The 1,153,433-nt window shown below is 46.1% G+C and overlaps 13 protein-coding genes, 8 long non-coding RNA genes, 1 other non-coding gene and 1 pseudogene across 43 annotated transcripts in view; 12 read left to right on the top strand and 11 right to left on the bottom strand.

Annotated features, from left to right (window-relative positions):
* Positions 1 to 20,502, top strand: part of LOC119162968 (STING ER exit protein) — a 169,168-nt gene extending 148,666 nt beyond the window's left edge. For 2 of the 3 annotated variants that reach the window (XM_075884529.1, XM_037414854.2), the window contains 2 exons: positions 18,556 to 18,648; positions 20,366 to 20,502. In XM_075884529.1, coding sequence (XP_075740644.1) covers positions 18,556 to 18,648; positions 20,366 to 20,431 — 159 coding nt within the window. In that variant the 3' untranslated portion in view covers positions 20,432 to 20,502. Of the gene's footprint in view, positions 1 to 18,555; positions 18,649 to 19,712; positions 19,803 to 20,365 lie in introns of those variants that run through there. The other variant, XM_037414855.2, reaches the window with a different exon arrangement.
* A 1,536-nt stretch (positions 20,503 to 22,038) lies between these two features.
* Positions 22,039 to 41,995, top strand: LOC142786858 (uncharacterized). The gene is made up of 3 exons (XR_012889189.1): positions 22,039 to 22,251; positions 22,359 to 22,544; positions 40,925 to 41,995. It is a non-coding gene; the product is annotated as an uncharacterized LOC142786858 (long non-coding RNA).
* LOC119162970 (uncharacterized) lies at positions 39,120 to 45,347 on the bottom strand. Its single transcript, XM_075884557.1, has 7 exons — positions 42,804 to 45,347; positions 41,800 to 41,916; positions 41,364 to 41,525; positions 41,151 to 41,255; positions 40,933 to 41,037; positions 39,967 to 40,032; positions 39,120 to 39,461 (listed from the first exon to the last, which is right to left on the bottom strand). Exons 1-7 carry the CDS (start codon positions 42,849 to 42,851, stop codon positions 39,120 to 39,122), a joined length of 945 nt encoding a protein of 314 aa, XP_075740672.1. The 5' UTR covers positions 42,852 to 45,347.
* Positions 45,348 to 50,454: 5,107 nt separating this feature from the next.
* LOC119162971 (uncharacterized) lies at positions 50,455 to 56,901 on the bottom strand. Its single transcript, XM_075884556.1, has one exon. The coding sequence runs from the start codon at positions 56,557 to 56,559 to the stop codon at positions 55,519 to 55,521; it is 1,041 nt and encodes a 346-aa protein (XP_075740671.1). The 5' UTR covers positions 56,560 to 56,901; the 3' UTR covers positions 50,455 to 55,518.
* Positions 56,902 to 176,016: 119,115 nt separating this feature from the next.
* LOC142786844 (uncharacterized) lies at positions 176,017 to 189,439 on the top strand. 2 transcript variants are annotated; one of them, XM_075884534.1, is made up of 4 exons: positions 176,028 to 176,233; positions 176,414 to 176,470; positions 176,534 to 176,716; positions 187,884 to 189,439. In XM_075884534.1, exons 2-4 carry the CDS (start codon positions 176,456 to 176,458, stop codon positions 188,013 to 188,015), a joined length of 330 nt encoding a protein of 109 aa, XP_075740649.1. In that variant the 5' UTR covers positions 176,028 to 176,233; positions 176,414 to 176,455; the 3' UTR covers positions 188,016 to 189,439. The 2 variants fall into 2 exon arrangements, with proteins under 2 accessions (XP_075740648.1, XP_075740649.1); XM_075884533.1 differs by having other exon boundaries at positions 176,017 to 176,470.
* Positions 176,731 to 185,068, top strand: LOC142786845 (uncharacterized). Its single transcript, XR_012889179.1, has 2 exons — positions 176,731 to 181,027; positions 184,895 to 185,068. It is a non-coding gene; the product is annotated as an uncharacterized LOC142786845 (long non-coding RNA).
* LOC142786843 (uncharacterized) lies at positions 181,060 to 185,068 on the top strand. Its single transcript, XM_075884532.1, has one exon. The coding sequence runs from the start codon at positions 181,996 to 181,998 to the stop codon at positions 184,756 to 184,758; it is 2,763 nt and encodes a 920-aa protein (XP_075740647.1). The 5' UTR covers positions 181,060 to 181,995; the 3' UTR covers positions 184,759 to 185,068.
* Positions 189,440 to 283,009: 93,570 nt separating the features above from the next.
* LOC119162974 (THAP domain-containing protein 2-like) lies at positions 283,010 to 470,686 on the top strand. Of its 8 annotated transcripts, none has more exons than XM_075884550.1 (4): positions 283,010 to 283,341; positions 283,620 to 283,652; positions 291,661 to 291,746; positions 470,229 to 470,686. In XM_075884550.1, exons 1-3 carry the CDS (start codon positions 283,189 to 283,191, stop codon positions 291,700 to 291,702), a joined length of 228 nt encoding a protein of 75 aa, XP_075740665.1. In that variant the 5' UTR covers positions 283,010 to 283,188; the 3' UTR covers positions 291,703 to 291,746; positions 470,229 to 470,686. The 8 variants fall into 8 exon arrangements, with proteins under 8 accessions (XP_075740665.1, XP_075740667.1, XP_075740666.1 ...); XM_075884552.1 differs by lacking the exon at positions 470,229 to 470,686 and adding an exon at positions 314,631 to 315,505; XM_075884551.1 differs by lacking the exon at positions 470,229 to 470,686 and adding an exon at positions 298,093 to 302,666.
* On the bottom strand, positions 304,438 to 1,011,866 carry Sply (Sphingosine-1-phosphate lyase). 10 transcript variants are annotated; one of them, XM_075884537.1, is made up of 15 exons: positions 1,011,480 to 1,011,850; positions 926,412 to 926,439; positions 925,711 to 925,879; positions 852,941 to 853,116; positions 806,670 to 806,921; positions 718,525 to 718,616; positions 678,666 to 678,702; positions 618,788 to 618,895; positions 529,208 to 529,270; positions 479,044 to 479,190; positions 434,777 to 435,298; positions 398,626 to 398,746; positions 358,749 to 358,866; positions 324,874 to 325,141; positions 304,438 to 312,042 (listed from the first exon to the last, which is right to left on the bottom strand). In XM_075884537.1, the coding sequence occupies exons 3-15, from the start codon at positions 925,817 to 925,819 to the stop codon at positions 311,929 to 311,931; spliced, it is 2,127 nt and encodes a 708-aa protein (XP_075740652.1). In that variant the 5' UTR covers positions 925,820 to 925,879; positions 926,412 to 926,439; positions 1,011,480 to 1,011,850; the 3' UTR covers positions 304,438 to 311,928. The 10 variants fall into 10 exon arrangements, with proteins under 10 accessions (XP_075740652.1, XP_075740653.1, XP_075740650.1 ...); XM_075884538.1 differs by lacking the exon at positions 926,412 to 926,439 and having other exon boundaries at positions 434,777 to 435,037; positions 435,125 to 435,298; positions 1,011,480 to 1,011,848; XM_075884535.1 differs by lacking the exon at positions 926,412 to 926,439 and having other exon boundaries at positions 1,011,480 to 1,011,849.
* On the top strand, positions 452,358 to 452,430 carry TRNAT-GGU (transfer RNA threonine (anticodon GGU)). Its single transcript has one exon. It is a non-coding gene; the product is annotated as a tRNA-Thr (tRNA).
* LOC142786857 (uncharacterized) lies at positions 471,423 to 473,268 on the bottom strand. The gene is made up of 2 exons (XR_012889188.1): positions 472,428 to 473,268; positions 471,423 to 471,593 (listed from the first exon to the last, which is right to left on the bottom strand). It is a non-coding gene; the product is annotated as an uncharacterized LOC142786857 (long non-coding RNA).
* LOC119165913 (uncharacterized) lies at positions 498,595 to 500,316 on the top strand. Its single transcript, XM_037417907.2, has one exon. The coding sequence runs from the start codon at positions 498,889 to 498,891 to the stop codon at positions 500,314 to 500,316; it is 1,428 nt and encodes a 475-aa protein (XP_037273804.2). The 5' UTR covers positions 498,595 to 498,888.
* On the top strand, positions 573,122 to 593,730 carry LOC142786856 (uncharacterized). Of its 3 annotated transcripts, none has more exons than XR_012889187.1 (3): positions 573,122 to 577,018; positions 590,255 to 590,408; positions 590,656 to 593,730. It is a non-coding gene; the product is annotated as an uncharacterized LOC142786856 (long non-coding RNA). The 3 variants fall into 3 exon arrangements; XR_012889186.1 differs by having other exon boundaries at positions 590,524 to 593,730; XR_012889185.1 differs by having other exon boundaries at positions 590,255 to 593,730.
* LOC142786853 (uncharacterized) lies at positions 597,684 to 602,947 on the bottom strand (annotated as a pseudogene).
* LOC142786842 (uncharacterized) lies at positions 872,119 to 872,991 on the bottom strand. Its single transcript, XM_075884531.1, has one exon. The coding sequence runs from the start codon at positions 872,620 to 872,622 to the stop codon at positions 872,119 to 872,121; it is 504 nt and encodes a 167-aa protein (XP_075740646.1). The 5' UTR covers positions 872,623 to 872,991.
* LOC142786852 (uncharacterized) lies at positions 936,343 to 983,361 on the bottom strand. The gene is made up of 2 exons (XM_075884553.1): positions 962,588 to 983,361; positions 936,343 to 943,338 (listed from the first exon to the last, which is right to left on the bottom strand). Exon 2 carries the CDS (start codon positions 941,071 to 941,073, stop codon positions 939,133 to 939,135), a length of 1,941 nt encoding a protein of 646 aa, XP_075740668.1. The 5' UTR covers positions 941,074 to 943,338; positions 962,588 to 983,361; the 3' UTR covers positions 936,343 to 939,132.
* A 5,647-nt stretch (positions 1,011,867 to 1,017,513) lies between the features above and the next one.
* On the bottom strand, positions 1,017,514 to 1,018,751 carry LOC142786855 (uncharacterized). Its single transcript, XM_075884554.1, has one exon. The coding sequence runs from the start codon at positions 1,018,585 to 1,018,587 to the stop codon at positions 1,017,646 to 1,017,648; it is 942 nt and encodes a 313-aa protein (XP_075740669.1). The 5' UTR covers positions 1,018,588 to 1,018,751; the 3' UTR covers positions 1,017,514 to 1,017,645.
* Positions 1,018,752 to 1,018,809: 58 nt separating this feature from the next.
* On the top strand, positions 1,018,810 to 1,021,673 carry LOC142786850 (uncharacterized). Its single transcript, XR_012889183.1, has 3 exons — positions 1,018,810 to 1,019,159; positions 1,019,632 to 1,019,737; positions 1,019,862 to 1,021,673. It is a non-coding gene; the product is annotated as an uncharacterized LOC142786850 (long non-coding RNA).
* On the bottom strand, positions 1,021,454 to 1,022,546 carry LOC142786849 (uncharacterized). The gene is made up of 3 exons (XR_012889182.1): positions 1,022,388 to 1,022,546; positions 1,021,667 to 1,021,774; positions 1,021,454 to 1,021,565 (listed from the first exon to the last, which is right to left on the bottom strand). It is a non-coding gene; the product is annotated as an uncharacterized LOC142786849 (long non-coding RNA).
* Positions 1,022,547 to 1,050,721: 28,175 nt separating this feature from the next.
* On the top strand, positions 1,050,722 to 1,056,246 carry LOC119185801 (uncharacterized). The gene is made up of 3 exons (XM_037434674.2): positions 1,050,722 to 1,052,592; positions 1,053,495 to 1,054,188; positions 1,055,356 to 1,056,246. Exons 1-3 carry the CDS (start codon positions 1,052,387 to 1,052,389, stop codon positions 1,056,034 to 1,056,036), a joined length of 1,581 nt encoding a protein of 526 aa, XP_037290571.2. The 5' UTR covers positions 1,050,722 to 1,052,386; the 3' UTR covers positions 1,056,037 to 1,056,246.
* A 104-nt stretch (positions 1,056,247 to 1,056,350) lies between these two features.
* Positions 1,056,351 to 1,069,029, bottom strand: LOC142786830 (uncharacterized). Its single transcript, XM_075884505.1, has one exon. It carries the CDS (start codon positions 1,059,816 to 1,059,818, stop codon positions 1,058,331 to 1,058,333), a length of 1,488 nt encoding a protein of 495 aa, XP_075740620.1. The 5' UTR covers positions 1,059,819 to 1,069,029; the 3' UTR covers positions 1,056,351 to 1,058,330.
* Positions 1,069,030 to 1,069,406: 377 nt separating this feature from the next.
* LOC142786847 (uncharacterized) lies at positions 1,069,407 to 1,083,064 on the top strand. Its single transcript, XR_012889181.1, has 2 exons — positions 1,069,407 to 1,077,521; positions 1,082,945 to 1,083,064. It is a non-coding gene; the product is annotated as an uncharacterized LOC142786847 (long non-coding RNA).
* On the bottom strand, positions 1,081,054 to 1,086,032 carry LOC142786846 (uncharacterized). The gene is made up of 2 exons (XR_012889180.1): positions 1,085,736 to 1,086,032; positions 1,081,054 to 1,084,812 (listed from the first exon to the last, which is right to left on the bottom strand). It is a non-coding gene; the product is annotated as an uncharacterized LOC142786846 (long non-coding RNA).
* Between the last annotated feature and the right edge of the window lie 67,401 nt (positions 1,086,033 to 1,153,433).

Raw genomic sequence — 1,153,433 nt, 5'->3', positions numbered from 1 at the left:
ATGTGCGGAAAATCAGCAGGGCGAGCGGAATGCCCGACCTGCTGACGGATGCCTACAAAATCATCGTACAACCCCGGAACGGCTTTTACGTATCACAGTTCTAGAAGGACCACATCCACTGCTGCATACGCAATGTGGCAGGGGTGGGACGCGAAGAAGTCGAGGAGGACAGCATTTGTCTGAATGAGCGCCAAAACTTGATTGTGGTAAGCACGCCGTCAGAAGATCGCGCAAAACGGTACGGTGGCATTTGCAAGCTGTGTATCGGGGACCGCGAGTTTGAAGCAAATGCCTACAGAGCGGCGCCAAAGAACACATGCAAAGGCGTCATCAAGGGTATATTGACGAAAAGCCAGTGGACGTGGTGCGAAGTCTCGTGAACCACCGTAACCCGAACATCCTGCATGCCAAGCACATGGGAAACACGACGAACGTTATCATCCTATTCGAAAGTATACTACGTGCCTTGTTACGAGAACTACGGAAGAATGGTGCTAAGAATGGTGCGCGCCTCAGTGGGCAGTGGAACGGAGCGGCCGCCACCATGGTTTCATCCAACCACTTTTTGCTTTTCGTACAGGTTGGTCCCTCCCAAGATTATAGCGCTAAGCGATCTAGCAACTATTGTCTGCTGCTCCTTCCATGCCCACATGTGTTGCTTGATATAGTTGCAGAGTGTTTTGTCGTTATAAAGGAACTTCTTTTTTGCGGGGATATTGAACAGAATCCTGGTCCGAATAGTGAAGTATTAGCCGCCATCAGCAAACTAACCGCACACTTGGATGAGCGTCATGACAACTTGCAGAAGACTATTAACGAAGTTAAAGAAAACCAGTTGCTACTTGATTCCAAAGTAACAGATTTAACCACCCGACTAACTGTACTTGAACAGAAGGTTATTTCCCTCGAGAGCGTTCCAGACAATGCACAGATGCAAGGTCTTGTAACGCCTGCCGTGCGACACGAAAGTGTCGCTCTCAGTTCACGGCTTGATGACTTCGAGGATCGCTCTCGTAGGGAGAACCTAATTTTTTATGGAATATTGGATTCTGCTTCAGAAACCTGGGCTGAGTAGGAGCTAAAAATTCGTTAAATCCTGTCTGCATCCCTTAAACTGGAACTTCCTAATGAAGCCATCTCCCGTGCACACAGGCTTGGAACATATGTACAGAACAAATGTCGACCTGTTATTGTTCGCTTCAGTTCGTTCAAAACAAGAGAAAGTGTCTTTACTAAGAAATGGATGCTTCGCAGCACCCCTGTGTCAGTTAGCGAAGATTTCTGCGAGGCCACGTGCCACATCCAGAAAAAGCTTTTAAATTTCGCGAAAAGCACTGGGCAGCCATATTACTTGAAGTATAACAAGATACTAATCAACAAGAAAGCCTACGTTTATTGTCTGGTCACCGATCGTGTAACTGAGGCAGGACCTATTTATGATAACCCCGTCCACGTTGCTCCCGAAGTAAGCAATGCAGAATGCGCAGGGGCCAGCACTCCTCCTTCACATCGATAGCTAGATAAGCATTTTCGAGCTCACGAATTTTCTTTTTTGCTATGTAATTCTCGAAGTGTTACTAACAAGCATGATGCCCTATCTGCGCTAATAGATACATGTCTAGCTGATGTCGTCGTAGTAACTGAAACTTGGCTGTCCGCGGAAATTGAAAATAACGAAATATTTAACTGTTCAAAAAAGTTTAAATTCTACCGCTGTGACCGGGGTACGAGGTGCGGGGGCGGCGTATTGATTGCCATTAGCGACGAGAGTAGCTCGTTCAGCGTGCCTGTTGTTTCACCGCTTCAAATTGTTGTCGCGTGTGTACGCATTAACCACAAAGATATCGTTGTTTGTGGCTGCTACCGGCCTCCTAACCTTACTACCGGTTTCGCAAATGAATTACACGATGTACTAAATAAGTTGCAAGTAAGGTTTCCGGCTGCGCCTATGTTTCTCCTAGGTGACTTTAACTTTCCTAATGTTTCGTGGTCTCCCCCTTTCCCAATAATTTTATCAACTTCTGCTGACAGTGCTGCCTTTCTTGATGTGTGTTCAGACTTTAACCTTACCCAGCTGGTTAACGCTCCAACCCGCATTTCCTTGTCCACCTCCTCAGTTCTAGACTTGGTGCTGACCACGCATCCCGACCTAAATAAATCCCTATCAGTTATTCCGGGCGTAAGTGACCATCTAGCTATTCATTTTAATATGACTAAAACAACTAAAAGAAATGATAGCTCAAAAGTTTTTAGGGACTACAAAAGAGCCGACTATGTGTCAATTAATAATGAGCTTCAGCTTTTCCTAAACGATTACCTTTCGCAATTTCTGGAAAGGTCCGTGCAACAAAACTGGAATTTGTTTAAGCAGAAGGTAGCAGAACTTACCAATCGTTTTATTCGACTCCGCAGAATTAGGCAAAACGCAAAGTCCCCTTGGTTCACGCTTACACTAAAACGACTACTGAATAAAAAGAAACGAATTTTTCGAAGGGCAAAGCTAACTAACAATGCGGAAAGGTGGTCCGCTTATCATCACGCAGCTGACGAGTACACTCACGCATTATCCGTTGCAAAAGAAAATTATTATCAACAAACGCTTCCCTCCCTGCTTGCAACTAACCTACTGAAATTTTGGCAGATGATTAGGGGAAATGAAAAAAAGGCGATAGAATTAATCCATAATGTTAACAGCCGTGTACCAAAAGAAGAGTGTAGTGTCATTTTAAGCTCTGTGTTTTCATTGTGCTTTGTTAAACCTACAGCACTTTCCTTTCCCGATACCCCCACCCACAACTTTGTTCCCATGAAACCCCTTTTATTTGACTGTGTCGGCATACAAAAATTGATAGAAAACATGAAATTAGCCAGTGCTCCAGGTGAAGACGGTATCTGTGCAAAGTTTTTGCATAATACCTCTGTTTACTCATTTGTCATTTTATGTAAGCTTTTCACACAGTCTTTGGAATGTCATTGCCTCCCGGGCGACTGGAAAGCGGGAAAGGTGGTTCCTCTTCACAAATCAGGTGACGTTCATAACCCCCGCAATTACAGGCCCATATCGTTAACAAGTATACCGTGTAAGCTCATGGAACACGTCATCTACTCCCACATAATCACTTTTTTAGAAAACAACTCGTTCCTTAGTGATCACCAGCATGGATTCTGGAAACAGTACTCGTGTGAGACCCAACTTCTCTGCTTTACTAATGACCTTTTTCTTGCCATTGACGCTTCCTCCCTTGTTGACTGTATTTTTCTCGACTTTGCTAAAGCTTTTGACAATGTATGCCATAAACTGCTACTGCTAAAACTAAGCAAACTTAATCTTGATGCTAACATATTAAAATGGATTGAATGCTTTCTAATAGACCGCTCCCAATTTGTAACTGCGAATGAATCCAACTCCCCCCTCTCACCCGTAACCTCTGGCGTCCCCCAAGGATCCGTTCTTGGCCCACTACTCTTCCTGATTTACATTAACGATTTGCCACATAACATCTCTTCTTCTATTAAACTTTTCGCCGATGATTGTGTTATTTACCGCGAAATTAAAACCCCTTCTAACCACCTTGCCCTTTAGTGTGACTTAGACAATGTTTCATCTTGGTGCGATACTTGGCTAATGAACCTTAATGTTACTACATGCAAGGTAATGAGAGTTTCACGTCAAACATGTAATATTTCTACTTACTACGTACTTAATAATTCTCCCCTTACTAAAGTTAGCTCTTGCAAGTACCTTGGCGTTACAATTTCTGACAACCTTTCCTGGCAGTCTCACATTGACCTGGTGTAAGCTAAACAAATTACAGTTCAATCCTCAAAAAACCCAATTCATTCTCTTTTCATCACATCAGCGATCGCTAGTAACGGATCCCTCAATTAGTATCCCAAATCATTTGATCCACGCTAGTAATGATTGTGTTTACTTGGGCGTCAAACTAGATAGAAACTTAAAATTCCACTCTCATATTTTAGATGTCAAGAAAAAGCTGTCTTATGGTATACGCATCCTCATTCGGTCTCGCGCTTTTTTTTCACGTTCCATTCTCTTGTCACTATACTACGCATTTATTCATTCTCACATCAACTACTGTATAACTACCTGGGGCACTACCTACAACACTCACCTCGCACCGTTACAGACTGTTCAAAACAAAGCAATTAAAATAGTCACTTCTAGTTCACATTACACCGATTCAAAACAACTATTCTACAGTTACAACATCCTTACAGTGCGCGATATGGTTAAGTATAATCTTGTCATATGTTTATCCAAGCATATCAATGAGCTATTTCCCATTTCCATCATCCCATCCTCCTCACTTCTCAATACCAACAACACTAGATTTGCTTACCACAAAAACTTCATCTTACCGAAAGCCCGGACTAACTATGGCAAACAAACCGCTCATTTTAGCTCACTTTCCTTATGGAATTCACTTCCATCCATCTTAAAAGTAATGAATCCTCACTCGTTTGTAAAAGAATTAAAAAAGCTCTTTGTCAACCAATACAACACGTAGCACTTCATTCTCATAGCCCCTAAAGCATGCTCTCACACATGTATGTATGTGTGTATATATATATGTGTATATGTATGTGTGTATATATGTATGTGTGTATATATGTGTGTATATATTTATATATATATTTTTTCTTTTTTCTCTTTACATCTCGTGTTTACATGGTTTCTTTATATTATGAAATGTGCTTGATCACCCATATCATTATGATTATTGAAATTTTGCCCTTCCTGTCGAAGCTATGTTTTATTTGTCTTTATGTTCATCATGCACAGGAGGTCCCAATTCAGTCTCCGACTACGGGACCTCCTTCTGTATACTGTCTGTAATGACTTTACTTCACAGTAACAATAAAATCTGATTCTGATTCTGATTCTGATTAAAAACAATGCTAACCGCACACTTGGTTATTTACGCCGTAACTTCTCCCTTGCCCCGATGCAACTGAAACTTCTGCTCTATAAAACATTAGTCCGACCAAAGCTAGAATATTCATCATCTGTATGGGATCCCCACGTAAACATTCATATCAGTAGCATCGAAGCAATTCAAAATCGCGCCGCTCGTTTCGTTTTGTCGAACTATTCCCGTACAGCAAGCGTAACCCATATGAAGTCAACCTTAAATCTACCTAGCCTATCATTTCGCCGCAAAATCTCGCGCTTGTGCCTCTTCCACAAGTTGTACCATACCATGCACTCACTGAATAACTCGCTTTTTTTGCCGCCATCCTACATTTCATCCTGCAGCGATCACCACTTCAAAGTTGGAATTACAAGCAGCCGTACAAACCTCCATTTTAATTCATTCGTGCCCAAAACAAGCACGGACTGGAATCACCTTCCCGCTTCCATCGCATCCATCACTGACCCGGCCAACTTCAAGAGTACCATAAACGCATACCCTTTTTAAACATGCTCCATTTGTTTGTGCAGATTGTTACTTGTTTTTCCACCACTCCTCTCTGTAACGCCTTGTGCATTGAGAGAAAAAAAATGAAATTAAATGAAAAGGTGCACTCTGTAAAAAAAAAACATTTCCACGTGTTCTACGAGTGTGGTCATCTGGGACATAGGGCCGACCTGTGCCCCCAACTCAAACGACAAGAAGTGCCGTGTGTGTGGATGCGGCAACCCACCCAACAATCATCGTTGCGAGCCCGTATGCCTGCTGTGCGGAAAGGATCGCCTCTCCAAAGACTGCAAGTGCAAAGCCAAGTACAAAACACCCTACCTTGTCAAGCGACTACAATGGGAACGCAAAGTGAGGAGGATGAGGCCATCTATAGCAGCAGCAGCACCGTCAACGACAGAAGGGAGGGCTCCGCCAAAGCCACGCATCAAGATGACGTAGCGGCAACAGGCGATTGGCCTCAAGAGAGAGCCGCACGTGGAGCCACCATCTCTCTAGTACTCGTTCTTGGGCACATTCCCGCAGCGTCTCCTGACCCCGTTCAGCGAGGACTGGCAACAAGTCGACGACCCAAGCCACCTACGCCGCTGCATTCAAAAGCGGAACAGTATTCGACCCCCATAACGTCAGGTGGGTGGACGTTGCCTCCGGTCGCGCGTCTCGCGCACCGCAAACGCGAATCGAGGCTGCCATTATTAGAAACCCCGACGTAGACCGACGCAATCGTTCTGCTAACAGTACCAACAGTGAACCAGAACGCTCAATACAGAAACAACTAGATGAATTCGAGTCCTCAATCAAAAAACTACGCCAGGAAAATTATGATAAAAAGCGAAACTGTCACGTTGAAGGAAGAGAACACTACAGTCTCTTTACCTTCCCCTCTTCCTAAACCCGTCACTGCCAACGCTGCCGCTAATATCCTCCAGAGTGCACAAGAAGCTATGGACACGCAAGATGCGCACCCCACACCTCCTAAACGTAAGGCGCTAGACCCAGAGCAAGCTGAGCTCGTCAAATCACAGAAACACGAGGAGAAACTCTGCGAGCTAGTCGACAGACTCGACGACAACGTAGACTCGATAATGGCCCAACAAGTGTAGCAAACCATGCAACTTAACAGTGCAATAGCTCAACAAACCGCGCAAACTGAGCAGTTGAGTATCTTGGCTCACACAGATGCTCGCGACGCTGCAAGCACGCATGGACAATATCGAAATGTGTCTTCCAGGTGGAGTGGGTCGCTCCTTGCATTTACCCGGAAACCTTACTTTAGGCTGTTACCTGACATCGAGGCGCAAGATCACTTGGACGGCAAGTAAAAACATGTACAGTCACCATGGGTCCACACGAAACCACACAAACACAATGCTCACGACATCATAACACACGGAACACGCTCACGATCTGGCAGTGGAACTGCAGGGGGTTCAGGAGAAAATGAGCTCATCTCCAACAATTTCTACGAATCTGGGAACAACCAGATGTAATGCTTTTGCTGGAAACAAACAACCTGGTCAAACTGGCGGGGTACAAATCTATAGGTGAGGCTGTGAACGCGAGAGCACCGCTGATCGCTGCAATCCTAGTGCGACGCAACCTTACCGTGGTGCAACGCGAACTTACAAACGTCATCCTACCACACGTAATTATAGAGCTCATTCCAACAAAAAGGCATGGCTCTGGCATATTTATATTGAACGCATATAGCCGACCCAAAGCCAAACATTGCTTTAGCATGTTACTGCGAAAGGCGCACGAAGCAGCTGGCGACGGGCCTTTGCTCATCGCAGGTGACTTCAACGCGCCCCGCGCGACTTGGGGGTGTGGATATGAAACACCAAAGGGTAAGCGCCTTTGGGGCAGTGTGCAGAATGAGGGGCTCAAGCTTATAACAGACCCTTCTGCACCTACGCGCAGGGACAACAGAGTATGTGCGGATACTTCACTTGACCTGCCGTTTATTAAGAACATCGCTAGCATGCAATCGCAAAATACGCAGGAGAACCTGGGTAGTGGTCACTCAGTGATCGAGATCCAGGTTGACGTTGGACCTGACCACCACCTTCATCGGTACGACCCCGAGGGCAAGCATCACCGGCTAGTAGATTGGGACGTGTTTCGCAAAGCCTGGAAAGAGCAGAAATGTGGCAGCGCGGCTATCGAGGATATCGAGAACTGGACCAGCGACGCTCAGGGGCGATGTAAAAATGGCAACGCCGGAAGTTCCGCTGGAAGCAAAACTAAAAGTAATAGACAGCAAACTCCTACACATGTGGGAAGCCAAACTCAGCCTGCAAGACAGGTGGAGCGTCAATGCCACAATAGAATGCTACGCAGAAGCATTGCACGGCTAAGCAGGGGTACAGAAGAGCATGCCTTACAATTATGCAGAGCGCAATTGAAGGAGACGTGTAACAGGATGGAGAACCATCTGGGCTTGGGCAAGACTTGGCATCTTCTTCGGCATCTCTTGGGTCCGGAGGAGACCAAAACAGCACACACACGTAAGCTTAACAAATTACTGCACGAATACGAAGGCACATTCGCGGATTTTTCGGATGACGTGCATAGCCGTTACTTCACGTCCTCAAGCCCCATCGCGCACCCGGCATACGGACAGGATAGTGAGAATGACGTGGAGCTAGACGAGGACTTCAGTGTGGCAGAGGTGAGGGCTGTACTGCACAAGCTCAACACGAAATGGGCACCAGGCCCGGACGGCATAACAAACTAAATACTGCATAACTTGAACGATGACTCGATAGATAAATTGACACCTTACATGAACGAGTGCCGGAGAGTGGGTGCTATACCGAGCTAGTGGGAAACTGCGCATAATTATGATCCCCAAACCGGGCAAATGGGTAGAGATTGACAATCTTTGATCGATATCTCTGACTTCCTGCGTTGGTAAGGTAATGGAACATGTGGTTCTCGCACGTCTTACCAACTACCTCGATGACCGAGACATGCTCCCGCACATGATGCTGGGGTTGCGCGTAACCTTTCCATGCAAGATGTTATGCTTCAACTCAAACATGATATCGTAGACGATACCACGCGATCTACAAAAGCAATACTCGGGCTCGACCTCAAGAAAGCGTTTGACAGCGTTAAACCGCAATACTTGAAAGCATACGAGTGCTGTGACTGGGCGAAAGAACGTACCACTACGTACGGGATTTCCTTACAGGTTACCGGGCCTGCTTAGCGATCGGCGGACTAGAATCGCAAGATATAGACATGAGTTGCACAGGCACGCCGCAGGGCTCCGTAATTTCGCCCATGCTCTTTAACCTCGTCCTTGTCGGGTTACCACGAAAATTGACTGAGATGAAGGCCTGCACCACAGCTTATACGCCGATGATATCACCCTCTGGGTTGCCGAGAAGAATGATGGACATATCGACCAAACGTTGCAGGAGGCAGTCGACGTGGTACAGGACTACCTTCGGGACACGGGCCTCGAATGTTCCGCGGCTAAGTCGGAGCTCTTTCTCTACAGACCCACATGCAGGGGCTGTAAACTTGAACGCCGATTCTTGACGGCGCCGACATCCCGCATGTTAACAACATTCGAGTACTGGGCTTGCACTTGTCGGCCAATGGCCACAACGGTGAAACCATAAGCAGAGTAGACGGTGCTGTCAATGGAACACTCTGGCTACTGCAACGAATAACAAATTGCCATAGCAAAATGAAAGAAAGCAATATCATTCATCTGGTACATGGTTTCGTAATGAGCCACGTAACGTACGTCGCCTCCTACCTTAAGTGGCAGGCGACTGAACGAACCAAGCTATACCGTCTCATCCACAAGGCGTACAAACGTGCAACAGGCTTACCAATAAATACTAGCATGGAAAAATTCCTCGAGCTGGGTTTGCACAATACCCTATATAAACTAATCGAAGCGCACAACATCGCCCAGTACGAAGTTTTAGCGAGGACCAGAACAGGTCAACACATCCTTGAGAGAGTGGGCATAAACTACCATTAGCAGCGTGGCGAAAAGGTCGGAATACCAAGACATATTCGCGAGCGCATCGTCATTCTGCCGTTGCCCAAGAATATGCATCCCACTCATCATATGCATCCCACTCATATTGTCGGCGCAACAGATGCGCGCAAGATCTGGAAAAGAAATACGGCAACAGTAAAGACACCATTTACATAGACACAGCCCGAAACGAGCGGCAACGGGGTTTCGTCGTAGTGATCACGAATTGCGCAGGAACTTGCATCGCGAGCGCTGCAATGCGCACGAAGGAAACGGAGATGGCCAAAGAAGCGGCGATAGCCCTCGCGATAGCTACCAAGGACGCCGAAGTGATAATACGTGACTCTCAGGCGACCCTACGCAACTACGCCAGTGGCCGGATTTCCCACAAAGCAGCACACATTCTCAAAATTCACGAAGGCAATAATTGCCACAAAAATGACAGTTTCCTCGTATGGACCCTCGCCCACACAGATCCTCCACTCGCGGGCAATGCGACTGCCCACGCCGCGGCTCAAGGCCTTGCACGCCCAGCTGTGGCACCTTCCGACAGCCCCAATGTCTCGCAGACCCAATGTCGCAGCCCCAATGTCTCGCAGAGAACAGTGCAGGAGTGGACGTGGGGAAATCGTATGACAACTTTCAGAGACATCACCCAACACTACAGACTGAACAGATGCAAATATCCACCACTACACGAAAAACTGAACAAGAAACAGGAGGTTGCCTGGAGACTATTACAGATTCACACGTACCCGAACCCAGTGATCCTGTGCCTTTGTTAACCAGACATTTACACATCCGACGACTGTAAACCGTGTGGAGCAAGAGCGACGCTGCAGCACATGCTGTGGGAGTGCACTGGGAGCGTGCAGCACTCCCCTATGAACCGGGTAGATATGGCAGTACCGAACAGCGAGGCGCAATGGGAGGTGGCTCTGCTCAGCCACGACCTCGCTGATTAACTGCAGGCAGTCCAGCATGCCCAGGAAGCCGTCCGTGCCCAAGAACTTGAGGCCGTCACCTAGGCTGGGGTGCTTGTAGCCCCACCCCCCTAAATACCCCCGGACAATGTCAATAAAGTTTTTAATCACTCACTCGAATGCTTAATACTAGCTGAGCCTACGAATATACGATAGTAAGAATGACCTCGGGACTTGCAATTTCTGTGTCTTGCAATGTAAAAATAACAAAAACACTACCTCTATCGGCCAATCAACTATTTCTAAACAGACATGCAGTTCGTAAAGGTGGCAGATTGGGCTGGATGGTGAAACAACTAGCACAATCACACAAGGAAAGCCTTTCTACAAAGCCGATAGCAAAAAAAAAAAGAAGCGATTGACAATACCTGTCACGGGACACCACAACAACCATATGCTTAATAACAAACATGGATTTGTCCAGTATTGCATTTCAATTCAAATATTCTCATAATGTGTTCATTTATGTGTGTGCTCTGTGTTATCAATTTCAATTCATTCAATCGTTGCCTCATTCGGAAGTTAGAAGTGTGGCAGCTTGGACTAGTTGGTATGGCATGACGATAGTTATAGCGCGAGAACAAAACGACGACACAGAGACAAGAAGGACACGCTAACTTCCAACAGTTGGAAGTTAGCGCTCGTGTCTTTCGTGTCCTTCTTGTTTCTGTGTCGTCGTTTTGTTCTCGCGCTATAACTAACCTCATTCGGAAAGTTTTGTTAGTCTCAAGTATACGTACACATGATCATGATTCCGCCAATCAGGTTAGTAAACAGGCGAAAAGAAGAGAGAAGCAGGTAAAGATGGCAGTGAGAAATTTGAACTTTCCTGATGAACATTTCCCTTCACTTGACGTAGATAAAAAGCAAAATTGATGCGTATCTCGTTACTTTGTTGAAAAGGCTGCAGAAGTATATTTATTATGAGTGACTTACAAATATATATGCATGTATGTATGTATGTATGTATCTATATATCTATAGTTACGTGGTTTCGTCTGACAGTAACAGGGCATAGTATAGTGGAATATACCCTGGAACGCACCTCGGATTTGAAGTGAAGGTGTTGACATTGGGTGTTAGCTGTGCTGTGGTTACAAGCCGACTGCTGATATTTCCTCGTAACATTTCGAGGGAGATGCTGGGTACTGTTTTTTTTTTTTTTTTTGACGCTGAAGCTCCACAGTGCATGCCGCCTTAAGTCTGCTACTATTTATTTATTTATTTATCTATTTTATTTATTTATTTATTGTACCCTCAAGGCCCAAGGGCATTACAGAGGGGAGTGGTGAACAGAAAATTATACAAACTTGGGTAGTAAATAACAGAACAAGAACGTAATACAACAGTGCAATAAAACAACGGACTAGAAATAGCAGTACATACAATGTAACAAGGAAATGCTTTGCAATAATATTAAAAACAAACAAAGTAACATGACATTAATTCCTGTTTATGCAACTTGACAACAATAATAAGGTGCCATGAATTCCAAGTTAAACAATGTTAGCTATAGCTTTTCGAAAAAGTTTATTATCAATGATGGTGACTATGTCATTCGGAAGGTGGTTTCATTGTTCAGATGTTCTAGGGAAAAATGAATGATTAAAGGTGTTGGTGTTTCCTGCTTGAATTCCGACTTTGAAGTGATGGTCTACACGGTGCGATAAGTAATGTGGCTGTGAAATGAAGTTATTATTAAGAAATGGGTGATGGTATATCTTATGAAACAGAGTTAAGCGAGCTATTTTTCTCCATGATGCTAGTGATGGAAGACATAGGTTAGCTTTCATTGAAGATATGCTGGAAGTGCGGTTATAATTGGAAAAAATGAAACGAACAGAATTGTTTTGAAGGAGTTCTAGAGAGAAGATGAGATTTTCGTTGTGTGGGTCCCACACTGCTGCGGCATATTCTAGTTTCGGGCGCACTAATGACTGATAAAGTAGTAATTTCAAAGATGACGGGGCGTTAAAAAATTTGTGACGTAAGTAGCCAAGCGTGCTGTTAGCTCTAATGGTTATGTATTCAATATGAAGAGACCAGGTTAGGTTTGAAGTTATATGAACGCCTAAGTATTTATATGAATTCACAGGATCTAAGCGGATATTATTCATATGGTAGAATGGAAGGGTGGTAGAATTTCTATGAACATGTAAAATTTTACATTTGTTAATATTTGGTTGCATTTGCCAGGTATTACACCAATCACTTATAAGGTTTAGATCTGATTGAAGAGCATTATAATCGTCAGTACTGATTATTTCAGGGTAAATTATGTAATCATCAGCAAATAAGTGAACATGAGATGTCAATGTAGATGGCATGTCGTTAATATAGATTAGAAAAAGAAGTTGTCCTAGTACTGATCCTTGAGGCACGCCAGAACGAACTTCAGTTACAGGTGAGTCATGATTATTAGCAGAAACGAACTGATTGCGGTTACAAAGAAAATATTCAATCCATTTCAGTATGTTATTATCGAGGTTCAAAAGACTTAGTTTGAAAAGAAGTAGTTGATGCGAAACTTTGACGAATGCTTTACTAAAATCTAAAAACACACAGTCAGCAGATGAGGCGCGATCTAAAATACAGTTTTGTCCATGAGTAAATTATATTAATTGCGTTTCGCATGAGTAATTTTTACGGAAACCGTGTTGAACTGTGGTGAAAAATGAGTTGGAGTTGAGGAAGTTAACCAGGTTGGTGAAAATTACATGTTCAAGAAGTTTGCAACAGGTGCTAGTCAGTGAGATTGGGCGGTAATTCAAGGGTGAGTTTTTGCTGCCGGACTTGTGTAGAGGAACCACCTTCCCTATTTTCCATTGCGAAGGAAGAGTAGATGAGTCTATGAATTGTTGAAAGATTTTGGTCGATATGATGGAGCTGAAGACGCTAGTGCTTTTTAAAAATTTGCTGTTGATGCTGTCAAAGCCTGGAGTTGAGTTAAAGGGTAATTTATCAATAAGTTTAGCAATGCCAGATGAATGTACTGTTACAAGATTCATGATAAGATAGTTGCATGCACTGGTGTCCAGTAGGTGAATGTTGCTTGGAACCGAGAAATTATTGCAAAATGCATCATTAAGAGTGATCGCGCAAGCGTTACTTGGGATTATGTTGCCTTCTGTGTCTTTTAGAATGATAGTGCTATCGCAAGGGGGGTTAATGACGCGCCAGAACTTGCGAATGTCTGTTTTGATCATGTCTGGTAGTGTGTGGGTTAGGTAATAATTTTTAGCTTCCTTTAGGGCAGATATATATGTCTGATTAGCAGTTTCATAAGATTCCCAGCGTGCTTGGTTAGAAGATGATTTAGCCGAACGATAGAGCCGTTTCTTTTTGTTAGATAGGCGCTTGATGTATGAGTTATGCCAAGGGGCATGTGTGTTGGAAGTGATGGTACGATTAGGAATGTATTTTTCTGTCAACAGACGTACCTGATCGGCAAAAATACACCAGCTAATCTTGACAGAACGCGTATCAAAGTTAATCAAATAACTGTCGACAAATGAGCCCAATGCATTGTTAATTGCCTCAAAATTAGCTTTCTTATAATCACGAATAATTTTCTTAACCTTAGTTGTTTTAGGAGCGCTACCGTTAATAGCAAAACTTATTAAAGAATGATCGCTAATACTAGGCAGAAAAGTTATAGGGGAAGCTAGATCTGTACGATTAGTTAAGACTAAGTCAAGCGTGCTCGCAGTGGTGGAAGTGATTCTGGTCGGCTGGGTAACGAGTTGGGACAGGAAAACACGAAACAAAGTTGGCGAAATTCTCTCGCCTGAGTTGAAAAGGCTGTTATACCAGGCGGTTTTGTGCTCCATAACAGATTGGGAAAATTAAAATCACCGAGTAAAAACAAGGGTGATGAGGAAAACCGAGATGAAACGAGGTTAATAGCATCATGTAAATTGTCGATGAAGGTGCAGATGATGAAGGTGAGCGATAGCATACACCAATGATTATCTTTGTATGACTGAGTGTTAAGCAAGCCCATGTGCATTCAAGCTCGGTTTTAAGGTCTATATGAAACGACGGAACATCTTTAGAAATGGCGAGAAGAACACCCCCTTCTCGGCGCTCAGTGTGCTCACATCGGTAGACGGTGAAATTAAAAGGGCCATGAAATATATCACAATCAAGCACATGTGCAGGAAGCCAGGATTCGGTAAGGGCGACAATTTTAGCGCTGCACGTGTCGATTGCTGATGACAACGAAAAGTATTTGTTTACAACACTTCTTGCATTTGTAAAAATAATGGGCAGGAAAAATGTGTCTGCATGAGGCAATCGGCCACTTTCCTCGTTGTTTTACTATTGTGCCGGAAACCGTGCATTCGCGCGATTTAGTCCAGTACTTGTTGCATACTGAATCAAATCATGTACAGAATTGTTGGTAGCGTCGTACACGTAGCATTTATTGTCCAAAAATAATTTATTGTAACGAAGCTTGAAGTTGGAAGAGCCAGGCTGGGTGGTACCAAATTGAAAGAGTTTTTTGCGGGCGGACTCTGAGTAAAGACACGTTTTCGCCACCTATCTCGGCTACTCCAACGACAGCAACCCGGCACGTCACTTTAACGCAACGCTGTGATCTCGTTACCTTTACTGGAGAGAATAGCGCGAATGTAGACAAGTAGCTCAGAGCTCAGTATGTACGAACTTGTCCGCAAACAGTATGGCTGGGACCCAACTGTTATGCTCACGAATGTTGTGTTCTATCTCGACAAGACTCTTCGTGTCTGGTTCAAGAGTCACGAGCATGTAGTCATAAGCTGGGAAATGTTTGAACAGTTCCGCAACCTTTTTTGGCAACCCATTAGGTCAACAGCTTAATGGTTGGAAACAATTGGTTTTATGTACACAGATGTCAGTTGAGCCTTATTTGAGCTATATTCAAGACTTGTTAGCCTTGTGTCAAAAGGCCAATCCCAACATGGTCGAGGCTGACAAGGTCTCACACATTTTCAAAAGTATCGCCGACAATGCGTTCGCTGCTTGTCTTTACAAACATAATCACCATTGATGCTGTAATGAAGGAGCGTCGCCGTCTCAAGCAGGCGAAGAGTCAACGCATTTCACACCAGTTCCACCACCTACCCAACACCGCTATAATGTTGTCTTGCGAAACCACCTCTTGTCAGCCGTTCACAATTAAAGACTTGATGCCTCTTTGTCCAACGTGAACTTGAGCCCACAAACCTGTTTGCAAACAAACCGACTTGGTCCGACACCTCGACGCCAGCTGTCTTCTTGATCCAGGCTATTGTCCGCCAGGAATTCTCTAACCTGGATTTCTTGTTCACTGTATGCGCCATGAACAATACTGATGCCTCAATAGCTTCTGTGAAAATTAATCACCACTGTTTATACTCCCTTCTGATCAGGAACCCGTCTAAATGACTAACAGCTGATGATAACCCTAAAAAGTTCTGGAGAACGATTTCCCTAAATAGCGTGGTAATGACGTTTCCTTACACCACAATAACCTAACACAACTTTCTGCTCAAGGGTGTGCATCTGAACTCAATAATTTCTTTTCATCTGTTTTCACTCGAGAGTATTATTTCAACGTGCCAGCTGTTCCTGGTACTGACTTTCGCTTCATGGAACCAATCGAAATTTCGCTGGATGGCATAATGTGTCAGATTTCTAACCTTAAACTATCATCATCGTGTGGTATTGATAAGATCAATTCTTAAGTACTTATACATACCTGCTTGATTTTGGGTCAGATATTAGTTCACATATTCAAGCAGTCACTATCATCAGGATGATTAACGGCAGATTGGAAAATTGCTAAAATTATTCCCGTTTTAAAAATGGCAGTCGTGAGGCAGCTGAAACTTATCGTCCCATTTCATTGACATGTATCAGCTGTAAAATTTTAAAACACATTATTTTATCACATCTATACAGCCACCTCGAGTCCAATAAACTTTTTTTCAGTAATTGGCATGGTTTTCGCAGAATCTTATCATGTGAAACACAAATACTTGAATTAACCACCGATCTACATTCTAACATGGATGATATAATGTTCAAACTGATGGCATTTTTCTCGACTACTCCAAAGCGTTTGATCACGTAGCACATTGTTATCTCATTGCATTAGAATCGACAGCTCAACATGTCATGGATTCGAAATTTTTTATCTTGTCGCCTTCAATTCACAGTTGCAAATAACTACTCTTCTTCTCTCACCAACGTAATATCCAGTGTACCACAGGGTTGTGTCCTGGACCCTTTACTGTTCTTAATTTTCATCAATGACATTAGTACTAACATCAGTTTCATTAGTGTTGAAGATTGGGCGAGTTGGTTCGTCGTACTTGAACTGGCATTTATAGCTGAAAAGCTATTAAAAACAGATAAAGAAAAGCTGCAACTCCGAGTCTCAGCCGGAATCTAACGACCGAAAAAGACCCGTAGTTTTACCCTACGTGCATAACATTTCCCACCGGCTAAAAAAGATAGGGGAGAAATGCAGCGTCAAAGTGGTGTTTTCAGGGCCGGATAAGTTACAGCGGCTTGGCAAAGCAGTCAATCCTCTCAAATCACGTATTACTGGTTGCGCAACCAAGCACAAAACTCGGTTTGTGCCGTGTGTAGCGGGGGTTGTTTACGCGATTCCATTCTCATGTGGTAAGTGGTATTTCGGCCAAACGGGGCGCTGCCTTAATGAAAGGCTAAAAGAGCACCATTATAATGCTCACAAAGCAACCCAGGGCCACATTGGAATTCACTGCCGCGATTGTGGATGTTCCCCCATGTTTGATCAATGTGAAGTGGTAAAAAAGCACCCGTCACAATTAACTCGGGAAACTATAGAAGCACATTGTATAGCAAGAGCTGGCAGCACGTGTATTAGCGCCCCTTCTTTGGTTTTATCTGAACATGAAGTGGCCTTCCTTAATCAGGATAAGCGCCTATGAATCTGTGATATGTGACGGTGCGATGTTGTGTGTAATCTTGTCGTTGCGTTAGGGTGGTTTTGTATGCTTGCGCCGGTCTACATTTTTGATGCAGTTTGACAATAAAGCTCAGTTGGAAGTTAGCACTCTGTCCTCTTGTGTCGGCCTGCTCGGCCGTTTCTTCTTCCCCGTAATGTGCTATACCAGTTCAAATCAGTTCCATTGTAAGGCTTTTTGCTGATGACTGTGTTGTTTATCAGGTTATAAAATCTGCTGGTGACCATCATATCTTTCAACGTGATCTTAACGCAATAAACTGCTGGTGTGATAAATGGCTCATGACCCTTAACTCATCTAAGAGGAAAGGTAGTGTCATTCAGTCGAAAGCACTCTACATGTAACTTTCCTTATTCTATAAACAGTACAGAACTGCCTCGTGCTTCATCATACACTTATCAAGGAATAAATTTAACTTCCACCCTCTCTTGGAAAGAGCATATAACTTCAGTGTGTGCAGAGGCATCCAAAACACTTGGGTATATGCACCGTAACATGCGTCATACTAACCCTAGTTTACATAAAATAGCTTATCAGACCTTCGTTTGCATACTTAGATGACGAAGATTTTGAGCTGGTGCCAGCCACGAAATCGCAAGGTGTCCTTTACAACGGAGCTGTGTCCCAGCGAGGTGACTCGTGGCAAACGAACAGGAATGTCTTAAACAGTTGAGCAGTAATTCACTGCTTCAGCAGACATAGAGCGTTTCGGCCACACAGTCTTGTGCCTGACCGTTATGGGGTAAGAGAGGGAGATGTGTGGCACGGTGCCTCACTTACTGGAACATGCCCACTCTGCGTAGTGTAAGCGATGGGCAGCCCAGTGCGCCCTCCAGGTGTGTGGATCGGACTACACTCCGAGGGCTGGCGCATCCGTGCGCCTGTTAAATAAAGGCTTTTTGTTACCAGCGAGATCTCCGGAGAGTCGCCTCTGTTTCGCGTTCCTCAAGTTCACGACAGAAGTGTCTAGGCATCATTTCCTTTACTTTTGCATCCTCTTTTGTCTGTTTATTGTTTTCATAGAACATTTGTGTCCGCTTTTCTCTGAGGAGGGCTTACTGTCTTCTTGTTAAAAAACACTCCATTGTTGGGTAAACGTGAGGTTGTGTGAAAGTCTTCGGCATTTTGATGATTCGTCACTCTTGATGCAGAGAGAAGTGGCCGACTCTTATGCCAACAATGCCCGGATCATCGAAAAGCAGCTGGAACGCAAAGGAATGAATAAGCGCAAGTTGATTGAACAGGTGAGTGATTGAGTCAAAAACAGCTTTAGCCAATTTCACTTGAAGGAGCGTGAAACTTATGTTAATAACCTCAAGCGCTCTCTTGGCAGCTTTTCTTAGATTAAAGTGTACTTGCAAAGTCTCAAGCAACTGTCATTTTGTGGCCATAGCACATTTGCTGACCTGGTCTTCAATAAGGAAACTCGTCTCATAGTTCTGCTCATTTGTGAGGAACTTTCGTGAAAGAGTGATGTAAAGTGTGCAGGAGAAAATTAATGCGAAGGTGGGAAGGAAAACGTAGCCAACATTTTTTTTTCTTTTTTAGTTTATGCATGAAATAAGTGCTGAGGCAACTACTGGCGTGTCGCGTTGTGTACTGTATGTGTAGTGTCCGTTAACTGCAGTTTCATTCTGCTGCAGTTCTTGTTATATTGTTGCCTATTTGTTTTTTTCTTGTGTGTAATTTACAATCGTGATATGGCAGCTATCATATTTGCTTGCGGAGATAATGACCTGAATTTCGTCACCAGATTCTTTTTCTTGTTTCGCATTTTATCATTCCACCCTAAATTTACTGTGGCATCGTACTGTCACTGTGGCGAGTCCACGTGTTTTGCAGTTATTGCGAGGCAGCCACTACGCAGAACAGTGACACGTTGCTTTATGCCGTTTCTCCATGAATTTGGTCGAGCATTGTATCACACAATTTATCTCATGGTGACATTAAAAACGAGGAATAGTCCTGTGGCTACAAAGAGGGTTGTGGGAACAATGCATCGTCGACATTCTTCACGCGTGCATTGCCCCACGTAGTGCAACATTTTATTCCTGACATGTTACAGGATTGCACAATGTGTTCAACTTGGTTGGTCCAAAGGCTGCCTTACAGACGGCATCTGTTACCATGTGACTGTCTGATAAAGGCTGCGTATATATGACTTTCTAAAACTAGTATCACTGTTTACAGTCAAAAGTTTCGGATGAAGAAGCAGTTGATTTGCGATGTTTTCAAAACAGGCCCTGTAGCAACAATCTATCTGCGATATCGCAAATTTTGTACTGCCTTTATCTCTTTTTTCTTACAGAGCCTTTCTTTGCAAGGAGAGTGAAAAGCCAAAGCTCTTTATCTTTTAGTGATCGTCTGCAGCAATAAAGACAAGAGAGATCCTCGAGAACTTTGCTGTTTGGCACAATTTTGGGTTCCTTTCCGGTTGCCTGCAGTGACTTTGTAAAGTAGCAACCAAAATTTATTGTACCTGTTTTCTTTAGTGCTGCAGAAAACTCACTGGGCATAATGTCTTAACATGGCTCCCCTTGTTTCGATGCTACTAGATGCTATTGAAATCACCGCAAAAGTGTGTGTGGATGTGCAAATATCAGACATTTCAACTACATTATATCCAGATTGTGGTTGGGCATCTGTTTCTCACTGATCACAACCACTTGAGTGAGCACCGTGTCTAGACAGAATTACATTCCTGCATCAATTATTGTAAATAGGATTTCTCTTTACCCAGCAAGCTTCTTGCAGGTTTTCTATTTTGCCGTGCATAGAAATGCCAAAATGTTTGTTGTTTGTTTTGATATTGAAGATAATTTTCACATGCAGTTAAGAAATCCTCTGAAGTTAATAGCAGAATGCTTGGAGTTCCTAACATGACTGTAGGTGTTACTGCTGTGGGTTGCCTCCCCACAGCAGTTTTGATGTGACCTAGCATTTTTGTTCTGTTCTTTACAGATTCCTCAGGGGGAGCTAGATGTGAAGAAAAAACTGGTCAGAGGCACTCTTATTGATAAGCAATGACATATCAGTATGCACTGCTTGCTGAGTCTAGACCAGTCGCATTTATTATGAATAAAACATTTTCCAATGTACTTATTATCTTTCAAACTTTTTTGTTCAAATTTGAGAATGAGTAGAGCCATGTTGATAACGCAGTCCAGGTTCGTTACAATGTCATATCTGATGCTAATTGCTTCATGTTTGGAAATGCCAGTGCATGAACGTAGCAAAAAAATTCGGCAGATCCAATGTACCTTGGGAATCGATGTTATGCGAAGCATGTGGAGGGAAGGTGACCATGTTGTTCTTTTTATTGAGTGAGCCGTTATGAAATGACGCTAAATATATCTACACATGTTGCCATACAGACATGTGTTTAATGCTCGCACTTGTTTATATAACCAGTTGTTAGCACTTGTGCAATGATGCCAACAGCAACATGAGTGTTAGCAACACCAGAAGTGATCAGCTGATATGAAGCGCTGGTGCTCATGAGAATTGTAGCCCTGAACAGTGCGACATAAATCAACTTCAGCAGATAGTACCTAACTACAATTAACGTTAAGCCGATGTAATGGCTGTATCACAGGAGTACATATCTAATGTTTATAAAATTGGACAGCACACACTGATGCCACAAATGACGTTTTAAAAACATTAGGGTCTATTCAAAAAGTAGTTTTGAGGCCTGGCGTGACTGTGTGGTACAATACTTGATTGCCACGCAGAATGCTGGGGTTCAATTCCTGCTGGGACCCTGACATTTATTCTTTGCTTTCATCAGGTGAACACTGCCGACGTCAGGTTTTTCTTAATGCTCACGCGTTAAAATTGCCCGTGTGTGTTCTTGTCATTCCTGGGTAGATACTAAGTGTCAATCACATGTGGCACATACCCGCATATGAGAGGCACATGCCAACCCATGGGTATGTGCCATTGTCTGGTGGAAAGTGTTTGACAACGCAAGCAACAAGACTGCAACATTATTCATATCTTGACCAGGGCGTCATATTCGTCAAACAATCTTACTCTCCTGTACGAATTTTGGTTCTGGCCAAATTAAGAACGTGATCATGAAAGCACCCATACGTAAGTGGCTCGAGAGGTAGGTAGTATCGTAAAAATTGGAATGTAAGTCTGACCAGAATATAGATCGACCCCCAAACTTTGAATCTCCGAAAAAGAAATTTTAAAAAATCGCAAAGTATCGCGGCACGCCCATACTTTGATAAATACACGATACAAACAGCTGCACTGTGGTGACATTTCTTTTTATTTTGACACTAACCTTATGTAGTTAAACGCCAGAAGGCCACAAAACGCTGTCACTCAGGCTCGTCCGAACTTGAGTCTGACGACGTCTGTTTTTCACTAGTACGTCTCACTCATTCTAGGGAGGGGGGGCGGTCGCCTGAAGTAACACCTGTGTGGTCATGACTTTTTTTTTACTTGGAGAAAAATCCCTTCATAGCATAAATACTGTTCACATGTGTTCACAGTGGTTTGACTCATTTATAAATATTGGTAATAGTAGCTGGACTACGAGCACTAATGTAAAGGGGGGGGGTGCTGACACAGACCTACAGACCTTGGGGAGGGCGATCGTCCCTACTGCCCCCCCCCCCCCCCCTGGATCCGCCATTGTAGTGCATCGTCTTCCATTCCATCTAATGCGTGTTACTGATGCAGCATTTGCAGAAAGACGGAAGTACGTCGACTCAGCGCAAAGCTCGTCTGTTTCATAAATCGGCGCACCCACATTGGCGATCCCTTGAATTGCACCCTCGTAAGCCCATAGTCGGGCTTGAGAGCTTTCACGTGGATACTCTCCGCTGTTACAGGTAGGAAACTTACACGCAGCTCCTGGACGAATACAGCGAGTAGCGTTTCTTGTTCGGGGTGCACTGCAGTTCGGCCACAAAACAATGTTTTCTTTTGGTTGTTGCAGGATGTGATGAGCTGCTTTTGGGTTCTCAAGTATGGGACACTTTTCTCCGATCTACCGAATTCCCATTGTGCCACCAGGTTGCCGTGCGCTACGACATACTCAGTAACTTTTTTTAAAGCCTATCGTAAACTGTCATCGACTACCACTCATTTCTGAAGGGAAACGAAAGCAGCAGACTGGCAGCAGGTAACTGGGGCAAAATAGCATTGCTAGAATACTGTAGCTCTTCCCTAGCCTTGCCCAGTGGTGCCGCTGCTGATGCTCTAAATGGCAATGGAAGCTTTGACTTCAGCTGCTCATTGTTGCGAGACTTCCACATTTTTTTTGCCAGTGATTGATACATAAGATGAGGGTCGACTTTAGGTAGTCGGTCGGTCCTAAAAAACCGCTACTTAAAGTCGACCCTCATCTTATGTCCAATCATTGGCAAAAAAATGTGGAAGTCGGTGCCAAAAGTGTTTGCAGCACGCAAAGAAATGCTTCACACTTAAAATGGGACAGCAAGAAAAGAGCGCTACTTCGGTGCTCTTTTCTACTCTTTCCCATATTTTCCTATGTTGGAGCACTGTGAAATTTGCCACCATGAACCCAGACCATATAATTGATTTTTTTTCTGTCTCATTGCTAGGTGGTGGCCTCTCGACTTGGCCACAGCTAAAATATTTAGATTGAGTTGCTCGAAAACATCTACGGGGTTCAGAGGGCAGTCATCTTTATGGCCTTGCTAGCTCAAATTAGCCGAGTTTACGTTATTTGTCACATGCTTGCACAGGTGCATAAACTCTTAAAATTTCAAGTGTTCCTTATGTACACATGCTACATATGGCTCAATAAGTTACTTTTCGAGTGAAACCATAACTTTCAGCAATGATGCCCTTGTGCAGGCACTTTTGGTGCAACAGTGATTGTGCAAGTAATATAGTTAATCAATGCATATTTGCCTGGCAAGGAAAAAGATTTTGTGGCTACTTCTTCGTAGCAAAGGGTGATGTCCTGGTGTCTAAACACTCCTGTAATGTTTGGCATCTACAGAACCTGCCTTTCACTCAAAAAAAAAGAAAAAAGATTGAGTAAAAGGGGTGTATTTTTGTCCTACAACAGTAATAGTCATCTGGCTTGCTTGAGCTTCCTTTCTTGAAGGGTCGGCGCTGGCCACTTTCCTACCCAGACCGCTATAGATGTCAGACTTTTCCTAGGCGGCCCTGCGAAAAACGCTGCCACCAACGCCCTTATCACAGCACAACCATAACTGGGTAGTGCAAAAAGCCACGCGCAAGGGAGCATGAAAGGCCCTCCCCTTTCATTGGTGTTGAGGCCTGGCAAGCTTCTTCTGTCTATCCAACCTCGCTTCAGAAAAGTGCTAGTAAGCTCATCAAAGCTAACTGTGGCTACAATGCAAAAGATGTTTCAGTTATTTCGGTGTGCAGCAACTAACAATTTAGGTGCAAACGAGCATTGCATGACATCAAGTTCAAGGCAAGCACTTCCGTGCACGTTCTGTAATGCCTAAGTGCGTTAAATTTGGGCATGCACATGATGCCAAAGCGATGAAGTGCATACACATGCAATGTATTTTATGATCAGTGGTATGAAGCTCGCTTTATCTGGCAGGAATGGCCCCGTGGCAATTTTAGTCTTCGCAGTTGCATTCTCGACCTATCTATCTCTTCCTGTGCTTATAGGTGTCTTATTATGCATCCTAGAATGTTCTGTTGATAGTTGTCTTCTGTTTGTATACACTGCAAATGAGGATACATGTGTGTCTATTTTCACGGTGTACAGTGAAAGGTAAACCAATGCCTTCGAGATAGCTCTGGCAATCGCGAAGACCATCGGCAAGAAAAACCAGATTGTGGTCAGGAACAACATTTTGTGATTTATCTGTATGGCATACTTGTTCGCATTTACTAGTTCAGACCGGAACTAGAGCCTTCAAAGCCTACATGCACGATGCTGTGGGGTGGCGACCACTTCAGGTTATCCGTGGTCACGGCATGTGCGAAGTTTATTGCGCTTGTCACCGGTCTACTGTTGCACGTTGTGCACTGCGGTCAGAGTCTCTGTTGAGCTTCATAACCAAAGTTATTACTGTTCCCTGTCAAGGCTACTCAAAAGAATAATAGGAGACCTACATTATCAACGCAACATTCGCAACGGCTCCTGCATCCAGCGCTCTCGCCGTTCTGCATCGTGAAAGATATGGAAATCGATAAACTGAAGTCCTTTACGCCTGTGGCAATTCCTTACCCAAAGGTGCCGTCGACTGAGGTCTTCCTTCGTAGAGCGCACTGCTGTTGCCTCAGCTCTTGTTCTCGCCGCTGTTCTGGCGAGTGATTCAGCAAGCACTACTTTGGCGGTTCGGTGACGCGCTTGACTAGCGAAGAGAAATTCGTAGCCCTGCTTCTGAGTGTTCAATTTGTCAACACATGTAATATTTAGCTCTATCATTGTTTCGCACATGCTAGTTCCACCTGGTGCAGGCGAGTCGGGCTTTGCACTACCCAAAACTGCGCCGACAGGTAGCATTACGTATCTGCCAAACCCCAGAGTCTGACGTCTATGCCATGCTGATAACGTGCTTGTCATCCGTGGTTTTCCGGGCGCGTGGCGATAATGCGAGGAAAGGAACACAAGATACATAACGATTTTGTAGTGGGATGTCATTTTTACTCGATTTTTTTGTGGAGCGCTGGCCTTTTTACATTAAACAGGTGAGGATGCTGTACAGCAATGTACAATATGGTACTTCTCAAATGATTTCTGTCTGCGCCACCACATCTTGTATATGTTCTTACAGAGAAATAGAATAGTTTGAGAAAGCAGTGCATGTTTTGAATAACAACCTGCCATGTCGCATTTGGGTAGTCATGTACCACGTCCCAAAACATTAGAATGGCTTTCATTTGAGCTAGTAGCTGATATTGCAGCTAAATTCTAATACACAAAGGGAAGAAACAGGGATAGCTAGTGTTGACTTGAGTGTATTTCTTTTCTTTGTCCCGGTGCTTTTAAATTTAGCTGCTACCGCTCGACATCCTAAGCCATGATGTGATTATAAGAGTCTCCAGAAATCTTGAACATTTGGTGTTCTCTAATGTACACTCGCATCGCGCACTACATGGGCCTTAAGCATTTCGCCACAGCTAGGATTGAACCCGCAGCCTTTGGGTCAGCAGCCGAAAACTAGCAACCACTACACCACCACAATACAGTACCACAAAAAGAGCAAGAAATTGTGAGCTATTTGTAGATATTTTATGCTGATTTCAAATATATAATTAGTTTTTTTGCAAGTTGCATGCTTTTTGTTCTGAACCATGGCAAAAGTGTAAAGCCTAGGCCTTGTGTGTCCACTTTTTTCGGTCTTCAAACTTCTATAGTTTTTACCGATGATTGCTCATATTGCTCCTATTAAACTGTAGAGTGTAGAAAACTAACCAGAAAGTGCATACAAGATATTTACTAGACATAAAAAAATTTAAACATCGCAAGTCCATATTACCGGCCCGAGTAAATGCGTACTTTGAAATTTTTAATAAACTTAATTAATATTAACATTCAGATGAGATAACTGCACTTCTCACACTTCAGATAAAATGTGTGCAAAATTTGATGCAGTTCCGAGCACGGGAAGTACAAAAAACAAGGGGGGCAAGCTGAAAAAGTTGCCAAAAAGTGTGCTTTGGGAAAGACGAAGTTTAAAGATAAAATTGAATGTTTATTTATGAAAGAGATTGTTAAATACAATTAAAATTGCAAGAGGTAAACTGTTTTTCTAGTAACCACTACCCCTAAAACGAGCCAGCACCATAAGTTTCTTCGTCACAGCTCTTTCAAGCAGACTGCTAGATGAGATCAAAATGTTTACTGGAAAAAAATTCGGCTGATCCCATGTGCCTTGGGTATCGATGTAATGCAAAGCATATGGTGACTGTTGTAATTTTTTTATTGAATTAAACATTGCAAAGTGACGCAAAAGATATGTACAAATGCGTGCACAGACATACGTTAAATAGCCGCACATGTGTGCCGTATAACCAGTTGTTTACAGTTGCCTAACGATGCCAACAGAAACTTGGATCACTAGAAGCAGTAACACCAGCAACACCAAGAGCGGTAAGCTGATATCAAGCACTGTTACTCGCGAGGATAATAGCCCTGGATACTGCTTCATAAATCCACTTCAGTAGATGGCACCCAACTACAATTGACGTTAACCTGACGTGACGGCTGTATAACAGGAGTACATATGTGTTTGAAAAGTAGTTCCGAAACCTGGCATGGTTCTGTCATAGAATATTTGATTGTCACGAAGAATGCTTGGGTTTGATTTCTGCTGGAACCCTGACATTTAGCCTTTGCACTTGTCAGGTGAATGCTGCAGATGTCAGCTTTTTCTTAATGCTCATGCGTTAAAACTACCCATGTCTATTCTCGCTCTTCCTCGGTAGATATGAACCGTCTGTCACCTGTGGCCATAGGTCGGCAAAAGTTGTGGAGCTCACTCAGACTCGCTCATGAAATATATTTTGTGCTGAAGGCTCACTCGGACTCGGCTCACAAAAAAATTTGCGGAGTCAGACTCGCCCGGAATCACACTCACGAAAATTTTCTTCAGCCGAACTCGCTCAGACTCAAACTCACCAAAATATTACTCTCCTGGACTCTTTCAGGCTCTCAGCTCGATCTGAGTCTGAATGAGAACCCAGTCATGGTATACAAGTGCCACACGTGTCTGACAGAAAGGGTTTGACGATGTACGCGATGGGATTGTCACATTATTTATGTACATTCTAGTTTTTATTGCGAGAACACCTAGGCATAGGTGGATAGACAGATGGTGTCGTGTCCTGACTTCCACATGCACTTTTGTTCCCAAGCGAGCCTCAATCGTTCAAAGGCCAAACCAAAGTGGTATATATAGGTGTTCTCTGGCCAAACCGCGGTACATCCGCATGCCCGGTTTTGCTGCGTTTTTTCTGTTTGGGCGTGGTTTTAGACCGATCCAGAGGCAGCGACAAATTTATGCCTTAAATCGGAGAAAATGGACCCACATGCTGATTGGCTGAAAAAAAAAAAACGGTGTATGAATGAATCGGTGCAATTATGGATATGGCTGTACCCTTTAGATGGAACTATGGAAATACAAAAAGAAACACATCATCTTACCATACGCATGACCACTGCTTCTTTCGTTTGCCCCAAATGCGTGGCACAGCTAAGCAGATTTAAGAGCTGGCGTCTGAGGACGTAGAGATGCTCAAAATAAAAAATTCTTCATGCTTAAAACAAGTCACTGTAATTAAACGTTCAATAAATATTCTTTGCATGTACTTACAAACAAGTGCAAGTATGCAATATTAATTTGACTGCATCACTGAAATGCCTAAACGTGAATTATTTATTTTTTCTTCAAATTATAATCTCAGTCCCAAACAGTTTACAAATTAGAGTGGTTAATAAATTTACGTTATGAATTGCTATGCAACACAGCTTGAAAAGAATAATGATCTGAGTTCTTGGAGACTGAGCGGAGAAGGCGGCTTTATAGGTGAGGTGTACATTCATAAATGCTCATGGAATGCATGCGGTCTGCACTGGTTTCAGGTTCAATGGCTCTCCGTCCGTCTGCTGCGTCATTCCTTGGGTATCGGTGTGCTCGCTTTTTTCATGGCAATCCAACGTGTATTCTGTGAATTTCTAGCACACGTTAGCATAGACGCACCTATGGCTGACCACGATTGATTGATTGATTTGTGGGGTTTCACGTCCCAAAACCACCATATAATTATGAGAGGCGCCGTAGTGGAGGGCTCCGGAAATTTTGACCACCTGGAGTTCTTTAAAGTGCACCCAAATCTGAGTACAAGGGCCTACAACATTTCCGCCTCCATCGGAAATGCAGCCGCCACAGCCGGGATTTGATCCCGCGACCTGCGGGTCAGCAGCCGAGTACCTTAGCCACTAGACCACCGTGGCGGGGTTTATGGCTGACCACGAAAGAAAAGCATGTGGTGTCATTGGGAACTAATATTTTCATTTCAAATGGCAAACAATGGACTGTTCGTGCTATCACGTGTCTGAGTTTCTTCGGAATAATAAGTGGCGCGGCCTTGGTTGTCACGCCTTTCAACTATTTTACACTTTCATATTAATTCATGTTGCCCACTAACTTGCTTATTTTTACGTGTTTCTATCTGTGGGGGTGCTCAGCTGTTTTTGCAATCGTAGTTTCACTGCAGCGTTCAGTGTTTGAAAGAAGCATCCCATATTACTAAATCTACGGGTTCAGCTGCCACGGCCTGGCAAACTGTTAAATCATTCATTCGTGATGATCTCGACTATAATGCAGCGCTGATAAAGTTTTAAATAGCTTAATATGTCGATTGCATAGAGATTCATGCCATAATACCTAGAGAGGAATCTGGCGCTGCAATCGTGTACCCTCATGCACGGAGGAAGGAAAAAGGTAAGGAGAGGGCATGCCCACTCGGCGCAGGGCGTAAAAAATGTGGCGGATATTACGTCACGCGCGGCCATATTCAGTAGGCACTATGGCGGCGTTTTGTTTTTATTGATGTAGTGTGGTGCGGAACCGTTCAGGCTGGGTCAGGCGGTCCAGTGGCGGTGTGCGCGTTTTCATGGGCCTCGCACCTAACTGTGGCGTACTGCAGGTGTTCGACAGAATCCATTCCTTGTGCCGCATTGCTAGCTACGCGATTTTCCCCCGGTGGTGGTTGTAACCAGGTGTCTGAACTAGAAACCACGGAACGAGCGCGCGTATACGTACTCCGAATTTGCAGCGTCCGTCAAAATTATGCTGAAAAGCCATCATAGAAGATAACGACTGAGCTGAAGAATTCGTTCAATGAATGCCTTGCAGGTTAGTGACAGTTATGCGGTGTTGCTTCTTATGACAACAAACGATGCATTTGCGGTCCACAGGCCCTTATTTAGACTGTAATCTAATCTGGCTTTTCATGTTCCTGTACAGTTACCACATGCTTCTGCGCAATAAAGTTCCTGTTCTGCTTCGCTTGAGATGCTCCCTCTTCGCAATATTGTCTCGCTCTCCGCAATATTGTCTGTGTTATAGCAAAACTCGTTAAAATGTCTACACTCACCTGCACAAGGTAAACAGGTGCACCTCACTAGATGCGCGTGCTTGTGCATTCAGAAGCTGACAAAGCCGTTCGGACGATGTTGACCAAGTGATTTGAGAACTCAAATATAACGAGTAAAACACGTTTTAATGACACTTATGACAATAGCAAGTATGGGGTAAAATTGTGAAGTACACAAGGAGCAGTATATGAACAATTCAATGACGAAATATTTTATATAAACAGAAATATTTCACCGCAAATATTTGTGGCTACAGCAACAACAAAAAAATCTGTCGCGTTGTTTGTGTAAAAAATAAGACAGAAAAACTTTTGTCTATGAGCATTACCAGCATGTATTTCAAGTCTTCTTTGGGGAGAGTCTAGGTGTGCCATTCAAATGCAAATCAGATACTAAACAATACAGATGTAAGAAACATAAGTCAGCAAAACTTGTGCAGCCCACTCAAACTGACTTATTAAATATATTTTGCGCTTAGGGCTCACTCGGAATCACACTCGCGAAACTTTTCTTGAACCCAATTGAATTCACCTTAACAGCCTCATCTGATTTAGAGTGAGTTGTTTCGTGAGTTCGTCAGCCTAGAATGAGCTTTTTCAACCATGCTGTCGCTGCTCTTTGACATCAATATATCACATAATTGGTTCTCTTCTTGGCACCTATTGATATAGTACCTTCGAATACGAGTTGTGAGTGCTCGCAAACTAGTACGGTAATTTTTCTTGAAAGCATGGCAACATAAGATATCTTTATCAAGAACTTCCCTAGAAGAATTGGAGAGGTGGTTAAGTAAAGGCATGTCCATCTGTAATTCGCGCCTCCGATCAATAAACAGTGCAATGGGGCATGAACGCCGCTGCTTTGGAATACGTTTAATAAACAGTGCAATGGGGTATGAACGACACTGCTTTGGAATACCTTTGAGAATACATGAGTTTAAACGTGAATTCAGGTGATGCTGATAGTAATGCTGAAGATTAGTTGATAGCTTGGTAAAAACAGTAGAACTCACTTAAAAAATGTATCTTGCGCTTTTTGTACTCAATCAGACTCGGACTATTTTTTCTGAACCTACCTCACTCAGACTCACACTCACAAAATTTTTTATATTACTCCCACCGACTTACTCAGACCATAGACGACTTACTCAGACCACCTATGGTAGTAAGTTGAATGAGTTCAAGAAAGGGGTGTGCAATATAATTACCAATACAATTGCGAGTACACGCAAGTGTTAGACTTATGTGTATGCTTAATTCTGAGAGAAGCATTGAAGGGCACATAATCATCTCAGTGTAATGAACATAAAGGGTACCAAAAACACAGTTTTCGTTCATTTCACCCATTTAGGTATGGGATAGTAGTCATTTTATCCAGTTATAAACTTATTCATTGATTTACTGAGCACTCAAATGAGAGGCAAACACAGAATGCAGCAGAACAAAGTGGGTGTGTGCAAATTTGCTTGTATAAATCACATAGATACATAAGACATTTCAACCGGCACGTTGTGGACAATATCATCGAAGCAGCAGATAAATAAGAGTCAAACACAGAACATCTGAGTATACTCAGCAGCATTTACGCATTAGGGCAAAAACTTGCAACGTCACACATAAGGAACATTGATCTGGACTACAAGAGCATATTGTCACGGGGTCGTGACGTGGCCAAAGACAGGAAACTTCGTGTTGGGATTTAAATGTTTATTTGGGCGAACCTGTGCCCGGTAAAGGGAAAGTCTAATTACAGCAGCACTCTTGCACAGATAGCAGTCTCGGACTGATAGCGGCGAACGCAGCGTCGGCCTTCGATCAACAACTGACAAGCGGCGAAGCGCGTCGGCATTTATACCCTTGCCGTCGAATGTTCCAGCGTTATCGCTGGCAGTGGCGTAGGTTCCAGAACAATCTGTACCGTTCGCACAGTGGGCGTGATCTTATTGAAATGATCTACTACAGTCCGGAACCTTCTAGAAACCTGCAGGCGCGGTTTGCGCCGAGAATCATGTGGTGTTTCGGAACGATAACAAAAACTTGTGAAACGGAACGTGGCATTGCCCCCCTCTGAAAAAAGGCATCATCCCGATGCTTTAACTAAAGATGAAGGTACAATAATAATGCAAGAAAGTACAATGAATAAATTACAATACAAGAATAATACAAAAAACACTGTTTCAGTTTGTTAACGTGCATGAAACGGCTTGAGGCGCGCGACATGGACGACTTCAGGTCGCGATCGGCGTCGTTGAGAGTTCGTGATGCCGTCGGGGACAACCTCGTAATCAAGTGGGCCGAGACGTCGAACCACCTTGTACGGTCCGAAGTACCGTCGCAGAAGCTTTTGACTTAGTCCACGTCGGCGTATCGGCGTCCACACCCAAACACGTTCACCGGGCTAGTATTCCACGAAGCGTCGTCAAAGGTTGTAATGGTGGCTGTCGGTCGTCTGTTGATTCTTGATACGGAGACGCGCGAGTTGTCGGGCTTCTTCGGCGCGTTGAAGGTACTCGCTCACATCGAGGTTTTCTTCGTTGGTGACGTTGGGTAACATGGCATCGAGCGTCGTTGCCGGGCTCCTTCCGTAGACCAATTTGTATGGAGATATCTGCGTAGTCTCCTGCACCGCCGTGTTGTATGCGAAGGTCACATACGGAAGAATGGCGTCCCACGTCTTGTGTTCGACATCGACGTACATTGACAGCATGTCGGCAATCGTCTTGTTAAGCCGCTCGGTGAGGCCGTTGGTCTGTGGGTGGTACGCTGTCGTCCGGCGGTGGTTTGTTTGGCTGTATGCCAAGATCGCTTGAGTTAAGTCGGCAGTGAATGCCGTTCCTCTGTCGGTGATAAGGACCTCCGGGGCACCGTGACGTAGGACGATATTTTCGACGAAGAACTTAGCTACCTCGGATGCACTGCCTTTTGGCAGGGCTTTTGTCTCGGCGTAGCGGGTGAGGTAGTCGGTAGCTACCACGATCAACTTGTTTCCGAAAGCCGACGTCGGGAACGGCCCCAGTAGGTCCATACCAATCTGCTGGAAAGGTCGGCAAGGTGGATCAATTGGCTGCAGAAGTCCCGCTGGCCTTGTCGGCGGTGTCTTCCGTCGCTGACAGTCCCGGCATGTCCTCACATAACGAGTGACGTCGGTGGTAAGACGTGGCCAGTAGTACTTTTCTTGTATCCTCGCGAGCGTGCGGGAAACACCGAGGTGCCCTGCCGTCGGATCGTCGTGCAGGGCCTGCAGGAGTTCTGGTCGCAGAGCTGAAGGCACCACAAGGAGGTACTTAGCTCGAAGCGGTGAAAAGTTTTTCTTTTGTAGAAGACCGTTTCGTAGAAAGAACGACGCAAGTGCGCGCTTGAATACCTTCGGGACTTCGGCGGTCCTGCCTTCGAGGTATTCTATTAGGGCTTTAAGTTCCGGGTCGGCCCGCTGTCGTTCAGCTAAGTCTTCGGTAGTTATCGTTCCCAAGAAGTAGTCGTCATCCAAGTCGTCGTGTAGCAGTTGGTCGACAGGCGCACGAGAGAGACAGTCAGCGTCGGAGTGTTTTTTGCCGGACTTGTAAATGACAGTAATGTCATATTCTTGAAATCTCAGGCTCCATCGTGCGAGGCGACCTGAAGGGTCCTTCAGGGTGGCTAGCCAACACAAGGCGTGGAGGTCGCTCACAACTTTGAAGGGCCTGCCGTAGAGGTAGGGGCGAAATTTCGACGTAGCCCAGATGATGGCGAGGCACTCCTTTTCTGTTGTGGAATAATTTGCTTCTGCTTTGGATAGCGATCGGCTGGCGTAACTAATAACCCTTTCAAGTCCGTCAGCCCTCTGCACAAGAACGGCGCCAAGACCTACGCTGCTTGCGTCAGTATGTATTTCTGTCTCGGCGAATTCGTCGAAATGGGCAAGTAACGGAGGCGTCTGAAGGCGATGTTTAAGCTCCTGGAAAGCGTGTTCCTGTGGCGTTTCCCACTTGAACTCCGAGTCGGCCTTGGTAAGGTTAGTGAGAGGATCGGCGATGCGGGCGAAGTTTTTCACGAACCGCCTATAATAGGCGCACAGGCCCAGAAATCGGCGCACGGCCTTCTTGTCAGTGGGCGGCGGGAAGTCGGCGATGGCGGCTGTTTTCCATGGATCGGGACGAACTCCAGACTTGCTGATAACGTGCCCCAGAAACAAGGGCTCCTCATACGCAAATCTGCACTTTTCTGGCTTCAGTGTGAGTCCGGAAGTCTTGATGGCTTGAAGTACAGCTTCAAGGCGCCGAAGATGCTTGTCGAAACTCGAGGAAAACACGACGACGTCGTCCAAGTACACAAGGCAAGTTTGTCGCTTCAATCCTGCCAGTACTGTATCCATAACGCGTTGAAAAGTTGCAGGCGCTGAGCAAAGGCCGAAGGGCATCACCTCAAACTCGAAGAGGCCGTCCGGTGTTATAAACGCCGTCTTCTCTCGGTCTCTTTCGTCAACTTCGATTTGCCAATAGCCAGTCTTGAGGTCCATTGACGAGAAGTACTTGGCGTTATGGAGCCGATCAAGTGCGTCGTCTATTCGTGGGAGAGGATACACGTCCTTTCTTGTGATTTTGTTCAGGCGGCGATAATCGACGCAGAAACGTAAGGTCCCATCCTTTTTCTTCACTAACACCACGGGGGATGCCCACGGACTCTTGGACGGCTGGATAATGTCATCTCGCAGCATTTCATCAACTTGTCTCTTCATTGCCTCACGTTCTCGCGTCGAAACCCTGTACGGACTCTGACGGAGTGGTCTGGCATTTTCTTCGGTGATGATTCGATGTTTCGTGATTGGGGTCTGCCGAATTTTCGATGACGACGAAAAGCAATCTTCGTATTGCAGGAGCAGGGCCTTGAGCTGTTCTTGCTTATCGTTCGGAAGTCTGGGATTGACGTCGAAAGCTATGGGAGGGGCTTGGTTCCTTTGAGCAGGTTCCGCAGAATCGGCGAGGGCGAAAGCACTGGTGGCTTCGACAATTTCTTCGATGTATGCGACCGTTGTTCCTTTGTTCACATGTTTGTACTCATTGCTGAAATTCGTAAGCATAACCGTTGCTTTGCCTTCCCGCAGCTCTGCAATTCCTCTTGCGACGCAAATATTTCGGGTGACCAACAGATGCTGACTGCCTTCAACGACGCCTTCCAAGTCAGGTGATTTAGGAGCGCCGACTGAAATAATGACGCTTGAGCGAGGCGGAATGGTGACTTGTTCTTCCAGCACATTCAAGGCATGGTGTCCTGACCGCGTGCGCGGCGGTAGTGCTTCTTCTGTGGATAACGTTATCGACTTTGTTTTTAGATTGATGACAGCACCATGGAGGCATAAGAAGTCCATGCCAAGGATGACATCTCTCGAGCAACGCTGTAGGACTACGAAGTCTGTAGGATAAATACGGCCGTTAATGGTGACTCTCGCTGTGCAGATTCCTGCAGGCGTTACGAGATGACCTCCGGCTGTGCGGATTTCAGGGCCTTTCCAAGCTGTCCTAACTTTCTTTAACTTCGCGGCGAACGACCCACTGATGACAGAATAGTCGGCTCCAGTATCGACGAGAGCAGTCACACTGTGGCCGTCGATAAGAACGTCGAGGTCGCTAGTTCGCCGTCTCGCATTACAGTTAGGGCGTGGCGTCGGGTCACGGCTGCGTCGGCTTGTTCCGCTGCTTCCATGTTGCGTCGTCCGGCCACCTTCGGTAAGTGAGCTTTTGCCTTCAGGGCTTTGCCTGGTTGGTGTTGTGTTCAAAAAGCTCCGTCGCGTCGGCGTCGTCGTCGGAGGATCTTCGGTAGTTCGTCGCACAGCAACCGCACCTCCATCGGTTGCTGCCCTTAGTTTCCCGGATATGGGCTAGGAGACCGGCCCCGCGTTGGGCCAGAGTACTGCCGGGGGTGCGGTGACATGCGGCGGCTGGGCGACGGCGAACGGGAAGGACTTCGTGGTGTCCATTGAGTTCCTGCCAGGTAGTCGGCGATGTCACGTGGCCGATCTTCTGGCTGCGGACGCGGTGCATTGACGGCGAAGCCACGCAGTCCCATCTGTCGGTACTGGCAACGGCGGTATGTGTGCCCGGCCTCGCCGCAGTGGTAGCAGAGCGGGCGGTTGTCAGGTGCACGCCAAACGTCCGTTTTCCTCGGTGCACTGCGCTGGCCCGCTGGGGAACGGTAGGACGTCGGTTGGGGTGGTGGCGGCGGTGGCGTCTGGCGACGGAAGTGTGACGGGGCGGCGTTTTGGCGTGGACGGGGAGGAGCGTTGTGGCGCACTGCAGCGGCGTAGCTCATAGTTTCTGGCTCAGGCGGCGGTGTTTCGGGAATTCGAAGCGATTGCCGGACTTCTTCTCGCACAATGTCGGCGATCGAATCCACTTGAGGCTGCGCCAAAGGCAACAGTTTGCGCAGCTCTTCCCGCACGATCGCTCGGATCGTTTCACGCAGGTCGTCGGAGTCACTGGCTTGAGCAGCAGCGCATTCTGAAGTCAGGCGACGATTATACTGTCTGGTGCGCATGTCCAGCGTTTTTTCGATGGTGGTCGCCTCGGATACAAATTCTTGGACGGTGTTCGGTGGATTCCTCATTAGTCCCGCGAAGAGCTCCTGTTTGACCCCTCACATGAGAAAACGAACTTTCTTCTCCTCAGGCATGTCTGGGTCAGCGTGATGAAATAGGCGGGTCATCTCCTCTGTGAAAATTCCAACCTTCTCATTTGGTAGCTGAACCCGTGTCTCTAGTTGAGCAGCGGCCCTTTCTTTGCGAGCGACGCTCGCGAACGTTTGCAGAAATGCGCCGCAGAAGACATCCCACGCTCGGAGCGTGGACTCCCGATTCTCTAGCCAGGTCCTTGCGGTGTCTTCCAGGTAGAAGTACACACGACGGAGCTTTTCTTCGTTGTCCCAGTGGTTGAGGGCGGCCACACGGTCGTATGTTTCCAGCCAGGTTTCCGGGTCTTCAAAGGATGAGCCGTGGAACGTTGGTGGTTCCCTGGGTTGATGAATTACGATCGCGGGCTGGGACGCTCCGGTTGTCATTGTCGCTGCAGTCGAGGTCATGGTCTTGGTCTTCCGCGCCTTGTCTTGTAGAAGGCCGTACTCCGGTGGGAGACCTTGCTGTCGGCGGCTCGTTCGCTGTTCTTGGTTGGCGTCGGTGTCTTCTCCGCGACGGGGGCTGGGTTCACGGCTTGACGGGGGCGTCCGGTACATGAACGAAGCAGCACCTCCACCAGATGTCACGGGGTCGTGACGTGGCCAAAGACAGGAAACTGCGTGTTGGGATTTAAATGTTTATTTGGGCGAACCTGTGCCCGGTAAAGGGAAAGTCTAATTACAGCAGCAGCCTTGCACAGATAGCAGTCTCGGACTGATAGCGGCGAACGCAGCGTCGGCCTTCGATCAACAACTGACAAGCGGCGAAGCGCGTCGGCATTTATACCCTTGCCGTCGAATGTTCCAGCGTTATCGCTGGCGGTGGCGTAGGTTCCAGAACAATCTGTACCGTTCGCACAGTGGGCGTGATCTTATTGAAATGATCTACTACAGTCCGGAACCTTCTAGAAACCTGCAGGCGTGGTTTGCGCCGAGAATCGTGTGGTGTTTCGGAACGATAACAAAAACTTGTGAAACGGAACGTGGCAATATAGCAAAGACATTGTGAAGATTGTTACCATGCAAAGTAAATGTTCATATGGAGTGCTATTGCCCTTTAAACTGGGTCGATTTCGTGAACATTTGGCGCACCTGACTGCTATGGAAACTTTCTGTTGTCTGCTTACCAACATGATATAGGCGCACATTAAGGTAATACTCAGCGACACTTCTTAAAAGATGGACATAGTGATTCTCCAGTGGAGAATTATCAAACATGTGTGAGTGCAGTTCTGCAAACAGTTCTTTATGCTGCAGTGATTCAAGGACTTGTAGCACAAGATCCTGCAATAGTGATTTTGATGCTAATTTATTCATGTGCACAGCCCATCGAAGAAGAGATTCTGATTTCTTGCAAATTTCGAGGACACTTTTAGATGGGTAGTGAAGCCCCCCCTCTTGCTTTTCCTTTGAATGAATGCAGTGTCTGCTGCTCTGGATGTGCCAAACAATGCTTCAGTACAATGGGCACACATCAACTTTGAGCCCAGCTTGTGAGCCACATAGCCAGCAATGTAGGTAACAGCACGACTACCGAAATCACTGATGTGTTCGAGTGATGCACAGTAATCATGTTCGCTGACTACATGGCTCTGCTCAATACACTCTTCAGACAAGAGCTGCCTTCTCTGAACAGTGGCATTCAGCACTTCTGTTGCTGAATGCCTCCTGGTTGAGCTACATGACAGTATAGTAATGTGGTCCAGCACTTGACAATTTCCAGAAACAGCATCAGACAGTTCATTTTGGACTATCACTTTTTTAAATGCTGCTTGAAATTGTTGGGCTGTCGGGTTGTCATTGTGCCCTCCATGTGCTCTAATTAAGCCAAAAAATAATTCCAAATGATCCTGGCTAATTTTATACCCAGGAATATATTTTAGTATCTTCTTTTTACAAATGAGAAAATCGTACATGGCTAACAGACTCTTCATGCATATTATGAAGCCCAAAAAGCCAGTTTTCCGAGCTGTTCCTATCAAATGTTTCATACTTGCAGGCTCTTTCAGGAGGGAAAGATATCGAATTGTGCTGTCAAACAATGTTTTGATATCATTTACATTCTGTTCATTGACTGGTTTCTTCCACCCTCCCTGATGCATGCTACGGGAATTGAGTATGTCGAAGAGGTTATTACTAATTAATAAAAATTCCTCAGTTGGCTCAGAATTTATAAATCCTCTCAAGCACATCACCCTACATTCAGCGATAGCTGTTGCCACAGACAGGCTCATCACCTGCGCTGCCAGGCGAACCTTCATTGGTTGTTTTTGCCACTCAATGTGAGTCCTTCGCAACTTATTTGCCAAATGTAATCCCTCTTTATCTTGCAAGTCATGAAGTGCTTCGATGTGTGCCCATGATACAACTTTTCCCTCCTGATTGATAAAATATTTGTGGTGTGCAAAGGCATTTCTCACCAGCTTCAGCATGTGGCAGGGATCAAAAAATGCGGCTATCGGTTCGTTAGTTGCTGGGTGCTTGAAGGTTGTTTGAAGGTTCTCAATATTTGTGAAATTGCAACCTAATTCGTGAAACATTGCAATGTTAGCAGGCGCACCATCGCATGTAACTGAAACAATCATGGCCCCTGCCTCATGAGCTGTCAGCAAGCTCTGCCTAACTAAGTTCGCTCGCTGCTCACCTACTATCCCGTCAACCAGAAAGTAGCCAAGAGGAACTTTCCAATGGCCATTAATGGCTACAACCATTATCACGAAGGCGGCTTTTGCCTGTGGCAAGCAGTCACCTTCGGTTCCTGTGCCCATGTCTACATAGCCTTCAAAGTGACCACTTTGCCACTGTACCTGCTGTCTAATTGACATCTCATCAATTATGAGGCTGCACACAGCTTGATGTCCTCGATTGCACGTGTCTAAGCACTTCAACTTTAATGCAGTCACAGCCTCTTTGGAAAACCCAGCTTTTCCATCAACACTCTCGTACCATTTTCTTAATGTTCGAGGATGTGGCAGACATGTGTCAAAGACTTGCCTTACATATTGATATGCTCGAGGAGAGTAAAAAAGTTCAAGGTAAGAGCAAAAGTCCTTAGCTCAGGTGAATACTTTTTCAGGTGTTGTCCTGTCTGTTTTGCTATCTGTCGTTTTAAAAGATGCTGATTTGCTGCACCCAGGGTGTCAAGCACTGAAACTTGCTCTCTGAGCAAAATGTTTTCCTTGGTTAGTGTTTTCAAAACTGATTTCAATTCAGCATTTTGTTTTTTAAGGCGCCTCTTAAACTGCTGAAGTTTTTTTATTGCTTTCCTTGATCTCTGCTGCTCCGAGGCAAGTCTTGCTGTGCGAGCTCGCAGAAAAGCCTTCTCTGGGGTGTCGACCTACAAAGCAAAACCACATAGAACAAAACACTCTCATTTGTCAGGTGGTAAGGTGTGTCACTTGTAAAAGGCTGAACCACTTCTAATAACAATGTGACTAAGCCAAGTAACTTGGACATTTAGTCATAATTTTTCCTTATTCCTGCTTCTTCTGTTCACACTGCCACTTATGGTATTTAAGTTTCATATTTAGGACAACCTCGTACTAGTATATTTTGGTCAGCTCTATGAAGACCCCATTGATACTAGCCAACCATTTCCTGTAACTTGGAGCACAGCTCAAATTTCATTTAACATTGCAGTTATTAATTGATTTGTATATCATGCTGATAAACACAGCATGTATGATTTACATGGATTGCTTTGATTGCACTTTGACTTCAACACCCTTTCTTGTCTTGTTTTATTATTTACTGAAATAAATATTAGGACTGATTGTGTTACCCTTGGTGTATACAGGTGCATTGCTTTGATCTGATAGCTTGCATTTGTTGATCTTTTTTACCTTTGCCTGCTTTCTTCTTCTTGGGGTTGCAAATGTTGCCAGCATGTCTTGTGGCCTTGGTAATTCCTGTGGAAGTAGATCATAGTATCATAATAAAAAAACAGTTATTTGTAATTTTCACAATGCTGAAATTCGCATGGGCTCGCCTAGCCAGCAGTCTTAAGAGGAACTGCTGCACACTTAACAGCATTTTGACTAACTCACAAGTGTCTGGGACTGAACAAGGCAGTTGTGTGTACATATTCCAATTATACATGCTGGTACATTTTAAAAAATGCTCAAAGCTAATAAATCACATTGTAAATACCAGCATTATTCCCATTTGCCCAATAAATGCACAGCTCTAGTCATAAACCAAACCACACACATGCATCCCTAAGGCTAGTACCCCCAAATTAAGTGTGCAGATAAGTATTTTGTAAACATTAAATTACAATATTAGGTTTCAAACTCTGTTAACCCTGAAAGACATGATGGATTTAAAATGAACACTGCATTTCGTGTATATAGTCTTTCTAAATTAGGCAGTAGCAGTAAAACAGAGGCAGAAAGCAATTAGAGATTTAAGATACCTCTGTAAGCTCGTTGGTATGCTATTGCAGCAGTCTCAAATTCACCCACTTAAAAATGCTTTATTTACTGAGTTTCTCAGAAATAGGATCAATTATTTTTATTCCAATAAGCATTTGCTTTATTTAAATTTAAGTAAGATGTGTTTGTTACACATTTGTGCTGCCTTCATTTACTTTGTGATTACAACCAAGCCAAAGTCACAATGTAAAACAACAATTATTTTAACTGTACTGTTTTTCGAAAAATTAAGGTGGGCTAGTACATGCATTGCTTCCCATCAGGACATTACAACAAAAATAAAGAGAAAGTGCATATTATGTTAGTACAGGCTCAACTAGAGAAGATATAACTTGGTATAATGTTCAACACTTATGTCGCATGGAAGTGGTTTACCTGCTCATGGACCGGCTCCCATTGAATACCAGCAGCGTGGCCGGATGGACCTGGTGTCGCGATGCTGGCCTGTGCTTCACTCTTCTCACCAATATCCATGGGAGGCTTTTAAAAAGAGCACATGTTAGGAATTCTTACTTTTACACCAACTGCAACAGTAGTTTACCTATAACAGAGGACAAGCATGCTTAATGAGTAGAAGAGAGGTAAATTTTCACCTGTACAAATGCTGACACATTGAAATGACTGGCACTTAGGTTGGAGGGAGCTGGGTCAGGTAAACTGATTGGATTTGCACTTTCAGGCTCTATACCCATGGCTTCCTGAAAGCAAGAATACCTATGCTATTCAGTGATTTGCTCTTCAGCTAGGTATTCAAAGCAGTAAGCTAATGAGGTGGATAAAAATGACAGGGGAAAAGAGATGTGCACCTCTTGGAGTGTGGACTGCTCGTGGAGGCCTGCAGCTAAGTCAGGCCATTCAGGTGTGTAGAGGCTAGCTTGGAGGCCTTCATGAGAAGTTGCAGCAACCTGCTCAGGCGATTCAGGTGTGGAGAGACTAGCTTCGAGGCCTTCATGAGAAGTTGCAGCAATCTGATAGTAATATATGACTGCTAGTTAAAAATGCCTTTGTGAAAAACTGTTCAAAACAATACAGATAAAACGAGGCATTGAAACTGAAGGGTTGAGTCAATATAACTGTATTCATTCCCTCAGTTTCTGCATATTGCTTTACTTGTGTTGCATTGTACAAATACACATTAAATTCTAATATGCCAAGTGTGACCAGATTATTTTATTGTCAAGTGCATTCTTCAAGCACAACTCGACCTGTAAGCATAATATGATGATCAGGTAAAATGTTTACCTGTGCAAGCAGCAGCAAGCCTTCAGCACCACCTTGCATGAGCTGAGGGGAATCAAAGGATGATTCGGTGCTTGCTGAATCAGGTACTCTATCACCTTGTTGTACTGGATGTGGTAGCTGGGGGATTGAAGACTTTCAATATTACTATTGCAAATTGGATGAAAAAAGTAGAACAATAAACGAAATAACAATGGCACAGGTGTTGCGTCACTTCATACCAACATAAATTAAGCATTATGCATGATAGAAGAGGCACTTACAAAACTTTTGCTTTTAATTACCACATTTATATCTAAATTTTCATATGCAAGTTATGGGCTACCTTAAGTGTTTTTGCATTGCACCAATTCGTGCACAAACTACTAAGAGGTATGAATTGGTGCTGTTAATTTTTAACATGAGAATATAATTTTTGGTGACGTCAAAAAAAGGAAGCATGGATGAATACAACTGGTGCATGACAATTTGATTATTTATTTATTTATTTGGTTATTTATTTATTTTGCAGTATAACATTTATTGTACGCGTCCATTCTTTTTAAAATTATTTGCCACTATAACGCTAGCGACATACATGTATCAAAAGCATATACCAGAAAGAGAAGAGCATAAATCAAAAATTTGATCGAAGATAAGGGAAATTGGTTCCAAAGTTCATTCGTTCTCACCAAAAGAGTATGAACTGCATGCTCTCGTAGGCGGACTTTGAACGCGGACGTGCGATCAAAATGCTCCTCTAAGAAATGCTTCGAACAAACATGAGCCTTCCTTGCAGGTTCCCGGCGAATATGCGGTGGCCAAATTGCTTCTATTCACTTTGTCCGACGAACGGCGTCTTTGGGAAACCTGATGATGAATGATTGCATATGTGTTGCACAGTATACACGCAGCGTAACTAACATGTTAATTTATAAATGTACAGAAGAATTGCCACTATGCGCATCATATACATTACATTTTGGCGTCTACTCTACCGCATGCACCGAATAAGTAAATTTACTTACAAGTGGTAGGAGGTGGCTGGTACTTCTTGCGACCCGCGTGACTTGCATTCTGGCACACAACAGCTGGGCATTGTGGCTGTGACCGCGCACACAGCGAAGTGTGCAGTGGAGCTTTGAGGGACAGTACGAACGCAGCAAGACGTGCCGCTAATACTACTCGAAATCCTCCAGTGTGGTATACGCAATCATATCTTGCTTTCGTGGAGAAAGGAGGAATGCTGTGTGTCCTTACGGGCGCTTTTGGGACCGGGCGGGCATCCTTGAAGGGTCTGTTTGCGCGTGAATCACCCCTTACACACCACGCAAGGCGCTTAGCCGCCTCCCCGATAATGGAAACAGAAACAAACGCCTCTCTTTCATACAACCGATTATCCCGAACTCCTTTTCCATCGCCTTCCGCCGGATGGCCGTACCCGCCATCCTTGGCGGTTGGCGCTGAGCTGTGTTCCAGATAAGGAAGACAGAAACGAGCGCCTTCTCTTTATTTTCCTCTAATGACTATCCACTTATCCCGGAGTTATCTTCCCTCGCATTTGGCTGGCTTTCCCTGCAGTCCTTGACGGCTGTGTCGACGCCTGAAGCTTCCCGCAGACCTTTTCTCACGCATTCCTTCGGCTAACTTCCCACCTTTCGCCCTAACGCGATCCTGGTTTCCGTTCTCCGTAGCTACTAGTGCGTGTGAATCACACTGGAAAGTGATCTGAAAGAAGCTGTACAAATTTCGGTGCCTGGTTCGTCGCGCGGCAATGCCCGAAATATCATCTTTATTTTCACAAAGAACACATCAAATAAAAAAAAAGCTTAACGTGCAACTTGCCGTGTTTATCGTAAAAGCCGGCAGTGCAAGAGTACAACAGCCATACGCAGAGATTTTGTCGAACGTATCGCGGCAAGACAGCGTGTTGAAATCCGTTCCGTTGGTTTCGGATAGCACCGGCGCACGCGGCGCGCAGGCCACGTGCTTTTTGAGACAGAGGGGGAGTCGCGCCTTCTGCTTCGCATTCGTATGTAAACAAGAGAGGAGAATTTGCCTACTCAATATGGCCGACTTCCGGCTTCATCGCGGCTTCACAACGAGTGACGTCGGGGCCTCTCCTTACCTTTTCTTTCCTCCGTGCCCTCATGGAAGTTACGAGAAGTACAGGCTTCGGATTGGATCGCGTTAGCCAGTGAACTGTCTACGAATCTTTTCCTGCAACTTCAGTTTTGTTCTTCGCGTAGAGTGTGTAGTGGGATGGGTGCAAAGGACTTAAGCTGCGCCTTTATTGTTCAAAGAAGATAAAAACTGCTAGGCTTCTCAATTTACTGCAACGCTGGAGCTGCATAAGTCGTGTTTGATAGTTTAAGCGAAGCGTCGTCTACTCACCGCTGCGCATAGATGTAGCGTCCCATGCCTGTGCAAGATATTACACCGAGATCACGTTTAATGTTAGTGCGTCTTGCCAAAACTCGTTGAAATCAACTGAAAAACGAGTGTGACGCGAAGTAGACGCACTGCCACCACGCTCTTCTGACTCGATTTCACAACAAAACGAGAGGTGCGTTGGGAGCAGACCACTTGAACGACGCACCTGGCATCGCAGCAGACAAAACGTTCAGTGTTCCTCACTTAATACTGTGCTATTATTTTCATAAATAGATATTGCGTACTTTCGAGGGCAAACCAAGAATGTTTGTTTTCAAATGTTGTAAAGAATAATTCATTACATTTTGATGCCAAATCTGGAATGCAACTACAGAGTAATGCACACTCTGATGGTTAAATATGTCGAGGTTTCACTTCTACTAGTCACAAGAACCGTTTGCAATAAAGTTTGTGTACAAAAAAAAATGAAGCTTCAATTTTAATTTTTTTTCTCAAAGTTTCAATTTGATGCAAGGTGTAGGAAAAAGTAGAGGTGTGCACCGACTGGTCGGCGCGCCGCCGCCGAGAGTTTTCGCCGCCGCCGCCGACGCGAACTGATCGGCGCGCCGCCCCCGCCACCGCCGACGTTTTTCATCAGCGCAATCGGCGCGCCATTTATGCGCCAGTACTGACTTTTCACAGACTTGTCTTTTTCTTTTTCTTCTTGATTTATAGCTTCGTTTCACGTTTATGTAGCCAGTAAAAAACAGGCTTCTTAGTTATCTTCCTCCAGCTTCAGAGACCGAGAGTACCACTATGAACAGCGGCACAAGTTCAGCGGCCGCTGCATGAAATGGCATATTGGGCAAATTGACAAAAAATAAATGTAATATTGTGTAGTTCTTCACCTAACGCGCTGCATTCGTGCTGCACTGCTACCACTTCATTTCTTCTGTGTATACGCCTTGTTTCGGGCACTATCATAGGCTGCTATCTTGGACTGATAATGATGCCGTTTTACATCCATATGAATATAATATATACGTTGAGGGTAGCATCATGGGAGCTTCTGAGAGCTGGTTCAGAGCATCTCGGTGCTCGCGCTTTACGCTCTGGTCCTCCAAAAAATTCTCTGCAGGAGAAAACAATAGACGGTTTGCAATAATCTGCTAGGCAGCTTTTCTGTAAGGTTAGTTTTTCAACCAAAAACTCTCGTTTACAGGCTGCTTTTTCTGACTCATTTCGTTTTTGCCATTCCTTTTTTTTTTTGAGATCTTTTTGTGCTCGCGTGCCTTCGCTGGAATTTGGAGAGGTGACATTTTGTTGTACTCGCGTGCTCAAAATGAGAAATAAAAGCAGTCTGTGAACGAGAGTTTTTGGTTGGAAAACAAACCTTACAGAAAAGCCGCCTTGCAGATCACTGTAAACTGACAGACTGCATGTTAATTCAGTTCAGGGCAGTCCGAAGAAATTGTCGTCTTCATCTCTGTCCGCCAAATGGGGGGTGGGGAGGGTAGTGGTTAAAAGAAGGAGCCTAATTTCTGCAGCCCATCAGGGAGCGTAGGGCGCAGAGAATAAGGGTTAAAAAATCGAGAGAGGGAGAAAGAGCGAGAAAGTCAAACACTGCCTTTTTTTCAACCCAGGAAAGAGAGAAGGTGCACGTTCAATTCGTCACACGACGAGAGAGAAACATAACGTAGGTCGCAGAGCAATAATACGCACAACACATCACAGTGCAATAACATTGCATCGCATGCACAGAATAGGGTCTGCAGCGCTAGGCAGGCTAGGGCTTGTGAGAATGGAAGACTTGCAAGCACCACAGAGTGTGGGAAACATACCTGACGAGGGATCCCAAGCTCTCGGCTAATTGTTCAGCGCGTCTCGTGGTATGTCGAACAAATCAAGCAGCCTCGATTTCAAACAGCTTTTCCTAGGCCGTCAGTCAGTCAGGTGTGTCCAAACAGTTTTTGACGAGGGTAGCCAACAGCCCTAAAGAATTCGAAGCATGACTTTCGTGTTGTCGCCGCGTTTGGCGCACCTCGAGAGCGTTGATCCGGAACAAATCAGGGTAGGCTTAGCTGCAATCGTCCCCCGTGTCCAAGCGGCGCCCAGCCAGGGAGGCCGATCTTAACATCTTTTACAGACACACGCACATAAGCACGTACAGTTTCACTCCAAGAGGGAATTGGTAGTGGTCGCTTTGACGTACGTAACGTGCATCTACTATAAAAAGGCGTGCATTGTATGCGATAGCTTTTTTTTTTCGAAAGTCTTGCAATTCTAGTATATTTTCATTATATAGCCGAGGTATGAGGTGGTTGTTAGTCGCATATATTTGGGTTAAAGTACTACAAATATTTATTCGCCGCGCATGACTTCTAGAAAAGATACTCCGAGAAAAAAGAAATCGCTCCAACATTTTCAAAACTAAGTTTGCTCGTGGGAGTACTTGTTCTCTGCGCTTTTCCATGGTTCATGAGTGTTAAGCCCCGCTGCCGCTTCTATAGAATGGTGTACAATAAGCCGTATCAACGCAGTTACAGGAATTTCTACAGACTACCAAGCATACGATCACCAGGCATTTTCCCTCCAGCATATTTTTATTAAAAGAAGCGACATATTTTTGCTCAAAACCCGATTTATGCACTGGGGCCCGGTGCACAGATGTTGCATGTTGCAACTCTTGATAATGGCGAGTGGGAAGACGGCAAGTAAGAGCCTCTATGCCATTGTCTGTGCGTCCGGTGTAACTAAAACCTCTAGTCTTGAGAGTGTTAGGTTAAACCATGCACTTTGCCCATTGCTATTTTTCATCATGGCGTTTCTGAATAAAATTTTTGAGTGGTGCTATGTGGAGCACGCGGCAGTAGTGCCGATGTGCTATTTGGTGCTGGTACAGAGAAAACTAGCTTGTATCTCTTCTTCAATGAGTCCTTCAATTAACCCTATTCTAGGGGGCTGCATAGAAGACTATACGCCTGACACACTTAGAAAAGTAAAACACATTATAAGAGACCACTTCTGCTAATTGAAGGACTTATAGACTGAAACGAACACGCCAGGGCCGTGGCTGGGCCAAGACAAAAGCTTTATTGCGATAGCGCGGGTTAATGTAGCGTTGTGCGAGAGAGGTTAAGGGGAAGGGAAGGAGAAGAAGCAGTGGGGATAACGGCGGCTTCGGCTGGCGTGACGTCACGGATACATCATTCCGCTCCCCCTACGGTGAGTAACGGTCTGGGGGTTTGCGTTGCCGGCCCGAGCGACGCAACACCGGAGTTGAGGGGCTCCCGGCGATCTCGCTCCTTGTTGGCGCTCGCCTCGGTGTTCCTCCTGCTAGGGCCCCGCCGGCAGTTTCGAGGCACCGAGAGTCACCGACTTCTCCCTGGTCATGCTCCAACTCCCGTGGCTTCACCTGGTCGCTGTGGCGCCTAATGGTTTCCCCCTCCGGACCATCGGCATTCACCAGGCGGGCTCCGTCTGTCGATGTAATGCTGGCTGGAGTCCACGGCTCGCCTCGCCCGAAGTTCCTCACCCAGACTGGCTCCCCGGGCTGCCACCCATCGAGGGGGGGACGGTCAACTGGTGAGGGCGGAATGGACACTGCGTTGTCCAGCCTGGAGCGAAGATCGTAGCCCATTAGGAGTTGCGCTGGTGTCCGGCCCCCGGCCTGCGGCGTCCTGCGGTACCTGTGCAAAATCCTAGCCAGGCGGGTTTTCAGTGACCCTTGTACATTCTTCTTCAATGAATACTTCACCGTACGAACCGCCCGCTCCGCGAGCCCATTGGACTGGGGGTGATACGGTGCTGTTCGGAGGTGTACTATGTTATTCAGCTTCGTGAAGGTGTTAAATTCCCAACTCGTAAACTGTGGGCCATTATCGGATACCAGCGTCCGGGGCAACCCGAATGTACTGAACAAGGTGCGCAGAGCCTCTATGGTGGCGTGTGTGGTGGAACTCTTCATGGGTATCGCTTCTATCCACTTACTATGTGAATCCACCACAATCAGTAGCATGTGACCATCGATCGGCCCCGCAAAATCGATATGCAGCCTCGACCAACGCTCATCCGTTTCTGGCCACGCAACAGGGGGTTTCTTTGGGGGCATAGGGGCAGCTTGGATGCAACTGGTGCAGGACTTAACCATGTGCTCAATGTCATTATCGATCCGGGGGTACCACATCAAGGAGCGCCCTAGCCGCTTCATTGAGCAAATCCCTTGATGAGTATCATGCAGCAGACGTAACATCACTGCTCGGGCACTCTTAGGGACGATCACTCGATGGCCCCAGTATAGAAGCCCATAACTCCCCGTTATCTCAGCTTTCCGGTTGAAGTATGGCATCAAGTGCTGGTCCTTAGGCCCCAAATTTCTTGGCCATCCCTCCTGCACCCATTTTTGCACCTTTGCTAAATCGTCATCAAGCTCCGTGAGAGTGCCCAGTTGCTTCGCAGACATGACACCATCATTGAGGGTCTCCGTGAGCAGGACATACTCACCGTCCACAGTTTCTTCCTGCGTCTCTGGCTGGGAAGTTGCTGACGTGGGGAGTCGGCTGAGGGCATCGGCTGGAATGTTGTCTTTCCCGGGCTGGTGTTTGATGACGTAATCGTAGGCGCTCAGCAGCAGGGCCCACCGCTGGATTCGCGCAGCGGCCATCACGGGCACTGGCCTGTCTGGGTGAAAAAGTGCAACAAGCGGCTTATGGTCCGTCATCAATGTGAAAGTATTGCCGAGCAAGTATTGTCGGAATTTCGACGCACCAAACACAAGTGCCAAGGCTTCACGCTCCAGCTGCGAGTAATTTTTCTCAGCTCCAGTCAATAACCGAGAGCGGAACCCTATGGGCCGAAGTACTCCGCCCCCGACATCGTGTGAAAGCACTGCGCCTATTCCGTCCGGGGAGGCATCGCATTCCAGGACTAGCGGCTTGTGTGGGTCAAAATGCGCCAGAAAGTCTGCGGATTTCAGAAGGTCTTTCACACTGCTGAATGACTGCTGTTGAGCGGTATCCCACTTCCACTTAGCTTCCTTCCGGAGTAGTTGATATAGGGGTGCCATGGCGGTCGATGCATTGGGAAGAAACTTGTGGTAGTACGTTACCATGCCGAGGTAGGACCTTAATTCTGCGGAATTCCGTGGTGCCTGAACCTTAAGGATGGCGTCTATGTTTTCCGTCTTTGGTTGAAGACCTCGAGCGCTGATTCGATGCCCCAAAAAATCCACCTCTAGTTGGCGGAACTTGCACTTGTCTGCGTTCAGGCGCACGCCGTATTCCCGGAAACGCTTGAATACATCGTGCAGGGTGGTGCAGTCATTGCGTTTCTCTGCCACGATGACGTCGTCTAGGTAGACCTGAACACCCGGAAGTCCCTGCAAAATGGTCTCCATACGCCGTTGGAACACGGCCGGCGCGGACGCCACTCCAAAAGGCAGGCGAGTAAAGCTGAACAGTCCCTTATGCGTGTTTATGGTCGTGAGGTGCATGGCTTCCTCATCCAACGGAAGCTGGTTGTATGCCTCCCGCAAGTCTATCGTGGTAAAAACTTCACCGCCATTTAATGTAGCCAGGATATCCTCCCCCCGTGGCAACGGATATTGCTCAGTGCGACAGGCTTTGTTGACCGTTAGCTTAAAATCGCCGCAAAGGCGGATGCAGCCATTCCGTTTCACTACCGGTACCACTGGCGCCGCCCACTCCGCATGAGGCACCGGTACAATAATACCCGCGCCCGAAAGGCGGTCCAGTTCCGCGTCGACCTTTGGCCGAAAAGCATACGGAACTTCGCGTGCTTTCCAAAACTTCGGCACCACGTTTTCTCGCGTCTCGAAGTGTACCGGTGGCCCTTTTATGAGCCCTAAACCTGGCGCGAACACATCAGCGAATTCTGCTAGCAACCGGTCCACGTTAACGTCGTCAGCACCGAGTAACGGCAGTTGCTCACCTGACGTGTTCACGTTCATTACCGGTGCCTCGAGCATGTGGAACGCTTGAATCAGGTCGCGTCCGTAGAGGTTTGGGCCGGAGCAACCAAGGACTTGCAAAGATCCAGCCGTCGACTTGTTTCCGCACGAAACCTTGAGCTGAAGTTGTCCCCGCACTGGAAGCCGTCCCAGGAAGCAGGTGAGTTTCAATGGCGAACCACGCAGCTTCGGCCACACTGTTTTGTTCCGCTCATATGTGGGCCACGTTGTAGCGAAACGTCGGGGTTGTTCAAGTTAGGCGCATCGGACGACCAGGGAGACGAATAAGTGTGGTTGAAACTCCGCGGAGGCAATCGATGAGACGTCAACACGATGAATTCGGGGAGCCCTCAATGGGGGTTTATTTAGCTAACACAACTTCAAGTTACAAAATGCACTGGGTTACAAAGACAAAACATAGAAAATGGTGGCATACCCCTCGGCCCGCATAGCTGGTCTCCGGTGGTGAGATCCGCCGTTGACCCCGACTCCGCTCTGCTCACTTTTCAAGTTCAAACATCCTCTTTTTAACCCTTGGTCGAACAAAGAGTCTTCACAAAAACCAATCACATGTTCGGACTCGCAGCATCTCAACCAATCACAGAAACACTTTCATAAAAGGCACTACATTTGTAAAAACCTCCTTACCAAAATGAAACACGCAAAGGGAAAGGTCCTCCGCACGTGACACTCTCTCCCATACCAGGCCGTGCTGCTTCCTTCGGTCGACTACCGTCGGCGGCCGTTCCCACGCTCGGACCCCGTAAGTTCTTCCATTAACTGTTGCTTTCTAGAAGCGTCCTTAAGGGCGATGGGTACACCATTGCTTACCAGGTGGACATGCGACAGCGAGGCGCCCCGACATCCTAACAACAGCGCGAGAGAATATGGTCGTTTACCTGCCGCCACTATGTCTCGGTCAGGCTAAGTGGTCGCGTTCCCATGTCATTCTCAATGACACGCGTGCCTGTTAACAATGGCTTAGACTCAGACGGTGGCGCCGGACCTGCCTCTCGCTAGACGCTTTTCCTAGTAAGCTTTCCCCTTCTAATCCCGAACGGGGCGGCCTTGACTGCTCCGTTGGTAAGCCGTAAATGCAGCGTGTAGGCGCCTGTCCCAGGCTGGAAAACACGATTTATCCCACATTCCATTAAAGTCAAAAGCCAAAGCTCTGTAATGGCCAGAGAAACAAACCCAAAGCTAGAAGAGTACAAAGAAAGACTTAAAAAAGAAGCAGAGGAGTTGGTTTTGCACAAATTTCCTGAGGAGATACTGGAGCTGGAAACCTTGCTCTCGCGACACCTCCCCCCTACGAAAAAGAGTGCCCCACTCGTTTTATCTGCAAAACACGACAATAAATAGACTAATTATACAAAAAGGTTTTGCATTCAACAAGTGTGTGAGATGTTTTTAAAAAATTACATAAAACAACAGATGAAAAACAAAACAAAATCATTGGACACAGAAATATATGGGTTCACTCATCGGTACTGCAATACAATTCAGTGTCCGTTTCGTAAGCACTGACATTCTGTTGTGCGTTGTTATTACTTGAAAATGTCTTCCAGTCCGAGTAAAGTTCAGTGTCCGTGTCGTAGCTTTCGCACTGCTGTACTGGAACACTGGTCTGTGTCCCGCGCGCACAATGTTGCAAACGGAGTTCCTGACCCACTCGCGAACCGCACTCGCGCACATCACCATTGGAGCCGCACTCGCGCACAACACTTTGATGCAATCCGTGGTCATCTCTCCTTGCACTGCACTCGCGCACAACACTTCGATGCAATCCGTGGTCATCTCTCCTTGCACTGCACTCGCGCACAACACCACCGAGATCGCGCACCTCGCGATTATCATCAGACTCATCGTCCGCGTCGTTGGCATCGGAGCCCAATCGAACGTGGCAGGGCTTTAAACGCGCCACATTCACAACGTCACGTTTTTTTCCAGTTTGGTCTACCACCTCCCAGTTGTTCTCGGCTACCTGGCGCACAAGACGGAAAGGTCCGTGATATTTGTGAAGAAGCTTTGTCGTCTTCCCTTTCGCCCGGGAGGGAGTCCACAAGTACACCAAGTCGCCCTGATGATAAACAACACTTCGTCGCCTAGCATCATAGCTGCGCTTGTTCTTCTCCTGCTGACGCTTCTCCCGTTCATTTACTATTTTTCGAGCCTGCCGCAGCCTGCGGGCCACTTTCATTGCATCCAGGGTGTAGTCGAATCCGCGTTGCGCGCCCGACCCTACGTCCACCGGTAGTGTCGGTTCATGTCCGTGAAAAAGAAAGAAGGGAGTGAATCCAGTCGTCTCGTGGGTGGAAGAATTGTATGCAAATAGAACGTACGGTAGGAATTCATCCCAGTCGCGGTGGTGTGAGGAAACATACATGCTGAGCATGTCAGCCAACGTGCGGTTAAAACGCTCGCACAAGCCGTTGGCCTGTGGGTGGTATGCTGTTGTGGTGGCATGCTCGCTACCCACGAGCCGGAATACTTCTTCGGTCAAGTTGGCGACAAAGTGCTGCCCACGATCGCTTATTACTTTCTCCGGGGCACCATGACGTAGGACGATTTGTTCGACGAAAGCTCTGGCTGCTTCTGCGGCAGTGGCCGCTGGACACGCGACAGCCTCGACCCATTTCGTATGGTAGTCGGTAATCACGACGATGTAGCGGTTCCCTGCTTTGGATTTAGTGAAAGGCCCAATGAAGTCCATGCCCACCTGCTGAAAAGGTCGACCTGCAGGTGGGATCGGTTGGAGGAAACCGACCGGCCTCCCCGGTGGTTGCTTTCGTGTCTGGCAGTCGGGGCAGGAGAGAACGTACTTGCTTACGTACGAGAACATCTTCGGCCAGAAATATCGGCAACGAACTTTCTCCCATGTGCGCTTGACACCTAAGTGGCCTGCCGTGGTGGCGTCATGGCAGTACCTTAAAATCTCAGATCTCAAGCACTTGGGGACAACGAGCGCAGCACGATCCTCCTGAAACCCTTTCGCCCTTCGATACAGTACACCGTCGATCAACCGAAAGCTCCGTGCCGTTCTCTTAGTTTTCCTGACAACGGGCGCATCCGGGTGCTCGAGGTGCTGCATAATTTCTTTCATCCATGGGTCTGCCCTCTGCTTTTTTCCAACATCCACCTGATCCAGAACCAGCAACGGTAAGGGGTTTTCTTCGCTTATAGGCACGGGATCATGAGGAAGGCGGGAAAGCGTGTCGGCATTTCTATTCTTGAGGCCAGGGCGGTGTTGCAACGTTTCTGTACCGTTGGCTCGTGTAGGGACTGTGAGAAGCTGACCTTCCGACAATGTGCCGATGGGGCGGCCGGGCTGGCCCCCTAGGCCCGGCCGTTCTCGTTTCCCGAAGGATTAGGCTGCACATTCTGATTGCCTTGGAGCTCCGCCTGATCGTTCCTGCCATCTCGGAACCGCTGCCAGCACTGTTGTGCTATGTGACCTATGCGGCTGCAAATCTGGCATCGGGGACGCCCGTCGTTGGCACGGCAAGTTCTCTGAGGCCAAGGCATTGGGGGGCGACGCACCTCGTCTTCGATGCTTTTTAGCCGGTCAGACAGCAGGGCAACCGAGTCCGCAATCGTTTTCAGGTGTCTCTCGCGGTCGGCAACCTCCCGCGGGCAACGCAATTCGGCCGCGGCGCAAGTGGCGACACACGTAGGAGGAGGGTGCCCTGTCGCTGCGGCGGGTGCGAACCCTACGGGATGCGCGATGTTTTGCATCCACGACTGCGATCCGGTGGAATACTGGATGCCAATTGGTTGTAGCCCCGACACACGGCTCATCAAAGCTGCCAGATTTATGCGTTGCAAAATTTGGAGGAATGCAGTGCAGCTCTCCGGGTTTGCGATTATCATTTTCTCCTGAACATCCGGACGTAACCCGCGTATAAGGTGCCGCAACCGATCATCTTCCGTCATAGACGGGTTCACTCTTGCACACAGCTGTACTACGTCATAGTAGTACTGCTCGGGGGTTTCGGACGGCAATTGAGTGCGGTTTTGTAGCCGCAAATAGGCGATCTCGACTGAGTGGCGACTCGTAAAGGACGTTTTTAGTAGCGTCGCCCATTCTTCCCATGTATTAGGGGCACCGGTTAGAATTTGAGTATTGTGCCACTTTTTCGTATCTCCGTCTAAGGCCAGATATAGAAATTTCACTTTCGTGGCTTGGTCCCAATTATTAAGTGATGCTACATGTTCGTAGCAAAGTAGCCACTCGGAAATAGATTCCTCCGGCGCACCTCTAAAGACTGGTGGTCCGATGAATGGTTTAGCTTGGGGGGTAGACATAGCAGAGAAGAAGGTATGGGGTTCCGTCATAGTGGAGCTGTCAGAGGTAGGTTCCTTATATTTGTTGTTGAGTCGGGGCATAATTTCGGAGCGGGACTATCGTTACCGAGCAACCTCCACCACTTTGTAGCGAAACGTCGGGGTTGTTCAAGTTAGGCGCATCGGACGACCAGGGAGACGAATAAGTGTGGTTGAAACTCCGCGGAGGCAATCGATGAGACGTCAACACGATGAATTCGGGGAGCACTCATTGGGGGTTTATTTAGCTAACACAACTTCAAGTTACAAAATGCACTGGGTTACAAAGACAAAACATAGAAAATGGTGGCATACCCCTCGGCCCGCATAGCTGGTCTCCGGTGGTGAGATCCGCCGTTGACCCCGACTCCGCTCTGCTCACTTTTCAAGTTCAAACATCCTCTTTTTAACCCTTGGTCGAACAAAGAGTCTTCACAAAAACCAATCACATGTTCGGACTCGCAGCATCTCAACCAATCACAGAAACACTTTCATAAAAGGCACTATATTTGTAAAAACCTCCTTACCAAAATGAAACACGCAAAGGAAAAGGTCCTCCGCACGTGACACTCTCTCCCATACCAGGCCGTGCTGCTTCCTTCGGTCGACTACCGTCGGCGGCCGTTCCCACGCTCGGACCCCGTAAGTTCTTCCATTAACTGTTGCTTTCTAGAAGCGTCCTTAAGGGCGATGGGTACACCATTGCTTACCAGGTGGACATGCGACAGCGAGGCGCCCCGACATCCTAACAACAGCGCGAGAGAATATGGTCGTTTACCTGCCGCCACTATGTCTCGGTCAGGCTAAGTGGTCGCGTCCCCATGTCATTCTCAATGACACGCGTGCCTGTTAACAATGGCTTAGACTCAGACGGTGGCGCCGGACCTGCCTCTCGCTAGACGCTTTTCCTAGTAAGCTTTCCCCTTCTAATCCCGAACGGGGCGGCCTTGACTGCTCCGTTGGTAAGCCGTAAATGCAGCGTGTAGGCGCCTGTCCCAGGCTGGAAAACACGATTTATCCCACATTCCATTAAAGTCAAAAGCCAAAGCTCTGTAATGGCCAGAGAAACAAACCCAAAGCTAGAAGAGTACAAAGAAAGACTTAAAAAAGAAGCAGAGGAGTTGGTTTTGCACAAATTTCCTGAGGAGATACTGGAGCTGGAAACCTTGCTCTCGCGACAACGTGATGACCGAAACCGGCGAGCCTGTGTCGACCTGCATGTTCACTGGAACCCCACCACAATCCAAGGTGCGCACGATGGGTTGCGTAATGCCGACGTGGCCGATGTGACTGTCCGCTGCCTCCAGCGCGAACATACCGTCCGTGCCAGTGTCTTCCTCCCGCGACAAGGCGTGTACTTGGCGTTCTGGTGGTACCACCCCGAACCCACTCTCACGGCGGCAACAGGCTCGAGCGATATGACCTCGTTGTTTACACTTGAAGCATGACGCCGAGCGGAAGCGGCAATCCTCGGGTCCGTGCCCTTTTGCTCCGCAGCGGTAGCACCCAACAATCTGTGGCCGGCTTCGTGGGCGATAGGACTGGCCTCCCAGCGCATGCACACTTGCCTCAGCGGTGGGGCTTACTATCTCTTGCGCGTTGGCCTCGGCCATTTCGGTAGATATCGCAATTTCTTCCGCTTCGCTCCTCGTCAGCTGTGGTTTCGCGAGTAGCTGCCGACGCACTCCGACGTTGTGCAGACCACACACGATGCGATCTCGTAGCATTCTGTCCAACGAAGCACCAAAATTGCAGGTGTCCGCTATCTGTCGAATCGCCACGACAAAATCCTTGACCGGTTCGCCGGGCAGCTGATTGCGGGTGAAGAACTTATAAGACTGTGCTATCTCGTTCGGTTGCGGCGAGAAGTGCTGCTTAAGCAAGGCTATCACTTGTGGGTACGAAAGTTCATTCACCTTATCCGGAGCACAACGTCCGCTCAGTACGTCGACGGTGTGGGTGGACAGTGCAGTCACCAGCAGGGCCCGCTTCTTGTTGTCTTCCGTGATGCCATTTCCCTCAAAGAAGGCTTCCAGCCGAACCTGGTACGCGGGCCACTTGTCGCTCGCCTCGTCGAACTGCGGCGGGCTGGCGTATCCTCCCGTGGGTGCGGCGGTCATGACGGACGGAGTTGCCGCACCGCTTTTATCCCATCCTCGTCGCCACTGAAACGAACACGCCAGGGCCGTGGCTGGGCCAAGACGAAAGCTTTATTGCGATAGCGCGGGTTAATGTAGCGTTGTGCGAGAGGGGTTAAGGGGAAGGGAAGGAGAAGAAGCAGTGGTGATAACGGCGGCTTCGGCTGGCGTGACGTCACGGATACATCGTAGACCGTCACCATCTAGACTGTGGTGTTCTGCAGAAAGATGTTGAGCCAATGACGCGCTGCATTAGGTTCTAAATTTAACATTGATGTATCCAGACAGAAATATACTCAGCGCATTTGCTAGCAGCCTGCCCTGTGTACCGACTGTAAGTTTTTTTAAAAAAAGCTTTTTTTTGTTTTTAGTGAGTTAAATAATTTTGAATTGGCGTTCTACTGATCCCAGTCCTCGCATGTGTTTAAATGAAGGTGGTTGGTTTATACCTTAAGCAATGCGTCCTAGTATTAAGTGCAAGCTCAGCAGATGCAAGAAACATCTAGGCAGCATATCCAGCTCTCTAAGTACTTATTCAAATTATTTCCGTGCAAGTATTAGCTTTAGTCAACGAGGAATTCGAATACCTTTAGAGTGCACGACGTGGACATCTTGTGACACTCTGAAAGGATACCGACGTGTCAAGCTCCTCGTTAATTAGACCCGAAGATTTATAAATTGGTACAGCACAACGATCATGCAAAGAATCCGCGAAAATAAAAAAAAGGTATGCTTCGCGGTGGATAAGTTGCAATTATAAACCAACACATGATTACTGGTTCCTCAAATACTATTCAGTTAGTTCATAACTGTGACTTCTCTGTCATGCAACATTTTTTTTAATTTTATGGATTTTTTGCATTTGTCACACAGGTTGGTATCACTTTCCGGTAAGCGGAGAACTGCACTTGGTTTAAATGCACCTGGGTAGGGTTCACATTTATTGTTGACTAAAGCTATAATAATGTGGCACTCGAAATGCCGAAAATTAAAATGACGAACTTTTGGAATGCCGAAATTTAGAACACCGAAAAATCAGAAAGCCGATTATACAAGATACCGAAAGTGTAAAATGTCAAAAAAAAAATCAAAACACCTAACTATCCCAACACCGAAATATCAAAATGTCTGCATCACCTAGCTATACTGGAAGATGAAGTATCTAGCTAAATTAGAGGTTACGCCAGCACACTCGTTTACCCTCATTTCCAGTTGTCCCTTTACATTTATCTCAAGCCTTCATAAAAATAGCAAACTATAAATTTTTCCACCTCCAATCGCACATCAGAGTGATTTATTGCTTATCGCAAACAGTTTGCTCTGTAAGCAGTGGGGTTGTCGCTCCCTTGACGATGCCTTCAAGTCTGGCTTGCTTCCTCTTCATGGTAGCAATAAACCGAAATTGCATGGCTGTTGTAGATCACTTTCATCGAGATTGTCATGCGAGTACCTTCTACAGGAAGGTCGGTAGTCACTCTGGCGTTGCAGTCTCTTCACTTCTCGCACCTCCAATAGTGCCTAGAATACACCTTCTTGTCAACAACATAACCACAACTGCAACAAAGTATTGGTTTTACTTTTTGGTAACACACCCCGCCACATCTTCGTCCATTTCCCTCCGAATCGGGGGTATTCGCGTGCATGGTTCAAGGGATTTTCGGCGATACGTCTTTTCATCATTTTGATTTTCCAGCATTCGTTGTTTTAAGTTTTTCGATTCTATGGCATTTAAATTTTTCAGCTTTTTGACATTCGACCTTTTAATAAATCGGCTTCTTGATTTTCGACATTTTGATAGGGACCCAAGCTAATGCTCCCTAATAAATCACTTCAATTAGTCTGAACAAAGCTTAATATGTTCTATAAATGCTCCTCGCTTCCACACAGCTTGTATTTTATGCTGGGATCCATTGTTACAAGGTATGAACACGTGCAAGCACACAGATAACTTAGATAAGCCGAAGATAACTAGCGAATAATTTTCTCACATAAAACAAAAAGTAAACAAAAAATTTCAGTCAGTACGCAATGAAAATCACTACTAAATCGACTGTTCAGTATATTTTACCTGGAACACGTCAATGTTAAACTTACGACCACTTATGAGCAAAAAAAAAAAGCTTTTTTTAGCAAAATTTGACGCCAGTTGGCCACACTATTTTGCATTACGTACGTTTAAAATTATTTTTCGCCTACAGGAAAACTACTTGCCAATTCGTTAGTACAATCTATTTCATGTCACTATTATCTGTCTATGGAAAAAATCTCCAATATGGGCCATATTTCTCTTCCTTAAGGCAGCAATAAACACCCATGAAAGGTAAAAATTATTTCAAGTTAAAAGGACACCCGTGTTCAATTGGACAAACTTTTCTTTATTTTAATATTGGAGTGAGTTACTGAAAATATTGAGAATGTACAACAAATATTTTGGCAATACATTTTACGAGTCAAGCTTCAAGCTTTCCAAAAACAATTCGCATGCGTCTTACCGTGCTGAAAAATGTATGTCAAGAAACATTTCAGGGGAAAATCCCTTGCTCTATAAATAGATGATCCTCAATTTTTTAAAGCTAATCTCTAATGGTCGAGCGCCAAGGTTTAAAGAGATGGCGTGGAATAGCTCAGTGACAACACTTGACACATAAATCTGTTTGTTTGCTCTAGATTGAGGTATAAAGTTAATTTTCACTTGGAGCCCCATGTGGTGTAAATTTCGTCTCAATGTGGACCCAAATTACGATTTTATTAGGCCCGTATTTTTTTCTCATAAAAAAAAAACAACTTTTGTCTCCTAAAAATATAGGCATAATATACTCTCCCCAGAGCAAGCATTTTCTTACTGGGGTATTTATGCAACAACACAAAGAAATAAATCAGGGGCAGCGTCAGGATTATTTTACTGGTGGGGCACTCATGATAAGTGAGTTCCTTAAGGGTGAATGAAGGCAGGGAACTTAGCCATTGTGTTGTGACTATGTTGTCTCTGGGGGGGGGGGGGGGCAGTGGGGGGCGAGTGAAAATTGAGGGGGGGGGGTAGCTCCAGCTCCCCCGTGCCCACCCCTTGCGCCGCTACTTGGAAAAAATGCAAACAGAACATTTCGGCAAGATTTCTGGATGCTTGTATGACAGAAAAATAGGAGCAATATTGTACAGATTTTAACACCTGGCACAAACAATTTCGCTTAACATGAAAACCGAATTCGCCATTCAAACGAGCAAGGTTATAGTAAATTTCGCAAACAACACTCAGACTACACTCTGCGAAATACGGAAAGATCCCACGTACGGCATAGGTTGGCAAAATAAATAGAACTCGGTTAGACTAACTCAATAACCATATATAAAAATATTTTGCTTTGGACTCACTCGGACTGAGACTAACGAAATTTCTCTCTATTTAAACTCACTCAGATTCACCGATGTTTTTGCCAGCCGGATCCACTAATATTTTCCTCAAATATACCCACTCATACTCAGACTGATCAAAACGTTCCTCCAGCGGACTTACTCGGACTCATAGACTCGCCAAATGTTTCTAAAACAGACGCACTTGGACTGAAAATGAGCGATATTCGACTTGGTCCAGCTCATACGATAAACGTTGAAGGAGCACCATTAAAAAACACATGTGAAAGAATAGGAATTGCCAAGCAACCTAAATATATATATATATATATATATATATATATATATATATATATATATATATATATATATATATATATATATATATACCATGCTTTTTTCTGACTGACTCGTACGTGTACACTGTCCTTTCTGTCTTTTTTTTTCCACATGCACATACAATGTGTTTACGTTCGCCTACCACTTCATGACCATTGAAGGGAAACGGACGAAGATTAAAGGTAAATAGCCGACCGACCCATTAACGAGAAACCTTTCCTTTACACACACCGCCCGCCGCCCGCCGAACGACCAATTACGGGGAAACCCCTTTCTTTAGGCACGCCGTCCCGGACCGTCCCGGCACCGCGGCGACAATCTTGGTTGGCCCGACACACGCCAAGAACTGAACAGCACGTGATATGAACCGTAGGTGGATGTAGACGGACAGTTGGCTTCGTTCTCAGTGTTGACAGTGGTTCTTCCTCTTTTTTACTTTCTTTCTTTTCCTTCTTTTTTGGTCTTTTTTCTTCCCTTTTTTGTTTTTTTCCTTTTTTTTCCTTTTTCCAGTTCCCTCTCACTCTCGCAAACGTCTTTCAAGGCGAGAGGGACGCGGCAGCAAGGAAGTTTGGAAGCTCATGTCAGTATAACTCATCCCCTGATGAAGGGAGGTCCCCTCCCGAAACTGTTGGGAAATAAATATATTTATCCTTGTTGACAACGCTCCCGTTGTGCCATATCCCATACCTTCACGAAGACTAACTGGCCCATTGAATTATTACTCCCACTATATATATATATATATATATATATATATATATATATATATATATATATATATATATATATATATATATATATATATATATATATATATATATATATAGTTCAGTAGATCCTCCGTGAGCGGTCACAACGTGGTTTATTTCGACGTTTCGGCCTAGAGTCTGGCCTTCATCAGGATTAAAGATACAGTTTGTTGGTGCTCAGCTTTATACAATCTCAAATCAGAGGGCAAGGAAAGAGGAAAAAAAGAAAAAAAAAGAAAAAAAGAAAAAGGAAAGGAAAAAAAAGAAAAAAGAGAAGAAGAGAAAAATAATATACGGTGGACGCCCCTCGGGTGCCCCCCCTTCCACTCTTCCTTCCACTTCCCCCTTCATCTCTCTCCCCCATTTCTCCTTCACCTTTCCGATGTCAGCGGTCTGTGTATGTTTCCGTTCACTAACGCATTCCTCCCGATCAGACGGGCCCTCCTGGCACTGGCGGTTCGGTGTGGGGCAAAAAAGAGCTTTTCAGCAAGTCCTAAGCCTTTAACTACTCGGTGTCCCGTAAACAATTTGTCGTAGAAGGAGGGGTGCCGCGTGTTGTGGCAGAGGCTGGTAAGCAGGCATTTTGGGAAGTTCTAAGCCTTTAACTACTCCGCTCCCTGTCAACATTTCGTCGTAAAAATAGGGGTGCCCCGTGTTGCGGTAGGCTGTGCAAGCGGGTGCAATGCGAATTCCTTGCACGCTTCTAAATTACGCGTGTAGTGGGGGCCTCCCGGCTGTGCACAGGGTTGCTGTTGGGCATGTCGTGCATGGCACAATTGATTGGGTAGTAAAATAAAACAGAAAACAGACGACAGCTGCACTTAGGAAGAGTAGTTACACTTGGAATTGTTTTGGGTTGTCCAGTGCCTTTCGCAGCTGCAGTGCCGTGAACTCAGTTACTATTTTCATTGTTGCCGTTATTGTTTTCTAATGCTTTAATTGCTGCAAGTGTACCAGGATTCTCATTTATTCCTCTATCGAGGGTGTTAAATCGGTGGATAAGGTATGACTCTCGTTGTTCACGTTCTCGATTTGATTTAAATCCCATCTCTAAGGGCGTTACTGATAGTTTGTCGAATGCATGGTCGGGAAGTTTGAGATGTTTTGATGGAGGTAGACTTGGGGCTGATTTCGCATGGGCTCTGTGATTATTGAAGCGAATCCTAAATGGTGTTTCTGTTTGTCCGATGTACTGCATACCACATATGGTGCATTCGAGTAGGTACACCACATTAGAGGAATCGCATGTTGGGTTAAATTTCCTCGTATGTTAATCGAAAACTTGGATTGCGCGCTGGTTGCTTTGTCTGTTTCTCGCATCGCCTTACATACAAGACATCGTGGCTTTAAGCAAGGGCGGCATGAATTATTGGGGGGTGATGTGTTAATTTGGGAGTGGACAAGGGTGTCTTTGAGGTTACGTGGTCATCGGTAAACGACGCCTGGAGCGGATGGGAATGCGCGTTTTAGACGTTCACTTTGTTCCAGAATGTTGTAATGTCGTTTAAGGATTTTGTTTACATTGGGGAAGTTTGTGCTGTAAGTCAAGCAGAGGTTTGTTCGTTGTGGGTCTTCTCGTGGTGGTCGCTTCATAAGTAAGTCTTCACGCTTTAGTTTTCTCGCTTTTTGAACAGCGTCATTAATTACATGTGGGGGGTATTTTTGTTTCTCGAGCATAAGTTTTAGCCTCTGTGAGCTCGTGTCAAAGTCAGCGTCTCTAGAGCAGATTCGCTTAAACCGGTGAGCCTGGCTGTATGAAATACCATTTTTACAGTGGCGTGGGTGATCGCTTTGGTAATGGAGGTATTGTCGATCCGTTGGTTTGCGATATAAAGTTGTAGAGAGCTTCTCTTCTTCTATCGTTATGGTAACATCAAGAAAATTTACGGTAACTTGCGAGTACGTCTGTGTGAAGTGTATGTTCGGATGTACAGCATTGTAAGTGTCTATAAAGCTGAGAAGTTCGTCTTCGCTGTGGGTCCAAATAAGAAAGATGTCGTCTATGTATCTTCTGTATAACATTGGTTTCAAGGAACTTTGTGCAAGAAATTCAGATTCTAGCTTTCCCATAAATATGTTGGCATAATTAGGTGCCATTTTGGTGCCCATAGCGGTCCCGCTGATTTGTCGAAAATACTCTTGGTTAAACTCGAATGAATTTAATTCGAGGACCATCCTCGTTAAAGTTGCAATGGCAGAGAAATCTGGGGTGTTAGATTGTCTATGGTTTGTGTACATGTTTTGTAATGCAGGTATGCCGTCATCGTGAGGAATATTTGTATATAATGAAGAGACATCAAGAGTAACCAAGTACGAGTTTTTCGGCACACAGATACCCGCAATGTCTCAAAGAAAATGTGTGGTGTCTTTTATGTACGACGCGAGGGTGCATCGAATGTGGCTTATTAGTTTGTCCACGTACCGTGATATGGGTTCAGTTATTGTACCGATGCCTGATATGATTTGTCGACCTGGGTTACCGGGTTTATGAATTTTTGGGAGGATGTAGAAGCGACCTGGACGAGGGTATGCTGCTTGCATCAGTTTGTGGTCAGTATTGGTTATTGTCATAGCCAACTCGCGGAGAGCAGCTGACGTAAGAACAGCACACTTGATACCGTGGAAAAACACTGGCCTTTATTTCCTACGCACTCATCTTTTATAGCAACCTGGTGCTGACGTAACACGATGCATATCACATATCACACATCACATATCAGCACGTGTTGCGGTGGCTATTATGTTACACTCCTCCCCACCAACAAACAAAACAACGATAGTTTAGCGGCCTTCGTGGTCAGAAACGCACAACTGTTTTTTTTTTGTCCTCGTGCTCCTTCGCAGCATTGGCGTACTGTCATGGCTAGTAGGCACAACCAGATCGCGTGTTGCGGTCCCACTTTCACTGCATGATTCAGGACACGGCTCAGCAACTGGACTCGATTGCTCCGACTCACACTTCCTGGGTAGCGGAACTAGTTTCTCAGCCGGTTGCACACCCGCTCGTTCCGACACGCACTCCGTGGTTGACGTAGCTTGTTGCACAGGCGGTAATACTGGCGTCGGTGAAGAAGTCTGTCGCTCAGGCGGCAGTCCAGGAGGCGCACTAACTGGGGCGAAGTTCGGCCGCAGGTGTTCTTGATGGCGCCGCCAACACCTACCGTCTGACAAAACGACATCAGCGATGTTATCGGTTGCTCTGTCAGTCACTCTTGCGGGCATCCAGGTTGGCCTCGAACGGAAATTCCGTGCGTAGATGAAGTCTCTGGGTCTTGCGGGTGGTGTGATTCGAGCTCCACCATCATGGACAATCTTCTGCTTGAGCTGCTTCAGCAAGACCTTAGCTTTCATGTCTGGATGCAACAACGTTAGAGCAGTTTTTAACTTACGGCCCATGATCAGCTCCGCTGGTGAGCACCCGGTAGTTTCGTGGGGAGTAATCCTGTAATGGAAAAGAATACGGGCAAGTTGGCATGAAAAATTCCCTCCAGCCTATTTCTTTAGCTTTGACTTGATGCACTGAACTGCCCGTTCTGCAGCCCCGTTTGACGCTGGATGGTATGGGGGTGTCAATACTTGTTTGATGCCATTTCGATGCAGGAACAGTTTGAATTCCTCGCTCACGAACGCTGGTCCGTTGTCGGACACCACTACGTCTGGCAATCCGTGAGTAGCAAACATAACCCTCAGGCATGGGATAGTTGCCTCTGCCGATGGTGTGGATATAGGAACGGCCTCTATCCACTTTGAAAATGCATCGGTAACGATCAGCAAGTAGCGGTTCTTCAAAGGTCCGGCAAAGTCAATATGAAGGCGAGACCATGGTCTGTCCGGAAACGGCCATGGCGTCATCGCTACCGGCCACGCAACCCTCTGGTGTTCTTGATCTGACACTGGCGAACTGCAGCGGTAATGTCCTCGTCCAACGAAGACCACCAGACGTGACTCCTGGCGATAGCCTTCATCTTGGTCATTCCAGGGTGCCCCTCATGAAGGAGTCGCAACACTTCTTGCTGTAATGCACTTGGGATGACCATTCGCGATCCGAGAAGTATACAGTCTTCTTGCACGCTCATCTGAAGTTTTCGATCTGCGCAGAACCTGAACTCGGGGTCACGTAGCTCAGCTCCAGACCATAAGGCCCCTCGTAGCTTCGCTAAGGTTGGGTCCATGGAAGTAGCTTCCGCGACTACAGTCGACCGTAGCACCCGAGGATAAGCAGCCTCCAGCATGAAAACTTCCGCTGGCCTTTCTACAGGTTGAGCGTACCCTGGTAGTGGTAGGCGACTCAAACCATCCGCGTTGGCAATGCTTGCTCCCGGCTGGTACATGAGCTTGTAGTTATACGCACCAAGCATCAGAGCCCAACGCATGATACGCGGTGAGCACATCTCAGGCACGCGCTTGTCGGGAGAAAGCAAGCCCAGTAATGGTTTATGGTCCGTAATAGCCTCGAACTCGTGTCCCCAGAGGTATTGTCGGAACTTGGTTACGCCAAACATGAGCGCAAGAGCCTCCTTGTCGATGTGACCGTAATTTCGCTCGGCTGGCGCGAGACTTCGTGATGCAAATGCGATTGGTCGTTCAGCCCCCGAGTCTTCTCTATGGGCCAGGACGGCGCCAACGCCGTACGGTGACGCATCGCATACGAGAACCACGGGTTTCTTGGGGTCATAATGCGCCAGCACTGCTGCTGAAACAAGTAGCTCCTTGCTCCTTTGGAAAGCACGTTCATGATCCTCACGCCAGTCCCACGACACCTTGGCCACAAGCAGCTCGTTCAAGGGATGCAACACACTAGACAGCTCTGGCAGAAACTTGCGGTAGAAGTTGACTAGACCTAGATAACTCCGTAATGTCTTGACATCTTCGGGTCTAGGCGCCTTCAGCACAGCCTTTACCTTTTCAGGGTTGGGTTGAAACCCCGCAGCCGTGACAGCTTGACCCAGGTATTCAACTTGTCGTTCCAGGAAGGTACACTTGTCAAGCTTCAATTTTAGCCCAGCTTGCTTCAGTCGGCTTAGGACTAGGCCCAGGTTTGTTAGATGGTCCTGGTCGTCGCGTCCAGTCACAAGAACATCGTCGAAGTACACCACAGCGTGTCCGAGCCCTTGTAGCAGGTTTTCCATCTCCCGCTGGAAAATTGAAGGAGCAGATGTGACGCCGAAAGGCAAACGCGTGTATTGGTACAGTACTTTTGGTGTGTTGATTGTCACCAGCTTGCGGGATGCCTCGTCCAGTTCAACTTGCAAATACGCATCCTTCAAGTCCGATTTGCTGAACTTCTCGCCACCGCTAAGACGGCAAAACAGGTCTTCAACGCGTGGTATCGGGTATTTTTCAGGCACTGTCACGGGATTAACAGTGACCTTGAAGTCGCCACATATCCGAATCTGGCCACTCCGCTTCAAGATAGGCACGATAGGCGCAGCCCATTCCGAAGTCTTAACTGGACGCAGCACTCCAACACGTTCCATGCGCATCAGTTCCTCGTTGACGCGGTCGATCATTGCGAACGGAACAGGGCGAGCCTTGAAGAACCGCGGCTTCGCGTTGTCTTCGATGGTTATTTTCGCGGACACTCCCTTGAATGTTCCCAAGGCGTCGTCGAAAACACTCGCATACTCAGTGACGAGTCCCTCAACCGACGTGATAGCCTTAACGTCCATCACACTGCGCAGCTCGATTCCGAGGCCTTTTATCCAGCCACGCCCCATAAGGGACGGGCAGCGTCCTGGGACGACGTACAACACGTCCCGGCACTCATGGTTTCCCAGTCGTACAGTCGCAGGCAGGCTGCCTTGCACCGCGGACAGCTCACCGGTGTAACCTTTCAGCATGACGCTTGACGGTTCCAGACGACAAGACGGAAATATGCGGCGAAAGGTCTCTTCCGACACGACAGACACACTTGCTCCCGTGTCAATTTCCGTAATGAGTGAAGTTCCATTCACGGACACCTCAACCCGGTACGGGCTGCCGTCGTGATCCGGTGCGCGCACTTGCCACATTTCGTAGACTTGCGGTGCCGGTGTCTCAGAACGGCATTCTTCGTCGTCTACGGTGTGGATTGACTGATGCTTCCGGGACAAAAATGCTGAACCACCTGCGCTCGTAACTGTAACTGCCTTACCCTTGCATACTCGCGCCAGGTGCCCCTTGCTTCGACACTTGTGACAGACGCTACTTGCATGTCGACACTGCGTCGCCAGATGCTCGCCTCCGCAGCGGAAACATGAAACTGGTTTATGCTTCTGCTTTCCTGTATCACGTGACACGGCATTCATCGGCGCAACAGTCATTGGCATGGCTGTTGACAGCGCGCGAGAATCTTTGTTCGCCGCTTCCATCGCGATAACTGTCTTCTTTGCGGTATCAAGGGTCAAATCTGGCGACTCCAACAGTCGTCGCTGCATTGTCTCGTCGTTGATGCCTGCCACGATGCGGTCACGAAGCATTATGTCTCGAAACGAGCCGAAAGCACAATCGTCAGCAAGTTTGTTCAGGCTAGCGAAGAAATCCCCAGCCGTTTCACCAGAATGACGTATTCTTGAATTAAACTTGAACGTTGCAACCACTTCCGATGGTCTCGGCGAAAAATGCTTCTTCAGTACGTCAAGGATCGTGGACAGGCTTGTTTCTGACGGCTTCGACGGTGACAGCAGGTTCCGCAGTAATGAATACGTGGCCAGTCCCAATGAGGAAAGAAGTACTGCTCGCTTTTTTTTTTCATCTTCGACGTCGTTGGCTATGAAAAATTGTTCTACCCGCTCTTGATACTCATCCCAGCTGGTTGTTCCCACGTCGAACGGCTCAAGCTTGCCGACACCAGGCAATCTACACACGGTAGAGAACACAGCCTTACAGGGAAGTTCCAGGCGGCACCAGCAGATCACAATCCCATCTTCGTCGCCATTGTCATAGCCAACTCACGGAGAGCAGCTGACGTAAGAACAGCACACTTGATACCGTGGAAAAACACTGGCCTTTATTTCCTACGCACTCATCTTTTATAGCAACCTGGTGCTGACGTAACACGATGCATATCACACATCACATATCAGCACGTGTTGCGGTGGCTATTATGTTACAGTTATCTTTTCTGCATCCAACAGTTTCTTTAGTTCTGTTGATACGATACGTTTGTATTCGTCTGTCGGATCACCTGGGAGGCGTTCGTAAAATCTTGAGTCGTCTAGTTGGCGGTATGCTTCTTGTAAGTAGTTGGTTGTATTAAGGACTACAATTGCTCCTCCTTTGTCAGCGGGTTTTATTGTTATGTCTGTCCTAGATGCCAAATTTTTCATACTTATTTTTTCAGATTTGGTCAAGTTTTCTCGGTTTCCTTTCTGTCTGTGGTATTCGTGTACTACATCTTTCTGTACTGCGGTGATATAAAGGTCCAAGCACTTGTCTCGATTACTGTTCGGTGTCCAATCATTTGATTTACGACGGTGAATTTTTTCGTGGTTAGAAGGCCTGTCCAAGAAATATTCGCGCAACCTTAAGCTTCGAGCGAAGTTGTCGAGGTCTCGGAGCAAGTGGAATTGATCGAAAAATTTTGTGGTCGGGCAGAAGCTTAGTTCCTTAGATAGCAGTTTTTCTTCGTCAGGTGACAAGCTCGTGTCCGATAAGTTTACAACCACAGTGTCACAGGGTGTGTTCCTAGATGGGGGCTCGTTTGTACCATTAGTGATTTCCTGGGTGGTGGTGTTGTAATGATAAGGAACTTTATCAGGGAACGCGGGTTTGGGCACATGGTCTCTTTTGAGTTTATGAATTTTTGTGGTCATGATGGCTTGGTATTTATTCTGCTCAAATTCTGTTAATCGCGTGATTTCTTCGTTCGATAAAGTGTTGTGGCGGAGAATGGTGTTGGTCATAGCGACCAGTTTCTTTACCTGCTTATCACTGTGATTAAGAGCGATTTCTGTTAATTTAAGAGATGCCTCAAGGAGGACGTTTTTCCATGTTATTTGGTCGTGTTCATCTAGATTTGTAGCGGCTGGTGTGAGGGAGAGTGTCATACCCTTGGGGGCTATTCTAGCACGAAGGTGCACTTGCAATGTTGATTTATGCATTTCATGTCTAATTCGTTTGTCAGCAAGTTTTCGTACTTTAAGGAAAGTGGCACTGCAACTCGGAAGCGATGAGCTGGACTTACATTTCAGAAGTCAATCTTCTTTTGGGTGCGGGGATGGCACTGATGAGGTGCGCAGGTTGTAGTTATGTCCGGCAGGCCTTCGTCGTTGTGGGGAGGATTTCGGCGTTGGGCTCCCGGCGAACGTGTTCCTTGGCAGTTCCGGGGTCCGCAATAGGGGGACGCGGTTTCGTAGTTCGGCAGGCTTCCCTTTGAGGAGTGGTGTAGTGGTGCTGTCGTGTAGTGCTTTTGGTCTCGACATCCGCAATGGAGGGACGCGTGTTGGCTGTTCTGCAGACTTCCCCCCTAGTAGTGGTGCGCTGTTGATGATGGTGAGGGGGTGCTTGTGGCTCGCGGGAGTCACAGTTTCGCTGATCGTCGGGAACTCATCTGTGGTCTTGGGTGGGTGTGGGGCTCCTGGTGTATGTTGATATGCAGAAGTCTTCTCGTGGGTGTCTTGTTGTGTTGAACGTATATTCACGGGAGCTGCTGGTTGAGTCGACCACCCCGTGGTAGCTTCGAAATCTCCACAGCCGAGTGCTTTCTTGAGGGTTTCGGCAATCAAAGCCACACCCATAAAACTCGGATGAAGCCCATCCGCAGCAAGAAAGCGTCTTGGTGGCAACTGCTCGAATTGGTAGTCAATGTATGACATCTTGCTGGGTCTTCGGCAGTAGGCCTTGACTGTCTCGTTGAATTGACGAGCGTCCCGGTTGAAGCGGTGCACGAATTGTTCGTTCGATCGTTCCAGGTGTAGGTTGAGGTACCGGGGAAGCACGCATGAAACAACGAGCCTTTCGAGTTCCTGGCGTGTCCGAAGCGTGTTGTTCACTAGGCGGCGAAGGCGGCGTAGCGATTCCTCTAGTCCGTACGACGCCAGCTCGCTCGTACCGACGTGAAAAACGAGCGTGGTCACAGATCGTGGTATGCCAGCAAGCTCTTTCTCGATGTCGAATGTAGAGGCTCCGCGGATGGAAATGATTACAGGTGTCGTCTTCTCATGTGGGTTGAAATGCCGATGTAGATACCTTGTTTGCGAGTTTCCGATGATGGCTGTAGTTGGTGCATGTTTAGGGAAATTCCGTGAGACCTGCTCGACTGGAGGTGCGCCTGTGGCCGGTCTTGTGTAGGCAGGCTATTTTTACGACGAAATGTTGACAGGGAGCGGAGTAGTTAAAGGCTTAGAACTTCCCAAAATGCCTGCTTACCAGCCTCTGCCACAATACGCGGCACCCCTCCTTCTACGACGAATTGTTTACGGGACCCCGAGTAGTTAAAGGCTTATAGGACTTCCTGAAAAGCTCTTCTTTGCCCCACACCGAACCGCCAGTGGCAGGAGGGCCCGTCTGATCGGGAGGAATGCGTTAGTGAACGGAAACATACACAGACCGCTGACATCAGAAAGGTGAAGGGGAGATGGGGGAGAGAGATGAAGGGGGAAGTTGAAGGAAGAGTGGAAGGGGGGCACCTGAGGGGCGTCCACCGTATATTATTTTTCTCTTCTTCTCTTTTTTCTTTTTTTCCTTTTTCTTTTTTTCTTTTTTTTCTTTTTTTTCTCTTTCCTTGCCCTCTGATTTGAGATTGCATAAAGCTGAGCACCAACAAACTGTATCTTTAATCCTGATGAAGGCCAGACTCTAGGCCGAAACGTCGAAATAAACTACGTTGTGACCGCTCACGGAGGATCTACTGGACTATATGCAACGCTACGGCCACTCAACCACCATGCCTGCCTATTTATATATATATATATATATATATATATATATATATATATATATATATATATATATATATATATATATATATATATGTGACGTATGAAGCGATGGTTGGCAGAAGCAGAGGAGGAAGAAGCAGAATGGAATAAACATGGGGTATGAGCCACGCCACGTCTCCCATTCATCATAGCGTCACACAAGTCGACAGGATGAAGACCTGGCCACCACTCATCAACCTCACATCATTCACGAAGCCACCTGCAGTACGCCTCAACTGAATATCGACCACAGAAGAGGTGATCTCAGACGCATTCAGTTACCGGCACCATGACAGAACCATCGACTGAGCTCGACATCCCCAAGTACACCGGATCAGCGGACGACGGACCCGTACAGGACTGGTTCAACCTATTCGAGGTCCACGCCGCCGCTGCATCCTGGTCGGAACGGGAGATGATCATCAACTTCACTGACTACATCTCCGGTGAGGCATTCAAGTTTTACCTGACACACATATTCGAAAACGACGAATCATGGCAAAAGATCAGGGAAGAGATGATTACCCGTTTCAAAGAATACGACGAAGACATGTTTATACTTCATCAGCGGAAGGCTTTTCAACTCGCCCATCACAGTTACGCGAAGTGTTCCCGCAGTAAGCCTATTTTCCAAACGAGACCACAGAGAAAATATACCACCATTGTACCATCATATGACTCCTCCGAAAAAACGTCACGCATTAGAACGCCGACTGGTGACTTGCACGTCGCAACAGACAAGGTAAAGCCTCTGTATACCGAAAGGAATCTAGACTATTTTGCCAAAAGACAAAACCTAAAGCCGGCTTTCCCAAGAGCAATAAAATCGGCATTTTCAACGTGTTTACTGCACCACAACACTTCACATTTTACTGAACCACCCAAATCTCTTGATGCTTCGTGTCACACACAAGGCCCAAACGGTTCCGAAGGTGCGACGGAATTTACGTGTGACGAGCTGGTGAATCCTCGCAATACCAGCCCACACCCTGACATTCCCGACCAGGGTCGTTCGACAGACATTCTCAGCCCAATCACGCTGCAAAAAGAAAAACATATGCCATCAGAACCACCTGAAGCCATGTCTGTTGTGCTCTCATCGTCAAGTGATGACACACATGTGAGTCAAAGCACTGCAGGAATTTCAAATCCACCAACGCCAGCGCATTGGGAACTGACAGAAACATTTACAATCAAGGACGACTCACAACCATCTTGGGAACTTTCTCACCAGCCTGTCACGCTGATTTCATCGCAAGACCAGCCCAGCAGTACAGTATCGACAACCGACAATCTAATGATCACATCACCATCTAAAGAAAAGCAGACTGATGTTCCTGAAAGAGGCCCATCTGACGAACTTTCACAACAAGACGAGCTATTTCAACAAAGGCAACTCCATGAACTCCAGGAACTACAACGGCTACTCGAACAAGAACAACAATCAAGTGAAACCTCCTCACGAGTACACTTGTGGCCTAAAGGTCATCGGAGACAACAGCAATTAAAGAAGCAAAGACAAAGTCATTGCCTAAGCCATATTCGCAGAAGGCTACCAAAGAGATATGCAGCTACAACGTGTACAACGAAAGAACACAGGCATCGTATCATCAGCTTCGGTTCTCGCACATGCAAGCTGCAAGCACTCGTTCTGTCTCAACCACGACACAGAAAGCAGCGTCTACGACGGAGAACTCGGTGCCTACGACATCCGGCCCTCAAATGCTACAGGCACTCCCAACCTTGTCCGTTCTTCACAAAAAGTCAACCGATGTCATCATCAGTTCAGATTTCCAGGGTGTGGTTATGCTATCCAGGGCACAACAGCCAACCTCGCCCACCTGAGGTCACCTAGATATCACCGGACTGCCTTTCCTGTGAACATTTTGTGCAAGTGCATGGAACCGCCGTGTGGCATAGAACTACTGCATTTTCTGGCATTATTTTTTTATTATAAGACTCCATTTGTTCATGCCTTCTAGGTTGCAGCTCGCGCATTCTTTCGGGGGGAGGGGGAATCGTGTGACGTATGAAGCGATGGTTGGCAGAAGCAGAGGAGGAAGAAGCAGAATGGAATAAACATGGGGTATGAGCCACGCCACGTCTCCCATTCATCATAGCGTCACATATATATATATATATATATATATATATATATATATATATATATATATATATATATATATATATATATATATATATATATATATATATATATATATTGCCACGTTCTATTTCCCAAGTTTTTGTTATCGTCCCAAAACACCAACACCACACGATGCTCAGCGCCAACCGCGCCTGCAGGTTTCGAGAAGGTTCCGGACTGTAGTAGATCATTTCGATAAGATCACGCCCACTGTGCGAACGGTACAGATTGTTCTGGAACCTACGCCACCGCCAGCGATAACGCTAGAACATTCGACAGCAAAACTATAAATGCCGACGCGCTTTGCCGCTTGCCAGTTGTTGATCGAAGGCCGACGCTCCGTTCGCCGCTATCAGTCCGAGACTGCTATCTGTGCGAGACTGCTGCTGTAATTGGACTTTCCGTTTACCGGGCACAGGTTCGCCCAAATAAACAGTTAAATCCCAACACGAAGTCTCCTGTCTTCGGCCACGTCACGACCCCGTGACATCTGGTGGAGGTGCTGCTTCGTTCATGTACCGGACGCCCCCGTCAAGCCGTGAACCCAGCCCCCGTCGCGGAGAAGACAACGACGCCACCAACCAAGAGCAGCGAACGAGCCGCCGACAGCGAGGTCTCCCACCGGAGTACGGCCTTCTAGAAGACCAAGACCATGACCTCGACTGCAGCGACAATGACAACCGGAGCGTCCCAGCCCGCGATCGTCATTCATCAACCCAGGGAACCACCAACGTTCCATGGGTCATCGTTCGAAGACCCGGAGTCCTGGCTAGAAACATACGACCGTGTGGCCGCCCTCAACCACTGGGACAACAAAGAAAAGCTCCGTCGTGTGTACTTCTACCTGGAAGACACCGCAAGGACCTGGCTAGAGAATCGTGAGTCCACGCTCCGAGCGTGGGATGTCTTCTGCGGCGCATTTCTGCAAACGTTCGCGAGCGTCGCTCGCAAAGAAAGGGCCGCTGCTCAACTAGAGACCCGGGTTCAGCTACCAAATGAGAAGTTTGGAATTTTCACAGAGGAGATGACCCGCCTATTTCATCACGCTGACCCAGACATGCCTGAGAAGAAGAAAGTTCGTTTCCTCATGCGAGGGGTCAAACAGGAGCTCTTCGCGGGACTAATGAGGAATCCACCGAACACCGTCCAAGAATTTGTATCCGAGGCGACCACCATCGAAAAAACCCTTGACATGCGCACCAGACAGTATAATCGTCGCCTGACTCCAGAATGCGCTGCTGCTCAAACCAGTGACTCCGAAAACCTGCGTGAAACGATCCGAGCGATCATGCGGGAAGAGCTGCGCAAACTGTTGCCTACGGCGCACCCTCAAGTGGATTCGATCGCCGACATTGTGCGAGAAGAAGTTCGGCAATCACTTCGAATTCCCCAAACACCGCTGCCCGAGCCAGAAACTATGAGCTACGCCGCTGCAGTGCGCCACAACGCTCCTCCCCGTCCACGCCAAAACGCCGCCCCGTCGCACTTCCGTCGCCGGACACCACCGCCGCCACCACCCCCAACGACGACCTACCGTTCACCAGCGGGCCAGCGCAGTGCGCCGAGGAAAACCGACGTTTGGCGCACCCCTGACCACCGCCCACTGTGCTACCACTGCGGCGAGGCCGGGCACACTTACCGCCATTGCCAGTACCGACAGATGGGACTGCGTGGCTTCGCCGTCGATGCACCACGTCCGCAGCCAGGGGAACGGCCACGTGACATCGCCGACTATCTGACAGGAACTCAATGGACACCCCGAAGTCCTTCCCGTTCACCGTCGCCCAGCCGCCACATGTCACCGCACCCCCGGCAGTACTCCGGCCCAACGCGGGGCCGGTCTCCTAGCCCGTATCCAGGAAACTAAGGGCAGCAACCGGTGGAGGTGCGGTTGCTGTGCGACGAACTACCGAAGATCCTCCGACGACGACGACGCCGCGACGGAGCTTTCCGAACACAATGCCAACCAGGCAAAGCCCTGACAGCGAAAGCTCACTTACCGGAGGTGGCCTGACGACGCAACATGGAAGCAGCGGATCAAGCCGACGCAGCCGTGACCCGACGCCACGCCCTAACTGTAATGCGAGGCAGCGAACTAGCGACATCGACGTTCTTATTGACGGCCACAGTGTGACCGCTCTCGTCGATACGGGAGCCGACTATTCTGTCATCAGTGGGTCGTTCGCCGCGAAGTTAAAGAAAGTTAGGACAGCTTGGAAAGGCCCTGAAATCCACACAGCCGGAGGTCATCTTGTAACGCCTGCAGGAATCTGCACAGCGAGCGTCACCATTAACAGCCGTACTTATCCTACAGACTTCGTAGTCCTACAGCGTTGCTCGAGAGATGTCATCCTTGGCATGGACTTCTTATGCCTCCATGGTGCTGTCATCAACCTAAAAAAAAGTCGATAACGTTATCCACAGAAGAAGCACTACCACCGCGCACGCCGTCAGGACACCATGCCTTGAATGTGCTGGAAGAACAAGTCACCATTCCGCCTCGCTCAAGCGTCATTATTTCAGTCGGCGCTCCTAAATCACCTGACTTAGAAGGCGTCGTTGAAGGCAGTCAGCATCTGTTGGTCACCCGAAATATTTGCGTCGCAAGAGGAATCGCAGAGCTGCGGGGAGGCAAAGCAATGGTTATGCTCACGAATTTCAGCAATGAGTACAAACATGTGAACAAAGGAACAACGGTCGCATACATCGAAAAAATTGTCGAAGCCACCAGTGCTTTCGCCCTCGCCGATTCTGCGGAACCTGCTCAGAGGAACCAAGTTCCTCCCATAGCTTTCGACGTCAATCCCAGACTACCAAACTATAAGCAAGAACAGCTCAAGGCCCTGCTCCTGCAATACGAAGATTGCTTTTCGTCGTCATCGAAAATTCGGCAGACCCCAATCACGAAACATCGCATCATAACCAAAGAAAATGCCAGACCACTCCGTCAGAGTCCGTACAGGGTTTCGACGCGAGAACGTGAGGCCATGAAGAGACAAGTTGATGAAATGCTGCGGTATGACATTAGCCAGCCGTCCAAGAGTCCATGGGCATCCCCCGTGGTGTTAGTGAAGAAAAAGGATGGGACCCTACGTTTCTGCGTCGATTATCACCGCCTGAACAAAATCACAAGAAAGGACGTGTATCCTCTCCCACGAATAGACGACGCACTTGATCGGCTCCATAACGCCAAGTACTTTTCGTCAATGGACCTCAAGACTGGCTATTGGCAAATCGAAGTCGACGAAAGAGACCGAAAGAAGACGGCGTTTATAACACCGGACGGCCTCTTCGAGTTTAAGGTGATGCCCTTCGGCCTTTGCTCAGCGCCTGCAACTTTTCAACGCGTTATGGATACAGTACTGGCAGGACTGAAGTGGCAAACTTGCCTTGTGTACTTGGACGACGTCGTCGTGTTTTCTTCGAGTTTCGACGAGCATCTTCGGCGCCTTGAAGCTGTACTTCAAGCCATCAAGACGTCCGGACTCACATAGAAGCCAGAAAAGCGCATATTTGCGTATGAGGAGCTCTTGTTTCTGGGACACGTAATCAGCAAGTCTGGAGTTCGTCCCGATCCACGGAAAACAGCCGCCATCACCGACATCCCGCCGCCCACTGACAAGAAGGCCGTGCGCCGATTTCTGGGCCTGTGCGCCTATTATAAGTGGTTCGTGAAAAACTTCGCCCGCATCGCCGATCCTCTCAGTAACCTTACAAAGGCCGACGTGGAGTTCAAGTGGGAAACGCCACAGGAACACGCTTTCCAGGAGCTTAAACATCGCCTCCAGACACCTCCGTTACTTGCCCATTTCGACGAATTCGCCGATACAGAAATACATACTGACGCAAGCAGCGTAGGTCTTGGCGCCGTTCTTGTGCAGAGGGCTGACGGACTTGAAAGTGTTATTAGTTACGCCAGCCGATCGCTATCCAAAGCAGAAGCAAATTATTCCACAACAGAAAAGGAGTGCCTCGCCATCATCTGGGCTACGTCGAAATTTCGCCCCTACCTCTACGGCAGGCCCTTCAAAGTTGTGAGCGACCACCACGCCTTGTGTTGGCTAGCCACCCTGAAGGACCCTTCAGGTCGCCTCGCACGATGGAGCCTGAGACTTCAAGAGTATGACATTATTGTCAGTTACAAGTCCGGCAAAAAACACTCTGACGCCGACTGTCTCTCTCGTGCGCCTGTCCACCAACCGCTACCCGACGACCCGGATGACGAGTACTTCTTGGGAACGATAACTACCGACGACTTCGCTGAACGACAGCGGGCCGACCCGGAACTTAAGGCCCTAATAGAATACCTCGAAGGCAGGACCGCCGAAGTCCCGAAGGTATTCAAGCGCGCACTTGCGTCGTTCTTTCTACGAAACGGTCTTCTACAAAAGAAAAACTTTTCACGCTTCGAGCTAAGTACCTCCTTGTGGTGCCTTCAGCTCTGCGACCAGAACTCCTGCTGGCCCTGCACGACGATCCGACGGCAGGGCACCTCGGTGTTTCTCGCACGCTCGCGAGGATTCAAGAAAGGTACTACTGGCCACGTCTTACCACCGACGTCACTCGTTATGTGAGGACATGCCGGGACTGTCAGCGACGCAAGACACCGCCGACAAGGCCAGCGGGACTTCTGCAGCCAATTGATCCACCTTGCCGACCTTTCCAGGAGATTGGTATGGACCTACTGGGGCCGTTCCCGACGTCGACTTTCGGAAACAAGTGGATCGTGGTAGCTACCGACTACCTCACCCGCTACGCCGAGACAAAAGCCCTGCCAAAAGGCAGTGCATCCGAGGTAGCTAAGTTCTTCGTCGAAAATATCGTCCTACGTCACGGCACCCCGGAGGTCCTTATCACCGACAGAGGAACGGCATTCACTGCCGACTTAACTCAAGCGATCTTGGCATACAGCCAAACAAACCACCGCCGGACGACAGCGTACCACCTGTCAGCGGCACTCGAGTTCGCAGAGCTGAATTCTCCGGCAGCGTCTCATTCTCCGGCAGTGCCACCTTCTCCGGCAGCGTCTCCGTGCTTGCTCGGGAAACGCTGCACTGCCTTAACGTGGACTCCGAGCCCTGAGCGCGTCCACTCGACGCGGTTGCCCATTGGTTCAACGAACATTCAAAAAATAAAAAAGTGAGCCTTCGAGCCGGGACCGCATAGCAACGCATCGCCAGAAAGAGGAGAACGAGCCTAGATTCGAGCCGGGACCGGAGAGCAACGCATCGCAGAGAGCGAGCCGAGACGCGAGTGGCGTCGGACGCATCCCTTTGAGCTCCTGCACCGAGTCCAGTTTCCTTATACATGTAACCACTGCCGATTCACCTGTAACTTAGCACAATACAGTTTTTCTTAAAATTTGAACCTTGCCTTGACTACAATCATTCGGACATCGCTGACATGGCGCAGCCGACAGGATGTGAATCGACCGAGCTGCATGCGGAGGAGGAAACGACGCCACGAGAAGGAGCGACGCCACGCCGTACATCGTCTCGGGACTCCGAAACGACCATCGTCGAAAGCGTGTTCACGACCCTCGACCACAGCACGATGGCCAATGCAACGAAAAAGCAACTCGTCGACGAGCTGAGAGCACGAGGTCTACGGTGCTCTGGACGAAAGGACGAGCTCATTGCAAGAATCATCCGCGACAACATCACTCGCCAAGCCCTAGAGCCGACGGACTCGTCAACGAAGGACCAGGCTGCCTACGACGACGACAAGCAGGCGCACCTGGAGACGCTGTCCGCCGACAACGCGAGCCTTTGCGCTGAACTGAGCAGCCTGAAAGCCCAGCTTAACCGTGCGATGACGAGTGAACGTGAGACATTGCACGAAGCCCATCAGAACGCTTCACTGCCAACGGAACGGGTGACGACTCCAACCCTCGGGCTGCACCATTCCGTCCCTTCTGACATAACGATGTCCTCGCGTTCGACGCGGCCACTGTCACTGAACGACGGCACCAACCAAGACGCGGCACGCCCCGCCGCGCCAACCGTTTCAACGCACGAGGGAGAACCTTCCATGGCCCAGATCCTCGCCGCGCTCGTGAACACACAAGCCCTGCTCGCCAACACGCTGTCGAGAGGTCCACCGACGACGAGCCCGATCCAGATTCATTCCACAAGCGACACGTCATCCTCAATCCCCTTGTTCGATGGGACGCCGCAACAAAGTACTCACGAATGGATTACGCAAGTGGAGAGAATCGCAGCGCTCGCTCACTGGACGCCATCGCTGACGTTGGTGACAGCAGCAAGCCGCTTGACGGGATCTGCCAAGGATTGGCACAGCGCCTACGGCTCACAGCATGACACCTGGGAGCAATGGAAGGAAGCGCTCATTCTCCGATTCAAACGAAAGCTGACAATGCAGGAGTTCCTCGAACTGCAGACGAAGCGACGCCTTCAGAGCCACGAGACCATCGTCGAGTACATGTACTCGAAGAACGCCATTCTGAACAAGGCGCCGTACCGTTTAGCAGAGGAAGAACGTATTTCCCTCATTCTCAGCGGCATCGAGGACGACACATGTGCCAACCCACTCGCAGCGCAGCTGTGTGGCACAGTAACCGAACTCATTGACAGAGCGGCTTTGCTCGACGCGAGGCGTCGCACGACCGTGTGTGCCGAGAACGACAAGAAACCGTCATCGTCTACAGCAAGCCGTGGTCAGGGTTCGAACCAGCGGGTGCCAGCCAGCAGCTCTGCCAACTTGCCGAAGGCCAACCCGCGCAGCGATTTCTCGGGAGCTCCACACCCGCGGCCCATCTCTGCTCGTTCGTGCTTCAACTGCGGCGACATCGGTCACCTGTCCCGTGATTGCAGAAAGCCGAAAATGCCAGCAACGATCAGAGTGGACGAGAAACGAGCGACGAGGGACAATAGCAGCCACGAAACAGGGACTACGTCACCTAGGCGAGCGAACTGTTTTTTGCATTCAACGGGCGGCACATTACCAATAGTGTCCAGTACTGCTAACAACCGACCCGTCCGCGTGTGCATTGACAGTGGCGCCAACTTATCCATCATGAGTGCCAATGCCTTGACGGACGACATTCCCACGCACGCATGGGTATCGCGCGAGAACATTGAAGTTCTCAACCGCAGCATATGCCCAACTCTCGCTGCAACGCTTGATGTGACACTGGGCACCACGAATGTGCGACTCGAAGACGTCATGGTAACGGAACTGCCCAGCGGCGTCGACCTGATTCTGGGATCAGACTGGCGACGAGTCGTAAACGTCGACGTAACGTTTCACACGTCAAACGATGTGACTATCGTTCCAGTCGAGCCCTCCCGAAAATTTTCATCGTCCGAAGTGCCACCCCCAAAACAAGGCACACCACACCGCACCGGGGAAACGCTTATTGCGACGTTCTGCCGGCAATCGGGCGAGAGTGTTTCCAAAGACGAAGGGTACGTGCATCTCAACACGAAATGTCCCGCACCCGACGAAGACTTCATGAGTCTAGTCGAAGACGCCACACGGAAGATAACGAAGGATGCCACCGAGGCAGAGAGGGAACAACTTCACGCCATTCTGTTAAGGCATCACCAAGCGCTCACTTCCAAGGGCGACACTTTGGGCGTGTGTCCTCACACCGAGCACAGCATCGAACTCGGAGACAATATACCAGTGTCATCGAGGCCGTACAGGTGCTCACCGGCTGATCGCAAGTTCATTCGAGAACAGGTGAATGACTACCTCTCCAAGGGCATCATAAGGCCGAGCGAAAGCGAGTACGGTGCTCCAACGATAGTCGTCGACCAACCGCACCACCCGACGACTCCACGAAGAATGGTACACGACTATCGCAAGCTCAACGAGAAAACCATCAACCCTTCTTATCCAATGCCCGTCATGGAAGACGTTATTGACGATGTCATGCGCGACGGATCGGCTTACTTCACTGTGTTGGACGTGAAGACGGCATTTCTGACTATACGAATGAAGCCGGACGACGTACACAAGACCGCATTCGTCACTCCTGACGGAAAGTACGAATGCCTTCGAATGGCCTTTGGGTTTTGCACGGCCCCTCAGACCATGCAAAGAGTCATGCGTCGCACGTTCGATGGCTTACCTAGGACAGCTACGTACATGGACGATGTCGGGCAGGGAGCCACAACAGTGAGGGAGGCTTTGGATTTGCTGAACGAAGCACTTAGGAGAGTCGTGATCAACAGCTTGAAGATGGATCTCCGGAAATGCCAGTTGATTCAAGACAAAGTATCTTTCCTGGGTTACGTGATCTTCGCCGAAGGACGAACACTGGACGAAGCCAGAGTTGCCACTGTCGAGAAGTTCGAGCCGCATCGCAACGCAAAGAAGCTGTACTCCTTCCTGCAGTTCGCTAACCACTACCGAAAGTTCATACCGGAGTTTGCAAAGGTCACGCACAAGCTACGGCATCTTCTGGCGAAGGACGTTCCTTTCGTATGGACTGGCGCTCATGAAGCAACCGTCAACGCCATAAAACACGCTTTGAAGAACCCGCCGATTTTGGCGAGCTTCCGCCCAGACTGCCCGACTAACGTTCACGTCGACGCTTCGCAAACCGGGCTGGGTGCAGTGCTTTCTCAAACTCAAGACGGAAAGGAGCGAATCATAGAGTACGCAAGCAGATCACTAAACGAGCACGATCGTGGTCTACACTCTAATATGCTCGAGTGCATGGCGCTCCACTGGGCGATCACGGAGAAGTTTTCGGTCTACCTGAGAGGAGGCTCTCGTTTTACAGTGTTCACGGACAACTTCAGCTTGTCATACCTCGTCCAGAAGGGAGCCAGCAACCGCAGATTTGCGAGGTGGATGCTCGACTTAGCAGAGTACACCTTCGACGTCAAGCACAAGCCAGGACGCCAGAACTCCGCTGCTGACGCACTCTCGAGGCAGTCGGAATCTGCAGAGGCTTTCGACCAGGGCATTTCGAGCCGAGATCTTCACTGCTACGCAGTAGTGGTCGGCAAACACAGTCGCCTACGCGAGTTTCAGGAGAGGGATACTGACTGCAAAAGATTTCGGGAGGAGGCCAAGCACAAATCTTCAGGCTACGAGATCGAAAACGACATACTGGTGAAGAAATCTCTCGAGGGGGGACGGGTCCGTCGGAGGGTGTTCATTCCCGCTGCCCTCCGAAGCAGTGTGATGATCGTTTTCCACGACAACAACGGCCACCTAGGCGTCGAGAAGACAAGAGACCTGATCCAGCGAAAGTACTGGTGGCCATCAATGAGAAAAGACATACGCGAGTATGTTGACTCCTGCCACACGTGCCAGACTATCAACGCCCGCACGACACGGAATGAAGGTTGCCTCATCCCACGCGATATTCCTACTGAGCCAAACGCGGTGATATCCCTGGATCACATGGGTCCGCTAAACGAGAAGGGAGACCACATCCTCGTGTGTATCGACCACGCCACGAGATACATGGACGCCGTGACCGTACCGAGCACTTCGTCGACGCACTACCTTGACTTCATGACAAACCGGTGGATTCCGCGATTTGGAGTTCCCAGCGTCATTATTATGGACCAAGCCAAAGGATTCATGAACAAGAAAACCAACCAATTCCATCGCAGACTGGGAATTGCTCATCAGAACTCCCCACCGTACTGGCCACAATCAAACGGACTGATCGAGCAAATGGTAGGAACATTGAAACAGGTGCTACACAAAATGCTAAACAACAAGGACAAATGGCAGAAGGAACCACCCCGAGCAACGCTAGCAATCAACGCCACGAAGCATCGTCACAGTGGCCACAGCCCATTTCGACTCATGCACGGCTACGACCCAAAACTGCCAGGAGAACTCAACCTCGCTTCAGTCGAGGGAGACATCGACGTGTCTCATAGACTACACGACTTGGCAAGGGGACGCGCGGAGACAAGAGAGAGGCTACTGCAGAGTCAGCGCAAAACAACGGTCCGATACGACAAGAAGCGGCGAACTCCGAGGTTCATAACGGTGGACCTCGTCCTGCTTGAGTTGAGCGCTCGAGGCACATTAGACCCTCGCAATGAAGGTCCGTTCGAAATAACGGCCCTCGTCGGAGGAAACAGGGCCGAGATCCAAAAAGTACCCCACACACCGGGCATGACCAACCAAAAAATCGTCAACGTGGAGCAGCTTCGTAGATATAAGGAGCCGCTCCTAGAAGTTACGGAACCATCGCCATCTAACGACACGCACGCCTGAGGACAGGCGCAATTTTAGGGAGGGCCGTGTCAGCGGCACTCGAGTTTGCAGAGCTGAATTCTCCGGCAGCGTCTCATTTTCCGGTAGTGCCTCCTTCTCCGGCAGCGTCTCCGTGCTTGCTCGGGAAACGCTGCACTGCCTTAACGTTGACTCCGAGCCCTGAGCGCGTCCACTCGACGCGGTTGCCCATTGGTTCAACGAACATTCAAAAAAACAAAAAAGTGAGCCTTCGAGCCGGGACCGCATAGCAACGCATCGCCAGAAAGAGGAGAACGAGCCTAGATTCGAGCCGGGACCGGAGAGCAACGCATCGCAGAGAGCGAGCCGAGACGCGAGTGGCGTCGGACGTATCCGATTGAGCTCCTGCACCGAGTCCAGTTTCCTTATACATGTAACCACTGCCGATTCACCTGTAACTTAGCACAATACAGTTTTTCTTAAAATTTGAACCTTGCCTTGACTACATTCATTCGGACATCGCTGACACCACCCACAGACCAACGGCCTCACCGAGCGGCTTAACAAGACGATCACCGACATGCTGTCAATGTACGTCGATGTCGAACACAAGACGTGGGACGCCATTCTTCCGTATGTGACCTTCGCATACAGCACGGCGGTGCAGGAGACGACGCAGATATCTCCATACAAATTGGTCTACGAAAGGAGCCCGGCAACGACGCTCAATGCCATGTTACCCAACGTCACCGAAGAAGAAAACCTCGATGTGAGCGAGTACCTTCAACGCGCCGAAGAAGCCCGACAACTTGCGCGTCTCCGTATCAAGAATCAACAGACGACCGACAGCCACCGTTACAACCTTCGACGACGCTTCGTGGAATACCAGCCCGGTGAACGTGTTTGGGTGTGGACGCTGATACGCCGACGTGGACTAAGTGAAAAGCTTCTGCGACGGTACTTCGGACCGTACAGGGTGGTTCGACGTCTCGGCCCACTTGATTACGAGGTTGTCCCCGACGGCATCACGAACTCTCAACGACGCCGATCGCGACCTGAAGTCACACATGTCGCGCGCCTCAAGCCGTTTCATGCGCGTTAACAAACTGAAACAGTGTTTCTTTTTTGTATCGTAATTTATTCATTGTACTTTCTTGCATTATTATTGTACCTTAATCTTTAGTTAAAGCATCGGGACGATGCCTTTTTTTCAGAGGGGGGCAATGCCACGTTCCATTTCCCAAGTTTTTGTTATCGTCCCAAAACACCACACGATTCTCAGCGCCAACCGCGCCTGCAGTTTTCGAGAAGGTTCCGGACTGTAGTAGATCATTTCGATAAGATCACGCCCACTCTGCGAACGGTACAGATTGTTCTGGAACCTACGCCACCGCCAGCGATAACGCTAGAACATTCGACAGCAAGAGTATAAATGCCGACGCGCTTCGCCGCTTGCCAGTTGTTGATCGAAGGCCGACGGTCCGTTCGCCGCTATCCGTCCGAGACTGCCATCTGTGCGAGACTGCTGCTGTAATTGGACTTTCCGTTTACCGGGCACAGGTTCGCCCAAATAAACAGTTAAATCCCAACACGAAGTCTCCTGTCTTCCGCCACGTCACGACCCCGTGACAATATATATATATATATATATATATATATATATATATATATATATATATATATATATATATAATAACTTTCAACATACAAAAACAAGTTATTTCCACTGCCTCTAAATATTAATATTAAACAGAAACTTGACATTACAAGCAATTTCCCCGACAGGAATATGCGCGCTGATAGCGCTAAATACAATAAGTATCATATGAATTGGCTGTTGTAAATACCTGTGCTATTTTGAAATTTGGTGGTACTATGCTGGTATGTACATTCGCCCACGCTTGTAATTTGGTCATTGTGCGGAATGCTGTAATATAAAATTTTTGTCAGCAGAAAATCTGAGAACCATGACGACAGGGTCGCGTTCTTTAAAAAGTCTGTTGTTCCAAGTTTCGTATCAGGTAAGGTGCATTCATGGTTCATTATTCGTCAAGTCTTCCTGCAAAACACTACAAGAAAAACTTGTCTTCATTGGATGCACTGGTGTTAGTGCACATGTACGCGTTATCCTACATAAGCTGAGTCTCTCAACAATAACTCATCAGTTGCAATACAACACCTGTGTTTGCGTCTTTTTAGGTATACATGATTGTGTTGTATGCCGCTTCCTCAAAAGGAAAATAATGACTAGGTTGTTTGCTAACTGCTGCAATAAATAAAAAAAACAAGATGTAACATTTTTATTTGTTCAGTACTCCTCTTTCTACCCCCCCCCCCCCGCACACACACGCACACCAGAGCTATAAGCGCCCAAGAAGGAAGAGGGGCTGTTTACGGTTGCGCACCTGTCATTGCTTCTCTAAATGTTTCAGTGTGAGGGGGTTTGTCGGAACAGCGAGGATATAATGTACGACAGGAATCTAAGGTGAACATTCGACATAAGCCTGTCTGTTTTGGATAGAAACTAAAGTAATGAGAACTCCAACCAAAATATATTTAAGGAGAAAAAAAACCCAATGTTTCGAAGCTGGTCCGGCTTCTTCTTCAGGGGTGAGATATTGACTTCAAAACGTCGTTTTTTTACTATGTTTTGGTTGGACTTTTCTCATTACTTCAATGTACGAATAGAAGTGGGGATGATGGTAAAGGAAAGGGTTGCCGCAGTGGCTTTCGCAATACTTCATCAGGCAAAATATCTTCTCTTTTCATCTTGCTGTGTAATCTAGCCTTCTCATGACTCTCGGCTAAGTTCTGTATTGTGCTCGGTAGCTCAAGGTGAGGTGAGTTTCTGCGAACCTTACCTGCCTCGCCGGGAGAACAGATATCTATTCTCCCGGCAACCGGGATAATTGTTCAAAAAAATTTCTCCCGGCAGTAGCCTCCCATTGGCTCTCATATGTCACGTGACTAACTGCCGGGGAGTACCAACACCTCCTAAAATATTTAGGAGTGTTGGGAGAACACCCCACCACCCGTTCTGTGACCACCCGAGACCGGACAGACGAAGCCTTGCGTGCGTGACGAGCCCATTCGTACACCTGTCTCCGCTCGCAACACGTGCAACGTGTGTTGCTGCTTCGTTGCCGTATATCTTTTGCTCGTGGTGTCTGTTATTTATTACGAGACATCAGACCATCGAGTGTTTTACTAATGCAAGAGGCTGAGGACGGCATAGTGCAGCTTGCGGTCGGTGATCGCTTCAGCACTTTTGAAGACCTCGAAGCGTGTATCTCCCGCTTCAGTGCAGAAACCTGCGTGCAGTTATGGAAACGGGACGCAAGGACCATTGCGGCAGAGAAAAACCGCGTGGGGAAACTGGCCAGCAAGATGTCGGAGTCACTGAAGTATTACCAGCTTCGATACTGCTGTATCCGTGGCGGCGCGAAGTTTATCAGCACCAACAAAGGCGCGCGGAAATCATCGTAAGTACTTTTATGCGGCTATGCGTGTGCTATTTATTTGCATTTTGGGTTGAGTTACTTAACTGTGCTGCACTAGTAGGTGGTTCACCTTTTTCTGCACCTTCTACGCCGATGGTGCCGGCATGGTGCAGCCGCACGTGCCGCTGAGCAGACGAGGTAGCACTTAGGCGTAAGCACCTTAACCGCCTCTACTTACGCAGTGTGTTTTGCCCCGATATTTGCACCTCATAATCTGTGCACATGTACAGTTTGCCATCGGTTGGTGTTAGTTGAATGGTATAATTAAGCAAACAAAAATAAGGCCTGCACCGTCTCGGCACCTTGTCATTCGTTTGGGGTGACGCATTGTGCCTGCACCACTGAACTCGCGTTGCACATTTTCTCAACTTCTCGTGCACAGCTGTGAAGCGGTTCCGATCGCTGCAGGTGATTCGAACGGACCTCCAGTGTTTGCGAACCGTCTACCACTTAAAAGAATAGCCTTGAAGGCCAAACCTCGTATACGCAAAAATGCACGCGACGCGACGTAGATCGCCTTCGCGCAAGCGCTCGCTTGCATGCGCAAATGGCAAGCCCAGCGAGTCATCACTGTTACTGGCATGAGAGCGTCTTCCCGTAACAAAAGTGGCGCGTCGTTAAATTGTTAAACTTGCCTATTCATGGGCTGCTATTGGAATTTCGCCCTTGTAATGCATATGCTATTTCTACTTTCTTTCCCCCATTCTTTTTAGGACATTCCAACGGGACTGCAGCTTCAATATCTACATTGCTGCCGAGAAGGAAGGAAAATTCCTGGAAGTGAGGTCACTCGACTTGACACACAATCATCCCGTTCACCAGGAACTCTTTCGGCATTTACCTCAACAGAGAAGGTTGGCACCAGAGCTTCAAAACAAGGCTCGTGAGCTGATGAAAATGAAGGCCAACAAGATGATGGTGAGAGAACAAATGGAGAAGGAGAGTGGTAGTGCTGTTCTTCTCAAGGACTTGTCGAATATTGCAGCCAAACATAAACTGTAGCAACCAAGGAATGATTTGCCCGAAGTTGTACGCATGCTTCAAGAGAAGCACATTGCAACAGTGCGTTTGCTTACAGATAAAAACCGTGAGCTCAAGGCTGTCTACTTTCAAGATCATGTGATGAAGAAATCATTTCAGTGTTGGCCTAAAGTCATCTTCATCGACACTACATACAAGTTGTTAGAGACAAGAATGTCTTGCTTTCTTGTCATCATTGAAAATGGTAATGGAGAAAGTGAAATTGTCGTTGTTGGGTTGTTTTCGACTGAAAATGCCGACACGCTTCGCTGGTTTTTCAAAGAGTTTAAAGATTTGAATTCCAGTTGGAACACTGTGAGGGTGACCATGGCGGACAAAGATGTGAAGGAACGACATGTAATAAGAGAACTATTTTTATCCTCGGCACTCCATATATGTGCTTTTCATGTTCTGCAAGCATTCCGCAGAGAAGTAAGCGTGCAGAAATTGGGAATTACAAAAGCTGAACAAGAGACTGCTCTGGACCTATTGCAGCAAATGGTCTATGCAAAAAATGAAGACCAATATGATGAGCTTTTTGCCTTGCTGCAGCAAACAGCAGCAAAGGGAGTAGTGGAATATTTCGCTACAAACTGGCATGCCATTCATACAGAATGGACAATGGTATCAAAGTGGTTGTGCGGAAACTTATTCAACTCCACTAACAATCAAGCAGATCTCGAGTGCTTAAACTCTAAGCTAAAGTAGATTGTAGAGCGCTTTAGTTCTCTCGAATTGTTTGTTGAGCGATTCTTTGCCTTGATCAACACTCAGCGAAATGAGAAAGCTCACAAAGCAGATGTTGCAAAAGAAGATGGTAATACCAAATGGCGATGAAGCAGCCAAATTGTACGCCACCCTGCTGACTCCCTATGCATTTCATCATTTAAATGAAGAGCTACAAGCTTCCATGGCTGCGACAGAAAAAATCAATTCTGCTGTTACTGATGGCAAGATATGTACAACTGAAGATTGTTCGTGTGCCTTCAGAAAATCAATGCTGTTGCCCTGCCGACACATTTTCGTTGTACGAACGGCATCTAACATACCCGAGTACGATAAAGGACTATGTGCTTAGCACTGGTTTTTAGGTACTTATGTAGCCAATAGCCAGCTAAGAAAAAGTGATATATGCAGTGACGTAGAGCATGTGCAAGTAAGCACTCGCAGCAATGAAAAAAAAATTGTCAGCACATCAAAAGTTCAAAAAGCAGCTGGCGTTGCATCGAAGCTTGCAAGTATGGCATTGGAATGCTCCACGGAAATGTTCAAGGAGAGGCTGCCTCTCTTAGAGACAATTCTCGACCATTAGAGAAATGGCTCTAAAGTTCATGTTGCTGCACATGAGCCTGCACACCACTTGACAGCTGCAGTTGCAGCTGAAAGTGCCAACTTGAAAGGTTTTCTAGGGTCTGTTGTGGATGCACAGAACAATGCTGATCAGAATTTACTGTGCAGAGCCTCGGAAGAGGCGAAGTTTATCACCAGGAGCTTTCGGAAGCAAGCACTAAAGTCAGCGAGCATTCAAGCAGCCAACACTGCAATAGACAAGATGAAGCCAGCACAGATGAGAATTCTTTGTCGCAGCCTTTTGACCTTCAAAATATCAAAGTGCCAGTTGCTATGAGAAAATGTGGTCGTCCTAAAGGTCATGTGCTAACAGTTATTAGCCTTCCTAAAAAAACGCAAGAGAACAGCAAGTCTGGGACCATTCTCTGAGCTTACAATGAGAGAGAAAAAACTAGCCGTGCTCAGTTGGCTGGTGGGGAAGCGGCAAGCATCAGATGCTATCAAAGGCAAACTACTTGACGAAGAATCTGTGGAAGGAAGGCCTGAAGACATACACGACGGCATTCGAGTTGAAATGGTTGACATTAACTTAGTACGGCGTTTTTTCACAGATGATGCTTGGAAAGCTGTGCTATTGGTCATTAGCGTAAAAAAGGACGAGGAGTGGAAGTGCACAAAATGCAAAACAAAACTAGATAACCATGATGCAGTATCGTGTGACTGGTGCTTATTATGGTACCACCTTCTATGTGTTGGTGTAAAACAGAAACCCAAGACAAAACTGTGGAAATGTGGCTCGTGTACAACCACTGCTACAGCGCAGTAGCACGTTGCCTTTGTGAAAAAAGCAGCACCTCCATATACAGGGTGTCCCACATAACTTGAGCCAAGAATTTGAAAGTGAAAGGCACTTAGGAGGCGAATTGAACCAAACGCGTACTACTCGCACTAGCCTGTAGGGACTCGGGCTAGTTTTTTTTCCCCATACTGATTAATTAATAAATGTTAATTATTTATTTTATTAATTATATGCTGGAAACCCAAAACATGAACACTGAGATGTAGATGACTTTCAGAAACCACCGACTAAATTGTTTCATGTAGGTTATGTTTCGCGCTGTTATTGTTTCCACGTCGTGAAGAAAGCCCGTGAAATGTGAAAAGGAGCCATGTGACGGACTGCGAGCGCACTGCTTTAGTGCTGCTATAGGCTTTCTTTACAACATAGAAAAAATAACAGCGCTAGACGTTTCGTACAGGAAACAATTTAGTCGGTGGTTTCTGAAAGCGCTATACATGTCAGTGTTCATATTTTGGGTTTCCAGCCCATAATTATTAAAATAAATCATTAACAATAATTAATTATTTAGTATGGGGAGAAAAAAACTAGCCCGAGTCCCTACAGGCTAGTACGAGTAGTACGCGTTTGGTTCAATTCGTGTTTGGATCAGCCGTGCTTATAAAAAATTATGCCGTTTCTATTTCATATAAAAGTGCCACAAGAAAGTTATATCTACAGCAGCCGAAACTAGGTACCGACTCATTAACACAGTCTCAGTGCAATTTAATGGTTCACTGTGGCAATATATCCGCTGTTAGAAAGTAATAGTTTCTGAGATTTAATGTGTCAAAATCACAATACTAATATGAGACATGCCGTAATGAGGGACTCTGCATCAATTTTGACCATCTGGTTAATTTTTTTTTAAATACCTTACAGGCTCTATTACGGAGCATAGAGTAAGGGGGGTACATAGGAAAGAATGCTAGTGGGTGATACTTCTGCCACAATACAAAGCAACTACAAAGCAAAGCAACTACAGAGCAACTAATAACTAATAAAAATACAAAGCAAGTAATAACATTGGAACTAATAACAGTGGTTGCACAAATGACAAAGAGGGGCTTCAAGCAACAACTGCTTGTCATATTTATCTGCTTGTCATATTAGTTTATTATAATTGTGTATTACAATGCGTGCAGCACTTGCTTATGATTCCTTAACTTGAACCTCTTCATTGTGATAATAGCTGAATGATGCTTAGATATCTCTGTTGCGCAACTTTTTTTTTATCCAGGGATATCTAATGCATCGCGCAACTGACCTTTTATTTTTTTATGTTACCAGCCCACTGCACGTGTAATTACTGCCTTGCGCAAGCGCTGCGAGAATTCCCGGGAGCAGTCCAGATTATTTCGCGATCAACTGTTGGGCTTGAGTGCCCCAAATGCAACAGTTAAGTTTCACTGCTCGAATAAATGCGGCCACCAGCAATAATGCCCAGGTCGCGGGTACGTATCCCAGCGACGGCGGCTGCATTTCCCATGGAGGCGGAAATGTTGTAGGCCCGTGTGCTCAGATTTGGGTGCACGGTAAAGAACCCCCGGTGGTCGAAATTTTCGGAGCCTTCCACTACGGCGTCTCTCATATTCAAATGGTGGTTTTGGGACGTTAAATCCCACATATCAATCCGTTTAAAGATGAAACGTTGAGACGATTCGTCTTATAAATAATACAATGTGTTACTTATTATTTTAACTTGCATAGTTCATGGCCGGATGGCAAAAATTTAAAAGCAACATCAGTTACTACCTATTTCATTCCAATTACTGGGTACTAATGCAGGTAGTAAACAAGTAGTAAAAAGTTAGTAACGGTTGCAGCTAGTAACTGTTTACTAGCGTACGTAGTAAACAGGTTGCAAAAGGTTAGTAATGCTTCAAGAAAAGTAGTAAACTTTGCAGTTACTGCTTATTTTGCTTGCAGTCGCTACCTTTTTACCAACTTTTTTAATAGTGTATGGGGAGTTCATGTTCGGCTGCCGTTAGAATGCTGACAAATTTTACGCTGCCCGGAGAACTGCCAGGAGATTTGTCTTGGCAGTTACTCACCTGGCATATGAAAGCCAATGGGAGGCGACTGCCGGGTGAAATTTTTTTGAACATTTATCCCGGTTGCCGGGAGAATAGACACACCCTATAAACGGCGATGAGGTTCGTGTACCACGTAATAGACTAGAGCTAACGCCTGACGCCGTGCCGATATTACGGCCTAACGCTCCAAGGTACTTATCGAAGAAAGCGCCGCATCCAAGACCTCCGAGAAAGCGGAAGAACTCGGCGCTCGAATCTACCGTCTCAAAAAAAAAAAAAATTGCAGCACCCTGTGTTGACGGTGAGACCACTGATTCAGGTTCATCTATGGACCTTCCTGCTGACTACGAACCCGAGGTGGCGAACACTACAGGGACTGCAGCTTCGCTGAAACGCTTACTCAAGCTTTGTTTACCTTGAATTTATATGAGCTCGATCGCACCGCATCTCGCGTCAAAGGGAGCGGTAATTTACGTGATGTCACGACTTCATTTTTTTGTGAAGGGTATCAACCAGTCTCGAGAGGCAAAAAAAAGCTGCACGTGAAATTCAGTCGGTGTTAAGATGCCACCGTGATGAAGTGATCGTGAACTGATAATTCCACGGAATGGCAACGAATTTAATTGGTGTTACTGCTCACTGCAGTATGCGCGCTCGTAAATAAAGGGTTTCTTCTTGCAGTCTCACTGTAGTGTCAAGTGATGTTTCCTTTTGACTGTACAGTGCAGTATCCCGGCCACAGCACCAGTATTTCGGCGGGCGCGTAATCGTTTAAAGACCCAAGATTGTCAAAGATATTCCCAAATCTTCAGCTACGGCGTGCTTCTAAATCAAATGGCAGTTTTGCCACCTTAGCGACATTATTGAAATTGCATGATGCGACTATCGACAAGAACGGTGCCGCGCGCATAACGAAGAAAGTCGAAGCTGTCGCAGTGTGCAGACTACGACTCGATATAGCAGCAGTATAACAAGAAACTTTCGGGTTTATAGATGCTCCATCGATACCTCAATCTTCCTAATTTTTTATTCGTTCACCAACCGAGCTTTAAAAACTGCAGGCAGTTTCCCCAGGGATGACTGCTTCGCCGTCGTTTGTTAATACCTGCATTTGGACCGTGTGTTGCGGCTTTGACATTTCGTTTTGTTTTGAATGCAGTACAAACAAACCCATTAGAAAGCTTTTCGCGGACGTGTCAGCAGTTACGTACACAAGCGCATATCACGGGATCGAATGCCGGCCACGGCGGCTGCATTTTCAGTGGAGACGCAGATACTGAGGTACGTGTACCTAGATTTAGGTGCACGTTAAAGCACCCCAGGTCGTCGAATTTCAGAAGCACTCCTCTACGGCGTCTCTCATAATTGTATGGTGGTTTTGGGACGGTGCACCCCTGCTATTACTAATATCAAAGCACGGACTTGCATAAAAATCAAAGCGTAAAAAGACTGGACAGGTGGATGGATGGATGGATGGATGGATGGATGGATGGATGGATGGATGGATGGATGGATGGATGGATGGATGTGGCTGTACCCTTTCGATCGGGCGGTGGCTAACGCCACCTAGCCGTAATACTTAGTGAACGAACCACTAGATTTATCTTTTTTTCCCTTTAAATAGAAAAGTTGGATGGGTACTTTGCTGTGAAGTGTTTATGTTCACCCGTGCCTTGACTTTAGCCACCAATCAGATAACCTCCTTCTAGTTAAGTCTACCCGCTTAAAGTCTATTTTGCCCTCCCTGTCCCTAACCCCAGTGCTTTGAAAAACTCTGCGCCATCATCCTGAACTCTTTACAGAACATATCAAGTGTTCGGCTGTTTCTTCTTCTTCTTCACACGCACTGCATACTGTGTCTACCCCTTCGTATTTGGCCCGATATGTCTTGGTTCGCAATGCTCCCGTCCTGGCCTCAAACAGTAGAGAGCTACCCCGAGTATTACCATAGATCCTTTCCTTGGTAATTTCCTGCTTAAAAGTTCGATAGATCTCTAGTGCGGACTTCTTAGTCATGCCAATTCTCCACATGTAAGTCTCCGTTTCCTTCACTTTCTTCTTAACCGATAGTTCTTTTTGGTTTGGCCACCAGCTGTTTTCTAAGTATTTACCAGTCAATTTCCTGGTTCGCTTCCTCCATTTTGTATCGACATTCTTCTTGTACAAGTAGCTAAAAACCGTCCTAGCCCAACGCTCCTCCCCCATTTCTCTCAATCGCTTCTCAAATTTTATCTTGCTGCTAGCTTCCCTGCCCTCAAATGACGTCCATCCCATATCACCTTGTACTCCCTGTTTGGTGTATTCCCGTGAGCTCCTAAGGCAAGCCTACCTATTCCACGTTGCTTAATTTCTAATTTTGCTTGAACTTCTGATCTCATGCACAAGACTGCATTGCCGAACGTCAGCCCAGGAACCATATGACCCCTTTCCATATTCATCTCACAACATCATACCTATTGTAATTCCGCAGCGCCCTGTTTTTCATTACCGCTGCATTCTGTTACCTTCAGTCATCACGTATATTTCGTGTTCCCTCAGGTACTCGGTCCCATTGCTTATCCATACGCCCAGATATTTGTATTTATCTGTTATCTCTAGCGGGACTTCCCGTATTCTAAGCTCACTGCCTTCGTTACCATTAAAAATTATGATTGCTGATTTTTCCGTACCGAATCTAAAATCTAACCTATCTCTCTCATTACCGCAGATGTCCATCAATCTCTGCAAATCTTTCTTGTTGTCCACCATTAGCACTATATCATCTGCGTACATTAATTCTGGTAGTGCCTGATCAATGAGTTTTCCTTGTTTGACTAAAGTAAGGTTAGAGCCAAGTCCACTTCTCTCTAATTTGGCCTCTAATCCTTGTAAGCACATCATGAATAATAAGGGTGACAGGGGACACCCCTGCCTAAGCCCCCGTTTTACCCCTGCAGGCTTGGATACCTGTTTTTCCCACTTTATAACTGCCCCGCCGGGATGGTCTAGTGGCTAATGTACTCGGCTGCATTTCCGATGGAGGCGCAAATGTTGTAGGCCCGTGTGCTCAAATTTGGGCGCACGTTAAAGAACCCCAGGTGGTCGAAATTTCCGGAGCCCTCCACTACAGCGTCTCTCATAATCATATAGTGGTTTTGGGACGTTAAACCCCACGAATCAATCACTTTATAACTACCTTGTTACCTTTATAAATATCCTTTAAAAGATTAGGGACTACATCTTCCACGCCTAGTGTGTCCAGTATTCCCCACAATTCCTCTTGAACTACGCCATCGTACGCTCCCTTGATATCCAAAAATGTTAGCCACAGGGGCCTGTGTTCCTTTTCTGCTATTTCGATGCACTGCGTCAGAGAGAACAGATTGTCTTCCAACCTCCTGTGTTTCCGAAACACATGCGGCAGTTCCCCCAGCACCCCCTCATCCTCTATCCATGCCTGCAGTCTTTCCTTTATAATCTGCATCGCCAGCCTGTAGATCACTGATGTCACTGTTATAGGACGGTAGTTGTTTATGTCAGCTTTGTCCCCCTTTCCTTTATAGATCATGCTCATCCTGCTAAGTTTTCATCCATCGGGGACTTCTCCATCGATTATTATTTTGGTCACTGCCTCTTTCAAAGTCTGTTTAGACTTCGGACCCAATGTCTTTATCAGCATAATTGGAATGCCATCAGGGCCTGTTGATGTACTACTTGGAACCTTCTTCTTAGCCCTTTCCCACTCTCGTTGTGAAAATGGAGCCATTGCGCCACTTGATTAATCCTTGTCAATTGTGGTGCATAAAGCACCTCTTTGTTGAAACTTTTCTGTCACCCTTGTTCTTATATATTCAATAGCTTCGTCCCCTTCTAGCATAGCACCTTGAGCTGTAGTTATAAACATCTGCTTAAGGCTCGTCTCTTTTTTTAGGGAGTTTAGATGGTTCCAAAATTTCGCAGCTGCTTTTCTATCTTTTTTATGTACAAAGCCTAGGCTGGCCAGCGCCACCTTTCATTAAATAGTAAAGAACTATCTAAACGATTGACAGCAGAACGTAGTGCTTAACGGATCAAAATCATCTGTGGTAACCGTTACGTCCGGTGTACCACAGGGAAGCGTATTAGGACATTTGCTTTTCCTGATTTATATTAATAGCATAGTCGATGGTATTACCTCTCACATTAAGTTATTCGCAGATGATTGTGTAGTGTTTAGAGTGATTAAATCGCACAAGGATGCTGAAATTCTGCAGCATGATCTGTACCGAATATCAACGTGGTGCCAAAAATGGAAAATGAGTCTAAACGTCCGTAAATGTTGCTGTGTATCATTCACCAACCGGATTAGTAAACTAGACACAACATGCGAAATAAATAATTCAATAATTAGGAATGAATTCTATTATAAGTACCTGGGCGTCAATTTTTCCGACAATTTCAAGTGGAATAAACACATTGACATAACTGTGACCAATGCAGGCCGGATTCTATACTTCATACGCAGAAATTTAAGGCAAGCTTCACAGACCGTGAAACAAACCCTTTATCTCATGTATGTAAGACCTATTTTAGAGTATGCTTGCGTAATCTGGGATCCCCATCAGCAATACTTGATTGACGCATTGGAAAAAGTTCAAAACCAAGCAGCCAGATTTGTTAGCAACAACTATAATTCCTTTGCAAGCATCACAGAAATGAAACGAGCATTGAAATGGGAGACACTGATGGTAAGGAGGCAGAAACTCAGGCTTAAATTTCTTCATTGTATATATTATAATGAAAATGCCATTAACCCTCTTGATTATCTGTTCACACCAACGTACGTCTCTAATCGTCAGGGCCATTCAGAAAAATATTAGAATACCGTTACAAAACACACTCTTTCGGTAGTTCTTTTTTCGTAAAAACAATACAGGAATGGAAGCGTCTACCGGATGATCTCGTCAATGAAACTGATAATGAATCCTTTTTTTCTTCATTGTAACAACTCCTACAATATCACTGCCACTAAGAATGGTTTGCTGTCTCGAAGCGTGTGCGTGTTTTCAAATGCATGACTGTGACGTTGTTTTCACTCACCAATATTCGAGTGTTTTTTTTTCTCTTAAAATATTTTGAGTGCTGTTTTATTTGTTGAATCTATTGTTTTGATTGAAAACTATGTAGTTAAATTATTATGTGTACCTCCCCTACGTAATGCCTCAAGGCGATGTAGGTGAAATGTAAATAAATAAACAAATAAGTTCTAAGCACAAATATTATAGTGAATAGCCACTATACAAATATTATGGCACAAAGGCACCAAATCTCGGACAGCATGGATCGGCCGCCTTGTTAGGTCCACCTTGTGGGAATCGAGAGCGCCCTCCTACCCGGCGCCTCATTCCCCAGCTGCCGCACGCGCGCCACCAGCGTACCCCGGGCGCGCATAAGCACCGGCATCCGCCAAGATGGCTGCCAGGGCGCCTCTTGGTCTGGGCCAAGGAGAATACATAAAACTTGCTGGAGTGGAAGGGGCGCTGTGCGAGTGAAGCCAGCCGCCGCCATCTTGCCAGTGGCAAAAAGCGTGCTCAGCGCCATGGCGAGCTGCTGATTTCGTCCGTTCTGGTCTCACCTTGTCGGCATGTAAAGACAAATGGTTTACAATAGTTGCCTCTTGCGTCGTTTACGGATGTGCCAAAAGGTTAAAAAATGTTGTGGCCTCACATTCCACCTGTACGTACACGAAAACGTCTTCGACATAGCCATTCCGTGCTCGTTACTAAAGGGAGCTATAGCTGACGCGATCTAAGCGTGCAGAACATAATAGTCCGGATTTGTTTTACAGGTTTCCTAAAGATCCCGTAACGCGGAGCCTCTGGGAGTGGGCCGTTCGCCGTGAGAAGTAGAATGCGAAAGATTGAGATCACTTCGCTCTGTGCACTTCGCGCCAGAGTGCTTTGACCACCTCTTTGACATTGAAGGGAAGCATGTGAAATGGGGTGATGAAGCGGCATTAAAGGCACTTCAACGTGAAGAAGGGTTGTGGCTCGGAAACAAACTTACGAAAGTCCACGTCCAATGGGAAAAGCAAGAAAATGAAAGTATGATATGCTGTACAACTGATAGAGTGCCTTAGTTGCCGACGCTTCGGACTTCTGCGAACAAAAGCTTAAGCTGCCGCAATTCAAGGGTGCCAGCACAAGATCTACGTTTATTAGAACTTTTGATCTCTTGTTTGACATCTTAAACTCCAGGAACCCGCTGGCAAGGTCGTACAAAGCGCCCCTTCGGCAGGGGAACGAAGCATTCTGGAAGTCGTTTTTTGCGCAGACTCGAGCGTACATAAATGGGCTGAGAGATCCGACAGTGACAGAAGGACTGAAAAAAAAACGGATTCATTGGTTTTTGGATACGCATGGTGAGCACGGAAAGAATGTTTGACAGACTTGTCAGCCAGGGTCAGCTGAAATGCTTACTGACACACAAACTCAGTCAAGACTATGCCGAAAACTTCTTTGAATCAATACGTGTATGAGGCGGCCATAACAACTACCCAACAGCTTCGCAGTTTATGGCTGCATACAAGCGTCTATTGGTTCAGACGGAAGTCACGTCTTCAAGTTCTGGACACTGCTCCCAAGATGTTCTCTCCGTATTGAATGCAACGACTCCTGCAGCCATGGTAGATCCAAGAAGCAATCTCACTGACATGCGCAAGGCCCCAGTCCTGCAGCCCGATGACCACGACAATACGCATCGCATTGACTAGCCCGAAAGCTTTTCTGCTTTTGTCGGTTCCGTGGTGCCATACATAGCAAGCTTCATTGTTCGAAAGGTCGAACTGCAACTACCTGTGAAGAGTGCATAGCAGCCATGCACTCAGATGAGCTGACACCTTTAATTAAATGTAGGAGGCGAGGTGGTCTTGTTTCACCGTCGCGAGATGCCATTAGCCTCTGTAAAGAAGTCGAGGACTGAGGCGGCTACAGGCTGAATGTGATTCCATCACAACGGTGAAGTCAAGAGCAAAACACCTCATCCTGAAAGTTCTATGAGCTTCCTCCGAGAAAAACTGGTTCCATAAACTAGAGAAGAACGTCCTAGACTTGGATACGCTTGATAATCAGGTTTACAGATTGTGCAGGCAAATCGCCGAACAATACGTAAAAGTGAGGATACAACACATGACGAAGCAAAAAAAAAACGAGAATCAGTCAAAAGTAAGGTGGGACCACTTTTGACAAAGGCAATAATTTTCAACCACCAGTAGGGCACCTATGTGTTCGATGATGTGTTTGCTTTAGGCATCGCTATTTGATGCATATGCACTTTAATTGAGTTCTCTACATGCCACTTGGCTGCGTACAAGTCGTAATAAACATTTACAACTAGAGTTACTTGTTTTCGTTGCTTTATAAACACACGAGTCACTTCACCCGCAGCACGATGAAGCATGAATTCGCAGCGCTCGGCTCTTTTCTGCCACTGGCAACATGGCCGCCGGACGCTCGGCGTGGCTTAACTCTCTCCCGTAGCGGCGCATAGGCAGCTTCCACTCCAGCAAGTTTTATGTATCCTCCTTGGTCTGAGCCAGTCAACCGTCGGCTTCTTCACGCGCTTGCATGTCCGGGCACGCTACGCTGGTGTGCTGCGCGGGCCTACGTCACAACGCAGCGCCATTTCCCATTGGGCACACGTGACATGCTCCTCTCCTACGAGCTGTGTTGCGCCCGACGATTCGCTCGTCACGGTAGATGCTCTCAGGCCTCCACGAGAGGTTGACGCACTGCTTAGCAGGCGGCTTCTCGTTCGTGCGTTCGACTTCGGCCCTTGTGCGGGAGTCGTAGCGCCCTAGGCAAGCGTACTTGCTCGGTCTTGCGGAGTTCCCTATACGGCCTGCAAGCCCGTGAGTGCCGCACTGTGCTGCATCTTGGGTTAATAAACTCGTTGTTGTTGTTATCCTGCCTCGTGCGTGGTTTCTGCGCCGTGCTGGAGAAAACGACGAACCCGGCCGCAACGATGACGCGGCGTTTCAGCGCGCGCGTGAGACGCATGTCACGTCGGCTCCGTCGGAAATCGACGAATGTTGTGGACTTTTGGCCAATATCCACCAGAAACCGGGTTCAGCGTTTCGGCGAAGCCATCAGGAACCTCTGGATACCTATTTTATCCAGATAGGCCCATTTTCCGCCAATCTACGACTGGTTCAACACCACGCGACGCCCGAGCCCGGCTAAGCCTAACGCCGACGAGGCTTACGCCCGGGTTCCCCAGCCATGGCAGCGTCCACGAAGACAGGCTACGACCCCAGCACGATGCAGTGGGTTGACATCGAGGTGGCAGAAACGCGGGAAGACCCCATACCAGGTGAAGACGAATATCTTCAGATCATGGTTCGCCAAATGCAAGAGAAGCTCGCTAAAATGAAGCCCCGAGGCTCGACGGCTGCCGCCCAGCCACAGGCTCGCAAAACAGGATCAACACCCGCAGCTTGCGTTGAGTCCCCGCGGCAGCTGGCGACGTCGAAGCCAACACACACGCCTCGAATCCGGTCGGACGAGTTGGTTCTTGTGCTTAAACCAAAAATAACCCTGGATCTGCACGCTGCGTTCGGCCCAGGCGGGATCGGCACAGCAGTGCAACGCTTCACCGGCAGCACCACGAACGCTGGTATCTCCGTGTGGCCGGTGTGGGACCAAAACATCGTTGTTGTAGGTGTGAAAACGGAAAGCCTGGCCTCGAAGCTCATCGGAGATATCACGCTGACGATCGGGGACCGCCAGGTACCATTTCAAGGACATTCGAAATCAGCCGGAGAAACCTGCAAGGGTGTCGTCACCGTCGCAGACAATGAAACTTCGGAATCCCTTCGACGCAAGCTCGAGTGGATCGACGGCGAAATTTTGTATGTGCGAAAACTCGGAACATCCAACGTTGCAGTGGTGACCTTCAAAGGACGCCGCGTTCCAAGATTCATTCACTACTGCTCTGAAAATGTGCCAGTGCGCTACTACAAGAAAACGGTTCCGGCATGTTACCGGTGTGGAACGGTGGGCCACAGACCGGATGCGTGCCCCAATTCGGACAATCAGCGGTGCATTCACTGTGGTGCGAAGGTGGAACTCACTCCGGAGGGCCCAGCGAAGCACGACTGTCAGCCCGAGTGCCTTATATGCGGTGAAAACCATTTCACCGGCTCAGCGCAGTGCGTCGCAAAATTCCGGAAGGCATGGAAGCCCGCTCTAACACAGCGGCAACATGGACTAAAAAACAAGCAAGAAGAGCCCTCAGCCCCTCTCAGGACTGACGAAAAAGCGAAGCCCATGCATAACAAGCCCAAGCCGATCAAAGCCCCAGCCGGACAGAAGTCGAGGCCGCCTACCTTCGGCGCCGAGGATTTCCCGTCACTGGCAAACCCGCCCAAACAGGTGAGCAATTGGGTAGGGGTCTCCTCTCAGTCTCTCACCACCACCACTGCCTCCCCCTCCAATTCTGGAATTTTAAAACAATTGGAAGCCATGAAAAAGCGCATTGAAACTCTGGAACGCGAAAATCGGGCGCTGATGGCGTCGCAGGCTGCTACTCCTCCACCACCGTCGGAACCGGTGGCTATGCACACCTCCGACTGCTCGGACGATGAGCAGGACACTCAGTCAGACGTATCGGGTAACACTAGTGTGTCTAAAACTGTAGTAGGTGCTTCGAACGACATAGAAGGTCGACTAAGCAGACTAGAGGCTAAGCTTGAGGAGCAGAGCAAAATGATCCTAGAACAAACCAAGCTTACAGTACAAGACATTATTCCGCAGCAGCTGAACCTATCAGTTCAAGCCGCTATGCTAGACCTCAAGCAAAGCATTTTGCCAATTCTCACAGCCAGTGTACAACAAACCGTTCAAAATTGGCTCACACCCCAATTGGACCAACTCAAAACTACCATTAAGACAACAGAACAACCCCGACGCAAAATTGTTCATCGTAACCTGGCAAATTCTGAATCCGAGAACAACATAGCCCAGTCGTTAACCAACCAAACTGAGTCTCCCACGCCTCTCCAGGCTCCCACGCTGGATGCAGTGGCGAAAATGACACCTCCTCAATAATAAATTCATGATGGCAGGCAATTCTAAACATAATAATAAAAGCTCCAAACAACAGAAACTCGATATTTTCCAGTGGAACTGCAGGGGGTTTAAAGATAGGAAAAAGAGGGCCACTCTTAACCTTTTCCTGCAGAATCAACATTTCACCCCTGCAGTTTTGGCGCTACAAGAAACCGGCTTACAGGCGAAATTGCCTGGTTACAACTCATTTCAGGGAAGTGCGTCCACCTGTGTTCTCGTACACAAGGAGTATACCGCTTGTCAGATAGACCTTGATCTGTCAGAGGCGCATGAATACACAATGGTCAAAATCCTTCCCAATAAAAGACGAGATCCTACCTTGTACATTCTAAATGTATACAGTTCTCCAAAATCTAGGCAATGTGTCTTCAACGAAATGTTTTATAAAGCGATTAAGGAAGCAGATAAGAACCCACTAGTGATTTTGGGCGACTTTAACGCCCCCAGCTATCATTGGGGTTACATCCGCGAAGTCCCCAAGGGACGGAAATTGGCAGAACTCATATCCAGTCTTCGTCTATCGCTTCTCACAGATCCAATGAAACCCACTAGAATCGGGAATTCTGTAAACCGAGATACTTCATCATCATCATCATTTATTTTACCCTTAAGGGCCTCTCTCGGGGCATTACATAAGGGGGTGGGGAACAATCCAAGTACAAATTTCAATGAAAATGCAGTTCATGGTTACAGTTTTTGAATTACTAAAACATACAGGTAGCAACAAAAAACAAAAAGAAAACAGAGCATGTCAAACGAAATATTCAACAGTCAATTCGCGGTCCAAAATATACAGGCGGCAGAGAACAAACAACAAAGAAAGACAAACAGCGATTAAGAGTCAAGGGTAGCTAGTAATAAATCTCTAAATTTAAAAGCAACTTTTTCGCTGACAATAGCATCCGTCAAACCGTTCCACTCATCGATAGCCGTAGGAAGAAATGATTTATTAAAAGCGTTAGTAGAACCAAACAGACATTGGATACTCAGGGAATTAAATAGGCGACGAGATGTTCGGACAGGCGGAAATAAAAGTGAGCCATGTAGGTGAGGAAAGCTGTAGTAAAGTTTGTGAAAGAGACAGAGACGTGAAATTTTGCGTCGAGCTGACAAAACAGGGAGACCGAAGGATGATTTGATTTGACTGATGCTTGCTCGTTTGTCGTAATTTGCGGAGATGAATCTGGCGGCGCGATTTTGGACGGATTCAAGGTTAATTGAAGAAATTCAAGGAATGTTAATTAGGTATATCTGATGAGGGCTCCAAATTGCAGATGCGTATTCCATTTTAGTACGAACAAAAGTTTCAAAGGCCAATTTGCGAAGGCTTGCAGGTGATAATGACAATGATCTCCTAAGATAGCCAAGAGTTTTTGAAGCATCGGCAGCTAGTTTGGTAATATGCTCGGTCCAGGTTAGTCTGCTTGTAATTATAACGCCCAGGTATCGGTAAGAATCCACTTGGGATAACACTGTTGAGTTTAATGAATACGGGTGGATGACGTTAGTGTGTTTTCGTGAGACAGGCATGAACTTACATTTGGAAGTATTCGGCCTCCTCATCCACTGGGCGCACCAGTTATCAATGATGTGTAAATCTTGCTGTAGTATTAGCTGATCTTCGGGAGTTGATATACGATGGTAGATGACGCAATCGTCAGCAAAAAGCCGAACCGTTGATGAAATGCCGGAAGAAAGGTCAATTACGTAGATTAAAAAGAGGAGCGGGCCGAGAACCGAGCCCTGAGGGACGCCAGAGATTACTGGAGTACAGAATGGGCACCACCGATAACAGTGAATTGCGACCGGTGGGTTAGGAAGCACTTAATCCATGATAAGGTCAGGGGATCGAGGGAAAGTGAAGAAAGTTTGTTGATTAGTCGTTGGTGAGGGACGAGATCGAAGGCTTTTGAAAAGTCGACAAAAATAACATCAGTCTGAAATGACGAATCAAGGTTGAGATGAAGATCAGTCGTAAATTCAAAAAAGTTAAGTTTCACATGAGAGCCCTGAACGAAAACCATGCTGCTTATGAAAAAAAAAAGAGTGATCATCGAGGTGACGAGCAACATGTGAATATATTATGTGTTCCATAAGTTTGCAAGCGATGCGAGTTAGTGAAATGGGGCGATAATTAGATGGGTCAGATCGCTTGCCAGACTTGAAAACTGGTACAACCTTCCCAAGTTTCCAATCATCTGGGATGAAACCTTCAGAAGTGGACTGTTTAAAAATTATCGCCAAAAATTTGCTAGAAATGCTATTAGTAGCCTTTAAAACTTTGGCAGGAATATTGTCAGGTCCGGGGGAGCTGGATATTTTTAATTTCTTTATCAGATTGCTGATGCCTTCAGAGGTAATGTCAATGGGCGGCATTTGTGAAAAATTAGATCTCGGCATGACTGGAATACTATGAAGTGGTTCAGAAGTGAAGACTGAAGTGAGGTAAGTATTCATAACGTCCGCCCGCTGTGGGAGAGGAACGTGAGAACCAACGGAGTTGGTTAAGGATATATTGTGCGTGTTATTTTTAGGGTTGAGAAGTTTCCAAAACTTCTTTGGATTAGTTTGGGCAATGTTAAGCAGGTCATCATGAAAAAATTTCTTTTTGGAGCGCTTCAACAAGTGAGTGTATTCACGAAGGCATGCGAAATATCTGTTCCATTTTGATATTGACTCAAAGTTTTTAGCAGCGCGAAAAAAACGCTTTTTCTTTTGAGATAGTTTCTTTAGGAGATTAGAATACCAGGGTCGCTGAGCATCGCCTGGAACACGAATAAGGGGGACGTGGTTATCGATAAGGGTTAATAATTTCCGCTTGAACAACAACCAGTTTTGGTCAACTGTTCGGGTAGAAGCAGACAGGGTGAAGGAGACCAAAAATGTGTTAAGTTCTGAGTTAATCGTCGAGAATTTGGCGTTGTTAAAGTCGCGTATTAATTTTTTCGAAGGTCTTCGCGAAGGTAAGGCAATGGACAAAGAAAACAATACAACATTATGGTCACTCAGACCGGGAATGCATGACACTGACTGAATTAAATCTGGGTTGGAGACAAGAACAAGATCAAAAGTGGGTGTGCCACGAGTTGGCATTGTGACTGATTGCGATAAGTTAAAAAGGAGACACAGTTCGAGGAAATCTCTGGATTGTCGTGAATTAGCACACAAGTTGTCCCAGTCAATATCAGGGTAATTAAAGTCCCCGCAAAGCAAGAAGTTTGCGTGAGGAAACCGGGATGTCAGATCAAAAAGAACATTTTGAAGGTCATCTGTGAAAGAGTGGTCGCAGTCGGGTGCGCGGTAACAGGCTATAAGAATGTTTTTGCACGTGGGAAGGATTATTTCAACGCAAAGAATTTCAAAATTCGTACTGATTGTCACAGTTTGGGAGGGTAGGCTGTCTTTCACGAAAACTAAAATACCACCCCCTCTGCGTCTGTTCCTATCAAGTCTGTAAGACGTGAAATGGGTGTTGCTGTGACGTAATTCATTGTCGTGAATATCAGGGGTTAGCCATGACTCAGTTAGGATTGCGATGTCGGTGCTGGTGTCCTCAAGGAGAGTTTGCACAGCTTCCTTTTTGGGCATATAGCTACGGATATTCGTAAGCAGGATAGATGTAGTTTGATAGACTGGAGGAGCGATTCTAGTTGGAATGGACTCGAAAGGAGGGGAGGACGGAACCCTGGAAGCACACAGTGAACGCTATGCTTTCAATTCTATAACTCTGTCCGATTCAGCATCATAAACGAAAGGCTTTTTGTCAACGATAAGCTTGTCGAAACGGATTTTGAAGGACACGAATTTGCTTTCCTGCGCATACAAGAAAAGCTTCTTCCTTGCCAATCTTACACGCGCTGAATAATCCTCGCGTACAGAGAATAACGAGTCCTTCAGTTTCGGGCCAGCGGAAAGTATTCTAGCCTTATCCTTAAATCTAGACAGGGTGACCATAATCGGGCGGTTTTTATTGGCCAGAAAGCGGCCTAGTCTGTGTGCTCTTTCAATTGTACGTAACAATATCTACGGAAGTAATTGGAACTTCAAGTTTTTCGGAGCAAAACGAGATTATACGCGATTCTGATTCGGCCCATGTTTCGTTAATGACGTCGGGTATTTCAAAAAATAGCAGGTTGCACCGGCGGAGGCGATTCTCTGAGTCATCGCATTTTTCGGCTAGCGTTTTAATGCTGGAAGAAAGGTTAGATAGGGTATTACCATTCTCGGTAGTGGGATCAGCGGCACGGGCTGCGTTAATTTGCTCAAGAGCGTCAACACGGGAGGAGAGGCGATCGACCAAGCCTTCCATGTTTGATTGTGTTGCTCGGATAAGGGCCAATTGAGAGAGTACTGTGTCTTGCGATTTTTCAACGCGAGTGATGGCTTCAGCAATACTTTCAAGTTTGGGGGAAGGACCAGGGTTAGATTCAATGTCTCCCGCGAGCTTGAGCAGAAGGCAAACTAAATGGGCGTTCACGGCGAAAGAACACAATGATTGACACAATGATCTACGCCACCTACGCCAGCAATCAAGGATGTCAGGGGGGCACGACACCGCAAGTAGAAAGGAATCACTTGATCAAAAGGAATTAGCGTGTTGCAAGTAACTGACCTGCATTAGGAAGGGCATTTTCATGATCGCGTTCGATGCGGTGGCATGCCCCAACTGGCATCCGGGCGAAGGCGGCTTTTGTAGGGCTGCGGCGCTAGTAGATGTCCGAAGTTGCCAGGCGATGAAGTGGTCGGCGACTGAAGGTGGCGGATCTGGTTCGGCTTGACATTTATCGTTCTCGTCGGTGAACAAAAGTGGCGGCTTGTTGGTGAGGTAGGCAGGAGGTAATCCGGGAGGACTTTCGGGCAGCCGGAAAACGCAGGATGTAGTCTAGATGAACCCGAGTAGAACAACCTGCATTAGGAAGGGCATTTTCATGATCGCGTTTGATGCGGGGGCATGCCCCAACTGGCATCCGGGCGAAGGCGGCTTTTGTAGGGCTGCGGCGCTAGTAGATGTCCGAAGTTGCCAGGCGATGAAGTGGTCGGCGACTGAAGGTGGCGGATCCGGTTCGGCTTGACATTTATCGTTCTCGTCGGTGAACAAAAGTGGCAGCTTGTTGGTGAGGTAGGCAGGAGATAATCCGGGAGGACTTTCGGGCAGCCGGAAAACGCAGGATGTAGTCGAGATGAACCCGAGTAGAACAACCTGCATTAGGAAGCGCATTTTCATAATCGCGTTCGATGCGGTGGCATGCCCCCGCATCGAACGCGATCTATCTTGCCCGGATCTATCACTGACTAAGAACATTTCCTACGAAACATGGGAAAACTTAGAAGAAACGCTCGGCAGTGATCACTGTCTCCTCAGAATCACACTCTCCAGCAACATAGGCCGTAGAAAATGGAGCCAAGCTAAGCTGACAGATTGGACAGCCTTCCGCTCACAGGTGATCCCCTCTGTGCCAGGGGCGGGAGGATATACGGGATGGGCAAAACAGCTCCTTGCAGCCAATTCCAAGTGTCTTAAAACTATAAAGACAACGGAAGACACCCCCGCCGTCGATAAGTACTTGCTCCACCCTTGGGACGCCCGCAGAAGCTTAACTAAACGTTGGCGGAAAAACAAATTCAACCGCAAGCTTAAACTTAAAATAGCCAAGTTGAGTAAGCAAGCGGATGAATATGCTGCACAACTGAACGAATCCAACTGGATAGAACGGTGCAATGTTGTAGCTAAAGAAATGAATACAAAGAAAGCATGGCGCCTTTTTCGAACTCTCGTGGACCCCGCCCAAACCCGAGGAGAAGCGCAAAAGCAGCTCCGTCGAGCCCTGCACAGTTTTCAGGGAACCAACTCCCAGCTGGCTGATGATTTGTGTGCTAGATACCTATGTCGCACCACGGATCCCAACAGGAACGCACATGAATACGCAGGTAGAGAAAACAGTCAGCTCGATGCCCCTTTTGAAATGTGCGATCTGAAAGCAGCACTGAAAAACATGCGCAGGGGCACTGCCCCGGGCCGAGACCTGATCACGGTAAAACTGTTAGCAAATCTGTCAGACGATTCTTATCGGCATCTATTGCAATACATTAACGCGATCTGGGATGGTCAACCACCAACTGAATGGAAAACAGCAGTTGTCACATTCATCCCCAAACCAGGCAAGCAAATCAGCACGGACAACCTCAGACCTATATCATTAACTTCATGTGCCGGCAAATTGATGGAAACAATGGTTAGAGACCGTCTCGCCACGTACCTCGAGAGCAAGGGGCATTTCGCAGATTCCATGTTTGGCTTTAGGCCCCACCTGTCTGCGCAAGATATCCTCTTGCAACTAAACGAGACATTATCCAACCCATTCCCTCGACGCACAACGACAGAGCAATCCTTGCACTCGACCTTAAAGGCGCATTTGACAACGTTAAACATGAAAGCATCCTGAAGAACTTGAGTAGTGTCCATTGCGGTAAGAAAGTATTTGCCTACATGAGAGACTTCCTCTCTGAAAGACTGGCGTTCATTCGCATAGATAACGAGGAAAATGGACCATTCAAAATGGGGACGCGGGGAACCCCGCAAGAAGCTGTCCTGTCTCCGCTGCTATTCAACATTGCCATGATGAAGCTCCCGCAAGCATTGGCAGTAGTGGAAGGAATATATCATGCAATATACGCCGATGATATAACAATCTGGACGAATCGGGGCAGTTTAGGAGAAATTGAAGACCGCCTGCAGCAGGCCGCCTCCATTGTGGAGGACTATGCGGCCCAGTGTGGGTTGCAGTGCGCTCCAACCATATCTGAATTCCTGCATATCAGAGAAAACATTAAAGATAGGACCACCCTGAACTTGATGGTATCAGGATCAACAATACGAGAGGTTTCAGAACTACGAATCCTTGGCCTTCTGATTCACAACAGAACAAAAAATAGCACCACGCTAGACAAGCTACGGAAAATTGGAGAACAGGTAGGGCACATGATCCGCTGAGTGTCAAACAAGCGCGGGGGCTACGAGGAAGGGACGCGATTCGGCTCGCCAATGCTTTTGTAACTAGCAGGATTCCATATTCAATACCGTACTTACGAATGACTAAACACGAAGAGAACAGAGTCGATGCTATTCTTAGGAAAGTAATTAAGCGCGCACTTGATTTACCCATCAGCACTTCAAATCAGAAACTCTCTGCATTGGGAGTCTTTAACTCTATACAAGAGCTCCAAGAAGCCCACCTCACAAATCAATATACGCGTCTTACGCAGACGCCCCCCCCCCCCCCCGGGCGGTGCCTACTGGACCGCCTCTTGATCCGGCACGAATGCGAAATCGAAAACGCGGAGCGTATTACTGAACTTTGGAGAACAAAACTCTGAGTGTCCCCACTTCCCCGCAATATGACCAGGGAGGCGCACCAGGGTAGAAGGCAAGCGCGCGCTGAGGCACTTGAACAACGGCTTGGCTCCCGTAATGGGCTCTATTACGTCGATGTGGCCGGGCCGTCACCTAGGGGATACTACACGGCGGCGGTAATACATCAAAGAACGAAGGTGGACGGCCTCACTTTCAAAGCCACAAGCTCAAGTAAGGCGGAGGAGGTGGCCATTGCACTGGCAGTATCCCATCTAAACTCAAAACAAATAGTTACAGACTCTCGAAGAGCCTGCGAGAGCTATCTTGCAGGAGAAATCTCTCCATTGGCTAATAGACTTTTATCAGGAACCGCGATCCTACCCCAAAACGTCTTATATGGACTCCGGGACATCAGGGTCTACAGGGTAACGAGGCTGCACATGCAGCGGCCCGCGTGCTTACTTCCCGGGAAACTCCCCGTTCCCCTGATAGACCTGAACGTCCCACAACTTTAACACGGTTTCGAGAAATCAAAGAATACTACATTGAGCAACGCCGCTTGTATCCCGCACCAGCGAAGGGACTCTCGAAAACGGAGGAGTGCATCCTGCGGCGCCTACAGACAAATACGCTGCTCTGTCCAGCCATGCTAAAATATTATGACCCTAAAATAAGTGGGCAGTGCCAGTACTGTGGGGAAGTGGCCAACACTTACCATATGGTCTGGGCCTGCCAAATGAACCCAAAATTAACCCCCTTTCCCAACCCTACCAAAGAGGACTGGGAGACGACCCTACTCAATAGCTCCACACTAGAGGAACAGCGAACTCTAGTGCAGCGGGCTCGGGTGGCGGCCTCGACTTATGACGTCCCGGACTAGGGATGTCAACCAGCCCGGTGGGGATAAGGGCTATCTGGCACAGCCAGCATCAATAAAGGTTTTTTCCTCCTCCTCCTCCGGCCGCAACATCTTCGCACGCAGCGGCAGTGGAGGACGTCGCATCCCTACACGGTTGCGCATAGTAGGTAGGCCTTGTGCAAACCTATCTCCACATAACTGGCGCCCAACTTGGTTTCGCCATGGCTTCAGAGCAGACCCCTTCGAGGCGCTCGTTCCTGTTCGATCCTGTGGCGACGGACTTGATCTCGTTCGAGGCGGACGGCTGCAACAGCACGGGGTACGGCCCTCTCGGCGACCCTCTGCTTTCGTTCACCGGGAGAGATCCCTTTTTCGGGGCCCCCTACGGTGATGCGAGTCGCTTGAACGAGGACCACAGTCCTAGCCAAGCCAGTAACGGGCTGTATTAGCTGTTCGAGACTCACGCGCTTACGGGCCCGTCCCCGGCGCAGTCTCCGCTCGCTAACCTTTCCCCGTCAGCAGCCCGGCTGACAGCTCAAATAGCCGCACCCACTCCTTCCTACCGGGGGCACTCAGGTGTTGGCGGGAACGCGCTTACTGACCCGTCGTGGTCGCGAGCGCAAAGGATTGACGATGTCGTTTGCGAGCCTGCTCGTTTAACCGACAACGTCGCCGCGTTCACCGACGCTCGCTGGCCTGAGACTCGCGTGGGCGACGCTTTCGATGGACGTGGGTCACCGTGCTCCGCTAACGACCCGTTTTCCAGTCGCGTGAGCCCTCAAGCACAAGTCGGAGCGCAAACCATACCCTCCTTCCTGCCGTGTACTGGCCCTTTTCGGTCGGACGCTCATGTTGGGGAAGAGGCGCGCGCACCTGTCACGGCCGCACCAGCGTCGGAGCAGTCACCGCTGCACGCAACTGCGGCGCAGCTCCTAAACGTTCTGTTGGAAGCGGTGCGCTCGCAGCCTTGTGCTTTGAAGGGAGACCCCGACTCCCCTCAGCAAAGCGTTCCGAGTAGTTTAAGGGTACTTCTGTCTGAGTACAGCGGTTATTAGGACCGCATCAGTGCCACAGAGTACCTCAAGGCCAGGGCCGTACCCAGGAATTTTTTTCGGGGGGGGGGGGGGGGGGGTTGCGTGTACAACGGCTGCCATTTTTTAAGATTTATACTGGCTTATTTTCGTGAATAAAACAAGTACATCGCTTACTTGTAATAATTCGATGGTACTTTTCAATTATTTGTACCCAAATAAAGAAATTGGTATGTCAACCTCAAATTCTGGTGAAAGCAAGAAATAGGTTTGGACAATAGCACCACCAAAGCCGGGGACACCGCGACCAACGGCTCCTGATGAAGTAACACAATGTAACCGCGGTACAAAAGCGGTATGTATGTGTTACAAGCTGCCACTCTAGCGTCGCCAGCGCGAAGTCGGTGACGGGAATGGCAGCATGTGAGGTCGTTCCGTACGTAAGCAGAGACAGGGAAGAGATCAGAGACGTATGTGGGGAAAAACAAAACTCTAGTGATATTGCAGCACTGCAGAGGAATCTAGTACAACACTTAATACCAACTAACAAAATACATATAAAATCAATAAATCAGCTCACAAGAGAGAATTATTACAAACTACACAAAAGTAACCAACAATAAAACTACAGATGAGAAAGTCCGAAGGTATAAACAGGTGAAGGGATACCTGTGATGACCGACAGCGTTGAGTCCACGACGATCGGATGCAAGAAGTCCGAGAGAGTTCTGGCACAACTGCGATGTCGGCGGTGTTGCAGCGCTGGTGTTTCCGGGAGGCTAGTGCTTGAAGCCGATCTCGGGCCGGTTGAGCTTACTCGAGATTCAAGTACCGATGCCTACGTTACAGACGTTAATTTCGCGTCACAACTAGACGAATGGCTAAGCTTAGGTGGCCAGCCGACACGGAGCCACTACCACTTAAGGGATACTTCTTGATCTCCTTCTACACCATGTTGGTCAACAACTACACTGCTTAGCAAGGCGAAATCCTGCTCTTAATTCGATCTCTGTGTCCCCTGATTCTCGTCCTAAGGGAAAAGAGACCTCTACATGGGTCCAATCATGCACGTTTCATTGCTAGAAACTCAACCCTAAAAATATATTGACCACGTCCCTTTTTAATTAGGAGAGGGTCCTCAACTGAGCGAGAGTGACAACCTGTCGGGGTTCTCTCATACGGTTTGTCCACAAGCAGTTTTGCCCGTGGGAATGGTCAGTTTCCTTGGTTTCGGCCGGTGCGTCTTGCAGTCTACATCTACTTCGGGGTGCATCGCGGCCTTTGACGACCCTGCCGACGCCGCCGTAGGTACAAAGGATCAAACATCGGCGACTAACGTTTGAAGAAGAACACCCCATTCAGTACTTCCCTGCACTAAAGGCCAGTCTTTTCATGAGCGAACGGTTCCACCGGTCAGCGGGGGAGTGCGGCGCCCGTTAATTTGCCGTTACGCCGGGTCGCAAAAATGGCAGTCCGTGACAGCACGTATGCAAGCAAACAAACAAGTCGCCCGACATTCCGATCTTCTTGTTACCGCTCGCACATTCTGCTTGCTGGATAGTTTCCTCGTAATTGCGAAAGCATAGAAGGGTTGAAGCTTGTGCTAGCTGGGTTTAGCTTTTAATCGACTCTTGAAACATAGAGGGAAGTTTAAACGAGGAAGATTTTCCTTCTCGGCAACTTGCGAAATTCTGTGAGGACTTGTTCTGGGGTCACTTGAAGTTCTCGATGGATGCTGAGCAGTGCTAGTCCGGTCAATCTGTCGTTGTTCATATTATTTCGCAGGTAGCTCTTCAGCCTTCTCAGTGTAGAAAAAGTCCGTTCCGGGGTCGACGTCGACACGGGTAAAGTCGCCAGGATAGAAAGTAGGCTGTGGATGTTCGAAAAAAAGTTGCGGTTGCACATCTCTAAGGCCTGTATGACTGTTTTGTAGACCTGCTACCTCATTGTGGGGACGTTGAGTCGAACCCTGGCCCCACAGAAGCTATGTTTCAGTATATTTTAGATGAAATTCGTCTACTCAAGAAAGTTCAGGTACCGCCACACAACGCTTGAGTGAAACTTGTGATAAGCTCGCAGCAATTGAGAGAAAGCTAGATGAACTATCTGGCACCGTAACAAGTTACACCACTAAAGTAGACAAACTACAACAACAAGTGGACAGCCTCGTTTATAAAATCGACGACTTGGAAAACCGCAGTCGGAGGGGTAATTTGATAGTGTACGGTATCAAAGAGATGAAGGATGAAAAGGTGGAGTTGCAAGAGCAGATAGTATCGAACGACATTCTTGGTGAAATACTAAATGTGAAGAACGTCGGAATAGAATGTACTCACAAGATAGGTAGAAAAAAGGAAAAGAAATGTAGACCAGTAATTTTCAAGCTGGTGGACGGTAGAGACAAGGCGAGGATACTAAAAAACTGTAAAAACTTGAAAGACACGGAATATTGCATATCAGAAGACTTTTCGTCTCGCGTCCGGGCTGTCCGGAAAAAACTTTGGGATAGCACTGCTGAACTAAGAAAGAAGGGGATAAAAGTGACGCAGTCGTTCGACAAGATCAAAGTCGATGGTAAGCTTTTTGTGTGGGACGACACTCTTGGAGCGAGAGTCCCTTTCGCTCCGCAGTGACGATTGCCACCAAACCACGACCGAGCTGATAGCAAGGGAAAGAGCGACTCTGATGTGCCTTCGCTCACGAATTGCAAACCCTTTTCTGTTTTGAATATAAATGCACGAAGTATTTTAAACAAGTCTGATGATCTGGAAAGCGTTCTCACCGTATACGATCCCGACGTCACGGCTGTAACAGAAACGTGGCTAAGTGATGAAATTCCAGACTCGGTAGCGATACCGAGCTCCCACGAAATCTATCGCTGTGACCGGGCTTCAAAAGGTGGGGGTGTGGCACTAATAATAAAAAAAAGGCCTGGACTATACCCCCCTTCCCCAACACAAAAACATTGAAATGGCTTGCATTGTTCTTCACCATCCGCAACTCAACATCTTTATCGGTGTATTTTACAGACCACCAAATTCCAACATTACAGTACTTGAAGCATTTGCAGATCATGTAGGCGTGTATGCCAAGCGTTACACGCATATGGTACTCTGCGGTGATTTTAATCTGCCCCGAATTGACTGGGATTCGATGCGTGCTGTTCCTACCTGCAATCATTCCGAACTGCTGCTTGATGTTGTTTTTTCTTGTAAATTAGGCCAAATTGTGCATGAACCTACTCGTGTTTCGACAAACTCAAGGTCACTACTTGACCTTGTCTTTCTTTCTGAATCCGTTCAACGGCTCGGTTTTGATGTCAATGTTCTGCCCGGGATTTCAGATCACGAAATAGTACAGTTTAAAAGTCATATGTTGCCCTCAACTTCGCGGGCAATCATTAAGCCATTTATAGATTTTAACGGTGCTGATGATGAAAGTATTTTGGACTTCCTCGAACTAGATTTCGACACCTTTAAGAGCAAATACAATAACGGGTATCTCGACGTAAACGGATTATGGTTGCACTTCAAGACGGCCGTGCATACTTGTATTAACAAATATGTCCCACAAAAACAAAGAAAGATTAACCGCCAAAGCCCGTGGATTACGCGTGACATAATTCACTTAAAACGTCGTGTTAAGCGTCTCTCCCGAGCGCCCAAAACGCCTAACGTGTTACCTTCCCTAAGGGCTGACCTACGGAAAAAAATCAAAGAATCAAAGTATCACTTTTTTAATGTTAAGATGCACGGCTTTCTTGTCACCAACCCTAAGAAGTTCTGGACTCACATCACCCAAAAGAAAGACCCAGTCGGCAAAATTACAATAAACGACAAGGAAGTGTCCGATGCCTGCTCGATAGCAAGGGCTTTTAATGCTTTTTTCTCGTCTGTATTTGTACGTGCAACCCAGTGCTGCACTAATTTCAATATTCCTGGCTTTGACATTCCCGATATAACTATTACTGAGCCGGGAATATTTTCGGCTTTGCTCAACCTTGACCCTAAAAAGTCCGCAGGTCCCGACAGAATACCAAATGCATTCCTTTACCGGTATGCGGAGTGGTGCTCGAAATACCTTTACATTATATTTAGCGAAAGTCTACTCAGCGGTGTGGTTCCAGACGATTGGAAAACTGCAAAAGTTACTCCTGTGCATAAATCCGGCGATAAACTTTCTGTAAAAAACTACCGCCCCATATCCCTTTTGTGTACAGCCGGTAAAGTTTTGGAGCACTTTATATTTAAACACCTAGTAACGTATCTTGAGAGCAACATGTTTTTTACGAGCAATCAACATGGTTTTCGGCGTGGATTTTCCACGGTTGCACAACTAATACACACGACTAACGACATCTCAAAAGTTTTAGATAAGGGGGGCAAATTGACGCTATATTCTTGGATTTCGAAAAAGCTTTCGATCGAGTACCCCATAGCAACCTGATGTTAAAAATTCGAATCTTGGTCAAAAATGAGAAAATAACTCAGTGGTTGGACTCCTACTTATCAAGCCGGTATCAGTACGTTCAGATAGGTGACTGTGCCTCTCACTTGTCATCAGTTGTTTCTGGAGTCCCACAGGGCTCCGTCTTAGGTCCGTTGCTTTTCATTATCTATTTAAACGATTTACAGTTCGACTGTCTGGTGCGTTTCCGTTTCTTTGCCGATGACTGCGTTGTTTATCTCCCTATTGAATCGGTAAATGACCAGAAAGTTCTCAACAAATACTTAACAGCTGTTAGTAATTGGTGTGCCGATTGGAACATGAGCCTCAACACAACAAAGTGCCGCCAAATGACAATAACGCACAAAAAGTTTCCATTTCAATATGCTTATCAAATTAACAATGTTGAATTAGAGGTTGTTAACGAGTACAAATATTTGGGTGTAACCATGACATCAAACCTCACCTGGAACAAACACATACAAAATATTACATCATCAGCACTGCGCAGACTTTGGCTTCTAAGACACCGACTTCAGCACTGTACAAGCAGAACGAAGACCGTTGCGTACACTACGCTGGTCCGCCCCTTGCTCGAATATGCAGACGTTGTTTGGGACCCACACACAAAGACGGATTCAGCGATGCTCGAACGGGTACAAAAGAAAGCGCTGCGATTTATTCACAACGCATACAGCAGGCGAGTATCCGTGACAGAACTGCGCAAGCGTTCTGACCTACCAACACTAGAGTCCCGCCGTAAATTACATCGACTTAAAACATTACACAGTATAGTCTATGGTTATTCAAAGCTTGACTTCAATACTTATCTCGAATTCAATATGTCACGCCCCAACCGGAACAAGCACAACAAAACAATCCTAATGCCTTTCACGAGAACAAACGCTCACCGTCTATCCTTTTTCCCGAGAACGATAGGAGAATGGAACACTTTGACACGCGACGTTACTAACTTAACTAATCAAAACGCTTTTTCAACGGCTATTCAAAATTGTGTATGATTGGAAGTGCTGGTCTTGTTCCCCTGTCCTATTGAACTAAAGTATTTCACGTGTTATCTTGCTACCATGCCACAACGTACACTGCTTTTTTTTTCTTTTTTTTTTTACTTACTTACTGCATTATTGCTTCCCTGTGTACCGCGGACCGTGTTACTGGTCGCGTGTAAACTTTGTGTTTGTAAACTTTGCGTGTAAACTTTGTGCACTGTACCACTCCTGCCCTGGCTGCCAAAGGGTGGCTGGCAGTATTGAATAAACAAACAAAAATAAACAAACAAGCTGGGCGATTTTTTTCTTCGATCTGGCAGCATTTGTTCACCCACAGTGTGAACTCTGCTTCGATGACGTTAGCCGAAGGAATGTCGCCAAGGTAAAACTGCACTGCATCATCAATATCAGAAAGGCTAGCCGATGCGCAGAATTTTGGCAGCAGCATGTTAAGGCCAACCACGACCTTCTTATGGGCATCGAATCGGTCTCTTAATTGATTTTCGAAGACAGCCAGCAAAGGCAAATACACATTCCTCTGGTAGTGATGCGTGGTAGGGCCATCTCAACATTTGTGATCTTCAGCAAAGAGAGCGACTTCAGAAAAATCTTATGAAATTCCGTTTCAGCATTAGACCTTTTTGTGGAAAGAACGTCTATAACAATCTTTATGTGATCGCACGCTTGAGCCAAGTCACAGTCAATTTTTTGAAGAAACTTGTAAAGTGGCAGTGTCAAAGAGAAGAGGTCGCTACAGATCTGAGGCGAAACGACAAACTCGGGCTTCGTAATGGCATTGAGCAATTGAGAAGCTTTTGATGAAGTATCAGATGACACGGCCTCTTCTTCCAAATATTCGAGGAATTGTACAATAGGCTCGTACAGTTCAAGGAAACGCTGAAGTGCATCGTGACTCTCTACCCACCTTGTTTGGCAAAAGGAGAGAACTGATTTTCTTTTTTCTTGTGTTAAATCTACTTTGTCTCGCAGTTGGTTCGTCCTCTGTGGCGAAGCTCTCACAAACGTACAGGTTTAGGATACAGTTCCCAAACAGTTACGGATGCTGGGGAGTTTGCATGCGTGAAGCAGAGCAAGGTTCAACGAGTGGGCGCTACAATGCACGTACAACGCTTTGGGCGCTGTTTGACGAATGAAGGCTTGAACACCGTTAAGGTGGCCGCTCATTGAGGCCGCGCCGTCGTATCCTTGCCCGCAAAGTAGGTTCAGGTCAAAGCCATGACCTCTAAGGCTGTTCAGGATTGTGCTCGCCAGTGCCTTGCCAGTGAGATCGTACACGGGAACGAAATCTACGAAATCTTCTTTAAGAATGGGCACTCCCGACGTGTCGTGTCCAACGTACCTTACACATAGGGAAATGTGGGCGGTGCGAGATATATCAGTGACCTCGTCAGCTAGAACTGAAAAACACGAACCTGAGTTGTTGTTTTCCACTATATTTCTTTGTATGATTTTACCACAGAGGCTGATCAACTCATTTTGAATTTTTGGGCTCGTGTGCAGCACATTCGCCGGAGATGTTTCCATGTGAGCTCTCAAGGCGGCATCTCCACATTTTGCTCTCATCCTACACTCTAAGCCGAAAAAGACTAAAGTGGGGTATGCCATTGGTCCTTTAGGGGCTTAAATGCGCTGCCACAGATTTTGAACCAATTTTGGACTAACTGCGGGAGTAACTGCAAGGGCTCAACTGTTACCCCAAGCACTTACTCCGCTTGGTTTAAATGTTGACCCCAGTAGAATGCTCCAGCGGGACTAACAGTTGAACCGTCTGGACCAATGGCAAAAAAATGGCGACACTGCGTTTGTGCAGTATATTTTATGTTTATTCCAATTTAATGAGCACTGAAGATCATAGTATGTTATTCATGCAACACACACACACACACACACACATACATGCGCACTATTATTTCAAAGTAAAACACTGCAAACACTGACTGCCCGCGCTGTACTACAGAGAACAGACTCTCGGGTATATATAGCACAGTATTTTGACCTCCCATCTAGTGCCAGCGGGCGACTTTTACTCGGCTTAAGAAAACAATAAATATTGACACCGTAACGCGAAAATTTACATGGGCTTATTCGTAGCACCGATGCGCATCGATCTTTTAATATGGATCCATCTAATCTTCAACATGCCTCCAGCCCGAGAATACGAATTATCAGCTGGTATTCGATCATGTCGGCCGAACCAGCGTTCGCAGTGCTGGCGCACGAGTCCGCAAACACAAACATAGCAGCGGCGCTTATGCGGGAAAGCCGGCGAAGCAGCGAGGCGCCCCGCCGATGCCATACCGTGTCGGCTTGCCGACGGCGTCGCTAGGCTTGCGACGAGTACGGCTGAACGACCGCCGGCGATCGCAACATGCGGCTCGCGTGAAATTTTCGTCGTCGTTATTGTATAGTCACAAATGAACAATAGGTAAGTGCCCCATGTTCGCTGTGTCTTACGGAGTGATGTAGATATCCGTATACTTACAGCGACGAGACCGTTCGCAGGCACGGTTCTTTCATCGTGCTGGTAAGGCACAACCTGTGTACCGCTGGCCGCACGATTAGTCGTATCCGCGATCGCCTACACGTTGGATTTTTGATAACGATTGTCGGATGGATAAAAAGACATAAGTTTGCCTGAGCTACTATTTTTGTGAACTTGTACGCGACGCTTCCTTCGCTTGTGCCGGCAATGCACTCACACCGGCAGCCCGCTTCATACCGATGACGTACGAAGCCTACTTTTCCTATATATCGCTTTGAACTTGTGGTCACTGTGTGGGTACACGACCGCTGATGCACAGCTTACCTTTATTAGCATTGTCAGTGTTCACCGTTGTTCGAACTTATTCAGCACATTAAAGCGAGTTCTCGGCATTGCCCGTGTTTGCGGAGACTTTCACTTGGCTTCGGCTCGCCCGTGCCGGCATGGTGGAAACGCGAGGGCACTTGCTGTGTGCACTGACAGCGTGTTGTACTACTTTCCTCTCATAACATCTTCTATTCGTTTCATAGTGCTTCACTTTCACAGTGGCGTATAGCCTATTTAACTTGTTTTCATGATCGCCGACCACGCCGAGCATTGCAGTGCAGCATCGACAGGAGGCGATCGTGGCGCAGTTGCCCTCCCCGTTGGTCCCTTCATTGCCGGGCGTTTGCGCAAGACACGCATTGTCACACATTTAGTCCCTGTTGGACGAACCGTTCGTCCATTGGTTTAACGACTGCAGTTAGTCCAACTTTGCTGAATTTCGGCTTAGAGTGTAAGCAGCGCGCGGAAATTTCCATCATTTTTGAATGGCAGCACTTCAGACATATTTATCGGACCAGAGTCGTCTGTGCCGCGAAGCGGTACTTCTTGCCTGCCACAGAAAAGGATTGTTTCTATTATTGGCAGCAAGTTCTTGCGGTTTTCTTCCGCCTGCTTTTTAAGGCCGTGGTCAAGTTGTGTTAAGATGTCATGCTGTGAGCGGGACCGGACTGCTAAAAAGTTCTCCGATAGCCTTGTTGACATGGCGTGATAACTGCTGGATGAGTGGCTCTTAAAGGCGTCCATGACTTTCTTGTAATTGGTGAACTCCTTAGTTACAAAACAGCCCAAGCGCTGGTGCTCCCCTTTTCCTGCACACTCGCCTGCGGAGACTACGCAATATTTGCCTAATGGTCTTTGAAGCTTCTCTGAATAAACAAGCCATGGGTAACGATCTACCCAGTGAGGTTGGAACTTCAGATTCCTTTTCCCTGTGGCTGTATCATCATAGTTAGCCGGAGGGGTCCACGGATTGAGCAGCAGCTTCTCCATCGTCGCTGGATCATTTACATTATTGCTTTTCGAGACAAACAGTCCCAAGTCGAAAATATTCGCACTCGTCGCACAGAGGGAAGGCGAACCAGAATGTGTAGGTGCCATGCCACTCACCTTCCTTGGGCATTGCCCAGTGGTAAAGGCGTCACTTTGCCCAGCGTTGACTGTAGAACAAAGATCACTTGGAGTTGCACTGCGGCCACCATCATTTCCCGGCGGCGCATGGGTGTCCTGCTTGTGTTCGTTCTCAGTTGATTCATATAAACCGGTGCATTCTCCTGAGTCGCTACAGAAGTTCGGACGCGCTTGGCTTTCCACCAGTGCTGAGGAGGGCGAAGTTTTATCCTTTGAAGGAGGCGGTTCTTCTCCGTCCGCTTCATCGGTTCGAACTTTCTTGAAGTAAGACGCAAGACTCCTTTGCTTCGTTGTTGCAGAGTGTCTTTTCATTTTGCTGCCGCAATCCTGTGCACACACACAGAAGTGGCTAGTGGCTCCAAAAAGAAATTTGCGACTGTTTCGACTGCCTGGCATGAACGGCGGGCGATGTTTTCTTCCTCTCTTATCCACTTTACAGTGGCTAGAATGTAGAAGTGTGATGAACGCGCCGGCTCCCGCGTGGCACATGTGTTTTCTGAACGCCGCTACAGCTGGTGTGCATGCAGGCCCATTATTGTACTCCAGCTGCAGCAAACTGGATTAACGTTACTTAAAGACCTTTTCACAGAAGACTCCATGGGCCCAGCATATTCCCCTTAATATACGTGAACCCCCAAGAATGCACAGCCGAGACATTTGCACTTCCGTGGTACAGTCCAGAAAGGAGGTGTTGCTTCATTCCTGTGAAAAAGTCAGCAATTCACAGACGGCTCCCTGGGCGCCTGCATAATTCTCTCTGGGCTGCGCTAATTAAATAGCCGTGACCCCCCCCAAAATGCACTTTGTGGGCTGTGACCTCAGCCTCTGTACTCCCGCGCACAGCCCAGCTTGGCGGCGTTTCTTTTTTCTCCTGTGAAAGTTGACCGCTGGTGCCGGATTGTGTGCCGGCTGTATCCTCGCTTTGTGCGCTTTGTAGGGAGGCGCATATACCTTCTGTGTACAGAAGAGGTAGATTTCCTTGCGTGTGGTTAAGGTTGTTCGAAGTTGCTCGGGTATGCCAGTCTTTCAGTAGATGTCATCTTCGATGATTCGTTTCGGTGGCGAGGACTACAGTTTGAGAAAAGTTTGCCCTGCAGCCTGCGTCCTCGGAATGCGCCACTGAGTTTTTCTGCTTAGGGGTTTCGTTCCCTGGCAAATTTGCGCACGTCGTGTTGGTGTTGCCGTTGCTGTCGAACTGTTTACCTTCACAGAAGTAGACGCGCTTTTCGTAGGTACCCAAAGCCAACACGTGCCGTCTGCACAGTCGGATAACTTCTCCAGCGGCAATGCACAAGGAAAGCATCTGGAATCAATAAAGAAGCTGCTAGGGTGTGAAAGACGAAAAAAAAAAAGACCCGCAGGAACGTGAGGGCGAAGTGCAAAGCTGTACAAATAGGGCAGGTGGGAGTGCGGGGGAGGGAGCGCTGAGGCGTTCTGGTAAAAGGGTAGGTTTGAAGAAAGGGAGAAGAGGGAAGCAATGCCAGGAAAGTTGCAGTGTAACTTTGGCAGCTGGTGGTCGCTGTGAAGGTGTGTAAATATTTTAGTATCGCCCGTAAAGTTAAAGCATCAAAAAAATTTCGGGGGGGGGGGGGTCAGAACCCCCTCAACCCCCCTAGTTACGGGCCTGCTCGAGGCGCTGCACCGCTATCAGCAGGCTACGCGGCTGAGCGACAGCGTTATGCTAGGCTCTGTTTTGCCCGTGTCGCTGACAGCCCAAGCAGCGAGGTGGTACCGGCTCGTCGGCCACCAAGCTCGCTCGATGGAGGAGTTTAGGGCGCTCTTTCGTAGCGAATTCCTTCCTCCTGAATACGAGCGTCGCATGCGTCGCGAGTTAGAGCTTCTCACACAGCATCCCGACGAATCTCTTCTCGGGTACGTTTGGGCTTTGCAGGAGCTCTACCTCATTGCCGATCCTACGGCATCAGACGCCGAGAAGGAGGAGCGAGTCATACGCCAGGCTCATCCAACCTTCGCTGCTTACCTTCGGAGCGCCCGTTATGGTGACCTAAACGAGCTGGCATCCGATGCGAAGCGTATTCAGGGCGACATTCTGGCGGCGCGAGCCTATCGCCCGCTGCCACCGCCGTCCGCGTCTCTCGAGCCTCGTTGCGCGTGGGCTGGTCGTGACTCGTCACACTGGTGCTCCCCGAACCATGAGGCGGCCTCTGCCGCGAGAGACCGAGACGCGCTCGACGTGTCGCACCGCGCTCTGGACCCGTACTCGTACGGCCAGGCGGCCACCGTTGCCCGAAAGCGTGAACAAGAACGGAAACACCGTGCTCCAGCGCACGAGGGGATGTTCGATCGCGGAGCCCCCACTGCGGCTAGCGAACGGACACCTCGTAGCTCGAAAGGATCGCCAAAATCCCCCCTGTTGGAGGAAAAGGCGTGGTCTGCTTTCGTTGCCGTGAGCGTGGTCACACCGCGCGAGTGTGCAACGCGCCCCAACCGACACAAGGGCCTCCTCGCCCGTCGGGAAACGGGGTGAGCCGTCGGTGAGCTCCCCCTTGCCGGCGGCTGCAGCAGTAAGAGAGCACGGGAGTGTAACACAACCTCTGGCACCGATGGCGTGTCGCGCTGGACATGACATTCCAGCCATGCCGGTGCCGTTCATCGCCCTTACATCGCTGGTCGAGAGTTTGCGGCGTTGCTGGATAGTGGGGCCTCTATCTCGCTGTTTGGCGAAGAGGTTAGGGCTCATTTGCGCGACCGCTCTGTCCGCATTCGAGCTTGCCTTCCACCTCGCCAGTGGTACCGCCACCTCGTGCGGCGCTGCGAGGTTGGTTGTGCGTTGGGAGAATCGCGCACGCCGACAGTGCTTTGTGCATTTCCCTAGTCTTTCCGTGCCTGTGATTCTCGGTCGCGACTTTCTCGCACGCACAGGTATTGTGGATGACGTCGCAAGCGGAGGCTACAGGGACGGCTGTTCCGGTGCCCTACGGTCTTTCGCTGCACCTCCCGTGGTCTTGGCTGCCAGTAAGTCGCCGGACACCACGCGGAAGAAGGAGGAAAGGAGACCAAGCGCTGCCCCCGCGGCCCGCGTCTCCCCCTCCAACGCCAAGACTAGTCCTTTGGCCGGTGCGGCGGAAAACGGTCCGTGCGTACAGCTTTCCCTCGAGCATAATGCTGCCACGGTGAACGAGGTCTCGGCTATGCCGGTGACTCCCCCGCTAAGCAGCAATTCGAATGGCTCGCTGCCGCCTATGCCGGACAGCTTGTCGAAACGTGAGAAAGCACGCCTGTCGTCGCTGTTGACACGTTTCGGCGATACGTTCACGGAACGCCGGGTTGCACCTTTCTGGTGAGGCACCGGATTGACACAGGTGACGCACAACCGTGGAAATGCAATCTTCGCCCCGTTAGTGCGGCAAAGAGGAAAGCAATTGACCAGGCACTGGATGAGTTGATTGAGACCGGAGTTGTCCAACGCTCAAACTGTCCTTGGAGTCCACCGGTGGTAATGGTCCCCAAAAGAGACGGCTCTCATCGGCTCTGTGTGGACTATACCGCCGGCTGAATGAGGTCACGAGGAAGGATGCTTATCCTATGCCTAACGTTGACTCGATCGTGGCTGCTCTAGGCGGTGCTTGCTACTTCAGCACCTTGCATGCTAGCCGCGGTTACCTACAGGTTCAGATGGAGCCGGCTGACGCGGAGAAAACTGCGTTCACCTCTCACAGAGGTTTGTACGAGTTTACCTGCATGCCGTTTGGCTGTTCTGGAGCTGCAGCTACGTTCCAGAGATTGATAGACCGCGTTCTAGGGACGCTAAATGGCAACACGCCATGGCGTACCCCGATGACATCGTCATATTCTCTCGAACGTTCGAGGAACACCTTCACCACTTGGAGGATGTCCTCGGGAGGTTGCGTGCCACCGGGTTGACTTTGAACCCGAAGAAAGCTCAAATAGCTGAGACTCGCATCTCACTATTAGGCTTTACCATTCAGAGCGGTCGTGTTCTGCCGTGCGAGGAGAAGGTACGTGCCATTGTGGAGTACCCGACGCCGGCAAACATTCAGGGCCTGAGCCGATTTTTGGGCATGGTGAACTACTATCGACAGTTCATCCCAAACTGTGCAGCCCTCCAAGCGCCCTTGACTGCACTCTTGAAAAAGTCGGCACGATGGAGCTGGGGGTCAGAACAAGAGTGAGCCTTCAAGGCGCTTTCCGAAGCTCTAGTGGCCACAGACGAGTTAAAGCTGCCCGACCTGAACAGAGAGTTCGTTGTCCAAGCGGACACGAGCGACCTGGGTCTCGGCGCGGTACTCCTTCAGGAGCACGACTGCGTCCTCCGGCCAGTCGCCTTTGCGAGCCGGTCACTTAACGCCGCCGAGCGTAACTATAGCGTCACAGAAAGGGAATGTCTTGCTATAGTTTTTGCTCTCCGAAAGTTTGACTGCTATGTCGACGGCGTGCCATTCGTGGTGGAAACGGACCACATGACACTCACCTGGCTTAAGCGCTTGCGCGAGCCCTCGGGCCGCCTCGCGCGCTGAGCGTTGACCTTGCAATGGTACAACTTTGTTGTGCGCTACCGAAAAGGGAGTTCGAACGTCTTGGCTGACGCCTGGTCGCGTGCCCCGTTTCGGCGTCCGACACTTGTGTCCGCCACTCCCGAGAGCAATCGCATGAAGTAGACCCCGGGCCCTCTGGCTCCGAATGGTCGAAAGGTGCGAACTCCGATGGCGAAGTGACTTTCGAGTCGACATCCTCGGGTGAGGACGCATACCTGGTAGACCCTGTCACGTCCGCCGGTATCGTCTTTAGCAGAGAGGAGCTGCTCAAGGCACAGAAAGACGATCCGTTTTGTCAACACATCGTTGACGAGCTCAAAGAGCTGAGCTTCCAAGCGGAGCGGGGCGGTCAAGCCGCCGGGCGCGAACAGATAGCTGGTATTGCTGTCGGCGCCGAGTGCCGTACGCAGGCTGGTATTGCTGCGGGCACGTTGGACACGTACCTGCTTGATGCCGACGGCGTTCTCCTGCGCTACGTCCCATATGAAGCAGCTCCCCAGGAGTCTTTCAAGGTGGTGATACCCCGCAGTCTAAGGAGAGCCACCCTAAAGTATTTCCACGACTCGCGGTTGGCCGGACACGCGAGTGGCCTTAAGACTTTTCAAAAGTTGTGCCGCTCCGCAACCTGGCCTGGCATGAAGCGCGACGCCCTTCACTACGCCCGCTCATGCCGCGTGTGCCAATACGTGAAGCCTCGCGGGGGCAAGCCTCCTGGGCTCATGCAGCCGATCGACAGTCAACAGCCTTGGCAGGTCGCGCGCGGCCTGTGACATTATGGGACTTTTCCCAAGAAGCCAGAGAGGCCATGTTTTTCTCCTGGCTGTCACAGATCACTTCACGAAGTGGGTCGAACTTTTTCCCCTTCGGAAGTTAATGGCACGCGTAATCTGGGACATGGTGACCGAGGTCTTTACCCGCTTTGGCTTTCCGGCGGAGTTTATCACGGACAATGCGTCCTATTTCACGGCCAAGGTGTTTGTGGATGCGTGTGCTGCCTTTGGCATTAAGCACCATGAAACAACCACGTATCACCCACAGGCCAACCCGACCGAGCGGATCAACCGGAATCTCAAGCCCTTGCTGACAGCCTTTGCGCAGCAACACAGGGACTGGGATGCTTGTCTTAACGAGATCGGCTTCTCCTTGTGGTCTACGGTCAATCGCTCGACAGGGTACACGCCCGCTTTCCTCAACTTTGGGAAAGAGCTGCCTAACCCCATGGACCGCGTCCTAAGGGGCGGAGGCGGGGCAAGCGCCGCGAAGGTCAGCCCGTCTGCCTACGTGGCTGAACTGCGCTTACGGATGGACGTGGCCCTCGACCTGGCGCGTTCCAACCTGGCAAAAGCGTGAGCTGGTCAGAAGGCTCAATACGACCGGTCCCATCGGGATGTCCGTTACGATGTCGGTGATCTCGTCCTCAGGTGATATCCTGTCTTGAGTGACGCCGCCAAAGGCATCTCGGGCTCCCTTTCGGCCAAGTGGTTGGGCCCATACCGAGTGCACACCAAATTGTCGCCCCTGGTATACAAGCTGGCTGACTTCCAAGGGAGACCAGTCGGTGGTCCAGTTAACGTCTCCGACCTCAAACTTTTCGTTGCCCACAGCAACGACTTCGGGGAGGGGAAGGCGGTCACCGGACCGCAGGGAAACCGGGATAAGGCTGGTTCCAAACCACGCCACTGGTACAACCTGCGAAAACGTACTTAGGCTGATTTTCGCCCCTGGCATGTAGCCGGACGTTATCCCCTCCATGTAAGGGAGCGGAGATTTATAGCTGTTGTGCGAGAGCCTATCCAGCAGCAACAGTAACGGCTACCTGGCGAGCTTTCTCCCCTGGAACACCATTACACGCGCTGCGCGCGGAATATCCACCAAGTTCCCAGCACTCCCGGCTGCTCAAAAGAAAAAAGGCCTTCCCCCGGTGGCTCACTCTCTCACTGGGTATCTTCCGCGTAGTCGGCGGGAGAAGGGAAGCGTGCACCCTTTTGGCTCACGCAACCTTCAATCCGACGAAGTAGGTTCTCTTTATTGGGCCAGCCTGTCGCGCCTCTGGGGCCACACCTTCAGTGCGTTTCTGCTTTTCACCGACACCTCAGCATTCGTTATGTCCTCCTCGATGACCCGTTCTTCCAAGAAAAAGCCCGGGTGACCAGCCGCGTGCTCGGTCGTTCCGCAGGCACCGGCCGCGTCCATGCCGCCTCCGTCGAATGCTCCCCCGGCCGCGCATTTGTAATCTGCAGTAGGCTCAACGCATGGCAACCGCAGCGGCGCCCTATTGGTCACATTCTCGCAGGGACGCCGCCGCGACGTGTGCCTAGCAACGGCCTCCGCGCCGTACTCTCGTTGCCAGGTTGCGCCCGCGAAACACGCCGGCCACAGCCGGCCTCAGTGCGCGCCGACTGCGCATTTTTACGTGCGGCATGTTCGGCGCCTGCGCGTTGTCGCCACTTCAAGGAAGCCAATATGGGAAACACGACGCTCCGTGCACCTTTGTTTCTGGTTGGAGCAGTTCGGAAAGAGTTGCAAGTTTAGTTTGACTGTGATGCTACTAAGGTACTGTACCACCGAACATTAGGGCTTATGGTCCGCCTGCCCGTCGAGATGTGTAAGCGCTTTTAAACTCCATCGAGGAACGACGAGGTACCGCACATCACAAAGTGGAAGTATTGTAGGAAAATTAAAAAGCAATACTGTGTTGTGGGCGCCTTCCGCAGGCAAACTTCTGTTTGTCGTGAGCACTTGTGTTTCGCGTACGTGCTCGTCAACAACAAGCTACCGCATGCGAGTGCCCACGCGATCTGCAGAAACTCGCATTTATCTGGTGAGATCAAGCTACGTCTGGGTAACCCGATTGCGCTCTCTTGCCGTGCACTTTTTTTTGTAATAAACGCCCGGCGTGATAATCCAGGCCAGCGTTCTTTTCTTCTCTAGGAATTAACTTTTCTTATGTATGCGCTGGTGTGAAGCCAACAAAACAAGCGCGAGAGAGGCGGCAAGCCGCTTGAAGAGCTCCTTTCAAAGGATCCTTCTCAGGATGGCCGACATTCTCCTCGCCATGAGTCTATCTTACAGAACGACTGTCCGGTGAATTAAGGATGGTAGGTGCGCAAGTATTCTTTTTCAAAAACAATTTGTGCCCCAGAAAGTTTTGTACTAAAAGTGTATTACTGCATGTATGCATAAAGTGCATGCATGAACTGAAACTCCTTCCACCGAAAGCTTTAAATTTTAAGCGATTTGTAGCCATGAAGGCAATTCTTCAACATCTGTATTAGAAGATTAAGCAAAAATCTTAATCCTATAAGATTCAAAATAACATCACTTTTAATAAAACTTCCGAAACTATGTAAGCACAGCTTAGCCATTTGCTTCAGGATATGCTGGGCATCCTTCTATGTTCCTTCTTACTCAGACTTTTAAAGATCGTGCGTTTTGCGAAATACACCCATTGGTTTTAGCAAGTGGTTTTCAGCAATAAGCGTCCTAATAGACAACAGTTTTGGCAGCTTAAAGGAAAGAATATGCCAGCGTGTTTGCCTTAAGCTCCACACCGTATTGTGGCTGTTTTCTATTGCCTCTGATGCTTCATAACTTATGCATTAATTTGGGTGACTTGGAGTGCACACAGGTGGAATGTTAATAGCACACTAAAAATGGAGACACAAAGAAAGCACACACACGCACACTTTTGGAGTAGGAAGACCTAGATAATGGTGGTTCAGCACGGGGTGCCCAGTGGAACCAATAATCTTGTACCAGTGATATGCCTAGCAATGTTGAAGATTTTATGAGCCGGTTGGGAGAAATAGAGCAGAAAGGAAGCTAACACTGATGAAAATAACAGATGTAATTAGAATAAATACTTTCACTTGTAACTGGCTATTTCTTTATATATGGTGCATATTTATTCACTTCAAACAGTAAACATCATTGACAATAAGCAAAACAGTGTGCCACAAACAGATATTTCTTCATATACAAAACCTGTGCTTTTAGTAACTCACTCAATGCATCTTCCAGTCTCTCAGATGTTTGATTGCTTTTTGCCCACCTTGGGTGAGTCAGTGGCATGCTTGAGCAGTTTCTTATTTATGTTAGAAAGCTTTTTGAAAGCAAAGCATTTTTTAAAGAACAAAGGCACTTTGAGCACGTATATCTATCTAGAGGCCTGCATCTGGGTGCTATCGAGCTCACCTCCTTAACTTGGTATGAACTGAAAAAGGCACAGCAGAGAATGACAATATGACGAACATGACTGTCTGGTTATGAAATGTATACAATGAGTGTCCTGTTATGTACGTCATGAAACCCTTTTTTCCAGTCACAGGCAGCATATGTCGTACACTGTGGTATGCGTCGCACGTGATGGCAGTTTATAAATATTGGCAATTTAAATAAAATCTGGCACTGGCAGCACTGACCAAAATAATACAAAGAATAACATTCGGTAATTCTGCACAGCAGTCAAGTATTTTACCACAGAGCCACGGCATGTCTTGAAACAGCTTATTGAAAAAAGATTCTATGCAGGCATCATATCAGTGTAATGTTAACTATGGCTGCAGGGCCGGCACTGTAGTCTGATTAAAAGGTAGTAAACTTGACATATGTGTACTTAAAATACAGCTGTCATGTTGGGTTAATGCCAATTGTGGTTCCAGGGTGGCCTTTACTTTTGTAAGTCATAATAAACATTTCATATGACTCGACAAGCTACATTCAAGTGTTGCTCGACCACGTAGGAATATGCTAATGAACAATCTTCACATTGTCGTACCATAGCATGTACTTTGTTGTGATGAAACTGGCAGCTGTGCTGTAAGATTAGTGCCGATGTGTCAGACCATAAGTTACCCTCTGAACTCCTGTGTAGTTAACGTTTTTGGTAAGTCCTTGATGAGCGCGAAACTGCTAGATTTATCAAAACACATTCATTCATGCAATGACACTTAGCTCAATGCCAAATATTACATCATAGGCATCATCATTATGGACTACTTTGCATGAAATAGATTCCCACAATGTGTGAAATCTCCTTAATTTTCCTTCCTGAGTTCTTTTCCGTATTTTTTTCTTCGTGTTTAACTACCTCTGTTTCTCATGTGCAGTTTTTGATTATTTTTTTAACTTTCGAAAGAGCTCCAGTCAACGAAAAACAATCTCATTTTATTGTACTCTTACAATTGATACAGTGTTGGCTTTAACAGCTAGTCAAAGAAAACAACAACCTTGTGATATACATTGCTATATCTTTCACTACACTAGCCTGTTCATTGTTAGTGTTTTCTCATCATTGCAGACAAAAGACATCAGTAAAAGAAGGCATATTTAAGACAACGCATAGCACTGTGATGTCTTGAATGTGGCTTCTTTTGTTGATGTCCTTTGCTTGCGCTACCATCAATTGTTATGCTACCATACCAACTAGCCCAAATCACCATCCTCACAAATCATAGTATATGCATAGTGAACCACAATTCCCATTTCAGAACACTTGAAATAATGTAGCACAAGATTTATCAAAGCACTCGCTGCATGTGTATGCGCTTCATTTAGATGTAGAGTGCATCAGATCTTGTACTGGCATCAATGTCTTTTCTTGTCACCTGCAATATCATCCCTCTCGTTTGGGCCGGCCTAATATGCTCCACGAAGGAGGGCACTTTATGCTAATGAGCTCCAACTTCTTAGCACTACCTTGCTTTGTGCATTGTTTCAAGTCATGGATTTAATATAACAGGGTAGCAACAATCACAACTGTGCATATTTTTGATAGTTGACAGTACTCATAACAAACAATCAGAACCCTCAAAAGCTTTTACCTTACGAGTTACAAATTTGTGAGGAGGGAATGCAACTAGCACTTCCAATATCGCATTAATAATGGTACTAATGACAACAAATGAAGAAAACAAAGCACGAAGCCATCAAAAGTGTTTACAAGATTCATATTACCTCCTTTAAAAAATTAACCATGAAATAATGCGGCAACTTGGCTTGCTATTGTGCTGCTATCATTTGGGAATCTCATACTGGCACTCTTTGACAGGAATATACACATTTCTGTGGAAACATTCCTACGTCAATGACCTGAATTTCACGCTTCATAAATTGCTCATGATTTTAAAGGAAAAGTTATGAGATCATGATAACAGCTGATATTTTTTGCATAGCTGTCTACCGCTGGCATGCACAATAAGGAAAGAAATGTTTAAGATTGTGTGGGATTTTAATCTGGGCAATCCACGTGGCAGTCAAGTGTTTTACCACAGGGCCACGCTTGTGCTTGAAGCTACTTTTCAAAAATATCCAAATCAGGTGTCGTATAAGGTAAGGAACCACATCAACACAGGTTATATAGTGTGCTAGAAGAATAATACAACAAGGTGCCATACATGGCAAGTTACTTAACAAGTGGGTGATTAAAGCTGCCCAACCATTACAAATGGCTCAGCCATAATTTTGTCATCAGCTAGAGCATCAACAAAGTGAATATAATGCCTCTTCAGTGTGTATTGTACCTCGCTTCTCCTTAAAAATCATTACATAGAACGTATTTCTTACGTTGCAAAACACAGATTTGTTGCATGCGTTTTTCTGTTTCTTGATGACTAATAAAAGTGGACAATTTAGTAATTAAGAATAAATGTTCATTCTACCAGATGCCATAATTTCTAGTATGAAACCAGATACTCAAGATCAAATCATCTGCCCGAGTCTTGGCCAATTCTCCTGGGTGGCTTGGTTCCAATCATCTAAGGTGCATAATTGTCAAGATTAACATATGTATTATTTCAAGTACCACATATTTTGCTACACGCTTGCAACTCCTTGCCACAGTCACATTTTTCTGAACCAAGTGCGTCAGAAAATTGGGAAATTTCAACTCGTTTTTCTGACCCAAGGTAGCTGCCATTTTGTTTATCCCCACATGTGTACAAACACTCATGAAACTTGAAACAACTCCCACAAGTTGCATGCATATACGAAATGTGTTAAAAAAAATAATGTTTTTCGCTAACACCTTCACTGATTGTGGTACAACATTTTAAGCATTGCTTCCCTCAAACTATTCCCCTCTACTGGCAATACAGTGTTTCAATGGTTTCTTCTATTTTTGGAAAGCTTCCTGGAACGCACTAATTGCCTGCAAGTATCTTCTTGTATTGTCCAGGACCTTCTGTATGGTTTGGAAATGGCATCTGTTAATGTAGTTTATGTTTGGAATCAAGAAAATAAAATGAAATTTTATGACATTAACCTGTTATAACACCCACTTCGTCAGCGATTTCTCCAGCAGTCAATAGAGATATCCTCAAATCACTGCAGGAACTCTCAACGTGGTCATTATCTGTTCATGTACAAGGTCGTCCAGGCTTGGCATCGTTATCGATCTACATTATGTCATTATCAGAATGCTTGAACCACTCGTAGCACCGAGTACAACTCCTATAACGCTCCCCCGTATGCTTGATGAAGCAACCAAATCTTTATGCGAAAGTTTTCCCAAATTTTAGCTGTACTTCACACACACACACATTGTTCTACCAGCTCTTTGCCATTTGGGCACTAATTCAAAGAAAAGCTAGTTTATGTGCTCACTTTAGTGGCTGTAGCGTGCAAACCAAAGGTCAGAGTGAAACAGGGCTGATGACAGTTTTGGTTGAAACCTACCACTATGTGGAATTAGTAGCTGCAGCCCGCTCCTTCTGGTAGTTGGCGAGCTATCAGGAAAGTTCAATACTTTTTACAGCGAAAGCTGTTATGTCATCACAACTCGGGTCACGTGCAGTTGTCCGCCATCGCCGCCGGTGTCCTCAACCACATCGCTCGAAATTAAACCTAGCACCAATGACACAGTGGGGCTCGAACCCGGGTCCGCTGGGTGCCAGCCCAGTATTCAACCACTGAGCCACACCGGTGCTTGGGACTTGTTGGCAAACTTGCCTTAGGCAGGCTTAATGTCAAAAAAGCAATCGCGTTAATATGACTTACAAAGCGTTTTAAAACAGCAAAAGAACAACCAGTCGCCGCACAATGCGAATAGTGTAACGAGTGGGTAATCCAATACTCCAACCAATTACAAAAGTTTGTTCTTGTTCCCCTATTAACTGTGGCACATACCCACATCAGCCATTATTCCTCATCGTCCTCAGCCACTGCATGAACAATTGGCTCAAAATACCTTGCAAGTGTTTAGAGGATACACGCTTCTCAGAAAAATGATGAAAAATAGCATAGTGAATGTCGGCCTACTACCAAAGAAATTTTATTATTAGTACCCTAGTGGGTATCATGCATCTTTGCTTGCAGTAGTTACCCAATGAGCGTTTTGAAAGGCTCTGAAAGGCCGCTCTTCTAGTTTTTGCTGTGACTGTGCTCCGTCTTCTGCGCAGGCCTGGCATTTTTTTAACACAATTTATACGTCCTGTTGTATCCCTTTATATTAGCATTAGATACCAGCAAATCATCACCATTCATCATTTTTGAGTTATTATTTTATGTTCACACTAGGTCAAAGGCTTCTGCCAATAATATGCAACTAACCCTATTCTGTGGGATCTGGTTTCACTTTATGTGAGTGAACTTTCAAATTTTGTGATTTTATCAACCCGCCGCCATCCTTGCCTATGGCATTCATCCCTTGGTACCTATACTATAGCTCTAACTGACCTGTGGTTATCTGTCCTGCACAATGTTGAACACAAAGACCTTCTCAAGTGCAGTTGGATTAGCAGAGTTATTTCAAGATTTGAAAAACTTCGAGTGGAATATAATTGACCTTAGAGATATTATAACTGGAAAGGCACATACAGCACTAATGGGCACACTGCTACAGAGGGCTTTCCGATAAAACAGTGCGGCATAGGGTTTCTAGTTCACAAAAACATTGCCGGAAACATTCAAGAATTGCATATTGTCTGTGAAGGGCCAGCAACCCTAGTCATTCAGCTAAATAAGATATAAACTTAAAGTGGTGCAGGCGTTTGCTCCTCTGTTTGGCCTTTACTATGAAGAAGCAGTAATAGGCAAGTATATTGAATATGCAATGCAAGAGAACTATACTCAGTACACCATAGTCATGAAAGACTTCAGTGTGAAGATAGGAAACAGAAAGGTGAGGTGATGAGCTACAATATTAACATTAAGGTTGATACTAGGACTTAATCTTGGATCAAGTAGTGCCATATAGTGGCCAAAAATATCAAATCGAATACTAAAGGTTTTATTGACAATTAAAAGAAAATCAAATTCGCTCATGCCCTCGAACACACAGCACGGTAAGAAACTGCAGTCGCACACATTGTCATGAAAAAACAAAAGTCATGCCTCATTACAAGTCTTCAGGCTCTCGTCCTGATCTCATAGTGTTTCCAGCAGCCAAAAACCTGCGATCGCTGGCCACCTCAGCAGATGCGAACGCATCAGAAAGCAATTTTTGTAATACCTGTATAAAGTGCAGTTCAAAGCTCTTTCCAGTATTTCACGCCTTTCTTTTGTTCACAAGCTCAGTGAAATAATTTTCAGTTTCTTGACTAGAAGATCTGACTTTTTTTTTGCTTGCAATACAACAGTCTTCCAGTATGTTCCCTGCCTTTTTTTGCTGGAGCCACGACATGCAGGAATGGCATAATCTCATTGAAGGAAAACATGTGCTGGCTTTCAAACCAGGGTATCAGTGAAAGTTTTAAAGCCTACTTAATGACTTTTGCATTAGTTTTAGGGACACCACCCTAACAGAGTTGCGCAATTAGCCTGTGTTTAGACATTTTAGATATTTTTCTGTTGAAAATTGAATCAAAGCACTCAATTCTAATTCTAAACATGAATATTCACACACCCTGAAATAATATACATGCTAGAAGAATGAAATGAACTCTGCCTAATGAACACCTTTTTCTGAAATTATATAAATAGGAAGAGAATATGGAAAGCCCTCACAGAGAAACGGAGTCGTAGATTTTATATAATCCTGGGACCCAGGCAATGCACATGAGAGAAGTTTGGGGCAAGGTAGAATGTAATTATCATAAGCTTGTGAGGGTAGCCCTCAATGTGAGAAGACCAAGAGCCAGTTTATTTATTTATTCAAAATACCTTACATGCCGATAGGAGGACATCAGTAACTAAAAGAGAGATAAAAAATACAAGGAAAGAACAGTAAAACAAAGACTACAAATGGCAAGGGGCAACAATGTTACACAATACTAACATGTAATGAAATCAGATTATCACTGAAAGTCTACTGAAAGTTTTACAATTACAGTTAGACGCAATGCGATTCAAAAGACTGTGATTTGAATATGCAATCACCTAGGTTGTAATGACGGCTTAAATGCCTGCGTGTAACCATGAGTGCACATGAAACTAAGTGTTCTATGAATGTGCCAAGACGTGTACACAGGAGGATAAAGCAGCACTGAAATTCATCACAATACTCTACCAGTGAAAGAGACATATAAAGAGCAGTGATGTGGCTGGGCCATGTCATGCATAGTTTACTAAAATTAACTAGAGGGGACTCTGACACTGTGATCACTCAGCGACCCTGGGAATGATAGGTTGTACACAGATTTGCCTACTCTTCGTACTTGCGGGTGGCGAACCCCATTTGGGCTTCATTAATTGCTGGTTTCGGTTTTGTTTCAAAGAAAAAACAAACTTTTTTGAACTTCATGACCTGATTTGAAATGGTAAGCCTAGAAGAATAAGGTGATGAAGTGCCATCACTGAATATTTGCTGCTTTTTGTTTTGTGAGAACACAGCTCCAAGCCACACGAATCCAGAAGTATGAAGATTAGACGAATCCGTGTACTACGCATAATTCCTTGCTCGCTGATCCGCCATGCATGGTAGTTGCCATAGACACTATCGCCAGAGTTCCCTCTAGTGTATATTTAGGAAACTCTATGGTGTCATGTCAATGTCATGTTTTATTGTAGGTGAATCTGCCTGCCCTATTTGTAATGGCTTCCAGGATATGAACTAGTTAATCTCGTTATGGTGACCATGTAGATGAAGCATACTCTAAATGTGGGTAAAGATAAGATATAATAATGTATATACATTAGAAGATGCATTGCACAAGTTTCTGTGGAGGTAACCTGCAGATTGAGAAGCTTTTGCTGAGATAGCTGCTACACACCGTAGTATAGGATAAATCTGATGAAAGGTAAACACAAAGATATTTATTTTTATAAAGGGGCAGCTGAAATAATGGTATAGTTAATCGTACAATGAGTGAGTTCTGCCGAGTTGCACTCTGCCTGAACATCAGGTTAAGGTCATTTGAGAAATGAAATAATCATCAAAAAAGAGAAAGAAAAACTAGCCCATAAATTAATACTGCAATAGGTGATAGACTTGTTGTCATGTAACTAAATCAAGGATGAAAGGTCGGCGGGTACGTCCTTAAAGGGACCCTGCAACACTTTTTTTAGCATTGTCTGAAAACACTGCTGATCGGTAGTCGCAGCTCCCAAAAGCACATAAGCCAAACATTAGAGCGCAGCATGCAGTCTAAAATTCACAAATAATTCTCAAAGTCAGCCAGTAATTGCTCCCTCGTCCATCTACAGGTGATGCCTTATACCTGGATTACTGTGTCATACCCGAGTCCACAGCCATTGACTGATTTGAGCATCATAGGCTATGCAAATACTGTGGCCACTGCAACTGCTGCCATGTGCCAGCGCTTGTGCTCACCCTGAAAGTAGCCATGCGTTCTGAGAAAAAAGGAAAGTGCTCAAGGTCATGACGCGCGCTGACAAAAGGGTGCATCTTTTTGCCCCCTTGTGTCCCTACCCACGTTGCCTTCAGTGCACTCGCTTGTACGGAAAGAGAAACCGCTTGAAGTATTCAGCAAATTCCTTGAAGTATTCAGCAACACACGAAGTTGACAAAATGAATGCATAAAATAAAATTTGTTGAGCTAACAACGTTAGTCATTAAGAAAAAGAGAGTTACATACCCACAATGCAAAAATGGCAGAAGCAGCAGCAAAAAAGAAAAAAAAAACATGGCAGCATCAAAGCAGCTAGAAGAAAAATGTTAAGTCAGAACCAAAATGCACGCGTAAAATATACGCTGGGCAGTGACAGTGAAAGTGGCTGAAGACATACTCCACTGAGCTGCAGACGGCCTGACTACAGTAACCTGATTGAGCCGTTATTTCGCAGGACGTCTGTATCAATGCTAGAGCCTTTTCGCCGTTAGTCGTGGCCGAGCGAGAAAACACAAGTTGTCAATGGCAGTAGGCGCCATAGACATTACGAAAGACGGAGGTCTGTAAAACAAGCAACCACGCACTGCGAACGCACGGTTTCAAGGCGCCCATGTTGTTTTTGGGTTGATTTATCTTGACTCGGATTTTGTCTCCAAAGCTTGTGCAAGTGTAAAAAACAAAAATTTTTTTTATGTTACGTATACATTTTTGAAATGCTACACAAAATTATGAACAGTAGTAAGTAATAAAATAAAACGTTTTATAATTTTAAAGATTATTGTGAACGTTAGCAGGTAAAAGTTAAAGTCTGAAAATAAAAGCATTGGCATCATCATCGACATCAACAGCAAAGTGCAGAAAATGATGGCAGTATGTAAATACCAACGTTTATAGATATATATATAAACGTTGGTAAATACGGCATCTGCGTACACTCGCGGAAGACTCGTGTGGCGTTTGTACATACAAATTTGCAGTCTTCGTGATTTATGGTGCAGAAATACGCTTCTAATAACTAGGTAATGTTTAGCATGAGTGTGAAAATAAACAAGTGTTTGTACAAACTAAGTTTTGGAGGATGGAGCATCTTATACAAGTTGTACTAAAAGGAACGGCCATTAGGGATTCCTTCAGGGCGCACTCTGAGAACGAGAGTATTTCGTCATGAGGTACGTGCGGCGGCCGTTGCTAGGTGCACGTCGCGGCGGCGTCCATGCGAGAGTGTGACCAATAGGGCGCCGCTGCGGTTGCCATGCGTTGAGCCTACTGCAGATTACAAATGCGCCGGATCGCCCCCCGGCCCCGGCTAACAAGACACTGCCTCGTCGTGAAGTCGCTACGTGGACGTTCCAACATGGTACTGAGGAGAAGGGACGCCTTCGTCGCTTTCGTGTCGACTCGTCGCTGGTCCAAGCAACGCAAAGTCTGGGTGGTGTTATACCCCGAGTCCGTCCCGCATCCTTTCCGCGGACGCACCCTTTCGGACCTGCTTGACGCTTCCGGAGGTGCCTCGATGCCGCCTGTTCCTGAGGCCTCCTACTACGACGCTTCTGCTGGTGCACCAGGCTACCCACCTGCGTTCGAGGGTTCACCGAGCCAAGTCCGGCGGTGCCCCTGCGGTCCTGTCCACTTCGGCGGTGCCGCCAGGCCCGGGCTTTCAACCTGGCCAGTCGACCGACTCCCTTCAGGCGGTCGTGGCAGCGCTCGTCACAGACTCTTCATTCAAGTCGGCCATCGCTGCTGCGGTGTCCGCCGCCCTCCCGCGGCCCCAGGCTCCTGCTGAGACGCCGCCAAACGAAGACACCGGGGCGCCCGACGACCTTGTGGGTGGCATGGACCTGGACCTCAGTTTTTTTGGTGTCGGTGAATGCTGTTATTACGGCGTCTTTAGGGTGGCCTCGGTCTTAGGAGGGGGGGATGTGGGAATCGAGAGCGCCCTTCCACCAGGCGCCTCATTCTCCAGCTGCCGTACGCGTGCCACCAGCGTAGCCCGGGCGCGCATAAGCACCGGCATCCGCCAAGATGGCTGCGAGGGCACCTCTTGGTCTGGCCCAGTCAACCGTCGGCTTCTTCTCGCGCTGGCATGTCCGGGCACGCTACGATGCGCGGGCCTACGTCACAACGCAGCGCCATTTCCCATTGGGCACGCGTGACATCCTCTTCTCCTACGAGCTGTGTTGCGCCCGACGATTCGCTAGTCGCAGTAGATGCTCTCAGGCCTCCACGAGAGGTTGACGCGCTGCTTAGCAGGCGGCTTCTCGTTCGTGCGTTTGACTTCGGCCCTTGTGCGGGAGTCGCAGTGCCCTAGGCAAGCGTACTTGCTCGGTCTTGCGGAGTTCCCTATACGGCCTGCAAGCCCGTGAGTGTCGCACTGTGCTGCATCTTAGATTAATAAACTCGTTGTTGTTGTTATCCTGCCTCGTGCGTGGTTTCTGCGCCGTGCCGGAGAAAACGACGAATTCGGCCGCAACGTCTTCGCACGCAGCGGCAGTAGAGGGCTCCGGGGCTCCGGAAATTTCAACCCCCTGGGGTTATTTAACGTGCACCGACATCTGAACACACGGGCCTACAACATTTCCGCCTCCATGGGAAATGCAGCCGCCGCTGCCGGAATTCAATCCCGCGACCTGCGGGTCAGCAGCCGAGTACCTTAGCCACTTGACCACCGCGGCGGGGCCGTAAGGTGAGCCAACGCCTCCTCTAGAAAGATGCCTGCCGCATGAGAAGAAAAACAGCTGCCACATCCTTACCCGCCCTCAATTTAAAAAGGATGGATGGATGTATGTGGCTGTACTCTTTAGATCGGGCGGCGGCTAACGCCACCTAGCCATAATACTTAGTAAACTAGCCACAAGATTTATCTTCTTTTTTCTTTATATAGTAAATTCGGATGGGTACTTTGCAGTGAAGGGCTTAATTTTCACTCGTGCCTTTACTTTAGCCACCAATCAGATAACCTCCTTCTAGTTAATTCTACCCGCTTAAAGTCTATTTTGCCCTCTCTGTCCCTAAACCCCAGTGCTTTGAAGAACTCTGCGCCATCATCCTGAACTATAGCGTGTATCCATTTACAAAACATTATAAAGTGTTCGGCAGTTTCTTCTTTCTCTCCACACGCACTGCATACCGTGTTTACCCCTTCGTATTTGGTCCGATATGTCTTGGTTCGCAATACTCCCACCCTGGTCTCAGACATTAGACTACTACCCCGAGTATTATCATAGATCCTTTCCTTGGTGATTTCCTGCTTAAAAAGTTCGATAGATGTCTAGTGTGGACTTCTCAATCATGCCAATGCTTCTCATGTCGGTCTCAGCTTCCTTCACCTTCTTCTTAACCGATAATTCTTTTTGGTTTGGTGCCCTGCTGTTTTTAAGTATTTAGCAGTCAATTTTCTGGTTCGCTTAACCCATTTTGTATCGACATTTTTTATGTACAGTAGCTGAACACCTTCTTAGCCCAACGCTCCTCCCCCAATTCTCTCAATCGCTTCTCAAATTTTATCTTGCTGCTAGCTTCCCTGCCCTCAAATGATGTCCATCCCATATCACCTTGTACTCCCCGATTTGTTGTATTCCCGTGAGCTCCTAGAGCAAGCCTACCTATTCCACGTTGCTTAATTTCTAATGTTGCTTGAAATTCTGATCTCATACACAAGACCGCATTGCCGAACGTCAGCCCAGGAACCATGGCCCCTTTCCATATTCCTCTCACAACGTTATACCTATTGTGATTCCACAGTGCCCTATTTTTCATCACTGCTGCATTCCTGTTACCTTTAGTCGTCACGTATATTTCGTGTTCCCTTAGGTACTCGGTCCCATTGCTTAGCCAAACGCCCAGATATTTGTATTTATCTGTAATCTCTAGCGTGACCTCCTGTATTCTAAGCTCAATGCCTTCGTTATCATTAAAAATCATGACTGCTGATTTTTCTTTACTGAATCTAAAATCTAACCTATTTCCCTATTACCACAGATCTCTGCAAATCTTCCTTGTTGTTGGCCATTAGCACTATATCATCTGCGTACATTAATGCTGGTATTGCCTGATCAATGCGTTTTCCTTGTTTGACTAAAGAAAGGTTAAAGCGAAGTCCACTTTTCTCTAATTTGGCCTCTAATTCTTGTAAGTACATCATGAATAATAAGGGGGATAGGGGACACCCCTGCCTAAGCCTCCATTTTACCTCTGCAGGCTTGAATACCTGTTTGTCCCATTTTATAACTACCTTGTTACCTTTAGAGTTATTCTTTAAAAGATTAGTGACTACATCTTCCACGCCTAGTGTGTCCAGTATTCCCTACAATTCCTCTTGCACCACGCCATCGTACGTTCCCTTGATATCCAAAAATGTTAGCCACGGGGGCCTGTGTTCCTTTTCTGCTATTTCGATGCACTGCGTCAGTGAGAACAGATTATCTTCCAACTTCCTGTGTTTCCGAAACCCATTCTGCAGTTCCCCCAGCACCCCCTTCCCTCTATCCATGCCTGCAGTCTTTCCTTTATAATCTGCGTCACCAGCATGTAGATCACTGATGCCACTGTTATAGGACGGTGGTTGGTTATGTCAGCTTTGTCCCCCTTTCCTTTATAGATCATGCTCATCCTGCTAAGTTTTCATCTATCGGGGACTTCTCCGTCGATTATCATTTTGGTCACTGCCGCTCTCAAAGTCTGTTTAAACTTCGGACCCAATGTCTTTATCAGCATAATTGGAATGCCATCAGGGCCTGTTGGTGTACTACTTGGAACCCTCTTCTTAGCCCTTTCCAACTCTCGTTGTGAAAATGGAGATATTGCGCCACTTGATTCATCCTTGTCAATTGTGGTTCATAAAGCACCTCTTTGTTGAAACTTTTCTGTCACCCTTGTTCTTATATAATCAATAGATTCGTCCCCTTCTAGCATAGCACCTTGAGCTGTAGTTATAAACCTCTGCTCTAGGCCCGTCTCTTTTTATAGGGAGTTTAGATGGTTCCAAAATTTCGCAGCTGCCTTTCTATCTTTTTTATGTACAAAGCCTAGGCTGGCCAGCGCCACCTTTCTTAAGTTCTAAGCACAAATATTATAGTGGATAGCCACTATACAAATATTATGGCACAAAGACACCAAATCTCGGACAGCATGGATTGGCCGCCTTGTAAGGTCCACCTTCGCAGGAACTCACGGTATCCGCACTGCGGATACTCTAGCCGTCGAGTTAAAATAGGCTAAAGTGCGAGCACCAATAGCGATTAGATTGTTTCAGCCCACGGAAGAAGGAAAGGTAGGAGAGGCCCTGACGTCACTTGTTCGAAACCTCGATGAAGCCAAAAGTCGGCCATATTGACTGGGGCAAATTCTCCTCTCTTGTTTACTTATGAATGCGAAGCTGAAGGCGCGACTCCCTCTCTGTCTCAAAAAGCACGTGGCCTGCGCGCCGCGTGCGGAGGTGCTATCCGAAACCAACGGATTGGATTTCAACGCGCTGTCCTGCCGCGATACGGTTGACAAAATTTCTGCGTATGGGTGTTGTACTCTTGCACTGCCGGCGTTTACGATAAACACGGCAAGTTGCACGTTAAGCTTTTTTATGTGATGTGTTCTTTGTGAAAATAAAGATGATATTTTGGACATTGTCGCACGATGAACCAGGCACCGAAATTTGTACAACTTCTTTCAGATCATTTTTCCTCCTTTTGCGCTTCTTTTCAGGTTTATGAAATTTGCGGTCAAGCTTTGGGCTAGACACAACGATAAAAAAAAAGTGTCTACACTGCAGTAAACCTGGAGGTCCGTAATTATGCCAGTAATGTCGGCGTCGGTGGAGCTTGCATGCGTGGCAGCCCGTTGAGTTTGCACCGGCCCGTTTGTTTTGGCCCCTCTTTTGCCCGACGCGCACTGGTTCCTACGGATATCCCAAAGGCCATGATATCATTAGGATGAAAGCAGCGAAGACCATTCGAAAGTGCGTGGGAAGACGTCTCCAGTGTCATTCACGCGCACTAGCAGCTACGGAGAACGCAGCCCAGGATCGTGTTAGGCCGAAAAGTGGAGAAATTAGCCGAAGGAATGCGTGAGAAAAGGTCTGCGGGAAGCTTCACGCGTCGACACAGCCGCCAAGGACAGCAGGGAAAGCCAGTCAAATGCGAGGTAAGATGTCTCCGGGATAAGTGTCTAGTCATTAGAGGAAAATAAAGAAAAGGCGCTTGTTTCTTTCTTCCTTATATGGAACATAGCTCAGCGCCAACCGCCAGAAATGGCGTTCCATGGTTTTTAAATCAGACACCTGGTTATAACCTCCACCGGAGAAAATTGCGTAGCTGACAATGCGGCACAAAGAATGGATGCTGTCGAACACCTGCAGCTCGCCACGGTTAGGTGCAAGGCCCATGAAAACGCGCACACCGCCGCTGGACCGCCTGAACGGTGCCACACGGCACTACATCTACAATAACAAAACGCCGCCATTGTGCCCAGTGAATATGGCCGCTGTGACGTAGTTTCCGCCACATTTTATACGCCCTTCTCCAGCTGGGCATGCCTTCTCCTACCTTTCCTTCCTCTGTGTTTCAGCCAGATTACCAAAGCTAGACTGGCCTGGAACATAGAAACTAAAAATATACCAGCCCCCCCCCCCCCCCCCCTCCTACCAGCTGATCAGGTGGTGTCATGTAGCGCGGCCGTAGCGAACCAGACAATCACAACATTGTTATTGCAGAAACATTGTGCATTGTACGTCTGGTGCAAAAACCGCGCAGGGGCGTTATTACAAATTAGTAAACTTTTAATTCATTTTCACCTCAAAAACATTACACGTAAGCCAACATGTTCATGGTTGTGGTTGCACAAAATGTAAAAGATGTCGACGCTATTGTTACAGCCACCTTCTATATTTCTTTTTTTTTTAATAAAAAAGTATCGTGACTTGACGCAACTGTGATTCATTCCTATGCAAGTTAAATGCAGTTTAAATGCAGTTAGCATCACCATTTATGGTCTGCGAAAACGTAAAGGCATAATGTTTGCGTATGATGAGCTCAATTGATATGTGGGGTTTAACGTCCCAAAACCACCATATGATTATGAGAAACGCCGTAGTGGGGGGCTCCGAAAATTTCGACCACCTGGGGTTCTTTAAAGTGCACCGACATCTGAGCACACGGGCCTACAACATTTCCGCCTCCATCGGAAATGCAGCCGCCGCAGCCGGAATTCGATCCCGCGACCTGCGGGTCAGCAGCCGAGTGCATTAGCCACTTGACCACCGCGGCGGGGCCGTAAGGTGAGCCAACGCCTCCTCTAGAAAAATGCCTGCCGCATGAGAAGAAAAACAGCTGCCACATCCTTTCCCGCCCTCAATTTAAAATGAATGGATGGATGTATGTGGCTGTACCCTTTAGATCGGACGGCGGCTAACGACACCCAGCCTTAATACTTAGTGAACTAACCACTAGATTTATCTTCTTTTTTCTTTAAATAGTAAATTTGGATGGGTACTTTGCAGTGAAGGGCTTAATTTTCACTCGTGCCTTTACTTTAGCCACCAATCAGATAACCTCCTTCTAGTTAATTCTACCCGCTTAAAGTCTATTTTGCCCTCCCTGTCCCTAAACCCCAGTGCTTTGAAGACTCTGCGCCATCATCCTGAACTATTTGCGTGAATCCCTTTACAGAACATTATCAAGTGTTCGGCAGTTTCTTCTTTCTCTCCACACGCACTGCATACCGTGTCTACCCCTCCGTATTTGGCCCGATATGTCTTGGTTCGCAATACTCCCTGGCCTAAAACAGTAAAGAACTACCCCGAGTATTATGATAGATCCTTTCCTTGGCAATTTCCTGCTTAAAAGTTCGATAGATCTCTAGTGCGGACTTCTTAATCACGCCTATTCTCCACATGTCAGTCTCCGCTTCCCCCACCTTCTTCTTAACCGATAATTCTTTTTGTTTTGGCCCCCTGCTGTTTTCTAAGTATTTACCAGTCACTTTTCTGGTTCGCTTCCCCCCTTTTGTATCGACATTCTTCATGTGCATGTAACTGAAAACCTTCCTTGCCTAACGCTCCTCCCCCATTTCTCACAATCGCTTCTCAAATTTTATCTTGCTGCTAGCTTCCCTGCCCTCAAATGATGTCCATCCCATATCACCTTGTACTCCCTGATTTGGTGTATTCCTGTGATCTCCTAAGGCAAGCCTACCTATTTCACGTTGCTTAATTTCTAATCTTGCTTGAACTTCTGGTCCCATGCACAAGACTGCATTGCGGAACGTCAGACCAGAAACCAAGGCCCCTTTCCATATTCGTCTCACAACATCATACCTATTGTAATTCCACAGCGCCCTGTTTTTCATTACCGCTGCATTCCTGTTACCTTTAGTCGTAACGTATTTTCCCTTAGGTACTAGGCCCCATTGCTTATCCATACGCCCAGATACTTGTATTTATCTGTTATCTCTAGCGTGACCTCCTGTATTCTAAGCTCACTACCTTCATTGGCATTAAAAATCATGACTGCTGATTTTTCCTTACTGAATCTGATATCTAACCTATCTCCCTCATCACCACAGGTCTCCGCAAATCTTCCTTCTTGTCGGCCATTAGCATTATATCATCTGCGTACATTATTGCTGGTAGTGCCTGATCAATGAGTTTTCCTTGTTTGACTAAAGAAAGGTTAAAGCCAAGTCCACTTCCCTCTAATTTGGCCTCTAATTCTTGTAAGTACATCATGAATAATAAGGGTTACAGGGGACACCCCTACCTAAGCCTCCGTTTTACCTCTGCACGCTGGGATACCTGTTTTTTCCATTTTATACCTGTTTTTCTGTGTTTCTGTGGATACCTGTTTTTCCCGCCTTGTTACCTTTAGAGTTATCCTTTAAAAGAATAGTGATTACATCTTCCACGCCTAGTGTGTCCAGTATTCCCCACAATTCCTCTTGAACCACGCTATCATACGCTCCCTTGATATCCAAAAATGCTAGTCACGGGGGCCTGTGTTCCTTTTCTGCTATTTCGATGCACTGCGTCAGTGAGAACAGAATGTCTTCCAACCTCCTGTGTTTCCGAAACCCATTCTGCAGTTCCCCCAGTACCCCCTCATCCTCTATTCATGCCTGCAGTCTTTCCTTTATAATCTGCATCGCCAGCCTGTAGATCACTGATGTCACTGTTATAGGACGGTAGTTGTTTATATCAGCTTTGTCCCCCTTTCCTTTATAGATCATGCTCATCCTGCTAAGTTTCCATTCATCGGGGACTTTGCTGTATTGGGGCTGGCTGGTCCCGACGAAGCAGAAGAAGCAAAAGACGGCCGACGGAGACGTACGCGGCCGGCGGGGACACCAACCAGCCCGAACACGCGGGTTGGCGCGAAACGCCGAAAGAAAGCACAACAACCGCACTCCACGGTTACCCAACACACACTGTTTATTTTATACTCGCCTTAAAATCCTCGATGCCAGAGCGGCGCCCCCTGGCATCCTCACATGTCAATCAGAAACCGAAACCGAAAACCCAGAACACAACAATCATCCCCTCCTCGAAAAAAGCACACCTATACACTGTTTATATATATACATGCTCGATAACAACATATTTTACAAGGTATGAACATTAGAACACATGAACATTCAGAGCACGGCACACTGAACTCACACACTACAAGTCCTGAAAATGCACTGACAAACCAAAAAAATATACACAACTCTTCAGAAAAAGAGTTCTACATCACATAGTCTTCAAACCGACGGGGCTTCTGCCGCTTCCGCTTAGGGCGGGCCCTTTTGGGTGTAGAATCAGGTGTCTTTGCACCTTGGCCACTTCTGCTCTGATGTGACACATCAAGAGCAGTGGAAGATTGTGAAGGTTCTGAACGAGCGTTAAAATTTGCGGTCTCATTAGAGCTCGCAGCAAAAGCTTCGGAAGAATTTTGCGGACCGAAGTCCGGTTCAACGGTCTCAGCCGTATTTGAAGGTTCGAAGTGAACCGTATTACTTGGTGTACTTGAACCAGCGACACCGCCTGGTAACTCCTCCCCCCTTGAAGAAGAAATGCCTGTACATAGAGGCCACATGTAATAATCTGATGGATAGTTGAAAGGCGCGGACGGAACGTGATGGGGAAGACTTTTAGGTGTTGAAGGCGAATCCGTATGAAAAATAACAAGGCGCGAAGTATTCCAGATGTTACCATCACTTAAGCGAAACGAAGTGGGGCTAACCTGGCCCAAGACTTTGTAAGGATCCCGATACTTGGGGCGCTTGCCTGGCACACGAACCTTGACTAGATCGCCAGTGCGAACTTTGGACTGCGTTGCACCTCGACAGGTGTCGACATACTTTTTCATTGCTTGTTGACGAGAAAAAACCCTGGTACGAATGTGATCAGGAGAAGACACTGCTATGTTACGAGGCAAAGAGACTATGTCGAGAGCAACTCGCGGTTGCCTACCGTGGAGAAGTTGAGCAGGAGACACTCCAGTGGTGCCTTGTGATGTGAACCTGTACGAAGCTAAACATTCAGTCAAGACTTGCTTGAGGGGACGGCTCTCTAATTTGGCGATCTGGATATGTTCCTTCAGAACACGATTAAAGCGCTCGATTTGCCCATTTGATTGGGGATAGAAAACTGATAACCTCAAGTGCTGAATTCCTCGTTGTGAAAGAAAAGCCTCGAAATGTTGAGATTGAAACTGTGGACCATTGTCCGTAACTATGGCATAAGGAAAACCTTCCCGGCTGAAGATTGAAGACAGAAACTCAATGATGACCTCAGAAGTAACCGTATGTGTGAAACAAATTTCTGGCCATTTGGAATGGTAGTCGACGAGAGAAACAATGAACCGGGCATTTTGCGGAACATTATGCAAAGGACCGATGATGTCCATGCCGAGTTTCTGCCAAGGCCGATCAGGCCACTGGACTGGGTGCGACGGAGAAAATGCAGGTTTGGCAGACTTGTCAGCTGCCTGACATATATGGCAGTTGTAAACTGCATGCTCGACCTGCTTGTCTAAGGCTGGCCACCAGTACCTGTCTCGGAGATTGTTTGGTGCGGACATTGCCTGGATGGGTCTCATGGGCAAGCTGTATTAGCTTGTTACGGAAAGAAGCAGGGGGTATCACGCGTTCATCGCGGAAAAGCAAGTCCTCGACACAAGACAGTTCCTGTCGAACTACGAAGTAAGGCAAGAATTCAGAAGCAAGAGCACCTTTGGAAGGCCATCCTTCACGTAAATATTTGAGAACTTGAGACAAAGTGGAATCTGCAGCTGTAGCTGCCTGAAGCTCAGCTTTAGTAATGCAGGAAGTAACTAATGAAACAACTTCCTCATCCCGCTCTTCAGTAACCGGTATCTGAAGAGGAAGGCGCGACAGTGCATCAGCAACCACGTTATTAGATTCCTTACAATAATGAACACTGAAATTATAATACATGAGTTTGGCACACCAACGGGAAATGCGAATGGGACGGCGGCCTTCGGATCCTGCAGAAAGAAGAGCAACTAGTTCTTGGTGATCTGTACGTAATGTGAAGTGCCGGCCCCACTAGTAAACATGCCACTTCTCACAGGCAAAAAGACAAGCGAGAGCTTCATGCTCTCCTACTGAATATCTGCGTTCAGCAGGGGTCAATGTACGAGATGCAAAAGCAATAGTGATCAGCTGATCATCTCTGAGTTGTTGAAACACTGCTCCCAGTCCAACATCGGACGCATCCGTCGTGATGACGATGGGAAGCTTCTCATTGAAAATACTAACAGCTGGCTTTGAGGCCAGTATTGACTTAATTCGAATAAAGCTCTGCTCAGCTTCAGCTGACCAGTTAAAAGGCTGCGCTTGACGAAGTAGAGTACGCAGTGGTTCAACAACATCAGCATAGTGAGGAACAAACTTGGCATAATAACCAACAAGACCTAAAAAAGATTGCAAAGTTTTAACATCAGTAGGCCGTGGGGCATTGACAATAACCTTAACTTTAGATTCAACAGGTGTCAAGCCGCGGGAACTGACATTATGTCCTAGAAATTGTAACTCATTCACAGAAAAAATGCACTTGTTATTAAGTTTCATACCACATTCACTGATGCGGTTGAGAAGAGTATGCAAGTTAGCATCATGCTCTTCGCGAGTACGTCCCCACACTAAAATGTCATCCAAATAACAAAGGGCGCCAGTACAACCCTTAAGAAAAATTGACATAATTTTCTAAAACACTGCAGGGGCAGATGCAAGCCCGAAACACACGCGGCGAAACCGAAACAAGCCGTCGTGCGATACAAATGTGGTTAAGTCTCTACTGCACTCAGAAAGTTCAACTTGGTGATAAGCAGACGCGAGGTCCAGCTTGGAGAAACATACCGCTCCGGAGAGCTGATGAAGCAGTTCTTCAATGTGAGGAAGTGGAAACCCGTCTACGACGATCGCCTTGTTCGGTTCTCGTAAGTCGACGCATAGTCGAAGGGATCCATCTTTTTTTCTTGATGACGACCAGTGGAGAAACCCAGTCGGAAGCAGAGACAGGCTCGATGATTCGCTGGCTTGAAGGCGAGACAGTTCCACAGAGACTTGCTCAAGGAGAAGAAGAGGAATACGGCGCAGCTTGGCACGCACAGGGCACACACCTGGTCGACGCATCACTTTATGCACAAAACCACGCACCCAACCCAGTTCACGGGTGAACAGGTGGTGGAATTCAGAAGGCGCGTTGGCCGGAAGATCATCTTGGACGTCGACTTGAGCACACGTCATAGTCGCACCGACGATGTTGATGGACAAAGCCCTGATGCCATCACGTCCCAAAAGTGAGCTGCCATTGGCTTTTACATAAAAAGTAATGGAAGCAGTGGGACTGCGATAGGAGACCTGAGCTGTAAATTGACCTAAATTATCAATCGTTCCCTTGGAATATGTTTGTAAAACGACGTGTGAAGGTAAAAGCCGAATGTTGGAAAAATGACTGTGAAAGTCAGCGGCACTGATTAAAGAGAATGAGGCACCAGTGTCCACGAGAAATGACAAGGGCACATGGCCAACTGAAACTGCGATGCTGGGCTCGGACGTAGTGTGGAGGCCATCCACATTTAAAACAGTGACCGTATTGGTTTGTGCAGTGCTTGAAGGAGCGGACGAAGAAACTGGTTCCGGAAGATTTGCATACGGACTGAAAATGTCCAATTTTTCCGCACGCAAGACGAGTGCCGTTTCTCGCGGGACACTGCGCAAAATTGGCGAAATGCCGAGCCGATCCACAACGAAAGCAATGCGCGGTTGCGCTTGAAGAAGAAAACTGCGAACACGAATTAGGAGCTCGGTGCTGTTCCTGAAAACCAGAATTTGGCGGAATGGGGTAACCATATTGTCGGCTTCCTCGCCCCCGTGACGCAGAGGGGCCGCCATGTTGGCCGCCGTGCCGAGACGAAGATGAAGGGCCGCCATGTTGACGCGTCCCGTGAAACGAAGAGCCGCCGCCTTGGCCCCCCGCACAGAAAGTTGCTGCACTGAATGCGGAGCGAATTGCTCCAACTAGGAGCGAATAAGCTCGTCCTCTCGCGCAATCGAGAAGGCTTCGGATAATGAAATTGAGGAGCCCTTTTGAAGCATGCGGCAGCGGACGTTTTGCGAGGCTACCCCGTTGAAAAGCTGATGGCAGATCATATCGTCCTCGAGCGCGCCGAAGCCGCACGACGCGGCGAGCGTTCGAAGAGAAGTAGTGAACTCGGCGACTGGCTCACCAGGCAATTGTCGCCTTTCTTAGAATTTCACGCGTGCGAGATACTCGCACGAAACATCTTTAAAATGCTCATCGAAAAGAGCAACAGCATTCTTGAACGCATCTCCCGACGCTGGCGTCGGCGACGCGTTGGTGGCTTCCAAAGTATAGAAGAGCTTTAACCCGGCAGGGCCCAACGCGTTGAGCAGCAGGGCCTTGCGTCGCTCGGGCTTGCTGGCGTCCTCCCCGACCGCGTCTGCGTAGGCCTGAAACACCAATTTCCAGTCCGCCCACGGAAGTGCCGGGTCTCCGGGCGAATGAAGAAATAGGGGAGGTGGAATAGGAGACGCCATTTCAAGTAAGAAGAATGGAGACGTGCAGTCGAGAAGAAAATGACGCCAGTTCACTTAGAAGTGTGGCAGCTTGGGCTAGTTGGTATGGCATGACGATAGTTATAGCGCGACAACAAAACGACGACACAGAGACAAGAAGGACACGAAAGACACGAGCGCTAACTTCCAACTGAGTTTATTGCGCAGAGCACGAAAATATATAGAAGAGACAGTGACCATGTGATCAAAACCATATGGCACAAGAGAAGAACATGAGTAAGAAAAACAAAAACAAACAACACAAAAACAAAGGCACTGAAAAACAGCAAAGAAAAACCTAGAAGAAAACGAAACAGAAAGGTAAAGATAAAATAACTACAGCCCGCACCGAAACCTTCGAGGAACCTGCGTTCCTTCTCGGACAAAGCCACGGAGGGCTTGCTAATACAAGGCACCTGTTCGCGTGCCATCTGCGCTGCCTCGACAATGACCCGGGTGCTTTCATCTCTGTGTTTGTACAGCGTCGCTGTGTCCCTGAAGAGGGGAACACAATTGCACTCAGTGCAGTGCTGGGCAAGAAAACCATCTTTCCCGTTTCTAACATTGTTCGCGTTCTCTCTCAGCCGATCGTTCAGACACCTTCCGGACGTTCCGACATAACAAGCACTTTACCTCTTTACCTTTTACATCTTTACCTTTCTGTTTCGATTACCTCTCTGTGTCATCGTTTTGTTCTCGCGCTATAACTATCGTCATGGCTGTTCACTGTTTGAAGAAGACGACAGAGGCGGCGTAGCTGAATGAAGAAGGAATGAAGCGACGCAGCACGCAGGAGCCACCTTGCTGGGAACAAAGAGCGTCTAGGGTTATCAGAGTAGGTCCGTTAGAAGCGCGAAACAGACGAACACGGAAAACGAAATGGGTTCTTACAGGTCCTCGTCGCCATTGCTGTATTGGGGGCTGGCTGGTCCCGACGAAGCAGAAGAAGAAGAAGACGGCCGACGGAGACGTACGCGGCCGGCGGGGACGCCGACCAGCCCGAACACGCTGGTTGGCGGGAAGCGCCGAAAGAAAGCACAACAACCGCACTCCACGGTTACCCAACACACACTGTTTATTTTACTGTCGCCTTGAAATCCTCGATGCCAGAGCGGCGCCCCCTGGCATCCTCACATGTTAATCCGAAACCGAAACCAAAAACCCAGAACACAACAGACTTCTCCATCGATTATTATTTTGGTCACTGCCTCTCTCAAAGCCATCAGACTTCGGACCTAATGTCTTTATCAGCATAATTGGAATGCCATCAGGGCCTGTTGGTGTACTACTTGGAACCCTCTTCTTAGCCCTTTCCAACTCTCGTTGTGAAAATGGAGCCATTGCGCCACTTGATTCATCCTTGTCAATTGTGGTTCATAAAGCACCTCTTTGTTGAAACTTTTCTGTCACCCTTGTTCTTATATAATCAATAGATTCGTCCCCTTCTAGCATAGCACCTTGAGCTGTAGTTATAAACCTCTGCTCTGGGCCCGTCTCTTTTTATAGGGAGTTTAGATGGTTCCAAAATTTCGCAGCTGCCTTTCTATCTTTTTTATGTACAAAGCCTAGGCTGGCCAGCGCCACCTTTCTTAAGTTCTAAGCACAAATATTATAGTGGATAGCCACTATACAAATATTATGGCACAAAGACACCAAATCTCGGACAGCATGGATTGGCCGCCTTGTAAGGTCCACCTTCGCAGGAACTCACGGTATCCGCACTGCGGATACTCTAGCCGTCGAGTTAAAATAGGCTAAAGTGCGAGCACCAATAGCGATTAGATTGTTTCAGCCCACGGAAGAAGGAAAGGTAGGAGAGGCCCTGACGTCACTTGTTCGAAACCTCGATGAAGCCAAAAGTCAGCCATATTGACTGGGGCAAATTCTCCTCTCTTGTTTACTTATGAATGCGAAGCTGAAGGCGCGACTCCCTCTCTGTCTCAAAAAGCACGTGGCCTGCACGCCGCGTGTGCAGGTGCTATCCGAAACCAACGGATTGGATTTCAACGCGCTGTCCTGCCACGATACGGTTGACAAACTTTCTGCGTATAGGGATTGTACTCTTGCACTGCCGGCGTTTACGATAAACGAGGCAAGTTGCACGTTAAGCTTTTTTTATGTGATGTGTTCTTTGTGAAAATAAATATGATATTTTGGACATTGTCGCACGACGAACCAGGCCCCGAAATTTGTACATCTTCTTTCAGATCACTTTTTCCTCCTTTTCCGCTTCTTTTCAGGTTTATGAAATTTTCGGTCAAGCTTTGGACTAGACACAACGATAAAAAAAGTGTCTACACTGCAGTAAACCTGGAGGTCCGTAATTATGCCAGTAAAGTCGGCGTCGGTGGAGCATGCATGCGTGGCAGCCCGTTGAGTTTGCGCCGGCCTATTTGTTTTCGCCCCTCTTTTGCCCGACGCGCACTGGTTCCTACGGATATCCCAAAGTATATCCCAATATACGTCGCATTTGGCTGGCTTTTTCTGCTGTCCTTGGCGGCTGTGTCGACGCGTGAAGCTTCCCGCAGACCTTTTCTCACGCATTCCTTCGGCTAATTTCCCCACCTTTCGGCCTAACGCGATCCTGGTCTTCGTTCTCCGTAGCTGCTAGTGCGCGTGAATCACACTGGAGACGTCTTCCCACGCACTTTCGGATGGTCTTCGCTGCTTTCGTCCGAATGAAACTGGGATATCCGTAGGAAAAGGTCTGCGGGAAGCTTCACGCGTCAACACAGCCGCCAAGGACAGCAGGGAAAGCCAGACAAATGCGAGGGAAGATGTCTCCGGGATAAGTGTCTAGTCATTGGAGGAGATTAAAGAGAAGGCGCTTTTTTCTGTCTTCCTTATATGGAACACAGCTCAGCGCCAACTGACAGAAATGGCGTTCCGTGGTTTATAGTTCAGACACCTGGTTACAACCTCCACCGGAGGAAAATTGCGTAGCTAACAATACGGCACAAAGAATAGATGCTGTCGAACACCTGCAGTACGCCACGGTTAGGTGCGAGGCCCATGAAAACGCGCACACAGCCGCTGGACCGCCTGAACGGTGCCGCACCGCACTACCTCAACAATAACAAAACGCCGCTATTATGCCCAGTGAATATGGCCGCTGTGACGTAGCTTACGCCACATTTTATACGCCCTTCTGCGGCTGGGCATGCCCTCTCCTACATTTTCTTCCTCTGTGTTTCAGCCAAAATACCAAAGCTAGAATGGCCTGGAACATAGAAACTAAAAATATACCAGCACGCCCTCCCCCCCCCCCCCCGACACCAGCTGATCAGGTGGCGTCATCTAGCGCGGCGGTAGACAACCAGACAATCACAACATTCTTGTTGCAGGAACATTGTGCATTGTACGTCTGGTGCAAAAACCGCGCAGTGGCGTTATTATAAATTAGTAACCTTTTTATTCATTTTCACCTCAAAAACAATACACGTAAGCCAGGGCCGTACCCAGGAATTTTTTTCAGGGGGGGGGGGGGGTGCGTGTAGAACGGCCGCCATTTTTTAAGATTTATACTGGCTTATTTTCGTGAATAAAAGAAGTACATCGCTTACTTGTAATAATTCGATGGTACTTTTCAATTATTTGTACCCAAATAAAGAAATTGGTATGTCAGCCTCAAATTCTGGTTTAAGCAAGAAATAAGTTTGAACAATAGCACCACCAAAGCCGGGGACACCGCGACCAACGGCTCCTATTAAGTAACACAATGCAACCGCGGTACAAAAACGGTATGTATGGGTTGCAAGCTGCCACTCTAGCGTCGCCAGCGCGAAGTCGGTGACGGGAATGGCAGCAGGTTAGGTCGTTCCGTACGTAAGCAGAGACAGTGAAGAGATCAGAGACGTATGTGGGGAAAAACAAAACTCTAGTGATATTGCAGCACTGCAGAGGAATCTAGGATTATTGCCGAGGAATATAGTACAACACTTAATACCAACTAACAAATACATATGAAATCAATAAATCAGCTTACAAGAGAGAATATTACAAACTACACAAAACTAACCACCAATAAAACTACAGATGGGAAAGTCCGAAGGTATAAAAAGGTGAAGGGATACCTGTGATGACCGGCAGCGTTGAGTCCACGACGATCGGATGCGAGAAGTCAGAGAGAGTTCTGGCACAACTGTGATGTCGGCGGTGTTGCAGCGCTGGTGTTTCCGGGAGGCTAGTGCTTGAAGCCGATCTCGGGCAGGTTGAGCTTACTCGAGATTCAAGTACCGATGCCTACGTTACAGACATTAATTTCGCGTCACAACTAGACGAATGGCTAAGTTTAGGTGGCCAGCCGACACGGAGCCACAACCACTTAAGGGATACTTCTTGATCTCCTTCTACACCATGTTGGTCAGCAACTAGACTGCTTAGCAAGGCGAAATCCTGCTCTTAAATCGACCTCCGGGTCCCCTGATTCTCGTCCTCGGGAAAAAGTGACCTCTACATGGGTCCAATCATGCACGTTTCATTGTTAGAAACTCCACCCTAAAAATATGTTGACCACGTCCCTTTTTAATTAGGAGAGGGTCCTCAACTGAGCGAGAGAGACAACCTGTCGGGGTTTTCTCATACGGTTTGTCCACAAGCAGTTTTGCCCGTGGGAATGGTCAGTTTCCTTGGTTTCAGCCGGTGCGTCTTGCAGTCTACAGCTAGTTCGGGGTGCATCGCGGCCTTTGACGACCCTGCCGACGCCGCCGTAGGTTCAAGAATAAAGATCGGCGAATAACGTTTGAAGAAGAACACCCCATTCAGTACTTCCCTGCACTAAAGGCCAGTCGTTTCATGAGCGAACGGTTCCACCGGTCAGCGGGGGAGTGCGGCGCCCGTTAATTTGCCGTTACGCCGGGTCGCAAAAATGGCAGTCCGTGACAGCACGTATGCAAGCAAACAAACAAGTCGCCCGACATTCCGATCTTCTTGTTACCGCTCGCACATTCTGCTTGCTGGATAGTTTCCTCGTAATTGCGAAAGGATAGAAGGATTGAAGCTTGTGCTAGCTGGGCTTAGCTTTTCATCGACTCTTGAAACATAGAGGGAAGTTTAAACGAGGAAGTTTTTCCTTTTCGGACTTGCAAAATTCTGTGAGGACTTGTTCTGAAGTCACTTGAAGTTCTCGATGGATGCTGAGCAGTGCTAGTCCGGTCAATCTGTCGTTGTTCATATTGTCACGGGGTCGTGACGTGGCCGAAGACAGGATACTTCGTGTTGGGATTTAACTGTTTATTTGGGCGAACCTGTGCCCGGTAAACGGAAAGTCCGATTACAGCAGCAGTCTCGCACAGATAGCAGTCTCGGACTGATAGCGGCGAACGGAGCGTCGGCCTTCGATCAACAACTGACAAGCGGCGAAGCGCGTCGGCATTTATACTCTTGCCGTCGAATGTTCTAGCGTTATTGCTGGTGATGGCGTAGGTTCCAGAACAATCTGTACTGTTCGCACAGTGGGCGTGATCTTATCGAAATGATCTACTACAGTCCGGAACCTTCTCGAAAACTGCAGGCGCGGTTCGCGCTTAGAATGGTGTGGTGTTTTGGGACGATAACAAAAACTTGGGAAATGGAACGTGGCATTGCCCCCCTCTGAAAAAAAGGCATCGTCCCGATGCTTTAACCAAAGATGAAGGTACAATAATAATGCTAGAAAGTACAATGAATAAATTACGATACAAAAAAGAAACACTTTTTCAGTTTGTTAACGCGCATGAAACGGCTTGAGGCGCGCGACATGTGCGACTTCAGGTCGCGATCGGCGTCGTTGAGAGTTCGTGATGCCGTCGGGGACAACCTCGTAATCAAGTGGGCCGAGACGTCGAACCACCCTGTACGGTCCGAAGTACCGTCGCAGAAGCTTTTCACTTAGTCCACGTCGGCGTATCGGCGTCCACACCCAAACACGTTCACCGGGCTGGTATTCCACGAAGCGTCGTCGAAGGTTGTAACGGTGGCTGTCGGTCGTCTGTTGATTCTTGATACGGAGACGCGCAAGTTGTCGGGCTTCCTCGGCGCGTTGAAGGTACTCGCTCACATCGAGGTTTTCTTCGTCGGTGACGTTGGGTAACATGGCATCGAGCGTCGTTGCCGGGCTCCTTCCGTAGAAAACTTCTAGGCGCGTAAAACTTCAGACAACTAACATAAGAGACAAGGACGAGCGCAATCCCACACTTTACTTAAGTCCTTCCGTAGACCAATTTGTATGGAGATATCTGCGTCGTCTCCTGCACCGCCGTGCTGTATGCGAAGGTCACATACGGAAGAATGGCGTCCCACGTCTTGTGTTCGACATCGACGTACATTGACAGCATGTCGGTGATCGTCTTGTTAAGCCGCTCGGTGAGGCCGTTGGTCTGTGGGTGGTACGCTGTCGTCCGGCGGTGGTTTGTTCGGCTGTATGCCAAGATCGCTTGAGTTAAGTCGGCAGTGAATGCCGTTCCTCTGTCGGTGATAAGGACCTCCGGGGCGCCGTGACGTAGGACGATATTTTCGACGAAGAACTTAGCTACCTCGGATGCACTGCCTTTTGGCAGGGCTTTTGTCTCGGCGTAGCGGGTGAGGTAGTCGGTAGCTACCACGATCCACTTGTTTCCGAAAGTCGACGTCGGGAACGGCCCCAGTAGGTCCATATCAATCTGCTGGAAAGGTCGGCAAGGTGGATCAATTGGCTTCAGAAGTCCCGCTGGCCTTGTCGGTGGTGTCTTGCGTCGCTGACAGTCCCGGCATGTCCTCACATAACGAGTGACGTCGGTGGTAAGACGTGGCCAGTAGTACCTTTCTTGTATCCTCGCGAGCGTGCGAGAAACACCGAGGTGCCCTGCCGTCGGATCGTCGTGCAGGGCCTGCAGGAGTTCTGGTCGCAGAGCTGAAGGCACCACAAGGAGGTACTTAGCTCGAAGCGGTGAATAGTTTTTCTTTTGTAGAAGACCGTTTCGTAGAAAAAACGACGCAAGTGCGCGCTTGAATACCTTCGGGACTTCGGCGGTCCTGCCTTCGAGGTATTCTATTAGGGCCTTAAGTTCCGGGTCGGCCCGCTGTCGTTCAGCGTAGTCGTCGGTAGTTATCGTTCCCAAGAAGTACTTGTCATCCGGGTCGTCGGGTAGCGGTTGGTCGACAGGCGCACGATAGAGACAGTCGGCGTCAGAGTGTTTTTTGCCGGACTTGTAAATGACAATAATGTCATACTCTTGAAGTCTCAGGCTCAATCGTGCGAGGCGACCTGAAGGGTCCTTCAAGGTGGCTAGCCAACACAAGACGTGGTGGTCGCTCACAACTTTGAAGGGCCTGCCGTAGAGGTAGGGGCGAAATTTTGACGTAGCCCAGATGATGGCGAGGCACTCCTTTTCTGTTGTGGAATAATTTGTTTCTGCTTTGGATAGCGATCGGCTGGCGTAACTAATAACCCTTTCAAGTCCGTCAGCCCTCTGCACGAGAACGGCGCCAAGACCTACGCTGCTTGCGTCAGTATGTATTTCTGTCTCGGCGAATTCGTCGAAATGGGCAAGTAATGGAGGCGTCTGAAGGCGATGTTTAAGCTCCTGGAAAGCGTCTTCCTGTGGCGTTTCCCACTTGAACTCCACGTCGGCCTTGGTAAGGTTAGTGAGAGGATCGGCGATGCGGGCGAAGTTTTTCACGAACCGCCTATAATAGGCGCACAGGCCCAGAAATCGGCGCACGGCCTTCTTGTCAGTGGGCGGCGCGAAGTCGGCGAGGGCGGCTGTTTTCCGTGGATCGGGACGAACTCCCGACTTGCTGATAACGTGTCCCAGAAACAAGAGCTCCTCATACGCAAATCTGCACTTTTCTGGCTTCAGTGTGAGTCCGGACGTCTTGATGGCTTGAAGTACAGCTTCAAGGCGCCGAAGATGCTCGTCGAAACTCAAAGAAAACACGACGACGTCGTCCAAGTACACAAGGCAAGTTTGTCACTTCAATCCTGCCAGTACTGTATCCATAACGCGTTGAAACGTTGCAGGCGCTGAGCAAAGGCCGAAGGGCATCACCTTAAACTCGAAGAGGCCGTCCGGTGTTATAAACGCCGTCTTCTCTCGGTCTCTTTCGTCGACTTCGATTTGCCAATAGCCAGTCTTGAGGTCAATTGACGAAAAGTACTTGGCGTTATGGAGCCGATCAAGTGCGTCGTCTATTCGTGGGAGAGGATACACGTCCTTTTTTGTGATTTTGTTCAGGCGGCGATAATCGACGCAGAAACGTAGGGTCCCATCTTTTTTCTTCACTAACACCACGGGGGATGCCCATGGACTCTTGGACGGCTGGATAATGTCATCCCGCAGCATTTCATCAACTTGTCTCTTCATGGCCTCACGTTCTCGCGTCGAAACCCTGTACGGACTCAGACGGAGTGGTATGGCATTTTCTTCGGTTATGATGCGATGTTTCGTGATTGGGGTCTGCCGAATTTTCGATGACGACGAAAAGCAATCTTCGTATTGCAGGAGCAGGGCCTTGAGTTGTTCTTGCTTATCGTTCGGTAGTCTGGGATTGACGTCGAAAGCTATGGGAATGGCTTGGTTCCTCTGAGGAGGTTCCGCAGAATCGGCGAGGGCGAAAGCACTGGTGGCTTCGACAATTTCTTCGATGTATGCGACCGTTGTTCCTTTGTTCACATGTTTGTACTCATTGCTGAAATTCGTGAGCATAACCGTTGTTTGCCTCCCCGAAGCTCTGCTATTCCTCTTGCGACGCAAATATTTCGGGTGACCAGCAGATGCTGACGGCTTGCAACGACGCCTTCCAAGTCAGGTGATTTAGGAGCGCCGACTGAAATAATGACGCTTGAGCGAGGCGGAATGGTGACTTGTTCTTCCAGCACATTCAAGGCATGGTGTCCTGACGGCGTGCGCGGTGGTAGTGCTTCTTCTGTGGATAACGTTATCGACTTTGTTTTTAGGTTGATGACAGCACCATGGAGGCATAAGAAGTCCATGCCAAGGATGACATCTCTCGAGCAACTCTGTAGGACTACGAAGTCTGTAGGATAAATACGGCCGTTAATGGTGACTCTCGCTGTGCAGATTCCTGAAGACGTTACAAGATGACCTCCGGCTGTGCGGATTTCAGGGCCTTTCCAAGCTGTCCTAACTTTCTTTAACTTCGCCGCGAACGACCCACTGATGACAGAATAGTCGGCTCCAGTATCGACGAGAGCGGTCACACTGTGGCCGTCGATAAGAACGTCGATGTCGCTAGTTCGCCGTCTCGCATTACAGTTAGGGCGTGGCGTCGGGTCACGGCTGCGTCGGCTTGATCCGCTGCTTCCATGTTGCGTCGTCAGGCCACCTCCGGTAAGTGAGCTTTCGCCGTCAGGGCTTTGCCTGGTTGGCATTGTGTTCGGAAAGCTCCGTCGCGGCGTCGTCGTCGTCGGAGGATCTTCGGTAGTTCGTCGCACAGCAACCGCACCTCCACTGGTTGCTGCCCTTAGTTTCCCGGATACGGGCTAGGAGACCGGCCCCGCGTTGGGCCGGAGTACTGCCGGGGGTGCGGTGACATGCGGCGGCTGGGCGACGGCGAACGGGAAGGACTTCGGGGTGTCCATTGAGTTCCTGTCAGAAAGTCGGCGATGTCACGTGGCCGTTCCCCTGGCTGCGGACGTGGTGCATCCACGGCGAAGCCACGCAGTCCCATCTGTCGGTACTGGCAACGGCGGTAAGTGTGCCCGGCCTCGCCGCAGTGGTAGCACAGTGGGCGGTGGTCAGGGGTGCGCCAAACGTCGGTTTTCCTCGGCGCACTGCGCTGGCCCGCTGGTGAACGGTAGGTCGTCGGTGGGGGTGGTGGCGGCGGTGGTGTCCGGCGACGGAAGTGCGACGGGGCGGCGTTTTGGCGTGGACGGGGAGGAGCGTTGTGGCGCACTGCAGCGGCGTAGCTCATAGTTTCTGGCTCGGGCAGCGGTGTTTGGGGAATTCGAAGTGATTGCCGAACTTCTTCTCGCACAATGTCGGCTATCGAATCCACTTGAGGGTGCGCCGTAGGCAACAGTTTGCGCATCTCTTCCCGCACGATCGCTCGGATTGTTTCACGCAGGTTTTCGGAGTCACTGGTTTGAGCAGCAGCGCATTCTGGAGTCAGGCGACGATTATACTGTCTGGTGCGCATGTCAAGGGTTTTTTCGATGGTGGTCGCCTCAGATACAAATTCTTGGACAGTGTTCGGTGGATTCCTCATTAGTCCCGCGAAGAGCTCCTGTTTGACCCCTCGCATGAGGAAATGAACTTTCTTCTCCTCAGGCATGTCTGGGTCAGCGTGATGAAATAGGCGGGTCATCTCCTCTGTGAAAATTCCAACCTTCTCATTTGGTAGCTGAACCCGGGTCTCTAGTTGAGCAGCGGCCCTTTCTTTGCGAGCGACGCTCGCGAACGTTTGCAGAAATGTGCCGCAGAAGACATCCCACGTTCGGAGCCTGGACTCACGATTCTCTAGCCAGGTCCTTGCGGTGTCTTCCAGGTAGAAGTACACATGACGGAGCTTTTCTTCGTTGTCCCAGTGGTTGAGGGCGGCCACACGGTCGTATGTTTCTAGCCAGGACTCTGGGTCTTCGAACGATGACCCATGGAAAATTGGTGGTTCCCTGGGTTGATGCATGACCATCGTGGGCTGGGATGCGGCGGTTGTCATTGTCACTGCAGTCGCGGTCATGGCCTTGGTCTTCCGCCCCTTGTCTTCTAGAATCCCGTACTCCGGTGGTAGCCCTTGCTGTCGGCGGCTTGTTCGCTGCTCCTGGTTGGCGTCGGTGTCTTCTCCGCGACGTGGCCTGGGTTCACGGCTTCACGGGGGCGTCCGGTACATGAATGAAGCAGCACCTCCACCAGATGTCACGGGGTCGTGACGTGGCCGAAGACAGGAGACTTCGTGTTGGGATTTAACTGTTTATTTGGGCGAACCTGTGGCCGGTAAACGGGAAGTCCAATTACAGCAGCAGTCTCGCACAGATAGCAGTCTCGGACTGATAGCGGCGAACGGAGCGTCGGCCTTCGATAGACAACTGACAAGCGGCGAAGCGCGTCGGCATTTATACTTTTGCTGTCGAATGTTCTAGCGTTATCGCTGGCGGCGGCGTAGGTTCCAGAACAATCTGTACTGTTCGCACAGTGGGCGTGATCTTATCGAAATGATCTACTACAGTCCGGAACCTTCTCGAAAACTGCAGGCGCGGTTCGCGCTTAGAATGGTGTGGTGTTTTGGGACGATAACAAAAACTTGGGAAATGGAACGTGGCAATATGATTTTGAAGGTAGCTCTTCAGCCTTCTCAGTGTGGAAAAAGTCCGTTCCGGGGTCGACGTCGACACGGGTAAAGTCGCCAGGATAGAAAGTAGGCTGTGAATGTTCGAAAAAACGTTGCGGTTGCACATCTTTAAGGCCTGTAAAGCACAAGCTGGGCGATTTTCTTCTTCGATCTGGCAGCATTTGTTCACCCACAGTGTGAACTCTGCTTCGATGACATTAGCCGAAGGAATGTCGCCAAGGTAAAACTGCACTGCATCATCAATATCAGAAAGGCTAGCCGATGCGCAGAATTTCGGCAGCAGCATGTTAAGGCCAACCACGACCTTCTTATGGGCATCGAACCGGTCTCTTAATTGATTCTCGAAAACAGCCAGCAAAGCCAAATACACATTCCTCTGGTAGTACTCTTCGGGAGTAGCAGAAGGTACGTTGCTTCTTTGCATCTGCCTTCCAGTGATGCGTGGTAGGGCCATTTCAACATTTGTGATCTTCAGCAAAGAGAGCGACTTCAAAAAAATCTTATGAAATTCCGTTTCCGCATTAGACCTTTTTGTGGAAAGAACGTCTATAACATTCTTTATTTGATCGCACGCTTGAGCCAAGTTACAGTCAATTTTTTGAAGAAACTTGCAAAGTGGCAGTGTCAAAGAGAAGAGGTCGCTACAGATCTGAGGCGAAACGACAAACTCGGGCTTCGTAATGGCATTGAGCAGTTGAGAAGCTTTTGATGAAGTATCAGATGACACGGCCTCTTCTTCCAAATATTCGAGGAATTGTACAATAGGCTCGTACAGTTCAAGGAAACGCTGAAGTGCATCGTGACTCTCTACCCACCTTGTTTGGCAAAAGGAGAGAACTGATTTTCTTTTTTCTTGTGTTAAATCTTCTACTTTGTCTCGCAGTTGGTTCGTCCTCTGTGGCGAAGCTCTCACAAACGTACAGGTTTAGGATACAGTTCCCAAACAGTTACGGATGCTGGGGAGTTTGCATGCGTGAAGCAGAGCAAGGTTCAACGAGTGGGCGCTACAATGCACGTACAACGCTTTGGGCGCTGTTTGACGAATGAAGGCTTGAACACCGTTAAGGTGGCCGCTCATTGAGGCCGCGCCGTCGTATCCTTGCCCGCAAAGTAGGTTCAGGTCAAAGCCATGACCTCTAAGGCTGTTCAGGATTGTGCTCGCCAGTGCCTTGCCAGTGAGATCGTACACGGGAACGAAATCTACGAAATCTTCTTTAAGAATGGGCACTCCCGACGTGTCGTGTCCAACGTACCTTACACATAGGGAAATGTGGGCGGTGCGAGATATATCAGTGGCCTCGTCAGCTAGAACTGAAAAACACCAACCTGAGTTGACGTTTTCCACTATCTTTCTTTGTATGATTTTACCACAGAGGGTGATGAACTCATTTTGAATTTTTGGGCTCATGTACAGCGCCTACGCCAGAGATGTTTCCATGTGAGCTCTCAAGGTGGCATCTTCACATTTTGCTCTCATCCTAAGCAGTGCGTGGAAATTTCCATCATTTTTGAATGGCAGCACTTCAGACATATTTATCGGACCAGAGTCGTCTGTGCCGCGAAGCGGTACTTCTTGCCTGCCACAGAAAAGGATTGTTTCTGTTATTGGCAGCAAGTTCTTGCGGTTTTCTTCCGCCTGCTTTTTAAGGCCGTGGTCAAGTTGTGTTAAGATGTCATGGTGTGAGCGGGACCGGACTGCTAAAAAGTTCTCCGATAGCCTTGTTGACATGGCGTGATAACTCCTGGATGCGTGGCTCTTAAAGGCGTCCATGACTTTCTTGTAATTGGTGAACTCCTTAGTTACAAAACAGCCCAAGCGCTGGTGCTCCCCTTTTCCTGCACACTCGCTTGCGGAGACTACGCAATATTTGCCTAATGCTCTTTGAAGCTTCTCTGAATAAACAAGCCATGGGTAACGATCTACCCAGTGAGGTTGGAACTTCAGATTCCTTTTCCCTGTGGCTGTATCATCATAGTTAGCCGGAGGGGTCCACGGATTGAGCAGCAGCTTCTCCATCGTCGCTGGATCATTTACATTATTGCTTTTCGAGACAAACAGTCCCAAGTCGAAAATATTCGCACTCGTCGCACAGAGGGAAGGCGAACCAGAATGTGTAGGTGCCATGCCACTCACCTTCCTTGGGCATTGCCCAGTGGTAAAGGCGTCACTTTGCCCAGCGTTGACTGTAGAACAAAGATCACTTGGAGTTGCACTGCGGCCACCATCATTTCCCGGCGGCGCATGGGTGTCCTGCTTGTGTTCGTTCTCAGTTGATTCATATAAACCGGTGCATTCTCCTGAGTCGCTTCAGAAGTTCGGACGCGCTTGGCTTTCCACCAGTGCTGAGGAGGGCGAAGTTTTATCCTTGGAAGGAGGCGGTTCTTCTCCGTCCGCTTCATCGGTTCGAACTTTCTTGAAGTAAGACGCAAGACTCCTTTGCTTCGTTGTTGCAGAGTGTCTTTTCATTTTGCTGCCGCAATCCTGTGCACACACACAGAAGTGGCTAGTGGCTCCAAAAAGAAATTTGCGACTGCTTCGACTGCCTGGCGTGAACGGCGGGCGATGTTTTCTTCCTCTCTTATCCACTTTACAGTGGCTAGAATGTAGAAGTGTGATGAACGCGCCGGCTCCCGCGTGGCGCATGTGTTTTCTGAACGCCGCTACAGCTGGTGTGCATGCAGGCCCATTATTGTACTCCAGCTGCAGCAAACTGGATTAACGCTACTTAAAGACCTTTTCACAGAAGACTCCATGGGCCCAGCATATTCCCCTTAATATACGTGAACCCCCAAGAATGCACAGCCGAGACATTTGCACTCCCGTGGTCCAGTCCAGAAAGGAGGTGTTGCTTCATTCCTGTGAAAAAGTCAGCAATTCACAGACGGCTCCCTGGGCGCCTGCATAATTCTCTCTGGGTTGCGCTAACTAAATAGCCGTGACCCCCCGAAAATGCACTTTGTAGGCTGTGACGTCAGCCTCTGTACTCCCGCGCGCAGCCCAGCTTGGCGGCGTTTTTTTTCTCCTGTGAAAGTTGACCGCTGGTGCCGGATTGTGTGCCGGCTGTATCCTCGCTTTGTGCGCTTTGCAGGGAGGCGCATATACCTTCTGTGTACAGAAGAGGTAGATTTCCTTGCGTGTGGTTAAGTTTGTTCGAAGTTGCTCGGATATGCCAGTCTTTCAGTAGATGTCATCTTCGATGATTCGTTTCGGTGGCGAGGACTAGACTTTGAGAAAAGTTTGCCCTGCAGCCTGCGTCCTCGGAATGAGCCGCTGAGTTTTTCCGCTTAGGGGTTTCGTTCCCTGGCAAATTTGCGCACGTCGTGTTGTTGTTGCCGTTGCTGTCGAACTGTTTACCTTCTAAGAAGTAGACGCGCTTTTCGTAGGAACCCAAAGCCGACACGTGCGGTCCGCACAGACGGATAACTTCTCCAGCGGCAATACACAAGGAAAGCATCTGGAATCAATAAAGGAGCTGCTACGGTGTGAAAGACGAAAAAAAAAAGACTCCAAGGAACGCGAGGGCGAAGTGTGAACCTGTACAAATAGGGCAGGTGCGCGTGCGGGGGAGGGAGCGCTGAGGTGTTCTGGTAAAAGGGTAGGTTTGAAGAAAGGAAGAAGAGGGACGCAATGCCAGGAAAGTTGCAGTGTAACTTTGGCAGATGGTGGTCGCTGTGAAGGCGTGTAAATACTTTAGTATCACCCGAAAAGTTAAAGCATCAAAAAAATTTCGGGGGGGGGGGGTCAGAACCACCTCAACTCCCCCTATAGTTACGGGCCTGACGTAAGCCAACATGTTCATGACTGTGGTTGCACAAAATGTCACAAGATGTCGACGCTATCGTTACAGCAACCTTCTATTTTTCTTTTTTTTTCGATGAAAAAGTCTCGTGACTGACGCAACGGTGATTCATTCCTATGGAAGTTAAGGGCAGTTTAAATGGAGTTAGCATCATTAATTATGGTTTGCGAAAACGTAAAGGCATAATGTTTGCGTATGATGAGCTCGATTGATATGTGAGATTTAACGTCCCAAAACCACCATATGATTATGAGAGACGCCGTAGTGGAGGGCTCCGGAAATTTAGACCACCTGGGGTTCTTTAACGTGCACCCAAATCTGAGTACACGGTCCTACAACATTTCCGCCTCCATCGGAAATGCAGCCGTGGCAGCCGGGATTCGATCCCGCGACGTGCGGGTTAGCAGCCGAGTACCTTAGCCACTAGACCACCGCGGCGGGGCCGTAAGATGACCCAACGCCTCTCTTAGAAAGATGCCTGCCGCATGAGAACCAAAACAGCTGCCACATCCTTTCCCTCCCTCAGTTTAAAATAGATGGATGGATGTAAGTGGCTGTACCCTTTAGATCGGGCGGCGGCTTCCGCCATCTAGCCTTAATACTTAGTGAACTAACCACTAGATGTATCTTTTTTTCCTTTAAATAGTAAAGTTAGACGGGTACTTTGCAGTGAAGGGCTTAATTTTCACTCGTGCCTTGACTTTAGCCACCAATCAGATAACCTCCTTCTAGTTAAGTCTACCCGCTTAAAGTCTATTTTGCCCTCCCTGTCCCTAAACCCCAGTGCTTTGAAAAACTCTGCGCCATCATCCTGAACTATAGGGTGAAGCCCTTTACAGAACATTATCAAGTGTTCAGCAGTTTCTTCTTCCTATCCACACGCACTGCATACTGTGTCTGCCCCTTCGTATTTGGGCCGATATGTCTTGGTTCGCAATACTCCCGTCCTGGCCTCAAACAGTAGAGAACTACCCCGAGTATTATCATAGATCCTTTCCTTGGCAATTTCCTGCTTAAAAGTTCGATAGATCTCTAGTGCGGACTTCTTAATCATGCCAATTCTCCACATGTCAGTTTCTTTTTCTTTCACTTTCTTCTTAACCGATAGGTCTCATTGGTTTGGCCACCTGCTGTTTTCTAAGTATTTACCAGTTAATTTCCTGGTTCGCTTCCTTCAATTTTTATCGACATTCTTCATGTACAAGTAGCTGAAAATCTTCCCAGCCCAACGCTCCTCCCCCATTTCTCTCAATAACTTCTCAAATTTTATCTTGCTGCTAGCCTCCCTGCCCTCAAATGATGTCCATCCCATATCACCTTGTACTCCCTGATTTGGTGTATTCCCGTGAGCTCCTAATGCAAGCCTACCTATTCCACGTTGCTTAATTTCTAATGTTGCTTGAAATTCTGATCTCATGCACAAGACCGCATTGCCGAACGTCAGCCCAGGAACCATGGCCCCTTTCCATATTCCTCTCACAACGTTATACCTATTGTGATTCCACAGTGCCCTATTTTTCATCACTGCTGCATTCCTGTTACCTTTAGTCGTCACGTATATTTCGTGTTCCCTCAGGTACTCGGTCCCATTGCTTATCCATACGCCCAGATATTTGTATTTATCTGTTATCTCTAGCGTGACTTCCCGTATTCTAAGCTCACCGCCTTCGTTATCATTAAAAATTATGATTGCTGATTTTTCCGTACTGAATCTAAAATCTAACCTATCTCCCTCATTACCGCAGATGTCCATCAATCTCTGCAAATCTTTATTGTTGTCCACCATTAGCGCTATATCATCTGTGTACATTAATGCTGGTAGTGCCTGATCAATGACTTTTCCTTGTTTGACTAAAGAGAGGTTGAAGCCAAGTCCACTTCCCTCTAATTTGGCCTCTAATCTTTGTAGGTACATCATGAATTACAAGGGTGATTGTGGACACCCCTGCATAAGTCCCCGTTTCTCGTCTGTGGGCTTGGATAACTGTTTTTCTCACTTTATAACTACCTTGTTACTTTTATAAATTTGCTTTAATATATTAGTGACTCCATCTTCCATACCCAGTGTGTCTACCCGCAGGTCGCGGGTTCGTATCCCGGCTGCGGCGGCTGCATTTCTGATGGAGGCGGAAATCTTGTAGGCCCGTGTGCTCAGATTTGCGTGCACGTTAAAGAGCCCCAGGTGGTCGAAATTTCCAGAGCCCTCTACTACGGCGTCATTCATAATCATGTGGTGGTTTTGGGACCTTAAACCCCACAAATCAAATCAATCAACACCCAGTGTGTCCAGTATTCCCCACAATTCCTCTTGAACCACGCCATCGTACGCTCCCTTGATATTCAAAAATGCTAGCCACAAGGGCCTGAGTTCCTTTTCTGCTATTTTGATGCACTGCGTCAGTGAGAACAGATTGTCTTCCAACCTCTTGTGTTTCCGAAACCCATTCTGCAGTTCCCCCAGCACCCCCTCATCCTGTATTCATGCCTGCAGTCTTTCCTTTATAATCTGCGTCGCCAGACCACTGTTATAGGACGGTAGTTGTTTATGTCAGTTTTGTCCCGCTTTCCTTTATAGATCATGCTCATCCGGCTAAGTTTCCATTCATCAGGGACTTCACCATCGATTATAGTTCTGCTCGCTACCTCTCTCAAAGTCTGTTTAGACTTCGGACCCAATGTCTTTATCAGCATAATTGGAATGCCATCTGGGCCTGCTGATGTACTACTTGGAACCCTCTTCTCAGTCCTTTCCCACTCTCGGTTGAAAATGGAGCCATTGTGCCACTTAATCCATCCCTGTCTATTGTGGTGCATAAGGCACTTCTTTGTTGAAAAGTTTCTGTCACCCTTGTTCTTATATATTCAATAGCTTCGTCGCCTTCTAGCCTAGCACCTTGGGCTGTAGTTATAAAACTCTGCTCTAGGCTCGTCTCATTTCTTAGGGAGTTTAGATGGTTCCAAAATTTCGCAGCTGCCTTTCTATCTTTTTTATGTACTTCTGCCAGCCACTGAGCTCCCTTCCTTCTAATCTTTTCATTGATCAGAAGGGATGCATCCCTTCTACAGCTTAGAAAGGTTGCCCATTTTCTTTCAACATCATCTGTCGGTTCACCCCGTTGTTTAGCATGTCTGTGTTCCCTAGAGGCTTCCTGACGTTTAGCTATGGCTCTCTTAACTTCGTCATTCTACCAACTTTTGGGCTTGTGCCTTCTTTTCCGGATTGACTTGTCACGTGCCTTAGCAAGCTCTAGCATAAACAGTCTAATTAGATTTGTGTATGTCCACAGATTTTTATTATCCTTATTGATTACTTTCTCAAATTGTTTAGTAGCAATTTCTATTTGCTTTTCTGAATGAAATTTTTCCTGTAGTTGCTGATCTTGTCTCCTTAGCACTTTCGCTGCTCTTCCAAAACTTAGCTTAATACGTTTGTGATCATTACCCAGACTTTCGGAGCCACCTTCATTTATGTGCATTCCCCTGAGCTTATCATACATCCTATGTGACTTCAGTGCGTAATCTATCGTTGACTGCAGCCTTCCTACCTCCCATGTTATTTGCCCTTCACACTTCTCGGTACTGTTGCAAATGATCAAATCATGTCTTCACACAAATCCATGATCATTTTGCCTGTTGAGTCAGTATACCCATCTATATGTTCTATGTGTGCATTAATATCTCCTAGTATAATTATCTCGCACTCTCTTCCTAACCCCTGAATGTCATTTGATATACACTCTACCATTGCCTCGTTTTCTACTCTGGCCTTCGCTCCCGTCCACAAGTACACGAAACCAAGGAGTGTAATTTGCCCTGCCACTTTCCCTTTTAGCCATAAATGCTCCTTGCATCCCTGCTTGACTCTTTGCCAACCCATTCTCTTATGTATAAATGCACCAATTCCACCCCCCTTTTTGCTGCCTTCTGTTCTATTGGAATATTCCCATATGTAGTCTGGATTGCAGGGTGGTTGCTCCAGCTCCCGAAGATGTGTCTCCACAACCCCATATACCATCAGCTCCTCCTGCCTCAACTGCTCTTCTAACTCTTCCCACTTTAACCTATTCCTGCCACCCTGCATGTCAATATAGCCTATGTCTGACTTAGCTCAGCCCTTGTGCTTACGTAGATTTCTTTTCTCACGGACTTCGTGTGGCTTGAAAATTTGTGCCCCTTTAGGTCCGTCTTTAGCTACACTGTTGGCCTCAGGGTCCCCCTAAAAAAGCTATGGCTTGGCGATCCAGTCTGCTACCGACCGTCCTGCCAGTCGCACCACTGTAGTGAATGCCATCCTGTGCAAAGGGGCGAGCGCCGGGCTCGTACACGTCTTGGTTAACTTCCATTACGCTGTATCCGTGTTACCGGCTCAAACCCTTGATTATACAATTGCCCTCCACTACCCTCCTTTCAATCCCACGAGGCTGCCTCCAGACTTCTGGAACTGTGCATATAGTCACATGCACACTCCCAGAGGTTTCTCGGAGCTTACGCATCCCATCCTCTAACTTTCTCTGAAGGTTCTGATCTTTTCCCTTCAACACATCATTGAGCCCAACATGAATAATGACTAGATTTTCGCCCTCCATGCTGTTTTCTACAATCTCCTGAGCTTTGGCCAGTGCATCCACCATGATCTTCCCTGACTGTGCCTCCACCCTGACTGTCCTATCTTCCTTCACTGTCTTGAAGACGCCATCCCTAACCCTGGCCACGTTAGAGTCCCCCACCACTAGGACCCTTCTACGCTCCAATCGCTGGCGTCCTGTTTGTGATGGCGCCCCTGTTTGCTTCACCTGTTTCTCTCTCTGCCGTCTGTCCTGTGCTTCTGCCCTGCTTGAAGCGCCACCGAGCTGTATGCTCTCGGAGCCTCCGTGCTGTGGCCAGACACTGTGGCCCCCTGACCTCCCTTCTCGCCTGTTCTTTCCCGCCTGTCGCCTCTCCGCTACCCACGCCTTCCGTCTCACACCGCTCGGGGCCGGGGCAAAGCGCCATTAGTTCCTTTACCCGCTGCTCTAGCTCGGTCCGCCCTTCCCGTTCTTTTCGAAGGTCACCATTCATGTGCTCTAATAGGCTGGCGGTAGCCTGCTCTCGCTCCCGCGACACTCCGAGCTGTTTTTGGAGTTCTATCCTCTGCTCCCGTTCCGCCCATAGCTCCCCCTGAAGCGCCTCCACAGAACACCTACCAGTTTAGAGAACGGAAACTGTACCTTTGGGCTGTTGTATCAAACTAACATGCAAATACGTAGCGGCGGCGTACTGAACTGCAATAACGCGAGGCGAGATAGCGCTAAAAGTACTATCATCATCAATAAACAGACGCGTTTTTTTTTTTTGCTGCAAGTGGGGGGTTTGCGGCTGGTTCGCGCTGCTCACTTCCTCTGGTTTTATTTTCGTTGCCCAATCGCTTTTCGCGTCTGTAATTATCGCCAGGGGACCTAGCTGGCCTCGACTGGCAAAAACAACGTCAATCAAGTAAGGTTTGCATCATTTATTGCGAGTGTCCAAGCTGGTACAATCAATGTATACGGTCGGGTCCGAACAAAACAAGTCACTCATACATATCAAAAGCTTTCAACCCATGTGTAAAGACTCTTGAAAGCTAACAAGCATATGAATATAACTGAACATCGAAATCGCTGAATGAACGTCGCTCTCATTGTGTTGCGGCGCTCGAGTTTAATAGCGTGGCTTGAGTACAAGGGTCCGATTCTGCCGTCAGATGCGGCGCTTGCCCCGTAGTGTTGATCTTTAAGTGAATGCATGATGTGGAATCGGAAAGGAAACTTGTACATTGCCGATAGATAGCTCGCGCAGTTAGAGCAATTTAGTTTTGCTAAATTTGTTAAATAAGCAATTGCGGATGCGTGCATTTCTGAATCTTTCTCGCTCTGCTATGCTACATTGAGTAATTCACAATTCTGCAATGTCACGTCGTGTCGAGAGCGTAGGCACTAGTTTTAATAATCAGCCGTGAGCCCATAATATAGGTATTATATATTTAGGGGATGGGCTTAAAAAAATTTCAGGCTTGTTACATTTATTGTTAGAGTTAAGTTACAAAGTTACCAGAGCTAGAATTTCTCGTCGCAGGTAATGACCAGTCTGCTGAGTATGCAGCGAACATGTATGCTAAAGGGACATTTATGAGGTGTGTGCTTACAGATCGAAAAGGCCCAATTCTAAGAAAATAAGCTTCAGGTATGCATTGTACAATTTTGTTATCTGTACATCTTTGTAAGTATTCTTACATCACACTATCTGCTCAGCCCTAAGCACAATCTCTTTTTTTGCATAGACATATCCATAGAACTTCACTACTCTCTTACAAGCAAGCACTCCTGAAATCAATCGGTGGTACATGATGTGAATGTGTCCGAATACTGCATCAATAAAGGTCACATTTATTACACACTTTTATTGTGTTTACTTTTACAGTATATTTGTGGTTGAAAATGAAGTTGTTTTCTCCCTGCTACTTTTAGAGGTTAGGTCTTGAAATACGTACTATCTTGCAGTGTGGCTATAGATAAGTGAACATCATGTATGTTTCAACTACCTGTGCAATTTCCAAGATTTTTTTTTCATGACCGTAGTGCACAGAATTTCACTTCGTAGTGGTGGACATTATAGTTATGACAACTTAATTTAAACAGAAGCAGATGTGCACAAAAAATATGGAACGTTTTTCTGCCAAAAAAAAAAAAAACAGTACCACATGCAATGAACACAATCTTGCTCTTCATGACAGCAGTCACGTCTTTGAGGAAGCTGTGCTGCAACTGCTCATCACCTTTACGATTTATTATTTTAGGAGCCCATTGAACATATGTGCAAAGCTAAAGCAATTGAGTGCAGTCTTATGAGCTTTAGTACATCTTTTTGTAAACTTGTATGAGCTAAACACAGTTAATTAAGACAAAACAGCTCTGGGTGTTGTTGGTAAACTGTCACAAGGCACAACTAAATGTCGGAAAGCCTGTTAATGCCCATCACTGTGGGTGTGTTCATTATGTAGTGCAATTAATAATTCCCGACAATTCACATGCCAACTATGAAGTGATCGTGAGTCGTACAGTAGTGGGCAAATGAGGTTGATTGTGGCTTCCAGGCGTTCAAACAAATGACATTGTAGGCTCACAGGAGACAAGACTGCTTGTCGAAACATTTGCTTTGACCCCTTATGTTAACATATTTTTCATATTTTCCTTTTTTAAGGGTCAGTTTAGTTCATCTGCACCAATCCGAACTGGTTCACAGCTGTGCACGAGAAGTTCAGAACTTGTGCGGCAGGAGTTCAGCGGTGTGGCATCACAAGTGAATTACAAGGTGCCGACAAGGTGGAATCCTTATTTTTGTTCGCTTAATTTAATAACCTGCAAACATCTTGGCAAAACACGCCGCATTTATAGGGGTGGGTACAGCACCTACGTCTAATGCTATGTTGTTTGTTAAGCTGTGCGAGCGGCTGCACCAAACCAGTGCCGTCAGAGCAGAAGGTACCGGAAAGTCATGAAATAGTTTTGGTGCTGTACCTCTCCTGCGCTTTTTTAAATGAATGACAAGATTTAGAAGATGCCATTGCTGCGCAGGCTGAAACGAATGGTGAGGTGCAGCACTTTGTAAAATGGATCATGTGGTGCAGGCGAATTGAACAAACCCTTAAGCACACAAGCGTCTTAGCGTTTCACCCCTATCGAAATATGGCTACAGTGGCTGGGATCAAACAGTGTGTTGTTGAGCTCAGCGGCGCCACACAATCTAACTAATAGTGAAACAGTTTCAACATTATTGAAGTGTAGATTCCATGCCACGGTAGGCAGGCAATGCTTGTAGCCAATCTAAAGCTTCTCTCCACGATATGCACGGTAAAACATTCACAAATACAGCATTACATGTGTGAGGTTAGAGATGACCTGTTGTAGTGGACATTCAGATGTTTCAACGTGATTGCAGAGTGGACATTCGGGGGTAGTCATCCTGTCTTTACATGGCAGTCTGGAAAAACAAGTAACATAACCAGATATCAATGCATGAAATCAATACATAATCAATGCATGAAATTTTTCAAAGTAAACAAATAAACTCAGTTAATTAGTAAACAGCAGTATTTTATACATATCTGTAGTGGTACCTCATAACACGTATATCACTCAGGGCTGCTTCTTCACAAGGCATGTCACGTAGCAGGTTCCTTGCCCATTGTACACATTTGCTTCCATGTCAGGTGGGCCAGGAGGCTGTGGCAGAAAAAGAAGTATTTCTCATTTATGTGACGCTTCCTCTGTCACACTATAGCAAAACCAGACCCATAATTATGTGATATTTCTCAAACGCGACTGCAGTAAATTATTAACTAGTAGGTTTTTCGCATAGTATATGGGCTAGCTAAGAAGACACATGTGAGGTGACAGTGATTTATTTGCCTTCTTTTATCGCAATGGCCTGGTTGGTGTACCTGGTGATAGAATTTCAGAATTAACTATTGAGTTAGCGACTCGTTCCTACGTGAAGCCATGCACGCCGCAAGTAACGCACGTTTTTTCCAGTTACAGATTGAGACGTTCAACAATTTTAAAATTTAATACTTCAATGCGCTGCCACCGTGTGACGCCTACGCAGTCATTGGCAAAAAAAAACTACATATGTTGAAATGAACCAACTAGCTCCGCAAGCAACCATCCTTAAAAACTGAAGTGGTTTCTACTCACCAGCCCGGGCTTGCAACGGGTGTTCATCCGATGAAAGCTTCAACGGTCGCTTCGTTCCCCGAAAGTCACTCGAATTCCCTTCGCGAAAGCATTTGAACGAGTAAAATAAACAGAATGAGAAAGAATGTGCCGGTCGGCAGAGGCTCGAAATATTTACAGCGAAACGAAACTGTCCGAGACGCATCCGAACGTACCGCGAGCCGTTACCTGCCGTCGCAACCGTTGGCCGCCGCAAACTTTGAAATGAGGATAATGATGTCGATAGGCTGCTACTGACATTGAGTCAGCTGGAGCAAAAACTATTAAAAAAAGTTAATGACGCAGCACATGTTTAAGAAAAACTACTTGCTAAAAGAACAAAATGTTTTTTATGTGTAGCGGTACACAAACATGTAGCGTTTGATCATTTTAAAATAAAACTTGGCCTCGACGAAGGCGCCTCTACAAGAAAGTGCAATAGCGTGAGTGGCGAGAGAGATTAGTAGATGCACTCTAGGTGTTTGAAGCAGAAACGCGCCGCGGTTGATTTTTTTGCCCCCTACAGGTGAGCACTTGAACTTGAGAGTTTCCGAGGCCTGGCCCCACGATGCTAGCCTCCATGCGCTGCACGGCCGCGTTCAGTGGCTCGCACAGCCTGCACACGAAGCTCGCCTTCTGCGCGTCGGCCAAACTCGAGAATTCTGTCTCATCTAAGTAGCACCAGCGCTTGCATTCTTCGTACTGCACCAGCTCAGTCTCGCTCGTGGTTTTCCTAGCCTCCTTAGCCATCGCCCGCCCGGCCATCGGACCGAGTGCCCGACAGGCCTACGTTCAACCCTAATCCCGCTATCCAGCCGCCTCCGCTAACTCTCCTACCTCAACAACTGTTTGAAGCTGCCGCCTAAACCGCACACATACGTGTTCAATTTCGCTAGTAGCCTCTCACTAGGTCCCCTTCGTGTTCGGCTGTAGCTCTTTAACAACTAACGGGGCACCCCGACCTTCTTCAAAACAGCCGCCTAGCCCGTTCACGTGGTCAACGTCACTACAACCTTGCCCGTGTCCCACACCTACGGTACTCGCAACGCTAGTTATTGATTAGGAGCGAAAAAAAATAATAATGGTGTTCACAAACACAAAAAATGAAGAGAAATGAGAAATGAAGAGAAACTTATCTCTCGTTGTGCGCTGCTTCTGCGCCAAGCGACCTTGCACAACCTTGCACGACCTTGAATCCGTCGAAATGTTCTTGGTCGCTAGCGTCACCTGTGGCGGACGGTGCAACAACACAATACTTTGCATAGCCTCCGAAACAGTGATGCACAGTTGCAGGTCTCGAACAACTCTCGACTGACGCGCCCCTATGGGCCGCAGATGAAAAACGCTCAGCTGGTACCATAGAGTTTCCCACGGAGAAAGGAAGAAAGCGTATGCCCGGAGTCGGGACTCTCCCGGTTTGGCGCAAACCCGGATTTGATGTTGCCATAGGGAGGTACTCCCTGCCCCTAGACAGGTACTGTTGTAGCTAAGGAGAAATCCGACGATTCCTCGGCCTTTTCCCCAGCCCAGAGAACACATACCAGTTCCCAGCCTGCCAGTCATTTCGTCGGCCTTGTCTTTGCATGTGGAGCTAGCTATGGCTTCTTTGCGCGGCGTGGTGATTGGCTCACAGCCAAGTGAAATTTATGTGCAGGAGTCGCCTTCTCTTGAACGTCACCGTGGAGCCTCAGGAGATATGCGACAATATTGGGTACGTATTATTATCTTATTCTTGGCGTGAGTTGCTCAAGGTTGCATTTTCTTTACATTTCAGAAGTTAGTTTTACAACTGCAGCACGACGTGGCCCCTATTGTCTACGTCTTCAAGGTGCTCCCACGCTGCTTCAACCCCGAAGACGCCGATGCGGAGCGCAACAAAAAGAAAGCGCGCTTGCTGAACCGCACACTGACGGCTACGCTAAAGCGCTGGTCATGGGTTCGCATCTTGAACGCCGAGGTAAGCTTGCGCCGGCATGAAAATGCCGTACCATCGTGGTCAACACGCAGCTTTTTAAAAACACTATTTAGCCACGCTAGTCGCTCATTGTTTGCGGCAAAATGATGTAAGAGGGGTTTTTAGGATTAAAATGCCGACATGCGGATCACGACCGGCACTGCCAACAGACCCGAATAAAGCAGAATGTAAAATAGCGAAATGAAGGTACTGGTACTAAGCACGTCAAACCCTGAAGACAATGGTAACAACATTGGCCATGCTCTTAGCCAGAGTCTCATCTATACGCGTCTGCTGTTGGGAGAGCCGGTTTGTGCTATTTGTGTTGCACGGAAACCAAAGCATTCTAGTGCAAATCGCATAACTAAGGTAATTCATTTTACTTTTGTTGAAGTGAATTCATGTCTTCAGTCTCCAAAACGAAGGTAGGTCAGTAGTTGTGTAATGATTGGCTCAGCAGAGAAGTCTTTTCCAACGGATTCAAGACTGCTGGCAATATCTATAATGTTAGCTGGTTTTCACCTTTGTTTGAGAGGTTCCATTTAACAGTGCAGCATGTATCAATCTGTGGAGAGTTTATTGCAGATGGTTTTATTCACACGTTTTTACTTGCATGGCACTGCTCTTGGGTCACATAAACAAAGCAGCTTTTACCAGTTGTCTGTGAAAGCCCACCACCTGTGGCAGCTTAATATTTACAAGGTGGTCAAACTGGGCATCAGAAGTATTGGCTTTCAAGAATTTCTTGGACATCTAAAAGTAGACTGAGCTTGCGTTTTACTAGAATTGCCTTCATATTACTTATTTTTGGAAAGCGTCAGTTGAAGAGCTTTACTTCGATGCTGTCAGGTGGGCTTCGAGAAAGTTTCGTTCGTAAGCTCCATAGTTTCATGACAACAAGGACTTTGTAGAATCTTTGCCATGTAATTGAGATTACAGAGATCGCCTTCCCTTCATCAAGCTGAAAAAGGCCATTGAAAGCAGTAACTTTGAGTGTACTTTAGCTACAGCTCGTTAGCATGTTTAACTAACACTACAAACTTGACCACTATGTAAGAACTTGTTTTTGGAAAAGTTGGTGGCAACTTATCATGATTTTAGCGCTAAGTAGATGAACTTATGTAAGAGTAAGCGCATGTGCTTTTTAGTGCTAAAATCGCAATGTTGAGTTGATCACTGTGCTTGCATATACTGCAATCTAAAAAAATATAGAGTAAAAAGCGTCTTTTTGTCCCACAACAATAATCGTCATCCGGCTTGCTTGCGTTTCATTTCTTAAAAAGACCTGTGATTGTAATGGCACTCGGCTTAATGCATCGGTGTTCTGATGGTTCTTGCCATGCCTGTAGATTATGCTGTAGTCATAATAGGGACCGAACATCAGACTTGCACGGTCAACACTTGCGTGAATCGGATGTGCATTGCTTCCCCTTTACAGATTTTTTGCCCATTTTGTGCATCTCCGCTGAGTCTGGCTACAGCCATGTCTTTCACATCTTACAGTCCAAGAGCCTTGCTGATTGCACTGGCCATTGTGCATCTGTTCGAAGCATTTACTCTGTTAACGTTGATCAAAACAACCTGATTCTCTCTCTTTTTACTGCAGTAGCACTGGAGTGTGTCGATAGAAATTACGGTAATACCTGGGACTCGTGACACTCGCGTGCTATCAATGTGGATTTTCACCTTGTCCTTGTCAAAAGCACCTTTTAGGTATTACCCGAAGTCGTCCTCATGGCATGGTTTTCGTGGCCTTATAGTATTTGTGTGTGAGGTCTCCTAAAGAGAGAGAGAAATAACTTTTATTTATACATCCGGCGTCTAGGAAGTCCCTGGCTTTACAGGGCGAGGATCTTCCCTATCTTAAGATTACGGCTATTAGAGTCCGATAATCTTAGAGCCTAGACCTCGAGGATGTTGTGCTTCGACTAGGCGACAGTTGCTTGGGTGCTTCCGCGCCCGTTAGACGGCTCGTCGGCTCCTTTTCTCCGTTGCTTCGGAAAAGCCTCCTCAAGCCGCTGGATGCTCATTCATTTGTTACATGCCAATGTACGCTAGAGCACGAACAAGGTTGTGGATTATTCCGTCTGCTTCAGCTTCATTCTCATGTGGCCTACAGGATGCAGTAAATGACGTCTTCTGAGATGTCTTTGCTTCTCATCCTCAAAGGTGTTGACATCTTGGGCTTGACAGGATGACACTAAATACTCACAAATTAGGCCATAAAGCGTCTTTGCTCGATCGGAGACCATCTCAGTGTTGCAATATTTGCGCTATGAACTATGGCTGTGTTTCACTGTGGCCTAGAGACTGTCATTCTCATTCCACCAGTTCCCGGGTGTCTTTAGTTTTCTTGTCTCCAATGCAGAATTTTTTTTGTGCTTCTTTCTGAGCCCCAGTTTGAGATGAATGTTCGGCACAGCTAATACAAAGGGGAAGCCGGTATCAGCCCTTAGGTATTCTTTCGCAACTAACTGTTCGTCCGGCCATGCTGTGTTCAGCCAACCACTTTTTAGCTCTTGTAAAGCATTACTACAGCCTTGTAAGCCTTACTCGCTGCTGGCAGCCACCTCATATGCCCACTCAACTCTTTCTGTACTGCATCCACAGGGCTTTGATAGCTCACTATCGAAAGTTTGAATTGCTCCATTCGAGACATCTCGTGTCTTTCGCGGACATACTGCACCATCCATCATGAAGGAGAAAATCTGTCATTCAATTTATGTCGTTTTTTCCCCCTGTATGGCCTTGGTTTTTGAATGAGCTTCGAAGTTGCGCAATCGTCTAGTGGCAAGCGGATATGGTCACAGTGAGGTTCGTGTGCCCTTTTGTCTGGTGTGAACCGAGAATGCTGGCCCTCGTATGTCGCTGATGAGGGGACTTAGACTGGGTAAATTTAGTTCGTTTATTCGTGATGCGCACCCGGCGCATTTTGAAATCAGTCTCTCCCGGACCCTCCCCTCGCGTCTGTTAAAAACACTGCTGCACGGGGTCTTTTCCAGTTCATTCACGAAGGTCTCGTGTGAGGGTCACGGTCCCAGCATGGTGCCTCTTCATGCCTCTGTTAAAAACACTGCTGCACGGGGGTCTTCACAAGTTCATTCGCAGAGGTCTCGTGCGAGGGTCACTCTATCATGGTGCTTTCCCTTAGCATTCTCCCACTGCTCACTTTTTTTATCCAAGTCGCAGGCACCGCGTCGTTCAACCGGACAACTTTGCTGCAGTATTGGGCAGTAACTAGTTGCTTGTAACGTGTTACCGGTAACTAGTTACTTTTTCCAGTATTTTCCAATGGTAACTAGTTACTTTTAAGTTAGAGGAACATGTAACTGTATGTAACACTGTTACTTTTTTTTACGCAGTAACAGTAGGGGAATGTACCGTTAGTTACTTTTTTTAATTTTGTAAAAAGTTATTTAGTAGCAACACTCGTTAGAGGCCAATGTTAAGTGCTTTTGACTTTTTCGAGCTTTCTTCCCTACATTTTCTCCAGGTTTTAGCTTTCCACATGAGGGCTCACTCATGGTTAAGAAGTCACTGAGAGGAATATTCATTCTACAAAAAACGGGGCGTGCGACAAGGACACAAGAAGGAAGAGCAGACGCCACAAACGCCGACTAGCATCTGAGGAAGCGCACAAAACACGAAAAAGAAAGAAGACATGAAAAACTTGCCTGTGCATGCCCATGTGCAAGGCTACACTATCAATCCGGCACACGCGGCAAACTACGTGAAAGATAATTGTTGAGACATTTTATTTCCTCTTTTTGCAATTGACGGTTTGCTTACGTATGCGCTACCACTTATCTCTCATGTGCTACCACTAATTGGCACGCTGAGCAAGCGACTAACTGTTCCATGCTATTGATTTGTGCTGCATAGGGCTGCTGACATCACACCAGGAAGCTGTGGCCGTGGACGCGTGCGCAAGCACACTGTGTCATCTACGCCTACGAGAGAGGTCAGCACCAGCAGCATCGTGACGCCACCTGCTACCGAAACTACAAAAAGACCCCTTCATCGGATCGGCCGTCCAGTCGGCGGTGGCACGCTGAGCAAGCGACTAACTGTTCCATGCTATTGATTTGTGCTGCATAGGGCTGCTGACATCACACCAGGAAGCTGTGGCCGTGGACGCGTGCGCAAGCACACTGTGTCATCTACGCCTACGAGAGAGGTCAGCACCAGCAGCATCGTGACGCCACCTGCTACCGAAACTACAAAAAGACCCCTTCATCGGATCGGCCGTCCAGTCGGCGGTGGCACGCTGAGCAAGCGACTAACTGTTCCATGCTATTGATTTGTGCTGCATAGGTGAGTGCACCAGTACATAGGTGTACACCACCCTTTTTTTTTTTTTTTTTTTTTTTTTTTTTTTGCCACTGCCGACTGAGTGTTTGTATTGCAATTTAGTTTCACCATGCCTCCCGCGATTGATGTTGTAAAGGCTATTGAAGACTTCAAGCGCGAAATGCGCGCTGAAATCCGAACGATGAATCAGAGCATAACATTTTGTTCTAGCACAGCTGATGATTTCAAAAGTGCTCTAGCGGAACTGAAAACTCTGACTGCTGAGGTCAAGAGGACAAGAGAGGATTGTGCCATTTTAAGGCAAGAAAACAAGGACCTAACCGAAAGGCTAGATAAAGCTGAAAGCAAAATCCTAGAACTAGAGCAATACAGCAGGCTCAATAATGTAGAAATAAAGGGCTTGCCACTCACGGTTAAAGACAGAGCCGCGGAGATGGCCTTGAAGATTGCGCAAACTATCAAGATTCCTCTCGACCTAGCAGACATTGACATTGCCCATAGCGTCAAGACCAAAAATAGTAACGATGCTAATCTTATTATCAGATTCACGACCCGAACCAAACGAAACCATTTTCTTGAGGCAGCAAAGAAAGCAAACCTGTCAACTTCTGATATTGACTTCACGGGGCCCAAACAGCGGATCTACGTCAATGAACATTTGACACCACACAACAAACGCCTTCTTGGCGCAGCTATCGCGAAGAAAAGGGAAACGTTTTGGAAATACGTGTGGACAAAGAACGGCAGCATACTAGCACGCAAAACGGAGACCTCCGATGTCATTCGGATCAACTGCCAAGCTGATTTGTCGAGAATGACTTAGTTCGATGCCATAACTACTCATACATGACCTGTTTGCTCTTTTCTCGCCTCTGGAAAATTGCCCGGGTACCACACCTCTTTTCACGCCTTCACAGCTTTATACACATGCTGCCACAGACAAAAACAAGTTGAAAATAATACATTTCAACATGCAATCTGCTGTGAACAAAGCTGATCAACTGACCCATTTTTTGGCAGGCTTAACAAACTCGTTTGACGTCATCTGTTTAACTGAAACGTGGTACCGTCATGAAACGGATGTTTTGCGCATGCCTGGCTATAATTCTTTTTATGTTAACCGTACAGCGAAGCGTGGGGGAGGTGTTGCGCTACTAGTGAAAAACACCTATGTCTGTGAACTGCTATCTGAACACTGCTTTTGTAACGAGGACATAGAAATGCTAACTGTGAAGTCGGCCTGTCAAACATTCTCAGTCCTTTATCGCCGCCCTCAGGGAAATTTATCCACATTTTTTTATTACTTTGAACGCGAGATATTCTTTTTCAATTCAGAAAAATTCTCTTCTTGTATAGCTGGAGACTTCAACATAGATATGAGCACTCCCAGCCCCGCGCAGCAACAGTTGTCATCAATCATCCAGGCTGCCGGTTTTCACAGTGTAATTAGTAGTCCTACACGAATCACTGCTACTTGCTCTTCACTGCTGGACCTTATAATTACTAATAGCAGTAGTGCGTTCCTTTCCGGCCGCATAGCAGTCGATATAAGTGACCACTTGCCTATTTTCTTGTTTCTGCAAAAACAAATCGATTCAAAAGCAAATACAAAAACTCAGCGGCAACTTTTGTCTCAAGAGAGGCTCGAACAATTCAGGAGCCGCATTGCTTTAGTGGATTGGGCTCCAGTATACAAAGAAAATACAGCTGACGGTGCTTACAGCAAATTCCTAGAAATGTTTCTTTTGTTATACAACGCGTGTTTTCCCATTGTTACTATAAATGCATCTAAGAATGCCCGTAAACCCTGGATGACCAGTCAGCTTACACGACAAGTTAAAAAGAAACACAAGATGTTTGCGGTGTTCATTAAAACGAGAGACACCGACGTACTAGCACAGTACAAATCACTGCGCAACCGCTTGAATAGAGAAATTAGAGTAGCGAGAACTGCTTATTACAATAACTTATTCGACAAAAATCTTTCTAAAAAGCCAAAAGAAAAATGGAGATGCTTAAACATGCTTTTAAATAGAAACACGATCGGCAGAAATATAACAAGTTTAGTAATTGAAGGCAACGAAACGTCCGGCTCGCATCTCGCTAACACTTTTAATAAATTTTTCTCTGAGGTAGGTCACAGTGATTTCAATGCTGGAATCTCTAGTTTTCTAGGCGGCAAACTAGGACCATCCTTATTTTTTGCACCAACAGATGAAACGGAAGTTTTTTCTATATGCAGAAAGTTAAAAGATACCTCTAGTCTTGATACGCACAATATTCAAAGTCGGCCAGTGAAGTATGTTCTTGATATAATTACGCCTTGTCTAACACACATTTATAACACCGCGCTTACAACAGCTCATTTTCCTGCTGATATGCAACTAGCCAGGGTGACCGTGATTTATAAGAAAGGAGACGCCAACGTTTTGGGAAACTACAGGCCAGTGTCTATTCTTCCGTATTTCTCTAAGGGGTTAGAACAACTAATCCGCGTTCGACTCAACGGCTTTCTTCTTAAACATTCCGTAATAACTGACTGTCAATATGGCTTTACGCAAAACAGATCTACGGAACATGCGCTACTTGTTCAAAAAGAATATATATTAAAAAATTTTGAGACACAGCTCTTAACTCTTGGTATTTTTGTTGATTTCAGCAAAGCCTTCGACTGCTTAAATCATGATATTCTTTTTGCAAAATTAGAGCACTACGGTGTACGTGGACACGCCCTTAACCTATTGAAGTCATACCTGGGCTCACGGTCTCAATACGTAGTCATTAACAATTGCGCTTCACAGACTCTAAGTATTTCAAATGGCGTCCCTCAGGGTAGCATTTTGGGGCCGCTGCTATTTAATGTATATATAAATGATATTCCTAATATCAGCACTCATGCGAAATACATTATATATGCAGATGACACCAGCCTATTTTTTTCCTCTAATGACATAGGACACTTAGAAAAAATTGCAAACGATGCGCTCTCATCACTTGCTATGTGGTCTTCAGTTAACTCTTTGAAAATAAACAAACAGAAAACGAAAGCAGTACTTTTCCTACCTAAAAGAAAACAAGTGTTTCTACCTCCCTGCTTATACCTAGGTGATACTGTGATCGAGTGCGTGGACACCTTTAAATCATTAGGAATAACATTCAGCAATACAATGTCATGGGATGCACATGTTAATAATCTTTCCTCAACACTCTCTAGAATAATTGGAATCACTTCTCGTAACAGATATATTTTTCCAACCAAAACAAAACTTACTTTGTACTATGCATTTTTCTATTCCCATATAAACTATTGCCTACTAGTCTGGGGCAATACAACGGTGTCAAATATAATAAAACTACAAGCCCTACAAAAGAAAATGCTCCGCGCAATTGTGAATGGCTCCTACGATTCGCCCACTAAACATATCTTCCTACAATATAATATTGTACCAGTCAACAAATTATTCGACTACAGATTTGCATGTTTTTATAAAAGAATAATAAGGAAAAATGACCCCTTTTTTTCTAAAATTGCTCCACTTACGTTTCGCCACTCATCATATGATACTAGAGCCCAAAGTAGTTATGTATTACCAAAGTGTAGAACAAATTATGGTTTTTCTATGTTGAGTTATATTGTGCCAAATTTCTTGAACACATCATTTTATGACTGCCTGAATACTATGTCTCTTTCTGCCATTCGCAAGAGCATTATTCGGCAATATGTATCATTGTAATATCAAATGTACTCATGTCTTCATATGTTGTACCAATTCTATGTTATTGCTTTATAGTGAAATTACTGTTGTCAATTAAGATACATAGGTATCATAATTGACATTTTTTTTTTTTTTTTTTTCCGCTACCTACAAGACCTGGTTGTTTTACTTACAAGACCTGGAACAGTGGTTGTTTCTGCTTAGTGCCCTACTGCTGACATGTGGGGATGGCCAGGCTCGTCAAGCGGCGTAAAATTCGCTGCTTTTTTCTCGCCATCCCTAGTTTGTATGTTTGTATGTGCAAACTGAAATAAAGATTTTGATTTGATTTTTGATTAATTTGTTGCAAGCATTTTGTGCGCTTCCTCAGTTAATAGTAGACATTTGTGATGTCTACTCTTTCTTCTTGTGTCCTTGTCGTACGCCCTGTTTTTTGTTTGTAGAATGAATACGTACCAACTAGCTCAGCTTTCTGTTATTGTAAGAGTGGAATATGTTCTCTGCAGAAGACCGTATTTGGAATTTACTTGTCAACTACATGTCGTACATCAATAATGTTGAAACTGAACAGCTTGCCAAGTTCACGTTCCACTTTTTAGAAGGTAAGGGAGGCATATATATTCTTTTTGACTCTTGAGCTGCTAGCTCTCTTGTTGTGCCAGGGGAGCCTCCTTACGAGGCTTCGAGCTAATCGTGTTTGACAGACAGGTGGCTAGAAAATGGCAGCTTGAAACGACTGAAAGTCTGGTGTGCCATGAACTAGTGAATAAACAAAAGAAGAATTTTAAAGGCTCTTTTTTTGTTAGACAGATAATTAATTACAACAAACAGATAAGCCAAGAAAAATATAGGGAATGTTATTTGTAGTCAATATAATTAAAATGACAAGAAAGTAAAAAAAAAAGGGCGAAGAGATAACTTGCCGCTGGCAGAGAACGAACTTGCACTTTTCAAATAACGCGTCAATGCTCTACCAACTGAGGTACTGTGGTTTTAATTTTTTTTTCAGCTTCTTTGTAGCTGACTGTAAAGGTCTACTCCGACTTAATACAACAATTCAGAAATTCAGAAATTGACAGATGTTCCGCCTCCTATGCAGGTGGCATCTTCAGTATACACTGGCAACGAAAACAAGAGAGGAAAAATTAGCGGACTTCAATCAGTTCATCAGTCACTCATCTCCTTGCAAACATCCGGCAAGGGGCCGCGGTTGCTATTGCAAGCCGATTCGTTGTGGGCAATGAATGACTTTTTCAGAAGTTCCCCTCCCTAACTTATGCTCATGAGCCAGTGTCATCGCATTGTTTAGGTGAAAGCTACATACACCCTGTCCAACAGTGTTCAACAAGCTCCATCTAAGAACGCGTTGCATGGTCGACTTTACCAACCTTTTCTTTCCTGGTACTTTCCTGGTCCTTCCCTGATCCTTTGCTGCCCGTTTTATCGATGTAATTATGTCGCTTTGCGATCCCCGCGTCGTACTGGTAGATGATTCTGTACTGATCGTTTCCAGGTGTGCGGTCTTTGGCTTTCGTGAACACGTGTCCAAAGTTATGGCGGGGCTTAAAAGCGGTTTGTATGCCCAGCGGACGCAAAGCTGTCTGAACAGCGTCTGACACACAGTGAACAACATAGAGAATAGACTTGATTGATGTCGGCTCCACTCGTTACGCACTCCCCGTTCCTCTTAATATGTTTTATTAAATATATTCTATAATTTCGTATGCAAGCAATTACTTATTTTACGTGATAATGAAAAAGTAACGACGTTACTTTTTCACTGTAACTAACTGTAACATTGTTACTTTCTACTGGTAGCGTGTCCATGACTGCTCTGCCGTCACTGTGTTGCATAAACGTCTCGTGATGCAACTGACCCATGTCCGACGTCCGCATTTGTTGCTTCCTGTAGAGGCTGAATAATGCACTTGATTCACAGAGGGAGTGCAAAGTAGGGATGTGCCACTCACTAAAAGCGCTCTTTCCTATCTGCGTGCTAAGAAAGTATATTTCTTTTAAAATGCAATACCAACCACTCCAAGTAGCTACTTTTTTGCAGAAAAAAAAACCTAAAAGCCCACAGTACCATGACCAGTATAATTCCTATCCATGCATTCATATTCTACCCCAACGAGTGCGGGCTTGCCAGCCGAGACAATGCGTCCACATTCACATTAAGTCTACCCCTTCTGTGCATTATTGTGACACTATACTTCTGTGGTGCCAGTGCCCAGCACGTCAGCCATGCACTCTAAGCAGACGTCAGTGAGGAACTTTGGAGGATTATGGTCAATCACCACTGTGACATTTGCATCAAAAAGCCACGTCTCAAGACACTGTAATGGCATATGACAGCATAAGCTTCTCTCTCTGTCGTGGCCCAAAGGGTTTCGGTTGGTGTTAGCTTCTTGCTGAGAAAAGCCAATGGCAATTTCCTGCCATTTTCATCAGTTTTAGCAATACATCCTCTTAAAGCTACGTCGGATGCATCTGTTGCCAGTATGTAACCCTTGCTTATGCCAGCAGCATGAAGTGTCGGCACCCTTAATAACTGTTCCTTAATGGCTTCAAATGCTTTTTGCGCGGCATTGCTCCACGGTATTTGCAGTGGGACCCGGCGCCCTGTAAAATTGTTTAGTGGTAGCACTAACGTAGAGTAAATAGACACGTAGTCATGGTAATGATTACATAGCCCGATAAAGCTCCGTTCACGTTACTTCTGCGACCGAGTATAGTAGCATCATGTTGCCAAATTTCTCCCTTATATTGACTAACAGCACAAAAAAGACGAGAAGGAAACATAGACAAGCGCTGTGCTAGTCCTTTCTTGCGCTGTTAGGCAATTTAATGGACCACCAACTTGCCAAAGTTTTGCATTCTCCCTTATCTTATGAAACTATGCTGTGGCCCCATGTTCACTACCTTGTGTGTGTGTGTGTGTGTGTGTGTGTGTGTGTGTGTGTGTGTGTGTGTGTGTGTGTGTGTGTGTGTGTGTGTGTGTGTGTGTGTGTGTGTGTGTGTGTGGGTGTGCGTGCGTGCGTGCGTGCGTGCGTGTGCACATCAACATAAGTTGACCTATGATTTCTTTTTTTGTCTTAATGCATCAAATTTTTCCTAATCACAGTAATTTTTCGCTCCCACAGCATCGCTTTCTCAACAATTCAAGAGAGCCACGACGTGCACACTTCGCATTTGACGGCTACCATGTAGACAGAGCCCGGGGCATCAATCAGCTCGCCAAAATCATCGTGACTTCTCTTGTTCGAGACTTTTGACTCGGAATCCAGTCGCATGGGTGCAGCAAGCCAGGTGCCCGCTACAGGGTGCTGAAGTGCAGCCACTGTAACACTAAAGGCCACAAATCCTGGGAATGGTCCGAATTCCTTCGCCTGCCCTCTCGTCATGGTCCAAGACAGCTTTAGACTATCTTAACGTGTGAAGCAGCGCACAGAAACCAGACACGTAAGGGAGAATATGATTCGACAGGCCTGCCCACTGTACTTGCAACTAGGTTATTTTGAAAGGGAAAAGGGAAGTGGCAACACTCACATGCACAAGTGCACCACATGCAACAACTTTATGCATCGTTATGAGCAAAGCTCTTCGTTGCAAGTGGTGTACTTGTGCATATGTGTATTACCTCCACCTTTTTTTTTTTCCTTCAAAATAAGCTGGATGCAAGTGCAGTGATTGGCCTGTCAAATCATATTCTTCTTTACATGTCTGGTTTCTGTGTGCATCTTCACAGGTTAAGATGCTCTGTCATCAATTTGCCCAGCCCATCTTTCAACCTCACTGAACTCTGACCAAACGGCCCTTTTCAGGGCCACCCATGTGTTGTCCGGCGGGTCCGAATGTTTCCAACTGTTACCCTCTCTAGAGATTTCCTGGTCGGTTTGCCTGGCTAGGGATAGTTTTCTGTCAAGGTAAGGATGTATAGTGTGTATAATGTAAGCATTTCACATTCTCTCGCCATCCCTAGTTTCCTTGCAATAGCCTTATTATATGCCTCTTTTTTTCCAGAAAGTTCAGTAAGCATTGTAGTGTTCCTATTTAAAAGAATGGAACAGCATTGTAGCTTCAGTATGAAACTGGCGTCCATCTTAATCTGCTTTATATTTAACTTCATCCTTCTCTTTTTTCCTGCCCCGGCTCTCGTGCTTCTTATTCTCCTGTTCCAAGGCTCATACCGCTTCAAGTGTATAACTATCAACAGCTACTGCAGCTACAAGATGCGGGAAAGTTCGTATAAGCATACACAGTAGTGGCTGCATAGATCAAAACACCATTGTTGGAAAATGTATCCTTAGGAATGTCTAATTTGTTTTGGTATAATCGTTGCACTTGCCAAAGCTTTCATTACGTTTCAACAAAAGTTTTTCTATACAATAGAATTTTATGGGCAATACTGATAGTTGGGCTAGTTGGTGATACATAGAATTTTAGTCATGAGTTCGCATAAATCTGTTAAAATTGCACACTGGATGCGAATAGTCCATCTACATTGAGTGATTACGCAGCCACCAGCGATAATGCTGGAAGCTTCGATGGTTCACTTATAAAAGCAGATGCGCGTTACCGCTTGCCGGTTTATTTACGGAAGCTGCTCTGTTCGCTGCCATCAGAGTACAGCGAGCATTGCTGTAGTGTGATTTTTGTTTCTTGGCACAAGTTCGCCAAATAAAACATTTGTTCTCAACCTGCCGACTGCTGCCTTCGTACACGTCACGGCCACATGACAATATTGTTTGATATTTATATGGCAGTTTTATTTAAAAGCTGTTGCCAAGGTGCCACCTTGTAGCTACTGCAGTATTCCAACATGCAGTTACAAAATATTTCTATAGCTTTAGTTGCGGCTGTATACTTCTTTGCCTCACTTTACATAGCTTTCGTATGTTTTATCGCCTATAAGTAAACATAATCTTTCTCTGTGAATAATTGTGTCGAGTTAAATGTCGAATTCTTAGGCTATTTAGCAAATGGTTATAATAACCACTCTAGTGCTGCTTCAAAAACAGTCGCCTTGGCCCGCCGGGGTGGTCTAGTGGCTAAGGTACTCGGCTGCTGACCCGCAGGTCACGGGATCAAATCCCGGCTGCGGCGGCTGCATTTCTGATGTAGGCGGAAAGTCTTAGGCCCGTATGCTCAGATTTGGGTGCACGTAAAAGAACCCAGGTGGTTGAAATTTTCGGAGCCCTCCACTACGGCTTCTCTCAAAGTCATATGGTGGTTTTGGGACGTTAAACCCCACATATCAATAAAAAACAGTCGCCTCACTTCTCAAAAACTACTCAAATGGCATTTGATTTACATTTGTATTCCATTTGGTTCTAAAATTTACTATTCATGCACCCCTTGCTTTGTGCAACACGTGCACAACTTTACTTGATGCCAGATGCATGTATGAAGTGGGTAGATGCTAGACATCCTTTTCACTGTCGTCATTATTGGGTCATCAATAGAAAAATGCCTCTATGTTTTAGAAGTTGCTGTGCCAGCAAGGTCTATCAAAATATTAACATTTAATACTTTATCTAACGATATTAGATTTGACAAAGTTCTTGATCTAACAAAGAAATTTTCCTTCTCTGGCACCTGCCCATACCATTCGATATTTCATTCACCCTCATTAAAGGACCCCTAAACTGCCTTCGATAATTTTTTACATTTCAAGTAAGCGGGCATCGCATTCAGGATGCCATTGCGGTTAACAATGCCAAATGTGACGGCACTAAGAGCGATGAGCACTCTGCAAATTTTCAGAAATAGTCCCTTCTCTTCTACAAGCCTTTTGGTGATCCTGAGCATTTATTGTGACATCAACATTCTTGTCTGCTCATGTAATTCACGGGAAAAACTTGTTTGCTCGCAGGTAAGTGTGCTCACTGTTCTTCGTCCTCGCATGGTAAAGAAGAGACAAGTCGATAAAACAAAGCATAGCGAAGGAAAAAAGCGAAACTTGAAAAAGATTCTTTTAAATCATCAAATGCATTGAAGAAGAATGGCGATTTGGGCTAATTGGTTTGAATTCATGATAATAAGGGTTGAAGTGCAAGCACGAATGTGCTAGAAGAAACAGACGAAAGTCGAGGCATGGAAGGCAAAGAGGACAACACGTCTGTTTCTTCTGTTTCTTCTGTGTCGTCTGTTTCTTCTAGCACATTCGTGCTCGCGCTGCAACCCTTATTATCATCAAATGCATCTAGCGCTATTGTCACGGAACACATTTGAAAAACTCTCATGGCTTCGTGTTCTTTGCAGACTCCTGTGCAACTAAATTTCAACATCTAGATGGTTTAGGAGTACTGACAAGTTGTTAGGGTGCCCCAGTAGGGACATTTTTTTTTTGTTTCCATGGTGAACACAGTCAGCGTTCTCCACACACCGGAGCAAGACAACATGTATAACATATTTAACTCTGGTTTTAAAGTTAGCATTCCTCAGCATCTGCAAGCCAGCCTGATTTCAAGAGACATTATCACGACAAGTCAACACAGATTGTGGTGCACGTCAAGGTCCGCCAGCGACCAGGCTGTCATGCAAGACAAGACAGCATGTCCGAATGAACGCTTCTTCTTTAATGGATTATCGAATGAATTAGAACAGATGACTTCATGCCCTCGAGCGATCGGAGCTCGAGAAGCGGGATGATGACAGACGTCTGCTAGACTGATGAAGTTCACAGGTCACTGTGTTGGCAAAATCTGTGTTCGGTGTGCAGCCTAAATTGCAGCAATCATTGTCTGAGCTCTGGACGACCAGTCACTCGGCATCGTTTACGTGAACACGTGGCGTTGACAGCCGTTTCTGGTATTTGCGAGTTTGAGTTTCTCGCGATGTCAGACTTGTTTTTATACATCACTGTGAAGCCACCTTCGATACAGTAAAAGCACTACGACACTCTTTTTAAGGTTCCCAACAGTTTTCTTTATTTAAAACAAGGGTCGGTGATCTGCGGCCCGTGAGGCAGTATTATGCGGCTTCAGACACGTCAGCGTCGTACCCCCCCCCTCCCACCTATAATTAGACTAAGCACCTCCCAAGTAACCAATGAGCAACTTTACAACTTTCTGCTTCTGTTTGGTGAGCACCTTTGGCTTATATAGTTTCAACTTGATTTCCATTCAGGGTTTGTAGATCATTATTGTTAATCCGCCTATTTCCCATTTGACTGCAAATTCAACTCCCCTCCAGTTTGCCATACAAGCTCCCGCAGTGTCACTTCGTGCCACTTGGCCCTCCACTTCAAAAGGTTACTGACCTCCGATGCAAAGCAACAACCCAAAGATATTCGAAATTGGCGTCATTACTTTTCAAAGAAAAACTGACTTTGTACCAAATGTCATTTGGGACGATGTCTCAACCCCACAAGTGCAATTTTTTCTGGTGAACAATGTCTAGTTGAGCTAACTATAACACAAGAAGGCATTCTGGATCTGCTCCCTAAAGTAGATGAGAAAAAAATGCCCAGGACCTGATCAAATTACCAACGCCTTTCTAAGGCGATATGCCGAGTGGTGTTCATTTTTCTTTTGGACATATTTACGAAGTCACTTCACTCCGGTCATGTTCCAACAGATTGGAGGTGTGCCAAGGTGATACCAATTCACAAACAAGGTTCGGAAAATAACGTTGCAAACTACCAAGTACTTGTAAAACTCTGGAGCACACTTTGACTACTCACCTCATGTTCCTTATGTTCCAAGAAATTTTTCTCATTTTTTGTATTTCATGCAATTGTGGCTACGCGCGGTGGCGGCCAAAGCCCTACTGTCACTGCAGTTGTGAGCTGTTAACAGCTTTTGCTGTAAAAAAAAGCGCACTTCGTGAACCCGCCGTGAGGTAGTACTAGCACTGCCGTTCGAGTCTGTTGCACCACTTGTGTCCGACGCACCATCTGAGTCGCCACTCTCAGTATCCCAGAGGAGATCATCCTTGGTGACTTCTGAGATGACCTAATGGCAATGTCGACCTTAATCCGCTTCCATGTGTCTGAAATACATGTTGTAGGAATGTTCTGATCACTGTCGCAAACACTGCACGGGTAATCTCCATTATTCACATAATCTCCATTGCTTTCGTCTGGATGGCTTTGGCAAGGACAGTGAAGTTTCTGTTTTGTTCGCTGCAAACAAACTAGCAGACTTCCTGTCCAAGATCGGGGTGCCAACCCTTGCGTGCAAGAGCGTAGCCAGAAATTTTTTTCGGGAGCGATTTCACCATACTTTTTGCATGTTTGTGCATCCCTCTGTATGTGTGGGCATATATACACATGCAAAACTAAAAAAAAAATTTGGTTCACAGGACTATGCAAGCAGGGGCGTAGCCCCTGCTTGCGTAGTCCCGTGAACTTCTTGCAGGGGTGTAGCCGGGTGGGGAGAGAGGGGACATGGGCGGTTCAAACACTCCTCCAAATTTTTTAGTTTTGCATGTCTATACACACGCACACATACAAAGGCACACACGAACATGCAAAAAGTATGGTTGACCCCCCCCCCCCCCCCCCAAAAAAAATTTTTTTTTTGGCTACGCTACTGACTTCTCGCATGTTGCAGCGCCCTTTAAAATCTCCTACTGCTGCTTCCTCCACTTCATGATGCAGGCTCGGTCCATGCCGAACTCTGCTACAGCACTATGGTTTAGTGCTTGGATTTGCAAGCGAACTTTTTTTCCCAATTTGGTTTAGCAGAAACAGGGGGCGTACTTAAAATAACGAAACTATGGTATTACTTTTCTATAATTAACATTGTGCCCCTGGGTATTTCAATCGAAAAGAATACATGTAGCATGACTTTGAATTACTTTTCTTTCATTGATGCTAAGCACTACTCCAAAAATCGTGAACTTTTCTGTATTGCAGTAAGTAAATGTAGAAATTATATATAACCACACCTTTAATGCACAAATAATTGCATTGCCCCGCCACGGTGGTCTAGTGGCTAAGGTACTCGGCTGCTGACCCGCAGGGCGCGGGTTCGAATCCCGGCTGCGGCGGCTGCATTTTCGATGGAGGCGGAAATGTTGTAGGCCCGTGTGCTCAGATTTGGGTGCACGTTAAAGAACCCCAGGTGGTCTAAATTTCCGGAGCCCTCCACTACGGCGTCTCTCATAATCATATAGTGGTTTTGGGACGTTAAACCCCACATATCAATCAATCAACAAATAATTGCATTTATTGCACATTCATCAAGCTAGTGACTGTCTATACAGGACACTATCTCTGCATGCTCAGGTGTGTATGTGCAGGCCTTGTAGTTATGGCCTTGCTATCTCTGCAAGCACTCTGTTCCATTGCTATTTGTGAATTTGCCAAGCAGGTAGGTCTGAACACATTTTAGAGTGCAATGTGGGCTAGTTGGTACTGCTTCATTAGGTTACACCATGATGAAAGAAGCCAAGGTATGCCGTGCTGTGTCCCATTGTTTGATTCTCTTGGCTTTTCTCCCATTCTTGGAGCGCTGTAACAATGGACATTTGAGGGCATTCACTTGGAGCTCCTGTTATAACATTTGGCGGCATGCTCCAAGCCTAGCTCATCTAGACATGATTAACCCCTCAAGCACTTATGACGACCTGTGCTCGTCGTGGCTCTTCAACAATGTTTCAAGGAGCTCACTGAAATGTTTTCCTGTTTAAAACATTGACGGCAGCACAGGTTTCACGTCTCCCGCTTTTATTGAGTCTGCCCACTAAAAGGGCGGTGCGTGCCTTGGTTATAAACGAACATGACCTCATCTGTGAGGCGATCTCACATGGAATATCTTTCTCCTTTAGATGATGAAAGGGTTAGTGATGCGAATGTTGGCGATGAATTATTTTAGTCATGTTTGAATTTTATTTGAGATTACACTTCAAGTGCCTCAGGAATGAGGTGTTGCATGACTGTGCAAAAAAGTATGAATAATGCATTACCTGATGCAGAGTGTTGTTGTGAGTATTTTTCTGTTTTGAACACGTCACCGAAGCATTTCACGTCGTAGAAAAATCTTCATTCTTTAAAGGTATAACTGCACTAAGCAGACAAGGACATAGAAAAGCACAGTTATATACCTTTGAAGAATGAATATCAACCAACTAGCCCAATTTGGGGCTGTCTTGCTATATAAAAAATGGCAAATTTCGAACGATTTTTTGTGATTTATTGGCACTTAAGGGGTTAAAGACATCACAGTTGCGCTCACATACATTATCTGCGTAGAGAACAAACTATTTTGAATTGAAAATTGGCCATTTACCTGTTCTAGCACAAAGCTACCACGAAATACATACCGATTTCTCGGAAAGAAAGAAAAAAATGTTGTGCTCCTAGGCTTAAGCTTAGAACCAGCACCTTTCGGGGGTTGTTACTCTACAGATATAACTAGGAGGCTAACAATGTGTTGTGCAAGTGCCAATAAGCCAAGAAGTCTGAGCACGTACATTGACTGTGGCAAGAAACCTGCGGAAACATGCTGCTGCTTTTAGCACGTGATTCTTCTTTACCATATATTTATGAAAATCAAACTTCAAAAGATTACCTGCAGCTGGTTATCAGTGTCCATGCACTTTGAGTTAATTCACCCTCGCATTGTGATTGCTGGCAGCACATTGGTTAGCTTAAACGGTACAGAGATCATCGCGAAAACGCGTCGGTCACGGTTTCAAAATGCACGCTATATCAAATTTTTTTATCAAATAAAATGCTGTTCTTCCCGACAAATCTATATAGACTTATGTGCAGTTTTGTGCAACCAACAGTAGTGGATGGCCATTTTCATATACATTACCCTCCTCCGTTCTGTAAAACTGAGCTGTTATAAACGAGTTATTGTCTTGCAGCTGACAGCACATCACAGTGTTTCTAAAGCTGGACAGTTTACCAACATACCCTACTGAAAACTGCGCAGCTGCATTGTGGGGCTAAAGCATATGGGCAGTTTGTGCCATCGAGCAAGCTTTTGTTATTGTTGTGAGGTCCACCAGCACATAGTCCTGGGATTGTTGACATAGTTCTTAGAAGGCAGTATGGGTTAACATAGGCACTGCTGAAGTTGAGGCATCTCCGTTATGGTGCAGACGAAAAATGGCTGCAGACATTTCATGTTACTGAGAGAAAGCAATGGAAGGCATGGCAACAAGACACCATACCATTTACGAGTTTGCAAGGCATACAATCTTGGCAGGTCAACTGCACCAAGGCGGATGAACTGTAAACAAGAGAGCCACAAGGTGCTTCTAAGTGTCAGGCTGTACGTCACGAAAATTGAGCTCAAGAAAGTGAGCGCATAGTGTGCACTGTAGGTCACTGCATCTGTTTGTATATCACAGCAAGGTCGACAGCTGGGCTAGTTGGTAGAGTTCCATTTTGATTATAGCAATGCCACGCCTTGAGTATCGGCTGCCACCGAACAATGTATTTCGCCTTTCTTATATAGTTACACCTGTATATCCACAAGCTGACCTCCCAGACAAATAGGTATTGTATGGGTGGTATACTGTCAATTTTGATCACGAAGGAGTCTGACCAGATAGAATTTCTCTGCCGTGATTACTGCAAGTCAGTTGCAGAAAGGAGTCGGCCACTATTAAGAAATTTGATCCTGGTTAGGCTTAACTGCAATAAACAGTGCATTATGCACTACCGGTATCATCTGACTGGGCGCTGGGCAGCCATTGATGCCCATCAGCAAAGCAATATTTATTCGCGCCAATACTTAATACACTTGAATGGGACACGATCGTCAACGTGCATGCACGCGTGGACACCGCACCACAATCATGGGAAATGAATTTTTAGAGTTCGACACATCTAGCGCAAGTGATCGATCAAACAGCTCGTACTTTTCGAAAGTAGAGCGCGTGAAAATTGTACAAAGCACTAAGATGAATTGGAAGTTGCTTAATAGCGCGTACCTTACTCACCTGTCGTAGTGGCCGAGTACGAATACCCAAGAGTGAAGAAGTATCACACCTTCACATGTGACAAAACATACGCCAGCTTCATAACAAATGCAAACATTAATGCGTATAACACAAGAAAGTCGCGAAAGAATAATTTGTATCGCGCGAAATTTGCATCCATGTTTGCAAGTATACAATCCGCCATTGCAGACGATGTCAATGTCGATCGAGCTTTTTGTAAATTTGGTATGAAACGCAAAGTAGCGTAAAAAACGTACAAATACCGCAGCAATAATAATAATAATCTAAGCAATCTAAAACTAATGCTTTAAACTGATTTAGACTCCTCCGTAAACTTCAATTGACGCGCCATGCACCTAATCCACGTGGCTTGAAATGTAACTGCCTTGCATCACCGTTATGAAAGTAGTGCAGACACCGCGTTCATGCATTATCTGCACAGGAAGACAACCAGGTCACGTTTTCACAATAAGCTTTTAGTATAATGCTGTTCGTTGTAAGTGCTAGGCCTTCATTCTGAAAGAACATAAAACTTTGGCCATGCTTTTGATATCTTGGTTTTTCCAGAGCTTTGGAAAATCTACAAAATCTGATATGATAAATAGTCGGTGAGTAATTGCAGGTCAGAAAATTCACTAACTAAACACTACGCAATAAGTTAAATAATTAAGCTGTTGTATCAGATAGAGCACATGAGAGGCTAAAATTTCATTATTAGTGGAAGCCTCAGTCCAGTTCCAATGTCAACACAATGCACTTGTCATCAGTGTACCTGTTCAGGCAGTGGTCATCATCGGCAATTGTAGTTTTTGTGATTTTACGTGCCCAAACAATGATATGATAAGGCACGCCGTAGTGGAGGGCTCCGTAAATTTTGACCATCTGGTATTGTTTAGCGTGCACTGACATTGCACGTACTACAGTTCCCTACAAACATTTGTCAGAATTACGCCATCAAATCGACGATACCATTCACAAGAACACGTGCGTCCTGTCCAACACCAAAAAGGGGCATGTGGGCTTAGAGAGAAAAGCAATAAGTGACGCAAGCCGCAGTACTTCCAGTGCAATCGCGAGCGGCAATTAGCCCTTCTGTGCATTCTTTTATTTTTCACGCGACAAGCACACGAAAATTACCTAGCTGGCTCAGTTAACACACGTGCAAGCGATCATGTGCTGTACAGCCACACCATAAAAGATGATAATAATGCACTAGAATTGCTTTTCCTAACAACTATCAACTGGTTAAAGCATGGGTCACTCACCTTAATCGTTGAGGAACGTGCGCTGCACGTACTGGGCGACGAATTCATGCGTTGCGATGTGGCGCCTCACATACTGTTCCAGTGAAGACAGGCCAACGCCACAAACGTCACATTTCACGCGCGTATTGACTTCTGGAATTACTTTATGGACGTCCCTGACATGCCGAAGCATGTTTTTCCTCTTCGTGAACAACATACCGCAAATCTCGCAACGACGGCTTGCGTCGTCAGTGACAACTCGATCACAGTTGACCTGCGCTATTCCAAAGTGGAGTGAACAAGAACGGACATAGTTGCGAGGACAAGGTTCCTTTTGGCGTCGCATAAGTGGTTGCCAGACTGGGAGGGTCAGTGTTGCCAGACTGCCGCTAAATTTCACTGCAAATTTTTTTTCTGTAGTTGTGGCTTCTCCGTGAGAATTTGGTGCCATTCGCGTTGCATTTCGCGAACGAGCGACGCTGGCCGTTTTAATTAACGGAATGAACCGCGCCTAGCTGTAGTCGAGCGTGGCGCTGCCGTGCAATTAAGAGGCCGTTTCAATTAACAAATGAACCGCGCCTAGCAGAAGTCGAGCGCGGTTCGATAAAGCAGCTTGATAAAGCAGCCTTCCAGGCATACATAGCTGTAGCATATCCGACGTACCCCGATTAACCAGCCTTTGAACGCTTATTCATCACATGTATATACGAGTCCGAACAATATGTCTCGTGCTGACACAGCTAGGGGAAGCGCAGCGTCCCCCGTCGTAGCGCGCGATCAACGCGACACGATCAGCTGAGAGAAAAAAAAAGTAAGGGGGAGGGGAGCAGCGCATCACCTCCTGCGAATCTATTCAGTTTTTCCCGTCATCCCTAATACTGAGACGCGATATCTTAATTGCACAGCTTCGCACACAGCAAGAGAACGCGCCCCAATTTCTGCTAGACGCGGTTCATTCTGTTAATTCAAACGGCCTCTTAATTGCACAGCAGCGCCGCGCTCGACTTCTGCTAGGCGCCGTTTATTCCGTTAATTAAAACGGCCAGCGTGTCTCATGCACTCGCGAAATGCACCACAGATGGCACTAAACTCTTACGGAGAAGCCACAACTACAGGAAAAAAAATTTCAACCAAATTTAGCGGCAGTTGGGCAACAACCACCCCAAAGTCTGGCAACTGACTAATGCAACGTCAAAAGGAACCTTGCCGTTGCGAGCACCTGTATTTGTAGATTTTCGTGCGGCATTGTAATCATATTACCCACGGCATGCCATAGTTGTCCCGTGAGTAGTGAAGATGACACTAGGGACGAAATTCATCAAGCACGTGACATACTAGGCACTCCGTGGCGATACGGGGAAAAGTCAAAACTAACTTAGAAAAAAATCTTCAAATGACGTCACATGTGAGTGACGTAGCAGTGACGTCATCTATTGTTCGCGACAAAGTCCAGATTCCGGCGAAAAGCATGTGGAAGGAAAGGTAAGGAGAGGCCCTGACGTCACTCGTTTTGAAGCCGCGATGAAGCCGGAAGTCAGCCATATTGACTGGGCAAATTCTCTTGTCTTGTTTACATACGAATGCGAAGCACAAGGCGCGACTCCCTCTCTGTCTGAAAAAGCACGTGGCCTGCGCGCCGCGTGTGGCGGTGCTATCCGAAATAGGCACTGCGCCGTGCTCCCGACCGGGTTGCAGAAATTAGGTGCCTTTTCTCATCTTCTAACCACTACCACCACCTATCCGAAACCAACGGAACGGATTTCAACTCGCTGTCCCGCCGCGATACGGTCGACAAAATTTCTGCGTATGGGTGTTGTACTCTTGCACTGCCGGCGTTTACGATAAACACGGCAAGTTGCACGTTAAGCTTTTTTTTATTTGATGTGATCTTTGTGAAAATAAAAGATGATATTTCGGACATTGCCGCGCGACTATCCAGGCACCGAAATTTGTACAGTTTCTTTCAGATCACTTTTCCCCCCTTTTGCGCTACTCTTTAGGCTTTATGAAATTTGCGGTCAGGCTGTGGGCTAGACACAACAATAAATGAAGAAAAGAATGTCTTCCCTGCAATAAACCCGGAGGTCCGTAATTACGCCAGTAAAGTCGGCGTCGGTGGAGCTTGTGTTCGTGGCAGCCCGTTGAGTTTGCGCCGGCCTCTGTTTTCTCCCCTCTTTTGTCCGACGCGCACTGGTTCCTACGGATATCCCGAAGGCCATGATATCATTAGGATGAAAGCAGCGAAGACCATTCGAAAGTGCGTGGAAACACGTCTCCAGTGTGATTCACGCGCACTAGTAGCTACGGAGAACGGAGAGCAGGATCGCGTTAGGGCGAAAGGTGGGAAAATTAGCCGAAGGAATGCGTGAGAAAATGTCAACATCACTAGGTCAACATCGTTCGAACGGCTTTGTCAGCTTCTGAATGCACAAGCACGTACATCTGATGAGGTGCACCTGGTTACCTTGTGCAGGTGCGTGTAGACATTTTAATAAGTTTTGCTACAATACAGATAATAATGCGGACAGCGAGACAATATTGCGAAGAGGGAGCATTTTAAGCTAAGCAGAACAGGCACTTTAACGTGCAGAAGCATGTGGTAACTGTACAAGAACATGAAAAGCAAGATTAGATTACAGCCTTAATAAGGGTCTGTGGACCGCAAATGCATCGTCCGTTGTCATAAGAAGCAACACCGAATAACTGTCACTAACCTGCAAGGCATTCATTGAACGAAGTCTTGAGCACAGTCGTTATCTTCTATGATGACTTTTCAGCAAAATTTTGACGGACGCTGCAAATTCGAAGTACGATGGATGGATGGATGGATGGATGGATGGATGGATGGATGGATGGATGTGGCTGTACCCTTTAGATCGGGCGGCGGCTAACGCCACCTAGCCGTAATACTTAGTGAACTAACCATTACATTTATCTTTTTTTCCCTTTAAATAATGAAGTTGAGGATTCGTACTTCGCAGTGAAGGATTTAATTTTCACTCGTGCCTTGACTTTAGCCACCAATCAGCTAACCTCCTTCTAGTTAAGTCTACCCGCTTAAAGTCTATTTTGCCCTCGCTGTCCCTAAATCCCAGTGCTTTGAAAACCTCTGCGCCATCATCCTGAACTATAGGGTGAAGCCCTTTACAGAACATTATCAACTGTTCGGCAGTTTCTTCTTCCTCTCCACACGCACTGCATACTGTGTCTACCCCTTCGTATTTGGCCCGATATGTCTTGGTTCGCAGTACTCCCGTCCTGGCCTCAAACAGTAGAGAACTACCCCGAGTATTATCATAGATCCTTTCCTTGGCAATTTCCTGCTTAAAAGTTCGATAGATCTCTAGTGCGGACTTCTTAATCATGCCCATTCTCCACATGTCAGTCTCCGTTTCCTTCACTTTCTTCTTAACCGATAGTTCTTTTTGGTTTGGCCACCTCCTGTTTTCTAAGTATTTACCAGTCAACTTCCTGGTTCGCTTCCTCCATTTTGTATCGACATTCTTCATGTACAAGTAGCTGAAAACCTTCCTAGCCCAACGCTCTTCCCCCATTTCTCTCAATCGCTTCTGAAATTTTATCTTGCTGCTAGCTTCCCTGCCCTCAAATGATGTCCATCCCATATCACCTTGTACTCCCTGATTTGGTGTATTCCCGTGAGCTCCTAAAGCAAGCCTACCTATTCCACGTTGCTTAATTTCTAATTTTGCTTGAGCTTCTGATCTCATGCACAAGACCGCATTGCCGAACGTCAGCCCACGAACCATGACCCCTTTCCATATTCCTCTCACAACATCATACCTATTGTAATTCCACAGTGCCCTATTTTTCATGACTGCTGCATTCCTGTTACCTTTAGTCGTCACGTATATTTCGTGTTCCCTCAGATACTCGGTCCCATTGCTTATCCATACGCCCAGATATTTGTATTTATCTGTTATCTCTAGCGCGACCTCCTGTATTCTAAGCTCACTACTTTCGTTGTCATTGAAAATCATGACAGCTGATTTTTCCTTACTGAATGTAAAATCTAACCTATCTCCCTCATTACCGCAGATGTCCATCAATCTCTGCAAATCTTCCTTGTTGTTGGCCATTAGCACTATATCATCTGCGTACATTAATGCTGGTAGTGCCTGATCAATAAATTTTCCTTGTTTGACTAAAGCGAGGTTGAAGCCCAGTCCACTTCCCTCCAATTTTGCCTCTAATCCTTGTAGGTACATCATGAATAATAAGGGTGACAGAAGGCACCCCTGCCTAAGCCCCCGTTTTACCTCTGCAGGCTTGGATACCTGTTTTTCCCACTTTATAACTACCTTGTTACCTTTATAGATACCCTTTAAAAGATTAGTGACTACATGTTCCACGCCTAGTGTGTCCAGTATTCCCCACAATTCCTCTTGAACCACGCTATCGTACGCTCCCTTGATATCCAAAAATGCTAGCCACAGGAGCCTGTGTTCCTTTTCTGCTATTTTGATGCACTGTGTCAGTGAGAACAGATTGTCTTCCAACCTCCTGTGTTTCCGAAACCCATTCTGCAGTTCCCCCAGCACCCCCTCATCCTCTATCCACGCCTGCAGTCTTTCCTTTATAATCTGCATCGCCAGCCTGTAGACCACTGATGTCACTGTTATAGGACGGTAGTTGTTTATGTCAGCTTTGTCCCCCTTTCCTTTATAGATAATGCTCATCCTGCTAAGTTTCCATTCATCGGGAACTTCACCATCGATTATTATTGTGCTCACTGCCTCTCTCAAAGCCTGCTTAGACTTCGGACCTAATGTCTTTATCAGCCTAATTGGAATGCCATCTGGGCCTGTTGATGTACTACTAGGAACCCTTTTCTCAGCCCTTTCCCACTCTTGTTGTGAAAATGGAGCCATTGCACCACTTGATTCGTTTTTGTCTATTGTGGTGCATAAAGTACTTCTTTGTTGAAATTTTTCTGTCACTCTTGTTCTTATATATTCAATAGCTTCGTCCCCTTCTAGCCTAGCACCTTGGGCTGTAGTTATAAAACTCTGCTCTAGGCTCGTCTCATTTCTTAGGGAGTTTAGATGGTTCCAAAATTTCGCAGCTGCCTTTCTATCCTTTTTATGTACTTCTGCCAGCCACTGAGCTCCCTTCCTTCTAATCTTTTCATTGATCAGAAGGGATGCATCCCTTCTACAGCTTAGAAAGGTTGCCCATTTTCTTTCAACATCATCTGTCGGTTCACCCCGCTGCTTAGCATGTCTGTGTTCCCTAGAGGCTTCCTGGCGTTTTGCTATGGCTCTCTTAACTTCCTCATCCCACCAACTTTTGGGTTTGTGTCTTCTTTTCCGGGGTGACTTGCCACGCGTCTTAGCAAGCTCTAGCTCAAAGAGTCTAATTAGATTCGTGTATGTCCACACTGTCTTATTATCCTCCGTGATTACTTTATCAATTTGTTTAGTGGCTATTTCAATTTGCCTTTCTGGATAAAAATTTTCCTGTAGTTGCTCATCTTGTCTCCTTCCCACTTTCACTGCTCTTCCAAAACTTAGCTTGATACGTTTGTGATCGCTACCCAGACTTCTGGAGCCACCTTCATCTATGTGCATTCCCCTGAGCTTATCATACATCCTATGTGACATCAGTGCATAATCTATCGTCGACTGAAGTCTTCCTACCTCCCATGTTATTTGCCCTTCACACTTCTCGGTACTGTTGCAATTGATCAAATTAAGCCTTTCACACATATCCATGATCATTTTGCCTGTCGGATCGGTATACCCATCTATATCTTCTATGTGCGCATTCATGTCTCCTAGTATAATTATCTCGCACTCTCTTCCTAACTCCTGAATGTCCTTTGATATACACTCTACCATTGCCTGGTTTTCCTCTCTGGCCTTTGCTCCCGTCCACAAGTACACGAAACCAAGGAGTGTCATTTGACCTGCCACTTTCCCTTTTAGCCATAAATGTTCCTTGCACTCCTGCTTGACCCTTTACCAGTCTGTACTTTTATGAATGAATGCCCCAATACCACCTCCCATTCTGCTGCCTTCTGTTCTATTACAATATTCCCACGCGTAATCCGGATTGTTCGGAGGTTGTTCCATGTCCCTGAGATGTGTTTCTACAAAACCGTATACCATCGGCCTCTCTTCCCTTAGCTGTTCTTCTATCTCTTCCCACTTCAGCCTGTTCCTACCACCCTGCATGTTAATATACCCTATGTCTGAATTGGCTCGGCGCTTGTGGCTACGTCTATTTATGCCCCGGACTCTACCTATCTTAGATATTGGTGCCACTTTGGAATCGTATCTGTCCATACTACCTGTCGAAGAGTCTCCCTGGTTGTTTTCCCCGTTACTAGCTATCCTGCACCCCGAAGGGCTCGCTTGCCCCCCAAAAAAGCTACTGCGCGTCCTGCAAGTCGCCAACCCACCTCATGACCTAGCCGCCCATCGAAGTGAATTCTGTCTCGTTGAAAACCCCCCCACCTATGCACCTCTCTGTTTATTTCCACCACCTCAAAGCCTTTCTCTCGACTCATCCGCCATATCTCTTGGTTTGCGTTGACCACCGCTCTTTGCAGGTTGTTATCACGCACCGGTACCTCCGGTATCGTGCATATCACTACCTGTACCTTAGGAGAAGTGGCGCGCATGTCATCGACGCCTTTCGCCAGTGTGGCTGCTAGTCCTGCTGCATCTTCATTTAGGACATCGTTTAAACCGCCTGAAATTATCACGAGGTTTCGTCTATCAGCTGTCGTTTTGAGCTTTGCGCTCGCTTGCTTCATGACTGCTTCCAGCTTGCGCCCTGGGAACGCCCCTACTGCAACCCTCTTGTCACCTCTTACCCTCTCTTTGATGGCTTCTGTGCATCGATTTAAATTTGAGTCTCCGGCGATTATCACATGCTGGGACTTTTCCGGTGGAGCGTTCTGCACCTGGGGGCTACTTGCACCTGTGACGCCGGCTGCTTTGTTCCTTCCCTGCCCCACCACTACCTCGCTGAAGCTGGGCCTTGCGACAGTTGAACCGGCTAAACCTGTTTTTTCGAAGCTTGCTTGCTTTTCCTTCTCCACCGTTCTGGTTGCCGGTTCCCTACTGTTCTCTCGGTAGGTCGCTTCTTTGTTCAGCTTCGCTAGCGCTTCCTCGGCGGACTTAAGTCTTTCTCCCATTGCCCTCGTTTTCTCTTGCTCTGTCGCCAACGCAGACTCGAGCTCGGCGATTCTCATCAGCAGTTCACTCTGGGCAACCATCATTTTCTCCATTTTTTCCTCGACCTCACATTGCCTACATTTCGTGTCATCCTCTTCTCCATCCGCTTCTACGCTTGGGTCCACTTTCAAACCCACTCCACATCCTGAACACTTTACGGTCTTTTTAACCATGCTTTTCTGACACCAATTGTCTCTATACTCGATAATTACTAAACTCGAGCCCTGCACTACGAGAAAAAAAAAGAAAGTCTAAGCTCTACTACAAAAATTTGCGTGTTCAATGTACGCGCACCTCCCTCACGGGGTGGCAAAAGAAAAAAAACAGCAACAAAAAAATTCAAACACACACACCCACACTAACTAATAAATACCTGGTGACTGGCCCCCGAAAAAGCCGTACCATAAAATAAGTGCTACGAAGATTTCAACCGCTGCCTTATAATTATAAAGACAAGCTCAAAACATGCAAAAGCACTTATCTGCGCAGTCGATCCGGAGCGCTCAAAAAACACGTCCATCCACCTTGACAGCCCGAACGAGAGAGCGATGGATGGATGGATGGATGCTATGAGCGTCCCCTTTATAACGGGGTGGTGACAAGTATGCCACCAGGCTCGAAAAAAAAAAACCTTTTTTTTCTTTTTTTATGTTGGCCTAATGCCTCTACTTCGATAAATTCTATCTTAATGGAAAAAAAGGTAAATTTTCAGCTTAAGTTCTCTGCCATTTACGGCACACTGTCCATATTTTATTTTTCCAATATTTATTTTTGTCCTTTCTCTCTAATTTTCTGCCACCAATACTCTAACCGTCTCTTACTTATTTCAATCGCGGGTGTGTTCAGCTTTCCATTGTTGTCCCTAAAACCCAAGGCTTCCTGTAGGCTCGTGCCCAAACGTACATTCGTACATATCTCCACATTCAATCAGAACATGCTCCGCCGTTTCCTTATCTTTCCCGCAGCATGTGCATTGTTCTTCTTCTTTACTGAATCTTGCTTTATAACTACGCGTTCTAAGGCAACCCAATCTCGCTTCAAACAGTAAAGCGCTTCCCCTTGAATTATCGTAAAATGCCTCCCTCCTTATTTCATTTTTGCCCTTTCGGTAGTTACTCAAAGCCGGTTTTTTCTCCATAGCTGCCATCCAGTAAATCCTCTCCGCCTCCCTGACTTTTCCCTTAACGCTCTTTGTTGACATATGGCTTACAATACCAGCCGTATACTTACTAGTGAGTCTTCTAGTTCTTTTTCTCCACTGTGTGTCCACGCTCTTCCTATACAAATAACGGAACACCTTCTCTGCCCATCTACTCTCCTTCATATTTCTTAGCCTTTCTTCGAACCTTATTTTGCTCTGCGCTTCCCTCGCCTCAAAACCTGCCCACCCATATCGCCCTTTACAGCCTCGTTTGTCGTCTTCCCGTGAGCACCCAACGCGAGGCGTCCCACAGTCCTTTGATTTACATCCATTCCCGATTGCACCTCTGCCCTCATGCACACCACTGAGTTCCCAAAAGTAAGCCCTGGAACCATTACACCCTTCCACAGACCTCGAAGCACCTCATACCTATTGTATCCCCACAACGCTCTGTGCTTCATTATTGCCGCATTCCTCTTTCCTTTTGCTGCCGAGGCTTTTTCCTGTACCTCCATGTATCTATCACTCTCATTTACCCATACTCCAAGGTACTTGTATTCACTTACCCTCGGTATTTCTTGGCCTTGTATGGACACCGTCTGATCACAGGGATCATTGAATACCATCAATCCACACTTCGTTACACTGAATCCTAGTCCAAGAGCTTCACCTTCCCTTCCGCATATATTCGCCAGCTGCTGTATATCGTCTCGACTGTCCGCAAATAAGACGATATCGTCCGCATAAAATAAACCTGGAAGCTTCTGCTCAATCATCATGCCGCCCTGTTTGTGTGACAGATTAAAACCAATGTTGCTACCTTCTAGCGCTTTTTCCATACTCACCATGTACGCTTGGTCCAGCGATGGATGGATGGATGGATGGATGCTATGAGCGTCCCCTTTATAACGGGGTGGTGACAGGTATGCCACCAGGCTCGACAAAAAAACATTTTTTCTTTTTTTTATGTTGGCCTAATGCCTCTACTTCGATAAATTCTATCTTAATGGAAAAAAAGGTAAATTTTCAGCTTAAGTTCTCTGCCATTTACGGCACACTGTCCATATTTTATTTTTCCAATATTTATTTTTGTCCTTTCTCTCTAATTTTCTGCCACCAATACTCTAACCGTCTCTTACTTATTTCAATCGCGGGTGTGTTCAGCTTTCCATTGTTGTCCCTAAAACCCAAGGCTTCCTGTAGGCTCGTGCCCAAACGTACACCTGGGTGGATATCTCCACATTCAATCAGAACATGCTCCGCCGTTTCCTTATCTTTCCCGCAGCATGTGCATTGTTCTTCTTCTTTACTGAATCTTGCTTTATAACTACGCGTTCTAAGGCAACCCGATCTCGCTTCAAACAGTAAAGCGCTTCCCCTTGAATTATCGTAAAATGCCTCCCTCCTTATTTCATTTTTGCCCTTTCGGTAGTTACTCAAAGCCGGTTTTTTCTCCATAGCTGCCATCCAGTAAATCCTCTCCGCCTCCCTGACTTTTCCCTTAACGCTCTTTGTTGACATATGGCTTACAATACCAGCCGTATACTTACTAGTGAGTCTTCTAGTTCTTTTTCTCCACTGTGTGTCCACGCTCTTCCTATACAAATAACGGAACCCCTTCTCTGCCCATCTACTCTCCTTCATATTTCTTAGCCTTTCTTCGAACCTTATTTTGCTCTGCGCTTCCCTCGCCTCAAAACCTGCCCACCCCATATCGCCCTTTACAGCCTCGTTTGTCGTCTTCCCGTGAGCACCCAACGCGAGGCGTCCCACAGTCCTTTGATTTACATCCATTCCCGCTTGCACCTCTGCCCTCATGCACACCACTGAGTTCCCAAAAGTAAGCCCTGGAACCATTACACCCTTCCACAGACCTCGAAGCACCTCATACCTATTGTATCCCCACAACGCTCTGTGCTTCATTATTGCCGCACTCCTCTTTCCTTTTGCTGCCGAGGCTTTTTCCTGTACCTCCATGTATCTATCACTCTCATTTACCCATACTCCAAGGTACTTGTATTCACTTACCCTCGGTATTTCTTGGCCTTGTATGGACACCGTCTGATCACAGGGATCATTGAATACCATCAATCCACACTTCGTTACACTGAATCCTAGTCCAAGAGCTTCACCTTCCCTTCCGCATATATTCGCCAGCTGCTGTATATCATCTCGACTGTCCGCAAATAAGACGATATCGTCCGCATAAAATAAACCTGGAAGCTTCTGCTCAATCATCATGCCGCCCTGTTTGTGTGACAGATTAAAACCAATGTTGCTACCTTCTAGCGCTTTTTCCATACTCACCATGTACAGCATGAATAACAGCGGGGACAAAGGACATCCCTGTCTCAGACCCCTGCTAACCTCAACGTTCTCTTTGCTACGCATTCCTTCCCACTCTATGCAAACTGTATTTTCTCGGTATATCTCCCTCAAAAGCTGTATACAGTCGTCGCCCATGCCCATTCCTTTCAATATATTCCACAAAATTTCCTGATTAACGTTGTCGTATGCCCCAGTGATGTCTAGAAAAGCCACGTACAAGGGCCTATTCTCTATTTTAGATATTTCTATACACTGAGTGAGAACAAACAGGTTATCGTCTAACCGCCTGTCGACTCGAAATCCGTTCTGAAGTTCTCCCAAAATATTGTTATGTTCGGCCCATGTTTCTATTTTCATTTTTACTGCTTGCATCGCCATCCTGTATAGTACCGATGTAATGGTTAGTGGTCTATACGAGCGAATCTTGTCCTTTTCTCCCTTGCCTTTATAGATTAAGTTCATTCTACTTTGTCGCCAACTGTCCGGTATTTGTCCGTCCTTTAAGCTTTTTTCTACTGCTTTTAACAATGCTTCTTTAGTGTTATGTCCTAGTTCGTTAATGAGGCTAACGGGAATCCCATCTAAACCCGCGGCAGTGCGCTTTGGAATTTTTCCTTCAGCCTTTTTCCAGTTGAAATTATCAAGTACTAGCTCTTCCTCTGTTGCTTTCTCCGCCACACTTTTACTCACCGGGGAGATCCCCTGGACGCTCTTTTGAAACGAATCGGCTGTTACCTTTTGGATGTAACCTAGCGCTTCGTACCCTTCCAATTGATTTCCTCTTTCATCTAGAATATGTTGTTGCGTTGTGACAGACTTCCTACCTAGCGCCTTTATGTGGCTCCAAAAAATCCTAGGCGCGGCCTCCTTTTTTTCGTGTATCTCTGTCATCCAGCGTTCACTTTCACCTTTAATTTTTGCCTCTACCAATTTCTGTACAAGGGATTTTTTCTCTAAATATATTTCCCATATTTTTTTTACTTCGTCCTGCGGCCGCTTTTCCTTTTTTGCCTTTCTATGCTCCCGTGATGCTTCGCGTCGCTTCTCGATCGCCTCCCGGATTTCCTTGTTCCACCAACTTTTTGGCTTCCTTTTTCCTTTCCAGCAAACAGTTTTCTTCTCTTTCCCTATCTCCTTCGTCATTAGATGTAACAGCTCACTATACTCCCAGTCCTTGCCTGGTATTTCGCCTACTTCTTCCTCGACTCTTGCGGCTATATTTATTATTTGTTTGTCATTTAAATACGAGCTGCCAGACTTTGATTCCATGCTCATATTTTTAGTTTCGTATCCCATTTGTAATGTTATTCGTTTATGATCACTACCCAAGCTGTTAATGCCTTCCTCGTCTATCCTCATTTCTGTCAGTTTGTGGTAAATTCCTTCAGTCATGAGACAATAATCAATACTTGATTGCTTGTTTCCGACTTCCCATGTGATCTGGCCGTCACATTTAGGCCCCGTGTTAACTATCTCCAGACTATGTTGCTCGCAAAGATCTAGTAATAACTTCCCATTGGTGTCTGAATATCCGTCAAGGTCATGTATGTGGGCATTCATGTCCCCTAGAAGGATGATTTCGGCCCCATTACCAAATTCCTTAATATCCGCACTCATGCAATCCACTATCTCCTGATTCTTTTCTCTGCAGTTATTCCCCGTCCACAAGTAGGCTACCCCTAGCCACGTTTCCTTTCCACCTACTGTGCCCCGAACCCAGAGGTGCTCTGAACACGTCTGTTTCACTCTAACCCATTTGGCTCCGCGGTGAATTAGCATTCCTACACCCCCACCTTTCCTTTCCGATATGGTCCTGTTACACCCTTCCCAAACATAATTTTTAATATGTGGTGGCTCTTCCAAGTCTCTAAGGTGTGTTTCTGTAACCGCATACACGCCTATCTGTTCTTTGTTTAACTGCTCCTCAATCTCTAACCATTTTGCCTTCTTTCTGCCACCCTGCATGTTTATGTAACTAATTGCAACACGCGCCTTTTTCCTTTTTCTTTTACCTTTTTTCTGGTTTTTCGCAATTCTACCTGTCAAAGCGTCCTCCTGGTTGTTTTCCCTGTTACGAGCTACCCCGGACACCGAAGGGCCCGTGAGCCCCCCAAAAAAGCTATTGCGCGTCCTGCCAGTCGCCAGCCCACCTCGTGTCCAAGCCTCTTATCGAAATGAATCTTGTCTCTTTGGAATCCACCCCACCTGTGCACTTCCCTGTTTAAATCCACTACCTCGAAACCCTTCTCTCGACTAATTCGCCATATCTCTTTGTTTGCGTCGACAACCGCTCTTTGCAGGTTGATGTTGCGTACTGGTACTTCCGGTACTGTGCATACTACAATTTGCACCTGGGGGGACACGGTGCGCATGTCATCCACCCCTTTCGCCAAGGTCGTCGCTAGTCCTGACGATTCTTTTTTCAGGACGTCATTTAACCCTCCCGCAATTACAACGAGGTTACGATTGTTAGCTTTAGCTGCGAGTTGTTCACCCGCTTGACTCATTACTGTCCCCAGCGTTTGTCCTGGGAACGTCCCTATCGCAACTCTCTTGTCGCCTTTCACCCTTTCTTTGATTGCCGCTGCGCATCGGACTAAATTTGAGTCACCGGCGATGATGACCTGTTCAGACATTCCTTCTGAAACCTGCACCTGGCTGCTGACTAGGTGACTAGCATGAGTCACGGCTGCTGGTTTGCTCCCTCCCTCCCTCAAAACTACTTCCCGGTAGCTGGGCCCTGTGGCCAATGTATCTGCCTTTGTCATGCCTGTTTCATTCATCTCTCCCGCACGGGGGGTCGTCGCCATAATGCTTCCGCCGTCACCTGCGTCTTCGTTCCCTTTCACGACCTTCGATAGGCCCTTCTCGGCTGCCCGGAGCCTTTCTTCCATGGCTGACGTTTTCTCTCGCTCCTTCGCCAATGCATTCTCCAGCTCTGCGATTTTCTCCATGAGCCCACTCTGGACCGCCATCATATTTTTCATTTTCTCCTCGAACTCGCACTGTCTACACTTGGCGTCATCTTCTGCTTTCTCCTCCGCACTAATTTCCACCTTCCGCCCTACCCCGCACTCGGAACACTTTACGGTCTTTTTGACCATGGCTAGCTCAGTTTACCGATGCCCACGTGTTAGAAAACTGTACTAAAATACACTGGTCTAAGCCAAAAAGAACCACAATAATAAATAAATACGCTACACTTCACAGCACCTGCGCATGCACGTGGTCGGTCTACGCGCAGGCTTCAGCCACGTGGTGGCTGGAGAAAAAAAAGACACAGTACAAAATACTAATAAAAAAAAACCGTACACCGTACTAGACCTAATCAAGCCTTACGCTAGCGCCTTACGTTCTCATAACGCTACATATAGAGGCAAGCTGGAAACATGCAAAACCACTTATCTGTAGCTGTCATTCCGGAGCTCTCCAAAAACACGTCCGACCTCTACCACTCCCGATAGTGTCGGTCGCGAGCGCCACCGCGCGGAGCTTGTTTAAAACTGAAGGCAGGCCAACTCCGCTGGGAGCGCGAGCCATTCCTCAGGCATCTTTCTAGAGGAGGCGTTGGATGAGCTCAAAACGTTGGAAGAGGCACGTTCCAGTAGGACGGTAAACGCAAACTGGCATCCGGTAACATTTTATCGTAAAGAAGTATACGTACAAGCTAAAAGTTACACAGAGTTACACGTTACACTGGTGCTCTGTCGTCGCGCTTGTCGGACTACGACCGGCCGTCTAGATTGCTTGGCATCGACGGTTGGGTATTGGGTACGCAACGCCGCGCGCCCCCAAGCCCGCAACGCCCCAAGAGCTTGCGTACCCAGCTCTCAAACTCCCTACTTAGTTAGCCAACCACTATATTTATTTATTTTTTACTGGTAGGGCCACGGCAAGCCATGGCGCGAACTAATAAGAGTAACCTCCCGCTAGGTGCTTTTCTCATGACCGCGTGCTGCCTAGGTACCAAAGTGCGCGAACATCCCTAGGCACTTTAGTCCTTAGTGGTGAGCCCACGCTGGCTGGAGTGATGCGGTATGTAAAGGCGCAGGCACTGCGCCGTGTCGCCTGTAGGCAGACAGAAAATAGGTGCCTTCTTCCTTTTCCTCACGAACCACTAACAACAACAACAACAACAAAGGCGCCGCTGGCTGTGCTATGCGTGTGTCAGCGCTTCCTCTTTTTCGGTGTTGTGCGGTGGTTTGTATAATTGTGATATTATTTCTTGCAAATCTAGTGATGCGTGAGTGCTGACTGTTCTCTCTGGACGTTAGTTCTGAATGCGCGGTGTGCTCTGACGCGCTTTAATGAACGCTGTCACACGGGTACTTGTTGCATTTGGACGCGCTGCACTGTGTTTGCTGCGCACCGTGCAGCGATGACTAATACCGGTTTCCCTCGAGAAATTTTTATCGCGCGTAACAACTTTGTCGCTGCTGCGCTGTACCGCATCGAGTGTGGCGCAGATGCCCTGACCGCGATCACAAGTGTCTTTATGACACCGGCAGTATGAATGTCGCATTATTTCCACTACTCGCACAGGTAGTCCAAGTAGCATAGAGAAAAAAAAGTTGTGACTGCGATATCCCCTGTCGGTGATCACACGTGAATGCATATACCATTTGTGGCCTCTAATTCTCTGAGTGTTGCTTACAAGACAATGCGAGAAAAAATCAGTCTAATTATTACATCAAAATTACGCATGAACGTGGCATCATACTTAGGCAAGTCTCTAGAAAAGATAAAACGTCTGCAAAGAAACCCATGTACATATTCGGTCTTGCAAACAAGCTTATTGCTCACGCTTTTGGCAAATATTGTTGTTAGGGTTCTGCTGACATGAGCCGCTCTGGACCCCAACATTATACATATATTGTATGATTGGTGTGTTAAGTGGTCACCTGTAAATGGCGATCTGCATAAAAAGCAAGTGCTTTGCCTTCACCACAACTTTGGCATGCTCACTTTTTGCTTACCACCTAAATCTAAACCTCGTCGTACATTGAAGGTCTCATCATCATCAGCCTGACTACACCCACTGCTGGGCAAAGGCATCTCCCATGATCTGCCAATCAACCACATCTTGTGCTTCTCGTTGCCATGTTACACCTGCAAACTTTTTAATCTCATTGACCCACCCAACTTTCTGTCTTCCCTTCGTGCGTTTGCCTTCTCTGGGAATCTAGTCAGTTACTCTTAATGACTAGTGGTTATCCTGCCTACGTGCAATGTGCCCGGCCCATGTCCAATTCTTCTTCTTGATTACAACTCTGATATCCTGAACCCTGGTTTGTTCACTGACCCACTCTGCTCTCTTCTTGTCTTTTAAAGTTACACCTATAATTTTTCTTTCCTTTGCTCACTTGGTCATCCTCAATATAAGCTCTACCCTCTTTGTAAGCCTCCAGGTTTCTGCTCCGTAGGTAAATACTGGCAAGATGCAGTTGTTATATACCTTCCTCTTGAGGGTTAGTGGCAGATTAGCATTCATGACTGAAGATTGTTTGCTGAATGTCATCAACCCCATCTTTATTCTTCTAGTTACTTCACTCTCATGGTTCGACTTCGCAGTAGACATATTCCTTTACAACTTCCAGCGTCTCTCTTTTTATCGCAAAGTGCTGTTTTCTGTCGAGACTGTAGCACATTACTTTAGTTTTGTGCACATTGATTTTCATACCTACTTTTCTGCTTTCCATGTTCAGTTCTGTAATCGTGAGCTGTAATTTATCTCCTGAGCTACTCATCGAGACAATGTCATCAGTGAATCGCAGGTTACTAAGATAATTTCCGTTAACTCTTATTCCTAACTCTTCCCAAACTAGGGTCCTGAAAACCTTCTGTAAACAAGAGATGAATAGCACTAGAGAGAATGTATCTCCCTGCCTTACAACCTTTTTTATTCGAATTCCGCAGCTTTCTTTATGGTGGCTGTGTATCCAGTGTACATTTCTTTTAGTATCTTCCAGTATGTAGCGTTTTTCGATGCCCTGATTCAGTAGTGCCTGCATTACTGCTGATGTCTGGACTGAGTCAAACACCTTCTAGTACTCTATGAAGGTTATGTATAGGTATTGATTGTATGTGAAGGTGTTGTTTGATATGTTTATGGCACGCGATAGCGTTAAGATTATGGTACATTCCACAGTGCAGTCAAGAGTGACGTATTTCGGTCGGTGCATCTTTTAATGATCGAGCAGTAATTTATTTTGGGCAAGAAACATCAGTTATGGTCTTGTTGCTTTTTCCCACTTCATAATGCAAATTATTTAATAAAATATCACATCTCATATATTAATAAAAGGACCAGGGCAGTGGAGGGCCTTCACACTTTGATCATGCACTACTATATTGCAATTTTCAACTGCAAATCAAAGACCACTGTTTGGCGTATTTAATGCATAATAAATTATATTGTTTCAACATTTGTCTGTGTAAACTTTTGGTCGTGAAAACATGTTTAGACGACCGACAACAACTGGTCCATTCGTTTTTAAAAAGCATCCAAATGGTACTCCATGCCTACTGATTATAGCACAGCGTAATAGTATATGTCTAAAATATGTGGACAATAGCTACGAAACAACAGCTGCAGCACTTTAAGCAAGTTATTTGCAGTTAAAAGCTGGGAGCACTTGATCACAACACTATTCAAAGTCTGTCACAATGTACAGATCTATTGTACTTGCATAAGTTTCTGCAATTGCAGGCTCATGCACAGCCGAGCAGAAGGAACCTAAGTTGCTCTCCATTAAAAGCATGATAAAAAAATTCGATTCACCTGTTGCAGCCATACATTTCAACTAGGAAGTTTGTCTGGCTAGAGTTAGTTAAGGAGGTAAAAGTACTTATGATCTTTAGGTGCTATAACACTCCCTGAGGAGGCTTTGGTGGTCAAAAAGAAAATGCTTTCTTAGCCGAAAAACCAAGGCAAGGCTTCTCTTGATTGTGAATAAAAAAAGCCTTTGCCTCTGGCAATAGAGTTTTAACGCCCTTCGCTAACACTAAAGAAAGTCAACTGTTTTTTCTAGGTCTAAGCTCTTTTGCTGGCATCCGAACAATGTTCGGAGCTCTATTTGGAGCTCTAAGCTCTATTTTTACTCTTTATATAGCTTCTTGCCTATCCTTTTATAACAAACTATTAATATCTGGACATTAAATTTCTAGAAATTCAAATACTTCTGAAGTCAATATTGTCACAAATTATTCGGATTTTCTTTAGCGTGTCAGCATGATGACATAAAATATTGAAATTGACTGTAATGAATAGAGTGGTTTCGCTCTGATTTAACAGGTTCTGTTTCAATTGCCATGCATATGCACAGATTGTCAGACATATCACAAATAATCTAATAACAAATGCCTTAACTTAGTAAACAGAAAACTTGTATAACTTAAATGTGGTGTTTTATTGCATTTCATGAAGAGGGTAACATCATTTAGTAAAAGCATTGCTGGTGATCTCCATGGTCATAGAACTAATTGAATTTAAATAATTAGTTTTGAGGTTTCACTTTGTTGCATGTACATATAGTAGCACTATATTTATCCTCTTCTTTATGCCTGTGCATTTCATTATAGACATTTGAACAACCCGGAAGTCACATTAATATTGCCTGTCTTTGTCATCATATTTCACTCCAACTTAGCATAGTGTTTGATGCTAGACGCCAAAAGAGATTAATATGTCACATCTCCCATTCACCACGAAGAGGTTTCTTTTTAAGCTATTGTTTAAGACTGACGTTGTTCAGCATTCTGCTGCAGAGCATATGAGCAATACTGTTTGTTTGCACAGGACGCTATACCATCGGTCGCATATACATGCTTTTTTGGTCTACACATGTAGCTTTAAAAATCATCAATGTAAATGCAGCTGTCTTTATTCAATTATGAAGTGGTGCATTAAAAGAAAGAAAGTCTGTATCTCTATTCTGACTCTATGGTAAAGGGAAATGGTGCCGTGCAGTCAGGGGTGGATCCCGCCAATCATTTTAGGAAGGGGGGGATTGCTTAACGTAACACTGGAGAGAGGGGCGTGGTCATTACTTTTTTGTTTTTTTTACTAGTCCAAAAACTCTATCATTGCATAAATACTATTAATGTGTGCTTAAAGGTATCCCACTCATTTGTCCTAATTGGTGATAACAGGTGGACGGCAAGCACTGAAGAGAGGGGGAGGGGGTACTGACAGGCTTTGGGGGGGGGGGGGGGCGATCGCCTCTAGTGCCTCCCTTCTGGATCTGCCACTGAGTGCAGTTCTGGGTAAACTGGTGTGCGCACAAAAAAACAGACAAACGACAGCAGAGAAGAGACAGGGACAAGCGCAGTCCCTGCGCTTGTCCCTGTCTTACCCAGTATTATGAACCAACTCGCCCAGCTACAAGTTTTATTGAGTGCAGTTCTGCGTGAGATCACAGGATTGATTCCAAACATCAGGAGTCACATTATAATAGTTGTAATATGCACTAGTGCCCTATTTCCGTGCACTCAGAGATATTATGAGGTCAAAATAATTAAGCTTTCACTTGAAACAGTTCACCTCATAACCAGATTTTAGTTTTGCGACATGAAACCGTCAAACCTAATTTTATCAATTTTTCTCTAAACCAGCATAGATGTACAGTGCTTGCAAAATTCTGCTCCCAGTTTTTTTTTTTCATGTGAACGTGCGGTTCATCACAGAATTTATGGAATTAATTCAAGACCTTCCTTGATTTTTCAAGGCCTTCCGTGATTTTTCAAGGCCTTCCCTATTGCCATGACCCTTTTTTTCACATTTGTTCATACCAGAAGACAAGTTCACCAGGGAACATCTACTGCGTGGCAGGATGTTTGAAACAGTTGGCCCATACACACGCCTTTTGCAAATCAACAAAATTTCTTCATCTTCATTAGGCAAACTAATTCTATGTACTTGTGCAACAGTCATGTAGCTATAATGTCACAAAAATAATGTTGAGGACAAATAGAAATATTTAATAAAAGTTACTGGCAAGAAAATGTAAAGTTGGGCGTCTTTCATAATCATATGGTGGTTTTGGGACATTAAACCCCACATATAATCGAAAATGATAAGGTAACTTTGCCTGAAAAAGTTGATTGTTATGCACTACACACCTCAAGGACCAACATGAATTCTCTGTAATTAGAGACAAGTGCAAATCTAGAAAAAAGTGCATCTTAAAGCCAAACGAGGGAGCAGATAAACATTAATGCCACTGAGAACTTTTACTAAATATCCTATCCAAGATTGCAGCAAAAAGAGCACCTGCAAACATATGTGATAGTGATAACAACAGAATGCTCAGCTTGAGGTTTTTGATGCAGGAAAAATAAAAGAATTATGAAAACGACCACATGTTGGATGATAAAGCCAAGACAATGCTTTATTAGCAGTTTTTAAAATGCTTATCTTGTGGTTCGTTTCAATAATGTTCCTGACTTAGCTCGTTGCGCACTTGGCTGGAGTGCAGATTCATTTCCACAACTGTCACTTACCTTCCTTTGAGGTCCTTGGCAGCAAGTACACCTACCTGTAACAGACATGGCAAATTACCCCTCCTCCTCCTTTATTTTCCTGTACAATTCAAACAGCAGCCTATCTTTTCACTCCCAAATAAAGGTGGCGGTGAGTAAGCTGTGCATGCATGAACTTCACTGCATGACTCAGGCTGCAATTCAAAGCATAAACCCTCATAAGAAACTGTAATAAGTGTCCACTTTGTTCCGACTGCAGATATTTAAGCAAAATTGGTTGAAACACAAAAATATGGAAAAAGGTGTGCATCTTTACTGTAAAGTATAGCACAGTAAAAATAGTATGAAGAGAACACTCGCAGATAGAGCAGCTAAATTTGTGGCAAGCGTTCCTTGGTTGTACGGGTAGTCACATTCAATGGGCCTCTTGTGCAGCTCTGGCAATGCTATGAAAAAAGCACATACTAGTGCTTCCATTTCTACTTCAGTCGCGAGTGGGCACTGTAAAATACAGAGCAAGCCCCCCTTTTTATTTTACAGGAGATTTCGAATATGTACCAATGACTGAGCAAGCGCCCGCTCCCCTCTCGCAATTATTTTTCAACCTGTTCTCCACTATGCAATTTTGCAGCAGCAGTTCTTTGGAACCAAAGTTTTGAGAGTCCTTATATATGCGCAAGATTTTTTTAACACTTCTACACTGTGATGCCTCGAGGCTGCATTCTGAGTTGTCACAAATTGTCTGAACATTTGTAAAACATCTTTTCCGCCTTGTCATAACACCTGAAATTTCACACAAGGATTGTCCTAGGGTCTGGAAAACAGTATATGTGTGTGTATTCAATACAGCATTTCAATAAAAACACAGGTGTGCATTTTTCTGAAAGGCACTTCTATATTAAATTAGTGTCCGAGACCAAGCAAGGGCCCCCTTCCTGATCATATTTCAACGTCGAGGGGCTGATTTCTCGGGATTTTACAGTAGTATGAAGTTAGAGGTAGTGCTTGGGCCAGTGTGCACCTCTCACTTTGAAGTACCAATAACCTAGACAGCTTGTACCCTTCGCAAAAAGAAGAAACACAGCATACCAAATACAGTTGCACTGGTTCAAGTTTTAGTTCACCATGATGAAACTCGCATGTCCATCAAACAAGTTGTGTAAATGAGGGCAATTTTCAGCCATGTGTAGCCTTTGAGCTTGGGAGGACACACTTTTCACCTTACCAGTCATAGTCAGCACAGCTATACACTGTCGTCGTTTATGAAAGGGAAAACGTGAGCGCGTGGCCTGCGCTGAGCGGTGACTGGCTACAGTACCATCAACCTACAGCTGAAGAAAGCGTGCCTGCTTTTGTTTTTATTATCAAACGGCCATAATTCATTCTTTTGTTTGCCAATAGATGCCTTCAAAAGGCGATGTGCTTTGTTTAGCGGTCGTTTTGGTTGTTCCAATTCAGTTAGTAAATATTAGTAAGAAAGTACCAACACAAAATCTGGACGTGTCATTTCTTCTGTTGCAATGAGTCGATAGTGACCTAGTTATCTTGACTGCAAACCTTTTTTAATGGAACGCACAACAGCTAAATTGTTTAAACACATTTTCATAGTGCCCTGATCGGGCGTATTAACGTAGCCTCACAAGGTACCACAGTGCTGCAGACTTGTGAGACTGCATATTTTGTTTGCTTGTTTGAGAAAAGCAGTGCACGGGCTCGTTTAAATGTACAAGTAATGTGTGTCTGTTGTAATAAATTGTCCTCTGTTTCACGTTTCCTTCCTCCATCCTCGAAGGATTATACGCATTGAGATGTGATACACCTAACATTACAACTACACTGACTTTCATTTCTCTTTGGGCCGGGTAAATGAGCTCGTCAGGTACTCTACATCATTATTGTTAGTTTTTTTCTTTGGGTGTTGAAGGGACACTAAACAGCAAAATACCTTTTTGCATACTATTGAAGTATGATTTCACAACACCACTCTTACCACGACACGACGTTTAGCAAGTGCGAAACGGCGCAAAGAAAATGTATCACCAAACACCATGACATCATTAATTTTGATAGCATGTACTGGTTATTTGCTGGGTATAACATAGTTTATAATCGATAAAAATGAAGGACATTGTCATATGTGGGTGTCATAGACTTAGCATGTGAAGTTTCAGAAAATATCACCAAGCCAATTGCAATATTATGAAAAATACATTTTAAAACTTTTGACCTCACGCATAGACATTTCGGCACAAATTTCAGTAGTGAAACTTCAACCTTAACTTTCTCCGCTAATAATGAACTTGGGATAGTGGAACATATGGCATTGGCATTAGAGTTCTCAGAGTGCAGTTTGTCAATCTAAACAAGGTCACTGTTTCTCTTCAGTATCTTTGTAATGCTTTTGTAAAATACACACGAGAAGCTTGTGAATCAAGTGCAAAGCTGCACAGCAAACTGGTGTTGGGAGTATGGAGTTTGTACAATGTGATTTCACCCATGTCGCATTGCTGCAGTGAAGGGAACCAAACTGCTCGAGACTACAGCAGCAGAGGCCTATAAATACTTCCAGAGTTTCCTTCCACAGTTTCAACCACGTGGGTTCAATACTGGCAGAACATGACATTTATTTCACTTATTCTTTACAACTCTATCATAAACAGAGACTAACACATGCATTTTTCTTGGTTTAAATGTTGCTTTTTGATCTCTAAGTGGATAAGCTGTCTTGAGGTAACAATGGTATTATTGAAAATAGAATCATTTTAAAGAATAAATTCAATAGCTCTGCTGCTAGCCTCCCTTTTGACATGCATTCATAATAATCACAGTCATTGGCACTTGTAAGAAGTATGACCCTAGCAGTAAATTTAGCATGCCTCAATGTTTCAGCAAAATTAACTTCCTGAATATGACGGCATCTACCGAAACATTTTTTATTGTGAGGTTTAAAAAAAGACAAGTGCTCCGCCCACACCATAATCATATATCAGACAATGCCAATCATAAAAGAAAAATGAACAGGGCAGAGCCAAGTAAAATTTTGAAGAGGAAGAATGTGCAGGAGCAATAGACTCCACCCCCAGTCGAACCAAACAAAAAAAAAAAAGATCTTGGTTTGGTGTACAATGTTGTTCTTTCTGCTAACATGTTTGGCCAAATTTAGTCTTCAGTGGTGAATTCTTGTGATGCCCATCTTAATGGGGCTGTCTTGGAGTTCTTTCTTTCACAGAGAAGTCAAAGGTTACGCTCTACATAATGCCAACGAATAGCCAACTATAATATATAGACTACACAAGCCATCATCTATGACACGGCAAAGAAATATTATTCGTCAGACAGGCAAAGCGTTTAAGAAGCGTCTGTAGCGACAACAATCTCTATGCTCAGCAATTAAGCAGGCTAAAGGAGACGTTTGGTAAAATGACCTGCATAACACTCTGAACAAAATCCAAAATGAAGCTTGAAAATTAGGAAACCACCACTAGCTGAACATGTCCCATAGCACAGCCTAACCAGCCTCTAGCCTTTGAAATCAAATACTGAAACGCACTTCCAAACTCAAATAATACCCTTCGCAAGGAATACCTCGACATTAACAAGCAATGAGCCGCTTCGGAAAACGTTCCCCCGAAATGTTAGTGCATGCAAAATTAAACCCGCATTTTTTCGTACACATAATACCTAGTTGTCATCCAAGATTTAAGACCTGCAAACATCTTTAAAATGATATGTTAGAATTAAAAGCGCTAGAAGTGATGCATAGTAGAACCCATGCATAGTATAAAATCTAGTTTTACCTACACTAGTTTAAACATTATCAACATGATTAAATATACATATTGTCACAAACAGGACAACATTTTAACATGGTGTAGTAGCACACCTTCAACAGGGACACAGAGTACAAGAAAACACGACACTTGCTTTTGTTGTCCTCTGTGTCCCCGTCGAAGTTGCGCTACTACACCACATGTTAAAATGATATCTCACCCACTAGCCCAGCTCTCAACCCTACTGGACAAACAGAACAGCCTGTTATCGTTTCATTAAATAGGCATCAAGCAAGCATGACAAAGATTGAAAAGTTGGGTGACAGGTGTGTTAGTATGCCTTCTATCGCGCTAACGAAGAAGGAATTTGATTTCCCTGGTGTCCGTTATGATGCGTAGTAATGTTGCGGTTACTTCTGCACAGGAGTTGTGCTCATCGTTGAGCCCTGTAATTAGTGTTGTGATCACAAAAAATAAACTGTTCAAAGTAAGCGCTATGTGTGTGTGTGTGTGTGTGTGTGTGTGTGTGTGTGTGTGTGTGTGTGTGTGTGTGTGTGTGTGTCCTTTCTTTCTGTATTCGTATTCAGTGCGCTCTTACCCTTCTTAAACATAGAATACCAACATGCCCATCTTTCCACCTTGGTGAACTCCTCACAGGAAACAGACGCAGTACCAACCAACGTTTCTAGAACTAGGTAAGTTGCAAAACTCCCCGCGACAGAATACCCGTCACGCGGCGCAAGGGCAGCTTCTGGTTTGGTGGCGCTGGCGATGCAACAAGCTTCCGCTAGCAGACAAAAACGCGTAGTCGTGGCAAGACGCCGTGGCGGCCGTTCTGAAAAAGCTTTGCCAACAGTATATTATCGGGATTTGCTGTTGTGCTGCCACAGAAACTTATTACTGTGCAATATTTAGCGGCATAAGGCAAATACAGTACAATTATGGCTTTCTGAACTGCCCACGATAAATGATGCTTCATATATGTTTATTGCATAACATTAAAAGTCTTTCCATTAGTTGCTAGTTGGGTTACGTTCGCGATTGATTTTTAGGCGCAAAAAGCCAAATTACAATGTATTGTATCCTCTCTTGAGACTGTGTTTTTCATGCCATAAAATAAATTACAACTATTTGGCGCAATCCCGCGGCTTTTGTCTGGTTCTGTAGCCAGACTTTTTTTTTTTTCATGTCAGTCACATTCTTTAGCAACTTAAACCGTCGAACAGCTGCGCCTGCGGCCCTTTTCTTGAACATGTTTTTTATCTGCAACTTCTTGAGTTCCTCTAATGAAACCTGTTAACACAGCTGAAGCCAAAGCTGCGAGCAGGGACCGCACTTTGGGCTATTGGTGAGCACTTCGTAGTCATTACTCACGAGGCTGCTTGCTGACGCACTAGGACAACATGAACACATTTTCAGCTTTTGTATGTCCTCCAGAAGTTAGGCCAATTGGGTGATGGTATCTGCATACCTGGCCGACATGGCTAAGCGATGGTGACGGCTGCTAAGGGTGACTGTCATGTCTTCTGCAATAACTACGCATTTCTCTTCAAATAGCGCTTTTTTTTTCTTCTTTGGACGCTAGAAACACCTCAAGACGTCTTGTCTCGCCATTCTCAACAACGTTCCGCCAGCATGCAGCATGCAAACAAACGTTCGAGATGTCTTGAAGCGAACGGACGCCACTCGTTGACGGCATGTCGGGACTTATTTCACTGTCTTCGAGCTCAGTGATCGGCGATAGTTTATTCTTTTTCGCCGATGATATTCTGGAAAGTACCCCACTTCTACCCGACAGCTTTCGCATCTTTGTCGTGGGTTTTGATAGGTAAGCGGGCAAATTCGGGAATATGCGTGGAACCCATCCTGCGACGAGGTCCCACTTTCCTCAGGTGATTTGTACCGTCTTTCCACTGATGACGTGAATGAAAGTATTCAAAATGTCCTCCTCATGAAAGTGTACGTCACACACGCGTGATGTGCGGGGCAGTTTCTTATCCGCACGAGGAATAGCGTGGTCCCATGGCTTTCGCTGCTCAGGTACACACGGGGCACAAAAGCAATGCCGTGGTACATGCATGTCTCTCATTTCCTGTAGCTACTCGTACAGCTGGGAACGCAACGTGTGGGCATGATTAAAACACGCAACACATACAAAGCAGAACAGGGCTCGCTGAAGCACAATACTGTTCACGCAGAAAGAAGCCTCCACGGATAGCGACGCACTGCAAAATGCACAACCGACGCAGGTTACGGGAGTGACACGAGCGAGCATGCAGTGAGTGAATCCAGATGCGACAGCAGCGCCACATTTGTCTCTGGCAGCGGCGGCGCCGCGCAAATGACTTAGTTTTGCAACTTACCTAGTTCTAGAAACGTTGGTGCCAACGAGCCGACGTAAGCATAAGTTGTTGCGAGCAAAATTCAACGGAGCTACCACCTCAAATACAGCTGCGATGACCGGCGATTTGTGCTTAATACGTTTCTGTTTTTAATCTTTCATTTTATATGTTTGATGAAAACGATCTCTTCACATGCTTGAATTCCATAGTTATCATCATCAGTAAGCCCGCCAAAATTGAATGCGGAACTTGAAGGCACCCAAAAATGTCATTTTATTATTACTGTTATTATTATAGCTTGCAGAGATATTGCAAGGCTCCTCTGAAAATGGAGCAGAGCCACAGTCACGTGCATTCTCAGCACTGCCTTCGAACACTCGTACGCGAGGCCTTAAAACAAGAAAAAAATTATGACATAGATGAAATGAACAAAACCATAACAACATTGATTCCTAAAACGCAACTGCAGTTAGGTTAAAGCACTAGGGCAAGAAGTAAGCAAACTTTCCTAAATCACAGAAAAAACGAAAAAAAGAAACACCAATTTACAAAAGCTACCCATTCAAGATATAATCGAATTACAGAGCTAAAAAAGCTGATTAACAAAAAGAAAATTGCCGACATGGGGATTTATAGCACCAAAGAATTAGATTAATTCAAGGAAAGGACAGAGCATGACAACAGGAAACTACTTACGAATGCACACCCCAACAAATAGAGCAACATAATCAGCAGACTCAACATCTATAGTAAGGTGGCAGAAGACTTTTACTACAGCTCACGAATAAGCACCTAAGAGAGAAAGAAGCCAAAGTTCAACAAAACACTTAAACTCCATGAGTAAATATAAACAAAGTTAGAAAGAAACATAAAATCAGAAGCCTAACCAGGCACGAATCTCCTTAGATACCCTACCCTGAGAGAATGGAGTAGAGCCCTACAAAACATGACCAACGAAAAATCATGCAGCGAAATTGTTGGCCCGATCAAAGATGGAGATCTCGTGTTTAACAAGATTGTGACACTTTCTGCACAATGCCTCACGTACTGGGAATCAAATGTACAACCGAACTGTAAAAATGCGAATACGAAACAAATACAGAAAAAAAACAGATGAAAGATTCGAAGAATTATACACAGATCAACAGATGTCCCACTGTGGATCATAGTCATGCGTTGTCAAACTAAAAAAATCCATGAAACGGGACACATCCATTTACTTAGCTTGCAGAGACTAATAAAAGGCATTTGATTCGGCAGAGATACCAGCAGTCTTAGAGTAGCTAGTGCATAATGCATGCATGAATACCCTAGCCAACATCTCGAGAGTCCACAGCAGACAAACAGACAGACAATGAACTTTATTAACGTACAAGAGTGGAAACTTGGGCTAGTTGGTGCGTAGTCATATTTTCAAGATGTTTCAGCACGCGAACAAAGGAAAAAAGACAGGGTAGACAGAAAGAGCGCTGACTTCCAACTAACTTTATTTCACAGAGTGGCAAGAATATATACTGCTAAAAAGGATGATAACAGAGCATGAAGGTAGAATGCACGCCTAATCTGCACACCAGTAACAAAACACGTGTGACAGGTCCTCTATTGCCTCAAAGCCCAGCTAGGTAATCACGTTCAGCCCGTGATAACGCAATCGATGATGTGCTTACACATTTATCTCCTAGCAAGTGTATTTTTTCGGCTTCAATGATTTCTCGGGTAAGCTGGTCCCTGTGCCTTGCCATTATTGAGCACTGATCAAAGAGAGGGGTGCACCCACAATCTCGGCAATGAATGCCAAGATGCCCTTGTACCACATTGTGCACATTGTTTCGGTGTTCTCGGAGGCGGTCATTTATGCACCTGCCGGTTTGCCCGACATAGATGCACCCACACGTCAGTGGAATCAAGTAAACGACTCCCACTGCGCATGGGACGTAGCGTATCCTGTGCGCTACAGAGCACGAGGCAGAATTTGCACGAGGTGCATTGACCCGTTTGCAAAGCCGCTGCAATTTTTCCGGGGCAGAAAAAAACACAAAAACGTTGGCGTCTCGAGCAACCTTTTTTAGCCTGTGTGATACGTCGTGCACGTAAGGCAGTACGACAGGCCGGCTCTTTCTGACACTGTTTCGCTTATCCGGTTTGTCGCCTCGCTTCAAGACAGTGACCAGCTTTTCCGCCACCGAAACGAGAACATGCGCGGGGTAACCAGCTTTGGTAAGCCGCTCTACTTGTAGAGCAAAGCTGTGGTGTACCATGTGGGGGCATGACTTCTTTAAGGCATTGACAAGGCAGAGGTTAGCGATGCCCCGCTTGACCAATTTAGAGTGAGCTGAGCTGAAAGGCAGAAGAGGCTTGCCGCTTCTTGGTTCATACATCCAGCAAACATGTCGGGAGTCTAACAAAAGCTAGCTTCAAATCTAGAAACTTCAGGTTGTTATCAGTGGGCGATTCATGGGTTAGAACTAGTGGTTTCAGGCACTCTCGGAAAACAGTCAACACGTCAGAAGAAACGGTCTGAAAATTTTGAATTGAATGTGATAGATGTGTTGCCCAAGACGTGCAGGTGCTCTCGAGATGTAAGCCTTCGAACAAAGTTGTCAATACAGGAAGCACTGTCGCGTACCTAAAGGCACATTCCTTGTCACTTCTACCGGCTGACAAGGAGGGTGGTTTCGCGGTTCTTCCTTGTTCAATGTTTAAGGTGAAAGCTATGCAGGCAATGCAGTCTCTTTTTAACGAGAATGATGAGATTGGTCTGGATAAACTTAAGAAGCGTGCAAAAACTCTTACCGGGGCCCTGGGGTTTCAAAAGCTTTCGAAGGCGATAGATAGTTGCAAAAAGCTTAGCCTTGACCTGTTCTTTTCTGCGAAAACTCACAAAATTGACTGCCCATTGCGGGTCATTGCAACAGAAAGGGGTACCTGGCAAAAGTCTGTAGCACTTTTCTTGCAGGAAAAGCTAAAACATATAACAATAGACGATCCTTTTTTGGTCAAGAACTCTGACGCTGTTATTGACATTATTGGACGAACTAACACAGGACTCCAGGCAATGTCTGTGGATATTAAGGACTTGTTTTACTCTTTGCCGCATGACCAACTACTTAAATGGGTAGAGGAATCCATAGACAGTTTAGAATCATCAGCGTTTCAAACGCGTACTGGAATTCACAACAGCAGCTTATTAGAATTACTCAGTTTTTATTTGAAGGCCACTTTTGTATCATGGGAGGACAAAAACTACTTACAAAAAAGTGGAATATGTATTGATTCATGCTTGGCACCCATTCTTAGTGACATATTTCTAGCACATCAGGATCGTGTCTTGTGAAACAAACTTGATGACTCTGTGGTTTTTAAAGTCTGCCGTTTTGTTGATGATTACTTAGTGTTGTTGAAATGCGATAGTCAAAATTTTCAGACCGTTTCCTCTGACGCGTTGACTGTTTTCCGAGAGTGCCTGAAACCACTAGTTCTAACCCATGAATCACCCACTGATAACAACCTGAAGTTTCTAGATTTGAAGCTTTTGTTAGACTCCCGACATGTTTGCTGGATGTATGAACCAAGAAGCGGCAAGCCTCTTCTGCCTTTCAGCTCAGCTCACTCTAAATTGGTCAAGCGGGGTATCGCTAACCTCTGCCTTAAAGAAGTCATGCCCGCCCCGCCGCGGTGGTCTAGTGGCTAAGGTACTCGGCTGCTGACCCGCAGGTCGCGGGTTCGAATCCCGGCTGCGGCGGCTGCATTTCCGATGGAGGCGGAAATGTCGAGGCCCGTGTGCTCAGATTTGGGTGCACGTTAAAGAACCCCAGGTGGTCAAAATTTCCGGAGCCCTCCACTACGGCGTCTCTCATAATCATATGGTGGTTTTGGGACGTTAAACCCCACAAATCAATCAATCAATCAAAGAAGTCATGCCCCCACGTGGTACACCACAGCTTTGCTCTACAAGTAGAGCGGCTTACCAAAGCTGGTTACCCCGCGCATGTTCTCGTTTCGGTGGCGGAAAAGCTGGTCACTGTCTTGAAGCGAGGCGACAAACCGGATAAGCGAAACAGTGTCAGAAAGAGCCGGCCTGTCGTACTGCCTTACGTGCACGACGTATCACACAGGCTAAAAAAGGTTGCTCGAGACGCCAACGTTTTGTGTTTTTTTCTGCCCCGGAAAAATTGCAGCGGCTTTGCAAAGGGGTCAATGCACCTCGTGCAAATTCTGCCTCGTGCTCTGTCGCGCACAGGACACGCTACGTCCCATGCGCAGTGGGAGTCGTTTCCTTGATTCCACTGACGTGTGGGTGCATCTATGTCGGGCAAACCGGCAGGTGCATAAATGACCGCCTCCGAGAACACCGAAACAATGTGCACAATGTGGTACAAGGGCATCTTGGCATTCATTGCCGAGATTGTGGGTGCACCCCTCTCTTTGATCAGTGCTCAATATTGGCAAGGCACAGGGACCAGCTTACCCGAGAAATCATTGAAGCCGAAAAAATACACTTGCTAGGAGATAAATGTGTAAGCACATCATCGATTGCGTTATCACGGGCTGAACGTGATTACCTAGCTGGGCTTTGAGGCAATAGAGGACCTGTCACACGTGTTTTGTTACTGATGTGCAGATTAGGCGTGCATTTTACCTTCATGCTCTGTTATCATCCTTTTTAGCAGTATATATTCTTGCCACTCTGTGAAACAAAGTTAGTTGGAAGTCAGCGCTCTTTCTGTCTACCCTGTCCTTTTTCCTTTGTTCGCGTGCTGAAACATCTTGCAAATATGATTTCTTAATGTCTTGAGGGGTGACTAGACAAGTCCCTTAGAGAGGAGCTGTCGCAGAGCAGAAAAATTTTATTCGTGAAGTAGATCGGGCAAGGAGACGAAATCTGAGCAATATTTACAGCATGCTTAGCAGAAGTAGTTGAGCCACCATGTTGATAAGAAACACGAATAAACATTTGCAAATATCTCAGTACTCACGCTTTGCAAATGACATCTTGCTTTTCAGCAGTGGTGTCGTTGAACTACAATGAACTGAGGGTCTAAACCGAGAAAGTGTTCAAGTAGGGTTACAGATAAATAGGTAAAAGACAAGAATCTAATGTTAGGAGGCCAAACAAGAGAGCGAGAGTTCGCGATGGCACAGTAGAATCCTTACAATATATATGTATTTAAGTCAGTTATTCACAGGAAACACTATTCACGAAAAGAAAATTCAGCAAACAATATGGATGGGCTAAAGCTTTAATGGCAGACATTCTCAATCATAAAAGGCAATTTACAACTGTCCCTAAAGCAGAAAGTGGTCAGCTATTGTATGCTGCGAGTACTAACATATGGTGTATAAACTTGAATGACAGTAAAAAAAAGAAGAAAAGAAAAAGTCCAGAACAGACCAAGAACTATGCAAAATAGAAACAGAAAATGGTTCGAGATATTAAAAAAGCAGAGCTCGATAGAGAACAAACAGAACTAGATGACATTAGGAAAAAAAAAGTGGACCTGGGTAGGTCATGCAATGTGAGGGAGAGACAAGTTACCAGTTAGAGAGATTATCCCATTAGTGCCCCTTGTTGCATATCTGCAACACCCAGTTCCGTGCCCTGCCGATTGCAAGGATCCTAATGCACTGGTAAAAGTTCTCCATACTATGCTATTTCGAGGGTCCTTCGTTCCACCCAGTACCAGTTTAAGCCGCTTGGGGGCCACATTCATCGTATCTGCAGTTTGCAAAATGGCAGCATCCACGTCGTCGTCGAGCTCTGCAATCAAGGTACTGTAAATATTTTTTATGAGCCCTCAAGTTAAGCTGCGTTGCTTTTTTCACTGAATGTGTGTTCGAAACACTCTTGACAGTAATCTAGAACCCAACAGTTAGTTTTTTGCTTGCTCTGTTCGAGAAAATATTTTTTGCACGTGGTGTGTTGCACATATGCAACAGTGGGCACTAAATGCCACAATTTTCATTGTTGCAGATATGCAACATTGCTTTTCTGCTTGAAACGCGTCTTACATATCGTGACACGCATTCATGTGGAGTGTGTGAACGGATGTCTGTTTGCTAATTTTGCTGTTTTAACGATTTTTCAGGGACATACTGCAATTTCAACCTCAACATTCTATTCTGTTCCAAAAGAGAGGCCGAAGCGTTTTGTTCATGCAAACCTGCTGGATGTTATCAACCCTAATGAGAGCGATTTTTCCGCTGAAGAAAAAAGTGGCGAAAAAGTGTCTGGAGACAGCAGTGATGAAGGAGATGCCATCCAAACTGAGGTAGAAGAAGCTGAGGAAGAGGTTGCTACCTCGACAGATGCGCCTCCGGTAGATCGGATACTGCAGAACATGAAAAGGCGGTACACATGGGTGAAGAAGGATTTTGATATCGAGGCAGGTAGTTTCGAGAACAACTTTCCGCTGCCACCTGCAGAGCTGCTGAGTGCAGTGGAATACTTTGACATGTTTGTTTCTCGATCCATGCTAAAGGCTGTCGTCGATGAAAGCAATAAGTACTACTTTCAAAAACATGGAGCCACTCTAAACCTCACCGTGAAAGAACTTACATCTGTTCTGGGCATGCTTTTCAGGATGGGACTCGTAAACATGCACAGGGTTCGTGCTTATTGGGAAAATGGAAGTACATATGAATTAGTAGCCCAGGTAATGTCCCGTAACAGATTTGAAAAGATCACAAGCCACCTGCATTTTTTCGATAATGAAGCGGCCAATGACAAAGTAAAAGAAGACGAATGCTGGAAAGTGCGCCCATGGCTCAGTTCCTTGAGCAGCAACATGGTTGTCTTGCCCCAAGAAAAAAAATCTGCAGTGGACGAAATCTTGATCCCTTTCTGTGGGCGGTGTTACATTCGTCAGTACATGCCTAATAAACTAAAAAGTAAATGGGGTCTAAAACTTTGGGCACGTTCTGGGGAATCAGGTCTGTGTTATGATTTCGATGTCTACCAGCGCTGCAACAAAGGTTTTTATGGCAGCCAGGGTGGCTACCAGCTTGGGTTGGGAGCTGGTGTCGTGCTCCAACTGTGTTCCAGCCTACCGAAGCGAGACGACAACCTAGTTGTCGCTGATAACTTCTTCACAGGCCCTCAGCTTGTAGAGGAGCTTTCAAGAATGGGAATTTCCTATATTGGTACGGTTCGTGAAAACAGACTCAGCTGCAGCAAGTTGATGGATGAGAAATCGAAAAAGCGAGGTCGGGACACCTGTGATACTTCAGTCACTTCATGTGACCAAAAGACAATGGTGGCAGTGAAGTGGCATGACAACCGCACTGTTACTCTTCTTTCGAACTGCATTGGTGCTGACCCGCTTACATCAGTCAAAAGGTGGGACAGCAAGGAGAAAAAGCATATTTTTGTCGATTGTCCAGCGATCATTTCTTCCTACAACAGATCAATGGGTGGCGTGAATCTTCTAGACAAAATGTGCTTCTCCTATCGCTTTTCTATCAGGTCTAAATGCTGGTATATGTAATTGTTTTGGCCCACGCTCAAAATAGCAGCTGTTAATGCATGGTTCATGCACAAGAGAATTCTCCAGCAGCACAAACTGCCGCCTACACCCTTGAGAGAATTCCTCTCTGAGCTCGCAACGAGTCTGATCTTGCTCAACAAATGACCACCAGGGCGCCCTTCGATTCAGAATGTCACACCATTCAAGAAAGTGTGCCTAAATGTCCCCCGGGATGTCAGAAGAGACAGCAACGAGCACTGGCCCACATGGAATGCAAAACTGAACCGCTGCAAGGCATGCCCAGGAGGGTACACCTATGTTTCGTGTGCCAAGTGTAAGGTGATGTGTTTCAACAAAGACCGTAACTGTTTTGTTAGTTTTCACCAATAGGCGCCAAACAGCTATGCTTGTATTGTGCTTTCTTCAATTTGAAAATTCGCCAAAATTATTGGTAGCAATAAAAAGTTTCTTTCACTTGGATTGGCCTTCATTTTATACACTACTGCCCATTGTTGCACATATGCAACATCCCATTATTAATTCGCAGACTATATCTTCATGTTTTTTATTGAAAACTTGCACTCCTAGTGACTCTAAGGACATGGCCAAGAAATATTTTGAAGTTTGGAAAAATGTTTCTCATACTGGGAATTAATGGGTTATGTGGCTACGAAAAGATGGGAAATATAGCTGAGAAAGGCAGAAAGCTAAACGCGATTGGCACGCATAAGATCGAATAAGCTTGCACAGGGTTGGGAAAATTATAGGTAATTGCGAGAAGCCTTTGTCTAGCATTGGACATAAAGGCTGATATGCAAGAAGAGCATGTGTTATCGAGCTGTTGCACATCACAGGTTGGTTTCAATACCAACAGGTTATTCAACTCGTATCGCAGTGCTACTGCTTACGCATTGTATTTGTACTGCCAACTGCTTTTCGACAGATGTCTCCAACTCTGTATAGTGCATCTGCAGCCAGGCTTAATCCATGGTACCTTGCGGAAGTTGTGGGCTCCGACCCGGTGTGCCCCGGAGCACGCGTGACCTAATAAACATGCTGGGTTGCTTTGCACAAGAGTGACCATGTTGAAAGGTGTGCCTGTTTAACCGTAGATGCATGGTTCCTCAGGACGCTTTCAGTGCGTGAATTCTGAAAGATGACGCGTTTCGACTGATAACACATGCCTGACTAGGCACTTGTTATTGTGCCTCGTCAAGTATGATATGGTTAGCATTTCAAAACTTGTTTAGCACCAACCACTCCAGTTCCATACTAAAGCACATTGCATGAAGGAGGTAAAAAAATAAGCGCGCCTGCCACCACAAAACGCGCCTGCCACCAAAATTTTACATATTTGCTAACACAACCAAATAAAGGCATGACGTCCCCGAAAGGCCATGTTCTACAAGAAGTGAGTGCTCTTTTTGGGGAAGTCACACCTTCATTTGGTCATGTTACGAAAGTATGTGAAATCGTAATTTGTGGCAGCAGGTGTGCTTTCTTTACCTGCTTCATGCACATTGCTTCAGTTTAGACCTGGAGTGGCTGGCACTGAAGAAGTTTCGCGATGCCAAGCGTTCAGCAGCCAACATCACTGAGGCAAACTGGAACCTGAAAGTGAGGCATGCCCGCTGTTTCATACTGAAGAAGCCTGCTCGCACAACCTGGGAAGGCCTCACTGGGCTGGGAAATGTTCACATTGCAGAAAGTGTACGCTACGTTTTCAACAAAGGCCCAAAATTTAGCCACAAACCTCTGTTGCTGGCTCACTAATTACTGGTTTTGCACCGACAATTGGCGGGAAAAGTCGATCTCGCAGTTAGGGACTATTGCTTACAAGACAGTGTCTAAGCTCTAGAAAGAACAGGGGAAAACCCTCTTTGTCAGGAGGATACGTGGGTGGGTGTTGTCATTCTTCAAATGCAACATTTTGTGCCCATTTCAAGTGGATAAAAATAGTGGCTCCGTAGCAATGGATGTAGATTTGTGTAACTTCAAGGCAAGACAAGTAGTCTACATCAACTTTGTCAAGTTAAAAGTAATAAAAACAAGAGTTTTGAAAAGCAAGGCAGTGGCTCTGAGTAAGAACTTGGAACTTGCACAACTAGCAGAGTCTATTGCATACTGCAGCTAGCAAAAAGTCCTTTCTGTGTTTTTTACGGCCAAGAAACATAAGCCAGGTGTTTCATTCAGGACAATTGTGAGTGAATGAGGTATCTGGCAGAACGTGATTAGTCAGTTTTTAATGAAGCGGCTCGACTCGGTTGTCATAAGAGACCCTTTTTAAACTGAGAATTGCCCATGCATCATCCACTTTCTTCAAAGAATTCTTCGATGGGTACTTGTTCTTTATTGATGTTGAGGACCTATTTTATTTTGTCATTCACGGTGAATTATTTTTTTACATAAGAAGTTGCACAGATGAGAGTGGTGTGGTTGTCTTCAGAAATGCCGCGGGCTTGGCAGTATGAGATTTTATGGCCCTTCTCAAGTTTTATGTTAAAGTCAACTTCATTAGCAATTTTATATTCAAAGACGAGGCATTTTTGTAGGCTTGTATGTTGCTCCTGTGTTGTGCAATTTCTTATGTTTGACCATAACCACTTCTTTTACTACGTTCCACCAACTTTTTCATTAGTGGGAGGTTTTGGAAGTTCTTACGTATCATGCTTATTTATGATTTAAATTTAATTATGATCTTACGTATGATGATTCTTTATTATTTTAAAACAACTAACCACCGTCAGATATGGGCCCATTGTTAAAAATGTTCTAGCAGGCTTTCGCAGACTGAAAAAGGATTGGTGTTTACATATGAGTTGAAAACTTGTAACTTTTTGCAGTTTTAGGCTTAGTGCATTACTTTGAAAGGTCGTCACGGCTGTTGGCTTTTTTGTCTAGGTGTGCTTAAAAATTGCTTCCATACGAGTTGACACATTGCAAAACTGTGAAAAGGGTCATAGCTGAACAATGCCCAGAGTATGCATGTGCAGAGTCGTGCTCACACGTTATGCAGCAGACTTTTCAAAACCAATTGGACAGGTTGTCTGTGGTTGGTTTCGTTCGCATGCTCCTTAACGCTGTAGCTGAGTTGCTTCATCAGGCTATAAAGACAGAACACTATGGTACTGGGGTAGAGCAAGAGCGCAGAACAGCGAGACCTGCGGTTGTACCTAGTATGCACCGAACTGCACACGACCTAAAGATGGCTGCAGAGATGGCATGCCGATTATTTTTTCTGCACCACGAAAATCATCGCAGCTTTCTCATGTATACAATCTAATGGAAGCAACAAAAGTGGGAACGGCAAGAGGCAAAGAGGCACGTCAGAGCGGTCCTGGCAGAGCGGTCGTGGCAACCATACTTCACGTCTGCTAAACCGTTGATTTGCGTCATTTCAGGCAACTTTGGACGAGCCCTAGTTGAACGAGTGTCCGTCTCTTCCTGGATGCTACTCAGTGAAGCGAATATTACTTCGAGGGTCGGCACGAGCCAGCAGGCCTTCATCGGATGCATGCGCATCCTGGCAGACACCATACTCAACGAACAAGCAAGAATACGTCACCGTTCCGGAGTTCATCGAGGGGCGGCATCTCTGTTGCCAATATAAGAAACCACGCAGCTGGATTGTGCACTTCAGAGCAGTCCTGGCAGCCGTACTTCACGTCTGCTAAACCATTGATTTGCGTCATTTCAGGTAGGCTAGTACGCATTTACCCTAATTATTAATTTCTCAAATTTTGTAGCTGCAGGACCGCTCTCAAATACACATTTGTTCACTGTCTTTGTTGTGCAACCATGTCGTGTGCAACGGCTGATTTTTCTGACTTTGCAAAGTCCCTAGCCGACAAACCCCCGGCAGCATCAAGGAAGTCACAAAGGTTTTGATGGAAATGACTGCGCAGTTTGTTAAGGCTATGTCTGACCTTACTGCTAGAATTAAGAATCAGGAGCAATCCATCAAAGCTATGAAGGCCGAATTGATAGCTGTCACAAAGTCAATGGGGCTCATAAATGAGTGCTTTGAAGACTTTAGAAACGAAATGAAAAGCATGCGTTCGGCACTTTCGGAGGCAAAGACACGCAGCATAGAGTGTCAAAAGGAAATTTCAATGCTAAATAAGGAATTGAAGGAAACTAAGAAGCAACTAATTGAGCTTAAACAGTACAGTCGAAAGGAAAATATTGAACTGAAGGGAATCCCACAGGTACCTAATGAGGACCTATCTCTGACTATCAACAAAATTGCGTTGTCGGTGGGTGTAAGGCTTGATGAGAACGCACTTGATGCTGTTAATGGTGTTCCAACGCGTGGTAGTGGCCCTCCAAACGTGGTGGGGAAGTTTTTGTCTAGGTCGACACGAGACAGGATCTTGAAGGCAGCCAAAAAACACAGACTGAACAGATCGACCCTTGGTTTCAAGGGAAATGAGCTGGTGTTCGTAAACGAACATCTGTGCCCCGAGTACAAGGTTCTGCTTGGGAAGGCAATACAACTAAAGCAAGGAAAAAACTGGAAGTTTGTGTGGGTGGTTGACGGCAAGATCCTGATGTGTAAAAATGAAAATTCGCGCGTGTTTCAAGTGACATGTGAAGACGACCTTGGCAGCGTGGCATAAGTGGTTCTCTTGTGCCTATACCCTGTGCACGTACCCAGTTCAAACAAAATGTCTCGCCTAAATCAACAGACAATTGCACTCGCAGATGCATGTCGATATTTCACAGCAACATTAGCAGCATAAGAAAAAATCTTCATCAGCTTCTTGCATTTATTGCCCAGCAGCCACAACGCCCTGACGTAATCGCTGTCACTGAAACTTGGCTAAAAAGGAATGAAAACATTGTTATTCCTAATTACACAATGCTATCGCAGCCACGTGACTCTCGTTCTCGAGGGGGCAGTGTTATTCTCTTTGTAAAAAATGAGCATTCATATACAATTCTTCCTTCACTATCATGCAGCACACGTGCCATTGAATCATTATTCATCAGGTTGGAATCTTCAGTTACAGTGGGCGTAGTTTATCGTCCCCCCTACGCGTGTTTTCTCTCGTTTCTTGAAAAGCTTGAAATGATCCTGAGTCAACTAACAAACAACGTCAAACAATCTGCTGTTATTTTTGGTGATATGAACATTGATACCTGTTGTCCAGTGAACAACGATTACATCTACTTGCTAAAATCGTATCACTTTCGCAACCTCATCACTACACCAACTCGAATAACAGCAACATCTGCTACATTGATCGATCATGCACTGACAAATTCCGAGAAATATATGAGTGCCAGAGTGTATGACAATCCTATCACAGATCATTTTCCAATATTTGTCTCTGTTGATTGCCTAAAGAATAAAAAAACGTGACGGGCCGAGGTTTGTAACAAAAATAGACTACTTGGCTTTAAGAAATATTCTTCTTGGATTTAGCGTTGATCAAATATACCATTATGACGTTAATATCGAATTTTCGAACTTGATTACTCTTCTTAAAAACGCGATCAAAGGAAGCAGCAGAAAAGTTTCGGTTCATTCACGGGAAACGCCAATACGTCCCTGGATGAATCAAGAAATCTTGAAAATCTTAAGTAGCAAAGATTACTGGCATGACAAATGGAAACGGCGCAAGCATAACGAGTTTTATTTGCGCCAGTTTAAAACAATGCGTAATAAATCAGTTGCCTTGATGAGGATGAGTAAAAAGGATTATTATGCACGACAAATAGAACAGGCGAATGGTAATTCGGTAAAGCTTTGGCAAATCGTAAATGACGTTGTCGGAAACCCTCCCGCTTCTAAGGTGCTTCCTGATGTCAACGACTCATACGGTTGAATCGTTTAACACTTATTTTGCCTCCATTGGTCCAACACTAGCTAAAAAATTCAAGGAACCCAACCAAGAACATGGTCTCGCAGATTCCAATCCCAACTCTTTTGTCATGTATGACATCGACATTGAGGAAATCATATAAATTGTGTCAGGAATGCCAATGAATAAATCGACAGGCCTAGATGAGATAACTGTAAGGCTTCTCAAAGAAACTTTAGACGTCCTCGAACTGGTTTTATGTCGACTATTTAACCATTCCGTGAGAGCAGCCGTGTACCCTTCTTGTTTAAAAATTGCAAAAGTTATTCCGATGCATAAAAGTAACGCTCACTCTCAACCGTCAAACTACTGACCAATCTCAATTTTGAGCATAATTAACAATATCTTCGAAAAAATTCTTGCCAACCGTTGCTATAAATTCATTGCGAAATATAACTTGCTCTCCCATCAACAACATAGATTTAGACCAAATTATTCTACCTCCACCGCCGTTATGACCCTAACTCAAGCAATAAACACTACATTGAATGAAAATAAATTAGTAACAGTTATCTTTCTGGACCTCAAAAAAGCCTTTGACACCGTAGACCACAAAATACTGCTAAATAAATTACCACATCATGGTTTCCGTGGGACCATATTTCAACTTCTTTCATATTACCTGAAAGATCGTCAACAGGCTGCATTAATTAAAAATTTCATGTATTCTATGAGACACTTGAGTACTGGTGTTCCCCTGGGCTCGGTGCTGGGACCATTGCTCTTCTCCTTGTATATTAATGACCTTCCGCAGATATTACAGCCTTCTAACATACGGATGTATGCTGACGATACTCGTGTCATAGTAACAGATAAAAATCTAACTGATCTTGAATCGAAGTCCAATATGAAACTGGAAAAGGTCGCTCATTGGTTATCGAATAATAAACTATCTATAAATACCGATAAGACTAAATTCATCACATTTCGCTCTCAGTTAAGATTCATTATTGCTAATGGCATACACATAAAAATTGACAATTTCGTGATCGAGCAAGTAACCACAATTAAATATCTGGGTGTCACTATAGATAACAACTTACATTGGCAGATGCAGATTCAAAATGTGTGTTCCAAATTAGCCTCAGGGTGTCATGCACTTACTCAGGCTCGTCAATATTTTAATACCACTACTCTACGAATGCTTTATTGTGCTTTCATTCATTGTCATATCTCATATTGCATTTAGTCTTGGGGCGGCACGTACACAACTTACCTGGACCCGGTTAGACGACTTCAAAAACGGGCTGTAAGAATCATTACTCATTCCAAGTATAACGACCCCAGCAAACCTTTGTTTTCCAGATTACTTATTTTGCTCTTCGACAAGCTATGGAAATTAAAACTAGCCAGATGCGAACACACAGTTATTAATTACAACCACCCTTTACATGTGTCGATGTTTTCCGCCCCTCCTCGTTCTACTAGACAACTAACCTTTGGTAAATGGAATAGTCCACGAACTAACAACGTATATGGTGAACGGCTTTTACAGTTTGTTGGTATTAAAATCTGGAATGTTATTTCTTTTGAAATAAAAATGTGTTCAGATTTCACTAAGGCACTAGAAAAACACTATTTTGAAGAATGTACTGATTTAATAATGTCCTGTCATAATTAGTCTGATGACTGTCTTGATTTCAATATGTAAGTAGGTGTTTATTCCGTTTTCGTTCTCTTGTGCATTGTAACGGTTTAGTGCGGTTATTTCATGCACTGTAATGTTTCTTTGCCGATTCTTTATTACATTAGATTGTAAAAACTTTAGTTATTCTTTATTGATATTGTATAACTTTTCTAGTTACACTTTTCCGAAGTGCCTTTATAAAATCTTTCTTTTTTGGACCCAAACTAGCCTATGGCTATGGGTCCACGCAGTGTATGCAAATTTTTTGTAAAAAGTGTGACAAATAAAATTCAATTCACTTCAATTCAATCATACACAAAACGTGTCATAGGGGTCGTTTATAAATTTCCACTATCCTACGGCAAAAGATGAATGTTGGCCGGGCAAGAATATGCGTGAATGAGCATGCACAGAACCATGAGCTTTCGTTAAAAGATAAAGATGGGGCACATTTGCTGACGCATTGCGATTCTCATAAGTGTGAGCCGTACCTGGAAAAGGTTTGTATTATTGGCAGAAACAGCGACACAACTACTCGAGAATGCATGGATGCATTCTGTATAAAATCACGAGGTTCATTAGGTATCAGTGATACTTTGTCTTTCTGGTAAGTAGAGAACAAGTTCACAGATCGTGATTAGTTAGTATGCTCTCAATGTGAGCTTAGCTTACTCCATACATGTGTGCCTATATTTTCGATGCAGCTAGGATATGATGAATAAGCTGTCAAAATTTTGAGCTCCCCTAAACCCCTTTTCTCATTACTTTGTCATTAAAAACAGCCATATCTTTGTGGCTTCTACAAGAACATGTACCGATTAGAATAGCAAAGAGTACTTCTAGCCTGACCTTTGTGTCTTAAAAATATCTAGGGGAAAATTTGACATAGAAGAGGGACACCATGTCTGGGTGGTGCAGACCAGGGAGACATGAGGCTATGACAAGTTACGGATATGCATTGACGAGGAGAATGAATGCAGTGATTGTGCGAGCATTTCAAGCTAGAAAAAGGCTAGGAGTGACCAGTGCCTTCTGTCGCATAAGCCATGAAATAACAAAAGCATCCACCGTCAAGTCACCTCTACCACCATCTAGAACGTAAGCGCACTACCAAAGGCTGCATTCATTGTTTTTCAGCACAGGCTTACGGCATGCAGCTCTATAAAAGTAAAGAAAGGGCACATAAATACTTCAATGTGGTAGTGTCAGAGTGCATGCTCAAATCTATTGCGGCAAAATTATAAAAAAAAACACTTTTTTACCTAGTCGTTTTAAAAAAACTTTAAATTGGTGCGAACACAACGTTACATTCTACAAACTTTTGCTGGTGAATGGAAATTCTTTGTTAGATTAGAAACTTTGTAATATGGTTTTACTAGATACAGTTTTATTAGTATTTATTACTAAAATTAACCAATTGGGGAGCCATGAAAATTTTGTAAATGGGGGGATGGGTGCTGGAGACGACGTTTTGACAAGTGGACTTGTCTTTTACAAAGCTCAACAAAATTTTGAGAAATTTCGTTCAATGCAAGAACCATATTACTTTATCATTGTGCCTATCCCAAGAAATGAAGTTATTTATAATATAGAGGAGCCGAGAAATGTAACTTGATGCTATTTAATATTGCGCACACGCACCAACGAAGACCAAAAGCTTGTATCGTGCATTGAATACTTAGCGGGGACAAATGTGCTAATCTGAGAGTGAAGTAAGCATCAGATCCTTTTTATGAAAAAATAACATGCAAGAAAACTAGTAATAAGACACCAAATGACATTGTACTTCCAAAATAATGAAAACTCTTTCAATTTTTCATGTGATACTTGATTTAGCAAGACCGAACACATACATGTGCTTGAACGTATTGTAACACAGGGCAGGACTACACGGACACTAGAGAAGGAACAAATTGCTCTTGTGCCCGCATAGTCGTGCGCTGTGTTAATTTTGCCTGCCGGTTACAGTTAAATAACTAGATCAGAAAGAACTCCAGGCCTGCACGGAAGGCGCAGCACAGTCACAGCGAGAGCTGGAAGAGTGGCATTTCAGAACCTTTTCTAAACAGTCATTACATAACTGCTGCAAGCGCACTTGCTTGATACCCACTACGGCATTAATAATAAAAATATTATAGTAGTAGGCCAGCATTCACTCTGCTATTTTTCATAATTTTTCTGAGAGGCGTGGTATCCGCTAAACACTTGCAAAGAATTTTGTGCCGATTCTTCATGCAGGGGCTGACAATGATGAGGAATTATGCCTGAAGTGGGTATGCACCACAGTTAATGGCTGAACAAGAACAATCTTTTGTAATCGGTTGGAGCATTGGATGACCCACACGCTACGATATTCACATTGTGCGACGACTGGTTAATTGTTCTTTCGCTGTTTTAAAATGCTTTATAAGTCGTATCAACGCGATTGCTTTCCTGACATCAACCTTGCCTAAGGCAAGCTTGCCAACAAGTCCGAAGCATTGGTGTGGCTCAGTGGTAAACTACTGGACAGACACCCAGCAGACCCGGGTTCGAGCCCCACTGTGTCATTAATGCGGATAAAACACTAAGTACGTAATGTCTTGTGTTTCCTTCGCTTGTTCATGCACTCGTCGACAATCAAGCCAAGTAATCTGCGCCTTACTTCACCAGTGTTCTTTCTTCAACTAAATTAGGCTAACTAAATCTAGATGCCAATTTTTCTCAACAGTGTTTGAAACAGTACATCACTAACGCAGCTTGCTGTGAGAGTTGCTTCATAATAATTGGAAGAGGAATCCAACGAAAGACACGAAGACAACAAAAGAGAACAACCACAGAGAGCAAGCATTGGACTTTGAACACAATGTTTATTGCAGAAAGCCCAGCCACACAACCCAGCAATGCGTGCATAAATTATGCTATTCGAGTCATTTGAAAATTGCACACCTAACAGTGCACAGGTGTTAAGGTGTTACAAACAGCACATTTTCGTGAAACACTATAGAGTTGATGCTACCATGCAATCACTATGTAGGAACGCGAATTCTTCATCTGTAAGGAAGACTGATGGATGATTTACACATAACGTTTTGCCATGTTTTATTTATTTTGAAGGCTTTAAATACTTTACGTTCAAGCTTATTTTTTATTCCTTTACACTTATTGATTTGAAATCAGGGACGTAGAGCCATTGCAGTGTAGCGGTGAGTTTCCACCAGTACCTGAAGGGAGTAGAATGCGGTGTTCACGCAGTCTGTCATTGAAGCTGATTGGTTCTTCTGACCTTTCAAGACATGTCCACATGACAAGGAAATTTCGAAACTCACGTACGTCTGCGCTGCAAAGGCTTGAGCTGCTCGCCTTTAATTTCAAATTAGGGTGCCATAAAAAAAAGGAATTGAGAAATAACATTTAATTTGAAAGTTGCGAAGCCTATCAATATCATAAAAAAGGCAACATGACATATGTGATGCGAACCCTCAGTTTTTAGTCAACAGGCGCACGTGGCGTTGATATTTTAGCTTTGTGGAAATGCGCTCTTTGCGAGACCTTGACATGCTTAATTCTTGGCTTTGTATTGTTAAATGCGCAACATACTAGGCTCTGATAGCCCATTTACGCATGCGCTGATGGTTCATGCGTGTGGGGAATTTTTTAAATAAATATTTAGTTGTTAGTCCAGCACTTGTCCTGCCTGGTTCCTTCGCTGTTTTCGTGCTTTCTGATGGTTTCTCATAAAGTATAGTTCGCTAAAGATCGTCACTTTTATCGTCATGTGAGTGACGTAACAACTGTGCTCACACCCTTCTGCTAGGCTCGGTTACTTCTGCTAGGCTCACAGACTTCTGCTAGGCTCGGTTCATTCCGTTAATTAAAACGAATTCTGTAATGCGTGGTTCATTCCGTTAATTAAAACGCCTCTTAATTGCGCAGCAGTGCCGCGCTCGACTTCTGATAGGCGCGGTTCATTCCGTTAATTAAAACGGCCTCTTGATTGCGCAGCAGCGCCGCGCTCGACTTCTGCTAGGCTCGCTTCATTCCGTTAATTAAAACGGCCAGCGTCGCTCATGCACTCGCGAAATGCACCGCGGTTAGCACCATGTTCTTACGGAGAAGCGACAACTACAGAAGAAAAATTTTCAGCCAAGAAATGCACCGCGGATAGCACCAAACTTTTACGGAGTAGCCACAACTACAGGAGAAAACTTTTCAGCCAAGAAATGCACCGCGGATAGCACCAAATTCTTACGAAAAAGCCACAACCACAGAAAAAAACGTTTTAGCCAAATTTAGCAGCAGTCTGGCAACATCCACCCCAAAGTCTGGCAACAGATTTATGCAACGCCAAAAGGAACCTTGGCACATGTGCAACATGGCATATAAATAAAATATTCCAAAACCCTGCATGCGAATCAAACAAGGATCACTTTTTCTTAAATTCTAAGCAACATCAGCTCCCTGTCGGAAAGACTGAATTAGTTATTTCAAAAATAAACATACCCGGTCAGCGGAGCTCACGTGCGGCCACGGAGAAAGGAAAGGTAAGGAGAGGGCATGCCCAGCCGGCGCAGGGCGTAAAAAAATGTGGCGGAAATTACGTCACGCGCGGCCATATACACTAAGCACAATGGTGGCGTTTTGTTATTATTGATGTACTGCGGTGCGGCGCCGTTGAGGCGGTCCAGTGGCGGTGTGCACGTTTTCATGGGCCTCGCACCTAACTGTGGCGTACTGCAGGTGTTCGACAGCATCCATTCTTTGTGCCGCATTGTTAGCTTCGCGATTTTCCCCCGGTGGTGGTTGCAACCAGGTGTCTGAACTAGAAACCACGAAACGAGCGCGCGTATACGTACTCCGAATTTGCAGCGTCCGTCAAAATTATGCTGAAAATTCATCATAGAAAATAATGACTGTGCTCAAGAATTCGTTAAATGAATGACTTGCAGGTTAGTGACAGTTATGCGGTGTTGCTTCTTATGACAACGGACGATGCATTAGCGGTCCACAGGCCCTTATTAAGACTGTAATCTAATATTGCTTTTCATGTTCCTGTACAGTTACCGGCTGGCGGTTGGCGCTGAGCTCTGTTCCAGATAAGGAAGACAGACACAAGCGCCTTCTCTTTATTTTCCTCTAACGACTAGCCACTTATTCCGGAGACATCTTCCCTCGCATTTGGCTGGCTTTCCCTGCCGTTCTTGGCGGCTGTGTCGACGCCAGACCTTTTCTCACGCATTTCTTTGGTTAACTTTCCCACCTTTCGCCCTAACGCGATCCTGGTCTCCGTTCTCCGTAGCTACTAGTGCGCGTGAATCACACTGGAGACGTGTTCCCGCGCACTTTCGGGTGGTCTTTGCTGCTTTCGTTCTAATGAAATCATGGCCTTTGGGATATCCGTAGGAACCAGTGCGCGTCGGACAAAAGAGGGGCGAAAACAAAGAGGCCGGCGCAAACTCAACGGGCTGCCACGCACACAAGCTCCACCGACGCCGACTTTACTAGCATAATTACGGACCTCCGGGTTTATTGCAGGGAAGACATTTTTTTCTTTATTTATTGTTGTGTCTAGCCCACAGCCTGACCGCAAATTTCATAAAGCCTAAAGAGTAGCGCAAAAGGGGGAAAAAGTGATCTGAAAGAAGCTGTACAAATTTTGGTGCCTGGTTCGTCGCGCGGCAATGTCCGAAATATAATCTTTATTTTCACAAAGAACACATCAAATAAAAAAAGCTTAACGTGCAGCTTGCCGTGTTTATCGTTAACGCCGGCAGTGTAAGAGTACAACAGCCATACGCAGAGATTTCGTCAACCGTATCGCGGCAAGACAGCGTGTTGAAATCCGTTCCGTTGGTTTCGGATAGCACCGACGCACGCGGCGTGCAGGCACGTGCTTTTTGAGACAGAGAGGGAATCGCGCCTTCTGCTTCGCATTTACATGTAAACAAGAGAGGAGAATTTGCCTAGTCAATATGGCCGACTTCTGGCTTCATCGCGGCTTCACAACGAGTGACGTCAGGGCCTCTCCTTACCTTTCCTTCCTCCGTGCGTGCGGCATGGAAAAGGCCATCTTGTAAGAAGCTGGATAGATGGATGAATGAATATGGCGGTGGCTAGCGCCACCAAGCCGTAATACTTAATGAACTAAAAACTAAATTTATTTTTTTTCTTTAAAAAGTGAGTTTGAGGATTCCTACTTTGCAGTGAAGAGTTTAATTTTCACTCGTGCCTTGACTTTAGCCAACAATCAGATAACCTCCTTCTAGTTAAGTCTACCCGCTTAAAGTCTATTTTGCCCTAAACCCCAGTGCTTTGAAAAACTCTGCGCCATCATCCTGAACTATAGGGTGAAGCCCTTTACAGAACATTATCAAGTGTTCGGCAGTTTTTTCTTTCTCTCCACACGCACTGCATACCGTGTCTACCCCTTCGTATTTGGCCCGATATGTCTTGGTTCGCAGTACTCCCGTCCTGGCCTCCAACGGTAGAGAACTACCCCGAGTATTATCATAGATCCTTTCCTTGGCAATTTCCTGCTTAAAAGTTCGATAGATCTCTAGTGCGGGCTTCTTAATCATGCCCATTCTCCACATGTCAGTTTCCGTTTCCTTCACTTTCTTCTTAACCGATAGTTCTTTTTGGTTTGGCCACCTGCTGTTTTCTAAGTATTTACCAGTCGATTTCCTGGTTCGCTTCCTTCATTTTGTATCGACATTCTTCATGTACAAGTAGCTGAAAACCTTCCTAGCCCAACGCTCCTCCCCCATTTCTCTCAATCGCTTCTCAAATTTTATCTCGCTGCTAGCTTCCCTGCTCTCAAATGATGTCCATCCCATATCACCTTGTACTCCCTGATTTGGTGTATTCCCGTGAGCTCCTAAAGCAAGCCTACCTGTTCCACGTTGCTTAATTTCTAATCTTGCTTGAACTTCTGATCTCATGCACAAGACCGCATTGCCGAACGTCAGCCCAGGAACCATATGACCCCTTTCCATATTCCTCTCACAACATCATACCTATTGTAATTCCACAGTGCCCTATTTTTCATCACTGCTGCATTCCTGTTACCTTTAGTCGTCACGTATATTTCGTGTTCCCTCAGGTACTCGGTCCCATTGCTTATCCATACGCCTAGATATTTGTATTTATCTGTTATCTCTAGCGTGACCTCCTGTATTCTAAGCTCACTACCTTCGTTGTCATTGGAAATCATGACTGCTGACTTTTCCTTACTGAATCTAAAATCTAACCTATCTTCCTCATTACCGCAAATGTCCATCAATCTCTGCAAATCTTCCTTGTTGTTGGCCATTAGCACCATATCATCTGCGTACATTAATGCTGGTAGTGCCTGATCAATAAGTTTTCCTTGTTTGACTAAAGAGAGGTTGAAGCCAAGTCCACTTACCTCTAATTTGGCCTCTAATCCTTGTAGGTACATCATGAATAATAAGGGTGACAGGGGACACCCCTGCCTAAGCCCCCGTTTTACCTCTGCAGGCTTGGATACCTGTTTTTCCCACTTTATAACTACCTTGTTGCCTTTATAGATATTCTTTAAAAGATTAGTGACTGCATGTTCCACGCCTAGTGTGTCCAGTATTCCCCACAATTCCTCTTGAACCACGCTATCGTACGCTCCCTTGATATCCGAAAATGCTAGCCACAGGGGCCTGTGTTCCTTTTGTGCTATTTCGATGCACTGCGTCAGTGAGAACAGATTGTCTTCCAACCTCATGTGTTTCCGAAACCCATTCTGCAGTTCCCCCAGCACCCCATCATCCTCTATCCATGCCTGCAGTCTTTCCTTTATAATCTGCATCGCCAGCCTGTAGACCCCTGATGTCACTGTTATAGGACGGTAGTTGTTTATGTCAGCTTTGTCTTCCTTTCCTTTATGGATCATGCTCATCCTGCTAAGTTTCCATCCATCGGGAACTTCACCATCGATTATTATTTTGCTCACTGCCTCTCTCAAAGCCTCCTTAGACTTCGGACCTAATGTCTTTATCAGCATAACTGGAATGCCATCTGGGCCTGTTGATGTACTACTAGGAACCCTTTTCTCAGCCCTTTCCCACTCTCGTTGTGAAAATGGAGCCATTGCACCACTTGATTCGTCCTTGTCTATTGTGGTGCATAAAGTACTTCTTTGTTGAAATTTTTCTGTCAGCCTTGTTCTTATATATTCAATAGCTTCGTCCCCTTCTAGCCTAGCACCTTGGGCTGTAGTTATGAAACTCTGCTCTAGGCTCGTCTCATTTCTTAGGGAGTTTAGATGGTTCCAAAATTTCGCAGCTGCCTTTCTATCTTTTTTATGTACTTCTGCCAATCACTGAGCTCCTTTTCTTCTAATCTTTTCATTGACCAGATGGGATGCATCCCTTCTACAGCTTAGCAGCTGGATGGATGGATGGATGGATGGATGGATGGATGGATGGATGGATGGATGGATGTGGCCGTACCCTTTAGATCGGGCGCCGGCTAACGCCACCTAGCCGTGATACTTAGTGAACTAACCATTACATTTATCTTTTTTTTCCTTTAAATAATGAAGTTGAGAATTCGTACTTCGCAGTGAAGGGTTTAATTTTTACTCGTGCCTTGACTTTAGCCACCAATCAGATAACCTCCTTCTAGTTAAGTCTACCCGCTTAAAGTCTATTTTGCCCTCGCTGTCCCTAAATCCCAGTGCTTTGAAAAACTCTGCGCCATCATCCTGAACTATAGGGTGAAGCCCTTTACAGAACATTATCAAGTGTTCGGCAGTTTCTTCTTCCTCTCCACACGCACTGCATTGCGGGCGCAACGCTGCCCCTAGTGGAGAAATTGTGAACTGCTGAAATAGAAATTCTACTAATTAAAAGAGTAGCATCAACTTTTTTCCGGACCATGTCCATCTGCGCCATTTGTAGGTTGGTAAACTGCGCGTTGCATATATGCAACAGCGGGCAGTAGTGGGCTTTGTCCCCCTTTATTTCATAGATCATGCTCATACTGCTAAATTTCCATCCATCAGGGACTTCACCATCGATTATTGTTTTGTTCACTGCCTCTCTCAAAGTCTGCTTAGACTTCGGACCCAATGTCTTTATCAGCAAAACTGTCTGCATCAGACTGCGACACCTAGATTTAGGAAGAAAATTATGTTAGAAGAATTTTCTTTGCCATCCATAATAAACACATTGGAATTTCAACACCTAGATCGTCGTTGGAACAGTAAATTATGTTACACGCGTGCAGTTGAAGCCGGAATTACAAGGCCGAGGTGTCATACTCCATATCTGATTTTTTATTTACACAGAGCTGATCTGGCTGTTTCCCCTAATTGTTGGTTTTGTGGAGTCCCTGAGACATCAGAACATCTGATATATTCTAAAGAATACGCTGCATTGCGCAAAATCACATTATATGCCATCTTCCGTCTTGTAGGATTGGAGTTGACCACTCTAAATGTACTTTCTTTGGGGGCTTTGTCCCTGGGTTCACTGACGGGAAAGCTGCCGATGCCTTGCAGGAGTTTATTAAAGCTTCAAAAACATTCAGACAGTAGAACCTATTATTACTCCTATATTACATTTTTCATATTGCTTTATTCTTTCATTTACTTATTGTTGTTGGTGAAACCATCGTTAATTTTCTGTATTCATTATTTCTAATTGTATATTTCTCATTTAACTTTTGCCTTTTTTCTATAGATTAAAAACCGTGAGCTAACAAACTAACAGTATTTAGTCAGAACTACCCAGTTCTAGGCCAATCCCCCAGCGTGGGCTTGTGCCATAGTTTCCAGGCACTTCTTTCCTTCCTACCTCAACAGTAGCTCACGAGGGATGGGGGTGAAGGGGGGATCAAAATGTAAAGAGATAGAGAGAGGAAGGAGAGAGCGAGCCGCAGGGACGGCAAACGACCGGAAACGATGGAAGTAAAGAGGAAATAGGAAAAATGTCATGTTATGGGAGAGCATTTAATCAGACCTGCATTCTACACACTGCTGTACCAAGGAACGAACATGTCGGTTGTTTCTCATGCTAATACATATTGGGCGACAGGAAGGCCATGGGATAAATTTGTAAGCAACTATTCAGTCGAGCTGACGTCCCCAAAGCCCAGAAACGGATCATGCATTGTGGTACCACTTGCCGATGCCTTGCGGGAGTTTATTAAAGCTTCAAAAACAGCATATCCTTACGCTGATATGCTGGAATGACGAAACTAAATTGTGCTTCGCGTTGTCCATTCGGAATTGAGAGAACACTGGTGTAATTGTAATGACCCCACATGTATGCTTTTCCGCAGCGCACAAACACGGCGGTGAAACTGAACATGCCAGTGTTTTCACCGTGTGCTTCTCCGCAGTGCACGTACGTGACAGTGAAGCCAAATTTGTTTATGCATGCATCGTTTGTTTTACTTGCAAGCATAGAGATTAGCGTTCTAAGTTCAAATCGGCACATATTTTCCTTTACGTTTATCTATCGACTTTTTTTTTTTTTAGTTATGGGGATGCATATGTCATGGACTTGCCTCCAAAATCCTAAGCTGTCATACTATGTAAGAACATTTAATCAAGCCTGCCTTCTACACACTGCTGTACCAAGGAATGAACATGTTGGCTGTTTCTCATGCTAATACATATTGGGCGACAACAAGGCCATGGGATAAATTTGTAAGCAAGTATTCAGTCGAGCTGACGTCCCCAAAGCCCAGAGATGAATCATGCATTGTGGCACCGCTGCAGACTACCACATACCCTAAAAATTCCCCAGTATACTGAGACGAGCACCCCTAAAGTTTAGCGGTGCGAACACTGACACATATTATGTACGAGTATCCTTCATGTACCTGTGAGGTGAATTCATTACAGGCCAACACAATACCCCATCGGTCTTGGGAAATGTATCTCTTTGAGAAGGCCTTGAAAAGCCTAGCGATTGACTTGGAGCTAGCTCACTTTGCTGGTAGTCGATGAAGCCCTAAAAGCCCCACCAACCTTAGTTCTGAAAAACACTTCAGCTATATAGAAGTTTGCTTTATTCTTGCTACAGCAGCCCAACGTATGCAAGCTTCGTCAGACTACTCTCTTTGCTAACATCTGTGACATCCCCTCCTGGTCCTTTTACAGCGAAGCCTGCAAGAGACACTAGCAAGCTTTTGCTTCTCAAGTTTTATTTACTTTCCGCTTGAATCTGATTTTTCAATATAATCTACTCAGTAAAGCTATTTAAGTAAGCTGTTATAATGGATTGAAAATATAGCATCTCATTTCATTTAAGAAAGTTGCAAGCAAGAAGCAAATAGAACAGCTACTGCAATATAGCCTTTCACTATTAAAGTGACGAGTTGGGCTTGTCGGTAGACTATTCTGGTGCTCTACAGTGCATCTTTATGTACTGAAACATGTTTTGCAGTCAGAATCATGCTTTTTTTTAGTCTGAGCGGTTTATTTAGCCGCCGTCTGTTGCTAAGGTATGCAGAGTGTGGTACCCCAGTGATAGCGCACACAATCACAAAGCAAGATGCGAAAATTCGAATGTACCAGAGTTCCGAAAACTTCAATGTTTCACTAATGCATAATAGTAATAATAATAATAAAATAAAGGCATAAAACTTACTAGACTGGTCAGTAAGGTTAAGAGCTGGGCTAGTTTGTGACTGATCATTACACCGTATGGTGAAGTAGTACACTTTTGACATAGACAAAGGGGACAAGAATGTTTTGTCTTTCTAGTGCCCTTTGTCTATGTCAAAAGTGTGCTATTTCACCATATGGTACAATGATTAGACTTCTTGGCCTCATTATTGTGCAAAGTATTTATAAAAATAATTTCCAATAAAATAAGAGGCACACACTTGACTTGAAAAGGGCGTTGAAACTGTGTCTGAAATCCTGTAAGAATTTGGGCTACCTCATCATTCAATAAGTTGCACCACTAATCAAGCCACATACTGTGTATCAAGACAGCTACAAGAAATTACACCCTCCTTCTTGACACTGCTTTGCCTCTTCAATTTGTCAAACCGCCAGCCATTGTTGGTAACTGCAGGGCACTCGACGGGTCAGGCTCCATTGAGTGCGCCATCGGGCGAGAGGGACCAAACACATAGAGTGGTTCAGATCTGCTCCGCCACACTACCAGTAGTTATTATTCTTTTATCTTGAATGGCTACACTTTCCGAAGGCAGGCGGACAAAGAGTGTTTGAGAACAATTGACAGGAACTCGTGCAATGTAGTTGTCTCTTGAGGAGTGACGCTACAGCTGCACAAGCATGGATCTTGCTGGTGTTGAGTGGTTAGTGAGAGCCTTACACTAACTGCAGCTGAGCTGACACAGTGCTGAAGCGTTACAGGTCACCACTTGTTAGATTTGTGGCACATAACTCAGCTAGGAGAATCAGTGGTGTCAGAGAAAAGGAAATTTGGCGAAAGCACACTCAAGCACCCCCGGTCAACATAAAGAACATCGGAATAAGCACATCTTTAAGGAATAAAAGTGAAAAGTGAAAGTGAAAACAAACACATGATGCCTGCCCTGAATAGGAGGTTCAGTGACTACTGTTACAAGCAAATCGGTTATTCCAGGACCAGTAGCAGTTACCCATACGTTGTATTATAGACTGCTGTACCCAATCTCCATAAGCATTTTCATTCCATATGTTTAGGCAGCAAATTTATTTTAGCAACTTCACTGTTGTCTGCCTAGCACAGATATTTCAAGATATCAGCAGATAGTCATGCGACGAATATGAAGCTGCACATAGTCGTAATCTTGTTGCGTGCAGACTACAGCAACTTGAAAATATTTGCCTCAGTAGGTTTCTCTAAACTTATCTTACTTTAGGTACAAGCAGTTTATTACCAGCATGACAAATAAAGCAAGCGCTTATAGTGGACAGAAAAAATGGAATAAATGAACAGCCAGGCACTCTGTCAGCGTTACGGTCACTAAAAGACGCAAACGCCCCTCTCTAGTCAGTACTCTGCCCCTAGCCTCCCATTACAACAATAATATTACCACCTAACAAATATTTTAGCGTATACATCTGACAATAGAGAAATGGTTTGCTGCTTCAAGCACAGCTGGAACGCACAGATAAGTGGTCCCGGATGTCGTACAGTTCCCCTCTTTTTTTCTTTCTTTTTCCTTTTTCTCTTTTTTTTCTTCTTCATCTTTTCCTTCACTGACAGGAGCCAACGCATATAATGAATATTGATAGCGGTGCCACAATTACCGGCTCTTTCATATCTTCCGACTGCACCAACATGCACTTGAAGCGCTTAAGCTCTCCCCACCGATTTCTTGTAAACTTCAAAGGGGAGCAAGCGCCAGCGGATTGCACCGAAAGGTGAAATACAAAAACGGTGGTCAAAATGTCCACTTGGGGGAAGGGTGGGTGCTTGTTTATTTTATTTATTTATTTAGTACCTGCTCCACCATAAGGCATTACAGCAGGGAGGGTACAGTACATATGATCAAACACAAAAAAAAACATTCATAAAGAATGGAAAAATCATCACTTGAATCAATAGGGACTATTTCCGGTGGCAGAGTGTCCATTCTCTTGTAGTGCGGACAAAGAAAGCGTAGTGAAAAGCGTCACTCCCACAAGGAATCTCACGCATTTTTAAGTGATGATCGCGTCTTTGAGAAAAATAGTTGGGTGGTTGAAAATACAATTGCCTGATGATCCCTGTTCTCGAATGATAAATGCTATGAAAAAATTTTAATCTGAGGTTTCAACGACGGTTTTCTAGAAGAACCCCTTTTAATGTTTTTCTGCTCCCTGTCACACTAAGCATGGTGTCGTAATTTCTAAGAACAAATCAAATTGCTCTATTCTGCACTTTTTCAAGTTTATCTGTAAGTTCCTTAGTATATGGATCCCAGCAGACGCACGCATACTCCAGTATACTTTGGACATGTGTAAAATAGAGCTGCTCTCCAAGTTTTTGTGGTAAACTACTGAAGTTACGTTTCAGAAAACTTAATGTTCCTTCCGCCTTGTTCCTAACGTAAGTGACATGTTTATTCCATCTCAAATCAGCAGTGAAAAATACGCCTAGATATTTATATTCCGTGACATGAAGAATAACGTTATTAATCGTGTAATGGTTTCTGCAGTGCGAGAGTTTCCTGGTAAAGGTGGCATAGCTCGCTTAATTTGGCCTTATTCTGTTGATTTCCTGTTCCTTCCTAACCCCGCCATGTTCCTCTTGCTTCTTTCGAACAGTTCTTCCTCCTTTTTTTCTCTTTTTTTCTCTTTTTTGTTGTTGTTAATATTTTTTTTCTGTCCCCTTCCCTCCTGTCTTGAGAAGCTATAAGAAGACACGAAAATGTGTAAATAATATTATGCCCCGAAAAAGACGGGGCTCCTGTCGAAACGGAAACGTCGGCTTATTAAACAAGTTGTTATGTGAAAGCGCATCTACTTTTATACTTTTGACCTTGTGGCAGCCGAAGTTATTCGTGTGTGCGTGTGTAATATATATATATATATATATATATATATATATATATATATATATATATATATATATATATATATATATATATATATATATATATATATATATATATAGCGAAGAATAAAGGAGCACACTTACGAAAATTTGATAATTGTTTACTCTACGTTTCGGCCGTGGCACGGCCTTCGTCAGGATTCAAGATATATATATATATATATATATATATATATATATATATATATATATATATATATATATATATATATGCGGAATGAAAAGCAAAGCTTAAGTGACGAAGCTGCCCGCAAACGTGTGGCCAATGTTTGGGGATATTCGTTACTGCAAACTGAGCAAAAAAAAAGGAACTTTTAATCTCAGAGTCACGAAATGCGTTTATTGCCGAGGCCAAAGCAACACGCACACAATGCACATGTTCAACCACTTTACAACAGGTGAGCTTTCTTGGTGGCGATAGCAACTTTCTCGCGGGTTTGAAGGCATCACTTGACATCCCTGGAGTAAAAATGCATTCGTGTCACGATGAAAAATACAGGAACTGACACGTGAACGTAGCCGTGTGCTGATCGCAACCCAGGCTCATCAGATTGCACTCATTCAACTCGTCCAAAACCTTCCAAAACAGAACCCCTGATGATGCAATTGAGTACTTTTCAGCAGGGCATCCCTGGCGCAGTTTAAGATTTTCAATGTACCGAATCAAACAATTCCAGTCATCAAACGAGTTCATTTCAATGCTCGGCTCCTCGGCATAGACGCTGCGAGGCAAGATTCGACCATTTGCGCAGACAGTTACTTCGAGGTTGTCCGACAGCGCCACTGATGTTTCCACGCAGGGAATGTTACTTCTTATGCTAAACTTGTACAGTAGTGCCGTTTCTTCAATGACGCCAAGGAACCAACCTTCTGTCGCCCTTCGGCCAAGCGAGTTAGCATGTCAAACAAAGGTTCACTACTATCCGTCGTCCCAATGTTTTCTGCTTCATAGTTGCTGAAACCAACTCCTCACCTTGTCCTTTTCGAAGCTTACTTTTTGCCAGGGAGAGTCTGTGAGCAGGAGCTTTGCGTTTCTGTGTCAGTTTCGAAAGGTAGATCTGGCAATTCGCAAACAGCTGAGGCATGGCGTCGTCATTCAGTGCCCATTTGTTATGTGGCATAGTTACCAACTCACCACAAATGTTGTGCTTGAAGACTTTCACAATGTCCCCATCGCGGAAATGAAGGTCACAAACAGAACACGTGCTTAAAAGTTTTTTTGTCCTGTCTGGGTACTGCTCACTGCCATAGTGCAATGCGTTTGGCGTCTTAGGAGGCCTGAAAAAAATATATCTTCTCCCCGAAGGTGAAATGGAATTGTACCCGCTTTTACAACCGGACACGAAACAGCGTGGCATCGTGCATACATTTGTCAGAACGGTCCACAAACATCTGCAGGTACTTGCGCAAACGTTACCAAGCACAAAGGCTGTTTACAACGGTTGTCCGGCCGTCCGTGTCTGTTGTGCCTTGCCGCAACTTGCCGGGCAAGCTCCGTTGCGCGTGCCCTCACGCGGAGCACAATGAAACAGCGTCAGGCAGAGCTACGCAGTTTGAGAACTGGCAGGATCTAGTAATGTTGCCTCTCACTATGTCGACTAAGGTTGCACGGCGGGCTTGTTGATTATTCATGTTGTTCGAGGTATAGCGCATCGATATCATTATCATTGAAAGAAATGCATTATTTGGATGTCTCATGAGCTGCAGTAGATCACAATTTTCTGGTTCTAGCACGTGGTTGTGACGTGCCATGTTTGGGTATAAGTATTGCTGTGTCTCGGATTAAACCGCATTGTTGAAAGTTAGCGCCGTGTATGCGTTCTGTGTCTTCTTTTCTGTCCCGTCCTGGATGCGCTATAGCTCGAACAAGATCTCCCTACGTCCATTTCGTGTTCGGTTCTAGCTGTTTAACAACTAACCGGGTGCACCAAACTTCTTCAAAACAGCCGCCTACCCTGTTTGCGTGGTCAACGTCACTGCAACGTTGCTTGTGTCCCACACCCACAGTACTCGAAATGCAAGTTATTGATTACGAGAGAAAAAAAAGTAATGGTGTCCACAAACACAATCAAATAAAGGAAAACATAATCTCTTGTTGCGCGCAGCTCCTCCACCTGCTTCGACCTGCTTGACCTTGCACCTGCTTGTAGCAGCCTGCGCTTCCACAGCACCACTGGTACCGCTGTGACACTTCTCAGAAATGCTCCGCTGGGAACTGCTCCACTGCAACGTAATGGTGCCACCATCGAACATTCCGAGACCGAAAAATCCCCAGAAAGCCTCTTACTAGGTAAGATTTTGTACGACAAAAAAATGGCAGTGGCTTAGCTCAGCTATGCCAAGATATACGTAGCGTTAGCAAAGGTTCAGCTGATTATTCTTAGCTGTCCAGAGTGTCTAGGATTAGCTTGATTATCATGCTTACTGCTGCTGCAATGACACACACACGGCATACTTATTATGTGGCACATGTATATTTTCTGCTGAACGTCCAGGTAGCTTCTCTATTGCCACAAAGATGGCTCGGTGGTCAGTGAAGTAACACGCTGCCGTCTCTATGGCCCCAACACGGTATTTAGAATTGTCTGTCTTTCTGTGATAGCATAGCAGCGCCCGCGCTGGCGCCAATATGTCTGTCAAGGTCATGACGTCACTCCCCTGGAAAGCTTTCCTGATTGTCTAGAATTAGGTTGATTATCATGCTTACAGCTGTTGCAATGACACACACACGGTATACGTATTATTTGGCAGATGTATATTTATTTTGCCGGGCAACTACTTCGGGATACAATGAGTTAAGCTTCTCCGCTCTACTGCACCGTTGAGCAGCATTTGCACTCTCCTTCTCCATGGCTATACCACAGTGGCAAACACCAGTCAGGGCGCTATCAAGCGGCTCCAGCGCAGTGTCAGATGGCGACTGCACAGGGAAGGCGCGCGCGTCGGCGTCCATATGTCTACCAAGGCTATGACGGCACTCCTCTGGAAAGCGCCCACCGGCGGCGACGAGTCGCGCGTGGCCGCGGCCGAGTACGCGGGAGGTGCCGGCTCCGGTGCATGACACCACTGATCGTCTGCGCAGCGCATATTGCACGCACACCGGCGCCGAGCCGCGCGCGGCGGCGGCGGAGTATCATTGCGCATGCGCTGACCAGTGCCACGTGAAATTGGCTCAGCGAGGCCAGTGTAGCTAACGCTACAATAGACATTTGTGTGTACTATAAGGGGGCAGCGGATTGAAAGAGGCGGCCCCGCCGCATCTCGGCTGATTCTCTGGCGGGTGACAGTAGTGGCGGCGCTGCAGTCTCATAGTACTGAAGATCTCAGGAGCGTCTGCATTGGGAGCGTGTGCGGCGTAGCCTGTAAAAGCGTGTAATTGCTCATTTTAAGCACGTTTAATGCGTTTTTGAGCCTTTATCAGTGTATGCCACCTGCTAAGCGCCATGGTGCACGAGTGAATATGAAAGCATGCCGAAATTGCGTCGAAACATTCACTGCATGTTTCCAGAGCCTGCCGACCCACACACACACACAAAAAAAAAAGAATGTCAATTGGTATTTGAACGCATCCGCGTAGCCTCTCACACATGCAGCGTTTTGAGCTGTGCTACATTATAAGTGGCTACTGGCGAACTACATAGAGAGGAGAAGTATCGAAACCGCGATTAAATGATACGCTCATTTTGTCGGCCGTTTCTACATTATCGGCAGTCTCTACAGTGTTCCTCATATGCGCTCGATTATTTCACGAGAAACCCTAGCATCAGTAACGTTGTCTCAACATTTATATCGGTGACGACTCGGTTTCATTATGCCAGTTTTACGGAAGATAATAATGATTGCTTTTTGGAAAGCTTATTACATATTAAACATATTAAAAACAATGCACAGACATGTTAAAAAGTGCCAATTGTATATATAGCCTATCTGCTTATCTGCGTAAATTCATTGTAACCAGTTCTCATTCAGTATCGAAAGCCTAAATTGGGCTGCTTTCCAAAAATGATATTGGCGTAACGCCATTGGAAGCCAGCAAATTTATGACGATGTTTTCTATCATAAGCGTAGTTCTATTATCAAGTGTCAAAAGTGTAGGCAGACAGTGGTGCATCTTGTTTTGAGAGATTTAACTTGTATATGTACATAGTAAACGCGCGCGCGCGCACACACACACACACACACACACACACACACACACACACACACACATATATACATACATATATATATACATACATATATATATACATACATATATATATATATATACATATATATATATATATATATATATACATATATATATACACAAAAAAACAAAAGTGATGCTGGGTCCGGGAAATATTATTCGTATAGGAAAGAAGACGCACGTACGAAGTTATTTTATTGACATTGACGTTTCGGCCGTGCGTCCGGCCTTCATCAGAATACAGTTTATGGCACGAGTGCTGTTTATATACATGTGCATATCAGTAAGATACAAATGTCAAAACCGACATGAAAGGCTATATATGGGCATATATTTATATATGCAAGTCACACAATATAAAGAGCACCTGATCTACGAGTAAAAAGATATTGCTTCCATGCGCGAGCACGTTGTTTACAAATAAAAGATGAAACGCATAAAAGATAAAGCACATAACATGAAGAGTAGTCCGACCGGTAAAAGCAAGAGAAGAAAAAAACTATAAAATACTAATAAAAATGACAAAGACGTTACAAAGCTTCTACGTAATCAACGGATACAGACAATGTAGTGCGACTTGCTGAGCAAGGTTGAAAAAAGTTGGACAGGGTGATACAAGTTACGCAGATAGGCAACTAAGTTTTCCTACGTTTTCATCCAGACCAGATGCGACGGCGTTGAACTTATAGATGAGGAATGATTCACGGGCTTCTCTATCATAATTTGTGCGGAAACCAGATTCTAGTAATGTGACTTGTAGGTTTTCAAAAGAGTGGCAAGGGAGGTGCACTTGTCTTGAAATGGGCAAGTGGGGCAAGGTGTTAGCATGAGATTTATGGTTGTTAAAACGCAGTCTAAAAGGCCCTTCTGTTTGACCAATGTACTGTATTTCACATAGCGCACATTCTATCATGTATATCACGTTCTTAGAATCGCAGTCAAGATTGCCTTTGATTTTTAAGGAAAAGTTGGAACCAGTACTGGTGACCTGTTGGCATGTGTGCATGTAAGGGCATACTTTGCATCGCGGTTTTTGGCAAGGATGGCACCCGATCGTGTCAGGACTGTTTGCTTTCGATGATGATGACGATGAGAGTATGTCTCGAATAGTTTTAGCTTTGCGATACACTGCTTTAGGTGGTTCGGTGAAAATGTTTCTTAAGCGTTCACTTTGCATTAGAATATTGTGGTGCTTTCTCAGCACATTCGAAACACGCGGAACTGACGCAGAATGGGTAAGGACTAAGTTTGTCTGCGGTGAGGGAGTCGAGTTTTTAGCAGCGCACAACAGCGTTCTACGATTATGCATGTCGGCACGTTTTATTGCGTCATCAATTAATTGCGGCGGATATTTTTGATTGACTAGAGCATCCTTTAGGGTTCTGCAATTTTTTTGAAACTCTGATTGCTCTGAGCAGATTCTTTTAAAGCGTAAGGCCTGACTGTAAGGGATGCTAGTTTTGCAATGTTTCACGTGGCTACTGTCAAAGTGCAAATACTGTTGCCGGTCTGTAGGCTTCCTGTATAGAGCAGTGGATAGCTTATCATTTACAATCGAAATGCTTACATCAAGAAAACCAAGAGTTGATGTGGAATAGGTGTGAGAAAATGATATTGATGGATGGGCATCATTATAGTCAGATATGAAGGAAAGCAACTCCTGTTCACTATGCGGCCAAATAAGGAAAATGTCATCAATGTAACGTTTATAATAAAAAGGTTTATAATAAAAAGGTGAATCAACGGACAAAAAGGAATGATCAAGTTCAATCCATACTGACTCACACTGCGCAATAGGTATACTAATGTCGCGCCTTCTAGTGTAGGGGATTTTATCGGAAATAAATATAGCTGATCCTCCATGACAATCATTTGAGCGGTACAGTATTCTGATCGATAAGACGGAAATCCAAACATGTTAGTATCAGCTTGACAAAGCCAGGTTTCGGTTATGCATATGAAAGAAAATGGAACAGAAAGGGAAGTAAGAAAGCTACTAATATTATCGTGATTACGCCGAAGGCTTCTTGCGTCCAAGTGAACGAGGCAAGAATTGTTGTCAGATATCAAAGATCGTACATTAGTGGGCGACAGAGAAGCCATGTTTCCCATATATGTTGCATTTCATGGTCATAGTCAGAAAAGAAGGAAATCTATGTGAAAATGCGCAGATCTGAGTCTGCGAGAATGCGAAACACTCTGCTGTCGTTAGTCTTTCGCGCCTTTATCTGGCAGTTTTCTGTCCACAGAAAGGACCACCTTTTTTCTTTCTTCAACGCAAGAGCCCTAGAAAACAACTTTTTGTTCTCGAGAGTCAAGTGATCGTTTACATACACGGCCCGATCAGTCGCATTACCGAAGCCGATCTGGGATGTGTGAATCCGAGCTTTTCGCGCCTTCTTAATAAATTCATTTTTCTTCTCGCGACAAACAAAACGTGCAATGATATTTTTTTCGCCAGATTTTGCAGCAACACGGTGAACACAATCAATGTCATCAGTCGAGACAGGACAGCCTATTGCTTGCCCAACCTGCTCAAGAATGGCTGCGCATTCTTCTCCTTGAGTACTTGGGACGCCCTTTATTTCAACGTTGTTCATTCTGGAATACTGATCAAGGTCTGCCAGTTTTTTTCGGAGGGCTTCATTTTCATTAGCAAGGGCTTTGTTTGCAGCAATAAGCTCGTCCTGTCTTGCACGTATTGCATCATATTCCTTACTTAGAAATTCCACTGTATCGCAAAGCGAACCATGTTCGTCGATAGAACGGTTCTTGATTTTTTCTAGTAGCCTTCCTGTTAGGTCATTCACGAGGTCCTCCAACTTGTTTTCAAACTTTGTCTCGAGCGATTCGAGCCTTTTCGCGAGTTCAACATTTGATGGCATTCTAGTTTACGACAAGACAACAAACCAAAATGCACAATGGCTCAGCAGCAGCCGCGGTGAAGCTATTTTACAGAAAACCTTACCTTAAAATGGAGCGCAACCAACCTGCAAATACAAGAAGAGGCGTTTACGGGATGTTGACTTTGCCGCGGACTGCTGCTGAATGTGGCGACGACGCTGTTCGCAGAGTCTTTTATAGCCCTTGTGGAGCGGCTAGCTTACTGCGCAGGTCCAGATTGCCGCCAACAGAGGCTTGTCAGTCGATTCGAACGTCCTTCTGTCCACGTGGAAACTGATACGGTGATCGTCAATGCTACACCCTGCAGATACAAGAAGAGGCGTTTACGGGATGTTGACTTTGCCGCGGACTGCTGCTGAATGTGGCGAGGACGCTGTTCGCAGAGTCTTTTATAGCCCTTGTGGAGCGGCTAGCTTACTGCGCAGGTCCAGAGTGCCGCCAACAGAGGCTTGTCAGTCGATTCGAACGTCCTTCTGTCCACGTGGAAACTGATACAGTGATCGTCAATGCTACACCCTGCAGATACAAGAAGAGGCGTTTACGGGATGTTGACTTTGCCGCGGACTGCTGCTGAATGTACTATATTCATCCATATCTTCTATATGCACATTCATATCTCCTAATATAATTATCTCGCACCCTTCTCCTAGTTCGTCAATGTCATTTTCTATGCACTGCCCCATTTTTAGGTTTTCCTCTCTGGCTTTTGCCCCTGTCCACAAATATACAAAACCCAGGAGCGTCATTTGCCCTGCCGATTTCCCTTTTAGCCATAAATGTTCCTTGTACTACTGCTTGACCCTTCGCCAGTCTGTACTTTTATGAATGAATGCCCCAATACCACCCTCCTTTCTGCTGCCTTATGCTATATTATAATGTTTCCACGCGTAGTCTGGATTGTTAGGTGGTTCTTTCATGTCCCTAAAATGTGTTTCTAAAAAGTCATATATCATTGGCCTCTCCTCCCTTAGCTGTTCTTCTATCTCTTTCCACTTCAGCCTATTCCTGCCACGCTACATGATAATATACCCTACGTCTGAATCAACTCGGCCCTCGTGACTACGTCGATTTCTGCCCCAGACTCTACGTGTCTTAGATATTGGTGCCACTTTGGCATCGTATTTGTCTATACCACCTGTCAGAGAGTCCCCCTGGTTGCTTTCCTCGTTACTAGCTATCTGGACCCCAAAGGGCCTTCGTGCCCCCTAAAAAAGCTACTGCGGGTCCGGCACGACAGCGCCGAGGTGCGAGAGTTCACCGCAAAAGGCCCTCACTCCTTTCGTGTATTTGCACGACGCTTTGGACACTACCCGTATTGTAGATCACTCTAGCCATGATGGCCCAGAGCAGAAATAGAGTGGCTAGGATGAGCAAGTGTGAAAACTGATCCCCAAAGCCTGCCAATTATGCTTGGCGTGCTGTACGCACTGGCACGGTGCCCCTGTGGCTGGCATTTATAGATATCAAGGGAGTTTACGATAGTGTGATTCAAGAAGACTTGAGGGGAATACTGGACACACTAAATGTTGAAGATGGAATAACTAATCTTCTAAAGGATATCTATAAAAGTAACAAGGTACTAGTTATAAAATGGCAAGAACAGGTGTCCGAAACTATAGAGAGACAGTGCGAGCTTTGACAGGGATGTCCCTTGTCACGTTTGTTATTTATGCTGTATCTACAGGAACTAGAAGCCAAATTAGAGGGGAGTAGACTCGGCTTCAGCCTCTTTTTTGCCGAGAAAGGAAAACACATTGAACAGTCATTACCAGCAATGATGCATGCAGATGTTATAGTATCAGCAGCCGACAACAAAGAAGATCTGCAGGAATCGAGAGACATGTGCAATAATGAGGGAGATAGGTGAAGTTTGAAGTTCAGCTGGGAAAAATCAGCAATCATGATTTTTAATTACGCTAAATAGTGCATAAATACATATATTTGGGTGTTCGGATAAACAACAGGGCTGAGTACCTCAGGGAGCATGACTATGGGTAACAGTAATGCTGCTGTAATGAAAAATTGGGCATTGTGGAACTACAATAGGTATGACGTTGTGAGAGGGATTTGTAAAGGTGTCACGGTGTCAAGTTTGACGTTCGACAATGTGGTCATGTGCATGAAGTCAGAGGTCCGAGCAAGAGTGGAAATTAAACAATGTGGCATACGTAGACTTGCTTCGAGAGCACGCGAGAATACCCCAAATCAGAGGGTACAGGTTGACATCGGATGGATATTGTTCGAGTGCAGAAAGCTAGCAGCAAGATAGAATTTGAGGAGCGATTAAGAAAAACTGGAAGAAACATCGGTTAAGAAGAAGGGGAAGGAAACAAAGGGACACGTGGAAGAATGTAATGCTTACAAAATCATCAGGGGAGACCTACCGAAGTTTCAAGCAGGAAATTACAAAAAATCATTTTGTTATGTTCGAGGCCAGAACGGGAGTATTGCGGACTAAGACATACCGAGGCAAATACGAAGGCACAGACACATTATGTAATGTGTGTGGAGAGGAGGAAGAAATGACTGAACATTTAATAATGTTCTGTAAAGGGCTCCACGCTCTAGTCAAAGATAATGGTGTGGAATTATTCAAAGCATTGCGGTTTAGGGACAGTGAAAGCAAAATAGACTTTAAATGGGTAAAAATAACCAGGACGAGGCTAACTGATTGGCGGCTACAATCAAGGCGCAAGTGAAATTCAATCCTTTATCACATATAGTGATAGTATTCAACTTTATGACTAAGGGACGTGAGCCGCCGCCCGATCTAAGGGGCACAGCTGGATACATCTATCCATCGATTCAGTAGAGTTACCGAATGCCTAAAGATAGCATATACACTCTATGGCACGGGTACCCTCGCACAGGCTACATACGAGTGCTTCTCGCATAAAACGCTTCCACTTACGCCAAGTGGTGGTAAACCGTTCTTCGTGAAATCTTATTGATTCAAAAAGTCCATGGCAGTACATGGCACCTATATAAGCCATTTAAAATCTGAAAAACCATTCTCGAAAAGACATACGAGCCAAACTCGACCGCAACTTTTGTGGACCTATTGATACTGCGGTTGTTCGCGGAGGAGCTACAGGTGTATTGAGAAACGTTAAACTGCTGGAAGGCTTCATTTTAATATTAACAGGCTAAATTTATTCAACCACGAGTGTAAACCTTGGTACCAGAGCCCCGTTTCGCTGTTCTGAACGCATAGTGTTGTGCAAGTAGCAACTTGAATATTCAGTAAGCGTTCAATTGTAGGTTTCTGAACGTAGCAGTTTTAGCGGCCTAGAGTTAGTGATTAACTTGTATGAGCGCAATAACCATGTCCCTTTCAGTAGACATTGAGCCGGCAGTTTTATACAAAAAAAATGGCAGTGGCTTAGCTCAGCTATGCCAGGATATAAGCAGCGTTAGCAAAGGTTCAGCTGATTATGCTTAGCTTTCCAGAGTGTCTAGGATTAGCTTGATTATCATGCTTACTGCTGCTCCAATGACACACACACGGCATACGTATTATGTGGCACATGTATATTTTCTGCTGAACGTCCAGGTAGCTTCTCTATTGCCACAAAGATGGCTCGGTGGTCAGTGAAGTAACACGCTGCCGTCTCTATGGCCCCAACACGGTATTTGGAATTGTCCGTTTTTCTGTGATAGCACAGCAGCGCCCGCGCTGGCGCCAATGTCTGTCAACGCCATGACGTCGCTCCTCTGGAAACCTTTCCTGATAGTCTAGAATTAGCTCGATTATCATGCTTACAGCTGTTCCAATGACACACACACACGGTATACGTATTATGTGGCACATGTAGATTCATTTTGCCGGGCAACTACTTCGGGATCCGATGAGTTAAGCTTCTCCGCTCTACTGCACCGTTGAGCAGCATTTGCACTCTCCTTCTCCATGGCTATACTACAGTGGCAAACGCCAGTCAGAGGCGCTATCAAGTGGCTTCAAGTGTCACATGACGACTGCACAGGGAAGGCGCGCGCGTCGGCGTCCATATGTCTACCAAGGCCATGACGGCACTCCTCTGGAAAGCGCACACCGGCGGCGGCGAGTCGCGCGCGGCCGCAGCCGAGTGCGAGGGAGGTGCCGGCTCCGGTGCGTGGCACTACTGATCGTCTGCACAGTGCATCGAATTGCGCGCACACCGGCGGCGGCGGCGGAGTATTATTGCGCATGCGCAGACCAGTGCCACGCGAAATTGGCTCAGCGAGGCCAGTGTACCTAACGCTACAAAACTTCAATTTCATGTATGCCAGGTATTCATGCGTTACAGCACTGTCTGTTGGCAGCCAGTTGAGCTGTACTTGGGGCCAGCTACTAAGTAGAACCACTTTCAACTGGGACCAACTTTTCCCAGTTGATTGCCAGCTGAAACCAGTTGGCCTGCAACTGTGACCAGCTGATCCCAGTTAATGACAGTTGAAACCAGTTGGATTCCCAGTTACACATTTTCACCTGGGTTCATAGCTTTACTCTTCGACCTTCATGTTTGTCTTATGTTTGGTTCATCTCTTTCAAAAAAGAAGTGAACTCGAGTGAGCGAGTAATATCAAACAACACTTTTGATAAAAGCAGAAGCATGCTTTGCACAGCAAATTTGTTGTGTCTCGCTTATCTCCTTCAGCATTTTTATAGCCAATTTAGCTTGAATATTTGACAGGCTCAAGAAATGAGTGATATTTTGTTCAAATGGCTCTGGATGAGGCTATATTCGAGCGATACGAAATTCTGTTGACATAGCACTGCTGTCTTTGCTGGCGCAATTACTTCAGAAACAAGCAGTCCTGTATCAATTACCGAAAAAAAGCAAACTAATACATTACTCATTATGCTAACAAAAAAGAATCGGATTACCACCCTGTATTACCTACAGAAAAGTGACGCGTTACCTAAAGAAAACTAACGCACATTACTCGAGGATTACTCCAAGCTCAGTAGTTTGAATCAGTGGGCCCTTGCTGCATAAGCCAGAATAGCAGTTTAATACACGTCTATTTATATATCGCATAAAGCCTCTTTCCAAACAACTATTTGGGGGGAATTAATGATATAACTAGAAAACTTAGCAGAAAATGTCAGACCTATAATGTATGCAGTGGCATAATGTTTACCGGAGGGTTTCACATGATGGCTCATAACGTCATGGCACATGTGAAATCCATTTCTCATGGTCACAGCAAACAGAACTAAAGATTTCATCAACTCTCTACGAAAAAAAAAACATCACTGATCTCTAAAGAAATGCACAGTAATTCTGGCAGCGTGTATCTTCCAGCAGACAAGACGTAAATGCCGGTATTGTCGGAATGAAAAAATCCCTAAAATATTTAGTCCCACAGAAAACGATACTTGCAGCACAAATAATTATTTCCCTTTACTGTAGGTGCCGGGAAAATTGCCACTGTTTATGCAAAGGCGTTCAAGGCAAGTCTCGTTATCCGAAGTAATCAACAACTTTACCGTGATATGCAGAAAGCCACAGAAGCAAATTTTATTTTGAAAATAGCACTACCGTATTGATAGGACGACTTCCTGGCTACTACAACTTGCAGATATATGGCAACAGCTCTATGGTAACGATTGAGTACTTTAGCTACTAAATTATCAAAATAAAAGTAATGTGCTTATGATGTTACTCGAAACGTGTTACCGCAAACACTGAAAACAAGACAAGCGTTTTGTAGTCATCACGATTATTACTAAGTACAGTCAAATCTCATTAATTCGAACACAATTAATTCGAACTTCCGGTTATTTAGCACCACGATGCAAGAATACTTTAGATGAGCGAACGCCGGGACTATCCGATGCCCGATAATGTTCTGCGTCACTAGGAGCCTAAAAGATGGCGCTACAAACTTTGTCCCAGCTCCCCCCCCCCCCCTCTCGTGGTAGGAAAGCCCCGTGATGTAGCGGTGCTCATTTATTGTTGCTATAACAGCCTAGCCGCACCGTCCACCTCCTCCCTTATCAGCCCCTCTTTCGCTGCGCCGCTCTATGCCTGTCACGTGGTTGATATCACGCGATTACCCGGTTTTCTGATTTGGAAACTATCGCTCACGTGCCGGATGTGCTTTGCGGAATTTGCCAGCAGCCCGCCACCGTCCTTAGTCCGGCAAGCCATCTATCGGCACACCGCAAACGAGAACATGATCAGTCCCTCGCCGGCAAGCGCTCGCTTCGCGCCGTTTGCTCACCTAAAGTATTCTTGAACCGTGATTAGAACTCGCGCTGAGGTGCCGTCAAAGTTACAACGGACAAAAATGCTCTGTAATTCGAATGGGTGAGCACTTGCGACGGTTGATTCGAACATACCATGCTTCGAAAATGCTCTCAGCACCACACCCGATCCCGCGGCGGCACCTCCGACACCTCAACGCTGAGCGCGAAGGAAAAGAAAAGGCTTTGGTGGAATGTTTGCGCTCTCTCGAATGCCCATCTGCGACGCGCCTGTGCCACGTTTCTCTCTTTGCCACGTGAAGACCCTTCAACTCTGGCCGACCGGCTTGCCCTCCGCCATCTCTTGACGCCGTGAAGCTCTCGCTGAGTGGTATTCCGTCCTCGGACTCCTTCGACCGTGTCCCCATCTTTCTCTATTTTATCTTCACTTCTCACTCCATCCCTTTTAATCCCTCCTTATCACCTGTTACGAATAAATATAGCACCTGGTACTACATAAACTCTTTATTTAGGGCGAACTTGTGCCCGTAAACTCAAAGCTAAAAATGGTCAGCCAAAAAAAAAAAAAAATGTCTGTCCTCGCTGACTCCAACTTCGTCGGACTCTTCCTCTGCCCCTCGAGTCTCGTGCCGGTCCGATGGCGTAGCATCGTGGCGCGTGCAGGACGGCGTTACATGGCGCGGCTTTCTTGCTACTTGCTTGACGGCTTTTACGAACGCGAATTGTGGTACGCGTCTTCTGCGATGGTCGAGCTGTGGCATTAGTCCCCCTCCTAGCACGCATCACCCCGATGCGTAGAGCCGGCTGACAGTTTCTAAACAATAGGACTTGTCCTTGTGTTAGACGACGTGAGTCAGTTCACTTGTTCAGTTCCTGTCGTAGTACGGTTTCATACGTACTACGTGTACAACTTCCGGGAGATTCCTGCGTCGTGTTGTGCATACTTGACCTTCAGGGATCACTTCGTAGTTTAATGAGCCTTAGTGACGAAGAACCCTGTAAGGGCCAAAATAGCGCCGCATAAGCTTTTCTGATAGGCCACGTGCACGTACAGGCGTCCAGACCCACACTTGGTCTCCAGGGGAGTACTGAACGTCCCTTCATCTTAGAATTGTAACGGTGCGCGTCGACGTCCTGCCGTTGAATGATGCGGTTCCGTGCTAGTTGTCGTGCCTCTTCTGCCCTTTCTACATATTTGCTTATGTCAGGGTCCTCTTCATCCATGCTGTTGACAGGCAGCATCGCGTCTAATGTCGTTATTACTGTCCGACCATAAACAAGTTGAAATGGCGTGAAGTGGGTTGTCTCTTGTACTGCGGTATTGTATGCAAATGTAGCATACGGTAATATGGTGTCCCAAGTCCGATGCTCGACGTCCACATACATCGCGATCATGTCAGCAAGCGTCCTGTTCAGCCTTTCAGTTAACCCGTTAGTTTTCGGATGGTATGCGGTAGTTCTTCTGTGGTCGGTGTGCGTTAGTTTCATGACAGACTGTACTAGCCTGGCAGTGAACGCAGTTGCTTTGTCAGTTATAAGAACTTTAGGTGCGCCATGTCGCAGCACTATCTGGGTCACAAAAAACTGAGTCACTTCATTTGCCGTTCCTTTTGTGAGAGATGACGTCTCGGCATACCGGGTCATGTAGTCGGTTGCTACAACTATCCAGCGCTTCCTAAACGATGACATAGGAAATGTTCTTAGCAAATCCATTCCAACCTGCTCAAACGGGACTTTCGGTGGCTCTATCGGTTTCAAAAGACCTGCTGGTTTTAGGGGTGGTACTTTGCGTCTTTGGCATTCTCGACATGATTTCACGTAATGCTGTACTGAATCCTTCAATTTTGGCCAGTAATATCTCCGGCGGATTCTTGCCAAAATTCTACTAATGCCCAAGTGACCTGCCGATGGGTCATCATGACACGCTTCTAAAATTTCCGCTCGCAGTGATGATGGTATCAGCAGTAGGAACGTTTCACCGGTGTGTTGAAAGTTTCTCTTGTAGAGAACGTTGTTGCGGAGGACGTAGGAACGTAGTCCACGGACGAAAACTCGCGGTACTTCGACTTGCTTCCCCTTTAAGTATTGAATGAGCAGAAGTAATTCTGGGTCCATTCGTTGATCATGAGCCATCTCTGACACATTCACAGTTCCAAGAAATGCGGAGTCTTGTTCATGCTGAGGAGACGAGTTCTGGATTGGTGCTCGTGACAAGCAATCCGCGTCATTGTGCTTGTGGCCAGACTTGTAGACTACGGTGATGTCATATTGTCACGGCTAAAGGCCGAACAGAAGACAGAGGACGATGAAGTGATGAGCGTGGACAGCACCCACGGTTCCTCCGAGGAAGAAGAAGTCGAAGCGGCTGCTCTTTTGTTCTGTTAATACAGACCTCGTTTTTTCTGGTTGCACCGTCGTCCTGTATTCTGTTATTTTCACCTAGCGACATTGGTGGAGGTGCTGGACTTCTCCAACTGATGCCTGGGACACCTCCGCGCCCTAGCACATCGAGTCCACCACCGCAATCCGTTCCTGCAGTGGATACTCCTGTCCACCGCTACAGTCGCCGACAGCGAAGCCTTAGTCCCGAGGCGATCCCGCTCGAACTTCTCCAGCAACACACCGTACCGGGAGAAATGGCTACCGGAGGGCCTTCACAGCTTACTGTTGATCAGCCTCTAATTCCTGAGACCTTCCACGGTGAGGTTTATGAAGACGTCGAGGACTTGTTAGCCCAGTATGAGCGAGTCGCCAAAGCCAACCGCTGGTCCACTGAGCAAAAGCTATCGCGCGTCTACTTTGCTTTGGCAGACAGCGCTCGTACGTGGTACGAGAACCACGAGTCAACGCTGTCTTCGTGGGAGGAATTTCGGCAGCAAATTCTCGGGACATTCGCAAACACTGACCGCCGTGATTCTGCTTTGCAGCTCATCGAGGCACGCATACAGAAACCAAACGAGAGCGTCGCCTTGTTTGCGGAAGACATGACCCACCTATTTCACCGGGCCGACCCCGAGATGCTTGAAGGTAAAAAACTCCGACATTTGATGAGGGGCGTCAAGGAAGAGCTGTTTGCCGGTCTCCTACGCAACCCACCAACAAGCGTAGCCGAATTTGTCAAAGAGGCTACAACAATCGAGCGAGCACTGCAGCAACGGCGCCGATACCATGACCAACCAATCAAAACATCTCCCAGTCTCTCTGCTTTGAGTGCCGGTAGTGAGTGTTCTCTGCGCGAACTCATTCGTGAGGTCGTTCGGGAGGAGATCCGAAACCTCCTTGTGACTCCGCAAGAAAATACCATGGCTTGCGTTGCAGAAGTTGTGCGGCAAGAGCTCCGCCAGGCATTTTCGTTGCCCGAATCGCCCTCAGACCAGCGGTCTGTGAGCTACGCATGAGCTGTCCGTCGACACACTCCAGTGTCCTACAACTCGTCACCACTGGCTTATCGTGACGTGAGCCAAGGGCCTTAAAACGAGCCGTGGGCCCCAGCTCCCAGTCCGCCGCAGCCGTATCCACAGTCCAACGTGCCTATGCAAACGGCGCCAATGTACACTCCGCCGACATCTGCATCTTGGTCGCAAGGTATGCCCACCAGTCGACCATTCATCCGTAAGACGGACTTGTGGCGCACCGTCGACCGTCGACCACTTTGCTTTCATTGCGGAAAAACCGGCCATATTTTCCGCAATTGCCCGTATACCGTGACAGTAGACATCATAACTTTCTACAAACCTCCCCTCGTGCCTATTTCGATAACCGCCGTGACAGCAGTGCAGGCCCGCAAGCACAGCAACCCGAAGTGCCGTATCGTCGACCCCGCTCTCCTTCACCTGCACCGAACTCGCCGCCGCAGCGCAGTTACTCCGAGGTGGTCCGGGGCAGATCTCCTAGCCCTCGTCGGGGAAACTAACAGCTGCGACCTTTGGGGGGAAGGTGAATACGGAGCCATTATCAACATTCCTAAGAGATCGGTTACGTTTTGGACGGCCCCAGATCAAGTTTCGGATGTGCCCTGTACAGACCAGCGACGTCAGCCTTTGCGTGTCTTCGAAGACAACGTGACCATCCTACCGCGGTCGAGTGCACTCGTGGCTGTGACATGTGACACGTCGAGCGATTCTGAAAACATCGCCGAGCAAATTCCAACACTGCTATTCAGCCATGGTTTATCTATCGCAAGAGGCGTCGTAAGCATAAAAAGCGGAGACACGCACGTCCTTGTTACGAACTTCAGCTCTGAACGCCGACATCTAACGAGGGGCATGGCAGTCGCGTACGTGGAAGAGCTCGCCGAGATGACAGACTGCCTAACTCTTGAAAAAAAATAATTCAACTGATCTGACCCCTGTACCTCTATCTGTTGATATTGGCCCAAGTTTGCTGCCGGCGCAGAAGCAAAGTATCATGCAGCTTATTAACAAGTTTGAAGATTGTTTCTCTTCGATTTCCAGGGTCCGTCAAACGCCGCTGACAAAACATCGAATTATAACGGACGACATGACCAGACCCATCAGGCAAAACCCGTACCGGGTAGCTCCGCGAGAACGAGAAGCTATCGAAAAGCAGGTGCGACAGATGCTTGAAGACGACGTTATTCAGCCGTCGAAAAGCCCTTGGGCTTCGCCGGTTGTATTAGTGAAGAAAAAAGACGGCACCTTACGTTTCTGCGTGGATAACCGCAAACTGAATCAGGTGACAAAAAAAGACGTCTACCCACGTCCACGTATCGACGATTCACTCGATCGACTACGGCACGCGCGTTATTTCTCGTCGATGGATCTAAGGAGTGGGTATTGGCAGATAGAAGTCGATGAAAGAGACCGTGAGAAAACAGCTTTCGTGACACCTGATGGCCTTTTTGAATTTAAGGTACTTCAATTAGGCTTGTGCTCAGCACCGGCAACGTTTCAGCGGCTAATGGACACCGTACTATCAGGCCTCAAGTGGCAGACGTGCTTAGTGTATTTAGATGACGTCATCGTATTTTCTGCCACATTCGACGAACACGTCAGGCGACTGCACTGAGTATTTCAAGCTATCCGTTCCGCCGGACTAACACTTATTCGTTTTTATTCTTTATTCGAAGTATACCTGCAGCGCCCAAAGGCATTATAGCAGGGGGGTTACAGATTCGAAAAAAACAAATTTTCATTTACAGCAGACAATTGTACACTTGTGAGCCCATTTCACTCATGTATTGTTCTGACAAAAAAAGAATTTGCAAAAGTTCCAGTCCTGGGACGGTATTCCCTCAGTTTAAGAGGATGATCAATTCGATTTGACAAATAATACGGCGTCTGTAAATACATATCCTTATTGATTCCAGTTTTATTATTAAATAATAAATATAAAAGTTTTAATCACAATTTTCTTCTACGCGATGAAAGCAGCTCCCGATTTAATTCTTGTTTCATAGAGGTAGAGCTTTCCCGCCATTGATACCGTCCCAAGACGAACCTTGCCGCCCTGTTCTGTATTTTTTCTATCTTATCACTAAGATGTACCTGCGCCGGATCCCACACAGCGCAGGCGTACTCTAAGACTGGTCGTACACACGTCAAATACGCACATTCTTTAAGTCGCTGATCAGAACATCGTAAGTTACGCTGAATAAAGTTTAACACCCTCGCAGCTTTCGCGACAACATAATCCACATGTACATTCCATGAACAGTCAGAAGAAAAGAACACACCCAGGTATTTGTAAGTTGTCTTTGTGGTAACTGGCCCACTATTTATACAATATCTAAATTCGATCTTCTTTGTCTTCTTTGAAAAACAAAGGTTAATGCACTTATTAAAATTTAAAGACATTTTCCACGTTGTACACCAGTCATGAATACGCACCAAGTCATTTTGAAGTTGGGAGGAATCCTGCTCACTCTTAATTTTCTGGTAGACTATACAGTCATCGGCAAAAAGCCGGATAGACGATGAGATACCAACCGAAATATCATTGATATAAATTAAAAACAACAAAGGACCCAAAACAGAGCCCTGTGGCACACCTGACGTCACGTCAACATAACTGGATGCTTTTCCATTCAAAACAACACATTGGCGACGATGCTTTAAATAATTTTCTGTCCAGATTATCACATTTAGGTCTAAATTAAATAACTTAAGTTTTTGCAAAAGGAGCGCATGCGAAACCGAATCAAAAGCTTTTTGGAAATCAAGAAAAATACAGTCAATTTGCCCATTTTCGTCAATACTAGAGGATAAATCATTAGAAAATTCAACCAGCTGCGTGGTACAAGATAGTCCTTTACGGAATCCATGCTGATTTTCTATTAACAATTTGTGGTGCATTATATGTCGCATTATTTCCTTGTACAAGATGTGCTCAAGTACTTTGCAGGCAATTGATGTTAATGAAATTGGTCTATAGTTGACAGCTTCCTTTTTGGGTCCACCTTTGTGCACAACCTGGGCCATCTTCCAGTCATCTGGTAAGACACCAGTAGAAGAGTAGATAAAGAAGCACAATGTTTGTAAACACGCAGAGGAATGCCGTGAGGACCATTCGCTTTTGTTTCATCGAGATTACTGAGAAAGGCTTGAATGCCGTCCACGCTAAGCTCAATAGGCTGCATTAAGGGTACGGGATATACACATGGGATATCACAGTATTCATCAGTCTGGCGAAAATACAGAGCGAAAATATTCATTAAGGCAGTTCGCCTTGTCTATATCTTCCGAGAACACTTGATTATTATATTGGATTTCGTTAATACCGGTAGCATCCGACCCGCAACGTTTTAAGTACCGCCAGAACATTTTGGAATTTGTTTTCATTTCTTCGTTTAGCCTATTTAAGTAGCCCGCCTTCGCGTTTTTTGCCATAACTTTGTATTCACGCGTTAGGGCGCTTAACCTGTCAAAGTGTTTTTTTGCCTTCGTTCTTTTGAAGCTACGGTATACTCGCTGCCTGTTTTTAATTATTTTTAATAACTCTGAGGTAACCCAAGGCTTCTTGTGGCTATTCATTCCACGAGAATGCACACTTGGTATGTAAATATCTATGAGTTCCATTACTTTACTTTTAAAAGCACACCACAATTCTTGTGTGGTAGAATATTCAGCAAGGCATTCGAAAACAGGCAAATGATTTGAAAGCGCATGTGACATCGCTGAGTAGTCACCTTTACAAAAAGAAATGCCTTCCTTGTAGGTTGCTTCTTTGGCTTGTTCTTTTCAAACCTAATACCCGCAACGACCACAGTGTGATCACTTATACTCGGAACGTTATCCACAGAAGTTACAATAGTGGGGACATTACAAAACATCAAGTCTAGAATGTTGCCATTTCGGGTTGGCTGATGCACATACTGGTAGAGCCCAAAAACATTAACGATTTTCTTCATCTCGCTGTTAACACGGCTACCAGTTTTGCACGTGCATGTGCTGTCATCCCAAAGCAGATCTGGTAAATTAAAGTCTCCAGCAAGAAGAAAGATTTCGCCAGAAATATTGGAAATAGTTTCATGTAAAAGTTGTAATGAACTAATGTCGGAGGCAGGTGGTCGATAAAACGCCCCGACGGCAAAAAAAGAATTATCTTCTAATCTGACGGAGCACCAAACTGATTCCAATTTCTCATGGCCAATATCAAGCGCTGATGAATGCAGTGAGCAGTGAACAAGTACAAAGACTCCCCCGTCTAAGCTAGGCCTGTCCTTCCGATAAGCTATAAAATCATCTGGGAAGACTTCACTATCACGAATAGACGGGTTCAACCAAGACTCTGTGCCAAATACAATGTCAGCTTTGAAAGAATGGATTAATCCGGCAAATTCTTCGACTTTATTTACCAGGCTCCTTCAATTGATTACAATAGCGAAGAGGTCGCGACAGGCACCGCTTTTGACAACTACTTGTCACTGTTTGCGCACTTTCACAACTTCTTCTTTTTCCTTATCCCAAACGAATGCTTGGCCGTTGATGCCAACCCGGTCACTCTTAAGCTTTACTTCTTTATCGGTCCGTTTTGCTTTCGCGAATTCCCACTATCGCTTACGTATGTCCCGGGTCTCGGGAGAATAGTCTTGATCGACGCTGTAAGGCGAGCCCTTAAACTTTTTTGCCTCAGTTAGTAGGCTTTGTTTTTCTTTGTATGAAGAGAAATGGACAACAATAGGTCTTTTTCCACTTTCAGTATACCGGCCCACGCGGTGGGCCTTCTGTATGGAATGCAAATCGATCTGAAGTTATTCTTTACAAATACTTGTCATCAAGTTTTCCGATTGGTCCCAAGTCTCGGCTCAGTTGTTGTCATCGACACCGTAAAACACAAGATTTTGCTGTCGGCTGCGATTTTCTAATCTGTTATTTCTACTTTGCAAGTCTTTAACACGCTGTGTCAAACTAGTGATCGCATTCGCCTGCTCCGATGCTGATTTGTTTAGTCCTTCAATCTCTTGTGTAGTTTTGCCTAGCTTTTCATTGATTTCTTTATTCATTGCTTCATGCTTAGAACAGCTCGCATCGATAGATTTCAGCTTGTTAATTATTTCTGCTTGGCCATCCTGGAGGCTTTTCAGTAAGGCCAATTCGTCTTTTGTAAGAGGGCCTGGATTAAGTTCCACATCCCCAGAAACCAGCAGAAGCAAAAATAGGTAAAGAACTCTATTAGCAAAAAGGCGGAACCGTTTGCGGGAGCATTTCCGACCGACATGCTTGTAACAATGCCGGGCAACACAAAACTTTGTGGGAGGAGCCGGCAGAGCACATAACAGCCTAGAACAAGTAACAGTACTAAAATGACCAACCTGCATGAACAAAAGTGACGTGAGCTGCATGTCGGCAAGAGTGCCGGCTCCGAATCCCACGAAGCCAAAGTGCTGCGCGCTTAAGTAGTCCCCGGTGTGGTCACGTGGTCCTTGTGGCCCAAAGATTGATGGCTGGTCCTCAACTGTTATCTTTTCGGCTGAAAGCTTCACAGGCTTGATATCGTTGAAGGCAACAACGAGGCTCATGCTGGTGGCCGTAGTCGAGCGAAATGCAAGCGGTGTTAGCGAATATGTTCCGCACCGAAAATCTACGCTCCCTTCCCCTGCGCCGGAGCATACTTCTATTCCAAGAGCGGCCAAAACCTGCATGAACAAAAGTGACGTGAGCTGCATGTCGGCAAGAGTGCCGGCTCCGAATCCACAACTTAAGCCGGAAAATGCCATTTCGGCTTCGAAGAGCTTCTGTTCCTGGGGCATCTTGTCAGTAGTGAAGGTGTGCGGCCTGACCCTGAAAAAATAGCTGCCGTTACGAATTTTCCAGCGCCAACTGACAAAAAGGCCGTCAGACGGTTTTTAGGACTGTGTGCTTACTACCGACGCTTCCTTGAGAACTTCTCGCGCATTGCCTCGCCGTTGACCCGCCTTACAAGAGAAGACGTCGCATTCGTATGGAATGAAGAGCAGCAAAAATCATTCGACGAGCTGCGGCAACGCCTTCAAAAGCCACCAGTCCTCGCACACTTTAATGATGACGCACCGACAACAGTGCACACCGACGCTAGCAATGTCGGCTTAGGAGCTGTACTCGTGCAGTGGCAGGATGGCGCCGAACGAGTAATTGCTTACGCGAGCAGACCTCTTTCACGTGCGGAAGAAAATTATTCCACTACGGAAAAAGAGTGCCTTGCGGTGGTGTGGGCGGTTATAAAATTCCGCCCGTACCTGTATGGTCGTCCTTTTAATGTTGTCAGCGACCATCACTCCCTCTGCTGGCTGACGAATTTAAGAGACCCTTTAGGACGGTTGGCGCGCTGGAGCTTGAAGCTTCAAGAATTTGACATGACGGTGGTCTACAGATCGGGGAAGCGACATTCAGACGCTGATTGCCTTTCTCGTGCGCCATACGAACCTGCGACGGCAGAAGATGACGATACCGCCTTTGTCGGAGTTGTAAACACTGCAACTATCGCACAGCTGCAACGAGACGACCCCGAACTAGAACCCATAATACGTTTTTTTAGAGGGTCGCACTTCAGCTGTACCTAGACTGTTTGCGAGAGGGCTTTCGTCGTTTTGCTTGCGCAACGACGTCCTGTATAAGATTAACTTCACGCCACACGGAAATGACTACTTACTCGTCGCCCCAACATCTCTAAGGAGCGAAGTATTACAGGCATGCCACGATGAACCAACATCCGGCCACCTGGGTTACACGCGTACGTTGTGCAGAGTGAGGCAGAAATACTACTGGCCAAGACTGACGGCGACCGTTCAACACTATGTTCGGACGTGCCTTGATTGCCAGCGCAGAAAAGTTCCACCCGTCAGCAGGCCTCCTCCATCCTATTGACGTGCCTGTTACTCCATTCGCTCAAGTCGAAATGGATCTTTTGGGCCCATTTCCAACCTCATCAGCAGGTCGCAGATGGATTATAGTAGCCACCGACTACCTCACTCGTTACGCCGAAACCAAGGCTTTGGAGAGGGGCCTGGCAAGTGAAGCAGCCCGATTTTTCGTAGAGAATGTGGTGCTGAGGCATGGTGCTCCATCAGTGGTAATAACTGACAGGGGAACTGCATTCGCAGCCGAACTATTACAGACAGTTTTAAGACTTAGTGGCACATCCCACCGGCGAACAACGGCGTATCATCCGCAAGCGAATGGTCTTACGGAGCGTCTCAACAAGACACTAGCAGATATGCTCTGCATGTACGTCGATGTGGAGCATAAAAACTGGGATGAGATCTTGCCGTATGTCACGTTCGCCTATAACACGGCTTATCAAGAAACAACAAGAACAACGCCATTCCGCCTTCTTTATGGTCGTGAAGTCACCACTATGCTGGATGCTATGCTGCCGCACGAGTGCGAAGACGCTGCAGAAACGGATGCTGATTATATCACTCAGCTGGCCGAAGAAGCCCGACAACTTGCACGCCTACGTATTAGTCGCCAGCAGGACTACGATTAAAGACGGTACAACCTTCGTCACCGACCAGTCTCCTACGAGCCAGGAGAGAAAGTTTGGATATGGACACCTATTCGGCGCTGTGGCCTCTCAGAAAAACTGTTAAGACGGTACTTCGGTCCCTATAAAGCTCTGCGACGTCTCAGTGACATTAATTATGAGGTTGTTCCTGATACTGCGCACTCTTCAAGGCACCGAAGGTATGCTCCAGAAGTTGTGCACATGGTACGCATGAAGCCTTATTTCTCCGAATGAACTCATGCGTTTCCAACGAGTACAAACCGCTTTGATTATAAAGCATCGGGACGATGCTTTCTTGAACGGGAGGCTAATGTCATGGCTAAAGGCCGAACAGAAGACAGAGGACGATGAAGTGATGAGCGTGGACAGCACCTACGGTTCCTCCGAGGAAGAAGAAGTCGAAGCGGCTGCTCTTTGTTCTGTTAATACATACCTCGTTTTTTCTGGTCGCACCGTCGTTCTGTATTCTGTTATTTTCACCTAGCGACAATATTCTTGTAAACGCAGGCTCCATCTAGCAAGTCTTCCGGAAGGATCCTTGAGGTTCGCAAGCCAGCACAATGAATGATGGTCAATGATGGCTCGGAATGGTCTACCGTATAAATATGGACGGAATTTACTGATGGCCCATATAACTGCGAGACATTCCTTTTCCGTAGCTGAATAATTATACTCAGCTTTCGACAGAGTGCGGCTTGCATAAGCAATAACTTTTTCTTCCCCGTTCTGCCATTTAACAAGAATAGCACCGAGGCCAACGTTGCTGGCGTCCGTATGAATGTCTGTTTTGGCATCTTCGTCAAAATGAGCGAGTATGGGAGGTGACTGCAAACGCCGTCGTAACTCAGAGAAGGCGTCTTCTTGCTCTTGGCGCCAGATGAATGGCACACCTTCCTTCGTAAGCCATGTCAGTGGTTCCGCAATCTTGGAGAAATTTTGAAAGAAGCGCCTATAGTAGGCACAAAGCCCCAGGAAACGTCGCATAGCTTTCTTGTCTCTTGGCCTTGGGAAATTTTCAACCGCAGTGATCTTATCCGGATCTGGGCGGACACCGTGAGAACTGACAATGTGCCCGAGGAACCGAAGCTCCCGGAACCCAAAGTGGCACTTTTCGGGTTTGATCGTAAGTGCAGCCATACGAATAGCGTCCAGTACCGTTCTCAATCTCTGTACGTGCTGCTCGAACGTAGTGAAAAAAATTACTACGTCATCCAGATAGACAAGACATGACTGCCATTTGAGGCCGGAGAGCACAGTGTCCATCATCCTCTGGAAGGTAGCGGGAGCAGAACACAAACCAAATGGGAGTACTTCGAACTCGTAGAGTCCGTCGGGTGTCACAAACGCCGCCTTTTCACGATCTCGTTCGTCGACTTCTATTTGCCAGTACCTGCTCTTTAGATCCAACGATGAAAAAAAGTGAGCATTGCGCAGTTTATCCAACGTATCGTCGACTCGTGGGAGTGGGTACACGTCTCGCTTCGTGACGAGGTTGAGTTTTGTGTAATCAACACAGAACCGCATGGTGTTGTCCTTCTTCTTCACCAGTACTACCGGCGATGCCCATGGGCTTTTGGAGGGCTGTATGACATCGTCGTCAAGCATCTCCTGTACCTGCTTCTTTATCGCCTCCCTTTTTTTGGAGCTACTCGGTATGGATGCTGACATACTGGTCTAACATGCCCTTCGATTACAACGCGGTGCTTTGCTACAGGCGTACGTCCGACTTTCGAAGAAGAGGAAAAACACTCTGCGAATTCCTTAATCAACTCCACAATCTGGTCTTTCTGCAGAGATGAAAGCTCTCGGTCAATATCTATTTTCTCGAGGACACTGTCTACTGTTGAGGGCGTTGCAGGTACTTTTTCTATTGTGCAAACATCTGAGACTTGTACGTAGTCATGAAGTGATGCTATGGCTGCTCCCTTCACCACATGCTGTACCTCGTTGGTAAAGTTAGTCAATAGCACATCAGTATATCCGTTCCGCAAGTTCACTAGACCTCTCGCCACGCGTATCCCCTTTGTGAGCGGCAGTTCGATATTTCCATCAGCTAGTCCAGCATATTCACGAAAAACGTTGCTTTTCACAGAAACTGTCACGCTGCTACGTGGTGGCACTGTCACACCTTCATCCACAATACGAAGAGACGAAACAATTGGTTGCTCCGCATGACACACGGCAACAGCGTTTTCTGTAGAGAAAGAAACTTGGGATTTCTGCAAGTCGATGATGGCACTGTTTGCTTGCAGAAAGTCCACGCCCAGAATTGCCTCACGGGAACATTCAGGGAGAACAATAAAACAGCAGACGTACACATGGCCTCTTATTCCCACTCTCGCTGTGCACAATCCTATGGGGCTGACTAAATGCCCGCCGGCGGTGCGTATCTGCGGTCTGGTCCAATGAGTGAGCACTTTCTTCAGCTTCTTTGCGAGCATGCTACTTATTACTGAGTAGTCTGCACCTGTGTCTATTAACGCTATGGTTTCGACGTCGTCTATTCTGACTTGTAGCTCTGATGTCACGTCACCACTACTGCGCTTGTCCGTCGTTGTGTCAGTGTCGTCGTCTGACCCGGTTAGCGATGGAGGGTTTTCAGTTTTCCGAAAATCAGTGGCCCTGCCTCCACAGGTCGCTGGTTCTAGTTTTCCCGTCGCGGGCTTGGTGAACGACGCCGCGGGAAAGTAGATGATGGGTGTGGACTCGGCGACCTATTGCGCATTGGTGCAATCGACCGCGATTCATGTCGCTGAGTGTTTGGATAGGCATAGCGCGAAGATAAATATTCTTCAATTTCGTAAGGGCGCTCACCGTTACGAGGGCAGGGTGAATTCACTGGGAAGCCACGTAGCCCGACCCGACGGTAGTGGCATGTCCGATAAAGATGACCTGCCTCCCCACAGTGGTAGCAGAGGGGCCGCCGGTCTGCCGTGCGCCATACATCACTTTTGCGGGGTCTCGCTTCTGGCATCGGCGGTGGCGTACTGCGAGGAAAGGTCGGTGGCATAACGGGAGCTTGTGCAAAGCTCGGGCGTGTCATGTCTTGCCGTACGACTTGCGCGTACGACAGCTGTGGCTGAGGTTCCGGTTGCAAGTGGTGTGGCACCTGAGGCTGCGGTTGAATAATTGCTTGCCGCACTTCTTCACGTACAACGTCCGCTATTGAGGGCATCGCTGGAGGACTTTGGGGGAGTTGCAGTTTCTGGAGCTCCTCCTTAACAATAGCCCTCACCATTTCCCGGAGGACGTCAACGTTGGTGGGGAGGGTTTTGACTCCGCCCTGACTGAAGAGACGCTGAAGTCTCTGTTGTACAGTCGCGCACGTTGTTGTAGTGTCCTTTCCATGGTCGTTGCCTCGGACCGGAACTCTGCCACAGTTCGCGGTGGATTACGCACCAGGCCTGCAAAAATTTCTTCCTTTACTCCGCGCATTAGGTGCCGCAACTTCTTCTTCTCGGCCATGTTTTGGTCGGCTCGGTGGAAGAGCCGTGACATGTCTTCTATGTACATGGCCACGCTCTAGTTATTCCGTTGGTTCCTCGCCTGAAGAGCAGCCTCTGCCTTCTCATTGCGGTCCGTGTTCGGATAGGTTGCGATTAGCTCTCGTCGGAAGTCGTCCCACGACAGCAAGGACGCTTCGTGGTTCTCAAACCACGTACATGCCGAATCTTGCAGGGCGACGTAAACGTAACGAAGTTTTCGGGCTTCGTCCCAACCATTCAAACGTGCAACGCGCTCGAAGCCTTCAAGCCAGTCCTCGGCGTCTTCAAAGGTCTCACCGTGGAAGACCTCTGGTGTACGTGGCGAATCCACAATGAGGTGAGATGGAGATGGCATCGACTGGGTGGCCATCGCAGTGACGCTTGTGCTTGAGGTCTCGACAGGTCTTGAAGAGTCAATTAGGGGGCCAAACTTGGGCTGCTCATTACGTAGTCGGCGACTCGTGCGTTGGTGCACAGGTGTCAATTCTGCTGGCTCCAATCTTCTGGGATCTGGGCTTCTCTCCCTTGCCTGTGGTGGGCTTGGAATCATACCCAGCACCTCCACCAGATTGTTACGAATAAATATAGCACCTGGTACTATATAAACTATTTATTTAGGGCGAACTTGTGCCCGTAAACTCAAAGCTAAAAATGGTCAGCCAAAAAAAAAAAAAATGTCTCTCCTCGCTGACTCCAACTTCGTCGGACTCTTCCTCTGCCCCTCGAGTCTCTTGCTGGTCCGATGGCGTAGCATCGTGGCGCGTGCAGGACGGCGTTCCATGGCGCGGCTTTCTTGCTACTTGCTTGACGGCTTTTACGAATGCGAATTGTGGTACGCGTCTTCTGCGATGGTCGAGCTGTGGCACCCCTTCCCTCGTGAGCCACTGTTGAGGTGTCGCACATAGATGCATACTGTTAGGGGGCTCATCTTATCTTCTTTTCTGTAATTTAAGAATCCCCCCCCCCTCCCTTTTTTTTTAACGCCACACGCAAGAGAGAGAGAAAAAAGAAATAAAGCTGTCGCGGAGTGTTGACTTTCTCTCACGTGCCGATGCCACGCTTCCCCTTTTCTCGTCCGTGCCAGGTAGACCCTTCTCTTTTCAACAACGCGCGCAAAGAGAGCAAAAAAATAAAAACAAAAAGCTGCCATGGAGTGTTGCTTCTCTCTAAAATGTCGATCTGCTTCTCTCTGCGTGGAGGCGCTCCTCCTTTCTCGTCACGTGCTGGCCACGCTGCGGCTGCATAGCGTTGGAGCAACACCCTCTAGAATAGCTACAAGGCTAGGGCACTCTAGCTAAGGCCTCTGCACTTCCTCCTCTTAGCGCCTACGTCACCACCCTACGACGGAGCTGCTTCGCCGTCTCTCGACCCGCTTTCGGGAAGCTCCCCTTCCGAAGCAACCCGTCTCCATCGTTCCGCCCCGCTCCGACCGGTTTTGTGGTATTTGCGCTACTGCGCACGCACGAAATAAAACAAGCCGCAGTGCCGAATTTCAGAAAACCCTCTGTAGCGCTTTTCTTTAAAATTTGACCTCAAAATTAATTCATTATTGCGTGAAACACGTGCGTATCAGTAAACGTAGTTTTTTGAACGTTAAAGTTGGGTTTTACGCCACGTTTTGTTTCTATTTTTGACATTTTAGCGCAATGCTAAAGGGGGTGAAGGCATCCGCATGACCATAAACATCAGTGGACACGCGGTTCATGTGGCGTTGGGCTGATTTTTCGAGCTGTTCCGTTGTAAAACTGTGTTTGTGTGTTTCCGTGCTCTGTGCATCGGCGAGAGTGTTGGTATATTGCCTTAGTAACGATGGCATGAGTGAGTCTAACCAAGAGTGTGTGCGTCGAGTGGGCAAACTGTGATAATGCCTGGGCATTGCTGTGTACCGCGGTGCCGCGGGAACTATGACGGTGGAGAATCTGTGCGTGTGTTCACGTTCCCCTCGGACCCTACAAGAAGAACTCAGTGGATTAAGGCTATTCACCGTGCGGACTTCACACCAGGAAAGCGATCAGTGGTAAGGCTAACTTTCCTATTAAGTGCCGTTTTCTACACTTCCTGTGCATTGAATAACACCACGGGGATATTGATGTGAGAGATAACGAGGACGCCCACTCTAGATTAAAAAGAATGTTTGCGTGGCAAATATGAGGGAGTGATCTTGTATAGATGACATTCGGCACCACGGGTATCTTGAGAAATATTCGAAGTGTCCATTACTTTGCTGCCATGAAGATGAGCTACTGCTTCTTAACTTAAAATTCTATGTTGTTCTGTCTTTTTTTATTATCCTAGGTCTGCGAGCGCCTCTTCGGACCATCCGACATGGTAAACACAACAAGCTATGTGGATACAAAGAGAGGCAGAGTAATTGAAGCAAAGCTGAGGCTTACCCGTCTTCGATCTGACGCAGTTCCAAGCAAGAAACTCGTGACTGCAATGAAGGATCATGAAAAAACTGTGGTACTCATGATAGATGAAATCCATATACAACCGTATTTGGATTACAAAGGTGGCACAATCGTCGGCGTTGCCAGTAACACTTCGAATGCAGCCAAGACAGCACATGTATTTATGATGCAAAACCTTCTTTCAGCTCAAAAAAGTGTTCTTCATATTTTGCCAGTTGATAAAATCAACGCTGAACAGCTTCACACTGTCTTCCGGAGCATCATAAGTGAGCTTGAAAAAGTTGGTCTTCGCATCATTGCTGTTATCACGGATAACAATTCTATAAACCGCAGAACAATGTCTCTTTTTGGAAATTCATCAAAAGTCAGCAGCTCCTACCCGCACCCATCAAATCCGACACGTCCTCTTGTTTTTGTTGTTGATCCCGTTCACCTGTTAAAATGTGTTCGTAACAATTGGATTAATCAAAAGAACAGTGGCACATGCATGTTTTTTCCTTCTCTTCTGGATCTGCATGGCAGCCCGAAAATTTTCACAGCATCTTTCAAGACCCTCCGGGATCTTCACTCAAAGGAACAAGATCAACTTGTGAAGGCTGCTCCAATGCTCTCAATAAAAGCTCTCAATCCTTCTAGCATGGAGAGGCAGAATGTTAAACTTGCTCTGAAACTGTTTAATACATCCACGACAGCTGCTTTAGAAACATATGACCAGCGCTATGACTGGCAGCACGCACCTGGAACTGCAGAGTTCATAAGGATTGTAGAAACGTGGTGGAAGATTAGTAATGTTAAGTCTCCCAACAAAGGACGACGGCTTCGCGATGTGCTGCAGACTCCCATCACGCAAACATTGTGCCCACAAGTGGAATTCCTTCGAAGCATCATGCAGTGGCTTGACGTGTGGGGACAGTTGAAGTTAGATATCGGAATTCTCACACGGGAGACCCACAGTGCTTTTCGACTCACTACAGAGACATTGATCAAGCTTGTCGCATATTGCCTCGAAGATCTTGAATTTGACTATGTACTCCTGGGCAAGTTCCAGACAGACTGTTTGGAGGAAAGATTTGGCAAGTATCGACAACTTTCCGGGTCTCAATACCATGTCTGCATTAGGCAGATATATGAATCCGAACGCAAGCTTCGTCTACAGAGTGTCCTGAAGTTGCCAGAGATGGATGCGGAAATGCCTCCAATCAAATTTGAAGAGGCCATTTTGCAGAAATTCAAAATTGAAGTAAATGCTAAGGACATTGAAATGAAGGCCCCTAATCTTCCTGCCATAACATACGTCGCAGGCTATTGTGCCCATGCGGCACTTAAGAAGCTGTCATGCACTACGTGCAGAACAAACTTAGTGGAAGAAGAGGACATCGTGTTGGAAAACGCAGAAGTAATAGAGAGCATGAGTCGTGGAGGACTTAAGTTTCCCCAACCTGCAGTGATGAATGCTGTTATGACCGCCGAAATAGTGTTGGACAAACTACGAAGTAACAAGTATTCTACGGTCTTTCATGCACTCCTCAATCAAAAGCAAGTCCTTTTTTCGCTGACGTGCAACCTCTTGATGGAGGGCGGCCATTTGGAGGAATGTCATAGCGGTCACAGCCCAGGATTAGTGCTACAACACCTACTTAGTGCTGCAACCGACATTCTGCTGAAAAACTATTGTAAACTTAAAAACGATCAACTTGTCCAAAAGAAAGTGGCCGAAAAGCGGAAGCTGAACACCTTAAAACCTTGACGGTTCAGTACTTTCACTTGTCTGTAAAACGTCATGTGCACTTGACCATTTATATATTTTAATAAACATTTTTGTTACACCCAACATAGTTCATTTGTGTATTGTTGAGTGAAGTAAATATATATAGATTATGAAGAGTTTGGCTTTGGTTGCCGTAAAACAAATAGAAAAGACGCATACGCTTCTAAAAGACTGTTGATTCTACAATATATATATATATATATATATTATTACGACGTGTATGTGCCGGATTGATAAGAGGGAATAGAAGTGTGGACTTGGGAAGAAGAAGATCTCTCGGCAGTTTTATCCGGTGCGGCCTCGCCATCCCAGCTTCCGTTCAATAAACCCCCGTACCCCTACTTCAGGCGTAACAGAGTGGTGGAAGGTGCTGGGTACAGTATACGTCGACGAACCACGGAGCCACAGCTGTTCGAACTTCGCCGGAGCCGTCGTATTGCCGGTCTGCCACCGACACCAACTGCCATGGCCGAGAGCGAAGGTCACGCCTTCTCAACCACACAAAGGTCAGTGCCAGCTGCACCTCGATATCACTATATGGAACCCCGCCCGTTCGCGGGAAGAGCAGGAGAAGATGTGGATGCGTGGCTGACACAGTACAAAAGGGTGAGCCGGTACAACTGCTGGGATGCCACCGACCAACTGGGAAATGTCGCGCTGTTTCTCACGGAAACAGCTCTGATGTGGTACGAAAACCACGAAGATTCCTTAACAACGTGGGATCGTTTCACTGAAGAGCTCAAGAAATGCTTCGGCGACTCTGATTCAAAAAAGAAGAGCGCGGAGCGCACGTTGGCTCAAAGAGCTCAGACTCCTGGAGAAACGTGTACCACCTACATAGAGGAGGTCCTGATGCTCTGCAAGATCATAGACCCGTACATGACTGAAGAGGACATGGTCGGCCACCTTCTGAAGGGTATAGCAGAGGACGTCTACAACTTTTTGATAGGCAGGGAAGACCTCACTTCCGTCTCCGCCGTCCAACGTCACTGCCGTACTTTTGAGAAGCTAAAGACCCGTCGTATTGCCCCGAAATTTGGTAGGCTGGCAAATGTAACAACGGTCGCCAGCGTCGACGTGAGCCCGCCCGCCGACCTTGCCGCTACTATCCGGACAATAGTGCGGGAAGAACTACAGCGACAAGACACACTGTTCCACGACACCATCCGCCATACGCCTACCTGTTCATCCTACTACCCGGCCCCGTTCGCTCCTCTGCCACCATCAGTATGTGTGACAGACGTTCGCGAAGCTAGGGCTTCGTGGCCACGCCGAGACTCATTCGCGTCTGACCAGCGGTATGACCAACGTCTTCGTCCCGGCCCCGCCCCACAGAGGCGCGCAGCTCCCGTTCAGCAATCTGCTCCACCCCGTTCGGTTAGGCGACCCTACACAGCCCAGCGCTCTCAGCAGTGGTTCGGCGAACGACCCCTACCCATCTGCTACAACTGTGGCGTCGAAGGCCACATTGCCAGGTACTGTAACTACCGGCAGCCGCCGAGGTACGACTGGCCACCGAGATCCCACCTGTCCGACTTTGCACAAGCACCAACGTTCCCTGGAAGCGCATCTTACGAGACACCAAGGCCGCTGCGAAACCGTTCTCCAGCCTCTGACCGCAGTCTGACACCCCCGCCAGCCCCTCGCTCCAATCGGTCGCCGTCTCCTAGGCGCCGCTACCCTTCGCCGCCTCCGGAAAACTAGGCAGCGCGGCCGCTGGGGGTGAGGTCGCTGGTGATTCGCTGCAAGAAGAGATACCTCCACCGGTGCTTATGTTTAAAAACAAAGTGCAAGTTTTTGTTGATGGTGTACATACGATGGCTTTGGTGGACACTGGAGCCGCCGTGTCGATCATGAGTGCTGCGTTCAAAGCTCGTTTGGGAAGAAAGGTGACCTTTTTGTTGGAGAAAGCGATAACGTTCTGTGGCGTGGGCGGCAACTCGTTGTGTCCGATTGGTGTTTGTACCGCGGCAGTGTTACTGAGTGATCAAGTGTTTGTGACAGAATTCACGGTTCTTCCGCGGAGCACTCATGACATCATTCTAGGCATAGATTTCTTGCGAATGTGCGGAGCCACTGTAGACTGTCGAAATGGCGAAGTTATCATAAGTGACGCTGTTCCTCATGGACTTATCGAGAATTCGGGTACGGAAAGCGGTGCGCTCCGAGTCTATGAAGATACCGTTATCCCGGCCTTCTGTGCTGTGCGCGTTCCAGTAGCTTCTTCGCATATTAACGACAATAAGACCAGTTTCGATGCGCTAGTGGAGCCTTTCCATCTAAGTTGTATAAAGAAGAACACGTTGGTACCCCACAGCATAGTTTCAGTGAGTGAAGGTCGTTCAGACCTTTGGACAACGAATTATTCAAACGAACCGGTGCTGCTACCAGGAGGACTTAAGCTAGCGTCGTTTAAAGAATACTCGCCAACAACAGTAGCTGTCCTCAGTGACGTTCGACGGGATGAACAAGTGACCGCCTGCTCAGACAGTTCGAAAGTTTTACCTATGGTTGATAAGGCGCTGACTGCCGACAAGCGCAGAATGCTTGTGGACGTTTTGTTAAAGTACTTGCAAGTTTTTGATTTCTCCCAGAGTGACCATACGCCTTCCATTCCTCCATTTCGTATACGCCATAGGATAAATACACAAACAGCACAGCCAATCCGACAAAAACCGTACCGAGTATCGCCGTCCGAGCGCAAGATAATAGACAATCAAGTGCGTGAAATGCTCCAAAAGGGCATCATTCAAGAATCATCGAGCCCTTGGGCAGCTCCTGTGATCCTTGTGAAAAAGAAAGACGGTACCTGGAGATTTTGTGTCGACTATCGCCGTTTGAACTCCATCACGAAGAAAGATGTTTATCCTCTTCCACGAATTGATGACGCCTTGGACTGTCTCCATTCGGCGTCATACTTCTCGTCTATCGATTTACGTTCAGGCTACTGGCAGATTCCCATGCATCCAGCGGACAAGGAAAAGACTGCTTTCATAACTCCAGACGGACTTTATGAATTTAACGTGATGCCGTTTGGATTATGTAATGCTCCTGCCACATTCGAAAGGTTCATGGATACCATTCTGCGTGGCCTAAAATGGAACGTCTGTATGTGCTACCTAGATGACATCGTGATCTTTGGGCGCACATTTCGTGAGCACAACGAACGCGTGGACATTGTTCTGGAATGCATTAGAAACGCTGGCCTTGTTCTTAATTCGAAGAAGTGTCATTTCGGCGAGCGACAAACCTTAGTACTTGGGCACCTTGTGAACAAAGATGGGATCAGGCCTGACCCGAGCAAGACAGCAGCTGTGAAAGCGTGCAAACCACCTCGCTCAACGAAAGAGCTTCGCAGCTTCCTAGGCCTGTGCTCGTACTTTCGCCGATTTATTCCCGCATTCGCCGACGTTGCCTTCCCCTTGACCAGTCTGCTACGTCAAGGTACTAGCTTTGAATGGACACATGACTGTGAGACGTCTTTCAACCAACTCAAGTTCTTACTCACATCGCAGCCCATTCTCCGACACTTCGACCCTTCGGCGCCGACCGAAGTTCATACTGACGCCAGTGGCATTGGCATAGGTGCAGTTCTAGTACAACGACACAGTGGAAAGGAACATGTCATTGCGTATGCCAGCAGAACTTTAAGTAAACCAGAACGGAATTACACAGTGACTGAGCAAGAATGTTTGGCACTCGTCTTCGCTGTACAGCGATTCCGTTCATACCTGTACGGTCGTCCCTTCCAAGTGGTCACAGACCATCATTCCTTGTGCTGGCTTGTAAGCCTCCGAGACCCATCTGGCCGCCTGGCACGCTGGGCCCTCCGCTTGCAAGAGTATGACTTCACGGTGTCATACAAGAGTGGCAGGAAGCACGCTGACGCTGACTGCCTTTCGCGGATGCCGCTTACTACAACACTTTGCGATGCCGACAATTTCGATCACCTAATTGCGTCAGTGACTCCAGTATTCCCGGACAAGACCACCTTTGAAAATGAACAGCGGAAGGATGTCAGCTTGGAGCCATTATTTGCTGAAGCACGAGCGTCCACTATGGCTGGACGCTTTTGCGTTCGTGAAGGATTACTTTACAAGAGGACCTTCTCGGCCACGGGTTCCCGCTTCTTGCTGGTGGTGCCGCACACACTCCGTTCCTCCATTCTGCGCGCCATGCACGACGACGCAACTTCGGGTCACCTGGGAATGACGCGAACACTCCTTCGTACACAGGAGCGATTTTACTGGCCACGCATGCGCCAGTCAGTTGAGCAGTACGTGGCCAGTTGCACTCAATGCCAGACGCACAAATCAGTCACGACTGCTCCGGCTGGACTTCTACAGCCTGTGACGCCTCCCAGCACTCCCTTTGAGCAAGTTGGCATTGACCTCGTGGGCCCTTTTCCACGCTCGGCAAAAGGCAACCGTTGGATTGTAGTGTGCGCCGATTACCTGACCCGCTACTGCAAAACGGCCGCCCTGCCATCTGCGACTGCTGGCGAAGTATCCTCCTTTCTCCTGCACTCTATCATACTGCGCCACGGACCTCCTCGCGTCATAATAAGCGACCGCGGCCGTCAGTTTACGGCAGACGTTGTTGAGGAACTGCTCCGTATGTGTGGCTCGGAACTTCGTCATTCGACACCTTACCATCCACAGACGAATGGCCTTACTGAACGAACGAACCGGACACTGGTGAATATGCTTTCAATGTACGTGGCGTCCAATCACAAGAACTGGGACGACGTCTTACCGTTCATCACGTATGCCTTCAACACTGCCCAACACGAAACCACCGGCCACAGCCCTTTCTTCCTTCTTTACGTTCGACCCCCTCGTTATACCCTGGACACTATCTTTTCGTTTTATGACAATGACGATCCTTCATTAGCTGAAACACTATGCCTTGCAGAAGAAACTCGGCGTCTTGCCCGCCTGCGTACTATAGCATCGCAAGACCGCTCAAAGCTCCGCTACGACAGCAAGCACCGCCACGTCACATATGAACCGGGAGACCTTGTAATGGTGTGGAAGCCTATCCGCAAGCGTGGCTTGTCCACAAAACTTCTCGCCCACTACACTGGCCCATTCGTTGTCCTTGAGCGCCTCAGTGCAGTAGATTATAAAATAGCACGACTGACAGCTAGTGGGAGACGATCAACCAAGACCGAGGTTACCCATGTGGCTCGCCTCAAAGCTTTTAGACTGCGGGACGATGCATGAAACGCGCGGTGCGCTTCGTCTGCGAAGGGGGAAATATTACGACGTGTATGTGCCGGATTGATAAGAGGGAATAGAAGTGTGGACTTGGGAAGAAGAAGATCTCTCGGCAGTTTTATCCGGTGCGGCCTCGCCATCCCAGCTTCCGTTCAATAAACCCCCGTACCCCTACTTCAGGCGTAACAATATATATATATATATATATATATATATATATATATATATATATATATGTATGTATGTATGTATATACGAGAACAAATGGAGAGCTTGCAACGCGCCATAAGTACGCGAACGAGCGGCGCAAGCAATGCGTCTTTCTGAAAACGCGTCCTCCGCGCCCGTTGTGGTGTGGTGACGTAACCGAGGAGTGGAGAGGCCTTAGCTAGTCTAGAGGGTGTTGAGCGGAGACGCAGTCGTTGTCTTCTTTAGAGTGTCGGCGCTGGACAATGCCGCGCGCAACTTCTTTTGCCAGGAGAATGCTGAAGCCGCAGTAGAAATGCTTTGCAAGCTGCGTGCGAAGTTGACTCGCTGCAAAGCCAACGTGTGCAGATGGGCATCACCGATTACTTCAATTAATGACGAATGTCCTGTAATTTGTGAATAAATGTAAGTCTTCTGAAACTCCCCGCTCGTGTGTTAGCTCAATGCACATGCCCCACTGCATGGTGAGACCTCCATTCATTTAGCTTTTATTAATTTGAACTTCTTTCAATTTGAACAAATTTTTGGGCCCCTTTAAGTTCGAATTATAGAGATTCGACTGTATAAGCTTTCTCGCAACATAACCTACCACATAACATATAAGGCGACTGTAGCTCGGCCACTCAGCGGTGTACAATGCATGAGCTATAGACTCTTCTGGTGCATCAGATAGAAGTCTTTCATTGTCTTCCTTGTCATAGTCCATCTTATATGCCATATTTGTTTTATAGGCAGAAGAGACTGCACCACTGGCAGCTACGTTGCACCCTTGAGAGACTCTACCAGGCTGAGCTGAGGCATCAAATGTTGCACCCAGGTACATTCAGTGTTGTATCCGTTACCGAAAAAAAGTAACTAAATACGTTACTCATTACACCAACAAAAAGGAACGCGTTACCATTCTACATTGCCCACAAAAAATGTAACGCGTTGCCGTTACCGTAAAAAAGTAACGAACGTTACCTCTGCCGTTACTCAGCAATAATAAATAATAATTATTTTGTTTTTGTTGCAGGAACCCTTCGTAAAGATATTTTAAAGCTCTCACTTATTTTTTACACAAAACTTCCAAGCCAAACGACTATTTTACCCAAAATGTTAACTAGGATTGTTTTTACAAGTGCACTGAACCTTACCAATGTCATAGAGCTTATAGTTAGCTAGTTGCCTCTATAGTTGCATGCAATGGTTTCAGACTGTAGCACATAGTGGAGCTATTTGTTTCAACGTCGCATCATACACAACACGATATTCAATGATCAACGTCTTTACATGAATTCCCATAAACTAGCCCAGTTATTTGTTCGCGTAAGGATAAATGCTCTCCGCTAAGGACGCACCACTGGACTCTCAACAAATTTACGACAATCCTTTCAGCGTGATTCTGCTGGCAAAAAAAAAAAAAAAATGTGCAAAATTTGTAGAAGTAAAGAATTGTTTTACTGACCTAGTCGCCTGGGAATATATTTGTGCATAAACATCTCTTGTTCAATTGAACCGGTTTACTTACCGCAAAAATTAGGAATATTTATGTGAAAGTGTTCAAGATCAGCTTTGCTCGCTCAGGAGCTTTTTATTAGAAACGTAGCTTCACTTGCAGAGAGAAAAAAATAAAATTCATTTTCAAAATAAAGTTGATTAGACACATTTCCTGTACAACTTTCCAATAACTACAACTTGACCAATTAAGCAATACCTGTATTTCAAAGTTGTCATCAGACAGCTTGCCTCGCTTTTTAGTAAATACGTCTGCACCTACACTGAATATCCGCTCGACAGACTCTCTAGATGGAACTCCTCTGTTCACTTTTAGAAAGAGCTGATGAATGCATAGAAAGTTTTCCTCGAGTCTACTCAGCACGAAGCCACAAGGTGCTAAAAGGTACAGAGACAGTTCTTCGTTAGCTGACGTCGTACAGCCACTATCAAAGAAGTCTTTTTCCGTCGAGCTGGAACACAGGCGGGTCGCTGTGTGCAGTTTTGTTGTCTGCAAGCCGAGAAAGTCTCGACAGCTCGTTTTGGGGTGCTCGAGGCATCGCGCATGCGCAGTAACGTCGCCCCAACCTCCTGGGTACACAGGCAGCCTGCGTACCCAGCAATAAAACTCTCTAGTGAAGCTGAGGGCTTGCTCACGCAGGGGCGACCCTCACGTTTCATGTGAGCAGCTTGTATACAATGAGTCAATGATGCAAGTTCTTTCGTTTCTGTGCCGGTGCAGCATTGTGGTGCTGTCGAGGGCAGGGCGGCAGCCGCAGTGATCACAATGAATATCCAGAAAACTGTCGCGTTCCGAACGTTATTGTCATGTTTTCGGAGATAGTTATTGAGGCACCTGCCTGTCTGCCCGATGTATCATGCTCTACCCTCCCCCCAAATTCCTCAAACTGAATTCCGTCCACGTTTCCTTTGTCAATGTTTGGTAGGCGACAGTGGTCCGACGCTGCAACAAAGGAATTCATCGGGGCGAGTTCTGGGAATGTGGCACCTTCAGAATGAAATGAGTAACGAGTAACGTGGCACCTCACGTTACCAAAAAATATTAACGGAAGTATGTTACCCGTTACAGTCCTGAAATTTTAATGAGTACGTTACTAAGTTACCAAAAAAAGTAACTCGTTACCGGTAATGACGTTACTTTTAACGTGTTACCGCCAACACTGGGTACAGTGCACCGACGCTGGGTCTTTTTTTGCTGTTGACATCTTCATGCATTTCAGGGAAACCCAGCGCAAGCACCAATTGACAAAATACTTGTAAAGCAACGAATGCCTGTGCAAAAAAAATTAACGAGCAGCTGCCGAAAACCGAGCGCACTTAAGTGCGCCGCTTACTACTTGCACCGACTAGGATGGATGGATGCTATGAGCGTCCCTTTTATAAAAGGGCGGTGACGTGTGTCACCAGGCTCGCAAGAAAAAAAAAAAAACGAAAAGAAATCTTTCTTTTTATGATGGCCTAATGCCTTATACTACTTCGATTAAATCAATCTTATTAAAACAAAGAAAGCTTATAAATTTGTGTTCCATCTTTTTGCCTCTTCAGGCAGAATGACCTCATTTTCCCACTATTTCTTTCCTTTACTTACTTTTCTGCCACCACAACTTTAACCATGTGTTACTTGCTTCTATCGCTTGTGTTCTGTTTTATGTTTGTCCCTGAAACCCAAAGCCTCATGTAGGCTTGTACCCACTTGTTTACCTGGGTGGACATCGCCACATTAAATCAGAACATGTTTGATCATTTACTCAACTCCTCTACAGCACGTATATTGTTCTTTTCCCTGAATCTCGCTTCATGACTATGTGTTATAAGGAGACCTGACCTTGCTTTGAACAGTAACGGGCTTTCCCCAGAATTATCAAAAAACCTCTCCCGCCTTATTCCATTCTTGCCCTTTTGGTAGTCACTGAGGGCCGGCTTCTTTTCCATTGCGATCATTCAATAAATCCTCTTGACCTCTCTAACCTTTCGCTTATTGCTTTTTGTTGCCTTGTCACCTACACTTTCAGCCATATATTTACTGATGAGCCTCCTCGTTCTTTTTCTCCACTTTGTTCCCACACTCTTCCTGTACAAATACCTAAACACTTTCCCTACCCATCTACTCTTCATTTTCCTGAACCTCTCTTCACATCTCATTTTGCGCAGAGATTCCCTTACTTCAAATCCTGTCCATCCCCTATCCCCCTTTACAGCCCTATTCGTCGTCTTTCCGTGAGCGCCCGATACGAGATGTCCCACAGTCTTTTGATTTACCCATACATTCCTGATTGCACCTCTGACTTTATACATACCATCAAGTTCCCAAATGTGAGCCCTGGAACTATTACATCTTTCCACAGACCTTGAAGCACTTTGTACCTGTTACAGCCCCATAACACTCTGTGCTTCATTATTGCAGCGTTTCTCTTTCCCTTTGCGGCCGATGTTTTTTCCCGTACCTCCATACATCTCGCTCGTTTATTCATACTCCGAGGTATTTGTGCACTCTTACCCTTGGCATAATGACAGGTAGAATGCCACTATCCCTCAAGAGGAAGGTATATAACAGCTGTATCTTGCCGGTACTTAGCTACGGAGCAGAAACCTGGAGACTTACAAAGAAGGTTCAGCTTAAATTGAGGATTACGCAGCGAGCAATGGAAAGAAAAATGGTAGGTGTAACCTTAAGAGACAAGAAGAGAGCAGAGTGGATTAGGGAACAAACGGGGGTTAAGGATATCATAGCTGAAATCAAGAAGAAGAAATGGACATGGGCCGGGCATGTGGCGCGTAGACAGGATAACCGCTGGTCGTTAAGGGTAACTGACTGGATACCCAGAGAAGGCAAGCGGGTTAGGGGGAGACAGAAGGTTAGGTGGGCAGATGAGATTAAGAAGTTTGCGGGTATAAATTGGCAGCAGCAGGCACAGGACCGGGTTAACTGGCGGAACATGGGAGAGGCCTTTGTCCTGCAGTGGACGTAGTCAGGCTGATGATGATGATGACCCTTGGCATTTCTTTGCCCTGTATTCAGACCACCTGGTCTCCGTGATCATTGAATACTATCAATCCACATTTTGTTGCACTAAATCCTAGTCCTAGATCCTCGCCTTCCCTTCCGCATACATCTACCAGCTGCTGTACATTGTCTTGACTGTTGGCAAATAGGACAGTATCACCTGCACAAAATAGACCTGGACGCTTCTGCTCAACCATCGCGCCAGCCTCTTTGTGTGATAGCTTAAACGAAATGCTGCTACCTTCCAGCACTTTTTCCATCATCATCACGTACACAACGAATAACAGTGGGAACAAAGGACATCCCTGTACCAGCCCTTTGTTAATTTCAACAATGTCATTGCTACCTATTCTTTCTCATTCTATACAAACTGTATTTTCTCATTATATTTCTCTTAAAAGCTGTATACAGGCATCACCCCTGCCCACTTCTTTTAATATGTCTCCCAAAATTTCCTGATTAACGTTGTCGTACATGCCAGTGATGTCCAGATAAGCAACGTATAAGGGCCTCTTTATTTTAGATATTGCTATGCAGTGAGTAAGAATGAACAGGTTATCGTCTAACCGCCTGTCGATTTGGAATCCATTCTGAAGTTCTCCCACAATATCATTTGGGTCTACCTGCACCACCGGCATCAGCACCCCTAGCAGCATCGGCGCGGCAAAGGACCCTCTCCGCCAAGCAACAAGCGCCATGCTCATCACACCTCCCTAATCTAGAAACCCTAATAGGGCAGTGAGCCCACTGCCCCCTTCAAGTACATTGTATTACAAAGCAATCCACCAATCATTGGCAGTCGGCCAAGGTTGCTTCAGTTGGTGGTGAACAGGGTCAAGCATCTTTAAGGCGGATGGTGTAACAGATTGATCAGCTTATGATCCAGATGCATTCGTAGGAAGCTCTTATAAAAGTTTACCAGTCAGTTCTTGTCAGCACCCAAGTAGTGCGTGTTAAGACTTAGAGAATATTTATGGTTTTTAAACACTTGTTTTTTAAGAACTTGATATGTGGTATAAATGTGAGCTTGGTGTCCAATATTAGGTTTAAAAATTTATGTTTTAGTCTTTACCAATTGTCGCTGACAATGCAATTCAATGTCAAGTTCGGAATGAATGCCTCTCTTTCTGGAGAATATTATGCAGGTGCTTTTTTTTTACTCATTCAGAACCCCTTTTTGTCTTCCCATTTGGAAAGGTGTAGTAAAACATATTGGCAAGGATGGTCAGGTACAGCAAATTCATTTTGATGCCTGCGGCACCCGTCTAAACTTTCTGGACAGCTCAGTGCCTACTAGAACACGGAATGTCTGATTAGACAGGTAACTTTGAATTGTGCTCAGCATTCTACCCTGTATACCTAAATCTGAGAAGAATCGCAGTATGCCAAATAGTCATGTGGTGTCATACACCTCTTCCATATCGAGAATCACTGAAAAGAAAAAGTGCTTATGAATGAAAGTGTCTCGGATCTTTGCCTCGATATGCACCAGGTGGTCAATGGTGGATCAACCTTCTGGAAAACCGCATTGGTAAGGATCAAGTAGACTGTTTCAAGGAAGTGTACAAGTCAGCAATTTATTATTTTATTGAAGAGTTTATATAAGCAGCTTGTCAGTGCGATGGGCCAGTAACTCGTGACGAAGAATGAGTCCTTGCCTTGTTTAAAATAGGTATGACAATGGCTTTTTTCCAAGAGGAAGGAATGTCGCCATAGAATCAGATTGCATAGTACAGAGTAAAGTTTTTTGCATTTTGAGTGGTAGTTTTTTCATACATTTCATATACTACTCAGTCAGATCCCGGGGCGGAATTGTTGCAGCAGTTTAGAGATGTCTGTAGTTCAGCTAAGCAGAATGATTAGTTGTACGCCTCATATTTTGTACATCTGGCCTCTAGTTTATTTCTCCACACTTGTCTTATATCGTTGGAAGTCTCAAAAGTATTGCGACGAGCTGGACATTTGCTCAAAGTGTGCCCCCAAATAGTTCGCCTGGTCTTCCAAGCTGTCGCCTTGCGTGTTTACCTACTAGAGAGGGCAAATATGGGCAAATATGCTTGTTTTCCTTTCCACCCATTTCACCCTGTTGCAGACTTTACCCTCTTGTGTATATAAAGTAATGCTTGATAGACATTTAAGCCAAGATTCTCTTCTTGCCCGTCGGCGCATCCTCCTGGCTTGAGACTTTTTGATCTTAAAGTTTATAACATTATTGGCTGTCGGTGAGCCTCGAAGAAACTTTTATGCCCTATTTTGTTTTTTGCACACATCACAGCATTCATTATTCCACCATGGGACTCTTCGTTTGCCTGATGGTCCACATGTTTGTTGAATCTATTTGGTTGCAGCATCAATAAAAAAAAGCTGTAAAGTAGTTCGCAGCAGCCTCTATGCTTAACACCCTCATGTCAGTCCGAGTTAAAACGGTCACTTTTTGAAACTGTTCCCGATTGGATTTGTCGGTGAGCCACTTGGGAACCCGTGGTGAACATTCATTTGCCATTAATGTGCTGCAAACTATAGCAAATGGTCACTTCTGTATAAATTATTATTGACTTCCCATTTAAGTAGAAGCAGGAGTGATGAATATGCTATGCTGAGGTCTATTGATGAGTAGGAACTGTTCCCAATGCAATAATATATTGGCTCTTTTCGGTTCAAGAGGCACGTGCTAGAAGAAAGGAACTTGCGCCGCGAAACAGTGCTTCTGTGCGCGAGTGTCAAGAGCGCAGCAAGCACGAAGATCACGTGACTTTTCTTTGTGCACTTCAAGGAAAATAAAGTTGAGTTGTTCTTTGGGACACGTGTGGTTCATTTCGTTTGCCCGACCTGCTTGCCCAGCTCAGCCTCGCAGTGCATTCCAACATTTGGTGAGCCGGAATTGTGGTGCGGCCACCGGGGTTGGGCATCAACGTCGCTATGACTTCGACGACAGAATCCGCGACTATGACTTCGATGTCTACAACGGATGCTACGCCGACAGTCTCTTCAGTCGACGGTAAGCTGCCACCCTTTTGGACCGCGGACCCCGCACTCTGGTTTATTCAAGTAGAAGCCCAGTTTGCAGCGCGACACATCACACCAGACTTGACCAAACACCACTACGTCGTAAGTAGCCTCCCGCCTCCCATAGCCAGTGAAATACGGGATCTTTTACTCGACCCACCTGCCGAAAAAGCATACGTAACGCTAAAGGAAATTGTCATCCCCCGAATCGCAGCGCCTACATCAATTGTTTCACGACACGAACCTCGGCGACCGTACTCCTAGTCAGCTGTTGCGGCACATTCAACTATTACGCGGCGAAACAACAAACAGCGTAGACGGAGCATTGTTTCGAGAGCTCTTTTTATAAAAGCTGCCGTCAAGTGTTCGTGTGGTTGTCGAGGCATCAGAGCAGAAAGACCTACCTGCGGTCGCTAAGCTTGCTGCTCGGCTCGTGGTGATCACCACGCCCACATCACTGACTGCCGTGAAAGAACAACGGGCTCAGGACGATCTCCAGCAAATGCGTGCAGATATTTCTCGACTCGCCGAGACAATATCAGCTTTGCGTACAAGCAGGACAGCACAAGGTGCAAGTAAGCCAAACACGTCAATATTACAGCCGCAGCGGAAAAATATATGCTGGTATCATTGGCGGTTCGGAAATTCTGCGCGTAACTGTGTTCCACTCTGTGCGCGCTCGGGAAACGACCGCGGCAAGCACTGAGGGTGACCGGTGTTGCTACGTTGCCTTTGAGTCGTCCCTCGGTATTTTTTGTCACTGACCGCAACCACGAGGCTCGTATCTTAGTCGACACAGGCGCCGAGGTGAGAGTGATACCCGCGTCACAAACCGAAAGGAAGGACCCTACTACATCACCACTCCAAGCCGTCAACAACACGGTGATACGAACATACGAAAATTGTTCACTCACACTGGACTTTGGTTTCAACAGAACGTTCAAATGGGTGTTCATAGCCGCCAATGTCAAATTGGCTATATTGGACGCTGACTTTCTGCAATACTTTAGTCTGTAGGTTGATGTTCGAAACAAACGGCTTAAGGATCCTGTATGTCATGCAGCGGTTCAAGGTAAGCCGTGCTTGCGTCCTCCGCTCAGCCTGACCTTACTCTGTCCATCAGGAGAATCATGCTTCACCGCCATAGTTCAAGTGTTCCCAGAGCTGACACAACAGAAACAGGCATTCGTCGAAGTAAGACATGATGTTCAGCATCACATAGAAACCACCAAACCACCGGTCTACGCACGCCCACGGCGGCTTTCACCCGAGAAGCTACAGCTAGCCCGGCAGGTTTTCTCGCATATGATGAAACTCTGCATAGTACGCCCTTCATCCAGCCTGTATGCGTCACCTCTTCACATGGTCCCCAAATCAACAGGTGGTGATTGGCGTCCTTGCAGGCATTATAGGGCACTAAACCGTGTGACAGTGCCGGACCATTACAAAGTGCCGCACATCCAGGACCTGACCTCCTGCCTGCATGACACCAACATCTTCTCAAAAATAGATCTGGTGAGAGCATACCATCGGATTCCCGTAGCACCAGAGAATGTTCCCAAGACCGCGATAACAACCCTATTTGAAATGTTTGAATTTATACAAATGCCTTTCGGCTTACGGAATGCTGGCCAAACTTTCCAACGGTCATGGATGGCGTTGTCTGGGGCTTCGACTTCTGCAAGGTTTACCTGGATGACCTGCTGATCATTAGCCGCATGCCCGAAGAGCACGAGAGCCATCTACGCTGCGTGCTAGAGTGACTGGCAGAACATGGCATCGTTATCAACATGGCCAAGTGCGTGTTCAGGGTACTGTCGCTACCATTTTTGGGCCACAGCATTTCAAGCGCGGGAGTGCAAGCACAGCCAGACAAGGTCGAAGCAGTACGGTGGTTTCTATAGCCAAAAACCATCCGCCAGCTTCGAAATGTCCTAGGACTCGTAGACTTTTACCGGAGGTCCATTTCGAAGCGCACCCACATCCTTAACCTGCTGCACAGCCTACTAGCAGCTCCAAGAACTAAGGCGAGCGACATTAAGTGAAACGACCAAGCGGTAGAGGCGTTTCGGCATATTAACGAGTCTCTCGCGAATGCCGCCCTGCTCGCATACCCACAACCTGGTGTATCGCAATGCGTAATGGTGAACGCCTCAGACGCAGCTATTGGAGCCGTACTGCAGCAAAAGTCAAGCGGAAGGTGGAACCCTATTTCTTTCTTCTCCAGAAAATTGAGCCCGGCCAAACGCCGATACAGCACCTTTGGTAGGAAGCTCCTGGTCATATATGCGGCTATATGACACTTCCGCCACTATGTAGAAGGTCGAGAATTTTTCGTGCTCACAGATCACAAGCCGCTGACTTACGCATTGCACATGGTCAACTCAGATACGTGTGCACACGTGGCATGAGAGCTCCGCCAAATGTTTTACATCGCAGAATTTACAACGGGTATATGCCATGTCAGCGGGAAGGACAATGCAGTGGCAGACGCCCTTTCGCGCAGTCCAGTAAACGTCGTCAGCCTACCAAGCGGCGTTGACTAGCCTGACGGCAAATTCAAGTCGCAGTTGGGTCTAGGCTCTACCTCTGGTTTTATTGGGAATTAAGACGGCTCTGAAAGCGGACATTGGCTACTGCTCGGCTGAACTCATATACGGCACAGCACTTTGCCTTCCAAGGGAGTTCGTCGCCGACAGTAAAAACGCAAACGCTCAGGCCAACAGCGAGTACGCCTTGCGAATGCGGGACATTATGAGTAAGCTGTGCCCTGTCCCTCCACGTCTGCCAGCAGCATGGCCTGTCCACGTCCCCAGTGATTTCTCCTCCTGTTCTCACGTGTTCGTGAAGCATGACGCTGTACAGCGTCCACTCCAGCCCCCTTTTGATGGGCCATTCAAGGTGGTTAAACGAGAAAAAAAACAGCACGATCGACAGAGGTGACCGTCATGATGTGGTTTTGCTTGACCGCGTAAAACCAGCGCACATGGACAGCAACAGCGAAGCACGTGCACCATCTTGAGTTACACAGCCAGAAAGGCTACTAGCGGACCAGAATGAACCAGCCCAACCATTCGTCGAAAGGTTCACGTGGAGTGGACGACGCACAAGACTTCTGGTACGGCTGAACTTATGAACCACAACTTGGTGTTGACCCATTTACTAGGGGTGGAGTATTGTAGCGCCGCGAAACGGTGCTTCTGTGCGCGAGTGTCAAGAGCCCAAGCACGAATAATCACGTGACTTTTCTTCATGCACTTCAAGGGAAATGAAAATTGAGTTGTTTGGAACGCGTGTGCTTCATTTCACATGCGCGATCTGCTCGCCCAGCTCAGCCTCGCAGTGCGTTCCAACACACTGTTCAATCAGGCGACCATGCCCATCACAGCGAGAGTCACCCCAGAGGCTATGTGCATTAAACTCCCCTACGACAAGATATGGTTCTGGAAGTTCATCTACTAAGGACTAAAATTCATGTGTTTCAAGATGGTGGTGCGGAGGTATATAGAGGGAGCAGATGGTGACAAGCTTATTCAAAAGAACTTAGCTTGTATTAGCATGGCACATATGAAAAGGAAAAGACCACACAGATGTCAAGAAAGATGGGTGCTAAACTTCCCACTATTTATTTCATGCCCTTCACATCCATCTTATACATGCGTAAAAACACAACTCATCTTGCACGTGGTCTCATTCCAAGATACGTCATTTCTTTATTCTTCAGAGCAATCGATGGCGAACTTGCACACGAGTTTCCCATATCTGCTATAACTTCGGCTTCTTTAATTTCACCTGTCAGCTGATTCCAAGACGGGCCAATACTGATAGCTGTACAAATCAGGGGAGCACCCACAGCCTTTGCAGTGCGCTGGTAGGAACCCTCCCGCTGAAAGTTTATTTCTTGTGTTGTAGTCCTCTCCCCGTCGTTATTCAAAAGAACTGCTCAAACAGCCTCGCCTCAAGGGATGTTTGTAGTCGTAGGGGTGTACATGCAATGCTTTGATTGACTATAATGGCAATAACACCGGTGATGCAACAGCATCATCTTGATCCTTTTTTGAAATAACAGAATGACATAGGAAATTAGTGCTCTTGAATTTTAAGTATGTGTTTTGAACACACAGCACATTTGGAGAATGTTTATGTAAAAGTCATGCGTAAGAGTCAAAAGCCTGTACATCATCCAGATGAGTCCTCGGGTGTTCCACAATAAAATGTGTTTCTCCATTTTGATGTAGTTTGGTGCTGTGTGTACAAAAGGGTTGCCTGAGGTTACAGGGCCTTTTGGGGGCCCTGTAATGCGAGGTTTCTCTTTTTTTGGTGCGCTCCAAAGGGCTGCGCCTGTCCTTTGGCGTATCAGGAACTGAAAGAGTGCGACTTGTGTCCATCACCTCTTCTCAGATGGTGGATGATGCCTGCTCGGCCGCCACTTTGACAAAGGTTTCGGACCTAACTTGTTGTTGTCTCGTCTAGTCACTATTTTTTTTACTTTGACAATGTTCTCGTCCTGCCATTCTTCAAGGAGTTCACTCTCACTTGAGTTCAAGGAGGTCATTGCAAGAGATGATACAATGCACAATATTCATGGTTCTATGGGGCCCACTGACACCAGGGTGTTGCCAAAAGCTACAGGTTTTTACAGTCTCTAGTGCTGCTTGTCACGAACCTCCAGAAGAACATTGCCGCTTCTCGTCTTTATTACTTTGAAGTCTGGGCCTTCGTGAGGGATTTTGACAAGACGAATGGTGAAATTGGTAAGACACTTTTGCTTTGGTGTTGACTACGTATAACGTAGTATTTATGAAATGATTCTCTAGCTGAGACAAAGGTGAAATTTTGATCGGTGCACCATCTTTTCAGGCGGCAATCAGGAAGTGGAGGAAAGAGGTTTGCTATAACAAGTATTAGAGTTCGGCAGCAACGGTGGCCGCCTACCAACGAAACCAACAAGGGGATGCAACAAAGTAAAATTCCTTAGTTACCAGCCATAAATTGCCGCTATAATCAAATATACCTATCCAAGGTTGGGCAACTACATTACCCTTGCAGCCAGGAAAGTTAGAAATAAGTGAAATGAACTGAGGACAGGAAAAATTGAAAGTAGTAGAGAAAGATGAAAATGTGGGGAGATAAGAGATAAGAAAAGGCGACTGCAGATTTTTGCTGGGTAGGTCAGCCCAGGGGTGCCGCACGTGAAGCCGGAGCCAAATGGGTGTAAATAGCCACTGCCGGCAGCCTTACAGGTCCAATTAACCGGCGTTGGCTCAACCCCCAGGATTTTCTTTTCATTGGACATGACTCGGCCATACATAAGAGGGTATCACCCCCCCCCCCCCCCCCCCCGTTAGCTACTACATAGCACTCATCTACTGCGATGACCACACTAGAAATTACAGGGGTAGCCAAATTTTGGTCACGTTTTTCTCAGAAAGAACACAAAAATGGTGTCTTGGTGCATGCTTAGTGGAAATAATAAAATTTTTGTCAAGATGTAGCAGCACGTAGCAGGCTCCAGCTCTTACACAGCTGTTACATCACTGCTCTTTGCCAATATCAATGTTCTCTTTTCTGCTCATTCCTTACCATTCTGTGCAAACTACCTCTCTTGGTTTATCTCTCTCTAAAGCAGTACTATACAGTTTTTATCTGTGTCAATTACTTTCAATATATCCCACAATATTTCCTGATAGGCATTGTCGTACACCCCAGTTATGTCTAGAAAAGGCCTGTACAAGGGCCTGTTTTATATTTTGTAGTTGTAGCAAATCATCTTACTGCCTATTGACTCGAAATTCCTTCCGATGTTCTCCCAAAATATGTCCTGTCCACACAGGCGCACATTACACTTCTCTTGCTGGGACATGGGATGTATGGAGAGAAATGTCGGAGGCCATGGGCAGACAACGTTGCTCTCAAAGTGGAGTCTTGCATGCCAGTCCTCATGCAACTTGATGTTTCTCACCTACGAGATTACTTGCATAAAAATATAAAGATACTTACATGCATTGGTAATGATTGTTTATTCGAAAGTTGTTCACATTAAACAAAACGTATCTACATGTTGACACTGCACAAAATAAGAGACTGCATAGCACTACTCCCCCGGTAGAGAGGAGCCTTTCAAGAAACTCTCCTAACATAACATTAGTCATGTCCTATCATTGATAAATTTATTCCAAATCTATTGGAGGTAATAAATCAAAAACTGATGGTAATGTGCTTAGCTCCATCCTGCCTTTGAGGCAGCCACAGTTTCACATTCAACTCAAGCTTAGCACACTGCTTCTAGGTGGGCATGCATAGCAAACAATAGACACAGGTGTTCTTCAAAGTGATGCAGTGAAATGCAGCACTCTCAGACTAGCAGAGCAGATGCAAACTGTCCTAGTAATCTTGTATATCATGGTACAAGATTGTCTGACAACTAAATTTGTATATAAGGTGAGGTACAATAAAACCGATTAGACACCCCCAAAGTCACATTAACCTTTCTGATATGCCGAGTTTGATGCCATAAAACAAAGGTTTTTTTCATGCATGGGAGATAGCGCGAAGCTTGCACCACTTCTTCAGAAATTTAAGAGCGATGCTTCTGTTGTCAACAATTACCAAGTATCTGCTAAATATGAGCTATTCATTGTAAAAATTTGTCTACTTCGAATTGCCCTCAACTGTTTTGTTCTCTATATATGTTGTACATGTGTAATCTCGATGACCGAATCGACTGCGCCTGCGTCCCTTGCCGTGGTCGACGTCATGGATGGGCTATAAAGCCAGTCCATCGAAAGAAAGCCGGCATTTTGTTCGGAGCAGTCCAGGCAGCCGCTGGGTCGCGCAACAACTAATCGTCTCTTCTGTATCTGCAGGTGCGTACAAGCTACGTTTGTTTCACGCCTAAAACCTAAGAATTAGTGTTGCCTGGACTGCTCCGCGAGAGTTTTTTTTTTTTTCTCTCTCTTTTTTTTTTTTTTTTTTTGCTGCCAGAGATATGAGTAGCAAAACTCCCACAACCATCAAGGAACTTAACGTAGCACTAGCGGACTTGAGTGCTCGACTTGATGCTAAAAATGACCAACTGAAGGAAGATTTAAAGGCAATAATTGAAGTAGAGATACAACCGATAAGACAGTCAATTGAGCATAAGCATGCTGCACTAAAGAAAGAGCTGCCTAAGCTAATTGAAAAAGAGCTCAAACCCCTCAAAGAAGCAATGGAATTCATTAATAAGCAATTTGAGGAATTTAAATCGGAAATCGGTGACTTGAAAAATGAAATTGCAATCGTCAGAACGGAAAACAGGGCAATCAAGAATGACTTCAGCAGGCTCACGACTGAGCTAAAGGAAACAAGAAAAGAGCTAACAGAGCTACAACAGTACAGCCGACGTAACAATGTGGAAATTAAAGGTGTCCCCGTGCAAGAAAAAGAGAACCTTGTAGCAGTGATCAAGAGCATATCAACCTATTTGAAAGTGGATATAAATGAATCTGATCTCGAGGTTGTACATCGTGTTCCAACCAGGGAAAAGTCACAATCGAACATCATTGCTAAGTTCATCTCCCGCATCCCCAGAGATAAGTTCATGAATGCCACGAAGAAGCAAAGATTGACCACTACAATCATAGGCTTTGAAGGTTCCACCCCGCTCTATATTAATGACCACCTATGTCCAGCTAACAAGGTACTGCTGGGCAAGGCATTAAAGGCGAAGCGCGAAAATAACTGGAAATTCACTTGGGTATCCGGCGGAAAAATTCTCATGAGAAAGACAGAAAATTCGCGAGTATTGCACATAACTTGCGCAGAAGATCTATCGCAAATTTCCTGAGCAATGATGTTTGATTTTTCAAGTATCGACCAAGCTTGGCATGAGTACGAAAACTTGTCTGTTGTTCATTGCAATATTCGAAGTGCGCGAAGAAACTTAGACCAATTCTGCGCTCATTTGTCGCGTCATTCATTTGTATACGACGTTATCGCTCTTACTGAAACCTGGTTGAAAGATGGAGAATCTGCGCATGTTCCAGGATACACATTATTATCGCTACCTAGGAAGAGCAGTTCGCGAGGTGGGGGCGTTGCTCTGTTCCTTAAAAAAAGCATCGATTACCAGTGCATGCCTAACCACTCTACTAGCCAACCTGAATGTGAAGCCTTGTTTGTGCATTTGAAATGTGGCGTTATACTCGGAGCTGTTTATCGTCCACCTAGCTCGTCTGTAGCAGCATTCATTTCTACTATGGAAACTGTCTTAGACTCATTGATAGCCTACAACCGCCCACTGGTTATATGTGGTGATTTTAACGTCGATCTACTTAAAGATGAATACCCTGACTATGTATTGATGCTCCAGTCATATAATCTAATGAACGTTATTAATGCCCCTACACGAATAAGTGATAACTGTTCCTCATTTATTGATCATATTATTTGTGGAACTGATATGAGTGTTTTCGCCGGAGTGTATGACGTTACTATTGCTGATCACTGCCCCACTTTTCTGTTTGTGCCTAATGCTAATTTAGGACCTCCATGCCATAACTCAAAACGAGTTAAGCAGACAAACTACGCTGTAGTGCGCAAATTACTTGAGCGTACGAATTTTGAAGCCTTGTACCACAGTAATGTTCACACTGAATGGGAAAACTTTATTTGCCATATAATGGAGGCAATTAGCCAATCAACCCAAGAATACACAGACCGAAGACACAAGGAAGCAATATGTCCTTGGGTGACGCGGGACATACTGAATGTTATAAAGAAAAAAGATACATACTTCACTAGATGGAAACAAAACAAAACAAATGAATACTATGAAAAGCAGTTTAAACACTTCAGAAACAAATCAGTCGGGATGTTAAGGAAAGCCAAGAAGCAGTATTACAGTGCTAAAATAGTTCAACAGAGCGGTGACATCAAGCAGGTATGGAAGCTAGTGCGTGAAGTTACGGGAATAGGCGAAAAAAAAACGCATTGCTCCGGATAATCCTACAACTAATACCGCTGATAACTTCAATAATTTTTTTACCAATGTTGGTAACAACTTTCCTGCTCAATCTCAAGCAGATCCTCTACATTCTTGCCAAAACAAAATATTTGAGGAAGACTTTCAGCTTGCAAGCGTAACCACTGAGGAAATTAGGTCAGAAATCCTAAAACTCCCATGCAATAAAGCCGTTGGTCATGATGGGATTACTACAAAACTACTGAAGGTAAATGTAGACCTTCTTTCGGAGCCTCTTTCCCGCATCATGAATAACTGCCTGCAAAATGGAACTTACCCAAATATCCTAAAGATAGCGAGAGTCGTACCTATTTACAAATCCGGGGATCGAGAAAATCCGAGCAGTTACCGTCCCATCTCGGTGCTCAGCATTGTTAAAACGCTTTTTGAAAAGGTAATTAGGTCCCGTCTCTGTCGATCTAAGCTCAAACGACATAATCTGCCCTGAACAACATGGTTTCATCACAAATAGGTCAACGAGCACAGCTGTTTTTACACTAGCACAGTTCGTCAACTCAGTACTTCATGATAACGAAATTGCCGTCAGCGTTTTCTTGGATATAAAAAAAGCATTCGATACTGTTTCGCATTCCATTTTATTAAAGAAATTAGAATCTTATTATGGCTTCACCGAGAGGACACTTCGGTTATTTTCTAGTTATCTGGCAGATAGAAAACAATGCGTCGTGTTTGACCGTATATCTTCAGGATTTAGAAAAATAACATGTGGAATACCCCAGGGAACCGTGCTAGGTCCTATGTTGTTTTCACTATACATAAATGACCTACCATCTGCTCTTTCACGCAAAACCATAATGTACGCTGATGACACTGCATTGCTTTTTCGAGGTAACTCTCTGTGCACGCTAAAAGAAGAAATCACGGCAGAGTTGGCACAGATTTCGGCATGGTTCGCCCGCAACAAGCTCGCATTAAATGTAGCCAAAACTAAATATATCATATTTCATTCCAGAAGAAAAAACCTCGATTATAGTCAGCTGGACTTAGAAATTAACGACGCGCCCATTGAGCGCGTTTCCGCGTTTAAATACTTAGGGGTTCTAATAGATGAAAACCTGAATTGGAAAGATGAGGTTAATTACATATCCAAAAAGCTTGCTTTCGCATGCTTCACGCTCATTAAAGCCAAATGTTACTTTCCATATAACGTGCTACGATCATTATACTTCTCTATATTTCACTCTCAACTCAGTTATTGTAGCGAAATATGGGGCTTTACTTATCTAACGTATATAGCACCGATCATACGATTGCAAAAACGCGCCTTAAGAATTATTACGGCATCGTCCTCTTGTTGCCCAAGCTCAGATTTGTTTTCATCTACTCAGATACTGCCTTTCACGTCTCAGCGAAATTATAAAACTGCGGTGTTGATAAATTCTATCATTAACACCAATTTTCCACTACCTGTGAGTGCGTTTTCTACACCGACCCGTAACACAAGGCATGCAGGCAACGGCAACTTCAACCTCCCTACTTGTAGGAATGTATATGGCGAACGGTTAATACAACTCACTGGTGCTAAAATCTGGAACACAATTCCACTTGAAATTAAACTTGCCCGCAACTTTAAATTCACTTGTAAAATGCATTTTGTAAGTTTTTCATGTTCTTAACCAAAGTTAAGCTCACGTCCACACTTTTTTACGACTCATCTGGCATAGTTCTTTTTCTTTCCTTCTTTTTGTTTCTAGTTCTGAAGTGAGTTCGATGGTATTGATTCTTCAACGCAGTTAATTTTGTGCACAAATTGTGCTAAATATTTTGTGGTATCACTATCTTCTGTATTGTTACAATGTATGCCTTTAGTTCTTTATCACTTGGGTACTAAAAGTATTTGCAGCAATTTAGCATTTATTGTCATGTGTATTTAATTCGATAAAATATACCTTAAAAGCTACCCTGTCATTGAATTTGTGTATAGATTCATAATCATATTAACTGCACCTCTGCTCCTGACATGTAATAAAATAATCATGTAATAGATTGGACCACTGACTAGCCACACAGGTTAATGGTCCAAATACTTTTGTAACCATGTTTTTGTATTACGTTGATTGAATAAACACTGATTGATTGATTGATCTTCACTGACAGAAATAAAAATTAGCGTGTCCTACGCATAATAAAGATTGAAGTGTATTGCACACTATTTGATCCAAGCATAATGCTTCAAGAACATTCCAACAAAATGTAAAGTATAAAGCAGCTGTTTGATTAGGACTGAATTTTTCAAACCTATGGCATATCACAAAGCACAGTATATGTAGAAAAGGAAGGGTCAATTAAAAACTAGGGCTGCTAAGCATTGCTTACACCTTTAAGCATAGCACAATAACAAAGCCACTATGAACACTTTAATGCATCTGTTATTGCAACAGTTCAACAAGAGTAGGTGCACATACTTCACACTTCCCAGTGCATTGCCATTTTATGAGCAAAGTGAGTCAGAACTACTCACCTAAAGAAGCCATGATCCTATGGCCTTTTCATAAATACACGCAAGTTCCATATGCAGTTAAACCTGGATATAACAAAATTTATGAATTCCCCAAAAAATTCGTTATGAAGGGGTTTCGTTATACGAAAGTTCAGTACGAAAATTCAGAAAATAAATGCACAAATTAAACAAAAGGAAAACTGAAGGCAGAGTTGACCCGAAACACTTATTTAGCAGTAAAAACTGAGTTACTATTGCAATAGCAACTACACTCTCAACAGGTTTTTGCAGTTCCCGCTATGTTCTGTAACAAGTATAAATTGATAACATGCCCCAAGCATCGTAACTTTTACGAGCGGATAAAAGCATGCGAGTGCTGGTGAAGCAGAAATCAAATGAGTCAGCCCATCTCTATCGCCTGAAAGGCGCATAAGATAACATCCCCCATGTGCTAGAACTGACGTCGAATGCTCAAACAGAGGAAACCACCTGTCTTGAACGAGCAGGAAGAAAAAAATGGGTGGGGGGGGGGAAGAATCACTCGAGTAGCAACAATGAACTTTGATTATAAGGGCGATTGCGATCACTGGTGCACTTGCTATCTCGGCAAGCATGAGTGTGATTTCAACGTGACGAAACTGTGTGAAAAGAGCACTTCTCCCTGGAGCGACCGTGTTTGCTGACATCAGCGTTTTGTAGGAGTTCCACAATATAGAATCCAAAACAGTTGGCCGACAGCTTTACTTTGTATAACATTACAACTTTTTGCTATCGCGTTCATCGCATTGGATTCACTGCACTGTCATGTTGTTGCCAGCACTAATTGGCTAATCGCGAAAGCTACGAGCCTGCAAACTCGCGGCGCAGCGCAAGACGAAAGTGCATGATGAGTCGACCTCTGAAGATCTGTCGTCACCTTGGTCTCAGAGAGTTTCCATTAGCGCCTGTTCTGACGTCCCCTCGGTGGTGGTGACACGGTTGTGCACATTAAAAAAAATAAAAAAAAGTAAAGCTGAATGTCCTCGGGGGTGACACCTTGCACATACAGTGAAACCATGCACGTGCACGCAGCATCGAAAATGATGAGCGAACGACACGAATACCGCGGAAAACTATTCAGTAAAACGCCCTCTATGTGCAGCCTGGCCCCAAATATGTGATACTAACTAAAAGCGTTAGACTGCGAGTGCAAAAAGTAGCTTTCTTTATTTATTTTTGGTTTGGACCGCATGCACTCACGGCAGCTAAAACAGCGGCAACGCAGGATAGTGGGGCGCAGGCCCACCTATCTGCCTTGCGCTCACCCGTGATTGCACTCGCTCTCGCCTGCTGTGTCGTGCGTGCTGTCGCCACTTTGCGCTTTAGTGGCGAAGGGGCATCCAAGGAAGATGCATGCTCATAGCAAAATCCGGGGCAAAACTCGTAGATCGTCCGTGGGGAAAATTCGTTATATCAAGGTTGTCTCTCTCTGTTACTTGGTTACATACAGGTCCCTAATACGTGTGCTTCTATGCAGCAATGATGAGCAATGGAAAAACTTAGTTATATCGGGGAATTCATTTTAAGGAGGTTCGTTATAAGCAGGTTTAACTGTAGCTTTATTATAGTTTCAGCTGAAATATGAACAGTGCTGCAAAGCCCTGAGAAATTGGGCATACAAACAGAGCCACAAATTAAACGCAGGCCGATACATAGCAGCTTTCCCCAAAACAAATAAACAATTCAAATCAGTACTTGCTAACCAACGATACTACTATACGAAGTATTCAACATTTACACAACTTCACTCAAAAAGTCAAGTAAAATTTGGTCATGACAGAGCAAGATATGCAAAATGATTCTCAATGAGCAAGTGCAAAAAGCAAGTCCTCAGCTCTGTCCTAAACTTAACCCACAATTTAAAGAGGCCGGGCACGAATTCTTTTGCAGCCTGAAGTTTGACAATTTTAGACATCACAAGAAAAGTGAAAATTACATCTCCTATTATTAGAAAACTATTATGATCATTCCTATCAGTCATCTACTGGTTAACTCGGAGGGGGAAGGTAACGGGTGCTGTAGCAGGCATCAATGTAGGCATGTGCCAGCTCTTCGATCACGGAGCGATCAGGAATGCTTTGAGCCATGCCGTAGATAGCAGCCTGCAATAAAAGCAAAGAGAAATGCTTTGGTCATGTTCGAGAAATTCCATTCAAGTATTTCTAGAATGCATTTAGATGATACCCACGCATTTCGGATGCCCATGCATCTACTACAACTGCTGCGGGACAAGCCATTCACTCAAGGTGACAATGTAGAGTTTTAAAAAGGCATTGCTACTTACAGCTCCAGGCTGCTGTAAACAATGTGCAAAAGAAAAACACAGAACACTCACTTTATTACAAGAATATAACCATACTTGACCTGCTAAGTAATCCTAAAGTGAACATGGGGGTCTCACAAGTTGTTACCAACAAATAAAATGATACCTGAAAAAAACTTTTAGGCTATCATAACAGCATACTGTTCCACTAGCCAGCTGACAAAATAAATGAGTCATTTAATTGGAAGTACGGATTTTCTTGACACCTCAGAGATTGATCATCTCTGATATGCTTAGGTTATTTTATGACAATGGTGTAGCTAGGGAAAGGTTCAAATGACCTCCCCCCCCCCCCCCCCCCCTAATTCTCAATGTTGTATGTGAGTATATACACATACAAAAGCACACACAAACAAACATGAAGCATGGTTGTGCCCCCTTCACCTCCCCTTACAGCCAAAGGAAATGTCTGGCTACACTACTGTTTTCTCAAATATTTTTCTTCAGAAACATGGTTCATACTCGTAAGCCAAACCATGGCTTCACAATTATGTAATAAGGCAATAAAACATACATTATAAAAGGTGCTTCTGAAACATTGGTTTGACTAAGGTACTTGGCTGCTGACCTGCAGGTAGCGGCATCGAATCCTGGCTGCTAGATAGATATGTGGGGTTTAACGTCCTAAAACCATCATATGATTATGAGAGACGCCGTAGTAGAGCGCTCCAGAAATTTCGACCACCTGGGGTTCTTTAACACGCGCCCAAATCTGAGCACACGGGCCTGCAACATTTCCGCCTCTATCGGAAATGCAGCCGCCACAGCTGGGATTCGATCCCGCGACTGCGGGTCAGCAGCCGAGTACCTTAGCCACTAGACCACCGCGGCGAGGCAATCATGGCTGCGGCGGCTGTATTTTCGATAGAGGCGAAAATGCTGTAGGCCCATGTGCTCAGATTTGGGTTGTGGGGGTGCTGACACCCCCCTCCTGTAAAGTTGTCTGTGCCGCGTGGCGCATGTGTCTCGCCCCAAGGCTTTATTTCGGTGGTGACCACCGCCGGGCGATAGATGGCGTCATGTTCGCTTTGAGTACCACTGTTGGTAGAGTGGTAGCGCCGGCGGTGGCCCCTGGCAGAAGGCAGGCCTTGGTGGTGGGCGAGAGTTGAGCGAGCCTCTTGTGCGCGTGGCGGCTGCCGCGAACGGTTGTCTGTAGCGTGTGTCCCCGGTGCTCGGCACCGCGGGCTTCGCGCCGGGGTCCCACGTGGAAAGTCAGGCGTTGGCGACGCCGCCTTGGGTATGTGTTAGTGTGTTGGGTGTGTTAGTGTGTGTTTAGTGTGTCACTGCGATATGTTGTTTGTATGGTAGCGTGTTAATTAAAATTGATGTATCATTCGGCGGACGATATCGTCGTCTAAATTAGTTAATAAATGTATGTATGTTGTGTGCTTTGTATCGACCGCGTCGTCTACTGTGTCCGTTCACTCCAAGAGCGTGGCGTGGCGCGGCGCTCGTTCGCCTCGCCGAGACCCCACACTGGCGCCCAACGTGGGGCTCTTGGAGTATCGGACGACAGTTTTTGCGGTTCAATACAGGGATTTTGTTAGAGCCGGAGTAGAGTAGGCCTGGGGGGACTTTGCTATAGTCGGTGTTGTGCTTTGTTGAGAAGCGAGGAGATTTGTTTTGTAACGTGTTTGAATTTGTCGGCAGGTTGACTTTCTATTTATTTTTTTTGTCTCACAAGTGTTGTTATTTTTTGTTCTTGTTAGTTTTCAAAAACGTTGTTGAATTAGGACGAGAGCCATGCGGTCCGCATCGTGGGGTGAGCAAGGCCTAGAGCACGTGGTTTGTAGGCCAGGCCCAAAGCGAGTGAGTACGGAAGCCTCGTGGGTGGTCCGATTTTCTGTAAATAGCTTCTTCTATATCTTTGGGCTCAGGGAGCCCAGCGTCGTTGCTGTCTGGTATTGCGGCTCGACGCCGAGGCGTCGTGACACCGCCCGGGGCGGTGGACGCCGATCGTTCGGTAAGCTGCTGTGTGCGGCGAGCGATAGGGTCACCTCACAGAGTGAATGTCTCCTCGCGGCTGCCTCTTCTGCGCCTAGGCTGGGTGCTGGGTGGATGCCGGTTGTTGCCGAGAGACTCATTAGGCCTAAGGCTCTGCGCAGCCACCTGTCGCACGTGGCACAACTAGGTGGATCGTGGCGTTGAGGTGTTGCGCTCTGCTTCCCTCACTTTTTTTTCTTGTGAGCACGAGTTAGGAAAAGTGATTTTTGTTTTATTTTGACGGGCGTCTCGGCCGCCACCAATGTATTAGCTAGCAGTACTGACCAACGTACCACGAGGACGAAAAGCTCGAAGCTCCCTTCCCTTGGACCTGCTCAATTGTTTTCTTTCAAGTTTTTTTGTTGTTGTTATTGATGTATTCAGTGGGAGGGATGTCATCCACGGCCGGCTGTCTTGCACATCGTCAGCGTCGCTGGCCAGGATTGCGGTCGTGAGGTCGGGCGATGGAGATGCCTGGGACCTGCGCAACTGCCTGCAGTTCGGCGCCCTCGCGAGTGCTGGTCGCAACTCGAAGACGTGTCGGCGCTAGCGACGGATCGTCGCGCCGACGATAACGTTGCTATTGCGGGGCCGGTATTGAGGTGAAGTCTAGCCGGACAGTGTAGCAGTGTCGACCAGTAGCGGTGTCCTGGTGCAAGGACATTATGGTCGTGCGATATCATTTTTTTTTGTTAAAGCTTGTGTAGCTAATTTTTGATTTCGGGATATGGTTTGATTTAAGGTTGAGGAAATGTGGGAGTGCTGACACCCTCCCCCTGTAAAGTTGCCTACGCCGCGTGGCGCACGTGTCTCGCCCCAAGACTTTATTTTGGTGGTGACCACCGCCGGGCGATAGATGGCGTCGTGTTCGCTTTGAGTACCACTGTTGGTAGAGTGGTAGCGCCGGCGGTGGCCCCTGGCGGAAGGCAGGCCTTGGTGATGGGCGAGAGTTGAGCGAGCCTCTTCTGTGCGTGGTGGCTGCCGCGAACGGTTGTCTGTAGCGTGGGTCCCCGGTGCTCGGCACCGCGGGCTTTGCGCCGGGGTCCCACGTGGAAAGTCAGGCATTGGCGACGCCGCCTTGGGTATGTGTTAGTGTGTTGGGTGTGTTAGTGTGTGTTTATCATGTTATTGTGTGTTTAGTGTGTCACTGCGTTATGTTGTTTGTATGGTAGCGTGTTAATTAAAATTGATGTATCATTCGGCGGACGATGTTGTCGTCTAAATTAGTTAATAAATGTATGTATGTTGTGTGCTTTGTACCAACCGCGTCTACTGTGTCCGTTCACTCCAAGAGCGTGGCGTGGCGCTCGTTCCCCTCGCCGAGACCCCACAGGGTGCACATTAAAAAAACCCCAGGCGGTCAAAATTTCTGTAGTCCTCCACTACGACGTCTCTCATAATCATATGGTAGTTTTGGGGCGTTAAACCCCACATATCTATTGGTTTGATCTGCAGACTTATAAATTTGCTTTTGTTACTAATATAAGCAAAAGCCTTCCTAACTGTAGATGGTGTGTCAATTCTAAAACCAGTATAATGGCAAAGCTAATCCCTATATATAATATGACATAGAATTCACGGAAAAAATGTTAACACTGCACATCTCCTTATAACATGCACAATACACGGTCTGTGCCTATACATTACCTGAATGCTATTTCCATTGACTTCAACTGTCATGGTCAGATACATTGTGCATTATATTTTCTCAGTTTATTGTTGTGTGGTGCAGCTGCTATAGTCACATGCTATGGTGAGTAGCACTGAAAGCAGTACATTACTCGAATCTAACGCGCACCTTTTTTCCGGTTAAGCGAGTTCATAAATCGCATGCGCGTTAGAATCGAGTACGAACAAAAAAATTACGGTCAATCTATTGCCATCGCAAATCCAAAATGGCCGCCCCCTACGTGCGTTGGCATGGTGTGTCGGCTATTTCTGCCTATGTGTTTACCATGTGCGGCACTTCGTACGTGTGCTGAGAAGTTCGTCATCTAGTAGTGCATTAGCATCGACGACTTGGAAGGGCCGACTCCAAAAACTCGAGTGCACCACGATGCCGCTTTTAAAAGAAAAGTCATCGCGTGTGCAGAAACGGACGGAAATCGGGCCGCATCGTGGTCCTTCTCGAAACGTACGTGCGGGACCGGCGGAAACAAAAGCAGAAGATTGTCGACAGCAAAGCTTCACGCAAAGGCTTCAGTGAACCACAGCAGGGTCGGTTTCCGCAAATTGAAGAGCTGCTCCGCGAGTATGTGCTTGAGGAGCGAGTGGCACAGCGGCCCATGACGACAGAACTGCTCCAAGTGCGGGCTATGCAATTAGTCTTAGAAAAAAGTCTAATGCGGAGCCTGTTTAAAGCGAGCAGTTGCTGGCTAATTAACTATATGAAGAGGAAAGGCTCTTCCCTCCGAAGGGGAACATGCATATGCGAAAACTTTTGCGGAGAAGTACGATGAAAAGCTTTGCAGTTTTCAGAGGTTCGTCCTAAACTTGCGGCGCAACAACGGCTACCTGCTTGGGCAAATCTGGAATGCCGATCAGACGCCTCTTTACTTCGACATGCCTGGCACCACAACTGTCGAGAAGAAGGGGGCGAAGCAAGTTCGCGGGCTGACATCGGTCCACGGTAAAACTACAGTGACGGCAATGCTCTGTTACACGTCAGATGGGCACAAGCTTCGCCCGTACCTCATATTTAAATGGAAGACAATCCCGAAAGGAATCGTTTTTACGAGTGGTGTGATCGTGCGGGCCAGCAAAAAAAAAAAAAATGGGTGCGCGTTGCAATCGATGTCTTACGTTTTTTTTTTTTTTTCGCGGTGGAAATCGGGTGCGCGTTACAATCGAGGGCGCGGTAGAATCGAGTAAATACGGTACATTTTACATAGAGGCACTCATACATGTGGTCTCAATTTTCCAGCAGAAAGCTTGGCTCACTAAAAAGCACGGGTGCCCAGGCTTTAGTCAGAAATTTTTGTTGTTGTGCTGGGTTGGATGTTTTGCAGAGACAGTCAGCGGACAATTGATTGATATGTGGGGTTTAACGTCCCAAAACCACCATATGATTATGAGAGACGCAGTCAGCGGACAATGTACACAAACTCCTTGTGTGCTTCTTGCAATGCCCATACCTGGTCAGAAGCCCTTCAAGGGGGGACACGGGTCTTAGAAGGCCAAAAATCGCAAAAAAAATAGTCTTTTTGAAGCTGACATTTCCGGAATCTGTACATATATTCGCACCTATCTGAGGAGTTTCTAGCTTCTCGCGTCATTATTTCTGGCCCAAAATCAATTTATAACATCCCTGTGAGATGAATGTGAGTGCAAATTGATGCTAAAATCGTGCTTTTTCCGCGCCGAACTTTTGCCGTTACGCACGAGCTATCGTGTTCATCTTGGTTTCGTTTGGAAGGGTCGTTCTTCAACTTCAATTTCTTGCCACCGCTGGCACACCTTGCTCATTGATTTTTCAACAAAAACACGTCATCGAGGAGCACTAGCGTGCAATTCTATTTGCTGCTTAGGGCATATGACAAAACCTAGGCGTCCGATTGGCCAAGTGGCCTTTCCCGGCGTCTGCTTCACCATAGTGACGCGTACGGACATGCGCCATTTTTTCATGGTGCTACTGACTGCCTGCGGCAGTAAAGAAGTTCCGTGCTAAAGTAATTTGTGAAGCGAGTGTGGTGATCCTTCGTTCGCTGTGAGCTTCAGAATGAGCCCTGCTATGGCTCAGGACAACGAGGATAACGAACTCGCCGCGGTCAACAGCAGTCGCTGAGTCACTGGTGTAGGCCTAACTCACGTACAAGCCCGTTGGTTGCTGACTGACAACGTTACTGTTTTGCAGCCTCATCAGTTAGAGGACGACAAGTAAAAAGAAGTGAAGCTACAAGAGATATCAATCTTTGTAGTGACGGAACGGAAGCGCGTCTCATCGCTAAACGTACCAATGCCGCGGTTCCCCCCGCCTGACGAAAGGACCTTGATCTGCATGACGAGTCGTCAGCGTGCAGTACACCGCATGTCGACGAACAACAGAAAGTCAATCCGTTCGCGGTGAACGTGCTCGCCGCCCGTGCAATGGAGGCTTCTGGCAACAGGTAGACTGCTTTTAACGACGTAATCGCAACCTCGTGGTTTCCGCTCGAAGATGTGGCAGTCTTACGTGAAAAAATTGGCACCGTATCAGCATGTTACTTGCAAATGTCGTCGAAAGACAATAATCTTGCATGTTGAGAGAGTGAACAAAACACTTATTTGATGTTCTGCACAAGAAATCGGTGAATGGTATTCTGGAGTCGCTGCGTTAGAGTGCCTTGAGCATGCAGCGAAGGCGAACAAGTACATCAACTCACGTCACACGAGAGACATGAGCACTATCTGGCCGTTTTCTTGGAAAACATAGCGCGTGGCTCTGAAACAGGCGTGCGCGCCCGTCTCAGAGGTGATAAGGTGTAGAACGCAAGGTAATGGGTAGGTGCTACCACCGTCTCGTCTTAGCAAAGTGTTGAAAGTACTGGCCTTTTCGTGCAAGTGTTGCATCGTGCGCGCAGTGTGATAAGCGCTACGGTCCTTAGAAATACTTATGTATGCCTTTTCTAGTAAAAGACGCACCTACAGAATATACACGCGTTGTTATGATGCCTCAGATATGTGCATTAATTGCTTTTTAATTGACAATCGCACAAGTATGAACGCTAAATCATGAGCAACATTGGTGGGTGCTGCAGATGGGGTCGGCCGTTAAGAGTATCGGCTGGTCCAATAAACGTACCCGGTACAGTTAAGCGTGGACAGACAAATGTACAGACAGACCAAATTTTTTGCGTCGAAGGTCCCCAAGAAAAACTATCGTCTTTAAAAGGAAACTAACACCTCGGCACTTGTGTAGCCTCGAAATTGATGAGCGAGGGAGCAAGTTTGGTTCGCGACATTTACGGGTAACTCATTCTGGACAAGCTGGAAAACATTGCTGTGTTATTCGAGGGACCGCGAATGACGCACCTTCGTCGCAAATCGCCGTGAGTACAGTCACCGAACTGATAAGCGGCCTTGCGGCAGACGAGCACACAGCTACAACTTGCTACAGGACTAGAAGGAACGACACGCTCGTGCAAACAATCAGTCCTATTACATTCCTGGTGCATATTAACTGACTTAGAGTATGTGTGCCATGATACTTTTCACTCGGAATGGCGAAATAAAGTTTTAACAGCATTATTCTCAAAGCACAGATTTTGACCACTTTCTTTTCTTTGTTCGGTAAAAGTGGACCTAGGACAACTAGAGCTGTAATTGTTTGCACAATGTAGCTAAATGTGCACAAAAAAATGATGCTGAGAGCCTATTTTTAATGGGCAGCTCCATTTTTTTCATTTTATTATAAAAATTTTTGTTTTTGGTTACATGCAATGAACTTGATTGTACTGTAATTCGAGAAGCACTCATTCAATTATCAATCAGCTTGCAGCGTTGCACTCCTTAGGCTTTCTAGTATCCATATATATATTAATGACTATGTAATTCTAAATACATACATTTTTACAGTTAAAAATGTTAGAATTCTTTGTTTTCTTGATTTTCTGAAAATGGCAACTTTGTACACCCTGCATGAAAATTCCTGCAATATATCGGAAACTATTACAGATAGGAGAATAATTTTTTTGCAGCATGAAGCTATATGTTTGGAGCACACAACATAGGAAGCAGACTTTGATTTCTCTTGATGCAAGTTTTTTAAATTAGTCTTTTGTGTGACCACAAAATGGCCACATTCAGAGCTATGAAGTTTAGTGTACTGTAAAGTAAAAAATAATGACCCAATAAAAAAAGCGCTTTTTATGCTGTGTAGCTTGTGCTTTCTAGTGTTCATCCCTATGCTATTTGTAAATTTCGGACTAGTGGTTATTACTGTGGTAGAAATAATAGATATTGTTATCATAATAAATAATGAACTAATAATGCTATAAAAAATAACTACATATTTAGAATCTCGAGAACAAACTGAATAAGCATACCAACTTTTGTCACATTTGGTTCAAAAATAAATGAGAGAGCTCTAAGACCCATGTCCCCCCTTAAAGAAAGATGCGATTCGAAAAGAAAGTTTTGTCAGTCTGTAGCCTGGGGCAATGAAATTTTTCGCTGTATATCTAGGCTTTTATGCTGATTTCAAACACGTGATTAGTTTCATGGTAAGTTGAACAGTTTTTGTTTTGTGCCATAACAATACATGAGGTATAATTCATTTTGGACAAACTTTTTATGTCACTGAACTTTTATGGTTCTCAGCCATTAATAATGGCTCATAATAGTACATATTGCTCCACACTAATTGTAGAATGCAAATAACTAATAATAAAGTGCTTATTAAACATTTTAATGGGCATCAATCTTGATGCCCTTTAATGATTTGGCAATCAGAAGTATCAAAAATGAAATACCTAAACTCAAAAAGTTGCCCAAACTGGATCTTGAGAAAAATGCATTTTAAAGATATAAGTCAAAGTTCATCAATGTGGCAAAGGCAAGTCTGTTTAAATGATTTCTTCCATCATTAAATTATTATTTTGAGCATGCGGAACTCCTCATGCGAAATGCAATAGCAAGCAGCCAGGGGACAATTTCCAAAACACTAGCCAAGGAGCTCTATTTAGTAGGCTTGTGCGAATAAGGCAGTGTTCAAATTCACTTCGAATCGAATTTCAAAAAAAACAGTTTCCCCCAAAGTGCGAAGCATTGAGTGCGATAGCAACATATTAGAATATTTTACGAAGTAAGGCTACCATCTTTAGGCGCAATATCAACTGTATTAAACATGTGCTTGCTAAGTAACCAAGTTTCCTGCCACGTGACCACAGTAAATGACCACAAGGATTGTGCGTAATGACAGCGTTGATGAGAAGCGCTTCCTGTGGGCAGCGCATGCTGATACTACGGGCTATACGTGGTGTGTCACCGCTGGTGGCAGTTTCTTATGTGTAGAGTGCATTTATATGAGGGGAGGCCCTCCCTCGTGTGTGTGCTGGGAACGATAGTAACGCAAGACCCACATGGCGAACCAAATTCTGTATTTAATGACGTGTATGAATTAAAGGCAGTAAATATAGTATTTCGATAGAAACACTAGTGAATATAAATGAAACACAGTTCAGTCGATGACGGCGAAAACCACCTTTTAGTCACTGAAGTATGTTGGCAATGGCACACAGTGCACTCGTGATGCAACTCTCTTTCCGAACACAACATTTAGATACCTACGTGTTGTTGCGTGTAGTTGGCTGTGTGATGTCAGACAGGAGGTGAAGTCCAAGTTCGGCACCGAGAAATGCCACAAGCCATTCAATTTCACATCAAAGTACATTCACGCTGAAGTCTCCTATGAAAATCACTGGCACAGCCTTTTAGCCCACCCCACTGAAGTTGTGGAGCAAAAACTTAATGATGTTGTTCCGCGATGTTCCCGGCGAGATGTAGACTGCTGCAACGATGAAGCCATGTAATGTTTTGACGACACATGCATCACCACAAGTCACCTGGGACAGCAAGTTGAGTTACATCGATTGTTACTAAAGCAGAGAGGAACGCGCCGCCCGTTTTCAGAGACCAGGCAGGAACTAGGTCAGTAAGGGGGGGGGGGGGGGGAGGTGTTATATACTCTCTGACTTTAAAGGTGTAATCGTTGGCCCGCTCACTATATCGGACGGCATTAAACACAGCTGGTACACTCCTCTATCTTGTACTCTCAACGCTAAGTGACTGGGCGAAAGTGCTTTGCTTTCAGGAGCGGCCATATAGGGGTCCGCACAGAGCCTCGATCACAAGGTGGTCACACCACAGTTAGGCCATTTTGGAGGTCCATTCATACAAGCCGTTATAAAATCACACACTTATTTAAAGCAGCAGAACGCGTGCCTGCCGACAGTGTTGTTGGCCGTGGCGGCTTCTATCTCAGGTTAGCTACAAGCTTGCATTGATGATTATAGCACAATGAGAAAAACATTACACACAGCATGACCATCTTTGGTATCATTATGGCATCTCTCGTTAAATATTTCTGAAAACAACAACAAAAAAAGTACAGCAGCTGAAGCAGCTGGCTGGGTACTCTAGACAAGTCTGATTTTATCTGTAGGTGCGTCGCCGTGCAAGAGGTGTTCCAGGCGTCTCTAGTCATCTAAGTTGCTGTACGAATGTCGAACACCGCGCGCGCTTTCTGTGCGTGCGGGGAGTGTGCAGACCTCCGAAATGGAAATGGCAACCCCGCTGCTAGTGCACCTCCCGGATGACGTCAAGCCTTATTACTTGGTATGAAAATATAATTTGTTGGTATCGCATTCATTGCTAAGAGCTTATGTGATAGTAAAAAATTTTATCTTTTGGACCCAATATCGCTTAAGTCAAAAGAACTCTGGCTAAAGAGACAATGATCCCTCAAGTTGCCCAAGCATTTTTCGTGCTGTCAGTTATCCGAAACGCGAAGCAGAGGTTAGTAGCACAGAAAGTTTGAGTAGTCTCATTATGCCTCCAGATATAGCGTAGCGTGCGCCAGCGACTGCGCCCTTTGAGCAACGCAGCCTTCCCCACTCCCACTTAAAAAAAAATTAAGCAATGAATGCGATGCCGTGATGTTCAACTTTTTTTTTAACCGTATCGTAGTCACTTCACAGGGGGCCTTCTGACACCAGAGCCGCCAGCGATGACCCCCTACTGAAAGCAGCACGTATCAAAAGCGAATTGTGGCTGCTCCAACCAGGACGCATGCTTTCAATAATCAGATAACATTTTTTAAAAAGGCACACGGAAATTTTGTATTTTGACCCTAGCAATATCGAATTCGAAAGAGCAGGGTTCTTTTAAGGGCTTTTACTGCAACAGCGATTACAAACGCGGATGTACTGCAGAAAAGCATTATGAAAAAACTTTTCTGAATGAATGTCCAGGAATAAAGCATATTAGAAGAAAAGTGTGAACGCGTTTTCATCGTCCACTTGTATTTCTGTGGACCCGAAGTACAGAAAATAGATAGCGATGTACAGAAGTAGACGTGACAGATATTCTGGCGGCACGCATGAACTTAGTAGTATAAATCACTTTAATTACATGCCAAGCAACTTTTCAAATGAGCTATTCCAGCTGAAACGAGCTGGAATAGACGACATCCGCTGTAAATCGACACCACAGTTTCACGCAACCAATTGGACCACATGTCACGAGCCTCTGCGGAGAGCGCGTTTTACCGTTAAAGAGATTTGCACAACAAAAGTTGTGCCGGCGCCGAACATAGATCTTGCGATTATTTAGGACGCACGCGCAACCCCTGTTTATTCAGCGGAATAACTAGGCACGTGATTGTGACTTTGCTGGCCCCAAGAGATGCACATGTTCTGACCCGCTGGCATGGGTATCACCGGTGATAGACGCTTCAAAGTTTGACTTTGGTGTAGTTTGGCACAATTTCCATTGTATTATCAGGATGGTGCAGTAAATTTGATTTGGCGTACTTTGGCGCACTTGGCGCAGAAGTGGGATCACTGAATCATTGTATGTGAGGAAACATGCACGAAAACACCCTTTGCTGCAAAATAATGTGCATGTGTCCAGATGTGTATGCTGCTTGAATGAAGAAATGACCACTCTTACTATTATAACTATCTTGTAAGGACTGTAATTGTTATTCATCTAAGCTTCATAGCACTCCAATGTATCATGCAGCATTTTGTTAGAAAAGGCCTCCTCAAGTACTAGGTGGAACACACAGAAAGCGACGGCACTAGCAAGAACGCCTGTCAGGCAGCACAGCATTCCGAACCGGAAGTGGATACAGACAAGCATCATAGCCCACAATCTTTTGCGTGAGCGACAATTTTTTTATCCAACTATTCTTTAGGGCGCACTCAGGCTTACCAGAACATTTTCTACACTCTTGAAGGCTAGGCTTGCATCTGACGCAAAAAAAAAATCGATAAGCAAAAAATTGCATGTCAATACCCCTTGAAAAGTCACTAGTTAAAGTTACAAGTTACTCAAACAAGTAGTTACGGGAAAACTTTTACAAGTAACTAGTTAAGAATGGTGTCAGCTGTCTAACCTTTGAGACAGCACACACTGAACAAGGACCAACCAGCTCAATGAACAAAGTTGGGCTTTTATAGCTAAAAAAAAAAGATGGGAATACATCTTCCCTGAGTGATTCGAATAATTCGAAGGCATTAGAGCAAGTTTCTTGCAAAGTATTTTGTGCAATTACAGCTGAGGCAAGCAAGCAAGCAAGAGGATTTAAACAGTCACAATCTGTGGGTGTACACATCATAAAAATGTAGATTATTTAATGGCTGAGAATGTAAACACAGCCAAAGCACAGTGGGAAGCTAAATGAATACCCACTCTATGCATCAAATAGCATGTAAAGCCTTCCATCAATTTTCCTAACCCATATTATACTACTCCCACAAGTTGGCACAGTACTTCTGGAAATAGGTTTGTATTCATTAGGCAAAGCTCCAAAGCAAGATCTATTTGTAGGTTAAGTGGATGCTTCTACTGTTTTAAGATGTGTTTGTCCTTACAAAAATATCTCTTCAGCCATGCATACCAGAAACAATGTACCAACAGGTCTCACCTTTCCAGTGCTTGGCAAGCGAGGCGATTGCATAATCTCGGCTGTGCATTCCCGGATGTCGCTGACGAACCGGTCGGCGACATTCTCGGCCACATGTAGCAATGTGACGCACAAGTGGAAACCCGATGGGTACTGCAGTGGGTTAAGGTTCCAACCTCGACTGGTCAGCTGGTCCATCAACTGGAACACGTCAAACTCCTCCGAGCCAACGGCCACCACACTCACATCGGGTGAGCCAAGCAACTGGATGCCAGGCACAGTACGCAGCCTGTACAAAAGCATCAAGTGATCAGCATTCACTGCTGGCTCAATATGATGTGAATTATGTCTACAGGCTCCTGTGTGAAGTGTAAAACGTTCTCGCCAGTTCCGTCTATTGGTGTGCCCCTACCGTTTACAGTTACAAACAAAGTATGTGCAACCCCCTAAGACCCCCAAAAGCTGGTGATATGATAATGTCATAGCAGTGGAGAAACTGTACGATTATAATGTAGTCAAAGAGATGAACACAGCAAATACATTTTTAAGTCTTTAGCAACTCATAATAAAAATCAAGTTAGCCACCCTTTACCGAGTTTGAGAGAAATGCAAAGGTATGTCTGCAAACCTAGTAAAAGCAATAAAGAGGCCCTCTAACACTTTTCAAACCCCTACTCACAAAGCAGGTCACCTGAAGAATCTACAGATAAATACAGCAAGAACGGCACCGATAGGGGCATGCAGCCCAAAGTCCGTGAGTGCTGAAAATTTTAAAAATGTCCCCGCCCAAGCACTTCGTACTGATGATTAGCCAGCGAAGCTGGAACTTGAGACCACAGGTGGTTGCAGATGTTGCAGCCACTCGAATACTCCTGCTGAAAGTAGGCGTCAGGCTTGGTGAACATGTTTCTGTCACTGCCTTGATGATGCTGCTCTGTGTACAATGCCACTTCCTCGGCTCACGGTTGTAGCTTGCATTCGGCTCAGAAGGCTTCAGGATTCTCGGTGTTGCTGTTTGCACTTTGCCACCCGGACCCATTCTTAAAGGGATACTGAACAAAATTTTTGCTGCCAATCATCATCACCATCAGCCTGATTACGTCCACTGCAGGACAAAGGCCTCTCCCATGTTCTGCCAGTCAACTCGGTCCTGTGCTTGCTGTTGCCATTTTATACCCACAAACTTCTTAATATCATCTGACCATCTAACTTTCTGTCTCCCTCTAACCTGCTTGCCTTCTCTCGGAATCCAGTTAGTTACCCTTAATGACCAGCAGTTATCCTGTCTACGCGCTACATGCCCGGCCCATGTTCATTTCCTCTTTTTGATTTCAACTATGAAATCCTTAACCCCAGTGTGCTCTCTGATCCACTCTGCTTTCTTTTCGTTTCTTAAGGTGTTCCTTTCATTGCTCACTGCATGGTCCTCAATTTAATCTGAACCCTCTTTGTAAGTCTCCAGGTCTCTGCTCCATAGCTAAGTACCGACAAGATGCAGCTGTTATAAACCTTCCTCTTGAGGGATAGTGGCAATTTACCTGTCAAGATTTGAGTGTGCCTGCCAAATGTGCTCCACCCCATTCTTGCTTTTCTAGTTACTTCAATTTCGTGGTTCGGCTCCGCAGTTATTTACAACTTTTAGTACACTATTACCTATCTCGAAGCGCTCTTCTCTTCTGTGGTTATTGCACATTATACTTTCGTTTTCTGAAGGTTCATTTTAAGACCTATCTTTCTGCTCTCCTTGTCTAACTTCGTAATCACGAGTTGTAATTTGTCCCCTGAGTTGCTCAGCAATGCAACGTCATCGGCAAAGCGAAGATTATTAAGGTACTCTCCACTAACTCTTATCCCTAACTCTTCCCATTATAGGCCTCTGAAAACCTCCTATAAGCACGTGGTAAATAGCATTGGCTAGCACGCGGTGAATAGCAATAGCAGCCAATATTTCAAGCCAAATCGATAGATTGGATCCTGAAATCGATAGAGAAAACCTTCATTCCAAGCAAAAACTACAGGACAATAACAAATTTAATGCGTCTTTCTCTAACTGTCGCGTCTAGGGGCAGCGCCATGAACTGAACTAGAGAATGTGACGTTGGGTGACGTCAAACTTACCAGAAACTGGTAAGCCAACAATGCCAGCCATCGCCCGCGTCTCTCGAGTTGCCCATCTTCCACTTCGGTTCCCATAAGTGGTATGAACAGCAACAGCAGCGAACAATGCTTCTGGCTGGGGCTAAGTGCCAGCACTTTTGTGGAAGGAAAAGAGTGGAGTGAAAAGACAGCTGAAGAAAAAGAAGGGGAGGAAAAGAACATGTGCATCCTGCATGCGCCTCGGTGAGCTTGACATCACTGCTCGTGCTTGCAAGCAGCCGCTGTGCGTTTACAATATATCAAAAATACAACCAACTGTCCTGAAATACGGTAAATAAACTTCGTTTATTGGAACAGTGGCATCTTCCGAGTGGAATTTCGAAGTTTCATCAGTTTTTCCAATTTTTGTTCAGTATACCTTTAGGAATGCAAGGACTGCTATATCGGCCCAACAAACTTGAATGAATGCACCATAAAAAAGTCCGACTGCATTAAACTTATTGCTAGCTGACCAGTAAAATAGGCCCTTTAACGTTTCTGCACATTTATGTTCAATCAGCGTGATTTAAGGAAGACAACCTAATTACTTTCCTTGAAGCATTTAGTTTCAAGTTTTCAATTATCATGTTTACGAAAACATGGTGCCGAAATAACATAGATATCATTAATATAGAGGGCTACAGCCTGGTTAACCTAAATAGAGAAAAACGAAAAGGTGGTAGTGTCTGCATTTATGTTAACTATATCGCTTGCAAATATCTGACTGATTTGTCTTAGTCTTCTAATGATATTAAAATACTTTCATTAAAATGTGAAAACTTTGTGTTCTCTGTAGTACCGTATTTACTCGCATAATCGTCGCACTTTTTTCGGGGGGGAAACCGATGCAAAGTTGGGGGGTACGAGAATTACGCGGGGAAAACTTTCCACGAAAACGTACAGGGCAAAAAGAAAACAAAGTGGCCGCAAATCAGGATTCTCACACCAGCAACTAACAGCAAGCTTTGAGAAGTACTAATCAAAATTTACCTCAACAATAAAAGCAGAGGTTCAACACAAGGCAAAATTTATTCGAGACACAAAAAGTGCAAGCTTTTCGAGAATTAGAATACCATATGCAAAGCTTGTGGGCGTTGTGGGTGTAGCGGTAGTGTTTGTCACTCAACAGGAGCCCTCAAAAGGTAAGTGTAGGATGTCGGTATTGGGCTGATGGCTATTTAACAGAATTGTCCACAGTTTCCTTCTGAAGTTTACCATCAATCTCAGTCTTAGGCACACTGCACGCCCAACACGTCTTGGTTGCTTTCAGCTGCCATCACCAGTAGCCACTTGGCCAAGTCGGCAGTAAGTTGGCCAGCGTGCTTGGCCATACGTCGCAGGTTTATCTTGGGCTGACTACTTTTTTAGATCGGTGGCAAATGCAAGCTCGAGCGATCATGCTTGTCAATTAGCCCGTGTTGTAAGCAGAAATGCACGCCAATACTGTGTTTTCTTTTTTTGTTCTGAAATATAGGCAGTAGAGGTGTGCACTGTGGTGGTTTGAACCGGCGGCGGCGTGGGGGTCATTAAGACTCGGCGGCGACACACAGCGGGTAAAATAATTCGCGGCAGTGCGCGGCCACTTTTTGTCGGTGGTGGCATGGAAACCGAAACTACGAGTTCAAAAGGCTGTTTTACATTATTCCTCCTGTTTAATTAGCTGAAATTCGGGGATTTTAATACTAGCACCTGAGAGAACAGCACAGAACTGGAAAAAGTTTTATAAATGTTTTCTTTTCAGCACACATATGAAAAATTTGAAAACATGGGAGACATGGGGGCACTTATCTCCAGTCATGTACAGTGTATTAATTTCTGGAGTTTCACATGTATCATGACCATGACATGAACATGTGGCCCGCCGCAGTGTTCTGCTGCGGAAGTTTTGACCACTCGGGATTCTTTAGTGCAGACATGGTTTAACATCTGTTAGCATTCATTAAAATGCGAGCACTACGGTTATGATTACAACACTCGAGCGTCACAACACGCGTTTATGCAGGGTCAGCATCAGAGCACTGTGCCACTGTGGTCCGTGGCTATGTTTAATGTAGAGTAGAGTAGAACGTTGCATAGTGGCACACACCCATGCTGGGAGATTGGCCAAGAACTGGGTAGTTTTTATGAAAAATTCTTAATTATTTGATTTATTTAATTAAATGTCATCCAGTTAAAGATGAAAGTAATAGTATTGTAACAAAATTGAAAATACTACCAATAGAGGAGTACAAACAAAGGCAGTCACTCTGAGCTGCCTAACTGAGAAAATAATAAGCCGGAATTTAAACGAAATTTAGAAAATACAAGAGTGAGTTGGCTCTACAACCTAAATCTCTTTGAACATTAAATATACTCCGCCAAGGCATCAGCAACCTTCCCATCGCTGTGGCCCTAAAGTAAAAACCAGTGCCACTGGGTACCAGTGTCCAGCGGCATGCCTGATTATGGGCCCAGTATCGTGCTAATACCAGTGCCAGCAGCATGCCTGATTATGGGCCCCATATCTCGCTAATACCAGTGCTGGGAGGTGCTGGCTACTTTGCGCACAATGGCTTCGCAAGGTTAGGACGGGGCAAGGGGGGGGGGGAGAGGCCTTTGCCATAAATAAATAAATATAGAAGCGAAATAAGTGATATTGTGCAAATTCACAATAAAATTTTTAAAAATGAAAACAAAATACCCCACGACAGGACTCGAACTTGTCACCTTCGAATTCCGATCTGAGTACTCCACCCACTAAGCCATGCTAGAACATGTTGGTTGGGTTGTAAAATGACTATTAATCCTAAGAATACACCATTTGACTTCATGTTTACAAGTCGCGCAGTGAAGATCAACATGATACTTCTTTCCAAATAACAACTGCTTCTTGATTTTACAGTGGCGAGTGGCTTCCGGGCACCGAAGGACGTGCGGATATTGGCAACAGCGCAAAGTTTTTCGAAGAATCTACATCTTAATTCTGAAAAACCTCAAATTGACTGGAGGAGCAGTCACAGATTGTCGGCTGTTGCTGCCGATATTTCTTTTCTTTAATAGTCGCTTCTAGTACTTGGTACTGGTCAACATGTACAGATAGTTTAAAATAGCTTGTTGAGTACATATGCGTGCACACGATTGAGTATTAAGTATTTTATGAGCAAGCGATCTGGTGTGCCAGTGTACAGAGTTGCAGTTATATCGATACCTTCAAATAAGAAACCCCCGAATAAAAAACTAATGTAATCCACCTGTCACAAAACGAGCGCTGAAAAAAAGGGCGCGCCGCCTAATTCTCGCGACGAAGCGCCGAGAGGTCAACGATAAAAGAAAAAGAAAACAAGCATCCAAAGACTCCCCGGGCGCGCGTCCCTCTCCCCTCGGAAGCGTAGGTTCGCCAACGAACCTCCTTGCATCGGCGGCCGAGCAAGCCCTGGAAATTTCTCGATGGAAAGGGGCGTGGTGATGCCAGGTTGAGTCATCCGTCGTGGACGGCCCCCGTATCTTCTCGCCCTTTCCCCCCAGCCTTCACTGCGCATCGCGCCGACGAAATGATGAGAACTTTCTGGAATCTCGCGCGGAAGGTATTTAATCGAGCAGCCGAGATGGGAGATCAGGAGAAGAAGGAAGTTAATGCCAGTGAGCGTGGGGTATTCCGCCACGTCTGTCGGTGAAGGTTTTGTCCTTAGTGACAAAGCAGGAGAAGAAAGTATGCGCCAGAGTGCGTAGGGTGTTCCGCCTTGTGGGCGAAGCCTTTTGTCTTCCGTGACAAAGGAGGAGAAGAAGAGGATTTCCACCTGAGGGGTGAAGACTCGAGCTACAGGCAAGAGTGTGTGTCGACCGCTAGCGAGTGAAGACGCGTGGCAAAAGCTGCGTGTGGAAAGCTGACGCGTTTCCGGCGAAGAAGGTTGAAGCTAGGAGAGTGGCCAATTGAAGACGCGAGGTTTCCTGGAAGAGAAACAAACTTCGGGGGCAGCGGAACGACAACAACGCTAGACTTTGAGTGAGTGATTCTCGGAAGAGTATCACCCAGACTTTTGTTCCAAGAACTTTGGACTGAATAGGTTTTCTATCTCTTTAGTCTTTAAGTGTCTTGGTTGTTCAATGCATGCGACTGCATTGTAGTGCATATCGTTGTCTGTGTCCGTTGTTTCGAGTGTGGCTGATTGTAATGTATAGTACGTTGTTTGATTGGTGACATATTGTATTCAACTATTGTGGAGTGTGCATACTTCCATATTGTTTTTGATCTGCCATTATTGAGAATATAATTTTGTTTTGTTTATCAACTCTCGGCTCTGACTTGTTCTTTGGGCCACAACCAGCGTCCGGTCGCGCGCCAAAAAGGACTGCTTCTAAATTGTCCACGCTTTCGTGGTGCGGTTCGGGGGGCCGATACTTCGGCCCTTGGCATTAGTTTGGCGATCGCCTCCCGAATTAACGGGACCTGTGACACCACCGCAAAAGTATGCCAGTGTGTTAGTTCACTAAGGTGTACCAAATTACAAACTGAAAATTGCGTGTTCTTGCATACGAGTCAGAGAAGTACCGGCTCGTGTGCTTGGAAGGAAGCTTTCAGTGACAGCCTGTGTTGCTGAAAGCACGACACATCGATCGTCGTCGCTCCTTGTGTGGGCATCGCACACGCAGAGAAATATTTTATTTAGGCTCAGGGATGTCTAAACTATACTTTACAGTCATTCTTTTACTTTAGAATTGTGCCTACTTAAAGTAAAAAGTGCCGGTAGCACTGACGCGGCCGGCGCAATAGGCCTAATGCTTGCTGAAACGAGGCACTGGGTAAGGCCGCTCTCGACGCAGCTGAGTTACGATGCCTCAAGTTTCTGCATTTGAGCTTCACAGCATTTGTAATTATTACCTAAACTGTACTTGAAGTAACTAGAAGGTCAATCATTGGCACACATGCATTTCCGGAAAGACAGCTGTTTTTCTGGCCTCTGCTAGCAGTATACAACGGGCGTGCCAGTGTACAGATTTGCAGTTATATCAATACCAACAACTACAAACCGCCCAAAGAAATACTAATGCAATCCGCAGAAAACGTATGCCAGAAAGTCAGTTCATGAAGGCGTACCAAATTACCAACTGGAAATTTCATGTTTTTACATATCAGTCAGAGAAGTACCGACTAAGTGCGGACATTGCCACAAGCCAAAATAGTTTATTTCGGTTGATGGATGTCTATAAATTATTCTTTACAGTAATTCTCACACTTTAAAACTGTGCGTACACGAAGCAAGAAGCGCTGGTAATATATACACCGACGCGACCGGCACGATAGGCCTAATGCTCGCTGGGCCGGGAACTGGGTAAGACCGTTTTTGACGTGGTGAGTTAAGATGGTCGAAGTTTCTGCATTTGAGATTCGTAACATTTTTAACTGTTACCTGAAGTAAGTAGAAGTGATTGAGAGAGCTCATTAACTTTTCATCGGCATAAACAATTTCCTGTTTCTTAGGAGTGGCGTCTAGCTCCAGGCTTATAAACACTGCAACATGGAATCATTACAGGAATACACGACTGATGCGAATATGGCTGGTATACGTGGGGGCATGTGAAAAAGGTGCGTTAATTGCTGCGATACATACGTGCATTGCAAAAATTACGTATGCTCGTGATCTGTTCAGGTAGCATCTACATACCACGACACACGCTACAAAAATGTGGACGCTGCGCTGGTAGAAACAGTGCGTGCTCCAGTATTCACCAGCACTTGCCAGTGAAAACTCCATGCTTCCAGCACTTCCCAGTGTGCTACAGCATCACAGCGGTTAAGCCAGTGCCCCTACAGCTATTTTCTAGAGCGCCCAGCGAAGTACCAGTAAACACCAGCATGTACCAGTCCCAAAAAATGTACTGGCATCATGCTGGGGATGCCATTTTTTGCAATAGGGGGCCCAAAGACAAAGCCCCAAACGAAAGTACATTGGATACATTTAGATCTACTCTACGGAGTCAGCAAGTGGTACCTAAAGTATTATTCCCCAATATGGAATATCTTTCACAGGAAATTAGATAATATTGAGTCGTCTCATATACTCCGCAAAAAGAACAGTTAGGAGAATCCGCCAGACCAGCTCTGTGTAAATAAAAATTAGGACATAGAGCCTGACGATGTAGTCTAGTGATTGCAACTTCAAGTTGAACAAGAGATTGTTCAACAAAGTTTGCTGTTCTACTGGTGTCTGAGGTGCAGAAATTATAATGTGGCCGTTAATAATGGAGTGGAAAATTCTTCCAAGAACATTTTTCTCTTTATTCTCGTGCCTATTATGAATTTGAACGCCAACAACACATGAGTAACCGGGCCATTCAAAGATGTGTTTGCTAGAGCACCGTAATTTCATTCAGAAATAGGCCCTTATGTCCTGGATGCCAAACCAACTTAATGAAATTTATGTGAGGAGGAATTAAGGATTTCAGTGCACTAAGAACATGTGATTCCTCATTTCCTGAGAGGGAAGAACACACCGATAAGAAATTCGTCAAAATTACTGCAGAACTTGTTGATGAAGTTAATTTTTGGAGCGCCAGAATGACCGCTAGAAGTTCTGCTGCAAAGATGGGCATAAAATCTGGAAGGCGAAGGAAAAAAGACCAATCTAAAGTAGGATAGAAAATGCCAATTCCACACCTTTCCACACTTTGAGAAGCATCAGTTGCTATGACTGTCTTTATTGGTGTGTGTGCTAGGTAATCACTTAAAATGGAGTTTAAAAATTGGTATGACATAAGCTTAACATTTCTTGGAAAGATATCATCGTACTCTATGTTGACATAGTTGTTGTTTTCACTGGATGAAGTCACGTCGCCAATATGAACATCTAACGTGTCTAGAAGACTGTGTAGCCAGGATTAGAGGTGTATGATATCTCGGCCAGTACGATACAAAGATTAAGCCCAGACAGGAAATAAAAATTGTTTCCGAACGTCTTATGGTGAATTAGTAGACTTGGAATTGCTTGCACCACTAACAATTCAAACCTGGTAGCAAATGAGGGTATGCGAGCTTCCATATACGAAACCTTAATTGCTACGAATTCGGGGAGACTTAAACATAGCCTCAAGGCTTGTCTTTCAATCTTCACGTGAGGATGAGCCTTATACGCAGGCGCCCCAGCAAATAATACGCACCCAAATTCCAGAATCAGGTGAGTGTACAAGCAATATATTAATACGAGCGTGTTTCTGTGTATACTTATCCTACAAATACTTGAATGATTAATAATTCCATCGTGGCGAATACCTTTGCTGCGGTATAATCAATGTGGTTTTTTCAAGACATAGATTGGTCATATATTACACAAAGATAATTTATATTATCTACCTGTGGAATATTTCTCAGATGATAATAGAGTGTCATGCAAATAGGGTCTTTTTTAAAGGGAATGTCAAGAAAGAGCACTTGCTAACATTTGAGTATCAATGCATATCATCTAGCCAACTTTCTATGACTGTTAAGACTGCCTGTAATATGGTGTACAGCTTGTGAATAAAATCTGCTGATACAAAAAATGCAATGTCATCAGCATACACATATGTCTGTACGTCTATATGTCATAGAATAGAGATCATCAGGATATTAAATAACACTGCAGAAGGGACTGCCCTTTGCGGGACACCTCTTGTTTGCGCATACGTAGCAGATGAGATGCCGCTTTGTAAACAGTAGAATGTTCTATCTTGTAAGAATTCCACAATCCATGCCTTAATATATCTTGGGAAGTTAAGGTTGGGGAGCCGAATAATCAAAACTACGTGTTCTACACTGTCGTATGCTTTTGCAATGTCCAGTGTGACTAATGCAGCATATTTCCTGTCACGCCTAGCTAATGGAATGCGACTCTCAAGATCTATGTGAGCCTGCCATATAGAGCATCCTGCTCTGAAGCCAATTTGGGATGGATTTAGGATTGCATGCCCATTAATGATAATGTGGATAGAAATATTTAAAAGTTGTTCGATCAGTTTAACGAAATTTAAAGTTATCACCATAGGCATAATGTTGATTGATTGATATGTGCGGCTTAACGTCCCAAAATTACCATATTATTATGAGAGACGCCATAGTGGAGGGCTCCGGAAATTTCGACCACCTGGGGTTCTTTTACGTGCACCCAAATCTGAGCACACAGGCCTACAACATTTCTGCCTCCATCGAAAATGCAGCTGCCGCAGCCGGGATTTGATCCTGCGACCTGCGGGTCAGCAGCTGAGTACCTTAGCCACTAGACCACTGCGGCGGGGCTAGGCATAATGTTTTCGAAAACATATCCCTTACCCGAAGTTTTAAGTAAAGGTATCACCTTTACAATTTTCCCCTCTGATGGGGCCCACGTCATTCTTAATGAGTAGTTAATTACATCTAGTAAATAATCTTTGCATTCCATATTTAGCACTTTAAGCGCAGCTGTTCTGACTCCATCCAGGTCTGGAGTGACTGATGGAGGCTAGCTAACACCTTTGATAGTTCAGCCCTAGAAATTTCAGTGAATTTCTCAAAACTTATTGCATTCATTGAAGAAGGTGATAATTGGGAAGAAAAATGATGCTCTAATCCCCAGCCGATCGCTTCCAACGAGTTTTATTTCTTGTGGAGACAAAACAAAAGAATCTGCATTTACAGGCTGTGGAATGAATTTCTTTTTACGCATAGGTCTATATCATCATCATCATCATCAGCCTGACTACGTCCACTGCAGGACAAAGGCCTCTCCCATGTTCCGCCAGTTAACCCGGTCCTGTGCTTGCTGCTGCCAATTTATACCCGCAAACTTCTTAATCTCATCTGCCCACCTAACCTTCTGTCTCCCCCTAACCCGCTTGCCTTCTCTGGGAATCCAGTTAGTTACCCTTAACGACCAGCGGTTATCCTGTCTACGCGCTACATGCCCGGCCCATATTCAGTCATCAAGTTTGTTTGTCATCAAGTTTGTCTAGCACATCAGGATCGTGTCTTGTCAAACAAACTTGATGACTCTGTGGTTTTTAAAGTCTGCCGTTTTGTTGATGATTATTTAGTGTTGTTGAAATGTGACAGTCAAAATTTTCACACCATTTCCTCTGACGTGTTGACTATTTTCCGAGAGTGCCTGAAACCATTAGTTTTAACGTATGAATCACCCACTGATAACAACCTGAAATTTCTAGATTTGAAGCTTTTGCTAGAACCCCGACATGTTTGCTGGATGTATGAACCAAGAAGCGGCAAGCCACTTCTGCCTTTCGGCTCAGCGCACTCAAAATTGGTCAAGCGGGGCATTGCTAACCTCTGCCTTGCCAACGCCTCAAAGAAGTCTTGCCCCCAAATGGTACACCGCAGCTTTGCTCTACAAGTGGAGCACCTCAGCAAAGCCGGTTACCCCGCACACGTTCTCGTTTCAGTGGCGGAAAAGCTGGTCACTGTCGTGAAGCGAGGCAACAAACCAGAAAAGCGCGACAGCGTCAGAAAGAGCCGGCCTGTCGTACTACCGTACGTGCACGACGTCTCACACAGGATAAAAAAGATTGCTCGAGCCGCCAACGTTCTTGTTGTTTTTTCAGCACCGGAAAAATTGCAGAAGCTGTGCAACGGGTAAATACACCTCGCGCAACTTCTGCCGCGTGCTCTGTCGCGCACAAGACATGCTACGTCCCATGCGTAGTGGGAGTCGTATACTTAATTCCACTGACGTGTGGGTGCGTCTATGTAGGCCAAACCGGCAGGTGTATAAACGACCGCCTGCGAGAACACCGAAACAATGTGCACAATGTGGTACAAGGGCATCTTGGCATTCATTGCCGAGATTGTGGGTGCACCCCCCTCTTTGATCAGTGCTCTATATTGGCAAGGCACAGGGAGCAACTTACCCGAGAAATTATCGAAGCAGAAAAAATACACGTGCTAGAAGATAAATGTGTAAGCACTTCATCGGTTGCTTTATCCCAGGCTGGACGTGATTACCTGGCTGAGCTTTGAGGCATTAGAGGACCTGTCACACGTGCTGTTACTGGTGTGTAGATCGGGCTTGTTTTTTACCTTCATGCTCTGTAATCTTCTTTTTTAGACGTATAAATTCTTGCCACTCTGCGAAATAAAGTTAGTTGGAAGTCAGCGCTCTTTCTGTCTACCCTGTCCTTTTTTCCTTTGTTCGCGCGCTGAAACACCTTGCAAATATGACGTACGTCGGGTTGCCTGAATTTAAGCATGTCAAATGATTATCTTGTGCCCAATCCCACAAGCGGCTGTCACACGCATCAGTTTTAAACCCCCGAGTAACATGATGAGCATTGAAGTCTCCTGCCAATAAAAGACTTCTACTACACGTGCCAATTATGGTGTTCCAATGCCCTGGTGTCATGTACACCTGACGGGAAGTAAGCATTGGCTACAGAAAAGTTCTGACCAGTTGTAAAGATTATGTCTATAATTAAAATTTCATTGCAATAGGATGGAAAGGTGGGCTAGTTGGTAATTCATGATAATTCCAGGTGTTAGTTGAGCGCTCGTGCTTTGTGCCTCTTCTTTGCTTTGTGTCTGTGTTTACCCCTGTGCTCCCAGTTCGCTGAACCATCATAAAATTTCATGTTCTGGAGAGAGCAGTTTCAATGTAAGCTTTGCTTTATGGCAGATTCTATTTGGTATCATTGTATTTATGATCCCACCTCTTGAAGGGTGGTCTAACCTAAACAACCGGTTACCTTTGAAGTAAAAATTACTATCTGGATGGAGCCAAGCTTCATGTAATAAAGTTAAATCAGAATTTAACTGAACACTAAGACTATGTAAATCAGTAGTATCAGAAAATATCGAGCGACAGTACTCCTGTAATATTTTTCAGAGATGCTATTTTGGTGAGAGTATTGTTGCAGAGACAACACTTTGCAATATACTCTCTTTGAGCACTTCACTAAGCGGAGCCTTCTTTGTCTTGGACTCGGGGGAAAGGGGGCTAGCATGGATTAACGGGGGCCGGCTGCGTTTTTGAGCCTGGGCTTCGAGATCGACATCTGTGGCCACCTGCAAGTCTAGCACATATTCCTGGGCAGGGGCCGAATTACACATTTCATTTTCATTTCATTTCATTTTATTTCCTTAAAGACCCCTTGCGGGGCATTACATAAGGGGTGGGTTTATAAAAATTGAGCAGAAAACAATCGTTTATCCTAAAGTGAAAGATGATTAGTGATACTGGTTGTGAAGGTAGAAGTACAAGTAATGGCAGGAATGTCGCCTGAAAGGCCATTCCAGGCAACTGCTGTGCGAGGAAAAAATGATGTTGAAAAGGTAACGGTGCGTGCACGTGGGCGTGCGACTTGAAGAGGATGATTAGTTCGTTGAGAGATGTGCACTGGGGGAACAAAATAAGGTGGCATGCGCATCGAGCTTTAAAAAAAACTTATGAAATAACGAAAGACTGGCGATACGGCGGCGGAGGGAAAGGAGGGGCAGTTGAAGTTCTGCCTTTAGTGAAGATACGCTGACGTCATGGGAGTAAGAATTATTGATAAACCTAGCGGCACGGTTTTGAATACACTCAAGGGCGTCTTCAAGATAGGCCTGTTGCGGGCTCCAGATTGGGGAAGCATATTCAAGTTTAGTTCTAACAAGGCTTTTGTAAGCTAATAATTTCACATTTCTAGGTGCGTTACGTAGATGACGTCTCAAGAATCCCAATGTTTTGTTTGCCGATGATATGACTTTCGTGACATGCAAACCCCATGAAAGATCGTTGCAGAGTGTGACCCCCAGATATTTAAAAGAATTAACAGTTTCAACTGGAACGTTACTGATGGAATATGGAACAACAAGTGGAGAACGGCGGCGGGTGAAGGATAAGGCTTTGCATTTGTGAGGGTTAAGTTCCATTAGCCGATCATCGCACCATTGTTTTACATTGTTAAGATCACTCTGTAGAGCTAATTGATCAGAAGCGTTACAAACAGTGTGGTAAATAACACAATCGTCGGCAAACATTCGGATTTTACAGGATACATGAGTTGGGAGATCGTTAATAAATATCAGGAATAAAATCGGGCCCAGAACCGACCCCTGCAGGACACCAGATGTTACCGGAAGTGAAGTAGAGGTAGCATTGTTAACAAAGACAGCTTGAGTGCGGTTACTTAAAAATTCACGGATTCACTTTAGGACGTCGGGGTGTAGGTTTAAGCGGGAAAGTTTCAACAAAAGGCGTTTATGGGGTACCTTATCGAATGCTTTCGCAAAGTCCAGGAATATGGCATCAGTCTGTAGGTTAGAATCCAAGTTAATATGCAAGTCAAGCGAAAACATAGCCAGTTGAGTCTCGCACGACAAACCTTTGCGAAAGCCATGCTGCGCGGAATTGAAAAAGTTATTTGAGTCTAGGAAGTCCATAATCCGGGTGTAGATGACATGTTCGATGATTTTGCATGGAATGCTGGTTAAAGAAATTGGTCGGTAATTGAGGGGTGACTCTCTAATACCTGATTTGAATACTGGGGTGATATTTCCGTGTTTCCAATCACTAGGAAGCTCACCCGTGGAAAGAGACTGCGTGTAAAGTAGACACAAAAATTTTGCACAGATTTGTTGAGTGTTCTTTAGAAATTTTGAATTTATGTTGTCGATACCTGATGATGAAGATAATTTAAGTTTATCAATGATTGCCAAAACTCCGGGTTCAACAAAAAGGATTGGCGGCATGGAAGTACTGACTACGGTAGGCTGTGGCGGGGGTGGAACATCAGTTTCTTTGCTAAAAACCGATGAGAAAGCTCTATTAAACAGGTCGGCACATTCCGAGTCAGTGGCCACGTCACCTGCTTCATTAGTGAGAGTAATAGTGCACGAGTGGTTGGGATTTATGACCTGCCAAAATTTCCTAGGGTTACTAGCAAGCAATTTCGGTAAGTGAGAGTGAAAAAAAGAATGCTTAGCGTTTCGTATTGCCGTGAGGTAAGCTTTTTCAGCAGCATAATATTTTAACCATGCGTTTTCCATATTCTGCTGCTTGGCGGAACGAAAAAGGCGTTTTTCCTTATTTTCTAATTTTTTGAGCGTTTTAGTAAACCATGGTTTTTGGGGACAGGCACGGAAACTGAGCTTAAAAATGAATTTTTCGACCAGTGTATCACATTTATCCTTAAATAACTTCCAGTTATCATGCACCATGCGATAAAGAAAATTATCTTTGAATATTGGAAGAAAGCAGTTTAATTCGTCATTTATAGCAGTGTAGTTTCCTTTATCATATAGTCGTATGGTTTTTTTGGTGGTTCGTTGCTTTGGAGGAGTGATTAAAATGTCGGCTTGAATTATTTTATGGTCGCTTATTTCTGACAAGTAGGAAATAGATGTTACACTTTCAGGAATACTGGTTAGTATTAGGTCTAATATGTTTTCACAGTCTTGGGTTACGCAGGTTGGTTTGGTGACAACTTGAGCTAGGTTGAAATTTAGACATACATTAACAAATTCACTCGCCTCACTCTGTAGTCCTCCGTTAACAGTTAGATTAGGCCAGTCAATATTCGGGAAATTAAAGTCGCCAAACAAGATAATATGGGCATTAGGGTACTTTGTTGAAAGTTCATTTAGCATTGAATTAAGCATGCCGGGAAAGTCAGGATTCCTATGTGGGGGCCTGTAGCACACGCCAAATAAAACTGATTGCGGTACAGCTTGGTATTTTATCCATATTATTTCCAAGTCTGACGAGATATTTACCAAAGTTGCGGGTAGGCCCTGGCTAACAGCAATGAGCACCCCTCCTCCCATTCTGCCGTCCCGGTCCTTACGGAAGATCTGAAAATTTGGTAAGTCAGCTAGAACTTCCTGATCGCTTACGTCACTATTAAGCCATGTTTCCATTAATAAAAGCAAGTTGCTACTGGATGATGAAACAAGATTAGAGACGATTTCGCGTTTCGAAATGAAACTGCGAATGTTGGTGAAGAATACGGAAAGAGACACGGTAGTTTGCTGTGTTGGTTGAGGATTAGTTGATGATAACGGACGACGCAGTGATTGCTAGGTTACTTCCTTCACTGCCTGGGAGGATTCATCAAAGACGTAGCGTTTAGAACCTATGAGCAAAGTTTTGAAGCTTAATTTAAATGCTGTAGATTTGGATCTGGCAAAAGAGACAAGGTGTCTTCGTGCATGTCGGACGGCAGGGGAAAAGTCCTCACCAACGCTGTAGTTAGTGTCTTTAAATTTCTTGCCTTCCGACAAGATCAACTGTTTGACCTTAAACGAACTAAATTTTACAATTACAGGACGGACGCGGTCAGGCGAATGGCGACCAAGGCGGTGTGCGCGTTCAACTTGTGAAGGCTGTATTTCTAGTTCAAGGTTTTCAGTGATACACCGAATGACTGTTGCCTCTGAATCGGCAAAGAATTCTTTGGGATTAGGATCAGGAATACCATAAAATATCAGGTTATTTCGGCGGGAATGGTTTTTGCTAACGTCTGCACGGGATTGAAAGTTATGATAATGCCGGGTGATATCAGTGGTTAAGGTTTTTGTGTCATCTAGCTCTCTGCGCATGCTTGAAAGTTGACAGTGAGGAGCCACGAATAGTAGCGGGCGTATTCACCAAATCGTTACCAACTGAATCATCAACAGTTGCATGCAGCAGCTCAGGAGACTCGGGAGACTCGACATGGGGGCATTCGAAGCTGAGCAAATATATGGCCGACAACTTGAGATATGTATTGCGTGATGCTATCCGCTAGATGCTCCATTATCCCTGCCATAGCTTTTTCAACTGCTGCCTGCGCAATAGACGTCTCCTAGAACGTTTGGCACGCAGTAACACCAGCATAACCATGAGCCCTCTCCTTTCTCCTAGAATTTCCCTCCTAGAACATTGCCGCTTGTCTACAATTTCTAACACCTGAATTGTCAGCTGCATGATTTCCACCGCACAGGCCCAACACAAGTTACCCTGGTCTGCACAGTTTCTATCGGAGTGTGCTTACTCACATTTGCAACACCGCACATCGGATTTGCAACTCCCTGCACTATGCCTAAACCTCCAACAGTTACGGCATTGTAGTGGACGTGACGATAGTTGATCCACTCTGAATACTAAGGGCCATGCTTTAATTTCAGATGGACATGATGTACCAGCAAAAGTTGCAATAACCGACTCCGTGGGGACTCGTTTGTTGTCTACAACTCAACTGCATCTGCAGACAGCCACCACGCCTGCCACAGAAAGCTTCTCGACGAGTTTCAGCAAGGCTTAGATGTGCATCGAGTCCTCTCACGATGCCTTTAGTACAGGCCAGATTCGGCGGTATGAACACATTCACCGGTATCAATGCAAAGGACCAACATTTTAGGTCTTTTACACATCCCTGGTCTGGTGAGCGGCACACGATTTCACTACGGCCAAACTGCTGCACGTCGCTAATACGATGGTAGCTTGGAGTCACCGCGTGGAGCTGTTCTTGAATCGCTTTCGGGCTATTCAACTTAATGAAGTGCCCACCCAAGGGTACCAGAGTGACAAGAATGCTGCTCACGCAACTGCGGAGAAATAGGTCAAACAGCAAGTCATGGTTATGTAGAGAGGCTGTCCTTGTTGGACGATCCTGACCAGGATAATTCCTGAACATCAGTGCGACCTCAAGTAGAGAGACTTAAGAAAAACTGGTACTGCATAAAATGAAGAGGAAACTTACAGTTGCTAGCCAATTAATCCAACTACCCAGTACTTAGCCAACCTACGAGCACCAGCACAGGAGCAGACAATGACCGAGCGGAAGCCAATCTAGGCGTGAAACTCCAAAAATTCATACACTGTACATGACTTGAGATAAGTGCCCCCCACATCCCCTATGTGTTTATTTCTTCTTCTTCTTCTTCTCTGATGGTTCATACCCAATGCAGGAGATTGGCCAAGTAATAGGTGAATTTTTTCAGTAATTTCTTTAGTATACTACTAATTTGAGCTAGAACTAACTAATACAGTCAAAACCCGCAATAAAAAAATCGCCGGGGAAACCAAAAAATTTCGTTTTTGCGAGAATTTTGTTGCTGCGAGTGTGAGACATAAAAACAATGATACGGTCAGCAGAACGAAAATTTATTGCCAGAAGTCGGTCAACTTACTTTGCCGACCCTTGCCATGCAACAACTTCAAAGCTCTCACTTCGCACTGAAAAAAGTGGTCCTTTGCTACATCGACGTCAAGTGCGCCGAAGAAGGAGCGAAGGGTGTCCAGCGCATCCAAAACAACACGCGGGTTGGGTTTCTCCGCGTGCGTCTCTTCTTGGTCTTCGGGTGTCAACAGCTTCGCGCACGCTTTCGATAATGGCCTCATCAGTCACTTCCTCGTACACGACTACATCGTCATCAGTACGAACGAACGCATCAACGGTGAGTTCATCTGGGATGTCGATGTCGATGGCTCGAAGTTCCCCCCAGGCGTTGTTCAGAGATAAAGGCACTGCACTGCCACCACTCTCGCCGTCAAGTACGTCTTCGTCCAAACCTTCGTCTGCTGAGGCCGAAGCGCAATCAGTGTGTGATGCTTGCACGGTGGTGGTGAAGCCCGCGTGATCGTTTGCCATCGCCTCATCATTCGCCATCGCAGTATGATCATTTGCCATCGCCTGCTGCAGTGTAGCCAGGCAAGTTGCCGGACACAGACCCCATCGCTGATTTGAGTAAACAAAAATGGCGGCATCCATGCTAGCGCAGCAAAAGCAGACGTTTACAAATTTTGAGTGCGCATAACACACATACGAGCATATTTTCGACAGTTAACCTTTGGCAGGAGGGTAAAATAAAACCCGCACCGTGGTGGAAAATTCGTTAATGCGGGATCGCTGTCCAAAAACATTTCGTGTCCACGAGCTACGTAATACATGGGCTTCTATGAACGTTCGCCGGGGATCCGGAAACGTTTCATTGCCGGGGAGATTTCGTACTCACGGAGTTTCGTTATTGAGGGTTTCGACTGTATAGTGAATTTAAGTATAAATTATTATTAATGAAATATTTGAAATAAGAATTTAGCTTGATAATCTTTTAGACTGATTGATAAATTCCTCAATAGCGAACAAACCATCCCTATGACCGTAGCCCAGAATAGAAGCGCTGAAAAAAAAAAAAATCTGATTCTGATAGTTCCAGACCCGAATTTCGAAGAGATAATATTAAGAATCGTTTTCTGAATGACATGAACCGGCAACAAGATTAGTAATGTCCAAATGTGCAGCACAGCTTCGACTTTTTCTTGGTGCCGTAGTTACACGTATTTTACAAGATTCATTGTGGTAAGCTCTTGGCACATAGTGGCGCACCCAGGGAATGTCACACTAAGCTCGCGCCCCCCCCCCCCCCGACATTTTTTTTTCACCATGGCATACAGAGCAAAAAAACAAAAAAACATTTTATGGGTTGCTCTTCCTGATATCAAGGAGGTGCTTTCCTGAAAAAAATTTCTGGCTACGCCCCTGGCACTTAGCTTGAAAGAATGGTGGATTCAGTTTTGAAGGATACGTACACATAGAGAAAAAATTTTATGGACACACAAGCCACAGCAAGCAACAGTTAAATGAAACAACACGGCTCGAAGGGTAAACGAAGACACACATGCACCGAATACGATGCAGTACGTAACTTTTTTTTCTTCTCCCTAATTGAGGTAACGAGTTATCTCAAAAACCATCTAAACATATTGAGAATATAAAAAAAATTTATTTATACAACAAACCACTACCCATTTTATTGCCAATCTCTTGTGATAGGTTGGACCATCTCAAGAATTAATGAACCAGTCAATCAACCAATTTGAAAGCGCTGCAGAAAATCCTATACCAAGATGCCCATGTGTTGTAAAAACTGTATAGAAAAAAATAAGTGCTGCGTATGATACCCTCGTTACGCATTTCTAAAAAAAAGTTCAAGCTCTTTTCGTGATAACAATATGGAAGGTACATGAGCATGACCGTGTATTTTCTTTTTGCATTTGATATGCTGCAATCAGTTCCCTATGACATTTCCTTGATGGGCAAGCAACTGTACACCCTGTGATGAGCTGGCAAGTCTTCCCCTCCTGATTTCACAGACGTTTCATGTTTTTTTTTTTCAATGCCTGTCCTATGTACCTTCCACAATAAGAAAATGGTTTAGCTCCGTTCAGCGTAGGTCATGATGTTTACACTACGGTTTAAAAAAAAAGAAAATAGTTTCATCTATGTATTGCTTGGCTATTGGTTTCAGGAAAGAAATGAGCTTCTCAAATTACTATTCACTTTCTGTTGTACAGTTAAACCCCTTTATAAGAACCATGCTCCAGATTGCGATTCTTGTCTTTTATATGAGATGTGTCTAATAAGCAGGGTACCTTGTATGCATTTTTTTATCAACCTGTATTTTACTGTAGGCACACCAGAATCTCTTATACTCATTTGTCTCTTATATAAGTGTCTGTTATAGAGGGGTTCGACTCTACATATAGCTTGGAAGCATGTCAACTTCTTTTTTAAGAAATCTTAGAGTCGTGCTTCAAAGCCTTCTTGGCTCGTCTCATCGTGACTTTTTTTGTATTTATTGATTTTCTTCTATTTCCAGGCTGCCTCACAACAAATAATATCGACGCATTAATACAGGACGTCTGCAATGTCGTGAAATGTCGTTAAATGGCTGGCCGAAACCCAAGATAAGAAAAGCGGTTGATCGCGCTGGCATAATGGAGAGAGCATCCACAATTCGCCTTAAGTGTTCCCGTAAAAAAATTGTGTAAACAAAGAAGTTTTAGGTCCATGTACCTCTGACGAGAGCTTCATTAATTCTCTTATAGTTCATAGTATGTACAGTGGCTGCTACTGGCGTGACCTAAAACTTAATTTGTGAGAGAGAGGGGTGCAATCATAATTTATGTATGTACCGCATAAACCGGACAATAGGTCAAGTGGGAATATAGGTCGACCCCCAAGTTCAGGTTACCGAAAAAGAAAAGAAAAACAACCTAAAATTGCCCAACAACATTTATTTGCAAATCGGGCGCACCGCACCCCGATCGTCGGAGCTCCCCTCAACCACCATCTCAACTGTTCCTTTTCGTCAGACGAAGCACCACGGTCTTCTGAAGACGAGAGTTTGTTGCTGGCCGCCCCCCACAGTGCGTTGTCTTGTGTACCATACAGCAAGTTGCTGATGGAACATTTCTTAAAAGCATTTTCCACCGTGGAATCTGGCAAGGAAGGCCAGTCAGAAAGCACCCAGCCACAAACAGTCGCAAGCGGAGGCCTCTGTAGGCTGTCCGTCTGTGTCTCTGGGTTGTCGCCGGACATCCACTTTTGGTACTCTAGCCACACTCAGTCCTTGAACGGCTTGTTTACCACAACGTCATTCGGTTGGAAGGTGGACGTCATACCACCTGGTATCACGGCGAGGTCCGTTTTTCCATCACCCAGAGCGCGCTTCACAGCGTCGGTTAAGTGACGACAAAACGCATCTAATACCAGCATGCTGCAAAGACGCAGCAGTGCACCTGGCTGACGATTCCAGACTATTCGTAACCATTCGAGCATCATGGCCTTGACCATGCATCACTTATTGTTGATGCGACCGACAACACCGGGCGGGAACACTTTCTTCGGCATTGCCTTACGTTTGAAAATAATGAAGGGCGGCAGCTTTCTACCATCTGCCATGCATGCCAGCATGACGGTTAAGCGCGAGTGCTCGTCGCCAGTGGACAACAGCTTTATATCCTTGGCGCCACGCTGCATGATCATGGTCGATGAAGGCATGTCAAACCACACGGGGGTCTCTTCAGCATTGTCAATCTGCCCATCATGTAGTTGTTCTGTTCCCAAAGCCGGTTCACGAAGCCCTGAACGTTTATAAGCTTGTCCTCGAACTCGTCTGGAAACTTCTGACAGATGGATGTGCACCAGCAGAAAGAAAATCCTTTGCATCTCATGAATTGACGCACCCAAGAGTTTGATGCACGAAACTCTTCTCTCGTGAGCCCAACTTTGCGAGCGAGTTCCACAGCTTTCTTGCGAATGGTATCCACGATCACTGGCAGAGAGCACGCATGAACTTCCCACACAAAGTTCCCTAGCGTATCCTCCAGCTGCGGATGAACTGCACTTCACCCACGAAATGACATTTTCCAAGAATTTCACATCTGCAGCTTCCCTTTCTGCACCCTCCAATAGTGCATGCTTTTTTCTGGTACACCAAAGTGGCGCTGAGCAGCCATATTCCCATTCCCTTCTGCGAACTCAACAACCTCTAGTTTAACCGCAGCTGAGTACTGCCTGCTCATACCGCTACTCATATTCAGTGAACGAAAAAAAGACCACTAAAAATGAAACACAATGTCAAGCGGAGCAAGAACTTAGAACAGATCAGAGGCAAATCATGAACACAAAAAACAGACGAGAGAGAAAAAACGACGACCTGCTATTGGATTTGAACGCGAATATGGTTGTGTCCAGCTTCTCAAGCCACATGTTACCAGACAGCGGTGCACTGTCGGCTAGACATCATTATGTAAGACGAGGAGTGACTTTAGCTCATTGTTTTATTGAAAATATCTCGACTTATATTCCGGTTTATACGGTACGTGCCTGTATTTGTAGGTTGATTTGATTGATGATTGATATGTGGGGTTTAACGTGCCAAAACCACCATATGATTATGAGAGACGCCGTAGTGGAGGGCTCCGAAAATTTCGACCACCTGGGGTTCTTTAATGTGCACCAAATCTGAGCACACGGGCCTACAACATATCCGCCTCCATCGGAAATGCAGCCGCTGCAGCCGGGATTCGAACCTGCGACCTGTGGGTCAGCAGTCGAATACCTCAGCCGCTAGACTTCCGCGGCGGGGCACCTGTGTTTGTAGGTGTGAATGCATATGTATACAATACAGTACACGCTGAAATAAAAAAAATCAACAAAGGGTACCAGCTGGCCACGTGCTGATTTGCACTGGGCCGAATGTGGCCCTACAGAGGCTGGCCCTCAGCCACGTCGGCCAATGAGATTTGATATACATCGGTGGTAATAACATCGGCAAACATGAGGCCAATGTCAATCCCTATACGTAGGCAGACCTCGGCAGCTGACTTATGCCCAGCATTGGCCAAGTTGGTCAGTTACCTTGGGCCAGCAATTTGCCAAGCACTTTTGTACCATTGCATTCTCCCTGGAGAAAATTCATTATATAAAGGAAGTCTCCCGCTGTAACTTTGCTGCATAGAGGCCCCAAATACATGTGCTTCTATGGAGTAACAGCGAAGAATAGAAAAGCTTTGTAATATTGAGGAATTTATTATATGAAGGTTTGTTATAGGCACGTTTAACTGCATTTGCTGCTGTGCCGATGTGTTTGCTAAGCTAGCCTGGCAATTTTTGTTGTGCAGATAGATCTCTGCTTGAAGAGAGCATTTTATATATACTGTGCCTTTTGCACGTGAGCAGGTTTTTGGTTGAAGTATGTGGCCAGAATATCATCAAAAATTGCTACTTACAACAAATAAGCTCGTGCTAATAATCGAATGCTTTGAATATTCAAACAAATAGTAAAGTATTACAATTCGATTCGTATTTAACTTATTCAAAATTTCAAAGTACAGTAAAATCTTTTTAATTCGACCACCTTTAATTCAGAGTTTTGGTTTATTCAGCCACGGCATCTGGTTTCGTCCACAAGACTGAAAGCTCTCATTATTTCGGACAAACTCGGCCGCACTTCCGTTCATTCGCCCGACCGCGGTTGAGTCACAAAGGGGAAAGCAGCAGCAATTTCTGCCAGCTAAATCGACGGCGCACCTAAGCAACTTTGGGATCAGATTGCGGCCTCTGAGATTCAAGACTTCGTCCATGGGTAACACATCTCAAAGGCACCCCTCCCCTCCCCGTCCCCCCCCAAAACACATGGTGGTTTAAACAACCAAAATAGAAAGCATGCATCGCTACTGTCATCAGTAATGAGCAACCTACAGATTTGCCTTTCCTTTTTTCTTGTGCGTGGAACAAGTTTGCGTGACGGTTGAGTTGGACTGCTCACATCTAGTGTGCTTCAAATTATTTATCTATACGTGATCAGTGCCATCTGCAGTCTCACTGTTTGCTGTTTCTTGAAAAGTTCGCCGGTTTTCATTTTGTTTTTATCTCTGTGCATTTTTTTGTGTGAGTGTTGTCCACTACGTGCGTGCATGCGTGACCACCGCGCGAGCGACGCAGGGATGGCTTCCCTTCTGTCTCCTGTGGCCCGCAGCGCAGAGGGCGAAGTATGAAGCAAAAGATTTGCCTGTGAAGGTGAAAATATTGAAGGCGATGCAAGTGGGAGCACTTCGAAAAGAAGTGATGGAAAAGCTCAATGTGAAAAAAAGCACGCTGAGCACTTACGTGAAGAACGATGTGCAGATTATGCAAGTGTGTGACGGGGACTTGTTTGGCGACCAAAGGAAGAGGCTTCGAACGGCAGCGCATCTCAAGCTAGAAGAAGTGCTGTCGCTCTGGATTGCCGTTTCGCACGATGCGTCTTTGCCCTTGAGCGGCCCCCTTATCTGTGCACAGGGAGAGAAGTTCGCGGTGACCATGAACATTGACTCCTTCAATGAGTCGGAAGGCTGGTTCGACCACTTCAAGAAGCGACACGGGCTGGTGTTCCACAACGTGTATGGTGAAAGAGGTGCGGTTTACGAAAGTGTTGTGCAGGACTGGCGGTTTGGACTATTCGCGCCCTTTCTACGTACCAGCCGTGCAACATTTTCAACGCTGGTGAGACAGCGCTGTTCTATAAGGCTCTGCCTGAAGAGACAATCCCGTTTAAGGGGGACCCGTGCGTCAGTGGAAAACGAAGTAAAGAGCGCGTGACAGTTTTTCTGGCTGCTAACATGACCCGCACAGAGTGGCTGCCGCTGCTGGTGATTGGGAAGGCTGCGAAGCCAAGATGTTTTAAGAATATTAAGTACCTGCCTGTTGACTACCAATTCAACAGAAAGGCTAGGACGACTGCCGATCTCTTTCAAGCCTGGCTACGTCAGCTCGACCGCCACTTTGCGGCCAAGGCTTGGAAGGCGTTGTTCATGCTAGACAACTGTAGCGTGCACACGAAGGTGTCCGGGCTCGAGAACATTAAACTGCTATTCCTGCCTTCGAACACAATGGCTTCCCTGCAGCCGATGGACGGGGGAATCATACAGTTCGTGAAAAGCCGCTATCGACGGCAGGTCCTCGAGCGGATGTCGCTCTGCATGGAGTCAGGCAAGCAGTACGAAGTAAGCCTGCGAAGCGCAATCCACATGCTGACATACGTGTGGAACAAACGACCGCCTGCAGTAGTCGCAAACTGCTTTAGGCATAGCGGCTTGGTGCACAATGCTCCTGATTTGGGGGTGGTGACCGATGAGGAAAACAGCGAAAAGAAAGGCGGCTGCTATGTGAGCATCATGCCAGCTGATGTGTCCCTGGGCGATTACTTCGCAATTGACAGCTATGTTGCCGTGGCCGGCACAGTGACCCACAGCAATATCATCACCGAAGTCTTGGACGGCGAAGGGGAATCGGCTGACAAGGATGTAAGTGATGCTGACAAGTGTCCACCACACTATGATGGAGGCTGCGCATACTCTGGCCATTTTGGAGGACATATGCATGCTTTCCTCGGACAGTGTGCGCGGACTAAGCCACCTGCAGAAACTTTGCAAAATTGTGACTTCGTCGCACATTGCGTCTGTGAAGCAAACCGCGATCACAGACTTTTTTAAGAAATAAAGTCTGATGGTGTAGGAGACATTTTTTCAATGTTTTGTTCGTACTGGCGATAATTCATACCCTCAGTTAATTTGGACATTCTCTCCGGTCTCGTGATGTCCGAATTAACGGGGTTTTACTGTATTCACAATGAACGAATAGGTGTATATTAGGCTGCAAGTAAATGCTTGTAAAGGTAATATCACTTCAATGTAGAGATGCTAAGCCATGAAAGCACGTATTCAGGAAAAACCACTGTGCCGTGAAGCCCCACTTCAACTTTAAAGAGGCCCTGCAACACAGTTTGAGCATGGTCAGAAAACGCCTAATATTATAGCGCGGCACGTTGAGCCTGCAATTTACCATAAATTCTGAAAGTCAGATAAAAATTGCTTTTCTCTTTTAGCAAATGACACCACAAGCTCAAAAATCACTTGTTACAGCCATTGTATCAGAAATTGACGTATTTGAGCATGGCGAACTCGGTTATTAGTAGGGCCACCGCAGGATGCGGTGACTTGTCCACGTGTACATGCGTGATCGCACTGAAAAGCCACGTATTCAAAGAAAACAAAAAGAGAGAAAATGCTCAAGGTCATAAGGTGCACGTTATATATATTCTTTCCCTATGCCATCTGCTTAGCTTCCCAAACTTTCGTCGGGTTTAGAAGAGAGAATGCAATTGCAGTGTCCGACAAACCTTTGCAACACTGCTCGTACTGGACGTATTCAAAAAGTTTTTGCAAGGGTGAATTCGTGAGGCAATGAACTCCTTTAGGGAATCCACTTCATGGCTACTTGAAAAAGTGTTGCAGTCCCTTCAAATGAACATATTACCCTCAAATCATTTCCTCATTTTTTAAGCTTAGAAGCTCGTTATTCTAGCTTATGTGTTCCAAGTAAAAAAAATTTTAAAATGCTTTGTATTTTACAGCTTACTATTTGAATCTCATAAAAAGTTCAATCTTGCTTCTACTCAAAGTTGTTTTGACTTTTTTTAAATGAAAAAAAAAAAAGGACATTTGCATAGAGGCTTATTTGAATTAAAAAAAGTATTGTGCCGCTTAGTTACGTCATGATAAATAGCCCATTTTTCTTTATATGTCATATATCCTATTCGAATTCAGTTAGAAATTATTCGACAAAAACCACTGTTCGCTTCAAATTTGCTTCGAACCTAGAATTCATTATTTACACAAGCCTAATAATGAAAGTTACAAGTGCACAGGTTTCTGGACAAAGTAACTAAGTCGACTTCAAATTTGCTTCGAACCTAGAATTCATTATTTACACAAGCCTAATAATAAAAGTTACAAGTGCGCAGGTTTCTGGACAAAATAACTAAGTCGTCTTTTCTTGTGTGTGTGTGCCTAGTGGCTGTGGTGTCGTTGGAAACTGCTATGTAAAGTAATGCCGCTTAGCATGAAAAGCAAATGTCTAAAATAAGTTTTTAAAAAGATCTAGCACGAAGATTTTTAGAATTCCTGCAAGCAGTTTTCTAGACAAGAAAAACATAACGTTAACAGAGCTACATGAGGTCTTCAAGCTGCTTACCTCTAAACGTCTTGACAAAACCTCTAATCTGCATTTAGACTATACTTTTTGGATGTTTATTAGAAGTTTTCTACCTTGTGTTTCATCGAAAGACACTGTTGGGAGTGCAGCGCAAATAAGAAGTAACTGCCTCAAAATTTATATCAATTCATGTGCACCACTGTTAGCAACAGAGACATGTATGTAATGATGCCATAGTAAAGTTACTGAAATCGCATTGGCTTTTTCTTTGTTTGCCATTGGGTGGAAAAAGACTCTTCAGCTCATTCCCATGATTGTGTGCTACCATCAAGTCATTTCGACACTATGAAAGAAAATACATCTGGACGTTGATGCCAGAGCGGCACAGCTAATGGACGACTCGTCAAGCTTTTGTCGACGTGTGCGCATAGGTTTTGCAGCGATCCATTAGCGAAAACTGGCACAGCTACAGATGATACACATCATCTGCTGCATCGTCAATCTGAGAGTCTAGCTAGTTGTGCATACTGTGTTGCCGACTAAGCTCACTCTGTCAGCACTGCTCAATGTAACCTATATACATGCATTTGCCCTTCTACAACGACATTTTTCTTTTGTGCTTGCTTGGCACTGGACCGTGCAAAGGAGCAATGAGAACACTGCCAGGCCATTGCAGTGCGAACGAATGTCCTTTATTTCTGCGAGCGATACAAACTTTATTAAAGTGGCGCCACGTAAAAGGGTGCAGCAGCGAACAGCATGTTCGGTACACTAACAGTACGCTTACACGAGCAGAAACAGGGCTAAACTGTGAAGCCACAGATAATCTTTGTTCTACTGTGCTAAATGATACATTTATTAAGTCGTTTTCTTCATCTAATTATACCCAACATCCTGAGCTTCAGTCGTACAATCATTTTGCGATGGATCCCATCACGTTTGACTCACATGGCATCATCACGATTATCGACAACCTGAAACTAACGTCTTCTCACGGTATTGATGGAATTAATAGTAAATTTTTAAAGAATACCAAAGAATACAGTTCCATCATCCTTAAATGCATATTTTCACAATCGTATCATGATGGTGTACTACCTGAAGACTGGAGAACTGCTGCGGTTATTCCAGTACATAAAGGCGGTGATAAACATAGTCCATCTAACTATCGTCCTATATCTCTCACATGTGTACCATGCAAAATAATGGAACATATAATATTTTCTCATCTTGTTAATTTTTTAGAGGATAATAGCCTTTTCTCTTCAAATCAGCATGGCTTTCGAAAGATGTTTTCTTGTGATACTCAACTAATTTCTTTCACTAATGATTTGCATTTATCTTTGGACTTGCTTCTTTAACTAACTGTATATTTCTTGACTTTGCTAAAGCATTTGATAAAGTTAACCATTCCCTGCTCTTACATAAACTAAGTGTTCTAAAAATTGACCCTGCAGTTTTTAACTGTATTCGTGCATTCCTTTCTTCTCGTGTTCAATTTGTCAGCACTAACGATGTTAATTCTTCCACTGCAGCGGTTGATTCTGGGGTTCCTCAAGGATCAGTACTTGGCCCCCTGCTATTCTTAATCTATATAAATGACTTGCCTTCTACTATTAGTTCTAATATTTGTTTGTTCGCTGACGACTGTGTGATTTACCGTAAAATATCTAATGACAATAATATTCATTCTCTGCAGGCTGATCTCAATAACATACTTCATTGGTGTCATATTTGGAAAATGGAACTAAACATTCAAAAATGCAAGTCTATGAGGATTTCTCGGTCGAGTACAACTTGTCCAACTTACTTTCTTCACAGTCACCCCCTTGAAACTGTAACATCTTACCGGTACCTCGGCGTCCACATAACTAACACTTTGTCCTGGAAATTACATACAGAACACATAGCGTCCAAAGCTAATAAAACACTGGGTTACCTTCCAAGAAACTTCTTTCTTGCTCCATCATCACTAAAGTTATTACTATATACCACATACGTCCGTCCTCAAATGGAATACGCTTCATTTGTTTGGGACTCCTGTCAGGTAACATTATCACACATGTTGGAATCCATTCAAAATCGTGCAGCTCGTTTAATTTTGGCTAACTACCATCGTTCAGCTAGTGTCACTCAAATGAAGGCATCTCTAAACCTCATCCCACTAGTTACTCGCCGAAAGCGCACTCGCATTTGTCTGTTTCATAAAATATTGTATCATAATCCGACACTTCGTTCCCGTTTAATCCAAGCTGCTCCCTTCATTTCTCTTCGCCGTAATCACCAACAAAAAGTCACAGTCCCCCATTGCAACACAGTAACATATGCCCAATCATACCTCCCAAGAACTTGTAATGAATGGAATTCCTTGCCTGCGTCAATAACAAGCATCAATGAACCCATTCAATTTAAGAATGTCCTTAAAACAATGATTACCTAATTACCCCCTGTATATTTGTTGAACAGTTTATTTGTATTGCTTTGTGCCTTCACCATGTAATAAAAATAAAATTAGTGTTATCATTTACTTTATTATGATGTGAGTTGTTAGGAGTAATAATCTTTGTACCCCAATTAGTGACAACATTTTTATGCCATTTGCTTTGTATTTCTTGTTTTTTTTTTTTTTCATTGTTGGGCATGCCCTTCCCCTCTGAAATGTACTGTGTACCCTAAGGGTAAAATAAATAAATAAATAAATAAATAAATAAATAAATAAATAAATAAATAAATAAATAAATGCCGAGCTGGCAGTTCATGATTTAGATTCTTGAACATATTTATTATTGGTAGATTTGTCGCTATGACAGGCCGGCGTATTCGTCGGTAGCCGTTATCATGCTCCTGTGTATTATCGTGCAAGCATCATAGTACTTGCACTAAAGTTGCAGTCATAACTTCATGGTCTACTATTGACGATGCACTTATCGTAAAGACGCGAAATTGGAAGTTTTTTACAAGAAAATATGCGACTCAATAATTGAAATGTTTGAATATTCTAGTTAGTATGATTTGCGATTTTGACCTCACTTGTAAAGTTTACAGATGCCCTGAGAGATGCCAATTCAGCCTTTATAGCGTTGTTCAAGGGATTGACTTTTTCCACATGAGTCTTGATATCGGAAAGAGCATCAAGGAACTTAGTAGTCATCTCAAGCAGTACCTTTCCCAAATCTTTTACAGTACTGGGCGCTTTTTCGCTCAAAGCGTTGGCGAAATCTGTCAGGGCATCAAGTTTTTTTTCCATCCTGTCGCCTTGTACACACTTCGTTTAAAATTGGTTCAATAGCATCAAAAAGGGTGGTTACATAAGGTGATTCAGGTTCAGAGCAAATCGGGAGCCGCAAATAGAAGAATTGTGCTTGCTCGCACTAGTGAAAAAAAGAAGTCCCACCTGCAGTGTGCAGAATAATCAGTTAGACAGTCGTCCAAAGGCGGCTGCCCGATCTGCTCTGAGTGGTGACAGTCAGTGCTCGCTTGCTTATATAGTCGAAGAGGGCGTCACCATGCTCTCCGTGGTGCTGTAGTCGACTTCACGTGGTCTCCACTTCGTTATATATAGATTATTTGTCTAACAAAATCATACTTGACATGGTATATGTACTTTTATGTATTTGATGTATTGTATACATACAATCCGTTGTTTGCATGGAACAACGCTGCAAGATACTGCAAATGACTTATCACAAATATGTTTCCTTCTTATATTTTGTTTCGATTTTTTTTTCCTTTTTTTCTTGTATGATTGAAGTGTACTTATAAAATATCTGCTTTGTTAACACAATCTGTTCCTTTAAATGCATATTTATTTAGACCCCCTACTAGCCAGTGGCTATGGGTCTAAGCAGTGTTGTGTATTTTCATGTAATAAGAGAACTTGAAATAAAATAAAATGAAAAAATGAAATGAATGACCGCACAAAAAGATGAGGACAGAGGGATGTATGACACAGGTGGTAAACTTTCAACTTGTTTATTGACAGTAAGCACCTACTAGGCCAAATCCAAGTTCTAGAGTTACTTTGATTATTCAAAACTTCTGAAATATGCAGTTATCTAATCAAATAGGAATATTACGATTGCAATACTCAACAAATATTTGAGCATTTCAAATATTTGTACACCCCTAGTGTAAAGGTCAAGTCCCCACAACAGTGTGTAAGCTTTGCCCACTGCTGCTAGGCATTAAATAACATGCCCCTGCAACAAATGTGTAATTGGGCAGCAATTGATACACAAGGCTCTGCCCTCGCTGTTGGGGTGAAAGGTCATGCCCCTATTACAATCTTCAATGGACACTCAAGGCTTTGCCCACTGATTCTAGGCATTAAATGTCATGCCCCTGCAGCAAATTTGTGATTCGGCGATTGATACACAAGGCTTTGCCCCTGCTGCTGGGTCATGCTCCTGCTACAATCTGCAATGGACACTAAAGACTTCGCCCACTGCTGCTAGGTATTAAATGTCATGCCCCCACAGTAAATGTGTAATTGGGTGATTGATACACAAGGCTCTGCCCTTGCTGTTGGGGTGAAAGGTCATGCCCCTGCTCAATTTGCAGTAGACACTCGAGGCTTTGCCTACTGCTGCTAGGTACTAAAAGTCATGCCCCTGCAGCATATTTGTAATTGGGCCATTGATACACAAAGCTTTGCCAGTGCTTTTGGGATGAAAGGCCATGCCCCTGCTACAATCAGCAATGGACACTCAAAGCTTTGCCATCTGCTGCTAGGTACAGTCGAATCTCAATAATTCGACCTCGAAGGGACCTGAAAATTTGTTCGAATTAAAAGAAGTTCGAATTAATGAAAGGTATACAAATGGAGGGCTCTCCATGCAGTGGCGCATGTGCATTGAGCTAACACACGAGGTAGAAGTTTCAGAAGACTTACATTTATTCACAAATCACAGGACATCTGTTATTAATTGAAGTAATCGGTGATGCGCGTCTGCACACGTTTGCCTTGCAGTGAGTCAATCAATTTCACACGCAGCTTGCAAAGCATTTCTACTTCGGCTTCAGCATTCTCCTGGCAAGATAAGTTGCACGCGAAAACGTCCAGTGCTGACACTTTCAAGAGACGACGACAACAACGACTGCCTCTCTGCTAAGCAGCCGTAGCATGGGCAGCAGGTTACGAGAAAGGAGGAGTGTCACCACGTGGAGAGAAGCAGATCAGCATTTGAGAAAAAAACAATACTACACGGCAGCTTTTTTTTTTGGGCTCTCTTCGCGCGCGTCCTCAAAAGGAGAAGGGTTATGTGGCAGGGACGGGAAAGGGAAAAGCATGGCATCGGCGCGTGGGAGACACTCCCCCCCTCAAGGCGCAGAGCTGTGCTCCCGCAACGGGCAAGGACTGCAGAAGATGGTGCCTTTTTCATTTTCTTCAACCACACATTCATTCAAGCCAGCGACAGCTTTTTTTTCCCCTCTCTCTCTTCACGCACGGCATTGGAAGGAGAAGGGTCTTTACGTCGCAGGGACAGAAAAGAGAGAAGCGTGACACGGGCGCGTCGCAGATCGGCATTTGAGAGAGCGCAAACGTTCCACCGCAGCCTTTTTTTTCCTTTTCCTTCGCGTGCAGCCTTGAGATACCGCAGGTGCCGCTGTGGGATTGGGTGGGGTAGGGTGCCTTGATGCTCGCGCGCTCGCACCGAGGCACCCTAGGGTGGGGTGCTGAGAGCATTTTCGGAGCACGGTATGTTCAAATTAACCGTCGCAAGTGCTTGCACATTCGAATTACCGGGCATTTTCGCCCATTGGAATATACACAGCTTTGACGGGACCTTATCGTAAGTTCGAATTAACCAGAAGTTCGAATTAAGCATGTTTGAATTAATGAGATTCGACTGTATTAAATGTCATGCCCCTGCAGCAAATTTGTAATTAGGCAATTGATACACAAGGCTCTGCCCTTGCTGTTGGGGCGAAAGGTCATGCCCCTGCTACAGTCTGCAATGGACACTCAGGGCTTTGCCCACTGCTGCTAGGTATTAAATGTCATGCCCCTGCAGCAAATGCATAATTGAGCGATTGATACACAAGGCTCTGTTCTTGCTGTTGGGGTGAAAGGTCATGCCTCTGATACAACCTGCAATGGACACTCAAGGCTTTGCCCACTGCTGCTAGGAATTAGAGGTGGCGCCCCTGAAACAATGTGTAATTAGGAGATTAATACACAAGGCTCTTGGCCACTGCTGCAGCAACACACTATGAGCCAAACAGCTGACAGGACTCCGATTCCGACGAGAGTCCTGGATGCATCACCACTGAGGCCTTAAATGTATTTTAGTGATAATATAGGTGACCCTAGTAATTTTTTAGGTACAAGAAAGAACGAAGAAAGAGGAAGTGTACCATTATATCTAAATGACAATGCCCCTAGAAATGTACAATCAGAATTGCACAACTAGATGTAAGGCACACAGATACAGCCAAATATTTAACTGCCCCATCAAGGTGCACTAGAAAGCAATTTCTTAAGAGTCTAAGTGAGAACAGACATAAATAATTATAGACACAGCAGTCCAAGAGGCACTCACTCATTGACAATCTTGCGCGTGGTGGAGATGATCTTGCGAGTGGCCTCAATGTAACCATCTCGCCCATAGTAGAGCAACGAAGCCCAAGTGCAGGCCGCCACTGAGCCTGGCCGACTACCTGAGAACCAAAAAAGAACAGCGTACTATTGTCAGAAACAGCTCTATATAAACCATTTGGTACAGTCAAACCCATTTATAACGAACTAGAAAGTGCCGCGATAAATGGTCATTATATAAGTAGTTCGTTGTATATGAAGTCGCCCATGAAAAGCTCCACATGTGGCCAAACCCTTTTTTTCCCTGTGTATTCTTATTAAAAAATGATAACATCGCTGACAAGTCAGGCCTTTTTGCAAGTAAAACGACGCCCGTTTAGGTGGTGTTGCGCCCGTCCACAATGAACTCATGCCGTTTCGCTGAATCATGGTACCGCCACGTCGAACCATCGCTGGCTAGTTGCGTGCAGCATGTCGCTTACTCTAGCTACTCTTGCCGTCGCATGCCAGTTCGCTTCCAGTCCAATGTAGCGCACGTTTGTGCGTTCTTCGTGCATGATTTACTTGAGATCTTGCTCGGGTGCGGCGAGTAGCCTGTTCATAAAACACAACGAATATTTTTGCAAGCAATGCGTGCAAGCGGCCTCGCACGGCGTGGCGGTGGCGAACTTGCGAATGGCATCATGACGAGCTTGTACCACGGTCACTCCGCCGAGCAGGTATCTGCAGATGACTGTGATAAGCTCGCTATCGCTCTTTTTTATGCTTATTCGTTAAGGCACCTCGCTATCACTATTTTTTATGCTTATCCGTTAAGGCATTGCTTCCACAACCGTGCGAACGCCGTTATCACTAATCGATCACCGGCCTTTGCCGTTACCAAAAGGTGGAAAACTTTTAACGAGCACATTGTGATGCCGGAGAGTGAAGCGTCACAGTGAACGTTCACGAGACAAAACTTATCGCTTGTCGCATTTATGGCCTCTTGCGTTCCAAGGCATTGCTGGTTTATCGTTAGCGGTGGTAGATGCCGAGAACGGCTTCAGAAAAGTTTGCCGTCCAAAAGCTGACCATAAGTATTCATGCTGCCTTCTATTTTTTCTTTTCGTTTAGTTTTTTTCTCTAACTTCCACTGTGCATGTGAGAGATGTCTGGAAAGTGAACGACCTCACACGCAACGTGCAAAATCTGCGTGCGGTGCTCGCCGCGTTCTGGGATATCTTCCTGGCAAGTACACTGCAGTTATGCACAAGTGAGCGTGCCTATCACATGCTTCAGAATGCCTGCTTTAACTTTTTTTGCTTTGTATGCGCTATATTTTCACTGCGATCGTGTGCAAAGTGTTCGTTGTAAAAGTAGGATGCTTTGAAAAATGTTTGCTGTATGTGGACTCAGTTTCAAAGGGTAGCATAGGAAAATCGTAAGTGCACCGGATTATGGTCGTTAAAACCTTGTTATATCTGGGATCGTTATAAGTGGGTTTGACTGTATTTACTCAAAGCCAGGACACTGGAAGCACTTTGGGCTTTCTACAGACTCTTCTTGTCAGCAACTGGAAAAGGATCATGTTGTTCTTTGTCTTGAATATTTAATTTTCCAGCTACTGCATAGGTAAAGTAACACTGTTATAGTAATGACCAATTACGAAAACATTAGGTTTATTGAAAAACAGTCTGGATCACATTTATATTACTGCGAGCTGAAGGTCTGAGAACTTTCGCAAAAAGGCATGACCAGGTTCCCTCAAGTTACTGGATGCTTTATAACAGTGAACACACTTCTTAACATAAGACTGATCAAGTTGGTCTACAATGCATAAGAGAAGTAAGTGGTTCCTACTGGTTGCGCCCAGAAGGCAACAATGACATGAAAATTGGAACTTCTACAGTATCACATTTTCCTTCAAATTTTACAACTGTATGCAACAATAAGGCAACCGTTAGGTACCCCAAATGTGCAAAGCATTAAAAGAACTGGGATGTCTGGAGAATGCACCTGTGGACGGACTGGGCTGGGAAATTCACCAAGGCTCCACAACAAAAAAAAATCACAGCATATCCATGGAGTAAATGATGATGAGCTTCGGAGGATTTTATTTATTTATTTATTATTACAAGTACCTACATCGCCCATTGGGCATTGTTGTAGGGAGGTTACAGTAGAAGATAGAATACAAAACAGCAAAATCAAAAGCAAATAAATCGTGCATCACAGTATACAGAAGAAATGAACACTTGTAGTGCAGCATTAGAACAAAAGTACAAAACACAGGATTATACAACGAAAGCAGTAATTATACATATAAAAAAATCAACAACAAAGAGAAGTACAAAGCCAACGTTAAATATATGGGTTATTTCAGCAGCTCAAAATGCTGTTTCAATGGCTGTTAGGAAATTAGAATCAGAGAATATTATTTTTAGCGCATTCCAGTCACTAATAAAATTTGGAAAGAAAGAGTATTTAAGGACATTCAATCGACAGGTATATTCTCTAGTTTTATATAATTGATCTTTCCGTTCGGACATATAACTAGGCGTCTTTAAATACCGCTCTTTATTTAGCCCAGTCTTACCGTGATATATATTATAGAGAAATTTAGGTCTTTGAACTTTCCGTCGTCCACAAAGGGGTTCCCATCCCAAGGTCTGCAGAATTCCAGAAGACCTTATTCTAAAATCGTAGTTTCCTGTAACAAACCTAGCAGCCCTTTTTTGCACCCTCTCCAACTTTTCTTTCAGTACATTCGTGAAAGGGTCCCAAGAAACACAAGCATACTCTAAAATTGGGCGCACATTTGTAATATACAGGGTTTCCTTGAGTGTTTGCGGCGCGTCGCTAAAATTTCTTTGGAAAAAATGAATTAAGCGCGAAGCCTTGGCAGTGATTAGATCTACGTGACTGGTCCAATATAGTGTTGCCGTGAATGTTACGTCGAGATACTTAACTTGATCTACCTTTTGTACTGCGCATGAATTTAAGTAATAAGACCTGGATACTACCTTTTTTTTGTTATTAAATTGCACACGAAAACATTTAGTTAGGTTCAAACTCATTTGCCACTGAGCACACCAAGACACAATCTTATCGAGGTCAGACTGAAGTACTGTGGTGTCATCAAAACACTTGACTGGGCAGTACAAAACACAGCCATCAACATAAAGCCTCACTGTTGATTTCAAGCCCAGTGGAAAATCATTGATAAAAATCAAAAAGAGAAGCGGCCCCAGGACCGACTCCTGTGGCACCCCGGACATCAGCTGTTGATGAAGACACACCATTTATCACAACACATTGCTTGCGGCCGCTGAGATAATCCTTAATCCAGTCTATGAGGGTTTCAGGAATACCAAGAAACGACAACTTATGAAGCAAAAGACTGTGGGGGACGACATCAAAAGCTTTTTTGAAGTCCAAAAATACAGCCTCCAATTGAATGCCCTGGTCGAATGATGAAGCGATGTCATGTACGAATTCGGTTAGCTGTGTAACACACGAAAGGCCTGCGCGAAAGCCATGTTGAGACGGAGTGAAAAAATTATTATCTTGAAGGTGTTTTATAAGGCAAGAATAAATTATGTGTTCCAGTGTCTTGCAACAAACGGGGGTTAGCGATACCGGTCTATAGTTAGATACATTATCACGGACGCCGGATTTGTGCAAAGGCGTGATATTGGCTAACTTCCACTCTCTTGGCAATTTTCCACACCTTATCGATACTTCATACAAAGCAGCTAGAAATGGAGCTATACGATCAGCACATCGTTTTAGTATGTGGTTTGAAATACCGTCGGGACCATGCGCAGACTGGGGATTCAGCCTATTCAAATGTTTTCTTATACCTGATTCAGTTATTATGATATCATTCATAGCTGGTAACGATCTGAGTGTCGTAACGGGAGATATCGGGCTTGGCAGAGAAAAAACGGATTAAAAATACGCATTGAAGCATTCTGCTCTACTCATATCATCTCTAAGTAGTTCGTCATTGTGCATGATAAAGGGCATTCCACTGATGTCTTTTTTGTTACTTTTAACGTAACGCCAGACTTCCTTTGGATTTGTTTTGATTTTGCTATTAAGGGACGATAAATATTCGCGCTTCGCCAGCTTTATCTGTGTCTTCAGGCTAGAGCCTAATGCCTTAAGGGGGGACGTGCCTTTGAGAATGAACTTTCTTGTTTCTGGTCGGATGATGATGAAAATGGGCACAAACACTAAGAATAGCCTCACCGTGCATCCAAAAAAATTTCGAGGCGATAGCACAAATACTTAATGAGAGACAAATTATTTTTCAATTGAACCTCGTGGGGGGGCTGGAGGATTTATAAAATGACAAAAATGGTTGGTAATTGCTGTATCCACTGCCAAATGTATGTTGAAGGGGGCTGCGTTCTCAAAATAACTTATTTGCAACACTAAAACTTGTAGTTTACGTTTCCTCCAGGGACACTGCAATGAGCACACTTGCACTACAAACAAGAAACTCTATAAAAATTTCTTTAAGGAGTACAATGAAAAACTAAGATCGCAGCCCCCTGAAGCACAGTTCAAGGAGCATTACAAAATAAACGGAATCAAAATCCGTACGGTGGTTGCCCAGATATCTGCTCCACGAGCTGAGTATAATGCCAAAAAAACAGTATTGAGAAAACTGCATTTAAAGTTTCAACTTCTTTTTACGTCTATAAAACACCTAAAGATTATGATCTTAGGTTTGTCTTGTGATATTTGACTTTTCAGGTATCTGGTCTCTGACCAGTGTGCCTTGGTTGCCCTTTTTTTTTTGCCCCATAATTTCCTTTTCATGTTTTACAAAGAACAAGTATGGATTTCAAACCAAGTTCTTTGTATGAAGGAGTGGTGTGATAGGCATGGCAGAAAAGATTGTAATTGAATGAGACCATATGCTGAATTGATTACACATATTTCTTGTGCCGAAGTTGTAATCAGCGTAATTACGGTCTTGATTATAAGTATTCACTGAACATTTCTTTATTTAGGGAGAGGTTTATTGCATCAGAAAAATGGATCACACCATGACAGCCTATGCCTTCTTTCCAAATAACAAAGTTATGGGCAGAAAACTGGTGGCACAGGAATTTTTAGCAGTATATTCAATGACGTAAAACGGGCATATAAAAATTCTTGCCCCTGATTCATACGTGCTCTTTCGCCGCTCTAGCTGTGAAACGCATCATCATACAGCCGGTCGTGGAAACTCTAATCAACAGCAATTCATTAACCTTGGAACATTCATAGACGTTCGTGGCGATATCAAGCACGGCTCCTAGCATGTCTAAATCGCATCACAAAAGCTTATTGGCAGCACTCCATATGACCGTGGAGTGCGCGGCCGCGTGGACAGTGCAGTCGGCGCGTAATGCACTTGCCGGTGGCGTTCGATGACGATGCGCGAAATGTGTAACTACAAAGACAAAAAATCGGCACGCACTGCACTTGGCATCGCATTTTCGAATGACGACGCGCGACACTGCTAGCCGCTGTTCCAAACGGTCCTTCGCAGTGAAGGGGGGGTGGGGGGTGACGAGCTTGACTGTGTTGTCCGCTGCCGATGCGTAAAATGCCCGTACGTGATTCAGAGGAGCTAGCGAGTGATGTGGTACATTACTTGCAAAGAAGCACGTCGCCAAGAGTGCGCTTGCGCGTCGCTCCTGCTCGCATTCTCGCTGTCAGCGGAGTTAGGCCTAAAGCCGACTCCGATAACGCGCCGCACTCGTAGACCGCCGCGCGCTCGCTCGTAGTAATCTGATCGTGCATCCGGTGCGGCCACTCGTAGCAATCAGATCGTGCCGCCGCTTTCAGCTTCATTGCTTGCAAAGAAGCACGTCGCCACGAATGCGCTAGCGCGTCGTTCCTGCCCGCAGTCTCGCTGTCGGCGGAGTTAGGGCTAAAGACGACTCCGATGACGCGCGGCGCTCGTAGACTGCGCTCCCGCTCGTAGTAACATGATCGCACATCCGCTTAGTGCTCGTAACTAAAGCGTAGTTATATCTTAAGTGATTATCAAGCCGTGAACATGTCACGAAGTGGCGATTTTCGAGAGCCATGTCCTCGCGACGCACAAGCAGCAGACGACGATCTCCCGGAGCGAGCATCGGGCCAATGGCGAGGCGAGCTGAGGCAACATGGCGGCCACAGCCAATCAAGGGCCTCAAAACGACCTTCAAACATTTGCTTTTGGCTCGCTTGTTGTTAAAGGGAGGAGCCAGCTGAGGCGGGAAAGTTAAACACGGAGAAATGCTCTTTCCGATGAGCTCAAGAAGTCGGCTCCCGGCCCAAGCATCGCGAAGCTATAATTTTTTGAAAATCGCCGTTTTCTTGCCATTTCCAGAAAAAGTTTTGCTACCTAGGTGGGTGAAATGAATTTTCCGAAGCACTTCTGCGCGGTTTTCAGAGTAGACATTTTGGAACCAGATAGAAAAAGGGTTCCAGAAACTGAAAACTCGAGTTTCAAAAAATCAATTTTTACCATTTTTCGCGATCCCAAAGCCGCGTCCCCCCTTAACCTTACCAAATAAATCAGCACTGCGCGTACGACAATAATTTCTGTACACCCGAGCCTTACGCTTAATTGACGCACGTATATCTTTAGTAATCCAAGGTTTATCACCACGACGATTGGCAGTTACAATTTTCGATGGGACATAAATGTTTACCAGAGACAACAGTTTTTCTTTAAACAACCCCTACAATATTTCAATGTCATTGAACTGGCAGCATTGGATAAACATCGGAAGGTATGTATCCAGTTCAAAATTGATGTCATCAAACCTGCCTCTATCATATGCGAAAACTTTTCGTGAACGAGGTTAACTGATTTCTATCTTTTTCCACTCTATGGTAGCCGCAACGACATCGTGGTCACTTATGCCTGGAATTAGAACAACCGACTTCATTAAATTGTTACGATTCATAAAAAGAAGGTCCAGGACACTATCGCTTGCCGAACCCAGTCGTGTTGGAAACTGAACAAACTGGAAACGGTCATAAACTCTAGTAAGCTCGAAAAAGGCAGAATGAAGTGTTGACCGACCATTTTCAACTGGACGAAAATTGCACCATTCGACATTGGGCATGTTAAAATCACCCGCCAGCATAATTGGTTCGGAGGAAAGAGCCGAAATGGTTTTAGACAAACTAAATAAAGGTAACACACTAGAGTTACCAGGAGGCCGATAAAAGGACACTAAAACTAAACCGTTCCCTTGCGAAAACGTTATTCTACACCAAACCGATTCGGAGTTGTTATCTGCGCCCTGTATTGGTACGGTTGGTATGCCGTCTCGAATCAGAATGAACACACCCCCACCGAGCGTATTACGGTCTTTGCGGTAGGCTGTGTAACCTGTTGGAAAAACTTCATTATCTGAAATATGTTCATTTAGCCAAGATTCAGTTCCAAAAACAACATCGGGTTGTGAAATTCGAATCAGGGTATCAAACTCGTAAACCTTATTCTTTAAACTTCGGCAATTGACAACAATCACTGATAGGGTCTCGGGAAGTCCCTTTTTGCGCGGCGCTATAGCGCCCCCCAACCGCTATTGAGCGCATTCTTTCACTGAGTCACTTGCACAGTCGTACACGAAAGATTTACTTCTGATTTTGGCCTCCATTCTGCCCCTGTTGTATTTGACCATAACCTTCGCGTCAGTTTGCTTCCCGTATTCAAGTAACTTTTGCCTTTGCTGGCGAGCGATTTTGGAGTAATCCTCACCAATAGAAAAATTCGTTCCCTTTAGTTTTGAGGCAGCAGATATAACTCTTTGTTTGTCTTTGAAAAACGCAAATTTCACAATAACTGGCCGAGGTTTCTCGCCCCCGACCTTGCCAATTCGGTGGGCACGCTCAATTGCGGAGGGGGACACTGTTACACGCAGCTTTTCTGCGCACAAATCGATCACTTTCTTTTCGGGTTCATCCCACGTTTCCTTACCCCCATCAGGCAGACCAAAAACAAAAGATTGTTTCTACGCGACCGGTTTTCTATTTCGTTCTGATTCAATAAAGCGTTTCTCATGCTGTCAACAAGCTGGCTGTGTTGAGTGGATAGCTCTGCCTTTTCCTCGCTTGATGATGCAGTAGGCAAGTGTCCTGCCAACCTATCGAATTTGCATTGGAGGGTTTGAAGTTTATCCTTCAGTTCTTGCTGCCCGGTCTCTAATTTCTCGAGTTGTTTCATAAGCTTGTCCTGTGTCTCGGATATCTGCAGTAAACAACGAAGAGCCCTTGCAAGCTCTTGCTCCAGAGCTCAAGCTCTTGTTTGTTTTATCGGTAAACCGTAAAACGTCCGTCTGTCTGTCTGTGCATATGTATGTCTGTATGTCAGTCCATCTGTGCGTATGCCCATCAATCTAGTGAACATTCCAAGTACCACCATCTCGCATATTTTCATCTTATATTCATCATATGCAAGTTCTGTCCTCCAGCGGACATTACAAGAACTAAACAAGAGGTGGGTACCTACATACATCGCGGACGCATGACCCACGGCTTAAGGAGCTTCGCCCCTAACATACAGCTCCGACATGCTACACTCGGCCACAACTTATCTTGATGTTGGAGCGAAAACTATGTGGGCAGGGTTTCAGCACATTCGTGTTGCTCTGCAAGCAGCTCATGGCTGATTTCGGTTTTGCTCGTTTGAATCGGCAACACGTGTGAAAGATTGTACGCATCAAGAATCGGTATAGGAGAAAGATATTGAGTATTTAGTGTACATTTTAGAATTATATGGCATGCATTCTTGCGACTGCGCACTCAAACACTATGCCATGAACGTTATGCTTATCTTAGAAAATGGGCATGCTGAAAAAGCGGTAAAGGAAAGGCAAGCTTTAATTGTAAAGTGAACAGTAATTGTATTTTATCAATGACTTCAGACACATGTCTGAGTCTCATAATAAATAAGGCAGCATTTACTTCAGCAAGGCCAATAAAAAAAATTGTCTGTAGGCAAGTACAACCTTTTGGTGTGGTGACAGGCATGGGCAATGGTTCTATAACTTCCATAGTGATGTCAAGAAAAGTTGTCACTGAGTATCTTATGTAGCGCTAGACCCATTCTCAAAAAAAAAAAAAACACCCAGAAATAGACTCTTCACTTTTACACAGAAATAAAATACAAAGACACATTTAATTGTGCCTCAAGCCCTAACGTTTTGTCTCGTGGATGATGTTGCGGCACTTTGAAGGGCCTCGCCATTCTGGAGCAGTTTAGGAACAGTTGCTAAAACATGGGAGCAGCCATGGTGTAGTGTTTGTAGCATCCACCTGGCGTGCAAAAGGTCCATGGTTCGAATCCCGGTGCCACGCAGTTCCCAACTGGGTTTTTAGAAAATCCACGTGGTGTTGGAACTGCATTAAGAGACCAGGGGTGTGGCCTCACCAGTGACCACCACCAATAACGCACTCCCTCACCAGACAAGAATTGGCCACTTTGGTGCAGTATCTGGCCACTACTTCTCACATGCATACGTCAATTAACTCACGGCCCTCAGTCCCCAGCGGCTGCGAAGCAACTGACCATGGCAGCGGTCAGATCTGTAACGCAGTAGAGGGTGCCAAGAATCTCTGGATCCATACAGGCCGCCATTAGAACCTGAACTTGGAAACGTTAACGCTAGAACCTTATCTAGTGAGGGAAGTGTAGCTGTACTATTCGAGAAGCTAGAGGGTGTTAAATGGGATATAATAGGGCTCAGTGAGGTTAGGAGGACAGATGAGGCCTATATCGATGCATCAGCAAGCGAAGGCATGCTGATGCATCGATCACCCAGCATTTGCATTTCATTCGCCTCCAAAACCTCTCACGTTAGCTGGTGACGGTGTTTGGCTACAACAATGCACTTTTCAAATTCTGGCCCGCAACCACAATCCCTACAATGGATGCCCAAATGACCTTGCACAGCTGAGTAAACATTGTGATGATGCTCCTTTAAACGCTCATTCAGGCACCAGCCCGTTTGCCCAACATATATCTTGCCGCATGACAACGGGAGCAAATAAGCCACGGCTATCACACATGCTACGAATAGCCTTCTATGTTTGATTGTGCAGCAGCTCCTTCGCGCGGACTGCGCATTCACCTGTTTGCAGAGTGCTGAAAGCTTTTCTCAGGCAGAGAAAACCACTTTCACATCAACCTTATCACCTTATTTATTTATTTTATTTATCATATACTGCGAACCATTTAAGGTCCAAGCAGGAAAGGTACAGCAAGTTCGAAGGTAAAATAAAGGTACAACAAAGTTACAACAAAATTGATACTGGTATACACGAAATGTAAGAAAAACATAGAAATCACCATCAAATTATACTCGTTTCCAGAGGGCTGAGTACACCCACTGCAACACAATCCATAAGCAAAGCACCACACTCTTAGGCACACAACAAGTTGTTAAATCAAACAAGTATTGTGAAAGCCAGGAAACACAAGGCACATTTTATGGTGAGAAGGAAAGAAGAGTAGAGTTTCGGGGCAACAAGTTCCACTCAGAGATCGATTTCGGGAAAAAAGAGTGTTTGTATAAATTAGTTCTTGCGAAAATTGGCTTGATGCTACAGCTGTGTTTGTGACGGGAAGGCCTGGAAGAATCCCTTACCATGTAGTTGTCTGGCTTTATTTCGAGTTTAGAAAAATATATTAGACGGAGTAAGTTAAGTCGAGCAGCTCGTCGTCTGTCCTCAAGAGGTTCAAGATTTGCCAACTGTATCGCAGAGGGGCAATCGCGGCGTCTATACCTACTGTAAATAAAACGGGCTGCTAGGCGCTGAATTTTTTCTATCTTTTGTATATTGCTTTTTGTATCCTTTTCAAATTGAGAGAAATCTTATGTAGATAGGGAATCACAGCCACGCGTTTTGAGCTACTAGCCACGCAGTTCACTTGTGCTTCCCGTCCCTGTTTAATTGTCCTAAGCAACTTTTCCGCCACAGAGACCAGCACATGATCAGGGAAACCAGCACTGATCAGACGAGAAGCCTTCTCAACGAAGCTGCTGATTAACGAGTGGCCGCAAGACTTTCGGAGGGCATTTCTTAAACAATGATTAGCAATCTTTTTAACATGATTCCCTCTTTTTACGAGCTTTGAATGAGCCGATGAATAGGGTAGAAGAGGTTTGCTTCCTCTGGGCTCATATTTTCAGCAAAGGTAATCACTTGAGATGTTTATTCTCAAATCTAAAAACCTTTACGAAGCATCCTGCGGAAGCTCATGCGTCAGAATAAGAGGTGACAAGCACTCATCGAAAAGATGTAATACGTTTGAAACGGCAGCTTCGAAGCCCCGATCATCGCAGTATAAAAGCACTAGAAAATCGTCAACAAAACGAAACACCTTTACGACAGGCGTTTCGTTGAGGTGGCTAGCCAAGAGTCGGTCATGGTGAGCAAGAAAAATGTCACTTAAAACAGGTGCTATGCCTGAACCGATGCACACTCCTCTTTTTTGAATATAAAAGTGCCTTCGTTCCATGATACAAACGTTGTCTTTAAGTAAAAGCCAATGAGCTCAAGAAAGCCACTGACTGTTATGCCCGCAGCATTCTGGAATGCAACTGAACCGAAGTTGTCAATGCAGTCCTCAATGCACGGTAGCAGCGTGTCATGTGGTAAAGGGTAGTAAAGATCCTTAATGTCAACGGAGCAGGCACTTAAGCCATTGTTGTTACGTGAAAGAAATAAAATGATGTCATTAATTACTCGTAGTCTTGCGCTGTGCAAATATGTTGATTCCCAATCACCAACTAACCTAAGCATCTGTCTTATCAACATTATCTTAATACAAAAGAAAGGAGATGACAAGGACTTTAATAATTACAAGCCGATCAGCTTGCTCTCACGTAGTATACAAGCAATCTACAAAGGTAATCGCTAACAGAATTAAGACAACATTAGAATTCAATCAACCAAAGGAACAAGTAGGACTTCGAACAGGCTACTCAACAATCGACCACATTCATACTATCAATCAGGTCATAGAAAAATGCTCAGAATACAATCAAGCACTATACATAGCCTTCATAGATTACAAGAAGGCGTTTGATTCAGTAAAAATATCAGCAGTCATGCAGACAATGTGAAATCAGGGCTTCCACGAAGCATTTATAAACGCCCTGGAAAAAATATAGAGGGGATCAACTGCCACTATAGTACTCTATAAGAAAGCAACAAAATACAACGGAACCCCAATTATGCGACTTTCAGGGGACCACGCGAAACCGTCGTATAATGCGAGCATCATATTTTATTTATTTATTTTTTATTTTCAATACTGTTAGCCCTATTGGGCTGTTACAGGGTAGGAGACAGTTTACAATACAGAAAAAGTAAACGAAAACAGCATAAAAATATACAAACAGCATAGCACAAACAGCTCAGTGCAAACTAAAAACTCAGATGCACACGGAGCGAAAAACATTTATACAAAACAACAGCACTGCAGTTATACACAAGAATATTAATATTATACACCCAGTGACAGCAGTTTTTCATCAAAACCATCGAGCAAAATCACACCATCAAATATTTCCGGGCTTAGTTTATTCCAATTTCCAATTGTCTTCACCAAGAAAGAATGCTTACAGACATCAACTCTGCACACGTAAGGTAGCAGGTAACGCGCAAGGCCGCATACGTAAGGGTGGGAGGATCGAGGTGATACTCTGCCTGGAGGCCACAAGTAAAGTCTGGGATCGATATTTAGCATAACATGATACAGTTGACAAAAATATTTTAGTCTTGCTATTTTTCTGCATGAAGCTAAACTTGGAAAGTTTGCCTTAATAATCAATGCAGTGACGGATTCAGTTCTTCTATATTTGGAGAAAATAAACCATGCTGCAAGAGGCTGCGCATGTTCGATATGATTCATTAGAGTTAATCGGTATGGATCCCACAATATACCCACGTACTCTAGGGTGGGTCGAACAACCATAGTATAAGCCTTAAGCTTAAAACTAAGAATAGAGCATGATACTCAGCCTTGCCACAAAAAATGGGTACAGACCACCTGAATAAGCCTACGGCACGACCTTGCGCCTCTGCTAGAAAGGTAGATTAAATCATTCTTGCCAGCGACAGCTGATGGCAGTGTAACTTAGTTGTAAGAGATGCGAGCGAATCTCTATTCTCAAGTTTAAAAAGAATTGAATCCATCGCGCATCTTTCTACCAATAAATAGATTCTGAAAATTGCCTGCGCATGCAAACGAAACCAAAATCATGTTGCCAATAGCCTCCCGTCAGAAGAATCATCCACAGTGTCATCAATATCACATAATGGCGACCGACCAGGAGTCTGCGTACCACGGAGGAAGGAAAGGTAAGGAGAGGCCCTGACGTCACTCGTTGTGAAGCCGCGATAAAGGCGGAAGTCTGCCATATTGACTGCGCAAATTCTCCTCTCTTGTTTACATATGAATGCGAAGCAGAAGGCACGACTTTCTCTCTGTCTCAAAAAGCACGTGGCCTGCGCGCCGGTGCTATCCGAAACCAACGGAACGAATTTCAACACGCTATCTTGCCGCGATACGGTTGACGAAATCTCTGCGTATGGCTGTTGTACTCTTGCACTGCCGGCGTTTACGATAAACACGGCAAGTTGCATATTAAGCTTTTTTTTTATTTGATGTGTTCTTTGTGAAAATAAAAGATGATATTTCGGACATTGCCACGCGATGAACCAGGCACCAAAATTTGTACAGCTTTTTTCAGATCACTTTTTCCCCCCCTTTGCGCTTCTCTTTAGGCTTTATGAAATTTGCGGTCAGGCTGTAGGCTAGACACAACGATAAAAAAAAGAAAAAATGTCTTCCCTGCAATAAACCTGAAGGTCCGTAATTATGCCAGTAAGGTCAGCATTGGTGGAGCTTGTGTGCGTGGCAGCCCGTTGAGTTTGCGCCGGCCTCTGTTTTCGCCCCTCTTTTGTCCGATGCGCACTGGTTCCTACGGATATCCCGAAGGCCATGATATCATTCAAAGGAAAGCAGCGAAGGCCAGCCAAAAGTGTGTGGGAACAAGTCTCCAGTGTGATTCACGCGCACTAGTAGCTACGGAGAACGGAGACCAGGATCGTGTTAGGGCGAAAAGTGGGAAAGTTAGCCGAAGGAATGCGTGAGAAAAGGTCAACATCACTTGGTCAACATTGTTCGAACGACTTTGTCAGCTTCTGAATGCACAAGCACGCGCATCTAGTGAGGTGCACCTAGTTACCTTGTGCAGGTGCGTATAGACATTTTAACAAGCTTTACTACAGTACAGACAATATTGCGGAGAGCGAGACAATATTACGAAGAGGGAGCATATTAAGCGAAGTAGAACAGGAACTTTAGCGCGCAGAAGCACGTGGTAACTGTACAGGAACATGAAAAGCAAGATTAGATTACAGTCTTAATAAGGGCCTGTAGACCGCAAATGCATCGTCTGTTGTCATAAGAAGCAACGCCGCATAACTGTCACTAACCTGCAAGGCATTCATTGAACGAATTCTTGAGCACAGTCGTTATCTTCTATGGTGGCTTTTCAGCATAATTTTGACGAACGCTGCAAATTCGGAGTACGTATACGCGCGCTCGTTCCGTGGTTTCTAGTTCAGACACCTGGTTAGAACCACCACCGGAGGAAAATCGCGTAGCTAACAATGCGGCACAAAAAATGGATGCTGTCGAACACCTGTAGCACGCCACATTTAGGTGCGAGGCCCGTGAAAACGCGCACACCGCCGCTGGACCGCCTGAGCGGTGCCGCACCACACTACATCAACAATAACAAAACGCCACCATTGTGCCCAGTAAATATGGCCGCGTGTGACGTAATTTCCGCCACATTTTTTACGCCCTGCACCGGCTGGGCATGCCCTCTCCTTACCTTTCCTTCCTCCGGGGTGCGTACAATGCCTTTGTGTGCGACTGAGCTATGCACATTGTAATTTGTGGCCTTGTGAAGTGCAACTAGCGATGTCACACTGTTAGTTATGTCCCGCTGTTAGTATGAATGTCGACATCTAGTGAAAGTAATCTTTCACAGTGAAAATAGCTGCGCTGTGCCCCTATGCGTCCACAAGCCTGTGACTGCGAGTGCGACAAAGGCATGGTATCAGCTGTATATCGACCAGAAAATGTTTCCATGGACTGAAAACGTGAAAATCTCAGCCTTTCGGCCATCTGGACCTACTTTGTCTAGATGGAGCTAGACTAGGTAACGACCATAGATACGTACACATGCGATTGCGGTGTGTGTAGAAGCACATGAACTTCCAGGAGAATAAATTTTTCGATCTAAAAAGACATCTGTCTCGCTCTCTACTTTTCTAATTGTCAACCTAGGGGAACGCAAGTTTATATTTCGAATATTTGGTCCACTCTTGATTCGAGTAAAGGCATTCTTTTTTCTTTTGGACAAAATCTGAGTGTCCTCAAACAATGCGGGGCCGGCGTAAAACTGCGTTGTATAACCAAGGTTTTTATTACATTATTCCTATGGGGATTTTGCTGGGACCTAACCCATTCATCGTAAAATGCGGGTTGCCGAACCCGGGGACGTATAATCGAAGTTCCACTGTACCAATCAAGAAGAGTGTAAGGCAGGGGGATACAGTTAAGCCTGGATACAGTGGAGCCCGCTCATAACGAACCTGAGCATGACACGGCATCCATTCGCTGTATCCAGAAGTTCATAGTAAATGAAACACAGCTTTTAAAAAAAGTTGAGAGTAAAAACACCAACTTTTTTTTGCCCCAAAAAGTCCGTGATGCACGCGTTTCGAAGAGCAGAAACGATAAGGGCGGTCTTGAGTTCATTTAATACGGCAGGGTGCTCGTTCGCCGAGGCCCGTGGCATAAGCTGCATGAGCCACTGGCTCCAAAGTTTCGTCGTTCTCGCGATCCTATTCCTCCAAATCGCTCTCGCCACGTACTTCATTCACAATGCTTCAATCCGTACACGGTTCCGCAGTGTCGGCATCATCATCGGTTGTAATTAAAACATCACAACTGATGTCCCACCCGCTCTCCCAGGTTGGAGTCGACGACGCGCTGCCATAAATTGCCGCCGCAGTTCGGAAGCTTCAGGCTCTGCATTGGGCCCGACGTCGACGAAGTCGGCCTCGCGAAAACAGTTTCGCACGCATGTAGGCGTCATCGCCGCCCAGGAAATATTCACCATCTCCACAGCTGAATACCGGGACGCCCGAAGCGGCAAGTTGGCTGCCAGGTGGTCAACAACTATGAGCAAGCGCTCCGCAACGCGGCACCTAACACGCGGATTACGCTCAAGCCAAGCGGTCACACTTTCGACGTTTTGTTCAGCGGCAGTAAAAAGCGTGCTAGTCCTCCCATCGGCCATCATGACCACATACGCACACCAAGAGCGAGCAAGACACGCACATGCGACACACATGCCAGAATGCGTGGAACAGCTCTGGGGCCCGTTTCCAGTCAGAAAACGAAACTAATTTGAGCCAGCGTAGCGGGCGTCGTGGAGCGGAGGAGACAGGCAAAGGGGTTGTGATCAAGAGAGGAGAGCAGACTTGCGAGAGAAGGGCAAGGAGTTGCGATGAAGAGAGGGGAGGATGCGACGGGAGGGCGACCTTGAAAACCAAAACAACCAAGGTCCGCGAAACTTGCTCATAGAAAAACTTGAAAAGAGTGCCTGTGTGCGCACAAGTCAAAGCATGGCCGCCTGGATCGGTGCACGCAGCGGTATTCGAAGAATTGGCGGCCATGGTCAAAAATCGTTTTGTTGCGCCGGCAGATTTGCATGGCCTCACGAACTTCGATATTTCCCGATTCGTTCTGCGCAACTTAACAGCCGTTTTCGCGCGTCCGCACACGTGCAGAAGACATGCTGAGTTGAGTGCGGAGTGAGCAAGAACAAGTCCTAAACACGAAAGAAACCGCAAATTACCTGAGTTGGTGGGGTAACGTACACGCGTGCACTAGATGCAGACTGTCGGATAGACAGTCTGGTCACTCCAGGCTGGCGACGCCAACGACAGTACCAGCGATCAAAAACAGGGTAGATGGCCGACCGGTCTTCAAAATATCGATGGCAGTGTGAAAACAGGGGCCTTGTCTGGCGATGCGGGGTGCTCTGAGTAGGGGGGGGGGGGGGGCAAAGAATGGAGGGGTGCATAACAAAAAGCGGTCGGGGAGAGCGGCAGCTACAGGGGCGGGGGCGCGAAGGCATGGTCTGCGTTTAACAATAAGAATGTATGAACACCTCGCCGATGCCCGATCGGTAGTCAAAATTGGTTTCCCGAGAAGTCGGCAGACCGCTGACTCCGTTCGCTGTAACCGATCAGCGACGCTCGGATATGTTCGTTGTAAGTGCGATTTTGTGCCATTGAACCAATGTATATTTTCACGGTCACGCGGACATTGTTCGTTTTAAGCAAAAGTTCGTTTTAAGTGGGATGGTTATATGTGGGCTCGACTGTATAACAAAATTGATAAATTTCTGAAAAATTCAATATAAAGAGGATTTCGTTACATGCAGGTTCGGTACAAAAATTCGGAAAATAAACATGCAAATCAAATAGAAGGAAGACTGAAGGCAGAGCTAACCCGAGCACTTAATTTACGGTAAAGAACTGCTTTATTATTGCAATAGCAAATATGGACACCTTCAGCGAGTTTTCGCCATCGCCGCCATGTTTTTTAACAAGTCAAAATTGATAACATACCCCGACGCATCCTAACTTTCACGAGCGGGTAAAAGTGCACAAGTGCTCCTGAAGCAGGGACCAAATGAGTCGTCCCATCTTTATCGTCGCCTGGAAAGTACGTAAGATAACATCTCCTACGTGTGAGAACTGCCATCGAACGCTCAAACATAAAGTAAACCACCTGTCTTGAACGAGCATGGAACAACGCGGAAAATGGACGGGGGATTGCTCAAGTGGCAATAATGAACTTGGATTACAAGGGCGGCCGCGATCTCTGGCGCGCTTGCTATCTCAACGAGTATCAGTGCGGTTACAACAAGAAGGGACTGTGTGAAAGAGCACTTCTCCCTGGTGCGGCCGTATTTGCTCACACCAATGTTTTGTAGGAGTTCCGTGATATCGGATCCAAAAGAGTTGGCTGCAAGCCTTACTTTTTATAACATTAGAATTTCTTGCTATCGCATTCATTGCATTGCATTCAGCGCGCCGTCGCATTGACAGAACTGATCGGCTAATCGCGAAATATACCAGCCCAAACAACACAAAGACAACATCAGGACATCCTCAGTATGCCTCCGTGTGGACAATATGACGCCCTCAGAATGTCTTCTTATTGTACTTGAATGGCACTAATCCCGTCCCCTTGCCCACACACATAACAAACTCAGCACATCCTCAAAACAACACTTCGGGACTTTTTCAGTATCTTTTCAGAACAACGATTGCGTGGCCGGTTTGGTACTGTGAGCAGTGACACTACTTACTTTTACTTGTTTTCATGATATTTACTTGTTTTCATGATATTTCAATACATCAAAAGAAAAACACCTTTGAGGTCTCGTGTATATATATTGTACCAATCAACAGAGAGGTGACAAAACAAACAAAGCTTGTGGACTGAAATTTATTTATTTAACAGTAATTAATCACAATTGACAGCTTTGTCAGGCATTCGAGTACATGCATAGCCTGAAAAAAGAAAAGCAGTATCAAGGCAGTCAACTAAGCTCAATCAACCACGTTTGTAATCTTCCTCAAAAGTTTGACACAGTGTCCTCATCAGCATGTGTACCGTGCCCAATGCACTCACTAGTGTTAGAGGCTCCGCTATGACAGCCTACCAGTGAATTCGCTCATGACATCCTCCAGGTCCTTGATACTGGTGATCAAATTGACGCAATATTCATAGACTTTTCTAAAGCTTTCGACACTGTTTCACATTACAAACTGCTAAAAAAGTTCACTGTTATTCTTAAAAACGAGGCATTAGTAAACTGGATTAATTCTTTCCTAACCAATAGGTCTCAGTACGTACTATTCAAGTCTTCTCATTCCTCCACTTCCACTGTAACGTCTGGCATCTCTCAAGGTTCAATATTAGGCCCTCTTTTATTTCTAATTTTCATTAACGATCTGCCAAGAAATGTTCCTATTAAAATCCACATGTATGCTGATGATTGTGTTTTGTATCATACGATTAAAACTGCTCATAATCAAATCATCCTTAACAATTTATTTGCTTTATTTCAATCATGGTGTGACACTTGGCAAACGCAAATCAACTTCCGAAAAACGGTATCCATGTCATTTTCCAAACATTCTTCCCCCTCTCCATTTACCTATTAGCTTAATGGTTGCCCTAATATTCGCTTAATGGTTGGAATTGTTTCACAATACAAATATCTAGGTCTCCTTTTCACTCAGGATTTATCTTGGTCTCAACACATCAATTTCATGTGCAACCGTGCGCTTAGAAAATTAGGCTACCTACAATGCACTTTACGTTCAGCACCTGATTGATGGATTTGTGGGGTTTAACGTCCCAAAACCACCATATGATTATGAGAGACGCTGTAGTGGAGGGCTCCGGAAATTTTGACCACCTGGGGTTCTTTAACGTGCACCTAAATTCGAGTACACGGGCCTACAACATTTCCGCCTCCATAGGAAATGCAGCCGCCACAGCCAGGATTTGATCCCGCGACCTGCGGGTCAGCAGCCGAGTACCTTAGCCACAAGACCACCGTGGCGGGGCTACGTTCAGCACCTCTCAGTATACGACTCCTCACTTATAAAACACTGCTTTGTCCAATAGTGGAATATGCATCTATTGTGTGGAAACCACACAAGATATCGGACATCAACAAAATAGAATCTGTTCAGAAGACAGCTGTACGCTTCATTTATTGTCGCTTTGACAGGTATTTTTCACCAAGTTCCCATCTTCCTATCTTACAGCTTACCAGTCTTGTTTTCCCGTCGACACGTTGAATGTTTGAAGTTTTTTATACCTTAATTAATTACCCACAGTTCCCTCAACTCAGCAAATATGTAGGACACCCTAGACCAACGACCACCCGAAATTACCATGAGTTAAACATGTCTACTTTCGTTCATCGTACGGCGGCATTTAAATATAGTTTTTTTGTTCATTCTATTGAATTGTAGAAGTCTTTGCCTGGTTACGTTCAATCTTTATCACTGAATGAATTTTTATTGTATATTACTAACCATTGATGTAGAGCGCACTTGTTATGCTGTTATATGTATGTATTTGTCCACTTCTACGATAGCCCTGCGGGGCTGCAGTACGTTGAAATAAATAAATAAATAAATAAATAAATAAAGTGCTTCAGTTGTTACTTCCCTGTGTTTGAAAAAAGCACACTCTTTTAGCAATTGGCACCTGTCCAGTGAGCGAAGTAATCTTTGTGTGCCCGGTCACTTAACGCAATCGTTCAAGTCAAAGTCGAAGGCCCCCAAAGAATAACCGTGTGCGCACAAGAATCTACCCCCCCCCCCCCCCCCCCTGTATCAGGCACGTGTGCGGATTGTATCGGCGCGAATGCCTGTCAGTGATGCGCAGTCTGTTCAAGCGCGTTCGCCGGTGCCTTTACAAGCTGAGCCCCCAATAAACACCGTCGTCCTTCTTGCACCAACCTTGCTGCTGTCAGCATCATCCATATGCTCGTGGCGCTAGCCATACATGGTGTCAGAAGCGGCCCTTTGACACCAGAGGAAACCGTCCCCGCGTCTGCCACTTTATGGATCTTCTGAAAACTCCGGAGCCATTGCGGCTGCCCAGTAACATCACGGAAAACTGGAAGCGGTTGAAGCAGAAGTTTGAATTATTTTTGCAAGACACGGCAATAGCGGAGCAGCCGAAAACGTAAGCATCGAAGGCAGCGCTACTTCTGAGCGCTGTCGATGACGATGCGATGGACGTCTTCAACAACTTGCAGTTTGGGCCGAACGAGGACAAGAATGACTACAGCACCGTAGTGAGCAAGTTTGATGCCTACTGCGCCGAAGTTAGCAATTAAGTGCATGAGAGATATCTATTCCCTTCAAGAAAGCAGGCGGAAGGGGAACCATTTGAAAGACTTGTTCGTGACTTGAAAAAGCAAGCAGCCTAGTGTAACTTTGGCATATTGCAGGACTCAATGATAAGGGACCGAATTGTATTTGACATGCCCAATCCTAGACTACGCGAAACAATGCTGCAGGACAACCAGTTGACGTTGCAAAAAGCGGAGGAAATATGCAGGGTAGCAGAAATGATAGCACAGCGAAACGAAGTGTGGCGTAAAAGCGAAGACAGTGTGGATGCGATCTCTAGGCGCCCGTCAACCACAAAGGAAGAAAAACAGGCGAAAGAACAACATTTCTGTTGCCAGTACAACCGCTGGCACAAACCTAAACAATGCCCACCATTTGGAAGGAAATGTCAATTGTGTCATAAGCCTAACCACTTCGCAAGTTGCTGTTCGTCAGCTGTAGTAAGTGAAGTTGGCAAACGACAAAATGAGGACTTTGATATCCTCGAGATCGCAACAGCAAGACGTGAGAGGGATTGGATGATTAAGGCTGAAGTTAGCAACTGCGAGATAAAATTCAAAGTTGACACCGGATCACAAGCAAGCTTGTTTCTTATGTCAATTTACCGAAAACTGCACGGAGAAGCGAGTTGAAACCGACTAACTCTGTCCTGCGGGCACATAACGGCGGTGCCATATCTTGTTTTGGAACGTGTACGCACGAGGTAAAACTTGGGAATGCTACAGCTATCGTCCCATTTGTAGTGAAAAATGGTCGGCAGGTTTTACTCAGACTCCAAGCAAGTGAAGCCCTGGGACTAGTCGAGCGAAGTGTTTGCCCCGTTGATAAGACTTAAAGGGATAAACTTCTCAAAAGATTTAGACATTTGAAGGACTTGGTTGTTTGCAACAGGCATACAGGATGGTCCTGAAACATAGAGCAGTACCAGTCGTGCAACCACCTCGTCGGGTTTCGGTGGTGCTGCGAGAACCCCTAAAAAAGGAACTTGAAAGAATGGTACGTGCTGGCATCATTGTTTTGTTAAAGTGAATGAACAACCAACTGGGTCAACCCTTTAGTTCTGGGAAGGAAGAAAGACGGTTCGCTAAGGGTGTGCATGGACCCCAGAGCTGTCAATAAGTACATAAGGCGGCAGCACTTCTTGCTTCCTAGACTGGAAGATTTGGAAGCACGTCTAACCAATGCCACATACTTCAGCTGTCTTGATGCGAACTCGGGCTATCACCAGATACCTCTTGACATACGAAATTCCAAGATCTGCACGTTCTCGTCACCGTTCGGGAGGTACCGCTTCCTCCGTTTGCATTTCGGCATTTTTTCCGCACCAGAAGTATTTCAGCAAAGCTTGGGTCAAGTGTTTAACAGCCCACCGGGTGTAATGGCGTACATTGACGACATCTTAGTATGGGGTTCTAGCGAGCAAGAACACGATGAGCGGTTAATAGCAGTGCTGAAAGCTGCGGAGAAAGCAGGCTTGACTTTCAACGCGCAAAAAATGCAGGATAGGGGTGAAAGAAGTGAAGTTTCTCGGTAATCTCATCAGCTGAACAGGCATATCACCTAACCCGAAACTAATCAAAACCTTGACGGAAATGCCGACGCCAATGTCTAAAAACGACGTCCAGAGCAAGCTGGGGGTGCTTAACTACTTCGGAAAAATTCGTGCCGCGGTTGTCCGAGTGAACGACGATTTTACGCGAGCTTATCAGGTCTCGGTCAGAGTTCCAATGAAAAGCGAAACCATGTACGAGAGTGGAAACTATTGACGCAAGTTTTTGACCACTGCTCCTTTGCTTGCCATCTTTGATCCCCAGCGAGATACCAAGATAAGCTGCAACGCATCGAAAGACGGTGTCGGCACAGCGTTATTGCAAAGCTGCAATGATGAATCGCAGCCTGTAGCGTATGCATCTCGGGTCTTAACAGTTGTGGAAAAAAACTATGCGCAAATCGAAAAGGAAGCCCTGGCGATATGTTTTGGCTGTGAGAAGTTTCACAAATTCGTGTACAGACGGACGGTGCGGATCGAAACTGACCACAAGCCGCTGGTAGCGATCGCACGAAAAGAAATCGCAGACATGCCGCCGTGGGTGCAAAGGTTCTTTTTCAGATTGCTAAAATATGATTGTGTTGCAGTACATTCCCAGAAAGCAGCTTGTTCTCACCGACATGTTGTCACGAGCACCAGCGGATCCTGGACACGACAAAGTTTACTCCAACAATGACGTCGAGGGTCATGCGGTGGAGTCTTTGGGCTACATGGTGACACCAGAAACGCAGCGGCTGCTACAGTTGGAAACATCTCAAGATAGCTACCTCCAGTCTGTAATGATAAGTTTGGCAAGTGGGCAACCGGTAACAGGTAAACTCTAGCCATTTTCGAAAGAACTGTCTGTCGTTAATGGAGTGATCTTTAAGGATCGTAAAGCTGTAATACCACGGAGTATGCGTCAGTGCTTGCTGAAGAGAATTCATGCTGGTCACCTTGGGCTGCAGAAGTGTAAAGAGAGGGCTTAAGTACTTATATTTTGGCCCGGATTGAATAGGGACATTACAGCGCTGGTAGACAGCTGTCCAACGTGCAGAAAATACGCATACCAGCAGCTACAAGAACCGCTACTAATGCGATAAGTACCCAAATGTGCCTGGTACAGGGTTGGAGTTGATATATTTTTTTATGCTGGAACATCGTACGTCGTTGCCTACGACGCGTTTTCAAATTTTCCAGAGGTCGAAAAACTCGAAGGCACAACTGCAGCAACCAGGATCACCGCTCTTAGCGCTATGTTCACCCGGTACGGGGTACCAGTAAAAGTTTGTACGGATAACGAACCCCAGTTTTCTAGCCACGAATTGACTAGCTTTCATCATTTTCACTGGTATAGCCCACCACGACAAGGACACACACAAAGGAGAGATGCACACACACACAGCGCTGTGCATCTCTCCTTTGTGTGTGTCCTTGTCGTGGTGCGCTATACCAGTGAAAATGATGGATCTCAACCAACTAGCCCGGCAACGTGCCTTAGCAAAGTTACTAGCTTTGCCCTTTGAGCATGTAACCTCGAGCCCCCGTTGTATCGCGCGATGCGATAAAGCAAAACACCAGCCTCGGCTTGCTGGAGAACGAACACTGCCTTTAATTGAGTGTGCTTACATACGTGTGAGGGGCAAGGGTGAGAGCCTACGCAGAGCACCGTCTGCGCATAGCGCGGGCTCGCTTCAGATAACACACTCGATATATCCCCCCTCTGTTTGAGAGGAACTGGAAAGGAACTGGAAAGGAACACAAGAAAGTGCAGTTTGCATAGATTCTGTCACTGTTTCATTTGTACGACAGTCCCATCGTTAACACAGGTTGCACATCTGCTTCATGGCACTTGCACAAAGTTTTTGTTGTAAGTCAGACGGCGAGGGGATCTATGCTGCCGTAGTGACCTCCGCAGAGCCGGAACAGGTTACGCCGAGGTTGGAGCTCTGGGCACAGTAGGCGATGTGGGCATTGGCACTGGTGTCGCTTGTGTTGAAGCACTTTCGTCGTCGCATTCGACCAGCCCTGGAGGATCTTTATGAAACGCTTCTTGAGTGGGTAAAATGTGTTGCCGGTTACGTCGCAGTAGCCTACCTCCCTCTGTGAGGACGTTGTAGGACCGGGGTTGAGGCAACGGCTCTACGACCTTTGCTTTTGCAGTCCACGTCCCGTTCTTCACTCGTACGACATCCCCTTTCCTTAGAGGAGCCAGTGGGCGCTTGTTGGTCTCCATTTGGCGGCGCTTGAAGACCGGGGTTTCGGGCTTCCTTGGGATGCACGGCAACGTCGAGAGCAGAATCCGACCCTAGAGCAGCTCTGCAGGCGATCGGCCGTCGGCTTCCAGCGGTGCAGCCCTGTACGAGAGAAGCCCCAACCAAACATCCTGTTTAGCTTCCATGGTTTTTTTTTTAAGATCCTTTTCACTATTTGTACCCCTTTTTCCGCTAGCCCGTTGGACTGCGGGAACCCTGAAGCAAAACTGAAGTCCAGGGAACCCTGAAGTCCAGGGAACCCTGGACTGGAGGTAACATGTCGGAACTCGTACGCTCGTGAAAATGCAGCAAATTCTTTGCTTGCAAATTGTGGGCCATTGTCTGTATAGACCTCCATGGGGATACCATATCGGGCAAAGATAGCTCTGATTGATTCGATGACCGCTCTCGCCAACGTTTCTGTGAGCATATCTATTTCGGGAAAGTTTGAATAGGCGTCGTAGACGCAGAGGTACGAGTCTTCTTCGTAGTGAAAGAGGTCTATACCAACCCTATACCAGGCTTGGTCTGGCACAGGACGCATTTGAAGTGGCTCTCGTGGCTGGCATTACGCATACTTTTTGCAAACTGCGCAGGTCTGAACAAGTTTGTCAATATCAGAATTCATTCCGGACCAAAATACTGAACTCCACGCTCTTAATTTGCTCTTATTAAAGCCAACGTGTCCTTGGTGGATCTTTTCCAAGATTTCCTTCCGCATGTTTGGTGGTATTATAATCTTGCAGCCTTTAAGAAGAACAACTTTGACTTCAGATAGCTCGCCAGCAAATGGCTTGAGCTGTCCTTTGATAGGCAGGCCGGCAACAATGCTGTTACGAACAGAGCTGTTAGAACAATGCTGTTACGAACAAGCCTGTTCCACGTATAGTCACTATCAAGTGACGACACTAAACGTACAGCGTGCACGTCTGTGTCATCACCTGTGATGTCAGCCCCGTCGTCTTTGATTGAGGTCCTTGATAACATGTCGGCGAGAACCAGCTGCTTCCCTGGAACGAAGCATAGTTCGATGTCGTAACGCAATAACCGTAGGAAAAACCACTGCACCGTATCTGATAATACCTTTGACGCATATGCCATGGATTTCCAATGGCTGCCATGACGTTGCAGAAGCGCGGCGCCCATTTCATTTTGCGACGCGTCACAGGCCACTTTAGTTTCTTTTTTGGGATCGAATATTGCTAGCAGTGGGTGCTTGCTCAAGGTATCGCATAGTTGTTTCTATTCGTGCGCGTGGTTTTCTGACCATTAAAAAACCGCGTCGTTCTTGAGCAAGCTTCTGAGCAGCGTTATTTTCTTAGTGAGCGACGATACGAACTTGGCAAAATAGTTTACAACACCCAGCATTCGTAGGACTGCGACCTTATCGGCTGGTGGCGGCATTTCTATCATACCCTTTATTAGGGAAGGGCTGGGCCTGATGCCTTCAGCACCGATAACGTCGCCCAGGAATTCGATCTGTTCAACACCGACTGTGCACTTTGCTCGATTGAACGTCAAGCCCGCCCGTTCTGCAGCCTGTAATGCAAGTCGCAGGCGCTCGTTGTGCTCTCTCCTTGGTGTACCCCAGATTAGTATGTCGTCAACATACACTTTTACACCAGGGACTGCTTCAAAAATTTCATTGAGCGTCTGCTGAAAGACTTCTGGCGCCGACGAAATGCCAAATAGCAACCTCAAAAACCGATAACGTCCAAACTGTGTTGAGAATGTGCAAATCCTCGAAGTTTTGTCATCTAACGGGATTTGATGAAACCCAGAGTTCGCATCTAATTGTGAAAAAACTACGGCGTGTGCGAGTTCTGCTTGGATATCTTCGCGTCAAGGCATTTCGTAGTGCTCCCGCTTTAAATTTTGGTTAATCTTTCGAGGGTCAATGCAAACACGGAGCTTGCAGTCTTTCTTTCGTACAAGAACAAGTGGGCTCACCCAATCTGTAGGTTCTTTGACTTTGACGACTATTCCGGCTCGCTCCATGCGCTGTAGTTCTTCCTTGAGTGGTTCCTGTAGAGCCAGGGGCACCCGGCGAGTTGTTTGGACGAATGGTTTTGCTCCCTCACCGAGCACCATCCGGTAGAGTCACTGGACGCAGCCTGTGCCAGTAAACGAGTGTGGAAAGTCTCTAACCACTTTCTCTGAGCTATTTTCAGATACTTTGTCAACTCATCGAGACAGGAGTTCTGCTTGTTCACATGCTTGCAGGCTAAGTATCGCTTGATGTCCATTGCGCACGATGAAGAAGTCCATTATGGTTTTGCGACTGTCAATTTCCACTTCTACCCTGATAACACCCAAGTGTTTAATCAGACCCCCACCGTACAAATGCAAGACCGTACTGCTCGGTTGAAGCAGTGGCTTCGGGTGCATTTTCTTGTAAGGTCCGAAGGGCAGCAAGTTAGCTTCAGATCTCGTGTCCACTTTGAGTTGCACTGACGCATTGTTCACGCGTGCTTCTACAGTCCAGTCACGTCCCCTGTTGATTTTGTTAACTGAAATCTCGCGGACGTCAAAGTCGTCTTCAGACTCTTCGAGTTCGTCGACATTAGCACTCGCCCTACAGCAAACTGCGAAGTGGTTCTTTCTTTTGCACTTTCTGCATGCCTTTCCAAACGCAGGGCAATTACGTGGTTCGTGTGTTTGCCCACATTTCCGACACTTGTAATCTCTGCGCCTGTCAGTACGTGCCACGTGGCATTGTTTGTACACTGGGTCAACCTGCTTTGTGTCTTGACCCCAAACTTCTTGGTGTGCTGCGGATATTTCTGCCGCCTTGCAAGTTTTCTTGGCATTTTCTAAGGTAAGCTTGTTGTCTGCTAGCAGCTTCTCTCTTACTTCAGTATCCCTAGTTCCGAAGACGATTTGGTCTCGGACCGTTATATCAGTCAATGCACCAAAGTTATACACTCGGGCTTGAGTCTTCAAATCTCTAAAAAAATGTTCGAAAGGCTCACCCGGCTCCTGGACCCTCTTCTTGAAGATGTACCGCTCATAGACTTCGTTTTGTTGGGTGTCGCAGTACTCCTCGAATTTTTCGACCACCGTAGCGTAGTCAAGGCTGCTTTCGCCCTCCGCAAAAGTGAAGGTGTTGTAGACCTCGATGGCTTCTTCGCCTGCGATACTCAGAAGAAGGGCACCTTTCGCAGTCTCCGGGCGAGGCTTCTTGTCGGTGGTTTCGGACAAGGCCAGGAACTGGTTGAACTTCTGTATGAACAACTTCCAGTTCCTACTGATGTTCCCTGTAAAACGTAGCGGGTCCGGTGGCTTCACAAATTGCATCGCTGTTCTTTTCCAGGGGCCCTGGGACGCCTATCAAAACTGGTGACTCGTCACTTCTGACACCATGTATCGCGCGATGCGATAAAGCAAGACGCCAGCCTCGGGTTGCTGGAGAATGAACACTGCCTTTAATCGAGTGTGCTTATATACATGTGAGGGGCAAGGGTGACGGCCTGCGCGAAGCCCCGTCTGCGCATAGCGCGGGCTCGCTTCAGATAACACACTCGATACAATGTGCAGTCGAACGGCTCGGCGAATAAGCGTGTGCAAATCGTAAAGCAAATCCTGAAATAAATTGTAGAGCCGAAGGAAGATTTCTGGCTGGGTCTCCTAGCTTATCTATCAGCACCCCTAAAAATAGGCTTTCTCCGGGTGAACTTCTGCAACGAAGGAGACTTCGTTCTAACTTTCCCAACTTTCGCAAGGTTTCCTGGACAAATGTGATGAAGCACCGCCAAGACAAAGCTGGCAAGCCTTTGTGAGTACTACAGAAGGGCCCAACTGTCCGGCTTCAGGATGCTGCTGGCTGGTTGCATGGTTGCAAAGGAGGAAGGTGGTCGCAGAAACTACTCCACGGTCCTACCTGGTAAAAACTCAAGATCATCGCGTTGTGCGGCGAAATAGCCGACATCTCCTCAGGACAAAGGAACGGTGTAGCAGTAACAGTGATGACTACGACGAGAGTCCCACAAATATAGACTCCCATTCACTGGATCCTACCACAGCCTCGGAACCAATTGCTCAAGCAGGTGAAGCGACATCTCCAGAAACACCCGAGAGAACAACACTACTAGCAAGCAACGATGGTTCTTCGCCGGGAATCCCATTGCTGCCAGCTCCCAGAAGGTTGACGGGTACCACCCGGTTCCCACAGAGACTGCATTATGACGAACACTTTAATCAAGTGCCATAAGCTGTGGCGAATGATTCTAGCTATCCAAGTGTTTCTTTTGTTTTGTTCCACGAGAGAGGGTGTATCGGGCACGTGTGCTGATTGTATCGGCGCAAATGCACGTCAGTGATGCGCAGTCTGTTCAAGTGCGTTCGCCGGTGCCTTTATAAGCTGAGCCCCAATAACCACCGCCGTCCTTCTTGCACCGACCATGCTGCTTTCAGCGTCGTCCATATGATCGTAGTGCTAAGTATACACCCCCCTCCCCTTTCTTTGGCAGGGCAAAGTATGCGTGGAAGATAAGCGCGCGTCGGTGCATCGTGACAAGCTGAGAGCCAAGCGTGGCAGCTTTTTTTTTTTTTTTCATATATATAGACACCTATACATATACGGTGAACGACCGCGGTGGCAAAAAACAGCTGAGACTGTCCATATAATTGATAACAATAAAATAAAGCAAAACTGAATGGTGTCGGAGGCCACACTATGCGCGCGCAGTGAAACTATGCACACCCGCACGGCATGGCGACGCAACATGGAAGCAGCGGAAGAAGCCGACGCAGCCGTGACCCGACGCCACGCCCTAACTGTAATGCGAGACGGCAAACTAGCGACCTCGACGTTCTTACCGACGGCCACAGTGTGACCGCTCTCGTCGATACTGGAGCCGACTATTCTGTCATCAGTGGGTCGTTCGCCGCGAAGTTAAAGAAAGTTAGGACAGCTTGGAAAGGCCCTGAAATCCGCACAGCCGGAGGTCATCTCGTAACGCCTGCAGGAATCTGCACAGCGAGAGTCACCATTAACGGCCGTATTTATCCTACAGACTTCGTAGTCCTACAGCGTTGCTCGAGAGATGTTATCCTTGGCATGGACTTCTTTTGCCTCCATGGTGCTGTCATCAACCTAAAAACGAAGTCGATAACGTTATCCACAGAAGAACCACTACCGCCGCGCACGCCGTCAGGACACCATGCCTTGAATGTGCTGGAAGAACAAGTCACCATTCCGCCTCGCTCAAGCGTCATTATTTCAGTCGGCGCTCCTAAATCACCCGACTTCGAAGGCGTCGTTGAAGGCAGTCAGCATCTGTTGGTCACCCGAAATATTTGCGTCGCAAGAGGAATTGTAGAGCTGCGGGGAGGCAAAGCAACGGTTATGCTCACGAATTTCAGCAATGAGTACAAACATGTGAACAAAGGAACAACGGTCGCATACATCGAAGAAATTATCGAAGCCACCAGTGCTTTCGCCCTCGCCGATTCTGCGGAACCTGCTCAGAGGAACCAAGCCCCTCCCATAGCTTTCGACGTCAATCCCAGACTTCCGAACGATAAGCAAGAACAGCTCAAGGCCTTGCTCCTACAGTACGAAGATTGTTTTTCGTCGTCATCGAAAATTCGGCAGACGCCAATCACGAAACATCGCATCATAACCGAAGAAAATGCCAGACCACTCCGTCGGAATCCGTACAGGGTTTCGACGCGACAACGTGAGGCCATGAAGAGACAAGTTGATGAAATGCTGCGGGATGACATTATCCAGACGTCCAAGAGTCCATGGGCATCCCCCGTGGTGTTAGTGAAGAAAAAGGATGGGACCCTACGTTTCTGCGTCGATTATCGCCGCCTGAACAAAATCACAAGAAAGGACGTGTATCCTCTCCGACGAATAGACGACGCACTTGATCGGCTCCATAACGCCAAGTACTTTTCGTCAATGGACCTCAAGACTGGCTATTGGCAAATCGAAGTTGACGAAAGAGACCGAGAGAAGACGGCGTTTATAACACCGGACGGCCTCTTCGAGTTTAAGGTGATGCCCTTCGGCCTTTGCTTAGCGCCTGCAACTTTTCAACGCGTTATGGATACAGTACTGACAGGATTGAAGTGGCAGACTTGCCTTGTGTACTTGGACGACGTCGTCGTGTTTTCCTCGAGTTTCGACGAGCATCTTCGGCGCCTTGAAGCTGTACTTCAAGCCATCAAGACTTCCGGACTCACACTGAAGCCAAAAAAGTGCAGATTTGCGTATGAGGAGCTCTTGTTTCTGGGGCACGTTATCAGCAAGTCTGGAGTTCGTCCCGATCCACGGAAAACAGCCGCCATCACCGACTTCCCGCCGCCCACTGACAAGAAAGCCGTGCGCCAATTTCTGGGCCTGTGCGCCTATTATAGGCGGTTCGTGAAAAACTTCGCCCGCATCGCCGATCATCTCACAAACCTTACCAAGGCCGACGTGGAGTTCAAGTGGGAAACGCCACAAGAACACGCTTTCCAGGAGCTTAAACATCGCCTCCAGACGCCTCCGTTACTTGCCCATTTCGACGAATTCGCCGAGACAGAAATACATACTGACGCAAGCAGCGTAGGTCTTGGCGCCGTTCTTGTGCAGAGGGCTGACGGACTTCAAAGGGTTATTGGTTACGCCAGCCGATCACTATCCAAAGCAGAAGCAAATTATTCCACAACAGAAAAGGAGTGCCTCGCCATCATCTGGGCTACGTCGAAATTTCGCCCCTACCTCTACGGCAGGCCCTTCAAAGTTGTGAGCGACCACCACGCCTTGTGTTGGCTAGCCACCTTGAAGGACCCTTCAGGTCGCCTCGCACGATGGAGCCTGAGACATCAAGAATATGACATTACTGTCATTTACAAGTCCGGCAAAAAACACTCCGACGCTGACTGTCTCTCTCGTGCGCCTGTCGACCAACCGCTACCAGACGACCCTGAGGACGACGACGACTACTTCTTGGGAACGATAACTACCGACGACTTCGCTGAACGACAGCGGGCCGACCCGGAAATTAAGGCCCTAATAGAATACCTCGAAGGCAGGACCGCCGAAGTCCCGAAGGTATTCAAGCGCGCACTTGCGTCGTTCTTTCTACGAAAGGGTCTTCTACAAAAGAAAAACTTTTCACTGCTTCGAGCCAAATACCTCCTTGTGGTGCCTTCAGCTCTGCGACCAGAACTCCTGCAGGCCCTGCATGACGATCCGACGGCAGGGCACCTCGGTGTTTCTCGCACGCTTGCGAGGATACAAGAAAGGTACTATTGGCCACGTCTTAGCACCGATGTCACTCGTTATGTGAGGACATGCCGGGACTGTCAGCGACGCAAGACACCGCCGACAAGGCCAGCGGGACTTCTGCAGCCAATTGATCCACCTTGCCGACCTTTCCAGCAGATTGGTATGGACCTACTGGGGCCGTTCCCGACGTCGGCTTTCGGAAACAAGTGGATCGTGGTAGCTACCGACTACCTCACCCGCTACGCCGAGACAAAAGCCCTGCCAAAAGGCAGTGCATCCGAGGTAGCTAAGTTCTTCGTCGAAAATATCGTCCTATGTCCCGGCGCCCCGGAGGTCCTTATCACCGACAGAGGAACGGCATTCACTGCCAACTTGACTCAAGCGATCTTGGCATACAGCCAAACAAACCACCGCCGGACGACAGCGTACCACCCACAGACCAACGGCCTCACCGAGTGGCTTAACAAGACGATCGCCGACATGCTGTCAATGTACGTCGATGTCGAACACAAGACGTGGGACGCCATTCTTCCGTATGTGACCTTTGCATACAACACGGCGGTGCAGGAGACGACGCAGATATCTCCATACAAATTGGTCTACGGAAGGAGCCCGGCAACGACGCTCGATGCCATGTTACCCAACGTCACCGACGAAGAAAGCCTCGATGTGAGCGAGTACCTTCAACGCGCCGAAGAAGCCCGACAACTTGGGCGTCTCCGTATCAAAAATCAACAGACGACCGACAGCCACCGTTACAACCTTCGACGACGCTTCGTGGAATACCAGCCCGGTGAACATGTTTGGGTGTGGCGCCGATACGCCGACATGGACTAAGTGAAAAGCTTTCGCGACGGTACTTCGGACCGTACAAGGTGGTTCGACGTCTCGGCCCACTTGATTACGAGGTTGTCCCCGACGGCATCACGAACTCTCAACGACGCCGATCGCGACCTGAAGTCGCACATGTCGCGCGCCTCAAGCCGTTTCATGCGCGTTAACAAACTGAAACAGTGCTTTTTTGTATTATTATTCTATCATAATTTATTCATTGTACTTTCTTGCATTATTATTGTACATTCATCTTTAGTTAAAGCATCGGGACGATGCCTTTTTTCAGAGGGGGGCAATGCGACGTTCCATTTCCCAAGTTTTTGTTATCGTCCCAAAACACCACACGATTCTCAGCGCAAACCGCGCCTGCAGTTTTCGAGAAGGTTCCGGACTGTAGTAGATCATTTCGATAAGATCACGCCCACTGTGCAAACGGTACAGATTGTTCTGGAACCTACGCCACCGCCAGCGATAACGCTAGAACGTTTGACGGCAAGAGTATAAATGCCGACGCGCTTCGCCGCTTGTCAGTTGTTGATCGAAGGCTGACGCTCCGTTCGCCGCTATCAGTCTGAGACTGCTATCTGTGCGAGACTGCTGCTGTAATTGGACTTTTTGTTTACCGGGCACAGGTTCGCCCAAATAAACAGTTAAATCCCAACACGAAGTCTCCTGTCTTCGGCCACGTCACGACCCCGCGACATCTGGTGGAGGTGCTGCTTCGTTCATGTACCGCATGCCCCCGTCAAGCCGTGAACCCAGCCCACGTCGCGGAGAATACACCGACGCCAACCAAGAGCAGCGAAAAAGCCGCCGACAGCAAGGTCTCCCACCGGAGTATGGGCTTCTACAAGACAAGGCGCGGAAGGCCAAGGCCATGACCTCTACTGCAGCGACAATGACAACCGGAGCGTCCCAGCCCGCGATCGTCATTCATCAACCCAGGGAACCACCAACGTTTCATGGGTCATCGTTTGAAGACCCCGAAACCTGGCTAGAAACATACGACCGTGTGGCCGCCCTCAACCACTGGGACAACGAAGAAAAGCTCCGCCGTGTGTACTTCTACCTGGAAGACACCGCAAGGACCTGGCTAGAGAATCGTGAGTCCACGCTCCGAACGTGGGATGTCTTCTGCGGCGCATTTCTGCAAACGTTCGCGAGCGTCGCTCGCAAAGAGAGGGCCGCTGCTCTACTAGAGACCCGGGTTCAGCTACCAAATGAGAAGGTTGGAATTTTCACAGAGGAGATGACCCACCTATTTCGTCACGCTGACCCAGACATGCCTGAGGAGAAGAAAGTTCGTTTCCTCATGTGAGGGGTCAAACAGGAGCTTTTCGCGGGACTAATGAGGAATCCACCGAACACCGTCCAAGAATATGTATCCGAGGCGACCACCATCGAAAAAACTCTTGACATGCGCACCAGACAGTATAATCGTCGCCTGACTCCAGAATGCGCTGCTGCTCAAACCAGTGACTCCGAAAACCTGCGTGAAACGATCCGAGCGATCGTGCGGGAAGAGCTGCACAAACTGTTGCCTTCGGCGCACCCTCAAATGGATTCGATCGCCGACATTGTGCGAGAAGAAGTTCGGCAATCACTTCGAATTCCCCAAACATCGCTGCCCGAGCCAGAAACTATGAGCTACGCCGCTGCAGTGCGCCACAACGCTCCTCCCCGTCCACGCCAAAACGCCGCCCCGTCACACTTCTGTCGCCAGACACCACCGCAGCCACCACCCCCACCGACGACCTACCGTTCACCAGCGGGCCAGCGCAGTGCGCCGAGAAAAACTGACGTTTGGCGCACCCCTCACCACCGCCCACTGTGCTACCACTGCGGCGAGGCCGGGCACACTTACCGGCGTTGCCACTACCGACAGATGGGACTGCGTGGCTTCGCCGTCGATGCACCACGTCCGCAGGCAGGGGAACGGCCACGTGAAATCGCCGACTACCTGACAGGAACTCAATGGACACCACGAAGTCCTTCCCGTTCGCCGTCGCCCAGCCGCAGCATGTCACCGCACCCCCGGCAGTACTCTGGCCCAACGCGGGGCCGGTCTCCTAGCCCGTATCCGGGAAACTAAGGGCAGCAACCGGTGGAGGTGCGGTTGCTGTGCGACGAACTACCGAAGATCCTCCGACGACGACGACGCCGCGACGGACCTTTCCGAACACAACGCCAACCAGGCAAAGCCCTGACGGCGAAAGCTCACTTACCGAAGGTGGCCTGACGACGCAACATGGAAGCAGCGGAAGAAGCCGACGCAGCGGTGACCCGACGCCACGCCCTAACTGTAATGCGAGACGGCGAACTAGCGACCTCGACGTTCTTATCGACGGCCACAGTGTGACCGCTCTCGTCGATACTGGAGCCGACTATTCTGTCATCAGTGGGTCGTTCGCCGCGAAGTTAAAGAAAGTTAGGACACCTTGGAAAGGCCCTGAAATCCGCACAGCCGGAGGTCATCTCGTAACGCCTGCAGGAATCTGCACAGCGAGAGTCACCATTAACGGCCGTATTTATCCTACAGACTTCGTAGTCCTACAGCGTTGCTCGAGAGATGTCATCCTTGGCATGGACTTCTTATGCCTCCATGGTACTGTCATTCACAAGTCCGGCAAAAAACACTCCGACGCCGACTGTCTCTCTCGTGCGCCTGTCGACCAACCGCTACCCGACTACCCGGATGACGAGTACTTCTTGGGAACGATAACTACCGACGACTTCGCTGAACAACAGCGGGCCGACCCGGAACTTAAGGCCCTAATAGAATACCTCGAAGGCAAGACCGCCGAAGTCCCGAAGGTATTCAAGCGCGCACTTGCGTCGTTCTTTCTACGAAACGGTCTTCTACAAAAGAAAAACTTTTCACCGCTTCGAGCTAAGTACCTCTTTGTAATGCCTTCAGCTCTGCGACCAGAACTCCTGCAGGCCCTGCACGACGATCCGATGGCAGGGCACCTCGGTGTTTCTCGCACGCTCGCGAGGATACAAGAAAGGTACTACTGGCCACGTCTTACCACCGACGTCACTCGTTATGTGAGAACATGCCGGGACTGTCAGCGACGCAAGACACCGCCGACAAGGCCAGCGGGACTTCTGCAGCCAATTGATCCAGCTTGCCGACCTTTCCAGCAGATTGGTATGGACCTACTGGGGCCGTTCCCGACGTCGGCTTTCGGAAACAAGTGGATCGTGGTAGCTACCGACTACCTCACCCGCTACGCCGAGACAAAAGCCCTGCCAAAAGGCAGTGCATCCGAGGTAGCTAAGTTCTTCGTCGAAAATATCGTCCTACGTCATGACGCCCCAGAGGTCCTTATCACCGACGGAGGAACGGCATTCACTGCCGACTTAACTCAAGCGATCTTGGCATACAGCCAAACAAACCACCGCCGGACGACAGCGTACCACCCACAAACCAACGGCCTCACCGAGCAGCTTAACAAGACGATCGCCGACATGCTGTCAATGTACGTCGATGTCGAACACAAGACGTGGGACGCCATTCTTCCGTATGTGACCTTCGCATACAACACGGCGGTGCAGGAGACGACGCAGATATCTCCATACAAATTGGTCTACGGAAGGAGCCCGGCAACGACGCTCGATGCCATGTTACCCAACGTCACCGAAGAAGAAAACCTCCATGTGAGCGAGTACCTTCAACGCGCCGAAGAAGCCCGACAACTTGCGCGTCTCCGTATTAAGAATCAACAGACGACCGACAGCCACCGTTACAACCTTCGACGACGCTTCGTGGAATACCAGCCCAGTGAACGTGTTTGGGTGTGGACGCCCATACGCCGACGTGGACTAAGTGAAAAGCTTCTGCGATGGTACTTCGGACCGTACAGGGTGGTTCGACGTCTCGGCCCACTTGATTACGAGGTTGTCCCCGACGGCATCACGAACTCGCAACGACGCCGATCGCGACCTGAAGTCGTACATGTCGCGCGCCTCAAGCCGTTTCATGCGCGTTAACAAACTGAAACAGTGTTTTTTTTTGTATTATTATTGTATCGTAATTTATTCATTGTACTTTCTTGCATTATTATTGTACATTCATCTTTAGTTAAAGCATCGGGACGATGCCTTTTTTCAGAGGGGGGCAATGCGACGTTCCATTTCCCAAGTTTTTGTTATCGTCCCAAAACACCACACGATTCTCAGCGCAAACCGCGCCTGCAGTTTTCAAGAAGGTTCCGGACTGTAGTAGATCATTTCGATAAGATCACGCCCACTGTGCGAACGGTACAGATTGTTCTGGAACCTACGCCACCGCCAGCGATAACGCTAGAACGTTTGACGGCAAGAGTATAAATGCCGACGCGCTTCGCCGCTTGTCAGTTGTTGATCGAAGGCTGACGCTCCGTTCGCCGCTATCAGTTTGAGACTGCTATCTGTGCGAGACTGCTGCTGTAATTGGACTTGCCGTTTACCGGGCACAGGTTCGCCCAAATAAACAGTTAAATCCCAACACGAAGTCTCCTGTCTTCGGCCACGTCACGACCCCGCGACAATACTGTGCTTTTTGACAACACTTTTTTTAAGGTTTAGAGAATCCACACGGTCATTTTCAAGACAGAACAGCGCCAAAAGTCAGAAGCGGCTTCAATTTTATGATTTTCGAAAGAATAAAACATCTTCTATATATTATGTAGTGACGAGGCTTTAGAATGAAGTACAGAAACCACGATCATTTTCAAGAGGTATTTCCTGCAATCATTTTCTGCAAATAAAAGCCGAAACATAAGTGCAAAGGTCATTCGTGGATTGACGAATGTGCTTCTGAGCTTCCAGATAAAGGTGACGGGACAAAAATTTTAAGACGTGGCCACTGTGTGAACTTGGAGACAGAACCTACATAGATTTAAAGGTTAGGTCTATTCGAATCTGTCATATTAGATCATCCAGAAAGGCAGAGCGAAAAGAAGATGGAAAAAAATAACTTCTTACTCAGACATCCTTGGAAATTTGAAAATTCAACATTGAAGTACATACACACAAATACGCACTGTTAACTGACTATATATGCTACTATTTGAAAAAAACAACAACTTTAAAATGCTGTTTCTGCCATTAGTTGAAGAAAGGCACGCGATCACTTTTTTTAACTTGCATAACAGTCTAATTCAAATGCTCAGCCACGAGTATACCATGCCTACTTTTTAACGCTACCCTGGTATAACCTTGAATAGCTGTTTCAAGCGTTGTCTTCCAAATTACCTATTACGTGCAGAGAAGCAACTACAAATGTTCCACGATGAAATTTGCAGTAAATGAAAAAATAAGGATAGTAAAGTTCCCTGAAATTGGAAACTGTGCACATACTCCCGCAGCGAGAACAAATTTACGTACAAATAATCTTTGTAAACAATGCGGTGGTGAATTCTAAAGGCACAGCAACGTAATGTGATATAAAGTAAAAAATACTCACTCCACCACGTTACCCGTTCAGTGGCTATAATAGTGATCAGAAGGCACTCAGCAACACGAAAGTAAACAAAGCAACAAACCATCTGTTGTGCTTCCTGTCATCACTCACGTAGTTCGTTAGTCACCCCGGCGAAAATAGGGTCTCAAACAGCACACATGCAGACGTTACCGTAAATATAAACTGCAATTATTATACATACCCGAGACAAAATTAACTAAGCACGTAGAAACATTCAGCAGCAGACGAAACGTCATCAGCTGTTCGTTCAGCTGCCTGGTTGCAACTGTTGCCAGACTTGAAGCAGGGGTTTCGCTAACTCTACCGGCTCAAGACTTAGGGAAACCACGCTACTGCTCTAAATGCATGTATTTTGCTGTAAAGTCAATTTATAAAAAAAGAATAACAAAGAAAAGCGTTCATTTATTACACAGAGATAGGCATTTCTTAACCACAATTACGAATACTCTCGTTATCAGGCGCTTTTCCGGCCCATGAAGTTGACTCAAGTGAAGGGAGCATTTCCAGGCCTCCCTTGGCAAAGAAAGTGTGGAGGAGTGTTCTTGAAACGCAGCGGCTCCTTGAGTGAAGGAGCATGCTCCGCCTTGACTTCGTCAAGTCGAGGGGAGCCCTTGAGTGAAAGAGCGTTTGTGAATACGGGCCTACGTCTACTTAGGACAGGTAATAACTGCAGAGCCGAGCCAAGAGATTTAAGTAATTAGAAGAACAAGAATGGGGTGGGGCACATTTGGCAAGCACCCTCAAATCATGACTAGCAGATTGCCACTATCCCTCAAGAGGAAGGTATATAACAACTGCATCTTGCTGGTACTTACCTATGGAGCAGAAACACGGAGACTTACAAGGAAGGTTCAACTTACATTGAGGACGACGCAGCGAGCAATGGAAAGAAAAATGGTAGGTGTAACCTTAAGAGACAAGAAGAGAGCAGAGTGGATTAGGGAACAAACGGGGGTTAAGGATATCATAGCTGAAATCAAGAAGAAGAAATGGACATGGGCCGGGCATGTGGCGCGTAGACAGGATAACCGCTGGTCGTTAAGGGTAACTGACTGGATTCCCAGAGAAGGCAAGCGGGTTAGGGGGAGACAGAAGGTTAGGTGGGCAGATGAGATTAAGAAGTTTGCGGGTATAAAGTGGCAGCAGCAAGTACAGGACCGAGTTGACTGGCGGAACATGGGAGAGGCCTTTGTTCTGCAGTGGACGTAGTCAGACTGATGATGATGATGATGCTAAAACATGTGCGGTAAAATAGTATGTAGGAACACTGCTGATAAACCAAAGCTAACTAATTCAAATATGAACTGAATAATTTTTTTTCCTTTTATGCATCTGATCTCCTGCTGGCAGTTAAAACTGCATCAACTGCTCAGTTAATACATTCAAAATAAAGTACCTTACTTAAGCCAGTTTGATGATCTGACATTCATATACTTTGTGCTTTTTTTTATTCAGGCTAAGCATGCATTCTACATTGTTTCCCTTCAACAATGTTAACCAGGAATGCCTTATAATTTCACAGAGCCAAACAAAGAGAAGAATTACCAGACACTGTTGGCGTTGCATAGACACCACCAGGCCAGTCGGTGGCTACCGAGAACTGGTAGTGGTGGTACTTGTGGTTCCGGTACATGACCATAGATGAGCCCTTGGGAGTGTAACCGTACTGCACCAGAGTCGGGGAACATTAGATACGACAAAAGATCCTGACACGAGAAATCTAAGAATTAATAAATCATGTCACTACAGGTATATGAATAATGGTGAATTACCAGAAGTTGCACCCAACCCTGCACACGGAGGGCTTATGCCAGAGAGCTTTCAATCTTTGATTACCAAATCAGGAGTCACAATTCTCGAAGTTCTGCCCAATTTTTCTTTCTCCCTATTAGATATTTAACAAGGAGGTTGAAAAATTCAATTTAAAGTGGAGTCTCAGAAAACAGAAATATGGTAAATAGAACTACTGCTTAAACAAAACAGTTACCTCTGCCATGTTTGGTTTGGGGCTTGTATTTTGCAGCCTTTTTCATCTTTCAGTAAACAGAACTCCTGTTAAATGGACATATTCTCCAGGTCCCCTCAGGTTCCATTTGCTTAGAGACTACTGTAACTGGAAGGTAGAAGCAGATATCAGAGGGTTCTCATGCAGAACCTAATTTTAGGCATGCTATAGTGGCATTAACAATGTGCTTGATTGTGCTGGTTGGTGCTGCATGGTAGACGTTCTGGTCTCTTCTATCCCCTCCTCTCGTTTATGCTGTTAAGCACTTTTTTCGTCTGTAGTGGCATATTGTCACCGAGTCACGACAGGTAAGATGGTTATCTTTATTTGACCAAACCGGTGGCCGAGACACACATAACTACAGCAATACACAGTGTATTATAATAGTGGCGAAGAGAGTGTCAGCAGCCGGTAAACTGATCAACAATAGGATGCACCGTTTTTATACATAACGCATTGAACATTCAAGCCTTATCACAGGTGGTCACTCAAGCTCTAGAATAAGCTTGAATCTTCACGTCTTGTGAGCAATCTTAACAAAATGATCTACTAGAATTTTGAAGTTTCTTGAACACTGAGGCATGGTCTGCACTAAGCATGGGTGGCAGTCTTTGCGGACGTTAACTGAATACAGCAAAATTGAAGGATGGCGTACGTGTGGCAATGCCCCACTTTTAAAAAAGCATTACCCCATAGCTTGAAGGGGCCCAAAACCAATATATAAGGTATCCACTTTCTTGAGTGCACCAGAAAGCTTACCAGTCAGAGCCCTCAATCAAGGAACAGTAACGCGGAAAACACCGTAGAACATTTATGATCAGAATTTTTCAATTTACAGTGATTATGCAATCTTAAGGAGACATGCTGCAAACAGTGGATGTGATCACGATAGCAATTATACGCCAGTGTAATGCCAGGAGTGATGAAATATGAAGCTTTAGGTACAAACACGTATAGTAGTTGTGTTTGTTAAGCCTGCAGTGCCACGACCACTGCTATCTAGTGTGCTAAATTATTTTACAAGAGTTAAAGCCCTTTCCCACTTTCGCGAACCTTCTTATGCAAGTACTTTTGGCCATGCACAGATTGTTTTTTCGACTTAAGCTAAGTCGAGCCAAGCCATGCCTTCAAAAAGGAAACGACGCGTTGGCACATGATTGACAATTAACACATAATAGTTGATGTTTGGCCGTAGTTGGATGGCTTGTCATCCTTTGACAACCTGAGCAAGTTAGAGGAATAAATTTTGGCTCGAATGCGAGCACAAAATTAGGACTACTATCAAGTAGCGCAAGAAAGACATGCTTCCACGGACGACAGCGGTAGCAACGAATTGGACGGAGCGTCACCAACAGCACGCACGAAGTCGTAGCACTTGTCCACAGAGCAGTAGGTCGACACATTTCACGTGCCGCAGCGATTGCATTCACAATCTTGCGCGCTTCTTCCAATGTGGCCGACACGACAAGAATCGAGCTACTCTGGAAATGCTGCGCAGCAGCGTGAAAGCACAACTGCACCCGTTTCTATGAAGAGGCCACAAAAGCAGCTTCACTTTTCATGCTCTACTTCTTTTACCTTGTAAGCCACATAGAAGCAAATGAAAATGAACAATAACATACATATTTGAAATCTAAGCCCTTCTTTCAGTGCACTTTAAATAATCACAGCAAAGTTATTAGGACTTCATCTTTGTGGTTCATGGCTCACGTGCTCGGGGCGTGACATGCTGGTTTTGGTTACTTTCCACCGTGATTTAAAAATATAAACCCTACTCGGATCCCGAAAAGTGTGCTGTCACCTGTCACTATATTTCCCATTCTTTTTCTTTCCACCACAATCAAATCACCCGTTCTGGTCAGTTGTGGGTCCCTTCAGAACAGAAGAACAGAAATGTATTCAATAATAAAGAACAACAGTAAAGCAAGTAAAGACTAGAGTTCACAGGTTTTTTTAAAGGAATACTAAAGAGTAAAACGATTTTTCGCGCATCAGAAACGTACAATTTGACAATCCCAAAAACACCATTCTTACCGTGACACGACGCTTAGTAAGTGTGAAAAGGCGTGCAAAGAAAATGCGGGTGTTGAAGCCACCTTGAGATTCCCGCACCAAGCACATACCATGTTATAAGAGATTTTGAAAACATCTACTGGGTCCTACGTAGCTTCCAATCGATAAAAATGATAAACATTGTAATCTGTGGGTGCCATAGACCAAGTACTCGAAGTTTCAGAAAATTTCATTGGGCCAATGCCACGAAAATACCGAAACATCTTGAAGATTCTTGTCACGTGCAAAGATTTTAGCGTGAAATTTAGAAACAAGACTTAAACTTTAATTTGAATTACTAATAATGAACTTAAGATAGTGATACATTTAGCATTAGGGCCCTGAACATGCAGTTTATCAAACTAAACCAGGTCATTGTTCATCTTGAGTGTCCACTAAACCAGGTCATTGTTCATCTTGAGTGTCCGTTTAATGAGCACAGAATGGCTTAATGCATACAACATGCATGCCCTTGAGTCGAGCCTGGCATTGCTGAGAGTTCGTAATGCCATTGGGTACAACCTCATAGTCGAGTCCAACGAGACGTCGAAGTACCCTATACGGTCTAAAGTATTGTTGCAGTTTTCCACTTACCCCCGTATTCACAAACCTAACTTAAACTTATCCTTATGGCTTAAGTCAACCTTAGCCATTAATCTGCCCTTCACACATGTCAGGAACCTGCCTTGTACTTATTGCGGAACTTTCCTCGTACTTAAGTAAGGCTCGGTTAGGGTAGCCTATGACCTACCTAAAGGCATCCTTAAGCAACATGACGGGGGACGACAACTTTGTGTATTTTGTTTATTATGCAGACTGCAAAGAAAAAATATTGAAGGGCACAGCGTACATTTCATCGCCGTGGCGAGTCTTCAATGATTGCTGGAACCTGGTAGAGACCTATGACAAGCAGGAATCTTTATGTCGCCCCAACTTTACAAAACGTGCCGCGAAGAATCTGTTCGCTGTGCTGTTTTTGCAAGAAAATATCCATGGTCATGGGTTCGTTGTGCCCGTTTTCATGTAGCTTCTCATCGCATCGCACTTTTATGGAGTTGGCACGTTTAAACTTGGGAGTGATGGCTTTGTCAATGTGGCCAGATACCTGCTATGATTGCAAAAACACTTTTTCCCGTACCAATTAATCTTCCCGAAGTGGCACACTTTTCTAGTTGTTTAGTTGGCCGTTCACGGATGCACAGTGTGTAGAATGTTGAATTCTATCATGAGCTGCTTTCATGTTTCTCATTTTCTCTGAAGGCACACAGCGTCCGTCTTGGTACTTGTTCACAAAACCCGTCAGGACATAGCCACTTCATCGGTGAAGGACACTTCAGTGCACCGTCCCGAAATAAATGCAGTTTCATAAAAAATGCACTGTAAAACTGCTCAAACTATCAAATAAATCTTGTGAAATTTCAAAAAAGTGAAAGAAAATGGCAAAGGACGGCAAAGGCTGAAGCAAGCACGATAACAACACCGAACACAGCAAAAACATATGAGACGTTGAAATAACACAAGTGACCTGATCAGCCCCCTGCATCGACGGGAGTTGCAGAAAAGTGGCCAGACGAAAAACGTGTATTTCACAAAAACTGCCTGTGCCTTGCTGTTTCTTGCTGTTTATGTTTGGCTGCTTCTGTGCATACTGTTGTTGATTCCTTGTGGTAAAGCTAATTTATTGCTGCTCGAAGTAATGATGCTGTAGCAAAAATTTACTTACCCAAACACCCACAACCTACACTTTACAAGTTAAAGACCCACTTCGGCGATTTTTTTTTTATCATGTCAGAATAATGGTGCTTTTACAAAAGTTCCTTAGACACTCTTGTGACGTGCCCAATAGCTGAAATGCTCACAAAATTTGAAAATAATTCTTAATTAGGGTAAAACCGCAATACCAAAGCCGAAACCTAACTGTGTGTGCTTCTATGTGTATTGTAATCATTTTCCCGATGCTGCCTGTGGCCTGCCTGATTGCGCATAATGCCCGTCAAATGACACTACCTGTCCACACCGTTCGTGACGATCGGCTAAAGCGCTTACGCTGTTATGGTGAATATATGGCGAATTGTGTGTGGCTCACAACGCAGCACCACTTAACAGCTATCGTACGCCCACCAACACGAAAAAGGAAACCGCACGCTAAACCAAGCAAGTGCCAGTCAAACCCACACAATTCAGAGCAGAAAAGCAGATGCTGCAGTGGCACATTAGTTTCGCCGCTTTCGCCAGGCAAAACTCAAATTCACACACATAATGTTGCCATTAATTCGGGCAAACGAGGCGAGCATTTTCAGGCAAGCCATAAAATTCATTTGAAAAAAATCTGCGAAACTCTCAAGCCTGCAATTTGGCATGAATGGCACACACGTGCAAATGAACGTACTCAGTGAATTTCATTGAGATCCACTGACCTCGAAAAATCACTGTAGCTGGCCTTTAAGGATTGATTAATATGTAGGGTTTATCATCCCAAAACCATCATATTATTATGAGAGAGGCCATAGTGAAAGGCTCCAAAAATTTTAACCACCTGGGGTTCTTTAGCATACACCCAAATCTGTCCTTCCTCTTTCAATCCTCCTCCTCCTTCCAAATCTGAGCACAAAGGCCAACAGCATTTTCGCTTCCATCGAAAATGCCGCCACCGCAGCCGGGATTCCATCCAGCGACCTGTGGGTCAGCAACTGAGTACCTTAGCCACTAGATCCCCGCGGCAGGGCTTGAACATGTTCTGTTTGCCAATGTTGTAACTCATATGAATACGCATTCCTTACTTAATCCTCAGTAGCACAACTTTTGTAGTCATTTTTCTTATACAACAGTTACTTGAATTGATACACGACCTATTCTGTGCTTTAGATAAGGGTATCTCTGTTAACTGCTTGTTCCTAGATTTTAGAAAAGCCTTTGACGTTACCCAACTCTCTATTATTTGAAAAACTCGAATGTATAATGTTAAGGATGTGGTTGTGAACTGGATAAACAATGGAGTATTTAACTTTGAGAAGGCAAAAGGTCATTATCAATGGTAAAACATCCCGGGTCGTTGATGTGTCCTCTGGCGGGCCTAAAGGGTCAGTCTCAAGTCCACTATAGTTTCTCGTATACATAGACATTTGTTCCAGTATTTCATCACCTATCAAATTGTTTGCTGATGACTGTGTTTTGTACAGAATTATACATAGCCCTCATGATTGGCGTCATATTGACAAAATGATTTCAACAGCGTCTTGGAACGGTGCGAAGAGTGGAATATGTTTATCAATGCAAAAAAAAAAAAAAACCAGTGCACATGTGTTTCACTAAAAAAAAGGCCCCCCATGACTGATTTTATTTCCTAAATTAGACCAGGTTGCTATCAGTTTGCTAACATATAAGCCTATTGATGTATATTTCATGCTAGACCTGTCCAGGAGCCGTCGCATCAATCACGTCAGAAAAAAAGCAGGACGTGTGCTCGGCTTCCTGTGCAGAAATTCAAAAAGTTACCAGTTGAGGCCACGTCTCAAATTTACATGTTTTAAGGTCTGATCTATATTAAATAAAGCTTGTGCAGTGTGGGATCTGTGAAAGGCAAGTAACGTGTCCAATTTAGACAGAATTCAAAACGTCACTGTTTGCACTGATTTAACCAGAAATTTTTGCGTTTCAAAAGCAATAGAAAGGGCTTGGTTGGGAAATTCTAGACAAACGAAAGGAATATCCAAGATTGAAACTTTTTTACAATGTATTTTCTATTAGAGCAGGCATAGACCCTCGCTATACTTTTGCAAATCGGATTACATTTCACAGCGACTAGATCATTGCTGTGAGGCTCGGGGGGAAAGACTGAAGACACATGGGCACTGTAATTACATATTTAATGAACGGCAGACTAGAAACACTGCGGCAAAACAGGGCAAAGCTCGCACAACCACAACGAAGTGTCCCATAATGCTAGCAACTCGTGCAGTCCTTGGCAGTCTCGGCTAGCGTCTCACACTAGGTGCTGTCGAGGAGGAACTGCAGGCAGAGTGGCCGTAAGTGTTGCCATCTGTCCAGAGGCATGGGAGATGACACTGCGAGATGGCTGCCACCTCAAATTTCACCCCCTACTTGACGACTATGCCCCGTGGTGATCAAGTTTGGCACAGAAAAGCCTTCAAGCAGCACAGGGCTCAGGCTGGAGACGTCTTAGACGTCTGACCATCTGGGCTGCCAAATAGGACGACATGAACGACTATAAGTATGGGTGTCTGTACAATCACAAGATCTTCTATGAAGTCTGGGACTGCTGGTAGGTCTTCAAAGCATGGTTCTCTGTGGCAGGTAGCTTGGACGAGCTCTGTTGATTGATATGTGGGGTTTAACGTCCCAAAACCACTATATGATTATGAGAGACGCCGTAGTGGAGGGCTCCGGAAATTTAGACCACCTGGGGTTCTTTAACGTGCACCCAAATCTGAGCACACGGGCCTACAACATTTCCGCCTCCATCGGAAATGCAGCCGCCGCAGCCGAGATTCGAACCCGCGCCCTGTGGGTCAGCAGCCGAGTACCTTAGCCACTAGACCACCGCGGCGGGACAGGACGAGCTCTGTTAAAGGAGCACTGAAGTCCAATAATGATTTACGTCTGAGTGAAAGCGTAATGTATGACAACATTTAAAATGACAATATTATCAACAACAGTGCTCCACTTATCGGGAAGTTAAGGTAAATACACAAAAACATAAGCCCGAAGAAGGATATTCTCAAAATGATCCCGATGACATCAGATAGGGGATCAAAATATATACAGGGGATCAACTGCCACCATAGTGCTCCATAAGAAAACCAACAAAATACCAATCAAGAAGGGTGTAAGGCAGCGAGATACAATCTCGCCAATGCTATTTACCGCATGCTTACAGGAGGTTCTCAGAGGCCTAGAGTGGGAAGAGTTAGAAATAAGAGTTAATGGAGAGTACCTTAGTAACCTGCGCTTTGCCGATGGCATTGCATTACTGAGTAACTTAGGGGAGAAATCGAAACTCCCGATTACGGAGTTAGCCAAGGAGAGCAGAAAGGTAGGTCTTGAAATTAATCTGCAGAAAACGAAAGTAATGTACAACAACCTCGAAAGAAGACATTGATTTGATTGATATGTGTGGTTTAACGTCCCAAAACCACCATATGATTATGAGAGACGCCGTAGTGGAGGGCTCCGGAAATTTCGACCATCTGGGGTTCTTTAATGTGCACCCAAATCTGAGCACACGGGCCTACAACATTTCCGCCTCCATCAGAAATGCAGCAGCCGCAGCCGGGATTTGAACCCGCGACCTGCGGGTCAGTAGCCGAGTACCTTAGCCACTAGACCACCACGGCGAGGCCTCGGAAGAACACAGCGCTTCGAGATAGGTAACAGTGCACTTGAACTTGTAAAAAACTATGCCTACTTGAGAGCAACAATGCGTGCCAGACTGTCGGGGAAACCGCTGCGTAGTGAGAACCTGCACGTCGAGGCGCGGAAAAGGTGGAAATTGCATGGCGTTTCATGCCTATCCAAGCCACGAAGCCCATTGCAGCCAGTAGGTTGACTTCGTATGCGCCGTTGGACAGAGGAACTGGACGCTTGTCAACAACAGCCGCATTCGCTCCCTTCACTTTGCGGCAAGCTGCTACAGGGTAAATCCTGTGTTCCCGAACCAGTTGGGTTTCACTGGCAGTATGAGGCCTCTTCTCGAGGCCATGGCTATTCCTACCGTGGGCGCTGCTGCAGCTGAAAGCAGCGATTCACTCGCCAAATGTCTGCGACATGAGGTGTGTAGTTGGTGTTTCTGAGCTCGACAATACGGCCGGGACTGATAAATACATTGCATTTAATGCGGAGCTTGTCAAGCAAGGATCATCGCGAATTGCAGCGATACCGAATTCCAGGTCGCTTTCATCATCACTTGTTGATGTTGACCGAGACGATGGCGGGGACGACAATGTTGGCGACAGAGGCATGTCTACGCCTCCAGAGACACAGCTGGACTGACTGTACGTGTGCTCCAAACAGACAAAACGCTAGTGTGACGTCACCATTTTTGTGAAAGCGGCATCAGCTCTGCAGCGGCCTCGACGTGATTGTGAGGTAACGCAGCCAGCACTAAAATTTGGCAGGCTTTCCACCAATTTTGAACCGCGTTCGATAGAAACTATATTAATCAATATTACAGATACTCATTCGTCACTCAGATGCGTTTTAGGTTGCGAATCGCTACTAGGGGGTCAATAGCTACTCGTTGACGCAAAAATCTTGACATGAGTAAATTTGATGTCAGTGCTCCTTTAAGGGTAACTGACTGAATTCTCAAAGAAGGCAAGCGAGCTAGGGGGAGAAGGAAAGTTAGATGGGCAGATGAGATTGGAAAGTTTGCTGGTATAAAGTGGACGCAGCAAGCACAGGACCGAGTTGACAGGCGGAACAAGAGAGAGGCCTTTGTCCTGCAGTGGACGTACTCAGGCTGATGGTGACGATGATGATGACATCAGACAGACCACATACAATTAATCACAAGTAATCGATCTAGCTACACTAAATAAAAAACCTTTTGTGCATCAGAAGACGCAATAAAATGCTAGTGCTTGTTCGTTTCTATTTGATTCATAGAAAAAAGAACTGCTGAACATTACTAAGGGGAATAATGCGAGTGGTTCAAAAATTCAATTTTCGTGTAGTTACACTGGACAGGTGGTGCCATCTAGCGGGGCGTAGTTGAACAAAAAAAAACGCCTGCAATGTCGGAGCCAATGGCGGGATATTATTCAATGGCCGTTGTTGCTGCTGTGGCTCCTGCTGCTTTCGACCTGCTGTTACTAGCGCAGTAAAGCCGGGCAACGTCGTGCATGGCAAAAGCGACATGAGTCGGTCCGGTCAGTCTGCTTCTTGAGGCGCGTAATTTCAAGTGCGCTAATGCGATACAGACCACTAAAGCGTGATTTTATTTCAAAATAGGCCCTTCCTTGGCACAAAAGTAATACTACAAGGTTTCTGGATCGCTATTTCAACAATCAACGTCGACTGAATAGTTGCCTTTGGTGTCTCTTTATCGGCTGAGATAGTTGTGCATCATTTTGGCTGGCTGAAAAATCAGGTGGTGCAGTAAGAGGAGTTTGCTGCAGGTTCGCAATGACTTCGTCGAAGTACAGTGGGCGAAATGGCTTGGTTGAACTTGAATAGACTATTCTTTTGGATCTTGAGGACGTACTGGCAGGGTAGGCGGTAGCTCGACGAATAACGAAGGTGACTGGAATCTTCTTGTTGACCACTTTTAACCTTGCCTCCTTAGTGCCAGCCGCCTGAGGCTTGGCAATCTTCTTGAAAGGATGACGGTCTACACTTTTCAGAGATGAGTCGCTGTCGTCTTTCAGCGGTTTAGCCGGCGTCCCTTTCAGTGAGCTAACAGGCAGAGTTGCAGTGCTTTTTGATGTCACCATCATCTCTTTCCTTGGCTCAGACTCACCCACTTGACAGCAGCCTTCTTGGCTAACAATGCAACATAGTGGGCTTTTGATGTTTTTGCGGTTGCTTGCTTCTTGGCTGGAGGCGGCTTCGACACCTCGTTCTCAGATGAGTCAGAAGAGCTGGCTTGTTGCTGCTTAGATTTTTGGGTCTTCTTAGCAGCCGCCTTGAGAAAAGGCTTTTTACTCAGCGATGCCACGGCTCCAGTGTCTGAGCTATTGGACGAGTCGGTCTTAGGTTTCGCTCTTTTGCGAGGAGCGTTCGAATGAACAGTTGCCTGTTTTGGAGTAGCAGCTGATGTTGTCTGTCGCTCTGATGCTTCATCTTGGCAAGTAAAGGAATCCAAAGCTGAGTCTTTGCTGTGCTGTGCTGGTGCTCTGAGCTGAGGTTCCGATTAGAGGCGGGCATTCTGGCGTTTATCTTGGTATTGATGTTGTGTTATGGCGTTGCGGAGATGATCGGCTAATCTGGCTTTACCTCTTCATTGGTAATCTGTTCACTGAGTGGCGCTTTTCGCAAGATGAAATTTGTCTCTATTGTCGAGCTGCCTGAAAAGTGGTGTGACTCCACTGTCTTGTTGACAAGATTGTTCTCAAGCAGCCTTTGGTGGCGTGCAAGTGATAGCCATAGCAGTTGGTTGTTATCGCGAAGGGGCTCGAGCTGTAGGGCTCCTGTGGTAAAATAAAGAGAAGTCAAGGACTGGCTGCAGAGAAACACGGCACTAAATATTCGGTGCAGCGATGGCGTACTGGTTACAGCATCCGCCTCGCATGCAAAAGGTTCGTGGTTTAAATCCCGGTGCCGTGCAGTTCCCAACCGGATAAAAAAAAAAAAAATCCGCGTGGTGATGGAACTGCATTACGAGGCCTGGGGTGAGGCCTCACCGGTAACCACCACCGGGAACGCACTCCCTCACCAGAGAAGGATTGGCCACCCTGGTGCAGCATCTGGCCACTACCTCCCACATGCATACGTCAAATAACTCACGGCCCTCAGTCCCCAGCAGCTGCGAAGCAACTGACTACGGCAGCGGTCAGATCTGTAACGCAGTAGAGGGTGCCAAGAATCTCTGGATCCATACAGGCCGCCATTAGAACCTGAACTTGGAAACGTTAACGCTAGAACCTTATCTAGTGAGGGAAGTGTAGCTGTACTATTCGAGAAGCTAGAGGGTGTTAAATGGGATATAATAGGGCTCAGTGAGGTTAGGAGGACCGATGAGGCCTATACGGTGCTACAGAATGGGCACGTACTTTGCTATTGGGGCTTGGCAGACAGAAGAGAACAGGGAGTGGGGTTCCTAATTCACAGAAACATAGCTGGCAACATAGAGGAATACTATAGCATTAATGAAAGGGTGGTAGGTATCGTAATTAAACTGAATAAGAGATACAAGATGAAGGTGGTACAGGCTTACGCGCCTACATCCAGCCATGATGATGCTTCAGTTGAAAGCTTCTATGAAGACGTGGAATCGGCAATGAGTAAGGTGAAAACACAGTATACAATACTGATGGGAGACTTTAATGCAAAGGTAGGGAAGAAGCAGGCTGGAGACCAGGCAGTAGGAGATTATGGCATCGGTACTAGAAACGCCAGAGGAGAGCTACTAGTAGAATTCGCAGAACGCAATAGTTTACAGATTTTAAATACCTTCTATCGAAAACGAGGAAACCGCAAGTGGACATGGAGGAGCCCTAATGGCGAAAATAAGAACGAAATAGACTTTATAATGAGTGCACACCCAGGCATCGTGCAGGATGTGGAAGTGGTTGGCAAGGTACGATGCAGTGACCATAGAATGGTACGGTCTCGAATTCGCCTAGATTTGAGGAAGGAACGACAGAGACTGATACGCAAGAAGCTAATCAATGAGCTAGCACTTAGAGGGAAAGTAGAGGAATTCAGAGTCTCGCTTCAGAACAGGTGCTCGGCTCTTATGAGGAAACCAACCTTAGCATAGATACAATGAATGATAATCTGACGAGTATCATTACGGAGTGTGCAGTGGAAGTTGGAGGCAGGGTAGTTAGACAGGACACTGGCAAGCTTTCCCAGGAAACGAAGAATCTCATTAAGAAGCGTAAAATCATGAAAGTCTCAAGTACAACAGACAAAATAGAACTGGCAGAGCTTTCGAAGTTGATTAACAGGCGTAAGGTATCCGATGTAAGAAGGTATAACATGGAGAGAATTGAACACGCTCTGAAAAACGGAGGAAGTGTCAAAGCAGTGAAGAGGAAACTTGGCAAGGTGGACGATTGGGCGAGTTGGTGATTCATGATCGACGTATGTAACTGCGCGGTAGTAAACACGGACGACAAGAAGATACAAGGACAAGCGCAGACTATCAACTGAAGGTTTATTTTTCACAAACCACATATATATGACTGAACCAGAAACAGAAAACACGAAAATCTACAAAAAATGATGACTTGGCACTTAACAATCGACAAAACGTGAACGTTTGACAAAAGCAGATTCAAGGACCATGTGCGCCACTTGCCAGATACCGTAGCTCTTTATATAAAAGAGCTAACGACGGTTTGCTGACGCAGCGTTCTGGTTCCCGTGCCATTTTTTCCGCTTCGACAATCATACGGGTATGATCGTCTTTGTGCCTGAACATTACGACCGTGCTTTCGAACTGCGCAAGGCAGCCACACCTACTGACGTGCTGAGCTAAAAAACCCTCATTGCCAGTGCGCACATTGCGTGCGTGCTCGCGCAGGCGCTCATTTAAGCATCTCCCAGTCTGCCCGATGTAACACGCACCACAAGATAGCGGAATTCTATAAACTACATTCATGTCACATCTGACAAACTGGGTTTTATGCCTGACAGTGCAAGCTTGTTTGGGCCTATTGTTTACACATGTCATTTTGGCTGTAAGTGCGGTCACATCCGTCTTCCAAAAGTGCAGTGGTATTGACCTGGTTAAAGTCAAATCTAAGGCGAAAAAACTGTGCACGAAGCTTAACCTGTCTGAAATAGCAAGAAAGATAGAAAAAAGTGAGAAGTTGGCCCTAGAGATGTTTTTTTCGGCAAAGACACACAAAGTTGACGTGCCATTTCGTGTCATCGTTACAGAGAAGGGTTCTTGGCAAAACGCCTTAGGGATGTTTTTGCAGAAAAAGTTGAAACTTTTAGAGATTAATGATCCCTTTCTAGTCAGGAATTCAAGGGAGGTCACTGAATTCTTCAAAGAGTATTCTAACTACACTTTAAGTGCTTTTTCCATAGATATCAAAGATTTATATTATTCTCTCCCTCGTGACGCTTTGTATTCATGCATAGAAGAATGTGTTGATCTAATGGGCCACGTAACGTTCCAGAATGCAGCTGGTGTCAGTGTTAGCAGTTTTCTTGACCTGCTAGCTACTTATCTGACCTCTACCTATGTAGAATGGAACGGTGATGTTTATCAAAATAATGGTGTGTCAATAGGATCTTCGATTGCACCGATTCTGAGTGATTTGTTGCTTGCGAAGTTCGACAGGAACTTGAAAGAGCGGCTGTGTTGTCAGGAAGTTGTGAGGATTTTCAGGTTCGTCGACGACTACCTGGTGGTTTTTAAGTGTGAATCTGCTAGAGTAATGGGGTTGTCATCTGATGTCATTGAAGTTTTTAGTGACTGCTTGAGTCCACTCGTACTGACCCATGAACTCCCAGTGAACAACTCGATTCGCTTCCTAGACATGAGACTTTTGTTCAGCGTGAATCACGCATGCTGGATGTATGAGCCTCGCGCTATGAAACCGCTTTTGCCTTTTAAATCAGCACATAGCAAATTGGTTAAGAGAGGCATAGTGAACTCCTGCTTCACTAATGCCCTGGACAGATCATGTTTCCATATGATGGCAACAAGCTTCCAAAATCAAGTTGAGCGTCTGAAAGAAGCTGGCTACCCGGATTCGCTTCTCATTTCTGTGGCAGAAACAATAAAAAAGAAGAAAAAGCCCAGAAGCAGAGAGAGCACTAATGACAGAGACAAAAGCAAACGTGACAAAGTCGCGGTAATCCCTTACAAGCACCAGCTATCTCACAAGATAAAAAAGCTCGGACAGCGCATGGGCGTAAAGGTCGTTTTTTCAGCACCTTACAAGCTCTCTCAGCTAGCCAAAATGACATGTGTAAACAATAGGCCCAAACAAGCTTGCACTGTCAGGCATAAAACCCAGTTTGTCAGATGTGACATGAATGTAGTTTATAGAATTCCGCTATCTTGTGGTGCGTGTTACATCGGGCAGACTGGGAGATGCTTAAATGAGCGCCTGCGCGAGCACGCACGCAATGTGCGCACTGGCAATGAGGGTTTTTTAGCTCAGCACGTCAGTAGGTGTGGCTGCCTTGCGCAGTTCGAAAGCACGGTCGTAATGTTCAGGCACAAAGACGATCATACCCGTATGATTGTCGAAGCGGAAAAAATGGCACGGGAACCAGAACGCTGCGTCAGCAAACCGTCGTTAGCTCTTTTAGATAAAGAGCTACGGTATCTGGCAAGTGGCGCACATGGTCCTTGAATCTGCTTTTGTCAAACGTTCACGTTTTGTCGATTGTTAAGTGCCAAGTCATCATTTTTTGTAGATTTTCGTGTTTTCTGTTTCTGGTTCAGTCATATATATGTGGTTTGTGAAAAATAAACCTTCAGTTGATAGTCTGCGCTTGTCCTTGTATCTTCTTGTCGTCCGTGTTTACTACCGCGCAGTTACATACGTCGATCAGGAAACTTGGGATAGGCAAAAATCGGATGTATGCACTAAGGGACAAACAAGGCAAAATAACTACCAATATGGATAGGATAGTTAAAATAGCGGAGGAGGTTTACAGAGATCTGTACAGTAGCTGAGACAACCACGACCTTAATACTATAAGAACTAGCAGTAACCCAGATGACACCCCACCAGTAATGATAGAAGAAGTCAGAAAAGCTTTGGAGAGCATGCAAAAAGGAAAAGCTGCTGGTGAGGATCAGGTAACATCAGATCTGCTGAAAGATGGAGGACAGATTGTGTTAGAAATACTAGCCACTCTGTTTACGAAGTGTCTCCTGACGGGAAGGGTACCAGAGTCTTGGAAGAACGATAACGTCATCTTAATACATAAGAAAGGAGATGACAAGGACTTGAAGAATTACAGGCCGATTAGCTTGCTCTCTGTAGTATACAAGCTATTTACGAAGGTAATTGCTAACAGAGTAAAGAAAACATTAGAATTCAATCAACCAAAGGAACAAGCAGGATTTCGAACAGGCTACTCAACAATCGACCACATTCATACTATCAATCAGGTAATAGAGAAATGCTCAGAGTATAACCAAACACTATACATAGCCTTCATAGATTACGAGAAGGCGTTCGATTCAGTAGAAATATCAGCCGTCATGCAGACACTGCGGAATCACGGCGTCGATAAAGCGTATATAAACATCCTGGAAGAAATCTACAGGGGATCAACTGCTACCATAGTGCTTCATAAAGAAAGCAACAGAATACCAATCAAGAAGGGTGTAAGGCAGGGGGACACAATCTCCCCAATGCTATTTACCGCGTGCTTACAGAAGGTTTTCAAAAGCCTAGAATGGGAACAGTTAGGGATAAGAGTTAATGGAGAGTACCTTAGTAACCTGCGCTTCGCCGATGACATTGCATTGCTGAGTAACTCAGGGGACGAATTGCAACTCATGATTACGGAGTTAGACAAGGAGAGCAGAAAAGTGGGTCTTAAAATGAATCTGCAGAAAACGAAAGTAATGTACAACAACCTCGGAAAAGAGCAGCGCTTCGAGATAGGTAATAGTGCACTTCAAGTTGTCTACTTAGACTATGTCTACTTAGGGCAGGTAATAACTGCGGAGCCGAACCACGAGATTGAAGTGACTAGAAGAATAAGAATAAGACAACACAGACGTCAAGAAAGGTAGGTGCTAAACCTTTAACTGTTTATTTCATGTCCTTCACATCCATCTTATACATGCGCAAAAACACGGGTCACCTTGCACGTGGTCTCATTCCAAGATACAGACAACTCTTTATCCATCTGCAATTGATGCCGTATTCACACCCAAGTCTCCCAGATCTGCTATGGCTTCAGCTTCTTTAATATCACGTGTCAGCTCATTCAGACACCGGCCAATAAAATAACAATGCAGCTGTCAGATCAGATCAGGGGAGCACCCACAACACTTTCAGTGCGCTGTTAGGAACCCTCCTGCTGAAAGCCTATTTCTTGCGTTGTAGCCCTGTTTCCGTAGTCTATCATTAAGGGGGCAAACTGGTCTTAGACATTTTTTGTTTATTTCTTCAGTGATCTTGATGAAAATGCACAGCCTTGTGCAGTTTTTTCTGCTGATTTCAAATATGCAATTACTTTTCCTGTAACTCATCTCATTCCCAAGATAATGCAAGTTCAACCCCCATTGTTTAAGGCCTCAATAGAAAAAAAAGTGCCTAATTAAAAGCAAAATTCAAGATATGGCAAGATAGACTAATGATCCAAGATTGAAATTATGCAAGTAGTTTCTTTTATTTGGCCTTTTTAGTTATGTTATGGCAATTGCACTTTCCACTCTGAAAAAGCAGTTGGCATAATATTACAATTTTGATGAGTAATTAATTAAAAAGGCTTGTACTCTAAATTCCATTCCCATACTTGGATTCTATACACATACAGGTTTCCATTGCAAGAAGAATTATTGCTCTACCAGCCCTAGCTGCCGAGATATCGAGGCCTTAAGATTGAACGGAGTCATAAATTCACATTTTGAGAAAAATGGCAAAAACAAATAACACACACTTTATTCAAAAACAACAATAAGAAGGTGCATATTTCACAATGCAGATCTTAATAGCCACCAGGAACATAGTCAGACTGGTGCTTAGCACTGCGGTGGCGCTTCTTTAGTGCTTGCTGGACCTTCTCACTAGAGGCACGCTTGCGGTTTGAGTCGGCCACTCGACGCCTGTCCTTCTCAGTCATCCGTCTGATGCTTGGGAGGGTGGCGTTGAGATTGAGCTCATCGAGGATTCCTGTTGATGTTCTCAAGTTGCCACAGTTGAATTTCATCACTGCCTCGGCAACTGCAGCTTCAACCGCAAACAGTGAAGCATGGCGCTGCTTAGGTGCCAAAGCCCAGATCACGGAATGAAGGCTTTCATTACTATTCTGGGTTTTACCCCTTTGACACCTTTCTAGAAGCCCTTTTTCTGACAGGCGCTCATAAACTGGAAGAAGAGCCTTGCACACATGTTGCGGCAAATTGTAATGGTGCCTCGGAGTGGGCTCCCCTTTGGCAGCAGCTGCATTTTGCCGGCACCAAGAGTCTGGGCCTGTGGGACACAGGCTGTGGTTTGACTCACTATCATTAGAAGTGATGTGATAGTAAGTCGCCATCACAGCTCTGTGCATGTCCTCAACATCTCCTTTGTGATATTTGAGCGCCCAGCCGTAATAGGAGCTCAACTTCGTGATGAGGTCCCCGGTGAGCCTTCCCCTTCCTCCAAGGGTTTCAGAGGCACCTCCTTTGTGCCTTGCTACTAAATTGCGTAGGGCAGTGCCCATACGCTTTTGGACGTGATTGACACAGTCCTCTTTTTGGACTTTGATGAAGCCATAGACATCTGCTTCTTGCAAAGCGAGGAAGGTGCGGCTGTCACCATCTGACAGGATTGTAGTGTACTTGAGGCCATTTTTTTTTATGGACCTTTCAAAGAGGTGCACAGCTGCCTCAACTTCCATTTCGCCAGCTTTTTTTGTAGTATTTTTTTGGCACACGTGGCTGTCCTGCCAAGCCTGATATGCCGGGTCGTCTGCCTTCGGTCCGCGCTTGCATCCGGCACAGAAGTTGCTCAGAACGACATAGTCGAGCACTAGACCAGTGAAGAGCTCGATCACTGCCCCCACGCCTATGTGGGACGAGTGCCCGCGCGTCATCCAGGAGCCGTCGTACGAGACTGCAATACTGTCGGCATTGTCAATATGCAGCTCCTTGTAAAGCTTACGAACTGCACTCGCGCACTCGCCCATGACTTTTTCGGCCGCGCGATTAGCTGCAGGAGTCAATTTCCGCTTCACATATCCTTGCCACGTTTTATTGTGAAGTCCGCGATGGGATATGTTCATTGTCGAAAATATATCATTCATAGCTGCTTGACGGTTCCCAGTGGCCTGCATGGCTCGAGCGGCGAGAATGTTGACGGCGAACGAGTTTACTTTCTGTGCTTCATCCACTCGTGGAGAGCTCCATGCTTGCGCGATGTCGCCGCAGTTCACGCAACGCGCACACATTTTCACGGCAAGGCCGTATTGTCTGTCCTGTCTGTAGATGCTGACGCTTCCGTTGCAGATTTTACATTTCATGGCATCTAACAGTTTACCGAAGCAGCCAAGATCGGCGATCAAAAAACTTGCCTCTTCGTTTGGCTCCGCGGGAGCGGCGCCGGCCGGTGCGTCGTTCCTCAAAAACTCAAGTTTTCTCTTCGACGCGGCGGTCGATGCCAGTTTCTGCAGCCTTGCATCGGCCTTTGTGCGCCTTACCTGCAGCTCCGATTGCGTTAGTAAGGTTGTATCACGGCGGACGCGGCCGCTGCTTAGCGAAGCGTCGGTGACCGGCGGGCCCGCTAGGCCTAACTCCCCGTCGACTCTCTCGGGCGCCTCGGCGATTCCTTCGCTGTCGGCGGAGATGGAGGTCGCGCAGTCTCGATGTTCGCAAAGTTCGTCTGGGCGTTCGGGTGATGGATGTGCCGGCGATGCGTCACGTTTGGGAGCATCGCAGGCTGGCGAGGCCGTCAGGCTTGCGTCGGCGGCATCGGCGGGCGACCCATCTCGTTGTTCGTTGACGCTCCTCGCCAAGAGACGCGCCTTGAAGTTGTTCGCCTGAGACTTTTTTCTTTTTTTGCCGAACTTATGCCGTGTATGAAACTTTCGGGCCGATCCAGGCATTGCAACAACTTCGATCGCGAGCACGCTAGTCGAAGCACAGGCACAGGAAATATGTCGGCGCGACAACAGATGTTCGCGCGTTGTTGACGCGCCAAGCAGACGATGCGAGCGCAATCAGCCAATGAAGTGGCCACCTCGTGGTCACGTGCGCGTAACAACCAATAGCGTCGCGTACTTTGCTTCTTCTTTGGTTGCTTTTTTTTCGGTAACCAATGAGCGGAGCGAGGCTCTATGGGCGGGAATCGGAAGGTGAAGAAACGCTCTTTCAAACAAGACCGAGATCGCGGCAATGGCGTTCGGCAAACGGCAGCTCTGCATCGCGAAAGAGGTGGTGTTTTTTCGTCAGATTCTGCGCAAATCGAGCTCGCGTGTCCTCTTTGTAATGATATAACAAGTAAATTATCGCTTTCTGGAGTCTGAAAATTGGCAGGCAGGTGTAAAAATGCTTGCAGAATTCAAAAATGACATTGAAAAAAAAACGTTTTTTTCGCGATTTTTCGGTCCCAAAGACCCGTCCGCCCCCTTAAGACACCGCTTGGTCTGCCCTATATAGTACTTGCCGCGCAATAATAAAAACTTGTAGACAACGCAGCACACACAGTCTACATATTTGACCTGGTGTCTTTTATCACAGGCTAAGTGAGCAACATTGATAGGACAAGTCACCTTGCAAAGGTCCCCTAGTTTTTGGCGGATGGAAAACACTACATGCACATAGCCCGCTGGGCCACTTTCTTCAAGTTATGGAAAATAGTGTGCATATATAGGATCAGACCTATTCCGCTGCCCAAACACTCCAACACTTGTGCCCGTCTTTGTGTGAATCATTCAGGATGCGTTCAGCAACAGAAACCTGTAACAGAATTGGGTACCCTGCTACGGTGAGAGGCTTGCTTTGAGTCTTGAAACTGGAGGCCATTTTCTGATGACAAGATTTGGTGAGTGCATTTCTAAAGAACAAGTTCACAATGCCTCTCATGAGCTTTGAGTGCACCGAGACAAAAGAAAGAAGAGGCTTGTTTGCCTGTGGCTCATACGACCAGCATGTGAGTTTTTCAAACAAAAGCAACCGAATATCTAAAAACTGGCTAGAGCCCCCTTGGGCAAGTTTGTAATTAATTTAAAGGGGTGCAAGACATTTTTTAATATCGGGCAATATTTTGTCACAGTCAATTAAAAACAGATAGTCATCGACAAAAGGATATGCTTAGGACAGCAATGAAATTTTTGGAGCAGCAAAATGTTACTCTTGAAGCACTGAATTGCAAATTTGAAACAGGTTATGGGGAAAAGAACATGTATTTTTTATCATAAAATACTGAATTAGGAGCAGTATAAAAATGAAGGCTTACATTTAAAAAAAAAGAATATGTATAAACCATTGAACATCACCTAAATCGTGCAGTGTGAAAATCAGCACTGCCATTTCAATGAAAGTAGTATTTTAAACCACCTCGCTGAGCAAACAATGATGAAGTCCCTATTAGCATTTGCTGTACCTGTCAAATCATTTGACAGACTCTGCGAGTGTAAATATCAATCTGCTAAGCTCGCGAGCTTAAAATTTGGAAGATTTGTAAAACCGAGTAGAGGTGGCAAAAAAAAAAAAAAGCACTGGCGCACATTCTAGTTTTTTTGGGGAGGGAGCAGAAATGTCATACACTGCTCCAAATGATGGCCAGCAGCTTGTTTAGACTTCTGTAAGTATACTGGCACTCAGAATTGTGAAACGTGCAAATGTATGAGTAAATGAGCAAAATGTGTACCGCTAGCACTAACAACCCCTTCTAAATCTCAATATGCTTTTCCACAAGGCACCATTGGAAAAGGTGGAAAAGGTGCCTCAAGCAGAATCAAAGCCAAGAAATTTTGAACTCCTACACCACCACCCCACTTCCCTCTTCCCCCCCGTTTTTTTTCCCTCGTGGGGTTAGGTACCGCTTCGGCTCACTTTCAAGATGTGTTCGACAAAGTAAAGTAACAATGACGCCCGCCCATTGGCCCGGCGACGGTACCTGAAATCTATCGCTAGGTCCGTGGCAGGGACGATGCAATTTCAAGACAGAATTAAATGCTTCATGTGCCACTGCTAAGGCAATAAACGTGGTCACTGGCAAAGCCACCATTCGAAGCACGCCGAGCTTGTTCACACGATGAAAATGCAGCATACAGTTGCAGCTTTAGTACTTAACAAGCCTTAGCCACGTTTTCAGGCTAGGAAATTTACATTTCTCGTTGACGGTACAGCAACGCACTTTTGTCTTGAAGTTCCATCACCCAACTGATAGGTATTCGCTGCGGTCAGTGGTTTGATAGGCATGCAGCATTGTTACTTTATCTGGTCGATTACGTCTTGCGAGCATAGGGTGGGTGCCCAGAATATTTTAAGCATATTCTAGGCACTATAGTTCGGTCTGCGCGCTTTGACTGATGGCGCAAGCTGCAGGTGGCCAGCATGACCTGTATTTCTCGCCGAAATTAGCACGCCTGTAAAAAAGTTTGGGGTTGGCTGAGTATTTTAGTGCAATTTCAGAAAATTTAACGATTTTGGTACAGCTCGACACAGCAACTAGGAATTGTATCAAATTGGTGCAGCTGTTGCACTCCTGCAAGTGCCCACTTGAATACCTTCAGAACAACAGCAGTGCTGCCCTCAAGGTAACCTATTAGGCCCCTAAGTTCCAGGTTGGCTCGCCGTCATTCAGTGAAGTTGTTGGCACTGATGATTCTCAAGACACAGCCGTTATCTTGATTGTCGGGAGGTGGCGGCAACGGGCGTACGACGCAGGCAGTCTGTATCAGAGTGTTTTCTGTTGAACTTGTAAACAATGATAAAGTCATATTTTTGAAGTCTGAGGCTCCAGAGTGCGAGGTGACCTGAAAAGATAGTAAAATTGAGGTTCTTGTGATTATAGGTAAATAACTCTCCCCACTTGACGCTCGAGACGCACCACCCGAGGTCGCATAGCAACGTGAGAGGAATTAACGCACTGCCGCTATGCACATAGCGGCGATGGACTTGCTGGTCGCTCGAAGAGGAAGAAAAAACGCTGTATAAGTTTTAGTAAAGTTGAGGAATAACTGATATTTACGGACTGTACAACATATACATTATAAGTTAGGGACATAGTTACAGACTTCGGAAATGAATCACCTGTAGGGCGACCCTACGGGTATTCGCAAAGCAAACAGAGCCTAACACCTCAATTAAGCCCGGTTAAGAACTGAAGTGCTTTTTTTGTAACTTTCATGTCCGTAACTATGTACATTCTATACAGTCTATAAATATAAGCTTTTCCTCAACTTTACTAAAAATTTTACAACATTATTACTTTCTCTTCAAGCGACCAGCAAGTCCATCGCCGCTTTTTATATAGCAGCAGTATTTTTTTTTCTTCCATTTTGCTATACCACATTAGGTGGTGCATCTTGGCACCAAGTGGGGAGAGGTGTTTTTCTATTAGCCCAAGAACCTGAATTTTACTGGCGCAATCAAACTGGATTGGCTCACTGAGTCAATGGAAAGTGAAAAAGAAGTTGGGTGAGACATCACTGTACATGAAGATGCCGATATCGGTGGACAGTCCAGCTGGTTGCTGTAGGAGTGAGGTCTTGTGTTCTCGGAAGACAATGAGGAGCGGATGGTTGAAGGTAGCCCTCGATGAGTCACCACCAGTGACCCAAGACCCCACCTGTCATTGAACATCTACCAATCCTGTTCATGAGAGACTGCAGTCGGCAGCAAAACAGAGTGAGTTGCTTCGGCATTATTTTTTTTTTCTTTCCTGTGTTCGTGTTCGAGCCGAGGGAAATGTCGCTTGTTATAGCATGAATAGACCGGTATACTACTTTGCCATTTTTTAACGGCCATGGGTCGACAAAGCAGCGGCAGCGTAATTGCGTGATTGGCCCACGTGGATGAAGGAGTTCAATCTCTAGTTCGCGGAAGAGTATCACAGAACGCTCGAAGCGGAGCAAGAGTTGGCATCACTAGGCGTGGCAGCAATCGACTCGTATGCCACTTTCCCATATTTAACGCCTGTGGTATTCGACGTATCCTTAATGCATGATCAGCCCACATGAAAAAAGGAGCTCAATCTTGAGTTGGCAGAACAGCGCCACAAGATGCTTGAAGTGGAGCTAAAGATGGAAAAGATAAAATGCGAAAGAGCTTTACGTGAGAGCGGAAGTGCCAAAAAAGAAGCACTAAGAGCAGGATCTATGCCACTTATGCAAACTGCAAATCTTCTTGAATCTAAAACGTTGGTGCTCAAATCAGAGAATGATGAACTCTCGCTGTGAGTAAGCAGTATCAAATAGATAGCTGATGTTAAACTGCACGTGGATGCCTCTAATAGCATTGATGTGCTTCCAATAGAAGAACGTTCCGAGTTGTTTAGCACACTGCGGATGGAGTTTGAGGGTACCACCAAGTTGACACTAGAAACAGAGGCACGAGGTGCGGCAGTGGCAACATACTAGAAACAGAGGCACAAGGTGCGGCAGTGGCAACATAAGTTGTGGAGTCATACGACTGTTCTGACAGCAAATCTCCAATCGGAGAAGGGTTTCCAGTTTGATACTGACACTTAGAAGCAACCACAGGATGCAGATTTGAGAACGAATTTTCAGGGCAGAAAATGAATAAAACCAGGCATCATCTGCTACATAAGAGAGATTGCAGCAGTGGGCTGATGACAGCCACATCTTCGCCGAGCTCAAAGGCAGTTAGATTAAAGGGGTACTGACACAAAAACTTTGGGCTCAGATTTTGCTGCTGCAATGTGTTGCTGGGAGCCTGTTAGTCAAAACACAACACATCGATTGCTGCAGCACACGACAAATAATTAATTACAGGCCCCTCATTTTCGACTAGTTTCAGTTTTGATTTAGAAGAGCTCCAAAAACGAGAAACCATCAGGTGCAACTACGGCCACTTAGTGTGCACAGCTCCAGACCACGTCAGCACACAAAACTGTGACACACTTCTGGACAGTCCGCATCAAGAATTACTTTCGAACAGGAAACGGGACTGCGGTGTCACCAAACACAAAACTTTCAAAGCCTGCGCCCTAACCAAGCACGCGCTACTGGTCGCCGAGAAGTATAGATTGTGGGAACAAATGCGGCAAAAGAAAAATGACAGCTATAGTCTGTTTTATTGACTACAGCGTGGTGACGTGAGGGAAGTTTGTCAATGGCACGATGGAGTCCAGTACTCATGAAAACTTCGAAATTATTTTAAAATACCTTTCCAGCTATATTCGCTGTTGATATTTTGTAGATGAGATATGAATGTACACGGGAATCAACCCAACAGGCTATCTCGGCCGTGAAATTTTGTGTAAGTACCCCTTTAAGCCCTGCGGTGCAGTCACAAGATGGCGGTCAGGAAACTACGTGCGTGCTCGGTCATGATGTTGCGGCTGAATCTGCTCATTCGCTCAGCATGAATAACGCAATACTGAAACCCGTAGCATGTGGTTGGTTTAACTCGGAGAAGGAGTGAGTACAGTGCAGAGAGGAATGGCACCAGGGCAGTAGTAGGAAAAGAATCTTCCACAGCGGCGACTGTTAGATACCACGACATCTCTGTGGAGTATGTCATTGGTGTACTGCGAGAAGGATTAGTCAAGTGTTTCGAGGTGACCAGCAGGTTTCAAATCCTGCACAGCGCAGATCCGCCAAACGCAATGAAGACTGACTGTGCATCGCCACCATGGCAGTTGTAGCACTCGAGGAATGCTGTAGGCACTGTTTTATAATGTTGATGGCAGCTGTGGCTTTACTGCAGTTAGACAATCAGTTACAACTAGGGGTGTGAGAATATAAAATTTTTCGAATACGAATCAAATATGAATATCCACCTTCGAATATAGAATTAAATATCAAAAGAAGAATGCCTCCAAAGTGGCAATATTTATTTAACATGCAGCTATTTGGAAAAAAAAATATACATTAACACAGCACAACACACACTACTATCTGGTCTAAAACACAATGTCCAGAATAGCAAACTCAACATCACAGCACAACGCAAGCCTAATGAAAGTAATCACTAGATGTTGTCATGAAGAAATATAAGTTGCTCCCCATGATCAGGCAACAGGCGCTCCCTTCTAACAGAGACCCCCCCCCCCCCCCCCCCGGCCACTGAAAAGGCACTCTCACTTGGAACAGAAGTGGCTGGTATAGGGAGGTACATGGGGCAAAGATTTCCCAGACTGGGGTACCTGAAGGTGCCTACAGTCATCCACCAGTCACATGGGTCACTGTCTTTCTTCAGAAGGAGTTCTTCAGAGTATGCATTAATTTTTCATTCTGAAGAAGACAGTGGTGCTTTCCCGACTTGACTATTCACAAGATTGTCAAATGCCCTTCAAACATTGGAGAATGGCTGCACACACTGTTGCAGCACCTGTGCTTTCGCTGCTTGTTGTTTCACTTACACAGTAGGAAATAGGGCAACATCTTGAAGAACAAGGTGTTTCAACCACATCACCTTTGATTTGTTTCTCTTGAACACTGTAAACTCAAAGCGCGGACCCAAAAACATGGCCAAGCATGATTATTTGTCCTCGGCATACAAAGGAAACTGAGTATTATTGACCTCGCCAGCTCCCCTTGTGCCACTAAAGTTGCTCAGGCAACTTAGAATGCCTGAAATAATTGGTACCTGTGTCGAGAGGAACGAGTATTTGTTCACGCTAGTTATGACAATACATCATATAAAGGCTTCAGGGCTTGCACATAGTCAGAAGCACTGATTAGTGAAGCGAGTGTATCACAGGTTACAAAAAATGCTCGCGTTAATGCCGCACCACATGCATTGTACACGCAACAGCCATAGCAGGTAGCACAGGAGTACTAACACTGACAATATCAACAATAGCACCACTAGCGCTCTGATGGCCATCATGAAAAAAATATATATATATATCCATATATGTAACTGAAAGGTCGATGCACGATTACCGGCACAAATATTCAATATGTTTAAAATACAGAAAACCTTAATTAACACATACCTGCCGGGAAGCAATGCAACAAAATAATAAAATCCCAAGTTGGGAAGACCCCCTGAAGACCCCTCTAGCCACTGCAATGCTGAGCATTATGGTATAACTTTTCGTCTGTTCATGTGCACCGCTTCTGCGAATCAAAAAGGAAATAAATGTGATATCGTAGTAAAATTATCACTAGAACGCTTTTTGTCACTACATACAGTCGAGCCCGCATACATCTAACCTGAGCCTGATGCGGCATCCGTTTGCTGTATCCCGAAGTTCGTAGTAAATGAAACACAGCTTTTAATAAAGTTGCGAGTGAAAACACAAACTTTTTTTGCATTTGCCCAAAACAGTCCGTGATGCACGTGTTTTGAAGAGCAGAAGCAATAAGGGCAGTCTCGAGTTCATTTAAAACAGCAGAGTGCTCGTTCACCGAGGCATAAGCTGCATGAGGCACTGGCTCCAAAGTTTCGTCGTTCTCGCAATCCGATTCTTCCAAATCACTCTTGCCATGTACTTGATTCACAATGCCCCGATTTGTGCATGGTTCCCCATTGTCCGTATCATCATTGGCCATAATTAAACCATTGCAACAGATGTCCCACCCACTCTTGCAGGTCAGCGTCGACGACGCGCTGCCACTAATTGCTGCCGGAGCGATCCTGTTTGGTAGCTTCAGGCTCGGCATCGGGCCCGACGTCGAAGAAGTCGGCCTCGCGAAAAGAGTTTCGCGTACATGTAGCCGTCACCACTGCCCACGAAATATTCACCATCACCACAGCTGAATACTGGGACGCTCGAAGTGGCAAGTTGGCTGCCAGGTTGTCAACAGCTATGAGCAAGCGCGCAACGCGGCACCTAACGCGCGAATCACATGGTGGAGGACTCTAACGTGGCCAGGGTTAGGGATGGCATCTTCGTGACAGTGAAGGAAGATGGGAGAGTCAGGGTGGAGGCCCAGTCAGGGAAGAGCATGGTGAATGCACTGGCCAAAGCTCAGGACGTTGTAGAGGACAGCATGGAGGGCGAAAATCTCGTCATTATTCATGCTGGGCTGATGTGTTGAAGGGCAAGGATCAGAACATTCAGACACAGTCAGATTATGGGATGCGTAGGCTCCGAGAAGCCTCTGGGAGTGTGCATGTGACCATATGCACAGTCCCAGAGGTCTGGGGGCAGTCTCGTGGGATTGAAAGAAGGGTAGTGGAGGCCAACTCTGTGATCAAGGGTATGAGCCGGCAACTCGGATACAGCATAATGGAGGTGAACCAAGACGTGTACGGGCGCGGTGCTTGCTCCTTTGCACAGGAAGGCATTCACTACAATGGTGAGACGAGCAGGATGGTTGGTAATAGAATGGGTCGTCAAGCCACAGCTTTTTTAGGGGGACCCAGAGCCCTGAGGCCAACAGTGTAGCTAAAGACTGTTCTATAGGGGCACCAATATTAAGGCCACACAGGGTCCGTGGGAGAAGAAATTGACAAAAGAACAAGGGCCGAGCTAATTCAGACATAGGCTATATTATTATGCAGTGTGGCAGGAATAGGTTGAAGTGGGAAGAGATAGAAGAGCACTTAAGGCAGGAGGAGCTGATGGTATATGGGCTTGTGGAGACGCATCTTCGGGACATGGAGCAACCACCTTTCAATCCGCACTACATATGGGAATATTGCAATAGGACAGAAGGCAGCAAAAAGGGGGGTAGAATTGGCACATTTATACATAAAAGTATGGGTTAGCAAAGAGTCAAGCAGGGATCCATGGAAAATTTATGGTTAAAAGGGAAAGTAGCTTGGCAGATGGCACTCTTTAGTTTGGTGTACTTGTGGATGGGAGCAAAGGCCAGAGAGGGAAACCAGACAATGGTGGTGAGTATAACAAAAGACATTGAGAAATTAGGAGGAGAGTGCGAAATAATTACACTAGAAGACATGAATGCACACATAAAAAATGTAGATGAGTATATTGACTTAACAGGCAAAATGATCATGGATACGTGTTGAAGGCACGATTCGATCATTTGCAACAGTACTGCGAAGTGTGAAGGGCAAATAACATGGAAGGTAGGAAGGCTGCAGTCAATGATAGATTATGCACTGATGTCACATAGGATGTATGATAAGCTCAGGGGAATGCATATAAATAAATGCGGCTCCAGAAGTCTGGGGAATGATCATGAACGCATCAAGCTAAGTTTCGGAAGAGCAATGAAAGTGGGAAGGAGACAAGATGATTGATTGATATGTGGGGTTTAACGTCCCAAAACCACCATATGATTATGAGAGACGCCGTAGTAAAGGGCTCCGGAAATTTCGACCAGGTTCTTTAACGTGCACCCAAATCTGAGTACACGGGCCTACAGCATTTTCGCCTCCATGAGAAATGCAGCCGCGGCAGTCGAGATTCGATCCCGTGACATGCGGGTCAGCAGCCACGTACCTTAGCCATTAGACCACCGCGGCGGGGCAAGGAGACAGGATGAGCAACTACAGGGAAATTTATATTCAGAAAGGCAAATAGACATAGCTACTAAACAAATTGAGAAAGTAATCACTGAGGATAATGAAACAGTGTGGACGTACAGGAATCTAATTAGACTGTTCGAGCTAGAGCAGTGGCTCTCAAATAGGCGTCAGCAGATCCTAGGGGGTCTGCAAAGCCATTTCTATGATCTGCGAAACCCTCACCTGCTTTTTTTTTTCACATTAAAAAAAAAATTACATATACAACTCTGTTTAGGCGTGACTGTGCCACGTATTGATAAACTGTTCCGAATGAAGTGATGTGCCACGTTTGTTTGATGTCTTTGATAGCAATACCGAATGAAGTGATGTGCCACGTTTGTTTGATGTCTTTGGTAGCAATAAAAGGCACCTGTTTCACGCTACAGTTGTGTTAATTTACCTACGATGGAGCTTCCAAGGGGAATTTCATTTACTTCGTTATATCCCTTATTTTGTTATATCCTATTATATTACAATGAGGTTTGAGTGCATTTGAATAACTTATATTTGGAAAAGCTCTTTCGCAATTTCTTTTTCACACGTGACACGACGATCAAGCATGCTTGAGTGAATCAGCAGTAGGATAGTAAACATGCTGACCTGTACTGCACTGGGCTGTTGAAATAGCTATGCCTCTGAGGAAAACACTTGCGATCGGCGGCACTTCTTCAAACTACAAATAATCTTGCAGTTCTCAAGGCCTGGACAGCTGCTATTCCACGAGAAGTCTTTGAGGTGACAGTCAGGACCTACATTTCGAATCCGAGGACCTAATCCCTTGCTGCGAGCACATTCTGGCTAGTATCTGTTGCACCATTATCATTTTATAAAGCTATGCACCAACTCGACCAACGTCACACTCTGCTAAACCAAGCTGCTACCTCTGGACACAACTCGGTATTGGAGGGGATGCCAGTAGCTTCATCAACATCCCTGTTCTCCATGTTAACGTCCAACACATCGCCACCACTTGCTGACACACGGCCCTCGAAATTCGCAATTTCTTTAAGTGGGCACGGCGAATCTGTTAAGATGAAGCCACTTAAACTACAGCTCCTGTGTTTCTTCTAGGTTCTGCTGTGCTGTGCAAGTGAATTCAAGGACACCCGGGACACGAGTCTGACCATCAATGCATCTGAACATCTTCGCTTGCAACATATAGCCACATATAACAGATATAGCAAAGTCCCTTGAGGTACAATACGAAAAAATGACTGATGTCGAAGATCGCAGTCGTAGCAACAATCTCATAGTGTTTGGTATTCCAGAAAGTGATAACGAAACTGTTGAACAAATTGAAAAGAAAGTGCTACCTGATACATTCCGAGAATGGCTTAAACTTAACATAACCACAGCTGAATGCATACACAGACTTGGCAGAAAACAGGAAGAAAAAGTATGCCCAGTTATCATGAGGCTTTTTGACTACAAAGAAAAATTGTGGTGTTCAAACACTGCAGAAAATTGAAAGGAAGGGGCATTTCTGTCTTGGACGACTTTTGTGCAAACACCCTATGAAAGCAGCAAAAGCTATGGGAAAGCAAAAAAGCTGAAAAAGACCGGGGTTTGAAGATTCGGCTGATGAAGGCCAAGATTCTAATTGATAACGAGTCGTATGCCTGAAATGATGTGCAGTCCTGTCGAATAAAAATAGGCAAGAAAGGTACAAATTCACGCGAGTCTGACTGACAATGCAGCAACCAAACTGGAGATTTCACGCTGATAACTATCAATGTTCGCACCTTAGTGAACAAAACAACTGAATTTGAGCATCTTTTTTTTTTGTATAACCCGGCAGTGTCATTGTAACTGCAACCTGGTTATGCCAGGACATAGCTGACAGCGAGATAATACCCCCCTCCTATGAAATTTTTCCTAAAGATTATGGAACCTGTGGTGGCGGAGTAGCAATTGTCTACAAAAAAGATATTGAGCTTGTGACATTACCCGAATGTCCTGATGATGAAAGAATTTTGTGTAGATCAATGCTGCAAGGCTCTCTTTGCGTAATTGGTGCTGTTTTAGACCTCCTAATGCTCCTCTTGCTTTCCTGAAATCCATTCACGACTTCTTAATTGAAAATGTGCCAGAAAACACACGCCTAGTTATAGCAGGTGATTTTAACTTACCGGTATCCATTGGGACGAACTGCAGACTGACTCTACTGACCTCCACCCTTGTGACGTTTTACTTGACATGGTATTCAGCAAAAACCTAACGCAGGTTGTTGACGAAGCAACTAGAATTGGGGCTACCGCTCATTCAAACCTTGATTTGGTATTTCTAGATAGCAGAATTAATGATTATGTCATTTCTGTTAATGATGGACTATCCGACCGCAAGCTTGTCTTAGTGTGTATAAAAAATGTTTTGCCGGCCAAGTCTCGCAGAGAATCAATACATGTAAGGAATTTTGCAGCAGCAGATGATGTTAGCATCCTAGGCTATCTAGAGATGCAACTGGAGTCATAGAGCGAGTGAGGCAAATATGTTATAAAATAAGTTTAAAGATATCTATTTCTGTATGCATGAATACATCTCGATGAAAGTAAAAAACGTGAAAAGGCGAAATCTTTGGGACAATTAAGAAATCATACAGTTAAAGAAGAAAATAAAGTGTTGGAGGAAAAGAAAGAACAAAGATCATACTGAGATCCATAATCTTTCAATTACTCGCAAGGAAAAATGATTTATCGCGAAAGAACATTACCATTCCTACACTTTGTCAAAGTTTATGAAAAAACCACCACAGCATTTTTGGTGTCACCTTGCTCCGTCTCATGAGAATGTCACTTACATTGCCAGTAATGAATGCATAATTAGAGACTCCGCTCAAATCACTGATCAATACAATTAACTTTTCAACTGTTTTCAACCCTTCTATGCCTTTACCAGCAATAATAAAAGATAAAATTGACAATACATATTCAGAAATGCAAGACGTTACTTTATCTGAAAAGGGCATACTTTCACTCTCGTTACAACTAGGTCAGTGGTTCTCAGCCACGGATGTGTCACGGACCCCTTGTGGACCGGTGGAATTGATGAGGGACCCCTTGCAGCAGAAGGGAGGGAGGGGGAGTACGTAGGTAAATTAACACAACTGAAGCGTGAAACAGGTGCCTTTTATTGCTACCGAAAACATCAAACAAACATGCCATACTACTTCATTTTGGACAGTTCATCAATACGTGGCACAGTCACGCTTAAAGAAAAATGCAGGTGAGGGTTTCGCGGATCATAGAAATGGCTTCGCGGACCCCCATTTAAGAACCACTAAACAAGAAAACAAAAAATCACCTGGCCCAGATGACATCCCTAATAAATTTCTGGGAAGACATTCAGAGTGGATCGCCTAATATCTACTGATACTTTTCTATGCGTCCTTTGAACAGCAAGATTACCATGTGACTGGCTAATGGCGCGAGTCGTACCAGTACACAAAACAGGCGATAAACATACAAAATTATAGACCAATATCCAATACATGTGCATGCTGTGAAATATTTGAGCACATACTATCAAAAAGCTTGTTTAGTTATCCTGAAAGTTCACGCCGGTTTGATCCTAACCAGCATGGATTCAGGAGCCGCTTACTTACAATCACTAAACTTGCAGAAACAGTGCACGATTTTGCTCAAGTAATTAATGAAACTGGTCAGATCAACGGGATTCGCTTAGAGTTATCAAAAGCTTTCGAGCGGGTCTCGCACTAATATTTGCTTAGTAAACTACATGATCTTAGAGTTAATTTAAATATAGTTAAGTGGATCCAATCATATATAACTAATAGGACGCAATACGTGGAGATCAAAGAGAAGAAATTGAAAACTTTAAATATAACATCAGGCATCCCTCAAGGGTCAGTATTAGGACTAGTTTTATTTCTTTATTATATTAATGACATTACAAACAACCTTAGCAGCAAAAGCACTGTTCGTCTATTTGGTGACGATTGCTTGATATATATATTCTAAAATATCATGTCATGAGGATTAGTTAAGAGTTATTTATTTATTATTTATTTATTTATTTATGACATACTGCAGGCCCCACAAGGGGCCCAAGCAGGAGGGGCATAATCACTCAAGTATAAACAAACCGACAATACAAGGTAAAATACAGCAACTTCTAAAAAGAAAAAGAAACATACTGTCTCAATTTTCTATATGTTCAATCCCATCAATACTACAGACAACAGATATGGGCAGATCATTCCAGTCAGATAAGGTGCGCGGATAGAAGGAAAATTTGAAGACGTTTGTTCTGGCGCTGTAGGGGGTCAGGGATGCAGCGTGTCGATGTCGTGTACGCCGAGAAGTCAATGGTTGAATAAACTGATCAGGGCTAATGCCGAGTTTGTTGCTCTTAAGCTGGTAAAGAAATTTAAGCCTTTCTATTTTACGACGTGCCTGCAACGTTTGGATCCCGTGCTCTTTCATGAGAGTAGTAGGCGAGTCTGATAAACGATATTTTGAGTAGATAAAGCGAACCGCTTTGCGCTGTATCATTTCAAGAGCCTGAATATTTTTTTGCTTGTGCGGGTCCCAAACTGAGCATGCGTATTCGAGTTTCGGTCTAATAATCGATGTGTATGCAAGAAGTTTAACACTTGGAGGAGCTAATTTAAGTTTGTGTCTGAGAAGGCAGAGCTTACGAAAAGAGGACGCACAGATGTTGGAAACGTGCTGATTCCAACTTAGGTTGTTTGTAATGGTGACACCAAGGTACTTGTAACAACTAACTTCACAAAGCGGCCGTTCAGGAAGCTCATAGGAAAACGACAACCTGTTCTTCTTTTTAGTAATTTTCATGAAGACCGATTTTTCGGCATTTAACTTCATATTCCACTTTGTGCACCATGCCTGTATGCTAAGAAGGTTAGAATTTAATTGAATTTGATCCTCGTGGCAAGTTATTTCGTTAAAAAGAATACAATCATCCGCAAATAGTCTAATTTGTACTGGGCTGGTAATCACATCAACAATATCATTAATATATATAAGAAACAAAAGAGGGCCTAGTACACTACCTTGCGGAACGCCAGATGTGACGGGTAAAGATTTGGAACATTTATCATCAATACTAACATATTGCGTGCGGTCAGATAGATAAGAAGAAATGCAGTTTGTTATAAAGGCCGGAAGTCCAATTGCCTGTAGTTTGAGCATGAGTTGCGAATGTGGAACAAGGTCAAAGGCCTTTCGTAAATCCAGGAAAATTACGTCAACCTGGCCAGTCTTATCAAGGACGCCGGCAAAACTGTGAACAATAGAGGTTAATTGAGTGACAGTAGAAAATCCTTTTCTAAAACCATGTTGGAAGCAGGATAATAAGCCGTTATCGTTGAGAAACTTGGAAATGTAGTTAGCTATAATATGTTCTAAAATTTTACAGCAAGATGATGTTAATGAAATGGGACGATAATTACCAGGAACCATGACATCGCCTTTTTTAAACACGGGAACAATGCGTCCGACTTTCCAATCAAAGGGTAGGACACCAGAAGATAATGATGTGTTGAAAATTGCCACAAGAAAGGGTGATAATGCTTCAGCGTAACGGGAAAGAAAAACGTTCGGTATCCCGTCAGGACCAGGTGAAGACTTAGTTTTTAGGTTAAGCATCATAGAAATCACACCAGATATAGACACAATATCAGCATTGATTCTGCAATCGGAAACAATTTGGCGCATAGGCTCATGTACTGTCGAAAATACACCGTGGAAATAAGCGTTGAAATGCTCAGCAATGTCTGTCTTATCAACGAGGAGCGCATTATCGTGACGTAATTTTTCAATAGGTTTTCTTTTGTTCGACAAGAAGTTCCAAAATTTCTGCGGAGCAGATCGAATGAAATTCGGCAACTCGTGCTCAAAATAACTTCGTTTAGCGCTTGCTATGGCTTGATTAAGGGCTAATTGAGTGGTTTGAATGATGTCACGAGAGGACACTCCTCGCTTCAGGCGTTTTAATTTTCTTTTCAACTATAAAATATCCCGTGAAATCCAAGGGGTTAGCTTACGCGTCTTTTTTACCTTGTCTGGAACAAAATGTTCGATACAGTGAAGACACATGTTCTTGAAAGTATCCCACATTTGGGCAGTGTTAGAACCGTGGAAGTTGCTTAGGCGGAGTTCTAAATAATCTAACGCAGATTCATCATGGGCACGGGAAAAATTTTAGACGCGAATACATTTAGCTCGAGGCACAGTACACACTTTTTCCACAGAGCATGAAAAAGACACCATATGGTGGTCAGAAAGACCATTTTCAATGCAGACATAATAATTTTGTATTGATTGACTTACAAAAACAAGGTCAAGTACAGAAGCACAGGTCATGCCGACACGTGTTGGTTGCTTCACCACCTGGCGCAAATCATGGCACATCATTATATCTAGTAGATACGAGGTTTGCGGGGATTGTCCGACACTGGCAAAAGCGGAGTCCCAATTTACGTTAGGCATGTTGAAATCGCCCACAAGAAATATTCTGTCATGCTTGTATGACGCCATGTGTTCGTGTAAGTCATGCAGAAACCGAGGAGGCGAGTCAGGTGCACGATACACAGCAAAGATAAGAAATGAACGCCCACAGAAGGATACCTTCAAAGAAAGGCTTTCGTGGTCGTCGATCTGATTAAGAAGCATCGCATCAAGAGCACATTTTACGAGCACAGCAACACCGCCTCCGCTACGCTTTCTATCTCGACGATACACCCGATAGGAGGAGGGGAAAACGACATCATCGCTGATATCGTCACACAACCAGGTTTCCGTGATAACAACAATGTGCGGACTATTGCCAAGAAGAATGGACTCCAGTTGCTCGGATTTATTAACGATGCTGCGTGCGTTAATATTTAGGAGGCGCAGTTGTTTAGAATCGGGGCGTTCAGGTCATGTTTTATATTTACTGGACTGGGAACTGGCAATTTTAATCCTCGAGTTTTTGCAGTCATCCCATACATACCTATCCCGATCAACCATAAGTTTGTCATGTACAAGATTAACCTTCTTGCCTTGTCTCTTTTCTTCTTTGGCGCTGTTCCAGAGCAGTTTACGTTTACGGAGTGTTTCCTTAGAATAGTCATTTTGAACAGAAATATCTGTACCCTTTAGCTTACGGGCATTCGATATAGTTTGCTGCTTTTCGTTGTAATCCTGAAAATATACGATAACTGGGCGACTGCCACCGGGCTTGCCTAATCTGTGAATTCTACCTACTGATTTGCATTTGACCTCAAGTTTATGTTCAAAAACCTCAGTGAGTACAGCTTCTTTCAGCATGTCCCCGGTTTCTTCCGGTGGCTCAGGTATGCCGAAAACAACTAGGTTGGACCGCCTGCTCCTGTCTTCAAGATCAGTAATTTTAGCTCCAAGCGTGGCCACTGTCACCTTCAGAGCATCAATACAGGCAGTACGTTGTTCCAGTACAGCGAAACGAGAGTTCCAATCGGAAATAATTTTTTCCATGTTTTCTTGTTGCGCCTTTATCGCAGCTATGTCCGAAGAAATTTTGTTCTGACCATCCAGTAGCTCCTTCAGCATTTTCTCGACAGGCCCAGGGTTCACCTCAACATCCCCACACAGAAGTAATGAGCATACGCAGTAAACGTCATACGCAATACAAAGGCACTGATGGGGGCACGGCAAGACCAGAAGACCAGGGCAATCGCTCCTTATTGTACAGTAGTGAGTACCCACCTGCACAATGCGGAAGAATGGCGTTTTAGGCCACATATTCGCTCCGGGTCCGCCGTGCCCACTGAAGCTGAAGTTCTGGATGCCAACTTTTATAGGGGACGCAGACGAGGTCACATGATGCGAAGGGGGCGGAGCAAGCTCGATGACAGGGTAGCAATTTCTGGCGATGCAAGGGCCCATCTTGGGTGAATTCATACGGCACGTGTAGGCTGTTGATACGTCGGTTGCGCAGTGCGTTCCGGCCAGACCGAACAGGAAAACCTGCACAATGCGGAAGAATGGCGTTTTAGGCCACATGTTCGCTCCGGGTCCGCCGGTCCCACTGAAGCTGAAGTTCTGGATGCCAACTTTTATAGGGGACGCAGACGAGGTCACATGATGCGAAGGGGGCGGAGCAAGCTCGATGACAGGGTAGCAATTTCTGGCGATGCAAGGGCCCATCTTGGGTGAATCCATATGGCACGTGTAGGCTGTTGATACGTCGGTTGCGCAGTGCGTTCCGGCCAGACCGAACAGGAAAACCTGCACAATGCGGAAGAATGGCGTTTTAGGCCACATGTTCGCTCCGGGTCCGCCGTGCCCACTCTCGCTCCGGGTCCGCCGTGCCCACTCAGTTAGGTTCAGCACTACAATCGATTACTAACTAGAGCACACAATAGAAAATGGAAATAAACCACGAGAAAACAATATATGAATGCATAACTAGGAAAACAAAAAAATGTGTTATAGTTTGTAATTATATTCTGGATCAGTGGTGCTCAAATGAGGGTCTGCGGACTCCCTAGGGTCCGCAAAGCCATTTCTATAATCCACAAAACCCTCACCCGCATTTTTCTTTAAGCGTGACTGTGCCACGTACTGATGAACTGTTCAAAATGAAGTCATGTGGCACGCTTGTTTGATGCTTTTGGTAGCAATAAAAAACACCTGTTTCGCACTCTAGTTGTGTTAGTTTACCTACGTACCCCCCTCCTCCTTCCCCTCTGCTGCAAAAGGTCCCCCACCATTTTCACTAGTCCACAAGGAGTTCCCGACACATTCATAGCTGAGAACCACTGTTTTAGATGGTAAGCCATTAACACAAGTGAGGCACTTAAAGCATTTAGGCATTACGATATCTGATGACTTATCTTGGAAAAAGCATATTTCCAATTTATGTCATACTGCAGAGGTCAAGCTTTGGACATTAAAACTAAAGCTAAAATTTGCTTCCTGAGATGTTAAACTAATTGCATACATGACTTAGATACGACCCGCGCTTGAATACGGTAGTATAATAAAAGATTTGTATAGAAAGAACAAAATAAAAAAATGAAAAAAAAAATACAAAGCAAGATTTATTATGCTGAAATATAGGTACACAGAATCACTGACTGAAATGCTCACTCAACTAAACTTGCCTGAGCGTTCATTGCGGCGGAAAGTGGCTAGATTAAAATTAATTCACTTAATGAAACATGGTTGCTTCAACTTTAACCCTCACAGATACATACAAAACAGAATGTCACATATTTCACGATCTGTCAGATCGAGCAATCCAGATCAATTTGTGCTCATACCCACAAAGGTTGACCTCTCCCCGAAAACGATTGAAGAGCGGAACGTGCTACCGCATCATATAACCAAAATAACTCTTCAGAGGAATTTGAAAGAATTGTACTGGCCTATTATTCTTCCAGGTATATAAGCGTTATCATCCTTTTGTTTTTCTTCCAGGTATATAAGCGTTATTATCATCCTTTTGTTTTTCTCCAGTGAAAGACTGCTTGTATGCTTTGACATCAGTTACAATAACTATCATCATCATCATCAGCCTGACTACGTCCACTGCAGGACAAAGGCCTCTCCCATGTTCCGCCAGTTCACCCGGTCCTGTGCTTGCTGCTGCCAATTTATACCCGCAGACTTCTTAATCTCATCTGCCCACCTAATCTTCTGTCTCCCCCTAACCCGCTTCCCTTCTCTGGGAATCCAGTTAATTACCCTTAATTGGATTGGATAAACTTTTATTTTTTTTTTGATAAACTTTTATTTAGTTACCCTTAATGACCAGCGGTTATCCTGTCTACACGCTACGTGCCCGGCCCATGTCCATTTCCTCTTTATTTCAACTATGATATCCTTAACCCCCGTTTGTCCCCTAATCCACTCTGCTCTCTTCTTGTCTCTTAAGGTTACACCTACCATTTTTCTTTCCATTGCTCACTGCGTCGTCCTCAATTTAAGCTGAACCCTCTTTGTAAGTCTCCAGGTTTCTGCTCCGAAGCTAAGTACCGGCAAGATACAGCTGTTATATACCTTCTTCTTGAGGGATAGTGGCAATCTACCTGTCATAATTTGAGAGTGCTTGCCGAATGTGCTCCACCCCATTTTTATTCTTCTAGTTACTTCAATCCCGTGGTTAGGCTCTGCGGTTATTACCTGCCCTAAGTAGTAATAGTCTTTTACAACTTCAAGTGCACTATTACCTATCTCGAAGCGCTGCTCCTTTCCGAGGTTGTTGTACATTACTTTCGTTTTCTGCAGATTAATGTTAAGACCCACCTTTCTGCTCTCCTTGTCTAACTCCGTAATCATTAGTTGCAATTCGTCCCCTGAGTTACTCAGCAATGCAATGTCATCGGCAAAGCGCAGGTTACTAAGGTATTCTCCATTAACTCTTATCCCTAACTGTTCCCATTCTAGGCTTCTGAAAACCTCCTGTAAGCATGCGGTAAATAGCATTGGGGAGATTGTGTCTTCCTGCCTTACACCCTTCTTGATTGGTATTCTGTTGCTTTCTTTATGAAGCACTATGGTAGCAGTTGATCTTCTGTAGATTTCTTACAGAATGTTTATATACGCTTTATCGACGCCGTGATTCCGCAGTGTCTGCATGACGGCTGATATTTCTACTGAATCGAACGCCTTCTCGTAATCTATGAAGGCTATGTATAGTGGTTGGTTATACTCTGAGCATTTCTCTATTACCTGATTGATAGTATGAATGTGGTCAATTGTTGAGTAGCCTGTTCGAAATCCTGCTTGTTCCTTTGGTTGATTGAATTCTAATGTTTTCTTTATTCTGTTAGCAATTATCTTTGTAAATAGCTTGTATACTACAGAGAGCAAGCTGATCGGCCTGTAATTCTTCTCTACAATAACTATACATAATAATAAAAAAGTTCCCCATTTTCATGATTATAATTTTGAAGCATGTGGAACAGTGTATGTTGAGTGCGGTGTCTGGGATTGTGTAGCTCTCTGTTCAACGTTGCTCACTACTGTGTAAAACTTGAATACTTTTGTGCGTTGTACTTTCGGTAAGAGTTGCTTTTTGTTTGCATATTGATTTGTATGGTCTGTGTGATGTAGTTTTGTTTAATGGTTCAAGATGCATTGTCTGACTTGATTTCACTGAGTGTAACATGTTAAGTACTATTTGCGATGACCGGAATCTTACCTTCCTTTCAAGCTCTTGCTGCTGTGGTCTGAGCAAACAAAACAAAACAAAAAAAAAAATAACGCTGCTGTGGGAAGCTGGCAGCGGCTCAATCTCACCGCTACGCCAGCGGAGATCCATAAAGCGGATATGAGTTGTTGCCACCTCCAGAGTGAGCTTTTTCAACTGACAGTATTTAAAAACGTACAATGCCTTAAAGGGGTACTGGCAAAAAATTTCGCAATCGAGGTAGTCTGCGGGGTCGATCCCCGTGAACATTCGTATATCGCCCGCAAAATATCAACAGTGACATTAGCTTGGAAGGTGTTTTAAATTAATTTTAAATTTTCGTGAGCGCTTGACTCCATCGTGCCATTGACACCTTCGAAGGAGATCCTTTGGGAATCTCTTACATCCCTCACGTCACCACACTGCAATCAATACAACAAGTTATCATGATAGTCACAGCCGCCATTTTTCTTTTGCCATGTTTGTTCCTGCAGTCTATACTTTGCAGTGGCTGGTTGCGAGTGCATGGCTCTGGCACACACTTTGAAAGTTTTGTGTTTCGCGACACTGCAGTCCCGTTTCCTATTCAAAAGTAATTCTTGATGCAGACCGTGCGGAAGTGTGTCCCAGTTCTGTGTGCTAACGTTGTCGAGAGCTGCACATGCTAGGCGGTGATACAGTCGAGCCCACATACAACGACCCCACTTAAAACGAACTTTTGGTTAAAAGGAACAATATCCGCGTGACCGGGAAAATATACATTGGTTCAATGGCACAAAATCGCACTTACAACGAACATCTCCAAGCTCCCCTAATCGGTTACAGCGAATGAAGTCAGCAGTCTGCCGACTTGCCGAGAAACCAATTTCGACCACCGATCAGGCATCGGCGAGGTGCCCATACATTCTCATTGTTAAACGCCGACCCTTCTTCCGCGCCCCTGTAGCTGCCGCTCTCCCTGACCACTTTTTGTTAAGCACCTCTCCGTCCTTTGTCCCCCCGCTACTCTGAGCACCCCGCATCGCAAGACGAGGCCCGTGTTTTTGAAGACCGGTCGGCCATCAACCCTGTTTTTAATCGCTGGTACTGTCGTTGGCGTTGCCAGCCTGGACTGACCAGACCATTTGCCAACATCGTCGGCCACCGACTGTATCCGATAGTCCGCGTTCAGTGCACGCACGTACGCTACCTTACCGACTCTGATAATTTGCGATTCCTTTCGTGTGTAGGGCTTGTTCTAGCTCACTTCACACTCGGCTCAGCATGCCTTCCGCGTTCATGTGGAAGCGCAAAAACGGCTGTTAATTTGTGCAGAACGAATCGCGAAATATCCAAGTTTGTGAGGCCATGCAAACCCGCCGGCGCAACAAAACAATTTTTTGACCACACCGCCGATTCTTCGAACACCACCACGCGCACCATTCTAGGTGGCCGTGCACTCTTTCCAAATTTTCTACGTGCGAGTTTCGCGGACCTTTCAAGCAAGCTAACCAACCTGCCTCTTTCCCATGTGTTTTGGTTTTCAAGGTCGCTCTCCCACTGCATCCTCACCTCTCTTTATCGCAACTCCTTGCCTTTCTCTCGCAAGTATTCTCTCCTCTCTTGATCACAAACAACCCCTTTGCCCGTCTCCACCGCACTGGGACGCCCGTCACGCTGGCTCGAATTAGTTTCGTTTTCTGACTGGAAACAGGCCCAGAGCTGTTCCACGCATTTTGGCATGTGTGTCATATGTGCGCGTCTTGCTCGCTCTTGGTGTGCTGTGTGGTCATGATGGCCGACGGGAGGACTAGCACGCTTTTTTGTGCCGCTGAACAAAGCATCGAAAGTCTGACCCCTTGGCTTGCACGTAATGCGCACGTTAGGTGCCGTGTTGCGGAGCACTTGCTGATAGCTGTTGACCACCTGGCAGCCAACTTGCAACTTCGGGTGTCCCGGTATTCAGCTGTGGAGATGGTGAATATTTCGTGGGCTACATGCGCGCGAAACTGTTTTCGTGAGGCCGACTTCGTCGACGTCAGGCCCGATGCTGAGCCTGAAGCTTCCGAATAGGACCACTGCAGCGGCGATTTGTGGCAGCGCGCCGTCGACTCCGACCTGGGAGAGCAGGTGGGAAATCTGTTGCCATGGTTTAATTACAGCCGATGATGATGCCGACACGGCGGAACCGTGCACGAATTAGGGCATTGTGAATGAAGTACGTGGCGAGAGCGATTTGGAGGAATCGGATTGCGAAAATGACGAAACTTTGGAGGCAGTGCCTTATGCAGCTTATGCTACGGGCCTCGGCGAACGAGCACCCTGCTGTTTTAAATGAACTCGAGACCGCTCTTTACACTTCTGCTCTTCGAAACACGTGCATCGCGGAGTTTTCGGGGCAAAAAGTTTGTGTTTTCACTCGCAACTTTTTTTGAAAGCTGTGTTTCAATTACTACGAACTTTGGGATACAGTGAACGGATGCCGTGTCACGATAAGGTTCGTTATAAGCGGGCTCGACTGTAGTTGCACCTGGCAGCTACTTGTTTTTGGAGCTCTCTCAAATTGAAACAAACTGGTTGATAATAAAGGGCCTGTAATTATTTATCTGTCGTGTACTGTGCAAAAGATGTGTCATGTTTTGACTAACAGGCCCCAAGAAAAACACTGCAGCAGAAAAACCCGAGACCAAAGCTTTTGTGTCAGTACCATTTTAAAGACACTGTTTAAGGATATTACCTAAGGGATGGTTAGTATAATAGTACAATAAAAGCAGCTGTTTTGATGCAACACATGTTGGCAACGTGATCAGAAATATGGTATAACTTCTTATGCTGGCAACATGGTGAAGCAGGTCGTTCCAGTCATCAGCAACACGAGGAAAAAATCAGCTTAAAATGTTACAGTTTATGTTCGTGAATGGGCTACTTGCAGTTGATAGATAGTGCACAGTAACGTGTGTGACGATTATAGAGTGATTTAAATGAGTGGTTGAGAGGGCTATAACACGAATTTCGAAAAAGAAAGAGTGGCAACATGACGAAAAGTGAGGGATGACAAGTTTGATTCTGCTTTTAAAAGGGAAATGCTGACATTATATGAAGATGAAGAGTGAATAAATCTTGTGGCCAGATCCTGAAGTCATTCGAGTGCATTGATGATATATATGCTTGATGGGGGTTCTAGATGGTAGCTGCTTGTTTCAATTTTGGTCAGACAAATAATTTGAATACGAGTAATTTGACTTGTTGCGGAGCATGACTGAGGTCACGTTTCATAAATCCTAGGGTCTTGTTTTCCTGATAAAATGTCCGTTGCAGGTGCAGTCCAGGAAAGTTCGTGGGACAGAGTTAATCTGAAGTACTTTTACATAACAACTGATTCAACCGGGACATTTCCAACTGTGTAGGTGGAAAGGAATGCATTATGCCTGCGAAAAACCGAAAGAAATTAGCATTTTATAGGGTTTAGGACCATTTGCCAATGAATGCACCCGTTATGTATGTTATCATGCCATACGTGCATAAGGTTACATGGTTAACAGGTCAACAGGTAACAGGTGTTCTCCGTGCCTTGCAAGTTGGCTGGCCTGTGCCCCTGAAAATATACTGCACTGAGACTCTCTCTGTGTGGGAAGAGGCATGCAAGGCGGTATGTCGCCTGCTCGGTTGACATGGTGTAGGATATTCGGCTTAGTTACGGCGGGGTTTATTTTGACCAAACAAGCCGGTGCATAAATGAGAGACTTTGGGAGCATGAACTTTCTGTGAAAAATAATCTTTCACCGCATTGGCCTGTGCAATGTGGCTTCTGCAAGTGTGAGCCTGGGTTTTCCAGTGTACCTGTTCCTTGAAAAAATAATGATACCTTGGCACAGGAAATCATGAAAGCATACTATAATAAAAGAAGATGGATATGTCTGTTAGTGATAGATCTGTTGCTCTGCATAGGGGTGAATTCGGTGAATTCCTTTTTTTTTTTTCAAATACTTTTTTGTTTAGTGGCTTTTTCGTCACCATTTTTAGGCAAGTCTCATTATGTGTTTTTTGACAAGCATGCGAGCAGGTGTAGGCGCGCATGATTGCTATGGCTATGCATGTGCATGTCCCTGACGTCACGAGAATAAAGTTGTCCGGAGAATAAAGACGCCCTTTCTATTCTGTATTTAAATTTTCTTCCTTGATAGTACACATCTTTTTGTGTCTCAGTAATCATGTACCAATTAGCTCAACAAAAAGTTTTGATAAGATCCCTGAGGTTGCGGCAAAGGTAACAGCTTGCACTGCTGCTCCTGCACAATCCCGCAGATGGTTTTGAGCAAGTCGTCGGTGGCCAGTGAATGTACTTATAAATAGGCTGCAGACAGAGGAGAGCGACCGAAGTGTTTCACACCTCGCATGAGCAGACAAACTTTTTTTGTCTTCAGACATCGCAGCGTCGGCCCGGCGAAAAAGTCAGTTATCTCTTCCTCGAAAATGGCAACGTTTTCGTTTGGAAGCTGCACCCAGGACCCCGGCATTAAAGCGGCCCTCTCCTTGCGAATGACGCTTGCGAACGTGTGCAGGAATGCGCTGCAGAAATGACCCCAGGTTTGCTGCACCCAGGACCCCAGCATTTAAGCGGCCCTTTGCTTGCAAATGACGCTTGCAAACGTGTGCAGGAATGCGCTGCAGAAATGATCCCAGGTTTGAAGCGAAGATACCCCATTCTAAGACCAGGTTCTCACCACCTCTTTAAGGTAGAAGCAGACGTGACACAACCTGTATTCCATGCTCCAGTTGATAAAGGTGGCAACGTACAGTCGAACACAAATATATCGAACTCGACGGGGATTGCGAATTAGTTCGATATATGAAAAATTTAATATAAAAAAATAGAGGCCCCGAGAGCTTACGTGTAGCACAATGGTTCTCAGCCATGGATGTGTGGGGGACCCCTTGCAGCGGAGGGTAGAGATGTAGGTATGTAGATAAAGTAGCACAACAGGAGCGCAAAACAGATGCCTTTTGTTGCTACCAAAACATTAAACAAACGTGCCACATCGCTTCATTTTGGAGAGTTCATCAATACGTAGTACAGCTGCGCTTTAACAGAGTTGCATATGTATTTTTCTGAAACCTAGAAGAAACAAAAAACAGGTGAGGATTTCGCGGATCAAAGAAATGGCTTCCCGGATCCCCTAGGATCCGTGAACCCTCATTTGAGAACCACTGCTAAAGAGGATCATCACCTAAAATAGGTGCATTGAAAAATGACAACAAAGTCCGCACACACGTCGCAACAGAATGATTTATTTGCATGATACAAAATTGCTAACCTTGGCCTGCTTCTTCGTTTTTCAAATATTGAAGACGCTAGTCTCGATCTTATCACAACTCACGAAACCCATTGTCTATGAGCTCGTTGTCGTCTTCACCGGTTTCCGCTAGTTTAACCGTCTCGAAGCCTGCCTTGCGAAAGCAGTTGACCACTGGGTCCGTCAATAACCTCGCCATAGCAGAGATGAAGGTCTTGGTTTGCCAGGTATTTTTAAGTAGAGACCCATACTCTGGCCATAGGCTTCATTGTCTGCTGCTTCTTTGCTGCTTAGGGTTGACTTCAGTGTCTGCTTCACGACTGAAGGTGGCTTCACATCTTGACAGGATCATCCAGAACATGAACTATTGCAGGGTTCGCACAGGTTTTTAGAAAAAAATTCAAAGATGCTCAGAACCTTCAAGGCCCTGTAGAAGAATTTTAAAGGCTTTCTTTCATAGCTGAATTTTTTCAGTTCAGTTCAGTTTATTAACCTTAAGGGCTTCCCAAAGGAAGCACTACATAAGGGGTGGGTTACAACTTCTCACATAGACATTTCATATTGATTAGTTATATGCTGCTGAAACAATGATGGGCAGGTGATGGCGGCAATGTCAGCAGGAAGGCCGTTCCAGTCTTTGGCAGTTCGGGGGATGAATGAGGCGGAGAAGTGAGCAGTTCGGGCACGTGGGCGCGCGACCTGCTGCGGATGACTGATGCGGTGAGAAATGCGTGCAGCGGGTATGATGTATGGCGCTTGACTGAGGGTGCCGTGAAAGAACTTGTGAAAGAGCGTGAGACTGGAAATACGTTGACGATCACAAAGCTTAATTAAACCGGAGTCTGCCTTAAGTGCTGAAATGCTGATATTGTACGAGTATTTTGAGTGAATGAATCGGGTAGCGCGATTTTGAACAGCTTCAAGTAGGTCGATAAGATATGATTGATGTGGGTTCCAGATGGCCGATGCATACTCCAGTTTTGGTCTCACGAGGGATTGGTAAGCGAGCAATTTTACATGTTTTGGGGCCTGACGAAGATTACGCCTCAGGAAACCTAGCGTCTGGTTTGCCGATATGATATTAGAAATATGAGCGTGCCAGGACAGGTCGTTAGAAAGAGTGATTCCGAGATATTTATAAGAATGAACATTCTCGAGAAATGTGTCTTTGATTTTATAAGAAGATTTTATAAGAAAATTTTTTTAGATACGAAGCAGCTCTTCTACTAGTATGTGTAACATTCTCTGGGTCTCTGTGCCAACACGCCGCACAACCTCCCCTCCACAATTGTTGGAACCATGCCAAATAGATCAAGTCGCAGATGAGCATTGACGCCCCTCTTTCCCTCACCCACAGCAGCTGCTGGCTCCTCCCAACACACCTAGGTGGTGTTGCTCCTCCGCCCGCTCGCAACACACTTCTCTCTCTCACTTCACACTCTCCACCGTCCGCAACGCTCGACCACAGGTCGAGTGGAAACACTCTTTCGGCTCGTTTATCTGTGGTTGCACGAAACCCAATCCTCTTCCCGTGTAAAGAAAAATTAACTCGAGTAGAGGCTACACCAAGCTTCGCTTCAAACCATTCTTCCAGCACCTGCGTCAACGCCCATTTCAGCCAGGTCAACGGCGTGCGCTCTACTACTCCTTCGCATCTGTTGTGTCGCGTGACCCCTGGTGTCACAGTAAGACACCAGTGGATTAGAGTATCCTGTAAATGCCCCTAAGTAGAGCTGAGCCTTTACCAGGTGTGTTCCCTGCAACCAACCAGGTGTGTACCTGCCGTCATGTGACCAGTGTATGTGACCAATCACCTTCTTCCGAATCCTTAGAAACCCGTCGCGATAAACACGGGAGAGCATTCTCTCGTCCGCCAAGCCGAAGTTTGTCTGCGTGTTATCACTCGCCGGCTGCTCAGCCTCTCTGCCGGCCTGCCGCGCTCCAACCCTACACAAGATATGGCGACGAGGTACTGAACCCTGAACTGAGGGGACACCGTGCAGTGCCCAATGTAAGTGCTTCTTCACGCCACTTGCTACTGCATGTCAGTGCGTTCACTTTCTTCCGCACCACGCTGGCGCCGCCTGATTAACTTTTCTTCGTGCTTGCTCTGGCTTCCTTGCGATAACCCTCCCATTTCAGCTTGCTGCCTTCCTCCTGCACACATGGCTGCCCTCTTTGCCAACCTTCCTCCGTTCTTCTATGTACTCGGCGCGTCTTCCATTCATAACTGGAAGAAAATTTTCCAGGTAAATCTCATGGTTGTCAGTGGAGGCGGCTGAGTGACTGACAGACGAGCGGCAGCGCTCCTCAGCATCGAAGGTCAGCGGAAATACTTCGTCGCACAGGCACAGCGTGAAGCGCGAGCCGTTTCAAATGCTACACAAACTGCACTGGGCTCGACGGTGGTGTCAAGGACCGACGAAGAAGCAACGGCGACAGAGACTGGCCTGGCAGCACCGACGACACCAAATGAGTACGACACGCTACTCGAATTTCTTGATGAGCTTTTCGCCGAGATGAGGAACGTTTTAGCTGAGTGGCACTTATTCACGACCTGCCAACAACTACCCAGGGAAACCTTCCTGGAATTCGTCCTAGGCTTCAAGGAGGAAGCCCTTACGTGCAAGTTTGGCGCCGCTTACTAAGAGACAATTCAGGACCAAATAATACAAGGAGTCGCCAACGCGGAGGTACGAGCCAAACAAATGTCATTTGGTGAAGCCCTCGCGCTACAAAAGATGAACAACTCGGACGAGACTTCGAGGCACTTCACAGGAACAATGCAGTGTTCAGCGGAAATGAACAGTTATTCAGTCCGTTTGCCAGAGACGGCTGCATGGTTCAGTGCGTCACAACAGCTCAAAATGGCGGCTCGGCTGCTTCGTGGGCCACGCAGTTGCGACAACATGGGCATATCGGCTCATCAGCAAGCCTGCACAGCGTTCGCGACCAATAAACGGGTCAGCCTTCTTCTAAGCCTCCACTGGGCCGCTGTTTCCGCTGCGGAAAACTTGGACATTTGGCAACCTCAGGAAATTGCTTGGCCAGGAACGAAATTGGCCAATTCAGCAGTATCAAAGGCCACTACGCAGCAATTTGCCGTAAACGGCAAGCATCGGTACAGGAGGTACAAGACTCTGACTCCGGCGCTCCCACAGTCCTGTCTGTGAACCTTATGCAGACTAGCCCGAAGGACCTTCGTATCCCTGCGATCGTCGGCGAACAAGTCCATATGTCCTTTTTGGTGGATACCAGCGCCACTGCATCGCTAATGAGGAAGAAGAACTACGAGATGTATTTCACTTCTAAGCATTGACTGCTCCAGACATTCATTCAACTACAAAACTATTTGAAGCACCGCATACCGGTCCTCGGATATTTCCGCTCTGATTTGCAGCACGGTGGAAACTGCGCCTTTGTTACTTTCTATGTCACAGCACACGACACTTCATTGCTGGGCCTGGATGCCATCCAGCAATTAGGTCTCCTGATCGATGGCGCGACAATATCGTGTCACCTCGCTACAGCAGTTTCTTCGCAGCTCCCTGCATGTGTGCCTCTGGGATTCGGGCACCTGTTTGGCGAGCATGGAAGCATCCTGGAAGTGGGCATGAAAGCATCGGCAGAGGCATGTACTGAGTGGACATGGAAGCATCGGCAGAGGCATGTACTGAGTGGGCATGGAAGCATCGGCAGAGGCATGCACTCGTTTGTGCTTCCCTATGTTTTTCAGCTTCTCGTTGAGTGCCCGAGTACAGCCGAGGCCGGAGCATCGCTGCCGCTCAGCATACAATCCAGCGTGACTTCCCCGGTGGCTGCCAACAGAACCTACTTGGATAGAAGCCAGCGCACAGTGCTCTGCAGTTTATCTCATCGGAGCTGGCCCATTCGAAAACAAGGATTTTTCACGTGCCGCAGCAAGATCGACATCAACCATGACATCAGCGACATCAGTGCCTCCTTTAAAACTGTGTCACACGCATACCTCCGGCAGTGGGCATGGAAGCATCGGCAGAGGCATGTACTCATTCGTGCTTCCCTATGTTTTTCAGGTGAGTTATTTTAACAGACTCCCATGTAGGAGCTTTCGATCTGACAACCTTTGTATTGCGGTGCTTCCATGCCCAGAAGTCCTCTTAGTGCCTTTTTGTGAACTGCTGTTGGTAATATAAGGTGATATTGAACAGAACCCGGGACCCGAAGATGATCAACTTACTGAAATACATAAACTAATGAAAGATATGCATGAACGTTCGATTTGCACTGAAACCATGCAATCAGCCATGTCAGGTGACATCCAGGAGCTCAAGCAACAACATCTTTCGCTTACTAAAGAAATTTCTAATATATCTGCATGTCTGGAAATAGTCGAAAGTCAGACATCTAGTATAAATAACGTCCAGCGCGAAATAACAACCACAAATCAACTTGCAAAGCAAGTGCAAAAAGACATGCTTGGGCTACGTGCACGTCTCGATGAGGGCGAGGATCGTTCTCGAAAAGATAATCGCTTTTTTGGTATTGCAGACACCTCTGAAACTACGCAGCAGACTGAGGAAACAGTCTTGCGCTTATTTCACCAGTCCCTGAACCTAACCTTGTCTGGTGATAACACTGTGTGCACATAGAATTGGCTGTTTATCCGCTAATAAAGTTCGTCCGATTATAGTCAAATTTTCTACGTACAAAGTGAAAGAAATGGTGTTTTTGAAACTTCACAAGCTCAAAAGAAGCAAAGTGGTTATGTGAGAAGATTTTTCTGTCAATACTCGCTGTGCCAGAGTGATGCTGACCAACTTCGCCAAAGAGCTTCATTATCCTTTTCACCTGCCCTACAACAAACTTTTTGCTAACGAGAAATGCTACGGCTATGACTACATTACTGATAATGTGCATGAAATTGGACACTCCAGATCCGTAACTAATACCGCTTGTGTCGCAAACTTCTCTTCGTGGCAACTTCGTTCGGGTCGTCAATTAATTGCTTCCTTGGGGAGCTAGGAAAAAGCAGGGGGCGGAGGCACTTGTGATAACCCCAGAAATTTGATCATGCTTTCTACCAACGTTCGCAGCCTCCTGTCCAAGAAGGATGAAATCTGTCGAGCAGTTATTGATTCTAACGCCGATATTATTGCATTAACTGAAACGTGGCTTTCCGACAAAATTCAGAGCGAAGAATTACTGTGCTGCAAAAAAAAAAAAAAAAAAAAGAAAATATATCGTTGTGACAGACGTGATAGATGTGGTGTTCTTCTTGCAGTGAATGATAGAATTGAAAGCTACGCTGTTGCAATGGACTCGGTATTAGAGGCACCTTGGTGTGTCCTCAGCGTGGCTTTTAAAAAAGTTGTCATTGGCGTATGTTACCACCCACCGTTCAAGTTTTTGCGACAACTTGCATGATTGTCTGAGTCACCTGAAAGTTTTGTTTCCCCGCGCAGCTGTAATTCTACTTAGCGATTTCATTTTTGCTAATATTGTGTAGTCTAATTCTTACTCATATTCATTGCCTAACTCAGCTGAAGCTCAGAATTTCATTCGCATCTGTTCGAATTTTGGTCTTACGCAACTTGTTAATTTCCAACTCGCGTTACGAATACTACATCATCCATTCTCGACCTTATTTTGACATCAGAACCAGATATTGTATCTTCTGTGACCAATGTTCCTGGTATCAGTGATCACAAAATTATTCAAGTGCATATCTTACTACCACTCTCACGCATGCGTAAACAGCTTAAAACAATACGCGATTACAAAAAGGCTGACTTTGACTCGATAAACATTGATTTGGGCACTTTTTTAGATAAGTTCTTACTCAACTACACCGAAAGATCGGTGCAGAGCAACTGGGACCTATTCAAGGCTAAAGTATCCGAGCTAACTGTTAAATATATTTTCATCAAAAAAGTGTTCTGTAATACTGGTGCTTCATGGTACAACAGATACGTTAACCGTCTTTCTAACCGTAAAAAAAGGTTTTATCGTGCTGCTACCAAATCCCCGTCTGATCAACGTTGGTCAACTTACAAATCTGCTGCTGCAACTTATTTATTCGCACTAAAGCATGCAAAGTTTTCCTTTTTCAGTGAAACTCTACCAACTATGCTGAAAAATAACCCTAGACAGTTTTGGAATTTCGTGCGTGGCAGCGAGGATCGTGCTATAGCCTTGCTGACGGCTGATGGAAAATAACCCTAAACAGTTTTGGAATTTCGTGCGAGGCAGCGAGGATCGTGCTATAGCCTTGCTGACGGCTGATGGGCATCGCGTGCCCGACGTAGAATGCGCATCTGTACTAAACGGCACATTCATAAAAGCTTTCTCACACTAGGTGACCATCAACAACCAAATCACTTTGCCTTCACACCATTATCTACCCATGGACGCTATTTTCGTTACCTCCGAAGGTATTCGTGCGGTCATTAAAAAACTGAAAACCTCGTCATCATGTGGAGTTGATGGTATCGATTCTAAATTCCTGAAAAACACTGTTGAATACTGCATATTATCCTGTCATGCATTTTTTCACAGTCCTTGCAACACTCTAGTCTTCCGGAAGACTGGATGGTTGGTAAGATAGTGCCAGTTCACAAATCAGGGGTGACACACAATCCATTAAATTTCCGTCCGATATCGCTCACATCTGTCCCATGCAAAATACTTGAGCATATCATTTTCACTCACCTTGTTAACTTTCTCGAGTCTAACCAGTTTTTCACACCCTCCCAGCATGGCTTCCAGAAAAACTTCCCCTGTGACACGCACCTCTTAGTCTTTACTAACGACCTGCATGTCCTACTCGACTCTGGATTTACCATTGACTGTATTTTTTTAGATTATTCGAAGGCGTTTGACAAGGCTAGTCATGAGCTACTACTTCTTAAGCTGAAACATTTAAATCTAGGTCCTAACGTGCTTAACTGGATTCGAGCTTTTTTTTCTAACCGAACACAATTTGTTTCTGCTAACAATGTTTGCTCCCTCGTCCAACCGGTGCTGTCGGGCGTTCCCCAAGGCTCTGTGTTGGGACCCTTGCTGTTCTTAATTTTCATGAATGACTTTCCAACTAACGTCTCATCAAAGGTAAGCCTATTCGCTGATGATTGCATAATTTATCAAAAAATAAGTAACGAAGACGATGTTACCTCACTTCAGGCAGATCTAAATAACATATTTACCTGGTGCCAATTATGGAACATGGAACTGAACATTTCTAAATGCAAAGCAATGCGTGTGTGTCGCACTTCACTTGTTTGTCCACAGTATCATCTTAACGATACCTACCTCGAGGCTGTTTGATCTTACAAATATCTAAGTATTCATATTTCAAATAACCTGACATGGAACCATTATCTGAAGTACACCATTGCCAAAGCTAACCGTAAACACGGGTATTTTCGCAGCAACTTCTACATGGCACCTTCTACATGGCACCTTCTACATGGCATTCTGGTGGCACTACACTAACACATGAATTGGAAGCAGTCCAGAATCGTTCAGTTCGCTTCATATTGTCCAATTATACACCCACGGCCAGTATTACACTAATGAAATCTCAGCTCACCCTTCCTGAACTCGCCATTCGGCGTAAAATAGCCTGGCTAAGTCTCTTTCATAGGCTTTATTATCATATCAATAGCCTTTGCGAAGATTTTGTTAACCCTCCCCTCATTCATATCACCCAGAATCGATCTTCCACAAAAAAATTCATGTTCCACAATGCAGAACCACAACCCAGTTACATGCTTTCATTCCAAGAACTACATCTCAATGGAATCTACTCCCACGATCAGCTACCGCGATCACCGACACATTACATTTTAAGGTTTTTTTTTACAAAACATGTTTTCCACCATTGTGTGACAGATGTGGTGAGGCATTAACAGTTCTTCACGTTTTAATCCAGTGTAAGCAATTAGACACTCTAAGAAGACAACACTTTCCATTACCCTACCGACAACATATACCATTACACCCCGCAATGTATGTCGGTAGGGAATCACTTTTCACCCATTAATCATTGCTAGCTTTTTTAAGAGATGTCGGTTTTTACCATGTAATATACCCAGGCATTGCGTAGCGTGACCTCTCAAGAGAAGTTGCTGCTGCAGTGGCTACATTAAGAAGCACTTGCCTCTTGGCCCTTGAGGGCGCTGATGAGGCATTTGTGCTAGTGCCAAAAAAAAATTGTACACATGCTTTTATTATCGAAACCTTTTATCACCCTTTTTTACTATCCATATCACGCCATTGCCATGATTTTATTAGTTATGTTTTCACCCACGTTAGCGCGAGGAATTTTAAGGCCCCTATACAGCCACACACCATATCATTGTCCACATATTTAGTCATTGAAATGGCACTTTTTGGCCACCAATTGGCCCTTGCGCCATTAAGCCCTACACATCATCATACAAAACATGTTAACATGTTTGGCACTACTTAATATATATATATATATATATATATATAAGAAGAAAAGTGAATGAGAAAATTTTTTCATCCACTTTTCTTTCTTCTTATTTACATTCCATTGATTTTAATAACTTCCCCTGTACATTCCTTGGCATTACTGTCTGTTATATCTCATTAATATTGTGTTAAAACACGGAAAAACGAGCCCTTAGGTATACACTTCTTTCCCTTATTTTCATTGAACGAGGGTCTCGTACTGGCAGACTTGGTGTGTTTAGGTTGTATAAGAGGGACAATTAATCAGCTGCCCGCTCATAATAAGTTCACGTGCTACGTGACGCCAAACATGGGCATAAGAGTGTTTTCACACTCGTTGTTTGGCTTATAGATGACGCTGACTGTCGCTCCTACTTCTAAATTCACAGATAAACCCAAAAAAGTGGATGGAGGGAGGGCCGCTGTGATAGCTCAGTGGTTAGAGCATCGAACGGGTAATTCGAAGGTCGTAGGTTCGATTCCTGCTCACAGTTGGTAATTTTTTCATCCACTTTTCTTTCTTCTTATTTACATTCCATTGATTTTAATAACTTCCCCTGTACATTCCTTGGCATTACTGTCTGTTATATCTCATTAATATTGTGTTAAAACACGGAAAAACGAGCCCTTAGGTATACACTTCTTTCCCTTATTTTCATTGAACGAGGGTCTCGTACTGGCAGACTTGGTGTGTTTAGGTTGAATAAGAGGGACAATTAATCAGCTGCCCGCTCATAATAAGTTCACGTGCTACGTGACGCCAAACATGCGCATAAGAGTGTTTCCACACTCGTTGTTTGGCTTATAGATGGCGCTGACTGTCGCTCCTACTTCTAAATTCACAGATAAACCCAAAAAAGTGGATGGAGGGAGGGCCGCTGTGATAGCTCAGTGGTTAGAGCATCGAACGCGTAATTCGAAGGTCGTAAGTTCGATTCCTGCTCACAGTTGGTAATTTTTTCATCCACTTTTCTTTCTTCTTATTTACATTCCATTGATTTTAATAACTTCCCCTGTACATTCCTTGGCATTACTGTCTGTTATATCTCATTAATATTGTGTTAAAACACGGAAAAACGAGCCCTTAGGTATACACTTCTTTCCCATATATATATATATATATATATATATATATATATATATATATATATATATATATATATATATATATATATAGTATAAACAGAGGTCGACAAACGTGCGAAAAAACACTAGTTTTACTAACGTTTCGGCAGGTGGGCCTGCCTTCGTCGGAGTGAATGGTTACACATGGCACACAGGGCACATATATAAGCCGCTTCTTTGCGTATCACACGGCTAAGTCATTATCAGTAGTATAGGAAACAAGATTATATATCACCAAAGGTACGTGGCTATAGTGTATATACAGCTGAAAACGCGTATCATTATACAATAGTGAATTGGCACGTATTAGATACCCTACAACTAGTGTGGAATGAAACAGGTCAGCAAAATAACAAACTGCGCACGCAGTAGCTCACTTGGTCATACGTTCTGCGGGATAAACACAGCCTAAAAACATTCAGTAAGCCTTTAAAAAAGAAAAAGAAGTTTAGAGAGATAAACAAAATCACAAAGCAGGCAGAGCAAAATGAATGCGAGTAAATGATGAAGTGACAAAGGCCACCTACATTATGTAGGTAATATTTGACAATAGGCCAACATCGTGCGAAGAATATACACTTGTCAGTAAAACAAAAAAAGCGATTTACTAAGGCAATATGCAAGTAAGCGTACCCGGGCTCTCGTTCATGCCGGCAGATAGTGTTTTGAATTTATGAATTAAAAATGACTCTTTTACTTCGCGTTCATGGTGTGATTTAAAACCCGATTCCAGTATTGTAGCTTTCATGTTACTGAATGAATGACCTGCCTCGGTGACATGCCTTGAAATCGGTAAGTTAGGAAGGGCATGCACATGAGCCTTATGATTGTTGAAACGGTATCGAAAAGCAGTTTCAGTATGACCTATGTATTGTACATGACAGATTGAGCATTCTAGCAAATATACGACATTTGCAGTATCACAAGTAAAACTGCCCTTAATTTTGAACTTGAAGTTCGTCGCAGTACTGGCTGCCAGTGTTGTTGTCGTCATGTGTGCGCACACTTTACAGCGGGGCTTTTTACAAGGACGGCAACCAAGCGCCTGGTCGTTATTGCTCTGTCTGGTTTTAGAGGAAGTTAATAAATCTCGCAAATTTCTGCCTCGTCTGTACACAACACGTAGTGGTTCTGGAAACGCTTTTGCAAGGCGTTCGCTCTGCATAAGTATGTTGTGGTGTTTACGGAAAATTGATGCTACGTTAGGTGCCGATGCGTTATGGGTTAAAACCAGGTTAACCTGTGAATGACTTTTAGGATTTTTCTTGGGGATGCAGAGTGTTGTACGGTCTTGTGCGTCGGCACGCCTTACTGCGTCATCGACTAACTTGGGCGGATATTTCTGTTTAAGAAGTGCAGTGCGTAGCTGGTTACAGTTATTATCAAAGTCAGATTGCTCAGAGCAAATTCTCTTAAAGCGTAAGGCCTGGCTGTAAGGTATGCTGGATTTGCAGTGCCTTTTGTGGCTGCTTTGAAAGTGTAAATACCTCTGTCTATCAGTCGGCTTGCGGTACAGTTTAGTGCTCAATTTTGCATTATCGAGACAAACGGTTACATCGAGAAAGTTAATGGTCTCTGGTGAATATGTGTGCGAAAAGGATATGGAAGGGTGAGCATTATCAAAGTCCGAAATAAAAGACAAAAGTTCCTCCTCTCCATGTGGCCAAATCATGAAAATGTCGTCAATAAATCTTTTATAATAAAAAGGTTTTAGCGAACGACCCAACAAGAATTTGTTCTCAAGGGATCCCATAAATATATTTGCATAGCTTGGCCCGATCTTAGTACCCATAGACGTACCACTTACTTGAACATAATGCACTCCATTGAATTCGAAGTTGTTGTACTGAAGAATCATTTCAAGCAGTATAGCTATAGTCGAGCTATCAATGGACTTGTCGAGAGCGGAGTGATCGTAAGCCTCAACCACGGACCTTATACCATCCAAGTGCGGTATGCTTGTGTAGAGAGACGCAACATCGAGAGTTACAAGAAGAGCGTTGTTAGGTATAATAAGGTTGGCAATATCAGAAAGGAAGTCGTTAGTATCTCGCAGAAATGACTGGAACGTAGGGGGTATCTGGTTTATCAGGCTATCTACGCAACGCGACAAGTTTTCTGTCACGGTACCTATGCCGGAAACAATTGGGCGACCAGGATTGTTGTGTTTATGGATTTTCGGCAACAAATAGAATCTACCAGCTGCCGGACTAAGAGGGATTAGAGAAGCTGCCCTATCATTTAGTTTTTTCTCCTTTATTAGTTTTCTTATTGTGCCGTCTAATATCGCTTTATAATCCTCAGTCGGATCGGCCTCGAGTCGCTTATAAAACGACCTATCATCAAGCTGCCTGTTCGCTTCAGCAATATATTTGGTCGTGTCCATGACAACGATGGCACCTCCTTTGTCCGCAGGTTTTATTGTGATGTCGGTGCGTTTGCCAAGGTTTGCTATAGCTTTTCTTTCTAGGGTCGATAGGTTTCGACGAAAAGACTGGGGTTCATTATAAGCTTGAATGATATCTCGCTGCACTGCTTTAATAAATATGTCCAAGTGTTTGTCACGTTGTGACCCCGGTGTCCAACGTTTAGCCGAGGGTAAAGCGGTTGGATCGTCGGCGGGAGTCGGCTGATCGAAGAAATATTCGCGTAGTCTCATATTTCGTGCGAAGTTGTCTAAATCTTTGTATAACTGAAATTCATTATAGTTACCACTTGCTGGACAGAAGCTTAAACCACGGGATAAAAGACTAAGTTCTTCTTTAGATAAGATAGCAGTTGAAATATTAATAATGTTGTCGGGTGCAGGTTTACATGTTCTTTCCTTGGCCGAAGATGGAGGTGTTGAGTTTCGAAGTTTTACACCATCTCTGAGCAATTTTTTGCGTTTCTGTGCGTTAAGCTTGGAACGTTTCTTTTGCTCATATGCTCTTAGGGACGATGATTCCTCTGGAGAAAGGCTAAACTGATCGAGTAGTTGGCGCTCCCTGTTTATCAGCGATTTCACGGAAGATCGATAATGGTTTAATACAATGTGTACTAGCTCAAGTGAGGCGTTCTTTAAGGTGTCAAACCACTTCCTCGCGTTGCATTTCGATAGCTTTGATGTTGCTGGCTGTAGACAGAGACTTAAACCTCTAGGCGGAATGGAAGCCGCTAAATATGCTTCTAGAGTAGACACATGTAGCTCGTAACGGACACGTTTCTCGACAGACTTCCTAATTATTTGAAACTGCTTAGAACACTTTGAACTCAGGATACTATTCGACAATGAGTGCTGTAGTCAATTATTCGGTTTTCTTTTTAAAACGTCTGAATATTTGCGTCGAAGTGGGTACCTGGAGCCCGTAAGGGAAACTGCCGTCTTTCGTGGGTCTTGTGGAGCCAAGCTGGCTGATGTTCCTGGTGCGGAATTCCTCTGGGCAGAGCAGGAGTAGCACTTCTCGTTCCGGGGCACACAAGGATGATCCGCTGACCGCTGGTTGGCGGACGCTGTAGGCGTTGATTCGGCGAGCATGGCATTGCAGCGTGGCTCCTTCAAGGTGGGTTCGTTGCGAGAAGAACTTGCATGACCCTGGATGCTTTTGGTCGGCCGGATAGCCCCAGGTTGTCTTTTGCGGGTCTTGGCGGTTTCTGGCGTAGTCCGGTGGCTTCTTTGTGGGGTAAGCCCCCGAAGGTGCTGGGGCGAAGATACAGCATCGCCCCAACCATTTGAAGTTGCTTCACTTGGGGAGTCGAAGCAAAGCTGGCGTATGTGACTTGCCATCAGCGCGACGCCCTCAAAGCTCACGTGCAGTCCATCGGCTGCCAGTACTCGTCCAGGTGGCAGCCATTCGAACATGTGGTCCAGAAAAGACAAATCCCTAGAGCGTTCGCAGAAACTTCGTAATAGGCTGTTGAAATGGCTTGCTTCGCGGTTGAAACGATGGACAAATACTTGGTTATTATTTCTGCGACGTTGATTCGTGGCCCTTGGCAAGACAAGCGTGGCGTACAGACGGCTTATTTCGGGTCGCTCTTCACGGATTTGGTGTAGAAGGTTGCGATAACAACGAAAGGTTGCTTGAGCACTTCTTTTTGCCAAGTCGTTGCTCCCGACGTGTAGAACCAGAGTTCTTGTCGACGAAGGAACTAGGTCAAGCAGTGAAGGAACATCCCTGACCAAAGCGCCCGACTGCGTTATGAACGCCGGTGTTCCTTGTAGCAGGGGGTCGAAGTATTGAAACAGGTACTTTGTCTGTGAATCACCCAAGATAGCCGTGGTTATTCCGAACTTGGGATACTTCCAGGTGGTGCATTTCGACGTTGTCTTCCGGATATCCATAGCAGGAAAATATGGTGGGGTGATATTCAATGGAACCGGTGGAAAATGCAGTATAAAAAGAGGTCGACAAACGTGCGAAAAAACACTAGTTTTACTAACGTTTCGGCAGGTGGGCCTGCCTTCGTCGGAGTGAATGGTTACACATGGCACACAGGGCACATATATAAGCCGCTTCTTTGCGTATCACACGGCTAAGTCATTATCAGTAGTATAGGAAACAAGATTATATATCACCAAAGGTACGTGGCTATAGTGTATATACAGCTGAAAACGCGTATCATTATACAATAGTGAATTGGCACGTATTAGATACCCTACAACTAGTGTGGAATGAAACAGGTCAGCAAAATAACAAACTGCGCACGCAGTAGCTCACTTGGTCATACGTTCTGCGGGATAAACACAGCCTAAAAACATTCAGTAAGCCTTTAAAAAAGAAAAAGAAGTTTAGAGAGATAAACAAAATCACAAAGCAGGCAGAGCAAAATGAATGCGAGTAAATGATGAAGTGACAAAGGCCACCTACATTATGTAGGTAATATTTGACAATAGGCCAACATCGTGCGAAGAATATACACTTGTCAGTAAAACAAAAAAAGCGATTTACTAAGGCAATATGCAAGTAAGCGTACCCGGGCTCTCGTTCATGCCGGCAGATAGTGTTTTGAATTTATGAATTAAAAATGACTCTTTTACTTCGCGTTCATGGTGTGATTTAAAACCCGATTCCAGTATTGTAGCTTTCATGTTACTGAATGAATGACCTGCCTCGGTGACATGCCTTGAAATCGGTAAGTTAGGAAGGGCATGCACATGAGCCTTATGATTGTTGAAACGGTATCGAAAAGCAGTTTCAGTATGACCTATGTATTGTACATGACAGATTGAGCATTCTAGCAAATATACGACATTTGCAGTATCACAAGTAAAACTGCCCTTAATTTTGAACTTGAAGTTCGTCGCAGTACTGGCTGCCAGTGTTGTTGTCGTCATGTGTGCGCACACTTTACAGCGGGGCTTTTTACAAGGACGGCAACCAAGCGCCTGGTCGTTATTGCTCTGTCTGGTTTTAGAGGAAGTTAATAAATCTCGCAAATTTCTGCCTCGTCTGTACACAACACGTAGTGGTTCTGGAAACGCTTTTGCAAGGCGTTCGCTCTGCATAAGTATGTTGTGGTGTTTACGGATATATATATATATATATATATATATATATACATATATATAATGTGTGTGTTTGTGTGTCATGTCCTCTGTTTTTTTTTGTTTTTGAGATTGTTTGTTGTTCTTTGTTTAGTGCTTGAACATGTACTACCTGCATTATCGCTACTGCTACGTTGTCTTTGTTGACGTATTTTATATATAACGTAGTTATGTATTATTCTGCCAATTATTGAAATTTCATTCTTGTATATATTTATCAAATGTTGTTTCCCTTTTTTTTTTACATGTAACATGCCCCTCCCCCCTGTAATGTGAAAACACTAAGGATATAATGAATAAATAAATAAATAAGATAGTACTCGTTCAGGCCTTCGCCCACCGGGTCAAGCAGCGGCAAGACATCGAGCCACTGTTTGCCAAATCGCGTCGGCTGCCCCTGGCTCTCAGGGAACAAGTCGCCACTAAGCTGCGTCAACTCGAGGAAAAGTACATCATCGAGTGGGTGTTGGCATTTACATGGGTGTCGCCGCTCGTGGTCGTCCGTAAGAAAGACAGGGACATCCGCCTCTGCGTCGATCTGCGAGAGCCCAACAAGACCATTGTCATCAACGCCTTCCTACTGCCCCATGTGGATGAACTCCTCCAAATGCTCAACGGTGCGTCCTACTTCTCTGAATTGGACTTGGCATCAGCATACCATCAACTGCTCCTAAAAGAATCTAGTAGACACTTAACCACATTCATTACGCATCAAGAATTGTTTCCTTTTAAACGAGTATGCTTTGGTCTTGCCTCCGCACTTGTGGTATTTCAAAGAATGATGTCTACCGTTTTGCAATCTTGTAAGAATGTTGCTTGCTACATAGATGACATACTTGAGTGGGGAAGCTAAAAGTCGGAGCATGATGACAATTTAAGCCAAGCCTTGACTTGTATTGCACAGAGTGGCATGAAGTTGAATCACAAATGTCTTTTTGCAGTAAAGAAAAGGACATTCTTGGGGCATAAAATTTCTGCACAGGGTATATCGCCCATGGAGAGCAAAGTTCACGCAACTTTCGATGCTCCTCCTCCTCCATGCCTGAAAGCCCTTCAGTCCTTCCTTGGCCTTACAGGGTATTACGCCTAATTTCTTCACCACTATGCAGACATTGTTGAGCCTCTCTGCACCATGCTCAGAAAGAGACGAAAATTCTCCTGGTCGGAAGACGAACAACGCAGCTTTGAACAAGTAAAGTCTAGCCTTGTGTGTGCTCCTGTTATAAATATGTTTGATCCTTCATTGTCAGTGGTTGTCACGATGGATGCCTCTGATGTCGGTTTAGGTGAAGTGTTGCAGCACAGTGCAGGTTCTCAGCTACACACTACAGTAAAAGCTTGTTAATTCGGATTTCACGGGACCGGAAAAACTGTCCGAATTAACCGAATGCCGAATTAACGAATGAACAGGGAAAACAACATTTAAAATCAAGCTGCAGAAGCATACCTTTATTTCTTGAAGTATTTTGTAATTGTCGTCTGCATTTTCATGCAGATTCCGGCTGACATCACAATTTTTCTTAACTGTTCCAAATGGCCAACAGCACCCAAGCTGTCAGGAGTGTTCAGGCAAGCGTCCTCTAATATTAACAGCGCCTCCGAGACTTCCCGTGAGGTGCGATGAGGTCGTGGCTGTATCTCCTCGCATGATTCTTCGTCGGAATCGTGGTCTTCATGGGTGCCCGTGACATCATTAATAATCTCTTGATTGGTCAGGAGACCACTCGTGGCGACACCATGATCAATCGAGATGTAGTCCTGAAAGGTCACATCTGTGGGAAGGACAGCATCGAAAGTCGGGCAGTCATCGTCGGTGGACTCGGTCGGTGGACTCTGCTGCTTTTTCGGCGTTGCCATCACTGTAGCACACGATGGTGGTGGCATGCAAATACGGTCACAATAGAAGAAAAAAAGAACTCCGCAAGAAGAGATGGTTCCGACACGACAACACAAGGGAAAATGGCGTCGGAGGCGCTGAGTGTAGAAGAAAGAAGACGCCGACGTTCGGTGACGCTGCGATCGCCCCCACTAGTTGATGATGATGGCGATGCCACTCAGGTTTCGGTTTCACTCCAGTGGTGCCAACGCTGCTTTATCACACTTTTGTGTAGCATCAGCCGTCAGCATTTGTCCGAATTAAACGGTGCGGAGCCAAATTCCAACGAAATAACGAAGGTCTGGTCCCATAGATTAACATGCACTTTGGACGGGACCAATAGAGCCATCCAAATTATCCGAATTAATGGGTGTCGAATTAACGAGCTTTTACTGTATAGCATTTGCATCTAGGACATTAACCCCAACAGAACGGAAGTACTCTGTGGGTGAAAGAGGAGCCTAAGCGTGTTTATTTGCAAGTGACCAGTGGCATATCCATTTGCGGGGCAAGCGTCTCATGCTCAGGACAGATCACCAGGCGGTCCTTGTCCTGCTCTCAGCAGGTGATTCAGGCAGACGTCCTCTACGTATTTGCCGATGGTCAGCCAGGTTAATGTATTATAACTTTGACATTGAGTGCTGCAAAGGGTCCGAGAATTGTGAAGCTGTTGGCTTGTCGAGGCTTCTACTGCAAAACGATAATTCCACTACCTTAGATGAGGAGATTGTCTCCCTTGTAACCCCTGTAGTCGATAAGCAAACTGTTTAGGCAGCTACTGCTTCCGATGAAGCATTGCAACGGGTCATCAACTATGTATAGTTAACTGAAGGATGGCTCCAGGAAAAAAAACCTGACAAGCCACTAATGACATACTTGCATGTACACGAGGAGCATTCTTTCATTGATGGACTCCCATTGCGGGGTGTACGTGTAGTAATTCCAAATATACTAATACCGACCTTCTTGCAATTAGCACATGAGCCCCATCAGGGTATTGTTCGCACTAAACATCTACTACGCGAGCGCTATTGGTAGCCCCACATAAATAAGTGTGTGGAGGAGTTCGTCAGGCAATGCCACATCTGTCAGCTTGCAGATAAATCTGCTAAAACTGCAGTGCCTCCCTTTCAGCCTGTAAAAGGGCCTGAACAGCCGTGGCAGCAACTGGGTATGGACATAATGGTCCTTTTCGTACAGATCCTATTCCTACATAGGCCATTATATTAATGGACTATTGTAAATGGCCTGAAATATTTTTACCAATTCAGCCACGACGCACGAGTCATAAAGCTACTCAGTACTGCTTTAAGCGGTGAAGATCTGCCAGAGACCCTAATTACAGATAATGGACCCCAGTTTACGTCCAGATAATTTCAGGACTTCTTAAAGGAAAGAGGTATCGTTCATCACTTCTCTTCCAACTATTACTCGTAGGCAAACAGGCTAATAAAGAGATTCAACCGTGTTCTCAAAAAACACATTCAAGTGGCTAAGCTGCAAGGAAAGGATGTCCTTCAAAGCACTAGAGTTCTTGAGATCTTACAGGATCACCCCTCATGCCACGACTGGTTGTTCATCAGCTGTTCTACTTCACGGTCGCCAACCGCGATCAAGATTAAACATCAGTAAGCATAAGCTTCGAATACTTCAACGTACCTCTCTTTCAGTACTTCGCCAAAGGGTTCAGCAAAAGCAGCAAAAAGCAAAAGCCTGTGTAGATACTCGCACAGGTGCTAAACAAACTCTCCTTGATATGTGGGTTTTAACGTTCCAAAACCACCATTTGATTATGAGAGACGCCGTAGTGGAGGGCTCCGGAAATTTCGACCACTTGGGGTTCTTTAATGTGCACCCAAATCTGAGCACATGAGCCTACAACATTTCCGCCTCCATCAAAAATGCAGCTGCCACAGCCGGGATACAAACCCGCGACCTCCAGGTCAGCAGCCGAGTACCTTAGCCACTAGACCACCGCGGCGGGGCAACAAACTCTCCTTAAAGTAGGCGACAAGGTGAAGGTTAAGTTACATTCGAAAGGTCTATTCAGGTTTAGCCAACCCCTTACAGACCTAGAACAAGTTAATTCATCCACATTCCTTCTAAGCGATGGAAAAAAGTGGAATGCGTCAAAGTTAAGGCTCATCCCACATGTGACTGCAGCATCCCTTCCAATAATGTCTCAGTCAGCACCGATCTCTCCTGATACACATTTCCTCTTTATTCACGATGACTTGAGCAATTCACCCCCTCCCTCTAATACAGAGGTCTTTCCTCAACACCCAATTCTTAGTGTCCCGGCTGTCTAGCTCAGCGCGACTCCGCACCACCTGACGTGCACTTTTGAGTGCCTGTGACCCAGGACCATTTGTCGGGCCTTCAGAAAGGAAGCCCTCGGTATTCCTCCTCACCTACTGTAAATGCAATAAATCTAATATGGGGGCGGGAGATGCAGGAAATGGTTCTTCCGAGTCTGCTTTCGACAGCGGCAATTCGCTAAGTTATTCTGGGAGAGATGGGCACGGAGTTTTGAAGTCGGCTTCCGACAGCCCCATTTCTCAAAGTCATCCTGCAAGGCCAGGGTCGCAGTGTCCACAGAGGACACGTAAGCTCCCCACCTACTTGAAGGACTATGTCACAGACTGAAGTGGTCATTCCTCTGTGGCTGTGCTGCCTAGGAGGCCGCGGTATAGCCACAGAGGACCAGTGCATGTTCATGCGCAGTTCATTGAACAGTGCAAGTTGACAGTTGTGTTATGTGTCGGCAAAGGGTATTTTATCTTCATTATTTTTTATTTTTTATTTATTTATTCAATACTGCCAGCCACCCTTTGGCAGCCAGGGCAGGAGTGGTACAGTGCAGAGATTGAACACAAAGTTCACACGCGACCAGTAACACGGTCCGCGGTACAGAGGGAAGCAATAATGCAGTAAGCTTACAGATTGTCACGACACACAAGCGCACGCAATCAGTAACACGGCCCACGATTCGCAAAGCAGCAGTAATTCTCGTTACAAATAGCTACATGAATATACAAAAAACCGGCAACGCTAGTCTAATGCAAAACACACAAAGTACACTACGTGCATTAACCAGGAAGCATGGAAAAAAAAAAAATTAATCGGATGTTGCCATGTAAAGATAAAAAATATTGCACAAAAAAAAAAGACAAGCAGTGTGCGTTGTGGCATGGTAGCAAGATAACACGTGAAATATGTTAGTTCAATAGAACAGGGGAACAAGACCAGCACTTCTAATCATACACAATTTTGAATAGCCGTTGAAAAAGCATTTTGATTAGTTAAGTTAGTAACGTCGCGTGGCAAAGTGTTCCATTCTGCTATCGTTCTCGGGAAAAAGGATAGACGGTGAGTGTTTGTTTTCGTGAAAGGTATTAGGATTGTTTTGTTGTGCTTGTTCCGGGTGGGGCGTGCCATGTTGAATTCGAGATAAGTATTGAAGTCAAGCTTTGAATAACCATTGACTATGCTGTGTAATATTTTAAGTCGATGTAATTTACGACGGGACTCTAGTGTTGGTAGGTCAGAACGCCTGCGCAGTTCTGTCACGGATACTCGCCTGCTGTATGCATTGTGAATAAATCGCAGCGCTTTCTTTTGTACCCGTTCGAGCATCGCTGAATCCGTCGTTGTGTCTGGGTCCCAAACAACGTCTGCATATTCGAGCAAGGGGCGGACCAGCGTAGTGTACGCAACGGTCTTCGTTCTGCTTGTACGGTGCTGAAGTCGGTGTCTTAGAAGCCAAAGTCTGCGCAGTGCTGATGATGTAATATTTTGTATGTGTTTGTTTCAGGTGAGGTTTGATGTCATGGTTACACCCAAATATTTGAACTCGTTAACAACCTCTAAGTCAACATTGTTAATTTGATAAGCATATTGAAATGGAAACTTTTTGCGCGTTATTGTCATTTGGCGGCACTTTGTTGTGTTGAGGCTCATGTTCCAATCGGCACACCAATTACTAACAGCTGTTAAGTATTTGTTGAGAACTTTCTGGTCATTTACCGATTCAATAGGGAGATAAACAACGCAGTCATCGGCAAAGAAACGGAAACGCACCGGACAGTCGAACTGTAAATCGTTTAAATAGATAATGAAAAGCAACGGACCTAAGACGGAGCCCTGTGGGACTCCAGAAACAACTGATGACAAGTGAGAGGCAGAGTCACCTATCTGAACGTACTGATACCGGCTTGATAAGTAGGAGTCCAACCACTGAGTTATTTTCTCATTTTTGACCAGTGCTGTTGATTTTGTTCCATCTAAAGTCAGGCTGGCTACTGTAGTAGCCAACGTATGACGCGCCGTACTGACGTCACAGGCTACGTCATGTGCCTGTACTTATATTGGCATGCGAGCCGCTTGCTTATCACATTAAACCTTCGCCACCAACTGAGTCCAGCGTCGCCTTGCTCGCCGGCTACAACAGATGGCGACGAGGATGGGATAGGCTGCACCGAACGACGGGGGCGGATCCTGTGAGCAACGACAGCTGGAAGGCGAAAGGCAAGGTATGGCGAAGATGTGGGAATTTGACGCCTTCATAGAAGAAGGAGACGAAGATTTCGCATCGTATGTAGAACGGTTTGGGCACTATTGCAAAGTAGCCGGCGTACAAGACGAAGAACTTAAAAAGTCAGCCTTCACCTCTGCCATAGGAAAGAAAGCATACAAGACGCTCAAGGACCTTCTTCTACCTGCAAAACCTGAAGAGAAGACGTTCGAGGACTTGGTGAAAGTGCTGAGTGGCCACTACGAGCCTTCAAGTCAAGTCATTGCGGAGCGTTTCAAATTCAACAGGAAGTACCAAGGAGAAGGGGAGTCCGTCGCGGCATTTGCAGTCACGCTGAAGCACATGGCAGCCAAGTGCAACTAAGGTACATTTTTCGACGACGCTTTACGGGACCGGTTCGTCGCTGGGTTACGGAATTCCACCATTCAGACGGGTTTACTGAAGAAAAAGGAACTGACGTTCGAATCGGCCTGCGTTTTTGCTAAGAGCGTTGAGCTAGCGGAGCGGGAGTCGAGGGGATTCCGACCAACTGCGAATACGGAGGCCGACATTCACGCTCTAAAGAAGACGGGGAAGGAACCGGAGTTTGCCAGCAAGCCGAAGAACAGTTCAATGCAAAGCTGCTATCGATGCGGTCAAGAGCATAATGCCCGTTGCTGCCGTTATCGTAAATTCAAATGCCATCTTTGCAAGCGCGTGGGACATTTGGCGCGCATGTGCAGATGCAAGCAACCGGCGCCTGGCACCGTCCACAACGTGAGTGACGAAGCAAGCGGAAGCACAGAGCTGCTGCTGCACGGTGTGTATCTGGTGGGCACGGAACAACCATATGAAGTTGAAGTACAGATAGCCGGCCAGCTTGTGAAGATGCAAGTAGATACGGGCGCAGCCGTATCATTCGTTCCGGAATGCGTTTACCGGCAGCTAAAGCAGCCGCTGCAGCTTGCGAAGTGCGAGATGAAGCTCAAGACTTACGGCGGAGCAACGCTACAAGTGAAAGGCCAAGCGGAGGTTTTGGTCGATTATAAGGGACAGCGGAAAGTCCTGCCAATCATCGTGGTACCAGGAGAGAAGCCAGCACTCCTAGGCCGCGACTGGATTGCGAACCTCGGAATAGACCCAAACAGCATTCACGAGGTGCACGCACAACCGTCTGTCGACAGCATCCTGTCAAGGTATGCCAGCGTTTTTCACCTGGTTTAGGGTTGATAAAGGGTTATCAAGCAAAACTGGTGCTTAAGGAAGGAAGCATGCCAGTCTTTTGCAAGGCGCGGTCTGTGCCGTATGCCATTCGTGAACCTGTCGAGCATGAGCTAGGCAACTTGCAAAAAGAGGGCGTACTGGTGCCCGTAACCCGCAGCGACTGGGCCACGCCGCTGGTAGCTGTTCACAAGCCAGACGGCACAGTACGATTGTGTGGAGACTATAAATTGACGGTGAATCCATGTGTGAAGATCGACCATTACCCACTGCCCGCGGTGGAGGATTTGTTCACGACACTGGCTGGGGGCAAGGTTTTCACCATTCTGGACCTTTCGACGGCATATCAGCAAATCGAGGTGCACCCTGACTCGAGACCCTTGCTGACTATAAACTCTCACATGGGGTTGTTCCAGTATGTTCGAATGCCGTACGGAATCTCAAGTGCACCTGCAGTTTTCCAGGCAATCATGAACGAGCTGTTGAAAGGACTACCGGGAGTGGTATGCTACTTCGACGACGTCCTCATCACGGGAGCATCGCATACCGAATGCCTGGCCCGGGTGGAAGCAGTCCTGCAGGTTTTCAGGGACCACGGCGTAAAAGTGAAAAAGGTACCTTGGCATGATAACTTTTTACTCCAAGTTCATGCCAAACATGTCTTCGAGGCTAAAGCCTTTGTATGCACTGCTTCAGAAGGATAAGAAGTGGGTCTGGTCCGCAAAAGAAGAAAAAGCCTTCGCGGAGAGTAAGAGCCTCCTTACGCAAGCGAGCGTGCTAACATTCTATGACCCAAAGAAGCCTCTTGGATTAGTCTGCGACGCCTCTCCTTACGGGGTTGGCGCAGTGTTGTTTCATGTCGTGAACGGGGAAGAAAGGCCGATAGCTTATGCGTCACGCACTTTGAGCAAGGCCGAAAGTGGCTACGCACACATAGAAAAGGAAGCGTTGGCTGTGATTTTCGGAATCAAACGGTTTCACAAGTATCTTTACGGCTGTGAATTCACCATTTATTCCGATTACCTTCCCCTGGAGGGACTGCTGGGGCAAACAAAGCCAATTCAGCAAATGGCAGCAGCACGCATGCAGCGCTGGATGCTAGTGCTAGCTGCATATCGCTACAAATGGGTGTACAGAAAGGGAGCCCAAGTAGCAAACGCGGACGCGTTATCGCGATTACCGCTTCCGAACGACACCGACAAAAGCGACTACGTTCCCTTCTTTTCAGCAGTAGAAGCCGTACCACTATCTGCGAAAAGGATCAGTGACGAAACCCAAAAAGACCCAGTTTTGTCTAAGGTGCTGATGTATGTTTTGAATGGATGGCCATCGTACGTGTCAAAAGACAACGTAGCCCCATTCTTCTCGCGGAAAGACGAACTGTCGGTAGACTGTGGTTGCATAACATGGGGAACTCGGGTTGTTATACCTGAAGCGGTACAATCTGAAGTCTTATCGCTTTTGCATGAAGGGCATCCAGGCATCACTCGCATGAAAATGCTATGAAGAAGCCATGTGTGGTGGCCAAAGTTGTGCGACCGCATTGAAGAAACTGTAAGAGGTTGTTCAACTTGCCAACTAACGCAGAACTCTGTGCCCCACGTGCCGATGTTATCGGGGGGATGGCCAACCTGCAGGTGGCAGAGAGTTCACCTGGATTTTGCCTACTACAAGAACGACTCGTTTTTAGTGCTTGTCGATGCGCACTCCAAGTGGGTGGATGTTCTGCACATGAAGTCCACTACAGCACAGGCGACAGTTGAAAAACTCCGCACTGTTTTTGCTGCATTTGGGCTTCCCGAGAGAATTGTGACTGACAATGGGCTGCAATTTGTGTCTGCTGAATTCACAAATTTTCTCAACTCCAATGCCGTGCAGCACACCAAGACACCACCTTACCACCCAGCTTCAAATGGCACGGCGGAGAGGCTTGTCCAGACCGTCAAGCGAAGCTTCATCAAACATATACGGGACGAGCAGAACACGGGAGTGACTCGGACGATGCAACATCGGGTAGACCAGTTCCTGTTCACCTACCGAAACACACCGTGTTCGACGACCGTTAAGACGCCAGCCGAACTGTTTCTTTCATGGAGGCCACGCACGAGGCTGAGCATCTTGCATCCGGAGCTAGCGAAACGTGCCGAAGCAAATATAGCTCGAAGACAGAGTCAGGAAACCCATACTTCATGGAGGGAGTTCGAGGTTGGCGACAACGTTCGTGTGCGAGGAAACAGACCGAGTGATCCACTTTGGTTGGAAGGAACAGTTGTGCGACGAGTTAGCAAAGGAACATACATAGTTCGAATCGAAGACCACGAGTGCTTTCTGCATGCGGACGATATTGTTCCTAACACATGCCTTGCTCCTCTTCCCAGAAGCGTGTGGATTCCTGAGCAAACCCGCATGGCACAGCCGGGTTCCACTCCGTCACAAAGCGACAGAGACACCGCATCGGCGCCAGACGGGCCTGCACCAGAGCAACGACTTCCGCCACCTGACCGAGCCAGCGTGACGGAACTGCCATCACAGCAGGCGCCTGACGCCAGCTCCCAAGAAAACGTCGCGCCACCTGACTTGCGACGAAGCACAAGAATTCGAAAGCCTCCCGAACGTTTTGGCTATGCTGCTAAATAAAGGGGGAAAAGATGTAGTAGCCAACGTATGACGCGCCGTACTGACGTCACAGGCTACGTCATGTGCCTGTACTTATATTGGCATGCGAGCCGCTTGCTTATCACATTAAACCTTCGCCACCAACTGAGTCCAGCATTGCCTTGCTCGCCGGCTACAACAGCTACTTCTGCTAATTTTTGTTTATTGAAATGTGTAAATTGTCATAAGCAATTTAACATAATTCAGGACCTTTTTTATATTGTATATTTGCTAAGGCACGTTGCCGGGCTAGTTGGTTGAGATTCATCATTTTCACTGGTATATTGTACAAGGATGCAATTTTCCCAGGGGGAGACGTGTCGCATGACCCCTGGTGTCACGGTAACACACCAGTGGGTTAGGGCCGTATTCTGAAACGCTCGTTACCTCAGTAAGGGAGCCTCAACTCTTAAGGGCACCTTATCGCGCATTATGGAATGCTCCTTACTAAGTTTCCCTCCCTGAGGCCTTCCCTGGTGCTCCCTCAAGTGAAAGTAGCAACAGGGCAACCTTCATGCCTTCTTACCTCGCTCCTTGCCCTGAAAGGGCACTTCTCTGCTGTACTCGCGGGTCTTCCGAAAGGGGGGAAAGGAGGCACCGCAGCGCTCCGCTGCCACTGCCAGTCGAAAAAAACAGAAGGGCTAACTGTGCATCGTTGGCTGATTTTGTGGTACGAGCCAGGGATTTCTTGTTTGGTGATCTGTATCGCTACGCGTCACCATCAGTCAGAAACCTGAGGGATCAGTTGAACCCTCTAGATCTATACAACAAGGAAGAATTCCGGATGAGGTATCGCTTCACGAAGCAGTCTGTGATGCACATACTGGAAGAGCTGCACCTCAACCGGAGTAATGATAACCGAGGAGAGCCCCTCCCACCTTTGCTAAAGTTGCTGATCACTCTGAGGTTTTACACAACCGGTGCCATGCAGTGTGTTGTTGGGAACCTCGTCAACATGTCGCAGCCATTTGTGAGCAGAAGCATCTGCGAAGTAACGCAAGAAATCTGTGTGCAACTCTTCCCGAAATACGTGCACCTACCTAGCACTGCAGAAGTGAAATCCGTGAAGACAAGGTTTTACGATATTGGTGGCTTTCTAGGCGTGACTGGTTGCATAGACTGCATGCACGTGCAAATCATCAGTCCCAGCGGAGACAACACAGAAGTTTATCGAAACCGAAAAGGCGTATTTTCCATAAATGTGCAGGTAAGTTTTGGTCTCGTTCACAGCTAATTAGTGCATTTCACACATGTTTGCGTTGTTTTCTTTGGAAGTTTTGTTTGCGTAGAGGTAAGCAATTTTAATGAAATGGAACAAATTTTTTGTTCTAGGCTGTGACAGGTCTCGAGCTGCAGTTTTTTGACATCGTTGCAGGCTGGCCTGGGTCTGTTCACGACAGCCACATTTTTGCAGTCGTGTCAAGACATCGTACGAGCATGGAGCTGTATCTGGCGTTCTTCTAAGCGACCAGGGATACGCTTGTCTGCCATACCTCATGCCACCCCTGACAAATCCCAAGACTGCAGCAAAAAAAAGGCACGATGCGCTTTTTCAACATTCCTGGCGTCGTTTGATGGTGTGTTGTACATGCACGTTATGGTGGGTACCACAGAAAGCATGCAAGGCTTAAATTGAAGAATATATAGTTAAATGAAATGGTTTGTTCAAACCAATCGATGGGCGGCACGTTAATAATAAGACGCCACGCCTTTTACGAAGTGTACAATGTGAAAGCGGTTAACATTAAATTTTTATGAGAATGTACGTCACATGTGTGCATAAATTAAGTGGAAAATTACGAAAATAGTCTTTGGTCTCACAAGCCGACTTGATTTCACTGATAGAGTTGTAAGATTGCTTGTTTCTGCGCAGGAACAACAAGAGCCAAATCGAAATGCGAAACACCGTCGAGAGAAGGTTTGGGGTATAGAAAAGAGAGTTTGCCTGCTTGACGACAAAGATTCAAACAAAAGAAGAGGACCAGTGCAATAATAACAGCATGTGCAGCACTTCATAATGTGGCGTCTAAATTGCGTGACCTCTGGCTGAATGTCGGTGAAGAAGACGATGCATGTGACCCAGGGCTCGCACCACCCGACACAGCATGTGGCAACCAGCTGCAAAGGCGCCTCATTGACAGACGCTTTTCGAGCACTGCAGCTTAGAACAATGAAAACACAGACTAACCATGCAATACTTTATTTATTTGGAGGTACTCTATATCGTCACTAGCCAGCTGCTTGGCAAGAATATCGGCTCTCATTGAAAACACCTTGAGCTTGGCTTTGAGGACACGCAGTTTCATCTTGTCTTGTGATATCCTCTTTTATTACTCATTGGAATACTGCAGCCTTTTCCAATTATGCTCCTCCTTCATCATCGTCATTCTCGCATTATGCTCAGCTAGTTTCTGGCACCTCTCTTCCTGCAGCACTTGTAGCCGAGACTCAAGCTTCGTTGACAGTGACTGCTACAGAAGCGCACGCCAGCTGGCTGCTGTCTCCTGTCCTGTGTATTCTACCTGAATGTAGAAACAGTGTCCCACAGTGTCCTACCAACTTGCCCAAGTTTCCACGCTTCATAACTTCGTTTCTGTAGTGGTGCTCAGAGTTTGCTGGGGGCTTCGTTGCTGCGAGCTTCTTGTAGTATGTTCGGGCTCATTAAGGTTTGCAGGCAATGGAGATGAGATGTTCATAGCATCCATATTAAAACCCGTGATGCTTAGTTCAATGATGAGGTCTAGAAAAATGACAATGTAAATATTAAAAATGTAAAGAATGAAAATGTAAAAACGAAATACAAAATTTTTTTTACAAAATTGTCTGTCTAGTGCGATGTTTTATATTTCTCTATAATACTGTAAAAAATCTCTAAACTCCAATGTCTCCTGTTTGTACATTATGGGGCAAGCTCGCATGCTTAAAGCTGAAGATGGACGCAGTAAGCCATGGAGAATGCGTAGTGGCCTAAAGGTTGAAAGTAATTACTTGAGTCAAAATTATGCATGAAACGTGGTGGGGAAGTTCAAGCTCCTGAAAATTTTCAATTTGCATGTGTATATAAGCATGCAAGCACATAGAAACAAATTCACAAACCTACGTAAAGGGTGGATGAACCCACCGTGAACTATATTTCTGGCTACAAGCCTCTTCTTGCGAGCACGGGTCGCCTCGTCCACAAACGCCTGGAAACGTAAAGTATTTTCCAGCGGTACGTCCGCATTGAATGCATGCTTCTTTGGTTGTGCAGAAGTGTTAGAGCTTCCTCAAGACGCCAAAGCACAGCTGGCTATGCAAAACTATTTCTGAAACCTCACAGTGTCCCGCAGGAATGCAAACTGTATTGTAGTAAGACGGTAAGTCGGGCCAGTTGGTTAGGATTCATTGTGAACTTTCTTACAGCGCAACACCAGAAAAAAAATACAGGACAGGGAAGGAGTAGAACAGAAAGAAAAGACAGCGCCCTCTTTTCTTTCTGTTCTACTCTTTCCCTGTCCTGTATTTTTTTCTGGTGTTGCGCTGTAAGAAAGTTCACGATGGATGCAAACTGTAGTAGTGCATATAGTGAACTCACTCTTGTTGCTCTTTCCACGTCGTTCTGCATCATTGCAATGATGATATTCTCAACGCTATCAGCGGGTGCTGATGGCAGTAAATGATCGCTGTCGTAAGGGTTGTCCACTCGCTTCGAAAGGAGTGAAACCGCAGCTTCGATCATGGGACGACCGCTCGTTCACTGGTTCTGACGGCGGCCCACCTCCTGCATTAGACACCTCTTGAACAGAAGAACAAACTTTAATATAGGATTTTTTTTTTTTACCAGTGGCCATGGCATCCCTTATTTGCCTAGCCTTTTCTTTCTTCCAGCGCTGATTGAGATTATCCTACAGCTTGTGCAGCTACGGAACAGTGCGCGGTCTCACAATTTCCGCACTGTTGAAATCGGCCGCCAATGCTTCCCATGCCTTTTTCTTTCTTCCCAGCGACACTGCGTCCAATTTCTTATTTTTCTATCGATTACCTGTATTTATGCACGAGCTCGGTAACCACGTCCTTTTCATTGTCAGTGAAAAATTGCTTCCCAAGCATGTTTTCCCAAGTGCGATCGGACGGCTGTCCAAGTTCCTTCTGGTATGCAGAGACGGCAAAGACAGAATGATCAGTGTCACCTCACGCATTTTTTTTTTTGCAAAAAAGAAAGAAAAATGCGAGAGATTTGTCATAGGGTCTTTATGAAAATGACAGCTTTCGTTTGCGTAAAGCTAATGATGGCTTCTGATGTATGGGGATTTTTTACATGCTATTCGAGTTTTTCCTACAATAATACAGGTGCAGCTGAGTAGGAGAAGATCGCCGAAACCTCTCTTTTCTTCTCTAACATAGCTGGCATATTCTCACGATAAATTGTTTTAAACATGACAAGCCACGGCCGATCTGAAAGCACGCGCTCGCTATTTTCTAGCACATGCCTCTAGACCGGCCGTGGACAAGAAAAACAGCTTGTACATGACGCCCATCGTACATACCACAACTATACGTGCCATCCGTTTTCGTTTTTCTACGGATTTTTATGATAAGCTGTCGGGCGAGTGACCTTTGCTTGAAAGCTCACGACTCTGACGCACTGGAACCTGTTTGATGCGTTCACAAAGCAAGTCCTAATATCCCTTTTGACAGCTGTGCGCAAGAAAAAGTGGTTTATTCGTGCTTGGTTCACAAGTTCGTCAAACAAACTGGCCGAATAAAGCGAGCTTCCTTGTGTCATGGCAAGGTGGATAGACAACCTTCAAATATTCCGACTGTTTACGACAACTAATAATGCAAGCTCGAGAGAAAAAGCCCGAAAAAAAACCAAAACAAAAGCATGTGCATCGTCCTGTCTTCTTTGTGTGTGTGTGTGTGCGTGGGTTGTGGGTTTTTTCCACGCTTTTTCAAACATGAACAAGTATCTGTAGTACACTGCGGAAAAAAAAAAAAAGCAGTTTATCCATTATATTTAACGAAATGCATAGAAAATATTCCATACTATATTTTAAAAACGGATGTTTTGTCCGTATTTCAAGGTACTCTCGAACCCAGACGTGTGGACGACTTGCCTTACCTTACTAAGGCGGCCCTTTGCAAAGGCATGTTGAAGCAAGCTTTGAGAATATGCTTGCTCCCTCAAGGAGCTTCTTAAGCTAAGGAGGCATAAAGAGCTTCTCATGTAAGGTAAGGAAACGGTACAAGGCAAGGAGCGTTTCAGAATACGGGCCTTGGAGTTTCCTGTAAATGCCCCTAGGTGGAGCTGAGCCTTTACCAAGTCCGTTCCCTGCAACCAACCCGGTGTGTATCTGCCATCATGTGACCAGTGTATGTGACTAATCACCTTCTTCCCAATTCTTGAAAACCCGCGGCAATAAACACGGGAGAGCATTCTCTCGTCAGCCAAGCAGAAGTTTGTCTGCGTGTCGTCACTCCCCGGTTGCTCAGCCTCTCCACCAGCCTGCCGCCGGCTTCGTCATGCTCCAGCCCTACACAACAGCATCCAATCATGGTTCCCTTTATGTAGACCATCCATAATTTGTTTCCAAGTTGAAAATTTCGAAACTATGCTTCCAAAACGTCTGACCATTTATTGCACAAAAAAAAAATGTATATCACAATACAAATCTAGTTAGTTAACTACAAAAGAAGCCACAAAACATTGAAAACGGAAAAAACAAAGTGGCAAAAACAGACAGAAAGCAGAGACGTGACACTAACAACTGACGTCTCTGTTTCTGTAGCTCTGCTTTTTTCGATTTCGATGTTTTGTGGTTTTGTGGCTGCTTTTGTAGTTAATTAAGTATGTACCAGCTTGCCCAACAAGTAACTCTCTTGAACAAATCTGCTTCTGTTGGATGCAATAAAAAATAAATAAAAGTAGCTTTACGAAGACTGATAGTTGGGCTAGTTGGTGACACATTATGGGTGGTAACAGAACACAAACTCACAGGACGAAGAAAAGGGACACAAATAACTTTTAGTTTAACAAATATCCCAATTTAAATTGCTTCAAATGCTCAAAAATCTTCAGGAAACAGCTCCACATAGCAGCCTACTTAAAAATATCACAATGCTATTCTGCTTGTATTGCGCACCATCAAAAATAAACTTAGGTTTACCTAATGTCACACTATGTTCTTTCGAACGCACAAGGCACAAAAATCCCCCAGAAGCAGCTCGTGATAGCTGCTCACTTATACATGTCACAATTCAATTCTTCTTGTATTGCATGAAATAAAAATAAAGAAGGTTTTAAGAAAATATATGAATGCAAATTGCTTCAAATGCACAAAGCACGAAAATTCTCATGCTTCCCCACTTCAAGCAAATTCCAGTAATAATACGGAAAGACGGGCTAGTTGGTACTGCTGCATAATTGAAGTTTTTGCGCACACACACAAGGACACAGAAGAAGGGACTATCTGCGCTGGTCCTTGTGTTCCCTTCTTCTGTGTCCTTGTGTGTGTGCGCAAAAACTTCAATTATGCAGAAATTCCAGTAGCCTTTGCTGAATTTGGACAGGGAGTAAGTGTAGCTCACCAGTCTTCTTCTTTGCAGCCTTTCTCAATTTATTTGATTTACCAATGTATGCTACGTCATTTTCTGCCTCTGCTTTTTCAGCATAGGCATCTGGAGAAGCAACATTAATTGTGGATTCTAGCATTTTTTTTTTCTTTCTTTTCATGGCATCAACCTTTTCCTTTATGCAGTGCTTCTTCCTCTGCTTTGAAGCTTCACGGTCCTGATTTTTCTGGGCTCCCACGTATGCTCCATACTTGTGTGAAGCAGTTGACACTGCTGTCCTCAGTGCCTATAAGTCCACACATTGAACTTTGTAATGTTCTTGCAAGTGCTTAAAGAACTTCAAATTGACATTGGGACCGTCAGTAGATGTCAGGAGAATCTTTGCCAGGAGCAATGGCTCAAGCAAGCTTAGAAACTCTCCCTGAATGTCATCCGCTGTAGAATGTCCCAGAGAAATGGAGGTGTAATACCTGGTCGTCACTTTTTGAGCGGAGTCTCAACACCTCACGTGCACATTGATCTGCTTATTATGTTGATAGTCGTTTACAGACTCATAAAAAAGTACGAAAAATTCACACTGCTGTATCTCTCGCTGCAAAGCCGAAAGAAAGAAAGGCCTGAGACCATTGCATGCCACATTGGCACATTTCTACTCACCACAAGAAAACGCCTTTGCCACTTCACTGTCTGGGAACATCCACCGAAATAACTCTCCTGCTTGCATTGACGACAAGTACGAGAAGTGAGATGCGACAACTTTTAAAGTTCAAAAAATTTCTGCACCAGTCACAAGCTCGTGCTTTTTAGAAGCATTGTTTAGGCTTGGCGATTGCAATGGAGATGCTATAGTGGACTGCTCTGTCAACACAGGCATCAGGTAGCTTTTCAGCACACTCCCTTGCCCTATTTTGACTGCCAATATGCTTGGCACTCTTCGTGTGGCTCTTGAAAGCAGATTTGCCCATGGCAGTCACATTAAAAGTTTTGCTGCAAAGCTTGAGCTTCATCCGATGCGAATTCGTCATGTCAAGTATAATTTAGTGCTTGTAGTCGTCATAGTAGAGCCATGTAGTCTCAAAATTTGCTTTTTCATGGCATTGTTGCAAATAACGCATCACTTCCACTAACACGTAGAAGGCATGCTAATTCCGAAAAGTGCTGGCAGCACGACAGCATGAATAGGCCGAGCCTGCGCACAAGTCGAACGAAGCGATGCGATAGCTACGGGGCGACTGCGCTAGCAGCCAATACTACTTTTGGTAGCATCGGTGGTGACGTTTTACGCCATTGATACAACATGTACGGTAAACGCTGCCTTCGAGACTCGCATCATAAAATGTTACCCGCTGCCTAACGAGAGTTGGCTCAATAGGTATAAAAATTGGTACGATTTACTGGCTGCATTTCAAAACCCAAGCAATTAACAAAAGTTCATCAACGAAAACCATTTTTACCAAAAATACAAATTTAAATTTATCAGTCAAGAAATTCAAGGTTTTTCAAGGGCTGCTCCAAAAGGTTTTTAAGGGCCTTGAAAACAGATTTTCGATTTTCAAGGGTATTCAAGGGTTTTGAAAAAGAACCTGTGTGCATGCCTGCTTGACTATATCTTACGAAATCATGACCTGGACAAAGAGAGCAGTCGGCGGCTTCAAGAAAAAACCCTCTATTTGGCCGAACTTGTGGCCGGGAAAAGGAAAAGTCAGAACGGACTGGTTCAAAAGTCAAGGTCTTTACTTAAAAGGGTCTTGAAAACAGATTTTCCATTTTCAAGAATATTCAAGAATTTGAAAGACCTGTGCACATCCTGCTTCACTATATGTCACGGAGTCATGACCTGGACAAAGGGAGCAGTCAGCGGTTTTGAGACGAAACCTTTTATTTGGCTGAACTTGTGGCCAGGAAAAGGAAAAGTCAAAACTACAGCAACATACACTGTACGGACTGTTCCAAAATTCAAGACTTTTAAGGGCCTTGAAAACAGACTTTCAATTTTCAAGGGTATTCAAGGATTTTAAAGCACACCGTGCTTCACTATATGTCACGGAGGCGTGACCTGGACAAAAAGAGCAGTCGGCGGTTTGAAGACGAAACCCTCTATTGAGCCGAACTTGTGGCCAGGACAAAGAAAAGTGAGAACTGGAGAAATATACACTGTACGATGATAAGAGCGAACAGAGCATCAGCCATTGATAAAGTGATCATCATTGAGACGTGGCATCTTTTACACATCATGAATAAAACCTTCCAACCTTATCACTGGTGGTTGTGCAAGCTCTGGAATAAGCTTTACTGTTTGCGTCTTGCACGCACTCTTAACAAAATGATCTACCAGTCATGAAGCTTCTAAAACGCTGAGACGTGGTCTGCAGCCAGCATTGCTGACAGACTTTGCTCGTGTAAGCCGAATACAGTAAAATTGAAGATAGAAGTGCACGTGGCAATAATGTAAGTATTTAGTGCAACTTGGTAATCCCTAAAACCACTTACACATTCACACACGCTTCCACTCAAGAAACACATAGCACTCACTACCAACTGTTTATTGTGTGTGACTGACAACCCTATATACTTACAGGATGATGTGCAAAAGCAATGAATAACAATGACGTGCCTGTGCAAAGATTAAACAAGCGATGTAAGAACAAGCCACCACCCAACAAAAGAACAAAAAAAACAAAGAAAACAAATAAACCAGCTAGGTGCACTATCTTGCAGTGATAAATTGGACTATGTGTGCCGCTGGTCTTTCAAAACAAAAAAAAAAAAAAAAAAACTCACCAATTTGTGTCCACGCATATGCACTCGCAAGAGACATGGTTGCCAGAAAAAACACCAGAATGCTTTCGTTACGTGCTGCATGGGGGGGGGGGGGGGGGTCGTATACTGTGTACCTTTAACATGCGAAAAAGTGTATGTCGGTAAAACCAAGAAATGCATAAATTACAGGCTACGAGAATGTGCACAAAAAATTAAGAGAAAATAGGATTAAGTACGTACATCTTGTGGCACATGCTGCAGCATGCGATTGCGAACCATGGTTAACAGACAAGCAGGCTCTCAAAAAAAGTGTGAAATCATTTGCATATGTATCATAGGAAACATCCTTTATAGAAAAAAATTAAGGATCACTGAGTTAGCAATCCATCCATGCTTTTGCATCGAAAGAAAATGTTTTTTTTCCCGCTAAGCAAGATGTTATTCCTCCTAGATGGTTTATCTGTTTTCTCTTTATTGGGCTGGCTCTTTCTGAATATTTACACATGCGCATCGCTGTTGTTCACTGCTTTTGCACATTATCCTGGGTGGTTATAGGATGGTCAGTCACGCACAATAAACAGTAGGTAGTAAGCACTGTATGGGGCATGTGTTTTAAGGGATTTAAGAAGTTGCACTAAATTACTTACAATAAGATGAGTTCCCAACTAGCCCAACAGCATGTTTTAATAAGCGATTAATATAGTGGCATGCCTCCAGATTACTGTTGACCACTGAAGTGCCCCTAAATCAATAGACACAGACAACCATGAAAATAACCCCCCAGGATCACTCACAATGCAATGCTACCAGCTACTATGGCACGCTAAAGTAAATTCTCCTTGCATACCATGACAACAAAGAAAGCTAAGTTGCGCCACCTTATGTGTGTCTGCTGATATGCTGGTGACACCCTCGAGACGAAAGTCAAAAGGTGGCAGCGGGAATCCAGCATCATCCATGAAAGGCACCAGGAAGCCTCCAAGGCAGGCGTCCACATGAACAGGGATGCCATAGCGGAGTCCCAGCTGATGTAGAAGAGAGAAGAAGCACTCTGCTGATCAGCACAGGTTCCAGAGAATCACTCACAAACATCGCCATCTGACGGCCACATATTCATCACAGGACAGACACTGCCCCATGCTTCAGGTAGTGCTGTTTGCAATAACAAAAGCTTTCACAAATACTATAGCAATTTTTGATGCACAAAGGCTTGCATAGCTGAGAATGCTATTTTACCTCTAAAACTACTAAGTCACAGGTTACTGCTCATAAAAACATAACCACACCGGAGTTTAGGTGCTGCAGAGTATTCGAAAGAAATTCAACCACCACAGCTGTGCAGCATTGATGGAGGCCGTAACGATCACAAGAAATTCAGCCACTGACAACAATATCACAGAGCATTTAGTCCATATTCCGAGAAAGTCCAGGATTCTTTCTGTTTTTTTTTTCATGAAAGTGTCACACATTGGTGCCACCACTTAAAGAGAAAGAGCGCTCTTGAACATGAACAGCAGCTCCCACTGAATGCAATAGTTTACCAAAAATAGCAGTCACAGCAAAATAGTAATGTCAAACCTCAGTACTATACTTGAGATGTAAAAACAGCGCAAAAAATATAGACAAGGACAGAGGAAGAGATGACATCCCAAGCATAAACCACCAACTAGCCCACCTTTTGCTATTATTGCAATTTATTTCTTGAGCATCGGGCTCTTCTCTCTATCCCAACGTTCTTTACGATGACCCGGCCTCCTTGGTTTCTACCATAGTCGTGTGTGTGTGCAGAGCAAGAGTATGCTCTTGGTATATAAAAAAGGGCTTGTGCCCTCCGGCACTACAAGGGATGTGCGGGTTCTTCAAACCTTCGGTGGGACACGCCAGGAGGATGCGTTGCATTTTGTGCTCTGAGTGGTGAAGGCAAGTACGTTTTTTCCAAGATTATTTGGTGGCAGCTTGCTCCACTGAGCCAACATACAGCCAACAGCATCGCCTGAAAGAATGCAGGAAGACGACCAAGGGAGTCACCGAGTTCCTTTGGGGCAAGGTACGACTGACACTTCCAACCAGGAAAAAGAAAGGACTGACCCAAGGTGAAGTGCCCCTTCTTGGTGATTGTTCTATCCCGGAGGACGTTAACAAGGTTTTAAAACTGGGACCCAAGTTCGCGTTTGAACCTAATGTTCCACCGGCGGAAAAGGTAGCTTTTTCAAGGAACATTTCTCAGTATGTGCCTGAAGGCGAGCTAATAAGGTGCGTGTCTGATTGTATCGATGTGTGCACTCAAACGTCGTTGGCTAGGCGAGGGCTCTCCCCTGACATGTTGGTCGTAGAATTTTCGGAGGGGAATGGGCTTAGGGTTTATTTGTCGGATAAGGAAGAAATGTTTGTGGTCATGAAAGAGGGCATTTTCAATGAAAAATCTGAGACAGCCATATTGAAGAGTTTCAAAAGAGAGGACGTTAAATCAGGGAAGGTGAAACAGCAGGCTATTGATTGCTATGCTGCAAGATAGGAATCTGTCCCGTCTAGTCAGTAGAGTAAAAAAGGCAAAAGAATTAAACTTGCAAGTTTTTTTCTGAGTGAGAACCCATAAACTTAATTCCCCGTTCAGAGCCATTATATCAGAACAAGGAACTTGGCTGTCTGATATGTCGACTTACTTGCAGATGCACCTGGAAGCCCTCAATGTAGTCGACCCTTTTGTAGTAAAGAACTCTGAAGGTATAGTGGATTTTCTCAATATATATAACCCGGGTTCTTGTTCGGCTTTCAGCATCGACATTGAAGACATGTTTTACTCCTTACCGCATGATGAACTTCTGCAGAGTGTTAAATCATGTGTGGTTGAGGACAATAATGAAGTTAAGTTTGTTAACAGTTGCACCGTTTCCTTGGAAAGCTTTCTGGAATTGCTGACGTTTTACTTGCGGTCAATGTGTGTGTAGTGGAAGGGGGGCTTTTATGTCCAAAAGTCTGGTGTTAACATGAAATCTAGAGTGGCACCAATTTTAAGTAATATTTTTCTGGGACAAGTCAACAGGTCTGTTGCCGATAAATTGATCAATATGTCCTGCTACATTTTTCTGTATGTTGATGATTTCTGGTGGGCTTGACAGTTGTGCCGACATGCAGTATCCCTTCACGCCCTTCGCATTTATTGTTCAGGTACGTTCGCCCAACTCCCTTCATGCAAAAAAAAAAAAACTAGCAACTGTTTTTTGCTACAACTGCCATGCCCACAGTATTTCTTGTGTTTTGTTATGAATATCTTTACATGTGTGAACATTGTCTTAAAACTGCTACTGTTATCAGGTGACATAGAGCTTAATCCAGGCCCTACCACGCGTGGCACAAACAGTCAAACCGACCAAACTATCCAGGCACTTCTAACAAAACTAGACGAAGGCCAGGCTCAAATTCTTTCCGAACTGAAAACAATATATGAATGACTAACAGCAACCAAAGAAACATTAATAGACCTTGCAACTCGTATCACAAAATATGAAGAAATGTGTGCATCTATTCGGGAACTTCTTTCCAGCGTAGGATCTTTAAGAAAATCGTCAACCGACGTAACAATCCATCTCTCCAACATGGAGGGCAGGCTGAACGATGCCGAAGATAGGTCGCGTCGGTGCAATCTTCTTTTCTATGAAATCCCCGAAACAGAAGAAGAAACTTGGGCAGACAGTGAAGGGTTTGTTGCTGAAATTTGCAAGAAGCACATCAAAATTAACCTTGTGCCAAACAATATTAAAAGAGCGCACAGAATCGGAAAACGTCAACCGGAAAAACCACGCCCGGTAATTGTTAACCTCTCCCAGTTCAAAATAAAAGAAGCAATCTTATCTAACGGTTTTAAACTGAAAGATACGCACGTACAGTGTAGGTCAGGATTATTGTTTCGATACCCGCACAGCCCAGAGAGAGCTTCTACGCTTCACCCGTGAGCACGGCGACCCCTTCAAGCTTCGTTACAAGAGGTAGTTATCGGAAAAAAAAATCGTACCACTATAATGCAACCCGAAAAGAAGTCAAACAAATTTTTCCATGCGACAGCTAGCAATTTCACAACCCAGGAAATGTATCGCCAGTTACCTCACCCTCTCGCCATATTCAGAATCACCCCGCTAAACATGCAAATGACGTCACCTTTTCTATTCTCAACACAAACATAAGAAGTCTCATGCCAAAACGCGACAAAATGTGCACCATAATTGAATCATCTGATTGTGACGTCGTGATGGTGACAGAAACATGGCTTTCACCTTCCACCAAAGATTCTGAAGTTCTTTCTTACCTAACCAATTTTGCATTGCATCGCCAGGACCCTTTATCCGGTCGAGGTGGTGGCGTGCTCATCGCCGTTAAACATACAATTTGTCACTTCATTATTGGCATTACCAGTCCACTGGAAGCCCTTTGGGTAGCTTGCGAAAGTTCCCATGGGCTGATCAAGTACTAGGTGTCTGTTACCACCCCCCCAAATCAGAGCCCAACTTTAACATCAACTTTAACGACACCCTCAACAAACTACACAAAATGTATCCCCCTGCAAAGTTTATAATTTGCGGGGACTTCAATTATCTGTCCATAGAATGGTCAAACAACGTTTCCCTTCGCAGCAGTGAATGCGGCGATTTCGTAGCCTGTTTAGAAAACTACCAACTAACACAAGTCATAACCCATGCCACCAGAGAAACATTACACAGCTCTAATATATTAGACCTTATTCTAATGTCAGATCCAAGTAGCCTGCATTCTCTCCATTACCTCAAAAAAATAAGTGATCGCAAAAATATTTTTGCCTCTTTCAGTTTTACTTTTCCAGAAAATAAGCATAAACCAAAGCAGATAAAACTCTACGGTTGTGGCAATTATGAAAAGATTAACACCGAACTTGAACAATTTTACATTTCATACGAACAGGGATTCAACAAGCGCACCATAGAAAGCAATTGAAAGCTATTAGTCAAAAAACTAAAACAACTAACTGATGCATATATACTAAGCATAAAAATTAAAAACAAAACATCCACCCCTTGGTTTAACAACGCGATTAAAAAACTGATAAACCGGAAAAAATGCCTGTTCAGACGTGCCAAAAAACAAAACCAACCATCCTTATGGAAAGAATATTCCGACTGTGCGATGCCTCTCGATTAACATTCAAAACACGAAACGTGATTTTTTTCAAATAACACTACCAGACATGCTCAAAAATAACCCTAAGAAATTCTGGTAAACAATAAACCCAAGAAACATCTCGCCCATAACCTTATCCGGTACTAATGACAAACCGCTCAGTGACGTAGATTCGGCCAATTCCTTAAACCACACCTTTTGTTCTGTTTTCACGCGTGAACATAGCTTTTTTGCGAACTCCGGAGAGAACCTTGAGTCTATTATAAGCAAGCCAATTAAAATATCTGCAAATGAAATAAGTAACGTAATTAGAAAAATGAAACTCTCATCTTCAAGTAGAATTGATAACATCAACAGCAAAATATTAAAGAATACACTATTGATAATTAGCGCAGCATTTCAGCTGCTCTTCTCTCAATCACTTTCACAGGAACAGGTGCCAAGTGATTGGAAACTCGGTAAAATCACTCCTTTGTTCAAAAATGGCAACAAAGCATCCCCATATAACTACCGGCCCATATCGCTTACAAGTGTCCCATCCAAAATTATGGAGCACATTTTATTTACCAACATCATCAATCACCTCGAACAGCACAACTTCATTCACCCTTCCCAACATGGTTTTCGAAAAGGCCTGTCGTGTGAAATGCAACTTCATCCATGACTTGCACATAGATCTTGACCGGAACATCCAAACTGATGCCATATTTCTTGACTTTGAAAAGGCTTTTGATAAAGTTCCTCACCACCACCTTATGACCAAACTTTCTTTCCTTAATCTCTACCCATTTGTCTTGTCCTGGATTAATAACTTTTTCACTGACAGAAAACAGTTCGTCGTCATAAATACAGCTAGGTTTCAAATCTCTCCCGTCCTCCCCGGTGTTTTCTAGGGAACAGTGCTTGGCCCCCTGCTTTTCCTGATTTACATCAACGACCTTCCACACTGTATTACTAACAATATAAGATTATTCGCCGACGATTGCGTTATTTATGCAATAATCACTAGTCATGAAGATAAAATAGCTTTACAAGCAAACCTAACAGCCGTTCAAAATTGGTGCCGCAAGTGGCAGATGAGTTTAAAACATTTTTAAATGTAGATCAGTGTCTTTTCACAGATGTACTAAACCGTTAAGTACAACTACGCTCTTCATAACAGTTTTCTACAACCGACTAACTCATATAAATACCTTGGAATACATATCTCAAGTGACCTATCATGGACCCTCCATATCAATCACGTCATTTCAACAGCTAGTAGATCTTTTGGTTATATCCAAAGAACCCTGAAGTTTGCTCCCAGCACTTAAAAATATTAGCTTTCACCACAATAATACGCCCAAAATTGGAGTATGCCGCAGCTATTTGAGACCCACACCAGCATTAGGCATGAAGTTGTCCCCCAATTTTCCCTGGTTAATGAAGTTGTAGAGTGCCTCATGGTTCGCTTAGAAAAAGCATTCGCTGTGATCGTTTACAGACCACCCTCGGGGTGTAAAACAAAGTTCATTTCACTCATTGAAGACGTTTTTGAGTACTTGTGTCGTACTGGCTTTCCATTTGTGATAATGGGCGATGTAAACATCGATATGCTTTCTCAGGATGCAACTTCACGGCAGTTAATAGCGCTGGCAAATTCCTTTGCCTGTAATAACGTAATTTCTAAGGCAACCCGCCTAACTGCAGAGACTGCGACACTACTTGATATATGTTTGACGAACACACTCCCAACGTCTTGCGTTGCTGGATCGCTGGCAGTAGATATAAGCGATCATCTACCAATCTTTTGCACCATTCCTTCTTCCAATGGTACTTGCAAAAGCAATAAAAAAGTTTGGTCTCGTCAGATTAACGTTGACACGCTTGGAATCTTCCGGTATCGTGTTATTGCAACACACTGGAACCACGTGTTACAAGAAAGGGATGCTAACTTGGCATACAAGCTATTCACTAATAAACTCATAAAATGTTATGATGAAGCTTTCCCGGTGTCTGTGAAGAACGCAAAACGCCAGAAAATTAGGAAACCTTGGATAAGTAATGCGCTATTTAAAAAAATTACAAAGAAGAACAACATGTACCATGCGTTTATAAAGACACGAGATATCAAATTACTCAGTAAGTTCAAAAAATACAGAAACCATCTAAATGGTGAAATAAGGCGTGCTAAATTCAGGTATTATGAGAATTTATTTAGTAGAATAAGTGATAATCCGAGCAAAATTTGGAGCGAGGTTAGAAATCTTTCTGGTCAAATAAAACAAAGCCACATTCCTAGGGTTTTGGAAAACTCTAGTGGCCTTGGTAACCGAGAGGTGGCAACGGCAATGAATAACTACTTCATAAAAAGTTGTGATTTCGATGATGCGGGGTATGACGAGGATACACAACTGCCTGTAAATGACCGTCGCTTATCTAACTCTATAGTTCTGCACACTGTCTCATGTCATGAAACCGAAGAATTAATAACAAAGATAAAAAACAATTGTGCAGCAGGTTACGATGATATTAAAGCTATACCAATAAAATACGTCGCTGATGTTATATCACCTGCGTTGTCACATATTATTAATTTAACTCTTGTTACCGGCGTATTTCCCGATGAATTAAAAATAGCTCGCGTATGTCCGGTTTTCAAGGGTGGTAATGACCAAGAGATTGGAAACTACCGACCGATATCGGTACTTCCGATTCTGTCAAAAGTTTTTGAAAGCGCTATTAATATTAGATTACAAAAATTTTTTGCGAAGTACAATGTAATAACTGATGCCCGATTTGGCTTTCAAAAATGTAAATCCACCGAGCTTGCATTACTCAATATTAAAAACGAGATACTAACCAATTTTGAGAAAAAGCTATATACTCTTGGTCTTTTTGTTGACTTCCGCAAAGCATTCGACACCGTGCACCACAGTGTTCTTTTAGAAAAACTTAATAACTACGGTGTCCGTGGCGTTGCCAATAGGTTAATTCAAAATTACTTAACAGACCGCTATCAGTATGTCGCTATTAATCAAGAGACATCTCCCCGTGCGAGGGTCAACAAAGGTGTCCCACAAGGATCGATACTTGGTCCTCTGTTGTTTATAGTTTATGTAAATAACTTGTGTAGCATTCCGGATTCTCCTAAGTTAATCATGTATGCTGACGACACCAATATATTTTTTGCTGGTTCATCGATCTCTCAACTTGAAAAGTCTGTAAACACATATCTAAATAAGTTGTCTTCCTGGATTAAACTAAACAAGTTGCGGCTAAACGTAAGTAAAACTAAATATATATTGTTTGCACCCATTAATAAGCCACGGAATATAAGTCTAAGTGTCTCCTTTGAGGGTCAGACTTTAGAACAAGTCAAGGTACAGAAATTCTTGGGTGTGTGGTTCCAGGAAGACCTTTCCTGGAATGAACATATAAATAAATTGGCAGCAGATCTAAGTAGAAGCGTTAGATGTATGTACAAACTATGTCCGTTATTACCACTTTGGCTAAAGAAAGCGTTATATTATACACTGATATATTCCAGGTTAAGTTATTGTGTCTTATGTTGGGGAACAACGACGGCTCAAAACTATAAAACATTACTTACACTACAAAAGAAGGTACTAAGACTATTCGAGGGATATTACGGTATGCCACAAGGTCTTAGCGCACGTCCGTTATTCCCTAAATATCTCATATTACAAGCAAACCAAATATATTATTATAAGTTATTATTGTATATCCAAAATAATAAACTATACCACATGTACGATTCTTCTCGATGTGCTGAGTACTATCTCCGTACACATAGTATAAGAACACCGAAAACTAGAACAACCTATGGTCAACAACATATTGATTATCAAATACCGAGTCTCCTCAACAAATTGGGTGACGTACTTGACCTAAATAAGAAAACTTCCAAAAATAAGTTCAAGAAATTCCTCCTTTATAATTGTATTGAATACACTTAATACAGAAATTTGGATTATTTTTTACTTTCTGTGTCCCAATTGCTTAGAGTACACTATTTGTGTCCTTTTGTTGTTTTTTTTTTTGCTTATTGTTTGTTCAAGGTGCTTAGGAATGTATGTGTCTCCAGATGCTTTCCTTACCTCACTTATTGTATATATTGCAATGTTTTTTTAGGTATTTCATTACTATTTACTGTCCTGTTCTTTCTTTATATTTGTGATGGTTACATGTGTGATCAGAATTTGCAAATTGTATCTGTATATAATGATGTTCTCTAATTGCGGCTAAGTTGTGTATGACATGTTATTTTTAGTTTTTATTTTATTTTATTTTGCCAGACTGTATTTCGGAGCAAAAGCCTCCGTCAGGCTATGTAGCCTTTTGCTTTTGCTTCGTTTTTTCTGTTGCATGTACAGAAAAATAAATCTCAAAAATTAAAATTGAAATTTAAATTGAATTATCTCATCCAAAACCGCACCGCCAGATTCGCCTTTTATGATTACTCATCGTTCACCAGTGTAACAGACTTAAAAAAACGTGCCGCATTCATTCCTCTTAGTCAACGCCGAAAAACTGCGCGGCTCGTATTATTCCACAAATTCTATCACGCATCCCCATCCAGCATTTACGTCACCCAACGCCCCTATTTCTCTGCCCATTATTGCAACACTATGCAAGTACATTACCCTCATCCCAAAATTACTACATTTGCCGAATCTTTCTTCATTCGGACAGCTAAGGAATGGAACGCCCTACCGGATGCTATTGTTAGCATTCAGGATGCAGAAGCCTTTAAAAATTCCCTGTCAACCATCACTGAACCGTAATAATTTTTTTTTCCTGTGTGACTTACCATGCTAATTCTTGTGTAATGGTTTCTAGTGTCATCTTCCTAGTATGGCATGTATGTATATTTTGTGTACTTGGCAATGTTTTGTACCTTATAAGTGGTATCTTTTGTCACTGCAAAATGTTTTTATCTAGAGTCCACAAACAAATGTACCCGTTACCCCCCCCCTTTTCTTTTTTTGTTTTGTTTGTTTCTGTCGCTTCAGCTATGTCCTAAAATTTGTTTTTTGTTTTGCTGCACATCCAACTATTCCTTTCCCATTTCTTGTATGCCCCCCCCCCCCTCATGTAATGTCCCTTCTGTTAGGAGGGACCCCTGAAAAAAATAAAATAATAAAAAAATGTCTATTGTATTTAAAACCAACATTCAGCATAGCATGACAGCTGACATATTAAACATTTTTAATGATTCTGGCCATGGGCTGAGGTTCACCTACGAGCTGCCTGAAAAAGGATAGCTTCAGTTTCTAGATATTAGACTGCAGTTTCACGAGGAACATTTTTGTTGGCGGTACAAGCCCCGATCTGTAAAGGGTATGTTGCCGTTCACCTCAGGCCATCCCAAGATAGTTAAGTCCGGCATTATTTATGCTGCGCTGTGGGACGCACTCCTGAAAAAGTCTACGCGTTGAGAGGCTGAAGTTGGCAGGTTACCCTGATACGAAAATCTTGAGGAGTTGTCAAAAGCTAATCAAGTGGGTCAACAGTGTAAGTGATACACACAGGAGAACAGAATGCGTGCACAATGAAAAGAAACCGGTTGTGGTACCCTCCGTGCACAAGTTTTCACATTGCTTGAAAAATGTGGCCAGTAGGTATGGGGTACGCGTGGTGTTGTCTGCTGCCAAGAAGTTGTCCTCTATTTGCTCCTGCGTGCATAAAAAAAGTTCGAGTTTACAAAAGACCTGCTCGTTCTGTCCGGAGATGAGAAAAAAATTGGTATGCTCAGTGTAAATCGTGTGTTGTATATATATGTTGCCATTGTTATGCGGGGAGGGGGGGGGTTCATATAAGAAAAACCGGGCGGTGCATTAACGTGAGACTAAAGGAACACTAAACCTCTTTAACGGCTGCTGGCGGGTTGCACTTGCCAGCTTATTGTAGGGAGTGTGGCTGCCAACCTATGGCACATAAAGCCACTTGTTTGTTTCACCATCGGGACAAGTGCACTAGGGAAGTCATGGAAGTTTTTTCATTGAAAGGGAGGGGGAAAGGTGTGTAAGTAAGTCGTCAGTGGCCCTTAGTGAAAAAGAGGTTCGGTACCCCAGTTCAGCGCTGCCATGTTAAAGTGTTATTTGATATGGACTGTTGCGTATGTTTTCGGCAAGTATGAGGGTGTGTTACACACGTGTTGCCGTTCACTACGATTAGGCATGTTTCGTACCTTGCTTGCTATGCTGCCCAGACGCCTTTGGTTCGCCATGCGATCGGGTCGACTGCATGGTATATGTGCGTGTGTCTTACAGTAAAGTTTAGTTGCGAGTTCAGCGCGGTGTCGTCTCTTCCTCTGTCCTTGTCTATATTTTTTGCGCTGTTTTTACATCCCAAGCATGAACCACCAACTATCCCAACTTTCGCTATTATAGCTCAGTATTATATATTCACTTTAAAGATACTAATTGTTAAAACGTAATTACGATGAATCTCCAACCGTGCGCTATTGAACGGTCATTCGAGATAGCCAGAGTCTTTCATCGCTTCAGCGAAAAGAAAGAAAAGGCATTGTATCGGGTGTTTCAGGCAATATTTTCTGTAGCATGGTATTTTTTTGCTAGTGGCAATGGAGTACATCAGAAGATGCGAATTTGTACTTGCTGGTTAACACGTACTACAATTTAGCAAGTAGTTGGCTGTGTGGTCAGTGCATGTCTGCCGACCCCCTCTAATTTAGTCAGAAAAAATATATTTTGTTTTTAGAGTTCCCAGGACCACAAAACCACTTTTGGCGTCGCAAAAAAATTTCATCTTAAAAAAAAAATTCACAAGTGTCCACTGAGCTGTTACTGCTTCTTTCGAATTTAGCGAGAATGGGATTTCGATGAAATCCCGCGAAAAAACTGTTGTAGCTGTAGGTCTAAAACTTTCAAGGCCACATACAAAGAATAGTATTCTTTGAAGAAACATTATTACTTTGCAGTTTTGACACTGTTATTTTAGGCGAAAAAATCGAGAAATCGGCACCCAGTTTAATATTTTTCAATTTTCAGATTTTTTTCTTCCGCACTTTTAAATGTCAGACTTTCTAAAAAATTTCGAGGGCATTGCCACATGTTAGGTCAACAAAATTGCCGAACATAATTGTTGAGAGTGACGGCAAACTAAAGTGAACGATTGGGCCATTTGGTGATATATCTACTAAGTGTACTACGCGGTAGAAAACATGGACGGGAAAAAGATAGGGATAAGCGCACACTATCAACGAAAGGTTTATTTATCCCGCATTGCATATATATATGACAACCAGGAAAAAAAGAGAAGAAAGAAAAGAAGGAAAGTAGCATTTGAAAAAAACGTCAGACTTCATATACGCAAAGCATGAGGCAGAATTACAGACAAATTACATGCACGCGCCATTGGCCAGAAATTGAAGCTCCTTATCTAGGAGGGCAACCGATGGTTAGCTCACGCAGTTGTCAGGCTCTTGAGCCATTCTCTCTGCTTCAACAATCATGAGCGTGTGATCATCTTTGTGCCTGTACAATACAACTGTATTTTTAAACAGCGCATGGCAACCACACTTGCTGACATGCTGAGTTAAGAAGCCCTCGTTGCCATTGCGAACATTGCGTGTGTGTTCGTGCAGCCGCTCGTTGAAGCACCTTCCAGTCTGCCCAATGTAGCACGCACCACATGATAGCGGAATCCTGTATACTACATTCGTGACAAATCGAACAAACCAGGATTTGTGCCTGACACTGCAGGAATGTTTATGCCTAATGTTTGCACATGTCAGTTTGGCGAGCTGGGAAAGTTTGTGTGAGGCTGAAAAAAACAACCTGCACGCCTAGGCGTTGGCTGACCTTTTTTTTATCCGGCGCGATAACTAGTGCATGTAAGGGATCACCGCGAATTTGTCGCGTTTGCCTTTGTCCCTGCGATCAGCACTCTCTCCACTTGTGGACTTTCTTTTTTATACATTTTTCGCCACAGAAACGAGAAGCGAATTCAGATAGCCAGCTTCTTTTAGACGATCCACTTGATTCTGACAATTTGTGTTTATCACGTGAGAGCAGGATCTGTCTAGGGTGCTAGTGAAGCAAGAGTTCACTATGCCTTTCTTTACCAGCTTATGTGTGCTGATTCAAAAGGAAAAAAAATGGTTTCTTAGCCCTAGGCTCATACATCCAGCATGCGTGGTTTGCGCTAAACATGAGTCATGTCTAAGAAGCGAATGGAATTGTTTGTTGGCACTTCAGGTGTCAGGACGAGAAGACTTAAGTACTCACTAAAAGCAGCTAATACACTTGATGAAACCTCACTTATGCTGGCTGAATCACGCTTGAAAACTACCAGGTAGTCATTGACGAACCTGAAAATCCTCACGACATGGTCACAGCTCAGCCCTCTTTCAAGTCCCTGTCGAACTTAGCTAACAACAGATCGCTCAGAACCGGAGCAATCGATGATCCTATGGACACACCACTGTTTTCATACACATCACCATTCCATTCTACATACGTGGAGGTCAGAAAGATAGCTAGCCGATCAAGAAAACCACTGACACTAACTCCAATTGCATTTTGGAAAGTTATATCACCCAGCTGACCGATACATTCTTCTACACATGAATACAAAGCATCACGAGAAAGAGAATAATACAAGATTTTGATGTCTATTGAAAATGCACTTAAACTTGGGTGGGGCTACTCTAAAAATTCCGTGCTCTGGAACGAATTTTTGGCCATGAAGCGATTAGTAATTGCATAAACTTTTAACTTCTTTTGCAAAAACAACCCTAAGGCTTCTTGCCAAAAACCTTTCTCTGCAAGAATTACACCAAATGGCACGTCATTTTTGTGTGTCTTTGCCGAGAAAAACATTTCTAGGGCCAAACCCTCACTTTTTCAATCTTTTTTGCCACTTCAGACAAGTCAAGCTGAGTGCACAATTTTTTTGCTTTGAATTTCACTTTAACAAGGCCAATACCACTGTACTTTTGGAAGACAGATGTGAGAGCACTTACAGCTTTCTTCGGGTACAGGTATTGCTTGAGGATCGCGAAACCACCTTTTTTGTCTAATGGCACAACAAAAAGTTCTTTCTCTCGGAGATAGAAAATTGTCCCGCTTAATGATAGACTGCTGATGAATGGCTTACCTCGCTGGAGCATGTTTGTTCCTTCAGAGATGCATCTGTTGCTGTCCTTTGGTGGAGCAAGACTTGAAACATGTCATGTCTCACCATGGCTAAAAGATCCAGTGGAATGTATTTTTTGTCTACGGCCTACTTGGGGCCCAAACCCAACCTTTCTTGTACAAAGCAAAGTCTGGTAGAACTACTTCACTGCAAGTGTGGACGACCCCTTTGAATCGATGCTTTGCCGCAATTTCAGAGTGTAGCCATCTTAGCTCACCTACCCACAAATTGTCATTGGTATCCTCGATGCATGCCAAGTACTCCTTCAGTCTTATTCTTCTTATATTGGCACTGAACTCTCATTGAAGCTGAAGCTGCAAGGCTTCTCTGTATAGACGAGCCTGTCTATTCCACTCTGACTTGAGTATTTAACGTCATAATTAAGCAGAAACATTTGACTGAGGACATGTCTCTGAAAATGCAATATTTTTAAGACCATTAAAAAAAAAAGCCATCTTCGATTTTCTTCAAACTCTTCAGAATTGAAGACAAGCATGTGCTCTAACTTAAGCTGTAAAAAAATGTTGCATTATTTTTGTGAGAACAGACTTACAAAGCACAAAAAGTGGTAAAAATGATGTAAACTGAGCAACCGCGGCACCGAGCGAGCAGGAACCAATAGTTGCCTTTATCAAAATCTTTAGGCCGTGAATGTGTTTTGTAGATGTTAATAAATGACGGATTGAAAAAACAGCCACAGATGGTTTCGAATAGCAAATTACTATAACTACATTTCTGTGTGCGTTTCACAAAAACTTGTTCGTGGATCCCAGCCGCTCAGCATGCCGCAATTCGGTGTCACATTCTTCGCAAGAATTGCTTTCAAGGTCTTTTACGAATGCAAGCCTGCGTACATCTCAGAAAAAGTGTGGCTGTAGAGAATTCACTGCTGGATGCTTATTGCTTCCCGTGGCATGGCGGTAATCTGATAATGCAGAAGGTGCGCAGCGGCACAAGCGGTGCACCTGCTACTCGACTGCCCTCGCCGGCTCCATAAAAAAAAAGAACACACGCACAAGAAAACAAATTAACTCGCTTCAGAAACGTCGAAGTCATTAGAAAACGTCTGCTTTAACTTTCATTCGTCATCCACAATTCGGCAGTCATCTGCTAGTCAATGAACATGAGCACACGTGCGTGTATAGCTCTCCTCTGCGATTCATGGCTATGTTGTAAAGCTCAAAGCGAGCATTTTGCGCTGACTACCTAAAAAGATATAAGAAAAATATTGTCTACAAGTGGAACTTTCAACGTGTGAAAGATTTGAATGTCGCCTAATTAAGAAAGCGCATGCCAGAAGAAGCCTCATCCATCAGGGAAACCGACATTTCGTGCCAGAACTGCTTTAACCGCTTCAAAGAGATCACCGCAAAGCCTCCGGAAGAATCTCAGTCTGAAAAAAATTTCACTCCAGAACAAACTGCTGTTGAGGAGCTAAATGTGTTCGTTTAAACGATCGATGCGACACCCCTGAAAATTCCGGCGAAACTGAAAACACATTGCTGAGCCTCCTACACTAAGTGTAAGAAAGCGAAGATCAAAGATGCTGTCTCCAGGAAAATTTCTGTTGGCCTTACAGCAGCGTACGAGCCTACAGAGAAACCTGGCCCTTCGGCAAAAACGTGCAATATGTGCTGCGAGTGGCTGCGCAATATAAAGAAAGCATTTCATATCCGCGAATCGTATATACCACGAATGCTGCCGCCTCTTGCCATTTCTCCCTGTGAACCTTTCTCAACAAAAGATTCAAGAAATGATCTCTTTGGCAACTTGACACCTCATTCAGAAACCCAGAAAACTCAGAGACACCCTTGGGGTGTGGTCAAGTCCGGACCTCTGCACTAGATCAAAGTTGAATCCGGAAGATATCCTGCCAGCAAAAAAATTCTGCACTGAAGATGAACTGAACTGCGCCCAAGGAAGTCCAAAAAAGAAAGATGTAACTGAAATTAGATCAAAAGGACAAAAAGAGTACATTTCGAAACGACTGATGGCCAGGCCCATTCGAGAAACGTTTCGTCTGTTTAAAGAGACTCACCGAGATACAGGTATCGGGCTGACAAAGTTCTCCTCCCTGAGGCCGAAATGGCTTGTGTGCGCCTCGCCTCACGAAGTCTGTGTCTGCACGTACTGTGCAAACGCTAAGCTTAATGTGCCGGCCTTAAAAAGAGCGACTACTCAGAAAAGAAGCATCGAAGACCTTCGCAATCTGACCATTTGTAAAGTGCCGTCTTCACAGTCTTTCTTGTGATTGTGTAACTTGTGCCCCACACCTCAAGCTATTACCGCATCTGACCTAGGATTCCCAGAAGATGAAGTTTTGTTCGCGACCCGGGATAAAGGAGACTTTATCAAAAGACAAGTAAGCCCGAATGCTTTCGTGAAACATCTAAAACAGTGCTTAAGGAAATGGGTGCCCCACAAGTACATTCAGCACGTTCAGAGTAGGATCATTAGTGAAGCTAAACTATCCCTCGAAAGAGGCTGCGTCCTCTTGCATCTTGACTTCGCAGAAAATTGGACCATACTTTTACCAGGAAAAATTCAATCATATCACTGGAAAAAAAGAAGTCTCAATATTTACGTGCGTCGTCACAGCTAATAAAGGAACCCGCAGTTGCGCTGTCATCAGCAATGACACTGGCCACGACACCGGCCATTCACGCTACCCTCTAGCAAAGGTGCACGAGTGGCTTGAGAGTGTTTCTCCGTTATATGCACATGCCGTATACATCAGTGACGGTGCCCCGAGCCATTTCAAGAACCGATACCAGCTTTACGAACTTGCAGCAACCAAATACGCCTCGGTGCAGTGGCTATTTTCCATACCGTGGCATGGCAAGAATGCTTGCGATGGAATTGGGGACGACGTCAAGCATCACGTAACCTTATACAACCTTCGTAGCTCCACCAAATCGGTTATTAAATGTGCAAAAGACATGGTAGATGTCCTTACCACGAAGTTACTGAATTTACCTTCCAAGTGCTGACTTGAAAGCCTTTAGGGAAATAAAAACAAAGTGAATAAAACGCTTGTTCGTCCTAAGCTCGAGAACGCAAGTCCTGTATGAGATCCCGGCACCAAGACACTAGTTGAAACCTTAAATTTCATCCAAAATCTGAGTGCACGTTTCATCCTCTCAGACTACGCACACACATCTAGTGTATCATCTATGAAAACAGCTTTGGGCCTTCCACTTCTTTGTTTGCGCAGGAAAGTGTCCTGTCTTGTTCTTTTTTATACAATTTTCCACAATCCACAACTAAAACAAGACCTTCTTTCTGAACCACACTACATGTCATATAGGTGCGACCATCCCCACAAAGTACACATTCCTTTTTCACACACCAAGTTCTTCCACGATTCCTTTATTCCCAACGAATGGAACCACCTACCCTCCTCTATTGGCCAATCGACTGATGTCACTTTTTAAGGCTGCTGTTGAATGCGATGTTTACTCTTAGCAGCATTTTTCTTTGTTCACTCTTATCTTTCTTATTATGTATACTCTTACCCACTCCCTTCTGTATCGCCTTCGGGCTCTGAAGGTACTTTTATTGAGGGCAAAAAGGGCTGTCAACTTGTCTACTCGCATTACCGCCGCTACCCTATTATCGATGCCTCTAAAAACTAGCGCAACTTGCCCCCCATGCCGCACAAACCAAAATCACAAGGCTGCTTCACCAGGAGGCAGAAACACACTACTGCGTTGAAGACGTTTCTGACTGTATAACTTGCCTGACTGTAAACTTGTTACTCTGACGCCTTGTGTACACAGGGGTAAACAATTTCTTCCGAGAAGACGTCTCGACTACAATTCTGGATATTTTGGGATTAGTATTTACGCCAGGACTGAAACTACTACGCCGTACAAACTGCCAATTTAAGACAATTTTTTTGTTTTTTCTGTCAAGCTGTTGTCTCTTGAGCACAAGCGATAATTCGCGACCGAAAAATATCGATAATGCCAGCTATTCCTCTCTGCTCGCTCGATGTTGCAGTTTCTGTTTAGGTATTTTTTACCACGTTTCATGCTTTGTAACTCCGTTCTCAAAAAAATATTGCAACATGTTTTTACAGCTCAAGTCGGAACACGAGCTTGGGTTTTATTCTGAAGAGCTTAAAAAAAAAAACAAAAAAACGATGATGGCTTTTTTTTTAATGGTCTTCAAATTGTTGCATTTTAAGTGCTAAATGCTCCTGCTTAACATACGTCATTCTTAGCAATTACGTTCTGCACATTTTTTACCCTAACATATGGCAATGCTCTCGATATTTTCGGGAAGTCTGGGTTTCCACTGAAGGATCAGGTTTCTCTGTAGGCCCGTATGCTGCTCTAAGGCCAGCAGCGATTTTCATAGAGACAGCACCCTTGATCTCCGCTTTCTTACGCCTGGCGTAGGAGGCACGGCAATGTTTTTTCAGTTTCGCCGGAATTTTCAGATGTGTCACATCGGTCGTCTGAACGAACATGTTTAGCTACTCAACAGCAGTTTGTCTGGAGTGAAATTTTCCTCAGACTGAAATCCTTCCGGAGAGTCTGCGGCGATTTCTTTGTAGCGGTTAATGCAGTTCTGGCACAAAATGCCGGTTTCCCTGATGGATGAGGCTTCTTCTGGCAAGTGCTTTCATAATTAGGCGACATTCAAATCTTTCACACTTTGAAAGTTCCGCTTGTAGGCAATCTTCTTCTTATACCTTTTAAGGTAGTCAGCGCAAAACGCTCACTTTGAGCTCCACAACATAGCCATGAATCACAGAGGAGAGCTATACACGCATGTGCGCTCACGTTCGTTGACTAGCAGATGACTGCCGGATCGTGAATGACGAATGAAAGTAAAAGCAAACGTTCTCATATGACATCAACCTTTCTGTAGCGAGTTAAGCTTTTTTTTTTTTTAGGGAGCTTGCGTGGGCAGTTATGTAGCAGGTGCTCCGCTTGTGCCACTACGCACCTTCTGCGTTATCAGATTACCGCCATATGGCAGGAAGCGATAAACATCCAGCGGTAGATTCTCTACAGCCCCACTCTTCCTGAGGTGTACGCAGGCTTGCATTCGCGAAAGACTTTGAAAACAATTCTTGCGAAGAATGCGACTCCCCATTCCGCCGTGCTCAGTGGCTGGGATCCACGTACAAGTTTTTGTGAAATGCACACAAAATGTAGTTAAATAGTAATTTGCTCTTCAAAACCATCTGTTGCTGTTTTTTCAATCTGTCATTTATTAACATCTACAAAACACATCCACGGCCTAATAATATTGATAATGGCAACTATTGCTTCTTCAGAGTGACTACAAATTTGATATTTCTAAATTCCCTGATTATTCCAGGTTTTTTTTATGATGATTAAAAGCTACGTTATTGTATTCTGTTTGGGTTTCGTTTCTGTTCTTTCATCCCCAGGGGGCGATTTACTCATTGTTATATAAACCATGTACATCGTCAATGAAGGTTGTTCTTGTTCCGTACATTGCGCTGGCTAGGCCGTTGACTCCTTTGCCATAAACACTACATTGGCAACGAGGATGTCGTGAACGTACCCCAAGCAGCTGCGAGTGTCCGTGCCTGGCCAAACATGAGCTTCCCCGGCCTCTCTCCACTGCCGTTCTTTAACGCCTGGCCGACCGCCACTACTATAGAAGCAGTGGGAGCAGATGCTCAACGTGTACTCGGTAGCTTCCGGGGCCTCTGAGTTCATGCCAGGATGATGCAAGGCCATTCTCTTACATTGTCTGGGGGCGTAGGGCCAGCGTATTTACCAGACCTTACCTGCAGGGTCGACCGCCGCAGCACCGGCATTGCCAAGCGCCGCAGCAACCACCATTAAGGACGGGGACAAGTCTGCCGCAACCACTTCTGACGACTTGAATGCAAACATTCGATAGAAGTCTGTCTGTCTGGTTGGGTATAAAACTGGGCGATGATTTAGACTCCAACCAAAAGTTTTGAAAAAACCCGACGTTTCAAAACCAACTTAGTTCCTTTCTTAGGGGTGACTGCAGGACTACATAGCAGCGGTGTCTTTAAAGCACTCGCGGGGCGGATAATGACCCCCCCCTCTCTCTCTGGTTTTGCCGATTCAGGCGGCCATGCACTCTTTCTGGTGATAGCGCCCAGGCGCGTCAAGTGTCCGCATTGTCTGGCGCTGTTGCCCGCAATTGTAAAGTGTCGTTTGTACGTGACGTCATTAGTCACATGAGTGTCTGCTATATATGTATGCTGGTTGCATGGAATAAAGGTTGGACGTTATCTCGCGCGCATCGGAAGCAGCTCAATCCCTTTCTCAGCTCGTGCGGCCGGCCCGGACGCGCATGGCCTTTCGCGAGGGCGCAACACGACATGGTGTCAGAATTGGGATTCTTCTGACATACGAGGGGCGTTGCACCAGTCTTCGTCAAGCGGCACCATGTCAGAAGACAAAGAAGTCAAGCCAGTTCACGGCATGTTCGTGGTTCCAGCTCCGCCAGCGTTTGACTTCGACCGAACGTCCGAATGGCCTCCCTGGATCCAACTATTCGACGACTACCGCTTTGCCTCTGGCTTAAATGAGCGAAGTGAAGAAGCGCAAGTCCGGACTCTACTCTACACAATGGGCAGGCAAGCGAAAGAGATCTTTTCGACCTTCACACTATCTGAACAACAGCAGAAGCAGTATGAAGTCGTCAGAAAAAAGTTCGACAATCACTTCGTGGCCGCACAGAACCTCGTTTACGAGAGCCCATGTTTTCACCGACGCATACAACAACCAGGCGAGTCAGTCGACCAATTCATCACCGCGTTGCACACACTGGCGGACCGGTGCGACTACAAGGAAAAGGAACGCATGATCCGCGACCGGTTTGTAGTCGGCCTCAGTGATGCCAAGCTCTCGGAGTCTCTGCAAATGGATGCAAATCTTACACTCGCCAGTGCTTTGGCAAAAGCTCGCTTGAAGGAGACCGTCCAACGACAGCAGCAACAGCTGCGAGAAACCAGCGACGAACCTTCGGCAGCGCCAGCCAGCAACCTTGACGCGGTCAATAAACAACGGCAGCCCCGAAAGAATTCTTCAGGACAGCGTTCCGGCACCTCGTCAAGGACCAGTGCACCGGTCACACAAGGTCAACGCACCACACCACAGTCCTACCGACCTCTCACATCCAGTTCATGCCCCGACTGCGGTCAAGGAGAGCACCCGAGGACCTCCTGCCCGGCACGAGCTGCGAAATGCAACTACTGCGGTTGTTCCGGACATTTTGCAGTGGTGTGTCGGAAGAAGGCTGCAGGCGAGCGAAAGAAGGTACAGATTTCTTTTCTCCATATGGAAAAAGGGGCGTATTTCGTAGGCGCGGTAAATGGGGAGCACTCCAATTCTCGGTATGCTCAAGTTATCATTAACGGCACTCCGGTGTTCGGTAAACTTGACTCGGGTGCAGAAGTGTCCGTTCCACCCTCAACATTTCCGGGATTGCCTACCAAATTAGACAAGTGCGACATAACCTTAACAGGCCCTGCGAATGAGCCACTGCATGTTCTCGGAAAATTTCTTGCCACTATACAGTGGAGACAACACATTGTCCGACAAACTGTGTACGTAGTCTCGCCTTCACGCTTGATACTTTTGGGTCTCCCAGCGCTCGAAGCCCTTGAGCTAATCAAGTTCGCTGACTCGGTCAGTAGCGCAACAGCCATCGAAGCTTCCTACCCTCAGCTTTTAGGTAGTCTGGGAGCTATGAAAGGGGAATACAATATCAGACTGAAACCGAACTCGATACCCTTTGCTATCCCGGTTGCGCGTCGCATTGCCTTACTCCTGCGGGATCGAGTGAAGCAGGAGCTCGAGCGTATGGAGTGAGATGACGTAATCCGCAAAGTAGACGAAGCAACAGAATGGTGCGCAGGTATTGTACCAGTACTCAAACCTTCCGGAGACGTTCGTATTTGCGTTGACTTGACGCAACTAAATAAAAGTGTACTTCGCGAGCGCTATGTTATGCCAACGGTTGAAGATAGCCTTGGTCTGTTAAGTGGGGCATCGGTTTTTTCGAAGCTGGATGCTAATTCTGGATTTTATCAGATCAAGTTGTCGCTGGAAAGCCAATTGTTGACTACCTTCATTACGCCATTTGGGCAATACTGTTTTCAGAGGCTACCGTTTGGAATAACGTCAGCACCTGAGTTTTTTCAAAAGAAAATGTCGCAGATTCTGGAAGGAATCCCAGGCGTGGTAAACATGATGGATGATGTGCTCATTTATGGCTGCGACAAAGCTCAACATGATGAGCGTCTGCGTCTTACTTTAGACCGTCTCATGAGTGCTGGTGTTACGCTAAACAAAGAAAAGTGTTGTTTTGGAGTAACCGAGATAAAGTTTCTTGGTTGTATTCTAAGTCGAGATGGAATCAGGCCGGACCCTGAAAAGGTCCGGGCCATCAAAGAACTGCCGACGCCAAATAACGTGTCTGAAGTTCGACGGCTGCTCGGTATGACTAATCATCTGGCAAGATTCATACCAGATTTGGCTTCAAAAACGGCGCCGTTACGTCACTTGCTTTTGAAGAGTTCTGAATGGACGTGGCGACAAGCCCAAGAGCAAGCGCTGTCATACGTTAAAGACGTTATCGGTTCGGAGCGCGTCATGGCTAACTATGATGCAAAGTACCCTACGATTCTTTCCGCCGATGCGTCATCATTCGGTTTGGGGGCGGTACTGATGCAAGTTCAACCAAACAACGAAAAACGACCCGCTGCCTTTGCATCGCGATCGTTGCCGCCTGCCGAAACCAGATATTCCCAGATTGAAAAAGAAGCACTAGCAATGACGTGGGCGGCAGAACGATTCGAAGGGTACATCAAAGGTCTTGAAATTGTGTGTGAAACCGACCACAAACCTCTTGTGACCTTGCTGGGAAAATCTCCTTTAGATGTTTTACCACCTCGCATACAGCGTTTTCGCATGAGGCTCATGTGGTTCAGCTGTAAAGTTGTGCATGTCCCGGGCAAGAACTTAGTTACTGCAGATGTGTTGTCGAGGGCCCCGATTCGGGGAAAATAAACTGATAATGCACTGTCTATTAGTGACGTCGGCAGGCACGTTTCAGGATGCTTGTCAAACGCGGTCGAGGCCAGCCTCTTCGAGAGAGTGAAAGCAGAACAAGCCGCTGACGAAGTTTGTCAAGCACTCGTAAAATTCAGCCGGAAAGGGGGGCCAAAATTCTCATCTCTTCCGATGGTCTTGCGTCCATATTGGCAGGAAAGAGCCACGCTTACAGTTGCTGAAGGCGTGCTACTTAAAGGTATGAGATTGGTCATTCCTCGAAAATTGCGCGCAGAGGTCTTGATATGCTTGCACGAGAGTCCCCTGGGAATCGAAAAATGCAGAGCTCGAGCCAAAGAGTCGGTATGGTGGCCGGGGTTGAGTTATCAGCTGAAAGCTTTGGTTACCGATTGCCGCGTATGCGCCGAGCACAGACACCAAAAGCCAGAACCAATGATCCCAACAACCACTCCACAGTGTCCTTGGTAAAAACTAGGAGCTGATCTCTGCCATGTTCAAGGAAAATGGTATTTGGTAGTCGTAGATTATTTTTCTAGGTACCCAGAGATTGCTTTGTTATCACCCACAACGAGTGCCACTGTCATTACGCACCTTAAAAGTTTCTTTGCAAGACATGGCATACCAGAAGTTGTTATGTCTGATAACGGAGCGCAATATGTGTCGCAGGAATACAAGTTGTTCGCTCGCAACTACGGGTTTCGCGCTGTGACGTCTAGCCCAAGGTACCCCCCGGCAAATGGTGAAGTAGAGAGGATGGTCCAGACAATCAAAGGTCTCATTACAAAAGCGAAGGACCCATATCTTTCTCTCCTAGCGTACAGGGACACTCCGGGGCCACTTGGGAAAAGCCCTGCATAACTTCTAATGGGCAGGCGGCTACGCAAAACGGTGCCTGTCCATCCCACAAGCCTTCTGCCTCAGACGGTGAACCTGAAAAAGTTCAGAAGCCATGATACGACCGCCCGACAGCAGCAGCGTAGAAACTTCAACCTTCGTCATAGGGCTACTTCGTTGCGAGCACTCGAACCGGGCGCGGAAGTCTGGGTGACGGACTGCAAAGCAAAAGCGCGAGTCTTGCGACTTGCTGAGCGGCCGAGGTCGTACGTGGTTAGAACTTCCACTGGTGTAGTTCTAGAAAGAAACAGGAAATCCTTGGTGTGCTTTGGTTCACAGCCAAAAGAAGGTGAGGATGAGGGAGATAGCGTTGATTTTCCTCAGGCAGATGATAGTCGTGTAGAAACGGAACAAAATTCTAATCGCGTTACAGACAGCATGGCGCCTGACGATCTATCTAGCCATTCCTTGCCGGGAACTGACCTTCCTGAATACCGAACGCAATCTGGTCGTCTTGTTCGACGGCCGGACCGCCGGACCGCTACGGGTTCAGTAATTGACTGTATTGTTCTTGCGCATTTTTCGTTTCTGCAAAGTGTTCTTTCGCTGGCAGTGCTGCGAAGTTTGTTGCAACTGTCAGCGTATTGTTAAAGAAGGGGAGATGTGGTGATAGCGCCCAGGCGCGTCAAGTGTCCGCGTTATCTGGCGCTGTCGCCCGCAATTGTAAAGTGTCGTTTGTACGTGACGTCATTGGTCACATAAGTGTCTGCTATATATGTATGCTGGTTGCATGGAATAAAGATTGGACGTTATCTCGCGTGCATCGGAAGCGGCTCAGTCCCTTTCTCAGCTCCTGCGGCCGGCCCGGACGCGCATGGCCTTTCTCTAGGGCGCAAGACGACACTCTTTCTAAGTTTTTCTACATGCGAATTTCGCGGACCTTTCAAGCAAGCTACCCAACATGACCAAACTGGTAGGTGTTCTGTGACCTGCCTCCTTCCCGTGTGTTTTGGTTTTCAAGGTCGCCCTCCCGCCGCATCCTCCCCTCACTTTATCGCAACTCCTTGCCCTTCTCTCGCAAGTCTGCTCACCTCTCTTGATGACAACCCCTTCGCCCATCTCCGCCGCTTCGAGACGCCCGCCATGCTGGCTAAATTAGTTTCGTTTTCTGACTGGAAACGGGCGTAGAGCCGTTTCACACGCTCTGGCTTGTGTGTCGCGTGTGCGCGTCTTGCTCACTCTTGGTGTGCATGTGTGTTCATGATGGCCGACAAATGCTTTTTCCAGCCGCTCAACAAAACGTGGAAAGTGTGACCTCTTGGCTTGAGCGTAATCAGCGCGTTAGGTGCCGTGTTGCAGAACGCTTGCTCATAGCTGTTGACCACCTGGCAGCCAAGTTGCCGCTTCGGGAATCCCTGTATTCAGCTGTGGAGACGGTAAATATTTCGTGGGCGGTGGTGACGACTACATGCGCGCGAAACTGTTTTCGAGAGGCCGACTTCGTCGACGTCGGGCCTGATGCAGAGCCTGAAGCTTCCAAATTGCGGCAGAAATTTGTGGCAGCGTGTCGGCGACTCCGACCTGGGAGAGCGGGTGGGACATCTGTTGCGATAGTTTAATTACGGCCGATGATGATGCCGACACTGCAGAACCGTGCACGGATCGGGGCATTGTGAATTAGGTACATGGCGAGAGTGATTCGGAGGAATCGGATTGCGAGAACGACAAAACTTTGGAGCCAGTGCCTCATGCAGCTTATGCCGCGGGCCTCGGCGAATGAGCACCCTGCCGTTTTAAAAGATTTCGAGACCTTTTTTATCGCTTCTGCTAATCGAAACACGTGCATCGCGGACTTTTTAGGGCAAAAAAAGTGTGTTTTCACTCGCAGCTTTTTTTAAAAGCTGTGTTTCATTTACTACGAACTTTGGGATACACCGAACGGATGTTGCGCCACGCTCAGGTTCGTTATAAGCGGGCTCGACTGTAGTATCAAAGGGACAGTGCTGTGTCGTGATGGCAGCCCTTCGTCTTCATTTTCTGGTTGCGTGCTGGGTTTTCGGTTAATGCAAGTGGTGGCTGACTTGCCCCCATTGATATGTTCATGCTGCAACGATACCACACTGCCAACATCTGTAGTAAAGCAAAACAAGGTAGTAGCTGCATAGAGTAGGTGGTAGCTGCATACATTTTTTTTTTTTTCTGGCAACATTTGTATGTCCTGTCTGCGGCATGTATGCACAGGGATGTTGATCAAGCAAACCACCGTGGCAGCAAAGCACGTGTAGTGTCAACTGCTATTCTTGAGGGCGCAGTATAGATTAGCGACCATAGCTGCCGCACTTCGATTGAGGTGAAATATAAAAAAAAGACACCCGTGAACGAAGAAGTATGTGCGAATTGGAGACCCCAAGCTGTTACAATCTTAATACGCACACTACAGCGTATCTCAGAGTGATATCTTGTTCGGCACACGAAAGCCTAGCAATTATCGATGTTGAACAGACACCTTCATTTTAGGCCGACACAGGCAAGCGGAAAACTGAAACTGAGTTTTTTGCGAACTAAACAACGAGCAGAAGTAAAAGACGTGTGATACTTCTCTAGAAGGCATAAATTCTGATGTTACCAACGTTTTTAGATACTAAAAAGGTTGGATGAGCCAGTGAGAAAAACGCATACCACATCAGATGACTCTAGAAAGCTAAGCTCTGAGTAGTCCACTGCTTTGTCCATTACAAGAACCCTGTATTTTGCACGAATTAAGTTAAAGGCATCTCGATAGATTAGGTTAGATTTGTGGGGTTTAACGTCCCAAAACCACCATACGATTATGAGAGACGCCGTAGTGGAGGGCTCCGGAAATTTTGACCACCTGGGGTTCTTTAACCTGCACCCAAATCTGAGTACACGGGCCTACAACATTTCCGCCTCCATCGGAAATGCAGCCGCCGCAGTCGGGATTTGAACCCGCGACCTGCGGGTCAGCAGCCGAGTACCTTAGCCACTAGACCACCGCGGCAGGGCAAAACAAAGGCATCTCTGTATCGAGTGTTGACTGTGAGAGTATCTTTTATAACAGATCAGAGACGCAGGTGAACGTGGCCCTACACAAGTCTTGTGAACAAGGCAGCTTTCCTTTACACGCAACTGTTTACAAAAAAGGAAAAAAACACAACCTGCCTATCGCACCATTCACTTCACGCAATGGTTTGGTGGAGATGGTCAGATGGCTGGAAACATGAAAACTTTATTAGACGTGAAGTGCACGAATGAACGCTCAGCGGGCCAGATAAAAAAAAAGTGAACATACGCCATCTGTTCCATAATACGCTCGTTTTATTTCTGGCAAAACGTCGTTTAAACTCGACTGTTTGGCCCTGGTTTCCACTGGTGGCTGTCTTCACTACTGAATAGATATAGCAGACACGCGCCACTGAGTTTAGAAACGAGCCCGACAGTACTAGACAGGAAAGCGAGAGCAGAATTTGCTCTTCTGATCGTTTGGATGCAAACGCAGCCAGTTCTTTCTACGTCCTGCCTTTTCTCTATACATCCTCCCTCTTTTTATATAATGTTACGAGTAACTTGTTTAATGATCTATTTACAGCGCACAGAACTCGACGAGCAAGATGGCGCCAGACCAGCATCAAACGGAAACTCACTTCGTCCTCCTCTTTCATGCAGCCGTGTTTAGCGGCTGTTATGTATCATAACCCCCGGCGGTAGAAGCACCGTCCCGGTGCTAAATTTATGCAGATGATGTCGAAGGGGGGTAATAGGGCTTTAGACGAGCCACGTGAACGGTGTCGCTCGGAGCTGACGATGACTTTGTTGGATCGGTTGGAACAATCTCGTACGTGATGTCTATCACTTGACGAACGATGCGGAATGGTCCAGTGTAGGGCGACAAAAGTTTTTCAGACAGTCCCACACGCCGAGTAGGTGACCAGAGGAGCACGAGAAAACCCGGAAAAAAACGCACGTCCCTGTTATATTCAGTTTCGGTTTTACTTTGTGTTCTTTCAGCCCCAGGGGGCGCGTCTGTCTTTTATGTATATATTAATTGTGTTGCGTACAATAAACGTCTTCGCAAACACCACATTGGCGATGAGGATGGGATAAACCCGTCGAGCTACCTTCAGCATCGAGTGTCGTCTGGGTCCGTCCCGCCATGAGTTTCTCCGGCCTTGCTCCGCCGCCGCCGTTCCTCCCGACGCCCGGCCGGCCGTCACTTCCATGGGAGGAGTGGGAGCAGACCTTAACAGTCTACCTTCTAGCGTACGGAGCTGCTGAGTTCCCACCAGCGCGACGCAAGGCCATTCTTCTGCATTGTTTGGGGGCGGAAGGGCAACGTGTTTACCGGACTTTACCTGCAGGGTCAAATGCCGCAGCACCAGCAAGCGCCGCAGCACTGGAAGTACAAGAGAAGCCTCCCGTGGCCGCTACTGACGAGTACGAGGCTGCACTCAGCGTCTTACGGCAGCAGTTTTCCACGTCTTGTAATGTCGTCGTCGAGCGTCATCGTTTCCACCGCCGCAGCCAACACGCAGGCGAGTCCGTTCATGACTTTGTTGCTGCTTTACGGGAGCTCGTTCCGCATTGTTCATTCGCTTCACAAGATGATGCTCTGCGGGACCGATTTGTTGCCGGCGTTGTTTCCAACCGCGTACGTGAACGGTTGCTGCTCGAAGGTTCCTCCCTTTCGTTCGAGAGCGCAGTGCGGATCACTCTTCAGTTTGAGCAAGCAGCTGAAGAGCCGAAGGAATTTTCTGCTTTGGTCGAGCCTGTTTCTGTACGGCGTCGTTCCCAGTATTCGCATTCTTCGCGAAACTTCAATTTCCAGCCAAAAGCGCATTTTCAGCAAAACTCTCCAAGCGCTAGCGGTTCGCGTGCGCCGCAGGGGCCCCGCCCCCCTCGGCGAGACAGAGATAGCCGGTCCGTTTCACCACACTGTTTCCGATGCGGCTCGCGGAATCACCGCGCATCAGCGTCACAGTGCCCTGCGCAGGGAAAAAAGTGTTTGTTTTGCGGTATCAAGGGCCACTTTCAGAAAGTATGCAATCGCAAGCGTCAAATGCAAGGCAGGATTCGTGAAGTTGGCATCGATGACGATGCTTTGTCAGGGGGAAGTTCTGAGCAAGTTTTGACTGTGCAGCATTCCACTCGCAGCGCAATTTACATACAAGTACGCGTAGCGGATGTCAAGTTGTCATTCCTTGTTGACTCAGGGTCGTCTGTTTCAATTCTATCAGAGCGAGAATTTCACAAACATTTTCAAAGCAGTTTGCTCTTCCCAGCTCCGCATGTCACTTTTCTTGACTATTCGAAACGCCCAATTTCCGTGCTAGGCTGTTTCCAGGCAGACGTTCAGTTTAAAGGGCGCTCTGCACCACTTCTTTTCTACATCGTTCGCCAAGGAACTTGTCTGATAGGCCTCGACAGCATTAAGGCCCTAAATCTTCGAATACAGGGCTCCACTCTTGAGTGCCTGCACACGTCCGTTGCCCCGCCGCCGCGTGTTAATGACCCGACACTTTGTCACATTCCGATGCAGTCAATAGAGCAACCCAGGCAAGCAAACCTTCCGCCAGCCTTGGAACACGACTTTGGTTCACTTTTCAGTCCCGAGTTGGGTCTTGCTAAGCGGTTCACGCATCGTGTCAAGATTTGGCAAGGCGTTCAGCCGGTATCTTCGAAGCTGCGCTGTCTTCCATATTCACTTCGGGAACCAGTGTCAAATGAACTTCACAGGTTGCTGAGCCTTGACATCATCGAACGCATCGATGCTTCTGAATGGGTTTCGCCCATTGTTGTCGTTGACAAGAAAGACGGCACCATCAGAATTTGTGTTGACCTCCGGGAGCCTAACAAGGCTATTGTACCATACAGCTTCCCGTTGCCTCATACAGAGGAACTCCTTCATGCCTTGGTAGGCGCGACACACTTCTCAAAACTTGATTTGGCTTCTGCCTACCATCAGGTTCTTTTGCACCCTGACAGCAGGGACCTGACAGCCTTCATCACGCATGAAGGACTTTTTCGGTTCAAAAGAGTTTGCTTTGGGTTAGCTTCTGCCCCAGCAGCATTTCAGAAGATGATGGCCACAATTCTGGATGGCTGCCCTGGTGTGTTGTTCTACATTGATGACGTGATAGTCTCTGGGAAAAGTGCAGAAGAACATCTTTTGAATCTAACAAAGGTCTTGCAGAAAATCAAGTCCGCAGGCCTGAAATTGAACGACAAATGCCTGTTCGACGTTCCAGAACTTTCTTTCCTAGGGCATAAGGTCACTGCACAAGGTATCTCGCCGCTTCCAGAGAAAGTAGACTCGGTAGTTAACACTCCAGTGCCAACAGATGTTGCTGCCCTCCGTTCATTCCTGGGTCTTGTAGAATACTATTCCAAGTTTGTTCCCCGCTTGGCCCAGGTGGTCGAGCCTATGCGTGTTCTGCTTCGCAAGAATGAGCCATTCATCTGGTCAGCCGAAGCAGACAGCAGTTTCCGGAGGGTCAAGGAAATGCTTTCTTCAAGTACAGTTCTCCACATGTTCGATCCATCACTTCCAGTCATCGTGTCGACCGACGCTTCTGACTGTGGGCTGGGAGCCGTTCTGCAGCAGCAAAATGGCCATGAGCTCCGCACAGTGGCTTTTGCGTCTCGTACCTTGTCACCAGCGGAAAGAAAGTACTCGGTCGGCGAACGCGAAGCGTTGGCATGCATTTGGGCATGCGAACGATGGCACACATACCTTTGGGGTCGCCATTTCAAGATTCGAACGGACCATCAGGCGTTGGTATCGTTGCTGTCTTCGCAAGGACGTGGCAGAAGGCCACTTCGAATTGCACGCTGGAATGCGAGACTCCTATGCTACAATTTCACTGTCGAGTACTGCAAGGGGTCCACCAACACGGTGGCAGATGTTCTTTCTCGGCTGCCAGCTCCTGCCGCGCAGGCACAGCTGGACAAGGATGAAGAAATTGTGTCGTTGGTCGAGTTGGCTTGCGTGACGAAGGAAGAATTCAAGCAAGCCGTCCTCAACGATGGTTGTCTGCAAACGGTCAAGTCGTTCGTGCTCGGTTCTTGGCCACCACAAAAGTCCATACCAGAGGAGGCAAAACCTTTACTCTGTGCGCGAAGAACTTTCTGTTGTTGATGACCTTCTACTGCGCGCAGAACGCCTCGTTGTTCCGTCCTCACTCACGGCTCAGTTCATCGCCGTTGCCCACGAGGCACATCCGGGCATCACGCGCACAAAGGCGCGACTTCGTGAGCTATTCTGGTGGCCACGGATGGACAAGCAAGCTGAATCTGCCGTGAAAAACTGTCACATCTGCCTGGAGGCAGATAAGTCTGCCAAAACATCGCCAGCGCCATTGCAGCCTATTGACTGGCCTGAAAGGCCATGGCAGAAACTGGGCCTAGACATTGTTGGCCCATTGGAACATGCACCTCACAATAGCCGATTTGCTATAACACTGGTCGATTACCATTCCAAATGGCCAGAGATATATTTCTGCAGCGAAGTGGCCACAAGCACCGTGAAAGACTTCTTAACCAGTGTTTTTGCCCGTGAAGGATACCCGGAAGCGATTGTTTGCGACAATGGGCCGTAGTTCACTTCACGTGAATTTGTAACCTTTCTTCAAAACCGAGCCATCAAGCTGTCTCATTCGTCTGTATATTACCCCCAGGCGAATGGGCAAGTCGAGAGGTTCAATCGAACTCTGAAGAACTTCATCCAGGCTTCACTTCTCGAAAGAAGACCTATCCGGCAAGCAGTTACAGACTACCTCTCTATTTACCGCTGTACTCCACAGGCTACCACTGGAGTTGCCTCAGCAGTTCTGCTGCATGGGCGAATGCCCCGAACCAGATTGGATGTTGTGGGGTTTTCAGCACCAGCGTTTGCAAAAGACCCAGCAAAGAAACTGGCGCGACTGCGGCAAAGGGTCCGGCTTCAACAGCGAAACAGTAAGGAGCACACGGACCGCAGGAGAGCTGCTAAGGAGCCAAAGATAGCTGTGGGTGATTTCGTTCGTATCAAGAAGCCGTCCGTTCGCTTCAAGGGGGATCGCTCTTTTTTCTCCCCAACGGAGGTGTTGGGGAAGAGGGGACCTGCCTCTTTCAGACTTGCAGAGGGCCGCACATGGAACGCCTCCAAGCTTTCCCGGGTTCCTGAGAGGGGCACGAGTCCACCCTACCAACGTTCAAAGCTACCTGCGCCACAGCTTCCGATTCAAGTGCCGCAGCCTGCCCTGCCGCCGCCGCCTTCTCCCGGGTCGCAGCCGCCGCCTCCTGGCGTACTGCAGTCTGCCGTACCGCAGTCGCCTGCTCCTGATCTGCAGCTGCCTGTACCGGAGCCTGCCATGCTGCAGCCGCCTTCTCCTGGGCCGCAATCGCGGTCTCCTGGCGTACTACAGAGCTCTACAAGCTCATTACCATCTCCGGCTGTGCAGCATCCCAATCGGCCGTCCCGAGAGCGCCGGCCACCGGTCTGGCTCAAGGACTATCAGGCCCACTAGTTGCCTGTGTGTATAGCACAGTGTGTATGTAGTGTAAAGATGTATGTGTATACAGCATGTAAAATGTACAGTGCATGCATAGGGGTTTCTTACTAACACTTACTAACAACTAATCACTACATATAAGGGAGGGAGTATGTTATATTCAGTTTCTATTTTACTTTGTGTTCTTTCACCCCCAGGGGGCGCGTCTGTCTTTTATGTATATATTCGATGTGTTGTGTACAATAAACGTCTTTTGTACGGTGGTGCTGCCGGTGCTTCTTACGTCTTTCGCAAACACCACAGTCCCTATGGTGAAAATTGTAGAGCTGTTGTTGGCGCGCCTGTGAAGCCTGTAGACGGTTACGAGCGACTTGGCGCGCGTGGTCGGCACGGGCAATGGCTTCCCCAGCATATTCAGTGGCCGCAGGTAGTAAAGTGTATAAGGGTAGAGTTGGGTTCCGGCCATATAGTAGATAGAAGGGCGAATAGCCGGCAGTGTTGTGACGAGATGAATTGTAGGCGAACGTCACATACGGCAAATGAATGTCCCAATCATGGTAATCTGGCGCAACATATTTGACAAGCATATCGGTTAGGGTCCTATTAAGGCGCTCCATGAGGCCATTTGACTGGGAAAGGTACGAAGTAGTAAATTTGTGCTTGGTATGGCAAGACCTCAGGATTTGATGAACGACAGCTGATAAGAACGCACGGCCACGGTCGGTGAGAAGTTGACGGGGAGCACCGTGCACTAATATTATGTCGTACAGCAGAAAGTCCGCAACGACGGTAGCGCAGCTGGTCGGGAGTGCTCGTGTGATTGCGTACCACGTCGCGTAGTCCGTGGCAACAGCAATCCATTTAATTCCGGCTGTGGAGAGCGGAAAAGGGCCCAACAGGTCGAGACCAACTCGAAATAAAGGCTCGTTGGGAACTTCGATCGGCTGAAGGTAGCCGGCTGGGAGGGCAGACGGCGTTTTGCGACGCTGACAGGGCTCACAAGCGGCGACATAGCGTCGAACAGAGCGGGCAAGTCCAGGCCAAAAAAACCAACGTCGTACCCGATCGTATGTGCGAGAAACGCCCAAATGGCCCGTCATGGGAGTGTCATGAAGTTGATGCAGGACAGTGGAACGCAGGTGCGCTGGGATGACAGGAAGTAAGTCTGATCCGAAGGAATCAAGGTTACGGCGATATAGGATTCTGTCTTTCACCAAAAACATTCGTAGGGACAGGTTGCGAGGCGTTGACTCCAGTTTGTCAATGATGGCTCGTAAAGAAGCACCCTGATGTTGCTCTTCGCCAATGTTCAGCAGCTGCGACACGGAAAAAACGTCCGTGATAGCCTCGGTATCGGTTGCTTCGTCAACAGGGTAGCGGGATAAACAATCCGCATCCTGATGTAATCGCCCTGTTTTGTACATTACAGAGAACGTGTACTCTTGAACGCGTAGAGCCCAACGAGCGAGACGTCCCGTGGGGTCCTTCAGGGAGGCTAGCCAGCAGAGCGCGTGATGATCCGTGACAACACGGAATGAGCGCCCGTACAGGTATGGGCGAAACTAGGCGACTGCCCATACAAGGGCGAGGCACTCGCGCTCCGAGATGGAATAGTTGCGCTCGGCTGGAGATAGCAGTCGACTTGCGTAGGCTATAACACGATCGTGTCCGCGTTGTTGCTGCAATAGCACAGCTCCTATGCCGTGTCCACTGGCGTCCGTGTGAACCTCGGTTGGGGCTAATGGATCAAAGTGAGCCAAGATTGGTGGCATTGTAAGCAATGTCGTAAGTTGCGAAAACGATGACGCTTGGTCATGGCCCCAGGTAAACGAGGCGTCTTTCTTCAAGAGGTCTGTGAGTGGGCGTGCAATGGTCGCAAAGTCCTTAACAAAGCGTCTGAAATATGAGCACAACCCCACAAAACTGCGGACATCCTTTGTGGTCTTCGGAACGGGAAAGTTCGTGACCGCGCGAATTTTCTCTGGGTCTGGACACACGCCTTGAGCATCGACAAGGTGACCGGGCACGGAAATTTGACGACGAGCGAAGTGGCACTTGGAGGCATTAAGCTGGAGTCCGGCTCGACGAACAACGTCCAGAATAGCTGACAAACGATCAAGATAAGAGTCGAATGTGGACAAAAAGACAATAACATCGTCAAGGTAACACAAGCAGGTGGGCCATTTCAACCCTTGGAGCAATGAGTCCATCATTCTTTCAAATGTGGCTGGTGCATTGCAGAGACCAAAGGGCATCGCCTTAAACTGATAAAGACCATCAGGAGTGATGAATGCGGTCTTCTCACGGTCCATCTCGTCGACGGCTATCTGCCAGTACCCTGACCGAAAATCAATAGTTGAAAAATAAGTGGCACCGTACAGGCAGTCGAGGGCGTCATCGATGCGAGGTAAAGGATAAACGTCTTTTTTGGTAATTTTGTTAAGGTGACGGTAATCGACACAAAAGCGCCATGTTCCATCTTTCTTTGTAACAAGGACGACTGGAGAAGCCCAGGGGCTGCATGAAGGCTCAATAATGTTTTCCGCAAGCATTTTGCCGACTTCATGTTGTAAATATTGCACGCTCCGACGCAGACACACGGTAGGGGCATCGGCGAATGCGAGTTGCATGGCCAGTATTTATGCGATGGGTGACAATGGTCGTTTGGCCTAAAGAGTTGCTGGCAAAGTCGAAAACGCTACGATAGCCCTCAAGAACGTGGCAAAGCGCTGCAGCTTGCTCAGACGTGAGGTCCGATGACACCATTTGCTCGATCTCGGCGCCCGCAGAACGTGATGGAGTGGAACCACTGACTGAGCTGCAGCAATTGTCAACTCTGAAGGGCTCGACATGGTCATCTTGGAGAGCGGTAATTTTGGCCAGGGAAATATCCTGTGGCAGAACTTGGGTGGTGAGTGAAAAGTTGACCAGTGGAAGGAAGGTGCGGTTTCTCTTAATCGTCAGAATCATACGCGGCACAGCAACCCCATGCGTAAGCATCACGGCAGGAATCGGGGTCACCATGTAATCACCATCAGATACTGGCGGCGTGGAGGATAAGACGACATGTGTGACAGAGTTAGGAGGGAGGCGCGTGAAATCAATGCAACAGAGGCTGGTTTGTGGTGGGCTGGTCGGATCGGAAAAGAGGGGTAAATCGAGATGGAGAGAGCCAGCTGAACAGTCTATGAGGGCAGAGTGCGTGGCTAGAAAATCCATACCGAGAATGAGTTCATGAGGATAATGTTCGATAACGGCGAAAAGAACGACAGTGCTTTTCTCCCCAATAGACACTCGCGCAGAGCACATGCCAAGAATTGCGGCAGTTCCTCCATTAGCGACTCGTACAGCTCAGTTGAAGGCGGGCGTGACAACTTTTCTAAGTCGGCGGCGAAGGTTAGCACTCATAATGGACACATGCGCACCAGTATCTATCAATGCACTGACACGAACATTGTTGACAGTAACGTCCAAAAGGTTCTGGTTCGTTGTTAACATTAATCGAGAATTTCTTACGAAGGTCGTCAACGCAGCTCCACCTCCAGAAGCTGCACGGCCTAGTTTTCCGGTCGGTGGTGCTGCGAATAGGTCGGGGAGGCAGCACGGCGTTGTGGGGGCGACCGGGACTGACGACGAGCAGGGGACGGTGACCGGTCATAGCGAGGTCTGCTCAGAGGTGCTGCAGGAGCGAAATATGTGGTCGGCGTTGATGGAGAAAGTGATGGGGACGACTGGCGAACAGAAGTGGTGTGATACTGAGGTGCATAGTGGGACGGTGGAGCCCAGCGGCTGCGGCAGTGACGGGTGATATGACCAACGCATCGACAGTTAAAACATATGGGCCTGTCATCAAGAGTACGCCATTCGGACGGATTGCGTTGTATGCGAGGAGCAGAAGGGGTATGATAAGAAGGCTCAGCAGAGTATACGGTAGGAACAGGATGTAGGCCGACATTCGATATCTCTTAACGAACGACCGCTTGTATTAAAGAGATCATGGTCGGGGAAGGCGCAGGCGTCGGTAATGGCGTGGCTACCGGTTGTGCTGCCTCGACCTCTCGACGAATGATGCGTGTAAGGTTGTCATATTGAGGGGCCTGGTGGAAGACGTCGTCACACGAAGAAATGGCCGCTGTGTTCGGAAGGCGCACGATGCTTTGGGCTACGCGGCGGGCTTTAGCTTGTTCGAGACGTCGGCATTATTTAAAGATTGCGTCGATGCTCGAGACGTTGTTAAAAACCAGCAGGTTGAAAGCATCGTCAGCAATGCCTTTCAAGACGTGGTTAACCTTTTCGTCTTCCGACATGCACTGATTGGCCTTGGAACAAAGGGCCAAGACGTCAAGAATATAGGAGTTGTACGATTCGGTAGAAGACTGGGCACGTGTGGCAAGAGTCTTCTTTGCAGCGAGCTGACGACCAAATAAATTGCCAAACAGTTCGCGTATCTTTTCTTTGAAGAGATCACAGCTCGTTATGTCGGCTTCGTGACTTTTAAACCATGTTCGGGGAGTGTCGTCCAGGTAGAAAAGCATGTTGGCGAGCATGAGCGTGGGATCCCAGCGGCGAGTAGCACTGACGCGCTCGTACCGGTTCAGCCAAGTGTCAAGATCGATCGTACCATCACCGGAGAAAGTGCCGGGATCCCGGAGGTGCGGGAGTGTGACGTAGGTGGCGGCTTGGACTGATGAGGGCGGCGTAGAGAAAGTACCAGCAGTCGAAAGGTCGCCGATGGTGCGACCGCTGTGCGTCTCCCTCGAGGTACAGGGGTTGTCCACCTCCGCCAATAATGTTACGAGTAACTTGTTTAATGATCTATTTACAGCGCACAGAACTCGACGAGCAAGATGGCGCCAGACCAGCATCAAACAGAAACTCCCTTCGTCCTCCTCTTTCATGCAGCCGTGTTTAGCGGCTGTTATGTATCAATATTGTTAGACTTGGATACACAGCACTAGCAGCAACGCTTTTTGGTTTTTGGTACGGCAATGCCCGCACGCACCGCCTCTACCAGCCGCCACTCTCGTCTGCGAGAGCAGCTGACAAGTGCACGCTCTAACACACCAAGGTGGTCGTGGAAACTGCAGCGCTAGTGCCCTATGGATTGGTGTATCACTGTAGTTGCAGCTGAGAGACTTTTTAAGATTTGACCAATAGTAATGCTTATTTTTGTGACGGTCGCACAGAACATCTTTAACTTTCCATGACCTGGCCAGGTTTTTTAGAAATTTCCTTACTTTTTCATTACTTTTCCAGTAAGGTCCGAATTCCTTGACTTTTCCAAGTTTTCCAGGTTGGTAGACACCTTGTTCCTGCTCCCTCAATGCCGTGGTTACTCAGCTTAGTTATATCATTTTTACCACTTGTCATGCTATGTGACTTCGTTCTCACAGAAATAATGCAGAATGTTTTTACAGTTTAAGTTAGAGCACATTCTGAAGAGTTTGAAGAAAATCGAAGATGGCTTCTTTTTTTAAATGGTCTTCAAAATATTTCATTTTCAAAGACATGTCCTCAGTCAAATGTTTCTGCTCAACATTTGACATCACTCTCAACAACTAGGTTTGCCAAATTTGTTGACCTAACAAATGGCAACGCCCTCAAAATATCTGGGAAGTCTGACAATAATACACGTGGAAAAAAAAAATTGAAATATTGAGCAATACTAAACTACGTGCCAATTTCGCAATTTTTCCATTTGAAGTACCAGTGTCAAAACTGCAAAGTAATAATGTTCTTTCAAAGAATACTATTCTTAGTATGTGGTCTAAATGTTTTAGACCTGCAGCTACAACAATTTTTTTGCAGAATCTCATCGAAATCCCATTTTAACGAAATCAGAAACAAGTGATAACAGCTCACTAGACACTAGACACATGTAAATTTTTTTTAAGATAAATTTTTTTCTCGCGAAACCAAAAGTGGTTTTGTGGTCCTGGGAACTCAGGAAACAAGATATATTTTTTCGGGCAAAATTAAAGGGGCTCAACGGACATGCACAGACATTCGTATCCGAACACAGCCAGTTACGTCGAGTTGACTTTTGCGCAAGAATAACAATGCAATATGGATAATTTAATGAAAGGTGTTACTGGCAAGAAGTGACTTACACATGGCACCAATCAAAAGAGGCCAACATTCATCGTAACCAAACATGCAAGAAATTCATGACCATTGAAACTGGGGCCTGGCCTGGAATTCCAGTGCAACATTAAGAATAAATAATTAGGAGCCACTGAACAATTCAGGGGTGACATCACTCGTTAAGATAATAATGCCATAACTTTCATTTGAGCTTCTAAGATTCTTTAATCCAACTTTACATTTGAGCTTTTAAGAGAAGTCACATTGACACAACCAGCAGCCATCAAAGGCCACATGCTTAAATGGTTCTTATATGTAGTAATACTAAAAGTGAATAGATGCCATTACACAGATCAACAGAACACAGTAGGGACTGAGCATGCAGACACAGCACTAACTTTCAACTAAAAAGGTTCATGTGCTATTTCTGTGCTAGTGATACAAAAAGTAATAACACAGCCAAATAAAGAACAAACAAAGATTGTGTACAGAACCTGCCATCCCTCTAATCAAAATCATTTTCAACATGAGGAATATCTCTCATCCGACAAACCAAAAGATAGCATGCTCACACACTTGTCTTTCATTTTTTTTGAAATTCATGAGCTTTTAATGATTTCTTGGCTTAATCAATCTGCCAGCAGCCTTCAAAAAGTTGTATGTAACTGCACCATGGGCAAAAAAGGGTTCGACAAACAAAGCTTTCTTGAAGTTTCTTGGGTTTAATGCACCAGTTGCTTGGGCTCACATGACAAAGGCACAAAAAACCCACACTAAAATTCATAAATTGTTCACTTCTACATGAGATAGCCTTTTTTCTGAGTGCTTGCAACAACTGTGAAGCAGAAAAAAAACACCTGATTGTGACGTGCCGTTGTGGCCGTCAGATATACTGGGTTCTGAGGTGGCCTAAGAAGGACATCCACACTCAAGATGAGGAAAGGACCGCCAGACCCATGTTCCTCGAGTGCCCGCGAGCTCGGCACCGACCTACTTTGTTTTCCTTGCGAAAATGCGCGAGACATACACCAAGCGGCGTCTGCTATCGCTCGTCACATGCCCTAGTTTGGAAACTAGTCGTCCTGACTTCATACACAAAACACTAAGACAGACATAACTAAAATAACTTAAACAGTCCTATCTGTATCTATTTACAAAAGTCAACAAAACATTGTCTATTCCCTTTCAGGTACACAAAACTATATACAAGCACACACATCTATTTACACTGCATGGCACCCATGTACACCTTAGTCCGAAACATTGGGTTCCTCCATGTAACAATTGGGGCTCAGATATGGTCTTAATTTTTTCACATGCACAATGTCACTTCCCATGTTGTCCGCGAGTTCGATCTCGTAGTTGGGAGACGGTTTGTTTACTATCCTGTGAGGTCCGGTGTATGATGTAGTTGTTTTCACACCAGACGTTGGAGCCTTGAGGAGCACCAGTTGTCCTCTTTCAAACACAACGTCCTTGTGGTGCTTGTCAAAGTGCCACTTCTGTTTTTCTTGAGCCAGTCGGATGTGCATAGCTGCGAGCTCGCTAGCTTTTTCTAGTCATTCACACACTATCGTGAAATAGTTCGATTCTTCTTTGAGCTCTTCAAGCTCTCGGTGGCTGTATACAACATTTAATGTGTTTGCAAGATGTTTCAGAGCGCGAACAAAGGAAAAAGGACAGGGTAGACAGAAAGAGCGCTGACTTCCAACTAACTTTATTTCACAGAGTGGCAAGAATATATACTGCTAAAAAAAGATGATAACAGAGCATGAAGGTAAAATGCAAGCCTAATCTACACATCAGTAACAAAACACGTGTGACGGGTCCTCTATTGCCTCAAAGCCCAGCTAGGTAATCACGTTCAGCCTATGATAAAGCAACCGATGGTGTGCTTACGCATTTATCTCCTAGCAAGTGTATTTTTTCGGCTTCGATCTCGGGTAAGCTGGTCCCTGTGCCTTGCCAATATTGAGCACTGATCAAAGAGAGGGGTGCACCCACAATCTCGGCAATGAACACCAAGATGCCCTTGTGCACACTGTGCACATTGTTTCGGTGTTCTCGGAGGCGGTCATTTATGCACCTGCCGGTTTGCCCGACATAGATGCACCCACACATCAGTGGAATCAAGTATACGACATACGACTCCCACTGCGCATGGGACGTAGCGTGTCCTATGTGAGACAGAGCACGTGGCAGAATTTGCACGAGGTGTATTGACCCGTTTGCAAAGCCTCTGCAATTTTTCCGGCGCAGAAAAAACCACAAGAATGTTGGCGTCTCGAGCAATCTTTTTTAGCCTGTGTGAGATGTCGTGCACGTAAGATAGTACGACAGGCCGGCTCTTTCTGACACTGTTTCGCTTATCCGGTTTTGTCGCCTCACTTCACGACAGTGACCAGCTTTTCCGCCACCGAAACGAGAACATGCGCGGGGTAACCAGCTTTGGCGAGCCGCTCCACTTGTAGAGCAAAGCTGCGGTGTACCATGTGGGGGCAGGACTTCTTTAAGGCATTGGCAAGGCAGAGGTTAGCAATGCCTCGCTTGACCAATTTAGAGTGAGCTGAGCTGAAAGGCAGGAGTGGCTTGCCGCTTCTTGGTTCATACATCCAGCAAACATGTCGGGATTCTAGCAAACGTTTCAAACCTAGAAACTTCAGGTTGTTATCAATGGGTGATTCATAGGTTTGGAACTAGTGGTTTCAGGCACTATCGGAAAACAGTCAACTCGTCAGAAAAATGGTCTGGAAATTTTGACTATCGCATTTCAACAAGACTAAATAATCATCAACAAAGTGGCAAACTTTAAAAACTACAGAGTCGTCAAGCTTGTTTGACAAGACACGATCATGATGTGCTAGAAATATGTCACTGAGAATGGGTGCCAAACATGAACCAATACATATTCCACTTTTTTGTAAGTAGTTTTTGTATTCCCATGATACAAAAGTGGCATCCGGAAGAATTCCTAAAGACCCCACGGCGTGACAAAGGCAGTCTTCTGTATGTCATCTGAATGCATGGCGATCTGATAACATCCAGACACCAAGTCCATAACAGAAAAGTATTTGCTTCTCGTGAGTGCCTGTAGCGCATCTTCAATTCTTGGAAAAGGGTACACAATGTCCTCAGTGACGGCGTTAAGACGTCGATAATCAACGCACACGCGCGTCGTCCCGTCTTTCTTTGCTACAAGGGCAAGGGGTGACGCCTAAGGACTCCGAGAAGGTTGCACTATATTGCCATCAATGAGGTCCTTGATCATACTTTCGACGAGATTACGCTGTGCTGGTGACAATCTGCAAGGACGTTGTGATATTGGCTTTGCGTTTCCTGTTGGTATGCAATGTCGCTCAACTGTGTAGGAGCCTACATCTGTACTTGACTGTGCAAAGCAAACCGAATGTTGCACCAACAAATTCTTCACAACCTGCAGTTCATTGGAAGATAATGTTGTTCCAGTGTTAAAGCTGACGTCTCCTATTGCGATTGAACGGTGCTGCGGATCGATGACCGTATGAGCTGGTGGCACATCAAGGTCCACAGGAAAAGGAAGGCATGAAATTTGGAGGATCTGTTGGCAGTCCTCTCCAGATAGTTCAATATCTTAAATTCTGCTTGATTTTTCAATGGGGCGAATTGTCATCTAATAAGGAAGCAAGACGGCTTGAGAAGAGCAGTTCGTGATCAAAACCTTCGTTGTATTTTCTAATGCAGCTGTTACCATGGGCTCCACTATGACTAAATAACGGTCGTACAAAAGCTTTATTCCGGTGATGATCATTAAATGATTTTCATCTTCCGACACGCGATGCCAGGCCACAGGAACTAACTTAGGTGATAAAGCTGGCAGTGGATGCTCCCTTACCACGTAGATCTTGCATAGCCTTTGGGGGACTGATACCGCGAAGCTCTCCGAGCCACAGTGGATGACGGCTCCTGAAGCCCGCAAGAAGTCATCGCGTAGCAGTATTACTTTGCGAGAAAACTGGCGAACAACAACAAAGTCATGCTGCAGTGTTTGGTCGTCCCCTGTCATAACAGCACTGCCTTGACCTAAATTTTGTAGCTGATGGTCGCTTGCTCCTACCAATTGTAGGGCCGAAGGCCTTATGCTTAATTTGAGTTTGTCACTTGCGAGAAAACTGGCGAACAACAACAAAGTAATACTGCAGTGTTTGGTCGTCCCCTGTCATAACAGCACTGCCTTGACCTAAATTTTGTAGCTGATGACCGCTTGCTCCTACCAATTGTAGGGCCGAAGGCCTTATGCTTAATTTGAGTTTGTCACTTATTGGTGCGGTAATCAAGCTTTTGACAGCTCCAGAATCCAAGATGACTTTAATTGCTTGTCCATTGATGGCGACAGGATCAGAAAAATTAGCCGCTTCAGAGACACATGACACCTGCTCAATTACTGGCGACTGCTCGCGGGCATTGGCGTCACCAGCTGTTTGTTTCCTCGCTGTTGTGAGCTGAAAGATTCTTCCTGCCACTTAGAAAATTCTGCACTTAGCGGTAGACGACAATGTGTGACAAAATGGCCACTTCTGGAGCAGTCCAAGCACAGTTTACGAACTCTTGGGGCATTTCCTTGCAACCTTTCAAAAACACTCGTTGCGGAATGAGTCGATTGCCGCGATGGTGATGGCTTTGCTTTCGTGTCCCCTGCTTTTAGCACCTTTCTTTGAGCTACTTCATCATCTGAGGAACCCCCAGACTCTATGCTGGCCGCGAATTGACGATAGCGCATAGGCTTCCGAGGCGAACGCTTTGCCATATTAGGCATTCGGCGGACGGCGTTGTGGATGGCATTTTGCGTTCTTCCGCAGCCAAATTTTGAATGCTCTCCTTTGTATCCCTGATCTGGTCAAAGCACAGAAAGGAGCTTATCACATCGTCTTGCCACTTAAATGTTTTATCAGAAAAGTGCTTCTTTGCCTTGGGTGCAAGAGTAGCTATGACAACTTGGCACTTTTCCTGTTGTAGTACAGGATAATTGCACTGCTCCATCAGGTCCAGCTTTCGGTATGCAAAGTCTGTACATGACTTGCCTGCACGTTGCGTTGCGCCGAACATTCGCTGCTTAGATGTTACATGGCAGTCCATGTTATAACGTCGGCGGAACACTGCCTTCATTTTAGCCCAAGTACTGATACTAGCCACCTTCGTTTGGTCACGCATCCATGTAAAGTCTTTAGCTGAGAGCCTTCAAATAACGAACGGTATGGCCACCTCATCGGGAACGCTGAAGGTTCTAAACCAATAGTCAACTTGGTGAAACCAGACGTTTAGATCTTTCCTAAGATGCGGTAATGAGCTTGCTGCAAAACTCGAAAGTCGGTCGCGAGCGTCTTCAGTGTTAGACATGCACAGGTGAGCATCGCTTCTGGCTTGTTTTTGTTTCTTTCTCGAGCCGCGTTTGAGATTAATCGACGCACTGCTCTCTTCTGCACTCATGCTTGATTCGGCGTCAGAATCTTCATGCGTTTTTTTAACTCCAGACGCTCGATACGTTTTACTAGTGGAGCAAGTAAGTTACACAAGAGGTCGTGACTTCCCTTCATCTGGGAGTCAAGAGGCGGTTTCGGTGCGTCCTCTTTGGCGGCGGCGTGGTCTTGGAGAATCATCAGTTTCAGTTCCTCCAATTTGCTTTGGAGCTGGCCTACGTCGGTCCTTCGGATATTGGCTTCAGACACAGCTGACTGGTAGGCTTTTACCCAGGCGGCGTCATTGAACACGTCGACAGAACACGGGGCCGTTGCCATCTTGGGATCACAAAGCCGACGCTGTCCAAACGTCAGTGGTTGAGCCAAACGAGCGCGTAGGGAGTGACAACCCCACATAGAAGATGTAAACGTCTTCTTAGTTCACCTTGAGCTGTTGGGCGCCAATTGTGACTTGCCATTGTGGCCGTTGGATTATGGATATACTGGGTTCCGAGGCGGCCCAAAAAGGACATCCACAGTTTCAAGATCAGGAAGGGACCGCCAGACCCCCTTTTTTTTTATTCCACGTTCCTCACGCGCCAGCAAGCTCGGCGCCGAACTACTTTGTTTTCCTCGCGCAAAGGCGTGAGACACGCACCAAGCATCGTCTGCTATCGCTCCTCACGTTGATCTATTCACTATCCTTCTCAAATTGTGTGATATACTGTGTACTGTTAAGTTTGGCCTGGAAATTCGTCAGGGCAGACGCCATTGAGCGTAAGCCGGTCCACTAGGGAGGCTCTCAATCCCTTCAGCACCTAGTCTGCCAGACGCTGTCGAAGATTTGAGTAATTACCCAGACAATGCGGCAAGCAAAGGCGAGTTCCCGTCTTTTAAATACAGACCCTTTTGTCGTACCTTCGAGCAGCAGCGGTGCCTGATGACCTCGGTGATTCATCTGGCGACGGGGAAGCTGTTGTGACCGGCGCCAGGGCTGACAGGAGAGCGGCGCTCCTTTTGATCCCCAATCAAGTAGACGACCGGCCGGCTGCCTATGCTCATCAGGCATTGTTCGTGATGGCCGGAGGATGAGACGTCGTGTCGCCAAGACGCCGTTAACCGTTCGAGAGAGGCCAACAAAGACAGCATCTTCCTGGAAGAGACCGCAGTGGCCACCGCAAATCACCAAGCTAATTAAGCGAACAAAATTGGCGGACCCTTTGATGTATGCTGTCCGGATCGTGGGACCTCTCGACTAGCGGCACACACACGACGAGGAAGAGCCCTGCTGGCACCACCTCGCAGTGCAGTGTTCACGACTCAATATTGGATGTTCACGTGGACCGTGCATGCTCGTCCCCCTCACCTGTTGTGTGTGTGTGATTGGTGTTCCACTCGGAGAGGAGGAGCCCAGCAGGGCTTAAAACAACGCCGCAGAGTGCTGGACGTCGCTCTGAACTATGTAACGGTTCAATCATTACGCTCGTGGTTTGTGAAACCACTAACCTTTCTTTTCTGTAAATATGCGTAAATAGTGCCATAAACCTGTTTTGTTTTTCATATTCCCTTCTCGTCAGCGTTTATTTCCTCCACCCGGTTACACCACGCTACCACAAGAGACCGGGTAGTCCCCCATTCGCAACATTTGGTAGCAGCGGTGGGATGCCATCAGCAGCTTCCTCCTACTTCCGACCCTTAACAACTGGTTGGCAGCGGTGAGATGAACTTCACGACATGGTGCTGTGCTGTGGTGAGTGCTTGGTCTTTGCTATAACTTTCCAGGCTTCATGTTGCGAGTGTGAATTGATTAGAAGCCGGATTGCGTGTGCGTTAGGGGATCACCTATTTGTGAGTTAGAGGGATCACCCAATTATGTGTGAGATGCAGGACCAAAGTACAACGGCATTCATGGCGTGGAAGGCAATACTAAGAGATGAACTTTTGGCTGTGAGTAAGCATCTAGGCATTGAAGTAGAGGAAGGAATGGGTAGGACAGTGATTGTGAGGCTGATCTCCCAAAAAGCCAGTGAGGAGGAGATTAAAAACGCGGTAAAGATTGTAGAAAAACAGGAAATGGAGGAGCGAGAAGGAGAACAGGAAAGAGAAGAAACGGAAAGAAGGGATAGGAAGGAAAGGGAAGAAACAAAATGAATGGAACGAGAGCAGGAGAGAGAGCAGTGGGAGGAAAGCCTGAAATTAAAACAGGAAGAGAGAAAAAGATCAGTACAGTGCCTTAGAGCGTCTCAAGTAAATTCTAGAATCCATGCATTCGAAGAGGGTGAGGATTTAGAGAGTTATTTAACCTCTTACGAGAAAGTTTGCAGAGAACTAGAGCTCGACGAAGACTATTGGTTTATCACCTTATTGAGTGTCCTTCCGTACAACTTGATGGGTAGGATACTCTACCTTTCCGAGGAACAGTTCAATAGGTACGATGTAGCTAAGGCAGCTTTACTGCGGTGCTTCGGCATCAGAGTTGACAGAAAGCGAATTGAGTACAAGCTCACGAACGCTCCCGTGAAGAACGCGCGACGTTGTGCTGGTAGTAAAACCAAGCCTGAGAGAGGTCCGCGTGTCTCTTATAGCACCAAGGTAGATAGTGAGTGAAAATGGGAGGTAGAAAAACGGGAGCGAGGTGAAAAGCGTGAGCGAGCACTCAGCCTAGTGATTGAACTGTCGGAAGAAAAAGTCGAGGCAAGGCGGCGGAAGATTCAGCCATCCGCAAGTGTAGCGCACGAGAAGTGCGAGGTGCAGCCCAGGGCTATAGAGAAGGCTAGCACGTGTGAAGAGCGCTGCAGGTTCGAAGACGAACCAAATGAGAGAGCTGCGAAAGGTGCTGCTCTGAGTAGAGAGGCCGACAAAGGCCAGAGCGTGTGCGACGAGGTGCGGTGCCAGTTAGATGCTAGCGAAACAGCTAGGATATCTGTAGACAGGCTGGTACAGGCCTCAACTGAGGTTGTCGCGACGATGAAACTTGCAAACAATGTGGTAGTAGGCAAGGAAACCGAAGAAAGCTCAGAAGCAGCGAAGGTAGGTAGCAGGGATATCAGTGCAGTAGCAGACAGCTCTCAGCAATGCGAGCTAGAGTGTTTGAAGGAAAGCAGCTGCACTGTTCCTAAGACCGTCAAGCTGTCCGCCAGTCTAGAGTGTGAAATAGGTGATTTTTTTGAAAATCATTTAGAGCGCGCGGTGTCGACAACTGACGAGTGCAGTGAGAGTGTTAGCGACCTTGAGCTGCGAGCGGTCTGCTCAGAGATGAGGCGCAAGAAGCGGCGCAGACGCAAGAGACGTTGAAAAGCCGCGAGAAAAAAGAACAATACTACACGTGTTAAAGAAGGCACAAAATCTTTTAGCGTAGCAGGCAAAACGAGGCGTTTCGCATCGGCATCAAAGCCTGTTTTCATGCGTGCGAGGAGCCGGATCAAAGGCAGAAAGAACGCCGTTTCCCAAACTGAATCACTTGGAAAGTGCCAGTCTTTCCGTTCTATTAACAGCAAATCTCATGGTGCGCCCTTGAGCTGTAATGCCGCCGATGACTCAACCCGCGACCGATTTCAAAGCAATTGGGGAAAGGTCGGTCGGAAACGTCGCCGAAAAAGGAAGAAGCGTACGCGAGTGACAAAGCGAAAGGGTGAAAGAGGTAGCAATCAGCCGGGCGAACGACGGAAGAGGGGGTTACCGACCAGTTCAAAGAAAGGTCCTTTGTGGCGTGCAGTAAGGCACAGACGACAAAACAGTAGGCTATGGCGAAGGTCCTCGCGACGGAATTCGTGGCAGAGGTTTAAGGCTTTCCGCGGACAAGAGAGTCGGAGGGGTCCTAAGAAAAAGGCCACAATAACGAAGCACCGCGCGGGTGCAAGCCCAAAAAGGGCGTCGTCACTCTTTTCTGCGGATCGCTGGTGTTCCCTCTGCGAACCTGACAAGGGCAGGCTGAAATCGCGAATGATGCGTGACTGCACTGTTCAGCTTGTAGCACTTGCGCGACATTGCCTCGGGCGTCCTCGAATTCCGGCAAGACCGAGACCACCACGTGTACGATTGAAGAGTGAGGGACAGCTGTAAGCTTGAGAGGGTGACACGGGAATTTACGGGGAAGCATGTTTGTTCGCTTATTTTTTTGGTTTTGAAGTAATCTTCTTTCGTCATCTTCATGGCTAGTTTGTTTGATACAGTTTTTTCCCCTTATAGATTTCTTAAAAGCATTGGAAGTGTTTTTAGTTGAGTTACAGGAAAATGGTCTACGGTTAGGTGTGCAATTGGTGTGCTATCGCTCTTTGGATGAGAGTATGATGTCGTACTAGAGCGCGCAGCAGTCATGTGCATTCTTTAAAAACATGGGCTGACATGAAACTACATTCAGCAAATGAGCGTGTTGGTACACGAGTTGCATTTCCCTTTGTTATTTTAGTATGTGCTCAGGGATCAGGTGAATTCTTTAGCTGAGCGTTATGTTATATACCGAACGTTGAAATTAGGGATGCGTTTTAAGGATTTACACAGTTCGATTTATTGAGAGTAAAGAATGCGCCCAGATAACTTGTGTATAGGGTCTGGCAGCATTCGTGTTAAACTTTGGTTGTTTCATGAAATTAGTCATGAAGTTAAATGTTAGTTACAACTCAGTAGTGCGGATGGTAGGAGAAAGCTAGTTGTGAAAGAGTGTGATTCTCGTTATATGGGGCCAAATTTTATTTGCCTTTGTGTGCTTTTCTCGCACGGCAATTTGTTCCATCTTTGGTAAGCATCTCCACGTCCATGATTGTTGGAACTTTGGCGGCACCAAATTGCCTCAAAATTTTAGCGTACAGGTTTCTCTTTTGTTTGTGTTTCTTGAGAAGCCTGGAGGGTTTTAAGCGAGTCCAATGTGCTTGACTTCAGCATGGCTTTGTGTTGTGTGGTTCGCCTTGCTGTTGTCCATCATTGTGAGCTGGTTTGGGAGTTGGTTTCGAGTTCGCAGCAGGAGGGAGAAAGCCAGGCCACCGTCCTCGTCACCAACCATTCTCTTCATGCCCAGCGGTTGGGAGCGCTGGCCATCCGAGATTTTTCCGGGCGGCGGAGAAGCCGTTAAGTTTGGCCTGGAAATTCGTCTGGGCAGACGCCATTGAGCGTAAGCCGGTCCACTGAGGAGGCTCTCAATCCCTTCGGCACACAGTCTGCCAGACGCTGTCGAAGATTTGAGTAATTACCCAAACTTAAAATGACGGGCTTAAGACGACGCCGCAGAGTGCTGGACTTCGCTCTGAACTATGTAACGGTTCAACCATCACGCTCGTGGTTTGTGAAACCACTAACCTTTCTTTGCTGTAAATATGTGTAAATAGTGCCATAAACCTGTTTTGTTTTTTGTATTCCCTTCTCGTCAGCGTTTATTTCCTCCACCCGGTTACACCACGCTACCACAAGAGACCGGGTAGTCCCCCATTCGCAACAACTGGTGGCAGCGGTGGGATGCCATCAGCAGCTTCCTCCTACTTCCGACCCTTAACAGTACATGTAGGGAACCAGAGCAACCTTGTTAGCTTTGGTCCACCGTTGGCCATACAATTTCTATTCATTTTTTTAAGCGACGGCAGTATAGAAAGTAGCCAGAGTCACATAGAAATTTAGGTTGAGCCCACAAGGCTTGTGATTGCAGGACTTCATCAATTAATTTTATTAACAAAAATCTTAAATCAATGCACTTTACAAATTTCGAATGCACAGGAAAAGTACAGCCTCTAGGTTCACAATGCCAGTACAGACGACTTGACAAAAAGTACAACTCTAAGTTAAAATCTTATCAAGTGGACCCCTTCGGCATTTCCTGCATCAGTGTCATAGAATATAACTCTGCCATAAAAATGGGGAGTGTTTCTGCAACTACCAAGTCAAGATTGTTAGACTCATACTCAGTTACATAGTCATCAATATAAACACAGCTATAACACATGTTTGTTTTAAATGCTCATCAAGAGTTGCAAAAAACAGGTCACTTAAGCATGAAGCAATACCGGATCCTGGGCACATGTCATTTTTTGCTTCACTGTAGTTTCATTTCATGTTGCATATTCGAGCTCATACAAAACAAAAGCAGCTCCCAAAGTTGACCCCGGTAGCATTTTGAAACTTTACCGTTCCCATGTATTCAATGCGTTTGGCCATATGGGCCACTAAAGAGGTATGAGGAAGGCTTTTATAAAAGTCCTTTCAATCAATTGAAAATGCCGAAAGCTTGGCAATTTTTCTGTCTTTGAGGAATTTCAACAATTGATCCGATTTCATCATCAAAAAAATATTTTTAAAAGGCAACAACTACGATTGCAAGAAATAAGCATTTCTGCCAGGTTTCATTTTCAGATATCACGACTTGCAGGACACCTTGGTTTATGCGTTTAATTGCTGAATATTACTTCCTTTGCGCTCTTTAGTCATTCAAGAGAGGCTTTCTAGACAAACTCTTGCACAACTTGTGTGCATTGAATGAAAATTTTTCAGTGAAACATCATCGTGGGTATCTGTCACCTTATAGTATGCCACACCAGTTTGTTGACAAACGCGAAACTTGCCTTCTTGTCTGCTGGGAAAACGCTTGTCTTTCAAATACTTTTGACTGCCCTTCCTGCGAGGGGCATGCACACCTTCCAGCTTCAGGCTAAAGGACCTGACTCCATGAATGTTCTTCTTACATGAATGAGCTTCCAACTAGCAAACCAAGTCACCTGCCTTCATTGAAAATTAAAAATTTAACAAAACTAATGAACCATAATGCCAAGTTGTTCCGTGTTTCATGTGTGTTTATATTAATCCGGAAGCCCAATACACCGAGAGGTAACACAGTTTAACCATAATCACCTCTGCGATTTCCAAGATGGGATCGATGGAACCATGCGGGAACTGAGGAGAAGAACCGACGAGCTGCAAAAAAAATTAAACGAACAACATTCACAACAGCATAATTATGAATAAAGAAGTGCTTTGGTGAAATATAAGCCTATTAATTATCTAGTAATTATTGCATTAAATTATATATATATATATATATATATATATATATATATATACATACATATACATATATACATGCATACATACATACATACATACATACATACATGGAAACAAAAAAGCACGCCGTACGTACAAACACTTTTAATAACCACAAACATTTCGGCTGGTGGGCCAGCCTTTGTCAGTGTGACATGTAATGCAGTTTTCGTAGCTATTATATACATTTATAAAATGTTTTGGGGCATGGGGCATGCACAATGGCAATCGGTAGTGATGTGACATGATTATACAAAAAGGCTAAATACATTCAGTGTGAAAATCACGAATCGTAAAGTGACATGGGTACAGCATCCTCCTCTTATGGTTATAGCGACATCAGTATGAGTGATTAAATGTAAGATGATGATGATATATGGTGTTTTTTGGCGCAAGGGCCATTTGATGGCCAAAGAGCGCCAGTTCACGGGACAAGGAATGTGGACAATGATTGTGATTAGCGGCTGTATAAGGGCCATAAAATTCCTCGCAGTAAGGCGGGTAAAAACATACAAGTAATAAAATCATGACCATGCCGTGAAAGGTGTGTGTGGTGTGAATAGGTGACAAAAGTTGGTGATAATGAAAAACAATGGTGGACATGTATGGCATTAGCACAAGTACCTCACTCGTTCATATCCTTGCGTCTAAGGGCCGTGAGGCAAATGCTTTGCTGTGAGGCCACCGCAGCGAAAAACCTCTCTGGAGAGGTCGTGCTATGGAATGTCCGGGTATATGATATGAAAATTATGAATTTCTTTTAAAAACGCTCACAATGATTTATGACTAAAAAGCAGTTTTCTACCAACGAACATTGCAGGGTGTAAACGTATATGTTGTCGGTAGGGTAATGGAAAATGCTGTTTTCTTAGAGTTTCTAAGTGTTTGCACTGAATTAACATGTGAAGGACTGTTAATGCTTCACCACATCTGTCACACAATGGTGGATCGCCACCGGACAAAAGATATGTGTGTGTCGTGTATGTGTGTCCTATCCTGAGTCTCGTTAGTATTACCTCTGTATGATGCGATTTTGATACTGGCAGCCAATGACCAAGGTGTGGCTTGATAATGTGTAGTTTGTTTTGTGTGTGTGTATCCCACTTGCTCTGCCAGTAGTCCCTGAGGTTTCGTTTGAGAGACGGCTTAAGATCAAGGGCCAGGATTAATATGGGTGTAGGGGCAGTGCTTTTGTGGACGGATGCAGCGAGCTGATCCGCCCTCACGTTGCCTTGGATCTCACGGTGCCCTGGCACCCAGCACACTACAACATGTTGTTTTAGTGTGTAGAGTGTGCACAAAATAGAGTAAAGTGAGACAAGGACAGGGTTTTTTTGTTTTTTAAGACTGTGCAGAGCCGTTACTACACTGAGGGAGTCTGTATAAATTACTGCTTTTTGTATTTGTAATTGTTTGAGGTGTTTAGCTGCCACAAGTATCGCGTAAGCTCCCGCTGTAAAGATACTTGTGCCTGGATGTAGAGGGCCAGCATCCGAAAAGGATGGGCCGACAGCAGCATAGGACACAGAGGGGCTGGACTTGGAGGAATCTGTAAAGAACTCGGGACATGTGTATTTGTGTTGAAGTTCCAGAAAGTATGTTCCAATATGGGCAATAGGTGCATGTTTTGTAACTTCTAGGAAAGACACATCGCAGTCTATAGTTTGCCACTGCCACGGTGGCGGGTATGCTACAGGAGCCATTAAACTGTGTTCAAGTGACACTCCAGTTTCTTCAGCTAGACCCTTCAGGCGAACTGAGAAGGGCTGCCTCATCGAAGGCCTGTTTTGAAATAGAATGGAGCTCGACAGATCATTAATAGTAGGGTATGAGGGGTGCTTCTTGTCTGCTTTCACCTTAAGAAAATATACAAAGAACATGTAAGTTCTCTGTAGATGAAGCGACCATTCATTTGACTCAACGTAAAGGCTTTCTACAGGGCTGGTGCGAAAAGCACCCGTAGAAAGGCGCATGCCCAAATGGTGCACGGGGTCCAGCATCTTCAAAGCACTTTGAGTTGCAGAGTGATAAACAACGGCCCCACAATCTAAGGGGGTGCGAATGAGGCTTCGATACAGATTCATGAGGCATTGCCTATCACTACCCCATGTAGTACGTGACAACACTTTTATAACATTCATGGCTTTTAAATATTTTGTTTTTAAATACTTGATGTGCGGTACAAAGGTCAACTTGTTGTCCAAGATTAAGCCTAAGAATTTATGCTCGGCTTTGACAGACAGACGTTGTCCGTTCAGTCGAATGTCAGGTTCCGAGTGCATGCCTCTCTTTCGAGAGAACAAGACACACATGCTTTTTTGTGGGTTAAGTTGAAATCCGTTTTCATCTGCCCATTTGGAGACCTTGTTTAAACCCAGCTGAACCTGCTGCTCACACATTGCCAAGTTGCATGACTTGAAGCCAAGCTGATTGTTGATTGATATGTGGAGTTTAACGTCCCAAAACCACTATATGATTATGAGAGACGCCGTAGTGGAGGGCTCCGGAAATTTAGACCACCTGGGGTTCTTTAACGTGCACCCAAATCTGAGCACACAAGCCTACAACATTTCCGCCTCCATCGGAAATGCAGCCGCCGCAGCCGGGATTTGAACCCACGCCCTGCGGGTCAGCAGCCGAGTACCTTAGCCACTAGACCACCGCGGCGGGGCCAAGCTGATTGTCGTCGACATATGTACAATAGAACATATTGCGGGGGATGAACAAGTGCAAGGAATTCATTTTCATGAGAAAAAGTGTGCAGCTAAGTACACAACCTTGTGGCACGCCTGTTTCCTGGACAAATGTTTGGGAAAGAAACGTGCCCACTCGGACACGGAATGTCCGGTTTGACAGGTAATTTTCGATTATGTGAAACATTCTTTCGCGCACGCCAAGGTGGGACAGGTCTCTTAGAATTCCAAAATGCCATGTTGTATCGTAAGCCTTTTCAATACCGAGGAATACAGAGAGAAAATATTGTTTATGCACGAAGGCGTCCCTGATCTGTGCCTCGATACGAACAAGGTGGTCTGTGGTGGATCTACTTTCTCGAAACCTGCACTAAAATGGGTCAAGCAAATTGTTTGTTGCAAGGATATGTACGAGTCGGCAGTTTATCATTTTTTCGAAGACTTTGCACAAGCAGCTTGTAAGTGCAATAGGCCTATAACTCGAAGGTATAAAGAAGGGTCCTTGCCCTCTTTCAAAATGGGAATAATAGCCTCTTTCCAGGAGGTAAGGATAGTGCCAGAAAACCAGATAGCATTGTACAAACAAAGTAAGGTTTTTCGTGTTTCGATTGGTAGGTTTTTTAACATTTTATACACCACACGGTCAGAACCTGGGGCAGAAGTACTGCAGGAGTTTAGAGATGTTCGCAGCTCAGCTAGACTGAAAGCTTGGTTATATGCCTCGTATCTAGTGCATTCGTGTTCGAGTTTCTGCTTTTTTATTCTTGTTCTGTATTTTTGGAAAGTGTCAGTATAGTGGGATGAGCTGGACACCTGTTCGAAGTGTGCACCGAGGAAGTTTGCCTGATCTTCCAAGGTATCACCCTGAGTGTTTACGAGTGAAAGTGTGTGTACTTGTTTTCCTGCTATCCTACCGACCATGTTCCCGACTTTAGCCTCCTGTGTGTATGAATTGATCCCTGACAAAAACTTCTGCCAGCTTTCTCTTCTGGCCTGCCGACGCGTTCTCTTGCCTTGAGACTTTATTTTCTTGAAGGTGTTGAGATTTTCAGCTGTCGGTGAGTTCCGAAGCAATCTCCATGCTCTGTTTTGCTGTTTGCACGCGTTTCGGCATTCACATTTCCACCATGGCACACGCAGTTTTCCAGGGTGTCCATTTGTTTGTGGGATGCATTTTGTTGCTGCATCAATCAAAAACGCTGTGAAGTAGTTGACAGCAACATCAATGCTCAAAGTACATATGCCACTCCAACCTAGACGAGCGATGGTATACGACTGTTCCCAGTCGGCTCTGTGTATGAGCCATTTGGGAACACGTGATCGACACTCATTTGCTGTAGTTGTGCTCAAAATTACGGGAAGTGGTCACTTCCGTACAGATTACTGATGACTTTTCATTGGAGTAGAGGCACAAGAGATGGTGATACTATGCTTAGGTCTATGGAGGAGTAGGTGTTATTAGCGGGATTATAATAGGTTGGTTCTTTTCGATTTAGGAGACACGCGCTCGACGAGAAAAGAAACTGTTCGATCAGTCAACCGCGTCATACCGAGAGTCACCCCATAGCCTGCTATGCGCATTAAAGTCTCCAAAGAGAACATAAGGCTCCGGAAGTTCATCAATTAGAGAGTGTAAATCGCGTTTTTGCAGCTGATAGCTAGGAGGAATGTAAATAGTGCAGATTGTGATCAGTTTATCAAAAAGAACTGCTCGAACAGCCACTGCCTCAAGGGATGTTTGGAGTTGTAAGTGTGTGCATGCAATTCCTTGATTCACTATGATGACAACACCTCCGGATGATGTCATGGCATCAACACGGTCCTTTCGAAAAATAACGTAATTACAAAGAAAATTTGTGTGTTTTGAATTAAGGTGTGTTTCTTGTACACACAGCACTTTTGGTGAGTGTTCGTGTAAGAGTTCTTGGATGTCGACAGGGTTTCTGAAAAGGCCCCTGACGTTCCATTGTATAATTTGAGTGTTCATAGTGAATGTAAAATAGTGCTGTGTGTACGAAAAGCGAGTGGCTGTTTAGACAGGGAGTTTGAGTTCACTTAACAGGGCCATCACCAGGCCCTGTTATTTGCTTTTTTGTTTTCTTGGCGCGCTCCAAGGAGCCACGCCGCTCTTTCGGCACCAAGGGTACCGAGTATCCATTGCCTCCTCGGAGGCACTGAATGCCCGCACGTGCGAGCTGTTAGTTCGAATTTTGGGCCTCACCTGGTGAGGGGAGGCCTTGAGACCTGAGGACTCTGGAGTCTCCGGTCTCTGTTTGGGAGTAGGCGGTGTAGCCTGGGCTACAGCCGCCTTGGGGGCAGGTGCCACAACCGCCGGCTCGGTATGCGCGGGCCGAAGGAGTGGCGAGGGCTGGTGCGGCGGTGCCCCCTGATGCGCCGCATCAGCGTATGTGGGTCCATAGAATGGAGCAACTCTTCGCCGTGCTTCCTTAAATGATATGTTCTTCTTCACCTTTAATGTAATTATTTTTTTTTCTTTTTTCCAGTATGTGCAGGAGCGTGAATATGCAGCATGGTTTCCTTCGCAGTTTACACAGTGTGGCGGTTGTTTGCAGTTCTGAGACACGTGGCCTAGGACTCCACATTGTGCACAAGTCTGGCGACCACGACAGGTTTTAGAGCCATGGCCATACCTCTGGCATTGGAAGCAACGACGAGGGTTAGTATATACGGCCTGACAGATGTCTTCGTGTACCCTGTTTGAATGGAATCTGGTAGTTTACTGGATGCAAACGTGAGTATTAAGTGTTTCGTTGGTATTTCCTTATTATCTCTCCTGATGATAATTCTTTGGACGTTATTGACATTTTGGCTCTTCCACCCTTTCAAAAGTTCAGTTTTGGTCAGGTCAAATAAGTCTGCGTCAGATACCACTCCGCGAGCGATGTTCATAGATCTGTGTGGTGTTATGGTGATCGGTACGTCACCAAACGTTGAGAGGCTGTCTAGCTTTACAAATTGTGCTTTGTCCCGAATTTCGAGAAGAAGGTCTCCGCTAGCCATTTTGGTTACTTTGTATCCAGCCCCGAGAGTTTCAGTAAGACACCTGGCAACTACGAAAGGAGATACGGTCCTGGCTTGCTTTCCGGTTTTTTCCCAGTGAATGACGTAGAAGTGGGGAAAAGTTTCTATTGGCTGGTTGAAGAAATTTATGTCATCGGTGCGTACCCGCTTTAGGCCGGTACGATCAGACAGTAGACGGAATGCTCCATGCATGCCGGTCTTATTTTTGTTCAGCAGCGTTGGCGGCCACCCACCACGGAGCCCAACAAGGGGACGCTGCAAGTTTGCAGGTGCTGAAAGCTTGCAGACGTCAGTCATACAACACTGCCATAACGCAATGCGCCTAGACCAAGGTAGGCTATTTGCACAGAATTAACCCTTGCCGCCAGGAAAATTGGAAGTAAACAGAAGAGACAAGTAGACAGGGCAGAGTAAAAGAGAGAGATAAAGACAAAGTTGTAGGGAGAGAGAGAAAGGAAAAGGCGACTGCCGATTTCCCCTGGGTGGGTCAGCCCAGGGGTGCCGTCTTCGTGAAGCCGGGGCGAAAGGGGTGTGTTGCCTCTGCCGGGGGGCCTTAAAGGTCCAATCACCCAGCGTCGGCTCAACCCCCAGGATCCCCTTTTCCCCGGACACGTCAAAGCCACGCACGGCTAGGCATGGGAGGGAGTCACAACTCCCCTGTTAGCTCGGGTTTGTGGTGTCGCTACACACCAAACGCCTGCTTAAGCAGACGCCCCTGCGGGGGTGATTAAATGTAAATGGTGCATGATGTGAAAATGCATTGTGACAACCATGCGTACAGATTGAAGCATATGAAGAAACGAATACATACTAAAGATGACCAGGTCAACTGAGTTTTTTGAAACAGAGAACAAGAATGATTGCACCAAAAATAAACAAATAAAAAATAAAAATAAGTAAATACCAGAAACAAAATAAAAATCTCGGAAGGACATGAAACAAGTTAAGTAGTGGAAGGTAGACTAGTTGTGCTCGTTTATTCTAGACCTTAGGGTGCCGAACTTGTAGATCGGAAACTAATTGCCGATTTCCCGCTCATGATGTGAGCGGAAACTGGATTCCAATACCTTTGCTTTAATTTTGTCGAAAGAATGACAAGGTATTGTTAAATGTTTTGATAGAGGAAGATTTGTAAGAGCTTTGACATGAGACTTACGATTATTAAATCGCACTTTAAACGGTATTTCAGAATGAACAACATATTGTAGGTTACAAATATTGCATTCAAGCATGTATACCATGTTATAACTGTCACAATTTAGATTACCCCTCATTCTTGACTGAAATTTAAATCAAGTCAAGTTTATTACATATTTCACATTCGGTTACATGGTTGGAATAGTACAGGAGGAGGTCCCAAAGTTTCATAGAAACTGATGGGGTGGACCTCCTATGGTGACATGAATGGGGTAATTATAAAAAAAGTACAGCAAAAGGTGCAAATTTGTGAGCAATGCCTAATTAGCTTAATTCACAGTAACAATACAAGTATTACTAACATGATGGTAATACTACTAATAAAATTAGACATCAAAATTATCAACAGCAGGGGATAAAACTAAAACAAAGCAAAATTGAAGAACTGTACATGACAATTCAACTAGTTTTTTATCAGTTGCGTAAGTTGTAGAAAAGCAAATGCTAATATAAAACTAACACTGAACTGTTGAAAGCTACCAACAGTTAAATACACAAATCAGATTATTCCATTATTTCCTGCAGAAAATGTTTTTTGCTACATGAGGTGAAAATATGATTGTTGTGCGATGATTTTAATTCGAAGGGCAATGAATTCCAAATCGCTATGCTTGAAAACAAGGTTGTGAACTTGCCGTAGTTCATTCTTATGGCTGGTAAAAGAAGATTATTGCTCTGGGAAAACCGGGTAATAATGCTGTTAGTTAAATGATCATGATCAATGCATGCAATGACAATATCATGCATGACAATCTGTGGTGAAATATTTCTCTTATTGATAGTATGTTAAGCTTTGGAAACAGTGAGCTACAGAAGGAATAAAATGGTCTAAGTCATTAGTCTAACCGCTTGATTCTGCAGTCGCTGCAGTCGTTCAAAGTGCGTGATATAAGTGTTGGCCCAAGATGATACACAATAAGAAATATGACTGTGAATGTAGGAAAAATACAAGGAACGTATGACCTGAGGTGGAAAATACATACGTGTCTTGATGATAACATTAATTCCAAATGCAATCTTTTTAATGAGTGAAGCGGCATGTTTATGAAATTTTATGTTTATGAAATCGTACTTCAGAAGAAATGTTTATGACGTTAATACCGATGTGAAGAGAAGGTGGTATATCAAGTGAAATTCACGGAGAATGAAACACCATAAAGACGGTTTGGGTTGCATTGATCTGCAGCTGATTTCTCTGGCACCATAAAGTTATGTAATGTAAATCTGTGTTGAGGTCAGTCCGGAGCATATAAACTGATTTAGATAATGTAAAGATGGTTGTATCGTCAGCATAGAGCATGCACTTGGTCCGTGTAAAAATGGTAGGCAGGTCATAAATAAACATAAAAAATGATAGTGCGCCTAAAATTAATCCCTGTGGCACAAGTACGTTAATGAACATGAGTGATGAAAGATGACCGTTGTCATCTTTCATCACTCATGTGTGTGCTATTTGAGACCGATTAGTGAGCTAGCTTTTAATAAAGCTTTGAGGAGGGCCAGACATGCCAAAAGATTCCAGTTTTTCAAGTAGTATGCGATAATTTATTGTGTTAAAAGCCTTTGTCAAATCAATAAAAACAGTTCGAACGAGTAGTCCTCTGTCAATAGCCTAGTCTGCATTGGGTCAAGGGTCGCCCCGGTTCTCAGTGACATTTTTCTTGCCAAGATTGACACGATTCTCAATGAAAAACTTGTAGATTTGGTACAAACGGCCTTCCGATATGTGGACGACTATTTAATTTTTCTGCAGCCTTCTGTAAGGAATAAGAAAAACCCGGCTGAACTTGTATTGAGTGCTTTTAAAACACATGGGGGTGGGCTAGACTTCACTTGCGAAGTTCTCCAACAGGGATCGTTGACGTTCTTAGATATTAATATCACATTGTTTTCAAACCACGCATGCTGGGAATACCAACTGCGAAGTGTTAAACCCTTGTTAAACTATGCTTCCTGCCACACAAAACTGGTCAAGAGAGCTATCGCTTCGTCGGCTGTAAGTGCTGGCTTATCTAAGTCATACCTACAGAAGATGACTGATAGTGTAACAATGCAGATTAACAGACTTCTGTCGGCGGGATTTCCAAAATCTGTAATTTCTTCAGTGTACGAAACGTTGCTGCAGGAAATCAAACAAAAACAAAAAAAGCAGGAGAAAAAAAAGAGAAAAAAAGAGTTGCTGTCATTCCATACTTCTACATTATTGCCACGTTCCATTTCCCAAGTTTTTGTTATCGTCCCAAAACACCACACGATTCTCAACGCAAACCGCGCCTGCAGTTTTCGAGAAGGTTCCGGACTGTAGTAGATCATTTCGATAAGATCACGCCCACTGTGCGAACGGTACAGATTGTTCTGGAACCTACGCCACCGCCAGCGATAACGCTAGAACATTCGACAGCAAGAGTATAAATGCCGACCCGCTTCGCCGCTTGTCAGTTGTTGATCGAAGGCCGACGCTCCGTTCGCTGCTATCAGTCCGAGACTGCTATCTGTGCAAGACTACTGCTGTAATTGGACTTTCCGTTTACCGGGCACAGGTTCGCCCAAATAAACAGTTAAATCCCAACACGAAGTCTCCTGTCTTCGGCCACGTCACGACCCCGTGACATCTGGTAGAGGTGCTGCTTCCTTCATGTACCGGACGCCCCCGTCAAGCCGTGACCTTCGCATACAACACGGCGGTGCAGGAGACGACGCAGATATCTCCATACAAATTGGTCTACGAAAGGAGCCCGGCAACGACGCTCAATGCCATGTTACCCAACGTCACCGAAGAAGAAAACCTCGATGTGAGCGAGTACCTTCAACGCGCCGAAGAAGCCCGACAACTTGCGCGTCTCCGTATCAAGAATCAACAGACGACCGACAGCCACCGTTACAACCTTCGACGACGCTTCGTGGAATACCAGCCCGGTGAACGTGTTTGGGTGTGGACGCTGATACGCCGACGTGGACTAAGTGAAAAGCTTCTGCGACGGTACTTCGGACCGTACAGGGTGGTTCGACGTCTCGGCCCACTTGATTACGAGGTTGTCCCCGACGGCATCACGAACTCTCAACGACGCCGATCGCACCCTGAAGTCGTACATGTCGCGCGCCTCAAGCCGTTTCATGCGCGTTAACAAACTGAAACAGTGTTTTTTTGTATTATCGTTGTATCGTAATTTATTCATTGTACTTTCTTGCATTATTATTGTACCTTAATCTTTAGTTAAAGCATCGGGACGATGCCTTTTTTCAGAGGGGGGCAATGCCACGTTCCATTTCCCAAGTTTTTGTTATCGTCCGAAAACACCACACAATTCTCAGCGCCAACCGCGCCTGCAGTTTTCGAGAAGGTTCCGGACTGTAGTAGATCATTTCGATAAGATCACGCCCACTGTGCGAACGGTACAGATTGTTCTGGAACCTACGCCACCGCCAGCGATAACGCTAGAACATTCGACAGCAAGAGTATAAATGCCGACGCGCTTCGCCGCTTGTCAGTTGTTGATCGAAGGCCGACGCTCCGTTCGCCGCTATCAGTCCGAAACTGCTATCTGTGCAAGACTACTGCTGTAATTGGACTTTCCGTTTAGCGAGCACAGGTTCGCCCAAATAAACAGTTAAATCCCAACACGAAGTCTCCTGTCTTCGGCCACGTCACGACCCCGTAAATATATATCTCGTGGTTTGAAAAAGGTAGGTTCGAGATATGGTGTGGATATAGTTTTATCAGCCCCGTGCAAAGTAGGCCAGATTTGTAGAATGACGGATGAGCGCCTCAGAGGAATCACCACAAAAAGTTGTACATGCGCCATAAAACACATAAATAAATTTATAGATTGCGCAGTTGGTGTTGTCTACATGCTTCCTTTAACGTGCGGTCGTTGTTATATAGGCCAAACTGGGCGGTGCAATAATAAAAGGTTGGGAGAGCATATGAACGGTTTATGCAAAGGAATAAGTTCAAACCTTGTTTTGCACTGTAAAAGCTGCGAGTGCCAGCCTCGATTTCCGGGCGTGAGTGTGCTGGTACGCCATGTGGACAAATTAACCAGTGAAATAGCTGAGGCGTGTCATATTAGAAAACATGGTGACAGATGCGTGAGCCAGCCTTCAGTGGCCTTGCATGACAAAGAGATTGCGCTTTTAGAAAGGGGTTAGCCATTTTATCATTGTGCCTTCTTTTTATCGGACACTTCCCCAGAACTATGTCACGTTTGCTGTTAAAAGGATGCCTGTTGTATATATTTACATGTGTGTTGCAAAAAATAAAATCAGTTGGTAGTCAGTGCTCGTGTTGTCTTCTTCACTTTCCTTGCCTTGCCTTTCGTTTCAAGTTTCTTCCAGCCCCTTTGTGCTTGCGCTGCAACCCTTATTACCATAGAATTCAACCAAGTAGCCCAAGTAGCTGTTCTTCTTCAATCCAGTTTCCACTCAGATCACGAGCGGGAAATCCGCGAATCGTTTCTGATCTACAAGTTCGGCACCTTAAAGTCTAGAATAAATGAGCACATTTAGTCTACCTTCCACTACTTAGCGTGTTTCATGTCCTTCCGAGATTTTTATTTCTTTTTCAGGTATTTTACTTGTTATTTTTATTTTTTAATTTTTGGCACAACCGTTCTTGTTTTCTGTTTCAAAAAACTGCGTTGACTTGGTCATTTTTAGTATGTATTCGTTTGTTCATATGCTTCAATCTGCACGCATGGTTATCACAATGCATTTTCACATCATGGGCCATTTACATTTAGTCACTCATACTGATGTCGCTATGACGATAAGAGGTGGATGCTGTACCCATGTCACTTTACACATTGCGATTTTCAAACTAAATGTATTTAGCCTTTTTGTATAAACATGTCATATCACTAAGATTGCCATTGTGCATGCCCCTAAACATTTTAGAAATGTATATAATGGCTATGAAAACTGCATTACATGTCACACTAACGAAGGCTGGCCCACCAGCTGAAACGTTTTGTAATTATTAAAAGTGTTTGGACGTACTTCGTGCTTTCTCGTTTTCGTTTTTACTACTAAGCCAGTGCGCTTCTCCCCTACTACCTATATTAGGCTTGTGTGAATATTCGAATGCTTCGAGTATTCGAAAAAATAGTAGAATATTCGAATTCACTTTGATTCAAATTTAAATTCTTTAAAACTTCGAAGTATTCGCAATTAACGAATAGGTGTCTATTAATCCGCATGCAACCGCTTGTAAAGGTGGTTCACTGCAGCGTAGGAATGCTAAGCCTGCAGTGTAGCAATGCTAAGCGGTGAAAGCATCAATCTAGGGGAAGTTCTCTGTGCCGCGAAGTATCCCTTCAAATTTAAAGGGGCCCTGCAATACTCATTGAGCATGGTCGGTAGTCGATGATACCGAGAACAGGCGAGGCAAATATTATGAGGCAGCACGCCGGCACAATAAATTCACAATAAATTCTTAAAGTGAGCTAAAAATTGTTCACTTCCCTCAGCAAATGACACTACAAGCTACACTCGAACATGTGTATGTTCGAGATGATTTGATATTGATTCTCTCCTATAACCGCGCTGTCTTTAAAAACGATAGTCTTTCTTGGGGACCTTCGATGCCAAACCTTTGGTCTGTCTTTCTTTCTGTCTACATTGGTGTGTTTGTCCGCTCTAACAATACCCCAAACTGCACCAAAAGATATCTTCAATGGCCAACCCCATCCGCAGTGCCCACCAATATGCTCAAGTTTTAGCATTCAAACTTGAGTGATTGTCAATTAAAAAGCAAATATTCTGCATATCTGAGGCACCATAACAATACGTCAATATTTTGTATGTCTTTATACTAGAAAAGGCACACACAAGTAATTCTAAGGACCGTAGCGTTTATTACGCTGCGCTGACAGTGCAACGCGATGCCAAAAAAAGGCAAGTGTTTCCAGTGCTTAGTTAAGACAACACTGTGGTGGCACATGCCCGTCGCTTCACGTTCTAGACCTTATCGCCTCCGAGACACGCGTGCATATTTCTCCATGGGCACGCACTCCTTCCTTTGTTTTCGAAGATAACTGCCACATGGCACTCGCGTCTAACGTGCCTCGATGCACTCATTTGCCTTCGCTGCACGAATCAAGACTCTCTAACGCAGCACTTCCAGAATACAATTCACCAATTTTCTCGCGCAGAACATTATATAAACGTTTTGTTCACTCTCTCCACACAGAAGACTATTGTCTTTCGACGACATTTGCAGTGAAACATGCAGATACGGGGCCAATTTTTTACAATGAATCCATGCCAACAAGCTCAAATGTCTACCCTTTCAAAGTACTCTGAAACTTTCCGCTTATCCAAGGAGGCATGGCCGGGGGCTGACGATTGGCTAAAAGTCGGCAGGCAATCGGTGGCCAGTATAGCCGGCGACACAAACGAAAAAATTGCTCGGTCTGGGGGCACTGACCAGGTCAACAGTAGGTCGGCGAGCATGTTTGACCTGATGTCGTAGGTTTATCATCTGCCTACGTCAGTTTTTCAGGTCGGCAGAAGGTCGGCTAGCGTGCTTGGCCCAACATCGTTGGTTTACCATCTGGCAACGCCACTTGGTCAGGTTGGCAGTCCGTCGGCCAGTGTGCTTGGCCTGACGTCGTCGGTTTACCTTTCACACACCCCTTGGACTTTAGTCGAAATTTTTAGGTTGGTGACATATCCAAGTAAGTACAGACGATCAAGCCTGCCAATTTGCCCGTCATGTAAGAAGAAACGCACATCTCTGCTGTGATTTCTTTTTTTTTCTTAAATATGCGCAGTGCCATTACTTTCATTCTGGTGTAAAGTTCAGTCCATGTTTGTACACATGAAGTCAGTCTAATGTACAATATGCTAGCTAAAAATTTATTCTTACGCATAGACTTTAAGGAAGTGTACCAAAATAAGGTAGTAAAATTGTTCCACAAACATAAATTGGATTTTTTTACCTTTCTTAAATACGCAAATCAGACCTATAAAGATATCCATCTGAGGAATAGTAGTGGCGGCTGCAATCACTTGGATGGCTGGTTTGACAGGTGACAGCAGCTAGCATATGGACAGTGCAGTGCTAAGTTTGGTGAGTATTTGTTCCCTAATTCTTCGTAAAAGGAATGTTAAGATGACACAGAAAGCACAATGTCGCGTCCTGCGAACAGCGTTTTTTTTTTTTTTTCATTTTATTTATCTTAAAGGCTTGATGGCATTACATAGGAGGGGGGGGGGGGCAAAATAGGTTTTTACAGAACATTTCACATAAAAACAAAAAATAGCGGTGTTCAATAATTAGTGCATAAAGACATGCATGTGCAGTTCATCAAGAATATACAAGAGAACAAAAAAAAATGAACTGCTAAACAACATACGTACAAGTTATTCATAAATACGGAAAAAATCAATAAAAGAAAAAAAAAAGTTTACAAAGAGCACTCGCGGAACAAAGATCATACACAATTTACATACAAATGTGGACAAGGCAGGCAGAAAGTAGAAGTATTTACAAAAAAGCAATACAGTGATTCGGACATATATGTACCGATACGTTAGATGATTTCTGTTATGGACTGGAATACCCTTTGACGAAGTTAAAATGTCTCAGAATTTGTAAGAGTGTGGTTGATCTTCTCAATGAATTGTGTGGCAATAAGAATTATTTAAGCATTTCTGAATATTTGTAAGCTTTTATTTCTTCAGCGATAGATGTTGGCAATTGATTCCACTCTTGGATAGCCAAATGAAAATAGGAAAATGAAGTAGATCAGTACGGGCAAATGGTTGACGAACTTCAAAGGAATGATCCAAGCGTAAAAAGGTTGCATTTGGCGTCGTTATGAATGAGGTAGCAAATGGTGAAGGGTTGTGATATAACTTATGGAAAAAAATTAAACAAGACACCTTTCGTCTGCATTGTAGTGTTGCAAGGCCAAGGCTCTTTTTGATTTTAGATGCACTTAAATGGTGAGAATAATCGGAGGCGATAGACCTGGCACCTTTGTTTTGTAATAATTCTAGCTTCTTAATGAGGTATGATTGGTAAGGGCTCAAAATAATTGAACAGTACTCAAGTTGAGATCGAACTAATGAGTTGTAGGCAAGAAGTTTCGTGTCTTTATTAGCTTGGGGGAGTGGCTTCGAAGGAAACCAAGAGTTTGGATTGATTTATGCAATACCCAGTCAATATGTGTGTTCCAGGTCAAATTCGAACTTAAATAAACACCCAAGTGTTTAAGTGACTCAACTGCATAGATGGTCTCCTTATTCATTGTGTAAGCGTGCAATACTAATTGATTGCTAGTAGTAAACTGCATAAGTTTTGTTTTCTTAATGTTAATACTCATCTGCCAGCCCTGACACCACTCACCCAATTTCCACAAGTGAGTATTTAGTTCTTCACAATTGTTCTGGCCAGAAACAACGCGATAAATAACGCAATCATCAGTAAATAGACGAAGTCCAGAGTTTACACCCATGTGAATATCGTTAATGAAAATTAAGAACAAGGTTGGTCCCAGAACTGAACCCTGGGGTACACCGGACATGACAGATCTGAAGTTGGAAACAATACTCTCAATCAAGACCGCTTGACGCCTATCGTGCAAATACTCTTAAACCTAATCAATCACCTGTGTATCTATTTGACAAGTCTTCATTTTATGTATCCAACGTATGTGACCTACCCTGTCAAAGGCTTTTTCAAAGTCAATGAAGACTGCATCAGTTTGTGTTAGTTCATGCAAATTGGTATCAATTTCGGTAGTAAGTTCGAAAAGTTGTGTCTCGCAAGAGCGCCCCCGTTGAAAACCATGTTGGCTAGAAAATAGAAGAGTATTTTCAGCCACATATTTCATTATCTGAGAGGACAGAATATGTTCAAATAATTTGCAAATGATAGATGTTAATGATATAGAGCAATAATTTACCAATTCATTCTTATCACCCTTTTTATATATCGGCACTACATGAGCAAGTTTCCAGTCATCAGAAATTTAGGTAGTTTCTAATGATTGTTGGAAAATTACTGCAAGTGTAAGAGCTGAGTAAACCTTACTGAGTTTCAGTGATTTTGTGCCAATACCATCGTGACCCGGACTTGAATAAGATGGTCAATTTTCGATAGCTTTTTCAACTCTATTAAATGTCATAATTATGTGAGACATTGAAGAAGTGTCACAATCTGGTGCAGCAATATTGCTCATCCATTCAGTGTTAAGGGGTTTTTCTTTCACAAAAACACTACAAAAGTATAAATTGAAAGCATGCGACAAATCACATGCACTCAAGGGAGAACCATCTGGTAAACATTGATGGGGCAATTCTTTCGAAGGCTCAGAAGATATCACTTTTCAAAATTTCTTTGGTTTGTCTCTTAGCAAGTTGGGCATGTCCGTGTCAAAAAACTTATCTTTTGCATCTTTGATCTTTTGATTACAGGTGTTCGCCATGTTAAAGTATTTAGTCTAATCGTCGTCTCCTTTGGTGCGATTAGCTTTAGCGTACAAGCCCTTTCGCTTATTCAGAGAACGCTTCACATCTCTAGTGAACCATTGTTTGTCTTTAGTTTGAATGATAAGCCTTTTTGGAACTTGCATTTCCTGCAGCCTTTTCACATGATTCCGAAATGACCTCCAGTTTTCGTGAACAGATCGATCAGCATATGTTAACAAAAACTGTGTGAAGAATTTTTTCATTTCGTTTTCTACCTTATCTAGGTCGACTTCAGAAAAGTCGTGAATCTCTTTAGTACGGGACTTTTGTTTTTTCATTGTTGTTTTAACCACACAGTGAATGACTCTGTGGACACTGATCTGTTCCAGGACAGTAGCAGTAACTTTATCGGCATGTGTTGTAATCAACAAGTCAAGGATCGAATCCCCACGTGTAGGCAAATGTATCAGTTGCGCTATTTGAAAAAATGATAACATGTCAATGAAATCTTGGCATTCGCGAGTTTTATGAATATTACTTGATTGGGAAGATAGCCAATTTATACTGGGGTAAGTAAAATCACCAGCCATTAGAATATGCGCACCAAACTTGCTTACAATGTAAGCAATGACATCGGTGAGTTGTTTAACAAAGCTGTCGTGACAATTAGGGGGTCTATAACAAGTACCCATGACAAGCGTTACATGGTTCAAATAGCATACGACCCATGTGGTTTCTAGAGGGCTGTCAATGAGAATAGGCTGTGATGAAATAAGTTTTTTTACAGCGATAAGCACGCCACCTCCCTTTGCGCAGACTCTGTCTTTGCGCGACACGGAAAACCTGTTAGATATATGCAGTTTACTGGTTTCAATGTCAAGGTTTAGCCACGTTTCTGTAACGATAACAACATCAGCTGAGCATGTGTGAATAACATCGTCGAGCTGGTCCTGCTTGTGCGGAAATTAGCATAGATTATTGAGCAGTTTTGCACCTGAGTTGCTTGAGAGCGATCAGTTTGTCAGCGTGATCTTTTTTTCTGAAGGTATCGTGCATACCTTGTCAGATGAATCACATCGGTAGCGTCTGCCTGCAAGTGTATCGAAGTTAAGCTTCATTTTCTCGTTTTGGCCGCGGTTCGCGCGCGTAGTCACGAAGTCTTTTTTTGGGCTAACTGAATGCACGGTGAGAAGTCCTCTTCAATCCAGACTGATCTGGATTTTAAATTTTTAAGTCTGAAGGCATTGCCAAGGACTTGGGTTTTTGTTTTGTAACTAAGAAACTTAACAATGAGGGGACAGTTATGTCCTTCTCGACGGGGGCCAATGCAATGGGTTCGCTCAATGTCAGTGATTTGAAGGCCCAAATGGTCCTTGCAACAATCAACAACCAGCGATTCCGATACTTCGTACGTTTCATTTTCGTTTTCCGGTATCCCCTTGAATATCAAGTTCTTAAGGTGCATCCTATTATTCATGTCGTCGACAAGCTGAACCGAATTCGCTTGAGTACGATTGTTATTTGAAAAAGCTGAAAGGTCATTCTTTATAAAATTAATGGATTCAGTGAGGTCAGGTATGGAAGTTGTGTTGCTACTCAACTCACCAAGCAGTTTCCACTTTAGTAAGCCTTTTCTTGATGTCGATGATACCCGCGTGAATGTCTTTAACTCTGCCCGATATTTCCTTCTGAAACTTTTCCCGTGCCAAGTTTACCACCTTCACGGCATCAAGAATCTGGTCCACCTTGTCAAGCCTCGGATTCGTTTCAACGTCACCAGCACACACAAGAAGCTGAGCAAGACAAAACAGTGCAATAAGTTTGCCCGCGAGGGCAGCACTTCAAGAGCAAGGCAGCAACATTGTGAAATCATAGACGCACCTTGCCTTCATAAAGCACCTTTCGGCTAAAGGAGCCTATGCGACATCGGTACTGAGCTATATTGATACCCATTTGGTCCCAATGTCATGGCAAGAAAAAAACAGATCTGGGAGATTTGCAGCAAGAAATGACACTCAAAGCTAAAGTGTGAAAAGCTACTGTCTTTCCACTCACCTACGAAGCACGCAGATTTTGTTTGAGAGCATGCACAGGCCACAAAATCCTGTTGTGTGCAGGTCCTTTTTGTAGCTGGACTGACGTTGGAAGCTAGTGCTCCCTCTTGTGGCCAATGTCGGACTAATGAGGCACTCCAGCGCTGCCAGGTGACGGGATCCACGTCCAGTGAACCGCCTTGTGACAGATCAGCGAAGAGTCGCAGATATCGCAATTCACAACAGCTGTGAATGAACCATCTTGCGAAGGCCCAAACACGGAGTGCGCCAGTGCGTCAGGCAGATCACAGATACCTATGAAGAACGCAGATTTTGTTTGAGAGCATGCACAGACCGCAAAATCCCATTGTGTGCAATCAGCAGGTTTTTTTTGTAGCTGGACTGATGTCGGAAGCTGGTGCTCTCTCTAGTGGCCAATGCCGGACGTGATGAAGCACTCCGACGCTGCCAGGTGACGCGATCTACGTCGAGTGAACTGCCTTGCGACAGATCAGCAAATCGTAGATATCGCAATTCACAACAGCTGTGAATGAACCGTCTTGCGAAGGCCCAAACATGAAAAGTGCCGGTGCATGAGGCAGATCACAGACACCTACGAAGAATGCAGATTTTGTTTTAGAGCATGCACAGGCCGCAAAATCCACCATCTATGACCACCAAAGAAACTGGCCGAGGCATTCCTGCCTGCCTTTATACAGACTCGCACCAGTGCTTCGCTGGGGGTCGCCGCACAAGCTATTTGAATGGGCCAAAACTATTGCTGCTCGACGCACCAAAGGACGACGACCTCAGAAAAAATGGGAACGGCACCTCCACAGGAAAGCTAAGGCTTTCAGCATTTCTTCGGCAGTATGCGAGCACCACTTTGAACCACACTTCGTTCTGCGTGACTATGTTCCTGTCATGAATGACGGAATCTGTACTTCATTGCCGTTTATGACGGGAGCAGATATGCAGATTGACGTGAGCAGAAGGGCGCAGGTGCAAGTTTCGCAAAATCCAGTCCCTCAGTTTCATTTTACATCACACAAAGTTTGGGTGCTATTGATTTACCAGCACATTCACTACCTCTAATGTGCAAATAATGAGTAATTTGAGTAAATAATGAGTAATGAGAATGTTTAAGATTGGTGTGTGCAGATAGCAGTGCTGATAATATGGAAATCTACATTATTGCGTGACGAAAATCCGCAGCAAATGTAGGCTGGCACGCCATAGTAGTATGAAAAGTTACAGTGGCGCCATATCGTGGCATCCATGCATGTGAAAACGGGATGCATGTGCGAAGCTGTTTGTGCCACTACATTTCTTTTTGTTCACTATAGTTTTCAGAAGGAACTGGCAGCAGTGCCCCTGGCGACGCAGTACAGGGACAGGGCAGTGAGCACACTGCCTCCATCTTGTACACTGTACCCCCAGAGGTAGGCCAGAGGAAAGCCGAGCGACGGGATGGTGCATAGATTGACGACACTGGACAGAGCTGTGGCGAGGCTGGCAGGAGACTGCTCTCTCTAATGTTTATTACGGTATTTAAAATAGAAAGAAAACATGACATGGGTCGCACGACCTATGTGGCAATGCCAGGTAGGCTCGGAAGACAAGCATGATCTCCCAGTGGCTTGGAAGAAAGAAAGCTAAGGAGAAGCCCTCGCTATGCAAGCTAGAAAACAAAGTGTGGCAGAAGTCATGTGCTCTTTTGCAGGGTAGTTCTGGCAATGGGTGGGCACGCTGGCATCTCGTGTCGTATGCATCACCACTCGTATGACTGCATTGTTAATAACCGGCTAGAGTTCTGAAAGCACATTATTACGAAGCAGTTGCACTTCAAAGATGATGCAATGTATTAGAAGCCTACAGTGAGCGTTAGCCTTCACGTCTGCGAGTTTGGTTCATATCGATTCAGGTCAAAAGCGGTTGTTTCCGAAGGTAGCAACCACTTCTCCAAAAATAGTTGGCGCCGCGGCTTCGTTGTTTTTCTTCGTCACTGTACTGCCTCAGCGAAGGCAGCTTAGAATTCCTAGACGAGAACGGCAGCGTCTATTGCTCTTCGTGCAAGAGGCGGCAGTCAGCCGTTCTCATGTACGATGGTAACAAATATCGGAACGCAGTACATGGCCCAATGTTCTCATTAGAGCCTGCAGAGTCAAGAATCAGATGTGCCTGACACACTGAGGTTGTTTGTCATTTCCTGCTTACGCTCTACGTGCGGCAACCTCATCTTTGGCCAAGTCTTTTTCAATATGGTCGCAGTCAACCGACCTGCACTGCTGCGAACGATACTCGTGCACGCATATTCTGAAACACATGACAAAGAATGATTCAAAGGTGCTACATCTATCTAAATAGCAACACAAATTGAATAACATTCACTGTTGCATTATGTTTCATATCCTGAACTTACTGTATGTGCAGAAAAAACAGCCTGTCGTGGCGATTATCTGGCCGATTCACGCGGTCGCTCTCTTGCGTTCAGCGGATTAAACACGACGTGCAAAGGTGCAAGTCTATTGTAGATTCGCAATATGAATCGTAATAAGGCTGCGAATGGCACACGGGCGCTATACAAGTGAGTATCGCAGCACGTTTGCTTACAATCAGCACAAAAGTTTAGCTTTTCAAGCTCATCGATCAGATGGCGACGGTTGTGCCACTTGGCGCATTCGAAACCGGCTCACGTGGCTCTTCTCTCTCTCACTGGTGCCCGTTGCGCATGCGTCAGCCACTGTAGCGTGCCACTATTGTAAGGAGGAATCCTCTACTTTTCCCTACTTCCAGCTTCACAAAAACTTACTTAACCACTTTTCCTTAGTATATTCCTTCCTCCATGCCTAGTGGAAACTTAGGGAATAATGAACAAGAGTCGTCATTCAACAGTGGTCCTACGACAGGTGACATTGTCGTTACTCAACGAAAAATACGGCCAGAGGACCCACATTTACACCGATGGATCGGTCTCGGCTGACAGCTCCACAGGTGCCGTTGTCATCCCCGCGTACCAGGTCACTATAAAGCTCAAACTGTCGCATAGGACAACATCCACAGCAGCGGAGCTTGCCGCCTTACGTGCTGCTATACTTTATATCGCGGAAGCCCGACCTCAAAAATGTGTGGGCTGTGTTCTGCGACTCCAAGGCATCCCTTCAGAGCTTGCAATCAGCTTTACGACAAAGGGAGCATTAACAACTAGTGAATGAAATAAGAGAAGTGATTCAGGAAGTTTTATCGAAAGGACATGACGTGGTGTTCCAGTGGTTACCGGGACATTGTGGTATTGTCGGTAATGACCTTGCTGATAATGCTGCCCGATCCGCCCACGCGGACGCCCAGACAACCCCAATTCCATTGTCGAGAACCGTCGCTGCAAGGGGCCTTCACTCGTTCGCTAACACCATGTCGGAAAATTGGCTGAGCGACCCCAGTGTCAGGAACCGCCGCCTACACAAATTGGACCCATCGAGAAAGCTTCAAGTTCTATCGGACCTCTCTCGCCAGGATGCAACTTTACTGTGCCGCCTGTGGTTAGGAGTAGCTTTTACAAAGGCGTACTCCTTTCGCATAGGAATGGCGGATAGCTCCCGATGTGAATCGTGTGACACTGACGAAAAAATATAACATCTACTGTGTTCATGTGAACGTTTTTCGAGCGAACGCAACTTGCTACGCGAAACGTTAGAGACACTAGACAGTAGACCTTTCTCCGAAGAGAAGATCCTTGGTTCATGGCTGTACGCGTTGCAGCCCAGCAAAGCGACGCGAGCACTGCTAAGTTTTCTAAAGACGACCAGACTACGCGACCGCTTATAAGCGTGCATTGGACAAGGTCACATCTACACACACGTTGCCCTTCACTTTTCTCTCTCTTCTCCTTTAACCCCCTCACCCCTTCCCCCAGTGCAGGGTAGCAAACCGGACGTGCATCTGGTTGACCTCCCTGCCTTTCATTTCTTCCCTTCCCCCTCCTCCTCCTAGGCAAACAATGGCGTATTGGGTTAGGCATGTACGAGTGCTCTGAAAAGTGACTTAGCGTTTGGCCGGTATAATTCATGCATTCACACAACCATCGGTTGGTTCTTTCAGAGCGTGAGCCTCTGACTTAAAGTACTCCCGACCATTCTGACTTATGAAGAATTCCACTCGTTGAGCAGGAGCAAGTTTTCTTGCTCCATGGCCGATCATCTGCATTCTGCTGCTACATTCGGAGCAAGTTCGCGTTTTTCAGTGGCAGATTCAGAGCAACCCATAATGCGACGAAACGTTCTGCGTGCTTTGTTTTGCAGAGAGTGATTTTGCTAGAATTCCGAGAATGCATTCCGTAATTTCTCGTACAGCAGGCACCTAGGTTGTTTTCGGCGTTTTTTGAGGTGGTTTCTAGTCACCCTGTGCCTTTGTTTACATTGCTAAAATGGAAAAGTAGTACCCCTGCTTTCCGCGACTGCGTGGTCAAAATGCGTGCCACTGTATGCATGCTTTGCGGTGGCGAGTGATGACTGCATCACCACTGATTGATGATTGCTGCATCACCACTGATTGATGATTGATATGTGAGGTTTAACGTCCCAAAACCACCATATAATTATGAGGGACGGCTTGTAGTGGAGGGCTCCAGAAATTTCGACCACCTGGGGTTCTTTAACACGCACCCAAATCTGAGCACACGGGCTTACAGCATTTCCACCTCCACCGAAAATGCAGCCCCCACAGCCGGGATTGAATCTCGTGACTTGCGGGTCAGCAGCCTTAGCCATTAGACCACCGCAGCGAGGCGACACAGCTGCTATAGAAACGTAGAAAGTGGAAAAGAAAATTGTTTCCTGTACCTGTTTACTGACGTATGCGTAAACAACTTCCAGAGCTACTTCACCTGGGGCATTCACATGTTACACTCGCAGATCTGGCTTTGCGCAATCCGAGTGTCCGTTCCAGGATTGCAGTGGCCGCTCTGGATCTACCAGTGAAATTCAGCATTAAAAGTGAGAGCGTGGTGCGATCTGACCGGGAAAACGGATCACATGACACAAGCTGGCAAATGATGTGGCTGCCAGCAGGTAAACCACGTGAACAGCGCCAACAGCGTGAGCACGCATCTCGAAAGGGAACATCACCGGGCACGTAACACTTCATGCTTGTGTGTTGTTAGTGGCGTTTTTGAGTGTGTGTGGCGAGTTCACATCTACGAAGCTTAAAAAGCGCCATGCACCAAAATAGAGGTGGCCAGCAAAGATAAAGGAAGGCGACATTCAGTTTTGGAACAGGAGAGCCGTATGTTTTTTGTGCTCTCTCACCAACCATCCACGCCCTGTGCAAAGCCCTTTTTAGGGCTACGGGATGGCAAGGCTGTCCAAGCAACGCTCATCAATTATCGCGAACTTTAGTGAATTCCTGAGTGCGGCTGAAGCTCTGTCCCTGCGCACGCTGCCCTCCTCAGGGCAGAATACCATTGAAGATGGGTGACCTCCTGCAGAAGTATTATCAAATGGAAAAAGCCATATTGCCGTCCCATCGTCAGCACAATCCTGCTCAACAGATCCCAGAAACCCAGCCGGAAACTATTACCAAAACAGAACAGCAGCCCTTCGGAAGTCGTGGCTGCCAGCGCACTGCAAACAAAACCCCAACCACACCAGTTGTTGGAGCAACAAGCTGTTTCAGCGTTGGGCAGCCCACTCAATCTCAAGGCAAACAAGGCCTCTTCGGATGCCGCCGACACCACCATGCCGGCCACACTAATTCCAGCCTCCTCTATCGATGCAACAACATCGGTTGACCAGTCACGTGATGTACAAACGGGGTCACCCTGCGAAGAATTCTCGCCTCGCAACACTATCATTGCCTCCCCACTACCCACTTCACCGGCCGCTGAAGAAATCGTGCTCGCGGAGCCATCCACACCGGCCCCAAATGCTGCAACACCTATGCGGAGAGCCCCGGTGCTTCCCGGCACCCTCCCTCGCTCACTCAACCAGTTGCACAACCGCGCCTCTCCAGAGCCAATCGATAACAAGCAAGGCAACACATTCATCTATCGGTCTCTCAGGAAGAAGGCTAACTTTTTGACTAGAGAGGCGATCGCCGGCTTCACGGCCACTCGACGGGTCCGCGTCAACCAGGGGCGCAACCTTGTGGCTGTGGTCACATACCCTGCTCGAGCCTCGGCTCTTTCCTGCTTGTGGGAACCATCTGCAAGACCAGAGTGAGATGCAAGCATCTAAACAACAACACTTGTATCAGTGTGTTATAAGGCGTTGATTGATTGATATGTGGGGTTTAACGTCCCAAAACCACCATATGATTATGAGAGACGCCGTAGTGGAGGACTTCGGAAATTTCGACCACTTGGAGTTCTTTAACGTGCACCTGGTATAAGGCGTCAACTCTCGCATCAACATGGAGGGTATCGTGGCCAACATTGTGTCAGACACTACCATTGCATCATGCGGCAGCTGGAGCAAGGGTCTCACGCTGACTGTCTGAGGCACAGCCATCCCTCCCAAAATCCTGCTGTTCAAGGAACAACGCTCCTGCTGTTCAAACAACAACGCCGAGTGTGACCTCTACTACCGTGGCCCCTTCAGTGTACCGGCTGCGGACATTTCACTACGTGACTGCAACATGTTCACGAGACCAGCACTGCCTCCGTTGCGGTGGCGGCCACCCCCAAGATACAGTCTACCGTTGCCGGGCTCACAGAGGATGAAATGCGAGGAGAGGGCTTGCCCAGCTGGCACAATATGGGAAATGTGTGGAGGAAATGACGTCATGACGGCCATATCTATTGGGCACAATGGCGGCGTTGGTATGGTTACGTGTTGTGCACTTTAGTTAGTTTAAGAGGAAGGGACGGCGGCATGTGCACCTCGGTAGGTCTTGTGACACGCAGCGGAGAATATCTGTGTTTTTTACCGCATTGTTGGCTACGCAGTGCTCTTCTGGCAGCTGTTGTACTAGTAGCAACGTTTACGAAACTTGCTGTTATCTACGGGTGCTGAACAGTGCATAGAACGAGCGCATAGGTTCATGTGCTGCTATGCACCGGATGAAGTAATTGAAGTGCTCAGCGAAATTGTGTTCAAGCACCATGGCAAAACGAAACCACGATGAACTTTGCTGGTCAGTGAAGATGGAGTAATGTTCCTGCTTGTGACAATGAACGAAACATGCACAAGGGAAGTGCAGAGCCTAGCCAGAAAACGTGCAACTGCTTACACTGCTTACAGAAAAGCACCATCATCACAATTGAGGAAAAAGACTTGAGCTAATAACCAAGCAGATGAAAAGTGTGGTAAACATAGAAAAAAACAAGTTTTTCGGTTCTTTCGAAATAAGGATTCAAAGAAGTCCTAAAGAACTATGGCAGCTAGTCAAATTGAATTCAAGGATGCAGTGTCCATTCCTCTACTCATACTTGATGAAAAGTTACTTCATAGTGACATTGAAAAAACTACAAATCTTAACCAATACTTTAATTCTGTGTTCGCTGGCCACTCAAACGTACGTGCCATTTTGGCAGAATCCTGTGCAAGTGGAGAGCAAATGAATGATTTCGTTTTTGATCTGCGGGGCATCTAGAAATTGTTAGAGAAATTATGTGCCTCAAAGGCCACTGGCCCAGACGGTCTTCAATCTGCTTTACTTTCTATATGTGCTCAATCGGTATCAAAGTATTTGATTGTTATCTTTTGAAAATCACTGAGCAAAAGTGTCTTACCGGATGATTGGAGAATCGCTAATGCTGTGCCTGTGCATAAGTCTGGCCCGTGCAACATTGCGTCAAACTACCGGCCGATCTCACTTACTTGCATCAGCTGTAAAATTATGAAACATATCCTTTTTACAAACATTATGAATCACTTGAATTATTATTCCTTATTGTCGCCTCAGCAACATGGTTTTTTCAACCTGGGTTTTCTTGTGCTACACAGTTGACTGAATTCACACATGATTTGGCTAGTGCATTAGACAACAGGTGTATAGCTGACTGTCTGTACTTGGATTTTCATAAAGCGTTTGATTTAGTTTCTCATTCATTACTAATTCAGAAGCTGTCCTGGTACAACATAAACTCTTCTGTTATTGAATGGATCAAAGCATACTTGAACTTCTGACGTCAGATGGTAGATTTAAATGGAATGCAGTTCGACCAAGTGGATGTTATTTCAGGCGTACCGCAGGGCTAAGTGCTGGGGCCGCTTTTTTTTTCTTATCTACATGAATGATATCAGTTGTGGTATTTCCTCCAGCTTTCGTATGTTCGCAGATGACTGCATATTATACAGGGTCATTCATACCATAGACGATTGCACTGCGCTACAAAAAGATTTCGATTTGATTAGCACCTGGTGAAATAGCTGGCGCATGGACATAAATGTGACAAAATCTGTGTATGTGTGCTTTTCTAGAAAAAATGGTGTAATGTTTTTAATTACACTATTAATGCAGAACAACTGGAACGAGCGTTGGAGCACAAATATCTCCGTGTATATTACACTGCAGAATCATCCTGGCCTCGTCATATTGAGTATGCTACACGCAAGGCTTCAAGTGTTCTAGGCTTCCTTAGAAAAAATGCAAGAAATTTGCCACTTGCCGCAAAAAAGCTCTTGTATAAAACCAATGTTAGACCACTACTTGAATACGCTTGTTGTGTCTGGGATCCTTGGCAGCAGCAGGACATTGAAAAGATTGAAAGAATACAAAATTTAGCTGTGAAATTTGTTCATGCCGATTATTCCCGCCACATTAGCGTATCAAGTGCAAAGGAAAGCCTTGGATGGGAGTCTCTGCAGCAAGGTCAGCAATACTTACGGTTAAAATTTTTTCGTAGTATATTTCATTATAACACTGGCATTTTTCGGGATCATTATTTGCATATTCTCAATTATGTATCACCCCGCCTTGATCATACTTATAAAATCAAGGAGATAAGATGCAGGACAAACTACTTCAGGATGGCTTTTTCCCTCCGACTAATTCCTGATTGGAATAAGCTGCCTCAAGACATAGCCACCATTATATACCCTGATGTATTTGCTTCCTCTCTGCAGGATACGTATTGTCAATATACCTAGTTATCCCAAATGGTGTATTTGCTTTTGTGCTTTGTACTAAATGTTTTTGCTGTCGTTGTTTTTTTTTGTGTAAATGGCTACTTACCGCTGTATCTGTACAAAGTACCTGATTTTGTAATGGTTATGCTGGTATTTACCCCCCCCCCCCCAAAACGCCGAAAGGAGCTGTGGGTATTGTAATAAATAAACAAATAAAAATAAACATTTGTGCTGGGGATGTCATGTGCACATATTTAGTTTTGTGTTCGATATGGGTACAGTAACAGCTCAACCATGCATATTATATATACTGAATTTTAAGTTTACACAGACGAGAACACAGACGAAAGAGACACAGGGACCAGCACAGACTAACAACTGGTTTTTATTCAAGAAAGAAACAGAATATATACTCTTCTTCAGCTCCTCATGATCATTGCGCATGAGCAGGAACAGTACAAAAAAATTTAACCAATAAACACTTTAGCAGATGTAGCGTAATGTCGCATATCATTCAGCAACTCTATTTCTTTTTCATTCAGCCATACTGAAGGATGGGTAACACACATGCCTTTAAGCCTAGAGATATGCCACAATTCAACAATCTCTCTTGTTGTCGGATTAGCATTGACATACAGAAATTCAGTTTGATTAAACAAAAGCTTACATGTACTAAAAGAACAATGCCCACATTGCAATGCTAGATACATCTCCCGCCTTCCCTTCAAGTTATTAAAATACTCTTTCATCTTACATTCAAGCTTCTGCCAGTTAGACCGACAACTGAACAGTGCCCACAACTCAAAGGAGTCTTATACACTGCATTTCTTTTGCACTGGACCACCTGATGATCTCAAGCGCAGTGATCATGAGAAACTGAAGAAGAGTATATATGCTGTTTCTTTCTTGAATGAAAATCAGTTGTTCGTCTGCGTCCCTTTCGTCTGTGTCCTCGTGTGTGTGCTCTAAAGATTCAGTATGTAGCAAAACCAATTAGCCCGTATTTTCGTAATAGGGTGTATTAAAACATCTTTTCTGCTTCGCTCACAATGCTCGCCCCTTCAGCATTAGAGCAACCGTGTTCTAGTGTCACTTGTGGGGTCTCGATATGGCAAGCGAGCACTACACCACGCTCTTGAAGTGAACGGACACAGTAGACACGGTCGGTACAAACCAAACAACATACATTTATTTAACTAATTTACAACGATGATATTGTGTGCCGAATGATACATCAATCGTTATCAACACGCTAACTCATCATTACACAAAATTACCAAACACTCAAACAACATAACACAAGAGCACACAAAAGGCGGCGTCGCCAATGCTTCACTCACCACGTGGGCCTACCGCAGACGTCCCGCGGTGCCATCCACGGCAGACCCACCTTGCGGCAGCCGCCACGCGCAGAAAAGATTCGCCCCACTCTCGCCCGCCACCAAGGCCTGCCTTCTGCCAGGGGTCACCGCCGGCGCTACCACTCTACCAACAGTGCTACTCATCGCGAACACAACGTCATCTATCGTCCGGCGGTTGTCACCCCCAAAATACGGCTTTTGTGCGAGACACGAGCGCCACGTGGTGCAAACAACTTCACAAAAGGGTATCAGCACCCTCACATTTTTTTAACCTTAAATCAAACCATATCCCAAAAACAAAAAGAGAAGCTACACAAGCTTTAACAAAAGAAAATGACATCACATGTCCATAATGTCCTTGCACCACGACATCGCCGCTGGTCGACACTGCTGCACTGTCCGGCTTGACTTCACCTCAGTACCGGCCCCGCAACAGCAACGTTGCCGTCGGCACGATGAACCGTCGCTAGCGCCAAGATGTCTTCTAGTTGCAACCAGCACTCACAAGGGCGCTGGACCGCAGGCAGTTGTACTGGTCCCAGGCATCTCCATCGCCCGACCTCACGACAGCATTCCTGGCCAGCGACGCTGACGATGTGCAGAAGACAGCCGGCAGTGGATGACAACCCTCCCGCTGACATCCAAAAAAAAAAAAAAAAAAAAAAACCTCGAAAGAAACAATGAAGAAAGCAGGGCCTAGGGAAGGGAGCTTCGGGCTTTTCGGCCACGTGGTATGATGGTTAGTACTGCTAGCTAATACATCAGCGGCGGCCAAGACGCCCATCTCAAAAATAAAACAAAAATCAGTTTTCCTAACTCGTGCATCGCAAGACAAAAAAAAGTGAGGGAAGAAGAGCAGGACAGCTCAACGCCACGATCCACCTAGTTGTGCCACTTGCGACAGGCAGCTGCGCAGAGCCTTAGGCCTAATGAGTCGCTCGGCAACAACCAGCACCCACCCAGCACCCAGCCTAGCCGCAGACGCAGCCTAGCCCAGCCTAGCCGCAGGGCACTACACCGCATCAGACATGCGTCATTTACCCGTCCTGATTGTGCAGGGTGCTCTCCTCTGTGGCGCGGTGTGCTGGACGGCTGCCCAGCGTGAGCATGGTCACGACCTTCTGCCGCCGCCTTTCCGTGTTTCATCGCCAGCTACGCTGATACTGGATGACATCGTTGCTTCTACCTGGCAACAAAGTTTTCCGTCAACGATCCACGTCACAGCTGGTCCAGGATATAAAAGCTACCGTACCACCGGCGGATTTGGGCACTACACCGCATCAGACATGCGTCATTTACCCGTCCTGATTGTGCAGGGTGCTCTCCTCTGTGGCGCGGTGTGCTGGACGGCTGCCCAGCGTGAGCATGGTCACGACCTTCTGCCGCCGCCTTTCCGTGTTTCATCGCCAGCTACGCTGATACTGGATGACATCGTTGCTTCTACCTGGCAACAAAGTTTTCCGTCAACGATCCACGTCACAGCTGGTCCAGGATATAAAAGCTACCGTACCACCGGCGGATTTGGGCACTACACCGCATCAGACATGCGTCATTTACCCGTCCTGATTGTGCAGGTTAGTTACCTAGGCGGTGCTGCCGGTCCAAGGAGTAGTGACTACTGTTTGTTCGCGGTGTCGTGCCCACCAAAGTACTGTGCTATGATGAAGCACTTTATCTGCTCAGTGTCGCGATGTTGTTCCGCTGCTATGTCCTTGCTGCTCTTAATGGCCGGCGATGTAGAGACAAATCCTGGTCCGCCCCCTGTGCAAACAACACAGGAGGGTGTGCTTTCATTAGTATTGGATACCATGCGTAGGCTTGAGACCGGTCAAACGGAAATACTTAATGAGCTGAAGGGCATAAAGGAAAAGCAACGTGCTACAGATATGGCAATTACGCAGCTGTCTGGCCGTGTTACGTCACTGGAAAACACAATAGAGTCACTTAGCATACCTAAGCTCAGTGGCCTTGATCCTTCCTTGTGTGACCTGGCTGCGAAACTAAATAAGGTTACAGAAAGATGTGACGATGCTGAGAACAGGTCTCGGCGGTCGAACTTGCTTTTCTTTGGGCTTGAGGATGATGAAAAAGAAAAATGGGATGATTCTGAGCAAAAAATTATTACCTTCTGCTCCCAAAAGCTGGGTGTTACTATCACTGAGAGCCATTTTGAGCGTGTTCATCGACTAGGGAAATTTGCCTTGAATAAGCGCAGACCTATCGTTGCGAAACTTGCATTCTTCAAGGACAAGCAGCGAATTCTTGCATCTGCGCATAAGCTCAAAGGCTCGGCTTATTCAATTAGAGAAGACTTTTCTGTTGCGACCAGGTTAGCAAGGCGAAAGTTACTTGAATTCGCCAAGATGCAGGATAAGAGAGGCAAGCTGGTCTTTGATAAACTACTGATTGATCAACAAACGTATGTGTATGATAGTGCGACAGACACTGTTATAGCAGCTGCTAGATAGCTAGGCAGGGATAAAGAAACTCGAGCAATACCTAGACCTAGTCGCAGCAGTTCTCAAACACTATCTTTATTTCTTACTAATATTCGAAGCCTTCTTCCTAAACGTGATGATTTGTGTTCCTTCTTGGAAGATGCTGATAGCGATATTGTTGCACTTACGGAAACCTGGCTGCATCCGAATGTAATGGACAGTGAAATTTTTGCCAACCCAAATAAGTATAGCCTTTATAGACATGACCGCAAAGCTAAAAAAGGCGGTGGTGTTCTTATAGCTATCAAAAAAGGATTAGCGCCGTTTCTGGTGAATACCGACTCCTGCCTTGAAATAGTGTGGGCCGCCTGTACTACATCAACGGCAAAGGTACTGGTTGGCGTCTGCTACCGTCCGCCGGATTCCAATAGTTCCTTCATTGACGAACTTCGAAGTTCCATTACTTCGGCTATCGGTAAATACCCAGCCGACATTACTTACCTGGTTGGTGACTTTAACTTTCCGCAAATAGATTGGTCTCAATTGTCATCTTCTTGCCAAAATGCAACAGAGCTCATAAACCTCACCTTAGACTTCAATTTTTTCCAAGCAATTAATCAGCCAACCCGCGGTACTAATATTCTAGATCTCGTTTTCTGCAATGCTCCTGAGTCAATTGGTGATGTTTTATACCTTGACGGTTTTAGTGATCACAGGCTTATCCAATTACAACTTACCATTCCTCTTGCATTTCAAGGTAGCACGATCACTCAAATCCGCGATTACAATCGAGCTAATTATAAGGATATGAATATTGCACTTAACAAATTTTTCGTTCGGACATTTTTACCTTCGTTTTTTGATAGGACCGTTGAGCAGAACTGGGTGCTTTTTAAGAACGTGCTAACAAATTTAGTGCACCGATACGTTCCCGTGGTGTCCATTTCTAATGATAAAACTAATCCCTGGTTTAACAAACATCTGAATCGTCATCGTAATAAAAAGAAGCGTCTTTACAGAAAAGCTAAGCTTGCACCTACATCATCGGCTTGGAAAAAATATCGCGAATGCTTAAAAAGCTACTGTTGTGCCGTTCGAACTTCAAAAAAGAAATATTTTTCCCAGGATCTTCCCTCTCTCTTGAAATCTAATCCTAAAAAGTTTTGGCGTGTTGTGTCTCCTAATAGCATTAGTAATCACATTTCACTGTGTGACGATAAACAGCAGCCACTTGATGATAGCGAATGCCCGCATGTCTTTAACAGATATTTTGCTTCTGTATTTACGAGGGAAGATCATTCCAACATACCCATTGTTCCTGACCATGATTATCAGTACATGAGTGCGATTGATGTCTCCGCTGAAGGTATCGCTAATCTCATAGGAAATCTCAAGATCTCAACCAGTGCTGGAGTTGACAACATTAACTCTAAAATATTAAAAAACACAGTCCTAATATCAAGTAAAATTCTTTGCTATATTTTTCAGCAATCATTATCATCAGGCTTATTACCCACGGACTGGAAGATCGCCAAGGTCATCCCAATTTTGAAAAGCGGTAATAAAAATTCCCCGCATAACTACCGACCCATATCACTAACATGCATTTGCTGTAAGTTACTTGAACACATTATCGCCTCCCATATTTACGCTCATCTTGAACATAATTCCTTCTTTTTTCCTCAGCAACACGGTTTCAGAAAAGGACTGTCATGTGACACGCAGCTGCTAGAATTCACAACTGACTTGCACTCTAACATGGACGCTAATCTTCAAACGGATTGTATTTTTTTAGATTTTGCTAAAGCATTTGACTGTGTGGCACACTCGCGTTTATTCTCGAAATTATCAGCTCTCTGTCTGGATTCTTTAACATTATCATGGCTTCGTAACTTTCTTTCTTTCCGTCAGCAGTTTACTTCAGCTAACAGTTTTACCTCATCTCTCTGTGACGTAACATCAGGTGTGCCCCAGGGCAGTGTCCTTGGTCCTTTACTGTTCCTAATATACATTAACGATTTGCCCACAGGCATATCTTCTAACCTGCGTCTTTTCGCTGACGACTGCATCATTTACCGCTCAATTAAATCCACCGAAGATCACCTCGTACTTCAAAATGATCTCATATTAATTGCAAAGTGGTGTGACAAATGGCAGATGAATCTTAACTCTACTAAATGCAAGGTTATCACTTTCAGCCGCAAGCGCATCAATTCCGATTTTTCATACCTCATAGATAGCACATTAGTAGCCCAGGCATCATCGTATAAATATTTAGGCGTCCATCTCAAGCACAATCTTTCATGGGACATGCATATTAACACCATTACTGCCAAGGCATCCAGGTCACTTGGATACCTGCGCCGGAACTTGTGGAACTCGCCAAGCAGTCTAAGACAACTCACCTATGAAACCATCGTTCGTCCGCAATTAGAATATGCTTCACCAGTGTGGTCTCCTCATCAAATCTACCTGACTAACAAGCTTGAGTCTGTACAAAACAGAGCCGCTCGTTTCATTACTTCCAACTACAGCCCACATTCCAGCATAACGCAGATCAAACATGACATACCGCTTGTGCCATTAAATGTACGACGTTCCATTTCTCTTTTATCTTTATTCCATAAATATCGCTATAGCATCAGGCCATCTCCCTTACCACTGGAAGCGCCTTCACGCATATCACGCCGCTTGCATAATCAATATAGCATTAAACGCATCAGTGGACGAACTAACACTTTCAATTCATCAGCACTTCCCCGAGCCATTGTTCTGTGGAATGATCTTCCCGACAATATTGCATCTATCAGTAACCATCAAGCATTTCTTGACCAATTGCGTAAGCATTTCTTGAAATAGTATCATGTCGTCACCTTTTTTTTTTCTTTTGTTAATTGCTGTTTTTTGCCATGTGTAAAAATGTGTAACTACACTGTACCCTTTTTTTCTTTTTTTTTCAATTAATTGCTGTTTTTTGCCATGTGTAAAAATGTGTAACTACACTGTACCCTTTTTTTCTTTCTTTTTTCAATTTTGTTTCCCTGTATTTAATAATGCATTTATCTCTGATATTTTTTGTTTCGTACTTGCTCCCCTTACTCAATGCCCTATCGGGCCCTGTAAGGTATCATGAATAAATAAATAAAGAAGAGGCAACCGCGAGGAGACATCCACTTTGTGGGGTGGCCCTATCGCTCGCCGCACACAGCAGCTTACCGAGCGATCGGCGTCCACCGCCCTGGGCGGTGTCACGACGCCCCGCCGTCGAGCCGCAATACAAGTAGCAACAACGCGCGACTCCCTGAGCCCAAAGAGATAAAAGAAGCTATTTACAGAAAATCGGACCACCCACCAGGCTTCCGTACTCACTCGCTTCAGGCCTGGCCTACAAACCACATGCTCTAGGCCTTGCTCGCTCCAGGATGCAGACCGCATGGCTCTCGTCCCAATTCAACAACGGTTTTGAAAACTAACACCAACGAAACAGAACACTTTCGAACAAAAAAAAATAAAAATTCAACCTGCCGACAAACTCAAAGACGTCACAAAACCAATCTCCTCGCTTCTCAACAAAGCACATCGCCGACGCTAGCAATGAGAAGTCCCCCCTAGGCCTACTTCATCCCGGCTCGAACAAAAGCTTGTACCGAACCGCAAAAATTGTCGTCCGATACTCCAAGAGCCCCACGTTGGGTGCCAGTGTGGGGTCTCTATATGGCGAGCGAGCACCACGCCACGCTTTTGGAGTGAACAGACACAGAAGACACGGTCGGTACGAACCAAAGAACATACATTTATTTAACTAATTTAGACGACGATATCGTCCGCCGAATGATACATCAGTCGTTATCAACACGCTAGGCCATCGTTACACAATAACACGACAAATACACTAACACACCCAAGGCAGCGTCACCAACGCTTGACTTACCACGAGGGCCCCCGATGCGCAGGCCCGCGGTGCCCCGCGCCGAGGACCCACGCTAGCGACAACCGTTCGTGGCAGCCGCCACGCGCAGAAGAGACTCGCCCCACTCTCGCTCGCCACCAAGGCCTGCCTTCCGCCAAGGGTTACTGCCGGCGCTACCACTCTACCAACAGTGGTACTCATCGCGAACACGCCATCTATCATCCAGCGGTTGTCACCCCCAAAATACGGCTTTTGTGCGGGACCAAAGCGCCATGCGGCGCAAAACACTTTACAAGGGGGTGTCAGCACCCCCACACATTTTACCATGCAGAAGGTCACTGCGGTTGCACAATGCTGATGGCGGTGAGCTTTTACGCGAAACACAGGCAAGGTGACCGGCCGCCGTGTCAGTTGCATGAGCGGCGGAATGCAAGCACAGATGGCGGCACACGGCCGATCGTGTTCTCTGTACAATGCGTGAATATAAATGTCGTGAATGCATTGGCAAACACTCGCCGTAGTCAGTGCATGAGCACGCATTCTTTTGTGCTTTATTCTGAGTCTGCAAGCCGTTACTCGCTGTTTAACAGTCAGATGAAACTATTTTGCCAACGGTGTCGCGGTGGCCCAGAGTGTTCAGCCCTGTTTCATTGGTTTAAGATCGTCACGACACGCTTGCTGCGCAGCCCACGTGCTTTCCGAGCCGGAGAGAGAGTCGCGCCTTCTACTCCACATTCAAATGCAAACAAGAGAGGAGAATTCGCCCAGTCAATGTGGCCGACTTCCAGCTTCGCCATGGCTTCAGAACGACTGACGTCAGGGCCTCGCCTCAGTTGATTATTTCCTCCATGGCCGAGCTAGACTGCCTGTGCGCGCTTGTTTCTCATGTCTTTTGCATTGGGTGTAGTACATGCCTCTCACCGCTGCTTTGAGGGGGGTGCTGCAACCCTGACCCTTTTCCGCTGCTTTGTGCAGTGAGTGCAATGCCGAGGCATCAGTTCAGGTGTACTTTTTCACTCAACGTGCGTTGAAAAACATATTGTCCAATTGTTGTAGATGCACAAATAGTCCATTTTGACTTATTATATGAGTAATTTTATCAAAAAACGTATAAATGCAAGAGCCGGGAGTACAGCTCTGCGCCATGAAACGTGTAGACGAACTGAGGTCTGGAAATAAATATTTATGGCTCGTAAGCACTGGCAGTCGTTGAACACTTTCAAGTGAAAAGCTTGCTGTACTTCACAAATGTCTTGTTCAACACCTAAAATGTTTTCTAGTCGGCTTGAGTGCCTATGCGGAAGGCTTGTTGTTTGCGTCAGTCAGTTTGTGTGATTGACGATTGGCGAGGAGAATTCTTGGGGAATTTTTTGGCTATGAGATCGGCAGTTCGCCGAGAGTGTCTGTACAGCTGTTCCGAAAACTTCTAGCACACTTCTACGTGGCAGGTGTTCAGAGGCCTTATAAAAGAAAAACCACTATATTGTCCAAATTAGGGAGAAACTCAGGCCTCAGAAAATGTAGTTCGCTCCTGTCTTGTGCTTGCACTAGCATGTAGAGCCACGGCCACATCTGTTTAGATCATGAAAACAGCCGGTTTTCGCTCTGCGGGGTGAAAACTTGGGGCAGTATCAGGTTCTGACGTGGTCAGCCTGACAAATAGGCCGTGTATGCTCCTGATACACCACTTCAGAGACCAAAACTGCCTCAAGGTTTCTGCCCGCAGAGCAAAAACCGACTGCTCGAGCACCCTCCAGAGACGTGGCCGTGGCTGTACAGCTGATGCTGCCTAGCATTGGTCATCAGCAGCGCAGCGCAAGAGTCACATCCGAGGTCTGTAATAAGCTTGGCAATGTAACCTCTGAAGTGCAGAGCTGGAGAAGGTGACAGATGGAGACAGACAATCCTCACACTTCAACAAAAGAGCTCAGTTTTCTATCAAATATCAAACATGAAAGGTGTCATTAAATGCGATCAAACTGGCACACCGAAAATAACATTCCTTCTTGTAGTGGCCACTGCCACTAAAATACGCCAACACCATGAGTTTGTCCCTCTCGGCTTTTTCGAGCCGATTCCTCACAGACATATCGCTCGTAGACAGGGCCATGAAATGCTTGCCAAACTTCTTCCCCTCTATCTGGCCGAGCCTTGTGCTGACTGCAAGCTAGGAAGAAGTTATTTTATTTATTTATTTATTTATTTATTACATACTGCAGACCCTTAGGTCCAAGCAGGTGGGCAGTTACAAGAGGATATAGTCAAAACAATAAGTGGCATAAAGTTTTTTTTGGGGTGAGTGTTTCATACACTCATAGTGAACACAAGCAGCGACATAGCAAATTATTTCATAATAACGCATGTACCGGACAAAAAAAGAAAAAAAAAAACACCACAAATTTATACTTCATATGTTGTGCAATAAAAGTAAAAATAAATACATAAACACAAAACAATAAACAATTATCACCGTTCAAGACAAGAAAGTAATGAATACATAAGTATACAATACGTACAGCACATACAAGATGAAAAAGAACTTCAAAGTTGGAATTACAAGCAGCCGTACAAACCTCCATTTTAATTCATTCGTGCCCAAAACAAGCACGGACTGGAATCACTTTCCCGCTTCCATCGCATCCATCACTGACCCGACTAACTTCAAGAATACCATAAACGCATACCTTTTTTTTAAACATGCTCCATTTGTTTGTACAGTTTGTTTTTTTCACCACTCCTCTCTGTAACGCCTTGTGCATTGATAGAAAATAAATGAAATGAAATGTCGCAAATCAGACCAGCTGCTCACAGCCTATTCCTACAGAGCCACAATGGCTTTCACGTGAGAGAAATGGCTTTTTTCATTCATAACATAAATAAAATACACGAGAAAAGCATTGTTCAGCTGCACTGCTCATCAAGACATGGACCCCGCAAGTAGGCTTCATAGCGCATACAGCCACACAGCGGCCAATGGCTGTCCCCAATCAGTACCACATGATAAGCCAGTCATGGCACTCGAAATACGTGCAAAAGCGTGCTTCTTTTTATTATTTCTTGTTCCGCATCAGCGAGGAAAACTGTCATTATTTGAACAGTGAGGTTCGACTCTTCGCCTCATGTGATCGACAATTCGACAATGGCGAGCGGCGGCACATTATCGGCGGCAAGGTGCTCGAAGACTGCCCACTTAGGGCTTTTTAACAGGCACCTTGTGCTCTTTAGACGCAATTTTAAAGCATTTCCAGTTGAGTCTCGACATGCTTTTTTTTTTTCAGAAAATTAGAGGTACTAATCTTATTAAAACAGCCGAAACTAAAAAAATCGGTCATTTTGAAGAAGACTCAAGTTTTTTGATCCGAATCTCCACTTAATAGAGGAAGTCACACAAGAAATTCAGTGATTCGTAAGATATTCTATCATTGTCCCAGTAAAGACAGTGCAATGGGCTGCTCCAATCATTCCAGTGACAAAAAAAATTCCGCCATATCCACGAAGTGAATGATGATGAGTGGGCGAAGCTACGGAGGTAAACCTGGTAAACCGTGAATCGTCTGTACATTTTGCCCACTCGATTTTATTACATCGCTCCCCCTAGCGTACGTCGCCGCACTAAATCGAACGATTGCCTTCAACCAATGACACGCGCCATATGTGACATCATTCCTATTTTATAAGATCTCGCGTCTTTCATCAACTACAAGTACCGCTTTCTAGTTTATAACATCTTGCATCTTTTCATCATCAGCTACAAGTACCACCATCTAGTAAACACTACATTAACTAAACGAGAGGTGGCTACATACAGGAGACGGTACCGCCATCTAGTGAACACTGCAAGAACTAAACTAGAGGTGGCTACATACAGGGGACCGTACTGCCATCTAGTGAACACTGCAGGAACTAAACTAGAGGTGGCTACATACAGGCTACAGGGGACGCACAGCCCGCGCCCTAAGGAGCTTCGCCCCTAAAAAGTACGGGCGCATCAGAATATGTGGGGATTTCGGTGTCACCATTAACCCAGCCGCAGTGGTGGAACGCTACCCCATTCCTAGGATCCAGGACTTGTGGACTCTGCTGGCTGGTGGTGAGAAATTTACAAAGCTAAACTTGTGAAACGCATACCAGCAAGTAGTTCTAGATGAGGCCTCTAAAGAGTGCGTTATGATTTCGACGCACATGGATTTGTTTCAATACACTTGCTTGCCTTTTAGGGTCTCGTCCGCCCCAGCCATTTTTAAACGCGAGATGAATAACTTGCTCAGGGGTCTGCCACATGTAGCAGTATATTTTGATGACATTCTCATAACTGGTGCAAATGATGCTGAGTACTGTTGCAACTCCATGCGGTGCTAAGTAAACTCAAAGAATCCAGCCTTAAGTGGGGGTGCTAACACCCCTAAAGTCTTTTGCACCTCAGGGCGCACGTGTCTCGTGCATAGGCCGCATTCAGGGGTCACAACTTCCGAACGGTAGGTGCCGTGGTGCTCGCGAGCGTTTATGACCACCATCATCATCATGGTCAGAACGGTGGCACCGGCAGTGACGCCTGTCGGCAAGCCTTGATGGCAGCACGGGAGAGATGAGCGGGGCTCTTTGGCGTGTGGCAGTTGGAGCGAACGGTTGTCTTTTGCGATGGGCCCGTGAGAACGGCACCGCGAATCGTCGCTCGCGGGCCCTCGTTGTGAGTGAAGCATTCGCCGCCTTGTGTATGTTATGTTGTTGAGTGTATAGTAATATTATGCAAGTTTATTTTAGTGTGTTGATCACATTTGATTTAATGATTCACCCGATGATATCGTCAATATAGAAGTAGTTAAATGTGTGTTGTTTGGAGAGTGCCGACCGTATCAACTGCGTCTGTTCACTCCAAAAGCATGGTGCTCTCTCAACATCGCGATCCCAGAAACTCGAGAAGTGCCACTTCTTCATGCCCCGAGTTGAGTATCTTGGGCCCATCATCAGTAAGGAAAGCCTCTCGCCGAACATGGACAATGTGTCTACCATTCTGCATGCTCCTGTGCCACAAGACGTCAAAGAACCTCAAATCTTTTTGAGACTGGTTAATTTCTATCAGCAGTTTTCGCCCAACTTCTCTGCAGTGCTCTGTCCATTGCACTTGCTTCTTGGGGATGGAAAGAACTGGAATTGGGGAAAGAACCAGCAAGATGTCTTTACTGCCTGTAAGCACTTGGCGACTTCAGCTTCACTTCTCGCACAATTCCGCCCGGACAGGCCTGTGAGCCTCAGCTGTGACGTATCACCTCACGAAATAGGTGCAGTTTTGGACACAAAGACGGTAATGGCAGAAAATATCCGATTGCTTTTGGTTCAAGAAGTTTATCGAAAGTAGAGCAAAACTATAGCCACATTGACAAGGACGCATTGGCTTTGGTGTTAGCGTTGATGAGTTTCACCAATACTAGTGGGACATACCGTTCGAATCCAATACAGATAAAAAATCACTCTTTAGACTTCTGGGTGCCAACAACCCTGTTCCTGTGCAAGCTTCGCCAAGAGTAGTCTGATGGGCTCTGAAGCTCACTACTTACAATTACAACCATGTCTACAAACCAGTCAAAAAGCTATGTTATGTCGATGCTCTTAATAGGCTCCCCTGCCAAACGATGGCACTGCATTCACTCGTCCTGCTGAAGCCTTCATGCTGGAGGACTCGTATCCAAGACTCCTATCACCAACTGTCATAGCGCGTGCCCTAAAGGACAATTCAATTCCGAGTCTTGTTGTCCTGTCTGTGTTGAAAGGAGACACACTTCCATCAGGATCAGAATAGAACCCCTACAATGCCAGAAATAGTGAACTTAGTCTTGATGAAGACTGTCTACTATGGGGATCAAGAGCTTTGATTCCGAGAAAGTTGCAGGCCGAAGTACTTGGCGTGCTTCATGCGAGCCCCCTTATCGAGAAGAGAAAGATGATCACCAGAAGCCACATTTGCTGGCCAGGCATGGACAATCACATAGCAAATAATTTGAAGAGTTGCGCTACGTGCCAGGCCCAACGTCGAGCTGCCCAGCCAGTGCAGCAAACACCATGGCCTTTTCTGCAGCGACCCTGGTCTAAGCTTCACATTGGCTTCGGGGGACCATTTCTAGGACCTACAATTTTGGTTATAGTGGATGGATTTTTGAAGCGGATATAAGTCTTTCCTGTGACTACCACATTTCAGATGCGGCCATTTCTGCCTTGAGAACAGCATTCGCACAGCATGGCCTTCCCAACATAATAGTTTCAGACAATGGTCCTGCTTTTACCAGTGCACAGTAACTTAAATGTCTGACTCGAAATAGAATTTGCCGTATGCTCATGCCGCCTTATCATCCTGCGTCCAACGGTGCCGCGGAGCGAGAGGTACAGACCGTAAAAAACAAGCTAAAAAATATGGGTCTGGTGACTGTCAAACACAGCTATCTCTATTCTTATTCTACAATAGAAGTACGCCTCATGAAATAACGAGTTGCGCACCATGCAAACTATTAACAGGCGAAACATTTAGGACACGATTTGATGTCTTGCGCCCAAGCCTACAGATATCGGTACTTCTGAGGCAACTCAAGCAGAAGCTGTTCGCCGACAGAGGATCCCGACAGGCTCTGTCATTGCAACAAGAAGACACCGTTTATGTGCAAAATTTATGCCCCGGAGCGCCATGGGAGCGGACCAGTCTTGTGGGCGTTACTTTATCGTCAGCCCCTGTCAGCCTTGATGATGGGTTTATATGGCACCGACAGCAAGTGATTTTCAGGTATCCTGCTTCGAGAGAGCTAAGAAGTGTGCTTGTGCGAAAAATTGGGGCTACATGTTTTGTCGGGAGTTGTTAGTTTTTAAAGACGATAGTCTTTCTTGGGGACCTTCCATGCGAAAATGTTGGTCTGTCTGTGTGTACATTTGTCTGTTTGTCGAATCTTAACGGCACCGGGTTCTTGAAACGGCCGACCTCATCCACAGCGCCTACCATCGTTGCTCGAGATTTAGTGCTCATACTTGTGCAATTTCCAATTAAAAAGCAATTACTGCACATGCCTGGGGCACCATAACAACATGTATGTATTCTGCATGTGCGCCTTTTACTAGAAAAGGCATACATAAGTAATTTAAACGACCGTAGCACTTATCACGCTGCGCTGACCATGCCACGCTTGCACGAAAAGGCGTGTGTGTCCAACGATTTGCTAAGACTAGACGGTGGTGGCACCTACCCGTCCCATTGCATTCTACACCTTATCACCTCTGAGACGGGTGCGCACACCTGTCTCAGAGCCACGCGCTATGTTTTCCAAAAAAACTGCCAGACGGCGATCATGTTTCACGTGTGACGTGACTTGATGAGCAAGTTCGCCTCCACTGCACGCTCGAGGTACTCTAATGCAGCGCCTCCAGAATAGAATTCACCGAATGTCCTGCGCAGAACATCAAATAAATGTTTTGTTCACTCTCTCCACATGCAAGAATATCGTCTTTCGACGACATTTGCAGATAACATACAGATACGGGGCCAATTTTTTTCCTTCGATTGTTATTCGTTAGACTTTTACAACATTTTGATCTTCGAAAACCTCAAGGAGCTCCTCGTCGCTCAGGTTCAGGAAATCTTCTTCCGAGATAAAACCCTTACATGTGTTTAGAGATCGGAGAGCAGTGATTCTGATATCCATGTTTCCGATACTGACTATGTCATAGAGCTTTGTTACTTGTTCTTTCCTTTTTATTTCTATCAGGAGGTCTCCGATGTTCATTTTTGATGCTTCGGCTAGAGATCTTGCCACTAAGAAAGGGGACAGTTTGCGCAGAGTTGTACTTCCTTCGCTATGCAAAACATGGAACCGAGGGAAGTTGTTTAGGTAGGTTTGGAGATTGAATTGAAAAGGAACTTCGGTGCGACATCTTTCTAGAGGTCGATCAGGCAGTTGAGAGAATGCTTCCGCCATTAAATAGTTATAAAGTTCGGCAACAGCGCCGGCCACCCACTACGGAGCCCTACAAGGGCCCTACAAGAGCTTCATAAAAGAGTCTGCATGATGCCAGTCGTACGCCGCCGCTATAATGTAATGGTATACCAAGGTTGGATGACAACACACCGTTAACCCTTGCCGCCAGAAAAATTAGAAGTGACTAGTATAGAGGAAAAGACAGGAAAGATATAAAGTGAGAGGGAAAGACGAAGGTGTAGGTAGAAAGAGAGAGATAGGAAAATGATTGATATGTGGGGTTTAACGTCCCAAAACCACTATATGATTATGAGAGACGCCGTAGTGGAGGGCTCCGGAAATTTAGACCACCTGGGGTTCTTTAACGTGCACCCAAATCTGAGCACACGGGCCTACAACATTTCCGTGAGAGATAGGAAAAAGGCGACTGCCGATTTGCCCTGGGTGGGTCAGGCCATGGGTGCCGTCTACGTGAAGCCGGGGCCAAAGGGGTGTGTTGCATCGGGGGGACGCGGCTTTGGGATCGCGAAAAATGGAAAAAAAAAAAATTGATTTTTTGAAACTCAAGTTTTCAGTTTCTGGAACCCTTTTTCTATCTGGTTCCAAAATATCTACAGTGAAAACCGCGCAGAAGTGCTTCGGAAAATTCGTTTCACCCACCTAGGTAGCAAAACTTTTTCTGGAAATGGCGAGAAAACGGCGATTTTCAAAAAATTATAGCTTCGCGATGCTTGGGCCGGGAGCCGGCTTCTTGGGCTCATAGGAAAGAGCATTTCTTCGTGTTTTCCCGCCTCAGCTGGCTCCTCCCTTTAACAACAAGCGAGCAAAAAGCAAATGTTTGAAGGTCGTTTTGAGGCCCTTGATTGGCCGTGGCCGCCATGTTGCCTCAGCTCGCCTCACCATTGGCCCGATGCTCGCTCCGGGAGATCGTCGTCTGCTGCTTGTGCGTCGCGAAGACATGGCTCTCGAAAATCGCCACTTCGTGACGTGTTCACGGCTTGATAATCACTTAAGATATAACTACGCTTAAGATATAGTTACGAGCAGTAAGCGGATGCGCGATCAGGTTACTACGAGTTGGAGCGCGGTCTACGAGCGCCGCACGTCATCGTAGTCGTCTTTAGCCCTCCGCCGACAGCGAGACTGCGGGCAGGAACGACGCGCTAGCGCATCCGTGGCGACGTGCTTCTTCGCAAGAAACGAAGCTGTAAGCGGCGGCACGATCTAATTACTATGAGTGGCCGCACCGGATGCACGATCAGATTACTACGAGCGGGCGCACGGCGGTCTACGAGTGCGGCGCGTCATGAGTCGGCTTTAGGCCTAACTCCGCTGACAGCAAGACTGCGGGCAGGAACGACGCGCAAGCGCACTCTTGGCGACGTGCTTCTTCGCAAGGAATGTACCACATCACTCGCTAGCTCCTCTGAATCACGTACGGGCATTTTACGCGTAGGCAGCGGACAACACAATCAAGCTCGTCACCCCCCACCCCCCCTTCACTGCGAAGGACCGTTTGGAACAGCGGCTAGCAGTGTCGCGCGTCGTCATTCGAAAATGCGATGCCAAGTGCAGTGCGTGCCGATTTTTTGTCTTTGTAGTTACACATTTCGCGCATCGTCATCGAACGCCACCGGCAAGTGCATTACGCGCCGACTGCACTGTCCACGCGGCCGCGCACTCCACGGTCATATGGAGTGCTGCCAATAAGCTTTTGTGATGCGATTTAGACATGCTAGGAGCCGTGCTTGATATCGCCACGAACGTCTATGAATGTTCCGAGGCAATGAAAGCCTCGCAGATTAGAGTTTACGCGACCGGTTGTATGATGATGCGTTTCACGGCTAGAGCGGCAAAAGAGCATGTATGAATCAGGGGCACGAATTTTTATATCCCCGTTTCGTCTCATACTGCTAGAAATTCCCGTGCCACCAGTCTTCTGCCCATAACTTTGTTATTTAGAAAGAAGGTATTGGCCGTCATGGTGTGATTTATTTTTCTGATGCAATAAACCTCCCTCCAAATAAAGAAAAGTTCAGTGAATATTTGTAATCAAGTACTTAATTACGCTAATTACAACTTCAGCGCAAAAAAGTATGTGCAATAATTTCAGTATATGGTTTTATTCAATTGCAATCTTTTCTGCCATACCTATCACACCACTCCTTCATACAAAGAACTTGGTTTGAAATCCATACTTGTTCTTTGTAAATCATGAAAAGGAGTAAATGGTGAAAAGAAGTCAAATATCACAAGACAAACCTGAGATCCCAATTTTTAGGTGTCTTAGAGACGTAAAGAAAAGTTGAAACTTTAAACGCAGCTTTCTCAATATTGTTTTTTTTTTTGACATTATGCTCAGCCCCTTCACATGGTTCAATGAAGAAATAATTTGTTTCTCATAAAGTATTTGTGGTATCGCTTCAAAATTTTTATGGAAGCACTGTGAGGTCATTCTTAGTGTCTGTGCCAATTTTCATCAATATCCAACGAGAAACCGATTTTGATTCTGTTTTTTTTTTTCCTGAATCCCTGAACACTGCTTGTGGGTACAGCAATCTTCAATTTCTGTTTTATCGCCCTGTTATTTTTCTAGACGATGATTTGTCCGTGCCGCCGTTTCTGACAAAGTGTGTCGGCAGCCATAATGATCTCTAAAAAAAAAAAAGAGAACTTATTAAAAAAATTCTGAGAGTGCCATACTCTGTAGCTTTCTTTTGAGTAAAGATCAACACCATTCGCAGCTTCCTGGCATGTTTTGTTGCAGCGCTAGGCTTTCCACAAGCAGACCTGGACCAGCTTCACGAGAAATTGTCAACGTTTGAAGATACGACATGCACGAACGCAGCTTACCGTATCACCGGCTTCGGTCGGCGGCGCCGGGACGCTAAACCAGGCGCGGTGCGGCGACGGGTGCGTCGACTGGCTCACCACTATTCGACCGACTTTCTCCGACATTTTCTGACCGAGTTAGAAGTCAATGGTGAGTGCCATTTAAGCTCCTTTTCGGACTATGTGTCTTGCGCAGAGGAAAACGGAGGTTGGCCCATTCCCCTGTTTCTACTGAGCATGCATGCATAAGGACGCCTAGAAATTCTTTGTCTACATGGACGTTGACGAAGACCCTCCTGGCCCATCTCTGGTGTCGGAGAATCAACCGAGCGACGTAGCGTCTCGTCAAATGAGGAACCAAGTAATGACGCGCGAGCGCCCAGCGCCGCGTCTCTCGATAACAAGAACGAAGACGACGCGGGTCTGGCTCTTACTTGAACGGGGGACGGCTGGCACACCGTCCTTTCACGCAGAAGAAAAAAGAACCATAAACAAAGCCAGAAAGAACAAGAGAAAGGACTAGAGAAGAAAAACGAAAAGTCAGCAGGCCATCCGCTTGCCAACGCAGCACGAGACAGCCAAGTCAAGCGGGATTTCCAGCGCAGAAAACGCCGAGGACTGACGCCGCTTCCAAAGGAAGACATAAAGGTTATCCTGAGACCGCACAAGGGCCTCACAGTGAAAAATCTATTTGGATCCGAGCTCTCTATGGCAGTAATAGAGGCCTGCCGGAACAATTTTGGAGGAGAAAGTTTTTTGCTGCGGGTCCACCCCGGATCGAACATCATAATATTGTCCACGCCACACGAACAAGTGGCGGGCAGGCTGAAAGAGATCAACCAATTGAAAATCAGAGGACGAATTCACCCCTTCAATGCGTACGTGACCGACCCAGAAGACGTGCTGCGAGGCATCGTTCATGGACTACCGCCCGGAACCACTCAAGCCGACCTGATGGCAAACCGACGAATACGGACACAAGGGGTGAAGATAGAGAGAGCCAGAATGCTGGGCTCTTTGAAGTCAGCAATAATAACTTTTACAGGTGACGTGCTCCCCAGGTGTGTCTATTTTATGGGTGCAGAGGCGATCTGTTATCCATACAAGCCTACCGTACAGGTTTGCAAGATTTGTCGATCAACTGGCCACCGAACCGACGTGTGCCCGACTCCGAACGCCAATGTGTGCTCCAAGTGTGGGACGTGTGATCCTACTCAAGAACATGAATTTGCCCTGAACTGTGCCATATGCGGTGAAGAGCACGCTACAGGAGACAAATCATGCAAAAAGAAACTGAAAAATGTGGCCCCCCCCAAAAATCACGAGTGGAGACGCCTCGAAGACAAACAGAGTGTACCTACGCCGAGAAGGATTTCCCACAATTTGAGCAACACCAGCAGAAACCTCCTCGTTGGTTCAGCTCAGACCGAGAGGAAGCGACGCTCCAGACGTGGCAGGCATCTAGATCTAGCTCCAGATCACGATCAAGATCGAGATCATCATCAAAGACCTCGCAACAGCGGAATATTAGCAAGCCTGCGGAGGCCTCTGGCAAGCCAGACTTGAAGAAAACACCGAGTAGCAGCTGGGAAACAAGCTCCGCCCATGCCAGGAAAGAAGGAGCAGTAGCAGCAACCACTGGCCTTAGTACGCAGGACGTACAAAACAACCCACCAAACAAGGTGAGCTGGGCGAGTCCAGTGCCTCCCAATGTTCCTGCAACTGATAGCCCACAGTATAGGAAAATTCTAGAGGAGAACAAAAGATTAACACAAGAAATTAAACAGCTTAGAAATCAAATGGCTGCGGAGCGGAAAGAGTATAAAATGGCCATCTCGTCAATGGAAATCAAATTAGAAAATGCAATTAAGAAAATACAAAATCCAGGGTCGATAGGCAACCCCACCGTGGGCAATAAAGAGGCGCGAGAGCATCTAGCCCACATGAAGGATAGTGCAAAAACGAGCGCGGAAACGATAGACGAAGACTCGTTCGCTACTCAATCAGAAAGCAGTGAACTAGTAAAGCAAGTGCAGACGCAGGTTCAAGCAAACAGGGAAAGCATATCTACTTTACATAAACTTCTAGGTGATTTCATGGCGGAAATGAAAACGTTTGTCATAGAAGAACTGAAAATTCAGAGGCAGTATGTTAACGATGCTGTGGGAGGCTTGCAGAGGGCACTAAACAAACGCTCCATGTCCGCCCCAGTTATTGACAAACCATCCAAAGCGGGCCGCGACAGCATGGATACGACCATGCAGCATGGCCAAAAATAATCTAAAAAGTGTAGAACATTTAGAGATTTGGCAGTGGAACTGTCGCACTTTTCACAAGCGCGCCGAAGCACTCCAAAATTACATGAACTCGGTACGAATTCAGCCAGACGTAATATGCCTGCAGGAGGTTGGGCCCAAGATGGTCAAACTGCAGGGATATTATTGTTTGCAAGATCCAAATTATCCCCGCGTAGCCTCGCTGGTTAGCAAAAATATTGCAGCAAAGGTTGAGCACATAGAAAGTCTGCGGATAAATCATCAGATAATCACCCTTCTTCCTCTGAAGAGAGGCAAAGTGAAAACCGTAATATTAAATATATACAGCCCTCCCAAAGAGAAACACGAGGACTTTGGTGCACTGCTTAAAAATGTTGTCGGTATTGCAGGGGCGAAAGATCGACTTGTGGTATTGGGCGACTTCAACGCACCCAGCACCACATGGGGTTATTCGAGAGATTCCCTTGGGGTTATTCGAGAGATTCCGCTAAAGGAACACGTCTCGAACACGCCGTATCCAAACTAGGATTGAGCTTAATTACTCTACTCACAACACCTACGAGGCTGGGTAACAGCGTAAGTCGAGACACGTTCCCAGATCTGACATTCACACATAATGTTAACGACGCTAACTGGACAAACCTGGAAGACAATCTCGGCAGCGATCACTACATAATCAGTATTTTCCTCTCAACTCCAAAACTACGCAGGGTCATAGGAGACGTGGTGATTACTGACTGGGAAAGATACAGACGACGTGATCCCTCACCCGACTCTGTACCGGAGTCGATTGGGGAATGGTCAGAGTACATAATCTCAGTTCACAAACAAACATCTAAACGTATCGCAAGAACAGCAGAGACTCCTGCAGTCGACAGGCACCTGCTCCACCTGTGGGGGAGCAGGCGCCGTATGCTGAAAAGGTGGAAAAACCAGCGACTCAACCAGAACCTTCTCCGCAGAATCGCTGTTTTAGAAGAGGAGGCAAATCAATACGATAACAAAATTGCAACTGAGGGATGGATCCAGTTCTGCAGGTCACTACAGGACACTCTGAGCACTGCAAAAACTTGGGCCATCCTAAGGAGCATGCTTGACCCAGAAAAATCAAAATCGGCCTCGAACAGAACACTATAACGAATAATGCATGATTTTCCGGGCACAGAGGAGGAGTTAATACAAGCACTCAAGGACAGATACATAGGAGAGAATACCGATAGTTGCAGTATTGAAATGCAGTACACTGGTGTGAAAAACGAGAGACTCGACGCCCCAATCACCACGGAAGAGGTCTTTGTGGCTGCCCAAGCAGCCAAGAGAAATTCTGCCCCTGGTTCAGATAAAATCACAAATGCAATGATAAGGAACCTCAGCGATAAGGTTATAGAGGCACTGACAAACCATTTTAATGACAACTATTGGCTCAAAGGGAAGATACTCGAGGAATGGAAAGTAGCCAAAATTATTACGATACCGAAACCCGGGAAGAAGCCATCCCTGCAGGCACTCAGGCCCATATCTTTGACGTCATGCATGGGAAGGCTTTTCGAAAGGGTTATTCAAAATCGGTTCCAAAACTTTATAGAGGACAACGGCCTTTTTCCAGCCACTATGCTGGGTTCCTGCAATGGCCTCTCCACTCAAGATGCATTTCTCCTACTACAAGAGGAAGTTTTGAGCTATATACCTACAGGAGGAGAACATCTAATACTAGCCCTTGATTTAAAAGGAGCATTCGACAATATCTCGCATATGGCCATCCTAACAGAATTAAACAACATGGGACGTGGGACAAACACCTACAATTACATCAAGGCATTCCTCACAGAAAGGCGGGCTTCGATAAGCGTAGCACAAGTCACGTCAGACGCTTTTGAGATGCCAAACAAAGGTACCCCTCAAGGAGCCATCCTCTCTCCCCTGCTCTTTAATATCGCCATGTTAGGACTCACGCAAGCTCTAGATGGAGTTCCGCAGTTAGGATACACTCTCTATGCGGATGATATCACCCTATGGGCAACGCGTGGATCTCTAGCTAACAAAGAGCAGACACTTCAAGAGGCTGCAACAGCTGTTGAAAACTTTGCGAAGGCAAGCGGGTTCAGCTGTGCCCCAGAAAAATCTGAAATTATCAGGGTACATGGAAAAAGATACAAAAGTAACGGAAGCATTGACATAAACATTGAAGGTGTCAAAGTACGTGAGGTGACCGTCGCACGTATTCTGGGTTACTGGGTTCAAAGTAATGGACGAGCGAATCATACAATAAACATATTAAAATCAGCCACGAAACAAGTTGCACGAATTATCCATAGAATAACATATCACAAACAGGGCATGAAGAAAGGAGACACAATTAGATTAGTACAGGCACTTGTATTGTGTAAGGTTACGTATAGTCTACCTTTCCACGTGTTAAACAAATCAGAAGAAGAAACCATCGAGTCTATAATTAGGGGCGCCTACAAAGTGGCCATAGGGCTACCGGTAAGCACACCAACCCAAAAGCTTTTGGACCTCGGTATATATAATACATACCCCGAGCTAAAGACAGCGGTACTGACTGTGCAGAGAAATCGTCTAAGTCAAACGAAAGCAGGCAGAGAGATACTTTCTAGGGCGGGCTTTTTGCCATACCCCCAGAACATGGACGAGGTTCTTGTAGAAATCCCGGATCCCGTCCACAGCAAGATCTCGATCTCACCGCTGCCCAAGAACATGGATGTAAAAACAAACAGAAAGCGCAGAGAGGAGAGAGTGCGATGGCTCCGAAAAACATTCAAAAACAAATCAAATGTTTTGTATGTGGACGCTTCGAGGTACAATTTTAAACGGTCAGTTGCATCGGTACTTAGCAACGACAACTGCATGGTGACATGTGCATCACTGTACACGTCCTCGATCGCCAAGGCGTAATGCTTTAGCATTGCCCTTGCAATCAAAGCGCAGGAACAAAGAGATGAACCGCAGACAACTATCATTTCCGACTCGCAGGAAGCATGTTGTTTCTTTTTAAGAGGCCGCCTTCCGATAAAAATAAGCAAGTTCTTAGGCGGGAGCTTGACGAACAAATACAGGCTGATCTGGTGTCCAGGACACGCAGGTCTGGAGGGGAAAGAAAGTGCTGACGCTTGTGCTCGAGGGCTCACGAACCGAGCAGAGCTTCGACAGCACATTCAATCCTTTGAAACACCTCCAGGAGGAAGCTATCGAGGAGGATAATGACCAATCCAGAATGGCCCCTTGCGAAATTCTTGCTAACCAGCGAGGCATGCGACAAAAATACAGCGCCCCCCACAAAGCATTAGAAGGGGAGGACGTGATTGACCTCCGCCGAATTCAAACGGGAGACTTTACCAATCTTCAAAGGTTACACAAAATTTTTCCAACGCTGTATGGGCGTGCTTGTCCGTGGTGTGGCGGCTCGCCATCGCTCTACCACATTTCGTGGGGATGCCTTAAACGATCACCAAATTTAGATACCTTTTTAGGTCAGTACAAGCTTTGTAATACTTTCGAGCAATAGGAGGCACAGCTCGCCAGCTCTGACCCAGAGGTGCAGCTTGCACTTCTGCGTCACATCAGACAGACGGCGGCAGCCAGTGGAGCCCTAGACTTGGGGCCCCACCCATCAAGCTCATGACCCCTGTCTCAAACCCTTGCAAATAAAGTTTTTCCTTCCTTCCTTCCTTCCACAAGCAGACCATGTAATTGGATCGTGCAGTATTATGTAACTTGAGAACTACTGAAGCTATCATGATGAAACTGCATATTTCCCTATTCGAGACACTTATGAGTATGCATGCCAAATTTCATTGCTGTAGGTCAACAAATAAAAAAGTTTTTTTCAATGCCACCTCCCCCCTTAAAGGTCCAATCACCTGGCGTCTGATCAGACCCCCAGAATCCCCTCTTCCCCGGACACGGCAAAGCCATGCACGTATAGGGGTGGGAGGGAGTCAAAACACCGCCCGTTAGCTCGGGTCCGTGGTGTCACTACACACCAAATGCCTGCGTAAGCAGACGCCCCTGCGGGGACCAGTGATATAAAACAATAAAAGCGATAAAGTTAAACCTGGATATATCGAAATGAATGAATAGCAGAAAAATTCGTTATAAAGAGGGTTTGGTTATATGAAGGTTCGGTCCCAAAATTCAAAAATAAATGCACATTTTAAACCAAAGAGGTACTGAAAGCAGAGCTAACCTGAAACACTTAATTGGCAATAAAAAGCTGCATTATTGCAACAGCAATTATATGGACACTCAGTGAGTTGTTGCCCTCACTGCCATGTTCCGTAATGAGTTCAAATCGATAACATGCCCCCACACATCGTAACTTTTACGAGCGGGTAAAAGCGCGCAAGTGCTGCTTAACCAGAGATTAAATAAGCTGGCCCATCTATATCGCCTGCATAGTGCACGCTTGTTAAATCTGCCATCGAATGCCAAACAGAAAGAAAACAATCTGTCTGGAAACAACGAGCATGAAAAAATTGGCAGATCCCACGTACAGTGGGAATTGATTACATGCGAAGCAGGAATGAGAAAAGGCTATATGTCATTATGTCACATTAAAAACGTTATTTGTCACATTAAAATCAGCTCAACGTTATGAGGTGTATGAATGGACACAGTAAACAAAAGTAGAAATGTTATGCGCACCCAAGCAACTAGATAAGATGCAAGTATATTGCTTATAGTCGCGTAAAGACAATCACTAACGTCTGCAATACGAGCCCCAGCAGTGGTAGGCATGTAAATTATGCCGTACATGACTTCCATGTCATGATTATCTTGTTTACACCTGGCATTTGCATTCTTCGTCCATTGACGTCACGTAATACCAAATTTGTATATGTGAAGCTAGCAAAATGGCTGCGACCGCGCTACGAGCGTAGCATGTGGTCATCTTCAACATGACACTCATATTATGATTATCATGTTTGAATGTGTTACGTCAATTCAAATCACGAATACCAAATTTGGTATATGCGAAGCTAGAAAAATAGCTGGGAGCGCATCATCAGCATGGCATGTAGTCATGTTCTTACATGACATGCATGCCTCAATTATCGTGCTTGCACCAGTTATATACCTTCGTCATTCATTCCCACCACATAATACCAATCTTGGTATAGGTGTAGCTAGCGAAGCAGCCATGAGCGCGCTATGAGCGTAGCATGCAGTCATGTTTTACATTACACGCATGTCATGGTTAGCATGTTTGGACGTGTCAATTGCGTTTGCCATCAATCCACGTCACGTTATACCAAACTTGGTATACAGTCGAGCCCGCTCATATCAAACCTGAGCGTGACCCATCATTTGCTCGTTAATCCTGAATGAAGTTCATAGTAAATTAAACACAGTTTTTCAAAAAAGTTGTGCGTGAAAACACACTTTTTTTGCCCCAAGAAGTCCGTGACGCACGTGTTTCGAAGAGCAGAAGCGATAAGGGCGGTCTCGAGTTCACTTAAAACGGCAGGGTGCTCGTTTCCCGAGGCCCGTGGCATACGCTGCATCAGGCACTGGCGCCAAAGTTTCGTCGTTCTCGCAATCCGATTCCTCCAAATCGCTCTCGCCACGTACTTCATTGACAAGGCCCCAATCTGTGCACGGTTCTGCACTGTCTGCATCATCATCTGCTATAATTAGACCATCGCAACAGATGTCCCACCTGCTCTGCCAGGTTGGAGTTGACAACGTGCTGCCACAAATCACCGCCGCAGTGGTCCAATTAGGAAGCTTTAGGCTCACCACCGTGGACGAAGTAAGCCTCGCGAAGACAGTTTCGCGTGCATGTAGCCTAACAGTACGTTATGTTGGGCTAGTTGGTACATATTAGGCTGAAATACGTGGCGCAAGGTTGACAAAAAGAAAAAAAGACGAGACAGAAAGAGCGCCATGTCGCTCTTTTTGTCTCGTCTTTTTTTCTCTTTGTAAACCTTGCGCCACGTATTTCAGCCTGCATGTAGCCGTCACCGCCGCCCACGAAATATTCACCATCTGCACAGCTGAATACCGGGACGCCCAAAGCGACAACTTTGCTGCCAGGTGGTCAACAACTATGAGCAAGCGCTCTGCGACGCGGCACCTAACGCGCGGATTACGCTTAAGCTAAGTGGTCACACTTTCGACGTTTTGTTGAGCGGCAGGAAAAAGTGTGCTAGTCCTCTCGCCTACCACCATGACCACACATGCACACCAAGAGCGAGCAAAACGCGCACACGCGACACACATGCCAGAACACGTAGAACAGCTCTGGGCCCGTTTCAAGTCAGAAAACAAAACTAATTCGAGCCGGCGTGACTGGCGTCGCGGAGCAGTGGAGACGGGCGAAGGGGTTGTGATCAATAGAAAAGAGCAGATTTGCGAGAGAAGGGCAAGGAGTTGCGATAAAGAGAGGGGAGGATGTGGTGGGAGGGCGACCTCGAAAACCAAAACACACGGGAAGAAGGCAGGTTGAGTTGAGTGCGAAGTGAGTGAGAACAAGTCCTAGACATGAAACGAATCGCAAATTATCAGAGTCGGTGGGGTAGCAAACATGCATGCACTACACGCAGACTATCAGATACAGTCGGTGGCCAACAATGTTGGCAAATGGTCTGGTCACTCCAGGCTGGCGACGCCAACGACACTACCAGCAATCAAAAACAGGGTATATGGCCGACCAGTCTTCTGAAGATCGGTGGCAGTGTGAAAACACGGGCCTCGTCTGTCGATGCAAGGTGCTCAAAGTAGCGGGGGTAAAGGATAGAGGGGTGCGTAACAAAAAGCAGTCGGGGCACGAAGAAAGAAAACAGCTTTCTTTCCTCCATGGGTCGGGGAGAGCGGCGACTAAAGGGTCGCGGAGGCAGGGTCGGCGTTTAACAATAAGAATGTATGGGCACATCGCCAATGCCTGATCGGTGGCCTAAAGTAGCTTCCCGAGAAGTTGGCAGACCGCTGACTCTGTTCGCTGTAACCGATCAGGTGCTTGAAGACATTCAATGTAATTGGGATTTTCTGCCATTGAACCAATGTATATTTTCACAGGCATGCGGATATACGCGTTTTAAGCGAAAGTTTGCTTTAAGTGGGGCTGTTATATGGTAGCTCGACTGTATGTGAAGCTAGTGAAACCGCCACGAGCGCATCATAAACGTGACATGTAGTCGTGTTCTTATATGACACGCATGTCATGATTATCGTGTTTGCACCGGTCATTTACCTTCGACATCAATCGACATCACTTAATACCAAATTTGGTGTATGCGACGCTAGCGAAACAACCGCGAGGACATCCTGAGCGTATGGCGTGTAGTCATGACTTACATGACATGCACGTCATGATTTCCACGTTAGGGCCTGTCACTTATGTTTGCCAAGTAGTCATGTCATATTGTAGCGGCGAAGATGACCACGTCGTCAAGGTGCACTAAGCAACACTGCCACTTCAATCCGGAAAGTACAGTGTCCATTATGCGTTGGAACTATGCTGGCGCACAACAGAGACCAAAAGGGAGAGCCTTGAATTCATAAAGTCCGTCCGGGATAACAAAAGCAGTCTTCTCGCAATCACGTTCATCAACTTCAATCTGCCAGTATCCACTTTTCAGATCTAGTGATGAAAAGAACTTGGCACACCGAAGTCTGTCTAATGTGTCGTCAATACGCGGGAGGGGATATACATCCCGTTTAGTCACAGCATTTAAATTCCGTTAGTCGACGCAAAACCTTAGCGTGCTATCCTTCTTCTTGACAAGTACTACAGGAGATGTCCACGGACTGCTAGAAGGTTGAATAACATCATCTTCAAGCATCTTTTGTACTTGATTCTTGATGACTTCCCTTTCTTTTGGTGAAACGCGGTACGGGTGCTGGCGTACCGGCCTGGTTGTCTCGTCTGTTACGATCCTGTGTTTTGCAATGGTTGTGCGTCGTACCTTTGAACTATTGGAGAAGCAGCTGCCGAATTCCCGTACAAGGTCGTACAGCTGTTGACGTTGGATCACTGAAAGATTAGGATTTACGGATATTACGTCACAGACATCAGATGTTGGTTTCATATCCGTTGACGTTGTTTCAAGGCTGCACATTTCTGTGGCTTCACAAACCTCATGAAGAAAGGCTATGGCTGTCCCCTTTGCGATGTGCTGGAATTCGTTCCCAAAATTTGTCAGGAGGACGTCTGCGTACTCGTTTCGTAGCTGGATAATCCCTCGTGCCACACAAACACCTCTTTTCAGGAAAACATCCATGTTGCTGTCTGCCACACCTTCGTAGTCTCCAAACGTATCATTTCTGACTAGAACCATTACACTGCTCTGCGGCGGTACAGTCACATCATCATCGACAATGCGCAGTGGAGTGGTGTATTGCTCGTCTGCTCGAGCTACCTTTATAGCTTGTTCCGTCGAAAATGATACGCTGGACCTCTGCAAATTAATAATGGCACCATTTGCTTGCAGAAAATCCATTCCGAGTATAACTTCTCTCGAACATACCGGCAGGACAACAAAGTCACCAACGTAAGTGAAACCTCGTATCTCAATTCTTGCCGCGCATCTGCCGAGAGGCGTAATAAGATGACCGCCTGCCGTACGTACTTGAGATCCACTCCATTCGGTCAGAACTTTCCTGAGGCACTTCGCTAAATCGTAGCTTATCACAGAGTAATCCGCACCGGTATCGATTAAAGCCATCAGCTCAAAGCCATCAGCTCTAGCCCGTCAATTACCAACGGCAAGTCTGAAATTATCTTCTCATTACTGCACTTCTTTACCTGGAGACAGTTGTCGTCGTCACGCTGGTGTCGCAGTGAAAGATCTTCGTATTTTGAATCACCAGAGGCCTCGCCTCCACAGGTCGCTCACTTCAGTATCCCGGGTTCGGACTAGGCGAACGATGCCTAGGTGCGTTTGGAAAGGAACGTGGGCTTGGCGAGCGCTGACGTAGAGGGGATGGTGACCGCGGTTGATGACGACGATGCAGGTCGAAGCTCTGACGTGAGTACAGGTATTCCTCGATGTCAGACGGCCTTTCGCCGTTTCGCGGACACGGTGCGTTGACCGCAAATCCTTGAAGACCAGCTTGACGATATCGGCAAAACCGGTAAAGATGGCCAGCCTCTCCACAGTGGAAGCACAGGGGCCTACGTTCCGCATCTCGCCATACATCGCTTTTCCGAGGTCTTGTCTCTGTCGGAAGAGGTGCGCTGCTAGTTGCCTCTACGATATGGCGCGGGCTACGTGTTGTCGATGCGTAAGTACCAGGTGTCTCGATAGCCGCACAGTGGATAGCAGGCCGCCTGAGCACCTCAGAATAAGTTACCGCGCATCGTGTCGGTGGTGCATCCCTTTGCGGCTCCCGTATGGCCTGCCGAATTTCTTCTCGGACAACATCCGCAATAGACAGTTCCGGTGAAGAGGGTGGCTGCAGCTTGCATAGTTCCTCCCTGACAACTGACCAGACGAGCTCCCGCAGAGTGTCAAGATTATCGACGTTTGCCGAGAAGACCCCTGCTGATGTACAGGTTACGTCACGATTGTATTGCCGGGCTCTCTGCTGCAGCGTCGTTTCTATTGTTGTTGCTTACGACCGAAACTCAGCAACAGTGCGCGGCGGATTGCGAACGAGTTCCGCGAACAGCTCTTGTTTTACCCCATGCATGAGATGACGCACCTTCTTGTCTTCAGTCATGTTGGGATCAGCTCGCTTGAAAAGGCGGGACATGTCTTCTATGTACATAGCGACAGTCTCATTTGTGCGTTGATTCTGTGCACGAAGAGCTGCTTCTGCCTTTTCCCGGCGATCATTGTTGCCAAACGTACACAGTAGCTGCCGCCGGAACTCTTCCCAGGACGTCAAAGATGCGTCATGGTTTTCGTACCACACTCGCGCTGTGTCTTCTAAAGAGACGTGTACGTTGCGCAACTTGCCTGCTTCGTTCCATTGGTTTATGTTCGCCACACTCTCGAAATGATCCAGCCAGTCTTCGGCGTCCTAGAAGGGGTCACCATGAAACACCTTCGGTATGACGGGCTGGCTGACAATGAGCTGTGATGGTGCAACTTGGCTAGTCATGGTGGTGGCGTTTCTTGTTTCCGTCGCTGATGTCCTTGGCACAGGGGGAAGTGGTCCAAATTCTGGTGAATCCCCTCGAATGCGGCGACTGATCCGTTGGTGCACCGGCGTAAGCTCCACGGCTTGCCAATGGTCAGGGCTTGGACTTCGCTCTCTCGTGGGGGTTGGAATCATCTAATCAGCACCTCCACCAGAAAATGTAACGAATGTAGCAGCCTCACCACAACGATGTTCTATTTACACAGTTTATTAAGGGTGAACTTGTGCCCAAAGTGAACGACGCACAGCAATCAAGATCCAACGGCAGTAGTCCTCGTGAGCCTCTGCCTCGAGCACCCTCGTTCTCTTCTTAACGCGCGTTGGCTGTTCGGCGGAGTACCGGACGCATGCTGGGCCGGCTCGTGCATTGGGGCTGGCTTCGTCACTCGTAATCATGTCGTTAGCGTTTCTCTGGTTCCCGACGTTCGCGTTGCGCGGAGCAATGGTAATTTCCTGTGGCAATATCATATCAGTTTTGCAATATGTCATGTGAATGAAACCACCACAAGAGCATCAAGATAATGACATGTAAATCATGACATTCATGACATACATGTCACAATTTTCATGTTATAAGTAGTCAATTACGGTCGTCATACAGTCATGTTATGCCATACCAATTTTGGTGTAGTTCTTATCATCGAAACGCCCAGCCGAGCTGAAAGTCGTTGGCGGCCAGGTAGATAGACAGACAGAGAGACAGATGCACTTAAAGTCGCGAAAGTTCGCTAAGAAATGCTTCGTATCTAAAGACGCGAGAGTGTGAGGGAGGGGGCCGCTCGAGTAGCAATGGTGAACTTTGATTTTAAGGGTGCGGTCGCAATCGCTGGTGCACGTGCTATCTCGGCAAGCATCGGTGCCCTTTCAACGCGAAGAGACCGAGAAACGAGCACTTCTCCCTGAAGCGGCCATATTTAGCATTTCGTAGGAGTGCGGCAATATTGTATCTAAAAGAGTTTGCTGCCAGCCTTACTTCGTATAACATTACAATTTGTAAATTTGTCGCTAACACATTCATTGCATTACATTTAACGCGCTGTCGTGTTATTGCCAGAGCTATTCGGCTAATCCCGAAGGCTACAATCTCGTGGTGTGAAAGTGCGTGACAAATCAGCCTCTGAAGATTTATTGTAACTGTGGTCTCACAGAGTTTTTATCAGCGCTTAGTCTGGAATCTCCTCGGTAGTGACGACACAGTTCTTCACACTAAAAAAAGCAAGTTTGAATGTTGTCGGGGCCACACCAGGCGAGTGCATGGTGTTGTGTGCGCCTGATGTGGCCCCCGATGATGTTCAACGCGGCCCAAAATATGTGAAGCGAAATAGCAGCAATGCCCGCTTGCAGGCAAGCTTTCCCACCTCGCACACAACGTGCGCAAATTTACAAGAGTTCACTCTCGCCTGGGAGTCACCGGCATCACAACGCACCACCACCGCTTCGGGATTTGTCAGCAGCGGGGCAACCCCGGAAGATGCATGCTTGTTTGTTTGTTTGGTTATTAATACTGTCAACCCCAAGCTGAGTTTTTTTTTGCAGGAGTGGAAAACACATCCAATGATTAGCATACACTTAAATGGTGAAATTCGAGTAAGGAAAAACTAATAAAAATGGGCATGATATCGTGCCAAAATGACGAAATCCGGGACACATTTTCTAAATTTCGTGTCGAAAAGTCATTTTATCAAAGATGTCTCACGCTGTTACATTATTACATAGAGGTCGAAAATACATGAGCTTCTATGGAGTAACGGCAGGGAATATAAAAACTTCGTTATATCGAAAAATTCGTTGTATAGAGGTTCATTATAAGCAGGTTCAACTGTAGTTATTCGTCCCTCAGTTGCATTATAGGTCGCAAATCTCTACTAGGAGGTCGATAGGTACTCATTGAGACAAAAATATTGACATGAGTAAACTTGATGCCAGTGCTTCTTATATGTACTGATGTGCTTATATCCCACTAAGGGTCACATGGCACAACTTTTTTTTATAACATTGTTGCAGAGTTCACGAATGAATGCGAAATATGTGCAACGTGGGCACTGCAAAACATTACATGATAATTTATTTCCTGGCGAAGTGAGTAAGCAAAACCACCCGCTACTGTAAGCACAACCACCACAGCAAGCGGATCTTCAGACAGTGCCATGCACCTGCGGCATACGATCGCATGACTTCGCGGCACGATCAACGCTTTGAAAACGCCGAGCTCTGCGATATTTCCTTCCGTGCTGCTGGCATTAAGCGCTGCCTACATCATGCTGAATGTAGCCGCTTCACATGACCTGAAGGCCAGCTTGCCTGAACAATGTAGATGTTGTGTCGTGCGACCCCTGGTGTCCGGGATACACACCAGTGTGGTAGAGTTTCCTCTAAATGCCCCTAGATCGAGCTAAGCCTTCACCAGGACCGTTCTCGGCAAGCAAACGTGTGTGTACAGCTGTTCATGTGACCAGTGTATCACTGACCAATCACCTTGTTCCCAATCCTTAAATAAACCGCCGAAATAAACACCCGAAAACTCTCTCTTGTCAGCCACACAAAAGTTCGTCTGCGTGTCGTCACTCGCCAGTCGCTAGGCCTCTCTGCCAGCCTGCCGTGGGTTCGCCGCGCTACAGCCCAACAAGACATGGAGACAAGCTACTGAACCCTAAACTCAGGCCGCAGGTGACACCGTGAAGTGCCCGACGTAAGTACCTCTTTGCGTCACCTTTCTACTGCGCATTGGTGCTTTCACTTTTCTTCGCGCCACGCTGGCACCGACCTGAATGACTTTTCTTGTGCTTGCTCCGGCTTCTTTGCAGCGACGCCTTCTAGCTTCAGCTTGCTGCCTACCTCCTAGACTAGTGCTGGCTCTCTTTGCCAACCTTCCTTCATTCCTGGACGTACCCGGCGTGCCTCCCATCCAATGGCATAAATGAAAAAAAACTTTCCAGGCACATCTCAAGACGGCCGGTGAAAGTGGCTGGGAGGGTGACAGACGAGTGGCAGTGCTCCTCAAAGCACTCGGCATCGAAGGTAAGCGGAAATACTTAGCCGCGCAGGCACAGCCTAAAGCCCAAGCCGTTCGAAATGCTACACTGACTGCATCAGGTTCGGCGGCAGTGTCAACGACGAACATGGCAGCGTCGACGACAGAGACTGGCTTGGCAGCGTCAACGATTTCAGAATAGTACGACACGTTACCGTATTTACTCGATTCTACCGCGCCCTCGATTGTAACGCGCACCCGATTGCCACCGCGAAAAAAAAAAAAATGTAAGACATCGATTGCAATGCGCACCCATTTTTCTCGCCCGCCCGCACGATCACACCACTCGAAAAAACGACTCCTTTCGGGAGCGTATTCCATTTAAATATGAGGTACGGGCGAAGCTTGTGCCCATCTGACGTGTAACAGAGCATTGCCGTCACGGTAGTTTTACCGTGGACCGATGTCAGCAAGCTAACTTGCTTCGCCCCCTTCTTGTCGACGGTTGTGGTGCCAGGCATGTCGAAGTAAAGAGGCGTCTGATGGGCATTCCCGATTTGCCCAAGCAGGTAGCCGTTGTTGCGCCGCAAGTTTAGGACGAACCTCTGAAAACTGTGAAGCTTTTCATCGTACTCCTCCGCAAAACTTTTCGCATATGCATGTTCTCCTTCGGAGGGAAAAGCCTTTCCTTTTCATAAAGTTAGTTTTTCAGCACCTGCTCGCTTTAAACTGGCTCTGCATTAGAATTTTTTCCAAGACTAATTGCATAGCCCGCACTTGGAGCAGTTCTGTCGTCACGGGCCGCTGTGCCGCTCGCTGCTGAAGCACATACTTGCCGAGCAGCTTTTTAATTTGCGGAAACCGACCCTGCTGTGGTCCACTGAAGCCTTTGCGTGAAGCTTTGCTGTCGACAATCTTCTGCTTTTGTTTCCGCCAGTCCCGCACGCACGTTTCAGGAACTCCGAACGACCGCGATGCGGCCCGATTTCCGTCCGTTTCTGCACACACGATGACTTTTCTTTTAAAAGCGGCACGGTGGTGCACTCGAGTTTTTGGAGTCGGCCCTTCCACGCCGTCGATGCTAATGCACTACTAGATGACAAACTCCTCAGCACACGTACGAAGTGCCGCACATGGGAAACACATAGGCAGAAATGGCCGACGCGCCATGCCGACGCACGTAGGGGGCGGCCATTTTGGATTTGCCGATGGCAATAGATTGACCGTAATTTTTTTGTTCGGACTCGATTCTAACGCGCATGCAATTTATGAACTCGCTTAACCGGAAAAAAGGTGCGCGTTAGATTCGAGTAATTACGGTACTCTAGTTTCTTGATGAGCTTTTCACCGAGACTACGAACGTCCTAGATGAGTCGCACCTATTCCCGACTCACCAAAACCTTCCTCGAATTTGTCGCAGCCCTCTAAAAGAAAGTGCTCATGAGCAAGTTTGGAGCCGTTTACGAGGAGAAAATTCTGGACCAAATAATACAGGGAGTCGTCAACCCGGAGGTACAAGCCTAACTGCTGTTATACGAGGAAGCCCTCATGCTACAAATAGCCGAACAACTCGAACAAGACTTCGAGGCACTTCATATTGCAAATGCAGTATTCGGCGAAAATGAATAGTTACTCAGTTCGCTCGCCAGTGATGATCGCATAGTCCAGCGCGTCACAGCAGCCAAAAATGACGCCTCGCCTGTTCCGCCGACCGCGCTGTTGACTCAACATGGCCACACCGGCTTGTCAGCAAGCCTGCAGGGCAGCGTTTGCGACCAACAAGCAGACCAGCTTGCTTCCAAGCCTCCACTGGGCCCCTGCTTCTGCTGCGACAAATTTGGACATCTGGCAACTTCACGAAATTGTCCGATCAGGAACAAAATCTGCCAATTTTGTTGTATCAAAGGCCACTTCGCAGCGACTTGCCGTAAACGGCAAGCGCCGATACAGGAGGTTAACCCTGTGTAAGACTCATTCCAGAGCTACGACAGTCCTGTCCGTGAACGTTGAACGGCTAGCCCGAAGGGCCTTTGTGTCGCTGCGGTCATTGGTGAACAAGTTCTCATGTCTCTTTTGGTGGATACAGGAGCTACTGCATTGTCAATTACAAAGAAGGACTTTGACATGTATTTCGCTTCTAAACATAGCCTGCTCTAGACATTCATTCAACTACGAAATTTTCCGAAGCACCGCATTTTTTTTTTTTTTTATAAAACGGACCCTACGCTACGCCACCACAGATACGAAGCGCTTATCCTACATTACCTTTATAAGACCTATGCTAGAATATGCGAATATAGAGTGGTTTCCTTCAACAAATACTGACATAGCTTTGCTCGAGAGCGTGCAGCGCAAGGTGGTAAGATTTATCTTTAACCGCTATAAGCGAACGAATTCCCCTTCTGAACTTCTGCTCTGAGCAGATCTACCTATGCTCTGCGATAGAGCAAAAATACATCGGCTGAAGTTCTTTTACCAACTGTTGAATGGCCACTTTAAAACTAATGCCTCCGCCTTCGCTACTATAAAAGCAAAAGGGAAAGTGCGCCAAAAACACGACCTGATCTTCGAAGAATATTTCTGCCGTAACAGTAGCTTCAGATTTTCATTTCTCCCTCGCGTAATAAGAGAGTGGCATGCGCTTAACTCAGCTACTGTAGCACAGCCAACACTTCAAAAATTTTTAGAAAGAGTTGGAAATCTCATGTCGGTGCCCCCAAGTTCTATGTGCTAACCTAATTGCATATGGGTGAAAGCATCCACAATCGAACAATTTATTTTATTTTCTTTATCATTTGGTTGTAGGCAATGTATTGCTATTCCTGTATGATGTCTGCATTAGTTATTACCATGATCGCGACGCTTGCACGTCATGATGTCATTACTCTTGTGTTCGTTTCTTATGTACTTTTCTTGTATTGCCACAGCATTGCCTTGCTTGTAAAAAGTTTGTATCTTTTTTACTCCTGTAATAACCCTCAAGGAGGGTTGAAAGTATTCTGTAAATAAATAAAAAAATAAATAAATACCAGTTCTCGGATATTTCCACATTGACTTGCAGCATGGCGGGAAGTGCGCCTCTGTTACTTTCTACGTCACAGCACACAGCACTTCATGGCTGGGCCTGAATGCCATCCAGCAATGCGGACTTCTGATCAATGGCACGACATTAATGTGTCGTCTTGCTACTCCAGTTTTTTTGCAGCTTCCTGCAGGTGTGCCTCCTGCGTTGAAGCACCTGTTCGATAGACAACTAGGACTCCTCCGGGACTTCACCTACCGGGTCAAGTGGCAGCGAGACTGTGTCGACTGCCCCTGGCTATTTGGTAAAAAGTTGCCAGCGAGCTGCGTCAACTCGAGGAGAACGACATCATCGAGCAGGTGTCGGCAGCTGAATAGGTGTCCCCGCTTGTGGTCGTCAGTAAGAAAGACGGGGACACCCACTTCTGCATCGATCTGCGAGAGCCCAACAAGGCCATTGGCATTGACGCCTTCCCGCTGCCCTATGTAGATGACCTCCTTCAAATGCTGAATGATGCGTCCTACTTCTCTAAATTGAACTTAAGATCAGCACACTACCAACTTCTCCTAAGGGAATCTAGTACAGACTTAACTACATTCATTACGCATGAAGGATTGTTTCGTTTTAAACAAGTATGCTTTGGTGTAGCCTCGGCACCTGCGGTATTTTAAAGAATGATGTTTACCATTTTGCAATCCTATAAGAATGTTGCATGCTACTTAGATGACATACTCGTGTGGGGAAGCTCAAAGTTGGAGCATAATAAGAAATTAAGGCAAGTTTTGTCTTGTATTACACAGAGTGGCATGATGTTGAATCACAAATGTCTTTTTTGCAGTGAAGAAATTGACATTCTTGGGGCATAAAATTTCTGCAAAGGATATAACGCCCATGTTCACGCAATTCTCAATGCTTCGTCTCCTACATGTCTGAAAATCCTTCACTCCTTCCTTGGCCTTACAAGGTATTATACCAAATTTCTTCACTACTACGCAGATATTGTTGAGCCTCTCCGCACCATGCTCAGAAAGGGACAACAATTCTCCTGGCTGAAAGACGCACAATGCAGCTTTGAACATGTAAAGGCTAGCCTTGCGTGTGCTCCTGTTATAAAAATGTTTGATCCTTCATTGCCAGTGGTTGGCACGACGAATGCCTCTGATGTCAGTTTAGGTGCAGTGTTGCAGCAATGTGCGGGTTCTCAGTAACACACTCAAGCATTTGCATCCAGGACACTAACCCCTACAAAACGGAAGTACTCTGTGGGTGAAGGAGAAGCCTTAGCCTGCTTATTTGCATGTGAGAGGTGGCATATCTATCTGTGGGGAACGCGTTCTACGCTCAGGACAGATCGCTCGCTCAGGACAGATCACCAGGCGGTCGTTGCGCTGCTCGCAGCAGGTAAGTCGTCAAGCAGATGTCCTCTGCATATCTGCCGATGGTCAACCAGGTTAATGTATTATGACTTCAACATTGAGTACTGCAAAGGGTCCGAGAATCGTGTAGCTGATGCTTTGTCAAGGCTCCCATTGCAAAACAATAATTCCACTACCCTAGATGAGGAGATTGTCTCCCTTATAACCACTGTAGTCGATAAGCAAACAGTTCAGGCGGCTATTGCTTCCGATGAAACATTGCCTCAAGGATGGCCCCAGAAATAAAAACTTCACACAGCACTAATGAACTACTTCCATGTACAGGAAGACCTTTCTTTCGTTGACCGACTTTTGTTGTGGGGTGAACATGCAGTTAATTTAAATATACTAATACTGACCTTCTTTCAATCAGCCCACGAGTCTCAGCCCGTGAGTCTCAGCAGCTACTATGTGAGCGCTATTGGTGGCCTCGCACATATAGGTGAGTCGAGGAGTTCCTCAGGCAATGCCACATACGTCAGCTTGCGGATAAATCTGCGAAAACTGCAGTGTCTCCCTTTCAGTCAGTACACTGGCCCGAGCAGCCGTGGCACCAACTGGGTATGGACATTATCGGTTCTCTGTGTACAGCTCCCAATCCTACCCATGCCATCACCTTAATGGACTATTATAAGTGGCCTGAAGTCGTTTTTACTAATTCAGTCACGACCCACAACATCATAAAACTACTCACTGCTGCTATCAGCCATGAAGGTCCGCCAGAGACTCTAGTTACAGATAATGGACCCCAGTTTATGTCCAGAGAACTTCAGGACTTCTTAAAAAAATAGATATATTTCTCTTCCAACCATTACCCGCAGGCTAACAGAGAGATTCAACCATGTTCTCAAAGAACACATTCAAGTGGCTAAACTGTAAAGAAAGGATGTCATTCAAAGCACTACAGAGTTCTTAGGATCTTACAGGATCAGCCCTCATGCTAGGACTGGTTGTTCATCAGCTGTCCTATTTCACAGTCGCCAACCGCAATCAACATTAGACGTCAGTAAGCATAAGCTTCCAGTATTGACATACCTCTCCTTCGGCACTTTGCCAGCAGATTCAGCAAAGGCAGCAAAAAACCAAGTCCTATGTAGATATGCGCAAAACTTGCAAACAAACTTTCATTACAGTAGGCAATAAGGTGAAGCTTAGGCTACGTTTGAAAAGTCCGTTCAGGTTCAGCCAACCTGTTACCGACCTGCAACAAGTTATTCCATCCACATTTCTTGGAATGCATCAATGTGAACGCTCATCTGACATGCAACTGCAGCATTTCTTCCATTAATGCCTCAATCGGCGCCCATGCCTCATGCACATTTCCTATTTAATTATGACAAATCTAGCAATTTCTCTCTCCTTCCAATACAGAGGTCTTCCCTCCATACTCTATTTCAAGTATCCCTGCTGTCCAGTGCAGCTCTGAGCCTGCTATTGTCCAGTGCGACTCTGCACCACCTGAAGTGCACCCTAAAATACCAATGACCCAGGACCATTCCTCGAGCCTTCACGAGGAAAGTCCCGGGTATTTTTCTTCATCTGCTGTAAATGCGCGAAATTTCAATATGGGGCCGGAGATGCGGGAAATGGGTCTTTAGAGTCTGCTTTCGATAGGAGCAATCTGCCAAGTTCTTCTAGGAAATATGGGGACGAGTTTTCGAAGTCGGCTCCCACAGCCGCATTTCTCAAAGTCACTCTGCAGGGCTAGGGTCACGGCGTTCACAACGAACATGTGTGCCCCCAGCCTACTTGAAAGACTATGTAGTCAATTGACTGTGACTATACTGCCTCGGAGCCCACAGTATAGCTGCAGAAGACCAATGCATGTTCATGCAGTTCATTGAACAGTGCAAGTTGGCATATTTGTTAAGTTTGGTTACTCTGGGTTGTTTGTTCCTAGGTTCATGTTGTATTAATTCATGGCTTCATTTTCTATTTTTAGTCCCTGCACTTGGGAGGTGCAAAGAACTGCTAGTAGTTATGCAGATGCCTTGAGTTGTTTTCTTTGAGTGTTAAAAAAGAAACACTCCCATTATTATGACATATCTCCATGGGGATGGAGTTGTAACAAGAACTTGAAGGCAAGATCATTTCTGTGGTTGGAACAGTGCTATTCATTTTGTTTCATCTAAAGTCAGGCTGGCTAGTTCTGCTTATTCTTGTTCATTGAAATGTGTAAATTGTCATAAGCTACTTAACATAACCCAGGACCTTTTTCATATTGTATAAGGATGCAATTTCCCAGGGGGAGAAAATGTTGTGTCGCACGACCCATGGTGTCACAGTAACACACCAGTGGGTTAGAGTTTCCTGTAAGTGCCCCTAGGTGGAGCTGATCCTTTACCAGGCACGTTCTCTGCAACCAATCCTGTGTGTACCTGCAGTCATGTGACTAGTGTATCAGTGACCAATCACCTTCTTCCCAGTCCTTAAAAACCTACCGCAATAAACACAGGAAAGCATTCTCTCGTCAGCCAAGCCGAAGTTCGTCTGCGTGTTATCTCTCGCCAGTCGCTCGGCCTCTCCGCCAGCCTATTGCCAGCTTCGCCGTGCTCCAGCTCTACACAACAGTCAGGAAAAATAAATGAGTGAACTGCAGTTTACTAGTAATGTTTATGCTCCTCTCTGCCGAATCGATGCACGAAGCCCATACAACTTTGCTATTACCAGTGAGTACAGCTCACTCTGCCTTTCAAAGGGATGCTCATTTGAGGTGACTGTTTGTGCACTTTCGCACCCAACCCCGCTATTGCTGTGTTGTCTGCACATGTTTAGCTTGTGTTCCACCTACTACATGCTGCTGTAGTGCGTCTCAAAGGCTTATTTACTTGCCGCTCATTTGGATGAAAAAAAAAATGAAAAAGGAAGATATAGAAGTCTGCATATTGGCAGGGTGAGTTCAGTACTACTGTTCGCACGAATAGGCATACACTTTTTTAGACGCGAAGCATCTCTTGCTTGGATCTATGTCCCACGGCGTTGGCGTCTGCACACTACACATGCACAACTTCTTTCTTCTCCTATGCTCCCCCCTCTATCGCCTCGCAATGCACACGCAGACAGCCTCTGCTAGCCTATGCTCGCTCCCCTCTTTCTCCTCTAGGCATCCCTCTCCACGGCGCTTACACCACTATTGTGAATGCGCATGCCCTCTGCCTCTCATACACTCCCCCTCTCTTTCACCTCGCAACACTGACGCTAAAGTGTCTGCCAGTGAGTTTTTTCATTGAAAACACTGACTGCTCGCACTGTGCAACTGTTCACTGACCACATCGTATTTACTCGTGTAATAAACAGAGTGGCATAATAACACACCCCCAACTTCAGTCATAAAATATTGGATTTTCTTTTTCTCCATGTAATAAACGCACCCCCTGAATTCATCCGCTGCACTCCAGCTAATGCCTTCTCACCGGTTAGAGTTCTTCCGTTTTTTATTATTTTGTAGGCCCTCCCCCCTTTCGCCCGTTGCCGCATGCCGTATTGTTTTTCTTTCTATCAGTGCGCGGCATATCTTCCGTCTTATATGTCAAGCTTGTCAGAGTGATTGACAGAAGCTCGTTGCATCGTGACCAAGAAAAAAAGCCCTCTTTGATGTTTCGTCGTGAAATATATACAGTCAGAATGATCACATGACCTCCGTGATAACCGGATAAAGGAAACCAAGATAGCGCGTATCTTGGGGCTTGTCTCTGGAGCAGGCAGCCACGGAATGCAGCAGGATGACGTCACATCTTCCCCATTTTATAAGCATCGTGGGCCTGCCAAAAAAAGGAAAGCATTTCAGAAATTAATCATCAATACCAAGTCTTTTCGGAGCTTGTATGACGCGTCCATATCGCGTCGTTCTTTGCTCAGGACTTGAAGTTTTGTTCGATGAACGAGGCTCTTGGATGTCAGACGACTTGGTAGCTACGATGTCTTTGTCCGTCGCGTCCGTTGGCTCGCTGTTTCGTGGATGCTGCTCCATCCTTACAGGGCTTGTTTCTCCTCCGTGTTGGAGAAGGAAGAGATGACGCCTGTTTCTGCGTACGGTTTTTCCTTCAGTTTGGACCCAGTAGGATCTCGGTGTTTTAGAAGGACGAAGATCCGTGCCCTCGGCGCCTGTATTTGAGCCATACTTGAGTGCCTGCGGATAGACAGGGAAGAGGTCTCGCAGCACGACGTTTGTCAAAACACATCTTTTGTTTTTGTCTGTATTTTTCGTCTTGCTCTTTCCAAGAAGCCTTTACTACTTCTGGCTTTAGCGCGGATGGCATGCAGGGTACTTCTGAGCGTAAACAGCGGCACATTAGCAGCTGCGCTGAACTATAGCCGGTTGGACCCGGCGTGTTTCTATAGTTCAGCAATGTGATGTAGGGGTCCTCTGCCTTTTTCAAAAGTCTTTTAAGAGTCCCTACCATGAGCTCAGCTTCCCCGTTAGCTTGAGGGTAACGAGGACTTGTTGTGACATGCCTAAAGCCGTGGTTTCTTGCAAAATCAGCAAACGTGAATGAGATAAATTGTGGTCCGTTGTCTGATATTACCGTTCGCGGTATCCCATGTCTGGCAAAGCAGCTTTTCAGGTGCTGGATGACCGCCTTCGACGACGTTCCTCGATCCAGCAGGGCCAGCTCAGGATACCTGGAGTGATAATCAACAACGGCAAGATAGACAGCTCCTTTCATCACAAATAAATCAATTCCGATTTTCTTCCATGGCAGCTCGGTTGTTTCCAATGGAATCATTGGTTCGGAAAATTGGGTACGCTCTGTGGCGCATGCTTGGCAGTTGGCCACGGTTTGTGCAATGTCTTTGGTAATTCTTGGCCACCAGAGAGATTCTTTAGCGCTCGCGCGGCAGAGTGCAATTCCCTGGTGTCCCTCGTTAACCCTCCGAAGCATTTCTTTCCGCAGTGCTCGTGGAATCACCAGCCTTGAGTCCTTCAAAAGCAGCTGCTTGCATACCGTGATGTTACCACGATGCACCCAGAATGGCTTGAGAAGTTGTGGTGTGTAGTGCTTAGCGGGCCAACCTTGCATACAAGCTTCGAGCAACGACGCACATTCGGGGTCGTTTGCTCGCTCTGAGCGTATGCGTTCGAGCATGTCGTCAGAGAACGCATACTGAACGACTCCCTCCACATGAGCCGAAACGTCTGCTTCAGACAACTCTCCGACCGAAAGCGTAGTGTTCATCACTCTCGCACGAGAAAGTGTGACCGCCGTAGCAATGCTTTTCCCCGGGACGTGTGTTAGCGTGAACGAGTACCGCATAAGACGCATTCTGAACCTTTGAATTCTTGGCGGTAGAGAATCAAGAGGATCTCGACCCAGTAGCGGGAGGAGAGGCTTGTGATCCATCTCAAATAGGAACGTGAGGCCTTTTAGGAATTCGTCGAAGCGTTCAGCAGCCCAAGTTAAAGCTAATGCTTCTTTTTCGATTTGTGAATACCTCTGCTCTGTTTTTGTGAGCGATCGGGAGGCATGCAACAGGACGTCTCTCACCAGATGGCTGATCCTGGAGGAGTACTGCGCCAACCCCTAGTGAAGACGCGTCCGCCGATACAATTGTCGAGTACCGGGGGTTGTACCTCGCCAGGCATCTGTCTGAGCTGAGAGTGGTCTTGATCTTCTCAAAAGCTGTCTCTTGTTGAGGTTCCCAAAACCAGTCACTGTCCTTGTTGAGGAGGCTGCGTAAAGGAGCAGACATTGAAGCTGCATCAGGTAAAAACCTTGCGAGATGGTTCATCATACCTAACAAGGATCGAACCTCAGCAACGTTTTGGGATTTGGGATTGCTTGATTGCTCTAACTTTCTCAGGGTCTGGACGCGCGCCATTGGCATCGAAGATCATCCCCAAGAATGCGACCTGTTTAACTGAGAAACAACACTTTTCCCTGTTGAGAGTTACGCCTGCTTGTTGAAGTCGTTCGAGGACGTTACAAAGCCGCTTGTCGTGTTCCACTTTGTTCTTGCCGTACACCAGAATGTCATCCACGTAGTTCAGTACGCCGTCTAGGCCTTCTAGGACTTGCGAGAACTTTCTTTGAAAAATTTCGGGTGCGGATGTAATCCCGAACGGCAACCTGCGGTAGGAGTACTGCCCGTACGGTGTAATGAACGTCGTGAGCTTTTGACATCTCTCGGAAAGCCTAATCTGGTAGAAACCAGAATGCGCGTCTAGTTTAGAGAAGGCTTTGGCTTCCTGGAAGCTTCCCATAACTTGCGCAATCGTTGGCAGTTGATGACGCTCTCGTCTGACGAACTGGTTCAATTGAGTTAAGTCAACGCAGATCCTTACTGCTCCAGACGGCTTCATTACAGGAACGATAGGCGCGCACCATTCTGTCGGTTCTTCGACCTTCTATATCATTCCTTCTCGTTCTAGCCTGTCCAGTTCTTCTTTGAGTTTTTCTTTCATGGGAATGGGAACCCATCGCGGTGTAGACAGACTGTACGGGATTGCATGTGGCACAAGGCGTATGGTGTGTTCTCCTGATATGGTACCCGTGCCTTGGAATATCTTGGGATACTTGCTTCCGATATTGTCAGCAGTGTCTGATTCATCAAGGAAGCGAACAATTCCCAGAGCTTTTATGGCTGGTAGTCCCAACAAGGGCGTGCGCAAGTTCTGCACGACGTAAATGGTTTGTTGTGAACAGCTGTCTTTCCAAGATATTTTAGCATCAAACTTTCCGATCGTACGGATGCTAGTATTGCTAGGTCATTTAAGATCGGCTGCGTTTTCCAGAGAAGGCGGAAAAAAAGGATAATTTTCACCGACGACTGTCACTTCGGCTCCCGTATCTACTTTCATGTGGAGCGTCTGGTCGTTTGTCTTTACCGTCACGAAATGCTCAGACTGTGTGTTCGCACACTGCTCGACCATGCCTATAAACTTGCCATCAGCTTCGGCGATGCTATCGAGATTTGCGTCTCTCTGCTTCTTTTTTCGGCATGCCTTTTCATAGTGGCCCAACTTCCGGCAAAATCTGCACGTTTCTTTTTGCGCTGGACACTTGTTTCGCGGGTGAAATGGTCCGGCATAATAGCTGCAGTTATTTTGATAACAAGCGGGCTTCTGACAGCGAGTAAACGTGCTCTTTGCAGCGGCTTTCTTGGGCTTTACTGCGGCGACGCAAGCATCTGGGACTGTGCCCTCATGCTCTTTTAGTTCTACTTGCTGTTGCTTTACGGTTTCGCTCGTACGCGCTCTTGCCAAAGCAGTGGCCATCGTTAGCTTGGGGTCCATCTGCAGTTCTTCCGAAAGAAACTGGTCCCGTAGTCCTACTACGAAGCGGTCTCTTATTAGGCGTTCCTTCATGCTTGCGAACTCGCATCTGTCGGCTAACTTGCTAAGCTCGGTTGCGAACTGGTCTACTGTTTCTCCCAGTTGATGGCGACGTAGATTAAAGCAAGCACTTTCGTAGACTATGTTCTTGTTGTGGAAAAAGTAGTCGTTAAATTTAGACTTTACGAGCTTGAAGTCCTCCACTTCTTCGTCTTTTACGTTTAGCGACCGAAGAATCTCCCTCGACTTTCTGCCCATAGTATAGAGAAGAGTCCTTACTTAAACTTCGTCTTTTTTCTCATGTAGCCCAGACGCGAACAGTAGTCGTCAAATTCGTCCATCCAGGCGGGCCAGTCCGCTGCGTTCTGAAAGTCGAAGGGCTTAGGAGGCTTGATTCCCGCCATTCTGAAGCGTTGTCGCCGATGCGACTTGTTCTCGTAGACGCAGCTGCCAGTCGCTCGCTTGTTGACGGGGCCGTTGAAGCGCTAGTTGGCTACATCGGAACCACTTCTGACACCATGTCAAGCTCGTCACAGTGATCGACAGACGCTCGTTACATCGTGACCAAGAAAAAAAGCCCTCTTTAATGTTTCGTCGTGAAATATATACAGTCAGAATGATCACATGACCCCCGTGATAACCGGATAAAGGAAACCAAGATAGCGCGTGTCTTGGCGCTTGTCTCCGGAGCAGGCGGCCACGGAATGCAGCAGGATGACGTCACATTATATGTGCACCACAGCGGCGTTCAGGAACGGTGCGAGTGTCGAGAAATCGCAGCTGATAAGCACACGGCGAGGGAAGGTGATGAAGGTCCCGCTGTGATGCACAGAAAAATAAGACAGGGGACATGCCACACACAGATAGAAAGAAAAACGGCACGCAGCAACGGGCGAGGGGGGAGGCGTGACTTTCGCTCGCTGTGTGCTTAAAACTGCCCGCGCCAACCGATCGACGGTCGCTTCCTGCGAATACCAAAACGTCCAACCGTGTGAACGCGATTTTCGAGCGATGACGACAGCAATTGCTGTCGCGAAGGGTCATTCATCGCTATCACGTCGCAGGTTTCCGGAAAACCAGAAAGAATCGCTTGTTGTCTAAAAAAGATTGTGACGATTTCCACAACATGGTAGCGCCCCCGATTCTCGCTTCGCTTTTTATCTGCGCGTAGAGGAACTTCTCATGCAGAAGCAAGGTCGTATTTTGATGTTAATCTTGTTATCGACGGTTTGTTTTGATGCTTCGGGTAGCTTGCAACAATGTTAGTTACTTGCTACAATGTTAATGGCATCGTCACCATCATCGTGCGAGAATGGCGCGAAGTTGGCAAAGTGAGTCGTAGCGCATGCTTTTCGGTGCCCCTCGAGATCACAGCAGATAACACTGTTGTGATTAAACGATTGTGAGAAAAGATAGCCACAAAGCGCTTTTATAGCATGCGCGGGCGGCTCAGGAACAGCTTGCAGTAGGTAGGCGCCATCATGCAACCACTGAAGATGAGTAGATTAAAGTGCAACAAAGACGCTGTTTCCAAACAGTGTACGAGTAAGTCAATTGCAAAAGGATAAGCGACCTAACCTCTTTTGCATTACCGCTATTTTGCTCCTCCCGAAAAAGTTTTCATGAAATTTACACCTCTAATAAACGCACCCTCCAACTTTTGTTTGATTTTTTTTTAGAAGAAAAGTGCATTCATTATGCAAGTAAATACGGTATACAGGCACTGGATCTCGACCTCAAAAGTAGTATCAGTGGAAGGTTTCTCCTGTGCGTTGTTGAACAATTAAACTTCGCAGCCAGCACATTAACTAAAGGCAGACTGCGGGTCTGTGTCCAATCAGAGTCTTCTGTCTCTCATTGCTCATTAGCAGTGATTAGCATGTTCCAGTAGAAAACACCGGTCTATCACTGCGTGTTTTGCACTTCCCCAAGTTTGTCCTGGCACAACATCCAGATGAGCGCCAGCGTGGACGTCACCGCCTAAGTAAGCATTAGGGCCCGCTAGTTCACATCTATAAATGGTTCGCTTCGGTGGAAGATGCTGTAATTATTTTTTTTTTTCTCATTCTGTTCAGCATGAAATGAGGAACAGTCGATAAGGCGGGTCAGAAAATCTTATCGACTGACAGCGCTTTGCATTACATTGACGTTTTCGACGTATCCATGTGTTCTTGGCAAAAAGTATAAAAACTTGGAAGAGTTCAGCAGAAAGCTTGTATCTATGAATTACGTGCATGACACTTATTGTCATAAAGGAGTGCTCGATAAAGCGTGTGCCCCTGATTTCTAACAGCTGCGTCTAAAGCAGGCACAGGGAATGCGAAAAAAGCCCGGGCAGACGTGACCTGCATTAGCAGTACGTGGGTGGCCGACATGTTATCGGCAAAGAAGTTTGGTTATTGAAGTGTGGTCAGTTAACGACGAGAGTTTCCTGGAAGGAAACCTCAGGCGCAGCGGGATGACAACCTGCGCTGCATTTTGACTGAGTTTTCTGGAAGAGAAACATTTAAGCTTTGTTACAAGAACTTTGGACTAAATATGTTTGACGAACATTTAAGTCTTGGTTAGTTGATGCATGAGATTGCGTTGTAGCGTATGATGTTGTTTGTGCCCGTTCTTTTGCATGTATTGAAATACCTTGCGAGTCATATTTGATAACTGCCAAGTGTGCACATTTGTGTGTTTCTTCTAGTTTATCTGAGAATATATTTTTGGTTTTGTTAGTAACTCTGAGCTCTGCCTCGTTTTTTGGATCACAGCTGGCGTTCACTAACACACCAAAAGGACCAACACTACATGTCCACGCTTTCGTGCGGCATTTTCGGGGACCCATACGTCAGCCCTTGGAATTAGCCCAGTTGCCTCCCTATTAACGGGACTAGTGACAGTGATATAACAAATGTCTGGATATTTTATTGAACAAACAGGTTCTTTTAAAAATGATGGCTGCCTTCTGTAAGTCAATAACAATAGCACACAAACGTTCAAGACAAAGTAAAAAAAAATCAGACCTTTCGTGAAATTAAACAATATAAATGTAATGCATGCCATTTGAATTATTTCTGAAAGTCTGGATTCTTTAAAGCATTTCTAAATTTAGGCACACAGGTGTTTATGCATAAATTTCCAGAAAAATTTTTGCTATTCCTAGGAGGGTGAAACAAATTTTCCAAAGCACTCTAGCACAGTTTTCAGTCTAGATATTTTAAGTGATTCCACTGGGGACTGACGATTTGGAGCAATTTTCACAGCAGTCAAATTTTAGTTTTCGAGCACTTTGGAGCAGTGAAATATTAGTTTTGGAACACTTTAAAGCAGTAAAGCTTTAGTTTTGGAGCATTTTGGAGCAAGTGATCTTGCAATTAGAAGCATCTTGGAGCACTAAAAATGTACTTTTGGAGCGTTTTCGAGCCATGTTCTGTAACTAGTACAAATTGATAACATGCCCCCACGCATCATTACTTTCACGAGCGGCTAAAAGTGCACGAGCGCTGCTGAAGCAGAGATCAAATGAGTCGGCCTATCCCTATCGCCTGGAAAGTGCATCAGAACTGCCAAATGCTCAAAGAGAAAGTAAACCACCTATCTTGAACGAGCATGAAACAACGCCGAGAGGGGGGGATTGTTCAAGTAGCATTAATGAACTTGGATTTTTATGGCAGTCGCGATCGCTGCCGCGCTTGCTATCTCAGTATCAGTGAAATTTCAATGCGAAAGGACTGTGTGAAAAGAGCACTTCTCCCTGGAGTGGCCGTATTTGTTCACACCAGCGTTTTGTCGGTGTACCGCGATATAAGATCTAAAAGAGTTGGCTTGGCTGCCAGCCTTACTTCTTATGACATTACAATTTTCTGCCATCGCATTGCATTCAGTGCGCCATCCTGTTGCCAGAACCACGGTGTTAGAAGTATAGGTGGAACAACGGAGCGCCACCGCCACACGCTCCCTACACTCAACTTTGGTTCCTCCGCCCCACTGTGCCCCGAGATGGCAGGAGCAGTCAGGTGTCTTACAGCCACGTGAGTGGCGAGCCGGCGCCATTCAGACCACGGTGTTGTTCAGACAAGGCAGTTGTCATCACGTTACAGTCTTGCTTTCATTATTTTTTTGTGCCTGTGCGATAAGACTCTATGCTGTTCGAGTGAGCAAGTCGTGAAATCGAGCCCCGCCACGGTGGTCTAGTGGCTGAGGTACTCGGCTGCTGACCCACAGGTCGCGGAATCGAGTCCTGGCTGTGGAGGCTGCATTTCCGATGGAGGCGGAAATGTTGTAGGCCCCTGTGCTCAGATTTGGGTGCACGTTAAAGAACCCCAGGTGGTCAAAATTTCCGGAGCCCTCCACTACGGCGTCTCTCATAATCATATGGTGGTTTTGGGACGTTAATCCCCACATATCAATCAATCAATCAATCTTTTTAAAGAAGCTGAGCGAAAATTTCAGAGACACGCCGGCGATGAGGAAGTGTATGATTTGACTATTGACTTTGTGGTAGATAACTACAACCTCTCATTTTCATGCAAGAAACATGAAATAGACATGATAGCACATGTGCTAAACTATTATGTAAGAGTGCGTATGTGCCGATATTGAGAACAAATGAAAAAGAATGAAGCGAACAAGCCTCAAAAGTTGTGCAAGCTTTCGAAACTGGTCGGGTAAGTTGCTACTAAGTCAAAATGCATCGCTTTTGTTTTTCACACGTGTCTTCAATACTGCTTTTCTTTTGAGTTGAAGTGCTGTGCTATTCTGTTTTTGGCCATTTAGATATGAATGCATCTCTAGATCGCTGTAATTAAATGTGCCGTTTTTTGAGTTGAGAGTCTCTTCTTTGCTTTCAAAAATTTCTATAGACCTACATATGCCGTCCTAATCTCCCCGAGCGAGAACTACGCTTGTTCACAATGAAAATATTTGTGGTTTTATGCGCTGAAACCACGATATGAATATGAGACATGCCGTAGTGAAAGGCTTCGGAATTTTCGACAATGTGGTGTTCTGTAACGTGCACTCGCATCGCAGAATATTGCTTCGCCTGTTTTGTCTTTTATTTCTTTGCGCTGTTTTTTCGCTTTAGATATGTACCACGAAGCTCAAGTTCACACACTTCTCATCGCACAGCCCTCAGGCTAGCTTCAACAAAATGTGACCACCGCGACAAAATCGAATTAACCTTTTTTGACTGCAAGACTGACTGATAAGATATTTATGTCTAACTACTACGTAAACATTACTTCAACCAAGACCTAACTTTTGTCATAATTACACGGTACTTTCCCTTCACATGTTTGAATTCGTGATCTGATGTTTGTGCATGCGAAAACACATGCTCCTGCGAACCTTCAGATGTGGTAAAAACATTTTCCACGACTATTTACACTGACTGTATCGTCAAGATGTAGTAATTGTTCACTGCTTTTAATAATTTATTTACTTTTGCACTCGTTATCAAATGAAAGCAGAAGTTTTTTTTTTTCTGAGTTGCTTTTGCGGTCTTAGAGCGACCTGCGCCTGAGCCACGGTCATTGTGGCGCCATCTCTGGCCCTCTCCGCAAAACTGGGACAGTTCTTCCCTTCCGAAGGCATCGTCGGTTCACCTAAAATACTTCCAACACCGTGACCAGAACTAATCAGCTAATCAGGAAAGCTACCAGCTTGCGACCTCGCGACGCAGCGCAAGACGGAAGCCTGTGAAGAGTCGACCTCCGAAAATCCGTCGTCACTGCGGAGAGTTTTCATCAGAGTCTAATCAGACATCCCCTCGGTGGTGATGTCGAGGTTGTTTGAAATTAAGAGAAGTTACATTTTCGCCGCAAGGACGAAGAAATGAATGCGTAACAACTTGGAATGTAACGCTAACGGCAAGCAAATCAAAACGTGCAGCGCACTGCTCACGCACAAATGATGCATAAAAACAACATACACAGGATGACAGCGAACCAACGACATTTACCGCTCGACACTTAACGCGCTGTTTAAACAAAAACGAGGTACGAAACGTAACCACAGGTACACATATGAGTGAAAACTAACAAGTACCACAGTTAGAAAAGTGCATCAGAAAAGGGCACTCTTTTCGCAAACGGCACCTGTCCAGCGAGCGAAGTGGTCTTTGTGTGCCCGATAACTATACGCAATTGTACCGGCCAAAGTCAAAGGCGCGCAATTCCCCCCCCTCCCCCGCCCGCCACTCAATCGCGCAAAGTACGCGTGGGAGATAAGCGCGCGTCTGTTCCGACGTTTTTTTTTTTTTTTTGCTTGTCTTGAGTTCTCATCTATATATATACGTATACATATACGGTGAATGATGGTGGTGGCGATGCCGAAAAAAACAAAAAAAAAAAAACTGCCGATACTTTATATTATTGCAATAAAAAAAAGTGACAGCTGAACGTCGTCGGGGGCCACACCACGCGTGCGCAGTGAAACTATTCGAGCACGCACGGCATCGAATAATGAAGAGCGAACGACACAGACACGGCTACTGTGAAAAAGTGTTCGGTAAAGCGCCCTCCATATGCAGCGCGGCCATACATATGTGACACTAACTAAAAGTGTTGCACTGACAATGCACAACAGTATTTTTCTTTTTTTAGAGGGGGGGGGGGGGGGGGCACACCAGCGCATTTGCCTGCGGCAACGAGAACTGCAGCAATGCCAACTCGTGGGGTGCAGGCCTGCCTGCCCGACCTGCCCGCCTTGTGCTCGCTCTCGCCTGGTGCAGTGCCGCTGCCGCTTTGTGCTTTGTGGGCGGCGGGGCAGCCCCGGAAGATGCATGCTCATACCAAAATGCCCAAATGCAGAGCAAACTTCCTGGATTGTCCGTGGGGAAAATTCGTTATATCAAGGTTGTCTCCCTTTTTTACTTTGTGAAATAGAGGTCGCAAATACATGCGCTTCTATAGAGCAATAGAAAAACTTTGTTATGTCAAGAAATTCGTCCTATGGAGGTTCTTTACAAGCAGGTTTAACTGTACTTCATTATAACCATTATTTTGTTATAGCAACTATCCATTTATAACGACAAATTCGTCCTATGGAGGTTCTTTACAAGCAGGTTTAACTGTACTTCATTATAACCATTAGTTTGTTATAGCAACTATCCATTTATAACGACAATTAGCCAGGAAGAGACAATACACTCGCTACCGAATATCACAGTAGCACACCGCGCAGAGAAGTAAGGTCATCGGTAAGGTCATCGGAAGGCAGAAAACTAGCGAAATAATAAAGAACAATGCACCTTTATTTCCACCAAATTCGGCACACCATCTGGAAGATCACTTTGAAGAAAATAGTCCATAATAGACATTCCCGCTGATGACTCCTTTTTGAGCTTCAGCAGCTATTTCGAGCCCGTCCTCATGGTCATCATAAGCACCAAAGAAGCATCGCAGCAAGTCTGTGGCATCCAGCGCTTGCGCTGGCATTGGTACGTCGGGTTCGCTAAAATTAGGTTCCGGGGTGTCGACACATTCGTCACTGCCATCATGCACCCCTGTCACCGCGCCCACAATTTCCGCATCTGACAAATCTTTCGTTATCACCGCGTCAGCATCAGCACCGACGTACGTGCTTAGAAAGTTAAGAACACCGCCGGCGTCAAGGAGAGCCTCCCAGGACATCTGGGCCTGATTGCCCGCGGCACCCTCACTGGCGACGACATCACCGAAATCTTCGACAGAGACATAAAAGACTTTATTAATACACACAGTGGTCTGGCAGTTCGGGCTTGGTGACTTCAGGTGGCGGCGCCCAGTCCCTGGATTCGGGCGGCATCGTCAGCCTGCTGGACGGCCCAGAGCTGGGCGTTCCGTTCGGAGCTTTGGAGGGGCCGCCTCCCAGTGGGGGCGGCGCCGTCAAAGAAGGTGCTCCGCGGCTTCCGGAGCCATATATATATTTTTTTTGGACGCCAGACTCAACGGCTTTCAACATTGCCAACTTCTGCTCGATTGTTATATTTTTGTGCTTACGTTTACCACTCCTGTTGTTCATCTTGTGTCGGGTGGCGGAACTAATAGAGGTGGTGTTGCTCTTCCACAGCGAACGACAAGGAACATAGCCACAATCTCCGCCGTCCCGGTGCGGAGCTGAAGGGAAGGAGGAGGTCAGATGCGCAGGCGGGTGAATTAGTTCTACAGGAGAGGGGAGGCCAGCACATGCTTGCGCGAGTGCTGGGCAGGCGAGTTAATTAGTTCTTGAAAAAAGAGAGGCAGAGAGACACACCCTGTTGGCAGGCGGCTCCCGGTGAGTGCAAGTTATGAATAACTGCAGTCATGATGATACGTAAATCATCGCGCGCTATAAGATATTGAATTGACGTATACCGAAATGATCAGTAAATACTCGTTGTGAACAAAAGATGCTTCCTTATATTTGTGAGAAAATTTTCAGCTCGTTAAAATGAGGTTTTAAATACATGAATGTCTACGAGAATTTTAGGGTGAATTACAATTGATTCGTTATATAGTACATTAGTTCATCATATCCCCCTTCATTATAATGAGGTTTTACTTAACACGAAGCAGTACAAGAAATGAACTTGGCCTCTAACGCTGCTCGACAGTGGTTCTCCTAACATGAAATCAAGCGCACACGCGTGTGCACTAGATTGGATGCCCTGGATTGTTGTGTGGGATTCTAACTTCAACGGCAGCGTGATGTCCTTGGAATGCGAAAATCTGGTTATCAAACCAGTACTTGAGGCCTTTTGCAGTCTCTCGCCCTTTCATTTTACAAAATAAACAATATGTCCTACTTGTTGCATGTTAGTCTTATTCCTACGTGTAAAACCGTATTTACTCAAGTAATGAGCGCACTCGCATAATAAATGCACCCCCTAACTTAAGTCGTCAAAATTTAGATTTTTTCCCCGCATAAGGAACCCACCACCTATATTCATCCCCTGCAGTCCCACTAACCGACACCTGGCACCTACTTACCCTATGGATCTCTTCCGTTTTTTTTTTTTTTTTTTTTATTATGCCGACCCCCCTCGACTACCTCGAATCGCTACCTTCCCCCTTTTGCCCATTGCCGCGTGCCATATTGTTTTTTCTATCTGTGCGCGGCACGTCCCCAGTCTTCTTTATCTGTGCGCCACAGCAGGGTTCACGAATGCAAGTGTACAGACATTGCAGCTGATAAGCACACGGCGAGCGATAGCAAGCGAAGGTTATAAATCTGCCCGCAGAACCGACGATCGCTTCCTGCAAATACAAAAGTTTAAGGCCCAACGACGTGCATGCTATTTTCGAGCGACGACGACAGGATTTGTCGCGAAGAGTCATTCATCGCTATCGCGTCTCAGGTTTCTGGAAAACCAAAAAAAAAATTGCTTATGACTCAGAAAAGATTGTGACAATTTCCACAACATGATAGCACCCCGATACTCGCGGCGCTTGTTTGCCGCGCGTGCAGAAACTTCTCATGCGGAAGTGAGGCGGCGGCCATATTTTGTTGTTAATCTTCTTATCGAGGATTTGTTTTGATGTTTTGGGTATAGCTTGCTGCGATGTTCATTACTTGCTACAATGAAAACGATGTCGTTGTGTGAGGTTGCCGCGAAGTTGGCAAAGTGCGTCATAGCGCATGCTTCCGGGCGCCCCTCAAGATCACAGCATCCAGATACCACTGTTGCAGTTAAACGATTGGGAGAACAAATAGGCGCAAACATTTTTATGGCTTGCGCGGGCGGCGCGGGAATAGCTTGCAGAAGATAGCGCCATCAACCACCAAAGATAAGTAAAGTGCAACAAAGATTATGGGCAGAAACAGCGCACAAACTCACGGGATGAAGAGAAGAGACACAAACAAGCGCTGTTTGTGTCTCTTCTCTTCGTCCCGTGAGTTTGTGCGCTGTTTCTGTCCATAATGTATCACCAACAAGCCCAACTTTCAGTCTTGCAACAAAGAACCTGTTTACAAACAGTCTACGGATATGCGAAAAGCTAAGCAACATAACTTTTTTTTTTGCATTATGCCAAAAAAGTTGAACATGCCAAAAAAGTTTTCATAAAATCTGCCTTGCATAATAAACGCACCCCCAACTTTGCTCCAATTTTTCAAGAAAAAAAGTGGGCTCATTACGTGAGTAAATACGGTATTCTTTTCTGTAACCGGGTTTCATTTGCAAACGGACTTCGTTTGCAATCAAAGTACATATATATGGCATTGGCAACAAGAGTAAACCAATGCAGAACTAACACCACTGCAATCACCATCATGAACAGTGACATACCTATCGCCTTCTGTTATAGTTGCGCTCATTGGAGCTTCGGTTCCGGTCCCGCCGCAAAATGAGGTTGAATTTTATTGCTCAGCATAAGTACTGGCGGCCAATTTTTGAAAGGGGCAACGGCCTGTTTCCCGCAAGGTAAAGAATTCTCTCTACAGACTCGACCGCTGTCTCCGGTAATTAAAACATTAATTACTGTTATTTAAATACTGCTACAATTACAGTGTCTAGCAATTTCAACACTTCCGATGTCACTCCGGGAGCCACACAAAACTGCGAAGCGAGCCGCATGTGGCCCGCGAGCCACAGGTTGCGGGCCCCTGAGAAAGACCGTTTCACACAGTTTGGCGCAATTTACGTCGATTTTATCAGGTTGGCGGAGCACATCTCATTTGGCGCACTTTAGCGCAGTTGGCGCAGGAATAGGATCCCTGTATTTTGAAATCAGATAGAAAAAGGGTTCCAGAAACTGAAAACTTGATTTCCAGAAAATAGTTTTTTTTTTTCCATTTTTCGCTATACGAAAGCGGCGTCCCCCCTTAAATGATTCTGGTGAATGGAGGGGATGATAACAACACACAGCACTCCGGAAAGTTGCACTCACTGATATTATTTCGGTGCATTAACAGGCGAGCAAGACTAAATGCTTTCGTACGTCACCTCAGGCATAAGTGCAAGCAGTTAAAATCACGCTAACATAATCAAACCAACCACCCTTTCAGAATGTGCATGGTGTACTTGCCCATGCAAACACGACGTGGCTAGAAGATGATGCAGGGAGCAATCCACACTAGGCGTGCTTCAGCCAGTTGTCGCCAGGCGGTGACTCCACTCGATATCTCGGCCAATACCATTAGTTTTAAACCGAATGTGGGCGCGTCAGCTGGCCGCCAGTCAACATCACCATGAATCCTTTTTTGCTTTTTATGCACATATTCTTTCTTGGAACGGGGGTGACGATCGATGCAGGCAGTGATTCGGTGTGTTCCGTCTTTCCTGCGCATCGCTTCGGAGGGTGCGCACAAGCACTCGAGCACAAGCTTCAGTCATCTGACTGGATACCACCGCCTCCTGCGACATCGCCGGCTCCCTTCATAAGAATACGACTCTGCTGGATTTCTTTCAGTGGGCATGTCGACTGGCCGCCAGTCAACATCACCATGAATCCTTTTCTGCTTTTTATGCAGGTTAGTCTGCTGTCTGCTCCAGCTGACGTGCCCCTACAGTGCCTGTGTGTTTTGTTCGTATGCAAAGGGCATTCTTTTCTATTTGCTTATGCTTTGTGGGGATGTGGAACTAAATCCGGGACTGAACACCAATGTTCTGCTTCAGCAACTTCTAGAGGGCCAAAAGCTCATGCAAAATAGGCTGCACGTAATGAATCTAAATTACAAAAGGTTCAGGCGTCTACGTCAACGATAAAAGAATTTGGTGCCAAAATCACGGGACTTGAAAAAAGTATTCGTAATTCGGAAATGAAACTCATTGACCTAGACGACAGAAGCTGTCGCAATAATCTTCTTGTATTTGGCCTTCCAGAATTGCTTTTCGCGAATGTGGTTGATGACTTATTTGCGACGACACTAAATGTCGAAGTGAAATCTGTTGAGCGAATTCATAAAATAGGACGCACACAAGCAAACAAATCGCGACCCGTTGTCCTAAAGTTCATTGACTACCGCGAAAAAATAAATGTTTTAAAAAATTGCCACAAGCTTAAAGGCCACAACGTTTCAGTCAGTGAAGATTTTTCTACTGCCACTAGGATACTGCGCAAGCAGTTGTGGGATAGTGCTGCGAAAGAGAGAAGCGAGGGAAAGAAAGTGAAACTCACATATGACAAGGTAAACATCGATGGCACTCTGTTTCGATGGGATAGCAGCCTAAACAAGAAGGTTCCTATTCTTACAGGTAAGGCATCTTCTGCTTCTCACGTTCAGAGCACGAGTAGGCTTAGGCGCAATCGGCGAACTAGTAGAGGTTGCAGGAAAAGTATCCGTTGCCTAAATATCAATGCTCGTAGCATTCTTAATAAGTTAGCTGATTTGGAAAGTATTATTATGGCACACAATCCGCACATCATAGTTGTAACCGAAACCTGGCTCCATCAAGACGTCAGTGACCACGAGTTAATACCAAAGGGCTTTAGAATCTACCGCAATGATTGTGACGGTAGGGGAGGCGGAGTCGCTATTTTTCTCAAGAAATCGCTGCGGGCGTCCAGATTACCGAATGTGCCGGGCATTGAAAGTGTTGTGCTTAAACTATTCCTTGAAGAATGCAACCTGATTGTTGTGGGTATATACCGCCCACCGAGCTGTGATAGTTCCTTTGCTGAAAACCTAAACGAGTTTTTGTGTTTGAACACTACTCGTTCCGGCAACCTGTTACTCGCGGGTGATTTCAACTTACCAGCAATTAATTGGTCAGAATATTTCCCAGAAGCTCTTACTGACGCGTCTCAACCATTCATTGACCTCGTTATCTTGCACAACTTGACCCAATCAGTTAAAATCCCCCACACGCACTCAACAAACAGCGGAGTCTATTTTGGACCTTTTTCTTGTTTCCAATGAGCTTTTAACGAGGAATCCAAGAATAGATATTTTTGAAGGAATGTCTGATCACAAGATGGTATCCTTAACTTTAGAAATGCAGTTTTCTTCGAAACTGCAAATAAAAGAAAGTATCGTCCCGTTGTTTACACATGCTAGTGACGTCGACGTACTAGATTTACTTGGTAGTTCGTTCTCCGACTTCAGCACTGTGTACGAATCAACTGATGGCTCCGTCGAACAAATGTGGCGTTTCTTTAAGGAACTGGTTTTTCGATGCATTGCGCAGTTCGTGCCAAAAAAACAAAAGATTGTACGCAGCTGTAACCCTTGATTGACGAGGGACCTGGTTCGAATGGGGCATAAGCTTAAAAAGGCGAGAACTAGGCACAAACGTCATCCATCAAACGCTAACGCTGAAAAGATTACTGAGCTACGCACTATGCTAGGAAACGGTATCAAAAAAGCAAAAGTGCAATTCCAAAACGTGACACTGAAAAACTTTCTTCTCTCATCCCCTGACACTTGTCACCGCAGAAAAAGTCTATGCCGCATCTGTCCGCTAGTGACACAGTACTCGACGACAAGCTTGAAATAGCTGAAGTACTTAGCACATATTTCTGTTCTGTGTTCACTCAGGATAATGGCAGTGCTCCAAAACCTTCGCATCTCGAAGAAATACTGCCGATTGATGACAAATTCATTAGTGAGAAGGGGGTCCTGACGTTGCTTCTTAAATTAGACACAAAGAAATCTCCTGGTATTGTTGAAATACTGAACGCTTTCTTTGTGCGATATGCTGAATAGTGCGCGAAGTATTTAACTCTGCTATATCGCAAATCACTGATTCGTGCGGAACTTCCAGATGACTGGAGATTTGCTAAAATTACCCCCATACCTAAATCAGGCGACCAATCAACTTCTTCATACAGGCCTATATCGATTTTATGTACTTCTGTGAAGCTGCTTTAATATATTATATTTAAGCACATATCTTCCTTTGTTGAGACCAATAATTTGATCGACCACCGGCAACATGGATTTCGTAGAGGGATGTCTACAGTAACCCAGCTAGTCTTAACAATACATGACCTCGCTTTAGCATTAGACAGACATAATCAGGTAGATATAATATTTCTAGACTTCGAAAAAGCCTTTGACCGGGTATCCCATTCCAAGCTAATACTAAAACTGAAGCCCATTCTCAAAAATGATCGCCTTTTGGCCTGGATTGCTGCGTACTTCTCGTCAAGGCGGCAATGTGTAGTCATTGATGGCACAGCTTCTCCTTCAGCTCCGGTGGCATCTGGTGTTCCCCAGGGCTCCGTTCTCGGGCCTCTATTTTTCCTGCTATATATTGATGATATTGTTTAGAGCATAGGCGTCCAAATTCGGCTATTCACAGACTGCGTAATATACCAGGAAGTATCTAGCCCTAATGATCAGATCCTGATAAATCAAGCATTAATTGCAATTGCAAACTGGTGTTGTACATGGCAGATGACAGTTAATAGTAAAAAAACGGTAGCAATGACCATAACCCGCAAGAATAAACCACTTGAATTTACCTACTTCATCAATAATCAACCTTTAAGCTTAATGCAAAGCTATAAGTATTTAGGAGTAATGATAACCTCCGATTTGCACTGGAATGAACATGTAACGTTTATTGCTAAAAAAACCTACAGACAACTGGGATATCTTCGGCGCACGCTGGGTCACCAAACAACAGAAATAAAACTATTAGCCTACAGGGCGTTTATTAGGTCCATATTGGAGTATGCAGCGGCGGCCTAAGATCCCTCGACAGCCTCTAATAAACTAAAGCTGGAAAGTATCCAAAGAAAAACCGTTAGGTTCATTTATAATAATTATAGCTGGAAAAGATCCACATCCCACCTCCTACAGAAAGCAGCACTAGAGAAACTTGAAACAAGGTGCTGTCATGACAGGTTAAAGTTATTTTATTTGTTCTATCACAAAATGCTACGAGTTGATTCATCCGCATTCATAAAACCTGCCATTAGCCGCTTTACTTGGTCTCTTCACGCAAAAAAGGTGGCCGAGCTGAAGTGCAGAACAAACACTTTTACGTACTCTTTCTTTTCTCGGACAATCGTCAAGTGGAACGCCTTATCTGCTCATGCGGTAGAACGTTCCAACATTGATTCTTTTCTGTAGGCGATCAGAAATGAAGTTCTTTAATCGCCACTATGCTCGAAGCGTCATGTAAAGTCATGTACTCACTTGCATTCGCTTTCACTTTGCTGTGTTCCAATAAATGATGAAACTTTCTTTTTCTTTTTTTTCTTTTTCCTTTGACTTTTTGTGCTATGTAAGTACAATGTCAGTACCTGCAATGCTTTCTGCTATGTAAATACTTAATGTGAGTACCTTGTGCTATGCGAGTACTAACTGCCGTGCAATTGGTTCCTTTTCGTTGCTTTTGCATATTTTGCCAATGTCGTTGATTTGCAGAATACTAAGTCATGTATTTCTTTTTTGTTTGTGCAGTTCTATTCAATACTTCTAGCTTGTTCTGTGTTGTGTATTTATGCCCCACTCCGGCCTAAGGCCTCCATATGAGGCCGGAAGTAAGTAATAAATAAATAAATAATAATAAATGTGTTTTGTGCCTGGAACCACCAAGGCTTCCATGATGAAAATATGCTAGCAAAATTAACACGACCGAACGATGAATAAAAAAGCCTGAAGAAAAGCATTGTGTAGCTGGGAGTTGAACCATTGACTTCTCGTTCTATGACCATGGCTGGAAGGCATTTAACCAATTATGCCACTGTCAAAGTCATGAAGGAAGCTGTACCATTACGCATTCTATACCTCCCAGAGTGCTCTTGTTCAGAGGTTGGTGTCGCTGTCTGGAAATGGGAGAGTCAAGTTATGCGTGGCTTCTACAATTAGCTCAGGCCCGCTGCATTCGCCGTGTTTAAAATAAAAGTATTGTTTTGTCAACAATTTGACATACCATGAGAAGGCAGCTTTAGCCTGAGCCTTGCTCATAACATTCATTCATATTAATTAATATAGCTCTCCCCTAGCTATGGCCTGGCTATAAGTAGGAGAGAGCCATTTTAGTGCTCGCCATGTAAGAAATAATGACCACATTGGAGAAAAAGCAACACGCGTTTGGTTCCTCCTCCCGTTTTACAACCCTTTGAACAAGTGCATGCAAAATACCAGTGTTTATGATGTTCTTGTTGCTGCGGTCCTTGCACGTTATTCACCATATCTGGTGCCCAGGTATACATTAAAAAGTTCAGCTACCGCAAAAGTTTAGCTAAGATCATGAGCCTCAGTGGTTGGGACGGAGATTTGCTCTTAGGCGTCAATGCAGGTGGGTCCCCATCAAGCAGTGCTGTATCTACAAAGCACCAATAGGCATTGTACTAGCCCTCATGTACCAATGCACTAAAAACAACCAACTACTTATGTGAACACAGGCTTCACTTTCGTGTTATATAAATTCCTACAGCCATGTTTTTTTCGATCACACAATGGTTTTGCATGGTCCCCTCAAAGTTGTATAATCGGGGTCCCACTGTATACTCAATTGGTGTAGAAACCTTCATTCACTTGCCATGACGGTGTTCCTCGTGATGGCAGCCTTCATTTTGTGGATGTCAACCTTCATCGTCTTTGGGTCCACTGGAACATGGATTACCTTGATCCTCAGATATTCACCTGCCTGTAATAACAAAATTCACTCTTTTACGACACAGCATCTAACTCTGCACATTTGCTAGAGATGCAACAACAGAAGGCACTACTCATTACTCAGCTTGATCAACAGTTGCAGAACAAGGCAGTGTTTTTTTTTTAAAATGAAAAATGAAATGAGTAGAGGTCTTGTTTCCACACAACCTAAACAAACAGACAATGTCTACTTTAATTCCTTTCCAATTATGTCAATTACCATATTACAGTTAAACACTACGCATAATGCTTCCTGTGCCTCTGCTTCACTGTCAGCTGGTTTCATTCGGTTATGAGCAATGTAAGCTGAAACAATTACATTTATTTAAAAACCACCTATATATATATGCGTTTATAAGAGTTTTTGCATCTTTAAATTGGTCCTCGTCAGACACCCAAAATGACAGCGAATGTGTTGTTTACAACCTTTTTACAGTAATTTCTAGCTGTACGTCAAGTAATGCCGAAATTGACGATAGTTATAGGGCGAGAACAAAACGACGACACAGAGACTAGAAGGACACGAAAGACACGTCCTCATGCCATACTATCGTCATGCCATACCAACTAGCCCAAGCTGCCACACGCCGAAATTGAATCGTAAATGCTGTAACGCATGGCATAATTAAGGCTAGCATTATTGATTCAGAATGATTTTGCATCATATAAAAACATCCACCTAAATATCATAAAACGGTAAGTTGGGCCAGTTGGTTAGGATCCATCGTGAACTTACAGCGCAACACCAGAAAAAATGTCCTGTATTTTTTCTGGTGTTGCGCTGTAAGTAAGTTCACGATGTATCATAAGAAACTAGCGTCCCGCAGTGAGGCAGCACCTCAGACTACGTGCGCTCAAGCTTCGGCTACGGTGAACGTGCACTTAAAAAAAAATCACCGCCATACCCTAAAAGTGAATAAATGTTAGAGGAGCTTGCTCGGAGATGCACAGGGTGTTTCTTGGCGAAAACATTTCTGTAAGAAGACTTGTTTACGAGCCGGCACATAATGTATACCCCGAAGGCAGCGTTGTTGAGCACGTTCTACGACCGGCACTGCACAGAGTTGGTCTCGTCAATCGGCACGCTAACCACCAGCCCTTTTGTGCCATACTGGCTGCTGTAGTGAGCCAAATGCCTACCGCCTATAAAAGGCAGACGTGGAGCTATCAGGCGTTTTTCGACAGCGTTGAGAGCAGGCAGGTGAGGAGGCTTGGGAAGATATCGGTACTCGCGCGTAATACTCAACGTAGGAGCCTATCACGTGCTGCAGTACCTACAAAGTGATGAGAGGGAAGTGACAAGAAGGAAGTGGATGTAGTCAAGCAGAGGCGGGCGCGTGGGCGATCAAAAACCGATGCTTTGTTTGGCGGTGCGCAGTCTAGTGAGCACTGTTCGAATTGATTTCGGAGAGGCGGCTGGTGCGGCGACCGAAGAAGTGTACACTGGCAATGCGATGTACCTGCCGGTTGCCACCCCCGGAGAAGCCGCGAGCAATAGAAACTTGCCGACCAAGCTCCTAATAGGTGGACCCATGGGCAGTGAAGAAAAACTATGTGGGTGCTTTGTGCATGTTCCTCTTAAAAAGAAAAAGGATTCCTGGTGTAAGCAGCCAAAAGTACAAAAGTATTTAGTTCGCTGAAGAGGACAGAGAGTTTGAAGTGCACTCGGTAACCGTTGATTGCTCGTATGACACTTCTTCCTTCTTTTCTGATAGCTCCGTCCTAAGCGTCCATCGCAAGAGCACTGCGCCGCATCGTCCTATTTAGTTTTTATCACACTCCCGTGGCCGCCTTGCTTGAGTGCGCCTCCAGGAGGTAAAGTGGCTGTATATGCCGTTGGACTTGCTGACCGTCTGACAGTCGCATCAGGAAGAAACGCGCAGTAACGTCTTTACCCGGGAATTCCTTAGCGTCACAATCCACCTTCCATGTTAGAGGTGGAGTATTTAACTCTTCTAACAAGACAAGATCATCGGGCTTTACTTTATATGACGACGTCGGCTTGCTGTGGTGAGCAGCGCACAGGAACAGTATATCTTTTTTCCACCGCTTCCACAGGTACCGAAGTAGCTGTTCTTGGTACCGCCCTCTTTGTCACAGGTCAGACGCGTTTGCATTGAGGGCAAGAATCTTCCTTTCTGTAGGCAGGGTGATGAGACGGTTGCCGACTAAGAAGTGGGATGTTGTCAGAGCTTTTGTTGATGTGACGTCATCCTCTAAATATGTGAGTGGGCGGCAGTTAACGGCCGCTTCAACTGCCGCTAACACGGTGAGCAGCTCGTAATGCCAGCTGCTCCATCCGAGGCAACGCTTGAGTGCTTCCTTATTAGTGCGAATGACGTGTTCCTAAAATCCACCCCACCATGCACATTCGACTATGAAGCACCACTGGATTCTGTGAGCACTGGCATAGTCTTGAATGTCGTCTTTGAAGAGTGAGCATAGATGCTTGCTACTGCAATGAATGGCTTCCGCATTGTCCAAGTATACGATAGCAGGTATTCTGCATCGTGCTGCAAAGCCCTTGAAAGCGAGTATACATGCTCGTGCGGTCAAATTGGTTGTCACTTGTACGTCTACTATCCTGGTCACAGCGCAAGAAAAGACAACGATGTACACCTTTCTTGACGAGGCTCCGGCAATACAGTGGCCCACAGAAATCCCCACCAGTTAAAACGGTGTTGCTTCACTACTTCGTTCCTTTAGCAGGGGTGGTGCTGGGACAGATTCCGGAAGTAGGCAGCGTCGCCGATAGGGTAAACATGTTTTTAAAATGCTGTTCACTGTATGGGGCCCTTTGATTATCCAAAAGCACTCTCGAAGGTCTACGAGGGTGACCTGAATTCCACCGTGCAGCAGTCGTCGTGCGCTGCCTCAAAGAAGAGATAGGTGAATTGTTAATCAGCAGGAAGCAAGATTGGATGCTTCAGATCCTCTGTGTCATCCAGCTACAGAAGCCTGCCTCCTACACAAAGTAATTAGTGCTGGTTGAGAAACAGTTGTAGAGTCAGTACACTGAATGACTTTGGAACTCGTAATCCATTTTCCAAGGCCATAATTTCGCTTGCAAATGTGGTGTATTGGGCCAACTTCAACTGCTACATTTCTGCCTCGCTCAACTCTGAAGCCATCAGTGGTCCTGTTAAAGATGGTTCCTTTGATGAGGCGTTGCGGCGAAATCTTACGATCCAAGCAGTAACTCGGAGTAATCATGAAAGACGTTCATACTTTGAAACTTCAAGCATAGGCTCACCAGGTGCGCGTAGAGGGCATCCCCACAACGGTGGGGCATGCTTATGTCACGTCAATGATCACGCTAGGAGTAGCATCATATGTTGAGACCGAAATCTTCGAAGGCCATTGAAAATGATGCTGTGACAATCACGAAGGACCGGTCCACAACAGTGGCTTGCGCATCAATGCCTCGGCTGTGACTTCACGCGTGAGAAAATCTGCCGGATTGTCGTTGCCCCCCACCCCCCCCCTGCACAGTGACTCCAAGAACACCCAGAAGTGAGCCGTTGTATTTCGAGAACATGGTTTTTCACGTAAGTCTCTGATCTTTTAGTGTCGGCCCCAATCCACTAAATGGCTATCGACAAGTTGCTCCAGAAAAAACTCCGGCCCTTGGCTGTTTCTGCAATTCATCTTAAGTAATTCCACAGCCTGGCAGCCAACACGCATGCAAGTAACTCTAGATGTGGCGATGTAGTTGCCTTGAGTGGTGCGGCCGTGCTCTTGCTCATGAGCACCTGAACCTTGAACGATTCTCGTTCAGTCTTGTAACGCGTGTAGACAGTGGCGCCGTATGCCAATGGGCTTGCATCGCAGAACAAGTGCAGTTCAAAAGGCGTAACGTCCCGTGAAGTTGAACAAACAGCGCAGCATGGGATGTTGAGTGAAAAAAGCGTCGATGATTCGTAAGTCCAACCTTCCTACTGCGTCTGAATGTGTATCAGTAATTGATCGTCCCACGGCAAATTCAGTCGCCACAGTAATTGGAACAATAATTTCGCTTGAATGGCAAACGAAGCAATGAGCCCTAACGGATTGTAAAGTCTGGCGGCTGACAGTAGAATGGTGCGTTTCATGGTTGAATGCGCAGAGACGTATTCAGAAACGGCACTGGGGCTGATCAAAATGTTGTTGTCATTGCGGTTTCATACTAAGCCGAGTAACTTTGTTCTTTATTTGGCTTCCCCAATGTTGTCGATGGAGTAGTTATCCTTGAGGAATTGTTGAGAAAGAAGGCTCGCATTGGAGCACCACTTTCTCAGCTCCATACTTGCATCAGCTAAAGTAGCCAGAGCTGCACGATAGATTTTGAAATCCTCTTCGTCGGTGGAAGCTCCTATGACGAGGTCGTCGACATAGAATGCACTCTGTAGATGCGTATCCATTACTGGCTCCGTCTTCTTCCAGTTTCCAATGTGATGTTGCAATGTAGCAGCCAGGAGGAATGGGCTTGAGGACGCTCCAAAGGGCACACGAGTCATGCGCTATTCGACGATGGAAATGTGGTACCCCCTCTTCACTATTTATTCGGTTGATCCATAAATAGCGCAGGGTGTTGCGGTCTTCTTCTATGATGACAATTAGTAGGAAAGCCTTCTGGATGTCTGCTGTCAAAATGATTTGGTTCAGTCTGAAGTATACCAGGAGTTGCAAGAGCTCAGCACCAAGTTTGACCCTCTTGTCTAAGATATCACTGAGGGATGACTCTTCACGTTTATGCAAAGCATTAAACACTACACAGAGCTTTGTAGTGATAGCCTCTCGGTGGACTATGGCGTGGTGCGGAGGGTAATAAACAGTTGCTTCTAGCTCTCCAGAAGCGTCGACACGTTCAGCGTGACCTTTGTTAAAATATTCACGGAAGATGCGGTCATACTCTTCTAACAACTTCGGCTGTCCTTGGAAACGCTGAAGTTGGAGCTTGAGTCTGTTTTCTGCGACACTTCGGTTTGTGCTAGCAAGTCTTTCCTGGTACTTAATCATAAGTGAAACCACATACCGACTGGCATCCTTATACGTGCTGTCTGAACAGACTCAATGATTATTGGTCACAAACGCTGGCTGCTTGCAGAGGGTCGGTGATACCTATTGCGTTGAGTCTCCACATCTCTGTTTGATCAGTCATGCACAGTGTGGCTTGGCTATGGCACTTACCCGACAGAAATAGAGCCGATGTGCTGTAGTTCTCGTGAAGCATGTCGTTAGCAGTGTCTGTTTAGTAGCTGGCTTGCGTCAGCCAACCAAAGATCATCTCAACGGCTCAGAGGTCGTTACTCAGGTAATCGATTGTCCCCGTCAATATGCGCCAATAGTTGTCCGATCCTATGATGACACTGATGGTTTGGGTCGGTTGATCTCCTGGCCGCTGTTCATTGGCTACAAGCATTTCGCAGGCGCCCAACTGCATCAGCAGACCTTGCCCAAGAGCTGACGTGTTCACGGTGCAGACTTCTGGCACTTCCATAGCATCCGCCGTGATTTCGCGTGCATCAAAACGACTCTGCTGCTTGAGTTGCACGGTTAGGTATCGGTAGTTACAGGAATGTTTGGAATTGCCAAACGTTAGCAGAGACAAGTCTTTTGTGCCAAGGGAAGGTAGACTGTGATGGGGTTCTTTGGAATGAAGAAACCAGAGCACACGGCGTCCAAGATAACAACGCTCTTGAGAAAAATGACCAGGCTGCTTTCTGTTTTTCATACTTTAGGAAAACAACACACAAACGCAAAACACACAACACGTCCTAATGTGAACAACACATCCTACAAGTTATATACAGCGCTCTGAGCAGTCGCTAAAACAAGTTTGGCCCAATCGTAACCGAAGCAGCCTCACCGATCGATATTAATACTGAGGCCTCGGAGACGTCTGCGGCGAGCAGCACGTGCACAGCAATGCTGTCGTTCGTGGAACTAGTGGAATAGCAGGACGACGCTCAGATATAGCCATCAACGGAGCGAGTAGGTGTCAAAGACCGGGCTGATGAGGTAAGGCAGTCTTCTTCCCTTTCCATGAGTAGCCCGACTTTCTTGTCCAATAAGGCCAATGAAGGATTGCTAATGCACATGGGAGCCTTCCCGTTAATGTGGTAGGCCTCGACAAGTTCTCGTGTGGAGTGATCGTAGTGTCCAAACAATATCTCTGTAACAATATCTCTGTGTCGAAGAATTGCCTTTTGTTTTACCCACGATGCGCATGCGCGAGATTGTGTTGAGCACCAAGTGTATGTTTTACATTTTCGGTTCAAGCATTAAAGTTGTGAGTAAGCGCTTGTAGTGTACCCTTTCTTGTCCGTGTCTTTTCGCGCTACATTTACATTGTTATGTACTCCTTGTCTTTTCTTCGTTTTTGCAACTCGCCGCATTCACGCTGTTTCGCACCAGCACAACAGACATTGTCATCTATTACACTGCACGCCGGAGCTCTGCTGATCTTTCATGCGCACTTCACATCACATAGATTAAGTCTCGTGGACAAGCCACGCCGTATAAATGTCCTTTGGCTGCCAGTGTCAAGCAGCATACGAAACTGGACAGAATCGTGCCTTTCCGACGCCCATACTGTGGCCATTTGCACGAGATCTGCTGGCGATGGCGGCGCAGAACTGCTTGCGGTTGCACTGGTGATCACTGGCACGCCGTAAGTTTTTGTTTTGTCGCAGCTGTCGGAATCTGCTCAGTTTACCGGTTTCCATATCTTGCAAAAAATGGCAAGATTATGCTTCGCGCAGTGCTCACACTTGAGCCACGCTGCATTGCGGCACTGTCGCGTGATGTGTCCTTTTCTGGCACACTTGAAGCAGCAGTTTTTCTTGATTAGCAGCATCCGAATCTCGTCGCCTGTCATGGGAGTCTGACAGTCATTTACGGTGTGCTCACAGTGTTTTCGCATAGTATGCAGCAGACGTGGTCATTCATTGTCGATCCTGCGGCCAGCACTAATGCTGATGGTACCAGCAGCTGAAAGTGAGGATCACTTTTCTGGTGTCCTACGGCGCTGGGTTTTCGTGCGCACCTCGAATGGGAGCCCTCTTCTCTACTCTCGTCCTAAATCCGAAGAAAGTGTATCATATTACACACCTCTTCTTGACATGACCTTGGAGTAGCCCCGTCATATGTCTCTGCCTCCTTCCTGCGTTGCCGGTACAGAACAGCGATGTCTTCGGGTAACGATTGCATGAGAACACGCTGAAGTATAACCGCGTACTCTGACGCTTAGACTCCGAAGCTATCCAGGCAGCTGGTGCGAAAGTGTATTTTTTCGTAGAGTTCCCGCAGCGGTGATGAGTTAGAGGTACGGTCCACAGTAGAGATGACAAGCACGCTGTCAATGTGCTCTTCCAAGAATGCTGTATGACGGCCAAATCTCTCTTGGAGCACTTTCACAGCTACCTCGTATTTCACTTGCCCAAGCTGAACACCTTTGATTGCATGTTTTGCTAGTTCGGTAACATAAGACCTCAGATAACTGAACTTCTCAATGTCCGAAAACTCGCAATTGCTGTGGCTCGTGGCCTCGAAATTCCCCCAGAAGCCCTGCCACTCACGAAATTCCCCGGAGACAACGGGTACCTGTAACTTTGGTAGGACAACTCGCAGTGGCAATAGAGCACTTCCTTGAGCGGAGACTCCTTGGGGCTCGGTGGCGGTAGCGATGACAGGTGCAGTGCTGTCAGCGGGCCTTGAGACAGAGTTAAGAAGGTAGCTAACACAGCTGATAATATTGCCATCTCGTGGTGAAATTGAACAGCTGCTGTCAATTCCTCGTCATACTCGGCATCGCCAATTATGAGGTCAGAAATCCTTTCATTGAAATCTGGAAGTGTCGTGTCTTCATCTTAGACGTCATCCAAGATGACTTTCAGATCGGGCAGCAAAGGATTCACCGCTTGTAGAGCTTCAGTAGTGGACGTGATGAGCCTGGTAGCAGCGGCTGCAACTATTTCTCTGCTGGGTTGCAGGCGGTCCATCTTCGGTGCAGGACATCAGACTTCTGCCGGGTATCACGGCACTAAACTATGTAGAGGACAGAGAGACTGACGTGCGCTTGGTAATCGTTTACTGCTCGAACGACACTTCTTTCTTCTCTTCTGTCAGGTCTGCCATAAGTGCGCGATGCACGCGCACTGCGCCGCATCGTCCTATTTAGTTTTTACCATTCACTATAGACCCTTTGCAAAATTGCTGCCATCTGTAAGTATATGTCGGCTTTTATGCGCATAGCCCCTATGTTAGAGGCTCAACGTGATGCAGTACGCACAGGTCCACGTGTGTTTACGTAGATGTATGTGTAAGGCGTATCGACATATTGCTGCGTTTCTTGCAGCACACATACAGAAACTAGAAATTCTGAAGAAAAAATGGTAAGCCATAAACTTTGTCCCTTGTTTTTTTGGTTTTTTTTCCCCCAAGCTGATGAAGTTTTCAGCATGAGCTCCGGGTACTGCTCCCAAAATATTTGTTTGCGTTCTCCTTTCTATGCAAGTTGCAAGTAAGGGGTGCAATAGCATTTGTATTCTTCTTCACATAAATTGCTGCATGCTGAAGCAAGGCAGTTCTTGCAATGTTTTTGCTAGCAGCCATTTACCAAGTGAAGGCGACTGGTATGTTTAATGCTGAAGTCACCTTCACGCAACGAACTTTATCAAAGCTAATTGCGTGTGCCTACATTTTGTTAAATGTGTTTTATTTATTAAGATTCGGTAACGGCACAGCTGAATTAGAAGCAAGTGCTCGTCATTGGTTCATTCTGAGAAAAGAACAATGATCCTAAAGTGTCCTTGTTTCATGCTGTTCCGTTCTCTCTTCTGGAGTGTTACAAGTTGCCGTTTATTGGGGTGACTTGCGCATAACTGCGCATGTTTTTCAAGCATTGAATGTGCTCAACACATGCAACGAAATGCAGGCACATGCAATTAGTCTCGATAAAGCTTGTCGCATGAACGTGGCTTCTACGTAAAGCGTACGAGTCGCCTTCACTTGGTAAAAGGCTGCTAGCGAAAACATTGCAAAAACTGCCTTGATTAGACAAGTAGCAATTTGTGGGAACAAAAGTAAAAATGCTATTACACGCCTTATTTGCTTACAAAAACGAAAGCAAACACATATTTTGGAAGCAGTAGCTGGAGCTCATGCTGGAAATGCCATCAGCTTGAGAAAAAAAAACAAGGGACAATGTTCTCTGCTTACCTTTTTTTTCCTTCAACAATACGAGTACCTCTCTATATGCTGCAAGAGACGCAGCAATGCGTCGGCACTGCGATTATCAGCCAATACACGCCTCATGTCGATACGCATTATGCATATGTCTACATACATGAACCTGTGCATACTGCACCGCACGGAGCCTCTAACATCGCGGCTATGCACAGAAGGGCCGAGAGATGGCAGCAATTTTGCATAAGGTCTATACCAAAACCACCTGATAACAGAGCAAGAGCAAACAATAGTGTTCACTAGGTGCTAGACGGGGTATTGTGCACACCCCGCTAATGTTATCTGACACCAAAACCTCTGCAACGTCACGCGGGGCCTCTGTTCACGTCAAACCCCAGAAGATGATGATTGATATGTGGAGTTTTAACATCCCAAAACCACCCAATTATTATGAGAGACGCCGTAGTGGAGGGCTCTGTAAATTTCGAGCACCTGGGGTTCTTTAATGCACACCCAAATCTGAGCACAGGGGCCTAGAACATTTCTGCCTCCATCGGAAATGCAGCCGCCGCAGCCAAGACTCGATCCCGCGACCTGCGGGTCAACAGTTGAGTACCTTAGCACTAGACCATCGATTCGATTGGACTTGGATACTCAGATGACTACTCAATCTTATTATAAAACCAAATTAAACTGTCTAATAGGCAACGGTCATAACTAATAATCAGTCAGAAGTGCCCTCACATGCAGGACTGTCACAAGGATCTAGAGTTTACAAAACTGGTGTCGCGTGCCCTAAATAGTCATGCCAGTCATAACCCAAAGTCGGGCTAGACAGCATGCGTGCGCTCGCTTCTTACGGCCTTCACATCGGGTGTAGCACCACGGCCGCTCTATCGAGCGCAAGTGTGAAAACTCCCCGGTGCTTCGCGGCGCCGCCGCAAGCGGTGGCTGGCAATGGCGCTGTTGTCAGAATACGCTTCAGCCAGTACAGCAACAAGCGCCGGATCTACAGTGTGTTTCGCTGCAGTTTCACTGTGTCTGCGTGTTGAAGTAGGCATGCTGAAGAGAGTTTGTGTGATCTGTTCTGTGTAGCGTGGATGTTTGTTCATCTGCAATTCTGACTTGTGTGCTTGTATGCACAAGCGGCTACACCACTGAGATGTGCTCTAAACACTTATGGCGCCACATAATGATGTGGCTCTCCGGAGTTTCCGTGCTGTGCGAAATTGCGCTATTCCCCATCTTTGCAGAAGGCTGTCGGATAAATCCCGAATTTACGATATAAATTTTCATGCTGAGGACACCTCAAAATCCTACAGCCATGTTGTCGATGGAAAAATGTCAGAACCGCTCACTGTAATGAAATGGAGTCTTGTGCCGGAAAGTGCGGCCAAATTTTTTGACACTTCTCTCGTTATCTTTGAAGCCACAAAAACTATTCCAGATTGAAGGAGGATGGCCAAAATAAATAAATCACGACGCGAGCCTGAAACCATGCCGATACGGCATGCGGTACACTCACTTTAGAGTGATATTCAAAGTGTTTGTTTGCCGTCTGCGAGTTCGTGCAGCATTTACACTTTTGATATAAGCAAGTTTTGTAGCCTTTAGTGCTATAAAGGCTGAAGGGTGTGCACTACTCATTGAAAAATGCGTCATCATTGCTGAAGATATGTCAGTGAGTTTCAGTGCGCATGGGTGTGTTGTGAAGACATTTAAATTTGACATTATAACTGAGCTTTCACAACTAATACAATAGCTCGCACATGTTGGCACCCTGAATGTGTGCCCAGGCTGTCAAAGCATATACACAAGGCCACTACTATGTGAAGGACAAAGCAGCTGCTGTGAAGCATGAACCCAGAGTTTACAAGCTGCGTATTTCATTCGAATGTGAGCTTCCCGACCTCAATGAGCTTTTTACCGCAGCTTGCACAGATGAGCCAGGTTGCGACTGGGCTTGATTCCTTTCGAAGTGTGCACATGCACAACTTAGCCATGCACTTGCGAGGGTTGATTTTTGCAAACAGGCTGTGCTGCATAGACTATCTGCATACCATTAGCGATGTTATCTAGTCTTCTTAGGCACTTAACACAAACTGTAAAAATAATAATGATATCTAGGGTTTGACATCCCAAAACCTCGGTTTAATAATTATTGGTAGGGCCTCTAACTTTATGTGATAGAAAATTTGGAATTTTGCAATTCGAGATAGAGAAAGCTGTGAAATTCTGCGACAACCCTCAAAATGCTAAAATCTGAGGCAATATTGAACAAATGCAAAAAGGCACACGTAAGAATTTATTTATCACACCTTCAGGCTCGCAACATACCCGCAATAATTAAAATTGGAGAAAGCTGTTGTGGACAGCATTAAAAATCGGCGGTGTTTTGCGTCGCTGACAGTCTCGGAATGTCCTCACGTAACGAGCGACGTCGGCGGTAAGGTGTAGCCAGTAGTACCTTTCTTGTATCCTCGCGAGCGTGCAGGAAACACCAAGGTGACCTGCCGTTGGATCATCGTGCAGGGCTTGGAGGAGTTCTGGTCGCAGAGCTGAAGGCACCACAAGAAGGTCCTTGGCTCGAAGCAGCAAGAAGTTCTACTTTAGGAAAAGAACCTTTTGCAGCAAAAACGACATAGGTGCCCGTTTGAATACACTCAGAACAATGAAGGTCTTGATCTCTGGGTCAGCCCACTGTCGTTCAGCGAAGTAATCTGCAGTTATCGTTCCCAAGAAGCAATCGTCACTCAGGTTTTCGAGCGGTGGTGGGTCGACGGAGTCTCGCAACAGGCAGTCGACGTTGAGTGTTTTCTGCCAGACATGTAAATGACGGTAATGTCGTATTCTTGAAGTCTCAGGCTCCTATCGCGCAAGGCGACCTGAAGGGTCCTTTAAATTAGCTAGCCAACATAAGGCTTGGTGGCCGCTCACAACTTTGAAGGGCCTGCCGCAGAGGTAAAGATGAAACTTTGACGTCGCCCAGATGATGACAAACAACTCCTTTTCTGTTGTGAAATATTTGCTTTCTGCCTTGGATAGCGACCGGCTAGCGTAACTAATAACCCTTTTCAGTCCATCAGTCCATTGCACAAAAACGGCGCCGAGTCGTACGCTGCTTGCGTCAGTGTGTTTGATATCGTCCCGCCTGCCCCATATACCCGTGAAAGTTGATGGCATCGAAATTAATGCTTTGGACGGATAGTGGAGCTTCTGTATCTATAATTAACAGAGATAGATTCAGCATCAGTCATTTACAGCCTGGTAAAGCCATTCGAGTGAAAGGACACAATGGCTCAGTCAGCTCGCATAACGATTGGGCGTACGTCGACATCAAATTCCAAGGTCATTCTGTCACCAGCACTGTGTTGACAATGCCAGACATGACGTCTACCATCCCGCCCCATCGATGGTTTCTACCATCGTGCCTGGACATGAAAAAGCTCAAAATTAACCTTTACTGGGATGACAAAGTGCTCATTGACGATGAGTCATCAAGGAAGACAGCGGATCCGATACCTCGCCCATTGCAAGTAATTCCTTGCGAAGAAGACATCAAAGGCACTTTTTTGCTGGGCACAGGTGTACTGCGGCAAAGGTGGCTTAAGCAGCATTCTTCGCACGGGTTGCAACTAAAGTCAAGAAATTTTCTAACCGCTACACCTCCCCCTCACTTCCCACCATTTTTCTTCTTTCACCGGGAGGTTAGGTGCCGCTTCAGCTCCCTACCAAAGTGCGTTCAGTAAAGTAACAACGGTGCACCCGTTGGCCCAGCGACAATACCGGATATCTATCCCCAGGAACCTGACCACAATTTTGTTTGTTTTTTGGAGAAGCAGAAATGTCACACCCTGCTCCATATGATTGCCAGTAGCTTATTTAGACGTCTGTTATTATACTGGTACTTACAACTATGCAGCGTACAAGCGCATGAGTAACCTAGCAAAATGTGCAGTGTCCTGTGAAAAGCGTTAACAGACTCTTCCAAATCCCAATATGCTTTTCCGCTGGGCACAAGTGTACTGCGGCGAAGGTGGCTTAAGCAGCATTCTTTAGACATGTTACAACTGAAGCCAAGAAATTTTTTAACCGTTATACCTCCCCCTCACTTGCCACCATTTTTCTTCTTTCACCAAGAGGTTAGGTGCCGCTTCAGTTTCCTAGCAAAGTGCATTCGAACAGATAAAATAACAAGGGCGCACTCATTGGCCCAGCAACAGTACCGAACATCTATCATCAGGACCCTGGTCGAGACAATGCAACTTCAAAAAAAAAAAAAAAAAAAAAAGGTTTATGTGCCACTGCTACGGCAATTGGCGTGGTCGCTAGCAAAGCCAGCGTTCGCAGCACGTCGAGCTTGTTCGCGCAAGAAAAATGCACCATACGCTTCCAGCTTTAGTTCCTTACAAGCCATAGCCGCGTTTTCAGGCTAGAAAATTTACATTTCCCTCGAAGCCTTGGTGGCTACAGCAAATGCATTTTTTTCTTGAAGTTCATTTGTCCTACCTATACATATCTGCTGCGGTCAACGAACCAATGGGCACACAGCGTTGTTACTTTATCTGGTCATATTTGAAGTACATTCTAGACACTATTGTTGGGGTCTGCATGCTTTGACGGATGGCACAAACTGCAGGTGGCCGACGTGGTTTGCATTTCTCGCCAAAATCAGCGCACCTGAGAAAACTGTGAGGCTGGCTGGGCATTTTGAACCAGCGTAGCACAATTTCAATAAATTTCAAAGTTTTGGTGCAGCTCGGCGCAACAATAGAAAATTGTGTCAAATTGGTGCAATTGGCCCAGCTGTTGCACCCCTGAATGAAGTCATATCAAGTGCCATTTAATATTACTGATGAAACCGTGGTACGAAGAGCTTCGTATAATGTGACAAAAAAAAAAAAAAAAGACGTGCTGAAATAAAAGTTGCAGGCAATATTGTATGCAAATATATTTCAACCCTCAGTATCACCTTTTGCTTCACCTATTACTATCGCTCCAAAGAGAGATGGGACATTGTCTTTGAACGGATTATAGGGCATTCAAAAAACGGAGCTGATACCATTCCCCTACGCCCATGATAGACAGAATTATTGACGAAACAGGTAAATGACAATTGTTTTCTCATATTGACCTGTGCAAAGGTTGCTGGCAAGCTCCCTTGACCGAGGACACAAAGAAGTACACTGCCTTTGTTACATCATTTGACCTGTACGAATACGATTGCCTGCCGTTTAGATGAAAGAACTCTCTAGTTCGGTTGCAAAAGATAATGAGTGATACACTGAGGCAAGGGTGGAACAGGACACACGAGCTTGGGGGTAGTCTTGGGAGCAGGCAAAAGTGCTTTTTGTAGCAGGCTTGGAGCAGCCAGAAAAAAATTTTGGGGCAGACTTGGAGCAGCTAAAAGGGCAATTTTGAGCAAGTTCAGATGAGTAAGAGCATTCAGAGCCAATTTAGCCCCGTTTAAAGCACCTGTGAAGCTGCAATGATTCAATGCTGCAATTTTTAAACACTCAGCTAAATTGTGCAATAGCCTCACTACTGCGATAGACATTATATGGACACTCCCGGCGGGTTTCTGCTGTTGCCCTCATGTCCCATATAAATTCCAAATTGATAACATACAAGAGTGCTGCTTCTTGGGTGAGTTGAAAATTTGATAACATACTTCAGTGCATCGTCTGTTCTATTCGCAAGTAAAAGCGCGCAAGCGGGGGCAACGAACGCGGCTGAAGCAAAGGTCAAACGATTCGAGCCATCTCCACTGCTCGCACGGCGTGTGTGATAGCATCTGATACCCCTGCCCGGTAGGTCTATAGTCGAAGCAGAAAAGCACTCTGCCGATCGTAGAAGAGCAATAAAAAAAAACAACGAAGGAGAAAGGGGAAGGCACGTGTCGCTCGAGCAACTAAAAACTTTGCTTCTAAGGGCGTGGTTGCGATCGCTTGAACGCACGCTAGCTTGGCAGCCATCAGCAGGCGATTTTCATACACTTCTACGAGCTAGACTCTAATTGTGAAGACAATGTTCAAAAGTGTTGCTCTCCTTGAAGTGGTCGTATTGTCATACATCAGCTCATACATTTGTACAATTACGTGAGATCGGATCCAAATGAGTTAGCTGCCAGTCTCACTTCGTATACCCTTACAATTTGCTGCTATGGCATTCATTGCTCCACACTTGCGGTGAAACAGCGACTTTCTTAATTATGTATCGTCGCACAAGTTTATTTTTTGTTTTTTACCTGCATGCATCATCGTCAAGCCCCAAGTCGATAAGGGCATAGCAAAGTGGCCAAATGAACGAGAATACACGCATATGTTCGATGAGCAGTCATGTGTAAAGTGGACCCAGATACACTTGTCTTTGCTAGGCCATTCCAAGAAATGAACATCACCCCTTTTCTTGAGCGCCGTTACTGCCAATTTTTTTATCTCTTTTCTGGACGCTGTGATCACATTACTAAAAAACGGTTTCACCTGAATGGGGAAGCAACAAACCTGATTGCAACAAATTGTAAGGCTGGCAGCCAACTGCTCTCTTATATCCAATATCGCGTAACTCTACAAAACGGGGAGAGATGCTCTTCTCACTGTCTCTTCGTGCTGGGAGAGCGACACGTGGAAGGGTTCACAAGCTATTCGCACTAAAGCCTACCATGATAGCGCGCGCACAGCAATCGCGACCATGTTCTTAGCATCAAAGTTCACAGCTGCTCCTGGACCGATCAAAGCCTTAACAAACCGCAACTATAACCATACTGAAGCTTTAGCGCATGCACACGAGGGCACAGACGAAGGAGTTCACAAGGACCAGCGCAGGTCTTCGTGTTCCTTTCGTCTGTGTCCTTGAATGTGTGCACAAAAGCTTTAGTGTGCAGCAAAACCAACTAGCCTGTCTTTCTGTATTATTGAAACTATAAGTGCTTCGATCAAAAAAAAAAAAACAATGTTTCTGCCACTTTTTTTAGGCACGGGGTGCTTGATGGCTTTTGCATTTCCCATCTTAATTCTACTGCTGCGGTGCAGTACGGCGCTGATAGGCGGGTATGGTGCAGCAGGGTTGGTTCTGTGCTGGATGGCGCAGGTTAGTGAGTTTGGCGATCAGTGGCACAAATGGCGTAGTTGTTCCACCCCTGACTGAAGCCATACCTCGAGACTTTTTGTAATGCCTACATTGACGACATACTCATTTTTTCAAAGACTGAAGAGGAGCCTCAAAGTCACCTTTCTCAGGTTCTTAGTGCTCGTAGCCGAGCTCAGCTGAAGGTGAACTTCAAAATGAGCACATCTTTTCAAGATAAAGTGGTGTGTCTAGGCAATGTCTTTGACAGGAGCACAAAAAGCACAAAGCAGGATTCCATTGACAGGATTTCTAAATTGGTGAAACCATATGATGTCCATTCTCTGCGAGTATTTCTTGGCCTAGCTGGCCCTTTCAGGCCTTTCATAAAGGATTATGGGGCAAGAACCAGGTGTCTCGCACATCTGATGCAAAAAGGCATTCCTTTCCTATGGAGCCTAGAGTGTGATAGAGCTTACAGTTGTGGAGATAGGTTCGCACTAGGCTTACCTACTAAGCGCAACCGTGTAGGGATGCGACGTCCTCTACTGCCGCTGCGTGCCACGACGCTGCGGCTGGGTTCGTCGTGTCTACGACACGGCGCAGAAACCACGCACAAGGCAGGAAAACAAGAACAACAGGTTTATTAACCCAAGATGCAGCACAGTGCGACACTCACGGGCTTGCAGGCCGTATAGCGTACTCCGCAAGACCGAGCAAGTACGCTTGCCTAGGGCGCTACGACTCTCGCACAAGGACCGAAGTCGAACGCACGAACGAGAAGCCGCCTGCTAAGCAGCGCGTCAACCTCTCATGAAGGCCTGAGAGCATCTGCCTTGACCTCGTAGAAGAGGAGGATGACACGCGCGGCCCCAAAAGAAATTGCGCAGCGTTGTGACGTAGGCCCCCGCAGCGCGCCAGTGTAGCGTGCCCGGACATGCCAGCGCGGGAAGGAACAGATAGTTGACTCGCCCAGACCAAGAGGCACCCTGACAGCCATCTTGGCGGGTGCCGGTGCTTATGCGCGCCCGGCCTACGCTGTCAGCGCGCGCGCGGCAGCTGGGGAACGAGGCGCCAGGTAGGAGGGCGCTCTCGATTCCCATACAGTGAACTAGTGAAACAGATATCATGAGATCCAATTCTTTGTATACCGAGCTTCTCCACTTTTGTGCTTAATACCGACCCATTACACTACGCAACGGGTGCAGTTCTGAATCAGAAGCCATCAGAACTACATGGTCATCAGAAGCGCCACGTAGTCGGTTACTAAAGCTATGTCTTGAAGACTGCCGAAGTTGATTATACTACCACTGAAAAAGAAGCATTGGCTGTTTTAAAAGCTGTGCAGTATTTCGCACCTACCTGGAGGGTACAAAATTCAGCCTATTTACAGATAATCAAGCTGCGACTCTTTCCTAAATAAGGCACAACCAAAGACGGGTGAACTACCTACAACAGTTTGATTTCGAATAATTGCACCTTCATGGTCCAGCGTTAACATATGCAGATGCGCTATCTAAACTAGAACGGTGCGAGACAAGCGATGAACCTCAAGAAATAAATTCCATCACGTTATGAGAAGGCACAGAAAAAATGAAGTTTGCTCAAAAGAAATATGCCCCATCGACAATAGTTCCCAAGATACTTCATCTGTCAACGATAGCCCAGCCTCGGGAGGACATGAAGGTTTCGGCTGAACTTACAACAAGCTCCTGAAAAGGCTTACTTTGCCATACATGAAAAAAGACGCGAGAAACTACATTCGCATCTGCCAGTTATTTCAAGTGAATGAAGTGAAATTTGAGCAGGCAACAAATGTAATGACAATGCCAAAATACTTCGAAATCCCCTTTCAAATCAATCGCTTGGATACTCAAAAAGAAGGGCGAAGGTAACAAGAAAGCAAAAGTATTCCTGCTTGGCATACAGGAATGCACAAGAATGGTCATGACAAAGACATGAAGAGAGGATACGAACAATGTTATTGCTTTCCTTGAAGCCGAATGCTTCAACTGCACATAAAAAAAAACAACAGACCATGGTCGGTGACAACGACCCGGCTTTTCAAAGTGCTAAGCTGGCTAAATGGATGCGACACCGTGGCATTACTAAAAAATTTTGCTCACCATACCATCATGCAGCAAATGGTCTGGCTGAACATGCCATTCGAGACATTAAACACTACTTATAAAGTACTGTTTAATGTTTTCCAGCCGCCTGGAAGCTTGTGCCTCTACTTTCAGGTGGCTGGAAATGTCTCACTCGAGGCTGCCACCAGACATCCCAACCGCTTGTACACCAGTGGCTCAGGATTTAGCCCTTTGTTTGCTGTCTCAGGAGCGGTGCCTGCTTTCCCTACTGACCACGAGCTTGGCCTACATGAAAAGCTCATTCTAAAGAAAAAAAAAAAGCAAGAGCCAGGCAGACTCCTACAGACATCGCATGAAGAGGAACTTCGACAAGTGTCGCAACAGCAACATACCAGATATACAAGTTGAAGACTTAGATCTAATCCAGAAAGAAATGGCGCTATGAATTATCAGTTTCATGGATAATTCCCTGTGGTTAAAACGGCATCTCAAAACAGCATGCTGAATACAGTATGGTACATAGAATCATCGAGTAAAACTTAGTGTGCTTGAATTGGTAATGTTTTCAAATACTATACCAGGAGTTGTAAGCCAAAGAAGCCTGGGAGGGTGAAGCAGACTGCCGTGGACACGTTCGTGAAAGAAGAGGAGGATTGAAATAGAAGAATTATTTTTTAGAATAGGGATTAATGGCGGAAAACCCCCGTCTTTCTTAAGTTATGCAACTCAGCTATTTATTTATCCCGGACCACTACATGAATTAGTCATGCACTTTCGAGGGTTGATTTCTATGGATGTGCTGTTCCACATAGTTCATCTGCCTGACAATTGTCGAGAGTATCGATATGACGACGCGACGTTGGGATGGGCCGGCGACTAACTGCCCCCCACCATGTTTATTGATACCATATATATATACACCTGTAACCCCTTAGTGGCGCCGTCTATTAGTGTGTTAGGGTAAGTCACCTAGGATCAATATAACAAAATACAACAACACTACATCTCCCTTTCCAACATCTACAAATTCAGTTTTTTGGGTGGGACCACACGCCACCTGGACCTGGTAACCTGGTGGGGTATGCTGTCAGGGTCTGCGCCGGTACTCGTATCGTGCTGCTGGCCATGTGATGGTTCCTCCTGGTCGAGTCTTTGCTCCTGGTTTGGGCCCGGGCTCGGAAGAGAGACCAGGGTTGACACACTGAGATCTGGGGAATAATACACGAAATGCCGTCGGTTTCGTTGGAAACTCCGCTGGGAGTTTCCACGATGTAGGATCGTGGACGCTGGACCCGGCTAAGAACTTGGGCCCGGCCCTCCACATCAGTTACCCACACTTCGTCTCCTGAGGAGAGGTCCCGGAGCTCTCTTGCCCCATGCCGACGGTTAAAGTGCCGAGTTTGCCTTTTCTTAGCCGTGGCGTCCTTTTGAAGACGACGTCTGTTCGTGGTAGGTCTGGTGACAGCTTGGCCGGGTCCCTGAAAATGTGTGTCCGTAACCGTCGCCCCATGAGAAGTTGGGACGGGGTGTACCTTGTGAACCCTGGTGTGTCACGATACGCCAGCAGTGCCAGGAACCGGTCGTTGCTCTTGCGGAAAAGATCCTTTACAGTCTTAACAGCCCTTTCCACTGCACCATTTAATTGAGAATAACAAGGACTGCTAGTGATGTGTCTAAACCCATAGCGCTGGACAAAACTTGAGAACTTGTGTGACGAGAACTGGGGGCCATTATCACTTCGAAGCACTTCCGGTATGCCGAATCAAGCCATGACACTCTTGATAGGCGATATCACCGCTTGGCTGGAAGTGTTGTGTAGCGTGATAACCTCTGCATAGCGTGAATAGTAGTCCACAAGCAGCAGAAAATTTTGTCCCTCCAAGTGGAACAAATCTGCACCCACTTGTTTTCATTGGTACTCCATTGAAGGTGTTTGCAGGAGAGGCTCGGCACGCTGGACTCTGGTAGTTGCACAACGTTCACATGATTCCACCATAGATAATCAATATGTTTGCCTATATGAGGCCACCAAACAGCATCACGTGCACGGGCCTTGCATCGATTCACACCCTGATGACCCTCGTGAAGTGAATCCAAGACGTCCCTCTGCAGAGCCTCCGGAATCATCAGACGCCCTCCTTTAAGTAGCAGTCCATTGCACACGGCCACCTCCCCTTAATATAATATAACAAAATCAATATAACAAAATACAACACTACAACAATATTAAGTGATGTTTCCTTGTCTTCTTTCTGAAGTTATGCAACTATGCTATTTATTTTGTCCAGGACCACTACTTAACTTAGTCACACATTTTTGAGGATTGATTTGTACGAATGTGCTGTGCCGCAGAGTCAATCTGCCTGACAATGTTAAGGGACATTTCCTTGTCGTTTTTCATTACTTAACACAAACTATATTGGGTACTGCGAAGGACGTGAGCAGACCCCTCTGCATGACTTGCACGGCGCCAACAAAATTCTGCCATAACGTATTTTCACAGAACCTACCAGGGCTTTTGCCGTTAGCTAAAAAAAATTCTCATCAAAGCTGGTTGCTTAGACAATGAACAACACTAATGCCTGTCGCGCTAAAAGTGATGAGAGTCACAGCATTCGCCAATCACTGGGTGCCTGCTATGGGTCGCGCAACAAAGAACGCGGTTTCAGACAATCCTGCTAATGTATCAAAACTTCACGATTACCTAAAGTGAGAAACTAGTCATTCTCGTCGCTGTGTTTTCAAGCAATTCAATATTTGCGCGGATAGCAGCCACATACACAACGTTTGCTTGCACTTCGTCGTCTGCTACGGGGAGCTTGTTGCTGCAGTAGCGCCACCTGAACCAAAAGTAAGTCTTGTGCCACTTTCAATGTAAGGCGGAGGCGGAGAGTTTGGCAACTGAACAGGTTCTATACATCTTTTCAAAGGAGCACTCTCGAACCAGTGAGCTGCAGGAGTCGAGGGCATGTTCTTAGTGTTGCCATCGTGCCTTAGGCTGGGTATGTCGTACCTGCACACATGGTATGCTCAGTTGTAGAATGTGTATTAGACTCCTCTCTCTAATAAAAAGTGACTGCATGATGTGGAAGGAAATTGTGCGTATTCAGAGAACAGACAATCTGGTCATCACTGTGTCAATCTATGTTCGCAGTGTTGCCATCGCGCCTTGGGCTGGGCATGCCGTACCTGCACACATGATACGCTTAAATGTAGTATGTGTATTAGGCGTCTCTCTCCGATAAAAATTGACTGCATGACGTGGCAGGAAATTGTGCCTATTCAAAGAACAGACTATCTGACCATCACTGCGTCACGTATGGCTGCATGAACAATCGGCACAAGAGGAACAGTTTGGGTGAAATCGTGTCTCTGCAGCACAGTACGCCTTGCGATTAGTGCAGGTGTCGTATGTTCGCGCTACATCGCTTTCCGTCGTTGCCTGAATTTCGGAAGCAGTGCATGTCGTCAGTAAATCAGAAGAAGCTCTGCGTGACACTGTCGTCGCACCTCTGTTCATGGCACTTCCTTGGCGATAAGAAAACTGATGAGAACGATGTTCCTGTGCTGCATCTTGGATACCGAAAAAGGTACAGACGAAGTCACATTTGTCTAGAGCATCCAGCTGGCCACTTTAGTTGCCGTTTTCTGCAAAAATATCCAAAGGCCAGTGCTGTAATAATACCTCACATAGTTATAAAGAATAAACTCTTTTGCTAGTATTCAATCATGAGTGGAAGCTTGTAGCTAATGTAAAGTAGTAGCTGCAAACAATGCGTTGACAGCCACACACTCCTCAGCTCTACGTAAATGCCATTACGTCTGTGCCAAACTCCTGAAGGTGTGGCACTAGCTGACTAGTAACCGACGACAAAGCACCGCCGTTCGCCGACGTGAAGATCACTTTTGCGATGCTAGCGTGAATTAGCGCCACTGAATGATTCATATAGTGACGAACCTGGCAACGGCAGCTACTATATCACACAAAACAGTCTCAGCAACCGAAAAATTGGCGAACACAGGCTTTAGCAGTGATTTCACACCAACGGATAACGCACTGGTTTGAGTATGCACAACCCAAGATGGCGATTTTGCCAAACTTGCAGGTAAGACGGTGTGCATTTCAATATGGTGGCTCCCTATCGTGACAATTTGAAAAGGTGTGTAAACATTGATCGAGCAGCAGTGGCAGTACATGCCTCTCGCCGCTGCTTCAAAGGGGTGTTGCGACCCTGACCCCTTTTAGACGCCCCCCCCCTCCTGCTGCTCTGTACAGCGCTCGCAATGCCGCCACGTGACTTCGGGCACGCTTCTTCACTCATCGCGTGTTAAAAAACATATTGCCTATTTGTTGAAGATGAACAAATCGTTTATTTTGACTTCTTTTATGAGCTATGGACATCGAAACTAAGTTTATCAAAGAACGTAAAAATGCAAGAGCCGGGAGTACAGCTCTCCACCATCAAACGTGTAGACATTCTGGGGTCTGGAAATAAATATTTATGACTTGCAAGCACTGGCAATAGTTGAACACTTTCAAGTGAAAGTTTGCCGGACTTCACATATGTCCTGTTCACAACCCAAAATCCTTCCTAGTCTGCCTGTGTGCGCAGGTGAAAGATTTGTCGTTTGCGTCAATCAGTTATATTTGTGTGATTGACAAGGAGAATCCTTGAGAATTTTTCAGCAATGGGATCTGCGGATCGTTGAGAGTGGCTGTCCTGAACGCCTTCAATGCAGCTTAAGATGGGAGTGCATTGAAAGTAGGGCTCGACTGCTGTTTTCAAAACTTCTAACACATTCCCACATGGCAGGTGTTCAGAAGTTTTATCGAAAAAGACCACTATCTTGTCTAAAAGAGTCAGAAACTTGAACTCAAGTACAGTAGTTCGCTCCCGTCTTGTGCTCGCAGTAGCTTGTACAGCTGATGCTGCCTGCTGTTGGTCATCAGTAGCGCAGCGCAAGAGTCAAATCCGAGGTCTGTAATAAGCTTGGCAATGTAACAGCCAAGGTGCCAAGGCGAAGAAGGTGACAGAAAGAGACAGACAAGCCTCTCACTCTAACAAAGCCCGCAGATCTTTATCAAATATCTTCGATAACATTGCAGCCTCTTCCTCAACTTCCACGTTTAGTAGTTTTTTTTCTTTCAGTCTTGGGATGTTCAACTTAGAGACTGAAGAGGTTTTGAATTCACGATTTTATTGCGAAATGGGTATCCGTGACGTCTTACAACATGTCTACCGTGGTTTTTTTTCGTGAAGATCGATTAAACTAAGGCGCTATAGGCAAGCAAACTTTAATCAAAAGAATCCCCCCCCCCCCCCCCCCCCGCACGCGCAGAACGCGGGAGAGCAAGATACGTGGGGAGCTGACGTCACTTTCAGGGTCGAGCAGCCACTAGCCGGGAAACTTTGCGCCAAGCTGCCTGCATTGTTCAGTCAGCTCAGCTTGTTTATTTCGCGGTTGTGCCTTGTTTCTGCTGCGATCTGCTGCCTGGAGAAGCTTAATTGGTAGGAATTTTATGCCGTTGCACCGTTTTTTTCTGATTAGAGATTTTCGCGATCCAACATTCAATAATTGTGTTTTTGAAAGGTTGGGTGGGCTCGCGAGGCATATGGCAGCCGCAGCACTTACGGGTCGCAATGAGGTCGCTTTTCACAAGTTTACTCGGGCTGCTGCAGTTAAAAAGAAAATACTTCAAAAACCTAAGAGTTCAAGCGTGCTGTGCTCCAAGCACTCTCGTGACAGTGACTACGTATGAAGCCCGGCTCTCTCTCTTTTTTTTTTTTTTTGCTGTAATACACAACAGTTTTTGTTGCGGTTGTAATACACCTTGAGTGTTTCTGGGGATCACGAATCTATTGAATTTAAAGGCAGCAGCAGCACTCCTCTTTTTTTCTCATTTGCACGTCAGAGCATGCATGAGCACCTACGTCGAAATTGGCTATTCTACACGACGGAAAGAGAGAATAAACATCTTTATTTCCTTATTTTCTAAGTGTCGTCTTCGAGGTGGTCTCTCTTCCTGGAAACCATATAGCTTTCGCCACGGTCGACAGCCACTCACATGCTTCTAGCGCAGCTAATATACCATTTACATTTTAACACATCATCACTGTAGTACTAGGCAGATTTTAGAAAAAGCGACGGTTTTATAAAAAAACATAACAGCAATATATGAGCCAAACTATCCTTGCCCAATTTTGCAGCGCATCACAACTGTGCCAAGAACATTACCCGTTTTTTTTTTCTCGCGGTAGTATTTTGATTTATTAAACGAGCTTAGCCCGCTGAGAAGTACGATACTGACTGCATTCACAACACTGCACACTGAGCTGTGATATCCACGAACAGCTGATGTTTCGGCACGCAGCCTGCACCTAGCGCGACCATGCAAACTACGTGGCTGAAAGAGAGTGCCGATGCTGCTGCTTCTTACCGACTTTGATATCCGCTGATAAACGTATCATTTGCAACAGTTCACTGCACTGAAATTAAGCACTGGCATGCAGCTTATGCACCAGTCTATGTTTTCGACGCGGGTGAAAGTGGCTGGTTGGGACTCAATTTTCTGTGCCGCTTCAGTCATCGCCCTTAAAGTGGCGACCGGCTCGAGCATGTACAGATGTACAGAAAACTTACAAAGTTCGCCATACCCACAAACTCACAAAGTTCCGAGTTCGCCATACCGACTTACAAAGTTCGCCATACCTACATCAACTACCCGATTTCAACATAAAAACACATCATTGCCTGCCGGCGAGCGCAGTCAGCTGTAGAGCACTGCACGGGCCTCATTTTTCAGCCTGAGCCAAGCCTGGGCTTGGACCGGGCCTGGCCGTATATGATCGACCCCAGCCCGAGCCCGGCCCGGGCCCGAGATTCTAAGCCTGGGCCCGGCCCGGCCATACAAGACCGACCCAAGCCTGAGCCTGGCCCGAGATTCCAAGCCTGGGCCCGGCCCAGGCTCGAATGTTCATTGCTAAACTCATGATTAGGCCCAGCCCGGGCCCACTAGAGAATGTTAGTTGTTGACTATGATTAATAATGATGCTTTGCGCTTTGCAGCGGGGAATCAGAGGGAAAATTCAGTGTGCACATGCATTGAAATGTTGCTTTGCCCGCGGTGATAACTCAGTAGTTAAGCTGTCTTGCTTAGTAGGACGTGGGTGCGATTACCGCGGCCACGGAGGCCGCATTTTAACGGGGCGAAAGGCAAGAACACCCTTGTACTTATCTTTAGGTGCACGTTAAAGAACTCTAGGTGGTCGGAATTCATCCAGCCCTCCACTACAGCGTGCCTCGTAATCATATCGTGGTTTGGGAGCAAGGAATATAGATGAAATGTTGCCTATATATCTCATGGCAAGTCATTAAAATAGCAGTATAGGGGAAATACAACATAGCAACAAAATTTATTGAAAAGTGTACAATACATGAAAAAGCAGATAGAATCAAACCCGGGACATTTTCGTTGATTCTCTTTTCTACTCGCGTTAGAAACATTATTTACACAACTTTTGAGGAGAATCCTGATAATAATTTCTTGCAGCAAGATAAAAAAATTAATGTTACATAATGCGAACAGCCACCAAAAACAGATGAAATATCGTATTCTAACGCCGTCACAGAAATTTAATCGCCATTTACAATATGATCATATATTGAAGCTGCTCACACCGTGCTTGATGCTATTTGAGATAAAAGATTTCACCCTTCTTTGTGAAATAAAGATAGAAAATACACTTAAAATAACACTCAATGACACAAAAAGACCGCACTTGAAATGATGCCACAGGAATACGAGTGCGAAGAGGCCAGAAAAAGGCAAAAATCTACATGTTCTTGTGCAAAAACAGCAAGTTGTCTGGGCTCTCCGGCTTCAAGCAGATCCTCCTGTCTTCGAGTGCGTACCCAGCAGCACTAAATTGCGTTCGCTGCTGGCGCTCGTGGATATGATGCAAAGCACTTTTTTGCAAGATTTGAAAGCCCACGGTATTTCCTACGATGGGCTTTCCACCATTCAAGCAGTTTTTCAATGTCCTAACATGACTCCCTGTCCCGAAGATAACTGTCAAGCTCAATGTTGGCTGGTTGAGTTTCTGCAGCATCGCCCCACTCCTTAAATTCATCAAGAAACATACGCTTCGCTGGGGGTTCATAATTAGGACGATCTGTGCTCGTTTCTCCTTGTGACAAACGCAGATGAACATCGATATTTTTTTTTCTCTTTCACCCCCTTTATAAACTCTGACGTTTGCAATAAAGGTTTAATTGAAGTTAAGTGCTTGCGTTGTGTGTTCTTTGTAATAGTGGTTGCGCTTTCTACCATGATGGATTCATACCAACAGGCCCAATACAATTGTTTATTGAGTTACATCGATTCACAATTCGTGTACTCTGTCATGAACACTTTTCGTCTCCTGCTCATCAAGAATGCAGAAATGGTGGAAAGACAGCCACAAGAACCTTGCCACTTTGTGAAGCTCTTCTATGGGCAGTTTTATTTGAAGGAATTTTAGTGTCCTCGACTTGAGGTGGCACACTCCTCGTGAGTCTGTCGAATCAGCAGTAAGGTGTCTCTTCAGTTTTGTGTAGTAAATCCGTAGAAGGGGCAGCGTTACCACTTTATTCTGCTCAAACTTTTCGCTGGCCTCTTTGAAAAGCTCCATGAATTCGGCGACCTCCGTGAACAAAGTCTTATTGACGACTTACAATAGCACATTTCCCCTTGAATTTAGGAGCTTCTCTATCGCATCGTACAGACTTAGCACAGACTTGATCATGGCGAGCTTTGAATTCCACCGTGTGGATATCTCCTGGCACACACCGTGTGGTAGTTGGCTCGTCAGTCCACTCTGTTTTAAAAAAGACACGACAGCTTTCACTTTTTGCAGTTGTTCCAAAAGGTCAAGAAGTTCGGGAAGCGCCACATGTCGGAAGCGCCACAGTAGGGAAGCACCACGTGTAGAAAAGACAAATTTCGAACTATAGAACGCCAGTAACCAACACAATAAAAGCATCAGCGCGCTCTGCTGAGCAACAACACAACATTCAAATCTTTTTCTTTTTTTCTCTCTCTCTTTCAGTAGATGGCGACACAGGTCTCACGCTACACACGCAACAGTTCCTTGCATGAGCTTCCTTATGGGTGGGCCACGGTCTGCGCATGCTTTGCCTAGCTGGGTGTCGCCTAGCCGGGTGTCCCCTAGCAATGGAAGCCATCTTTACTCTCTTATTCTTACGTGCTTCTTCCCACGCGCGCCGCTCATTTCTGCTCATGCATGAGAAGTTATCAAATCTTGCAGTGGTCGCTGCAAGGCGGCAGGGCCTTCATTTTCCGATGGCACGAATTACACGCACCTGCACCTTAAGATGCTTCAGGTGTGCGCCTCGTCAAGAATTTACGAGCTGACAATGTCTGTGACAAGTTATATCCTCTTAATTCCCTCACTGCTCAAGCGAAAATTGACATGACGTTTTGAATGTGATTTACGGCTTACAATTTGACCAGAAGGATAGCCACATACAATTCGGCCTATACCTTTATAGGCACAACGAAGGATGCGAGCAACAAATATCTTTGTTTTACCTAAGAATTGTGTCGTATGTACCAGGCCCGGCCCCGGCCCGTGGCTTCAAGCCCGGGCCCAACCCAGGCCCAACCCAGGCCCGCACTTTCGAGCCCTGGCCCGGCCCGGGCCCGCCCAGAAACGCTTAAGATGGCCCGCCCCGGCCCGGCCCAGATTTTCGGGCCGACCTGGGCTCGTGCAGTGCTCTAGTCAGCTGTCCTAACCTTCCTGACAGTGACGCCATGGAGCTCCGACCAATCACAGCGGCGGCAAGACTCGCAATGGCGGCCGCTGTGCCTGCTGCTCATTTTTGGCAATATAAAGTTATTTGCGTTAGTTTATGCAAATTTTCAACTTGATTTTCAAGTTTGGCACACGAAAGTACGTATTATGACGCCCTAAACTCGATTTTTTTTTTCAAATTGTTTAAGTGTCCCTTTAACAATGTAGTCTGGAGCAGCAGTGATGGCTCTAGCATCCAGCATGTCATTCTCGCCACACATTGACAACACCCTTCCAAATTCAATTTTTTTGTGAGGTCATAACTGACACCAAGCTCCAGAAAGAATTATGTTGTTTTCGCCGTCGACCTTGATACTAAAAGCAAGGTTTCATACGTCTTGGTGAAGGAACCAACAAGAGTGGCGATGTGGGCTTGTTGGTGAAACATTTGAAAGAAATTTATGTAGCGTGAGGCAAAAAAACAAACACAGGAAAGAATAGACTGAGAAGACAGAGCGACAGAGACAAGCGCGAGAGAAGACTGAGAAGACAGAGACAAGCGCTCTGCCTTCTCAGTCTATTCTTTCCTGTGTTCATTTTTTCGCCTCGCGCTACATAAATTTCTTTCAATTGGTGAAGGAAGCACTCACTGATCCGATTTAACAATTCTTTCCACATATGAGATAAATTCATCTTTCAGCCACAGTAGGTGATTGTCATTGCTTCTACAAATGGGAGCTTTGCGGCTGCTTTCACTGAATGAAGTGTCATGGATGTCAAAGCATTCCTTCATGGGAAATCTGCAACAACCTGCTCATAGCATTCAGCCAAAAGATAAGTCAAACAGGTTTCCTAGAAAAAAGGCTGCTTAATTGCTCAAAAGTTGCAACATTGTCATTTTTTTATAAACATGTTTTTCCATGAACTCGAAGGAGAGCACCTGGGCTTGATTGCTATCGAAGTGTGTTGAAACACATGCATAACATAGTCATGGGCTTGCAAGTTCATTTCTGCGAATGTGCCTCATAGTGGATCAGCCTGACAATGTGAAGCGAAGTTCCTTAGTTTCCTTAATCTTAGTTAAGGAAACTAAGGTTAAGGAAACTAAGAAAGATGTAAGGAGATCTCACCTGGCTCCAACGAAATTTTGATTGATATTTTGATTAATATGTGGAGTTTAACGTCCCAAAATCACTATATGATTATGAGACGCCGTAGTGGAAAGCTCCGGAAATTTCGAGCACCTGGAGTTCTTTAGCGTTCACCCAAACCTCAGCACACGGGCCTAGAACATTTCTGCCTCCATAGGAAATGCAGCCGCCGCAGCTGGGATTTCATCCTGCGACCTGCGGGTCAGCAGTCGAGTACCTTAGCCACTAGACCACCACAGCGGGGCTCCAACGAAATTCTGCTCTTACATATTTTTACATGGCCTGCCTTAAGCTGTGGAGTGTTCTCCGTTAGCTGAAAAAATAGTCGTCACAGCTAGTCACTTAAACTATGTACAACACTGATACTTGTTGCACTGAACTTGACAGTCACACCATCGGATGCCTACTATCACCGGGTGCCTACTACAATTCCTACTACATAGAATGCACTTTCAGACATTGCTGCTACTGTATTGAACTTTCACGATTATCTAAATAGAAAAACTAGTCATTCTCGTCGTGTTTTCAGGCAACTAAATTTTAGCGTGGATAACAGCTGCCTCCACAACGTTCGCTAGTGCTTCGTCATCTGCTACGAAGAGCCCGTTGCTGCAGCGCCACCTGGGCCGGAAGTAAGTTTTGCGCTGTTTTCAGTGTATGGCGGAGGCGGAGAGTTTGCCAACTGGACAGGTTTTATAAACGTTGTCTCAGCCGGGCTCTGCGGACTGGGAACTTTTGACGAACTCTGTGCATCTTAGATATGCTTAAGAAACCAAAATCTCCCACAAACAGACTACTTGGCGTAGTAACACAGGCACTGAAGCGCCACACATGTAACTTAAGCTGTGCAGCCACAGAAAGTTGTTGTGCGGGATAGTGAAATGCTCTGCGAAGATGAAGACAACGAGTACACATGCACTGCTTTCCCGTGGGGCTCATCAGACATATTGTTTGGCTGGACTATAATAGTTGACTGTGTAAATAAATCTACATCTCACCTCCGTCACAATAGCTTTCTATTTGACATAACCAAAATACAATTTTCTTGTTAAAGAATCAGATGCACATACAGACACACTTTAACATTATGGTATAGTAGTGCAAATTTGACAGAGACACAAAAACAAAAAAAAAAAAACACGATACTCGCTAGCAAATGTCGTGTTTATTCTTGTGTGTCTCCGTCAAATTCACGTTACTACACCATATGTTGAAATCATATCTCACCAACTAGCCCACCTTTCAACCCTATTAGACACACTCTTCAAGAAGTCTAATATTAAACTTCAATTCATATGGACATGCAGCAATTTTTTCTTTGAGAGTTTTCCTGTCTCTCCCCTAAAGATAGGCAGCTGCACAAACATGCCATCGCTTGGCTGCCACCCTGCCCTTCAAAGGTTTAACACGCTTTCCCATGGGCAGGACTTGGGCCTAACTCGCGCGTGACCAAGAAGTGGTGGGGCTCAAAGTGACCACTTTGGGACTAGGGAGAGGGTAAGTAAGCATTGTGGCCTCTACAGCCGGTGCTTACATGGCCTCGTCAGGGCTTCGGCGGGTGCGCGCTCTCTTCAGAAATGTCCCGAGGCAGCAAGCTTGCACTGTATATTTCTCTCAACTCTGCCTACAACTGTCCTGTTGCAGTCGTGAATAAGCTAGGCAATCACCAATGGGACCATCTCTTGGTGTGAAGCGCGAGCCGTGTGCACGAGCTAGAGACGCTGAGCTGTTCGAGTATTTCTATCTCTACCAGCTGGCTGCCAGGTGTCGCTAATAAACCACCTTAAAAAGTGATGGAAGTGTGCTGGGCAGTTAAATCTGAAACTTCGACGCTGGAAGCTTGCTCTAAAATGTTGAAATTAACAGAAGTGTATTCATCCATTCTCCTTGCAAAGCTTTTTCATCAGTCATTACAGTGTTCATCGCTACCCGCTGATTGGAATTCCGGAAAGGTGGTTCCCGTCTATCAGTCAGGTAACCCGCATCTTCCAGAAAACTATCGACCAATATCTCTCACAAGCATTTCCTGTAAGCTACTCGAACATATTATTTTCTCTCATTTAATGGACTTCCTTGAAACAAATTCCTTTTTTCATCCTTCCCAACATGGCTTCAGGAGAACATTTTCATGCGAAACCCAACTAGTATCTTTCACTAACGATCTCTTTGCCAATTCTGACGAAGGTTACGACACTCATTGCATTTTTCTTGATTTTCATAAGGCGTTCGATACCGTTTCTCATGAATTTCTCCTCGTTAAAATAAATCAATTGAACCTTGACCCTAATGTGCTTGGCTGGATTAAGTCCTTTCTCTTTAACAGGTCGCAATATGTCACTGCTAACAACTGTTCTTCCGATACCTCTACCGTAACATCAGGGGTGCCGCAGGGCTCTGTGTTAGGTCCATTGTTATTTTTTATTTATATAAACGACCTTCCTAACTGTGTTAAGTTTTCAACCATTAAATTATTTGCTGATGATTGTGTGCTGTATTCCAAAATCACTAACCCAACTGATTCTATCAGATTTCAGAATGACCTAGATAACGTGTCTCTTTGGTGTCGTGACTGGAGGATGAAACTTAATTCAACAAAATGTAAAAGCATGCGTGTATCTCAAAAAACTTCAGCTTCTAACACTTGCATGTATCTTCTTAATGATGCTTTCTTATCATCAGTGCACACGTATAAATATCTTGGTCTTAACATTACTAACAATCTATCTTGGCAGAAACACGTTGAATACGTCACTAATAATGCTAACCGCATGCTCGGATATTTGCGACGAAACTTTTCTTCCGTACCCATGTCAGTGAAACTAAACCTTTACAAAACGTTAGTACGCTCTAAACTGGAATACGCATGCGCCATCTGGGATCCCGGTCAAGTAACCCTAACTCTCACTCTAGAAGCCGTTCAAAACCGTGCAGCCCGTTTCATTTTGTGCAGTTATTGCCGTCATGCCAGCGTCACAGCCATGAAAAAAACTCTGAATCTAACCGACTTATCGTTCCGTCAAAAATGCTCTCGCCTTTCTCTTTTTCATAAAATTTATCATTACAGTCCATCTTTAAAAGAGAGCCTTCTCTCTTCCCCCTCTTACATTTCACCTCGTTTCGATCATTGCTTTAAAGTAGGTGTGCCATTTTGCCGAACAAACCACTACAGTGATTTCTTCATTCCCAGAACAAGCAAAGACTGGAACTGCCTTTCTGCTGCCACCGCATCCCTCATCGACCCAGCAAACTTCAAACTCTCCATTTTGCAGCAATTGTAACATTTCGCTTACTTTTTGTTGTATAACCCCCACTACTTTCTGCAAAGCCTTCGGGCATGGAAAGTATTCAAATAAATAAATAAATAAAAGCTGATTGCTGCATCAACCAAGCCCGATCAGACCACCAAGCAAGGCACCACCCAGCAAAGCACGGCCCAATCTCCACTAGTCATCGAGCCTACCATCCTGAACCAACAGGATCCACCCTTCTTCAGCTGCACCAAGGACCAAGATGTGGAAGACTGCCTGCTACTGTTTGAAAAGGTGAGAGCCGCCAATAAGTGGGACGACCCCTCGAAGTTGGAGAATGCCCCATTTTACCTCAAAGATGTCACCAGCCTGTGGTTCACAAACCACCGTGCTGAATTTTCCATTTGGGCCCCATTGAAGACCACCTTTGCACCTGTGTTTGATCGCCTCACAGCGCGCAAGCTTCGTGCCGAACAGTGCCTCCGCGGACGTGCGCAAAGGCAGGACAAAAGCTTCACCAGCTATATCGAAGATTTCACTGATTTATGGTGGCGCTTGAACCCCGAAATGCCTGAACAAAACAAGATCAAGCATATCTTGAAAGGCATAGATGATGATGCCTTTCAAATGTTGCTGGCAAAGAGCCCAAGTACCGTGTCCGAACTTATGACCTTAGGCTAAAGCTTGGAAGAACTTCACAAGTAATGTACATCAATTCGGAGGTCGACGACAGCAGATGAATCTCTCACTACTCTGACCCTCAGTGGAGAACAACGCCCTGCTAGCGCAGATACGAGAATATGTACACGAAGAGGTCGCTCGACAGCTTTCATGTCCCTCGTACCTGCCGACCACTGAAGTACCAAAAAATGCCTAACGCAGACCATCAGATGGGCTAATCAGGAGCAGGTATACGACCCTGCTAGCGCAGATACGAGAATATGTACACGAAGAGGTCGCTCGACAGCTTTCATGTCCCTCGTACCTGCCAACCACTGAAGCACCAAAAAAATGCCTAACGCAGACCATCAGATGGGCTAATCAGGAGCAGGTATACGAAGCGTTACCATTGCCGACATCCGCCTCTCCACCAACACCTGTCGTCGCGCCACTGACATATGCAGCTGTCGCGACCACTGTTGTGTTGCGGCCTAGCGAAAGGCCATGCGCGTCCGGGCCGGCTGCAGGAGGTGAGAAAGGGACTCAGCCGCTTCCAATGCGCGCGAGATAACGTCCATTCTTTATTCTATGCAACCAGCATACATATATAGCAGACACTCATGTGACCAATGACGTCACGTACAAACGACACTTTACAATTGCGGGCGACAGCGCCAGATAACGCGGACACTTGACACGCCTGGGCGCTATCACCACATCTCCCCTTCTTTAACAATACGCTGACAGTTGCAACAAACTTCGCAGCACTGCCAGCGAAAGAACACTTTGCAGAAACAAAAAATGCGCAAGAACAATACAGTCAATTACTGAACCCGTAGCGGTCCGGCCGTCGAACAAGACGACCAAATCGCGTTCGGTATTCAGGAAGGTCAGTTCCCAGCAAGGAAGGGCTAGATAGATCATCAGGCGCCATGCTGTCCGTAACGCGATTAGAATTCTGTTCCGTTTCTACCCGACTATCATCTGCCTGAGGAAAATCATCGCTATCTCCCTCATCCTCACCTTCTTTTGGCTGTGAAACAAAGCGCACCAAGGATTTCCTATTTCTTTCTAGAACTACACCAGTGGAAGTTCTAACCACATACGACCTCGGCCGCTCAGCAATTTTTCGATTCCCAGGTGACTCTCGTGCAAGCGTATCAAGACCTCTGCGCGCAATTTTCGAGGAATGACCAACCTCATACCTTTAAGTAGCACGCCTTCAGCGACTGTAAGCGTGGCTCTTTCCTGCCAATATGGACGCAAGACCATCGGAAGAGATGAGAATTTTGGCCCCCCTTTCCGGCTGAATTTTACGAGTGCTTGACAAACTTCGTCAGCGGCTTGTTCTGCTTTCACTCTCTCGAAGAGGCTGGCCTCGACCGCGTTTGACAAGCATCCTGAAACGTGCTTGCTGACGTCACTAATAGACAGTGCATTATCAGTTTCCTTTCCCCGAATCGGGGCCCTCGACAACACATCTGCAGTAACTAAGCTCTTGCCCGGGACATGCACAACTTCATAGCTGAACCGCATGAGCCTCATGCGAAAACGCTGAATGTGAGGTGGTAAAACATCTAAAAGAGATTTTCCCAGCAAGGTTACAAGAGGTTTGTCGTCGGTTTCACACACAATTTCAAGACCTTTGATGTACCCTTCGAATCGTTCTGCCGCCCACGTCATTGCTAGTGCTTCTTTTTCAATCTGGGAATATCTGGTTTCGGCAGGCGTCAACGATGGCGATGCAAAGGCAACGGGTCGTTTTTCGTTGTTTGGTTGAACTTGCATCAGTACCGCCCCCAAACCGAATGATGACGCATCGGCGGAAAGAATCGTAGGGTACTTTGCATCATAGTTAGCCATGACGCGCGCCGAACCGATAACGTTTTCAACGTATGACAGCGCTTGCTCTTGGGCTGGTCCCCACGTCCATTCACAACTCTTCAAGAGCAAGTGACGTAACAACGCCGTTTTTGAAGCCAAATCTGGTATGAATCTTGCCAGATGATTAGTCATACCGAGCAGCCGTCGAACGTCAGACACCTTATTTGGCGTCGGCAGTTCTTTGATGGCCCGGACCTTTTCAGGGTCCGGCCTGATTCCATCTCCACTTAGAACACAACCAAGAAACTTTATCTCGGTTACTCCAAAACAACACTTTTCTTTGTTTAGCGTAACACCAGCACTCATGAGACGGTCTAAAGTAAGACGCAGACGCTCATCATGTTGAGCTTTGTCGCAGCCATAAATGAGCACATCCTCCATCATGTTTACCACGCCTGGGATTCCTTCCAGAATCTGCGACATTTTCTTTTGAAAAAACTCAGGTGCTGACATTATTCCAAACGGTAGCCTCTGAAAACAGCATCGCCCAAATGGCGTAATGAAGGTAGTCAACAATTGGCTTTCCGGCGACAACTTGATCTGATAAAATCCAGAATTAGAGTCCAGCTTCGAAAAAACCGATGCCCCACTTAACAGACCAAGGCTATCTTCAACCGTTGGCATAACATAGCGCTCGCGAAGTACACTTTTATTTAGTTGCGTCAAGTCAACGCAAATACGAACGTCTCCAGAAGGTTTGAGTACTGGTACAATACCTGCGCACCATTCTGTTGGTTCGTCTACTTTGCGGATTACGTCATCTTGCTCCATACGCTCGAGCTCCTGCTTCACTCGGTCCCGCAGGGGTAAGGCAATGCGACGCGCAACCATAATAGCAAAGGGTACCGAGTTCGACTTCAGTCTGATATTGTATTCCCCTTTCATAGCTCCCAGACTACCGAAAAGCTTAGGGTAGGAAGCTTCGATGGTTGTTGCGCTACTGACCGAGTCAGCGAACTTTATCAGCTCAAGGGCTTCGAGCGCTGGGAGACCCGAAAGTATCGAGCGTAAAGTCGAGACTACGTACACAGTTTGTCGGACAATGCGTTGTCTCCACTGTATAGTGGCAAGAAATTTTCCGAGAACATGCAGTGGCTCATTCGCAGGGCCTGTTAAGGTTATGTCGCACTTGTCTAATTGGGTAGGCAATCCCGGAAATGTTGAGGGTACAACGGACACTTCTGCACCCGAGTCAAGTTTAGCGAACACCGGAGTGCCGTTAATGATAACTTGAGCATACCGAGAATTGGAGTGCTCCCCATTTACCGCGCCTACAAAATACGCCCCTTTTTCCATATGGAGAGAAGAAATCTGTACCTTCTTTCGCTCGCCTGCAGCCTTTTTCCGACACACCGCTGCAAAACGTCCGGAATAACCGCAGTAGTTGCATTTAGCAGCTCGTGCCGGGCAGGAGGTTCTCCGGTGCTCTCCTTGATCGCAGTTGGGGCATGAACTGGATGTGAGAGGTCAGTATGACTGTGGTCTGGTGCGTTGACCTTGTGTGACCGGTGCACTGGTCCTTGACGAGGTGCCGGAACGCTGTCCTGAAGAACTCTTTCGGGGCTTCCGTTGTTTGTTGACCGCGTCCAGGTTGCTGGCTGGCGCTGCCGAAGGTTGGTCGCTGGTTTCTCGCAGCTGTTGCTGCTGTCGTTGGACGGTCTCCTTCAAGCGAGCTTTTGCCAAAGCGCTGGCGAGTGTAAGATTTTCATCCATTTGCAGAGACTCCGAGAGCTTGGCATCACTGAGGCCGACTACAAACCGGTCGCGGATCATGCGTTCCTTTTCCTTGTAGTCGCACCGGTCCGCCAGTGTGTGCAACGCGGTGATGAATTGGTCGACTGACTCGCCTGGTTGTTGTATGCGTCGGTGAAAACATGGGCTCTCGTAAACGAGGTTCTGTGCGGCCACGAAGTGATTGTCGAACTTTTTTCTGACGACTTCATACTGCTTCTGCTGTTGTTCAGATAGTGTGAAGGTCGAAAAGATCTCTTTCGCTTGCCTGCCCATTGTGTAGAGTAGAGTCCGGACTTGCGCTTCTTCACTTCGCTCATTTAAGCCAGAGGCAAAGCGGTAGTCGTCGAATAGTTGGATCCAGGAAGGCCATTCGGACATTCGGTCGAAGTCAAATGCTGGCGGAGCTGGAACCGTGAACATGCCGTAAACTGGCTTGACTTCTTTGTCTTCAGACATGGCGCCGCTTGACGAAGACTGGTGCAACACCCCTCGAATATCAGAAGAATCCCACTTCTGACACCATGTCGTGTTGCGCCCTAGCGAAAGGCCATGCGCGTCCGTGCCGGCCGCAGGAGCTGAGAAAGGGACTCAGCCGCTTCCGATGCGCGCGAGATAACGTCCATTCTTTATTCCATGCAACCAGCATACATATATAGCAGACACTCATGTGACCAATGACGTCACGTACAAACGACACTTTACAATTGCGGGCGACAGCGCCAGATAACGCGGACACTTGATGCGCCTGGGCGCTATCACCACAGCCACCCCAACCGCCACGTCGTCTGCCATTGTATACCCTACAACCTGTGCAATCGTCCACCGGGCCATTTCCAGCTAAACAGCAGCACTCCGGAAATCCCTCTCGCACTGCTGACAACTAGCTCATATTCTACTTTTGCGAAATTCCAGGTCACGTTGCCTGCCTATGTTGTCGGCGCTTCGCAGTAAACCCGAAGGCACTGAGATATCCTGACTACTTGTTTAGGCCTCCTTGCCCCGCAACTCATAAGTCACCTGAAGGTTACGCGCCTTATGCAAGCTGTTTCTGGTAGCTGAACTTCCCATTCTCGACGTTCTACTTCCCGCTCACGTTCCCTTTAACACGTCGTACTGTATCGCCTTTTGCACCTGTATGCGTCGGCGACCCACCTCCATTGAGACAGAAAACTAACTGCTCCAGCCCCGGAGGCGTGAGCTGCGTCATCGTCTATTCGTTTAAGTCCTCGCCTGTCCCCCACTAATCTCATCGCTCATCGATACTGGTGCTGCGATATCTGTGATCAGTCAAAGACTCTGCCACTCTCTTAGTAAAGTGACGATGGTTTCTCTTAGCAATGTGGTAAGTTCGAGACGTGTTGTTTGCCATTGAATTTCTCGTGTTGGCTTCATGCTCCCACGATGTCATCCTAGAGTGGAATTTCTTATCAAGCCATTATACTGCCGTCAACTGCGCTAGGGCCGAAGTTGAACTGGCACCCTTTCGTGATGCGCCTTGTTACGTTTGGACCGGCAGTTCGTCTGGGCAGACGCCATTGTGCGTAAGCCGGTCTACTGGGGAGGCTCTCAACCCCATCGGTCCCCAGTCTGCAAGACGCTATTTGGTAGACGTTTCGGGAAGCAGTCGGATCTCAACGAAAGCTTCGCGAGGCAAGCCTTTTGTTGAACGGGCTCGTACTGCAGAGGAATGGCCCCACTGTGGCAGCCGCCCTTAAGACTCTGTCTGCTTTTGTCAACTACGCGAGGCCATCTCGGCGCACCGACAGCCCGGAAGCGTGGGAGCGCATCGAAGAGACCGTTTACCGGAATCGAGGATTGGGACTGCCTGAAACTGAAAGTAGCGTGGACCGCTGTTGACCGTCGAGTTAGCGGCCATCTCCCCGAAGGAGCGTAACTTTCCCTCTCCGGACTCTACCTTCTTGCCCTGCGGTGCTTTCGAGGCGTGGGCCAAGTGCGTGTTTGTGTGGTGCGTTCCTGTTACCATTGGACCGTTTCGCCCAGCCGAGTGGTGCAATATCTGCACCCTTTCTGGTGGGTGGACCACTAAGACTTCGTCCCCTGCTGTGTGGCAAGAGCGATCAGCGCCTCCTTCGGACGGCGGTGGCGGTGGGCTATAAAAGCCGAAGCATTTTTGTAAATTGAGCTGAATCTTGCTGAATCATGTGAGCTGAATGAACCTCTGTTGTGCATAATGCGAGATCTTCTGGATCCCTGTACAGTCTCTATCCTTCTTAAATAATGTAAATAAATCTTTCATTCAGTCTTTTTTAACGCGTCTCCTCACTGGTGAAGATTGCCTATGTGGAAGACGGCAGGGTGCCAGCTACCCTAAAAAGATACCCGCCGTACCTGCCATCATCTACTCATCTTTCCTACCCTTAACAACAGGTTGGAAGCGGCGAGATGAACTTCACATTGTGGTGCTGTGCTGTGGTGAGTGCTGGAAGTGCGATCGGGAAGCTCGGAAACGAGTCGCAAGAAGCGGCGCAGACGCAAGAGACGTCAGAAAGCCGCGCGAGAGAAAAAAAAAATACGCGGGAAAAAGGCACAAAAACTTTTAGCGTAGCAAGTAGGACCAGGAGTTCTGCATCAGCGTCAAAGCCGGTTTGCATGCGTGGGAGCAGCCAGACCAAAAGTAGAAAGAACGCCGGTTCGCAAATTACATCACCTAGAAAGTGCCAGTCTTCCCGTTCTATTAACAGCAAGTTTCATGGTGCGCCCTTGAGCTGTAATACTGCCTATGACTCAACCCGGGACCAATATCAAAGCAATGAGGGGAAGGTCGGTTGCAAACGTCGCCGTAAAAGGAAGAAGCGTACGCGAGTGACAAAGCGAAGGGATGAAAGAGATAGCAATCAGCCGGGCGAACGACGGAAGAGTAGTTTACCGACCAGTTCAAAGAAAGGTGCTTTGTGGTGTACAGTAAGGCACAGACAGCGAAACGATAGGCCATGGCACAAGTTCTCGCAACAGAATGCAAGAGGGAGATTCAGAGCTTTTCGTGGACAAGAGTGTCGACATGGTCCTCGAAGAAAAGCCACAGTAGCTAAACGCCGCACGGGACCAAGCCCAAAGAGGACATCGCCACTCTTTCCCACGCGTTGCTCGTGTCCCCTCCACCAGATTGACAGAAGTCGGAAGAAATCGTTATTGAGGCGTAACGCTGCAGTTCAGCTGGTAGCACTTACACTATGTAGTGCCTGGCATTCTGAAAATCCGCCAAGACCGCGACCGCCGCGTGTACGATTGAAGTGAGAGACAGCTTGAAGTGAGAGACAGCAGAGATCTCGGCGCACCGACAGCCTGGAAGCGTGGGAGCGTGTCGAAGAGACCGTTCACCGGAATCGAGCGTTGGGACTGCCTGAAGCTGAAAGTAGCGTGGACCGCTGTTGACCGTCGAGTTAGCGGCCATCTCCCCGAAGGAGTGCAACTTTCCCTTTCCGAACTCTACCTCCTCGCCCTGCGGTGCCTTCAAGGCGTGGGCCAGGTGCATGTTAGTGTGGTGCGTTCCTGTTACCATTGGACCGTTTCGCTTAGCCGAGTGGTGCAATATCTGCACCCTTTCTGGTGGGTGTACCACTAAGACTTCAACCCCTGCTGTGTGGCAAGAGTGATCAGCGCCTTTTTTGGACGGCGGTGGCGGTAGGCTATAAGAGCCAAAGCATCTTTGTAAATTGAGCTAAATCTTGCTGAATCATGACCTGAACCTCTGTTGTACATAATGCGGGATCTTCTGGATCCCTGTACAGTCTCTATCCTTCTTAAATAATATAAATAAATCTTTCGTTCAGTCTCTTTTATTGTGTCTCCTCCCTGGCGAAGATCGGCTATGTGAACGACGGCGGGGTGCCAGTTACCCTAAAGAGATACCCGCCGTACCTGCCATCATCTACTCATCCTTCCTACCCTTTACAGCCTTCAGTTGATGCGGCCATCTCTAGTGTTGCCAACTTTGTCGTCGCGACAGACATTGACCTCCCTCCTTTCTGCGCCCAGTCTGTTCATGCCTACTGTGCTTCACTTTCTGACGCTACCGCCTTGTTCATGACGTGTGACATCTTTGGTAGCCACCACCACACATCGCTCCCATTCGCCGTTTTAGCGCTCGTTGACGACACCACCGGAATATTTACTTTCAATCCCAACTCGTGCCCTCTCAGTTTGCGTCGTAACGAGATGCTCAGACGCATTCAGCCTATCGATGAAGATGTTTTCGTGCCTGCTGATTTCTTCTGACACCAAGCCAAATATGGAGCTGAACGCGTTGGCTGCTCACCTTGCCTCGAACAGCATGTCTTCTAATACATTTCACTATTATATTGACAGCCATCTCGCCCCGGATCAACGCGAGCAGCTTCTCACCCTGTTGCACGAATTTAGGCGTTCGTTTCACTTTCCCACGTGGCGCTAGGTCAAATGAACACCGTTGTTCACACAACTGACAAGGGGAAGAGTACTCCCTTGCACCAGTTCCCCTATCGTGTGTCGCCGGTGAACATCCTGTAATTACAGAACAAATTTCATATATTTCATTTATTGCATCTTTAAAGACACGAGGACATTATATAAGGGGGGGAACAAATACACTGTGAGGGCATAATTTTCAAAGTGAGCAAATTATTATAAACAATACAGTTCTAAATACGCATATGGTAGTTTGGTCAAGAATGACAACAAAAACTAATCAAACAATAAACAAAATAAAGGTTTGACTGGGAATTAGACTACAAACAACATGGCAAAAAAAATTATCCATACAGTATGCTGGTAGGATATATCTATAGCCATGGGTTATTCGATGGAATCAAAGTGGGATTCCAATTTTGCGCGGAATGATGTGCGGTCAGGTGTGGCAACTATGGAGTCAGGGAGGCGATTCCAAAGTGTAATTGCTTGGGGGAAAAAGGAGTCGTTCATTGCAGATGTACGGCCGTTGATTGGTGCAATAAAGATAGAATGGTTAATGCGAGAAGTTCTGTTAGGGGGCTGTAAATGTTCGTGTCTTGATTTTGAGCGGAAAAAAAAACTGTGCAGGAGGCATAGGCGCGAGATCAGGCGGCGTGACACGAGAGATGATAGTTGGATTGATTTTTTTAGGGCAGTGACGCTGATTTCTCTGGAGAACTGTGAGGTTATAAAGCAAGCAGCGTGGTTTTAGACTGATTCTAGTTCGTTAGCGAGACATGCCTGAGATGGATATGGACGATGCATATTCGAGCTTTGGGCGTATGTATAATAAGTATGCTAGTTTTTTAATGTCAGAAGATGCTGATTTTAGATTATGGCGCAGAAATCCAAGCGTGCACAGAACGCCTGAGCAGATGGACTGCACATGCGGCGCAAATGAAAGAGTTGGGTACATGTGCACACCGAGATACCTGTACGATGAAGCCGAATCGAGAGGAAGCGAATTGATAAAGTAGGTATGATGAACAGTGGCGTGCTTACGGGAAAATGACATCAATTTGCATTTGGTTAGGTTTGGCACCATAGCGCAACTTGGCAGTCTTGGCACTATAGCGCAACTGTGTTGAGGTCTTGTTGTAGTTTAGTGCTGGTTTCAATGTTGTGAATGGGGGATTATATGACACAGTCCTTCGCAAACAATCGTAGTTTTGTTTGAATGTTTGTGGGCAGGTCGTTTATGAATATTAAAAATAGAGGGGGTGATAAGCCCGCGCCCTGAGATACGCCTGATGATACGCTAGTTAAAGAGGAGTTATGATTATTAGCAGAGGTGAATTGTTTACGGTTCGAGAGGAAGTGTTCAAACCAGGAGACAATATTCCGTGCAATGCCAAGTGAATAAATTTTGCTAAGTAATATATTATCTGGTACGCGATCAAAAGCTTTAGAACAATTAAGGAATATGGCATCAATCTGAAGGTTATCATCCATGCTTTTTAGTAGGTCGGGGGTAAACTCTGCCAATTGGGTCTCGCATGAGAAGTGCTTTCGGAAACCGTGCTGGTGGTTATAGAAGAAATTTATTGATTCAAGGTGAGTCGCGATGTGAGAAGATATGTGTTCCAGTAATTTAGAGAGAATGTTAGTCAGGGAAATAGGGCGGTATTTTGCTAGATTAGTTCATTCTCTGGTTTTGAAGATCGCGACTATTCAGCCTCTCCTCCAATCGTCTGGAATTTCGCTTGTTTCAATGGACCGCATGAAGATGAGGAAAGAATCTGAATAACCACTGTGACGGTGTTAACTAAAAGTTTGGGGGTTATTTGGTCACATCCTGGTGCTGAAGATATCTTAAGGCCAGTGATTAGTTTAACGATTCCTTCAGGTTTAAATGCTATTTCGGAGGACACAGTGCCGGGGGAACGGATAGGTAGTCATGTGGGCTGGGCAGTGTTAGGGGTAAAAAATACAGACGAAAAGTAGTCATTTAAGGCGGTGGCAACGTTTTTTGTGTCTATTAGTTCGCCGTCTGGGTCTAGAAGATCTATGTTAGCATTTAGATTTTTTTGAGAGAGTATGCGCCAGAATTTACAAGGATTTGAGCGGAGGATAGATAGTAGATCACAAGGAAAATATTTGTCTTTAGCTTGTTGTAGTTCCCGAATACATTTTTTGGTGCAGTGATGTCATTTTTCTCACGCTAAAGGGTTCTTGGATTGACTGGCGGTCCTGTAGAGACGTTTTTTTCGAAATACACGGCATGCTACAGCGTGGAGTCGTCAAGCCTTCTTGTAGTCCTTGATTGTCCCTGGTTGTAATTGTCAAGAAAAAAGATGGTTCCATCTGGTTCTGCACAGACTACAGGTGCCTAAACAATATTGTTACGCACAAAGAGGACTAGGACGTACACGGCTGAAGGGGCCATTTATTTTGGTCGCGAAGAAAAGAGCCGGAGTGGCGAACAAGTTGATGATCACAGTGTCATCATCTTTCATCTTGCTCCAGCACGTTCACCCATCTTCGTTTTTTTTTTCCAGGCATGCGCAACATTCCTCCCCTCGCAGACGAAGCCCGCCGGACGAGGTAATTGATTCACCTTGGTGTGTACAACTTTAGTTGAGCGACATGAACTGCTTGGGTTTTAGCGGCTCTTTTACCCCTTCTCCTGAGGCGCGCTATTGTGTACGTGACTTCCGTGATTTTGTTGAGAACAACAAACGATCCGTCATATGTGGCCAAGAACTATTGGCATAACCCGCATCTTCGTACCGAAGTCCAGAGGCACACTAAGTTGCCTGGATGGTAAGTTACAGGCCGGTGGTGGACGTCGTACCGTGCCTTCGATTTTTTCCTGTGATGCCAAAGTGCGTAGACGAGCAATACGACACGCCTCTTCTGCAAGGCAGAGGATTTCGACGACAGAGAGGTTCTCGTGCGTAGAGAATGGCAAAACTGTATCGAGAGTGTGTCGCGGCGGTCGTGCGCACATAAAAAAAAGGGGGCTATAACCTGTTGTCTCGTGCTTAGCGGTGTTGAACGCGTTCGTTATAAATTGTAGCACATCATGCCAGTTCTTATGGTCAAATGCCACATACATAAAGAGCATGTATACAATTCTTCAATTAGTGCACTCGGTGAGCCCATTTATTTGCGAATGGCATAGTGACGAGTGACGAAGGTGGTACTCACTCAATCGAAGCAGTTCTTCTACTATACCTGCCGTGAATTGTCGTCCACGATCACCGATGATCACGTGAGGTAGGCCCTGTCGGAGGGTAACGTGCTGCAGCAGGAACACAGAGACGTCGCTGGCAGTTGCGGTTGGTATGGCCGCCGTCTCGCAGTTGCGCGTGAGGTAATCGACACATACAATTATCCAGCGATTGCCCATCGCCGACTTTGAAAAAGGGCCCACGAGGTCAATGCCCACCTGTTGGAAAGGTGTGTTTGGAAGTGGCAAGGGCTGTAGAAGACCAGTCGGAGCAGTAGATGGGCGTTTGTGGTGTTGAAACTGCGTGCAGCTGGCCACATGCACTTCGACGGACTGTCGCAATCCCGGCTAATAAAAGCGTTTTTTAGCACAATAGAGCGTCCGTGCAGAGCCTAAATGTCAGGACGGAGGATGGTCGTGCATAGCACTTGAAATCGCTGTCTGAAGACTTTCCCGCACCACCAAAAGAAAACGTGCGCCTGTGCTGGACAAGTTCTTCTTATACAGGAGTCCTTTGCGTATGCAGAAATGCCATGCCGTAGGAGCTGTGCACAGCGATATCAGTCTGGTGTCCTTTCGCTATTCGTCTTTGGAAGTACTGAGGTCTGGAAACTTTGGTAACACAGAAGCTACGAGGTGGTCGAGGTCCTCGGCTTCAGACTCTGTAGTGCTCAGCGACATGTGCGAAAGGCAATCTGTGTCGGCGTGTCGTCGACCGCTTTTATACGAGACTATGAACCTATACTGTGCCCAGCGCGCTAGACCGCCACAAGGGTCCCGAAGGTTGACGAGCCAACACAATGAGTGGTGGTCGGTGACAACTGTAAAAGGGCGTCCAATAGGTAAGACCGTTGCAAATACTACCACGAGGCATTCTTATTCTGTGACAGTATAATTCTGCTTGGGCCTACCCAAGGAGCAACTTGCGTATGCAATCACGTGCTCGTGGTTACCGTAGCGTTGAACTAGGACGGCACCGATTCCTATGCTGCTGGCATTCATGAGCAGTTCTGTTGGAGCTGATGGGTTGAAATGTTGAAGAACAGGCCGCGATGCCAGGAGGAACTTCAGTTGACGAAAAGAGGAGTCGTACTTCGGAGTCCACTCGAAGGGAATATTCTTCTGTAGCAAACATGTTAGCGGATACGCGACATCGGCAAGTTTAGGTATAAAGCGGCGAAAATAGGAGCAAAGCCCAAAAAAACTACGAAGCTCCTTAACAGAGCATGGTGCACTGAACGCTTCAACGGCTGCTGTCTTTTAGGGATCTGGACGGATGCCATCCTGATCGATTAGGTGTCCGAGAACAAGGCCAACGTTTCTTATGGAAGTCAGTACAGTATCCAAATGTGAATTGTGTTCGCTGAAGTGCGGCCACAGATGACGTCGTCGTTGAGATAGCACATTCGAATTCTCCAATTCAAACCACGAAGAACAGTGTCCATAAATCGCTCGAACGTTGCCGGTGCGTTGCATAGTTCAAATGGCATCACGAATTCAAAAAGGCCATCAGGGGTTACAAAGGCTGCCTTTTCTTTATCTTCAGGATGCATGAGAATTTGTCAGTAGCCCGATCTTAAGTCTACAGAGGAAAAGTAAGAGGCGGAATGTAGACAGTCGATGGCATCATCAATACGTGGAAGTGGGTACACGTTTTTTTTTTTTTTTTTCATTACAGCATTCAATCGGTGATAATCTACGCAAAATCTCAAGGATCCGTCTTTCTTTTTTAACGAGAATCACTGGAGCTGCCCATGAACTCGCCGACTCTTGAATGACTCCATTTTGAATCATTTCCTTCACCTGCTCATTCGTAATCCACCTCTCGAATGATGAAACACTGTATGGCTTTTGTCTAAGCGGATTGACCAAACCCGAGTTGATAGTGTGACATGTCCGAGAAGCAGGGATTAAGGGCGCTTTGTCTTTCTGCGCAAAGTCGAATGCAGGAATGTGCTTCGAAAGTATATTCACCAATTTTGGGCGTTCACTTGTGTTTAGCGACTTATTCACAATTGACAGAAGAGCTGTTTCCAAACTGTGACTACGATGCTCTTCCGGTGCATCTCTAAGTTCGGTCAACAATAAGGCCTTGTGTTGTTTACTGACTACGGCTAACTTTAGACCATCTGGCAACATCACGGGCTCTGTGGAGCAATCGACAGACACAATGAGGGATCAACATCATTTTTCATGCAGTTGGTGTACACTGGTTCTAATTGCTGTTGCTGCAACGAACAGGTACACGAACGGTTGTTAATGGTGATATGACAGTGTCGCCACAGACACACAATGCCGTCTCACTATCCACAGGGTATTTTGAGAGTGCTGGCAGAACGTGATCACTCTAGAATATCGTCCCTGTGCGGCAGTTGCCAGTCGCACCACACTCCCTCAAAAAGTCCATACCCAAAATAACATCATGTGTCGCCTGCGGAATAATTACGAACTCCGTTGGGATAACGTGGCCGCTGAGAAACACGTCAGCTTGACACACACCAACAGTATGCAGTGCCTCACCACTCATTCCGCAAAACTTCCAAGCTTGTGACGACTGAAAATAGCGCTAAAACACGAGGACACAAGAAGAGGACAGACAGCACAGGCGCTAACTTCCAACATAAAGTTTATTACCACCGCACGCTCGCCTATATCACAAAAAAATATCACATGACATGAAAGATGCGCACAAAAAATTAATTTCTTAGAAAATACAATTCTTTATCACTAAGCGTAAGAGAGGGAGTGCTGACGCACTTAGACCCCAGTGAAGCGATAGCCTCAGCCTCAATAATCTCTCTAGTAAGCTTATCGAACATTCTCTTGATAACTGTGCATGCATTGAATATCGGCGCGCAGCCGCAGGATTTACAATGTATGGCCAACCAACTCCCCTGACCGTTTTTCACATTATTACAATGTTCTCTTAATCGATCATTAAGGCAACGGCCCGTCTGTCCAATGTACTCTTTACCACAAGAAAGCGGGATGCGATAAACAACGCATATGATGCAGGGGACATAAACAGTTCGATGCTTCTTACTACACCCTTTGGGTTTTTCGTCACGCTTCGCAACCCAGGATGTACAGCGAGTCGTGATGCCGAGAAACCGAAGCACCTAGTCGTCATACCGTATTTTCACAAGATATCGCACAACCTAAAGAAATTAGCTAAGCGCTCTGAAGTTAGGGTTGTCTTTTCGGCTCCCAAGAAGTTGGTCAGCCTTTGTGGCCTTCATAACCGTGACGAAAAACCCAAAGGGTGTAGTAAGAAGCATCGAACTGTTTATGTCCCCTGCATCATATGCGTTGTTTATCGCATCCCGCTTTCTTGTGGTAAAGAGTACATTGGACAGACGGGCCGTTGCCTTAATGATCGATTAAGAGAACATTGTAATAATGTGAAAAACGGTCAGGGGAGTTGGTTGGCCATACATTGTAAATCCTGCGGCTGCGCGCCGATATTCAATGCATGCACAGTTATCAAGAGAATGTTCGATAAGCTTACTAGAGAGATTATTGAGGCTGAGGCTATCGCTTCACTGGGGTCTAAGTGCGTCAGCACTCCCTCTCTTACGCTTAGTGATAAAGAATTGTATTTTCTAAGAAATTAATTTTTTGTGCGCATCTTTCATGTCATGTGATATTTTTTTTGTGATATAGGCGAGCGTGCGGTGGTAATAAACTTTATGTTGGAAGTTAGCGCCTGTGCTGTGTGTCCTCTTCTTGTGTCCTCGTGTTTTAGCGCTATTTTCAGTCGTCACAATGCACCAACAAGCCCAAATTTCGACAGTGTTCCAAGCTTGATTCCCCTTGAATAAAACCTTCCGTCCCAAGGTATGTTTAAAACACGCACTCAAGACAGAAATTGTTGCCCCCGTGTCTACCAAAGCCATCACAGGCACATTGTCAACAAAAACACACACTTTGTTCTTAAGCATCACAGGAGGTATTTCTGATATAAGCACATCTCCAGCGACCTCAGCTCCATTGGCCGCGCTTGCTAGTTTTTTTGCGGCAAAGGAGACATGTTGCAACGCCGCAGTGACAGAGAACGGGGAACACAAGGCGATGGAGGCGTGAAGCTCCAGTCTTGTGTAAGGGAGTGATTTTGGAAGCTGTGTGTCCAGTAGTCGTCGCGAGGTAGCAGGTGTGTTGCCCTCAAGCCGTCGTGTGGCCGATCAGACGATCGTGTAAAGTGTTGTGGTGGGCCATAGTACGTTGCTCGCAGGTCATCGCGAAGTCGTTCGGAAGGTCGTGCAAAGTGTGGTGGGTGGCAATACCGTGGGGCTACAAGTCGATGGTTGCAAAATCGTGAAATATGTCCTGGGACACCACAGGAGTAGCAAACTGCGATAGGTCGAAACACTGTTTGTTCGTTGATGAATCGAACATAGTCTTTCCTAGCGTAGTGGGTTGGTTCGTCCCGTATATCAGGGATAGACCGAGCGTTGCGAAGAAGGCGAACGCTGAGGGTGCCAATCATAACGAGGAGCTGGCAAGCGTGGTGTTTTCCTTGGCTGTGGGGGTGCGCTGTACTCAACAGCTGCTGCACTAACCATTGATTGCCAAGAGGTCGTAGAAGGCGGCGGTGCAATCACAGCCTAACGTGGCGTATATACCGAATGTTGATCGTATACATAATGGGGATCGACTGCTGAATATGTCTGCTCTTCATAGCGAAAAAGTTCGCGAGCAATCTGTCGAATCGTCGAGGACAGGTCTGGGAAGGAGCTCGAGTGGATGCTGGCAACCGTTCTAACCTTTGTGAGCGGGCCGAACTTTGGAGCAATCCTGCGCATTTTGAGCTGTTCGAAAGTTCGGCAATGCCAAATGACGTCGACACCGAGCTCAGCTGCTCCTTTCTGATGAGTAAATTATAGACAACCTTAGCTATGCCTTTCACCAAATGTCCTACTTTGTCTTCTTCTGACATCTGAGAATCGACCACCTTGTAGAGCTTCGGCACATCCTCCATATACGTGGTGCATGCATCACCTGGAAGCTGCGCGCGTTGAGACAATGTCTGCTCAGTTCGCTTCCTTTTGACGCTCGAGTTGGCGAAACATGCTTCCAGCTCTGCAACGAAAACGTCCCACGTCGTCAGTGTGTTCTCGTGGTTTTCCTACCACACGAGCATAGTATGCGTAAGGCGAAAGACCGCATTAGTGAGCTGACCGTCGGCATCCCAGCTGTTGGACTTGCTGACTGGCTTGTACTGAACGACCCACGCGTCAACATCTTCTCCAGATTTTCTTCCGAAAGTTGGTGGGACTCAGTAGTATGGCACGAAACATATTAGAGTTGGCCTTGAAGGGTTAGATGGCTGATCTTGGGCCATTACGATCGGCGCAGGCAGGAGTCCGGCAAGGCGACGGCTGCGGTGAAGTCCTGGTAGTGAAGCTCCCGTCGTTGGGTTTGTCTTACCCCGCACCTCCACCAGTCTGTTACGCACAAAGAGCACCAGGGCGTACACAGCTGAAGAGGCCATTTATTTTGGTCGCGAAGAGAAGCGCCGGAGCGGCCAACAGGTTGATGATCGCAGCGTCCTCATCTTCCCTCTTGCTCCAGCTTGGGGCGGCCAGCACGTTCACCCATCTTCCTTTTCTTTCCAGGTATGCGCCACAATATTACAAGGAAAGATGTTTATACTCTCTTCCCCGCATATACAAGCCCTCGATTGTCTCCAAAGTGCCGAACTTTTACCTCGCTCAACCTGCGTCCCGCTTATTGGCAGGTTCCAATGGCCGAGTCTAACCTTCCGAAAACAGCGTTCGTCACACAAGATGGCTTTTATGAATTTAGCGTAATGCCATTCGGACATTGCAATGCACCCACCACATTTGAGCGAATGATGGACAGCATTTTATGTGGTCTCAAATGGAACATATGCTTATGCTATCTTGACGACGTTGTGTTCTTTTCACTAGATTTCACTTCGCATCTCACTCATCTACGTAAGATTTTACAGCACCAAGCTTCAGTTTAACTTGCAGCAATGTCACTTTGGCCCTGAACAGCTCACTAAACTTGTTCATATCGTCTTCAATGACGACATCCTTGCAACTGTGACAAACTTTGCGCTGGTGCCGAATTTCCAAAGCCGACTACACTTAAAGAACTATAGAGCATTGTGGGCCTGTGCTTGTATTTTCGTTGGTTTGTCCAGAACTTTGCTTCCATCATCACACTGCTTACCAAGCTGCTTGCTGGCCCTGCGGACCTTTCGAATTGGACACCAGCCAGTCTAGTATCTTTCACAACACTGCGCCAACTCCTAACTTTGCCGCACGTCCTGTGCCATTATGACCCTTCTGCACCAACCAAAGTACACACGGATGCAAGTGGCGTCAGCCTTGGTGCAGTACTCGCGCAACGCAAACCAGGTTTTATGCAGTATGAGGTCACCCATGCCAGCTGCGCCCTCACTAAGGTAGAACCCAACTACTCTGTAACCCAAAAAGAGTGCCTCGCAATTGTGTGGGCATTAAATAAGTTTCACCTCTATTTGTATGGCCAAACTTTCGACGTCGTGACTAACCATCACACGCTATGTTGGTTGGCGTCACTGAAAGATCCTTCTGGTCACCTTGGGCATTGGGCACTACACCTCCAAGAATTCGACATTCAGATTGTCTACCGATCGGAACAAAGCACGCCGACTTGGATGCACATTCACGATCACACGTGAAATCTGATGACTCGGAAATCTCAGCCCTTAACTTTCTCCTCTTTGCCATTACCATCATAGACATGCCATCTGAACAACAACAGGACCCTTGGGTTGTCTCGCTTTTGAACATGCTCCACATCAACTTCCTGATACCAACGTGCTCTTCGCCGCCAAGCATCACATTTCGCCATACAGGATAGAATGCTATACTGTCGCAGCTATCAAGTGGCGGGTCGTAAAAATGGCTGCTGGTAAAAATGGCTGCGTAAATGGCTGATGCCTCCGAGTTCAGCCCAGTTTCTGAAATGACCGAGTATGCCAAAGAGTGTCGTTGGCTTGCCCGCTCATTCACAGAGAATAATCAAGCCCTCCAAAAAGATTGCCATGACTGTGATCTGCTAGGGGACACTTTCCCCATCGGTTCTCTCATGTGGCTTCGATGCCTATCCGCTCTCCTGGACTAACTCCCAAGTTCGCACCGAAGTAGTAGTAGTAGTAGTACTTTATTTACAGTAAGCCGGATACAGAGCTCACTGCAGGGGCAAAGGGCTAAAGGCGAACAGCCTGACAAAGGCCCTTGTCCCTCTGCAGTCCGTGACAGTGCAAAGCTTAAACATCAGCACTGGCAAACAATATATATATTCAATACATTGATTTCAAGCAACCTGCAATTGTACACACAAAATTCAAACATAAATAGCATAAGAAGTTTACATAACACATTTCAAGAATTAGAGGTCACTCTCGTAAAAATTCACAACTAAACGATATCAATAAAACAACTCAAAAACAGACACAAAATGCATGCGGATACAGTGAATTGCGCTGTATACACTTGTATAATGACATAGAAATTTATTAACAATTTAAGCATTTGCAGAGGCATGAGACTCCGGAAGAGAGGCATGAGACGCAGTAAGAGCCAGAAGTATACTGGCTCTTACTGCGTCATCCACTGCCTCTCTTCTGTCACCTATGTGAGTGAGCTGCTCAAGCCATCCACAGACAAGCGTCGCCTTGGTCGTGAGACGGTCCACGTCATTCGCCTCAAGCCCTGCTATGACCCTTTTGTTGTCTCGTCACCTTGAGTCACCAGAACGGCTCGTCTTCATCGCCGGGCTATTGTAGGGGGTGAATTATCTAGGAAATCACCCGTGGGACCATCTATTGGTGCGAAGCGCAAGCAGTGTGCACAAGCTGGAAATGCTGAGCTGTTCGAGCATATTTATTCATTTATTTATTTATTTGTAAATACTGCCAATCCCAAAAGGATCATAGCAGGAGGGCATATACAATAGTTGAATACAACATAACACAAATTGTGATACAATGGAAACACCAACTAATTATAAAAAAAAAAGTGCAACACAGGAGCGATTAGTATTGATATTGCCACGTTCCATTTCACAAGTTTTTGTTATTGTTCCGAAACACCACACGATTCTCAGCGCAAACCGCGCCTGCAGGTTTCGAGAAGGTTCCGGACTGTAGTAGATCATTTCGATAAGATCACGCCCACTGTGCGAACGGTACAGATTGTTCTGGAACCTACGCCAACGCCAGTGATAACGCCGCTAGAACATTCGACGGCAAGGGTATAAATGCCGACGCACTTCGCCGCTTGTCAGTTGTTGATCAAAGGCCGACGCTGCGTTCGCCGCTATCAGTCCGAGACTGCTATCTGTGCAAGACTGCTGCTGTAATTAGACTTTCCCTTTACCGGGCACAGGTTCGCCCAAATAAACAGTTAAATCCCAACACGAAGTTTCCTGTCTTTGGCCACGTCACGACCCCGTGACATCTGGTGAAGGTGCTGCTTCGTTCATGTACCGGACGCCCCCGTCAAGCCGTGAACCCAGCCCCCGTCGCAGAGAAGACACCGACGCCAACTAAGAGCAGCGAACGAGCCGCCGACAGCAAGGTCTCCCACTGGAGTACGGCCTTCTACAAGACAAGGCGCGGAAGACCAAGACCATGACCTCGACTGCAGCGACAATGACAACCGGAGCGTCCCAGCCCGCGATCGTCATTCATCAACCCAGGGAACCACCAACGTTCCATGGCTCATCGTTTGAAGACCCGGAAACCTGGCTAGAAACATACGACCGTGTGGCCGCCCTCAACCACTGGGACAACGAAGAAAAGCTCCGTCGTGTGTACTTCTACCTGGAAGACACCGCGAGGACCTGGCTAGAGAATCGGGAGACCACGCTCCGAACGTGGGATGTCTTCTGCGGCGCATTTCTGCAAACGTTCGCGAGCGTCGCTCACGAAGAGAGGGCCGCTGCTCTACTCGAGACCCGGGTTCAGCTACCAAATGAAAAGGTTGGAATTTTCACAGAGGAGATGACCCGCCTATTCCGTCACGCTGACCCAGACATGCCTGAGGAAAAGAAAGTTCGTTTCCTCATGCGAGGGGTCAAACAGGAGCTCTTCGCGGGACTAATGAGGAATCCACCGAACACCGTCCAAGAATTTGTATCCGAGGCGACCACCATCGAAAAAACGCTGGACATGCGCACCAGACAGTATAATCGTCGCCTGACTCCAGAATGCGCTGCTGCTCAAGCCAGTGACTCCGACGACCTGCATGAAACGATTCGAGCGATCGTGCGGGAAGAGCTGCGCAAACTGTTGCCTTCGGCGCAGCCTCAAGTGGATTCGATCGCCGACATTGTGCGAGAAGAAGTCCGGCAATCGCTTCAAATTCTCGAAGCACCACCGCCCGAGCCAGAAACTATGAGCTACGCCGCTGCAGTGCGCCACAACGCTCCTCCCCATCCACGCCAAAACGCCGCCCCGTCACACTTCCGTCGCCAGACGCCACCGCCACCACCACCCCAACCGACGTCCTACCGTTCCCCAGCAGGCCAGCGCAGTGCACCGAGGAAAACGGACATTTGGCGTGCACCTGACAACCGCCCGCTCTGCTACCACTGCGGCGAGGCCGGGCACACATACCGCCGTTGCCAGTACCAACACATGGGACTGCGTGGCTTCGCCGTCAATGCACCGCGTCCGCAGCCAGGAGATCGGCCACGTGACATCGCCGACTACCTGGCAGAAACTCAATAGACACCACGAAGTTCTTGCCGTTCGCCGTCGCCCAGCCGCCGCATGTCACCGCACCCCCGGCAGTACTCTGGCCCAACGCGGGGTCGGTCTCCTGGCCCGTATCCGGGAAACTAAGGGCAGCAACCGATGGAGGATCGGTTGCTGTGCGACGAACTACCGAAGATCCTCCGACGACGGCGCCGACGCGACTGAGCTTTTTGAACACAACACCAACCAGGCAAAGCCCTGAAGGCAAAAGCTCACTTACCGAAGGTGGCCGGACGACGCAACATGGAAGCAGCGGAACAAGCCGACGCAGCCGTGACCCGACGCCACGCCCTAACTCTAATGCGAGACGGCGAACTAGCGACCTCGACGTTCTTATCGACGGCCACAGTGTGACTGCTCTCGTCGATACTGGAGCCGACTATTCTGTCATCAGTAGGTCGTTCGCCGCGAAGTTAAACAAAGTTAGGACAGCTTGGAAGGGCCCTGAAATCCGCACAGCCGGAGGTCATCTCGTAACGCCTGCTGGAATCTGCACAGCGAGAGTCACCATTAACGGCCGTATTTATCCTACAGACTTCGTAGTCCTACAGCGTTGCTCGAGAGATGTCATCCTTGGCATGGACTTCTTATGCCTCCATGGTGCTGTCAACAACCTAAAAACAAGGTCGATAACGTTATCCACAGAAAAAGCACTACCGCCGCGCACGCCGTCAGGACACCATGCCTTGAATGTGCTGGAAGAACAAGTCACCATTCCGCCTCGCTCAAGCGTCATTATTTCAGTCGGCGCCCCTAAATCACCTGACTTGGAAGGCGTCGTTGAAGGCAGTCAGCATCTGTTGGTCACCCGAAATATTTGCGTCGCAAGAGGAATTGCAGAGCTGCGGGGAGGCAAAGCAACGGTTATGCTCACGAATTTCAGCAATGAGTACAAACATGTGAACAAAGGAACAACGGTCGCATACATCGAAGAAATTGTCGAAGCCACCAGTGCTTTCGCCCTCGCCGATTCTGCGGAACCTGCTCAGAGGAACCAAGCCCCTCCCATAGCCTTTGACGTCAATCCCAGACTTCCGAACGATAAGCAAGAACCGCTCAAGGCCCCGCTCCTGCAATACGAAGATTGCTTTTCGTCATCATCGAAAATTCGGCAGACCCCAATCACGAAACATCGAATCATAACCGAAGAAAATGCCAGACCACTCCGTCAGAGTCCGTACAGGGTTTCGACGCGAGAACGTGAGGCAATGAAGAGACAAGTTGATGAAATGCTGCGAGATGACATTAACCAGCCGTCCAAGAGTCCGTGGGCATCCCCCGTGGTGATGGGGAAGAAAAAGAATGGGACCCTACGTTTCTGCGTCGATTATCGCCGCCTGAACAAAATCACAAGAAAGGACGTGTATCCTCTCCCACGAATAGACGACGCCCTTGATCGGCTCCATAACGCCAAGTACTTCTCGTCAATGGACCTCAAGACTGGCTATTGGCAAATCGAAGTCGACGAAAGAGACCGAGAGAAGACGGCGTTTATAACACCGGACGGCCTCTTCGAGTTTAAGGTGATGCCCTTCGGCCTTTGCTCAGCGCCTGCAACTTTTCAACGCGTTATGGATACAGTATTGGCAGGATTGAAGTGGCAGACTTGCCTTGTGTACTTGGACGACGTCGTCGTGTTTTCCTCGAGTTTCGACGAGCATCTTCGGCGCCTTGAAGCTGTACTTCAAGCCATCAAGACGTCCGGACTCACACTGAAGCCAGAAAAGTGCAGATTTGCGTATGAGGAGCTCTTGTTTCTGGGGCACGTTATCAGCACGTCTGGAGTTCGTCCCGATCCACGGAAAACAGCCGCCATCGCCGACTTCCCGCCGCCCACTGACAAGAAGGCCGTGCGCCGATTTCTGGGCCTGTGCACCTATTATAGGCGGTTCGTGAAAAACTTCGCCCGCATCGCCGATCCTCTCACTAACCTTACCAAGGCCGACTCGGAGTTCAAGTGGGAAACGCCACAGGAACACGCTTTCCAGGAGCTTAAACATCGCCTCTAGACGCCTCCGTTACTTGCCCATTTCGACGAATTCGCTGAGACAGAAATACATACTGACGCAAGCAGCGTAGGTCTTGGCGCCGTTCTTGTGCAGAGGGCTGACGGACTTGAAAGGGTTATTAGTTACGCCAGCCGATCGCTATCCAAAGCAGAAGCAAATTATTCCACAACAGAAAAGGAGTGCCTCGCCATCATCTGGGCTACGTCGAAATTTCGCCCCTACCTCTACGGCAGGCCCTTCAAAGTTGTGAGCGACCACCACGCCTTGTGTTGGCTAGCCACCTTGAAGGACCCTTCAGGTCGCCTCGCACGATGGAGCCTGAGACTTCAAAAATATGACATTACTGTCATTTACAAGTCCGGCAAAAAACACTCCGACGCTGACTGTCTCTCTCGTGCGCCTGTCGACCAACTGCTACCCGACGACTCGGATGACGACTACTTCTTGGGAACGATAACTACCGACGACTTCGCTGAACGACAGCGGGCCAACCCGGAACTTAAAGCCCTAATAGAATACCTCGAAGGCAGGACCGCCGAAGTCCCGAAGGTATTCAAGCGCGCACTTGCGTCGTTCTTTCTACGAAACGGTCTTCTACAAAAGAAAAACTTTTCACCGCTTCGAGCTAAGTACCTCCTTGTGGTGCCTTCAGCTCTGCGACCAGAACTCCTGCAGGCCCTGCACGACGATCCGACGGCAGGGCACCTCGGTGTTTCCCGCACGCTCACGAGGATACAAGAAAGGTACTACTGGCCACGTCTTACCACCGACGTCACTCGTTATGTGAGAACATGCCGGGACTGTCAGCGACGCAAGACACCGCCGACAAGGCCAGCGGGACTTCTGCAGCCAATTGATCCACCTTGCCGACCTTTCCAGCAGATTGGTATGGACCTACTTGGGCCGTTCCCGACGTCGGCTTTCGGAAACAAGTGGATCGTGGTAGCTACTGACTACCTCACCCGCTACGCCGAGACAAAAGCCCTGCCAAAAGGCAGTGCATCCGAGGTAGCTAAGTTCTTCGTCGAAAATATCGTCCTACGTCACGGCGCCCCGGAGGTCCTTATCACCGACAGAGGAACGGCATTCACTGCCGACTTAACTCAAGCGATCTTGGCATACAGCCAAACAAACCACCGCTGGACGACAGCGTACCACCCACAGACCAACGGCCTCACCGAGCGGCTTAACAAGACGATCACCGACATGCTGTCAATGTACGTCGATGTCGAACACAAGACGTGGGACACCATTCTTCTGTATGTGACCTTCGCATACAACACGGCGGTACAGGAGACGACGCAGATATCTCCATACAAATTGGTCTACGGAAGGAGCCCGGCAACGACGCTCGATGCCATGTTGCCCAACGTGACCGACGAAGAAAACCTCGATGTGAGCGAGTACCTTCAACGCGCCGAAGAAGCCCGACAACTTGCGCGTCTTCGTATCAAGAATCAACAGACAACCGACAGCCACCGTTACAACCTTCGACGACGGTTCGTGGAATACCAGCCCGGTGAACGTGTTTGGGTGTGGACGCCGATACGCCGACGTGGACTAAGTGAAAAGCTTCTGCGACGGTACTTCGGACCATACAAGGTGGTTCGACGTCTCGGCCCACTTGATTACGAGGTTGTCCCCGACGGCATCACGAACTCTCAACGACGCCGATCGCGACCTGAAGTCGTCCATGTCGCGCGCCTTAAGCCGTTTCATGCACGTTAACAAACTGAAACAGTGTTTTTTTGTATTATTGTTGTATTGTAATTTATTCATTGTACTTTCTTGTATTATTATTGTACCTTCATCTTTAGTTAAAGCATCGGGACGATGCCTTTTTTCAGAGGGGGGCAATGCCACGTTCCATTTCACAAGTTTTTGTTATCGTTCCGAAACACCACACGATTCTCAGCGCAAACCGCGCCTGCAGGTTTCGAGAAGGTTCCGGACTGTAGTAGATCATTTCGATAAGATCACGCCCACTGTGCGAACGGTACAGATTGTTCTGGAACCTACGCCAACGCCAGCGATAACGCTAGAACATTCGACGGCAAGGGTATAAATGCCGACGCACTTCGCCGCTTGTCAGTTGTTGATCGAAGGCCGACGCTGTGTTCGCCGCTATCAGTCCGAGACTGCTATCTGTGCAAGACTGCTGCTGTAATTAGACTTTCCCTTTACCGGGCACAGGTTCGCCCAAATAAACAGTTAAATCCCAACACGAAGTTTCCTGTCTTTGGCCACGTCACGACCCCGTGACAATATCTATCGAGATTAGTAGATATCTATCTATACCGACTGTCTGCCTACTACCAGGCGTCATTAGTAAACCCCCATACACTGTTTCTTCTGCTCTGAGATGCACCATCGTGGGAGGGCTGGCCGAAAAGTAGGTCCACGCTCTGAATTTGGTTTTTTTGTTTTATAGGTGTACTACTCATGGCTACAAATCGATGTATTTTGTAACTTGCTTCAACTAATTGGTCTCCTGTATAGTTAGTAAAGACGCATCCCATCGGTTCTTATATAATTCTCTTTTCACACTAAAATCACAAATAAATGACCCATTGGAGAGTGCATCACAGGGATGGTCAAGCTCTTGTATGCAGCAGCGCAAACGTTACACGTCGTGAGACAAACGTGAGCATAGCACCCGGCATGGACCTCGCAGTGCGCGAACCTGCAGTAGCCTGTGGCGCGCACAGCTAAGAGATGCAAGGTCATGAGTAATGGGGTTGGTATATATATCATATATAAGACAAAAGCCCTGGTAACCAACAAAGATAGCAGAAGCTCACTGAACATCACATTCTTTCTCACATTTTCCTTCCTCTAAGCAGAAAAACGCGCCAAGCAAGTGCCAGAGATCGACAATACATTGGATTGTGCACAGGCAGCTCGTTGGGTGCCACTCGTGGAGGAATAACATAAAACAATTTTAAGGGCTTGAAAAACATCATAGCATTTGATTAGGTAAACATGGTAACAATGACATGTGGGCCTTTAATTTTTACAACTGCACTGACTGCTTCTAGTTATATCATTGTGTTGGAATCGCTATGGCCACAAAAAGAGCAGCACTAAGTTTGAAAGATTATCCAGAGGCTTCAGTGGATGAAAACATCTCACTTATAGCCATAACCACTTTACTATTCAATAAAACTTATCTCCATGGCGTTCATTCTACAATCAATGTTTATAGATGATCGAAATACAATGTAAAAAGAAACACAAGCTGCACATTAGAACGAGACGAATAATTTAGACAAAAATGCATCGCAAACAATGCAAAATGTGCTAATCAAGACCGCTGTCACGAATACATATTTAACAGATAAGCATGCATTTGCTCTATAGCCAGTTCCTAAGCAAAAGGCAAATGTTGACTATGAAGTAAGGAATAAGCAAAATGCGGGTGAACTTCAAAATGAAGCAACGCATTGATGTCGCTCCATAACTGTTTGTAGTTGAAAGTTTACAGACTGTACATGAATATTTCATAAAAGAACATATATACCACCTGACAAACAAAACCTCTTCAGCACAGTTTTTTTTTTGCTTACCTTGTCAAAGCCAGCATGTGCAGTTGCAGGAATAACCCTGAAACAAATTACCCCATTAGAAAAAGCCTCACTGATACAATGCATACAAGTGCACTTAAGGCAGGGGAAACAAAATGTAAAAGCTACTAATATTGCCTACAATCATCACATACACTCACACTGTGCTATATCAGATACAAAATCTTTAGAAAGTGTTTTTTTTTTTTTCCCACGTCTTTTACACAAGCAGCCATTTCTTTCACCCTTTTCAAGACATTACCCATAATTGTTCTAGGGACTATCATATTAGCACAACCAAAATAAGACTGAAAACCTCTGTCAGAAACTAGTAAACTAAGTTATTGCTAGTACACAGAACGACACTAAACCTGGCAACCACAGGCACAGAGGATTCAGAAAGAAAGAAAGTTGTTACTGTAGCATTATGCCTTTAAAACAGCTGGCACTGCCAATGTGAAGCAGGTTACGTGCGAGAGATGGTGCCACACCAATGCTCTCTACATAAGTGAATGTTCGCCAGTATGAAGGTTTTTATTGGCCCTAAAGCTCCTGGTGTGCCAAATCGCCTTTCTTCAAATTTTGTTTGTGTTCCCTGGCTTGATCATTGGGGCACTAGAACATGACGAAAAGCTGAAAAAAAGACAATTCAGCACACCAGCCTGCCCACTGCAAAGACTGCGCCTCTGAGCCACTGTTTCAGGGGATGAAGATTTCGTGCAGAAACCAAAATCAAACAGTTTGAAAGCTCTTCTAAAGCTTAGGTCCACTACAACGGACCACTGTTCAGATGCAATGGACTAATATTCAGCCTCAGTTTGGTCTGTGTTAAAGCTAACCTTGTAGCTACAATACGGATAATTGGGCGAGTTGGTTCCAATTCATTGCTTTTGGCGCAACACACACACAAAACAGAAATAAGCAGACACCACAGCTGATAACTCGCAACCGTTTTATTTGAAACAATGAAAAGAACTTTTATCTTGAAGAGATGCAGATGCCCCCCCCCCCCCCCCCACGAGAACCTACGAGAAAATTAAGTACACGTGTTGAACAACCTACGTCATCAACAGAACGAGAAAGATTACAAAGAACAAACTTTCTCACATATCTCTAACTTGATTAATACATGTGCTTTTCAAGTGTTGAAATTCCTTATCCAACTTTGTGATAAAAAATAACACAATTCTCCCTCATGTTTTGAGTATGAAATGCTTTAATTAACTCATTAATTTTATTTTGCCTGTCTGTTGACATAATCTTTGTGTCTGAAAAAAAATGCCGTACAGCTGCACAAAATGCAATGATCCACAGATGTGTACGTCCTAAACAATACAATGCGGCATCGTGCTCACTCAACCTGGTGTTTATGCACTTTCCAGATTGCCCAACATAAAGCCAGCCGCAACCGCACAGAACCTGGTAAACCGCTCCAGTTTTACAATGGTAACATTGGCTATGCACAGAACCTGGTAAACCGCTCCAGTTTTACAATGGTAACATTGGCTATGCTTTATCTGGCAGCTGTTTTTACTCACGTAGTGCAGGACTCTGCCATCTTTAAAAGTTGTGGTCACAGCTTTGAAAGCTTGTTGTGTCCTGTAAACACTGAGCTTACGCCACGTCTCGCTGCAATGTTCTTCAGACCGTGAGACAATATATGAACATATAAAAGAACTCCAAGCCTTTTTGCGCCACTTTTCAACCTAAGGCGTGATTCTTCCCGTACTTTTAATTACCAAAAAGGGTTTTCTGCAAACACTGGGTATGGTAAGCTAGTGCAGCAAGTCTAATCATATAGCCCTGAAAGCTGGAGCAGACCTCGTGTGCCCATGATTAGAGCAATAGGATCAAAAACAACAAAACGCTATGCATTTTTTACTACTTTTGAGAAACCAGATGCGAAATTTATGATGATGACGTGTGGTGCTTTATAGCGCAAGGGCGGATTGATGGCCAAAGAGCACCATTTTAATAGACAATAGATGTGGACAATCTAATGGCACGTGGCTGCATGGGGGCCTAAAAGTCCTCACTCTAAAGGCGGCTAAAACATATAGGTATTAAAATTATGTGTGTCATGAAATGTGTGTAGCAAAAATGAGTGGTAAATGGTAGCGATACTAAAAAAATTCGCACCATATCCACAGAATGAATAATGATGAGTGGGGCGAAGTGTCTGTCCATCCGTATGTGTGCCTGTTCGTGCATCTGTCCATGCATCTGTCCATCCGTCTGTGTGTCAGTCTATCTGTACGTGCATCCATTTGTGCATCTGTTTGTGCATTCGTTCGTGCGTGTGTCCGTGCCACCGTTCGTCCATCCGTGTGTCTGTCCGTCTGTGCACTCGTCGACCTAGTGAACACTTCAAGTAACGCCATCTCGCTTCTTTTTATCATATATTCATCATATACAAGTACCGCCATCTAGCGGACAATCCAAGCACTGCACAAGAGTATGTACCAGATTTCTGCTGTCAGCACTTTGTTAACACAGAGAGCATCATAATGACATTATGCTATGTTTTTCGTAACATGTGGACATGCGGATATGTGCTCGAGGGTGGGTATGCCACTGGTATGCGGGTATGTGCCACAGGTTACACACCACAATGACGAACGCACAAGCGACGCCATAAAGAGCTTCACCCCTAAAACCTGGAGGCATGGTATGAGCACAGATGCCTCGTGAACCACCCTTGTGGCCAAGGGCCATGAGACAAGTGCTTTTTGTGATGTAGCTACCAGCAGCGACCTCGGTTCAGAGACTGTGCCGCAGATTATCAGGGTAAATCACTAGAAATTAATGAACATCTTTTAAAAAGGCGAGAAGCGAATCATGTTTGAAAAGCGGGTCCCTACCAATTAACTTCGCAGGATGGAGAGGCATTTGCTCTCGGTAGGGTAATGGGAAGTGCTTTTTTAAAAAAAAGTAGGATCTGATGCACTGCACCGAATGAGGATATCGAGAACGATGAGGGTTTCGCATTTCTCGCAGATGGGTGGATCACCACAGGACAATAGGTAAAAGCGTGTCGTATATGTGTGTCCTATTCTCATCCTGGTAATTGTTACTTGTGTGCAGCGAGACCTCGATACTGGTGGCCATTTTCCAAGATTTCGTTTGATAACACCTAGCTTATTTTGTGTTTGTGTGTCCCATGTGTGCTGATAATAAGCCATCAGCTTTTGTTTTAAGAAGGATTTTATGTCTAGCGCTGAGAGAGCTATGAATAATTCAGCAGCGTTTTCGCAGACGGTTCTAGCTAGCTGGTCTGCCAACACGTTGACTTCAATCCCGGGATGTCCTGGCTCCCAGAATATTACGACAGGCTGTTTAGATGCATAAAGTATGCATAGCAGTGCTTAAAGTGAGACGATTCTAGGTGTTTTGTACAGTTTAAAAATTTTCAAAGCTTTTACAAAGCTTAAGGAGTCTGTATAAACAGCAGTGTGGTGCAACCTTACTTCCTGAAGGTATTTGATTGCTGCCAAGATCGCATACGCCTCTGCTGTAACACTGCTTGAGTTTGGCTGAAGGGCACCAGCATTCCAAAAGGACGGACCGACAACGGCATGAGATACACCAGCATGGGATTCCAACGCATGTGTATGGAGTTTAGGGCAGTTATATTTTTGTTAGGTGTAACATGGAGAGCATTGAACACTCTCTGAAGAACAGATGAAGCATCAAAGCACTGGAGACGAAACTTGGGATAGGCAAAAATCAGATGTATGCACTAAGGGACAAGGAAGGCAAAATAACTACCAATATGAATAGGATAGTTAAAATGGTGGAGGAGTTTTGCAGAGTGCTGTACAGTAGCCGGCACAGCCACGACCTTCATACAAGAACTAACAGTATCCAAGATAGCATCCCAAAAAGTAATGACAGAGGTCAGAAAAGCCTTATGCAAAGAGGCAAAGGGGCTGGTGAGGACCAGGTAACATCAGATCCATTGAAAGACTGAGGACAGATTGTGCTAGAAAAACTAGCCACCCTGTTTACGAAGTGTCTCCTGACAGGAAGAGTATCAGGATCTTCGAAGAATGCTAACGTTATCTTATTACATAAGAAAGGAGATGACAAGGACTTGAAGAATTACAGGCCGATCAGCTTGCTCTCCATTGCATACAAGCTATTTACAAAGGTAATCGCTAACAGAATTGAAACAACATTAGAATTCAATCAACCAAAGTAACAAGCAGGATTTAGAACAGATTTAGAACAAGGGGCAGACGACACGACCTCACTGAGTACTGCCTCAATGTCGGCATCAACAGGGCTTTCTTCTTCATCAGGTACTGCTTCTTGCACTTGAAAGCCAGCATGATGAAAGTATCTGTATATTGTTGTTGCCTTCACTTGCTCCCAGGCACGGGCCAAAATGTGGATGGCTGCCAATAAATCTATGCTGTAGCATTTCCCGCTGTCTGCACAAAGCAGCAATCAATGAAGCAAGTGTCTGCGGTAATGAACTTTAATGTTTTGAATAACCTCTTGATCCATCAGCTGGATCACTGCCATTGCATTGGCTGGCAAGGACTCCAGAGTGATGGCTTGGAGTCAACCTGACAGTGGGGGCTAGGCAATTACCCACGATGAAGACAACCTTCCTGCCTTGCCTCGTAAATCTTGCATCTTCCTTCCGTAGCCAGTTTTTGAAAATGGCCATGGTCATCCACGCTCTTCTGTTTGCATGGTACGCAACGGGAAGGTGTAGAACGCTCTTGAAACAACCTGGGTGCCTTGATTTTTTTATTACGAACAGCTTCAATTTCTCATCTCCTGCCTTGTTGGCACCCACCAGCACAGTGATGCGATCTTTCCTTCACTACAGGATTCGCCTTTGAAGGTGAGAGTCTTTGATGGAAGCGCTTTATAAAAAAGACTCATCTCGTCGACGTTAAGATGTCTCGTGGCTCAAAGCTCATCAAAATTTCCTTAGGCCGCCCCTTTTGCCAGTCGCTGCAGATGTCCCTGTTGAATGCAGCACTCTCTCCTGAGGTGACGATAGTTATAGCGTGGACTGCCACACTTCTCTCCTGGGATTGCTTTGAAGACTAGGCCATGGCGTGATTTGAAGTGGCTGAGCCATCCGTCGCTTAGGACGAAGTTCTCAACACTCGTATGCATGGCGATCTCTCTAGCTTTCTGCTCGAGAATTGGTCCGCTTAAGGGGGGAGGCTACCCTGGAGACAGAACTTTTTTATTTTTTAAAATATCTGGATGAAACTTTCAGGGGTTGTTCACTACAATAAAACTGGCACAACTGCTAAGTTTCACGAAGCTGTGTTTCTTAGTTCCAGAGTTATTGAGGTTTAACTGGGTGCTTCACATGGGTGCCTGAGGAAGAGTCGTGAGAAATCCCAGGACATAGTAGAAAGCTGAAATTCATTGTGGTCATTCCTTGATAGCTATCCCAGGGCGCTACAAAGCCGTTTTTTTTTAATTTCCCCCCCCCCCCCAAAAATTTTCACGCAACTTTGAATTTGATGTAACCAGTAATGACCAGATTCATCAAAAATCAATTGTTTATTATAAATTAACAGCACCAATTTTCAAAAAAAGGAGCTTGTTACGCCTTTGCAAGGTCATTCAGGAACAGAATAAAAAAACGGCACACAAATCTGATGAACGGTTTTCGAGTTCTTGCTTTCCTCAGCACCACAACTAGCGAAAAAATCCGTTCTGAGAAAACAGGCTGAGAAAGTTCAAAACACATGTTTTCTTCAAAAAGCTCCAGCACAGTAGCTAGAAGTGTCCTGGCGCACTCTTTTCTTCTTTTGCCTGGCCTCCATCTTCTCTTGGCGTCTTTTAGAATTCTTTTTTAGGCGTAAAGCGTCTTTTTCCCGAGCTCGCTGGATGGCCAGATGACCTGGTTGAAGTCCAATGGAGTCCGATATCACTTGGGTTGCTTTGCAGCAGCCAGCATTGTAGCGCAGCACTGCTTCATGCAGTGCTGTTTGTACTGCGATCAAGGATGAGTGTTGTTCCTTCGGTATCAGAGACCACAGAATGGAGTGGAATGATTCTGATGCATTTTGCGTCTTCGCTCCCAGGCAGCGCTGAAAAAGCGACTTTTGTGACAGTCTTTCGTAGATGGGCAGCATAGCTGCAGCGACATAGTCCGGTAGGCTGTGTTCATGTTTTGGCTGTGGCTCACGTTTTGCCTCTCCAGCTCTATGGCGGCACCACGATTGAGCCCCCTCTGGGCAAAGTTCATGGTGAGGGTCCTGGTCAGTCGATGTGACGTGGTGATATGTTGCCATCACTGCACGCTGCATGGCTGTTAGGTCAGTTGAATTGTTTCTCAGGGCCCAACCATAATATCCTGTCAGCTTTTCAATGAGGGCTTTAGTCAGCTTCCCCTTCCCACTCAGTGGCTTATCACTTTTCTGCACAATGTTTCGAAGAGCACTTCCAATCCTTTTTTGAACATAGTTCAGACATTCTTCTTTTACAATTGGCACTAGCCTGTACACATTCTCTTCTGTGAGGGCAGCGAAGGTACGGCTGTCTCCGTCGGACACAAGAGTGGTGTACCGCAGGCCATGCTTGGATACAGACCGCCCAAAGAGAGTCAAGCCTTCCTCCACTTCCATGCTTCCCGATTTTGCGTCTGTGTTTTTCTGGCAAATGTGGTGCTTCTGCCAGCTTTCGTATGCTGCATCTCCAGGTTTGGGCCCTGTTTGGCATCCAAGGCAGTGGTTAGAAAGAACTACAGCATCCAAGATGAGACCTGTAAAGAAGTCAATTACCGATCCCACTCCGACGTGTGATGTGTGACCCCGCTTATGCCATGTGCCATCGTACACTACGGTGATGTCCTTGCTGAAGCTGGGGTCCATTTCTTTATATGTTTTGATCACTGCTGTGGCAGAATCAGCATAAAACTTCTCCAAAGCGGTGGCGTCTGGCTTCCTGAACGTCTCTTTCAAGTGCTTTTGAAACGTCTTGTGGTGAAGACCTCCGTAAGAGACGTTCATGGCAGCCCAAAAGTCATTAAGAGCTGTTTGCCCCTTGCCTATTTGCTTTATAGCCATTATGACGCGGACATTTACATCGAAGGCCTGCGTGTCCTTTTTGCGGGGTGATGTCCATAATTTATCGACGGTGCCACAAGAGGCGCACACGACTTCAAGTTTTGTTCAAGTCCAAGCTTGGTGCTCTCTCGGACAGTCATAGCACCTTTCAAACATTCTTTGCACACTGTGCGGCTGAGCACGACGTTAAAGATGTTCATTTGAACGAGCGAAAAATGTTCGCCCTCACTTGTCACTGCAGGTGCAAGAGCCGGCTGCATCAGTTGAAATTTCTTCTGCATCGCCGGCGTAGACTTGAGTTCAGCGCGAACGGCGTCACAACGTTTCACATTCGCATCGATTTCTTCCTTCGTTAGGAAACGCGTCCGCAGATGAAGCGACGGTCCACTCACGCTCGATGGCGGCACCGATTCAGACGAAGTGCTGGGTCCGGCGATATCAGAAGCACTCGGTGTCACACTGGATGGCATCGATTCGGAGCACGTGTCGAGCCCGGCGATCTCGGAAACACTCGGTGCATTTGCGGCTCCAGCCACACTCGATGTGTCGAATTCTCGACTGGCGACAGCCGACAACACAGTTCCGTCGCTGCAAGCGTCTACGCAGTCGGCACCCGCAGCAGAATAGCGGAATTTAGATGATCGTACAAGCAGCATAGCGCGCCTCCGCGCACCGGACTTCCGCACTGACTTCGGCTTCGTTGCCAGCATCGCCCGCAACAACAAAGACGAAAGGCACAGAACTAGTGCAAAAAGAAAAAAAAAACGAGAGAAAATGATCGAAAAGATAGCACAAGGCGAAGAGCGGCTCGTAAGCAGACGTCTGTCGAGGCGGACGGAGCAGAGAGCAACAACGAAGCGAGCGCGCTGGACGCGCCATCGAGAGGAGCGACCGCCCCCGCTGCTGCACAGCAGCCAATGGCGGGCACGCTTTCTCCCGCGAGATATGAATGCGCTGCTCTAGCCAATCAGCGCTCCGCATCGCATCGCGGGAAAACGCCAATAGCGTCTCAACTGTGCTGCCGACGCCATTTTGCAAGGCGGCGAACGAGAGAGAAAGAATTCACGGTCGAAACAACACCAAGATGGCGCGGGACGACCGCATGGTCCGGGAATGGCACGCGCGCGAAGTTTGGTTTGATTTCGGGATTTGCACCTGTTTTAGATGCCGCGGCGGCCTCGAAAATAGTATTTTTTTTGCACTTTGCGGTTGAATTAGGTGCTGATAATTACAGAATAGGTAGTTTATGAGACATACAACCCAAAAATGTGGTTTTTCAAAAACCGACTTTTTCGCGATTTTTCGGTTTTCAAGGGCCGCGTCCCCCCTTAAAGGCAAACTCGAACTTCATGCACACTTGAACAACAGAAAAAGAACTTTTTCTAGTTGTTCATAAGGCGTCATCCGCACACGTTTAGATGCAATGGTCCTGTTCTTTACAGCACCTTCAATCTTTTCTCTTCCTTTGCAGATCCGCGACAGCGTCAATTTCAGGATCTTGTATTTTTTCACCACTTCCGTCTTGGGCAGGCCGCTCCTGAAGAATTTCCAGCTTGCTTTCCATCGGGCTGAAAAAACATCGTGATCCACCACACTTAGCCGCACAAACAGGCCTAACACACAACTGACTCACCGACTCGACTCCCACAGCCGCCACAAGTGAAAATGGCTACTGGATTGGCTTTTCTCAAGTTGCTGTCATGATTGTGAGGCTACCTTTGGCCTGAGCGAGTCTATTCTGTGTTTAGAGAGTGTGCCATTTAACCGGAGGTTAATGAGCACTGTTTCGATTAACCAATGAATTTTACTGTGCAACACATAGAAATCCAGCTATATAAGCCCATTTAGTTCCGTTAATGAGGCATTTTCGTTTAAGCGAGTTTCGTTTATCGGAAGTCCACTGTATTGTACAACAACCTCGGAAGAGAACAGCGCTGCGAGATAGGTAATAATGCCCTAGAAGTTGTAAAGAACTATGTCAACTTAGGACAGGTAATAACCACGGAGGCGCACCACGAAATTAAAATAATTGGAAGAATACAAATGGGGTGGAGCACATTTGGCAAGCACTCTCAAGTCATGACAAGTAGATTGCCACTATCCCTCAAGAGGAAGGAACTTAACAGCTGCATATTGCGGTACTTACTTAGAGAGCAGAGACTTGTAGGCTTACGAAGAGGGCTCAGCTTAAATTGAGGATGATGCAGCGAGCGATGGAAAGGAAAACGGTAGTTGTAACCTTAGGAAAAAAGAAGAGAGCAGAGTGGATCAGGGAACAACGGGGGTTAAGAATATCATAGTTGAAATCAAGAAGAGGAAATGGAAATGGGCCGGGCACGTAGCCCATAGACAGGATAACCGCTGATCATTGAGGGTAACTGACTGAATTCTCAGAGAAGGCAAGCGGGTTAGAGAGAGACAAAAAGTTAGGTGGGCAGATGAGATTAAGGGGTTTGCGGGTATAAAATGGCAACAGTAAGCACAGGACCGAGTTGACTGGCGGAACATGGGAGAGGCCTTTGTCCTGCAGCGGACGTAGTCAGGCTGATAATGATGATGATGATATTTGTGTTTGAGTTTCAGGAAGCGCGTCCAGATAAGTGCAATAGGCATGTGTTTCGACATTTCCTTGAAAGATATAGGTATCACAGTCTACGAAGTGCTACTGCCACGGCGGCAGCTGTACAACTGCTGCCATCAAGCGGTATTCATACAGCAGGACTTTTATTTGTTTGGCAAGATGAATTCAGTATGATGTTCTCAATCTAGGAGGATTTTGAAATAGCCGATAACTATACAAGTCAATTGCAATACTGTACGTGGGATGTTCATTGTTTGCTTTTATCTTCAGAAAACATACGAAGAAAGTGATTGATTGTTTGATATGTGGGGTATAACGTCCCAAAATTATCATATGATTGTGAGAGATAGTGTAGTGGAGGACTGCGTAAATTTCGACCAGCTAGGGTTCTTTAACATGCACACAAATCTGAGCACACAGGCCTAGAGCATTTTTGCCTTCATTGAAAATGCAGCCGCCGCAGCCACGATTCCATCCTGCAACCTGCGGGTCAGCAGCCGAGTACCTTAGCACCACCTCGGCAGGGCTACACAAAGGAAGTGTAGCATCTGTGCAAATGAAGGGGTCACTGATTTTATTTGGCGTAAAGACTTTCAACAGGGCTTCTCCGAAAAGCACCTGTCAAAAGACGAATGCCTAGCCAGCATCTTCAATGCAGTCGGTGTTACAGATCAATAAACAATGGCCCCATAGACTAGGCGCACGAGTAAGAGACTTCTGTAAAGTTTCAGGAGACATTTCAAAAGTTTTCAGGCCCTTGTTTTTAAGGTATTTTATATGTTTCACAAAATACCATTTTGCGTCTGGAATTACACCTAAAATAACGTGTTCTGTTTTTACATGCAGCAGGTGGCCCTCCAAATAAATTTCTGGATGAAGGTGCAGGCCTCTACTCCAAAAAAAAAAAGTATACGGGTACTCTTTTCTGGGTTGAGGCTGAAACAATTTTCATTGGCCCATTTCGACACCTTATTAAAAGCAAGCTGCCGCTCACATATTGATAAACTGTAGGATTTAAATCCAATCTCCAAATGATCAACATAAATTGAGTAGAACACATTGAGTGGTATACAGAAACACAAGGAATTTACTTTTACGCACGCTATGGTACTCCGATCTGCTGAAGAAATGGTCGTGGGAGAATGATGCTGACACAAACACTGAATGTTCACTAGGACAGGTAGCTCTCCATTATGCTTAACATTTTCCCAAGAAATATCTCGTACAATAAGGTCCCTTAATATCCCAAACCATCATGTAGTATCATACGCTTTTTACATGTCAAAAAAGACAGAGCCCCATGCCATGCCAAATCATCTAGCGTTTTTACAATTATGACGAACATGGCTAAAAAAATTTCCACATGTTTCTCGAAGTTTCAAACTCGTTCTGGTGATTTAGTTTCGCTACGGAAAAGTTTCCTCCCTATTTATGAGAGCCCTTAGTGCAGCGCCGGCTGAGCCAGAGGGCGTCAAACAACATTTTTTTTCAAAAGATGTTTTTCAAATGTAATCGATAAAATAGTATCAGCAGCAAGGTGATGAAGAGATCTAACTGCAAAAATAATGACCGACTTGTGTATATCAATTTTTTAGGCCTTTTCGCAAGAGCAATATTGAATAACAATGCTGAATTTGGCATTTTTGGGGGGAATATGGCAAGCTCGAAAAACACAAGTGAAATGTGCGCGGATGGCCTCTTTGACATGCTACAAATTAAAAATATTTTAGGTGCTGAAGTTATAACAGATAGCCTGAAAAGAAAAATGGAAGTTTCAATTTTTTCTTTTTTCCCAAAAAGCTCTGCATTCAGCACGAAAAAACTTGCTTTGGTGGTCGAACTAAAAATATCCACAATATCTCATTTGAAAGCCCAGTTCATTTGCTAAAAATAAGTGAAATTACTAGAAGGTATTATTTTTGGAAATTGAGAAATATGTTTTTTTGAAATTATGAAGTATCTCCGCCAGTTTTTTGCTTACGTAACCCAAAGAACTTGACACACTCACTAGGGCAATTTTTAGAAGCCCACTGGCCTGGTAAACGGGCAGCAAACTCTGTGCTATCCATAAGGCAACCGAAAAGGAACAGGAGTTATCATCTGCGTTCCATTGCCAACAGAGGTACACCACATTCATTGTAGCACACCTCTGTAGACAATGGGATGTAGATGATAACTCCTTTTTCTTTTCGATTGCCTTATATATAGCACCAAGTTTGCCTGGATCAATTTCTTCTGTAAGGATTTTTCATACAAGGAAAGGTAAAATCGCTAGGACATTGTTTTCGTTTGGGTTATGAACAACATGATATTTCGGAAATGTCTGCCTTGGTTTGGATAGGGTGATTGCTTCAACAGTGTGCAACCTCTTGAGGGAGCGATCAAAACAGCGGGGTGAAAGCATTTGCCAAAAGGAAAGTATATTTTTGGGTGACAATGGTACAACCCACCACCGAGCCCAACAAAGGGACGCTACAATGTCTAATAAGAAACACTTGGACACACCAGCAATGCATCGCCACTATAACCTAATATAATTACCTTAGATTGGATAGCTACACCAGGTTAAGCCTCGCCACCAGAGAAAATTGGAAGGGAAGATAGAAGATGACAGGACAGATAAAAAGTGAGAGATAAATCCAGGTGAAAATTTCCTGATGATTATCTGCTGGGAGTTGCTGGTTTTTTATGCAACCAGCAGTCAAGCTGCTGGTTTCTTGCTGGTTGTACTGGTTCCAGCAGTGTGCCTATTAGATTTCTGCTGGTTCCAGCAGGGTGCCTACTGGTTCTTTATTGGGACTAGCACGCTGCCTGCTGGTTGTACTGGTTCCAGCAGTGTGTCCATTGGTTTTCTGCTGGTTCCAGCAGGGTACATACTGGTTCTTTACTGGGACCAGTACACTGCCTACTGACCTGCTGGTGGTCTCAGCAAGCTGCCTGCTGGCTGTACTGGTACTAGCAGGATGCTTGCTAGTTTTCTGTACTGGCTTGATTGCCTGTAGAAAAAAACATTTTTGTTTTGACCATTCTCCAATCTCTGTTACGATCGGACCATAGTGAGCTTGCTCTCCTCTGCTACGACACTGCTAGAGAGGCTAACGCCGCCATAAAGAATGCCGCATTTGCTGCGTCTTGATTGGGACCCAGCATTGCCAAGCATTGAATTTGCTGTCATACTCACTGAATCCTTAGTAGCATTAGTCTCGTATCTATTATTGACGTTTTTTAAACTAATACTGAATAGTTACCTATTTAAATTACAAACGCAGCACTATAAAAGTTTTATTATTTATTTACATGTGAAACCACAAAAAATAGCAGTCTTATATAATGTATAAATTGTTATGACGTTTTAGCGCCATTGTTTAGTACAAGAGATGTCGTGCTCTTGTCGTCACTTGTCTGTCCTAGCATTTGTATGTTCGGTGTGTTAGTTGCAAGTTTTTTCTGGAATCTGCGTTACATGAGCATGTAATAGTTTATTTTTGGGTCAGTTTCATCTGTGTAAAGCGTAACAAGTGAATATCAGCCTGTTTGAGCTATTTTTGGTGCCATGCTATACGGTGTCTTGATTTTGTGAGTGCCGATCGAGGCCCACTGTGTATCTCAGTGATCGATCTTTCATGCAGGTAAGTTGCAAATTTATTTCAAATATAAGTAAACAGTGGTCAAGAGTTCGACGGAATCCCATCTGGTCGGGGACAAACATAGTGCAAAGTAACAAAAACGCCAACAAGGATGAAATACACAAAAATTAAAAAGACGTTTCGGCTCCCCACACAGGAGCCTTGTTCACAGTGATCGCAAATGGCGTAGTGTGCTCTTCTTATGCACGCTTCATCACGTGTTGCAGGCATCGCGCGTACACAGGGGGGAGTGTCCCAATATTTCTAGAAGTTAAACGTATGCGCAGTAGTTTAAATGGCCAGAGATTCCATGTGCAATCGTGGTCACAACTTTCTTTCCGTGGCAATGATGCAGGCTTTATCCTAGTCGATAGCGTGCCCAGTAGACGCAACATGTCCTGCGAGGGCATTAGAAACTACTTTCTTGTTCTGGATGTTGTTAAAATGTTCTTCTAATGCCCTCGCAGAACATGTTGCGTCTAGTAGGCACGCTATCGACTGGGATAAAGCCTGCATCATTGCCATGAAAAGAAAGTTGTTACCACGATCGCACATAAAACCTCTGGCTATTCAAACTACTGCGCATATGTTAAACAGAAATATTGGGACACTCCCTTCTGCGTACGCGCGATGTCTGCAACACGTGATGAAACGTGCATAAAAAGAGCGCACTACGCCATTTGCGGTCACTGTGAACAAGGCCCCCACATGGGGAGCCAAAACGTCTTTTTATTTTTGCGTATATCACCTTGGTCGGCATTTTTGTTACTTTGCAATAAATAAACAGTGCATATCCTGAATGCTTCTGTGCTTTATTAAGCTCACTGTCATCGTACATTGAAGTATGTAATGTTAATGAATTCACATATGCATGCCTGTTGCTGTAAGAGTTGTTCCTTTGTCTTCATGTAATGAAGTATATTAACACACTGCTTAATTCTAGTTTGCTGAGTGAACTAATAAGGCTGTAGAGATGTAGAAGTTATTCGTTTGATATGTACGTCATCGCGCGCACAGCTTCCCGCGAATGGACATTAGGTGGCATTTATTAAAGATTGATATCTACAGTCATGATCTGCATAAACAACGAAATCTTTTACTTTGTTATAGATTGCCTGCATCACTTGGCTGCCTTCGATAATACAGACATCTGTGGTGTGGATCAAGGTCCCCTGTGGACTTTCATCCGTAACAATTCGAGCGGGAGCCGAAGCTGGAAGATTACCCTATTCAGGTGTAAATAGATTTTTAATAAAATGTAATAGACCAACGCTTGTGTGTTATGGGTGTATTTAACGGACTTTTGAAAAGCAGCCCCTTTAAAACTAAATGCTCTTGAAGGGAATAAACTTAATCTGCTCATTGGTACCACTGTAACTCGTATTACTATGGAATGTGACGTTTTTTCAGCTGTGAAGGGACTAACTTCAAGTTAGAAACAGGCTGTATTTCAGCATCTTCTAGCTGCAATAAAGCTTGCAGCTGACAATATGCAGCTTGAATTGGGCTTATTGCCTGCTTTGTTGCTTGGAGGTGTGCTTTATGTCGGCGAATCACAATTGGCCAACTGCCTGCAACACTGCTCTGGAACCACCAGTTACTGGTTCCATCAGCTGCTGGTTCCATTGCCTGCTGGTTCCATTACCTACTGGGAATGTGCTAATAAAGCAGCACTGTTGGTACCAATAGCCAACCAGCAGGAAATTTTCACCTGGGAAGAGGAAGATGAAAGGAGAGAGAGATAGAAAAAGCGACTGCTGATTTCCCCTGGGGGTCAGCCCAGGGGTGCTTTCTACGTGAAGCCAGGGCGAAAGGGGTGTGTTGCCTCAGCCTTGAAGGTCCAAAGCACCCAGTGTCGGCTAAATCCATCACCTTTTCCCCGGACACGGCTAAGTTACCCACAGTAATGCATGGGAGGGAGTCGGAACCACCCTCTTGGCTCAGGTCTATGGTGTCGCCAAACACCAAACGTCTGCTTGCACAGACATCTCCTGCAGAGAAGATGAAAAATACAGCAACGATTTTCTGGCTCGGAGTCTGTAATGCCAGCACACAGTTTCTGCCTTAAAAGCAACTTTATATCCAAAATTGCTGTACCTTACTGTGTGAGCACAAATTCGGTCATTATTCCACACCTTCAAGCATCATCGATTCTACTCTGCTTGTTTCCACTAAGTTTAGATTTCGTTATTTTGTTTGGGTTTATTAAATATTGTATGCTCCTCGCCTTCCCTTGGTGTTGGAAGTTTGCGTGAACAAAACTTTGTGTGTATGAAACTTTTACGTGTGGGAACATTAAGAATTGTTTAAAGCACAACCTCTAATGATATTTTCTGATCAATGACAAGCTTAATGGTCTATTGAATAATAGTAAGTTCTCTAGGTATGTGCTACAGATGTTAATGAGAGCACTTGTATGTGCAGAATTGAATATTTTATTATCACTTAGAACTTGCTATTGATATACATCACTGTTTGCATGCATAAATCATGCACGTGTTGCTGTTTAATTGTAAAACTGGACACCTTATTTATCTGATAATAGTAAATATAGACAGAGTTTTCAAGCTATCATTTCTGAAGCAATTATACAAGATTCTGGTTACCCGAAATTGTTGCAGAAGCTCGCATACTTCATTGGGATGGTGTATGGTTCACAGTGGGTGCCTCATATGTCTTAGTATTTCCACAATTTTTTCATTAGACAGCCTGTGATGCCCAAGTGAGGAGTTTGCCTTTTTAGCCAACCGGAATGACTGAAACTTAAGACCATAATTTAGCAACACACAATTGTTGTAATTTAGTGACATCAATTTCTGACATTATAGGTATAATCGTCCCAACGTGAGCCGCCTGAAGAAAGGTATATTAGTTGAATTTGAAATCAATCTTGTTTGGCTTGTCTTACTTATTTTCATGTGGAAAGGAGACGTGATGAACACCACTTGTGTTTTGTTTGTTCCCGTGTCTGTGCTTGCACCGCACCTCTACTATCATGACCAGCTATACCAATCAAACATTATAAAAAAATGAATGTCCGACTAGGTGTCCACTGATGGTCTGTAATTTACCCAATGCTTATCTGGTGGAGATTGGGTAACAAAAACATTATACAATAAAAGGGCTTATGTGTCCGTTGAACATCCGCATATCCACCCTCGGCACCCACTGGATTGCCGATTAATATGTGCCTTACAGTCCTGCAGATGTCCGCTGTACGCCTATCGGTGATTTGCAGATGACCAGTGAACGACCGACACATCCAGAAACGGTTGTCCAGTGGATGTGCATCGGTGTTCAAATGCCCAGTGGGTAGCGACTGTGCAAGCAATACATCTAATAAATTATTTCAATCCGAAATACGTCACATTGGTAAATGGCTGTCCTGCTAGGCTGACGAGCAGATAATATTAGTGATAATGTGTAAGGTTTTACATCCCAAACCCAAGATATGATTATGAGAGACACCATAGAGAAGGTGACCATCTGGTGTTCTTGAATGTGCCAGTTCTTGACAGTACATATGCCTCTACCATTTAACCTCCATCAAAATGTGACCGTCATGGCCTGGATCGAATGCACAACCTTCAGGTCAGCAGCTGAGCATCCTAGCCACTGATCTACAGAGGCGGACCTGATGAGCAAATCTAACGATGTCTGTGCATCTCCTAACTCGCTATACAGTAAACTCCCGTTAAGACGAACTCTGTTACAATAAATTCTTGCTTAAAACAAACAAAACAGAAGTCTTTGTTTGATTACCCATAAACTCTATGCAAAAAAAAATCTACTACAGACAAACCATGTAACAGGCCTCTTTTGCTAAGACAAACTCTAGCAGCGACTAACGACGACTTGGATTTTGTGCAACGAACGTTTAGTCATGATGGGGGCATTTAGGCAAACAAAAGAAAGAAAGCAAAATGAAAAAAGAAAAACTTCCTCACGCAACGATTCAAAGCAACCCGAAAGTAACCAGGACGTGCTGCGAGAAGGCGAGGTAGATGGAAGAAAGATCAGCACATGAAGCTGGTATCTACATCACCCCTAAGTAGAGCTAAGGGGGGCTGGCTTTGTCAGCAAACAAAGCATCAAAAAGCATTCATCCTTTCATATTCTCCTAGCGTTCTTGAGTTCCCCAACAGAAGTACAGTAGAGACAAAAAAACACTGGAGCTTGACTAGAGAGGAAAATACAAGAAAAGTGGGGCGAAAAGATGCCAATTAAAAGTAAAAATGGGAACGAAATAGTCTGTACATTATAATCACATGAAACAAAAACCACATATCCGGCACAAGCACTCCCATCAGAGGTTTCGCATGCATTGTCATCATCGTCATACAATAATGCCTAAGCACAGGTTGCCGTTGTTTTGCATATAGCCCGATTGATTTGTAGGGTTTAACGTCCCAAAACCACCATATGATTATGAGAGACGCCGTAGTGGAGGGCTCCGGAAATTTCGACCATCTGGGGTTCTTTAATGTGCACCCAAATCTGAGCACAAGGGTCTACAACATTTCCGACTGTTGCATATAGACTGTGCTCGTCGTATATGTTCACAGTCAAATTCAGAAAATTGTGATACGCCATTTTCATTATGAAAGTGCACGACAAAGGAAGGTCATTTTGACCACTAAATATAGCTCTGTCATGTCTTTTTAAGAGTGCCCGATGCCTGTGATCATGGGTAGCGCAAACGGAGATCTTCAGCTGCATGTCGTCCAGAAAAACTTACTGCGGGCTGATAATAAGAAAATATCCGAACCTCAAAAGAAAGCTTGCAGACCTTCATAAAAAAATAGGCATATATTTTTTGTCAAGGTGACAGTGTGCAATGAAGGCGTATCCAAAAGTGATAGCAAAACCTGTAAGACATCCCTTGCGGCATGAACAACCAAAAGAAGAACTTCCATTCTTTGAAAACAAAATTGTGCTTGGCTCTCCCTTTTATCTCTTACTAATCATCAAAATATGGTCGTGCGTCACTTTTATTGTAAATATGTGATATCAGTTTATTCATGAACATATTCATGATCACATTTCAAAAGGCAATGTAGTCTCGCAAAAAAAAAAAAAAGTCACAATCTTCCAATAAAGAAGGGTTTACAGTAAAAATACACAATGTTTCGACTGCTGTCCACCGCTTTATAATTACGAAAGGCAGAAGCCCGAAGAACACACAAAATGACAACACACAGAAACTGTCTGTGCTCCTTGCTTCACTAATCACCAACTAGCCGTCAACTTTCTATGGTGTTTGCTGCAAGCTTACAGCAGGGTTTTAGCATGTTGACAAGCATATATAAAGAGATTGATAAAAATCTATAGAATCTCAACAGGCAACCTGATCCTCAATAAAGAAAGCCACAATATTCCAATAAAAAAGGGTGCATTTTAAAAATAAATGAACTTCCGAATGCTGCCCTCCATTTATTGATTATGAAAGGCAGCAGCTCACAGTGCAAAGAAAGCGAGAACACAAAGCATCTGTCTGTGCCCCTTGCTTCACCAATCACCCACTCGCCTACACCTTTCTATGTCATTCACCGCATGCTTACAGGATGGTTTGAGAGGGTTGATGAAGCATGCCTAAAAAGACCGATAAAAATCTATAGAATCTCTACAGGCACCGTGGCCCTCAATAAAGAAAGCCACAATCTTCCATTACCACTTGAAGTGGCTTTTCTCTCCTCTGCTGATGCAAAAGGTTTTCTTAGCACAAATAAACGATCACTCATTCACTTCAATGCCCGTAGTGTTCACAAGAACATCGATGCAATGAATAACTTCATTGCTTCACTTCTGCATGCCTTCACATTCATTTGCATATCAGAGACATGGATTACAGATGCTGACAACAACATGAATGGCTTTACATCTTATCAAGCAGAATATTGTCATTGTCAAACTGACAATCATGGTGGCACGTGCAGCCATTCTCAATTCTCGGGATGTCATTTACACACGTAGATTTCAGTATGAATAGAAGCCGACCATTCACAGAAACAAAAACATGGTTCTCGGTAGCATTTATCGTTCCCCTTCATCTTCAATTAAAGATTCCCAGCTTGGTCTTGATGACGCACTGTCAAAACTGTCTTCTAGAAACAAGAATGCGCTCAATGTCGGTGATATCAATATTAATTTACTAGACACTGATGCTACTTCGTTCACAGCTTAGACCGACTGCTTCATTGAATTCGGTTTCCATCACTCATTGACTGTCCGACTACTGCAGGCTTTCATGAAAAAGTGCGCTCATTGATCATCTATTGTCAAACCTATCCCTTTCACCTAGTCTCGTAGTTGTTAATACTGATATAACTGATCATTTCCCAATTATTCTTATGTTTCCCACTGATATGCCTGTAAACGACAGTAACTACTACACTTCACTGCTGAATGTGGATGCCTTTGTTGAATATATAAGTAAGACTGATTGGTGACCTATAAATTTCATACATGATCCTGAAGCAGCACTAAATAAATTTTGTAATTTTCAGGGCCGTCTCGCCAAACACATATTTATTTATTTATTTACGGAGTACCCACATCGCTATATGGGCATTACACATAGGGGGGGGGGGGGACAAAAAAAAAACAATCCATACAAATAATTTGTAGCAAAATACATAAACGCAGATAAAAAGCAGTCAAATTTATCGGAACATAATAATGGATCACAAATACATTTTCATACACACAGAACATGCATAATGCAAGACGAATTTCACAGCATAGAAAAAATTAAATCATTATTTTTTATACTAACCAATTCGTCACTTAAACTGTCCCACTCTCTTATTGTTTTTGGAAAAAATGAGTACAAAAAAGTACTGGATCTGCATTTGAAGGTAGATATCTTTTTGCTATTGTCACAGCGAATGCATGTGTAGGGGGCTGAACAAGGTAGCTATGGTGATTGATTCCTGTGTTAAAGTAATATATCTGGTTCAACAGTTTAAGCCGTAGTTTCTGTCTACGTACTCATAGCAGATCCCATCCCAAAGTAGCCTTCATTTGTGAAATGCTGGCGTAGGGGCTATAATTATTTAAAACAAACCTTGCCGCTTAATTATGAAGTTTTCTATTTTATTTATAGGATAGTCTTGGTAGGGGTTCCCATACTACGCATGCATAATCAAATATAGACCTGACCTGCAAGAAATATAAAGTTTCCTTGATTTCGCACGTAGCCCGTTTGAAATTCCTTCGAATAAAGTATAACATCCTACTAGCTTTTGCTATGGCCGTGTAAATGTGTTTGTTCCATGTAAATGATTCAGTAAAATGAACACCAAGATACTTATAATCACAGTGTGTGTTAATGAGTGCGCCATGGATGTTATATTGATGAAATGATTTGGATATTTTTCTTGAGAAGCGCACACTGGAACACTTTTTAATGTTTAAATTAATTTTACATTTTTTACACCAGTCTGCTTTGTGATCTAGGTCAGTTTGCAAAATGCGAGTATAAGATTCAGTCATGATTTCTCTGTATATGACACATTTGTCAGCAAATAATTTTATGGGTGATGTAATGTTTTCAACTATGTTGTTTATGTAGATTAGGAACAGTAAGGGTCCTAGAACGCTCCCTTGGAGAACGCCTGAAGTTACAGCTATCAACAAGATTTGACATTATTTAAAACAAGGAACTGGGTTCTACCATTCAAATAATTCCGTATCGATGTTTGAACATTTTTATTTATGCCTAATGCAGCAAACCTTAAATTCAAGAGCTTATGGGACACAGTGTCAAATACTTTTTTGAAATCTATGAAAACCGCATCTATTGTTATCAATAGCTTTGGATACGAAATGCTGAAATTCTATTAGTTGTGTGTTACAGGAATAACCTTTTCGAAAACCGTGCTGGGAGGGAGTAAATAAAACGTCTAAATCAAGGAATTTAAATATATTGGTACATAAAATGTGGTCAAATATTTTGCAACACACTGACATTAATGAGATTGGTCTGTAATTTTCTCTGAGTTTTTAATCTCCAGATTTGAAAACGGGTGTAACGTTTGCTGTCTTCCAATTTTGGGGAATAAGACCAGTTTCGAGGAAGAGTTCATAGATTATACTTAAAATATAGAGCAATAATGTCATGACACTCTAAAAACTGCTGGAGACAGTTCATCAGGTCCAATGGCTGTTGTTGCATCTAAGTGACGTAATAATGAATCGACGCCACTAACATAAATTTGAATGTCTGGCATCATATTGCTCTGGGCGGCTTCGTTCAGAAGAAATGCCTGTTCGGCAGTTTCATGCGAAAAAACTGATTGAAAATATTGATTGAAACATTCTGCCCTCTGGTAGTCTGATGTCACGACTTTGCCGTCAACAGTTAAGGCTGGTATAGATTTATCTTCTTTTCGGTTCAGCTTTACATACTTCAAGAATGACTTCGGGATTTTTTTTAGGTTTTTACCTAATTTAACAAAAAAAAACATCTTTTGCAGATTTAATTGTTACTTTTAATATATTATTTATTTCATCTAGGCACTTGTGGTTTACCAAACTAGAATTAGCAGAAAATATTTTACACGCGCGTCCACCTTTCCTGACAAGTTTGCGTGTTTCTGCGTTAAACCAAGGTTTATGCATTTTCTTTTTACACAAGTACCTACACGGAACATGACTTTCGACCAATCTGAGTATGTTGATCCCAAGCAGATTCCAAACAAATACCATTGTACATCTTGATCTTGACCAGCATACATCTTGATCCTAACCTCACATTTCGCTGTCACGTCCACCATCTCAAGCATAAGACTTTGTTTGGCATTTGTGCGTTAATCAAAGCTCGCCCCTTTTTTTCTCCCAAGGCTCTGCTAGCATTGTACTTTGCTTTCATTCATAGTCACATTAACTGCAATATTGCTTCATGGAGAAACACAAGTGCTTGTCACTTGTCATCAATTCAACACATCTAAAATCAGTCAATACACATCATCACTCCTATTTCCATACAATCTTCCCATACCTATGTATAACTCTGCTCTTACAATATCTTGCCGGTTAATTATTCGTTCCAGTTCAATATAAACGCCTTATTCCACAAACTGCTTCATAACAATCTCCCACTTCCATTCATGTCACGTAATTTTTTTGCACCATACAAACGTAATGAGATTTGCAGCTAACAAAACTTTTTGTTACCCACAGTTCGTAGTAATTACGACAAAAAAACATCTGCGTTCATTGGAATTTCACTTTGGAATGATCTGCCTACAGCTATCGAACCTTGTGTTCCCTTGCAAGCTTTAAAAATGACCTTAAACATCACTATCTCAACTAAGTGTACTCATGTCATACTATCTTGTCAAGTTGACTTTTTTTTTATTTGTACCTTTGATTTTCTCTTGCTGCACTTTTTCATGTCCCACTGATGGGATGTAATTGTAGACATTTTATCTAACGTGTTTTGAATTTGCAACATATTCCGTTCACCTGCTCTGTTAGTTATTACCCTCTTTATTTGTACAGTAGTGAAGGAAAGACGACGAAAGACACGAGCAAGCAAGCAAGCAAGCAGCAGCATCAGTAGCAGCACCAGACTCAAGCTTGCACTTGCCCTGATTCTGGCTGCTTGACTCCCACCGCACAGTTAACGTTTGTCGGGTTTTCCTGACGTCCAGCGACCATAAACCACGTCACATTTGGTGGAGGTACGTGGATTCCCTGTACCAATCTGGACCGGAACCTTCCCTCCCGGAAGCTCCCCCGCTTCGTGACTCCATTACCACTATGGCCAACGAGACCCGACCCTCAGCCGTCCACGTCACCTTCGGCGCCATGTATCGCCAGCGAGAGCCGCCCATCTTCACCGGCTCGGGGACTCGAATGTGGATGATTGGCTGTAAAAGTACGAGCGTACCAGTGCCAGTAACAAGTGGGACGACCGAATGAAGCTTGGGTATGTAGAGTTTTATCTAACGGACATCGCTCAATTATAGTACAACAACCACGAAGAGACCTTCCCACTTTGTCTGTCTTCAAGCCTTCCATTAGAGATGCCTTCAGTCCGTCGTCAGCTCGCAAACTTCAGGCCGAGAAGTGCTTGCATTAATCCGCGCAGCTCCACGGATAGAATTTCACAAGCTACATTGAAGATGTGCTGAACCTCTCCAACCGTGACAACTCAACTATGACCGAAAAGGAGAAAATTAAGCACATTCTCAAGGGCATTGAGGACGTCACTTTCCAAATGCCGCTCGCAAGGACCCCCCCCACCCCCCCCCCCACTGTCGCAGTACTGATTTTCGCAATTGCGTTGGCAGCGCTCGATCGCACGCCAAGCCCTGACATCGCCCGACACAATATTCAGCTTGCAGCTTTTATTGCTTCCTCTCACAAACACAATGGCGCAGACCTTCTCACTCAAGTCTGCATTCTCACTCACGTCGGCCGTGCAGAACTCACTCCCATCTGCCATGACATTACTTTGAAAGGAATCTAAAGTGTATACAAGGCACCAACCTCCCGAGTTCCCTGGACATCACAGAGGATGAACCCTACCTTCAGATAAATGCCATGACGTCACCTGTTCCGACGTCTTCAGCCCTAGATAACTTTTGCCCTTCAATTCTCGATGACCTACCGCCACGTATCGCAGCGAACTTCTTGCTCTTCTGCACGACTTCTGCTCATCTTTCGATTGGGCCCAGGCAACCTTGCACCGCACGAAGAGTGTCACTCACTACATCGACACCGGTTCCCATGCTCCGTTACGCCACCGACCTTATCGAGTCTTCGCGGTGAAGCGCAAGATTATTAACCGACAAGTAGCCAACATGCTTCAGCGCGAAGTGATTCAGCCGTTCCAAAGCCCCTGGTTCTCTCCTGTTGTCCTTGCGCATAAGAAGAATGGAACCATTAGATTCCCTGTCTATTACTGCCACATCAATAGGATAACCTAGAAAGATGTGTACCCGCTTCTGCGCATCGATGATGCTCTCGACTGCTTACAAGGTGCAAAATATTTCTCGTCCTTAGATTTACGCTCGGGGTATTGGCAAATACCGATGGCCGACACTCTTCGTTCGAAGACCGATTTCTTCACGCCTGATGGACTTTAAGACTGCAACGTCATGTCATTCAGATTGTGAAATGTCCCAGCTACAACAGAACAGGTGATGGACAACGTTCTTCGTGGCTACAAATGGAACACTTGCGTTTGCTACCTGAACAACATCGTAGTCTTTTCTAGGGATTTTCCAACTCACCTTGTCCGCCTGCAGAAGATTCTGACGTCCCTCAGCTCAACTGGTCTCCAACTGAACATAAAAAAGTGTCAGTTTGTGGCACGCCAGTTGACAATACTGGGTCATGTCGTTTGTGAAAAAAAAGGTGTTCTGCCGGACTCGGCGAAACTCCGTGTCATTGTCGAATTCCCCAAGCCCACTTACATGACGACGCTTCAAAGTTTCATTGGGTTGTGTTCGTACTTTCACCAATTCGTGCGCGACTTCGCTTCATTAATCACCTCTCTTACTGACTTTCTGACAGCCTCCGACGGCCAGTCTGCTTGGCCACGAGAGTGCGACACATCTTTCAAGACACTTCAGCGCTTACTAATGCCACCTCCGATACTCTGACACTTTGACATGAATGAGCCCACGGAAATTCATAATGATGCCAGCGGTGTCGATTTTGGTGCAGTGTTGCCTAAAAAAAAGCTGGGACACCAAGAATACGTCATCACTTACATAAGTCAAACTCTGAAGAAAGCCGAGTGCAATTATTCTGTTAGAAAAATTTGGGCGCCATAATTTGGGCTTCGGCTAAGTTCCGTTTGTACCTTTATGGCTCCCCTTTCGACGTCGTCACGGATCACCACGCTCTGTGTTGCCTCTCGTCGCTGAAAGATTCGTTGAGATGACTCGGTCGCTGGGCGGTGAGGCTACAAAAGTACGGCGTTCATGTTGCGTACCAATCAGGCCGCAAGCACTCCGATACGGACGCTCTTTCTCGTTCACCTCTAGCATCCGTCACAGCTTCACCGTCCGTTTTCGTCGCGCCCGTCGACGTCACGGACATGTCCGTGGAGCAATGCAAGGATACATGGGTTTGTCACTTGCTTGACTTTCTGGCAGATCCATCGGCTCACCTCGTTTCCAGAGCTCTACATCGTCAAGCGCCACACTTCGCCACTCAAGATGGTCTCCTCTATCGGCGGAATTACGCATCTGATGGCCAGAGGTGGCTGCTTGTGATACCTTGCCACATGCGCATACAAATGTGTGCTGCTTTCCACGCCGATCCGCAAAGCGCTCACGCTGGCGTTCTTAAGACCTACACCCACTTGCGTCAGAAGTACTATTGACGCGGAATGTATCTGTATGTGTGCAAGTATATCCGCTCTTGTAATGCCTGTCAGGGACGAAAGGCTCCCCCTCAACGAGCCACCAGTACACTTCAACCTCTCCCGAGTGCGGCGCGTCCATTTGACCGCATCGGGATTGATTTGTACGATCCACCTCCCTCAACCACTTCTGGGAATAGATGGATCATCATCGGCGTAGACCACTTTACACGTTATGCAGAAACGGCAGCATTGCCCACAGCAACAGCCAGAGAAGTTGCGTTTTTCATCCTACGCAAATTCGTCCTGCACCATGGCGCACCCCGCGAACTGCTGAGTGACAGAGGAGATGTTTTTCTATCTAAAGCCGTCGAAGCATTGCTTATTCAGTGTAACAGCGTTCACGGCAAGGCAAGACCAGTGCATACAATCTGCAAACCAATAGCCTAACCAAATGACTTAACCCCACTCTCGGCGATATGCTGACGATGTACACTGCCTCCGACCAGGCAAACTGGGACGCCATCCTTCCTTTACGTCACATATGCGTACAACGTTACAACACAAGTGACCAAGGGGTTCTCATTATTCTTTCTTTTATACGAACGAAAACGATCATGCATGCTTGACACCATGCTATCTTACACACCTGACGCCTGTGAGTACAGTCCAATTTCCGACATTGTCAGTTACACAGAAGATTGTCGAAAGTTGTCTCGTTCCTTTACGAGCGAGAACCAAGGTCGCCAGAAGCTTAAGCGTGAGGGCGACCGTCCTCATGCTATTTTCCAGACAGGTGCACTAGTTTGGCTCTATGTACCAGTCGAATACTCCTGGCTTCTCTTCTAAGCCCGCTATCAGGGGCCTTCCGCATTCTTGCTTGGCCTTCTCCTGTCAATTACGAGGTCGAGCCCTTGATACCATATGACGACTTGTGTCGTCGCGGCTGAGAAATCGTGCACGTTTCTCGCATCAAGCCCTATTATGACCCGGCTATGCTACCAACACCTTGAGTCGCCAGGATGGCTCCTCTTTTCCCCGGGGGCAAATGTAGTGAAGGAAAGACAACGAAAGACACGAGCAGGCAAGCAAGTACCAGCGTCAGTCACAGCACCAGACTAAAGCTCGCGCTTGCCCCGATTCTGGCTGCTTGACTCCCGCCCCTCCTCGATGCTTCACCATTAACGTTTGTCAGGCTTTCCTGACGTCCAGCGTCAATAAACCATGTCACTGTAGAATTAACCGAGGGTCCCCTCACAGGTTTTTACTTTGGGACTCTCGCCTGTATATTTGTTGACCTAGTAACTTTTTTTAAGCAAGTAATTGAAACTTTTTTAAGCAATTAACTGAAAATGAAAGGGTTTAATGTAGGGTGACATGATCTTCCAAACACTGTCCCCTTTTTTTAATTATGTAAAGCAGGAGCCCACAGTGCACAGAAAGCGACAACACAAAGCAGCTGTCTGTGCCCCTTGCTTCGCTAATCACCGACTGGCCGGCACCCTTCAATAGTGTTCACTACATGATTATAGGAGGGTTTTAAAGGATTGGCAAAGCATTTCTAAAAAGACTATTAGAAATATTTAGCATCTCAACAGGCACCATGGTCCTGAATAAAGAAAGTGTGGGCGTTTGTTACTTACATTGTCCTCATCCCTGCACGATCACAATCACTATCATCCGCTTGTCTCTTTGTTCTCATTGCCACTCTGGGTCATCATCATCGTCATCGTCTGTGTACTGGCTCTGCCCAATCGTTTTGCGAGGTCTTTCCTCAAATAAACGCTGACGCAGCCAAGACTACCAAGACTTCATACGTGGTGTAGGTGGATTTTCGGTCCTCTGACCTCCCGCAGCCCACTCTTCCCCCTGGAGCTTTGTTCAGGCCGCCGCTTGCTCCCACAGTCAGGCAGCATGTCCCAGACAGAGCCTGCCGGCGCTGATGTCATCAACCACGCACCGCCGCAAGCTGCCCTTCCTACTTACATACATGGACATCAGCGGGAACCCCCGCTCTTCGCTGGCCTTCAAGAAGAAGACGTAGAAGACTGGCTCGATGGCTACGACTGCGTAAGTGCCGCTAATAGGTGTGATGAGGCCGCCAAACTGTGTTACGTGCCTTTTTATGGTATTTTAAGCACGTCTTCGACTTACCCGACTGGGCTACCTTCCAGCAGCAGCTGCGACACGTCTTTGGGACACCGGACATTCGATTTACCGTCGCGAAGAGGAAACTCGATACTCGCTGACAACATCCCAGTGAATCGTACACTTCATACATCGAAGATGTCCTCGCACTGTGCCGGCGTGTCAATCAATCCATGCCGAAATCGGACAAAGTGTGCCATATATTGAAAGGCATTGGGCCTGTTGCCTTTAATGCCCTCGCTGTGCAAAATTTCATTAAAGCCACAGTTGTTCTATAAAGAAGGGTGTACTGTAAAAGGCCCTGAGCTTACAATTGCTGTCCACCATATTATGATTATGAAAGGCAGGAGCCCAAAGGGCATAGAAAGTGACAACACAAAGCACCTGTCTAAGCCCTTGTTTCGCTAATCAACTGGCCCCCACCCTTCTATCGTGTTCACTACATGGTTACAGGAGGGGTTTAGGGGGTTGACAAAGCATTCTAAAAAGACTGATAGAAATCAATAACATCTCGACAAGCACCGTGGTCCTGAATAAAGAAAGTCACTATCTTTCAATAAGGAACGGTGTAATGTAGGGAGACAATAACTTCCTAATGCTGTTCACCGTTTTATGATTAGGAAAGAGAGAAACCCACAGGACACACAAAATGACAACACAAAGCTGCTGCCTGAGCCCCTTGCTTTGCTAATGACCAGCTGGTCTACACCCTTATATGGCGTTCACCACATGCTGACAGAAGGGTTTCAGGGCGGTCGATAAGACATATATAGAAAAAAACTGAAAAAGATCTATCACAACTCAATAGAAACCACAGTCCTGAATAAAGAAAGTCATAATTTTCCAATAAAAAAGAGTGTACTATAAAGAGAACTGAGCTTCTGAGTGCTGTCCACCACTTTAGGATTATGAGAGGCAGGAGTCCACAGGGCACAGAAAGCGATAGCACGATGCAACTGTCTGTGTCCCTTACTTCACTAATCACCTACTGGCCTACCCCCTTCCATGGTGTCCCCCGCATGCTTAACGTTAACTAGGAGCGAGCGCCTTAGATCTGAGTACCTTGAAGTTCCAAAGGTAGTGTATCACTGTAACAATAATTTTATAGACATGTTAGTGTATGTTAAAGCAAATGCTCATTTTACTACCCACGTGATACATTGTTGTCGTCCAAGACGTAAAACTTGCAAAAACCTTTAAGATCACGTTGCCGTTAAAAGCACCAAAAGTGATTACATATATCATAGAAAATGCCTCTTTACCCGCACTAGTCCAAATGTTCTTTACATGACTATATTTCGTCCCAAATGGTATGCTGGTGAAACATGAGAGCCTATCAATGTTAGGTCAAATGGGCATTGCGCAGACAGGGCGAAGATACTACCAAAAGCAGTGGCACAGCATTTCAATATGGCAGGTCACAACTTCGACGACCTCAGACTATACATCCCTCAGTCAAACTTCCAGTCGCCCAAGAGACAGGAAATATACAGAGTTGTCCCTTATACACAAGTTTTATACACTGCAGCCAACAGGTATAAACGTTTCAAAAAAGGCTCTTGGGCCCATGCGATATGGTACTTACACAACAGAAACTGATAAATTATTAGAAGGAACACTTGAACATACCATTGTTATGTGATTCTTTCTTCCAATAACCATAACTCCATAACAGATGTGCAACCCCTCTACTCCCCTATCACCAATCTTACTTTGGTCTTTTTTTTTCTCGGAACATCTTCCCTTTAACTCATCCAATTCACCACGGCCACCTCTCAATGTCCCCCATCCCCTCCCTTTTTTCGCTGTTGCCCCCTCTTCTTCCTTTGTTTAGATTGGGGGAGAAAATACTAGGCATACACACAGGCAAGAGCTAAAGAAATCAGTTGCAGCCTTGAAAAAGGAGGTCCACTTGTCGAAACGTCTGCTCCAGCACCCACCCCCTGTTTTCAAATTCCTCATCACAACTTTCCATGTCTACCCCCCCCCCCCTCTTTTTTATTTTGTAAATACACACACATGACCATACAGGCAGTGTGCCTACATCAGAAGGCTTCTGTAACAGTTGAGAATCAGTTATGCCTATGTGCTCACTGGTAGTAAGAGAGAGCACTCAGAGCTGCTCCTGACAGGGCATGAATATTGTCACGAGACTTCAGAAGTGCAAGCGTCTCTTAATTAGCCAAGATGTAGCCAGTCCGTCGCGGCTGGATCTCGAGCGAAGAAAATGCATGTGATTTTTTTTTTTTTTTCAGGGTGAGAGCCGTTTTTTCAGAAGGGGAATTAATTCCCCTTCTGAAAAAAAAAAAAAAAACGAAAAAGAAGAAAACAAAAGACATATGGCATTGCACCGATGCTCTAACATAGGCCCATGAAGAAAAAAAAAGAAATAGAAATCGCAGATAAATTGATTGATATGTGGGATTTAACGTCTCAAAACCACCATATGATTATGAGAGACGCCGTAGTGGAGGGCTTTGGAAATTTCGACCACCTGGGGTTCTTTAACGTACACCCAAATCTGAGTACACGGGCCTACAACATTTCTGCCTCCATCGGAAATGCAGCCACCGCAGCCGGGATTCTATCCCGCGACCTGCGGGTCAGCAAAAAAATCGCAGATAAAGAGAAAATAGAAAATGAAGATTGTGACAATAAAAAAAACAGTCAATGAACGAGCAAGAAAGTTCACGAGAATGAATGAAGAACACAAAAACCGGTGAATGATGAAAAAAAAAAGTTACGAATGTGCAATGAACGGTTTCATGCGTACAACATGAATGACGCCCGGGCTCGGTCGCGTGCTGGTCTGTGCCTGCGGTGTTGAGTACAAGACCACTTCATAGTTCACATCACTAACGTAGCTTAGCACTCTGTAAGGGCCGAAATACCGGCTAAGTAGCTTTTCACTGAAGCCTCAGCAGCGAACGGGCGTCCACACCCAAACATCGTCTCTGGGGTTGTAGACCTATGGCTCTCACCTTGAAAAATACCCGTTATAATACCCTGTGGCGGGTATTATAGCGTCATGTGTCTGCCTGCTGCTGCTGGCCGATGTGCAGTCGTGCAAGCTGTCGAGCTTCCTCAGCACGCTCTGCGAATTCCTCGGCGTCAGTTGCCAACTCATAGTTGTTTTGACATGATAGCATAGAGTCAAATACGTTCTGCACTTGGCGACCATAGAAAAGATGAAATGGCGCGAATCCCGTGGTCTCTTGCATGGTGGTGTTGTATGCGAAGGTCATGTAAGGCAAGATTCAATCCCATGTCTTGTGCTGTACATCGATGTACACTGCGATCATGTCTGAGAGTGTCTCATTCAGCCGATGGTACGCGGTTGTCTTTAGGTGCGTGTTGCTTAGTTCAAAAACTTCTTCCATGAGCTGTGCCGTGAATGCTGTGTCTCTGTCCTTTATGACGCTAGAAGATGCACTGTTACGCAACACGATGGGGCGCATGAAAAATCGCACTGCCTCAGAGTCCGTGCCTCATGGGATCGCCTGTGTCTCAACGTAGTGTTGTGCCATGGGGTGATTACTTTATTTAGCTGGGAGGCCAGTTTCCCACTCAAAATTTAGTAGTCGGTGCCGATGTCCACTAACGCGTCAACAGCGTAACCATATATTGTCACTGGTATATCAAGTGAAAGCCGGTCGTATTCTGCAGTATTGTTACGTTTCTGAGTCGGTCGGAAGTCTTCGGCACTTCAATGTTCAGTGAGCCCGCCCTCAGAAGTTGCTCCAGTTAGTTGCTCCAAGCAGGAACTTGGAGACCGTGCGGCTAAATACTGCTGGGACAGCGATAAAAAATCGCCTCGGCGACGGTGAATGCGACTGACGCCCAGCGGACGGTGGTGCATGGCGCTGGGCGAGGTAGTTCTCAATGTCGCGGGGTCACTCGCCGTACCGGTAGTGGTGAGTTCGCAAAAAAGCCGCGAAGCCCAAGGTGGTGGTACGGGTACTGGTGGTACAAGTGATTAGCTTCACCGCAGTGAAAGCACAGAGGCCGGCGATCGGGTGTACACCAAATATCTGACTTCCGAAAGACGTGCGCCTATCATCAATGTAATGAACTGGCTTCTGCAAATAATGGCTTACCGGGGTGGCATGGACAAATGGTGGCGACGCATACCTATCGTCGTAGTACTCTATTGGCCGCGCTGACTAGAGCGACGCGATGGGAAGAGCGCGAACGAACAATGGCAGAGGCAGCATAGGCTTCCGCATAGGTGGTCGCCTCACGGCAGCATTCAGTGGAGGCTGGCGCCGAGCTTTCAGGAGGCGAGGGGCCTTGTAGTGCATGGTGCAGCTCCTCTCTGATAACCACTGCAATTTAGCCAGACGCGGAATGAGGTGTCACCCCGGCCTTCTGCAGCTATTCACACACCACGAAACGAATAAGTTCTCAAAGGCTGTCGTCTGTTCCAGTTATGGCGAGATTGTCTGCAGCGTACACGCCATTTATTTGTCTGTCATACATGCTGGAATGTTGCTGCAGCATCTTTTCCATGGTCACAGCCTCTGTCGAGAATTCCGTGATGGTCTCAAGAGGGCTCTGCACGAGGCTGGCAAAAAGCTCTTTAACACCATGCATCAGATGGCGCAACTTCTTTTCTTCTGCCATTTGTGGGTCAGTTTGTCAGAAAAGGCATGTCATGTCTTCCATGTAAGTGTTAACCGTTTCATTTCACAACTGGACCCAGGCCTGAATCGCTCGTTTCGCTCATTCTTGACAATCGTCACTTGTCCAGGTCTCCAGAAGCCCATGACAGAACTCGTACGACGACGTCAGGTGCTCCTCGCGATTCTGGTACCACGTACACGCCCCGTCTTCCAAGTAGACGTAGACACGTCTCAGTTTGACCGCGTCGCTTCATTGATTTAAGGCGGCTAGGCACTTGAAATCGGTCAACCAGTCTTTGACGTCCTTGCACTCCGTGCCCTGGAACGTCGTCGGAACCCGGGGGTTCTCCAATGTGTACCGGTTTGGAATCGCAGTTCCCGTTGCGGTCGAAGCTGTTTGAACCGAAGTACTCGTCATGTCTGTTGAAGTGGTGGGATCCGTGTCATTATCTCCCGGAGGCAATACCCTGATTCGGCAGTTGGCACCGTGCACTGGGGTGTTGTTAATTGCGACTGGACTCGTAGGGCGACTCCCTGGAGGGGTCTGCAACATCCGTGAGGGCTACCCAGCACCTTCACCAGTTTGTCACGAGGCTTCAGAAGTGCAAGGGTCTTTTGATTAGCCAAGATGTAGCCAGAAAAGCGCGTCTGTTGGGGCTGAATCTCGAGCAAAGAAGACGCACGCAATCTTCTTTTCTTTTTCAGGGTGAGAGCCGCTCTTGCTCCCAAGCCAATACATGCAGGTGGCAATATTTAATAATCAACTGCCACTGATTTCCCGTGAACTCCTCAGTTTCTCCAGATGGTGCTTTTGCTTGCCCAGTCAGCTTTCACTACAGACTGCACTGGCACTGTGCCTGGTGTCGTGGCTTAACCGGGACCCACGCATAATCCTTGTTTTGACACATGGACAATTTTTGGGCCTTGACTGGGATAACAGCGGCTCCAAGATGAGGCTTAACATAATTTGATGCGGCGGCAGTACAGTTCGTGCTTATTGCTGCAATTAAATCCAAGACTATGTCGCAATTTATGTAGATTTTATAAACATGGCACAGTAAGTCCCATTTCGCATTTTTTGGTGCTTCTTGCACAAGAGTACAATCACTGAGATACAGGGCACATCTTGAGCAGCTCTTGAGTGCTGAGGGGCTTGGGCTTACAACTCGGCCAAACAGTTTGATCTAAGTAAACTGCAATTATAGCACTGCATCTCTGTACCAAATGTCTTCTCGATTGTTGAGGCTTTGAAAAAAAATTCTAGGATAGTCTTCAGCTGGTTCCTCGTCAATTCAGTGAAGTTTTACACCCCACATGAGGAAGCCGGTTTTCTTCACTGCAGTCATACTGGTGTTGGTATGTCAAAACAAGCGGGTCATGTACTCTCAGTGAACAGGAATCTCTTAAACGAAACAATTGTTTCAGAATGATGGCGACATTTTTCCACCTTCCTATACGGCTTTTCGTAAGGACAGGTAATCAAGGGGAGGTGGTGTGGCCGCCTGATCCAACAAAAATTTGATGCTGTCTTGCTGGATGATATACCGGAGCTTGAATGTATCTGTATTAAAGTAACTTTGTGGGGCCACTCATTCATCGTATGTGCATTATATAGACCGCCGGACTCAACTCTTGAATACCTATTAAAACTAAAGGAACACATGTCTAAATACTATGGCAACAAAGTTCTTCTGATTGGCGATTTCAATCTCCCTGGAGTAGATTGCGAGCGTTTTGAAACCTTTACAGCCAATATCAGCAATGCAAATGCAGTGTTTGACATCATGCTCGCACATAATTTGGTACAATTGGTTCATGAACCAACGCATTATCAGGGTACTGCTAGGTCTATTTTAGATCTGGTATTTATTCCCCGTGATTTCAGTACACATACCGTAGTAATTGAGCAAGGGCTGTCTGACCACTACCTTGTGTCAGTTTCTATCCCTCTCGTACCGTCTTCGGAAACCGCCAACTCGTCCTTTCATTGTGTGAAAGACTATACACATGCCAATGATGCTTGCATTATCGAGCACCTAGAAACCTGTCTGATAGATTTTGTAGCTACCGATGTTTTTAGATTGTGGGACCAATTTAAACGCATATGCTTCTAATGTATCGACAAATTTATACCGTCTAAACGTAAAAAGGTGCATAAACATAGGCCCTGGATGACGAGAAGCATCATTCATCTCAAGCATAAAGTTAAAAGTTTAAAATAAAAGCATGCTGACCCCAAAGTTACAGCTGACGCTCTAGATAAGCTTGCACATGCTGTACACACCTGGAAGGAATATTACTTCAATACGTCACTCGCAAACTTCATAAATAATGATCCAATAAAGTTCTGGAACTATATTAGCGAAAAAAAGAAACCCATATCACAAGTTTTTGTCAATGGTTCAATAGTATCTGATCAGGCTGCCATTGCTCAACACCTCAATGAATATTTTCATGGTGTATTTTCTACTCCTAGTGCTTCCTCATCTGTGATAAATGCGGACAATGCTGCAAATGTAAACTTTATTTCTTATTGGTGTCGTTGCTATGTTGTTGAACTCAAAGACTAAGACTTCTTGCGGTCCCAACAATATCCCCAACATATTTCTGCGTCGCTTTGCAGAGTCTGTTGCAAAATACTTACTCGTCATTTTTCGAGTCTCTCTGTTGTCAGCGGAATCGCCAGATGACTGGAAGTCGACACGAATAGTTCCTATATTCAAGAAAGATGACCATGTAGTACTACAAAATTATCAACCGATCTCCTTAACGTCATCATGCTGTAAGCTTATCGAACACATAATAGCTCATAAATTAAATGAATTCTTAGAAGAAGGCTCAGTTTTAACAAAACATCAACATGGGTTTCGAAAAGGATTTTCTAGTACAACACAATTGGTTACTATTGTTCATACCTTTGCAGCTTGTCTTGATGCTAACGAATTTTGATTGATTAATATGTGGGGTTTAACGTCCCAAAACCACCATATGATTATGAGAGACGCCGTAGTGGAGGGCTCCGGAAATTTCGACCACTTGGGGTTCTTTAACGTGCACCCAAATCTGAGCACACGGGCCTACAACATTTCCGCCTCCATCGGAAATGCAGCCGCCGCAGCCGGGATTCGAACCCGCGACCTGCGGGTCAGCAGCCGAGTACCTTAGCCACTAGACCACCACGGCAGGGCTATGCTAACGGCCAAATTGAAATATTCTTAGACTACAGTAAAGCATTCGACACAGTTCCACACGATAAACTAATTATAAAGCTTCGGTTAGTTGGCATACTAGAATTATTTATCTCCTGGATTTCAGCTTATCTACTCAATCGCAACCAATATGTTCAGGTAGGAGAAAAACAATCGGGCTGCCTTCCTGTGACTTCTGGCGTTCCGCAGGGGAGCGTACTAGGCCCCCTTCTGTTTCTGGTCTACATTAATGACATTGTCAATGTAATTAGCACCCCGGTACAAATTCGTTTATTTGCTGTTGATTGTGTTTTGTTTAGAGATGTATCCTGCATTAGTGAACAATGTGATCTTAATACTAACTTAGGCAATGTATCAAAATGGTTTGAACAATGAGGAATGCTTCTTAATGCAAACAAATGTGTGTATCTCCCCATAACATGCAAAAAAGTCCCATTAGACTACACATACAATTTAGCTGAAGCACCTTTACTTAAAGTAGCCTCCTATAAATACTTAGGTTTAACGTTAACATGCACCTTATCCTGGAACTGTCCAACTATAATCGCATTGCCAGTATAACTTCAATGAAATCCAACCTAGTCCTCCCTTCACTTGCATCCCATCGTAAAATATCCCGCCTGGCCACTTTTCACAAAACATTCTATCATCCTGCCTTTTATAACCACCTAATCCTCAATCCTCAGTACATATTTCATGGTATCGACCATCGTCATAAGGTTAGCATTGCATTATGCAACAGGCAGTGTTTTTATCAATCATTCATACTTTGTACATCAGCAGATTCGAACTATTTACCCAAAGACATAGTAACTATTACTAATAACCATCTTTTTTGTCAAGAATTACCTAATTTTGTATAAATTAAAAAGTGTACAAAGCATTAAGCTATGCATTTTATGTATTATGTTTATATTGTATTGAAGCCGTTGTCTTTACACAGATAATATTATATAATGAGAGGTTTTTGTTTGTTGAATAACTTATTTTCATGCTGTATTCTGTTCCTGGTAAACTTGTAACCACTCCCCTCTATAATGCCACATGACCTTGAGGCTAAATAAAATGAAATGAAATGAAAATCTCCTATAGGCATCCGCTATGGTCCGCTGACCAATGGGCGCATCGTCGGGTCTACGGACCAATGGGCACGTGGTATTGTTACTTCATCTTATACTTTATCTGGTCGATCGCGATTCGTGAGTGTCTTCCCATAACGAGTATAAACTTGCGTGTTTTAAGGTTAGGGTCTGCCGCTTGGTTTGATTGATAACGCAAAGTGCAGGTGGGCAATGTGGCCTCCATTTCTCACTTAAGGCACATAAGATAATTTTGAAGCTGGTCGTGCATTTTGGCGCAACATGGTGCAATTTCAGCAAATTTCGTGCTTTTGGCGCAGCTCGGTGCAACCAAGAGGAATTGTATAAAATTGTGGGAATCGTATCAAATTGGCGCAATTGGCGCAGCTGTTGCACCCCTGATAGTATCCGAAACTGCAAATTGAAACCATAACTAGCAGCAAACTTCACAACTAACTAAACCCTAAACCATCCTAGCGAAACCCTCCTAGTTCCACTCAAGATTCTGGCCGATCTAACCTGACACAGATGATGTGCACTTCGTGTCAATGCCTCTATGTCTGTCAATGTATTCGTGTCAATGTGTCAGCTCCCTGCCGAGCTGATAGACTCAAGATAGCATTCGTACATTTGGAAAATTAGGTCAAAATTTGGGAGTCTCCCAGACGGGAGAGTTGGAAGGTGTGCTTCAGGTTTGGTTTAACGAGAGTCTACAACAGATGACTTTGTTTGGAAGCTGCAGATGTGTCTCCAGCACAGCTGCAGTCCTTTCCATAAGAATGACACTTGTCAAGGTGCTCAGAAAGGTTACACGAAAAAGATGTCAGCATTGAAGTGCAGATTCTCAAACCATGTACTTGCAGCCCCATTTAGATAAAAGTAGATGTGACATCTTCAGAATCTCAGTTGTTGAAGGTGGCGACTTGGCCGGACATTTCAAGTTAGCTCTCTGGGTCTCCATGGAGAGTAGGTGGCTTGCTGGGCTTCTGCATCATGACTGTCATGGGTGGCACATCGTGACTGCCACCTTAGCCAACACGGTTTCTGGCAGATCTCCATATTTCAGAAGGACAGCTTTAGTGTGACCTTGAAGGCACCACTTTTAGTGAGCGTCTAGAGCATGAACGAACCTACCCCTTCGCCAGGTGTCACACAAATGTTAGGAAAAAAAAAAAAACATTTTCATAGGTGAACTTGTGCCTAGAAAATTAAGTATAAATGACTGTACAAGTGAAGCATGCTGTACACTGATCACAGTCATCACCAGTTGGTAATCTGATAATTGGCAGCATGCGTCACCCAGGGGTGCAACAGATAAACAGAATTTGGAAAATTTTGTAGCAGTAAAAAGTTACATTTGGAGCATGAAAATCCAAATCTGGAGCTGGCTACGGTAAAAAAAAAAAAAAAAAAAACTTTTTATTATGAAAGACTAAATTTCAATCAGTATATAAAAAAAAAACTTACATTTAGAAAAAAAATATATGCACAAATTATTCAACTCACCTAAATCGTGCAGAGAGAGAACATGAAGACTGGCATTTCAATAAAAGCAATATTCTGAATTAACCCACTAATCAAACAATGACACATTCACATTAGCATTTGCCACGCCGATGGAATCTTTTGGAAGACTCTGAGAATTCAAATGTGGCTCTGCCAAGCTGGCAACCTTAAATATCATGAGATTCTTAAAACCAAGGAGTTGGAGTGATGAAAAAAAAAAAAAACTGTGCAAGTTTTTTTTTTTTTTTTTTTTTACTAAGGGCAGTAAGAACGTCATTCGCTGCTGTAAATGACTAACAGTAACATTATTAAATGTCAACGATCATACTAGTACTCACAAGTATGCAGGGCAAACACGCGTGAGTAATTGAACAAAATGTGCTGTGTACCGTGACTAGCGCTAACAGCCCCTTCCAAATCATATTACACTTTTTTTTTTGCAGTACACTAATGTATTGCGGCAAAGGCGGCCTAAGAACTGTTCTGTGCAGCTTAGAACAAATCCAAGCAATTTTCAAACCGCTTAGCACCCATCCCCACACTTTTTTTTTTTTTTTTTCATGGAGGGGTCATCTTTAGGGCACAACTACTCTGCTCGCTTTAAAGGCACATTAGACCATATAAAGTAACAACAGTGCATGCCCGTTGACTCGGTAACGGGGCTGAATATCTATCGCCGGGACGACGCAACTTCAAGCCAGAAAAATATTTATCCGCCGTTGTTATGGCAACGATGGCATTCATAGCACATTAACTTTGCTCGTGCGTGGAAAACGCAGCTAGCATACGTTCCTAACATGCTATAACTGCTATGCTGACTAGAAAATTCATATTTTCCGCGAAGTGTTAATGGCTACGATAACGTTTTTTTTTTTTTTTTTTGTCCCACCTACAAGTATCAGCTGCAGTCAGTGAAACGGTGGGCAAGCAGCATTGTTACTTCTTCGTATACTTTATTTGGTTGATCGTGCCTCGCGACTGTCCTCACCTAATGAGTATATATCTTACACCATGGTTTAGGGTTAAGGTCTACACGCTTGGTTTGATTGATGATGCAAAATGCAGGGGGCCAATGTGGATTCCATTACTTGCTAAAGTTAGCACACCTGAAATATTTTTGAGGCTGGTCAGTAATTTTGGTGGAGCATGGTGCAATTTCAGCAAATTTCTTGGTTTTAGCACAGCTCGGCACAACGATGGGGCATTGTACCAACTTGGCTCAATTGGCGCGGCTATTGCACCCCTGATAGTGATCAAATCTTCCAGCACTAAGGCTGTCGCTAAGACCCAAATAAACTCAACTACTATTCGAGCCTTGCGCCTAATCTTAAAAAACAATCTGCAACTAACCCGAAGCTTCCCAAACATTGCTGCGCAGCCTGTGCTAAATGTTTTTACTTACACCCAATCACATCAATATGAGACAATATTGCGAGATATAAAACTTCTACAATCATTACTATTAATTATAACTCACTTCCTCAACCCACGAAATATATCAGGGGTCTCTACAGAAGTAAAAATGAAATGATATTTACGAAGGATGGAAGTCATAAACATAGGGCTCTATGAGCATAATTGAATGAAGGCCTTTGAGTCCCCTCACTAGAGCCTTTCAACAAATTTGGGCACTGAAACTGAACAAGTGTCTCATCATCACAAGTGTGCACAGTTTTGATGAAGGGAGTAACATGAGAAGAAAGTCTTTAGTGCAAGTACTTACATCTCAGGGTAAACAATGCCTTTTTCGAAGTAGCCACGGTCTCTGTGAGCCTTGCAGGCCAAAATCAAGCTCTCGGTACCCCCTGATGTCATCTGCACAGAATGGTTGTGGCACCAAGATTCAAACTCGATGTCCGTATGAAATGCACTGTCATAAATTTGTTGACTACTTCAAGTTTTTAGGCCACTCACTGGACGACATTACAGAGATGCAAAACATATCCACATCAGATGAACTTCTTTCCATAAAATATATTTACACATAACATACATAAATAAATAGTAGCTCACTTAAAAAATCTATTTACTCTCATGTAAAATGATGTTCAAACACAACTATCAACAGAGAGATGCCTGAAGATTTATGCTGACAAGGGCTGCATTTATTGTAAAATATATCTGTCACTGGAGGGGTTAAAGCAGTCTCAGTCACTCATAGAAAGCAGGCCAACAAAAAATGCAGGAGCTTATATCTCATTACTAAAATTAGTCTCGACCCAAATATATTGAGTCGTAATACCTGGAAACTTTTGGCACGAGTATGGAAACATAAACATACATATAAAGAGTTTCATTTTGGAGACGAAGACTGCTGCCTTCGTCAACATCATAACGCCACGACATGTGGTGGAGATGCTGCTTCGTCCATGTTCCAGACGCCCCGGGATGCGCTGACCCAAGCCCAAACCATAAAGAGCACACACACAAAAAAAAACCTGAACGCTGAAATAGCTGCAGGCAGAGGAGCCTTGAGCCAGGGTATGGGCTTCTTACGGAAAACACCAGACACTCCAAGACACTGATCTCGACCGTAGGCACGATGACAACCCCTGTGGCGCCAACACCAACTGTGCTTTAGCAGCCAGAAGAACCCTCAACATTCCACAGATCATCAGTCCAAGACCCAGAAAGCTGGCTGGAAGCACACGACTGTGCAGCAGCTTCAACCACTGAGACGCTGATAACAAACTGTAATGTCTATTTTGTCTTGGAAGATGCCGCCCGGACCTGGCTGGAGAACTAAGAGCGAAGCCTGACAATGTAGACCATTTTTCCCAGCGGGTTCCCAACCACATTCACAAGCGTTGTCTGCAAGAAGAGGGTACAAGCTCTGCTGAAAACATGTGCAGCTGCCAAATTAAAACGTGGCACTCTTCCACGAACACATGATGAGACTGTTCCACCATGCAGACCCCGAAATGCCCAAAGAAAAGAAGGTTCTCCCCTCATGAGAGGAGTTGACTTTCGTTATCGCGCGAAAATGGTTGTTTCTCATATGTCTCGAGAATATCGTTTTTGCCAGCTCCAAAAATACTCCAGCACGCATTGCAGCTTACCAGCCTTTGCACATTGAAATGCACTTTTAAAAAAATATTGTTATAGAGAAATAAAAATATTTTACAATGAATAAAAATGCAAAAAGTGTGGAATTTTCGGTCCCCGTGTACTAAACAAGGCGATTATACACTATATATACAAAAATATTCAAAACGAAAAATTCAGAATATGCACCTTGTAGATAAATAACCCCATAACAGTACAAAAATAATTAATGTCGTACAAAATGTTTCCCTTCACATATACAAAAAAAAATCAGAACTGAGGTGCTGCTCCATTGCTCATGCAATGCGGTGACCATTGCATGGTTTTTCGTGAGACACACTTTTCACAGCAAATTTTTGTGGTCTTGCGATAAGACTTTCCAGGTGTTCCAATATAGATGGATACCCGTGATGTAAATCTCTCTATAAATTAGGTGTCCAATGAACTTCACTATACATCTAGCATGAGCTCTTTCCTTGAGCCACCTCACTCCGCATAGGCTGACGTTCCAATATATGGTATAACTGTCAGTTCAAGTGCACAAATAAACAGAAAGGAAAAGAGGATTCGTGCACTTGAACTGACAGTTATACCATGCATATCCAACTAGCCCAACTTTCAATTCTAGTGCCAATATATGCACTGGTTGGTTGGTAACAACTTTATTGGAAGTCCAGCCAAGCTTTCACTGATCGAGCCTTAGGTCTTGAAGCATATTTATTTTCATTTTTGCACATTTTATATAAAAAAAGGACAATATCGCAGAGAGTCATAAAAACCTTTCACACTGCTTCATAGTCAGAGCCAAGTTGTGCTCCGAGGGCCTTCCTATATTAGAAGCTCTGCAGCCAGGGCCAGCCCAACGCGCCCTAGCGAAGTTTGGACCACGCAAATAACCAGAGCAGCTTTAAAATTGTGCACAAAGGTCAGAAGCTATATACACTTGTGGCGGAGGAGACAACTTGGGGATGTAAACGAAACAAACCCATGAATGGCTGCCGATGTGCGAGGCTTATGCAAAACACCATCGCCATAAAACGTGGAGCTGAGGTGCTGTCATCCTCAAACTCTAAGCTTGTCCTCACTCAATTCAGGTGGGGTTGCAAGACAGTTTCGAGCAGCGCATGTATTTTGCAATACTGGTTTGCACCCACGCGCACGTCACGACATTGTCATAGGAGCAACTAGTGACCCTAGATGCGATTGTGTGTCTGATATAACAATACAAGCAAAACCAAAGCTGCTGGAAACAATCAGAAGAGGCTACCTCGGCACTTCAAACACAAGCCAACCTTCGTAAATATTTTTTGCAGAAGAAATTTTCCCTGACCTTGAGGAACAGCTTTATATTGAATAGCTGGTATAAATTTCTAGCAATTATTACTGCTCAACATTTTCGAACTGTAAAGCTGACACTTTAATGCAACATTTGGCTTGCAAAAGTTCTTTCCATCACAGAACTTTGATGTTGCTGTAGCATAATTACGAGGGGCACGCACTTCTGTCTAGTTCGCCAGCCTAATGCACTTTTTTAATAAACGCACATTGGTTGGCAGAAAGGTCTGTCAAAAATCACGATGTTGCCAAAACGGGCAAATTCAAATTGATTCTGAAAGTTGAGTGCCTAGACTAACTGCTACAGTGAAACCCTGTTAATACGTGCCTGCTGGTTACAGCAGCATTACTACGCACTAAATGAACTATGGATTAACCATCAGCTACAAATTCGCATCTGCTGACATGCGCCCTCGCTGCCAACAAAGGAAGAAACTCGGTGCCACGGGAATAGACCTCTACTGGGGTACGTCACAGCCTAACGACACCGGTGCACGTGCAAGACGGTGGTTGGGAAAAAACTACCGCCGGTGGCTGATTGGGGTGCAGTCGCTCGATGCTTGGGGCAGGTTTTTTTTTTTGAAAGCTTAATCTCACAGTGGCAACATTAGCTGTGGTATGTGTCAGAGAACACCTAGGTGTGTGGTAAAGTGCATGATGAAATATTCGCCATGCTGGCTGGTTGTTTCTCTCGGAAAAGTGAACACACGTGGTGGCCAGTGCGAGAAACAGTGGCGTCTTCTTCAAAAATATGCAGTGTTGACTGTGGCGTGTAGTGTTCGTTGAAAGGCATCGACAATATTGGTTGACATTTACAGGTGTGCGCGGTGTAAATACCACGATGCGTCCTGTTCGCGAAAACATTGGTATTCGTAGTGGGCCAGCAGCAGTAGCCAGTTGTCGATAGAAGTGCCATTTTTTGGGCGTGTTGGTAAAGGGAGCTTGACGACATATTGAGCGCTAAGAGACAGGGACAGGAGAGAGTGGACACCACAATGCGCTAACTTCAACAATTTTTATTTTCAGGAAACGCGAACCTATAAATCCGTGTACAGTGGCGCCACCAGTCTAACCACTAGCCCAGCAGAAAAGCCCTTTCTCGATCTAACAAGTCAACTGACGGTGCACTTACACATGCGTCACCTTTGCGAAAGATAGCATGGGCTTCAATTATCTCTCGCACGTCTTTATCTTTATGCTTCGCCAGAACACTGCAGGATGCGTACAAGGGTGTGCAACCACATTCCACGCAATGTACTGACAAATGGCCATAATTATTCTTGTTTTTAACATTGAGCTTATGTTCAATGTTAAGCTCAATGTTAACAAGAATAACATAAGCTCAATGTTAAAAACAAGAATAATTATGGCCATTTGTCAGTACATTGCGTGGAATGTGGTTGCACACCCTTGTACGCATCCTGCAGTGTTCTGGCGAAGCATAAAGATAAAGACGTGCGAGAGATAATTGAAGCCCATGCTATCTTTCGCAAAGGTGACGCATGTGTAAGTGCACCGTCAGTTGACTTGTTAGATCGAGAAAGGGCTTTTCTGCTGGGCTAGTGGTTAGACTGGTGGCGCCACTGTACACGGATTTATAGGTTCGCGTTTCCTGAAAATAAAAATTGTTGAAGTTAGCGCATTGTGGTGTCCACTCTCTCCTGTCCCTGTCTCTTAGCGCTCAATATGTTGTCGATAGAACTTTACGATCTTACATTTTATTCAAGGTAAAAATGCATTTGACGCGATCATCTGCGAGTGGGTACATCTCAGCATATGCGCGGCATGCAGAAAAAGTGCATGATCTCCTGGTGATATATACGACTACGCATGAGCTATAAGTATGTTGTAGGGTTGCCGAATCTGTATATACGCTTCACCATGACTATAACTCGTATTATCGGATACCTGATACGTGTTAATGGAAACAGCGGAGATTTTCGTTTCTTATCTACTTTGCACTTTTATGGCTCGACCCTTATAAAGTAACAATGCGCATTAGAAGTTTGTGCATCAAGCGTAAAGGAGCAATATAGGTACAAAAACATGGTATAGGTGTCAAATGCAGCAAGTCAACTGTAACAATATTGGCTCAAATGCAACGCCCCCACGCGACGCTGATAGTTGTGCTGAGCTGTGCAAGCCTGGCACAGCGGGCTTGGCCGTTTTGGAAACAATAAACGAAAGTTCGTTCTGGGCAAAGGGCTCAACATGTTCTCACGTTCTTCACGGGCCTGATGGCCTACTGTTCACGGTAGTCACTACCGCCTGGCCATCCGTTAATCTACACATGTAACAACTGGCGACGAGAATGAAAAAAAGTTCCATGTAAGTCTTCGTTCCCACACCGCTCTGCCATCTGTTCACCATGCCAAGTTTCGGCAACCTCGAGCCGTTCGAGGGGGAAGGAGATGACTGGCCGTGTTACGTGGACCGGCTCCAAGCATTCTTCCTGGCGAATGATGTTGCCCCAGACAAGCGTACTGCCATGTTCATCAGCTGCTGCGGGCAGAAAACGTATGCTTTGCTCCGCGATTTGGTCAAGCCCGCCAAGCCCAGTGACAAGACGCTGGACGAGATTCTTCAAGTTCTTGGAAACCATTGTTGTCCGAAGCCCTCTGCCGTCGTGCAGCGTTTTCGTTTCAACTCGCGTGTTCGCGCGGAAGGGGAATCCGTCAGCAATTTTATTGCAGCACTAAAAAGCCTGTCCGAGCACTGCAACTTCGGGGCTGAACTCAAAAACATGCTCCGAGACTGCGTCGTGTGTGGCATAAACAACGTGGATGTCCAAACAAGACTTCTGGAAAAACCGAACCTCACCTTCAACGACGACGTGCAGACTGCCCCCGGCAATGGAAACAGCAAAAAAGAACGCAGGTGAGATACCGCAAGCGAACACAAGCAGCGCTTTCTCGACTCACCGTGTCTCGTCAGGTTCAGGGGGCGTCACCTGCTACCGCTACGGAGACGGACATCTTGCATCGAAATCTGCATTTACTGCCACAAACGACAATCTGTAATTACTGCCACAAACGAGGTCAATTGACGAAGGTGTACAATTCGAACCGAAGAAACAGCCAAGCCCAAAGCAACAGCCCTACCAAGGCACGTTTGTTCTCGGCTTGCAGTTCACTGTCGTCGAGTAACCGTCATCCTGTTATACTGTACACAAGCAGGACGCCGCTACCACTTCATCTTACAAAGTCAAGGCAAGTTTGTTCTCGGCTTGCAGTTCACCGTCGTCAAGTAACTGTCATCGTGTTAATACTGTACGCAAGCAAGACGCCCCTACCACTTCATCTTACAAAGTTTTTGACATGTGGCCGGTCGACTACGCCACGCCGCTTCCGCCTTTCACCGTCACTGTTGACGTTTGCGGCAAGCCGCTCCGCATGGAAGTGGACACGGGCGCAAGTGTCTCTGTCATGGCCCAGTCGCGTCTTCTTCAAATTTTGCCTTCGATTCCTGTGCAGCCGTCACAAGTGCTTCTGTGAAGCTATTCCGGGGAACTAAAAAAGGTTCAGGGCATAGCTGACGTCAGTGTGAAGTTTCACGGCAGGGAGGCCGACCTACCTATTTTTTTGACCGGAGACGGATCGCCCACTCTTCTTGGACGCAACTGGATACGTGAGCTGGGCATCTGCGTCTCTGACGTTGAAGGGAACATCCACGCACTTTCCCACGTCAAACACCTAGTCCAAGACTACGCCGAAGTGTTTTAAGAAAGCCTGGGTACATTCAAGGGTGCTGAAGCTTCTCTACATGTTCCTTCAGATCCTCCGCCTCGGTTCTTCAAGCCACGTCCACTGCCGTATGCCTTGAAAGATGGAGTAACTCAAGAAACCCATAGACCAAGAAGAGATTCCATTCTTGTTCCAGTCAAGACAGCAAAGTGGGCTGCACCTATTGTTCCTGTGACCAAAAGGGATGGATGCATCAGAATCTGTGGAGACTTTGGTGTCACCATAAACCGAGTAGCAACAATGGAGCAGTACCCCATTCCAAGGATCGAGGACCTGTGGACTGTGCTTGCTGGAGGTGAGAAATTCACAAAATTGGATTTGCGAGATGAGTAGCAGCAAGTTGTCCTTGACGACGCCTCTAAGGAGTACGTCACTATTTCGAAGCATATAGGGTTATTTCAGTACACCCAGTTGCCTTTTGGCGTCTCATCCGCTCCTGCCATATTTCAGCGCAAGATGGAGAACTTTTTCAGGGGACTGCCCCATGTAGCAGTCTATTTTGACGACATTCTTGTGACTGGCGCAAATGATGCTGAGCACCTTCGCAACCTTCGTGCTGTGCTTAGCAAGCTTCAGTAATAAAATGCCATTTGTTTGTGCCACAAGTTGAGTATCTCGGGCACATCATCAGCAAGGAAGGCCTTTCCCCGAACGTTGACAAGGTAGCAACCATTCTGCATGCTCCTGTTCCTCAGGATGTCAGGGAACTTCAGAGCTTCTTGGGACTTGTAAGCTTCTACAGGCGCTTCATACCCAATCTTTCATCACTCCTTCGTCCACTGCACTTGCTTCTTTGTGAAGAGAAGAAGTGGGAGTGGGGACATGAACAACAAGATGCATTCAATGCCTGCAAGCACTTGGTGACATCAGCTCCAGTTCTTGTGCATTTAAACCCTGCCAGGCCTGTTTGCCTCAGCTGTGACCCATCGCCTTATGGTATAGGTGCAGTACTGGCACACAAAGATGCTGATGGTGGGGAACATCCCATTGCTTTTGCTTCGAGGAACTTGTCAAAAGCAGAACAAAACTACAGTCAACTCGACAAGGAGGCACTGGCTTTAGTGTTTGGTGTGGATCGGTTCCACCAGTACTTGTGGGGCATCTCATTCATTTATTTATTTATTTATTCATAATACCCCTAAAGGCCCTCGTGAGAGGGTATTACATAGGGGGGGTTACATGAGCAAAATTACAAACAATAAACGTCAAAAACGAAAAAAAGGTCAAAAAATTCAAATTAAATACAGACTAAGGTTGAGATATATGTTATAACAAGTAATTGATAAAGACAGCAAAAATAGATGAAAAGAATAGGCAACAAATCATTGGAATACAGATAAGTACACAGTGAACAACCTATGAAAATGCAAGAAAAAATAATCAATACACTTGATAACAAAACAAAAAAAAAGAAAGAAAACAAGTAAAGCGTACACTCAAAAACGGATAAAAAATATACACTCACTCATCACACCTCAAATAAGCTGAATCAAGGTAAAAATACTACACGTGTGCTCTGCACATTATAGAACAGAGGGAAAAACAAGTAAAAGAGCAAAAGTTAGATGATGTCAGTATTTTGAATTAGTTCTTGAAATTTCGTGGCGTTTTTTTCTAAGGCAATGTGTGATGATAGATTATTCCAATCGATTGTGGTACGCGGAATGAATTACTTGGAAAAAGCTTACAGTTTAAGCGTTTAACTTTGTAGGAGTGATCGTGGCGAGGAAAAATAACGGCAGGTGGCTCGAAGAAATCGCTGTGAAGTGACACGTGGTGATAAAGTTTATGGAAAAGTGATAGGCGTGCAAGTTTGCGACGATGGAATAGTTCGGGTAGCCCTGCTCGGCGTTTTAGTGCTGTGACGCTGGAATGACGTGAATAATCCGAAAATATGAAGCGAGCGGCACGATTTTGCAGTGATTCAATGTCGTTTATGATGTAAGCATGTTCGGGATCCCAAATGGCTGATGCATATTCTAATTTTGGACGTATTAGTGTAGTAAATGCAAGTTTGCGTATGTTAGGAGGAGCCTGTTTAAGGTTACGCTTGAGAAATCCGAAACACCGTTTAGCAGCCGCCAGGGTGAGTTTTATATGATAGTGCCATGTCAGATCAGGTTGCAAATGAATTCCAAGATATTTATAAGTGGAGACGAGGTCAACAGTAGTATTATTCAACACGTAGGAGGTAGGAATCCGGGTTACGTGTTTACTGAAAGACGTAGACTTCGTTTTAGAGCAGTTTAGGGTCATTAGCCAAGATGAGCACCATGCATTAATAGCATTTAGATCAGTTTGCAAAGCTTTCCGGTCATTGTCAGAGGAAATTGTTCGGTAAATCACACAGTCGTCAGCAAAAATTCCAATTCGGGATGAGACACAGGATGGCAAGTCATTATAGTAGATTAGAAACAGTAGTGGACCAAGTACGCTACCCTGTGGGACTCCAGAAGTTACTGATCTGAAGGAAGAGTTACAATTGTTAGCGGACGTGAACTGTGTTCTAGAAGAAAGGAAATCTTTTACCCATGCCAAAATGTTAGGGTGAATGTTAAGCCTAGACAGTTTGGTTAGAAGCCGGTGATGAGGGACACGGTCAAAAGCTTTAGAAAAGTCGAGGAAAATAGCATCAACCTGGGATCCACCGTCGAGAGCTGAATGTATGTCATGAATGAAGCCGGCGAGCTGCGTGTAACATGAGTATCCTCGGCGAAAGCCATGCTGATATTTATGTATAATGTTATGATCTTTCAGGTAGTTAATTACTTGGGTGTGGATTATATGTTCAAGAAGTTTACAAATGGTACTGGTTAATGAGATGGGACGATAGTTTAATGGCGATGAGCGTTCACCAGACTTGAAGATGGGAATTACTTTAGCGATTCGCCAGTCATGTGGGATGCAGCCTAATGATAGCAATTGTGAAAAAAGGGCGGACAGAATGGGACAAATGCTAGCTGATATATTCTTTAGTATCTTATTATTAAAGCCGACATGATCAGAAGCAGTAGAAATTTCGAGTTTATTTAGTAAGGAGAATATACCCGCTTCACTGACTATTATTTCTGGCATGCTGATATCAGGAATGAGGTTAACTTTCGGGCATGACGGGATGTCTTCACACGTGAATACCGAAATGAATGCGTCGTTTAAAACTTGTGCGCACTGAGACGTGGGAATGACGCTGTTATTACTGGTGGTAAGGACTATATCTGGATGATCAACAGGATTGATGACACGCCGAAATTTCCGAGGGTTATTTAATAGCATAGATGTTAAGTCATGTTTGAAGAAATGACGTCGAGTTGATGTGAGCAGTGACTGATATTCCTTATCACATGTTTTGTAGCGTAACCAGGAAACTGAAAGGGGGTCTATTTTATTGGCGTGGCGGTAAAGTCTTTTCTTTTTGTTATTGAGGCGTCGAAGCTGCTGGTTATACCATGGAGCGGTGTTTACAGTTTTGATGGTGATAAGAGGAATGAACCTGCTGATTAAGTTGGTAAGTGCATTTTTAAACATGAGCCAATTATCTTCAACGGATCGGGATAAATACCCTCCTAAAAAGTTATTTGAGAACGACAGGAGTTCATTATTAATGCTATCGTAATCAGCTTCATTATAGCATTTTATTTGCTTATTGGTAGTTTTGCGCTTATTAGGGGAAATACGGGCGCTTCCAGTAAGGACGTCGTGATCAGAAAGCCCGTCAAGATGAGTAATTTCAGAAAAAATATCAGGGTTGTTGGTAAATACTAGGTCTAGAATATTAGCTGATGTGGCGGAACACTGCATGGGATGAGTAATTAGCTGAGCCAGGGAAAAGTCGAGAGAAGACTGGACGAAATTATGAGCTTCACTTTGACCATCCCTAACGGATAGAGTTGACCAGCAAATGCTCGGGAAATTAAAATCGCCAAAAATTATTAAAAGAGAATTAGGAAAACGAGAACACAGTAGCGTCAAGACACGGGTAAATTCATGAGAAAAGTCAGTATTTGCATCTGAGGGGCGGTAAAAAACACCAATAAGTATGACGCGGCCGCCACACTTCAGGGATACCCATACACATTCCAAAAACGAGGTAACCGGAACAGGTACTGCAAGCACATCATTTTTTATCGCCAGAAGTACGCCACCTCCCCTTCTATGTTTCCTATCACAACGAAAAAATTTGTAATCTGCCCACGTGAGAAAAATACTGCTGTCAGGAATGTCATCGTTTAACCACGTTTCAGATAGTGTGATGATGGTTGGTGTGCAAGAATCAACGAGGGATGACAACGGAATGCTTTTGGACTGAACACTTCTAATGCTCGTGTACAAAAAACGAACACCACCAGAACTTCTTTGGTGCGATGATAAGGAATGGTTAATTGTTGAACGGGGGGTAGGGTCGGGCTGCAGTCATACCGTAGCGGAAGAGGATTTAGATAGCGCAGCGTGATTAGTGATGGGAGCGGCTTGATTGGTATTGGGGTCCCATACACAAACGTCATCATTGATGTGAAGCCTGTCAAAAACGAGCCTCACACGGTCACTTTCCTTTTTTATTGTTTTCGAGAACTGCAGTAAATTACGCCGCTTTTCCCGAACTGGTTTAGAAAAGTCACGTGACAGGCCGAACAACGTATTTTTCAGCTTACTGCCACGACTTATTATTGCCTCCACCTCTTTATCATTGAAGAACTTGGCAATGATAGGCCGAGTTTTATCGGGTAAGAAACGCCCCAAGCGATGTGCGCGGGCGATAGAAGTGACAGTGAGCCCAAGCTGATTCTGACAAAAATCAGTTACGATTTTTTGAACGGCCTCCCACGATTCCGTTGGGTCACCGTCCGCTATCCCATAAAATAAAACATTTGACCTTCGCGACCGATTTTCAAGATCATCGATCTTGTCCCGGATAATTGAAATATTGTCACGGCTAGTGGTGGCCTCCGAAGAACCACACGACTGAATTTTAGACTGCAGGACGACAATCTGGTTTTGCATTTCAGACAGTTTCGCGTCATTGTTTGCGGGGATTTGTGCAGAGATAGAGGACTCTAACCTAGATTCAAGTTCAGTAACCTGTTTCGAAAGCGATTCGTAATCATTTTTCAAGGTAATATGAATGTGCAAAACTTTATTTACGGATTAAAGCAGAGAAATATTTGAGGCTTCCATCCGCTTAACTGCATCGAAGACAAAGTCAAGTTTCTCTTCCTGAGGCTTAGTCATGGACCCTGGATTTGACTCAATGTCACCATGAAGTAATAACAGGCGCCAGAGGTACATTGCAGCCGCGCGAACACGCTTCAAAAAACAACAAGGGGGCCATGACACCGCAATTACATAAACATCATTGTCACGGTAGCCATGCACGTGAAAATAACTGACCTGCAGAAGTGCGAACGGTGAGTGTCGCTGCGTCATCGCGGCGTCGTGGCCCGAAATGGCGTCGAAGCACACACCGACCACAGGCCACTTCTTGGACTACTGGGTGCCAACAAGCCCGTTCCCGTGCAAGCTTTGCCTCGAGAGGTCACGTGGGCTCTGAAGCTTTCTGTTTACAAGTACGAACTTGTATACAAGCCTGGCAAAGAGCTCGGCCACGGTGATGCTCTTAGTCTCCATGAGGGTTGCCTACTCTGGGGATCAAGAGTAGTGATCCCAAAGTCATTGCAGGCCCAAGTTCTTGGTGTTCTTCATGCCAGCCACCCGGGTATCGAGAAAAGCAAGATGATTGCCAGGAACCATGTTTGGTGGCCAGGCATTGACAATGACATTGCCAACAGCGTGAAGAGCCGCACTACGTGCCAGACTACACATCAAGCTGCACAGCCGGTTCAGCCCACACTTTACTCCATCACAGCCTCTAGTGGATACTACTGCAGACGTCGTGTCCTGGGAGATCCAGCAATCTCTGAGCATTTCTCAGCTAGTAGAGCTGCAGACTATGAGCTACGCTGCCTCAGCCTATTGTAACACTCCTTATAATATACGCCCACGAAAAGAGGCTGCACCCCCACAGTTCTGCCACCAGTAACCACCGCTGCTTCCACCATCGCGGTACCCCCCCCCCCCCCCCCCTCTGTTGACCAGCGCTGCGTGCCAAGTAATATCGATGTTTAGAGCGCCCCTGACCAAAGCCCGCTCAGCTGTGACTGCGGGGAGGCTTACCATCTTAGCGCCACTGCCAGTACCGATAGATGGGGCTCTGCAGTTTCACCATCAAAGCGCTGATTCTGCAGCCAGGTGAACGACCTTACAACATCGCTAACTGCATCACCAGAGCACAATGCCAACAATGTCGACCATCCCGTTCACTATCACCTGGTGGCTACATACTACCGCGCCGCTGCCGTACACTAGCTCATGCTAAGGCCGGTCGCTTAGCACATGGAGGTGCGATTGCTGTACAACAAAATGTGGAATATCCTCGCCGCCAATGCCCCAACTAAATCTGAAGATCTCGCCGCAAGCCAAATGGGAACCTCACGTCAAACCTTTACAGCCCAAAAACTCACAACGCAACGTGAAAGCTGCTGAACAACCAACATAGCCAAGATCTGACACCAGGGCACAACCACAATGCAAGATGACAAACTAGCAACCTTGGCATTTTTATATACAGCCAGTGTCACAGCTCTTGTTGACACTAGAGCTGACTAGAGGAAAGGCTCGTTAATTCAAACTCGAAGGGGACTGTAAAAATGTTCGAATTAAGAGCAGTTCTAGTTAGCGGGCAGGCGCTAGAATGAAAAGACATACATCGCACCACACTGTACGAACGGAACTCAGAGAAGCTACATCTGGACTCATTCCCACAAATTAGGTAGTACTGCACATGTTCAGCAGGTAATTTGGTAAAATAAGTTTATGCTCTAACAGTGAACAGAACAGACCAAACTCACAAGCTAGTTTCACCACCCCACCTCTGCCGTGATGCTTGGCAGTAGTTGCAGTAATCCGTACGAGCGCCCACGTATTCGCTACTGCGGCGGGCAACACCGCAGTGAGATTTATTAATTTTCATTTATTTTCCGCGATGGGTGAATCCATATGTGTTATTCCTGGATGCTTCGACAACAGTTTCAAACCGGCCCCGGAAGAGCACGAGCTTCGCCGCAGCCGTCGACAAGTGGGCTTGTCACCACTACCTCAAGAGATGAACTTGGACAGCAACATCCAGCAGCCAATCATGAGGGCGCCACCTTTCCACTACTGAGAGCCACGCACATTCACAGAGAAACTTAGCGATGACATTGAAGAATGGCTCAACCACTATCAATGGGTGAGCCAAACCAATGGCTAAAATTTTGCCAGCCAGCTGTCCCACGTGGGTCTATTTTTTTGCTGCTTCAGTGCTTTAGTATAGTTCGAGAATCACGAGGACACATTGACAATATAAGACCAATTCACGAAGGAGATCAAAAAGTGCTTTGGCGATTCTGCGGCAAAGACGAAACGCACAGACCAAATGTTGTCTAGAGAGCTCAAGCTTGTGATGAGACTTGCAAAACGTCCATTGAAGAGGTACTAAAACTGTGCAAGTGCGTTGATGCCAACATGACAGAAGAAAACAAGGTGGGCCACATTCTGAAAGGAATTGCGGAAGACATCTACCACTTCCTTAATGGCAAGGAGAGTCTTGATTCTGTGACCAATGTAATACCCCTGTCACACGGGCACCCCCGAAGACCGTTTAACTCCCTCGTCCTTACGACAACGAAGATGCGGTCTGTGTCACACGGCCACCCTTACCCAAATGAAGGTAAACGGAGCGTTTCGCAAAGGACGTTCAACGATCTCCCTTCGCAGCGAAACGAGGTACTCTCGTCCCCAGCAGTCTAGAGGTCAGAGAAAAAATTTCGAGCACTAAGTGGCCGCAGTGAAAGAATAATACATTTTGGCAATCTTAAACGTTCTTTCATTGTAGTACTTATTCACAACGTGTGTTTGTTTACATATATTTACGCCCGCCAGAGTTCACTTACTCTCAACACCGATGCTCTACCCTACGTGCCTCGCGAGTCGGGCCGGCCGGCGCCATTGAAAAATATTTCGTCCATGCATATGTGGTTGTGGTCGTCGCTGTGTCACTCATGGCTGAAGAACACAAAATGTGCGCTCACGAGGCAAGGAAGCACAAGAACTTTCGTATACAGGCATGAACACAGGCAACAAAACAACTAAAAGGACAATGTGGCCAGCGTCACTAGCAGCATCGCTACATTTAGCGAATTCGTTTTTATTTGAAAATATTTTTATGGTTTGTTAGCCTCTTACCTCCTTAATAGTGTTTTTTTTTTGTAAAAACCCCAGAACGAGGATTCACAAAAAAATCAATAGAGATGAAATTAGAATACTTTTCCGAAAATCAAACAGCGCCAGCTGAGCCCCCTCACGCCAACTGTTACAACCTTTTCATTGCCGTGTGACACTGCCACAACTCCTTCTCCGTCGAACCACCTAGGGGAGATTTACGTTGACGGTGTTCAACGAAGTTTAGTGGTGGCCGTGTGACAGGGGTATAACAGGCACTGCCGAACGTTTGAGGCCCTAAAGACTCGCTGCATCATTTTGAAGTTCGGACGCCTGGCCAATGTCATGACGGTCTCCACTGTCGATGTGTGCCAAAACTCCTTGCCTGTCGACCTTTCTTGAACGATTTGCCTCTTTGTACGTGAGGAACATCGTCGTCACGTTTCTGTAAACACGAACACCCAAGAACCACCGTGCAATACAACGTCCACAAGCATTAATGCTGCCAGTTTTGACGAGCGCAGCTATCCCAACCGCAATCCTTACCTAGGGGCTCCACCTCAGACGTCTTCTCATGTAGAGCCACCTTATGCTCCCTGAAGTCGTAACGGCTACAACAGCCATCCCCCACCTTGTGTGTCTAAGTGGGAACAGTGCACCACGTACCCTCAATATTCAGCGACGTTCTCTATGCCTCGTGAACCGTCTGTCTGTTACCAGTGCAGTGTTCGTGGGCATATCATTCGATTTTGCTCAATGTGACGTCATACACGTCATAGGTGTGTCATGTGACGATGGAATGTGTTTATTTACATAATCAAATGATTTTAAGAAGTACAGCTCAGAGCAAGAAACAGAGACAGAGCTGCTCGTGAGCCAGCCCCACTTCAACCCAACCTCGTTCTTTTCATGCGCCCATCGATGTGTGTCATTTCCCTGTTCCCCGACGATGCCCACTGGGCGATTCAGTAGGAAGTTGACAGTGATACAGCTTGAGGTGCGTGGCATGTGTCAGCTGTGTCTTGCTAGAGTGCTGACCATTGCTTGTGACACCAGAGATCATGTATGTAACGTCAATTAGACGGTCAAGAACTACAAATGGTCCGGAGTAGCGGGCCAAGAACTTTTGGCACAAACAACGTTTGCAGACAGGTGTTCCCAACCACACAGTCACCTTTTGTGTAAGAAACAGAGTGATGGTGGGCATCAGACCGGGTCTTAGAATGTTGTTGGGGTACAATAGTTCGTAAGCATATGACCCGACAGGCTTCTTTAGCGCGGCATAGTGACTAAGCAACCGATGTTTCCACATCTAACGTAAAAGGCAGAATGGTGTCGAGACAACTGTGAGGGGAGCGGGTGTAGAGCAGAAAAAAAGACGAGTACCCTATTGTCTCGTGCTTCGCGCTGTTGTATGCATATGCTATATAGGGCAGTACTTCGAGTTTTTGTGTTTGGCATCAACAGAAATTGACAAGATGTTTCTTAGCGTCCTGTTGGTCCGCTCAGGAAACCGTACGTCCGTGGGTGATACGGGGTTGCGTGACAGAATCGGCAGGCAGACAGGCGCAGGAATTAGTTGTGTTGCTGCCATCAGTCTAAGCAGTTTCACGTAGCTGCACTTAACTAGTAGACGACTGCAGCTTTGGCACAATGCCTGAGCAAATGATGCGCGACCAGATTGTCTGCGGAATCAACGATGCCGATGTCACAGGGACGCAGGCACAAAACAAGGTGTTTATTTCGGTACCAAAGGCAAAAATCACACAAGAGCCCACGTCTACAGAACTACTTCGTTATCCTCCTCAGAGGATGGCCACTATAGTTGCCAGCCTACCCTGCGTCCATTCCCCCCTTTCAAGAGCGACCGTCCCGGTCGATTTACTAAGATGCTGGAGATGGCCATGGAGAAAGATGGTCACGTCAATAAATAAAATAACTCTGCGCTGTTGTAGATAATAAAAAAAAAGTTCAAATGTTCATAACTTGCGGGCGTGGTATGGTTTCATCCGTACTATGTGGACTTCTTCTGGAGGTGGACGTCGTCAGTTTAAACTGGTATCGGAGCTTTGGGGAACTACTTCTTAATTCATGTCACTGAGACACCGCACAACTTCGTAAAGGCCAAAGTAGCATCGCAATAGCTTATTCAAAAGCCTACAATTTCAAACTAGAGTCCACACCCATACATAGTCACCTGGTTAATAGTGCAGGTTCCTTCAGACTTCGTTGTAACGGCGAGCGTCGGTATCTTGCTGCGTGCAAATGAGGTTCCATGCAAGCTGGCAGGCTTCCTCGGCTTTCTAAACGAAGTCGTCAACGCTGTCATTTTCCCTGGTGTCCTGGTCTACGGGGAGCATAGCGTGTAACGATGTTGTGACGCGACGGTCATAGACAAGCTCGAATGGTGTTAGGTCAGTGGTCTCTTGCACAGCGATACTATAAGCAAACACGACGTACTGCAAAATTTCATCCCACGTTTTGTGCTCTACATCAACATACATGATAGCATGTCGGCCAATATTTTGTTTAACCGCTACGTCAAACCGTTCGTTTGGGGATGATGAACTGTTGTTTTCGGTGGTTAGTATGCTTCAGCTTGGCGACCTGTTGCAATAACTCTGCCGTAAATGCTGCTACGCAATCGGTTATGAGAACAGCAGGTGCACCATGATGCAAAACGATGTCGTCGACGAATAATCTGGCGACTTTAACTGCAGTTCCCCTAGGCACAGCTTTGGTTTCTGAATAGCGAGTCAGATAGTCGGTTGCGACGATTATCCACTTATTTTCCGAGGATTATGTACGAAATGAACCGAGAATAGCCATTCCCACTTGCTGAAAAGGTGCTGGAGGTGGATCTAAAGGCTGGAGGAAGCCGGTGGGCTATACGGGTGGAACTTTACGCCTCTGACAGTCCCGGCAGATTCGGACATGGCACTGAATGAACGAATACAGCTGTGGCCAGTACAGCCGAGCCTGCTTATAACGAACCTGACGCTGCATCCCTTTGCTGTATCCCGAAGTTCGTAGTAAATGAAACACAGCTTTTGAAAAATTTACAAATGAAAACACAAAATTTTTGCCCAAAAAAGTTCGTGGCGCACATGCTTCGAAGAGCCGAAGCGATAAGGGCGGTCTCGAGTTTATTTTAAACGGTAGCATGCTCTTCGCAGAGGACTGTGGCGTAAGCTGCATGAGACACTGGCTCAAAAGTCTCGTTCTTGAAATCCGATTCTTTCACATCGCTCTTGACGCGTACTTTATTCACAATGCCTTAATTTGTGCACGGTTCCGTGGTGTCGGCATCTTCATCGACTGTAACGAAACTATCGCAACAGATGTCCTACCTGCTCTCCCATGATGCAGTTGACAACCAGCTGCCACAAATCACCGCTGCAGTTATCTTGTTCGGAAGCTTCAGGATCAGCATCGGACCTGACGCAGACTAAGTCAACTTCACGAAAATATTTTCGCATGCATGTAACCATCACCGCTACCCACAAAATATTCACTGTCTCCACAGCTAAACACCGGGACGCCCGAAGCAGCAAGTTGGCTGCCAGGTGGTCAACAGCTACAAGCAAGTGCTCCACAACACGGCACCTAACGTGCCGATTACGCCCAAGCCAAGCGGCCACACTTTCGACGTTTTGTTGAGTGGCCGGAAAAAGCGTTGAAGACCTCCAGTCCACCATTCTGACCACACACGCACACACCAAGAGCAAGCAAGACGCACACGCAACACACGTGCCAGAACGCATGGTACAGCTCTGGGCCTGTTTCTAGTCGGAAAACGACACTTCTGAATTCGAGCCAGCGCAGCTGGCGTCGTGTTGCGGTGGAGACGGGCGAAAGAGTTGTTATCAAGAGGGGAGAGCAGATTTACAAGAGAAGGGCAAGGAGTTGCAATAGAGTGAAGAGAGGGGAGGATATGAAGTGAAGGCGACCTTGAAAGCCAAAACACGCGGGAAGGAGACATGGAGGAAGGAAGGAGACAGGTTGGGTAGCTTGCTTGAAAGGTTTACGAAACGCGCAACTCACGCACGCAAAAGCTTGAAAGAGCGCCTGTGCGTGCAGCGGTCAAAGCACGGCCCCCTGGATGGGTGCGCGCTCCGGTGTTCAATGCTTTGGCAGCCGTGGTCAAAGAATCGTTTTCTTGCGCCATCGGGTTCGCATGACCTCACCGACTCTGATATTTCACGATTTGTTCGGCGCAAATTAACAGCTGTTTTTACGCTTCCGCACGCGTGCGAAGGAAATGCTGAGCTGAGTGCAAAATAAGCAATGGGTCCTAAACACAAGAAGAATCGCGAATCATCAGAATGGGTAGGGTAGCGTACGCGCATGCACTAGAATGATACGATAAGACAAGACGCGGACGATCGGATACAGACGATGTTTACAAATGGTCTGGTAACTCCAGGCTGGCAACGTCAACGATAGTACCAGCGATCGAAAACAGGAGAGATGGCCGACCCGTCTTCAAAAAATCGGTGGCAGTGTAAAACACGGGCCTCGTCTGGCAATGCGGGGTGCTCAGAGTAGCGAGGCGACAAACGACGGATGGGTGCGTAACAAGAAGCGGTCGGGAAGAGCGGCAACTAGAGAGGCGCGGAGGCAGGGCCGGCATTTAATAATAAGAATCTATGGGCACCTCGCAGATGCCTGATCAGTGTTCGAAAATGGTTCTCCGGGAAGTCGGCACAGCGTTGACTTCGTTGCTGTAATTGATCGGCGGCGCTCGGAGATGTTAGTTGTAAGTGCGATTTTGTGCCACTGAAACAATGTATATTTTCATGGCCACGTGGATATTGTTCATTTTGGGGCTGTTATATGTGGGCTCGACTGTAGTACGTTTGTCGGATGCATGCTAATGTCCTAGCAAAACCTAAGTGACCGGCAGAAGGAACGTCGTGGCACGCCTACAAAAATTTTCTCACGCAGTGCCATTGGAACGGCGAGGAGAAAAGTTTCCTAGTTGCTCTCAAGACTTCTCTTGTAGAGAACATCGTTCCATTGGCAATACGATGTTAATCCATGTGAGAGTGGGCATGGGACGATGAAGTCTTCTCCTTTAAGATGCCGGATGACAGAAAGTAGCTCAGTGTCTTCACATTGAAGTTCAGCCATTCGCGCCACATTGACGATGCCAAGAAACGGTAAATCTTTTTCGGTGTTGCATGACGTCAAGCAAATAGGAGCACGAAACAGGCAGTCAGCATCTGTATGCTTATGTCCTGATCGGTAGACCACCGTTATGTCTTACTCTTGAAGGCGGAGGCTCCAGCGAGTGGTGGTCACTGACCGCTCGAAATGGCCGGCCGTATAGGTAGGGTCGAAACTTACTAATGGCGCCCAATGACTGCTAGGCACTCTTTTTGAGTGGTAGAGTGGTTAGCGTCTGCTTTTGTGAGACTGCAGCTCGCGTGAGCTATCACACGCTCTGCGTCGTCCTGTCATTGAACTAAAATGGCTACAATTTCTACCTTGCTGGCACCCGTGTGAATCTCAGTGTCGGCAGTGTCATCAAAATGTGCCAGCACTGGAGCTGTCTGCAGTCGATTGCGTAGCTCTAGAAAGGCTTGCTGTTCTTTCGTCCATACGAAGGGAACATCTGGCCGAGTCAGTCTTGTAAGAGATTTCACAATTTTCGAAAATCCTTCGACAAAACGGCGGTAATAGGCACAGAGTTCAAGGAAACGCTGAACAGCCTTCTTGTCTCTAGAACGAGAGAACTCGGCAACAGCAACCAACTTCTCCGGATCTGGTCGAACACCGCCCCGGCTCACCACTTGGCCGAGAAACGAGTTCCTGATAGCCAAAGTAGCACTTTTTGGGCTTGATAGCAAGGTTTGTTCTCCCTAATGCAGTAAGGACACTTTTTAGCCTGGAAAGATGTTCATCAAACGAGCTTGAAAACACGACATCATCCAAGTATACAAGACATGTTTGCCACTTTAGTCCAGTGAGTAAAGTGTTCATCATGCGTCGAAATGTGGCGGGAGTGGCACAGAGAACGAAAGGCAGCACTTTAAATTCGTAGAGCCCGTCGGGATCACGAACGTGGTTTTCTCACGGTCACCCTCGTCAACTTTAATTTTCCAGTACCCTGACTTGAAATCTAATGATGTAAAAAACTGGGCATGGCATAGACTGTCTAAGGTGTCATCAACCCATGGCAGGGGATTTACGTCGCGTTTTGTGACTTTGTTAAGCTGTCGGTAGTCGATGCAGAAGCATAGTACTTTTACGTTATCTTTTTTCTTTACTAGGACAACAGGTGACGCTGACAGACTTGTCGAGTGTTGAATTACGTCATCATTCAGCATTTCTTAAACTTGACGCTTAATCACCTCTCTTTCCTTCAGGGACACACGGTATGGTATGAATGTTGGCGAGAGGCCGCACCGACTCCTCGGTAACAATGTGGTGTTTTGTAACGGTTTTACATTTAACTTTCGATGCTGTGGAGAAGCAGTCCGAGAATTCCGTCACAAGGTTTAGCAGACGCTCTATTCGTGAATCTGGCAAGTACCAATTAATGTGAATGCGACTGCCCAGGTCAGCACGTGGTTTTGCATCTGGTGAAGTCGTATCAAATGTGCTGACATCGGAAAAGTTGGCGATTTCGCTGAGGAAAGCGACAGTGGTGCCTCCAGGGACGTGCTGAAACTCATTGCTGAAGTTGGTCAGCAGAACTCGAGAGCGTTTATTCTGTAACCGAACAAGCCCTCGGGCTATGCAGATGTTTCGTTTGAGCAGTAGCAGGATACTTGCCTCTGCAATACTTTCATAGTCGTTGAATTCATCGAAAATGTCGTAGGTTACCAAGGTCAGAACGCTACTTTTCGGCGGTAACGTGATGTCATTGTCGACAATTTTCAAAGCATTGACGTAACTGTCGTGAGAGTTGCGCGCTAAAGCGTGTGCCGTGGAAAACGTCACCTATGACTCTTGCAAGTCAATCACAGCTTTGTTATCATGCATAAAGTCCAGTCCGAGAATTAGGTCCCTCGAACGATTCGGCAGTATTACGAAATCTCCGAGATACGTAAATCCGTTAATACAGACTCCCGCTATGCATCGTCCCACCGGAGTGAGGAGATGGCCTCCTTCCGTACGTATCTGGGACCCAGCCCACTGGGTAGAAACATTCTTCAGCCTGCAGGCAAGACCCATGCTCATAACGGAAGTGTCTGCTACAGTGTCGATTAGTGCCATTACTTCTTCGTTGTCCACGGTTCCTGCAATGTTTGAAGTTACCACTTTTTGTATTACGTTTGACTGCATCTGTACATCTTTTCATCTGTGTATCTGACATTGCATTGCATTGCATTGCTGAGTAACTCAGGGGACGAATTGCAACTCATGATTAAGGAGTTAGACAAAGAGAGCAGAAAGGTGGGTCTTAAAATGAATCGGCAGAAAACGAAAGTAATGTACAACAACCTCAGAAAAGAGCAGCGCTTTGAGATAGGTAATAGTGCACTTGAAATTGTAAAAGACTATGTCTACTTAGGGCAGGTAATAACCACGGAGCCGAACCACGAGATTGAAGTAACTAGAAGAATAAGAATGTGGTGGAGCACATTTGGCAAGCACTCTCAAATTATGACAGGTAGATTGCCACTATCCCTCAAGAGGAAGGTATATAACAGCTGTATCTTGCCGGTACTTAGCTACGGAGCAGAAACCTGGAGACTTACAAAAAGGGTTCAGCTTAAATTGAGGATGACACAGCGAGTAATGGAAAGAAAAATGGTAGGTGTAACCTTAAGAGACAAGAAGAGAGCAGAGTGGATTAGGGAACAAACGGGGGTTAAGGATATCATAGCTGAAATCAAGAAGAAATGGACATGGGCCGGGCATGTAGCACGTAGACAGGATAACCGCTGGTTGTTAAGGGTAACCAACTGGATTCCAAGAGAAGGCAGGCGGGTTAGGGGGAGACAGAAGGTTAGGTGGGCAGATGAGATTAAGAAGTTTGCGGGTATAAATTGGCAGCAGCAAGCACAGGACCGGGTTAACTGGCGGAACATGGGAGAGGCCTTTGTCCTGCAGTGGACGTAGTCAGGATAATGATGATGATGACATATTTTTGCTGCCGTCGCTGTCGTCGTAGTGGAGGGTTTTCTACAGAGTCAGCGTCAGCGGCCTCACCTCCGGAGGTCGCTGAACTCAGTTATCCCGACTTGCACCCAAATCTGAGCACATGGGCCTATACCATTTCCGCCTCTTTTGGGAAGGTCCTTAAAGGCAGCAGCCGAGACGAAACTAAAAAAGTTGAAGCAAGCAACTAAAGAAGGACAAGTTGCGAACAATACTGATAATGATGACATTAAGCGAGTAGAAGTACTGCTTTACGTCCATAAGATCTCACATAACGTGAAGTCTCTGTAGTAAGATTGACGGGCGGAAAGCTAAGATCGTTTTTTGTACCGGCGATAAATCATTTTTCACTGCGTGCATCAAAAAGGTTATTTATTGCATTCCATTGTCATGTGGTTGTGTGTATATAGGACAAACGGGACGATGCAATAATGTCTGATTAAAAGAACATGAAGCCTCTATCAGCTTGGGAGAAGAAGCAAATATGCCTGCTCATTGCCGGGTGTGCAGCTGTTCTCCCGATCTTAAAGGTACACAAATAATAGGTAAAGGGACCACGCAATACGAATGTGAAATGATTGAAGCATATCATATTTGGCAACATGGCTCAAAAAATGCATTAGTCTACCTTTGTTATCACTATCAAAGAAAGAGATTGCTTATTTAGAAAAAAATGTAGGTACTGATGTCATGCTCTTTTCTGGTGTATCACGTGTTTTTTTGTACAAAGCATGTGCGATTGGCTTTCCTGGAAAATTTATGTGTGATCGTTTCTTTAAACCTGCTGCAAGTTCCAGTGTATGTGTGTTGTCTTCTCTCCTTGTGAACGCGTCCTTAAGCTGGTTTCTCCGTTTCTTCATTTCAAGGCAGCTGCTGGAGGATTCATCAGTTTTCGAAGCTGACCGCGTTTTCGCCTGCAGATCAAAACAACATTGAAAAGAAGTGATAGTGTATGGGTCCATTCTAGAGACGTAATATATATGCAAGGAATCCAGCAATCTCAAGTCGTGGACGACAGGGGTGCAGGCAGAAATTTTTTCCGGTGGAGGCACTACCTCGATTAGCATTGGGGGCCGGGCAGGCAGGTGTGGTCGACCATTCGTGCTGTATAAGTCACGGGAAAAAATTGAGGGAAGGGAGGGCACAGGTTTGATGTGCTGCATCACTGGCAGACTGAAACCCATAGGGTCAAGTCCACACATTAGGGCGGACACTAAGGCAGAATGGGGGGAGGGGGGGGGGGGAGTGGCATAGATTTCTGTAAAGATTGCTTTAATGAGAGAACCAAGTTTGAGCAAATACTACAGCAGCACATGTATGACTCAAGAAAAAACGTTTCATCGAACGTGCTGGCCGAAAACTTCGAAGCAAATGGCTATAAAATAGACCAGAGTAGGATAAAAATAACGGAAATTAAGAGAAAAGAACTGGACTTACTGACTTTGTCTTGACTCATCTACAATTCAGAGAATGACGCATATTTAATGAATGCAACGTCCCCCACATGCACGCACATACATATTATTTGAAAGAGTCCGATTATGTACACAATCGTACTCTTTGCACATTCATTTTTCATTGTGTGTGAGCCTTCTGTGCGGAAACTGAAACAATCTGTTTTTCTTTGAACATTCATGGTAGGCACTCATTTCAACCCAATGGGCTTTAAATAACCACAAACACAAAGAAAGAGAGAGGCATGTGGCATTACCAGCAGCCATAACAGCAGAATCACATACTTAGCGCAGTGTGGCGCACCAATGATAATCTTTACTGCAACCTTCTGGATTGTGTAGCCTACAGAAGTCTATACACATGGAGTGAGAGCAAAACAACACTGTTCAAAAGGGAAAATACCCGTCGTGGTTAAGAAGAACACATCCAACTGTCAGCTTCCCTTCGCCAGAGTGAGGCGAGATCATGTGATCCAAACCTGGACACCATAGCAATTGCAGCACCCGCTCCTCCAGTGGTGGGCCTCGCGCCCAATACTCGCGCGCAATAACGAGCGCTCGCTCTCGCCTGGGAGTCGCCGAGGCCACGAGCGCGCCACCGCCATTTCGCACTTCGTCGGCCCGGAAGATGCATGCTCGTGCCAAAATGACAAAATTCGTGACAAAATGCCTAGACGGTCCATGGCGAAAATTCGCTATATCAAAGGTGTCTGCCGCTGTTACTTTGTTATATAGGGGTCGTAAATACATGTGCATCTATGGAATAACGGCAGGTAATAGAAAAACTTCGTTATATCAAGAAGTTTGTTATATGGAGATTCTTTATAAGCAGGTTTAACTGTATACATGTTTCCTAAATGAAGCGGTATTCTTTAACTGCAAAGGAAAAACAACATGTTTTCTCATCACTATACCTTTTGCATTATTTATAATGCTTTTAACATGCACAAGTAAACTATCATGCAATAATGCAAGGATAGGGCTTAACAAGAAATATTGTTAGAGTTACCTTTTTCGACAAAGCAGATTTTCTCTATGGCAGCTGCCCTGAACGACAAATGCCTCCCATGACACTAGCTAAAGGACTCCTAATCCACACAGAGGTTAACATTTAGTTGTATTGTTCCAGTTACGCATGAGACAACAACGAACATGTTCCCCTGAGAATGTTTTGAAGTAATGCTGTTGTTGAGGAATCGGAGACGAGACGGTGGCAATGAGGCCATGTCGTGGTCTCGGCTTTTATTTGAGACACGATAGTAGATGGGTTTCCAGCTGCTGCGTTCAGCCAGGCCAGGAGCTCAGCCGTTCTTAAATTCCTCGTGGCTCGCGCCACAGGAGCCAAGTGGGTAGCTTCTTTTTCGGCGCGGCTAGCTCACCAAATATAGCGTGGCACTACATAAGCTCCCTCCCTAGCGCTTTGTGTGATCGAAAACATATGTACGAAAGAAAAGGAGGGACACATACTATGTACATGGACGAATATCCGTAAAGTGTCCATTTGAGAAGTCCAGGTTGTAAACGTGAAGCCTGATGCGTTATAGGTCTTGTGGGCCGTGGAGGTCGACCAAGACGAGCGGGTGGTGAGCATGCCTACAATATCGTCGGCCGAGGACGTTGAAAAAACGCACCTCGTGGCTGACTGGTCGCATGCCGCACAAATGTCCTGAACCTCATCGGATGGGTAATCAGACGCGAAACTCGCATTGCTAGTGGCCGGATAAGAGGCTGTAGGAGACTATTACAATGCTATGTGTGTTATTGCAATGTGCAAGTTCTTAGTGAAAGGGTGTCCTAGACGTCGCCCCAGACATCCACAAAACGACGAGGCTGTTTGTACACCACACTTTATATACACACGAAAAAAACGAGCACACATAACATGGACAGACTATGTAAATAATCCTTCGCTGTCTGCTTGCGCTAACGAAGTCCTAACCTAACAGTCCCTCATCCTAACATGGACACAAGACACGAGGCCGGTCTAACCACAGTTCGTTGGTACTTCTAGAGCAAGATCACATCCGCATGGTAGACCAGGCGGCTACTTGAAAGGTAGGCACCACCACCGTAGCCGCGTCCCGGCCGGACACCTCCGCTGGAACTCGTGCCCGTAGCCCAACAGCTCCGCGTTGCTCGCACGATAGAACAGGCGGCTACTTGAAGGATAGGCACCACCACAGGCCACGTCCCGGTCGGACACCTCCACTAGAACTCGTGCTCGTAGCCTGACAGCTCCGCATGTCATCTGGCACAGGATGCCTTGAAGCCGCAGCACGTCAGCAACGCACGGCCATGGCAGGTAGTACGTGGCAGGTAGCCCGGGTTCAGGTGTTACCAGGCTCGTGAACGGAACCCAACGGCCGAGTATCGAGCCCCATCTTCCTCATTTCTTTTTTCGTACCTTCGCCGCCACGCTCCACCCTCCTTTTTTCTTTTTCTTTTTCATTGCCAGCACAGCGCTCATGCCACCTGATTGATTTGTGGGGTTTAACCTCCCAAAACCACCATTTGATTATGAGAGACGCCGTAGTGGAGGGCTCCGGAAATTTTGACCACCTGGGGTTTTTTAACGTGCACCCAAATCTGAGTACACGGGCCTCCAACATTTCCGCCTCCATCGGAAATGCAGCCGCCGCAGCCGGGAATCGAACCCGCGACCTGCGGGTCAGCAGCCGAGTACCTTAGCCACTAGACCACCACGGCGGGGCTGCGCTCATGCCACCTTCATCGTTGTCTGTTTCTAACTGTTGTAATGGCAGGCACTTTATTTTATTTTTATTTATTTCACAATACTGCAGGCCAATGTGCTGGCCCAAGCAGGAGTGGATACATCAAAACGTAATTGTAGAAAACAACAGACAACAATACAAAAGAAACAAAAGGTTAAGAAAGAAGGTGACACTCAAGGTCACCAAGAAACTTATTAGAATGAAAGATGTCACACGGCAAACAATTCCAGTCATCGACAGTTCTAGGAAAAAAAACTATATTTAAAAGCATTTGATTGGGCAAAAATTGGGGTTAGAGCATGTTCATGACCATGACGAGTACGTCGTACTGAGAGCGGTTTAACACAGTCAGGGAGATCAATTTTTACAATACCACACAAACAATTGTAAAGAAAGGAAAGACGACTGAACTTTCTCCGAGCTTCTAAAGTAGAAATGTCGTTTAATTGCATTAAGGTGGTCGGGGAATCAAACCTACGATATTTACCAAAAATAAACCTTACAGCCTTTCTGTTAATACGTTCCAGATTCATAATATCTTTCTTGGTATGCGGATCCCAGATAATAGAAGCATACTCAAGCTTAGAACGAACAGAGGCATTATAGGCTAGAATTTTAGTACGCGAGGGTGCAGATGCTAGTTTTCTTTTTATAAACCATAGCTTACGTAATGCAGAAGTAGTAATGTCAGTTATGTGGGCCGACCAAGTTAATTTGCTTGAGAGTGTGACGCCCAAGTACTTATATTTGTCTACATTTTTTATATTAGAGCCTCTTAGAGTATAGTGGAATTGACTAGGGCTTAGCTTCCTGGTGATGCGCAGAAGCACAGTTTTGTTAGTGTTTAACTGCATGCCCCCGTTCTGACACCAGTTGTCTATAGCGATAAGTGCATCTTGTAAAGCCACATGATCACACGGTGAGGAAATTTGCTTAAAAATGATGCAATCATCCGCGAACAAACGCACAGACACATTTTCAGGAATAAGAGAAGCTAAATCATTAACATAAATTAAAAAGAAAAGTGGCCCTAGCACACTTCCCTGTGGGACTCCAGAGGACACACGAAGAACAGTCGATGAAGAATTACCAATCACTACATACTGACGTCTATCTTGAAGATAAGCCTGAATCCACAGAACAATTTTTGTAGGTAGTCCAATACGCTGTAATTTGTGTAACAATTTCCCGTGTGGCACTTTATCAAAGGCTTTACAAAGATCTAAAAACAGTACATCAGTTTGCCCAGAAACATCAAGCACACGTGAAAATTCATGGACAGTTGTAACTAACTGGGTAACAGTAGATAACCCCCTTCTGATGCCATGCTGATGCTTTGATAGTACATTGTGTTCACAGAGAAATTCATAGACGTAATTAGCAATAACGTGCTCAAGAAGCTTGCAACAACTGCTCGTAATAGAAATTGGGCGGCAATTCTCAAATGATAAGGGGTCACCTTTTTTATGAATTGGTTTCACACGTGCTATACCCCAATCAGCCGGTATTTCCCCCGTAGCAATTGAAAGATTAAAAAGTCCAGTTAGGAACTCCGATAAGTATTCAGCGTAGCGGTTAAAAAAAGCATTAGGAATGCCGTCATGCCCCGGAGGTTTTTTGGGATCAAGTTGTAATAGCATGTGCAAAACGCCTTCTTGCATCACTAATAGGTCATTGTCTGAGTCAACGAATGAATTCTCAAGTTCATAATCATCGGTTTGAGAAAAAACGCTCTGGAAGTATGCATTAAAATGTTCAGCAATAGTAGGAGCGTCCGTTATTATTACACCATTAACCTTCATTTTACTACTCCCTGTCTTAGACTCGCTTAAATACCTCCAAAATTTTTGAGGGCTATTCTGAAGAAATTCAGTCAGCGTATTACTATAAAAAGTGTTTCTTGCTTGCGCCAAGCTTGTTTGTAGTTTGTCTTTCAGTACTTTAAGCTGGGGTGTCATTGGCACATGCTTCTTGCGAAGCCTTTTAATTTTACGCTTCATGTGGATTATTTCTCGGCTAATCCAAGGGTTTGCACGATGCTTATAAGTTTTTCGACACGGTACAAAATTTTACCCACAATGACGTATGGTTCTAACAAACGATTGCCAAGAGATCTCAACATTGTGTAACAAGGATCCGATATGCGTTTCAAGGTAGTCAATTACAGCTACATCATTCGCCCTAGTAAATTCCATTATAAGTGTGGCAGGCTGGGTATTTTTAGCATGGCATGATGTAAAGCCTTATTCCAAGTAAAAAAAAATCAGTTTATGATCAGAAATGCCCGGTTCGATTGCAACATAGCCATCAGAAATATTTCACTTTTCAAGGAGTAAATCCAAAATCGACCCGCCTCGAGTACAGACATCCACCGCTTGCTTGAGGTTGAGCAAAAACATGATTTTATTTATTTATTTATTTATTTATTTATTTATTTATTTATTTATTTATTTATTTAATTATTTATTTATTTATTTATTTATTTATTTATTAATACTGTAACCCTCACTTGAGGGTTACAGCCCTCAGGGAGGAATATAAACACAAAACAAAAACAATACACAATGACAAAACAGACATTACGTTTCATGTTGCCGGTAGTACAATTCTAGCGAACACTCAAACTCTTTGACATTTCCGCTAGTAACAGCGTACTCTGGAAGTCTATTCCACACTTCTATACTATACGGAAAAAAAGAATTTTTAAAGCCATCCAGACGCGTCCAAAAAGGCCTTATTGGGTGACTATGGTTCAACCGAGCTCCTCGTTTGGGTGCAGGTTGCATGTATGTGTCTTTATTTATTTTGATTTCGCCTCTTATAATTTGAAACAGAAGTTTTAACCTTTGCTTTTCGCGGCGCACTTGCAGGGGTTCTAGCGCACATGATTTTAACAAATTTGTGACGGATTCTGTCCTCCGGTACCGCGAGCAAATGAAGCGCACTGCTAGCCTTTGAATTTTTTCTATTTTATCTCTCAGTGACTGCTGATGAGGACTCCATACAGAAGACGCATACTCCAAAATAGGGCGAACAAATGTCTTATATGAAAGTAATTTGACATCTCTAGGGGCATCTTCGAGTTTTTTCCTCAAGTAAAACAACTTCCTGTAGGCCTTTGAACACACCTCCTCAACATGAGTGTGCCACCCCAAATTGCTGGTAATAGTCACCCCCAGGTATTTAAAGCTGTGTGTTCTGGCCAGAAGGCTATTTCCGATTTTATAATCATATGCGAGTACGGATTTTTTCTTAGTTATATGGGTGAACGCAGTCTTTGAAAAGTTAATTTCCATCCCCCACTGGGTGCACCAATTATGCAAGGCTTGCAGACAGCGATTAATTTTGATTTGGTCGTTTGCGTTAGTTACAGGAGCATAAATTAAACAATTGTCTGCAAAAAGTTTGATTTTAACCGGGCTTTCGACAACTACGGAAATATCATTTATAAAAATTAAAAACAACAAAGGACCCAGCACAGACCCCTGTGGGACACCAGACAGTACTTTCAATGAACTAGATGTGTAATCACCTACACGTACTTTTTGTTGACGGTTCTCCAAATACGCGGCTATCCAATTTAGTATATCTGAGCTAAGTCCTAGTTGCTGAAGCTTAAAATTTATTTGCTATGAGGAACTTTATCAAATGCTTTGGCGAAATCTACACAAATGACGTCTATTTGTTGTCGACCTTGGAGAGATAAATAAAAATCATGAACTGTTTCTACCAGTTGAGTAACAGTTGACAACGCCTTCCTGAATCCGTGTTGATGGGGATAAAAAAACTCTTTTGTTTTGAGTAACAGTTGACAACGCCTTCCTGAATCCGTGTTGATGGGGATAAAAAAACTCTTTTGACTCAAGAAAAATAATAATGTGCCTTGCTATGAAGTGTTCTATGATTTTGCAACACACAGAGGTCAGTGAAACGGGGCGATAATTGTTCACATGAAGTCGATTGCCAGCTTTGTATATAGGCTTTACAATTGCAGTGCGCCAGTCTTGCGGTAATGAGGATGTTTCAAGAGATTTTCTGAAAATGATTGTTAAATAAAAGGACGACCATTCGGCATACCGTCGTAAGAATTCACTGGGAATTTCGTCTGGTCCAGTTGCCTTTTTAGTGTCAAGCCCTAGCAAGTGACTGAACACCCCTTCCTGCATGATAGCTAAGGGCTCCATTGCGCAGGCGCGCGGGCAGGCCTGGTCAGCATCCACCTGATCGGTTTCATCTCTAGTGAAGACCGACTGAAAGAACTGGTTGAAAGAATTTGCTATCTGCGGTTTTTGCCTCACTGTCTCGGGTCCAATTTTTATCTGTTCAATTTCTTCTTTATTATTCTTCAAGTGAAGCCAAAATTTTTGAGGGGAAGACTTAATGAAGTCAGCAAGGGTTTCGGTATAAAACTTTCGTTTGGATTCTTTTAAAGCTGTCTTTAACTGTCCACGCAATTGTACAATTGCTACCGAGTTCGTTTTGTTTTTCCGCATGCGTTTTATTTTTCGTTTGATATGGACGATTTCCCGGGTTATCCACGGACTGCGCTGTTTCGTTTTCTTTTTACGAGTTGGAACAAATTTATCCGTACAATGCTTTACAATGATTTTGAAACGTTGCCATAACTCTTCTACAGATTCTGAGACAGAAGCAAGTTCAAACTCATGAAGGGACAATTCTAGATAGTCAAGTATAGACATGTCATCGGCCCGTGCAAAATTTTTAATCTGAACCGGGATAAATGGCCGCTTCTGCGGCTTTGCGTCTAGTTGGATATTACCAGTTATCAGCTTGTGGTCCGATATTCCCTCTTCGACCGATAAAGTGCTATGTGTCACTCTGCGTGATAGGAACACTAAATCAAGCAATGTTTCTGAATTAGCAGTTACTCGCGTATTTTCTTTTACAATCTGTGTTAAGTTATGAGAGAACATTATTTCCAACATTTTATCACCACTCAGAGTATCTATATCTATATGTCCAGGTGCGACACTTTCCCAATTTATATGCAGTAAATTAAAATCGCCAGTCAGTATCAACCTCGTGTTGCCATTCTGAAATTTGCACAAGAAACTGTTCAGTTGGTCTAGGAAATCAGGCGTGGTACCAGGGGGCCTGTAAATTGCTCCGACAATAAAAACCACTTTTTCAACGAATATTTTGCACCAAACTGTTTCGGAGAGGGAGCAATCAATTCTTTCTGTCGTAATAGGCGACTTCACAAGAATGGCCACTCCACCACCCCGTGAATCCCTATCCCACCTGTGTACAAGATATCCGGGGGGAACAATACAATCGTCGGGAATTAAAGGACTCAACCATGTTTCGGTTATGACAGCAATTTGTGGGCTATGTGACAGCAAGAAGAATTCGAGTTCCGTGACCTTATTTACAATGCTACGAGCATTTAGTACAAGCAGGCGTAGCTACGATTTTGGCGCAGAAGTGGAAGGGGAAGTGTTTGACGTAGATGCGGCATTCGAGCGGGTAGCAGGGGCAGCTCTGCCATCCCTCTTGCCTTTGCTGTTCGAAATCACACAACGCTCATTCTTGTTCTGATCCCAAGTGTAGAGCTTATCGTGATTCAGGGAAACCTTCATACCGCTATCACGCTCAGCAGCCGCACTTTGCCATAACTTCCTCCGCACTTCCACTGTTTCACTCGCATAGTCATTACTAATACTAATGGGACTTCCCTTCAGCTTCGGACAATTTTTCATCACACGCTCCTTTTCCCGGTAGTCATAGAATTTCATGATAACTGGCCTAACCTTCCCGGGCTGTACCTTTCCCATGCGATGTATTCTCTCGATCGTCTTAACTTCTACATCAAGTTTTTCCTTAAATATCTTGTCCACGACCGAAACCATTAAATCAGATTCTGATTCTATACTTTTTTCAGCGAGACCAAATACTAAAAGATTGTTTCTCCGGCTTCTGTTTTCGTATTCTACCAGCCTTTCCGCCTGCTGCCGGACAGTAGCTTCCAAAATATCAATTCTCAGGTTCATTTCATGGATTAAAGCAAGCGAACTGGTTAGCTTATCTGTTTTAACGTTTACTTCAGATATTTGGTCTCTAATAGCATTCAAATCACGTTCAGACTTGGCCTGGTTTTCCAAGATCGTTTGCAAGAGCTCTTGCGTCGTAGCAGGCCCGGGGTTTTCCTCGACATCTCCCGACATAACAAGCATCATCACAGCAGACCAAAAGTCAACTATAATACAGTAACATCTTCGAGGGCACGGCAGGATCAACAAGCATAAATCATCACTACGACAAGAAGCTATTTCATTGCGGTAACCAACCTGCAAAAGCAGCAGCAGCGGTTTAGCCATGCTGTCTGCAGGCCGGGTGCCGTGCCCTCTGAGGCGGTTCATGTCTCGTTGCTCCTTATACTCCATTGCTGCAGGTGACGTCACTCGGGTCGGTAGATTATCGGTCTTTCCAGGTTCCAGGATTCCGTGGGGCGGCAGGAAGTATGCATTTCTGTCGTCGCAGTTCGTCGTCATTGCAGTCAGACCAAAAAAACACGGCGCAACCTGCAAAAGCAGCAGCAGCGGTTTAGCCATGCTGTTCGCAGGCCGGGTGCCGTGCCCTCTGAGGCGGTTCATGTCTCGTTGCTCCTTATACTCCGTTGCTGCAGGTGACGTCACTCGGGTCGGTAGATTATCGGTCTTTCCAGGTTCCAGGATTCCGTGGGGCGGCAGGAAGTATGCATTTCCATCGTCGCAGATCGTCGTCATTGCAGTCAGACCAAAAAAACACGGCGCAACCTGCAAAACCAGCACCAGCGGTTTAGCCATGCTGTCCGCAGGCCGGGTGCCGTGCCCTCTCAAGAAATGATGTCAAGAATTGAGTCACCCGAAGGAGAGCAGCCATAGCTTAAATTATCCCAAACAATAGATGGCAAGTTAAAATCACCTGTTAGCAAGACGTGTTTCCCACATAAACCTAGAAGTCGATCATATAATTTTATCAAAAACATATCATCTGCATTGGGTGTACGGTAAAGAGCACAAAGAAAGAAGGTAACATGGTCAAGCGATATTTCCAAAAATATGCTTTCATGATCAGCAATTTGATCGGCGAGACAGGCGTCAACGGAATCTTTTACAATAACTGCCACGCCCCCACCACGAGAGCCTCTATCCCGCCTAAAAACTTGATATCCAGGCGGCACAATTTCATTGTCACTTATCAGACCATGTAGCCAGGTTTCAGTAATGACGCAAATATGTGGGTCATATAAAAGAAGAAGATTTTCAAGCTTATCGATTTTATTAGCTAGGCTCCTAGCATTAAAGCGAAGCTGGAACGTTGGGAATTGCTATGCCTTAGCGGGGTGCTTTTTAACCTTTGACAGCCATTGACGGGAATTTGAAGAGTCGTTCCAACTGAAAAGGTCGGTACCAATACGGAGCCTATCTTCAACAAGAAATACATCTTTACCGGCATCTTTATCTGCCTTGGCTGACTGCCAAAGCAATTTACCTTTCCGACGCGTTTCCGCACAGTAGTCGTTTTCAATACTAATCTTGGAGCCCTAAAGTTTTGAAACGTTTTTCCAGATAGCCTGTTTTTCCCTGTAGTCTTGGAAATATAGAATTATCGGCTTGTTATCTTTATTGCGTCCAAGCCTGTGAATACGAGCGACAGAAGAGCAATTCACACCTAACTTATTCCCAAACAATTCATCAATAACCTTACGTCGCAGATCGGATTCAGTTTCATCCTGCGATTCAGCAATACCAAAAAATTATCAAATTCGATGTGCGGGTGTAGTTTTCTAGGTCAATGAACTTCGCGCTCTGGGTTTGAACGGCCTCTTGAACAGTTTCAACGGTAGTGGTTAGTTTTCCATGGGTTTCGGTAACATAAGCTTCAAGGGCATTTAAGTGCACACCAAAACTCTCGATCGTTTTTTCAGTACCTTCAAGACGAGTTTGACGCATGTCAATTATTCCAAAAGCCCCCCCTTCATTGTGTTTCTTTTATATAAAAAAGAACTGCTGATACGTGCGCAGTCTGTAAATCACTACACTGCACATGTCCTCTGTATAGTTCAAGTGTCCAGGTCCAATATTTACTAAATACACAAGAACATCTGCAAATACACTGACACAATTCGAGCATCAAGCACCCATTATCACAGTGTATTGAAGTCCAACCTCTTGAATCACAATCTACTCATGAAGTCCGCGCCGGTATTCTCTGACCCTTTTATGTGCTGAATGCCAAATGAGTATTCTTGCAACGCCAGGCTCCACCTCAAGATCCTACTGTTCAAGTGTTTGGCTCTGGCTAAGTACTGTAGAGGTTGGTGATCTGTTTGTAGAACAAACTGGTTCCCATACAAAAAATGTAAAACCTCTATACTGGCCATACTAATGCCAAACATACCCTCTCCATGGTAGAGTAATTTTTGACATAAAAACAGCACCAATAACGAGAATAATGTCGTACCAACTTGTTCAAGCAACCATGTTAGAGTATGATGATACAGCGAACTGGGAGCGCGGGGGTAAACACGGACACAAAGCAAAGAGGAGGCACACAGCACGAGAGCTCAACTAGCAACTGGTTTATTCTAACGTTTGAAGGACATATAAATACACAAGATTGCGCATGTCAACAAGGAAAATAGGAAAATAGGATGACAGTGTTAGCAGCAAGCGTGGCGTTCATTCGAAGCACTTGTCTACGAATTATCAATATAGTTAAACTCACAGTCAAGTAGTGATGATGACGGATGGCTGATACATTGATTCTTATTTCTAGAAATGTGATAGGCTTCAGAAATTTCACGCGTGGTTTGAAGCGGATGCCGGAACAGTACACTTGTTTTTTTCAAACAACAGTTGACACTTGCAGGAATGGCAATGTGAAGCTAACACGGAAAAAGGACTACCTTTTAAGAAACTCAAATGCTCCATGAGGCGTATATTCAAACATCGCCCGGTCTGGCCGATGTACATGCGATCGCACGTTAGCGGTATGCTATACACCACTCCTATACAACACTTAACAAATTGTTTTGCATGTTTCTGCAAACATCATCTGCTTTTTGACACACCCTGCGCCCTCCTATGCACCATGGCGCATATACGGCCCAATTTATTGGGTGCAGAGAAAACAACGTGCACACCAAACCGATTCCCCACACTTTTCAGTCCATGCGCCAATTTATGAATGTAAGGGATGACGGCCACGCGTTTGTTTCCTTTACTGCATTCTGCAGAAACGCACTTAACTTAACTGCATTCTGCAGAAACGCACTCCTACTTATATCGACAATTCGTGCTTCACCGATCATAGTAGTGCTTCTGCGATTTTCTTGCTCGTGTTAAGTTCTCATAAGCCAACTAAAGTGTTTTTTTCAAAACGATCTCTGAGATCCAATACATATCCATAAGTTGTCTTCACCTCGTCACCAATGTGCTCTCCAGTCCACAATTTCTTGAACAAACTAAGTGGTCCTCTGACGTCACGCCCGCAAATAAGTTCCAAAGGAGAAAATCCTATACTGGTCTGAGGCACTTTGCGATAGGCAAAAAAGAGTGGGGCAAGCAACCGATCCCAAGATTTTGCTTCCTCCTGGCAGAGCTTTCACAACATCTGTTTTAACGTACCGTTAAATCGCTCCACCAACCCGTTACACATAAGATGGTAAGGTGTAGAACTGAGGTGCTTAATGGCCAATAAGTCGACTTCTTTCACCAGTTTGGAAGTAAAAAATAATGCTTGATCACACAGAATTTTACGCGGGAATCCTACGCATGAAAACATCTCCACCAGGCCCTCTGTTATCGTCGCAGAATCGATTGCTGGCAGGGCCACCACGTCCGGGTAACGCGTGGCGAATTCCACCATGGTCAATATGTAGTGGTTTCTTTTTCTCGACACAGGTTTTAAAGGTCCAATAATATCGATTGCCACTCGCTCGAAAGGGGTGTCAATCAACGGCATTACGCCCAGAGGCACCTTGTCCACTTTACCTTTCGGGTATGTTCTTTGACAAGTGCCACAGGACCACAGGTATCTCTTTACTTCTTCCTGAACTCCTGGCCAATAGAAGGATCCCAGCACTCGGTCAATTGTCCTCTTGATGCCTTGATGGCCCTCCATCAGACTTTCATGACCTAGCTTCAGTACTTGGCTCCGCAGTTTGCAAAGAACAGCCACCTGCTGTATCATTTTACTGGAGGATAACCGGTAATGGAGAAATAAAACTCCCTTTTTCATAACAAACAAATACTGTGTCAATCCTCTCCCAAAGAACACCTGTCCAACTTTGTTTCTACAGATATCCAGGCTCTTGTTCTCCGCTTGTACAATTTTGAGGACTCGTTGGTTCATCTTCATAGCGGTTGTTTTCACTGAGTAATGAAGTGCTTCAATTCTTGACTACGCTAAGCGTCGGTTTCTCGTCGCAATCTCTTTTCGTTGCCCCTAATCTCTCCTTTACTTTGTTTTCCATTTTGACAGTCTCTCGCTCTACCTGCTGTCTGGATCATTGGGATCATGTGATCCTGGTACATTTCCCACGATAACGTCATATAATGAAGTCATGAATTTTACGATCACTGTGCCAGAAAAGTAGGGCGAAAGTATTTCCACGTTTGCTTCTGGGACTTTCATCCACGTTTGCTTCTGGGCTCCCATCGGCTAAAAATACTGTCGTCATAGCTCTTGTCAGCGCTTCGACGGGCACAAGGGAACATCGTACAACCGTCGTATTACTTCCTGTATCCCGGAGAACGGAGACAGGCTTACCAAATAAGGGGCCCTGGAAAACTCGCATCTGACATTTTGTTGTCGTTTGTCGAGTGTTTACTGCCCCCGAGACATTCTTCGCGGGACCGCGGCCGGATGTGTTATCATTGCCATTCGAGTTCCGTTCGGACAATATACATGAAGCCTTTTTATACGTGGCGAGTTTTTTGGTGCAAACTTGGGTATCGTGTCCTGCCCTATGACAATGTCCACAGTAAGGTTGTTTCTCGTCTAAGCACGACAATCTGAGACTTTATGGCCTATTTCATTGCAAACAAAACATTGTACTGAAGTTTTCAAGGCCGTGCTCCCACTTCCAACTGTCATGTCGTTTTCAACTTTTTTGCGGAAAACAAGCAGGTTTGACTGTCGCTGTGCCTTTAAAAACTGATCAGCCGCTTCAGCCATTTCTTCAAGTTTACGGCAAATCTTTTCACGCAAAAAGAGCGCCACTCAAACATGGCACTTACTGATGAACTGTTCAGCTACTATTAGGTCATGAACTGATGCATATTTCTTGTCTACCTTAGACATTTCCACCCACCAATAAAAAAAAACTCATTAATCGTGCAGCGTACTACGTGCCGGTTTCTCCCTCTTGTGGCTTACTGTGGCAGAACTTCTTATGGTACCCTTCCGCTGTGAAGCGAAATCACTGCAATAGAGCCAGTTTCGCTTCCTCATAAGTGCATCTCCAGGGGATAGGCGACCAAACACATTTAGCACTTCTCCACTTAGGCACAAACTCAGCCGTGGCCCATTTGTCTCTAGGCCACTCTCGTCCTGTCGGAACATTCTCACACCTTTTCAAATATGTGTCTAGGTAATCCTAGGTTTCATCAAATCTTGGTATAAAGTTATGAGGATTGACGTTAGAAAACACTCTTGATGGTCAACCTATGTCTACCTCAACAGGCTCTCTGGCCGCTTCAGTCTGGGTCAGTTGGAGGCGCAATTGAATTGCCCTTCGAGCCTGCTCCTCGACCTGTAATTGTAACTGGGTTTGCTCTTTCTTCGCCTCTCTTTTTGCCGCCCTTTCCAGGCGCGCTTGTGCTTCATGTTCCTCGATCTGTAATTGGAGCTCCATCTATTCCTTTGTTGCGTCTCTTTCTGCGGCCCTTTTCTCACGAGCTGAAGCTTCTCGCTCATCAATCCATGCTTTCTATTCCGCACCTTCCAAACCCATGCGCATGGCCAACGCCATTAAATCGGCGAAGCTCATCCTTTCCTAACTAGTTGTCAACCTCACTCTAGTGATACAAATGGCCTCGTTCTGTCGCAGCAGACGCCAGTGTTACGTTGCTATGCATGTTATTGCAACGTGCAAGTTCTTAGTGAATGGGTGTCGGAGACGTCACCCCAGACACCCATGAAAAGACGAGGCCGTTTGTACACCACACTTTATATACACACAAAATAACGAGCACACATAACGTGGACAGGCTATGTAATCAAACCTTCATTGTCTCCTTGCACTACCAAAATCCTCACCTAACAGTCCCTCCTCTTAATATGTACACAAGACACGAGGCCGGTCTCACCACAGTTCTTCTCAAGCTGGATCACGTTGTTCGCATAGTAAACCAGGTAGCTCCACTGGAACTCGTGCCTGTAGCCTGACAGCTCCACGATTCTCGCACGGTAGACCAGGCGGCTACTTGAAGGGTAGGCACCACCACCGGCCGCGTCCTGGCCGGACACCTCTGTTGGAACTCGGGCCCGTAGTCCGACAGCTCCGCGTGTCCTCTGGTACAGGATGCCTTGAAGCCGCAGCACGTCAGCGACACACGGCCATGGCAGGTAGTACGTGGCAGGTAGCCCGGGCTCAGGTGTTACCAGGCTCGTGAACGGAACCCAAAGGCAAATATCGAGCCCCATCTTCCTCATTCCTTTTCTCGTGCCTTCCCCCCCACGCTCCACCCTCCTTTTTTTTCTCTTTCTTTTTCATTGCCAGCATAGCGCTCATGCCACCGTCATCGTTGTCTGTTTCCAACTCTTGTAATGGTGCGCACTTTAAAATTTGACGCATGTCGCTTATCAGAGAGACATAGCCAGGGAAGCGAAGTCTCGGTCGAGGTAGGAATGATGGCCGGTTGATATTGCTTGCTGTGACTCATGGGAAATGGGGAAGTCCCAGGTCAACAAAAGCGGTTGGTAGACGAGACCATAGAAGGCCAGCACCGCCAAGCAGAGGTGATCGTAAGGCTGCAGGCTGGAGCTTGAAGTGGCAGCGAGATGATGCAGCTCTACCGGAAGGGCGTCAAGAAGAATGGCGTGCATCAGTGGCTGGTCCGTGATGCCATTCACCGCAAGAACGGCGTCGAGCTGCATAAACCATACCTTTGGGTAGGTCGATTGGAATGGAGGCACTGGCGGGCAGAGTCGTGAGAACATGGCAGCCGATGGCTCGTCGAAAGGCACGTCCTTCAGATCACCAGGGCCCTCAGGTCCGGAACAATAGTAAAGGCAGGTCAAAGTGCGGCTGCAAGGCGTGAGCTGCCTGGAACATGGTTGCGAAGCTCGGAGGCAGCGGGGCAGCGCCAGTCGCTTGTCCGTTGGTCCCAAGTCATCATATGTTGAGGAATGGGAGATGAGACGGCACAATGAGGCCAAGCCATGGTCTCAGCTTTCATTCAAGAAGTGAGCATAGATGGGTTTCCAGCTGCCACATCCAGCCAGGCCAGGAGCTCAGCCATTCTGAAATTCCTCGTGTTGCGCCACACGAGCCACGCAGCTCGCTTCTTTTTCGGCGCGGCCAGCTGGCCACACCTAGCCTGGTGCTACACTGTAATAATGGAGTTAAATGTTTTTAATATTAAAATGTGGCCCTCACTGATTTCACCATTTCCTTCACTATACATCATACATTGGCTTATATCTCCTCTTGACTGAGAGTTCCTACTTGCTCAGTAAGAAGGATAAGCAGGGTGGGCACATACTTGCAGCAAGACAAACAGGCTCTTTCTGCTGCTGAGGTGACCCGATTCTGCTGCTGATGTGACCAGATACTCCTGGTGATGTCGCAACCAATGCTGGGGAATGGCAAAGGACCGAAGAGGAACACTGCATTGTTTATGTTGTAAATGCGGTATCAAACTATGGCGTCATGCTCAAACTGTCATTGCGAATTCGCCAGGCTCCTTTTTGATTGAATTCTTTCTTACCTTTTTCCTTTCCACTTTTGCTTATATACATGTGTGCAATTAACGCTTTTTGGGTTGTTCCCGGCTGACACGGAATCGTCAACGTCTCCGTTCCTTCAGAACGGCGGCTAGACTGACGCCGCTATGCAACAGGGGTGACGACCCAAGAAAACATTCAGACAGTCAAGCAGAAACTCGAAGCTAAGCATCCACTGACAGCCGTACCGCTGACAACGATGGCCTTCTACATGCTCCCGAACTTCAACGACACCACAGATAAGTGGAAGCCGTACCTCATCAAAGTCAAGGCGTATTTTGAAGCGAATGCTATTTCGGATTGTGCTAAGAAGAGGGCACTGCTAGTAGCTGCACTTAGCACATCAACAATACAAATCCTGCTGGGAAAGATAGCACCCGCAAAGCCCAACACTGAGTTATAACCATGTAATCAAGGTGTTAGATGACCACTACGACCCGAAGCATAATGAAATTGCTGAAAGCTTCCAGTTCATCAACCATTGCCAGCAGGAGGGGGAATCCATTCAGGAGTTTGTCGTCGCGATCCGACAAATTGCAGACAATTGCGATTTCGGAAGTTCTCTGAACAGGCTACTTCGTGACCAAATTGTCTGTGGCGTACGTTCAAGTGCTGTGCAGAGGCGGCTAATTCTGGCAAAGACATATTTAACTCTGGACGACGCTGAGTTGATAGCGATGGCCACTGAAACTGCCAAAAAAGACGCCAGGTCAATGTCGGTGGATGTACCAGCGAGTCACAAGGTACCATCGTGATCATCGCTACTATCGCGATAAAGCATGGGTAGTTCAGAGAGATTAGAGTGTAGTAGGTGTGACAGTACTAGACATGACAGTAATAGCTGCAGGTGAAAGAATGCAAATGCACGATGCTACGCTAACAGCTTAACAGGGCATCTGGCTAAAGTGTGTTGCAGTTGCATTGGTAAAGATGTTGCCGCCCGTCGACGTGTTCTTCACGCGAAAGCATTGGTCGTAGAAGAGGCTACTTCAGAAGAAGACACCAGCGATAGTGCTCAAATATGGACGTTATCGTCAGCGCGGAAGAATTCGCTTGAGCCGCCACTACGACGAACGTTCAGTTGGGGAGACGTGAACTTATCTATGGAAGTTGACATGGGTTCACCAGTTTGTGTCATATCACGGCAGCTTTTTGAAAAACACCGCAAATGCTGGCCCAGCTTGAAGCCTTCGCACGTCAAGCTATCTTGCCACAGTGGAAGGTTGGCGGTGATGGGCGAGCTACAACTTCATGTGAGATACCGCGACATTTCTGTTGACTATTCTCTTGTGATTCTAGACTGCCCTGGACGAAGCTTGCGTGACCGTGACCTGCTCAAACTTCTGGGACAAGCCAGCGCCCCAGTACTGCAAGTCGCACAGGAAGGCGAGGCGACGGCTGTTCATGCAGACTACCCCAACGTCAATGCCCTATGCAGCACCTTGGAGAATGTTTTTTCAAAAACCTTAGGGTTGATCAAGTGACTACCAGCCAGCCTACTGCTAAAGGATGACGCTGTTCTCAAATTCTGTAAGGGGAGACCCATTTCATATGCTTTGCGTGACAAGGTGTCACAAGAACTGAACCCGTTAATGTCGCTAACTCCTGTATTCTAGAACGTCCCTTCACTGAACGCTTCATCTTCACTTCAGAAAGCCGATGGGAGCGCCTTTTATAGGCACGGCAAGACACTGCATATCTGCAATAATTTGCTGTAAATTTTTAGTAGCACAGCATCATTTTTAGCTGAGCAGTGGCGCAGTGTTCAACTCTGCCAAGTGAAGAGAAAAAGTCGAGTCGAGGAGCATTTGTGAATACGGGGGTAAGTATAATATCACCAGTCAAGCATTCTAATAGGGCGACAACTATTGTGCCCGTCCTGAAGAAAGACGGCTCGGTCAAAATATGTGAAGACTTTAAAGCCACTCTCAATCCTGCTAGTGCCACGGAGTAGTACCCGCTTCTGGTAATTCAAGATATTTTTGTCTTATTAGGAAGAGGCCAGTTGTTCAGTACTCTCAACTTGCGGGATGCATATATTCAGGTGGTTCTAGATGAGGATTCTCGGAAGCTTTACGTTATTAATACTCATAAAGGCCTGTTCTGTTACAATAGGCTTTCTTTCGGCATTTCTTCCGCCACAGGGATCTTTCAAAGAAAAATTGACACGATACTGTCTCGCCTACCTGGAGTTCAGGCTTACTTGGATGACGTTCTGGTCTCGGAAACGGTGGACGATTGCGGAGCACGCTTATAAAATGTGTTGGAACGGTTTCGAGAGCATGGCGTGAAGCTTAGGTGCGATAAGTGCATGTTTATTCAGCCATCGGTCACTTATTTTGGGCATAGCGTTAATCAGGCCCCTTCACCCAACTGAGAAAAATGTAGAGGCTAAGTGCACCAAGTCCCGAAAACCTAAACGAGCTTCGTTCGTTTCTTGAAATGATAAGGTTTTATTCTAAGTTTCTGCCTAACATGTCAGACACGTTATTTCAATTTTACCAACTGTTGGAAAAAAATGCGCGATGGCAGAGAAAGTGTCTCTGGAATCTGCATTTCGCAAGGCAAAGCAATGCCTTGAAGACGCCGAGGTATTGGTGCATTTTGACCCATAGAGACAACTCAAACTAGAATGTGACGCATTCGTTCGCGGAATAGGTGCCGTTCTTTTTCACACAATTGGGGGTACCAACAGGCCAGTCGGATTCCGGGCAAGAACTTTGACAAAAACTGAAAGCAATTATTCTCAATTACATTGAGAAGTGCTGGCACTGGTTCTTGGAGTTACTAAATTTTGATATTGTCTCTTAAATCAAGAATTCGACCTGGTTACCGACCACCAACCACTTCTAGGACTACTGCGATCTGACCGCCAGATGCCTGCCATGGCCGCAGCTCGCATCCAACGATGGTCCCTGTACCTGGGTGGTTACCGCTACAAGCTACAATATGCTCCAGAAAGGCAGCTACTGAATGTGGATGTGCTGAGCAGACTGCCACTGCAGCGCACAGATCCCACAACAGAACCCGTACCTGATGAGTACGCATATTTTTTTAAATCTGGATGAAGCGACAGTCACAACGGGGGAGCTTAAGGACCTAACCACCGATGACTCAATCTTAGCTCGTGTTAGACAAAACGTGTTGCACGGATGGCCGAAAGGCGCAGGATGGCTTGAACCTTTCTTAGTTTCTTTTGCTGATCGTCAGTTGGAGCTATTTCTGACACACGAACTCGTCTACTGGGGACATCGTGTCGTTATACCTGTCGCAGCACGGAAGCGTTTGTTACAATTACTGCATGAGACGCACTAAAGCTCCTAGGCTACAGATGGCGCTGGCTGACACTCCCACGTTTAAATTCACATATAAACCCAATAAAGTGGCTGGGGGGATAGCCGCCATGATAGCTGAGTGGTAGAGCATCGAACACGTTATTCGAAGGTCGTAGGTTCGATTCCTGCTCACGGCAAGTTATTTTTTCACCCACTTTTTTTCTTCTTATTTACGTCACATTGGTTCTAATAACTTCCCCTATACATTCCTTGGCATTATTGTCTGTTAGATCTCATTATTATTGTGTGAAAACACGAAAAAACGAGCCCTTAGATATACATTTCTTTCCCGTATTCATTAACGAGGGTCTCGTACTGGCAGACTTGGTGCCGTTAGGTTGTATACGAGGGACTACTGGTCAGCTGCCAGCTCCTAATAAGTTCGCATGCTACGTGACGCCACACAGGCTCATTAAAGAGTGTTCCACACTCACCGCCATAGCTACAGATGGCACTGACTTACACTCCCACGTTTAAATTCACATATAAACCCAATAAAGTGGCTGGAGGTATAGCCGCCGTGATAGCTCAATTGTAGAGCATCGAACGCATTAATCGAGGGTCGTAGGTTCGATTCCTGCTCACGGCAAGTTATTTTTTCACCCACTTTTCTTTCTTCTTATTTACATTACATTGGTTCTAATAACTTCCCCTATATATTCCTTGGCTTTATTGTCTGTTAGATTTCATATTCATCATCATCACCAGCTTGACTACGTCCACTGCAGGACAAAGGCCTCTCCCATGTTCCGCCAGTTAACCCGGTCCTGTGCTTGCTGCTGCCAATTTATACCCGCAAACTTCTTAATCTCATCTGCCCACCTAACCTTCTGTCTCCCCCTAACCCGCTTCCCTTCTCTGGGAATCCAGTTAGTTACCCTTAATGATCAGCGGTTATCCTGTCTACGCGCTACATGCCCGGCCCATGTCCATTTCCTCTTCTTTATTTCAACTATGATATTCTTAACCCCCGTTAGTTCCCTAATCCACTCCGCTCTCTTCTTGTCTCTTAAGGTTACACCTACCATTTTTTTTTTCCATTGCTCGCTGCATCGTCCTCAATTTAAGCTGAACCGTCTTTGTAAGTCTCCAGGTTTCTGCTCCGTAGCTAAGTACCGGCAAGATACAGCTGTTATATACCTTCCTCTTGAGGGATAGTGGCAATCTACCTGTCATAATTTGAGAATGCTTGCCGAATGTGCTCCACCCCATTCTTATTCTTCTAGTTACTTCAATCTCGTGGTTAGGCTCTGCGGTTATTACCTGCCCTAAGTAGACATAGTCTTTTACAACTTCAAGTGCACTATTACCTATCTCGAAGCGCTGCTCTTTTCTGAGGTTGTTGTACATTACTTTCGTTTTCTGCAGATTAATTTTAAGACCCACCTTTCTGCTCTCCTTGTCTAACTCCATAATCATGAGTTTCAATTCGTCCCCTGAGTTACTCAGCAATGCAATGTCATCGGCGAAGCGCAGGTTACTAAAGTACTCTCCATTAACTCTTATCCCTAACTGTTCCCATTCTAGGCTTCTGAAAACCTCCTGTAAGCACGCGGTAAATAGCATTGGGGAGATTGTGTCCCCCTGCCGTACACCCTTCTTGATTGGTATTCTGTTGCTTTCTTTATGAAGCACTATGGTAGCAGTTGATCCCCTGTAGATTTCTTCCAGAATGTTTATATATACTTCATCTACGCCCTGATTTCGCAGTGTCTGCATGATGGCTGATATTTCTACTGAATCAAACGCCTTCTCATAGTCTATGAAGGCTATGTATAGTGGTTGGTTATATTCTGAGCATTTCTTTATTACCTGATTGATAGTATGAATTTGGTCGATTGTTGAGTAGCCTGTTCTAAATCCTGCTTGTTCCATTGACTGATTGATTTCTAATGTTTTCTTTACTCTGTTAGCAATTACCTTTGTAAATAGCTTGTATACTACGGAGAGCAAGCTGATCGGCCTGTAATTCTTCAAGTCCTTGTCATCTCCTTTCTTATGTATTAAGATGATGTTAGCATTCTTACAAGACTCTGGTACTCTACCCGTCAGGAGACACCTCGTAAACAGGGTGGCTAGTTTTTCTAACACAATCTATCCTCCATTTTTCAGCAGATCTGATGTTACCCGATCCTCACCAGCAGCTTTGCCTTTTTGCATGCTCTCCAAAGCTTTTCTGACTTCTATCATTACTGGTGGGGTGTCATCTGGGTTACTGCTACTTCTTATAGTATTCAGGTCCTGGTTGTCTCGGCTACTGTATAGATCTCTGTAAAACTCCTCCGCTATTTTAACTATCCTATCCATATGGGTAGTTACTTTGCCTTCTTTGTCCCTTAGTGCATACATCCCTAATATGGCGCTATTGTGGTCATCTTTGCAAAATCCATTGTTATAGACTGTGTTATTTTGACTCTTCCACACTGTAATCATTTGGGTATAATACAATTACTGTTAGAACTTTGTTGTTAGAATTTGGTTAGAATTTGTTTGAATTTGATTGTTAGAAATTGTGAGAACTTGGTAGCATCAATGTAACGCGTATCCTAAACGATGTATAACTTACGGATGTTTTTATTGTGTGCTTTTATTGTGTGTTTTCCCGATGTCCTTTCTGCGAAAATCCCGACAAGGGATTGGCAGTATTTTGAAATAAAATAAATAAATAAATAAATCTGATTTTTGCCTATCCCAAGTTTCCTATTCATTGCTTTGACGCTTCCTCCGTTTTTCAGAGCATGTATGTGTATATATATATATATATACATATATATATATAACGCGTTGGTTAACGCGTTCGATGCTCGAACGCGTTATTCGAAGGTCGTAGGTTCGATTCCTGCTCACAGCTGGTAATTTTTTCATCCACTTTTCTTTCTTCTTTCTTCTAATTTACATTCCATTGGTTCTAACAACTTTCCCTGTACATTCCTTGGCATTACTGTCTGTTATATCTCATTAATATTGTGTTAAAACACGGAAATACGAGCCCTTAGGTATACACTTCTCTCACTTATATATATATATATTGCCCTGCCTAGTAAGCACTGTCAAGAAGTTTGAATGCCACTTCTAGTATTTTCGCAGCCTCTTCCAAAGAGTTACGAGGAGCACGTCACCATGTTTGTAGAAACCACTTTTATCCAGCGTTTGAAGCTTAACTACTTTTTGGCACACTACCATGTACCGGATAATATGAAAAGTATTCAAAATATATTTATTTAATGCGCTTTCAGCATATAAAAACTATGAACGTCTACAGTCAAGTGTCCAAAAAATAAATTGTCCAGCATTCCGGCTGTGAAAACGAGAAAGTACTGAATAAATGTCACAAAAAAAAAATACGTTAGTTTAAGACATATTTATAAATATAAGAATGACTTTGTCACGCATTCAGTGCCATATTATTCAGCTACAGGCATTGTGGGTTTTCCTTTCAGCCTCAAAGCAAGAAGCTGGTTCTCAAAAACAAAAAACGTCAAGTGTTCAGCACGTACAAGAAAAATCAATTGGCTTTTTAACTAGATAGCGCATTGTAGTCTACTAAATATGCGATATGTCATCGCTACGATAAATGAGAAAAAAAAATTGCCCGCAGCTTCCCTCGGGGGAACACTGAGGAGGATGCGGACCATATAATTGGTTAACGGGGTGTTAAAGTGCGACTTACTTGGGTCGATGGCTAAATTGGTTAACGTGGTTGTGAAATGGGGTGTTAAATTGCGACTTACTTGGGTCGATGGCTAAATTGGTTAACGTGGTTGTAGGAGGGGGTGTTAAATGAGTGAACACGTACACACGTATGCGAAAGGGCGGCGCTGGTCGAAGGGACGTCGATCATTGTGTTTGTGGATTCGTTGGAATTCATTTCACCGCGACCTTGGACGTCGACGCGCCGTACAAACCAACCGACGAGCGGCAACTGAGCGAGCGAGCGCCGACCTTGAGTATATATACAGCACGACGGCGCATGCACTGTCAGCTGTTGAATGTTCTCGAAGCGCGACGCCACATGCGCGTCCACTGGAGAATCAGGAGAATTGTAGATGTCGAACGCGGTGTGTAGAGGAGGAAGGGTGCACAGATGGTGGAGGAGTGAAGCGCGCGCGGTGTGTAGAGGAGGAAGGGATGCACAGATGGTGGAAGAGTGAGCGACGGCGCGACGGCGCATGTGCGCGCGTCAGCTGTCGAATGTTCGAGAAGCGGTGCGGACGGCGCACTACAAGGCGCGAGTATAAGATGCTCCGCATCTAAAACACCGATTAGAACAACTGAGTTGGTCACTGTTGTGACCACCACCAGCTGATTTGCTGCGGCTGCTGCCCAGAGGAAGCCGGCGCCACTCCTTTTCCCCTTCCTTCCCCGCCCCGTTGAGCTGCAGCGGCCGCAACTTACCTTACGGCTGACACACGCTCTCTCTCATAGAAAGCTGCTCTACGCGGCAGGCCATATTGTGCGCTCTTTCATCCAGCAGTCGTGATAGTACAAGACAGAACATTGCAGAATGATCTCTCCATTTACAGGTTTGATGAGTCCAAAAGCACAGTGCCCTGCCTATGGGGAACCTGGCTCAACTTGCTACACAACAAGCTATGCGAGGTATGCAAAAACTCCTTTATTTCACAGTCACATAATCATGATTACTAGGTTGTTTGTATAAGAAGGTGTCTATTTTCCCATTGGTGTGAGAAAAAGCCTAGTGTATGGTGCGGTACAGCCTAATGAAATGTCTAAAGTTATTGATGCTCATGTTGTGAGAATACAATAAGTTACAGCCTGCAATACAGTATTGCAATGTAAACAGTATATGCATGCTAATTCAGCTACAAAATGCATGTACACATGAATGAAGATTTAAACGGAACACTCAAGTGTATGGCTGGCGGTGGACACAACGGTCAGCCGGTGGCTTCAACAAGTTTTGTGCGGGTACCATAATCACCATGCGCAGTGCTCGGTGAATGAGGTTTGAACTTGTGCCTACAAAAAATGAATGAAGCTGTCTTGATCGTGGTTGTCAAATTATTCAGAGATAGAACACGAGAGTTCAAGTTGTAAGGGAAAGGTGTCATGCTTACAGAATCTAACTCAATGAATAAGCCAATTGCTAATCCCATAGATCCATATGTCTGATCTCATCAGGAAGTTAAAAAAGAATGCCTCGATTTAGATGTATTCTTTTCAGCAAGAAATAATTTGGGTCTCGTTTGCACGGCAGTGGACATGATTGATTGATATGTAGGGTTTAACATTCCGAAACCATCATATGGAAATTTTTATCCCCTGGGGTTCTTTCTTGTGCACCAAAATCTGAGCACACAGGCCTACAACATTTTCGCCTCCATCCAAAAATGTAGCCGCATCAGCCGGGATTCAATCCTGCGACCTGTGGGTCAGCAGCCGAGAACCTCAGCCACTAGATCGCCGCGGTGGGGCGCACGGTAGTAGACAGAAATATTTACTATGTGACCCAAAAATAGCATTCATGCCATTCATAGTGGTCGGTTTTGTGGAAAGGGCATTACTTGTCAGCTTTTGCTGTCATATTGATTCATGTAGGTCTTTATTTTTGCACTGCAATGCAATAAACTATTCCTTTCCTCAATGAAAATGTTTAATAAAATACATAAAAATAAATTACATGAAAACATGACACAGCAAACAAGTTTACGCACAACATCAACTGAAAATAAGAATGTAACCATGAAATGTAATGATCAAGCAGCGTGACAAATGTACAACAATAATGATATTATCTGGGGTTTTACATCCCAAAACTGTGATACGATTACGAGAGAGGCCGTAGTGGGAAGTTTCAAAAATTCGACTGTCTGGTATTCTTTATAGTGCACTGATATCACACAGTACACGGGCCTCAACTTCCACCAAAGTGCCTCCCCCAAAGTGTGAACACCGCAGCCGTGATCGAACCCGCGTCTTTTGGGTCAGCAGCCGAGCACCATAACCACTCTACAACCGAGGCAGACCACAAATGTATATGGAAAGAATGACACCAGTCCTCTCTTAACTGAAGCATTACTGAAAAGTGTTGTGGAATTATATACAAAATGAATACGTGCCAAACTGCCAATACACGGATTATTCGGGAAACAAGGCTTATTACAAAAACACCATAAACAATAAGCGTCGTGCCATATTCAAATATGCACGGTGAATCCTTGAACCATAAGTAACCCTGTGTGTTTATGATAAAAGTGTCGGCATTTGTGTCTTCATTTCTCTGAGCCTCTTTGTTGCACTGCATCAAAATGAAAATGTAGACTAACGTTCTAAGTTCTATTCTCAAGAGCAGTAGTTTGGGCACGCCGCATGTCGTGGCTTTGCATAAATTCCATTTTAAAGGATATTTTAAATTGGATGTGAACAGATACTTTTGATGGTTTACATTTTGCTTGGTGTTATTCACAGTACGTGATTCTGTAGAATGATGAAGCTTTTTTTTTTTTTATCGCATGGTACAGGTGCCCACATAGATGCCACCACATCTGTGTGACAAGTATCACTCCCCCACTCCCTCCAAGCCTTCCTTTCTAAGAAATTCGGCAACGTGGACAGTATCCTTCACTGCACAGAGATCTTCATTGAAACGCCATCATCTTTTCGCATTGAAAGTGAGACATATTCCTTGAACAAAAAGCACAATACCGCCAAGAGAATGATTGTTTGCAGCCCCAATTTGTGAAGTTTGCCTCGGATCCTGCACCTGGCCGTTAGCAATCACTGTGGAATCTTAAATTCGCTCCTGGGTGCAGCATCCTGGCTAATAGGGGAGTCACCATTGCAGACAAAAGTAAGAGATATTTGTTACAATTCAACATTCCTCCTTTTATGGGTGGACGGCCGCAGCTGTCATAAAAAGATGAAGAGGAAACAAGACGAATTGCAAACATGTGAATACACGTCGAGAGAATCATCACGAGGTTGAAAACCTTGAAAACACTATCACAGATCTTCCCGAACAGTATGGCTAAACAACTCAAGAAAGTGTGTCACGTCTGTGCCCTGTTGTCCAACTTCATTGATTCACCTTCGCTGACAATAAACCCAGCTAAAAACCAGAAAAACTGCTTTTCGATACGGTCGGAAAAATTTTGACACTGTCAAAAGTTTATGAAGAACTTTTGTTTCAGTGGCTGCATTGTGTGCATCTCTGTTCCTTGATCTTCCCGTGAAAATTATAAAAGCAAAAACTTGTTGATTCATATCTCACAGGACCGAAAAAAACGTCCAAATTAACTAAATTCCGAATTAACAAAAATATAAAGAAAAAATTATCAAATGGGTGTAATGTCAATACACTTTTTTTTTCTTGACGAATAAGTAAATCTGCAATTACTACAGTCAAAACTCGTTAAAACGAAGTTCAAGGGGGAGTTATAATTACTTTATTATAACCTTAAGTTCATTATAGCCAATATCTAGTTCTACTGACAATTAGCCAGCAAAAGAGAATGCACTCCCAAACGAATAACACAGCTGCCCTTCGCGCAGATTAAAACGGCTGTCGGAAGGCAAAAAACTAGCAAAATAATAAAGAACAATGCACTTTATTTCCGCTGAATTCAGCGCACCAGCTGACAGATCACTTCGAAGAAAAATAGTACTCAATAGACTTTTGCCAACTCTTCCTCACTCAGATGAATACTTTTTTAGCTGCAGCAGCTATTTCGAGTCCGTCCTCGCCGTCATCGTAAGCACCAAAAAAGCGGCACAGCAGGCGTGTCGCATCCAGCGCTCGCGCGGGTGTTGGTACGTCGGGTTCGCCAACATTAGCCTCTGGGCTGTAGACACCTTCGTCACTGTCGCATTGCATGCCCATCACAGCGGGCACAATTTCCACATCTGACAACTCTTCAGTTGTCCCCGCGTCAGCATCGGCACCAACATACATGCAGAAAGTGTTGCAGTCAGGCACAATGCCGGCGTCAAAGAGAGCGTTCCACAACGTCTGGGCCTGGTCGCCCGCAGCACCCACACATCGCCGAAATCTTCGGCCACTTTTTTTTTTCTTGATGCCAGACTCAAGGGCTTTCAACATTGCCGACTTCTTCTCAATTGTTATATTTTTGCGCTTATGTTTGTTTGCCGCTGCCGTTGTCCATCTCATGTCTAGCAGCGGAAACTGACAGAGGTGGTGTTGCTCTTCCACAGCGAAGACAAGGAAAAAAACCACAATCTCCTCCGGCTCGGCCGCACACGAGGCCCCAGCGCGGAGCTGAAGGAGAGAAGGACGTCAGATGTGCGAGTGGGTCAACGAGTTCTACAGGAGAGGGGAGACTGGCTGACGCGCACACTCGCGCGAATTGCTGTGTCGGTGAGTCCATTAGTTCCAGACGAGAAGGAAAGCGGGGAGACTCGCTTCCACACATGTGTTGGCAAGCGGCTCCCAGGAAGCTATTGCTTTAGTGCAGCTCAGTTTGAGCGTGAAGGAAAGACACTATGCAGTCAAGAAGAGAAAAAAGACGAACAACAATGTGAGCACTGTCGTCTGTCTCATAGTGCTCACACTGCCGTCTGTCTTTTTAACCTTCTTGACTGCATAGTATCTTTCCTTCCCGCTCAAACTGAGCTGCGCTAAAGCAATATCATTTCATCATGCACCAACTCGCCCAGTCAGCAGTACTTCCCGGGAAGTGCAAGGCATGAGTTGTGAATAAGTGCGGCCATCATGAGACGTAAACCATCGTGCACTATAAGATATTAAGAATTGACATATACCAAAATGATCAGTAAATGCTCATTGTGGACGAGGAATGGTTCGTTATATACATTGTGAGGACATTTTTGCTTTGTCAAAACGAAGTTTCAAATACATGGGCATCTATGGTAATTTCAAGGGGCATTACAATTACTTCGTTATATACATTGGTTCGCTATACCTTGCTTCATTAGAACGAGGCTTTACTGTATGCATAAAAGCAGTTTAAAATCGGTTATTTTCACCACTCATGACTTTTTCCATAATGTAACCGCGGCTCACAACCTTCTTGTCTTCACTAACCTGAAACGTGCTAACTCAAAATTACCTAGAAACATTGTTCCCATATGGTTTAAGCTGATGGCAATAGTGATGCAGATTGCACAGCCTCGTTGCGGTTGCGTGCAAATACTGTTGCTGCTCCTTTGCTCCACACAATTCTGGTGATTCATGTGGGGTGCGCTTTGAGAATAGTCCGAATTAACGGGGTCGCGTCTAAATACGACCCAATGAAGGAGGGTATTATTCCATTAAACAATACTTAAGCTGGCCGTAACCAAAAAGGATGCCTTAATTATTAGATTTTAGAAAATAATGGCTTTCAAATAACAAGCTTATACTGTATTTATTAATACGAGAGATCAGTACTCATGGCTAAAATTAGTACCTGACATGTTTTCATCTCGCTAGCACTTTTTCATTCCAACATCTGAATACTCTTCTGCATGATCAGACGAATGTATGTGCTAGAAGGTAAGTTATGTATGCAGAAATAAGATAGCTTCGCCAATGGGGCCAAACTGGACCAAAAGACTAATCCTGCCACATTACCACTATGCTGCACCAAACATGCACACTAAAGGTGGTGTTTTTATTTTTCGAAAGCAAAACTACCATTTCTCGGGGTCAAAACCCCCTAGCATGCATCTATCCTCACATGCGCACACCACGCTATCGGGACTATGAGTACTTTGGATTAAAAAAAACAAGCGTGCTTGTGCAGTGCTGCCCGAATTATCTTTCTATTACACAATAAACTTGAACTGCTTATATAACGTATGTCGTCAAAAGAGCAATTATATGCCATGTAAGCAAAACACCTTTTCCGGAGACTGCAAATGAGCAAGATTTGTCGGACCGGCAGCCCTGCCAAAAGAGAATTCTGTCATGCAGCAGGGATGTAAATTTTCATCCCCTTAAATTAGCAAATGTTGAAAAGTTACCACTCGCAGGCCTACTGTGCCAACGAACTTTTTAGAGCTTCTCATGCGCCACATTTGCCTTTGCCTGCATAGCGGCAACCAAATTTTCGCTTGCCCTAAGCGCGATGTCTGAAACATTGGCGATCGTGAACCACAACTTAAATGGTAACAGCACATGCACCATGCACACCTTTGTTCTCGTAAACGATGCGAGCCACTGTTTTCTTAATCAGAAAGTTGTTTCCACATACAAGGGTGGAAGGGCTGTGCCGGTTGCACCATTTTAGTGCCGATTTGACCTGCTGTGCACATAAACAACAATTTCTGTAATAATTGTCGATTGGTAGTGTATACCACCAAATCTAGCTGATAATTATAGTTGACCGAGCAACACCGAGTGCTGGCTACACCAAAGACACGGCCGCATTCATATCCACTGGAGTTCGACAGTTGTACTAATTAGCTTCATTTATGAGGAGCATTACTGTTATGGCCACGGTTTCCCCGCCATAGTCGTGACATCAACATGAGTAGCTGTTAATTATCTTGTAATACAGTGAAACCTCGATGATTTGTACCAGCCGGGAAGGTGGCACTGTCATGCACTAAACAGCAGTGCGCACCAGCCGGGGGGAAGGTGGCACTGTCACGCACTAAACAGCAGTGCGCATTTACAAGTGGAGATGTGCATCCCCTGATGTGCCCCAACACCACCAATAAACAAATACAGAACCACAGCAGATGTTGCCCGAAGTACCTACCAGAAAATGTTTTGTTTCTTTTTGCCAGAGAGTGTGGAAAATATCATACAAGGCTGGCACCCTCGCACGATTATTTTATCGCGCACAGTGGCGATGCCAAGGAGCACTTAAAAACTATTACCGGGTCCGGGATACGCAGGGATTTAAATAGCGACAGAACAGACACTACTGGCTTTCTGCGATGCATATGTGCAATTCTCCAAGCAACAACAGACAGTTTCATTTAAAAAAGTTATAGCTTTGCCACAAAATCGAAGCAATGAACGCGATAGCAACAAATTAGAAGGTCGCATGCAAAACTGCAAGCAGATCGAAATGTGCCTTACGTTTCTCACGCACAAATGCCGCACGAAACGTACTGACAGATACAGATACACGCGAACAAGCATCTCAGTTGTTACTTTGCTGTGTCTCAAAAGCGCGACCTTTTCCCACACGGAGACTCCAATAATTGCAGTGACCTTTGTGCACCCAGTAACTACAACAGAATCGTTCCAGGTAAAGCGTCAGGCCAGCCAAAACGTACAATCTTCTTCACTGCGAGATAAAGGCACGCAAGGGAGCGTCAGCCCCTCCCTTCCTCAAAGCAGGGCAAAGTACGCGTGGGAGATAAAAGCACGCCCCGCCGCACACTCATTGCACCATCTTGCTGGTAATGCTGAAAACACGATGATTCCCCCCCCCCCCCCCAAGATGCCCATTAGCAGCGAGATGTGGTAGATATAAATAGCTTGCTGTTTGAACATTGAAGGACATGCTCCTCGGTAGCTCAGTGATTAATGCCTCGCACCCACGATTCAGAGTACCCAAGCTCGATTCTGCGTGCCGGAGTCTTTTTCTGGATTTTTTTTTTTTGCATTTCCATATATATAGATACGATGAGTGAGGGAAACACCAACGTCCCCGCCGACGGTGGCAAAATCTAGCCGAGAGCATCCATATGATTGTGCTAACGCAATAACACAGAGCGGCCGTGAAAAATCAAGATCATCTTCTTGTCAGCTTCATGCAGCACGCCGCCTATGCTGCCTACACTGTCCCTGTCAGGTGGTTCGCCATACCGCGTTCGCGGATTTGCTGTGTTGATTGCTCGTCCCCATTTCGCTCCAGACTCAGCACAGATAAACAGAGTAGTGTGTTTAATTAGCATTGCAATAACAAACTTCAGCCAAGCGAAGTGAGCTGTGATTATCTATACTGCGTTTCACACATCAAGTGCAAAGCTGTGGAGAATAGCGAGATTTCTTGTAGTGGATATGGTCGCGTAAAGAAGTAGTTTTATGCTTTTACCACCCCGAGTATATTTTTCTTTTCATTTCAGGCCGAGTAGAAAAAGGGCGTGTTTTCTATCATACACATACAGACATGCACACACACAGGTGGTAACTGTGGTAAGCTCATTAGTACAGAATGTTCTGAAAACCATTGGAATTCTCTCTACCAGATATAATTTTCATTAACGATGATGTAGAACCCTACGAAGCTGCTCCAAAACACACCTTTGGGTGCTCAGAACCTGCTACAAAGCTCCCCTTTTACTGCAACACAGCTGCTCCGAAATCGCTTTAATCCTGCTGCCTGAGCTGCTCCAAAACAATCAAGTCCACTTTCATCCCTACATATATCTATCTTTTTCAAAATGTAGCCACTGCAAAGTGTTTTGTTGACTCCACACTGTCATGAGTAAGAGTACGCGAGGCACGTGCCGGGCATTGGAATGTGGGGTCGGTGTGGGAGACCTCTGATAACACGCATACGCGCCACGTTCATGTACGAGATTGGACAAAAAGGCCCGTGGCATGCGACCTGAACCGTGATGAAAAATCACAGGATGAGCTGTCACTGTGCGTCGGGGCTTCTAACTGCGAAGGTAAGGAAAGTCAGCATCGCTACAGCGTCAAAAGCAGTAGAGCCCCCCGGTTCTGAGGTTGTCAACGAAGAAGCCCGGGAAGCGGCTATCGATCTCTGAAGACTTGAGTGAGGCTGCCCGGACTAGTCGCAACCTGTCACAGCAGCTCCTGGACGGACTACAGCTCTTCCGCTTCGAGCCAGAATGAATGCGGCCCACACCACAGTCAAGACGCCACTGATGAGTTATGTGTAACCTACTCGAGCCAGAGATGACGACGAAGACCGGGACACCAGCTACAGGCACATAACCATAGGGGGGCACAGGGGGGCCCGGTCCCCCCCTTAAGTTCAGACAGTGCCACTTCGATTTCTCGAGTGCTCCCGAACTTGTGCGGTGTTGTTGCTCTATGGAGTATTCTGCGGAAAGGGTAAACGGCGCACTTTTGGCACCTTTTGATACCTCTGTTACTGTTTTGTTGTTTTTCGAAGCACACGCTTTGTCCCACGCGAACCGTCGGCGCCTGGTTATCGTTCTGTTGTTTCAAATCGGGGACACGCACTTAGTTAACCTATTGCTTGTGACAAAGACCATGCACAAGTACACTTTTGTAGAGCCCTGCCCCTTTTATGCAGCTGCCAGCGCAGAGCAGTCTAGCACTCGAACGAAGGGAAAATCAAGGGCGCCTGAAGCTGTCCCGAACGGTGAGGTGTGATTTAGCCCCAACATTCGGCGCTTCGTCAGGCCAAGCAAGATAGTGTCAAGGTTTGCTCTGTGACAACAGCACGCCGCCACAAACCCAAGATGCTTGTGCGCTACATGGACAATTGCTTCTTTGTGGTGAAGTCTGGCAAGGTCGTCAACTTGCTAGCATGCTTGAACTCTGTTGAGCCTGATATACAGCTCACAAAGGAAAGAGAGGACAATTCGGCTCTCCCCTTTCTACATGTACTAGTGAGAAGCCAACAACATAACCTGTTATTTTCGGCGTTCAGGAAACCCACCCACACAGGACGCTACCTTCAATGCAGCTCGAACCACCCCACATGCCACAAGCTTTCTGTGGTGCGAAGCCTTTTTCAGAAGGCCGAAATAATTTGCTCGTCACCTCAGCGGTGAAAGGAGGAAAGGGATAGAATCATCGGTGACCTCAGCGCGAATAGCTACACAAAAGTGTTTGTTCGCCGAGCCCTCCGCATGAGTAAAAAACCCAGCATCTGTGTCGCCGCTACGATAACGCGTGTCAATACCATACGTCGCCGGCGCCAGCAAGACAATTGCTCGCATACTGAAAAGGGTAGGGGTCAATTTTGCACACATGCCATTCAACACTATCGGCAGCTTCATCCCTCGGCGCAAAGATCACACCTACAGAGAAATTCAAGGCGGCATATACCACATCCAGTGCACTGACCCTTTTTCTATTTTGGGGAAACAAAGAACTTCCTTGAAAGGATGCGACAGTACAAAAACGACCTCCATCAACTGAACAGCCAATGGAGCGCATTAGCAGAACACTGTGAGCAGTTTGACCACCACATCCACCCGGGCGATGCAGCGATTCTGGAAAAAGAAAGGAACACACGCCGGCGACTTCTCCTGGAATTCTGGCACATTAATCCGACAGCAGGGAAGATCGACTGCTCCACTGGGACATTGCCTTCCCTCTACTGCCAGTGTTCATGACCAGTCGTAGGAAACCTCTCACACAAGGCGAGCAACAAGACTGTAGAAACGTTATCGGAGCTTACGAGCCAATTAGAAGTAATTAAAACTGATCACAATGTTGTCGCTGGAGATTTCAACCTTTCAGATCTTGATTGACACAGCCAGCCTGCCTTTTTAGGAATTACTGGCAGGCTATATACTGCTATGGCCAGTATTATTAGCTTATTCACTCACGCAGACTGTTCTGGAGCCCACAAGAGAAAATCATGTTCTTGATTTATTTTTCACAAATGCACTAGATAAAGTTCTGTGCACAGTAGTCATACCAGGAATTAGTGACCACGAAGCTGTTGTCTGTAAAATGAACATGAGCTATCAAAATACTACTGCTACTAACAACCTGCGTATATTTAATTATGCGAAGGCAAATCCTGATGAAATTGGGGCCGAGCTTGACAATTACTTTGTTGTCTTCGAGACACTTGCAGAATCACTTTTAGTACAGCAGCTTTGGTCAAATTTCAAAGATAAGTTTTTGGAACTACGTGACCGTCACATGCTGTCCTCACTGCTATCTAAAAGGCGTGAAAGAAGCAAGCCATGGTTTACAAAAGAGTTACATGCTTTAGCACAGAAACGGAAAAGGGCTTACCACCATTTGCGCAATCTGTCCATTCAAAATTTTCGTAAGCTTAAGGAAATTGTGTCTCAATTAAAAGGTGCTACGACAGCGGCGAAAACTGCATATTTTCAGTCATTTCAATCACGACTTTGGCAAAGTAAAAAGGAACTATGGAAATATGTGAAAGAAAAGAAAAAGGACTGTTTCAATCCCTGCACTGGAGCAGAATGGCGTTGTCATTGAAACAGCTGCTGAAAAAGCTGAGAGATTTAATTCGTATTTTACCTCTATTTTTTCCGTACCAGGTACAAAAACAAATGCGCACCATTTATCTGTACCTTCTCCGGGCGAGACTCAGATGGACGATATTGTATTTTATAGCCAAGGAGTTGAAACCCTGCTAAAGCGCCTAGATGTATCAAAAGCTTCGGGACCTGACGGACTGCCTAACGCTGTCTTGAAATCCTGTGCGCACATAGTGTCTCGGTATTTAGTAATAATCTTCGAAAAACCTTAACGCGATTGTGCCTTACCTAGTGATTGGAAATTGGCTGCTGTTGTATTTATTCACAAATCGGGACCACGAGAAATTGTTTCAAATTATCATCCTATATCGTTAACAGCTGTTTGCTGCAAAATTTTAGAGCATGTCTTATACTCATCAATAATGAAGCATTTAGAAGCCAATTCCATGTTAAACGAATGCCAACATGGCTTTTGCAAGGACCATTCCTGTGTGACCCAGTTAATTGAATTTACTCATGAGGTAGCAAACGCACTGGACAACCGAACCAGTATTGACTGCATATTTTTTTTTGGATTTCAAAAAAGCGTTCGATTTGGTTCCCCACAATTTATTATTGCAGAAAATGGCCCAATACAAGATTAACCCGAAAGTTATTAACTGGATAGCAGAATACTTAAGGGGGGAGGTGGCATTGAAAAAAAACTTTTTTATTTGTTGACCTACAGCAATGAAATTTGATTGATTTGTGGGGTGTAACGTCCCAAAACCACTATTTGATTATGAGAGACGCCGTAGTGGAGGGCTCCGGAAATTTTGACCACCTGGGGTTCTTTAACGTGCACCCAAATCTGAGCACACGGGCCTACAACATTTCCGCCTCTACAGCAATGAAATTTGGCATGCATACTCATAAGTGTCTAGAATAGAGAAATATGCAGTTTCATCATGATAGCTTCAGTAGTTCTCAAGTTACATAAAGCTACACGATCCAATTATATGGTCTGCTAGTGGAAAGCCTAGCGCTGCAACAAAACATGCCAGGAAGCTGCGAATGGTGTTGATCTTTACTCAAAAGAAAGCTACAGGGTATGGCACTCTCGGAATTTTTTAATAAGTTTTCTTTTTTTTTTTAGAGATCATCATGGCTGCCGACACACACAGAAACAATTACACTGACAAATCATCGTCTAGAAAAATAACAGGGCCACAAAACAGAAATTGAAGATTGCTGAACCCACAAGCAGTGTTCAGGGATTCAGGGAAAAAAAACAGAATCAAAATCAGTCCAGTCATTCTCGTGCTACTCTTTCCACGAGCAATGCACAATGTCCAAAACACACTTGTGAGAAAAAGCCTGTCGAAGTTTTTGACGGGCTTTTTTCAATGAACTTTTTTTGTTTCTCGTTGGATATTCATGAAAATTGGCGCAGACACTAAGAATAACCTCACAGTGCTTCCATAAAAATTTTGAAGCGATACCACGAATACTTTACGAGAAACATATTTCTTCCTTGAACCATGAGGAGGGCCTAAGCATAATGTGGAAAAAAAAAAAAAACAGTATTGAGAAAGCTGCGTTTAAAGTTTCAACTTTTCTTCACGTCTCTAAGACACCTAAAAATTGTGATCTCAGGTTTGTATTGTGATATTTGACTTCTTTTCATGATTTACTCCTTTTCATGAGTTACAAAGAACAAGTATGGATTTCAAACCAAGTTCTTTGTATGAAGGAGTGGTGTGATAGGTATGACATAAAAGATTGTAATTGAATAAAACCATATACTGAAATTATTACACATACTTTTTTTCGTGCTGAAGTTGTAATTAGCGTAATTAAGTACTTGATTACAAATATTCACTGAACTTTTTTTTATTTGGAGAGAAGTTTATTGCATCAGAAAAATGGATCACACCATGACTGCCTATGCCTTCTTTCTAAATAACAAAGTTATGGGCAAAAGACTGGTGGCACGGGAATTTCTAGCAGTGTAATTAATGACACAAAACGGGAATATAAAAATTCGTGCCCCTGATTCACACATGCTCTTTCGCCGCTCTAGCCGTGAAACGCATCATCTTACAGCCGGTCGCGGAAACTCTAACCTACAGCAATTCATTAACCTCGGAACATTCATAGACGTTCGTGGCGATATCAAGCATGGCTCCAAGCACGTCTGAATCGCATCACAAAAGCTTACTGACAGCACTCCATATGACCGTGGGGTGCGCGGCCGCGTGGACAGTGCAGCCGGCGCGTAATGCACTTGCCGGCGGCGTTCGATGACGATGCGCGAAATGTGTAACTACGAAGACAAAAAATCGGCACGCACTACCCTTGGAATCGCATTTTCGAATGACGACGCGCGACACTGCTAGCCGCTGTTCCAAACGATCCATCGCAGTGAAGGGGGGGGGGGGGGGGGTGACGAGCTTGACTGTGTTGTCCGCTGCCGATGCGTGAAATGCTCGTACAATATTCAGAGGAGCCATAGAGTGATGTGGTACATTCCTTGCGAAGAAGCACGTCACCAAGAGTGCGCTTGCGCATCGTTCGGCTTGGACGGAAGTGGTGGTAGAGGTCGGACGTGTTTTTGGAGAGCTCCGGAATGACAGCTACAGATAAGTGTTTTTGCATGTTTCCAGCTTGCCTCTGTATGTAGCGTTATGAGAACGTAAGGCGCTAGCGTAAAGCTTGATTAGGTCTAGTACGGGTCTAGTATTTTGTACTGTGTCTTTTTTTTAGGTCTAGTACGGGTCTAGTATTTTGTACTGTGTCTTTTTTTTCTCCAGCCCCCACGTGGCTGAGGCCTGCGCGTAGACCGACCACGTGCATGCGCAGGTGCTGTGAAGTGTAGCGTATTTATTTATTATTGTGGTTCTTTTTGGCTTAGACCAGTGTATTTTAGTACAGTTTTCTAACACGTGGGCATCGGTAAACTGAGCTAGCCATGGTCAAAAAGACCGTAAAGTGTTCAGAGTGCGGGGTAGGGTGGAAGGTGGAAATTAGTGCGGAAGAGAAAGCAGAAGATGACGTCAAGTGTAGACAGTGCGAGTTCGAGGAGAAAATGAAAAATATGATGGCGGTCCAGAGTGGGCTCATGGAGAAAATCGCAGAGCTGGAGAATGCATTGGCGAAGGAGCGAGAGAAAACGTCAGCCATGGAGGAAAGGCTCCGGGCAGCCGAGAAGGGCCTATCGAAGGTCGTGAAAGGGAACGAAGACGCAGGTGACGGCGGAAGCATTATGGCGACGACCCCCCGTGCGGGAGAGATGAGGGAAACAGGCATGACAAAGGCAGATACATTGGCCACAGGGCCCAGCTACCGGGAAGTAGTTTTGAGGGAGGGAGGGAGCAAACCAGCAGCCGTGACTCACGCTAGTCACCTAGTCAGCAGCCAGGTGCAGGTTTCAGAAGGAATGTCTGGACAGGTCATCATCGCCGGTGACTCAAATTTAGTCCGATGCGCAGCGGCAATCAAAGAAAGGGTGAAAGGCGACAAGAGAGTTGCGATAGGGACGTTCCCAGGACAAACGCTGGGGACAGTAATGAGTCAAGCGGGTGAACAACTCGCAGCTAAAGCTAACAATCGTAACCTCGTTGTAATTGCGGGAGGGTTAAATGACGTCCTGAAAAAAGAATCGTCAGGACTAGCGACGACCTTGGCGAAAGGGGTGGATGACATGCGCACCGTGTCCCCCCAGGTGCAAATTGTAGTATGCACAGTACCGGAAGTACCAGTACGCAACGTCAACCTGCAAAGAGCGGTTGTCGACGCAAACAAAAAGATATGGCGAATTAGTCGAGAGAAGGGTTTCGAGGTAGTGGATTTAAACAGGGAAGTGCACAGGTGGGGTGGATTCCAAAGAGACAAGATTCATTTCGATAAGAGGCTTGGACACGAGGTGGGCTGGCGACTGGCAGGACGCGCAGTAGCTTTTTTGGGGGGCTCACGGGCCCTTCGGAGTCCGGGGTAGCTCGTAACAGGGAAAACAACCAGGAGGACGCTTTGACAGGTAGAATTGCGAAAAACCAGAAAAAAAGGTAAAAGAAAAAGGAAAAAGGCGCGTGTTGCAATTAGTTACATAAACATGCAGGGTGGCAGAAAGAAGGCAAAATGGTTAGAGATTGAGGAGCAGTTAAACAAAGAACAGATAGGCGTGTATGCGGTTACAGAAACACACCTTAGAGACTTGGAAGAGCCACCACATATTAAAAATTATGTTTGGGAAGGGTGTAACAGGACCATATCGGAAAGGAAAGGTGGGGGTGTAGGAATGCTAATTCACCGCGGAGCCAAATGGGTTAGAGTGAAACAGACGTGTTCAGAGCACCTCTGGGTTCTGGGCACAGTAGGTGGAAAGGAAACGTGGCTAGGGGTAGCCTACTTGTGGACGGGGAATAACTGCAGAGAAAAGAATCAGGAGATAGTGGATTGCATGAGTGTGGATATTAAGGAATTTGGTAATGGGGCCGAAATCATCCTTCTAGGGGACATGAATGCCCACATACATGACCTTGACGGATATTCAGACACCAATGGGAAGTTATTACTAGATCTTTGCGAGCAACATAGTCTGGAGATAGTTAACACGGGGCCTAAATGTGACGGCCAGATCACATGGGAAGTCGGAAACAAGCAATCAAGTATTGATTATTGTCTCATGACTGAAGGAATTTACCACAAACTGACAGAAATGAGGATAGACGAGGAAGGCATTAACAGCTTGGGTAGTGATCATAAACGAATAACATTACAAATGGGATACGAAACTAAAAATATGAGCATGGAATCAAAGTCTGGCAGCTCGTATTTAAATGACAAACAAATAATAAATATAGCCGCAAGAGTCGAGGAAGAAGTAGGCGAAATACCAGGCAAGGACTGGGAGTATAGTGAGCTGTTACATCTAATGACGAAGGAGATAGGGAAAGAGAAGAAAACTGTTTGCTGGAAAGGAAAAAGGAAGCCAAAAAGTTGGTGGAACAAGGAAATCCGGGAGGCGATCGAGAAGCGACGCGAAGCATCACGGGAGCATAGAAAGGCAAAAAAGGAGAAGCGGCCGCAGGACGAAGTCAAAAAAATATGGGAAATATATTTGGAGAAAAAATCCCTTGTACAGAAATTGGTAGAGGCAAAAATTAAAGGTGAAAGTGAACGCTGGATGACAGAGATACACGAAAAAAAGGAGGCCGCGCCTAGGATTTTTTGGAGCCACATAAAGGCGCTAGGTAGGAAGTCTGTCACAACGCAACAACATATTCTAGATGAAGGAGGAAATCAATTGGAAGGGTACGAAGCGCTAGGTTACATCCAAAAGGTAACAGCCGATTCGTTTCAAAAGAGCGTCCAGGGGATCTCCCCGGTGAGTAAAAGTGTGGCGGAGAAAGCAACAGAGGAAGAGCTAGTACTTGATAATTTCAACTGGAAAAAGGCCGAAGGAAAAATTCCAAAGCGCACTGCCGCGGGTTTAGATGGGATTCCCGTTAGCCTCATTAACGAACTAGGACATAACACTAAAGAAGCATTGTTAAAAGCAGTAGAAAAAAGCTTAAAGGACGGACAAATACCGGACAGTTGGCGACAAAGTAGAATGAACTTAATCTATAAAGGCAAGGGAGAAAAGGACAAGATTCGCTCGTATAGACCACTAACCATTACATCGGTACTATACAGGTTGGCGATGCAAGCAGTAAAAATGAAAATAGAAACATGGGCCGAACATAACGATATTTTGGGAGAACTTCAGAATGGATTTCGAGTCGACAGGCGGTTAGACGATAACCTGTTTGTTCTCACTCAGTGTATAGAAATATCTAAAATAGAGAATAGGCCCTTGTACGTGGCTTTTCTAGACATCACTAGGGCATACGACAACGTTAATCAGGAAATTTTGTGGGATATATTGAAAGGAATGGGCATGGGCGACGACTGTATACAGCTTTTGAGGGAGATATACCGAGAAAATACAGTTTGCATAGAGTGGGAAGGAATGCGTAGCAAAGAGAACGTTGAGGTTAGCAGGGGTCTGAGACAGGGATGTCCTTTGTCCCCGCTGTTATTCATGCTGTACATGGTGAGTATGGAAAAAGCGCTAGAAGATAGCAACATTGGTTTTAATCTGTCACACAAACAGGGCGGCATGATGATTGAGCAGAAGCTTCCAGGTTTATTTTATGCGGACGATATCGTCCTATTTGCGGACAGTCGAGATGATATACAGCAGCTGGCGAATATATGCGGAAGGGAAGGTGAAGCTCTTGGACTAGGATTCAGTGTAACGAAGTGTGGTTTGATGGTATTCAATGATCCCTGTGATCAGACGGTGTCCATACAAGGCCAAGAAATACCGAGGGTAAGTGAATACAAGTACCTTGGAGTATGGGTAAATGAGAGTGATAGATACATGGAGGTACAGGAAAAAGCCTCGGCAGCAAAAGGAAAGAGGAATGCGGCAATAATGAAGCACAGAGCGTTGTGGGGATACAATAGGTATGAGGTGCTTCGAGGTCTGTGGAAGGGTGTAATGGTTCCAGGGCTTACTTTTGGGAACTCAGTGGTGTGCATGAGGGCAGAGGTGCAATCGGGAATGGATGTAAATCAAAGGACTGTGGGACGCCTCGCGTTGGGTGCTCACGGGAAGACGACAAACGAGGCTGTAAAGGGCGATATGGGGTGGGCAGGTTTTGAGGCGAGGGAAGCGCAGAGCAAAATAAGGTTCGAAGAAAGGCTAAGAAATATGAAGGAGAGTAGATGGGCAGAGAAGGTGTTCCGTTATTTGTATAGGAAGAGCGTGGACACACAGTGGAAAAAAAGAACTAGAAGACTCACTAGTAAATATACGGCTGGTATTGTGAGCCATATGTCAACAAAGAGCGTTAAGGGAAAAGTCAGGGAGGCGGAGAGGATTTACTGGATGGCAGCTATGGAGAAAAAACCGGCTTTGAGTAACTACCGAAAGGGCAAAAATGAAATAAGGAGGGAGGCATTTTACGATAATTCAAGGGGAAGCGCTTTACTGTTTGAAGCGAGATCGGGTTGCCTTAGAACGCGTAGTTATAAAGCAAGATTCAGTAAAGAAGAAGAACAATGCACATGCTGCGGGAAAGATAAGGAAACGGCGGAGCATGTTCTGATTGAATGTGGAGATATCCACCCAGGTGTACGTTTGGGCACGAGCCTACAGGAAGCCTTGGGTTTTAGGGACAACAATGGAAAGCTGAACACACCCGCGATTGAAATAAGTAAGAGACGGTTAGAGTATTGGTGGCAGAAAATTAGAGAGAAAGGACAAAAATAAATATTGGAAAAATAAAATATGGACAGTGTGCCGTAAATGGCAGAGAACTTAAGCTGAAAATTTACCTTTTTTTCCATTAAGATAGAATTTATCGAAGTAGAGGCATTAGGCCAACATAAAAAAAAAGAAAAAAGTTTTTTTTTTTTTTTTTTTTTTTTTTTTTTCGAGCCTGGTGGCATACTTGTCACCACCCCGTTATAAAGGGGACGCTCATAGCATCCATCCATCCATGCCCGCAGTCTCGCTGTCAGCAGAGTTAGGCCTAAAGCCGACTCCGATGACGCGCCGCACTCCTAGACCGCCGCGCGCCCGCTCGTAGTAATCTGATCATGCATCCGGTGCGGCCACTCGTAGTAATCAGGTCGTGCCACCGCTTACAGCTTCGTTGCTTGCGAAGAAGCACGTCGCCACGAATGCGCTAGCGCGTCGTTCCTGCCCGCAGTCGGCGGAGTTAGGGCTAAAGACAACTCCAATGACGCGCGGCGCTCGTAGACCGCGCTAACGCTCGTAGTAACCTGATCGCGCATCCGCTTACTGCTCGTAACTAAAGCGTAGTTATATCTTAAGTGATTATCAAGCCGTGAACACGTCACGAAGTGGCGATTTTCGAGAGCCATGTCCTCGCGACGCACAAGCAGCAGACGACGATCTCCCAGAGCGAGCATCGGGCCAATGGCGAGGCGAGCTGAGGCAACATGGCGACCACGGCCAATCAAAGGCCTCAAAACGACCTTCAAACATTTGCTTTTGCTCGCTTGTTGTTAAAGGGAGGAGCCAGTGAGGCGGGAAAGTTAAACACGGAGAAATGCTCTTTCCGATGAGCCCAAGAAGCCGGCTCCCGGCCCAAGCATCGCGAAGCTATAATTTTTTCAAAATCGCCGTTTTCTCGCCATTTCCAGAAAAACTTTTGCTACCTAGGTGGGTGAAACAAATTTTCCGAAGCACTTCTGCGCGGTTTTCAGTGTAGATATTTTGGAACCAGATAGAAAAAGGGTTCCAGAAACTGAAAACTTGAGTTTCAAAAAATCGATTTTTTTGCCATTTTTCGCGATCCCAAAGCCGCGTCCCCCCTTAAATTCCAGGCAGCAGTACGTCATCGTGAACGGTGAACAGTCATCCGCTACCAATGTGACGTCTGGGGTCCCTCAGGGATCAGTACTGGCGCCATTATTGTTGTTTTTAATGTATATTAATGACATCACCCTGGACGTACAATCGCCGATGATAATGTTTGCAGATGACTGCATCGTTTATAGAGCAATAAACTGCGAAAGTGATCGGAGCGCAGTTCAAGACGACTTGGACAAGATAAATACATGATGTAAAAAATGGCAAATGCAACTTAACTTGGAGAAGACAATGTGTATGACGTTTTCTAGAAAGAAGGATGAAGCTTTGCCTTCGTATACTATAAACAAGAAGGTCTTAAAAATAGTCTCTGAGTACAGGTATTTGGGCGTATTTTTCACGCCAAATTTGTGTTGGCACCGTCATGTTGATTATGCGACAGCTAAGACTTGTAGATCACTGCGGTTTCTGCAGCGAAACACGCGTGAGTTTCCCCAGTCCACGCGGGAATTACTGTACAAATTATGCGTGCGATCGATACTTGATTACGCGAGTAGCGTATGGGACCCGCCCACCGCCCTCGATAAATTGGAAAAAGTGCAAAACATGGGCGCCCATTATGTCCTGGGAAACACTGTTAAGGGCCACAACTGCACCATTACGCGCTGCAAGCAAGCTTTAGGATGGGAACAGCTTGTCACACGCCGGGCTAATCAGCATCTGAAGCTTTTCCATGATGTATACTTATCTCGAACTTGTATTCCTCGTGACAGTTACATCTTTCCACCTCATTACGTGTCTGGACGAGTCGATCACATTTACAAAGTGTGGGAGTACCGATGTAAAACAGCAGCGTTCAGTAATTCTTTTTTCCCTAAAACCGTTTCCCAGTGGAATCGATTACCTTCAGCGATCGTTGTCGCTGTTGGTAGTGATTCATTTTTTCCTTTGTTAGAGTCAAGTGAATTGTTCAGTTGATGACGGGTGTTTTGTAGTGCGGTATACATATTGTATTTGTTTTCGTCTTACTGTATGTTACCTGCTGACATTTTTCGTACATTTTTTTTTCAATCTCCGTTACGTTGTGTATTTAGTGTACTTCCTACTATCTGGATAGGCTGTACTGTACTTGCCGCAAATCGAGCTTGTGTTCTGCCTTGTAATCATGCTGTATTCCCCCCACAGTAATGCCTTATGGCGCAGTGGGTATCAAATAAACAACAAATAAACAAGCACGTATAAGCTCCGCACATTTCTGGCTATCTCACCCCTGAGGACGAAGCCCGTCTGGCTTCAAAACGCTGGGTTTTCTGAATACAATATTCGGTTGGAGTTTTCTAACTGTCTTGTCTCAGCCATTGCTGTGACCAGCCTCCATGTCTTGGTGCCACTTGGACGCATGGGATAGTTTCGGCTAAATCTACCTTGATTTGTTCCAGCTTTGACACCTTTCCCGAGGTGTCCAGAAGCGTCGACAACACGTCAGTCATAATGCGAATTCTTTCGGGCTATTTACAGTCACAGCTGCTTAGAAAGGGTGGTCAACTCTGTGGTACTTTGCCCATCAAGGTGCACCAGACAATGAGCCAAGTGTCTGGAACGTGTCTTCGGGGACGTTTCCCATGTTCCGCAGTGCCTTCATGTCTTTGATTCCTACAAACTGCAGCTTGCCCGGTACCGTAGCCACATCGATGAGTCAGCACTGCACGTGGAACACTACATCATTTACTGTGCTGTGTCGTGCTGTTACTTGGTGCCTCGCGTTGCGCTTCTCTCTCGCCGTGGGACGAACTAGGCATGCCTCTTCCTTCTTTTTTGGGGGGTTGGAAAGGAGGTGTTTGACATTTCCATTTGGGGGGTGGAGGTGAAGACTACTTCTTTCATTAGGCTGCCTTAGACTCAATTGTTTTCCCTTCAGAGAATCTTAGGAACACCCAGGCTTCAAAAGGCGAGCGCCAAGATCCTGAAAAAATGCTTCCATCATGCATGTACGGCTCTATCACGCTGCCTTCAACACGTAAAATATTGTGTTTCTGGTATTAGCTTCAACTCCTCTGCTCATCTTCGGCCTGAGACTCGGATGGCTCCCGTTCGCAATTCCCCAGTTGCAACATCATGGAGAAAAAATGATGTAAAGTGTGGGATTGGGCTAGCTGGTAATGCATTATTGAACTTCTCAGAGCAAAAACTTCCGACAAGTAACACAAGAGACGAGGATGAGTGCTCGTCCTGGTCGCTTGCGTTACTTGTCGGAAGTTTTTGCGCTGAGAATTACAGAAAAATGATGCCAGCCAGGTTTCAACTTCAACGGCCAGGAAGCGACCAGAGTCAACGATGAAATTGACAAGATTCTTCACTAAAGTTTTATAGGGGAATCTCGTGTTTCTAATTGTCTTTGCTTGTTACGTCCACTTTGAAGAGGGCACTTAATAAATTCCCGCTTGTGAACTTTGAGCAACACTACGAGGCTTTTTTCACCATAAATTTCTCTTTCCAAGATGACCCTTTAAACAGGATGAATATGGTTCTATATGGTCGAAGAGTACATTCTTGTTTAGTGTGCTTGTAGTAGGGAACATTAGATAAAAAAACGATTGTTAGAAAACTTTTGAATTTTTTTGGTCATATTGTCCTTCTAGGAAGGAAGCCTTGTATTAACAGAAGGCGGCTTTATCTACCGAACCGTCACAAACCTGCAGACTTGAATGTCAAGAGACCGCATGACTTTGCTGACAATTTGGAAACTGTCAGCCCTCTTTGTCCTAATCATTTCGGAATGTTTGTCAATAACACTAATATAGGAGATGACATCCGAGAATGGGTATACCCTAACGTATGAATGCCGCCACCGAGCTACAAGATTGAAGTCTTGGTAGCCTAGAATGATAAAAGGTGCACGTTTCAGTCTCGCTGGCTGCAGCGATATGAGTGTTTTGCATTTTCTCGCGTACGGAAAGAAGTGTTTTGCTAAATCTGCGTACTTCTCTGTCGTAAAAGCGGAGCGAGTAAAGGCTTTCACTGGTCATGTAGGAACCTCGTAAGAGTTCCATTTACTAAGTAATTGAGACATTTGAGAATCATGCACAAACTGTATAAAGTTAAACCTGCTTATAACGAACCTCCATATAACAAATTGCTGGATACAACAAAATTTTTCTGTTCTTTGCCGTCACTCCATAGGAGCACATGTATTTTCAACCTCTATGTAACAAGTATCTGTGGGAGACAACTTTAATATAACAAATTTTCCCACGGACAATCTTGAAGTTTCGCTCCGCATTTCGGTACGAGCATGCATCTTCCGCCGCTGCCCCACGCGGGCCGCTTCCACGTGAGACGGGCTTGCACCTCACGAGCCGGCGTTGCCCCCTTTCTTACCGCCATGGTCGCATGCGCAAGTGTGTCCCCCCTCCAAACCGAAATAATAAATAAAATCAATTTTGCACGATGGCAGTGCCACGGTTTTAGTTAGCGTCACATATGTGGGGCTACACTGAATATGGAGGGCGCTTTACCGAATAGCTTGCGCAGTAACCGTGTCTGTGTTCGTGCCGCCCGCTCTTCATTGTCGACGCCTTGAGCGCGTGCATAGTTCCACTGCACATGCATGGTGTGTGTGCCCCCCCCCCCCCCCCCCCTCCGACGATGTTCAGCTTTGTTTTTTCATTCAATTATGTATAAGGGCAATTTCGGCTGGGTTTTTGCCGCCGCCTTCATTCACCGTATATGTATACGTATCTAGATATATGGAAACTAAAGAAAAAAAACAGCCGCCCGTGTTTGGCGCTCAGTTCGTCACGATGTGCCGACCTGACGGGCGCTTATCTCCCGCGCATACTTTGCCCCGCGAACACGGAGGGGAGAGAGGGGGGATAAGATGCTTGTGCGTGCACGCTTATCCTTTGGTGAAGAGAATCGCGCGCCTTCGACTTTGATCGGAACGATTGTGTTTGCTCTTTTCACACAGTCCCTTCCCGTTGAAACCGCACTGACACTCGCCGAGATAGCAAGCGTGCCAGTGATCACGACCACCCTTAAAATCCAGGTTCATTATTGCTACTCGAGCGATTCCCCCCTCCCCACGTTTTTTCATGCTCGTTTAAGACAGGTGGTTTACTTCCTGTTTGAGCATTTGATGGAGTTATAACACGTGGGAGATGTTATGCACTTTCCAGGCAATAGGGATGGGCTGACTCGCGTGATCCCTGCTTCAGCAGCACTCGCACGCTTTTACCAGCTCGTGAGAATTACAATGCTCGGGGGCATGTTGTCAATTTGGACCTGTTGCAGAACATGGCGGCGACAGTAAGAACCCGCCGAGAGTGTCCATGTAATTGCTATCGTAATAATAACGCAGCTTTTCCCTGTAAAATGAGTGTTTGGGGTTAGCTCTACCTTGAGTCTCCCTTTTGTTTATTTGCGCGTTTATTTTCCGAATCTTCGTACTCAACCTGCATAAACAAAAACCTCTTTATAACAAATTTTTCCGGAAATTTATCAATTTCGTTATATCTAGGTTTAACCGTACCACATGACAGCAACGGTTCACGCGGAATTCTTTGTCAGGGTTACTAGAGGAAAATCAAGCAGTGTCCACGTACAGCTTAATCAGCAAGCAAAGGTTTAGCTCGAGGGCAACAAGGTAAAGTTTCCCGCAATTGTTGAGACAGTTGTACTGTGTGGCTATCAAGATCTCGCGCTGAGAGTTGATAAGAATTCGGGGCATCTCTTTCTCGAGGAACTTTTACAGAACGACGGCAACTTCAGGGCGCTCCTGCGTTATAGAGCAAATTGAGAAGACATCATTTTGGCCAATAACGACAGGCTGCAACACTCTCTACTCCAGCCCGCACATTCAACATGAAATGATTTGGATACAGTCGAATGCGGATATATCGAACTCGAAGGGAATTGCGAATTAGTTCGATATATAAAAAATTCTATATAAAAAAATAGAGGCCTAGAGAGCTTACCTGTGGCGGATCATCACCTACAACAGGCGCATTCAAGAATGACAACTAATCCTGCACACTTGCCGCAACACAATGATTTATTTGCGTGAAAAAAAATCGCTCATCTTGGCCTGCTTCGTATTTGAAATGTTGAAGATGAGTCTCAATCTTAACAAAGCTATCTAGGTGCGACAGTCCGGTTCCCTTCATGTGGCCGATACAATGACGAATGACGCCCAGTGCTACCGCCACTGAAGCGGCGCGTGTAGCCAGCGCATCGTCCAGACGATCCTCCTCATCACATGAGTTGTCGACCTGGGCATCCTAAGCCCCTGCGATCGCAGCTACTATGTTCCCGTCAGCAAGGCTCACAACGATCTGGACATTGTAGTCCGCTTTCACGAAATCGTCCGCAGACACTACGAGTGGAACTGTTGCCGGGAAGCGGAACGACAACTCGCGAAACGCGTTACCTATGCGCTCGTCATCATCGATTTACACAAGTTCCGCCGTCTCGAAGCCTGCCTTGCAGAGCAGTTGATCACTGTGTCCGTCTTCACGTCTCGCCAGAAGTTGAAGATCTCCGTGGGAGAAAACTTAGCGGAGATTTTTGGCCACTCCTTCGTCATCCACTGCTGGATGTCCTGGCTGCTGACAGCTTTGCCGTCGACAAAAATGGTTTAGCCAATGATGTTGTAGCACTGTTTAAATTGGTGAAGCCACCCGTTGTCAGTAAAGTTGTTTCACTGAGTGCAGCGGCAAACCCCTTGGCCTTGGTGATCAGCATCGGGCCATTCATTTAAATGTTCTTCGCGGACACTTCTAAAAACCAGGCATAGAGAGTATGTACATTCCCGTGGGCAGGAGCGTGCACATGACAGGCTCCCGAAGTTCGCTGCTCCACCGTCTTTGCCTTGATATATGCTTTGTTCTTCAAAAAGGTACTCAGAGTGCTTCGTGGTATCCCAAAGTCGTGCGTGTTGGTAGAAAATCTCCCGCCCAGCTCAACACCCTGAATAGCCTTCAATTTTGTTGCAAAGTCAAGGGTCTTGCGCTTCTTGGGCGAACACCTACCCATCTCATGTCCTCCCACTTCAACGTCTTCAAAACCAAGCCATTCGCATTCTAACATTCAGTACACCTATCACCAGCGTGTCGCCACTTTTTCAGTAAATTAGTTTTTTAACAGTGTGTAATTTATTCAAATACAAACTGAGTATTCTTGAATTCAAGCGTATGAACGGTTCCATAACACCCAATGTCTTACACAAATTTCAACTGATAAACTCTAATCCAACTAGGTTTGCCTCAAACAACAACTTTTTACTTCCACATACACGCACTAACTACAGTAAGCATACTACCATATTTGCTGCTATACAATTTAGGAACTCAATACCACTATGCATTAAACATTTGCCATTTAACACTTTTAAAAAAAACTTAATCATCTCATTTCACAACCATAACTATTCTGTATTTCTATATTGGCGTTCTCTTACACCTAGTGCTATTACCGTATGAGTTATTTTTATTTTTATTACGCATGTAGATTTGAGTTGTCTGTTTAGCTATGTATCATTAAATAAAGTCACTTTTGTTCAAGATTCTACTGGCATTTTTTAGTGTATGTTTGAGTTTTTTTCATAGCCATGTATAATTACTGAGCGTTGCTTTATTGCCATTTTTACTCGTATTTATATTGTACGCTTGCGTTGTTTTTATTCCTATCAAAATTACTTGCTGATTTTAGTTGCCATTTTGTTGTACTTATCAACATGTATACTTCTGACAGGAGGTCCCCTTTCAGCCTCGTGCTATGGGACCTCCTTCTGTATATACTAACCACAATGTGTTTATATAATCTCTTCTGTATATACTAACCACAACGTGTTTATATAATTTGCAACAAATGAAGATGTTTTTGATTGATTCATTGATTGCCGCGGGCCATAGCTACATGAAAAGTCGACAATTAGAGGAGTACGCAGTGGCTTTGCATACCACGCACGCAAAAGAAAAATGTTGCACACGCGGTGGTACGCAGACAGCACGTTGACGAAACCAGAGAACACCTATCACTTAGACAGAACCAACCAAGCAACACAGCGCTCACGAGGCGATGGCCACCTGTGAGGCCAACAGTAAAAGGTGCAAGCTGTGGTTTGCTGATCAAAACTCGCAAAACAGCAACAAAAAAAAGTAAAAGAAAAGGTGAAAGGAGGACGATGTCGGCTCCTTTGTTCCTGCCAACAGGTACGCGGAGAATGAGAGAGAGAAAGCGAAATGAAAAAAAAAGCTGTTCCGCAAGTTAGTGATTGTGCAGTCCAAGCCCTCTAGCTTTTATCTTTTTTCCTAGCGTTTTGGGTTTTGACGGAGGCGTGGTGCCGAACAGATGTCGCCGAGCCCTGACAGTGCCAAAGCGCACCTTCCAACTCGCGCGCGGAGCCGCACTGCCGCGGTTATAGCGGGGCAGCGGCAATGAGTAAGGCATTCTACAGTGTACAGCGCTCTTCCCGAATGACTTCTCAATGAATTTGTAAACACATTGCTCGACGCACTCCCTGTGCCTTTGTTTGAGTGCCACCTCAGTTCAAGGCATTCGATGCGCCTTTGACACAATTAGTGAAGTGTGCACTTTCTTTCGGGAGTCACACAAAAGGACAGCAGCCCAGAAAAAACATCTAAAAGTGCCTACAAAGTCATTCGGCCAGCGGCGCCATTATTGTGAAACAAGGAGGGTGGAACATGACGATACAGTTGCACTGCTTGGAGAAGCATTTATTGAGATCATTCACTCGAAGAGTTCTTGGACACTTTATGTGACAATATTCATTCACTCGAAGAGTTCTTGGACACTTTATGTGACAAAGCAACACCGTCCACCGCTGATTGCCTCCATCAGCGAGTGTTCACCCAACTTTCTCATATGGCTCGCTGTCAGCGAGACATATCTAGGCCTCACACACCACTTGTCTGTGTATTTGCAGAGGTCATACATAGGCATGATGATGATGATGATATATGTTGTTTAATGGCGCAAGGGCCATTGATGGCCAAACAGCACCAGAAAATGATATCGGATCGGAGCAATGGTTATGTTAAATGGCTGTAAAAGGGCCTAAGATTATGGGCTCTAAAGGTACGTAAGACATATATTTATTAAAATCATGAAAGTGAAGTGAAGCATGCCTGGTGAGAATGAGTTCTAAGTAATCATGACACCATAGAATAGGAGTGTTATATTAGCAACGATGCCTCGCCTGCGCCCTTGGTCCCAAGGGCCGGGAGACAGGTGCTCTCTTTGGATGTAGCACCCCTGCAGCAGCCTCCTTTCAGAGGCTGTGCTACCGATCACTTGAGTAGATAACATGGAAAGTATTTACTTCCTTTAAGAATGTATTCATTGCTTTACATTTAAAAAGTGGTTCGCGACCAATAAACATAGCTGGATGAAGGGGTATGCGTTCCTTAAACGCTAGTGGAAAATGTTTTCTCCTGTAAGCCTCTAGCTCAGAGCATTCAAGGAGTATGTGGAGTACGGTAAGTGGACGACCACATCTGTGACAGCTGGGTGGGTCACCACCGGACAAAAGGTGTGTGTGCGTGCTGTGTGTGTGTCCTATTCTAAGCCGACAGAGACTGACCTCTGTACGGCGCGTTTTCGACGTGGGTGGCCAGTTACCAAGGTATGGTTTAATCAAGTGTAACTTGTTATGAGTTTGTAGATCCAATAACTTATGCCAGTAAGCCCTGAACTTTTTCCGTATGTTTGGTTCTAGGTCCATTATAGGGACAGCAACTGAAGAGTTGGCAGTGGGCTCGGTGGCTGTGCCACGAGACAGTCGCCTAAACTGCTACTTTTCAACATGCAGGTCTTTGCCATCGCAGTGATCTGCGCAGCTCTGCCCGCTACCACGGCCATCTTGCACGCACCTCCTGCTTGTGTGCAACCATTCTTTGGCCGCATCTCGAGTGCTCTTCCAGCTGATAAGCTAACCACCCCTGCCTTTCTGCCAGCGTCACCTGATATGGATTTTGCAACCGTTGCCACCTGGGAGAAGCCTACGTCAGCAACATCAATCGCCACGTCGACTATAAAAGAACAACACCCTGGCGCGCCCACCTGTGGGCTCGGCGGCTGTGCCACGAGACATTCGCCTAAAATGCTACTTTTAAACATGCAGGTTAGTCAGCCTTTGAGTCTTTACTCTAAGAAATCGAGCGACTTGTTTTTGGTGCTGCTGCCGAGCCCCCAGTGTCCATTATCGATTATTGAGCAGTGTACCGATGTCTCGCGTACCGTTCTCTTACTGTCGGGCAACACTGAAACTAACCACGGCCCGGAACCTAATGCTATATTAGCTGAATTGAAAAAACTCTCAGTAGGGCAACCGCAGCCAATAGCCGAACTGAAGGGTCTAAAAAGTGAACTTGCCGAAACTAACAGTACTATAGCTGAACTTAGTAGAAGAATGAATACCGTTGAGAGCCACTGTCAACACATTGAACCACTGCAACAACAGGTCGCAATCATCACATCTGCTGCAACCGAGACAACCCGTGTAATCTCAGACATAGAATCGCGGATCTATGACGCAGAAAATCGAGCCCGCCGCAACAACCTAATCATCTTCGGTATTCCCGACCCAGGTGCCTCAGAATCTGCCCCAAAGATAGAAGAAAAGCTTATTCACTTTTGCTCAGATCACTTAGGCTTACCCGTAGTTCCCGAGGATATTGGGCGTGCGCATCGACTTGGCCGCCACTCTACTAACCATAACCACCCCATAATTGCGAATTTTGCTCGCTACAAAACCAAAGAAAAAATCCTGTCTAACAGACGCAAGCTAAAAAGCAGTAACTACAGAATTGGTCAGGACTACTCCCGCGCCGTACAAAATGCCAGAAAACACCTTCTTGCATTTGCAAAGGAAAAAGCTGTCGCCTTTTCTCTACGTTATAAAACCTTGTTTATAGGATCCAGGAAGTACGTGTGCGACGACGCTGACAAACGTGTTAAACAAATTAGATAGCAATTGCTACATCACTGCCAGCCATCTCAGCGCCCGAAATCAATGCGCTCAAGCACTACTATTTCAGCAATATTTACTAATATACGGAGTTTTCTTCCTAAACGCGACATCGTATCTATTATTGTCCTCTCATCTAGATGTAATTTTTTAATACTTACTGAAACGTCGCTTACTGCTGATGTATCTGACACTGAGGTCATGAATGACCTTCCCGGTTTTCAGCTTTTCCGCAAAGATCGCCAGAACTCTAGAGGCGGTGATGTGCTCATTGCCGTCAGTAATACCTTGCCTTGCACCCTTGTTCATACGCCCAGTGACCTTGAAATATTATGGCTACTCTTTCGCTCCCCTCCTCATACCATATTACTTGGTGTATGCTACCGCCCACCGCGAACAGATACAGGCTTTACTGAGAAGCTTAGCTGCGCCCTGGACAGACTCACGACAAAATATACTAACGCTCAGGTATTGTTATTCGGGGATTTTAACTTCCCTCTCATAAACTGGGTTTGAAATCCGCCTTCGTCACCAAACAAAAATGATAACGAGTTTCTCGATCTTTGCTTTAACTTCCATTTAAGTCAGCTTGTATTGCAACCAACACGCGTCACTCAGGATTCGGCCAGCGTTTTAGATCTGATACTAACCAATAGCCCAAATAGCCTCTCTTCGATGTCTTACCTTCGTGAAATTAGCGACCATAAAATAATCAATGCAGTCTTCAGCTTTACCTTGCCAAGACAAGAATCATGGAATAAAACAATACACTTATATGGTAAAGGTAACTACGATGCCTCGACTCCCTCTCTAACTGATCGTGCCTCGAAAAGGGTACGCACCGACGCAACTTCACTACTTTGGCCCAAAAACAGATAAACTTTCCCAAAATACCATGTCCTCCACTGCGAACAATCATCTACAAAAGCTAGAGCAATCTCACCCTTCCTTGTGGCCAAGTGCTTGGCAGAGACCATTGGAACCGGTTATAAGGCCACGAAGATGGCAAGTGGAGATTTGCTTCTCGAATTAAAAGACAAGAAACAGTACAATAAATTCACATAAAAAACAGCGCCAAAAAACGAGATACAAGAAAAAGAAGGAGACAGACAGTGCCACTGTCTGTCTCCTTCGTTTTCTTGTCTCTCGTTTTTTGGCGCTGTTTTTTATGTGAATCATGTCGTACCAACTCACCCAAGCAACCACGTTAGTACAATAAACTCTCGCACCTTGTAGCCTTTGGTAACATCCCTGTCTCTGTGAGCGCACAACGTACCATGAATACAGTGAAGGGCGTGGTATTGGACGAAGATTTGATGACACTGAGTGAAGAAGAGCTCCTTGATGGATGGAAGGACCAAGGTGTAATACATGTCCAGCGCATCAAAATCAGACGTAACAACAACGAAATAGCGACAAAACACTTGATACTCACCTTCAACTCAACCACTTTACCTGAGACTCTCGAAACTGGCTATATAAAACTCCATGTCCGACCCTTCAATCCAAACCCGAGGCATTGTTTCAAATGCCAGCGATTTGGTCATGCATCCCAGAGCTGCCGAGGGCAGCTGATATCTGAATAAGCTAATAGCTTATTACCTGACTTTTTGCACCGATTTTCATTGCCACACAGTACAAGAAAACTGGTTGATCTTCCAACAAAAATTTACTGAACTCGGTAATAACCATATCCCAGTTATATCGGTACAAGCCAACCACAACAAACCTTGGTTTACCAGGAAATTGAAATCTCTAGAAAATAAGAAAAAACACCTTTTCCACTTGGCAAGGAAAAAAAATTGTGCTGTGGCCTGGGAAAAATATTTCGTAGCTGAGAAAGTTTACTTATCAGCTATGCGTCGTGACAAGCACTGCTTTTATGATACCTTACCTTGTGTACTGGAAAGCAATCCTAAAAAATTCTGGCAAATTCTGAGTCCCAAGCCACCTTCTGCTGTTATCATTACCGACCATAATGACATTACGATTCCTGAACAAGAATGTGCTGAGGTATTTAATCTTGCTTTTTCATCTGTATTCACCACTGAACCTGATGCTCCTCTACCTGTACCCCACCCCCCTGTCCAGGATGTTATGTCAGCAATCGATTTCAGCGAGGAAGGAATAATAGCCATAATTGAAAAGCTTAAACTTTTATCGGCATCTGGGGCAGATGATATCAATCTGAAAGTGTTAAAAAACACCAAGAACATCTGCGCAGCCTATCTCAGATTAACCTTCACGCAGTCTCTTTCTTCCGGTAGCATCCCTCTCGCCTGGAAAGAAGCGCAGATCGTTCCAATTTATAAATCAGGCATCAAAACATCTCCTCTTAACTACCGACCGATTTCCCTGACCAGTGTACCCTGCAAAATAATGGAGCATGTCATCTACACACATATCATGCAGTTTCTTGACACCAACAACTTTTTTCACACATCTCAACATGGATTCCGCAAGGGCCTCTCATGTGAAACGCAACTTGCCATGTTCATCCATGACTTACATAACAACCTCGATACTAACAAACAGGTCGATGCCATTTTTCTTGATTATGCAAAAGCATTTGATAAGTTACCCCACCAACGGCTATTACTTAAACACTCAGAGTTGAACTTGCATCCCAACATTTTTCATTGGATTAATGAATTCCTTACTAGCCGATCGCGGTCAGTACATGTCAATAATTCCATTTCCGGCCCCCTCCCTGTAACATATGGGGTCCCGCAAGGTAGCGTCTTGGGTCCACTGCTATTTCTTATTTATATTAGTGACCTCCCTCTACATGTCGCCTCTCAAATCCAAGTGTTCGCTGACGATTGTGTCATCTACCAACCAATCACTAACAATGCCGATCACTCCCTTTTACAAGACGATCTTAACAATGTTCAAGATTGGTGCAACAAATGATTGATGACCCTGAACCCCAACAAATGCAAGGTAATAAGTTTTACTCGCCGCCTACAGCCATTATGCACACCCCACACTATTGCTAACACTTCATTAGAAAGAGTAGGTACATTTAAGTACCTTGGTATCACCCTTTCCCATAACTTAAATTGGTCACCTCATATAGCACGCGTTATGGCCTCGGCCAACCAAACCCTTGGATTCCTAAAACGCCATCTCCGCCATGCACCACGTCATGTCAAACTTCTAGCATATAAGTCACTCGTACTCCCAAAGCTAGAATACGCTTCTCCCATTTGGTCACCTCATCAAACATACCTTATCAAAGCCCTAGAAACCATTCAGAACCGTGCAGTAAGGTTCATTCAATCATCTTATTCATATTATACCAGCGTATCACAACTAAAAATTGAGTCTGGCTTGAACACGCTATCGTCCCGGTGCAGCATCGATTCAATAATCCTTTTTCACAAGTTTTTTCACAGCTCACTTCATCATGCCCCATATATTCGGGCCCCGCCACCGCGCACATCTCTGCGCACAGGGCACCATTTACAAGTTACTCGTCCCCGCAGCCACACTACGACTTTTTCTCAATCTTTCTTCATTTCATTCATTTCATTTTATTATACTGTCAGCCCTATTTGGGCTATAACAGGGGTGGAAAAAAACCAATATACATACAGAAAAATAGGTACTCCCTATACAACTTTTATTATACATGACAATGAATGACAAGAAATAGCCAAAGCACTCTGCTCTTGAGGACATAGGATAAGCAAAATATAAACTATACGTCTTTATACACGACATCCTTTAGGCCCTTCAAGAAGGAAGGTACACATTCTGATAAGACAGTGGAATTCGGCAGCCTGTTCCACTCACTGATCGCCCGCGGAAAGAAACTGAACTTAAAACAATCGTTGTGTGATCTGGGAGGGGGGATGTACATGTTCTTTTGTCGATCATCAGCTGACTGGAACGCCCTGCCCCGCGATATCGTCGAAACTATCTGCTTATCCTCATTTTCCGAAAAAAATAAAACTTGGTATGTCTCAATAAGTGTATTGTAGCCACTATACTGTATGTGCATTGTAGTCACTATCTTGTAAATGTATGTAACCACTGTTTTGTATGTAGCCACTATTATATTAACCCCACCCCTTATGTAATACCCCCTGCAAGGTATTTAAGGAAAATAAAGTGAAGTGAAGTGAAGGCAGTGCTTCCGTTGATTGACGTGGGGAGCTGGTCGGCCAACACATTTCCTTCTATCTCGCGGTGTCCTGGCACCCAGCACTTGACGATATGTTGCTTGGAAGCATAGGCTGCGCAGAGTATTGAATAGAGGGATATAATTACAGGGTTTCTGTGTTTTTTTTAGATTTTTCAACGCTTTTACGATACTCAGGGAGTCTGTGTATATAACTACCCTTGGCGCATTCAATTCGTTGATGTGTTAAACCGCTACGAATAACGCGTAAGCCTCGGCTGTGAAAATGCTTGTGCTGGTGGACAGAACGCCGGCATTTGATAAAGATGGGCCGACTGCTGCATAGGACACGACAGTATGGGACTTTGATGCATCAGTATAATATTCTGAACAGTCATGTTCATGTTGCAGCTCTAAGAAATACATCCAAATGTGTATGAGGGAGGCATGCTTTGTGACAGCTACGAAAGATGTGCCACAGTCTATAACCTGCCACTGCCATGGCGGGAGCCGCAGAGCGGAGGGGCTGAGGTGGTATTCAAGCAGTGGGACATTTGTTTCTTCAGCTAGGTCTCTAACAGGCAGCGAGAAAGGGCATGCCATTGCGGGCCGATTGCAAAAAAGTTGAGAGCTGGACAGGGCGTTAATGATGGAATATGCGGGTTGCTCACTGTTCGCATTTACTTTAAGAAAATATATGACGGAAGAATATGTTCTCTGCATATAGAGTGACCACTCGTCCGATTCCACATAAAGGCTTTTAACTGGGCTTGTTCTAAAGGTGCCTGTGGACAGGCGGATGCCTTGATGATGAACAGGGTCCAACATTGTCAAAGCGCTTGGCGTGGCAGAGTGATAGACTATTGCCCCATATTCAAGGCGTTAGCGTATAAGGCTTCTATACAGATTCATGAGGCACTTTCTGTCGCTGCCCCACGTTGTTCGTGACAGCACCTTTAGGATATTTATTGTTTTCAAGCACTTATTTTTAAGATGTTTTATGTGCGGTACAAAGGTTAACTTCGCATCTAAAATTATGCCTAGGAACTTATGTTCTGTGTTTACGGGTAGACGCTCACCCTTAACGACCACTTCAGGATCAGGGTGCAAGCCTCTTTTTCGTGAAAAGAAGGACACAGGTGCTTTCTGTGGGTTCAGTTTGAACCCGTTTTCATCAGACCATTTGGATACCTTGTTAAGGGCAAGCTGAACCTGTTGCTCACAGATCCCAAGAGAACACGATTGAAAACCTATCTGCACATCGTCGACATATGTTGAATAAAAGATATTACGTGGAATGTACAGAAGGAGAGAACTCATTTTTATAATAAAGAGCGTACAGCTGAGCACCCCACTCTGTGGCACTCCGGTTTCCCGTACAAATGTTCGGGACAGAACATTGCTCACTCTAACAAAGAATGTACGATCAGACAGCTTTCAATGACACTGAACATATTGCCGTGTATACCTATGTGTAAGAGGTCTCTCAATATTCCAAACCTCCACGTAGTATCGTAGGCCTTCTCCATGTCAAGGAACACAGATAAGAAAAACTGATTATGAACAAAAGCCCCACGTATGTGTGCCTTGATATGTGTAAGATGGTCGGTGGTAGATCAGCCCTCTCTAAACCCGCACTGGTATGGGTCGAGCAATTTGTTTGTTTCTAAGTAGTGGAGTCAGCGGCAATTACTCATTTTTTCAAATAGTTTGCAGAGGCAGCTTGTTAACGCTATAGGTCTGTAACTTGATACAGTAGAGGAATCCTTCCCCTGCTTCAAAACTGGAATTATAACAGCCTGCTTCCAGGAGGAGGAGATCACAATTGAAAACCATATGCGATTAAAAAGAGAGAGGAGGGTTTTTTTAGTTTCGGAGGGTAGTTCCTTCAGCATCGCATACGTTACGTTGTCAGAACCTGGGGTAGATGTATTACAGCAGCTGAGTGCTCTTCGCAGTTCTGCGAAGCAGAATGGTTCATTATATGCCTCATTTCTTGCGGATTTTCTTTCTAACTTTTGTTTTTCTATTCGCGCTTGTAATTCTGGAAGGTTTCGGAATAGTGTGAGGAGCTCGATATGTGTTCGAAATGTGTGCCAAGAAAGTTGGCTTGATCCTCCAAGCTTCCTCGAGGCTATTCACTAGTGGCAGGGAATACGTTTATTGGCCCTTAATTTTCTTTACCTTATTCCACACTTTTCCCTCATCTGTGTATGAGTTGATACTCGATATAAACTTTGTCCAGCTCTCTCGTCTAGCTTGTCCACGCGTTCTCTTTGCCTGCGATTTGACCTGCTTGAAATTTTCAAGGTTTTCTGCTGTTGGGGAATCTCGAAGCAACGCCTGTGCTTTGTTCTGAGTGGTCTGTGCTTTCCTGCATGCGTCGTTCCACCATAGGATTCGCCGTTTAGAAGACATGCCGCTTGTTTTGGCAATACATTTAGATGCGGCATCAAGTATAAAAGCTGTAAAATACGTGACAGCGTCATCTATGGTCAGGGCAGACAGCTCAGTCCATGTCATGTGTGTAAGAGTTCTATACCCTTCCCAATCAGCTGAGTCAATCTTCCATCGAGGAACCTGCGGGGGTAGTTGATCTTTGTTCGGCGCACTCAGGATGATTGGGAAGTGGTCACTCCCATAAGGGTTTTTAAGAACGTTCCACTTAGAAAATGGTAAAAGGGACGGTGATGGAATACTAAGATCTATGGAGGAGTACGTGTTGTTTGCAAGGCTAAAATACGTAGGCTCCTTTATATTTGAAAGACATAAACTAGAAGAGAAAAGGAGCTGTTCAATGAGACGTCCTCACGCATCACAGTGAGCATCGCCCCACAGAACATTGTGTGCCTTAAAATAACCTAGAATCAGAAATGACTCTGGGAGTTCATCTATTAATGATTCTAGATCACGTCTGTGTAGCTGTTGATGCGGTGGTATGTACACAGAGCATATGGTAATGAGTTTAATGAAAAGTACAGCTCGAATGGCCACTGCCTCAAGGGCTGTTTGGAGCTTCAAATGCTGGCATGCTATACTTCGATCAGCTATAATGGCCACACCGCCAGATGGTATGACAGCATCCTCTCGTTCTTTTCGGAAAATAATATATAGCCGTAGGAAGTCCTTGTGTTTGGGAGTTGAACGTGTTTCTTGCACACATAGCACTTTCGCGTTAAACTTACTCAGAAGTTCTTGGTCATCATCTAAATTTTTAAGTATTCCTCTTACGTTCCCCTGTACGATTTTGTCCATAGTGGAAAAAAAGAAAAAGCGCTGTGTGCAGAGAAGTCTGAGATTAGCTCATTTTACAGGGCCTTTGTCAGGCCCTGTAATCGGCGGTTTGTTCTTTTTGGGGCGGTCGAGAGAAGCTCGCCGCTCCTTCGGCGCTTCCAGCGCCGTTTGGCTTGAACTGGTGTCCATAGCCTCTTGCGAGGCACTGGACCATAGCCTCTTACGAGGCTCTACAGAGCGATCTGCGCATTGCTTACACTTCCCCTCGATCGACAAAGTCTTTGTCCCCACCGAGCTGGAGGTTGATGAGGCACCCTTGGCCTCGTGATTGCCCTGGCTGCTGCCAGAGCTTGTAGATGTCACTGGTGTGGACAGGCTGAATGTGGGCAGGGCAGCGCTGGCTGCTCCCGCCGTAGGGGCTTGTGGCGTTGGCCTCGGCACGCTAGGCGTGGTCCGGGCTACTGCCAAAGGCCTTTGTAGTGCCGCCCCTCTTTGCACTATTCAGCGAAACGTGTTTTTAGTGCCAATGATGACGAGATCCGTCGTCCTGCTTCCCTGAATGTGATATTTTCCTTAACTTTTATAGTTATTATTTCGTTTTCTTTTTTCCAGGCTGAGCACGCTCTGCAGTATGCGGGGTGACTACCTTCGCAGTTAGCACAGAGGATCTCGTCATGACTACATTCATCAGCACTGTGGCCGGTTGTGCCACACTTAGCACATATCAGCTGCCCTCGGCAGCTCTGGGATGCATGACCAAATCGCTGGCATTTGAAACAATGCCTCAGGTTCGGAATGAAGGGTCGGGCATGGAGTTTTAAAGAGCCAGCTTCGAGAGTCTCAGGTAAAGTGGTTGAGCTGAAGATGAGTATCAAGTGCTTTGTCGCTATTTCGTTGTTGTTACGTCTGATTTTGATGCGCTGGACATGTATTACACCTTGGTCCTTCCATCCATCAAGGAGCTCTTCTTCACTCAGTGTCATCAAATCTTCGTCCAATACCACGCCCTTCACTGTATTCATGGTACGGTGTGCGCTCACAGAGACAGGGATGTTACCAAAGGCTACAAGGTGCGAGAGTTTATTGTACTGTTCCTTGTCTTTTAATTCGAGAAGCAAATCTCCACTTGCCATCTTCGTGGCCTTATAACCGGTTCCAATAGTCTCTGCCAAGCACTTGGCCACAAGGAAGGGTGAGATTGCTCTAGCTTTTATAGATGATTGTTCGCAGTGGAGGACATGGTATTTTGGGAAAGTTTATCTGTTTTTGGGCCAAAGTAGTGAAGTTGCGTCGGTGCGTACCCTTTTCGAGGCACGATCAGTTAGAGAGGGAGTCGAGGATCCCATGAGAAAATGTGGATTTTTCGGTAACGGCGCCTACCACCCACCACAGAGTCCAACAAGAGGACGTGGCAGAGCATGTAGACATGTCTGCGCAACGCCAGCAGTACGCAGTTACTATAACTTAATATGGTTTACCCTCGTTTGGATAGCCACACAAGGTAAACCCTTGCCGCCAGGAAAAACAGAAATAAATTGAAGAGAGGAGAGAACAGGAAAGATTGAAAGTGAGAGGAAAAGACGAAGATGAAGAGAGGGAGAGACAGGAAAAGGCGACTGACGGTTTCCCCTGGGTGGGTCAGCCCAGGGGTGCCGTCTACGTGAAGCCGGGGCCAAAGGGGTGTGTTGCCGCCGCTGGGGGGCCTTAAAGGTCCAATCACCCAGCATTGGCTCCACCCCCAGGATCCCCTTTTGACACAATTCAGCTACACACGGTTAAGCGTGGGAGGGAGTCAAAACTCCCCTGTTAGCTCGGGTCCGTGGTGTCGCTACACACCAAATGCCTACTTGCGCAGGCGCCCCTGTGGGAGGTCATACATAGGCATGAATGTCGCCTTGGAGCAGGTTGACTAAGTGCTCACTAAGCTGGAAGAGATTGGAACTAACGTGGAAGCAGAATTCCACAAAATGATTTCTCTCTGTGAAAAAAGAGAGGCAAATTTCGGAGTGAAGTATGAGATTCCACGGCTGCTCATTTCCATGGCATGCTGATTTGATGTAAAGGACCTTAACTATTCCTTGCCTCATAGTCAACTTATGCTGTGTATTCAAGAGCATATAGATAAGCATGGTGCAACCGCATTTCAGAACGACACAGGGTTGTCAGTTCGAAGTTTTTCAGAGCTTTTAACTATGTACCTGAATGAACGCGGCAAAAGAAAAATGACGGCTATGACGTCACCATAACTTATTTTGTTGACTGCCGCGTGGTGACGTGAGGGAGGTAGGGGGTCCCCAAAGGGTCCCCTTTGGGGGTGTCAAATGGCACGATCGAGTCGAGGGCTCATGCAAACTTTGAAATTCCTTTAAAATACCTTCTCAGCTATATTCACTGTTGATATTTTGCAGATGATATATGAATGTTTCTGAGAATCGACGCCAGAGGCTATTCGGTCGTGATATTTTGTGCCTGTGCATTTGAGCAATAGCAGCTTCTTGAATAGGTTGTCATTGAGATGTCAGTTCATGCTTAATGAAAAGATTGCGAAGTGACTTGCTCCCCAAAAAAGATAGGGGTGCGGCAGCTGTCTCAAGATGGCAGAGCATGACTACCTTAGCACTTCTGCCGTTACAGTGCGACCACGCGGTTGGTCATTCTGTGCATGCAGACAACCCTTCACCGCCTCCCACTGTGAGCAGCAGAGTGTCTTGGCCTGGTATAGCACAAATATTTCTCTCTCCCCCTTAGAAACAGGTCAGCTCATTTCAGATAAAAAGTACCCGTGTCTTGTGCAGTATTGCAATATAATCGATACACCCTAAATCTCGCTACTGAGGCACAGATACATTTTGCAAATGTATCTCAATAGAGAAACACAGATACTCCAAAGTATCCAAATATAGTACCGCGATACTGTCTAGTTTTGTATTGTAGTCAATATGGAGACGGGCACCATCCGAGTCAGCTTGCAGGAGAAAGGCGCATCCCAGTGAATAATTTCTGCTACTTGTCTTCCTAGCACTAGTGTGACTATACATGCATGTTATGCATGTATAGATGGCCATTGACAATTTATGGGTCAGAGTTTCACGAGCAGCACCCTCGCATGACAAATGCCACTTACTGATCCACAGCTTTCGGGTCCTCCATGGAAAAGGTTGCAGCACCAGCGTATCACCTCGGATTCCATCTTGCGCACGCCTACAAACACGTCTGAATGCAGTGGGTTCGAGCGAAGGTGTCGCTCGTAGACCGAAACCATGAGGCCCTCCAGCTTCGGGTCGTGCTCTGTATAGATGGCGCCGGACACCACCCCCTTCTTCCACTCGACGTGAGAGAGCGAATCATTCTCTGCCATCCGTTCGAGTATGGTCTCCTGCACATGCAGCATCAATTTGTTCATAAACGTGAAAACTTCACTCACTTAATTGAGAGTAAAGAAAGATGAAGAACAAGTCTTCACAGCACACAGGAACAAAAAGCAAATCGAACACTTTTGACAACAATATCATAAATAATCATCAAAATAAAAACATCGACATCTTTATTATAGATAAAAAGCAACTTAAGAATCTTCTCATCCAGAATGACGGCGTTTAGTTTAGCTTCTTCTAATTGTCCGGCTAAAATACTATATGTAAAAGAAACATCCTATAATAGTGCTCGTGTGTAACATGGCATCCTATGATGTTTGCTTTCTTTGACATTTTTTTCGTTGCTTTTTTTTTACGAGTAAAACATGTAACATTTCACTCGTCAGTGTTTCCCTTGTGCATCAAAACTTGTGCTTTTCGCATACCCAGTGTTGTAAACGTCGTATAATCATTTTGTAATGCTTTGGTAGCCGTTTAGCAACGTGTGCATTGTTTCATGATTGACCGTACACTGTTTTCTTTTTTATTTGTTGTTTTTCTCTCTTTGTGATTTGCTTATTTTATGTAAACCTGAAACTGATGTAGTTTTGATGCATTTTCTAATTTCTTGAAGTTTTGAAAATCGACGCCAAATTGTTTTTTCATGTTTGTGCTCTGCGGATTTTGTAATGCCAAGTGAAAAGGGGTAGGAGCCTCGTCAAGCTGCTAACATAGCAGCTTTTTGCTCTTATTCTTGCGTTTTCTTTTTCGCAACTCTGTGAAGAAAATGCTCAATAAAACTGAAACTGAAACTGAAACGTAGATTATAAAGAAGGTGCCTTCAAGTTGCTTTAATACAGAGAAGAATGCAAAAGGTATACACTTTGCTGCTGCCAAGTGAATGATGCTGACCAGTAGATATTGAAAATTAAATGCTTAATAACATGAACTTGAATAACTAAAAAAACTGCACGACACAACTGCACTCGGCCTTAACCTTGGCACCTGCGGGGCACACCCTTCCCGCACCACTGCTGTCACTTTTAATGCCCATGAGTGCGTCATGCTCATCACTGGTGCACCGCACGTGTCATATTATTCGCGGGATGAGTGTGATTCTCACAACTTCAACTAATATGTTCCCTAGTGAACGTTTTCATTATGAATTGGTTATTAGGCATTCATAAAGATTGGTATAAGACCCAAGCATTCATCTTGATTTTAGCAGCGCGTTGGGAGACGAGGACTAAGAAGGAATGTGTTGTTCACATTCTTTCCTTTTTAGTCCTCTTCCCTCAGTACGCTGCTAAAATTAAGATGAAGAAAGATACGGTATTTTACCGATGTGAGCAAGAATTAAAAGCTGGCAAATTATTGATAGCGAATCAGCATTTAGACATAAAAAAAGTACAGGTTGTATGTACACTCCACTGCCACTAATATGCAAGAGATAGAACTCTCATGGAACCAGGGATGGATGCAGGCTTCAGTGTTTTGGAGCAGCTCAGGGAGCAAAAATAATGCTGCTTTGAAGCAGCTCTAGAGCAGTAAAACTGGAATTTCGGAGCAATGAATTTTGGAGTTTTGGAGCAGATTTCTAAGGTCAAACACCACTGTAAATAAAACTTTTGCTTTCTGATAAACACAAAAAGTTCCAGTGGTTTTTGCTAATACTCAATGCTGATAAAGCAACCAGACTTATCACAAATTGATAATATATATATACATCTGTTCAGTCATCGCTACCAGCGACGTATATTCCAGAATAATCTAAAATGCCCACGACGTGGGCATAATCTCAACAAAATAATCCACTACAGCCTCGGAGCTTCTCGAATATCGTCAGTACGGTTTGTGGTGAAGGTAGTGCAATGGGGCGATATCAAAGCTTGAGAAAGGAACATGGCATTGTCCCCCCTCTGAAAAACTTATCGTCCCAATGCTGTAATAGAAAATGAAAGTACAACAATAATGCAAGAAAGCACAAGCAATAAATTACGATACAGCAATATTACAACAAGAAAATACACTTTTTCAGTTCGTTTATGCACATAAAACGGCTTGAGGCGCGCAACACAGACGACTTCAGGTCGCAATCGGCGTCGTTGAGAGTTTGTGATGCCGTCGGAGACAACCTGATGATTTAGAAAATCGTTCGCGCAGAAACAACATTATCATATACGGTCTGGAGGAATCGGAAGATGAAAATAGCGATTCTTTAAAGGCCAGTCTGTCGAAGTTTTTTTCAGACATACTTAAAGCTGAAAGTACATATACGGTCTGTAAAGTTAAAGTACATATACGGTCTGGAGGAATCGGAAGATGAAAATGGCGATTCTTTAAAGGCCAGTCTGTCGAACTTTTTTTCAGACATACTTAAAGTTGTATTTCCGCAGATCGAACGATTCCACAGGATCGGTAGATACTTTGGTAGTAAACCTCGCCCGGTCATTCTTAAACTTCTTGACTTCCGCGAAAAGATTAAGGTGGTGAAGAATGGCTTTAAGCTGAAGGGTTCTAACATGCGTATAACGGAGGACTTCTCTGAACACATACGGATTATTCGCCAAAAACTATGGGATGCCACTGCATCCTTTAGGAATGACGGTTTCACTATGCAATTAAGGTACGATCATGTATATATAGATAATGCGCGGTATGACTGGGATAGTATTTCCAACTCATTAGTAAAATCCACCAAACAGTCTTCTAAACGCCCCACTCTTACGAAATGACCGAATCATGATAAGGTGTGTATTCTCAATATAAATGCCAGAAGTCTCACTAATAAATTTCCCGATTTTGTACACTTGCTTGCTACCTATTGTCCTCACATTATTAGCGTCACGGAAACCTGGCTTCATGGCGACATATATGATTTTGAAATTACTCCACCAGGGTTCAATGTTGATCGTACTGATCGACTGCATGGCCGAGGTGGCGGCGTTGCCATCTTCTTGAGGTCTGATTTAAGTTTTTCTGTATTAAAGTCACCTGCAGATATTGAAACAGTCTGGTGCAAGGTTCATATAGCGAACTCTCCTATAATTGTCGGTGTATTTTATCGTCCCCCAGGTTCATCACTAGATCAGTTCACAGTACTCAGTAGTTTTATACAACAAAAAGGCTTTTCTTCAGGTAACCTAATTTGCATGGGAGACTTTAATGTGCCTGGCATTTCATGGCCATCGCTCTCCACTTTGGGCACCAATTCATCAATTTGTAGAAAGGTGATTAATTTTTCACTAAACTTGGGTCTTAAACAAGTTGTCACTGATGCCACAAGGAACAATGTTATACTGGACTGCGTTTTTCTCAGTGCTTTACTGTATACAAGGGGGTTTACAGTTCAGGTCATTAATGGTATTTCTCATCATAAAGGTGTACTAATCTCTCTTAATTGCACAGTTCCGAAATGCCGCTATGAATATACAACTTTTCGTGATTATAGCCTGGCTGACGATGTGTCTATAATTGACACCTTAAGCAGCAAGTTTGACATTTTTAAAGAACTTAGCTATACTGGTAATGTCAACAGTTTGGTGTCTTATTTTGAAAACCTTGTTATAGAATGTATTGAAACACATGTACCACTAAAAACTAAAAAGAAAAATACTGAACTTCCATGGATAACAAGAGAAATACTGCATTTAAAGCGTCGACTATCAAGACTAAGACATGCAAGTCGTAATGGCAATGCCCTGCGTAGAGCTGAATTCAATACAGTGAAGGAGGAACTTCGTACGAAAATAAATGCTGCTAAAGACTCTTTTCTCGTTTACCTTGCCAAATATGGTTAAGAATAACCCCTGAAAATTTTGGAACTCAATCTCGCCAAAGGAATGCTCTACTAGTACATTCGTCCTTAGTGAAACTCCTACTAGCCAGCCACAGGTCATTGCCAATGCATTTAACGAATACTTTACATCTGTCTTTGCTCAGGATAATCACGAAATTTCTTCTTACACTCCACTTCATGCCTCGCTTGTTTCTATTGATAATGTCTCTGTGTCTACAGAAGGTGTTTTAAATTTGATTTTAAATGTTGATTCAAAAAAGTCGTCTAGCCCAGACAATGTTAGTAATATCATCGCTATTCTCTATGGACAAGCCAATACCTGTCAGTAATTTTCAACAAATCATTATCAACATCAACTGTTCCATCATCATGGAAAATTGCACAAGTCCTTCTACTCCAGAAATCAGGTAGTAGGCAATCTGTATTAAATTACAGGCCTATATCATTAACCTCTCACTCATGCAAACTACTGGAACATATTGTCTTGAAACACATCATCAATTTTCTCGAAACTAACAATATTCTGTCCAATGCACAACATGGTTTCCGGTGTGGATTTAGTACCATAACTCAGCTAACAGAATTCACTCCTGACATATCTATAGCTCTTGACTTAGGTCTTCAGGTGGACGCATTATTCATAGACTTTTCTAAAGCCTTCTATACTGTCATCCATTCAAAACTTCTATATAAACTCAATCTCTTACTAAAGAACCAATTGCTTGTTCAGTGGATTAGAAGTTTCCTTTCAAGTCGTAGCCAATACGTATCATTTAAGACCTTCCATTAATCTAAAGCACGTGTATCTTCCGGAGTGCCCCAGGGATCCGTGCTATGTCCATTACTTTTTCTGTTATATATAAATGACCTACCCGACACAGTTTCCACTAAAATTCGTCTTTACGCTGACGACTGCGTTTTATATCACGTAATAAATTCACCTGATGATCATCATACACTCCATACATCGCTCTTAAACTTTTGCAGGTGGTGCCGAAATTGGCAGATGAGCATTAACTTTCAAAAGACAGCTGCTATGTGTTTCAGTAGGCAGAAAACCCCATCTGTGTTTGATTGTTCTTTTAATAACTATGTAGTGCAGCGGGTCTCACAATATAAGTACCTTGGTCTCCTTTTCACTACTAACTTATCTTGGTCTAGTCACATCGATACAACATGCAACAAGGCTCTGAAGAAACTTGGATACCTTAACCGCTCACTACGTTTAGCCCCAAGGGAAACAAAACTGCTTACATACGAAACCCTCGTACGACCGATCCTTGAGTATGGAGCCACTGTATGGTACCCTTATAAAATCACTGACATAAAACGCATTGAATCCATCCAGAAAAAAGCTATTCGATTCATTTACAGACGCTATGATCGTAATTTTTCACCATCGTGCCATCTAGCGCAGCTTGGTCTATCATCACTTACTAAAAGACGAGACATCGAGTCTCTGAAACTTTTTCAATATTTAATTCACCGCAATATTCACCACACAACAACTACATAACACTTGCCAAACCATCATCCACCAGAAACAGCCACGCACTTAATGTATCTGTGTTTCATCCTCGTACTGATTTCTTCAAATACACCTTTTTTCCTCGAAGTATTGAAATGTGGAACCTCATACCAGGTCACATTCGGTCTTTGCAGAAGGATGAATTTTTAAAGGCATTAAAAGACCGTGTGCTGTAAACCTTTCATTGTTTGTATAACTCTGTTTGTAAAATTTTTGTATTTCTATGATCTGCCAATTGTACTTGTGTATTCAGCTGTTTTGTTTTGTACCTTTTTATTATTTCTTGCTGTGTACCCACTCCTGCGATGGCCTCATAATGGGGCTGCAGTATTTAAAAATAAATAAATACATAAACCTCGTAATCGAGTGGGCCGAGACGTCGAATCACCCTGTACGGTTCCGAGTAGCATCGCAGAAGCTTTTCACTGAGTCCATGTCGGTGTATTGATGTCCACACCCAAACACGTTCACCGGGCTGGTATTCCACGAAGAATCGTTGAAGATTGTAACCGCGGCTGTCGGTCGTCTCTTGATTCTTGATACGGAGGCGGGCGAGTTGTCGGGCTTCTTCGGTGCACTGGAGATACTCACTCACATCAAGGTTTTCTTGGTCCGTCACGTTGGGTAACATGGCGTCAAGTGTCGTTGCTGGGCTCCTTCTGTAGACCAATTTGTATGGAGATATCTGCGTCGTCTCCTCCACCGCCGTGTTGTACGCAAAGGTCACGTACGGAAGAATGGTGTTCCACATCTTGTGTTCGACATCGATGTATATTGCCAGCATGACAGCGATTGTCTTGTTCAGCCGCTCGGTGAGACCATTTGTCTGTGGGTGGTAGGCGGTGGTACGGCAGTGGTTTGTCTTGCTATGTCTCAAGATCGCTCGAGTCAAATCAGCAGTAAAGGCCGTACCTCTATCAGTGATGTCAACCTCTGGGACACCATAACAAAGGATGATGTTCTTAATGAAGAGCTTGGCTACCTCTTCGGCGCTACGTATGGGTAGGGCCTTTGTTTCGGCGTAGTGGGTGAGGTAGTCAGTAGCTATGACGATCCATTTGTTTTCTGAATTCGACGTCGGAAATGGCCCCAGTAGGTCCATCCCGATCTGTTAGAATGGTTGGCGACGTGGTTCGATCAGCTGAAGAGAGCCTGCTGGCATTGTCAGCGGCATCTTACATCGCTGACAGTGTCGGCATGTCCTTACGTGACGAGCAACGTCGGCGGTAACATGAAGCCAATAGTACCTTTCTTGTATCCTCGCGAGCATGCGGGAAACACCAAGGTGTCCTGCCGTTGTATCATCGTGCTGGGCCTGGAAGAGTTTTGGTCGCACAGCTGAAGGCACCACAAGAAGGTACTTGGCTCGCAGCGGCAAGAAGTTCTTTTGAAGAAGGCCATTTCGCAGTGAAAACGACGTCAGTGCCCATTTTAATACAATCGAAACAATGGAGGTCTTGCCCTCGAAATATTCGATTAGGCTCCCAAGTTCCAGGTCAGCCCGCTGGCATTCCGCAAAGTCGTCCGCCATTATCGTTCACAAGAAGCAGTTGTCATTCAGGTTTTTCGGGCAATGGCGGGTTGACAGGGGACTCGTAACGAGGGGTCTGCGCCTGAGTGTTCTCTACCGGACTTGTAAATGACGGTAATGTATTCTTGCAGTCTCAGGCTCCATCGGGCAAGGCGACCTGAAGAGTCCTTCAAGTTAGCTAGCCAACACAAGCCGTGGTGGTTGCTCACAACACTGAAGGGCCTGCTGTAGAGGTAAGGACGAAACTTTGACATCCCCCAGATAATGGCAAGGCACTACTTTTTTGTTATGGAATAATTGCTTTATGCCTTGGATAGGGATTGCCTAGCATAACTAATAACCCTTTCCAGTCCATCAGCTCTATGCACAAGGATGGCACAGAGTCCTACGCTGCTTGCATCAGTGTGCACTTCTGTTTCGGCGTTTTCCTCGAAGTGTGCAAGTATCGGCGGCATATGTACGCGTCGTTTTAGTTCCCCAAATGCTTCCTCCTGTCGCGTTTCCCACTTGAGCTCGACGTCAGTTCTCGTAAGGTTAGTTAGTTAGTGAGTAGCTCGACGAAGGGGGCAAAGTTTTTGACGAAGTGCCTGTAAAAGGCGCACAGGCTGAGAAATCGACGCACGGCCTTCTTGTCGGCAGGCGGTGGAAATGCAGCGATGGCGGCTGTCTTCTGCGGATCAGGTTTTACTCCGGACCTGCTTCTCACGTGGCCCAAGAACAAAAGTCCCTCAAACGCGAAGCAGCACTTTTCTGGCTTCAGGGTGAGTCCAGAAGTCTTAATGGCTTGAAGTACAGCTTCAACGCGTCGAAGGTGCTCGTCGAAGCTTGAGAAAAACATGACATATCGTACAAGTAAACAAGACAAGTCTGCCACTTCAGTCCTGCCAGCACGGTGTATAATGCGTTCAAAAGTCGCAGGTGCCAAGCCAAGACCGAAAGGCATGATTTTGAACTTGAAAAGGACGACTGCGGTTATAAACACTGTTTTTTCTTGGTCTCTCTCATTTACATAGATCTGCCAATACCCTGTCTTGAGGTACATCGATGAAAAGTATTTGGCGCTGTGGAGTCGATCAAGGGCATCATCTATTTGGGGGAAAGGGTATACGTCCTTCTTAGTTATCTTGTTGAGTCGGCGATAGTCAACGCAGAAGCATAGTGTTCAATCCTTTTTATTCACTAACACCACCGGTGAGGCCCATGGACTCTTTGAAGGCTGGATAATGTCGACGCGGAGCATTTCGTCGACTTGTTGCTTTATGGCTTCGCATCGAGACTTTGTAGGGACAATGACGGAGTGGCCTGGCATTTTCTTCTATTACGATTCAATGTTTGGCGACATGGGTCTGTCAAATTCTCGGTGATGACAAAAAGCAGTTCTTGTATTTCAGGAGCAAGTTTTCGAGGTGCTCTTGTTTATGCGTCGGAATGCTCGGATTAACGTCGAATGCTGGTGGAAGGGTTTTGTCGTTGGGGTAAATTCGGCGAAATCGGCGAGGACGAAAGCGTTGCTGTCTTCCAGTATCTCTTCGATGTAGGCAACTGTCGTGAATTTGCTCACGTGCTTGTACTCGTTGCTCAAGTTCATGAGCATCCCTCTTGCACTTCCTCCTCGCAGCTCAGCTATTCCTCTGGCGACACAAATTTCCCGGTTGATCAAGAGGTGTTGATCACCTCCAACGTGCCTTGCATGTCTGTAGACGACGGAAATGCTGGAGCGAGGAGGAATGGTGACTTGGTCTTCCAGTACATTCAGGGTGTGCCTTCCTGACGACGTGTGCGGCGGCAGTGCTTTTTTTGTGGATAGTGTTATGGACTTTGCTCTCAGGTCAATGACGGCACCATGGAGCCTTAAGAAGTTCATACCAAGAATGACATCTCTCGAGCAATGCTGCAGTACGACGAAGCTTACAGATTAAATTTAACGGGCAATGGTGACTCTGGCTGTGCAGGTTCCTGCTGGTGTAACTAGTTGGCCTCCAGCTGTACGGATTTTTGGGCCTTTCCAAGTTGTCTTAACTTTCTTTAACTTTGCGGCTAATGTCCCACTAATGACGGAATAGTCGGCTCTGGTGCCGATGAGAGCTGTGACGCTGTGCCCGTCGATGAGGACGTCGAGGTCGCTAATTCGTTTTCTCGCGTTGCAGTTAGATCGCAGTGTCGCATCTTGGCTACGGCAGTTTGTACTGCTGCTTCGACGTTGCGTCATCAAGTCGCCTTCTGGCCCTGAAGTTTTCTTGTCAGGGCAACGTTCGTGTTGTGGCGGGTTCTTAAGGTTTCGTCGCGACGTCGTTGCCGTTGGCGGAAGATCTTTGGCAGTTCGTCAAACAGCAACCGCACCTCCAGCGGTTGCTGCCCTTAGTTTCCCGGATAAGGGCTAGGAGACCGGCCCCAGGCTGCGCCAGTGTATGGCCGGCGGTGAGGTGAGGCGACATGTAGTGGCCAGGTGATAGCGGACGGACGAGAAGATCCTCTGGGTGTTCACTGCGCTGCTGCAAATTAGTTGGCGAGGTCTTTCCCCCCGCTGTGGACGTGGTGCATCTATGGCAAAGCCACACAGTCCTCTGGCAGGAGCGGTAGGTATGGCTAGCTTCTCCGCAGTGGTAGCAGAGAGGTCGGTGGTCAAGGGCACACTACACGACGGTTTTTCTCTGAGCGTTGCGTTGACCGGCGGATGGATGATATGGCGTCAGCGGCGGCGGTGAAACTGCGACGGTGCGGCCTCTTGACGTGGGCATAAAGGGGGAAGCAAAGCGTCCGGTTGCAGCAGCGTAGCTCATCGCTTGCAGATGAGGCTGTGGAGCGTCGGACATTCCAAGCGATTGCCGAACTTCTTCGCGGAATATGTCGGCGTTCAAGTCCACTTGAGGCTGCGCTGAGGGTAACAGCTTGCGCAGCTCCTCCCAAACGATCGCTCGGATAGCCTCGTGTAGGCCGTCGGACCAGAGTGCTTGCCTTTCTGCGTGCTCTGGCGTAGAGCGGCGACTAAATTGTCGGGTGCGCATCTCCAGTGTCTTTTCAATCGTTGTCACTTCGGAAATGAATGCCTCAACAGTGCACGGTGGGTTTCGCATCAGACCTGCCAACAGCTCCTGCTTTACTTCTCACATGAGGAAGCGAAACTTTTTGTCTTCACGCATATCAGGGTCAGCGTGCCGGAATAGTTTCATTATCTCTTCCGCGAAGAGAGTCACGTTTTCGTTTAGAAGCTGCGAACAGGTTTCAAGCAACGCTTCGGCTCTCTACTTGCATATGACGCTCGTGAATGTAGCTAGGAACACTGTGTGGAATGTGTCCCATGTTGTCAGGGTTTGCTCTTGGTTCTCGAACCATATACGAGCTGCACCTTGTAAGGCGAAGTACGCATGACGAAGCTCGTCTTCACTGGTCTCGGCATTGAAAATGGCCACTCGATCGTATGGCTCCAGCCAACTTTGCGGGTCTTCAAGGGCTGAACCATGGAAGGTCGGCGGCTCCTTGAGTTGCCGGAGCAGGATCGGTGCCAACGGCATAGGGTCTTTCATCGTTGCTGCGGCTGTGGTCAAGGTCTTGGTCTGCCGGGTCTTCTCAGGAAGAAGCCCGAATTCTGGCGGTAGACCTTCTTGCCTGCGAGTTGTTCGCTGCTCAGGGTTGTCGTCGATGTCTTCATGGCTGGCGCTGGCTTCATAGCTTGATGGGGGCATCCGGTACATGGAAGGAGCAGCACCTCCACCAGATGCGACGAGGTCGTGACATGGACGAAGGGGGCAGACTGAAGGTGGAATAATACTGTTTATTCTGGCCGAACTTGTGGCCATGTAAAAAGAAAGTCAGTTTACACCAAGACACTGGCACTAATAGCGGGGAGCAGAGCATCGGCCGTCGATCAACTTACAAGCGGCGAAGCGTGTCGGCATTTATACACTTACCATCGAACATTCTAGCGTTATCGATAGCGGTGACGTAAATTCCAGAATAATCTGAAATGCTCACGATGTGAACATAGTGTAACGGGGCGATAACAAAGCTTGAAAAAGGAACGTGGCAATATATATATATATATGACAACATCCAAGACCCTCAAGACACTTCTTTATTGTCTAGAGCATATGCCCCACAACCCAAACTGGAATGGTGATAAGTATGTACAGATGAGAAAATGGAACGCATAAATAATGCTCACACTTATTTCCCCCGTGCACTTGAGCGGCCGGCCCGGCCGAGACTTAAGTGAGAAAGGTATGGCGAACGAAGGATTACAGACATGAAACGTGAACTATCTTTTAGAGGCACGGTAACGACGATCGGAGGAACCCTCCACTGGAGTGACAGGGTAGTTGACAGGAGATGTTCGTTCTCGAACAACGCAAGGCCCGGGAAAGCATGACAAACTTTTCACACAATCTGAAAGCATAAACAGGTCTCCAAAGTATAACTTCACCTCCAGGACGGAAGGCGACGTCTCCACAAAAGCTGTCTAGCATTGCTTGTGGTCTTGTTGACTGGCCTCTGTGTTAAGCGAGCATGTTGTCGTGAGTGCAAGCCTGGAGACGAAATGTTCTGATGTAGTTCCAGAGGTTTTCGTCATTACATTGAAGAAAGAGGCGTCAGTGGTGAATGTCGATGCACGACAATAGATGAGGAAGAAAGGTGGTTCGTTGAACAGGGGTGTTATGTGCAAACATCACGAACAGAGAGATTTTGTCCCAGTTATTGTGGTTTGCTCCAATGTGTATAAATATCATGTCGGTTAGAGTCCGGTGGAATCACTCTGTCAAGGGGTTTGTTTACGAATGGCAAGTTGATATGGTCTTGTGAAATGTGCCACAGGTTCTTAGAATTTCTTCAAGAATTGCAGACAAAAAGGCCTTGCTCTGGTCACTCAACAACACGCGAGGAGCAGACTGCAGGTGGAATAAAAAACTGTTTATTCGGGCCAAACATGCAACACAATGGCTTGTAAAAAGAAGGCGCCAACATCTGAGGCAGAGCTAGTGAGTAGACGAAAGGTCTCCGCATATCGTGTGAGGTGGTCGACGGCTGTTATAATCCAGCGGCGGCCTGCAGGCATTACGGAAAGTGGTCCAATGAGGTTTATTCTGACGACAAAAGATGTTTTGGGATATGGGATCGGTTGTAATAGGCCAGCACGAGCTGAAATTGGTTGTTTCCGGCGTTTACAAATTCGCGAGAAGCGACATAATTAGCTACAAACGTAGAAAGACCAGGCAAGAAGAAAATGCTCTTAACGCGGTTGTAGCTCTTCTAAAACCCAAGTTACGAGCTGATGGATCGTTGTGCAATGCTTAGAGAACTTGTTTTCGCAACGAATGGGGAAGTACTGGCCCCCACCACAGCCCATTCGGGTTGTAAGTTTAGTGCTGCAGGACACTGTTCTCTAACACGAGTCCTTAACGATCAGGAGCCTATGACGAATAATTTGAGATCAAATTTCGCACGTGTGCACACAAAATGACGTCACTTATTCACAAGTTACTGCGTCACATCCGCTTTTTGTTGTTGTTATTGTTCTGTTGGAAGTGTTCTCTACCTACAGAAATGGCGCTAAGCCCCATGAGCTGCTGATCACCTGCCATTTTTTTTATGTATGAGCTTTTATGGAGCCTTCACACTTTTCAAGTTCCAATTCGCAGCTTCTCCTCAAAAAAAAAAAAAAAAATCACATGTCTAAAAAGCAGAGCAAGCGCACGTTCATGGCGTTTATAAATGCTTCCCAATACAGTAGACTCTCATTAAACGGAACCTGAAGGAACCAGTAAAATGTGTTCCATTTAACAGGAGTTCTGTTTACAGAGAGACGAACAGGGGCACACAATGCAAGAACGGAACCAATCTTGTCAGAAGCATTTGCACACCTGCCAAGTTCAAAGATTCTGAATTCGGAAAGTTTCTGCAACAAGGAAGGGGGCGGGGGGATCGACGTGCTGGATTATTTTCCTTCTTTTTTGGCTCCAAAATAAAAATAAAAAAAGACATCGCACAAAAACAAGAGGGGGGGGGTCTCAATCGCAAGTGCCAACATCGACATTGCGGTCTTATAATGCCTCGGAGTGGCCGAAAACACGAGGTAGGTTTCCCACTAAGGTTAGAGTCCCAAAAGGGAGCACAGCACAAATACTTCTGAAATTTCACATCATTAAAACAACTAGCGAGATTTATTTCTGTCAAAACAACTCCCATGTGTCTTCCTAGAACACACGTGAATGGACAGGACGGCGCAGCTGGCTGCTGCAAAAGTGCGTGTCTAAGCTTTGGCTTTGTTCGCTACAAGATTCTTTGGACAGGAAAACCAAAACTCTTCTAACCTTTTTTTTTAAAGTCTTTACTGCCTTTAATCTACCACTGCGTTAGCTACGTGCCCTCTGAGCTTGCAGATAGCCATCGTGCAACCGGGACCGCAGTTTTGTGCGTAGCGGTTGCAGCAAACTGTGATTCAGTTTTATATCTGCGTCCATTTTCAATCTGTGTGCATTGGCTGCGCACATGCCTTCAAAACTAAGTCGTTTTATGCTATGTATAATTGCACCTGCCACAGTCTTGTCCACAGAGTTTGTGGAAAGAAGCGTTGCTTTGACCGGTCAAGCATCAGACACACGCTCACTTTCAGAATATTGTCAGTAACGTCGTCGGCATACATTATCGTGTCAAGTAACGACCACAGTTTTGTCTATAACGGTAGTGGCAACAACTATGTGCACTGTAGAAAACAATTGCACGCGAATTGCACGCGAATTTCTGAAGCTACAAGCATGCTGCTCTGGGTTGGCCTTTGTTAGATGGTTTCGGCACTTGCCATGTTTTAGAAAAGGGTTTGAAACATTCAAATCTTAGCCCAATGAATACAATGAAATTTGGCTGGGGAATTTCCCGAATTCATATCTGTCGCGGTTTCACATCACTGAGACTACTGTACATTTAGATAAACACCTCTCAAATTCATTTATAATAAAATGCGATGGGTTTGTAAAAAGCATGAAGTGAACTGACCTGCATTTTTGTCAATGTGGCCAGATCATGCACAAAATTTCAATTTCCGGAAGATTTTCATGACAACCGAACAAACGAAAAAAAAAATGGTAAAAATCCTGGAGTCTCCTGAACAATCTGTGAGACTTGGCAGGTATGCAGAGTGTACTGTAAATAAATATGGTGGCGTTGTTCATGTTCTGATTCACTTTTTAAGACAGCACAAATCGAACTGCTCTCGCAATTGAGAGTGTGCCTTCCTGTTCGGTTCACGCTGCATGGAAGATGTGGTCTTGGAGCACAATGTTTGTGCGAGTTCTCAGCAAAGAACACACGTGGATACAATGCAAACAAACCAATTTTCGTGCATAGTTATCACATAAAGGCTTAAATTGCCATCTTATCAAATAGGATACTGACTCTTCGGGTAAAAAGAAAAATAGTAATCATAAACAGAATATACTAGACAGAAACAATGTGAATGTGCGCATGCAAAAACTCGTCCCCCTGTCGCATCTTCCCGATACGGGGACACCAACATCGTGTGGCCGTGACTGGTCAACAGGCTATGTTTGAAAAGAAAAGCTTAAACAAAGGTAGCTATCTTTGATATTTACCTATATATTTAATGGCAACAGCATGAAGAAACCTTATTAGCGCACGCTTTCTACTGACGCCATATGCTGGTAATAAATGTTTTTACCGCCACCACCATATAATTTTGAACTAGTTTTTATTAGGATACACGCAAATATCTTTAATGAAAGGTCCCACAACTTTGTGAGATGTACAAAAGACCCCGCCTAGTTTTCATAAAAAATTCATTTATTATTTTCATAAACTCATTTCTCAGTTAAAAGATTACACAGTGCTGCTCAAGACAGGTATGTGTTTGTGGAAGCGTTTCCCGTCAGGAAAACAGACACTTGGTTGTAGTTTACATGTAGAATTTCTTGCAGAAAGCTCTATTCTTTTCAAATGTTTGAAAGCCACTCACACTCCCAGACCCGGCACACAGGGTGGCTGTTGGGCAGATTTGAAAAACAGCCAGACTTCAAGCAGAGGGCAGCCACCCCACCTAAATTTATTGCTACTGTTGGAGTCAAATATAACAAAAGCTATTTTATGGCTGTAGTTTTTATTATACAATAATTGCGATTTCGAATGCGGGAGAAGATGAAAATAAGAGCAGTTTTTTTTTTCTTTTGCCTGGTACTCAAGCTACAGGTGAGTTGAGTAATTGACTGATATGTAGGGTTCAACATCCCAAAACCACCATGTGATTATGAGAGACGCCATAGTAGAGGGCTCCAGGAATTCCACCACATGGGGTCCCTTAACGTGCACCAAAATGTGAGCACACGGGCCTACACGATTTTCGCTTGCATCGAAAATGTAGCTGCCGCAGCCAGGATTCCAGGACAGGTGAGTTCGAAATAATTATTATTTATTCATTAATTTACTCTCAAAGCCAACGACATTAGATAAAATAATGAATCGAAGGCCAACAAAAATGAAACAGAATACAGCAAGTAAAAAAGAACAATAAACCGACTTCCAAAAGGCTGGTACTTGTGTAATGGTGATTACTACCACAAGAAAGGGATGATTTTTACCGCTTCATGCATATGGTGGACAATTGCACTAATTTGCAGGACACGCTAAAAAGGCTTCAGGTTTGACAAATAGAACATCTACCCCATAGCGATAACAAAAATGACTAAGCATATAGTGGGGTGATAAAACAAAGCGTCGTGAAGAACAATGCTGTGGTATATTCTTTGAAATAAATTCGTTCAAGCAGCACAAACGTCAATGTTCTGGTGCACATTAAAGAACCCTAGGTGGTCAAAATTTCCGGAGCCCTGAATTACAAAGCCCCTCATAATCAAATTATGGTTCTGGGACGTTCAACCCCAGATATTATTACATGCAGAAACGTTGCGCTCCAAGGCCACATCTTCCATGCAGCGTGAACCGAACAGGAAGGCACACACTCAGTTGCGAAAACTGTTCAACTCAGGCTGTCTTAAAATTAATTAATCAGAACATGAACAATGCCCCCGCATTTTAGATTTATTGATTGTGCAACTTTTACATATGCCATGAACGTGCATTTGCTTTGCCCTTTAGACATGTGATTTCTTTTGAGCAGCAGCTGCAAATTTAAACTTCAAAGGAGCGCAAGCTGTGGCCCGCAATGGTTTACTGTCGGGATAAGTGTACAGCAACGATTGCCATGAGCGTGCGGGACAATGTAGCCACGAGTGAAACATAGCAACAAGATGCCAAGTGAGTGCATCCAACCGGCCGGTCAGGCAGACTAGAAACAGAAATTTACTAGTGAAACCAACGTGTGCTACATCTATCGCTAACTGCAGCAAGCATGTAATTTTCAATGCTTGGCGGCGCTGACCTCAGTATAAGCAAGCCAAGACCATGCATCGAAGCGTTCGAGTTAAAGGTGCTGACAAATGTACAAGCTATCATTTGCTAGTTAAAGCTGGAACTTAAAGCCTTCAAAGCCTACGCATGCGATGCTGTGCGGTGACAACTGCTTCAGATTACCAGTAGTTGTGGTGTGTGCGATAATTACCACGGACCTCACAAGTCTGCATTTAATAGGGAGCACATCGCGGTCAGAGGTTCTGTTGAGTTCCATAATCAAAGTTACGGCAGTTATCCGCCAAGGCTACTCAAGAAAGTAACAGAAAACCTACATTACCACACTTTCTCATGCGACCGGCTATCGAGATTGTTGAGTGATTCACTTATCCAACACGCTCGCAATGGCCCGTATCCAGCGCTCTTGTCCTTCTGCTTCTGAACAGCTACGCAAATCAGAAAAACTGAAGTTCTTTAAGGCCCTGGCGATTCACAATGAAATGATGGCATCGACTGAGGTTTTTCTTCGTAGAGCAAGGAGCTGTCGCGTCTGCTCTTGTTCTCATCGTCGTTCTAGGGAGTGAACTAGCGAGTGTCATGTCTGGCTGATCTTAGCACTATCTGAATGCATCATCGAGCAGCGATAGCCGCTCAATACGCCACCTATAGAGAGACATATAAGAAACTGCAAGACCACCCGCAGACATCATTTAAGCGGGAGCATACACAGCATGTAGTCCTACTGTCAGTATTAAACACCCAAGTTTTTTGTTCGCAACCTCAAGTGCTAAGCTGTCTTCTATCTCTGACCTGACTGCAACTGTTGAGTACACAACACTGATGACGAGAATCGGATTGACCAAGCATGAAATCCAAAAAAGCAGCATCGGGAAATGACAGCGAGTCGAGGCAAGAGGCCTCAAGCAGCATAGCGAACGCCGCTTCGGCAAGAAGCACCATGAGCTGTCTGGGACATTTTTCGACGAGTGGACCAAGGATTGATCCTCGTATAAAAGAAGGAATCACCTCATACTTGCAAGCAAACCAAACCACTAAGGTTGACAAGGTTCACGCTTTTCAGAGCCTTATCGGTCCCAAGACATACGCTCTCCTGAAATCACCGTCAGCATTAGTGCTGCTATTGGTCAAGACGTTTGACAGGCTGAAGAACTTGCTCAAAAGGCATCTGGCACCACAAACCTCCCCCATCGCAGAACGGGCAAAACTCTACAAGTGATCGCAACGAGACACCGAGACCATTGCGTAGTTTGTCGCTTAATTACGGAACATGGCACAAACGTGCGATTTCAAAACTTTCCTTGCCCAGACATTGCGTGATCGTTTAGTGTGCAACTCATGTAGGAAGGTATCCAGCGTGTCCTGTTTACGGAAGGAAAGCGGCTGACATTCCAACGTGCTGTCGAAAAAGCGCTCGCCGTGAAGGCCGCACTAAGGAGCACTGCCCCAGCGCACGCACAACAAGGAAGGGTGCACAAAGTTCACGTAAACAATGAAGCCTTGAAGCTTGGAGTGTCCGATACCTCCAAACGCGATTCAGCCAAGAGCATATCAACGGCCGTATATTTTCACTGCGGATCCCCGAGTCATTTGAGCAGAAACTGCCCCATATAGGGGATGCATGCTTCAAGTGCCAGAAAAAGAGCATATTCAACGAGCTTGCCGTAGCACTGCACTGAACAAGGAAAAATTCTGGAAGAAAGTGCAAGTACTCGTTAAGGTGGTTGATAGCAGCATTAATGCTGTGCAGAGTCATTAATGCTGTGCAGAGTCGAACACGACCCAATTACCATGGAAGTGACAGTAGACAAGAAGCCTCTGTTAATGGGAATATACACCAGTGTCACAGTGTCTATCATTCTGCTGCAGCAGTTCAAAACACTGCATGGCAATAAGACTTTTTCACTGACTTTCGTGAAGCTCCACACGCATTTGGGAACACTCGTCGTACTAAAAGGTATGGTTGACGTGGAGGTCAGGTTAAGATCAAATTAAGATCCTGCCACTGTACGTCGTAGACGAAAGTGGACCTCCCCTCGCCAGCCGAGATTGGCTTCCAGCAATCATCTAAATTGGAACAACACGTTCGCCGTAAACAAGCTGGCTCTTGTGAACTGCGGTCAACCCTATGACAAGGTCGCAATGGAATCAAGAGTTGAATTTTACAAAGGCACGGAGACCTTTTCAAAGACTAACTTGGCACAATCTCAGGCGACCACGCACAACTTTTCCTGAAGAGACAGGCACCTAAAGTTTCTTAAAGCAAGAAGCGGTCCATTCGCTATTCAACCAGCTGCCGAAGCCGAGCTGCAAAAGCTAGAGAAACTTGGCAATATAAAGCTTGTCACCACCAGTGAGTTCGCAACGCCAGTGTTACCCACGTTGAAGAAGGATGGTGGCATTCGTTTATATGGTGACGACAAGAGACCATCAACACTTGTCTTGACACTGATCCTTGTCTTGACACCCCATTTCAAGAACTGAAAACCTACTTGCCGCTCCTGCAGGAGGCCAGCAGTTCTAAATAATTTACCTGAATAGGTCGTACGAACAGGTGTTGATGTCAGAGAATTCCAAGAAATACCTCACACTAAGCACTCAACAAAGGGCTTCACAACCCAACCAATTCGAATTTGAAGTGTCTTCAGCAGCTGGTATCTTTCAATGCATTAGGGACACGATGCTACGCATTATGGACGCGATGCTAAAGGGTTCGGAAGGGGTCACCTGCTACCTCGATAATATTCTCATCACGGAAAAATGAAGGGTGAGCACTTTGAAAATCTCAATGCCATCCTAAAGCACCTATAGGAACGCGGTGTCAGAGTACGGCGAGACAAATTTTCTTTCTTTCAAGAGAAGCTGCATTATCTGGGACACATCATTTTTGTCAATGCATCCAAACTTCACCTTAGAAGACTGCTGTGCTCAAGGCACCAAACAGGCAACAGCTGCAGTCATTCCTGGGCATAGTGAACTACTATGGAAAGTTTGTGCCAAACTTGTCTACTCTCACTCACCTCTTCTACAAGCTGCTAAAACAAGGCACACCTTGATGGTGGGATGAAGCCTATCTAAACTCATTTCATGCCATAAAAGCTGCCATGGCCAATTCACCAATTCTGACGCACTGCGACCCAGATAAGCTGTTACAACTAGCCTGTGATCTGTCCAAATACGGAATAGGTGCCATTCTGTCACATGTTCTAGCAGATTGATCTGTAAGGCCAGTTGCGTATGCTTCGTGCACATTGTCAGGGACTGAGAAAAACTTCAGTCAACTTGAGAAAGAGGGTTTCGCACTGGTATTTCGGAGTGAAAAAATTTCAACAGTACATCTACGGGCGATACTTCATGCTTTTTCTTTTGACAGACTACAAACGCTGCTACATAACAATTGTTGGACCAAAGACTAGAATTGCACCAATCGCAGCAGCTGGCCTGCAGCGTTGGGCTTTTGCACTGTCCGCTTAACGTTACACGCTGATATTAAAGAAGTCTAACGTCAATGCTGAGGCAGACTACTTTTAGAGATTGCCAGTCGAGGAACAGCAAGTGCAGTCAGCAGAAGATACTGAGCAGTTCTATGCCCTGCATCTTGAGTCACTGCCAGTAACAAGCGCTGATATTGCACATGCTACACGTAAGGATACCACACTCAGCCAGGTCTTGGAGTGGGCTCGCAACAAATGGCCATTTAAGCCCAATGGGTAACAGAAACCCTATTTGGACAGAAAGACGGAACTAACAATCCACCAGGGCTGCTTGTTGTATGGCATGTGTGTTGTAGTTCCTGAACGGCAACAAGCCCTCTTATTGGGAGAGCTGCATGAGGGGAACCCAGGAATGTAAGAAGCAAAGAATTTGCACGCAGTTATGTGTGGTGGCAAACGATCGATGCTGACCTTGAAGAACTTGTCAAAAGTTGTCAAGCGTGTTAAGAGCAAGGTTCGGCACCCAGCACTGAAACCACTGCACCCGTGGTTGTGGCCGATATTGCCTTGGCAAAGACTTCACAAGAATTTTGCTGGTCCCGTGCGCAATAAGATGCTTTTGATGGCAGTTGACACCCAAAATGGCTTGAAGTCTTCGTTATGAAACATCTTCAGAGAAAACCATTCAATATTTGAGAGAATTGTTTGCTCATTTCGGTCTGCCTGAGACAGTCGTGACAACTACCAACGATTCATCAGCACTGAATTTCAAGCTTTCCTTAGACATCTCAGAACAAGGCTTGTCACATGCACTCCATATCACCCTAGCACAAATGGACTAGTAGAATGTTTTGTGCAGTAATTTAAGTCGTCCCTACGAAAAGACTACCAAGCAAGCGTCTCGAAATTACATTACGAAGTTTCCATTTGCAATACAGAAAGACCTCTCAAGCAATGACAAATAAAATGCCGGCAGCACTGTTGTTGGAAAGAAACCTCCGAACACCCCTGGATGCGGTCAAGCCTGCAGTGAAGGGAAGAGTTCATTGCAAACAATTCAAGCAGACAGCCAGACGACCAAGTCATGCCTGCATGCTTGCCCTTGGTGATCCTGTTCTCCCTCGAAATTATCGAGGCTCGCCACGTTGGGTCCAAGGGTTCATCGCACAACAAACCAGACCTGTGTCCTACAATGTGGATGTCTCCACGTCACAGGGATTTTTCAGCTGGCAAAGACACCACAACCAGCTGCTTCCTCGTGAGGCGAGCATCGGTATCGAGTTCGTGAACCATCCCGATCGATCATCTGCCCAGAAAAGCTCGAAAATGCAAAAGACTCCTCAGCAACAAGCACTGGCTGCACCAGCCCAATCAGCACCACCTGGCTACACTGAACAAGGCCGACGATATCCACAGAAAAAACACTGGCCTCTACAAAGGTACTGAACTGGCTCACAGCAAGGACTCCTTAGTCCTCTGCACCAAAAATGCGGAAAGGCATGTCTTACTGACCTTAGCGTTGTCTGGACGCATCATCAAGTTAACATAGCCACTCGCTACCCCACCTACAAAACAACATATAAGAAGCTGCAAGACCACACCATGACATCACTTTACCGGGAGCATCCACAGCATACAGTCCTACTGTCAGTATTGAACACCTATACATCCAGACATCACTAGACCGGGAGCATCCACAGCATGAAGTCTTACTGTCAGTATTAAACACCTATGTTCTTTGTTCAATACCTCAAGTGCTAGGCTGCCTTTTTTCCCCGACTGCAACTGTTGAGTACACAACAAAGCAAGCACTTCAGGGCGCTTCGCTGACGCGTCTGACTAGCGGAGAGAAAGTCACAACCCTTTTTCTGAGAGTTCAATGCAGCATCACAGCTAATATTTAGCTAAATCGTTATTTCCCACGCGCTAGTTGCACCTTGTTGTACAACCAACCGTGCAAGGGAGTCAGACTTTGCACTAGCCAAAGCTGCGTCGACAGGTGGCACTACTAGTCAGCAAAACTTCACTGACGTATATTTCACTCCTCCATGCACACGCTTGTGCCTGTTCCTCGTGCTTTTCCTCCTACTTTGTCGTCCTACTCGTGCTTTTCCTCCTACTTTGTCGTTTGTACTCATGATAATTGCTGTTTAAAGGGTCCCCGAGATGCTTTTAGAAACGAAGCAGTTCTTTGACTAGCCTAGATAACGCTGTTTGTTCGCGTCTCAGTGCCAACACGCTGCACTGCGTTCCCCTTCCAAAGTTGTTGAAATGACGCCAAGTAAGTGAAGGCACAGCTGCGCGTTGATGTCACTCTCTCCCTCATCCGCAGAAGCTGCCTGCTCCTGCCAACATACCTAGGTGGTGTCGTTCTTCCATCCACTCGAAACCACTTCTTTGTTGCTTCACCCTCTCCACCGCCATCAAGTGGAAACGATCTTTCGGCTCAGTTATTTGTGATGAAACTTACACGAAACCCAGCACGCCTTCTATGTCTTTGCGTTACAAAAAAGCATTTACTTGAGTAAAAGCTGCATCAAGTTTTGCCTCAAACCTTTCTTCCAGCACTTCCGTCGACACCCGTTTTAGCTGGGTCAATGGCTTGTGCATTGCTGTTGCTTCGCATCCCATCATAGTTTCCTTCGGGGAGATGGTCCATAATTTTTTCGTTTGCATTCTGCACCCCTGGAGTTCACGCAGTTCCGAATACTCAGATGAATGAAAATTGATTGATTGATATGTGGGGTTTAATGTCCCAAAACCACCATATGATTATGAGAGACGTCGTAGCGGTGGGCTCCGGAAATTTCGATCACCTGGGGTTCTTTAACGTGCACCCAAATCTGAGCACACGGGCCTACAACATTTCTGCCTCCATCGGAAATGCAGCCGCCGCAGCCGGGATTCGATCCTGCGACCTGCGTCAGCAGCCGAGTACCTTAGCCACTAGACCACCGCGGCGGGGCCAGATGAAAAAAAAAAAAAATCGTGGCATATCCATGAAGTGTATGATGATGAGTGGGCAAACGAGTGCGATCATTCGGTGTTACCCTAATTCACCAGTGTCATTGGTCACTCATACATGTAAATGAGTGCTAAGTGGCATATACTTATATAAAATGTTTATTATTGTTCATAACTGGTATGTTGTGTTGAGTTGTGAATTTCATTTTGCCTTAATTATTACTGCTTTATGGTTTAGGATCTTGCCAGACATTGGCAAAGACTAGGTCTGGGCACATTCTCTGGTGGCTGTTGGCCGTTTCCAGTAATACAGAATGCATTGTAGAGCATCTCGAGAAGTTATATACTGCACAAGTCAGTCACTCGCCGTGATGGCCATGGTCATGTATATATTGTTTACCTTGCGTGTGCTGTGCCATGATGGCTCAGAGAATGTATGGTCTGAAACGCACTTCATAATCATCAGCATCGTCAGCAGCGGCTATGACACACAACGCCACCAGACAAGCCTCGACATTAAGGCGCTTACCCCTAAAAATGAACGCGATAGCAACAAATTGGAAGGTCACACGCAGAATGGCAAGCAGATCAAAACGTGCCTGCGTTTCTCACGCACAAATGACGCACGAAACTGACTCACAGGTACAGATTAATGCGAATAAGCGTCTCAGTTGTTACTTTGCTGTGTCTAAAAAGCATGCCCTTTTCACAAACGGAGGCTGTCAAACGATTGCTGTGACCTTTGTGCACCCTGTAACTACACCAGAATCATTTCAACAAAACTTGAAGGCTAGCCAAGACGTACGATTCTCCCCACTGCAAGATAAGGGTGCGCGATCATGCGTACGCCCCCTTATTCTCTACGCAGGCCAAAGTACGCTTGAGAGACGAGTCAGTGCGGGCTCACTGCACCATCTTGCTGATAATGCTGAAAACATAATAGTTTCCGCCCCCCGAGATGCCCGCCAACAGCGGTAGGCGGTAGATATGAATAGCTTGCCCTTTGAACGCTGAAGGAGGTACCTCTTGGTGGCTCAGTGGTTAACGGCTCGCAGGCATGACGCGGAGGTCCCATGTTCAATTCCGTACGCTAAAGTCTTTTTTCTAAAATTGTTTTCTTTCTTGAGTTTTCATATATATAGATCCGTGTACATATACGGTGCATGACATCGATGCAGACGCCCATGTCGATGCCGGTAGCGAAATCTAGCCAAAAGTGTCCATATAATTGCTATCACAATAAAACAAATGATCAAAATCGGTATATGGTAACAAAACCACAGGAGACGACGAGAAATAACAGTTCCTTTCTTATTTCAGTCTCCCAGTAACGTCGAACCCCGCTTTCAATCACCACATGTTTCTCACAGAGACGTACCAGACGACTTACCTTGTGGCGGCTATTGTGCAGTGCTTTAAGTGTTGTTTTGCAATTGTTTTCCCACTTTCACACTTGACTTTTTCATTAACATGCCTATACAAATTGATCACCAGTGATCAATGCTTTGGATAGTCAATTTTAGCATGTTGAATTTGATTCTCGTGCACCAAGCACTTTCTAGCAGTTAGTCTAGCCACTCCACTTTAAGAATCACTTTCAATTTGCTTGTATTGGCAACGCAGCGATTTTTCACACGCCTTTGTGCCTTGACTGCACTTGACTGGCGAACTTGAGCCTATTTTGTTTAATGCTTTGCTACTGTGCCAGTTTGATATAGGAGCATGAATTAGAGGTTAAAGGGAGCTTTTATAGTGTTTTTATAGTGCCTATCAATGCCTATTTTTTACTTTTGCGCCTAAATTCGTATCAGTGCCTAAAAATGCCAAAACTGGTGCCTATGTGAGCGCTATTTACCCTCTAATTTCGCTTTCGACTACAGTTGGAGAACGGTATTTATGTTACCAGGCAAGATTCATCTTGCAGGAATCTATTGGACGGCCACCTATGCTCCATCCCACAAGTTCCTTCCAGCACTGTCAAAACTACAAGGCCTCCTAGCCAATAGAAAGGCTGATTAGCCTCTACACGTGTATTCATCTGCATCGCGTCGTCTACTCGGCACCTCCCCGGCATCTGCTCGCATGCATAAAAAACAGGAGGTGCTTCTGTGCAGCTGCAGGACGTTAAAGAACGAATGTGAAACCATGAAGTGTCATCAGGGGAATGCAGAGTGGAGGTAAAAAAAAATGTTCACGTGGTTGCTGTTTTGTTTGTCATTTACTTTTTAAACAGCGCTTCCCTAGGTTACATGTAAAATTTTACTTTGAACAGTGGAAGTTTCTGCGTGCCCATTTAAAAGCTTTGCACTGCTAGATTTTTTTTCATTGGTTCATTACAACCAACTCGAGCCCGGAAGATCACACGACGCTGGCGCATCAACATGTCATGCGCACGCAAGGTTACATTCGCATGACATGCACCTGCCAGGTCGAACACACAAGCGGTGTTGTGTCATTTCTCCATTCACTGTACTGTACTGCCCGTTTTGATGGGATAGATGTATCATATGCGCGGACGTTTGGAGAGCCTGGCATGGATCATGTATCTTTACCTACAATACACAGCGTCGCGCCGCTGCATCTGCTCTAAGGAACGATGCACCAAAACACACTAAGCGCTGTGAATGCAGGCACTGGCACGATGCTAGAACCGCGAGAACATCAACACAAACAGAACGTAGGCAGATTAGTCTTGCATCTCACTCGATACGAAGTTAAAAAAAACACGCATAGATTTCGTTTGTAGATTTTAATATTTATGTCAACCTTCAATTCAGGTAGCACAATGCATAAATTACACACGTCCCCTCGAATAATTCTCGCAGTGTCCTGTACTGCTTAGACATGTGCAGGACTATTTCTTGTTATATATAGCCTGCGTCACCTCCACCATGTTGGGGCACGCACCGGTGAGATGAAATTTCAGCGGTGTTCAGTCCGAAATGTCACCTTTTTTCTGGGCTCGTAGCATTGCAAATCTTGGCAGATGATATCGTGAGCGTCCCGGGCACGGACTCTCTTGCCAGCTCGAAATCCAATTGTGGACACTTATGTCACCATACTGGACTAAAAAAACGAGAGAGCTGGAGTAGAAAAAGCTGCATGACTATGTTAAAACCTATCGCCTTTGTACTATAATAAACTAAAACATTTCTGTTTGCATTGCTGTCGTAGACACAGATTCCACACTATTTCTTCGGAAGCTTCAATTTTCGTCCAAGCCAGTAGTCGCTTCTATGAAGGCGGCGTCACGCGTGCAGCGGTGCACACCTGCACTGCAAAAAACTTGCACCACTTGAAACTGTCTTGCAACTGCACCTGCATTGAGTGAGGACGAGCTTAGAGTTCAATGATGACAGTACCTAAGCTTCAAGATTTTTGGCCATGAAGTTTTGCGGTAGCCTCAGAATTCACAGCAGTTCATGAATTTCTTTTGTTTACGACCTCGATTTGCTTCCTTTGCCGCAAGAGCGAAGCTGCTGACTTTTGCGCAGAATCTTATAGCTACTCTGGTTACATGCGAGGCCCACACGTGGCTGGGGTGCACTGTGCTGGCGTCTGCTGCAGAGCTTCTCCTCGGGACAAGACAACCACTGGAGCACACTTGACCCCGACTATGGAGCAGCACGAAATGTTTTAGGAATGCGCACCATATTTCTCTTTTTTCAATACAATGTAAGAAATTAAAAACAATAATCTTGTATGCGTATACTGAACGCCAACATACGCGTAGTAATGCGACTCATAGAAAATGGTGACGCTAGACGAAATAGTAAAGTTGATTGAACATCTAATTTATAGAGGCATTATTCACCAGCCGTGCAGCATCCATCTACAATGAAACCCATGCAGGCTCTTACCCAAAAAATAAAAAATAAAAATTTACTTAGAAAAGTGCAGTTCACTTGTGTCTCTTAAGAAACTAAGCAATGACTGCATGGCATCAGCAATGAAGCAGCACCTCGGTTCCGATTTTCTTTGTGTGAATAGAAATATTTTGTACAACATTTGTTACTTTTTATACTTTTCCTGGGTCACTTATGTTCAAAATGTATATCATGAATTTTGTTTGTTTTGAATAATTATGTTCAAAATGTATATCATGAATTTTGTTTGTTTTGAATATTTTTGAATATATAGAGTTTTTATTGCACTGTTTACCTACTGGCTATGAAAAATTTCACACTGTGCCCTTTTATTCATTTCAAAATATTTTTGTTACTCTACAAGATATATTTTTTGGAAAGAGCATTTTACTCTGCAAAATTTGGTATGCTGGAATCTGCTGCAGTCCTTTTAAAATGGCAAAAACTATCTTCCCGATACGTATGAAAAATAGCCATTTTTGCATGGTAATGAAACAGTTGAAAGACAGAAATCCTTTTGCATCTGAGGAAGCATAAGGCGTGCTTTTATAATTTGTAAAGCATGCACCATTTGTTGTGTCAAACCAATGAAAATGCCTATGTGATCCCTCCCAAGTAGTGAAGGGTCTCTTCCAAGAACAAAAGTAGCTGCTGTGTGTCGCTCTAATCTAAAACAGTGCGGTTTCTCCATAGAAATAAAATAACAGCTTTGTTTTCGGTGTCGCAACTCATGCACCGATATTGATGCATTAACCAGTTCAAGAAGAAGCAATGAAAACAACACGCTTAATTTGTGTTGCACGGCCCCTTTAAATGGAACAACTGTCTTGTATATTATCGGTTTCGTACCTGAATACCACTTCCTTGTTCATCTCTCTGTAAATGAACTACAAAACATATTTTTCGGTTCCCTTCAGATTCCTTTAACGAGAGTATACTGTACTATCAGAGATCATGAGAGAGACCAGCTTTACTGTGCTAGTTCTCGTGCGACCTAGCCGAAGCTGCTTGCCTTTAATATAGAGCTCAATGCAGATCGGCATCTGTCATGCCTCAAAGATCTGCCTGCCAAATTTTTAATGTGCAGAGTCTCAGTGCTTCAACCTATCCAGCAACACTTATATTAAGCTACATTCATCTATATTTATTTGCTTCTATGAATACCATTCTTCTTGGCTGAAATTGTCTGAATATCCACTCCGAGGCTGATCTTCGAGGCTCCCCTGGTCACTGCTCAAGTTGACTGACGGGATGCCATACAAACATACACAGGATTCTTCTCTTTAAAAAATTTTTACTAAAAAACTATTACACTTAAAATTGTCTTTGCAGCCAATATATAGACCAAGGCAAAATGTTTTCCACTAATTATTTCACTCGAAAATTGCTAATTAACACATTTTCAATTAAGGGGGGCATGGTGTGTAGAGATATTTTCTGTATTTGTGGACCAAACATGATGAAAATATACATGCTTATGTAGTTTCTCCTGCTGATTTGAAATATGCAAAAAATTTCATTGTAGGTCAATTATTTTGAAGATACACAATGCTGCCACTCTATTGTTTTCTGAGACAATAGAAAAGAAAGTGCTTATAAAAAAGTAAATATTATTGCATAGCTAGATAGTGCAATTAGCAATAAGTGCAATGCTGCAAGCATATTTCAAATTAAAGAAAAACTAGTGATTCTGCAGATGATGAAAGTTGAGGAGTCATGGCATGGCTATCACATACAAAGAAATTTAATACCTTCTAAATTTATGTGGGCAGCAAATAGAAATTCTGCTCTCAACAGTTTGTAATACACAGATTGGGCTTTATGTTAATGAAAAAATTATTGCTGTAGCTGTTATAGATTGCAAGATATCAACCCTACAAACTAGTAAAGTCACCAAAAAGCATGTTTTCAGAAAACTGAGAAAAAGAAATAAAACTCAATTATTTACATAACTGCACTTGAAAATGCTCAGAATGCACCCGGCATGTATTCCTTTTGACTATGAGTCACTGTGTGGCGCTTTTTCAGGGACTGGTGCATGTTCTGCTTTGCTTGTCGCTTCTTGACTGATGCTACTGTGCGCCGTCGATCCTTTTCAGCCATGCGGCTGCGGCTTTGCCAGCTGGGGTTTAGGCTCAGCTCTTCCATAATGTCTTTTAATGCCTATTTATTGCCTCCATTGAACTTGAGCACTGCTTCTGCTACAGCTGCCTCCACTGTGAATAGCGAAGCATGTCGCTCCTTTGGTGCCAGCGCCCAAATCATTGAATGCAGGCATTCGTTGTTATCTTGGGTTTTCCCTCGCAGGCATCGTTGCAACAGCTTTCTCTCTGACAAGCGCTCATAAACGGTAAGTAAGGCTTGTCAGACATGTGGAGGCAGCTTTCAACGATGTTTGGGAATGGGCTCCCCCTTGGCCTTTGCTGCATTTTGTTTGCACCAAGAATTTGGACCAGGTGGGCAGAGTGTGGTTTGCCACATCATCATTGGACGTGATGTGATGATAAGTGGCCATCGCTGATGTGTGCATAGGATCAACATCACCACTGTGGGTCTTCAGAGCCCACCTATAACATTCCAAAAGGACTTGTTTTTGGGCTAGTTGGTGCATACTTGGTGCAGAAGACTGAGGCGCAAAAAACATAACGTGAAGCAGGAAAAGCAGGAGAGAAGACAGAACAGCGCCAACTACCAACTGTTTAATGACCGTCTAGGAAACGCACTGGAAAGAAGACAATACCGCGCATGCGTGCACAGCCAACAAACATTGCACAGCGTCATGAACAAGGCACTAAGTTATCCAAAAAATGCATTTCTGTTGCGTACAAAACAATAGATGTATCACTGATACAATCGGGCCCTTTCTTTTTGATAAAATAGGCTTCCAATAGCTCTCTAGCTGTTTGTTTTTTGCTCCTACCAAGAATCGCCGTTTTTTCAAACAATGGCACACATCTGCAGGCTTTACAGTGCGCTGGAAGATGCGCATGCTCACGTTTGTCTAAACTATTGGCATGCTCCCTCAATCTGCCATTAATGCAACGCCCCGTTTGACTGATATAACTTGCCACAGCCTAGGGGAGTCCCATATACCACGCCTTGTGCGCAGCGCCTAAAAAGTCTTGTGTGCTGCTTCTGGCAGCCCCTTTGCTCATTGCATGTGATACGTGGGCACAATTGAGCAAGTTTGTTGGGAGCTGAAAAAACAACCGGAACACCATAACGGGAAGCCACCTTCTTGAGGTTATGGCTCACACGGTGCATATATGAGACCACCTCAGGCTTAACCCGCTCTCTCTCCTTCGGGCACGCATTTGCATTATACACTCTGCCTTTCACCCTCTGCAGCAAGGATTCCACCACGGAACTAACTACGGACTGAGGGTAGCCAGTCTTGGAAAGTCTTAGAAGTTGACGCATAAAGCTAGCTTGCATAATATGCTCACACGATCTGCGTAGTGCCAACTCTAAGCAAAGTAGAGCAATTCCGCGTTTCACAGTATTTGAATGCGCTGAATTGTAAAGTAAGAACTCCTTTTTACTCCGAGGGAGGTACGCACAGCATACGTGACCAGCCGAAATTGTCAGGTTGAGGTCCAAAAACTGCAAGCAGCTATCTTCCGGAAGTTCATTAGTGAACGTGAGCCCCTTAGCATTTGCTTTAAAAACATCTAAAACCTGCTCAATCATCACAGGAAAAGGAAAAGGGCATCTATTGTCAATAATAACTAAATCATCTACATATCAAAATACTTTAAGAACATATGGATGAGATGAAGTAAAAACACTTTGTAGTGTGTGGTCAAAGGATGATAAAAAAACGTCACATAAAATCAGTGCTACCCGTGACCCAATGCAAATGCCCTTCCTCTGTAAAAACATGCTATGTTCAAAAGAAGCGAAAGTGTGGTTGAGATAAGCTTCTAAGAGGGTAACAAAATTAGCGGACGACATCTCCGTTTTAGACACAAATGTGTCTTCGCCACTATCTTCTATACACTGCTTAACTGCCCGAAGTAGCTCCGAATGCGGAACCGAGTAAAAAAGGTCACTTACATCTACGGAAAAAAGGTTGTCTATTTCATGGTTTCCTCGGAAAAACCCAAATACTTCGGAAAAAAGGTTGTCTATTTCATGGTTTCCTCAAAAAAACCCAAATACTTCATCAGAACTTTTTGTTGAGAAAGGGTCATGAACTTCAAGAAGCTTTAGGGCTTTGAGCAAAAAACTGCTAACCTAATATTGCCAAGTTCCACGCTCACTAATGATAGTGCGGAGAGGTACGTTGACTTTATGTGTCTTAGCAGTAAGGGAATCCTTTTTGCTTCTGCTTATCTGTTTAGCCAAAGATTTAGCAGCCAGGCCGAAAAAACAAAACACAAATAAACAAACCCAATGCATGAATTACCCCCCCTCTAAGAGTGCATCGACCCGATGCTAACATAAGAACAGTCCACACAAATTAAAAGTTCGTCATCGTCCGTAGAAAGGTTTTAAGCGAACCACATGGACGACTTCGGGCCGCGTGCGTCGTCGTGATATACGGGAGTCCCCATCGGGGATCACTTCGTACGTTAGTTCGCCAACACGTCGTAGAATCTGGTAGGGTCCGAAATAGCGTCGTAGAAGTTTCTCACTGAGTCCACGTCGTCGAATGGGAGTCCAAACCCACACACGATCTCCAGGATGGTACTCGGCGTCTCGGCGTCGGAGATTGTAGCGTCCGGCATCCACCAGTTGCTGGTCCGTTATACGAGCTCGAGCGAGCTGCCAGGCCTCCTCCGCACGTTGGAGGTATCCTTGGACGTCGGCGTTGAGGTCGTCATCTTCTACGTGCGGAAGCATGGCGTCGAGCATCGTAGTCGGCCGTCTTCCGTAGACGAGCTCGAACAGTGTCATCTGCGTGGTTTCTTGAATAGCTGTGTTGTACGCAAACGTGACGTACGGGAGGACTTCGTCCCACGTCTTATGTTCAACGTCGACGTACATGGACAGCATATCCGAGATTGTCTTATTGAGCCGTTCCGTTAGTCCATTCGTTTGGGGGTGGTACGCCGTCGTTTTTCGGTGATCTGTGTTGCTTCACTGCGGAGCTCATGCAAGATTCCTTGCATGAGCTCCGCAGTGAAGGTCGTTCCGCGGTCCGTGATTAGGACCTCAGGGGCTCCATGTCGCAGCACAATTTAGTTAATAAAGAACTTTGCAACTTCTTGTGCAGTTCCTCTAGGAAGAGCGGTGGTCTCTGCGTAGCGCGTCATGTAGTCTGTCGCTACGACAATCTATTTGTTCGCGGATCGGGATGTAGGGAACGGGCCCAGAAGGTCCATTCCGATCTGTTGGAAGGGCCTTGTTGGGACGGCGATCGGCTGCAGAAGTCCGGCTGGTCTCGTCGGTGGTGTTTTTCGTCGCTGGCAGTCACGGCAGCTCCGGACGTAGTGGGTGACATCGGATGTATGGCGGGGCCAGAAGTATTTCGCCTTGATTTTTGTAATCGTGCGAGCTGTTCCGAGATGTCCGGAAGACGGGTCGTCGTGGCATGCTTCCAAAATTTCGTCACGAAGGTCTGCGGGGATGACAAGTAGATAATTTCGTTCTCGTTCCGGGGTTGAAATTCTTCTTCACTAGGATGGAGTTTTTGAGGCTGAATGCTGGTAAGTTGCGCTTGAACGCCCTAGGCACGGCGACGTTGCGTCCTTCGAGGTAGTCGATGATGGCGCGGAGGTCAGGGTCGGCACGCTGCTGGGCGGCTAGGTCGCTCTCTGTCACGATTCCGAAGAACGCGCTGTCTTCATCGGAGTCCTGTGGTGGTGGGTCGACGGGGGCGCGGGACAGGCAGTCGGCGTCAGAGTGTTTCCTGCCGGATTTGTAGAATATTGTAACGTCGAACTCTTGCAGGCGCAAGCTCCACCGCCCAAGACGGCCAGAGGGGTCCTTCAAATTGGCGAGCCAACACAGCGCATGATGGTCTGTCACAACCTTAAACAGTCTACCATAGACGTATGGGCGAAATTTTGAAATGGCCCATATGATAGCCAGGCACTCTTTCTCGGAGGCAGAGTAGTTTCTCTCCTCCTTCGACAGACCACGGCTTGCATAGGCGATTACCTTTTCGTAACCGCTTTGCTTTTGGACGAGGACGGCACCCAAACCGATATCACTGGCGTCCGTGTGCATTTCCGTTTCGGCGTTTTCGGCGAAATGAGCAAGCAGGGGCGGGTTTTGCAGGCGTTGTTGCAGCTCGCAGAATGCCTTTTCTTGGTCGTTTTCCCAGCTGAAAGGGGTGCTTTCTTTCGTCAGGCGCGTGAGTGGCTCTGTAATGCGTGCGAAATTTGCGACGAAGTGCCGGTAGTATGCGCACAGTCCGAGAAACCTTCGCACACCCTTCTTATCTTTCGGCCTTGGGAAGTTCGCAATGGCTGATGTTTTTGCCGGGTCAGGTAGGACTCCCGCGGCGTTCACGACGTGACCCAAGAACTTGAGTTCCTCGTACGCGAAACGGCACTTCTCAGGCTTCAGCGTTAACCCCGACGTACGAATGGCCTCGAGTACAGATTCCAACCTTGTGAGGTGTTCGTCGAAAGTCCGGGCGAATACGACAACGTCGTCGAGGTATACGAGGCAAGTGTGCCACTTCAGGCCTGCTAGCACAGTGTCCATGACTCTCTGAAACGTTGCGGGCGCCGTGCACAGCCCAAACGGCATCACCTTGAACTCGTACACACCGTCCGGGGTTATAAATGCAGTCTTCTCTCGGTCTCTCTCGTCCACTTCAATTTGCCAGTAGCCGGTCTCCAGATCCATGGATGAGAAGTACTTGGCGTGGCAGAGGTGGTCGAGGGCGTCGTCGATTCGTGGCAGGGGGTACACGTCCTTTTTGGTGATTTTGTTTAGTCTCTGATAGTCAACTCAGAATCTTAAAGTGCCATCTTTTTTCTTCACGAGTACAACCGGCGCAGCCCACGGACTTTTTGATGGCTGTATTATGTCGTCGCTGAGCATGTCATCAACTTGAGTCCGGATGGCTTCGCGCTCGTGTGAAGAAACGCGGTACGGTGACTCTCTGGTAGGTCGGGCTCCATCTTCGGTTATTATCCGGTGCTTCACCAAAGGTGTCTGACGTAACTTCGAGTTCGAGGAAAAACACTCGCTGTAGCGACGGAGCACCTCCAGTAATCTGTCCCGATTTTCTTGCGACAGCGCCGGGTTCACGTCGAAAGCATGTGGCAGCCTGGAAGCATCTGCGCGTGCGCGTTCAAAGGTGGCGACCGCGATCACTTGACTCGCTTCTTGCGTTTCTTCGAGGAACGCAATTGCAGCGCACTTGTTTAGGTGCTGGTACTCCTCGGTGAAATTGGTGACCAAAACGTGGGATCTGCGTTGCTTAAACCGCGCAATGCCTCTTGCGACAGACACACCGCGGTCTAGAAGCAACCTTTGGTCAGTCTCCACGATAGCGTCGACGTCAGGAGCAGCACCTTCACAATAGACGGCGATCATCAAGATTGCGCGGGGTGGCAGGGTGACGTGATCGTCGGCGATCCTTACAGCAGCACGGTGTCCGAGGTTCGGCTGCGGCGTCGTGGAGTGATCGGAAGAAAACGTTATCGACCTGGTCTGCAGATCAATTATTGCGCCATTGTCCGTCAAAAAGTCCATTCCAAGAATTACGTCGCGGGAACAGTTAGGCAAAATGACGAACTCCGAAGGGTACGTAGTGCCGTCTATGGTGACGCGCGATGTGCACATTCCACTTGGGGTCACGAGGTGGCCTCCTGCTGTGCGTACGTGCGGACCATCCCATCTGGTTGTAACTTTCTTTAGCTTGGACGCGAATGACCCGCTCATGACCGAGTAGTCGGCTCCCGTGTCGATGAGGGCGACTACGTCAAGGCCGTCGATGGACAACTGGACGTCGGATGCCGCTTTCCTCAAATTTCGGGTGCGTCGGGGCGTGCACGTGTTGATGGTCGGGCACTATGCGTCGTCATCGTCGTCTTCTCAGCGGCAGGCTTCGTTATTTCGGGTACGCGTCGCGCAGCGTAGCTGTCATCATTTTCGGGGGTCTCGTCAGGGTGTCGTCGGGTCGTCGGGATGAGGGCATGTCGTGAGTCATGGTCTTGCGTCGTTGGAGGGTTTTCATTTTCTCGCCGTTGTGCAACTTCACCTCCAAAGTTGCTGCTTTTAGTTTCCCCCTCGTGGGCTAGGGGACCTTCCACGGGCGAAGTCAGCATGGCTGCGACGGTTGGGGGATTGGTACGGGTAGGGCGACGGCGAACGGTTGAAACGGGATGGTCCACGGCTGGTGTTCGACAGGTATTCTTCCATCTCAAATGGGCGCTGGCCGGCTCGCGGGCGGGGTGCGTCGACGGAGAACCCACGCAAACCCAGCCTCTTGTACGGGCAGCGGCGGTAGACGTGGTCGGCCTCTCCGCAGTGGTATCACAGCGGACGATTATCTGGCGTTCGCCACACCTCGGTCTTCCTGGGCGCCTGGTTTCGGGTTACAGGGGGTCGGGCGGGCGACATTGGGCGGCGGTACGGCGGGGCCTCCTGATAACGGGTTGGGACGGGTCGGGGTCGACGAGCAGCAGCGGAGTAGGTCATCGCTTGTGGTTCGCAAGATGCTTCCGACGGCGTGGAATTCCCCAGTGCTTGCTGAACCTCCTCGCGGACGACGTCAGTGAGGGAGGCGACTTGGGGCTGCGGCGTTGCTGGGAACAATTTCCTCAGTTCCTCGCGAACGACGGCGCAGATGGTCTCCTGCAAGTCTTCCGTGGCCAATCCAGGGGCGTTTACCGGGTTCACCGAAAGGGTGTTGAGTGGTCTATCGTATTGCCGCGAACGCATATCCAAGGCCCTCTCGATCATCGAAGCCTCGGTGACGAACTCAGCGACGGTCTTAGGGGAGTTGCGGATGAGTCCAGCGAAGAGCTCTTGTTTAACTCCCCGCATCAGAAAGCACACCTTCTTCTCTTCTGCCATTTTGGGGTCAGCTCTCCGGAACAGCATCTTCATCTCCTCAGCGAACAGTACAACACCTTCGTTAGGTTGTTGCATTCGCGTCTCCAACAAAAGGGCGGCTCGTTCTTTCCGCACAACCGTAGCAAATGTTTTGAGGAATTCGCTCTTAAAGACAGTCTAGTCGGTTAGGGAGCCTTCATGGTTCTCAAACCACGTTCGAGCTGCATCCTCCAAATAGAAGAAGACATGACGAAACGTTTCTTCGTCATCCCACCTGTTAAAGATGCGGATGCGCTCCAGCTTCTCCAGCTACTCTTCCGGGTCTTCACGAGGAGATCCTCGGAATGATGGGGGCTCACGAGGTTGTTGCAGAACGACGGGAGGTTTGGTAGCGCTGGTCATGGTGCCTGCGTTGATCATCGTGGTTTTTACGTCTTCTTTCCTTTTTTTATCCGGGAGCAGTCTAAACTCTGGCTGAAGGCCTTGCTGTCGGCGGCTGACACGAGTTGGGCGTGCTTGTCGGCTTGGCAATGGCTTAGGGTTCATGTACCCAGCACCTCCACCAGATGTCACGCAGCAAAGGACGATGCAGTTGTCTATGAGGAAAACAAGTTTATTGGAGCGAACCTCTCCTCCCCTAACAACTGAAAAAAATACACAGGCGGCGAAGAAGCGGCCAGAAAAACGACGGGGATCGAATGACGCGGCATCGGCTGTGCGGGAATTTATATCCCTCGGCGCGAGGGTTTCTCGAATAGTCGAATTGTATCGGGAACGCCGTGATAGCGTTTGTTAGAAACGCTGTTCGTTCGAACAGCGTTTCTAACAAACAACGCTTGAAGCGTTGTTTCCATGCATGGTTCGCGGCACTATCGAACAACGCCTGAAGCGTTGTTCGATAGCGTTTGTTCGAAACGCTGTGGTAGCGTTTGTTCGAAACGCTGTGAAAACGGCGATAGCACAGGCCGGCGCAGCCAGGCCAAAAAAACAAAACACAAATAAACAAACCCAATGCATGGTTCGCGGCAGTATATACACCGTGTGAGCCATAACCTCAAGAAGGTGGCTTCCCGTTATGGTGTTCCGATTGTTTTTTCAGCTGCCAACAAACTTGCTCAATTGTGCCCACGTATCACATGCGATGAGCAAAGGGGCTGCCAGAAGCAGCACACAAGACTTTTTAGGCGCTGCGTACAAGGCGTGGTATATGGGACTTCCCTAGGCTGTGGAGTTCTATATCGGTCAAACGGGGCGTTGCATTAATGGCAGATTGAGGAAGCATGCCAATAGTTTAGACAAACGTGAGCATGCGCATCTTCCAGCGCACTGTAAAGCCTGCAGATGTGTGCCATTGTTTGAAAAAACGGCGATTCTTGGTAGGAGCAAAAAACAAACAGCTAGAGAGCTATTGGAAGCCTATTTTATCAAAAAGAAAGGGCCCGATTGTATCAGTGATACATCTATTGTATTGTACGCAACAGAAATGCATTTTTTGGATAACTTAGTGCCTTGTTCATGACGCTGTGCGATGTTTGTTGGCTGTGCACGCATGCGCGATTTTGTCTTCTTTCCAGTGTGTTTCCTAGACGGTCATTAAACAGTTGGTAGTTGGCGCTGTTCTGTCTTCTCTCCTGCTCTTCCTGCTTTACGTTATGTTTTTTGCACCTCAGTCTTCTGCACCACCCATAATAATTGGTGAGCTTGGAGATCAGGTCTCCTGTCAAGCGGACCTTTTCCCCCAAGACTCTCAAGGCCAGGGCCTTTGTGTTTTGCAATCAAGTTCCGCAAAGCAGTGCCCATACGCTTTTGGAAATGATTAATGCAGTCCTCTTTTTCCACTGGGATATACACATAAACTTTATCTTCTTGTAGCGCAAGGTAACTGCAACTGTCCTTGTCGCAAAGCGCCGTGGTGCCGCACAGGTTGTGCTGCTCAAGTGACCTCCTGAAGAGGATGAGGACAGCCTCAACCTCGTTTTCCCCAGCCTTCTTGTTCACTGTTTTTCCGACACTGGTGATGTTCCTTCCACGCTGCATAAGAAGGGTCACCTTCCTTTGGGCCCGACTTGCATCCAGCACAAAAGTCGCTCAAAACAACAAAGTCAAGCACCAGCCTGCTGAACAATTCTATGACGATGCCGCTGAACAATTCTATGACGGTGCCGAGACCGATATGCGACGAATGACCGCGGGTCATCTATGACCCATCAAATGATACCGCGATGTTTCCCATGTGCCCTATATTAAGTTCAGCGTAAAGTTCGCGAACCAACCACGCGCAGTCGCTCGTCAAATTGCGTGCAGCACGATCGGCCACGGGTGCCAACTTCGTCTTCACATAGTTTGCCACGTTTTTGTGTGAAGACCCTGACGGCTGATGCCCATCAACGAGAACACATCATTCAGCGTGGTCTGTCTGTTCCCCATTGCCTGCATGGCATGCGCGGCCAAAACCTTCACAGCAAAAGGTTCCATGCGTTCATCGCTACGTACGCGTGGCGAGCTCCACAACGACGCAGTCTCCCCACAGGTCGAACACACGAAACGGAACTTCACGGTGAGTCCAAATTCCCGGTCGTGGTGGACAATCTGCAGTTCTCCGTTGCAAGCCTTGCACTTTGCAAATGCCACCAAAGCGCTGTTCACTGTGTCCAAATCTATGATTGTGAATGTGGTTCCATCAGGCGGCCAAGCTGCTTCGTCGGCACTGTCAACCACGAATGCGCGTTTCTGCTCCGTCGCTGCAGCGGACGACAACTCCGATAACTTATCTTCGGCTTTAGCTCACTCCTCTTCCAAGTCAGACTGCTGCCGATAGATAGTATCTAGATGAACACGATTGCTGCTTGAAGGCTCGGCAGCTGACGGACTTTGCACAGGCTCCATGGCAACTGATGCAGTAGCTAGGCCCTCCAAGGTAGCGTCGACGACTTTGCCATGGGACGCGGAGAGTGTAGTGTCTCGGGGGTATTGCTGTATCACGGAGCACTTCTTGAAATTCGCTACTAGCGCCCTTTGCACCTTGTGCGGAATTCGCGCTCAGGATTTTACATTATGAAACTTCTCCGCTGACACTGAAGCAAAATGGTGCGCATGGATGCGCGCCTCAATACCCGGAGCAGACGAAGCCAGGAGCCTCCACCAGTAGGGAGGCAAGCTCAAGTCACGTACGCGAAGTAGCGAATAGGAAGGCGCTCTGATACTTCTTTTTGCCGCTCATTTTACAAGCTGCCAATGGTCGAATTGGACCCATTCTGGCGGGAATTTGAAGGCGAAAGACGGCTCTCTCAAATGAGACCAAGCGGGCCGCGCTGGCACACATGAAAGGGCAGGGGCGCGTCCCGAAAGGCTATAAAGCACCGTATAAAGGGTCTTAGTGGCTAAAATAATCATGTTATAGGCATGAAATTCACGTTATAAGTACACTAGTAGCTGTAGATTTGAAAAACTCAATAAAAAAACGAGTTTTTTCACAATTTTTCGGTCTCTACAACCCGTCTTCTCCCTTAAATCTTTTCATTATCAATTTCAGAGCAGTTGTTTATGTGGGGAGATGTTCAATTTCACAATTTGTGACTAGCCTAATTTTTGAAAATCGAAAATAATGAGCATAGGTTGGAAGATATGTCATCAAATTTTCTTCCAGACTTGGAGATGAGGAAACTGAATGCACCGATGAGGAAACTGAATGCGGGAGGGTCAGTCTCTGTGTTCTATCATACCGGAACTTCCTTATAGGTAAGTCAAATGATGGCAAACCCCGTGAGAACATCACCAAGCTAGAAACAATGCGTCATCCTAGCAGAGCATGCGAACTTATCTGTACTAACGATAAATTTAACCAAAAAAGGCCTCCCAAAAATACGTAATTAGGATTGTTAATTATGTATGTACAACCATTTTCAGTTACTGCAAATGAGCTGTTTACTATAGACAGAAAAGAATTACGAAGACAGCTTTGGGTGTTACGCAAGCAACCACTTATGGTGATCGCAAAATTAACTGTGTGAAGTAACTAAGAAAAATAAGCACTAACAAATACTGTATTTACTTGCGTAATGAATCCCCTCGCATAATGAACCCACCCCCACTTTGCCCTTGAAAAAAGCAAAAAAAACACTTTTTGTAACGTATCTGTTCATTTTATTTTGATATGACAGCCAGTGCCATTAACGATCGAAACAATATTATATCAAGCCTTTATATCATAAAATAACAACGCAATAAAAGTCAAAACATGGTTTTCCAACCATGCTAAACAGTTGCGAGCAACGGGAGCGCAGATGACGTCAATATTTGAAAGTCACGCCTTTTACGGCAAAGCGCTATCTGTAGAATGGAGGAGAAAACTCTTCGCCGATAGTGAAAAGCAAGCACAGCGGCACAAAAACAAAGCGCATAGCCTTCAAACTGAAGCGCCTGCGGCGTAGAAACACCCCGCGCGCTCGCCATCTCGAAGGCTATGCAAAGTGCAACCACACCGACCGCCCCGAAGGCGCGGCATTGTGCACCAGCAACGTTTGTGCGCCGCCATTAGACGCAGCGCTTTACTGCGAGAGCAATTATATGAAAACTCTCGGCTGAGTTTTGCCGCCGACGTGGGCGTCACTCATTGTATATCAATACGTACGTATCTATATGTGTGAAAACTCAAGAAAGAAAAAAAGCCACCCACGCTCAGCACCCAGCTCTTGCGGATGCGCCGACGCGCTAATCTCCCAAGCGCACTTTGCCCCGCGGATGGTGGTGAGGGGGGGGGGATAGATGATTGTGCCCGCGCGCTTATCCTTTGGTGGGAAGAATCGCGTGCCTTCGGCTTTTACCAGAGCGATTGAGTTTATTTGCCGGGCACACAAAAATAACTTTGCTCACTGGAGAGGCCCTGTTTGTGAAAAGAGTGTGTTTTTCAAACACAGTGAAGTAATGACTGGGACACTTGTTTGCACTCATCTGTACCTGTGATTTCATTAGGTGCGTCGATTTCGTTTGAACAGCGCATTACGTGTAGAGTGGTCAACATTGTTAGTTCACTCTCGTCCCGTGTGCGTTGTTTTTGTGCGTCATGCGTTTGTGAACAGTGCGCTGCACGTTTCGATCTCCTAGGTGTTCTCAGCGTTACATTCCAAGTTGTTGCTATCGCATTCATTGCTTTGCCCTTGCGGCAAAACTAACTTTTTTGTTGTCCGGTTTGTTGTTGTGAACTTAGTTGGGACACCTGCTGCGCAGGGCGTCTTGAGCCGGTACGCGAGCTACACGGCTGGTTACAAACAGCATGCACTGGAGCATTGAAACTGAGCGGCTGTACGACACTTCGGCGTTGATCAGTGTGCTTTCGTTACGGGCGGAAACTACAAGAGCTTCAGGCTACAAAAAGATTTGTCGCGCATTTTACGGGAACAAACAAGCAAAGCCGACCCGAAAAATTTTCGCTGTTGTAACTCTGGTGACTTTTGTCTCCGCGTAATGAACCCTCCCCCAAATTGACGTGAACTTTTCTGAAAAAGAAAGTGTGTTCATTAGGCAAGTAAATACGGTATCTCACATTTATTTGCTCAGGCAGAGATTTTTAAAATATATGGACACTTTGAAATTCAAAGTGTGTTTAGCGAAAGCTTATGCTCATTGAAGAGGGGTCGGTCAAAATGTAACATAATGCACGCGTCTCCTTCTTTGCATTAGTGGATATACCGGGCACAGCAACACTACGCTAGCCAAATGCGAGTGCTGTTTAGTCCAGCGTGACCGGCATCTGTTGACACGCCTCGGCGACCAGGTGATCGCCGAGTGTGTGAGGGAGAGAGGCCACAGCCGGCACCGTTCCCAAGCACGGATGAATGAAAGATGCAAATATGAGACATTTCATTTATTTATTTATTTACATTTCACCTACATCGCCGTGAGGCATTACGTAGCGGAGGTACATATACTAATTTGACTACATAGTTTTCAATCGAAACAATAGATTCAACAAATAAAACAGCACTCAAAATATTTTTGAGTGTCACGAAAGTGACAAAAAAATAGTCATTGCATGCTAAGTTAGTCCACGTTCGATGGCTGACGCGAGAAATATGGCTTGAGCCTTGACACGTGCACCACATCACTTTGTGGAAACCGACGGGAACGTCTTGAGGTGCCCTCAGGGAGAACTTCATACGTAACGTCACTGAGTCGGCGCAGAACTTTGTAAGGGCCGAAGTAGTGCCGAAGCAACTTTTCAGAGTGACCATGCTGTCGGATGGGAGTCCACACCCAAACTTGATCGCCTGGTTGGACGGTAACCTCTCGGTGTGTAAGGTTGTAGCGGTGTGCGTCGGCAGTTTGGCGAGCCTGAATACGGCGTCGGGCGAGTTGACGGGCCTCCTCGGCGCGTTGAGCGAACAATGCAGCGTTCGCGTTGAACATGCTCAGGTTGTTGGGAAGGAGCACTGCGTCTAGCATTGTAGTGACCTCTCGACCATGAACTAAGCGAAATGGGGTGAAACCTGTACTCTCTTGGACTGCTGTATTGTAAGCAAAAGTTACGTAAGGGAGTATATCATTCCAGTTCTTGTGATCAACGGCCACATACATTGACAGCATATCTGCAATGGTCTTCTTCAACCGTTCAGTGAGTCCGTTTGTTTGGGGGTGATAACCCGTGGTTTTCCGATGTTCTGTACCAGTTAGTCTCAGCACTTCTTGAAGCATTTCTGCGGTGAAAGCTGTATCACGATCAGTAATTATCACAGTTGGCGCTCCGCGACGAAGTACGATGCTGGTGACGAAAAACTGTGCGATTTTGGCTGCGGTAGCTTTGGGCAGGGCCTTTGTTTCGTTGTAACGCGTTAAATAATCGGTGGCAACCACAATCCACCGGTTTCCAGACGAAGAAGTTGGAAATGAGCCGAGCAAGTCAATGCCAATTTGATGGAATGGTGTCTTCGGCGTGGCGATAGGCTGTAGTAGTCCTGCTGGTCGGACAGGTGGAGTCTTACGGCGTTGGCAGTCGCGGCATGTGCGAACGTACTGCTTGACTGTCTTCGCGAGGTGGGGCCAGTAGTATGAGCGGCGAATTCTTTCCAATGTGCGCGTGTAGCCAAGGTGTCCGGATGATGGTTCATCGTGACAAGCATGTAAAATATCGTCCCGAAACGAGGTGGGTGCAACCAGTAGGTAAGTAGCCTGGGTATGGTCGAAATTTTTCTTATAGAGGACTCCATCCCTGATGCAGAACGAGGCCAGCGAACGTGCGAAGTTTCGAGGAAGGCTGCGTTTTCAGCCTTCGCGGTAGTCAATCAGCCGGCTTAGCTCCATGTCGTCGCGTTGTTGTTGAGACAAGTCGGCTGCTGATACAGAGGAAAGGAATGTATCGTTCTCTTCAACGTCCGCGTTCGTACTTCCAATTGGCGTACGTGAGAGACAGTCAGCATCAGTGTGTTTGTGTCCTGACTTGTGAATGACTGTAACGTCAAATTCTTGCAGCTGAAGGCTCCAGCGTGCTAGACGACCGGAAGGGTCTTCGAGGTTGGCAAGCCAGCATAAAGAATGGTGGTCGCAAACTACCCTGAATGGTCGACCGTACAAATAAGGGCGAAACTTTGTTATAGCCCAAACAACGGCTAAGCATTCTTTTTCTGTTGCTGAGTAGTTTTTCTCTGCAGATGATAGTGTTCGACTTGCATCGATGGAACAAAAGTAACGAGCATAGCGAATGCGATCCAGCGAGTCGTCTATTCGTGGTAAAGGATACACGTCTTTCTCCGTGCTCTTATTCAACTTTCGGTAGTCGACGCTAAATCGCAGGGTACCATCTTTTTTCTTTACTAACACAACAGGGGACGCCCAGGGACTGGTCGATGGCTGGATGACGTCATCCTTGACCTGTTGGCGTATAACGTCTTGTTCTTTTTGCGAGACTCTGTAGGCATGCTGTCGAATGGGTCTCTCGGTAGGCTCGGTGATGATACGACGCTTGGCGAGCGGTGTTTGTTTAACTTTCGAAGTCGTAGCGAAGCAGTCCTGAAATGAGCCGAGTAGCTTCAAAAGACGTTCCCGTTGTGCGGACGGTAGACCCTGGTTTACGTCGAGAGTGCTTGCGAATGTCATAACGGAATCGTCGCAGGACGAAAGAGCAGATAATGTTGAGGGACCAGGGACATCGGCAATATCCTCAAGGTATTCGATTGCAGTGTGTTTGGCAAGATGGTGATACTCCTCGCCGAAATTCGTGACAAATAGGCAAGCCTGCTTTCTACTGGGCTGAACAATACCTCAGGCAACGCAGATTTGTTGTGCAAAAAGTAGGGACAAATTTCCTTCTGCAATTACAGCATCGGGGACGTCTTGGCCACGTTCAACGTTGATAAAAAGGCTGCTGCAGGGAGGCAGAGTAACAGATTCGGAGGATACACGTAGGGCAGCCTTCGATGAGCGGGCGTTTTCCAGTTCGAGATGAAATGGGTCCTAGAACGACACCTGCAAGTCTCATAAATCAATAATTGCGCCGTGTTCGTGAAGAAAGTCCAGTCCCAGAATGAGTGGACGGGAGCACACAGGTAATACGAGGAAAGACCCTGTAAACGTCGAAGCACGGACTCGAACACGGGCTGTGCACAATCCAGTCGGCGTGACGAGGTGGCCCCCTGTCGTGCGCAACGGCGGTCCTTGCCAAGGGATAGTTACCTTCCTCAGTTGGGATGCCAGGGCGCTGCTCATAACCGAATAATCGGCACCGGTGTCGACGAGGGCAGTGACGACGTGATTATCGACGTGTACGGTGATGTCGGCTGAAACAGTCTTATGACTTTTGGAAACGACTGGAAAGTCAGAACGGTCTTTGCGTCGAGGGAGGCTCTTTGACAGTTCGTTGGGACGCGGCTTCACCCCCAGGAGCCGCGGTTTCTAGTTTCCCCTGTGGGGACTCGGTGACCGGCCTCTGAAAGGAGCATAAGATGACGAGGGAATGCTTGGTGAAGCGGGGCGGCAAGGTGATAGTGATCGTGATTGGGGGCGTTGACCAAGGCGAGGAGCTTGCTAGCCCGCAAGGTACGCTTCGATGTCACGGGGACGCTCACCGTAACGCGGGCACCGAGCATCAGGGTGAAAGCCACGGAGACCAAGTTGGCGGTACAGGCAATTACAGTAGACATGACCCGCTTCGCCACAGTGGTAGCAGAGTGGACGGTTATCTGGCGTACGCCACACGCTGGCCTTTGTGGCGTTCTGCCGTGATCCAGACGGACGATAAGTTGGTGCACTCGGAACCCTTGAGGCGGGTGGCCGAGTCGAAGAGGCGCACTGGAATCGATGGCTAGCCTGATTCACTGTCCCCATGGTGGGATCAGGGCCATGTGGTGCAGGAGATCGCAGAGCCGCCGCATAAGTCAGCACAGGGGCCTCAGGCCTTGTTGGCGCGAGTGGAATGACCACCTGTCGGATCTCATTTTGGATTAAGTCTGCGAGAGCACTTACGGGTGGTTGGGGTCCTGCTGCTTGGAGTTGGCGCAGCTCGTCCCGCACGACGCTTCTTATGAACTCTGCGAGGGCATGCCTCTCGCTGTCAGCCCCGATAGAGCATGCAGCAGGGGTCACGTCGTGGTGTTCATACTGTGACGACCGGTACTGGAAAGTACGCTGCATTGTGGTTGCCTCATTTATGAACTCAGCCACAGTCGTCAGTGGATTGTGCACGAGTCCGGCGAAGAGCTGCTCTTTTACCCCACGCATTAAATGCCGCACCTTCTTTTCCTCAGACATTGCAGGGTCGGCACGCTTGAAGAGTCGAAGCATGTCCTCGACAAACATCGAAACTCTCTCGTTGGGTCGTTGGTTCCGAGACGAGATAGCCTGCTCCGCTCTCTCTTTCCTTTCAGTGCTGCGGTACACATCACGAAACTGTCAGCTGAACTCTTGCCACGTCGCAAAGGAACCCTCGTGATTCTCATACCACATTTTGGCATAGTCTTCTAACGCAAAGTAAACTCTCTGAAGCTTGCGAGCTTCATCCCATTCGTTGATGTTGGCAACTCGATCGAAGTGGTCAAGCCAGTCATCAACATCTTCATAAATGTCTCCATGAAATGAGCGTGGTGTTTGCGGCGCATGAAAAACATGCGGGAGTAAAGAATAGGCGTCGTTGGTTTGACTCGCCTGGTTGGTAGTTGAAGTTGCCATCTCGTCTTGAGAGAGGGGACCGTGTTCGGGAGATAGTCCTCGCAGGCGGCGACTGCTTCTTGCCGTGGAGCTGTAGCTGTCTCCAAGTAGCTCGGTGTGTCGGCTGAAAATCTGCAGCTGAGGCGCATTTACCCAGCACCTCCACCAGTGCCACGAATGTAATAACAGAGAATCGATGTCTTGCTCGCCCTCAGACCAGGAAGCATAAGCCCTCTTCTTTCTTCACTTCCAAGTGATTCCACCTACAGTTGGTGGCTCATACCCATTACCTGTGACAATATGATGCAATGTAATGACTGAACTACCCCATTTCTGGCCAAAATGAGAGCACAGGGGCACTGCAACTATAATGAGGGCCGAATGGGTAGTCAACTATGCCTCAAGATGAAGGCAAGTGAAACGCGTTTCTGCGCCTTGCCCTCCCTTGGCACTCACCGGCGTCCATCCTTTATCGGGCAGCTCAAGCACGAAGGTGCAGTGGGCGTAGCACTTGTTCAGCGACCGCTCCACATCTACCGCAATCTTGTCCAACTGCTCGTGAACATAGTTGCGAACGATGGGCAAGTTTCGCAGGCTAGCCAGCAGGCCGCGTCGGACATTGGGCACGAATCCTGCACACAAAATTCCAGGTGGTCAACATTTCCGGAGCCCTCCACTAGTCGCATAATCTCGTCACATAATCTCATCACACTTCTACAATTTGCTACAAATTGTACCATCACACACGTCAACTAGCCGGTGCGGGCCAACAAACAACTGCCAATTTTTCGGCCTATAGTGCTACAGCTGACGAGTCGCGACCGCAACTGCTCTCGTTCACTCAGATCACAGCTAAGAGCAGCACAATTGTAGCACAGAAATATGTGCTTTCATGGGCTTTCTTTGCAGCTGGAAAAAAAATTATACACGTGAAGCTTTCTTTATCACGAATAATGGACCAGGGAGACGCTCTCAAATTTTCCAAATCCCGTTTTTTGCCTTAAGTCATTTTAGCTATTTGGTTAAATGATCCTAATTAACAAGTTACTAACAGTGCTTGGACCATTTTGATAGACCTGTAAGATGAATATTCGCATATTCACTCCCACACATTTTTATCGTTCAGTCTTGTTCACAAACAAAGTGCTTGATTGGGCTGGTTGATGCTGCATGATAGGCGAAGAAAGTGCTTACAGCGCAAACGACAGGAGGGGATAGAAGAGATGGGAACAGAGCACTGAACTAACAACCAAAGTTTATTGGAAACCAACTGCAATATATAGGAAAAAAGAGTGTGCGCATAACCACGCAACATCAGCAAAATCACACATACATGTGCCAAATGGCCTACCTAATCAAGAGCCAGTCATATCAGTGGACCCAAGATAACTAATTTCACAGCCGTAAAGAAAAACCAAAGGTACACTGACACAGCAAGCACCAAATTGTTGAATGTGGAAGGCTTCACTAATCTCGTGCTCGCGTTGATCTTTATATTGCCCCGTAATCACACACGTGTTAAAGATTGGCTGAAAACCACACTTTTTACAATGGGCCGCCAAGTGGCTGGGAAGAGAGCCTTTTAGAGAGTAAGCGTGCTCCCTCAACCGATCATTAATGCATCAGCCTGTGTGCCAATGTAACAGGCTGCGGTCACCTGGGCTGTGTGCTCCTGGCTCCCCGGATCCTGCGAGCCGATCAGCCCTGATCGCCTGCCTCTCCCCCGGCCGGATGGAACCCTTCTGTGGCTAAACTTGGACGAGATCGGCGCTACCATCTGGCAACATGGAACTTCGATATCGCCTAGTGACGTCAGCCGAGGCGCATATAAGCTTCACTCTTCATCCGCCAGCTTTGGGCACGACGCAGCATTTGGGATGGGAGACTTACGGCCACTGGTGTTACAGGCTGCGGTCACCTGGGCTGTGTGCTCCTGGCTCCCCGGATCCTGCGAGCCGATCAGCCCTGATCGCCTGCCTCTCCCCCGGCCGGATGGAACCCTTCTGTGGCTAAACTTGGACGAGATCGGCGCTACCATCTGGCAACATGGAACTTCGATATCGCCTAGTGACGTCAGCCGAGGCGCATATAAGCTTCACTCTTCATCCGCCAGCTTTGGGCACGACGCAGCATTTGGGATGGGAGACTTACGGCCACTGGTGTTACAGGCTGCGGTCACCTGGGCTGTGTGCTCCTGGCTCCCCGGATCCTGCGAGCCGATCAGCCCTGATCGCCTGCCTCTCCCCCGGCCGGATGGAACCCTTCTGTGGCTAAACTTGGACGAGATCGGCGCTACCATCTGGCAACATGGAACTTCGATATCGCCTAGTGACGTCAGCCGAGGCGCATATAAGCTTCACTCTTCATCCGCCAGCTTTGGGCACGACGCCGCATTTGGGATGGGAGACTTACGGCCACTGGTGTTACAGGTCAGTTACATGAAGGGTGCTTCCTGTATCAAGTGCAGTCATGCCTGTTTCATTGCGGTGTCGTGCCCACCAGAGTTTTACGATGTTCTCAAGCGTTTGTTGTGTATTTCACGCAATCTCTGTTCTTCCGTTCGAAACTTACTGCTCATGCTCGCGGGCGATGTGGAAACAAATCCGGGACCGATGAGTAAAGCCGAAGCGGACGCTTTCGCTTCGGTTTTGCAAACAATTAAAAAGCTAGAGGCTGAGCATGCCACAATGTTAGCCGATCTGAAACGAGTAAGTGGAGAGCATGAAACTGCCAAAAATCAGATCAAGCTACTAGATGCTAAAGTCGCTGCCCTTGAGGCAACCATTGCATTGCAGCGAAACGCAGATAGTCCTTCTGACAGCTCCCTCCTCAAAGTTTCAGATCAGTTGGCAGCCATTTCGTCCCGATGCGACGATGCCGAAAATAGGCAGTGGCGATCAAACCTTCTATTCTTTGGCATAGAAGATAAGAAGAAAGAAGAATGGGCCACGGCGGAGCAGAAAGTTATAGCGTTTTGCTCTAAATACTTGAATTAACGACCACTAGTTCACAATTCGAGCGTGTTCACAGGCTAGGCAAATTCACTGAAGGAAAAAATAGGCCCATCATAGCAAAACTAGCATTCTATAAGGACAAAGAGCAGATCTTGTCTTGTGCACGCAAATTAAAAGGAACAACCTACTCTATTGGTGAAGACTTTTCCCCGGCTACACGACAGGCAAGACGCAAGTTGGTAACCTTCGCGAAATCTCAAAACAAGGCTTTCAAAATTTCAGTTGACCGCCTGCACATTAACAAACAGGTTTACATTTATGACGTCGCCAGTGATGATGTTGTACTAACTAACAGATAGCTAAATAACACGTGCGGGCAAGATCGGAATATGACTTCGCCCTTTCAAGCCATCACCACATTATCGCTATCGTCTACTAACATCTGCAGCCTGATGCCAAAACGGGATTTGTTATGTTCCTTCCTTGACGATTGTGACTGCGATATTCTTGCCTTCACCGAAACCTGGCTATACCCTGACGTAACCGATAACGAAGTTCTCCCTGATCGCAGAAATTTCAGCATTTACCGAAATGACCGTACTGATAGGCGGGGTGGAGGGGTTCTTCTCACAGTAAAAAAAACTTTACAATTGTATGCCATCAAAGTACACTCTAACATAGAAATTATCTGGTTAGCATGCTTAACAAAGTCCGCCACACTGCTCATCGGAAATTGTTACCGACCTCCTGACTGTAAACATTAATTTTTGGAAGAACTGCGCAGTAGCATCACTGAGGCCATCCATCTCTGCCATACCGATTCCATATTCATCTTTGGTGATTTCAATTTTCCCGCGATTGACTGGAACCAGTTGTCTTCCCCTTGCCGCAAGTCTACAGAATTTATCAACCTAACCTTAGACTTTAACTTATCGCAAATGGTGAATCAGCCCACTCGTGGTTCAAACATCCTCGACCTAATTCTCACCTCTGCTCCTAAAACAGTAAACACCATGCTGAACATAGATGGATTCAGCGATCATTGTCTTCTTCAAGTAACCCTTAACATTCAACCACCTTTCTCTGGCATTGAACATAAAAAAATCTGCGATTACAATAAAGCTAACTACAGCAAAATCAACTCCGAACTAGAAACCTTCTACAATGACATATTCCTGCCATCCTCTTCCAGTCGTGACGTCAATGATAACTGGATGCTGTACAGAGACAAATTATGCGCACTGGCAAACTGGTATATTCCACTTGTTTCGGTCAAAAATAATAAAACAAACCCCTGGTTTACTAAATCCATCCGGCAGCTCAGAAATAAAAAGAAGCGTCTATACCGCGCGGCTAAACGACTTGGTACGTCCTCTGCATGGGAGGCGTACAAAAATGTTCTGAAAATATACTGTTTCACAATTAAATCAGCTAAACAAAAGTATTTCTCTAATGATTTGCCTTCCCTTCTGAAATCAAATCCTAGAAAATTCTGGAATCAAATATCTGCGGAACACGATGTTAAACGAATTTCCTTGCTAGATGATCACCATGCTCCCCTCTCAGATAGTCATTGCACCTCAGCATTTAACACCTTCTTTTCATCCGTTTTCACCCGGGAAGACCACGCCGACGTTCCGAACGTTCCCGATCTCAACATAGATTATATGCAACCTATTGAAATAACGCCTGAGGGTATCGCACTTCTTGTCACTGATCTTAAACTATCTACTTCAGCTGGCATTGACGGTATAAATTCCAAACTTCTGAAAAACACCCTTTCTGTTTCTGTTAATATCCTGTATCACCTTTTCAGACAATCATTAGCAACAGGCCAGCTTCCCATTGACTGGAAGATTGGTAAAATAGTCCCTGTGTTTAAAGCCGGCGATAAACATTCACCCGAAAGTTATCGCCCCATCTCTCTCACGTGCATCTGCTGCAAACTCCTGGAACATATAATCGCTTCTCATGTTTTCAGGCACTTAGAATCTAACCATTACTTTTTTATCAACCAACATGGATTTAGAAAAGGTTTTTCGTGCGAAACACAGCTGCTGGAATTTACGTCAGAACTACATTGCAACATGAACAATAACCTTCAGACTGGCTGCATTTTTCTCCATTTTTCAAAAGCATTTGATCGTGTACCTCACTGTCGTCTGATTTCTAAATTATCTTCACTCCGATTAGATTCGCTCACTTTATCTTGGCTTCGAAACTTTCTTTCACTCCGCCAGCAGTTCACGGTAATAAACAATATCCAATCCCCTCTTTCCCACGTAACCTCAGGTGTACCGCAGGGGTGCGTCCTCGGCCCCCTGGTGTTCTTAATTTATATTAACGATTTGCCAATCAGCACCTCATCTCGCATGCGAATTTTCGCCGATGATTGCATTATATATCGCTCAATAACCTGTACCGATGATCACCTAACACTGCAAAATGACCTCAACAAGATTAATGACTGGTGCAAAGAATGGCTTACATCGCTAAACAAGCAGAAGTGCAAAATTATGTGTTTTACACGCAAGCAACATATTTCTAGCCATTCGTACATAATTGATGACTACCCTCTGTCGTACGCATCATCCTACAAGTACCTCGGTATTCATTTCACACCAAATCTTTCTTGGTCACACCATATCACCACCATTTGTGCGAAAGCTTCAAAATCATTGGGTTACTTACGCCGCAACTTGCATAGCTGTCCATCCCATGTTCGGCAGCTAGCTCATCAGACCTTCGTTCGCCCACAACTTGAATTCGCCGCATCGATCTGGTCCCCATACCAAAATTACTTAATCAACATGCTTGAAGCTATTCAAAATAGGGTAGCCCGATTTATCTCACGAAATTACGACTACCATAGCAGCATAACGGAAATAAAACTTTGCCTTTCTCTTCAACTGTTGAGTACTCGGCGGGATATTTCTCTCCTATGCCTCTTCCATAAGTATGTTTACAGTAACAAACCATTCCCATTTCAACTCGATAAACCTTGCGTTACATCTCGTAGACTGCATAATAACTTAAGTTTCACGCGATTATATGGGTCAACGAACGCCTTTAACTTATCGGCTCTTCCTCGCGTCATCCGCTTGTGGAATGATCTCTCGAATGACATTGCATATCAATCAGACCCCGAAAAATTCAGACAACTTCTTCACTCTTTCTTTCAGTCATAGACACTTCGATTGGTTCCTTTTTACAAGTATTTGTTGCACCTCCTGTATCGTTCCAGTGTAATTATATTCATTCGTTTTTTTCCATTTCCTCCCGTTTTTTTTTTTTTTTTTTTTCGCTTCACACTTTGTGACCGCCTGCATTTTCCTACTTTATAATGTTCTTATACACACGAGAAAAACTCTCTTATCGCCCTTTATTATCCTGTATTTCTTAAACAAGAACAAATTGCTTTCTGCGCGCTGCTCTAAAATATCTTTGGCTACGTGTGTGCTAGGTGTTTTTTAGTAAGTGTATTGCGGATATATGTTCTCCTCCCACCAGCAATGTTCCGATGTGTAACTTCAAATGACTTTTTGTACATTCTCTCTTTAGTGACATATAACGCGTTATTTTTTGTTGTGTTCTTTCAAAGTTTGATGTTTCCTTACGGTTTTGTCGCGACACGCACCCTTTGTAACCCCCCTTACACAATGCCCTGCAACAAGGGCCTGTAAGGTATTTTTAAATAAATAAATAAACAGAGCCCGCATGTAAACAATATCTTGTATACAATCGCTAAAACACATTCAACATAACGCTTAGTGCATTTCTTAGTGTATGCTTCTTTTTTCGGCCTTTCACTGTTAACCCTGCGACATAGCTCAGTGAGCTTGTCGCGCGCAGAACACAACTCGTACACCTATTTTGCCAGCGACCTTCTTTAGCCTATGGGAAACCTCGTGTACGTAGGGAATGACAGCCGTGCTAGAATGTCGATTGTTGAGTAGGCTATTGCTTTGTCTCTTATCAGGCACATTTAATGACGTACGAAAAGTCTCTGCAATGGAAGTTAGCAGGGGATTAGGAAAACCTGCTTGTTGAAGGCGGTGAACTTGGTGTGAAAACCTGCATTTTATCTGGTGGTGACAAGAGAGAGAGTTGCCTTTAGGGAGGAAAAAGCGATGCTACACTTGACTAGCTTAGAATGGACGGACATAAAAGGAAGAAGGAAATTAGTTATCTAGGGTCTACTGATATGACTATCTCTTGATTAGGTAGGCCATTTATGCGCAATATTGCTGATGTTGCGTGGTTATGCGCACAATCTGTTTTCCTTTATATTCGCAGTCGGTTTGCAATAAACTTTGGTTATTCAGCGCTCTGTTCTCGTCCCTTCTATCCCCTCCTGTCGTTCGTGCTGTCAAGCACTTTGTTTGTCAACCAGTCTCGTTCAATTTTCGTCAACACCTATACCTAGCTGCTGACCAGTAGACGAGAAGTAATACATATATCCTATTTGTTATGGCCTACTGTAGTCCTAGCCGCTTATCAGTGAACGAGAAGTAATACATATGTCTTGTTTGTTCTTCCATACTATAGCCACAAACACAATGATGCGAGATTTATAATGATACTATATAGTGCGAGAGCGTGATCTTGTGCATGACAAGTGTGGAGATGTGCATTCTGGAACGTACTGTAAGGCTGGAATAAATAACTATTTGTATAGGCCTGCCGACGCATTCGACCAGCAGTGACTGACGATTTGGAATGCTGACGAATGTGTGCATGATGCTTCCGTAGGCGGCACGCACATGAAGGCTCCCTAGTCTGAACGCGCCCATAGCCACTGTCACTTCCTCTGAATGTTGTTTTGATCTACAGGCAAAAGCAAGGTCAGTTTCGAAAACTGATTCATCTTCTAAAAGCTGCTGCGAAATATCACACAGCTTATAAATAAAGCTGTAAAAAAAAAAGAACTGGGCACTCAATTTCCCCGAAACATGAAATTGCCATTTAGATCACGGTTTGCAAGACCTGTCAGCATGCTCATTCAGGGGTGCAAAATCATACGACTGCAGCTGATCACATTTTTTCATCATGATTTACCCCTTGGTAGAAGCTCTGGAACTGAACCAATCATTCATAATTAATTTTCACCAATGTGTGGATCGATGTAGATCGAAGTGCAAGGTGTGACCGCCGTAAAAATTTAACGCAATAAATATTAGGATCGTGCGCAGAGAAAACTCACAACTCTGAATGAGGCACTCGCATCCGTAGTTCTCCCGTTTTCCCACAATCATAACAGAAAGGTTGTGGCGGTAAGAATGCTGTGCTGCTTCCCACAAAGCGAGGAATTCACTTGCGCAGTATTTTGTAGGGCTATGTGCGCTAAACAAAAATGTAAATTTACCCATGCTTGTCATGTCAACTGCGGCCCGTCTTTAGATTGAAACGTACAATGAATGAAGTAAAGTGGTTGCGCGCATTTTTTGCAGCAAAAAATAACTTTCTTTACCGTTCATAGTTATTTAATTTTGACACAGTATTACTCGTTACCTTTTACAGAAGCAGCGAACTCAGCCTCCATTGTTTTCATTCGGGTGGCCATAGCAGACGACGCCGGCAGTCAGGCATTATGAAAAGCGCAATGCTTTTCCAGGGCAGTTATGTATCACTTCATGAAGTATGGGAAGAAGCTCCAGCAGTACATTACCGATTTCGTTGAATGAAGTACCATAAGAATAACAATAAAAAAGAAGACACAAGGGCTGTGAGCTGCGTGCGGGAGGGTGACTGAGCAATACAACTACGCACGTCACAGAGATGCTTCCGCATGGTGGCGCCACGGTATGTCCTCGTACCCAATAAAAAATAATAAATGTTGTACAAAATGTTTCTATTCACACAGACAAAAAAATTAAAACTGAGGTGCTGCTTCATGGCTCGTGCCATGGGGTGAAGCATTCCTTAGTTTTTCACAAGACACAAGTCAACTCGTACACATTTCTCTGTTTTTTTTTATAAGAGCCTGTAGGTGTTCCAATATAGATAGACACCAGTGAAGTGATTAATCCTTCTATACATCAGATGTCCAATGAACTTTACTATTTTTTCTAGCGTCATCTCTTAACATGAGCAATCTCTTTCCTGATAGGTTGGCACGCAATATGGTGCGCAGTCCTAAAACGTTTCGCGCTGCTCCGAAGTTTGGGTCAAGGTGTGCTCCGTTGCCCTTCCTGTCATGAGGAAAGTTCTGCAGCTGGCACCAGCACACCGCGCCCCAGCGATGTGTGAACCTTGCACGTAATTAGAGTAGCCATAAGATTGTGCACTAAGGACTAAGGTCAGCAGCTATTCAATTGCGGCGAACTAGACAACTTGAGGCTGTTAACAAAAGAAATGTCTGAAAGGCTACAGATGTCAAAGACTGGATTTGCCGCAAAAGAGTGGCTACTTGGACTGACTGGTATTGCATTTTTGAAAGAAATATACTTCCTGGGTGCGCAGGGAACGTTTAAGAAGGAACATAGAGCAGAGAGATAGGACAGAGCGCACACTTACAACCAATTTTATTGCACAGATGGCGGGAATATATATACGGTCAAGAGGGCGAGTAGATCACGCAAAAGTGCCCCATCCGTCAATTTGTCGGATAATGAATACAAGTACCTGTTCAGTTAAGTTGTCATTTCAAGCTTGGAATAAGGTGGTCAGGCGCATGCGCCGTCATTTGTCCTTTCTTCTGCATGTGATCTCTTCGCCCTTTTCACTGTATATATATTCTCGCCATCTGTGCAATAAAATTGGTTGTAAGTGTGCACTTTGTTCTATCTCACTGCTCTATCTTCCTTCTTAAACGTTCCCTGTGCAGTCAGGAAGTATATTTCTTTCAGAAATGGATTTATCATTACTTCAAGATATTTTAGTTTTATTTTTGTATTTTATTTTGAGTTTTTGAACAGATATTGAATAACGCACTTTATTTCTTTATTTTGTTCATTTACATACTTTGCTGTTCCTATTCACTTCTGTCATAAATCTGACATCACACCCTCTAAAGAAGTACGAGCGCTCCCTTGCCCACTTTGCACGATATTTATGCACATTTAGTCCCCGAGAGTGTTTGCCAGTGCCACTTGTATCCAAAGCAGCCAGTGTGGCACTCGTTTTAACAGAAAGTGCCACGAGACACATGGTCTTTACTCGAGGTGGTAGCCGACCAATAAACGCTTGCATGCTACGTAAGGCATCAGGTCCGCCGAGAAGAAACCCTTGCTATAAAAGAGTGAAAGAATGGTATTTGTTCAAGGAGCTCGTTCATTTGTTCGAAAAACAAGCTGCCAGTCTAGCCGAGTAATGCAGTGGGGACATCATACTGTCACAGGGTCGTGACATGGATGAAGGAAGCAGACTCAATGTTCAGATGAAATTGTTTATTCGGCTGAACTTGAGGCCAGGAAACTGAAGGTCAGATTACAGCAGCACAAGGGCACTGCTAGTGGCCAAAAGAGTGTTGGCAATTGATCAACTGACAAGTGGTGAAGCGTGGCAGCATTTACACATTTGCCATCAAATATTCCAGTTTTATCTCTGGTCGTTGCACAAGCTCTGGGATGGTCTTGAGCATTCGCATCTTGTGCGCAATCTTATCAGAACGACCTAGAATGATTACGAACCTTCTGGAACAATGAGGCGCAGTTTGCACTGGGAATTCATGACGGGTTTTGCGGAAGAAAACTTAATGAAGCAAAAGTGTAAATTAACACGCTTGACAATACTGCCGATTTTTTAGAGCGCAGCTGTTAAGCCTTTGTTTCTGCATTGAGCGGCGTCACCGTTTACATGAAACATTAAAAATTAACCAATAGACATGAAAATAATAAAATTCAGCAGATCCCACGTACCTTAAGAACCGAAGTTGTGCAAAGCATGCAGAGGGAAGATGACTGTGTTGCAACTTTTTTTTTAATGAGCAAAACGTTACAAAATATGATATGTAGGGTTCAACATCCGAAAACCACCATATCATTATGAAAGACGCCATAGTGGAGGACTCCAGAAATTTTGACCACCTGGGGTTCTTTAACGTGCGCCCAAATCTGAGCACACTGGCCTACAGCATTTTGGCCTCCATCGAAAATGCAGCTGCGGCGGTCGGGATTTCATCCCGCAACAACCTGCGGGTCACCAGCCGAGTACCTTAGCCACTAGACCACTGTGGCGGGGCGGAATGTTACAAAATAACACTAAAGATATGTGAAAACATTGTACCCAAAGATGCATATGTTTGATATGACCAGTCAGTTACAATTGTATAACAATGCAAACTGCAAGTACAACTTTATGTTGGGATAATTGGTGCATGTTCAATGGAAGGAATGAGCCCCAAACAAGACCAACACAAAAAGTGAGAAGGACAAACCTGGCATTCGCCCATATCACTTTTTGTGTTAATCTCGTTTGCACCTTATTCTTTCCGTTGAAGAGGTCAACAGCAATATGGGTATTAGCAACACCAGAAGTAGTAAGCTGACATGTAGCAATTGTGCTCGTAGCCCTGGATATCTAGATAGTAGCCTTGGACACTGCTAAATAAATTAACTTCAGTGGATGGCGCTTTATTATACAAGTGCCGTTAACCCTCCCCGACGCTTGTATTATAGGAGTACATACATAATGTTTATAAAATCAGATTGCCAGCATTTAAGAAGAAGAAGCACGCTTTGTTTTCAATGAAATGATTTACAAAAAAATTCTGTAAAAACATGCGCATCCACAGCCAATATGGCTAGCTAAAGATCTGTCACAGACAAAGCATATTGTGGTTTACTTAGTAGAATCTTTGCACACAGATCTTCCATCACAAATCACGTATTGAAATATGCTCATGTAAGCGAAAAACAACAGAAATAATGTGACATGAGCACACAAACTTACGATACTATTACGACAACTAGCAACTCTATGATAAAGTTTTCCGAGCGACTACTTCAAATTTGGCGGACATTTAATAATATTAAGGATACTATTCGTAACTTGAGCACCAACAAAGGGTATTGTTCGACGACTGTAGACATTATGCACTATTGGCAGATTAGGACTTTAACACCATAGCGTAAAGAGCTCGTGTCGCAGAAATTCTGCTGTCAGCGCCGGTCCCGTTGGTTGCGAGCGCAAAATCGCCAGCGAAAAATCGAGGAAGAAGAAAATAAAATAAAGAATAATGTTTACGGTCCTATAGAAAATCAAGCCCGGGTCGTTTGGGTGGTAAGCAGGTATTCTACCACAAAGCCATGACATTACTTGCAGCTGCTTCGGGAAAAAACACTACATAAATGCCATGTAATAGAAGGAGTCTCCTTAACGCTTTTTGTTCGACAAGTGTCATGACAAAAATGAGCCCATTCGGCGATTTGTAGGGTGCATTTGGGCAGCCGTCAAACTACGTCGAAAAAGGCCGGGATAAAAACGCAGGAACTTTCAAACAACTCTAAAAATGGACAACTATGTTCATCTAGCGGAAAACATATCATGCCTTTCCAGAGGGGTGGATCAAGCAAACTCTAGATAATGTGCTGCCATCTATGAGGCATTGTGAGACTTGTTTTAGATCAAGAACCTGTATGTACCATTCGTGCACGCTGGTACAATCTACTCTCTCTATTTGTCAGTGTGTGTGTCTGTGTGTGTGCACGTGCTTGTATGTGTGTGTGTGTGTCTGTGTGTTTGTGTGTGTGTAACAAAACATATTAAGTATGCACTTAGCGGTTAAAGGGCGCACTAGGGGCCGGATTTCGCTATCGCACTCAACTTTTGAAAGTGAAGCTTAAGGATCTCCCCTTTTTCTTTTCTGTTTGTTGCGGGTGGCCTCTAGGTTTTAATCAAATTGACGAGTGAAAAGGTCAGTTATTATTCTTATTTTGTGCACTAATCTTAGGCTTTAGTATTGCCTAACCATATTAAAAGGCAATATGTTGCGACTAGTGAAATGTTAAGCCAATGGTGCATTCTTGGATGCAATAGTTCGTACAGCTCTTTTGTTGCAAAATGGTAACGACTGTGCAATATGAGGCATATGTGTAGCTCCATGATTTGATGCAACAAGTTAGGTGAGAATAGAAAATGCCAAGGTATAAAATACAAAGTGTTTGTGCTAAAATAGTTTCGAGTTTTAAATAAAGTAAAGCATCCAAAGCTTAGATCTTTACACAAACTGTTTATGCAAGTGTCCAGTGGAACAAATGGTCTAATGCCATACCAAAGTAAATATATGCGTTTACTGTGGCCATACCAGCTTTCCTGATGAATAGACCATGTGTTTAAAATACTAATAATAATAATTCTTGGGGTTTAACATCCCCAAACCACCATATGATTACGAGAGATGGTGTAGTGGCGAGCTCCCGAAATTTCAACCACCTGGAGTTCTTTAACGTGCACCTAAGTCTAAGCACACATACCTCAAGAATTCTCACCTCCATCGAAAATGCGGCCGTCGCGGTCGGGATTCAATCCTGCTATTTGCAGGTCAGCAGCCAGTGCCTTAGCCACTAGGCGATTGTGGTGGTTGGAAGCAAAAACAACGTAAACTCAAACATGGTTTCGTGGCACAGTAGCCAAAGAGCGCCATGTCTTTTCCGTTGTGTTGGCAGTGACCAATGTTTATTATGGCTGTATAGAGACCTAAAATCACTCGCTCTAAACAAGCGTAAGAGCTGTTTATAGACAGTAAAATTATGGTAACAATACGTGATGTGATCCATGGGCATGTAATGAGTTACAAGTGCTCATGGTATATCCAAGTGAAAGAAGGACAAGAGCACCGATGCCTCCTCAAGGTTTTTGTGACCAAGGCCTGTGAGAACACTACAATAGGCTGAAATCAGCCCCGGGTTTACATTTGTCTGCCCATTGCAAAAAGTGTAGCTGCATACCTGAATTTTCATGCACATTTGTCTAATACAGCCATCATGACACGAAAACTAGATAGATTGTGGAAGCTTTTTTTTATTAAAAAGAATATTGATAGTTGTGTTAGTTCACCGTCTATATCACTGTTAGATTGTCAAATGTCGTTTCTGGACGACACCTGATCATGGTGGAACCTTCTCCCTAGGTTTTTCCCTTTCTCATCTTTCTGGTATGTAATTTCTTCTCTGAATAAACTGAGTTTCAGTTTGCGCTTGTTTGTCTCTTCTCTTGTGTCCCGTTGGTTTGCGCTTCCAATGATTTCATTATTAATTTGTACCAACTAGCCCACCTGTCAACCCTTCTGCAAGTGTTACTTCTGTGTGGCGTGGCCTCGATACTGGCGGCTAATTTCCTAGATGTGGTTTTATAAAATGAAGCTTATTCTGTGTTTACCTGTCCCATAATCGCTGCCACTAGTCCCTCAACTTTCGTTTGAAATAGTGTTTCAGGTCTAGTGCAGGGAGAGCTATGGCTGTATTGGCAGTACTTTCGAGGGCGGATGCAGCAAGCTTGTCCACCAATGTTTTCAAGAATCTCATGGTGCCCAGGCACCCAGCAAACTACGGCATACTGTTTGAGCGTGTAAATTTCACATAAAATTGTGTGTAGTAAAATAAATAGCGGAATTTTGTGTGTTTTTTTTTTCATTATCTTTAAAGCTTTTACCAAACTCAGGGAATCAGTGTATATTGCTGCCTTCTGTTTGCTTAATGTGTTTTATGGCCGCAAGTATCGCATAAGGTTCTGCTGTGAAAATGCTTGTATAAGTGTGCAGAATGCCAACATCTGAAAATGATAGACCGACTGCTACGTATGACACGGAAGTGAGAGATATAGAGGCATTAGTAAAGAAGTCACGGCAGCTGTACTTGTGCTCCAGTTCAAGGAAGTACGTTTGAATATGTGCAAGAGAGGCACATTTTGTACCTTCCATGAAGGACACATCACAGTCTATTAACATCCACTGCCACGGCCGAAGATTTGCAGAGTAGGCCACCAAATTGTGCTCTAGCAAAGGTATACCCATTTCCTCAGCTAGGCCCCTCCCACAAAGTATGTAGGGATCTCGCACGGAAGGACAGTTATGAAAAAGGGTAGAAGTGGATAGGTTATTGACAGTGGAGTGCGAAAGGTGTTCCATGTACACATTTACGTTGAGAAATTATACAAATGGCAAGCAGGATCTTTGCAGATGGAGCGACTACTCATTCGATTCAACATAGACAATTCCTAAGGAGCTAGTGCGAAAGGCACCCCAAAATAGGCGAATGCCGAGATGGTGGACAGGATCAAACATTTGTAGGGCGCTTAGTGCTGCAGACTGATAGATTGATAGCAAGTGCGTAAGAGGCTTTTATACAAGTTCATCAGACACTTCTTGTCACTGCCCCACGTAGTGTGAGACAGAATTTTCAAAACATTCATTGTTTTTATAGATTTAATTTTTAAATACTGTGTGTGTGATGTTAAAGTTGGTTTTCTATCCAGAACTAGGCCTAAGTGTGGTATTGCGGCGTGGTGAGCCGCTATCACGGAAGAAAGGAACTCGTACACATGACTGCCGCCATGGGCTACCGACGACTGTCAGTGTTTATTGTACGGTGGACTTATATACACGACAAACAGGTACATAGATCACAGCGCCATCTCTGGTGGCGTCGCAGAACCAATACGAACACACAACATATTCCCTCTCATTTTTTTTTTTTAGTTGATTAGTAATTGTTAGTACGTGTTAGTGGAGAGGCATTTCATCTATATACAATAAGCATGGAATATTTACACAACTGTACACTCAAAATGCCAAAAACTTTACACCAAAATATACACTCAATTGCAGCAAGCACACGCGTTCATGTCACTGGATCCACTCTAAACGTAATCCATAAATCTTCGAGGCGGTCGTCTTGTCCTCGCGGGTAGCTCCCAACGAGAAGGCGGTTGTGGAGAGGGTGGAGAAGAGACAGCCTGTTGTGTCTCTTGCGATGCTACACAAGGGCTGCACAGAACACTGGGCACTGCACTGAGGGGGGTACCGAATGGCACTGCTGATTGCCCACTGTCACAAGGCACAGGTGACGGGCTTGAAGGCTGTGCTGGGTGAGCGTGAACATCTGGCGTTTGGATCACTGGGTGAGGCTGGGCGGTGTGTGCAGGAACCTTGCTCAACTTGGAAGAGTTCCATGTTCGCCCATCGTCTAGGCAGAAAGAGGCTGGCTCTCGTTGTTCCACCACCTTCCGAGAACGACTGAACGAGAGGTCTCCTTTAAAAGAGACTGCCGGCTTCTTCACACGGACCATGTCTCCAACTGCTATGTTTGGTTTCTTGGCTGCACGGCGGAAGTCTGTGTACATCTTGCTGTATTTTTGCTTCTGTGCGACTCTCTTCCGAAGCTGGCCAAGTTCTTTGGCAGGGTCTGTGAAGAATGATGGGGATGAGTGCCCAATGATGTCCAGTCGTGTTCGGGGCAGTCGTCCATGTAGGAGCAAGGCTGGTGCTACTCCCGTGGTTGCGTGAGGTGTGCACCGGTAAACACCCAAGTACTCCAGTGCCGCTTGTCGAAGAGGGCCATGTTCTAACGCAGCAACCTGTACAAAGTCCTTAAAAACACGATTAAACCTTTCGACAAGTCCGTTGGCTTGAGGGTAATACACCGAAGAATGTGTCAGTCGGATACCACGCTCATCCAAGAATTGCGAAAATTCTCCTGAAGAGAATTGGGGCCCGTTGTCAGTGACTATCTCGTCAGGGTATCCCTCTCGAGAAAAAATTGACAGCAAAAAGTTGGTGATCGTTCTTGTAGATACCTCGTTGGAGAATTGTACTTCGGGTCACTTAGAAAAATAGTCAACCAGTGTAATGGCGAACCTACAATCTTGAGGAGCTCTTTACAGAGGGCCAACAATGTCTATGGCGACTTTTTGCCAAGGGCGCTCTGGAAATGGAACAGGTTGCAGTGGAGCAGGTGCCGTTTTCGCACTCTTGTCGGCCTTCTGACAGACGCTGCAGTTTTGTATTGCGACTTCTGTTTGCCGGTCCATACCCGGCCACCAAAACCGTTCTTGAAGTCGCGCTTTCGTCTTGACGATGCCAGGATGAGCTTCATGCGCTGTGGAGATTACCTGATGCGCAAGGGACTGTGGAACTACAAGTCGCTCCTTACGAAGAAGTAAGTTGTTTACCCCTGACAACTCGTTGCGTAGCATGAAGTACGGCAGCAGATGGCTTGGGACGAGCTTGTGCGGAGGCAATGACGAAGTAACGTATTCCTTGACTTTTGCCAGAGTGGCGTCGTCACTGGTGGACTGCTCGAACTGGTCCTTAGCGATGCACAGCGGCTCGACTAGGAACACAACTTCTGTAGAGTCGTCTTTAGGTTGAGGTGTGCATTCCGGCTTACCTTCCGCTGGAAGACGTGACAGCGCGTCTGCTACCTTGTTCTCCGAGCCCTTGCGGTATTCGACGGTGTAGTTGTAGCGTAGAAGTCGCTCAGCCCACCTTGCAATGCGAAAGGGACGTCGCCCTGTTCCCTTGTTAGACAGCAACGCTACCAATGCCTGGTGATCCGTCTGAAGAGTGAAAGGCCGTCCCCACAAATAAACATGCCACTTTTCGCATGCCCACACGCAAGCCAATGCTTCACGCTCGCTGGCAGAGTACTTCCTTTCTGCATTGGTTAGAGTGCGCGAAGCAAACGCAATGGTCAGGGTTTTCTGATCGTCCACTTGCTGCAAAACGGCACCTAGCCCGTATGCAGAAGCATCAGTTGCGACAGTCACTGCAAGAGCTGGGTCAAACATTTGCAACACCTTGTGGGAGGCCAGAAGAGTCTTCACTCTCTCAAAACTTGCTTGGGCGGCTGTGTCCCACTCAAAAGGTATGTCTTTGCGCAGCAGTCGACGCATAGGCTCGACTTCCTCGGCAAGCCTAGGAATGAACTTTGCGTAGTATTCGACAAGTCCTAAGAATGAACGGAGTGTGCCGGGTTCTGCTGGTGTCGGGGCGTGGACGATTGCATCGACTTTGGCTTGAAGGGGTGCTATGCCTTCCGCACTGACACGATGTCCAAGGAAAGAGAGTTCTGTTGTATTGAAAACACATTTTTCGTTAAGTTTCAGACCTGCTTTCGCAATGCGATGCAGAACTTCTTCCAGGTTCTTCGCATGTTCTTTTTCAGTCTTCCCAAAGACGATGATGTCGTCTATGTAACAAAGAACACCATAACAGCCTTGCAGGATTCTTGTCATGAGCTGCTGAAAAGCTGCTGGGGCCGACGCCAATCCAAAGCAGACCCTTTTAAACCGAAAAAGACCCTCGTGCGTAACAAACGCTGTGAGATCCCTGCTGTCCGGGTGCAGCAGGACTTGGTGGTACGCAGAGGCGAGGTCTAGCTTTGAGAAGTGGCGGGCTTCGTTTAAGGCATGCAGCAGTTCCTCAGTGTGAGGCAGCGGGAAGTTGTCGACCACAATGGCTTTGTTTGGCTCCCTTAGGTCAACACAAAGACGAATGCTTCCATCTTCCTTCTGGACTGCGACGATGGGAGAAACCCATTCGGAGGCATCGATCCTTTCGATGATGTCGGCAGAGAGCAGGGTCTGTAGTTGGTCGCTTACTGGTTGGCGTACTGAGAATGGGAGGCGCCTCAACTTTTGGGCGACTGGGGAGACTGCCTGTTTCATTTTCACCTTGTGCTGAAAACCTCTGACAAGGCCCAAACCTGGGGTAAACAGGTGAGAAAACCTGGCCCACAGCAATGCAGGCATGCCAAACTTTGGCTCACTCTGCGGTTGCTCTACGATAACGCCTTGTGGTGGAATGCGCCCTTGTGCGTCTTAGCTCGTTGCAGGCAATGTTGAGATTGCGGAGGCGGACGTTTGCTGAACGACCATGTGCAGGCAGCGTAGCTCCTTCCCTGAAATTTGGAAATTCAGGGCTTGCACAGCATCTAATCCCAAAAGGGAGGTCCCACTGCGCGTTACTTAAAGCGGTACGACGGCTGTTTGTGCCTTGTACGACAGCGTTGCTTCAAACAGGCCAAGCACAGGGATCTTCTGGCGTGAAAAGTCAAACAGAGTAATGCTGGGGGTCCTGAGTTGTACTTTATCTTGAAAAAGGTTTCGAAAGTGACCTTCCCCAATTACTGACACTGCAGAGCCTGTGTCGATGAGAAACGAGACTTTGCGCGTGAGCGGCTTCGGGTTAATCACCGACACGTCGACGTCAACATACAGGCCTCTGCGTTTGTTTGTGCAGATGGTCAAAATACTGTGACCGCTCTCAGCGTCATCGTCGCAGAGGAGTTCGCGGACTGGTGCAGGCCTTCGTGGTTGGCCGTGACACGAGCTCCGACAAACGCTCTGGAAGTGTGCGCGGCGTCAGCAACCATAACAGGTGCGGCCGCGGGCGGGACAGCGCGACCGTTCGCATCCTGTTGCGCCGCAGTTATCGCAGTTATCACAAGATACGGCGTGCAGGGGGTCGGCAGCGGCAGTTTCCGGCTTGGGCTTGTAGTTTTGGCGAGTGCGCGACGAGCTACGACGAGCTAGGGGGGCGGGACCCGTTGAAGCGAAATCGGGGGCTATTATGCCTAGCCGGGTTGCGTCCGCGTTGGCGCTGCGTGATGCGGCGAATCGGGTTTGCGAAGGCTTCAGCTTCTTGGCGAGTTTGTTCGCGAAGTTTGGCAATTTCTACCGCTCGGTCGAATGTCAATGCGTCGCCTTCGAGGAGCAGTCATTCTCTGAGTTGCGGGCAAGTTACTCCGGCAACGAACTGTTCGCACAAGTTATCACGGTAGCGGCGAAATTACACGGGGCTGCCAATTCCCGGAGCGCCAAAGCAAATTCGGCAGCCGACTCCCCGGAAAGCTGTCGACGTTCACGAAAATGATGACGTTCCACTCGGACGTTGACGGTGGCGGTGAAGTAGTGTGCCAGTGTGTAGACGGCAACGTCGTATGGGTCCGGAGGGCTTACGGCAGCGGTGTGCGCGGACGTCTGTTTTTCCGTCGACTTGCTGACCGTGGCTTCAGTTGAAAGTGGCGGCTGGGGTGGGGGCGGTGCCGGCAAGGCGTCGAAAATCCGTTGGCCCTCGGGGCCCAGGCAGTGAAGCAGGAGCGCGCGACGGCGGGTTGCTGGCCACTCGTCGGCGCCGGACGCGAGCACGAAGTTCTGGAACAACCGGAACCAGCGGTGCCAAGGAATCGCTGGCGTGCCCGGAGTCTCGAGGAACGGCGGCGGGGGAGATATACCGGTGGCCATCCTCGTCGCCAATGTGGTATTGCAGCGTGGTGAGCCGCTATCACGGAAGAGAGGAACTCGTACACATGACTGCCGCCATGAGCTACCGACGACTGCCAGTGTTTATTGTACAGTGAACTTATATACACGACAAACAGGTGCATAGATCACAGCGCCATCTCTGGTGGCGTCGCAGAACCAATACGAATACACAACATTAAGAATTCGTGCTCCATCTTTACAGACAGATGTTGACCATGTAGGCAAATAATCTGGTTCATGATGGAGGCCTCACTTCCGCAAGAGCAAGACGCAGATGCTTTTTTGAGCATTACAACTGAAGCCATTCTCGTCTGCCCATTTTGCGACCTTGTTCAGACTTAGCTTGAATTGCCGCTCACACATTCAAATATTGCATGATTTAACACCAATTTGCACATCGTCAACACACGTGCTGTTGAAAATAAAGAAGTGGGACAGGGGCTTGGGGGAGGCGAGAGACATAAAAAAACAGAAGAAGGAAGTGGAAAAAAGGGGGAGTTAGCCTTTATTGAATAAACATCGTGTTCCTGACCTATGACTACTGAAGAGTGGTCGTTCTTGGGCAACGATGTCGTCAGCCAAGCGTCTTCGGAAGGTGTGTGGATCTTCGGAAGGTGTGTGGGACTGAGGGCCAGTGTCTCATGAAATATTACGTTACTGACAGGACTACGGCAGGATCTTACCACCGATGTGCACGAGATGAACAGACAAGTCACTGTTTTGAAGACGAAAGAAGCTCAGCTCCACCAGCTAGATACCTCACTGAAGACGAGATTATCGAAGAAGTTGAGGATGCGACCAACCACAACAAGATTCTGTACGCGATCGCCGACACGCAGTTCTTCCTGTCAAGAACGAGAACAGTCAACCCGTCTCAGTGACCCATCTATGAGTGAACAGAACGGCGACTGGGTCACTGCCACCCAGAGCAACATCAGATCTGCTCATGCAGCGCAAGAACCAGTTAGTAAGCCAAGTTTCCGGTCTGTCGCACTTCCGATGCTTCTAGTCCCAACCTATGCCGGCGATCTACGTCAGTGGCACGAATTTTGGGATCACTACAGTGCAACAATCCATAAAAACCACGAGTTGCCACCGATCGAGAAATTCAAATATTTATTGACATACCTGACGGGAGTAGCCAAGTGAGCAATCAAAAACATCAGGCTGGCTGACCACAACTACAATGTCGCCGTCAGGACATTGCAAGAGCGCTTCAGTCGCCGCTAACTTCTGATCAACGAACACATCGACCAACTTCTTGCACTGTCACCAGTACGGAGTTCCAAGGAAGCGGAGAAGCTTCAGATGCTGCACGACACTGCATTTCCGCGTCAGGGCGCTCACAGGCCTGGGTGCACCACCCGAATGGTACACTGTACTGCTTGATCGCTTCCTAATAAGGTGCCTGCCAGAAGACTTCGCTATATTGTACCAACAGAAAAAGAAAGAAGAGAGCACCCAGGATGGTGACGCATCAGCTAAGTGCAGGTTACCGAACGCAAGACTGGATAAGGCACCCAACATCTTGTCCTTTTTGAAAATTCAGGTCAAGTGAGAAAGAAAAGAAAGCAAACAGCACCGTCGTCACATCTCCGCCACTTGACCATGGTACCTGATGACGTGAACTCATTGACGAGATCTACACAGGACATTCCATCGGCAGCTGCACTACCGGCGATGGAATCTCCACAGCAGCGCACTCCTTCTTGTATACTGTGTAACAACAAAACTCACAAGCTCGCGAAATGTGCGGCCAACATTTCCGTTGAAGATAAAAAATCCAGGTTGCACAATGCTCACTGCTGCTTCGGGTGCAGAACGCGCAATCAGGTCGCTCAATTCTACCAAATTTCGCGGAACCTCAAGTGCGACAAGTGCCGACACGGACACCTAAATCTCCTCTGCGAATTGTCATAATACGTGGCAATGACTGCTTCTCCCCAACCGACTGTCCAGCTTGGTACATCTGGTACTTCTTTACCAACACCAATCGCGGCCTCAACCGGTGACTCAGAAGCAACATCTGTACTACTCCAGACTGGTCACGTTTGGGCGGAGAGCAGGCCACGATTATTCCTAGTTCGTGTGATACTAGACAGTAGCAGGCAGCTTTCATTCATCCGCACTGATGTTACGAAGAAATTTTAGTGCAGAGTCCTCGGCATTGAAGAGCTGTCATTGGTGACGTTCGGGAATTCTGAGCCGCAGCATCGTTTGCGCTGTCACCGCGTTACTGTCACGCCGAGGAGTCGATTCAACAGCAGCACAGTTACGTTGGAAGCACTACAGGTACCCGAGGTATGCTCCTGTCACACCGGTCCCATTAATTAGGGAGGCGATCGCCGGGCTAATTCCAAGGGCCGAAGTATCGACCCCCCGAACCGCACCACGAAAGCGTGGACAATTTAGAAGTGGTCCTTTTTGGCGCGCCAGCGGACGCCGGCTGTGGTCCAAAGAACACGTCAGAGCCGAGAGTTGATAAACAAACAGAATTATATTCTCAATAATGGCAGATCGAAAATAATACACATGAATGCACACTCCACAATAGTTGAGTACATTATGTCACCAAACAAACTACGTACTACACAGTACAATCAGCCACACTCGAAACAACGGACACAGACAACAATACACACTACAATGCAGTCGCATGCATTGAACATCCAAGACACTTAAAGACTAAAGAGATAGAAAACCTATTCAGTCCAAAGTTCTTGGAACAAAAGTCTGGATGATACTCTTACGCGAATCACTCACTCAAAGTCCAGCGTTGTCGTTCCGCAGCCCCTGAAGCTTCTCTTCCAGGAAACCTCGCCGAAGTTTCTCTTCCAGGAAACCTCACGTCTTCAATAGGCCACTCTCCAAGCTTCAGACTTCTTCGCCGGAAACACGTCGGCTTCACACACGCAGCTGTTGCCACGCGTCTTCGCTCGATAGCGGTAAACACACGCTCTTGCCTGTAGCTCGAGCCTTCACCCCTCAGGTGGAAATCCTCTTCATTTCCTGCTTCGTCCCTACGGACAAAACCTTCACCGACTACGCGACGGAATCCCTACGCACTCTGGCGCTACTTCCGTCTTCTCCTGCTCTCTCGTCTCGGCCGCTCGATTAAATATCTTCCGCGCCACATTCTAGAAAGTTCTCGTCATTTCGTCGGCGCGATACGCAGCGAAGGCTGGGGAGAGGCGCGAGACTGTACGGGGACCGTCCCCGACAGATGAGTCAACCCGGCATACACGCCCCGTTCCTTCTGGAAAAATCGAGTGCTTGCTCGGCCGCCGTTGTGGGGTGAGGAGGTTCATCGGCGAAGCCACGCTTCCGAGGGGAGAGCGTCGCGCGCCTGGGGAGCCTTGGATGTTTTTTTTTTTTTTTTTCTTTTGACCTCGCAGCGTTTCTCCCGCCCGTTATCGCAAGAATTTGGCGGCGCGCCCATGTATAGCGCTCGTTCTGTGACACTGCCCCCCACTTTAAGAATATTATCTCATAATATTCAGAACCACACAAACGAGCGCGAACAGTCCCCACACACTCAAAGACTGTAACATAGTCCGTCGCTCATGACACGTCACATTCACAATATATCCTCAATACAACTGTACATTGTAATTCAATTCCACGACACATGAAATAGCCACAGGTACATGACTACAACACTTCATCACACATTCCAAACAATACAAATGTATAAAGTTCTCTCATTACAACAATTACTATACTCACATCACTACTATACATCACATTACCGAAACAAACATTTTGACTCACTCAACATACAGTTGCGACACAGGACAACAAGAACATTAACACAACATATGGCACTCAGCCCTGCCAAACACATTCAGATTCCACCTCAGCATCTATCCTGTGTATTTCGAGCTGCGCTTGCGTCCTTTCTTGCGGTGCTCGCTCGATCTCTTCTTGTTTTTCCTTGTTCTTTTTCGGCGAGCCTTTTCCAACGACGGTATCTGAGGCAGCGTCTCAGCCATCGTTGTCACTTCCGACACCGTTAACGGGTCATGAGGTTCGACGGGTCCTGTTTGTTTATTTACCAGCTTGTTCATGTCTCTACATTTGGCCTGGCTGGCCGACTCCGTCACCTTTACACTGCCGGTCGGTTGAGGTCGTGCCGACGTAAGTCCAGCTGCCCGGCCCGTGAACTCGTTCAACACGATCATCTTATCATTCATAGTCCCTTGCACCACGGCTTCACCTTGGGCTCGAGTGGGATCCGTCATGGGTTGCTCCTCCACTGAATCTCGCGGTCGTTGGGTTAGCGAGGGCCCTATCTTAAGGTCTTCTCCCAAACATTCCGGATCATTCGGTCCTCGCGCCCCGTCGATGTTTCCGATGACAAGGTCGTAAAGGGGGGTCGTCATACATAGAGCCGTAACCTTCCCGCTGAAGTATGGGGTTTCAACCTCAATCTCTGCTTCGGGAAGCATCCGAACTGTACGGTCAATTAAGCAAACTGGTTTCGTTTTGCCGGTTAACTCCCTTTCCCGTACCAAGTTTCTCCGCACGATAACAGTGGAGCTGCCGGTATCTCTTAAAACCGTAATCTTCTTCCCCGCAACCTTTCCAGGCAGCGTTGGCATTCCCTTCGTAACACGGGTTGGCTGTTTTGACATTACAGCTCCCACAATAGGAATTTTCTCCCCATTTTTCAACTCTACAAATCCGTCGGTGACGGCATTATCATCGGATTTCGGTGCTGCTAGCACACAGGATACCTGGTGAGTTTGACTCGCTCCGTTTCAACATGCGTCTGCTTTGTGCCCAGTCTGACCACACTTAAAACATTTTACTACCGTAGGGCTCGTAAAGATCGTTCGACAGTTTTTCGCGCGATGGCCCACTCGGTTACACAGAAAACATTGCGGAATGCTCTCTGGTGCACGCTTCTTTTCTTCGGGAGCCAATTTCTTCGAATCATCGGGACAATCCTTCTTGACCTTGGCCGAATTAGTTCCACCTTGCGCTTCCAAGAATTGATCAGCCAATTCAAGCATTGCTTCAAGTGACTCAGCCTTCCTCTCTTTCAAGTACAGTGACAGGCTTGGGTGGCAACTAGTAAAAAATTGTTCTCTAATTAGGAGCTCTTCAAGTTCATCGTACTCCTGTGCTGTCCCTGAAAGTTCAATCCATCTGTCGAAATAATGGCAAAGTCGGGCGGCATACTGCGTAGCCGTCTCACCATCAGCTGGCTTTCCTGTCCGAAATCTGTCCCGGAAACCTTCCACCGTAAATCTAAATCGCTTCAGCAAAGCAGCTTTCACCTTTGCATAGTTGGCTGCATCGGTCGGCGTCAGCCTACCGTACACACTGAGCGCTTCACCACTCAAGCAAGTACTTAAAGCAGTTGCCCATTGGTGTTCCGGCCAATTCTGGCTCCTTGCAATCGTCTCGAATCTGTGAAGGTACGCGTCAAGGTCGTCCTTCTTTTCATCAAATGCTACGAGCAGCTTGCTTGGGTTCAAGCGGAATCCGTGGTCCTCCCGTTCGCTGCTTTCAACTCTAGCTTGGACCGGAGTTTCACTTCGCTGTTGCAAACGGAGCCGCTCGAGTTCTATCTCATGCTGTCGCTGCCGTTCCCTTTCCTCTCTTTCTTCTTTCGCCCTCTCAGCTGCCAGTGTTTCTCTCTCCAGCTCCAACTTCAATTCTTGCTCTCTTTCTTCCTTCACCCTTTCAGCTGCCAGCCTTTCTCTCTCCAACTCAGCTGCTTTTTCTTCCTTGGCCCTCTCAGGTGCCAACCTCTCTCGTTCCAACTCGGCCACTTTTTCCGCTTTGGCTCTTTCGACCGCCAGCCTCTCTTTTTCCAACTCAGCTGCCTTTTCTTCTTTGGCCCTCTCTTTTTCTTCTTTTTCCTTCAGGGTGACCCACTTCCGTAGTTCGGCGCCAGAAAGACCCATCTTCTCACCAAGAGCGACTAACTTTTCGAGATCCATTTTGTCTCGCAACTCGCAAATAAAACCTTGCCGCGTGCAAAAAGTATCTGCCTAAATCAGTCTATCAGAACACTCCCCTGCACTCGTTAACGAGAGCACTGAACAACACACAAAATCGTTCCGATAGCACTATCAACAACTCGAGGCTCTTTCTCACTACTTTGGACACACTGTGCACCAAAAGGTCCTGTCGCGGACGCCAGATTAATTGTCACACCGGTCCCATTAATTAGGGAGGCGATCGCCGGGCTAATTCCAAGGGCCGAAGTATCGACTCCCCGAACCGCACCACGAAAGCGTGGACAATTTAGAAGTGGTCCTTTTTGGCGCGCCAGCGGATGCCGGCTGTGGCCCAAAGAACAAGTCAGAGCCGAGAGTTGATAAACAAAAATATTACATTCTCAAAAATGGAAGATCGGAAACAATACACAAGAATGTACACTCCACAATAGTTACATACAATACGTAACCAATCAAACAACGTACTACACAGTACAATCAGCCACACTCAAAACAACGGACACAGACAACGATACGCACTACAATGCAGTCGCATGCATTGAACAACCAAGACACTTAAAGACTAAAGAGATAGAAAACCTATTCAGTCCAAAGTCCTTGGAACAAAAGTCTGAATGATACTCTTCCGAGAATCACTCACTCAAAGTCCAGCGTTGTCGCCGTTCCGCTGCCTCCTGAAGTTTCTCTTCCAGGAAACCTCGCCGAAGTTTCTCTTCCAGGAAACCTCGCGTCTTCAATCGGCCACTCTCCAAGCTTCAAACTTCTCCGCCGGAAACACGTCGGCTTCCCACACGCAGCTGTTGCCGCGCGTCTTCGCTCGATAGCGGTAAACACACGCTCTTGCCTGTAGCTCGAGCCTTCACCCCTCAGGTGGAAATCCTCTTCATTTCCTGCTTCGTCCCTACGGACAAAACCTTCGCCGACTACGCGGCGGAATCCCTACGCACTCTGGCGCTACTTCCGTCTTCTCCTGCTCTCTCGTCTCGGCCGCTCGATTAAATATCTTCCGCGCCACATTCTAGAAAGTTCTCGTCATTTCGTCGGCGCGATACGCAGCGAAGGCTGGGGAGAGGCGCGAGACTGTACGGGGGCCGTCCCCGACAGATGAGTCAACCCGGCATACACGCCCCGTTCCTTCTGGAAAAATCGAGTGCTTGCTCAGCCGCCGTTGTGGGGTGAGGAGGTTTATTGGCGAAGCCACGCTTCCAAGGGGAGAGCGTCGCGCGCCCGGGGAGCCTTGGATGTTTGTTTTCTTTTTTTTCTTTTGACCTCGCGGCGTTTCTCCCGCCCGTTATCGCAAGAATTTGGCGGCGCGCCCATTTTTACCGCTCGTTCTGTGACAGCTCCATGGCTAATCCGCCACTAGATCCTGAGATTTTCGAGTTGTAGTACACCAGGGGGACACGATGCGGCAGACCTGTTTGACCCAGAGACTTGGCACCCAGACGACATCCGCATCTTCATTGGCTCAGATGCTTATTAGAAAGTTGCAACCAGAAAGATTGATTGTCTCAACCAGGAAGTCACTGTAGTTAAAACATCTTTCAGGTGGACCGAGCAAGAAGGAAGCTCGTACCATGTAAGTATCGCAACTTGTGCCCTCCTCATGTCGACCGACATTCAAGGTGATGATTGGCTATGTGGCACCTCGACACTATTGATATAGAGAGCATGCATGAGGCCAAGTAAGGTAGGAGACCATCCCGACCTCAAAAGGTTTGAACGCTGCCTGAGCAGGCAAGCTGGCCGTTATCAAGTTCCATTTAGTACTCCAGAAGCCTGGTCTTTCTACTGGGAAGAACGTCAACTGAACATGCAGCTGAACCAATTCTGGGAACAACCAGTACTGCTGCAACAGTACGACGAGGTGATCACTACCTACTTCAAAGATGGTTATAGAGAAAAGGTCGAACAAGAGCACATTCCCGGCTCAAAAGAAGAGGCCGCCGACATTGTGTCCACAAACAACAGTAGCCCCTTCGATCTTCTCGACTGTGAAGCTAGAAGTCCTGTGTTTCCTGTAGTGTCTTTGCTGTTTATTCAAAAGCTCGGACATCAGGACATTGTTTCGCTCAGCTTCGAAAAACTACAAAATGCTGTGACGAAACAGGAGCATGGCCACCTAAAACGAAAGTAAGAATGCCGCTTCTGCCTTTGAAAGCGACGTTGAGGGTCCTGAAAAGGAGCTGCAGCGGAAGCGCCACCGCGCAAACCAACCGCGTAAGCATTACAGCAAATATATTGCTAGGGAGCAGGAAGAGAGCAAGGCACAGGGTTCAGGTCATAGCAAGAAACGCCGGTGCATGTATCCGGGCACTTCAAGGAGAAGACTCCAAAGAGCTGCAGTAAACAAGTCTACTGGAGAACCTGAGTGTGCAATACACCCGCAACGCCGCTCAAGATGGAAACGCTCGCATTATTTACGTGTCGGATCAGCAGACTTCACCTCAGATTGGTGTCACAGACGTGTCAACTGTACAAGAACACCTGTCCTAAAGACATAACTGCATAACGGCTGAGACGAAGTGGTCAGAGCCATACGTTAGTACCATCCATACGTCCATCCATACGTTAGCCAACTGGCCACGAAGTGAATCGCCAGATACGGAAACTGTATCTTTTAGAAGCAGCGAAATGACTTTCTTGAACTTTCGTTCTCTCCCCCTTAGAGGATGTTAAAAATCAAGAAGTGAAGCACGGGCTTGGGGGAGGCGAAAGACTTAGACAAAAAGAAGGAAAAGGAAAAAAGGGGAGCGCTAGCCCTGATCGAATAAACATCGTGTTCCTAACCTACAACCACAGGTCCTCGTTATTAACACGTGCAATAAAGCATATTTTGTGGGATGTAACGACACGAAAAATTCATTTTGATAATAAAAAGCACAATTAAGTACACCACCATGAGTCACTCTTGTTGGATAAACGTTAGGGACAAAACGTTGCCTACTTGAATAAGAAATGTGCGGTTGAACAAGTAACTTTCAAATATGAGTATCACTTTCAAATATGAGTATCATTCAACCCGTACACCAAGATTGGATAAGCCTCTTCATATTTCATAGCGCCATGTCGTGTCATAAGCCTTTTCCATATTGAGGTACACCGAAAGAAAGTATTAATTGTGTACGAAAGCATCTCGGACTTGTGCCTCGATATGTACCAGGTGGTCACAGGTGGATTGACCTTCTCGAAACTCGCACTAGTTAATGATGATTTGTGGGGTTTAATGTCCCAAAACCACCATATGATTATGAGAGACGCCGTAGTCGAGGGCTCCGGAATTTTCGACCACCTGGGGTTCTTTAACGTGCACCCAAATCTGAGCACACGGGCCTACAACATTTCCGCCTCCATCAAATGCAGCCACCGCAGCCAGGATTCGATCCCGCGACTTGCGGGTCAGCAGCCGAGTACCTGAGCCACTAGACCACCGCGGCGGGGGAAACTCGCACTAGAATTGGTCAAGCAGATGACTTGTTTCAAGGAAATATATAGGTCTGTGGTTTATCGTCTTTCCGAAACGTTTGCACAAGCAGCTTGTTAGTGCGATGAGCCTGTCGCTCGCGACAAAGGATGCATCCTTGCCCTGTTTCAAAATGGGGATGACAATAGCCTCTTTCCAAAAAGTAGGCATCCTGCTGAACAACGAAATAGCATTGTAAAGAGAAAGTGGGTTTTTTTTGTGTTTCAAGAAGTAGGTTTGTCAGCATTTCATATACTGCACGGTCTGAACCTTTACAGCATTTTAGAGATGCATGTAGCTCAGGTAAACAAAAAAGATTCGTTGTATGCCTCTTATCTTATACGATTTCCCTCCAGTTTCTGTTTTTCTATTCTTGTTTTGTAGTGCTTAAAATCCTCAAAGTAATGCAATGAACTCGACAGCTGTTCGCCCAGGCGGCTCATCTGGTTTTTCCAGTGGAGCGAATACACCTGTCTTCCTATTATCCTAGTCGCCCTGTTCCACTTTGCCGTCACGATATAAGAAGTGACGCCTGATAGAAACTTCTGCCAACTTTCCTGTCTCGCTTGTCGGCGCATTCTGCCGCCTTGCGACATTATCTTCTTAAAGTTTGTGAGGTTCTCCGCTGTCAGAAAGTCCCTTAGTAACTTCCAGGCTTCGTTTTATTGCGCGCGTTTCAACAGTTCTTATGCCACCATAAAACACGTCATTTTCAGGACTGTCCATTTGCTTGTGGGATGCATTTGGTTGACGCATTGATGAGAAAAGCTATAAAGTAGTCGACAGCAGCTAGTATGCTTATAGTACACAAGTCAGTACAACTTAAGAGAGTAGGGTTTTGAAATCGTTCCCAGTCGGCTGCATCAGTCTGCCATCTCGTAATGTGTGGAGGGCATAGATTTGCTATTGGTGCACTTATAGTTACTGTGAAGTGGTCACTTCCATGTAGATTCCCAAAAACTTCCTAGTTAAGGAGGGCAAAAAGAGACGCAGATGCAATGCTGAGATCAATGAATAATAATGTTCTATTTTCAAGGTTATAATACATTGGGTCAAAAGACACGTGCCAGAAGAGAAAAAGAATCATTCAATTACGCGACCTTGCGCATTGCAGCGAGAATCGCTCCAGAGACTGCTATGCGCATAGAAGTCCCCAAGGGCTAAATAGGGTTCTAGTAGCAGGTCTATTATGTAGATACTCAAATTCATATTTTTGTAGATTGTGGTACAGGGGTATATAGACAGCAGATGGTGATCAGTTTATTGAAGATAATGGCTCGAACAGCCACCGCTTAGAAAGAAGTTTGATGAGGTAAATGCGTACATGCTATTCTTAGATGAACTATAACAGCTCCACCACTGGATGATGCCATGGAATCCCCTTTGTCCTTTCGGAAGTTACCTAGGAAGTTTGTGTGTGTTTGTTTGAAGTGTGCCTCTTGTACACACAGCACTTTTGGATTGTGTTCGTGGAGGAGTTCTTGTAGGTCATTGAGGTTTTGAAGAAGGCCTCGGGTGTTGCACTGTAATTTTGTTGTCTGCATATTGAGCAAAGAAAGCTGCTGTGTGTACAGAGCATGGCGTGTGTTCAAGTGAACTACTTTTTGTTTCAGGTGGCAGGATGGTCGTCCGGCCCCGTGATCAGCTTTTTATTTCTCTTAGCGCGCTTTAAAGAGCTACGCCACTCTTTCGGCACTGTCAGCGGCACTCGAGTTCGCACAGCTGAATTCTCCCGCAGCGTCTCATTCTCAGGCAGCGCCTTCTTCTCCGGTAGAGTCTCCATGCTTGCTCGGGAAACGCTGCACAGCGTTAACGTGGACTCCGAGCCCTGAGCGCGTCCACTCGACGCGGTTGCCCATTGGTTCAACGAACATTCAAAAAACAAAAAAGTGAGCCGTCGAGCGAGACCGCATAGCAACGCATCGCCAGAGAGAGGAGAGCGAGCCGAGACGCGAGTGGCGTCGGACGTATCCGATCGAGCTCCTGCACCGAGTCTAGTTTCCTTATACATGTAACCACTGCCGATTCACCTGTAACTTAGCACAATACAGTCTTTCATAAAATTTGAGCCTTGCCTTGACTACATTCATTCGGACATCGCTGACATGGCGCAGCCGACAGGATGTGAATCGACCGAGCTGCATGCGGAGGAGGAAACGACGCCACGAGAAGGAGCGACGCCACGCCGTGCATCGTCTCGGGACTCCGAAACGACCATCGTCGAAAGTGTGTTCACGACCCTCGACCACAGCAGAATGGCCAATGTAACGAAAAAGCAACTCGTCGACGAGCTGAGAGCACGCGGTCTACGGTGCTCCGGACGAAAGGACGAGCTCATCGCAAGAATCATCCGCGACAACATCACTCGCCAAGCCCTAGAGCAGACGGACTCGTCAACGAAGGACCAGGCTGCCTACGACGACGACAGGGAGGCGCACCTGGAGACGCTGTCCGCCGGCAACGCGAGGCTTTGCGCTGAACTGAGCAGCCTGCGAGCCCAGCTTAACCGTGCGACCACGAGTGAACGTGAGACAGTGCACGAAGCCCATCAGAACGCTTCACTGCCAACGAAACGGGTGACGACCCCAACCCTCGGGCTGCACCATTCCGTCCCTGCTGACATAACGATGTCCTCGCGTTCGACGCGGCCACCGTCACTGAACGACGGCACCAACCAAGACGCGGCACGCCCCGCCGCGCCGACCGTTTCAACGCACGAGGGAGAACCTTCCATGGCCCAGATCCTCGCCGCGCTCGTGAACACACAAGCCCTGCTCGCCAACACGCTGTCGAGAGGTCCACCGACGACGAGCCCGATCCAGATTCATTCCACAAGCGACACGTCATCCTCAATCCCCTTGTTCGATGGGACACCGCAACAAAGTACTCACGAATGAATTACGCAAGTGAGGAGAATGCAGCGCTCGCCAACTGGACGCCATCGCTGACGTTGGTGACAGCAGCAAGCCGCTTGACGGGATCTGCCAAGGATTGGCACAGCGCCTACGGCTCACGGTATGACACCTGGGAGCAATGGAAGGAAGCGCTCATTCTCCAATTCAAACGAAAGCTGACAATGCAGGAGTTCCTCGAACTGCACACGAAGCGACGCCTTCAGTTCCCCGAGACCATCGTCGAGTACATGTACTCGAAGAACGCCATTCTGAACAAGGCGCTGTACCGTTTAGCAGAGGAAGAACGTATTTCCCTCATTCTCAGTGGCATCGAGGACGACATATGGGTCAACCCACTCGCAGCGCAGCTGTGTGGCACAGTAACCGAACTCATTGACAGAGCGGCTTTGCTCGACGCGAGGCGTCGCACGACCGTGTGTGCCGAGAACGACAAGAAACCGTCATCGTCTACAGCAAGCCGTGGTCAGGGTTCGAACCAGCGGGTGCCAGCCAGCAGCTCTGCCAACTTGCCGAAGGCCAACCCGCGCAGCGATTTCTCGGGAGCTCCACACCCGCGGCCCATCTCTGCTCGTTCGTGCTTCAACTGCGGCGACATCGGTCACCTGTCCCGTGATTGCAGAAAGCCGAAAACGCCAGCAACGATCAGAGCGGACGAGAAACGAGCGAAGAGGGACAATAGCAGCCACGAAACAGGAACTACGTCACCTAGGCAAGCGAACTGTTTTTTGCATTCGACGGGCGGCACATTACCAATAGTGTCCGATACTGCTAACAACCGACCCGTCCGCGTGTGCATTGACAGTGGCGCCAACTTATCCATCATGAGTGCCAATGCCTTGACGGACGACATTCCAACGCACGCATGGGTATCGCGCGAGAACATTAAAGTTCTCAACCGCAGCATATGCCCAACTCTTGCTGCAACGCTTGATGTGACACTGGGCACCACGAATGTGCGACTCGAAGACGTCGTGGTAACGGAACTGCCCAGCGGCATCGACCTGATTCTGGGATCAGACTGGCGACGAGTTGCGAACGTTGACGTAACGTTTCACACGTCAAACGATGTGACTGTCGTTCCAGTCGGGCCCTCCGAAAAATTTTCATCGTCCGAAGTGCCACCCCCGAAACAAGGCACACCACACCGCACCGGGGAAACGCTTATTGCGACGTTCTGCCGGCAATCGGACGAGAGTGTTTCCGAAGACGAAGGGTACGTGCGCCTCAACACGAAATGTCCCGTACCCGACGAAGACTTCACGAGTCTAGTCGAAGACGCCACACGGAAGATAACGAAGGATGCCACCGAGGCAGAGAGGGAACAACTTCACGCAATTCTGTTAAGGCATCACCAAGCGTTCACTTCCGAAGGCGACACTTTGGGCGTGTGTCCTCTCACCGAGCACAGCATCGAACTCGGAGACAATATACCAGTGTCATCGAGGCCGTACAGGTGCTCACCGGCTGATCGCAAGTTCATCCGAGAACAGGTGAATCACTACCTCTCCAAGGGCATCATAAGGCCGAGCGAAAGCGAGTACGGTGCTCCAACGATAGTCGTCGACCAACCGCACCACCCGACGACTCCACGAAGAATGGTACACGACTATCGCAAGCTCAACGAGATCGAAAACGACATACTGGTGAAGAAATCTCTCGAGGGAGGACGGGTCCGTCGGAGGGTGATCATTCCCGCTGCCCTCCGAAGCAGTGAGATGATCGTTTTCCACGACAACAACGGCCACCTAGGCGTCGAGAAGACAAAAGGCCTGATCCAACGAAAGTACTGGTGGCCATCGATGAGAAAGGACATACGCGAGTATGTTGACTCCTGCCACACGTGCCAGACTATCAACGCCCGCACGACTTGGAATGAAAGTTGCCTCATCCCACGCGATATTCCTACTGAGCCAAACGCGGTGATATCCCTGGATCACATGGGTCCGCTAAACGAGAAGGGAGACCACATCCTCGTGTGTATCGACCACGCCACGAGATACATGGACGCCGTGACCGTACCGAGCACTTCGTCGACGCACTACCTTGACTTCATGACACACCGGTGGATTCCGCGATTTGGAGTTCCCAGCGTCATTATTACGGACCAAGCCAAGGGATTCGAGAACAAGAAAACCAACCAATTTCATCGCAGACTGGGAATTGCTCATCAGAACTCCCCACCGTACTGGCCACAATCAAACGGACTGATCGAGCGAATGGTAGGAACATTGAAACAGGTGCTACGCAAAATGCTAAAAAACAAGGACAAATGGCAGAAAGAACTACCCCGAGCAACGCTAGCAATCAACGCCACGAAGCATCGTCACAGTGGCTACAGCCCATTTCGACTCATGCACGGCTACGACCCAAAACTGCCAGAAGAGCTCAACCTCGCCTCAGTCGAGGGAGACATCGACGAGTCTCATAGACTGCACGACTTGGCAAGGGGACGTGCGGAGACAAGAGAGAGGCTACTGCAGAGTCAGCGCAAAACAACGGTCCGATACGACAAGAAGCGGCGAACTCCGAGGTTCATAACGGGGGACCTCGCCCTGCTTGAGTTGAGCGCTCGAGGTACATTAGACCCTCGCTATGAAGGTCCGTTCGAGATAACGGCCCTCGTCGGAGGAAACAGGGCCGAGATCCAAAGAGTACCCCACACACCGGGCATGATCAACCAAAAAATCGTCAACGTGGAGCAGCTTCGTAGATATAACGAGCCGCTCCTAGAAGTTACGGAACCATCGCCATCTAACGACACGCACGCCTGAGGACAGGCGCAATTTTCGGGAGGGCCGTGTCAGCGGCACTCGAGTTCACACAGCTGAATTCTCCCGCAGCGTCTCATTCTCAGGCAGCGCCTCCTTCTCCGGTAGCGTCTCCATGCTTGCTCGGGAAACGCTGCACTGCGTTAACGTGGACTCCGAGCCCTGAGCGCGTCCACTCGACGCGGTTGCCCATTGGTTCAACGAACATTCAAAAAACAAAAAAGTGAGCCTTCGAGCGAGACCGCATAGCAACGCATCGCCAGAGAGAGGAGAGCGAGCCGAGACGCGAGTGGCGTCGGACGTATCCGATCGAGCTCCTGCACCGAGTCCAGTTTCCTTATACATGTAACCACTGCGGATTCACCTGTAACTTAGCACAATACAGTTTTTCTTAAAATTTGAACCTTGCCTTGACTACATTCATTCGGACATCGCTGACAGGCACCAAGGGTACCTTCGCATCCGTTGCCTCCTCGGAGGCACTGCATGCCTGCACGTGCGAGCTGGTGGTTCGAATTTTTGGCCTCACCTGGTGAGGTGAAGCCTTGAGACTCGAGGACCCTGGAGTCTCTGGTCTCAATTCGCTAGAAGGCGAAGTAGACAACTCCTGCCGCCTTGGGGGCAAGTGCCACAACTCACTCAGCACCAAGGGTACCTTCGCATCCGTTGCCTCCTCGGAGGCACTGCATGCCTGCACGTGCGATCTGGTGGTTCGACTTTTTAACCTCACCTGATGAGGTGAAGCCTTGAGACTCGAGGACCTTAGAGTCTCTGGTCTCAATTCGCTAGAAGGCGGAGTAGACAACTCCTGCCGCCTTGGGGGCAAGTGCCACGGCTCACTCAGCGCAAGCTAAAAAAGTGGTGAGGATTGGTGCAGTGGTGACCTCCGCCACGCCGCATAAGCATATATAGGTCCATAAAATGGCAATACTTTTCTTTGTGCTTCCTTAAATGCAATGTTCTCCTTTACCTTCAGTGTAATGTTTTTTGTTTTTTTTTCTAGTATGAGCAGGAGCATGAATATGCGGCATGGTTTCTTTCACAGTTTACTCCATCTGGCCGTTTTTCGCAGTTGTCAGACGTGTGGCCCGAAACTCCACATTGTCCACACGTTTGGCAACCATGACAACTTTGTGAGCCATGGCCATACTTCTGGCGATAGTTGTAGCACGAGAACAGGACAACAAAGAGACAAGAAGGACACGAAGGACACGAGCGCTAACTTCCAACTGAGTTTATTGCGCAGAGGACGGAAACATATAGAGGAGACAGTAAACCATGTGACAAAAACCATGTGGCACAAAGAGCAATACATGAGTAAGGGAAAAAACAAAAGCACAGAAAAAGGCAAAGAAAAGTCTATAACAAAACGAAACAGAAAAGTAAAAGTAATATAACTACTTGCACCCACTAAAACCTTTGAGAAACCTTAGTTCCTTCTCGAACAGAGACATGGAGGGCTTGCTAATGCATGACACTTGTTCGCGTGCCATCTGCGCGGCCTCGACGATGACTCAGGTGCGCTTATCCCTGTGCTTGTACAGCATCACTGTGTCCTTGAAAAAGGGCACACAGTTGCACTCAGTGCAGTGCTGAGCAAGAAAACCATCTTTCCCGTTTCTAACATTGTTAGGAAGTTCTCTCAGTCGATCATTCAGACACCTTCCGGTCGTTCAGACATACCAAGCACCGCAGGAAAGGGGGGTCCTATAGACAACTTCCTGGGAGCATGCCACATACCTGTTTCTATGCTGAACTCTACATTCAGTTGACTGCTTTTTCAGGGGGTTTGTAGATTCGGTGAGCCTGATTAATTTGAACGGTGCAGAGAACAACACACAAACTCCTCACTCGTCCGATATTCTTGAGCCTGTGTGATATCTGGTGTTTGTGTGGAAGAATATTGTTCCATACAAACACCAGATACACAGGTGCTTTCACACAGGTACTTCGAGCTTGTATGCATATTTCTTTACATTACCGTGTTACTGGACACCGAAAGGAATCTGAGCATGCATAGACCTTCACATGGAGTGTACACGTTTACTGAACGTAAACTACTCACCAGATAGGCTTCACGTTTTCACCCCATATCTCGCAAATACAACCCTATCTTTTTCACCCCTATCTCGCAAGTGCCCTGGTGTCCGGTTCTCGACACAACGCAGCTTGTGACAGCTGCACAGGACTGTTTATTACCAGCATACATGTGTCCTAATTCATTTAGCGCTTGTGCTCTGTTAAATTCCGCTTATCGACTGGGTGGTCGATGCTCACGCATTCAGGTTTAAAAATTAGGCAGCTGTACATTACAGCATTCCGCACAATGACCGAATGTCAAGCATGGGTGATGATGATGATGATGATGATGAGTAGTTTTTAGTGGCGCAAGGGCCAATTGATGGCCAAAGAGCGCCATTTCAATTGACTACAGATATGAACAATGATATGGTGCGTGGCTGTAAAGGTGCCTTAAAATTCTTCGCTCTAACGCGGGTTAAAACGTGAAAGTAATAAAATCATGACAGTGGCGTGACATATGTGTGGTGATAGCTGATGGCAAAATGTCATGATAATAAAACCATGATGAAGATATAGTCACCGCAGCCACGACCACTCTATAGAGGTCGTGCTACGGATGACCTCGAAATATCGGGTGAAAGCTTTGCACATCTTTAGAAACGTAAAAAGTGTTTCCAGATTAAAAAGCGGATCTCTACCGATGAGCATCCCAGGGTGTAGAGAGAGCTGCTGTCGGTAGGGCAGTAAAAAGTGCTTTTTTTCTAGAGCATCTAGCTCATTGCACTGGACGAGAATGTGGAGAACCGTAAGGGGCTCTCCACATCTCTCACAATATGGTGGATCACCGGTAGGCAGAAGAAATGAGTGTGTAGAATGTGTGTGTCCTGTTCTAAGCCTTGTTAGTATTACTTCCGTGTGTCGTGATTTTGATAGTGGCGGCCAATAACCTAGTTGCGGCTTAATAGCATGGAGTTTATTATCTGTGTGTTTATCCCACATGCTCTGCCAATACCCCCTGAGCTTTCGTTTTATAAAAGGTTTTAAGTCAAGTGCAGGGACTGGTGTTGATGCATTGGCAGTAGTGACATTGGCACAAGCAGCCAGATTGTCGACCAAAACGTTCCCTTGTATTTCACGGTGCCCTGGAACCCAGCAGACAATGACATGCTGTTTTGATGTGTAGAGTGTGCACAGAAGTGAGTAGAGTGACACCAGCACGGGGTTCTTGTGTTTTTTAGGAGTTTTCGGGGCTTTGACCACGCTTAGGGAATCTGTGTATATTACCGCCTTTCGTAATTTTGTCTGTTTAATGTGTTTTACAACCGCCAGTATTGCGTAAGCTTCTCCTGTGAAAATGCTTGCATTAGGATGAAGAACGCCAGCCTCGGAAAAGGATTGGCCTATTGCTGCATATGACACAGAAGTGTTTGACTTTGACACATCGGTAAAGAACTCAGGGCATGTGTATTTATGTTGTAGTTCTAGGAAGTATGTATGTATGTGTGCAAGTGGTGCATGTTTTGTGACATCAACAAAAGAGACATCACAGTCTATAAGCTGCCACTGCCACGGTGGCAGATATGTTGCAGGAGCCATCAAACTGTGTTCAAGAGGCACACCTGTTTCTTCGGCCAGGCTCCTTACACGCAGAGCATAGGGCTGCCTAAACGAAGGACGGTTCTCGAACAAGCCAGAACAAGACAAATCATTAATTGTGAAATGGGAAGGGTGTTTTTTGTCTGCCTTCACCTTCAAAAAGTACAAAAAGGACAGGGAACATCTTTGTAGGAGGAGCAACCATTCATTCGAATCCACGTACAGGCTCTCCACAGGGCTGGTGCGGAAAGCACCCGTAGAGAGGCGAATGCCTAGATGGTGGACAGGGTCGAGAATTTTCAAGGCTGATGGTGTTGCCGACTGATAAATTATAGCACCGTAATCTAGGCGTGTGCGTACGAGGCTTTTATATAAGTTAATTAAACATTTTCTGTCACTACCCCATGTAGTGCGTGACAACACTTTCAAAATGTTCATTGTTTTTAAGCACCTGTCCCTTAAATACTTGATGTGTGGGATGAAGGTTAGCTTAGTGTCTAATATGAGACCAAGAAACTTGTGCTCGGTCTTCACTGACAGAGGTTGACCATGCAGGTCAATGTCGGGGTCAGGATGGAGGCCCCTCTTTTGGCTGAACAAGACACAAGCGCTCTTTTGCACGTTGAGTATAAAACCATTCTCGTTTGCCCATTCAGATACCTTGTTCAACCCTAGTTGAACTTGACGTTGGCACATTGAGATGTTGCACGATTTGTAACCAATCTGCACATCATCGACATATATGCAGTAAAAAATATTTCCTGGGAGAGACAGGTGCAAGGAATTCATTTTAACTATGAAAAGTGTGCAGCTCAATACGCCTCCTTGTGGCACTCCTGTTTCTTGAACAAATACTCGAGATAAGACAGTGCCAAGTTGGACACGGAATGTACAGTTGGACAGGTAGCTTTCGATAACTGTCAGCATTCTACCCCGCACACCTAAATGTGACAGGTCTCGCAATATGCCGAAGCGCCATGCAGTGTCATATGCCCTTTCCATATCGAGGAACACAGAAAGAAAAAATTGCTTATGAACAAAAGCGTCGTGAATTTGTGCTTCGATACGGACAAGGTGGTCAGTGGTGGACCGAGCCTCTCGAAACCCACATTGGTATGGGTCAAGTAGGCCACTAATTTCAAGAAAGTGCATCAGGCACCTGTTATTCATTTTCTCAAAGACTTTGCAAAGACAGCTGGTTAACGCTGTTGACCTGTAGCTGGAAACTGAAGCCGGGTCCTTGCCTTGTTTTAGAATTGGGATAATGATAGCTTCCTTCCAGGCTGAGGGTTGCTCGCCGGAAAACCATATCGCATTATACAGGTAGAGGAGAGCTTTGTGGGTTTCAGTGGGCAGGTGTTTTAACATTTCATATGCCACACGGTCCGGGCCTGGGGCAGATTTATTGCAGCAGGCAAGTGAGGCCTGCAGTTCAGCCAAACAGAAAGGTTCGTTGTATGCCTCATGTGTTCTGTGCTTGCGCTCTAATCTCTGTTTTTCTACTGCGGTTTTGTATCGCCGGAACGCTTCACTATAGTGTGTTGAGCTGGAGACCTGTTCAAAGTGCACTCCGAGAGTGTTTGCCTGGTCTTCCAAACTCTCCCCTTGTGTGTTCACTAGAGGAAGCGAATGTGCTTCTCGTCCTGCCACCTTACCAACCATGCTCCAAACTCTCGACTCATCTGTGTATGAGTTAATGCCCGATACAAATTTGTGCCAACTTTCTCTTCTCGCCTGTCGGCGCGTCCTCCTTGCTTGCGACTTGACGTTTTCAAAGTTTACAAGATTCTCGGCTGTAGGCGAGTCTCTAAGCAACCTCCATGCCTTATTTTGTTTTTTTCGAGCATCACGGCACTCATTATTCCACCATGGGACTCGTCGTTTGCTTGACGGTCCACATGTTTGGGGAATACATTTTGTTGCTGCATCAACCAAGAAAGCTGTAAAGTAGCATACAGCATCCTCTATGCTCAATGCCGCCATGTCAGTCCAAGATAATAAAGTCATTTTTTGAAACTTTTCCCAATCGGCTTTGTCAGTGAGCCATTTGGGAACTTGTGCAGGACATGTATTTTGTTATTGGTGAGCTGATAACGATAGAAAAATGGTCACTACCATATGGATCATTAATAACTTGCCATTTAAGTAGAGGCAGGAAAGATGGGGATATTATGCTGAGGTCTATTGCTGAGTACGTATTGTTAGCAATGTTGTAGTATGTTGGCGCTTTCCGATTCAGCAGGCATGCACCACAAGAAAAAAGAAGCTGTTCAATCAGGCGACCTCGAGCATCGCAGCGAGAGTCACCCCACAGATTGCTATGTGCATTGAAATCTCCTAGGAGAATATAAGGTTCTGGAAGTTCGTCTATGAGGGACTCGAATTCATGCTTTTCAAGACGGTGTTGTGGAGGTATGTAGAGAGAGCAGATGGTGACGAGCTTATTCAATAGAACTGCTCGAACAGCCACCGCCTCAAGGGATGTTTGTAGTGTTAGGTGTGTGCATGCAATCCCTTGATTGACTATAATGGCAACACCACCGGATGGCACAATGGCATCATTCCGGTCTTTCCGAAAAATAACGTGACGTAAAAAGTTGGTGTGTTTCGGTTTCAGGTGTGTGTCTTGTACGCACAGCACCTTAGGTGTATGTTTGTGTAAAAGTTCCTGGATATCGTCGAGGTTTTTAAACAGTCCTCTGACGTTCCACTGTAGTATTTGCGTCATTTTAATTTAGTGTGGTGCTGTGCATACAGAGGTGTTGCGTTAGTTTACAGGGCCTTTTGAGGGCCCTGTGATTCGAGGTTTTTCTTTTTTGGCACGCTCCAAGGAGTTGCGCCTATCCTTCGGCGTCTGAGGCGCCGGAGGAGCCTCAGACGCCGAAGGATACGCGAAGGAGACGCTTGCCGGCCCTGTTTGTCAGGTGGCAGAGCAGTACAGGCTGCTCCAGCCGGGGGCGCTGGCGGCACGACCGCGGTCACACACTGTGTGACATTCGCGGGTGCTGAGGCATGTGGCGCGGCGCCCCGGCGGGTCACATCTGCAAAGGAAGGATAAAATGGGTTGTGTATTGCGAAGCGTTATCGCGCTTCTTGGAATGTGAGATTGCCTTTAACCTTGAGTTCTACTATTTGTTTCTCTTTTTTCCATGCGGGGCATGATCGTGAGTAGGCAGCGCGGTCTCCTTCACAGTTCGAACAATGAGTTGTTTCCGAGGTGCAGTTGTCCGATATGTGTTGAATGAATGCGCACTTTGCGCAAGTGGCACGCCCTCTGCAACTCTGCGATCCATGACCAAAACGTTGGCACTTAAAACATCGATGAGGGTTGGGAATGTATGGTCGTACACGAAGCTTACAATAGCCGGTTTCGATTGATTCTGGTAGGTCACTTGTTCCGAAGGTAATTATTACGTGTTTTGTAGAGTCAGTTTGTTGTTGCGTCTTATTGTTATTCGTTTGACTTTGACCACGTTCTGGTCCTGCCAGCCTTCGAGCAGCTCACTTTCAGAAAGCTCAGTAAGATCATCATCAGAAATTACGCCACGGACAGTGTTCATTGACCTGTGTGGGCCCACCGAAACAGGGGTTTCACCAAAGGCTACAAGCTTAGGCAGCTTTTCATACTGAGCTTTGTCACGAACCTCCAGAAGAAGATCGCCACTTCCCATCTTTGTTGCTTTGTAACCTGGGCCTATTGCTTCTGTGAGAGTTTTGGAAATGAGGAAAGGTGAAATAGCTCGGACTGTCTTCTTTTCGTTTTGACTGTGGATTACATGGTACTTTGGGAATGTCGGATTTCGTGTGTTAGGCAGGAAAGTATCTTCGGTGCGCCACCTTTTTAAGGAGCGATCAGGAAGGGGGGGAAAAGATTTTGCCATAAAATACAATAAAGTTCGGCGGCGATGGTGGCCACCCACCACCGAGCCCAACAAGGGGACGCTACAAGGTTGACTATTGAACAAAAGGATCAAAATGTGGGCCAGTTGGTAATTCATTTTCTTCGTTCAGCGAACTAGGAGCGCAGAGAAAACACAAAGGACGAAGCGAGGAACCACACAACACGAGCGCTCAACTAACAACTGATTTATAAATCAGTTATAAATCAGTTGTTAGTTGAGCGCTCGTGTTGTGTGGTTCCTCGCTTCGTCCTTTGTGTTTTCTCTGCGCTCCTAGTTCGCTGAACGAAGAAAATTGACTATTGAACACGTGGAGACGCCAGCCATGCATCGCCGCTATAACCGAATATAACTACCCAAGGTTGGGTAACTACACAAGGTTAACCCTCGCCGCCAGGAAATTCTGAAGTAAACGGAAAAGAGGAGATGACAGGACAGATAAAAAGTGAGAGATAAAGACGAAGATGTAGGAAGAGAGAGAGAGAGGAAAAGGCGACTGCCGATTTCCCATGGGTGGGTCAGTCCAGGGGTGCCGTCTACGTGAAGCCGGGGCCAAAGGGGTGTGTTACCTCTGCCAGGGGGCCTTAAAGGTCCAATCACCCAGCATTGGCTCAACCCCCAGGATCCCCTTTTCCCCGGACACGGCAAAGCCACGCACGGCTAAGCGTGGGAGGGAGTAGAGACCCCCGCAGGGGCGCTTGCGCAGGTGCCCCTGCGGGGGTCAAGCATGGGTGAATGTATTGACGAGCACAGTGTCACCAAACTTCAAAATAGCTCCGGTATTCTCAGGAGCAAATTCATGTGGTCTTCATTCTATTCAACGCTGTCAGTGTGCATGTGTCTGTTCTGAAAATCGTGTGTAATGTTAGCTCTTTGATTACCACCCCAATTCAAATTGATCACCGGTGATCGACGCTTTGGATTATCGATTTTGGCATTTTGAATTTTTCTCGTGCTTTCAGCACTATCTAGTAGTTAGTCAGGTGCTCAACTTTCAGAATCAATTTGAATTTGTTTTGGCTATAGTGATATTTGACAGACCTTTGCACAAGCCAATGCGCGTGTGTTGCTGGGAAAATGCACTTGGCTGTGAAACGCGACCAAAATGTGTGCTCCTCGTGGTTATGCTACAGTAACATCAAAGTTCTGTAATCAAAAGAACCTTCGCAAGTGAAATATCAAATTTTGGTGTCAGCTTTGCAATCTGACAGCGTTGAGCAGTAATAAGTGCCATAAATTTATGCCAGTTATTCAATAAAGGCCTGTTGCTAGGAGTTATGGAAAATTTATTCTACAAAAAGTATTTCCGAAGGTCTGCCACATATATCAAGTGCGGAGGTGGCTTTCTCAGCGAGTTTACAGGAGCTTTGGTTTTAGTCTGTGTCATTATATTGTCGCGGGGTCGTGACGTGGCCGAAGACAGGAGACTTCGTGTTGGGATTTAACTGTTTATTTGGGCGAACCTGTGCCCGGTAAACAGAAAGTCCAATTACAGCAGCAGTCTTGCACAGATAGCAGTCTCGGACTGATAGCGGCGAACGGAGCGTCGGCCTTCGATCAACAACTGACAATCGGCGAAGCGAGTCGGCATTTATACTTTTGCCGTCGAATGTTCTAGCGTTATCGCTGGCGGTGGCGTAGATTCCAGAACAATCTGTACCGTTCGCACAGTGGGCGCGATCTTATCTAAATGATCTACTACAGTCCGGAACCTTCTCGAAAACTGCAGGCGCGGTTTGCGCTGAGAATCGTGTGGTGTTTTGAGGCGATAACAAAAACTTTGGAAATGGAACGTGGCAATGCCCCCCTCTGAAAAAAGGCATCGCCCCGATGCTTTAACTAAAGATGAAGGCACAATAATAATGCAAGAAAAAACAATGAATAAATTACGATACAACAATAATACAAAAAAACACTGTTTCAGTTTGTTAACGCGCATGAAACGGCTTGAGGCGCGCGACATGGACGACTTCAGGTCGCGATCGGCATCGTTGAGAGTTTGTGATGCCGTCGGGGACAGCCTCGTAATCAAGTGGGCCGAGACGTCGAACCACCCTGTACGGTCCGAAGTACCGTCGCAGAAGCTTTTCACTTAGTCCACGTCGGCGTATCGGCGTCCACACCCAAACACGTTCACCGGGCTGGTATTCCACGAAGCGTCGTCGAAGGTTGTAACGGTGGCTGTCGGTCGTCTGTTGATTCTTGATACGAAGACGCGCAAGTTGTCGGGCTTCTTCGGCGCGTTGAAGGTACTCGCTCACATCGAGGTTTTCTTCGTCGGTCACGTTGGGCAACATGGCATCAAGCGTCGTTGCCGGGCTCCTTCCGTAGACCAATTTGTATGGAGATATCTGCGTCGTCTCCTGTACCGCCGTGTTGTATGCGAAGGTCACATACGGAAGAATGGTGTCCCACGTCTTGTGTTCGACATCGACGTACATTGACAGCATGTCGGCGATCGTCTTGTTAAGCCGCTCGGTGAGGCCGTTGGTCTGTGGGTGGTACGCTGTCGTCCGGCGGTGGTTTGTTTGGCTGTATGCCAAGATCGCTTGAGTTAAGTCGGTAGTGAATGCCGTTCCTCTGTCGGTGATAAGGACCTCCGGGGCGCCGTGACGTAGGACGATATTTTCGACGAAGAACTTAGCTACCTCGGATGCACTGCCTTTTGGCAGGGCTTTTGTCTCGGCGTAGCGGGTGAGGTAGTCAGTAGCTACCACGATCCACTTGTTTCCGAAAGCCGACGTCGTGAACGGCCCCAGTAGGTCCATACCAATCTGCTGGAAAGGTCGGCAAGGTGGATCGATTGGCTGCAGAAGTCCCGCTGGCCCTGTCGGCGGTGTCTTGCATCGCTGACAGTCCCGGCATGTCCTCACATAACGAGTGACGTCGGTGGTAAGACGTGGCCAGTAGTACCTTTCTTGTATCCTCGCGAGCGTGCGAGAAACACCGAGGTGCCCTGCCGTCGGATCGTCGTGCAGGGCCTGCAGGAGTTCTGGTCGCAGAGCTGAAGGCACCACAAGGAGGTACATAGCTCGAAGCGGTGAAAAGTTTTTCTTTTGTAGAAGACGGTTCCGTAGAAAGAACGACGCAAGTGCGCGCTTGAATACCTTCGGAACTTCGGCGGTCCTGCCTTCGAGGTATTCTATTAGGGCCTTAAGTTCCGGGTCAGCCCGCTGTCATAGTTATCGTTCCCAAGAAGTAGTCCTCATCCGGTTCGTCGGGTAGCGGTTGGTCGAGTGAGACAGGCGCACGAGTGAGACAGTCGGCGTCGGAGTGTTTTTTTGCTGGACTTGTAAATGACAGTAATGTCATATGCTTGAAGTCTCAGGCTCCATCGTGCGAGGCGACCTGAAGGGTCCTTCAAGGTGGCTAGCAAACACAAGGCGTGGTGGTCGCTCACAACTTTGAAGGGCCTGCCGTAGAGGTAGGGGCGAAATTTCGACGTAGCCCAGATGATGGCGAGGCACTCCTTTTCTGTTGTGGAATAATTTGTTTCTGCTTTGGATAGCGATCGGCTGGCGTAACTAATAACCCTTTCAAGTCCGTCAGCCCTCTGCACAAGAACGACGCCAAGACCTACGCTGCTGGCGTCAGTATGTATTTCTGTCTTGGCGAATTCGTCGAAATGGGCAAGTAACGGAGGCGTCTGGAGGTGATGTTTAAGCTCCTAGAAAGCGTGGTCCTGTGGCGTTTCCCACTTGAACTCCACGTCGGCCTTGGTAAGGTTAGAAAGAGGATCGGCAATGCGGGCGAAGTTTTTCACGAACCGCATATAATAGGCGCACAGGCCCAGAAATCGGCGCACGGCCTTCTTGTCAGTGGGCGGCTGGAAGTCGGCGATAGCGGCTGTTTCCCGTGGATCGGGATGAACTCCAAACTTGCTGATAACGTGCCCCAGAAACAAGAGCTCCTCATACGCAAATCTGCCCTTTTCTGGCTTCAGTGTGAGTCCGGATGTCTTGATGGCTTGAAGTACAGCTTCAAGGCGCCGAAGATACTCGTCGAAACTCGAGGAAAACACGACGACGTCGTCCAAGTACACAAGACAAGTCTGCCACTTCAATCCTGCCAGTACTGTATCCATAACGCGTTGAAAAGTTGCAGGCGCTTGAGCAAAGACCGAAGGGCATCACCTTAAACTCGAAGAGGCCGTCCGGTGTTATAAACGCCGTCTTCTCTCGGTCTCTTTCGTCGACTTCGATTTGCCAATAGCCAGTCTGGAGGTCCATTGACGAGAAGTACTTGGCGTTATGGAGCCGATCAAGTGCGTCGTCTATTCGTGGGAGAGGATACACGTCCTTTCTTGTGATTTTGTTCAGGCGGCGATAATCGACGCAGAAACGTAGGGTCCCATCCTTTTTCTTCACTAACACCATGGGGGATGCCCATGGACTCTTGGACGGCTGGATAATGTCATCTCGCAGCATTTCATCAACTTGTCTCTTCATGGCCTCACGTTCTCGCGTCGCAACCCTGTACGGACTCTGACGGAGTGGTCTGAAATTTTCTTCGGTTATGATGCGATGTTTCGTGATTGGGGTCTGCCGAATTTTCGATGACGACGAAAAGCAATCTTCGTATTGCAGGAGCGGGGCCTTGAGCGGTTCTTGCTTAGCGTTCGGAAGTCTGGGATTGACGTCGAAGGCTATGGGAGGGGCTTGGTTCCTCTGAGCAGGTTCCGCAGAATCGGCGAGGGCGAAAGCACTGGTGGCTTCGACAATTTCTTCGATGTATGCGACCGTTGTTCCTTTGTTCACATGTTTGTACTCATTGCTGAAATTCGTGAGCATAACCGTTGCTTTGCCTCCCCGCAGCTCTGCGATTCCTCTTGCGACGCAAATATTTCGGGTGACCAACAGATGCTGACTGCCTTCAACGACGCCTTCCAAGTCAGGTGATTTAGGGGCGCCGACTGAAATAATGACGCTTGAGCGAGGCGGAATGGTGACTTGTTCTTCCAGCACATTCAAGGCATGGTGTCCTGACGGCGTGCGCGGCGGTAGTGCTTCTTCTGTGGATAACGTTATCGACTTTGTTTTTAGGTTGATGACAGCACCATGGAGGCATAAGAAGTCCATGCCAAGGATGACATCTCTCGAGCAACGCTGTAGCACTACGAAGTCTGTAGGATAAATACGGCCGTTAATGGTGACTCTCGCTGTGCAGATTCCTGCAGGCGTTACGAGATGACCTCCGGCTGTGCGGATTTCAGGGCCTTTCCAAGCTGTCCTAACTTTCTTTAACTTCGCGGCGAACGACCCACTGATGACAGAATAGTCGGCTCCAGTTTTGACGAGAGCAGTCACACTGTGGCCGTCGATAAGAACGTCGAGGTCGCTAGGTCGCCGTCTCGCATTACAGTTAGGGCGCGGTGTCGGGTCACGGCTGCGTTGGCTTGTTCCGCTGCTTCCATGTTGCGTCGTCAGGCCACCTTCGGTAAGTGAGCTTTCGCCGTCAGGGCTTTGCCTGGTTGGCGTTGTGTTCAGAAATTTCCGTCGCGGCGTCGTCGTCGTCGGAGGATCTTCGGTAGTTCGTCGCACAGCAACCGCACCTCCATCGGTTGCTGCCCTTAGTTTCCCGGACACGGGCTAGGAGGCCGGCCCCGCGTTGGGCCAGAGTACTGCCGGGGATGCGGTGACATGCGGCGGCTGGGCGACGGCGAACGGGAAGGACTTCGTGGTGTCCATTGAGTTCCTGCCAGGTAGTCGGAGATGTCACGCGGCCGATCTCCTGGCTGCGGACGCGGTGCATTGACGGCGAAGCCACGCAGTCCCATCTGTCGGTACTGGCAACGGCGGTATGTGTGCCCGGCTTCGCTGCAGTGGTAGCAGAGCGGGCGGTGGTCAGGGGTGCGCCAGACGTCAGTCTTCCTCAGCGCCCTGCACTGGGCCTCTGGGGAACGGTAGGGCGTCGGTGGGGGTGGTGGCGACGGTGGCGTCTGGCGACGGAAGTGCGACGGGGCGGCGTTTTGGCGTGGACGGGGAGAAGCGTTGTGGCACACTGCAGCGGCGTAGCTCATAGTTTCTGGATCGAACAGCGGTGTTTGGGGAATTCGAAGCGATTGCCGGACTTCTTCTCGCACAATGTCAGCGATAGAATCCACTTGAGGCTGCGCCGAAGGCAACAGTTCGCGCAGCTCTTCCCGCACGATCGCTCGGATCGTTTCACGCAGGTCTTCGGAGTCACTGGCTTGGGCAGCAGCGCAATCTGGAGTCAGGCGACGATTATACTGTCTGGTGCGCATGTCCAGGGTTTTTTCGATGGTGGTCGCCTCGGATATAAATTCTTGGACGGTGTTCGGTGGATTCCTCATTAGTCCCGCGAAGAGCTCCTGTTTGACCCCTCGCATGAGGAAACAAACTTTCTTCTCCTCAGGCATGTCTGGGTCAGCGTGACGAAATAGGCGGGTCATCTCCTCTGTGAAAATTCCAACCTTTTCATTCGGTAGCTGAACCCAGGTCTCTAGTAGAGCAGCGGCCCTCTCTTTGCGAGCGACGCTCGCGAACGTTTGCAGAAATGCGCCGCAGAAGACATCCCACGTTCGGAGCGTGGACTCCCGATTTTCTAGCCAGGTCCTTGCGGTCTCTTCCAGGTAGAAGTACACACGACGGAGCTTTTCTTCGTTGTCCCAGTGGTAGAGGGCGGCCACACGGACGTATGTTTCTAGCCAGGTTTCCGGGTCTTCAAACGATGACCCATGGAACGTTGGTGGTTCCCTGGGTTGATGAATGACGATCGCGGGCTGGGATGCTCCCGTTGTCATTGTTGCTGCAGTCGAGGTCATGGCCTTGGTCTTCCGCGCCTTGTCTTGTAGAAGGCCGTACTCCGGTGCGAGACCTTGCTGTCGGCGGCTTGTTCGCTGCTCTTGGCTGGCGTCGGTGTCTTCTCCGAGACGTGGGCTGGGTTCGCGGCTTGACGGGGGCGTCCGATACATGAACGAAGTAGCACCTCCACCAGATGTCGCGGGGTCGTGACGTGGCCGAAGACAGGAGACTTCGTGTTGGGATTTAACTGTTTATTTGGGCGAACCTGTGCCCGGTAAACGGAAAGTCCAATTACAGCAGCAGTCTTGCACAGATAGCAGTGTCGGACTGATAGCGGCAAACGGAGCGTCGGCCTTCGATCAACAACTGACAAGCGGCGAAGCGCGTCGGCATTTATACTCTTGCCGTTGAATGTTCTAGCGTTATCGCTGGCGGTGGCATAGGTTCCAGAACAATCTGTACCGTTCGCACAGTGGGCGTGATTTTATCGAAATGATCTACTACAGTCCGGAACCTTCTCGAAAACTGCAGGCGCGGTTTGCGCTGAGAATCGTGTGGCGTTTTGGGACGATAACAAAAACTTGGGAAATGGAACGTGGCAATATTAAAGGGGCCCTGCGACACTATTTGAGCATGTATCTTTCATCGATTATTCTGGTGCTGTGGAATGTGCCGATATCACCGCGCAAATGGCAACGCCGAAATTGACGTGGTCATAATTTTAATTCACAAGACAAACTACCTTGATTTTAGACTACGGTGACACACATCGACTACTTTTGTGATAGGAAGTGACGTCATGTCAGGCGACGTGACGACAAGGACCGTTCGCTTTTTATTGGCTTGATGCGACAAATAGCATGCAATATTCATAAGGTGGCAGCTAGGCTATAGGAGTGAACGCTAAAAACAGCAAAAACTTCTTTTACTCTTTTTCAGAAAGAAGTAATTTCTGTTTCTAAATGATGTACTTTCAGAACAATGAGCACAACACTTAGCCTGCGAACGAGGCTATGATACGCCAGCAACTAAAGGCGGAAACGCATGCCGCACTTTTAGCGAGCCATAAGTGTGACAGGCGGTGGGTGCCGGCGTTGCCGCAGAATGAGTCTTGCAAGTAAGCTGAGAAGCGACCCCACCCAAAATAGGCGTGTGTATCTTACATAGTTTGACCGTGGGACCGTCTGTTCCCCATTGCTCGTAGTTTGTAGTAACCATGCTTTCGTAGTAACCCTGTTTGACGCCGTCAAACAGAGCAGTAGCGAGGTATTGTGCGAAGGCCACCATGAGGTGACATTTCCGGTGTGTCTTTATGAGACGCACGCTGTGATTCGAAGCGGTCTTTCACAACAGCAAGCGAGTGCAATGCGAAAAAGAACATTTTTCGTCATTGTCTGCTTTAGTTTTGAACTTTGAGGACTCGTAACTTTACTTTCCATGCACCAATTCTCTAATTCTTGTTGCATTCGTCTCGGTAACCATCGCTACGTGCATTGCGGCGCTAAATAAGGCTGTTCCAAAAGTGTTGCAGGGCCCCTTTAAAGACAAGGCCGCATTTAGTGTCGCTAGTCACTCCTATGGCATCATCGTCACGCGCGCATGGGTGCACACCTGCGCTGCAAAAAAATACGCCCCGCTCGAAACTGTTTTTGAAACACACCTGAATTGAGCGAAAACGAACTTGAGAGTCTGACGGTGACAGCACTTCAGCTTACAGTGGTGATGCGTAGCATGAGCCTGAGACATCAGCAGCCGTTTATGGGTTTATTTTGTTTACGGCCTGAAGTTGTCTGCTCTGCTGCAAGTGCATAGCCACTGACCTTTTTGCACAATCTTATACAGTCGAGCCCACATACAACGGCCCCACTTAAAACGAACTTTCGCTTAAAACGAACAATATTCGCGTGACCGTCAACATGCACATTGGTTAAATGGCACAAAATCGCACTTACAACAAACGTCTCCGAGCGCCGCTGATCGGTTACAGCGAACGGAGTCAGCGGTGTGCCGACTTTCCGAGAAACCAATATCGACCACCCATCAGGCATCTGCGAAGGGCCCATATATTCTTATTGTTAAATGCTGACCCTGCCTCCGCGACCCTCTAGTTGCCGCTCTCCCCAACCCATGGAGGAAGGAAAGCTGTTTGTTTCCTTCATGCCCCGACTGCTTTTTGTTATGCACCCCTCCGTCCTTTGCCCCCCGCTACTCTGAGCACCCTGCATCGCCACATGAGGCCCGTGTTTTCACATTGCCACCGATCTTTCGAAGACCAGTCGGCCATCTACCCTGTTTTTCATCGCTGGAACTGTCGTTGGCGTCGCCGGCCTGGAGTGACCAGACCATTTACCAACATTGTCGGCCACCGACTGTATCCGATATTCGGCATCTAGTGCACACGCGTACGCTAACCCACCAACTCCGATAATTTGTGATTCGTTTCGTGTTTAGGACTTGTTCTCGCTCACGTCGCCCTCAACTCAGCATGCCTTCCACGTGTGTGCGGAAGCGCGAAATCGGCTGTTAATTTACGCGGAACGAATCACGAAATATCGAAATTCGTGAGGCCACGCAAACCCGCCGGCGCAACAAAACGATTTTTCACCACGGCCGCCGATTCTTCGAACACCGCCACGCGCACCAATCCAAGCGGCCATGCTTTGACTTCTGCGCGCGCAGGCACTCTTTCCAAGTTTTTCTACGTGCGAGTTTCACGGACCTTTCAAGCAAGCTACCCAACGTGCCTCCTTCCCGTGTGTTTTGGTTTTGAAGGTCGCCCTGCCGCCGCATCCTCCCCCCTTTTTATCGCAACTCCTTGCATTTCTCTCGCAAATCTGCTTTCCTCTCTTGATCGCAACCCCTTCGCCCGTCTCCACCGCGTTGCGACGCCCGCCACGCTGGTTCGAATTAGTTTCGTTTTCTGACTGGAAACGGGCCCACAGCTGTTCCACGCGTTCTGGCATATGTGTCGTGTGTGCGCGTCTTGCTCGCTCTTGGCGTGCGTGTGTGGTAATGATGGCCGACGGGAGGACTAGCTTGCTTTTTCAACAAAACGTCAAAAGTGTGACCGCTTGGCTTGAGAGAATTCCGCGCGTTAGGTGCCGCGTCGCGGAGCGCTTGCTCATAGCTATTGACCACCTGGCAGCCAACTTGCCACTTCGGGCGTCCCGGTATTCAGCTGAGCGTGGAGATGGTGAATATTTCGTGGGCGGTGGTGACGGCTACATGCCCGCGAAACTGTTTTTGCGAGGCCGACATCGTCGACGTCGGGCCGCATGCCGAGCCTGAAGCTTCAGAACTGCAGCGGCGATTTGTGGCAGCGCTTCGTTGACTTCGGAGAGTGAACGAGACATCTGTTGCAGTGGTTTAATTACGGCCGACGATGAGGCCGACACTGCGAAACTGTGCAAGGATTGGGGCATTGTGAATGAAGTACGTGGCGAGAGGGATTTCGAGGAATCGGATTTCGAGAACAACGAAACTTTGGAGCCAGTGCCTCATGCAGCTTGTGCCACGGGCCTCGGCGAACGAGCACCCAGCCGTTTTAAATGAACTCGAGACCGCCTTTATCACTTCTGCTCTTCGAAACACATGTGTCACGAACTTTTTGGGGCAAAAAAGTTTGCGTTTTCATTCGCAACATTTTTAAAAGCCGAGTTTCATTTACTACGAACTTCCAGATACAGCGAACGGATGCCACGTCCCGCTCAGGTTAGTTATAAGCGGGCTCGACTGTAGCTACTCTTGTTACGTGTAAGGTCCACACGTCTCTAAGGCATGATTCATTTAATATAAACGTTCCACTAAGCAAGGCTACGACCTCAACTAAGCAAATTCGCGACTACTCAAGAGCAGACTTTGAAACTATTAACAACGAACTAGCTTGCTTTCTGGATATTTTCTTGTTGCATTTTGATACGCGTACCGTTCAAGAAAACTGGAACCTATTTAAAAATAAGGTTCACAAACTAACTGATAAATACATCCCTCTGCGCACAATAAATTCTAACCCGGAGGCGCCTTGGTACAACAAGCGGTTAAACAGGCTGTCTAATCGAAAAAAGCGCTGCTATCGTCTGGCTAAAAAATCCCCGAGTGATTACCGATGGAACGCATACACAACCGCCAACAAAGCATACATTGCAGCAGTAAAACTTGCCAAATCACACTTTCTTCAGCGCACCCTTCCTTCTATGCTTATTAACGACCCTAAAAAATTTTGGCGTGTGATCACTCCTTCTAAAACGAATAGTATTACATTGACTGGGCCAGATGGTTCCATTATACCCAGTAGCGAATGTTCTTCCCTACTCAATGCAGTTTTTTGCCAGAACTTTGTTGTTTCTTCTAACCCCTCAATACCTGAACTTCAGAACTGTAATTATCTCTCCATGGACCCCATTGTTACTGACCCAGGTGGTGTAAGTAAAATAATCCAGTCACTGAAACCCTCATCGAGCCCCGGTGTTGACCTTATTAATACGAAGTTCTTAAAAAGTACTGTTGTGTATTCCTCTATTATTTTGTGCAAGATATTCCAGCAGACCCTCGACACGAGCATCCTGCCGGCGGATTGGGAAGTCGGGAAGGTGGTGCCACTCCATAAGTCCGGTAACAAACATACGCCTAACAATTTCCGACCCATATCACTAACAAGCATTCCATGCAAAATTCTCGAACATGTAATTTTTTCCCATCTGGTCAAATTTCTTGAATTTAACTCTTTCTTCTCACCCGCGCAACATGGTTTTCGAAAGAAGTTCTCGTGCGAGACCCAATTGCTTTCATTAACCCACAAGCTACACTTAATTTTAGATCGCCGTTCATCCGCTGATTGTATCTTCCTCGACTTCTCCAAGGCTTTTGACAAAGTGTCTCACAAACTACTCCTTTACAAACTAAGCAAGTTAAATCTAGATCCTAAGTTGTTTGCATGGATTGAGTATTTCCTTTCTAATCGTTTCCAGTTCGTCACAGCCAATAACTATGACTCTTCACCCAGTTCTGTTCATTCCGGCGTTCCCCAGGGCTCTGTCTTGGGACCACTTTTGTTTTTGATATACATTAATGACCTACCTAGCTGTGTTCTCTCTAATATTCACTTGTTTGCAGATGACTGTGTTATTTTTCGAGAAATTTACAACGATAACGACGTTACGGCACTGCAATCGGACATTAATGCAATTTCTAACTGGTGTGAGCAATGGTTAATGGAACTTAATACAACTAAATGCAAAGTCTTACGCATTTCAAGAACAGCCCTTTCGACGGGTTCCTATTACCTTAACAACACACTTCTTGAACCTGTGACGTCGTACCGATACCTGGGAATTCACATAACAACTGATCTTACCTGGTCGCTTCATATTAATACCGTTATTAATAATGCTAATCGCCTGCTTGGCTACCTTCGCCGCAACTTCTTTTCTGCACCTACCTCTTTAAAAACACTTTTGTATAAATCATTGGTTCGTTCTAAACTCGAATATGCATCATCCATTTGGGACCCGAGCCATGACTATCTGGTGACATCACTTGAGCTCGTGCAGAACAACGCAGCACGTTTCATTCTCGGTAATTTCACTCGTGCGGCAAGTGTCACGTCCATGAAAAACTTGCTTCAATTACCCAGTCTAACTTCGCGCCGCAAACACTCTCGCCTCTGTCTCTTTCACAAAATTTACTACCATAATTCGCCCCTATTCAGTGAGTTAATTACTCCTCCTTCATATATTTCTTCTCGTATGGATCACCGACACAAAGTAGGAACAATACCATGCAACACCAATGCCTTCTTTCAGTCATTTATTCCTCGGACGTCACAAGATTGGAACCGCCTTCCCGGACTGACCGCCGCAATCGAAGACAACCATCAGTTTCGTGCAGCACTAGCTAACATTGTATGATTAGGGCCCATGTATGTTTGTACTTATCTGCTTACTACTTTTGTTGCTGCTTTTAGTTTTTTGTATAACCTTGTAACCCACTCCCCTCTGAAATGCCTGTAGGCCTTGAGGGTACAAATAAATAAATAAATAAATAAATAAATAAATAAATGATGTGCTGGCGCTGGCGGTACAGTTTCTCCTCATGACAAGGAGGCCACCAGAGCACATCTTGGCCCTGACTACAGAGCAGCGTAAAACGTTTTAGAACAGTGCACGATATTGTTCTTTTGTAATGTGATGTGAGAAAATGTAAAAAAATATGCTTGGATGCATATACTGAAATGCCAACCTATGTGGAGTGAGGTGGTTCATAGAAAGAGGTGACGCTACACGAAATCAACAGGACAACTGCCAGCTGATTGAAAAATAGGTAAAGTAGTTCCCTTATTTAAAAGTGGCAATAGATACTCACCAGAAAATTATCGCCCCATATCACTAAGATGCATTTGCTGCAAGATGCTTGAGCATATCATTTCTTCGCACATTTATTGTCACTTGGAAACCAATAACTTCTTTTTTGAGAATCAGCAAGGATTTAGGTGAGGTTTTTCTTGCGACACCCAATTACTAGAATTCACCACTGATCCTCACTTCAATATTGATAATAATTTACAAACTGACTGCATTTTCCCAGATTTTTCTAAAGCATTCGACCGCGTACCTCATTCCCGTCTGATTTCAAAATTAACAGAACTTCGTTTAGATTCGCTAACCCTTATCGTGGATCCGTAACTTTTTGTCTTTTCGAAAGCAGTTCACTCTGGTTAATACCTCTTCCTCTCCAATTTCCGATGTCACCTCCGGAGTGCCTCAGGGTAGCGTCTTGGGGCCACTACTTTTTCTAATCTACATTAATGATCTTCCAACTAATATTTCTTCGTCAATACGGCTTTTTGCTGACGATTGCATTCTATACCGTTCTATAACTAGTACCGATAACCACCTTTCTCTTCAAAAAGACCTTAATCTCATTAACAACTAATGTGGTGCATGGCAAATGACTAAATTTATCAAAATGTAATGTAATATCCTTTAGTCGAAAAAATAACTTGAATTTGATTACTCCATAAATAATTCCAATGTGTCACGGTCGTCTTCGTATAAGTACCTCGGCGTTCATTTCACTTCTAATCTTACTTGGGCGGCACATGTAACCTACATACCTGCAAACGCATCAAGAACACTGGGATACTTACGTCGAAACCTACGAAACGCGCCAACTAAAGTCCGCAAACAAGCTTACTTAACCTTTGTTCGCCCACAGCTGGAATTTGCATCACCCATATGGTCCCCCTTCCAAGCCTATCTCATTAACCAGCTAGAAGCTGTGCAAAACAGGGCGGCATGGTTCATTTCACGTATTTACAGTTGCCCCTCGAGCGTCACACAAATAAAACATGACCTTTCATTACAGCATCTAGACATACTGCACACAGTTGCCCTCCTGTCTTTGCTTCATAAATATATTCACGCGTCCAGGCCAACACCCTTCCCACTAACGGCACCATTGCTCATGTCTAAACGACTTCACAATCAGCAAAACATCACACGCATCTTTGGAAAAACAAAATCATTCAATTCATCGGCTTTGCCTCGTGCCATAACACTCTGGAATGACCTACCCGACGTCATTGTCAATTTAACTAATCATGAAAATTTTCGCGAGCAATTAATGATACATCTATCTCAATAGCATTGTATAACCTCCTTGAATTCTGTTTTTGTTCTTTAAGCTTTTTTGCGGCTGGGAAATTCTTGTTGTTGCTTGAAGCCCCTCTTTGTCATTTGTGCGACCACTGTTATTAGTTCCAATGTTATTACTTGCTTTGTATTTTTATTAGTTATTAGTTATTAGTTGCTCTGTAGTTGCTTTCCTTTGTAGTTGCTTTGTATTGTGGCAGAAGTATCCCCCACTAGCATTCTTTCCTATGTCCCCCCTTACTCTATGCTCCGTAATAAAGCCTATAAGGTATTTTTAAATAAATAAATAAATAGCGAAGTTCATTAACATCTGATTTATAGGGCGACTATTCACATCACCGGCATCAATATGTATTGAAACACGTGCAGGCTCTTATCGAAAAAAAAAAAGTATCGAAAAAGTGTACGAGTTCACATGTGTCTCACGAAAAATGAAGCAATGCTCCACCGCATGGCATGAGCAATGAAGCAGCTCCTCGGTTCCGACTTCTTTTGTCTATGTGAATAGAAACACTTTGTACAACATTTATTATTTTTTATACTATTCTAGGGTAACTTACGTTCAAAATTTATATTCTGAGTTTCTTTTATTTTGAATATTTTTACATATATAGTGTGTTTTGTCGCACTGTTTATAATCCGGCCTGGAAGGCAGCGTTCGATGTAGTCGTAGCACACCCTCGATCCTGGTAGATAACAACAGGACTTCAATCAAACTTTGTTTATTTTAGTAGAGAAGTTACACTAATCAGATTACTTTTTCTTGAGTTACATACTTTGGTTACATAGCTCGATTACACGGTTCTAGCCGTAAAAGGCAGTGGCGTGGGGCCAGCCGCTGCACTCAGCTTAGCTCAACTGAAAATGTTCTTGCGACACCCTGGTGACGTAGCTGTCCAGTGTTGCGAGACGATGATCCATGTTCAGCCAGATGACAACGAAAGGCATAGTTTCGTTTTGGAACCCAAAGCAGCGCTTGAGCAGCAAACTACCCGTCTGATGCTTTACCCTGTGGGCACCACTATCGTTTCATGGAGTCATAAGATGCATGAGGTCTGATATGGGACGAACGAAAGTCTTAACAGATCCGTTCTTTGCAGTCATCACTTCAGCCTTTCGGACGTTGCCGTCTGCACTAGGCAGGCATTTCACGATCACGCCGACTGGCCACTGAAAACGAACGACCTGTTTGTCTGAGCAACGCCAAGTCACCAGCACTAAGGTTTGGTCGGTTGATTTGCCACTTTCTTCGTTGAAGTGTAATCAAATAGGCGGTGTGCCATCTTCTCCAGAACTGGCTCGCTAGATTCTTGACCTTATGCCAATCGCTTTGGTAGAGGTCTCCGATTGCAGGATACTCCAAGCCTGATGCCGTGCATCCCAACTTCTGCGTTATGATTGCCGCTGGGGTTAAAATTACGGGCGTTTCTGGATCAGACGACACAGGAATAAAGGGCCATGCATTTATGATTGCGGAGAACTCGGCCATGAAAGTTGTCAGGATCTTGTGGGTCAGTCGATGATGGTGGAATTGCAGCAGCATCGAGTCGAGGATTCGACGAGCGATCCCTATCATCCTTTCCCATACTCCACCCATGTGAGAGCTATGGGGTCGGTTGAAGACCCACGTACTGCCCCTCTCAGATAGGAACTTCCCAGCAGTGAACAATCCATGTCTTGTGGGCTGATGTTTAGCTCCCTGCAAGCACCCGCAAAGTTGGTGCCGCGGTCAGAGCAAATTTGCTTCATAGGCCCTTGTATGGCGAGAAAACGCCGCAATGCGTTTATGAAACTGGATGTGTCCAAGCCTTCTACGACTTCATTGTGCACTGCTTGAATGCTCAGAAATATGAATAACACTGCCCAACGTTTGCTGTTAGACGCTCTGCCTCTTGTGCAGCGGGCAGTGATGACCCATGGGCCAAAAACGTCGACTGCAACATTGGTGAATGGGGGGTCGGTGGTCAGTCGTTCCTTTGACAGATCAACCATCTTTTGTTCCTGTGGTTGGCCTCTGTCTCTTGCACAAGACGCATCTTCCTATGATGGATGTGATGCGTCCCTTGCCGGCGATAATCCACAACCCGGCTGATCTTACTGCTCCTTCCGTGAAATGTCTGCCCTGATGTTGTACTTGTTGATGGTAGAGACGTATGAGAAACTTGTTAACGTGGTGCCAGCCTGGAATGATAAAAAGATGCTTTTCATCTTCTGGCAGATCACTTCTGCACAAGCGGCCACCGGCGCGTAGGAGGCCTTCCTCATCAAGAAATGGATTCAGCTTCCGAAGTGGGCTTCTCTTGGAGGACGCCTATCTTTTCAGGACAGGAATCTTGCTGAACAGCGCAAAGCCCAGTCTCTCTGGCTGTTAAGAGACATTCCACTGCATTTTTTTGCTCAACGTCACCCTTAACACGATGAACAATTCTTAAAAGAAATGCTAAGGCGTAGATGAGTTTCTTCCAACTCGAAAACCTGCTGAATCGTACATCCCCAAGTCCCTGCTTTGTCACAACCGATGTCGTCAAGGTGTTAAACTCCGGGCATACATCTTTATCTTCTTTTGGGGACACCGAGCAGAAAGTCGATGGCCGCGACACAGTTTCTTTGCTTTGTCGAAGAAATTCAGGGCCATTAAACCACGATGTGTGTCCCAGTTTCGTCGCTGAGACCACTCTTATACTGTGATCTACAGGATTCTCATCAGTGTGAATGTAGTTCCACTGCTCTGGCGTCATTGTTTTACAAATGGGATGCACCCTATTTGCCACGTACAGGTAGAATCTCCTTTTTTCGTTGCATATGTAGCCTAATACGACCTTGCTGTCGATGTAGAACTTAAGCATGTCTACTTGCAGATCCAGTTCCCGCTGAATAAATCAGCCAATTCGACTGCGAGTACCGCTCTACAGAGTTCGAATCTCGGAATAGTAAGCTCAGCTAGGGGAGCCAACTTTACCTTCCCCGTTCGGAATCCGACGTGGTGCCTTCCTGTCTTGTCGGTGACCTTTATGTATGCCACAGCTGCAACTGCTTGTGTCGATGCATCTCATCAAATGTGGATCTCTTTGTGCTCAGCTTCTGAAACCGATATCGGTGCATAGGGTCTTCCGATTTGAAAACTTTCCAGTGCTCGAATAGAGCTTTTCCAGTCTTCCCATTCTTGTGCTCTGTGAAGTGGTAATGGTGTGTCTCAGTCATACCTGTCGGCAGTGATCTCGTGTAGAAAGGATTTGGCTCGTGCAGTAACTGGAGCCATAAATCCGAATAAGCCGTTGACCGTTGCGCGAACACCACGACGCGTACATGGTTTGTCCTCAGGTGGGGTTCGAAAAAGGAAGGCATCTTCGTGCACGTTCCACAGTAGCCCTAGGCTACGTTTCGCAGGCAATGGGTCTTTAATGAAGTCGATTTCCCGGAGGTCTGCCGCACTGTCTTGAACGGGAAAAGCCTGAAGTACATTCTTCCTATTTGAGACAATTTTATGTAGCCGTATGTTCACTGTTTCAAGCAATTGCTGCGCTTTCTGCAGTAGCTCGATTGCTTCATCCTCTGTGGGAACGGACTTCAGTGCATCGTCGACGTAAAAATCATTCTCCACAAACTTCGCTGCCTTCTCTCCAAACGCACCTGAGCCCTCTGGTGCTGTTCTTCGAAGCCAATATATGGCTATGGCTGGGGATGGGCTATTTCCAAAGACGTGCACTTTCATTCTGCATTCCACAATATCTTCTGCGTTGTCGTTCTTGAACCACAAAAACCTGAAAAAATCGCGATGATCTTCTCAGACCAAGAAATTGTAGTACATTTTCTGTATGTCCGCCATCACCGCAACCTGTTCCTTTCTGAAACGTATTATCACTCCGATGAGGCTTTTGGTGAAGTCCGGTCCCATCAGGAGGACATTGTTCAACGAAACTCCCCTGTACTCCGCTCTGATGTCAAACACAACCCTGATCTCCCCAGGCTTCTGTGGGTGGTATACACCGAAGATAGACAAATACCAGCACTCCCTTGATTGATATGTGGGGTTTAACGTCCCAAAACCACTGATGATTATGAGAGACGCCGTAGTGGAGGGCTCCGTAAATTTCGACCACCTGGGGTTCTTTAACGTGCACCCAAATCTGAGTACACGGGCCTACAACATTTCCGCCTACCAGCACTCCCTTGAGTCAGAAAGTGGTGAAACTACCTCCGCGTAGTCGTTCGAGAATAAATCCTTCATGAAAGTCACGAAATAATCCCTCATTTCGGAGTTCTTGCACAATGTGCAATGCAGGCCTAGAAGTCGAGACAAAGCTTGCTGTCTATTGTTCGGGAGGCGGCACCTCGGCTTGCGGAACGGAAGAGAACCTACCCAGCTGTTCAAGCGATCTCTAACAAACTCTTTATCTATGATCTCAAGAAACATTCTATCTTCGATGGACAGCGCAAGTTCGTTGTCTTCCTTCGTTGTTTCAAACAGTGTTTCAGCAAAGTTGTCTTCGACTTCCACTCCCGGTAGGGCACTCGACCCAGACAATCGTTCGCCTTGAGGATGAATAACTCCCCTCTTCTTTACATTGAAGTGAGATTAACAAGGCTCTAGGATGGATGGCCGACCATTACTCAACACATGAGTTTTCAAAACACTTACAGTGCTTGGCTTCCATGCACGGCCGATGCAAATGTTGCCAACAATCACCCAACCAAGGTCATGCTTCTGAGCGAACGGAGCATTTTGTGGCCCGTTGCGTGTATCGCGCACCTTGTGTGTTGCAATAACGTCCCGACCAAGAAGAAGCCATATCTGTGCTCGAGGATCCACAGGAGGGATGTAGCCCCGCAGAGGCGTCTGCCTACGCAGGCGTTTGGAGTGTAGCAAACCACAAACCCGAGCTAACGGAAGATCCTGACCCCTCCCACGCCTAGCCGTGAGTGGCTGAGCCGTGTCCAGGGAAAAGGGGATCCGGGGGATTGAGCCAACGCTGGGTGATTGGACCTTAAAGGCCCCCTGGCAAAGGCAACACACCCCTTTGGCCCCGGCTTCACATAGACGGCACCCCTGGGCTGACCCGCGCAGGAAAAATCTGCAGTCGCCTTTTCCTACGTCTCTGTCTACCTACATCATCGTCTTTTGCTCTCTTTAAACCTTTTCTGTCTTCTCCTTTCTTCCATTTACTTCTATTTTTTCTAGCACCGAGGGTTAACCTGGTGTGGCTATCCAACCTTGGGTAATCCATATGCGGTTATAGTGATAGCGTACAGCTGGCGTTGTGCAAACTTGCATCAAGTTCTGCCACGTCCCCTTGTTGGGCTCCATGGTGGGTGGTTGGCACTTTCGTCGAATACACACTTTTTTTTTCTATGGCGAAGCAAGCTTCTGTTGTTTATGATCGCCCTTCGAAAAGAGGGCGCACCGATGCAACCTTCCATTTTTTTCAGAAAAGCAATGAAGTATTACTGAAGTTTCATGTTACACAGAGTGAGGGAAGCACAACTGCTCGTAAACTGTCTCCTCTCTTGGTAGCCAAATGCCTCGGAAGCACAGTCGGACCTGACTACAAGGCCACTAAGATGTCTATCGGTGACTTGCTCTTAGAGCTTAAGACCAAAGCCCAATATGAAAAAATGAATGACCTCATTGGTGACCTAGCAGTCACCATGTCTGCACATCGGACAATGAACACGAGTCGTGGAGTGATCTCAGAAGACTTATTAGACCTGAGTGAAAAAAAACTTCTAGATGGTTTTCAGAACCAGAATGCCATAAAAGGGGAAAGAATACAAATTCGTAGGAACAATGAGTAAATCCTCACCAAGCACATGATATTAACCTTCGATACCAGTGACCTTCCAAGCACATTAAATGCACGGTACACCAAGCTTCGTGTGAGGCCGTGCATACCAAATCCTCGACGGTGCTTTAACTGCCAGCGATACGGGCACGGCTCCCAGACATGCCGTGGAAAGCAAACATGCACTAAATGCAGCTCTAAGAAACAGAAGTCCAACGATTGCGAATCACCTTCCCATTGTGTGAATTTTGATAAAAGTCATCCAGCCTACTCCAGAACATGTCCTAAATGGAAAAAAGAAAAAGAAATCATTTCCCTCAAAATGAAAAAAAAACCTGAAATTCCAACATGCAAGGCGCAGTCTTTAAGTCTGTGCTTTAATAATCATAAGTCACATGCCACAAGCCTACCCAATCTACCTTTGTCTAAGCACGTTAACATTCTTGGTCACTCATTCAATAAACTAAGAGCTACTATACTGGAATCAGGTTTCCCTTCACACTATGATAGGGAACTGCGCGAGTCATTTTTGATACGCAAGTTCAAAGCGATCTTACACAGTGTAAATGAAAATCCAGGCAAACTGATGTTTCTTTCAGCGCAGAACGAAGTTCTAGTTTCATCACAATCTGTTCATAATCACTGTACACGCAGATTTTCACTACACCTTTTCGGTGCAGTGAATTTCTCGACTTTGTGTTATCGATTCTGTTTCTGCCCCATGAAATTCTTAGCAACGCATCTTGTTCCATTCAAACACTTTCTGCTATACTTTTTTGTCTTTTTTGTGAGTGTGATTTGCTGTATGGTTTTGATAGCTTTATTTTATTTTTTGTTTGTAGATATTGCCACGTTCCATTTCCCAAGTTTTCGTTATCGCCCACACGATTCTCAGCGCAAACGCCGCCTGCAGTTTTCGAGAAGGTTCCGGACTGTGGTAGATCATTTCGATAAGATCACGCCCACTGTGCGAACGGTACAGATTGTTCTGGAACCTACGCCACCACCAGCGATAACGCTAGAATATTTGACGGCAAGAGTATAAATGCCGACGCGCTTCGCCGCTTGTCAGTTGTTGATCGAAGGCCGACGCTCCGTTTGCCGCTATCAGTCCGACACTGCTATCTGTGCAAGACTGCTGCTGTAATTGGACTTTCTGTTTACCAGGCACAGATTCGCCCAAATAAACAGTTAAATCCCAACACGAAGTCTCCTGTCTTCGGCCACGTCACGACCCCGTGACATTTGGTGGAGGTGCTGCTTCGTTCATGTACCGGACGCCCCCGTCAAGCCGTGAACCCAGCCCACGTCGCGGAGAAGACACAGACGCCAACCAAAAGCAGCGAACAAGCCGCCGACAGCAAGGTCTCCCACCAGAGTACGGGCTTCTACAAGACAAGGCGCGGAAAGCCAAGGCCATGACCTCTACTGCAGCGACTATGACAGCCGGAGCGTCCAAGCCCGCGGCCGTCATTCATCAACCCAGGGAACCACCAACGTTTCATGGGTCATCGTTTGAAGACCCGAAAACCTGGCTGGAAACATACGACCATGTCGCCGCCCTCAACCACTGGGACAACGAAGAAAAGCTCCGTCGTGTGTACTTCTACCTGGAAGACACCGCAAGGACCTGGCTAGAAAATCGGGAGTCCACGCTCCGAACGTGGGATGTCTTCTGCGGCGCATTTCTGCAAACGTTCGCGAGCGTCGCTCGCAAAGAGAGGGCCGCTGCTCTACTCGAGACCCGGGTTGAGCTACCAAATGAAAAGGTTGGAATTTTCACAGAGGAGATGACCCGCCTATTTCGTCACGCTGACCCAGACATGCCTGAGGAAAAGAATGTTCGTTTCCTCATGCGAGGGGTCAAACAGGAGCTCTTCGCGAAACTAATGAGGAATCCACCGAACACCGTCCAAGAGTGGATACTTGGGCGAGTTGGTGCGTAGTCATATTTGCAAGATGTTTCAGCGCGCGAACAAAGGAAAAAGGACAGGGTAGACAGAAGCACATCTTCATCGTGTCTTGTCAAACAAGCTTGACGACTCTGTAGTTTTTAAAGTTTGCCGTTTTGTTGATGATTACTTAGTGTTGTTGAAATGCGATAGTCAAAATTTTCAGACCATTTCCTCTGACGTGTTGACTGTTTTCCGAGAGTGCCTGAAACCACTAGTTCTAACCCACGGATCACCCACTGATAACAACCTGAAGTTTCTAGATTTGAAGCTTTTGTTAGACTCCCAACATATTTGCTGGATGTATGAACCAAGAAGCGGCAAGCCTTTTAGCTCAGCTCACTCTAAATTGGTCAAGCGGAGCATCGCTAACCTCTGCCTTGTCAATGCCTTAAAGAAGTCATGCCCCCACATGGTACACCACAGCTTTGCTCTACAAGTAGAGCGGCTTACCAAAGCTGGTTACCCCGCGCATGTTCTTGTTTCGGTGGCGGAAAAGCTGGTCACTGTCTTGAAGCGAGGCGACAAACCGGATAAGCGAAACAGTGTCAGAAAGAGCCGGCCTGTCGTACTGCCTTACGTGCACGACGTATCACACAGGCTAAAAAAGATTGCTCGAGACGCCAACGTTTTTGTGGTTTTTTCTGCCCCGGAAAAATTGCAGAGGCTTTGCAAACGGGTCAATGCACCTCGTGCAAATTCTGCCTCGTGCTCTGTCGCACACAGGACACGCTACATCCCATGCGCAGTGGGAGACGTTTACTTGATTCCACTGACGTGTGGGTGCATCTATGTCGGGCAAACCGGCAGGTGCATAAATGACCGCCTCTGAGAACACCGAAACAATGTGCACAATGTGGTACAAGGGCATCTTGGCATTCATTGCCGAGATTGTGGGTGCACCCCTCTCTTTGATCAGTGCTCAATATTGGCAAGGCACAGGAACCAGCTTACCCGAGAAATTACTGAAGCTGAAAAAATACACTTGCTAGGAGATAAATGTGTAAGTACATCAACGATTGCTTTATCACAGGCTGAACGTGATTACCTAGCTGGGCTTTGAGGCAATAGAGGACCTGTCACACGTGTTTTGTTACTGATGTGTAGATTAGGCGTGCCTTTACCTTCATGCTCTGTTATCATCCTTTTTAGCATTATATATTCTTGCCACTCTGTCAATAAAGTTAGCTGGAAGTCAGCGCTCTTTCTGTCTACCCTGTCCTTTTTCCTTTGTTCGCGCGCTGAAACATCTTGCAAATATGACCGTCAAAGAATTTGTATCCGAGGCGACCACCATCGAAAAAACCCTGGACATGCGCACCAGACAGTATAACCGTCGCCTGACTCCAGAATGCACTGCTGCTCAAGCCAGTGACTCCGACAACCTGCGTGAAACGATCCGAGCGATCGTGCGCAAAGAGCTGCGCAAACTGTTGCCTTCGGCGCAACCTCAAGTGGATTCGATCGCCGACATTGTGCGAGAAGAAGTTCGGAAATCGCTTCGAATTCCCCAAACACCGCTGCCCGAGCCAGCAACTATGAGCTACGCCGCTGCAGTGCGCCACAACGCTTCTCCCCGTCCACGCCGAAACGCCGCCCCGTCGCACTTCCGTCGCCAGACACCACTGCCGCCACCACCCCCACCGACGACCTACTGTTCGCCAGTGGGCCAGCGGAGTGCGCCGAGAAAAACCGACGTTTGGCGCACCCCTGACCACCGCCCACTGTGCTACCACTGCGGCGAGGCCGGGCACACTTACCGCCGTCGCCAGTACCGACAGATGGGACTGCGTGGCTTCGCCATCAATGCACCACGTCTGCAGCCAGGGGAACGGCCACTTGACATCGCCGACTACCTGAGAGGAACTCAATGGACACCACGAAGTCCTTCCCGTTCGCCGTCGCCCAGCCGCTGCATGTCACCGCACCCCCGGCAGTACTCCGGCCCAACGCGGGGCCGGTCTCCTAGCCCGTATTTGGGAAACTAAGGGCAGCAACCGGTGGAGGTGCAAACGCTGTGCGACGAACTACCGAAGATCCTCCTCCGACGACGACGACGCGACGGAGCTTTCCGAACACAACGCCAACCAGGCAAAATCCTGACGACGAAAGCTCACTTACCGAAGGTGGCGTGACGACGCAACATGGAAGCAGCGGAACAAGCCGACGCAGCCGTGACCCGACGCCACGCCCTAACTGAAATGCGAGACGGCGAACTAGCGACCTCGACGTTCTTATCGACGGCCACAGTGTGACCGCTCTCGTCGATACTGGAGCTGACTATTCTGTCATCAGTGGATCGTTCGCCGCGAAGTTAAAGAAAGTTAGGAAAGCTTAGAAAGGCCCTGAAATCTGCACAGCTGGAGGTCATCTCGTAATGCCTGCAGGAATCTGCACAGTGTTGGGACTCCGGGTCCTGCCGGTCTCGTTGTCGGTAGCTGGCCCCGTCGCAGGATCCATCGACCAACAATTCAGCGAGAAGAAGCGCCCGAACGAACAACAGAGATTTATTTACATGTGGAAAAGTGGTCAACTGACCCAAAGAGAGAAGAGTGAGTGTGATACAAAACGTCTTCGGCATTTTATATCGCCGCGCCGTTGACACTGGGCGCCCCGTCCACATCGTCAGCCAATACGGTGTCTCCGGCTCCTCGGCCACGAGAGAGGGGGAAACACACCTCACAACACATGGAGTGGCACATCCCAACAGGAGGTCCATATATGGTCACGGCGCCCTAAAATGTTACCAAACATGGTCACGAACGCACCGCAGACCCCGGAGCTCTCCCGGCGAGGAGGAACCCGAATGGAGAGGTGGGGGTGGACGACACCGTCGGTTAAGAACCGGTTCTCCCCCCAACCTCTTCCTGCTTGGCTCCCCAGGGCCGGTCGTAACAGTCTCTCGCGCGGGGGGGTGAAGATCTCGATGGGCTGAGGTTTGCAGCCACTGTCCGGAGAGATCAGCTGCCACCAGTTGTTGGGACTCCGGGTCCTGCCGGTCTCATTGTCGGTAGCTGGCCCCGTCGCAGGATCCATCGTCCAACAATTCAGCGAGAAGAAGCGCCCGAACGAACAACAGAGATTTATTTACATGTGGAAAAGTGGTCAACTGACCCAAAGAGAGAAGAGTGAGTGTGATACAAAACGTCTTCGGCATTTTATATCGCCGCGCCGTTGACACTGGGCGCCCCGTCCGCATCGTCAGCCAATACGGTGTCTCCGGCCCCTCGGCCACGAGAGAGGGGGAAACACACCTCACAACACATGGAGTGGCACATCCCAACACGAGGTCCATATATGATCACGGCGCCCTAAAATGTTACCAAACATGGTCACGAACGCACCGCAGACCCCGGAGCTCTCCCGGCGAGGAGGAACCCGAATGGGGAGGTGGGGGTGGACGACACCGTCGGTTAAGAACCGGTTCTCCCCCCAACCTCTTCCTGCTTGGCTCCCCAGGGCCGGTCGTAACAACAACGAGAGTCACAATTAACGGCCGTATTTATCCTACAGACTTCGAGTCCTACAGCGTTGCTCGAGAGATGTCATCCTTGGTATGGACTTCTTATGCCTCCATGGTGCTGTCATCAACCTAAAAACAAAGTCGATAACGTTATCCACAGAAGAAGCACTACCGCCACGCACACCGTAGGACACCATGCCTTGAATGTGCTGGAAGAACAAGTCACCATTCCGCCTCGCTCAAGCGTCATTATTTCAGTCGGCACTCCTTAATTACCTGACTTGGAAGGCGTCGTTGAAGGCAGTCAGCATCTGTTCGTCACCCGAAATATTTGAGTTGCAAGAGGAATTGCAGAGCTGCGGCGAGGCAAAGCAACGGTTATGCTCACGAATTTCAGCAATAAAGACAAACATGTTAACAAAGAAACAACGGTCGCATACATCGAAGAAATTGTCGAAGCCACCAGTGCTTTCGCACTCGCCGATTCTGCGGAACCTGCTCAGAGGAACCAAGCCCCTCGCATAGCTTTCGACGTCAATCCCAGACTTCCGAACGATAAGCAAGAACAGCTCAAGGCCCTGCTCCTACAATACGAAGATTGCTTTTCGTCGTCATCAAAAATTCGGCAGACCCCAATCACGAAACATCGCATCATAACCGAAGAAAATGCGAGACCACTCCGTCAGAGTCCGCACAGGCTTTCGACGCAAGAACGTGAGGCCATGAAGAGACAAGCTGATGAAATGCTGCGGGATGACATTATCCAGCCGTCCAAGAGTCCATGGGCATCACCCGTGGTGTTAGTGAAGAAAAAGGATGGGACCCTACGTTTCAGCGTCGATTATCGCCACCTGAACAAAATTACAAGAAAGGACGTGTATCCTCTCCCACGAATAGACGACGCACTTGATCGGCTCCATAACGGCAAGTACTTTTCGTCAATGGACCTCAAGACTGGCTATTGGCAAATCGAAGTCGACGAAAGAGACCGAAAGAAGACGGCGTTTATAACACCGGACGGCCTCTTCGAGTTTAAGGTGATGTTCTTCGGCCTTTGCTCAGCGCCTGTAACTTTTCAACGTTATGGATACAGTACTGGCAGGATTGAAGTGGCAGACTTGCCTTGTGTACTGGGACGACGTCGTCGTGTTTTCCTCAAGTTTCGACGAGCATCTTCGGCGCCTTGAAGCTGTACTTGAAGCCATCAAGACTTCCGGACTCGCACTGAAGCCAGAAAAGTGCAGATTTGCGTATGAGGAGCTCTTGTTTCTGGGGCACGTTATCAGCAAGTCTGGAGTTCGTCCCGATCCACGGAAAACAGCCGCCATCGCCGACTTCCCGCCGCCCACTGACAAGAAAGCCGTGCGCCGATTTCTGGGCCTGTGCGCCTATTATAGGCGGTTAGTGAAAAACTTCGCCCGCATCGCCGATCCTCTCCGCCATCACCGACTTCCCGCCGCCCACTGACAAGAAAGCCGTGCGCCGATTTCTGGGCCTGTGCGCCTATTATAGGCGGTTCGTGAAAAACTTCGCCCGCATCGCCGATCCTCTCACTAACCTTACCAAGGCCGACGTGGAATTCAAGTGGGAAACGCCACAGGAACACGCTTTCCAGGAGCTTAAACATCGCCTCCAGACACCTTCGTTACTTGCCCATTTCGACGAATTCGACGAGACAGAAATGCATACTTATGCAAGCAGTGTAGGTCTTGGCACCGTTCTTGTGCAGAGGGCTGACGGACTTGAAAGGGTTATTAGTTACGCCAGCCGATCGCTATCCAAAGCAGAAGCAAATTATTCCACAACAGAACAGGAGTGCCTCGCCATCATCTGGGCTACGTCGAAATTACGCCCCTACCTCTACGGCAGGCCCTTCAAAGTTGTGAGCGACCACCACGCCTTGTGTTGGCTAGCCACCTTGAAGGACCCTTCAGGTCGCCTCGCACGATGGAGCCTGAGACTTCAAGAATATGACATTACTGTCATTTACAAGTCAGGCAAAAAACACTCCGATGCCGACTGTCTCTCTCGTGCGCCTGTCGACCAACCGCTACCCCACGACCCGGATGACGACTACTTCTTGGGAGCGATAACTACCGACGACTTCACTGAATGACAGCGGGCCGACCCGGAACTTAAGGCCCTAATAGAATACCTCGAAGGCAGGACCGCCCAAGTCCCGAAGGTATTCAAGCGCGCATTTGCGTCGTTCTTTCTACGAAACGGTCTTCTACAAAAGAAAAACTTTTCACCGCTTCGAGCTAAGTACCTCCTTGTGGTGCCTTCAGCTCTGCGACCAGAACTCCTGCAGGCCTTGCACAACGATCCGACGGCAGGGCACCTCGGTGTTTCTCGCACGCTCCCGAGGATGCAAGAAAGATACTACTGGCCACATCTTACCACCGACGTCACTCGTTATAAAAGGACATGCCGGGACTGTCAGCGACGCAAGACACCGCCGACAAGGCCAGCGGGACTTCTGCAGCCAATTGATCCACCTTGCCGACCTTTCCAGCAGATTCGTATGGACCTACTGGGGCCGTTCCCGACGTCGGCTTTCGGAAACAAGTGGATCGTGGTAGCCATCGACTACCTCACCCGCTACGCCGAGACAAAAGCCCTGCCAAAAGGCAGTGCACCCGAGGTAGCTGAGTTCTTCAACGAAAATATCGTCCTACGTCACGGCGCCCTGGAGGTCCTTATCACCGACAGAGGAACGGCATTCACTGCCGACTTGACTCAAGCGATCTTGGCATACAGCCAAACAAACCACCGCTAGACAACAGGGTACCACCCACAGACCAGCGACCTCACCGAGCGGCTTAACAAGACGATCGCCGCAATGCTGTCAATGTACGTCGATGTTGAACACAAGACGAGGGACGCCATTCTTCCGTATGTGACCTTCGCATACAACACGGCGGTGCAGGAGACGACACAGATATCTCCATACAAATCGGTCTACAGAAGGAGCCCGGCAACGACGCTCGATGCCATGTTGCCCAACGTCACCGACGAAGAAAACCTCCATGTGAGCGAGTACCTTCAACGCGCCAAAGAAGCCCGACAACTTGCGCGTCTCCGTATCAAGAATCAACAGACGACCGACAGCCACCGTTACAACCTTCGACGACGGTTCGTGGAATACCAGCCCGGTGAACGTGTTTGGGTGTGGACGCCGATACGTCGACGTGGACTAAGTGAAAAGCTTCTGCGACGGTACTTCGGACCGTACAGGATGGTTCGACGTCTCGGCCCACTTGATTACGAGGTTGTCCCCGATGGCATCACGAACTCTCAACGACGCCGATCGCGACCTGAAGTCGTCCATGTCGCGCGCCTCAAGCCGTTCCATGCGCGTTAACAAACTAAAACAGTGTTTTTTTTGTATTATTGTTGTATCGTAATTTATTCATTGTACTTTTTTTATTATTGTACCTTCATGTTTAGTTAAAGCATCGGGACGATGCCTTTTTTCAGAGGGGGGCAATGCCACGTTCCATTTCCCAAGTTTTTGTTATTGTCCCAAAACACCACACGATTCTCAGCGCAAACCGCACCTGCAGTTTTCGAGAAGGTTCCGGACTGTAGTAGATCATTTCGATAAGATCACGCCCACTGCGCGAACGGTACAGGTTGTTCTGGAACCTACGCCACCGCCAGCGATAACGCTAGAACATTCAACGGCAAGAGTATAAATGCCGACGCGCTTGGCCGCTTGTCAGTTGTTGATCAAAGGCCGACGCTCCGTTCGCCGCTATCAGTCTGAGACTGCTATCTGTGCGAGACTGCTGCTGTAATTGGACTTTCCGTTTATTAGGCACAGGTTCGCCCAAATAAACAGTTTAATCCCAACACGAAGTCTCCAGTCTTCGGCCACGTCACGACCCCGTGACAATATTTGTAGCCATACATTGCTAAAATTAATGAAGCTCATGCACACTCACTCATTTAATATGTCTTTTTCACTTTGGACTCACTAGAGCCCAGCCTAACCAAAATTTTATTTAAGCGAACTCACTAAGACTCATGAATATTTTTGTCAACCAGGCTCCCTCGAACTTACCAAAGTTTTCCACAAGCGGGCTCACTCGGACTTACTCAGATGCAGACTCAGGAATGTTTTTGTAAACTGGACTCACTTAGACTCGTCTAAATATAACACAGCCAAACTCACTCAGACTCACGCCTTAATATCTCGAATCTAGGGTGAGTTTTGCATCCTATGGTTCCCTGTGCCACTGCAATAAAATCTTCATCACAATGGGATTGGCCGACGAAAGACAGGCAAAGGGTGTCACATACACTGGTAAAGTTAAGGGCTGATAGATGCTAGCATCTCAACCGTTCATCCTGAAACGATTCCATTTAGGATGCTCGGCAAGCAGTTACAGGTACCATGGCACCAATACAAGGAAGTGAATAAGAGTCAGCACAGAAAAAATGCTAAATCAGGTCAGGAGGGGCACCGTTTATAAAGACAGAACCACTCAGAGGCGCGTGGCTGAGGGCGTTGTTGTAGCTTACTTCACATAAGCTACAAGCTTTTGTCGGTGCTTTATTTACAGCACAGTGGCCTAGCCAACAGCCCAACTATGCTAGGTGCCTTTACAGCCTCGACATTTGCACATTCCTGCAGAAAATGGCCCCCGAACCAACTGGCTGGGACAAGCATGATTCTGTCTGTATAGACATTTCATTACGCTGATGGGGTTTAGTATCCAAAATCAACACCAAGGCTGCAGCGGGGTGCTCTAGATTCTGTTTGACCTCTAGGGTATGTACACTCCGAAAGTTTGGCCAGGGAAACAGCACAGAACTCACCTTCCCCATAAATGAGGCGACGCAGTGCACGCTGCCCCACATATGTGACCAAAGCTGTAGTGGCAATAAGAACAGCTGGTTCGGTCTGTTGATACCTGGCATTAATCATGTCTCGGTGGAAGCAGACAAGACCGCACACCCGCCAGAAGGCATACAGCAGGCTCTCCTTCTGCACGAGAGGCGTCTCTTCACTGTGCGCACAAGGAAGACTCATTCGAAGCCAGTCTTCACAGCTAAGAGAAAGAGCATTTACTTGTTTTCTTTCTTATGCATGCTTAAATCCAGCAGCAGTGACAAAGGTTCAGGACAGCTTCACTTACTAGAAGAATACCGTTTGTTTGCTCTCTCAAGCAAAACATTTTCTAACTTTCAAATCGCATATGTACCAGATTTGTGTCAACTAAATTTTATTTCATTTTTCTTCAAATACAATTTAAAAAATGGAGCCCTGAACAACAAGTAAAACTGTTCCCCTGATAGAAATTCGCCCCCGCCCCCCTTACAGGGCATACAGCATGAGAGCGGGCACAGCAGAAAGAAAAACACCAAGCACAAGCATCTGTGTTACCAAACACCACATGGTCGTGCATTTAGTTTTTTTTTCCTTGTTTTTGTGTAAACTAAAGCATACTTTACAGGCACACCAAAAACACAAAACTACATGCTATACTTACAAAATGATGCACAGGGATTATGCTTACATTTTCCACACAAGTAGAAATGAGAACTCTGTAAAAAAAAGGAACCTTGCCACAGGTTCAAAGACATTTTTTTCTGGCAGATCTCATATTTTCTATCAAGTAGTTCTCAAAGTTTGTAACAGCATCTGCTCACTTATAATTAAATGAGCATATGGATGGTTGCTAGCTGGGTAGTTCATTTTCTGTCAATATATGTAAGAGCGCATAAAACTAATTGATTTATTGATATGTAGGATTTATTGTTTCAAAACCACCTTATGATTATGAGAGAGACTGTGGTGGAGGGCTCCAGATTTTTTGACTGCCAAAAGACTGCCCAAAGAGAGAAGAGTGCTCTTTACTCTCCGTTCGTGCCGTCTTATCTTGCAAAAGAACTTGTTGTTGGGCTAGTTGATAGAGCATTTCAGGACACGCACAATGTGTCCTGTATATATTCAAGCCTTCGAGCTATGAATAAATCAGTTGGAAGTGGGCGCTGTGTTTGTTTGATGCATGGGTGGGTGCGTGTGTGAGTGATCGTGTCAAGTTTTCGCGCTCGAATTAACTTTTCGAAACGTCTTATCTAGTTTTATGCGCTGTTACATATGTTGAGTACATAAAGTAATCCAGTTTCGGAAATGGAAATCAGAATTTTCGAAAAGAGATCAGAGAGTATTTATCACTGAGCTAATGTATAAACTGTTCCATCAGAAAGTTTAAAACAATGTATCTGAGGGCTAAATTGTATGTGCAGAAGTTGTAAGCAGTACTTTTCGGAAAACGTGTAAATAGCTGTTTGGTGTACTCCAGCTTTGTGACGAAAAGTTTTTTTTGTGTGTTTGTGTGTGTAGCATATATAAGTTATTTATGCTTGTGTTGACATGCCCCAAACAAGAAAAGAGTAGCTCATCCGACATGAAAACAAAGCACGATAGAGCTGCAGTTTATCACCATATCGAATCAAATAATGTGATTTCGCAAGTAGACCTACAGTTTGAGAAACAATTTTTTTATGAAAGTACAGTCCAAAACTTTTGACAATGTCAACATTATCTATGGTGAAATTCTAAAAACTAAAGCATGCCGTTAGCAAAGGTTTATCTGGGCTGGTAAAAGTACGACTCCGTTTGACATTTGAGCTGATGCGAAGCGTGTGCAAAGACGCGAGCACAGCCTTTCTGATGAGGGCCATGTGACCACTAACATGTTAGGCAGCAAGAACTGCTTTTATTTTTAAATCTACACCAGACCCACTGAACTCCACCGATGAACGCACATACATGAGATACCAATCCCTCAAGGCACACATCTCGACAAATCATAACTTCCATATAACACCTTGAAGAGATATCGAACAAAATTTTCACTGCCAAGATAAATGGCACAATTATAAAATTGGGTACTTGGGTACAAAATTGTGTTGACACAACCTTAATTTCAGCCAGGAATTGGCAAAACATAATGAACTTAATCAATTTCTCGCAAAATGGCTTGTCTAGTGGCTGCGCCGTTAACTAGACAGGAAGTTTTGGGACACCTGCCGGATACTGACATCACACCAACCGTGCCCGCTGCAAAACCAATAGACATTGCAAGCCGCCACTGCAGCTGCCCCAGCCTCACAAAAATACCTCGAGAGAAATCTAGCGCCACCATATATACAAATTTATTAAGAGGCACCATTGAAGCACTGAGAATGACAGTACATGTGTCTCCAAGACTTGTGTTGGCTAGTATTGAGCGAGGCTTTGGCTCAAAAGCATGTACAACTTGTCAAATAATGCTTCTTCAAAACAATACCTTTATAAGTGGATATCTTCATTGGATGCATGTTATGGATGCAAGAAAGTGAATGCAAGAAATAAACAGACAGTGAACAGTGCCAGAGGGAATGCTGGCTTTGTCATCTGCCTGGCAAGTTTAGCAGCCATTTGTTACCATTTAAGCTTTATGAAATTGTACATCAACGCAAAAGTTTCTAATGATAAATAAAACTCATTTTCGTGCAATCATATGAAATAAACAGCTCGCTAGGTACTCTTTCAGTGAGAAATCAACCATTCTAACAGGAACGTGTTCAAGCCAGACGCATCTTTGAGGTGTCTGAGCTATTCTATGTGAGCGATACATATGCAGGTGAAGCTTGAAGCTCTTATATCCTGGCATTCGCATGCGTCCAACAGCTCGCAGTACCATCAAGCAACTCTATGGCCCCAGCCGCCCGCTTCTGCATATTGCTCTCTCAAAACGCGGTCAGCCATCAGATGACCAACAACACCATAGCCGCACTGTAGCTCTCAGCTACATATTTGTTTTCTCAAACGGAGCTTGTAAACACGTCTACAAATGTGTGGTTTGTGTTGTGTGCTGCTACATAATGTGAACGGTGAAGCGCTTTGCACAACGCAGAGAGCCTGAACACTGCTCTGCGCTAGGGTGTGCAAAAAGCGGCATCTGGAGAGACAAGCCCTGTCACGCCTTTCCGACCGAGCCTAACATTCTAAGGATATAGATAGTGACTATGAGAAAAGCTACGAGATGTTGCTGAAGCTCAGCATGTCAGCGAAACAGCAATACCTAAAGCTTGGTGCTGCCCCCTCCATTTTCTCACCGCAAGTGGAACCACTGTCAAGGCTGAGACAGACTATACGATTTTCTGGAGTGCACGAGCAATCAGAGGCGGCCTCCAGCCACTCATGGCGTCTCGGCATGCACGCTTGAAAGATGAATCAACATATTTGCACAGCGCAAGACGAGTAGTTACAACGTAACTACGAAAGAAGAGACAAGGACAGAAAACTGCACTGACTTCAAATGAAATTTTATTCGCGAAAACGCTGGAAATATATAATTGTGACAAATAGCAGCACATCACAGCACAATCGCGCAACTTAGTGCGTCACAGCCAGACAATCGTTATCTCATTAAGTGGGTACAACACCACACCTCAGTGCAAACTCAGAATCTATTGCATCAAAGCCAGATACTCGATTTCTTTTTTGGTGAGTGCAACCAAAGGCACGCTGATACATTGATTAAATAAAAAATCGAGTATCTGGCTTTGACGCAATAGATTGCGAGTTCGTGCTGAGGTGTGGATTTGTACCTACTTTCCACTTAATGAGATACTGATTGTTTCACTGTGATGCAAGAGGTTGCGCGATTGTGGTGTGATATGCTGCTTTCTGTCATGAGTGTATATGTCATGAATATTATTTCCAGCATTTTCGCTAATAAAATTTCAGTTGAAGTCAGCGCTCTTTTCTGTCTTCTTTTCTTCCGTAGTTACACTGCAAATACTCGTAGTCTTGCCCTGTGCAAATATGTTGATTCCCAATCATCTACAAGCCCAAGCTAATGATCTGTCTTATCATTACAAGATATGCCTTATCTCGTAACAAAGCACAAAGCAAACACCTTTGCAAAGCCAAGTTTCATTCAATAAAAACATAATGAATGAAAATGCACCTTCGTGAACGACAAGCACATTGCAGCAGCGGCAACCCTGTCCCGTCACTCACCTCACCTATAGATAGCCCTAGCAAGGCAGGCTCCAGCCGTCACAACACAATTAGGCTTTGCACCCTTATATAACGCATCCGCATACACTATCAACTTTCTCGACATGATTGACATGAAGAGTCAAGGTGGAGCCAAAAGGAGCAGGCTCACCAAGATGCCGTCGTCGCTGTGTGTACCTGTGAAATAGCCTTGCAGGGCTGCTCGCAATATCGTTAGTGGTTTCAAAAAAGGCGCTGTCTTCCAAAATGGCCCACTTGAAACATCACTTTATTCGATCCGGAATTATTTCACATCACAAGCTAAATGTACTCTACGAATATCATGCCGCCCAAGTGGCAACTTTGGCAAATGCTCGGAGGCTTGACTCCATCGATTCGCCTTGGCCACATTGGGGGCAGAAGGGACACGGCTCAACGCACACTCTGAGTAGTTCTTGACAGGAGAGGTCGAGAAAGGCAAGTAGTTGGCCGAAAGAAAGCAAGCCGATTGCCCCCCTCTTACTGGTGCATGTGCCGTGCAGTCGCCGCACTCTCAATATTCACTAAAAATACAGCTATCTGCTCAAAATTTCGTGGAATAAATGCTGTTTATAGGAGCAGCTGTACCATCTGAGTCGAACTTCAATGTTTCCAGTTTTTTTTTTTTTTCAAAATCTTGTTTAATATTCCATTAAGATGCAAGACTAGCAAACACCGTCAACATGACGTTAGAGCAGCGCAAGTGATTATGCCCGTCCATCATATAAAACTTAGTTTTGCCTGTACCAGTTCAAACTTTATCCAAATGATCAAATATTCCAGTTGTCATGAGCGGTGCAGCCTGTTAAAGAACCAGTAAACAGGCTCAACTTTTTTTTTACACACTTAAAGAAAGCTCACCAGTAAACCAGAGCTATCACGTTTTCTGAACATTACAGTGCTGCGCACTCCGCAGACCCTCCATTCCGAAAAACAATTCCCATACCTGACAAATGCCCCTAGTAAGTGCAGTGATACAAGCTTGTCCATGGGCCACTTTAAGTACCATTTAGCTCATCGATTGGTCCTTTGCCCTACGAAACGGCACCTTGGTCCTGAAGTGATGTAGTTTCAGGTGCACAGTCTGCATTTTCACTTTCTTGTGCTGCCCTTTGCTGTTTTGAAAAGCCTAAGACTACCAGGACAATAGCCTCCAAGATAAAGAGACCTTTCATCACTTTACTGCTAGGGCAAGGATGCTCTTCGGGACGCACTTCATTCCCGCGCAGCTATAACACATGCTCGTGAGGAAGAAGCCCTGGTCAGTCATTAGCTGCGTGCCAATGACGTATCACAGACATCGTGTCAGGTTGCTGAAATGGGCAGAGCCACAACAAGCTACGCCTTCTCTTCTTATGGAGCAGTTGGCTGGCGAAGCCACAAAAACAACAGCTGAAATGGATGTCAGAAACACTGTAACTTCTTTATTATAGCGCGAATTTGCAAAATTCTTGTGACAGCATGTTCTCATAGCAAAGATGGGCTACTTTTTTACATTACAATTTTCGCACCTCGGGGTCATGGCATAGACCCAACAAAAAAATTACCGAAAGCACTGGCACAGTATTTTAATGTAGCAGGTCACAGCTTCGACAACCTCAAACTTTAGATACTTCAGTCAAATTTCCGGTCTGTAAAAGACAAAAAATATATGAAGCCATACCTTATCCTGAATTTCAATAGTCTAGCCAGCAGGTATACACATTTCTAAGGGAAATCTTGAATCTATACAATACGGTAAATACACAACAAAAGCAAAAACCAATTAGAATTAAACCTCCTAAGAATTTCAAATTTACCATAGTTAGGTGGTGCTTCTTTTAATCCAAAAAAACACCCCCCTCTCCTCACTCTTCATTTTATTCAAGAAATATGTGGGGTCTCGAAGTGGCGAGCGCGCGCCACGCTCTTGGAGTGAACATACAGAGCAGACACCGTCAGGACAAACCAAACAATACACATTTTTATTTAACTACTTTTTGAATGACGATAATGTCAGCCAAATTACTATAACATCAATCGCGATACACACACCATAACATCCTTTCACAATATTACACAACACTCAACAACATGACAAACACAAGGCGGTATCGCTAACGTCTGACTCGCCACAAGGGCCCCAGAAAACAGCCCGCGGTACCGTGCACCAATGTCCCCCTGCAAGAGACAACCATCCGCACCAAACGCCACCAGCCGAAGGGGATCACTCAATTCTCTCGTACCCCACCAAGGCTTGCCGCCAGGGGTCACCGCTAGCGCTATCAATCTAACCATGATGATAATAGAGGTGATCAATGCTCGCGAATACACCTCCACCTACCACTCAATAGTTATGACACTGAAACACATCTGCACGAGACACGTGTGCCAAGCAGTGCAAACAACTTTACAAAAAGTGTCAGCACTCCCACAAATATGAAATACCTATTTGCTTTCACAATATCTCTCCTCCCTCCAGCTAACCCAGATAAAAAAAACATTTTAGTAAGTACATATAACCAAAGCATGTGGGAAGGAACCCTAGTCCAGGTTCCTTATGATGATCTCAACGACCAACCTAGCCCGTTGAACCAAGGCCTGGCGGACCTCGGGAGGACCGTCGCAGAGAGCATCGTCCCACAGCTCTTTGGTGTGGAAAGGTGCAGGATAGCGGGAAGGGTAGGAAACTTTGTGGGGATCGTGACATGAAATACTGTTGAGGAGCTGCCACAGACCGGGCAATAATCAGCGTAGTGGTCAGGGTATAATTTATGCATGAAGAGAAGGCTGGGGAACGTATACGTTTGGAGTTGGCGGAGTGCCACCTCTTCCTCTCGCGAGAACGACGGTGGGGGTGGGTGCATAGGACATCTAGCTCGGGTGTAATACACCAATATGTCTCGGTATGCAAGTGGAGGGCCCACTTGATCTGGAATCTCCGCCTCGCCATGCCGGGCGGCTCGGTGGGTAAATTCTCAAGCGACCCCGTAAGCACGATCATTACCCAGCATGGAGGAGTGACCAGGAGTCCAGAGCAAGTAGATACGTTGTGGGCTGAATGTCTCAATCTTTGATGCCTTCAGTAGGATGTGGAGGGCTGCCTTGGGAAAACCGCGTCCCATCAAAAAGGCTCGGCATGCATGTTGTGAATCGGTTAGAATGTAAACCTCCCCAGAAATGTCAAGAGCATGTCGGACAGCAAGCGCTACACCAAGAACTTTGCCGTCCACAGAAGTAGAACTCTGCAAAGAGGCAGCTGTAAGTAATGTTGCATTGCCATCCAACACTACCGCGGTATACCCGTTGCGGCATCATGCAGAATCTGTATAAATGTGTTGGCTTCAGCGATGTCACTGAGCATGCACATCAGGTACCCAACATGGGCGTGCCGGCGTCCCGCGTCATACTCGGAACTCATGTTCCGGGGGAGCGGATGCACCTTCAAGGTAAGAGGCACCCAAGGTGGGGCACCGATAGCGGGGTCTTCAACGTGATTGTGCAAGACTGGGTATCCCAGTCGCGAGAGCACGTGTCGCCCAGTGAGTGTGAGCAAAAGGCGTTCCTTTTGGCTGGTCCACTGAGCTTCCAATAGTTCGGAGAGTGTGTATGGGTCCCTAGGACTAGTAAACATGTCGTGGCAAGTGTACTGTGGGAGGACGTGGGCGAACTTGGTCGCCTTTCGCAGCATTACATCGACCCACCCCTGCTCCGACTGGGTAAGTGTGTGGAAAGAAAGATGTTATGTGATGCGACTGATTACGCAGGCCTGCCCCAGCTGCAGCAGATCACGTTCTCACAGTCCCGAGCGCCTGTTTGATACCAGTCGTATTATGGCAAGAATCTGTTGGGTTTGTCGGGACAAAAGAGAAACAGAGTAGTCCGCTCTTCCGTTCGCTTCAACGTGCAAGCCAAGTATGCGAGCACGCTCGACCTGAGGGACAGCAACGCCATCCACGTGCACGACGATCTGGGGTGGAGGCGTGATAATACGCACCCGGATAATAACGAGCTAGAACCTTTAAGGAGAACAGGTCAAGCTACACTATCGTGCGTAGACAGTAACGATTTCAGCAGCCTGCTGTAAGCAATCCTGAACAGCCCCGTCTGAGCCTCGCGTCGTCCAGATCGTTATGTCGTCTGCCTAAATAGCATAGGCGATATTGGGGATCTGATCGAGCTGCTTTGGCAGTCTTGCCAGGGCAATATTAAACAGGATGGGGGACAGAACTGATCCCTGAGGAGTGCCGCGACCTGTAAGGTGAATCGTGTCTAAATGGTGTAACCCTATCCCGATGCTAGCTGTCCTGTCACGCAGAAAGGAATGAATGTAGTTATACATGCGGCTGCTGAAATTATATTCTGCTAGATTCTGTAGGATCAAATCGTGTGCCACGTTATCAAATGCTCCTTTTAAATCAAGGGCGAGGATGGCCCTTGTCTGGGCACGCGACGGAGGGGCCAGAACCTTATCCTTGAGTTGTAGAAGCACATCTTGCGTAGAGAGATATGCCCAAAATCCAAACTGTGAGTGTGAGAAGAATGACTGTCGGTCGAGCAAAGGCTGCAGTCGTCGTAAAAGAACATGTTCCATTAACTTCCCAATGCATGGGGTAAGGGATATCGACCACAGATTTTTTATTGCTATGGGTTTGCCTGGTTTAGGTAATAAAGAAATATCAGCATGACGCCATGCCTGTGGTAGTGTACCCTTATGCCAATAGTCATTAAGAGGTTCGTTAGACGATTCAGATATGAGTTGTGGTAACCTCGCTACTCACCGTAGTGGATGACCACCGCGCCTTCATGCTTAGCGAGCTACAGGGCGGCGATTCCCTCACCTACTCGCGTATAGGGGCGTACGGCTCAAGTTTCACCGCGCACGTGCAGCGCCGTTTCCTCCCCTGGCGGCCTTTGCTCCAATTCATTGCCGCACACGGGGCGCCCTCGTCCGCAGATTCGCTTGGAGTACGCTGCTTGCTGCTTCGCCGTGATGAAAACTAGCGCGCCTAAGAGGAAAAGACCGGGCTGTAAATATTGTGTAGTTGGGTGCCACAACAGCGTCGCAAACACGAAGGGAAAAGAGCCCATTGTCAGGTTCTATTCGTTTCCCGGCAAGTGGTACGAGACAGACCGCCGAGAAGCCTGGATTAAGGCTGTGCGGCGGAAAAAGTGAGTGACCATTTCTCTGTCTTTCTCCTGTCATTCAGTAGCTGAACTGCACTAAATTACCTTGCTTTCTAATAGCTCCGATGGCTACCCGTGGCTCCCGCAAAAAAACACACGAATATGCAGCAGGCACTTCGTGAGCAATGCGAAGAGCGAGAGCCAGGCCAACCCAGCCTACCTGCCGACTCTGTTTCCGGATGTTTACAAAAAGCGGCGAGTTAGCGGTGAGAGACACGAAAGGTAAGATGAAGGGTAGAATCAGCCAGATTTCGCACTGACTTATACTCGCCCTGCTTTTACCGCAGGTGGGCAAAGAGGAGTCGATCAGCTGCTAGAAATTTGACGTCGCCTCATCCGCCCGAGGAATCCTCACCCGTGGACGTGCTGTCGAACGCGTCGGAGGCCGACTGCTCGCCAGACGCGAATGCGCAATCAAAAGCCTTGGAGCAGGGCTCGCTGCTCTTGAAGGAGGTGGAAGTCGACGCTCAGCAGTTCACATTCACTTACGTCGCGGTTAGTTGTCTTACAACGTGCAGATCGCAGGCTATGTGACCGGTGGCATGTAGCTGACCATGTATAATTGTTTTTCTTCTAACTATGCAGGAAACACAGACTGATCCTGTGTGCTGCAAGGGTCCTTTGCAGCTCATGCTGCCTGCAACCGATGGAACCCATGGGTCCACACAAGTCACTCACGTTGCTCAAGCAGACAAGGTGATTTTTTTTTTTTTTTGCACTTAAAGCAACTGAAACGGGTTGTTGAACAAGCAGGCGAACTCGGCGAAGGAGAGCTTTATTTAGCGCAAGGGCTAACTGAACGCAAGCCTGCGATCACAGCAAGTCTTCTTCTTTTTCTATCCTCGAGCTCCATGCCCACTACCCTCGTTACAATCACCCCCGGCCGATGAGGGAGCCATCCTGGCGACCTAAGGACAGTTGTAGACAGAAGGGTCATGGTATGGTTTGAGCCGAGAGATGTGTACGATTTCTTTTCCCCGACGGCGCTTGTCCGGAGATGCATCCAGCGGCTCGACAAGGTAGTTGACAGGGGATGCATGACTAAGAAATCTTAGCGCCACAGAACGGAAACAAAAGAAAGAAACGTAGACAACACGAGCGCTAAACGTAGACAACACGAGACAACACGAGCGCTAAACGTAGACAACACGAGCGCTATAGCGCTCGTGTTGTCTACGTTTCTTTCTTTTGTTTCCGTTCTGTGGCGCTAAGATTTCTTAGTCATGCATCGTTACCAACCTGCCCAACTCGCCGCACTTGACAGGGGATGTTTGGCGCACAACTCGATAAGGGCCATGGTACCTGGACGAAAGCTTGTGGGAGAGTCCTGGAGTAGTAGAAGGAATCCATAGCCACACCAGTGAGTTCGGAGCAAAGCTCATATGCGTGGTTGACGCGTCGTGGCGATGTTTTTGGCGCGTCTGGTCATGTGACGTGAACGCACGAGCAAGCTTCCGACATTCTTCAGCGTGTGCTGCTGCTCGAGAAACGGCAGTCATCTCTGAAGGGTCTGGTCGATAAGGAAGAATGGTATCCATTGTTGATGATGGCTCGCGTCCATAAAGAAGGAAGAAAGGCGAAAATCCAGTGGTGCTTTGCGTTGCAGTGTTGTAAGCATATGTCAAAAAAGGGAGTATGCTATCCCAATTTGACTGGTCGGATGAAGCGTACTTGGCCAGCATATCCCCAAGTGTACGATTAAAACGCCATGTCATCCCATTAGTTTGCGGGTGATAGGCTGTGGTAGTGCGGTGTATGATGCGACACTCGCTCAACAACGCTTTGATGGCATCGGAGAGAAAAACGCGGCCACGGTCGCTTAGTAACTCCCGAGGTGCTCCATGCCTTAAAACCAGGTTTTGCAGTATAAAACACGCAACGTCTTTTGCGGTAGCAGAAGGTAACGCAGCTGTTTCAGCGTACCGCGTTAGGTGGTCGATAGCGACAATGACCCAGCGGTTGCTACTCGAAGTATAGGGAAGCGGACCGTAAAGGTCGATTCCGACACGATCGAAAGCTCGTGCTGGACATGGCAACGGCTGCAAGGGACCTGTGGCATGTTGAGTGGGCATTTTGCGTCGCTGGCACGTAAGGCAAGACCTTACGTAACGGCGAACGAAACGGTACATACCGCGCCAGTAGTACCGCAGCTGCAAGCGGGTGTATATTTTTAACACACCAGCGTGGCCACATTGCGGATCATCGTGGAACATGGCACAGATGTCAGAGCGCAGATGTCGGGGGATCACGAGCAACCACTTAAGGCCGATCGAGCTGTAGTTTCGGCGGTAAAACAGGTTATCCCGAATAGCGAAGTGTCCTGCTTGACGGCGAAGCGTCCTGGAAACTGGAGCGGGCGTCCGGTTTGAGAGAAAGTCCAAAAGAGATGAAATCCAAGCATCTTTGCGTTGCTCGGAAGGCATGTCCGAGATGCTGATGGCCAAGGCAGCACTAGTAGAGATAGGCGAGCCGACAGGCTCTGAAGCCAATGGCGAACGTGACAGGGCATCGGCGTCGGAATGCTTCCGGCCAGAACGGTAGATAACACGGATATCGAACTCCTGTAACCGCAATGCCCAACGAGCGAGCCGACCATTAGGATCTTTTAGTGAAGATAACCAGCAAAGCGCATGGTGGTCTGTTACAATATCAAACGGACGTCCATATAAATAAGGCCGAAATTTTCCGATTGCCCAAATAATGGCGAGGGACTCCTTTTCAGTTACACTGTAATTCTTCTCGGCTTTACTGAGGGTGCGGCTGGCATAGGCAACGACGTACTCGTCAAAGCCCTCCTTGCGTTGGGCCAGTATGGCCCCTAGCCCGACACCACTAGCGTCCGTATGAAGCTCCGTTGGAGCAGACGGATCGAAATGTCGGAGTATGGGAGGCGTGGTGAGGAGCCGTCGAAGTTCCTGAAATGCATCATCACACGCCTGTGACCACGCTGACAAGTCAGAACTTCTGGCAAGAAGATTGGTCAAGGGGGCGATAATGGAGGCGAAATTGCGGACGTAGCGCCGGAAGTAAGAACATAGGCCGATGAAGCTTCGAAGCTCTTTGATGGTGGTTGGCTTTGGGAACGCCGCAACTGCATTAAGTTTCGTAGGATCCGGGAGAATGCCGTCCTTAGAAACCACATGGCCGAGAATTACAAGCTTGCGAGCGCCGAAGTGGCATTTCTTCAAGTTAAGTTGAAGTCTCGCCGTGGAAAGGCACGTAAGAACTTGCTCGAGGCAGCTGAGGTGGGTCGCAAAGTCGCTTGAAAATACCACAATGTCATCCAAATAACACAGGCACGTTTTCCATTTCAGACCTCGCAAGACGGTATCCATCATCCTTTCGAAAGTGGCAGGCGCATTGCAGAGGCCAAAGGGCATAACGGTGAATTCATATAGTCCATCCGGTGTTACAAAGGCTGTCTTCAGGCGGTCACCCTCTGCCATGGGCACCTGCCAGTAGCCAGAGCATAAATCTAACGAAGAAAAGAACTCTGCTCCTTGTAGGCAGTCCAAAGCATCATCGATGCGCGGCAGAGGGTATACGTCTTTGCGCGTTATCTTGTTGAGTCGGCGGTAGTCAACGCAGAACCGGATGGATCCGTCTTTTTTCCTGACGAGAACAACCGGTGAAGCCCAGGGACTGTTGGAGGGCTCGATGATGCCACGTTTCAACATGTCGTCCACTTGTTCGTCGATGACACGGCGTTCAGCAGATGACACACGGTACGGACGCTGCCTTAGCGGGGCTTGTTGACCGGTGTCAATACGGTGAACGACCGCAGAGGTTCGGCTTAAGCCTGACTGGTCACGATCGAATGAAGAACGAAAGCGGAGAAGAAGATTTATAATCTCTTCGCGCTGAGTTGGTGCGAGCTCAGAGTCGATGGCATCCGAGAATACGTCCAGAGCATCATTAGGCGCGTTGGTAGGAGTGACAGCACCAATTGGGAGCGAAACCGCAGAATCGGGTATAGTAGCCGGAAGAATGCACTCGTAAAGTTCGTAGCTTCCCAGGCATTCTCCACGTAGTAGGGATTACGGGCTGTGCGACGGATTGCACACATAAATGGCAGCATGACCATTGCGAAAAATGACGACGGCAAACGGAAGCATGATATTTCGACGGCACGCAGATGGGACCGATGGCATAAATAACACAGGCGATTTAGGAGGGGAGGCACACGACACCGAGACAACAACAGCTGAGAAAGGGGCAATGTCAACGTCAGAAGCAGCAAACACTCTACACGAAGCACCATCATCAGGGTCATAGCACGGCACAGACAACGCGAGTTCAGAACGAGCACAGTCGACCAAAGCAGAATTTGACGAAAGAAAGTCCCACCCAAGAATAACGTCATGCGAAGAACGGAATAAAACTACAAATGTGACGACGTACATCGCACCTTGAATGACGACTCGTGCGGTGCACAAAGCTGAAGGCTGAATATGATGGGACGTAGCTGTCTGCAAAGATAGGTCGGTAAGTTGTGTGGTCACTTTCCTCAAGTTTCGGCACAATTTCTCGCTAATTACAGATACGGCAGCTCCAGTGTCAACAAGTCCGTGCACCTTAATGCCATCAATATAGAGTTCGATTTCGTTCGGGGGACAGCAGTTACGTCTTGAAATTTTCGCTGCCAACGCAGTTCTTGCCTCCGGAACTGCGCTCGTCAGTTTTCCCCTCGCGGTGGGCTGTTGCGACGTAACATCGGAGAAATAGATCGACGACGAGGAGAAGGTGAACGGCTTGCGCCGGATGGTCGGCGACCGGGACGTACGTCTAGAGGTGGATTGGCAGGAACGGGATATCGCGGCATGGTGGGCATGTAGTAATGTGAGGCCCCTGCAATGTCGTGAGAAGGGAAGCTGCGACGACGGCAGTGACGAGCTACGTGGCCTGGGATGCCACATGAAAAACACATCGGGAGTGCGCCATTGGCTCACGATAGGGGCACTGTTCGCTGAATAAGGTACCGTAAATGGTCGTGCAGGCGGCGGCGTCATATAAACGTTCTGACCTGTTTCATATACAGCCGGAGACGGGACGGTCAGCGAGCGGGAAGGTGGGGTCGACGAATAAATGTGGCGAGTAGCTTCGTAGATGGCCGGAGACGCTGGCGCACGTGGTTGAGCAACTGCAGCTGCATACGTTAGTGGTGCGGTAACAGTTGGGGGAGCCTGAGCTGGCGGCAATGCTTCGGCAACTTGCGATCGAATGACCTGGCGAAGCGAAGGCGACAAGGGTGCCATCGGCTCGGTAGTTCTTGTGATTATAGATAGCTGCCCGGCGACCTCCTCGCGTATGAATTGCTTTATGACTGGCATCAACGCAGAGTGGTCGGCGGTGTCATGGCGATAGTCGAGGGATGAGATGTCCGCGGTGTCTTGAGCAGCGCAACATGTAGAAGCGCGCTGCCTACGCAGCTCATCATAGCTTTGGCAGAGCTGAATCACCTTGGCGACCGTCTGGGGACTCTTCGCAGCCAGCATTTGGAATGCACCGTCGTCGATTCCTTTCATGATGTTCTTGATCTTGCCTGCCTCGTCCAGAGTCGAATCGACGATATTGCAGAGAAATAGCACATCTTCGATGTAGCTCGTGAAAGTTTCATCTGCTCTCTGTACTCTGCCCCGCAAGCGTTGTTCAGCACGAAGGCGGCGGACAGCAGGACGGCCAAAGACTTCCGCGAGGGTTTTCGCCAATTCCGACCAGGTACTGAAATCACTTTGATGATTTCTGTACCATAGTTTTGCCACGTCGGTCAGGTAAAAACTCATATTTGTGAGCTTATCGGCTGCGTTCCACTTATTGACGGCGCTCACCAGTTCATACTCGGCAATCCAGTTGTCCACATTTTGGTCCTCTGTGCCACCAAATATGGGGGGGTCGCGCTGCCGGAGAGCGCCAGCGCAGAAGACAGGCACAGGTGCGAGATTTGGAGTAGCAGCATGAGATGGCCCCGGATCAGTCATTGTAGGAGGTCGTTGGAGTGTGCGGCTGCGAAGTTTCAGGGTGAGGACCAGATGTGCCCAGCACCTCCACCACTTGAAACGGGTTGTTGAACAAGCAGGCGAACTCGGCGAAGGAGAGCTTTATTTAGCGCAAGGGCTAACTGAACGCAAGCCTGCGATCACAGCAAGTCTTCTTCTTTTTCTATCCTCGAGCTCCATGCCCACTACCCTCGTTACACAACATACTTTCAACTCCTTCGATGCGGTAACTAAAAAAATAAATTTACAACTAAATTGTGCACCTGTTAAAATTATAAATTTGTACGCACTTAACTTACCTTTCACCCCTCTAACCTCCGGAACGGAGCTGCACTCATCCAAAGCATTCGAATTTGTATCCGCAGTTGGTTCTGAAGTACTACTGCCCAACGAACCAGATTTGTCGTTGGAATTAGTATAAAATTTGGGCCTGCAAGTTCTACTTTTTAAAATTCAGCCATGTTACCGAGGGCTGCACTGAGAGCAGTTGGTTAAATGCTGCAGATAATCCTCATTGAGTGGGTTATAGTAACTTCTGTCATTCAGTACAGCTGCACAAACTATCCGTTGATGAAGACGCTGTTGCCATATCTTGATTATGGAAACAGGGTGCTCGAATGAGCTATTCCCGTAACTTTAGATTTGCATGCAAGGTCAATATCCGCGCAGTGGGCAAGCTGAATGATGTCAACTGTTCTTTGGCATGTTCATTGACAACTGTGCTGTAACCATTTCTATCTTAAGTCACTACGTAATAACAAACATTACACATAGCCCATCCTTTTAATGACATTCGACGAATACAAAGGCAAAGCTGATGAAGCTAAACACGAAAATGAAGCCTCGTAGCAGACATTTATTGAAAAGTTTTTTTCCTTTCTTGAATATTTATGAATGATCGATGAAAATAGCTCACAGTTTTCGAGAGGAAGGAAGCCGCAATAGAAAGCCAACGTGTTACTCGCCATTGAAAACCAGCAGCGGCGGCACGGTATGCCTGCTGCCAACTAGGGCGGTTCTCCGCCGTGCGCAGCGCTGCTAGTATCGCTCCGGCGTGCCACCTGGCCCAGCCGTACGCCCCCATAGCGCACCGCTCCGCGCGCGCTCAACTAACAAGGCATTTAGCGCAGCATAGCAAAACAGACTGTGTTTGAATAACAGAAATGCACCACTTTATTGCCATTGGCGGCACCCCAAGCAACAGTACAACGTCCGTTCTCGGGACGTGAAGAGCAAAGGCTGCCGCAGGCGGACGTTCACGATAAGGGAAAACCGCAAGCACGATGCAGCAGGCAATCGCGAGCTTTGACACGCCGGTCAAGAAAAGGTCCCTTGCGACTATGCTGCGCACTCTCACGATGACCACTGGGCCTGGTCGCGAGAGTTAGGGCAAACCTCGTACGCGTATGCCTACGGCACGTGCGGCTTGGTGCGAGACGACCACTTCAAGCACTAGGCACCGCTGTTGGCTTAGTGTACGGTACCGAAGCTAACACTCAAGTAAACAGGCCTGCCGATATGCCAATGCCCCAGGCAGGTTACAGTCCGGCGATTTCCAAAGGGGACGCAGACGAAGGAAACACGTGCTTACCCGGCGCCAACCAACAGAGGAGAGGCCCTTTTGGGCGCGCACCTGACTCGGCCCCAGAACACCTACCAGATTAGAGAACGAAAACTGTACCTTTGGGCTATTGTATCAACATGACATGCAAATATGCAGCGGCGGCGTACTAAACTGCAATACCGTCAGGCGAGATGGCCCTGATAGTCCTATTGTCATCAATAAACAGACGCATTTTTTGCTGCAGATGGGGGGCTCGCGGCTGGTTCGAGCTACTCGCTTCCTCTGGAATTTTTTTTTTTCAATGCTAAATCGCGCTTCCCGTCTAATTATCGCCAGGTGACCTAGCTGGCCTCGACTGGCAAAAACAACGTCAATCAAGTAAGGTTTGCATTGTTTATTGTGAGTGTCCAAGCCAGTAAAATCAATGTATACGGTCGGGTCCAAACAAAACAAGTCACTCATACATATCAACAGCTTTCAACCCATGTGTATAGACTCTTGAAAGCTAACAAGCATATCCATATAACTGAACATCGAGATCGCTGAATGAGCGTCGCTCTCATTGTGTTGCGGCATTCGAGTTTAATAGCGTGGCTTCAGGACAAGGGTCCGATTCTGCCGTCAGATGCGGGGCTTGCGCTGTAGTGTTGATCTTGAAGTGAAGTGAATGCATGATGTGGAATCTGGAAGGAAACTTGCACATTGCCGATAGATAGCTCGCGCAGTGAGGGCAATGTAGTTTTGCTAAATTTGTTAAATAAGCAAGTGCGGATGCGAGCAGTTCTGAATTTTTTTCGCTCTGCAATGCTACATTGAGAACTTCACAATTGTGCAATGTCGTGTCGACAGTGTAGGCACTAGTTTTATTTTCTCAGCCGTGAGCCCATATCATAGGTAATATGTATTTAGGTGATGGGCCTAAAAAATATTTCATGTTTGCTACATTTATTGTTAGTGTTAAGTTACACAGTTACTGCCCCGCCACAGTGGTATAGTGGCTAAGGTACTCGGCTGCTGACCCGCACGTCGCGGGATCAAATCCCGGCTGTGGCGGCTGCATTTCTGATGGAGGCGGAAATGTTGTAGGCCCGTGTACTCAGATTTGGGTGCACCTAAAAGAACCCCAGGTGGTCAAAATTTCCTGAGCCCTCCACTACGGCGTCTCTCATGATCAAATGGTGGTTTCGGGACGTTAAATCCCACAAATCAATCAATCAAATTTACACAGTTACTACAGCTAGAATTTGTCATGGCAGGTAATGACCGGTCTGCTAAGTATGTAGAGAACATGTCTGCTAAAGGAACACTTATGAGGTGTGTGCTTACAGATTGAAAAGGCCCAATTCTAAGAAAATAAGCTTTAGGCATGCATTGTACAATTTTGTTGTTTGTACATCTTTGTTGGTGCTCTTACAGTACACTATCTACTCAGCTCTGAGCACAATCTCTTTTTTGCATGGACATATCGATAGAACTTGAGCACTCTCTTGCAAGCAAGCACTCCTGAAATCAATTGGTGGTACATGATGTGAATCTGTCCAAATACTGGATCAATAAAGGTCACATTTATTACACATTTATTATTGTGTTTAGTTTTTCAGTATACTTGTGTTCGAAAGCTGAAGTTTTCTCCGTGCTACTTTTAGGGGTTAGGACTTGAAATACATACTATCTTGCAGTGTGGCTGTGGATAAGTCAAGATCATGTATGTTTCAACTACCTGTGCGATTTCCTAGATTTTTTTCATGACGGTAGTGCACAAAATTTCACTTTCTAGTGGTAGACACTATAGTTATGACAACTTAATTTAAACAAAAGCAGATGTGCTCAAAGAAATCTGGGATGTTTCTCTGCTATATGAAAAAAAAGACAGTATCACATCCAATGAACACTGATGTATCCGTGACGTCACGCCAGCCGAAGCCGCCATTATCACCACTGCTTCTTCTCCTTCCCTTGGGGAGGATCGCTAGGTGGCGTCGAGGAGCGCGGACGTGAAAACGTCGGCTCCCGCTTTTCTAAATGTTTTCGGTCGTTTCTATGCTTCAAGATCACTTGGCTTTGTGCTTATTCGAACAAGCAAGCTCTGCGGTTTCAGTGGAGACGCCATTTTTGGCGGTGAGTGAACTCTTAGACATATTTTTGGACTTTAAAGTTGCGACGCGGCGAGCGTCCCCGCTAACCCTAATCACACCTAGGGTTAGCGAGGAGTACGGCCGTTACACGTAGCCAAGGGCTCGGCCAGACGCGGCAGCTACTGGATCAACCTCCGTACGTCGCAGCCGACAACCAGGCACTGAAAATGCCTTCCACCGTAACCGTGGAGGGAATGAAAGTAAGCGCGGAGATCTTCGACGGACCAGGATGGGCCACCGCCATGGGACGCCGAAGACAGACAACTCCGCCGAATGAGGAGCTGGCCGCTGGGACGGTCGAGCACAGCAACCAGCCGAAGCACCCCAGGGGCTTTAAAAAAAGTCAATCGGCACTACACCGTGTGGTATCCGCTTCCAGGCTACCCCGCCTACCCAAAGACCAGATTAGGGTAATTATGAGACCCAGAGGTGGATTGGACGTAGCCCGAGTCGACCTCGTTCTGCTGGCGAGAGCCGTCATCATGGCCGCCCAGATCACCGACGAACAAGCACGGGAGGACACGATCTGCCCCACCAATATGCAAAACATCATTGTTATTTCTACGCCGTACCAAAATAATGCCACATCATACGTGAACGTGCAGAAACTGCACACAAACCAAGGCTTGTTCGAAGTTGCCGCATACGTGGCCGCACCCGATAATACATGCAAGGGCGTCATCAAGAACGTTGACCTCTCCCTTGACGACGCAACGCTCGAACGCCTGATTGTGCACGACCGAAATCCCACTGCCATCGAGGCAAGACGCATTAAAAAGACCAAAGTCGTCGCAATCCTCTTTGACGGGTTGTGCGTTCCGAGCACAGTGATATGCGGAACCGCCATGGTTCCCTGCTCGCTCTACAAGCGACAAGTCGATGTTTGCAGAACGTGCGGAGGAGTCGGCCATCGCGCCGATGTTTGCCGGCACACAAACGCAACGAGCAAGAAATGTCACAACTGCGTTGAAACGCTACAAGACGGCATGCATCACTGCGAGCCGAAATGCAAGCTTTGCGATGGCAATCACCCCACCGGAGATCGCGAATGCAAAAGACGCTTCCACATTCCATACATAGTGAGAAGGAGAAGAAGACGCAGAAAGCAAGAGTGGCAAGCACAACAACGTCAAGACGCACCAACATCCGTCACGTTTAAGGAACCCTGCCACAACCAGGTGCCGGGACGGGAGAACGCCTCGAGCGTCCATCACCGTTCTCCATCCAGGGGGAGATCCCGATCCAGAGGGCGTTCCCGATCCAGAAGGCGTTTTCGATCCAGAGGCCGTTCTCGTTCCGGAGGGCGCCCCTCGACCCTGTCGGGATTCGACAACCGCCTGTCATCTCGGGAGTGCTCCAGATCCCGATCGAGAACGAGGCCAACAGCCACGCAGCAGCAGCAGCAGCCGAACAATGGCTCCTGGGCCAGCAGGATTGCAGGTGAAGCACGAAACACAAGTAGCCAGCCCAAAGGTAAGGCACAGCCAGAGCATGCTCCCGATTCTCGTATTGTAGCGCTTGAACAAGAAAACAGGGCCCTCAAGAAGGAGCTTGAACAGCTCCGGGCCTTAATAGCTAGAATAGAGAGCTGCCACGGAATTAATCTGTCGAGCTCACCGGCATCACCGACAACACGCTCACAACAAACGATCCACAACACACACAAACGCAAAGCCGCAGACAGCGACAGCGACACGACGGAGGAGATCGAGATGGTCTCGATAGAAAAAGAAGCCCTACTGAAAAATGTCGAGTCCGTGACAACTAAGCTCAACGACAAAATTGATACGTTGGCGAACACGCTTGCCAAGTTTATAGAAACCTTTAAGACTTACACTGACAAAGCTGACCAGAGGCTCGTGTGCCTGGAGAAGATAGCAGTCAACCCAGCTAGGGCAGGTGCTCTTCAGAGCCTAAGCGCGGACAAACCAGCGGTTACAGCAAGCGTGCCGAGCATACCTTCTAGAGCTAAAGTCCGACCAGTCAATGCACGCAATCTCGCGGAAATAATGAGCCGCGACGCACACAAGCTACCAAGCCAAAATGGCTGCTGACCGTAACGAGATTAAGATCTGGCAGTGGAACTGTAACTCACTTCAGAAACGCAAAGCAGCACTAACACAACTATTGCTAGCCTGTAAAAAAAAGCCGCCTATAATATTGCTACAGGAATGTGGAGAAAGCAAAACTGCTAAAAGCATTGGCATACAGGGGTACAGGATAGCCAGGCCGACCCTGCACCCCGAGCAGAACAAGACGCGAGGAGTGGCTACCTTCATCCGGAAGGACATAATGTTCGCCGAAAGGGACGCCCCCGTATACAAAAAAGGCCTGGAAACGGTCCTGGTGGAAATCTTACCACACAGGGCTGTTAAAAGAAGCATCTTCGTGCTCAATGTTTACAGTTCTCCATCAGATAAGAAAAGAGATTTCAACAGGCTGCTTACCTCGGCGGTAAAAATGGCGGGTGACAATCCGCTCATAGTAGCGGGCGATTTTAACGCCAGGAGTACCGAATGGGGATACTTAAAAAGCGAAGGCAAAGGCACCAAGCTAGCAGAAAGCGCGAATGCGCTGGACCTGCAGCTGATAAACAACCTTGCCCTCCCATCAAGAAGAGGTAATTCGGTACAGCGGGACACAATGCCAGACTTAACCTTCACCAAGAACGTCAGAGCTACCTGGGATAACCTCGCCGAAGACCTAGGTAGCGACCACTGCATCCTAGAAATTACCGTGGAGAACGAGGCGAAAGCGCCAAGAAAATTCAAAATCACAGACTGGGACCAGTTCCGTAAAATACGGGAGCAGAAGGGCAATACAGAACTATCATATGAAGCTCTCTTAAATGAATTAAAAATGGCAGCGAATGAGGCCACCAAAGAAGTTGAGACTGATGAATCCATCCAGGCAATGGACTCTCACCTGGCCAGTTTGCTGCAGAAAAGGCATGACCTAAAAGAAGCGTGGCTCAACAAGCTCAACAGACACTTACGCACAAAAATCGCGGACCTTGGCCGCGAAATCGAATCTCACGCCAAGACAATCTGCGCCCAGCAGTGGAACAACACATGTGACGAAGCAGATGGCAAAATGAGGAAGGGAAGCAAATGGGGGCTGCTCAAACACCTTATGGCGGACAGCGACAAACCCACTAGAGGCGGCACCCAGCTGCAAATTGAACGATTGGTGCACAAGCACGCCCAGGATAGTGGTGGATCCCAAGCTCTCCTCAAAATGCTAGGCCAAAAATATCTCCCATTGGAAAGCAAATCAGTAGCCTGGGAAGACAAAAATCCCTCATATGGAGGTCGACCGCAAGAAAAGCTGGACGAACCATTCAGCGAAGCTGAAATACGGTACGCTCTACAACAACTCAATGGCAGATCGGCGCCAGGGCCAGATGGAATCGAAAATAAACTGCTACGGAATCTAGACGATAAAGCAATCATAATCATTACTAAGAAGATAAATGAGGCATGGGAAACGGGTACCGTGCCTAAAGAATGGCGTAGTGCCAAGGTTTCGCTCATCCCGAAACCTAGAAAACCACTGAGCATCGATAACTTAAGGCCCATATCACTCACATCTTGCGTTGGAAAAGTAGCTGAGCATGCAATACTCAACCGTATCACAGACCACATTGAGAGCAATGGGCTCTTTCGACACAACATTATTGGCTTCCGCAGGGCACTGTCCACACAGGACGCCATGTTGATGTTAAGAGAACACATATGTTACGGCCTCCTCCACACGCCCAAAGCTATATTAGCCCTGGACCTCGCCAAGGCCTTTGACACCGTGAAACATGAACACATACTGGGTGAAATATCACACATGAACCTAGGCGAGAAATTCTACAACTACATTAAAGGCTTTCTGGCGAACCGAACCGCCACCATACGCATAGGAGAGCAATGCGGCGAACCCGAACGACTCGGAAATATCGGCACCCCACAAGGGTCAGTGCTCTCGCCATTGATCTTTAATGTGGCGATGCACAAGTTGTCGGAGAAGCTCGCTCAAATCCCATCCGTGCACCATGCCATATACGCGGATGATACTACCATATGGGTCCCATGTGCCCACTCATATGGTGCCTTGGAAGGAATCCTTCAACAAGCACTGACTACAACTGAAGAATTTCTTAAGAGAACTGGACTCGCACTGTCCCCCCCTAAATCTACTCTAACGCTCTTTCACCCTCGACGGAATTCGGGCGAAGAGGAGCCGCAAGTAGTGCTCAAAGCTGAGAATAACCAAACGATACCGCAAGTATATATGGTCAAAGTACTAGGGCTAACGTTAAGCGCCAAGGAGGGCCACAACAAAGAAGCACTCAAGCGCCTTGAAAAAGCACGAACAATTTTTCAAGAGGCATTGCTAGAATCGCCAACAAGAGAGCAGGCCTCCTAGAAGACAACATCATGAAGGCGTATCACGCCTTTCTTGTAAGTCACGTAGCATACGTGTTCCCGTTTCTGAAACTTACGAAGGCTGAAATCAAAAAAGTCGACTCCATGCTCCGCAAGGGACTGAAAACGGCACTCGGCTTGCCCAATAGCACGAGCAACGAGAAACTCGAGCAACTTGGTCTGCACAACACAGCCGAAGAAATTTTCGAGGCTCAGAGAGTGGCACAGATCACACGCCTGTCGTTGACGCAGGCAGGCCATCTCATCCTACGAGACGCAGGCATTTGCCCAATTTTTCAACCAGAGGAAAGAACACAACTTGGTAATGACGTGAGGAAACACATTAGGGTTGAGCCAATCCCCGCAACGTTCACCCTACGTTCAACAAAGGGCGAAGGAAGGACAGAGCGAGGGCGCTCATAAACAAGGCAAAAAAACACAACACGCACGCCCTATTCGTAGATGCCACCCGCTACTATGGCAGGGAGGCGTTTGCTATAGCGGTCGTTGATATAGACGGAAACCTCATAAACGCGACAACCGTCCAAACAAGCCATGTCCACGAAGCAGAGGAAATGGCGATCGCGCTAGCCTTGCAAAGCTGCCAAGCCTACTCCACAGTATACACTGACTCTAAGACGGCGGCACGAACGTTCGCGGCTGGCCTAGTAGCTAGAAGCACTGGAAAACTCACCGTCAACGCAATAAGAGAGTACAAGAGCAAAGAAACCCTTGTTAAGGAAGAGAAAGCTCAAATCTACGTATCCTGGTTCCCAGCCCACATGGGACAGTTAACGGGACTCGACCACTGCAATCCCAACGAAGAGGTCAACCGCCTGGCGCGTGAGCTCACACGCCGCGCCGCGGACAACGACCCCTCGATGAGTGAGCGGTACGAGAATCTCTGCAGCCAGGACAAAGCAGTCACATACCACGAGATCACTTCACATTACCGGGGACAAAGATGTGCCTTCCCAGCACCGCACCCAAAACTTAACAAAGCAGAAGCTCTAACTCTCAGAAGATTGCAAACACGTACGTGCATAACACCATCCACCTTACACAGAGTCGACCCCGACACACCGCCCACATGCTCCCTTTGCAACCATCCCTATTGCAATTTTGAACACATGCTCTGGCTGTGCCCTACCCATAGCGCAGCACAACTGAATACCCAAGAGGCTTGGCAGGAAGCTCTCAAGAGCAATCAATACAAGCTGCAACTACAGGCGGTCCAGAGGGCCCGGGACATCGCTACAAGCCTTCGGCTGCCAGCGCCATCCTGGGCGGAGCCTCCAGGTTGAATTAAGGGTCAGAATGGCCCTTTCTCAGCCTCCTCAGGATATGTTTAAATAAAGTCAATCTCTCTCTCTTTCCTTCCCTTCCCCGTAAATCCTCTCGCACATTGCTACATTAACCCGCGCTATAGCAATAACCGTTTGTCTTAGCCCAGCCACGATCCCGGCATGTTCGTTTCAGTGGGGATGAGGATGGGATGAAAGCGGTGCATCAACTTCGTCCGTCATGACCGCCGCTCCTAAGGGAGGATACGCCAGCCTGCCGCAGTTCGACGAGACGAGCGACAAGTGGCCCGCGTACCAGGTTCGGCTGGAAGCCTTCTTTGAGGGGAATGGCATCACGGAAGACAACAAGAAGCGGGCCCTGCTGGTGACGGCACTGTCCACCCACACTGTTGACGTACTGAGCGGGCGTTGTGCTCCGGATAAGGTGAATGAACTTTCGTACCCACGAGTGATAGCCTTGCTTAAGCAGCACTTCTCGCCGCAACCGAACGAGATAGCACAGTCTTATAAGTTCTTCCCCCGCAATCAGCTGCCCGGTGAACCGGTCAAGGATTTTATCGTGCAGATTCGACAGATAGCGGACACCCGCAATTTTGGTGCTTCGTTGGACAGAATGCTACGAGATCGCATCGTGTGTGGTCTACACAACATCGGAGTGCGTCAGCAGCTACTCGCGAAACCACCACAGCTAACGGGGAGCGAAGCGGAAAAAATTTCGATATCTATCGAAATGGCCGAAGCCAACGCGCAAAAGATAGTAAGCCCCACCACTGAGGCAAGTGTGCATGCGCTGGGAGGCCACTCCTATCGCCCACGAAACCGGCCACGGATTGTTGCGTGCTACCGCTGCGGAGAAAAAGGGCACGGACCCGAGGATTGCCCCTTCCGCTCGCCGTCATGCTTAAAGTGTAAACAACGAGGTCATATCACTCGGGCCTGTTGCCGTGAGAGTGGGTTCGGGGAGATACCACCAGAACGCCAAATACACGCCTTGTCGCGGGAGGAAGACACTGACACGGACGGTATGTTTGCGCTGGAAGCAGCGGACAGTCACAACGGCCACGTCGGCATTATGCAACGCATCGTGCGCACCTTGGATTGTGATGGGGTTCCAGTGAACATGCAGGTCGACACAGGCTCGCCGGTTTCGGTCATCACGTGGCCCACATATGAGCGGAACAAAACAGTGTAGTCGAAGCTGAGTCGTTCGCCATTGAAAATCGCCTGCTTCCTGGGACGGCTTCCAGTGCGGCGACAACTTCAGTTCAAGGTTTTGTACAGAAACAGGTCGACGGCTGGATCTTTGCAAGTCCTTGGTTGCTCCGGCCCAAACCTCTGCGGATGCGACCTGATTCAAGCATTCCACATGCTCGAAGCACCAGTAATGAACGTGAACACGTCAGGTGAGCAACTGCTATTACTCGGTGCTGACGACGTTAACGTGGACCGGTTGCTAGCAGAATTCGCTGATGTGTTCGCACTAGGTTTAGGGCTCATAATAGGACCACCGGTACATTTCGAGACGCGAGAAAAGATGATGACAAAATTTTGGAAAGCACGCGAAGTTCCGTATGCTTTTCAGCCAAAGGTCGATGCGGAACTGGACTGCTTTTTGGGCGCAGGTATTATTGTACCAGTGCCTCATGCGGAGTGGGCAGCGCCAGTGGTACCGGTAGTGAAACGGAATGGCTGCATCCGCCTTTGCGGCGATTTTAAGCTAATGGTCAACAAAGCCTGTCGCACTGAGCAATATGTTGCCACAGGTGGAGGACATCCTGGCTACATGAAATGGCGGTGAAGTTTTTACCACGATAAACTTGCAGGAGGCATACAACCAGCTTCCATTGTATGAGGAAGCCATGCGACTCACGACCATAAACACGCATAAGGGACTGTTCAGCTTTACTCACCTGCCTTTTAGAGTGGCATCCACACCGTCCGTGTTCCAACGGCGTATGGAGACCATTTTGCAGGGACTTTCAGGTGTTCAGGTCTAACCAGACGATGTCATCGTGGCAGAGAAACGCAATGACTGTACTACCCTGCACGAAGTATTCAAGCAATTCTGGAATTATGGCATGCGCCTGAACGCAGACAAGTGCAAGTTCTGCCAACCAGAGCTGGATTTTTCGGGGCATCGAATCAGCACTCAAGGTCCTCAACCAAAGACGGAAAACATAGACGCCATCCATAATATTCAGGCACCACGGAACCCTGCAGAATTAAGGTCCTACCTCGGCATGGTAACGTACTACCACAAGTTTCTTCCCAATGCATCGACCGCCATGGCACCCCTATATCAACTACTCCGGAAGGAAGCTAAGTGGGAGTGGGATACCGCTCAACAGCAGTCATTCAGCAGTGTGAAAGATCTTCTGAAATCAGCAGACTTTCTGGCGCATTTTGACCCACACAAGCCGCTAGTCCTGGAATGTCATGCCTTCCCGGACGGAATCGGCGCAGTGCTTTCACACGTTGTCGGGGGCGGGGTACTTCGGCCCATAGGGTTCCGCTCTTGTTTATTGACTGGAGCTGAGAAAAATTACTCGCAACTGGAGCGTGAAGCCTTGGCACTTGTGTTTGGTGCGTCGATTGTTGGACTTTTTCACCCAGACAGGCCAGTGCCCGTGATAGCCGCGTTGCGAATCCAGCGATGGGCCCTTTGCTGAGCGCATATGATTATGTCATCAAACACCAGCCCTGGAAAGACAACATTCCAGCCGATGCCCTCAGCCGACTCCCCACGTCAGCAACTTCCCAGCCAGAGACGCAGGAAGAAACTGTGAACCGTGAGTATGTCCTGCTCACGGAGAACCTCAATGATGGTGTCATGTCTGCGAAGCAACTGGGAACTCTCACAGAGCTTGATGACGATTTAGCAAAGGTGCAAAACTGGGTGCAGGAGGGATGGCCAAGAAATTTGGAGCCTAAGGACCAGCACTTGATGCCATACTTCAACCGGAAAGCTGAGATAACGGGGTGTTATGGGCTTCTCTACTGGGGCCATCGAGTTATCGTCCCAAAGAGTTACGTAATGTTACGTCTGCTGCATGATAGTCATCAAGGAATTTGCTCATTGAAGCAGCTAGGGTGCTCCTTAATGTGATACCCCTGGATGAATAATGACATTGAGCACATGGTTAAGTCCTGTACCAGTTGCATCCAAGCTGCCCCTATGCCCCCAAAGAAACCCCCCGTTGCATGGCCGGAAACAGGTGAGCGTTGGTCAAGGCTGCATATCGATTTTGCGGGGCCGATCGATGGTCACATGCTACTGATTGTGGTGGATTCACATAGTAAGTGGTAGAAGTGATACCCATGAAGAGTTCCACCACACGCGCCACCATAGAGGCTCTGCGCACCTTGTCCAGTACATTGAGGTTGCCCCGGACGCTGGTATCCGATAATGGCCCACAGTTTACGAGTTGGGAATTTAACACGAAGCTGAATAACATAGTACACCTCCGAACAGCACTGTATCACCCCCAGTCCAATGGGCTCGCAGAGTGGGCTGTTCGTACTGTGAAGTATTCATTGAAAAAGAATGTACAAGGGTCGCTGAAAACCCGCCTGGCTAGAATTTTGCACAGGTACCGCAGGATGCCTCAGGTCGGGGGCCGGACACCAGCGCAACTCCTAATGGCCTACGATCTTCACTCCAGGCTGGACAACAAAGTGTTCATTCCGCCCTCACCAGTTGACCGTCCCCCCCTCGATGGGTGGCAGCCCGAGGAGCCAGTCTGGGTGAGGAACTTCGGGTGAGGCGAGCCGTGGACTCCAGCCAGCATTACATCGACATACGGAGCCCGCTTGGTGAACCACAGCGACCAGGTTAAGCCACGTGAGTTGGAGCATGACCAGGGAGAAGCCGGTGACTCTCGGTGCCTCGAAACTGCCGGCGGGACCCTAGCAGGAGGAACAGCGTGGCGAGCGCCAACAAGGTTGCAAGATCGCCGGGCCCCCCTCAACTCCGGCGTTGCGTCGCTCGGGCCGGCAATGAAAACCCCCAGACCGTTACTCACCGTAGGGGGGACGGAATGATGTATCCACGACGTCACGCCAGCCGAAGCCACCGTTATCACCACAGGTTCTTCTCCTTCCCTTCCCCATAACCCCTCTCCCACAACGCTACAATAACCCGCGCTATGGCAATAAATGTTTGTCTTGGCCCAGCCACGGTCCCGGCGTGTTCGTTTCAAACACAATCTTGCCCTTCACCACAGCATTCACGTCTTTGAGAAAGCTGTGCTGCAAGTACTCATCCCCTTTATGATTTATTATTTTAGGAGCCCATTGCACATATGTGCAAAGCTAAAGCAATTGAGTGCAGCCTTATGAGCTTTGGCGCATCTTTTTATAAACTTGTATGAACTAAACACAGTTAATTAGGACAAAACAGTTCTGGGTGTTGTTCGTAAACTGTCACAAGGCATTACTAAATGTCGGAAAGCTTGTTAACGCCCCTCACTGCGGGGTATTCATATTATGATGCAATTAATAATTTCTGATGACTAACATGCCAACTATGAAGTGATCGTGGGTCATACAATAGTGGGCAAATTTAGATTGATTCTGGCTTTCTGGGGTTAAAACAAATGACATTGTAGCCTTGCAGGAGAAAAGACTGCTTGTCGAAACATTTGCTCTGACACCTCATGTTCGAAGATTTTTTTATATTATCAAGCTTCCATCTTTTAAAGGTCAGTTTAGTTCACCTGCACCAATCGAAACTGGTTCACAGCTGTGCCTGAGAAGTTCAGAACTTGTGCAGCACAAGTTCAGCAGTGAGGCATCGCAAGTGGATGACAATGTGCTGACAAGGTGGAATCCTTATTTTTGTTCGCTTAATTTAATGAGGTGCAAACATCTTGGCAAAACACGCAGTGTTTGTAGAGGTGGGTACAGTACCTACGTCTAATGCTATGTTATTTGTTAAGCTGTATGTGCCGCTGCACTAAACCAGCACCATCAGAGTTGGAGGTAAAAGAAAATCATGAACTAGTTTTGGTGCTGTACCTCTCCTGCGCCTATTGAAATGAATGGCACGATTTAGAAGATGCCATTGCTGCGCCACTGAAACGAATGGCGAGGTGCAGCACTTTGTAAAATAGATCATGTGGTGCAGGCAAATCGAACAAACCCTTAAGCACACAAGCATCTTAGCATTTCACCCCCATAGAAATATGGCCACTGTGGCTGGGATCAAACCTGTGTTTTTGAGCTCAGCAGTGCCATACACTTTAACTAATAGTGTTACAGTTGTGCCATACACTAACTAATAGTGTTACAATTTCAATGTTATTGAAGTCCACGAGTGTTGAAGATTGGGCGAGTTGGTTCGTCGTACTTGAACTGGTATAGCGCATTACGGGGAAGAAGAAACGGCCGAGCAGACCGACAGAAGAGGACAGAGCGCTAACTTCCAACTGAGCTTTATTGTCAAACTTCATCAAATATGTAGACCGGCGCAAGCATACAAAACCACACAACACAACGACAAGATTACACACAACATCGCACCGTCACATATCACAGATTCATAGGCAGTTATGCTGATTAAGGAAGGCCACTTCATGTTCAGATAAAGCCAAAGACGGGGCGCTAATACACGTGCTGCCAGCTCTTGCTATACAATGCGCTTCTAAAATTTCCCGAGTTAATTGTGACGGGTGCTTTTTAACCACTTCACATTGGTCAAACAAGGGAGAACATCCACAATCGCGACAGTGAATCCCAATGTGGCCCTGGATTGCTTTGTGAACATTATAAAGGTGCTCTTTTAGCCTTTAATTAAGGCAACGCCCCGTTTGGCCGAAATACCACATACCACATGAGAATGGAATCGCGTAAACAACCCCGACTACACACGGCACAAACCGAATTTTGTGCTTGGTTGAGCAACTAGTGGCACGTGATTTGAGAGGATTTACTGCTTTGCAAAGCCGCTGTAACTTATCCGGCGCTGAAAACACCACTTTGACGCTGCATTTCTCCCCTATCTTTTTTATCCGGTGGGAAATGTCATGCACGTAGGGTAAAACTACGGGTCTTTTTCGGTCGTTAGATTCTGGCTGGGCCTCGGAGTTGCAGCCTTTCTTCATCTGTTTTAATAGCTTTTCAGCTATAGATGACAGTAGGATAGCTGGGTACCCAGCTATCCTACTGGCATCTATAGCTGAAAAGCTATTAAAACAGATAAAGAAAGGCTGCAACTCCGAGGCCCAGCCGGAATCTAACGACCGATTGATTGATTTGTGGGGTTTAATGTCCCAAAACCACTATTTGATTATGAGAGACGCCGTAGTGGAGGGCTCCGGAAATTTTGACCACCTGGGGTTCTTTAACGTGCGCCCAAATCTGAGCACACGGGCCTACAACATTTCCGCCTCCATCGGAAATGCAGCTGCCGCAGCCGGGATTCGATCCCGCGACCTGCGGGTTAGCAGCCGAGTACCAGGGACAGCAGCCGAGCAGCCGAGGGCAAGTTCGTAAGACATAACTGAATGTAGGAACAGCGCAACCTAGAAGTAGTTACTTTGTAACTACGGAAGCAAAACAACAAGGGCAGAAAAGAGCCAAAAGTCAGGGCTCTTTCCTATCCTTGTTGTTTCGCTTCCGTAGTTACGAAGTAACTACTTCTAGGTTGCGCTGTTCCTAGATTCAGTTTAGAAAGCGTTCTGGCGACTTTGCCCCGAGAAAAGTTAACAGCACTGAGGTACAGTTTCCCTTCTCTAAATGTTAGTATATAGGTGTTCTGTGCCCGGCCGTCGCCGATGTTGCTAGGGTTCGCAAAGCCGATCGCGTTCGCGAGTGGCAACACCTGCAACACCGACGAGGCGCGAGTCAAGCACGGCGATCGCGTTCAAGAATGGAGACGGAGCCCTGTTAACACTGATGAGACGAGAGTTAAGGAAGCCAAGCGCAAGCATCTTCAACACCTTGGCAGTTTCGATTTTCCACTTCTGGCTACCCGCAGGCTGCCAGAGCCAGCCAGAGCGCGCTAGTTTTTTACGGGCTCCCGCTCCCCCCCCACCCCCCACCCCCCGCAGCGCACTTCTGACAAGACACAAGCCAAGGAAGCCGAGCGAAAGGCCAACACCGGCGAATCCTCGACGTCGCCGTCGTAGACAACGTCTTGAAAGTGCAGCGCGCCCTCTGCCAAAGCGCCCACCCACAAGCGCCGGGCTTCGCCAACCGATACGGAGGCATCTCGCCGCCGCAACACCGATCGCGGTCGCACGTGTGGCAAGAGCTGTCCGCTACGCCACCATAGGCACTGCGCCGTGCTCCCAACCGGGCTGCATAAATTAGGTGCCTTCTTCCTCTTCTAACCACTACCACCACCACACCACCATCAACGCCGGGGTCGACGCCCGCTTCCGACGAGAGTTCTTCCAAATTATCTTCAGTGACAGTTGCTGTGCGTGCGACTGTCTCTGGTCTCTGGTTCGACAACCACCTGTCCAATGTCAGTTCCGTCCGCAACCATGAGCACCCGTAGGTGGCGACCGAAGTGATTGGACACGATTTCGGCGCGGACCTGTCCGACTTTACGGTCTGCGCCATTTGCAAGGAGTCGATGACGTCACGCACGGTTACTATTACTCGCCTTGCCCACCTGAACTTCCTGTGCTCAACCGTTCTTCCAGCACCTGCGTCGACGTCCGTTTCAATCAGGAGGCAAGGTCGTGCGCACCACTGCTTCTTGGCATCCCATCAGGGTTCCCTTCGAAAAAATGGTCCATCGTGTTTTTTTTTTTTTTTTTTTTTTTTTTTTTTTTTTGTCGTGATTCACCAAACTAGCACTCATGGTATGAATGCTGTATCCGACAATTCAGGTATTCCCATGCAGCTTTACCTAATATCATTCTCCTAAGTTATCGGCATTCTGCTAGAACAGCATGCATGCACTTCATTCAAGCACCCTTGCATGCCTAACAGCACAGAATGAAGCGTAAATTTAAGGGCTTATTTTCTTTGTTAGTCAGAATGTTAATGAGAACTCACAATGATGCCAAGATAAGTATAAATGTCAGACTCTGGAGTTTTGTGGACACACAGCGCCATTTGTCGACACAGTTCTGAGTAGTGCAAAGCCAGACTCCCTTGCACAGTTTGCTGCGCAACCAGATGCAACTACAGCATACGAAACGATTGAGCAAAATATTAGATGTATTTGCACATTGAACACTCAGAAAAGGAGCCATGAATTTATCTCCGGTAGTCAGACGCGCCACCGAACTGCTGTGAAGTGCTTGTTGGTTCACTCGCCTGAACGATGGCGAAAACAAGAGCAGACGCAAGCTTCGCGGTCAAAAAAAAAAGACCCCAGTCTGCGCTACTGTTGCGTTGGGAATTGCCGAGGACGTAGATGACTTTAGTTTTACTGATTTCCGCAGCTTTCGCAAAGTAGAATGGCGAGAGCACTAAGTACAGGCCGTTGCAAACGTCCTGGGTAATCGAATACTCGCGTCCTTCACAGCCGTTCGCTTGAGTAAGTGTAATAATGTAGGTCTCCAGCTATTGCTTTGAGTAGTTTTGACAAAAAACCGTAGTAACTTTGATTATGAAGCTTAACAGATCCTCTATCTGCGGTGCAACAGTAGACAAGTGACGCGCAATTGGGATAAACATCGCACACGCTGCGACCACCGATAATCTGAAGTTATCGCCACCACACAGCATTACGCACACTAGGGCTTTGAAAGCTCAAAGTTCCAGCTTTAATTAAGAAACGCGAACATGTGCGTCATACAGGTAAATCGCAAAATTATCGCGACCATAAACAGTCTTTTTCTTTTCTGGCCGTTGGTCTCCGGCATTATCGGAGCTATCTCGGAGGCATCGGTTTTGCCTTTCGTTGTACACTGAGAAAGTGGACACGCATGTATCCCCATTCGCAGTATACTGCCACGTTCCATTTCCCAAGTTTTTGTTATCGTCCCAAAACACCACACGATTCTCAGCGCAAACCGCGCCTGCAGTTTTCGAGAGGGTTCCGGACTGTAGTAGATCATTTCGATAAGATCACGCCCACTGTGCGAATGGTACAGATTGTTCTGGAACGTACGCCGCCGCCAGCGATAGCGCTAGAACATTTGACGGCGGGAGTATAAATCCCGACGCGCTTCGCCGCTTGTCAGTTGTTGTTGATCGAAGGCCGACGCTCCGTTCGCCGCTATCAGTCCGAGACTGATATCTGTGCAAGACTGCTGCTGTAATTGAACTTTCTGTTTATCGGGCACAGGTTCGCCCAAATAAACAGTTAAATTCCGACACGAAGTCTCCTGTCTTCGGCCACGTCACGACCCCGTGACAATACACACACGGAAGACAACCGTCGACAAAGCATTTGAACATGCTTAATAAAACACTTCAATGCACAGCAAGCAACTGCAAACAAGAATGCAACTGCAAAGCGAAAATCACCAGGGCTATTCGTGTCGGATAAAGTAAGCTTCATATCACTGATCGCATAGATTCTTAGTGTATGCACTTAGTTTAGTGCTTGCCTCGAATTCGATGTTGTGGAATGCTCGCTTGCACTTAAATTGCCAGGTGGAGCATGCCAAAATAAATTAAACATATTTTGCATCCTGTCTGCATTTCGTTTTTATGAGCTTCCTACTTTTATAAAGCGAGCTTGGATTGAAGGACGAAGCTTGCTAGGTCCATAATTTTCAGAAAACCGTGCCTCAAGACCAATGAAAAAGGAGGGCCTATGCACGTTCGCTTGCGGACGGCTCTCTGTGCACTACCCAATTATGGCCAACACGTCGACGGGGGCGCTGGTGGAGGCGTTTTTGGCAGTGCCGCCTGGGCAGATTCTGACCTCTAAAGTGGATGTTTATAAATATTTGTAATCTAAATATAAAGAAAAAAAAAGAAAAAGTATTTTGCCGCTAGCAGGGACCAAACCTGTGACCTTTGAATCGCACTTCCAATGCTCTACCTCCGAGCTACAGTCGCATTATTTGGAGCCACTGCCACTCCTACGTAAAAATTCACATACATACCCTTGAAAGTGGATGGAGAGTTTACTGCCGCCGTAGCTCAGTGGTAGAGCATCAGAATTGTTATTCGAAGTGCGCAGGTTTGGCCCCTGCCAGCAGCAAGTTATCTTTTGGTCTACTTTTTATACTTCACATGTAGATTACAAGTACTTTTAATAACATCCCCTATACTTTCCTTGGCATCATTGTGGGTTAGTTGTCATTAATATGCATACCACACAGAAAGAAATAGAGTGGTGACAGACAGCTACGAAAAAAATATTGATTGATTGATATGTGGGGTTTAACGTCCCAAAACCACTATATGATTATGACAGACCGTAGTGGAGGGCTCTGGAAATTTCGACTACCTGGTGCTCTTTAACGGGCACCCAAATGTGATCACACGAGCCTATGGCGTTTCGCCTCCATCAAAAATGCAGCCGCCACAGCTGGGATTCGATCCCGTGACCTGCGGGTCAGCAGCGGAGTACCTTAGCTACTAGGCCACTGGGGTGGGGTTGCGAAAAAATATTTAAAAAAAAATTCCACCATATCCACGAAGTGAATGATGATGAGTGGGCGAAGCTCCGGAGGTAAACCTGGTAAACCATGAATCCTCTGTACATTTTGCCCACTCGATTTTATTACATCGCTCCCCCTAGCGTACGTCGCCGCACTAAATCGAACGATTGCTTTCAACTAATGACACGCGCCATATGTGACATCATTCCTATTTTATAAGATCTCGCGTCTTTCATCAACTACAAGTACCGTTTTCTAGTTTATAACATCTTGCATCTTTTCATCATCAGCTACAAGTACCACCATCTAGTAAACACTACAAGAACTAAACGAGAGGTGGCTACATACAGGAGACGGTATCGCCATCTAGTGAACACTGCAAGAACTAAACTAGAGGTGGCTACATACAGGGGACGGTGCCACCATCTAGTGAACACTGCAAGAACTAAACTAGAGGTGGCTACATACAGGCTACAGGGGACGCACAGCCCACGCCCCAAGGAGCTTCGCCCCTAAAAGAAAAAAAAATACAAAATGGAGTTCCACTTCGCGGACGCTGACACAACAGCAAAGCTGCTGACCTTCCCTTCGTCAGGCTAACACATTGCTATGTTTTACAAGTCTTTTAAGATAAGTTGTATTATTGCTCTTTACTAAACACCCTTTGTTAAGTTTTGAATTCGTAGCACAGCTTTATTGAATCTTGACTGTACTACTCTCATACACAGGTTTACAAAGAAGCCTTTGTTTAAGCGGATCTACACTATCACTGCTCTTAAATAACACTATGTTAACTAGAGATAAACTGCACTGGAAGCAAAAGTTGGGCAAGTTGGTGGTTCATACTTGGAATGTAAAAACAGCACTAAAATAGAGACAAGCGCCTTGTTTCTTCAGTCCTTTGTTTTTGCGCTGTTGTTACGTCCCAAACATTTTGTTAAGCTTTGGACTGGTAGTATAGTTTTATTGCATCTAGACCGTGCCATTCTTTACACAGGTTTACAAAGAACCCTTTGGATTAACCCATTAAGTTCCAGGGAATTTACAAAGTACACTTCCTTATTTGGTAATAAAAAACTACATAACACAATATTTTGATTTTAGTCATTAGAATTTTGGATGCCAAGGGTTCAAGCAAGGTAATGCTAACACGGCATAATGACTCTTAATTTTTTCTGTTCTTATGAGTGGTCAAACTTTAGGAAAACGAGAGCCTGTGAAACACACAAGGTCGGTACTCCTTTTCCTCCGTTTTCTGTTCGTTTTTTTTCACCTTTATATTTGCATGTTCTTTCTTAATAAAAATCAGCCGCAAGTCAGCACCCATGTTGTGCCCTTACTTCTTGTTCTCCAGTGCGCTGTTCAATTAGGATGATTTCTAAATTTGTTTCTGGTTTCACAATACATACGTTGAAAACAACTGACTGCTTGTGTATCAGCAAGAACAAAATAATCCCTGCACAACATAAGAAGTATAGAGTGCCTAGTTTTGCTCAGAGGTGTAACCGAATCTGGGTGTACTTTTTACAGTAAGTGGGACTTCATGGGTGCCCACACTTACCTGATGTTGTGCGGCACCTCCAAGATTGAACAAGCTATTTTCTCTAGAATGCCATTTTTTTTTTTCGGTTGTCAGACTTACGAGACTGCCACAGATGGCACTCTGAATACATAAGAGCCCGCTGAGGTTTTCATTGTCGCTTCTGACCCTAACATAGACAGGGGAAAAAGGGAGATCACAGTGGTATGAACGAGTTGCAATGTGGGCTTGTTCGTGATGCATTTGAAAGAATTTTTCGTAGAGCAAAACAAAATAAGGAAACAGTAAGGGTTAAACGGAGAAGATAGAGCACTACTTAGACGGAGAGGATCGAGTAGGGCTCTATCCCCTCTGTCTATCCCTTCCTGTTTCTGTATTTCGTCTGGCGCTACAAAAAAAATCTTTCGAACGCTATGAAGAATACTCTTTGCCAATAATAAAAAATATCAAACAAAAGGAACGTGGAGAGTATAATTTCTATTTTGGTACCAGAAACACTTTTTTTTGTGAAGGCCAAAAACAATAGCATGGCTGTTACGCTACTGAATGACAACACAGTAGTTTTTATGTTTTGTAACAGGGTGGCTATCCACTAAAGAAAAATTTGTTTGATTCCTCTCCTAGGAATCGGTATAACCCGAAAGTTAAACCTGCCTTCACAAAGATAGTTGTACATATTTTATGCAGTGTTTTGCCACAAAGGTGAAGGAATGAATGCAACAACAACAAATTGCAAAATCACACAAAGAACAACAACTAGATCGAAATCTGCAGCGCACACCTCAAGCAGAAAGCACGCACAATATGAGCATACACAAGACGCGCGCAGACTAGCAACTGCCACAGCTCGACACATAAAACGCGATATTAAAACACGAAACGAACACTTAAGAAACAAAACGAACACCCAAATATACACAGGACAAACGGGAGCAACTGTCACTAATCTTACTTCTTTGTGTGTGAGCAGCGTGCGCTTTTCATAGACGCAGCAGCGTACAAGTGACCTTCGTGTTCTCCCGAATCACAAGCCTCATAAACGCACACGTAGGAGAGACCACGCTCCATGGAGTGGGCACTGATCGAAAGGCTAGAAGCGATGATCTTGAAAACGCACCCAACACACGACCTTCACGCCATCTCGCTGCTGATGACAAAAATGCGCTGAAGTTACGATACTCTGAGGACCCCCAAATTGTACATGGTGTATATAAAAGGCTTGCCGATAGCATTCTTGGCAATGTATATTCGCTTCAAGGCGTAGTGGTGAACGCCGCGCTGTAGACAAAGAGGTCACTGGTTCGATTCCCCACAACAGATCCATCCCTTCTCGTTCTTTCTTCGAAATCTGTTGACTTCATATCCCGTACGAAAACACGTCAGGAGAGCCGTGGTGTACACCGGTATAAAACACTTTCGCGTTAAAAATTTTAAAAAACGTGGCTGAACCCCCTATACAGAAATTGGTATAACACGAAAGTGAAACGTGTCTTTATAGAGGTAGTTCAGCGTTTATTGTTCATTCTTTATGGAACAGCAGAAAGTTCCAAAGTCACGGTAAGAACGGCAAGCAGCTCGAAACTTGCACCGCACACCACAAGCAGAAAGCACGAACAAAGTTGGCATACGCAGGATGAATGCGACTAACAACAGTCACAGCGTGACACTTAAAGTGCGCTGCCCAAACGAAAAGAAAGACGCACGAAACGTGTGCACAAGCACATGCAAGACAAGCGTGAACTCTCGCAATTCTGCCTGCGTCGTGCTTCAGCAACGCGCTCCTTTCGTCAATGCGGCCGCACAGCATGCGAACTGACCTTCGTCCTCTCCCAAACTACAAGTCTGCGAAGCGCGGGCGCTTGAGGGACCACGCTTCGTGGAGGCGGCTAATTTTAAAGCTCGCCCAACGCGAGCCCGTCGCGCCACCTCACCACTGATAACGAAAACGCGCTAAAGCTTCGAAGCTCTGAGGACTGCCAAACAGTGTATGGTTTATATAGATGGCTTGCCGTTAGCCTTCCAAACAACGTACGCTCCATAGCATAGTGGTTCGCCCTGCGCGCCGAGAATCGATAGGTTGCTGATTTGACTCCGTGCGAAGAAAGCTTGCCTCCTAGTTTGTTTGTTTTTTTCTTTGCAATTTCTTAGCATATTTTTGCACTTCACTTTCGTGACGGAAGTACGTCAGCGGAGCCATGGTGGACCCCAGGATAAAACACTTTCGTGTTAAAAAAAAAAATGTTGTGCCATTGCCAAGTCTATACAGCAGCTGTAACAATGCCATGAAAGGGGCTGAGCTCTAAGGTCTGCGAATAACTCCAGATATTTCATCCCTGAGAAATTGGTACAGGTCTACATTCACCCAGATGACAAAAATGGTTGCAGACAATGCACACAGGGTCTGCAACTGGACTGTACATTTCAGCAGGCCTCCTATGTATTGACTATTGTTCATCAGTGACATAATAGCAAGACAGTCACTTGGTGTTGTTGTACCTAACATAATTTTCGCTGCAGTGGAAATATGAGTCCGATCATCGAAAAACTTGATTACAAAGCAACAGAAATAAATTTGAAAGTACAGCGTAACTGTTACAATGCCCGCACCACGCTTTCTGTGTGGTCATGCTTACGCTATACATTCGCCTCAGTGCAGTTTCAGAAGGCTGCCAAAAGAAGCTAGACTATTCGGGCCACCCAAAAAGCATGTTATTAACAAATTTAAACTCTACGCACTAAATTAGGGGGTACTACAGTAGTGAAGTAGCCGACAAGCTATTTAGGATAGTTGGAGCTGTTGTCGAAACACGCACCACCACCTAGCCACTTCAGAAGCGAAACGTTCAAGAAAATGAAAGCTCTTAAAGCCTCCAAAAAACACAGTATAGCACCACTGCCTCGTGAAGCAGTCCACCGAAGTAAATTTTGCTGTGAGTTCGCTGATGAATGCACCAGTGCCTCCAGGATCTAGGTGAATTAGGAGACGCACACAAGAAGCAAGACAAACATACTAAATTGCGCCTTCTACAGGATGGTCTAAAACTACGAAAAATAGAAAAAAAATGTAGTTACCAATCTTTTTGAAGACACTGAGTATTCAATGCATAACTCAGTCGAGACCTAAACCAAAAACCGGAAAAAATTAGTCATGTTGCCATTCATAATTTTAAGCCACCACGGGCCCTCTCAAATTCGCGACTGTTGTGAAAAGTGGCTACCAGTGCCAACCCTGGCGGAAACTAGTGTACCACAAGAAATGTTTACACTATTGTAATCAAGCTAAACAGCTCATGGAGTCCTGCATACGTAGGGGCAGTTTGATTCCTTGGTATCTAGTATTTAAAATTCTACCACCGTGTCACCGAAATATCGTGCATGTCACTTGCTTGTCAGAAGTTTACACTCTCTTCATATGCGTTCATATTAATGGGCACCTGAAAGGTGCCCAACAGAACCATAAAAACGATTCCTCTAGTTGACCAGCCTAGTGACTTTTTTTACCTGTCACATATCGAATGCGTGAGAACTTTGTTTAACTGTGTAGTAAAGACTATGTCAACTTGGGCTAATCTAATTAAGATCTATTTAGTACCGTCACTTTCTCATGTGCTGCCATAGCTTTAAATCCCACAGGTATCTCTGTGCTGTGGCTAGTACCACAGTCTAAGTATTTTGACCATGGAGCACATTAAACACTGTCTTTATGATTTAAAAACTTGTTTATTTATTTACACTTCACCTACATCAGCATAAAGCATTACGTAAAAGAGGTACATGTGGGTACAGTGGCTAGAATAGAGAAGTGTGATGAGCAACAAGCGGCGCCTACAGAGCGCACTGAAACCTCTGAGGAGGAGCTGCATTGGGGCGCGTGCAGTCTTCTATACATCGTTAGGACGTTTCCGACAATGTTGTCCGACGTGTTCGTTTCTCTCTCTCTCTCTCTCTCTCTCTTTTTTTTTTTTTTTTTTTTTGGTGGCCCTCTGACACCAATGCTTTTGTATGCCCTCTCATGGCAGGAAAACAAAATTATTGCTTCGTCTCGGGGTGCACTACAGACTGTAAGTCGGCTAAAAAGAAGCATGCGTTGTTTGGTGTTCCAAAGAACGAAGATCTGTTTGCGTAGTGATGAAGAGCAATCCCGTGTGCTGACAAGCTGCTTGACGAAAGCTCTGCTGTGTGCGAGCTGCATTTTGACAATGATTATGAGAGACGCCGTAGTGGACGGCTCCGGAAATTTAGACCACCTGGGGTTCTTCAACGCGCACCCAAATCTGAGCACACGAGCCTACAACATTTCTGCCTCCATCGGAAATGCAGCCGCTAGAGCCGGGATTCAATCCCAAAACCTGCGGGTCCTCAGTGACTGCTTGTTTCCTTCTTGAAAAAAAAAAAAAAAAGATGTCACACTGGGCTGTGCACAATATGGTCCGAGCCTCTCCAATCAAGTGACCAAGTTTTTTTATGCTCACCCATTTGCGTGTTTACCCAAACGCACTGCACAAAAGAGTGAGCACCTTCCCGTGAAAAGAGGAAGTACCTGAAGCTCAGGTGCATCACCTAGGCTTGCAGCTAAAGGGAAACAATGTTCTGTGAGGCACTTGTGAAACATAAAACTTTTTTCTTGAGCATAAAAAAACAGACACGGGACCAATTATTAAGAACGCCTTAATGCAAACAGATAAATAGTGAGTCACTGCTCGAAAATGTGTTGTATGATTAGTGTGCAGAAAATAAAAGGTTTTCATCCAGATAACGCTCATGATTCTCGTCTCTGCGTTTGATGTTACGAATGATGGAGTTTCATTTACAAATTAGCATTTTAGGAAATGATGGTTCGCTCGGAAGGTGTTGCAAGCAATGCCTAAAAACTGAAATCGTCGTTCCACTCTTTTACCACATCACATTGATAAAATGCTTCAGTGCCGACACGCCCTAACTTTCGGCACCCTGTCGATATTTTTATTTATTTTATTTATTTATTTTAACATACTGCAGCCCCTCTTGGGGCTATAGCAGGAGTGGGTACATCGCACAAAACCGTGCATCGAACAAGTTCAATAATGAAACAAAAGCGAAAAGAAAGAAAGAAAACACAGTAACGACAAAACCAGGTGTTCGAAAGTCAACATAGAAGGAAGTGTACAGTTTTAGCGGCATGGTAAAGGGTTACATAAGATCGACCTAATATACACATCTAAGTACAAAAGTGCACTCGTACAAAGGGGGAAAGGAAACAAAGTGGTATATGTACGTAGTTTACAATAGTTGTATCTTAGAAGGAAATGTAAGCAAGTCAAGAGAGCGCACGTGGCCAGGCAAAAAATTCCAACGCTCAATTGTTCGCGGAAAAAAGCTATATTTGAACGTGTCTGTGCGGGGATGATACGGGGAAACGTTAAGGGTGTGATTGCTTCTGGTCTGAGTGGGGCTTGCATATGTGACATATTTGTTCGATGACAGGCGATATGAACAGTGAATGATGCGGTGAAAAAAGGTTAGAGATTCAATTTCAAGACGGGCAGCTAAGGTGGTTAGCTCTAGAGATACGAGGGCTGTGGTTGGTGAAAAAGCGCAGTCATACCTGCAACAGATGAATCGAATGGCTTTCTTTTGAACGGCTTCAATTTTGTTAATTTCGCCTTTTCGGTAAGGGTTCCACACGGAGCATGCGTAGTCGAGTGTCGGTCGGATTAGTGTTTTATACATCAGGAGTTTGGTCTCTTTCGGTGCTTGGCTGAGTGTGCGCCGAAGATAACCCAGTTTCTTAAGTGACTTTGTGCATACATATTCGATGTGTTTCGACCAGGATAGGTTACTTGTGAAAATAATGCCAAGATACTTATATTCTGTAACTCTTTGGAGGTTTATGTCAGTGGATGAGTACGTGAAATTAGACAGGGAGCGTTTGTGAGTAAAAGACATGGATACTGTTTTGCGGAAATTCACGGAGATCTGCCGCGTTTTACACCACGCGCAAAACCTAGAAAACGACTCGTTTAGTTTTTGGTGACACTGCGGTGTGCTAATGGTGTCATATAGTACACAATCGTCCGCATAAAAACGGATTTTAGAATTGATGTTGCCAGGCAGGTCGTTTATGTAGATCAGAAATAGCAGTGGTCCAAGGACCGAGCCCTGGCAAACTCCAGAAGTTACGTTAGATTTATTAGATACGGAACCATTAAATTCTACGAATTGCACGCGATCTGAAAGAAAGTTTTCTATCCACTTGACCAAGACAGGGTTGTTTAATATGGCAGTTAGTTTGCATATCAGCTTGGTGTGAGATACCGTGTCGAATGCTTTGGAAAAATCGATGAAAATGGCGTCGACCTGCTCTCCGGAATCAAGTGAACAAGAAATGTCGTGAACGAATTCTGTTAATTGCGTAACCGTGCTGAAACCCCTCTTGAATCCATGCTCAGTTCAGTTGCACACGCACGTAGTCATCCTGTAATCCCAGAAGCTAATTAGCACATTTTCTCGGTCGCCATTTGAGGTCATGCACGAGTAACAAAATATACTTTAAATGTTCCACATTGCCCGCGCCCGTGCTAGATTCCTGTCTCTGCGAAGCGCATCACCGCCTTGGGTGACACGGATGGATGGATGGATGGATGGATGGATTGATGTGGCTGTACCCTTTAGATCGGGTGGCGGCTAACGCCACCTAGCCATAATACTTAATGAACCAACAACTAGATTTATATTTTTTTTTCCTTTAAAAGTGAAGTTGAGGATCCATACTTTGCAGTGAAGGGTTGAATTTTCACTCGTGCCTCGACTTCAGCCACCAATCAGATAACCTCCTTTTAGTTAATTCTACCCACTTAGAGTCTATTTTGCCCTCCCTGTCCCTAAACCCCAGTGCTTTAAAAACTCTGTGCCATCATCCTGAACTATAGGGTGAATCCCTTTACAGAACATTATTAAGTGTTCCGCAGCTTCTTCTTTCTCTCCACATGCACTGCATACCGAGTATACCCCTTCGTATTTGGCCCGATATGTCTAAGTTCGCAATACTCCCGTCCTGGCCTCAAACAGTAGAGAACTACCCCGAGTATTATCACAGATCCTTTCCTTGGCAATTTCCTGCTTAAAAGTTCGATAGATATCTAGTGCGGACTTCTTGATCATGCCAATTCTCCACATGTCAGTCTCCGTTTCCTTCACCTTCTTCTTAACCGATAATTCTTTTTGGTTTGGCCCCCTGCTGTTTTCCAAGTATTTACCAGTCAATTTTCTGGTTCGCTTCCGCCATTTTGCATCGACATTCTTCATGTACAAGTAGCTGAATACCTTCCTAGACCAACGCTCCTCCCCCATTTCTCTCATTCGCTTCTCAAAATTTATCTTGCTGCTAGCTTCCCTGCCCTCAAATGATGTCCATCCTATATCACCTTGTACTCCCTGATTTGGTGTATTCCCGTGAGCTCCTAAGGCAAGCCTACCTATTCCACGTTGCTTAATTTCTAATCTTGCTTGAACTCCTGATCTCATGCACAAGACGGCATTGCCGAACATCAGACCAGGAACCATGACCCCTTTCCATATTCCTCTCACAACATCATACCTATTGTAATTCCACAGTGCCCTGTTTTTCATTACCGCTGCATTCCTGTTACCTTTAGTCGACACGTATATTTCGTGTTCTTTTAGGTACTCGGCCCCATTGTTTATCCATACGCCCAGATATTTGTATTTATCTGTTATCTCTAGCGTGACCTCCTGTATTCTAAGCTCACTACCTTAATTGTCATTAAAAATCATGTCTGCTGATTTTTCCTTACTGAACCTGAAATCTAACCTATCTCCCTCATTACCGCAGATGTCCACCAATCTCTGCAAATATTCCTTGTTGTCGGCCATTAGCACTATATCATCTGCGTACATCAATGATGGTAGTGCCTGTTCAATGAGTTTTCCTTGTTTGACGAAAGAGAGGTTGAAGCCCAGTCCACTTCCCTCTAATTTGGCCTCTAATCCTTGTAGGTACATCATGAATAACAAGGGTGACACAGGACACCCATGCCTAAGCCCCCGTTTCACCTCTGTTGGCTTAGATACCTGTTTTTCCCACTTTATAACTACCTTGTTACTTTTATAGATCTCCTTTAAAAAATTAGTGACTACATCTTCCACGCCAAGTGTGTCCAGTATTCCCCACAATTTTTCTTGAACCATGCTATCGTACGCTCCCTTGATATCCGAAAATGCTAGCCACAGGGGCCTGTGTTTTTTTTCTGCTATTTCGATGCACTGCGTCAGTGAGAACAGATTGTTTTCCAACCTCCTGTGTTTCTGAAACCCATTCTGCAGTTCCTCCAGCACCCCCTCATCCTCTATCCATGCCTGCAGTCTTTACTTTATAATCTGCATCGCCAGCCTGTAGACCACTGATGTCACTGTTATAGGACGGTAGCTGTTTATGTCAGCTTTGTCCCCCTTTCCTTTATAGATCATGCTCATCCTGCTAAGTTTCCATCCATCGGGAACTTCACCATCGATTATTATTTTGTTCACTGCCTCTCTCAAAGCCTGCTTAGACTTCGGACCTAATGTCTTTATCAGCATAATTGGAATGCCATCTGGGCCTGTTGATGTACTACTATGAACCCTTTTCTCAGCCCTTTCCCACTCTCGTTGTGAAAATGGAGCCATTGCACCACTCTATTCGTCCTTGTCTATTGTGGTGCATAAAGTACTTCTTTGTTGAAATTTTCCTGTCACCCTTGTTCTTATATATTCAATAGCTTTGTCCCCTTCTAGCCTGGCACCTTGAGCTGTAGTTATAAACCTCTGCTCTAGGCTCGTCTCATTTCTTAGGGAGTTTAGATGGTTCCAAAATTTTGCAGCTGCCTTTCTCTCTTTTTTATGTATTTCTGCCAGCCACTGAGCTCCCTTTCTTCAAATCGTTTCATCGATCAGAAGGGATGCATCCCCTCTACAGCTTAGAAAGATTTCCCATTTTCTTTAAACATTACCTGTTGGTTCACCCCGCTGCTTAGCATGTCTGTGTTCCCTAGAGGCTTCCTGACGTTTTGCTATGGCTCTCTTAACTTGCTCATCCCACCAACTTTTGGGTTTGTGTCTTTTTTTCCGGGGTGAGTTGTCACGTGCCTTAGCAAGCTCGAGCTGAAACAGTCTAATTAAATTCGTGTATGTCCACACTGTTTTATTATCCTAAGTGATTACTGTCTCATTTTTTAGTAGCTATTTATATTTGCTTTTCTGGATAAAATGTTTTCTGTAGTTGCTCATCTTATCTCCTTCCCACTTTCACTGCTCTTCCAAAACTTATTTTGATACGTTTGTGATCCCTACCCAGACTTCTGGAGCCACCTTCATCAATGTGCATTCCCCTGAGCTTATCATACATCCTATGTGACATCAGTGCGTAATCTATCGTCGACTGCAGCCTTCCTACCTCTCATATTATTTGCCCTTCACACTTCTCGGTACTGTTGCAAATGATCAAATCCAGCCTTTCACACATATCCATGATCATTTTGCCTGTCAGGTTGGTATACCCATCTATATCTTCTATGTGTGCATTCATATCTCCTAGTATAATTATCTCGCACTCTCCTCCTAACTCCTGAATGTCCTTTGATATACACTCTACCATTGCCTGGTTTTCCTCTCTGGCCTTTGCTCCCGTCCACAAGTACATGAAACCAAGGAGTGTCATTTGCCCTGCCACTTTTCCTTTTAGCCATAAATGTTCCTTGCACTCCTGCTTGACCCTTTGCCAGTCTGTACTTTTATGAATGAATGCCCCAATATCACCCCCCTTTCTGCTGCCTTCTGTTCTATTACAATATTCCCACGCGTAGTCCGCAGTGTTAGGAGGTTCTTCCATGTCCCTGAGATGTGTTTCTACAAAACCGCGTACCATCGGCCTCTCCTCCCTTAGCTGTTATATCTCTTCCCACTTCAGCCTGTTCCTACCGCCATGCATGTTAATATACCCTATGTCTGAAATGGCTTGGCGCTTGTGGCTACGTTTATTTCTGCCCCGGACTCTACCTATCTTAGATACTGGTGCCACTTTGGAATCGTATCTGTCCATACCACCTGTCAAAGAGTCTCGCTGGTTGTTTTGCTCGTTACTAGCTATCCTGCACCCCAAAGGGCCCGCTTGCCCCCCAAAAAAAGCTACTGCGCGTCCTGCAAGTCGCCAACCCACCTCATGACCTAGCCGCCCATCGAAGTGAATTCTGTCTCGTTGAAAACCACCCCACCTATGCACCTCTCTGTTTATTTCCATCACCTCAAAGCCTTTCTCTCGACTCATCCGCCATATCTCTTGGTTTGCATTGACAACCGCTTTTTGCAGGTTGCTATCACGCACCGGTACCTCCGGTATTGTGCATATCGCTACCTGTACCTCAGGAGAAGTGGCGCGCATGTCATCGACGCCTTTCGCCAGTGTAGTTGCTAGTCTTGCTATATCTTCATTCAAGACATTGTTTAAACTGCCTGAAATTATCACGAGGTTTCGTCTATCAGCTGTAGTTTTGAGTTTTGCGCTCGCTTGCCTCATGACTGCTTCCAGCTTGCATCCTGGGAGCACCCCTACTGCAACCCTCTTGTCACCTCTTACCCTCTCTTTGATGGTTTCTGTGCATCAATTTAAATTCGAGTCCCCGATGATTATCACATGCTGTGACTTTTCAGCTGGAGCGTCCTGCACCTGGGGGTTACTTGCACCTGTGATGCCGGCTGCTTTCTCCCCTCCCAGCGCCACCACTACTTCGCTGAAGCTGGGCCTGGCAAGCATATGCCAGCGCCACCTGGCGGTTTTCTCCCAAGACGTTACGCGCTATCCGGCGGGTTGATCACACTGCCCTATTCTAGCCACTGTAACATGGGTAATATAACGTAGTTTGCAAATGATACAATAGTTACAACAATACACAGGATACTTTTAAGAGAAAAACACTCAAATGATGGTCAAATACACAAATTATAAACATCACAGTCATACGTTTTAAACACCCAAACGCTTCAAGACAATAAACCATACGTATTGGCATTGATATTACGGGCGCTGTTACAGAAAAGAAAAAAAGGATTCATCAGTTTCATTAATGATATCGTCTGGCAGACAGTTCCGTTCCTGTCTTGTTTTTTAAAAAAAGGAACTGCCAAAAGAGTGGGTTTTGTAGGAGTATTTCAAAATTTGTGAACTGGCTCTTCAATTTCAGATGTACTATCGTGAGCAATATGAGTTCGAACGCGCGAGTGCGTAGCCAAGAGCCTCAAAATACAGTTAACGTGATACGAAAATGGCGCTGCCAAAATGGAAGGAAAAAGTGGGCGCTCTTCCGCTGACTGTTTGCACTCCCGCATCACCATACCCACATGATCGTTGCTGTTAAACGGCAGTTTATCACGTGCCTTCGGCCGCTAGAAATAATAACACGAAAATTTACCGTAAGCAAGGATGCGCATCAAAATGCTCAGCGAGCACCATCTAGATGTAATAAAAGCACAGCCTGTGCATCACGGCCGGCTACGTCACAGCCGATGTTTGTAGCTTCATAGCCTGCTAGGTCAACTGGTTGTGATGTGCACGTTGAAGTGAATTCATATCCCTGACAGCAGCCACTAGCAGCTGACCCGCTATAAGCTGCGTTTTGAAGCAACAATATCGAAGAAGGAGTGTCAACAGCTGGCGTATTCGCGCCGCCCTTTCCACTTTGTTTCCCACAGCGGCCGCTGCAAATTAGCCGATGTAGGGTTCGAGGCTATTCGACACGCGTTCGCGTGTTAGGCTCATATTGCTCACGATAGTACGTTATTGCAAACAGATAAGCAAGCAGCTTAATAGAATTTCTATAGTAATATATATTATGAAGAAATTTAGGCCACAGTTTCTGCCTCCTTACTATTACTGGCTCACATTTCAAGGTTCATTTTATTTCTTTGACGCTTGCAAAAGAACCTGGCTGCTTGGTTTTCAACTTTTTCCAGTCTTGTCAATCAAGTATTGCTGATGATCATCCCATATTACACAAACATAATCTAGAATAGGTCTCGCATACATGAGATAACGGGTTTGTTTCATCTGTGAAGGTTGCTTAAAATTTTTGTATATGAAGTACAGCAAGGACAAAGCTCCCTCCCGTAAGGAAGCGGAAACAATCTTTTTTTAAATACATTTTTTACCTTGGTTGGTGCTGTGTTATTTATCTATGTCTTTCGTCAGCTACCAAACTCTCGACTACATAAAGTATGGCATTCTACCTGCCTTTTTCAGGGTTATATCAATGTCCTCAATCCACTTGAAATTGTCAGAAAAATCGGGGTTGAGACGGCTGAAACTAAATTGGGAGCAGTTTTGGGAGCAGCAAAATTTCTATTTTGGAGCAGGAGAACCTTGCTTCGGAGTAGCTAGCGGCATTACATCGTCCTGGGAGCTTGAAAATACAAATTTGCAGCAACATGGGGGCACCAGTGCATATTTTAATTGGCTTATAATACACATACCACTGAAACAGATTTTGAAGGAAGTTTTAAACATATTATCACCAGGTATAAACTGCACTGCCTTTTTACATATTATGTGACCTATCTAGCCCTCGTAACAAACATGTCAAATACTATTTCAAAGAAAAGGGTTTTGCTGAAAACTTGGCTCCCCAGAAACATTTAAAAAGAAAAACCCACAACAGTCGGAAAAAATCAAAAACTGTGATTGCACAAGAATCTTGGTTATGTAACAGTGTTCCTTCGCTTAAAGAAAAGACTGACATGATAGCGTCAGGGGCTTTTAACTGACAACAAAAGCGCGCTCTACCGCCGTTCGCGGTCATGCGGGACCCCCTTCAGGAGTGCAGAGGGGGAGCTAATAAACCTCACCGCACAGACTACGTCGTAAAGCGCGTCTGTATCCCTAAGTGATAAACGAACAGTAGCAATAATGCCTCTACACGCGTTATTATTACGGCACAAGTTGGCCAGTTCTATTTTTTTCAATACAATAGGTCATCACTGTCTATGCAGAACTCCCAATAATACATTGACTTGTGATTGTTACCCCCGCCACGACTCAAGTAAAACGCTCGCACCGCGCAGCATTGGTAAGAAATTCGTTTCTATGCTAATGAATAGCTGAACGTACAAAGGCCAGTTTTATTGCACAGAAAGAATAAAGGGCACAAAAAAAAATTGAAGTGACACTGTAGAATTGCCGCTAACCCAAACACCGATCGAACATAAAGCTAAGCCTAAAAGCTTGTGTAGCCCAGAGCCGGCATGCAGCGACGCCTCTTAAAGTGCTTGTTGTGAGGTTCGATTACAAAACAGAGCAGTGGCAAATCACCATTCATGAAAACTATGCCATGTCATCGCCGACACGTCTTAAGTCGCGAATAAAGTGTGGAGGTGCCGGTTAATATTGTTTAAAATGATTTGAACACGCGTTCTCTCACCACAACTTCACAAATAACCAAATGTTTCTCTCAACCTACGGACACCAATGTGCGGATTTCACGTGCAATGGCTAAATGCAATGAGAACTTGCTTGTGCAAATAAATTAGTAGCTAATGAGCGTAAAACGGGAATGGGATGCACGCGTTCCGTCACTCACGGAACCTATTTTGAGAACCCATGTGCACGCACCGGAGCATTCAGGAGACGCGTCGCATGAATGAAGGGAAATGACTCCACGTTTACAGTTATTAACTCACAGCAAACACACACGCGTAGGTGGCCCCACACAGCAGTGTCAACATAAAAACCGTAGGGACTGAAGGAACGCGCTACGTGCAACAAAGAACCTGAGAGTCAACTCCGCTACGCTCGCCAATCGACTCTGGTTTTCGCTAGGTGACAGTGGCACCAGAACACACAGCCTAGCTAGTAGAAGCAGCACGCTCGGTGGACGGCAGTACATTTTTCCGGGGTCACACATATTTACAACAGTTTAGAGATTATGGCGGCACCATGCATGGGAGCGTTTGTCACCAGAAAGGTGCAAAGTGAAAAAACACGATTGGACGCATTTTATTAATCAACTCCACATTTTTTTCACCACCCAAGCTGAGTTGGCATCAAAAATCTAGCTTTCAAGGCTATTTTGCAGTAGTTTGGCACAAATTTTGCAATTTTTATGCTTTTGGAGCAGTTTGGCACAAGAAAACCGAAATGTATCAAAAATGCACAATATGTGCAGCTGGAAAAATGAATGCCCAAATATTTATAATGAGATTCATTGCTAATTATTAAATTATTAATTTTGTACATTGTATCTAGTTTACGAATCGGGTTGGTGAATGATATACAGCAACAATTCCAGATATTAGGACTCATTTTCCACTTGACTTCCAACGTTAGGTTGATGTTCTACACAAATCTTTTTGCAAAATTTCAACATCATTGTCCAATTTCATCTCTCTATACACTACACAATCATCTGCAAATAACTTAATGAGAGAGAACACCATCAACTATGCTGTTAACATAAATCAGGAACTACAAAAGCCCTAATATGCTCCCTTGTGGTAATCGGACGAAACAGTTCCTACGGATGATTTGAGCCATTAAGTACTACGCTTTGCTGGTGAATATTTAAGTAGTTGTTTATCCAAGTAATAACTTTAAGGTTTATGTTTGCAGACAGCATTGCAATTTTAACAAGTTGTGTGAGACCATATCGAAGGCTTTATAGAAATGGAGGAACATTGCATTTACTTGAGTACTAGTGTCCAAGGATTGTGCAATGTAATGCTGAAATTCAACTAGCTGAGTTACACATGAACGTCCATTTCTGAAACCATGCTGAGGTGGTGTGAAGTTGACTGACTACAGGTATTTAAATGTTTTACTGTATATGATCTGCTCAAATAACTTACGAAAAATTGCTGTTAGCCGGATGGGCGTGTTCTTTCGACGAGCTTTTTATCACCTAGTTTATGAACTGGGCAGACATTTGCAGGTTGCCAGTAGTGTGGAACAGTTCCACTTTTAAGCGTAGTTTCATATATAATGCACAAGTGCTGTGCAATGATGCCGTGACAGTTCTCAAGAACAAGTGAGGATAGGCTGCCCGGTCCAACTGCTGTCATACACTGTATCTACCTGCCATAACATGCAATCAACACCAATAATGTCAATGTCTACGTTTTTCATGGAAGACTGCACAACTGGAAGCACCTCCACATCAACAGGCATGCTTTGAGTAAAAGCTAACTGGAAATATTTGTTGAAAGCTTTTTTTTGATCGGTGCATAAAGTATTACTCTGCACAGTCAGAGCAGAAATGCCCACATAGTCTTTTCTGCTTTGTTTCACGTAACTCCCAGAACTTTTTCGAGTTTTGCTTTAACCTATCACTCAGATCGGCAAAAAATGAATCCTTTCTTGTTTTTACTGTTCATTTGAGCATGAGGTTTACATTCCTTAGCTCTTGTTCATTAGACGCATACTCTTTTGTTAAATTTTCTGTACAACCATTGTGCTTTCCTAATTACCATCTGACTGCCACCATCAAACCAAGGTTCTTGTTTCATTCTCTTTTTTTAGTATGCTGTTTGGTACATAAGCTTTAGCTTATGACGAAAAGAAGACCACAGCACTAAAGAACAACGGCTTTCAACCATAACCAAGAATGTTTCGTATAAATTACTGCTTTTTGTATTTGTAATTGTCTGATGTGTTCAGCCGCCACAAGTATCGCGTAAGCTTCCGCTGTGAAGATACTTGTGCCTGGATGTAAAGGGCCAGCATCCGAAAAGGATGGGCCGACAGCAGCGTAGGACACAGAGGAGTTGGACTTAGAGGCAGCTGTAAAGAACTCAGGACGTGTGTATTTGTGTTGAAGTTCCAGGAAGTATGTTCGGATATGGGCAAAGGGCGAGTGTTTTTTAACTTCTAGGAAAGTCACATCGCAGTCTATAGTCTGCCATTGCCACGATGGCGAGTATTCTACAGGAGCCATTAAACTGTGTTCAAGTGACACACCAGTTTCCTCAGCTAGACCTTTCAGGTGAACTGAGTAGGGCTGCCTCATCGAAGGCCTGTTTTAAAACGCAATGGGGCACGACAAATCAGTAATAGTGAAGTATGGTGGGTGCGTCTTGTCTGCTTTTACCTTAAGGAAATATACAAAGAACATGTAAGTTCTCTACAGATGAAGCGACCGCTCATTTGACTCGACATAAAGGCTTACTATGGGGCTGGTGCAAAAAGCACCCGTAGAAAGGCGGATGCCCAAATGGTGCGCAGGGTCCAGCATTTTCAAAGCACTTTGAGTCGCAGACTGATAAACATTGCCGCCATAATCTAAACGGGGGCTACTGAGGCTTCTATACAAATATGATGATGGTAGATTTTAGTGGCGCAAGGGCAACTCAGGCCAAAAAGCGCCAATACAAATACATGAGACATTGCCCCTTGTAGTGCGTGACAAGCATTCATGGATTTTACACATTTTGTTTTTAAATATTTGATGTGCGGTATGAAGGTTCGCTTGGGGTTCAATATTATGCCCAAGGATTTATGCTCTGCATTAACAGACAGACGTTGATCCTTCAGTTGAATATCAAGTTCTGAGTGCATGCCTCTCTATCGGGAGAGTAAGACACACGTGCTTTTTTGTGGGTTCAGCCAAAATCTATTTTCTTCTGCCCATTTGGAGCCGTTGTTTAAACCTAGCCGAACCTGCCGTTCACACATTGCCAGGTTGCATGCCTTAAAGCCAAGCTGGACGTCATCGACATATGTACAATAGAACATATTGCGAGGGATGAACAAGCGTAGGGAATTCATTTTGATGAGAAAAAGTGTGCAGCTAAGTACACCACCTTGCGGCATGCCTGTTTCCTGGACAAATGTTTGGGAAAGAACGCTGCCCACTCGGACACGGAATGTCCGGTTTGACAGGTAACTTTCTATTATGTGAAACATTCTTTCACGCACGCCAAGGTAAGACAGGTCTTTTAGTATTCCAAAGTGCCATGTTGTATCGTAAGCCTTTTCTATATCGAGGAACACAGAGAGAAAATATTGTTTATGGACAAAAGCATCTCTGATCTGTGCCTCGATACGAACAAGGTGGTCTGTGGTGGATCTACTCTCTCGAAACCCGCACTAAAATGGGTCGGGCAAATTGTTTGTTTCAAGGAAATTTACAAGTAGGCAGTTTATCATTTTTTCGAAGACTTTGCACAAGCAGCTTGTAAGTGCAATAGGCCAAAAACTCAAAGCTGAAGAAGGGCCCTTGCCCTCTTTCAAAATGGGAATAATAATAGCCTCTTTCCAGGAGGTAGGAATAGCGCCAGAAAACCAGATAGCATTGTACAAGCAAAGTAAGGTTTTTTGTGTTTCGATTGGTAGGTTTTTTAACATTTTATACACCGCACGGTCAAAACCTGGGGCAGAAGTACTGCAGGAGTTTAGAGATGTTTGGAGCTCAGCTAAACTGAAAGCTTATTCATATGCCTCGTATCCAGTGCATTTGTGTTCGAGTTTCTGCTTTTCTATTCTTGTTTTATATTTTTGGAAAGTGTCAGTATAGTTTGACGAGCTGGACACCCGTTCGAAGCGTGCACTGAAGAAGTTCGCCCTGATCTTCCAAGGTATCACCCTGAGTGTTTACGAGTGGAAGTGTGTGTACTTGTTTTCCTACTATCCTACCAACCATGTTCCAGACTTTAACCTCTTGTGTGTATGAATTGATCCCTGACAAAAAACTTCTGCCAGCTTTTTCTCTTCTGGCCTGCCGACGCGTTCTCCTGCCTTGAGACTTTATTTTCTTGAAGGTGTTGAGATTTTCGGCTGTCGGTGAGTTCCGAAGCAACCTCCATGCTCTCTCTGTATTGCTGTTTGCGCGCGTTTCGGCATTCACATTTCCACCATGGCACACGCAGTTTTCCAGGGTGTCCATTTGTTTGTGGGATGCATTTTGTTGCAGCATCAATCAAAAACGCTGTGAAGTAGTTGACAGCAACATCAATGCTCAAAGTACATATGTCACTTCAACCTAGACGAGCGATGGTATAAAACTGTTGCCAGTCGGCTCTGTGTATGAGCCATTTGGGAACACGTGGTCGACACTCATTTGCTGTAGTTGTGCTCAGAACTACGGGAAGTGCTCACTACCGTAGAGATTACTGACAACTTTCCACTGGAGTAGGGGCAGAAGAGATGGAGATACTATGCTTAGGTATATGGAGGAGTAGGTGTTATTAGCGAGATTATAATAGGTTGGTTCTTTTCGATTTAGGAGACATGCGCTCGACGAGAGAAGGAACTGTTCAATCAGTCGACCTCGCGCGTCGCAACGAGAGTCACCCCATAGCCTGCTATGCGCATTAAAGTCTCCAAGGAGAACATAAGGCTCCGGAAGTTCATCAATTAAAGAGTGTAAATCACGTTTTTGCAGCTGATAGCTAGGAGGAATGTAAATAGTGCAGATTGCGATCAGTTTATCAAAAAGAACCGCTCGAACAGCCACTGCCTCAAGGGATGTTTGGAGTTGTGTGTGCATGCAATCCCTTGATTCACTATAATGATGACACCGCCGGATGATGTCATGGCATCATCATGGTCCTTTCGGAAAATAACGTATGTACGAAGAAAATTTGTGTGTTTTGAATTAAGGTGTGTTTCTTGTACACAGAGCACTTTAAGTAAGTGTTAGTGTAAAAGTTCTTGGATGTCGTCAAGGTTTCTGAGAAGGCCCCTGACGTTCCATTGTATAATTTGAGTGTTCATGGTGAATGTAAAATAGTGCTGTGTGTACGAAAAGCGAGTGGCTGTTTAGACAGGGAGTTTGAGTTCACGTAACAGGGCCGTCACAAGGCCCTGTTATCTGCTTTTTTTGTTTTCTTGGCTCGCTCCAAGGAGCCACCCTACTCTTTCGGCACCAAGGGTTCCGACATATCCATTGCCTCCTCGGAGGCACTGGATGCCCGCACGTGCGAGCTGTTAGTTCGAATTTGGGGCCTCGCCTGGTGAGGTGAGGGCTTGAGACCCGAGGACTCTGGAGTCTCCGGTCTCTGTTTGGGAGTAGGCGGTGTAGCCTGGACTACAGCCGCCTTGGGGGCAGGTGCCACAACCGCCAGCTCGCTATGCGCGGGCCGAAGGAGTGGCGAGGGCTGGTGCGGCGGTGCCCCCTGACGCGCCGCATCAGCGTATGTAGGTCCATAGAATGGTGCGACTCTTCGCCGTGCTTCCTTAAATGAAATGTTCTCCTTCACCTTCAATGTAATTATTTATTTTTCTTTTTTCCAGTATGTGCAGGAGCGTGAATATGCGGCATGATTTCCTTCGCAGTTTACACAGTGTGGCGATTGTTTGAAATTCTCAGACACATGGCCTAGGACTCCACATCGTGCACCAGTCTGGCGACCACGACGGGTTTTAGAGCCATGGCCATACCTCTGGCATTGGAAGCAACGACGAGGGTTTGGTATTTAAGGCCTGATAGATGCCTCCGTGTACCCTGTTTGAATAGATTCTGGTAGTTTACTGGATGCAAACGTGAGTATCAAGTGTTTCGTCGTTGTTTCCTTATTATCTCTCCTGATGATAATTCTCTGTACATTAGTGACATTTTGGCTCTTCCACCCCTCCAAAAGTTCAGTTTCGGTCAGGTCAAATAAGTCTGCATCAGCTACCACTCCGCGAGTGATGTTCCTAGATCTGTGTGGTGTTACGGCGATCGGTACGTCACCAAACGTTGAGAGGCTGTCTAGCTTTACAAATTGTGCTTTGTCCCGAATTTCGAAGAGAAGGTCTCTGCTAGCCATTTTGGTTACCTTGAATCCAGCCCCAAGAGTTTCAGTAAGACGCCTGGTAACTACGAAAGGAGATACGGTCCTGGCTTGCTTTCCGGTTTATTCACAGTGAATGTGGAAGCGGGGAAATGTTTCTATAGGCTGGTTGAACAAATTTATGTCATCGGTGCGTACCCGCTTTAGGCCGGTACGATCAGACAGTAGGGGGAATGCTCAATGCATGCCGGTCTTATTTTTGTTCAGCAGCGTTGGCGGCCACCCACCACGGAGCCCAACAAGGGGACGCTGCAAGTTTGCAGGTGCCGATATCTTGCAGACGTCAGCCGTACAACACTGCCATAACCCAATGCGCCTAGGCCAAGGTAGGCTATTTGCACAGGGTTAACCCTAGCCGCCAGAAAAATTGGAAGTAAACAGAAGAGATAAGTAGACAGGACAAACTAAAAGTGAGAGATAAAGACGAAGTTGTAGGGGAGAGAGATAGGAAAAGGCGACTGCCAATTTCCCCTGGGTGGGTCAGCCCAGGGGTGCCGTCTACGTGAAGCCGGGGACAAAGGGGTGTGTTGCCTCTGCCGGGGGGTCTTAAAGGTCCAGTCACCCGGCGTCGGCTCAAACCCCAGAATTCCCTTTTCCCTGGACACGGCAAAGCCACGCACGGCTAGGCGTGGGAGGGAGTCGAAACTCCCCTATTAGCTCGGGTCCGTGGTGTCGCTACGCACCAAAACAGTCAAGAGGAGATTATAAGAATAATAAAGATAAAGTTTATTGATTCAATATACAAAGCACTATATATATATATTGTAATGAATTAATGAATCTGAATAACGGACGCTCTGCTGGCAATGAAGAAGACGACGATGATCGGTGGCTGCAGTAGTAGCTCGCGCACGCCGCTCGCCATTAGCTAGACCTGCCTGATAAAGCATATTTTGCCAAGCTACGTCTGAACCTTTTTCGACGTACAACATCTCTATTTTAAGTGGTGGAGGTGCCGGGGTTCCCATCAACCTGGAACTTCGTAATCGGACGCTACCCTCACCGTTCACCATGACTGCTCCTCGCCCTTCTCAAGCTGCCTTACCAACGACAGTCTACTGTACTGGCGTACCTCGGCAACGCGACCCACCAATTTTTCGCGGCAACGATGAACAAGACGTCAAGGACTGGCTCGTCGAGTATGAAATCGTAAGTGCTTCCAACAAGTGGAACGCCTGCGACCAGCTCACAAACGTGCGCTTTTACCTCGCTGATGTGGCCAGCCTCTGGTTCAAGAACGACGAAGGCGAAATCACCAACTGGTCCGCCTTCAAGACCACCATCGCCGCGGTCTTCGGTCATCCCGCAGTGCGCCGGCTTCGCGCGGAACAGCGTCTCTGTAGTCGAGTCCAGCGCAGAGATGAGACGTTTACAAGTTACATTGAAGATATCTTGTCTCTTTGCAAGCGCGTTGATGACTCTCTAACCGTACGCGACAAAATCAAGCACATCATCAAAGGAGTTGACGACGATACCTTCCAGATGCTCGTCGCTAGGAACCCACAGACCGTCACCGATGTTGTCCAGCTCTGTCAGGAGTACGACGAGTTGCGTAAGCAGCGTGTCTCGACGCGCAGGGCCGCTGAAGATACGGCCGAAGTTTCCGCCCTCGTGCACGACGTCGCTGCTGATCACACCGTCTTACTGCCCCACATAAAACAATTCATTCGTGAAGAAGTTGCGCGTCAGCTTTCTCTTGTGGCCGAAGCATCCGCGCCAGTGACCTCGTTAGACCCACGTTTACGCCAGGTCATTGAGACACAGGTCACGCAGGCACTGCCTCCATCGCCACCCGTTCCTACGCCGTTGACCTCACTGCCGTCGCTGCTAGACCCCCAGCCCCACCTGTCTCTGGCGCATACCGGGGCACCAGGTCCTCCTACCCTACGACGCTGCCTACATACACGGCACCCCATTCCGTTTAGCCACCTGCACCTTCTGTCGTTAACCCATGGCGCACCTTGGATAATCGACCCATCTGTTTCGCATGTGGTTTCGTGGGACATATAGCACGCTACTGTCGCCGTCGCAACTTCCAGCCTCCAGACCATGGGAATTCTGCAAATTACCAAGCTGCCCAGAATCCCCAGCGACCATCTTCTCCTATCACCGACTCATTGTCCCCACGACGCCCTGTCGATTCTCACTGGTCATTACCACCCCGTCGCCGATCTGTCTCCCTGATGCTTCGGCGCACGAGTACCCGCTCGAGAGGAAAACTGACAGCCGCAGTTCCGGAGGCAAGAACTGCGTCGTCATCGAACTTTCTAAGACCTCCTCTTTGTCCGACCAACGAAATCGATGTGCTAGTAGAAGGTGTTGCTGTACGTGCACTTGTCGACACAGGCGCCGTCGTTTCTGTAATTAGTGAAAAACTGTGTCGCGATTTGAGGAAAGTTACAACGCCGCTTACGAATCTTGCTCTGCGTACAGCCACCTCCCATTTCATCGCGCCGACAGCTCAGTGCACAGCACGCGTTCTTATTCAAGATGTTTGGTACGCCGTCAACTTTGTTGTTCTCCCACGTTCATCTTACGACGTCATACTAGGATGGGATTTCCTTTCTACCCATCAGGCCCTCGTCGATTGCGCTCGTGCTGAACTCACGTTGACGAATCCGTGGCTTGATATCGACCACCAAAGTCCCTCGAAAGTGTTTGCCGCAGCTGACGTCCACATCGCGCCGTTGTCCGCCGTCCTACTGCCTGTGTTTTCCCCTGCTGCCACTAACTCGACGCTCCTGTTCCAACCAACCATAGCTAGTGTGCAACACCGAACCATCATCCTCCCGTTTGCCGTCATCAACTTTTCCAATGGTTCGGCGGTACTTTATGCGTGCAACGTTTCTGCTTGCCCATACATCCTGCTACGCGGCGAGTGTCTGGGGAGCCTCGAGACCTTAAATTGTATTTTCGAAGACCCGATCTATCCAGACAAGCCATTTTTACCGACTTGTGCCATTACACCCGCAGCTGACGCTAATGAGCCTATGGATGTATTCCGCAAGTCCATTGATTGCAACCTCACGCCTGGGCAGCAGGATGATGATGATGATGATGATGATATATGGTGTTTTTTGGCGCAAGGGCCATTTGATGGCCAAAGAGCGCCAGTTCATGAGACAGGAATGTGGACAATGTGATTAGCGGCTGTATAAGGGCCATAGAATTCCTCGCGGTAATGCGGGTAAAAACATACAAGTGATAAAATCATGACCATGCCGTGAAAGGTGTGTGTGGTGCGAATAGATGAACAAAGTTGGTGATAATAAAAGACGATGGTGGATACGTATGGCATTAGCACAAGTGCCTCACTCGTTCATACCCTTGCGTCCAAGGGCCGTGAGGCACGTGCTTTCTTGTGTAGCCACCGCAGCAAAAACCTCTCAGGAGAGGTCGTGCTACGGAATGCCGGGGTATATGATATGAAAACTATGAGTTTCTTTTAAAAACGCTAGCAATGATTTATTTTGAATTCTGAATTGTTATTAATGAAATACCTGTTTTCATTGTGAAGTGCCGAGTGTTACGCAACTTTATGTACCTTGTACATTTTTTATGTATGTAATTGTATTGTCCTCTCTGTTATGACCCTCTTGGAGGGTTGACAGTATTATTAAATAAATAAATAAATAAACTAAAAAGCGGTTCCCTACCGACGAACATTGCAGGGTGTAAAGGTATATGTTGTCGGTAGGGTAATGGAAAGTGTTGTTTTCTTATACTGTCCAATTGCTTGCACTGGATTAAAATGTGAAGAACTGTTAGTGCTTCACCACATCTGTCACACAATGGTGGGTCGCCATTGGACAAAAGATATGAGTGTGTCGTGTATGTGTGTCCTATCCTGAGTCTCGTTAGTATTACCTCTGTATGACGTGATTTTGATACTGGTGGCCAATGGCCAAGGTGTGGCTTGATAACGTGTAGTTTGTTTTGTGTGTGTGTATCCCATTTGCTCTGCCAGTAGTCCCTGAGGTTTCATTTGAGAGACGGCTTAAGATCAAGGGCCGGGATTGATATGGATGTAATGGTGGTGCTCTCATGGACGGATGCAGCGAGCTGATCCGCCCTCTCGTTGCCTTGGATCTCACGGTGCCCTGGCACCCAGCACACTACAACATGTTGGTTGAGTGTGTAGAGTGTGCATAAAATGGAGTAAAGTGAAACGAGGACAGGGTTTTTTTGTTTTTTAAGACTGTGCAGAGCCGTTACCACACTGAGGGAGTCTGTATAAATTACTGCTTTTTGTATTTGTAATTGTTTAATGTGTTTAGCTGCCACAAGTATCGCGTAAGCTTCCGCTGTGAAGATACTTGTGCCTGGATGTAGAGGGCCAGCATCCGAAAAGGAAGGGCCAACAGCAGCGTAGGACACAGAGGAGTTAGACTTAGAGGCATCTGTAAAAAACTCAGGACGTGTGTATTTCTGTTGAAGTTCCAGGAAATATGTTCAGATATGGGCAATGGGCGCATGTTTTGTAACCTCTAGAAAAGACACATCGCAGTCTATAGTCTGCCACTGCCACGGTGGCGGGTATGCTACAGGAGCCATTAAACTGTGTTCGAGTGACACTCCAGTGTCCTCAGCTAGACCCTTCAGGCGAACTGAGAAGGGCTGCCTCATTGAAGGCCTGTTTTGAAAAAGAATGGAGCTCGGCAAGTGATTAATAGAAGAGTATGAGGGGTGCCTCTTGTCTGCTTTCACCTTAAGGAAGTATACAAAGGACATGTAGGTTCTTTGCAGATGAAGCGACCACTCATTTGACTCAACATAAAGGCTTTCTACGGGGCTGGTGCGAAAAGCACCCAATGAAAGGCGGATGCCCAAATGGTGCACGGGGTCCAGCATCTTCAAGGCACTTTGAGTAGCAGACCCATAGACAACGGCCCCATAATCTAAGCGGGTGCGAATGAGGCTTTTATAGAGGTTCATGAGGCATTGCCTATCACTACCCCACGTAGTACGTGACAACACTTTTATAACATTCATGGCTTTTAAACATTTTGTTTTTAAATACTTGATGTGCGGTACGAAGGTCAACTTGTTGTCCAAGATTAAGCCTAAGAATTTATGCTCCGCATTGACAGACAGACGTTGACCGTTCAGTTCAATGTCAGGTTCTGAGTACACGCCTCTCTTTCGGGAGAACAAGACACAGGTACTTTTTTCTGGGTTCAGCCGGAATCCGTTTTCCTCTGCCCATTTGGACACCTTGTTTAAACCTAACTGAACCTGCCGCTCACACATTGCTAGGTTGCATGACTTAAAGCCAAGCTGGATGTCATCGACATATGTGGAATAGAACATGTTGCGGGGGATGGACAGATGCAAGGAATTCATTTTGATAATAAAAAGTGTACAACTAAGTACACCACCTTGTGGTACCCCCGTTTCTTGCACAAATGTTTGGGAGAGAATACTGCCCACACGGACACGGAATTTCCGATTGGACAAGTAACTCTCAATTATGGAAAGCATTCTACCGCGCACACCCAGGTGAGACAAGTCTCTTAATATGCCGAAACGCCATGTTGTGTCGTAGGCCTTCTCGATATCGAGAAACACAGAGAGGAAGTATTGTTTGCGGGCGAAAGCGTCTCGGATCTGTGCCTCGATACGCACCAGATGGTCGGTGGTGGATCTACCCTCTCGAAACCCACATTGGTATGGGTCGAGCAATTTGTTTGTTTCTAAGTAGTGGAGTAAGCGGCAATTAATCATTTTTTCAAATAGCTTGCAGAGGCAGCTTGTTAACGCTATAGGTCTGTAACTTGATACAGTAGAGGGATCTTTTCCCTGCTTCAAAATTGGAATTATAACAGCCTCCTTCCAGGAGGAGGGGATCACGCCCGAAAACCATATGCGATTATAAAGAGAGAGGAGGGTTTTTTTAGTTTCGGAGGGTAGTTCCTTCAGCATCGCGTACATTACGTTGTCAGAACCTGGGGTAGATGTATTACAGCAGCTGAGTGCTGTTCGCAGTTCTGCTAAGCAGAATGGTGCATTATATGCCTCATTTCTTGCGGACTTTCTTTCTAACTTTTGTTTTTCTGTTCGTGCCTTGTAATTCTGAAAGTATTCGGAGTAGTTTGAGGAGCTCGATATGTGTTCGAAATGTGTGCCAAGAAAGTTGGCTTGATCCTCCAAGCTTTCCCCGAGGCTATTAACTAGTGGAAGAGAATACGTTTGTTGGCCCTTAATTTTCTTTATCTTATTCCACACTTTTCCCTCGTCTGTGTACGAGTTGATACTCGATATAAACTTTGTCCAGCTCTCTCGTCTAGCTTGTCGACGCGTTCTCCTTGCCTGCGATTTGACCCGCTTGAAATTTTCCAGGTTTTCTGCTGTAGGGGAATCGCGAAGCAACGCCCATGCTTTGTTCTGAGTGGTCCGCGCTTTCCTGCATGCGTCGTTCCACCATGGGACTCGCCGTTTAGAACACATGCCACTCGTTTTGGCAATACATTTAGATGCGGCATCAAGTATAAAAGCTGTAAAATACGTGACAGCGTCATCTATGGTCAGGGAAGACAGCTCAGTCCATGTCATGTGTGTAAGAGTTCTATACTCTTCCCAGTCAGCTGAGTCAATCTTCTATCGAGGAACCTGCGGGGGTAGTTGATCTTTGTTCGGCGCACTCAGGATGATTGGGGAGTGATCACTCCCATAAGGGTTTGTAAGAACGTTCCACTTAAAAACAGGTAAAAGGGACGATGATGAAATGCTAAGATCTATGGAGGAGTATGTGTTGTTTGCAAGGCTAAAATATGTAGGCTCCTTCATATTTAAAAGACATAAACTAGAAGAGAAAAGGAGCTGCTCAATGAGACGTCCTCGCGCATCACAGTGAGCATCGCCCCACAGGACATTGTGTGCATTAAAATCACCTAGAACCAGAAATGGCTCTGGGAGTTCATCTATTAATGATTCCAGATCACGTCTGTGTAGCTGTTGATGCGGTGGTATGTACACAGAGCATATGGTAATGAGTTTGTTAAGAAGTACAGCTCGAATGGCCACTGCTTCCAGGGCCGTTTGGAGCTTCAAATGCTGGCATGCTATACTACGATAGACTATAATGGCTACACCGCCAGATGGTACGACAGGATCCTCCCGGTCTTTCCGGAAAATAATATATTGTCGTAGAAAGTCCTTGTGCTTAGGAGTTAAGTGCGTTTCTTGCACACATAGCACTTTCGCGTTAAACTTACACAGAAGCTCTTGGATGTCATCTAAATTTCTAAGCATTCCCCTTACGTTCCACTGTATGATTTTGTCCATTGTGGAAATAAAAAAGGAAAAAGTGCTGTGTGCAAAGAAGACGGGGATTAACTCATTTTACAGGGCCTTTGTCGGGCCCTGTAATCGGCGTTCTGTCCTTTTTGGGGCGGTCGAGCGAAGCTCGCCGCTCCTTCGGCGCTTCCTGCGCCGTTTGGCTTGAACTGGTGTCCATAGCTTCTTGCGAGGCACTGGACACCCGCTCTAAAGAGTGATCTGTGCGTCGCTTAGACTTCGCCTCGATCGACGAAGTCTTTGTCCCCACCGAGCTGGCGGTTGATGGAGCCCCCTTGGCCTCGTGATTACCCTGGCTGCTGCTAGAGCTTGTAGAGGTCACTGGTGTGGACAGGCTGAATGTGGGCAGGGCAGCGCTGGCTGCTCCCGCCGCAGGGGCTTGTGGCATTGGCCTCGGCACGCTAGGCGCGGTCCGGGCAACTGCCAAGGGCCTTTGTGGTGCCGCCCCTCGTTGCACCACTTCGGCGAAAGGTGTTTTTAGTGCCAATGTTAACGACATCCGTTGTCTTGCTTCCCTAAATGTGATATTTTCCTTTACTTTTATAGCTATTATTTCTTTTTCTTTTTTCCAGGCTGGACACGCTCTGGAGTATGCGGGGTGACTACCTTCGCAGTTAGCACAGAGGACCTCATCATGTCTACATTCATCAGCACTGTGGCCGGTTGTGCCACACTTAGCACAGATCAGCTGCCCTCGGCAGCTCTGGGATGCATGACCAAATCGCTGGCATTTGAAACAACGCCTCGGGTTTGGAATGAAAGGTCGGACATGGAGTTTTACATAGCCAGTTTCGAGAGTTTCAGGTAAAGTGGTTGAATTGAAGGTGAGTATCAAGTGCTTTGTTGCTATTTCATTGTTGTTACGTCTGATTTTGATGCGCTGGACATGTATCACACCTTGGTCCTTCCATCCATCAAGAAGCTCTTCTTCACTCAGCGTCATCAAATCTTCGTCCGATACCACGCCCTTCACTGTATTCATGGTACGATGTGCGCTCACCGAGACGGGGATATTGCCAAAGGCTACAAGGTGCGAGAGTTTATTGTACTGTTCTTTGTCTTTTAATTCAAGAAGCAGATCACCACTTGCCATCTTCGTGGCCTTATAACCGGTTCCAATAGTCTCTCTCAAGCACTTGGCTACAAGGAAGGGTGAGATTGCTCTAGCTTTTGTAGACGATTGTTCGCAGTGAAGGACATGGTATTTTGGGAAAGTTTCTCTGTTTTTAGGCCAAAGTAGTAAAGTTGCGTCGGTGCGTACCCTTTTCGAGGCACGATCAGTTAGCGAGGGGGTCGAGGATCCCATGGGAAAATGTGGATTTTTCGGTAACAGCGCCTACCACCCACCATGGAGTCCAACAAGGGGACGTGGCAGAGCATGTGGGCATGTCTGCGCAACGCCAGCAGTACGCAGTTACTATAACCCAATATGGTTTACCCTAGTTTGGATAGCCACACAAGGTTAACCCTTGCCGCCAGGAAAAATTGGAAGTAAAATGAAGTGAGGAGGAGACAGGAAAGATGTAAAGTGAGAACAAAAGACGAAGATATAGGGAGAGAGAGATAGGAAAAGGCGACTGCCGATTTCCCCTGGGTGGGTCAGCCCAGGGGTGCCGTCTACGTGAAGCCGGGGCCAAAGGGGTGTGTTGCCTCTGCCGGGGGGCCTTAAAGGTCCAATCACCCAGCGTCGGCTCAACCCCCAGGATCCCCTTTTCCTCGGACACGGCAAAGCCACGCACGGCTAGGCGTGGGAGGGAGTAGAAACTCCCCCGTTAGCTCGGGTCCGTGGTGTCGCTACACACCAAACGCCTACTTGCGCAGGCGCCCCTGCGGGCGCCTGGGCAGCAGGAACAGCTGATCAAGCTCCTACAGCGTTTTCGGGCCTCGTTTGACCACAATCAGCCTTCCTTAGGTCGAGCGTCATCTGTTGTTCATCGTATAGATACCGGTCAAGAGATGCCATTACGGCAGCGTCCATATCGTGTGTCAACTACCGAACGCTGTGCCATTAATGAACAGGTTGACGACATGCTGACACGTGGCATAATCGAACCGTCAAGCAGTCCCTGGGCCTCTCCAGTTGTGTTGGTGAAGAAGAAGGACGGATCCATCAGGTTTTGCGTGGACTACCGACGTCTCAACCGAATCACGCGCAAGTATGTCTATCCGCTGCCACGCATTGACGATGCCTTGGACTGCCTACAGGGAGCCGAATTTTTCTCTTCTTTAGATCTGCGCTCTGGATACTGGCAGGTACCCATGGCAGAGGCCGATCGCGAGAAAACAGCTTTCATCACGCCCGACGGGCTTTACGAATTCACGGTCATGCCCTTCGGCCTCTGCAACGCGCCGGCTACTTTCGAGCGAATGATGGACTTTATCCTTCGAGGCCTCAAATGGAACGTTTGCCTTTGTTATTTAGATGACATTGTCGTCTTTTCAACTGATTTCGCAACCCATTTAACCCGCCTCGAGAAAGTCCTCGCGTGTATTTCTGCCGCGGGGCTGCAACTGAATCTGAAGAAGTGCCATTTCGCCGCTCGAAAGCTTCCGATCCTTGGCCACGTGGTTACAAAAGACGGCATTCATCCTGACCCTGCCAAACTTACAGCCGTTTCAGCGTTTCCCAAACCGACCACCATGAAAGAGCTCCGAAGCTTCATAGGCCTGTGCTCTTACTTCCGGCGCTTCGTTCGCAATTTCGCGACGATCATCGCTCCTTTGACCAAGCTCCTCGCCGGCTCTAGAGACCTTTCAGCCTGGTCTGCTACGTGTGACGATTCTTTCAATGAACTGCGCCGCCTCCTCACGTCGCCGCCTATTCTGCGACACTACGACCCATCGGCACCCACAGAGATCCACACCGACGCTAGTGGTGTCGGGCTAGGCGCTATTCTTGCACAGAAGAAAGACGGCTTCCAAGAGTACGTCGTTGCCTACGCAAGCCGAACTCTTAGCAAAGCCGAAATCAACTATTCCGTCACTGAAAAGGAATGCCTGGCCATTATTTGGGCGATAGAGAAATTTAGACCTTACTTGTACGGACGCCCTTTTGACGTCGTGACTGACCACCACGCCCTCTGCTGGTTGTCGTCACTGAAGGATCCAAGCGGTCGCCTCGCCCGATGGGCATTACGCCTCCAAGAATATAATATTCGCGTGGTCTATCGCTCCGGCCGGAAACATTCGAACGCAGACGCCCTATCCCGTTCGCCCCTACCCCCTGACCCGGACTGCTGCGAAAGGCTAACCTGTGATGCCACTGCCGTCACCATCGCCGAGATGCCATCTGAGCAACGCAAGGACCCATGGGTTGCTTCGATTCTAGACATCCTGGCTGGGCGGACGGCTTCCCCTCTTCTCGCTCATTGCGTCGGCAAGTCGAGCACTTCGCCACTCGCGACGACGTGCTGTACCGACGCAACTACGCACCCGGTGGACGTCAGTGGCTACTCGTGATTCCACGTCATCTGCGATCCGAAATTTGTTCCACGTTTCATGACGACCCCCAATGTGGACACGCAGGTTTCCTGAAGACTTATTCTCGCATACGTCTCCAATATTACTGGCGTGGCATGTACCGTTTTATACGACAATACGTTCGGGCCTGCTCGACATGCCAGAGACGAAAAACTCCCCCTTATCACGCCAGCGGTATCTTGTTACCCTTACCATGCCCATCCCGACCATTCGACCGCGTCGGCATCGATATCTATGGTCCCCTTCCCAACACTGCTGACGGTAACCGCTGAATCATAGTTGCCGTCGACCATCTCACGCGGTATGCCGAAACTTCATCCCTTCCCTCGTCTACAGCAAAAGACGTTGCGACTTTCGTACTTCACAACATCGTATTACGTCATGGAGCACCTCGGGAGTTACTGAGCGATCGTGGTCGCGTATTCTTGTCAGACGTCATCACAGCATTGCTGCGTGAGTGCCACGTCGTTCACCGCACTACAAGCGCCTATCATCCCCAGACCAATGGAATGACAGAGCGCTTCAAACGCACCCTTGGTGACATGCTGTCTATGTATATCTCATCAGACCACTCCAATTGGGACCGAGTGCTCCCGTTTATCACGTTCGCCTATAATACCGCCATTCAAAGCACTACTGGGTTCTCTCCTTTTTTCCTCCTTTACGGACGTGAACCTTCTTGCACTATGGACACCATTCTTTCGTACAAACCTGACTCCTCAGAGTCCACGACTTTGTCTCAAGCCGCTACATACGCTGAAGAATGCCGCCAACTGGCAAGATCATTCACAACCCAAGACCAAGGACGCCAAAAGCACCACCACGACGCATCAAGTAACACTACTTGCTACGATCCAGGTTCACTCGTCTGGCTGCATGTCCCTTCTGCTACACCTGGCCTTTCTACCAAGTTGGTCCCCAAGTATCACGGCCCATATCGTGTGCTACAAAAAACGTCGCCAGTGAATTACCTCATTGAGCCACTAGAACCATCTTCTGACCAACATCGTCGTGGCCAGGAAATTGTCCACGTCTCGAGACTTAAGCCCTGCTACGACCCTCCCGTGTTTACTTGTCCATAGGTCGCCAGGATGGCTCCTTATTTCGCGGGGAGTAATTGTAATGAATTAATGAATCTGAATAACGGACGCTCTGCTGGCAATGAAGAAGACGACGATGATCGGTGGCTGCAGTAGTAGCTCGCGCACGCCGCTCGCCATTAGCTAGACCGTAAAGCATATTTTGCCAAGCTGCGTCTGAACATTTTTCGACGTACAACATCTCTATTTTAATATATATATATATATATATATATATATATATATATATATATATATATATATATATATATATATATATATATATTAATGAGATCTGACAGACAGTAATGCCAAGGAATGTACAGGGAAAGTTATTGGAACCAATGGAATGCCCACGGCTGGTTATTTTTTCATCCACTTTTCTTTCTTCTTATTTACATTCCGTTGGTTCTAATAACTTCCCCTGTACATTCCTTGGCATTACTGTTTGTTAGATCTCATTAATATTGTGTTAAAACACGAAAAAACGAGCCCTTAGGTACACACTTCTTTCCCTTTTATATATATGTATATGTATATATGTATGTATATATATATATATATATATATATATATATATATATATATATATATATATATATATAAATATGAAGGCATCGCAGTTTTGTGGGAGGGCCTCCTATGAGAATTGACCAAAAATAATAGGTGTAAGTACAAAAACTAAACTTAATTCACAAACAAAATAAGAAATTGTATGTATATATATATATATTGTTACGGGAAAGATTTATTCACTGACAGTGGGTCTTGCTAACGGCTTAAAGAGCACACAGTCATGCAGGCCAACGGGGAAAACTCGAGAGTCCAACCCACAACAACCACATTGTCATCTTCCTCCTTTTGGGTGCCATTTCAGCTGTGCCGGAGCAACAGTTACATACACGTATCATCCCCCCAGCTGATAAGGCACCGTCTCGGTGCCTATTAAATGAGCGAGTTTGTGCCGTACGGCTTGAGACAAGAAACGTGGACTACTTCCGCTCTGGGTGCAGGACCCGATGAGTTTGTGGTAGCGGCAATCTCGTAGGTCACAGGTGTGACCTGACGAAGGACTCGGTAGGGTTCAGCGTATCGCGATAGTAGTTTCTCGCAGAGGCCGACAAGTCGAGATGGGAGCCACAGGAGAACAAGAGATCGCGTAGAAAAAAATGTCATCCCTTTGTCGACGGTCGTAAAAAAGACTTTTGTGCTGTCTGCAACGACGATAACCGAGCGTGGGCTACCGCGCATGCCGTGCAGGCACGGGCGATCGCATCCTGAGCCTACGAGGTGGATAGATTGATATGTGGAGTTTAACTCTTTCCTTACCGCCAGGAAAAGACCCGTTTTCATGTGGTGCAGAAAAAAAAGTTTATCGTTATATAACAATGTTTTTTTGTTGATTGTAATACACCAAATTGTAGACAAATAAATGCACTTTCTAATGATATAAATACAAAACATGTGTTTGCAACACAATAGCAGAAAAAAAATCCCAAACAACAAATTTCTCGCAACTACCGCAAAAAAAATGTGGAAAAGTAAGCATGGTGGGCACAAATATCTCAGTAAAAAAAATTCAAGATATACGTTTTGTGGCATATTTACATAGCTAACTATCCTAAAAGTTTCAACAGTACACATAAAAAATTGTTAGCATAGCAAAAAAAAAAGTTAGCACTTGTGATTACGGGACAATTTTCTGAGGGTGCAAGAAAAAACATTTTTTCTGCAGATAAAAAATATTTTAGATGCTCTGCAGCCCATGAAAATGTAGAGGAATGAATGGTCTATTTATTTCAATAAATTTAGAAGAAGTTATTAATATACAGTAAGAATAAAAAAAATAACAAACAAAAAAATTTTCAAGTACACAATTTTTTTTTTTTTTAAAGTGGGTGTAACAAGCGAAAAGATGGCAATACAAATTCTGAATATACATTGGTTAGGTAGTAGTTGCTTCTAAAAACCACAGAGGTTACAAGAGTACACGTAAATAACTGTGAGACCACACAAAAATGTTTTATCCCTTGTGGTGGCGGTGCCACTCACCAAAACAGTCTCTGGTCGCGATGAAGCACAAGTAAACGCCACACGTTTCACAAAAGACGCTTGTCTTGTGCTCAACCTTGCGGTTCGCATAGCAGAGCTTGCAGTTGCGCCTAGTTTCCATCACTTTTGGCTTGTGCGCAGACTCTCGAGGGGGAGGGGCGCTACCAAAACCTGTGGCTTCAATTTCCAGTAGCTGCTTCACAAGCTCCATTCGAAAGGCAAGCTGGTCATAACGAGGCGCTCGGTGCAGTTCTGGAATTTCGAGGTGCTCTCTCTATGGGCCTCAAAAAGAATAAAACTGTTCACAACAGCGATGTCGATACAGTGGAAGAACAAAGTTTTCCACCACCTGACGCACTTCATCAACACATTGTACGATGCGATGAGCTGGTCTAACCTGTCTACTCCAAGCATGCCTGCATTATATTCTTCAACTAGTCTTGGTTTCCTAACTGGGACCTTCTTCCATTGGCCAGCGACCTTTAGTTTTCTTGTTGCATGGCTGTTCGCAGTATGGGCAGTGCTCATCATGTGCACCACGCGTCTGTCCTTCCATTGAAGATACAGGACACCTTGATGCCGCAGCCATCGAACATCTCCCCTCTTGGCCTTTTTCTCCCATGTGGAGTCCTTCAATTCCGCAGGGAACGTGCAACGATCCTTCCGTGTCGTTCCACAAGCAAGAGTCTTCCGCTCTAGGAGGTATAAAAAAAAGAGACGTGGACGTGTAAAAATTGTCCATGAATAGTGTGTATCCCTGGTCAAAATACATTTCACACAGGCTAGTCACGACATCAAATGCGAGTGCATTTACGCTCGGTGTCTCACGCTTCCCGGTGTAGACACTAAACTGCACTGTGTAGCCGGAATTGGAGTCGGCGAGGACCCACAGCTTGTATCCCCACTTGACAATCTTGTCGCGAAGATACTGTCGTATTCCCGAATGGCCTTTGGATTTCACCATTCTTTCGTCAACGGAAATGTAACGGTCTGGCTGGAAATAGAGCGCAGATACATCATTGATGTGCCGAAGTAAAAAAGCAATTCGGTGCAGCTTGCCGTCTGTAGCGGGATTGGTAGCTTCATGATCCGTCACGCTCAGCATACCGAGGAAGGAGAAAAAACGTTTTCTTGGCATAACCCCACGTGGGATTAGCCCAGAAAACAACTCTGCTGTGCTCCAATAGAGGTGCAGGCGAGGCAGTTGCACTATCCCCATGTAGATGAGGAGTCCGATGAACTTCATCATTTCATCTGGGGAAACATTTTTCCACGATCCGTCGCGTTCCGAGTACGTTGGTTTCTCGAGAATGTGCGCCCAGGCGTATTTATTTGTGTTCTCGCACATCGCTGTGACGAGTTCCGTTGAGAAAAACAGCAAGAAGAAATCCAGGGCTCGAAAAAACCGATTAGCGCTGCTCCGTCGCGCCATGCCCAGATCGACTCCCGGTTTCCGTCTTGGACAAAACTGCACGCGCTGTGCAGCGGGAGGCATTGAATCGCGCCCATAGGACGTAGAGACCCTGCGGATAGAGATAATAACTGTGACAACATGCTCGGTCCCCTCGCAGGCGCTCAACAACGCGATAAATCCCGTAAAAAAACTCACCGTCGAGGTGACGATGACGTTCCCGGTGTGTTGAGGGCCTCATCGCTGTCGGTGCTAAACTCCGATGATAGGGAATCTTCTTCAGAGCCACTGCTACCACTTTCATCCGAAAAATCTACTGTGACAACACTAGAATCACGAGAAATACGACGATTCCTTTTAGACCCGGCGCGCGACGACGACGCCATGGCTGCCGCTATCGCCAGGCGCTCGCTTATCTTCCAAGCAAGGTCAAAAATCAGCGGGTGTCTGGAAACCAAAACCGAAACTGACACGGGTTGTGTGCTTCCTGAGCTTCATTTCAGATGGCGCCTCATGTCCATTCGGCGCGTTGGGGCGCGGGAATTTCAAATTGAACCCATCGATCAGATTGATCGAAATTGAATAGGCGCGGTAAGGAAAGAGTTAACGTCCCAAAACCACTATATGATTATGAGAGACGCCGTAGTGGAGGGCTCCGGATATTTAGACCCCCTGGGGTTCTTTAACGTGCACCCAAATCTGAGCACACGGGCCTACAACACTTCCGCCTCCATCGGAAACGCAGCCGCCGCAGCCGGGATTCGAACCCGCGCCCTGCGGGTCAGCAGCCGAGTACCTTAGCCACTAGACCACCGCGGCGGGGCAGCGTACGAGGTGGAGGATGGGTGCTCTGATGAAAGCAGTGTGTCGAAGGGCAGTAAGGGATGACGTCCGAAGAGTAGATAAAATGGGGAGTAGCCCGCTGTTCCACGACGCGACGAGTTATAGGCGAAAGTGGCGAACGGCAGAGCTATGTACCAATCAGTGTGGTCGGTAGATACGTACCTAAAACGCATGTCTGTCAATGTGCGGTTTAGGTGCTCCGTAAGCCCGTTAGTCTGAGGGTGGTAATATGTGAAGTTGTGATGGGTAGCACAAGATCGGAGTAGATCATCAACCACACGAGACAGAGAGTAGCGACCACGGTCTGTGAGCAGGTGTGACAAAGCGCCATGCTGGAGAATAATGTCGTAGAGCAGGAAGTCGGCAACGTCAGTTGTGCAGCTGGTTGGTAGCGCTCGAGTGATTGCATACCGAGTGGCATAATCTCCGGCCACTGCAATTAGTTTATTTCCAGTCGTGGAGGTAGGAAAGGGACCTAGCAAGTCCAACCGCATTCGATAAAATGGCTCGGCTGGAACTTCGATAGGTTGAAGAAAACCGACAAGGGAAGTAGTAGGCTTCTTTCGGCGCTGGCAGAGGTCGCAAGATGGGACGTAACGGCGAACGGAGGGGTAGAGACCTTTCCAGAATATTTGTCGTTGAACATGGTTCTGGAGACTCCTAGATGTCCAGAAAGTTGGAGCGTCGTGGAATTGTTGCAGAACATCCTTTCGCACATGATGTGGTACGACGAGTAAATGTTCTGCGCCGTCGGGGTGTAAGTTACGACGGTACAAAACGTTGTCTTGAAGCAGGAATCTGCTAAGGAAAGGGTCAGTATGACTCAATTGAAGGCGGTCAATGATGGTGAGCAGCGATGGATCTCGGCGCTGTTCGTCGGCCACGTTCAAAAAGTCGCCGATGGCTAAAACGCAGGCATCAGATTCAAAATCGATGGAGTTAGGTGGATCAACGGGATTCTGGGATAAGCAGTTAGCATCACTGTGCAGCTTTCCAGATTTGTACACAACCGAGAACGTGTACTCCTGTAATCAAAGTGCCCATCGGCCGAGTCTTCCTGTAGGGTCCTTAAGTGTCGACAGCCAGCAAAGCGCATGATGGTCCGTGATGACTGCAAAGTGCCCATCGGCCGAGTCTTCTTGTAGGGTCCTTAAGCGTCGGCAGCCAGCAAAGCGCATGATGGTCCGTGATGACTGCGAACGGATGTCCGTACAAGTACTGACGGAATTTCGCAATGGCCCAAATGAGTGCTATGCATTCCCGCTCAGTAATGGAATAATTTTTTTTCCGCTTGCGACAGAAGGCAACTAGCGTAGGCTATCACACGGTAGGTGCCATTCTGTATCTGAGCGAGTATAGCACCAATGCCATGGCCGCTTGCATCGGTGCGAAGCTCTGTCCGAGCTGCTAGATCAAAATGAGCCAACACAGCTGGTGATGTGAGGGCGGTAATCAGCGACACGAAGGAATGTTCTTGGTCCTTCCCCCCAAGAAGAGGCCACAATCTTTCTAAGGAGATCCGTGAGGGGCCTAGCAATATACGCAAAGGTGAAGACAAAGCGGCGGAAGTATGAGCAGAGCCCAATAAAACTGCGAACTTCTTGTGTGGAGCGCGGAACCGGGAATTCTCGGGCTGCACGGACTTTGTCAGGGTCAGGTTGAACACCAGTGGCGTCAACAAGGTGGCCGAGTAGTTTAATCTGCCGGCATCTAAATGAGCATTTCGACGAATTCAGTTGGAGACCAGCGCAATGAAAAACGTCAAGAATTGCCGAGAGACAAGACAGGTGGCTTTCAAAGGAGGGCGAGAAAACGATTATATTGTCCAGATAGCAAAGGCAGGTTGACCATTTGAAACCGCGGAGAAGAGAGTCCATCATACATTCAAAAGTAGCCGGGGCATTGCACAACCCAAAAGGCATGACCTTGAATTGGTAAAGGCCATCGGGTGTGATAAATGCTGTCTTCTCGCGGTCGTCGACCGAAATATGCCAGTATCCGGATCGAAGGTCAAGGGACAAGAAATAGTTGGCGCCGTGGAGGCGGTCGAGCGCATCATCGATTCGGGGTAAAGGATAAACGTCCTTCTTGGTGATCCGATCCAGGTGGCAATAGCCAACGCAAAAGCGCCAGGTATTGTCCTTCTTTTTAACTAAGACCACAGGAGATGCCCAAGAATTCAATGAAGGCTCAATGATGTCTTTGCTCAGCATTTTCTCGACGTCCACCTGTATAACTTGGCGCTCAGCATGTGACACGCGATAAGAGCGTTTGTGGAGTGGTCTGGCATCGCCAATGTCAATGCGGTGGGTTATGGCACTTGTGCGGCCCAGGGGACGGTCATTGACGTCAAAGATATCCAGGTAAGAAAATAGAACACCCCGTAGCGCTGCAACTTGGGCAGGTAAGAGGTCGCCTGATATCATTTTGTCGAGGAATGCTTTATATTGTGGGGTGATGACAGGTTTCGCCATGGTCTTAGTGTCAGGGGTAAAAGAAGAAATGGAACATTCACCAAGAGTGAAAAGATCGGCTAAAGTGATGCCTTAGAGAAGAACTTGGGTCGACGTAGAGAAGTTCAGAACTGGAAGTAGCGCCGTGTTGTTAGCAACAACCACTATAGTATGTGCTGGTGCAATGTGGTGCGTAAGGGTCGAATCAATGAGGGGAGCCACCAAATAGTCTCCATCAGGAACGGACGAAAAGGGCAACACAGGAATGTACATAGCAGCCTGAGGCGGTAGCCGTAGAGACTTCACGAATTGTAGCCGAGTGCGACTTGGAGGAGTGAAATCGGTGCACAAAGGCAATTCGAGCCGTAAGACACGGGTAGAACAATCGATGAGGGCGGAGTGGGCAGTTAAGAAATCAATTCCAAGGATGATGCCGTGTGGGCAAGCATCGAGGACTGCGAAGAGAACGGAAGTGTGGTGGCAGGCAGCAATAACGCGGGCAGTGCACATGCCAAGCACCGATGTTCGACTTCCATTGGTCACTCGAACAGTAGAGATTATAGCGGGTGTGAGAACCTTTTTCAGGCGAGATCGAAGTGTAGAACTAATAACAGATACTTGGGCACTATTGCCAATTAGAGCAGTAACGGCGTGGCCATTAACGAACACTCGAAGTAAATTGCGCCTTGAATTTGTAGCCGGTTGAGGGTTTTCGTTCCGAGTCGTCAACGCAGCGCCACCTCCAGAAGCTACACTCGTCCCTTTCCCGGGGGATGACCAGAATACGCCGGTGACGGAAAGCGGCGGTGTTGAGGGGAGCGTGACGGCCGACCCTGAGGTGACGGCGAGTGGCTAGGCCAGTTTCTTTGGGCGACGACGTCAGCGTAGGATGGTTCGGAGCGTGGAGATGAACAGCGAGGTGAAGGGTCCTGAAGATGTTCATCAGGAAAAGCAGGTTGGGAATAGTGTCCACGGTCCTGACGGCGGTCGACATTAGGAAAGCTTGGCCGGAAATACCACCTGTTGCGGCTATGGCGGGAGATGCGCCCAACTCGAGAGCAAGAAAAGCAGATGGGTTGATCATCGTGCATGCGCCACTCAGATGGATTTCGGCAGCGTGGTGGAAACCGAGGAGTCGAAGTTGCCGCAGAGACAAGTAGAGCAGAGTGGTGGTCAGCGTTGTGGACGGGAGTGCTCATGGGCTGCGGCATGTGCCTGGCGGGCTGGGGAACCTGGATGCCCAGGTTAGCAAACGCCTGACGTACGGCGACTTGAATAAGCGAGACTGTTGCCCAATTGTCTTGCGCAGGGGGCTGATAAGAAGCGGGTGCCATGGCCTCCATCTCCTGGCGAACAATCCCTGCCACATTCACAGGAGGCGCAAGTGAACGAGGCGCTGCAGAATCCTCGCAAGATGAAGTCGCAGCGGTGTTTGGTAGTCTCGTGAGGTGGTGGGTTATTCGCCTGCTTTTAGCTTGTTCAAATCGTCGGCATTCAGATATGATGGAGCCGACAGAGGTACAGTTCTTACACATTAGTATGTTGAAAGCATCATCAGCAATGCCTTTCAACACGTTGCTGATCTTGTCCGCCTCCGACATGTTTTTGTCAGTCTTCCGTGCGTCTTGGATGTACGTGACGTACGACTCCGTCGATGATTGAACACACGACGCGAGTTCCTGCCTGGCTGCCATCTGACGAGCGACTGACAGACCGAACAAGTCGCGAAGTTTTTGCTTGCATGTGTCCCAGCTGGTTAATTTTTTTTCTTCATGCGTCTCATACCAGGCACAGACCGTACCCCATAGATAGAATAGAATATTTGACAGCATAAGCGTTTCGTCCCACCTGTAGTGCTCGCTGACGCGCTCGAATAATGAGAGCCATTCTTCGACGTCCGTGCTGTCCGTTCCAAAAAACGTGCCAGGGTCAAAAAGACTGGGGGTAATTACAGGTGATGGAGCCGGCGCGGATGGCGAGGCCTGAGTGCCGGTTTCAGGCATCGCGGCTGGAGAAAGCTGGCGTCCACTGCGGAGTTCCAGAGGCGAGTTGTGTGAAGACCCCGCACCTTTCACCAAAAGATGTTACGGGGAAGATTTATTTACCCACAGCGGGTCTTGCTAACGGCTTAAACAGCGCACAGTCATGCAGGCCAACAGGGAAACTCGAGAGTCCAACCCACAACAACCACATTGTCATCTTCCTTTTTTTTGAGTGCCATTTCAGCTGTGCCGGAACAACAGTTCTATACATGTATCTATATATATATATATATATATATATATATAGGGTTCATTTTGGTTCGTTTCCTGCTCACGGCTGGTTATTTTTTCATCCACTTTTCTTTCTTCTTATTTACATTCCATTGGTTCTAATAGCTTCCCCTGTACATTCCTTGGCATTACTGTCTGTTAGATCTCATTAATATTGTGTCAAAACACGGAAAAACGAGCCCTTAGGTATACACTTCTTTCCTTTTATATATATATATATATATATATATATATATATATATATAAACGAAAAACCTCAATATTGAAGGTGGCTGGCTGGAAAGTGGCGACCGGCTCGAATATGTACATCCGTACATATTCGAGCCTGTCGCCACTTTCCAGCCAGCCACCTTCACCCCCGTTGGAAATAGACTGGCACGTATAAGAAGCATATGCCAGTGCTCAATTTCAGTGTAGAAAACTATTACAAATAAAACGCTTATCAGTGGCTATAAAATTCGGTAAGAAACAGCAGCATCGGCAATGGCTTTTAGCCATGCACTAGCACGGTCCGTGCTAGGCGCGGTCCGCGTGCAGAAACATCAGCTGTTCGTGGATTTCACAGCTCAGAGTGCAACATTGTTGATGCAGTCAGTATCGTACTTTGCAGCGGCCAAGGTGCACCCAATGAGTCAGTATGCTACTGCGAGAAAAAAACAAGAGCCAGACGAGTGCCGCTGTTGCCGCAGTAGCGATATACACTCTGAACCATGAAGGAAGGAAAAATATAGGAGAGGCCATGACGTCATATTCGTGAAGCCACCACATCTCAAACACCCGCCCTACCTCCTAGCGGAAAAGCAGATGAACACTTCGCGATTTCCAGCGATCAGCCGCCGTAGCATCCTTGGAAGTGGCGCCGGCGGAGTGGTAGCTGTTCTCTGCTGGCAGCAAGTCAATTCACGAGTGCTGCTTCTTTTGCGTGTTTTTCAGGAAAGCTGTGCGATGCCCAGCTGTAGTGTATACGCGGTGCGAATCGCATGCTCTGCCGGAGGTACCTGGTGGCACTTATGTTCGCTTCACTGATGATCAATAATGCATGGTATTTGCATGTGGAGCTCTCAGCTGGGCGCTCCGTTGGTTCTTATTGCGCCTACTGAGAACACACGCGAACTTTCATTTTTAGTGTTGTAGGCATCGTGTGGAGTTTCTATAAGTTGTGTCGTTCATACGGAAGGACAATAAACTTTTCTAGTTATCAGACTACACGTGTATGTACTGTACGGTGTGCGCTCGCTGCGTGTTAGTTGTGTGCGCACTCGAATTACATACTTTACGTGCACGATCGCATGTACAATACAGTGGTGCCTTCTTACTGAAGTACGTCAAGTACTAGGCTGGCGTTGCACGGAATATCTACGGAGCAAGCTCTCAAAATCGTGCATTGCGACACTGACACTATTTATGACCAAATAACTGCTAATCAGCTTATAGATCAGAAAATCTGGCTAAGAAAAAAAAGGCCTTACAGCGTGCAGAACGCTTAAGTCACTGCGGGGTGAGTTTGAATACGATGATACAGGGGCTGAATGATTTTAATTACAACGCGTACTGTTGCTCTCTGTGCTGTTGCACAAAAACACTCCATGAAGTATTTCAGAACGCCGCGCTGGGGCCTGCCATGCACGAACAGTCTCGGAAAGGCGTGCTCGCAACATTTTACTGCATGAAAACCATACAACATGCGTTAAGTTTACGCCGGAGCTATAAATCCGCGCAGAAGTGAACCAGCGCTGGAGTATGCCGCAGAGCATCTGCTGTTTTGTATGCCCCACACTGGTTTGTTTGCCCCATAAATTTTACGTCGCTCCACCACACTTCTCGCAATACATTGGGATAAGATGGGGCCTCTCCTCAGTTTTTCCTTCCTCCATGCTAGTTACTGTATATGCTACGTTTAGGTACCTGAAGGTAGCATATACAGTACCTTTACTCGATGGAGGGATTGATGCGGCTGTACCCTTTAGAATGGGTGGCAGCTAATGCCACCTAGCCATAATACTTAGTGAACTAACAACTACGCTTATCTTTTTTTTTTTCTTTAAATAGTGAAGTTGAGGACTGGTAATTTGCAGAGAAGGGTTTAATTATCACTCGCGCATTGACTTTAGCCACCAATCAGATAACCTCCTTCTAGCTAATTCTACCTGCTTATAGTCTATTTCGCTGTCCCTGTCCCTAAACCCCAGTGCTTTGAAAAACTCTGCACCATCATCCTGCACTATAGGATGAAGCCCTTTGCAGAACATTATCAAGTGCTCTGAATGCTCTGAACGAACGCCTCCTAGGAGGTGTTGTCTGAACTATATGCTGAAAATTGTGCAAGAATAGTTTGGCTCATATATTGCAATTCTTTTTTTTTTATAATACCACCGCTTTTTCTAAATTCTGCCCAGTACTACATTGATGATGTGTTAAAATGCAAACGGTGTATTAGCTGCGCTAGAACCACACAACTGTCGTGTAGAATAGCCAATTTCAAATTAGCGTACCAATATCTTTCTACATGTGCTTTCCCTCGTGCACACACTGCATGCAAATGGGGAAAGAGGAGTGCTGCCGGGGCCTCGAAATTCGGCATATTCGTGACTGCCACAGCGCGCTTCACATTGTATGCTTGAAGTATTTTATTTTAACTGCAGCGGCCGATTTCACAGCCATCTTCTGATCCCGAAGAAACTTGTGAAATGCGACCTCATCGCGACCCTAAGTGCTGCAGCAGCCATATGCCGCGCAGTAACTCGGCATCGCGAGTCCCTTCAACTTTTCAAAAACACAACTAGCGAATGTCGCATGGCGAAAATCTCTAATCAAAAGAACAGTGCAATGGCAAGAAATCCCTACGAACTGGCAGAACTGATGCTTCGCCAGGCACCAGATCGCAGCAGAAACAAGGTCCAACCGCAAAGTAAACAAGCAGAGCTGTCTGAGCCAACATTTCTAGAACTAGTTGGTCTGAGCGACGCAGGGGGCCCGGTGCATAGTTGATTGATTGATTGGTGGGGTTTAACGTCCCAAAACTGCCATATGATGAGAGACGCTGTAGTGGAGAGCTCCGAAAATTTTGACCACCTGGGGTTCTTTAACGTGCACTCAAATCTGGGCACACAGGCCAACAACATTTCCGCCTCCATCAGAAATGCAGCCGCCGCAGCCGGGATTTGATCCCGCGAGCTGCGGGTCAGCAGCTGAGTACCTTAGCCACTAGACCACCGCGGCGGGGCTCGGCGCGTAGTTAACTGGCAGCGGCTCGACCCTGAAGGTCACGTCACCTCCCCACGTGTCTATCTCTTCCGTGCTGCGCCCTGCGCGTGCCGGCGGGCGTTCCTTCGGTCGAAGTTTGCTCGCTCATAGCGTCAATGTTTAATCAAACCTCGCAAAAAAAAACCTCCGTAGACATGCTGAAAGACGTCACGAATACCAAATTCACAACAAATTTGCGAATTCAAAACCTCTTCAGTGTTCCTTTAAAGAAGAACTAATTGTTCAGCTAGCTAAAACACCCATCTGGCATAAAACAGTCTTTCTATGCCTGTCTGAAGTCGAGTGTTCACCAACTTACTCCTCCTGTGAAACGAGTCTCAAGAAGTATTTACTGTACAAAAATTTCCATGCAACATGTCTAGCTCTAGGCATGCTTCAGAATTTCAAAGTTCACCATTGCACAATGAAAAAGAACTCAACCCCTATATCAAGTGGCATGATACATTATCCATTGTCCACCATATCAAGCTGAACAATGGCTGCACACGTGAGCAGGATAATACGGCTAATTCGAGACTGCATTTCTGCCAGGGCAGACAAGTGGCAGTCTTATTTTCTAACAACAGCTGCTCTGCCATTGCCATTAGAAGCATTGAGTGATGGCTTAGGGAGAACGCTGCTTCACAACTCTGGATTGCTCAAGGAACATCGAAATTGGGGAAAAACATCCACACTCATGTCTCTTACATCTCTCGAAGTTAAAAAAAGACAGCATAGCTCTCGAAGTTAAAAAAAACAGCATAGCTAGCATCAATATAAATTTATATATTTATTTAAGAAACTCCTAAAGGGTTTCTGCACTGGGAGGGTATTACATAGGGGGGTGGGGTAAAAAAATCTTGTGCAATGAATACACATCAAGCATAAAAATTTTGCAAACAAGAAATATAACATATGCATATGAAAAGAGCAACACAATAACCCCATGTCTGTTGGAAATATAGAAAAAGAAACAACTAAACATGCAATGAAAAATAACGGAATTACATGATGATAGACCACAAAAAGAAACGAGTTAATGAAACCAGCACGAAATGCTAAACTTCGTCATAAATTTTTAAAAGTTCCTTAAATGTTGAAATGTTCCGTTCTATCACGGTAGTTCGAGACAGCTCGTTCCATTCAATGATTGTTTTTGGTGAGAATGAATTAGTGAATGATGAGGTATGGCATGTTATGCATATGACCTTCAGAGGATGATCGCGCTGAGGAAAGATTGCTAAGGGTGACTGAAAAAAATCCTTATGAAGCAATGGATGATGATAGATTTTATGAAAAAAGATATAAGTGAGCAAGTTTTTGACAATGGGAAAGTTTAAAAAGACCAGCACGAGCTTTCAAGGCAGTGACGCTAGTGAAATGAGAGTATTCAGAACAAGTACAACGAGCAGAACAGTTCGGCAGGGATTCTATGAGCTCTGCAAGAATCGCGAAATTGTCCAAAAGACCAAATAATAAAAAGGTTGGCTCAAGCTGCACGAATAATCTCCTGACTATCACCACAAAGCATGCATGTTTTTTTTTTTTAATGGAGAGTCTAGCGATACGTATAGACTTGACGATAGAAGCCGTTAAGAATAAGAAATCTTGAAGTTACGTCCAGCGTGACAACAATGCAAATCTGGCTTGTTAAACCCACCAAACCAACACATGTTAACAGTGTTCCTTTTTTTTCTTTTTTTTTTTTTGCACAAGTGTGTTAACATTGCAGCATTATTGTTCCAAGGGCCCTGCTTATATAATTTTTTTTTAAAGGAAACAGCTTTCGTGGCAGCGGCGGACGTGCAAAACCGCGCTGCTGCAGAGCCGTGCTGTTTTGCTGTAGCAAAATAGTGCATGTTGGCGACGAAAGCCCACCGCCAAGTGACAATATCCCAGTGACACACGAGCCAACCTCTGAGAGTGACCAAATTATTATCGAACTCAAGTGCACATTGTGAACCACAAAAATTAACGCAACTTGAGCAACCGATTATCATTACGGCAGGACGTAAATTTCACCTTCCACAAAAGCTACGTCTAGGCGTAGCGATAAAAGCCGTTCAGACATAAAAATAAGGAATGTTAAAGTTGTAGACAACAATACAAAAAAAAACTACTAACCGATTAGCAGCTGTGGCATTGTTGGCTAGCGCAATGCATGTAGTACGTGTGAGATCATTGGTCTGAGCCTGATCGCGTTTTTTTTTCTGCAAGTATTGCTTTAACATTAAAGCATTAATGTTCCAAAGGCACTGCTTATATATTTATTTCCTTAAAGGAAATAACCTTCGTGGCAGCGGCGGAGGAAGAAAGGAAGGACAGGGGGGTTAGCCAGTTCTCAGACCGGCTGACAGCGGCGGACGCGCCAAAATGCGTTGCTGTAGTGCCGTACTGTTTTGCTGAAACAAAATCGTGTGTTTTGGCGACGAAAGCACACTGCCAAGCGACAATACCCCAGTAACACACGATCCAACCACTGAGACCGGCCAAATGATTATCAAACTCAAGTGCATATTGTGAACCACGCGACGGACGTAACTTCAGCAGCTGATCGTTATGACTGGACGTACCTTTCACCTTTTACAAAAGCTACATTTAGACGTTACGATAGAAGCCGTTAAAATTATGTCCATACATAAATAAAATAATAGAAAAGTTAGGCCGGCTTTGTACATTAAAGGGGCAATGAAGGGCGTATATACCCGTATTGGGCTGTAGTCAACCTGCTTTCTTTGAGAACAATCGGCCCAAACCACTCAGGGTGAAGCAGTGGTGCCTACTTAGTACAGTACATTTGAATACGCACTGCCAATCGGCGACCGCATCGCACATACTACGCTCTGAACGCCGCAATGGTGCTGCCATCTGTAGCCTGATCTTGCGGCTAACGGTGGCAATAATAGAGTGTACTAACAATGCTCTATAAGTAGGCTGCACGGGCTGCGTCATTATAACTAGGGGGAAAGAGGTTTTCAGATGAGACATTTACATATCGAGACACGGGACAGATGGACCTACTTACCGTATGAACTTACCGTAAGAACTTAATATAAACTAGAGCGGAGGTTTTATCCGCCCCTGCACAAGCGGTTGACTAAGGCGCAGGAATGCGTCTGGAGAAAACTGCAGGTGCGATCTTTTTCCCAACCCTTTCGTGTTGAACAATATATACCCGGAGGATTGATTGATTGATATGTGGGGTTTAACGTGCCAAAACCACCATATGATTATGAGAGACGCCCTAGTGGAGGGCTCCGGAAATTTCTACCACCTGGGGTTCTTTATTGTGCACCCAAATCTGAGCACACGGGCCTACAACATTTCCGCCTCCATCGGAAATGCAGCCGCCACAGCCGGGATTCGATCCCGTGACCTGCGGGTCAGCAGCCGAGTACCTTAGCCACTAGACCACCGCGGCGGGGCAATATACCCGGAGGAGATTAAGCCGCAATGCAAATGGTGTCAGGCTGTGGCAACATATGATCACATACTTTGGAAATCTAGCGTAGTGCCGCCGCCGGTGGATATTATGTGTGATCTCTTTCTTGAGCACTGGGAGCTCGTGTTGACCAGCTCAGACCCAGTCGTCCAGTTAAGGGTCGTGGAGTGGGCCACACAGGTCGCCGCCAACCTTCGGTTGATGGCCATCTAACACAGAATCATCCGCAGTTGCTTTCTGACAAAATAAAGTTTTACCATCCATCCATCCATCCAGCAAGGGCACGCAAACCGTACTTGCATCCGGTTAAAAGCTGCAGTTTACCACTAACCGCGGTGTGGGCAGGATTCCATTATAATTGCTCTTGACCGTTTCAAGGAAGCTAACGAAAAGGCAGCAGGCAGACTGGCTCCGGCAACGTCTTCCACGAGTTCATCAGCTAGTTTGTTTCAACAGAGCTGCTGATACGCGAAAAAGTCCGGAACAATAAATGACGTGGGTTTCAACGCTCTAGTGACACCGGTAATTCGGTGATACGACAGTGTAACTGAGTGCATGACCACTTAATTCTGCGAGTGGCAGTGCCAAACGTTACCATAGCAGATGCAAGCGTCACCGTAGTACCGTGGGCGTAGCGCAAGTGGTGGCTATAGTTATGTCTAACAGGTGGACGTAACAATAGCGCTGGCTATAGTAGTTACGTCTGGACATAACTCTAACCACACAGTTTTATGAAAGCGCACTGCATGCTCCTTTCTTCATGTTGACGAGACCTGAGGTGATGAAGCAGTTCGTCGATCAAGGCGGCTGAATGGATTCATTTCTGAGCTCTGCGCGGCTCACCACATTCACTTCAAATAAGCATGCAAAAGAAGTGGTGATGTTAACTAAACACTTCAAAGACAATGCCAACCCTAAAGGATGCCACATAGGTTTTTCCTTAAGTCGTCTTGGCGTTAGTTAAAAGAACCCAAGAAAGTGTCTCGCAAATTATGCATTCGCTAGAACTTGTATTACTGTCAGTCCCTTCCTCGTCTCAACAAACCAGTGCACGTGAAGGTGCTGCAAGAAAGCAATTATGTTCATGTGGTTTCTAGTTTTTTTTTTTTTCTCTCTCTCTCCTTATTTGTGCTTTCAATCCTCAATTCCCTTCCCCACGCAGAGTAGCAAGTCAGCGAATTTTACATGCCGGCTAAATTCTCTGTATTTCAATAGAGTTCTCTCTCTCTCTATAGTTGCACTGTGTGCCACCAAACGATAACAGACACAATTCATGACGCATTTGAACTTTACGTGGTAAGTTTTTTTTTAATTAGTTAAGTACGGAGCTTTGCAACAATCGCGACAATTAGCGGTATTTATTACTATATCAGTACGGGTTCGCTTTGCAGCGCTACACTTCGAGGAAGAGGACATCGAAAGGGTAGGAAACATTTTTACCACGACCTCCAGAACACACGCAGCCGACGAAGCACCAGTTGGGAAAGGTGCCACTTAAAATGCAGCGTGCTCTACTTGTCAACTCCCTACAATAACGGTTTCGACGCACTCACCAATGTTGTCATTGTAGGCGGTCAAGGTCTTCACACGTTGCGGCAGCCGAGTACAGTGTCGTGCAGCTGTCCTTGTAGTACGCGCTTCGTTTATCGCAAACCACCACTATCATACCAGCGATACCACGATAGCAGAGAGTTTCCAGCTTTCCGGGAACGAAAAGCGCACCTCTAACTGTACCGAGAGTTCTGTAATGAATGTAACCACCGCGTCTCCAACGTATGTTTCTCTATGATGTATGCGACCAGAGCACAGAACACACTACCACTTAGAGAAGGGAAACTGTAAGTACATTTGACATTGCAACGAAAATAAGGGTAGCGGTGGCGTTGTGAACTAACTTATCCGATCACTTATCGGCCCCGGACATTCTCAAGTTCAAGTGCTCCCCTGTAGGGGGCGAAAAAATCAACCGCGGTGCGTTTCTGCTTCAAACACCCAGAGTGGAACCGCTCTCGCCACTCGCGCTATTGCTGCTGATGATGATGATAATGATTAAAGGCCTCCCCTTTGAATCGGGGTGACGGCATGCGCCATCTAGCCTACCTTAATAGTTCGAGTTTAAATTTTGTCCCTCAACTCGGATGTCTTTTTAATTTTGCCCAGCCGCCACTCTTGGCTGGGATGTTATTTTATCGACTTCTCTGCTTTTCCTCCACCAATACTCCAGCCGCTGCTTAGTAATACCTACTGCTGACCAGTTAATGCTTCCATCAACCGCGAAGCCCAGCGCCTCAGGAAGTGTGACCTTCCCCCCATTTCTATCCGGCTGAATCTTTTGGCATTCCATGACTATGTGGTCGATTGTTTCTTTATTTATGCCACATCCAACACATGTCTCATCCTGTGACGAATATTTGCTCCTGTAAGTTAGAGTTCCCAAGCAGCCAGCCCGCGCCTCAAAGAGCAACGCACTACCCTTATTGTTGTCATAAAAGTTCTCTTTCCGGATCTCTTGTTTGCTTGCCTTGTAGATTCCCAGCGATCCCTTCCTTTCCATCCTCTCTTTCCACATGAGCGTCTCTGTTTCCCTCAATTGCTTTTTAACTGGCCCCCTTTGCTTATTTGCCGCGGTCAAGTTATATTTAGTCGCCAGCTTTCGCGTCCTCTTCCGCCATTGGGTGTCCACACTTTTCAGGTACAGGTATCTGTGCACTCTGGCTGCCCAGTTCTTCTCATCTAAATGTCTAAGTCGCTCCTCAAACCGTATTTTACTTTGTGCTTTCCTCGCCTCAAATGAAGCCCAACCCATATCGCCTTGTACAGCCTCGTTTGTAGTCTTACTGTGAGCTCCCAGAGCTAACCTGCCGACTGCCTTTTGGTTAACCTCCAGCCCCGACAGGATATCTGACTTTAAGCATAATACGGCATTAGAGAACATGAGCGCCGGCACCATTACCCCTTTCCAGATGCCTCGTACTACCTCGTACTTATTGTGTCCCCAAAGTGCTCTATGCTTCATTACTGCTGCATTTCGTCTCCCTTTCAGTTTGAGGTGTTCTTCATGAGCATTCAGGTAGCCTTTTCCTTTATTAAGCCAGATCCCCAAGTATTTGTACTTATTTACTAATGGTATGGCTTCCTGTTGTATCCTTATTGGTGCTACATGAGCTTCCTCGTTGAACACCATGAGACTCTGTGGGTTAAAATGTAGGCCTAGGTACGTTGCCTCATCCCCACAAATGTCAGCCAGTTTTTGAAGTTCTTCCGCACTATCCGCCAACAGCACTATATCGTCTGCGTACATCAATCCCGGAATCCGTTGCTCCACTAACACTCCATTGCTTCGGTGTGACAAATCAAAGCCCAATACACTCTCCTCTAGTCGTTTTTCCATTCCTCTAATGTACAGTGTGAACAGCAATGGCGAAAGAGGGCACCCCTGTTTTAAACCTCTTCGAATGTACACGGGCTCTGTGTATGTACGCCCTTCCCATGTAATGTGTGCCTTGTTATTCCTTAGCAGCCCTACAAATTCCGACCCAATCCCCTCCTCTTCCAGTGTATGCCACAGCAATCCCCTGTCCACGTTGTCATAGGCACCCTTTATGTCCAGAAACAGTAGCCATGTTAGTCTGCCCTGTGCTGCCGAAATTTCGATGGTCTGGGTTATGATGAAAAGATTGTCTTCCAAGCGTCGACCCGGCCTAAATCTATTTTGCAGTTCCCCTAAAATACCGTTACTTTCAACCCACTTCAACAACTCGGCTTTGATGGCTTGTATAGCTAATCTATAGAGCACTGACGTGACTGTAATTTATTTATTTATTTATTTATTTATTTAATATACCTCAAAGGCCACCCAACAGGAGGCTTTACATGAGGGTGTGGGCAAACAATATAGAGTTAATAAAACAATGATTCTATGGCATTTTTAAATCTATCCGTGTTGCTATGATGGATGACACTTGGGGGAAGATCGTTCCAGTCCCTGGCTGCTTGAGCGAAGAAGGAGTGATGGTGGGCTGTGGTACATGCAGGAGGTTGGTACACGGCCTTGTGGTGGCTTGTGCGGGCTGAAGTACGATGAGCTGATTGAATGGGACAGTTGTAATGAAACGTATGATACATTTTGTGATACAAGGATAGTCTGGAAACCTTACGGCGTAGGTCAAGGTTAGGTAGATCTGCTATTCTTTTAAGGGTGGTAACACTGGTATGATACGAGTAATCTGAGTAGATGAATCTAACTGCTCGGTTTTGAATTAGTTCGATGGACTTACTTAGGTTAATTTGGAATGGGTCCCAAATGGCGGATGCGTACTCTAGTTTTGGGCGAATTAGTGTTTTGTAGGCTAGTAATTTGACTGATGGAGGGGCAAGATGCAAGTTACGACGGGGCAAGATGCAAGTAATCGGTCTGTAAGAGCTCGCCTTGTCCCTTTCTCCCTTGCATTTGTAGATCAAACTCATTCTACTTTCGCGCCAGTGCGCAGGAATCCTCTTGGATTTTATAGCGCGCTCGATGGCTCCATACAAGTGCGCCTGTCCCGCTGGTCCCAAATGTTTGATAATCTGTATCGGGATTCCATCCGGTCCTGTTGCCGTACTTTTGGGAACACTGTGTTCTGCCTTTTTCCAGTCCAAAAATTCGATATTAAATTTTTCATCTGCCACTCTTTTATTTGTCACCTGTGTCCAGTTAGCCGACCTCTCGCGTGCTTGGCCGAAAGTATTTCCTATGACTTCATGTAGGTATTCTAATGCGCTGTCCCCCAGGAGAACGTTACCGTCCCCGTCCTGTATCTGAGTCTGCATCTCTTTAGTCATCGTTCCCAATGCTTTTAAATGGTTCCAGAATTTTGGGGGGGCGCTCTTATCCTTTTTACGTATGTCTGATACCCATTTCTCACTCGCAGCTTTAATCTTCGCTTGTACTAGTTTCTGCACCTCAAATTTCTTTTCTCGGTACCGGCTCCACCGTAACTGCACCTCATCATCCTGATATCCCATTTGCTTTGCTTTTCTGTGCAGTCTAGAGGCCCGTCGTCGCTCTTCAATAGCCAGTTTAATTTCCTTGTTCCACCAGCTTCGTGGTTTCCGTTTACCCCTCCAGCGGTTTTTTTTCCTTACTTTGTTTATTTCCTTTTGTATACAACTAACAACCTCGTCATATTCCCACACCTTTGTTGGCTGTGCTTCTAATTCTCTTTCGATGCTATTGACGATGTCTGCTATCTGCTTTTCGCTTACTTTCGGGAGCCCAACCTCCTGTGTTTTCTTCCTAGCCCCCCCACTGTCAAATTTCAGGATTATACGCCTGTGGTCGCTGCCCAGACTGTTTTCTCCTTCTTCATCTATCGTCATTTGGTTCAACCGCTCGTACGTGTGCTCTGAGACCAGGCCGTAGTCTATGCAAGACTGTCTACTGCCGCTTTGCCACGTTATCGGCCCGTCGCGTTTATGTTCCCGGTTAACTATTACCAGTTGCTGTTCTTCACACATATCGATAACCATTGCACCGTTATAGTCTGTATATCCATCTAGATCCTCAATGTGGGCATTTAAATCTCCTACTAATATCACCTCGCCAGATTCTTTAAATTTTTTTATGTCCTTCCTGAGGCAGTCCACCCACTCTTTATTTTGTTCTCCGGCGTCATTCCCTGTCCACAGATAGGCCACTCCCAACCGTGTCTTTTTTCCCCCCACCGTTCCACTAACCCATAAGTGCTACTTACAGCCCTGATTTTCCCTCTGCCAATTCCCTCCTCGCCTAATCAACATGCCCACGCCTCCACCTTTCCTTTCTCCCGCTGCCCTGTTGCACCCCACCCATCCGTAATCATCCATCACTTGTGGCTCCTCCATATCTCTCAGGTGGGTTTCGGTCAGGGCGTACACGTCAATTTCTTCTTTCTCGAGTTGGGTTTGTATCTCAATCCATTTTTCCTGCTTGCGGCCGCCTTGCATGTTTACATAACTAATTTTGATCCCCCGGTTTATTTTCCTTTTCTTTCCTTTCTTGCACTTTCTTGTAGAGGCGCCTTCGTCGGGGCCAATTTTTATTTTAAAATGATCAAATACTACATATAAAACTTCTAGGCGCGTAAAACTTCAGACAACTAACATAAGAGACAAGGACGAGCGCAGACTTTCAACTGATTTTATTACTACTACGACACACATATATATATTAGAAAGAAGATAAGCAACACACAAAATCAAAAGGCGAAAAGAGAGATTGCAAAAACATCACGTGCTCACCCTGGGCCCTCACGTGCCGAATTTAAAAACGTCAATTCTTTCCCAGATAATGCTATCGATGGTTTGCTGATACAGCTACCTCGAGCAATTGCTGCAGCTTCAATTACAAGTCTTGTGCCTTCATTAGGGTGGGACGCGAGAACCCTTGTCTGTTCGAACAAAGGCTGGCATCCACATTCGGAACAATGAGCGGCCAAAAAACCGTCCCGTCCTGCATTTCTTACTTTCTGGCAATGTTCTTGAAGTCTTACATTGAGGCACCTGCCCGACTGACCGACGTACTCAAGTCCACAAGACAAAGGTACGCCATAAACAATCCCTGTTGCACACTCAACAAACTTCTTTCGGTGCTTAATTTTGCAGCTACTCGTAGTGGTTCCTACGGGGCTTGTTTGGACAGATAATTTTGACAATTTATTCGGTGCGGAAAAAACCACTGACACGCCCGCTCTCTGGCCTATTTTCTTGAGTTTATGCGAGATACCATGTAGATACGGTATCACCGCCACCCTCTTGGGAGTTGCTTCTTGTAAAACGTCCCCCTCGTTACCGGCCCTTGATTGTCTGCGCAGCTTCTCACACACAGAAACTAGCAACGAACCGGGATAGCCCGCTGCCTCTAGACGGAGAATCTGCCTGTCGAAACTTCGCTGGACTGAGTGGAAGCAAGATTTTGTTAAAGCGTTATATAAACATGCCTTTACAATTCCACGCTTCACCAGTTTGCTGTGAGAAGACGCGTACGGTAAAAGGGGTTTTTTCCCCCGTGGCTCATACGTCCAACACACGTGCCCAGCTGAAAAAGTTAGTATTAACTCTAAAAACCTCAGGGAACCATTTTCCGGCAACTCATACGTGAGAGACAGTGGTTCAAGGCATTCCTGGAACACTTGCAAGACTTGCTGAAAGCACTCACTAAGGACCTCAAGATCGCAATCAAACAAAATTAAGTAATCATCGACAAACCGGAAGCACTTACTGACATTCATTTGTACCAACCGTTGATGAATCTTTCTATCCAAATGAGCGAGATATAAATCGCTCAACACTGGGGCGATGCATGAGCCAATGCACACGCCTGTTTTTTGCAGAAAAACTTCACCATTCCACTCCGCAAAGGTGGAGGCAAGGTAAAGCTTCAGCACATCCAGGAAGCCAGAAACAGAAATACCACACTCGTTTTGAAAGGCAACAGCACCAAAATCAGAAATTGCTTTTTCAATGACATCAACAAGTGGTTTTTGAGGCAGAGAATAGTAGAGATCCTTTATGTCGATGGAAACACCCACTCGACGAGTGGACACGTGTTGACGGAGGAAGCCAACAATCTGCGAAGAATTGTTCACTAGAAAAGGATCATTAATCGGCAACAGTTTTAGGTACCTCTGAAGCCAAGAGGCAACACACTTCTGCCATGTGTCCCGTTCAGAGATTATAACACGAAAGGGCATATCAATCTTATGCGTCTTTGCAGAAAAAAAACAAATTAAGCGCCAGTCTTTCTTGTTTGTTAACTGATCTCACGAGGCTACATAGATTAAGCTTATCAAGCATGTTGCACGCTTTTCGCTTCGCATCCTTCAGATTAATTTGCGGGCAAAGGTTAAACACAGAGTCAATAGCCGCGTGGCCTTTACTCATGAAGGTCCGGTTTCTTACGACACAAAACCCACCTTCTTTGTCCGAAGGCAGCAGACATAGTTTGTTGCTCTTTAGGTAGGAGACGACTTTCCTCACTGGAATGGTCTTTCCTCGAGGCGCATATCGGTAGAGGACATCAACACCTTCTGAAACACACCTCTCAGATTCACTGTCCGGGGCAGCCCTTGAAACGTTCCGCACTAACGAAAGCAGTTCCGCAGGTGAGTTTTTCTTTTCCACGGCGAACTTTGGTCCCAGGGATAGCGTTGTCCTGACGTAGTCTGGAAGGCTAATTCCCTCTTCAACGTGGAGCTGTCCTGCAGAGCGCACTTGGGGACGCCGTTTTTGGCGCCGAAGTAGAAGCAGCTCTTGTTTCCATCTGCTCTCTACAGCATGGTCGATCAGCTTCGTCCATTCGTGCCGTTTTTTCACCCTTGCAGACCTGTCACCAGGACCGCGGTCCACTTGAACGTACAGAAAGTCCCGAAGTATTCGAGCTTGTCGCAGGGTTTCCGAACGCAGAATCCTGCAGACCCGCCTTCCGTGACCGACGGATGGAGCCAGGGTCCCGAACGCAGCCTGAACGTCCAGCGGTAGCTGACCGACACGAATGCAGTAAGCCAGTGCCCGTGCCCGGCACAGGGCAAGTGAAATGAGCGTCACAAGCAAAAAAGGGGGAAAGGAGCTACAATTAACAGTGCCCGAGGAACTAGAAATGTACTTAAGTAAAGTGTGGGATTGGGCTAGTTGGTAATCCATATAAAACTTCTAGGCGCGTAAAACTTCAGACAACTAACATAAGAGACAAGGACGAGCGCAGACTTTCAACTGATTTTATTACTACTACGACACACATATATATATTAGAAAGAAGATAAGCAACACACAAAATCAAAAGGCGAAAAGAGAGATTGCAAAAACATCACGTGCTCACCCTCGATGTCAATCGAGGGTGAGCACGTGATGTTTTTGCAAAAAAGAGAGATTGCAAAAACATCACCTGACTCGATGTCAGTAGCAGCCTATCGACATCATTATCCTCATTTCAAAGTTTGCGGCGGCCACGGAGGAATGAGAGATTCCTTTCCTTCCTCCGTGGCGGTGGCCAACGGTTGCGATGGCAGGTAACGGCTCGCGGTACGTTCGGAGGTGTCTAGGACTGTTTTGTTTCGCTGTAAATATTTCGAGCCTCTGCCGACCGGCACATTCTTTCTCATTCTGTTTATTTTACTCGTTCAAATGCTTTCGCGAAGGGAATTCGAGTGACTTTCGGGGAACGAAGCGACCGTTGAAGCTTTCATCGGATGAACACCCGTTGGAAGCCCGGGCCGGTGAGTAGAAACTACATCAGTTTTTTAAGGATGGTTGCTTGCGGGGCTAGTTGGTTCATTTCAACATATGTAGTTTTTCTTTTGCCAATGACTGCGTAGGTGTCACACGGTGGCAGCGCATTGCAGTATTAAATTTTAATATTGTTGAACGTCCAATCTGTAACCGGAAAAACGTGCGTTACTTGCGGCGTGCATGGCTTCACGTGGGATTGAGTCGCTGACTCAATAGTTAAGTCTGAAATTCTATCACCAGGTAACACCAAACAGGCCGTTGCGATAAAAGAAGGCAAATAAATCACTGTCGCCTCGCACGTGTCTTCTTAGATAGCCCATATATTGTGCAAAAAACCTACTACTTAATAGTTTACTGCAGTCGCGTTTGAGAAACATCACATAATTATGGGTCTGGTTTTGCTATAGTGTGACAAATGAAGCGTCACATAAATGATAAATACTTCTTTTTCTGCCACAGCCTCCTGGTCCACCTGACATGGAAGCAAATGTGTACAATGGGCAAGGAACTTGCTACATGACATGCCTTGTGAAGAAGCAGTCCTGAGTGATATACGTGTTATGAGGTACCACTACATATATGTATAAAATACTGCTGTTTACTAATTAACTGAGTTTATTTGTTTTACTTTGAAAAATTCCATGCAATAATTATGCATTGATATCTGGTGATGTTACTTTTTTTTCCAGACTGCCATGCAATGACAGGATGACTACCCCCGAATGTGCACTCTGCAAGCACGTTGAAACATCTGAATGTCCACTACAACAGGTCATCTCTAACCTCACATGTGTAATGCTGTATTTGTGAATGTTTTGCTGCACATATCGTGAAGAGGTGCTTTAGATTGGCTACAAGCATTGCCTGCCTACCGTGGCATGGAATCTACACTTCAATATAGTTGAAACTGTAACACTATTAGTTAGATTGTGTGGCGCCGCTGAGCTCAACAACACACTGTTTGATCCAAGCCACTGTAGCCATATTTCGATGGGGTGAAACGCTAAGACGCTTGTGTGCTTAAGGATTTGTTCGATTTGCCTGCACCACATGATCCATTTTACAAAGTGCTGCACCTCGCCATTCGTTTCAGTGGCACAGCAATGGCATCTTCTAAATCTTGCCATTCATTTCAAAAAGCGCAGGAAAGGTACAGCACCAAAACTATTTCATGACTTTCCTGTACCTTTTGCTCTGACGGCGCTGGTTTGGTGCAGCCGCTCGCACAGCTTAACAAACAACATAGCGTTAGACGTAGGTGCTGTACCCACCCCTATAAATGCGGCGTGTTTTGCCAAGATGTTTGCACCTCATTAAACTAAGCGAACAAAAATAAGGATTCCACCTTGTCGGCACCTTGATATTCACTTGTGATGCCGCACCGCTGAACTCCTGCCACACAAGTTCTGAACTTCTCGTGCACAGCTGTGAACCAGTTCGGATTGGTGCAGGTGAACTAAACTTACCCTTAAAACATGGAAGCTCGAAAATATGAAAAATATGTTAACATAAGGGGTCAAAGCAAATGTTTCGACAAGCAGTCTTGTCTCCTGTGAGGCTACAATGTTATTTGTTTGAACCCCTAAAAGCCAGAATCAATCTAAATTTGCCTACGACTGTACAACTCACGATCACTTCATAGTTGGCATGTGAATCGTCGGAAATTATTAATTGCATTACATAATGAACACACCCACAGTGATGGGCATTAACAGGCTTTCCGACATTTAGTTGTGCCCTGTGACAGTTTACCAACAACATTCAGAACTGTTTTGTCTTAATTAATTATGTTTGGCTCATACAAGTTTACAAAAAGATGCACCAAAGCTCATAAGACTGCACTCAATTGCGTTAGCTTTGCGCATATGTTCAATAGGCTCCTAAAGTAATAAATCATAAAGGTGATGAGCAGTTGCAGCACAGCTTCCTCAAAGACGTGACTGCTGTCATGAAGAGCAAGATTGTGTTCATTGCATGTGGTACTGTTTTTTTTTTTTGCAGAAAAACGTTCCAGATTTTTTTGTGCACATCTGCTTCTGTTTAAATTAAGTTGTCATAACTATAGTGTCTACCACAACGAAGTGAAATTCTGTGCACTACGGTTATGAAAAAAATCAAGGAAATTGCACAGGTAGTTAAAACATACATGATCTTCACTTATCTACATCCACACTGCAAGATAGTACGTATTTCCAGTCCTAACCTCTAACAGTAGCAGGCAAAAAACAACTTAATTTTCAAGCACAAGTATACTGAAAAAGTAAACACAATAACAAGTGTGTAATAAATGTGACCTTTATTGATCCAGTATTCGGACAGATTCACATCATGTACCACCAATTGATTTCAGGAGTGCTTGCTTGCAAGAGAGTACTCAAGTTCTGTGGATATGTCTACGCAAAAAAAAGAGAGATTGTGTTCAGGGCTGAGCAGATAGTGTAATGTAAGAGTACCAACAAAGATGTACAGAGAACAAAATTGTACAATTGCATACCTGAAGCTTATTTTCTTAGAATTGGGTCTTTTCGATCTGTAAGCACACACCTCATAAGTGTCCCTTTAGCATACATGTTCGCTGCATACTCAGCAGACTGGTCATTACCTGCGACGAGAAATTCTAGCTGTGGTAGCTTTGTAACTTAACTCTAACAATAAATGTAGCAAGCCTGAAATATTTTTCGGCCCATCCCCTAAATACATAATACCTATGATATGGGCTCACGGCTGCGTATTAAAACTAGTGCCTACCCTCACGACGCGACACTGCAGAATTGTGAAGTACTCAATGTAGCATTGCAGAGCGAGAAAGATTCAGAAATGCACGCATCCGCAATTGCTTATTTAACAAATTTAGCAAAACTACATTGCTCTAACTGCGCGAGCTACCTATCGGCAGTGTGCAAGTTTCCTTCCCGATTCCACATCATGCATTCGCTTCAAGATCAACTCTACGGCGCAAGCGCCGCATCTGACGGCAGAATCGGACCCTTGTCGTGAAGCCACGCTATAAAACTCGAGCGCCGCAACACAATGAGAGCGACGTTCATTCAGTGATTTCGATGTTCAGTTATATGCATATGCTTGTTAGCTTTCAAAAGTCTTTACACATGGTTTGAAAGCTTTCGATATGTATGAGTGACTTGTTTTGTTCGGACCCGACCATATACATTGGTTGTACCGGCTTGGACACTCGCAATAAACGATGCAAACCTTACTTGATTGTTGTTGTTTTTTTGCCAGTCGAGGCCAACTAGGTCACCTGGAGATAATTACAGACGCAAAGCGCGATTTAACAACAACAACAACAACAAAAATACCAGAGGAAGCGAGCAGCGCGAACCAGCCGCAAATCTTTTTACCAACAGCAAAAAAAAAAAAAAAAAAAACGCGTGCCTTTATTGATGATGATAGTACTACTAGCGTCATCTCGCCTATACCTAGAAAACAGCAGGTGGCCAAACCAAAAAGAACTATTGGTTAAGAAGAAAGTGAAGGAAACGGAGACTGACATGTGGAGAATTTGCATGATTAAGAAGTCCAACTAGAGATCTATCGAACTGTTAAGCAGGAAATTGCCAAGGAAAGGTTCTATAATAATACTCGGGGCAGTTCTCTACTGTTTGAGGCCAGGACGGGAGTATTGCGAACCAACACATATCGAGCCAAATACGACGGGATAGACACAGTTAAAGTGAGCTAGATTCTAGCTCACCTTAACACAATATGCAGTGCGTGTGGAGAGGAAGAAGAAACGGCCGAACACTTGATAATGTTCTGTAAAGGGCTTCAACCTATAGTTCAGGATGATGGCGCAGAGTTTTTCAAAGCACTGGGGTTTAGGGACGGGGGGGGGGGGGGGGGCAAAACAGACTTAAAGCGGGTAGACGTAACTAGAAGAAGGTTATCTGATTGGTGGCTAAAGTAAAGGCACGAGTGAAAATAAACCCTTCACTTCAAAGTACGAATCCTCAACCTCACTATTTAAAGGGGAAAAAAAGATTAGTCTAATGGTTAGTTCACTAAGTATTACGGCTAGATGGCGTCAGCCGCCGCCCGATCTAAAGGGTACAGCCACATCCATCTATGCCTGAAGAATGGCTCGCGCTCCCAGTGGAGACAGCCTGCCTTCAGTTTTAAACAAGCACCGCACGATGACGCTCGCGACAACCACTATCATCACGGCGGTGGCCGGTACCAGCTAAGCGTTTTTCATCTGTGTTCCATAGGGGCGCATCAGTCGAGAATTGTTCAAGACCTGCAACTGTGCACTACTGTTTCGGAGGCTATGGAAAGTGTTGCGTTGTTGCACCGTTCGCCACAAGTGACGCTAGCGACCGAGAACATTGACAGTGAGAGCTGAGTGGTAGAGGTCGGACGTGTTTTTGGAGAGCTCCGGAATGACAGCTACAGATAAGTGTTTTTGCATGTTTCCAGCTTGCCTCTATATGTAGCGTTATGAGAACGTAAGGCGCTAGCGTAAGGCTTGATTAGGTCTAGTACGGTGTACGGTTTTTTTTTATTAGTATTTTGTACTGTGTCTTTTTTTCTCCAGCCACCACGTGGCTGAAGCCTGCGCGTAGACCGACCACGTGCATGCGCAGGTGCTGTGAAGTGTAGCGTATTTATTTATTATTGTGGTTCTTTTTGGCTTAGAACAGTGTATTTTAGTACAGTTTTCTAACACGTGGGCATCGGTAAACTGAGCTAGCCATGGTCAAAAAGACCGTAAAGTGTTCCGAGTGCGGGGTAGGGCGGAAGGTGGAAATTAGTGCGGAGGAGAAAGCAGAAGATTACGCCAAGTGTAGACAGTGCGAGTTCGAGGAGAAAATGAAAAATATGATGGCGGTCCAGAGTGGGCTCATGGAGAAAATCGCAGCGCTGGAGAATGCATTGGCGAAGGAGCGAGAGAAAACGTCAGCCATGGAAGAAAGGCTCCGGGCAGCCGAGAAGGGCCTATCGAAGGTCGTGAAAGGGAACGAAGACGCAGGTGACGGCGGAAGCATTATGGCGACGACCCCCCGTGCGGGAGAGATGAAGGAAACAGGCATGACAAAGGCAGATACATTGACCACAGGGCCCAGCTACCGGGAAGTAGTTTTGAGGGAGGGAGGGAGCAAACCAGCAGCCGTGACTCACGCTAGTCACCTAGTCAGCAGCCAGGTGCAGGTTTCAGAAGGAATGTCTGAACAGGTCATCATCGCCGGTGACTCAAATTTGGTCCGATGCGCAGCGGCAATCAAAGAAAGGGTGAAAGGTGACAAGAGAGTTGCGATAGGGACGTTCCCAGGACAAACGCTGGGGACAGTAATGAGTCAAGCGGGTGAACAACTCGCAGCTAAGGCTGGCAATCGTAACCTCGTTGTAATTGCGGGAGGGTTAAATGACGTCCTGAAAAAAGAATCGTCAGGACTAGCGACGGCCTTGGCGAGAGGGGTGGATGACATGCGCACCGTGTCCCCCCAGGTGCAAATTGTAGTATGCACAGTACCGGAAGTACCGGTGCGCAACGTCAACCTGCGAAGAGCGGTTGTCGACGCAAACAAGGAGATATGGCGGATTAGTCGAGAGAAGGGTTTCGAGGTAGTGGATTTAAACAGGGAAGTGCACAGGTGGGGTGGATTCCAAAGAGACAGGATTCATTTCGATAAGAGGCTTGGACACGAGGTGGGCTGGCGACTGGCAGGACGCGCAGTAGCTTTTTTGGGGGGCTCACGGGCCCTTCGGAGTCCGGGGTAGCTCGTAACAGGGAAAGCAACCAGGAGGACGCTTTGACAGGTAGAATTGCGAAAAACCAGAAAAAAGGTAAAAGAAAAAGGAAAAAGGCGCGTGTTGCAATTAGTTACATAAACATGCAGGGTGGCAGAAAGAAGGCAAAATGGTTAGAGATTGAGGAGCAGTTAAACAAAGAACAGATAGGCGTGTATGCGGTTACAGAAACACACCTTAGAGACTTGGAAGAGCCACCACATATTAAAAATTATGTTTGGGAAGGGTGTAACAGGACCATATCGGAAAGGAAAGGTGGGGGTGTAGGAATGCTAATTCACCGCGGAGCCAAATGGGTTAGAGTAAAACAGACGTGTTCAGAGCACCTCTGGGTTCGGGGCACAGTAGGTGGAAAGGAAACGTGGCTAGGGGTAGCCTACTTGTGGACGGGGAATAACTGCAGAGAAAAGAATCAGGAGATAGTGGATTGCATGAGTGCGGATATTAAGGAATTTGGTAATGGGGCCGAAATCATCCTTCTAGGGGACATGAATGCCCACATACATGACCTTGACGGATATTCAGACACCAATGGGAAGTTATTACTAGATCTTTGCGAGCAACAAAGTCTGGAGATAGTTAACACGGGGCCTAAATGTGACGGCCAGATCACATGGGAAGTCGGAAACAAGCAATCAAGTATTGATTATTGTCTCATGACTGAAGGAATTTACCACAAACTGACAGAAACGAGGATAGACGAGGAAGGCATTAACAGCTTGGGTAGTGATCATAAACGAATAACATTACAAATGGGATACGAAACTGAAAATATGAGCATGGAATCAAAGTCTGGCAGCTCGTATTTAAATGACAAACAAATAATAAATATAGCCGCAAGAGTCGAGGAAGAAGTAGGCGAAATACCAGGCAAGGACTGGGAGTATAGTGAGCTGTTACATCTAATGACGAAGGAGATAGGGAAAGAGAAGAAAACTGTTTGCTGGAAAGGAAAAAGGAAGCCAAAAAGTTGGTGGAACAAGGAAATCCGGGAGGCGATCGAGAAGCGACGCGAAGCCTCACGGGAGCATAGAAAGGCAAAAAAGGAGAAGCGGCCACAGGACGAAGTAAAAAAAATTATGGGAAATATATTTAGAGAAAAAATCCCTTGTACAGAAATTGGTAGAGGCAAAAATTAAAGGTGAAAGTGAACGCTGGATGACAGAGATACACGAAAAAAAGGAGGCCGCGCCTAGGATTTTTTGGAGCCACATAAAGGCGCTAGGTAGGAAGTCTGTCACAACGCAACAACATATTCTAGATGAAGGAGGAAATCAATTGGAAGGGTACGAAGCGCTAGGTTACATCCAAAAGGTAACAGCCGATTCGTTTCAAAAGAGCGTCCAGGGGATCTCCCCGGTGAGTAAAAGTGTGGCGGAGAAAGCAACAGAGGAAGAGCTAGTACTTGATAATTTCAACTGGAAAAAGGCCGAAGGAAAAATTCCAAAGCGCACTGCCGCGGGTTTAGATGGGATTCCCGTTAGCCTCATTAACGAACTAGGACATAACACTAAAGAAGCATTGTTAAAAGCAGTAGAAAAAAGCTTAAAGGACGGACAAATACCGGACAGTTGGCGACAAAGTAGAATGAACTTAATCTATAAAGGCAAGGGAGAAAAGGACAAGATTCGCTCGTATAGACCACTAACCATTACATCGGTACTATACAGGATGGCGATGCAAGCAGTAAAAATGAAAATAGAAACATGGGCCGAACATAACGATATTTTGGGAGAACTTCAGAACGGATTTCGAGTCGACAGGCGGTTAGACGATAACCTGTTTGTTCTCACTCAGTGTATAGAAATATCCAAAATAGAGAATAGGCCCTTGTACGTGGCTTTTCTAGACATCACTGGAGCATACGACAACGTTAATCAGGAAATTTTGTGGGATATATTGAAAGGAATGGGCATGGGCGACGACTGTATACAGCTTTTGAGGGAGATATACCGAGAAAATACAGTTTGCATAGAGTGGGAAGGAATGCGTAGCAAAGAGAACGTTGAGGTTAGCAGGGGTCTGAGACAGGGATGTCCTTTGTCCCCGCTGTTATTCATGCTGTACATGGTGAGTATGGAAAAAGCGCTAGAAGGTAGCAACATTGGTTTTAATCTGTCACACAAACAGGGCGGCATGATGATTGAGCAGAAGCTTCCAGGTTTATTTTATGCGGACGATATCGTCTTATTTGCGGACAGTCGAGATGATATACAGCAGCTGGCGAATATATGCGGAAGGGAAGGTGAAGCTCTTGGACTAGGATTCAGTGTAACGAAGTGTGGATTGATGGTATTTAATGATCCCTGTGATGAGACGGTGTCCATACAAGGCCAAGAAATACCGAGGGTAAGTGAATACAAGTACCTTGGAGTATGGGTAAATGAGAGTGATAGATACATGGAGGTACAGGAAAAAGCCTCGGCAGCAAAAGGAAAGAGGAATGCGGCAATAATGAAGCACAGAGCGTTGTGGGGATACAATAGGTATGAGGTGCTTCGAGGTCTGTGGAAGGGTGTAATGGTTCCAGGGCTTACTTTTGGGAACTCAGTGGTGTGCATGAGGGCAGAGGTGCAAGCGGGAATGGATGTAAATCAAAGGACTGTGGGACGCCTCGCGTTGGGTGCTCACGGGAAGACGACAAACGAGGCTGTAAAGGGCGATATGGGGTGGGCAGGTTTTGAGGCGAGGGAAGCGCAGAGCAAAATAAGGTTCGAAGAAAGGCTAAGAAATATGAAGGAGAGTAGATGGGCAGAGAAGGTGTTCCGTTATTTGTATAGGAAGAGCGTGGACACACAGTGGAGAAAAAGAACTAGAAGACTCACTAGTAAGTATACGGCTGGTATTGTAAGCCATATGTCAACAAAGAGCGTTAAGGGAAAAGTCAGGGAGGCGGAGAGGATTTACTGGATGGCAGCTATGGAGAAAAAACCGGCTTTGAGTAACTACCGAAAGGGCAAAAATGAAATAAGGAGGGAGGCATTTTACGATAATTCAAGGGGAAGCGCTTTACTGTTTGAAGCGAGATCGGGTTGCCTTAGAACGCGTAGTTATAAAGCAAGATTCAGTAAAGAAGAAGAACAATGCACATGCTGCGGGAAAGATAAGGAAACGGCGGAGCATGTTCTGATTGAATGTGGAGATATCCACCCAGGTGTACGTTTGGGCACGAGCCTACAGGAAGCCTTGGGTTTTAGGGACAACAATGGAAAGCTGAACACACCCGCGATTGAAATAAGTAAGAGACGGTTAGAGTATTGGTGGCAGAAAATTAGAGAGAAAGGACCAAAATAAATATTGGAAAAATAAAATATGGACAGTGTGCCGTAAATGGCAGAGAACTTAAGCTGAAAATTTACCTTTTTTTCCATTAAGATAGAATTTATCGAAGTAGAGGCATTAGGCCAACATAAAAGGGAAAAAAAGGTTTTTTTTTTGTCGAGCCTGGTGGCATACTTGTCACCACCCCGTTATAAAGGGGACGCTCATAGCATCCATCCATCCATATTAAAATGAAGGAGAGAAAGCGCGAGGCAGCTGTTTTTCTTCTCATGCGGCAGGCATCTTTCTAGAGGAGGCGTTGGCCTATTATCATACATTTGCTCCATTTTCACAACGACAGTGGTAGGGTGGCTAGAATGGGGAGGTGTGAAAAGCGGCTGCCGAAGCCGGTCCCCAAAGCGCGCTGATGCCGCTTGGGGCGCTGCATGCACCGGCGTGGGGAATACTGGACACACTAGGCGTGGAACATGTAGTCACTAATCTTTTAAAGGGTATCTATAAAGGTAACAAGGTAGTTATAAAGTGGGAAAAACAGGTATCCAAGCCTGCAGAGGTGAAACGGGGGCTTAGGCAGAAGTGCCCCTTGTCACCCTTATTATTCATGATGTGTCTACAAGGATTAGAGGCAAAATTAGAGCGAAGTGGACTGGGCTTCAACCTCTCTTTAGTCAAACAAGGAAAACTTATTGATCAGGCACTACCAGCATTAATGTACGCAGATGATATAGTGCTAATGGCCAACAACAAGGAAGATTTGCAGAGATTGATGGACATCTGCGGTAATGAGGGAGATAGGTTAGATTTTAGATTCAGTAAGGAAAAATCAGCAGTCATGATTTTCAATGACAACGAAGGTAGTGAGCTTAGAATACAGGAGGTCACGCTAGAGATAACAGATAAATACAAATATCTGGGCGTTGTTGCGAAAGACGGCGACGCCAACACGGCCCCGAAGGCGCCACTGCTTTCAACTCCGCCGGGAAGGTCACCAGCCGTTTGGTAGCGTATGTTTCTCAGCCCGCGACTGCTTCTGCGCAGAGCTGATAAGACGAGCGGACGAGACGACGGTGCGTTAAACAAGGTTTATGTACAGCATATATACAGAGGCGTTACAATTTCGGCACTGGGGCCGACAGAGATTCGAAGAGCCGAGCTCTCCTCTCTAACACATAGGTCAGCCTTTCGCCTAAGACCGCTGATCGCGACACGCCGCAGGGCTTCTTTTATTTGCACCGGGTCCAACCAAAATGTCCAATCAGAAGCGCCGCTGGTCGTCAGGGCAGATTCCTCCAATGGGGGTCGCCGCGCTATGCGTCAGACCACCAGACACGAGGACGCCGGCTCGCTGTCACGTGCGCAGCTGACTCAATGCACGTGGGCCAGAGAAGCGCCGCGCGTGTTCACGCCGTTGAGATGTTCGCGTCAGGCGGACTGCGGGCTGGCCTTGACCCAGATTGCCTTTTTCAGAGGCACGGACGTTTGACGAGGACTCGCTGGCATAACAGCGTATGGATAAGCAATGGGACCGAGTATCTGAGGGAACACGAAATATACGTGACGACTAAAGGTAACAGGAATGCAGCAGTCATGAAAAATAGGGCACTGTGGAATTACAATAGGTATGATGTTGTGAGAGGAATATGGAAAGGGGTCATGGTTCCTGGGCTGACGTTCGGCAATGCGGTCTTGTGCATGAGATCAGAAGTTCAAGCAAGATTAGAAATTAAGCAACGTGGAATAGGTAGGCTTGCTTTAGGAGCTCACGGGAATACACCAAATCAGGGAGTACAAGGTGATATGGGATGGACATCATTTGAGGGCAGGGAAGCTAGCAGCAAGATAAAATTTGAGAAGCGATTGAGAGAAATGGGGGAAGAGCGTTGGGCTAGGAAGGTTTTCAGCTACTTGTACATGAAGAATGTCGATACAAAATGGAGGAAGCGAACCAGGAAGTTGACTGGTAAATACTTAGAAAACAGCAGGTGGCCAAACCAAAAAGAACTATCGGTTAAGAAGAAAGTGAAGGAAACGGAGACTGACATGTGGAGAATGGGCATGATAAAGAAGTCCGCACTAGAGATCTATCGAACGTTTAAGCAGGAAATTGCCAAGGAAAGGATCTATGATAATACTCGGGGTAGTTCTCTACTGTTTGAGGCCAGAACGGGAGTACTGCGAACCAAGACATATCGGGCCAAATACGAAGGGGTAGACACAGTATGCAGTGCGTGTGGAGAGGAAGAAGAAACTGCCGAACACTTGATAATGTTCTGTAAAGGGCTTCACCCTATAGTTCAGGATGATGGCGCAGAGTTTTTCAAAGCACTTGGGTTTAGGGACCGGGAGGGCAAAATAAACTTTAAGCGGGTAGACTTAACTAGAAGGAGGTTATCTGATTGGTGGCTAAAGTCAAGGCACGAGTGAAAATTAAACTCTTCACTGCAAAGTACGAATCCTCAAACTCTTTATTTTTTTTCTTTTTTTCCCTTTTTTTTCTTTTTTTTAAGGAAAAAAATATAGTTTTTGGTTCATTAGGTATTACGGCTTGGTGGCGCTAGCCACCGCCCGATCTAAAGGGTACAGCCATATCCATCCATCCATCCATGGGCACCATTGCGGGGGAGACAAACGAGACAGCACGCGCCGCTCTACACAAAAATTGCTCCCACGCTGTGTGGTGGTGACCCGTTTTCAGTAAAATCATTTTGATCGTGCTAATGTAGGGCAGTACATGGTACCTAAGCTCTTTAAAATCTCATCTCTGAAAACCATTCTTGAAAAGGCCTTGATATGTTTAGTTTACCATCCCAAAACCACCATATGATTATGAGAGACGCCGTAGTGAAGGGCTCCGGAAATTTCGACCACCTGGGGTTCTTTATGGATTATACTCCTAGATCAGAAGTTTGAATGAATGTGCCCGTGCCTCGTATTTATAATTGACATGTCATCAAGCATTCGTTAAACATGGTTGTAGTACCATAATTTATCTTGCTAAGATAAACGTAAACCCTAGTGTTTGTCTCACTAGGCACGAATAATTAAATGTGGATTTTACCTATTCCTAGAAGCGTTTAGGATGAACATTGTCCTACAGGCTACCTTACCTATTAACCACCTTAAACCACGAAGACATCGACACTTTGTCCTTTCTTCTGCCATTGAGAACTTCCTATGAATCTATTTAAATATTTAAATATTACAAGAAATGTCGCTACGATTGGCTGTCTTGCGCATTTTTTAAATAATTCTTACTACTGTATTGTATCATATAGTGTAATCTCTCTGTGTATTAGTGTATAGTTTTGATCCTGATGATTTCTGACACTTCATCGTAATATTATGTGTAATTATTTCTTACGTTTAATTCCCAACTGTAGCGCTATAGATATATGTATTTTAAATAATCAAAATCGTCACATTAGATGCTTCGCCCAGCTGATTCACTTTCCCGAAGAGTAGATCTCCCGGAATTTCGATCACTCAACTTATGGATTTTTGCTTTTAATGTTCATGCAGTGTTATGATACATATGTATTTCCTCACTCTCTATTTGTGAATCTTTGTTTCATAACTTTTGTATTCGAACTTGGTGCTATTTTATACTTGTAAAGCTTATTTTCTATTCTACATGTATGAATGTCTGTCGTGTATTGCTGCTTTGCCAACTTGTGACTGGGTCGGTGCTTTGTCCATCCCTCGAGCTTTTGGTCCCGTGCTCCTCGATATATTGAAAGAAAAGAAATGATGTCTCTGACTGAAACAACTATAGCTAATTTAGGTGAATTAAACTGGCAAATTTTGCACAAGATGCTGGACGTAGAACAAAGTGGCCTAATGTGCACCGGAGAGTTCCATGTGATGGCTTATAACAATGTGGCGCATGTTAAATCCATTTCTCATTGTTACAGAAAGTCGAAATATAATTTCACCGCCAACCCTTTCCGCAAATATATGATCACTGACCTAAAAAATTACAGTAATTCTGGCAGCTTGCATCTGCTAGCGGACCATAATCGCAGGTATTTGCAGTGTAAAATATTTGCAGTGTAAATAATTTTGTCCCTTCAACCTACACAGGGCCCGCTAGAATTGCAACTGTTTATGGAAACGTGAGCCTTGCTTTTCCAGGTACTGAAAACTTAGTGCTCCGTGACCTGTTATCAACAGAAGCAAATTGTATTTTAGAAACATAACTGATAAATAGCGCTACCATCTTGCAGGAACGACTTGCTGACAACTACAACTCGCACAATTTAAGCAGCAGCTCCATTTCTACATGTATAACAAGTGCGTCAAATACTAAATGCCGAAGTAACGTGCTACACCAGCAACGGTGTTACTTATAACGCGTAACCACCAACACTGCGAAACAAGGCAGGTGTTTTTGTACTCATCACTATTGTTACTAAGTACCAGATTTCTCACATCGTAGCTTGCCACATAATATACAGGGCGACCATCCACCGCTCAGTGGTGCATGATTCATGGGCGAGAGGCACTGCTAGTGCATCAGATGGAAGTCTTTCGTAGTCTTCCTTTCCTCCCTCCCTTCTCTCCCCGAGTACACGATTTACTCCGACTCTCACTCCACCATCCGTCACATACAGAACAACACGTTGCCCCCTGCTCTTCCACAGGAGGTCGAGCGAGCGGCCTCTGCTCTTCAACCCTCCACTGTCTTTCTCCGCTGGGTTCCTGGGCATTCGGGTATTAACGGCAATGAGCTAGCTCATCAGCTTGCCCGCGATATATTGCACCGGGCACCGTTCATTCCCTGGCCCACACCTTCGGAAGACAGTGAGAGCACCGCGAATAACGATGGGCAGATCTCCTTGCGTCACACTATCAAGGAGGTATATCTCCGGCTCGACAAGCGTCTTTACCCTCCCCCTCATACATCACTCACTGCGCTCGAGGCTCGAACTCTACGGCACATCCAAATGAACTGCCTGAAAACCCCCTCTCGCCTTTTCCTTTATAAATATAGGTCTAACCCCTGCTGTCCTAATTGTCCCTCCCCATACGCTGACCTGTCACACTGCCTGTTTTACTGCCCAACTGCTCAGCAATCCAGCTATTACCCTCCCCCATCCCTTTCCATCACCTCCTGGCACGACTGGATCGGCGCCGAAGGGGAAGAAGAACAGCGTCGACTGATCGCACAGGCGGTCGAAATGCTCGGCCTGTAAATTTGGCTGAATAAAAGTCTATTACTACTACTACTACTAGTCTTCCTCATCTTATTCTATCTCATGCAGAATTTTTTCTACAGACAAAGCGACGCTTTCCCTAAGCGATCCACGTTGCCACACTTGGGACTCTTCAAGAGGCTGAACTGAAGCACTAAGTTTTGCGGGCAAGCGTAATGCAGCGACGCTGGATCTACTTTTTTGTCGTTGACGCATTCAGGCATTTCAGAGTAACCCATCGCAATCACCGATTGACGAAGTACTTGTAAAGCAGCTACCGCCTCTGAATGGATGAATGAAAAACTTTTATTGGGGTCCTGAAGGATTCCACCCTCGTTTTATAGGGGTAGAATCGCGGGCCGCTCCCACGTTGGGACGGGGAGGCCCAGCCTCACCGCCGCATCGAGGGCCTTCTGGACAGCCTTGAGTTGTTGTATGAGAACCGGACTCGTGAGCATTAAATGAAAGGAGTTCTCAGAAAATTCTTCATATTTTGTTTGTAAAGAGGGGCACCTCCAGAGCATGTGGTTAAAATCACTGCGATTCTGGCAGTCTGGACAAAGTTCTGAAATATCGGAGTAATGGCTATAGGTTACGAGGCTAGGGTATGTTCCCGTCTGAAGCATGCGAAGAGAGATTGCCTGTGGCCTGGACAACTTTTCGTGTGGCAATGGAAATGACCTACGGCCTAATTGATAATGCTTCGTGATCTCGTTGAAGGTAGTCAAAATGTCCCTAAAATGAAGGCTGCTGGCTGACTCCTCTGTCTGAGAAGCACAAGTCCCGGCGCGGTAAGTGAAGCCTCGCGCCTTGGAGTGGGCTAGCTCGTTGACATTGGGAAGGCCTCCAACCCTTAAGCCAAGGTAAGCAGGGAACCAAATAATTGTGTGGTGGGTGAGTTCCTTGTGAGCGAGAATTCTCAAAACTTCCTTGCAAACGGAACCAGAAGCGAAGGCCCTAGCAGCGGATTTAGAGTCCGTATAAATATCAGTCCTTTGTGGATCAAGGAGTGCTAGTGCAATGGCCATCTGTTCTGCTCTGAAAAAAAAAAAAACAGCGCACCCGAGGAAAACTCTGCGAAGTGCGCCGCTGCCATCAGCGCCCCTAGCGGCATCGGCGCGCCGATGGGCCTTCTCCGGCAAGCAAAAAGCGCCGCGCTCATCACACCTCCCCATTCTAGCCACCCTTACAGTGGGAAAGGGCGGAGAAGAGGGTACCTAGTAGTACTTCAACAGGCCCAGATGGCATTCCAATTATGCTGATAAAGACATTGGGTCCGAAGTCTAAACAGACTTTGAGAGAGGCAGTGAGCAAAACCATAATCGATGGTGAAGTCCCCGATGGATGGAAACTTAGCAGGATGAGCATGATCTATAAAAGAGAGAGGGACAAAGCCAACATAAACAACTACCGTCCTATAACAGTGGCATAAGTGGTCTACAGGCTGGCGATGCAGATTATAAAGGAAAGACTGCAGGCATGGAGGCAGGCCGCGTGTGTTTGGCGCCGAGCGGCGGCCCCCTTGCCTGGGTATGGCCTTCTGCCCGAAACGAAAACTTCCCCCTCAAACGACCCTGGGGCGGAAGACATGCCGGGACGCGACATTACATTCCAGCACCGTTCCAGACATGTGACTGCCGCGCCACGGCGAGCCATGGCGCGGACTAATAAGAGTAGCGTCCCCACAAGGTGCTTTTCTCACGACCACGCGCGGCCTAGATGCGAAATTGTGCGAACATCCTTAGACATTTAGTTGTTCCTTGTGACAGTTTACCAACAACACCCAGAACTGTTTTGTCTTAATTAACTGTGTTTAGCTCATACATGTTTACAAAAAGATGCACCAAAGCTCATAAGACTGCACTCAATTGCTTTAGCTTTGCACATATGTTCAATGGGCTCCTAAAATAATCAATCATAAAGGTGATGAGCAGTTGCAGCACAGCTTCCTCAAAGATGTGAATGCTGTCATGAAGAGTAAGATTGTGTTCATTGCATGTGGTACTGTTCTTCTTTTTGGCAGAAAAATGTTCCAGATTTCTCTGTGCACATCTGCTTCTGTTTAAATTAAGTTGTCATAACTATAGTGTCTACCACTAAGAAGTGAAATTCTGTGCACTACGGTCATGAAAAAAAATCTAGGAAATCGCACAGGTAGTTGAAACATACATGATCTTTACTTATCTACAGCCACACTGCAAGATAGTACGTATTTCAAGTCCTAACCTCTAACAGTAGCAGGGAGAAAACAATTTCAGCTATCAAGGACAAGTATATTGAAAAAGTAAACACAATAGCGAGTGCGTAATAAATGTGACTTTTATTGATCCAGTATTCGGACAGATTCACATCATGTACCACCAATTGATTTCAGGAGTGCTTGCTTGCAAGAGAGTACTCAAGTTCTATGGATATGCCTATGCAAAAAAAGAGATTGTGCTCAGGACTGAGCAGATAGTGTGATGTAAGAGTACCAGCAAAAACGTACAAACAAGAAAATTGTACAATGCGTGCCTAAAGATTATTTTCTTAGAATCGGGCCTTTTCGATCTGTAAGCACAGACCTCGGAACTGTTCCTTAAGCATACATGTTCTCTGCATACACAGCAGACCGGTCATTCCCTGCGACGTGAAATCTAGCTGTAGTAACCGTGTAACTTAACTCCAACAATAAATGTAGCAAGCCTGGAATATTTTTATGCCCACCACCTAAATACATATTACCTTTCATATGGGCTCACGGCTGAGAATTAAAACTTGTGCCTACCCTTTCGACACGACGCGACACTACACAATTGTGAAGTACTCAAGGTAGCATTGCAGAGCGAAAAAATTTCAGAAGTGCACGCATCCGCAATTGCTTATTTGACAAATTAAAAAAAACTACATTGCTCTCACTACGCGAGCTATCTATCGGCAATGTGCAAGTTTCCTTTCCGATTCCACATCATGCATTCACTTCACTTGAAGATCAACACTACAGGGCAAGCGCCGCATCTGACGGCAGAATACGACCTTTGTCTTGAAGCCACGCTATAAAACTCGAGCGCCGCAACACAATGAGAGCGACGTTCATTCAGTGATTTTGATGTTCAGTTATATGCATATGCTTGTTAGCTTTCAAAAGTCTTTACACATGGTTTGAAAGCTTTCGATATGTATGAGTGACTTGTTTTGTTCGGACCCGACCGTATACAGCGGTCGGGTCCGAACAACAGTGGGTGTGTCAGCTGGCCAACGGTCAACATGGCAACTAATCCGTTCCTGTTCTACATGCAGATTCTACTTTTTGCTGGAGTGACCAAAGCCAGCGCATCTCAAGCAACAACGAACATTACCGATGAAACCACGGCGGCATGCTGCGACAGCGTATGGTTTTCGCTAAACTACACTGAAGATGGGATCAAGTCACGTGCAGCGCGGTCTACGTCACCGGACCCGGCTTTAAATGTAACTCGTCGCACGGCTTCCTTCAGTGGGTGTGTCAGCTGGCCAACGGTCAACATGGCAACTAATCCGTTCCTGTTCTACATGCAGATTCTACTTTTTGCTGGAGTGACCAAAGCCAGCGCATCTCAAGCAACAACGAACATTACCGATGAAACCACGGCGGCATGCTGCGACAGCGTATGGTTTTCGCTAAACTACACTGAAGATGGGATCAAGTCACGTGCAGCGCGGTCTACGTCACCGGACCCGGCTTTAAATGTAACTCGTCGCACGGCTTCCTTCAGTGGGTGTGTCAGCTGGCCAACGGTCAACATGGCAACTAATCCGTTCCTGTTCTACATGCAGATTCTACTTTTTGCTGGAGTGACCAAAGCCAGCGCATCTCAAGCAACAACGAACATTACCGATGAAACCACGGCGGCATGCTGCGACAGCGTATGGTTTTCGCTAAACTACACTGAAGATGGGATCAAGTCACGTGCAGCGCGGTCTACGTCACCGGACCCGGCTTTAAATGTAACTCGTCGCACGGCTTCCTTCAGTGGGTGTGTCAGCTGGCCAACGGTCAACATGGCAACTAATCCGTTCCTGTTCTACATGCAGGTCTGTAACACTGCGTCTTCCTGTAAATCCAGTAACCGCTGTTTTATCCAGCTGACATGCCCAGAGTGTTTCAGTGCTATAGCTATGTTTGTGCAGGATTTCGCATGTGCTTTGTTGATTCTTTGCGGTGATATAGAATCAAACCCAGGTCCTACCACCGAAGAATTGCTCACTGAGATTCTAGCGGGGCAAAAGGTGATACAGAAAAGGCTCGATGAAATTGAACAGAAATTTAAGGTTGTCGACTCGACAGCCTCTCTTATTAAAGAGGTCTCCTCAGTCACCCACCTTCTGGACAAGAAAGTGAAGGACATGGAAAAAAAGTTAGTCGACCTTGAGGACCGCGGGAGAAGAAACAACCTTTTGGTGTTCGGCGTTCCAGAAAAACAGAATGAAACACAAGCAGACCTTGAGCAAAGTGTTGTGAAAGGTATTTTCGAAGAGGTACTAGGCACAAAAATAACGTCTATCGAAAGGATTCATAGGATAGGCCGTAGTCATAGTCGCAAACCTCGGCCTGTAATCCTAAAGTTATTTGACTACCGCGAAAAGATTAATGTTTTGAAAAACGGCTATAAGTTAAAAGGACAGCGAACTTCTATAGCAGAGGATTTTTCCGCGTGCACTAGACAGAAAAGAAGAAACCTGTGGGAGAGCACAACTGACATCAGAAAGTCTGGTAAAAAAGTTAAGCTGATTCACGATAAAATTAAAATTGAAAACAATCTTTTTGAATGGGATGACAGCCAAAAAATGAGAGTTCTTGTTCAGCGCAAGAATACTAGAAACGAACAGTGACCAGCGGTCGTTAATAAACCATTCCTTTGCCTCCAGTTTAATGCTCGCAGTATTGTGAATAAAGTTGACGTGCTGGAAAGTGTTATTCTCTCGTATAAACCTCAGGTAGTCGTAATTACGGAAACTTGGTTGCACAATGACATATCCGATTCTGAAATCGTCCCGCCAGGCTACGCTATCCTTCGTAATGATAGAAGCTCCCGAGGGGGAGGAGTTGCCATTCTTTACCAAGATACGTTACATATAAACAGACTTTCCCCTATAGCTGGTGTTGAATGTGTCATCGCTAAAATATGCCTGAATGAATGCAGCTTAGTAGTAGGTGGATTTTACCGCCCCCCAAATGACAACAGTACATTCTTCGAGAAACTAAACCAATTCTTATGTGACAACGTCGTCCACATCAATAATTTTTTGATAGCTGGTGACTTCAATCTGCCATCCATTGATTGGAGTAACGAAATTCCGGAGCCTCTTAGCACTGTTGCAGAACAGTTAACTGATCTAGTTTTCTTTCATAACCTTTCTCAGTTAGTCAAAGAGCCAACTCGCATCAGCAACTCAGCGAATTCTATCCTAGACCTTTTTCTCGTTAGCAGAAACCTGCTTAGTAAAGAACCCGTAGTTGCCGTTCTCGATGAAATATCGGATCATAAGTTGATTACATTGACACTGAATCTTGGCCATGTGCCTAAAAAGAAAAACGAAGTGCGTGTTGTCCCGGTTTTCGCACGTGCAAATGACGTGGGCATTTTGGATGCAATGGATGAATCGTTCTCAAATTTTCTTTCTTTCTATCAATCAAGTGATTGCAGTATCGATGAGTTATGGCTATTTTTCAAAAATCTCGTTCTTAAGTGTATCAAAGATTTTGTCCCTATGAAAAGTAAAAGCATAAAAAAATTTTCAAAACCATGGCTTACTAAGGAAGTTGTTCGCCTTGAGCGCAAAGCGAAAAGGATAAGAAAAACGTGCCGGCAACGCCCCTCTCCTGCGAATGTATCGAAACTGTGTGCCATACGCTTGGCTCTTAGGGACAGTATCGCTGAAGCTAAAAATTACTACTTCAACGTGACATTAAAAAACTTTCTCTACACGGCTCCGGCTAAATTCTGGAGACATTTTTCCTCAAAGCAAAAATCGCAGTTAAACCTTACTGTGAACGGTGGCAACGTGTCGGATAAACTACAATTAGCATCGACTTTTAACCGCTTTTTCTGCTCCGTATTTGTACAGGATGATGCTAGTGACCCATCTTTCATTCCTGCAAAAGATGCTCCGTCTATAAGTGATATTTTTGTGTCCGAAGAAGGTGTGCTGTCACTGTTGTTAAAATTGGACACAAAGAAAACTCCTGGAATTGACGGCATACCCAACACCTTTTTAGTCAGGTACGCTGAATGGTGCTCCAAGTACTTATGTTTAATATTTAAAAAATCGCTCTCAGAAGCTCAACTACCAACAGAATGGAAGTACAGTAAAATTATTCCGATACCGAAAGGTGGGGACTCGCGCCAAGTAACTTGTTACAGGCCAATCTCCCTACTGTGCTCCTGCTCAAAGACGCTAGAGCACATAATTTTCGCGCACATATCGTCGTTTCTGGAAAAGAACAACCTTATTGATAATAGGCAACATGGTTTTCGCAAAGGTAAATCTACAGTGACGGCACTCCTTGAAACCGTGCATGATTTTGCTGCTGCTATTGATGCTCAATCTCAAATAGACGTGATTTTTTTGGATTTCCAAAAAGCTTTTGATTGTGTTTCGCATTCAAAACTAATAATAAAGGTTAGGGCAATTCTAAAGAATACTGCATTAGTATCGTGGATAGAGGCCTACTTGCGCCACAGACAGCAATGTGTTTCAATTGATAATGTTTGCTCAACTCCTGCAGCTGTCGGGTCGGGCGTTCCACAAGGGTCGGTGTTGGGGCCGTTATTCTTCCTAATATTTATAAATGACATAGTTGACCAGGTACCGGTCAAAATTAAACTATTCGCAGATGACTGCGTAATTTATCACAGAATTGACAACCTTCATGACCACGTCCAACTAAAAGAAGCTCTTCAGCACGTTGAGAAATGGTGTGAAACCTGGCAAATGAAAATTAACCCCCAAAAGACCGTTCTCATGAGGATAACTAGAAAGAATTCACCGCTACAGCTTAGCTACAGCTTAAATGGAAGCGTATTATCCAAAGTAAAATCTTTTAAATACCTAGGTGTCATACTCACATCGGATCTTCGGTGGAATGAGCACATTTCTTACATAAAGAAAAAAGCAGTAACTAAACTAGGATACTTAAGACGAACTTTGCGCCAAGCTCCTCAAGATATGAAGCTATTAGCCTATAAAACGTTTATCCGACCAATAATCGAATACGCATCGATAGTATGGGACCCTCACACGAAAAGGAACATTGTCCACTTGGAAAGTGTTCAAAGAAAATCGGTACGCTTTATTTTTAATATGTACAGCTGGCGGACATCGGCAAGTACGTTAGTGGAAAGGGCTGAATTGGAACCCCTGGAATTACGACGCCACACGGAAAGACTAGGGTACCTATACAAAATTTATCATAATAAAATAGGAATAGAAAGGGATCATTTCATTCAACCTGTAAGTAAGCGAATCACACGTTCTCATCACTCAAAAAAACTACGAGACTATAACTGCCGAACAGATGTATTTCACAACACATTTTTCCCACGAACAGTAAGGGAATGGAACGAGCTCCCAGCCGATGTCGTGGAACGCATGACCACAGCAGATTTCATTTCAACACTTCAGGCTCATTTGACGACTGTGTAAATGTACGAGTTTACTAATCTTCTTTGTATATGTTCACTTGTGTGTTTCTACTTTTATGTATCGTCACCTTATATGTAAGGAAATACATATATTCTTTTATTCCATGTATGTATTACTGGCATTTAGAATATAATGGTTACAGTGTAGTTACCTACTGCTGTGATGATCGATATAACTGATGATATTATTGCTGTAGAAGAGTACCTAGTGTGAAGCATGCCGTTATCGCTTTCTTTTGCGCAGTATGTATATATATCATCTTTGTATTCCCACTCCTGCTTACAGCCTTTTTTAGGCTAGCAGTATTTTGCAAATAAATAAAAAATATACATTGGTTGTACCGGCTTGGACACTCGCAATACATGATGCAAACCTTACTTGATTGTTGTTGTTTTTTTGCCAGTAGAGGCCAACTAGGTCACCTGGAGATAATTACAGACGCAAAGCGCGATTTAACAACAACAAAAAAAAATACCAGAGGAAGCGAGCAGCGCGAACCAGCCGCGAATCCCCCCACCTGCAGCAAAAAAAAAAAAAAAACGCGTGCGTTTATTGATGATGATAGTACTAACCGCTTCATCTGGCCTCGCGGTATTGCACTTCAGTACGCCGCCGCTACGTATTTGCATGTTATTTTGGTAAAACAGCCCAAAGGTACAGTTTCCGTTCTCTAAACTGGTAGGTGTTCTGTGATTTTAGTCTCTAGCGGTGCGCCAAGGAGGATACATAAAACTTGCTGGAGTGGAAGGGGCGCTGTGCGAGTGAAGCCAGCCGCCGCCATCTTGCCAGTGGCAAAACTCGTGCTCAGCGCCATGGCGAGCTGCTGATTTCGTCCGTTCTTGTTTCACCTTGTCGGCATGTAAAGACAGATGGTTTAAGATGGTTGCCTCTTGCGTCGTTCACGGATGTGCCAACAGGTTGAAAAAAGGTTGTGGCCTCACATTCCACCTGTACGTACACGAAAACGTCTTCGACATAGCCATTCCACGCTCGTTACTAAAGGGAGCTATAGCTGACGCGATCTAAGCGTGCAAAACATAACAGTCCGGATTTGTTTTACAGGTTTCCTAAAGATCCCGTAACGCGGAGCCTCTGGGAGTGGGCCGTTCGCCGTGAGAAGTCGAATGCGAAAGACTGGGATTACTTCGCTTTGTGCACTTTGCGCCAGAGTGTTGACCACCTCTTTGACATTGAAGGGAAGCATGTGAAAGGGGGTTATAAAGTGGCATTGAAGGCACTTCAACGTGAAGAAGGGTTGTGGCTCGGAAATAAACTTACGAAAGTCCGCGTCCAATGTGAAAAGCAAGAAAATGAAGGTATGATATGCTGTACAACTGATCGAGTGCCTCAGTTGCCGACGCTTTGTACTTCTGCGAACAAAAGCTAAAGCTGCCGCAATTCAAGGGTGCCAGCACAAGATCTACGTTTATTAGAACTTTTAATCGCTTGTTTGACATCTTAAAACTCCAGGAACCCGCTGGCAAGGTTGTACAAAGCGCCCCTTCGGCAGGGGAACGAAGCATTCAAGAAGTCGTTTTTTGCGGAGACTCGAGCGTACATAAACGGGCTGAGAGATCCGGCAGTGACAGAAGGACTGAAAAAAAAAACGGATTCATTGGTTTTTGGATACGCATGGCAAGCACGGAAAGAATGTTTGACAGACTTGTCAGCCAGGGTCAGCTGAAATACTTACTGACACACAAACTCAGTCAAGACTATGCGGAAAACTTCTTTGAATCAATACGTAGATGAGGTGGCCATAACAACAACCCAACAGCTTTTTTTTTTTTTTTATTGATTTAATTTCAGACAACCCGTGTACACAGTTTGCCTAGGGGATCGGCGTAAAGGCAAAGAAAGCCTGACAAAGCGCCAACCCCCTATGTACACACATACATAAACAGGTTATATATAGCAGTACAAAAATTGAGAAATTGAGATACATACAATATCAAAAAACATTTACAAATTTTTTTTTTTACATCAAGCCAGTATTAACAAAGAAATGAACAGCAATTATGAATTAGCACATAAAGAAATAATAAGAGACTATTTACGCACAACAAACAGGCAGACAAAAGCAAAAAAAAAAAAAAATTCATAAAGTCACAGCAGCACATAAAAGTTACATAAAATAAAATGAATCGAAAGAGGTATGAGAATCTGTTTGAGTTTTTAGAAGGAATGTGTGTATCTTCTTTTTGAAAACATAAATGGAGGAACTTTGTTCAATTAATGCCATCACAGTGGGGTGTTCATTAAGAAAGTGGGGAATTTGGTAAGTTAGTTTTTGTGTACCGTAATTTGTACGAAGCGTGTCTTTCTTGAAACTAATATGTCGTAAATTATGACTGTGGTTACGCTCGTGATACTTCCTGAAAAATTCAATTCGATTAGATTTAACTTCACGATATATAATCATTGCTAATTTTTTATATCGCAGTTTATGGCCGCATACAAGCGTCTATTGGTTCCGACGGAAGTCACGTCTTCAAGTTCTGGACACTGCTCCGAAGATGTTCTCTCCGTATCGAATGCAACGACTCCTTCAGCCATGGTAGATCCAAGAAGCAATCTCACTGACATGCACAAGGCCCCAGTCCTGCAGCCCGATGACCACGACAATACGCATCGCATTGACTAGCCCGAAAGCTTTTCTGTTTTTGTCGGTTCCGTGGTGCCATACATAGCAGGCTTCACTGTTCGAAAGGTCGAACTGCAACTACCTGTGAAGAGTGTATAGCAGCCATGCACTCAGATGAGCTGACACCTTTAATTAAATGTAGGAGGCGAGGTGGTCTTGTTTCACCGTCGCGAGATGTCATTAGCATCTGTAAAGAAGTCGAGAAATGAGGCGGCTACAGGCTGAATGTGATTCCATCACAACGGTGAAGTCAAGAGTAAAACACCTCATCCTGAAAGTTCTATGAGCTTCCTCCGAGAAAAACTGGTTCCATAAACTAGAGCAGCACGTCCTAGACTTTGATACGCTTGATAAGGTTTACAGTTTGTGCAGGCAAATCGCCGAACAATACGTAAAAGTGAGGATACAACACATGACGAAGGAAAAAAAAAACCGAGAATCAGTGAAAAGTAAGGTGGGACCACTTTTGACAAGGGCAATAATTTTCAACCACCAGTAGGGCACCTATGTTTTCGATGATGTGTTTGCTTTAGGCATCGCTATTTGATGCATATGCAATTTAATTGAGTTCTCTAGATGCCACTTGGCTGCGTACAAGTTGCAATAAACATTTACAACCAGAATTACTTGTTTTCATTGCTTTATATAAACACACGAGTCACTTCACCCGCAGCGCGATGAAGCATAAATTTGCAGCGCTCGGCTCTTTTCTGCCACTGGCAACATGGCCACCGCACGCTCGGCGCGGCTTCACTCTCTCCCGTAACGGCGCATAGGCGGCTTCCACTCCAGCAAATTTTTTGTATCCTCCTTGCGGTGCGCCCGTGCTGGCTGTAGCGGTGCGGGTATATAAAGGCACCGCTGGTTGGGTTATATGTGTGTAAGTGTTTCCTCTATTTTGGTGTTGTGCGGCGGTTTGTATTATTGCGATAATATTCCGGCAAGGTTCCTTTTGGCGTTGCATAAGTGAGTTGCCAGACTTTGAGGTGATTGTTGCCAGATTGCCGCTAAATTTGGCTGAAATTTTTTTTGTAGTTGTGGCTTTTTTGTAAGAGTTTGGTGCCATCCGTGGTGCATTTCGCGAGTGCATGAGCGACGCTGGCCGTTTTAATTAACGGAATGAGCCGAGCAGAAGTCGAGCGTGGTGCTGCCGTGCAATTAAGAGGCCGTTTTAATTATCGGAATGAACCGCGCATTACACAATTCGTTTTAATTAACGGAATGAACCGAGCCTAGCAGAAGTATAGCGTGGCACTGCCGTGCAATTAAGAGGCCAATTTAATTAACGGAATGAACCGCGCATTACAGAATTTGTTTTAATTAACGGAATGAACCGAGCCTAGCAGAAGTCGAGCGTGGCACTGCCGTGGAATTACGAGGCTAATTTAATTATCAAAATGAACTGCACTTCTGCTAGGCACGGTTCATTCCGTTAACTAAAACGGCCTCTTAATTGTACAGCAGCGCCGCGCTCGACTTCTGCTAGGCGCGGTTCATTCCGAAAATAAAACGAATTCTGTAGTGTGCAGTTCATTCCGTTAATTAAATTGGCCTCTTGTTTGCACGGCAGCGCCACGCTCGACTTCTGCTAGGCGTGGTTGATTTAGCGTCGCTAGTTTGCGAAATGCACCGCGGATGGCACCGAATGCTCACGAAAAAACCACAACTACAGAGAAAATTTTGTAGTCAAATTTAGCAACAGTCTGGCAACACTGACCCTCACAGTCTGGCACTCACTTATGCAACACCAAAAAGAACCTTGCCGCTACCGCTTGCTCGAAACACCCACGGCGCTCAATCTCCCCCCTTTGAAGGATCGGTTGGCCGAGAATCACTGCCACATCACCAGATTCGCAAGGAATAATACCGCAATCCATACACACCACCGCACAACACCAAAATCAACCTTGACCAAACTAGTGGAAACGCTGACAGTCGACGTCGGCGCACCGCTAAGGACTAAAGCGCCTAGGGATGTTCGCGCGATTTGGGTGCCTAGGCAGCGTGCGGTCGCAAGAAAAGCACCTAGGGCGCGGCCCCTCGTATTAGTTCGCGCCATGACTCGCCGTGGCGCTGCAGTCACTGCAATGGTGCTAGTATGTAATGTCGCCGGGGCTACCAGGACAGTCGTATGGATGATTGGTTGATGAGCTATGTGTGACTCCGAGAAAAAGCGCCTTCGGCGCCGCGTTTCCTTCCTATCTGACAACGGCATGGATAGAGGATGAGGGGGTGCTGGGGGAACTGCAGAATGGGTTTCGGAAACACAAGAGGTTGGAAGACAATCTGTTCTCACTGACGCAGTGCATGGAAATAGCAGAAAAGGAACTCAGGCCCCTGTGGCTAGCATTTTAGGGGCGAAGCTCCTTAGGGCGTGGGCTGTGTGTCCCCTGTAGCCTGTATGTAGCCACCTCTAGTTTAGTTCTTGCAGTGTTCACTAGATGGCAGTACCGTCCCCTGTATCGTTGGGTGCTCACGGGAAGACGACAAACGAGGCTGTAAAGGGCGATATGGGGTGGGCAGGTTTTGAGGCGAGGGAAGCGCAGAGCAAAATAAGGTTCGAAGAAAGGCTAAGAAATATGAAGGAGAGTAGATGGGCAGAGAAGGTGTTCCGTTATTTGTATAGGAAGAGCGTGGACACACAGTGGAGAAAAAAAACTAGAAGACTCACTAGTAAATATACGGCTGGTATTGTAAGCCATATGTCAACAAAGAGCGTTAAGGGAAAAGTCAGGGAGGCGGAGAGGATTTACTGGATGGCAGCTATGGAGAAAAAACCGGCTTTGAGTAACTACCGAAAGGGCAAAAATGAAATAAGGAGGGAGGCATTTTACGATAATTCAAGGGGAAGCGCTTTACTGTTTGAAGCGAGATCGGGTTGGCTTAGAACGCGTAGTTATAAAGCAAGATTCAGTAAAGAAGAAGAACAATGCACATGCTGCGGGAAAGATAAGGAAACGGCGGAGCATGTTCTGATTGAATGTGGAGATATCCACCCAGGTGTACGTTTGGGCACGAGCCTACAGGAAGCCTTGGGTTTTAGGGACAACAATGGAAAGCTGAACACACTCGCGATTGAAATAAGTAAGAGACGGTTAGAGTATTGGTGGCAGAAAATTAGAGAGAAAGGCCAAAAATAAATATTGGAAAAATAAAATATGGACAGTGTGCCGTAAATGGCAGAGAACTTAAGCTGAAAATTTACCTTTTTTTCCATTAAGATAGAATTTATCGAAGTAGAGGCATTAGGCCAACATAAAAAAAAAAAGAAAAAGGTTTTTTTTTTTTGTCGAGCCTGGTGGCATACTTGTCACCACCCCGCTATAAAGGGGACGCTCATAGCATCCATCCATCCATGTAGCCACCTCTAGTTTAGTTCTTGCAGTGTTCACCAGATGGCGGTACCGTCTCCTGTATGTAGCCGAAATCATCCTTCTAGGGGACATGAATGCCCACATACATGACCTTGACGGATATTCAGACACCAATGGGAAGTTATTACTAGATCTTTGCGAGCAACATAGTCTGGAGATAGTTAACACGGGGCCTAAATGTGACGGCCAGATCACATGGGAAGTCGGAAACAAGCAATCAAGTATTGATTATTGTCTCATGACTGAAGGAAGTTACCACAAACTGACAGAAATGAGGATAGACGAGGAAGGCATTAACAGCTTGGGTAGTGATCATAAACGAATAACATTACAAATGGGATACGAAACTAAAAATATGAGCATGGAATTAAAGTCTGGCAGCTCGTATTTAAATGACAAACAAATAATAAATATAGCCGCAAGAGTCGAGAAAGAAGTAGGCGAAATACCAGGCAAGGACTGGGAGTATAGGGAGCTGTTACATCTAATGACGAAGGAGATAGGGAAAGAGAAGAAAACCGTTTGCTGGAAAGGAAAAAGGAAGCCAAAAAGTTGGTGGAACAAGGAAATCCGGGAGGCGATCGAGAAGCGACGCGAAGCATCACGGGAGCATAGAAAGGCAAAAAAGGAGAAGCGGCCGCAGGACGAAGTCAAAAAAATATGGGAAATATATTTGGAGAAAAAATCCCTTGTACAGAAATTGGTAGAGGCAAAAATTAAAGGTGAAAGTGAACGCTGGATGACAGAGATACACAAAAAAAAGGAGGCCGCGCCTAGGATTTTTTGGAGCCACATAAAGGCGCTAGGTAGGAAGTCTGTCACAACGCAACAACATATTCTAGATGAAGGAGGAAATCAATTGGAAGGGTACGAAGCGCTAGGTTACATCCAAAAAGTAACAGCCGATTCGTTTCAAAAGAGCGTCCAGGGGATCTCCCCAGTGAGTAAAAGTGTGGCGGAGAAAGCAACAGAGGAAGAGCTAGTACTAGATAATTTCAACTGGAAAAAGGCCGAAGGAAAAATTCCAAAGCGCACTGCCACGGGTTTAGATGGGATTCCCGTTAGCCTCATTAACGAACTAGGACATAACACTAAAGAAGCATTGTTAAAAGCAGTAGAAAAAAGCTTAAAGGACGGACAAATACCGGACAGTTGGCGACAAAGTAGAATGAACTTAATCTATAAAGGCAAGGGAGAAAAGGACAAGATTCGCTCGTATAGACCACTAACCATTACATCGGTACTATACAGGTTGGCGATGCAAGCAGTAAAAATGAAAATAGAAACATGGGCCGAACATAACGATATTTTGGGAGAACTTCAGAACGGATTTCGAGTCGACAGGCGGTTAGACGATAACCTGTTTGTTCTCACTCAGTGTATAGAAATATCTAAAATAGAGAATAGGCCCTTGTACGTGGCTTTTCTAGACATCACTGGGGCATACGACAACGTTAATCAGGAAATTTTGTGGGATATATTGAAAGGAATGGGCATGGGCGACGACTGTATACAGCTTTTGAGGGAAATATACCGAGAAAATACAGTTTGCATAGAGTGGGAAGGAATGCGTAGCAAAGAGAACGTTGAGGTTAGCAGGGGTCTGAGACAGGGATGTCCTTTGTCCCCACTGTTATTCATGCTGTACATGGTGAGTATGGAAAAAGCGCTAGAAGGTAGCAACATTGGTTTTAATTTGTCACACAAACAGGGCGGCATGATGATTGAGCAGAAGCTTCCAGGTTTATTTTATGCGGACGATATCGTCCTATTTTCGGACAGTCGAGATGATATACAGCAGCTGGCGAATATATGCGGAAGGGAAGGTGAAGCTCTTGGACTAGGATTCAGTGTAACGAAGTGTGGTTTGATGGTATTCAATGATCCCTGTGATCAGACGGTGTCCATACAAGGCCAAGAAATACCGAGGGTAAGTGAATACAAGTACCTTGGAGTATGGGTAAATGAGAGTGATAGATACATGGAGGTACAGGAAAAAGCCTCGGCAGCAAAAGGAAAGAGGAATGCGGCAATAATGAAGCACAGAGCGTTGTGGGGATACAATAGGTATGAGGTGCTTCGAGGTCTGTGGAAGGGTGTAATGGTTCCAGGGCTTACTTTTGGGAACTCAGTGGTGTGCATGAGGGCAGAGGTGCAATCGGGAATGGATGTAAATCAAAGGACTGTGGGACGCCTCGCGTTGGGTGCTCACGGGAAGATGACAAACGAGGCTGTAAAGGGCGATATGGGGTGGGCAGGTTTTGAGGCGAGGGAAGCGCAGAGCAAAATAAGGTTCGAAGAAAGGCTAAGAAATATGAAGGAGAGTAGATGGGCAGAGAAGGTGTTCCGTTATTTGTATAGGAAGAGCGTGGACACACAGTGGAAAAAAAGAACTAGAAGACTCACTAGTAAATATACGGCTGGTATTGTGAGCCATATGTCAACAAAGAGCGTTAAGGGAAAAGTCAGGGAGGCGGAGAGGATTTACTGGATGGCAGCTATGGAGAAAAAACCGGCTTTGAGTAACTACCGAAAGGGCAAAAATGAAATAAGGAGGGAGGCATTTTACGATAATTCAAGGGGAAGCGCTTTACTGTTTGAAGCGAGATCGGGTTGCCTTAGAACGCGTAGTTATAAAGCAAGATTCAGTAAAGAAGAAGAACAATGCACATGCTGCGGGAAAGATAAGGAAACGGCGGAGCATGTTCTGATTGAATGTGGAGATATCCACCCAGGTGTACGTTTGGGCACGAACCTACAGGAAGCCTTGGGTTTTAGGGACAACAATGGAAAGCTGAACACACCCGCGATTGAAATAAGTAAGAGACGGTTAGAGTATTGGTGGCAGAAAATTAGAGAGAAAGGACAAAAATAAATATTGGAAAAATAAAATATGGACAGTGTGCCGTAAATGGCAGAGAACTTAAGCTGAAAATTTACCCTTTTTTCCATTAAGATAGAATTTATCGAAGTAGAGGCATTAGGCCAACATAAAAAAAAGAAAAAAAGATTTTTTTTTGTCGAGCCTGGTGGCATACTTGTCACCACCCCGTTATAAAGGGGACGCTCATAGCATCCATCCATCCATCCATGTAGCCACCTCTCGTTTAGTTCTTGTAGTGTTTACTAGATGGTGGTACTTGTAGCTGATGATGAAAAGATGCAAGATGTTATAAACTAGAAAGCGGTACTTGTAGTTGATGAAAGACGCGAGATCTTATAAAATAGGAATGATGTCACATATGGCGCGTGTCATTGGTTGAAGGCAATCGTTCGATTGAGTGCGGCGACGTACGCTAGGGGGAGCGTTGTAATAAAATCCGTTCGCTGTTGGCGCGCGCTCGGAGTCGCCGGATGGATAAGGCTGCACAGCGGAGAGAGCGCAAGGCGGCAGCAGCTCGCGCTCGCAGACAGAATCCCGATGTGCGAGCGCGCGAGGCAGAAGCGCTCCGTGAAGCTGCGCGACGCCGCCGCCAAGATCCTGCCGTACGTGAAAAAGAGGTTGCAGCGGCGCGACGCCGCCACCAAGATCCTGCCGTACGTGAAAGAGAGGCTGCAGCGGCGTGACGCCGCCGCCAAGATCCTGCCGTACGTGAAAAAGAGGCCGCAGCGGCACGGCTGCGGCGTGAACAGGACCTGCCGAACGACACACAACGGGAAGCGGCGAGAAAGCGTGCGTATCGACAGGCGAACCCCGAAGCGAGAGTTCGAGAGGCTTCTGCAAAACGCGCCAAGAAAGAACACGAAGGTGCCGACGCGCGTTTCAAGCGCGACTTCCTGGACGTTTCGTTTGGCCATAGCTGTGGTGTGTGTGACAGACACTGCGTTACGAAATTATGAGAACAATTACAAGAATGGACCATTTGTACTACTTGGAGACTTTAACGTGGCTATCATAGACAATAATTGGCTTATCCAACATATGGCTTCTAGATATGCACTCAGACGTATATCGTTTGACCATATGAAACCTACCACGATCCGAGGAACATGCATAGACCTAGTATTTGCAAATTGCCCACTGCAACCCATACAGGAACCGCTCTCCCTTCATTTCACAGACCATAAAGCCGTCATAATGAAGGGACATCGCAAGCCATCCATCGTCTAAGAACAAAAAAAGTTGAGTTGTGTATATACACACACAGCGTTTCTCACGTCTTTACATGATGATCGACTGGGCGAATTACACGGAAGATTCACAGTTTACCGATGAATCCCTCCGGAGCTTCGCCCATTCATCATCATTCACCCCGTGAATATGCCGTAACTTTTTTGGATATCAATGGAGCGTATGATAGCGTCGTTCAAGAAGACTTGTGGAGAATACTAGACACACTGGGTGTGGAAGATGGAGTCATTAATCTTTTATAGAAAATCTATAAAAGTAACAAGGTAGTTAAAAAGTGGGAAAAACAGGTATCCAATCCCACAGAGGTGACGCGGGAACTTAGGCAGGCGTGTCCACTGTCACCCTTGTTATTCATGATGTACCTACAAGGATTAGAGGCCAAATTAGAGGGAAGTGGACTTGGCTTCAACTTCTCTTTAGTCAAAGGAGGAAAACTCATTGATCAGGCACTACCAGCATTAATGTACGCAGATGAAATAGTGCTAACAGCCGACAACAAGGAAGATTTGCAGAGACTGATGGACATCTGCGGTAATGAGGGAGATAGGTTAGATTTTAGATTCAGTAAGGAAAAATCAGCAGTCATGATTTTTATTGATATCGAAGGTAGTGAGCTTAGAATACAGGAGGTCACGCTAGAGATAACAGATAAATACAAATATCTGGGCATATGGATAAGCAATGAGACCGAGTACCTAAGGGAACACGAAATATACGTGACGACTAAAGGTAACAGGAATACAGCAGTGATTAAAAATAGGGCTCTGTGGAATTACAATAGGTATGATGTTGTGAGAAAAATATGTGAAGGGGTCATGGTTCTTGGGCTGACGTTCGGCAATGCGGTCTTATGCATGAGATGAGAAGTTCAAGCAAAATTAGAAATTAAGCAACGTGGAATAGGCAAGCTTGCTTTAGGAGCTCACGGGAATACACCAATTCAGGGAGTACAAGGTGATGTGGGATGGACATCAATTGAGGGTAGGGAAGCTAGCAGCAAGATAAAATAGACCATATGCGAAATTGCTTTGTGCTCTGGCAACACTGTGCACTTCGACCCCGTCGCCATTTTAATGTGGGCGAGCGGTCGACGGAAACGCGTTCGCTAGTACGGCCGTACGACTTCTGAACACCCGCTTCACTGCGCTGAGCTACTGCGATGGCCACAGCAAGACGTTTCCCAGTGCCCGAACATGTGATGTGGACAAACTGTTTAGAAAACTTGCCGCATATATCGAACGACACTGTAGCGGACCTAATAAACCAGGCGCCGACGTCATCCAAGCAGCAAACAAAATCTTATGCCTTCGCCGTGGAAGCGTACACCTTGCCGTCGTCGGTTGTGACCAACGCCTGTGACACAAGGTAGGTAAGCGACGTTTTGTGTAACCTTCTGAAAGCATGCAGTGCTTTTCCTTTTGGAGCAACGTACAAATAGTGCCGCCGATGTGAACGTCGTGCGGGCGTTCTCGGCGAGGTCGGTCATGTCACTGCGTGTTTCTTTCACTACGCGTGCTCACGTGCTTGGATAACTTGTCATTATGGCTTGGCAAGAGGAGGCTATGGTTTGGCGTTTATTTTTAGCACGTCCGATCAGCAGGCGTGGTCGCGCAGGAACTTCGCAGCTGTTCCGGTGGTGCAGTGTGCATGCCTTGAAGGACATCGCTCGTACTATGAAAACAGTTTTTTGCGCAAACAAATTTCGCGTCCGCACGTATGCATTACTGGTCTAATATTAATGTGCTGCCTTTACGAGTGCGCATGCTGCTTTGTATAAAACACGACGTACGCTAATTTGTTCACTAAACATTTAGACTAAATGGGTCTACAAGGACAGCTAGAAAGAACGGAACTGATCCACCGCAAGTGTCAACGTAAGTTAACAGTGGGACTCCTTAAAAACCTGATTCATTCAGTGCATGTTGGTTTGGAGATTTTTCAGCAGCATTGGCATGTGGTTTTCCAACTCGTCAATAAAAAGCAGTGTTTTTTATGTTCCACTAGAGGTTGTTCACATTGAAGCACTTCATGCAGGTTTTGTATTATTGCACTGTAACGTCAGCTGCGCAGGGGTTTTCCCGAATGACATAGTCGTTACTTTGTGGAGAGTAGGTTGCATAACCTTGTTGCTTTGCATAAAGCTGTCATGGCAAGTGCCACGACAGCTTTATTCGTACTTGTGATATGGCACTCGGTAAAAAGATGACAAACTTGACTGTGTGCAGCTTACAAAGTTCTTTTTTTTGTTGTTGTTGTTGCTCTTACAGTCTCGGGATTGTCTATGCACGTGCCACGTGCTACCGAAGCCAGAAGAAGAGTGGGCGGCCGTACAAAGTCAGCTTGGCTTTGAAAAGCGACAGTGGAGCAGTGGCAGATTCCGCTTGTGAGTGCTCCGCTGGGGCTGGTGGTGCCTGCAGCCACATTCTTGCGGCTCTGCGCCTCCTTGTTCTGCTGAAGCAGAAGGGCTTCAAAGAGGCACCACCAGAGCTTTCATGCACCGAGTTGCCGCAGCAATGGAGGCGCCCCCGACGACAAGGCATCAGGCCTATGGCCGTGCAGAACGTGGACTGGCGGAGTCCACGTGAGGGTGGCATGGGCATGCCAATGCCCGTGCGACTTTTTGATGCGCGGGCTGAGGAGCAAAAGGAGCAGCAACACCTTGATGCGATCCATAGCCTGGGAGAGGACCTCCAGAGCCTCGGGACCTTCGCCTTTGCTGCCATTCTCCGTGCTGCTGGGGGGCCGTCAGTGGACACAAAGCTTGGGCCTGCGCCTGCGGGGTCTGCACTGTCGTACCAGCAGGCAAAACTCCCTGCAGGCTTCACTACGTGGATGTCACCCAGCATTTCGCAAGGGGCAGCCACCGTGACACCAGTGCCAGCTTTGACTCTGTTTAGTGACGGAGCCTCACAGCCACCCTTGCCCGGCAGATTCACGGCTGAAGAATGGAGGGTGTTGACTGTAAGTGCAGTATAGAAAAAATACTTCTCTCTGCACTGGTGGAGTGTGTACCATTGATGCTTTTAACTGATTAGGTGGACCTAGATGTAGAGCACATGCAGCCTAGAAATATTCTTATGCAGTCCTCTGTAAAAAGAGAAAACGAGAAAATTATGAATGCCCTATTTGCTTCCACCAAATGTTACAAATGCCAAGACAATGGCCCCAGTGATGATAGTGGTTAAGCAATTTTAAACTACAGGCAAACCCAGCACTAATGCTGTGCTTTATTTTATCAGTGCAGATCATTGCTTTATGTTCTACGCTTTGAAGGATGTTAAGCTGTGTGGTTATTAAACAGTCTCACTCATATGTACTTCTACAGGCTAACATTTGCTATTTGCTAGCTTTACCACCCAATATCCGTATTTTGATTCATTTCAATGCATCAGTGTAATGTAAACCAAGACTTACACTTAATCGAACTTGGGGCCACTGTCGATTGCATGTCCTCTGATTTTGTCAAACCTGCATTATAACAATAGAGTTTTAGAATAGGGATGACCGGGCGCTAACGCTGCGGCGGCAGGTGGTGGAGCCCGACTCAGGTGCGCATTCATTCTGTGGTGCAAACACCGATGCCTCGGTTGGGGTGTGTGCCACTCTCAAGCCCAAATCTCTAGCTACTTTTGCGAGGACGACAAACACCCCGTTGTTTTTTTTTCTGTGCGCGGTCACCATCCACTGCATATGCCATTTTAAACATGAGGGGACACACGTGTGGACTTCTTTTTATTGTATTGCGCTTTGAAAACATTTGCAGCCTCATGAGCTTCTATATCCAAATGCAAAAAATATATGGAACCCTAGCTATCCAAGCTTTGCTTAAAAAACCGGGAACTGTGCTCCTCTCTTGCCTGTTCTTATTAAAAAGCACAATTTCATTGCTGCTGCTGTTCTGCCATTCATGCCATTGACTCTCCTAAAAGTGGCTCCTAAATCTGTCTTTTGATGACTGGATATTAATCTTAGTGCAGCACGGTACCGAAAACAAACATTGGCATACCAGCTAGGCTGCAGGAAAGCTGATTGGGTCTTGCTAGTAATCAAAGTACAGTGTATGCAAGCTCTGAGCCGTTAAAAGTTTCTAGCGCTTTCTCATGCTATATTTACTTCCACATTGTGCAGGAGATCCAGCTGTCACAAGAAGAAGCTCGGGACCTCGAGCTGAACTCAAGGCAGCAGCGGCTCAGTGAACGCTGGCGACAGGCACGGGCAAATCGACTGACAGCGTCAACTTTCGGCCGCGTCGTCAGGCGGCAGGCATGGACGGAGAAGGGCCTCCGTAACCTCATTGAGCCGAAGGACCTCACGCACGTCCGTCCGGTGCAATATGGCATAAGGAATGAGAACATGGCCAAAGATAGGTATATAGCTGTCATGAACAGCTACGGGCACAATGTGTCAGTGCAGCATTGCGGCCTTGTGGTAGACCCTGTGTGCCCTTGGTTGGGTGCAACACCAGACGGACTCGTGTACGACCCAGAAGAACTTTCATATGGTGTGTTGGAGGTCAAGTGCCCCCATTCTCTGAAAGACTCTGAGCCAGAGGAAGCGAAGAAAAGAAAGTTTTCCTTGGTGTTCGGGGAAAATGCTGAACCGCAGCTGGACAGAGACCATGAGTATTATGCTCAGGTGCTTGGGCAGATGGCCCTCACTGGCTGCTTGTGGGGCGATTTTGTCGTGTGTTCGGAAAAGTGGATTGGCATTGAGCGCATTTGGTTCGACAGGAACGAGTGGGAGGATATGCGCAAAAAGCTTGATGCCTTCTTCTTTGAGCAAATGCTGCCCCATCTTGCCAGGCGGTAATCAGTGAAGCTTCCAGATTTCGGCTGATTAGTGCGCCAAAGCTACACCTAACCTATGAGGCGTGCACAATACCTGCACACCCTAGCCAAGAGGTAACTCGGTGCTACCTTCGTGCCAGAGGAATTTTCAATACTAAAAAAATAACGCTCCGAGCTTTACTTGCCATTTGTGCATCTGGGCAATACTGTGCCCTGTAATGGATGGTTGCAAATTGTCTTGGCTGCCTGGGCATCTTAACGTGCACCAAAATCTCAACACAGAGAAGGCAACACAACATAATACCTTGAGACAAAAAAATTTTCCTTTTGCGGACATGTGGAAATAAAAACATTGGCTGCTTTATTGTGAACCAAACATACACAGGCTGATTTCGTGCAAGAATTTTTTCAGATTCACTTTTTTCACTAGACTTCACATTGCCACAGCACAAGTTGTGGAGACCACAATAAGGAAATGAAAAATCTCATGCATCATATTTTGGGTAAAGATAAAAGATTGCATGCCATACCTATTATTATTAGACTCCCATCCAAGGTTTTTTAAGCAGTGTTTAATGAATCTTAGTACATACTTGCAGCATCCAGTTGCTTGTATTCATACAGAACTTAGTGAGCCCTTAAAAGTTTTGGATACGTCTAAGAGAATATAGATATTGTACGTGAGCTCACACTCGCTCGATGTAATCTTGAATAATTTAAAATCTCGCCGATGAAAGTTCAGAAAAACACCATTTTTCAGGCATAGTGATGCTTTGTAACGCATCAGTTTGAGTGATATTGCAGGAAGAGACGCAAACACAACGTAGCAGTTTTCTTAACCACATGCTACAGAGTCACAAGGGACATGTACTTTTGTGTTCCTGCACTTTTTTTTTGAAATAGAGAAATACTCCGCACGCAGAGAGTGCACCTTTCAAGCCATTCAAGGTGGACAGCTCCACATGTTTTAACATGTGATACACAGCGATACACAGAAGTGCTACGGCCTCAAAAAAGGCAACGAAACATGCCTAAAGGGGGGGGGGGGGGAGAAAAGCTATGATTGTGGGCTACATTGCAATGCTGCGAATTAAATTCTTATCTCATCCAAATAAGTTATAATGTACATGCTAGCACCACTCAATCCCTTTGTGAGCATTTTTTTGGACTAGATTACTTAAAATTTAGTCTGTGGTAACCGAAAGCGTGTCAAGACTGGACACAACCACATTTTCTGCCATTGAGCTGCACATGGACAAAACAAAACCAGTTTATAGTCAATATTTGCAAGATTTGTTACAATGAGAGTCAACTTGAGATAGGTTAACAAACACAACACAGTATATGAACAATAAGGAAGGATTACAAATGAGCGAAGAAATAATAATAGAGCTTGACAAAGTACTGCTGTGAATCCAGGTTCGGGAGCCTTTTGGTAGCGTGAATGGTGTCCGGAGATGACCAGGAAAAAAAATTGCACAAGTATTTACACGGTGAATACAAGTTTGGTGGTTACGTCTTTGAACGAATCACACAGTGAGCAACAACTTAACAGCGCACAACATTGCCTTCTTGCTCAAGGCTTTTTGTTCGCGCACGTGGCGCCCCTGAGTGCTCAAGTCACACAGCTGCAGATTACCAGTTTCACGGTCCGTGCTGTCATCTCCCTTTTGATCCTGCAGTCATCCTCCATTTGTGGGCTCGTTTCCTGGCCGGAGCAGCCGCTTTTCGGACTGAGGCGGAAAGTGAAATTGCCTGCGTGTTTGAGATTTCAGTGCACGTTAAAGACCCCCAGGTGATCAGAATTACTCCGGAGCCCTCCACTACGGCGCGCTTCATCGCCTGTGTAGCGTCGGCACGTTACACCTCACAACCAGTCAATCATCAGTCGTCGGTGCATTAAAACGTGCCAAGTGCTGTGTGTTCTTTTAGATGCGGAGCGTAACTGCGAATGCATCTTAGGCTTGGGCTCTGTCCCTCCATAGTCCGTCGTCCGCACGCCACCTGCGCATGCGCCCAGGAAGACGCCGGCAACACTGTCGCTCCAGGAGCCATCTCATGGTCGGGGCTCGTGCCGGCCCAGGAGGACACCAGCAACACTGTCGCTTCAGAGCTTTTAAAGTGGAAGCGGGCTCGTCTCGTGAAAGCAAGTGCGTGCGCTGAAAAAAAAAAACTCTTGCACTTCATTGGTGCATTGCAAAAATATATACTTTGTGATAAGTCGCAAAGTGCTGTTCAGATGGAGCCCCGTTACGCTCCGCATCCTTCGCAGGAATCCCCTCGTGGGAAAGGGCGTAATTTTTTAGCTTGCCACATCTAAGGCTCTTGTTGCGGTTTGCCACTTGACTGTTGCATGAGAGAAGACTGGAAGTTGCTCAGGATTGCCGTCACAGTCCAAATTTGGTTAATCAGTGGAGCCAAGGTTAACGGTATGGGTCTATCAAAAATGTGGAATGCCTTTATCCGCTGTATCCGCCGCTCCACGTGTATCCGCAAAGCAGCAATCTCCTTTGTAGATTTCACTTCCTCAGGTGAGAATGTGCCACCCTTCAGGAACGGCGGCAGGTTCAATTTCACTCCATTCTTTTCCAAGAGATCTTCGATGCGAAAGCCCTTATCTGCCATAACAGCATCTTCGTCGTCAAACTTCAAGTCTAAAAAACCACTCCTAATCACACACTCTCTGTCTGAGCTGGATCCTGTGAAAAGCTCTGACACAAAGGCGACAAGGCCATTAGGCAGGACGCCGATGAGTCCCTTGAATGTGTTGCTCGACTTGTATGGGGAGTACGTTGTAGACTGTAGGGACAAGGATGATGGCACTTCGCACTGTATTTCCGTGGCGTCCAGGATTACTCGAGTCGATGAATACTTTTCCTTAAACTCGGGTGACATTGTAGCATCTACAATTCTTCTAGGAGCCCACAGAGGTAACAGGCCTAGTTTGGCATACAGGAAGTTAATCCACGATGTGCATATTCGGGACACAGTTGACTGGGCAATGCAGAACCTGTGAGCCAAATTATCTTCAAACAGGCCGAGGCGCAGTCGGACTAGCACCAAAAACAGCTCATTTTCCGTGCTTAGTTTTCTCTTCCGCCCTCGCGATGATCTGGGTTCACTGCTTTCTGTACGTTCTGAACGTAGAACGTTGCACCCATCATCACCGGGGTTCAAGTAGACCAGAAGTTTCTTGAAATGGTTGTAGCTTGGCAGCCCAGTGTAAAATAGCGTGTCTTCGTCGCATTCCTTGAACCGTTCCACTGTGAAGGGAGCCGTTCGTTCTCTTTCAGCAGCAAGTTGGCAACTCAAGGACGCCTTTTCGAAGCCCAGTTGCCCGATGATTCCTTTTGCAGCAACAAGCTGCTCCTTGATTTGGCAAAGCTCGTCTCGGAGCCGCGCGATTTCGTTGTTTTTCTGTTTTATCGTTTCGGCCAAACGTGCATTTTCACCTTCAAGTGAGCTGTTGAGCCTAGTGGGTTCCTCTAGACCAATCGGTGCTGCCTTCACTTCATCTGGGCTATGCATAAGCTCATCACCTAGCACTCCTGGGCCTAGAACCGGGTTTTGGCTTCTTACTTGTGGTGAAGCACGTGGCTTTGGGGGCTTCCGTTCTTTCTTTTCCTTGGAAAAAGCAAAAACTGACGGAACTGCCGAGTCCCGAAGGAGGCTGCGGCCACTCACAACGCTAGGTATAAAGTCCGATGACCTAAAATGCTTCGAGCAGACCTTCGTTGACTTGCCGACTTGAAATTCCGGGCCTTCATCCCTCTTGATCGCAACAATCCACTTCTTGTATATCATTGCATCTTTCGGAAAGCGGTGGAAGGATACCTACAAGATATAAGCAAACAAACATTCAGTACGACGTCATGAGCTAGGCTTCTCTTAGCTGTTTGATTGTTGTTTACAAACACAGGCACTATCACAAATTCATCTCACAAAGAATAGAGGTCACACTAATACGTGCATTGCAGGACTAATGATGCACTTGTAATGTGACCCACCCCCCTCAGTTTTTTCTGCGCACACTCCCCTTTTCTAGCAGCCTTTCCTAGATATGGCCCTTCACAGCAAGCCTTAAGAGGCATTAGTCACTTGTGGACACTGGGGGGAATTTAAATCAGTTATTTTTTATCTCCAGGTAGCTTCAAAGGTTTCTATGATCTGCGAGTCTAAGGCAGCCAAAAGGCAGAATCCCGTACAACTAAGTTATGGCTGCCTCCACAGCTGTATGTTTGGTAATGCAACATGAAACATTTTTCAGGTGAGGTGAGTTGCAACACAACCAAACAGCTGCAACACAACTGAGCCGAAGAGACTAAAATGCAGAGAATGAATCCCGTCTCACGAATAAATGGAACTGCCGCGCTCTGAACTCATGCAGAACGTCATTCAGTCAAGCCCTGGCGATACTCATGGTGCCAGTTTTCCAAACCTACGGCAGCGCTCCCCGCTATCTTTTCAATTTTATTTCGTTGGTAAAGGAATATCGGTGAGAGAGGACCGAATGGAAAAGTTGCGTCCGCGCACGTTGGGGGAACTGAAGTTAAGCGCCTGAGCAGATACTTTTCTGTTCGAAAGTGGGCATAGCCCTCATCTTCCGAATGACAGTTTTATTGCTGCGCGGTGACCGTACTTGGGGACACAACGGAGTATGAACGCGGACAAGCAACCGAGTTGCCTTTCTAGGATGCGTGTACGGCATGTTACTCGGAGTAGCGGAAGCACTACACGTCTCTGTGCGCAATCACCTTCAAAAATAACATTTATACGTCGTCTACCTACATGGTGTAATCTCATCACAAAACAGCCCGTCCTAACAATTCGGTTCTATCACACTAGTTACCCCAACAGCAGCGGCGCACTCTCCACTCGACTGCAGAGAATCACCGGGGCTCTTCGATTTACCATCTCGGACTCGCCGCGGGTAGTCCGAGGATTCCCCGAAGCCATAGAGAAATTCGAATGCCGGACAGCTTCTCGGCGAGTCCGAGACGGTAAATCGAAGAGCACCACTGTCGTGGAGAGGGCCGACGTAGTGAAAACACCTAGCCGCAAAGCTGACAAACCTATAAAAACACGGCCTGTCTGAGTAACACAGAAAAATGGTTAGTCCTGCATTGCTCTCGTGCAGCCCGTGCACCGCGGAGATTCATGCAACCTAGAATGTGCCCATAAAGCTTCTGCACGCCATACCCTGTTTTGCGTTTAAATGATCGTTGCAAAAACGTAATTCATGCCACATACCTTTCTCCCATCGCTGTCTGTGACTCCGCGCTGCTTGCACAGCGGTACACAGCAGTGTACTGGCATTTCGCCAGCAAAAAAAATCTGACTGCGACAGTCGAAGCGCGTACGTTCCGTGGTACGCTCGCATGCGGGTCGCCCGTGCGTAGTGGTCGAGCCTCGCCAGCATCAAAATGGCAGATAGGGTACCTGCTGCGTTCACTAGATGGCGCTGTTAATTTCGCATATTGCCTATTTGAGAAGCGATTGAGAGAAACGGGGGAGGAGCGTTGGGCTAGGAAGGTTTTCAGCTACTTGTACATGAAGAATGTCGATACAAAATGGAGTAAGCGAACCAGGAAATTGACTGGTAAATACTTAGAAAACAGCAGGTGGCCAATCCAAAACGAACTATCGGTTAAGAAGAAAGTGAAGGAAACGGAGACTGGCATGTCGAGAAATGGCATGATTAAGAAGTCCACACTAGGGATCTATCGAACTTTTAAGCAGGAAATTGCCAAGGAAAGGATCTATGATAATACTCGGGGTAGTTCTCTACTGTTTGAGGCCAGGGCGGGAGTATTGCGAACCAAAACATATCGCGCCAAATACGAAGGTGTAGACACAGTATGCAGTGCGTATGGAGAGGAAGAAAGAACTGCCGAACACTTTATAATGTTCTGTAAAGGGCTTCATCTTATCGTTCAGGATGATGGCGCAGAGTTTTTCAAAGCACTGGGGTTTAGGGACAGGGAGGGCAAAATAGACTTTAAGCGGGTAGACTTAACTAGAAAGAGGTTATCTTATTGGTGGCTAAAGTCAAGGCACGAGTGAAACTTAAACCCTTCACTGGAAAGTACGAATCCTCAATCTCACTATTTAGAGGAAAAAAAAAGAGAGATAAATCTAATGGTTAGTTCATTAAGTATTACGGCTAGATGGCGATAGCCACCACCCGATCGTATCTATTGAACTTTTAAAAATGAAAATGTGGCCGTCACGAACGAGCCGATTCCTTCCTCCATGCGAGGGGAGAAATCTCGCGCTCTTGTGGAGATGTCGTACGTGTTTCTGTCGGCCGAAATATTAAAGCAACTGCGAACGACGACCGCTGATGTTAGACCTTCAAGTCCTATCGCCAGCAAGGTTCCTTTTGGCGTTGCAAAAATCAGTTGCCAGAGTGTGATGGTTGTTGCCAGACTGCCGCTATATTTGGCTGAAAACGTTTTGACCACGCGTTACGACGGGGGACGCTACGCTTCCCCTAGCTGCCTAATTGCACGGCAGCGCCACGCTCGACTTCTGCTAGGCTCGGTTCATTCCGTTAATTAAAACGAATTCTGTAATGCGCGGATCATTCTGTTAATTAAAATGGCCTCCTAATTGCCCGGCAGCACTTCGCTCGACTTCTTCTAGGCTCGGTTCATTCCGGTAATTAAAACGGCCAGCGTCACTCATGCACTCGTGAAATGCACCGCGGATGGCACCAAACTCTTACGAAGAAGCCACAACCACAGGAAAAATTTTCCGCCAAATTTAGCGGCAGTCTGGCAACAACCACCCTAATGTCTGGCAACTGATTTATGCAACGCCAAAAGGAACCTTGCCTGCTTCCCCACGTTAGAATTTCTTACCAATATCGCGTCATTCGGTTTCACTGTCATCGTAGACGAATGCGTAATGTTTTGAAGCTGAACCACTTATGGCGAGCGTAAATCTTCCGATGTCCCGAACATTATTCTCACCACAGGTAACACTCTTCAGCTGCGTAGTTTTGGTGCCACTGAGTTGTAAGCGTTTCTAGAAATGCGTCGTTTGATTCAAGTGGGGAAGCACGAGGAGCTGATGCACGTAATTGTATACAATATTGTTACGTCTACGAGAGGGGTTTATTCAGAGCCGATGTAACGGTCGACTCGACGGTATACAGCAGTGAACGCGCAGAAGCGAATTCTTGCCACCAACCGAATGTCCTCTTCTTCTACCACCACCATGTTCCCCGCTACACAGGTGCACATACCTAAGTTACACATGTGGTAACATTTCCCTCCGCGCAGACGAAGCCCACTGGGCGAGTCAAACAGTCTCTCGAGGAATAAAGCGCTTCAAACGTGCAACATGGACAAGTTTAGTTTTTGCAGACCGTCGGCCGTTTGAATGGAGACGCGCTATGCGGTAAACTAAATCACTGATACGGTCTACAACAAGATAAGGTCCCGCATAGTGCGCTAGCAGTTTCTTGCTCAAACCGCGTTTTCTAGTTGGTGTCCACAGCAACACTAGGTCGCCGCGATTGTACGTCACGTGTTGGCGTCGGCGGTCAAAATGTGCCTTCGAGCGATCTTGCGAAGCAAGAGTGCGCAAATAAGCAAGGCGTCTAGCTTCTTCGTCCCGACAGATGATCTCGGATATGCAGGGATCATGGTGGTCCAAACACGGGAAGATGGTATTCAGGGTATGACGAGGTGGTCGAGCATATAGAAGAAAGAAATGACTGTAGCCGGTAGTTTCATGCTGAGCGGTGTTGAATGCATATGTGATAAAGGGTAGAATACTGTCCCAGTCTTTGTGATCTGATGCAACATACATAGACAGCATGTTCGAGAGAGTTCTGTTCGTTCGTTCAGTTAGACCGTTCGTTTGGGGATGATATGGCGTAGAGTGCCAAAACCTTGAAGCTCAAACACGAAGCATCTCTTCCAACACGTCTGCTGTGAATTGTCGGCCACGGTCACTGATTACAATTTTGGGAGGTCCATGTCGAAGAATTACAAAACGTAGTATGAAGGAAGACACATCGGCTGCAGTTGCCGATGGTATGGCAGCTGTCTCGCAGTACCGTGTTAAATGGTCGGTGCAAACAACTATCCAGCGATTTCCATCAGAAGACCGGGGAAAGGGTCCAAGGAGGTCAATCCCGACTTGCTTGAATGGAGTTCTAGGGGGCGGCACCAGATATAATCGCCCTAAAGGAGCACTTGTTGGGCGCTTATGACGTTGGCACTTGTTACAGCTAGACACGTATTGTTCCGTCGTCTGGCGCATTTTGGGCCAGTAAAATCTTTCTTGAAGAAGGCAAAGAGTTTTCGCTGTGCCTAGATGACCGGATGTTGGGTCATCATGCATAGCCCGCAAGACATAAACGCGAAGACTCTTCGGAACCACCAGAAGATATCGTGAGCCGGTGTTGGTGTTATTCTTTTTGTAAACTAGCCCGTCTCGGATGCAGAAGCGCGTAGGCGATGATTTTGGTTTGGTAGCAAGAAGCTGTTGTATGGTGCTGTCCCTTTGTTGCTCATCCTTAAAGGTCTTGTTATCGGGAAATGGTTGGTGGAGTGATGCAATGTAGGTATCGACGGTGTCCGCGTCACATTCCGTCGTTGGAAGCGGTAGTCGCGAAAGACAATCTGCGTCAGCGTGACGTCGGCCGCTTTTATAGGAAACCGTGAAGTCATATTCTTGTAGACGAAGTGCCCAGCGCGCCAGCCGATCAGATGGGTCACCCAGATTGACCAACCAGCATAGAGAATGATGGTCTGTTACGACGGTAAAGGGGCGTCCGTACAGGTAGGACCGGAAGCGCTGCACTGCGAAGACTACTGCAAGGCATTCTTGCTCTGTGATAGTGTAGTTACGCTCGGACTTGCTGAGCGAGCGACTTGCATACGCTACGACGTGTTCTTGATTATCCAAGCGTTGAACCAGGACAGCACCTACACCAATACCGCTGGCGTCTATGTGAATCTCAGTGGGCGCCAGAGGATTGAAGTGTCGAAGAATCGGATGAGACCTCAAAAGAAACTTCAACTCCGAAAAAGCAGACTCGCATTCCGGGGTCCAGTCAAACTGCGCACCTTTCTGAAGCAGACACGTGAGCGGGTATGCGATATTGGCAAAGCCAGGAATGAATCGGCGAAAGTATGAACAAAGCCCCAAAAAGCTGCGCAGTTCTTTTACCGAGTTTGGTTGCTTAAATGCCTCCGCTGCGGCCGTCAGGCAAACCCGTATTTGGAAACTTCGTCTTTAGTATTAAGTCTAGAATTAATGGGAAACGCTTCATCAATTGCGTTGAGGGTGTCAGCCAATAGATAGCTCGATCGCGACATCATGGATGCAGCTTCGGAACGTACTGGCACTCCACGATTGAGCCTGACAGCGAACGAGCGGCGTCACAGCGAAAAGGATGTGGCCGGAACGTCTGCATGTCCAACGAAGGATGTATGAGATGTTTTGATGGTATTGAAAGGGTCGGGAAACGAAAATGAAGCTGCCCGGCAGTAAATTACTCTGCTTCAATAAAGATGAGACATACAGATCCCAAAGTATCTCTCTATAATTAATCAGGCCCATTTGAATCTCTCGAGCTTCTAAACGTCCACGGGACCTTGCCTACCATCATAGGCAATTAACATGCGACGTCAGTCAAACGTCATGGCAAGAAAAGTTATTAACACAGCGGTATCCTTGGTTTGCTCCAAAATGACAGATTTTTTAGGAAGCTAGGACATAGCCAAAAACTAACAGCAATTCTCGTGCTCTCAGCTGTGTATACGATAGAAGTACAGCGAGTGATCTGCATATTTCTGCTTTCAAGTACATCTGCGCTCTGTCACGTGTTGCCTTCACTCGCTTGGTGCCACATCTAAGTTTTTTTCTCGCTGGTTTCGTTAGATTGCGTTCTGCAGCGTGTTCTGGGTGGCTTCGTCCTCACTGTGCATACTGCATGCGTCGTCATACGATGCCGCACAACTTATCAAAGTGGAAACAACGTTCGTGACTATTTTGTGGTGCTGCCATGGAGACGATGTGATGCCGTGAACCTCGGTCAACTGTGGCTTGGTCGCCATGTTTTGTCGACGGCAGAGACTTTTGCCAACCTAAAGCAACGTGAGCTGGGAATTGAATGTAATCATTAAATGAACTTAGTCGAGGTATAGTTGTGAATGGACGGCCATGATTCTGAATACACACACAGTTGAAGCTTTCCGGAAAACGTTTCATAACACCTTTTATTTGAAATGGCAAGTGATGTGTCTTCACATACTTATGTCTCAACACAGCGGTTTCAGCAACATCAAAGTATGCCATCTATAAGTGCAGCCTATTAAACATGCTCACTGATTGACTGTGGTGAAGCCATGGGCTAATTATACGTTGTGCCTGGCTTACGGCTGCACTGATAGTAGTTTGAATTCCGCGTTCATTAAGGCGAAAGCCTTAAGCGCCCCTTGTGAAGCATAAGGTTTGCCTTGAAAAATGTTGTGTGGGGTACAAAAATTCACATGACCTTGGTGAGGTTAATAAAAAGATAATAAATTAGAAAAGGCAGGGTTCAAGCCAAAATTGAATGTGGGCACTCGAACATGCTGCTACAAAGCCAATTCAGTGCTTAAAAAAACTCCCAAGCATTTCCCCGAGGGTGAACATGGTTAAGTGCGAATACACGGGGTGATGCTATGAGGAGTATTTATTAATTCGCACTATTATATTTATTAATCACACTATGGTGCCTTTATGGTGTAATGGTTCCTGGGAATCGCAATTTGATCACACGGGGGAGTTTACGTTAACTCACTGGCGAATGCCAACGGATTTTAACTTTACTCCCCCTCACGACCCGCTCTCGACGGGAGACTGAGAGAGAAGGCGGGCGCGCGAGAGAGAGGGGTGCGCGCGCATCTGCAGCGAGCGAGGAGAGCGGAGGAGCGAGCGAAGGGGGAGGGGGTATAAGGCGCGTTACTGACACCGATATCAGCGTCGCGTCCGTGGCTGATTCGGTAGAGCGTCGCGCTGCGGCCCGCCAAGTCCTCTTTCTTTTAAAGATAGAGAGAAGATTGCGGACGCCGCCGACGGCGGTGGATGGTTTGGGATCGCTTATAAAGTGTATTCACACATAAAAGTGCGGCAAGATCCTATAGAGTATTCATTGAGCTCATCTAGCAGGTGTGTGGCCATCTAGCAGGTGTGTGGCCCAGACCTGGCCAAAATAGACGTCGTTCAGTGATCTGACACATGAACTTTTATGTCTTGTTAAATTATGAGGAAACGAAAATCCACAGCAATACACTCATGCCAAGCACATTGGTTGTGGTATTAAGATGATTGCACGTGACCACAGTTACGGTCGCTGTGGCACTAGAGCTCCTTGTGGATGACTTTATGTGAATACCTTCTGTACAGTTGTCACACCCAAGTTGTCTTGTTAACAGATGTAATCTCACATAGCAGAATCGCACCTGCCGTCAGGCTACATGACTTTACTTGGATGCTGACAACACTTTACAAGAGTTTTGCAAACAAAGGAACATCTGTGAGAGCAACATTAACAGTTTAAAGCTTTCGTAGAATACTTACAAGTACTCTAATAAAAACAACAATTAATGAAGGCAAGGAAGGTACAGGGGAAATTACCTTCACTGTTTTACTGTTTTAGAGGAGAACTGACGCAAAAATTTTGCAGCTTTTTTTCCCACCGACACAGCAGGACAAGACTGTTGGCATGAAGCGGGCAGCTGTCATTCAGATGTGTGATTTGAAGCCTTTATAATCATGTATCCTTTACGGTGAATGTTTACATTCTTTGCCTTTTTGGTTATCATATGGGGCACTGATGCGAAACGTATAGTCTGGAATGCAGAGTAGACGATTTGCCTGTATCAGTCGGACTGTCAAGCTGCTGTCTACTTCATTTCTGGTTAGCTGTAATGATTCAGTTTTTTTTTTAGTTTCGGTATTGAAAATTGCATTGTTGGCGAGTTTTTTTTCATTGTCTTCAGCAAGACCGCTCATATACGGTTTTTTGAAGTGTGCACAATTTAGTTGCAGTTGGCCTTTATCGCCGGTAAGTCACTTGAGTCGAGAGTTTAGTGTAAGGTTAGTTTTTGAATACGGTGACGAGAGTCGGGGGCTGAGACACCTGCTTCATTCATTTCGGGGACCGGCAAGAGTGGCAGCTACAAACCTAAGCGAATAGAGCGGCTGCGTCTGGAAGGGGGGCAGATGGAGCCACTGTGTAACCAGTGCGTGCTACATCAAAGGACTCCCAAAGTGCCAAGCCTCCCACACATCAGCATAACGTCTCAGAAGGCATGATTGCTATTTCCTTGCTTTGTGGTTCCTTTAAGGTGGTCCCATTTTTACCAAACTTGACATTGATGCATGCAGAAAATGTAGCAGAGTTAGGAGATATAACTTATGCAGTGGTGGGCTCTTGGTTACATAAATATCGAGGAGAGTGAAAATATTTGTATCACCCCCAATTTCATATCGCCAAAGAACTAGCAAAATACATTGTCAAACCACAAATATTCCGAACAGTTTGCATTAAGTTGTGCACAGCAAAGCATGGGCCCGTTGCCTCTCATACTTCCTGGTAACGGACATGTCTAGCTGCAAGATGCTCGGGCTGCTCAATGTGTGTCTACTTTCTTCACCCCATGGCCCTCCGGACACAATTTCTCTCCCCTAATTTTTCCTGTGCTATGCTTTTATCTTTGTCTGTTGACCAACCCCTCTCTCCACCACACACTCGCTTCCCCCTCCCACTCCCTTGCTATGTTATGCTCTGCCGATGTGCCTGGATAGCCGAGTGGTTAAGATGCTCACCTCCAGATGGAGGGTATGCGGGTTCGAATCCTGCCTTGCGAAGAATTTTTTGTAGTTGGAATTCTTTATTTCTATGTTTTTCTCCCTCTGTTGTCATGTGTATCATGCTGAGAGGCGGGTAGTGGGATTCGCCTAAATTCTGTGGAACATGCTTGAACATGTTTGATAGTTTTCGGGCACAGTCACACACTTCATGTCACACTCGAACAGCTTCGGTCAATATATATATATATATATATATATATATATATATATATATATATATATATATATATATATATATATATTATGAAGTCTTGGTAGTCTTGGCTGCGACAGCGTTTATTTGAGGAAAGACCTCGCAAAACGAATGGGCAGAGCCAGCGCACAGACGAAGACGATGATGATGACCCAGAGTGGCAATGAGGGCAAAGAGACAAGCGGATGATGGTGATTGTGATTATAAAGGGATGAGGACGATGTAAGTTACAAATGCCCACAATATATATATATATATATATATATATATATATATATATATATATATATATATATATATATATATATATATATATATATATATATAGCAAAGCATCTATTAAATGCGAAGCATTTCTTAGCGAACTTCAGCGACTTTGAGCGTATCTATCTATCTAGCTGCCTACGACTTTTAGCTCTTCTGGCCGTTTCGATAATTGTATCAATACCAAACTTGGTATGGAATAACATGACGGTATGAAGCACATATTTGACTAGTTGTAACATGAAAATAATGACATGTATGTCAATAATGTCATGTTTTACATTTCATGGTCCTGCAGCTCTTGCAATGATTTCGTTCACATGGCATCTTGCATAACGGGTATGGTATGACATGATTGCATGGCGAACACAAGCGACCGACCCTAACATAAAAATCATGACGCATGTTTTGTAACATCATGACTACATGCCACGCTCACGATGCGCTCGCGGGCGTTTCGCTAGCTTCACTTAAATCAAATTTGGTATTACGGGACGTGAATGGATGACGAAGGTATGATAGCGGCGCAAATATGATAAACATGAGATGCATGTCATGTAACAACATGACTACATGCTACGCTCATGATGCACTCGCGGCCGTTTCGCTAGCCTCACATATATCGAACTCGGTACTACGAGACGCGAACGGACGACATAGGTAATTGACACATCCAAACGTGATAATCATGACATGCGTGTCATTTAACAACATGACTACATGCAACACTGATGATGCACTCGAGCCGTTTGGCTAGCTTCGCATATGCCAAATTCGGTATTACGTGACGCCAATGGATGACGAAAGTATGTGACCGATGCAAACATAATAATCCTGACACGCGTGTTATGTAAGAACATGACAACATACCACGCTCGTAGCGTTCTCGTGGTCATTTCGCTAGCTCCACATATACTAAGTTTGGTATCGCGTGACGTGAATAGGTCGCCAAGGTAAACGACACATCAAAACATGATAATCATGACATGGAAGTCATGTACGGCATCATTTACCTCCACCTCGTAATGTTGTGATGATTTTAAAGTGACGTATCAACATTTCGCATTCATGCTTCGCATATCATCGATTCCCACTGTACGTGGGATCTGCAAATTTTTTCCATAGTAAGAACTTGTAATCTTTTTGGGACATATGTGAACAAACTACTATGGTACAATGTTGCGTGAAAGTTGCACTGGAGGTCAATTGAAAACTGACAGCCATAGTCTGCTTCACTGCACAGTAAAACCTTGTTACTTCGAAGTTACTGGGCCTGCGAGGAATCTTCGAATTAAGCGGGTTTCGGAATTAACAAAACATACAAAGAGCGGGATGCAAGGAATTTGGAATCACTTGAAGTAATTGGGGGTGGTCGTTTGCTGTGCCGGCTAGTTAGTGGCTCCACGGTTATGTTTTCCAGCAATACGTAGTCTTGATTTTGTCACAAACACAATGGAATGGCTGGGCTGGCTGCTGCCACCGAAAAAAACGCTGTCGTGATGAACTGAAATGCGCGCTTGCGAAAAACATCTTCACTGCAAGACAGTAGTGACACACGGGCAGCATGCTGCCTGCTCCTCGCTGCATCAGCACGCCATGATGCGACCATTCGCCCATTTTTTCTCGTAAAATAAAAAAAATTAATAATGGACAGTGACGAAATTCGCATCGTGTTTTGGCTGGAAAACATCACCATTTAAGCTTTCTGCTCTAGTTTTCAAAGTAGGCGTTGCAAGCAAGAACTCCACCAACTGTGCAAGAGCTTGAATCGCTGGAGCAACCGGCACTCAGAGGTTCGCACACATCGCGGATTTGTCTGAACAGTCCTGTATTAATTTCTTTCCCACAAAAAAAAAATGGATAAATTGTCACACGCTGACATTGCGAGAAGCATAAGACATGCTGCCCGCATGCCACTGATGTGCTGCAGTGAAGCACGTTTTATTTTTCACAGGCGCATATTTTTATATTGTATTTTTACATTTTTTATATAATTTTATTTTTCGTAATAGAAGCAGTGAGCCAGGGATGCTTCAGCTACCACTCATTAGTATCGCTGAATTACATTGCCAAGCGGTCCAACGTTTCCGCGAGTTTGTGGCGAAATCGGGAATGGGCACACTGCACCCCAAGTTTTCGAATTAACCAGACTTGTGCCGACCGCTGCTTCAAATTATCCGCTCAAACTTGCATTGCAAAATACGGGACCACAAAGATACTTCAAATTAAGTGGGATTTCAAAATAACAGAGTTCAAATTAACGAGGTTTTATTGTAGTAGGTCTTTTGCTGCTCGAAGGCAGTTCTCTAGTCTTAGCTCTGGCACCCTTAAAAAAGTACTGACACAAATTTTAAACTTTTGGGATTGTTGCACTAAATGAGAACACAGGTTTCGAGAACACTATAGAGTACTATTGTGCCTGGGAATACATTGAATATATCTTTGGTACCGCTACCTCAAATCAGACATTTCCGGTTTGAATAGCAAAGGGACGGCTGCTCTGTGATGTCACTTTTAGACAGCGATTCGCGATGTACTAGCAGCAGATCTGCCATATGCTAGTGGTACACATAAACAACAATTTCTGCGGTCTCCCGTGACCCAGTCAGTGATTTTTGTGATTAAGGCTGCATTTAGGATGCCGAGTTCGTATACTTAGTGAAACTGTGTTGACTTGTTGAAGTAATGTCTATTGCAGAAGGGGCTGGCTTTTTGGTGCTCAGCCACAAAAATTTAAAGAAAAATCGGACAAAAATTTATATCTGTTGCATAACTCCAGTGTGTGGAGGGTGTTGGTATATACCACAGAAACGAAAAAGTCTATTTTGCTAAGTCTAAAAACTGTGTCAGTACTTCTTCAATACGTACCTGCTAAGGATTCGTTTGCTTGGGCATGTTGAGATACACGCTCTAGCAGCCTCTGTATGGTTGCACAAGCTTGCATGAGCAAGCAATCTGATGTTTTCACTCCCAGGAACTTTAGACAATAATTCAGGCTACTCAGTTAAGTGCCCTTCTATTACCTGCCGACGCAGCGACTCCATAATATATGTCCTTGCAGTTTTTTTGCTTCTTCCAATTATGCCTGGTGTTTTTTCTTGACCAACAGCCGTATTGTACACAGTTTTAGCTGCACGCAGGCAGCCGTTTACACGTCTCGTCCGACTCTTGAGTCAGTCGCTTTACTTGCTACTTTTGGACTCTTATTCCTTAGCCAAGTGTCTGCACAGCTTTCCTTGTTCCATCCTAAAGTTTGCATTTGAAGTTCTCTAAATATTGTGTCGTCTCTATACTCCTTGCACAACTTTGATTACGGCTCAGCAGACTTGGTTCCCACCAAACTGACTAGCTCATTCACATTTCTCTCGACCTGGACAGTGAGTGAGGCTTTCTGGTAACATAGGAGGATGGCTGCAGGCTCTTGTATTTTTGAATGTATCAGACATTGTCGTCGCCGAATCAGGTCTTCCAGTGCTGTAGTTTAGGTTTTTGCTTGCAAATTTCACACAGTTCTCTACTTTCCGCCTTGTTTGATCTGCTGGTCATTTTCATAGATTGGTTGTCTGGTGTCTTTGACAGGGAGGGTTTGGTGCTTCTTTGGAACGTCTACCCGGACTTTTCCACGGTAGTCTGTGTATTTTCTTTTCAAGGTCTGAAGAGTTCAATGTTGCCAAGCAATTTTCGGAAAATACCCTATGCCAAGGTCAAAATTCCTCTACTTTATCTTCCACCTCAAAATATCGCCATGTAGTGATAACATACAGACTACAGTGTGCGAAATGCAGACGAATGGTGATGCTGGAAACTTCAGTGGTTTGAAAATTAGTTTCGAAAAGAGGCCAATGATTATGAAAGACAGCAGATGGTAAAAAAACAGCGTTCCAATATTTCTATGCGTAAAGCGTTGAGTCAAAGTTGGGAAAACAAAATTGAGGTAGTAGAGTCATCAGCAAGTATATATATGTCCAGCGGTGCAAGAAAAATTTCATGTCTATAAGCAGCTCCATGTGTAGTGAGGTTTTGTCTGGAATGAGGCGAGAAGTCCGCAAGCCACAAAAGACAACGCTGCCGACAAACAAGTCTGCATTGTCGACATGTTGGTCATAGCGATACCACTTTTGGCTTCATAGTAGCCAGTTCCTGCTTTGGCGTGAAAAGCAAGAAAAGCGAAGCCTCTGAGCTGGGCCTTGTAAAACCAAGAACACCAAAGATAGGTCATTTCGAAGGCCATGTTTCTTGGGCCAGGTGCCATTTTGCGCCAACCATGAAGGAAATGCGAACATTGCAACGAGGCCAAATCACTTCTCATTATGGTGCCCTCGGATATTGTTTACGCTTAAGCCTGTGCTTTGAAGCAATTAATTTTTTATGGTTCGATGCAGTGTCCAATATAGGGGATGTTCTCCCGGGTGGGAGTTTGATATAGCAAATACTATACTTATTAATGATCGACAGTATTTAAAAACTGCTTTGTGTCATCACAGTGAGCATGCCGCAGCTGCGCTGAAAATCAATTTTTATGGTAGCAAAAATCATCAAGTGATGCCTTGTGCATTGTACACTCTTGAAGGGACCCTGCAACACTTTTTAAGCATGCTGATCGGTAATCAAGGTTCACTATAGCACCGCACACGACCTAGAATTACAATACTTTTTTCAGGTCAGCTTTTCTTGTGCCGACGAATGACGCTACCAGCTCAAAAATCGCTGCGTTACGAGCCAAGTATTGTGCAATGGCCGATTTGGGCATGCGCTCCGTCATTAGTAAAGCCGCGGCGGGATTCTGCTGTTTGTCTAAGAGTGTGTGCGATTGCACTGAAAAGCCGTGCACTTGAAAAACAAAATTGAACAAACAAAAATCACCGCCCAAGCACTGCGTCCAAGTGGTTAACCAGCGAAAACTGAAATGTGTGGCCCCGGTGTTCGGCAGTGGGTTCAACCCGATGCTTCTCTGGAGCCTTTCACAAATATTGGTTACATCTTCGTGCTTCTTGATAAGGTTAGACACATGTTTGGCTTGGTTACCGCAGTGTTTATTTCACATTGCGTCTCTCATGATGGCGATCATGGAGGAGTGTAATGAACAGTTAAATGCGTTTCGCTATGCCATAATCACATTAGTTGTTCTCGAACCGTAGGCGGTCACAGAGGTCGCAGCCAAAGTCAATGTGGCATGGGAGAAACTAGCCGAAAGCTGGCGTTTGTCCCAATGAGCACGCTCCTGTAATCACCACATTGACGCCGCGTTTTTGTAAGCGTTTGAAATCGCAAGCTTATTCGGCTGCGTGGTTTGCAGGATCCGCCCGCCGGCGCTTGCGTTCCTGTTCGTGATTTAGCGCGGCTTGCAAGGCTGCCGGATTATCTGTACGCAGTTGCTGCAGGCTCTCGACCTCCCTGGCCTGTTTTTGTGCCCGGGCTGCCCTATCGTCCTGGCAAATGCGAGCTCTCTGACTATTCTACTGTCGCCGTTCTCCTAGAGTTGTCCTTTTCATACCGACGTGGCAGGTTTCAGGAGAAACTGATGCACGTGTGCTCAGCGCCACGGCTGCGACAGAATGGTCCACGTCACAACACAGCCAATAGCACGCGTGCTTGGGTACGATGCTGTGAACAACGTAACTGATAACACAGCCAATGGAGACCGCTCTTAACACCGCTGCCGGACGAGTTTTCCTTTCTGCTAGCCTTGTATAGCTTTCACTGTAAACAAAAAACTGCCCTAGCAACGCGCCAAATATTTTTATTTGCGAAGAAGCCGTTTCGTGCAAATCATAAGGTTTCTTCATTGTGCCGACAATACGAGTTTTACCTTGAGCGACAAGCTGACAAGGTTGTGCCCCCTGATGAAACTTCTAAAGGCAAAGTTCCTGCAGCACTATCAGCCGGTGCGTCAGTTGAGTTACGACGAAAGCATGACAGAATATTATGATCATCATGGCTGCAAGCAGTTAATTCGTGGAAAACCTATCGGCTTTGGCTACAAAGTGTGCTGCCTGAATGCGAAAAATGGCGACCTTGCAAACTTCGAAGTATACCAAGGAAAATAGAAAGACACTGTAACAAGCACGCCTTATGAAAAGGACTTCGGAAAAGTGGCAGTGCCTTTCCTTAGAATGGTACAATTTCTTATTGGAGTTCGTCATCCATCATTTCATTTTTATTTCGATTATCTCTTCACCAGCCTGCACTCAGGTGCATGCAAGAAAACAACTATGGAGCAGCGGGCACAGTGAGGCAAAACCGTGTGCCGAAGGAACCGTGTGCCTCATTGCTCAACCTGATTTGATCAAACGCATGACCCATGGATACGAAGAGCACGCACTTTCGGATGATGGGATAATGATCGTACGCTGGATGGACAACTCTGTCGTAACAATTGCAAGCACCGTGCATGGTGTAGAGCCCATGTCCTCTGCGGATAGGTATTCCCGCGCACAGAAGAAAAGGATCAAAGTCTCTCATCCTAATGCTGTTACTCAGTATAACGGCTTTATAGGAGGCACTGCTCAGATGGACGCAAATGTAGGTACCTTCCGAATTGCAATCCGTGGAAGGAAGTAGTGGTGGCCTATATTTACTAGGCTCTGCAACGTAGCCATAAGTAATGGCTAGGTGCTTATCCTCAGCTCAGGATTAAGCATCGCTCAACTTGACGATTCCAAAGGCAAATTGCTCAAAACTACCTGACAATTTGGAACAACAAGCCAAACGAACCTGTTCGTAGAAGAATGTTGACGCTTCGTGACAGTGCTCTCTTTCTGGCCCACGGTATGACCTAACGGTGCACTTTGAACTGTGCCTGATGGAAAAAGGCACAGGTGCGCCGAAGACAGAATGTGCATTCCATACGTTTTACCATATCACAGCAAATACAGTAAATAAGTGCTCATCCACTCAATAATTATATTTTTCACAATGTGTCAAAGCCAGAAATAAATTTTGTGGTATGTGATTTTCCTACGCGACCATATTGTCACGGGCTGTAACTTCTAAGCTAAACATACTTGCACATTGAAAATTTTAGTGCGCCTTATTCAGATGCATATGCAATAAAAATGACATCTGCTTTGACAAATGTTAAAAAAAAAACGGACCCTAATGGGTCAGGCGAATGTCTTCCACAAGATTCTAACTGAATCAAAGACAGCCAATTGGGAACAGTTTCATAAGAGCGCCAAAACGTGTGAAATGTCGAAAAACAAGTTTTTTTTTTAAATTATGAATTTTTTTTATTTTCGCCTGTTTCGATAAGATTAGTACCTCTATACTGTTATGAAAAAAATAATACAGGTCAAGACTTAACTGAAAATGCATTAAAATTGCATCTAAAGAGCACAAGGTGTTTGTTACCTAAAAGGTCGAAAGTGCGCAGTCTTCGAGCACCTTGCCGCCGATAATGCGTCGCTGCTCGCGATTGTTGATTGCATGAGTCAATCCTCACTCTTCAAATAACAGTTTCTCTCACTGATGCAGCACAAGAAATAATAAAAAGAAGCACTCTTCTGTGCGTTTTCGAGCGCTGCGACTGGCTTATCACATGGTACGAATCGGGGACCGCCATTGGCCACTGCGCGCCTGTATGTGCTGTGAAACCTATTTGCGGGGTCTATGTCTTGTCGAGCAGCACAGCTGAACAATGCTTTTCTCGTGTAATTATCTCCGTTATGAATGAAAAAAGGCATTGCTCGCAAGTGAAAGCCGTTGTGCGGTGCACTCTTTAAGAATAGGCTGCAAGCAGCTGGTACGATTTGCGGCAGTTGTTGGCTTGCAATAGCCAATGCATCAAAAGTCATTCACACCCGTCAGCCGGAAAGTTCGTGATGCGGCAATGGATGACGTCAGCGCCAATGTTGAGAGGTCGAAAGAGCTCGCAGTGAGAGAACTTAGCAGGGATGACAATGTCACTATGTACGACGGTATGTGGCACAAGCATGGCATCAAAATGGCACGACACTGGACTTAGTTTGGATTTCCCAGTCCTGTCGAACTTCTTCCTAGCTTGCAGTTGGCACAAGGCTCTGCCAGATGGAGCGGAAGTTTGGCAAGCCTTTCATGGCCCTGTCTGTGAGCGAAATGTCTGTGAGGAGTCGGCTCGAAAAAGCCAAGAGAGACAAAGTCGTGGTGCTGGCGTATTTTAGTCGCAGTATATATTGTATGTATACCTTTACTAGGTAGGTGAAATATGGACTTTTTATGTCTATTATTTTTTACTCGTATTACATATTTTGTATGTGCTTGCTAATTAGTTATTTGCACTCTACACTTTGTTTGAAGCATTAAAAACTATGAATGATAAAAAAATTACAGAAGTTTAGGGATGAAAATAGGGGCGGGGGCAAAACGGTTAAGGTTTTCACTTTGTCATGTTGCAGAGCTAAAAGTGTGTAACTTGCAATAAAACTAATTATACATTTGAAATTAACATAAAAAGTTCCATAAATTGCTCAAGTTTCATTGCTCTAGGGTGAATATTAAAAAAAAAGTGTATTCAAGTAGCATCTCCCCTTAAAAACTGTCTTAAGGCAGGAGGACACGTCGACAGGCGAGAAGGGAAAGTTGGAACAAGTATTTATCGAGCATCAATTCATACACGCAGGAGGCAAAAGTCTGGAACATGGTTAGTGGGGTCGCAGGAAGACCATGCACATTCACTGCTTGGTACAGGGGGACAGCTTGGAAGATCAGGTCAACTTCCTCGGCGCACTATAAGTGAGGCTTTCCGAAGATAAAAAATCAAAAGCAGAAAATAGAACACAAATGTATAGAATACGAGGCATACAGCCAACCTCTCAGCTTAGCTGAGCTACTAACAACACTAAACTGCTGCAGTAATTCTCCCCCAGGTTCTAAATGTTGAAAAACATACCCCTTGAAACACAAATAACCTTACTTTCCTTGTACAATGCTATCTGATTGTCTGGCACATATCCCTACTTGGAAAGAGGTTATTGTCATTTACATATTGAAACGGGGCAAGAACCCTTCCTCCTTTACGAGTTATAGGATCATCATGGCACTTGCTAGCTGCCTCTGTAAACTTTTCGAAAAAATGATAAACTGCTGACTTGTCCCTATTCTTCAAACAAACAATCTGCTGAACCAATTTCAGTGCGGGTTCTGAGAGGGTACATAAATGACCGACGACCTAATATGTAGAGAAGCACAAATCCGAGAAACTTTCGTCCACAAACCGTACTTTCTGTGTACCTCGATATCTAAGAGGCTCAAAGCACAACATGGTGCTTTGGGATATTAGGAGACTTGTCTCCCCGTGATGTGCGTGTAAGAATGTTCATTATTATGAAAAGTTACTTGTCCAGCCGGACATTTCGTGTCCGAGTGGGCAGCATTCTTTTCCAAACATTTGTCCAAGCGGGAGTGCTGCAAGGTGGTATAAGTGGCAAAGTGGTACACTTTTTATTATAAAAATGAATTCCTTGCGCTTGTCCATTCTCAGCAATACATTTTACGGCACGTATGGTGATAATGTCCAGATTGGCTTTGTCTTGTAACCTGGTAACGTGTGAGCAGCAGGTTCACCTGGGTTTGAACAAGGTCTCGGAATCAGAAGAAAACTGGTTCCAACTGAATCCACAAAAAGGCATGTGTGCTTTGTTCTCCAAAAAAAAAACATTCATTCCAAACCTGAAATTCAAGGACATGGTCAACGTCTCGTAATGCCAAAAACAAATTAATAGGCCTAATATTTACACCAGGCTAACCCTCGTACATAAGGTACAGTCGACTCTTGTTAATTCAAACTGAAACACACCTCTGAATTTTGTTTACTTATCGAAAGTTCTCAGATGTACAACTTCAGGTGAGGTGACACCACACATTATAATTAGGCGTAGGACTTGAACCCTAACTGCATGCAATGAACAAAAAGCAGAGATGCAAGGTCCACAAGTTTATTGGGCATTTACTGCTGATCAGACCTTTTTCACAAATTGTGAATTGCCAACTGCTTTTTTACGATTTACCATGCGTGTGCTTCATTTCAAACATTTATTTACTTACAAAGCCCGTTTCTTTGAAGGCCTGAGGTGCTTATTTTTCATTTTTACACTGTTATGATTTGCATGCATAAGCATGTAAATTTTGAAATTAGTGGCAAAGCAGCAAATTTGTTCTGGTATCGAACCTCAAAAAGTGAACTGAATGGTGGGCTTTCAAAGAATAGAGGGCTAACCAAAAAAGTTGAACTTTATTTTAATTAACTGAAAGTAAGAATTAAAGGAGCTTGAATTATCGAGAGTCTACTGTATTTCAGAAACAGGTGCATAAAGGCGTGAATGTTTTGTAAGTGTTGTCACGCGCTATGTGGGGTAGTGACAAGAAGTGTCTGATGAACTTGTATCGCAGCCTGAAACGCACTCGCCTATACTAAGGGAAAATAACCTATCAGTCTGCGACACCTACTGCCCTAAAGATTCTTGACCCTTTACATCATTTAGGCATTCACCTCTCTATGGGTGCTTCTCGCACCAGCCCCGCTGAAGTCAATTATGGAATCCGAGTGGTCGCTCCCCTGCAGAGACATTACATGTCCTTTCTATATAAGTGAATGCAGACAATGAACGCCCTTCACATTTTACAATTTATGACATGTTCAGTTTTGCTCGGTTTGAAAACTGGCCTTCGTTGAGACAACCTTAGTTACTTCGTTTGAGGCGCCGAGAAGAGGAAACCGGTGTGCCACTTGAACACCGTTTCATGGCTGCTGCAGTGTGTCTGTCACCATAGAAGTGGCAGATGATAGATTGCCACGTGTTCATTGTACATATATCTGCACATACTTTCGGGAACTGTACCAAATATCTATCGCCAGGACGGTGGCCAGGTTAACGCAACTTCAAATAAAAAAAATTATGTGCTACTTACTGCTAAGCAATCTACGTGGTGGCTGGAAATGCCGGCATACGCTTCCAGCTTTAGTTACTGACAAGCCACAGCCGTGTTTTCAGGCTGGGACATTTACATTTCCGGCGAAGCGTTGGTGGCTATAGCAACGCATTTCTGTCTTGAAGTTTGTCGTTCCGCCGATAGCGCAGCGGTCAGTGACCGATGGGCGGCCAGCGTTACTTTGTCTGGTTGATCGCGTCTCACGAGTGTAGGGCGGGTGTCTAAAATATTTCAAGTATGTTCTAGGCATATAGTTAGAGTCTAGGCGCTCCGACTGATGGTGCAAACGGCACGTAGCTTGCATTTTTCGCTGAAATTAGTGCACCTGACAAAACTGAGGCTAGCTGAGCATTTTGGCACAGGGTGGCATAACAATTGGGAATTGTATCGAATTGGCGCAGCTGTCGCACCCCTGCTCTTACCATTACTTTTTAATTAGTCATTAAAGTTTCTTTTGATCACCTTTTCAGTAATTTGGCTGTACAGATCCTGCTGAATGAAATTCTTCTACAGCTAGCAAAGAGGGCAAAATGCAAGTTTTATGGCTCTAGCTTTCCTACAAGTTTTTTTTTAAATTTTATTGTTAATAAAGTTTGTGTTGTCCTATAGTTGCATATGGCACTTTCTTGCACTCTCTAAACAATTTCAGCTTCGGCTGCTGTACTTTCGATGTAGGCAAAAATGCTGTACGCCCGTGTGCTTAGATTTGGGTGCACGTCAAATAACTCCAGGTGGGTGAAATTTCACGAGCCCTCCACTACGGCGTCTCTCATCATATTGTAGCGATACTAAAGCACAGAGGCTTATGAAAACAAATTTATTAGGGCGAACTTGTGCCCTCGAGTTGACTGTGAGAAAACTGCGAGTCCGTCGAACACCAAGAAAATCTTGAAACACCTCTTCTTTTCCTTCACTAGAACCCCGAGTGCGTGACGCATGCGAGCTGGGTCTGGCCAGGTGCTCGTGCTGCCACGGTCTCTGTGTAGCACGGTGAAGGGTGGTCTATTTGAATGTGATCAATATATCGCAGCAATATGGTGGTTTTGGGACTTCAAACAATACACATCAATCGGTACACTCACTAAACATCCAGCTTTTGAACAAGGCAAAAATTATTAAAATTTAGTGTACCAAAGCTGAGAAATGCTCGACAGAGAATGAAAGGTGCCCAAAAAACAAACTGAGAAAATGACAAAAAGAAATCTATGTATTTAAGAAAGTGTACACAAATAAAAATGCTTCACTTTGCATATAAGTGCCTCAGAAAACACCAGGGAAGTAGCCTGGAGATGCAACTGGTCTCACTGTACGTCCAGCATTTAGCAGTCCTTTCAAGCAGCTTGTTAATTAATCATAGAGTAGTCGTGGATCCAGCCTCCTAAGGGTCCGAGTCCTTGCGTACTGTCATCATAGAGTATAGTCGTGGATCCAGCCTCCTACGGGTCTGAGTCCTTGCGTACTGTCGCGAGCTTTCGCAGCTTGCACTAGCTCGCCGATAAGATGCAGATCTTATCGTCACTCACTTCCTGCTGTTGCACATGATTGGCGTTCATCTGAGGCGGCCGGAGAAACGGGCAGCGGAGATGTCGGCATTTCAACCGACAGATCGTGCTCCGTCACCGAACCTGCTTCCCCCCTCAAGCCGCAACTTGGTCATTTGCCACCAGTATCAAAATTATGATACAGAGAAGTAAGACTTGCGAGGCTAACAACAGGAGAAGTTCACACTACACATTCATACCTTTTGTCTAGTGGCAATCTACCATTGTCAGAGAGATATAGTGAAGCACTAACAGTGCGTCACAGTTCAATCTAATACAAGGTATCGGACATGCCCAGAAGAAAACACTTTCCATTACCCTACTGACAACAGATACCACTTCAGCCAGCAATGTTCGTTGGTAGGGAATCACTTTTAATGTCAAATACCCAGGCATTCTGTAGCAAAAACTCTGAGAGGTCACTGCCGTGGTGGCTATATAAACAAAGCCCTTGGACGCAAGGGCGTTCATAAGGCCCTTGCACTAATGCCATATATCTCAACCATGGCTTTATCATGACCTTTCGCCATGCATTATCATAATCATTGTGCCTCTTGTCTTCTCCGAGCCTTTCCTCTCTATTTCTCTCTCTTAATTGTCTCATGACCTGGCACTTTTGGCCATCAAATTGCCCTTGCATCACAAAACACCAAACATCAACATGCTGGTAACTTACATTTGGGGGTCATCACAATGCAGGGTTAACTGGCGGAACATGGGAGAGGCTTTTGTCCTGCAGTGGAACGTAGTCAGGCTCATGATAATGATGACAATGCAGGAATAGATCAAATGATGATTGTGTGTCACAACATTGGGACTATGGGGTTGTCAAGCTCACATGCTGGGCAATGTGTAGAAGTAGTGTGTTGCACAATTCGAAATTTGGAAGAGACAGGTCAACTGGGTAGTTGTATGTAAATATTCACTACTAATAAATAAATTATCCATGAGAAATTATTGTTGTGTTCATTAAGATAAGATGTGTGTGGTGTGTGTTCTATTATTATTTTGGTGAAATTTGGTCAATATCGGGCATAATTCAGCTAACAGCTCTTGTATAGCGAGTTTTGGAAGCCCGCATGTTTTGGCTTTCTGTGATTTTTTTTATACCAACTGGCTGCAAAGGCTGTCAATCTTTTTTGTTCCAGGTCTTGAAGGCTGGAAGCAATATGCAGCAAAGATTTCCCGAGGCCTGCAGACAACATTGTTTCAACCGACTTAAAAGTTGAAACACAAGTGAATAAATTATATTTTATGCACCTATTTCACCCATTCTTTGGCTTCCAGTTACTAAGAGCACATATAGATTTCATTGTGTCAATTCAGTGGAGGTATCACATATAACTGTCATGTTGGCAGTAGCCATGTCTTTGTAACAGTTCACAACTGCAAATGTTGCTGTTCGAACATTTCTACAATTGTTGGTAATGAATAAATTTAATTAACTGAGCTGTGCCCTTGAAGACGATGTATGTAAGCAAAACAAAAAGCGAGTGCAACTCATATCAGCAGCCAAAACAATTGTGCTTCTATGGCAGCATGATGTCTAGAATCGGAGGTTGGCGTAGTCTACACTCCTTTGCGAAAGTTGAGCTTTTTATTTTTCTTATAAAACACCTAGACTACAGTAAATCAAACGTTTGAATAGCTTGTGTGCTGCAGGTTTGCTCATTACAAACACCACCGAATAGCTGAAGCAATTAAAGTGCTATTTTTGGTTGGGTTAAGGTGATGAGATACAGTACCGGTGATGGTTTCTGCATGAAGAATCGGTACCAAGGGTCGGGGAAGGCAGCGAGTTAGATCGAGTGAGAAAATTAAGAATTTTGCAGGGATAAAATGGAATCAGCTTACAAACGATAGGGTAAACTGAAGACCCTTAGAAAACACCTTTGTCTAAGCACTGGACTAGAACAAGCTCAGAATGATAACTGAAACAAACTAGAGAAATTGCAGCCAACATGTCGGTGGTAACACTTGAGTGGTGAGACATACAACTGTCGCAAATATATCATATACAAAAGAGATTATAGAAATGTGTATACTGTGTGCATGTTTAGCCTTGCATCTCACACACAAATCGCTGCAGAAAAAAAAGCTTTTTGAATGCCTCGTTTTTTTGTTTTTTATTCCCCCCACCCTAAAGGCTGCCATTCACCAAGCAGTCGAAGATAAACTAATGACTGCCGCAAAGCAGTATTCAAGCTGTAAGACCACAGGAGATGGCTACTTCGGCACACTATGCCCACCTACAACAACCACTTCGAGATACTTTTTTGTTGTGGCTGGAGACAACACTGCAAGAGGCACTTACAAAAATTAGGGCTATTACGAACACACAAACAGTACGAAAAATGGCATCAAGAAGAACAATTTAGCTTCAGCGAACATTCTAAAAAAAAACGAAAGCCCACTAACGAATGCAAGCCAAGGATGGAAAAGGCTTCGTGAAGTGAGCAGATGGCAATGCACGATCTCCTCAAAGGTGAAAACGCATCAGAGGGGCCTGCCGGCATGGCTAAGGAAAAAGAGCACAACTACGGTAAACCCAGCAGTGAAGTAATGCACACAATGCTAACTTTTTAAACAGATGCCACACGCAACTTGATGCCTCAGCAATGTAGCACCAAAAAAAAAAGCACTATGTAATTAGGTGTAGTCAAATTTCTACTTCATCTGGGAGACTTCAAATGACTCTCTGTTACTATTTTGCACAAAACTATCGCAAACCGAGAAGGTGAAGGTGGTCAGACCGGAACACTGAAAAACGAAGATGACGTTTGTAATTTCCCTATGATTCGATGGCTAATGTAATGAAACACCAAGGAGGGAAGCAAAGCTGGGGATTAAAACAAAATTATTAACTTATCTAATGACACCAAGAACAGGGAATGTCCGGGCAGCACAAAGGCTCGCTGGTGACTGATGTCCTCAAGATTCCGCTGGGCTCTCCTCCTTGCAGCACACAGAAACCACTGACACTGATTGGTGCACTTGGGTCCTGTCTTATGGCCCACTTCGAAGGGGAAAACAGAAGCCGTTGAGACATGCACGCTTTTAATGGCTCGAAATCTCCCAAGAAGGTTGTCCGCGACAACGTTCATGCACTACTACTTCGTGTCCTTCTAAACACTTATTTCTCACCTGCGAACTTGTGTCTATGTTTCAAGGAATTCTTAGCGTAAGAAGTCACTTACTAATTAAAAAATATTTTCAGAGGAAATGTTTGACCTGTGTTCTTGTCATTCAACTCTTTCAAAGAAAAAAAGCTGTAAAAATGCAGCTAAACGACGTGCCCTGCTATCTCTAGCAAATGTTAAAAAAAGATGCCGGGGCACTTTGTTCCGACGCGAGCCAAAACATGATTCAATTTCGCGGGTGCACGAGCACACAGCAAGGTTGAACTCCACTCCGCCGTCCGATGTTTCCGGTGATACTGAATACTCGCCCTGACTCAAATATTCGAGTCTAAGCCATCAAGTGATAGTACGTGCATTATCCTTAACGTCCCATGCTTGAATACGTGAGCACTGATCACACTTGTCTAAAGCAGCAGAGCGCGTGGCTGTGGACGCAGTTGATGTTCGCAGCTGCTACTACACGTTAGCTACAATCTTTCACTCATGCTATAATTGCACCATAAGGGCCTGAAACGACCATGACGGTGTCACTATTGGCACATTTCGTCAGAAAACGGCAGCTGAAGCGGCCGGCTGGGTGCTCTAGACAAGTGCGACTCCGTCTGTATACATATTTATGATGCCAGCTGCGGTCGGCGACTCAATGGCACGTAAGCAACTTCAGAGGTATGCAATGGCACATTCCGTACACATGCGAGTAAAGGTGCACCCATACAGCTTTGGCACTCAATTGTTATAGTCCCTGTACCTTCAGTACTCAACACAGCTGAAAAATGTTCAGGCCAGAAATGCGTCTTACCCGAGGTCATTGTTCAGGACAGGCTCGACTTGGCGAATATCAACGCGCCGCTCCTGCGTATAGAAGAAATCACAACTTGAACGCAAACGTCTGCTGTACGCACAAAACTCTCGCACAAAACGTAGAAATTAGCTCCACACGAAAAGTGAAAGTAGGAAACACTGGCGCAGGACTCCGACAACGTGTAACAACTTCCAGAATGTAAACAAACATGGCGCCTGCCGAACGTTTTTATGCGCATGCGCCGCTTTAATCCGGCGGGCTATTTAAACGCAATTGGCGTCAAACAAAAAAAAAATGCACGTACATAACACTGCATTAAAGGTTACGTGGAACGTCTTAATGGGAACGGGTACGAAGCCGAATCGAAGCACCATTTAGATTACTAAAGAGGCAGCTGCGCTTTTTCTTGTGTGCACGCCTACGATCTCACGCACACGGAAGTAATGTATGCAGTGCACTATGATTGAAATATAGCCGACATTGCAGTATTAACAGATCTAACATTTCCCTGTGATAGCCCTTCGGAACTGCAGTATGTTAAAATAAATGACTAATCATGCCAAGTATAGGAGATGGTATCAGAAGCAATTCTTATATTAAGAAAGGGAAGCAGGGGCGGTGCCAGGATTATTTTACTGGGAGGGGGGGGGGGGCACGAACAAGTTTTGGAGTTTGGAGAGCTCCCCCGAAGAAAAGTGGCCAAAAAGATGAAGTGTCGTGGCCAGGGACCAAACCTGCGACCTTCGAATAACGCGTCCAATGAGCCAACTGACGCGACCAACTGAGCTATGCCCCCTTCCACTTCTTGGGTTATATATGCGTCTTTTATGTCGGAGCACCAGTCAGAACAGTAGCCATGATGGCGAGTGTGAAACACTTTTTTGTCTGCCTATTTGGCATCACGCATGTGATCTTATGAGCTGCCAACTGGGCAGTAATCACTTATATACTATCTGAAGGCACAAAGTCTCTCAGAAGGAGATCTTCACTATGAATGAAGGAAATAATCGTACAATTAAGGGCTAATTATCTTTGTTAGACATAATATTAGATGTAGCAATGATGCCAAGAAAAGTATCAGGGATGTTATTAACAGTAATTATATGCTTGTGTGAAGAGTCCAACAAATCTATATAGTTTTCTTTTGGCTTATCATGTTAAGGCAGTTATAAAATGTAATAAATAAGTCACAGAATCGCTGTCATTTGTTGCTCCCGTCATTAAAATGTGCAAATGGTGCACACAGCATACAAACGCGCACACACAAAAATGTTCACACAGCACCATGGTTTGTTTAACATTTGTAGCGTATGCCTAAAAAAACTTATTGTATCCGGTGAACTGTTATGGCTAGAAAATGCCATTGAAGGGCAGGCTACAGGCAGTTTTTTGAGTGAAGTCTCAATAAGGGTAAAGAAGCACAATACACGCAAGACTCATTTACTCCCTCTAAACATTTTCATATCGCCTTATCTATGAGGAGAATTTTCGATTTCGGAGCACTGAGTTGGGCACGTAGCAGTGTAGGTGGCTTGGTCACGTGACCACAAAAAGCTTTGAAGCTGCAAGATGATCAACTAAGTTGAGAGTATTGTTTGAAAAATAGTAACTAGTGACAGCAACACAGAATTATATCTCAGCAAAAATGACAAAAATAAAGACCATGAACTATAATGACAAAATTTACCATTGTTTTCGCAGATCTTCATATCTAAATTTTGTTCGGAGGCCGCAAAAACCAGTAAATTGCACTGCCTGGAGGACAAGCCTCTGCAATGTGCAAAGGGGTTGTTAGGATTGCTGTACATAAGAGTTTCAGTCTGTTTGCAAACTCCTTTGTGTTAGTGTTATACCAGATGTCGTAGTCTTGAATGTGAGAAGCCTAGATACTGGCAAGATCTGTCGTGGCAAGATGAATTAGGTACCCCGTATTCTGTTCAATTATTTGCATTTTGCATATATCAAAATAGTGGACAAGCTAAAACCCTCTCTAGTCTGAAACATTTGTTTAGGTGCACCATAATCTGTACATAAAATTACAGCATGTATAGTATTACTACACGCCCCTACTTTATTCTGTGCTTCAAACGTTGTAAGTGGACTTAAATCTAAGCACTAGTGTTCTCTTTACAGCAATAACTGGAATTGAAAAGCTATAAAGCTTCTGTTCCCACCTATGCAGCATACCGCAGCACACAAAGATAGGCTGCCACAATACAGGCTTCATAAGCACATTAACTTCATATTGACAAGGCCTCCCTTGTTTGCTGGAGTAGAATTATCTGTTATGCTCACCTAGCACTTTCAGCTGTATGTGATGTATGAAAGACTTCATCGGCTCTGCACACACAAAATTTTGATAAACGTGCTACCATACCATATCAAGACATAATGAATGTAAAGCTTTTCATTGGATTGAAAAAAAAAACAGATACCACAAATATTGTGCTTGCTACTGCAATTAATGCATAAAAATGTAGAGATATGTTCATGGCAAACAACAACAATTTATTATAGCAGACACACCCACACACTGATCAATGTTAAATCAAGGCAGTAGTTTAATTAGCTAGAACACCAACATAAAGAAAATAGTATGGCTAGAGCTAAAATATAGCCACAAGTACTCCATTTTCAATTTGTATGTAACGAACCCATTACTCCCTAGCACTAACAGTGCCCGAATGTTGGGGAACCCTACCATTTGTGTAGAACCTTTCGATGAGTTTAGGCACACAATTTAAACAGCTAGAGTTCACTCTCGAACTAACACAAAGTCGTGTGTGCATGTGTTTTGTGCATGCACGTGTATCTCTTGGGAATTGAGAGCGCAAAAAACACAACAAGATAACTGATTGATATGTGGGGTTTAACGTCCCAAAACCACCATATGATTATGAAAGACGTCGTAGTGGAGGGCTCCGGAAATTTAGACCACCTGGGGTTCTTCAACGTGCTCCCAAATCTGAGCACACGGGCCTACAACATTTCTGCCTCCATCGGAAATGCAGCCGCTGCAGCCGGGATTCGATCTCATGACCTGTGGGTCAGCAGCCGAGTACCTTAGCCACTAGAGCACCGCGGTGGGGCAACAAAACAAGATATTCGCAATAACAAGAGGCAAGGCGGGAGCTACTTTCATCTAAATTTATTTATTGTTTTGCCCACAAATATATACAGAAACTCTTTGACAATGCATTTGAGTGTGTGTGCATGCGTTTTCCTGAAGACGTTTATGGGCGAAGTCTCAAATAATGATAGATGATAGTTGCGCCCGTCCTTTATCCTGTTGTGAATGTTTTGTGCGAGTGCGCTTCTGTGTGCATGTTTGTGCATGCATTCGCTTGTGTTTTTGAATTTGGCTGCATTTGTATATGTGCGAGTCAAGAAGCTGCGAGTCATAAAACAAATTCCCCCCCCCCAAAAAAAAATATGTGTTTTTATTTTTACTTGCTTTCACAAGTTTGGGTTCTCCTTATTTTGCAAAAAAAAAAAAAAACTGAATATTGCCAATAAGGTAGGTTAAGACCACTTTTAAAGAGCATGAGGTGGCTACTAAAGAATTGGCCTCGCACCTACATGTTCAACTGCAAATGTCATCGAAAGACGGCAGTCTTCTGTCTGGAGAGAGTGAATAGAATGAAATATTGTGAGCGCTGACTATGATGTTTTGCATGAGAACATCGGTGAATGGAATTCTAAACGCGCTGTGTGAGACACGATCGCCATCTGGCAAGAATCGCAGAAAACGAAAGGATGGCCTCCGTTATAGCGAGCACACACAATCTTGGAGGCCATATTTTGTAGATTTCAAGGTAGGTGGCTGCACTATATCGTCTTAGCAAAGAGTAGGAAACTCGCCTTTTCGTGCATAGCGTCTCATTGTCAGTGCAGCGTAATAAACGCTAAAGTTCTTATAATTACTCATGTATACCTTTTCTAGTATAAAGAAACACACCGCAAAATATTGACGTGTTGATATTGTGCAGCAGATATGCACAATATTTGCTTTTCAATCGACAATTGCACAAGTATGAATGCAGAAACTTGAGCAATATTGGTGGGCGCTGTGGATGTGGTTGTACTTGAGCAACAGACAGACCAAAATTTTTGCGTTGAAGTATCTCAAAAAAGACTATCGCCTTTAAAAAAACAAAAAGTGCTCAATGTCTGGAGCCCTCTGGAAATGGTCACATGGCTGCTAGCCATTGCATTTTGCACGAGGGCTTCACTAAAGCTCTCATGATGAAAGAATTCATCTAAAAAAACATGTTTTCTGCATAGATGAGCTTTCACTTATAGTTGTACGTCGCACAAATGGAAGCGCTGGCTTGGGAGCAAAAGTGGCTTGACGGGTGACGGCTACGGCAGTCAGTGACATGTCTTACACGGCTTGACAATGTACTATCAGCGTCAAATGAAACCGGAAGAGTGGCAAGCCTTCGCGATGGTATAGTGCACGCCGTCCACTTATCACTGCGAACAGTCACGCATATATGCGCAAAGCTGCTGAACAGGATGCGTACACCTGTCAATGGTGATAACTGGACAGCACGCACTACACCATCGCAAAGGCTTGCCGCTGTTCCGGTTTCATTTGACGCTGATAGTACGTTGGCTTCAGTGGTAGGTGTTTTCGAGTATTGGAACGCCATAATTATGAGGGCTGGAAAGTTACGTTTCTAGTTTCATGTGACACTAACGTGAAAAAAGTTATCAAGACAACTATACTCGATAATATCGATTCTGTTTCTGTGAAGACAGCCTAGGAGACTGAATGAGTTGCTGCTGTTTATGAAATAGAATATAAAGGAATCTAATAAATATCCGGGCATACCAGATACTCTGCAGATGGCATTTTCTGCAATTGTTCTAGATTTATCAGGACAACAGCTAGAGCAAAATGCTGGTGTTGAAAGTAGCTTGCACGAGGGAACGATTTCGGGAAGGTATGCGTTGTTTAGTTTTTTGTAATGTAATGTATCTCGGAACATATGCCAGTATGTTTGCTCGTTCAGTGTTTCTTCTTGTGCCGATAAAGTATTAAAGTATTTTGACGTGTTAAACGGGCATTTGAGAGTAGCTAATTTTTTTATGTATAGTGTGGTTGCAACATCCCTGTGTTTAGTTGATATTAGAAGAAATGAGTTTGAATCTACCTATGGATCATTTAGAAAACAGGGTCGATTTGAAGTGTTGCTTCAGAATTGTTATTATATATTTTAAATGAGTCTATCATACAGCTAGATCGAAAATGAATAACCTCTAGTGGCTTTGTTCTAGGTTTTTTTGTGAGTACACAAGTACGGTTTCGGGTATTGGTTGGTCTGAAATGTCATCCTAATAAAAAATCTGGTTGTGAATTAGTAGTGCTATGTGTTGTTCCTCATCACTGTGCTGGTGTGAGAAAAGTTGTTTTAGGGAAACAACTTTCTTGTGTGGTGGGTTATTGTGATGAGTGAGGAAGAACGACGACGACTACGAGATTGCGAGGCAAGGCGCATGGGATTGCAAGCCAACTGTGCGCCAATCGGCTGATGACTTGTGGTGGTTCATAGAGGTGGCGTACCACGATTGGGCCACCTGTGAGGATTATGAGGCGAGAAGCTTTGTGGCTGGGGACTAGCTGAAGCAGCTGCAGACTGAAGACAGCGGGCCGATGCGTCAGACGCTGGCGATCCAGGTTCCGGCCAGGGAAACTGGCTATCCACGCTACTGCCGTCCGACCACCAAGCTGGGGCGGCGTTGCCAGCACGAGTACTGCGTCTAGGAGTGCGGCCAGGACTGCTGCTCTGTTCCTTGCCGAGAGCATCACGGATCTCGGCAAGGCGTTTCCACGGCCAGTCGTTCCACACAGCGACGGACGTGGCCTGACCAATGGGCACTGTTGTGCCAAGCATCGCGTCTCGACGCAAGCTGTTCTCTGGACGGGCTAGCCGTTCTCTGCGTAGAGCATTGCATCTCCGATGCAGGCTGACTGCTCTGTAGTCGGACCCAAGCCGTCAAGCGTCATCGTCGCACATCGAGACACACCCCGCTCCACATCGCCCGCCGCCACCTTCTGCCCAGCACCTCAGCGTTTGGCTTTTTATCTCATCCTGAAATTTTGAAAATTTCTGCATTAAACATCTGCGTTTGTTGTTTTCCTCATTCAGTGAGATAGTCTTGTTACTCAATTGATTTAACGCTTTTGCTGGTTCTGTGTTGTAGGTTTCTATTCTGTGTTTATCATAAATGTCAGTGTGTTTTTAACACATCGTCTCAGAGCCCATTTCTCTTCAGACAGCACGAAAAATGAGTTTGTGAACGTAGTCAGAGGCCTCAAGCATTCTGCATATATCGAAACACAGCCACCTCAGCTGAGACTCTTTCCCGCAACCAGATAAACTTAAAAAGTATGACACTAGGGGCATAAAAAATTGACAGGTTTCTTAGGCTAGGTTGATGTGGTATTTCCTCATCAAGAATGAAGCAAAACAGACGCAGAGTTGTATTTGTGTACAAGATTTGGTGCTATCTACGTGTTGTCTACAGCACTTTACACCTTAAAGGCAAAGATGCCATTTCCTCAGCCTCTCCTTCTGTTAAAACTTCTGTGGAAGCCCAACTGCAGCGGACAAGGATGAGCTCCCTTCGATTCCTTCATTCCTAATATGCTTCGTCGGCATCGATATATAAGGACATCTGGAATTTTGGATGCTAAAAGTCTTTAGCATATGATTTTTTTAAATACTTTCTGGCCAAATTTTAGGTCAAAAACAGCATTATTTGAGCTCCCAATTTTGCCACATCAATTATTTTAATGTTGGAACCAGCAGTTCTTATTCAATTATTCAATATATTTGTGATTGTAGCAGAGCCTGAAAGGTAGCTTTGCCGCAATACGAGATGATCTCAGGTGACGCATACTAAATATAGGGCCACTGCGAATCGGATGTTGACGTTGTCTTTGCGATGTCTAAACAGTTTCGAATAGGAACATTCCAGTGCAAATTCAATTAAATAGTAAGCACATTATAACCATATTCGAAATTTCAAATATTCACACACCCCTACTAGAAACCTTTTTTTTTCAGGGGAGGGTTTCAACCAAAGCTTACGTAGAGTTGTGGGCGTGTTTGTATGTGTATGCATTATAAACATTAAGAACTGAATATGGGGGAAAGGAGCCCGCTGGCTTCAGCGCAGCAAAAGCACAATGCTGACTATGATATCACGATTTAGCTGAGCATCTCGGAGGTCGGTTGCAATGGTAGCCATCACAGGACTTGGCTGTCAGTTGCGTTCACCTCACTTCGTATGGTGTCAGTGTCGTCATGTGCAGTGTATAGCACAAGATAGGGCACACAATCTTCAAAATGCATGTAAATTACCTTCCAAGCAGTATTTGCTCTTCAGATCTTGTAGATTATATGCACGTGTGATACACGCAATTACACATACCACAGACTAGCTATGAAAGTTTGTGTCAGTGCCCTTCAACACTGTGCATGGGCACTTCTCTCTGAAAGTAGAGCACAAAGCTTTCAACAATATGGTGGGCTTGGCAGCTGTAACACAATGCAGTTCGCTTACCCGTTCCTCCCAACAATGCAGGTGTTTCTTGTAACTATCGCTCGCCTGCTGATGCCCAGCCTGGCAATCACTTCGTTGGACCCATCATCAAACTGCACCTCCCTGCCTGGCAATGGCGAAGCAGGCACTGTCCCGCCCCCTCCACTACCACTCCGACGCTGTTGCCAGCGCCGTGGCTAGACTACTCCCCCGCCACTTCACCTTGGACAGCCCCATCGAAGTCAACATCACCACTCCGAGCCCCTATATATCGCGAACGGTCACCGGCATCAGCCTGTTGGCTTGGCAGCTGTGACACAATACAGTTCGCTTACCCGTTCCTCCCACCAATGCAGGTGTTCTTTGCAACGGTCACTCGCCTGCTGATGTCTGGCCTGGCAATTATTTCGTTGGACCCATCATCAAACTGCACCTTCCTGCCTGGCAATGACGAAGCAGGCACTGTCCCGCCCCCCTCCGCTACCGCTCCGACGCTGTTGCCAGCGCCGTGGCTAGACTACTCCTCCCCCACTTCACCTTGGACAGCCCCATCAAAGTCAACATCACCACTCCGAGCACCTATATATCGCGAATGGTCACCGGCGTCAGCCTGTGGGCTTGGCAGCTGTGACACAATACAGTTCGCTTACCCGTTCCTCCCACCAATGCAGGTGTTCTTTGCAACTGTCACTCGCCTGGTGATGTCTGGCCTGGCAATTATTTCGTTGGACCCATCCTCAAACTGCACCTTTCTGCCTGGCAATGACGAAGCAGGCACTGTCCCGCCCCCCTCCGCTACTGCTCCGACGCTGTTGCCAGCGCCGTGGCTAGACTACTCCTCCCCCACTTCACCTTGGACAGCCCCATCAAAGTCAACATCACCACTCCGAGCACCTATATATCGCGAATGGTCACCGGCGTCAGCTTGTGGGCTTGGCAGCTGTGACACAATGCTGTTCGCTTACCCGTTCCTCACAACAATGCAGGTTAGTAAGCACACCAGTCTTTACGCAAAAAAATCAAGTGATTACTTTCTAGTCCTGCTGCCGGGCCCACAGTGTCTTGTCGCTATCATTGCCGAGTGTTTATATGCCGTTTACTCCGTACTCTTGTTGTTATCTGGTGACGTTGAAACTAACCCTGGTCCGTAAATTAACGAAATTCTCACAGAACTCGGAAAGATTAGTGCTGGACAATACAAACTAATACCCGATTTTGAAGAAGTAAAGCAGCAACTCCTCACAACCGACAAAACATTGTCGGATCTAGGAAAGCGTATGACCAAACTAGCACGCCATTACCAAAATATTTTGCCCATACGAGCTGACATTGCCGCAATTCAAGCCGACACTACCGCAACCACGCACTTAGTTTCCGAACTTGAAAAACGGCTGGATGACGCAGAAAACCGGTCACGCCGCAACAACTTAATCTTCTATAACCTTCCAGATACTAACGCCAAAGAAACAAATATTGAAACAGAAGAACTTATCATTAACCACTGTCTTGAACACTTGAAAATAAAACTTGACCCGAAAGAAATTGACTGAGTGCATCGCCTCGGCCGCCACACCAATGATCGTTGCCGCCCGATAATTGTCAGGTTCACATTCTACAAAACCAAAAAAAAAAAACCCTCTCAAATGCCAAAAAGTTGAAAGGAACAGATTTCAGCATTGGAGAAGATTATTCCCTCTCAGTTCGTATTTCCCGCCGTCATCTCGTCGCTGTCGCTAAGCAGAGATCAGGTAAATTTTAGATCCGTTTCAAAACTTTGTATATGGGTTCCAAATGGTACATTTTTGACCACGGATCACAATCGGTTATAGAAGTCGCATAGCAATCACCGCGCCCACAGACTAAACCGCACCACTGCCAAATCCACACACGCAATGAACTTTCTTTTTCTGTTATCTTTACTAATGTTCGTAGTCTCATGCCGAAGTGCCAACTCGTGTCAAACGTTGTGGCGTATTCCAACAGTAATATTTTGGTACTAACAGAAACTTGGCTAACCGATGCAGTTACTGACGCCGAAGTGCTTTCGCACTTACCTGATTATCAGTTATTCCGCACCGACCGCAAACGCGGCCGGGACGGGGGTGTGCTAATCGCTGTTGGCCCAGAAATACCCCGTTCTGCTGTCAACATAAAATCTGCCTTTGAAATTCTGTGGCTGGTTTGGCACGCTTCCCCTCAAACATTCCTACTGGGGGTGTGCTACAGGCCACCGAGCACCAATACAGGTTTTTCACGTGATTTAAACAATATAATGAGCACACTCACGACTACCTACCCTAACGCTCACATTTCACTTTTTGGGGACTTTAATTTCCCAAAAATTGATTGGCATAACCCTGCACCCTCGTCGGCATACGATGTCGAAACGAAAGATTTCATAGACGTTTGCTTGACTTTTAACTTATCTCAACTTGTGTCAGAGCCCACGCGCATATCAGGCGGCTGTGCTAACATCCTAGATTTAATACTAACCGACCGCCCAGATTCTTTATCGTCCATTTCATACCTATTCGAAATCAGTAACCATAAAGTAATACATGCAGATTTTTCCTTTCCTCTTGAGCTGCGCGACAAACGCAAAAAAAAATTGCCTTATACGATAAAGGTAATTATGAGGCCATTAACAAAGACCTCGAAAACTTCTTTCCAGACTTCGAACATAGGTTTCACTCCCGATCTGTGAGCGATAATTGGGAGATTTTCAAAAATAAGATGAATAAATTAATTAGCAAATTTATTCCCACAACATCATTCCGTAACACGCCGCAGAAACCCTGGTTTACAAACAAACTAAAGAGACTAGCGAATAGAAAAAAGCGCCTTTTTCGCGCAGTAAAAGCAAAAGAGACGCCTGAAGCTTGGGCGAAATACAACGCAGCCGAAAAAGAATATACTACCGCTATTAGTAACTCAAAATATACGTTTTTAAACCAGGATTTACCAGGCATGCTAACCGACAACGCACGTAAATTCTGGCAGATTGTGAACCCTCGGTCTACCAGCACCATCCACCTTACTAATGATTCTGGTCACATGCTCTCAGATGATCAATGTGCTGATGCTTTTAACAGCGCATTTTCATCTGTATTTACTAACGAATCTAGCGTACCTTCCTCTCCTGCCCCAGTGCTATTGGCATCCTCTATGTGCTCAATTGTTTTTTGCGCAGGCGGTATTTCAAGTATTATTCAAAACATGAAACTGTCCTTATCAAGTGGCGTCGACGATATTAACTCAAAAGTGTTAAAAATATCCATGACACCATCGCCCCATTTCTGTGCTTGATGAATGCACAGTCGCTCTCCACAGGCCTTCTTCCAGATGATTGGAACATGGGCAAGGTCATTCCCATCTACAAATCAAGTGATAAGAACTGTCCATTGAACTACCACCCCATTTCTTTAACAAGCGTCCCATGCAAAATTATGGAACATGTCATCTACTCTCAGATTGTAAACTTTCTAGATTCCAACAACTTTTTTCACCCCAGCCAGCATGGTTTTCGGAAAGGATTTTCCTGCGAAACACAACTAGCAATATTTCTTCACGATCTGCATGCTAACCTTGACAACAACTTACAAACTGACGCAATCTTTCTAGATTACGCAAAGGCGTTCGACACGGTACCCCACCAAAGACTAATGCTAAAACTATCCCAGTTAAACTTAGACCCAAGTGTACTAAATTAGATCAAAGAATTTCTAATTAACCGTTCTCAGTTTGTGCATCTCAATAATTAATCTTCTGCTTACCTCAAAGTAACATCAGGCGCACCTCAAGGTTCAGTTCTTGGCCCCCTCCTGTTTCTGATATACATCATCGACTTACCCCTCAGCGTATCCTGCAAAATCCGCATGTTTGCAGATGACTGTGTAATCTATCGGACAGTAACTAACACTCACGACCAAAATCTTTCCAGAACGATCTTAACCACATTCAAGAATGGTGCGATAATTGGCTTTTGTCTCTTAACCCTAACAAATGCAAACTTGTTACGTTTACCCGCCGTAAGAATCCTTTCATTTTTTCATATCATATCGCCAACGTCCCTGTACAATCACAACCATCCTACAAGTATCTAGGTGTCACATTGTATTGCGATCTCACTTAGAATGCGCATATTACTAACGTCATTTCATCGGCAAATAAAACTCTGGGCTTCTTGAAGCGTCACCTACGTCATGCACCAAAACATTTGAAGTACTAGCATATCAGTCCCTCATCAGATCGAAACTCGAATATGCCTCCCCCATATGGAACCCGCCCCAAACATACCTCATTAACGACCTCGAATCTGTCCAAAATCGCGCCTTTCGATTCATTCACTCCTAGTACTCATACGACATCAGCATTTCATCCTTGAAAGCACAATCCGGTTTATCACCCCTCTCTGTTTGCCACCCTTTTTCTCTTTCATAAACTTTTTCATTCTTGTCTCAATGCAGCTCCTTACATCCTCTCTCCGACATACATTTCACACCGCACAAGCCATCCACTTCAAGTCTCCCATTATTGCAACAGAGCTGCCACTTTTTCCGCTTCTTTTTTTTCCCGCGCCGTCAAGGATTGGAACGACCTTCCCTGCTCCATTGCTTCAACCACCTGCCCATCATCCTTCGCGACAAATGTTACAAATCACCTGTGCTGCGAAAACTAACGTGTTCAAATGTTCTCTTTTCCTGTGTATCCACCCCTTATGTAATACCCCCCTGTGGGGTCCTTAAGGAAATAAAAATGAATGAATGAACAAGCATGTACATTCAAATGCACAAGTGTCTTGGTTTTTTCTCTGTGCAACTGCACAGTAGAACTACGAAAGACACCTGAATAAATTGAATGCAAGAAAATCTGCATCATCAAACCCACGATATTTTTTTAAACAAAGCAAACTTCTCTCACTACTTTTTTTTAGGGGTTTTCGAATAGCAGTACGAGCATAGAGTGCTCAAATGCTGTGCACAGTCATGAAGTCATATGGGCTTTTAGCAAACGGTGACGTACAATGCCCAAGTAGCTGAGGTCAGACTCGTCTACAAGAATAGCCAAAGAGGGACAGTCATACAGCTTTTCTGCCATTGATGGTGTGGTCAGTCATACAGCCGATCTGCCATTGATGGTGTGGTCGACTTGATCACCAGCGTTGAAGAGGAAAGAAGCCGACGCAGACTAGTGGCGGCGGTCTTCTTAGACATTAAAGGTGCCTACGATAATGTGCTGCATTATGCAATCGTTGACGCACTGGAAGATTTCGACATCGGTGGACGACTGTACGTTTGGATTTTTAGCTACCTTAGGGACCGCACCATTTACACGACGACAAGTAACGGAGACACCGATCGATATAAGGTTCATCGTGGTGTTCCCCAAGGAGGAGTTCTCAGCCCGATCCTATTCAATGTCACAATGATCGGCTTAGCAGCCGAACTTCCCAGCACGGTGAAGATCACTGCATACGCTGATGACATATGCATATGGGCATCCGGAACTACTCGTCCGCAATTGCGAGCTCGACTACAGCATGCAGTGACGATCACGTACAAATATCTACGACGTGAGGGGCTCACTCTTTCAATCGACAAATGCGCAGTGCTTGCGTTCACGCGCAAGCATATGTCGCAATACCCCATATTTATCAATGGGACAGCAATACCTGCTGTAACGCACCACAAGTTCCTTGGGGTTGTCGCACACAGAGATCTATCGTGGACGAGGCATGTCGCAGTACTTAAATCTAAATTGAAGAGCTTTGCTCTCATTCTTCGCCACGTAGCAGGAGCAAGATGGGGCCCATCAGAATCATCGCTACTTAAATTGTACAATGCTCTATTTGTGGGATACATTCGATACAGCATGTCGGTGCTTTCCAATATGAGACCTAGTTGTGTGAAGACACTAGAAAGTGTTCAAGTTCAATGCTTACGAAGATGCTTGGGTATACCGCGCTGTACTTCAACAAATGGGACAATCGCAGAGGCTCGGGCTTGTCCCATCAGTATATACATGCTCTGCGAGCCACTTAGAGTTCACCTCCGATTACTGAGCAGACACAGACAGCACCCACTGTCTACTCGCCACTCGCCCAGATTGCAGTTTCTCAAGAGTAATATCGCGGCATGAAAATATTATACCATCAAGGTTTTCTCCGCCAAATGCCCCTGCAGTGCCTCCAAGGGTCCTGCCTAAACCACCTATCTCTTTTACGATACCTGGAATTACAAAGAAGTCGCTCATTTCTTCTGTTGACCTTAGACAACTGACGCTATATCACATTTATACAACGTACAGTGATTCTCTGCACGTGTACACCGACGGATCCACCACGCTAAACACCTCCGCCGCAGCCTTTGTCATCCCAGACATGGATATCGCTCGACGATTCAAAGTGGACCATAAAACCACATCAACTGCCGCAGAGCTTGTCGCTATCCAAGAGGCAATAAGGTTTATTTCCGGAGAGCGACCTCGAGCCTGGACGATTTTCTGTGATGCCAAACCCGCTTTGCAAACCATTAATTGCATCATGAAGCAAGGTCCGTATTACAGCTTGGCAATAGAAATCACAGAACTTATCAGGTTGCTTCCACAAATGGCCATCTTATAACTTTCCAGTGAATTCCCGCTCATTGCGGCGTGATGGGAAACGAAGAGGCACATGCTGAAGCTAAAAATGCCTTAAGCAGTGCCCCTGAAGTACGCATTGCGTTTTCACGAGCTGACACGAATGCCCTGCTTCGCTGCGTGATGCGCAGCCACACACTTCAGCACTGGACCAAACCGGAACGGCGACACCAGCGACTTCACAAATGGGACCCGGAAATGAGGTTCCGCATGCCTCCCAAATTGAAACGGCAACTCACAAGTATGATCCACCGCATTCGTCTTGGTGTAGCGTACGCCAGACGTTACGCACATATCATCGGTCGCAGTGACACTGGTCCTAATTGGGAACACTGTGATGTGCCAGAAACACTTGAGCAGATATTTTGTGTCTGCCCAGCATACGCACGTGAACGACAAACACTGATTTCTTCTACTGAACTATATCGCAGTAGGTCATTAACTGATGAGACCATGTTGGGCCCTTGGCCAGACACCAACAGTGCAACTGCGGTCACAAGAGCAGTTATTACCTTTTTAGAAACAACTGGACTATGTGCGCGGCTATAAAATGTGTCTCAGCTAGAAAGAACACTACATACTCACCTCTCTATCTCACCATCGTCATCCATTAATCTTTCTTTTCCCCTTTCCCTTCCCCCAGTGTAGAGTAGCAGGCTAGAGCAAGCTATCGCTCAGGCCGACCTCTCTGCCTTTCTGTAAATAAACTTACCTCCTCCTCCTCCTCCTATGACTAAGACTCGTCGGTATCCGCCAAAATTTGGAGTTTCCGAGAGACAGACTCCGGCAATTATTCGAGGTCAATGGATCTCAATGAAATTCGCTGGGTACGCTCCTTTGCACATTTCCGTCATTTAAGCCAAATTACAGGCTTGAGAGAAGTGCAGATTATTTTAGAGGGTTTCTTGAAGGGCTAGTTGGTATATGATACTGAGGCTGGTGCTGTTTCCCTCAGAAGTTTAAAGATTGACTCGAAAAGCTCACCTCGCTTGCCAGAATTATTCACAACACTGTCTGTGTGAAGTCATGTTTAGCATGTCAACGGAAGTGACGCAGCCAATGGCATCGCTACTTTAGCTGCTACAGCGTTTATTGTGCTGACCACAAGGAGGTGGTGTTTGGCCGGTGCTTCACTGGTCTGGATTTCAGAGTTTTCGTACCACACGCCGGCGGAACCAGTATACGGCCTCCGGTTCTTAACAAATAGTACGTCATATGCAGACCATCCTTCTCACCAGAGAAGGATTGGCCACCCTGGTGCAGTATCTGGCCACTACCTCCCACACGCATACGTCAAATAACTCACGGCCCTCAGTTCCCAGCAGCTGCGAAGCAACTGACCATGGCGGTGGTCAGATCTGCAACGCAGCAGAGGGTGCTAAGAATCTCTGGACTACAGGCCGCCTTTGGAACCGGAACTTGGCAACGTTTAACGCTAGAACCTTATCTAGTGAGGGAAGTCTAGCTGTACTATTTGGGGAGCTAGAGGGTGTTAAATGGGATATAATAGGGCTCAGTGAGGTTAGGAGGACAGATGAGGCCTATACTGTGCTACAGAATGGGCACGTCCTTTGCTATCGGGGCTTGGCAGACAGAAGAGAACTGGGAGTGGGGTTCCTAATTCACAGAAACATAGCTGGCAACATAGAGGAATACTATGGTATTAATGAAAGGGTGGTAGGTATCGTAATTAAACTGAATAAAAGATACAAGATGAAGGTAGTACAGGCTTACGCGCCTACATCCAGCCATGATGACGCTTCAGTTGAAAGCTTCTACGAAGACGTGGAATGGGCAATGAGTAAGGTAAAAACACAGTATACTATAGTGATGGGCGACTTTAATGCAAACGTAGGGAAGAAGCAGGCTGGAGACCAGGCAGTAGGAGATTATGGCATCGGCACTAGAAACGCCAGAGGAGAGCTACTAGTAGAATTCGCAGAACGCAATAATTTGCGGATTTTAAATACTTTCTACCGAAAACGAGAAAACCGCAAGTGAACTGGAGGAGCCCTAATGGCAAAAATAAGAACGAAATAGACTTTATAATGACTGCACACCCAGGAATCGTGCAGGATGTGGAAGTGGTTGGCTAGGTACGATGCAGTGACCATAGAATGGTACGGTCTCGAATTCGCCTAGACTTGAAGAAGGAACTACAGAAACTGATACGCAAGAAGCCAATCAATGAGCTATCACTGAGAGGGAAAGTACAGGAATTCAGAGTGTCGCTGCAGAACAGGTACTGGGCTCTTAGTGAGGAAACCAACCTTAGCGTAGATACAATGAATGATAATCTAACGGGTATCATTACGGAGTGTGCAGTGGAAGTTGAAGGCAGGGTAGTTAGACAGGACACTGGCAAGCTTTCCCAGGAAACGAAGAACCTAATTAAGAAGCGTCAAATCATGAAAGTGTCAAGTACAACAGACAAAATAGAACTGGCAGAGCTTTCGAAGTATATTAATAGGCGTAAAGTATGCGATGTAAGAAGGTATAACATGGAGAGAATTGAACACGCTCTGAAAAACGTAGGAAGCGTCAAAGCAGTGAAGAGGAAACTTGGGATAGGCAAAAGTCGGATGTATGCACTAAGGGACAAAGAAGGCAAAATAACTACGAATATGGATAGGATAGTTAAAATAGCGGAGCAGTTTTACATAGATCTGTACAGTAGCCGAGACAACCACGACCTTAATACTATAAGAACTAGCAGTAACCCAGATGACACCCCACCAGTAATGATAGAAGTCAGAAAATCTTCGGAGAGCATGCAAAGAGGCAAAGCTGCTGGTGAGGATCAGGTAACATCAGATCTGCTGAAAGATGGAGGACAGATTGTGTTGGAAAAACTAGCCACCCTGTTTACGAGGTGTCTCCTGACGGGAAGGGTACCAGAGTCTTGGAAGAACGCTAACATCATCTTAATACATAAGAAAGAAGATGACAAGGACTTGAAGAATTACAGGCCGATCAGCTTGCTCTCTGTAGTATACAAGCTATTTACAAAGTTAATTGCTTACAGAGTAAAGAAAACATTAGAATTCAATCAACCAAAGGAACAAGCAGGATTTCGAACAGGCTACTCAACAATTGACCACATTCATACTATCAATCAGGTAATAGAGAAATGCTCAGAGTATAACCAACCACTATACATAGCCTTCATAGATTACGGGAAGGCGTTTGATTCAGTAGAAATATCAGCCGTCATGCTGACACTGCGGAATCAGGGCGTAGATGAAGTATATATAAACATTCTGGAAGAAATCTACAGGGGATCAACTGCTACCATAGTGCTTCATAAATAAAGCAACAGAATACCAATCAAGAAGGGTGTAAGGCAGGGGGACACAATCTCCCCAATGCAATTTACCGCGTGCTTACAGGAGGTTTTCAGAAGCCTAGAATGGGAACAGTTAGTGATAAGAGTTAATGGAGAATACCTTAGTAACCTGCGCTTCGCCGATGACATTGCATTGCTGAGTAACTCAGGGGACGAATTGCAACTCATGATTACGGAGTTAGACAAGGAGAGCAGAAAGGTGGGTCTTAAAATTAATCTGCAGAAAATGAAAGTAATGTACAACAACCTCGGAAAGGAGCAGCGCTTCGAGATAGGTAATAGTGCACTTGAAGTTGTAAAAGACTATGTCTACTTAGGGCAGGTAATAACCGCAGAGCCTAACCACGAGATTGAAGTAACTAGAAGAATAAGAATGGGGTGGAGTACATTCGGCAAGCACTCTCAAATTATGACAGGTAGATTGCCACTATCCCTCAAGAGGAAGGTATATAACAGCTGTATCTTGCCGGTACTTAGCTACGGAGCAGAAACCTGGAGACTTACAAAGAGGGTTCAGCTTAAATTGAGGACGACGCAGCGAGCAATGGAAAGAAAAATGGTAGGTGTAAGCTTAAGAGACAAGAAGAGAGCAGAGTGGATTAGGGGACAAACGGGGGTTAAGGATATCATAGTTGAAATAAAGAAGAGGAAATGGACATGGGCCGGGCATGTAGCGCGTAGACAGGATAACCGCTGGTCATTAAGGATAACTAACTGGATTCCCAGAGAAGGGAAGCGGGTTAGGGGGAGACAGAAGGTTAGGTGGGCAGACGAGATTAAGAAGTTTGCGGGTATAAATTGGCAGCAGCAAGCACAGGACCGGGTTAGCTGGCGGAACATGGGAGAGGCCTTTGTCCTGCAGTGGACGTAGTCGGGCTGATGATGATGATGCAGACAAAACGCCTGGTCGGATTTCGGTTTTGCAAATTTTTGCTTATTAAAGATTATATTGAAATGTTCTAAGCATTTCAGCTACTGGGCTCGTGACAGGAGTGTCTCAGGAACCTAGAAACACCATTACATTGACACGGTCAAAAAATCGCCGGAGTTGGCCTTTAAAGACATTCAGAAGACACCTGCAGTGAGAATGGCAAATGAAAAAGCGAAACTAAAAAATTGTTTTACATGATAGATAACATTAGCCATTGGTAAGCACTTCTAGTACAGCAGAATTTCAAGGTGAAATCAATTTATAGCCGGCTGTCAAAGGGCATGGATGTGGACAGGAAAGTGTTCAGGCACAGTAAGATATATACCAAGCTTCACAACTACCATCAAGGTTGTAGTATTTTTACTCAAAAAGCCTGAACTAAGGGAGGAGAGCAACTTTTCAACCAGCTGCAAAGTGCCTGGTATAAGAAAAAATAATGTATTATTGAAAATGCCCAATGAGCTTGTGTAATGGCTAGCGCAAACACTTTCTCACATACCTAATAGTATGCATGATACCTAATACCACATACTTGCTATGCGAAATGGTCCCTCAGTGGCCATATAATGAGAAGAACCAGAATAACAGCCCTCGACAGCAACACTACAAAAAAGCAATAGTACTACCGAGGTGGTTGTATCATCTAAGAAACGAGAAGCACAACCCAGATAACAAATGCATCAAGGCCACCTTTTTCACGTAACACTTGTGCACTGCAGGGCAGCACAGAAATGCAGTGGTATTCTAACAGTAGTATCGCGTCTCCAAAATGACAGAGCCCACTTTTCCGCGTTCACATAGGTTCTCTTGAAGCTCATCCCAATTCCGTGCATGGCTGCAACCTGTAAGTTGCATCAGTTTCTTATAACCAGAAATCATGTTGCATCATTATCCTTATAAATTGTATCATGATGTCGTTATCCCTTTTTATGTTTCACCTGTTATGCATATTGTAACACATGTATACATACATAGCCTTTTGAGTTTCTGATGTTTTGTTTTTCTCGTTATGGGAACTCTTGTATCCTGCTTACATTTAGATTACTTAATTGATTAAAATTATCATATTTCTGGATAGTATGCTTTTGTTATCTTATTTGTATGTCAATGCTTCTGACCCTTTCATTTTAGGTAGCGGGAGCTAGTCAAGCTGTTTCACTGCAGATTTTACTCTCACTATTGTTCATCTACATGAAACATGAAAATAAAGATTCAATTGAATGTTAAAAATTATATAAAGAGGAGGTTATTCTGCATGCAGAAAGAAGATAGCTACATCGCGTTGTTTTTGCATGCTGTATGCTTTCTTCTGAGTAGCACAAGGATAAGATGTGCAATTACATATCAATCAGGAATATTTTAGTGGATAAAAACAGGAAATATCTGGACCTCAAATACTAGCTTGTCGACAATCTCAAGCAATCCTACGAAAAAAGGCTTTGTAGATGTAACAGCCCTAGAACACCCCTGTTTTCAAGGACTACCCACAAGCGATTTTAAAGCTACAAATTTACATCGCTGAAGGAAAAACTGCAAGGAGATAAATAACCCATTTCATGAATGGCACAGAATACTTGTGTCTCACACACTCTCTCTCACACATCTGTTTTATATTAAAAAGCTGGAATATTACATTCAGTTAAATTGTTTGTTGAACCCATGACAGCCAAGTTTATGTTACCTTCTAGTAAATGCAGTATTTTATTCGATTCTCAGATGACAACAAAGGTGTTGTACATGGTAGGGTTGGCGTGAACTTTCCTCACATAATAGGCTTCAGTAAATTAGTACATATTTTAGGTCTTTAGTAAATACATATTTTGACATGTTTTCCTGTGACCAAGCAAATTCGTCATAAATAGGTGTCGGCATAACTGGAGGAATGTATAAACGAGGTCACACGGTAGATTGATATGTACATTGTAGTAGCCTAATTCAAGACGTGTAATTATTTATTGATTTATTTATTTATTGATTCCTCAAAGGTCCCATAGGGACATTACATGAGGGGTGGGCATGACACGGCACTTGAAAGAAGGGTAACAACATGGTAACGGCAGCAGACTATGTACAGAAGTTATGGCGGCCCTTCTATATAAGGGGTGCGGCACAATACTAGAAAGGAGGGTTACAATATCGTAGCGACAGCAACACAATGGGTACATTAATTATGGGGGCACTACAATGGCGTGCTTGAAACGAGATTGGTCCATGATGGTAGCAACTTCAGCAGGTAGGTCATTCCAGTCTCGGGATGTGCGTATGAAAAATGATTGTTGGAATGTATTAGTATGGGCACGTTCCGGATAGACTGCGTTGGCGTGGCTAGTACGGGAAATACGGTGGGCTAGTCGGATGTACTAATTTCTGAGTTGTTGCGAGTGGAAGAATTTGTGGTAAAGGCATAGTTGAGCTATTTTGCGGCGAGATTGAAGTGAAGGAAGGTTAAGGTCTGCTTTTAACGCTGAAACACTTGAATAATGAGAGTAATCAGACAAAACAAATCGAGCCGCGCGATTTTGGACAGATTTCAGGGTGTTGATGAAATAAGTTTGGTAAGGATCGAAGATAGCGTTTGCATATTCTAATTTGGGCCGCACGAAAGCTTCGTATGCAAGTAATTTTATTGAGGGAGGGGTTAGGCCAAGATTACGGCGCAGGTAGCAAAGAGCACGGTTAGCTGAGTTCGTTATGTGGTTAATGTGACAAGACCAGTTTAAGTCGTGGGATATATGGACACCTAAGTATTTAACCAAGTCGGCAGAATCAATAGCAATATTTTTAATAGTATACTTAGGCTGCACAAAATTGTGGCAGCGGTGGAAAGAAGCGTGCACAGTCTTTTGGACATTTAACGACCTCAGCCAGTTATTGCACCAAACCTGTACGCGAAGTAAGTCTTCTTGTAGTGCGGATATGTCACAGGTGCTACTTATAGAGCGATAAATGACGCAGTCGTCTGCGAAAAGACGGACGTTTGATGATGAGACGGACGTTCGATTTGCGGGGTGATCATTTATATATATGAGAAAAAGAAGTGGCCCCAGAACGGTTCCTTGTGGAACACCGGAGAGCACGTGCGTGAGTGATGATGTATGCGAATTGGCGTGAACAAATTGCTGGCGGTCATTTAGAAATGCGCTTATCCAGTTCAACACAAATGGGTCCAGATTAAGGCGAGACAATTTTAGCAGTAGGCGATTGTGTGGGACTTTATCAAATGCTTTTTCAAAATCAATAAAGATTGCATCAGTTGGAATGTTGCGGTCTAGGCATGATTGTACGTCACGAAGAAACATGGAAAGCTGAGTGTCACAGGAATGATCTTTACGGAAACCATGCTGATTAGGATTGAAGAAATTAACGGAATGCAAGAATTTGGCAATGTGCGAATACAATACATGTTCCATGATTTTAGAGCAGACACTGGTAATTGAAATCGGTCGGTAATTATTGGGGCTCAAACGATTTCCCTTTTTAAATACTGGTATGACCTTGCCGATGCGCCATTCATAGGGAACCGATCCTGTGTTCAGAGACTGTTGAAAAATGAGTGAGAGAAACAAGCTGCTCATGCGTTTGGCGTTTTTTAGCACTTTAGTATTTATACCATCAATACCAACAGATGATGAATTTTTCAGCGAGTCAATTACTTTCACTATGCCTTGTGGTTCAAACATAATACTCGGCATGGGGGGGTTATCACAAGAAGGGACAGTAGGAAGGTCATTCAAGGGTTCACGTGTAAAAACAGCGCTAAATGCGCTGTTTAATATATCTGGTACTTCACGGTCCGGAATAGGGAGTTCAGAGCTATCGCACAGGGAAACAGAGTTAGATGCACTGGGATGAATCGTTTTCCAGAAGCGCTTTTGATCAATGCGTAGCATAGAGGGTAATGTGACAGAGAAGAAACTTTGTTTAGCGTGGGCGGCTGAGGATTTGTAATCGTTTTCAGCGGTGTAATATTTTTGCCAGGCTTGATTCGTGTTAGAATTTTTAGCTGCCCGGAATAATCGCTTTTTCTTATTGTTTAAGCGTTTAAGGGATGTATTAAACCATGGAGAACTCGGGCGTTCCGATATCGTTTTAGTAGGAATATAAAGGCGTATTAGGCGTTGCATCTCCGATTTAAAAAGAAGCCAGTTGGATTCAAGAGAACGCTGCGCAAAGCTGGCTGAAAAATTTTCAAAGAACGTTGATAAATCCCGGTTCATACTGTCCTAATCCCCTTTATCGTACAACGTAAGTGTTTTTCTGGTTTTTTTACTTGTGTGTAAACTGCATGAGAATGACAACTATGCATGCACAACCAAATGATCACTCAGGCCACGCAGGTAGGTGATAGGGGAGACGTTCTCAGGGTGTGAAGTTAAAACAAGATCTAATATGTCAGACGAGTGGTCGGTAACACGCGTGGGCTGAGAGACCAGTTGGGACAATCCGAAAGTGAGGCGAGTGTTGATGAACTCGCCAGGGGAGGTATTTTTTGATGACATAGAAGCAGTATCAGACCAATTTATATTAGGGAAATTAAAGTCGCCAAATAACAATATAGGACTGTTTGGGTGGGTCGTTCTTAGTTGGTTCAAATTTTCATGAAGCAGACGTGAAAAAGAACTGTCAGTACTAGGAGCGCGATAACAAACTCCGATCAAGATGCGCGGGTGGGATGCGTGGCAGCAGAGCCAAACAATTTCTAATGGTGATGTAATATTGATGCGCACGCAGCGTAGGTCCCGTTTCGTCGCTACAAGGACACCACCACCACGCAAGTTGTTATCCCTGTCCTTGCGAAATATGTCATAGTCAGAGAGACAAGGAAATATTTCCGAATCATCGACTAACGAGTTAAGCCACGTTTCTGTTAGTAGCACAATATTTGAAGATGAAGAATTTATCAGGTCGCATAGCTTATCCCGCTTCGGAATGACACTCCGTATGTTGGTTAACAAAAATGATAAAGACTGATGAAAAGGACGTGACTCGGAGTTTATTTCTTGGCTGCTATGAGCTCTTTTCGACAACCGTATTTGAAGCATGATCAAATACATAGGTTTTGTTGTTTACGGTCAGTGTTTCATGGCGTAGCTTGAAGCTCGAGTTTTGAGTTTTCCCAAATTGAATTAGGCGCTTACGGGCAAGGCGTGCACTAAGGGAGAGATCCTGAGAAATGCTGAAGACGGTGTCTTTGAGCTTACTGTTAAGTGATAGTATATGGTCCTTATCTTTAAAATGCGCGAATTTCACTATTATTGGTCTGCACTTTCCGGTGCGGAACGTACCTATGCGATGGGCCCTTTCAATGTCACGGGGTTGAACGATAGTTTGAAGGAGGCGATTGCAGTGCTCAATTACTATTTTTTCCGACTCTTCTCACGATTCGTTCTGGGCGTCCTGATGCCCATAAAAAACCAAGTTATTGCGCCTTGATCTGTTCTCTGCGTCATTGATTCGAGCAGTTATCAATTTTATATGTTGAGCATTGCCATCAGCATCCGACTGCAAGGCTGTCAGTAGCGGCCTCATAGTCTCTAGGGAAGCATGGTCTGACTCGATCTTATCTAGCTGTTCTTTCATCTCTCCGAAGGTCTTTTCAAGCTCCACTAGTGTTGTCTGAATCGCTTTTAATTGCTTTAACATAACTGCCTGACCAGTTTGTAGTTCTTTAAGTACCTTGAGCATTTGCGACGAGACGTCGGCAGAGCCAGAAGAGTGGGGGGAGTCAGGACCAGGGTTGGTCTCTACATCGCCAGCTAACAAGAGAAGCTGCATAAGTGCGTTTGTACAGTCATAAGCAAAAGTACAAAACCATTGTGGGCTCGGCAGCACAACTAGGGCATGGTAACTAGTTCGCTTAGTAAAAAAAACTATAGCGGTTTGTTACCTGCACCAAGAAGAGGCAAGGAAGTTTAGCTCAGTCCATTGCGGTGCTGCCGAGCCCACTGAGCGCCGCGACGATCCGGGCGGGCTTTATGTCCAGGTTGAACGCATGCGCCGTGCTGGATGTCCCGGCTTCCAGATAGGTGCGGTATCGCCAAGATGTCACCAGATATGGCCAGTGGGAGTGAAGTGGCTGCGTAGAACTGGGTGCGCGGCTTTTCGGGGTCAGCAGCTGCCGCTTCGTCCGCCTTCCACATCGAAAGACGGCTCGTGAACGGCAGACCCAGGGTGTCGACCGCGGCAGGGCAAGCGAGGTGCACTCCGGGAGGTTCCGAGAGCTGCAGGCGCCAAAATCCAAGAAACTGCACCAAGAAGAGGCAAGGAAGTTTAGCTCGGTCCATTGCGATGCTGCCGAGCCCACTGAGCGCCGCGACGATCCGGGCGGGCTTTATGTCCAGGTTGAACGCATGCGCCGTGCTGGATGTCCCGGCTTCCAGATAGGTGCGGTATCGCCAAGATGTCACCAGATATGGCCAGTGGGAGTGAAGTGGCTGCGTAGAACTGGGTGCGCGGGGCTTTTCGGGGTCAGCAGCTGCCACTTCGTCCGCCTTCCACATCGAAAGACGGCTCGTGAACGGCAGACCCAGCGTGTCGACCGCGGCAGGGCAAGCGAGCTGCACTCCGGGAGGTTCCGAGAGCTGTAGGCACCAAAATCCAAGAAACTGCACCAAGAAGAGGCAAGGAAGTTTAGCTCGGTCCATTGCGGTGCTGCCGAGCCCAATATCAGAAATAATATTAATGCACACCAAGTAAAGGGAATTATCAAACACACACAGCTCTGCACTAGATATGTGTATGATGTGCCGTATACAGGAGGATGAGGGATAGAATACATGCCTCGATTCTCAAGCATAAGCCAATACCTCAATTTATGGAAACTGCATGAGGGTAAATGCGCAGGGCAATGACTTACGACGTTACAAAAAACAGCAGAACAAAGGAAACAAACATGCTTTCACACTGATGTGAAATTTAAGGCTGTAAGCTATTTACGAAGGAATGCAACAGACAATGGAGTGCACTCACTGAAGTAGATATGCTTACAAGTTTGCAACGCTCTTTACATGAGCTGTGTAGTCCCTCTAGCTATATGCATGTCTCTGAAAATTTAAATGTCTCTTGTCAGGCTTTCCTTTGTTATGGGAGTCTATTGACACGTTGAGAGGGACGTTGCGTGAAAGCATTGCCTGGCTCGTGAGATGACCATAGGCGTACCCATAGGACAGCGCAGCTTGAGTCGCAGCAGTGGCAATAACACCACCAATGAAGCTTCGGAAATTGCACTCAAGTTTCAGCTGCTCATGAATGGCAACAAAAACAGCAACAGTCACTCAAAGTGCTCCATGGCAAACTGTGCCGCTGCCAGTGTGTCGCACTTTGAGTTCACCACAACTGAAACCTACACAGCAGCCACATTGCCAGTGTAAAAACAGAGGTGGTTCGTCACGTTTGCCCGTGCGTGGTCAACGAAATCAACGATATGAGATGACGCCAGAGGCACGAGTGAAAATTAAACCCTTCACTGCAAAGTACCAGTCCTCAACTTCACTATTTAAAGTAAAACAAAAGATAAATCTAGTGGTTAGTTCATTGAGTATTACGGCTAGCTGGCGTTAGCCGCCGCCAGATCTAAAGGGTACAGCCACATCTCTCCATCCATCCATCCATGGAGTGGTTAAGCAGCTAGAGCCGAACACGAAGGGGACCTAGTGAGAGTCTACTAGCGACATTGAACACGTGTGTGTGTGGGCTAGGCGGCAGCTTCTAACAGATGTTGAGGTAGGAGAGTTAGCGGAGCCGGCTGGATAGCGGGATAAGGGTTGAGCTTAGGGCTGCCAGGCGCTTGGTCCGATGGTCGGGCGGGCGATGGCTAAGGAGGCTAGGAGCGCGTGAGAGTGAGCTGTTGCTGTGCGAAGAATGCAAGTGCCGGTGCTACTTGGACGAGACGGAATTCTTGAGTTTGGCCGACGCGCAGAAGGCGAGCTTTGTGTGCAAGCTGTGCGAGGCACTGAAGGCAGCCGGGTGGCGCATGGAGGCTAGCATCAAGGGGCTTCAGGGGGAGCTTAGGGCGGAACGGGAGCAGAGGATAGAACTCCAAAAACAGCTCGGAGCGTCGCGTGAGCAGGAGGAGGCTACCGCTGGCCTATTAGGGCAAATGAAGGGTGACCTTCGAAAAGAACGGGAAGGGCGGAACAAGCTTGAGCGGCGTGTAAAGGAGCTAAAGGCGCTGTGCCCCGGCCCCAAGCGGTGTGACATGGAAGGCGTGGGTAGTGGAGAAGACGAAAGGCGGGAAGGAACAGGCGAGAATGGGGGTCAGGGAGCCGCAGTGTCTGGCTATAGCACGGATGCTTCGAGAACATACAGCTCGGTGGCGCGGCAGTCTTCGAGCAGGGCAGAATCACAGGACAGACGGCAGAGAGAGAAAGAGGTGAAGCAAACAGGAGCGCCATCACAAACAGGAAGCCAGCAATTGAAGCGTAGAAGGGTCCAGGTGGTGGGGGACTCTAACATGGCAACGGTAAGGAATGGCGTCTTCAAGACAGTGAAGGAAGATGGGAGAGTCAGGGTGGAGGCCCAGTCAGGGAAGATCATGGTGGATGCACTGGCCAAAGCTCAGGAGGTTGTAGAGAACACCATGGCGGGCGAAAAACTCGTCATTAATCATGCTGGGCTCAATGATGTGTTGAAAGGCAAGGATCAGAACCTTCAGAGACAGAGGATGGGATGCGTAAGCTCCGAGAAGCCTCTGGAAGTGTGCATATGACCATATGCACAGTCCCAGAGGTCGGGGGGCAGTCTCGTGGGATCGAAAGAAGGGTAGTGGAGGCGAATTGTGTGATCAAGGGTATGAGCCGGCAACTCGGATACAGCGTAATGGAAGTTAACCAAGACGTGTACGAGCCCGGCGCTCACCCCTTTGCAAAGGATGGCATTCGCTACAGTGGTGCGACGAGCAGGAGGGTCGGTAATAGAATGGGTCGTCAAGCCACAGCTTTTTTAGGGGGACCCAGAGCTCTGAGGCCAAGAGTGTAGCCAAAGTCGGTTCTAAAGGGGCACAAATATTCAAGCCACATGGAGTCCGTGGGAGAAGAAATTGACGTAAGCACAAGGGCCGAGCTAAGTCGGACGTAGGCTATAGTAACATGCAGGGTGACAGGAATAGGTTAAAGTGGGAAGAGATAGAAGAACAGTTGAGGCAGGCGAAGCTGATGGTATATGGAGTTGTGGAGACACATCTTCGGGACATGGAGCAACTACCTGGCAATACGTACTACGTATGGGAATATTACAATAGAACAGAAGGCAGCAGAAAGGAGGGTGGATTTGGCGCATTCATACATAAGAGCATTGGTTGGCAAAGAGTCAAGCAGGGATGCATGGAACATTTATGGTTAAGAGGGAAAGTTGCTGGGCAGATGACACTCCTTGGTTTGGTGTACTTGTGGATGGGAGCAAAGACCAGAGAGGAAAACCATGCAATGATGGAGTGTATATCAAAGGACATTGAGGAATTAGGGGGAAAGTGAGAGATAAAGTTACTAGGAGATATGAATGCGCACATAGAAGATATAGATGGGTATACTGACTCAACAGGCAAAATGATCATGGATATGTGTGAAAGGCATGATTTGATCATTTGCAACAGTACTGAGAAGTGTAAAGGGCAAATAACATGGCAGGTAGGAAGGCTGCAGTCAACGATAGATGGCTTATGTCACATAGGATGTATGATGTCACATAGGAGGTATGATGAGCTCAGGGGAATGCAGATAGATTTAGGTGGCTACAGAAGTCTGGGTAGCGATCACAAACGAATCAAGCTAAGTTTTGGAAGAGCAGCGAAAGTGCGAAGGAGACAACATGAGCAACTACAAGAAAAGTTTCATTCAAAAAGGCAAATAGACATTGCTACTAAACAAATAGCGAAAGTAATAACTGAGGATAATAATACAGTGTGGACATACACCAATGTAATTAGACTGTTTGGGCTAGAGCTAGCTAAGGCACGTGACCTGTCTCCCCGGAAAAGAAGACACAAAGCCGAACAGTTGGTGGGATAAGGAAGTTAAGAGAGCCATAGCAAAACGTAGGAAGCCTCTAGAGAACAAAGACATGCTAAGCAGCAATGCGAACCAACAGATGATGTTTAAAGAAAATGGGACATTTTTCTTACCTCTGGAAGGGGAGCAGTTTTCCCGATGAATGAAAAGATTACAATAAAGGGTGCTCAGTGGCTGGCAGAAGTAGATAAAAAGGACAGAAAGGCAGCTGCGAAATTTCGGAACCATCTAAACTCCCTAAAAAATGAAACAAGCCTAGAGCAGAGGTTTATAACAATCAATCAATCAATCAATCAATCAATCAATCAATCAATCAATCAATCAATAAAAAATCTTTTATTTTCACCATTTCATGCAAAGGTGAAAAAGGAAGAACTGGAGAAAAAGCCGATAGTTCTTCGGCTTGACAAAGCTCCGGTCCCCCAGACAGACAGTGGTGAAGTTTGTTTCAAAACAATAGAAGAAAGCATGTTGCAAAGTATAAAGCATAAAGCAATAATAACATTTCAATTGAATATAAAATAAACATTGCGATGATGGAAGAGAAATGAATAAATTAAAAACAACTATAAAGCAACTACAAAGTACAACCGAGAAACAGTTTTTTTATAACATAGAAAATTACTATAACAGCAGCATGCCCAAGGTGCTAGGCTACACCTCAATTTGCTAGGCTAGAAAGGGACGAAGCTATTGAATATATGAGAACAAGGGTGACAGAAAAATTTCAACAAAAAGTGCCTTATGCACCACAATAGACAAGGATAGATCAAGTGGTACAATGGCTCTATTTTCACAATGAGAGTGAGAAAGGGCTAAGAAGAGGGTTCCAAGTAGTACATCAACAGGCTCAGATGGCATTCCAATTATGCTGATACAGACATTGGGTCCGAAGTCTAAACAAACTTTGACAGAGGCAGTGAGCAGAACAATAATCGATGGCGAAGTCCCCGATAGATGGGAAATTAGCAGGGTGAGCATGATCTATAAAGGAAAGGGGGACAAAGCTGACATAAACAACTACCGTCCTATAACAGTGACATCAGTGGTCTACAGGCTGGCGATGTAGATTATAAAGGAATGACTGCAGGCATGGATAAAGGATGAGGGGGTGCTGGGGGAACTGGAGAATGTATTTCGAAATCACAGGAGGTTGGAAGGCAATTTGTTCTCACTGACGCAGTTCATCGAAATAGCAGAAAAGGAACTCAGGCCCCTGTGGCTAGCACTTTTGGATATGAAGGGAGCGTACGATAGCGTGGTTCAAGTGGACTTGTGGGGAATACAAAACACACTGGATGTGGAAGATGAAGTCACTAATCTTTTAAAGAAAATTTCTAAAAGTAACAAGGTAGTTATAAAGTGGGAAAAACAGGTATCCAAGCCCACAGAGGTGAAAAGGGGACTTAGGCAGGGGTGCCCACTGTCACCCTTGTTATTCATGATGTACATAACAGGATTCGAGGCCAAATTAGAGGGAAGTGGACTTGGCTTCAACCTCTCTTTAGTCAAAGGAGGAAAGCTCATTGATCAGGCACTACCAGCATTAATGTACGCAGATGATATAGTGCTAATGGCCGACAACAAGGAAGATTTGCAGAGATTGATGGACATCTGCGGTAATGAGAGTGATAGGTCAGATTTTAGAATCAGTACGGAAAAATCGGCAGTCATGATTTATAATGACAATGAAGGTTGTGAGCTTAGGATACAGGAAGTCACGCTATAGATAACAGATAAATACAAATATCTGGGCGTATCGATAAGCAATGTGACCGAGTACCTAAGGGAACACGAAATATATGGGACGACTACATGTAACAGGAATGCAGCAGTGATGAAAAATAGGGCACTGTGGAATTACAATAGGTATGATGTTGTGAAAGGAATGTGGAAAGGGGTCATGGTTCCTGGGCTGACGTTCAGCAATGCGGTTTTGTGCATGAAATCAGATGTTCAAGCATGATTATAAATTAAAAAACGTGGAAAGGTGGGCTTGGTGGCTGTGCAACAATGATGACCACTAATCATTTCGTCTTTGCCGCGCAGGTGATCGCTCCCGTAATCACCCAGATCGTCTTGTCATCTCTTGAAAATACATGCCTGACCCGCATTACAACGAATCCGCTACTGCGCACTGGACGCGACACCGAATTCTGCTCCTCTGCGTTTGGCCTCCCGGTGGTGGTGTCTGTTGGGCATTCACCCCTTGGTGCTGCTTGGGAGGTGCCATCTTCATCAACCCTCATCGTTCAGTCACCTATAAAAGAACGCCACCCGCGCTCAACATTTCATGGGCTTGGTGGCTGTGCCACAATGATGACCACTAATCCTTTCGTCTTTGCCGCACAGGTGTGTAATCAATACTCCCTATTAACTAAACGAACAAGCAATTTCTTTTTAGTTCAGGTACTGGGCCCACGGTGTTGTCTTGCTGTTGCTGTGCAAATCGCTCATGCAATTCGATGTTTACTGTTACTTGCTGGAGATATCGAGACTAATCCTGGTCCTGATACATCTGCCGTATTGTCTGAATTGTGAAAACTAACCGCCGGACAGTCTCAACTAATCTTGGAGGTAAAGAATCTCAAAGAGAAGCCATTGTCTACAGAACAAGGGGTAAGTAATGTAAGTCAAAGCCTAACTGACTTGGAAAGCCACTACCAAAGCCTCCTGTCAATCAGGACCGACATTGATAGCTTGAGGGCTGACTGTACGCAAACAGCTGGCTTAGTTGGCAATATTGAAGCCCGTCTGGATGAAGCGGAGAATAATTCGCGCTGAAATAACCTAATTTTTTATGGTATTCTTGAAACAATCACCAAAGAATGCTTCGCCCAGGCGGAGTAACTAATTATTGACATCTGTCGCAATCAATTAGGCGCTAGTGTAGACCCAAAGGAAATCGACCGTGCACACCGTCTAGGTAAATTCAGCGAAAACCGACGTCTTCCTATGATAGTTAAGTTCACCTTTTACAAGTCTAAATCCGCAATCCTTTCCTGTGGCCGCAAATTCAGAGGCACAGAATGCAGCGTGGGAGAGGATTTTTCTGCTGCAATAGGTACTGCGCGAAAACACCTTCTTGCGTTTGCTGAATCTAAAAGAGCTCCCTCTTCTCTGCGGTGCAAAACGCTATACATCGGGCCGCACCGTTACATTTTTTACTCATTTTCCCAAATGGTAAAAGAATTCACTATCTAGCAATCACCTTGTAAACAGAAAAAGCACTGTCACGCAAAAACCGCCCCTTCAAATGATCTGTCCTTTTATATAATTTTCACAAACATACGTAGCTTTTTACTGAAAAGAGAGTCCATATCAAATCTTGTATAGTCTTCCGCTAGTAACCTGCTGGTACTCACAGAGACCTGGCTGTCTAATAATGTCAACGACGTCGAACTTCTCACTGACTTGCCAAATTTCGATATTTTCCGGAAAGACCGCGAGGGCTCCCCCAGGGGGAGGCGTGCTCATTGCTACTAGTCGGAAGCTTTCATGCTCCGTTATTAATGCCGTGACTGACATAGAAATATTATGGCTTTTATGTCGGGCTAGACCAAAAACAGTCGTACTTGGCGTATGTTACAGACCACCACGAAACAGCCCATACTTTCTAGAGAAACTGAATGATATGCTAAGCCAGCTTCTTACAACACACAGTAACGCCAGTGTCGTACTTCTCCGCGACTTTAACTACCCAAGTATTGACTGGTGTAATCAATTCTTCACTATAAACAACTCCGCAGCAATCAAATTCATTGAAGTTTGCCTTAATTTCAATCTCACACAGTTGCTCTCGGAACCAACACGCATCACGCCGGTATCGGCAAACACTTTGGATTTAATACTAACAAACAGTCCCGAATGCTTATCATCCATTACTTACCTCTAAGAAATTAGGGACCATAAGGTTATCCAAGCCATATTTCAGTTTGCGTAAGTTCCATGCCACACATTTGTAAAGACCATTCGTCTTTAGGATAAAGCTAACTATCAAGCAATCAATGACGATTTAATCAAGTTTTATCCTCTGTTTGAAGTGGACTTTCAAAGCCGAAGCATTGAGGACAACTGGAACGTCTACAAAGCTAAAATAAATGAACTTGTATATAAGTACATACCTAAAGTCACTTTCCACTAAAATTCTTAAAAACCATGGTTCACAAGATTGCTTAAAAGATTAGATAACAAAAAGAAGCGGCTTTATCGTGCAGCTAAACTCGTAAACAGTGCGCACGCGTAGGAAAAATACTACGCAGCTGAAAATTCCTATTTGAAAAAAACGCGAACCGCTAAATATGTCTTTTTTCATGTTGAACTTCCCCAACTATAAGAAAATAATCTTAAGAAGTTTTGAAAAGTAATTAACTCTCACAGTGCTCATACAATAAGCCTTACGAATGAGCTCAGTGAAGTTTTGTCTGATGCTGAGTATTCTCATCAATTTAATCGTAGTTTTCAATCTGTTTATACCATAGAAAATCATACGCCTTTTTCTTATTTAGTTCCCTCCGGCCTCATTCAATCGAAAATGCCACCTGTTGTTCTTTCTGTCTGTGGTATAGCTTCTCGGATTGAGAACATCGAACTCTCCTTGTCTGCGGGCATTGATGAAATCACGTCAAAGTTTCTTAAAAATAATAAATGCATCTCTTCTGCCTATCTATGTTTGTTATTTTCGCAGTCTCTTGCTACTGCAACTTTACCCGAGGATTGGAAAGTGGGCAAGGTCCTTCCAATCTACAAAGCCGGTAACAAAAACTCTCCACCTAACTACCGACCCATTTCATTAACCAGTGTACCTTGCAAGATCATGGAACACGCCATATACTCTCACATTATAAATCATCTATACTCGTTCCGGTTCTTTCACCCTTCACAGCATGGTTTCCGCAGAGGTCTATCATGCGAAACCCAACTAGCCATCTTCCTTCACAATTTACACACTAACCTTGACCTCAACGTTCAGACTGACGCCATCTTTTTAGATTATGCCATATCATTAGACAAAATGGCCCATAAAAGATTAATACTAAAACTTGGTCAGTTAAACATAGATCCCAATATTCTCGAATGGGTAAAGGCTTTTCTAACAAAGTGCTCTCAAACTGTTCTTATAAATAGCACATCTTGCCCGCTCCAAGTAACCTCAGGCGTGCCTCAAGGATCCGTCCTTGGACCCCTTCTGTTCTTAATTTATATTAATGATTTACCTTCAACAGTTTCAGCTAACATCAGAATGTTTGCAGATGACTGCGTCATTTATTCAACTATAAATAACCCTCTCGACCAACATGCTTTACAGGCTGATCTTAACCACGTCATAGACTGGTGCCAGCAATGGCTAATGACTCTAAATCCTAGTAAATGCAAATCTGTAACTTTCTCTCAGCACTCTGCTCCCCTTTCTTTTCCGTATTCAATTTCTGGAGTTCGCATCGAAGCCGTTAACCCAATTAAATATTTAGGGGTGACCTTATGCAATGACCTAACTTGGCGCACTCATATTACAAATATCGTAGCATCTGGCAATAAAACACTGCGATTCCTGAAACGCAATGTTCATCATGCCCCCACGCACGTAGAACTACTAGCCTACAAATAACTCCTCAGACCAAAACTAGAATACGCATGCACTGGAAGTTGTCCAAAACAGTGCTGCTAGATTCATTCATTCCACTTATTATTACCGAGCTAGCGTATCATCACTGAAAGCGGAATACGGGTTGTCTAATCTCTGTCTTCGTCGTCGTATTGCCACGCTATCATAATTCCACAAATTTTATTACAGTGACATCTGTCATCCACCTTACATCATTCCCCTTACACGCATACCTCATCGCCGCGGACATGAACTGCAAGTGTCACGCCAACGTGCTCGCACCCTCACACTTTCCTCTTAATTTTTCCCCCGAGCAGCAACAGATTGGAATAGCCTGTCCCACACCATTGCAGCCATTACCAATTCATCAAACTTCTTGGACAAAGTAACAAACTTTCTTACCGAGTGAAGTCACCTGGCTACACTGTATACCCACCCCTTATGTAATACCACCTTGAGGGGTCTTTAAGAAAATAAAGTGATGTGATGTGATGTAGGCTTGCTTAAGGAGCTCACAGGAATACACCAAATTAGGGAGTACAAGGTGATATGGGATGGACATCATTTGAGGGCAGGGAAGCTAGCAGCAAGATAAAATTTGAGAAGTGATTGAAAGAAATGGGGGAGGAGCGTTGGGCTCGGAAGTTTTTCAGCTACTTGTACATGAAGAATGTCGGTACAAAATGAAATAAGCGAACGAGGAAATTGACTGGTAAATACTTAGAAAACAGCAGGTGGCCAAACCAAAAAGAACTATCGGTTAAGAAGAAAGTGATGGCAACGGAGACTGACATGAGGAGAATTGGCATGAATAAGAAGTCCGCACTAGAGTTCTATCGAACTTTTAAGCAGAAAATTGCCAAGATAAGGGTCTATGATAATACTCGGGGTAGTTCTCTACTGTTTGAAGCCAGGACGGGAGTATTGCGAACCAGGATATATCGGGCCAAATACGAAGGGGTAGACACGGTAGGCAGTGCATGTGAAGAAGAGGAGAAAACTGCCGAACACTTGATAATGTTCGGTAAAGGGCTTCACCCTATTGCCACGTTCCATTTCCCCAGTTTTTGTTATCGTTCTGAAACACCACATGATTCTCGGCGCAAACCGCGCCTGCAGGTTTCGAGAAGGTTCCGGACTGTAGTAGATCATTTCGATAAGATCACGCCCACTGTGCGAACGGTACAGATTGTTCTGGAACCTACGCCACCGCCAGCGATAACGCTAGAACATTCGACGGCAAGGGTATAAATGCCGACGCGCTTCGCCGCTTGTCAGTTGTTGATCGAAGGCCGACGCTGCGTTCGCCGCTATCAGTCCGAGACTGCTATCTGTGCAAGACTGCTGCTGTAACTAGACTTTCCCTTTACTGGGCACAGGTTCGCCCAAATAAACAGTTAAATCCCAACACGAAGTTTCTTGTCTTTGGCCACGTCACGACCCCGCGACATCTGGTGGAGGTGCTGCATCGTTCATGTACCGGACGCCCCCGTCAAGCCGTGAACCCAGCCCACGTCGCGGAGAAGACACCGACGCCAACCAGGAGCAGCGAACAAGCCGCCGACAGCAAGGGCTACCACCGGAGTACGGGATTCTAGAAGACAAGGCGCGGAAGACCAAGGCCATGACCGCGACTGCAGCGACAATGACAACCGCCGCATCCCAGCCCACGATGGTCATGCATCAACCCAGGGAACCACCAATTTTCCATGGGTCATCGTTCGAAGACCCGGAGTCCTGGCTAGAAACATACCACCGTGTGGCCGCCCTACACCACTGGGACAACGAAGAAAAGCTCCGTCGTGTGTACTTCTACCTGGAAGACACCGCAAGGACCTGGCTTGAGAATCGTGAGTCCACGCTCCGAACGTGGGATGTCTTCTGCGGCGCATTTCTGCAAACGTTCGCGAGCGTCGCTCGCAAAGAAAGGGCCGCTGCTCAACTAGAGACCTGGGTTCGGCTACCAAATGAGAAGGTTGGAATTTTCACAGAGGAGATGACCCGCCTATTTCGTCACGCTGACCCAGACATGCCTGAGGAGAAGAAAGTTTGTTTTCTCATGCGAGGGGTCAAACAGGAGCTCTTCGCGGGACTAATGAGGAATCCACCGAACACCGTCCAAGAATTTGTATCCGAGGCGACCACCATCGAAAAAACCCTTGACATGCGCACCAGACAGTATAATCGTCGCCTGACTTCAGAATGCGCTGCTGCTCAAACCAGTGACTCCGAAAACCTGCGTGAAACGATCCGAGCGATCGTGCGGGAAGAGCTGCGCAAACTGTTGCCTTCGGCGCACCCTCAAGTGGGTTCGATCGCCGACATTGTGCGAGAAGAAGTTCGGCAATCACTTCGAATTCCCCAAACACCGCTGCCCGAGCCAGAAACTATGAGCTACGCCGCTGCAGTGCGCCACAACGCTCCTCCCCGTCCACGCCAAAACGCCACCCTATCGCACTTCCGTCACCCGACACCACCGCCGCCACCACCCCCACCGACGACCTACCGTTCACCAGCGGGCCAGCGCAGTGCGCCGAGGAAAACCGACGTTTGGCGCACCCCTGACCACCGCCCACTGTGCTACCACTGCGGCGAGGCCGGGCACACTTACCGCCGTTGCCAATACCGTCAGATGGGACTGCGTGGCTTCGCCGTCGATGCACCACGTCCGCAGCCAGGAAAACGGCCACGTGACATCGCCGACTACCTGACAGGAACTCAATGAACACCCCGAAGTCCTTCCCGTTCACCGTCGCCCAGCCGCAGCATGTCACCGCACCCCCGGCAGTACTCCGGCCCAACGCGGGGCCGGTCTCCTAGCCCGTATCCGGGAAACTAAGGGCAGACCCGGTGGAGGTGCGGTTGCTGTGCGACGAACTACCGAAGATCCTCCGACGACGACGCCGCCGCGACGGAGCTTTTTGAACACAACACCAACCAGGCAAAGCCCTGAAGGCAAAAGCTCACTTACCGAAGGTGGCCGGACGACGCAACATGGAAGCAGTGGAACAAGCCGACGCAGCCGTGACCCGACGCCACGCCCTAACTGTAATGCCAGATGGCGAACCAGCGACCTCGACGTTCTTATCGACGGCCACAGTGTGACTGCTCTCGTCGATACTGGAGCCGACTATTCTGTCATCAGTGGGTCGGTCGCCGCCAAGTTAAAGAAAGTTAAGACAGCTTGGAAAGGCCCTGAAATCCGCACAGCCGGAGGTCATCTCGTAACGCCTGCAGGAATCTGCACAGCGAGAGTCACCATTAACAGCCGTATTTATCCTACAGACTTCGTAGTCCTACAGCGTTGCTCGAGAGATGTCATCCTTGGCATGGACTTCTTATGCCTCCATGGTGCTGTCATCAACCTAAAAACAAGGTCGATAACGTTATCCACAGAAGAAGCACTACCACCGCGCACGCCGTAAGGACACCATGCCTTGAATGTGCTGGAAGAACAAGTCACCATTCCACCTCGCTCAAGCGTCATTATTTCAGTCGGCACTCCTAAATCACCTGACTTGGAAGGCGTCGTTGAAGGCAGTCAGCATCTGTTGGTCACCGAAATATTTGCGTCGCAAGAGGAATCGCAGTGCTGCGGGGAGGCAAAGCAACGGTTATGCTCACGAATTTCAGCAATGAGTACAACATGTGAAGAAAGGAACAACGGTCACATACATCGAAGAAATTGTCGAAGCCACCAGTGCTTTCGCCCTCGCCGATTCTGCGGAACCTGCTCAGAGGAACCAAGCCCCTCCCATAGCTTTCGACGTCAGTCCCAGACTTCCGAACGATAAGCGAGAATAGCTCAAGGCCCTGCTCCTGCAATACGAAGATTGCTAATCGTCGTCATCGAAAATTCGGCAGACCCCAATCACGAAACATCGCATCATAACCGGAGAAAATGCCAGACCACTCCGTCAGAGTCCGTGCAGGGTTTCGACGCGAGAATGTGAGGCCATGAAGAGACAAGTTGATGAAACGCTGCGAGATTACATTATCCAGCCGTCCAAGAGTCCATGGGCATCCCCCGTGGTGTAGTGAAGAAAAAGGATGGGACCCTACGTTTCTGCGTCGATTATCACCGCCTGAACAAAATCACAAGAAAGGACGTGTATCCTCTCCCACGAATAGACGACGCACTTGATCGGCTCCATAACGCCAAGTACTTCTCGTCAATGGACCTCCAGACTGGCTATTGGCAAATCGAAGTCGACGAAAGAGACCGAGAGAAGACGGCGTTTATAACACCGGACGGCCTCTTCGAGTTTAAGGTGATGCCCTTCGGCCTTTGCTCAGCGCCTGCAACTTTTCAACGCGTTATGGATACAGTACTGGCAGGATTGAAGTGGCAGACTTGCCTTGTGTACTTGGACGACGTCGTCGTGTTTTCCTCGAGTTTCGACGAGCATCTTCGGCGCCTTGAAGCTGTACTTCAAGCCATCAAGACGTCCGGACTCACACTGAAGCCACAAAAGTGCAGATTTGCGTATGAGGAGCTCTTGTTTCTGGGGCACGTTATCAGCAATTCTGGAGTTCGTCCCGATCCACGGAAAACAGCCGCCATCACCGACTTCCCACCGCCCACTGACAAGAAGGCCATGCGCCGATTTCTGGGCCTGTGCGCCTATTATAGGCGCTTCGTGAAAAACTTCGCCCGCATAGCCGATCCTCTCACTAACCTTACCAAGGCCGACGTAAAATTCAAGTGGGAAACGCCACAGGAACACGCTTTCCAGGAGCTTAAACATCGCCTCCAGACGCCTCCGTTACTTGTCCATTTCGACGAATTCGCCGAGACAAAAATACATACTGACGCTAGCAGCGTAGGTCTTGGCGCCGTTCTTGTGCAGAGGGCTTACGGACTTGAAAGGGTTATTAGTTACGCCAGCCGATCGCATTCCAAAGCAGAAGCAAATTATTCCACAACAGAAAAGGAGTGCCTCGCCATCACCTGGGCTACGTCGAAATTTTGCCCCTACCTCTACGGCAGGCCCTTCAAAGTTGTGAGCGACCCCCACGCCTTGTGTTGGCTAGCCACCTTGAAGGACCCTTCAAGTCGCCTCGCACGATAGAGCCTGAGACTTCAAGAATATGACATTACTGTCATTTACAAGTCCGGCAAAAAACACTCCGACGCTGACTGTCTGTCTCGTGCGCCTGTCGACCAACCCCTACCCGACGACCCGGATGACGACTACTTCTTGGGAACGATAACTATCGACGACTTCGCTGAACGACAGCGCGCCGACCCCGAACTTAAGGCCCTAATAGAATACCTCGAAGGCAGGACCGCCGAAGTCCCGAAGGTATTCAAGCGCGCACTTGCGTCGTTCTTTCTACGAAACGGTCTTCTACAAAAGAAAAACTTTTCACCGCTTCGAGCTAAGTACCTCCTTGTGGTGCCTTCAGCTCTGCGACCAGAACTCCTGCAGGCCCTGCACGACGATCCGACGGCAGGGCACCTCGGTGTTTCTCGCATGCTCGCGAGGGTACAAGAAAGGTACTACTGGCCACGTCTTACCACCGACGTCACTCGTTATGTGAGGACATGCCGGGACTGTCAGCGACGCAAGACACCGCCGACAAGGCCAGCGGGACTTCTTCAGCCAATTGATCCACCTTGCCGACCTTTCCAGCAGATTGGTATGGACCTACTGGGGCCGTTCCTGACGTCGGCTTTCGGAAACAAGTGGATCGTGGTAGCTACCGACTACCTCACCCGCTACGCCGAGACGAAAGCCCTGCCAAAAGGCAGTGCATCCGAGGTAGCTAAGTTCTTCGTCGAAAATGTCGTCCTACGTCACGGCGCCCCGGAGGTCCTTATCACCGACAGAGGAACTGCATTCACTGCCGACTTAACTCAAGCGATCTTGGCATACAGCCAAACAAACCACCGCCGGACGACAGCGTACCACCCACAGACCAACGGCCTCACCGAGTGGCTTAACAAGACGATCGCCGACATGCTGTCAATGTACGTCGATGTCGAACAGAAGACGTGGGACGCCATTCTTCCGTATGTGACCTTCGCATACAACACGGTGGTGCAGGAGACGACGCAGATATCTCCATACAAATTGGTCTACGGAAGGAGCTCGGCAACGACGCTCGATGCCATGTTACCCAACGTCACCGACGAAGAAAACCTCGATGTAAGCGAGTACCTTCAACGTGCCGAAGAAGCCCGACAACTTGCGCGTCTCCGTATCAAGAATTAACAGACGACCGACAGCCACCATTACAACCTTCGACGACGCTTCGTGCAATACCAGCCCGGTGAACGTGTTTGGGTGTGGGCGCCGATACGCCGACGTGGACTAAGTGAAAAGCTTCTGCGACGGTACTTCGGACCGTACAAGGTGGTTCGACGTCTCGGCCCACTTGATTACGAGGTTGTCCCCGACGGCATCACGAACTCTCAACGACGCCGATCGCGACCTGAAGTCGTCCATGTCACGCGCCTCAAGCCGTTTCATGCACGTTAACAAACTGAAACAGTGTTTTTTGTATTATTGTTGTATTGTAATTTATTCATTGTACTTTCTTGCATTATTATTGTACCTTCATCTTTAGTTAAAGCATCGGGACGATGCCTTTTTTTCTGAGGGAACAATGCCACGTTCCATTTCCCAAGTTTTTGTTATCGTTCTGAAACACCACATGATTCTCGGCGCAAACCGCGCCTGCAGGTTTCGAGAAGGCTCCGGACTGTAGTAGATCATTTCGATAAGATCACGCCCACTGTGCGAACGGTACAGATTGTTCTGGAACGGAACCTACGCCACCGCCAGCGATAACGCTAGAACATTCGACGGCAAGGGTATAAATGCCGACGCGCTTCGCCGCTTGTCAGTTGTTGATCGAAGGCCGACGCTGCGTTCGCCGCTATCAGTCCGAGACTGCTATCTGTGCAAGGCTGCTGCGGTAACTAGACTTTCCCTTTACCGGGCTCAGGTTCGCCCAAATAAACAGTTAAATCCCAACACGAAGTTTCTTGTCTTCGGCCACGTCACGACCCCGTGACACTATAGTTCAGGATGATGGCGCAGAGTTTTTCAAAGCACTGGGGTTTAGGGACAGGTAGGGCATAATTGACTTTACGTGGGTAGAATTAACAAAAAGAACGTTATCTGATTGGTGGCTAAAGTCAAGGCACGAGTGAAAATTAAACCCTTCACTGCAAAGTACCAGTCCTCAACTTCACTATTTAAAGTAAAACAAAAGATAAATCTAGTGGTTAGTTCATTGAGTATTACGGCTAGCTGGCGTTAGCCGCCGCCAGATCTAAAGGGTACAGCCACATCTCTCGATCTATCCATCCATGGAGTTGTTAAGCAGCTAGAGCCGAACACGAAGGGAACCTAGTGAGAGTCTACTAGCGAAATTGAACACGTGTGTGTGTGGGCTAGGCGGCAGCTTCTAACAGATGTTGATGTACGAGAGTTAGCGGAGGTGACTGGATAGCGGGATTTAGGGTTGAGCTTAGGGCTGTCAGGGATTGGTGCGATGGTCGGGCGGGCAATGGATAAAGAGGCTAGGAAAACCATGGGCGAGAGTGAGCTGGTTCAGTGCAAAGAATGCAAGCGCTGGGGCTACTTGGACGAGACAGAATTCTCAAGTTTGGCCGACGCGCAGAAGGCGAGCTTCGTGTGCAGGCTGTGCGAGGCACTGAAGATAGCCGTGCAGCCCAGGGAGGCTAGCATCAAGGAGCTTCAGAGGGAGCTTAGGGCGGAACGGGAGCAGAGGATAGAACTCCAAAAACAGCTCGGAGCGTCACGTGAGCGGGAGGAGGCTACCGCCGGCCTATTCGGGCAAATGAAGGCTGACCTTCGAAAAGAACGGGAAGTGTGGACCGAGCTCGAGCGGCGGGTAAAGGAGCTAATGGCGCTTTGCCCCGGCCCCGAGCGTTCTGAAACGAAAGGCGAGGGGAGCGGAGAAAGCGTCAAGCGGGAAGGAACAGGCGAGAAGGGAGGTCAGGGGGCCGCAGTGTCTAGCCAGAGCACGGAGTCTCCGAGATCATACAGTTTGCTGGCAAAGCAGTCTTCGAGCAGGGTAGAAACGCAGGACAGACGGCAGTGAGAGAAACAGGTGAAGCAAACACGCGCGCTATCACAAACAAGAAGCCAGCGATTAGGGCGTTCCTGGTGGTTCCTGGTGGTGGGGGACTCTAACGGGGCCACGGTAAGGGATGGCGTCTTCAAGAGAGTGGAGGAAGATGGGAGAGTCAGGGTGGAGGCCCAGTGAGGGAAGAACATGGTGGATGCACTGGCCAAAGCTCAGGAGGTTGTAGAGAACAGCATCGATGGCGAAAATCTCGCCATTATTCATGCTGGGCTCAATGATGTGTTCAAGGGCAAGGATCAGAACCTTCAGAGACAGTTAGAGGATGGGATGCGTAAGCTCCGAGAAGTCTCTGGGAGTGTGCATGTGACCATATGCACAGTCCCAGAGGTCTGGGGGCAGTCTGGTGGGATTGAAAGGAGGGTAGTGGAGGCGAATTGAGTGATCAAGGGTATGAGCCGGCAACTCGGATACAGCGTAATGGAAGTTAACCAAGACGTGTACGAGCCCGGCACTCGCTGCTTTGCACAGGATGGCATTCACTACAGTGGTGCGACAGGCAGGAGGGTCGGTAATAGAATGGGTCGTCAAGCCACAGCTTTTTTTAGGGGAGCCCAGAGCTGTGAGGCCAAGAGTGTAGCCAAAGTCGGTTCTAAAGGGGCACAAATATTCAAGCCACACAGAGTCCGTGGGAGAAAAAGTCGACGTATGCACAAGAGCCGAGCTAAGTTGGACATAAGCTATATTAATATGCAGGGTGACAGGAATAGGCTAATGTGGGAAGAGATACAAGAACAGTTGAGGCAGGCGGAGCTGATGGTATATGGAGTTGTGGAGACACATCTTCGGGACATGGAGCAACCACCTTGTAGTCCGGACTACGTATGGGAATATTGCAATAGAACAGAAGGCAGCGAAAACGGGGGTGGAATTGGGGCATTAATACATAAGAGCATGGGTTGGCAAAGAGTCAAACAGGGATGCATGGAACATTTATGATTAAGAGGAAAAGTTGCTGGGCAGATGACACTCCTTGGTTTGGTGTACTTGTGGATGGGAGCAAAGACCAGAGAGGAAAACGATGCAGTGGTGGAGTGTATATCAAAGGACATTGAGGAATTAGGGGGAAAGTGAGAGATAAAGTTACTAGGAGATATGAATGCGCACATAGAAGATATAGATGGGTATACTGACTCAACAGGCAAAATGATCATGGATATGTGTGAAAGGCATGATTTGATCATTTGCAACAGTACTGAAAAGTGTAAAGGGCAAATAACATGGGAGGTAGGAAGGCTGCAGTCAACGATAAATGACTAACTGATGTCACATAGGATGTATGATGAGCTCAGGGGAATGCACATAGATTTAGGTGGCTACAGAAGTCTGGGTAGCGATCACAAACGAATCAAGCTAAGTTTTGGAAGAGCAGCGAAAGTGGGAAGGAGACAAGATGAGCAACTGCAGGAAAAGTTTCATTCAAAAAGGCAAATAGACATTGCTACTAAACAAATTGCGAAAGTAATAACTGAGGATAATAATACAGTGTGGACATACACCAACGTCATTAGACTGTTTGGGCAAGAGCTAGCTAAGGCACGTGACCTGTCTCCCCGCAAAAAAAGACACAAAGCCAAGAGTTTGTGTGATGAAGAAGTTAAGAGATCCATATCAAAACGGCAGGAAGCCTCTAGGGAACACAGACACGCTAAGCAGCGGGATGAACTGACAAATGACGTTGAAAGATTATGGGACGTAGTTCTCAGCTCTAGAAAGGCAGCATCTCTCCTGGTCAATTAAAAGATTAGATGAAAGGGTGCTCCGTGGGTGGCAGAAGTACATAAAAAGGACAAAAAGGCAACTGCGAAATTTCGGAACCATCTAAATTCCCTAAGAAATGAAACAAGCCTAGAGCGGAGGTGTATAACTACAGCTCAAGGTGCTAGGCTAGAAGGGGACGAAGCTACTGAATATATAAGAACAATGGTGACAGAAAAATTTCAACAAAGATGTGCCATATGCACCACAATAGACAAGGATGGATCACGTGGCGCAATGGCTGCATTTTCACAACGAGAGTGGGAAAGGGCTGAGAAGAGGGTTCCAAGTAGTACATCAACAAGCCCAGATGGCATTCCAATTATGCTGATACAGACATTGGGTCCGAAGTCTAAACAGACTTTGGCACAGGCAGTGAGCAGAACAATAATCGATGGCGAAGTCCCCGATGGATGGGAACTTAGCAGAATCAGCATGATCTATAAAGGAAAGGGGACCAATCTGACATAAACAACTACCCTCCTATAACAGTGACTTCAGTGGTCTACATGCTGGCGATGCAGATTATAAAGGAAAGACTGCAAGCGTGGATAGAGGATGAGGGGTTGCTGGGGGAATTGCAGAATGGGTTTCGGAAACCCAGGAGGTTGGACGACAATCTGTTTTCACTGACGCAGTGCATCGAAATTGCAGAAAAGGAAGTCAGGCCCCTGTGGCTAGCATTTTCGGATATCAAGGGAGCGTATGATAGCGTGGTGCAAGAGGACTTGTGGGGAATAATGGCCGCACTAGGTGTGGAAGATGGAGCCACTAATCTTTTTAACGAAATCTTTAAAAGTAACAAGGCAGTTATAAAGTGGGAAAAAACAGGTATCCAAGCCCACAGAGGTGAAACGGGGGCTTAGGCAGGGGTGTCCTCTGTAACCCTTGTCATCCATGACGTACCTAGAAGGATTATACGCCAAATAGAGAGAAGTGGACTTGGCTTCAACCTCTCTTTTGTCAAGCAAGAGAAACTCATTGAACAGGCACAACCAGCAGTACTGCACGCGGATGATATACTGCTAATGGCCGACAACAAGGAAGATTTGCAAAGATTGATGGTCTGGACATTTGCATAATGAGGGAGATAGGTTAGATTCCAGAGCCAGTAAGAAAAAATCAGCAGTGATAATTTCTAATGATAATGAAGGTTGTGAGCTTAGAATACAAGATGTCAGTCTATAGATAACAGATAAATACCAATATCTGGGCTTATGTATAAGCAATGGGACGCAGTACCTAAGGGAACACGAAATATACGTGACGACTTAAGGTAACAGTAATGCAACAGTGTTGAAAAATAGGGCACTGTGGAATTACAATAGGTATGATGTTGTGAGAGGAATATGGAAAGGGGTCTTGGTTCCTGGGCTGACTTTTTGCAATGCGGTCTTGTGCACGAGATTAGAAGTTCAAGAAAAAATATAAATTAAGTAACGTGGAATAGGTAGGCTTGCTTTAGGAGCTCATGGAAATACACCAAATCAGGAAGTACAAGGTGATATGGGATGGACATCATTAGAGGGCAGGAAACTAGAAGCAAGATAAAATTTGAGAAGCGATTGAGAGAAAAGGGGGAGGAGCATTGGACTAGGAATGTTTTCAGCTACCTGTGCATGGCAAATGTCGATACAAAATGAAGAAAGCGAACCAAGAAATTGACTTGTAAATACTTTGAAAACAGCAGGTGGCCAAACCAAAAAGAGCTCTTGGTTAAGAAGAAAGTGAAGGAAACGAAGACTTATACGTGGAAAATTTGCATGATTAAGAAGTCCGCACTAGAGATCTATCGTACTTTGAAGCGGGAAATTGGCAAGGAAAAGATCTATGAGAATACTTGGGGTAGTTCTCAGCTGTTTGGGGCCAGGACGGGAGTATTGCGAACCAAGATAAATCAGGCCAAATACGAAGGGGTAGACACAGTATGCAGTATATGTGAAGAGGAGGAGGAAACTGCCGTGCACTTGATAATGTTCTGTAAAGGGCTTCACCCTATAGTTCAGGATGATGGCGCCGAGTTTTTCAAATCACTGGGGTTTAGGGACAGGGAGGGCAAAATGGACTTTAAGCGGGTAGAATTAACTTAAAGAAGGTTATCTGATTGGTGGCTAAAGTCAAGGCACGAGTTAAAATTAAACTCTTCACTGCAAAGTACTAGTTCTCGTGTTCACTATTTAAAGGATTGATTGATTTGATTGATATGTGTGGTTTAACGTCCCAAAGCCACTATATGATTATGAGAGACGCCGTAGTGAAGGGCTCCGGAAATTTAGACCACCTGGGGTTCTCTAACGTGCACCCAAATCTGAGTACACGGGCCTACAACATTTCCGCCTCCACCAGATATGCAGCCGCCGCAGCCGGGATTCGAACCCGCGCCCTGCAGGTCAGCAGCCGAGTACCTTAGCTACTAGACCACCGCGGCGGGGCCACTATTTGAAGGAAAATATATATATCTAGCGGTTCACGATGTATCACGGCTAGGCCGCCGCCCGATCTAAGGTGTACAGCCACATCCATCCATCCATCCATCTACCCATTCATGGAACGGTGCCTGAATGTAAAGCCGCTACCCGGTGCCGTTTAGAGTGGAGAAACAGACAAATTACAGACTGACAGACAGACCAAAATTTTTGTGTCGAAGGTCCCCAATAAAGACTATATGTCTTAAAAAATAATAATGATGTTCACAAACACTAATAAATAAATGAAAACTTATCTCTCGTTGCGCGCTGCTTCTGTACCAACCGACCTGCTCGACCTTGCACGACCTTGCATGGTAGGCTTTCCAGCGCCGTCTCTAGGTCGAATAAGTTTGTTCACAACGCCACAGATACCTTTATTTTCGTTGCATTGTCAAAGGAACAGTTTGCCTTCTCTTCTGGGGTCTCTAGAAGAGACCCTAAAACTTATGGGGTACAAAACGCACGACAGCCTGCCCTCAGCCCGCACAAGTGGTAAAGGCGCGGAACAAGGAGTGTCCACGCTAATCCGCAAAGGGCTGGCACACACCATGCACCAACAATTTCCGGGTGACAGAAGCACAGCCATAGAAATATACGTCACGGAGCTCGCTTTCACGGGCAAAGGACACTCACGGGGCAGCAGAAGAGGAAAGACGTCGACGTCGCTTCTCGTAGCTAACGTATACAGCAACCCGAGGCATAACGGGCAAAAATTCAAAGCCCTCTTTGGAAAAGTCAAAGCCGCCAGACTTGCGTTGGGGAAAGAGATGGCTAAAATGGGAAACGTCATAGCGCTGATCTGTGGGGACTTCAAGGCCCAGCACGAAGAGCTCGGGTACACGGTCACAACTTGAAAAGGCAGGGACCTAATCGAAGATGCCGCAGAGGCCGGTTTCACTCCGATAACGAATCCGGCGCAACCATCCAGAATAGGCACGTCTACGGCCAGGGACACGAGCCCAATCTAGCCTTTGCGCTGCTTCCAGAAGGGGGCACAGTGAGATAGAGAAACACCGGAATCAATGTAGGAAGTGACCATCGCATCCTAGAGATAGAAATCCCGCTAGCCCACACGAACGGCAACCCAGGCAAGATCAAGAAATACAGAATAGTGAACTGGGACGAATTCAGAAAATTCGACCTAGGGAATATCACCGACATCGAAGAATGGTCCAAGAGACTGCACGAAGCCGCGGACGAAGCAACGAAAGAGATGGAGACTGCCGAGAACGCCGAAACAATAGACTCAAGGCTCGCACATCTCCTATATGCCAGATGAGCATTACAGCGAAGATGGCGACGACAGCGACTTAACAGGAAGCTCCACAAGAAGATATCAGAGCTCGGCACAGAGATCGAGAGGCACAGCAAACATCTGTGTAACCATAAATGGTTCGTCCTATGCAATCAGGTTGACGGACAACTCCATCGCAGCGGTCCATGGAAGATCCTCAAACAGCTCATGAACGAAACCAAGGGCAGAGAGTTCCAACACACCCACATGGCGCAGATCCTTCATACCACGACGCGGCGGCTGGGGAAGAAGAAATGCACAAGCAACTCAACAACCGATACCTCCTGGATTCGAAGCGGGAGAGTCATCGAAACTACGAGGGGCAACCCAACGCCCATCTAGACAAAGGCATCGAGGAATGGGAAGTCCGCCTGGCAATGCGGAACTTCAACGGCCGATCTGCCACCGGGCCGAACAAGATCTCCAACAAAACACTCCGCAACCGAAGCGATTCATCAGTTGCGGCGATAACGAGATACTTCAGCGATTGCTGGAGAAGCGGCACCCTACCGAAAGCGCAGAGAACATCCAAGACGATTCTCCTGCCCAAACCCAACAAGCCACCAGGCTTAGTGGGCCTGCGTCCCATCTTGCTCACGTCGTGCGTAGGCAAGGTGCTGGAGCACGTCATCAACGCCCAGTGGAACGACTACATATGGAGCGACACGGCATCTACCCGGACTCGATGCTCGGATTCCGGGCACGCCTGGGCACCCAGAATGTCATGTTGCTGATCCAACGGGAGATCCTGGACCCCCCGGGAGGGCTGCCTGGGAGAGATAACTGGGCCATTTTGGGCCTGGACCTCCAGGGGCCCTTCGACAACGTGAAACACTCTGCAATCCTGGAGCAGATCTCCCGCCTGAGCATAGGCGAGAGGTATTACAACTACGTTAGAGCGTTCCTGTCGGACCTTACAGCCCGGCTGGAGCTGGGCGACAAGAAGCTTGAGGAGAGGCGGCTGGGTGGCGTCGGGACCCCGCAGGGCTCAGTGATCTCGCCGTTCTTTTTTAACATATTGTTACGGAAAAGAAGAGACGCCGTATCGACGAGGCTGTGCATTAGATGTATTTGAAACCAGTGGTAATGGCGTGACCAGTTCACCAGCGATCGAGCGGAGTTCACCCTTCGTCTTCCTCGTCAGGCACAAACGCGCGTCGCCCCCTAGATTCTCAGTATGCATGCATGTAGCAATATGTTCGGTTAGAGGCCATGGTTACGACGGAGTGTGGAACAGTAATGCCGTGCGCCAGGAGAACATCAGGAATCGGCGTCACGATTTAATCGCCGTCAAGCACGGGAGAGGGTGTTGCCAATTCAACGAATGTGAGAGCTTTAGGTGGTATCCGGAAGAAGTCAGTGGTGCACAAGCTGTTCGGGAGTTCAGGGTGAGAATCCGGGAGAACAGGAAGTTCTAGGCAGAGAGTACCGGCGTCACAATCGATGAGGGCAGAATGCGTCGATAGGAAGTCCACGCCAAAGATTAGGTCGTGAGGGCAATTTTCAAGCACCGTAAATAAAACGGGGACATGACGGCCGGCAATACTAACGCGAGTGGGACACATTCCAGTGATGGCCACAGTTACACGATCAGCAAAACGGAGGGCTTTAGTTGTTGCAGGCGTGAGCACTTTTTTGAGCAGGTGACACAGATGAGCGCTCATTATGGGCACTTGAGCTCCGGTATCGACTAACGCCGTCAAAGAAATACCGTCCACATACACCTCAATCAAGTTCGTATCAGTGGGGACTGTCAACGGAGGATTTGGATCAGTCGCAATTGATGCAGCACTACTTCCCGGAGCAGCATGATCAAGTTTCCCGTCCGAAAGGATCCATAGTTGATCGGCGACGGATAGCGGCGTGGTTGGGGCGATGGGGAATGGCGACGTTGTGGTGACGGCGAACGAGTGGTGGAGCAGCTGTTAGGGACGTCGGAAGAAGGGTACACACGACTGGGTGAATACCGACGGGAGTCCTCGTATGGTCGAGTAGGGGAAAATGGGCTCCAGTTTGAGGGAATCCAAGTGCTGCGGCAGTAGCGGAAGATATGACCAACTCGGTGGCAGCCGAAGCAGATCGGCCTGTCGTCTGCAATTCTCCATTCCGTCGGATTGCGGGATCGCGGAATAAAATGTAAATCACGGCGCGGTGCATTTATTATCATTGGTCTGGAGGTTGGTAGGGAGGCAGAGCAGGCCACAGGAATACCGAGCTTTGCAATTTCCTGCCTTACGACGGCTTGGATAATGGAGATCGCCGGAGGTGTTTGTGTGGCGTCATGGTCGAGTGGATCTGGAGGAAATGGTGCTGGACTTTGCGCCTCAAGCTCCCGTCGATCTATACGTGTCACACTGTCCTGCATGGGTGGTGTGGAACCGAGATCGGTGCAGGTTGACGTAACAGCCGTGTTTGGTAGCCGCGTAAACTGAGGCAGAAGGCGGCGGCTTTTGGCCATATCGAAGCGGTGGCATTCCTTAGTAATCATATCTACTGTCGTGACATTGGTATACACGAGCAAGTTGAAAGCGTCGTCCGCGATGCCTTTATATATTGTATTTTTGCCATATATTTATCGCTGTTGTTCTCTCAGTCATTATCCACAGGTAACATACCAATAAACTGGAAAATAGGGAAGGTCATTCTAGTTTTCAAATCAGGCGATAGATCATGTCCTCTCAATTGTCGCCCAATTTTCTTAACAAGCGTGCCTTGCAAGCTCACGGAACACGTCATTTACACTGAAATCATGCACTTCTTGGACTCTAATAACTTTTTTCATTCCACACAGCATGGATTTCGAAAAAAATTTTCCTGTGAAACCCAACTTTCTCTTTTTGTTCATGATCAGCACACTAACCTGCACAATAACATACAGACTGACGCTATCTTTCTTGACTTTACACAGGCATTCGACAGAGTACCCCACAACCGCCTGATGTTGAAACTTTCGAAATTAAACTTAGACCCTAAAATTTTAACTTGGATTCGAGAATTTTTGACTAATCGTTACCAATTCGTTACCGTTAATGGGCATAATTCGTACCCTCTGGCAGGAACATCAGGCGTCCCGCAAGGATCTGTTCTTGGACACCTATTATTCCTAATATACATTAACGATATACCTATCCATGTATCCAGCAATATTATCATGTTTGCAGACGATTGCGTAATCTACCACTAACATATCAGCCCAAGTCGCATTGCAAGATGACATTAACCATGTGCTTAACTGGTGCAATCATGGGCTAATGACACTAAACCCTAATAAATGCAAGTCCTCGTTTCACCATCGGCGCAGCTCCCTCACCTATTCTTATCAAATCAGTAAAGTTGCATTGGAAAATTGCATCACTTACAAGTACTTCGGAGTCACTTTGAGTAACGATTTACCATGGCGCGTCCACATTACCAATATCATATCATCAGCTAACAGATGGCTTGGATTCGTAAAGCAGCACTTACGTGATGCTCCCCCTCCTGTAAAACTGCAAGCTTATAAATCTTTAATTCGCACCCAACTTGAATACGCGTCGCCTATCTGGAGCGCTCATCAAGCATACTTAACCGACGCACTAGAATCACTCCAGAATCAAGCAGCTAGATTCATTCATTCCTCGTATTCGTATAACGTGAGTGTTTCATCTCTTAAACAAGAATATAATCTTTCAAACCTTAGCATTCGTCACCGAGTTACAAGCCTCATTTTGTTCCCCAAGCTCTATCACAGTCAGCTCGGCCACCCGCCCTATATCTTGCCTCCTGCCCACACATCTCACCGCATCACTCATTCCTTTCATGTCAGCCGGCCATGTGCCCGTACCACGACATTTTCCGCCTCCTTCTTTTTTCGTGCAGCTTCCGACTGGAATTTCCTTTCCACTGATCTCGCCACCATAATGTGCCACTCAACATTTACACAAAATGTCACTCGTTTCTTTTCAATTTGAATATATTACAGTGTTCCTTTTTGTGCCTATGGTTCTCGCTTTGTCTTCTCTTTTTTGCAATGTGTTACGCCTGTTGATAAGTATAATGATCCTCCACTTGTATATTTTATTTCTTTATTGGTTACCCCTGTTCATACTTATACTTATCCTGCATATGTATTACATTTTTGTATGTTTCCCACCCCCTATGTAATACCCCCTCTAAGGGGTCTTTAAGATAATAAAGTGAAAGTGAAAGTGAGAATGTGGCCCACCTTGTCACTCTCTGTCATTTGCTCGTCCACTTTCCGGCACAACGCGAGCACGTCCTGTATGTACGAGACATATGACTCAGTTGAGGACTGCGCACGAGTGGCAAGTTTTTTACACGCTTCCATTTGGCGACCGGACGGGTCTCCAAAGAGGTCGCGTAGTCGCTCCTTGAAGATATCTCTGCTGGTGAGCTCGGTCTTATGGACGTCGAACCAAACACATGGGGTGCCGTCCAAGTAAAATATTACGTTGGCGAGCATCATTGTAGGGTCCCATCGGTGTGTCTGGTTAACACGCTCGTACATACGGAGCCAGTAGTCAACGTCATGCCCAGGTTGGGCGGAGAATGTACCGGGATCACGAGGGTGGGGCATCATCAGGTATGTGGTGGCTGGAGCTACAGAGGGAGACGCTGATGGGTTGTTGTTATTGGTAGCCATGGCTGGAGACTGAACAGTGCGGCCACTACGAAGCTTCGTGGTGAGGACGGGGAACGTTCCACCTCCACCAAATATGTTACGGAAAAGAAGAAACGCAGTATCGACGAGGCTGTGGATTAGATGTATTTGAAACTAGCGATAATGGCGTGACCAGTTCACCAGCGATCGAGTGGAGCCCACCCTTCGTCTTCCTCGTCAGGCACACATGTGCGTCAGGTATGTGGTGGCTGGAGCTACAGAGGGAGACGCTGATGGGTTGTTGTTATTGGTAGCCATGGCTGGAGACTGAACCGTGCGGCCACTACGAAGCTTCGTGGTGAGGACGGGGAACGTTCCACCTCCACCAAATATGTTACGGAAAAGAAGAGACGCAGTATCGACGAGGCTGTGGATTAGATGTATTTGAAACTAGCGGTAATGGCGTGACCAGTTCACCAGCGATCGAGTGGAGCCCACCCTTCGTCTTCCTCGTCAGGCACACATGTGCGTCGCCCCATAGAATCTCAGTATGCATGAATGTAGCAATATTGATACATTAAGAGCCGGGCCATGTTTTGGGACAAAGGTAGAGGAAGAGGAAGTTACTTGGTTCGGCCTATGTTCGCCATCATCGCCGATCGTCACCTGATCTCTCCTGCAAATAAACATAGTTAAACTTCAATCTAACCGTAACAGTTTCATGAAGGAGGTGCTGGGTACTTAACCAAGCAACACGGTTCTGCAACAACCTGAGCTACGCTGAAGCCGCCGCATTGCTGGGCTACCCCCGTTACTGCTGGTGGTCGAGATGTTTCACGGTGAAGACGGAACCCTGAACCCCACAGCTGACGGCAGTGCACCGCCAGTTCCAGCGACACCTTTACTACCGACCTCAGCCGCGGCTGGTCTGGCAGCGTCAGCATCTGATAGAGCCCCGTCCTTTCGGGGGCAAATCTGGCGAGGACGTGGACGAGTGGATCAAACATTACAAGCGGGTGAGCAACTACTACACTTGGGATGCGGCAACTCAGTTGACTATCGTGGTGTTCTTCTTGAGGGACACGGCGCTCGCATGATAGGAGAACCATGAGGACGCCCCCACAATGTGGGAACGCTTCGTGTCCGAAATCAAGGAGTGTTTCGGGGCCATCGTGGCAAAGAGAAAGCAAGCCGAACAAACGCTGCTGCAAAGAGCCCGGGTCCCAGGCGAAACGTGCACGATGTACATCGAGGCGATCCTGAAACTATGCAAGACCGCTAACTCTTGCATGTTCGAGGAAGACAAAGTCAGCCACCTGTTGAAGGGCATCGCAGAGGACGTTTATCACTTTCTCATCAGCAAAGACAGCATTGGTACAGTAGCCGATGTCATACGGCACTGTCGCACGTTTGAGACGCTGAAGATGAGGCGCATTGCTCCTAAATTTGGTCGATTACCTAATGTGACCACAGTAGCGAGTGTTGACAACTACGCGCCGTCTGATCTTGCATCTACAATACGCGAGATCGTGCGTGAAGAACTCAGTCGACACACTCGCGTGACGCCTTGCGAAGCTACACCCTTGCCGGTTCCAGACCAGCATCAGCATTCTGTTTCCATTGCTGCAGCAGGCATCGTGCAGTATGACTACGTTTCTGGCATACCACCGAGGCCGCAGCGCTGTCACTGCCAAGACACGAGGCACCAGCGCCGCTTCAGTTACCCTCGACAGCTGGCCGCCGACTATCAGAACCTGAACGAATACAAACCTGTGTCACCACGCCCTCGTGGTGCTTTCCGAAATGCATATCGTCAACCTCCTGTGTGCTACAGCTGTGGTGCTCCAGGACACATTGCTCGGTTCTGCCGTCGGCAGAGAGAGATAACATCGAGATACGAGCCATCGTCAAGGCCTCCTCGCAGTGGCCACAATTATTATGACAATCCTTGGTCGCCACGTATCCCAATAGCACCCTACGACAAGGGAGCCGGCGTGGAACCTCCCCCGCTTGTGACTTGTGACCGTAGCTTGACACCTCCGCCTGGCCGAACACATCGCTCTCCTTCACCTCTACGGCGGTGGTCGCCACCACCACCGCCGGGAAACTAGCCGGTGCGGCCGATGGAGGCGAGGTCGCACAACAGGATTCACCTCATATACCTCCGCCAGTTAGGATGGACAGAAACCGGATATGTGTGTCAAGAGACGGATTGTGTGCAACGGCTTTAGTGGATACTGGTGCCACAGTTTCTGTGATGAGCAGTTTGTTTGAAGATAGCTTAGGCTACAAAGTTAAGTTTTCCTATTAGGATTCTGGTAGATTTAGTGGCATGGGCGGGGACATACTTCAACCCGTAGGAGTATGTGCCGTTAATATGTTGTTGGTGGGAAAGGCTTTCCCAACTGAGTTCCTGATTCTGAAACGGTGTACACATTATGTTATTCTAGGCATTGACTTCCTCCAAGAGTGTGGCGATTTCGTCGTCTGCAGTACGGGTGAAGTTTCTGTTAGCGGTGGTGATGACCTTCCCGCTTTAGTTGAGCAGCAGCTGCCTCCGGAAGACTTACTGATTGCTTCCAAAGAGCTGACATTACCACCATGGTCTATGAGTTTAGTAGCCTTATCTACTCCAATAGCTGCAGTATCAGTATTTGATGCCATCGTTTAATTTTTCATGGTTCAGTGTGCAAATATGTAATAGTGCCTCATTCGATTATTTCAATTACGAATGGCTGTGCGTTTTTGTGGGCACTTAATTCTTCGTCTGCGCCGATTATCCTTCCTCGAGGAATGAAGCTCGCACTGTTCCAAGGTGTCACGGAAAATTCTATTGTCGCCATCAACGACGAGGAAAGTGAGAAACGCGTGGGCACCTCTAAACGAAGTACCTTCCATGTGTCCCACATTTTGAGCATGGTTAGCAAGGCGCTGAACAATAAAAATTGGTCCAACTATTACAACGACATGGGTCAGTGTTTGACTTCGGTGAAAAGGGTAAGTGACTCTCTTTACCATGCTCTCGACCACAGCACGCCATCGACACAGGCTTTGCTCATCCGGTTCGGCAAAAGCCTTACAGGGTGTCGTCATCTGAGCGGAAAGTTATAGCTGAACAGGTTCAGGACATGTTGCAGAAGGGCGTTATTGAAGATTCGTGCAGCCTGTGGGCAGCACCTGTGATTTTGGTTCGCAAGAAAGACGGTTCCTGGAGGTTTTGCGTTGATTATGGACGATTGAATGCCTTGACTAAAAAGGATGTGTATCCGCTGCCTCGGACTGACGACGTAATTGACTGTCTAAATTCTGCTTCATACTTTTCTTCACTCGATCTATGATCAGGATATTGGCAGATCCCCATACACCCTACTGACAAAGAGAAAACGGCATTTGTAACACCGGAAGGACTATATCAGTTCAATGTGATGCCATTTGGGCTATGCGATGCCCCCGCAACTTTTGAAAGATTTATGGACTCGATTCTTCGCGGACTGAAACGGGAGATCTGTTTGTGCTATCTGGACGACGTTGTTATTTTTGGCCGCACATTCAAAGAACATAACGTTCGTTTGAGCCTCGTTCTGGACTGTGTGGGAAAGGCTGGCTTGGTCTTGAACTCCAAGAAGTGTCGGTTTGGTGAACGGCAGGCCTTGATCCTTGGTCATTTGAGAGACAAAGATGGGGTCAGGCCTGACCCCCGGAAAATGGAAGCGGTCAACGCCTTTAAGCCACCTACGTCTAAAAAAGAATTTCACAGCTTTCTCGGGTTATGTTCTTATTTTCGACGCTTTGTGCCTAAATTTGCGGACATCATGTACCCATTGACCAGCCTCTTGCGAAAAGACAGTGTATTCGAGTGGACATCTGAATGTGACGCTGCCTTCTGTCAACTCAAATTTCTGCTGACATCAGAGCCAATTCTCCGCCATTTTGACCCAACTGCTCCTACGGAAGTACACAGCGACGCAAGTGGTATTGGCATCGGAGGTGTTCTTGTTCTGTGTCATAATGACAGAGAGCATGTCGTTGCCTATACAAGTCGTTCCCTCAGCAAGACTGAAAAAAAATACACTGTGACCGAACAAGAATGCTTGGCAGCCGTATTTGCTATTCAGAAAATTTGTTGTTACCTGTATGGGCGTCCTTTCACGATTGTAACAGACCATCATTCCCTATGCTGGCTCCTTACTCTCCGAGAGCCTTCTGGACGCCTTGCGTGCCAGACTCTGCGCCTCCAGAAATTTGACTTTAATGTTGCATACAAAAGTGGATGGCGTCATACCGCCGCCGATTGTCTTTCTCGCCTTCCATTGTCTACGACTGACGGCAATACAGACACGTTTGACATCTGATTTGCAACTGTTTTACGCGCATTTCCTGATGTCACAACGTTCCAGCGGGAACAGCGCAATGACTTGACTTTAGACTTTATTCGCCACTGTCAGAAGCCCCAAGGGCAGTAGTCGCTTTTGTCTTCGCGATGAACTGCTTTACAAGGTGAATTTCTCGGCAAATGGTGCGCGGTATTTGCTAGTGGTTCCCCAAAGCCTGCGGTATAACGTCCTCTATTTCATGCCTGATGACCCGATGTCTGGCCATCTTGGATTCATCCCCACTTTGCATAGAACTCGAGAGCGCTTCTTCTTGCCTAAAATGCAACAATGTACGAAGCAATACGTCTACAGTTGCGACAAATGCCAGCACCACAAACGTCCTACAAGCAGTCCGCATGGTCTCCTTCATCCTCTAACGCCACCCACAACACCTTTAAAACAAGTTGGTATCAACCTGATAGGACCGTTTCCATGGTCTTGCAACAACAACCGCTGGATCATAGGCTGCGTCGATCACCTTACCAGATATACGGAAACTGCTGCGATACCATCTTCCACAGCGGATTCCGTCGCCTCTTTCCTGTTACGATCCATCATTCTTCGCCATGGTCCACCTCGTGTCATCATCAGTGATCGCAGTCGCCAGTTCGTCGCCGACACTGTATAGGAATTGCTCCGTCTCTGCACTTTGCAGTTCCGCCATTCAACGCCATATTATCCCCAGACGAATGGCCTTGTGTAACGCACAAACCGCACGCTTACTAATATGCTGGCTATGTATGGATCCTGATTGATTTGCGGTGTTTAACGTCCCAAAACCACCATATGATTATGAGAGACGCCGTAGTGGAGGGCTCCGGAAATTTTGACCACCTGGGGTTCTTTAACGTGCACTCAAATCTGAGTACACGGGCCTACAACATTTCCGCCTCCATCGGAAATGCAGCCGCCGCAGCCGGGATTTGATCCCGCGACCTGCGGGTCAGCATCCGAGTACCTTAGCCACTAGACCACCGCGGCGGGGCAGCTATGTATGGATCCTCAAATCACAGGAACTGGGATGACATTTTGCCATTCATTACCTATGCTTATAATACAATGAAGCACGAAACCACGGACTTCACTCCATTCTACCTACTCTACGCTCGACCATCGCGCAGCTGCCTCAATACAATACTTCCATTCGATCTTAATACGGATGATTCAGTTGCTTAAACACTGTGCCGCGCTGAAAAAGCCCGCCAAATTGCCCATATTCGCACACTGGCATTGTAAGATCACTCCAAGTAGAGGTATGATCAACGCCATGACACTGTTTCATTCGAAAGAGGGGGCCTTGTGTGGTTGTGGACCCTTCAGCGGAAACGTGGCTTATGCCAGAAATTTTTAGCGCACTATGTCGGTCCATTCGTTATTGTAAATCGCCTGAGTGACTTGACCTACATGGTGGCACACTTGACGTCAGCTGGTCGTCGGTCAAGCCAAACACAGTTGGCGCATGTAGCTCGTCTCAAGCAGTTCCATCTCACAATACGCCAATGATTCGCCTCGCCCAGCGGGCTTCGTCTGTGAACCGGGGAATGATATGGTATGAGCCGGGCCATGTTTTGGGGACAAAGGTAGAGGAAGAGGAAGTTACTTGGTTCAGCCTATGTTCGCCATCATCGCCGATCGTCGCCTGATCTCTCCTGTAAATAAACATAGTTAAACTCAGTCTAACCGTAACAATAATAATGATCCAGGTAATCAAACGCCTCGAAGCACTGAGTCCGGGGATCCAGCACTGCCTATACGCTGACGACGTCACCATTTGGGTCACCGGCGGTAGCGACGGGGAGATCGAGTCGAACCTCCAAAATGTGGTGTGCGCCGTCGAGGCCGCGCTCTTGGGTACGGGCCTGCGGTGCTCGCCGCAAAAGTCTCAGCTCCTGATCCTGCCACCACCGGGGTAGTTCCGGTAAGCGGCCAGCCAGGCCGCGGCAGAGAACATCGTGGTCGGGACGGGCGACGGGGCGCCTATCCCGCACGTCTCCGGGCTGAGAGTCTTGGTGATGTTCGTGGACGGCATCCAGACGAACGCTACCGCAATGAAGAACATCGTAACGAAGATCAGGATCGCCACCCGCTTCGTGAAGCGGGTGTCGACGAGGTACCAAGGCATGAACGAGAGGGGGCTTCTGCGGCTGTTGCAGGCCTTCGTCGTCAGCCAGGCAGCATACGCGGGAGCCTTCCACCACTGGGCCAGAGTGGATGAGGAGAAAATCGACGCCGCCATAAGGAAGGCCTACAGGAACGCCTTGGGTCTACTGCCAGGCATGAGAACGTCAGCCTTGCTTGCTCTGGGGGTGCAGAACACACTCTCAGAGATCGGAGAGGCCCAACGAACGGCACTGCTAGCTCAACTAAACAGCACGAAGACGGGCAGAAGCATCCCGGAGAGAGTGAGAATCAACTCACCCGCTCATGGAGGTGCGGAAGACGACGAACTGGAGAGCCAGGTCCCCCTGAGGGACGAAGCGTCAAGGGGCATCATAGTGTTCTCGTTGCAAAGGAACGTGAACCCGGAGAAGGACGGAGAAAGACACTAGGCGAGAGCAGCGGCCCTGGCCAAGCAGTACATTCATTCATTCATTCATTCATTCATTCATTCATTCATTCATTCATTCATTCATTCATTCACTGTTTATTCAGACAAAAACGAGAGACTCTTGCGACGAGAACGTGGCTAAACATCCATTGAGAATATGCGTGTACGCAATGGCAGTCATACGGGCATCAACGGGTGAGCTGATCAATGCGGGTACAATTAAAGCGAACACCCCATGCTGGGCAGAAGAGGCAGCAATCGGCCTGGTGTTGGGAGTACCGGGCATTCAAACGATCCTGAGTGACTCCGAAACAGTGGTCAGGAACTACGCCAGAAGCACGGTCTGGGAGGAGGCGGAGCGGATCATGGGGCTCGCCAGAGCCTCGCGAACCTCGGAACGTCACCCGACTGGGCCAAACATTACAATAAAGTGGTTCCCAGCCCGCATGGGGGACCTACCGAACGCGAACAACCCCAACGAGGATGCCGATGCAGCGGCACGAGAACTCATCAGGTGCCGGGACGACAGCGAGAGCATTCCCGTGGGTGTCGGCGACGAACAAGATCCCGAATCCCTAGTCGACTACGGCGCGATACTCAGGAGGCACAGGGAAGAAAGAAGAGAATGCCCGGCCCGCATCGAGAACTTTCCCGAGCGGAGTCGGTGTTGCTTCGTCACCTACAAGTGACGTGTGCGTTAACACTGGTGATGGCGCGCCACATATGTCCCGAGAAGTTCGCAAGCCTTGTGTGCAGTATATGCGAACAAGAACTGATGACACTAGGACAGATAGTGAGGTGTGACAGTGCAGCGATACCGGGCGGCGGTTCATGTGACGGGGTCGATGGTGATGTAAGCAGCAGGGCTGGGGAATCTTCATGGCAGAGTAACTGGTGCCGACGACAGCACCGCCCGCTAAGAACTGCCAGCGCAGTTGGAGCAGTGGATCCGCTCGGTGGACAGTCAATCTCAGAAATGGGCGATCCAGCGGCTCGAAGGGGTCCTGGCCAGGCAGAGGAAAACGGGAACTCGTGACATGCACGCGCCTGGCGCGGGAACCCAAGCATCCCCTGTCGGGTCAGGTTCAACCCTCGAGTTCTTTGCCCCGTGTTTCTAGGACTGCATAGACTAAAACATTACAAGGGTAGACCACGCCCTGCGAGGCCGGCACCTACCCCACGCAGGATTCTGTGAATAAAGTCTTTTCTCTCTCTCTCTCTCTCTCTCTGGTAGTGTCATAGATAGTGTATAGGCACAGTGGCTAGAATAGGGAAGTGTGTTGAGCGGCAAGCGGCGCCTACGAAGCGCACTGAAGCCTCCAAGGAGGAGCCGCGTGGGGGCGCCACGTGGGGGCGCGCGCAATCGTTTATACGATTTTGGATATCAAGGCAGCGTACGATAGCGTGGTTCAAGAAGAATTGTAAGGAATACTGGACACACTAGGCGTGGAAGATGTAGTCACTAATCTTTTAAAGGATATCTGTAAAGGTAACAAGGTAATTATAAAGTGGCAAAAACAGGTATCCAAGCCTGCAGAGGTAAAACGGGGACTTAGGCAGGGGTGTCCCCTGTCACCCTTAGTATTCATGATGTACCTACAAGGATTAGAGGCCAAATTAGAGGGAAGTGGACTGGGCTTCAACCTGTCTTTCGTCAAACAAGAAAAACTCATTGAAAAGGCACTACCAGCAGTGATGTACGCAGATAGTGCTAATGGCCGAACACAAGGAAGATTTGCAGAGATTGGTGTACATCTGCGGTAATGAGGGAGATAGGTTAGATTTTATACTCAGTAACGAAAAATCAGCAGTCATGATTTTTAATGATAATGAAGGTAGGAAGCTTAGAATACAGGAGGTCACGCTAGAGATAACAGATAAATACAAATATCTGGGCGTATAGATAAACAATGTGGTCGATTGTTGAGACTCACACCGCGCTGGAATTAAACACACAAATAAAAGACACACTGAAGCACAGGTAGGACACACATTTCGCGCTCGTGTGTGTCCTACCTGTGCTTCAGTGTGTCTTTTATTTGTGTGTTTAATTCCAGCGCGGTGTGAGTCTCAACAATGTTCAACCAACTAGCCCCCACTCTTGCCCTTCTAATGTGGTCGAGTACCTAAGAGTGTTGAAGATTGGGCGAGTTGGTTCGTCGTACTTGAACTGGTATAGCGCATTACGGGGAAGAAGAAACGGCCGAGCAGACCGAGTTGGAAGTTAGCGCTCTGTCCTCTTGTGTCGGTCTGCTCGGCCGTTTCTTATTCCCCGTAATGCGCTATACCAGTTCAAGTACGAGTACCTAAGAGAACACGAAATATACATTTCGAATAAAGGTAACGGGAACGCAGCGGTAATGCAAAACAGGGCACTGTGGAATTACAATTGGTATGATGTTGTGAGAGGAATATGGAAAGGGGTCATGGTTCCTGGTCTGACGTTCGGCAATGCGGTCTTGTGCATGAGATCAGAAGTTCAAGCAAGATTAGAAAATAGGCAACGTGGAATAGGTAGGCTTACCTTAGGAGCTCATGGGAAAACACCAAATCAGGGAGTACAAGATGATATGGAATGGACATCATTTGAGGGCAGGGAAGCTAGCAGCAAGATAAAATTTGAGAAGCGATTGAGAGAAATGGGGAAGGAGCGTTGGGCTAGGAAAGTATTCATATTTTTGTACATGAAGAATGTCGATACAATATGGAGGAAGCGAACCAGGAAATTGACTGGTAAATTCTTAGAAAACAGCAGGTGGCCAAACCAAAAAGAACTATTGGTTAAGAAGAAAGTGAAGGAAACGGAGACTGATATGTGGTAAATTGGCATATTAAGAAGTCCGCACTAGAGATCTATCGAACCTTTAAGCAGGAAATTGCCAAGGAAAGAATCTATGATAATACTCAGGGTAGCTGTCTACTGTTTGAGGCCAGGACGGGAGTATTGCGAACCAAGACATATCGGGCCAAATACGAAGGGTTAGACACAGTATGCAGTGCGTGTGGAGAGGAAGAAGAAACTGCCGAACACCTGATAAGGTTCTGTAAAGGGCTTCAACCTATAGTTCAGGATGATGGCGCCGAGTTTTTCAAATCACTGGGGTTTATGGACAGGGAGGGCAAAATTGACTTTAAGCAGGTAGAATTAACTAAAAGAAGGTTATCTGATTGGTGGCTAAAGTCAAGGCACGAGTTAAAATTAAACCCTTCACTGCAAAGTACTAGTTCTCATGTTCACTACTTAAAGGAAAATATATAAATCGAGCGGTTAGTTCACTGAGTATCACGACTAGGTGGCGATAGCCACCGCCCAATCTAAAGGGTACAGCCACGTCCATCCATCCATCCATCCATCCATCCATCCATCCATCCATCCATCCATCCATCCATCCATCCATCCATCCATCCATCCATCCATCCATCCATCCATCCATCCATCCATCCATCCATCCATCCATCCATCCATCCATCCATCCAACGTTGTTTGCTCGTTTCCGACAGTTTCGTCGGGCGCGTTCGTCCTCGTTTTTTTATAGTGGTGGCACTCTGACACCAATGCTTCTGTATGGACTCTCACGGCGTGAAAACAAAGTCATTGCTTCGTCCCGGGGTGCCCTAAAAGCCACAGATCGGCTGAAAAAAAAAAAACATGCGTTGTTCGGCTTTCCAAAAGACGAAGCTCTGTATGCACAGTGGTGGAGATCGATCCCACAAGCTAACAAGCTGCTTCAAAAAAAAAAAAAAAAAAAACTCGGCTGTATGCGAGCTGCACTTCGACGATATAGATGTTTATCTCCCGACACTTCGAGCACACTGGGAATGGTGAATTAACCACATTGAGGGGGAAGGCGTATAGGCGTGCTTGCCATTTAGGAGGGGGGGGGGCGAAGGTTCATTGCTGGGCGCCTCCTTTCTATAATCAGTGTATGATGCAGATTTTGCGGCCACATTTAGATTACTAAAGGAGTGCCCCGCCACCTAGTCAATGTATAGATCAGATTTAGAGTCCCCCTACCAGGTGACGAATTGGCGGGGGGGGGGGGGGGGGAGCTCCCACCTCATTTCTCCCTTCGTGCGGACGCCTATGGGTAGGCCTTTCAGAGAAGCTCTTTGCATTCATGGACGCCTTTTAAATCACTTTTTCAAAGTTGTTTAGCTACAACGATTTTTCACATGGACAGCTTGGAAAAGCTTGTTTCCTGCTTGAAAAAAAATGTCACACTGGGCGGGCCACGCACAACATGGTCTGAGCCTGAAGAATCAAGCGACCAAGTTTTCTTTGCTCACACAATTGCGTTTTTACATAAGGCACTCCACAAGGAGCGAGCATGTTCACGTGAAAAGAGGAAGTACCTGAAGCTAAGGCGCGTCACTTAGGCTTACAGCCCAATGTTCTGTTCGGCGCTTGTGAACTATAAAACGTCTTCTTGGAGAGAAACGTTTATTCCACCCCCCTTTTTGCTGCCTTCTGTTCTATTGCAATATTCCCATACGTAGTCCAGATTGCAAGGTGGTTGCTCCATGTCCCGAAGATGTGTCTCCACAACGCCATATACCATCAGCTCCTCCTGCCTCAACTGCTCTTCAGTCTCTTCCCAATTTAACCTATTCCTACCACCCTGCATATTAATATTAATAGGTGGGCACAGCGGCACTCAGGCAATGCGGACGCTTAACCCCTTCGTCTTCATCGTGCAGATGCTGCAGCTCTTCCCGGACTTGCTGTTCTCTGTCAGCGGTGGAAACGCCATCTTGACCACGGACACGTGGACTGCGCAGGCATTCAACGCATCGACACTACACGCACCAGATATCCTGCTCTTCGTGGCAGTTGAATCTGTGTTGCGTCACTACAAGGCAACCAGTGCAATCGACCTACAAGCAGCGCCACCACGGATAACCACGACTACAAAAGCGCCCGCACCAAACAACGCAGGCTGTGGGCACAGCGGCACTCAGGCAATGCGGACGCTTAACCCCTTCGTCTTCATCGTGCAGATGCTGCAGCTCTTCCCGGACTTGCTGTTCTCTGTCAGCGGTGGAAACGCCATCTTGACCACGGACACGTGGACTGCGCAGGCATTCAACGCATCGACACTACACGCACCAGATATCCTGCTCTTCGTGGCAGTTGAATCTGTGTTGCGTCACTACAAGGCAACCAGTGCAATCGACCTACAAGCAGCGCCACCACGGATAACCACGACTACAAAAGCGCCCGCACCAAACAACGCAGGCTGTGGGCACAGCGGCACTCAGGCAATGCGGACGCTTAACCCCTTCGTCTTCATCGTGCAGATGCTGCAGCTCTTCCCGGACTTGCTGTTCTCTGTCAGCGGTGGAAACGCCATCTTGACCACGGACACGTGGACTGCGCAGGCATTCAACGCATCGACACTACACGCACCAGATATCCTGCTCTTCGTGGCAGTTGAATCTGTGTTGCGTCACTACAAGGCAACCAGTGCAATCGACCTACAAGCAGCGCCACCACGGATAACCACGACTACAAAAGCGCCCGCACCAAACAACGCAGGCTGTGGGCACAGCGGCACTCAGGCAATGCGGACGCTTAACCCCTTCGTCTTCATCGTGCAGGTGAGAAGGGAACATGGAATTTGTATTCGATCAGACAACCGTTTCTTGCTTGTGCTGCTGTGCCCGCGGCAGTTTTGTGGAATTGTGTCAATATGTATAGACCTAGCGAAGAAATTATTGCTCCTTGGGGGCGATATTGAAACAAACCCTGGGCCTGAGCTAACCCAAATCGCAAGACAGATAAAGGAAATTGCTTCCGACATAAAAGAGATAAAAGAGAAGCGTCTGACCGATATTGATAAAAAGCTTGACGCAATAACGGAACTAGAAAAGAAAGTCGAAGCTTCTCACGGTGAAATATTAAACATGAAACAGGTAATTGAAACACTGCAAAAAAGAATAGATGACCTTGAAAATCGAAGCCGCCGGTCAAACCTTATTGTGTACGGCTTAGCTGAACAGGAGGGAGAAACAAGTGAAAGCTTAGAACAAGCCGTAAACGAAGGTATTATTAAAGAAAAACTGGAACTTGAACCAGTTGCAATCGAACGTATACACCGATTAGGGAATGCACAGAGAAATAAAGTCAGACCAGTGATTTTCAAACTGCTGGATTCTAGACAAAAAAATGGAATACTCAAAAATGGGTACAAACTGAAAAACTCTGGCTTGTCCATTGGTGAAGACTTCTCGCGTAAAATACGGGAAGTCAGAAAGAGGCTTTGGGAGAGTGCAAAAGAAAATCGACAGAAACACGAGAAGGTGTCACTAGCCTTCGACAAACTCTATATTAATGGCCAAGCCTTCGTTTGGAATAACGAAAAAAATGACAAAGTTCTGCTTCGTCAAAAAAAGGACGACACGAAGGGGCGGCCTTACACTCGTCAAGGCGCAAAATTAAAGAAATAACTGTACTGAATATAAATGCTAGAAGTATTCTAAACAAAATCGAAGCTCTTGAAAATCTGTTGCTTGAATATGAACCTGATGTTGTGGCTATCACTGAAACATGGCTCACCCCTGACGTGTACGACTCTGAAATTGCTCCCCCAAGTTATTCTGTAATCCGCAAGGACCGTCTGACGCGAGGGGGTGGTGTTGCTCTGCTGATAAAGAATCGCTTTTCCTTCCACGTTTTGGCGCACAATTTAGAAGCTGAAGCAATCTTTTGTAAACTCACGTGTGACTCAGGGACTGTGTTCATTGGGTGTGTTTACCGGAGCCCGTCATCGGGTCATGAAAGTATATCGGCCATTCAAGAATTCATGCATCAAAATGTGAGAAATTCGAAAGTACTGCTGATGGGTGATTTCAATCTTGCTGACATAGAATGGAATACTATGCATCACTCGTCAGCAGCCTCTGAAGCTCTCCTTGATATTATGCTTGCCTTTAACCTTCAACAAATCGTAACTGAGCCTACGCGCACACAAGGTGCCGTTAAAAACATCCTGGATCTTATCCTTCTCAGCCAACACTTCCCGATAAGTGCCGTTAAATCGAGTATTATTGAAGGCATTTCGGACCACGATATACCGCTATGCATTCTACCTATTAGCAATACCCAAATCAATCGTGACGAAGTGTCTGTGATTGCTGACTTTCAAAGAGCAGACGACAACAGCATACTAACACACTTAGACTACGAGTTTGCCAACTTTTCACAACTCGCGTCGGACGCATCATGTGACATAGACGCTCTATGGATTAAGTTCAAATCAATTATATTTTTTTGTATCGATAAGTATGTTCCCCAAAAAACTAGAAAACAGCAGAGGTCAAACCCATGGATCACGCGTGAAGTTATTCACTCAAAACGTCGCGTGAATCGTCTTCGTAAAACAGCAAAAAATAACCAAAGCCAGTCGATAACTTTAAAACTGCAGAACGCTAAGACTGATCTACGAGATAAAACCAAAGCGGCAAAAGATCATTACTTTAACGTAACTCTGCCGAGTTTCCTTGCAAATAACCCTCGCAGGTTCTGGAAACATTTCAGTGTAAAGGGGGCAGTGACACAACTATCTGCAAAAGAAAAACAAGATAAAGCTGAGTCATTTAACAACTTTTTTCAATCTGTATTCACAGCTGAAAATAAAAATGTACCCTCTATTAGTTCGCGCATTACCACGACCATCGATGACCTAATCATTACAGATGCCGGTGTCATGAATCTTTTATTGAAAATTGATCCCAGGAAATCTAGTGGTCCCGATAACATTCCGAACGAATTTCTTAAAAGGTACGCGGAATGGAGTAGTAAATATCTCGGAATAATTTTTAGGAAATCCTTGCAGCTCGCTAAATTACCGTCTGACTGGAAATTAGCTAAAGTCATACCAATACATAAATCCGGAGATAAAGTCCTGGTATCGAACTATAGACCTATATCTCTTACAAGTACATCGTGCAAACTACTAGAACATGTTATTTTTAAACACATCACATCTTTCCTTGAACAAATACATTTTTTTTTCTCCCAACCAGCATGGATTTCGAAACGGTTTATCAACTATTACACAATTGACCGAAGTTGTACATGACCTTGCACATAGCCTCAATCGCCGCAGTCAAACAGATATGGTCCTATTAGATTTTTCAAAAGCATTTGACAGTGTCTGCCATAACAAATTAATTGCGAAATTGGAAGCCATCTTAGGTAACACCTCATTCGCCAGTTGGATTAAGGACTTTTTGCTCAATCGAAAACAATTCGTATTCTTTGAACAAGCTACATCGAAAACCGTTTCTGTATCATCAGGCGTACCACAAGGATCAGTTCTTGGACCATTGTTATTTTTAATCTATATCAACGACATTGCAACAAACATCGACACTAACATAAAACTTTTTGCTGACGATTGTGTTATATATCAGGAAATCAATAGCCATACAGACCACCTTGCGCTGAGTGCC

The sequence above is a fragment of the Rhipicephalus microplus genome, unplaced genomic scaffold (assembly GCF_043290135.1).
Source record: "Rhipicephalus microplus isolate Deutch F79 unplaced genomic scaffold, USDA_Rmic scaffold_34, whole genome shotgun sequence".
In the NCBI taxonomy this organism is placed as follows: Eukaryota; Metazoa; Arthropoda; class Arachnida; order Ixodida; family Ixodidae; genus Rhipicephalus; species Rhipicephalus microplus.
The sequence above is the reverse complement of the archived record's forward strand: the minus strand, read 5'-3'. Positions and strand labels throughout refer to the sequence as shown.

Bases quoted from the DNA above. Each gene is read 5' to 3' on its own strand.
- LOC119162970 (XM_075884557.1), bottom strand. From the start codon at position 42,851: ATGCAAGTCACGCGGGTCGCAAGAAGTACCAGCCACCTCCTACCACTT. The intron at 41,917-42,803 runs GTAAGTAAATTT...TCAATCCCCCAG, and splicing joins CCAGCCACCTCCTACCACTT to CTACCACATCCAGTACAACA. The intron at 41,038-41,150 runs GTGAAAATTTAC...TCTTTTTAAAAG, and splicing joins ATGTGTCAGCATTTGTACAG to CCTCCCATGGATATTGGTGA.
- LOC119162971 (XM_075884556.1), bottom strand. From the start codon at position 56,559: ATGACCGCCGCACCCACGGGAGGATACGCCAGCCCGCCGCAGTTCGAC.
- LOC142786844 (XM_075884533.1), top strand. From the start codon at position 176,357: ATGGCTTCTTTGCGCGGCGTGGTGATTGGCTCACAGCCAAGTGAAATT. The intron at 176,471-176,533 runs GTACGTATTATT...TTTACATTTCAG, and splicing joins GAGATATGCGACAATATTGG to AAGTTAGTTTTACAACTGCA. The intron at 176,717-187,883 runs GTAAGCTTGCGC...TCGCTCCCACAG, and splicing joins TTCGCATCTTGAACGCCGAG to CATCGCTTTCTCAACAATTC.
- LOC142786843 (XM_075884532.1), top strand. From the start codon at position 181,996: ATGCAATCTGCTGTGAACAAAGCTGATCAACTGACCCATTTTTTGGCA.
- LOC119162974 (XM_037414857.2), top strand. From the start codon at position 283,189: ATGCCTGGGCATTGCTGTGTACCGCGGTGCCGCGGGAACTATGACGGT. The intron at 283,342-283,619 runs GTAAGGCTAACT...TTATTATCCTAG, and splicing joins CACCAGGAAAGCGATCAGTG to GTCTGCGAGCGCCTCTTCGG.
- LOC119165913 (XM_037417907.2), top strand. From the start codon at position 498,889: ATGTCAGAAGACAAAGAAGTCAAGCCAGTTCACGGCATGTTCGTGGTT.
- LOC142786842 (XM_075884531.1), bottom strand. From the start codon at position 872,622: ATGGCCACCGGTATATCTCCCCCGCCGCCGTTCCTCGAGACTCCGGGC.
- LOC142786852 (XM_075884553.1), bottom strand. From the start codon at position 941,073: ATGACTGATCCGGGGCCATCTCATGCTGCTACTCCAAATCTCGCACCT.
- Sply (XM_075884535.1), bottom strand. The intron at 806,922-852,940 runs GTGAGTGCCAAG...CTGCATGTGCAG, and splicing joins CCGATAAAGGATGGACGCCG to GAGACCATACTCGAACGGAT. The intron at 358,867-398,625 runs GTAATTCTTCTC...TTTGGTTCTCAG, and splicing joins TGCAACGCCAACAGTGTCTG to GTAGTCGGCCAGGCTCAGTG.
- LOC142786855 (XM_075884554.1), bottom strand. From the start codon at position 1,018,587: ATGGATTACCAACTAGCCCAATCCCACACTTTACTTAAGTACATTTCT.
- LOC119185801 (XM_037434674.2), top strand. From the start codon at position 1,052,387: ATGGCCACAGCAAGACGTTTCCCAGTGCCCGAACATGTGATGTGGACA. The intron at 1,052,593-1,053,494 runs GTAGGTAAGCGA...TTGCTCTTACAG, and splicing joins ACCAACGCCTGTGACACAAG to TCTCGGGATTGTCTATGCAC. The intron at 1,054,189-1,055,355 runs GTAAGTGCAGTA...CACATTGTGCAG, and splicing joins AAGAATGGAGGGTGTTGACT to GAGATCCAGCTGTCACAAGA.
- LOC142786830 (XM_075884505.1), bottom strand. From the start codon at position 1,059,818: ATGATATACAAGAAGTGGATTGTTGCGATCAAGAGGGATGAAGGCCCG.